This window comes from Tenrec ecaudatus, chromosome 11 (assembly GCF_050624435.1).
Source record: "Tenrec ecaudatus isolate mTenEca1 chromosome 11, mTenEca1.hap1, whole genome shotgun sequence".
Taxonomy (NCBI): Eukaryota; Metazoa; Chordata; class Mammalia; order Afrosoricida; family Tenrecidae; genus Tenrec; species Tenrec ecaudatus.
This window is the reverse complement of record NC_134540.1, coordinates 72775020-73883756: the sequence shown is the minus strand read 5'-3', so window position 1 is coordinate 73883756 and position 1108737 is coordinate 72775020. Positions and strand designations below refer to the sequence as shown.

Sequence of the window (1108737 nt, the reverse complement as noted above, 5' to 3'; positions counted from 1 at the left end):
AGGCAGCAATCACAGCAAGGTGGGGCAGCACTGTGGTGTGGAAGATTATGGCTCAGCAATTGCCGTCCACCATAGTCCATGGGTTGGCTTGGCCCACAGGTAGCACAGGTACTCAGGTAGAGATAGGACAGCTACTCATGCAGTCCTCTGATCCGACTACCAGGGAGGAAAAGGGAAAAGACCAGCCTCAGGGTCACACCTCCAAAAGAGATCATCAAACTGCAACCTGATTAATAAGCTGTATGTTCTACCCACATGCTCCTTTGGGTGCCATGTTGGCACAAAAGACCTAACAATCACATACCTCTCTAGAGTTCCAGTTATTCCTTGGGTGTCACATGGAAGGCACCCTTCCTCTGTCTTTAAGGACACTACTATGATTGTGTTAAGACTGCCCACCCCCCACTCTGGTAAAACTGCCTAGTAACTGAAAAACTCTCCAAAGACCTTATTTCCAAGATCATGTTCACAGAGACGGGTGCTAGAATTTCACTCTTGTGAAGGAAGTCACAGTTCAGCCAATAGCAGCTTTCCAGCAGTGACTGTAGAATAGAGGTTGAGGGTCAGTAGTAACCAGCGGTAGCTGCTGGCTTGTTGGTTGCAGCCAAGCTGACCCCTGACGTGTGGTAACCCTATGCACAGACAAGAAAAGCTCACTGCCTGGCCCTTCTCCATTCACTGGACCACTGCCATCCATTTGGCTGTTGTGAAGAGATCACCAGAGCTCGCTTCCTAGTTCATCTTAGCCTAGATGGTCCACTGACATCAAAGTGCCGTGTGCTCAACATCATAGCAACTCACAAACATCCCCTGAAAGGTAGGTGGTGGATGTGAAGGAGGCGCACTGGCTGAAATTAAATCTGGGCCTCCTGGATGGAAGGTAGAAATTCTACCACTGACCCCAGATCCACGATTGACCTCTTAATAGTATTACCTTAACAGAAGTGTGCCTTAAATTGAGTTGCTTTCCTCCTACTAGAATTTCTCTCTTCAAACATTGTGGTTTTATTGGTCCTGTGTTGGAAATCATTACAGTACAATGTCTAGAACTCAAGCATAGACTTGATTTTCAGACTGACTAACTGGATCCATAGAGAAGTGCTATCTACCCAGTGTAATATATTATTTGATTTCTCAACCACTGTTTCCAAAGGCATTGATTGTGGGCTAAGCAAACTGAAATCTTTGGAACTTCAATCTTTTTTTCTTTTCATCATGATGTTGAATATTGGTCCAGTTTTTTTAGACTTTGGTCTTTCTTTACACTGAGTTGAAATCCAGTACTGACAGTACTGGATTTTGGTTACTGATGGTAACCAATCCTGAACTTTTGTCCTCTCTACCTTATTTGCATGATCCCACCCAGTCGTTTGGTGCAAGTTACAAAGACTATGGATAGAAGAGCCCTACCTAGTAAATTCAAGTCACTGCAATACAATATGGGGCAACAGCTCTGTTACACATAAGACTGCCACGAGTCAGAACCTACTCGGTATCAACTAACAAAAACAGTTTTGTATTTAAGCACTGTTTTGTGAAGCAACTCTACTAGGACATTTAGGAAGCTGTTTCTGTGAGAAATTTCTATTGTAATGTTATGCATGCTCAGGTTCAGGAAGTTCCAGGGGAAAAAAATGCCACAGAGTTTCGGTCAGATCAGTAGCATCATTACATCCAGCCAACAACGCCATTAACACTAATGACAGCTTGTTTACACTTTGGACACCAAATTCCCAGCTTGTAGAATGAGTGTTGATCACTTATCCACAAATCGGTCCCTGTTTACTATGCATCTGTGTTACAGACTGCTTGAATATTTCTATAGTTTATTTTTATACTCTGAGTCCTGTAAAGTCTGTGCCTGATTTAAAAAAGAAAAGAATTGTCAAGGACCAGATGTAACGGCAGCAGCCAGTGATGTTAGCAATGGTGAAGTGCTTTCACACCAGCCATCCTGCAGAAACACTTGATTCAGTGTTCAGCTTTAATGCTTAGGGAAATGTATTTATTCAGGCACCAACATGTATGCTCAACGTAACTGTAGAATAAGTGGTGGTGGTGGTGGTGGTTTAGGTGCCAATTCAGTTCCAACTTCTAGGAAGAGGTGGTCTATTTCTGAAAAACAAGCCACTGAACACCTTATGAATAGCAGCAGAACATTGTCTAATATAGTGTCAGAAGATGAACCTTATATATAGGTTGGGAGCATGCAAAAAATGACTGGGGAAGAGATGCTTCTTCCAAGGAGAGTCCACCTTAATGGTGTGGATGAAACAAGGCTTTCAAGACTTACACTTGCTGATGGAGCATGATTCAAAATGAGAAGAAACAACTGCACCATCCATTTTTAACCCGCGTATGGATTACGCACAACATATGAATCTAGGAAAATTAGAAGTTGTCAAAAATGAAATGGAATCCATAAAGATGGAAATACTAGATATTTGTGAGCTAAAATGCACTGATGTTGGCCTTTTTGAACCAGATCATCATATAGTTTACTAAGGCTAAAATCACAAATTCAAGATAAATAGCATTGTATTAATTATCAAAAAGATCCTTCCAAGATCTGCCTTGAAGTACAATGCTGTATAATATCTCTATGCCTACAATAAATTCCAGTTAATATAACTATTATTCAATTCTACATACCAACAAATAAAGCCAGTGGTAACTAAACTGATAAAATTCCATATCATCTTCTTCAGTTTGAAAACGGTCAAACATGCAATCAAGATACATTGATAATTATTAGTGATTAAAATTTAAAAATTGGAACCAAAGAGGAAAGGCCAGTATTGGAAAATGTGGCTTTGGTAATAGAAACAACACCAAAGGTCTCCTGACAGAATTTTGCAAGCCCAAAGACATATTTGTTGTAAATACCTTTTCATCTGGTAAGGATATATATGAACCCAATCAGATGTAACACATGGGAATCAAAATGGCTGCATCTGTGGGACGAGACGATGGAGAAGCACTGTGTCTTAAATCAGAAAAGGGACAAGGAGTGGCTGTGGACCAGAATGCTGGTCAAGTTCAGGTTTTTGTTAGAAGAGCAAAGGAGAACATGCTCAGTATATCTCAAACTGAAAGAAAAAGTCAAGCCTTGAGTTACCATATTGAAGGATTGATTCCATGGGCAAAATATTGGATGACATAGAAGCATCAAAAGAATAGGGAAGGAATTCACAGTCTCTGTACCAAAAATAATTGGTCAACAAATTAAGAGGCAGTTTATGATCAAGAACTTGTGGTCTTGAAGGAAGAAATTCAAGCTGCACTGAAAGCATTAACAAAAGGCAAGACTCCAGGAATTTGGGATAATACCAATTGAAATGTTTCAGCAAGCTGAGGAAGTGCTGAAGGTACTTATTTGTCTATGTCAAGAAATTTGGAAGACGGCAACCTGGCCAAACGACTACAGGTGATCCAGCAGGGTGCAGGAGTTATTAAACAGTATCATTATGATCACATACAAGTAGTATTTTGCTGAAGATAATTCCACAGTGCTTGCTGCAGTACATTGACAGAGAATTGCCAGAAGGTCCAGCTGGATTCAGACGAGGACATGGTATGAGAGATATCATTGCTGATGTCAGATGGTCTTGGCTGAAAGCAGAGAATTCCAGAAAGATGTTTACTTGTGTTTTATTGACTACACAAAGGTATTCAACTGTGTGGCTCATCATAAAATTGCAAAGTGTAGGAATTCCAGAATACTTCATTGAACTTGTGTAGAACCTGTACATGGACCACTAGGACTTTAAACAGAACAAGGGAATACTAAAGCGTTTCAAATCAGGAAATGTGCACACCAGGATTGCACCTTTCCCACACTTACTCCAGTTATATGTTGCACAAATTGATAGGGGGTAAATGAGGGAGCCGACTATTAGCCAAATCCTGGAAATGCAGTATGTAGCATGATTTGGATCAAGATTGCTAAAACTGAAATGTAACAGCCTCTTCCCCTTACCCACACCCAAAGTAAGATTCCTTTTAAACCCAGTCAGCACTTTGGGGGCAAACCAGGCCATTTGGGCAAGCAAGGCCATTTTGACAAGCGCTGAAGTCTGAGACCTTCCAGCGGTTTGGAAGGTTGCAACCCTCATTGTTTCCTTCTGTCAAGTTCTTATAGAAAGAAACATAGAAGTTCTCAAATCAGCCTGGTTTCTGGCTTTGGCTAAAGCAGTGATGGGCATCCCAGACCTTATCTGCTGGCAACAAAATACTCTGTAGAGCCGGTATATATGAAGAAGAATATGACACTGGTTTTGATTCAGCCAATTTGAGCTGAATTGGCTTCCATCAAATTTAAAGACTCTGCATTTTGTTGACCAAATGAAGAGACAATCTACAGACTGAGTGAAAATATTTGGGAACCATGTAGCTGGTAAGTGTTTATTATCCAGAATATAGAAAAAGCAAGTACAACTCAGCAACTAAAAAGACAAACACCCCAATCAAAAATGAGCAAAGTACTTAGATCAACATTTCATCAAAGAAGATACATGGCAAAAAAGAGAAAAAAATCATAAAGATATTCGATGTCAATTGTCATTAGGGAAATTCAGATCAAAACCATAATTAGATATCACTTCATCTCCACTAGGATGGATATGATCATAAAGGCAGAAATAACAAGTGCTGAGAAATAAATGTGGAGAAACCACAAATGTGGAGAAACTGAATCCTTCGACCCACTGCTGATGATCCTGTAAAATCGTGGACACTGTAGGAGGCAGTTTGCCAGCTCTTGAAATAGTTAAACCATGCAATGAGCATGACTCAGCAATTCTGCTCCTTGGCAACAATCCCAAAGAACTGAAAGCAGATACTCACATAGATACTTGTACAACAATGTTTATTATGAAATTATTTACAATAGATGAGAGCTTAAAATAACCCAAATGTCCATCCGCAGAAGAATGCATAAGTAAAATGTGGTCTATACATACATTGGAATATTATTCAGCCATAAAGTGAATTCAATTCATGGGAAAATTCCATGATCTTTTCTTTCCAACTTTTCCACAAACTCTTTGAAGCCCCTTCATGTGAGATGACATGGGTGAGTGAATTTAGTCCCACATATATTGTGAGACTCTACTTCCATGAATTATCTAGAGACATGCTTAGAGACCAAAGTTCACCCGTGGTTACCAGAGATGAGTAGGAGGAAAAAGAGAGTGATTGCTTTCAGGTGAAGGAAAAAAGTTGAAAATCGTGGTAATGTACTTACTGTCACAAAATTCCCTATATAAAGGCAATGGGAATATTTTGTTACACATTTTTAACTGTGATTATTTTTTAAAACTACAAGTAAATACAAAGTTGCTCACCAACATCTTTGAGTAGATCAACATACTATTTTACAAGTTATTTCATGTTAAAAATTATACCTTTAGCAGTATTGATATCCATTTTAGTGCTTTTACCACTTGTTTTTGCCACAGTAGGTATTAAATTCCAAATCTTTATGCTTCAGCACATCTTGTAGTGAGGGAAGGTTTTTAATGTTTTATAAATGTCTCATTCATTGGTGATAGCTCTTGCTGCCATTGCATTTTATGCTGCAGGACGGAGTACTCATTTGTCTCAGCCTATAAAATCTACTTGTAAAATCTCTTCTCTAACAGGCTTAGATGGTCATCACAGCAACATTTTTCAATTATTTTCTTAACCTAGTCTCTTCCCACTTATATTTCCTCCTCTTCAGTTCACTCAGGACAGAAACTAACAAATAAAGACGCTTCTATTTAGTACCTCCATCTCTGGTGGCTTAGGTAGTTACACATTGGGCTGCTAACCTCAAGCTCAACAGTTCAAACCCATCTGCAGGAGAAAGATGAGTTTTTTGACTCCCACAAAGATTTACAGCCTTAGCAACCCTAGGGAGTGGTTTTACTCTGTCCTATACCATCACTGAGTTGACATCAATTCATTGGCAATGAGTTTTTTTTGCAGATTTGAATTTTATGTACTTACCTCATATACCTGATTTTTTTTTTCTTTCTCTCTCTCCTCTGCTTTTTGGGACTTACTCTCTATCAAGAAGGCCTGTCTTCCTTATATGTGATGATGTGATTAGGTGCACTGTTAAATATACTTGAGAGGAGGGTATCTAGACCTCTCTGATCCAGGCAAAGGAAAAGAATGCATATTGAGCAAAGTTTCAAATAAGAAAAATGCATACATGAAGGAGATAGAAGGAGACTTGTGGTAGTTACACCATTTCATGTCATCTTGAAGATATGTGGAATTTAGCCTTTTAATCAGGTCACAACCTGATGGTGCCTCCTTGTGGGCATGGCTCTCTCATAAGGCCTGAGAACACCCCCATCTCTCTCTGCCCTCACCTTCGTGCTGACGAACCACTCTGGGACCTGCTAGAGCCCTGTGATGCTCCCATGACCATTGGATCCACAAGACTTTGCACCCACCGGCCTGTGATCTTTTTGCATTTTGCATCACTACATGTAGCTACATGAGTCTGAAGAGGGACTTATGGAATTGAGTTGGACTGGGCTGTGATGTTTTCCTGATATGTAACTACTTCTTGATATAAAGCTCATACACACACACACACACACACACACACACACACACGTCATTGGATTTGTTTCTCTAGTCAACCCAGCCTAGCACAGGGCTCAAATCTTTAAAATTGGATAGGAACAATGATTCTCACGATTGTTTTGAACCTTTCTGGCAGTACCAAGGCCAAGGTGGGCTACTGATCTTGGGCCCATGCACCACATACACCACCCAAACACCTGAAAATGACTCTTCTCTGCATGAGATGTTTGATTCCACTATTGTTGTAAGACTGCCCTCAAGGCAGTTCTGACATTCAGTGACCCGGTGTACAACAGAAAGAAACGCTGTCCAGTCCGGCACATTCCTCACAACTGTTCCTATGCTTGAGCCCACTGTTGTAGCCACTGTGTCAGTTTGTCTCCTTGAGAGTCTCACTCTTTGTCACGGACTCCCTACCAAGCATGCCATCCTTCTCTGGGGACTGGCCTTTTGATGGGATGTGCAAAGTCAACGGGGTGGAGTTTCGCCATCCTTGCTTCTATGGAGCATGCTGGCCTTAATTCTTCCAAGACAGATATATTTATGCTTCTGGCAGCCCGTGGTACTTTCAATATTATCATCATTCTTCTGAACATTTCCTTGTTCATTGCCTAGTCTTCAAATGCATACGAGGCAGTTGAAAATGCCCAGGTTTGGGTCAGGCTCATCAGAAGGATGGTGTTTGCTCCAGCCTCCCCTTATCCAGGAGTGCAGCCTCTTCTACCCAGGTGCAGATGACCCCATGTCTTATTAAGACCCAGTTTCATCTTAGGTCCGGCTGCCTGCCTAAGCAGATGGTTGCCTTAGTCAAATTGCCACTGCCCCACTATTGATGAAAGACTGCTTGAGCAGCGAGTCCTTAGGCCTCTGAAAAGACACACTTATTTCCTTTTCATATAACAAAGAAACTCACTGCCCTTGAGTCAGGTTGGACTCATAGTGACACTACAAGACAGAGAAGAACTGCCCCCTTGGGCTTTTGATAGTCTAAACCTTTACAGGAGTAGAAAGCCTCATCTTTCTCCCTTGGAGTTGCCAGTGGTTTCAAACTGCTAATCATGTAGTCAGCAGCCCAACACATAGCCCACTAACCTGCCAAGGCTCCTCCCCCACGTAGGTGGTAATTAAATTCCTCCAATTTGTATTTGCTCATTTGGTCTACCCTTTACATCAAAGGAGGCTGCCTTGGATACTCCCAGCTGCCAGGACTTGGTCCTCTTCTCAGCCTCTCATTGCTTGTCACTCTCGTGAAAGTACAAGTAATTCTGATCCAATAGTTCGGGGTGGGTCCTGAGGCATTTCATGGCTGAACAACTCCTCAAACCAAAAAAATGCAGACTCATTGCGACCTTATAGGACAGAATAGAACCATTTCTGTGAGTTTCGACTGTAAATCTTTATGAGATTAGAAAGCCTCATCTTTCTCCCGGGAAGTGGATGGTGGTTTCAAACAGCTGATCTTGTACAAGTTAGCAGCTAACACGTAACCCACTGTAGCACCAGGGCTCCTAAACAACTTCCAGGTGATGTTAATGCTGCCAGCTGCCCTTTGAGCAGCAGCCTCAGTTTCTGTGCCCTCTCTCACAGGCTGTACAGTAACACAAGCTAGTCCCAGTTATAACCAGGGTGACCGAGTAGAATCCAGCTCACAGATAACTAAACATTGTGGTTAAAACAAGACTACAGTCAGCCTATGCTTATCCAGGAATAAATTATCCATGAAAAGTACAGCAGGAACCTGGAACAGAGGGACTGATTTCTCCAGCAGGTGTCTTTAATTAGAAGGTTGATAATTAGGCAGCAGTTAATTAAAATGAATTTCTGACATAGTGCTGAAAAATGAAACCAAGCTTTAGTTGGGTGGTTTTCCCAGTGAATGGTGCCCCTCTGTGGGGGAAGGTGGAAGAGGGAGAGACGCTACAGAACACAATGCTCTTGGAGGGATGTGGGACTGATCATCAGAACTCTCTGGGAAACGCAGTCTCCTAGGCTGCTCTGCCTCAGCATTAGCCAATCCACAACATCTGGCCCTGAAACATGGCAGAGAGAATAGTAATCCCTGAAGGTGGGCTTCATCAGGATGAAAATTGGTCAGGGGAAGCTCTTTCAATCTGGCCCTGAGGGTGCTGGCTCAGACTTTACAACACTGGTGTGGGGCAAAGCCAGGCCCTGTGACCCCTGCTGTGTTCAGGATGGGCTCCTGGGACTTCTCTCTGCTAAACACTCATCCTTGTAGCCAAGGAAGCAACAACTAAAACTGACCAAGCCCCTCTTTTAATATTGTAATGTCCAATTTGCATAGTCCCATCTGATCATTTGGTGGGAGTTACAGAGAGAAGCACAGAAGAGCCACATGAAGGAAGTTCACTCCTCCGTAGAATCCTTACCCCTTATTCCAGTGGATGGGATCCTGTTTGGAAATGGGGTTTCCTTTGTTATGCTGATTATATCATAACCTTGTTAGGTCCCTTTTAAATATAACCACTTTAAAATGATAAAAGGAGCAGATGAGACTCCGAGTCACACAAGGATGGTGGGGATGGAGGGAGAGGGTAGGGTAAGTGAGCAGACTCCATGTTCCTAAAAACCAAGGAACAAAGAAATGCCCAAGATTACTCATAAAGAAGGAGTCAACATGGCCAGAACAGTTGGAAAATACATTTCTGTTACAGGTGGTATTTCTGTTACAGCAGCACTAAGAAACTATAAGGGATACCCCAGAGAAACTGTAGGTTCGGTTCCAGACCCCACTGTAAAGCAAATATTGCAATCAAGTCTCATGAGATTTTTGGTTTCCCAGTGTACATACACATCATGCTTCCATTGTAGTGTGTGTAGTCTACAAAGTGTGAAATACTGTGATGAAACCTTCTGAGAGATGGTGAGAATCTCCAAAAGGGGGCCTGGAGCCACAAAGTCGGCACATGCTTCTGGAAAAATGGTGCCAGGAGGCTGCCTGGACACAAGGTCGCTACCTTCCACTTGTCATACCAAGAGAGTGAAGGGCAATGGAGTGAGGTGTGACCGTAGTTTTCTCCCCGGCATCCAGGACACTTCTGACCCAGGTGAGGTTTAAACATCCTAAGCCTGTGGAATGATTATTCTTATTTCAGTAATAAATATTGCAGATGTGTGTGTGTTAATTCTTTACCATTTCATGTATTTAAAAAACCTACCTTATGCCCATAAGACCTTCCCCTTTAGTCCTTTCCTGTTTCCCCTCCCTTTGAAGACTTCTTCTGTTTTTCTTTTGTGACTGACATTTTATTGATTGTTTTAATGTACGTACAGAAACATTATGAACAATTTGCACACAGTTCTTAATGCATATACCAAAATCCCGAAGTGGCATGTAGATATATTTCTTTTCTAAATTCCAGTGGCTTTCCAGCTTGAAATTTGAAGGCAAATTAAAAACAAAGTTATGTACCATTATCTTCAAATGTTAATAAGTTGTTGCATCTTAAGTCCCACTAATTCACTCACAATTTAATGTCACAGATACTACACACTCATATGTTCAACCCTTCACAGCACGAAACAAAATGATCAGGAAAACTGGACTACCACAACCAAAGGAGTTAGGAAAGAACAGGTTCTGACAAGACAGTCATGAGGACAGAATGGTTTCAGGCACAATTCTATTAAAGAAAAACAACATGGAAACAAAGTTTTTGATGTTCAATTTATATGAATGCATGACACTAACTCCAAATTGCCATTAAATATGTTTGTATTAACCATGCTTCATACAATTGCTATATGGATTGTTATAAGAGCTGTAAGAATCCCCAATGATTTTTTTAATGTAGTATGTTTTGTATTAAGGATACAAAATCTTTCCCCCACCCCATGGAATGTTGACACCCAAGACAGTCAAATCTTCCAACACTTCAACATCCCACTATTTTCCAGTTGTACAAAAAAATAAACAACTTGTAAATTATTTCATGCCTTAAAAAATTACACTTAAACAAAATGCAATGGTGGGATTTCCTCCTCCTTAAAAATGATTCTAGAGCTACTAAAAACTTGGACTTACAAAATATTTAATAAAAATATTCCTCTGGATTATACAAAAAGGGAAATAGCAGGCCCTCTGATAAGACATGGTAGATAGACATTCATCGGGCTTGGCTTCTTTTTCTCTTGCTTCCTCAGCGGCTCCTTTTGCATTGCTCTATTGTCTGTCGGTAGGTAGATCTTTAGTTTTTTGGTCAGCTGCTTCAGCCTGTTTTCTCTTTACTCCCCTTTCCCTTGTGCTCACACTTTTTTGTCCCCCAAGATTTATCGTTTCCTGCTGCCCTTGTGGGCTTTGCCTACACGTTTTCAGGCACAAGTTCGCTGACAACCTAGCCAATCTCCTCTTGGGCTTCTTCACTGCCCTTTCAGCAGAGCTGACCTTCCTTTTGGGCATCTTGGCTGTGGGGAGAGCACTTGTCGGATACCCATGGACTACTGGTCACCAAGAGCTTTCTGGAAGCTGTGTTGCTTGGCCATTGCCACTCTGCCCTGAGCTGCTAGGACCAGCATTGGGGGTCTGAAGACTTCTTAATATCCTCTTACCTCTATGGAAACAGAATGAATTATTAATGCACTGTGAACTGACTCAGGTACCAGAAAAAGTAGGTGTTTTCTAGGCATTCCAACCGAATCTCACAGCACTCTCTTCAGAGATTTATTATGAACCTCATTTTATTGAAGAATGCCAGCAAGGCTCAAGGTTTGGAACAGTTAACTAGTAGGACCAGGAGTCCAATTCAGGTTGTATAAGTCCTTATCTCAAGCTCTTTCCATGACTCTTCTTAGTCTTTTTCACGGTACCAAGAGTACATAAATGCCATTTTATTTTATTTTTCTCATGTCTCCCGATTATAGGTGTGGATATTTTGTTTGGACATATATACATATATATATACACATATATATTCTGCACTGTTTACTATTTCAGATGAATAGATGGGAGTTGGTACAAATTGAATTATGTCTTTAGAATTCACTACATAGCCCATATTCAGTGCATAGTCAAAACCCTGCTTCCAGTTATGATGGGATAGGCCATACACATCTAAAAGAATGAGCAAGATATATGCAACAACTGTTTTCATAGATTGGATAACAGGCAAGATGATTATAATCCCTGAGAAAAAGGAAACGATGAGCTAAGGCCCACCATCACCCCAACTCTCTCTATGGAAGCACACTCTGAACCATGCAGTATGGAGGACACTGGAAAACAAACAACTGGGCTCTGCAGGGCAGAATACAAGTGAGAAAGACAATACATGAGTGGAAGATCGACAGGTGTCGGTATAGGTTCCCCTTGATGCTTGGCTGAATAATAAGATAAGCTTGTGTAAGATATGGGAAACTTATGGGGGAAAGTCTACCCTGTTCTACAGGGTCACTATGAGTTGGTATCAACCCAATGGCAATGAGTTTGCTTGTCTGAATTGGTTTTGTGTAGGATGAAATGCCATCAAGCAGGGTAATAAGAGAGTTATAAGTTGGATGGATCGTGATATTCTCAGAGGCCTGGAAGGGAATGCCCCAATGTAGCCATGCCTTAGATATGAGGCTATTGTTTTTCTGTGCTGTCAAACCACTCCCAACTCACGGTGACCCTAACGGTCCTGAGTAATGGCGCTCAGAGGGTTTCCGAGATTGCAATCTTGACGGATGCTGACCGTCACATCTTTCTCCCATGGAGCAGCTGGAGGGTGGCAAACAGCCAATCTTTTAGGTAGCAGCTGTGCCCGTGCTTTTAACCACCACCCCACCAGATATCCTAGAAGTGGGGCTACACTTCTCAAAATAGAAACAACTCTGGGGCCACTAGAGCCAAGTTTTACAAGTACACGCAAAAGGATCATACTGAATTGAAGGGAACTTAATCTGCTACCAATTTTTAAACAGGAAAAACAAAATCCAGATGATCATCAACATCACATTTAAAATTTTCAGCTTCCAATCAAGAAGTACCAGCTATACCCAAAAACAGGACAATGTGACCCAAAACTAAGAGTAAAAAAATTAGTCAATAGAAACAGACCCTGATATGACAGAAATGATGGGGAGGGCAGAAAAGGTCATTAAACAGCTATAGTAATTATGTTCAAGTGTTTAAAGGGAAATGTGACTGTAGCAAAGAGAGAAATGAAAGATATATAAAAGAACTAAATGAATTTCTAGGTATGGAAAACAGTATCCGGAATGAAAACTTTATAGGATAGGAGTGTCAGCAGATTAGACCCTGCAGAAGAAAAGACTAGTGAATTTAAGGCAGAAGTACAGAAACTATCCGACACAAAGCATTGATAGTCAAACAACTGAAAATCGATGAAGAGAGCCTTGGTGGTCTCTGAGACACTGTAGTCTATCAAACATGCAATTAGAGTATCAGGAGGAGGAATGTGGGGACAGGAAAATGTTTGAAAAAAAATCAAATTTAAGTGAAACTATAAACCCACACATTTAAGAAGCTTACTTGTTTTCAGCAACATTTTAATCGCAGGTGATATTCATGATATTGTTAAATACTTTCCACATTCATTTGATCACCTTTTAAATTTTTCTTGACATAGATGAGTAAGTACTTCAAGTGTGGTATTAATTTGTTGAAGTATCTGTTAGGTTTCCATCAATTCCTAAACCCTGTTTTTCATCAGTACCTCTCATGCAGCTTGAATTTCATCCTTTGGTACCAGGGGTTCATATCCTATCTCTTGAAATAGATGCATGCCAACAAATTCTTTTGGGTATAATAATTCTGTGTATTCCTCCTATCTTTTTTGGATGCTTTCTGTCTTGTTCACTATGTTGCCCATAGAATCCTTCAATATTTCAACTTGAAAGTTGAATTTTTTTCTTTGATTCTTTCAGCTTGGTAATTGCCAAGCATACTCTTCCCTTTTTGATTCTGGATTTAACTTTAATATATTGTCTTCTCAAGCTGTTCTTTGAAATCTGTTGAGCAATTTTACTTCATCATTTCTTCTGTTCACTTTAGCTGCGCTGAAGACCAAATTGAGCAAGACTAATTATATCAAGCAATGGTGATTCCAAGGTAGAACAAGCCTCCACTGGTCTGTCAATGACAGCTTGTGTGGTGCTGTGATACTGTAAAATGGCAGTAGTGGTAGAACTTTTAACTTCAGGGGAAGGAGGAAAAATCACCACTAGTCAAAGCTCGTGGTGATCCCTATGTGGTGGAACTGAGATATACTTTTGTCCTTCAGCCTTTTTGCCAACTCTCACCAGCCTTCCCTCCATGGCACATTCTAGTTTTCTTCTGAGCTGAATTACCCAGAACTCACTGACCATACTTATGGTACCACACTTATGGCAGTGATTTAGGATCAAGATTAACAAGCTTCAAATCAGGATCAAGATCAGGGAGCGTGTAGGCAATGTGGAAGGCTCCCCCAAAGTGGAGAATACATCCCTCACTTCTTCAGTGCAGGACAACTCTCTCAGCAGCTCTCGGCCACACCAGGCAGCAGGCCACACTCTCTGCCTTGCATATCCTCCTTTCAGCCATGCAGACATTTGCTCAGGCCCCTCAGGAAAGGCTGTTTCATGGTCCCCCTCAGGACAGGCTCCTTTGGCACTGAATTGCCACCACCTGTGCAGGCCCCTCTGCCTTTGGCCTCCCAGCCACTGGCCTCTCTATTGCTAACTGACCCAGCTCATCGCCATCATAGCATTTTTGTTCAGCTCTTTTAGGTGCATTCTTAGCAGCAGGTTTCTGCTGCCACCACTGACCGCTGCAAGGCCCTGTCTGTGTCTCTCACTGTCTTCAGTGTTACAGTCTGTTTGTCCAGATTGACTAGAGAAACAAATCCAGAGAAACTCATCTGTGTACAAGAGAGAGCGTTATCTTAAAGAGCAACTGTATACTGAGGAAGCACACCAGCCCAGTCCAGATCAAGTCCATAAGTCTGATATTATCCCATATGTCTGATATTAGTCTATAAATTCCTCTTCAGCCTCACATTGCCACTTGCAATGATGCTGAATGCAGGCAGATGCGAGACAGGTGGGTGAAAAGTCTTGTGATCCAATGACAGTGGAAGCATCACAGGGCTGTCTCCTCAGGTTTCTGCTGCATGGCTTTCTCATGTCTCAGTGTGGCTCCACACGACTTGTCCATAGGAAGGTGAAGCAGAGAGAGAGTGTGGCCTGCCTCCAGGAAGAAAGAGAGGAAGTTCCCAGAATCCTCATGAGAAGGCCATGTCCACAAGGAGCATCATCAGGCTGTGACCTGATTGACAGGCTAGACCCTTCCTCTTCACCCTTAATATCCTCAAGTTGACAGATTATGTAACTACCACATAGGCCTTGACCTCTTTTAGGAGGTTCCATGATGTCTTACTTTCTGCTGCTTTTCTCTTCTTGGCTCTCTTACCTTTTCTCCTTTCCTCTCTCTGTTTTTCCCTGCCAACCTCTGTGGGGTTAGCTGCAAATATACAAGAGTATTCCTTGTTCATGGACGGACCAATCCCCTCTTAATAGACTCAGTCACTTCATCCGCACAGTAAGGGCTATATACTCATTGCCAACAAGTTGATTCCAACTAATAGGCACCTTATAGAACAGGATAAAACTGACCCTGTGGGTTTCTGGCACTGTAACTCTTTATGGGAGTAGAAAACCCCATCTTTTCTCCCTAGGAGCAGCTGGTGGTTTCAACTGCTGACCTTGTGGATCACAGCCCAATGCATAACCACTACACCACCAGGGCTCTAGTTTAGTAGACTATAGTCTCAGAAACTCAAAGCAGTTCTACCCTGTTCTACAGGGTCGCTGTTTTGAGGCTACAGACTGCTCTGTGATTGATCTGTTTTATTGATGATCAATTATGGTAGGTTAGAGTCACTTCATTTGCATAAGCATGTTGACTAATCACTGTGACTTGTATAAAATAGATCAATCACAGGGCAAGCTGTAGCCTCAAAACTCATAGCAACCCTATAGGACGGGGTACACTGCTCTAAGTTTCTGAACTGTAGCACTTTACCAAAAAGCATCAAAACCAAATTGTTTTTTTTCCCCTCTCCCCCAAACAAAATTGTTTACAGCTTGTCCAGAAAATGCCCATCAACCTGCACAAAGGTAACAACCTTCTGAGGTGGAAAGCTAACTCCTCAGGGTTTGGGGAAATCTCTCAAATGGTTTCTTCAAAGAACCAAAGCTCCCAAAATTCACACAAGAAAACTCATTTTACCAAAGATGCTGAACAGGTTTCGGAGCTTTGAGTCTTAAGATGGATTAGGAAGCAAGACTTGGCAATCTATTTCTGAAAACAGCCGGTGACAACCTTTTGCATCATAAGGATCTCAGCCTCAACCACTCATGAAGTGGCACAGGCATGGCCTGTTGATCCCTCTGTTGTGAGTAGAGTCGTCATGTTACTCCTGGCAAACCTAACGACTACTAACAGCCAACAACAACAATGATTAATTAGGCTCTGGTTTGGGCAGACTTTCAGCCACAACCCAAATGATCTTGTGCTGCATTTCACCTGTCTCGTTTTACAGTCTGCATTAGGCAGTTACAGTGCAGATGACTAAAGTGTGGGATGTGTGTGTGGGGGGGGGGGCAGTAATGCAGAAATGTTGGTAAGCCTGGGTAATTCGAAGTCTGAGTTCAAAGTGGGGCTTAGTCCCTGATCTCTTGCTCCACATGTATTGATTCCGGAATTCCCACCTCAAAATCAAGTGCACATGGATAATAAAGATAACATCTGAGGAGCTCTTCCTGATGACAGCTCAGCTGTCACTAAATAACATAGATGCAGGCTGCATGAATGGCTCCCAAGGATTTTCTCAGAGTATATTTAAGTAGACCTTAGCAAGCCAGGAGATGGAGAAAGAAGCAGGTGTGCTGGCTTGTGAGTACATTAGCAAGACTGGGGTTAGTGCCGGGCACTCGAGAAGGTTAGACCCAGGGAAGATTCAGAAAATTCCCCACACTGGAAAGAGAATAACACGCAAGACTGAGAAAGCAAGCTAGAGGGGAGCATAGTAGGAGGCTTGCAGGAGAGGCTGGTAGGCAGAAAGTCCCTGTATTTCTTTGGGAAGGTAGGTGACATGAGTCCTTTGTAAGGGCAGGAAACCATCCTGTGTCTTGGAAGCAGAATGCTGAAGTAGGCTGTGTGTGTTAGGCTGGGTTATCTAGAACAGAGGTCGGCAAGCTTTTGAGACTGAAGAGCCAGTCCTGTCACTCACACAATTTAAAAACTATTCGAGAGCCATACATATATATTTTACAAAGAAATGCAATCATCACTATCTAAATAATATCCTTTAACATTTTTATACATGAAACTATGAGTTTTATTTTGTTTCCCTTCAAAGTCACATGTACATACCTAAAACAGTCACATATGGCTTGCAAGCTGCAGTTTGTCGTCCCCTGATCTAGACAAACCAGTGACACTCATCTATGTACAAGAAAGAACTTTTTATCAGTAAGCCACCCCAGCCCAGTCAGACTCAAGTCCATAATTCAAAGGCAGCCGTTCTTATTCCTCAAATCACATGGGGTGATTTGAAATCCAAATATCAAGTCTTGGGTCAGACATGCTTTAGACCTCAAAGGGGGGACAAACTTGTTTTTTAACACCATAAAGAGGTCTTTTATAATTTAGCCTAATGCAACACATATTTTGGTTTCTTGACTGCTGCTTCCATGGGCACTGATGATGGGTTAAAGCAAAATGAAATCCTGGTAACTCCACACTTTTCTCCATTTATCACGACGCTGCTTATTGCTCTAAATGTGCGGACTTTATTTTGTCTTAAAATGTAATGCATACTGAAGGCTGCCGTTTTGATGTTCATCAGTTAAGTGCTTCAAGTCCTCTTTGCTTTCAGCAAGCAAAACTATGTTCTCTGCATATCCCAGGTTAGACAAGAGTACCCAGATCATGTTATTTAAAAACAAGCAACTGCAACAAGATTCACTGTTTAGGCCAAGATAAATGGAGGAAGATCAAGTCAAAGAAACAGTGCAATAGCTGCCCTGCCTCCACCTTCAAACCCCCCCCCCCCCTGCCAACATTCCCACAGCAAACAGGGCTGCAAATATTCAAGTGTCATAAATGAGAAGTGGTGGCAGGAGGGCACAGAGTAGTGGTTAGGAGCAGAAAACTCTGGAACTAGATTGCCTGGCTCAGATCTCACCCCTGGCCTTTGTGGTCTTCTCAGATGAGTTATCAAAGCTCCCTGTGCCTCATTTTCCTTTCACTTTAGCTTTTTTTATTATAAAATAATGGTAGTAAGGGGGTAAGGGAGTTTCCACTTTTTTTATTAGTAGAGAGCAGCAAAAAGATGTGACAGGTTTTTTTTCCTTTTCATCAGGAAAAGCCCCCCAGCATCTGATGAGAACTAAACGAGTCCTTTAGTCTAACTGCTGAAGCAGCACATGTCCATTCAGCTGAATTAGTTTCATTTTTCTGGAGAGCAACAGTTCCACAGTGCCCAGGCAGCAAGGGGCCTGGAAGGGGCTGCTTCCAATCACCAGCCAAACCACTCAGTTCTCTGGCCCTTGACAACTGTCCAGGTGGGAACTAGATGCCTGGGAGCCAAACCTAAGAGCCCAAGTCCAGCCGCAGAGCTGTACTGCAGATCTACATGCAGTGCACACCAAGGGCCACGGCGAACCAGCCCCACAACTACAACTGCAGAAGGGGGCATGTGGATCCCGCAGACAGCAGATGGGAGAAGGCAACATCTGCATTGGTTTCCTGGACAATTCCAAAGCTCTTGCCCAGAGCAGGGTTTGTGGCCGCCTTTGCTCATCAAAGGAGTCCTGGTCAGCAGTTTGAAACCACCAGCCACTTCATGGGCAAAAGACAGGGCCTTCTACTTCTGTAAAAAGTTACAGTCTCAAAAACCCACAGAGGCAATTCTGTCCTGTCCTCTAGGGTCACAATGAGTCGGCATCGACTGGATGACAGCAACTTTGATTTTTTAAAAAAATCATTTTATTGGAAGTTCTTACAGATATAACAATCCATAATTCAGTTAGATCAAACATAATTATACAATTGCTGTAACCACCAGTTTCAAGACATTTTTTTTCTTATTGAGCTCTTTAATATCAGCTTCTGCTTATCCCCGCCTCCCACACCCTACTCCCCATGGACCCTTTTATTATTATATTAAAATTTATTTATTTATTTGCCATATTCTACACCATCCAATGTATCCATTCACCTACAATTCTGTTATTCATCCGCCTTGAGTGGGGTTATGCAAGCAACTTTGATTTTTGTGAAACCATTGATTTGCTATGAAATTCACTCCCGAAGTAAGCTGGGCCAGGCTTACATAAAGTATGCTCTACGGTTACACCACAGGGAATTACTAAATTGGCTTGGGGTTCTAAAAATTGAACTTTTTTCCTGCATTTTCAAACAATTTTTATTGGTCAATATGCTTTAGAAAAGGATCATCCATCTTACTGCTTCCAACTCTGGAATGAAGTGCTGTACATAGGACGGCCACATCAGCCTGCCAACAGGGTCCCCTCTTACTCATAGATCCCGTCAAGTCACAAGACTCATGGTCAACTATTCCTTCTGGCTAAAACAAGACGCCAATTTCTTTCACTGAGTCTTTTCCGAGTCACTGCCACGTATGATATTCCTGCCATTTTGAATACGCATGTTCCCCACTGGACTGGAATCTGCTGGATGGGTCTCCCCGAGCATCATTCAGCCCATCTCCACCACATTCAACCCTGCCCACACTGTGGCCACAATTGGACCAGCCTTCATGAACTTCACCAGCCCTGGAAAGAACTGGCAATCTTTCAGGCCAATGTAGCACTGCTTTGTGTTCTTTGGAGACCTTAATTGACTTCAAGGCCACAGGCAAGATCCCTTCTGCTCAAAGGACTTGATGATGCCCCCCAGCCAGCGCCTAGCTTGATGATATTGAAAGGTACACATATCACCTGGTCAGCGAGCTGGGGTGTGAATGTTGAAGCCCGAGCAGAGGCATGGAAGGACCACCGAATATAAATTGACTTTGTTGATCAATGTGAGAATAAAATGGGGTGGGGACTACAAAATTTGTGTATCTTACTCTCCTGACAAAGAGGGGGCCTATGGAAGCAGGGTCAGATATGGGTGTCTAAATGCTGAAGCAGCACATGTCCATTTGGGTGAACTGGTTTCATTTAAAATATCTGAATAGCCTCTTATAGGATTAAAATCGTCTAGCCTCAGCAGCTATACATATTTTAAATTTTGGAGAGTTGGAGAGGAGGCCTTTGGAGAGAAGACAGCAGTTCTGGAGGAAATATGTTGAAGAGAGAAAAGATATCATAAATGTAAGGAGTAGAGACTCAGCAAATAACTCAGCCCCTGGCTTGCTCTGTGGCCGTCTTTCTCTGAAGTTAGGTGGGTTAAGGAATCCTATCTTTTTAGAAGGGATGTAGTGGCTCGGTGGTTGGTGGCGTAGGGTTGAGCTGCTAACTAGAAGGTCACATGTTTGAAAAGTACCAGCCACTCCTATAGAGAAAGATGGAGCTTTCTACTTCCGTAAAGATTTACAGTTTCAGAAGTGCAAAGGGGCAGTTCTACCCTGTTCTATAGAGTCGCTATGACTTGGCATAAGCTTGATGGTGGTGAGTATCCCTTTGGAACCACTGAGGTAAAAACAGCTAACGCATTTGGCTGATAAAGAGCCAAATGCAGTAAATCCTTTTATTTCTTGATGGCTGCTTCTACCGGTCTTCATTACAGAATCTAAAATAAGGTCCTTAACCATTCAATCCTTTCTCCATTGATCATAAGGTTGCTTTTTATCTCTTTATCTTCAGTATTAATCTTAATCTTATATACCAAAATAAAATATAGATCTTAAGTTTGATCTTCATCAGTAAGATTTTTAAGTCTTCCCTGTCAGTCAGTAAGATTGCATCATCTGTCTATAGCAGATTGTTAATGCATCCTCCTCCAACCCTGAAATCTTGTTCTCCGTATCGTCTTACAGGTAAACATTTGCCTGCTGTTATATGCTTTCAGCCAAGATCCACCTGACCTCAACAATGATATGCCTCATCCCACATCCTCTTTTGAATCCAGTTTGAATTTCCGGCAGTTCCCTGTTGATGTATTGCAATAAAGAAATTTTAACTATCATCAGAAAATTGTTTTACTTGCCTGTGTTAATAATTATATTGCTTGACAATTTCTGCATTCTGTTGTATCACCTTTCGTTGCAATGGGCACAAGTATGGATCTCTTCCAGTCAGTTGGCCAGATATCAGTCTTCCAAATTCCTTGGCATAAACTAATGAGGACTTCTCTATAGATGGTCTGTCAATTCCTGGAGTCTTGTTTTTATTCAATGCCTTCAGCACAGCTTGGTATTCTTCCACCCAATACAATTAATTCTTGATCACATGCTACTTCCTTAAGTGATGGAATGCAGTTTCCTGAAATAACGGAGCAGAGATCAAAATTCTTTTGTCCAGATTTTCCCAGTGCAATGAAGTTAAGAGATCAAATGATCCATTATTGTGATGTTACCTACTGGTTCACTTGTGAGAATTTTGGTCTTCTTTACATATAGTTCTAACCCATACTTAAAGCTGAAATCCTTGCTCTTCATCAACAAGTGCTTCAGGTCCTCCTCACTTCCAGTAAGTAAGATGGTGTTACACACATAATGCAGATTGTTAACAACCTTCTACCAATCCTTTCTTCTTCAGAGAATGGAGCTTCTCTGATTGAGTACCAGAAGAAAATGTTCTGAAACTGATTTTGGTGATGCTTTAAATCAGCATACAGATTTAAAATGTATGGCATAGCCTTTCATGTTTAGGTTTCTCTACTCCCCTCTTCTGATGACCTTTGCATAAAGTTGTTGTTTGTTTGTTTTTAATTTACACGGCACTGTCTTTGTTATCTTTTTTAGCTATAAACTGCAAGTACCAAACTCAAGTCAATTCTGACTTGGAGCTACTACGTACAGGGCAGAGCAAAGCTGCCCCTCTGCGTTTCTGAGACTGGAGATTTTTAGTATGTGTTAAAAAAAAACAAACCCTCATCTTTCTCCTGAGGAGCAACTGGTAGTTTTGAACTGCTGACCATACATTAGCCACCAGGACTCCTTTTTGTAGCTTTAGCTCCTTCTTACTATGACCACCATTTCTTTCCTCACGATTTTTGTGCTACAAACTGGACTTGCCATACAGTTTATTTCTGCATGTTATACATCTCACAATGCACTATGCAATCGTTTTGCTTTACATTCTCCTTGCTTGTAATAGCTACAACTCTAGCAAACTTATCACTTGTTTTCTTGCTAGACATTTGTCTACAGTAAGACTAAATAGGCTTTAAGATCATAACGTTTCATAATCCTTAGTGTCTTGTTTCATCAGTTTAACTTCTCGTTGCTGTTTTACTCTTGCCTCCCGGTTGAGTGTGAATTTACTGTATACGCAACTTTCAAATACAAGTGAATGTTGCTGACTAAAACAAAAAAAAAGGAGGGATTAAAAACCTTAAAAATGACTTAAAATCAAGTTTGGAAGAATTCAGTAATAACAGACTAAAACCTACTAAAACAGTTGCTACCAGTCAAAACAGACGAATGTGAGTATAAATCAAGCATGGAAATTGGGGGAGAGAGTATTTTGTTCTGAGTTTGTTTATTATAGGCCCAGAGGGTTGGCCAAAATTAATTTTCTCTTTTCCAGTGGTCTTGGAAAATATCTGGTCTGTTTCCAATTGTCCTTAGTCTAATATTTTCTCTCCTCATTTAATGAGGCAATTTCCAAAGCATTTTCCCTTCCCCCAAACTAAGTTTATTTCAGATCAGGTACATTTTTTTCATAGACCATGTTTCACATGTACAAAAACCTAACAAATTTAGAATAAGAAATTTCAGTCTGAAATCATGAGCAACATGGGGTCTGGAGCACTTTATTACATATTACAACATTCAAACATATTGAATAAAACAGAACATTAAGGGAGGAATCCAAGTATATACCGTGAGAAGTTCTTAAAAATAGGTTAAGGATCCCTTTTAATCACTGCTTGTACACAAGGGCAGTTTTAACTCCCTCCCTCCAGCAACTCTGTCAGGAGAAAATTTAAAATACTTTATTTCTGCGTCATCAGGTAATAGCGCAGTTGTCAATTTCTCAAATTCCTCTTTCTCCTACACCCAGGTCTGGTATTTCCTCATGTCTAAAAATAAGCATTCGGTCTAAATTAAGAGTTTTAAGACTTCTGCCTGAAATGTTGGAGAAAGATGGGGCTTTCTCCTCATAAAGAGTCACAGTCTCAGAAACCCACAGGGGCAGTTCTACCCTGTCCTATAGTCACTATGAGTTGGAGTTGACTCTATGGCAGTGAGTTTTTGAGCCTGAAATGTTGACTTTTGTTGTTGTTTTATTTGCAAGTAAATTACCTATCATATAGTAGCTCAATCATATCACAGATATAATCTCCCTCCCACATGCTCAAATCGCCTTGAAGATGATTCTTGCAACCACAATCAGTTCTAGTGCTCCCTCCCTGATCCCGTCTTCATTACTTAACTCTGGAAATCCCCTTTCCCTCTCTATCTTCCCTGTATCCCCTATATCCCTTTGTATCAGTTATTATCATTACGCACCTCCTCCAGCGCTTCGCAGCTGGGAGACCCAATAGAAAACAACAGTGTGCTAAAGTGTTAAGTGTCAAAACATAATAGTAGATAGACAAAAATACTAATAATGCATAAGAAGGCAAAGACATCCCTTATCTAACAATAATCAAAAAGCCAGGGAAGAAATTCCTATCAGGGAAATTGACGAAATGTAGACTTGTTAAGAGAACTATCCATGAGAAGGTCCTTTCCGTGTCCACCTGAGGCTTGACCTCATTTCCTTTAAGAAAATTTCTTAAATCAAAGCCAGGTATGTGTGATCGGCATGAATGGTAACTTTTGGTAGGTTCTCAATTAACCAGAGCCACAGGTGGCCTTGGCGGCCGGGCCTCCAGGGAAAGGCAGGTCCTGCTGCTGGGCTGACCTTTGAGATGCCTCAACACTACCCACACCTGTTGTCCCTGGCGCCCTTTGCGGATCTCAGAACAGCAGCGCAGAAAAGGCGCTTTTTAAGGGGGCCCAGGCGCACTTACGCACCTGGTCGCCCAGAGCAACTTGGGGGGATTAGGGCGCGACTTCATCCCGAAAGAGCCCCCTCCCCACGATTACAACCCCACTTCGAGCTCCTCAAACCTGGAGAGAAAGGAGCACGTGAGACGGCCTCGAGCAAGCGTCTGAGGTTGGGGGAGGGGCAAGCGGGTGACTCCGAAGGCGCCCCCCATCTACGCCTGCGCCGGCTGTATCTGACCCCGCCCCCGCCCCGGGGGAGCACAGCGGCCCGGCACGAGGGGGCGGGGTCCCGCCACGTCCTTTACGCCAGGCTAGCCACGCCTCCCACGCCTTGCTCCGCCCCCAGCTACGGGCTCTTGGCGCGCGTTGGCCAGACCTTCCTGGCTCTTGGTGGGGGCGGCAGTGGAGCTCCCGCCATCTACCTCAGACGCAGCGCACCTTCCTCCTGCTCCTTCCTTGCGAGCCGCCCGCTCTACTGCCCGCAGCTATGATGCGCCGCCGTGGCCCGGCCCCAGGGCAGCAGTGTCTCTGCTGGGACCCAGAAGACCCGGTCTCAGTGCGGGTGGAGAAAGGCAACAAAGCCTTCGACTTGCGCGAGTACGAGCTCTCCGCCGAGATCTTCCGCTCGGTCCTGCCCTGCGTGGCCCAGGCCGACCGCGAACTGTGCCTGTCGGTGGCCAAGGCGATGGCGCGCTCCAGCAACTTCGTCCAGGCCTTGGGGGCCTTCCGCGGGGCGGCGCTGTTCCAGCCGCTGTGGCCCCAGGAGCTGGAGCACCTGGTCTGGGGCCTCGCGAACTACGTCCGCGTGACAGAGTGGGATCTGCCGTCACTGCCACCTGGCAGCGCCCCCGAGGAGCACTACGGCGGGGTGCGGTCTGCCATCCCGGCGGTGCCCTCGTCGGCCACGCCCCGCGAGTTGTTCACCTGCCCCTACTGCCGACAGCTGCTCCACCAGCCGGTGACCCTGCCCAGCGGGCTCACGGTCTGCCTGCGGTGCGTGAAGCCCGCCGACAAGCCGCCGCAGGCCCGCCACGTGAACCAGGTGCTCGAGCGCCTTCTGCGGAGGTGCTTCCCGGGCGCCGCGCGCGTGCGCCAGCTGACGGCCGAGGCGCGGACCCTGCACCTGCAGCGGCGACCCGAGGACGCGCTGGCCAAGTGCCAGCAGGCGCTGGAGCTGCGTGAGTGGCGGCGGGGCGGGGCGTGTGGGGGCCATCTCCTCGTCGAAGCAAAGGTGCCACAGAAACGCCCGGTTTGTCTGAGGATGTCTAGATGAAGCGGTCGTGCTGCCACGTGCTATGGTCAGGAGGCTCTTTAGCACAGCTGCTTACCCTGCAGGTCGGGCCCTGAAAAGGGGGTTCCGGCTCCGAAGGCCCGGGGCCACACACGCCCAGCTCCCTGCCCTCGAGGGCTGTCGCCCCGCCGCAAGACTGGGCTGAACGAAGTGCCTTTGCCCTTAGGGAGCCCGGACCTCCTGGCGTCTGCCCTCGTGGGTGGGGGCGGTTTGGCAGCTCTGGTGGGGCTTTCCAGGTGGCCGTGAGGGGGTGTTTGCTCTGGAACACGCAGTGACCAGAATGGAGTCAAATCAAACGCAGGGGAAACCGAGGTGTTTCTCGCAGTGCTCACCCTGGTTGCAAGTTTCTTGCGTGATAAGTAGCCTCCGTCAGACAAGTAGCCCCCGTAGACTAGTCGTCCGTCAGACAAGTAGCCCCCGTAGACTAGCCGTCTCCGTCACACAAGTAGCCCCCGTAGACTAGTCGTCTCCCTCAGACAAGTAGCCCCCGTAGACTAGTCGTCTCCGTCAGACAAGTAGCCCCCGTAGACTAGCCGTCTCCGTCAGACAAGTAGCCCCCGTAGACTAGCCGTCTCCGTCAGACAAGTAGCCCCCGTAGACTAGTCGTCTCCCTCAGACAAGTAGCCCCCGTAGACTAGCCGTCTCCGTCACACAAGTAGCCCCCGTAGACTAGTCGTCCGTCAGACAAGTAGCCCCCGTAGACTAGTCGTCTCCGTCACACAAGTAGCCCCCGTAGACTAGCCGTCTCCCTCAGACAAGTAGCCCCCGTAGACTAGCCGTCTCCGTCAGACAAGTAGCCCCCGTAGACTAGTCGTCTCCCTCAGACAAGTAGCCCCCGTAGACTAGCCGTCTCCGTCAGACAAGTAGCCCCCGTAGACTAGTCGTCTCCGTCAGACAAGTAGCCCCCGTAGACTAGCCGTCTCCGTCAGACAAGTAGCCCCCGTAGACTAGCCGTCTCCGTCAGACAAGTAGCCCCCGTAGACTAGTCGTCTCCGTCAGACAAGTAGCCCCCGTAGACTAGCCGTCTCCGTCAGACAAGTAGCCCCCGTAGACTAGTCGTCTCCGTCAGACAAGTAGCCCCCGTAGACTAGTCGTCTCCGTCACACAAGTAGCCCCCGTAGACTAGCCGTCTCCGTCAGACAAGTAGCCCCCGTAGACTAGTCGTCTCCGTCAGACAAGTAGCCCCCGTAGACTAGCCGTCTCCCTCAGACAAGTAGCCCCCGTAGACTAGCCGTCTCCGTCAGACAAGTAGCCCCCGTAGACTAGTCGTCTCCGTCACACAAGTAGCCCCCGTAGACTAGTCGTCTCCGTCACACAAGTAGCCCCCGTAGACTAGCCGTCTCCCTCAGACAAGTAGCCCCCGTAGACTAGCCGTCTCCCTCAGACAAGTAGCCCCCGCTAGACTAGTGGTCTCTGGTGGCCGAGTAGGCCCCTTCGCGCGTCGTGCACGATTGGCCCCACTAGTCTGCGTTCCCGTCTCCGCTGCTGGGGAATGGGAGGGTGACCGAGGGTTTTGAGCCCGGCAGGAACAGCAAACATCCGTAAAGCTGGGCTTGTTTTTGTTTGGTCTTAATTGCTTTTTCGTATTGCGCTTTGCTTTATTGCCTTTTCTGCTCTGCCAAACTGAGTCTATCTGTGGGCGCCATTTTCCCCACGGCATGTGCTCCCTGGGCATGTCTGGCTCATGGGAATTCTCATAATACTTCATACTTTCCCTTGATGCTATGGCACACAGAGACTAGAGTATAGCCCTCCCCGGGAAACAAACAACCCCCTCACTGCCGGGCTCTGGAAACCTGCCTCATGGCCCGAGTACGAAAGAGACGGGCGTGAGGCGCCTCAGGAAGCTCTTCCACTGTGGGCCGCCTTTAATGCCTGCGACTGCTGGCCTGTGTCTTCTGTTTGGCCCTTGTCGCCAAAGGAGTTCGATTTTATCAAAGCGTCTAAGCAGTGTACTAACTCGTGCGCATGTTTCAATTTTTGCTTCCTCCTTGTTACTTCAGCTGGTGACCAACACCAGCCTCCCGCTCCCCACCAATCACCACCAATCTAGTGTAATAATTTAAAGAACTCCAAGGACCCATCACTGCAACTCATGCTAATCCCAAGAGCTGCAGACCGCTGCTAGCCACAAGGTTGGAAGTTTGAGTCCACTCAGAGGTAGGACCTGGGAAGCAGCAAGCCTGGCAAATGCTAGCAGCTAAAAACCACCTGGGCTCGGCAGGCAGGGTGCACTCTGGTTGCAGGTGTACGTCTAAAAAGAGCAAACTTCTGTTAATTCGGGGTAGGGTTGGTTGGGAAGTGTTTCATTTGGAAATGGGGTTTTTGCATATGTGTGTACATTTTCTGCATTCACTGTTTTTATGGTAGTATGTATATGATGCCATTGTGTTCGTGTACTATGGCAGTGGTTTGTTGTTGATGAGTACTGCCATAAGTTAACATACAGCTAAACCAGAGGTTGGTGGGTTGAGTTCCTTCATAATAAGCCCAAGAGAGAAAAGCCTGGCAATCTATTTCCCTAAAATTATAGGTTAAAATCCCCCAGGAAGCACAGTTCTGTGACATGCAAGAGCACACATCCATCCCACAGCAGTTAAAACAATATGCACTTAACTTACACGTGCATAGGTCGATGTAAACCCAAACCTGTTACTAGAGCATTCATTTAGTGTCTTGGCAGCCTGACGTGTTAGAGCCAAACTAGACATGCTTTGTAGGATTGCATGGCTGTCATTTCTCCCTTGGGACCACTCACTGCCAGTGAGACAGTGCGGACTCATAGGAACCCCGGTGGGTTTCTAAGAATATAACTTTATGGGAATAGGATGCCCCGTCTTTCTCTTGAGGAGCTGCTGCTGGTTTTAAACTGCCCACCATGCGGATTGCAGCCCAACCCATAACCACTACACCACCAGGTGTCCCTGGGTGGACTTAAACTGCCAAATTTTCATTTAGTTCTTATTGACATAGAGATGATTCCGACTTGTAGGCCCATAGGACAGACTAGAACTGCTCCTGGGGGTTGTTCAGGGAGTGAGAAGTCTCTGCTTTCTCCATTGGACAGCTGGTGGTTTCAAACTGCTGACCTTGTTAGCACTTCAATGAATAAGGCTGCTATACAACCCCCCATACCGCCGGGCCCCCTTTTAGCTTAGTTCCCAAGCACAAATAGTTATGTGCAAACCTGCCTATTCCTTACTGTCTCCTTATTTGGCATTTCTCAGCTACAACAGTAGTAAGAAAGTTGAGTATTTTGCATATGAACGATACACATCTGGCAGTAAGGTGCTCAGTGAGGGTAATGCTGGCTGTGATCGTCAAGGTCATACAAAGGGTCTTCAAAAAATGCTTGGAAGAATGGAATTAAAAGGTAATAGACCATTTACATTAGCTGTTTGAAGCCCCTCTTTTCAAGCAGTTGACTAGGCCATAATTTTCGGAGGGTTGGCAGTTATGTAATGCAGTGGTCTTCTGTTTTGTGATCTGTCGTGACAGCCTCCATTTTCCTATAATAACATGTTTACATAAAGGCCTGGTCTTTGGTAACAGCAGGAGTGGGTGTACAAGTGTATCTATATTCTCTGCCACAGAGTTGTTTCTGACTCTTACCACATAGAACAGTAGAATTGCCCCACAGATTTTCTAAGGCTGTAAATAAGGGAGCAGGTGACCACTTCTTTCTCCTGTGGAGTGACTGGTGCAAAGCATCACCTTTAGTGTAGCATCCAAGTACTTAACCTCTGTGCCACTAGGTTTAAATGAGTGAAGAAAACTTGGTTTAATGTTTTGCTATGACAAGTCCTAATGTGTTCTAGAGGCTTTATTTTAAATTTAGGCTTGAGGGCCTTTGTGTGAGGACACAGGACTTGAAAGTGACTAAAGTTCACTTTGTCATATTGAGATAGTGATTCAATATTAAATTGGTGATTCTTGGCAATATCTACACTATGGACGCTACTGATAAATTACTTTATTTAACAAATTCAGTTTTTACAAATGACAAATCCACATCCTTAACAGGCTGCGCGCGCGCGTGTGTGTGTGTGTTTTCCTCTGTTTTATTTATTGGAGGGGACTTTAAAAGCTTGGGTGAAAAATGCAATTAAAAGATAATCGTTTTTTTATTAACTTAAAATTGCCTCATATAAGTATAATTGTGTAGGCTAGCACTGTCCAACAGAAATACTGTGTGAGCTGTATCTAATTAATACCCTAGTAGCCACATCAAAAATTAAAAAGTGGTTGAATTGCTTTTAATAGTATTTTTTAACTCTACATATCAAGAACATTACATCTGCCTCTGCAATATAAAAAAGATCGAGGTTTTACAGTCTTCTGTTTGTGCTGAGAATTTGAAATCCACTGTGTGTTTCACATAGAAAACCTACCCTAATTTGGACACCTACATTTTCACCAGTTTTGCCTTCCTGAGCGCTGGCTCTGTCTGGCGCGCAGCTGAGAGGACATTCCTATCTTAGAGCTCGCTTCGTAGTCCCCTTGCCTTGGAGCGTTGCTGCGGGAAGCAGCTGAATATTTAAAGGTGTTCTTCTGTTTGAGGAATAGTATTAGGTAATGGAAAAAGTTACTCTTTTGGCCTCAAATCAGAGCATGTCATAGGGAGAGTTGTCTTTTTCCTTTTTTTTAAGTGAAACTGTGCCTTTCATGTTAGTTTCTCAAACACGTTTCCTTTTGGTCTCTCTAATGCCTGGTAATGTCGTCGTTGGGTGCTGTTGAGTAGATTCTGACTCAGTAGTTGTCTGTCCAACGTGACAAAGTAGGACTAACTCCCCATGTGTTTTCTTTAGGCTGTAAACTTAATGGGAGCAAACCACCAACTCTTGGCTCCTGGCTGCTTGGTGTGATTAAACGGCCAGTTTCTCAGTTACTGGTCATGTGCTTACATTATTCACCATCTGGGAGGCAGGGGAGGGCTCCTTTAAGTGGCACAGATGGTTAGATACTCTGCTCCTACCTTAGAGGGTAATGATTTGACCCACTCAGGACGGCTGGGAGGAAAGTTAGGACCATCTACTTCCTGAACATTCACAGCTATTGAAACCCTAGGGAGCACTCTTCTACTCTGAAACAGTCATCTCAAGGGGCAACTGACCCTGGTGCCCTCCCCCATTAATAGCATTAAGATGATTGATTACTGGAGATTAAGTTGTGGCTAGGATGTTTGCAGTAATACAATGGCCATTAAGTTTTTCTGTGTGTGTTTTGAGTCTTGCTAATCTTTTTTCCTGTTTTCCCAAGAGAAGTTCTATAAAATGCACATGCAAAACTACGAGCTCTAAACATGATGGGAAGGCAGGATTACCTCTTATGATGCTTTGTTACTGATTTTCAAATTTTGTCTTTGTTGTGACAAATGCAATTTTGTTTGGAAGTGCAGGCTTGTATATTTTGTTTGTATTCGTCTTGTCTTTTATCTTTAGTTCCCGGTGATATTGCCCTGATCCTATTAAGAGCAGAGTTACATTTGAGCATGAAGAACTATGAAGAGGCATTGCAGGATGCCACTGTGGTGTGTTACAGTGATTGCTACTTTTCAAAGGTATTTATTTGTCATTTTTTGGCTTTGGAGGGAAAAGCCACAAGTGGTGAAGCTTATTAAAGCATGGGTGGAAGCACTTCTGAACAGAGAAGAGAGACATAAGTTGCTCCACACCCGGGGGAAGACAGGTTGCAGATAGATCTAGGAAAGTTAACAGCTATCCAAAACAACCCCTCCAGTCTTCAGAATGACTGCAACACAATTGGTTAAAAAGAATATGTACAATGTCTGTTTCAGTTCAAAATGCCAGACAAGCCGAGAAAGTGTTGACATATACTCTGGATAAAACAGACCAAACCAAGCTCACTGCTGTTGAGTGGATTCCGACTCACTTTGTCCCTGTCGGACAGGGTAGAACTGCCTCCATAGGTTTCCGAATCTAACTACTTAGGGAAGTAGAAAGCTTCATCTGGACCCAACTGGTGGTTTTGAACTTCTGGCTATGGTTAGCAGCTCAATGCTTACCCATTACTATAAATTTTCTGTGTGGGCCCAGAGTAATTATATATTAAAAAAAATCCTGACCCAGTCCAGATCAAGTCCACAAGCTCAATATTAGCCCGTTAGTCCAATGTTAGATTTAACAAAGACTCCAGAGCAGTTATAAAGAAGTTCAAAGAATATATGACACTTTATCCAAAGAGTTGAAGGAAAACGTAGGATCTTTGAATTAAAATGTTGTCTGCATGAAAGGCTGAAACTATAAAACTTGGAAGTTCAAAAGCTGAAATTCAGATGTCAAAATAATAAAAATTCTGCTTAGCTCAAGTCATAGGTTAGATATGGCAAAATAATCACTGAAATTGGGAGTTAGAAAACAGACTTGTTGCCATTTAATCAGTTCTGCCCTATAGCAACTTTAGATTTGTATAAATTACCTGATTAAGGAGCAGGAGCAGTTAACACAATGTCTGACGCCTGGGGAATAATACAAAGGTGGCATATATTTGTAATTCAGATCCCAGAGGGTAAGGGGAAGAATGTCAGAAAAATGTATTTGAAGACATAATGACTGAACACTTTGCAAATTTAATGGAGCATCTTAATTTACTGATCAACGGATTTGAAGGAGTCCCAAACAAGAGAAATATAAAAAGTATTGGGAGGTCAACAGTTCAACATCACCACTGTTCCTTGGGGGGTGGGGGAGATGGGGCTTTCTACTCCCATAAGGAGTTACAGCCTCGGAATTGGTTAAAATTGGTTACACTCTATCCTGTAGGGTTGCTCTGACTTGACATTGACCTCATGGCAGTGAGTTTGGTTTTGGCTTTGAGCCACATCATCAAACTTATAAATCTCCACAGGCACCATGGGAGGCTGGCAACATTGCAGTTGGAGAACTCGCTAAGTGCTGAAGGAATAGTATTTAAACCCAGAACCCTAATAGCCAGTAACAATACCGTGTTAGTCTGGGCTGATTAGAGACACTCATGTGTAAGAGAGAGTTTTATATCCAACAGTAAAAACATTCCAAACCAGTCCAAATCAAGTCCATAAGTCCTATATTAGCCCATAGGTATTAGCTCATATGTCCGACATTAGTCCATAAATTTTTCTACAGACTCACGCAGCATATGAAATGATGCTGAAAGCAGGAAGATCACAGGACAGTTGGTGAAAAGTCTTGTGGAAGCACCTGCGCACTGGTGTGGCTGCAGGGCTCTGGCTGCAATTAGCATGGCTCCCTTTGGCTTGCCAACAGAATGTGAAGTAGAGTGTGTGTGTTAACTGCAAGGAGGAAGACAGGAAGGAGTTCCCAGAATCCTTAGGGGAAGGCCATGCCCATACTGAGGCATCATTGGCTGTCTGATCTGATTGACAGGTTAGACTCCACCCCAGTGCTCAAGTTGACAGATTATGTAACTGGCAATTATGAGCAACTAACTGGATCAGTCATCCAGAAGAGAAAGGTTAGAATAGTGAACATTAGATCCCAATGGAAATATTACTTGTGAGCCAGTGAATAGTGATGACATTCTCAAAGATCTGAAAAAATAGTGACCTCTATAAAACAAAAACAAAATGTTATTGGAAACAACTGATTCCTCATATTTTATTTATTTATTTCATGGTAGTATATTGTACTTTGTATTACTGCAATTTTGAGAAATTTCTGCCTTCTCAAGACAACTCCTTGCAGGCAAAAGTACAGTAGTGACCTCTAACTGCGATTAACTTAATGTTGGTGGGCAAGCAATTCTTAGCCTGTTAGTTGGAACCGCATTGGGCTGTGCTGTAGACATTTATTTGGTGTCCAGGGCACAGGGGAGTGGAGTTGAGCTGGAGCCATTCTCTTTATTTCTACTAAATGTGAAATCAAAACAGATTGGCATGCAAACATATACCAGACTGTCTTTTAATGGTGTACCTTGTATTTTGGCGAATCCAGGCTCATCATGTAAGAGCTCAAATTCTTTCTGAAATGGGAAGAAGTAAAGAAATGTTGAAGGAGCTTCTCTACTGCCTTGCCATCAATCCTGACTTTACCCCAGCTAAGAAAGAAGCAGAGAAGGTGCGATTTCCTTTAAAAGATTTCCTTTCTGATAATCCTTGTCTGGCAGTCTTGGGGTCCATGCTGATAACTCTTGCGTGTAAAATAGATCAGAACTACCATTCTGATAATTCCTGACAGCGGAATTAAAAACACACACTAGCAATGATAACATGCATGCATTTTATAACTTCTGTATGTATGCCCACAGACGAAGCCTAATACATTCTGGTGAGACTGCATATGTGCGTTCCAATTTTGTTTAAATAATGAAATAATGTGATGTCGAGGCAAGGTTGATGTGTGAGACTGGAGAGGCAAACCGTTTTTGGTTTTGTCTCCGCAGAGCTTGCACTCTTAGATTTTGTAGTTTGGCATAGGAACCTGACAAATTGACACATAACAGATCAATTCAGCTGGACATTTCCAGCCAAGCATTGCCAGCATAGTACAGAAATAGCTATTGTTTTGGCCCAACTCCTCTCATGGGAGATCACAGTCACTCCTGTTGTAGGAATCTGTGCTGTAAAATACCCTTGATGGCTTGGTCACCCATGCTTTACTCAGTACTTCACTGGCCCTTGGTTTTCCACTTCTTTTCTGACTGTAACATAGATGGTCAACTCCATCTGTGTCTACCTTGTGATTCCCACCTAACAGTTTCAGCTTTATTTCCTAGAGCAACAGAACAATAAATCCATTCCTCCTCTTACATATCCAAAGGTGCTCTGGTGGCAGTGTGGGAAAGTTGCTGGACTACCAGCCCCAGGGCCGGAGAAAATTGAGGCTTACTGATTGAGTTGGTATAAGGTTGCTGGGGGTGAAAGTCAACTAGATAGCAGTGGTTTGGGCTTTTTCTACTTTTTAAACCACTATAGAGAGTTGAGAATGACTACAAGGCCTTCTACTCCTATGAATAGTTAGTCTCAAAACCCCTAGGGACAGTTCTACTCTGTCGTATAGGGTTGCCATGCGTTGGAATCAACTTGGTGGCCAGGAATTTACTTTTTTGGGGGGTGGGGGTGTGATGTTAGCTTGGAGTCCTGGTGGTACAGCAGTTCAAGCACATGGCTGCTAACCAAAAGATGGCTGTTTCAATCCACTAGTTAGCTGCTCCGTGCAAGAAATACACCTGCTTCCGTAGGGATTGACTGTCTCAGAAATTTTCTCAGGCGCTTCTACTCTGTCCCGTGGGCTCCTGTGAGTTGGAATCCATTGGACAGCAGTGGGTTGGGTACAGTATGATACATCCTGGCATGGTTTCTATTAGCCTGGACTTGTTCCTTAGGACAAACATCTTGTTCTCATAGTACATCTCTAGGTCTTCCTATTCTGAGGGGTGGGGGAGAGGGCTTTCAAGTGTACATACCCCAGGTTTCAGCATCCAAGTTTGGCAACTACAAATAGCTTTTTCTCTCATATCCACATCCTGGGTGCATTTATTTTTTGCTCAGATACCATAGGCGTAATTGGCTCTTAGTATGTGTTTAGTCGGCCAATATGTAATAAACTTGGTTTCATTTTGTTTTCTGTCAGAATTGTTTTAGTCAAAAACAAAACAAAAACAAACATTAAATTCTTAAGCAATTGGCCATTTTTAATCCCATTAAATTTCTGCTTACTAGATTTTGGGCATCATTTCCACTTGTCAAAATAACATTGAATCTTGAGTTGGCTAGGTAAATTAGCCCTGCCTGCTTTGTCCCATCTGAGTTTCCTGTGCCTCTCCTCTCTGCGCTGTGAGAAATCCAGGCTAAGATCAGGCCGATAGCATGTGGACAGAGTGTAGGCACTCTGGGTTCTGGTCTGCTGCTATTCCTTCCAGGATTCCGTGAGTGACTGCACCACGGGGAAATGCCTTCTGTCTTAGATAATTCCCCCAGACACTGTTAGCCTGTTGATGCTCATGAAGCACGGCACCATCCCTATTAGCCACCAGCAAGCAGCTAGCTCTGTTGGGCACAGGTGTCCTTGCTGAAGTTGCTGCTGCTCATTGCTGCGGAGGTTGTAGATTCCAGTGTGCTCACACTGTCACATGAGGGCAGAGGGAAAGAGTACTGCAGGCTTCAGTTACTCTTTTTTGCCTCCTTCCAGCTATTGGTGTCCTCTGCATCCTTCTGCATGGCAGGCAGAATGCCTAACTGGCGATTCTTGCCTCCTGTTCTAGATTAGAATCCTGGGTCTACAGCTTCACTTCCTTTAATGTTCTCTGTTCCATGGCTCCTCAGATTCCTCTTATTAATAGAGCAATCTCTTAGAGATTCCTCAGTCCTATGACTGATCACAGCTTACATTCAATTGGGGGATCCCTACATCCCATTTTTCTCTGTAGTAAATTATGCAAGGGCCAGGCCGAGGGAAGTTATGCTCCCATTTTATCATTGGCAAGACGTGACTTGGGAAGAGACTGGGAGCTAGTATGCTTAAAACATTTATTCTGGTTTCAAAACCATTTGAATTTTAAGATTGGCAAATGGCACATAGTCATAGCTTCACGTTTTAAAGCATGTTTGGTCTCATAGTCTCCTCTGAGTCCTTAGAACGTATTCCATATTTATTCAAACATGTTTTCAAATGTTTTTCTTCTCACTTTTACAGGCGTTGTATGAGATGTTTTTTGCAGACTCAGCAAGTGTGCATCCCAGTCCAGCTGCCCCTCCCTGCCAGCAGCAATCATCAAGCAACGGGCTGGCACATAACAACCATACCAGTTCCCAGGCTTCACAGGCACAAGACCATAATGCAGGGATTTATGGGGTATGAAGTGCACGTGGTAGTTGACATAATCCCGATTCAGCTTTTATGTAACCTCCCACATTTTAGCGGCGTGGCGTGACGTCTGTTTGCAGTATTTCTCATGATCATACTGTGTAGCTCCACGGTGTGAGAGTTGAAAATTCCAAAGGAAGTCAGTAGAAACAATGAAAATGAAGACCGCAAAGAACTTTAGAACCTCTCCATGATCTAGAATATCAGGAGACAGATTTATTTTGGTTGACAGGAATGATTTAAGGTTGGATATGCCAAAATTTTTTAATGCTACTGTGAACATGTTTATAGTACATGTATGTGAAGATGAAGATAGGCTTTCATTTCTCTTTAAGTAGGTGAGATTCAAAAGGAAGTAATAGTTTTCTTCAAATATTTACAAGATAGCTACTGTGTGACTCTTCTTCCCCCCCCCCTTTTCATGCTATGATGTAGTGTATAGGATTCTTTTTCTTTTTTTCCTACCTACCTAGGTTCAGTACATGGAAGTTTCTGAATCTGAAGGTAACAGTTCAGCTGACTCTTTTCTAATGAGTCTAACCTTCGAAACAGAAGATTACAAAGCAATAGAGAGTTTCCTTTACATCAGACCCCCCTCCACTGCGTTAGAGAGACAGTTTCCAAGAGGTTCGAAGAAAGTACCTCACCAGAACACCCTTGGGGAAACTCTCAAGAAAGGTCAGTAAACCTTTTGATATTCAATTGTTTGTTATATCTTCTGACAGATCTGTTTACCATAACAGAACTATTTGCTAAATACACCATAAGTTCCCTCTCATCCCACTGTGATGGAGCCGATTCCCTCTCTCAGTGATCCTGTAGGACAGACAACTGCCTGCTCCCTGGGGTTTCTGAGATGTTAACACTTTTCAGGAGTAGAAAGCCTTGTCTTTCTCCCTTAGAACAGCTGGTGGTTTTGAATTGCCGACTTTGCGGTTATGAGCCTGACAGGGAACCATTACATCACAAGGACCTATTGGTCATTTTTATAGCATGCAAAACCTCAGGTCCTGAAAGTGGAATGGGAGATGGGATGTTAAATGATGAGAAAAATTGGGGAACAGAAGAAGAGGCATCAATCAACCTTTAAAAAAATTTTTTTATGAATTACAATTTTTCATATTGTGTAGATAGTTATATAAACCATGTTATTTGTTTTTTAAAATGCTGTACATGACCACAGGAATGAATTGATCAGTACAATATTTTATACACTTTTTATAAGTATGAACCAAAATAACTGCCATAGCATCAGTTTCAACTCTTAGAGACCCTATTAAGATGTGAGGATGTTTTGTGAGTGACTGTCACGTTATGGAAGATGTGCAAATATTTTTATTATCCTTTATAGCTTTTAAACTATTCAACTTCTCAAAAGGCACCATGAAATCATAATTGTTAAAGGTTACATTTCAGATCCAACAGGCCCTCAGCAGTGAAATCATTGGGTCCTTTGAGATGCTCATTAGGAATGAAGTGAGCATATCAGCTGGGACATGACAGAACATTGCAGATGGAGCTCTGCAATACCTTCACAGTCAAAAATAGAGACATTCAAATTCTTAGAAAATACTTTCATTGCCAGCACAAGCTGCACCATTAAAGCAGTTTGTCCAAAGGAAATAATGTTTATTGCATGCTCTTCCTCAGGTGTTCAAGTGTTAATTTCAACATTTAAACATTTTCCAGATGGAGAGTCCTTAGCTGAAACCATCATGGACTCGGAAATCGGGGATTGCTTTTCAGTAGATGTAACTGACCTTACCTGTCCACATTGCATGAGGTAGGGTGGCATAGGGTTCTATCCCTAAACCTAGGGATCTTTTTTTACCAGAGAAATTATCGGTACCTCCATAATGAATGATTTCTTTTGTCAAACCTTGTCAAGAGAAATTATAAAAATAGAAGTGGGTGTGAATAAGTTCTCATAGAGTATGGGAATTGCAGAAGGAATCCTTATTAAATAAATAGACAATTATTTAAAGTCTCTGGACCTTTCTCACTAAAAACACTTGACTTCACCACTCAGGTTGCTCTTTGACCCCATTGTTACATCCTGCGGACACACAGTTTGCCTGAGGTGCCTTCTCTGCTACTTTGATGAGGTTCCATGTTGCCCACTGTGCAGAGAGCCACTTGCTGATGTAAGTACATTCTGTGAAACAGGAAGGTGCTCCTCTTCCGATGCTCAGTTCATGCCCTTGGCTTTGGCCCTTGGTTTCTCCTACTGCCCTCTTGTTACAGAAACTTCCCTTTCTCCACTCATTAGATGGGCCTTTTTTTTCCATCCAGCAGAATAAACTAACTGGTCCTAGGAGACAATGAACAGCAGGAATGGGTGGCACCACCTGGATAGAGATGATGGAAGAAAGACCGGTGGCACATACTAAGGGTGCTGTAGTGTTTCCCGGCCCCTAGAGTGCTTCTAGTATGTAATACAACATGAACTGCACTTCATGCTCCTGCTCCTTCAAAAGCCTTTGGGGGAATCACTGGTCTTGGTTTTCTTAACACCCACCCCCACCCTCCGGAATACTTTCCAGTTGCAGTTGTATCCTTTGATGTAGAACTGTGGTTATGGAGGGCTGGCTGAACTGTAATGCTGTTATAAGGACGAACCCAATTTATAGGAAGCATTTATAATGGTTCCTTGGGAATAGCTCTTTGAACACATCATAACCCTTCAACTCTTTGTTCTTAGCATTTATTTAGACTCCACCTGCCTTCCCTTCACATACAACTTGAATTCCACGGTCCCTTTGGGCCCCTTTTCTCAGTGTTTGGAAGAATCACTGTTGCATCTTGATGTGGCCTGTGAGTAATGCTACAAACCTCGTCAAACCATAAAATTAGGGGACTTAAATTATAAAGTGTAAATTAGATAAAATTAGGGAGCTGAAAGCGTAAACTACAGCATCTCTTAAAATCTTAGAGCCCAAACACTAGTAGTCATCTTTATTGCTTTTTTCTCATAACCAAGTATTTCACTCTCCATGATAACGAGTTCACCTTTCTCTTGTCGCCTATTAAGTCCTACTTCATTCACTTCTTTTCCCCTCACTGCCATTAAGGAAGTAGAGTCCAGTGAGCACCTCCTCTCCTCATCTCATAGTAAAGGTTCTCTGTTCCCCTCTGTGTGCTCATTTCCCTCCCTTTCTGTCTTTGAGGGATTCACACCCCAACCCCCCCCCCCCTCCCTCTCTCAGCCTCCTTGTTGGACTTCCCTGACAGGGAAGAGAGGCTTTTCCCTTTAGAATCAATTTCCACATGGTGTGGCTGGCCGCTGACAACATTTAACCGTTTCTTTTGTTGTAGCTGTTGGAAAACAGAAAGTTCATTACAACAAGACTGACTGAGGAGTTGCTGCGTCGTTACCTGCCAGATGCCTTGTCCGACAGGAAGAGAATTCATGAGGAAGAATTGGCGGCACTGCCGAAGTTAGTGCTCATGCTCTGTGTACTTGATTGAGTTCTGCTTGAAGTAGGAAACCTTGATAACATCACAGTCTGTTTTGGAAGTCTGCCTTGGCAGAGATGGTTGGAAATCTCTTAAGTGGCAAGAAATTAAGTGCAAATAATTTATGGAAATTTAATCACAAGGAGTTGAAGCGTTTCAACTGAATTATGTCGTTGCTTTCTGGATTTAGATAATCGCCCAAACCAACCGTAATTTCAACTTGTAGGAACCTCATGGTAGGGTTTCTGAAATACTAAACGCTTACAGGTGCAGAAAGCATCATCTTTCTCCCGTAAAGCAGCAGGTGGGTTCTAACTGACTTATATTTAGCAACCAACATGTCAGATGACTGTGTCACCAGTTCTCTCAGATAAGTGAGAGGGAATTGTTTTCTTGTGGGGGTGGGGGTGGGGTGGAGGGGAGAAAACCCTGGAGCATTTACGACTGTAGGGAAGAAAGCAGTAGTGCATCCAATCCCCAATGTCATTAAATCAATTCTGACTCATCTCAGTCCTATACTGCAGGGGCTTCTGAGGCTGCACATCCTTAAAGGGGGGGGCGGGGGCGGTATTGCCTCATTTTTTGCCTCTGTGGAACAACTAGTCAATTTAAAACAACAGGTTAACAGTTCAGCTGACCTCTTAACCTGCATCAAAAGGTCAGAATGAATGAAAGTACTTTTCTCATTTAACGTTAATAGTTGGATGTTATGATAGCCTTTAACGACGAAGACCTTACAGCTTTCCTGTTCTGCTCGTTACTTTAGACAACTTGCATGTCCCTTTAAGTACAGTTTAAATATAGACGTTCTCTGTATATGTTCTGTGGGTTCTAGGTCTAGTCACATAGGAAGGCATGTTTCTGACTCACCATGTTAACTAAGAGACGGGCTTGGTGGGAGATTCCAGATGACCTGCTAGACCTGTCCTGGCTTCGACTCACTCTGTCCCGAGGGTTTGATTTATTTTGTTGGTAAGAGAACTGAAGGGGGGTGGCTTTTGTTCTCCTACAAAGTTGAGTGAGTGATTCGGTGTGTCTGTTGGAGACTGGGTACCTAGGCTCACAGTTTTCCTTACTTTGCAGTGTGACCAGAAATATTCCCATTTTCCTGGAGACCATTGCCTTCCCTTCCATCATTTGTCCGATCTACGTCAGCGAGTTTCAGTATCATGTTCTGATAACAAAATGCCAGGAAGTTGGTGCCACTCGGTTTGCCATGTGTTCGCCTTTTGAAAATCCAGGGTAAGAATGGCCAATAGTCCAGAGGTCCGAATTAGACGCAAAATTTGTTCTTTTGCATGAACAACTGAGGAAGCACTTGAAAATGTCCAGTGGTTCCCATTACACCCCAGGGAAGACATCGCAGGCTGTTCACACTCTAACCTCAGCTACATTGTTAGACTCGTTCCCCCCACAGCTTCCGTTCAAACACGGTTGTGAGGCCGCTGCTAGGTGTGGCCCTTTCCTGAGTACAGCTCGTGTTCACACTGCTCTCTGCTTGCAGCTTTCCCATAGCCCAGCTATGTACAGATGAACTCTTGCCAGACTTTCCAGTTTGGAATATTGCTTTGCTAAGGTTTCGTTTCCACAGCCTGAAAATAATAGCCTTATAAAAAAGTCGTGGCATTTGACAGAGTTCACAGTCCAGACGAGGGAAGGGAGGGAGCTCTTGAAGGCCGACTTTCTCTCTGACCCACCAAACCTATTCTGTGTGAGAACGTTGTTTTGTGCCACCTTTTTTTCCTACTCTCGTTTTGCAACTCCTTTCAGAGCAGTTGGTAGAGTGGAAGCTAGGTCATGCTATGTGGGTGCCCTGATAGTCCATTGGACTAGTTGGCTCTGGGTACCTTTGTTTTCATAGCTCTTCATGCCTCCAGCTCTGGGTAAAGACCAATAGTTGTAATGTAGATGCCTGTTCACGTGCTTTGAAAACCCCAGTCGCTACTTGGGGGTCGCTAGTCTTCATGGACAACACTCATCCTAGGGAAGAGACCCAGGGAGGGAAGAAGAGGACTAGGGACAAAAGAAGCCCTGTACCCATTGGCACATTTCAGCCGCACAGGCATCCCACTCAAATAAGCCCCGTGTTTGTTTCAAATTTGCTATTGTTGCTGTAGAATCCGTTTTGAACATTCTCAGGTTTTGTTTTTGTGCCCTTTGGTTAAATTTTCCTAGGATATCAGTGACTCTTAACAGGAGCCCAACAACCCATGGTCGGTAAATTAATTATAATCTCCTTTTCTTTATTTTAAATCTTTATATTGGGACCCCTTACAGATAATACATTCCAAAGTTCAGTCACATCAAGCAGTATTCCGTTTCAAACATTCTCAACCTCCTTGATACCTGCTCCCCTTTATCCCTTCCCTCTCCCAAACCCTTATTATTGTTATACATATATATTGTCATATCTTATGCCAGATTGTATAATTATTACACACTATATATTACACCTATAAATGTTTTTCTTCTTTACTACTTTTCATTTTTCTTTCCTTCTGCCCCCACTATCATCTTTAGCCATCATTCACCTCTTAGTAGTTTCTCTCAAATACATTGTGATTGATCAAACACGACCAGAAGTGCTACAATCTCCTATTTTAGAAACCTTGCCATTCCCCTGTCCCTGTTACAAATGGCTCACCACTCCTCCCCCCCCGAATCCCACCCATGCCCCCCTATCCCCAGAACCACCAGTCTTGTCGCTGTCTCCTTGGGATTTCTTATCTTGCCTGTCTTGAATGGATAGACACCAAAGAAAGAAGAGAGTGAAGGGCCATACAAATAGGACCAAGTCTAACTAATATCCTGACCCAGGGTAGATGAGTATCTCTCTGTTAAATGGCAAGCATGCCTGATATAATCCACCAGCCCCCAAGCCTCTTTTCTTTCAGGGTTCCATGTCCCGGGGCACCTATTTACCTAATAGATATATCCTCAGCATTCCCTTTATATTGTACACATCCAGTAAATCACACTCATTAGTGCATGACCTGATGACACAATCCCTGATCATAGTGAGGTTTGTTTCTAAGTTGTTATTTTGAGATGACTTTAAGAAATGATAGCGATTGCGCAGACCCTTCACCCAGTAAAACTATAGTTCAGTATTGGAGCAGAAAAATACTGTTGATCAAACCAGCTGATCTTATTCAAACTTGGCCAGTTTGAAATGCACTATGGGTATGTGAGTGAATATAAGCTTAATGTATGCAGCATTTGCTGTGTGTTTTGTGTGCCTCATGTCACCACCACCACCACAGTCACCACACTGTACAAATGAACATAAAAACCCATCACAATGTACAAAGATTTACCATAAGGTGCCCTTTTGGGAGCATTTGATGCCACACACCTCCCACTCAAATCCGGGGTGGAGTGGGGATGAAGCCCTCAATGGATTTTAAAAGCCGTAAGCATTTGATTGCCCTTCCAGGGTTGGAGCATGTGGCAGCTTGCTGGAGATTAAGGAACATAGAATTGTACCAGATGGAAACCCAGTTGTAGATACGATTGGAATTTTGCGGTTCAGAGTCTTAAGCTATCATCACAAAAATGGTCTTAACACTGCAGATCTTGAGCATATTGAAGATAAAAAGGTAATGTTTATTTTACTGATGCATGTAATAGGGCCTAATCAGCTACATTTTCTCAGAATTATTCTCAGATTTCTATTGAGAATATTACTTTTTTAAAAAAAAATACTGATCTGGAGTTAGAGTCTCCTAAAGAAATTACCTCACTGGCTGTAGGTAGAGAACATTTCAAAGTTAGTGAATAGTGTGATTCATTATGTTGATAACAACTTAAAGTTCAGTAAACTTGCCTTAAAGGCAAGCTAGTAACTGTTTGTGGACCCGATGGTCACAACCACCCAACTGTGGTGTTTGAAGGCACATGCGGCCATAGACAATTCGAAAATGAATGGACTGGGCTGGTTTCCGATCACCTCTGTTAAAGCATGTCATGAGCAGGGTTTGGTAAACAGGAGCTTTCTGATCCCTGTTGCAGGTACTGGTATTTGTTCAAACAGGCATGACAGAAGGTGGTTGTGCTTAAAAATGTTAGAGAAACTAAAAAAGACGTGTATAAGAATATCTGTACCGGCCTTATTAATAGCCAAATTTTAGAAAAGCCCAGCTATCCATTAACAGGATGTGTTGCGGTGCCGTCCTGCAGCAGACTAGCACTCAGCACTGAAAATGAAGCACAGCACACATCAATCTGCGGGGGCTGACTGGTGGATAGACATGTTTACTGGGTGACTTCCCTTATGTGGGTGGGCCGGATGTTGTAACTGACTGGAAAGGGGGCTGGGGAGTGGGCTTTATCAATTACAAAACGTGCTCTGTGTTTAAAGTGCTGGTTACATATATGTGTACCAGTTAGCTGATTTCTTTGCAGTCCACAATCTAGACACCACCTCTATGGCTTACATGCTGATGAGTTCATAAAATGGTTGGTTGCCTTTTTTTTTTTTTTTGACAAGGTGGAAGGTCCAGAATATGCAGAACTTGTCGCTCTTCATGATGCAGTTTATCAGCAGTCTGTTTCCTGGTTTACTTCTCATGATGATAAAACAAAAGAAGAGATTATCAATTATTTTGGGTCAATGCCAGACAAGGAACCTGATCCCCAGGTACACTTTCTCCATGTGCTTTTTCTAATTGTATTATTTGCTGCTGCTGCTGCTGATGCAAGCTAAGACAAATGATGGAAAACCCAACAGCACCGCATGTTAGCCTCCCTTAAGAACAAAGCACCTTCTGACTCATGGTACATAGGAAAATTGATTCTGAGTGACTGCCAACTTTTATACTCTTCCTTATCTCACTAACATTGTAAGCAGAGTTGTTAGATGGTAAGTGTAGCATGCTGGCATGAACACATCTGTGTCTCACACATAATAAATAGGCGTTGAACAACAACAAAACTCAACTTACTGCCCTCAAGGCAGTGTCCACTCACAGCGACCCTATGGGACAGGGTGCTTCTGAGACTGTTAACCTTTTTACAGGAGTAGACAAGTGTTCAATAAGTGAAGAGAAAACCCCATGAGTCTTTGTATTTTCTGGCACTCTGCTGTCCAGTCACCATCAGCTTTGTCCGTGCTTCCTTTGAAAGCTGGTCCTTTAAGTTGAAGACTGGTGAAGGGTTTTGAAGTTCAAGCCACTCCTCTCGCTTGTATTTGAGCAAAGTGCCCAGGCTTGGGTTGCTTTAGGAGTGTGGCTTAGAGTAGTTGCCACTCCCTTGCACACATATATAGCTCCCTTGGAAAAAGGGAGAAAACGGGACCCTCTAAGGTTTCTAGATACAGTGAAAAATTTATGGGTAAGGTGAACTGTTTTTCTTTCCCCCCCTGGGCAGTGCTCACAGGGGCCCCGTGAATGGGAATCAAGCTTGACATCACCTAATAACCGCCACTCTCGTATGCATTTGTTTATGGTCTATTTTCCCACTGGAGACTAGAAACTCCCTAAGGAGATTGGTCTCATCCATCAGTATGTACCAGTATCTACCACAGGGCATGGCGCACCATGAGCACTCACTCTGTACACATTTATTGAACAGATTAAAGTACATTTAAATGGGGTCTTAAAAGGGGGGGGGGACACAAAAAACAGGTGAAAGAATGAGAAGGGATGTAAGGCTAGAAAGACTGCTTGGCATCTGTGGTAAGTTTAATCATTTTTTCTTTTTATGTCTCTTGAAGCCTCCTTGGCTCTTACTCACATAGGTTATGTATTTTTCAACCTCAAAAGAGTAATCCAAATGCTCGAAGCCTCAAAGCCCTACCTCACCATCTCCACCTCTATTCTTGCTCAAATGATATCTTGCTCAAATAACCCCCTTTTCTATACTGTTGCATGACTCAGATTCAGAAAGCAAGGCAATTGACTCACAGTGAATCTCTGGGTGGTACACACTGTGAACATCTCACCTTTTACGCACTAACAAGTTGGAGGTTTGCGTCCACCCAGAGATGCCGCAGCAGAAAGACCTGATGATCTATTTCCCAAAGACCGCAGCCACTAAACACTGGGGAGCACATACAGTCCTCCTCCTCTGAACCACTAGGGCTTGCTGGAGCCTGCATCATCTCTACAGCCCTTAGTCTGGTATGATATTTCTCTTGCCCTGGGGGTTGTTATATGTAAGCCCCGTAAATTTATGGTAGGTGTATTTGTTTTCAGTTGCCGTTATAACAAATAATGATGAGCCTTAAAACAGCATCAAACTGTTACCTTCCAATTCTGCAGGTGACAATTCTGACACTGATCTCAGTAGATAGAGGTTCAGGAGTCATCAGGGCTGTGTTCATCATGGAAGGTCTAGGGAGGCATCTGTTTTCCACTTTCTAGAAGCCGCACACTTTTCTCTGGCTAGAGACCCCCTTCCTCCTCCAAAGTTCAAACACTGAATCTCGCTGACCCTTCTGTTGTCTCAGCTCCCTCTGACCACACAGTGCAAGTGTCTCTGATATTAAAGGGAGCTGCGTGTATGTAGATTGGGCTCACCCTGATAACCTAGGATAACCAACACATCTCCGGGCTCTGAATTACTCATAATCTGCAAAGACCCTTTTGCCACATAGTATCCAGCTTTATAACATCACCCATGAAGAGAGCAAAAGGTCATCAAAGAAAAATAATGAAAAGATCAACGTGGATGTCAGAAGAGACAAACTTCTGTTGAATATAGAGTTGCCAAAAATAATGGAAGAAATGATGAGAGTCAAATAACATTTCAAAGAGCTGTTAAAGAATTCAGCGTATTGAAATGAACTGTGCAAAGACCTGCCTGGAGTTAGAAGGCCCAAAGGAACAGCTCAGCATGCCTCAAGGTGAAACAAGTGAGTCATTTAACCCTGGGGCAAAACATCAAAAGAAGATGGAAAAATACACCAAGTCCCTGTACTAAACAGAATTGGTTGATATTCAGCCATCTTAAGAGGTAACATAAGATCAGGAACCAATGATAATGAAAGAAATCTAAGCTGCACCAAAGGGAAAAGCAAGGCTCCAAGAATTGATGAAATGCCAACTGAAGCATTTCAACAAGCTGATGCAGCGCACGCACTCATGCATGCCAAGAAATTGGAAAGGTGCGGCCAGTCAGTTGAAGTGGTCCGTATTTGTACCCACTCTAAAGAATGATGACCCAACAGAACGCTCAAATTATAGCACAGTGCCATTAAGAGCACATGCAAATAAAATTTTTGCTGAAGATCATTCAACAGCAGTTGCAGCAGTATAATGGCGAGGAGCTACCAAAAATTCAAGCTGTATTCAGAAGACTATACACAAGGGATATCATTGCTGATGTCAGGGATCTTGAATGAGAATCTGTGTTGACTGAAAGCTGAGAATCACAGAAAGGCATTTAATTGTTTTTCTTGATTCAGAAAGGCATTTGTGTTGGATCATAACAAACTGGATAAATTTAAGAATAGGAATTTCAGAACACTTAATTATCCTCACATGGAAATTGTACAGGAACAAGGGATACAGAATGGTTTCAAATCAGGAAAGGATTACATCCTGTATGCTGTTAAAATATTCTGAGCACCGAATATGAAGAACATGGCATCAGGCTTGGAGGAAGGTTTATTACCAACCTTCCGTTTGCAGATGAGACAAGATTTTTTGCTGAAAGTGAGGAGGGCTGGAAGCACTTGCTGATGAAGATCGAAAACTGCAGCCTTCAGTATGGATTGCAACTCCATAGACAACAGGAAAACTTTTGCTTATATTCACAATTAGTGCTCATGGAAGCAGCAGTCAAGAAACCAAATGACATACTGGGCACATTTGCTACCAAGACCGCAGGATCCCACTCTGGAGACTAAGGTGCACCTGACACAGGCCATGGTTGTTTTTTTTCCAGTCACTTAACATGCATGTACAAGCTTGTGGAATAAGGAAAACAGCAGCTGGATGTGTGCATTTGAATTATGGTGCTCATGAAGAACACTGAAAGTACCATGGACTTCCAGAAGAACATCCAAATCCCCTTTGAGGAAGTGCAGTCAGAATGCTCTTTGAGAAGCAAGGATGGAGAGACTTTCTGCCATGTACTTCAGACATGTTATCAAAAGGGGCCAGTCTTTGGAAAAGGGTCATCATGCTTGGTAAAATAGCAGCTCATTGGGAAAAAGATTATCAAGGAGGTTGGATTGACGCAGTGGCTGCGGCAGTGGGTTAAGTTACGCATCACGGAGATCGGACAGGCAGTGTTTGTCCTAGTCTATGTAGGTTACGGTGAATCAGACCTGACTGCCCAGCACCCACCAACTACAACACCAATAGTAAGGTTTAGGAAATGTGTGTGAGGAGTTTTTACCCAGAGGTTCTTGCCATTAATCATATTACTAAATAGTTCTGCACTTGTAAGATGGGCTATTACCTTGAAGTAATCTTGAAACAAGCCAAAATACCACCTAAAGTCGTCTTGAACCCAAACAAAAATGGAGCTTATCTAGAAAAGTGTCTGCCTAGAGCATCATTGTGCTTTTATAAGAAATTGCTCTATGGTAGATGACAGCAACTCGGTTGATTAGATATCTTAAGCTAGGGCCATGCATGGTAGAGAACAGTTGGTAAAAGGACGGTGAGAATGAGTGGACTATTTGAAAAATGCAGTCACTGCAACTGAAGTATAGCTGTAGAGATGGTTGAATTGATGTATTCTTGGTGGCGTAGTAGAGAACAGTTGGTAAAAGGACGGTGAGAATGAGTGGACTATTTGAAAAATGCAGTCACTGCAACTGAAGTATAGCTGTAGAGATGGTTGAATTGATGTATTCTTGGTGGCGTAGTATTGTGGGTTACAAGTTGAGCAGCTGATTACAAGGTCAGCAGTTCAAAACCAGCCACTCCAAGGGAGAAAGGTGAGGCTACTCCTGTAAAGATTTGCAGACTTGGAAACCCACAGGGGCAGTTCTTCCCTGTCTTACAGGGTTGCTCTGAGTTTCAATAGACTCAGTGGCAGTGGGTTTTTTGTTGGTTTGGCTTATGTCTGCCCCTATAGTAATAAATAATGACACAAACAGAGTCATGAGTCCATGTAAAAGGACATTTTTCCTCTCAGTATCTGCCGTTTTCCATTTAAAGGGCACAACAGTGACTTCCATAAGTGCTACCTGGCAATGATCTTTGTCCTCAGGGATATATCTAATATATATATAAATATATATATTTATAGAGGTCTAGAAAAAGGCATGTACATATGCAAATATGTTTATATATGAGGATGGGGAAATAGATCTATGTGCATATATTTATAGGTTTAGTATTAAGGTAGCAGAAGGACATCAGGCCTCCACTCAAGTATATTCTCTCAACGCAAGAATACTTCTATTAAATTGGCATTCTATGATGCCACCTTCCCAACATAACCGCTGAAGACAAAGTGGGTGAATAAGCAAATGTAAAGAAAGCTGATGGTACCCGGCTATCAAAAGATAGAGCATCTGGGGTCTTCAAGGCTTGAAGGTAAACAAGCGGCCATCTTGCTCAGAAGCAAGAGAGCCCACATGGAAGAAGCACATCAGCCTGTGCAATCACGAGGTGTCAAAGGGATCAGGCATCATCAGAACAAAAAAATCTTAGTGAATGTGGGGGAGTGCCAGTGGGAGACCGAGAGCCCATTTGTAGGTCACTGGACATCCTCTTACAGAAGGGTCTCGGGGAGGAGACGAGCCAGTCAGGGTGTGATATAGCAACGAAGAAACATACAACTTCCCTCTAGTTCCTAAATGCTTCCTCCCCACCCCCTACTATCATGATCCCAATTCTACCTTGCAAGTCTGGCTAGACCAGAGAATGTGCACTGGTAACAGATAGGAATTGGAAACATAGGGAATCCAGGCGGATGATCCCTTCAAGACCAGTGGTATGAGTGGCGATACTGGGAGGGGGAAAGGGAGGGTGGGTTGGAAAGGTGGAACCAATTACATGCTTCTACATGTGACCTCCCTTGGGGATGGACAACAGAAAAGTGGGTGAAGGGAGATATCTGACAGGGCAAGTTGACAAAATAATCTATAAGTTATCAAGGGTTCATGAGGGAGGGGAAAAACAGCTGATGCCAGGAGCTTCAGGTAAAAGCAAATGTTTTGAGAATGATGAGGGCAATTTATGTATGGATTGTGATGAGTTGTATCAGCCCCTAATAAAAAGATTTTTAAAAAGCCCTAGTTCACCAGACGCTAAGGTGACTGGAGTCTACTTCCCCTTGGTGCCCCACATTAGGTGTGTGTGGGTATGGGCATGGGCATGGGCATGGAGGAGCATCCAAGGTACAGGAGTCAAGGCAGCTGAGATATCCTGGTTCCAGTGCCATGAATACTGAGAACAACTTTCTTATTAGCTTTTGCTTAGAGCTAAGTGGAGATGTACTCTATTTTAGTATATAAAATAGAGGCTACTATGTAGCACTAAATCTCAGTATACATATGACTAAAAGTAAACTTGTAGTAATATAAGTCAGTATATATACCATACATAAGAAGGGTTCCTCCCCCCCAAAATTGATTTTTCCTTTTTCTTTCCTTTTGGAATTATGTTTTCAGAGCTATTTAAAATTTTAAAACATTTTATTAGGGGCACATACAACTCTTACCACAATCCATACATACATCAATTGTGTAAAGCACATTTGTACATTCTTTGCCCTCATTTTCCAAAGCATTTGCTCTCCACTTAAACCCTCAGCATCAGGTCCTCTTTTTTTTTCCCCTCCCTCCCCGCTTCCTCTCCCTCATGAGCCCTTGATAATTTATAAGTTATTATTTTGTCACATCCTGCCCTGTCCGATGTCTTTCACCCCCTTTTATGTTGTCTGTCACCCAGGGAGGAAGTCACAAGCAGATCCCTGTAATCGGTTCCTCTTTCCAACCCACTCCCTGTACCCTCCCAGTATCGCCACTCATACCCCTGCTCCCGAAGTTATCATACGTCCTGGATTCCCTGTGTCACCAACTCCCATCTGCACGAGTGTATATCCTCTGGTCTAACCAGACTTAAACAAGGTAGAATTTGGATCATGATAGTGAAGGGGGCGGGAAGCATTTAGGAACTAGAGGAAAGCTGTATTCTTTATCGGTGCTACATCGCACCCTGACTGGGGTGAGGACTGTGTAGTATGGCAGGGACCTGATTAAATTTTTTTTTTTTAACAAAACAACCTTATCACCTTCAAAGTACTCTCTGTTACACTTAATGTACTAATCAAATCTGCGATTCCATTCTTGGAAACATTTTTCAAACTCATCTGTTTGGATGGCTGACAACACCTTTCATTTTTTTCTTCACCTCTTCTACATCTTCAGATTGTTGTACTTTTATGTCCTTCATCATTCACTGACACAAACTAGTCACATAGCGCAAGGTCAGGTACCTGGGGCATGAGAGGCATGCTATTTTGGTGTTTTTGGGTTTTTTTTTGCCTGCCTGAGCAGGTAATGCTGGCAAAAGCAGGTCCCTGTCTGCCACAAATCAGGCCTCCTTTGTTGCATACTGCTAAGCAATCTTTTCAGAACCTCTAAATAGAAAGCTTGATTAACAGTCTGACATGGTAGAATGAACTCCAAATGCAATATTTGCCTCATATCAAAAGATCCGAGCATCATCTTAACTTTGATTTCACTTGAGCCTCCTCTGCCCCGCTTATATTACATTTAATTAAAATTCAATCGTTTGCTTTTTAAAAAATTTTTAATCATTTTATTGGGAGCTCTCATAACAATCATGGATTGTATATCCATTATGTCAAGCACATTTGTACATAATGTTGCCATCATCTTTTTCAAAATATTTTCTTTCTATTATTTGAGCCCTTGGTATCAGCTCCTCATTTTTTCGCTCCCACTCTCATGAGCCCTTGACAAATTATAAATTATTTTCATATCTTACACTGCCAGCTGTCTCCCTTTCACCCATGTTGCTGTTCATCACTCTGGTGAAGGGGGAAGGGTACAGTGTTATATGTTGATCATTGTGATAGGTTCCCCCTTCTCCCTACCCACTTTCCTCCTCCAATTGTTCCTAAGGAGTTAATCTGTCTTGGGTTCTGTGTATAGAGAGCTCTTATGTGTACCTGCTCTGGTCTAGCTGGACTTGTAAGGTAGTGGGGGTGAGGAAGCATTAAATAACTAGAGGAATGTTATATATTTAATTGGTGCCATACTTCACCCTGGCTGACTCATCCCTTCCTGTGGCTCTTCTGTGAGGGGATGTCCAATTGTCTACAGATGGGCTTTGGGTCTACTGATGCCTGATAACTTATCCTGTCGACCCCTCATGCTCACACAGGCTGATGTGCTTTTGAAGAACTATTTTGTGGGCGAGGGGATGTTTGCTTTCAGGGTCATAAGAATAGCACCATGTCTTGTCACCAGTAATGGCCTTGGGAAAAAAGTCTGGATTGCTTCAGAACTATTCTTCAAAGCATGGCATGTTACACTCAATGCTCCTTTTGCTAGTCAGAACTCAAGGCACAAATTTCGCAGTGACCCTTCTCATTCCCAAATCTGTTAAAATGTACTGAACTGAGCTCCAAGATAGTTCAGGTAACTTCCCCATATCTTCAATGGTCTGTTATCGGTCTTCGAGCATAAGTGTGTGAATTTTGCCAACATTTTTGTCTGTTTGGGAAGTTGACAGATGTCCAGAACAAGATTTGTCCTAAATGGAAATTTCACCTTTTTTGGAATGAGAAAACCACTCACGTGCACTTGAGTTTTCCCCATAGGACTCTCCTTAAAAGTTCTGTTCAGCATCGCAACAGTTACTGCGACATTTTCCAGAGCAGGAACTAAAATTTCACAGCCACACGCTGTTCTTCTAAATCGGCCATCACTAAAATATGAGATTCGTGGGAAACTCCTTTTAAAATAATATTCACTGTTAGCAGAGAACCTTCCGAGGTGATCACTGGGTGCTAACTCTCAGGGAGTTGCTTGAGGTTCACCTAGTGGAAAAATGTACTACAAAAGCTTAGCCCAGTGGGACTTTCTTCTGTGTGTTTTAGGGGGCTGTGTGTGGGGGGGGTATCCCCTTGTATACTTACAAGAATATTATAAGAATGTATATTTTATACATTTGTCACATTAAATTTATTGTGTTTGTTTACATAAATTTAGGCTTATAGTAGTATGCTGTTAGAAAATGCATAACTTCTCAAACAGTAACAACATTGAAGTGTAGAAATAAAAATCTAAGGTCTCTTCTGCCTGTGATGGGAGCCCTGGTGATTTAGTGGTTAAGGGTTGGGCTACAATCCACAAGGTAAGCAGCTGGAGACTGCCAGCGGCTCCCAGGGAGAGAGAGGCTTTGGACTCCTGTAAGCGTCTCTGGCACAAGGGCAATTCTGCCTTGTCCTCTAGGGCCACTGTGAGTCAGAATGGATGTGATGGGGGTGGGGGTGGTTGGATTTTGTTTTGCCTGTCTGGCTGTGATAGACTGTCTAACTAGAGCTTTGAGAGATGAGAAGCAACGGTTTCCTCAAGGCTCCCTAGGAAGGTGTTTTTCGCTACAAGCTTTTCCTTTCCCCAGTTGTCCACCTTTCAACATGTAGCATAAAAGTAAACTCGCATTTTTGCTGAGGGATGAGTGCATTGTGAAGCAACCCTGAAAGAGAAGGTGGCATTTCATTCTTGCTCATCTCTCTCTCAGTTAAATAGTAGACTGTATGGGAGGTGGAGTGGTATGTATTTCTAGCAGTATTTGTAATACTGTGTCTCATTTTACAGAGTAATCCTTCTGGTCCCGCATGGGCCTGGTGGGTCCTGCAAGTGTTGCCAGTTGAAGAAAAATCTCAGCTGATTATCCTGTGCCTTACCTCGCTGAAGGACCGCCTGCTTGCCATCCAAAGCGCACTGGTTGTATGTGAAGAAATCAGACAGAAAGAGCTGGGCAAGATCAGCGAGAGAAGTCACAGACTTTCTCTCTCTGAAGGCTGCTGGCAGCCCTGCCTGGGTTAGCAACCATCCCACCTGCCTTTGTCAAATGTTTTATGTAGCTTTACGAAATGGAGTGTTGACTCTGACTCAAAAGTTAAGACTAATTTTTAGAGAATTTTTACCATCTCACTAGTTTAACCTGAAGTTTGAAGCCTTTGGTTGAAGTTTGAAGCATCAGAGATGATGCTTCTGGCTTTCTGGTCACTTAGAAGCACTGACCAACCGGAACAGCAGCCATGGTTTGCATGGACTTCCTGTTTTGCAGGAAAGAATGTGTTTTCACTGTAGAGGATCCTGTTATTCCAAATGGAAACAGCATTTTCTGGCGAGTCAGTGAAAGGGAAGCCACATTTTTAATCTGAAAGCATGCTTCTCAGAGCACAGGCTAAAAGGTTCTTAGTCTCCCTCACTGAGACATTATCTGCAAAGTTGAGAAATCAAACCATTGTCCAGGGCAGCAGGGACTGTGTTCCGTTCTTACCCAAGAAGTCATAGCTACTGAATAGGAACTGTATTTAGAATCATGTCAAGGTCTCAGATTCTGTAAAGTTACATGTTATTATCCAAATAAATGTCCAAGTATAGGAAAGTGGGCCTTGGATGAAGGAAAATCTAAGAATAGGGTAGTTGACTTGAGGGTAAATATTTGCACACTGTACCATGTGAGCAGATGTGAGTTAATGCTATAAAACACCTGGGGTGAAAGGCAGTCGAACACTCTGAAAGAATTGATCCAGTAATACTAGACATTTAGAAGATACTAACCTTTTGTACCAGTATTTGCATTCGAAATGAGACCCATCAGTAAATTTGAGCACATCATTTTTCTAATATGTGAAGAGGATTAAACACTGCTGTGGAATGGGACTCATCTTTTCCCAGGAAAATAAACCAAAAGTGTACTAAGCAAAAGATGACTGGTATAAGCTAGAAATAGATTAATAGATTCAGCAGTCTTGTTTGGTTCAACACCAGCCTAAAAACTGCTTTTTCTTTGTTTTATGACTGTCAGAACAAGCTATATGTGTATAAATTCCAACCTTTAATGAGTATTGTTAATATCTGTTAGAACGACTTTCCACCTCAGGTTCCTGATTATTGGTCTTGGAGAGGGATGTTCTTACCTCAAAAGACAGTCAAGAATGTAACGTGTGTTTTATCCCTTCAAAGTGGATGGTTTTTTTTAATTGAAAATGTATTTCCTAGTACTACATGTTGGCAGCTTGTCAGTCCATTAAGAAGTATACTAGTGGGTGTTGTAATCACATTATTCTCTCAGTTGTGTTTTTTCTACAGCTCCAACTCCGTTTCATTGTGGGAGTTAGAAAACAATCTGCTTTAATAATCATCTTAAAGAGAAAACGTGAAAGCATTTCCTAATCAAAAAATGCCAGTACCTCACTTTCTCTGAATTTCAGACCTCATGTTTAGGATGGCTTGAAAGCAGTCGAGTCAAATGATTTCTGAAGGATTGAATGACAGGAAACCCTGATCCTTGCAAAGAAGTGCAGACTACCCTGAAGATGCCAGGAGGCCTTTATTAGAAGTGGCCTGTGGAAACGGATATGCATTCAGAAATCGTTTCCCCCTTACATTTATATTCAGATAGCTGGAATCCCCATTCCTGTTTGGGTGTCTGAGTACCCTCAGTGTGTCACAGCTCCTCCAGCCTTCCTGGAGTTGTGTTGTTTCTGTGCTTAGAGTGTAAGATTAGGGGTTTTCTGTGAACACTTGGAACTTTTTCAGTTCTTGCAGCCAGAAGCACTCCCTTCCTGCTTCTATCTACCTCTTCGCGAGTCTTCTCCCTTGGAAGCCTGTGACAGTAGTGACCCAGAGCAGAGCAGCTGCCTGTTCTTTGTGCTGGTTTTTGTGTTTCATGCCAAAGGAAATCTCTTTGTCCTGGTCATAGCTCCTCATGGTGGGACAGGGGAGTAGATTGCTAGGCACCTTCTGAGTACTTTGGTCACATTATTTTTCAGGAAACCACCCAGCTAGTGACAGGCCACCAGTGCTCTTAGAAAGGAGAGCCTCCTTCTGACATCCGTCAAAATAAAAAAAGAACCCAGACCACGTTTGCTACAGAACCAGCTAACACAGAAGAGCCTCCCCTCTGGCTCTCGTTTCAGGGAAGTCATTCCTAGGGCTATCTCAGAAAACCATGCAGCCTCTCATTCAGAGCCAGGGCCAGGTCGCTTCATTGTACTGGATGGAAGTGTTCTAACATGAAAGCTTTAGTTACATCAGAACAAGAGTGGAATCTAATAATAGTCGTGTGTCAGTACTTTCGCCTCTCACAGCTGGGTCAAGTGATTCTCTGTCGATACCCAGGTGGCTTGACCCAGAATCCCAACCTGCCAGTGGCTGCAGCCATGGACTGGCTCTGCAACCCTGGCCGAGGGTGTTTGGCACATGGGACTTTTCAAATACCATCTTACATGTGTCTGCCCTCCTCTTCAGAATTGAACATCCGAGTACTGTCTGGAGAAGCAGACTGTCCGTTTAAGACCCCATCTTCAGAGCTATCAGGTGGTGGTGCACCAGATCTCGCAGCACTGTCCCACAGCGGGGCGTTTCTAGGACTATAAAGGTGCCCTATCTTCTCGGTACCACCCGCCTCTGAAAAAAAAGTCAAAGACCTACCAAGACCATTTAACTAAGTGTAAACTTGGTTCCTAAGTATGTCAGGCCTTACTCACTCATCTTTTGATCCTCAGGAAAGTGTTAAACTTACAGATTCAAATCTTCCATTTTTATTTAGTGTAATCAGCTCTGACTAACCTAAAGATCTGTCATCTGACATAGCTGTGTTCCTTAGAACTCAATAGGATTCTTAAAAGTTGCCCTTGTAAAAGTACTCATCTGTTTTCCCTTTGTGTCTTTCTCTCCCCCCCACCCCCCTCCCTTAAAGTACTTGGGTAACTACCACTCTTTAAAATTAACCTGAGAAAAAAGAAATGTGAAGTCTGGGAGAAAACAAGGGCAAACTGGAAGGAAAATGTGGGGGTGTGGTTTAGAGATTTGGTTTTGTTCTGGCCAGGGGGGCAGGGGGAACGTATAGGGAGAACTCTGTCCTTGGTTGTCACCACCCCTGTGTGAGCCGGCCCAGGAGATCCCAGGGAACTGGGTGTGAATGGGAGGCCTCATTCTGAGTCCTAGGCTGGGGGAAAAGGGTCTTTTCACCTAAACACTCTTCCTTTTCAACTCAGCAGTCACTTCACAATTTAACTGCTAACAAATGTCACCAAAGTCCACCCAGGCCTTTACAAGAAGCTTAGTAGTGATTCTGCTCTTAGGAGACTCTGGGTGTTTGAATACTACTGTAGGATAAGAAAACCAGGAAATTAAAATGCTACCATTGCACTTGGCAGAATTGAATGTGAGCTCATTTGAGCAGTATCAAGAAAAGATTTTTGACTAGATGTTTTTCAGCTGAGGTGCATGTGTGGGCCAGCACTGTGCCCCTCTGCTCATGTGCATGCCGCAGCTCAGCAGTGGGGCCACCTGTCTTCAGCAGAGGAGCAGTACTACAGACAAGAGTGTGAGACCTGTTTGGCTCCTTTGACTTTAGGCCAACTCTCTGCCCTCTCCAGCCAAGTAGAAGACCACGAGGCCTGAGTAAAAACAGATGAGCACTGTGTTCACCTAAGTCATGCTCTGGTTTGGCAAATGAGGCTTTTTAAGGCAAAGTGCAACAAGGAAATGCCTGACCTTTTGCTGTTGGGGATGGGGCGGTAGGGGTGTTCTAAAACATGGGGACCTTTGTGATTCACCATGCTGTTTTAACAATAATTTTGTCATGTATACAGTTCACAGTTGGATCAGTGACTGGAAGGAAAAGTGTAATAGGTTTGAAAGCTGAATGTACTATGTGCCTTTTGCTTTCAAGTGAGTGGAAGTGGTATTTTGCTGTTGTAGGGTACCATTCACCGTTAATATTATTGTGATGTAGAGGGAGGTCAGTTTTTCTCCTTACATGATAATTGGAAGAGCAGGCTTGAAACAATAAACTGATGTCAAAACCCTTAAAAGTCAAGCCTTTACTTGTTTGGAAATAAGGCAAAGTGTTATCCGTGTAATTGTACATCTGACCTTTTATTTCCTAAATTCCAGTCCAGATTCAAGATGCAATAATAGTTGGCATTTCTTTTTGTTTGGGTGAAGCCACACTTAATTGTTCCAAAATTTATTTCGTGTATTGTACTGTTCATTATAATTGGAATTGTTATCCAACTTTGTATTTGGAATAAATAAAATTTCTAACATTCATGGGCTTGTTTTAATCACACCTAAATAGGGTAAAAGGACTGAAAATTATATTACATTGTAGGATGTGGAACTATCTCTGTTTATTTCAGGAGCACACACATAATGAAAGGCAGTTGGCTGATTTTTAAGCATTGTTTTACTCCGGGCAGATATGAGGGGCCTTCAGAACATCCATGGAAATGGAATTAAAATATCGTGTAAGTTCCACAGGCTGGAACTCCCACCCGGAGCACACCCCTGATGTTATAGGAACCAAAGGTAGTATAATGTTTGTTTTTTAATTTGGGGGTGCTTAAGAAATAAAAATATCATGAATACAATAATAAACAGGTATAGAAGTACATTTTTATTTAGAATTTTGAGGTAAATTAAAAGCCAATAGATATACTAAAAAAATACATAAAGTGGTTTTGGTTAATGTGTGTGTGTGTCCTGCCTCCAGCAAGTTATTTATCTCCTTAGTGCCTCCAAGTGAGTCATCAAGCTGTGACCTGATTGACAGGCTAGACTCCACCCATTCACTCATGTCTCAAATTGACAACAGAGTAAGTAAAGACTCCACAGTGCCACTTTTGTCCTCAAGAAGGTCCTTTTAGTGTTGCTTTTCTTCATTGGCCAGGGAGCCTTGGTGGCAGAATGGTGACTCATTGGGCTCTGTGGGGGAAAGCCAGGACTTTGTACTCCCACAGACAGTTACAGCCTCGGAAACCCATAGGGGGCATCCTGTAGGGTCACTGTCAGTCCACATTTACTTGATGGCAGTGAGTTTGGTTTTGAGCTATTTCTTCATTCACAATGAAAGGTAACTTTTAGCTACCCACAAGAGCGGCTTTTTAATGTTGCATGATAAACATTGTCTTTGGGGACTGAAAGCAAGGGCCAAGCCCTTAAGTTCTGCCCTTTGATTGGAGGTGCAAGGGGGTTGTTAGTGCCTTGGTGTTGATACCAGACTAGCAACCCTGTATGGCCAAGCAGAATGGCCTCACAGAGTTTCCGAGGCAGGAAAGAAGCCGGAGTGGTGCCATGGAGTAAGCACTGGACAGCAGGCCATGAGGTGTGTGCTCCCGAAGAGACTGACAGCCCTGGGAACCTTCTGTGGATCACTGTGAATCAAAATCAACACAGTGGCAAATGGGCTTTTCTGGTTGAATCTCCACAGGAGCAGATCACCCATCTTTCCTCCTTAGAGCCACAAAGTGGGTTTGAGCCACCAGCTCTTGACCAGCCCCGCATGTCACTGTTGCTGGCACCAGCATTCCATGCTGAACCCGTCCTATCTGGGCTCAGATTGTGCCCTTGCTCACTAGCTTTGCAGGGAACATCGCCTAACCGAGTCTCATGCTTCTTACCTTTCAAATGGCACTACCCAAACCAGCCGCAGGACCATTGGGAGGAGAAATGAGACGAATTTAAGCACAGGCAACCCTGAAGAAAGAGCAGCTATTATATCGCCACTAGTAGTGGGTGAGGTCTGTGGTTATCTCCGTCTGTTCTTCAAGTCCCTGCATCAGAATATGCTTAGGAAATGGCAGTGAGCTTCTGGCCTTCCTGCTTTCTGTTTTCTGCCTCAAACTCAGGCATGATGGTTGGAGCTCAGGATGTGACACTGGGGATAGAGGCCGGCTTTCAGGTCAGGAGGCATTGGTGTCTCAGAGGACGCATGGAGCCACCGTAGCACCGCGGGCCACTGACTTCTGAGAAATCAGTCTGTGTTGCTGGTGTTGGATGCCACAGAGCCAGTTCTGGCCCATGGCGTCCCTCTGCACAACAGAATGAAACGCTGCCCCATCCTGAGCCATCCTCACCATGGTTCCTATGCCTGAGCCCATTGCTGCAGCCACTGTGCCAACCCATCTTGACAAGGGCCTTCCTCTTTTCTGCTGCCCATGCACGTTACCAAGTCTGAGGTGCTCCAAGGACTGGTCTCTCCTGACAACAGGTCCAAAGTCCATAAGACGAATACTTGCCATCCTTGCCTCTAAGACTCTGGCTGTACTTCTTCCAGGAGAGATCGGTTTGCCCTTTCAGCAGTCCACAGTACTTTCAATAGTCTTTCTCCACACCCCAATGCAAGCGCATGGATTCTTCTTGTTGGGCGCCTTTGTCTTTTCTGTTAGATGTGGCAGCCGGTTAACAGGTGTGTGGGGGGCACCCAGGGGGATCATGGAGGAGGGCAGGGCTAGAACATTAGTTCAGCCATCCAGATCACCTGTGGCTCCCCCTCCAACCTCTCTCGAATGTTTACTCCGGTCTGAACGACCCCAGGAAAAGGAGTCCTGTGAGGCCAGTTCCCTGTGAGAGCCGATGAATTTGCCTCTGATTCTCAGGAAAGGGAAAGCAAAACTTCAACAACAGCAGCAGCAAAGTCAATCGCAACATTTTTGTTTCACGTGATGAAGAAGAAATAGAGGGAACACGATCCAGCCAGAGGTTATGCTTGCCTCCGGCCGCACGGGGTCACTGTGTCCCCAAGAATGAATGGACCTTAGCTGGGGGAGGTGTGTGTGGGGGGGGAGGGGCGGAGTCTCCTTCTCAAGCTTGCTTACACTTCATCCAGGAGCTCCCGCACCTCCCTACAGCATCAAAGCCTCTCCCAAAGTCCAGTCCTTGAAAATGCGGCGGCACCCTCGTGAAGTCGCGCTACAGGTAGTAAGTGGGTGCGAGAGCGACGGAAGACAGCAGCTGCTCTCTGCAAAGCCCCGCTGCCCGGGGCACCCTCTGTCCCCTGCCTGCAGCCAAGGAGACGAGTCTTCGAGCCAGAAACGACTTTAGACTGTCCTTCTTTCCAGTGTTATCACGGGGCTTGGGAATTCCTTGGTAATCTTGGTTGTTGTTCACAGTGCTGGCAGCCATCGCGTCTCTCCGTCGAAAGCCCAGTACAGTGAACCCCGTCACAGCCTGTGGACCGGCCGAAGGTGCCAGGTGGTCCCGGCAGTCCCCGCGCCATCTGCTGGGCAGGAGGTGCCAGGCAGCCTGGGGCCAGGTCGTGACCATCCTGGCGGGGTGACCTTGGTCTAGCTGCACAGCTTCTGTGAGTTTGGATTTCCCCATCCACAAAGCGGGAATTTAATCGTTAGCTGTGGGTGCTGGGCACAGGGTGGTTAAAGCGCAAGCGGCCATGTTAGTCGAGTGCGGGAGGGCAGGGGGCACAGCAGGCCTGCGGGGTTTGGATCAGTCAGGTTACTAAGTGAGCAAGATAAGCACGGGCTCATTTGTGCTTACTAATGAATCTATGGTGAACAATTCCACATGTTTTCATCACATCAGAGGTTCTGCTTTAAGGTGCAGACAGCATCTTTCTTTCCCCCAACCCGATAGCACCTTCCTATAAACTAACTCCTCTTCAACTTCAAGGTCCGCAATTTGAAACCATTGGCCACCCCTCGGGAGAAAGATAGGGCTTTCTACTCTTACAAAGGTTACACTCCCAGAAATGCACAGGGTCAGTTTTACTCTGTCCTATAGGGAAGCTAGGGGCCAAGATTGACTGGTGGGGGTAAGTTTGGTATTTACTCTGGACAAGGATGGAGGACCCAATAAGCAAGGCAAGCACTAGTTATCTTATGCTTACTTATTAATCTTTAGTGAATAGTCTCGCATATTTTCCTCACATTAAAGATGTACTGAACTTGTTTACTGCAGGTTAGTAAATCGGCACAAGGACACCCGAACTTACCTTGCTTTTTGGATAATCCATCTCTGGTTTTGATGGAAGTTTGGGGTAGCCTGCACATTGTCTGTTGGGGAGAATCAGCAGGGAGCCAGCAGACTGAACCTCTGCTCTGGGTTGGGTGGGGTCCTGTGGTGGATAGGGAATTAGCCTGAAATGCATCATGGGGAATAATATAGCCCAAACTCACTGCAGCATCAAGTCTATGCTGACTCATAAAGGCCCTATAGGACAGGGTAGAACTGCCCCTATGAGTTTCTGAGACTATAATTCTTTGAGCAGACAGCCTCGTCTTTATCCTGCACAGTGGCTGGTGGTTTCAAACCGCTGACCTTGGGACTAGCAGCCCAATGCATAACCTCTATGCCACCAGGGCCCCGGGGTTCCTACAATCCATCAAGTAACAAAAGCTTCTGGAGGGCTTGTTAAACACAGATTACAGAAACCACCTCTCCTCTGTGTGCCCTGCTCCAGTTTCGAAGTGGGAAGCTCCCGGTGGGGGTTGAGTTATTTGTTTCTAATCAACTCTCAGGTAAGTCCGCTTCAGCTGGTCCCGGATCCCAATGTGCTTCTTACACGAATGTGCTCATGAATCACCTGGGGATCTTATTAAAATGTGGCTCTGATTCATAAGCCTGGGCTGGAGCCCGAGAATTTGCATTCCTAACAAGGTCCTTGGCGTGTTGAAGCTGTGACTAATAAGGATTTGCTTCACCAGGAGGAGTGTAGACACTGAGAGTCTAGCGTTGGTGTCACCAGACATTTCACAGAAGCCTGTGAGACTGTTCAGACTCAGTGGGTTTTGACAGAATATAGTTCCCAGCATTAATACTGGTGGCATGTAGTGGGGTTGCAACAAACGCTAGAACTTGAAACCCTGTAATGTTTCAAGTACAAACACTGTGAGCTACCCCCTACACCTCCCAAACCCAACCCCCCTCCCCCCAGGTCTACATGTTTCAGAGTCAGAGACTTCACATTAGGATGAAAGGCTATGAGTTAGGCACGACCCAAGCTTGATTGTAACCCAGAAGCTAGGTTGGAAGAAGCTTGGGGAAGAATGGTGAGAAGGAAGTCACGTGGCCCATAGGCCTGGGTCTGTGGGATGGAGGGATGAAGGCGGAATACACACAGCACAGCGACACCCCCACATCCCTCACACGTCCCTCACATGCCACATACCCACACCCAACTCTCACCCACTCATTTTAGCTTAGAGTTGCACCATGGGAAGCAGAGGCAGAGCAGATGTTTTCCTCACCTCCTTACCTAGCCCCACTCCTCCCGGACACTCTCCCACCTGAGCATGTTTCCCTGTAGCCAGTCTTGATCTTCTTGACCAGCTCTTGTTCTCACTAGCCACATCCCAACTGCAAACAGCCGCTCTGAAGAGCCATTTGCCACTGTCCACTAAAGATGAAGGTGAGATACTGCCATAACCAGTCCATCATGTTTGTGTTAGGCAGGGTTCTCTAGAGAAATAAAACCAGGACACTTGTGATTCTACAAGGGGGTACCCAAAGAAAGCTGGAATATTTTTCAATGGTATATATATTTAAAATTTTTTACAGAACAACCTTATCATCGTTAATGTACTCTCCATTACACTTAATGCATTTGTCAAATCTGTGAGTCCATTCTTGGAAACATTTTTCAAACTCATCTGTTTGGATGGCTGACAGCACCTCCCTCTTTTTTTCCTTCACTTCTTCTATGTCATCAAATAGCCATTCTTTCATATCCCTCTTCATTTGTGGAAACAAAAAGAAATCACACAGAGTGAGATCAGGTGAGTCAGGTGCATGGGGCCAGAAAAGCATGCTAGTTTTTGCCCAAAACTGGCACACTGAGATGGCTGTGTGAGCAGGTACATTGTCATGATGGCAAAATCCGCCCCCTGTCTGCCACAAATCAGGCCTTTTTTGTCCTACGCTGTTAGGCAATCTTTTCAGAACCTCTAAATAGAAAGCTTGATTAACAATCTGACCTGTTGGAATGAAGTCCAAATGCATTATGAATCGACATTTTCATCCATTCAGGAAGTTGATGGACGTCCAGAATGAAGCTTGTCATCAATAGAAATTTCCCCTTTTTGAAATGAGAAAACCACTCATACACATGAGTTTTTCCATAGCACTGTCCCTGTAAGCTGTGTTCAACATCACAATAGTTTCGGTGGCATTTTTCCTGAGCTGGAAACAAAATTTCTCAGCTGCTTTTCTCTTAAATTTGTCATCACAAAAAATGAGGTTTGAGCGAAAATGCTTTTATGAAAATATTCACTGTAACCAAAGAGAACCTTCCCAGGCGATACCACTGGGTTCACTAACTCAGAGCGAGTTGCTTGATGCTCGTCCAGTGAGAAAAATGTGTACTATGAAATACGAAAGCTCTGCTCTGCCCAGTGCAATTTTTTTTTGGGGGGGTTCCCCTTGTGTGTATGTGTGTGCATACATATATATGTATATATACACACACATAAACATATATATGAATAGATATATATACAAATATATATATTAATAGATTTACATAGCAAGAAGGAATATAACAGCTAATGAGTCCACACAGCAGTACAGAGAGCCCAGTTCAATTCAGTTTCGTGGAACAGTTAATATGCTGAAGGTCCTTCAACTCATGTGGGCTGCTGGTCCAAGGACAAGGAAGCAGGCAATGGAGTCTGCCCTCAGGCAAGACAAGAAGGGCAGGGCAGGAAGATAAGTTGAAGTGTAGCAGTGGGCAGTCGCCCCAGAGCTAAGCGAAGAGGTCAGATGGATCCTCAAGAAGCATGGTGAAACAGGTCTTGTTGGAACCTCAATCAATAGCAATGCACTCAAGGCAAGGCGACACTATCCATGGGTTGGCTGAGCCCATAGTAGTGCAGCACACACAGTTGAGGCAAAGGACTAGCTCAGGAAGCAGATCACTGGTCTGATGATCACCAGGGAGAAAGACAGAAAGGGGCGAGCCTTGGAAAACCGTTTATCTCGTTGCCCTCCAATCAAGCTGTGACCTGAGTAAACTCTGCCCATGTGTTCCTATGGAAGCTTAGTTGGCACAATAAGCCTAACTATCATAGTCCACACATACTCTAAACTCATCTATGTTCGTAACAAGAACACTCACTGCCATTGAGTCAGTTCTGACTCACGGAACAGGGTAAACTGCTCCCATGGGTTTCCAAGACTGTAACTCTTTGCAGGAATAGAAAGCCTTACTTTTCTTGTGTGGAGTGGCTGGTGATTTTGAATGGCTGATCTTGTGGCTAGTAGCCCACTGTGTAACTCCCTATGCCACCAGGACTCATCCATAACAAGAGAAGAATGGGGAACTACATTGTGGTGTTCTCATACCAAGGAATACTATGCAGCAGTGAAGAAGAAGTAGAACCACATGGATCTTTATGGGTAAATTCCAAAACAATATGAACAAAAATTTTGAAGAACAGTCTATAATAATGCTGTCTATTGCCAAGAGATAAATACATATGTAGCAATTAATAAGAAAAGTAAGCAAAGCCTAATATTATGGTTTGAATTTTGTGTCTCAAAAGTATGTATAAATTTGGCTGGGTCATCATTCTCAAGTGTTCCTATTGCAGAAATGTTATAAATGGCTGGCTTTAATAAATGTATTCTCCCATACTTCAGGAGGCCAAAAAATAAATCATGGAATTATTACATAATGTTTTTGGTTCATAACTGATGTAATCTATCTCAAACTCCAAACTCACTGCCAGTGAGCTAATTCTGACTCACAGAGAACCTATAGGACAGGGTAGAACTACCCCTGTGGGTTTCTGAGACTGAAACTCTTTGCAGGAGTAGAAAGCCCCACTTTTCTCCTGTGGAGCGGCTGGTGGTTTTGAGCTGGTGGTAGGGTAAGAGAGGAGTCTCTGCTTCACATAGACATTCAGGAACCCAGGCAGCTTCTGCCTAGTGATAAAGGAGGGTGGATGAAAGGACTATAAGCAAGACTACAAAGGCATATATCACTTCCCTTGACATTCCATTGGCCAGAACTCAGTCATGTGGCTGCACCCAATGCAAAGGAGCTTGGATATTACCTGGTTGTATACACAGGAAGAAGAGAAATACACAGATAGTCATGGGTTACTTTTCTCAGGCATCGCCTGGTGGACTGAAGGAGCAGCGTGGTCCTCATATGGAACTAGCTTTGTTCTGCCCTCTCAGTACTGTTGGAATCAGCCTACACAGCCTACACATACTATATGCCTAAGAATATGCACCCACACCAATCTGCACTCATGTACATCTGCACTTCAAGAATGCTCACCCTTGCACACATACCAATCTTAACACACTACTTCCCCTATCTATATACACATGTCTCTAGGAGTGGACTCGAGCACATGAACATGCCTTGCACCCAAGAACATGTACACACACTACTCTGATCACCTGCCTCCACACACCCTCACACACATCCACAGCTTGTACACAGAGCGCCCCACCACTCTCGAGTGCATACACATGCACATCACATATGCCCTGTAGGCACACTCCCACTAGTTTGATTTTCTCCTAAAACTCACGGGCCAGGACAGGGGTATAGATTTAACTGGAACGTGGTCCAGGAAGCAGGTGTGGAGAGGACTGAAGAGTGAAACCAGGACAGAGGAGGGAGCAGATGGCACTCTGATGAGCCCTCTAGAACTCATGGCAGACCGGTCTGCCCGGGCCCAGAGGTGTAACTTGCTCCAGGGTGACTCAGTGAGTCCCATGTAGAGTGAGAGCCACAGGGACACCAAGGGCAGTGCTCTGGGTTCTACTTGCTGTGATCCTCACGTTTACAGCCAAACAGATGTGTGTGTGCCTCGCTGTCTTCAACTCTCTATGCATCCGTCAGTCTCTCTCTGTGTGTACACACACACACACACACACACAACTAGTATTACATAAAACTATAGAGAAAATGTATGCATTCATTTACTTATAGACTACTACCAAGAAAGCATCCTGGTGGCATATGCATTGGGCTGCCACCCTCAAGGTTACCAGTTTGAAACCATTAGCCACTCCAATAAAAAAACCTGAAGCTTTCAAATCCTGTAAAGAGTTACAGTCTTGGAAACCCAGAGGGGCAGTTCTACCCTGTCTTAATAGAATCTCTATGGGTGAGAATTAACTCTGTGGCGGTGAGTCTGGTTTTGGTATAAAGAATTTGAGACACCTTACAGCTTGTAGATGAGGCAGTCCCTAACGTTCATAAAGATTACCTTTCTAGAGGAATCAAGACCTAGCTATCGACTTTCAAAAAATCAACCATGGATAACTGTGGAGCCCAGTTCTCAGTTGTGGATTCAGCATGAGTTGACAGGAACCAGTTGGCAGCAACCAGTTCTTTTTGGTTCCTCTTTGTAATTATAGGAGCCTCGGTGGTGTAGTGGTTACTAGTGGGGCTAGGATCCATATCATTGACAGTTCAAAACCACCAGCAGCTCCAGGGGAGGAAGACTGGATTTCTATTCCCATCTCAGAAACCCAGAGGGGGTCGCTGTAAGTTTTTTGTTTCATAATTTTACCTAGTGAGACAAACTCCCTAGTCTCTCCTCTTATCTCTTCACACCTCCCATTTCCCAGATTCTCTGCCTGCTAATTAACCACATCAGTCTTGGCAGGCATTTCTCTCCGCCCCGCCCTCCCCACAAGGTGCTGGGCCCTAAACATTTGGGCATTTTTAAACAAGCATAATATAGACAGTAATACTTGGGAACTCATGTTTAGAACACTTTGGCTTGAACAGACGTTTATCAAATTTGTTGTGGCTCTTTGGACATAAACTATGTTAAAAGAACAACAATGTTGTTGTTGTTTTATGTATATAATACGTTTGAGAGCAGTTTTTTCCATCCAAATTTTCTTTGAGGGAGCTAGAGCTTTCTCCAGATTTATAATTACATTCTTCAGATTCTAAGCCAAATCATTTCTTAACGATTCTATTATTGCAGCAAATATTCCATTATTCTTTAGTGCATAGTAGAGTGGGTGTGATGTTTTTATTGCCCGAGACAAAATATTAATTCTCTATGTAACTGATAAATTTCTTTTATCATTCCACTTGAATATGAAAACTTGAAATACTTTCTTCACTCTATTTCAGCTTATCTTCTCTAATTGTGAATTCATACTGGTGTATTGTAATTAAATCTAATGCCTAAAGACTTGAGTTTACATAGAAAATAATTTTGAAAGTGATGATTTGATTTAAAAAATAATAAACATGCCTCCTTCATGTGTTTTCCCCTGGAAACATGTTCTAAAATCAGGCATGGAGTCAGTCTTTGATCAAAGAGATTCTCGTTTGTTAACGCCACAGACAAACTAATACGTCCCGATTCCAGCTTTGTTAAAGGACACGGCCATTTCCAGGGGCATTGGTGGTTGTGATGGTCAGTTTGTGGTGCCAACCTGGCCTTTAGGAGGAGATATGGGTGGAGTCTAGCCGACTGATCAGGTTGCACCCTAATGACGCCGCTTGGGGGCTTGGAGCTGTGGCCTATATTTAAGAAGATGTGGTAGAGGCTGTCTGCCTCTTTTACTCTTCCCTTCTTAGTTGGACCAGTGTGCTGCCTAAACCTGATCTGGCTGCCTGACCATGCTGCACCACCAGCCGGCTGCCTGGCGGTACCTCCCTGCCCTCCAAAGAAGTCCTACCATGCCTGGCTTCATCACACTGCACTACTGGCCCTCCACTCCCTTCACCACGCCTCCCTTTCCCACCTCCTGCTTCTTTGGCCCTTGAGCCTAGTAGCTGCGTGAGCTTAGTGTATTAACTGACCCAAGAAAGTGAGTCAGACAGGTCTCTCTGTACCGTGGCGGGGCTGCTTTGCTGTTATAATCCACAGTACAAACTGCTCTACCTGTATGTGTTCATAAGTGGCCTGGTTTTGCTTCTCCAGAGAACCCAGCCTAATACAGTGGTGTGGTGGCAGAACCTGGATGAACTCCTGGCCTGTCCCATCTTTTGGGATAGTCTACGTGTTTCCTTTTTGCAAGATGTAATTGCAATTTACTCACTGGGTTGCATTTTTTGAGTGTGTGCTGTGCTTTCTTATTACCAGTCACCGACTTGTGGGGGTGGGGTATTCATGTTTTCAAGTCATCGAGGCAGCTTATGGAGTAACCCCTTAACTGCTACTGACACTGGACCCCTCCATTCGAAGGACTGAGTGAATCCAGCCAGGTATCCCCAATGGACCTTTGCGGCGTGCAAGTGGGGGTACAGAGAGACCTCAGTCTTCCCTCTCTGGGCGGAAGGCAGGAGTTCCCAGAATCCTCAGGAAAAGGCCATGCCCACACAGAGGCATGATTGATTATGGACCTGATTGACAGGCAGGACTCCACCCCTTCACTCAAGTTGACAGGAGATTATGTAACTGCCACATGTATCCCAGCACAGTCACTGAGTGCTCCAAAGGCCAGGAGAGTGTTTGTCACCTCACTGAATAAGTATATTTTAAAAGTAAGGAAAAACTATGTGGGTGTATATGTATACCCATATATGTACATAGTTACCAGGTTAAGTAAAAAAGGATTGCTACCAGAGCTCATTCATAACACAGGCATGGGCTTATTCCAAACCAAGTGTTGGAAATGCCCGTCATCAGTGGATGGCTGCAGGCAAGTTCCCTCTGTAATGCACGCATCCTAGTTTCATTAGGTTTCCTTCAGAAAAAGATGCTATTTGTGCCATAAACATTATTTTTGAGTCACAGTCAATATCTGAGTTTAAACAAAACTCACATAGACATCTTTCCAAATCATTGAAGCTGGGCGATAAATTTATGGGAATGCTGTCCACATTAAGAATTGGTTGGACCAAGCACTTTAAGGAAGGCCAGGGAGAGCTCAAAGATGAGCCCAGAGAGGGAAGAAAGCCATTCTCAGCGAATGAAGAAAATACCGCCCACCTCCAGATCCAGGTGGAATATGACAGCTACCAGAGTTGGGTGCGCCCATGCTGCTCTGGCATTTGACTCACTGGGTGCTAGAGCATTGCTCGGAAGTCAGCAAGGTCAAAGAGCAGGTCTTTCCACCAGTCTTTTAAGTGAGAACCAGTGATGATTTTATGGAACCAATTGTAGCCAGGGACCAATCTTGGATTTACAATCTGATCCACAGAGGAAGTCCTAATCAAACAGTCCCTTCTAAGGGAATCTGTGGGACCAGTTAAGTTCATGGCAGGGAGGTCAGATCAGAAGATATGGTAGCTCGTCAGGAATCTCAAAGGGGAAATCTTTTTTTTTAACAGTGTCATTGGCACATAATTCACACATCATACAATTCAATAGTTCAATCACATCAAGAAGAGTTGTACATCGTGATCACTTGTTCTTTGCTCCCCATTTTCCCCCTGATTCCATCACCATACCCCCAAGGAACCGTCAATCCAGTTACTGTTTCTAGAGATTTACCTATCCTGCATCTCATATACCAAAAAATATGAAAAAACTAAAAACAAAACAATAAAACTGGACAAGAATAACAAAGTAAGATAGAAAGAAACCTCAATCAAAAAGAAAAGAGAAACTATTACAAACTAAGACAAATATGACTGAATCATAAGGGAACTCAAATGACAGCGTGCTAAGTTTTAACCTGACCGTACCTGCAGGGATCCACTCTTTACTGCCCTCTGCATGTCAGCAAGGCTATTTACCCTCCTGCCATGGTCACAGGGGGGTCGCCAAGGGCTGACTCCATCCAAGGGGCAGTTTTGATAGGTTTTTCTTACAAGACGCAGGACACCCATGGGAGCTCATGATGAAGACATTTTAAGAAAATTGAGCACTGCACGGATGAAGAAAAGGCCAAGAAAGTTGCATTAAGGGATTTCCACACACACACACAAACACACCATGACAACACACCCATCCGTTTTTTAAGGGTAGCAAGGTCTATCCTGTGAAAATGCTGGGAACCTTACTCTATCCACCTCTCAGCTGTGACCACGAGGGCCCCTGAGGGGCTGGAGAAAGATGGTCTTGGGAACGCAGTGCAAGAACCGAAGCAGGTAGCTTTGAGGGGCTGTTGGGCAAAGTTGGCTCGGGTCAAAATTAAAGTACTGGTTATCTACACCAGGCAGAGAGAGCCATGTACAAGAAGTTGACCAGTTATTTCATAGAACAAAGTAACTGTGATGTGGACTTTGATTGGTTGGTTTTTATCTTCATGGTGTATATCTTCTTCTGATAAGCTTAAGAGATGTTTGAACATCTTCAAGGGGCACTTTCAGTATCACCCCAATAGTTGGAAGGATTTGTTCAGATGGTTGGTTTCTTGATCACCTCTTTATCCCACTGGAAGCAATCTTCAGACATTCTAAGATTGGTATTAAGGTTGAGTTCAGTTACCATAAGCACACCAAACATTTGGTTGGTTTTGTTTTGTTTTAAAATATTTCCAATGGAAGCCAATGTGTGTTTGGAAAGTCAACGCGAATCACCAAGTTGTGCTCACTTAAAACTATTTGTAGTAGCCCTGTATAATGTCCCTAATTGGACAATTTTGACCTAGTTGCTATTCAACCCTTGGTAATCCAGGCCTATAGACAAGTGGGGTTTTAGACGCTGTCCTTTCAAGGTGCACAACATCCTTCAAAGGCCAAACCAGAAGGATTCAACTTGAAACCCTCACTCAGTAGACTAGGCTTTACCTTAAACCCACCCGGAGCACACTGAAGGGACTAAACTACTAGTCTGAGAAGGAGCAAATGACTGGCATCCCAAAGTTACGGAATTGGTGGTCCTTCGACTTTGATTCAGATATTGTGATAGTCTGGGTTGACTGGAGAAATAAATTCATTGACACTCGGTTATGTGTAAGAGAATTTCATATCAAGGAGGAGTTACATATTAAGAAACATTCCAGCCCAGTCCAGATCAAGTCCATAAGTCTGATATTAGCCCATCTGTCTGATACTAGTTCATAAATTCTTCTTTAGACTCATACAGCCATGCAATGATGGTGAATGCAGGAAGTTCACAGGCCAGTGGGTGGAAAGTCTTGTGGATCCAGTGGCAGTGGAAGAATCTCAGCCCTGGTGCAGGTTGCCACATGGCTCATCCAGCTCTAGAGCTCTGGCTCCATCAGTGTAGTTCCATGTGGCTTGTCAGCAGGATTGTAGAGCAGAGAGTGTGTGTCCCACCTCCAGGGAGGAAGACAGGATTTCCCAGAATCCTCAGAATTCCATACCCACACCGAAGCCTCATTGGTTATGACCTGATTGACAGACTAGACTCCACCCCTTCACTCAAGTTGACAGGAGATTATGTAACAGCCACAGATATCTTCCGGTGCGGGTGCCCAATCGGGTTTTAAATTCTCTCTCTCTCTCTCATTGCTATCAAGTTGATGGCAACTCATAGACTCGACTCTAAGACAGGGTAAAACATCCCCTGGGAGCTTCTAAGACTAACTCTCTATAGGAACAGAAAGCCCTGTGTTTCTCCCTGGGAGCTGCTGGTGGTTTCAAATGGCTACCCTGGAAATTAGTGGCCCACTGAGTAACCGCTGGGATCCTGGTTAAATCAATCATACTATCAATTTAATTAATGATAAGAATAAATATAATTAATTAATGATGATAATAATTAAGGATAAAATGAATAATGCTAAGAATTAATATAAATTAATGAGAATATCAACAGAATTACCCATGGGGATGATTTATAATGTTCTCCAATAAAATGATGATATCTCTAAAATGAATCAGAGGCAAATATAAACCACAGATATAGGCATGGATTTGGGGCTTACACTTAATCATAGGCAAAATCTAAGAATAGCTAGTTCTTATGACGTGACCTTCCTTGATACCCCACCCTCCGCTCCCAATGAAGATATCACTGAAAATATGGGTTTTATAGCAAAGTGTGATGAAGAAATCTGATGGTGCCAGCTATCAGAAAGAGTAGAGTCTGGGATCTTAAAGGCTCATCTTCAAACAAGCAGTCGTCTAAATGAAGCATCAACTAAGTCACGCCAGCCTGTGATCCAAGGATTGTAAATAATAAAAATCCAAAGATTGATCCAAGAATTGTAAATAATAAAAATCCAAGGATTGCAAATAATAAAAATCCAAATCAGAATTGGAGGAAGGTTTATTAACAACCTGTGATATGCAGATGATGCAACCTTGCTTTCTGAAAGTGAGGAAGGCTTGCCAATGAAGCTCAAGGACTGCAGCCTTCAGCACGGATTACAACTCTGTGTAAAGAAAACCCCAATCCTCACAACTGGACCAACAGGCAGCATCATGATAAATTCAGGAAAAAAAACAAGTTGTCAAGGGTTTCATCTTGCTTGTACCCCTAATCAATGCTCTTGGAAGGAGCTGTCAAGAGATCAAAAGACATATTGTATTAGGTAAATCTGCTGCACAAGATGTCTTTAAAGTGTTGAAAAGCAAGGCTGTTACCGTACTTTTAAAACTAAGGCGTGCCTGACACAAGCTCCAGTCTTTTCAATTGCCTCTTATGCTTGTGAAAGTTGGATATTGACTAAGGAAAATGGAAGAATTGATTCCTTTGAAGTAGGGTGTGCAGAATACGGAAAGTACCACGGACTCCCAAGAAACAAACAAATCTCTCTTGGAAGAAGTAGAGCCCATGTGCTCCTTAGAGGCAAGGATGGTGACACTTCCTTTCATGGACATGCTATCAGGAGAGAGCAGCCGCTGGAGAAGACTGTCACTGGACGCAGCTAAGCTGTGTGTCTCATCCACCCAAACCAAAGCTACTTCTGTCCGGATGATCCGATGCATCCGGATTTTACAGGACAAAAGGAGGCCTACCTTTTCCAAAGGGTGCTTGCCTTTGTGGAAGCAGGCTGCCACTTCTTTCGCTAGTGGAGTGGCTGGTGGGTTCGAACCTAGGACTTTCTGGTTAGAATTCAAACACTTTAACCACTGCCCAAACCAAGAATCAGACTCACTGCACATTGGTATAGTGGGTTACAACTTGTCCTTCAAAGCATAGGGTCAGCAGTTCAAAATCACCAGCCACTCTGAGTGAGGGCAAAAGATGAGGTTTTCTAGTCCTGTAAAGAGCTCGAATCTCAGAAATCCAGGACAGTTCTAGTCTGACCTATAGGGTCACTATGAAGCAGAAATGATTCAATAGCAGTGAGTTTTGAGTGTATGACTCATCTCACTCACTGCTGTCCAGTAGATTCTGACTCATGGACAGAGTGGAATGGCCCCTGTGGGTTTCCGAAACTGTACGTTTCTACAGGAGTCCTGTCATTCTCCTGTGGAGTAGCTGGTGGTTTTGAACTGCTGACCTTGCTATTCGTAGCCCAACTTATTACCACTATACCACTAGGGCTCTTAGGGGGTGACTCACAAATCCCTGCAAACAAGAGCCAATAGGGCCCTGGAGAAGCTCATACAGAGTCTCACTTTACAAGAGAGAAAGCTAAAGTCCCAAGAGGAAGTGTCAGAGTTTCCTCTAGACTGGTGATATTTCTTCTCCATAGAGACAAATCCTCATGCCTGCGGACAGCATGCACTTGTCTTCTCCAAGCAGTAAACCTTGTTTGAACACCTTCCTGTCGATGTAAAAGTCAAGGCCGCAAACCACCTCAGTGGCCCATGTCCAGAGTACAGGGAGGGGTAGCCTATTGATTTTGGCCGGAGCTCCGAATGTGCCTTGAATGGTATAAATGACTGTCCTTCTCATAGATTGATGGTTGGAATTCATTTACTCTTTCTTGAATAGCACGGCTGGTTTTAAATGTCATCTGTTATAAAGCGCAAACTGGCTGTAGATCTCGGAACAAAGGTTTATTTGTCAGTGTGAGATTTGAGCAGCGGGAGATGGAGAGCGAGGCAGGCTGGCGGCAAGGACCGCATTTTCAATCATTCCTATGAAGCTTTCTTTCACCCACAAAGCTGTGCGACCTGGGTCAGTCAGCCAGCCTCTCTGAGGCTCCTTTCACGCTTACGTTTTATAATGGGGCCAATAGGACCAATGACACCCCCTCCCCCGCCCTCAGAGTCAATGTGAGGATGAGGGAGCTGTGAGTGTGAAAGCACCTGGCAGACATAACATTCCTCAACAAACAGCTCTGGGTTTTGCTCTTTAGGGAAGAGGTGCTTACAACCCAGAGAAGAATGTAAGACACACTAATTAAAAGAACAGCGAACATTCCATGGCACTTATACTGTGCCGGGCCCATTACGTGTACACAGTACTTTAACTCTCCAAAGGCCTCTATGAAGCAGATGCTATCACTTTCCTAACGGCACAGATGGGGAAATGGAGGCGTCGAGAGGCCCACTGATGGGCCTAAGGCCACACAGCAGCTACATAGTAAAGCTGGGATTTGAGCCCAAACAAACTTACTGCCAAGAGTTGGTTCTGACTCCTAGTGACCTTCTAGGCTAGGGGCCTCCCCCTGTGGCTTCCTAAGTCTGTAAGTCTTTATGGGAGTTAAAGAGCCTCATCTTTCTCCCTGGGAGCAGTCGGTGGGATCGATCTCCTGACTTTGTGGTTAGCAGCCCCAAGCATAACCCACCACACCACCTGAACCCTGGCAGCTATAGTCCCAGTCTGTGCTCTCCAACATTTCAGAGGGATTATGATAAGGCTGTTGAAAGAATATCAGGGTGGATTTAAGGGTTCACAAAAAGAGAATACCTCTGGTTATAGAAAAGCAGACCGATTTGGGGAAACTGATGGCATTTGAGAGAGTTGGCTAGGTTTCAATAGACATGAAGTGTGAAGTACGGGCCTCCTAGCTCTCTCCACAGGGACAGAGCTGCCTGTGCTTCACAGTAGCTTCTGCTCACACACGCTTCTCATCTTACACAATCACGGCTTTTGCAGAACTGCAGGGAGGCGCGTCAGGTGCTTGCTGGGTGGAGATGACCCCGACTGGCAGATAGCAGAGGCCCATGAGATGAGTTGGCCTCAGACATTCTTCTGCAAGTAGGGTGCCCATATTTACTGTCCACCCCGAGGCACTTGGAAGTGACCAACCACGAAGCCAGGAGATATGGTCCCACCACTTGTAGTTGACACATTTCATGGTAGCATGCTCACCTCCAGGACGGCCATGATCTCAGCAGCCAGGTCTGCGCAGACAGAGCAAATATATTTCCAGTCATGGTGTATATACACTTTCGGGGATGTGCAAGTCCCCCTTGATTACATCATAATGGAAGGGGCTGTACAATTGGTATCCATCAATTGGAGGGGGACAAGCTAGGGGTGTACACACAACTAGAAGAGGCGGCACTAAGGGCCCACATGTGACAAGATGGGCGAACCTTAGATTCAAGATGCCAGCCTAACCTTGGTCCTGTTTGAGTTGGCTTGACCTTGTCTTTAGACTCTCCTTCAGGGAGACCATCCACTATTCATATCAGCAAGGAGTGGGCCCTTCTTAGGGCGGGACAGACTGTAGCATCTGATTGCTCTAGATGGCTGCTACCCTCTAAGCAACTGACCTCCAAGTGTACAGAGACCCACCATGTGCTTCCGAGCAGCGTCCTACAACATACAGCATACAACATGGGGACAACCTGGGAAAAACCCTTCTGCATCACACAAACAGGGTCACCCACAGTGAACAGGCTTCATCAGAGCTTCCAGATGAAGAGCAAACAACGAAGAAGGGGCCCACTGCAGAGGAATTCGCCTCTGAACACCTCGTGCTTAGCTTCGAAACATCACCCGCTATTGAAGGCCTAACGGATGGAAACAGAACCTGGTTAGAGTGGGTGCCGGAGAATGGATGGACTCAGTGGCTGCCATGGGGGCTCAAGCATAGAAACAGTTGTGAGGATGGCGCAGGATGGGCAGTGTTTCCATCTCTGTACATCGGGCTGCTGTGTGTTGGAATGGACTCAGTAGCCCCTCACAACAACGCCAGAGGTATGAGCTGGGACTTGCTAGCAAACCAGGATCCAGCCAGCTTCCCTGACTTAGGTTGTTATCGTTGCCCAGTGCCATCGATTCCGTTCCAGCTCACGGGGACTCCAGGGCAGACAGAAATACTTAAGGGTGGCAGTTACAGCATCTCCTGCCAACTTGTCAAGGAATGGAGTCTAGCCTGTCAATCAGGTCGCAGCTTGGTGACCTCATCTGGAGGCCAAATGGAGATAAATAGCTCACTGGAGGCCAGACCCACACTCTGTTTTGTCTTCCTGTTGACAAGACGCATGGAGCTACACTGATGGAACCTGAGCTCTGGAGCTGAAGGAGCCACTTGGAGACCCCTGCCAGCACTAAGGTGCTTCTACTGCCACTGGATCCACAAGACTTTCCACCCACTGGCCTGTGATCTTCCTGCATTCAGAGTCATTGCATGTATTGTGTGGGTCTGAAGAGGAATTTATAGACTGGAATTTATCAGACATCTGAGCTAATATCAGACTTATGGACTTGATCTGGACTGAACTGGGATGTTTTCTCAATGAAAAATTGCTCTTTTCTATAAAGCTCTTTCTTACACATATATGAGTGTCTATGAATTTGTTTCTCTAGTCCACCCAGACTAACAGTAAGCATTGCCCACTGCTGATTGGTCATCAGGATCATCGGTATGTCTGAGCCCATCTTTGGAGCTACGTGTAAATCCATCTCAGAGAGGGTCTGTCTCCCTTGTCCTCCTTGATCCTCTGTGTCTCCAGACAGGATGTCTTTTTCTAGAGGCTGGTCTGCCCTGGTGGCCTGTCCCAAGGAAGTGGCCTGGACCAATCGAGTTTCACAAACCACAGCCAGACACTGCTCCTCACGAGACCGACAACGGATGCTCAAGAGTTGCTGCAGGGTGGCAGAGCTCACTGGGGAAGAGGCCGCCCAAATCAGATGGGACATGCCCATCCAAGGCACTCGCAAGCCCTAGGGTAGCCCAAGGGCCACCTGAACGTCCCAGCACAAAGTCCCCACCGCTTTCCTTCCATTTCAAAAATTCAGTAATGCCAGGCAACCTAAACTTTCTACCGAAAAGGGACTTTCTCGCGTAAGAAAGAAGAAGAAACGGTGAGCGCTCCTTGAGTCAAGCGGGCAAGGAAAGTCCACGGCTGCTGCAGTTCCTGGAATAGCTCCGGAAAAAGAGTCCAGGGGACGGGGTGGGGTGGAGGAGTGGTGGGTACCTTTGCTTCTAGAAGCGAGTCTCTGAGAGGGTTTGTGGTCTGTCCCACTAACAAATTGCACACAAAACTCTCAGTTCCCCTTTCCAGTCACCCCAGGTGGGTAGGGTGGGGGTGGCGGCGATGCCTTGGGAGGAGAAATGGCCACCTGAGCCGGGTAGTGTGGAGTAGCTACACCTGTCCCCAGACACCTCTCACCTTTCCAGCCTGTGCATCTGACACCCCCACCTGGAGACCCTGCCTGCAGGAGGTAATTAAAAGTAACTTGTTGTTAAGGCCCTAGCACTCCCTTGTGGGGAGGGGCAAGTCACAAGGAGCCTATTTACCAGATTAGTCAGGGGCGACAGGCACAAAGTCTGGGCCCCAAGGATTTAGCCAGGAATCCTTGGGCTATGCAAGCAGTTAACACACTTGGTGACTGAGCAAAAGGTTGGTGGTTCTAGTACACCCTGAGGTGCCTTGGAACAAAGGCCTGGAGATCTAGGTCAGAAAAATCAGCTCTTCCAACCACGCACAGCACAGCTTCAGCAGGCAAATGAGTCCATGTCAAGTCCCTGGCAACTGGATTTTAAGGATATGGGGTGACAGTGGAGGAGGAGGGAGAGGACTCACTTCCTCTCATCATACCCAGGCCTCAGGCGGGGCTGCTGCGGACGTGGTGTCCACAGCAATGGTGGAGGCCCACCCAGCAAGTAAGTGCTCCCCACAGTTTCCGTGTTTCTGAGCAGAAGAGGCAGAGGCAGGGTCTTCAGTCAGCGAGACAGCACAGGCTCCCTTGTGCTTCCTTACTAAGCCGGAGGGCACAGTTCCACAAGGGTCTTATTCCATCCCAGCAGGGACTGTGATTTGAAAAGTGGCTTCAGGTCTGCAGGAAGATGCTGTGGGGTTGGCAAGGAGACAGGTGGCAGCCACACCCGGAAGGAGACTCTTGGCTGTGGTGGGAACAGGTGAAATGGTTCACTGCAGACTAGTACGTACCCATGAGCAAGCCTGTGCTGACGGGGCAGTCTCACCGAGAGGAGGAGCTCGGCCGGCCAAGACCAGAGACAGCTTGGTCACTGGTAGGGACACATCCGAGCTTCCTGCCTTTCCCTCTGGGCGCAGCCCGATGGCGATGGGGGTGACTGAGCACTCCCCAGGGCCACGCCTCGGTGACTCACACACAACAAGTGTCTGGGCTGTTCTCCAGGGCAGAACTCCTCGACTTACCAGCCGGCATCCCATGAATTTGCTTTGTCTCTGAGGGAATAATTAACTAGTGTTAGTATGATATCAGAAAATTGCTAATTATGGCAATGAGCTAACACAATGATCTGGGAACTTGTGGAGCTATAGTTAGCGATGACAGAAAAGAAAAATATTTGACTGCTCTGTGCGATCCCCAGGTTCTCATGAGGAGCTGAGAGATGAGATTTGGCGCTGTGCCACACGTACAGGTCCTGGTCCCAGAGACTCCATTTCCTCACAGGAGGTCGGAGCAGAGGTGGGAGGCAGCAGAGTTCAACACACTATGAGGCGGGGGAACAACTCTGGGGCTTGGGTCATTCAGACCTGGCGCACCGGAGGGACGACTGTTACTGCTCCGACCCCAAGCACGTGGGTCTCTCATGCTCACACCAACACTGCCAAGTTTCAAACACCTTCCTCAGACTCACTCCCACATGCACACTTACAATGTCTGTTTATACCTCACCCACGCACTCACCCATTCTCAACCTCCTACATTTTTATCTGCATGGACACACTCATTCACACACCCTTAGCTCCCTCCCCTCATAATACACACAGTCATTCTCAAACACAGCCATTCACTTGGTTGGTCTCTCTCTCTCTCTCTCTCTCTCTCTCTCTCTCTCACACACACACACACACACACACACACACACACACACACACACACACTTCAGATCAGGTTGTAGCTCTCGACCTCATCCCAGGACAAAGATGGCCGCCCCAGTCTCTTGGGTTCAGAGGTTGAGTCCCACCCTGAGCTGACGGTGGCGCCCTGGGAGAGCGCTTTCCCACCTCCCACGGTCATGCTCACAGTGCCAGGGCATGGATTCTGTTGAGACAGGTCAACTCCAGTAAATGTTGGTGTGGACAGTCCTTGGAAAGAACTTTCTAGTGATGTGTGTGAAGGGATATGTTTGCATATCTCCTCTGGTAAGTTATTCATGATACGTGCACGAGGGTGTGCGGGGTGTGGTCTCATGAGCCCTAAAGACCCGCTACTGTGCTGCAGCTGACTCAGAAGGCAGTCGCTTGATGCTCTCTGGGTGTCCAGGCCCTGCACTAGGCTCTGGGGATATAAAGACAGAGGAATCACAAACCTCCAGAACCCAGGGTTGAGCCTCACAGGACACTGCACATAAGGAAGCTGGGGACATTTCCATCGTTAAGAAAGCAGAACTCCCACTTACTAGGGTCTTGACATGTTTCCTTGGAGAAAGACTCAGTGACCTGTTCTCAGGAAGACCCCGGCCTATGAAATCTCATGGGGCAGTTCTCCTCTGTCAGTTGAAAACCGACTCAGTGGCTCCTGATCAACCAGGATCTGGAAAGTGAGACACTTTCACCTACCAGAGAAAGCTCAATGACAGAACAGTGGCAAGGGCTGCGTGGGGGTGGGGTGGGGACGCTGATGAAGGGACTTGCCTTTCTGAGGTTGCGGGTGGCAGGGCACACTGGTCAGCTGAGAAAAAGATACTAAGCTGCCTTTTAATAGAAGTCATAGAACACAGAATGGCTTGGTCAGCCCTTGGCGACCGGAGGAATGGCCACTCTGGTGGCTGTCATTAGCTTGTGCTGCGCATTCCTATGTATGGTGGAAACACACCTGTGGACGCAGGAGACCAAGCCAGGCCTTGCCTGACTCTGGGCTGGCTGCAAGCACACAGTCCCAGGGAACATGTTGGAATCAACTTTTTCAGTCCGGGTACTTTCAAGAATCCAGGATTCTAAAAAAAAAAAAAAAAGATAGATAGATAAATAAAATCCAGAATTCGCAAGTCAAATGTGAAAAAGGAAATCCAGAATTGATGGCTCTCTCCCCTGAAACAGCGAATACAATAGGGGTGACCCCATGGTGCAGGGAGGAGCCCCTATTCTGCAGACTATGTTCCCTGGCAGTGGTTGGGGATGGGGTGGGATGAGGGGGAGAGTCAGGGAAGGAGAAACAAGGTCCAGGTCTACCCAGACTTCGTGGTTCCAGGCTGGGAATAAGGTGAGGAGGGTGAGGGGCTGAACTCAGGGGCAAAGTTCAGAGCCTGCTCAAAGCCAATACAAAGACGTGATGTATTTCAACAGTAGCTTCCAGCTGGTTCCGCATACTGCCAAGCCTCCAGTGGACTGTTCCCTGTGGATTTTCTTAGACGGCGGCTGGTGGATTTGACCACCAACCTTGAGATGAGCTTGCCCTGAATCCCCACAGGTCAGTGTTCAAAGAACCAAACAATGGGAGTGTGTCAAAGGGCCACAGGAACAAACCAAAGACCACTCCCCCCACCCCCACCCCTGCCCATTACCCGAACCCAAACAGCCCCTGCTGCAGTCCAGTTCCTTCTGAATCCAGCAGCCCTGTAGGGTGGAGCAGACGCGCCTCTGGGCTTTTGAGACTGTCAGTCTTTATGGGAGCAGACAGCCTCCTCTCTTGCCCATGGACCCAAAGCTGAAATCATTTGAGCAATGAAATAAATAGCTTGGTATCAAACCATCACCCAGAGTATACGGTCAATATCCATCAGTCAATATTGGTATGAATAGAGGAAGCTCCAATACAAAGGCATTCCCAGCAATTATGTAGACACTCCTCCCTCAGTGAGGTGAAGCCCTGCCCCGCACAGGTGCGCAGTGCCTTCCTGTCCGGGAGAACAAGGGGAAAAGGGAGACCCGCCCACAGCAGGTGCCCAAAGGTAACAGAGGAGGGATAAATGATGTGAACAGCATGTTGATAATCGCACCTCCCCTTTGGTGGTCCTGCCCCTCTCAAATCCTCACCCCTAGTCTGATCATGAGGAAAACTTTGGAAAGACCAAACGGGAAGGACATTCTACAAAATGCCTGTCCGGATACTCCTCAAAGCTGTCAAGGTCATCTGAGACCAGGACAGTCTGAGAATAGGCACAGCCTAGAGGAGGCCAAGGAGACGTAGCAGCTGAACGGAATGGTGGGGGTGGGTGGGGTGGGGGTGGGGGGTCCTGGGGCAGAATGGCATTCGGTGAGACTCTTCCAAAGAAGACTGAAGGACAGCTGTGGCACTTGGGTCCAAAAAGCGTGGCATCTTTGTCGGTTTTGTTCATAAAACTCAGCATGCCCTCTTCAGTTCTCAACGGGTGAGGTTGTACTTCTCAACTTGCGGCCAGCAAGTCTGTGCTGACTCACAGGGACCCCTGTGGGTTTCCGAGGCTGTAACTGTTTATGGGAGTAGAAAGGTCAGTCTTTCTTCCTTGGAGCTGTGGGTTGTTTTGAACTGCCAACTACACATCTGCAGCCCGATACACCACCAAGGCTCCTTAGAATAGACTTGGTAAGGTTAAATGTGAAAGAAGGGGCAACCGCAACCCACAAACACAGGGGCAGCTGGGAGAACATTAGGATCTTTTCCCTCTGAGCAGAGCACAGATGAGGTTGGTGATGGAAGAACCCTGATTCTGCCCAGAGCCTGCCTGTCTCGGCCTTGGGTGAGAGGTCAGGGCCTCCATGGCCTCCCTAGGACAAAAGACACACAGTTGTCCCTGTAGCACAAAGGCCTGAGTCCTTCGGAGGAATTAGGCCCCCTCTACCTCCAGGTGGCACTCAATAGCCACCCTCTTCTCTGGCTCTGGGCGACTCAAAGGCAGCTAACAATGGTCATGGCATCCTCCCCCTCACCCACCCCCGGGAGTGTCCTTCTCCCAGAAGCCCCGAGGCAGTCAGAGCAGAGGCCTAATTCCTGTCCCCTGGCAATTGCAAACCTCCCTGCCTGGCCAGAGAAAACACCCTGCCCTCACCTAGAGGCCATGACTGCAGCTTTGCATTTGGGTTTCCCCCTTCTGTAAAGTTACTTCTCAAAATAAGAAAAACCTCAGCTCCAACAAGCCGATTCTGACTCTCAGAGACCTTACGGGGCAACACAGATCTGCCCCGTGAGGTTTCCGAGACTAACTTTACGGGAGCAGAAAGCCTCTTTGTTCTCGGTGAGCAGTCAGTGGTTTCAAACTGCTGGCCTTTTGGTTAGCAGCCCAGTGTGTAACCCCTACACCACCAGCGTTCTTGTGAAGTACTAATTCACAACCATTCTTTCTTGCTTTTGGAGCTAGGATTCTTCCAAGAGAGTCAGGCTGGGAGAACACCCAGTCTGTCACAGTTTATAACACCAGGACAAAGGCTCTCTCTCTCCAGAGCCAGGGAACATGGGAATGGCTCTCGGCCCTCTTTACGATTCCCTTCCACCCACACCTCACACCTTTCCCACAGAGTTATGGACACTTGGCTCCTGGCATGGTCTGAGGATAGGTCCCCTCTCCTGCGGAAGCTCACACTCCTTGTGGCAGGGAGTGAGTAAGCAGTGAATCCTGCCAGCAACTGCTCAGAGGGAGGGCGTTTGGAGTTCAAGAAACAAGATAGCAGCCCTGTGTCTGCTCAATGGGGGGATAGCTTTCCAGCTCAGACCCTAGTCAGGAAGTGGCTCTTCTCTGCCAAACAGGCAGGGTCTACACCTCTCTTATCTTGGCAGCATGTCAGTGGCAGAGCGGAGAACCCAAGGATCCCAGCAGGCAGCACAGAGCTGGGCAAGCAGACAGAGTAGAGATAGCTAAGCGGTTCCACAGCAGGAGGGCACATTCCAGAGGGTTGCTAGGCGCCAACCAGTCGGTTCCCAACCATAGGGACCTTATGCCCAACAGAAGGAAACCCAGCCCGCTCCTGTGCCAGCCTTGCAGTCATGCTTGACCCCATTGTTGCAGCCACAGTGCCAATCCAGCTCCTCAACTTTACCAGGCAGGATGTCCTTCTTCAGGGACTGGTCTCGCCTGGAAATATGCCCACAGTATGTAAGGCGAAGTCTCGCCCTCCTTGCCTTTAAGGAACATTCTAGTGGTTCTTCTTCCAAGACAGATTTGCTCATCCTTTTGGCAGCCCGAGGTACTTCCAATGTTCTTCTCCAGCATCACAATGCAAATGCAGTCTTACTTATTTAATGTCCAACGTTCACATGCATCTGAAGCAATTGAAAATACCCTGGCCTTGGTCAGGCACACCCTAGTCCTCAAAGTAACATCCTTGATGTCAATACCTTGAAGAAAGCTTGGGCAGCAGATTTACCTAATAACAGCGGTTCTCAACCTGTGGGTCGAGACCCCTTTGGGGGTTAAATGACCCTTTCACAGGGGTCACCTGACTCATAACATAGCAAAATGAGTTATGAAGTAGCAACAAAAATAATTTTATGGTTGTGGGTCACCACAACATCAGGGATTGTCTTAAAGGGTTCCAAAAGCAATGGAAAGTTAAGAACCACTGGCCTAATACAACACGTCTTTGGACTTCACTGCTGCTTCCATTAGCACTGATTGTGGAGCCTACTGTTCTCTGTTTATTGTGATGCTACCTGTCGGTCAAGTTGGGAGGCTCTGGGTCTTCTTGACATTGAGTTGTAATCTATGTTGAAGGCTGCAATGCTTGATCTTCATCAGCAAGGGCTCCAAGTCCTGCTCACTTTCAGCAAGCTAGCTTGTCACATCTGCATATCACACGTTGTTAATAAGCCTTCCTCCAACCCTGATGCCACATTCTTCCTTATATAATGCAGCTTTTCTGATGATTTGCTAAGCATACAGATTGAATTAGTCAGAGGATACAACCCTGATACACAACCTTTCCTGCTTTTAAAGCATGCAACACTCCCTTGTTCTGTTCACACATCTGGATCCCTGGGCTAGCTCCATGGGAGCACATGACGTGCTCTGGCCCTGTGATCCATTCGCTGTGATCCATACAGTCAATGGCTTTGCATAGTCAGCGAGACACAAGGAAACATCTTTCTGCTATCCTCTGCTTTCAGCCAGGAGCCACCTGACATCAGCAATGGTATCCCTTGTTCCACACCCTCTTCTTGACCCATGCACCCCAAATCCCTGGCTTGTAGTGATCCTGTAGGAGTGACTCAAACTGCCCAGAGGGTTCCCAGGGTATAAATCTTTACAAGAGCAGACTGACTCATCTTCTTCCCATGGAGTGGCCAGAAGATTGCACCTGCCACACTTGGTGTTAGCTGCAGAGTGTCTACCCACCTTGGCCCCAGTGACCATTTGTCAGAGTGTTCTGGAGCGGAACAAAGTCTTGGTGATCTTACTCACACCATCAACGGGCTTCAGCTTTGAGCAGGGCCCTGGAAATGTGCTCCTTGAGGGGGTTTACGGGGCGACCAAACCAAAGAGTACGCCAATGCCTGCTGTAGTTTAGTCACAAGAAGCAAAGGTGCCTATCAACAGATACATGGGTTACAAAACGTGATAGAGACACCCCGTGGAGCATTATTCAGCCATAAAGGGAAGCGGTGGTCTGATTTACACTGGCGCATGGACGAACCATGGCATCGAGAGAAAGAAAACACTCGGTGACCCCACACAAGGGAAATATCCTGAAATGGCAAATGCACAAGGCTCAGTCTTCTTTGTTATCCCTGCTTTCCAGGGCTTCCTGCGAGGGGGAGGGGGTGGTGGGAGGTATTGCTTAAGGGACCTTAGTTGAGCTTCTGGTAATTTAGGAAAGGATGGTTGATGGTAGCACACCATGGTGAATGTAATCACCGTCAAGTGCTTGTACTTGCCAAGATGGTTGTAATGGCAGATGTTTTGTTGTGTATATATCACACACACACCTCACACCACCAGTGATAACAAAAAATCAAAAGCACAATCCAGAGAAGGGAAAATACAGACCAAGGCCATGAAAAAAGGCATGGACTCTGAATGAAATTCAGAAATTTCCTGTTACTTTCTGTGTTACCTATGTTTTCCTCTCTCTAGAGCAAGAAGCAAACATTCCTTTGTCTTTATAGAAACCCATGTTAAGGAAGACCCTCCATGCTAACCACAAAGTCAGCAGTTTGAACCACCAGTCCCTCCTCAGAAGAAAGGGCAGGCTGTCTACTCCCATAAAGATTCACCGTCTCAGTAACTCACAGGAGCAGTGGGTTACTCTCCTGCAGGGCTGCCATGAGTTGGAACCAACTTGATGACAGTGAGTTTGACGTTTGTTTGTGTTTCTAGCTCAGATGCACCTCAGCTGAGCATTATAGGCAAGAGCTGAGCACAGAGGAGGTAAAGCTAGTCAACCGTCACATGAAGAGCCCTCACTTTCTCTTGGTTCTGCAGGTATAACTTCAGGGCAGCAGGTAATCCTTAGAAACAGCTGTCTCGGCCTTTCCCCCCACAGAGAAAGCCCATTGACTTAAGATCTACTCAGATGCAATTCCTGGAAGCAGGAGAGCGGAGCAAGGAAGAGATGCATTGTAGACTTGGGGTTCCTGGATGCTCACTCCCTGGGATTTTCTGGAGCAAGACTCAAGAGTCTTCTTGAGAATGAAGAGAGGGCATTGGCTCTCCTTCCCATGCCTCAGGTCAGGGCGGCCGCCCAGGGCTTTAATACTCCTACACTTCCAGGGGAGTGGGGTGGGGTGGGGTGGGGTGGGGAGTGGAGGGGGTGGTGGTGGGGAGTGGAGGGGGTGGTGGTGGTGGTGGTGTGTGTGTGTGTAAGATGTGTAAGTTCCCACAGGTGGCCTGCACCTCAGCACCAGAGCAAAACTCCTGAAGCAGGTGTGGTGGCATCACTGCTATCAGCGCACACCTAGGTTGGTTACAACCTGGCCTGAACTGCTTCCCTCGCCAGTGGCTACACTAAGAGGGGAGACTGGCAGCTTTGGAAGTGTGCACGAGGTGTCCCCCCACCCGGGCTATGAGCTCAAGGATACTCAGCTGCTGTTCAGACCCCACTCCTCTAGAAGTCCACCCAGTCATTTCTGACACACAGCGGCCTTCCAGGGCAGAGCAGGGATGCTCCAGCAGGGTTCTGAGGCTGTTCCTATTTAGGGGAGCAGACTGCCTCCTCTTCCTTTTGCAGAGTAGCTGATGGGCTCAAACCACTGACCTTCTGCTTAGCAGGTCCCCGTTTTCCACTCTTCCACAGAGGATTATAAATCAATGGCGCCTAAGGTATCCCAAAGGCGCCTGGTGGCACACAGGGTGACGTATTGGACTGTTAAATGATAGGTTGGCAGTTCTAAACCCATCAGCCTCTCGCCACAGCAGGAAAAGGAGACAGTCTGCTTCTGCCCACACAGCAGCCTTGGATCACCTGCGATGCGTCTGCTCTGACCTCTCCGCTCGCCAAGAATCCGAATCAAGTGGAAGGCAAGGCTCCTTGTTTGGGCTTGGATTACTCTGGGAAGCCCCTGGGCAGTCCCAATGGTTCATACACTCCAAGGCTTATCAGAAGCTTGCCCGTTCGAGTCCACCCAGAGGCTCCTCAGAAGAAACAGCTGGTGATCGTCAGCCACAGAAAACTCTACAGAGTCACACTCTGCTCTGCGGGGGATCGTCAAGCAACAAAGCTCCCGGCCTGGAACCTGGCGAATGCTGGCACCATCTCCCCAAGGAAGCTGAGTCCCACCCACACCAACAGTGGCTGCGCATGGCCCCGACCCTGCTCCACCGGTCAGGCAGAAGGCAAGTCCGCCTGGGCTCACAGCATCTCTCCTGGTACCTGTGAGAGCTCTCGCATGCTCCCTCCCCTTTCCTCTCCCACCTTTGGCCTTTCCCTATAAAGTATATAATTCTATACAGCTCAAAATCAAAGCCTGAAACTCCAGAGGAATAGTGCAGGGCATGTAAAGCCCGATGGTGAACTTGCATTAAAAAAAATGTTATAAACCCCTCTCTGCAGTGGAGAACGAGCTGCAGGTCTTCAGGGTCCTGATTCCACCCCTGCAAAAGTTCTCACAGGTAAAGAAGATTTATATAAAATGCCCAGAGGAGACTATAATAGATTTTTGATACATGTTTCACAATATTTTCTGGCGTACGGCTTGATCTCACAGACAGATTTATGAAAATGCAGTATTTATTATATAATATCCATGTTTTATTCAATCTGATTACACAGAGAAGGAGAGGGAGGCGCAGCAACTGCAGCTCGCTGTCGAGCTAGCTGAGCCCCAAGATGCTCAGTGAGACCCTGAAGTCTTCAGCCCCGCACTCTGTCAAACCTCCCCATCCCTACCCCTACTTCTACCCCTACCCCTACCCCAATCACTTGGGAGGCGTCCCTGGCCCCCTCTGACTCGCTCTGCAGGAAGAGCAGAGTGTACACGGCACCTTCCCACCTGGGCAGCAGACTCAGCCGAGTATTAATAACAGGGTTAGAGACAGAGGGCCTGAATCTTATCTGAGTTGGAAAGGCGCCTGGCTGCTTATCCAGCTCCTCTGAGGACCCACACAGCGCGGAATTCATCCTTCGGTCCAAATACCCAGAGCTGCCCTGTCATCTGTCCCTTCTTGGAAACCTGAGAAGGTTCGCCTCAGACAAGGCCCTCTGGGCTGGGAATCAAATTGGCCCCACTCCCCTCTGATCCCCCAGGAGTCTGTGAGCAGGCCGTCCCCACAGCTGTGGATGTTGTCCTGTAACTCTATCCCTCCGCAGCCCAGGTATTTTTCTTTCCCTGGATAAGATTTATACAGCCAGGTTGAGTCTGGCGGTGGAAAGCCCCCAGGAGAGGCCCTGCCCTCCTGTGCGAACACAGATGCCGTAGTTCCCTGGAAGATGGGCTTTGGGTTAAAATTGGGTGGATATTTCTGGAATGGGGATTGAGCATGTGACTGAGGAACCACTTTGCACAGCTTTATGGGGTGTGCCAACGTTTACAAGGGAATGGGGAGGGGAGGGAGGCAAAACCTCGCCCTTCTCCCTTTCTCCCCTCCTTTGTCTATCTACCCTGAGGCTGGCTTGGGGCAGTGATGGTCCAGGACAGGGTCCCTAGAGTTAGGAAAGATTAATCACAAGCTTGGGTTCTGGATGCCTCACGAAGAGGCTGTGGGACTGTACTCTGAGCACATCCCTTACCAGCCTCCCAGTCTGCGCCTCCGTTTCCTCACCTGTAAACTGAGGATGGTCACAGACGCATAGGGTTTTTGCAGGATCACGACACTTAAGCACTTCCCCAGCATACAGAGCTGTCAGGGAACCACCACTGTCGTCTGCCCATTGGTCACACTGCCTTGTGTGTTGCTGTGATGTAGGAGCCAGGCCCTTGGCATTTCACCTGCCAGCAGGGTCACACACGGGGGGCCAAGGTCAGCAGAAGACATAGTGTTGGGGGAGGTGGGTGGGAGGAGAGGTGCAGCAAGTGTGAGGAGGCCCCCAGGTGAGACAGATTGCTCCAGGAGGATGACTGAGAACCGGCCCCATTTTGTTCTGTTGTGCACACAACCGGTTGCTGTGGGTCAACTGGTGTTGCCGCGCTGGCTGCCAACAGCAACGTCACTGTAACGTGATCTAAGTTCATTTTGTTCACAGCGGCCCTGCTGCTGTTGTCTGATGCTGGTCACTGCTGAGCAGGGACCACTTGATGAGGCCCTGAGGGGAAGCTGCCATCCGCCAGGAAAGGAGATGGGGGCCTTGAGAAGCAGATCCAGGCTGCGTGTGTCACCATGGGTGCAAAAAAGTCCCGAAGGGGTTTGCTCAGGATGTTGGGGACAGGAGGGGTGCTAAATGAGATGGGACAGAAAGCAGAGCCCCTGCCTTTTGGGGGCTGCTGTCATTTTTGCCAGCATGGCGGGGGGCAACCATTGCCTTTCTCCCTACTGGGACTTGAGAATCGCACAGCTGGGGATTTACTGCGGAGCTGGCTAGCAACTAGCTTCCCTGAGGGTCTCCCTCTCTGTACAGATCCTGGGCTCCAGCAACACTGGGGGTGCAGGCCATGGGGCTGCGGCTTTGCCTGGTGTCTGCTGCAGGGGCACAGCACACCCCACTTGTGTAGCTAGGCAGCAGTGGGACTGGGATGGAATCATTAAAGCAACATGATAGTGTTGCTTCCCAAACAAAGCAGAGTACAACCTCTCTTCTGTTGGTCATGACGAGGCATGACATTTTTATTTTTAAATGGTGGCTCGAAATTGCTTTCTACAGAACCTCCCTCTTACCTCATTTGCTTCTGCATCTCCCTGGAAAATGCTGAAAATCTATTGATTAACAACTCAATACCCGCCCGCCCAGAGATGGTGACATCACCAGCCCTGTCTAGACCCTTATCTCGTGCACAAAGGGGAATTTTCAGGGAGGAAGGCTCTCAAACACCCCAAGAAAAGGCCTGGGAAAAGGCTTTCATGTCCTCAGAACTGGGTCTAGTCATTTTTAAACAGGTTTATTGGCAAGTAAGTCACATATCATACCACTCAATAGTTCAATCATATTAAAAAGAGTTGTATAATCATCACTGCAATCGATTTTAGAACGTGTTCTCCTCTCCTTTCATGAGCGCCCCATTTCCAGCCAGACCCCAGGAAACCATTCATCTACTTATTGTTGTTATAGATTGATCTAGCCTGGCTTTCATATACAGAAAAACCTACCCCAAACAATAACAAGGTAAAACAGAGCAAAACCTCAATTTAAAAGAAGGTAGAAAATATTGAAAGCTAGAATTTAATAGATCTTTGCTGGGGACTTGGTCCCCGTAGAGGTTACAGAGTCGCACTCCCCGAGAGAAGGTCCGAGAGAAGGTCATTTGATGGAAACCATCAACCAGTCCTCTGGAGAAAGGCGGGACTTCCTACTCCTGTAATGAGTTCGGGTCTTGGAAACTCACAGGGCAGTTCTATTGACCCTGTCCTATAGGGTCACTGTGAGTGGGCATCGACTTGATGGCGGCCAGTTTGGTTTTGGTGTAGAATATGTATTTGAAACAGGTGAAACCCTGCGCTCAGGGCTTCCATTCACCTCAGGTTATCTTCATCCTGGCTATCTCCATCCACGGCCTTTGAGCCCCCTCCTGCTGCTCAGGCCCTGCTGGTCTGCCCTCCCAGTTGTCCCGGGCTCACAGGCTCCTCTGGGCGTTTGGTCGAGGGCAGGCAAGGAGAAGACACGCCCAGCACGCCATTTGTCCTTTGCTCATACCTCAGGGTCTGCTGGAGGATCGAGCAGCAGGCTGCTACCCGAGCTCAGGCCTCCCGGTGGACTCCACTGGCAGCCAGCCCCCTGTTGTCCTCTCCCAGAGAAGCATCCAGATAAGAACCGCAGGGACTGCTGAAGAGGCTTCTTTCTGTTTGCATAGCTAACTTTATACACTCAGAGGTTTTTTTGGTCTTTGCCCAAGTCTAATTAGTGAAGTCATTTATTCAGAGTGAACATTATTATTTTTGTCAAAAGCAATAAACCAGCAAAGATATTCTGGAGTGTAGCCCCAACACTTCTAGTCCCAGAGCAAGGATCCCTGGGAATGTCCTGACATGAACTGACTGTCCATGGAGTTCCTGGGAGAAGACATGGAAATCTCCTTTTGGGCTTGGCCCACACCATCTTAAATGAGGCAGTCAATGTATACCTGCTCCTGAAAGCAATCATTCCTGATGAGAGGCAGGCCAGTCAGACTCTACTCTGTCATGATCCACAGGGTTTTCATTGGCTACATTGTAGAAGCAGAGTGCCAGGTTTTTCTTCCTAGTCCTAACGAGTCTGGATGCTCTGTGGCAGCAGTTCTCTCAACCTGTGGGTCTCGACCCCTTTGGGGGTTGAATGACCCTTTCACAGGGGTCGCCTGATTCCTAACAGTAGCAAAATTAGTTATGAGGAAGCAATGAAAATAATGTTATGGTTGGGGTCATCAGAACATGAGGAACTGTATTCAAGGGTCCTGGCATTAGGAAGGTTGAAGACCACTGCTCTATGAAAACTGCCCACTGTGGGGTACCCTTGCTGGCATTTGAAATATTGGCTGCATTGTATCTAACACGGTAGCAGCGTTGCAAGCGACTGCAGTAGAACAAACTGACTGGTGGCAGCCTTCTTCCCAAGAGTCGTCTGTTTTATCCTGTGGACTCTGAACCCTTCCGAGGGCTGAGCGCAGTAAGGGGAGGACAGTATATGCTTGTTGAATGAATGAGGCCATGTGTACAGGGTGCTGTGCCATCCAGGGGTCACACAGAGCACCCTGGTGTGGTGAGCAGAGTCCCGGCGGTTCGGATGGGTGCTACATGAAGTGGACCGGGAAGGAATTCATGTTTCTATTTTCACTCTGTAATATACCTACCAGAGGACAGAGAAAGTCACCTGCCTGGAGGTAAGTTTGAGAAGGTCAGCGAGGTAAATCATCTTCTATAAAACCACCACCCCATCGCCCAAACCAGACTCCCTGCCACCGGGTCCCGTCTGACTCAAAACGGTCCTGCAGGGCAGAGTGGAACTGCTGCTGTGGGTTTCCAAGACGGAAACTCATGACCGGGAGTGGAAAGCCTCATCTTTCTCCCTTGGGGGGCTGGTGGTTTTGAACTGTGGACCTTGAGGTTAGCAGCCCAGAGCGTAACCATGATCTCCCCAGGGCTCACACATTCTGGAAAAGCCTGTCTTGTAAAATTGTGGACGCCCTCTTGGCCCTCCCTCTGAATCTGTTTCTTAAACAAGAACATCTTGGTTTGATTTCGTTTGTTTTGAAGGCCATATTCGGCAGCCTTCTAACCCCCCACCCCCGCACCATGCTTCACCCTCCCCCTCCCCGCCCACCAGGCTAGTGTAAACATGCAAGAATGGCGAGTGAAAAACTGAAGTCGTTCTGAACGACGCATAGATTCCCACACTGGCAGTCGCACAAAGAGAGAGCATCAGCCCCGTTTCACCCGGCCAAGTCTCAGAACCTCACTGGAAACTTCGTGCTAGGGGCTTTGTGTTTACATAGGATTTGCCAGTGGAGGCAGGAATCTCTCTTGCCGGCAACCCCACACTGCCGTCAACACAGACGTGGCTGTGGGAAGGCTCCCTGGGAAAGGAGGAATGTCGCAGGAGGTCCCGGCCCACTGTGCCCTGCCTGGGTTTAATGTGGAGCCTTGTGTCTGCGGACAGCTGTAACCCATCTAGGAGTCTCGTAGCAGAACTTGGAAACGAAGCTGTGCATGATTTAAGAGACTCAAGGAGCCCCCTCCCCACCCCTGGCCTCCCTTGCCCTTCCCAAGCCTGTCCCCACCGACGTCAGAATCACCATTGCAGACGTAGCCTTTGCATCTTGAAGACAGCTGGGGGTTTCAGAGGTTTCTCCCGGACTGTAGTAATAGCCGGGAGGAATTGCTCTGAAAAGCCTCTTTCTATGAGCTCTGGAGCACAGTGGCTTTAACCTGAGTGCCACCAAGCATCTCAACCCCATTTGGATTGAAAGGTATAGTTTGTTTTTTGAGAAAACGGAGTGTGCCTCTTATCATTTACGGGAAAGGACGGTGGCTTAGCCATGCTGAGCAGCTGCAGGGAGCTCACAGGAGACAGAGTTGAGACCACCCGGGGGCAAGACTGGACCCCTGGGGAGTACTGGACACTACCTGGCAGGCACCGCCTCCTCGGGGTATAGCAGTGAGCTCAGGATAGTGGTCGGCCCTCCTCAATCAGCCCCAGAGTGAAAACCCCCAAACCACAGCCACTTTTGTCAACAAGTGGAAGCAATGTTACATGGTTGTAGTGACGGCTTTAGAATCATTTGCTGAGGTTTTAAAGTTGAGTTCTGAATCTGCATGTATTCAAAAGCACATCACTAATGGAGTTGGGTGGAGGAATTCGGTTGGGGAATCTGGGGCGGGGCAGGTCTAAATTTCCAATCCGGAGATGGCCAGGCCTGCATAAAGCTGTGGGACTTCCCCAGGTTAGCAGAGGAAGACAAACCTGGAAAGAGGTAGAGGCATAGACAAGCACAATCTATTAGAGCAAGTGAGGCCAGGCAGACCTGTTAGAGCTTGAGCCTTGACTCTGGTCCTTTCAGATTGGCTGACTTTGGACAAGTCACGTGGTCACTCTGATCCTCCTAGTCTTTGTTGCTGGGCATTGAGCATGTCTTCCCGTGGCGTAGTCTTGTGATTTAAGGTTGTGAAAGTAAGATGCGGAGTGCCAAGACAAAGGAAGCCTGTTAGAGCGCCTGGGGGCCAGGCAGGCCTATTAAGAGTTTGAGCCTTGACTGTGGTCCTTTCGGGTTGGGTGGACCTGAACACAAGCGTTGTGAACACACTTGGTATGGGTTCATTTTCCTTTATGTGGTTCGGCCTTGTGTTGTGAGTTCACATGTGGTCTGCCCTAGAGTACGATCCATGTGCACAGCAGAAGAATGTGTACTGTGTTGGTGGTGGCTGTAATGTCATTCACTATTTCATCGTCTTCCCTCCTGTCCCCCCAACCACCTCACCATGACAAAGCCTTTCCTGCAATGCTGCGCTGAAGGACTCCATGCCTATGAACTTGTCTGCCACAAGATCTTCTTCAGGAGGGTGGGCCTGGAACCCCTGTGCCCCCCGACCCTCGCTTCCTAGGGCTCCTGCCCCAGTGCAGAGTCTGTGCCCACAGCCAGTACTGCACAGTGGCCTCTAGCCTGAAGCAGCAGGGAGGTGGGGAACGGGGTGGGCAGGAAGGGGAAATGAGAGTGGTCGAGGCTGTGCACACCTGGGCTGGATCAATGGCCACGTTGTGGGGCAGGCCCTCTGGGGCGGCCTGGAATGGAATGCCAGGCTCCGTTAGCTGCCTGTTAGTCATCGCCTCACTGGGCCCTGCCTCTGAAGGCTTGGTTTGTTTTTAAAACGTTTGTGAATGCAACGTGCACCTCCAGGAAGTCATTGTTAACTGCCCTCTCTCCTGACTCCTAAGTGACTCTTCACCAATCATCTCTTCTTCCTCCTAACACATTTCTCATGCTCTCTCTCTTCCGGGAGCTGAAGGTCTAGAAAGAATGAGAGCGAGAATGAGGGAGGGCAGTATGTGTGAAGGGGTGGGGGAGTGGAGGTGAGCAAGGCTATTTTGGAAAGGTCTGTGCTTAGCCGTGTCAGAGGGGGGACTGTTTTCTCTCCCCCCACTGCTGTTTCCTAGGAACAATCAATGACACACAGATCACTTATCTGGGGGCTGAGCCCATATGAAGTTCAGGGGACCTTGCAAAGGGTAGATACCTTGACCCACTTCATGAATAAACTGAGACTTCATGAGGCTTGAGAGTTACTGGTTCAAAAACACGCAATCGACTGGAATTCTTGTTGTGGGCATCTTGATAAAACACCACAGAGACCTGTGCACGTCTCATGTGTATTCACACAGGCCACCCATCTTCCCTAAGACCTGCATGCAGTATCTCAGCCACGATCACCTGCTTAAAAAAGGTCAGTGAATAAGCCCCAAACAATATTTTCCCACAGATTTCAACTCATTGTGACTACTCAGAGCACAGAGGAATGGGCCCACTAGGTTTCCAAGACTGTAGTCTTTTTTTTTTTCTTCAGAAACCTAACGTTTATTTTATTTTTCATTTTATTGGGGGCTCTTACAACTCTTGTTCCAATCCATACATCAATTGTGTCAGACATATTTGTACACATATTGCCATTGTTCTTTTCTAGACATTTACTTTCTATTGAGCCCTTGGGATCAGCTCCTCTTTTCTTCCTCCTTCTCTCCACCCCCACCCTCCTGGCCCCTTGATAGATTACAGATTGTTATTATCTTCATATCTCACACCAACCACTGTCTCCCTTCCTCTCTGGTTTCTGTTGTTCTCCCCCCTGGAGGGGTGTGTGTGGTCACGTGCCATGCATTGCTATCAGTTCCCCCTCCTTCCTCTCTTCCTTCCCCCCACTTTCCCCTACCCTTTTGCTATTGTTATTTCCATTCCTGTTCCTGGGTTCCACGTGTCATGAGCTTTATCTCTTGCCTGTACCTATGTGCATGTTATGTCCAGTCCAGAGTGGGAAGCGGCATTGGAGTCATGATAGTGGGGGGTGAGGAGGCCTCAAGGGATCAGCGGTTTATCGCGTGATCCGTCGGTGCTCTACTCACCCTGGTTGACTCATCCCTTCCCTGTGACCCCTCTGTGGGGGGATGTTCCATTGTCTACCGATGGGCTATGAGTCTCCACTCAGACCCACCTCATTCTCAACAACACTTTTTTGTTTGTTTGTTTGTTGTTTGTAATGAATCTTCTGATGCCTGTTACCCAATCCTGATGACACCTCATGCTCGCACAGGCTGATGTGCTTCTTCCACGTGGGCTCATTGCTTCACTGTTGGATGGCCGCTTGTTTAACTTCAAACCCTTAAGACCCCAGATGCTATCTCTTTTAATAAGGGCTGTATCTTTATGGAAGTTGGCTACTACATCTTTTCCTCATGGAATGGCGTGTGCCTTCCAATAGAAGATCTCCCAGTTAGCAGCAGAGCACGGAACCCCTATACCACCAGGTCTCCTTTGGCTCCTGTGTAATCTTGCAAAGATCAGTGGAGTGGAGATGTGTTTCAGAACGATGCTGAGGCATGGCTTACCCTCTCTCTAATCTCATTGTACATGGTTTACAGCAATGGACAGAGTCTCACTTCTAGAGAGACTGCTAAGATCAGCATGTTACTTTCTGACTTCTCTTTTAGAATGGATTACTTCTATTACTGTTGTTTGGATTGTTTTGAATATAGACTCACACCATCAAGGCTGTGCTGAGCTTGTTTTTTTTTAATAAAATAATTTCTCCAACACATAACCGTTAGAGGTTTGATTCCTTCCTAACATTTGCCTAGTAGTATCTTATTGTGTAACTAGAATAATGTGGTTTATTTAATCCTTTTTTTCAAAGTTCCTTTCAGTTACTTCTGGGTTTTTGATACGTTGGCATTTTTGAGCACTGCAGCAAGGAGCATTCTTGAATCTCTGCGCCCCGTGAGGCAGCGCCACTCTGTCAGCCATGAGTCAGAATCCAATTAATGGCAACCAATGACAACAAGGTTTTGGAGGCTTCTTGGACATGCTAGGTCAAAAAGTAGGCACTTATGTTTCAGTAGCTGCTATGAAGTTACAAGCTAACAAGGGCCTCTGACATCCACTTAGCCCATACACTCAAACAATAAACCCTCACCAATGCGGAACTTCATCAGCTCTTTCAACTTTTGTCAGGCTGATAGGTGAACCAATATGTTATTACTGTTTAGTTTTCACTTAAGAGTCCTGGTGGCATTGTGGGTTACATGCTGGACTGCTAACCACAAGGTCAACAGTTCAAACCCACCAGTCACTCTGCAGGAGAAAAATGAGGCTTTCTACTCCTGTAAAGAGACACTTTCTGGCCATGATTTCATGATCAGAATTTAGCAGACAGTATAAGAGTACTTAAGGAGGATTCTTTTTCATAGGAAGATATCTTTTCTCCAGCCAATCAGATCTCCTTGGAAAACTTGGTAGGCTGTCACCTACAAGCATTCAGACAGTGATGTCCCACATCAAGTCAAACTTGCAGGGACAAAGGTTGAGCCTGGGTACCTCCACATGGCTGGTCATGTTCAAAACTAAAACCAAACTCACTGCCGCTGAGTCAAAGCCAACACATAGCAACCTCGTAAAACAGGGCAGAAACTGCCTCTGTGAGTTTCTGAGACGGTAGCTGTTAATGGGAGTAGGGATTATACATATAGATGTTGTCGAATTGGAGACTGTTTTGTTGTGTATATTTTTGCCACAATTAAGAAAAATACACAAATAACAATGAGTATGAGGAAGAAGAAAATGTTCTAGAATTGATTGTGATGGTGATTGCACAACTTTTCTTGATATGATTGAATTATTGAATTGTATGACATGTTGATGAAGTGCCAATAAAATGGTTTGAATTTTAAAAAATTCAATTAAAAAAGAAAGCCCATCTTTCTCCTGAGGAGTGGGCTGGTGGTTTTGAACTGCTGACCTTGCAGATTGCAGCCCACCATGTAACCACTTCTCGCTTCATGAGCACAGGCTATGTGTTGTTTCTGTTGTGTGCCTTAGAGTCCATTTCAATTCCGCGTGACCCCGCTTGACACAGAGTAGAACTGGCTCGCAGGGTTTTCTGGGTTATAATCTTTACAGGGCCAGGCCACGAGGCCTTTCCCAGCAGAGCGTCTGGGTGGGTCTGAACCACCAACCTTAGACTTAGCAGTTGAGCATTTGATCTTGAACCACCAGTACCCCCCTTCACAGACTGCATTCTGGCTGAAACTGTTTCTCTTCTCAGCTGGGGGCTGTAGCTCTCCAATAAGATGAAATGTTTTGAGGGCAGAAGCCAGATCTAGTCGTCACAGATGCCCGACACCAACAGCCCTTACTGCTGACAAGTGTCAGTGGAAATGAGGAGAGCACTGCCTGGTGAGTAAGTGAGTGCAGGCTCCCCGGGGCTCCTCATTGTCCTGAGTCCCCGAGCAGTGTGACCTGCCACGTCCCCATCTACTCCATCCGGCGTCTATGTAATCATTCCCGGAAATGAGCCAGTTGCAGACTTGGCAAGAAACCGGACTTATTCAGGTGGCCACCAGACCACCCCCAAAGCCAGCTTGGACCTCTGCCCCAGAGCAAAGCTTCTCATAAACTACGTTCAATGTTTCTCCTCCCAGACATGTCGTCCTGAAATTAACATGTCAGCACCCCAGCTGAAGTCACTGCCCGACAAAGCCAACACATGCCCGTGTACCTGGCAACATGATTTGATTGTTTTTCAAAAGAAAAGTGCTCTCTTTTGTGGCACTGCCTGCATCGCTTTAATTTCTGTAGATTTGTTTTTTGAGTCTCATGTTGCTTTCGGAGTACTTTGCCTAAACATAATTAAGCCTACTTTAGCTAAGATTCACACTCAGAAAGTGCAAATAACATAACTCATTCAATTCCACTTATAAAAAGAGGAAACATATGAAGCTCATTAGAGTTTTTCAGGCATCCATTCAGGAATTAATTGCTGGTTTTTATATCCCATTAGAACATTCCCAGGTCTCTTAGGAGCCACTTCTAGAATCCGGACTGTAAGATGGCGTTTGAGCACATTTGCTCTACGATACCTCCCTGAAAGGGGAAATTGCTCTCCTTGAGTCTTCGTACCTGCGGCATGTTGTGCACTCGCACGGCCTGGCAACGGGCTGGGTGTGATCAGTAAGGAGAGGTTGTGCGACTGGAGAAGGCTGGAAGGACGAGGAGAGGAAGAGAGAACGGAATGGTCAGAGGCGCACAAATCACTGGACTTGGAGGAGAAAGACCCCAGTGGGCAACTTAAAAATTAAAAAAGTCGAAAACCCATTCAAGTTCTTTCGCTGATTAAAAAAAAAAAATCATACTCATTTGGAAAACAAGTCTGGCCTGTCCATCAGGTCACAGTTTGATGACCTCATTTGGAGGCACAATGGATATAAATAGTTCACTGGTGGCCAGATACATATACTCCTTGCAAGATACTCCTGTTGAGAAGCCACATGGAGCTATGCTGATAGAGCCACAGCCCTGGAGCTGGAGGAACCATGTGGACCCATGCCAGCGCCAAGATGTTAGCACCGCTGCATCCACAAGACTTTCCACCCACTGGCTTGCGATCTTCCTGCATTCGGCGTCATTGCATGTGTTGCATGAGTCTGAAGAGGAAATGATAGAATGGATCGGACACATGGGCTATTATCAGACTTATGGACTTGCTCTATATTGGGCTGGGATGTTTTCTTAATGTGCAGTTCTTTTATATGAAACTCTTTCATATACTAATGAGTCTCCCTGGATTTGTTTACCTGGTCTACTCAGACAGCACAGTGTGAGGAAAGAGAAACATCTAAGATGGTCCCTAGGAGTCTGGCCTGAGTGACCCTGTGTACTGATCATGAGTCAAGAAGAGCAGAGGAGAAGCAAGTTTGAGGGAAACTAAGAGGCCAATTATGTAAAGTATGATGCCTGTTAGATATCTGGATGGGCATGTGTTAAGTTGGCCATTAGACAGATGAGTCTGGGGTTCAGAGCCATGGGGGCATGACTGGTGGTTAAAGATGCGGAACTAGACGAGATAACCCAGAGAGAGAACATGAATGCATAAGAGAAAGACTCCATAAGAAGACCCAACAGACATTCCATGCAAGAGAATAGTCACATGGCTAACAGACACAAGGAAAGACATTCAAAACCATCAGCCATTGACAACAACAATAAATCCCCACTGCCATTCAGTAGATTCTGACTCACATCAACCCATAGGACAGCGTGTAACTGGCCCCTCTGGTTTCCAACGCTGTAATTGTTTTAATAGAAGCAGACAGCCGCATCTTTCTCCTGCGGACCAACTGATGAGTTTGAATTGTCAACCTTTAGGGTGAGCAGGCCAGTGTTTTGACCACTGCACCGTCAGATCATCTTCATTAGCCATTAAAGAGTTGCACATTAAATCCACAATGAGAGATCACCACCCATTAGAATGACAATGATTTAAAAAGCAAGAAAATACTGAAAAACAGCAAGTGCTGGTGAGAAAGTAGAATTTAGAAATTTTAGCATTTCTAATTAGAAATCACAACCCTCATTCATTGCTGGTAGGAAAGTAAAATGGGTGCAGTCACTGTGGAAAACAGCGTGACAAGGCTCCAAAAGATAACTGAAGATAGACCTCCTCCATGCCTCAGGAATCTGAATCCTTGGTCTGTAGCCCAAAGAACTGGAAGCAGAAACCTGTGCACCAATTTCTGTTGCACCTCTCCCAACAGCCAAATGGTGGAGATAACTGAGCTGTCCATCAACAGATTCATGAATACTCAAAATGTGACATATACACATGATGGGATAGTGTCCCACCGTAAAGGAGATCTGGGGTGTACCCCCAACATGACTGAACCCAGAAGACATGACGCTGAACAGAACAGGTCAGTTATAAAAGGAAAAACACTGTATGATCTCAGCTAAGGTTGGCAGGAAGGGGAGAAGAGGAATTTTTACTTCATGGTAATGTCATAATTTGAAAAAGGGTAGTGATCGTGATTGCACGATATAAGAATGCAGTCGATGCCATCATATTGTGCATGTGGGAAATGTTGAATTGCTGAATGCTTTGGCTGTGCGTATTTTCACACACACACACACACACACACCCCTCCCTCAAGAAGATCTCTAAGATTTATAAACTGGGCAATGGAGGAGGAGCCTACCTCCATACCCCACCAAACCCATGCTCCAGGATTCTACCATGTCGGCCATATGTAAAATAGGAAGAAAAGAAAGAAAGAAAAAGGCTGCCCTATCAAAAAGCCAGGCCATTTTTTACTTTGAGGGAATGTGTTGCAAAACCATTCCAGAACCTCTCAACATGGTGATAGGCATTTGCTTGCTATCTGTTGCTAATGCAATATTTAAATCATGTAAAGCACGTTTAAAGCATTTTACAAGCCTGCATGATAAGAAAGAAATGTCTGTTGATGAGATGCTTCTCCGCATCAGGACGCATTTCCATGAAGCTCTCTGTGCTTTACAATATTTCCTTTTTGACCAAGGGATGATTCCCCTTTTAACAACATTCTTGAAATGACAAATGTTTCAAAATGGGCCACAGATTAGTGGTCGCCAAATGTCAGGGGCAGAGAGGCGAGCAGGGGTCATGGGAAAGAGGAGAGCAAGAGAGAGATCTTGTAGTAAAAAATGCTCTTGCAGCAGAAAAGCACTCCTATCTTGACTGCGGTCGTGCAGCTATACATGCGAGGAAATTTCACAGCTCTAAATATGTGCCCGCTCACATGTTCACACAAACCAGCACCAGCAAAACTGGAGAAATCTGATGGAGAACAGGAGCTGTGTTAATATCGATATCCTCGCAGAGATACCTACACTCTAGAGGACTGCAGAATGTTACCATCAGGGGAAAACGGGTAAAGGGGTCCCTCTGTGTTTATGTGTATATGACTCCATATCAGCATTTTAAGATAGATTTTAAAAGAATCTGTAAGGAATTTACTTCTCCTCTATTTCGGGTGAAGCAAAGCTGGGCTCTAAAACAGCCTGCAGGGGAGGATTTGTGATTTGGGGGTCCAGGTAGCTAAATGGCTACTCTGTTGTCATCCTTGTTCTTCCTGACTTGAGAGCAGGTGGTAATGCGAACCCTTCTTCATTACCCTCTCTCCCAAATACTGCTGACTCAAAACCCCCCACAGCTATAGACAGCAATCCCCGTTCAGAATGCATGGTCTAGATGAGAATGTTCCTCTAGACAGTGCTTTTCTGTTGCTTCCAAAGAAAAATAGATACAAATAGTTTATGTTTTAATATTCATAAATATATGTTAACCACCACTTCTGTGAGGGTTTGTTATACTGCGGCGTCTGTCCTGTTGCTCTGATGCTGGCCGTAAGCCACCAGTATTTCCAATGCCAGCATGATCCTCCATGGTGAGCAGGTTCCAGTGGAGCTTCCAGACCAAGAAGAGACCGACAGAAGGAACAGACTGTCCACTGCCGAGGGACCAGCCCCCCAAACCATAGGACTAGCAGTGGGATATAAGCTAACAGAATGCCAGATGAGTTGGGTTCCAACCCTCAGGTGCTCACAGTAGAGTGGACCATACTGACGTGGATGGAATAAAGCCTTCAGGATTTTTCCGTTGCTGATGGGCCATGTCTCACAAGGGGAAGAAAGAACTGCAAACCTGCATTAATAATCAGAATGTGGATTGGACCACATTTGAATCTAGGAACTTTGGAAGTCATCAAAAATGAACTGGAAGACAGAAAGGTTGATATCCTAGACATTCATGAATTGAAATGGCCATTCTGAGTCAGACAACCATATGGCTTATTGTACTGGAAATAACAAATTCAAGAGGAATTAATGTCCTATGCATGATCAGGAAGAACATTTCAAGATCAATCTTGAAGTACAATGCTCTCTGTGATAGTATAGCATCTATACACCTATAAGGAAATCCAGTTAACCCAACTATTATTCAAATGTATGCACTGACTACTAATGCTAGTGATGAAAAAGTTGCAAAATTCTACCAACTTCGTCAGTCTGAAGTTGATCAAAGTTGAAAACAAACAGGAAGGACCAATCGTTTGGAAGTATGGCCTTGGTGATAGAATTTTGCAAGTTCAATAACTTTTTCAATATCATTTTTCAACAAATATCCTTTTTCAACAACCTAAATGTTGACTACACATGTAGACTTTACCAGAAGGAAGATGCAGGAATCGTACTGACTACATTTGTGGACAGAGACACGGAGAAGCTCAAAACCATCTCCCTAAATAAAAAATCAAAACAACAAAAAACAAACAAGGTTAAGGTCCAACTGTGGAACAAGTCATTCATTGTGCATATGTAAATGCAAGGTGAAATTGACATAATGAAAACAAGTTTGCAAGGGCCAAAATGTGACTTTGAATATATCCCACCAAAATTTAAGCAATACCTGAAGAACCGATTTGACTCATTGAAAATGAATAATAGAAGACCTGAAAAGTTGTGAGATGACATCCCAAACATCATACATGAAGAAAGCTAACACACTCTCTGGCATCGAGTTGGTCCTGGCTCATAGCAACCATGTAGGACAGATTAGAACAGCCCTGGCGGGTCCCAAGGTGATCCATCTTTACAGGGACAGACAGCTTCACCTTCCTCCCTCGGAGAAGCTGGTGCGTGTGAGCCACAGACCTTGTGGTTAACAACTCAAAGGGTAACCAAAGCTCCTTGAAGAAAGCAAAATGTCATTAAAAAGGCAATAATAATAAAGATCAATGTGGATGTCAGAAGAGACTTTGGAACTTGCTTTTGAATGTAGGGTAATGAAAGCTAATGAAAGACATAATGAAATAAAATAGCTGAAAAGAACATTTCAAAGGACAGCTCAAGAAGACAAGTACAGAATCGAGGTGAAATGTATAAAGACTTGCAGTTAGAAAACCAAAAAGGAAGACCATGCTCAAACTAAAAATTTAAGCTTAGAGTTATAATATTGAAGGATTCTATGGGAAATTTTTCAATGATGCAGGAAGCAGCAAAAGACAGTGGAAGGAATATACAAAGTAACTGTACCACAAAGAACTGGTCAACATTCAACCATTTTACAAAGTAGCATATGATTAATAACTGATGGTCTTGAAGGAAAAAGGCTCCACACATTGGCAGAATACCAATTGAGATGTTTTAACAAACTGATGAAGTACTGGAAGCACTCATTCACCTGTGCCAAGAAATTTGGAAGACAACTTCCCGGACAAGCAACTGAAAGAGATTTATATTTATTCTTATTCCAAAGAAATTGTGAATATGGTCTATCAATATCATTAATATCATATGCAGGTAAAATTTTGCTGAAGATCATTCAACAATGGTTGCAGAAGTATACAACAGAAATTCAAGCTGCAGTCAGAAGACATGGAATGAGAGATATCATTGCTGGTGTCAGAGTTAGAAAGATGTTTGTTTGTGCTTTATTGAGCACACAGGGGTACCTTCCCCACCCCAAAAAAGATTTTTCCCCCAAAGCTATGTATTTAAATTTTTTCTATAAAACAACCCTCTCACCTTCAAAGTACTCTCCACTGTAGTTAATACATTTGTCAAATCTGTGATTCTATTCTTGGAAACATTTTTCAAACTCATCTGTTTGGATGGCTGACAGCACCTCCTTCATTTGTTCCTTCCCCCTTCTAAGTAGTCAAATCCCTGTCCTTTTATGTCCCTCTTCATTCATGGAAACAAAAAGCAGTTTCAGGGAGCGAGGTCAGGTGAGTCAGGCACATGGGGCAAGAGAGGCATGGTGTTTTTTGCCCAAAACAGTTGCACTGAGATGGCTACATTAGCAGGTGCATTGTGTGGTGGCAAAACCAGTCCCCGTGTCTGCCACAAAGCAGGACTTTTTGGTTGCATGCTGTTATGCAATCTTTTCAGCGTCTCTAAATAGAAAGCTTGATTAACAGTCTGACCTGGTGGAACAAACTCCAAATGCACTATCCCCCTCACATCAAAAAAACAAATGAGCATCATCTTGATCGTTGATTTCACTTGATGAACTTTTCTGGGGGTGAGGTGATGATGGTATCTTCCACTGGCTTGATTGATGTATGTTTTCTTTCAGTAAGAATAGCACCATGTCTCATCACCAGTAATGACCTTGGGAAAGAGTCTGGCTTACTTCTTTCAAAAGTTCTTTCAAAGCACAGCATATTTCCAGTTGACACTCTTTTTACTGGTCAGTCAGAACTCCAGGCACAATTTTCCCAGTGACCCCTCTTATTCCCAAATCTTCCATTAAAATTCACTGAATCGATTTCCAAGATAGTCCAGATAACTTCCCCATCTCGTCAATGGTCCATTGTTGGTCTTCAATCACAGTGCACTAATTTTGTCAACACTTTGTTTGGGAGGTTGACCAATGTGCAGAATGAGGTTTGTAATCAATTGACATTTCACCCTTTTTGAAATGAGTAAAACACTCGTACACTTGAGTTTTTTTCCTATAATGCTGTCCTTGTAAGATGTGTTCAACATCACAATAGTTCCTGGGTCATTTTTCCCCAGCCGGAAGCAAAATTTCACAGCAGCACAGTGTTCTTTTAAAATGGCCATTACTAAAATTGAGGTTGAAGCAAAACTGCTTTTATGAGAGAATTCACTGTGAACAGAGAGAATGTTCGCAGGATGCCACTGGGTGCACTGACTCAGACTGAGTTGCTCAGTGCTCGCCTGGGAGTAGTGAGGGGTCGGGGAGTGTACTATGAAAGCTCCGCCCAATGGAGCTTTTTTCCGTTGTTTTTTTGGTACCCTGTTTGCAAAGGCACTTGACTCTGGATATCATAATAAACTAAATATCACATTGAGAAGAATAAGAATTCTAGAATACTTCATTGAGCTCATGGAGACTCTCTACAACATGGACTAAAAGGTCGTGCTTTAAACTAAACAAGGAATACTGCATGGTTTAAATCCAGGAAAGGGATGTGTCAGGTTGTATCCTTTTACCATACGGACTCAATCTGTCTGCTGAACAAACAATCTGAGAAATTAAACTATTGGAGGAAGGTTTATTAACAGCCTGTGATATGCAAATGATACAACTTTGATTGCTGAAAATGGATAAAATTTGAAGTACATGCTGATTAAAAATCAAAGACTATAGCGGTCATTACAGATTGCAGTTCAATGTAAAGAACACAAAATCCTCGCAACTGGACCAATAGACAACATCATAATAAACAGAGGGAAAAGGGTGAACTTGTGAAAAGTTCATTTTATTGGGATCCACAATCAAGTCTCATGGAAGCAACAGTTAAGAAGCCAAAGGAGTATTACATTGGGCAAATATGCTTCAAACGGTCTTTGTAAGCTGGTAAGAACGAGCATGGGCATCATTTTGAGGACTAAGGGGTCCCTGCCCCAAAGAATGGTATTGTTTTTATTTGCCTCCTCTGCGTGTAGAAAGTGGCAATGGATCAGGAGAGTTGATGCATTCAAATTATGATGTTTACAAAGAATATGAAAAACTCTGTGGACTGCCAGAAGAACAAAGAAATCTGTCTTGGAAGAGGTTCATCCAGGATGCTCCTCAAAATGTATCATTTCCCATACACTCGCCATGTCATCAGGCGAGCCCAGGTCCAAGGACAAAAGGACATTGTACTGGAGAGAGTAGAGGCTCTGTGTAAAAGAGGATGGGTCCAAATGATATGAACTGACATCGTGGCTGTAACAATGGACACACACACACATCAGTAGTTGTCAGGACAGCGCAGGACTGGGTAGTGTTTCGTTCTGGTGTACACAGGGTGGCTAGGCGTCAGAATCAACTCAGTGGCACCAACCGACAGCCCCCCATGGATGTTCTTGGCGTGATTAAACTGCCACTAGTTCTTTGGAATTTAAAACTCCAACATGAAGCCGCTAAGATGACAACTACTCAGGTGTAGTACTAACGGAGAAGAATGGCAGTCGGAAAAGCATCGCCTTGTGATAAAGAACTGTCTGATCAAATCATTGTCTGAAGAGAGACTTCATTAAACCCTTGAATCAGAAATAGAAAACATCAAGTAAGTAGTTTTGTGCAAAATTAAAATTCCCCCAGGCTCCCAAAGGATATCTGTGGATACCATTCCACTTCCCTATGTGGACAACCTGGCATCTTCCCCAGGGCTAAGTTTTAAAGAATCAGTGGTATGCTGTGTTACAAATATTTCCCCAAATCAACAAAATTCCTAGCAAACATAATTTTAGTGGCTGTATAATTATTAGTCATATCAATTATCATAATTTCCTTAACCATCTGACCTGTAGGTTACCTGCCTTTAAAACAATATTTTCCTGATATATTATTATCTTATGTGGTATTTCCAGGAGAATTACCAAATCGAAAAGAATAAGCATATTGATGTGTGTGCTGTATTATTTATCAAATAGTTCCAAAGGTGCTGTGTAAATTTATATATATTCTGTAGAACAGAGTTACACACACACACACACACAAAAAATCTTTCTAGTATACAATAATGCAAGTTTAAAGAGAAACATGTGCTAACTTAATACTGGGAAAATGGTATTCTCCCTTTTTAAACTTGTTTTTCCTTGGTTTCTAGCTGGGTTATAGTTTTCCCTTCTTTTTGATAAATGTTCGAGTTCTTTGAGTAATGCCTATAAACAATTCCATCCATTTTATTAGTTATTTAACATTCTATTGAGAAGCTGAACTGTAATTTACCTAATTTTTTCCCCTTATGATTGGCTATGGGGTTGTTAAGCAATTCCACTGTACAAATACATCCCTCCATTCATTGGGTAGAGGCTTTTGTGTGTTAGTGTTTATATAGCACAGACAAAGGGGCTGTCTTCAAGGAGCTTACATTGTACTAGTAGGGGCCAGACCCTAAGCAGATAAAACTCCCAAAACCAAACTCACTTCCATAGAGTCAATGTTGACTCAAGGAGATGCAATAGGACAGGGTAGAACTGCCCTTGTGAGTTTCCAAGACTGTAGCTCTTTACAGGAGTAGAAAGCCCCGTCTTTTTTTTTTTTTCAAGGAGTGGCTGCTGGCTCCGTACTGCTCACCAGCATAGAACCACTGTGCCAGCAGAATAGAGAACACACGGGGAAGAAAGTAAACTGTTATTACTATTTGTTGTTAGGTGCCAACCCACAGCAATCTTATGCACAACACAACACAGCTCTGCCCACTTCTGGGTCATCTCCACAATCATTCCCATGTTTAAGCCCATTGTGATAGTTACACAATTTCATGTCAACTTGATAAATAGGAATGAAGGGGTGGAGGCTAGCCTGTCAATCAGGTGATCCCTCCTTCTGGGCATGGCCTTCTCATGAGGATTCTGGGACTTCCTCTCTTCCTTCCTGGAAGTGGTACACACAGTCTCTCTCTGCCTTCCTTTTCCTACTGTTGAGGCACTCAGAGAGCTGGAGGAGCCATTTGGAGACCCATGCCAGCATTGAGATGCTTCCATCTCCACTGCATCCACAAGACTTTCTGCGCACTGGCCTGTGATCTTCCTGAATTCAGCATCATTGCATGTGCTGCATGACTCTGAAGAGGAACTTATGAACTAGTATTGGACATATGGGCTGAGATGGTCTAGGAGGTTTTCTCAATGTACACCTGTGCTTTGTTGTAAAGCTTGCTCTCATCCACACATGAATGTCTTTGGATTTGTTTCTCTAGTCAACCTGGACTAACACACCCATTTTGGCAGACATGGTGTCTTGGCAGACATGGTGTCGATCCATCTCCTTAAGGGCCTTCCTCTCTTTCACTGTCCCCCTACTTTACCAAGCATGATGTCCTTCTAGTAACTAGTCTCTCCTGACACCATGTCCAAAGTGTATATGACCAAGTTTCTCCAACCCTACCTCTAAAGAGCACTCTGGCTGTACTTCTTCCAAGACAGACTGGTTTGTCCTTTTGGCAGTTCATAATACTTTCAATATTCTTCTCCAGCACCACAATTCAAATGTATTAATTCTTCTTCAGTCTCCCTTTTTCAATGTTCAATTTTCACATGCATATGAGACAATTAAAAAAAAAACGGCTTGGGTCATGCACATCTTAGTTCTCAAAGTAACATCGCTGTTTTTCAATACATTAAAGAGGTCTTGTTCAGCTGTTTCACCTAAGCCATACATCTGTTGATCTCTGGACTGTTGCTTGCTTCCATGAGCACTGATTGTGGATCCAAGCGAGACAAATTCCTTGGCAGGTTCAACCTTTTCTCTCTCCTGATGGTACCTATCGGCCCACTTGTAAGGATTTTAGTCTCCTTCCCATTGAGTTGTAATCCATAGCAAAGGTGGAAATCCTTGATCTTCGTCATAAAGTACTTCAAGTCCTCCTCACTTTCAGCAAACAAGGTTGTGTCATCTGCATGTTACAGTTTGTTAATAAACTTCCTCCAATCCTGATGTCACACTCTACTTCACATAATCCAGCTTCTCTGATAATTTCCTCAGCACACTGATTGAATAAGTATGGTGAGAGGATACAACCTTGACACACACCTTTCCTGATCTTAAACCATGCAGTATTTCCTTGTTCTGTTAGCATAACTGCCTCTTGATCCATGTACAAGTACCACATATTCAAAATGAAGTGTTCTGGAATTCCTAGTCTTTTCAAGGTTATCCACCATTTATTATGACCCACACAGCTAGATGTCTCTGCATAGTCAATAAAACACAAGTAAACATCTTTCTGGTACTCTCTGCTTTCAGCCAAAGTTCTTCTGACACCTGTTCTACATCCTCTTCTGCGTCAGTCTGACACTCTGACAGCTCCCAGTCAATGTTGTTGGATGATATTCAGCAAATTTTACTTGAATATATTGTTCTACAGTTAAGCATTCAGCTAGATCATCTTTCTCTTGAAGAGATACAAATATAGATCTGTTTCAGTCAATTGGCCAAGTAGCTGTCTTCCAAATTTCATGGCGTAGACAAGTGAGTGCTTCCAGTGCTTCACCAGCTTGTTGAAATATTTCAATGGATACTCCATAAATTTCTGGAGTCTTGTTTTTGACTAATGCATTTAGTAAAATTGGAATTTCTTCCTTCAGCACTACTGCTTGTTGCTCATATGCTACTTCCTGAAATGGTAGAACATCAACTGGTTCTTTTTGGCACAGCGACTCTGCGTATTCCTTCATCTTCTTTGGATGCTTCCTGCATCATTCAATATTTTGCCCATAGAATCTTTCAACATTGAAACTTGGGGCTTGAATTTTTTCTTGAGTTCTCTCAGTTTCAGATATGCTGAGCAACTTCTTCCTTGTTGGTTTTCTAACTCTAGGTCTTTGCATATTTCATTATAATATTTAGCTCTGTCTTCTAGAGCTGTCCTTTGAAATTTTCTATTCAACTCTTTAACTTTATCATTTCTTCCTTTTGCTTTAGCTACTCTACAATTAAGGAGAAGTTTCAAAATCTCTTCTGACATCCACACAGATTCTTCTTCCTTCCTTCCTTCCTTCCTTCCTTCCTTCCTTCCTTCCTTCCTTCCTTCCTTCCTTCCTTCCTGTCTTTCTTGTCTTCTCAATGACTCTTTGCTTTCTTCATAAATGATGTACTTCCACAGGTTATCAGGTTATCTTTCATTAGTGTTCAATGTATCAAATCTGTCTTTGAGATGTTCTCAAAATTCAGGTGGGATAGGCTCAAGATTGTATTTTGGCTCTTTAAAAATTTGTCTCCAGCTTTATTCTGAACTTATGTATATGTAATTGATGGTCTGTTACACAGTCCGCTCCTGGTCTGGTTTTAACTGCTGATAGTGAGCTTCTCCAGTATTTCTTCCCATAGATGAAGTCCATTTGATTTTTGTGTATTCCATCTAGAGAAGTCCATATGTATAGTCCCCTTTTGTGTTGTTGAAAAAACAAAGGTCTTTGCTATGAACAAGTCATTGGTCTTGGCATCCGGAGCCTGGGTTTGAGAAGTTGTGATTCTCATGCCAGTGCTAGGAGCAGCAGCCGTGTCCTGACAAATGAGTTTAGGCAGATCTCAGAACTGGTCCTTGCCGGGGTGGGCTGTGATTGAGTTATTATAAATGTTAGAAGGAAAGGTAATGAGATTAGCATTTGTGCTGTTCTGAGTCATTGGGAGCCTGCCTTACTTAAGAGTGCCTGTGTTGGTGGCCTGAAAGTGGGTCAGAGCTATTTTTTAAAAAAATACACATTCTTATATTTCCATATTAAACACTATGTAGGTCATTGCCTACCTACAGGCTCAATGGATCGTGAAGCTGAAAGAGTCAGCATGATGTGTGTCTCAGTGACTCGACATTTTGGTGGCTGATTCAGTGGCTGCCTTTGATCCAGGGGATAGATGGTGAGTTGTAGTGGAAGAGGGTGGAAGGGGAAAAGAAGGGAGGAGGGAGGGCTATTGTTGAGAGTTTGCTGGAGTGTTGTGCTCCATTATTTAGAATTGCAAGATGGGAGAGAGAGAAAACGGGAAACGGTAAGTTAGATTCTTTGTGCCTTGTGCTTAGGGGAGCCTGGGTGGAGACCATGAGATTCTCTCTGGCCCTTAGGGGGAGGAGACCAGACAGGAGTGAAAGGTGCTGCCTCCAGGCCTGCTGTCTTGTGGTTTTTTTTTGTTTGTTTTTTTCTGTGACCTTGGGATTTCCTGCTGGCTTCTATAAAGACACACAATTTAGAGAGAAGACTCTCTGGGAAACAAAAGGTGTGTGGCCTATTTTGGGGTTTTTTTTTGGAAGCATCTGGGTATCTTCTAAAATATGTAGCTTAAAAGAGTGCATTTATCTAGTGACAAATATTGTATGATCTCACTTATATGAAATCACACAAAATCACATTAGTGCCAACCGATAGAAACCCTATAGCGCTGACTAGAACTGCTCCTTAGGTTTTCCTACACTCTGAATCTTTATGAGAATAGTCAACCTCATCTTTCTCTGAGTGACTGGTGGGTTTGAACTGCTGACCTTGTAGTTAGCAACCTACCAAATAACCACCCGGCTTCCTTTCTTTACTATAGGCCTGCCATACCTCCCGTACTTGAAGGAAATGGTCACCCTTCCCTCTCCCTCCATTCAGAAAATTTAAACTTACTGGAAAGTAATGGTGAAAATTACAAGACATGGTTAAATGCATTAACTCTGATAACATATTGGGTCACGTATAAGGCATATCATGGCCACTAAGTATAAAAAAAGAAATGCTACTTTAGTTACTATTAAGGAGATTCTGACCCATGGTGACCCCGCAGCACCACCATGGGGCCCTTATATAAAGTCACCAAACTAGACAAACATGTAGACACCCACGTTTCTTCGTGGTAGGTAAGAATGAGAGGGAGGTGGGAAGCAGGATTCTATGTGTAGGTAACAGTCAATTTCTGCTTTAGTGGTAGAAAATTTGTCCACAATTATTGTTGATGGCTTAAAAACAAAGATGGATGGAACATTTAATTGATACGCGCATGTACCAATTGGTACATGCACTACTTATACATACATGTATATTTACATATATGCATATTAGACATACTCATGTATTTATAATTACAGAAAGAATCACACTTCCAAGGAGTGGAAGCAAAATGTTACATGATGTGAATTTGGCCCTGTGACTTCATGTCTCTGGTCCTTGATTCCTTCACCAGAGACCACGAGGAAGGCCTGGGCTGGTGGAGCTAGTCTCAGGAGGATTCTTTGCGGACCATCTGCTGTCAGTAAAGCCTGGGGTGTGAAGACCTCAGAGGGGAAGTGCGACACCCATCTGTTGAGACTTGTTATCACCTTTGAGGACTCTGGGTCAGAGGAGAAAGCCGGCCTCCTGGTGCCAGGGTGGGCTTTTCCCATGGCGCTGCTCAAACAAGGACTTGGTCAGCTGCGCTAGGCTAACCTTCACAGGCAGGGCTTGGGACTCAGTTTCCAAAGAGAACGTTTCTAATACTCAGGAGCTGCTCTGGGGGCAAAGGGGTCTGCGTGTTGTGCTCAGGTTCTCCGACCGAGTGTCTGGAGGATGTGGGGCAGAGATTTATCTACGGAAAGCCGCACATTTGATTAGCAGTGAACTTGAGCCCTGTGTTCCTGTGTCCATGCCTCCTTCTCTCCGAACCCTTCTGAACTTTGTCCTTGGGTGAAAGCCGCCCAAGTCCTGGGGACACAGTGGTTATGACCCGAAAGGTCAGAAGTTCAAAATCACAAGCTGCTCCACAGGAGAAAGATGGGACTTCCTGCTCCCATGAATAGCTGCAGTCTCTTGGTAAGTCACGGGGCAGTTAGGCCCTGTCCCACAGGGTTGCTAAGTGTCGCATCCGCTTGATGGCAGTGAGTTTGAGTTTTGTTGATGTTTGATCTTAAGTGGTTGATTATTCCAAGGTGTGTGTACCTCCCTAGTGTCATTGTCCTCCTTCTAGACCTGCCTATTGTTTGGCTGGAAATTAAGTCGCAGAGGTGAGTTCCATTCTGGACTTAAAGGGTGACTAAGGGTCATAGTCTTGGGGGTTCCACCAGTCTCTATCCGACCAGTCAGCCTGGTCTCTTTAATGATTTCAAGTTTTGTTCCATATTTTTTTCTCGCTTTCCCACACTTTCCAGGAGCTTCCAGTGCGAGCTCTTTCAGAGAAAGAACTGATATTCTTTATTCCAGCAACTGGTACAAGATAGGCGAGTTCCTTGATGCTTTTCTGGTGATAAAGTGGGAGGATGGGGACCAGTCTGGAGAGAGATCTTGAAAAGATGCAACACTCTTGTAAGATACTGCAGCACATGGGTACCGCCTTGCCCCGTTTGGTGAACCCACTTACTGGTTCTTTCACTCTGACTGGCTGTGAGCTTCAGATTTCCTGCCACGCCTGGTCCTCCAAATAGATTATATTTAAAGAGGTAATTTACATAAGTTAGATGGAAAAGCTTGAGGCTCAGAGATTACTTACAACTTTCAAATGCAATTATCAAAGGATGTTGATTCCCATCCAAAAGAAAGGGGGTGGAAAAGACCCTCTAATTGTCTATTAAATATTCATGCATCACTTTATGATTAATTTATTTCAGCAGGAACTCAGGAAAGCACCCCACTGCAATAGCTATCGCTGAGCCAGTCATCCATGTCTAACCCTGACCGCACAAAATGAGTATGAATCATACCAGGACCCTGGACAGTGAGAAATTCAAATCTCAGCTTTCTCCTTCTGTGAATCACCACTTAAGCGGCCCCCCAGTCTTGGGCCCAAATACACTTTCCCTCAGGTTGGTCCTGCCCTGAGAGGCGGAGCAGCATGCTGCAGGGAACAGGACGTGCTTTTGACGCACAACCAGGGGTGCAGGGACCTCAGGCAAGCTCATAGGAGTCACAGGTTGGGCTGTTAACTCTAAGGTTAGCAGTTTGAAACCGCCAGCCACTCCCCAAGAGAAAGAGAACTTTCAACTCCTGTAAAGAGTTAGTCTCAGGCTCACAAGGGCAGCTCTACCCTGGTCTTTAGGGTCGCTGTGAGTCAGGATAGACTCGATGGCAGTCATTTTGGTTTGGGGTTTATATGAGGGGAAAGGAGGCCTGCTGGGGTTATGTTGCTGACCACGAGATTGGCGGTTTGAACCCATTAGCTGCTACAGGGGATGAAAATGAGGCTACTTGATCCTGTACAGACTCAGAAACCCAAAGGATCAGTTCTACTCTGTCCTAGAGGGTTGTCATGAGCCAGAATTGATTCATGGAAGACTGCGTCTTTGAGGCCGTTATAGATGAAGTTAACATTGGGTCATACTGTAGTACAGTCAGTCCCAAACCCACCTGATTAATATCCTTATGAAAGAGACACAAAGGCATAGAGAAAGAACTTCCCAGATGGAGACCCAAAAAACCCAAACAAACAATAGTCTTCCTTGGAGACTTTTCAGAGGACATCTGGTCTTGCTGACACCTGAGTTTGGACTGCTAACCGCTAGAACTATGAGACAGTCAATCTCCGTCATTTAAAACCATCCTTTTTAGTGACTCGCTGTTACAGTCACTCTAGGAAACTGATGTAGGGAGAAAGGACTGCCTCTTAAAACATGGACAAAAGTGGTCTCGAGCTGTGTGTGGCATATAGGATCTGGGAGACAAGTGATGCCAAATTACCAACCTCTGCAGCGTTGCCAGCAGTGGGATAAAGGCCCCTGGAGCGGGTCACTAAGATGCTCAGGCCCTTATCAGGTTAGGGAGCCTATCCAAGGTTCAGGACTCACAAGGTGCAGAGGGAGGATTGCAACCCAGGTCAGCCTCCAGAACCTCTTACTCTGTGCTGTTCTCTGCCCCTGTGTCTCCTCTATTAGGAGCTGTGATACAATGTTTGTACTTGAATGCTGGTCCCACAGTGGCAATGACGGCCAGCTCAAGGTTTTCCAGAGACACCTGCTGAGCTGGCCTCTGATTACGGTCCAGAATAGGGGGTCTCTGTTTCCATCAGTAGGTGCTGTTCCGAAGTGTTTCCTAGGAAAGATGTCAGAGAAAAACCTCACAATGGACCGCTAAGCCCAGCCTTAGAAGTGACCCCGGGCCCAGGTCCAAAGCTTGCAAGTGGAAACCGCCAGCATGGCTTCCTATCCAGATCAACCAAAGCGTGGCATTTACCACTGGCCAGCCAGAATATCCTTTGGGATTTAAACACTAAGAACTGGGGTACATAGGAAGTATGGATAAATTCTAAATTATCATTATTTTCATATCTTACACCTCCCGCTCGCTGTCTTCCTTCGCCCACATTTATTATTCACGCCCCTTCCGGTGGTGTGTGTTTGTGTGTGTGTGTTACTTTGATCATTGCTCCCCCACATTCCCGCTACACTCATGGTACCACTAATCCCATTGCCATTCCTGAGGGGTTTATCTGTCCTGGATTCCATACATCGAGAGCTCTTATCTGTACCAATGTATATGCTCATGTCTAGAGGGATTTGTAAGATAGAACTGGGTCATGATGGGGGAGGGAGAAGCATTTAAGAACTATTGGAATGTTGTGTTTCGTCAGTGCTATATTGTACCACGGCTGACTCGTCCCTTCCTTGTGCCCCTTCTGTGAGATGTCCAGTTGTCTACAGATGGGCACTGGGTCTCCACTCTGACCCTCCTGGTTCACACCTATAAGATTGTTTGTTTTGGGTCTTCTGATGCCTGATACCTGGTATCATCGATACCTTGTGATTGCACAGGCTGGTGTGCTTCATCCATGTGGGCTTTGTTGCTTCCCTGTTAGATGGCCACTTGTTTAACTTTAAGCCTTTGAGACTCAAGATGCTATATCTTCTAATAGCTGGGCACCATCAGCTTTCTTTACCACATTTGCTTATGCACCCATTTTATAATTTATCAACAGTTCATGTGTGTGGGAAGGTGGGGAGGGAGGGGAAAAAGAGGAGTTGATACCAAGGGCTCAAGTAGAAAGAAAATGCTTTGAAAATGGTGATGGCAATATATGTACAAATATGATTGATACAGCTGACATATGGGTTAGTATAGGTGCTGTAAGGGCCCCCAATAAAATTATTTTAAAAACAAATAAACAAACAAAAAACCCCAAGAGGCAGGAAGTCGATGACGATGATGCTGCTGGCGAGAGGGGAGCCCCCGGCTGGAGGCTGATGGATAAAGAATGGATATAACAAATGAGACTGGGGTGACGGGGCAGGGTCTGGGGCTGGGGCTCTCCTGGGCATGCAGGACCACGGGGCACGGGGGACAAAATGAGTGACCTGACACTCTCTTCTCAACCGTCCGGCCAGTATACAGCCTTTGTATCCCTGTGGAGGGGACATTCCTGACATGGAGAGAGAGGACTGATGTTCAGCTCCCCGTGCTCAGGTCCACCTCCTTACTATGATGCCAGGGAGTCTGCAGGTCATGCTCACTCCAGGTTTGCATATGGAAAATGGGGAGATGATCAGACCTTTCCCACAGTGTCGCTGTGATGACGAGAGATGAAGTGTGTGGAGGAGGGGGCCTGGAGGGAGACCTCAGCCACGTGCAGCTGTACTAACACCTAGCTTTTAAAAAATTAATTACTTTTATTAAGGCAGGATGGCAACTTCTTACTGTTGCAGTGCAATAGGTCCTGAATACCTCAGGGCAGAGATGGGGGCTTTGGCTTCCCCTGAATCCATGCAGCCCCTTGAAGGGAGTGTCCTGCGAACTACAGTTGCTCAAGTCCCTGCTAGTCTGGCCTACTTGCTATGAGTGTGTACTCCCTACACTCCTGAGGGCCAGTGGATGGGTGTGGGCCATGACTCTGATAATAGAGTGGCAGGATCCAGCAGTCCTGGGGCTGCTGACTTTCTGTGATAAGCCAATGACTCCGAAGGCCAAGCGACACTCTGGGAGTCAAGGGGGGAAGCTTTGGAAAACCTTTTCTGTGGACAGGAAAGAAAGGTTGCCCTGTGGCATCTCATTACAAATGGTACTGATGAGAAGTTCAAACCTGAAAGGCCGGTGTCCTCGCCTGGCTCTGCTCTGGCCAAATGTATGACCTGGGGAAGAAGGCATAGACATTGCTGAGGCGCAGAGGCCTCATTAGTCAAATGGAGGGGAGGTTGGAGCCCCAAGCTGCTGGTGCACTTTACTTTATCCATAGCAACAACACAGGAAATCATCTCTAATCAGCTAGATTCTTGTTAACTGCCATCGCATTGGCTCTGACCTGGTGTAACACCATGCACAGCAGATTGGAATGGGCACTAGCCAGTGGTGCACTGTCCCCTTGATGGGCTGGGGACCGGGCCTGGTGATTTGTGGGATTTTCATTGGCTGACAGTGGTGTCCCTGTGGGGGGTCCAGACGGATGGCATCATTCCAGGTGACACTGTCAGAGGAGTGACACCTGAATGATGGGCTACATAAAATGTCTGTGCGGTGTTTCAGCAGACATGTACTATTGTTTATAAGAAATAAACAATTATTTATCACAACAAAAATATGTTCCATAAGCCCATCATACCAGTATCAAGATACTTGCAAGGCTAAAAGTCTGTGCTAATTTCCTTTTGGAACATTCCAGTGCACGCCAGCCAGAGCTGTCGCTATTACCCAGTTACAAAGGATGCTCTCAGTCATCTGGTTTCATCTGCAGGCGTGGCAAACACCGCTGTTGTTTTGGTTGCTGCCGGTGTTTTTAGAGCTACCTATACCAAATTCTCGAAGGTTTCAGCTACGATATCCTAGTAAGTAGCCTTTAGGATCCAATATCAATAACAGTTTTGCGAGTGAAATATCAATGAAAGGGAAAAATTTTAAATGTATACTCAGTTGTTAATAATGTTATAATTAATGAATGATTCACTAATCATTTGAGGAGACCTGGTGGTGCAGTGGTTACAGATTGGGCTGCCATCCACAAGGACCACATTTTGAAACCCCTGGCCACTCTGCAGGAGAAAGATGAGGCTTTCTACTCCCATAAACAGTCGCAGTCTCAAAAACTCACAGGGGGGATGGTACCCTGTTCTATAGGATTTCTATGAGTCAGCACTCAGAGATGACAGCGGGTGATGATTAATGATGCTCTGATTCAATAGAGAAAGAATTTACAAAACAACTTTGTTGCTGGTATGGGCAAAATCCGAGAGCGCTAGAGTCAAGCAACTTGCAATTGTAGTGATCGTATGGGCTCTGTGATTGAAACTGGGGATAAACGTGGCAAAGGAGCTGTGTGGCCTGGTGTGAGAGCAGACCCGTGGTGTGGGAGGGTGTGACACCACGAATTATTGCACTAGGTGACATCGCCCTAGATATTGCTGTTGGCGGACAGCTGAAGTAGATCTCCAGGCCTTTCTTCCTAGGCCATGCGCACCTGGAGGCTCATCAAGTTAGCTTCTTGCAAGCCTCCAGGGACAGATGGGTGGTGACTGCATGTTCGGTGCGTTGGCCAGGAATTAAACCCACCTCTCCCGCATGGAAGGCAAGAATTCTACCACTGACCCACCAATGCCCCATCTTCTACTCATCACCCTCTGGGTTTGTAACCCTTGGCCAGGGCCCCTTCATTTCTTGGGCAGATGATGGCATCGGGGCACGTCTGCAGGCAGGCAGGCAGGCTCCCCACAGCACCCTCCTAGTCGATTGGAATCAGTTGGACTGGAGGAGGCGGAGGCTCGCTCTTGTTTTTCACGTCCTGGGTGACACAAACAAGTGCCAAACTCTGTTTTCTCAAAGGGAGACCGGAGAAACGCACCTCTGTAGTTGAACGTGTCCCCGTCTGTTATTCAGCCGTGGACGCTCCACCCTACATTCAGCCAGAAGCCCTTGCTCTGATTCTGGAGGCAATGACCTCCGGAGAGAAGTTTTCCATCTGTCTCCTTGCGAAGCGGAGCCGCTCGTTCCGTTCATTATTTATTACAACTCCTGCTTGATCTTCAGCTATGGTTTTCTTTTTCCTTTTTGCCTGGTATTAAGAATTCAACAGGACTGGTATAAAAACAGGGTTGGCATCTGCATCTGTGGACTGACTTTATTGAACAGGATGCCTATTTTTGGAGGTGGTGGTTGAAAATTATTCCCAAAGTACTTTCATTATTAGCCAGTACTTAATATCTCGACTCTGGTGGTTCACACAGGGGCTGCCCCTCTCCAGGCCATGTCTGTGTGTGGTCAGAGGCAGCAAGAGAGAGGGGCATGGGGAGGATCTGCACACAAATTCTGGGCTAGGTTGTTCACTCCCAGAGGCCGGGAGGTAGAACGGAAGCACAGCTACATACAGATGCTCAGTCTCCCATCCACGAACACCACAGCCTCAGAAAGGGGAGCTTGGAGGAGTACATTTAAGAAACAAGGAAATCCATGGGCAAAATAGCTGATATTCACGATCTCTCCTTGTTCTCCAGGTGCTGTAGGGATGGTGTTTTCATCAGAGTGAAGTGGAACCCACATGCCCAAGGGACTTGGCTTCTGACTCTAGTTCCTCTTTTCCTGGTTGGGCTGAGCTTTCGCTTCTCAGACCTGGGGCTGTCTGCTGTCCTTTCAGGGGAGCTGAGGCTTAGCTGAGAGGACCACTGTAGAATGGAGCGTTCTCCTGCACAGCACACACACACACACACACACACACAAACACACACTGCCAGGTGGCAGCCCATGGGACCTGACCTTTGGGTCCATCATCCTCCTGTCCTTTATTCCTGGGAGGATAAGGGTAATCCTTCCAGAAATACACTAGCCCTGGTGCTCATGCTAACAGAGGGCTTGTTGTGACTACTAGTCAACACACCAACCCCTAACTCATGGTAACCCCCCTGCACAATGTACCCAAATCCCAATCCTGCACCATGCTCATGATCAGATGCAGGTGAATGGGATCATTGTGATTCATAAGGTTTTCATTGGCCAATTTTGAGAAGTAGATCACCAGGCCTTTCTTCCTAGTCTGGAAGCTCCACTGAAATTTGCTCTCCATCATAGCAATATGGAACGCCATTACTGGCAGATGCTGGTGAGAATCAAACTGGGGTCTCCTGCACGGAAATGGAAGATGATAATTCTACTACTCAACTACTAACAGTCTTACGACAGCTTCCAAAAACACTCCCAACCCACTGCCATCAAGTTGTTTCTGACTCATAGCAACCCTCTAGGATAGGGTAGAGCTGCCCCTGTGGGATTTGGAGACTGTAAATCTTTATAGGGCAGAAAAACCTCATATATCTCCCAAGAAGTGGTTGGTGGTTTCAAACTGCTGACCTTGTGATGAGCAGCCCAACATGCAATCCACGATACCACCAGGCACTTGTTTCTTTTCCTGGCCATCCAGTCGATGCCGACTCTTAGGAAGCCTACAGAACAAGGCAGAGCTGTCCCTGTGAGTGTCTGAGACTGGAATCTATACCAGAGTAGCGAGCTCCGTCCGTCTTTATCCTGAGGAGCGGCTGGTGGTTTCAAACTGCCCTCCTTGAGGGTTGCAGCTGAATACGTAGCTACTGCGCCGCCGGGGCTCCTACAAGACGTTTGGGGTGAGGAAATCGTCAAGAAGGGTGATGATTATATTGCGGCAGAGCCACGCTCTTCCACGTTCAGCACCTTGTTTATAGAAATATCCTATCAGATACAGAAAGGAAGAGATTAGTATCTTTTACACCATAATTAAAGGATCCCTTTTCTCAATAAAACACTCTCTAGATTATCACCCCCAAAGTGTTGTTTACAAGAGTAACTGCAGATGAGACACTGGCAGCTAGAATCGTACAGAAAATGTATGTTGCGGCAGCATCTCCCTGCAGTTGTCCTTGTGATGTGTGTGTGTGTTCAGCATAAACACACTTATCTTTCCCTCCTACAACACTGTCTGTAATTTAATGGAGAGGCTATTAAGATAAAATCTCTCTTCTGCTCCATATTGTGCCATATTAACACACACAATTAGTAATGCTTTATCAGTTATGAAGAAAGATGATGGCTGCTTTTAAGCTAAATTACCTTTATCATGGTAGCGCATGAAGGACAGGACAAATATTTACCCAAGTGTATGTTAATTCTGATTTCATGTTCACCGCTGCTTTTATCAACCAAATTAACCAATGCATTTTATTAAAGGGGATGTGATTCTAGAAGAGGACTTCCAATACTACATTCCATCTGTGTTTATTGATATAATTCTGATGGGTTCTTTTCCTCTTTCATCTCCTCTTTTAATTAAGAGGAACACGTGGAAAATTGAACATTGGGGCCTCGTTTTGGCAGAACTCAGAGTAATTAGATCTCTGTCCTTGTTACTGTAAAGATCGTCAGGGTTGACACTATAGGGGCCTGTCATCGTGACTAATGGCTCTCAAGTCGGTTCCTCTGCATGGCTACTGGCAGGAGTCAGAGGCCCACTGCTGCGATGTCCAGGCCGTGGCCTCTTAGGGGCCTTTTTCTGAAATGTCCCCTCGATGGATTTGAACCACCAATCTTTTGGCTGGTAGTCGAGCGCTTAACAGTTGGAACCACCCAGGGTCTTATCCTTGGAGTAGAGTCATTTGCAACTCCAGGACGTGTGCGTCAGGAAGACAGGACGCACATCCACCTTGAATGACCCTCAGGAAGCCAGAAGAGAGTGGCTGAACTCTGTACCGGCTCAGTGCAGTCTGTGAGGGGAAACTCTCATGGTCAGCCCGGGAAGTGGACACCTGCACATCTGGGATCCTGGCAAGCACACCCTGAGCTTGGACAGGGTGGGTGTGGCAGGCTCGGTCACTTCTTCACGTTCACTGTGATGATCATTAATGTTTCTCACTCATTTAAACCCTGTCGCAGGGGCAGTGGATTATTCAATGTGGCTCTCTTAGCCAAAGTCTCCAACTCCTGCCAAACAACCTTTTCCTACATGGGTGGGGGAGGATACTGATCAGATTCACCCATGAGCAATTGGCAATTGCTTCTACAAGGCCACAGTCTTGAGATAGGATTCCTTGCAATCTCACTCTACTGGGAATAAAACGAGCCTCTGAGAAGCAGAAGGGGATGGGGCATTTTGTTTCCAGCAAAAGCCAGGAGGAGACATCCTGGATCCAGAAGACAGCTGTGACACCTGAGGGGCAGTAGGAGAACCAGGGATCAGAGCATAAGACCGAGTGATGGGCCTCCCACCCACAGAGCAAGTAAACCTGAGTCCTTTGGGGAGAAAGGCTGACTTGTGGAGTGGAGGTCCCTCGAGGCACTTAATTGAGGAAGCTGGGCTTTGGGTTGTAGCTTAGAGGGTAGTGGAGTGCTCTGGACATTTATTAGCATCCCCGAAGAAACTGTGTAACATGTCCTGAAGAACTGTGTAACATGGCCTGTATTTTGATCATGTCTCACTTGCATTACAAACTGTTAAGTTCCTGAATAAACCGTATGGTCATTAATATCATCTATGAGTTCTGTGTGGCCATGAATAGTAGAACCTAGGTATAAAAGTGGAAGAAAGACAAGACTATCTACTACTGTGAAGAGTTAGTCTCAGAATCTCACAGGGGCAGTTTTACCCTGTTCTATAGGGTCGTTATGAAGTCAGCCTCAACCTGCTGGCAGCGAGGTATTTTTTGTTTGTTTTGTGTGTGTGTGTGTGAGAGAGAGAGATATGCTCATTAAGACAACACACACTGTATAACAGAAAGATGCACTGCCTAGCCCTGCCCCACCCTCACATGAGTTCTATGCTTTGCCATCTGTCTGTCAGTTTGTTGTACTGTGGTGGCCTGTATGCTGCTATGCTGCTGGCAGTCCAGCTACCAATATTTCAAATACCAACAGTGTCATAGACTAGAAAGGAGGACCTGCTGAGTAACTTCAGAAAAGCCTTGTGAGATAAGGCTAGCAGCTGATTCTATCTGTGTTAGTCTGGGTAGACTAGAGAAACTAATTCATAAACATGCATATGTGTATAAGAAAGAGCTTTTAAAAAGAAAGAAAAAAAGAGCTTTATATACCAGAGCAATTGAGAAAACATCCCAGCCCTGTCCAGATCAGGTTCATAAGTCTGATATTATCCCATATGTCCAATACCAATCTATAATTCCTCTTTAGACTCATGAAACACATGCAATGACACCAAATGCAGGAAGATAATAGGCCAGTGGGTTGGAAGTCTTGTGGATCCAGTGGCATTATAAGTGTATTAGACAGGGTTCTCTAGAGAGATAAAACCAGATCGCTGATAATTATATATAGATAGATAGATATATAATATAAGAAATGAACTATTAAATTGTATACAGATAGATATATAATACAAGAAATAAACAGTTAAATTATAAAGCAGTACAAATGTCTCAGTGCAATTCACTCTCATGAGAGAGTTGTGAGACACTAGCAGTCCTTCAAGTCTCGAGAGCCGCCAGGTAGTCCTCTGTAGAGAGAGAGAGCTAGGCTATCCCAACACAGGCAGCAAACAGTAAGGCAGGTCACCAACTCTCAGTCCCCAGCTCCAGAGATATACATTTCAATCGTGTGGTCTTAAAGGGACCTCAACTTACAGTGACACAGTCCACAGGCTAGGCATCCCACGGGTAGTGTACCTTTTAAATTGAGGCACAAACAAGGCAGCCGCACACTAGTCCGATGATTAAAGAGTGAGAAACAAGAAAGGCGAGGCGCGCGGAGCCATTTATCTCTCCGCCCTTCAATTAATCCCATTTGTGTTTATCGGCCAGGCTGGCACAATAAACTATCTCAATAAGCATCTCAGAACTGGCAGGGGTCTCCACATGGTTCCTTCAGCTCCGAAATTCTGACCGCCTCAGGGTAGCTTCATGTGGCCTCCCCTCAGAAATGTCTTGAAGAGAGTGAGCCAAGAGAGAGCTTATCCCACCTTCAAGGAGGAAATATAGGAGTTCCCAGAATCCTCAGGAGAAGGCCATGCCAACAGAGGCCTCATTGGCTATGACCCGATTGACAGACTAGACTCCACCCCTTCAGTCTTAATCCTCTCAAGTCCCAAATTGACACCAGATTATGTAACTACCACACTACCTAAACCTACTGCCTTCAAGTTGACTCTGTCTCCTAGCAACCCTACAGGGGAAAGTGTTCCCTGGGGTTTCCATGGCCATAAATCTTCATGGGAGCAGGAAGCCCCATCTTTCTCCCTCAAAGTAGGCTGGTGGTCTTGAACCACTAACCTGTGGTCAGCAGTGTGATGCTTACCCGACAGTGCCACCAGGGCTCCTTAGAGTAGTGGGCATTTTCCATCGAATGGTTGGAAGACAGCTGATCACACGCAGGAACCCTTCTGTCCTTAATGTTGACGCTCTGTGACCGGGAGCCAGCCCTGTGTTCTCCCTCAGCCTCTGTTGCTCATCTTTAAAATGGGCAAATACCTCCCAAATCTTCCAGACAACAAGGACTAATACCCATTCATCTGCCCACCACTCAGGATGCCGAGCAATTCACCATGAGCTGGTTTGCATCTGCCGAGTGGCAAGCACTACACAGCAAAAACGATCATTATCACTCTTCCCTTTTCCTTTCCTGCAATCTGAGATATTTTTTAAATTCCCTCAAAGCCAAAAGGATCTGAACCTATCCCTGAGAGATCAGTTAGAAAATGTCTCTGGATAACAAGGGATCCTTTTTGGTTACAGAGGTCACAGCAGAGGGCAGCTCAGAAAAGCCGGCTCTGGGTGTGCAGGGCACACATGAAAACAGTCGAAGAGGGTTGTGTTGATTGGGAAAGAAAATTTTGAATCCAGTCTGCGTGCAACATGGTGCAGTGTCTTGCTATTGTCTCCACTATCAGTGTGATGAAATGAGGTCCGTGGAGGTGTGATAGATAGTCCCCTGGGAGATGGGGCTGTAAGGCCAGCCTTACACAGCTTTGCAGTGGCCCTCAACAACAGTGTCATGCACCTGAATGCTCTCTGTCTTGTGCTTAAATGAGCACCTCGCAGCTGGCAAGTTCTCGTGAACTCCGGAGCTGGGCAGTGTTTGCTTCCTCTCTTGAAAGATCCTGAATTCAGGAGATCCTCATGTTCTGAGATGGTGTTTGAGCTTCAAAATTTTCAGCCAGATAAGATGGCGTGTCAGAAGTCAACATACGCATTTGGGCCCCAGGGAGAGAAGGGCGGGCCTTGTCCGTTCTTCAGCTCTGAAGATGAGTCCGCATGCAGTTTCCTCGTAGACCTGGGCACTTGCCAGACAAGAATCTCCTTTCCTATCTCTGCAAGCCCATTCTGAACTGTCCCATGTCTTTAGGAAATAGAGATGCTTGAAAATTATGTTTAAACAGAGAGGGGGCGAGGAAATCCAGCTCCCTATAATTGGTGAATGTAACCAAATTATTTGCAATCAATGTATGCTTAATGCCTTATTACTCTAATGGAAGTTGTTGTAAGTGATGATAACATTGGCAGAAAGGAGCTGTGCTAAGTGATGATAAAATTGCCATTATTAAGTGATGAGCACCTCTTACCTTCTGCTTGCTTTCCTTTTCTTGGTTTCCTCTTCTAATCTACCCAGATCCATCTCTAACAAGAAAACCTGGAGGGCTGATTGATGACATTTGGGCCAATGAGGGAAACGCCAAGGCTTTTGCCTACAATCAGAAAGGCATGTCGGGAAATGCTCTTCTCACATGGTTAGTGCTCTTAGCATGCTTTTGCCCATCGGTGAATTTCTTTCCACTCCTGGTCTGTGGTTTTGCCCTTGGTCTGTCATTCCCAGGCTCTGTGTCAGGGAAGAAGGCAGAAGGGAAACAAAGGCAGTGTGCACATAGAGATGAGCTGAGGTCCTCAGAGTCAGGCAAGCGCTACTTCCCCTCCAGGCCAGGAGCAGGGAGCAGCCAAAAATTGCTCTCCCTAAGCCCGAAGACACCCTTATCCTCGCCGTGTACACACACAACTTCTTCCTGTCTTTTAATTTCATTAACACTTATCTGATAAACTGAAGGGAAATATAATGTGGATTTCTAAGTCAGTCATCTTACTCAGACTGGTCTGCTGGGGGTGCTGGTGAGGTGAATGAGGGCGATGAGGGGGCTGTGCACCCTTGTGGGGGTGATGAGAGCGGGACAGTGGTTGCAGAAGGGTTAGTTGGTGAGCCTCCAGCCAGCAGCTCCAGGGCTCTAAGGCCTTCTGAAGACAAATGATGTTTTTAGACATGGTCCACAGCAGACATGCAGGGATACCTGGGACATATTGCAGGCTCAGTTCCAGAGCAACACAATCAAGCCAAGATACACTACAGTGAATCACATGATTTTTATTTTTTGGTTTCCTACCACATGTGAAAGCTGTGCTTACACTACAGTGTAGTCTACTCACTGAACTGCAAGGTCAGCAGTTCAAAACCATCAGCCACTCTGTGGGAGAAAGATGGGGTTTTCTACTCCCATAGAATTACAGTCTCAGAAACTCACAGAGACAGTCTGACCCTGTCCTATAGGGTCACTGTGAGTCCGCATTGACTTGATGGCCTTGGGGTGTTTTTGAGTGAGAAGTAAGTGTGCAATGTTAGCATTATGAAAAATCATAAAATATTGTGAGGATTTGTGTTAGTCTTGGCTGACCAGAGAAACAAATTCATAGACACTCATATGTGTATAAGAAAGAGCTTTATATCCAAAAGCAATTGAATATTGAGAAAACATCCTAGCCCAGTCCAGCTCAAGTCCATAAGTCTGATATTAGCCCATTTGTCCGATACCAATCTATAACGTCCTCTTCAGATTCACATAACGCTTGCAATGACACTGAATTCAGGAAGATCACAGGCCAGTGGGAGGATAGTCTTGTGGATCCAGTGATGGTGGAAACATCTCAGCACTGTGTGGGTCTCCATGTGGCCCCTTCAGGTCCAGGGCTCTGGCTGCCATCAGCATAACCCCATGTGTCTTGTCAGTAGAGAGTCTCTCAGGGAGTGAAGAGACAGAGAGAGTGCCTCCTGCCTCCAGGAGTTCCCAGAATCCTCAGGAGAAGGCCATGCCCACACAGAGGCCTCTTTGGCTATGGCCTGATTGACAGGAGAGACTCCACCCCTTCACTCTTAATCGTATCAAATTGACACCAGATTATGTAACCACCACACAAACCATCTAGCTTCCACTGCTGCTTGTTTCCATTCCTGTTACCTCTGCCCTTCCTACATTTGGTCTACATTTGGAATCACTGTGTCATTTGATTCTTCTTGCTTCCCCTGCATGTCATATTCCATATTTTCACGATCTATCAAAGAAACAAACAATCCCACTGCCGTGAAGTGGACTCTGACTCACAGTGACCCCTGCTTCACAGACTCAGCTTGGTTCTGTAGGCATTTCTGGTTTTTCACCTTTTACAGAGCAGATTACAGGCACCATGTTTTGGAACCACTGGGTGTGGCCAACGTATTAGCCTTCCCATTGGTTGCCCAGTACAAGTCATTTGTGCCACCTCATCTACAGTGCTCTTTTGACTCTCCTCATCATGGTCCTGAAGGACCTCTGGTGTGGTTCTGGGTTGGGCATTGAGCTGCTAAATGCAAGGTTAATGGTTCAAATCCACCAGCTGCTCTGCCAACAAGAGAGGAGGCTGTTTGCTTCTGTAAAGCTTTGTTGTTCTTGTTGTTAGGTCAGTTCCACTCACAACCACTCTGTGTGCAACAGGACAAGCACCCCCTGGTCCTGTGCCACCCTCACATTGTAATGTTCGAGATTATTGTGGCCCCAACCGTGTCAGTCCATTTCCTTGAAGGTCTTCTCTTTTTCCGAGCATGATGTCTCTCTCCAAGACTCACCTCACCTATAACATGCCCAAAGTTCATGAGAGCAAGTGCTGCCATCCTTGATGCCAGTGAGCATTCTGGCTGCATTTCTTCCAAGACAGAGTTGCTTGTTCTGTCAGTCTGCAGTATTTTCAGTACTCTTCACCAACACCACAATTCAAATGCATCAATACTTCTGGGGTCTTCTCTATTCATTATCCAATTTTAACATGTTTATTATGAAGCAATTGAAAATAGCAGGGCTTGCACCTTAGTCTTCAAAGTTACATCCTTGCTTTTCAATACTTTACGGTGTCTTGTGCAGAAGACTTGCCCCATAAATGTTGTTTGATTTCTTTCTTTTTTAGATTTTTATGAATGAGGCAATGTGTTAACTCAGCATCATTTGTTCTAATGTTTCTTGTTGGCAGCTGCCGCCTGTCCGGCGGTTCTGTCCAGATCTCTCTGTACCTGAGGTGTCAGTTTGCGGCCGCCGTCTTGGTCTTTCCCAATCATCTTGAGCCTCTACAGGGCTTGCAGGATCCGTCGGGCCACGCTCTTGGAGTGCCGGCTGAAGTGGCTGGGCATGACACCATTCCTCTGCTGCCGCCCCCCCCTCCCCATGGATCTTGGTCATGGAGCTGACCCCAGTGCCACCCGGGAGGTACAGGTGCCATGCTGTGGAGGCAGCTCGTGTATGGAACCAGTTCTCGTCATAGAGAGCAAGCTCTGTATGCTTGGCCGGCTCGACCGTGTCTACCCATTCAGGGACTGTCAGTTTCCCGGACTTGTTGAGGAAGGCTGCCAGAGCTGTGACGGACTACTGCTGGTTCACGTCTTGTACAGTAGCTCCAGGCATCGTGCGGCCTCCGCGCTGCTGGCCAGGGGAAAGCTCGTTTGATTTCTCGACTGCAGCTTCCAAGAGCACTGCTTGTGGAACCCAAGCAAGATGGAATCCTGGCCAACTTTAATCTTTATAACAATTCACACACACGCACACAACCCTATGTACACTGGCTATGAATTAGAATCCATTTGATGCCTTTGGGTTTGAAATTTGGGTACCATGGTCCTGGGCCGGGACCCCTTGCTTAGGCCACTTCTACAGCCTCCTCTCAATCTCCCTGCCTTACACAGGATCCTGCAAGCCTCTGCAGGTCAGTCCTGCCCAAGGACAATTGTGACAATGTCCTTGCTGCTCTGAACCCACAGAGGTGGCCTCTGCATGAAACGACTCTCAGGAGGCCCGATGGAGGCATGTACGGCCCTGCATTTTGGAGTCCAAACTCACTGGGGGTCTTTTGACCTGGCTTTTTAAAAAACCTCCAAGTCATTAAACTATTGAATTATGCCTACAACAGGCAGCTTCTTTGTTGCTGGGCTTCTGCCCTTGCAGTACAGACTGCTTTGCCTCCCCCACTTCCTCTTCCTGATTGACCCTTAATTTGACTAGAAAACACTCAACAAAGGATGGGAAATCGGACTTGGACTTCTCAGGTTAGCTCCCTGCAGAGCTGTGACCCTTAAATGTGATGGACCCCGCGTCTCAGTCTCTGTGCTCAAGGCCACTTCAGTGTCTGAAAGCCAATTGCGGTCCATTTCCTTGGCAATTGGCTATTAAGACTCCAAACCAGTCATCTGTTCAGCTAGATCTTTGCCATTTTCCAATTAATAACGCTCAGAATAGTCATCGCAAACTATTCTGTTAATTTTTAATGGGCTCTGTCTGTGCGGCTGGATGCCGAGTCCAGAGAGCTGAGAGGGCTCTGGGTGGTTCGCATCCTGTCTGGGCTCCAAGGCTCTCATTCCACCTCCCAGCCTTGGGTTCCAGTTGTGTGATACCATGAATTCCACCCCACCTCTCACTCCGCCTGCACTTCACACTTTGCCATCAATTTCGCTAGAATTGATTGCTGGCTAACCCAACTTACCATTACTAGAGAAAGTGATCAACCTCCATTGTTGGTTTCAGGGAGGAGGTTCCTCTCTTTGGAAGATGATTTCGTTATAATTTCTTTAAATAAAATGCACGTGGATAATGAGTAAGAAGGTGAGAGTGGGAAATTGTTGTTCTTTATATCTTCTTCCATATCTTTCATTAAAAGCAACACATTATTCCACTTCTCTGTTGCCACATTTTAGTAGCTTGTGTAGACAACGTTTTTGTATCTGAATCTATATAAACCTCATATTGTTGTTGTTCGGTACTGTATAATTGGATCCCTTTTATATCAGCTCTGTGTACAGAATGAGATGTTGGCCGACACGGCACCATCCTTGATGTTGTTGTTTGAAGAAATTATTGCAGCTATGGTATCAATCCATCTCAACCACAGTCTTCCTCTTTTCCCCTGACCCTTTATTTTATTAAGAATGATGTCCTCCTCCAGGGACTAGTTTGTTCTGAATACATGTCCAAACTATGCATGCTAGTCTGCACTGACTAGAGAAACAAATTCACAGATACTCACATGTGTGTGAGAACTTTACATCAAAGATCAATTGTACTTTAAGAAAACCTCCCAGCCCAGCCCAGCCCAGCCCAGATCAAGTCCTTAAGTTTGATATTAGCCCATTTTTCTGATACCAATCTACAAATTCCTCTTCAGAGTCATGAAACACATGCAAGGACACTGAATTCAGGAAACTCACAGGCCTGTGGGTGCAAAGTCTTGCGGATTACAGTGGTGGGGTAAACATCTCAGCACTGGCGTGGGAGTCCGTGTGGCTCCTCCAGCTCCGGGGCTCTAGTGTAGCTCCCTGTGCCTTGTCAGCAGGAATACGAAGCAGAGAGTGTGTGTGTCCTGTCTCCAGTGAGCTATTTATTTCCTTAGCACCTCCAAGGGAGGTCATCAAGCTGGGACCTGACTGACAGGTTAAACTCCAGCCCTTCACTCTTTTTTTTTTAGTCATTTTATTAGGGGCTCATACAACTCTTATCACAATTCATACATACATCAATTGTGTAAAGTACATCTGTACATTCATTGCCCTCATCATTCTCAAAACATCTGCTCTCCACTTAAGCCCCTGGCATCAGCTCCTCATTTTTTCCCCTCCCTCCCCACTCCCCCCTCCCTCATGAACCCTTGATAATTTATAAATTATCATTGTCATATCTTGCCCTATCTGACATCTTCCTTTCTCCACTTTTCTGTTGTCTGTCCCCCAGGGAGGAGGTCACATGTAGATCCTTGTAATCGGTTCCCCCTTTGTTCCCGGTATCACCACTCTCACCACTAGTCCTGAAGGATCCGTCCTAGAGTCCCTGTGTTTCTAGGTTCTATCTGTACCAGTGTACATCCTCTGGTCTAGCCAGACTTGCAAGGTAGAATTCAGATCATGATAGTTGGCGGGACGGGCGGGGTGAGAAAGCATTTAGGAACTAGAGGGAAGTTGTATTTTTCATCGTTGCTATATCACACCCTGACTGTCTCGTCTCTTCCCCAAGACCCTTCTGTAAGGGGGTGTCCAGTGACCTACAAATGGACTTTGGGTCTCCACTCCGTACTCCCCCACTCATTTTTTTGTTCTGATTTTTTGTTCTGATGATGCCTGATACCTGATCCCTTTGATACCTCACAATTGCACTGGCTGGTATGCTTCTTCCATGTGCAGCCCTTCCCTCTTAATAGTCTCAAGTTGATGACAGACCATGTAACTACCACTGCATGTGAGTCAAAGTCTTGCCATCCTTGCTTTTAAGGAGCCTTCTGGCTGTACTTCTTCCAAAACAGATGCTTGTTCTGGCAGTCCATGATATATTCAATATTATTGGCTAACACCATAATTCAAACACATGAGTTATTCTCCAGTCTTCCTTATTCATTGTCCAACTTTCACATGCATAGGAGGCAATTAATAGCACCGTGGCCGGGATGAGGCACACCCTAGTCCTCAAAGTAACGTCTTTTCTCTTTAATACTTGAAAGGACTCTTCTGCAACTCATTTGCCCAGTGTAATCCATTGTTTGATTTCTTGACTGCTGTTTTCATGAGCATTGATTATGGATCCAAGCAAACTCTGACAAGTTTGTATGTATTTTAATAAAACAGAGATCAAGCATAGTTAATAATAATAATTTTAAAAACAGAACTAAGATTTATTCCCTAATTAGGAATTTAATGAAATACTGTTTTTTCAAAAGTCCTTATAATTAGATACCCTCCCAGCCCGAACCCTGTCAAAGTTCCTTGTATGTCTGTGGGTTGATAGAAACTCTCAAAGGGTGGTACTGGAGCCTGGCACTCCCTTGGAAGCTTTAGAGTAGGCTGCAGATTCCTGATAGCTGCCTATGGAGGGGGGAAAAGAACATCCAAGTTGGAGCTGTGGATTTGCATGTGCAGTAGTTGATCAGATGGAACACAATTGTGGATCAAATACATCGGATCAGCTCCTGTCCCATGTGCTTGAAGATAGTAAAAATGGAGCAGAGCTTGCCTGAGCGGATGAGGAGGGGAAACTCGGCCATTGTGTGAACTATTTTACATGGCTGTTCTCATTTCATCCTTAAGGTGATCTTAGGGGGGTGGTACAATGATCATTCCCATTTGACAGGTGAGAAAACAGAGCCGAGGCTTAGAGGGCTGGGGCAGGGTGCACAGCCTCGGGAGCACCGTCTCCTGACTCTGGCTGGGCCGGCTCCTCTCCACTGGACCCCCCAGGAGTTGGCCAGCTCAACCTCATGGCACATTCCTGACAAATCACCCATCACAGGATGGCCCGGGGATCTCATACTTCAGGAAAGGTCCCCGTAAATTCCTTGGGGGACAGAATGTTTATTAACCTGCCTTTTATTGCTCCCACCCAGCCCCAGCGCCTGCTGGGGCACATTGCAGGGCCTCGCTGAGGAAGACCCTCGCCCTGTGTGGACAGAATCTGGGAGGCCGAGCCCCTGCTCTGCCTTGGCTCTGCTCTTGATGGGTGACATTCGATAAGTCACCTCACCTCTTTGATTCTCAGCATCTTCCTCTCTGAAGATGGAGATGAAATCTGCTTCCTGGGGTGGTTGTGAAAACAAGTGAGAAAATTATTGGGAAAGTGTTTTGTAAACTGTAATTATTACAAATATAAGCAAGCCAGAGAGCCCCAGTGGAAAGGAATCTCGGCACTCTCCCGTTGAGGCTCCAGGACCCCCGAGACTCTTCAGGTTCTGGCCGAGGCCTCCTTGTCATTCCAGGGAGCCCGATTTCTGAGTCCCCATTGGGCTTGTTCCTTGGACACCCAGAGAACAAAGGTGAGCAGGAAGTGTGTGATGGGAGCATGGGAACCCCACATCAAAGCCACACGGCCAGTGAGCACCAGCTGGCTCTCCTCTGGAGTGGCAGCAGCCTTCATTTCTGAGATGAACTGTTGCTCTCGGCCTGTTGGCCACAAGTTCCAAGCCAGGCCAGGTAAATACTACCATTATCCCCTATTTTACAGGCGAGGGAACTCAAGGGCTGAGGTGTGGCTCGCTCTAGGGATTGTAACCAGCACGTGGAAAGGTAGCAACCAGATGCCATGCAGGGAAGTCTAACTGCAGAGTCCCCACACCTGACCAGCAGGCTGCGGCTCACCTGGCCCTGCTCCCTAACGGCTGTGGGATTTGTGCGGGCTTGAGAGAGCTGTGTCTCTTACCCTCTGGGCTCCAGTTCTGCGGGGCATGGCAATGCTAAGCATGCTAATCACTCATTCAGAATCAACCAGCCTCCATACCCTCCTACTCTTTGGGTATGGAGTATAATGGACAGAAGTCCGTGCTTTGACTCTGGTGTCCCTTATGGGAGGAGCCCTGGTGGCACTTGCCAGGTGAGTATTGGACAGTTAACCACAAGGTCAGTAGTTCAAGCCCCCCAGTGGCTCCTTGGGAGAAAGATGAGGCTATGTGTTCCTATAAAGATTTCAGCCTCAATGTTTCAGTTTTTAAAAAGTGAAGCGGAACTACACCTGGATTAAGACCCCAGGGAATGCCCTCTGACCATGGGCCAGGGGTTGGAATAGCCTTGCTCATATGCAGAATGCAGAGGAAAATAGATTGTTACAGATGCAGTTCAGTTAACATTCAGCACTCTATCCTTTACATTTGTTCTAATTTTTAATCTTTTCTGCTTTTCGATTCAGGGTTTTATCTGTTTTAGTTATTATTGTTGTTAGGTTTTTGCTTTGTTTTGTTTTAATGTTTTTCTGTACATGAAGTCCAGGATAGAGACAGTAACTGGATTAATGGTTCCTTGGGGGTATGAGAAGGGAGATTGGGGGGGGAATGGGGAGCTAATAAAGATGAGTACAAAGATGAAGGAAATGGAAATGCTCTAAAACTGATTCTGGTGATAAGATTGTACAATTCTTCTTGATGTGATAGAACTATTAAATTGTGTAATATGTGAACAATGTGTCAATAAAGTTGTTTTAAAAAAAGATTTACAGACTTGGCCTATATGGAGTCATTATGAGTCAGAACCAACTCAATGGTAGTGGGGTCGCCTTTATGGAGACAGTCCTGGTGTTGCAGTGGGTTGAGCATCAGGTTGTGATCTGCAGGGTCAGGAGTTCAAACCTACCAGCAGGTCTGTGGGAGAAAGATGAGGCTGTCTGTTCCTTCCCATAAAGACGTACAGTCTTGCCAACAGTCTGGAGCTGCCCCGTTTTGTCTTGGAATTGGAATCGACTTGATGGCAGTGGGTTTGGTTTGACGAGTCCTTTGTAAGACTGAGTCATGGTTATGCTGAAAATGGTACTCCCTCAGGTACTCGTGAGTGAAGATGGGAGAGCCTCAGACTGAGGGGGGCTGTGTCCCTCTGGGAAAGGCTTATCTGAGGAAAGGGCTGGAGGGCTGAGTTTTTGTTGGTTTGTTTTGATTTGATTTTTGTCTCTTACTGAGATGAGATCTCATAACTGTTGTTGCAGTTAGGTGCCATCGAGCCAGGTCTGACTCAGCCACCGAGTGAGACACTACCCAGTCCTGTGCCCTCCTCACCATGGCTGTCATGTCAGGGCCCACTGTCTCGGCTATGGTGTCTGTCTTGTCAAGAACCTTCCTCTCTTTCGCTGCCCCTCCACTTGACGAAGCACCATGTCCCTTCCCCGGGACTGGTCTCTCCGGACAACATGTCTAACGTTCATGAGATGAAGTCTTGCCGTCCTTGTCTCTAAGGAGCATTCTGGCTCTACTTCTTCCCAGACAACCTTGCTTGTTCTTTTGGCAGCCCATGTGGTTCTTTCAAGATCCTCCACCATAAGATTAGCCGTGCAAGAGGTGCCTGTGTGTGGCATGTAGTACATTCACAATGGTGTTGAAACCAATACCTCTATCTAGTTCCAAAACATTTTTACCGCCCCCTATGAAGACCTTCTGAGGGATGCTTTGGAAATTGTGAACTGGGGACCAACCAAGTACCATCGAGTAGGCCCAACTTCTAGTGAGCCCTTTGTGTCAGAGTAGAGCTCTGGGGCATAGGATTTCCAGTGGTTGATTTTTCAGACATAGATGACCAAGCCTTTCTTCTGAGGTACCACTGGGTGGATTTGAACCTCCAACCTTTGGGATAAGAGGCCAATGCATGAACTGTTTCCACTGCACAGGGACTCTGTCAGCTGTGAGGTATAGAATATAAATGCCCCTTGTCCCCTCCAACCATCACCACCCCTACCTGCAGCCAAATGCTCAGGATGGGTTGAAGGGATGCCACTGGAGGTTGACATCTGGACCTCTGAAGTCCAGGCAGAGGATGCGGGAGTGCGGGGCAGGTAGGACCCAGAGCATGTGCAAATCTGGGGTGTCCAGGAGCCACTGGGAGCTCTCTCGGGTTTGAGAAGCTGAGTTTACCTCAGTTCCCAGGATCAGGGAGGCCCCAGCTGACATCTGAGTTATAGAAGCAATTTGTGCGCCCAAAAGACAGCTTTCTCTAGCTCAGCACAGAACATTTCGAGTCTGCAAATGCTTTCCCCAGAGCTGAACTCTTTGTACCTTGCATTCCAGAAGCCACTGTTCCTCAGACGGCGCTGTAAATTGTCCAGGAGGCAAAGGGCTGTTCCTATCGGTGCTGTGATGTTCTCCCCAGCAGAGGCTCAGCCCGTGCTGTTTCTGCTTTGTGCTGATCTCAGTGCAAGGGGGGGTGAGGAAGAGGAGCCCGGAGCTCCTGGGGTGGCTGGCCATGCCTCCCTTCAGTGGGCAGTGCCTCCTGGAGCCAAGGACAGTTCCAGCGAGGGAGCAGCAGGCTGCCTGGCCCAGCCAGGCAGAGGCACAAGCTGCACCACCCTGCCCCCCACGCCCCGCCAGCCTGCCATGGCTGCATCCTCCAGCCCCCACTCACACCTCGTCTGGAGCTGGAGCCCATTTATTATTTTTTATATGATTCCCTTATGGTGCATTTCTGAGTTGCTTTACAGAAAGTCACTTTGAAGAACATCTCTCTTCTTTCAAGAAAGGTACCTATGCGCTCCTGAGCCTTCCTCGGTATTGTGCTTATTTAACGGACCATCTACCCTGCCGGGAGTGGCAGCAAATATAACTATTGACAGGAGGGGGCTGGGAGCGGGGGAGATGCACTTTCGAGACACATTTGGCAAAGTGAAGCCAGCTTTTTACAAGAAAAGAATGTAATGAATTTTTCTCTATTTTTAGTCACGCATAAATCCCTTTAATAGGTTTGGGCTCGAAATTCCATATTTGTCTTGGTCTGAAGTATCATGTACAGGACGCGTCTTCAAGGTTAGTGTATTTGTCCAATACTATATGCCCGGGCTCTCCCAGGAGTAAGGCTGAAAGACCCCAGGTGTCCTGTGGCAGTCCCGGAGGTGAGGCCTTCGAAACATGCAGGGATTGGGAAGGAAATGTCCCTCCAGCTTTCCTGGGAAGAGACCAGATGGGAACATAATTCCCACTGAGGGCCTGGGAATGCTAATTTGGTGTCAGGATGGATGACAAGGGGATGAGTTAGAACCCTGTTTCCAGGGAAGTTATTGGAAGGCCACAGGGAGGGGTGGGGGTGCGGAGCATATGGGAATGAAGCGTAGACGCAAAGGAAAGCAGATTTATAGCACTGGGTCACTGTAGCACCCAATTTTTTTTTAAGTCATAACATAGAAGGTGAGCCGAGGGTCTCTGCCTGAGGGTCACAGTCAGGATGGAGCGAGAGAGAGAGAGAGAGGACCTGAGCCTGGCAGTCAGACAGGTGGCTGAGCGACTCCATGAACCAGGGAGGTCAGAGCCATGGCCAACCTTCAAGTGCCATGAGGTCCATGCCATGCTGCTGTGGCCACGGGAAGGCAGAGAGGCACCAGGGCCCAGGCCCAGGTGAATGAGGCAGGCAGGAGTGCAGTGCTCCTGCCGGTGACCGGAACGCTCCCAGAGGGTGTACACGTGAACAGCCACAGAATCCTAACCCCGGCTGAGAAAGACTTGGGGTGATGGGTAGGTAAACTAAGGATCTAGTCTATCAACATCCCCTGGACTATACCCTTCAGGTCGCTGTGGCCTATATCCCCCTACGTCCATTCTTCCACGAGGGCAACAACACAGTAGAGAAAGGTACATATGGTCCCACAGGTTTCCTGTAGGCTGGCCACCTCCCCTAGGAGCCTTAGTTTACCCACCAACAAAACAAAGCACGAAGAGCCACTGCTTTTCACTGGGACCCAGGTCAGGAGCCCTGGTGTCAGCAGGAGTCCTGGTGATGAAAGGGTCCAGTGTTCAGTTGTTCTCTGAAAGGCTGGGGGCTCAAACCCAGCTCATGAAGAGTCATTCCTGACATCCCTTGCAGAGGGGTAGTGGGGAGGAGATGAGTCCCTCAGGGTTCAGTGTAGCAACAATGAAACTCAAAACCTGCCTCTAGTTCTCGAACGCTTCCTCCCCTCCAGTTATCATGATCCCAATTCTGCCTTGAGGACCTGGTTATATTAGAGGATGTACAGCGGTGCAGTAGGGATCTGGAAACACAGGGAATCTAGGACAGATGTACCCCTCAGGACCAATGGTGAGAGTGGCGATACCGGGAGGGAAGGGGATGGGTGTAGGGGGGTAGGTGTGGGAAGGGGGAACTGATCTTGGGGACCTACATATAACCTCCTCTCTCAGGGATGGGCAACAGGAAAGTGGGTGAAGGGAGACGCCGAGCAGTGTAAGATAAGATAAAATAATAATTTATAAATTATTAAGGGTTCATGAGGGAGGGGGGAATGGGGAGGGAGGGGGAGGAAAAAAGGGAAAATGAGCTGATCCCAGGAACTCAAGTGGAAGGCGAATTTTGAGAATGATGAGGGCAATGAATGTATAAGGGTGCTTTACTCAATTGATGTATGCATGGATTGTGATAAGAGTTGTATGAGCCCCAATAAAATGATTTATATATAAAAGAAGAGTCAGTCCTGAACAGCAACAGAACCAGGTGGCCGAGCCCCTGATGGATGTTTCACGGCCTCACCTACCCCGTGGGATGTAGGAGGGGCAGTCCTCTTAGAGTGATTTGTCAGACGATGACTTAGAAATACACTTGGCTATGAACAATGCATTTATAAGAGTCTACCTCACTTTTTTTAAGCCTCTGTTTTCTAAAAGGGGGAGTAAGTTTCTCACAAGGCATCAGCCCTTTTCTCATGTTGGTGGTCATTCCAGGACAGCCAGCCTGTGCACATTGGGATGGTTTCCCTTCGACTGTACTGATCATGGCTCCACCGAGAAGAAGGGGTTCAAAGCCCTAGGTCAGAATCAGAAAATCTGCATCAGTCCCAAAAAAGCCTTCTCTTAAAAAGATAAGTTTGCATTAGCCTGGTCCCTCTACAAGCATTTCCTCACACCAAAGAAAGAGTCTTAACAAAGGACTTGCTGTCTCCACATGCTATCGGAAGAACAGTAGGGGGTAGATTTCCTCTCTTAAAGGGAAAAAAAAGATCCCAGATTCAGAGGGACTCAAGTGCATGTCCCTATTCAACTTTTGACAGTTTAGAATCTAAACGGGAGATTTCTTAGTGTGATTTAGTTAGAAACACCTCAAAGCATTTGTTACCTTCATGTCGTTGCTGAGTGCCATCGAGCTGATTCTAAGCTAGACTCCCCTGTGGCAGAGCCCAGCTTCCTATGGTCTTTGCAGAAGCAGATGATCAGGGCTCCCCTGTGCAGACAAGAGGTGCGTTGGGCCGCCCACCTTTTGAAGCACAGCCAGGCGCTGACAGGGCTCTTCATGGCTGCCCTACCTGCAGCCAGACATCTGGGTGCCAAGGGCGATGATGACATCAAGTGTGTAGGCTGACGCCCCCAATGAACAAGCACGGCTCAGGCGTGGTGTGGGTTCTCAGCTATGGCCGCACCAGCAGGCCCACCTGGCAACCACCTCGAAGGGGTTTGGGGGAGTTGCTGCTTATGCTTAATGTGCAGCGAGAAGACAAGAGGCATTGAAGAACTTAAAAAGCTTTCAGGGAAGCTTACCCTAAAGTGTTTTGAGCAGGCGAATTGATTTCCGGGTCTCTCTTGGTTGGTGCTGGCAATAGGGCGTAGTCTCACAGAGGACGCTCTCTGTGTGTCGTGATCATATGCCCTAATTGTTATGGGGCTTAATCGATAAACCAAACAACAAAAAGCCTCTAAATGGAATGCCACTTAAGATTTAGAAAACAATTCTTTGTCGTTCCCCGCCTTCAACCTCATTTCCAGAGTGACCTCTTCTTGCGAAGGTTCTGTAGTAGCTGTTCATGTGTTCCCCACCTCTTTCCCTCCTCTCTACCTGCTCTGTGTTCCAGGGGGGCTAGTCTCTGCAGAATGCCTCATTCCAGCACCTTCCTTACCAGACTTCCTGAAGAGAAGACTGGAGTGAAAGAGGAAGAAGGGTGTTTGGGTGTGTGTCTTCCAGGAGTCCCTGGCCGCGGTGTTGGGTGGGGGTGGGTGGGAGGGGTGGGGGGGTGGATGGTTAAGCACTTGACTATTAGTTGAAAGGTGTTTGGTTTGAATCGACCCAGAGGCGTCTCAGAACACAGGCGTGACCATCAGCTTCTGAAAACACTATGGAAACGCTGTGGCCCGGCTGTACTCTGCACACCTGGGTTCATCATGAGTTGGTCTTGACTTAGTGGTGACTCACAATAACATTTGCTCCATGTTCCAGCCATGCTCCCAATGCCAGGTCTTCTCTAATGGTAGCTGAGTCTCACAAGCTCCAGCTCCCGTTTGCTCCAGGACCTGTCTCTTCTTCTTGTCCCTTTAGCTCTAAGACTGGTAAAAACTTCCTTGGGTTGCAACTGCCTCCGGTCGTCTCGTTCACCTGCCCCCTCCTTGGCATCTGGTCTCTTCACCAAACTCTTCCCTTAAACCATTCACCTGGTGTAAATCCCATGTCCTGGTGGGACCGAGATAGTTTACAACGCAGGATAAGTTCATCTCCTATCTCCCGGGGCCACCTTCACATTCTTCTCTGACACAGTAGCCATCTCTACTACTACTAGTACTACTACTACACTCGGCATGTACTACTCTACTCTGATAGAGTAATCCATCTTCACTCTCATCATAACTTACCTGGCGATCTCCCCGCCAGGCCATGGGCTCACTGCGAGCTAAGACTGACTGACTTACCTTTCAACTCCAGCATCTAGACACTATCAGGCCTACACCAGACAGTTAATCAATACTGCTTGAATAAAAATATAAATGTAGGTTAAACAAACAGTCTGAATGCTCTTCTGAGACAAAAGCAACAGACACTGTACTTTTCGCAGTTGTCTGCACATTTATGAAGCACGGACCACCTTCCAGGCAGTGGCAGGAGACAGGGCCAAAACATGAACACTAGAAGCACACTCAGAACCGGGAAGGGATGCATAACATAGGGGGATGTTGAAGTAGCCAACAAGAAAATGGGTATTGTGTCTAGGGATAGTGAGCTTTGTACGCATTCAGAAAGACCCAGACTGAACTTGGAGTAGCCAGAAACTGTCTAAAGCCAGGGTTGTCGATCTCAAATGCCTACAGGCCCAGGCAGGCAACCCCAATGAGTGTCCCTGCCAGGTGGCAGCCAACCAGGAGAGAACTTGTCCTGGCTACAGCAGGCTATTGCTTCTCTGCTGGAGGATATGGGGTCTTGTAGCCAGGCCATGGGCTGGGGGAAGCCAGTAGAGGGGGTGGGGTGGGGGGCGGGAAGTGGCAGTTTTTGTCCTCATTATTCCCGAAAGGGAAAAATCAAGATTTTTGATTTTAAATGTTCAACATGAATTTTAAAATGTAAAAATATAGTGGGAACCAAATAAAACATGTCAGTAGATAAGACACCCGTCACTGTCGGTTGTGTACTGTGGTTGGTGGCTTGTTTGTTGCAGTGAGACTGGGAGCTATGCTACTGGTACTTCAAATGCCATCAGGGCCCTCCATGGTGAACACGATTTATCACCGTTCCCAGGAAAACAAGAGGCTAGGAAGAAGGAGAAAGCAAAACACTTCTGAAAAATGAGCCCCGAACAGCCATATGAAAGAGTCCTGGGGTCATTGTGAGTTGCAGTATAGTTAATAACCCCAATATCAACAGTTCAACTCCCACAGCCACTCCACAGGAGAAACATAAGGTTGTCTCGTCTCATAAAGATGTAAAGTCTCAGAAACCTAAGGACAGGTCTACTTTGTCCTACAGCGTCCCTGTGGGTCAGAATCAACTCAGTGGCAGCAGGAGTGAGAAAAGCCTCATGAAGAGCAGTGGGACATTGTTTGATACAGAGTCAGAAGATGAGCCCCTCTGGTTAAAAGGCATTCTGCATCCGACAGGGCAAGAGCTACCTCAGGAATGACAGGGACCTTGTAGACCTTCATTTGCTGGTGGAGCATGACTCAACATGAGAAGACTGCTGCAAACATCAATTAATCATTGGTGCATGTAATATAAGAAACATAAATCTAAGAAAATGAGAAGTTGTAAAAATTATATGGAACACATAAAAATAGATATCCTATGCATTTCTTGAAGACTGGCTCTCTAAAGAAGCAAAATCAGTATATATATATATATAAATAAAATCTCCCCTGGTGTTTTGGGCTACCATCTGCATGTTTGAAACTACCAACAGCTCCTCAGGAGAAAGACTGGGCTTTCTACTCCCATAAACAATTACAGTCTCAGAAACCCACAGAGGGTCACTAGAAGTTAGCAATGACTCAATAGCAGTGACTTTGGGATATATATATATATATACACACACAATATGTATAGGTGTTATATATACATATATGTTATATGTGTATATATATTTCATATATATATATATATATATATATATATGAAATTGTTGTAAAAGTAAGCAAGCTCTGAGTCCAGCAAATTCCAAGTCTGTGAATCAGATGTTAGGCTAGAAGTTTTTGATTCATGTAGTTCCAGGGACTGATGAACCCAAGATCAGTGGGAAGACAACAGGCTTGTGGCTAGAGAAGACTGAATCTAAGGTTGGCAGGTAAGATGACAGACTGCTAACAACTCCCAGGATAGGCAGGCAATATGCCAGGTCTCTGGCTCAAATCCAGAGAGCCAGGCAAGATCCAGATCCAATAAAAAAGCAAGCAAGTTTGTCCACAGCATCTATTTATGTTGGTGGAAACCCCTTTCAATTGATTGGATCAGGGCTGTGATATGAGTAGAGCTGTTGCCTCCCACCCTTATCTTCTTACAGCTGATTGCTCAAAGCAGAACCTACTATAGGGATGATTACATTGTATTAGATCACACTGTAATCAACCTTGACCTAAGATTACTAGATCTTAACTGCAAAACCACTGAGAATCCTGGCCCAACCAAGTGGACACAAAACTTTAATTATCATGGCAATTATGATAGGAGTCTTGATGACATTGTGGGTTAGCCCTTGGGCTTTTAACCCCAAGGTCTGTGGTTCAAACCTGCCAGCTTCTCCAGGGGAGAAAGATGAGGCTGTTTACTACAGTTAAGATTTCTAGTCTCAGAAAGTCTATATAGGGTCACAATGATTCAGAATCCACTAGATGGCAGTATCATTAGTGAGCCAAAAAGGTATGGTATCAATTTGGAATTGGATAACCATATAGTTTGCTAGAAGAGCCCTATTGGTGTAGTGGTTACAAGTTGCGCTGATAAGCACAAGGTCAACAATATGAAGGCACTGGTTGATCCACAGCCTTGGAGAAAGATGAGACTCTAAACTCCCATAAAGAATGACAGTCTTGGAAACCCACAGGGGCAATTCCACACTGTCCATCTGTCCAATACTAGTCTACAAATTCCTTTTCAGACTCATGCAGCACATGCAGTGATGCTGAAAGCAGGAAGACCACAGGCTGGTGGGTGAAAATTCTTATGGGTGCAGTGGCAGTGGAAGCATCTCAGTGCTGGTGTGGGTCTCCATGTGCCTCCTCTAGCTCCAGGGCTCTGGCTGCCATTAGCGTGGCTCCATATGGTTCGTCAACAGGAATGTGTAGCAGAAAGAGCGTGCATCCCACATCCAGTGAAGAAGAGAGGAAGTTCCCAGAATCCTCATGAGAAGGTCACACCCCCAAGGAGGCATCAGGCTGTGACCTGACTGACAGGCTAGACTCCACCCCTTTACTCTTAATATCCTCAAGTTGGCACGAGAGTATGCAACTATCCCAGAGTCACAACATGATCTCGAGTCTATCCCATCTGAATGGCAAGAACATCTCAGGAACAGACTTGCTTCTTTGAACACTAATGACAGGAGAGCTGTGGGAGGACATCAAGAGCATCACTCATGAAGAAAACGAAAGGTCATTTAAAAGACAGGAAAGAAACGATCATCGGAGATATCAGAAGAGATTCTGAAACATGTTTTTTTTACATGTTCTTAATCATAGAGTAGCTAAGGCAAATGGAAGAAATGACGAAGTCAAAGAGCTAACTAAAAACTTTCAAAGAGCAGCTCAAGAAGACAAATATTATAATGCAATGTGAAAAGATCTAGAGCTAGAAAACCAAAAAGAGAAAGCAAGTTCAGCAAATCTTGAACTGAAAAACACTAAAGAAAAAAAGTCACGATGGAAAGATCCTATAGGCAAAATATTGAATGATGCAGGAAGCATCAAGAGAAGATGGAAGGATACACAGAGTCGCTGTACCAAAAAGAACTAATCAACCTTCAGCCATTTCAAGAGCAAGAATCAATGATGCTGATGGAGGAATTCCAAGCTGCACTGAAAGTATTAGCCAAAAACAAGGCTTCGAGACTTGATGGAATACCAACTGAAATGTTTCAACAGGCTGATGAAGCACTAGAAGCACTTATTTATCTGTGCCAGGGAATTTCAAAGACAGCTGCTACTTGGCCAACTGACTGGAAGAGATCCACATTTGTGCCCATTCCAAGGAAAGGTGAGCCAACAGAATGTTCAAATTCTAGAACATTATCAGTGATAGCACGTGCAAGTAAAACTGCTGAAGTTCATCTGACAATGGTTGTAGCAGTACATTACAGGGAGCTGCCAGAGGTTCCAACCAGATTCAGAAGATGACATTGAACAAGGGATATCATTGCTTGATGTGTGTCACTTTCAGGTCTGGTCACTATAATACCCCAGAGACCTCCTGCATTCCCTGGTGCCCTTGAGGCCACTTGTTGGAGGTGCTGTCCCTGGAAGGTGTTTGGGTCCTGGATCATTGTTTAGAGAGGGTCTGCCCAACCCAAATGGACTGGGATGCAAGCAAGAATAATTGGTTTTGATGGAATGGTTAGCCACCCCAATAAAACAAAAAACAAAGTATGAGTTTAACAAGAATTTAGAGAGGAGACCGATTAGAGAGGAGGGATTTGACAAGCCGATAAGGCACCACCGACAGTGCCTGGCAGGAGCACAAGTATTTGAGACTCGGCATTTTGGGTCTGGTTTGTTCTGGGAGCTGGAGATGATTGTTTGATGTTATAAATCACCTTCCTGCCTCCAACCCCATATCCTGAGATTCTCCACTTTTTAATAGCATCACCAGAAATTTGCAAATGACCCTACATAGCTCCAGTAACGTGGAAACAAAATTTGTATGTCCGTAAAGAAGCCAAACAAATGTGTAAAAACACAGTGTAATAACTATGCAGTCATACAAGCCAGCACCTCCACACAGGGAAGATGGGGCAAAGCAGGGACTAGATGAGGCTGAAAGAAACCCAAAAGAGAGTCTTATTAGGGTTCTCCCAGGAAGGAAGCAGGGATGAACATGAAAGACCCTTTCCCGTACACACACACACACACACACACACACACATGCACGCACACAGACCAGGCTGCATGAAAGAGTCAGCAAGCACCAACACTGCTAGAGAGATCTGCCACTTCAGAGCTGGGTCACTGGGGTCATGCTGGAGACACCCAGGTAGGCAGTGGGGCAGGGGAGATGGTACAGATGAAGGGAAGGAAGTCAGTCAAGAAGTACTGACTGGAGGGAGAAGCTTGTGAAAATCCTAAATAAGGTGCCATCTTTCACTCATCCCCACCAAGGTCAGGTGAGGTCTCCCGCATATCAGCTGATCCCCTCACAGAAGGAAAAGGGGTCAACATTTAGACAGAAGTAAAGCAAGGCCTCCCAAGATTCCCTTAATGTACATACCCACACTGAAATTCCATGGAGTCAATTCTGACTCCTAGAAGCACCATATAAGATTTCAGAAGCTGTAAATCGTTTCCTTCAGAGTGGCTGGTGGGTTTCAATCACTGACCTTGAGGTTAGCAGTCCAATGCTTAACCCACAGAACAAGGGCTTCCTCTGAGCTGCTGGGAGGGATTTCAGACATCCAAACAAGACGTTTCAAGCACCTCATTGCCACATTACAGAGACAAAAATGAGAATAACTCTTACACAAAGAAGCAATGATTGTGCAATGACTGGCCTTGGGCAGAAGCGGGAATTGGGATGAGGCCAGGCTCTAGGGAACGGGTGGCAAATAGATCCTGATGGAGCCCCCACCTCAGGGTCTTTGCTCTTGCTCTTCCCTCTGTTTAGAAGATTTCCCCCAGATGTTTGGAGGCTGGCTCCGTCTCTGCTCAGATGTCACCTCATCAGGCCTTCCCTAAGCATCAGCTTGTATCAAAACAGCTCCCTAGGAAACCTCACCCCTTTACCTGCTTTGATTTTTTTACTTCCTAATGTTATTTCCCACATGAGATCAACTTGTCTGTTGCATGTACCTGGGCTTAGCTTTGTTGTCTGCGGTGCGCCCAGAACCTAGGATAGGTACTTGCCACAGAACCAAACTTAAACCCCACTGCCATCAGGTCAATTCCGACTCTTCGTGACCTTGTAGGACAGAGTAAAACTGCCCCCCCCCCCCAGGGTTGAGGGGCTTCCAAAAGCTGCAAATCTTTACAGAGGTAAACTTACATATCCTTCTTTTGTGGTGTTGGTAGGCTTGACCTGCTGGCCTTTCAATTAGCATCCAAAGACTTCAGCACAACACCAGCAGGACAGGTCAGGAGCAGGAATTCAAATAAATGTCTACCTGCTGAGCGATCCTGTTTGCTAACCCACACCAGGTCAGTCAGAGAGCTGCCCTAAGAAAGATCAGAGACCCTTGATACTCTCGCTGATCAGAAGGAGGCAGGATCAAAGGGTAGGTTGGCATCATTGCTGCTTAGGATCTAGGATGTAGTTGTTACGCAGCGCTGGAGGGTAAACGTTGGACTGCTAATTGCAAGGACTACGGTTCAAATCCACCAGCCACTGCTCACAACAGAAGTCTGCCCCATAAAACTCTACAGCCTCAGAAAGCCTGCACGGGGTTGCTTTGAGCTGATTCACTGGCAGTGGGTACTTGTTAACCACCGGCTTCAAGTTGATTCCAGGTACAACATGATGAAATGTTGCCTGGCCCTGCACTGTGTCCGCCATCCCAGGTGTGCTCTTGTCCATTGCTGTGGCCGCTGCGGATTTTGAGAGCCTTCCCACCTAGGGCATTCATCCTACAGCTCTGCACCCGGCAACAGTCTGTCCTGATCCCTGGGGTTTCCTCTGGCTACTTGGGCAAGTAGAGTGCTAGACTTTTCTTCCTAGTTTACCTTCGCGGGAGCTTTGCTGAAACCTATCCACCACAAGTGACTCTGCTGGCATTTGGCACCGTTCCCAAGGTTCTAACAACACAAAAGCCCCCACAGTATGACACAGAGCCATTAGCTCCCTAGTACAGGGGATTTAAAACGTTGGGCAGCGATCCTCAGATCCTCACGGTGGGCGGTCTGAAGCCACCAGGAGCGTCTGGGGAGAAAGCCTGGGCTCTCTGCTGCTGTAAACAGTTGCAGGCTCAGAAACCCGCGGGGTCGCTCTGAGGCAGCACGGACTCCATGGCAGTGGGCTTTGGAAGGTGTGTATCGGCGCCCTGGTGGCACAGTGGTTATGAGAGTTGGGCTGTTAACTGCAAGGTCTGCAGTTCTAGAGACAGAGCTTCCTGCTCCTGGAAAGAGGTGCAGGCTCAGAAACTCACAGGAGCAGTTCTGGCTTGTCCTGCAGGGTCGCAGTGAGTTAGCATCGGCTTGATGGCAGCGAGTTTGGGTGTTTGTTTGTTTTAGTGTGTGGATATGATTTCCTGGTACGAGTGGGTGGCGCACACGGCTTGAGGCTGGCTGCTTACCTAACGGCGGGTCGATTGAGTCCACCTGGCAGGCAGCTGCGGAAGAAAGGCCTGGAAGCCACTTCCGGTTCCTATTGGTTCTACGCAGACGCATGGGCTCACCTAGAGTTCGAATCCGCTCCTTGACAACAGCGAATAACAACTGTACTAGCTAGCAAGCCGTCCTGGTGAGTCCCCGGGGGTCACAGGGTTGGAAAGAGCAAGGGGCAGGGGCAAGGCAGAGAGGGTGCTCCAGGACAAGGCATGGGGCTGGGAGGGGCCCTGGGACAGTGTGCGGCTGTGGGCGGAGTGGGGGCTCTGCAAAGAGCCGGCTGTGCTGCTGCGCGCTGGGCGGGGCCGCTGGGTGGGTGGGGGCTACGCAGAGGGAGAAGGGTAGAGAAAGGATCCCCGGCATGCAATGGGTCAGCACAGGGTAGCTGATGGAAACGTTGGCGATTCCAACCCACTTCTGGGACAAAGACCAGGCGTTCTGCTCCTCTAAACAACTCCTCAGGGGGCAGTTCTACGGGGCAGTCACGCGGGGTCTTTGTGCATCAGAGTCAGATCAATGGCACCTAAGAGCAAGGCACAAGGGATGAAGATGTGGCGGCGAGAAGGGACGGCAGGGTCCCCTGCCGCCCTCTGGGTTTGGTGGGCATCCTCCTGTCACCCACGGCTGTCCTCTCGTCTCCTGTGTGGAGCTGATGGGGAGGTGATGAAAGAGGGAAGTAAAACCACGGCCATCCAGGATTCTGACTCATAGCAACCCTATGGGACAGAGTGGAGCTGCCCCCGTGGACTTCCCAGGCCCTACGTCGTACCTCATCTTTCTCCCTGGAAGCGGCAGTTAGCAGCTTAACGCCACGCCACCAAGGTTCCTTAAAAGAAGAGTAAGCAGGGAATAAATGAGGCCACAGGTTCATATGTAATTGGGCAATCTACTTTAAACACTCCTTAAATTTGAACCTGAAGCACAATTTCTCTCGGTCCATTAAGCGAGCCTTGACGGAAAGGAACCCCGCCCTCCCTTTCCGTACTGAAGATCTGTCAGACCAGGCAGTGGTAGGATCTTTTGAAAGCAGAGCCAAATTCAGCAACAGCACAGTGGCACTGGCGTGTCTGGGTGGACAGGCACGGCCACCCAGCTTGGCCACCACCTGAGCCCTGGGTCCAGTCTGGTAGCTGGGAGGCCACAGGCAAGCAGGGCAGGGCTGGAGGGAGATGTTTCTTTAGTAAGGAACTAGGCAGGATCCCACAGGAGCCCTGGTAGCCTAGGGGATGCTCGTTGGACTACAAACTGCAAGGTCAGCAGTGAGAAACCATCACCCACTCCAAGCAAGAGCGATGGGGCTTTCTACTTCCAAAAGGAGCTGCGTTCTTGAAAACCCACAGGGGCAGTTCTACCCTGTCCTCTGGGGTCACTATAAGTCAGCCTCCATGGGATGGCAGGGAGTTGTGAGTGAATCCAGGATCCTATGTGGTGCAAACAGTGTGCACTTAGCTGCTGATTACAAGGCTGGCAGCTCAAACCCACCCAGCAGCTCCCCAGAAGAAAGGCCTGGGAAACTGCATCAGAACAATTGTTGTTGCCCATTGTCACCCAGTCGCAGCAATCGCATGTGTGCTGAGTAGAACTGTGAAGAGACGGTGACCTTCCAAAAGCAGATGGCTGGGCTTGGAGGCGAAGGTATCTCTGAGCAGGTCTGAAGAGCCAGCCTTCTTTGGGCCAGGAGGCAGACACTGGGATCTTTGCCACACTCAGAGCCTCTCTTCAGCAGAGAGGACAGCTAAGAACCACTCCATAGAGCCCAGGCTCACCTGGAGTCCTGGGACAAACTTGACCGCAGTTAAGAATCATCAGGAACCCTGGTGGTGTGATGGGGTACACGGTCAGCAGTTCAAACCCACCAGTCCCTCTTGTCAAGAGTTACAGTCTGGGAAACCCACAGGGGCAGTTCTACCCTGTCTTATGGGGTTGCTGTGAGTGGGGATCGACTCACGGCAGTGAGTGTGGTTTGGGTTTAACAACAACAATAGAAAGTACTGCTGTGGTGTCGATGCAAAGGCCTGAAACTGCCCCTCCCCTTGCCCCAAAGTATCCCCTGGTGGTCCTACTCATGCTCTGCGTGTTCTCTCCTTCTCCGTCCCTTTCCTTACTCCCCCCACCCCACCCCACCCCACCCCTGTCTCCACAAGCAAACGAGTGCGCATCCCTGAGTATCTTGGCTCCATGTGGCTCGCTTTCTGGAACAGGACACAGAATTGATGGGACACATCTTCATGTCAACCCCAACATGTGTACCCTTTTGCTGTAATCTCCTTTCCATTTCCTCAAGCCTCTTCCAGCCAAACGATGTCAAACAGAACACAAGCAGCACTGACAGAAGAGCTGGCCTTATTTCAGTTCTTAGAAAGGCCTTCAATCCCTTCCAAGGCCCATCTCTTGATGGGGAGCCCAGTGATGGGCGAGGAGGGAAGGAAAGAGATTAGAAGAGCCAATGCCAGTTTGGGGAACTACGGTTGGGCTCACGATGGTAAACTAATGATAAGCCCTGGCCTCCAGGTTCTAATTGACTCCCAGGAAGAATGGCGCTATTCCAGTTTTGTGATGGATAAAGATGGGGTTTTATGCTATTTAATTGGATCTCGCTACTTAGCTTCATGGTCATGTCTGTTTCTTTTTTTCCTTTCCTGAGGTGCCATTGGACTTCACAGGCAGCGGAGATAGGGAAATGCTAGGCCACTGTGGACACAGAGTTCCAAGGACCAGAGTTTCTGGTTCTGCTCCCCGGGCCCTTCTGGTGCAAACAGGATCTTCACATAAACTATTACAAATCCCAGGTTATTCACTTCCTGGCAGTGTAGGTCTATCGTGTGCCCTCTTCAGCAAGGAGTGGGCTTCAAAAGCGCACTTGCTACAGCCTATACCTAAAGTGACTGCCACCTGTCTGCCCCCTTTCCGACCCACAGACTCTGTGGGGGCCCCTGGAAAATGAGCAGCCACTGGGGCTGTGCCGCAACCTGCCTCCGGCAGGTCATTAGCAGGTGCACGTGGAGGCTTCGGAAAGGAGCACACTGGAGCACTTGTCACTTGGCTTTGACTGTCCCTGGTCTGATAAAATGGAACAAGCCAGCTGGCGGGCCTTTCTTCCACCCGGGATGATTGAACTGTTGAATAAAACAAGGCAGTCCTCTGGGCTGAGGCCTTCGATCGTGCTGCGGAGACTGGCATACATTTGTGTCTCCCAAGTCACTCAAATGAGGGGGAAGATGCTAGTGGGATGGCAGGAAGCCAAGTGACAGTGAGAGCCAAGGGCACAATGGAAAAGACACCCGGAGGCCTCACCGGTGAAAAGGTGAGAGGGGCGCTGCCATGGCCCAATTACTCTGACAAAAATCAAAGGAGTGCCCGTGCACTTGGCACCGCATTTGTGAGTGAACTTGGCGAATGAAAAGGCTGGCACAGCACACACATGCTCGGGTGGGGATGAGGTGGCGTATGTGGGTATCTGGCTGATATCTATCCTCACTGGCAGGATCCTCTTCCAGGCCTGAGCTGGATGGGAGTGGGGAGAGGAGATTTCTTGCAAAGTCAGAGAAGTTGGACTTCCTGGATGAAAGAGTCTGGGACAACCTAGATGATTCCTGTCACCCAGGAGGCATTTCTCTTCCATGGGAGAGCTCTGCCACACACACAGCTGGGCCTCCATCCCACCACCTCCCCCCAAACCAAACCTACTCCCATTGAGCTGATGCTGACTCATAGCGACCCTGCAGGACAGGGTAGAACTGCTCCCGTGGTTTTCCAAGACTGTAACTCTTCACAGTAGTAGGAAGCCTCATTGTTCTCCTGCTGAACAGATGGTGGTTTTGAACTGCTAACCTTGCAGTTAGCAGCCCATTACACTACCAGGGCTCCTGACTATATAGGCAGGAAGGGCAAATTCCGCCAAGGGTTATCTGATGTAGCAGTGAGAGAAGACACTCCCACTTTTGACGCTTGGTTTCCATTTTGGCTGTGGTGTGGGTGGCACCATGTGCTGGTAGGAGGCTTAAAGTCAATACCACATCCTGAGGGACAGCATGCCAATCTCACTGAACTACCCACAGGTCTTTACATGTTTCTATAAAGACAGTTATAACTGCATAAGGGGACATATGGTAGGACCAAGGAGTTTTGTGCCATGTATCCCTGGGTCTAATTCCTTTGTTGTAAAAGATGTCCCCTGGAGATCTTTTGTGGGGGGTCATGACGATGGCTATTCTGATGGTACTGGTAGTAGAAGCGCTTCTGAGAAAGAAGGTAAATCTTTTTCTGGGAACATAAACAATGATTCCTGCATAGGTTAAACCTACCCAACTCACCACCTAGTCAATGCTAATCTTCCCCTGGAATGGGGCCACAGCTCTGCCTCTGTGCTTGACAGCCAGGCCCCCACCAGATCAGCCTTGGTGGGGGAAGGACATGCTGCTGTCGAAGCCATGCACAGCCTTCTTTCGCCACGTCCTCGCCGCTTTGTAAATGTGCCCAGGAGCAAGGAATCAGGTGGCAGGGAAAGAAAGTGAATGGCACGCATCCTTATCTACTTGAGTTTGAGAACCTCCTCTGCATTGGGCATGGCTATCTTCCAAGAAGTTCATCATTTCTTCCCCCAAACCTCCTCATCACCAGTTTCCCTGTCCTAAGGAAGCCAACTCATTAGCCACTGCATTTAAATAAATGTGGATTCATTCTTCGAGTCCTTGGGGTGGAGAGCCAGATATTCTGCCTGAAGATTTGCTCACTGAAAGAACTTCCCTTCACCATTGTCTTTCAGGGCCACCCAAGGGGTACTACAATGGCGATCGAATTCTACCTTTCCTAGTATCCATCACTCTTTACAAGGAGCACTCCTGGAGACATGGGATGAGGGAGATGAGGGAAACTGCAAGATCTGGTGCCATTCAAACCTGCTCCAATGACTTGAGCAATGTACTCAGACCTCCCAGACCTGCTGTAGCCTAGTTTTATATTGACCACTTTTACGTTCTACAGTAGGACGTCACTGCACATGTTCTCCGTTAGGATTTGACGGACCAAAAAACACTTTGTTCATGATAGTTCGGATCACAAAGCACCTTACTATAGACTATGGATGAAAATGGCTCCAGCTTCTTTGTCAGCCCTGCTCCTTGAAACCAGACTGACTCCGTGATGGACTGGCACCAAGAACGTGCCAGAAGTGGCTCTGTACTAATTCTGCTCCTGGACGTTTAACCGCGGGGAGCATGTATCTCCTTTGTCTGGTCTGGGGCTGCTATGAAGGATCCTGCTGTGGAAAGCCCAGGTCTCAAGGACTTCACCCACACTGTCAACCCATGCCATCGTGCATTCAGCCACTGAGTGGCGACGCCCAATGCCCCATCCCAGACCTAAAGAGTCAGAATCCTGCTGAGGACCTGGGAGTGTGCTTTGTCATTGCCCCTGACCACCTATTTGCACATGAACCATTGGCTTAAATTTTAAGGTTCTGAGATGGGAGTTATTTTGTGGTAAATTTTGCTGGAATGATTCACTGACAGTAAAATTAGATTAGCTTACTATCATATGGTGAATGTTTTAGAAAAGACTTGCTAAATAGCTCCTCGATTTGGGTGATTTGTAGAATATAGCTTTTTGGTTTTCTTATTCTGATTCTTAAAATCCCAACCACACCACCACTGTGAAACAGCAAGGGGCAGGTCATACAACATGCTCTGTGTCTGTTTCTCTGGAACCCCCCATGGCACTAGCAGGATATCTTCCCTTTCTGCCTCCAGAGTTCCTTGCCTGTACAGCCCTCTCCAAGGCTATCGAATTGATTCTGATTCACGACGACCTTGTAAGGCAGAGTAGCACTGATCCTTAGGGTTTCTGAGGCTGTCAATCTTAATGGGGGCAGACAGCCTCAACTTTCTCTCTCAGAGTGACTGGTGAGTTCGAACTACAGACTTAGCAGTTAGCAGCCCAACACTCAACCCCCCCCCCGTACCACCATGGCTCCTCTTCCACTCACAGGGATAGTGCAAAGAAAACGTAGAAAGGGGCTTACCTCCCTTGGTCAAAGAGGGGCGATTCTCTCTTTCAATGGCTCTTCGGTAGTTGAGGGGCGTTTATCTCTTGAGGGGACTAATGCAAGTCAGCGCATACTAGCCCCACGGCCTTCTCTGGACACACCTTCACACCTTCTCTGCCACTTCTGTTTTTTCACTTCTCCGTTTCACTCTTTGTTTCTCTCTCTCTCTCTCTCTCTGACTTGCAGTTTCTTCTTCCTAAGGCTGCGTGCCCTCCCACTCCTGGGACTCTGCCTCTGCTCCAGAGCCACAGGCTCTTCCAATAAATGTGTGTGGCTCTGACGTAAAATTGAAAAGAAAACAAAATTAAAGGATATTATTCAGATAATGGTGATTTAATTTGTTTGTAAATATATAGTTATGGTTCTCTGATAATGTTGAAATTACTGTGAGGGACAGGATTAGCTCTTCCATCTCCAAAGTTTGCTGACCCCTGCTCTGACCAAACTAAAAAAAAATAAAATAAAACTAACTGCAACTGAGTCAATTCTGACTCATAGCAACCTTATCAGACAGAGTAGAGTCTGCCCCCTAGAATTTCCAGGCTTGTAAATCTTTAAAGGATTAGAGAACCTCATCCTTCTCCAGAGGAGCGGCTAGTGATTCAAACTATGATTCTTATGATTAGCAGCCCAAAGCGTAAATCTGCAGGAGTAGTGAATTATTTAATATGGCTTTTCTAGGCAGAGTCTCTAACTCCCATGAAACAACCTTTCCCTTCATGGAACTGTTAGGGAGATAGGGAAAGATGCTGAGAGAATTCATCTGTGAGTAATTGCTAATCGGATTTCTGGGAGTGACATCCTGCTGCATATAAAATGAGCCCTCTGGGAAGCAGTGAGAGGGATTTCATTACCAGCAAGAGCGAGGAGGGGAGTGTGTTCTCTGGACCTGAGATCCACGCATACTGTACCTCTTAGATCCAAATGGCAGCTGCAACATCAGAGACGCACCAGCAGAACCAGGAGCCGCAGCATGGAACGGTGATGGGCTTCCCAACCCACAAAGTCAATAAAGATGAGGGCTTTCGAGCAGGAGGCTGGTTTGCGGAGTGAGGTACTTATCCAGGGGTCCTCAAACTTTTTAAATGGGGCCAGTTCACTATCCCTCAGACCTGTTGGAGGGCTGGACTATTGTTTAAAAAAAAAAAACTATGAACAAATTCCTATGCACACTACACATACCTTATTTTGAGTAAATAAACAAATGGGGCAAAAACACCTGGTGGGCCGGATAAATGTCCTCAGTAGGCCGCATGTGGCCCCGGGGCCGTAGTTTGAGGACGCCTGTTTATAGGCACTTATTTGGGGGAAGTTGGACTTACTGGCCCTGAGAAATGGAGCTGGGTGTCTTTGGGCTGAGGCTTATGGGAGTGAGGTATATCTATCTCTGGGCACTTATTCCAGAGAGCCAAATTTGCTAACCCACAGAGCTTAAACGGAATGCTTTCAGATTGAGGTGTATAGCAGAGTGAAATGCCCTCTGGACATTTCTTAGCAGACTTGAGAGAACTCTGTCACATGTCCTGATATACAACACAACCCTGAGCACCTCTCACTGGAATCACAATGTGTCAAATTCCTTAATAAACCCTTCCATCATGAATGCCACCTGTGAGTTTCCTGTAGCCATTGCAATGGATATTAGAACCTAGAGATCAAGTCGAGCAGCAAAGCAGGGCTTAATGAAGACGTTACACCCATTCTGCCACAGGGCTCTCTGACGCTTGTCTCCATTTCTGATATCCACTTGCCATCGAGAGGATTCTGGCTCAGGGTGGCCCCCTTTGTGTCAAACTCTATTTTAAAAATTTAGCAGTTGTATTGACATGTAATTCACATCTCCTACAACTCAGTGGTTTAGATGTATTAAAAAGGGTTGTGCAAGGATCACCATCATCAAATTCATTTTCTCCATCCTTGTTTTCACGAGTATTAGCTCCCCGTGGGTTTTCCGTGACTGACTTTCCAGGAACAGATGGCCAGCCCTTTCTTCCGAAGCACCTTTGGTTGGACGCGAACCTCGAAGCTCCAGTTAGCTGCCAGCAGGTTCTTCATGTGCACCACTTGGGGACGCTCCATGATCGATACTTTTCAACATTTTCCTGCCCACGTTAGGGTCACAAGTTCCCCCACCCCACCTCACCCCCCACCCCCTGATGCTCTGCTCCCTCTTAACATGCCATATGTATTTTTGTTTAGTTTTCATGCAGTCAGGTAAGCGCTGGACTGCTAACCACAGCTCAGCCGTTCAAACCCACCATCTGCTCCTTGGAAGAAAGAAGAGGTTGGAAGGATTTACAATCCTGGCAGCACTGTAGGTTAGGCATTGGGCTGCTAACTTCAACGTTGCCTGTTCAAACCCATTAGCTGCTCCCTGGGAGAAGGAGGAGGATATCTGCTCCCATAAAGCTTTGCAGCCTCAGGAAGAGTCGCTGGCATTCTGGATCAACTTAGGGCAGTGCGGTTTTTCTAAGCAGCCTAATCTTATTGGATACTAAAGGGGAGTACGCATTGAAAGAAAAACCAGTCTGTATCTCTTTTCCCAGCGTGGAGACCCCATCTGCTGAGGCCCAACCCCCAAGACTTGCCCCCTCTCCCGGCCCACCCTGGTGGGATGCTGATCCTAGTCCGAGAACACCCCACTTCTTAGCAGAATGGCCCTTCTTCCTGGGGCGGTTGGCCAGGGTCTTGAGGTTTCCCAGAGTGTCGCCTAAGTGAACAAAGAAGCCTGGCCCTGTGGACTCCGGGGAATAAAAATGTCCTTGAGAAGTGTTTAAGAAATCTCTATTACTGGACTGTGGATTAAAAAAGCTTGCCTGGGTGAGCTGCTAAATCTTTACAAATGTTTAGGATAAGCACAAATGAGAAAAACATGTTCAACGAGGCTTTTAGTTTCCAAGGGAACTGTGTTCCTAATTCTCTGACTGAAATGTAAGTGCTGTGAGCCAGCGGGGTGACCGCAGGCCCAGATGTGGAAGCCATTGTCCTGCTGGACTGGGGCAGCTTTTCCTCCAGGCCCCGAGCTCCCTGTTCCTCTCCTTTGTCTCGCTTCCTCCCCCTCCCTCTCCCACTGGGGGGGGGGGGGCAAAGTCTGTGTGCTGCTGACTGCTTGCAGGGACAAGACAGTGTAAGTCGGAAACTCAAACTTTTGGATCCCTGGCAAACTTTGTAGGTAGAGGTAGAAATTTGGGCAGGGCTAGGGACTTTACTGCGACCTTCCAGTGCAGAGTAGAACTGCCCCTGCGTGTTCAGGCGGGCTCCTGCTGACAGAGGTAGAAAGCCTCATCTCTTGCCCTCGGAGGTTTCTGTTGATCTGGGGTCAGCCGCCCGACTCCCATCTACTCCCCTCTTGCCGAGCGTCCCTATCGACTGGACAACAGCGAGTGTGGTTTTTGTGTGTTTGGGACGGTTGTTACTAATTACGATGGCGGAAAAGCAAATGGTCTAAACTGACAATAGGAAGTGATGAAGTGGAGGATGGGGCAGGGGGAGAGACTAGAAAACCTGAGATTCTGTGACGTTCTAAGTGCTTGAAGTAAAATTACTGTTGATGTAGACTCCATGTACAGAGAACGCCCGTGACATAATGTTAAGGACTCTGCTGACGGTGGTTCAAAGCCAATGGCTGCCCACCGGAGAAAGCTGTGGTAGGCTGGGAACGATGGCGCCTTGGCAGCTCTGAGGGAGCTCTACACCGCCCTGGAGGGCAGCTGTGAGCGGGAACGGACTCAACTGTGATGGGGTACGCAAGGACACAGTTACACAGCTAGCAAGTGCGGAACTCCCTGAGCTTTCAGGAAACGAATGCACATGTGTAGCTATCATGTGGATTAAAAACCAGCAGCTCTTCCATCACGGCTCCTTGTAAAGTTCCCACTGTCAAGACTCTGGTCATCATCGGTTAGTTTGGGCTAGAATTAGAAGTATATGCTCTTCTGCGAATCCCTTCTCCCTCTCATAACTATGTTAGTCAAATTCATTCATGTCATTGCACGTAGCAGCAGGGAGTGGCACACTAGAGCCCACCCTGGCCTGTGGTTGTGTGGTTTTATGTTTGTAAAGGGTTGTAAAAAATAATGAAGACTATGTGTCAGAGACCACATATGGCCTGCAAAACCTAAACTATTTACTATCGAGGCCTTTGGAGAAAAAGCTCGCCAGCCCCAGCTAGAGTATCCGGTTACATGGAAATACTACAATTTAATTATCCTTTCTATTTCCGAGGGAGCTTTAAGTTGTTTTCCATTTTTAGCTATCATAAACAGTGCTGTTATAAACATTCTTGCACTTGTATTTTGTTGTACTTAAAAATACATTTCTGTTGGCTGTATAACCAGTGGTGGGATTATTGAGCCATAAGGTATGTATTTATCCATCTTTAGTAAATGCTTACTGCTAAAAAAATGCACACATTTGTAAACCACAACCAGTGAATGAGCATTCCAGTTGCTCCAGATCCTTGTTATCACTTGGTAACGTCTGATTTGTTAAGTGCATCATTCAGTTTTGGTTAATTCAATATTTTATCATTTTAATAATGTATAATACTCTTTCCCTCTGGTTTTTGGTTATATTCACATGGTGGCTGATCACACGACGTCTATTTTCATATGTTTATCGTATGTTGTGCTGTGTTGTGAACCTGCTAGGAGATAGCACATTTCTTTTTTAGGTTAATGAGGTCATACTGGAGTAGACTTATGAAACTCAAGCTCATGCGAAGGCCCTGAGGAGCCCCCAAGTGGGGCGCTCCAGGCCAGGAGGGGCAGCTCCTGGACAGTCATGAAGGCCAGCAAACAGACTCGGGGTTTTTGCATCTTTCTTCTCTCTTTCTTTTCTTTTCTCCCTTTTGTTTTTCTCCTTGTCTCTTTTCCTTTTCTCTTTTCAGTCTTTAAAAACATTTATCAGTTTGGGCTATGCCATAGTCGGTGTGCCTACCTATATAGGATAGGCATGGGAGGCATGCCCATGGAGAGAGCAGCAGGACCAACAGTCCTGAGGAGACCTGGGGGGGTGAGGGTGGTGGGGGAGGGGGGAGGTGCGCAGGCAGTGACATGGACAGGGGAACACTGGGGTGTTGGAGTCAATAGCAAGGCGATAGGGATCCGAGTGTGTGTGTGTGGGGGGGGGATGTCTGAGCAATAGCAAACTAGCTCAGAGGAGGTACCAAGAGGCAGAAATAAGGGGAAAGTGATGGTGGGTCAGGAAGAAGGTAAAAGGAAACAGGAAGGACCTAGGAAGCAAAGCAATGGATAGAGGTATAAACATAGTGGTGTACACATGTAAATACATTAATCCACAAAAATAGAGGTATTGGTTCATGTACATATATTTATACAGCAATGCACTGAGGTAGGGGATGGACTTTGGGCCTCTGCTCATACCCTCCCTCAATACAAGAACACTTTGTTGTAACCAATCGTCAGTCTGAGATGTTCACCCTCCCGACACAATCGCTGAAGACAAAACTGGTGCATAAACAAATGTGGTGAAGATGGCAGATGGTGCCTGGCTATTAAAAGATAAAGCTCCTGGGGTCTTAAAGGCTTGAAGTTACACAAGCCGCTATTCAGCCGAGAAGCAACAAGTCCACATGGAAGAATCACACTGCCGGTGCAATCATGAAGAGTCATAGGGACCGGGTAATAGGCATCAGAAGACACATAACAAACAAACAAAAACATATTGTTGAGAACGAGAGGCGCTGGAGCAGAGATCCACAGCCCATCTGTAGACAGTGGAACAATCTCCCCACAGAGGGGCCACAGGGAAGGGATGAGTCACCAGGGTGCAGTAAAGCATTGATGAAACACACAATATTCCTCTGGTTCCTTGAGGCTTCCTCACTCCCCACTACCATGACCCCAGTGCTGCTGCCCAATTCAGACTAGACCAGAACATGTACTCAGGTATAGATAAGAGATGGGAGCTCACGACACCCAGAATCCAGGAACAGGAGTGGCAATAGTGATGCCAGAAGGGTAGGGGGAAGAGGGGGAGAGGAAGGGAGAAAGGGGGAACTGATCGCAATGATTGACACATAACCATACACCCCTCTCCAGGGGGAAGAACAACAGAAAACATGGGGGAAGGAGACAGCGGTCGGTGCGAGAGATGAAGATAATAACAATGTACAGTCTATCAAGGGGTTATGGGGTGGGGGGAAGCGGGGGCCGTGGGGAAAGAGCTGATATCAAGGGCTCAATAGAAAGTAAATGCCTAGAAAAGAGTGAAGGTAACATATGCACAAATTCGCCTGATGCAAGCAATGTATGGATTGTGATGAGAATTGAAAGAGTACAAAAACAAACAAACAAACAAACAAACAAACCCCAAGCTCAGTGCCTTGAGGAGACTGTGACTCACAGGGCTCAGCGGCACTGCTCCTCTCAGAGTCCAAGGCAGAAAAGCTTTACAGCTTGCAGTCGGCACATCTTTCTCCTGCGGAGTGGCAGGTGGTCTTGAACCATTCACCTTTTGATTAACAGCCAAGTACTTAACCCGCTGCAATAGTCCTCAGGGAGCATATGAGGTGACTTCTAAAAAATTGTGGGAAAATCCCATTATGTTTCCATTTGATTTGTTTCCAGAAACCTTTAGAAAACCACCTTATGCTAGAGTAGAGCGGGCCCCAAACCCTGTGGCGCTTTATAAAAGGGAAACCCGAAGATCCACAGGCAGAGAGGATGCCACGTGAAGCCTTGCCTCCACGCCAAGAATTGTCCAGAATTGTCCACCGCTTCCAGAAGCTGAAAGAGACTGTGATTCAGAATGATCTCATCCTGCAGGAAATAGTCCCTGACCTGCGAGGAAATAGATTTCTGTCCTTTGAAGTTACTCACTGTGGTATTTTGGTAACAGCAAAATATCTACCTAGAAATATAGGTCTATTAGGAACTAAGATACTGAGATATAAAAGTACAATGGGATGACCCTTTATCCAGGGGTCTTGCTGAATTTATGGTTAATTTTGACAATCTGTAGAACATTTTGGTTTATGTAAATATACACTCACATTGCTATGAACAGTGAATTCTGTTTTTTCCTTTCTAATACCTTTGTATTACTGACTATATTACACATGATAGTATTGAATAGATACAATAATGGGCATGGTGGAATAGAGGTAATCATGGGCACCCTTGGTTTGATATTATACCATTGAATATGATATATATTATAGAATTTACATTAATACTTGATCAAAGTTTTCTTTCATTTCTACTTTCCTGAGTTTATTTTGTTTGTTTTTAATGTAAATAAATAGGTATTGAATTTGATTAAATGCCTTTATAAATCTGTTCAAATAATCATGTGATTTTTCACATCTATTCTCATAATGTGGTAATTGATATCAACTGATTTTTTTCAAATGTTAAGTTAATGTTCTGTTACTGGAATAAACCCAAGTTTTTTGTTATATGTTTTATAACTTACAGGGGGAAATTTGCTAATATTTTGTTTAGGATTTTGTCTTTATAAGCATCAGAGAGATTATCTGGCAATTTTTAATCTTTTATAATGTCTATTTGGGGCATAAAGAATTTTCTGATAGAAAAGACAGTATTTCCTTTGTAATTGGTTCTTTATAAAAGTATATGTGCAAGATTGGTGTTATTTCTACCTAAACCAGGAGTTCTCAATCTGTGGGTCGCAACCCTTTGGGGGTCGAATGACCCTTTCACAAGGATCACCCAATTCATAACAGTATCAAAATTACAGTTATGGAGTAGCTATGTCGTTTTATGGTTGGGGTCACCACAACATGAGAAACTATATTAAAGGATCTGTGGGGCACGAGTGTGCAAATGCTAGAATCAGCAGAGTAAAAGTTAAAACAGGCTGTATGAAAGCTGGGGTTTGAGGTAGGCCTCGGTTTCGGTTTCAGTTTCGGTTTCAAGTTCCTGGTCACCGATGCAACACATCACCTGATCCACCTGACCAATGAGCCATCGCCTGACCCCGCCTGATCTGACCTAACCAATGGGATACATCGCCTGACATCTCCTGATCTGACCTAACCAATGGGACACATGGCTTGATGCCGCCTTAGCCAATAGAGTTCGAGTGACAGCCCACCAGTGACCAACCAATCAGGAAAGCACGCGCAAACCTACTCATCAATCACCACTGGACAATGCTGGTGCCAGAAGTTTTCTCCAATAAGTTTAAAGAACAGCAACCCTGGACTGCCCCTTGTCCCGCCCCTTGTCCCTGGCCCTATAAAAACCCGCGCGATTCTCTTTTGGACACTGGCTCCTGCTGCGAGGGAGGAGGCCCTAGCTCAAGCTAGCAAATAAATTCCTTTGCCGCTTTTGCATCTCAACTGGTCATAGTCTTCCGTGTGCCCAAGGTAAGCTCGCCTTCCTTCCCCGAATCTAACAGATCAAGGCATTAGGAGGTTGAGAACCACTGCCCTAATTGTTTAGAAGAATTCATCAGTGAATACACTGAGATCAAAGATCTCTTCATGGGGAACATTTTTTCATTAAAAAATGTCTAAGCCAATGTAGTGTGGTCGAGTTGATCGATAAGAAGTTATACCTATTCAGGGACTCCGTGCACTCCCTCTTATAGGTCCTTCCTGCCTCTTTCCATTCCCCACCTCACAACAGTTAACTTTCTAAATCTTCTAGAATTTTAGACAAATGGAATAAAATAATTAGCATTATCTGAAAACTCAGGTGTTTTGTGTATGTGTGTGTGCGTGTGTGTGCATGTGTGAGCAAGCCATGTTATTCATATATTGAAACTCATTCTAAACTTGAGCAGGGCTACATTGTATGGGCAGACCAAAACCCATGTAACCAATCACTTATTGATGGGCATTAGATTTTCTTCAGCGTGGGGCTGTTATAAAGACAGCAGCTTCAAATATTAGTGTTTAAATCTTGGTGTGGACACAAACTTTCTTTTCCAGTTAGGAGTGGAAGACTAGTTGGATAGATATTCAACCTTTTAAATGTTCGCCAAGCTGATTTCCAGAATGACTGTACCATTTTACGTTCCCCCAACAGTCTGTGAAGGTTGCAGTAGCTCTGTATCTTCTCCAACACTGGGTATGGCCACACATTTTCACTGTAGATGTCCTGATCTATGTGAAAGAAACCCTGTTGGCACTGTCTGCTATGGGTTGTAGGGATAACAACAAGGTCAGTAGTTCAAAGTCACCAGCTGCTCCAAAGGAGAAAGTTGAGGCTGGCTGATCCTGTGAAGATTTACAGCCTTAGAACCCTCGATAGGAGGAGTTCTCAACCTGTGGGTCGCGACCCCTTGGGGGGGAGGGTCCAATGATCCTTTCACAGGGGCCACCTAAGATCATCAGAAAACATTTCCAATGGTCTTAGGAACTGAGAAACCGCTCCTCTATCCGTCTCCAGGTGGGTCTGCCTACATGCATATACGCCCACCTATGAGTACCCAGTGTGAAAACTGTTACCTATGTACACCATGCTTCAAGACAAAACTTCATTTATTTGTCATTAGAAATAAATATTTCACAATATATAATTACATATTATTTTTGTGATTAATCACTATGCTTTAATGATGTTCAATTTGTAGCAATGAAAATACATCCTACATATCAGATATTTACATTATGATTAATAACTAGAAAAATTTCAGTTATGAAGTAGCAACAAAAATAATTTTATGGTTGGAGGTCACCACCACTTGAGGAACTGCATGAAAGAGTCGAGGCGTTAGGAAGGTTTAGAACCACTGCTCTAGAGAATCTCTCTGAGTCAAAATACATTCAGTGACAGTGAGTTTAATCTCTGTATGGTGGCTTTAGTTTTCATTACCCTGCCATCTAATGTTTTGAATCTTTCCATGTGTTTATTTGCCATTTTTTGTATCATCTTTGCTGATGTTTATTTTTTACTCATTTTTCTGTTGAATTGTTTGTTGTCTTATTACTGAGTTTAAAGAGTTCTTTATAGATTCTGGATCTAAGTCCTTAATCAAATATGAGATTGATGTTTTCCTCTAGTCTTTGGTTTGTCTTTTTAGCCTCTTAAAGGGATGTATTAAAATACAAAATTTATCAATTTTAATTACGTACAACTTACCAATTTTTTCTTCTGAGGTTCCTGCTTTTGATATAATATGTAAAAATTCTTTCCCTCACTCAAGACCATGAAAATGTTTTTGGTCTTTTATGTAGAAATGTATAGTATTAAGTTTTACATTTATGATCTATTTAGTATTGATTTTTTTATTTATCATAGTTTGACAATTTTTTATGAAACTACCCCCAGGAATTGCCCTCTTAGCAATTATCACAGGGAAAGGAAATCGTGTCACCACCAAAACCTATACATGAATGTTTGTACTGGTTCTCATCATAACAGAAGGGAAAATAAAGAAGCAGTTCAGGTAGCCTTCAACAGATAAGTTTTTCAGTAAGTATGCTACATCCATGCTGTAGAATATTACTCAACTATCAATAGGGAACAGGAATCTTGGTGGCATAGTGGGTTATGCATTGGGCTGCTAACTGCAAAATCAGCAGTTTGAAACCACCAGCCACTCTGAAGGAGCAAGATGGGCATTCTGCTACTGTAAGGAGTTATCGTCTTAGAAATTCACAGGGGTAGTCCTACCCTGTCCTGTAGGGTCACTGTGAGTCAAAAATCAACTCAGTGGCAGTGAGTTTGGTTTGGTTCAGGTTTTTAAATAGCAAACTCTGATCTATGAAATAACACTAGTTGGTCTCCAAAAAGCTGTGCTGAGTGAGAAAACAAACAAACAACTAAATTTGTTTCATGTAACTTTGCTTAAAAGAACAATTACCAAGATGTAGAAGAGAGTTGTAGCTCTCAAGAATTAGAGATAGGTGTGGGGGCGATGCTGGGGGGATTTGGAGCTGGAGGGAGAAAGGTGTGACAGGAGGGATGTGGCTCTGTCTATGTAGGGTAGAATGAAGAATTTTGCAGTTGACATGTTCTGTAACTTAAGGAGTTCTGCTGGTACTGAGGTCTAGGCATTGTGCTTCAAACCTCGAGGTCAGTGGTTCAAAACTAGGAGACATTCTAAGAGACAGAGAGGAGCGGCTCTTTGCTCCCATAAAAATGGAAAGCCACAGAAACCCTCTACTGGGTGGATAAACGTTGGAATCAACTTGATGTCAGTTGGTTTGGTGGTATCTTAATTGTGATAGTGGTCACACGAATCTACACTTATGGCGAAAATGTTGTTGTTTGGGGTCCCATAGAGCTGTCTCCTACTGAGAGTGACAGCCTGTGACAGACTAGAACTGCCAACTTAAGACTTTCTTGGGTGGTAGGACTAACTGCAAAGTTGTTCTGAGTGAGAACCAACTCGGTATCAGAGTGTTCAGTCTCCATAGATGCAGACACCACATCTTTCTCCCAGGGAACTGCTGGGCGAGGTCTAACCACCAATCTTTCGGTTAGCAGCCAAGCCCTTATTCATTTGTTCCACCATTCCTTCGTGATGAAATTGCAGAGAATTAAATATGTACAAACAAATCATGAATATAAAACTTATTAAATATGAATAAAATTAGTGGGATTTATAAATGCCAACTTCCTAGATGTCATTTAATAGTAACACTAGTTAAGAAGCTGTTTTAATAAAAGTTTGGAGAGTGTGAGCACGATTCAAAGTATTGGGGTCAAAAAGGAAGCAATATATGTAGCATGTACATAGTAAAGGAACAATTGTTTAGAAAAAGGTTTGTAAAAACCACTGCGAAAGCCATTTGATTAGAGCCATCAATTGTGTTGATCTTCTTAAGGAACCGACTTCTGTTTTTATTAGTATTTCTCTAGTGTTCCTCTGTTTTCTATTTTATTCTCTCCTTTGAACTTTTTCTTTCTTTTTTTTATTGGGGCTTCATAAACTTCTATGATAGTAGTTTATTAAGGATCAGCCTTAGATATGAAAGAAATATTAATTTTTTCCAATGTAGGTATATAGTGTTACAAATTTCTTTCAAACAAGTCCAGCTTGAACTGTATTCCACAAATTTTGTTATACTGTTTTTCATTTTCATTCAGTTCGAGATACTTTCTGATTTCCTCTTTTGATCTTTTTTGAGATCCACAGGCTATTTAGAAATCTATTGTCTTGTTTCAAAGTGTTTGGGGATTTTTCTAGAGATCTTTGTTATTTGTAGTTTAATTCTATTGGAGCTAACATACTTTGCATGATTTGATTCTGGGGTTTTTTTGCCCTGCCTCCTGCCACTGATTCATTTAAAAATCAGTAAAAAATGGTTTTGTCACCCAGAAAATGGTCCATCTTGGAAAATGTTTCTTGTATCCTTGGAAAGAATAGGCATTCTGGTGTTGTTGAATGGAGTGTTGAATGAATGTTAATTAGGTCAAATTGGTTGATAGGATTATTCAAATCTTCCATACTGATCTTGATTTTCTTAGTTAATGAGAGATGGTGCTGATATCTATTACTATAATTGCAGATTTGTCTATTTCTCCTTGCAGTTTCTTGAATTTCTGCTTTACTTATTATGCAGCTCCATTACTAGATAAATAAATGTGAGACAGATATGTCCCTTTGATGAACTGATCTTTCATCATTGTGAAATGACTCTATTTGTCTCTAGTAATATTATTTTGCTCTGAAATTAATTTTGCTTGATATAAATTTACCTACCAACTCAAATTTTCCTTTGAATAATGCTTACATGGTATATCTTTTTTCATTCTTTACATTTAATCATTTGTGGCTTTATGTATTTATTTAAGGAAGCAATATTTGGATCTTGAATTTTTATCCAATCTAACAATTTGTGCCTTTCAAGTTGAGGTGTTTTGCCATTTACATTGGATGTGATTGTTGGTATGGCTGTATTTTAAGTTAACGTCTTGCTACTTGTCTTCTGTCTGTCTGTTCTTTTGCTCTTTCCTTCTATTTCTGCCATCTTTTAGGTTCATTTAATACTTTTTATTATTTAATTTTATCTTTTGGTTATGAGTTATGGCTCTTTTTTATTAAAAGATCATTTTATTGGGGGCTCTTAAAACTCTTGTTCCAATCCATACATCGATTGCATCAGGTGTGTTTGAACATATGATGCCTTCATTCTTTTCTAGACATTTATTTTCTGTTGAGCCCTTGGCATCAGCTTCTCTTTTCCCCCCTCCCCCACCTCATGGCCCCTTGATAGATTATAAATTATTATTTTCATCTCTCACACCTACCGCTGTCTCCCTTCCCCCATGTTTTCTGTTGTTCTTCCCCCTGGAGAGGGGTGTATGGCTATGTGTCGACCATTGTGATCGGGTTCCCCTTCCTCCCTACCTTTCCTCCCCTTCCCCTTCTGGTATCATGTTCCTGGATTCTGTGTGTCGTGAGCTCCCATCTCTTATCTATACCTGTGTACATGTTCCAGTCTAGTCTGAATTGAGAAGCGGCACTGGGGTCATGGTAGTGGGGGTGAGAAAGCCTTAAGGAACCAGAGGAATATTGTGTGTTTCATTGATGCTTTACTGCACCCTGGTTGACTCATCCCTTCCCTGTGGCCCCTCTGTGGGGGGATTGTTCTATTGTCTACAGATGGGCTTTGGATCTCTGCTCCAACCCCCCTCATTCTCAACAGATATTTTTGTTTGTATGTTATGTGCCTTCTGATGCCTATTACTGGGTCCCAATGACTCCTCATGATTGTACCGATGATGTGCTTCTTCCATGTGGGCTTGTTGCTTCTCTGCGGAATGGCCTTTAAGACCCAGATGCTGTATCTTTTAATAGCTGAGCACCATCTGCCTTCTTCACCACATTTGCTTATGCACCCGTTTTATCTTCAGCAATTGTGTTGGGAGGGTGAGCAACTCAGAATGCTGATTTATTAGAACAAAGTGTTCTTGTATTGAGGGGAGGGTATGAGCAGAGGCCAGAAGTCCATCCACTATCTCAGTGTATTGCCATATAAATAATTTACATAGGCCAATACTTCTATTTTTGTGGATTAATGTATTTACATGTGTACACACCTATGCTTATACTTCTGTCCATTGCTTTGCTTCATAGGCCCTTCCTCTGTTTCCTTTTACCTTCCTCCCATCCCACCATCACTCTCCCCCTATTTCTACCTCTTAGTAGTTCCTCTTAGCTAGTTTGCTGTTACTCCAACACCCCCAGGATCTCTATCTCCTCCTTGTTCTTGACTCTGATTCTCTAATTATTACCCTTTCTCGCTGACCGCTCACCACACCTTTCCCCTGTCACCCTCTCTCTCCAAGTCCCCCTCCCCCGCCCGGGACTGTTGGTCCAGCTGCTTTCTCCTAGGGCTTGCTCCCCATGTCTTTCTTATATAAGTTGGCAAACCCATTATGACATAGACCAAACAAAAGATTGAAAAAGGAGATAAAAATGTACATCATTCCAGGTCTGTTCACTGGCCTTCATGACTATCTCCCCACTGGTCATGGGGGATCTCCGGGAGCTGCCTCTCCAGCCTGAAGTTCATTTGGGGGGGCTCTTCAGGGACTTTGTAACTTTGCTTTGCTCTAGTTGCTGATCTGTTATGTTCCCTTCTTGGTTCATCCCACTGTGCGGGGTTCAGACTGCACTAGCTCCCTTCTGTGTGACCCAGAATGGTCATCTGTCGCAGTCTGCTCCAGTTATGGGACATATCACATGAGCTGTTAGCCCCACAGTCCCCTCTGTGCCCATCAGCTCCCCACAGGGACCGTGTCCTCTGGGCCTGGCGTGTCAGTAGTCTTTTTTGTGTTGTTTAAGCATTTTCTTTAGGATTTATAGTATACAACTTTCACTTAGCACATGTACTGAAGTGCACATATATACACATACCCCTCCCCCCAAAAAACACCTAAAAAACCATACCCCCTGCCATTGAATCTATTCCAATTCATAGTGATTCTGTATAGGGTTTTGAAGACTAGAGCTCTTTATAGGATTAGACTGGTAAGTTTTTGGTTAGTAGCCCATCACCTCACTCAACTCTACCATCAAAGGAATCATTTAACAATAATTTAATTCCATTTCTTCCCTCCTCTTCTGTGTGCTAAGGAGCCCTGGTTATATAGTGAATACAAACTGAACTTCTAACCACAAGATCAATGGTTTGAACCCATCAGTCACTTGGGGAGGAAAATGAGGCATCTGCTTACAGAGATTTAAAGTTTTGGAAACCCAAAGAGGTGCTGTCCTGCAGGGTCATTTTGAGTCCCAATTGACTCAGTGACATGTGCTTTGGTTTGGTCTTTGTGCTAAGGAACTTGAGTGGCACAGCGGTTGAGCCTTTGGCTACTAAACCAAAGCTTGACAGTGGTTTATGGGAGAAAACTGCAGTAGCTTGCTTCTGTGGTGATGGGGAAGCCTATGGGGGGGGGGGGGGTTCTCCTCAGGCCTGTAGGGTTGCTGCGGAGCAGAACCAATTCAGTGGCAGTAGGTTTGATTTTGGTTTGATCCTTGTGTTAGTTCTGTCATTAGCTTTTCTTGGTCATGCGATAAACACATTATTATTATTGTATCTTTTACAATATATAAATGACACTCTACGCTTACCTTTGTTGTTGTTGCTACTTGCTGTTGGGCTGGCTCTGACTCCGGGAGACGTTACGAACAGCAGAAAGAAACTTTGTACGGTCCTGCCTCCTCCTCACAGTGGCTGGTAGGGTTGTGCCCACTGGTGCACACACCATGGCAACTCATCTGACATCACTCATGTTTGTTCTTCCTCCACTCTCCTTCCAAGTAAGTCATTTCTCCTGACTGCATGCCCAAGTAAGGAAGATGAATTGTCCTGATGACAATTCTCCTGACACGGCATGTACAAAGGATGGAAGAGGAAGTCTCACCGTTCTTGCTTCTACGGAGCATCCTGGTTGGACAAGTACTTTGTCTGAGACCAGCATGTTCATGCTTCAGGTCTTCCAGAATCTTCTCTGTGCGCTTCACCAGAGGTGTCGGTTTCCCTTGGTGTTTACCATTATCTAGTTTTTGCATGTCTGTCGGCTGATTGAAAAGATGATGGCTTGGGTCAGGTAATCTTTAGTCATAATTTGTTCTAGTCTTTAATCTTTTCTGCTTTTTTTAAAAGTAGGTTGGTTCATTTTAATAGTACACATGTGTGTCTTACAATTAAAGATTCACACTTATTAGTATGGTAACTTTTTAAAACTTAATAAATCTTTTTATTGGGGTTCTTACAACTCTTATCACAATCCATACATACATCAATTGGGTAAAGCACCCTTATACATTCGTTGCCCTCGTTATTCTCAAAATTCGCCTTCCACTTGGGTTCCTGGAATCAGCTTGGTTTCCTTTTTTCCCTCCCCCTCCCTCCCTGGTCCCTCCTTCCCCTGCACCCTTAATAGTTTATAAATAATTATTTTATCTTATACTGCCTGGCATCTCCCCTCACCCACCTTCCCATTGCCCATCCCCCAGAGAGGAGGTTACACATAGATCCCCAAGATCGGTTCTCCCTTTCTACACCCCGTTCCCTGCCAGTGTCGCCACTCCCACTGCTGGTCCTGAGGGGTTCATCCGTCCTAGATTCCCTGTGTTTCCAGATCCCTACTGCACTGCTGTGCATTCTCTGGTCTAACCAGGTCCGCAAGGTAGAATTGGGACCATGATAATTGGGAGGGGAGGAAGCGTTCAAGAACTAGAGGAAGGTTTTGAGTTTCATTGTTGCTACACTGAACCCTGAGTGACCCATCTCCTCCCCACTACCCCTCTGCAAGGGATGTCCAGCTGTCTACAGATGGGCATTAGGTCCCCATCACACACTCCCCCTCATTCACAGTGATGTGATTTTTCCCCTCACTGCCTTTGTTGTTTGAGACCTGGTCCCCTCTGCCCTTCATGCTCACACATGTTGGTGTGCTGCTTCCGTGTGGGCTTTGTTGCTTCTGGGCTAGATGGCCGCTTGTTTACTTTCAAGTCTTTAAGTCCCTGGACGCTATATCTCTAATAGTGGGCACCATCAGCCTTCTTCACCACACTTGCTTATGCACACTTTCGTCTTCAGCCTTTATGTGAGGAAGGTGATCACACAATGATTGTTTTTGTTCCTTGGTGTCTGCTACCTGGTCCTTTCAACACCTTGTATTCGCTTGGGCTGTGTGCTTCTTCTCTGTGGACTTTGTTGCTTCTGAGCCAGATGGGCGCTTATTTGCCTTTAAGACCCCATACGCTATATCTTTTTGATAGCTGGGCACCGTCAGCTTTCTTCACCACTTTTGCTTATACACACAACTGTCTTCAGTGATCATGTTGGGAAGGTGGGTATCATGAAATGACCGTTTAGCTGGGCAAGGTGCTGTTGTATTGAGGAAGTGTGCGTGAGGAGACCCAATGTCCACCTGCTACCCTACTGCTGAATATGCTTTCTATATTATTTAGATTTTTATCATTTTTGTCTGTTTGTTTTTAATGGTTTTCTCTATATGAAATCCAGGATAGGTAAATCTGTGGAGGCAGTAACTGGAATAATCGCTCCTTGGGAGTAGGAAAGGTGGGAGGTTGGGAGGAAATGGAAGCTAATGATAAGTACAGGAATGAAAAAAAGTTCTAAAACTGATCGTGGTGATGACTATACAACTCTTACTGATGTGATTGAACTATTGAGTTGTATAATATATCAATTCTCTGCCAATAAAACTGTTGAAAAATAAATAAATATATACTGATTAAATTTTTAATTGAAATTTAATTTTTAAAAGTGACATTGGTTCAATTCAGTACATGGTTTGATTTCTTGAAGCTGCTTGATTGTTCATCCAACTTAAATGAAATCCTCGACAGCTTCAGTATTTTCTCCATTTGTAATGATGCTGCTTCTTGTTCTAGCTGTGAGGATTTTTTTCTTTATGGTTAGATATATTTTATATTGAGAGTTCTAGTCTAGACCTTTAAAATAAATACTTCAACTTAGCTGAAACAATGCTCTTTGCTCCTTTGTGTAGATCCAAATATGTATCGTGTTTAATGTTTTTTTCCTGCTTGAAGAATTTCCTTTAACCATTTGTTTTAGTTGTACAAGTTTGAAGGTGATGAATTCTTTCTGCTTTTGGATGTGTTAAAAATGCCTGTATTTTCACGGACTAATGAATTCTATGTGGACAGATGTTTTTATTTTAGTACTTTAAGGAGGTTGTTCCATTCTCTTCTAATTGGCATTGTTTCCACTGAGCAGTCAGTTGTCATCTTTCTCTAGCTCTTTTTATATGTAAATTTTAAAAAATCTGTTAGATTTTTTTCCCCTTTAGGACTAGTTTTAAGTAATTTGATTATGATTTATTAGCAAACAGTTAGTTGCCCTGATGATTATTATTGTTGGGAGTGATTGAAGGATTTGGCCCAGAGTTCATTTTTATTTATGGGAGGTTTAATTTAATTCATTTCTACCACTGGAAACAGAACCTCTTATCATTCTATTCAAAGTATTTTCTAATTTTCTCCTTAATCTGTAAGTTATTTAGAAATGTATTGCTTACCCCTGGAATGACGTGTGGGACATTTCTCAGACTCTCAGGCTTCTTGAGAAGCTGCTGTCACAGTCATAGTACATGCTACTACCTAGTAAAGCCTGGAGTGAATAAAGCTGAAGAAGCTTCACTCACTCCGCCCCTGACACTAACAACAAAGTCTGCATGGGACATATGTGTCCCACATCATTTTATCAAAAGCCCTAGTATTTCATACGGTTTTTCCTTGGTTTCAGCATGTCTTCCATTACTGGAAATACATAGCTAGCATCAATAAAAAGTTCAAGGAGGAAAATATTTTGTCTGTGTGAAGATTACATTTCCAGAATTTGTGTGCTTTCTAGTTTTCTTCTATTATTGATTTAAACCTTAATTTTACTGTCAGAAACATGCTCCAAATTAATGGCTTATATTAAATACTATATTTTGTTCAATTTTGGTAAATATTTAATGTGCATTTGAAAAGAAAGGTTATGCTATTGTGGTAGTCACATAATTTGATGTCAATCTGAAGATCAAGAGTGAAGAGGTTGAGTCTAGTCTGTCAGTCATTGTATAGCCAATGAGGCCTCTATGTGGGCATGGCCTTCTCCTGAGAATTCTGGGAACTCCTGTATTTTTCCTCGTTGGAGGCGGAGACTCTCTCTGCACACTCCCTGTGAGACATCCCTGTGGAGAAGACACATGGAGAGAGGCTGATGGAGCCAGAGAAGCCACCTAGAGACCCCTGCCAACACTGAGATGCTTACAACACCACTGGATCCACAAGACTTCCCACCCACTGGCCTGTGATCTGCATTCGGCATCACGGTGTTCTGTGAGTCTGAAGAGGACTTTATAGATTGGTATTGGACATAAGGGCTAATATTGGACATATGGACTTGATCTGGACTGGGCTGGGATGTTTTCTCAATATTCAACTGCTCTTATATAGAAAGCTCTTTCTTATTTGCACATGAGTCTCTGAATTTGTTTCTTTAGTCTACCCGGACTAACACAACTTTCATTTGGGTTCACAGTGTTGTACATATAAAAGCAGGTAAACTTTATGAGTCCTGTTGTTTGAATGTTTAATGTCCTTATCAGATTTTTATTGGTTCCATTAGATAATGAGAAATGTATAATAAAATATCTCAATACAAATATAGAGTTATATTTTCTCCTTCTTAGTTTTGTCCATGTTTGCTTTGTATATGGTATATGTATAATTATGTGCATTTAAGTTTATGACTTTTATGTATTTGTTAAGCTCAGATCCTTTTATCATTATAAAAAAAATCTCTCCTCGTCTTTGGTGATATTTCTTTTACAGGTTCTCATGAGCACAATCAAGTGTTCTGGAATTCCCATTCATCTCAAGGCTTTCCATAGTTCGTTATGATCCACATAGTTGAACGCCTTTGCATAGTCAATAAAACACAAGTAAACATCTTTTGGCTTTTCTCTGCTCTCAACTAAGATCCATCAGCAATGAAATCACTTGTTCCATATCCTCTTCTGAATCTGGCCTGCATTTCTGGGCACTCTCTCTCAATGTATTGCTATAATCAGTTTGGATGATCTTCAACAAAAGTTCGCTTGCATGTGATATTAGTGATATGATTCTATAATTTGCACATTCAGCTGGACCATTTTTCTCTGGAGTGGGTACAAATACAAATTTCAGTCAGTTGACCAGGTAGCTAGCTGTCTTCCTTGGCATACACAAGTGAGTACTTCCAGTTCTTCATCAGTTTCTTGAAACATTTCCATTTGCATTCCATCAATTCCTGGAGGCTTATTTATAGCTAATGCCTCAGCGCAGCTTGGCTGCCTTACTTCAGTACCATTGGTTCTTGATCATATGCTACTTCCTGAAATAGGGGGGTGTCAACTAATTCTTTTTGGTACAGTGACTTTGTGTACTCTATCCATCTTCTTTTGATGTTTCCTGCATCACTCAATATTTTTCCCATAGAATCAATCAATATTGCAACTTGAATTTTTTTTTTAAGTTCTTTAAGTTTAAGATATGCTGACTATGTGCTTCCTTTTGGGCTTTCTAATGCTAGGTATTTCTGTATTTCATTTTAATATTTTACTTTGTCTTCTCATGTTGTCCTTTGAAATTTTCTGTTCAGTTCTTTGACTTCATCATTTCTTCCATTTGCTTTAGCTACACTATAATTTAAGAGTAAATTTCAGAGTCTTTCTGATATTTACTTAATCTTTTTTTCTTTCCTGTTTTTTTAGTGACCTTTGCTTTCTTCATGAATGATGGTCTTGATGTCATCCCACAGCTGATCAGGTCTTCTGTCATTTGTGTTCAATGCAGCAGGTCTGTTTCTGAGATATTTTTGAAATTCAAGTGGGATATACTCAAGGTCAAATTGTGGCTCTCATGGACTTATTTTAATTTTCTTCAGCTTCATCCTGAACTTATTTACGGGCAATTGACAGTCTATTCCACAGTCAGATCCTGCCCTTGTTTTAGCTGCTTATATTTAGCTTCTCCATTGTCTCTTCCTCCAAGTGTAGCCGATTTGATTTCTGTGTATGCCATCTGGAAAAGTCATTTTATATTATTGAAAAAAAACAGTACTTATTATTAATGAGTTCTTTGTCTTGCAAAATTCTCTCATGTGATCTCTGGCTTCCTTTTGATCAGCAAAGCCACAGTTTCTAACTACTGTTCCTTCCTCTTTGCTTCCAACTTTTGTATTTTAATTGCCAATAATTATCAATGCATCTTGATTGCATATTTGATCCATTTAAGGATTAAGTTGGTAGAATTCTTCAATTTCTTTATCACTAACTTTAGTGGTTGGCACATAACCTTGAATAATAGTTGTATTGATTTGATTTCCTTGTATGTGAGTTGATTTTATCCTTTTACAGACAACATTATACTTCAAGAATGATCTTGACATGTCCTTTTTGATAATGAATGTGACACCCTTCCTCCTGAATCTGTCATTGCTGACATAGTAAACCATATGACTTCTGATTTAAAATAGCTAATACCAGTCAATTTCAGCTCACTAGCACCTTGAATATGCAGTTCATTTCATTTTTGAGAACTTCTAATTTTCCTAGATTCATAATTTATGCATTTCAGCTTCTGATGATTAATATATGTTAATAGCTGTTTCTTCTCCTTTTGAGTCACATACCATCAACAATTGAAGGTTCCTCCCAAAGACTTTACTCAGTCTGCATTGTGATGGTCGACTCTATTTTGAAAGCGCAGGTCTTCCTCGGTCATATTTGTTAGTGTCTTTTGACCAGATGAGCTCATCTTCTGGTAGTATCCTGACTGTGCTCTACAGCTGTTCATGAGGTTTTCAGCCGCTGAGTGTGCTCTGCCACCGTCCATAGGGCTGTCAGGGGCTAATTCCCCTCAAGTAGACAGCCTATTCCTTCTTTGAAATTATTCTTAGTCTGGAAGATTTGTTGATCTTAATCATCCACACTTAAACTAGAACTAGTATTTATGAGTGTTTTCATCATTACATTTAAAATGGTTATTTAAAAATGCCATCTTGATGACTTAAAAATACACCATCTTAAAAAAAACAAAGCAAAACACAGCACCACCGGTTTAACAACCCTATGTGTACAATTCAGTAGCTGATTATATGTGTCGAGTGTGCAGCCATCTCACTAGGTTTTTCAAGTCACTGTACCACAATTAACATAGCCCAGGGGTGACCAACTGGTGGCCCGCGGCCTGCATGCAGCCCCGGAGGTAATTTTTTGTGGCCCGTGATGCTCTGAAATAAGATGAAAATAGAAAAATATTGTTATGAAATAAATAGCGGTTAGGGGGGAGATAGAGGCAATATCATACACACAATTCCCTTGTTAACCCTTTAACTACTGAAGACGAGAATACATGTGGCCCAGGGTCTTTCCTGGGGATCTGTGGATGTGTATAAACATGCTGACTCAGTTCTGGTGACGTTTGGAAGCAACACGTCTGCCACTTTCAGTGTCACGTCATGTAAACAGATCTTAATATCAAAAAGGTTAAAAAGAGCACTCTGGATGGTGGTGTTATGAATCATACTTAGCGGCAGCACTAGTTAAAATTTTAGAAGCCATTACAATCGTGCATCACGTTTGTCAGCTGTCCAACATTTGGTGTTTTGTATGAGTTACTTTATTCTATTTTCCAGTCACAACATAAGAGGTCAGTGAAAACTAGTAGGAAAGTGCTGGCAAGGTTCAGGTAAAAAAGAATAATTTTAGTTTTATAAATACATCAAATAAAATAAATGTTTACTCATATTCCTGAATCCTCACTTCAAAATATAAATTTAACAAAATTTGTCCGTGTGACATTGCCCACGTGAATCTTGCCTGTTGCACCCAATGGCCCGCATTTTAATTGCATTTGACATAGCCGAATGGACTTCTAAACAGAAATTCTCTCTCTCCTCCTCTTTCTCATGTCTGATAATCATAATATTCTTTGCTTCATATTTATTTATATGAGTCAGATCATTAAAAGTTTGCCCTTTTGTGACTGGCTTATTTCACTCAGCATGATGTTTTTATGGTCATTCACACCATAGCATGCATCAGAACTTTATTTCTTGCTATAGTTGAACATTATTCATCTAGTTGAACATATAGTATCTCTATATGCCCTTGTATTGCTTTATCAGTTGAAGGACATTTAAATTGTTTCCACCTTTTGGCTGTTGTGAAAAGCGTTGCAATGGACATTGGGATACAGGTTTCCGTTTGTGTTGCTGTCTCCATTTTTTTCTGGGAATATAATGCAGAAATGGTTTATGATAATATTGTTTGCTGTTGCTCTCACGGCAGTGAGACAACTAGTGGTAGTAATACAGTAGATTCTGAAGAAGGACAAGGGCTTGGACATTGAGTCTCCGATCTTTTCAGGTTTCCTTTTATTTATACAGAGTGTTGGGCCCGAGTCTGCTGTTCATGTGAGGATATGGCAGTAATACAGAGGACAGAAAGGCCTGTGAGTCTGTCCTGTTGGTGCTCCATAAGCCGAATTCAAGACCTCCACAAGTGATTTAAAGAAGCCGAGTTGCTGACAGTAAAATAAAGAGAACGATAAAAGAGCGCTGGCAAGCTGTGGTACAGCAGACGCTGCTGATGCCCTGCCCCCAGCCCCTGGCTCTAACTGCTAGAGAGTGTCACTGACTTCTAACTGCCAGTACCTGCATGGCTGTGCTAAAGTGTTTCTCTGTCCTCCAAATCCCACTTCATCTTTATCTGTGGCCTTCATCTGGGCAAGCTAAAAGTGCCAGAGAATTGAAGGGCAAGTGCCCTTCAGCCAGTGACTGATAGGGGTCAGGGTCAAAGTGCCCCACTGCCCCTCTGGCTGGATAACTGAGTAATGTGCTCTACACTAGTTCTCAGAGCATTTTCCCAGAAGGCTACACTACGGATAGCCACATTAGTCATGGCTTCACAATACACCTTCGCTTGGCTGCCTTTCCTTCCCTATTTCTCTCCTAACTTACGTATTGATATTTCCAGCCCTCAACTGTACCATTTCCACTAGAATCTTGGTCTCAGAAGATGTGTCAAGAGTCTCAGGGTGTAGAGGTGATAGGATCCGGTTCTCAGATAACAATCAGGGGTCACAAGGAGACACTAGAGATGAAAGGCTGAGGGTGCACCAGGGCTTTGAGCCATGGTCATCCTCACAGAGATTCTCATGAATGTTTGCTGAAGAGGGTTGAATTGAGAAGACTTCTTTACATAAGTGAGCCGGCTGCTTCCTCGTTGGATGGGAGTGGTGTGTTAGTCTGGGTACATTAAAGAAACAAATCCACAGAAACTCTCATGTAATAGAGAGTTTTATATAAAGGGTAAGTGCACATCAAGAAAACATCCCAACCCAGTGCTGCCCACCCCCATAAGTCCAATATTAACCCATATGTCCGACACCAATCCACAAAGACCTCCTCCATCTCACAAAACACACAGTGATGACGACTGCAGGAGGAAAGCTGAATCAGTGAACATGTAAGCATCTCAGCACTGACAGGGGTCTCCACACGGCTGCTCTAGCACCCAGGGCTACATCGGGGTAGGCCCACATGGCTTCTCCTTGGGGACATCTTACAGGAAGTCAGCCTGGCCAGCTGAAGCAGGGAACTGGCTAAGGCAGCTGCACCTTGTGTCTAAAGCATGAAAGTTTAAGGATGGCCTGTTGGTTTAAAAATGCCAGCAAGTCTTTTCTAGCAACCCAAATGCTCACTGCTCCTGGGAAATAACTCAGTAAACTCACTCGTGCCACATAGGTGACATTTATTTGTGTGTATATTAAATATACAAACCCATATATTCTTATGTATACATACACACATATCTGTAGTATACACAAACACATACATTCAACTTACTGCTTTTCCTGTTCTCTGTTGTAGAAGGGAAATTTTCTCCTGAGTTCTGTTGGAAGCAATGATACAGATCACGTGGTCCCAGTATTCATCTTCCACACCCCTGCAATGATAAGGTGGTATAGGCAGGGAAAAGCAAGTTATAGGAGATGCATAATGTATGGAAAATCTGTAACATTTGTTTCAATGCACATATCCCTCTTCATTTAACATCAGTGTCTGCTGAGTCACCAGATTGACTTGATTTTAGTCAGTGCCATAGATATTTGTGTGTCTCTCTCAATCCAACTTCTCCCCCTTCCCCTCTGCTATGGGACCTAGTAGGCTAGACTATATAAATGTAATCAACAGGTTGCCATGCTCTTAGAATCCTATTTGGATCTGGATAATTGCAGGAAATCGGAGGAAGGAGGAAGTGATGTCAGGGTGATTATTCTAGATGCTCTTGGCTGGGCTTCTGTGAAGGAGTGAGTCCTTCTACTTAAGCCTCAGCCCCTGAGGCAGCTTCCCTCTGGGCCACAGGTGGAGATGAGGGAGAAAGTTGCATGGTAATGGCTTCCTTCTGTTGCAAACTCAACTGTCTTTCAGCATCCTTTGCCAGTCTTCCCTAACCCAACTCAGCAAGCAATGTTAACCTTGTGGTAGTAAATTCTCTTGAAATGAACAGTTTAATACGTGACCTGTTTGCTGAGGGACCTGGACTACAGAGTTAATCTTCCACACATATCACATGTAAGCAGAGCAAGACAATGCAATCCATGGAAGTCTAACACAAGCAAAGTGCAATCACAGGTCTTCCAAAAGATGGTGGGATTTCAGGAAGCTGGTGGCAGTGAGAGGACTGTGGAGTTGGAGAGCTGTCTAACTCCCCGTCACTAAGAGGACCTGATAGGTCTGGGCAGGGGTTCTCTGATGTAAAAGTGAAGAGGAAATCGATATGTAGCTACCTCAAAAGTGAATCATTTCAATGTGAAAAGATTAAGAGGAACTAGACAAATATATGAACCCTTTGCTTTTTAATTTGTTAAAAACAGATGATTTTATGTCATAAAACTATGTGAACAGTTTTAACTGTTGTAAGATTGTGTTTATTATCACCAATTTGTGTGACAAAGGGTGTGTTTTTTTTTTCCCAATGTCAGTGATGAAGCATTTGAAGAGATTATCCTTTGAAAGTTTTGCCTAGGTTCTACATCCTGCTACAGTGAGCAGTGGCTGGGGTCTTAGCTTCATCATTAACATGACAAGCAGCCAGCTTAAAGAGTAACCAGCGTAACCAGTTCACCTGTAGGCCTCTCCCTATCTGAAGCAAAGAGGAGTGAAGAAAATCAAAGGTGGGGGGTAGTAATTAGTTCCAAGGATTAATGGGCCATGTGGACCTCAGCCTCCACGATATCCTGAGAACAGAAGAAGTAGATGGTGCCCAGCTGCTGCTATCTACCACTTTGTGGGGGTCTCAGAATGGAAGGACCTGGGATGGAATGGGAGAGAAGGGTGGGACAAAACTCCAAATTGTAAAAAAGATCAGGCTTACTAGATTCATAGAGGCTAGTGGAACCCCTGAGCCTGTAGCGCTTAGTCACTCTTGAAGCCTGAGATGGAGCTCACCCCCATGACTCAACTTTCAACCACACAATAAACAGGCCTCTACAGAGAGCTCCAGTACATGGAGATCTGCTCTCCTGAGAAGACTATAGCTTGTGAGATTGAAGAGCAGCCTTTGTCCAGGTATAAAGCTCAGAAGGCAATAAAGGATAGAACAGAAGGGCCCCTGGAAATGGGAAACGGGAAGACGTAAGAAGAATGCTATAACATGGTTGGGGTTGCCATCTGTGTCCGTAGATGAAAGGTGTATGGGTAGTGGAATAGAGAACTCTGTAGACATTCACTCAAATCACAATTAAAAACAATGTTTTAAGTGTTACCAAGAAATCATAAGGCAGCATATAACAAGAGAATAGAAATTAATGTTCCAAAAGCAAACCACCTACCTCAGTGTCCATTCTGACCCCTTGTGACTTACTGGTTATTAATAACGACACCTCTGTAGGTCACTGTCCAGGGCAGAGTAGAAACGGCTTGAGAGGGCTTCTGAGGATGCCCATCTTTACAGGAGCAGACAGCCTCTTCCTCCCCTCGAGATGTGGAGGGGTCTCACTGCTGCCCTTTGGTTTGTAGCCCAGCATTCACCTGACTGCTCCACCAGGGCTTCTAGTGTCATGGGCATGGACGTTAAAAAAAAAGAAAGAAAAAGATTACATTTTCTCTGTAGGAGTGAGAACTTATATTGTAGTATGTATTTTTTAAACCAGTTCATAAAATAGTGATTCAGATAGAGTAGAGCAGTAAAAATAATGAGACCTGCTCATGCAAATAGAAAGTCATTAGAGTTCCTGAGTGGTGAGTCCACATACTGTTTTAAAGCTTACTCTGCCATTTAAAATGTATTTTGGTAATGATCAACAGTTCAACCCACTGTTGGTATCAATTGGATTTTTTTCCCTACTGACATGCTGTAATAACATGTCTGAGGTCTTATCACTGTCCTGTTACTGTGTTTGCTGCATCTCATTTGTATGCAAATTCTCTTGTATGCAACTGATTCTCTGGAAATGCAACTAGCAGATTGGGTGTCTCCGTAATTATGTTCCATTCCAGCCTAGCCTATTTCTGACTTATTGTATCACTGTAGCAGGCCGCTGTTTGTTGCGGCCATGAATTACAGGGTGGCTCGTGTTGTAAGGCTTCTCCAGGAGGATGCGCCGCTGCTGCAGCTTCCTGTATTGTGCTATCTTTCCAAATGGAGTTTCAGAGACTTGGTCCTTCTTTCCCTTGATTTGTCTCCTCTGTATTTTTCCTTTATTAACTACAAGTCTCTTGGTTCTAATGGAGGAAAGTTGTTCAATTGACTAACTTACACATTTTCCATTCCGATTGGTGCAATACTAAAACTCCAAGTTACATCCCGTGTGTGTGTGTGTGTGTGTGTGTGTGTGTGCGCGCGCGCACGCGTGCTCAGGAAGGGCTGAGAGAGTTAATAAACCCTTCCTGTGGAACTGCCATTCCCAAACTACACTTTCTACATAAAGAATTACGTATAAAAATAAATGTTATGTGTGTAGCTGTCTTTACACAGATGCATGCATATCTGTGTATAGTGTGTTGGGTGTATGTTGGGTGTATGTGTGTGGAGTAAGACAGAGAAGGAGAGAGAGGGTATATGGCATGGTAATTTTGAGCATGAACTCTGGAACACGACTGCCTATGTCTGACCCCTATATCCATCTTTAATTATCCATGAGACCTCCAAAGATTTCCCCACTTCTGTACCCTACTTTCCTCATCTTTGAGATGAGAAGAATAACACCTCTCTGAAAGAGTTATCATGAGGATTAAATAAATCAATACATATAAAGTGCTTGAGACATTCCTATGTGTGACAAGCATGCAGTTGATGTCATTTATTTTTACTAGTAGTTGGACTCTATATTTCATATGTATTATTGGAGGTGACCCAGTGGTTAAACACTCTGCTACTCACAGAATAGTTGGCAGTTCCATCCTACTGGCTTCTCCGAGAAAGCGGGGCACCTGGGCAGCGGTTCTCTGTGCGACAGGGTCACTTTCATGGGAATGGACTTGATGGCAATAGAGACTATGCTCTGTTATAGTGGAGGAGACTGCAGAAACCAATGGGGAAGTGCACACACACACACACACACGTTAGATTCGATCCATCTAGTCACTCAACCAACACTTGCAGTACCTGCTTAGCGCAAGCTGCCTTGCTAGAGCCTTCAAAGTAGGTGGAAACAGAATATCCTCATGCCCAGAGCTGCATCCACTCCCCTGCCCAGACCTCCTCCTCCTTTCTATCCCCTGCACCTATCCCAACACCCTCCCCAAGGAGACCCCTCACACCGAGCTGACCAGGGAGCCCAGTCATCTTAGTCTCTTCCCCTGGCCTCTTTACAAATGGCCCCAGTCAGTCGTAGTCAGTTTCTTTCTCACCTGCAACCATGTTTGCTGTCCCATTGGCCCAACAGGAACTTGCAGGCTTTCCATACCCACTTCTCTGTCCAGTCTTCCGGAGAGGCTCGTGTGGACATACAGTGCCTCCGCCATCCTCATGCCCAGTGAGCCCAGCCAGTAGACTAGTTTTCTGGATCCTGATAGACACAACTAACCAAAAGGGTACTTGGCTACTAACCAAAAGGTTAGAGGTTCAAATCTACTCAGAGGTGCCTTGGTAAAAAGGTCCAGTCATCGAGCTCCAAAACCCTATGGAGGAGCGAGTTCTATTCCGACCCAGAGGAAGTCCCCATGGCTTGATGGCAGCTGGTACTGGTAGACACAGGAGGTGGTATTTCCTGTGGTCACATTCCCTATGATAGGCCTGCAAGATGCACCTGTCCGCTCCAGAGAGGGCACAGAAGTTTTTGGAGTATGCAAGGAAAAATGGTTCAGGGAAACAGCGGCATCACAGGTACGCATGCTGGAGGCAGAGGTCAAATCAAATGACTGTCTGTGCTGGCGTGGCAGGAAGTATTCAGAGTGGGACACTATTGCATTGGCCCTGGCCTCTTCAGTTAGCTATTAGCAGCGCTTCCAGCTCCTGCTTCAAGGACACTTTTGCAATGACCCCGTCCCTGTGGAATGATGAGCATCATGCTTCTGGTTTTGCAGAGGGAGAGATTGCAGCTCAGGGAACTTGAAACTTGCCCAAGGTGGTATCATGAATGCACGATAGCTTTGGGGCTCAAAATTGATTCGACACAACTGCAGCCTAATAACCTTTGCACTCACTTATTCATTCGACAAGCCTCCTCTGTGCAGCGGGCTCCAAGGAGATAGGGGGTGTAGAAGGCAAGCCTCAGAAACCCTTAGTCTCCCTGAAAGGACACACAATGGAGCAGTTGATGACAATGAAGTGGGGTGAGTGTCATGACAAGGAGGTGCATTTGCTAAGCCTTTCACCTGAGGCTGGAGATGAATTTGAACTGGAGAATCTTGTGGCCAGTTCTACCGTGTGTGTGTGTGTGTGTGTGTGTGTGTGTGTGTGTGTGTGTGTGTGTGTGTGTGTTTCTCCTCACATTCCACCTTCGCAGATAGCCCAACTCTGGATGAACAGCTGGACAGATAGGGTCGCTCCTTAATTCCCAGCCCTGCAATGCATGTGTCTTTCCTGACAGGCTAGGGACATTGAGAACTTGGACCTAAGCACGGTTGATAGAGCCCAGGAAGCTCCAAACCCTGCAGTGGGAGGTGAATGGATGGCAGCAGCAGAGGAGATGAGACTCAGAGCTCCCAGAGGTCCGCACTGAAACAAGGGGTGGAAACCCATTCTGTGAATTTCAGGTACAATCTTGCCCTAAACAATGAATGCTTTGGAATAAAGAAAGCATTCTGCCTCATCAGAAGTCACTCCCGTTGGTGTAAAACTTATGATTTTCACAAGGAAGTTATAGTATACAGAATGTCTGTGACGATTAGGTTTTATGTCAACTGGGCTGGGTTACCTGCTTGATAGAAAATTCTCTCAATATCATGTTCTTTTTTCATGCATGTATGAGTATCACTAGTTTTATTTCTCTAGAAAACTCAGTCTAGCACGATGGCCATCATGGTATCACTTACACACACACACACACACACACACAATTCTTTTATCCAGAGCATCATACATACACTATCTAGTTTAATTTAGATCATCACATTGTGAGGCAAGTCCTGCCAAGCTGAAGAAACTGAAGTGCAGTAGAATGCCCAAGGTACCTGGGTTAGTAAATGGTAGGGGTGGGATTAAATCCAGGTCTTTCTTTGCTCAGACTCTACCCTTTGAACTGCCCATGATGCCATCCAGAATGCAAGCAAATAGCTTCAGTGCTGACCCAGGCATAACATAAAAACCAAACACACAAACCAAAACACCCCAGTGGCCCTGGAGCAGATTCCAGCTGATGGTGGCCCCTGTGTGCAGTGCTGAATTATGCTCCATGGGTCTGCCAGACTGTCCCCTTTCCATGACATATCAATAGCCCTTTCTCCCAAGAGGCCTCTAAAGCAAAACTCAATGCCATTGAGTCAATTCCGACTCAGGGCGTCCCTTTGTTGGGTTCTGAGACTGGAAATCTTTATGGGAGTTAACAGTCTCATCCTTTCCCATGGAGTAGCTGGTAGGTTGGAATAACTGACCTTGAAGTTGGCAGTCAGTGCATAATGTCCAGGGCTCACTGCCAGCCGTCCGTTAACAGCCGTGCATTCAACTGTTTGCACCACCTAGGGATTTAAGACATTAATAGGCTGCTGGGAATTTGTGGATTGAAGAGGGGAATGGTGAAGGGTTATAGCATCCATGAGAATCTGACAGGTAGTTGATGGAAGTAACCCTTCCCCCGCCTCCCCAAGAAAGAAACCAGTTACCCTTGGGTTCATTCCGACTCAGAGCTATCCAAGGTGTCTCAGGGTAGAGCTGCTTTAGAGGGGCTTACATGCTACTGACCACCAGACCTTTCTTCTGTGACATCCCTGAGTGGATTTGAACTGGGAACCTTGCAGCTAGTAACAGTGCTTATCTCTCCAGGCCACCCAGGGCCTTCAGTGGTATCACAAGAGGAGAAAATAGCAGAGGCCAAGGCAGCGTGATCTGAAATAACCTGGCTGGTCAGAAAGTACAGCACTGCAGTATGCCGGATGATAAGGAGTTAAGTGGGTAGCCAGAGTGACACACACGGGGCGATGTTGACGGGTGAGCAGAAATCATCACGGCAGGCGATTTGTATGTCCAGCTATGGAACTACGAGATCTTATTTTGTAGGCGGTAAACCAACCAAACCCAAAGTCATTGCCATCAAGTCGTCGTTGACTCACAGCGACCCTATCGGATAGCTTAGAACTGCCCCGGTGAGGTTTCAGGACTGTAGTTCTTTATGGGAGTAGAAAGTCCCATCTTTATCCCTCAGGGGACTGGTGGTTTAGAACTGCCACCTCTTGGATTGCAGCCCAAGGCCACCCAGCTCCCTTGTAGGTGATAGGAAGCTGTTCAAAAGGGAAGAGTGTGGTCTTTTACACAGAAAATTTGGAGACAGTTTGGAGTATGCTCTGGAGCCCGACACCTGGGAGACTCGGGTGGAGGTCACGTGACTCCAACTTTCTGACAGTGAGCTCTGTCCGGTAAACAAGTTCGAACAGCCTGTGCCCACTAGATGTATACTTACTCACAAGTTATAGTAAACATGTATTATGCGCATTAAAGCATACACAAAAAGTAAATACTAGGGAAAAATAGTTTTAAAAAGCAGACATAAAAATACAGGTGTGTGGCTATTCCAGTTTCTTCTTTGCATGCCTCAGTGGATCTGCCTGCATGCCATTATGTGCACGTAGCTCTCCTGGAGACTATGACAGTGACGAATGCTGGCGTGTTGGTGGTGGGATGGGGAAGAGAAATAGCATTTGAAGAATAACTTCTGAGAATTGGCAGGACTTGATGATGAGGGTCTGAAGAATATGAGGGAATGGGAATAATCTTGGACGACTTCTCTCCTTACTAGGGACCTAATAGTCAATAGTGAGACCATACCCTGGTGGGTGGGATAGGATTGAATGGTTTGTCCGGGAGTTAATCCTGTCTCATTCATGGTGCCTAAGATGAGCCCCCTAAGGTTCAAAGACACCTGCAAATTACTGGAGGAATGTTGTCGCTTCAAATTAATGTGGACCTTAAGGATGTGGACGGAATCAAGAAACCGGGATCTAGGAAGATTGGAAGACACCAGAAATGAAAGGAAGTGCATGAACATTGATATCCTCGGCATAAATGAGCTGAAATGGCCTGGTAGGGGCTATCTTGAGTCCAAAAATCGTGTGGTTTCCCATGCTGGGAATGGCAAACTCAAGAGGAGTGGCAACACGTGCATCATCAAAAAGCATTTCAAGATCCGTCTTGAAGCACAATGCTATGTTGTTGTTAGGTGCCAGCGAGGGTTCCAACGCACAGCAGCCCTGTGACAGCAGAACGAGATATATCCTGGCGCACCAGCCTCACAATTGTTCCTGTGCTCAATCCCATAGTTGCAACCACTGTGGGACCCCGTCTCCTCGAGGGCCTTTTTTGCTGTCCCACTACTTTACCCAGCTTGATGTCCTTCTCCAGGCACTGGTCTTTCCAAAGTAAGTAAGGTGAAGTCTCCATATCCTTCTCTTTAAGGAACACTCTGCCCCTACTTCTTACAAGAAAGATTGGTTTGTCCTTTTAGAAGTCTATGGTACTTTCAATATTCTTCTCCAGCACTGAATCAAATGCATTGATTCTCCTTCAGTCTTCCTTATTCAATGTTCAACTTTCACATGCAATTGAGAATACCCTGGGTTGGGTCAGGCACACCTAGTCCTCAAAGTAGCATCCTTGCTTTTCAATACTCTGAAGTGGTCTTGTGCAGCAGATTTACCCAGGGCAGTGCATCTTTTGACCTCTTTGCTGCTTCCATAAGCCTTGATTGTGGATCCAAGCAAGACAAAAATCCTTGACAACTTCAACTGTTTCTCCATTTTTCATAATATTACTTTTGGTCCAGCTGTGCGGCTTTTGGCCTCCTCAACATTGAGTTGGGATCCACACTGACGTCTTCCATCCTTGATCTTCATGAGCAAGTGTTTCAAGTCCTGCTCACGTTCAGCAAGCAAGGTTGTCTCATCTCCATGTTGCGGATTGCTCAGAAGCATTCCTCCAGCTCGGATACCACAGTCTTCTTCGTGTGACCCAGCTTCTCTGATGACTTGCTCAGCACACCAATTGAATAAGGATGGGGAGAGGATACAATCCTGACTCACACACCTCTCCTGATTCCAACTGTACAGAATCCCCTCATTCCCGTCCCACAACTGCTTCTTTGTCTATGAACACTCCCCATGGGCACAATGTAGTGTTCTGGAATGTTCATTCTTCTCAAGGCTCTGCATAGTACCACACAGTCAAGTGCCTTGGCATAGTCAATAAAATACACGGAAACATCTTTCTGGTAGTCAGCCAAGATCCAGCTGACATCAGCAATGATAGCCCTGGTTCCATGTCCTCCTTTGGACCCAGCCTGAACCTCTGGCAGCTCCCTGTTATGTACTGCTACAATCATTGCGGAATGGTCTTCATTGATTGATGCTTTAAGCGGTTCTTATTTTGAGTTGTGCCCTGTCAGTGAATGAAGATGCTGAGGACATTACTTCCCCAGGCTTCACTCCATCCGTGGAGTAAGTACAGTGGTGACGGCTGTGACTCTACTTTGGTTGAAGCTACTTTGAGAATCAAAGTATGGTTTGACGCTACTCTGAGAAGGCCGATCTCCCTCGGGCTCGTGTTGAGTGTCTTTCGAGTTGGGGGGCCCTCTTCTGGCACTGTCTCTGACAATGTTCTGCTTCCATTCCTTAGGCCCTCCGTGTCTGACGCTGTTTCAAAGCTGTGCTTAAGGTTTTCAGTGGCTACTTCCTCCAAAGTGGGCAAGTCCTTCTTCATAGTCTGGAAGCTCTGTTGGAATGTGTTCACTTTGGGTGACCCTACTGACATTTGAAATATCAATGACCTAGCTTCCAGCACCACAGCAACACGCAAGCCACCATAGCACACCCGACAGGCATGAGTGGTGTCTATGATTGGATAATATTTCATAAGCCTACAAGGAAGTCTGTTAATACAGCTGTTGTTCACATTTTCACACCAGCCACTAAAACTAGTGAAGAAGAAACTGAAGAATTCCACAGAAATCCTCAGTCTGAAATGGATCAAACATGCAACCAAGATGAATTGTTGGGAGTCCTGGCCCTTCTACCTGTTTTTGAGAGTAGAATTGTCTTTGTTACATTTATGAAGCCAAATCTGTCTGAGTGTGTCTTAAACCCAGTCACTTTTGAGTAACCCTGCAGATTAGCCCCAGAGAGAAGGAAGCATGCATGAAAGAGAAATTGATGCCACATGGAGCCTCGCCGAGAAACCGAGGGATGTGGAGGCTAAGGATTCCCACTAGAGCAGATAGAGAAAGGAGGAGCCACGGGGGTGTCCTGGATGAGCCTGCTCAACACAGGTTGGTGGTTGAAACCCCGAGGGAGTGGTTTCACCCAGGCCGAGAGGGTTACCAGAAATCAGAGTTGGCTCAACTCCAATGGGTTCAGTGGTTAGATTTGAAGCAGAGAGAGGGAGACTTCCTCTAGAGCTGGTGTGCCCTGAATTCAGATTTCTGTTCTTTTAACAGTGTTATTGAATATGATCCCGTGGCATACAATTAACTCAAATGGTTCAAATACATGAAAACGAGTTGTGTTGTCGTCACCACAATCAATTTTAGAACACTTTCTCCATTCTTGTGTCCATCATGATGCTCTACCCCTTACCTCCCACCCTCCCCTGCCATAACCTTAAGAAATTGTTAAACTGGTTATTGTCTCTATAGATTCATCTCTCCTAGATTTCATGTTTTTTAAAAAAATCATACCCAAAAAAGGACAACAAAATAAAACAGGAAAACCTCAAGTGAAAGCAGAGATAATAGAAACCAGAATAGATAAAAAATGAGTCAAAAGGTAAAACATGATAAGAGGTTCAATGCATAGCTGCATTATCCTCTTTCCAAAGTACTCTGAGGACAAGGCGATTCCTAGCCCTGGTTTTAGGGAGGAATTCAAATTTCTACTCTCCTACACTGTGAGGACATTGATGTCTGTTCTTTAAAGTGACTCACTTCTGGTATTATTGTTACAGTAACACCAGGAACAAGGACACAGTCCGAAAGCTGATGAGACAGTTGGTTCTGCCCTCTTGGTTCTCAGACAGTTTGGGGAACCAGCAGAGCTGAAAGAACTTGAATTGTTGTTTTTGTCAGCTGCCATCAAAATGGCCTTCCCCCCCGCAGACGGTTGTGGTCCAGAGTTTTCCTTGGCTAGTGTTTGGGGTTTTTTGAACGAAGATCACCAGACCCTTCTCATGCTATGCCTGGAAGCTCCACAGAAGCCTCTTGGGCAACATAGGAGCATGCAGGCCTCCCCTGACAGATGGGTGTTGCCGTACACGACCCACTTTGCCAGGAATGCAACCTGAACGGCTCCCATGGAAGGTCAGAGGTCTACCACCAAACCACCCCTGCCCTTAGGCCCGTTTGAATCAGCATGCTTGATGATAAGAACATTGTTCAAGAATTCCAATGTTGGAATTCGTGTTAAGGAGTAGGCATCGAGGCGGAGCAGAAGAAGTGATGCCCTGAGGTGAACCCAGGCTCCTGCTCCTACCCTGCTGAACAACCCGGCCCTTCAGCAGATGAGAAAAGGATGGTTGGGTGCCTGGGGGAGCACACCACAAGGGGGTTCAGTCACTCGCCTCCACGCTTTCACATCCTCTATCAACACCTGCACACTTCAGCCGTGGCCACACACTCGCTTCCTGTTGATACAGGAAGTGTCATTCAGAAAGTTTTGCCAGTGAGAGGAGAGCTCCGTACTCAGCCTCAGAAGAAAGAAGCAGGGCGACTTCTCAGGACGGAGAGAGAGGAAAGGAAAGAGGGAGTTGAGAGGTAAGATCAAACCCCATGTCTAGAGCCTCTCAGTTGTCTTGGGTAGAAAAGAGGTGACCCTCGTCTTGTTGCCTGAGGGTGGGGCTCAAAGTAGCAGGCCAGGCATCAGAGCATCTCTGTCTAGCCCATCGAGGTAATCCAACCCTGGGTGAATGGCTGGGCAGATGGAGAAAGCAGAGATGGGATAAGATGAAAATAGGTCATCGGATTCGTGTGTGTTGTAGCATGTAAATAAAGTACATCTGGGGTTTGAACATGCTCATAGACATTTATGATGATAGATGAACCTATAGACCTTTGTGAAAGTATGTCTGATACGCGCCTAGGTCAGTAATCACATATCTCAAGCAAAAAATCTATGGCAGCAACAGAGCCTGAACTGCAGTGGAGACCTGGATGAGTGATTTCGCAGACGTCTGGTGTGGGTCAGAGGACTGAGAGGGTGTCCACGGTTCATTCTGCATCCCTCACCACGCCTGCAGGAAGAACTCGGAAAACATGACCTTCCCATCAGCAGGGGCTGGCAGCATTAACTTTGCATTTCTCAGCTCGCACAGTGCGTTTGCACACATAATTCATATTATGCATATGCACAACACACTGTGTATATGCATAAACACACGTACCATCTAAAATAACAACCAGGACCATACTTTTGAAGTCAAAAAGAACTAACAGGGTGACAATATGTATATATTTTTAATATGATACATTTTTCCTCCCTAGCACTCCAATTGACTTTAGCAATAAAGATAATTTTTAATTTCAGATTTGGGCTTCAGTGACTATCAGTACAGAAGGTAGAAAGCACAAGTATGTAAGATTACATTGTTTTTTCCTAAGGAAAAAATTAAGAATACCAAACAAAACAAAACAAAAAGATTTTTCGCCCCCTGATGTATGAATTCCTTGCTATTAAAGTTTTGTAAATTTTTGTTGTTGAGTGCCACTGATTTCAGCCCACAGCAACCCAGATAACAGAGTAGAACTACCCCATATAGTTTCTCAGGCTTTCACTTTGATGGGAACAGATTGCAGGTCTTTCTGCTGTGGAGCTGCTTGGTTCAAATGCCCGGTTTAGTGGTTTGGTTATACATTGGACTGCAAACTGCAAGGTCAGTAGTTCAAAACCACTAGCCCACCCATGGGAGAAAGATGGGGACTTTCTATTCCCATACAGAGTTACAGTCTCAGGAACCCACAAGGGCAATTCTGCCCTGTACTATAGGATCACTATGAGTTGGTAGTGACTTGATGGCAGTGAGTGAGAGCCCAGCACTCACAGTGACCTAGAGGTCAGGGTCGAACTCTCCTGTCTTTCAAATGGCAGACCTTGAGTTAGCAGTTCAATGCGTGACTACTCTGCCACCAGGGTTCCTCTTGAGTCGGAATCGACTCAGTGGCCGTGAGTTTGGTGGTTGGTTTTGAGCACAGCACTTGGTCAGTGCGCCAGCAGTAAACCAGGAGCTGAGAGATGCTGTCAGCGTGCAGGGCAGAGGAAATGATGAAGTTGGGTTCTGATTCTTCAGACCCTGAGTTCCTGACTCCCCAGATCGCCTCTAGAAAAAATTAAAAATTAATTTAAAAATTAATTTTTAAAAATGGTGATTCCACCTAACTGATGTGGGCATTTAAGAAATTCATCAAGGTCACATTGAGAATGAGCAGTATGGTGGGGAGCAGGATGCTTGTCTTCAATTTCTAGACTCTTTAGGTTTTGCTACTGCTCAGAGGATGAACACCAGAGCTTGCACCCTGCCTCTTACGGTTGTCAGCTATGGAACCCCTTCAAGCAATGGCTTTATTGTCCACACTTCAGCTTGTCTGCTTAACCAATTGCTGTCAAGTTAATTCTGGCCCGTGCTGACCCTTTGTGTTTCAAAGTAGAACTGTGCTCCATTGGCACTTCAAATGGCTCAGTTTCCTAATATAGATAGGCAGCCCTTTATTCTGAGGCTCTCTGGATGGATCTGGAAGGCCCAATGGTTGTGCATTTACTGTAGAGTGAGTGTAATAACCTGCCCTGAATATTTCATAGGGTTTTTAATATTTGCCCGTTTTTCAACAGTTTTACTGACATATAGTTCACAAACCATGCAATTCAGTAGTTCAATCATATCAAGACGAGTTGTACAATCATCACCACAATAAATTTTAGAACATTTTCTTCTTTCTAGAATCTATGCTTATTAGCTCCTCATTTCTTCCCAGTCTTCACTGCCTTACTCCCAAGGGGCCATTAATCCACATGCTGTCTTGATAGATTGACCTACCCTGAATTTCATAATCAGAAAAACATTTTTTAAAAAATAATAAAGAAAGCCAAGAAAAACCTCACTTGGAAAGATAGCAGGAAATACTGAAAACTAGAACAAATTTTAAATGGATCAAAAGAAAAGGTACTCAATTTTAACCAGACTGCATCTGCAATCATCCACGTGTGATGCATTCTGTATGATAGCATGGCTCTTCACATTCCTGGTCTATGGTTCACAGAGTTCCATGAGATTCCATGAGGGTGAGTTCTTTCCCATATCTGACGGGTGACTAACAGCTATTGTCTCCAGGGTTCCATGAGTTTCTATCCCACCAGGAACCCTGGCAACTCTTATGACTGTGAGTTTGGTCCACATTTATCTTGTGTTCTATTCGGAACTTCCTAATATGATCCCTTATAGAGTAGTTGGTAGTGATAACTGGGCACCATCTAGATCTTCTGGTCTCCGCAACCTGGAGACTGCTGTTTGCGTGGCCCATCAGTCCATCTGGACTAATTATGTTCCTGGGCCTTTACTTTCCATCACTCTTCTTTGCTGTAGACAGGAAGAGATCAATAGTTGCACTGGGGTGGCTGCCTGTGAGCTTCTAAGATCCTGGTGGTATAACAACACTTTCTGATACACCCTCATGTACCTGTTGTTTTTCTCTATAGTTCATGCACTGGGCACAGAAATTTCACAAGAAAGCAGCCCTCCCTGCCCCCACCTCCAATTTCACCTCTTGATCTGTACATTCCAAAAGGGCAGGGATGCGAGTTGTATTTTGTTACTTAGCACGATGCTGAGTGTGATCTGGCAGAGCCTTTTAGATGGCCACATGGCCTTCTCTTGGACGGCTGGTGCATCCTTCACTTGCGGAAGTTGATTTTCCGTTGCTCCTCGATGTAACACATTGAAGGGGGGCACTATCTTGTTCTTCTGCAGACTCTGCTGTAACTGTCTTTTCAGTTCTTTTACTCTTTGCAAATCTGCTGAGCAAATGCTATCTCTTTTGTTGTTTTCATTCGCTTTTCTTCAATTATTCGTGAGTTGAGTCTTAATGTTCTAAAACACAGCTTTGCAAAGACGCGAGCAACATGATCCGTTGCCCAGAAAACAGTCGAAATACACGCTCTGTGCAAAGTGAAATAGCACCATGTTCCGTGATTAAAATACGAGCAGGTGTGTGTGTACAAATACAAACCTATTAAAAAGCACCTTGCACAAATATTTCTCTTTATGGCTTTTATCGGTGATAAAAAAGAGGGGTTGTAATGAATACAAGAGAACTAAACTCCTGCAATAACTCATAAACATGACAATGTGATTTATGACTGTGTCTCTGCCATAGTCTGCTGACAGATTTTTCTTTATGGAAAAATTACCATGGTTTAAATTCCTATCATATGGCATTTAATTCAATCGACAATATGGTACCAATTAGATCCTGCTTAAACTACCATCAGCCAGCAGGCCACAGAATGTGGTAAGTAGGATGACAAGCAGATAACTAGTAAAAGGCTTTCCAGCAGTTTTCTCCGGGCCAATGAGTCTCCCTGGCATGGTGGATCATGAAGAGAGAGAGGGCACGTTGTACATGGACTTCTCCCCCTGCCCTCAGATGAAACTGTTGTTTCAGCTTCTCGTGTTTTAGATGAAGGTTGTATAGGTTGACATTCACCGCCTCTCCCTTAGTCCTCTAGCCTCGGTCCCTCCATTTCTGAAATTGTGGTGACAATGTGTATGCATTTTAAAGAGCAGCCTATGTCAAGAATTTCTATGTGTAAACTTCAGTGACCTTGATTATGTCCTTCCTATGGTGCACCCATTCTCACTGTCCTTGTCACCGCGCCGCCATTAACATAAACTTAAGCTTGCTGCTCCGAGTTGAGCTGCTAACTGCAGGGTCAGCAGTTTGAAACCAATAGCTGTGCTTTGGGAGAAAGATGGTACTTTCTACTCCTGTAAAGACTTATCCTCAGAACCGATCACAATGATCCACTTACATATAACCCCCTCCCAGGGGGACGGACAACAGCAAAGTGGGTGAAGGGAGACATCAGTCAGTATAAGACATGAAAAAAAAATTATAATTTATCAAGGGTTCATGAGGGAGGGGGAAGGGGGCTCAAGTAGTAGAAAGAAAATGTTTTGAGAATGATGATGGCAACGTATGTACAAATGCGCTTGACATAATGGATGGATGAATGGCTTGTGGTAAGAAATGTACGAGCCCCCAATAAAATGATTGAAAAGGAAAAAGTCTCAGAAATTCACTTATGAGTCAAAATCGACTCTATGACTGTGAGTGTTGTTGTCGTCGTCTTGTTGGGGGTGGTTTGAAGGAGCCCTGGCGACACAGTGGTTTGAGAGTGGGCTACTCACCGCAGTCAGCAGTTTGACCCCACTGGCTGCGTCTCAGGAGGAAGATAAGACTTTGTGCTTCCATGAGGATTTACAGCCTCTGAAAGCCAAAAGGGGGCCAGTTCCTATCTCATCGTATAGAGTTGCTGTGCATTGGAATTCACTCAATGGAGGTGAGAAGGGGTGTCGTAGGTAAGTCCTTGGTTGCTAATGGCAGGTCCACAGTTCAACCCTGCTCAAGAGAGCCTCTCAGGGGACAGGATCTGCTGACTGCTCTTGAGAAGATCAGCACCTCGGAGCCTCTGTGAGGCCGCTTCTGCTGCCCTTAGGGTAGCTACGCATTGTCATCTACACCACAGTGCCCTCAGCAGAAACTCCTACCCAGTTGGGACTCTCTCCGGAAGAGAGAGCCTCCCCTTTCCCCTCAGTTTCAAACCATTGACCTTGCAGTTAGCAGTTCGAGGTATAAGCGGCTATGTCCTCCAGGGGCTTCCCTGTCCCTAGTAACCAGGAGTAATCTTTGTTTTCCATATATTTGTTGGCTTCCTACGAGAGATTGATTCTATGGCATTTGTCCTGTGACTGACTTCTGTCATGATGTTTTCTCAGTTCATCCACGTTGTGGCCTGCGTTCAGGTTTCATTTCCTTTACCACCGAGCACTACTCCACCGTGCAGGTCTGGACCTCATTCTGAAGATCCCCCATCTGCTGATGGCCATGTCAGTTGTGTCCACTGGGAAAGTGCTGCCAAGATCCTCGGTGTATAGGTTTCTGTTTGGTCACTGCTCTCCCGTGTCTGCCGAGTAGATACCTAGGACTGAATTCAAGGGTCAGTATTTCAAGGTATTGTCCCAAGAATGCCTTGGTTTTCGGGGCTCATCCTCTGCCTTTGTTAGCTGATAAATTATAAAGTAAAGGGCACCCTACTTCCAATTCCTCTTTGATGTAAGGTGAGTTAGTTTATTGTGCCAACCTGGCTAATAAACACATGTGGGGTTAATTGAAGCCAGAAAGATAAATGGCTTGCCTTTCTTGTTCTCTGGTCTCTTGATTTCTGATGGTCGGACCAAGGTGCAGCTGCCTTAGCCAGTTCCCTGCTTCAGCTAGCAAGGCTCACGTCCTGCAGAACATCCCTGAGGAGAAGCCACATGGACCTACCCCGATGCAGCCCTGGGTGCTGGAGTAGCCATGTGGAGACCCCTACCAGCGCTGAGATGTTTACACATTCACCGACTCAGCTTTCTCCCTGCAGTCGGCATCATTGCGTGTGTTTTGTGAGATGGCGGAGGACTTTGTGGACTGGTGTTGGACATATGGGTTAATGTTGGACTTATGGGCTTGGGCAGCACTGGGTTGGGATGTTTTCTTGATGCCCACTTAACCTTTATATAAAACTATCTCTTATGCATGAGTTTCTGTTGATTTGTGTCTCCAAAGTACCTAGATGAATACATAAGGGTACATAATTTAAACTAAATCTTCAGGTCACATTTAGTGAGGTACCTTAAGATTTTGTCTTTCTCTGATGCCTGCGGTAGAGAGAATTCTCGATGCGTGAGGTGAGCCTCCCTCCCTTCTTTGCCATTGGAGTCAGGCTGTACCTGTCACGTGCCTGCCCCCGGGGGAAAAAGCTGATTGAATCCAGTTGGTTCAGACACTACCTCCCCCAACTATACGACAGGAAGACTAGCGTGATCACAGGAAGGGATGGCTTGCTGGATGAGGACAGCCCCTAAATTGACAGACGTTGTTCACACTGCGCCCTGTCAGAGCGGAGCCCGGCTCTGTGTAAAAGGGCAGGCGCAGCCACAGGTGAGTACAGACTCAGGGAAATGGGATCAGGGGAGGATTAGGCAGATCACTGCTTCCCTGCTTTCTTCCTGCTCTTTCTCGTTGCTCTGCTCCTACACTGGGGGTAGACTAGGACACCAAGTGGTTTTATTAAGGCCTAAGGAACCTGTGAAACTTTAGATCTGCAGTTCTCCACCTTCCTAATGCTGCGAGCCCTTCATATGGTGCCTCGTGCTGTGGTGACCCCCTCAACCATAAAATTATTTTCGTTGCTACTTCATCACTGTTATTTTGCAACTGTGATGAACCGGGCAACTCCCGTGAAAGGGTCGATCAACCCCCAAAGGGATCGTGACCCACAGATTGAGAACCACTGCTTTAGAGCATAGTGTAGGTACGACTTCCCCCACTTCTATTCCATGGAAGGCATTTCATAGGCATTCGCCAAGTCCCCTTAACAGTCCTCCAAGGTGGCTATTGGCCAGTCTTTGGGAATAATGACACCCCGTGTGTCGGAGAGTAGCAGGGAGTTCCACAGTGTTTGAGAGCCAGGATTTTTTGTTTTATTTTGAAGAGGCTTCTTGATGGGTTCAAACCACCAACCTTTTGGGAAGTAGAAAAGTGGTTAACCCTTCCTAACACCCAATCTCCCTAGGGAAATGTAATAGACTCATTTGACATTTGGAGAACCAAGGTTCAGTAACCTTCCTGAGGACATGCAGCTCTGTATAGGGTTGAGAGCCACACCGTCCAATTCTAAACCCTTCCACACTAGGCTACCTTCGGGTGACTCCGAGTCCAGGCTACACAGCAGCTGCACATGTGGTATTATTTAAATGAAATCCCTTTCTTTCAGAATCTACCAGTGTGCGTGTGCGTGAGGGGCCGGGGGGCAAGCGTGCTCCAGGCCTGTGTAACTAGAAAGAATGTTGAGAGAAAAGTTCGGGGTTCAGAGAGAAAACATGCCATATGTTATAGCTTTGCCTTGCCTGTCCCTGTTTCTAAATACCGTGACAACGTTTCTGAAGCAAAGATCAAAGGGACATATGGTGGGATCCATGGGTTAACAGAGAAAAAACTATTTGAAATTGGAAATAGCTGGGACCATTTGAGATGCGTGGTACCAATCATTCCCAGAGCACCTGAAAATCATGGCATGCTTTGGAAAATACCATGAAACACTGACACATTCGATCCCACTCTCCAGGCTGGGATGGTTTCTCAGAGCAGGAATGAGCGTTGCCTTCCACATCTGCTCCGTAAATGCATAGCTGTGAGCACCCGGCCCATGAAAATCACTAAGGTGTTAAAATCGGTTTAGATCAACTAAAATCATTTAAAGTAATAATATAATTATGTATGGTGATGGGATACAAACTACATGGGAGACAAATGAGGCTTTCTACTTCCAGAAAGAGTTACAGTCTCCAAAGCCCACAGAGGCTATTTGACCCTGTCTTACAGGGTTGCTATGAGTAGAATCAACTCAATGGCAGTGAGCCTTGTTTGTTTGTCTGTTTTTGTTTGGATTAAAATTTTTTATTTCATATAGTAAAAATAGAAAATACAGTGAGGGGGGGAGAGATAAAATTCACATAAACCTCTGAATTTGAATACAGAGAAATGCATTTAGGAAACCCACAAGATCTGGAAAATAACAATGATATTATAAAATTGACTTAGAGAGGAAAGTATACTAGGTAAGTGGAGATATATTTGAGTAGATAAGAAACATTCAATATTAACTCTCACTAAATCCATGCCTACACAAAGAGGGGAATGAAAATTCCAGTGCAGGGGGAGGAAGTAACCTAATAAAATGTGCAGTGGTGACACAGTGGGCTGTGATCCACATGGTTAGCAGTTTGAAACCACTAGCAGTTCAGAGGGAGAAATTTTGGGCCTTTCTACTCCCGTTAACACTTAAAAAATCACTGTGAGTCAGCATTGACTCGATGGTGGTAAGTTTGGTTTTTAGAAAGTTCATTTGGAATTTGAAATATGAATGATCAGGATAGCTTTGAAAAAGGAAAAGTCAGAATGGAGTTCTGTCTCTCAGGCCTATTCCAGAACAGATAAGCACACCAGTGGGAGAGAAGAGGAAGTTGACATGCATACACATTTAGACATGTACAATTCTAGAATGGGCCAGTAGTTCAAAACCACCAGCAACTCCTCAGGGGAAATAGGAGGTTTCCAATCTTGGATCACCACAGGGGCAGTTCTACCCTGTTCTGCAGCGTCATCATGGGTCGGAATCAACTCAACGGTGATGAGTTGAATTTTGGATAGTGTGGTAGTTACATAATGCAGTGTCAATTTAAAGAGAAAGAGTGTAGGGGTGGAGTCTAGCCCATCAATATCAGGATATAGCCAATGAGGCCTCTGTGTGAGCATGGCCTTCTCTTGAGGATTCTGGGAAGTCCTGTATTTCTGCCTTGGAGGCAGGAGACACACTCTCTCTAGGCTCACTCCCTATGAGACTCTCTACCGACTCCCTGTGAGACATCCTTGTGGCAAAGTTACATGGAGAGAGGCTGATGGAGCCAGACCTCTGGAGCCAGAGAAGGAGACCCCTGCCAGTGCTGAGAGCATATAACACCACTGGATCCACAAGACTTCCCACCCAATGGCCTGTGGTATTCCTGTATTTGGCATCATTGCATGTGTTTTGTGAGTCTGAGGAGGCCTTTATAGATTGGTATTGGACATATGGGATAGTGTCAGACTTCTGGACTTGATCTGGACAGGGCTGGGATGTTTGCTCGATATTCAATTGCTCTTGTATATAAACCTCTTTCTTATACACATGTCTATGTTTCTTTAGTAAACCTGGGCTAACACATATAGTATGATTCCATTTGTTCTGCTAACAGAAAGGTTGATAGTTTGAGCCAGGGTTTCATGTCAGTTCAAACTGGCTTAGCCTCAGCCAGTGTAGTAAAATCAGAATGCACCCAGATATGTGGGTGCACCAGGACACAACCCGGGGTGGGGGACAGTACAGTTGAAGTCCAAGAACAGCACACTTGAAAGAGGCACAGTGAGAAGTCTCTGGAATCTGCTGTGGATGATGAGCTTTATGCTAGGACTGTGGAGCATGAAAAAATGCCCTAGTGTGTCAGTGGGTTATGGGCTAAGCTGCTAACCAAGATCAGTCATTGGAAACCACCAGCCACTCCGTGGGGGAACGAGGAGACTTTCTGCTTCCGTCAAGGTTTGCAGCCTTGGAAATCCAAAGAGAGGGGCAGCTCTCCTGTGTGCTGTGGGATCACTATGGGTCAGAATCAACTCCCTGGCAATGGTATTTTTATTTATTATTATTATTATTAGGGGGGATTGATAGAAAGTGACACACATTCAAAGTTACATGGTCGGTAACTTGTTTGTGACTCTGCTTCTCATGAGGTTTGTTTGCTGTGTAACAGTCACCCTGACCTTGTCTTTTCTAGGAAGCAAATTACGTTTCTAGCCAGGTGTAGACCGTGATTTTTCCCATTCTTGTTCTCATTCCAATCTACCCACTTTTTATAATGCTGAACCAGGAAGAATTGATTGGAAGCTCTTATTGAAACCCACCAGCCAGTCCCTGGGACAAAAGACCTGCCTATCTGCTCCTGCAAAGATTGCCTATGAGGAAGTTCTTGCAAAGATAACTTGCGAAAAACCCCACGGGGAAGTTCTAGCCGGTCCTATAAGACCACTCTGAGTCAGAATCCGGTCGATGGCACACAACAATAATGGCAGCATAGACTGACAGCCCCGGTAATATAGTGAATTATACATTGTGCTGCTAACCACAAAGGTCAGTAGTTCAAAACCACCAGTCACTCCATGGGAGACAGACAAGGCTTTCTACTCCCATAAAGAGTTGAACAGTCTTGGAAACCCACAGGGGAAGTTCTACCCTGTCCTACAGCGTCTGTATGAGTCCACATCTACTGAATGTCAGTGAGAGAAAGGACTGACTAGTTAAAAGAAAAAGTATGGAATATCCATGCAGATACGAAGGTGATTATAACTAATGCTGGAGTTTTGCATAAGTGCAGTTTATATTTTCTTTCCTGTTTGCTTCCCTCATTTTAAAAGGTGATCTTACCTCTGTAAGCTAAAAAGCCATACCAAAAACTCATAGCACAAAGTAAATTCCATTTGTTACCTAGTAATTTGCTTTGCATTCTGCAAGCGATTGGTAGTGGAAGCCCAGTGTTGTTATTTTAAAGATATGTCAGCCACAAGACACACTGAAAATTTTACCTATTAATATTTTTTTCTTTCAACTCTGACAAGACCAGCACCATTCCATTTCTCTAGCAGCCCCACTAGGCCCCTCTCTGGGCATCGATTGAAACCCAGTGCTCTGAGGCCCAGCCCTAAGAGCGTTGTGCTAAAGAGGAGGGTGTGTGATGGGACAGCCATCCCGCAGAGCAGGATTATTGAACATTAAGCCTCTGGCTCCACCATTTACTGGCTATATGGCAGCAGAAACGCTACTCAGCTCCTCCATCTGTAAATGGGATGATGTACCTATTCAGTGAGCGAACACAAATACCTTTTTAGAGCCATGCCTGGAGTACAAAATAAATAATTTCATACAGATTTGGCTCATAGTGGCCTGCCATGTGTTAGGGTAGACTGGCAGGCCTTTCCTCCAAGGCACCACCACGGGGCTCAGACCTCCAACCCTCTCAGTGAACAGCCAAGTACACTAACTGTTTGTACCACGTGGGACATAGAAGTTGGTGTTTTAACAAATACTAGCTTCTCCTGTCATTATCTCCTAATAGCGTGTGTTAGACTGGTTGACTAGAGAAACAAATCCAGAGACACTCCTATGTGTGTAAGAGAGAGCTTTATATCAACGAGCAAATGAATATTGAGAAAACATTCCCGCCCCGGTCAGATCAAATCCATAAGTCCAATATTAGCCCATTTGTCCGACGCTACTCCGTAAATTCCTCCTCAGACTCACTCAGCACATGCAATGACGCTGACGCAGGAAGATCACATGCTGCCTGGTGAAAAGTCTTGTGGCTCTAACAGTGGTAGAAGCACCACCAGGGCTCTGGCTGCCATCAGCGTGGTTTCATGTGGCTTGTTAACAGGAAGGTCAAGCAGAGAGAGAGTGTGTCCAGCCTCCAGATCAAAAGAGAGGAAGTTCCCAGAATCCTCATGAGAAGGCCATGCCCCAAAGGAGGCATCAAGCTGTGACCTGATTGACAGGCTAGATTCTACCTTTGTACTCTTAATACCCTCAAGTTGACGTGAGATTTTGTAACTATCACTGAGTACTGGGCTGTTATTCAAAGGGTCCGTGGTTTGAATCCCCCAACCTATCACAGAAGAAAGATGGCTTCCGCGTCTATGAAGATGTATAGTTGCTGAAACCCTGTGGGGCAGTTCCACCCTGCCCTGTAAGGATGCAATGAGTCACAATTACTCAAGGGCAGTGGGTAAATGACATGTAGGACACATCACGGAAACTTGAAGAATGTTTGCTCAATCTGTCCTTTGTTTGTCTGGTCATTCCCTACGGGACATCTGCTAACCCCACTTTCTTCCACCGTGAGTCATACATGTAGCGAAGAGATGGTATTGCAGAGCTCTTGAATTCTTCAGAAATCTATTTTCAAAAGGAGCTTCTGCTAGGAAAGCTGTGTTTACATGATACTAAACTGAAAATCCTACTCATTCAAGAAGGGCCAGGAAAGTACCGTTTCCTCAGTTTTGTTTCAAAAAGCTATGAGGGCCACCAGTGGGCTCTGAAGTTTAAGGATTAGGTACCTGTCTCTATTCTTGCAGAGTGGCCGGCATGTTGAGTTCATCTTTTAAAGAAATTTTAATAGAGTGTGGGTCAAGAAGTCTTGGTTGTACAGTAGCTTAGAACTCAGCTAAGCTGAGGGCCTCTGGTCCCTGCCTCACCCCAGTTGCTCCTTGGGAGACAGATGTGCCACCTGCTTCTGTAAGGCTTACAGCCCTGGAAACACGTGGGGGCAGTTCTCCTCTGTGCTGAAGGGTCTCTATCGTTCACACTCCTGGGCCAGGGAAATTTGGGGTGATAGATATTACTGTGGGATTTTTAGGCATTCATTCTGATAGTCTGCTCTTCCATCTATTGTTTTCTGGCCTTTGATCTTGTGTGTGTGTGTGTGTGTGTGTGTGTGTGTGTGTGTGTTTTAGAAAATGCTCAATGATCTTTTTTCTTGGTTAGAAATACAGGTATCGGGGTTTACATTCTAGACCGGTACATCATGTCCTTCTCTCAGCCCAGCTGAGATTGTTGTGGTCCTGGCCCTGCCTCAATTGCCCTTCCCTATGAGATGAGGTGTGCTCAAGGGCAGGCCAGCCATCCCATCACTCCACACTGCCACACTGCCATCAGCGTACCACAGATGCGTTTGCTCACAGATACCCTAGGAGAACTTCAGATAACTTTCAGCTCAGAAGTTCCCTTTCTAGCACCATTCGAAATGGCCACTTGGCTGCCTAGGAGACTTTAATTTGTGGAGTAATCACTGCTGTATGATGTATCAATATAAGCATTGCTGGCTAGTGACCTGCACAACGTACCTGGCTGAGGGTATGTAAGTCAGAACTAGTTCCACTAATAATGTACACAGCAAGCCACATACCTGTTTAATAACGTCTACATGTACTATTTAGAATATTGATTGCAATCTTCAAGTTGGGCCACCATTCACCTTTTCATTATACAAGTTGGTCCTCCCCCATTAACATAAACTCACTGCCCTGGAAAATTTCTCATTTAATATTTCTAGTTGCTTTTGTAAGCTTGATCCCATATAGACAGTTTTTAAAAGAACAGAATTTAAAAGGCAGGCATGCTGTACTAGTTAAACTAAACCCTTGTTTGGTTCTAAGGAGGTTTCAAGGGATATATTTGGTTTAAGGTTTAAAGACATTCTCAAGGCAAATAGGATCAAGGGTACATCTAATCTCAGTGGCTCCAGAAACTCTTGATTCTATGAGAAGTTGAAATTTTGTTCTGCATGTTCCCCTTTTAGATCAGGATTTTTCTGTAAGATCACTGATCAAAATGTTCCCTCACAGCAAACAGGCACCATGCCATGCAGTCTCATGGCAAAGGTGGCAGTTTTTCATAAGTGATACACATTAAAAAAATCATTTTACTGGGGGCTTGTACAACTCTTATCACACTCCATCCATCCATCCATTGTGTCAAGCACATTTTTACATTTGTTGCCATCATCATTTTCAAAACATGTTCTTTCTACTTGAGCCCTTGGTATCAGCTCCTTATTTCCTCCCTCCCTCCCTCCCTCCCTCCCTCCGTCCCTCACAAACCCTTGATAATTTATAAATTATTATTATTTCATGTCTTACACTGACCGATGAGTGACGCCATTTTTTAAGTGTCACAAAGGATCCAGTATCTCGCCAAGCTTGTTGTCCGTGGGACTGGAACCATAAACATGGGACAGACTCTGGGTGAAGTGGCAAACATCCCTGGTGCAGGCATGTGGGCATGTAGCAAGGAGCTTTTCCTGCAGACCATTCATGTGCCCTTTAATTCTAGGAAAGGTGACATCTGCAAGCTGAGAACCTAGCAATAATCTCTTTTAGCACTGAAAATATCAATGCGCTTCTGGAAATCCTTCGTGTACCCTAACAGAGATGGAGACTACTGTCTCAATCATACCACGCTGTGTGCTACATGTCCGACCTCTCTCAGCTAGTCCAGAGCAGCTGCAGTTGAGACAATGAGCCACCATGGGCCTCCTGTCAGACACAGGCTCCCACCAACGACAACTCTTAGTTATGAAACAGCTGGTGCACAGTGTACCTTGTGTGAGGCAGACTCACATAGAGACAAAGGGCAAAGGTTCTGACCTGGACCCGAGTCCCAGATGTGCCTCCTCATGTAAAAGAGTAACAATATTAATGACCACGCATCAAGTTCTGCCCGTGCACCAGGCACTAGAAGCTGAGTGCCCGTGTGCAAATGACTAATCTCCCTGATTCTCGGCAAATGCTCCACTTAAACAGCTCTACCACGGCATCTCTCACTGGGGTGGCTGTGAGGATTTAGTGAGGTTGTTTGCAAAGCATTTAGAATGTCTGGAACATACTAAGCCCTCAGTAAACGGCAGCTCTTCTCCATTAGTCAGACGCCGAACCGGCATCAACTTTACAGGCCAATTGCTTGAAGACCAAGTAAATTAGACACGTTGGGAAGAGGGTTAATTCCTCAGACTGGTGGAGCATTTCGTAGATCACAATAGTGATTTTCTAAATGGCTCTGAGTAACCTGGGAACACATGTGCGTGCAGCACAGCCCAGTTGGTTTCCTGGGGAGTAAATTGCCCATTGGAATGGCCTGACCATTACTTGCTCATAATGTGAACTGTTTTATGTTCGTCTACATTTAGTTATAGCACATTTGCCAAGAAAACTACTAGGGAGATGTTTTTGCCAAAATAGCCCATCTTTTTGGTCTGGAATAAAATGTCAATGATATGATTTAGCTTTTATGTTCAGCTGACTGTCTAAACCAGGAAGCATCAGTCCAGCGTAATTGGCAAGTGGGCATACTTTCAAATGAGCTGATGATAGCCCGGATACATTTTCCTGTGAGTCTGGGTTTGTTTTTTTTTTTAATCATTAAGGATTCTTATTTCGGCATCTGGTCTAGCTGGATCTTTGTCTCCCTATAAGTGTCTGAGGCTACTAAGTTAGCCAGTGGTGACAGTGGAGCACTGACCTGGGAGACTGAGCGGGCCGCCAAAGCCTTTCCATCCTGGACGGCACTGTGGCCAGCTGCTGTCTTCAGTTCCTGGCTAGACTTGGGCAGGCAGCAGCGTGGGACAGTGAAGGGAGCAGCACACAAGAGGCAAGTGACTGTTGACCCAGATCTCTGGCCCTCAGCCCTTCCCTCCGCACTCTAGAAACATATGCATGGGCAGGATCAACAAATTAAAATACCTCCTAGCCGACGCCTTAGAGGCCACCTATTGGAATCATCCACCAGACTCATCGCTCTCCTTTTTCAAGACCCTTTGAGAAGTCAGGATCAAGTCGGTTGAAGCCCTCTGCCCACAGAAACCTCATGGCCCCTTGGCATGACCATCCCTTTTGCAAAAGAGCTCTGATTACTTGAAAGTCCTTGATTTCAAACCAAAGCAGCCTCTTTGTAGCTTCTACCCTTATTTCTTGTTTTGCTTTCGGTAGATAAATCTGAGACTGGGAGACTGACTCAGGCAACAGGGGGGACATGCTATGAGTTGGAATTAATTTGATATCAGCAGGGTTAGGCAAACAGATCGCAGGTCTTTATACTCAAAGCATCCCCTGGGCCAAATAACAAGAGAGCTCCTCTGGATTTGAAGACAGGGGCAGACTCTGGAAAATTCTTTCCTTAAACTCTGAAATTGCCCTTCTTTGAGTAGGTCACTGCTGGCCATCCTACCCTGCACATAAGCATTAGACATCTCCTGGGAGTTGGTCCCGTAAGAATGGACTATGAGAAAGAGAAGCGAGAGACAAAGCACAAGTGACCAAACTGGAGGTGGCATTTTTCGAACTCGGGGTGATGCGTGGAAACAACTGTCCATTGACATATTTCACTGGACAAATATGCCACAGAACACATCTTCGAAGTTTGAAAAACTAAGTATGGTCTTTTCAAATCACTTCATCTACAGGGGAGAGCTGGACAATGAATAAAGAAAACCAAAGAAGAATGGGTGCCTCTGAATTGCAGTCTTGGTGGAGAATAATGAATAGATGTGGACTCTGGACCAGAAGAAGACACAAAATATTATTAGAAGAAATAGAACCAGAACACTTCTTAGAAGGGAAGATGATGAGACTTTGGCTGGCTGGCTTTGAACATGATATCAGAAAAGACTAGTTGCTAGAAAAGGACAACCTGTTTGATGAAGTAGAAGGTCAACAGAAACCAGGGACACTCTCCAGGATACGGATTCACGCTATCACCATCACAAGAAACTCCAGCCACGCGATGCTCATGAAGATGGGGCAAGGCCAGCAATGTTTCATTTTGCTATACAGGCCCTGCCAACTCAACAGCCTCTTTCCATAGCTGTTCTACAGGAGGCCCCGGCTGGGAAAGGACGCTAACAGGTGATATTGACGATTCACCTACTCCGTGCACAACCCTTCCTGACAAATAGCAAATCTTTCAGGACATGCATAGTCGTTTACATAGTTTGTCAGGCCCTTTGTAGCTGAGCGACTCATCTGCGTCAAGCTGGGAGCTGCTTTTCTCCAGCTCTCGTGTATTCAGACATTGGGAGCGTTTGTGGAGGGATGTGAAGCCATCACTGAAGCTCAGAGGCCAGGAACCATATAGTGTCGGATCAAATTGCCAGCAAGAGGCGAAGAAGTGCCTGACAAGGAGTCAGAAGACACCCCCAGTCTGGGTCTGGCTCTGCCACCCACCAGCTATATGATACTAGGCAAATGACACATCAACATTTTTAAAGCTTGTGTTTCTCATATCTTCGAGGGGGTCATCACCACTACCACCTTGTGGTGGTGTTACATCCAGTTAAGACCGCGGAAGTAAATGAAAATGAAAGCTAGCTCAAGCAACAGAGAGAGAGAAGGACGGTACATTCTGATAAAACGAGGCTAAAGAAGATGAGTATGAGTACTCCTGGACTTTCTAAACAGCTGAGTCATGTCATTGAACCTTGGGTGAATATCTTACTATTTCTGATTGAATGACTGTGATTGAAGACCATTCCTGGAGATGACAGGATGATGTAAATTGTAGTGCCTCCACCCAGGGTCAGGAGTCCCAGTGGTGCCGTGATTAGGTGCTATGCTGTTAACTGAAGGTTGGTGGTTCAAATCTACCCAGTCACTCATGGGAGAACGACCTGTGAATCTGTCCCAATAAAGCTTCCAGTCTAGAAACCCCTATGTAGCGGTTCTACCCTGTCACATGGATTTGCTGTGCAGAACGACTCAGCCACACGGAACAGCCTCCACCCAGGATTGCCACCAACAGTCCTCCCCGTTAACCTCATGACTCATTGACGCAGATTTCTCATCTATGCATCAGCACTGTTTTCATCTTAGACTTTACACAACTGTAATTAATAATACGTTCCTCTCTCGGTATGTCAACACAACCCACCTTTTTATTTAGAAAAAACGTAAATAAATGTGTCATTGTTGTTACTGCTGCCATTAGGTGCTGTTGAAACATTTCAAGTCATGGTGACCCTATGTGCAACAGAATGAAACATTGCCTGGTCCTCGGCCGCCCTCACGAGCATCGCTACGTTTGAGCCCGTTGTGGCAGTCGCTGTGTCAATCCGCCTTTTAGGGGTCTTCCTCTTTTTCACTGACCAAGCATGATGTCCTTTTCCGGGGTCTGGTGTCTCCCAACAGCAGGCTCGAAGTACATGAGACAACGTCTCACACTCCTTGCTTCCAAGGAGCATTCTGGTTGTGCTTCTTTGAACAACTAGTGGTTCAGTCTTCAAGTAGTCCTCGGTCTCTTCGCTGCTCCTCACCAACACCTTAACTCAAAGACAGCAGCTCTTTGGTGGTCTCCCCTAGTGCTTGGCCAGCTTTCACAGGAGCCAATTAGCGACACCACGGCTTGGGTATACCTTAGTCTCTGAAGGGACACCTTTTCTTTTTTAACCGGTTAGAGATCTTTTGCAGCAGATTTTCCCAATTAAATATGCTACTGTATTTAATTTCTTGACTGCTGCTGCCCTTGGCCTTGACGGTGGATCCACGTAAAATGAAGTCGTTAACAACTTCAATCTTTTCTCTATTATTCATTGTGTCTACTGGTCCAGTTTTGAGGACTTTTGTTTTCTTCACATTGAGTTGAAAACCATCCTGAAGGCTGCAGTCTTTGAGTGTCTCAGCAGGTACTTCCAGTTCCACCTCTCTTTCAGCTATGAAGGTTGGCTCATCTGCCTATCACAGGCTACTAACCCTTCCTCCAATCCTGATGCTGCGTTCTTCTTCAGTTAGTCTAGCTTCTCTCAGATTTGTTTGCTTGGCATACAGATTCAATGTGAACGAGAGAAGACACGACCCTGATGCACACATGCTTTTAAATTCTACAGTATGCTCTTGTTCTATTCAGTAAATAAAAAAATAAAGTATCTAATGATTCAATCCCAAAATGAGAAAAGATAATTCATGTGTAAGGCTTTGGCTATGACAACCTGCCCCTCACCCCAGGCCACTGACTGCATTTTATTTAAAGATATCCCATAGCTATATTTCAGTACTTCTTACGTAATCATTTTTAGTTTCTCAAGGGGAAAATATTATTATTGAAAGAAAAATAATTATGACAAGTGTTAAAGATTAGTGAGCCAGAGTCCCCTGGTGTGCATCCAACATCCTGGGAGTAAGCTAAGTGCCTTAGAAACCGACATAAACTCTTGTCATTGAGTAAATTACTGCTTCGATGCACTAACAAGGACCCTAGTGGATTGGGAGAGTTAATTCAGCTTCCCAGTGCACCAAGCCTAACCCCTATGCAGCATCTGCGCTCTGTGGGAATCTCAATCTGCCAGCCTCCATCTCTATTTTTGTCTTCTACGACTGGGCACTTCCTTAGGGTGGAGACCATGTCTTTACAATTATCATTGGCAACTGGCCCAGCCCCACGCTCCTGAGAACCTAGAAAACACTCCTCTGGCTTCTTAAATAGCATGTGCTTTGCCACGTATCAATGCCTACCTATATGCTCCTGAGCTTGGGGCTCCACCTCCATGCTAAAGGCAATCCCAACCTGCTAGCAAACACCCAAATGGAGGTGGTAGAACATTTAGACATTTTGCTCGACTCAGCTGGGTTCTACTCAGCTACCTCTGTTTATTTTTACTTATTTAATTGCATCTTTCTTTGGAAGCTTTGGAAGCTCGAATTTATGAGACACTGAAAAATCAATCCAAGGGTCGTGGTCATTCTTTAAAATATATGTTTATTTAGACATGTATCTATGGCTCCAACATTTTCATGAAAAAGTATGGAATGAAAAGATCATGGAATTTCCCCACAAACTTTTGAAGCCCCTTATATATGTGTGTGTGCCCGTGTACATCTACACATATAATTATACATGTCGTACATATCTGTATTCCAAGTAATTATACACATGCTGCTGCATGCATGTGTGTCTACATAATATCTATGTAACATGAATTTATGTAGATAGTATATAGATCGTGTGTGTACTATATATGGTATCATATATCTATACACCCACACATGAGTGGCTTCTAAAACTTCTTAGAGAATCCCATTATCTTTTCATTCTACTTTGTAAATTTCCCACAAACTTTTTGAAGCCCTCTCATACTTACAACAAAAGGTTGCCATTTTAGCCATTTGTAAGTGAACGGTTCAGTGATAGGAATGATACCCACCATGTGGTGTAAAAATTCATTCATGTTTTTAATGTTTTTCATCACCCAAAGAGAAACTCTTAAGCAATAGCTCCCCATCCCCCCATCCTCCCTGCCCATGTCACTGTTCTCACTAGCACAGTCATGGGGTCGATGCCAACACACAGGGACCCTACAGGACAGGGTGGAACTGCCCCTGTGGGTTTCTGAGACGGTCACTCCTGATGGGTGTGGAAAGCCCTGTCTCCCTCCCACAGAGCGGCTGGGGGTTTCAAACTGCTTATCTCATGTTTAGCAGCCTGACCTGTGAGCACTACATCACACATTGCTGGTAGTTGCACTCGAATGGACTTCAGCTCCTGGTGACCTTCTAGATGTGGAAAGACTATTGGCTGGTCCTGCACCATTGCCAGGATGGATGGGGCTAAGACCATTGTTGTGGCTACTGTGTCAATCCCTCCCATTGAGAGCTGTCCTGGTTTCTGCTGACCCTCTACTTTACCAAGCACGGTGTCCTTTGCTAGAGATCAGTCTTTCTGGATGTCAAGTGCAAGGTAAGTGGCCCAAAGTCTCACCATCCTCACTTCTGGTTGTATCTCGTCTAATCCTGATTTGTAGGTTATTCTAGCACTTCGTGGTAAGTTCAGCATTCTTCACCAAAATCATTTTTTGAGTGCATTGATTCTTCTTCCATCTTCCTTTGTCATGGTTTTAACCCCTAAAAACTATGGTTTCTGTGGATTTGTTTCTCCTAGGTGTTTCACGTAAATGACCCCATTCATTTTTTTTCTAGACTTGGAGCTGAGTGGTGTGGATTGCGCAATCCAAAATCGATACCCAGAGCCCCGGGATGGTCATCTCCATTTGTGATCATGAAAGACAAGTGCACCATAGGCCAAACCCCACCAACAGCCTTAAGATGTATGACCAGACCCTGCTGAAATAGACTCACTTCTCTCTAGGCTTAAGTGAATCCATTCTCCCATATCCTCTCTCGGCTCCACCAAAGGGAACTCCATTCTATTCAGAGCCTTCACCCATGTTCCCTTAGCCTGGAAATCTCTCTTTTTCACCTAGCCAATTCCTTTTCCTCTGCCAGGTCTCTTCCTCCACGCCACTGCTCAGGAAAGCACCCCTGTTTGTAACACGTTCCACTTCTCTTTGCAGCTTCACAATTACCCTATGAATGGTACCCCCATTGGTTACCGGTCAATAGTAGGAAGCCAACTGTGCCCAGACCTTCCCTTCTCCAGACCCAGTCCTGCTTCTGGGTCGGAGGCAAGCAGGCCCCGCACGCTTCTGAACACTTGGGCTACGATGCTGAATGGGTGAGGCAGACAAAGGCCCTGCCTTAAAAGTTGTCTTCCACTTTGAGTTCTTGTCATGTTGCCTCTGTGTCAATAGTGGACTTCAAAAAGTTGGTAGAAAAATGGAATTAAAAAGCTATTGGAATGCTTCCATGACTTTCTGAAGCTTCCTCATACCACCCCCCCACCTGTTTTCACTATAAGCAGCAGATATTTTCAGAATCCTTGTGAACGGTGAGGGTTTAACTCTCTTCTCTCTCAGAGGCATAAAAAACAAACAGAAAACCAGTTGCCATTGAGTTGATTCTAATTGGTGATGGCCCTACGTGCATCAGCATAGATTTGGGCTCTTGGGGGTTTTCAATAGATGATTTTTCAGAATCAAATCTCCGGGCCTGTCTTTCAAAGCTTTTCTGAGAAGACTCAAACCTGCAGCCAACCATGTTAACCATGCGTGCCATCCAAGGACTCTTACTGGAGAAATGGTTGTACTCATGTACCTCTCTCTTCCCCCAGGATACTGGACGATCCTGGGTCGACCACTGATATTGTTATCGTGTTCTTCCTGTGGTTGGATTTGTGATTTCCAGTATCACTCGAAATCTCCAGTTCTGGCTCCAGCAACATTTACGAATATGACTCTTGACTGTTTCCTTCATAAGATGAAGCAATTTGTACCCCTACACTTTCCTTCACCTTCCATCGCCCAGTCCACCATCCACTTTGGCAGCTAGACCTGTACGCATTGTTCCATCCCCAAGGTTGCATGAGTTCTCCATAATTTCAGGTGCGAGGTACACAGGTAGTTGCCCACTTGTGACAGTGCTCCATGCCAGTGACTCCACCATGAGATGGTCTGGTGTACATCAAATACTTCTTTTTCCTTTATTTTGTATTGCTCTTACCTTTTATTATCAATATTTTTAACAAATGTACCACTAGTTGGACCAGAAACCCATAACAATTCAACATCTGTGAGGGAACAGTTGGGAGTGCTGTGTTGTCGTGAAGTGCCTTTAAGTTGGTTCCAACTCATATAAACCAGATGTACAGCAGAGTGGAATGCTGCCGGGTCCTGCGCCGGCCTCATAATGCAGTGGTTCTCAGCTTCCTAATGCCGTGACCGTTTAGCACAGTTCCTACTGTGGTGGTGACCCCCCCAACCATAAAATTATTTTCATTGCTACTCCATCACTGTCATTTTGCGACTGTTATAAATCGGACGACCCCTGTGAAAGGGTCGTTCGACCCCCAAAGGAGTGGCGACCCACAGGTTGAGAACATCGTTCCTATGTTTGATCCACTGTTGCAGCCACTGTGTCCGTCTACCTCGCTCCGGGTCTTCTTCCGCTTTTACGTTCATGCTGCACTTTAGCGAGCATGATGTCCTTCTCCAGGCACTGGACCTTCCGGATGACATACACAAAGAGCCCGAGATGATGCTCACTTTGCTTCCAAAGGAGTAAGGGGAAGGCCTGCAATGAGATGTATTGGCACAGTGGCTACAATGGACTCCAGCACAGGGATGATTGAGAGGTTAGTGCGAGACCGGACAGGGTTTCATTCTATTACAGAAGGTTGCTTTGAGTCTGAATTAACTCACTGGCCCCTAAAGCAACAATGCTTAAGATATAGATCTGCAAGTGTTCCACTTCATTTTTGACAACTTCCAATTTTTTCTTACATCCCACGTTCCAATGATCAATGGATGTGTACAGCTGTTTCTTCTCATTTTGAGTTATACATCAGCTAATTATTTTGTAAGAGCAGTTTGTAATCATTGAAGTATGCTCTAGGGTAGGAGCTACTTTTTATATTTGTTCTTTTCCATAAGCCCAATATTATGATCTCTGGACTTATGATCCAATCAAGAGTGTTCCCAACATCAGTGTTCTGTAGCATTTTCTTCTCTTTGTACAGTGTTCCCAAAGTTTAGCTTCCTTCATATGGAAATTGTGGCTCTAGTATGCATTGGGCCTTATTATGCATTCGTCTAATCTACCTCCACCCAGTGGAATTCCTAACTTACTCATTTTGGTTTTTCTCCTGCATTAGCGAGTGGTGATTAATTTTTCCTGAGGTTATCTTTCTACTAAGGTCCCTTTTGTTCCTGAGAACTTTGTCTCCAGCCCTCCTTCCACTGCAGTCCTTCTCCTTCAGTCTCTGCTGGTTGCCTCGGAGCAATTGTTTTCTACTGCTACACCCTGATGTCTGAGGCTGGCATCTTGGTCTCCTGGATTCCACGACTTCCTTGTTATTTCAGTCTCTTGTACTCGGGAGTATATCATCGTCACATACCTGCAGAGGGAAGAGCAGACAGGAGGTAAACTTCCTGAGATCTTTCTGTCTGAAAATATTATTCTGCCTTCACGCTTGATATCTGTCTGGCTAGAGAAGACTTTCTTTAGAAGTTACTTTTCTTCTCTGGCATATATATCAGGGATGTGTTTCCCTTTTCACTAAGCGTTCTGGGCACTCAGGGAACCCTTTAAATGTGAAGCACTGTGTCCTTCAGCTTTGGATATGTTTTCTTCAACTATTTCTTTGATAATTTTTTCATCTCTAGTCCCATGTATTAAACCTTCTGGACTAGTCTTCTATGATTTCTCTTATTTTTCAATTTCTTTGGTTTTTCCCTCCACTTGCATATTCTGAGAAAGGCGAGGAAGTCCTTGAATTAATTTTTTTAGGCCTTCTTGATTTGAAATGAAACTGTTCTTACTGCTTCTTTTTCCTAGTATTTTGTGTAGGCATACCATAGCTCTTTAAAACTCCCCTGGCATATTAATTAGAGTGCTTTTCGAGTTGTTTTCTGTTCTCTGTCTTTGTTTTTCTTCTGGGTCAGCTTTCTTGTTTCCTTTGGTCTTTCTACTTCAGGGTTCTAAGGCTGGTGGCCTTCAGTTTTGCTTTATACGCAAGGGAGGAGAATCAAGGCAGGTGTCCTATTTGTGTTATATTTGTGTGCTTATTGTTAGTCTGGAAGCTATTATCTGGTGTGTCTGTGCCCTCACAGAAAATGTTGACTAGGAGCAGTGAGTGGTACATGGGCGGGTGTACCTGCTAGGACTTTTATGCCCAAAGGAGGAGGGATTTGTCCCAGGACTCTGACTCTATTACTGGCATGGGACAGAGGAAACTGAAGTTCACAATCTTGCTCATGGTTAAATAGCTAGTATATGTTATGAGGCCAATACTTGAGCTAAAGTCTGCCAGATGTACGCACATATTTTCATCCCACTGAACTGAACAAATGTCAATGCACAATAGTGTTCTTTGAATAATTAGCCCGATCTTATTTTTTTGTAAATCTAGACATTCATATACCATATAGTATAAGCTTCTGCCCTGCTGGCCCAATCTTGAGCAGCACTCCAGGGACTGGCACCATCCCATCTATGTAACAACCTTTTTTTGCTCCTTCTTCTCTTAAGCAATTAATCCACTCTCTGCTATTAAAGAAAATTAGATAATTAAATTTTATTCACACTCAGAAGGCATCTAAACAGAATGAACAGTTTAAGAGGACCCGTGTGCTGTGGAATTACAGAGAATAATGTATCCCTAGATTAAGGTGGGTCATGGGATAGCACAAATATATAAAATTATTTTTAGTAAATATCAAGAAAGTCTTATTCTTCCTGATCCTAAGATTGTTTTGCCCTAATTCTGCAGGTTATGTCTGCTCCACTTTTTTCTAATACAGTCTTAAAACAAAGAAACAGTTTTATTGACATATAAGTCACATGCCATTCAAGTCAATGGTTTAACTATGTTAATAAAAGCAGTCTTGCAATCATCATCACTGTCAACTTCAGGACATTTTCTTCATTCTTGTACCCATTATGATTACCTCAGTTGGTTCCAGCTCAGAGCAGTGCTGTGTGAAATGGAACTGCCAAGTCTTAGGCCGTTCTCACAATTATGTTCTAGTCCTTTCCAGGGACTGGTCCATCCTGATAAGATGCCCAAAGCGCATTAGACTGAGCCTCACACTCCTGCCTTCCGAGGCGCATTCTGGCTGTACGTCCTCTGACGTCTTCTTCTGCCGTCCACAGTGTCCTCCATATTCTTCGCCAGCACCGCAATTCGAATGCATTGATTCTTCTTCCGTCTTTCTTATTCAGTGTCCAACTCCCACAGGCACAGGAGGCGATAGAAAGCGCCACCGGCTGGGTGTAGCACCCCTCAGACCTCACAATGTCCTTCTTTTCCGCACTTTTAAGGAGGTCTTGCGCAGCAGACTTACTCAATGCGATAGATACATCCTTTGATTTCTTGACTGCTGCTTCCATAAGCCTTGATGATGGATCTAATCCAGGCAAAACTCCTCGAGAGCTTCAAACTTTTCTCCATTTATCATGGTGTTATCTATCTATCAGTTGTGAGGAGTCTGGTTTTGTGTCCAGTGAGTTGCAATCCATAGTGAAGGCCACAGCCTTGACTTCATCAGCAAGGCCTTCAAGTCCTCCTCAGTGTCTGCAAGCAAGGCTGTGTCCTCTGCCTGCCTCGGGTGAATAAGCCTTCCTGGAATCCTAACGCGAGCTCTTCTGCGTATAGTCCAGCCTCTGGTATTGTTTGATAGCACCACCAGGACCTGTGATATTCAAGATTGCACTCTAAATCAACATTCCTCATACAATCATGGACAAGAGTAATATATGTTCCAAGAAAATACACTCTAAGGTCAAACAAAACCCAATGCCATCAAGTTGATACTGACTCATAGTGACCCTATAAGCTTGGTCATATCATTAAATCCTCTTCTTTACTATAGTTCTTCACAGAGGCTTTCATTGATCATTTGTGTCATGGGCATCTACAAAATTCACAGTTTGGGGTATGCACATCTTGGGAAACACTATTTAGTGAACTGACATTTTGAGAAACTTTAACTTAATTTATTAAAGAGCTACTTTCTTTCTTCTTTTCCCCAGAAATACACTTGTTCTCGACACTTGTTCTCGATGCCACATGCCTGGGCCAGGTCACCTACAAGTGGTTTCCGTGGCAGCAGCATCTGTGGCCTTTGCTGCTCAGAGTTGAACAACTTTACCATCACACTCTTATTCACTCTCTGCCTCTCCACTCTGAGAACTTCTTATTTTTGTCCCTCACCCTCAATTTGACTGATGTTGTCTTTTAATGCCTTAGCTTCCTGAATATAAAATGTTGACATACAAACAGGATTTAGGAGGGAAAGAAAAATAAAAACTACAGACTACCTATTGCATGATAGCCTCTTTCTGCTTTGGTGATAATAAATACATTTGAAAAAAAGTTCCTGCTTTGGGAGGATTTGCTCATGATCCTTTCAAACTATAGCAAAACAATACAACATTGTGATGAATCAACACATCTGAACTATACAAAGTTTGGGCTCTCTTGGACAAACTAAAAGTCATAATAAAAAATAAAATATGGGTAGAAAGACAGGAGCTTTCTAAATATGAAGTAAGGCAATTTTAGACAATAGCACTCATCAAGGTGCAGTTGTCTGTTCAATATTGCTTTCTCAAATTTGTGGCAAAACACTCTGATTTTGTTATTAACTTGACTGAAACTTCTGCTACCTGCTGTCTTGCCACGTTCTACCTGAGCTAGAATTTCCAAGTCCTTCTCACCGCAGAGCCGTGGTGTGTGCTGTCCCCTCTGCTTTGGGTGAATCCCTTCCCCAGGGGCTGACGGCATCCTTTGAGGACCAGCTCTCAGCCTACACAGGCACTTTCACAATCGATATAGTGATGGAACACTTCCTGTGCCAGCTTTAATCCAGGACTGCTGCTGAGTGTCTAGGGTACCTTCGCGTAGCTGTCTCCAGGTTGGGGGACCTCTTCTCTCAACTGTGCAGTCATTCGTCCTTCATCACCCCATCTTTGTACCTTTCACCCTCACGCCTCACTCTTGATATTCCTAATGGAGTTCTGTGCCTGGGTGGGACAAAGAGCTAAGTGCCCCAGAGGCAGCTGAAAAAGAAGTGCTGTCAATCTGCTTCTGAAAGGTCATAGCCTGAAAACTCTCCGGGGTACACGTCTCCTCTAACTCATGGCGGGGCCCCGAGTCTGAGCTGCCTACATCTGGCTGGGTTTCAGTCGAATCTAGTCCTATCTGTACTCAGACTGGCAAAGTGAGGTGAACACTCTTCCATATCATGTTAATCTTCTGAAGCTCCATTTCAATTGCCTCTTCCTTTCCTACCCTCAGATTGGTGAGAGCCCTTCAGGATTCTGGCTCCTGGTTAGATAAGAACTCACTGAGGTAGCGGTGGGAGGTGTCAGCAAAACACGAAACCTCATCTAAGCAGGTAAAGACCTTGTCTAAGTCACCTGCCTGATGGTAACTGTATTGTAATTCCATTTTACCTCCCAAACTATCCTCAAACGCAGGGGCCTCCGTGGGAGGCCTTGGGAAGGGCCACTGGAATCACTGCTGGTGACAAATTCTGTGACACACCTACTCACTGAATGTGCTATTCAGGGCTGGTGAAGACACACATTACAACTGTGCCTAGAAAGCTACTTTCCCACAGTTTATTCCAGACAACTCCGTTACATGGGTCTGCTAGGAGTCAGAATTGTTAGGCAGCACCTAACAACAGCGATGGCTTTCTTCCCGGAGTTTTGTCTTTCATTTTGTAGTTTATAAGCTTCTCTAGAAGGAGCCCTGGGGGCATTGTGGTCTCACTGTGGGCTGCTATCCTCAAGGCCTGCAGTTTGAAACCACCAGCCGGTCCGGTGGAGAAAAACAAGGTTTTCTACTCACAGGAAGTTATATCCCCTCTTGCTTTTGACTCATTTTAAAGTTGCTTCGGTTTTCAACGTTTCTGCTTTGTTTTCTATTGATGTTTTTCTACGTTGGTCTAGCCCTTGTTTGTTTGCTCGCTTGCTTCCTATTTGTTTTATATGACTTTCCGTAGGTGAAATCCAGGATAGGTGGATCTATGGAGACTGGAACGGGATTAATCATTGCCTGGGGGAACAGGGGCTGGCAGGGCAGGCTGGGGAGAAAACAACAATGAATCGGTAGAAGAAAAAAATGTTCTGAAATTCATTGTGCGGATGACTGCACAACCCTTAATATGATTGAACGATTACATTGCAGCATATGTGAAGTGCATGCCAATAATACTATATTTTTAAAAGAGCTATAATCGTAAAAACCCACGGGACCAAGACTCCTCTACCCTGTAGGGTCACAATGAGCCAGAATCGAGTCTTTGGCAGGGAATTTGGTTTTTGGAAGCTTCTCTAGGAAGTTTCTCTTCAGGATCTGATAGAGCTTCCTATCATGTTATGCCATGTCATGTCATGTCATGACACATATCGTCTCCCAAATATACATCACTGTGGAGGGACCAGGATTCTCAGTGGCTTGACAGTTATGTAATGCTGTACGAATGCCCCTTTATAATGTATTCAGCCAATCAATTGTTGTAGAGATGGGGTGGGATGCACCCTTTACCCCCTAGAGAATTATTTTCCTGGGGTATGGCTGCATCACCTTTTCATCTTACAAGAGCTTGTAAGGAGAGTGGGGACTCAATACCCCCAGGAAAGAAGAGCTGAAGCAAAGCACGTCCTTTGGACTCAAGGTGCAGCCACTAAGAACCAGGGACTAAGACCCAGGGAAATAGTGAGCTAAATAATTTCCCTCAGAGCACCAAATCCTAAAGCAAACCACCAAATGCACTGCCATCCAGTTGGTGGCAACACATAGTGGCCCTATAGGACCGGGTAGAATTGCCCCTGTGGGTTTCTGAGACTGTAACACTTTGAGGGAGTAGAAAGCCCATCTTTCTCCTGAGTGGTTGGTAGTTTCGAACAGTTGGCCTTGAATTAGGAGCCCAAAGTGTAACCACTGTATCACCAGGGCTCTTTCTTCCAGGGTTACAGGGAAAGGAAACCTCCCCCTAAAGCTGGCACCCTGACTTTGCACTTCTAGCCTGCTAAGCAGTGAGAGAACACTTTGTTTGTGATCTCATAGGACTGGGTAACTAAGCCACTTCTTTTGAAGGACGATTCATTGAGCACCGTTGCTTAAATGACCAAATGAAAACCCTTCACTGTCAAACTGATTTTGCCCTATTCAGAGGAATGGGTTTCAACCTTTGCCCATCGATTTGTTTGAATCAGGTTGGTAGTCTTTGTAAGTATCACCTGCTCCACTCTAGCAGAGCAATGCTATTGAGTGCCCACAGGCTTAGTCCTTCGCCGAACCTTTCTGCACCACTTTCCTAGGGCCTCCTTGTAAGAAGCTGAAGATCTGGAGAAAGGGAGGTCCTACTGACTGCAGGAGTGGCTGACTGGAACCCTTGTGGCCTTAAGGTTAAATAGCTTGTCCTTGTAAATCTCATTTCAAAAAAATATTTCAGAAATTGTACATTCTGTTGCCAATCCAGCTGTAAAATAAGGGGAATGGCAATGACTGCTTCATTTTGCTGTTACATGAATCAAATGCCAGGATAGGTACCTACCCGCCTGGAACATTGCAAATGTTCAATACCCGCTAGCAGCTACGAAGTCATGCTTAACTATTGCTAAACTCTTTGATGGCAAAGTTTCACCAAGACTGTCAAGAGTAACATAACATTGTTTGCTGCTCTTATTGACTTTTCACAGGATTTTGACTCCGCGGTCAAGCTCAGGGTGGGAATTAAGCAGCATGAAGTCAATGAAGACTCTAAATTAATGATGTTGAAATGAACCGCATGCAAAGGTCCAATATTAGAATTGACAGGAAAAGGCCTGCTAATCAAGTGACTAACCTCTCAGCTTGTAAACTAGGCCAAATAGTTGACAACAGAGCTCTAACAATGGAGGCCTGGGGGGGAGTCATAGGTAGGTTTTACTAGTGCCCTTAACCTGTGGGTTAAGAGAACAGAGCCCCTGTGGTATAGAGGTTACACATTGGGCTACTAACCACAATGTCAGCAGTTCAGAACTACTGGATGCTCTGAGGGAGCTGTCTACTCCTGTAAGAGGGACAGTCTCAGAAACCCACAGGGCAGTTCCATCTGCCCTTTAGGATCACTGTGAATCAGAACTGACTCAGTGGCAGTGAATTTGGTTTTTGACCCTTTGGATTCACTTCTGCTGCACTCAGCCACATGCAGCTGCTGCTCCTGCCTGCCAGCCAGCATGACCCCCACAGGGGCAGCATGGTCAGAAGGACCAACTTTGATCTTGAAAAGTCAATGTTCCCTTCCTTCAATATAGCCTTGTAGTCTGGGTTCACTCCAGTTGTAAGCCAGCCCATTAATTATAAACCTATGTCCAATTGTTTAAAGCCTGGCTAATCTGGTTCCAGTGTTTTTTGAATATCCAATATTAATAATTGCTTCTTTATTTTCATGTTCTTCATTAATCTGGTTAAGTTACTGTTCAAACCTCCAAGGAATTCTGAAAAACAAAATCATTTCTGGAAAATAGTGTAGGAGTAATAAGTCTTTCTTGTGTCCTTGCCACATATGAAAAAATGTGCATGGTGCGGACTCTGTCATTGTTTCTACCAATAAGCTAATTACCACTGTATGAAGCTGATTTACTTCAGAAGGAAGTTTAAAAGCACAACTAATTCAGTACAGCATTTTGAAGCATAAACTGCATTACAGGAGCCCAATCTCAAACTAACTGCCATCGAGTCGATTCTGACACAAAGTGACCCTCCCTATGAGACAGTGTAGAACTGCCCCCATGGGTTTCCGAGGCTGTAAATCTGTCTGGGAGTAGAGCTCATCTTTCTTCCTTGAACTGGCTGCTAGTTACAAACAGCAGGCCTTGTGGTTAGCAACCCACTACACCACCAGGGCTCCTGGGTCCATGGTCCATGTCACTACTGTGGAGAGCATTCCAGCTCAAGGTGACCCTGCCTGCCCCTGTGGGTTTCTTATGCGGCCAATCTTTATGGAGGTAGAAAACCTCATCTTTCCCCCCAAGAAGCACCTGGTGGATTCTAACGGTTGACCTTTCCGTTAGCAGCCCAACTCGTGACCACTAGACCGAGGGGGCTCCTGATGATTAGAATCCTGTCACGGCATCACAGGAGCTTAAAAGTCAGGCGAATGTATAGACGTTCTCGGACCTCTTAAGTGAGATGGGCAGCCCCTCAGTCCAAGCTGTGGGAGATTCAGCCTCCATGTGTACATTTCTAATGGTCCAAAGCCTTCCCGGGACATCGTTAAAGAGCCCAGCTCTGGACCCGCCCATTTCCTTAGATTGATGGATGTCAAATCAATTTCCTTATAACTAGAGACCATCTTGCTAACTACACCAAGCACTCAATTAGAGGTCGGTTTCACTGAATTCCATCTGTGGACTCAGGTAATGGGCTCAGCACCCAGTTCCTCTGGAAGATGACACAGAGAGGGGAACCTGTCTCAAAAGGAGCACATGGGCAGAGGAGTGAGAGAAACCGGTTTTCTCCAAGTGGTAGTTTCTTGGAAGAACCAACTCATGGCATCTTTTGTACATTAGAAAATTGTGCTCAGTGGTGTTTCCAATGGCTGATTTTTCAGATGACTTGAACTTGAAGCCTGTCGATGAGCAGCCAAGAGTGTTCATGTGTGCACTCTCCAGGGCTACTCCAAGAGGAGACAAGCCATCATATGCAGATGGGGTGGCGTGGGGTGGGGAGGGGGGTTCCCTGGGGAGAAAGCTATCTCCTTAGGATTGATTACACTGCACAATAGGAGGTAGCAAATTGGAGTCTCTTTGTGGGAAGAGGATGAGCGATTTCAGGAGAAAGTCCTGGCCAAAGCATCGAACTAAGAGTTCTATGCTTCCCAACACACACACACACACACACACACACACACACACACACACACCACACATCCTGACTGAGGCCTCAAACTAAGGGTTCTATGCTTCCCAACACACACACACACACACACACACACACACACCCTTCAGGCAAAAAAGAAAAAAATGCCTTTGCTTGATAGTTTCCAGCTTTCTCAAAGCCCCAACTCTCCCGTGATGCTTTTTATAATTCCACATACTTGGCACAGTTACATTTTTATGAATTTACCATTATTTTCTGTCACCCTCTAGACAACAGTATTAGGTTTATGACAACATAAAGGGAAATGTAGCCTGTTGGACCAGAGTGAGGCCCGGCCCAGATTCCCAGGCTGTCATCTTTGCCATCCTCCCAAGGAGGAGAAGGGAAGCGTGACCGAGGATGAGGTCATAGGAGTGTTCCTGCCAGTCCAGCTCCCAGGGCCGGACCCCCTGGAGGATCGTCTCAGTGATCACAAACATTATTTCTAATCGGTTTACTGAACAAACGTTGTTGATCACCTTGTAGATAATAATTTGGGGAGGTGAAGAAAGGATCCAGGGAAAAGGAGAAAAATCAAAAAGACCCTAGAGTCTAGAGCAGTGGTTCTCAACTTTTCTAATGCCGTGACCCTTTAAAGCAGTTCCTCATGTTGTGGGGACCCCCAACCACAACATTATTTTCAGTGCTACTTCATCACTATAATTTTGTTATTGTTAGGAATCGGGTGACCCCTGTCAAAGGGTCATTTGACCCCAAAGGGGTCGCGACCCACAGGCTGAGAACTGTTGCTCTAGAGGCTAAGGCAGGTCTATCTGCATTCACTTCTTGCCTCTGAAATTTGCCGCATATTTATGGAGACGGTCCTGGGCCCAGAAGGACGCTAAGCGTGGAGGTGATTGTGGTGAGTGGAGCAGGGCCCCAGGCCTCATGGAGGAGGGGTACCAGTTACGTTCCAATGTGGTTAGTGCAGCGACGAAGGAAGTGCTGGTGTTTCCTTTCTAGACCTTCCTTGATAGAACAACTGATTTCTGTTCCTTGTCAAGCCCGGGCACATCCACAGGAAGGTTGTGGGTGAGAAACGTGGCACGATAACGAGTTACCAGCCAGGACAGCCTTGTGTTGACAGGGCTACAGGAGCAAGAGCAAGGGAGTGGGGTTGTCTCCCTCTCCCCCTCAATGCCAGTTGTCTAGGAGCTAACATTTGGGTTGGGTCTGAAAACTGAAGTGAGAGGCTGAGGTGCATTGATGGAATAGCACTCCAGGTCGCAGGACAAGCTCAGGGTCAACAAGGAGGCCAGAAGCACTCAGAGTACCAGTAACAGTGGAGGACTCGTATGGTGGCGGCATTGCCTTGGCAGGGCGTGTGGTTTGTAGAAGTTGGGGGTCAAGTGTAGGGCAGGGGCAGAAGCAACATGAAGGGTCAGGGAGAAGGAGGCAAGACCTGGTCAAGAGATTGGAGCCAGATTGTGAAGAATGTTTAGTTATTAGAAAAACATTTTCAGTGAGCCAGAAACAAACATCAGATACTTGGTAAAGCAGCCACTAAACATCCAGCTGCCAAACCCAGGGGGGCAGCTCAGAGTTGAAAAGAGGAAATGGCTTCTGAGAAACCCGAGAGAATATTGCAGTGTTCAGCCCAGAGCTTTCCTTCTTCTTCTTCTTTTTTTTTGTAAACTCATGCAACTCTATTCCTCCTTACCCTTGGCATAGGACCGGCCCTGCAATTTGGGGGGCCCAGGACAAAATTAAAACATGGAGATGCTGGTTTCATAAAGTGTTAAGAATTTCAAATGATGACAGCAGAGCACCCAGCCAAGTGAATCTATTGTGGGGAGGTCACAGTGCAGGTGGGAGCTGTCCCCTCAGGGCCCGGCCAGTGTCTGCAGGCACTGTTTGAGCTGCCCATCTCAAGTGCACACTGCCCTTGTACAGCCTGCATCCTGCAAGGCCCTGGTCCTTGAGTTCATTCCAAAACCAAAAGGTTCTTTCGTTCCCCCTGATTATATTGACAGCATACACTCAAGCAGGAAACTCAAGCTGTGCACAGCCAGTACTAGCAGGGGAAAACCACTAAATTTCAAAGTACTTTCGAATTTTCTCTTCCTTTTTTACAAGAGTCCTCAAAAAAGACTTTTCTTTGCTAAGCAAATTGATGATAGAGATGTAGGTTAGACAAACTAAGGGAAGGGAGAAATGGATTTCTCTCTCTCTCTCTCTGACCAGAGGGCAGGAAAGGAAAAGGAGAGAGTAGAGAAAAAGGGAAGGCCTAGTGTGGTGGTGTAGTGGTTATGAGTTGGGCTACTAACCACAAGGTTAGTAGTTTGAAACCACCAGGAGCTCTGAGGGAAAGGGGTGAGGCTTTCTACTCCTATAAAGACTTAAAGTCTCGGAAGCCCACAGGAACAGCTCTGCTCCATCCAACAGTCTCTGTGAATCGCCATCAATCGACAGCAGCACTGTCTAGAGTTTGAGAGGATAGGAAAAAGGAAGAGAGGCAAGGGAGAAGAGGAAAAGGAACTCTTAAGGAAGGAGAAATAATTGTTTCTGTTAGGTTTTAGAAGGGGTTGTTTGTTTGTTTCCAGTCCTCACACCTTTGTTTTCTCATCAGCTAGAATGTCAAGTATGATGTTGAGCAAAAGTGACCATACTGGGCATCTTTGTCCTGCTTCAGGCCTCAAAGCTGGAGATAATGTTTTGTAGATGTATCATCAGTTAAGGCATTCCCCATCTATCCCAAGTTGGTTAGCTTTCTGTTCATTCATTTGATTGTTTATTATCATGAATTGATGCTGAGCTTTTTAAAAATTATGTACTGTCAGGGGGATTATGTTGTTGTACTCTCATTTTCTGGTAATAACTAATGTGGCGATTCATGACCACTCTTCAAAAATTAAACCAGCCTTGTATTCACGGAATACATACAACTTGCTAGTGATAACCTTCTTGCTGTCTACTTGTTGCTAGATTCAGTTTGCTACCACTTAAGGATTCACCCTGCATAAGATTCGCCTCCTAAATAAGTCTAATTTTCCCACTGTCACCTTTTCCTAAGAAAGTTTTGTTCCTCGTTAAAGAGCTGCAAAAAAAAATGGAAGAATGTCCTGTGCTACTGGATAGAAAGACTAAATATAGTTAAAACATCAAGATTAAACTCCCCCATACTATAAATTTAATGCAATTCCAATCCAAGTTCTGGCACAATTCTTCAAAGAAATGAAATAACGAATCACCGACTTTATGTGGAGAGAAAGAAACTCATGACAAAGAAAACACTAAAACAAAGTAGAAGGCCTTTCACTCATAGATTTTAAAACCTACTGTATATCCATAGTAATTACAACAGCTTAGAATTGGTACAATGAGAGATATAACTGCCAAAGGGCTAGAATTGAGAACCCATAATACACACAACCTCCTAAAGACACCTGATCTTTGATAAAGGACAAATAAATTAAGTGGGAAGGAGATAGCCATTTCTATAAATGGTGCTGAAAAAATTGGATCTTCATCTGCAAAAGAATGAAACAGGACCCATATCTCACACCATGTAAAAAAAACAAATTCAAGATGGAGTAAAGATCTAAATAGAAACCTTAGCACCACATAGATTATCAATGAAAAAATAGGGATAAACTTAATGATTATAATACAAGGCATACGTATATTACCAAACATAATGAAAATATACACCATTGAAGACAATATCCAGGCCTAGGACTTTCTAAAAATACAACATTTATGCATATCAAAAGACTTTATCAAAAGAGTTAAAACCATAGATTGGAGAAAAAATATTTAGCAATGATGTATTAGATAAAGGGCAACTTTCAAAGCTCTCTATAAAACTATAATACATTAATAAGAAAAATGCAAATAACCCAATCAAAATATGGGCACAAGACATGAATAGACAACTTCTTAAAGGTGACATCCAGGAAGCCAACAATCATGTGAAGAAATGTTCTCATTCATTAACAATATAAGAGAAACACAAAACAACAATGCAATGCCACCTCACACTGAAATGTAATAAAAATGTAAAAGACAAAATAGAAAATAATAAATGCTGGAAAGGACTGGAGAGACATTGCTGGTGGGACTGCAGGATTGTGTAACCCCTGTGGCAAGCGGAAGGGTGTCTCCTTAAACAAATGCAAATACGAATGCCCTTTGATGCTGCAATCTCTCTACTTGGCATATACCCTGGGGAAATGAAGAACAAAAACGTGAACACACATATGCACACCTATGTGTAGTGCAGGAATTTCTGCAACAGCAAAAAGATGGAAATAATAAAAGCTCAAAGTAGTAGAATGGTTAAACAAAATCTAGTACATTCACACAATGGAATATTTTGCATCTTTAAAAAACAATGATAGAATGTGTTGAACATTCTAAGATATGGACAAAACTAGAGAACATTATGCTTAGCAAAGTTAGTCAACCTCATTAAGATAACTATTTTATGACTATTATTATAAAGAAAATAAATAAATAAAAGAAGCATAGTTTCACACCAAAGGATCAGACCTCAAAGACGACAACAAAGGCAGTAGGGTGGATGTGGTTGGGGGAGGGAGAGTGTAAATGACAGGAAACAATGCAGGCAGAGAAGGTGGGGAAAGTAAAGAATCTCCTGTCCATGCAGACAGGGTTTAATAGGATGCCGATACCAATTTTATTTGATACGATGGGCTCTGTCAGTACATTGGATGTGTTTTTCTTTGTATTATATTCCACAAATGAAAGGGGAAAATGAAAATAATATATTCATGAATATTAAAAACAAATCATCAACTTATTCTAAAAAGAGAGAGTGATAGAAGGGTCACCACCGTCAAAAGTCCTTCCCTGTCTGTCTGTGCTCAGTGGTCTGAGTGGCTGTGAAAGAAGGCAAAGGAAAACAGCCATGGACATGGGTTTCTTTGTGACACACAAGTTCGTTTCAAACAAAAACAGAAAAACAAAACAAAAGGATGAACTGCAGAGGCATAACACACTTTTCTTTTTTAGTCTCAAGAAAAATTTGTGTAAAACTAGCCTTAAATGATCCTGAAAATTGATTGGTGCTCACTAGAGAAGTTATTTGAGCCTGAAGGTTTCTTTGAAGGAGAAAAATATAAATTGCAAATTCATTAAAAAAATAGCTTTAAGTTTACTCTCTATCAATTTGGTAAGGTAGATTGTTCTGGAAATATACTTAGATCATTGAAATGTTCAAATTGATTGTCACAAGTTCATGTTCCCTTCATGTCTGTAGACCAGCAGCTGTCCATATTTCATTAATTGTGTTTCTGTGGTTTCTCTCCCTCTTTTTTCCCTTTTTATTTATCAGTTTTGTCTGGACTTAAATTTACATTATTTTCAAAGAATCACCTTGTGATCATTATTCTTAAATATTTGTTTTCTTCTGCATCCGTGCTCTCATCATCATCATTTAATTTTAACTGTTTAAATTTGTTTGGTTTTGATATGCTGTACTTTTCTAATTTATTAAATTGGGTGCTTAGCTCATTGAAATTCACCCTTTCTTCATTTGAAATATATATATCTAATGCTACCATTTTTCCTCTAAGCACTGCTTTAGCTGCATTCTATACATTTGGTATGCTGAATTTTCATTTTCATTCGGTGCAAAATACTTTATTTCCAGTGTGATTCTTTCTTTTACTCATTTATAATTTAATGCTGTATTCCTTAGTTTCCAAACACGTGGGACTTTGCAGTTATCTGTTGAAATTGGCTTGTAACTCAACTGCACAGTGATCACAAATCACAAGCCATACCAGTTTGATCCTTTGAAATTTGCTGTGGCTTGCTCTAAGGTGCTAGGCACAGTCACCGTTGTAAACATTCCCTGTGGCTTGGGCCAGGGGGGGGGGGGGCGGGGGGGCGTGTATTCTGCTGTTGCTGCTATCACTCACTGCCATCGAGCTGATTCCTGTTGTAAATCTGTATGGAAACCGAAAGCCTCTTCTCTCTCCTGTGGAACAGCTGGTGGGTTTAAATTTCTTATCCTGTAGTGAGTGGTCCAATGCACTCCACCAGCAGGGCTCCTGGCTGCTGCAGCAATACTGCTTGCATGTTTACCTGGGCATGCTTTCTAACAACGCACTCAGGTTTTCTCAGCCTGAATAGTATTTTACCTGCTAGTTATTAACTCCTAAGAAGACTTGTTTATTTTTGTAATTTTTTTCAGGTTTTGTCTTATGTATTTGGAGGTCATATGATTAGGTACATAAACTTTTAGGATACTTATATCATCCTGATGAATGGACTCTTAAAAAATGTTCCTCTTGATCTCTAATTGTGAATTTTAATTTATAATCTTTTAAAAATATAAATATAACAAGGTCAGCTTTCCTTGTGTTATATTTGATGAAAATATATTTCCCTATACTTTTAACTGTTCTATGTCCTTATTTATGCTATATATCTTATACATAACATAGACCTACATTTTCCAACTCTAAGAGGGGAAATTCTTTTAAGTGGAACTTTTATTCATCTACATCTAAAATGTAATCATATGTATACTGAAATTTAAATCTACAATACTGTAAGAAGCTTGTTCCAATTGCTTTTTCTATATTACCTTCCATTAAAATATTTGAGTTTTTTCTTTTTTATTCCATTTTTCTTCTCCATTAGCTTTGAATTCTATGATCTTTGGCTATATTCTTTTCTTTGCACTACATAGGAAAACATGCATCTTTAACTTGTTAAAATCTAAGACTAATAGATATGTTTATCTACTACCAAAGAAATAAGGACTTTAACTCTGTTTACTGATCTTATAATTTGTGTATCATTATTGTCATGAATTTATTTCTCTGCATATTAAACCACAAATACTTAGTGGTTAATTATTTCTCTGCATATTAAACCACAAAGTATTTTATATACTCCATTTTTATTACTATTTGACTTGCTCTTTATTCATTCTTTCATCTATTAGCTTTCATTTACAATAAGTTTCCATTGGTTTATAAAATAACTTTTAGTATTTCTTTCTAGTTGCATAGTAGTCATGCATTGGGCTGCTAACCTCAAGGTCAGCAGTTCAAAATCACCCTCCACTCTATGGAAGAAAGAGGAAGCTTTCTACTCTTGGAAATCCACAGAGGGAAATTCTCCTCTGTCCTGCAGAGTCACTGTGAGTTGGAATTGACTTGATGGCAGTGAGATTTTTGGTTTAACTCTGTTTTACTGGTAGAAAATTATCTAAGTTTATTTTTGTCTGAAAATATCCATTTTAATTTTATAATTTAACAATACTTTTATTAGGATTAGAATTCTAGGTTGACAATGAATTTCGCAGCACTTGAAAGCTATTATGTCATTATTTCCTGGCTTCTACTATGTCTGTTAAGAAGTCAGCTGTCCATGTAATGGTTGTTTCTGTGAAAAGAGAATCTTTTTTACCTCCAAGTTACTTTTAAGATTTAATTTTTATCTTTTGTTTTTAGCAGTTTTATTTTGCTGTGTCCATACTTCTTTTTGTTCACCATATTTGTAGTTCATAGGGCTTTTTATCTGAGCTCAGTGATCGTTCATCTGCTTTGGGAAGATCTTAGCCACTATCTCTTTAATGCTTGACTTTGAACAAACCTCACTTTGCCCAGCTGCATAAATAATAGCATTCTCACTGTCTCCTCTATAGCTTATGCATTTTTTTTGCAATTTCAATTATATTTAAGCATCTTTTAAAGCATTTTCTGGATATTTCTTATTATGTATCAACCAATTCTTTTTTCATGTATGTATTTTGCTAGTAAATAAATCCACTGCGCTCTTAATTTGGGGTATCATACTTTCCAATTCTAAAATTTCCACTTGATTCTTTTTTAATGTTTTTTTGGTAATTTGCCAAATTTTGCGGTGTTTTTTTTTTCTTGAACATTGTAAGCATCGTTATTTTCAAGCCTGCGTCCAATGGCTCCATTATGTGAAGCTGTTGTCTGTTTTTACTATCTATTGTTTCACCTGACAGAATGCTCTTTTTGTTGTCATATCTCCTTATGGCTGGCAACTCTTGATTTGTGATAGATATTACATCTGTAAGATAGTTTAGACTAAAAATTCCAAAGCCTCTAGGTAATCCCCTTACAGAAGGGTTTCGGGGAGGAGGGGAGGAGATGAGGCAGTCAGTGTACAGTGTTGCAACAATGAAACATACAACTTTCCTCTAATTCTTAAATGCTTCCTCCCCCCACTATCATGATCCCAATTCTACCTCACACATTCGGCTAGACCACAGGATGTCCACTGGTACAGATAGGAAGTGGAAACACAGGCAATCCAGGACAAATGATGGCTTCAGGACCAGTGGTGAGAGTGGTGATATTGGAGGGTGGAGGGAAAGTGGAGTAGAAAGGGGCAATCGATTATAAGGATCTACATATAACCTCCTCCCTGGGGCATGGACAACAGAAAAGTGGGTGAAGGGAGACAGTGTAAGACATGACAAAATAATAATAATTTATAAATTATCAAGGGTTCATGAGGGAAGAGGGAGGGGCGAGGGAGGGGTAAAATGAGGAGCTGATACCAAGGGTTTAAGTGGAGAGCAAATATTTTGAAACTGATGAGGGCAACAAGCGTACAAATGGGCTTGACACAACTGATTTATGTATGAATTGTGATGAGTTGTGTGAGCCCCAATAAAATAATTTTAAAAATAGTTTAGACTAATAATTTGAGGCCTAGGATGTTGCTATCTTTCTTCAAATTAGTATGTTCAATTCTTCCAGGTTCTTGGGCATTTGAAATTCAACTCCACACAATTTCCCAAAGTGAGAGAATTTGAAGCTGTATTTAGCTCTGAAAAGGGCATCTCTACCTTCACGTCCTCAGGGTTCATTCTTTAGGATTGTAGCTCAAGGAGGGGATTCACCATGGCCTGTTTTAGCTTGATGAGTTCACACTCACTGTTATCTCCTGAGCCTCAGAGGTCTCCATAATATGTCATCACTTCTTCACCACTACCACCAACATTAACCCACAAAGGGGACAGGGATCCTTAGCACCAGATTTACTTCCTTGGGTCTCAGTCCTTTCCTGGATCTTAGCTTTGTTTTAAATATATATATATATATATATATATATATATGTATATATATGACTGCTTTTAGATCAACTCAATAGATACATATGTGCTGTGAAAAAGAAAATTTTATTTGGATGTGAGTGACTAACTCCTACAGCAACTTTCACAGAATGGCTGTAAACCATGCTGTGTATTGGTTAAGAGTACAGATTTTGGAGCCAGCAAATGTGGTTCACATTCTTTCTCTGTTTCTACTAGCTGTCTAATTTTAGATAAGTTACTTACATTTTCTAATCCCTACATCCCTCATTGATAAAATGGGAATAATGGTGATAGCTCTTTTGTTGAAGAACAAATGAAATAATATCACAGAGGCTGTAATACATTGTTGGCACCTAATGTAAATACTTAATCTATGGCAATTATGTCTATTTAAGAAGAACTACTTAAATGTTGGTCATGGCTTTCAAAGATATTTTAGAATTAAATAGTTAATTTTATAAGATTCTTTCTGATGATGTATGGTATTTCAGGAAGGAATTCTTAGCTCATAGCTTTTGGGTTCTGACAACACCTGATCTGTAATTTTTCTATATCCAATTCTCAGCAATTTTTTTTACTGTATAACCCAGGGACCCAGTGGAATGCATCCATACATTCTTGGGTCAACTATAAGCAATAAGGAGGATTCTGGCTTAGCTCATAGGTAGCCTTACAGATTATCCCCATAAAGATATGGGTGGAGATCTGTCGTGGTTAAGGTTAAATGTCAATTTGACTGGGCCATGATTCTCAGTGGTTTGACAGTTATTTAATGATGTAATTATTCTCCATTTTGTGATATACTATAATTACCTCATAGGGTGCTATGTACGAGGAATTTCCTTGGGGATGTGGCCTGCATCGCATATATAAAGACATTCTGGAAAAGCTTTGTACTCATTCTGGATCCTGCATCTAGTTCATCCTCACCTGACCTCTGGTTCTTGGGACTTTAGGTATACGCCTGACATAATGCCTACAGATCTCAAATTTGTTTGTCTCCATAACCCTTCAGCCAGCTGCCTCCCATGTGACCTGCCGATCTTGGGCTCATCAGCGCCTACAGCTACTTGGGTCAGGAGAAGTCTCCAGGCTAATGTCTGACCCACAGATATGGGCCTTGATCGCATTGAAGAATGTTCATAATTAGGATTCAGTGTTGGTCTTGGTTGCTGGAAGATTTGGCACACGATGATGGAAGTCAAATTGGCATTAATGAGTGAAAGTTCATAACCTCCATCACTGCATGAACCCATTGGGTAGTGACAGGAGTGGTTGGGGAGGGAAGACGACTGGTTTCCATAGAATGTACCATTCTATCCACTCGATTGTTCAAATGGTCCTCTCCTGAGATTACCCTCTAGTGAGCATTCACATGAAACACAGATGTTTTCATTTCTTTCGTCTATTTAGAGAAGGGGTCCTCAAACTTTTAAAATAGGGGGTCAGTTCACATTCCCTCAGACCCGTTGGAGGGCTGGACTATAGTTAGAAAAAAAACCAAACTATGAACAAATTCCTATGCATACTGCACATATCTTATTTTGAAGTAAGAAAACAAATGGGGGAAAAACACCTGGCAGGCTGGATAAATGTCCTCGGCGGGCTGCATGTGGCCCGCAGGCAATAGTTTGAGGAAACTGATTTAGAGAGATGTAGCCACACATCTCTTCCCAGGCATCTTTGTCACCAATTTCCTAATTAGCTAAACCATTGGTCACGGCCCATGAATCACTATAAAGTCTCACACCTGGCCATTTCCCCTTCCAAGCAAAATGAACATACAAGCTTGGAGTTCTACCATTAGGAGGTTCTCCTTTTACCACAGGGAGGTAAGGTACCAGAAAGAGACTTCAGTGCTTCTGTAGTCCACTTTCCTTCTTTTTTCTGCCAGTATATCCTGTAAAACCTTCTGTAAGCCAGGCACTAGCTTTCTCTTCCTCAGTCAAATGATTATAGGCAATGCCCCATGAGGTCCTACATGCAGACTGGGAGAGGGAACGTCATGGGACAGAAGTGGAGGCTATAAGTATTTGGGTCACATTTCCATGTAACTTACTCTGTGTCTTCACACCCTACTCAAGCCTGGTCTCACATACATCACTTCCAGTTAATGATGCATGTTGTTCATGTCTACCTTCATGACTGTGCGGGTCAGACAAACAGGCCATGTGGTGAACCATATAGCCTCTATTCTCAAAAGAAGAGCTGTCATCTGCATAAGATGGTAGAATTCTGCTTCCAAATCCTAAGGCTTTCTGCTACCATCCATGGACTTACAGATGCCTTATTCAGCATCACGTGATCCCACACAGCATTGCTTCAGCCGAAGGAACTCATTTCATGGCAAATGAAGTACTGTAAGGGACGCATGCTCATGAAATTAGTTCTACCCTGTTCCCTATCTTCCTTAAGCAGCTGACTTATTAGAATGATGGAATGGCCTTCTAAAGACATGATTAGAGCACCAGCTGAGGGCAATGCCTTGCAGGATTGGACAGCCTTTTCCAGTAAGCTCTACACTAGTGTGTAATCTATGATGTTATTTCTCACATAACCAGAATTCATGGGTTCAGGAATCAAGGGGTGAAAATGGGAGTGGCACCACAATTGCTATGATTATTATGACAAAGCCTTTGCTTCCTTTACCCATGTCCCTATGCTCTGTGGGTCTATAAGTCTTAGTTCCAAAGGGAGGAATGTTCCTACAACACTGATTTCATTAATTTGGAAGTTTAGAATGTGCAAAGACCACATTGGCCTTCACTTGTCTCTGGATCAACAAGCAAAGAAAGGGGTTACCATATTGGCTGGTGTGATTAATGTTGATTACCAAGTGAAATTAGATTGATATTACATAATAGAGGTGAAGTAGAGTATGTCTGAAATACAAGAGATCTCTTAGAAGGTCTACTATTGCCATTACTACTATTACTATTGCCATTATTAAAGTCAATGGGAAATTACAACAACCCAATTCCAACATGAACCAGACTCTTCAGGAGTAAAGGTTTGGGTCACCCCACTGAGCAAAGCTGTACAATCTGCTGATGTGCTTTCTGAAAAAGATGGAATGGGTGATGGAAGAAGGAAGCTCTACTACCTTCTACTCCTACCTTTGTACTAGTTATGATCACATGACCAGTTGCAGAAACAAATATCAGAATTTTAAAAAGCATCTCTCCCTTATTTTGTTATATGTGTGCGCATCTGTTATCTTTCCTTCTTTATTTCATGCAACCAAGCCAACCATGCTTCTGCTGAATCCATCCAACTCCTGATAGGAGAGAGTAGATCTGCCCCAAAGGGTTTCCCATCTGTAACCCATCATGGGAATAGTACAAGATCAGACAGTGTTTTGTTCTATTATGTATGTTTTGATGGGTCAAGAAAGACTGATTTCGCTATGATGAATGTAGAAAGAAGAGAAACACATTATAACAGCAAGTAAGGAAGACCTTGAACACATCAATTCTCACCAGTGAAAACAACGAAAGTGGATTTGGAATTATCAGAGTGCAATAATATGTTAAGTAAAAGATTTAAATGTGTTTTGGGCTGATAATATTGTACAAAATCCATTGCCATAGAGTTGATTCCAAATTATGGTGACCCTATAGAGAACCTAGAGAGAAAGAGGGCTTTTTACTCATGCAAAAAGTTAAGAGTCTTGGAAACTCAGAGAGGCTGTTTTAGCCTGTCTTATAGGGTTGCTATGAGTCGGAATTGACTCAATGATAGTGAATTTGTTTGTTTTACATATAGAGTTCTTAAACAGTAAATCTTTACAGAGACAGACAGCATTATCTTTCTGCTGTGGAGCAGCTAGTGGGGTTGAATAGTTGACCTTTACAGTTAGTAAGCCAAAGGTGGCCTCACATAGTGCCCCCCTAGCTCTCGATATTCTGGTAAAGTCATCTAAAAGATGAGTGTCAGATGTCTGGGCGGTGCTTGCCACAGGCAGGCTTTTCTGTAGCTATGCCTCTGATGTGGGGAGGTCACTCGGAAGGCAATGACTTTTCTATCCGTTAGAACTGAGTTTAGATGCAAGAATCAAAACAGAACTGTAGTGGTCCATCCAATCAGGGTCTTATCCCCCACAGTCCACAGCTAGGGAGATGGCTCTAAGATGGTGCAATTATGTGAAGAAGGAATCAAAGTCTTAGTCCCCTTTTAACGCTAGTGCTTCCATCTGTGGTCTGTTTGTGGCTTCTGCTCTCATGGTCAAAGACGGCCGCTCTTTTGCATTCTGGACAAGAATACGGGGGACGGCATCAAGGAAAGGACAATGCTTTCTCCAGGAAAGTCCAGCTGACTCAAACTGATGTCTCATTGGCCAGGACGGCATCACGTGTCCAACTCTAGCTGAAAGAGATACTGGGAAATAGGTACTCAGTGGGACTTCTTGCATTTTGTTACTGATGAAAAAGGGATTGAATGCTGGGTAGGCAATCAGACAAACAAAAAATAGCTTGTTTTTCTCAAGCTGTTGTTAAGGAGGACTCTTCTGTTTCTTCTTTTTCTGGTCTCAAGCATGTCCAGGGTAGATTCTGAGCTGTGTAAGATATTTCAACTGGGAGGATGCTGTGAGGATCCTCTCTATACTGCTGCCTTTTACCCCCTCTCAAATTTCAATCCATTGAGATATAATTTGGAAATTTCTCTGTCTTCTGGCTGTAAGCCATCATTGTTCTACTAGTCATTTTCGTGTCCTCCTGCGGCTTCCTGGGGACCAGCCTCCTCTTGAATGCTCTCTGGTGCCACAGAGGAAAGAACCCAACCCCCACAGTTGTGTTGTGTCTTCTTTCCCTCAGTTCCCCTCAGACCCAAGCCTCCACCTCCTCCTCCTCCCTCTTGCTTTCTGTGACACTTAACAGCACATCTCTCCTGCTTGGAAGATCACACCTTGAGAATTGTTTCAGCCAAGAGGGAGGTCCCACAAGCAAAAGTTTATGGCGCTCCTGACATTCTCCAGGGACTCCTGTCTGGCAGGGCTCAGAAGGAACAACCTGAGAAACAAAAACGAAGGACAACTTTTTAGAATTGTCAGCACCAAGGAGCATCTGATTCAGCCTTCTCATGTTGCAAAGGGGGGCACAGAGGCCAGTTCAGAATGAGCGTCTCCCTCTAAGGGTGTTCTGGCAAAGTCACGGGGTCAAAACTGGGGGAAGGCAGGCTGGCTAGAGCGGCTCTCTATTCTGTCTCCTGCTTGTTCCTGCATTGCATTCATTATGTAAGCACCTGTGGGCCTGGGGAACGCTATATATATAATTGAGGGAACAGTTTGGGGAGCTGGTCTGGTATAATTGTAGCCAGATCCAAACCTCGCTTGGCCATGCTTTAGTTTGCGATGTTTACATACATGGCTCAGCTTTCTCACCTGTGAAATAAAGACAGTTAAGTCACATGGCTCATAGGGTTTGCTGGGAGGAGTAAATGCAATCAGTCCTTGGAACACTCCCCAGTACAGAGCAGTATAGAAATGTTGGCTATTTTTATAATTAGTCATTTCCCATTCTCATCAGGCTCAGAATCCTTGGACAGAGTCTGAACCCAGGGCACATCTTGGGGAAACAAGACAAAGAGCCAGGGGAGATGTTGCATTTCAAGTCAGGACAGGTAGTTCTTGTTACCAACACCAGGGAACCCCACAAAACAATGGGATTACCACCACCACCCTCCAAATAAAAAAAGGTCAGCGTGACGTGGAATACATTATCGAGGAGAAGAATTACTTTTCTGGTTTGCGCTTGTGAATACCCCATGACTTTCCGCCTACATTTTCGCGTTCAGCATGCTTGCTGGCTTTGTTTCGTTTGCTTTTTATAAATGCAGCACACTTCACTCAGTAGACTTTTCCCCCAATCAAATTAATATGTGGATCTACTGGACTATACAGGGAACAACTCACACCAAAGAAATATATGCATAGTGTCTTTACGCCAGATCAACTTAAAAAAATTTTTTAGGGCTGCTTTAACTGGAAAATTCTTTAATACCCTAAACAATGGTAGTAGGGTTGTCGGCCATATTTCAAAATGATCTTTGTCATGTTTGGTGCTCAAATGGCATGAACTACCCCCCGCCCCACTTCCGTACCCTCTCCCTAGGGTCACTTCCCCCTCTGCTTTCTCTGCCCTCCCTGCCCTCTGACCCTGCCCAGCTCTGCTGTTTCCACAGACTTCTGAATCTAATTAATGTCTTACTGCCTAGAGACGTGAATTATGTAGGCAGGAAGCTATTAGAAACTTCGGGAAGGTGCATTCCTCAAGGAGACCTGGTTCTGTACTGGTCTCCACCAAAGGAAGAATGCATATGGAGGGAGGAGGGAGGCCATGAAGTGTAAAACGCCAGTCATGCTTGCACAGCCAATGGACACCTTCGGCCTGATGAACAGATAGAGTCGTAGGAGCATCTTTTTGTCCCCTATCTGAGTAGGAAGTAGCCAATATGGAGGTTGGCTAAAGGGACCTAAACCAAAAAACTCACACTGAGGTCGTAGACCCCATGTGTGACTGAGCGCTGTGGGGTGAGTTTGTTTGTTCTTTATGGAAGCAGTTCACCAGGTCTTTCTTCCGCAACACTGAGGGACAGGTTCAAACGCATAGCCTTCCCATTATTAGCTGAGCATAAACCTGTTGTACCCCCAGGGACCAGCAGGTTGTTCCGCACAACCACCATCATGACACAGCTTCACTCCCCAGACTGTAGTCTTGCCCATCTCCTCCTCTTCTCACCCTCTCTTTTCAAGCTTGTTCACAATGATTTGTGGGGACAAGGACCTCAGACAAGGAGCCCCAGGGGTGTGAAGTCTCCGGCTGTTAACTGAAAGGCAGCTGCTAGAACCCACTCTGAAGCGTCACATGGAGAAAGACTTAGAGATCTATTTCCTTGAAGATTACAGCCAGGAAGGCCTTACAGAGAAGTTCTACTCTGGTCACATGGGATTGCTACGAGTCAGCATCAGCTCTATAGCACCTGGCAGCCTTACAAGGATCTTTGGAATGACGGAGAAGGATCTCTGGGCTGCAAGATGTTGTCAAGCCCTCCAAGATGGCAGGCAGGCAATGGGGGAGGGGGCCAGAGTGCTGAAGTTCTCCGCTAGAGGATACTGTCAGAGAGCCCAAGGCAGAGATGGTCCCTATGCCCCATGTTTCCATGGAAACGTAGGAGGAGTGATGACAGCCAGCACAGCCACACCATCTGCTCGGGACCTGGTGAATGATGAAAAAAAGGAAAAAGAGAAGAAAGAAAGACACCTACCTCAGATGCTGGGCTAGAACCACTCTGAGAAGCCCTGGGTGAGGAACAAGCCTGGCCTCCTCCGAACTTCTGGGTGGATCGAAGATCCATTCCATCCTGGGGCTCAACCTATGCGCATGTAATTAGCACAACTGAAAGCCTAGAGGGGTGATCCTGCAATCCCTAGACACACACACACACACACACACACACACACACACACACATACACACACGCCCACGGAGACTCTGGAAGAAGCGGAAGCAGAGGAGCATCGTAAGCACTCCTGAGCAGGAGTGTGTCTGCAGCGTTGTTGCCACTGGAGAGAACGGTGCAGCTCACACAATGCTCCAGGAGATGGTCTAGGCGCTGGAGAGTTTTAAGGGGCTCACATCACCTTCCAGTAAGACCACCTGCAGAGCTGGCTTTGGGCCCAGCATCTTTTGCTGGGGGGAAACTGGTGGGATTACATAATAGACGAGAAATCCCACCTGGTCTCAAAGGTAACCTGATTTGCAGGTCCGTCTCCCTGATAAAGCGTTTGTGAATAAAATCACACAGCTTCCTAGGTGTATTTAGAAGGAGACCTCTGTCGGCTGACCCCACAGCTTTGCTCCTTGGTTTGTTTGGGAGACTTCTTGTTGGCAGGACTCGAGTGGGACCCTCCCTACTGCACTCCTGTATCCACTCCAGATTGAGCAGGCCCTTTCTTTCCAGTGTTTGGCCTAAATAAATGAGCCTGAACTAGGCAGCTGAGCGGCCCCTCTTATTTAGCTGCCTCCCATGCCCCCCTTTCAGGAGCTTGGTGGCTTGTTCTAGTTCTCCAAGGTATTGCCTGTGCCTTTCCCTGGAGGAAAGCCCCTCAGGTCATAGGTCTTTAATATGCACAAAAGCTGCATCAGCTTCATGGGAACCACCTGTTTGTTTGTTTTTTAATTGAGGTAGTCTCTTGCTCCTTTTAAAAATTCTTCCCTTCTAATTCCAACATTCGAATGCCTGAAAGTTGAAGTCCTTCCATTTCCCTCCCCACGTTTCTTTTTGTTTGAATGAGGGGGCTTGCTTCCAAAAGTTTGTAGGAAAATTCCATTCTCTTTTCACTCAGTTGTTCCATGAACTTCTTGAAGCACCTTCATATTAAGGATGTACATTTCTGACAACTAGATCTAGCATTTGTACCCAGGGGATACTGGGAATGTCTTCATAAGCCAGAGAAATAACATTAATAAAAAGATCTCCAGATAAAGGCTCTTGTTAACCATTCTATATTTTACGCGTAAAAAACCACGAGTTTAGATTTATTTGCATGATGTGGTGGTAAAAAGAAATGGAATCAACAGCTATTATTTGGGTTTCCTCAATATCCAACTCCCCCACTCCCCCCTCCCCCCTGACCCCCAGAAAAGGAACACAAAAGCTTACTAAAAATAAAAGCACACAAGATACTGGCCTCATGTCAGAGGCCTCCAACAGAAAACAACAGCTATTCCTGAAGAGATGAACCATGTTAAAAACCCACAGCGAAATTGCTGGAGGTTCAAGAATGCTCCTATCTGAACAGGAGGCTCTATGTTTAAATTCAGATCTCTCTCCCCATTAGTCGTCCATGGGCAGTGAGGGAGAGGCACTTTGATGGGGAAACTGCCTCCCGTGCCTTTATCTTCAGGCCCTTTTGCTGAGGGTAAGTCTGTATCTTGAGCATCAAGCCCCGTGTGGGACTCACAGTAAACACAGTTCTGTTTGTTCTTCAGCCTCCCTTCTTTGTATAAACAGATGTGGTGGGAAGGGAAGGAAAGCCAGATCCCTGTGCAGGGCAGGTCTCCTTTCTGGAGAAGCCTCCTCCCAGGCTGCAGCCCAGAGCACAAGAACAGGATGGACGCATTTCTGGTCTAGGCAGTGGGACTTGCAGTTCTTCCAGAGAGGGGCTGTTCCTTTCGCTCTCCTCCACCCCCACCCCCACCCCCATCCTTTGTTCCTGAGAATGCTGTCTGGTTGTCTCAGGAATCTCACTTTTGCCAGAGCGAACATTAGCAAGCAAGGCTTACTGCAAAAGAGGTATCAGGAAGGCATATTTACGCCCCTTCCGACTCCCTCTCCAAATGCATTCTCAAATAGACTGGGATTGGGGAAGGCTGCCCTTTGCACCTGTACTTTCTCCTACATTCCCATTTTCTTTGTTCTTCCGTAGCCTTCTGACTATCCTCGATTAACCAGGGAGGTTTCCAGGGGCTGGGAGTTGCCAGCGTGTAAAGTAACAATTCCATTTTCTCAAACTATGTTTACGCCGAATCTGCCTTAATTTATCGTTCAGAGGGGTGGGGCAGTTGAACATTTTGTAATTCAACCCCAAGTAGGGTTTCCTGGTTTCCTCTGCGAAATGTCCAGACATCGGTCTGTTAACCCTTCCATACCAGGGAGCATTAAGTGCTAAGACCATAAGCTGAAAGGTTGGAGGTTAAACCCGCTCAGACAGGCCGCGTGACCTGCTTCAGAAAGGCGACCTCCTGGAAAACCCCTTTGGGACAGTTCTACTGTGCACACGTGAGGCCTTCAGAATCAACCGGACAGGCCATGATCATTAACAATAACATACACAGAGGCTGGTGAGGGGAGATAGGTGAATCCTAGACTTGAGGATGGGGCCCCTGGAGGGGTCCTGTGACTTCTGCCACAGAATGGAATCTGGATCTCTGGTGACCCCACTGAGTGCTGCTTCTTGTCACAGGAGAGACAAAGGGGGAGAGTACAGGAAAGGGCTCCCTTAGGCCAGGAAGCCAGAGGTGTGGTGGAAGCAGCGGGGCACAACAGCAGGAGGCTGTTCTATGCGATCCTGTGCTGCTCTCTCCAGGAATTTTCTGGAATCCTCCTGAGGGAGGCTCCCAGAGCTGTGGCCCAGAGGAGGAGTGAACCAGGGGACAAGGAGAGGTTCCGAGTCAGCTGTAGAGAAATCTTGTCGTGGTCCTGGGGCAGCTCTAGGCTTATTATTATGTCTACTGAAGTAAGCAAGGAATAGAAAAAGGCAAAAAAAATTTTTTTTCAGAAAAATAAATAATACTGACATGATTTTTTTTTTAGGAGCCAAAAGTTGATTCCCTATCATCCTCGCAGCTGACAACACACACTGCTTTCCTGACGTGAGAAGGGGCAGGAGAGTTTGCAGTGTACACCCAGAGGCCTCATTCCCATTCCCGGTAGGAAAAAGAGAAGCGGCTGGTTTCCAGAGACTAGACAGCTGGCGACCCCACAGCGGGCCACTCCACAGCTTGAGGGCAGAGCTGGACCTGACCGACGTGGCTCCCCGGCCCCGTTATTTCACGTAACTTGGGGACTCCAGGTATTTTAAACATATTGTTTCCGTCCTTGGTGTGGGCTGCAGGGAACCCCCACTGCTCCTTCCCCGGGCATGGAATTTCCCAGCACCCACTCCTGGTCCTCAAGGCACCACGGCCCCAGGGAGCGTCCCAGGGTCAAGCGAATTTTGTGCCCACAGAGAAGTGCGTGAAGACCGGGGCAGCGGCGGGAGGGGCCGGGCGAAGGCGAGCCAGGGATGCGGGGCCGGGAACACCTTAGCGCCCCCCACCCCCTCCACCACCACTTCGCCACCGCCTCCTTCCCATTCTCCCCCTCGCTCGCGGGGCAGCGCTGGCGACCCCGGGCTTGCCCAAGGCTCGCCCGGCGGACGGCGGGGCTCCGGGGGAAGAGCGGCCAGGATGCCGCGCGGCCTGCGAGGGCAGGCGGACACCTAGGAGCCGCGCGGGGAGCCGAGGGGCGCGCGGGGCGGGCGCGGCACGGGGACCGGGGCGCGCGCGCGCCTCGACCTCGCCCGCGCACACGCGCCTCCCGGAGGAGAAAGAGGCGGGCGCAGGGCTCCGCGGCGGCGGCGGCGGCGGCTGCAGCGAGCCGGGCCGCCGCGAGGGAGGGCGGCAGGGAGGAGGGGCGTGCAGAGGGCCCGGGCGGGGGGAGGCGGCGGCGGCGGCGGCGGCGCGGCGAGCTCGCCGCTCTCTCGTGAGTGTGTCTGCGCGCGAGCCGGCGAGCGGGTGAGTGCGCCTGCCGCTAGCTAGCGCCGGGCCGGCGGGCGCGGAGTGCAGGGCGGGGGCGCCGGGAGCCCCCCACCGCGGGCACGGGCGGCGGGCGGGCGGCGGCGGCGGCAGGGGCTCCGGCGCGTCCGGCCGGGATGCACCTTGAGCGCGCGGCGCCTTTCGTTGCAGCGCGCGGGTGGCCCGAGCTTCGGCGGCGGCGCTGACACCTCCCACCATGGACAGCTTCGACTTAGCCCTGCTCCAGGAATGGGACCTCGAGTCGCTGTGGTGAGTGCCCGTGCCACCCTGGGCAGGCGGGGGTGGCCGCGGCGGCGCACTGGCCCTCACCTGGGTGGTGGGGGGCCGGGGGACCGCTCCAGGAGGCCGGCTGCCGTGGGGGTGGGGAGGGTCGGGGGTGCCCGCCTCGCCGGTTCCTTTCTGCCTCCGGCGGGTAGATGCTCCGCAGCCCGCCTCCCTCCCTGTCTTGTCTTCTTGGCCCCCTTTCTCGTCCCTCCCCTGCCCCCCCCCCCCGTGTTACTCGCACCAGCCCCGGGCGAGCGGGGGGGGGGGGGCGGGTGCTGGCGATCTGGGTAGCCAGAAGCAAGGCGAAGGCATGGGGAGAAACCCTATTTCTAGAACGTGTCACTAGTGCCTGGGGATCCACCCCTCGGACCCCCAGCCCCCCCCCCCCACCGTTCCTGTGATTGCACCCCTCCCTCCCATGGGTCGGAGGGCTTCTGGTTCACACCAGCGGCCCCCACCCCTCCAGTGGGTGCTGCCTAGAAGTGCCCTAGAGGATGCTTCAGTTGCCTGCCTGCCTGCGCTAGGTCTCAGCGACCGTGGCCGCATCCTCCCAGTCTCACCCACCCACTTCCACCCCAGATGGGAAAGCGAACACCCAGGGCAGGGGCCCAAGGCAGGAGGCGAGGGGGTCTCCGTTCGTTCGGGAATTCCAGAGGCCCTGGCTGGGAGACTCTTGATTCCTCGAGGTTTACCATTCCTCTGGGCCCTTTTCTTCACACCTCAGCACAGTTCTACTCCCCACCCCACCCCACCCGAGTCTAGTCCAGTGTGTCTCCCATTATGGCGTGCACAGCTCGCGGCCCGGCGCCTGGAACTCCGGTCTGGTTCTGTTGCTCAGGTTTCTCACATGGAAGAGCCGCTATAGGTAAATCGGCGCTCCAATCGGTTCCTTTCCAGTTGAGGTGTCTTAAAACGCCCATTGGCTGCTTCAGCATCCCTCTTATCTATCCCCTCCGGCTCGCAGTCTCCTAAATGTTTCCAGCCAGCCTCTTCAGGTGGTGGAATGACTGCCTCGGTATTCCTAGAGGGATTTGTGTTATGCTTAATATTTACGGGGATGAGCATCTGCTGGAACAAGCATATTAACTGCACTCTTTTCTGCCTCTGGTAATCGCTTATTTGAAGAACTGTAGGGTTGGTTAAAATTATTTATTTTTTTCTTTAATTCAGTAAAAGAGTTCACATGTGTCTAAAACGGCAAGTCGTGTGTGCATGAATATGCAGCACCCAGTTTCAAAGCTAAACTGCATATGATTTATAGACCATATAGATGATATGTGGGTACATGACTGTTCTCAGTGATTTAGGCAGCCAGTGACTTTTATTTTCCAAAAGACAGGTGTAGCAAAATAAACTGGACACAAAGCTAGCGCATTTTTGAGCAGTTTCTTATAAAAGGCCCCGGGATGAGTAAGTATAGGCTGCTCTGCATAATACTGGCGCCTATAAAACACATAAGGATGGGTCCTAATGTAATAAAAGTTTTATATATTACACTGGAAACTTCAAAGAGGCAGTGTGGAAAGAATATGAAACATGTTATTACTCTATAAAAGTTGCTAATTACCGTGTTGCTGCTCCTGGGGTGATTGCAGCCTTTCATTTACAGATACCTATTATTTTACCGGTTTACACTTAGAAATGTTGGTTTCTGGCACAAGTTCAAAAGGTTTCCAGATAACAACTGTACTTTAAAAGTGACTTTTGCTTTTTAAGAGAGTCTTCTTCAGTCAAAGGGAAGAACTTAATTGTTTCAGGATATTTTCACACTGCTTATCGGCTTGCTGGCTCATATCGAAAGCCCCTCACGGTGTTGAGAAGTGAAACGGGGAGATTACCAGTCATACTGTTGGCTCGTTGCCATTACAGGCCCAAGCTCTCCTGCTCTGTACATCCTTCGTGCCCAGCCAAGCGACCTGGGGGATGGTTGCTTATGAAAGGTGTGTTAAATCAATTAGAAATCTGTGGTCACCACCGTACATTGATTATTTTAAGCAAGGACAGAGGCACTCTTTATAAAAAGTGGCTTTTCTGTGGCCCGATTTGCAGTTATAGGCACCCTTCATCAGCCTTGGAGCGTGCACCATTGCTGACGACAATGTCGCCGGACAGTCGGCCTGACTGGGCAGCAGTCCTCGCTTGGGAGCTGCGCCATTTCCATTTTGTAACTGTATGTTTCTGATAAGTTAGTGACAAGCCAGCCCCCTGAGGCTGCATTCCTGACAGCCATTTGCTCAGTGAGGTGGATGAGTTTTGGGGATGGCATTTTCTAAGGCAGTTTTATGGTTCCTTTTTAAGTTGTTAAGTTTATGGTTTACTTTTGGAGCTTATGCCAAGGCCAGAAGCAACCTTGGTGCCATCGAGTCGATTCTGACTCACTTTGCAGGGCAGAGTCCACTGTTCCACTTCCGGGTTTCCGAGGCTGTAAGTCTTCATGGGAGTAGAAAGCCTCGTCTTTTTTCCTGCAGGGTGACTGGTGGGTTTGAACTGCTGACCTTGCAGTTAGCAGAGCTTATTGGTAATACAAACCAACTACAATTGAGAGCTTTATGCGTGTCTGATGGTTTTTTAGCTATTGTTGCCTTATTTTAATTTCATAACACGCCTGGAGGGAGGAAGTGGTAGTACCCCCATTTTATAGATGAGCAAGAAGAGCGTCCTGTTAAATGACTTTTCTGGGGTGATAAACTCAAATTTATCAGCCACTTACGTGTTGGGCTGCTAATTGCAAGGTCAGCAGTTTGAAACCGCCAGCCACTCTGTGGGAGAATAATGAAGCTTTCTACTCCTATAAAGAGTTACAGCCTTGGAAACCCACAGGGGAAGGTCTACCCTGTCCTACAGGGTTGCTATGAGTTGGCATTAACTTGATGACAATGAGGGTTTTTTTTTGGGGGGGGGGCGGGCTTTGTGCTGAGGGCATTTCGTTACATGTTTTTAAATTCATTTAATTTTCCTTACAACCTTGTGATGTCATTTTTATTTTAGATATAGGGTAAGTGAGGATCAGAGAGGTCCGGTAACCTGCCCAGGATCAAACATTTAAAAGTTCAGGAGCCATGTTCTGACCACACTTAGTTTCAAAGCCCAGGGTTTTGCCTTCAAATCTAGTACAGTTTCTAGAGCCTTGTAGATGCGTCTTGGTTTATGGTAGCAGCTTGGAAATTACTGAGCGAGTTTTTGATGAGCTAGAAATTAAAGTTCTGATAAAATACCAAGAGAAGCAAAGGTCAGAGGGCAAAAGTTGAATTGATCCTAAGTTTATAATCCAAAAAACAAATTACCACAATTGTGGAAATACTGCTTGCTCTGTATACATGAACTAGAAAGCAAATTTTAAATAAAAATCATGTAAAGCTTTTCCCTCATTGGAGGCTGTCACTGATTAATGGCAAAATATAATTTTATTTTTTCCTTAAACAGCCCCCCACTTTTTTCTGTATGGTGAACCTCCTTTTCCAAGAAAAACAAATGTCGTTGGTTAGTGGTGTTGTGGATTTGAATCCAAGCTGTCTTCTTTGAGGGGTCATAGAAATGCCTTCACCAGACTGTCCAGACCTTGTTAAAGAAGGGGTACAGCCATGGTCTACAGGACCCCGCTGGACAAATCATTTGGCGATTCAAAGACCACTTCCCCTTTCTCCTTGCAAGCCAGTTCCTCCCTGCTGCTCCACTGGAAGACACCCCCACTTAATGCTTAAGGTGGGTATTTTGAACCTGAATTAACCAGATAGCCAGTTCAGTTTTTAAGCTGTGTCTTCAGGTTGAGAGGGGCAGTCCAAATTTCCACCTGCAATCCCACTTGCCATTTCTGGTTTTTGAAGCAGGTGGAGAGCTCGTAACAAGATGGAGGGGCTCATTGCGTAGCCCTGACTCCAGCCGAGCTGAGGTCTGGGGTCAGTTGATCAAGCCAGGTGTCAAGAGGATCATTGTCTCTTCTGTACACACCTCCCACCCCACTCACCCGGCTCTTTCTCCTGCTCTCCGCTTGTCTTTGATGGGCTATTAGGCCTGCAGGCCAGTCCTTGGGGCCTATATTGTAATGGGCAGCCCCTTTACCAGGCTAAGCACGGCTGTTGTTTGTTCATTTCAACAATTATTGATCATCTATTAAGTACAGGATTTTGTTCCAATTGCTGTAGATGATTAAAACGTGAGTTGTGCTTGTTACATTGTCTAGTAGTGGAAATGGGATGACTACGTAAATAAAAAGGAAGTTTTCAACATCAGTGATTCAAAGTGAGAAAGACCGTATTTGAAGCTGGGTGGGTGGTGGGGGAGGGAAAGAGGAAAAATCGAACTTAAAAAAAAAAACAACAAACCAGGCTTCCATGGAAAGGTGGCCTTTGAACTAAGCCTTGGAAGATGAATGGGATTTTTACAGACAGTGGGGGTAGGGGTATTGAGAGGACATAGAGGCATCTTGCGCAAAGAAAGAACTTGAACAAAGGCTTTCATGGTGTCTCTGAAAGATCCTTTTATGAATCATGGTGGAATTACCTATACTGAGTGTTCCAAAGATTTAGAACTTTCTTATCATGAAGTGGTTTCGGTGAATGAGTAAAGTTTGTTCACTAAGAGTTTAATCAGAGTTGTAGTTAATCTCCTTTAAATATAAACACATTTTCGTTATTGGGGAGAGAGTCTGGAAATACAATAGTAAATATGCAGGTCCTCCACACTGCCACCCACCCCCAGTCTCCAATAGCTTCACGTAAGCCAGAACCTATTTTTGTTGTTGTTAAAATAGGCATTATACTTTGTATTCTCTCCCGTCGGACCTCTGATACTATAATAAATGGATTGTCGCCTCCTCATCAATTAGTTCAATAAGCATTCCTTGAGCATCAGGCATTCCGCGAGGATAGGTGCAGCAGGGCCGTCCGTGGCTTTCAAGCTTCTTAGACCGTGACCCACAGTAGCAAATATGTTAACATTTCAGCCTGCTACAGTTGCGTGCATGGCACACACACACACACACACACACGCGCAACTGTGAAGTTTCATAAGACACCTTTACTGTGTATGATGTACTGTGATATTTTTATTTCCTACTTAAAAAAATATTTCCCCACTCATGGGTTAAAACTCAAAGTTAAAAAACAACAACATGAAAGCAAGATGCTAAGGAGAGAGAGATTTCCAGTGGGAACTTACAGGAGCACAAACCACCAACATAAATAACTGCAGCACAAAGCCAGCTCAGTGGGGGCATGGGTACTTCCTGGTGTGAGATGAAGAGATCTTCATGGCAGAGTGACATTTGAAATGGATCCTGGACATGTATTTTAAGAGGAGGGAAATAAAGGGAGGGCTTTCTACACGAGCGAAGCCTATGGAAAGCAATATGGAGGGAATGAAGTTTGGAGCTTGCTTGGAGGAGACAGTTATTCACTAACTCCTCCAGGTGAGCCGGGCGGTGAAGCAGAACTGCCCACAACTTGATCTCTGAGTGAGTGCTTTCCAGTAGGGGCCACTCTCCGTTCTCTTGAAATCAACTGCTCCTGGGTCCTGGCTCAAGCTGTGGATTGTTCCAGGTCTTTATGGAGACCCTAAATGGTGCCAGAAAACTTGCCCAGATCCTGATTTTTACCCTTCATTGCCATGACCATTTTGACCCCCAGACCCAGCAAGCAGCGAACATTTTGGGACCTATCCCCTTTGCCCCTATTCTGGGTCAAATGGGGTGCCTGGGTGGTGCTGTTGATTAATGTGGTCAGTTACTCACTGAATGACGAGGTTGGAGTCCACACAGAAGCATCTTATAAAAAGGCTTGGAGATAAAACACCATTGTATGTCCTGTACTCTGACACACAAAGGTTCCCCCCGGCATCAGAATCAACCCCGTGGTGGCTGGTAATGTGGTTCAAAACCAGTTTCTTCTTAAAACACAAAAGGCAGGAGAGGGCCCAAAGCTGAGACCCCCAAATTGTTTACCTTGGTGCTGGCATGGCAGTGTGGGCTGAGTCTGAGGTGACTGGAGCTGACTGGTTGGGAATGACTGTAGTGTGGACTGAGCTCACTCACTGACTAAGCGTGGCTGGGTGGTTTGTCGTGGTAACTCTCGTGGGCTTAGAGCCCCAGAAGGCACCCCGAGGGGAAAATGCCTCTGGCGATGTAGAGATGAGACTGTTTTCAGAGAAGAGTGTTTCTAAAGCTTGAGCCCTGGGATGAGAGAGTGAGTGGCTGGGCTGGATGAGGCTGGGAGATGTGGTGGAAGCAGTGAGGGCCTGGGTCACAAGGAGCTCTGTGCGGGGTGTTTTGGCTAAAGGCCCTGGGAGACTGGCGAGTTTAGGTAGGCCGGGAAGTGAGGCCTCCAGCTCCGGCAGGGGGAAAGGCTGCGGGAAGGTGCACAGCTGTATGTGCAGATGGTTTTAACCAAAGGACTTGGTGACGGTGATGAGGATTTTGTGTGGGGAAATGATTCCTTCCTGTGTTCCAGATTCTCGTGTGAAAATGTAGGAGGGCTATAAAATACTAAGAATCTATTTTGGGAGAATGTCCCTGTGAACCAGGATGTGTCTGATCAATGACACTCCAGATTTAGCAACTCGAAGGAGGCATGATATGGGTGAAAATAACTATCAAGTTAAACCTCATCAGAACAAGATTAATCTCTCAGAATGGGATGAAATACTGTGTGTGTGTGTGTGTCTGTGTATAAATGGACTTTTTACCTGGAATAGATTTATCTGTTTCAATTTTCTTTTGTCTTGAGAAGAACACCTTGGTGGGAAAACCCAGACCCTTGTGTGATTTCAAAGTGCAGTCCAAATGATTTCTTCTCAGTGTTGGCTATTCCATTTTGTCTGGGGATTTGAAGCCTTTTAATTAGACTGGCTACAACCCAGACCTTCGAAGCAGTTCATTCTGAGTCGACCCTCCTTCTGAGACTTTGCATTTCTACCCCACAGTTCCTGATACAGAATCCACTCACCTGGGGATCTGTAACATCACCTGGAGATCTTGTTGAATGGAGTTTCGGAGTGTCTGGGGTGGACATGCGAATCTGGCACAGGGAGTCATACCACAAAGAGCCAGTTTCAAGCCTTGGCCTGACTATACTTTCTGTTCTGTCTTAGGCAGCTCACAGTTTTCCTCATGTCTCATCCTCAGCTTCCGTTTAATCGCTTGTAAAATGATGGCACGTATATTGACCTGCCTCATAAGATAGTGATGCTAAGTAATACAAGGGTCATTTGCTGCGCGGATGCCAAATGCAGTTTCTTTTATACGCTTCGCTTCTTAAGAAACTTCTCTTCATGAGCAAGGAAGGAGGACACACACAGATGGGCCACATAGGGTCGCACCCGCCCTCCATCCAGTGCAGAGTTCATCCTGTGGCAGTGGGACCCAGGGACATTCTCAAATAGAGCTTGATAGTTTTTCTTTATTGTTGTACATTCCAGTCCAGTACAAACATACTCTTAAGGTCTACTTCTAACTTATGTAGATAAATTGGCCATTACGTGATCTTTGATGTTTCACAGCGAATAGATTGCATTACCAACCGTTACATCAAATGACTTCCTTTGGCACTGTGGAGCTCATTAAGTTATGGCAGATTAATCAACTTAATTTCAATAGAAACAAAAATAGACTAAAAATAATAATTCATAAATTATCTAGGGTTTATGAGGGAGGAAGTGTGGGGAAGGGGGGGAAATGAGTTGATACCAAGGGCTCAAGTAGAAAGAAAATGTTTTGAAAATGATGATGGCAACATATGTACAAAGGTGCTTGGTAAAATGGGTGGCTGTGGATTGTGATAAGAATCCCCAATAAAATTATTTTTAAAAAATAAAAGAAAAATAGACAAGCAGACCAGGGAAAAACCAAATGGATTTCATCTAAGGATACATCGCATCCGCAGACTTGATAGAGACTCTCAGGTGTGAAGAGTTCTTCTTGAGAAAGGAGGTAGTTTTAGGGGCGGTGAGGGGGTAGAGCATGCGTGCAGCCAGTGTTGTGTGTCTGAAGGGTGTGATGTGGGTTGCTTCAGAAGGTAGCAACATTGCTCTCCAGAGAACGTTAAAGAAACCCTGGTGGTGTACTGGGTTACCCATTGGGCTGTTCATTGCAAGGTCAGCAGTTTGAACCCACCAGCTGCCGTAAGAGAAGGATGCGGCAATCTGTTCCCACCAAGATTTCCAGCCTCAGACTTTGTATCTGTAGGTCACTCTTGTTGGCTATGAGCTGATAGTGGGTTCGGGTTTAGAAGGCTGGAAGGGTCCCCTCATGGGCCAGTAGGTAAGAGCTCAGCTGTTAGCTGAGGGGATGGTCGTTTGAACCCACCCAGTACACTCAGAGGGAGAAAGACTTGGCAGGCTTCCGGAGAAAACCCCACGGGGCAGTTTGACTCAGGGTGTGTGGGGGCTCCCACGAGTTTACACATCACCTGGATTGGCCCAAACCCTGACCCCAGACCACTGGAAAGGAGTTCCTGGGTGGGGCCAAGGATTGGGGCAGCATTCCTAACCCAGAGGAGGCCAGTCCGCATTCTCTTAGACCCCTCAGAAGACAGGAAGCCCTTGTTGCTCTACTTGCGCAATAGTACCTCCCACGCCCAGCTCTGCCCTAGCCCACAGGAGGACTGGGAATCCCCTGGATGGGGGGAACCATGTGAAGCCGTCCAGAAGGCCACAGACCCGTCAGGGACTGTACTCTGTGGAAAGAGAAGGCGGGAGCAGCCTCAATTGCTTCTGTCGGAGATTACTTCCAAAGCCATCATCCCACCTGTGAGCATTCCCTTTAGGGGAGCCAGAGTCAAACGTGCCCAAGTCATCACTTGTATTCACCTGTGTATTATTTCCCCCCTGCCATTTCCCCACTTGCACGTGGAGAAAGAGGTGGAGGGCCCCCAAACTTCTTCACATAATTTCTCCCCAGGAGCCTCATTTTTGGCTGAGGTAAACAAGAGTGACTGTGACGTGGAGACCCCTCAGTTAACAGCAGTGTGCTTAACCTGATACTTGTAGAACCCTGTTGTGTTGGACAGGGTTCTCTAGAGAGACAAAACCAGATTGCTAGTAATTATATATATAAATATATTTATAAAGATAGATATATAACACAATAAATGAACCGTTAAATTATATACAGATAGATAATACAAGCAATTAACAGTTAAATTATGAAGCAGTGAGACACTAGCAGTCCTTTAAGTCTTGAGAGCTGCCAGTCGCCAGTCTCTTTCTGTAGAGAGCTGGACTATATATACCCAGACAGCAAACAGCAAGACAGGTCCCCAACTGTCACCAACTGTCGGTCGCCAGCTCCAGAGACGAACATTCCAATCGTGTGGGCTTAAAGGGAACTTAACTTACAGCGACACAGTCCACAGGCTAGGCATCCCACAGGTAGTGCACCCCTTTAAATTGAGGCACAGAACAAGCAAGGCAGCTGCACGCAGGTCCAATGATTGAAGAATGAGAGACAAGCAAGGTGAGGCTCACTGAGCCATTTATCCCTCTGCCCTTCAATTAATCCTACTTGTGTTTATTGGCCAGGTTGGCACAATAAACTATAGCACCCATCCTGAAAAGGATTTTATTTTGCCTTTTTTTGGGGGGGGGGGGGACAGGAAATTAGTTTTCACAAATCCTCCAGAGCAGTGGTTCTCAACCTTCCTAATACCATGTCGCTTTCATACAATTCCTTATGTTGTGGTGACCCCAACATAAAATTATTTTCGTTGCTACTTCCTGTCATTTTGCTACTGTGATGAATCGGCGACCCATGTGCAAGGGTCATTTGGCCCCCAAAGTGGTCTCGACCCACAGATTGAAAACCGCTGCCCTAGAGGGCTGTAATGCGAGTCCCTTAGTAAAGTTTTTCTTGCCGTACCTGGGGGGTTTGCCTTAGTTGCAAGGCAGTCAGAACTAATTTTCTGTCAATATTCACTGACATGTTAATTAATTAATTACCTGGCAGTTTGGGTAGAAAGAGACTTTATTATCTTAGATCAACACCAGTTCTGGTGTTGGAAAATGGATTTTTGTCCACCCCCCTCCACCCCTTCAAAGATAATAAAAAAAAATTGGTCCTGCATGGGGTGTATCTGAGACTGTAATCTTACCTTTAACTTATGGAAGTGGCAAGCCTCGCCTCGCTCCCTTGGAGCAGCTAGTGGTTTAGAACTGCCGACCTTACACTTAGCAGGCCAACTCGTAACCACGAAGCCCCCAGGGCTCCCTATGGGCTGTATCTAGGAGGAGAAAAGGGCTAAGAGAATGCTTTTGAAAACATGGGTCAGCACCTTGAGCCATCACCCAAGCCAAGGCTTCTTAGACTTGAATGCTCACTCAGTCACGTGGGGATCTTGTTAAACGGTAGATCCTGATGTAATAGATCCAGGGTGGAACCCTGGTCCTGCGTCTTATCCAGCTCCCAGATAATGCTGGGGCTCACCCACCAGCCAAGCTGTGATTGGCAAGGGCGAAGAGGATAAAAAGTCCTCTGAAAAGAAGCCCTGTCAAAATACTGTATTTTCTTCTCTTTATTTTGTGGAAGCTTTGTATGATAACATTAAAATTCCATAATGCCGGAAGCTTACATTCAGATGCAGCATTTTATTTTTGTGAGTCTTTCAAATACAATTCTGATGAGTGAGGGGGTGGTTAATTGTATCCTAGTGGGGATATAGTGGGAAATAAACATAAAAACCCAAGTAAACAAATTTTGTAATAAATAGGCTAATCAGTTTTTACAGCAATTCAATTCTTGTCAGTCCTTCGAAAGGCTGGATCCGGCTGCTGCTTCAGGAGAGAAGGCAGAGAGTAACTGGATAGGCTTACAAACACGTCTGGATTTCTCCGGGTTCTCACAGTATCTCTGGGAGGTGCCCACCCATGAAATTTCTGTTTTGGAGGGGATTCAGGTGTTGGTCAGGAATCTTGTGGTGCGGTGGTTAAGCGGTTGGTGTGGAATTGAAAGGTGTAGGGTTAGACTAGGGCTGCTAACCAAGTGCCTTTGGCATGAGCCACAGCTGAGAATTTCCATTTCCACTCCAGATAAGACCTGTTGGAATCTACATTTCCACCACATCTCCAGGTGATTCTTCTAGAACTCGTGAAAATGTGGACTCAGATTCAGCATGTCTGAGACGCAAATGCAAATTCTCAGTGTAGCACACACTGAAATCAAGCTATTAGAAGCCCTGGTTCAAATCCACCAGCCATTCCTTTGGGTGAAAGATGTGGCCGTGTGCTTCTGTGAAAATTATAACCGTGGGAATTTCATGTGGCGGTGCAGCTTTGTTCTTTCTGCACTGCCACTGAGGTTCAGGACGCCTGCATGACAACTGGTTAGTTGGTGAAGGGCAGCCATTTGCACGACCCGGGGTCTTAGCTGCAAATCACAACTTTGCCAGTGTCCTGGGAAACTATTAACTCAGACCTCAAGAGGAATGGATGAGAAGCCTCAGATCTATCCCCAAACTCCTAGCCACTGTCTTCCTCAACTGGGGGGGGGGGGGGGGGGCTTTAAAAAGCCCGTGGAAAAATGGAATGAAAAAATAATGGAATTTCCCCAGGCACGTTTTGAAGTCCTTTGTATGAATCCGAGCTGCCCTCCGTCCACGGAGTTGGGCTTGTGTACAACTTCTGATCCCCTTTCGGTAGAAAAAAATGTCCCGGTCACACATGAGCATAGCACACGTCACTTGGAATGGGCTGTGGTTTAGAAGCTCTCATAAAAATATTGTGAAATTGGATCAGTTATCAGGCATCAAAGAACAAAAAATCATATCATTGTGTACTCACCTCCCCTGTACGATCGCTGAAGACAAATGGGCGCGTAAGCAAATGTGGCTAAGAAAGCTGATTGTGCCCGGCTATCAAAAAGTATAGTCTGGGGTCTTAAAGCCTTGAAGGTAAACAAGCGACCATCTAGCTCAGAAGCAGCAAAGCCCACATGGAAGAAGCACACCAGCCTGTATGACCACAAGGTGTGGAAGGGATCAGGTATCAGGCATCATCAGACAAAAAATCATATCATTGTGAATGAGGGGGAGTGTGGAGTTTAGACCCCAAACTCACCTGAACCAGGTGCAGTATAGCAACGATAAAACATACAACTTTCTTCTAGTTCCTAAATGCTCCCCCCACTTCACTATCATAATCCCAATTCTACCTTACAAATCTGGCCAGACCAGAGGATGTACACTGGTACAGATAGGACTGGAAACAGGGAATCCAGGGTGGATGATCCCTTTAGGACCAGTGGTGAGAGTGGCTATACCAGGAGGGTGGAGGAACCGATTACAAGGATGTACATATAACCTCCTCCCTGGGGGACAGATAACAGAAAAGTGGGTGAAGGGAGATGTTGGACAGTGAAAGATAAGACAAAATAATAATTTATAAATTATCAAGGGTTCATGAGGGAGGGGTGAACAGGAAGGGAGGGGGAAAATGAGGACCTGATGTCAGGGGCTTAAGTGGAGAGCAAATGTTTTGAGAATGATGAGGGCAATAAATGTACAAATGTGCTTTGCACAATTGATATATGTTTGTATTGTGATGAGTTGTATGAGCCCCTAATAAAATGAATTAATAATAAAAAATATATATAAAATGAAATTGATGTAGTGCCCCCCCCCACACACACACATTAGGTGCTATTCTCTGAACTACATATGCTGATAGGGAAGAGGTTAGGCATAGAAGCTTGTTGATAAGAGAAAGCCAGATTGAGTTTTTAAAAACATATGCATTTCAGAGAGGAGAAGAAGGCATGAGTTTGAATGGTAGTACATTTACTAAGTCTGGTGGGGCACAAGTGAAACGACAGAAGTGTTTACCCTCTATTTTGGAAAAGATGTTTCTTATTTGGAGTCCTTAGGTGGCACGAATGGCTAAGCCGTCAACCATTAGCCACAAGGTTGGTAGTTCGAGCCCACCCAGAGGCATCTGGGAAGATGGACTCTCAAAAGGTCCCAACTTAGAAAACTCCACGGAGCAGTTGTAATGCGCACACATTGGGAACGTCCCCTTGAAACAGACACTACTCCAACCACTAACAGCATTTCTTATTTATGCCTAAGTAGCCATGAGATACCTGGTGTATGAGCTCCTAAGTTATCAGACTCACCTGTATTTAACCATGTCTTGTAATGTGCAAGATTACTTTCCACTAAATGTAAATTTTCCTTCTGATTGGAAGGAGGGGGGGTGGGAGACCATTGCCCTCAAGTAGGGAGATAAGTGTAGTGATTATGCTTTGGGCTGCAATTTGCAAAATGGGCAGTTGGAAACCACACTCAGCTCCTCAGGAGAAAGCCTGGCCTTTCTACTTCTGTAAACAGTGTAACTGTAAGTCTTGGAAACCCACAGGGGGTCTCTGTGAGTCAGCATTGACTCTATGGCGGCAAGTTTGGCTTTTAAAATAAGGTGAAGGCACCTTGGTGAGCTGCTCACTGCAAGGCCAGCAGTTTGAACCCACCAGCTGCTCCATGGGAGAAAGATTGTTAGACCCAGAAACCTCGGACAGCAGTTTTTCTCTGCTCTATTGGGCTGCCGTGAATTGGAATCGACTCCTTAACAGTGGAGTAGTAGGGGAAGCCAGTTTCTCTCTATTGGCTCAGCTTGTCCTAGCGTCGGGATTTGTTGGCTATCAGTTCATAAAATCAAACCACGCTCACTACCCTTGAGTCAAGTCCTCCTCATGACCCGTATGTGGTATAAATAAAACAAGATGATCAAGATAATGAGACATAACTTGATTACAATTTAAAAAACGAAGAGGATTCTTTCAGGACATCGTTTGCCATGATGCATATTCAAAGGAAACTCCCATGGACAGCCGCCCCCCCATGAAGCCAAAGCAACAAGATGGTCAGCTGAGTTCTGAACTCGGTTACGTTATTCGAGTTTTGTTATTCGAGTTTCTGGCGTGGGCCGTCTGCTTGGCTGAGAAGCTAGGCAGGCGGCAGGGCCCTGCTTGCTCCCCTTTGTATCAACGGTGCTTCATGGCAGGGAGCCCATTGGTGTCATTTCTTGGAACTGCTGAGGTGGAAATTGCTGTTTGAGGTTGAGCCTTTACCTCGGGCTGAGGGCAGGTGTCCTCACCAGCCAGGGCCTCCGCAGTTCTCTGAAATAGAAACTGGGACCTTCTTGGAACTGAGTAAGTAAACCCTTCCTACCAGGCCTTCCTAGGTCCCTCGGGAGCCGTGCTGTGTTGGCCTTTCTGCCTTCAGAAACCTCTTGCCTTCTCCCTCTCCTGCTTTGTGCTGGTGGTGGAAGGGAGGATCACTGGTTAGGGTGTTGGATGTGTGTGGGGGGTGGGTGGGTGGGGCTTAACTTTATAAAGAGAGCAACTTTATATGAGCTGTCAGTTACCCTGAGGAAATAGACTGCAGCATCAGCAGAACTGAGAAAGCCAGGCTTCCAATTAATATCCATATATCATGTCCTTCCCTCTTTGATGTAAAAGCAAACTGTTTAGTATTTGACCTTGGCATACCAGTCCGCTCTTGCTGTGTCTAGGATGCGCTCTTTGGCCTGCATCGTCCAGGGTCAGGTCAGGGTGAGGCAGAGGGAACCCAGGCCAGAGCACCTGCTGCTGTGGGCTACCTTGGGGCCTCTGGTGGACCGGGGAGCAGAGTCTGCGGAGTGCCCTGTCAGAATCACATCACAATTCTGTGCAGGAAAAGGCAGCTCCCCTGCTACCGGGAGGGAGCTTCGATTTGTGTTCCTTTTATTACAGATAATTACTTCACTAGAATGGTACAGCTTCTTTGGAAAATCAAACCCTATGCATGACTTTACTTGGTTTTTTGTTTTTAGAAAGTAGAGTTTAATCTTTCGGTACAAGCCGGGGGGGGGGGGAGAGGGAGGGTTGTTGAATAGGAAAGGTAGTCAATTTTATCTTCCTTCTAGCCACCCATTTCCCTCTGACTTGAATTAAAACCCCAAGCCTGAGCCAACAAGCTCTGGTTGAATGGAAATTAAATATTTATCGTCTGAGAGGAAGTATGGCATTTCAGTGTCTAATGTCTAGGTAGATAATTAGTTACGTAAATGAGTTACATAATTTCCATTCTTTCCCTTACTGTTATTGATCAGTAGGAAGAAAATAATATTTTAGAGCTCCATGGCATCATATCCAGGAATGTAACACAATACGAATGCTTTAAGTTGCTCGTGGTCAGATCAGATCTTTAGATGTATAGGTTTTTTGGTTTCAGATGGACAACCATTTTATGGAGACAATCTAGTCTTTTGGCCTGGGACAGGGTCACATGATTAGTAATGCAAATAGTTTTTTTCTTTTTATATGCTTGAATAAAGAATACTGTGGAGTACCCAAAAAGGGGTGCTCTAGCATGAAGTTTTAAGGCATTTTTCTGTAGGAAGTCATGTCTGATTTGAGTCTTGATGGATTGAAATTAGCCAGGTTAGCAGCTGGAATTTCTGGGTGCTACACATGGTTAATTTCTTCTTGATGGTGTTCACTGTATAGGCCTAACTATTATTTAGTTGAAAATTGAGTCACAGGAATGAATTTGGTTCCAGGCTTAAAAGGTGCCCAAGAGTCTTAGAGGTTCTACCAATTCCATCAGATGGTTTCCATGCTCTTGTCTGTCGATAGACAAGCACGCTGCATAAGTATGGGAAGGAAAATGAGACTTCACTCATAGGTCTACACCTATATTTACATGGGTTGCGAATATACCTGTGAATAGAGTAGAGCATGCTATTGTTAGGTGCGGTCAAGTCTGTCCAACTCATAATCACACAATACAGCTCATAACACAACAGAATGAAACACTGCCCGCACGGTTCTGTGCTAACCTCATACTTGTTCTTAATGTTTGAGCCCATCGATGCAGCCACGGAGTGAGTCCATCTCCATGAGGGCTTTCCCCTCTTTTGCTGCCCATCTGCTTTTCCAAACATGATGCCCTCACTCAGGGACTGGGTCCCTCCTGACAACCTGTCCAAAGTATGTAAGACGAATTCTTGCCATCCTGGGCTCTAAGGAGCACTCTGGCTGTACTTCCAAGACAGATCGGTTTGTTCCTTTGACAGTCCATGGTATTGTCAGTATTCTTCACCAGCACATTGATTCTTCGTTAGTCTTCTTTATTCAATAACAAAACGTTGACATACACGCGAGGTGATTGAAAATGCTTGGGTCAGGTCCACCTTAGTCCTCAAAGTAACATCCTTGCTCTTCAATACTCTAACGAGATCCTGTGCAGCAGCTTGACTCAGTACAGTGCATCTTTTGACTTCTTGATTGCTGCTTCCTTGAGCACTGATTGTGGATCCATACAGAGGGTGAAGGAATGAAAGCGTCCTAGTCATTAACAAATACCTCGAAGAAACGAGTCTCTGGGCTTGGGGCTCAAGACCATGGTCTCAGGTGGCATCAGCATTACTCTCATAACATTGTCCACAAAGATAATGCTCTACATCCTACTTTGGTGGCAACTGGGATCCTAAAAGCGAGTGAGTATCCATCTAATGTGTAACGATTGGTCGTCTTGTCCAGAGCAAAGAAAAGTGAAGAAAATCAAAGATGCATAGAAACAGTTTGTCCCGAGGTCTAATGGACCTTGTGCACCCAGCCTCAGGACCCTGAGATCAGATGGACTGGACGGTACCTGGCTAACACTGCTCACTTTCTAAAAGGGAACACAATTGGAAGTCCTACTGGGTAGAGAGGGAGGGAAAAGTGTAAGGAACAATACTCAAAATCATAAATAAAAAGACTAGGCTTACTAGTCTTAGATGGGTAGTAACCCTGAGCTGAATTCACTCTCCTGACCCCAATTGTTCAATTTTCAGCAAAATAATAGTCATAGAAGATAAGCAGCAATACCAGGGAGGTCTGCAGACCTTTAGAACTGTCAGCAACACACAATCAAATGGATGAAGCAGAGAAGACAGGATGTGATGGGCAGTAAGGATGGATGGAAATGGCAGACACAGGGAGGAAATGCAAAGCGTCTTCTCTGGCGTTGTAGAGTCTGCAGTCAGTGCCATGAAGCAGCATGTGTATAGACTGTGGAAGGGAAAACCAATTTGTCCGGCAAACTGTATCCAAACCAAAAAGATACCATGTGCCTGGTAATTGGAAGTACGGTTTTCTCATTTCTGCTGACACGGTGCAATATAAAATGCCTGCGGGTCCTCAGGTAGAGTGGCCTGCAGAGTTTGTGGTCTGATCCTCAAGAGGTGGCTGTTCTCAGTACATGGGTGCAGGCTAAGGGCAGGATTGTCCAAGAAGAGGGAGGAGAGAGTGGAGACCGGCTGGAGACACTGCGGGGCGGTGGGGGGAAAGCAGCACATGAAGGAGACACAAGAGAAAAGGTGGCAGAGAAGTAGGGCATCATGGGATTCCAGGAGCAGAGGGGAAAGATTGTGGGCAGCAGACCGAGTGGCCCGTGGTCAAATGCTTTGGAGGTGTCGTGTAAGCTGAGGTCGCTGACGTGGTTTTGGAGTTGGCAGTCAGTCGGGGGAAAGAATGAATGGAAGGCAGAAGAGTGAGGATTCCCTCGGAGGTCGGTTGCAGCCTTAGCATAGCTGTACACTTTGAGCATTTTCCACTCAGAGTGAGTGGTCCACTGTGTCCAAGTGATTGTGTCTAAAGGAACCTGGGGAAATTCCATTATTTTAAAATTTTATTTTCCTATGCACTTTTTGAAGCCCCCCCCCACCCATATTTTGACATTGTGGGATTCTGTTTTAAAAGACTATCCTGTGCGGGGCCTGCCAGTAATCCTTTTGCCTTGTGTTGTTAGGTGCCCGGGAGTGGGTCTCACCTCAGGTTGACCTCAGGTTCAACAGAGTGAGATGCTGGCCAGTCCTGTACCATCTTCATGGTCTTTGGTGTTGCTCAGTTACACAGTGCTGGGCCCTGTGCACTGGGAGTGCCTACGAGTGTAGGGAAGGAGGATTGATGATGCTGTCGAGTAAGCATTGGACTCCTAATTAACTGTAATGTCAGTCGTTCAAACCCACCGGCACCTCCACAGGAGAATGATGAGAGTATTTGCTCCTGCGAGTATTTCCAGCCCTAGAAACACCCTGTAGCCCTGGTTGTGAATTGGAACCAACTTGATGGCAGTCAGTCAGGTTGGTTCCAGCACGATATCAGAAAACATTCAGATACAAGCCCTAGGGTTTCCATTTGGCTCATTTCCAGATATGTCCTGCCAGGCCTTTCTTCCGAGTCTTCTTGCCTTGAGCTTAGATATAACCTGCCCACTGTGTGTGACACCGCTGTGAGTTGAAACACTGGTGGCATACCTTCCAGCGTCATAACCATATGCAAGCCACCACAGTGTGACAAACTGACGAATGGGTGGTGGATTCTCAGTCTAGGGACTGCTTTTTCGTCAACATTTAAAATGTGTGAAAGCCACTGTCTCATTTTTCATAATGATTTGTAGACCCATAAAACCGCTAATGTGACAAGTTGTTTGGGTGAAGAAAGGGGTAACAACTCTGTCACAGCCAGCTACATCTACCTGAGCGATATAGTCAGTTCACATGGCTCTTCTAGCCAGAATCCCTTAGGCGATGTGTTATAAATTCTGCACTCTGACTGTGGCTGTAATCCCATTTTGAAGGGGAGTTGTCTGCTATGCTAATGGACAGGATGAAGCCAGGAATTGGTGGATTAGTGGTTATGCGTTGTGATCCGCATGGTTGGTAGTTCGAAACCAACAGAAGTTCCATGGGAGAAAGACTGGGCTTTCTACTCCATAAACCGCTATCATCTTGGAAACCCAAGATGGGGGGAGGGGGATCGTTGTGAGTCAGCACTGATTTGTGGCAGAGAGGTTTTTGTTTGTTTGTTTGTTTTTGAGAAGTCTGAAGATAAAAAGAGGATGGGAACCAAGTCTTACCCTTTGTTTCCTTTGGGATGTGGTCTGCTAGAAGACCAAAAACAAACTTTAATTAAAGCTATTCTTGTGTGTGTCACACAGAGCAAACACTCAGCAGGACCATTGGAAAAAGAGTCACTCGTGGAGTCCGTTAGAGAGCTCTGTCGGAAGGGGCGGAGGCTGCAACCCAGAGGAACCATAGGCTGTAGCACAGAGACCATGGGACAGAGCACAGGGCCCAGGCTGAGACCAGGGGCCAGGAGACAGAACTGGGGAGCAGCAGTGTGACCATGAGACTGTGTGGCAGAGCAGTGTGCTGGCCCTGTGGCCCACTGTGGCAGACGCCAAGAGACTGCCTGGCTGAGGGCCTGGGGACTGGAGAGAGCCTTGGCAGTAAGCTGACGAGATGTGCTGCTGTGGACCAGTGACTAACGTTGGTGCTTACCGATCCCGACTGGTGGTAAGCGGTTCACTTTCTAGCAGCTCTCCATACATGCGAGTCTTATCTGTGAGTTGTGTGTTCCCACTGCAGCAAAATATCACACTCAGCATTGGAAGTCGAGGGCTGGGGAGGAAGAGCTGGTGTCAGAATAGATACAGGAGGATAGAGGCTTGGAGGCATGTCTGACCTTTGCCTCAAGCAGTAAGGAAGCCAGAGGAGGTCAGATAGGGCCCCTCTGTGCTGATTTTGCACTAATACAACACCTGGTTGTAACTTCATTAATAGTGGTGACAGAAGCAAAGACAACATTAGGAAAACGACCCTTTCCATGCACATTATTCTGCAGTGTCTTCCTCCATCCAGCCTACCTACAGGCAGGCGATCCTCTCTCGATGTATGACTGATTCCATAAAGAAAGTGAATGGCAACTGTAAATAGGCTTAATTTATGTCTTGAGACAATAGAGGATATCTTAACTGAAATTAATAGATCCTTGGCTTCTGGGATTGTAGCGTATTGAAACAGATGACAAAAGGAGCTTCAATTGTCTTCTTTGAAAATATTTGAGAATAAACAAAAGAGGTTTTAAGTTAGGCTCAAAAAAATAAAAAATAAAATCTCGGCTGACAAAATTCCAGAAAGGCACCATTTGATAATGGGCAGGTAGGCGCTGGGAGCCAGAATGTTTCCAGTTGAGATTCTGCCACTGCTGTTGTCCTAGTTGTGTTATTTTAGGCAAATTACTTAATCTCGCTGAGCTTCAATTTTCTCATCTATAAAATGGAGCTAATAATCTTTATACCTTTGATGTGTCGTAAGAATTAGATAACATACATTCAGGAGCCTGGCACATAGTGAACCTTTGCAAAGAGGTAACTGTTAGAATCCTTCCATTTCATCTCAGGGCTACTAAGTATCTTAATTAGCAAATTTAACTGACAACAGTATTTCTTCTGCTGCTTAAAGGTATCTTGAAGCATTTATAGGAATCATCTTTTCAATTTGCATCCTTCTTTTTAAGGTCTGGGCCTATGATCAATGTAATAACTCCCAAAGGCACCGAGAACAGATAATTCAGTATCTGTACTTCAGTGAGAGTGAGGCATCGCTCTCACGCCATCTCTTAGGTCCAAATCGAATGAGCCATAGGCAAGGTTGTTGCTTAGAAATACTCGTGTGTGTGTGTGTGTGTGGGGGGCATTTCAAAAGGTAACTAAGATACAGGCTTGGAAAATTGGTGATTTAAAAAAAAAAAAAGGTTTTCAGTGAAGATAAGGAACCAATGCCTTTTGATTGGCCAAACAATATAATCCTGACAATTCATTTCTTTCATTCCTGAGCTCAGGTCTCTGCACCATTTTTTGGCAGATGGCTATGCCTTTACCTCCAGTCTTTCTTTTGATTCACAGCCATGAGCTTGCTCCCCAGTTTCTGGACTTAGAATGACCCCGTATCTTATAGATGGATTACGGCAGTTTGTGGTCTAGGTACAGTGGCACTGAATCATGCATTTCATGTTTCTGGAGACTTCAGATTTGTGTGCTTTCTGGTCTATTGATTCCCTTCCTGACTCACTGCTGCATTAATTGCTGATATAGAACCTGGGACAGCTTTACGTCAAATTGCTCTGTTCTGCCAAACCTGGAGGTGATTCATTATATACTTACTTCATGGCGAATTGGGAAATCAGCCTCCCCCTACAGATTGTTTATGGCATCTATCAGGTGTGTCTACTTACAGATAAATTAAAATGACGAAGTGAGCTGAACATTAGGATTGCCGTTTGCAATTGCTTCTGCCAGGTGATGCTGGTGTAATAAACAGAGACCCAAATCTCACTGACTTACAATCACATGCAGTTTATATTACGCTCATAGAATGAGGCAGGCAGGAGTCAGCTCTGCTCCGGTGTCTTTTTCATTCCAGAGCCCAGGCTGTCAGACTGCCCATTTTTTGGAACAAGTGAGTCTCTTGGCGGATCTGGCCTAGGACACACTTGCGCCATGTCTCTGGCCTCGTAAGTCACGAGGCCATACTTGGCCTCTTTTATGAAGCAGCAGCGCTGCAAATCACGTGTTGAAAACAGGGATGGGTATCCGCTAACAGAAGTCGGTGAAACATTTGGGACCATAATGCAATCGGCTGCACCGTGACTTAGTATTCGAAAAGGGAGAGACCAAGGTTTCTTTTCTCAGGCTTGCGGAGCCATCTGGGGTGGTGGTACAGGACCAGGCTGCTTTGTGCTGGAGGTCAGGTCCCTGTGAGTCGGAGCCAACTCCACGCCACCAAACACTGCCATCACCTTTCTCTTGCGGTTTTCTTTTCATTTTATTTATTTGTTTTTCTTTAATTAAAAGATCATTTTATCGGGGCTTTTGTTTATAGCTGTTCTATTAATCCACAAATCCATTGTATCAAGCATATTTGTACATCTGTTGCCATCATTGTTTTCTAGACATTTACTTTTCGTTGAGCCCTTGGTATCAGCTCCTCTTTTTTCCCCTCCCTCTCCCTCTCCCACCCTCATGACCCCTTGATAAAGTATAAATTATTAGTTTCATATCTTATAGCGACCACTGTCTTCCAGTAGTTTTCTTTGCACTGGAATGTACTACCTCTGGGATATGCATGGCCCACAAAGGGACTGAGGACAAGAGCTGATGAAAAAGTTTCAGCCCCAGAGCCCAAGTTTCCATGTCGTGGGCTCTTCTCATTATGGAACATGTTTTAGAGTACCTGTGTTCATTGTAACATCTCATCTCCAGAACTTTGCCTCACCATATAGAGAATGTATGTATGCGCAACTGCCATGCCCTGGTTCTTACATCAGATTAACGATGACTTTGCTTGCTGCTGATAAATGCGAATCAAATTGTGGATGCAGAATAAAATCAGATAGGAATCAGAAGGAAATCAGACAGTGAACTATGTGATTTATAGGGGGGAAAGTTTTTATTCTTTCTTTAATCAAAACTGTACATATAACGTAAGACTTTTGATTTTGGAAAAAACAAAAAGAATGAGGGGGAGTGTGGAGTGGAGACACAAAGCCCATCTGCAGGCAACTGAAAATTCCCTTACAGAAGGGTTGTGGAGTCAGGGTGCAGTATAGCACCGATAAAACATATGTACAACTTTCCTCTAGTTCTTTAATGCTTCCTCCCCACACTACCGTGATCCCAATTCTACCTTACAAATCCGGCTAGACGAGAGAGAGCATGTATACTCGTACAGATAAGAGCTGGAAACACAGGGAATCCACGACAGCTAAACCCCTCAGGACCAATGATGAGAGTAGAGCTACGAGGAGGGTAAGGAGAAGGTGTGGGAGAACGGGGGAACCAATCACAAGGATCTACATATAACCCCTTCCCTGGGGGACGGACAACAGAAAAGTGGATGAAGGGAGACATTGGACAGTGTAAGACGTGGAGTAATAATGATAATTTATAAATTATCAAGGACTTGTGAAGGAGGGAGGGTGGGAGAGGGAGGGGAAGAAAATGAGGAGCTGATACCAAGGGTTCAAATAGAAAGCAAATGTTTTGAGAATGATGATGGCAACAAATGTACAAATGCGCTTGACATTGTGGATGTATGTATGGATTGTGATAAGAGTTGTATGAGCCCCTATTAAAATGATTAAAAAAAATAAAATGTTACATGCACACGATATTAATCATACTCCAATAAAATAAATTATTTATATAGAAAATTAACCAACCACGGGCTATGCATTAACAAGGCTTTGAACCAGTTCATTCTGACTCTGCATTTCCACCCGGGATTGGATGCTGAATCAGAATCTGCATTTTAACATGATCTCCAGGAGTTTCTCACAGATCTCCAGGTAAATCTTCTGTATATGCTGTCACTTGATGTGAGGATTCTTTGGTGGCTTAGTGGGTTGGTTACACTTTTGGCTGCTCACCACAAGGCCAGCAGATCGAAACCACCAGCTACTCCTTGGGAGAAAGATGAGGTTGCCCACTCCCATAAAGAGTTCCAGCCTCAGAAACCCATGTGGGCAACTGTACTCTGTGTTCTGTAGTGACTGAGAGTCAAAGCCAATTCCAGGGCAGTGAGCTTTTAGACCAAAGAATCACCTGGGAATTTTGTTTAAATGATTAGGATTTGGTGTACATGAGATGGAAATGTAAATTCTCAGCTGGGGGTGGGACCAGAACGAACTGGTTTGGAACTTCTGATGCATCAAATCTACAAATAATTGTTGTTGTTATCAGGTGTCATCTAGTTGGTTCCGACTCATAGCAAATAATTACGGACTGATAATCGGCCATTGAGGTGAAAGGAACCCCAGTGCTATAGTGGCTGTGGACCCAAAGGTCAGCAGTTCACAACCACCAGCTGCTCTGAGGGAGAAGGTTGAGGCGCTCAATTCCCGTAAATAGTTCTGCCCTGTTCTGTAGGGTCACCATGATTCAGTATCAACTCCATGGTGTGAGTGTGCTGAGTTCACTGAGGGTGTAAAAGGATTTTCGTGGAACATAGCAGGAGCCCATGGGGGTTAAGCTTATCATCAACTCCCTCTATGCTTTATGGATTTCAGAGTAATTAGAATTGCTGTCCAAGTTTGTCCTGCTGGTGCAGTGGTTAAAGTGCTCAGCTGCTGACCCCAGGGCACGGGAGGAAGAGGCAGCAGGCTGCTTCCCGAAAGATTTCCAGCTTTGGCAAGAGTTCTCTGTCCTGCAGCGTTGCCGCGAGCTGGAATTGACCCGGTGGCAGTGGGTTTTGGCTTTTCTACGTCTTTTCTGAAACATGGGATTCATTTCTGTGGGCACCTGGTCTGCAGTACTTACCTGCCATGCTCGTTATTACTCGAATAGGCACCTCGTCTGTGTTGATTCCCAGGAAATTGAAGGAAGCCGTCCACACCAATACTGCAAATGACATCATGGTATTTGAAATTGCTGGAAGGTGGGACCAAAGCAAAAAGATAAACGAAATAAGCAAAAATAGAGTCATTACTTTCTCGTTTGTGTGAGGATCAAAATGCAGTATTTTGAACTGACGAGACTGCTGTCAACCACTCTGAAGAAAACCCATTAGAGGAGAATTTCTGTTCTTTAATGGACCCAGCAGATCTTTTGATGGTTCCCAATCTTCTCTAATTCTCATTACTCACCTTCTGAGCTACAGAAGCGAAACGGATCTTCTTTCCCTCTTTTCCAGAGCCGTGTGTTCACCAGGAAGCCTTTCTCTTTACTCAGTTGCAGAGACATTTTAGAAAGCTTAAAAGACTTGGTGCGTTCTAGATTTTATATTAATGAAATTCAAGGAGCACGGTTTTTTCGGTGCTATTAATTATTTAGAGACGGAAACATGGATCACTGACACTTTTACTTCCCTTTTTGTATATTGATCTTGTATCCTGCAACCTTGTTGAATGTATTCATCAGTCCCAATAGGCCTTTTTATGGGCTCTTGAGTGTTTTATATACAAGAGCGTGTCACCGGAGACTAGGGTTAGTTTTGCTCCTTCCTTTCTGATCTGAGTGCCCTTTATCTTGTCTTCCTGCGTAATTGCTCCGGCCAGAATCTCCAGGCCAGTGTTTACCAGAGAGGCAAGAAAGCATACTGTTTGTTCCTGGTCTTCGGGGAGGGAGGGAGCAGACAGTCTTCACCACTACCTATGATGTTATGTGTTGGTTTTTCACACAAGCTTTTTATCAAGAGAAGATATTTCTGTCTATTCCTTGCTCTAGTGCTTTTCATGCAATAATCTTGTAACTCTTTTTGGGAGTGGAAAGCCCAGTCTTTCTCCTTCAGAGTAGCTGGTGGATTCAAACTGCTGACCTTGTGGTAGCAACACCACCAGGGCTTCCTTTTTTAAATCGTTTTATTAGGGGCTCATACAACTCTTAACCACAATCCATACACACATTAATTGTGTAAAGCATATTTGTACATTCATTGCCCTCATCATTCTCAAAACATTTGCTCTCCACCTAAACCCCTGGCATCAGCTGCTCATTCCCCCCTCCTCCCTGATGAACCCTTGATAATTTATAAATTATTATTATTTGTCATGTCTTACACTGTCTGACATCTCCCGTCACCCACTTTTCTGTTGTCCATCCCCCAGGGAGGAGGTCACATGTAGATCCTTGGAATCGGTTCCCCCTTTCCAACCCACCCTCCCTTCACCCTCCCAGTATCGCCATTCTCACCACTGGTCCTGAAGGGATCATTCGCCCTGCATTCCCTGTGTTTCCAGTTCCTCTATGTACCAGTGCACATCCTCTGGTCTAGCCAGATTTGTAAGGTAGAATTGGGATTTTGATAGTGAAGGGCGGGGGGGGGCATTTAGAATTAGAGGAAAGTTGTATGTTTCTCTGTTGTTACATTGCACCCCACCAGGGCTTCCCTGAAGAGAAACCAGTCCCCATGTAATAGCTGTAGACTCTGTACCATAAACCACGAGCTTTATCTGGAAAAGGATTTTGGAGATCCTTGAATTTCTTCAGCCCACCTGCCTCATTTTTCATGGGAGGAAACAGATACCTCCAGTGACATGCTAATTTCTAGTGTGTAATTTAAGGCTTCTCCAGTCTGACTACAATATTAGAATTACCTGGAGGTTTCTTTTTCTGGGACCAGGATCCAGGAATTTGTGTTACAGTAGAAAGGAGCCTCAACCATGGGTAGACTGGGTGCAGCCAGTTTGCTTTGGGGATGTGGTCATGGTCACAGCCCTGAGAGCTTTTGGAATTCAGGATGCAGGGGGCTCAGTGAGAGGCTAAGACAAGGCCTGATGGAGACCCTGCATAATGGCTAGGAAGAGTGGGTAAGATTTGAAGGGGAAAGAGCCATGAGGTGAGGAGGTGGAGTAGGGAATTGGCCTGGCCAGGGCGATCTGAAAGTTGTCACATCACATCACCTGGAGAATTTTGTACATTTGCTTAAAAAACGGTTACAACTATTTGAGTGCTCAAGGCATCCTGATAAATAACCTTGACTTTTTTTTCTATTAAGATTTGAAGAACATTTGATTCTATGTCTGATTATCCTGAAGTCTCAAGTTCATTGTATATTTGACTGGGCATTTTTTTTGTTGTTGTAATTTATTGATATGATGATCTTGTCTTCAATGCTTTTCCCAATTCTAAAACAGTAACTGGGAATGTTGTATAGCAGCTTCTGTGTTTCTTGGTTAATAATGTAATTGATAGGCGGCATTTTAATGTACTTGAATAGAGAAATAGTGTGCTGTGGGGCCACATTAACATTTATAAACTCTTCTTTGTTGAAAATCATTTCATTCTTTCAAGGAAGCAAATTATGGTATTTTACATGTCATTAAGATACAGAAACTTGATCCTATCTATACAACTCCTTTGTAATGAGAAAATAACTTGATTTAATCAGTGTGTATAATAAGAAACTCAAAGATTAAGTTTGGTTAAATTTTTTTTAATCTGCTCATGTTATTATAGTGGTTATGTGCCTTTCATAGTTGTGTTCATCTCACCATCAAAATGCAAGGTTATTCATTTTTCTTCAGTGTAACAGTTCTTCCTGGGGTGCAAATTGACTAAAGGCAGGACCACTGGGTCATGATGGCAAGCACTGAACCCCGAATCAGATGGTCTGAGTTCAAATTCCCATTCTGCTACTTGATGTGAGGATTAAACGATGTCACAGGTACAGAGTGTGCTTAGGATAGTGCTGGGGATGTTTAGGGTTGTTGTTGTCGTCTTTGTTATTAATTGTTTCCAGCATACTACTGTATTACCTGGCACATACTGTGTAGCCATTGGATGCTTGTAGAATCAATGAGTGAATGAACCAATTACTGTAAAGTTTTCTTAAATATCAGCCTCCCTACCCCCCAGATATTTCCATTATGCGTATGCCTCAAAGGCATGATTTATTTGTAGAAGAATAGTTGTATCAGTGAGAATGAGCCTTTGTTCAAAAAGGACTTGTGTGGTCACATGGAATGGCGAATGGCATCTGGACAAGGGAGCATTTTGGGTGCAGTTCCATAATTTCGTCAGTGGCTGTGGATTCTGGAAGTGGTGCCCAGGAAGTGCCCACATTACAGCGTCCTGCCCTCCGATGTCAGAGGCCTTCCAATGCCCTGGCCCTGTAATGTGCATGTTAGCTCTCACTGCGAGATGATTGAACCTACCCCTACTTGAAACCCGTTCTTTACCCCAGCCACCTTTCCTTCCCCCACATGCAGCTTTCTCATCATGGGAAAGGCTTTGAGCCTCTTCTTGCACTGTCTGCCTGACTTCCTCTTTCTGCCTGTCTTTCCTTCCCCCATTCCCTCTCCTCCAGCTTTCATCCGACTCCCAAAGGCACCCCTGACCCCACTTCCTTCCTCAAGTGAGTGCAGTGAGTCTGGCCACAGCAGTTTCTCATTAGGAGCAGAAGCTGAGCGGGGAGCACAGAGAACTGTAAGCACCTTATTCCTTTTCCCAGCCGCAGAGGGAAAGATTGGCACCCATAAAATATGCTGGGCAGAAGGCCATTCTGCCCGGAAAGAGTGATTTTTGTCATGAAGACACCAGGGAAGTCCCTCATGACTGCTTAAACAGACGGGAGGCCTGGAGTCCAGTAGCCAGAGCAGTAAAGGGGTCCGCACAGAACAGAAGGCAGGCACTAGCCTGCAGTGGGACCTAGAGGCCTACAGGGACCTGTCATTTCCTTCAGGCCTGATAGGGGTCAGGGGGCTTAGATTTGTCTTGATTGCGAGCACGCTGATTGACAGGCTTTCTGATGGCCAGGCATAACTGCTCAAAGAAAAACGAAATAAAACACTGAGGGACCAGGGTGTGCACAAGGAGGCGGGGATCCAAAGGCAGTATTCGATGAGCCGTTTCGTAAAAATTCATTTTGTCCTAGAATAGGGTATTAACTGTCGGTGGACTTATCCTGAAGGTCACGTCTCAATGATAACATCGTGACCGAACAACTTTCCCAGGTGCCTGTTTTAGCTGTGATGCAGCCCTCGATTTTTTTTGCCCTTCCGTTATGCAATATTCAAATGAATCCCACAGCAGCGTTAGCATAACTGATGGCAATGCACTTTTAGTTGCTCTGGCAGAATCAAGGGCTGTTGAATATAGCCTCCCTGGCCAGACACCGAGCATACAGAAGGGATCCCTTTCTCCCCTGGAAATTAGGTGGCAGGTAGCTCATGTTGGGGGCATGGCTAGACAGGAGGGCTTTATCAGGAACGCATTCTTTTGCCAAGTGTATGTGATAAAGCCAGAGTGAGACCTTGGGAATTTGGACCTGGGCTATGTTTAGCATCCAGAAGCCACTCTGTGGCTGTCATTGGTGAGGAGTTTCCACTCAGTTCCTGCTGAAGCTAGATAATCTAATTACACAGGACAGTGCACTCTGTTCTGAAGGGCGCTTGGTCTTTTCCTCATTCAGTCATTTGTTCACGTGTTCTGCCAGTGTGAGCACACACTCACCCGTCAGGCTATGTGACAGTTTTAGAAGGATCTGTGTTTTTGGTTTTTACTTACAAGAAAAATGCATCATCAATTGAAGTTGAAAAAACTTAGAAGGGCATATGTATTTGGGTAAACTCTTCTTAAAAGGATTTTTTTTAAAGAAGCTAGAGGTGGTCACTTTGAATTTCTTAAAAACACACACACACACACACACACACTCTATAGGACTGTTTTCTGTGAGGGTTTCACTCTTTTCTTAACAACTTACTCTCTCTAAGGAAGGTTTGCCTAAGGAGACATGGCCGCACTGTGGCTTCCACAGTTGCCTGCTAACCAAAATGCCAGCAGTTTTCAAACCCAGGGCTGCTCCACAGGACAGGGAGGAGCCTGAGGCTGACTGCTCCTGTGCGGAGTCTGTCTTGGCTGCTCCCAGGCGCCGTTCCCCACTGTGAGAAGGACGCTGGGAGTCTGAACGGACTCCAGGGCAGTGGGGGTAGGTTGTCTGACTGCTACACTCTGGAGGTTGGAGACGGGGAGGGCACCCTCCGATGGCTCCATGGCTGGCTCCTGTCCCCAGCTGAGCGCTGGTGAGGATGAGGTCTCCTTAAGCCTGTCTGGCAGCTTCGGTGTCATCCCCCCCCCCCCCCCCCCCCCCCCGCAGCCTGTTCTTAGATGAGCAAAGACCAGCTGCCTCCCTAGGTTCTCACATTCTCTTTTGCAGCAAGGAGAGTTCACGATCCGGGCCCCAAGGAGCCCTGGTGGTCTAGTAGGTTGCATGTCGGGCTGCTAACCACAAAGTTAGTCATTCAAACCCACCAGGAACTCCGTAGGAGAAAGACGAGGCTTTCTACTCCTGGGAAGTTTGTCACAGTCTCAGAAGCTACTGGGGCCGTCCTACTCTGTAGGGTTGCTAGGAGTGAGTAGTTTCATGTAGCACCCTGAGAGAAGGTGCAGCTTTGGTTTCCCTGGCGGGAAAGGGTGGGTGACCTAGGCCTGTGTGTATTCATCCTTACTGAGTGTGGTAGTTATAGAATCGGTTGTCAATTTGAGAGGCTTAAGAGGGAAGGGGTGGAGTTGAGCCTGTCAGTCAGTTTGTAGCTTGATGCCCTCATTTGGAGGCGCTAGGGAGATAAACAGCTTGGTGGAGGCAGGACACAGGCTGACTCCCTATGACACATTGCTGCTGACAAGACACATGAAGCTAGGCTAGTGCCCTGAGCTAGAGGAGCCACATGGAGACCCCTGCCAGCGCTGAGATGCTTACAATGCCACTGGGTCCACAAGACTTCCCACCTACTGTCTGGTGATCTTTCTGCATTCAGAGTATCATTGCATGCGTTTCGTGAGTCTTAAGAGGACTTTATAGATTGGTATAAGCCTTATGTCCTAATAACTGATTTATGGACTTGATCTGGACTCGGCTGGTATGTTTTCTCAATATCCAATTGCTCTTGGATATAAATCTCTTTTTTATACACATGAGTGTCTATGAATTTGTTTCTCTAGTCTACCAAGACTAACTCACTAAGCCTATAATAATTATAGTCCCTACTTGGTGTAAACCAGTTAGCTCTGTCTAGTGGACACTCTTCTCTCCCTTGGCAGATGGGAAAACAGGGCTCTTGGGGCTAAGTGCATGCACACCCAGTACCCACTGTGGCTAGTGAGTGGTAGAGTCGGGTTGGATCCCTGCTCTGTGTGATAGGCAGGCTGTGCTTTTCCTTTGGCCCCAGAGATGCCTCAGAGATGCCCTCCTACAGGGTAATTGACATTTCACTGGGAACCCGTCAGAATGCACCTGTTCCTAATCTGTATCTACACATTGGTCGCTTGGTCGGAATAATGCAAATTGCTTCCTTCAATAGGACAGGTGGTGGCAAACTGGTTATTGCTCGGGTTGTGGGGTTGTTTTTTTTTTTAAGTTGTTTTTCTCCTGATGTTGTTTCTATTTATTTTATTGGAAATTAGGTAAGGGTTTACATTTCAGATCATCAGCTCTCTATTCAGCAGTTGAAGCCACTCATCAGTCTCCTTCACCACCATCCCCCACCAGCCCACTGTCTTACCCCTCACTGCCCCAGATGTCTCTTCTCCCTCTGTGGACTTTTTTGCTGGCTCCTCCTTCCCTCCACACTGCCCTTCACTCTTCCCTTCTTTTCTTCCATAGCTGAGATAGTACGTTGCACTTTCACTGCCAGGTGTCAGAAAAATGATGGACAGTAGCCACGAGAGGGCTGGAACTTGAAGCATTGGCCTTGTTTTCCTGGGTTTCACACGCGTTTCTGCCTTTGACAGGGTGTAGCCGCGCCACTTGCCTCTCCCTCTGTTAATGGAAAATAAAAACATACACAACCTTCCGTTCATTCCTGAACAATTTCCGCCTTACAAACGTCCGGGCTTCTGCGGGGCTTCCTCTACCAAGAAGGATGGGTGACTTAGCATTCAGACTCTTGAACTTCAGCTCAGGCCCCAGATCACAGTATCAAGGGGCTATTCAAACCGAACGACGCTGATTTTTCAGTTAGTATTTTTGTAGGACTCAACAAAACCTCTCTCAATATGCACGGGATGCTTTAAGACCAACAGCACTTCAGAGCTACCAACAGGCAGGGCTGTGCATTCTGTCTTGCCTTCATAGTGAGGAGCCGTGGTGACAGAGTGGTTATGTACTGGGCTGCCAAACTTCATGGTCAGCAGTTTGAAACCACCAGCCGCTCCAAGAGAGACTGATGAGGCTTTCTACTCCTGCAGATTTACAGTCTCAGGAACCTTCAGGGGAAGCCCCACCCCGCCCTGTAGGGTCACTCTGAGTTGGCATCAACTCAATGGCAGTGAGTTTGAGTTTGTGGTAGTCCAGGTTGACTAGAGAAACAAATTCATAGGCACTCATGTATACATGAAAGAACTTTATATAAAAGAGCAATTATATATTCAGAAAACATTCCAGTCCAGATCAAGTCCATAAGTCCGATATGAGCCCATATGTCTGATACTAATCTGTAAATTCCTCTTCAGACTCAACACAACACATGCAATGACACCAAATACAGGAAGATCACAGACCAGTGTGTGGAAAGTTTTGTGGATCCAAGATGGTGGAAGCATCTCAGCGCTGGTGTGGGTCTCCATGTGACTCCTCCACCTCCAGGGCTCAGACTTCATCAGCCTGTCTCCACATGGCTTGTCAACAGGAATGTCTCACAGGGAGCGAGTCAAGCAGAGAGTCTGTATGTATCTGGCCTCCAGTGAGCTATTTATCTCCATGGCACCTCCAAATAAGGTCACCAAGCTGATTGACAGGCTAGACTCCAACCCTTCAAAAGGTGACAGGAGATTATGTAACTGCCACAGAGCCCTCAAAATGTTCCACCCCAGCAGGCATCATTGCCACCATTGAGCAGTGGGGAAAGCAAGGCATCCTTGTGTTTAAGCCCAATTATGTCTAATGCCTTCTACCACACCATTCTGATTTTCAAGTAGAGTGGGCGGTCGCTTTGTTTGGCAGCAGATTGCAGTTCTCTTTGAAAGTTCTGTGACTTCTGGTCCTCCTCCCTGGTGAGATTGCTAGGAGGCTTGGATGTCATAGGTTGTTGGACTCTACATGCTATTTCCAGCAGTCAGAATGGAGGGCATCGTTGGTCAAAAGCAAGTAGGAGACGGTGAGCAAGTTATGATGCCTTCACTGGTAGGAGCTTGAGAAGCACCCAGCACCAGGGAAAAGGCTGCCTGTCTTTTCTTACGGCAAGTGTGGTAGAGCCCACTCAGCTAGTGCTCACACACAGCGTACATATGGAGCCATCAGCTCCACATTGAACCTGAAGCCAAATAAACTTCCAGCCAGGGCAACGAGCAGATGCCGGCACGGGGACCTGGGCAGTGAGGGAAAATGCAAGTGACGTCCACAAGTATTTATGAAGCTGTACAAGTAGGTGAGTTCCAATGTGGAACAGAATGCATGCTTTGCTTCAGATACGGTTCACAGGATCCCACTGTTTCTGAGAACGTAGCATGAGCCTGTTTTCCAGGGGAATTTGACACACACCGATTGTACATCCATTCCTCAATGAGCTGGGTGGTTGCTAGCAGTCACTGAGCTGACCCCAACAGAGGCTCCATGCACCTGGGCTTGGACTGTCATCAGACATAAGGGTCTTCAGGGGCTGGTTTTAAGTAGTAGATTCCCAGGACTTTCTTCTGAGCCCTTCTCAGTCTACAACAGTGGTTCTCAACCTTCCTAATGCCGTGACCCTTTTATATAGTTCCTCATGTTGTGGTGACCCCATATGTGGGTGTATCTGCATGTAAGCAGACCCGCCTGGAGATGGATGGAGGAGCGGTGTCTGGTCCTAAGTCTATTGGAAATATGGTCTTAGGTGACCCCTGTGAAAGGGTCGTTCGACCCCCAGGATGAGAACCGCTGGTCTGGAAGCTCTGAAGCCTGGTTGGTGTCCTAGTAGCTCCACTGCCCCTCAGATAAAGTGCCACAGGCCAGAGACAGTGCCTGCCCTCAAGAACTATACATTCTGCTTTCCAGTTAACTTTGTTTTTAGGTTAAACAGACTCCTTTATACTCCCTTAGCTAAAACATAATCCCGTGTGACACACTATATGTTCATTTGGGGGGTTCCTGTCTCTGCACTTGGAAATGCTGGCATGTCCCCTCAACTCGGTGCAGCCTGAAGCGGAATGACTAGGGGCGAGGCTGGAGGGTGGGGCACTACTCAGGTGGTACGTGCTTTGGGGTCAACACCAAGTCCTACGTAGCTACTACGTTTACTACCTATGCTTGTAGAGGGCAGTGTTGGCCAGACAAAAATCGAACCTGTGAGCTCCAACGCGAGTGTGGTTGTTTAAACACTCCCAGCTGTTTCAGATGGTGTTTACAGAAGTTATGCCCCGGCAAACCTAAATACTGATTTCTAGTCACTTCTGCACTTCAACAGAAGTGGGATTCAGCTGGCTTGGAGTTTCTTTGGCAGCGGAGGAACCTGTTCAAGCCCCTGAAATGGAGTTGCGGGAGCCAGCCTGGTATGGCTGGGATGTGCTGGCCAGTCTGAGCTCCCTTCTACTCGGACTGCCCAGCACATGCCCATCTTCCTACTTACATCTCCAGAGGAAACTGTGTCAGCGTGACCTCACTTAGGCAAGGAAGAGGTGCTTTGTGAGAAATTTGCAGAATGCTACCAGCATCACCAGTGGGGTCCATAACCTTGGGCATTCCCTGATCTTCTCTGGGTTCTTACTGTCCTCTTGGGTAGAATTACAGCTTTTGCTTCAATAACCTCTTGTCTGTCCAGCTTGAAGAATTCTACAATGTTGGGTGTTTAGTCAGTAGAGGAAGCTTTACCTGGTCGGTTTCCTATGTGACGCTGATAATTGGGAGTTGACGGTAATAGAAGAAAGAGAGATTTTCCGTCTAGGAAACACTCCAGTGGAGCCGTGCACATAAAGGTGCACAGGGTGAACCCCCCCTCTCTGTCACGGGAGAGCGATGCGGCCACCTGCTTCTGTAAAGCTGACAGCCTCGGGAACCACCCAGGGCGGATCTGCTCTGTCTTAGAGGCTCATCAGGGGTCAGAGTCCACTTGCTAGCTTTGGGCTCAGTCTAGGGATTAGCCATCAGAGGTTCATCAATTTGATCGAGAGCTCTTACGGAAGTCCTAGACGTTTCATGCCTTGGAACCACGCATTTATTGTGCATTTCTGGAGGCTAGCGGTCTGAAAGCGGCTTCATGGGGTTAAAAATGAAGGCGGTGTTGGCAGGATGCCAGGGAGAATCTCTTAAACTCTGTCTTCCCCTCTTCTCGTGGTGAAGTGGGTACGTTAGATCATTGGTTCTCAACCTTCCTAAGGCCGTGACTCTTTAATAGAATTCCTCATGTTGTTGTGAGCCCCCAACCATAAAATTATTTTTGTTGCTACTCCATCACTGTAATTTTGCTATTGTTATGAACCGGGCGAGCCCTGTGAAAGGGTCATTTCACCCCCAAAGGGGCTGCGACCCATAGGTTGAGAACCGCTGTGTTAGACTGTCATCTACAAGTGGTCAGCAGTTCAAAACCACCAGCCACACCGTGGGAGAAGAAGGCTTTCTACTCCTTTGCAGAGTGAGTCTTGGAGATCCACAGGGTGGTTCTACCCCGCCCTATAGTGTCACCATGGGTCTCAGTGGACTCCATGGTGGTGAGTGAGGACCCCTTCCGCCACAGCCAGCAGTGGCCAGCCATGGCCTTCTCACACGGCATTGTCCTGACCTCTGCACCTACAGTCGGTCACATGCCCTTCTCTGCCTCTCTCCTTCCCTTATAAGGATCCTTGTGATTACATTGGGCCCACGGGGATAATCCAGGGTAATCTTCTCATCTCAAGATCCTTAACTTAATCACCGCTGCAAAGCCCCTTTTGCCACATAAGATAACATATTCACAGGTTCCAGGGATTAGGGCCTGGATGTCTTTAGGGGGCCATTTTTCTATCTCCCGCACATCCATAATGTTGATCGTATTATATTGGCCCAGGAGACCATCTTTGCCCAAAAGAAATATTGCTATCAGTGTAAGTCGTTTTTACCGTTCACGAGGGACCTTCAGCCTCCCGGTTCCATCCAGCCTCTTGCGCCTCAGCAGGGAGTTTATCCAAAGAGCAGAAGGGAGATGCCAAGGAAAGAACCCCTCAGTTAGGAGGCGGTTTTCACAACTCACATGGGGTCCACAGCTCTCTGGCTGGGCTGTGCAGAAGGAAAGACACGCAGGAGCACGGGCCAGAACCCACATTTGTTTTGAGCATGGTCTCTTAGGACATTTGGTGGCATATCAGATATTAAGCTTTGAGAGCGTTCAATTGCAACGGACAGGCTGCACTCAATGCTGCAGCAGTGTGTATTTGCTTTCCAGCTGTACAGTTTTTTGTAAAGCATCGGAAGTTCTCCATTTGGTGGAGTGGGTTATGCACCTGCCTGCTAATCAAAAGGTCAGCACTTCTAAATCACCAGCCTCTCCTCTGGAGAGAGCGGAGGCTTTCTACTCCCACAGAGTTATAGAGTCTCCTAAGCCCACCAGGGAAGTTCTGCTCTGCCCTATAGGGTCACTGGGCATCAGCCTCGAGTCAGAAGCAGCAAGTGAGTTCTCATGGGAAAGAAATCCTTCTGCGTAACTCGAACGTCATGTGGAAGCCTCAAAGAACCCGTGTTGCTAGTACTATCCTAAAGGGTGGCATCAGCATTGCCCTTGCAGAGGGTAAGATACGCAAGTTCGTATGTGCATTCAAACCCAGTTGGTGGAGGACGGGGCCGAGTTCTGGAGAACCAAGCAGAGACCGTATCACCGGCGACCGTGGGAGCTCTGCCTGCAGACTCTGGCTTGGGGGAAGCATTCCCTGGTTTGCCCGAGAGGTCCACAGTTCTCCCACCCCCTTTGGCTCTGTGACTTGCTTTGACCCTGCTGCTGCTGTCCTGTGCCATAGAGCCCCTTCCTGCACAGGGCGCCCTCGTCCCTTACAGATGCTGAGACTGTGCCCCACAGGGTGCTGTGGCTGTAAGCTTTATGGGAGCTCGGCAGCCCCTTTCTTCCGCGGTGCTGCTTGGTGGGTTCAACCTGTCAGTCTTTCAGCTACCAGCTGAGTGCAGACCGCATGTGCCGCCTGCACCTGCTCGGCTTTGATAGAAGCCCACGTCGGCTGGAACTGTGCCTGGTGCGTGACAAAGACCAGGGCCGTCAAAACAAGGCATCCCAGCTGTGTGTGTGCAGGTGGTGCTTCCAGTTAGCCAGGCTCAGTACTCTGGGCCCTGAGCGTTCTTCTACAGCAAGAGGCCCCCGAGGCACCCCCCGAGGAGAGAACCCGAGAAACAAGCCGAGGGAACCATGGGAATAGAACATTCTGTGTTTGCCATCACTTGAGATACCATCAAATATAAATGCTTGCTGGGAATTGGGCCAAAAGCCTATAGGGAAGAGTGAAAGCAGGACGTACTGGGTGAGATTCAGATTTTGAGATTCCCCCCTAATGATAGGGAAACGTCCTTAATGATTTCCCTAATTAACAGCTTTCGCCACTCTGTTATCTTGTCTAGAAATAAGATTTGTCTAGTTTTGACGATTTCTAAGAAACTTGGGCATGTGGAAAGAGTGGGCCCACTCCCTTGGGGAGAGCACCGAGGGAGTGCCAGGGAAAGGAGAGTCAGCTGTGGAATGCCTCTGCCCAGGCTGGAGGGAGAGAGCAGAGGCAAGAGGAGGGCAGGGAGGGAGAAAAGCCCAGAAGCCCGGGAAGAAGGACATTTCAAGAAGTGTGAGGGGGCACCAGATCCATCAGTGAAATCCACATCTGGAAAGCATCCCTTGGATTTGCAGGGCGGGGGTGGGGGGTGCACACCCAAGACATTTGACAGACACGCAAGGAAGCCCAGGCTCAGAAGATCAAGTGTCTGATCCATGGCCTAGCCATGACCGGTGTGGGCGTGGGCTTCCTGCTGGGGTTTACCACTCTCTGAGCGGGGAGAGTCTGGCTCCCCTGACATGACTTATGAATAGCCTGTAATCACTCTTCCCAAGAGCCCTGGTGGCAGAGTGGTTATGCGTTGGGCTGTTAATCACAAGGTCAACAGTTCAGATCCACCAGCTAGTCCACAGGAGAAAGACGGAGCTTTCTATTCCTGTAAAGAGTTACAGTCTCAGAAACTCTCAGGGGCAGATCTTCTCTGTGCTGTAGGGTCACCAAGGGTTATCAATTACCTGATGGCAGCGAACTCATTGCTGCCGGGTTGATGGGGACGCACAGTGACTCCGGGTGTCACAGAGGAAAGCTGCCCCCGCCTCCTGGATATTCTTGGCTGTAATCTGGGTTAAGCATATCACCAGGCCTTTCTTCCACGGTGCCAGTGGATGGGCTAACACCTCCTGCCTTTAGGTTGGCAGCCAATTTCAAATTGCTGGCCCACCCGCTTCTAGAGGCCAGGTCGACTTCCAAAATTACAATTAAAAAAAATTTCCTTGTTCTCTTTACCAGGAACATAGTGTGTATAAAGAGCCATGTTGCTCTTTGGTACATTCGGTGGATGATTCCGCAATTTTAACCTGAGATCTAGTACTTAAAGCGGCGGGGGCAGGGTGTGGGGTGTCTGGTTTCCGAGAAGTGACTAACCTCTGACAGTTCTGACAGCCACCCTTGAGCTGTGGACAGCAACGATGACTCTTTTCGCTGTACACTTGTGACCGTGCCGACTGACCTTGTTTTTATTGGCGGTGTCCTGTTGACTTGGCGCTCTCCTTGTGTTTGATCAGATAAGCTATTCTGGGTGAGTAAAGAAAATAGATGGCACACTAGACCCATGAGGTTTGTGTGGGCAAACCTCCCCCGAGGGAGGGGGTCACAGCTCACCGAGACTGACGTTAGACACCCCCCACCCCGACCTCCTGTGGATTTAGCTCCAGTGCCCAAATTTGCACTCCATTGAAAAGGACATTTCCCCAAAGTCCATGGATTAATTATTCAAGCCAGTTACTATGTGTACAGAAACGGGGAAGGGGAGAACCCCGTTCATGGGGTGGCCTGCACTGGAAAGTGAGGAGAAGGCGCCGAGGTAAGGAACACACGGAGGAGATCGGTCTTTGGAGGGTGCAATCCAGTGACGTTTCCCAGGTGCAGAAAGCGCAGGAAGTATCCCAAACCCGCTTTCTGCTAACAGCCCCCAATAAATGCGTCTGACTGTGGAGGTGGAGTCCCAGCATGCATGGCATTCAGCCCCCACGTAATAAACTAGGAAAACAGAGGGGCCGCTGTGACTGTGTGTGGAGATGCTTCTGTTCACGGTTCATCACAACTGCCTGTCTCATCAGGCCTGCCGATTCTGGCGGTAACAGCCTTTACCAGAGCCTTCATGGTGGAGCCCGGCCACCAGCCCGTCCTCTCTTCAGCTCTCTAATGCAATACGTTGTTGGAGTAGATACCCCGTCCTGGGTCGGGGCTGCCACAGCCATCTTGTTTCTCCCATTTGCAGTGAGCAGTGACCCCAGGTGTCGGATTAGAACTGTGCTCCCTAGGGGTTCACAGGCTGGTGGTTGGGTTTGCCAGATGTTTATCCAAAGCACTCTTAGTGGACTTGACCCTCCAATGCCTTCCGAGCAGCTGACATTGACCAGCAGCACCACCTACCCAGGGTCTCTCCTGTCTTTCCTTGAAGGTCACTAGATCATGGACACAGGAGGACAGTGTGGTGCATCCTGGGGTTCAAGTGGCCATGGTTGAGGTGGCCGTCATGTCACAGTCGATACCTCCAGTTTCTGGGACTCTTCCCTTGCTTGTATTTAGCAGCAGGTGTCAGGGGTCATAAAAATACATGATACGCGCTGTTTGGCTGCACAAGTGCGGCTTTCCAGAGTGAACTACCTGCAGGTAACCTTGTCTGCTGTGCAGTGCGTTCCTTGAAGCTGCACTCTAAGACTGGGGTCATGTCACAGGGAGGATTCGGATGGTTTGTATACAGGAGGAGGGAAAACAAAGTGCTTTGCTGCCTAGCGAAAGGATGGCGATTGCAGACCACTAGCTGCTCCCTGGGAGAATGCGTCCATGAAGATTAACACACTGCACCATGGAGGCCATCCCGACTCACAGCGCCCCCTATAGCACAGGGTGGAACTGCTCTGCTGGGCTTCCAAGACCAACTCTTCACAAGGATAGACAGCCTCATCTTTCTCCCACAGAGTGGCTGGTGGTCTCGAACTGCTGACCTTGCTGGTGTTGAAAACCACCAGGGACAGATCATTTTAACTAGCAAGCTAGCAAACAAAAAGGCTTTCCTCCAGTTTTAGTATTTTTATCTATGGGGTGGATGAAGTGTTCCTATCTTCTGAAGCATCCTTCCAGTTCCTTCTAACACCCGGTCCAGCAGCAGCGCCTGTTAAAAGAGGACTTGTCCTTTTCTGCAGCTGCAGGCAGGCTTTGGAAGTGGGCGCTCATTCTTTGGACCAGGAGACTCACCAACCAGGCTGCCCCGCCACAGAGGAGTTTCAGGGGTCGATGGCAGGTGCTATGTGCTTGACTGCACCGTTTCTTGGCAGCACCTTAGAGTGAAGTTTTCATTGACACTCTATTGTAGCCACTTGTTTCACAGCCCATGTCTTGTATACTATTCACATATGAGCTCGGAGTCTGGATATTTGGACCCCTCCTCTCTCATAGGGGCCCCTGGTGACATAGTGGGCATGTATTGGGCTGCTAATCACAAGGTCACCGGTTCAAAACCACCAGCCATACCACAGGATAAAGAGAAGACTTTCTACTTCTCTAAAGTCCTGTGGATGATATTCCTGCTCAGAACAGCCAATGCTCAAAGAACACCAAAGGGCTGGGACCACCGTGATACACGACATTCCTCAATTACCCATAGAACTATGGGGACAACACAGGAGACACAGTTTGGGAATTGTGCCGATCTGACCCTGCCACACTGAGGTGAAACACTAAGGGCATACAACAGAACAGCAAGGGGAGCAGAGCAAGGAAGTCCCGAGGGAATACAAAAAATAGACTTTGGGGCCAGGGCGTGGCACCCCATCAGACTGGACCAGAAAACACCCCTAAAGGTCAACAAACAGACCTTGAAGTATTCATAGGCTTTTCTTTTTTGTCATTGGTTTTTGTTGATGTTTTCTTGTGTTGCTTTGTTTTGCTCTGTTTTTTTTGTGTGTGTGTGCATATTATCTCTGAAGGTCTATCTAGATAAGCTAGGCAGGATAAGCAATATGGAGGAGAAAACAACTGGACTGATGGTTCATGGGGAGCATGGAAGAGGGGAAGCGGGGAAAGGAAGTGGGTGTTAACAAATCCAGGGGTAAGGGAATAACAAGTGATCTGAAAGCGATGGCAAGGAGGGTGTAGGAGGCCTGGTAGGGCTTGATCAAGGGTAATATAAACGAGAAGTACCGAAACCAAATCAAGGCTGAACATGATAGTGGGACAAGAGGAACATAAAAGGAAATAGAGGAAAGAAATAGGAAGCAAAGGGCATTTATAGAGGTCTAAATACAGGCATGTACATATGTAAATGTATTTATATATGACAATGGGGAAATAAATCTATATACATATATTTATAGGTTTAGTTTTAAGGTAGCAGATGACATTGGGCCTCCACTCAAGTACTCCCTCAACACAAGAACACTTTTTTCTATTAACCTGGCATTCCATGATGCTCAACACAATCGCTGAAGACAAAGCGGGTGTATAAGCAAATGTGGTGAAGAAAGCTGATGGTACCCAGCTATCAAAGGATATAGCATCTGGGGTCTTAAAGGCTTGAAGATAAACAGGCGGCCACCTAGCTGAAAAGCAACAAAGCCCACATGGAAGAAGCACACCAGCCTGTGTGATCACAAGGTTTTGATAGGATCAGGTATCAGACATCAAAGAACAAAAAAAAATCATATCATTGTGAATGAGGGGGAGTATGGAGTAGGGACACAAAGCCCATCTATAGGCAACTGGACATCCTCTTACAGAAGGGTTGTGGGGAGGATATGAGCCAGTCAGGGTGCAGTATAGCACCAATAAAACACACAACTTTCCTCTAGTTCTTTAATGCTTCCTCGCCCCCACTATCTTGATCCCAATTCTACCTTACAAATCTGGCTAGACCAGAGGATGTACACTGGTACAGATAAGAGCTGGAAACACTGGGAATCCAGGACAGATAAACTCCTCAGGACCAATAATGAGAGTAGTGATACCAGGAGGGTAAGGGAAAGGTGAGGGGAGAAAGGGTGAACCGATCACAATGATCTACATATAACCCCCTCCTTGAGAGATGGATGAACAACAGAAAAGTGTGTGAAGGGAGACATTGGTCAGTACAAGACATGAAAAAAATTATAAATTATCAAGTATCCGTGAAGTAGGGAGGGTGGTAGAGGGAGGGGAAGAAAATGAACTGATACCAATGGCTCAAGTAGAAAGAAAATGTTTTGAGAATGATGGTAACAAATGGACAAATGTGCTTGACATAATGAATGTATGGATTGTGATAAGAGTTGTATGAGTCCCCAATAAAATGATTTTTAAAAAAGATTTAGCCTGAGAAACCCACGTGGGGCAGTTCTACCCTGCCCTCGAGGGTCACGGTGAGTCGGAATTGACTTCATGACCACGAGTGGTAGTGGTTGTATCCCGTAAGGAGCCTCTGTGGCACTGTGGGTTAGCCACGGGCTGGTAAGCGAAAGGTCTGCTCCCCAGGAGAATGGTGAGCCTGGTAAAAGACCGCCAGCCCCGGGAGCCCAATGCAGGGTCCTTCGGGACTTGACTGGAGGGCCCTGAGATGCTGTTTTCTCTCCTGCTGTCATTCAAAGATACCTCAGAATTTTCTCATAATGCCTTTTTTTAATTTTGTAAAATGTGGTCTTTCAGATGATGGCAATTCCTGAATCTAAGTGAAAGCCCTTGCTCACATTTTGTTTTCTTTTGAAAGCAAGCTAATGCCATATTATTTATTGTCAGTAAGGTTTTATGGTTTGAGAAGGGAAGCATCGTGTGACGCACAGATCTCAGGATCAGCTGTCTGTGCACTCGGGGTGGGCACAGCACTACCCACATTAGCAAGAAGGTGGGAGACACCAGACATGCCTGTTGGGGGAGGAATGGATAAACTTGGAACACATACACACAGTGGAACTAAATTCTTCATCACTGGCGGATCATGAGGTAACGGAAATGCCCATGACACGGTTGGATTTGGAGGACATGATCCTGAGTGACGTGAGTCAGTCACAGAAAGACAAACATGGTATGAGATCACCATCACAAGGTGAACTACAGCCAAAGTGCACCTTAGAAGCAAGACTGGTGAGACGTGGGCTCCCATCCTTTGGACTTGTAAGGAGCGATGAGTTCGTGGAGAAGGACATGATGCTTGGTAAAGCAGAGAGGAAGCGGGGGAGGAGACGCCCCTCAGCAAGAGGCGTGGATGCAGTGGCTACCACGGGGCTCAGACGGAAGAACTCTCGTGAGGACGGTGTAGGACCAGCGCCTCACTCTGCTGTTCATGGGGTCAGCAGGGCGCAGAACTGACTTGATGGCACCTAATAACAACACAGTTAGGACATTCTTTAAAAATCAAGAAGAGATTGTCATGCCACCAAACCAGACTTGAATGGCTGCCAGGGATGGGAGGGACGGGGAAAGCAATAGACTAGGGCAGTGGTTCTCAACCTTCCTAACGCCGCGACCCTTTCATACAGGTCCTCATGTTGTGGTGACCGCTCCAACCATAACATGATTTTCATTCCTACTTCATCTCTGTCATTTTGCTGCTGTTATGAATTGGGTGACCCCTGTGAAAGGATCCTTCGACTCCCAAAGGGGTTGTGACCCACAGGTTGAGAACCACTGGGGTAGAGGATAAATGGGTGTTTACGTGGGTGAAGGGAAGACAATATTCTTTGTCAAAAGAAGAGCAGGGGAAAAGGATGCAGGGCAAGCTACTGGGAAACTTGATAAGTAGCTTAAATGGTAAGATGCACAAATGATGAGCTGATACACAAACCCCCATCTGATTTATAATAGGAACAATATCGATATTGCTAAATTGCAGCTTGTTAGAATTTATAAAAGAAGTCATTTTGAGCAAACGTCTGCCTGTCTTCCCAGTGTAGGACAGGAATGTGTTAACCGCAAACTTGTGTTTCATCGTGCATTTTCATGTTAGAAAGTGCTCCTTCCATCCAGTCATTTGAACATTGAAAAGCCACAGTAGCATATGCCGTGGTAAGAAAATCTTATTTATTAAAATGAAAGGTGCTCAGATAGTTGAACAGAGATGGTGATTGATAAACACAGATGACTTGATCCTTTTACAGAAAACCGTCTTCGGGAAGTAGGTCTTTTTGGTGTTAAAGGTAATTCTTCACCCAGAAAATTTTCACTGAGCACCTCCTGTGACCCTGACACGTCTAATAGAGACACAAGCAAGCGGCCACAGAGGAAAGCCAGGAGCAAAGCATCTTTTGAGCCCCTAGCTCATTAGGACTAGTCAGAAAGGAAGATCCAGCAGTTCTGGGGCGATCACACCATCTGTAGAGCAAGGCAAAAATACATCAAATCAGCAATTAGAATCCCGCCCATGGCTTTGTTGGGAACATGCGTGCAGAATGCATGAGGAACATGAATGAAAGGCAGGGATTTCGATCTCAGTCAGGAACGGGGACGTTGACTCCGAGGCATAAATGACTGCTCCCCAAAGCGATGGATCTTCTGAAAAACGCTCCGATCCCTACTTAAAACAATTAGAGCAATGATGATTTCACATCTGTTAGTCAGGCGGCTTTAATCTGCGAAAGGTTAAGTGTTTGGCAGTTGCTTGTTCGCACATACAGATTAGCTACTCAGGGTTTAACCTTGAGATGTGCTTAAGCTATACTCTTTTTTTATCAACCCACCCAAACAGTAGCAGTCTAATAACTTGCAATGAGGAACGCAGAAATCCAGGAGATTTCTTTTGCACTTGATATAAATTGCTCCAATTATCTGTGTTCTTCCTTTCTGTCTGGGGGTATTTCAGTGCATACCTTAGTGTCTAGAGGCAACTTCGCAATTAAAGAACTGAAGCCATTTGCTGGGACATAAATGTCAGAACAGGAGGAACCTTCATTGCGAGGTTCCTTGCCTTGCGGGGTTTGACGGGGGCGAGTGCACTGCCTGCACACACAGCTTCAGCACAAGGATGCGTTTTGAACTCTGCAGCATGAGGAGTTGATATTTGGTGCTTCTAATTCTTGTCAATGAGCTAAAAGTCACAGGCACTATGTGAGGGGGCTTCAAAGAGTTCCTGGGAGATTCCATTAGCTTTTAATTCCATTTCCCCACAAACTTCTTGAAGCCCCCTCATCTAGGACTGCATTCAGCGCGTGAGTGCATCTCTGTGTTAATTTTAAGTTCATATTCACAAAGGCAATGCCTTCTCTTCAGTGGATGCACATGATGCCGGGTCAGATGTTGTGCACATTGCCTAGAGAATGTAGGGCAAGGAAACAAAAAAGACGACAGGAAGTGACCAAGCATTAGGTCACCATAGGTCATCACACACAAAACCAAACCCACTACCATCAAGTCCATGCCAACTCATTGCCACCCTCTATAGGGTGTCCAAGACTATAAACCTTTATGGGAGCATAACAGCTTCTTCCTTCCCCCATGGAGCAGTTGGTGGATTTGAACTACCAACCTTGTGACCAGCATGCCAGTGCTTACCCAACAGAGACACATACCCCTCATCCCCACAAAGAAAACAAAACAAACCTACTGCCGTCGAGTCTATTTGGACACATAGTGACCCTGTAGGACAGGGTAGAACTGCCTCTGTGGGTTTCTGAAACTGTAACTCTTTATGGAGTAGAAAGCCTCATCTTTTTCCCTTGAAGAGGCTGGTGGTTTTGAACTGCTGACCTTGCTGTTAGCAATCTAACATATAATCCACTATGCTGTCGGGGGCTCCTCCAGAGAGTTACAGGGCTCCTTAAGTCATGCTTTCCTCATATAATCAGTGGATGCTCATAAGCTTGACTGTCTACCACAGAGGTAGACTTTTTAAAAAAAAACTTAAAGGTAGACTTTAAAAACTTAGAGGTAGACTTAAATAAACCCGTATTTTTTAAGGCAATGTGGATGTTTATTACTATCTAGTAGACAGGCAAAGTATTTCATGTATGTTATCATATTTAAACATCTCCACGACTCATTTAGGTAGAAACCATTCCCAGCCTTATTTTGCCATGAAGAGAGAAGTTCATTGTATCAATCATGTACAAATCACGTGGCATGCTTTCCAAGAGATTCCTGCAGATGGGGGTTTAGATGTCCTGGCGCGTAGATCCGTTTTAGTAGTTTGGGTTAAGTTGTTTTCTCAGTTGATTCCAATAAAACACCGAGGTTTGCAGGCTGCGCTCACTAAGAAGACCCCCCAGGTTTCACACCGTTCTCTGATGGTGGAGCTGAGATTGGGACTCAGAGTTCATTTGGTCTGAACTTGACTGTCCTGGGAGCCTCATCATGGACATTTTAGAATCATCCTGCGAGAGAAGATTTGGAAAGAACCCTAGCATTTACCTTGTCCGAAGCCCTCCTTGGTGAGGGATTGCCCCATCTTGCCTCTGCCAGAAGCATCTCAGAGAAAATGAACCTCTGATTTTCCCAGCAGCCCTTTCTGTTATGCAGCAGCTCTCACTCTGCGCCCGTTCTTCTGCGCCCCAGCCCAGTTATTCCTGCCTGTCGAGTTGGAGCTATTCAGATCAGGTCCTGTCCTTCTCTTTGCCCGGCGGCCTTTGTGATGTTGGAAGAACCCCAGCTTCTTCCTATGGAGGCTTTGCGATGCTAGACTCGTTGTGTCCGGTGGAGTTCTCATCGCTCAAGGGATCTTCCCACTCAAAGAAATTGCACCACAGCCTAGATAGACGACCCCTGTGTCAACCACAGAGACCTTCAACTCACCCTTTTCTACACCGAATGTCGTCGCCTCCGCAGATGCTCAGCCCAGATTCTTTGTAGTGTACTAGCATTCAACTCTGGGTCAGAATCAGAACCGTTGGTCATTGAGCATTGAGCACACTCGGATTCTTTTTCTCTTAAAATTATTTTATTGGGGCTCATACAACTGTTAATCACAATCCATCTATCCATCCATTGTGTGTCAAGCACATTTGTACGTTTGTTGCCCTCATCATTCTCAAAACATTTGCTTTCTACTTGAGCCCTTGGTATCAGTTTCTCATTTTTCCTACTCCCTCCCCACACCCCCTTCCTCATGAAGCCTTGTAATTTATAAAGTATTATTATTTTGTCATACCTTATACTGGCTGATATCCCCCTTCACCCACTTTTTTGTTGTCCACCCCCTGGGAAGGAGGTTATATGTAGATCCTTGTAATTGGTTCCCCTTTTCTACTCCACCTTCCCTCCACCCTCTCTGTATCGCCACTCTCACCACTAGTCCTGAAGGGGTCATCTGTCCTGGATTCCCTGTGTTACCAGTTCCTATTTGTACCAGTGTATATCCTCTGGTCTAGCCAGATTTGTAAGGTAGAATTGGGATCATGATGAGGGGTGGGGGAGCATTTAGGAACTAGAGGAAAGTTGTATGTTTCATCATTTATACCCTGCACCCTGACTGGCTTGTCTCCTCTCCGAGACCCTTCTGGTAAGGGGGTGTCCAGTTGCCTACAGATGGGCTTTGGATCCCCAATCTGTACTCCCCCTCATTCACAATGATTTGATTTTTTGTTCACTGATGCCTGACAAACTTGGATTCTTATGTGTTGAAAAAGAGTACTCACGCTCCAGGTCAAAGATGGAAAGGCGTTAATAATGAAAGAACAGGGACTTTCAGAGAGAAGTTAGATGGACTGAACTGGCTCAGTTCCACCAAGCCTGTGCTCTCGGCAGTGACACCAAGGCCATCTCTCCAGGAGAAGAACACACTGTTCCTGAGCAGTTTCTCCACTGTATTAAAAGCAAACATATTTCCTTCCACTGTTGAGCCCTTCAGCCTTTTGTATTTAAACTGTTTCCCATCTTGTTTGAACTATCCCCCCCCCCTTCCTGGAGCAAACATTTATTGTGGGCAGTGTAAATAACAGCTGACACTCCTGTGTTTGTGTGTTGACTTTTCGATGTCTCTTCTGGGCTAGTATTTAAGAGTTTGGAGGCCTGAGTTCATGTGTCTGTTCTACTTTGCCACCAATGTAGAGCCTAAGAGAAGGCTTTTTGCTCCCGAGGCCCTCGATCTGTTGTGAAATAGGGTTAGTCCATGCCCTTGCTCTACTTTGTGTGGAAGGATGCAGAAAATGCAGGCTGCCACTGTTTTGAGGTCACCAGAGAAGTGCACTCCCCCAAAGAGTGTACTGCTGTTGCGGATTACTGGTGGCTCTGGTCATCGCTGTGGCTGGCTTCTTAGTGGAATATGTGCTCTTTTTCTGATGCGCCATTTAATTTTTATTTTATTATTTAACTTCTGTTTCTTTTTGTTTCCTTTTATTGTGACCGTTCATCAAGACAGGGCGGAGTGATCAGGAATTCTGGCCAGCAGATTCTGCCTTTAGAAGGGCCAGCCCGGACAACCCGAAACGACTCTTAATTGACTTCAGATGAGTTTGGAGAGGGGCGTGTGCACCCACGTGTGCACTCAGATTTGTGTGGTTCCATTTGCTCTCAGGAAGGAAGTGGATAGGGGGCACTTACCCCTGTGGATTACCCGGTAATTCCTCTGGCTGGAGATGGCTGCAAGAAATCCACTTTTCACAACTCCCTGGAGTGAGGGAGTGGTGCACTTGGCTAATGCTTCTGATGGCTGCTGACCAAAAGGCTGGGCATTCCAGTGCCACCCCTGACAGCCTCGTGGGGCACCGCTGTTCTCTGACTCATGCAGGGGTTCCCGGGAGTCAAAGTGGACTCAGTGGCTGTTGGGGGGTGGGGTTTTCCCTGGCTTTTTTTTTTTTTTTTTAACAAACAGCCCCTCTCCCCCATCCTCTTTTTTTTTTTTTTTTTTTCTTGTTTAGAGAAGGGAAAGTGTGGACAGACCTTAAAAAGATCTAGGTGGGAGGGAAGCATATAAAGGGGCCTGCAGACTGGAGGAAGGGCGCAGTATCTCTGGGGCCCCACACCATCCTGCCGACCTGGCTGACTGTACCTTGGTAGGAGTAGAAAGCCTCCTCTTTCTCCGGAGCAGTGGCTGGTGGTTTTGCACGGCCGACCTTGTAGTTAGCTGCCCAAAGTATCACCGCTACTTCCCAGGGCTCCTAGTCTCCTGTGCCGGTGAGCAGCGTCTCCTTCAGGGCACCCCTCTGGAGTTGAAGATGGAAAGAAGTGCCATCCCCTCCAGGTCCCACTGCACAAGGGAGACACGCTCAGACCTTTGCCAGCTTCTCTGAATTCCTGTTGCTTGTTTCTCCTCGGTGCACTGTCAGTGTGGACCAGTGTGACCTTTACCTGTCTGAATCCACTCAATGCAGGGAGTCTTGCTTCCCTTGGCCCAGGTGCACACTGACAGGGGCTATGAAATACTGTGGTTCCGTGGGAGAATTCTTGCCTTGCATGCGGGAGACCTGGGTTCCGTTCCTGTTCAGTGCACCTCATCCACCGTCATCACCTTTAGTCCTCGGGTGGTGGTTGGTAGTGGTGGTGGCGGGGGCGTGGAGGGTGGGGGGGTTGGCGTAGTGCTCTGATACTGAACAGGATTCAGTGGCGCTTCCAAACTAAAGCAGACTAGGAAGAAAGGAAGGCCCGGCAAACTTGTCTTAAAATTAGTGCCTGAACACTCATGGGCCACGGCAGTTCTGTCTGTGCCTGAGCCTGGGGAATGGTGTGAGTAGACGGCAGCATTTTGCTCTGTCACCGTAAGTTGGGGCCAAGCTCTGTGGCCTGTAGCATCAACCAAAACGTGAAATGCTTCCAAGTGCTTGGCGCGTGCTCATTTGGATTGAGTGGTCAGGAGGTTCATAGCAGATGGAAGCCAGAACGTCCTTATCTGTGCAGTGATGCTGAGCGCAGAACACTGCTGGGGCTGCAGTGCCACGGGGTCATTGGAAATGAAGGACTAAGTGGGACCACACTGGGCGGCCTGAACCTTGGGGTGCCGCCTGTTACAAACACATGAATGTATAATCGACGCCTCGTAGCTGTAGGTCTGGGGTATTTGTGCAATAAGAGAGGAGTTAATGAAACCCATCAAAGGAGTGGAAAATAAGATTAGGGGGTGGCATTTTAGCCCTTCTTCAAGTGGCATGGAGAAGGGAGGAGATTATGGATAGCGAGTTTCGCGCCTCTCTCCAATGTCCCAGCTCTCAGGACCATTCACTACGATGGTCTGCAGCAGCCATTCACAACCTGTGGGTCACGACCCGTTCACAGGGGTCGCCTAAGACCATCAGAAATCACGTATTTACGATGGTCTTAGGAACCGAGACACCACTCTGCCCACATGCAGATATGCCCACAAATGAGTACCTGGTGTGAAAACTGTTACCCATGCTACACCATGCTTCAAGACAAAATTTTATTTATTTGTAATTAGAAAGAAATACTTCACAGTATATAATTACATATTGTTTTTTGATTAATCACGATGCTTTAATGATGTTCAATTTGTAACAATGAAAATGCATCCTGCATATCAGATATTTACACAATGATTCATAACAGTAGCAAAATTACAGTTATGAAGTAGCAATGAATAATTTCACGGTTGGAGGTCACCACAACATGAGGGACTGTATTAAAGTGTCTCGGCCTTAGGAAGCTTGAGAACCACTGGTCTACAGGTATTTTAGGTCTTGCTCCACCGCCCAATGCATTCTAGTCGCTCTTTGCTACAGTTGCTATTTTATTTCTTGCTGACCTAGATAAAGGCTGCAATCGGACTTCAGAGTAAGCAGCAGCATGCGTTATAGTTACAATGCAGTGATGTCTTACTGCCTCTGTTTACTGTTATTATCCGACAGTGCGACATCGACTCCTCTCCTTAGTACTCACTCAGAAGAGGCTTAGACATCTTCTGCGCTTCAGAAATCACAACCCCTCCCCAAAGTTCTTAGGGGTGGGGGGGTGTCTTTTTACCATGAGTGAACTCCTGTTTAGCAACATTGCCTGCCAATGTGCTTCTTGGGAATTACACCACTCTGTAATTGCCTTCTTCATTTCTTTTCTTGCTTAACTAGTGTATATAATCACTGATTTATAAGTGTGAGCTGTGATAATGTCAGCTGTCTGCTGGCATGATTGGAGAACTTATTATGAAATGAAGTTAATTTTATATCTTCTTTTCTTGGAAACTCTTTTACACTTAATTTTAAGTAGATAAGTGACATAAAAGACCAAGCCACTTGAAGATAATGCATTTAGAAATTGCTGATTGATGAGCTTATGCTGATCTAATTTTGGCTTCAAAAGATCTTAATGTTGGATATCTTCTGAGGATAGGTTTTTGAGTGGAGGAAGAAAAACACTGCAGGCTAGGTGGGTAAGACTCTGGGAAGGGGGAAGTGGGGGAGGGGTCTGACTCCACCCCCCCAATCCCACCCCCAATTATTTTAACACGAATCATGGAATTCATGTTTTAGTCATGGTTGTCAGTTGTGGGAAATATTATTTAGCTTAATTGTTTTAATTCAACTAAACAAAGCAATCAATGTTGTAACAGGCTAGCAACTACATTTCTTTCACCCCTTGCTAGATTTTCTTTTAAAGGTAATGATCTTTTGGGCTGTTTTCCATAAATATGCATATCATCCTCATGTTTCTGGTTCAGTGCATGCACGAGTAAGACACACTGAATTTGATTAACTTTATTAACAATAAATAATGAAGTGTACTCTTTCATGTTAACCCTTATTAGGTCTCAGCCCACAGACGTTTTGCTATCAGGACAAGCTATCATTTATAGCCTTTAAAAAATCTTTATGGCTTCTTTGACTAATTGCACCTCATGTGACTTAGAGCCTTCTGCGTCGGTACCATTTGTTAAAACACAGCCAGAAGCAGGCAGAGCAGTCTCATTTTTCAAAAATTTAGTGTCATTTTTATAGACAAATAACACTTGTAAATGATGGATAATAGCTAGCAGGATGCTGCATGGTATAAAATGTGCATGAATTATATTTTCTGGGAGTTAGAAGGTTAACTTGTCTATGAACTAATTGAGGCGCTTTATGGTAAATGCAAAATGCTGTGTGCACATTATCGGCATGACTTAAACCAGCTGAAAAAGGGATTTTCCTTCCCTTGGGTGTTATTCATTATCTCCTCCTCTCTTCTGGCTGGCTGACGGAGGGAGAGTGCTCAGCACACGGCCTCTGCAGGATTTCTAAAGGAGGGTGAAGCATAGATGCTTTTCACAAGTTGGCAGCTTACTGCTTTGCACATGAGAAAGGGAGGTGGAGAAGTGGAGAGTAGGCATGGGAGATGATCGTTGTACTCGGATATCTCTCTGCATTTGCACAAGCCATCCGTGGTTTCTAATGCTGTGGCAGAAATGGTGGGAGACACCCTTGCAAAGGAATAAGTAAGAAGCATTTGTTACAGACGGTTTGTGCACCAAGGCTAGCTCATAGGTCTCTGGCTTCCTACCTAGGCCGGTGGTGGTCAAGTTGAAATTACAAGGTCTCCAAGAAGTACCAATTAGAATGCTCGTTACATTCACGTGTTACTAGAACGTCAGAAACTTCACGCCTTCAAAGGCTTCAGCCTGTCTGGGGAGCAGGTGTATTTGATCCTGTCTCTGATTTCCTCCCCCTCACCTTAGCGTTCCGTCCTGGGCCCGGGGTGGGGTTGCTTCAGCTCACCTCCATTCTGAGGCCACATGCCACAGAGTGGCTGAATTTGTACAAGTTACCTTTGGCTCACTGTCACTCCACCTGGTAATCTTGATGGCTACTCGTTACTTGCCTTTCGTATTTCACAGGTAGCTTACCTGACGCGTTCTGAGTCTGATCCTTGAGAGAGTTGAGGCCCACGGCCAAGCTATCTAAAGGGGAGTCCTGAGGGCGCAGTGGCTGTGTGCTTGACTGCTCACCAGAAAGATCAGTGGTTTGACCTACCCTCCTCTCTGCTGGGGAAGGTGTGGCGTCTGCTTCTGTACAGAGGACGGCCTTTGCTACTCAGTCTCGGGGCTGCTCAGAAGTGGAAGGCACTGGGCAGCAGTGGGCTTGGTCTCTGGTCATCTGAATCCGTTGTTTGTCATTTGCTTTGGTTTGCTCGTGGGGTTTTGTTTCCTGATGTTTTTAGCAAACATTGACTATTAACTCATGTTTGATTGATTTCATTCTGTAAATAAATCCCTGGGGCTTAAACATATACCCTTTCCTTTATAACAGCGGTTCTCAACCTGTGAGTCATGACCAATTTGGGGATCAAACAACCCTTTCACAGGGGTCACCCGATTCATCACGGGAGCAAAACTACAGTGATCAAGTGGCAACAAAAATAATTTTATGGTGGGGGGGGAGGTTACCACAGCATGAGGAACCGTATTAAAGGGTCGCGGCATGAGGAAGGTTGAGAACCACTGCTTTAGAGAGTATATTTTTTTGCTTCTGCTCGTATTCATGGGGCGCTGAGGTTCTGAGACCGGCCCTTCTCCCTCCCAGGGGCCCCAGTGTAAGCCAAAGATGCCTTTTCATTCTCTCACCTGACCCAGGGGCCAGTCTCAGAAGGCTGCCTTGAAATCAGTTCTAACCTTGACAGAACCCGCCCTGTTGCTTTTAGTGCACCGTCTTGTCTTTTCAGGTTTTAAGCGGTTTTATTGGCATATATTCCACACACCACACAGTTTAATCATTTCAGTCATATTGAAATGTGCAGTCATCACCACAATCAATTTCAGAATATTTTCATCTCGTACCTTGTTGTTGGCTCCTCATTTTCTCCCCATCCTCCCCGACCATGCCCCCGGGCAAATTTCAATCCAGTCACTGTCTTTATAGATCTACCCATTCTGGATTTCATATACAGAAAACTTAACGAAACACAAAAGCCAGTAACAACGACTAAACAAAACACGGGAAAACTGCAATCAAAAAGAAAGCAGAAGAAAATATGAAAAACTGAAACAACTTCAAAATGGGTCAAAAGAGCTATCACATGATAAGAGTACTTATTACACTTGAACCTTACTACATCTGCCTTACTGAACTTTTCAAGGCTCTCCTTCTGATACAAGGCTGGTCACCTCCCTGGACAATGGTCGGAGGAGACTCATGGGAGATTTAATCCAGGTGAGGCTCTGCAAATGGCTTTGGGCTTCCATCGCCTTCCATAAACGAGTGTTTAGAATTTAAGCTCTGATACCTTTCCCTCCAGATTTGGATTTTACTATTTACAATGCTTAGATCACACAGGCTAGTGTGCTTCTTCCGTGTGAACTTAGTTGGCACCTCACTTAGGTGGCCGCATGTTTGAAGACAAGCCTCTGAGACCCCGGATGCTGTTATTGCTGAGAGGGGAACACCACCTGGTTTCTTTACCACACTTTGCTGTAGCACCCATATACTTTGTGCTGTCTTCATGAGGGGAGCCTTGAGCAAAGCCAGGTTGTAAGAACTAATTGTTCATAAATTAAGGCTAGAATTAAGTGTGAGCCCCACATCCATTCATATATCTATGGTTTGTATGTGTCTCTGGTTCACTTTAGAGACGTTATTGGCATTTTATGCTTAGGACCATTTAAAATCATCGCCTAAGACGTAAGGTAATTCGATTGATATTGTGTTTCATTTAACCAGTTATAGAGAATGTAAAACACTGCCATGAAAAGGAAACTGTACAACTATATAAATTACAATGCATGAATAGTTGACTTGGACAGATTAAACTCTTCAGTGAGTGGACCCAACCAATAAGGGTTAGTGAGAGGGCAAAACTTTCAATAGCATTCCTTCACAAAGGCAGATCCATGCCTTCCAGCGTAATGTGTGTCACAAGAAAGCAAGGGGAGCATTAAAATCATGAATACACAGTAGCCCCAGGCCACCATTCATTGGGCGCCTTCAAAGCAAGAGATCCTAACCACAGTCCAGTGACTGCCAGTTCCATCATCCTGAGATAGAAGTCCCCACACCTCACAGAAGTGTCCCAGCCTCATGTCCAAGGGAGCACGCTGGTCTCTATATCTGCTACAGGTGAGTGTGGTTTCTGGTCATCTGAAGCTCTTTGTTTGTTTTTTGACTTGTGGGGTTTTGTTTCCTTGTGCAGTTGGCAAACCTGCATTGTTAATTAGTGTTTGATTGATTTTATTTTGTAACTAAAACCTTAGGATGTAAACACGAACTTTTTCCTTAAGAGAGTATCTGGTTTTGCTTCTGCGAGTATTCACGGGGTGCTGAGGTTCTGAAAACTCCTGCCTCCTTTCCAGGCGCCCACTATAACCCAAAGTTGCATTTAGCTCGCTCACCTGACCCCTGAAGGTCACCTTGAAAGCAGCCTGGACCCTTGGGAGCGCCCCCTGCTCTTTGAGTGTACTGCCCGGGTTCTATTTTTCGTTTTTGGTCCCCTTGGGGATTTTTGCTCACTCTGGGCTCAGTGAGACAGTAAGGGGCTGTTCCCTCATTCAGAATCTGGTCGGTGGCTGTACTGGTGACACCCAGGATGTTTAGTCTGCCATGCTTCTGGAAGCCTTTCCTTGCTAAACTGCACGTTCCCATGGGCCTTTGTGGCTCCTCCACGGAGCCCCTTGCGCTGCAGTTCTCCGACTGGGGCCACCTTCTCCTTCAGCTGCTCCCAAGTCTCTCAGAGCTTCGGGGCTCGCCGAAGTCCACGCCACCCAGGCTCTGCTGGAGGCATGTCCCTCGCCCACAGGGAGAGTCTCTTGTCCACTGGTTGGCATTCCGACAGTCACCTCTACATCTGGGCCCCCGAGATGAAGGCCTGTTTGTGCCACGATAAGGAGCCTCGTGGCGTCCTGGGCTAGGACCTGGGCTGCGCATCTAAAGGCCGGCAGTTGGAGACCTGAGCCGCTCCTCGGGGAAGATGAGACTTCCGACTCCCATAGGAGCCACAGTCCTGGAAACACACAGGGGCAGGCGTACTTTGTCCCCTAGGGTGGCTGTGAGTTGCCATGGACTTGCGGGCAGTGAGTTTTTGGAGTCGGCGTTGTGCTATGCTGTCAGGAGCCCTGGCTGGTGGTGCAACAGTCAGGGCTCTGCTGCTCACCGAAAGATGGCTGGTTGAACCAGCGAGCCACTCCCAGGACGAAGATGTGCCCGTCGCTTTCTGGAAGGTCCGGCCTCGAAATCCTATGGGGCAGTGGGTCACTCTGCCCTGTGGGCTGCTGGCTGTTGGAATTGACTTGGCAAAGGGATCGGTTTTGTTTTTTCCTTTATTTTTTGGTTTTGTGTGGTTTGGGTTTGTTTCTACTTTGGAAGGGAGAGAGGTGCAGTCTTAGCTAGTCTCTTGCTCTCCAGGTGTGTGTATGTGTCAGCAGCCAGCCTAGTGCGCTTCCCAAAGAGAGGCCTATCTCACTGGACTTCCACCTATCCCACCTCCGCTTCCTCCTCAAAATACTACCTCCTGCTTCTTCTTTCTCTCTCAAAACAAAACAGAATTCTCTCTCGACACCCCCTCCATCCTGCCCCCCCCCGCTACCTAGACGGAGTGATGACACATTTCCTTTGCTAAGCTCCTTTGCAGCCTCTGCACTCCCAGTCTTCTCCCTTGCAACTTGGGGATCTGTTTGTCTCCACAAACTCTCAAAGGATACCTTTTCTCCTTCCTCTGCCTTCTAATAGGGCGTGACCTGTCTCCTGGAGAAGACTGGATTTCCTACTTCTTGTTCTGGCCCATTGGTTTACTGACATGTTTCCTGGCAAGTTCAACATTCTTGTGTCTTCCTTTCCCCGTCTGTAAAGTAATCACCTCACTCTAGGTGGTTAGAAAGCCCTGGTGGAGCAGTGGGGAAGCCAGTTGGCTACTAACCAGTGGGTCGATGGTTCAAACCCATCTGCTGTGCCATAGGAGAAAGATGAGCCTATCTGGTCCAGTAAAGATTTATAGTCTCAGAACTTTCCTATAGGGCCCTGTGAGTTGAAGATGACTTGAAGCAATGAAGTTGGTTATTCAGATGACTCTAAAGGTGGGTGACACAGGACTGGGTCAAGCGAAGATAAAATGATCTTGTTTTTCCTGAGATCAGCGTCCCACTGAATGAAAATGGAGAATGATTCCCGACTGTTTGGGAGTCGTAGTCACTTGCACTTCCAGCAACCCCTCTGGGCACTCTCGTGGTGTGTGTGTGTGTGCGCGCCCGCGCGCGCACATGTGGGCATGCTAGTCATTATATGAAGCCTATTGATGTCTTAAAGCGATGCATCAGAGATGCATCATATGGTTCATCAGAGCTTGTTTTGGGATCTTGTTGCCAGATAAGCTCTCATTGTTCCCTTTTCAAAGGCCCTTGCAAGCCCTCAGTGCCACACCCCGGCTATGCTCTTCCGGCCTGTCATCTGGCTGGCAGTGGCTGGCTCTTCGACCCAGTGGGAGCCCTGTTGTGGCCTTGGGATTCAATACCAGCTACCTTTCCCTCATGGCCCTTTTGTTAATCTTTCTAGGATTTAGAGTAAACGTGGACACTGTCCCCCTCTCCCCATTTTTTTTAGTCTAATACTTTTATTTTTCAGAACTTTTCTTTTTTAAATGTCTCACCTAAATACAGTTTTTTTTAAACTGTACAACTCTTACCACAATCCATACTTACATCCATTGTGTCAAGAACATTTGTACATAATGTTGCCATCATTGTCTTCAAAGCATTTTCTTTCTACTTGAGACCTTTGGTATCAGCTCCTCATTTTCTTCCCCTCCCTCCTCTTCCTCTCTCCCTCATGACCCTCATAAAGGGGTGAGCCCTGGATCACGGACATGTAACTGAGAGGAATTCCTGAAAGCCAATGAAGGCTGAGCATGATGTGGGATAGAGGAAAGTACAAAGAAATAGAGGAAAGAGCTAGGAGGAAAAGGGCATTTATAGAGATCTAAATATAGGCATGTACATATATAAATTATATATATATGATGGGGAAATAGACCTGTGTACATATATTTATAGGTTTAGTATTAAGGAAGCAGATGGACATTGGGCCTTTACTGAAATACGCTCTCAATGCAAGAACGCTTTGTTTTGAGCATTCTGAGAGGCTCACCTTCCCGACATGATTTCTGAAGACAAATTAGGTACATAAGCAAATGTGGTGAAGAAAGCTGATGGTGCCTGGCTATCAAAAGATATAGCATCTGTGTCTTAAAGGCTTGAAGATAAACATCTAGCTGAGAAGCAACAAAGCCCACATGGAAGAAGCACAGCAGCTTGTGTGATCATGGGGTGTTGATGGAATCAGGCAGGTATCAAGTATCAAAGTTCCAGAGCAAAAAAATCATAATGTGAATGAGGGGCAGAGTGTGTAGTGGAGGCCCAAAGCCAGTCTGTAAGCAATTGGACATCCCCTTACAGAAAGGTCGCAGGTAGAAGACTGGCCAGTCAGGATGCACTATAGCTCCTATGAAACATACAGCTTTCCTCTAGTTCTTTAATGCTTCCTCCGACCCCTGCCCACTATCATGACCCCTAATTCTACCTTACAAATCTGGCTAGACTATAGCATGTACATGGGTACAGATAAGAGCTGGAAACACAGAGAATACAGGACAGATAAACTCCTTTGGACCAATATTGAGAATAGCCATACTAGGAGGGGAAGAGGAAGGTTGGGGGAGAAGGGGGGAACTGATCACAGTGACCTACTATAATCCCCTCCCAGAGGATGGACAACAGACAAAGGGAGACATCTGACAGTGCAAGACATAAATACAGTTTTTATTATCACTTTCTCCACATATCATACAATTCAACTCAGTCATATCAAGAGAAGTTGTACAGTTCTCGCCATATTCCATTCTAGAACATTTTCTTCCTGAATTATAAATGTTCCCCTTTTAAAGCAGCATCATTGATAGGATTCAGACACTGTGTAATTCACTCACGTGAGGCACACAGTTCAGTGAGTTTTAATATTCTTGGGGATGTGCACCCATCCCCCACTTTGAGAACGTAGCCCTCACTCTGAAAACAGACCTTATACCCATTAGCAGTACTCCCTTCAGTTTCCTAGCCCTGATGCCCCCGTAACTTCCTTTCTGTCTCCCTCCGTGCATTTACCCTGGGCCGCTTATGCAAATGGAAGCACATGTAACATGTGGCCTTTTGTGTGTGGCTGCTTTTCATGGGTCATGATGATTTCAAAGTGTATCTATGTTGTTCCCACGTATTAAGGCTTTATCCCCTTTTGTATGAATTACTTCATTTTCTTTGGCTGTGAGTTGAACTTGAAAGTCCACAAGCTCAGCAGTTCAAAACCACCAGCTCCCTCCTTGGGAGAAGATGAAGCTTTTTACTTCCATAAAGAATTAAACTCTTGGAAACCCACCGGGGCAGTTCTACTCTATCTGATAGGGTTGCTATGAGTCAGAATAGATTGTGTGGCAGTGAGTTTGTTTGTTTGTTTTTCGGTTCATATACATCTCATTCACATTTATCCACTCATCCATTGATGGACTACCGACTTGGTTCTGTTTTTAGCTATCATGAATAGCATCGCCATGAACATCTATGGACAAGATTTCAAATGAACGTAAAGTTTCACCCTTGGTATTGCTGGGTCACAAGTCAAGTCCATTTAACTCTGAGGAACTGCCAGACGGTTTTCTAAAATGACCCTGTCTTAGGGTACCCCCTTCCCCACCATTGTTGTGTGTGGTGTCTCCTCGTGGTTTCAATTTGCTTCTCTCTGATGACAAAGGAGTTGAGTATCTTTTCATGTGGTTATTGACCATCCCTATAGCTTTTCAGCCTGCTCTTTGGGAGACATTATCGAGGAAGACTTTGCTAGCAAGATCACACGATGTACTCCTATGTTTTCAGAGAGCTGTATCGGCTTTGCTCTCACATTAAATTCTGTGGCCCATTTTGTGTTGATTTTTGTGTCTTGCATCAGAAAGGGATCCACACAGAAACACACCTACAAAGCAGACCCAGAGAGGCCTGTCTTAGAAAGGTCTGGTGGCGAGGTTGGCCTTTGACTCATGCTTGGAAACTGAGACCTGAGTGTGGCTCCACTCTTTCCTGAGAGAGAAGGGTAACTGGGCTTAGATGGGGCAGCACTGGTTTCCTTCTGAGGAACTGGACTTTGGGTGCATGCTACCTCTGTGGCCGGCCCCCAGGGCAAACCCAGAGTCCAGAGACTCTAGTGGACAGGAGAATTGTTAATGTATCATCACACTTTGGTTTCTGGAGGACAGGCCCCCCACTGAAGCTGCTCCCTAGAAGGGAGAGAGGCTAAGGCCATGGTTCCTTCCAAACTCTGCCTGCATCCTTCCTTCCCCCCTGACAACCCTGCTTGGTAGTCACACACCTTCATTTTCTGCTTACTGGGCCTCATGCGTTCTTCCAGTGAATCGCTGCACAGGGTGTGGTCTTGGGGCTTCCTGCAACAGGACCCAGCTTCATGCTTTACTATGTAGTTACCCAGTTGAGCCAGCACCATTTGTTGAAAGAGGACTTGCTGTTTTGTAGTGAAAATTAATTCCTGAAAGCCCCAAAGCACCACATAAATGTCTCGTGCAAGGTCACCTAACTGCTAGGGCAGCAACTGGCACAGGAACCCCATCTTCGCAATTCAGGACCCACGTGCGTTATCCTGGGCCCATTCATAGGCACCCAGCAGGCCTTCTGTGGGTTTGCTGAGTGAATACCACAGGTTCCTGTGTCACAGGTCCTGCCCTGGTGTTCTTGAGGCATGTCTTCGGTCATCAGCCCCCAGCACTGATGTGAGGTCCACTGCCCATTTAATCAGCACGGTTCACGCATTTGTCTATGACTGGTGTACGTTGGCTTTCCTTTTCTTGGTTAATGGAGGCTTTTTGAGTATTTGTGATGGTGCTCACAGACATGGATCTTCTTCGTTTTAAAAAAAATGGCATTCCTGAAAGAGCCTGCATTTTGGTGACAGAGGACCTGTGACAAATCCTCCTCCTGCCACTTGCTAGTTATGTCTCTTGGACAATTAGCTTTGTTCTTTTGAGCCTCAATTTCCAGTCGAATTGTTGAGAGAACATGTGTGCTCATTTTTCATTTATTTTTCTAATTAAAATATGTTATTGGGGACCCTTACAGCTCTTACAATAATCCGTACATCAATTGTGTCAAGAGCATACAATGCTTAGTTTGTCATTTCTTGGCCTATAGTAGTCCATCAATAAATGGCAGCTGTTTATGTAATTGACATTAAAACCCCAACTGTGACTCTCTTTTTTGCCTGTATATGGTCTCTTTCCTACTGCCCTATTTGCATATGCCGTAGGTCAGTCCCTTTCACAGAAAGTTAACATGGGTTTTTTATTTTGTAGTTCATGTGATTTACTAGAGTTGCTTGAGAGGAGAACTCTCTCAAGTTTTCAGGGTGTGTTCCCAAGGGAACGATGAAAAACAGTAGTTTATCTGGATTCCAGGAAATATAGATGCTGAGGGATTCATGGAATATTTGTTTGTATTCCGGCCAAAGCAACTCACATAGTACGTAGGTTAGAAATACATGTTGCTTCTTTTCCAAAGGAGAAGCCTCTGTGCTTTCTAGCTTTCAAGTGAAGATTGGGATTGTTTCCAACAAGAGCGGGAGGTTTTATAGGGGGGGGGGTGTTTGTGTGTGTGTGTGTGTGAGAGAGAGAGAGAGAGAGAGAGAGAGAGAGAGAGAGAGAGAGAGAGAGAGAGAGAGAGAGAGAGAGAGAGAGAGAAGGGGTCCCGGGGACACAACAATAATGAGCTAGAATGCTAACCAACAGGTTGGTAGTTCAAAACCAACCAGAGGTCCTACGGGAGACATACTTGGCATTCTGTGCCCCTGAAAACAACCCTGTGGGACAGGGATAGTGTGTCGCATGGGCCCATTCTGAACTGAGCACAGACTTAGCAGTGGTGGAAGGAGTTCAAGGCATCCAGAATACTGCTGGTAACCACAGTTGGTTACATTTATTGAACATTTACTGTACGATGTGTGTAGTGTGCTAAGTGCGTTCTCATTCGGTCGAGTAGAGCTGAAGCTATATTGGTGAAGTGATGTATTCTAAGGGCCTACACCTGCTTAGTGGCAAACCCATGACCAGGGCTTCTTAGATTGCGACCCTTTATGGGAACAGAGAGCCACATTTTGACTCCTTTGGAGCAGTTGGTGGTTTTGAACTGCTGACTTAGTGGTTAACAGCTCAACATGTAGCCTACTCTATCACCAGGACTCAGGAAATGATCCTATTGCTCTTACAACTTCAGTTAAGATTCCCCCCCTCCCCCCCTGAGTGTGTGAGAGATCCAAGTGCATGGAATGTCACCCACCTCTTTAACTCCAGCTTTACCCTGTTGGAACTGCATGCTGTTCAGAGTGAAAGGGTTGCTATGTGAACATTCACCACAGGGCAGTTGGCAGAAAGCACGCCAGGATGTATGGTCACCTGGTGCTCTGGAATGATTTGTGCTCCTTCAAAGGATAGCTTGTAAATCCTTACCTCTCTGCTTGTGGTTACGTCCCACCTGAGAATGTCTGTGTCTGTTATGTGAGCAAGGCAGGATTAGGGTGGGATATAAAAGATTAAGCAAGCAAGCCAGTTAGCAGAGATGGGGTAAGATAAGATGCCAAGACACAGGCAGATTCCAAGGAACCAGGAAGCAGACCCTGAAAAGACCAGGGCCTTCTCACAGAGCCAACAGGGAGAGAAAGCTGTCCCCTAGAGCTGGCATCCGGATTTGGAGTTGCGTTTCCTAAATGGTGAGAGAATGCATTTCCCTTCCTTCCAGCCGTCCTCTGGTGGTGTCTGTTACAACAGCATGAAATAATGAAGACACCTGTATGGGGGAGGGGAGGTGGGGGAGGGTAAGACAACCTTAGCAGGATCCCAAAAGGAAAGTGGGGGGGGGGAGGGAATAACCTCACAACTTATAACCATAACTAGAACAGGCGGCATAATATAAAGAGATGATATGGAGAAAACGAACTTGACTTTCATTTTGACTTCATCGCCTTTACCAGGAAGAGTGGTCTTCAAATTGGAAACAGGGTCGGGAGAAATGAAAGCCCAAGACAGAGGACAATGCATGCTTGTGAGGTGCCCTGGGCCTGAGAGGACAGGCAGGTGTGAAGCGCTTAACAGACTGCTTTCTGAATGAAGCAGGCCAGATGCCAGAATGTTGTCAGTGATTTCGGTCAGCATGTTCCAGTTTTCAGGGGTAGAAATGACGCTGCGTGAGCTTAGTCAGTGGCTGGTGAAACTTTAGAAACACAGTTTATGCTTGTGAATAGACAGAAGGGTAGGCGTGATCCCTGGGAGTCAACATGGATTCTTTGAGGACAAGTGTGTTCTTTGTTTTGAGTCGGAGTCTCCATCTGATACACGAAGGGAATGCCAGGGAGAGTGACTATTGATTTTTAACGAGCCTCTTAGGAGTCTGTTTGTCACAAGGATGAGATGGAGAGTTGCAAGCTGGGTGATGATACTCTTTAAGTGAGTCTATGATGCAGCCAACCTTTTACAACTGGAGTGATGAATGGATTAATCAACAAACTAAGGTCTGAGGGCCAAATATGGCCTGTTCTCTGTTCTTATCTATAAAGTTTTATTGACCCTCAGTCAAGACCTATCATTTACATATGAGGGGCCTTCAAAAAGTTCATGGGAAAAACCCATGATCCTTCAGTCCCATTTATGATAGTCTTTCTGAGGCTTTCTGAGTTTGTCTGGGGTGGGTCTATGGCTACAATAGCACAGTGGAGTCGGTGCCCAGAAACTGTACGGCACCCCAAGCCAAAAATACTTGCTGTCTGGCTTCTGAGAGAGCAAGTGTGCCAAACCCTGGCTTAGACATTAGAACATTGGTTTTCATTTTCACGGTACATGACAACTCACCCCAGCAGTCCTTGCTCCCTCCTCCGATCTCAGATTTGATCCGCATCTCAGAGCTAGAAGCTGGCACCACCCAGGCATTTAAAAATGCCTCTAGGTGATCATCATAGGCAGCCAGGACAGAGATAGGGGACCTGGAGGGTGGGTGCTAGGGGTGCTCTCTGCTGGGCAGCTGCCATCATGATTTCAATTATTTATTTTTTTGCTAGAGTTGATTCTCAAGGAAATGAGTTAAGGGAGGGAGGAAAAAAATGAGGAGCTGATACAAAGGGCCCAAGTAAAAAAGAAAATGTTTTGAAAGGATGATGACAACATATGTACAAATGTGCTGGAAACAGTGGATGTATGGATTTTAGAGGAGCGGTAAGAGCCCCCAATAAAATGATTAAAAAAAGGAATGAGTTAAGGGTGTAGTTCATTGCAGACACAGGATAGCCGATGTTATGATTAACCAAGAAAACCAAGAAACAGTAACTGCTGCCCAGGCAATGTGAACCTGCATTCACAGAGTCCTCATGAAAAAACAGGGATGTTAGTTTTCATTGTACTCGGCCCAAATCCCATCACACGTTTTCCGATCAGGAGCATCCAGCTGATGATCATGGAAGGACCGTGAGATTGTGAGTACCAGCTAACATCGCACCCCTCACCTGAGAACCAGTGCCAGCTATCACATTCGAGCTCACAGGTGCTGTCCAGTTGATGCTGACCTTGGTGAGCCCACGGGACAGAGTAGAACTGCCTTTGAGGTTTTCTAGACTGCCATCTCTATCAGGTGTTTTTCTACCAGGGGCTGATTGGTGAGTTTGAACTGCTGACCTTTCAGTTACCAGGCAGATGCTGAACTTCATTACGGTTGTAATTGGAAATATGCTTGGCTATGTGCTAGTCCTGGTTGACTAGAGAAACAAATTCAGCGACACTCGTGTGTGTAAGAGAGAACTTTATATAAAAGAGAAGTTATATATTGAGAAAACAGCCCAGTCCACATTAAGTTCACAAGTCCATTTTAGCCCATTTTATAAACGATATTGTTTCATAAATTCCTCTTGAGACTCATGCAGCTCATGCAATGACACAGAATGCAGGAAGATTACAGGCTGGTGGGTGAAAAGTCCTGTGGATCCAGTGGCAGTGGAAGCATCTCTAGGGCTCGGGCTACCTTCAGCGTGGCTCCATGTGGCTTGTCAAAGTGAAATATATAGCAGAGAGAGACTTCCTACAGGCAGGAAGAGAGGAAGTTCCTAGAATCCTTGTGAGAAGGCCATGCCCACCAAGTGGCATCAGGCAGTGACCTGATTGATAGGCTAGACTCTACCCCGTGACTCTTACTTTGCTCAAATTGACATGAGGTTATTTAACTACCACAGCAATTGGTCCACATGCTCTCATCTGGTGCATGAGGAAACAGCATTTGGGGAATGTAACCTGCCCATGTGCTGCAGAGTGGCTGGTACAGGGTGCAGATCTCCTCCCTCCCAACCCTGCTCACTGCTCCAGGTGTTATGCCAGCTTGGCCCAGGCTGGGAGCAGTGAGGTCCGGAGGGAGGAACCTTGACCTGGGCAAAGTAGTACAAGCAGGCCGCTGGGAAGCACAGGGCTTGGTTTTGAGGGGCTGACTCACCAGCTAGAAGCAGAGGTACTCAGAGTAAACCCAGGTGACAGCCACAGGCTTATGTGCTTGAGATTTAAGCTCTTCTTTTATACACAAACATCCTCCAGGACTTCAGGAGCCTAAACTGCTAGGTAATCCTTTAATGCTGTCAAGAGTATGAGGAGGAAGGAGCTTGGGCCAGGTTTCATGCTGGCATGCTAATGAGGTGGGAGGAAGACCACCATCAGACATGCTGCAGGAGGAGCTCCCCAGGGGTCCTCTGCATATGGCCCCCTCCTGCTGGAACTTCAGCTCATCTGACTAGACTGATGCTAGTCGCTAGGCATCTGCTTCTGAGAGCAATCACAATAGGCTAGGCATTGACCATGCGCTAAGAACCACCTAGGCATTTCAGAAACAGCCCACGTCCCTTAGCCTTAAGATGCCAGGGAGTGCAAATGGTTAACCTGCTCAGCTGGCCACCAATGGTCTGCTATCAGAGTTCACTCAGAAGTGCTTAGGCAGAAAGGCCTGGCGGCCTCCTTCAGAAGGACCAGCCATCGGTAAGCCCTCTGGAGCATGGTTCTGACGCCCATGGTGTCAACATGGCGAGTCAGAAGCCATTCTACCATGAGCTGGTGTTTTTCTTTTTTTAAACAGCAGTCATCCAAGGGGCCTTTTAAAATTTCAAAATGTTGTGGGGCAATCCCATGATCACGTAATTCCATTTTTCCAGGGCCTCTTTGAGCCCTTCCCCAGAAACCCCTCCTCCCAGTGCTGTGATCCTCACCCCGCTCTATGTGGGAGGGACCTTGTTCTAGGGAGCCAACGGGACAGTGAGGCAGAAGGTAGTGGCCTTGTGAGTCACCTCAGTGCTGTCACACAGCCACGCACCCAGCCAGTTTCCACTGCTGCCACCTCACACAGCTCGGGTGTTGTACAAATAGAGTCAACAGGCAGGTTTTTTAAGTGAAACATAATTTTCCCGCCACTGCTAAGAGGAAGAACATTGATGAGAAATGGTAAATATAAATGACTTTTTGATTACCTGTGGTTTTAGATTACCTCGGCTTCTCCTCATCGCCATGGTGGAGACTGCAAAATAAACTCTTTGGAGTCGGAATTTCCCCGACGCCACTTCCACCCCCCACCCCCGCCTTGTCACATCCCAATACCTTTTAACTGGAGCCCCACTCTTGGGGAAGTCGGAAATTAGTTGCTTAACTTTCTAATTATTACAAGTGTGTTCAACAAATCACCAGTAAGAGTCTTGAGGTGGCAGGTGGCTGAGCATCGCCAGGCAGATGCAGGGGTGGCATGTGGCCTGCCCCCAGGAAACCAGCATCTTGCAGGGGGTCATTCCATCTCCACCTCCTGCTGAGAATTTGCCTTGTCACCCCAAAGATGCAGAATCAGTCTCTACATTGTCTAGGAAAAATAACAGTTTTGTTGATATATAGTTCACATGCCATACAATTCATTGATTTAAATACCGTATATACTCGTATATAAGCCGAGTTTTTCAGCATATTTTAATGCAGTTTTTGTGGTAAAGTTAGGTGCCTCAGCTGATATTCAGGTCGGCTTATACTCAAGTATATATGGTGTATTAAAAAGCATTGTACAATCACCACCCCAGTCAATGCTAGAACCTTTTCTTCATTCTTGTGTTTGCTACCATCAGCTCCCATTTCCCCTCGAACCTCCCCTGCCATAGCCCCAAGACGCCATTCATCCACTTACAACCTCTATCGTGGGTTTCACGTAAAGAAAAATCTACCCCCCAAAAAGCCCTCACCCCCAAACCAACAACAATAGCAAAATAGAGAAAAACTGTAATGCCAAAGAAAGCAGGAAACAACAAAAACTAAAGCCCGGTTACAAAGAGTCAGAGGGAGAACAAATGGTAACACACCCTGTATTTTGATGATTCTTAGACACACTTACACATGTGCGACTCCCTCAGATTCTACAGTAATCACTCTGCATTTCTACATGCGCACGAGTGTGCGGCGTGGATGCACTTGGAAGACACTATTACTGAGTGAGGTTAGTCACAAGAGGAAAAATACTGAGACCACTGTTATTGAAAAAAAAAAATTAAGCTACACCAAGCAGAACAGACTGATGGTTACCGGGGTGGGAGAACAGGGGAAGATGTAGGCCAGAGGGCAGACCAGATGTTCAGTTGGGTGAAGGGCAAGATAACGGTCTAGAAGAGGGAGATGGAAAAGGGGAGAGGCAGATGGAGGACCTGGGAAAGCCATTGGGAGGTTTGATAAATTGTTTAATTTGTTGAATGCAAAAATGGTGATCTGACACCTAATTCACCGTAAAACGTTACCCACTCACCTATCCACCCTACCCTACCCCCCAAAAGAGAGAAAATAATGTATAAATAATCACCCCTGGACTTAGACCCTCTGGTAAAACAGCCTTAAATAATATATAGACTGCTCTCTCTATCCCCATAAAACAACACACAAACCCCACAGAAATAGCACATATGAAGGAAGGGATGGAAGAGCCCCTTAGTGAGCTGGAAGCCTGCTCCTGATTTCCCCCCAACCTCTCCAATCCCTTCCCACTTCCTGTGAAAATAAATTCTGAGGCCATCTGAAAATCCAATTGCCTTTTTCGTTGAATGTGTCTCCGGTCTGGAGGACTTGCTGCCTGGAGAAGTATTGATTGCAGGTAAGGGTCCATTACTTAGGTAAACCAAATAATGTAACTGATCTTGGCTCTAATTGATCAAATCTCTCCCACAGCATTGGGAAGATTGTAATCTAATTACTCTGGTTCCTGGTTTCTAAGGTGATGGTTACATTTTGTTGAAACTTAGCCTGCTTCAGCAACCTTTTCCTATCCTGGTTTCTCTCTCTCTCTCTCTCTCTCTCTCTCTCTCTCTCTCTCTCTCTCTCTCACACACACACACACACACACGAGTGCATAGGTGCACACACACATGCAGACACCATGGTCTCTCCCTGGCTTTTAATTCCGACTCTGTAAGTACGTGGCAGGTAAGAAATGTGAGTCATGCTTGTTTCCCGCATTTCCCAGGTTGGTCCAAAGGATTAGAAGGTTGCTCCTTGTCCAGTCAGGCTCACTATTGGCCATTGCCCCTCTTTCTCCTAGCAAGCGGAGCCTCGCCCTAGCGCTTTCATTTTCTGAGAACGGATCTGTTTCCAGGGATGGAGCATTGCAAATGCCCTCTTGTGTGGGGAATGTCACTGGAAGAGGTCAGGCTACAGGTTGACCTGTGTCTGAGACGCAGACTGGGTCCTCTATGGGGTATCCTTCATTCACAGGGCTGTATGCCTTCCTGTGAGGGCTTTGAATGGGCCCAGCTTGGCTTTTCCAGCTCATTTCAAAGCAGTGTCAGACCTCCTTAGTCAGTCCCTGTCTCCCCTCAGGTTGGAGAGTCCCAGGGTTGTGCCACTGCAGACTGAGACCAGGGTGGGGGCTGGGCAGGCTGTGTGAGTCTGCCCTTGTACGAAAGGCCTGGCAGCGGACTTCTGAAACACCAGCCACTGACAGTCCCATGGGGGCACGGATTCTGATCTCGAGGGGCTGCCGTGAGTCAGAATCAATGCAATGATAATCGTTTCTTTGTTTCCTTTTTACTTGATGTTTAATTCCTGAAATTCTGGGCTGGGTTGGAAATGGACGGACATTAAACCAAGTGTCTGGGTATCCACCGCAGCCATCAAGAGAACCATGTTGACACGAGTGACTGGCAGCCCTGCTCTCCAGCGTGGAAGAGAACTAGGTGGCAGTGTTCTCTCTCTCTCTCTCTCTCTCTCTCTCTCTCTCTCTCTCTCTCTCTCTCTCTCTGTGTGTGTGTGTGTGTGTGTGACAGAAGCATACACACCAGAGACCTGCTGTCATGCAGCACTCTTTTTGCAAGTTGTCCTTCAGTGAGACTGCCCTTGTGATACCTGTTTTTGCCGGTGCGGTGGCCCTGGAAGCGGTTGTCAGTCTCCGTGGCTGTGCGTACTGCCACAGTGAGCACATCCAGCTGTTGGACCATGGTAGGAGCTGTGAGGGACTATAAGGCCACCTGGGTAGGACTGCTGGGCAGAAGGAGGATGCTCTATGCTCCAAAGTCTGCAGGAGTTTCTCCCGGTCCACGTCTGGGGTATGTGTGCCATGGATTACCAATTAGCATTGTAACATTGAACACATACTCTGTCTGATAACGTGGCGAACTGGTTTTCACCCCCTCACCTCGACTCATGGCAAGGCCGTGTATGTCAGAGCAGATGGGTAACTCAAGAAAAGATGTTGCCCCTCAGGAGTAGTAGCCCTCGATCCACAGAACCATCAAAGTGGAAAGCTATTGTGTCTCTACCTGTCCTCCATCTAGGTCGACCCCCTTCTCCAGGTGCCATTTGCATCTCTCTGACCCAATCCCGACAAGTTGTGTGTTCTTTCACTGACACCAGGCTACATTAGTGGCCTAGGCATCCCCTCGAGGGTCGCAGACCATCTTCCTTGTACATCGTCATTGAGCTTGGTGCACAAAAAGGAAACTGAGGGGAAAGGTCAGGACTAGAGAATGGATAGTTCTGGGGCAAGTTTTCCCAGTGAAATTCTCAGAGGACAGCTCTTGCTATCTTGCCTCAAAGAATGAGCAGGTATATTGTCCTCATGAAAAAAAAAAAAAATCTTAGTGTAACTTACCTGGCCTCCTTATCACCAAGGCAGTTTTCGGTTTTCTGAAAATTCCCTTCAAATAGGCACTTGTGATCATCCCGTGTCTCTCAAGAAACCCTTATCAAGATTACTTCTATTGGAATCCAGAAAAGCAAAACAAAACGAGAGAAACAGCTGGCCCTGATCTTCTGGCTGCCCTGTACGGGTGGCTCTGAGTGGGACATGACTCGATGGCAGTGAGTGTTTTCAATAGTTACATGTGTGTAGCTTAGACCCCCATAGTGAAGTCTTTGGGAAAATCTGTGTGCAATAAGTTATATGAAGAGATTAACAAATAGCCAGGGGGTGAGACAAGGCGAGAGCCCGATTCAACAGCAATGCTGCCTGGAGGGTTTAGCATCTATTCATGGCCTCTGCTCGGACTCTTCTTGCAGGGGTGGCTACTGGGCTCCAGTCGAGGTTGAGGAATAAGGTCTGTTGTACTTTGTGGATCCAGTAAAATGATTGTGAAGAACTTTTTTATGTTTAAAAGTTAGTAGAATTTTAAAAATATCTTTATATTTTTTAATGGCACTTGACAAATTTGAGTCTGAATATTGAGAAATAAAAATTGGGCTAATTCTGAATAGGGATATATTTTTTATTTTAAGCTTATAAATCCCTAAATGGTATGTTCCAGATCTTAAAATCTGTATTCCATTTCTTTTTTTTTGGTCAGAGGTGAATTCTTTTCATTGGTAATTGTTGCCGTATCTGAAAGAGGAATGTGAACAGACGAAACCAAATAAATGTCTTCTTGTGGAAATATCAGCCGAGGAAATATCAGCTGAGGAATTTATGAAATCCTGAAAGAATGTTTTATTTTTAAAGCAGTGTTCATTTGAGAAATTGCTTGAGATAAATGGGTTTGACTAATTAAATCATACACTTCCATAGTGCATTACATATAAAGCTAGACTAGGAAATAAATATAATTAAAGTAAACATGCCCTTCTAATTAGTAATTGTTTCTGCCATTTTAAGCAAATTTCAGAGTCACAGAGAGCTGCTCCGCTATAAACCTAATAATGAAGCTTGCGCTAACAGGTGTAAATTAACACAATGGAAAACATTTACACTGTAAAATGCTAAATTAAAAATGACATTAACAAGTCCCATTTTCAAATTCTCTATAATTAACATTTGTTCAGCCTGAGGATGAGTAAGTGCAGTACAATGGTGGATGTCTTCATTTATAGCTAAAGGTATTTGTCATGGCCTTATCTTGTTAAATTGTAAACAACAGAGAGGCAGCCCCTCTTAAAATATGTCCTGTTTATGTCGCCTTGGACAGTTCTGACAAAGGGTAAGACGTGATATTTACCAGTGTGATTATCGTGGGTAACATGCAGGTGTATCAACAGACTGGCTTTGGTCAAGGAGACAGTAGGAGTGAATTACTACGAGGGAGTTGATGATGCAGAAAGGCAGGTACAATGACCATAATATCTAGGACATGATAAAATATTAGGATTCCCTGGAGTGTCCCCCTCAGTGCACACACGCTCTCGTTGCTAAGTGCTTTGAATCGATGTTTGCTTTTGTAAATAAATATTATCATAAAGGCTGTCTTTTATGGTGCTAGTTAACAGAAGCCAGAATCCTGAGGACACAGTGATAGCTTTAATTTGTCACAGAAGACATGTTTTACCCCTTACAGAGAATTCCATCAGTGCGCTAATGAATGAATGAAGAATTTAAGCAGTATTGTATTGACAAGCCAGAGCATAGAGCTTTAACATTGACTTATTATTTTTTTAACTCAAGATTTTAATCATTGCTAGCTGGATTTTAAAGAAAGGTCAGGATATCCATGGAGGATGGATTTTATTTTTGTTTCTTTTAGTACTTTAAAATTTCTGGCTGTGTGTGTTTTGAGTGATCAGGGTTCATTCTAGAGGACAGCCAGGTTTGTCAAGTCATGGGTGTCGATAACCGAGTTAAGGAAAGGCGCGGCACCCACTAAATTCTGGAGCTTTCAGGCTTGTTGGGGACCAAGGAACAAAGGAACCATCAAAATGATGGGCCCTGAGAGACACAGATGGAGGGGGAGTGAACTAGTCACAGATAATGGAAGAAGTCAATGTTTAAATTACAGCACATTGCACACCAAAGCAGACTCGAAGCTGACTGCTATTGTGTCAACTCTGGCTCACAGCGACCTTGTAGGACCAGGTGGAACTGCCCCTGTGGACTTGTGAGACTGTAACTCTTTATGGGAGTAGAACGTCTTCTCTTTCTCCCATGCCGTGGTTGGTAGTTTTGAACGGCTTACCTCATGGTTAACAACCCAGTGGAATGCCCTGTGGTGATGGAAATGTTCTTGAGCTCCCTATCCTGTGCCAGCAGTTACATCGGACTGCTGCCCACTTGGAGTGTGGCTACGGTAACCTCCATTTGTAATTGATGGTAAGTGTTTGATTTGTGAACAGCTTGACTTACAGACAACCGTTGCTCAGGGCCATTGAGCTGGTTCTGACTCCTAGCAAACCCCATGCAGAATAACACACTGCCAGACCGCCCCCACAGGTGTGACTGTTTCAGCATATTGTTGCCGCCCCGTGTCAGTCCATCTCATTGAGGATCTCTTTCTCTCTCTTTAACAATTTCCCTTTAATGCTTGTCCTCACTTTGAAATGACTGGGGCCACTCCTGCTGACAACATATTCCTCTTTACCTTCGCTTCAACTTGCCAGGTATGCAGCTTTTCAAGGATGGAAAAGCCTTCGAGTCTTTTCTTGCACTAAGCTCAAAACCTGACCCACTACTGTGTGGGTAGAACTGCCCCATAGGGCTTTCCAGGCTGCAGTCTCTACAGAAGCAGATTGCTACATCTTTTCTCCAGTGAAGCAGCTGGTGGATTCGAACTGCTGAACTTCTGGTTCACCATAGTCAAGTGTTTTAATCACGGTGCTACTAGGGTTTTTTTCTTTTCCACCGAGATGGAGTCAATTTGGACTCAGTAATGCTATAGGGCGGAGTAGAGCTGCCCCTGTGGGTTTCCCAGGCTGTCCATTTTCATGGGAGTACAAAAACTGGTCTTCTCTTGTAGATAGGCTAGTGGTTTCTAACGGCTGACCCTTTGGTTAGCAGCCCAGTGCATAAACCACTACACCACCAGGCTCCATTCTTGCACAAAAGTGAGGCTACTAAGAACTAGATGGGCCTGTTCTGACTTACCTACAAATTCCACTTAAAAACACACTAACGCATGGATCTGATTGATGGCCTGTCATTCCATTTAAATTAAAATAGCCACATGTGGCTAGCAGCTACCATAACAGAAAGTTTAGGCCTAGACCTGGAAAACAAACAACAAACCCCCCTTTTCAACATAGAATTTACTTTATGATCTGCTGGTTTCTGTGACGATACAGGCACCCCCAGCTTTTGACTGCTTTCTTTATGCCGCTTTGCTGCTAAGGATGGTTTGCGACATTCTCACCTGGCTCCCTTATCCGAGGGAGCCAGGGAAGGAATGTTTGCTGTCAGGAGAGTGAACTGCGTTCAGCATTTGCATGACGGGGAGACATTAGAGGGGCAGCTACGGAAGCAAAACCGCTAAAGGGAACACTGCCACCCCTGCGCCTCCAGAAGTGGGCTCTTGTTTTCTTAAGTTTTCAACATGATGCATTCTGTACCCATGTGTGGTCACGTCGGAAGATGCCAAATCCCCAGGTACCTTCAGTGACGTCACGGGGAGGGTGCGGGCAGGGAGGCAGGGATCAGGCTGGGCGACGTTGTTGGAGGGGGTGACGCTGGAATGACTAACATTTTTGTGTGCAATATAGCAGCAGTTTCTTTTTCGTAATTTTTAATTAAAATACCCCTTAACTTGGACATATTTTTTTCATAAACCTAGCGTGCATATATACCCAGAAGGCTGAAACTCTCGACAAACTGCATTTTGAACCTTCTGATACTTGCTGGCTCTTTGACGGCGTTCCGAGTGCACGTGTGTGGTCACGTGGTTCGCGCCCCACCTGTGATAAGCCTGCGCAGCGTTCCTTGTCACCACGCTTTCTTTATGGCAGCTGCTTTGGGCAGAATTTCCTATGTTTTCGCTACAGTGTTGCATCAAGTGGTATCTATGAAGTTATTCTGATAATCTTCTTTTGTGGATGAAGAAAAAGCACAAAGAAAAAAAAGACCTGCTCAGTTACCAATAACACAGCCAGGATAGGAGGGCTTCGAACACTTGCTGGAAGAACTGAATTAGAAGAGAATGGTGTTTCCCATGAGCTGGTTGAAGCTCCCTTGATGTTGTAACTCAACGTACAGGGATTTTATAAAAGAATCTTGGTGGGGCTTGTCATGGAATCTGAAATACGACATTTAAATGGTAACTACGTGTATCACATTATTTGAGGATCACACCTGACAGTAAACATCACTAGGGTTCTCTGTGGTCTAGTAGGAGAGTTGGTTTGTAGCGCAAGAGAGCAATTTCATTTTTGAGTCCTTGGAAATTGAAGTCGTGCTGAGGGTTGGGAGTGAAAGAATTCTCTGGGGGTGAAAAAGGCTTTGAAGGTCACTGCCCTCTGTAATTCACGTGGGTAAAGGTGACGGGGAGAGGGAAGGGGGTTCATCCTGAGTCGGTTCTGTCATCACACTGACATAATACTGGCTGTCTTGGTCCATTCTTGAATTCCTGCCGCTTTGTGGACAGGGGCAAGTGAAACAAGGTGGTGGTTGGTGGCCAGTGAAGGCCATTCTCAAGGTGACCCTGGGTGACAGAGTAGAACTCCACTGGGTTTCCTAGGCTGTAATGTTTGTGGAAACACCTTGCCAGGTCGGTGTTGTCGTTGTTCCTCAGGTGTCTTTCAAGTGCCGGGATTGTGTAGGGGCTGGGCAGGTGCGGGCGTGGAGGAGGCTGCTGCTGTCCGTCAGGTGCTGGGGGTTTAATTGAGCACTGTAGTCAGGTGAGTGTGGAGAAGAGCAAGACAGCGCTGCTACCCACAGCTCCCCATTCTAAATAGGTCTCCCCAATCCCCGCCCCCAGCCCTCAGCCCCATGGCTGCCTGGGAAAGAGACTGCTGCCTTGAGATCTAATTACCAGAGACGGATATGCTCAGGTGTGAGTTGCCTAATTAGGAAAGCCCAGGGCACTCAACGCTCTCCTGAGACCGAACAGTATTACAGATACTGAAAATATCATTTTGGCTGGAAAATTTAAACTCAGAGAACGATTCTCCCCAGACTGGGGAGGGGTGGGGTGGGAGGACAGTGCAGGGCAGAAGGAGGAATGGAAAATGTAGACATGGGATCTTGGCTTCCTTAGAGAATGACAACAATGAGAGTGCTGATCGCCATCACCAGGAACCCTTTGAAGGTATGATCCCACGCTGAGGTATCAGGCCAGTTTCTCAAGTTTGTGTACGCCCGCCAGCCAGAATAGGGCCTTCTGAAAGCTTGTGGTTGAGGAGACAGATGACAGATGATCGGTCTGTGGTGGGCCCCGGTGAAAACACAGGGGCTCTTATATCTGTGTGTTCAAGAATGTTTTCCTTCTCTGTATCAAGATGCCTCTAAGGTAACAGCTACTTTTCCCTTCAGCATTGCTGAGTTCCAAATGCAGCAAAACTATTTTGAGTGTGTGTGTGTGTGTGTGGTTCAAGGTTGCAGTTTCTTCGTATAATTGTGCCGTGTTCACTCAGCTCATAGGATTAGGTCTTTCTAGTTCCTCGCCTCCTAGATAGCCAAGCTGCAACTTTGACAAAGCCTGCAAACCCAGCAGTACCAAGGCTCTTATAGTTGGGCAAATGTTTGCTGCCTGATGCAAACATATATCACGCAGGTGTCTGCCCACCTTGCCTCCCTGGCTGGCCCTGAGTTCACAGGGTTTTTCAGGTTCTAACCTGCTTTCTTCTGAAAGCAACTGGCTCTTTGGCAGCTCTGTGGGCAGTTACCTTGGATATTGAGAGCTGCTTCTACATTTACGTATGGTGTAAATTGCATGATTTACCTATGGTGGGGTTCCTGCCATAGTAATGTCCTAGGTTCTGGGCATGAGGAATGAACTGACTTGCACTTGGGGAAGAAAAACAAACAGAAAACCGCCTTGAAACTTGTAGGGTTAAAAACATCCTCAACTTTCGAGTTATGTCTACCTACATTCATGGAGTTTTTTTCCTTTTTTTTTTTTTTTAATATTGGGTTCCTGGCACAGCCCTGGTGGCATAGTGGTTACAGTTTGGGCTGCTCATCACAAAGTCAGCAGTTCCAAATCACCAGCCGCTCCTTGGGAGAAAGATGAGGCTTTCTACTCCTGTGAGGAGTCACCATCTCAGAAACCCACAGGGGCCATTCTACCCTGTCCTATAGGGTCACTCTGAGTCAGAACTGACTCTGTAGCAGTCTGGGGCCCAAGGAGGCCGTTCTTGGGGATCTGCTTCTGTAATCCTTGGGAGCAATTCTTCTCTGAACATGTGGTGGTTGCCACAAGTCCAAATGCAATTGATGACATCTGGCTTGTCTCTGCCTCCCACTCCCCCACTTCCCCTCCTCCCCAATGTCCTCATAGTCAGGAGAAAGCTAGTGCTGCGAAAGACAGGGCCAGTGATCTGCTTATGAAAGGGCCCAGCCCAGCAAACCTTACTCTGTGTGTACCAGCTGCCATGAGTGGGCATCGAGCTACCACAACAAATGCTTTTAATGTTATCAACCCATCTAGTTCTTAATCGGGGGTGGAAAATAGTAAGGATGGTTATAGAGAAGCAGTTTTTCCTAGGAAAAATTCACAAAGAAAGTTGACATACTCTCTTTAGGTTTTCTTGACCATTTAGGAACCCAGCGGGTCCTCACAGAGCAGCCAGGCAGGTGGGAGGTGCTGCACCGAACACCTCTTAGCAAGCGAGAAGGCATGTGCGCCAGGAGACCTCCTCACACCTACCCAGCCCGGGCCCCTCGCATTGCCATGCTGCCAGTCTTTCCAAAATAATTCCGTGAATTGGTTACGTTCAATTACCTTTCCCGGCGGCTAAAGGTGTTCTGGCTTTGCTTTTCTTGGCTGTTATTTATGCATTCGTTTCTCACATATTAGGTGGCTCCAAGGGGGCAGTCATTGTGTGGATGACTTGCTCCACTAGGCACAGCGCACCCGCTCCTCACAAGGTGACCGTCCAGTTACCCGACAGTTCGAATGTCTGACGAGAATGCAGAATCTACTCTCTGACCATGGGCTGTGTTTTGGAGAGTGGCTCCCTCTCAAGTGGTCTCCAGGTAGCCTCTGGGAGGCTGGGGTTGGCTCCACTCCCTTTGCTGGCCATGTCCAGCCACCCAGCCTCTGGGCAGACAGACAGGCAGATATACATGCCAGTACCCTATGGTGGGTCCCCAGAATGCGTGGAGCTCAAAGTGCTGCAGAGCCAGAAGAGGGAAGAGAAAGAGGTACCCAGCCGAGTGTTTGGAAGAAATGTGCGTGAGTTTCTTGACCTCTCCATGTGAGCTGGCCAGACTCCCAGGGCCTCCCGGTGAGCCCCAGACCACAGTTACTCCTCGCCAGCCTGGGAGGGTTGGCAGGGGTCTGGCTGAAAGGGTTGCCCTAGAGTCGGCTTTGAGAGCAGCTCTGCCCTAGCACCTGATGACGAGGAAGGGGGTAAGCCCTGGGCCGACAGGCACACAGCCCGCTTCATCCCCCTCAGACTTCTTCTCCACAGAGGCACAGGCCCTAGCAGGACTCATCCCATTGATGACCACACCAGAAAACCTCACCTGTTGCTCATTCCTTTGATCCAATTTTCTTTGAGAAAAGCAACAAATTGGACAATGCTTGGTGTGAAAAAAACAAACAAAACTTACATTTTTTCACCTTGCTGCTTTTTGTATAATACCTACATTATAAACCTAGTCCATTGCGGAGGGAGTGTATTCACCGATGTCACAAACAATCGTGTGCCTTCTGTGAGCCAGGGCATCTCTAGGTGGCATCTCTGGGTGAGACACTTGGCTGCTCACTGGAAGGTGGGCCGTTCGAGTCCAAGGCAGGGGTCGGTGATCTCCTTCTGCAGCACAATTCTTCTCTGAACACGTGCGCGGTCACCATGAGTCCTAATGAATGTGATGGCAGCTGGCTTGTTTCTCTCCTCGCACCCCCAACCCCAGGCCCAGTCCTAGACACTGCCGGGAAGGGACCTAGAGGAAGACCTTAACTCTTGGTGCTTACATTGCCTGTGGGTCAGAGAAACAACCAACAAACCTCCAACTGAAATATATAAGAGGTCTTCAAGAATTCTGTGGGGGCTAAAAAACCTAAACCTGTTTTCTTTTAACCCCAAGTTCCTAAGAGCTTTGGACACTACCTCGTATCTGAACTGTAGACCAAACAACGTGGCTGACAGTGGCACGGGAGAGGGATTGCAGGTTGGGGGCATCATGGTTAAGTGGCTGGGGAAAGCCACTGGTGAGGTGACATTTGAGCGGCAAAGATTGGGGTGGGGGGAAGCATTGCAAACAAAGGAAGTAACAGAGACAAGGCCCCTTTTCCTGGCTTGTTCAAAGGACAAAGAACAAAGAGAGACGGCCAGTGTGACAGGCTTGCGTGAGGGGGGAGCAAGGGCAGGGGATTGGCCAGGCTTTGTGGGATGGTGTAGGGTGGCCAGAGACAGACCCAGAAAAGCAGGAAGGAGCTGGTTAACATAGAGCCTTGTAGGGAATAGGAAAGTGTATTGAAACACAGAGGGTAAGGGAGTGGGTGCAGGCAGGTTTGAAGCCGGGGGAAATGGGATCTGACTCAGCCTGCCGGTTTAGCCAGTAAATATCCTAATAGCACTGGAAAGGTGGTGTGTGGTTGCCGCTCCTGTTGGCCTATGTTCTTGTAAGGGTGCAAATAGCTCTTCTCTGTGTTTGGTTGCGTGAGGAAGGACGTGCTTTATGAAAAACACATGGATGAATTATACCACTCTGTGTTTCTAACAGTTTAATATTCATCATTCGGAGAAGATATATGCATTTTTATTCATGCGTGGGCATAAATTGTTCATTCGAGTAGGGCATGCCAATTTTAGCGAAGGTCTTCTCTTAATTTTGGTTGTGGATCCCTTGTGGCTACATGTCAAAATATGACATATCAGCAGAGGCCAACCTGGGTTTAATGAATAGGAAACCGTGGAATTTATATGATTTGGGGGCACATGGGGGCTTTTCTAATGCCAATTCCAAGGGTAAGTGGCATGGAGGTTATTTGATTAATTGGACAAGCATAAACTCGAGCTTCAGCTGTCTGCCTGTCATCTGAACACAAAACACTGACCATTAGTTGGCCTTATTGCACCCTGGAATTAACACGGTGAAACCTGTTTTACTTTTAACAGACGCTTTTGCTTGGCGGTACCTTGTCTTTTCGATAAGCATTGGCTAGGCCCCTGCATCTATCGTCTTGACTTGTTGTCACCCTCTGCCTCCTGATCATGGCGACCGTGCAGAATAACAAAACCGGAACGCTGCCTGGCCCTTATCATCCCCCCGGTTGCCAGCATGTGGGAGTCCATTGTTGGGCCTCTGGAAAGAGTTACAGTCTCAGAACCCCACAGGGGCACTTCTAATCCAGTCCAATAGGGTTGCTGAGTCAGAATCAAGTCCTTTGGCAGTGAAGTTGCAGAAGCAGATCTCCACGCCCTGCTTCCTAGTCTGTCTGCCTTCTCCGGAAGCTCTCCTTGAAACCTGCCTGGTGTGGGTGATCCTACTGGTGTTTGAAATGGTAGTGACATAGCTTCCAGCATCCAAGCAACAGGCAAGCCACCACACTAGAAGCAGGGTGTGACAACAGGGTGGTAGGATCCTTATGCGTGAGTTATCTTTCAAATGATCTTTTAATAACAGGTCTCTGAAATTCAACTGTGGGTGAAGCCAATACCTTTTGTGATTATGCCCCTTGTGTGTTCATTGTAACTGCCATCGAGTCGATTCTGACTCAGCAGCAGAGCTGCGGGGCCTGGGCCACCCTCACAGGTGTTCCTGTGCTGGAGCCCAGTGTGCCTGTGAACCCTCCCCACTCCAGAAGCCAAACTGGAGCTGACACTCAGGAGGCTCTGCTGGGGATCCCCGTATCGGTGCCATTTGTAGAGCACAAAGCACATTGGCCTGATCAATCCCAGAGAGTATGCATTTGCATCTCATTTTAGCCATGCTGACCTTGTTTGAAGAACTTCAAGGACCTGAGTTAACCAAGTGGCCCCCACAATGAAGAGAGAGCCGGGCCTGAGTGCCACCTCACCCCAGTTGAGCCTGCTCCTCTCCATCTCTCATGAGCACAGGGAACATACTGGGCCCATCTAGACCATTCCTCCCCTTCATGAAGATCTGCTACTGAAGTGCTCCTCATGCAGTTGAGCTTACCATACGTGTATGTTTGAAATTTGGAAAGTCGACCTTCAAGAAGCACTGTATGAAGTTTCGTGAGGAGTTGAGACCGATGACAGCACCAGACAGAACTTAATTACACATTTTCATGCTTTGCTATGACTAGTTCCAGTTTTTCTGTTACTGCATAGCTGAATTGTACCACTTTTGAAAAACCCAAATAATGTTTTAAAGCATCAGAGAAAGGTCATACTTGGCCATTTCAATACATCCCAAGTTTTAATAGGATAGACCCCGCCATACCCATTTTATCAGTGAAGAGATGGCAGGATATTCTAAGGCAGGTATCTAGGAAGGTGTGAGGCTGGGTCTGGACCCAGGTGTTCCCACATGAAGCCTAGGTCCTCAGACACCAGTTCCCTGCTGCCTTGGAGGACGTGCCGGGAGGCAGAGGTGTGGTTAAACATAAAAGTTGAAGTCCATCTGTTCCAGGATGAAATCCAAACACATTGAAATCTTCTGTTGCTGAGCCAGTTCCAGCCCATCGTGACCACCCCCCACCCCAGTGTGCCACAGTGCAGGACTGAACTCCCGCCAGGCTTTTATTCTGGGCCACCAATCTGTGGGTTTGAACCTCCAACCATTCAATTAGTAGCTGAGAGCCACAGGTTTTATGATTTCTTTTCCATGAATTTCTTCATGAGGTCAATGTGACCAAGAAAAATAATAGTCACATATATGTAAAATTAGGAACCACTTGTATTGAAAATATATCTTCACTAGCATTTGTAGACTAGCATTTGGTCAGATTTAGTTCTCCGCAAGTCAAGGACCCCATACAAGGTTGATTCGATTGGATGGGGGGGTGATAAAGTGAAGGGTAAAGAAGGATTGTACAGTTTTTTTCTTCTAAATATGCACTTTTAAGTTTTTAACTTTCACTGCCATCAAGTCGAGGCCAACCCATAGTGACCCTATAGGGCAGGGTGGCATTGTCTCTGTGGGTTTCAGAGGCCATAACTCTTTATGGTAGTGCACAGGCCCGTCTTCCTCCTGAGGAGCAGCTGGTGGTTTCAAACAGCTGACCTTGCAGTTAGCTAGCAGCCCAATACATAACCACTATGCCACCAGGTCTCCTCTTTGCCTAGAAGTTTATATGTATACACACACACACACACACACACACACACACACACTCTTAAAATTCTAATAAAAGAAAAAATTTTAACGAGGTAATGAAGCACGCCACAGTATGTGACAGGCTCCAGGTAGGACACCGGTCTGGCTGCCTCGAGTCAGAAAGCACACTCCCCAGTGGATTGAGAGTTGCACACTCTGGTCCCACCTCTGGGTTCTCCTGGGGGGGGGGCGATCAGGTGGGATTCCCTCATCTCAGAGGATATATTCCCTCTGACTTCTCAGTGCATCTCACAAAACACTCCCCCGAGTGCGGGAAGCGGGCTTTCTGACTCTGTTTTCCTTCATGATAGCCTACAAGAACATGCTCTGTAAAGATGGGGCTTGTCAGGATGAGATGGACCAGGCAGGTGTGTCGTAGCCCCTCCTGTGTTTTCTCTGAGCAGTTAAAGCTGACACCAGCTACTGCCTCAAGCCCCCTCCCGCCCTTTGGGTGAGCAGCTGAGCACTTAACTGTTGGCACCACATCGGGATGCTGAAGGGTCACTCAGTTGAAACAGTAGGCGGAAAGCAGGCACGATCGCCACTGAGCCTGAACTGGATGGCAGTCTTCGAGGCAGGTGTCTGCTAGCCTCTGCCCACCAAGGATCTGCGTTGGAGCTTTATAGGAAACAGGACGGCTAGGATGACAGGTCCTGTGGGCTCTCCGCAGCTGTTTGCGTGCCCCCCTGCTGCGACTGACAAGGATGTAAGACTTGCACATTTTCATTTCTCCCGACAACTAGTGACTAGAAAAAAGTCCGTGGTATTTTTTTTTCTTCCCACCTTCCCCTTTCTGACACAAGTGGGAAAGCTTGAGGAACACCGAGCGAGCTTTAGAAACTCCATGCTGTGTATTGTCTGCACTCGTAAGATGATTGCATCTCAGCCGGCTGGAACGCTTTCTTGGAGCCCAGGAATGCTGCGCCCCTGCATTGGCACTGCCCCTTTGTGAGGAGGACTGTATCGGGTACCAGGGGGAAATGGAACACGGAGGAGTAATTGGTCACGTTTCTTTCAGTAGGGGAAATTGCAATCTCAGGGGGAGGCAGAAGGCAGGAATTGTCATGTTGTTGTTGGCTGCCTTGAAGTCAGTTCTGACTCACAGTGACCCCCTGGGACAGAGTTCAGCTGCCCCCCCCCAGGGTGTTTTAGGATGTTTCCTAGGCCTTTTAGTTGGCTCATTTGCCACCCCACCCTCACCCTGTCCCAATAATAATGATCATACTATTCATGGCCATTGACTCAATTCTGACTCATAGTGACTGTATAAGGCAGGTAGAACTGTCCCAGTGGGTTTCTGAAACTAAGGCTGTCCAAGAGTAGACAGCCTCCCCTTTCTCCCTGGGAGCGGCTGGCAGTTTCGAACTGCTGACCCTGTGGTAGCAGCAGAGTGTGTAACCACCATGCCATCAGGGCTCTTGTGAGTAATTGTTATGTTACTTAATAATGTGGGACAAACAGGGGCCACATCACCACGGACTTGGAAGGTGCACAGAAATTCAGGCCCGAAGGGCACATGAGGGAGAGCAGGTGGGCTAGGGGAGAAGGCCGGCTGTGGAGGAGTGCTGATGGTCTTAGGAGGAGCGGAGGCAGGGCCCAGTAAACCCGATGCTGCTCTTCCAGTTCCTGCATATGCCCGCCCCTATGGCTTCCAATGGCTACCATGTGTTTGTGTGTGTGTGTGCGTGCGCGTGTGGGAGGTCTCCTAGACTTTTCTCTGGGTGAACTCCAGCCTCTTTCTGCCTTTAGGGTAGCAGCTGAGAACTTAACTGTTTGCATCACCTTGGGATGCCTAAGAGTCAGTCAGTCAGGTTGATGGAACAGTAGGCAGAAAGCAGGACATAGATTGACATTGGGACTGAACTGGGTAGACTGTCTCTGAGGCAGATGTCTGCTGGCTCTGCAGATGGAGAATCTGTATTGGAGATTGATAGGAAACAGGATGGTTAGGTCAAAACTCAGTTTTGCTACCAACAGTTGTCCAGTGTCACCTTGAGCTTTGACCTAGGTGCTGGGGCAAACGAAGAGGAGTGTGTGCCCTGACACGCACAGCCTCCTGGGGGTGGGGTTGGGTGAGGGAGAGGAACATGAAAAATCGTCTGTACAAGGGGAGAGCCCACCGCCCCTCGGTGAGTTATGTGAGGGACTATGTGTCTGAGGGATGAAGGTCTTCCCACAGAGCTAGGGAGTGCGTGGGGAGCCGACAGATGGGGGAGTTCCAAGCCCCACTAGAAGGCCATCAAAGGCGTGTATGCTGTGAAAGAACACAGTACCCTGGGGAGCAGCCCCAGGGATCAAGGATGCCCCTGCACAGAGCACAGTGATGGGTAGAGCTCATCAGGTGTGGTCCAAGAGTAACTTTAGATTCCACCTTCTGAACATCCTCAGGTGTGGTTGAAAATCCAGGAACACGTGTGAATGAGCTCCAAGAGCCACTTGGTAGCCCATTGGGGGCTTTACCACTGGAAAGTGGCACAGCAAAGGTGGTATTTTATTTAACTAATTAAAATTTTAAACACTTTCACAACGGCCTTTTCTGATGATAAAAGTAAGACAGATTAATTCCAGAAAATATTGAGAGGAGGAGAGACTATTAAGCAGAAAATAAACATGCTGCCTGGTCCCATGATCCATAGATAAAAATTAAATCACCGTGATGTTTTATTGCACTGCAGTCATTTCTGTGGGTATGTGGGTGTCACGGGGAACATCAGGGGAAGTTTTGGACCGGCGCCCAGCCTGGTTCTCCCCAACTACAGGCCGCGTGATATCTTCCACACCCGTCCTCCAGCATTTGTAAAATATATGAGAAATAAATGAAAGCTCTCTCTGTATTACTAGCTCACAACACTGTGGAGCTGGCCTGCTCTGTCCCACGTCTTTCTGTAAAATGCATTTTGCTCTGTGCGGCCCTGCCCTTTTTTGGTGGGTGTGCTGTGGTACGTGGTTTGGGAGCGTTCTTAGCATGTTAGTGCTTAGTTCGGCCCCACAACCCCTTTTCTCGGGCTGTGTGTCGTACATCTTTCTCCCAGTGTATCTTGCATCTTTCAACTTTCTGAGCAGTTTATGGTGCATAAACCGAAAACAAACACCCCCTTCCGACCCCAGGCCCCCACACCCAAAGCCAAACAACCCATCGCCTTCCAGTTGATTCTGACCCCTAGTGACTGCAGGAGAGAGGAGAGCTGGCCCCCAGGCTATGAGTCTGCAAATACATCTTTCTCCCCACAGAGTTGCTGCGGGGTTCTCCGTGTGGACTTTTTGGGTTACTGGCTGAGTGAGTGCTTAACCTCTAAGCCACCACGGTTTCGTATGTGGTACACACAAGTGTATGTTTTTTTGTCTGGTCAAATGAAAGTTCATATTGTTTGGTGTTTGTGATTTTTGTGTGTGCCTTTTCCCCATCAGCTCATGGATGGACGCCATCCTCCCTTAAAAGCACTTAGATATTTCCCTATATTTATTTATTTTTAATGGCTTTATGTTAAGTTCCCTGTTCTCTTAGTATTGTTGTTGAGAACATATACAGAAAAACATCCATCAGCTCAACATGTACAACTTACATGTACAACTTCTACATGTACAACTTAGTGCTACTCGTTATCTGTTTCAAGCCGGGTACCCCTCTCCCCCTCTCTTTCCGAGTGCTCCCCCCATTAGCCTGAGCTCCCTGCCCCCTTAATTTCCAAGGGGATTTCAAGAAGCTGCTGTCAGTTTGATTTCATGTAGATGGGTCTTTACAGAGCACAGCGCTCAAGGCAGGCTTTCTTTACTAATTAAACTATGGCTTGGTTTCGAGAAGACTTCAGGGATGTTTTCCATTTAAGGCTTAAAGAATAGCTTTATTTAAAATAAGTCACTCTTTAATCCTCTGGAATTTATTTTTGAATATGCTATGAAGCTGAGATCAAAGCCTCTTCTCGTCCTCCAGAACGTTAGACCCATTATTGCAAGTGTCCCGAACGATCGCCCACTCTTCCTCGTGGCCCTTTCATGTGTTGGAGTTAAGAGTTAGACTGGGGTTGAGGGTGAGCACTGGGAGTGTCAACGTTGCTAAGAGAGAGAACTGGCAGAGACAGGTAGAAGGCAGGCGCATCCTGGTGACGGTGGTGTCCCAGCCCTGTCAGTGCGGAAATTCGTCAGAGGAGACTGCGCCCTGGAAAGAGTTTGATCCATGTCTTCCACACTTACTCTCCATAGCTTGGCGCACACACTTTGGGTTTTGATGAGAGCCACGTCAACTGTCTCCATCTGGGAACTGAGCATCTTCGCCTGCCAGCTGGTGGATTTAGGTGGTCCAGGGGCAGAGGGGAAGGAAGCCTGAGCGTTGTTTGAGATGCCCTGTCCATGCCCTTTGAAGCACCCTGAAGAATGTTCGGAGACCTTTCTGACAGTGGGCCTTTGTAAATGTAGCTACACGGAACACACAGTGTTCATGCAAGCTCACTTGGTTTTTGCAATTCAATGCAGATGGCAAGACTGGTGTTCGATATCTGGACACGCAAGGCCAGGTGACTTGTGAATGGGTGGTTTCCATCTCACAATGAGGGTCTACCAGGGATTACATCCTAAGTCAGTTCTAGCATATAATACCCTTATTTTTGCTTTCTTTTTACTTTTTATTATTCTATTAGGGGCTCATACAACTCTTATTACAATCCATACACATATCAATTGTGTAAATGTATAATTTGCATATTCATTGCCCTCATCATTCTCAAAACATTTGCTCTCCACTTAAGCCCCTGGCACCAGCTCCTCATTTTTCCTCTCCCTCCCCACTCCCACCCCCCTTATGAATCCTTGATAATTTATAAATGATTATTTTGTCATATCTTGCCCTGTCCGATGTCTCCCTTTACCCACTTTTCTGTTGTCTGTCCCCCAGGGAGGAGGTCACATGTAGATCCTTGTAACCGGGTCCCCCTTTCCAACCCACCCTCCCTCTATGTTCCCTGTATCGCCACTCACACCACTGGTCCTGAAGGGATCATCCGCCCTGGATTCCTTGTGTTTTTGGTTCCTATGATCAGTGTCTTTATAAATCCAGTCTTTATTTGCCTTGGAGTGTTCAGCACACAACTCCCCTGCGGGCCCAACTAGAACTTCTCCACAGGCTTTCTAGAGGCTGTTATGTCTTCAAGGAAGCTGTAAAGACGGCATGGGGGTGGCGTCTCACTTCCTCTGACTTACTTCACAAAGGGAAGGCGATATCCAAGGCAGCATTGGCCCAAGGTCATTTCCTGTGAGGCCTAGGTCAAACATGCCTCCCCCAGGCCTTGTTGGTACATAAAGGGAATCACTGCATCTTAGAAGCAGATTGCTTCATCTTTCTCCTGTGGAGTGTCTGGTGGGATAAACCACTAGCCCAGCGGTTCTCAAGCTGTGGGTCATGACCCCTTTGGGGGTCAAACAACCCTTTCACAGGGGTCGCCCAATTCATAACAGTAGCAAAATGACAGTGATGAAGTAGTAACGAAAATAATTTTGTGCTGGGGTTGGGGGCGGTCACCACAGCATGATGAACTGTATTAAAGGGTTGTGGCATTAAGAAGGTTGAGGACCACTGCACTGACCTTTTGTTTAGTCATATGATATACCTCCAAAGCTCATTTTTAAACTTGAAGATGCATATTTTAATATATACTTCGTGGTCAGAATTTATGTCAACTTGACACTCCTCTGTGAAGACATGGATGGAAACCCAACTATCCATCAGGTTGCAACCCGTTGACTCCTCCTTGGGGGTGTGAAGAGAGAGACCAGAGACTGAGCAGAGTCCAGCGCTCTTGCCCTCTGTCTTCTATTAGATCTGGGTCCTGCTTCTGGCTTGCTGATCTCCTGTCTGTCACCTGCCAATCCCAGGAACTGTAACAGAATGTTGATCTTGGATTCATTTGGCCAAACTAGGATTCATTTATCTCTGCATCCACCAGCCTGTGGCTCTCCTGCTTCCTGTTCTTCAGCTTTTGCAGCTACACAAGACAGAAACCTACAGCTTACATCTGACCCACAGACTTGAACTGAACTGGACTTAGCTACTTCTACAACTGTGTAAGGCATTTCTTGATATCAGTCCCTTTCTGTATATACAGACACATACAAGCGTTGCTGGTTTTGCTTCTCTAGAGAGCCCAACCTAACACATAAACATAATGTATAAAATTTTGCTGACGATCATTCAGCAAGTATTGTGGTAGTACATTTACAGGGAGCTGCCAGAGGTTTAGGCTGGATTCAGAGGAGGGTGTGGAACAAGGGATTTAATTGCTGACATCTGACATCAGATGTATCGTGACTGAAAGAAGAGCATACCATAAAGATGTTCCCCTGTGTTTCATAGAGCATGCAATGGCATTTGACCGTGTGGATCATTCAAACTATGGATAGGCTTGAGAAGAATAGGACTTCCCGAACTCTTAATAGTGATCACATGGACCCTGTATAAGGACCAAGAGGCAGTCATTCAAGCTGAACAAGGAAATACTGCATGTTTGAGAATCAGAAAAGGGTCAGGTTATGTCCTCTCACCAAACTTAATCAATCTGTATGCTGGCCACATCATCATAGAAGCTGGCTTATATGAAGATGAATGTGGCATCAGGATTAGAAGAAGGCTTCTTGACTATCTGTGATGTGCAGATAATACAACCCTGTGCTGAATGTGAGGAAGACTTGAAGCACTTGCTGATGAAGTGAAAGGAGTTCAGTCTTCATTGTGGATTACAACTCAATGTAATGAAAACAAAAATTCTCACAACTGGATTGATAAGTAACATCATGATTATGAGAGAAAAGGTTTAAGTTGTTGAGGATTTTGTTTGGCTTGGATCCACCATAAATGCTCCTGGAAGCAACTGTCAAGAGATCAAACAATGGAGTGCATTAGGTAAGTGTGTTGAAAAAGACCTCTTTAAAGTGTTGAAAAACAAGGATTCTACTTTGAGGACTAAGGTGTGCCTGACCCAAGCCAGAGTATTTTCAATTACTTCATATAAGTGTGAAAGTTGGAAATTGAATAAAGATGACCCCCCAAAATGGATGCATTTGAACTATGGTGCTGGTGAAGAATATTGAAAGTCCCACGGACAAACAAAATAACAAACTGATCTGCCTTGGAAGAACTACAACCAAATGCTCCTTAGAGACAAAGACGTAGAGAAGTCATCTCATGTACTTTGGACCTGTTGTCAGGAGAAACCAGTCCCTGGAGGACACCATGCTAGGTCGAGTGATCAAGCAGCCAAAGAGAGGAAGGTCCCTGAGAAGATGGATTGGTACAGTGGCTGCAACTATGGGCTCAAACATAGCAACCATTCTGTGAGGTGGTTCATGACTGGATGGCGTTTTGTTTTGTTGACTATAAGATTGCCGTGAGTTGGAACCAACACAACAGTACCTAACAACAACAATAACACATACATGTAATTTATTTTAATATATACATAAATAAAAATACACAAATCATCGTAATCCACTCTTGACAATGAAGAAACATTGAACACTGTTGGTGTATTTGTCAGTTGTAATAACTCTGCCAGTAGAAGGTTGTGGGTCATCTGGATTATTGCTGGGAATGGGAACAGGGTTACTTGTCAGAAAATTCAGAGAGTTGGCTGTGGAGTCCTATTTTTCTCTTCGTGTATGGAATGGCAACATCCTACTGCTTCCCCATGCACCTATTTATTGGCTTTAGCAGCGTGACTGGTGTTTAGATCCATGTCTCCAAGCAGCTGAAGCTGCGAGCTAATCCTTTTACTGTAAATTGTTTTGATGATTTCCCTTTCTCCTCTAACTCATGGCTTCTTTTCCTCAGCATTTCTCTCCTCTTCAAAGTCCATTAAGTCCTGACCTGTCAGTTTCCCTTGTGATCTAAGAGCTGTTCCACATCGGTGGCAACTCTTCCATCATATTCTCTAGGTGAAATGTTTGAAGTGTGTTCATATAACTCAGTATTCCCCCACCCCATATCCCCTACATGCATTTTCCTCTAACTTCCTCCCAGAAAGCGGCATTCTTCCAGATTGACTGACAACCATGCGTGCAGCTTGTCATGTCTGAAACATCTCTGAAGTTTGTAAGCTGGGAGGTACCTGTGTGCTCTCTTGTCCTTGCAGGTAGTCAGTGAGAGCCCATGGTATGCCAGACACTGCCAGGTAATGAAGATCCCAAACTCAAATCAATCTCATTGCCATCGAGTCAGTTCTGACTCACGTTTGTCACATACCTGACTCAGCACTGAGGATACACAGATGGAAAGAGAGGTCCTTACTTACCAACTGCTTAAGTAAAGTAATAACAGAATTGGGAATACAATCCGTAATCCTGTGATGTCACAGCAAGCGTACTTTTACTACACGGTAGGTAGGTAGGTAGGTAGGTAGGTAGGTAGGTAGGTAGGTAGGTAGGTTGGTTGGTTGGTAGGTTGGTTCAGATGCCATCAAGACTTACTCATGGCAACCATATAGACAACACAGGAAATAACACCTGGTCTGGGTCATCTCCATAATCCCTCATGTATTTGAGTCTATTATTGCAGCTGCTATACCAATCCATTTTAAGAAGAACCTTTGTTCACCCTCAATGGCCCTCTGCTTTGTCCAGCATGGTGATCCAGTGGCTGATTCTGCTTGATGACATGTCCAGAACAAGTGGTTTGTACCATGTTGCCTTGTGGTTCCTAAGCTGCTTCACGGGCAACAGGAAGAGGTCCAAGCATTTCTTCCACATCTCTTAGTCTAGAAGCTCTGCTAAGACCTGTCCAACAGGTGAGCCTGCTGATACTTGAAATAACCAGTAGTCACAGTGACATGCCAGCCAGCACAGTACAACAGACTGACAAGTGGTACTGTGCCCTAACTCTCTGGCTCCACGTTTCTTCACTGGGGGTTGATGGTCATCTTCACCCCACGGAGGAGTTGTCAGGCCTGAAACAGAGAGTTTTTTTCCCCATAATTGTTATGGCATGGTTACTCCTATTCAGTTAGTATGGTTCACTTGCATTGGGAGGCTCCTTGCACACTATTCCTGCGCAGGGATCAAGGTTGATTAATCTGCGAAGATTCTTTCGTGTAGGAAAAGGCTGGATATAGTGTGTTGATACTTGGGTAAGACATGATTCAGAGATGCCCTTGTTTTGATCTGGTGTCAAGTATGGTTGGTGCTTGACTTCAGTGTTCTCCAGGTATATGAGAGAGAGAGAGAGAGAGAGAGAGAGAGAGAGAGAGAGAGAGAGAGAGAGAGAGAGAGAGAGAGAGAGAGAGAGAAAGATTGATGGATTGATTTTGATTCTATTGATGCCAGAAGCCTAAAGTGCTGGGAAGATGTTGCAGATGACCGCAGCAAGGAGAGCCAGGAGGGCTGCACACAGGCAGGCATAGTGGTCACAGGCACATTGACTTCTGGTGGCTGCTGGTGTGGAGCAGGGTACTTCATTGTTGGTGGCCTTGAGGAAGATGGAAACTGGTGATCCCCAGAGGACTGGACACTGGGACAGGAAGGGTCTGACTGCTTTACAGGATGTGACTTCTCTTTAAAGCCAGTTTTGGATCTCGACACTCTCCATCCATTAAAATAAAAGAAAACCCTCATGAGGCAATTAAGGTGGGTGACATTTAATGCTTCATGCATGGGGAGCTTGCGTGACCTCGACAGAATGAGGGAACTTAAGAGGTCATTAGAGTAATATATTTCTCTGCTTTCTACCTAGGTGTCCAGTGTGTACCTTCTGGGGCCTCTTTGTATAGGCATTGGATCAATAGCTGGACATTTCCATCCCCTGGTTATTTGTTCTATAGAGCGTAATGAGAACCACTGAAATCTTTGTTTGAAAGAGAAATACTTTCTAAATTGATATTCTAGTCGCAGTGTTCTCCTTAGGAGAAAACTAGGTTTTAAAAAAATATATAGAGAGGTAATAGCTAATGTTATATGTGTGTCTATGTATATGTGTGTGTGCCCATGCATAAACACACACACACACACACACACACACACCACACCACCCCCCCTCGTGGCTTAGCGTTGGTCTGTGATCCACCTGGTTGGCAGCTCAAAACCACCAGCAGCTTCACGGGAGAAAGACAGCTTTCTACTCCTGTAAACAGTTATGGTTTGAGATATCCTCAGAGTTGCTGTGAGTCATTACTGACTCCATGACACACACACACACACACACACACACACACGAACTTAAAAGAGATTGCTATGTTTTATGTTTGAAAACTACGAGTGAAAATGATTTAAAAAAAACCAAGGATGAGAATAAAGTAATTCAACTGGTTTTTGCTAGTTTAGTTTTAATATCTATATTTGATTATTGCATGTACATCTATATTCCTAAATATGCTAGTTATGCTTAAATATTTTATATATGATGTCATTTAAAATTTGTATATTATCTTACATTATTTACTATAATGTGTTCAGTGAAATCATTGTTTCTGTATGTGTTTCTGATTAACAAGTTGAATAAAGAAATTGATATTCTTTGGTGTAAAAGTAGGTATGGAAACCTGCAGCAAAGCCTTTGGAAAGCAAATCTAGCAACCCCTTTGTCAATGCTAATATGTCAGATTTCCACGCTATGTTCATGACTGAAGCGATAAGCAGTCTTAGAACAAGCATTTGATATTGATTTGCCAGTCTCCAGCAACAAGTTACTACTTTGCTAGTTATGGAGAATTGAATTAAAACAATCCTGTGTGTGTATTGTAAAAATCCTCTTGCATGATTTCCGTTTCAGTGTAGCAGAGGATAACTGTTGGGAGAATCCTAAGGCTTCAGACAAAGATAGAGGAAATTTACTCTGTAAATTTACCATGTAGTAAACCTTCATTTGATATTCATGCAAAACTGTTGCAGAGGTTTTAAAAAAGTTTAATAGAACGTTAGATTCCAAAAACCTACGTCTTTATTATTATTATTAATCCAGATCAATTCCTAGCATGTATGATTTTTATTGTCCAATAAAGACTGAAAGTTATAAATACAGATTTTTTTAGCAAAACACAGACCCATGTGTAAACCAGAGTCAATTCAAAGCTAATATTAAAAATTAAAATTCTATATTGTTTTCTCATTTCAAAATTAAAATATGAAGTTGCAATTAGGTGCTCTGTACTTGCTATAAAAGCTAGATGGTATTGTTTTGCATATTTTAAATTTATTTCCATAATTTGCCATCTGGCAAAATGGCTTGAGTTAATTTCAGAGCATTGAAAGTAGCTCAGACATTTCTTACAGAACTAATGATTCATGTGGCTCTCATTTGTATGTATATGTATGTACATAAACTTATCACAGCTCAGATATTTAAAATAAATTTGCAGTTAATGTTAAATCTTTTTCTAATAAGCATTCCTCTGACCCCGAGCTTTAGGGTTATAAGACTTAAACATATATATGTATATATACATTTAAACATGCACATACATACACCCCCCCACACATACACCCAAAATGTATTTCTTACTCATGCTACATGTTCACAATGTATCCATGAGGGTCAAGGTGGGAGCTTTTCCCTTACGATGTTCTCATCCAGGGTTTGTCATTGGCTGATTCTAAAATATGGATGGAAAATATAAAGATCCAAGAATACCAAGGCAATCCTGAGAAAGAGAAAAGGTTATAAGACCGACTCTACAGAATATCAAGACTTCTTCTAATGCTATAGTTATTAAGACATACAATGTTGACACAAGCAATCATCAGTGGTCACCCAAAGCGGTTGCTAGAAAGCTGCTGAGAATACTGAGAGAACATAGATTATTGGTTATATTTAAAAGGTATTACCAGCAACCCGTTGCCATCATTAACTCTAACTCCAGGGAGCCCTCCTGAATTTCAGAGTAGGGTGTGCTTCCATGGGATGTTCAACGGCTGGCTTTGGGGACACAGGTCGGCAGCCGTTTCTTAGGATGGGAGTGCAGAAGCTGTCTGCCCCACCAGAGGCACGAGCGTATGCACTCATTGCCACTGAGCTGAGTCTGACGCATAGGAACCCTGTCGGGCAGAGTAGGCCTGTTCCTGTGGGTTGATTAGAGGGTAACTCTTCACAGGAGTAGAGAGCATGGTTTTTCTTCCCCTGAGTGGCTGGTGATTTCAAACTGCTGCCCAGCACATCACCAGTACGCCACCAGGGCTCCTCTGAACATGCACAGAGCCCTAGCGAAATGCTGGCTGTGCGTCCTCCCCATCATTACCCTTTCCCCCTTGCTCCAGAAATGCGGTAACTAGTTTCCAGAATTCTAGCACTGCAATTTAAATGTCCTTGTTTTGGTATGAGAATCATATAGTAGATATTGTATAGATAGATTTAGGTATTTTCTGTATTGCTTCTTTCACTCAACATTATGTTTGTGAGATGAATTTACGTGATGAGCATATAGTTGTACTTCTTAAAAGCGTTGGAGTTATGCTTCAAAATGGAATGTCTATAAAAATATTTGGAGTTGTGCATGGAAGATTACTTATTATCACACACATGTATATTAATCACTTGTTTATTTTAGTACAAACTCATGGATATTTATTTTATACTCCATGTTATAATCCAACACTGCTTTATTTATTTTTTTCTCAGTTCCAGTTTTGCCCACTGAGGACTCTTTCATTCGGCTTCTGTTTGTTATTTTACATCCTCCATCACTGTGTGTGTGCTTACTTGGTTGTATCGCCTTCTTGCTTTTTGGCACCATAAGAGACGCCAGGCTTCTATGTATATTTTCTACCCCAGTCACTTCTCCCAAGAATTTCTGATTTCTTTTATGGCATTAGAAACCAGGATGTGGGTGTTAGTTGTGCTTGTTGTCGCTGGGATGTCTGTTCCTAGGCCCTCTCCGTTCCCAGAACAAGGCAGTATTTGCATATGTACACACACTAATGTACCTAGATGCTTGGTAAAGGAGAAGGGAAATGAAAAAGAGGAAGACCCTTGGCAGGATGAAGTGACACAGTGGCAGCCATGCTAGGTTAAGGCATCGCAACAATTGTGAGGCTGGCACATAGCTGGGAGTGTTTGTTCATATTGTCAGGATGGGTCGGAACCAAGGCAATGGCATCTGACAACAACGAACATTTCTACCCTGTGTGAATGCACATAATCTACCAACAGTTAACCATGCTTACTCAGTCCACTCTCCCCATTATATTTATGAAATCTGCATGCTGAGAAAAAGTCTAAGAAACTAGATCTGGCAGTTAAGATTTTATGTCAGGAGTCTCACTGGTGGGCAGTTAAGAGTAATCCCCCACAATGAGGTCTCCTCAAGGATATGGCATGCTTCCAATATATGTAAACAAAAAGCTTGCTTGATTTTTTTTTGCAGGATCTGGATCCTGCATCTGGCTCATTGAACCTCTAAGTAATATCTTTCTTAGGAGATCATCCAGTGGCCCGCCATTTTACCCATTGACCTTGGATGTATTTGACTCTGCAGCCAGAGTCCAGCTATCTAGCCTGCTTATCTTGGTTTCCTCAGCCCCAAAGGCTTACTCCCTACGTCAGTCAGGAGAAGCCAATCCTCTAGCCTGATCTGACCCATGGGCTTGGAACTTAGCCAACTGTACAATGGTGTGAGACGTTTCTTTGTTATAAAGGTCTCCCTATGCACGCTGGTCGCACTGTTGGGTAGGCTTGGACTGCTAACCACAAGATTGGTGGTTCAAACCCACAAGCCATTCCAGAGCTGAGTCTATCTGCCCTTGTAAAAATACAGCTGTCATGATGGGGCAAGGGAGGAGCTGATACCACGGGCTCAAGTAGAAAGAAAATGTTCTGGAAATGTTGATGGCAACATATGTACATGTGCTTAATACAATTGAAGGATGGATTTGTAAGATTCCCCCAACAGAATGATTTAATCAAATTAAAAAACACAGCCTTGGAATTATGCAGGGTTGTTATGAGTTGGAACCGACTCCATGCCAGCAAGTTGGATTCTTTGTGTTCCCTTCGGCCTCTTCGTAAACTGAAGCCTCAACAATCAGAAACCCCTCCGTCACCTGCCATCCATTTACTTAAGCCTGGAATTTCTATATCTGTGTCATGGTTTCAGAATGATTCAACCCTGCTCCCATAAAGAAGCAACTTTCTCAATGAGAGTATAGTCTTTCTGTGTGGTTTTGTTGGTTTTTATTCTTACCATAAAACCAAACCAACCAAACAAAAACAAACTTGTTGCTGGTGAGACCTTTGAAACTCAGACTCCCTGTAGCACTGAGTAGATTTGCCCCATTCAGTATCATCTATGAGGACGACATCGGCCACTTCTTGCTCTCTTGGGGCGTCTGGTGGGTTCAAACTCCCACCTTTTGGGCAGCCGCCAAGTCTTCAACTTCCCTGCCACCAGGGAGGGCTAGGTCAGCACCTTCTTCCCTCTCATCAGTGATGTCGCTGCACACCTGTGAAATACCTCTGGATTCTTTTATTACATTGTGTGTTTCATCCTGGGATGACTTAACCTCTTGATCTTTAAGGTTTACTCTGTGTGTCATAATTTCATATAGTCACCATTGTGTTGGTCTGGGTTGACTAGAGAAGCAAATCCAAGGCGACTCACTTGTATATAAGAAATAACTTTATATACAAGGGCAATAGAATATTGAGAAAACATCCTAGCCGAGTCCAGATCAAGTCCATAAGTCCAATAGTATCCCATATGTCTGAAACCAGTGTATAAATTCTCTTAAGAATCACAGAACACTTGCAATGATGCTGAATGGAGGAAGATTACAGGCCAGTGGGTGGGAATTCTTGTGGATCCAGTGGCAGTGGAAGCATCTCAGTGCTGGCAGGGGTCTCCACATGGCTCCTCCAGCTCCAGGGTTTGGTTGCATCAGTGTAGCTCCATCAGGCTTGTAGTCAGTAATGTCTCGCAGGGAGTTAGTATATCTGGCCTCCAGTGAGCTATTTATCTCCTTCGTGCCTCCAGATGAGGTCATCAAGCTGCGACCTGATTGACAGGCTAGACTCCACCCCTTCATAATTGACACCAGATCATGTAATGACCACAACTATTATATTATCCTACTGAATAGTTTCTCTGCCCTCTTTCCAATCCCCTGTGCTCTATCTGAATCGAAGGTTGAATAACCTTCCTAGCCCCCCACAATCCTGGCAACCACCCAACAATAATAAAACAGACGGACTTTTCCAAGTTTCTGACTTTGGGGCTTGTCCATTTTCAGCATCAGAGACGGCTGGAATCTTGCAGTTTGGACCCTTCCCTGTCCGGCCTTTTTCCCGTAGCAGGATGGTTGGAAGTACATCTCTGCCCTTTCCTGGCAGGGTGGCTCATTCCCTTGGTTGTTGGAAGAATATTTCATGGTATGCATCTCTAGAGAGGGCTTATCAGCTCAGCTGTTGAGGGACATCCTAGTGGCTTGCCGGTTTGGGTGCTTATATAAGCTGCTATAAGCATTCCTGTGCAGGTTTCTGTGTGGATATCAAATATTTTAAAAATATTTAAATCCATTGTTTAAATATCTAGGATTGTAGTTGCTGGGTAAGATGGCAAAACGATGCTGAGTTCTCAAGGAATTGCCAAACTTTCTTGCAAGGGGCTCTATTCAGCCCTCTCTGCAACCTTGCAGACAATTACACCTGGGGGGCTTGTAGCCCTCCTAACAGTTGTATGAGAGCAGCGCAGTGTTGTTTCAGTTTGGAATTCCCTTATGACACATGTTGTCCAGCATCTTTTTTAAAGCTCATTAACAATTTGTATCTCTTCTTTGATGAGTTGTCACGATCTTTTGTTTGAGAAATTGGGTTGTTTGTTTTTTTATTGTTGAGTTTAAAAGTCCTTTGTGTATTGCATCTTATCTTTTCCTCGTTTTAGCAAGAGCTTCCACAAACGGAAAGTCGTTACTGTGAATAGGTGCAGTTTACCATTTTGGGCTTCCTTAGTATGGGCTTGCATTTATTTACTTTTGCCTGTGGATTCCGGTCTCTTCAGTACCACCTGTTGACAAGCGATCCTTCCTCCACTGAATTGCTTTTGTACTTTCATTCATAATTGTTCATATTTATGTGGATTTCTGAATTTTCTACTCTGTTCTGTTGCCCTGTGTCTGCCACTCTGCCAGTTCCATGCTGCCCACACTACCCTGGCAGGGCAATCAGATTGACACTTCCTTTTCTTGTTACGAGATGGAAGACCCATTCTTCCTTGACACACCAACATCAGCACCAACACCATCACCGACACCAACTCCAACACCAGCACCAGAGCCATGGGCTGAATATCAGCATGCACCACCTCCTCCCATAGTGTGGGTCAGGTGGAGTGGGATGCTGCTGCTTGGCTCTACTGAAACTGCAGGGTTGGAGGGTGTGCGTGTTTCCATTGGCATTTGGCCGGAATAGGCCCACCCTTGCTAAGAGGGTTCCAGTTGTTAGGCCACCTTCTTCCTGGTCAGTTAGCCAGACAGAAAGGCTCTCCTTAGGGTGTTCTTCAGTGGTCTGTGCCTGTTGGTTCCAGGTTGGGGGCTTCTGGAGCTTTCTGTCTAGGCTGTGTGGGAGGCAACCAGGGAACCCAGGGAACTCTCAGCCTTGTGCCCCTCAAGCCCTGAGATTTCTAAGCAGCCTGCATTTTCCTTTCCACCTGTCAGAGCTTTAGGTGGTTGGTGGTTGTATTACATCCAGGGTGTTTCCAGGGTAAGAGGGTGGCCCTGGGAAGAATCCTGATCTTATTGAATTTTAAACTTAAGTTGAAACCTGCAAAATACTTATACCGCTTGTGTTGGATGATAAACAATGTATTCATTCAACGTGTATTTATTTAGCCCGTACTCCACGGTGGATCATTTAAAGAAGATTGGCCTGACCTCGTGGAGCTTAGAGTGGAGTAATGGGAGGTCAGTAGCAACACAAAGAGTGTCTCCATGAAGAGGGGACAATTCAGCAAAGAAACTAAGGCCTGAGCCATGGGGAGTCCAAAGAGATTTGGGCCATAGGAAGGCCATGTGCACAGAACCTGTGCTCTACCTGGCCTCAGTAAGAAAGACGAAGCCAGGATTTCCCTGAGGACCATGAGGTAAGAAGCAAATGGGACTCATATCCACTAGGCAGGGGAGGTGGTGTGCAGCCATTGTAGGGCCTATGTCCTGTATCTGAGGGAGACAGGGACTTACTAGTGTGTTTTAGCCCAAACTTCCATATTTTGAAAGGGTCACTTTGGGTCTGGAATTTAGACCAACATTCAAGGTAGGAAGTGTGAGAGATCAGTTACGAAAGAAAGGTTCCATGGACTAAAATGTTAGCGAGGGAATGGGAAGTCCTAGGATAGATTTTGAAAGCGTAGCCAACAGGACTTTCTCTGATGGGTGTGAGATGCAGAAAAAGAGAGACGGCGAGTCTAACATGTTTTGTCTAGTTGTCATTTGCGGCGATGGAAAAGACTGCACATATTAGGAGCAGAATTGGGGCATACTTTGTATTGTAAATAGGAAATGCTCATGATGAAAACATTTTTGAAAAAGGAAAAAGTCTTCTTTATTTTTCTATATCTCAGGACAGTGGTTTGTGTCCGTTTAGTTTTTTCCCCTGTATATGTAAACACACATGTATGCCTTCATATATTTGTATGTTTTCTGTGAAAAATGTAGAGCATTGTGTAACTTCATCCCACCCGCCACCCCACCCTGCCATTTCACATTGCATGATCAGCATTCCCTGTGTAATGAAATATTACTGAAACGTGGGAGTTTTAGTGGCCTTTCAAATAGTGATGTAATCATTTCCTGCTTATTGGACATTAGGTTTTGTTTTGAGTTCTTCCACCCCCCAGCCTTTTTTATAGTCCTTTGAGGAAATTCTTATGCATCTATCTCCACATCGCTGTTTTCCTTAGGCAGATACCTAGAACGACCTCAGGCAGGTGAGAGATCCATATGAGAGATCCGTTTACAAGCTCTGAGGGTGTGTGGCAAAGTGTACTCTTGTTTTCAGGAAGTACATCCTGTGTGCACTCCGATGGCGGTGAAGAATGCCGCTGTCCCCCAGTGCTTACAAGCAGCAAGTATTCTCATTTGGTTTGCATTTCTTTCATTATTAGTGAGGATATACTCTGGAGTTTTATTTTTTTAGTCTTTCTCTTGTAAACTTAATGTGCCTGCTAAACTAACTCACGTGGGTAGAAATGGCACATTGGATCTGCAGAATTGCTCATGTTTTCATGGTGAAAGAATGAGATGCAATTAGTCACAGCTTGAGAATGTGCCTTCCACCCCTCTTCCTTCCTGTACCACCTGTCTTTCTTAGCAGCACAAGGACTTAAGTTTTGTTAAGTAAACATTTATTTGTATAAACGTAGATTCATCTTTCTCTCAGAAAAGCGTAAAACCAACAAGTGGCAATTACTAATTGCTACATGAAAAGCGACGGGTGGGAGAACCTTTTCAGAGTTCTCTTTAGCATCCCAAACGCATCAGGCCTAAACAATGTGATGGTGAACTTCCCCTAACTTTCAAAATTGGCAGTTCCAACACGGGACTCATTCCAATGCAGCTCCAGAGGCTAAGCATGATGCAGAACCAGAGAGCAGCGGCCCAGGGAAAGGGCATCGAGGGCCAGAATTGTCATGGTAGTCACACACGAGTGGGTTGAAGCACCAGATATGTTTCATTACATAACTTTTACACTTAATCATGTGTGCAAACATCAAAAATTCACTATCAAGTATGGATGAGAATATAGCGGAGAAATCGGGGATTTCCTGCAGTGCTGAAATGTGAGTTGGGTGCGGCACAGAGCCCACTAGGAGAGTAGAGAAGTGATCCAGGGCGGAGAGGATGGCCAATAGAGGGCAGGCTATGTGTTGTTAAGCTAGGAGTCCTCTGGGTGATGCCAACATTTAAAGCACTGCCCACTCAACAAAAGGCTGCCAGCCTGAGTCCATTGGAAGAAAGGCCTGATCTACTTCTGACAAATCAGCCAGTATGGCTCTACTCAGGCACCTATGGGCTGACTCTCAAAGGCATACTTTTTTCTCTCCCCATCTCCTTTTATTAAACTACTTAACACAGTAAGGGTTTGGAATTAATCCCACTGGGAAGCAGCACAAAATCCTAAAGGTGAGAGGCAGGAGAAAGATGGAGCTGTCTATTTCTATAAAGATTTGTCTGTCATCTTGAAAACCCACATGGGGCGGTTCTACTTTGTCCTGTAGGGTCACGCTTAAGTCAGAATGGCTCGATGACGGTGAGTTTGGTTAGGTTTTGGAAGGTGAGATGGAGCTTGAGTGCTTCTACTATTTGGAATTAACAGATGAAGGTTGCTGGAGGTAGGGTGTTGATTTCCCTATCTTTCTTAGTTGAATAAACTTTCCTGGTTGAGTCTTAAAAAAAACGGCAAACAAACAGAATGCCCTCAGGTACGTGAAGTTAGCTGGAGCACACGGGCCTGGTTAAGGTCCAAGCAGGACAGATGGCTCCCTGACAGCGTCTTTGGGGTGGGAGTGGGGGAGGAAATTAAGGATATCTTTTGAAAATACATTTTTGGTGTCACAAAGAGTTGTCTCATCATCCATCCTAGGGAAGCATGTATGTGCAAAGCAGCAAGCACAATGATGTTTACTGTACCATTTGTGTAATGGAGAAAAGGAAACAGTAACCTGCCACAGGAGAACATCAGAATGAGCCAAGATGTTGCAATGCTGTGGTTAGGTGCCTCCGTGTTGGCTGGGACTCATGGCAACCTCCCGCATGACAAAAGGAAATGTTACCGGCTGTTGCAATGCTCTGCAACAATTAAAACGGGAGGCAGATGGAACCATGTTTGTCAGATTAGAATTGTGCTCTATAGGATTTCCAATGGCTGCTTTTTGCGGGGAGGTGCCTTGGTGGTCCAGTGGTTAAACACTTGGCTGCTAATGGAAAGGACATTGGTTTGAAAAGACAGTGAGAGGGTGAGGATAGGTGTTTACCAGGAAGAGTGGTATGGTTGACCATGGAACTGAAGCAGGCCATAGTAGGACCATGGAAAAGATGAATGGATGGTCCCAGAGGGCCAATGAATTGTTGGAGTGTGCACAGTGAGGAAGACATGAGGTGGTGGCTGGAGTAGAATGATGAGGCTGAAGTTATGAACGGGCTGCTCTCACCTGCTGCTGATGACACAGTTGGGGTGGAAATGAGAGTCTAAGTCAGTACGCAAAAAAATGAACACTGGAGAAGACACGATGCAGGAATGCCAATGGCGCGATCATGCTCAACTGCTAATGGAAAAGCTGGAGGTTGGAGCGCAAAGCCACCACCCTGGTTGCATCTAATATTCCGTGGACTCCCCTCTTGGGTCAGGAGGTGAATTCACACCCCACATTGACTGTCTTTCTGCAAGTCCTGGCCGTCCATGGCAGGTGGGCTCTTCCTGGAAATCAGACAGTCTCTCCCTCGTCTGTTTACAGACTCTTCTGACTAATCACACACCTCTCTTCCTTGAAACCTCCAACACCTCTCTCTTCATCTTCACCTTCAGCTGGTAATCTAACTTCCTGCTTCGCTGAGAAAGTTGAAACAAGCAGAAGGGAAGTTACACCCACATGCCAGCACCTTCACATCTACACCCCACTTTCCCTTCTGTTACTCGATGAAACATCCAAGATCCTGCTCCAAAGTCATTCCCTCTCACTGGTGGCCAGGATCTCATTTCCTGGCCCACTCAATCCTCCCCTCCTCCTGGGGTGTTGACTGTTTCCTCTCTGCTACATTGGTCTCGCTTGCATATGCATAGCTTTTCTTACTTCCATCTCCTGACTCCACTACTACCACGCATGACTGCATTACGCTGCTAACTGTGCACGGTCAGCAGTTCAGAATCACCAACCACTCCAAGGGTGAAGGATGAGGCTGTCTAACCCTGTAAAATGTACAGTCTCAGAAAAACCATAGGGGCGGTGCTACCCTGTCCTATGGCGTTGCTGTGAACTGGTATAAACTTGATGGCAATCAATTTTTTTTTCTGAGGAAGATTCCTAACAATTTCTCTATTTTGCTTTCTCAGATTCCTCTATGACTTTTCTTAAATTCACTCTAGTTAAGGTTTTGCCTTTTTCCTCCACAAATAGATGCATCTCTGGTTTCTTAAACCCAATTCTCAGTCATCCTCGCTCAGTCAGTTGTGCTTGATAGAAAGGACACTTTCGCTCCTCTTTTGAATACCTCCTTCTTGTGGTTACCAGGGCGCTTCAGTCTCTTGGTTTACCTCTGCCTCCCTGGGACCCCACTCTCCTTCCTGCTGCCTTCCCTACTCCTGGATCTCTCGCTGTGACTGTCCCAGTTTCTGTTCTTGGCCCTCGTCCCTAGCTGCACTCTCCACCTGGGAGATTCCATTCAGCTGTAAGATCCTTAAATGCCATTTAAGGATCACATTATGCTGATGACTACCAGCTATGTAACTCTGCCCCAGACCTCTCGCTGGAACTTGACACTTCCTTGTACTCTGCACTTGCTAGCTCTTCTTGGATGTCCGAGTGGGAACTCAAAACTGACACAAAAGTGAACTTCTGATCGCCGACCCCAAACCACACTTAGATTGAGTCACAGCTTTCCTTAGCTCCGACACTTAGGCCTCAACTTTGGTGCCATGTTTCTCATCTTTCACATCCCAACCCATTATGATAGGAAATCTGTTGGCTTTACCTTAAAAATGCACTGAGAACCAAGGACGGCTTACCTCCTCCCTGCTACGACAATGTCTTTTCTAGTGTGATGGTGGCAGCCTGCTCACTGGGCTCCCTGCATTTCCCCTCATCCCCTCTAGGCTGTTCTCCATGTGGCCGGCAGAGCCTTCCAGTTAACACCTGAGCCAGCAGGTGGCTGCTCACCTCCCAACTCTGCCACCTTGGCTCCCATTCTAGTGGAGAGGAGTCCAAGTGCTCAAAGTGAGTGGTTCGCTCGCCCTCCTGGGCCCTCCCTTCCCTTGTTTCTTCTACCTCTGCTTCTCTGCCTGGTCCTGCGCCCTCCTCACCATTGCTCCCAGGCTGGCGCTTTGTGCTCAGGCCCTTTGCGGTTCCCATTTCTGCCACGTGCTCTGGGACCTGACATCGAATAACATCAAACCTTTATCCTTCTGTTTAGGTCAGGCTTCCAGGAGACAGACAGACAGACACACACACACACACACACACACACATTCAGAAACGGACACTCAGGTGGAGACAGCTATTGGGGAATAGGCTCCACAGGAGCACCTCTGAAGGAGTGCAAGGAACATGGCTGGGGGAGGGAGAAGTTGAATGGAGATGCAGCCTCCTCCAGCTCACAGGGCACTCCCAGCTGGTCTTGACCCTTCAAAGCTATTGAGAATGCAACAAGAGATCCTGGCATTGGTACTCCATGCTAATAAGTCATAAGGTGGAGACTTCCCCTGGGGCATGGTCAACCTACTCCTCTTCTGCTAAGGGGGAAATCCTGGGACAGGATTCAGCCATGAGCTGTCATTAAACAATCCGCACAGGTGTGAGAAAGGTGGCATGTGGCTCGGAAGAGCATGTGAGCAGGACACCACACTCCTGTAGCTGAAGCACAGTGGTGGCTTCTTGCGCTTCAGCCCTTAGAGCTCCCTTACCTCTTGGTTTCAAAGCACTTTCATCACCTTTTTAACTAGGTGATAAACTAATACTCTACCTTGAGATCCATCTGTTTCAACTCCTCTTTTTCTCACTGGGTCTGTAAAAAGTCGTTTGCTTGCTTTTGAATTCTATTGTATCCGTTAACAAGCTGCCTGATGGCACAGTGGTTAGGCACTGGGCTATGATCCTCAGCAGCTCAGAAGTTTGAAAACACCAGCTCCTAGCAAGAGTTACAGTCTGGGAAACCCACAGGGAGAGAGAGGTCTACCCTGTCCTTTAGGGTTGCTATCAGTCAGAATCAACTCGATGGCAGTGGGTTTTGTGTTTGATTCTTTGTAATCAGTGAGAATACAGTTAGAGCTAGTGTTTTCTTTGTGAAGTATAGTTTTCTTAATAGAAAAAGTTTGTAAATCCTAGTCTGAGACAATTATTTTAAATGCCCATATTTAGGATGAAGGAAGCAATCACACTCTGATTTTCACCTGAACATCCATTTTTATTGCTCCCTGAAAAGAGTAGTATTTTTGAAACCATAAAACAGATTTTGGCTAGATGAGCGATAAGGAGACTGTTTCATATTAAAACAAAAAAAAACACGCTGTAAAAGTTCTGGTGAAATTGAAAAGGTTGGAGAGATTTGGGGGGAAAGGACAAGGGAGGAAAATGGAGAGTTTGTCAATCTGTGGCCAACCTAAATTGTTATCCTGCTCTGATCGGAAGTTCCTGTTGCCTCTGTCCCCAGGCTTAAAGTTCTCTATCCCGTGGAACAAGTAGACACCTTGACTTCATTAAGAGAAGCTCCCAGCCTGGTAGCGGAAGGCCTCCTTGTTTCTAAGTGATCCTTGGAAGTGAGGCAGATTATTTGTGATCCAGATCATGTGAGAACAGAATCAATTAGATACCATCATCAGGACATTTGCAGTGGGTGAGGGTGGTGGGGTGAGGCGGGGCATGGCCAAGTCCAAGCAAATTGTTGAGAGATTCTGACAGTCCTTGACCATCATGGAGACTGGCCAGGATGAAAGTTTGGAGGTGAGGTGTGCAAACATCTGGTTCAGATCCTTCTTCGGGGCTTGGGGGAGGGGAACACTTGGACCTGGCCTAGTAGGGAGCAGCAGGGTCCTGGTACAGTGGAGCAGGTGTGCTGGCCTGTATACGACACTCACTGCCTTCACTAAATTTTGCATGCTTATTGATAGGTCAGAAGGAGAACAAATTAAAATGTACATCGTTAATATACAAATTTAAAAGCATTATGTACTTGTAAAACACCTACATAAAATGGAAGAATATTAATTTCTTCCCACTCCATAACCCAGCTCTGAGACAACTACCTTTAAATTTTAAATATCAATAAACACATACACTGTTTTATGCAAAAGAAATTATATAATTCATGCTCATCTGCAGCTTCTTTTCATATATATGGCTTGAGTATTTCCCATACATGTGCATTTATGTTCTCTCTACCCAATGACTATACAGTCCTCCTTTATAGAAAATACCGTACCTTGCTAACCATCTCTAAGTATGGATATCTAATTGGTGATTAAGTTGGTTGGGGTTTGTGTTTATAAGGAATGCCGCAGTGAGTGAAATTCTACATGTGCTTGGTAGATTTATAAGTCGGAAGTCACTGGGTCAGAGTCAATATTACGCCAGCTTGCTCAGTCCACCCACCTGAGATAGGTAAGGTGTGTTCTTGCTCTCTGCATTGTGGGGCTTTTGAGGCCCCATCAGTTCAGTTATTACTATCAGTTTTACATTTTCAACCACATTTGTGTTCATTACCTCATTTGCTTTTTACAGCCACTGACCAAGTGTGGGTCAGTTCATTACCCCTCCTTGGAGGGAGGACACAGAGGGCTCATTCATGGCCTGGTGTTAATATCTGACGGTGAAGGAGGGCTGGGGGAGTTCTGGGCCCAGTGTGGGAACTGTCCTTCTGTTTCTCTTCCATAATTCCCACTTTACCAGATGGATACTTTCCCAGTCTGCTTTCCATTGGGATAGTATAGTGTCTTTTGTTAATGACTGTAGTTTTTTTTTTTTAATTGCTAAAGGACAGTGTGGCACTTCCAGTTCCCTTCGTGCCAGTCATATATATCCTTACAGATGTTGTTGTTGGTAGATGCCATCGAGTCAGGTTCGACCCCGAGCAACCCTGTGCACAACAGAGTGAAACACTTGCACGGTCTTGTGTCATCCTCACGTTTGTCCCTGTGCCGGCATGTGTGTGCATTTATATGTGTATATGTATATGCCAAACATAGTTTTATCAACCCCTTGCAGTTGCTTCTTTCAGAGTGCATCTGACTTTCTTTATTCGGTGGTGGTTCTTATTAGGTGCTGGTGAGCTAGTTCCAACTTACAGTGAGCCTCCGTACAACAGAAGAAGCCCTTCCTGCTCCTGTGCCATCTTCACACTTGTTAGATTTGAGCCCATTGCAGCCAGTCTGCCAGTTCACGGCCTTGAGGGTCTTCCTCAGTTTTGCTGTCCTGCTTTACCAAGAATGATGTCTGTTTCCTGATAGATCATAGCACGTGCTAACTGCCCTTGGAAGATTACACACATGCATTCACAGTGGTACAGATCATGACTGTCCAGTCTGTGAAAGAAGTCAAGGGAGAAAGAAGGTTGGCCATTCCTTCACTTGTTTATTCACCCATTCATTCAGTCAACACATGCCTACTGTGGTCCAGGTTTCACTCTCATGGAATTCTGAGAGGTGTGTGCTCAAGTCCAGAGCGGGGAGGCTCCACCCGCTCTCTGCAAGGGGGCCCAGAAAGCTGTGGATCCAAGATAGAAGCCTACATAATACAAGTTCTCGTTGTTAACCCAGACAGTTAATTTTAGTTGATTTTGAATCGTGAGGTTTCTTTTTTCCCTTCTGTTCCCTTATTATGGACTGTTAAATGCCCAGTTACTGTCCACTCTGCCCCCCCCGCCTTTTGTTCTTTGCACAGTGGTTTGAGATAGAAGAGCATCCTTCTCACATTTTCTTTACATTGAAAAATTCATCTGTTGCAGAGTTCCTGTGCTGTTGTGATTAATCTTTACTCTTTGTGCTTGCATGAATGAGTATACATGGGAAATGCACAAGAAACGGAAAGGGCTGGGGAAGAGACTGAGAGGAGGGAAGTATTTCAGGATAACAAGAAGGCTGCGGTCATCTTATGTGGATAGCCCCACCATGTAGCAAACTCCTAATGTTGTGATGAGCTCATGAGGGATGTTTTATGATAGATTAGACATCTTATTGAAATTGGGAATCTGAGCATGATGTGTCAGGCATACAAAGACAACTTCCGTCCTGTAGGCTTTTAGACCCTTGGCTATATTTAGAACTAATCATTTTTGTTTGAATAATTTATTATAGTTTTTAGTATCTTCCTTCACACTACACTTAATTGGCCACAGTGCTTATTTACCATCGTAAGTTGGAAGATGAGGTTCTCAAAAGTACCTGTGTCATGTTTGGGGTCACGGGTAGGTTTTTGAAGGTCTTGTTGGTGCCTTGTATATAAGTGTTGAATTATTCTTTAATGAGAGTATATGATTTAACAGAATTTACTGTTTGAGGAGTTTCATTTACATGTATTTTTGGTATCTAGAATTATCATAGAATTTAAAATTACAATTTTGGTTCCAACACTTACTGTGTAAGTTTGGGTAAATTATCTAAATTTTCTAAGCCCCTCTTTTGCCACTTGAAAATGTCACCTAGTAATATTTTCTGACACATGAATTTTACTTTTAAATTGTATATGTTCGTTTATTAAGATTTTATATTGTAAAATTATGTAATTTGTTGAGAGGTAAAAGATTAAAAAGATAAACTTCGTTTACAAATTCATGAGTACCAACCAGTTGTTTAGTATTACTATTACTAGAATTCGTCTTGCTATTTAATTCTTTGCCTAAAAGCATTCTAAGGCCCTGGATCTTAGTGGGTAATAGTTCTATTTGTTCTGATTTTGGTATGTGTATGGGTTAGATTTTTTAAAAGATAGGTGAACAATGAAATAACGAGTTACCGTAATTGTCCAGTGATGTTTCTGTACCCACTTTGTGCTTGGGCTCATTCCAGGTACTCCCTCCCTCAAAGCCGTCTGGTCGATGCTAACTCAGCGCGACCCTGTAGGGCAAGAGAGGACTGCCCTTGTGGGTTTCCAAGACGATAAATCTTTACAGGACTAGAAAGCCTCATCTTTCTCTTTTTCCAAGTACTCAAAAGGTGATTTTTATATAAAGTAAACAGCCCCTTTTCTCATGGCACTCTTCAATGAAAGATTAGGATAATTGGTCTAAGAAACGTGACTGTGGAAAGAACTTAAGGTGCTGGGATCTTAAGCCAGGCCTGGGATCATGGGGTGTGTTGAGGTGGGCTTAGGGAATGTTTCCAGAGCTAAGCGGCACGAAGCCGAGGTCTTCAGAGTCAGGAATTAGGCAGGCACAAAGCACAGGCTGTCAAAGCAGATAGTAGTGTACACGTGGGCTCAAAAGGCCATGGCTAGAAATGGGGAGAATTGAGGGTTGTCAATGCAGGGATAAGCAAGGGTCAGGTCTTTGGAATAGACCAGATTTAGACTCTATCCTTTGGGCAGGGAGGATCCAGCTTAGTGACATGATCAGATGCCCCCCTCCACCTGCCTTTAATGTGGAGGAGCGAATGAGGACCAGCTTGGGGACCCAGTGAGAGGCCTTGCAGGGATCTGTGAGAGGCAATGGAGGAGGGCTAAGGCAGATCCATTGGAGTGATCTTGAAGGATAGAGTTGACAGGTCTGGGGGCTGATTGGGTGATAGGAACAGTGATGTGGAACCTGTCTAGAGTCAGGATACCTTTCTGACCAGAGACAGCCAACAGAGGCGGTAGCTGGGATGGCAAGGAGGGTAGTGAGCATGGACTGTGTGTGGCTGTGGGAAATTTGACTTAAGGCCAAGTAGCCATTGCGTTTTGAGATTTTGGTGAGACTTGGAGCCTTGCCCATCATCAACATCCAGGCGGTACCTGCAAGCAAGGAATGAATGACGTCAACCAGGAAAACTGTGATGCAGAAGAGCGCAGCCCTGTTCATGAAGTTTCGCATCCAACTCTGAGTGACGAGTGTCTAGAGAGGCGCATAGAAATAGAATTGTGCAGAGCAAACCTGGGACTCGCTGGGGGTGGGAGCAGTAGGGAGGGCATGAGGGAGATGCTGAGCGTACAGCACGTAGAGCCTAGGTAGAAAACACGTAAGACAGTACTATTAGTTTGGGGGATATTGGAAAGAGAAGGTTGTTACCTTCTGATTGCACAGCAAGGGAGTTGTGACCTTACCAAGAACAGCAGCTCCAGATCACACAGGTTCCGGAAAACCAAGCACTGGAAAGAGGCAGTACACGTAGACAGTTCTGTGGACACCCTAGGACAGGGTCTCCTTCCCAACCCACTTGAAGGAATCAGGCCGTTATAGCAGTGTCAGCGAAGGAGAGAGAGCCCAGCCTTTTCTTTATATTTTAAAGGTGGGAGAACCTCGAACATGTTTATTTGTGGATGAGGAGAAGCCAGGTGAAAGCAAATCAGTGACCCTGTCGATTCTCAACCTGTGGGTTGTGACCCCTTTGGGGGTCAAACAACCCTTTCATAGGGGTCGCCTGATTCACAACAATAGCAAAATGACAGTTTTAAAGTGGCAACGGAAATCATTATATGGTTGGAGGGTCACCACAACATGAGGAACTGTATTAAGGGGTTGTGGCATTAGGAAGGTTGAGAACCACTGGCTTAGAGGCTTGGGTGGCAGGTCAGGGGGTGAAAGGCTGGAGGGCAGGAAGACGAGGGTCACACAGGAACTGAGCCCTGGTCTCCTGTCCTGCTGCTGCTTTCCTGGTGACTCACAGAGGCCGGAACCTCTCCGTGACTGTTTGACTTCTTATTTCACACATGGAGACATGTTTGCCTTCCACTTTCTTCTCCCACGACCCTCTTTGTGCACCGAGGTCTCCAGCGAAGCTGATAAACTGAGCTGTACCCCACAAGTCCACTCTCTTCTTCACATGGGGCCTCCTTCCCTCCTGGACCAATTAATACGTCTGTGCACAGTCCTGTGGATCTTTGTTGTCATCCTCGACGGCCCTAGTGCAGGGGTCCTCAAACCACGGCCCATGGGCCATGTGTGGGGTGCACCGAGGACATTTATCCGGCCCGCCGGGTGTTTTTCCCCCTTTTGTTTTTTACTTCAAAATAAGATGTGCGTAGGAATTTGTTCATTGTTGTTGTTTTTTAACTATAGTCTGGCCCTCCAACAGATCTGAGGGACAGTGAACTGGCCCCGTTTAAAATGTTTGAGGACCCCTGCCCTAATGGGAGGCCTGTAAGTCTGATTGGATAGCAGGAGATAGTTTCAGCCATGATGACCTGCCCCTTTAAATTCTACTTTTAGCCCAGGCCAGTGCTACTTGTTTTCAATCTGGCTAAGGCTCGTTCTGTACCTCCCAGGTAACTGCTTCAGCTCCACTGATACTAGTTACCCAAGGTGGTGCTTAGAAATCTTCTGGGAACCAGTTGGCTGTGGTTCAGGGTGGAAGTTAGGGAGTTGGGCGCTGGAAGAGCCATCCTTGAAGCAGCAGGAAGGTGGATGATAGGACTCAGCCAACTTCCTGCATTGGACACCACATCCCCCCATGGTCCTGCGGCCACCGAAGGGATTGTGTGGTGATAGGGCTTCTTGGTTAAAACAGAGATCTTAGGTTGCTATAAGATGTGCCATCATGTACATACCTTTGAAAATCCCGGGAAGCTGGAGTTAAGGGACTGATACTGGAAAGTGTAAATGAAATTCAGCCGAGCTTTTGGTGAAAGGAAAGTAATTTACCAGCTCTCACGTGAAAAGCCCTGTGGGGGATGCTTCATTTCCATTCTGGAAACCTGTGCTGGCTGACAGCTCTGTGGTCCCTCTGGAAGTGAGCTCTTGGAAATAGCATAGTAGGGACTTTGCGAGCGGGTCCCGTTTGGTGAAGTTACTGCTTTTGTGAGGCTGGGCTGCCTCGCTATGTTCTACCACAGAGAAGATGGTAAGGCCAAGTAATGGTTCCATCCCAGGGACTTTTATAAGGTGAAAGAGAAAGTCCTGTTAAGAAACGGAAACTAACTTCTGTTGTTTACAGTGCACGGTAAGCCTCGGTGAAAGCTGCCGGCTGTAGACAGCCTGGTGTTTTATTTCTCATGGAACAATTCCATGAGAGCCCACTGCTTTTTCTCACAGCACCCAGACTTAGGGTCCCACAGAGGGGAAAACATTTAACCTTTGAAAATGCAAAGCCATTGTTTCTCTGAGAAGTCACAAGGGAGTATTCCCGGGAGAGTTTTGAATCAGTCATCTTTCCCACTGGCTGAGAGATGGAGCTGGGGGTCAGTCAGTCACTGATCATGAAGAACTGGTGTGTGCAGGACCAGGCTGCAGCCGTGGCTTGCCTAAACTAGTGTGCTATGAAGAATAGTTACCACGGTTATCTGTAATTCTTAAGAGATTCGTACATAGAATTCCACCCTGAAAGTAATCCCTCATTTTATATGTTTTTTCTTTTCTCTCCAATCTTTCAGCTTTTACCATCTTTTTCTGCTTAAAGAATCCGGGACTGAGGTATTAATTGCCAGTGCTGATTCATTAACTGGGTACTATTGTTTTATTTCTGGCTAGGTTTTAGAAGAATTTCTGTATGTTAACATATTTCCTTTTTAAAAAAATTTTTTATTGGGGACTTATACAGTTCTTATCACAATCCATACATCTATCCATTGTGTCAAACACATTTGTACATTTGTTGCCATCATCATTCTCAAAACATTTTCTTTCTACATGAGCCCTTGATATCACCTCCTCATTTTTCCTCCTCCCTCCTTGCTCCCCCTCCCTCATGAACCCTTGATAATTTATAAATTATTATTTTGTCATATCTTACACTGCCAGACATCACCCTTCACCCACTTTTCTGTTGTCCAACCCCCAGAGAGGAGGTTATATGTAGATCCTTGTAATTGGTTCCCCTTTTCTACCCAACCTTCCACTTCCCCTCTTGGTATTGTTACTCTCATTATTGGTCCTGAGGGGTTTATCTGTCCTGAATTCCCTGTGTTTCCAGTTCCTATATGTACCAATGTGCATCCTCTGGTCTAGCCAGATTTGTAAGGTAGAATTGTGATCATGATAGTGGTGGAGAGGAAGCATTTAAGAACTAGAGAAAAGTTGTATGTTTCATCATTTATACCCTGCACCCTGACTGGCTTGTCTCCTCCCTCCCTGCTACTCTTCAGTAAGGGGATGTCCAGTTGCCTACAGATGGACTTTGGGTCTCTACTCTGCACTCAACCTCATTTACAATGATATGATTTTTTTTTTGTTCTTTGATGCCTGACCCTTTGACACCTCCTGATCACACAAGCTGGTGTGCTTCTTCCATGTGGGCTTAGTTGCTTCTCAGCTAGATGGCTGCTTGTTTATCTACAAGCCTTTAAGATCCCAGACTCTGTATCTTTTGATAGCTGGGTACCATCAGCTTTCTTCACCACATTTGCTTATGCACACATTTGTCTTCAGTGATTGTATCAGGAAGGTGGGCACACACTGACAGGATTTTTAGTTCTTTGATGCCTGAGACCTGGTCCCTTCAACACCTCGTGGTCACACAGGCTGGTGTGCTTCTTCCATGTGGGCTTTGTTGCTTCGGAGCTAGATGGCTGCTTGTTTATCTGCAAGCCTTTAAGACCCCAGACCCTGTAACTTTTCATAGCTGGGCACCATCAGCTTTCTTCACCATATTTGCTTATGCGCACATTTGTCTTCAGCGATCATGTCAGGAAGGTGTGCATCATGGAATGTCAATTTAATAGAACAAAGTGTTCTTGCATTGAGGAAGTACTTGAGTGGAGGTACAATGTCCATCAGCTGCCTTAATACTAAACCTATAAATATGTACACATAGATCTATTTCCCTACCATCCTATATAAATATATTTACACGTGTACATGCCTGTGTTTAGACCTATAAATACCCTATGCCTCCTAGTTCTTTCATCTATTTCCTTTTTATTTCCTCTTGTCCCACTATCATGCCCAGTCTTCATTTGGGTTTTAGTAATTTCTCTTAGTTACATTGCCCTTGCTGAGTCCCTAACAGGCCTCTCACACCCTCCTTGCCACTAATTTTGGATCACTTGTTGATCCCTTGTCCCTGGGTTGGCCAACCTGACCTCCTTTCCCCCGCCTCTCCCTCTCCTATGTCTCGCCAGAAGCATCAGTCCTGTTGTTTTCTCCTCCAGACTATTCATCCAGCCTATCTTATCTAGATTGATCCACAGAAATAATATGCACCAAAAAACAAGGCACAACAAGTCAAAGCAACAAAAGAGAACACAATGATGACAATTAAAAAACAAATAAACAATGACCCAGAGAAGAATAAATTAATTAAAGAAAAAAATTTAAAAGAACGAAATACCAATAGATCAAGGTCTGATTTTTTACCTCTAGGTATGCCATCCAGTCAAGTCCAATGGAGTGCCATGCTCTGGCCCCAAAGTCTATCCTTTGCACTCCCTGGGGAGCTCCCTGCTCTGCTCTGCCCCCTTGCTCTGCTGCCACCTTTAGTGTTTTGCCTCGGTGAAGTTAACATATTTCAATCCAGGACTTAGGAAAATCTTAGAAGAATAAACTTGAACATTTTATGATTTGAAAATGAACAACTTTCTGTCTGGTGTCAACTAACAGAACATGGGGTGGGGTGGGGGATAACATTACATTTGTCCTTGAGCAAGTCCCTAGAAGGTCTTAGAGCAGACTCTTAAGGGTGTAGGAGGCCAGAGATTGCTTAATCAAGGGCAATGTCACCCAGAGGAATTACTGAAACCCAAATGAAGGGTGAACATGATAGTGGGACAAGAGAAAAGTAAAGGAAATAGAGGAAAGAACTAGGAGGCAAAGGGCATTTATAGAGCTCTAAATATAGGCATGTACATATGTAAATATATGTATAGATTTATGTGAATGTATTTATAGGTTTTATAGTAAGGTAGTAGATGGACACTGGGCCTCCACTCAAGTACTCCCTTGATGCAAGAACACTTTGTTCTATTAAATTGGCATTCCATGATGCTTACCTTCCAGACATGATTGCTGAAGACAAAGTGGGTGCATAAGCAAATGTGATGAAGAGGCTGATGGGTGCCTGATTATCAAAAGATATAGGGTCTGGGGTCTTAAAGGCTTGAAGATAAACAAGTGGCCATCTAGCTCAGAAGCAACAAAGCCCACATGGAAGAAGCACACCAGCCTGTGTGATCACAAGGTGTTGAAGGGATCAGGGATCAGGCATCATCAGAACAAAAATTCATTATCATTGTGAATGAGGGGGAGTGCGGATTGGAGACCCAAACCCCATCTGTAGGCAACTGGACATCCACTTATAGAACGGTAGCAGGGAGGAGACGAACCAGTCAGGGTGCAGGGTATAAATGATGAAACATACAACTTTTCTCTAGTTCCTAAATGCTTCCTCCCCACCCACTATCATGATCCCAATTCTACCTTACATATCTGGCTAGACCAGAGGATGTACACTGGTACAGATAGGAACTGGAAACAAGGAATCCAGGATAGATAAATCCCTCAGGACCATTAGAGAGTAGCAATACCAAGAGGGTAAGGGGAAGGTGTTTTAGAAAGGAGGGACCGATCACAAGGATCTACATATAACCCCCCTCCCTGGGGGACGGACAACAGAAAAATGGGTGAAGGGAGATATTGGACAGCGTAAGACATGACAAAATAATAATTTTGAGAATGATGGCAACAAGTGTATAAATGTTCTTGACACAATGGATGTATGTATGGATTGTGATAAGAATTGTATGAGCTCCCAATAAAATGATTTTTAAAAAGCCTCTTTGGTGTCTGATTTCCAATCCGGCCATTGTCATTTACTGGTTGTGTGACCTGGCCACTTCAGTTAGCCTCTGAGCCCCGATTTCCTTTCTAGTAAAATGGAGGTGTTACCTTTTGGAATTCTTAAAATGGGTAAATAATGCAATGCTTGTGAAGCATTCTGTGGTACAGTGGCTGGCATTTGGCAATAAGCAGTAGTGGTTGTTATAACCAAAGTTTAACGTGGACTAGACGGGAACAGAAGATGGCGAAGATCACACAAAAAGGCTGTTTCCCTGGGACTGTTTGGGGGCTGCATTTGTCTATGGGGTTTGTTTCTCTGCTGCTCCCTTCAGTGCCCCCGTTCACTCGGGTCTGGGGCAGGAGGAGTTACAATGACGACACCAGCCACCCACCCTGCCACACTGATTGTGTTGCGCGAGTCAGCCTGTGGCATACACGTCCGGAGAGGATGTTCTCTGCGGTAGGATGAAGACCGAGAGAACCTGGGGTCAGAGGTACCCAGGCAAAAGGTTGGACTGACCTTATCAAGGTATCCAAGGTGGAATTAGTCCATGGGGGGGGGGGGTTGGAGATGGGTCACAGTTACAAAGATGGTGGTGAGATGACGGAGTTCAGATAGTGGAGGAGAACAGAGTGACAGGTGCAGGGAATGGCGAAGGATTTACTACAAAGTAGACAGTTGAGCAAGTGGAGGACATGGTGGTGGTCTTCAAGGTTTAAAACGCTTAATCTACACCGTTGGTTGGTTTCATGCCACAGCAGCTCCTTCCCTGCCCCCACCCCACCACCCTCATCCTCACCACCACCTTCACTACTACCCTCACCTCTACCAACATCCTCACCACCACCCTGATCTCCATAACCGCAGTAAAAGCCTTCCAGGGAGGCTGGTTGGCAGGATTCTTGCATCTTGGCCAGGCTGTCACTCAAGCCCTATCGTGTGTGTGTGTGTGTGTGTGTGTGTGTGTGTGTGTGTGTGTGTGTGTGTGTACTGATTCTGTCACCAGCTTGCTTCTGGGCACCCCTCTGCCTTACAGACCATCACCTCTGTACTCCTCTAGAGAAGGCATTTGCAAGTACGTTTGCACAGCCCTCCTCTTCTGTAACTTAGAAGAGGATTTCTGATCTCTTATTATTTACTTTATAAATAAAAGGGATGTTAATTAGTTTGACTCATTAAATTTAAATGTAAAGCAATTGTTATAATTTCGGAGGGTTTGATTAAGCATCTTAATTACACCGCTTGCTAATGTTGCCGTAGCAGGGAGCAGAGAAGTGACGACAGAATAGTCTCTACCTTGTGCCTTCTCTTCCTCATTGTCCTCCTGGCTGCCAATCCAAGCCCGGGTGGGGGTTGGTTGGGGGGTTGTTAGCATGTCATCCAGTACTCTAAATATCTGAAAATACTGTCTCTTCTTGGGCCCGGCTGTTCATAACGAGTCTTGATGCAAACTGGGCGCCCCTTCTGCTGCTCTTTGGAGTCACGGCTCCAAACCAAAAATGCTTTCAGAAGGAACTGGGTAAACTTCCATAGAATGTGGCCACCAGAGACAGCAGCAGAAGGACAAACCAAAGAAGTTCAACTTAAATCCACATAGAATTTCAACTTTTGAGGCAGGGGAGGTAAGGGTCACTGAATCCAAATACTCTTCGAGGCCACTTAGCCAAGAGCTTGGCAGTTCCCACGCAGCCTACAGGCACCTTGGAAGACACCCTGGTGATCTTTTGCTTCAAATCCCATGGAGCAGTTCGACTGCACACCTGGGCATCATGAATCTCAGTCACCCCTTGTCAAGTCACAGCAAGAGTAATGGTTCATTTGCATGTCTTGTATACACTGTACCTCTTTCTTCCCTCTTTCCCACTTTTCCTTTATCTCAAGACTCAGTTGTCAGCAAGCCACCTTGAGGCCACCCCCTCCCTGTGCTCCTCCAGCTCCTGATGCCATCTTATGTCCACAGTCCCTGCTGATGAATGGGGCGCCTTCGCCTTTCTCCTCAATTGGTAGCTTCTCGGCAGCAGGATAAGTCGTAGCCCCGATGATCTCCCCAGCATCTAGCATTGGCATTCACAGGATGCTCAGTAAATACATTTGGACAAAAGGAAATCATAGTTAAAACATGGAAAACATTCTTTCTTCAAAAGAGTTGAGAAACCTTTGCTTCTGCTTGACCGTGGCTCTGGTCACAATCTTGTAGACACACCAGTAGGTTGGATGATATTTTTAAAGGTTATGGAAACACTTGGATGATTATAATTAAGGAGTGCTACGTATATACCCCTTCTAGAAGGTAATCCTAGTAGCACAAGTCAACCCTCAGCTTTTATCTCAAACGAGATGGTTTGAGTCCCCTCCCAAAGGCTCTGTGTCTGTGGCAGGAACAATGGGGACACCTGCTCCCGTGGTGATGACAACCAAGACAACCACATGGGGCAGTTCTACCCTGTGTTGTGAGTCATGCTTGACTCTAACGCACCCAGCCGCCGCCACCCCCCCCACCCCCACCACCCGTAGCTGAGCTCTAGGATTTTATTACCTGGTTCTCCCGTACGCTACCTTGGAAAGATAGGAGCCAGCTGATGGTTGGGTGGGGTCTGCTGAAAGTGGTAATACCATGGACCTTAGCTGGCTTGCTTTAATAGCCTACGATTTCTTTGTTCACTCATCTGCCCTCTAATCCATAATTCTATATTTTATGAATATGCTTTTTCCCCTCTGTGTACTGTAAAGAGACATGTGTGTGTGTGCCCTTTGCTTTTTCTAGTCCTGGTGGTGGTGGGATAATGGTTGGCAACGACAAGGTCAGTAGTTTGAAACCACTAGCCAGTCAGAGGGAGAAAGATGGGTCTTTCTACTTCCGTAAAGAGTTACTGTCTCGGAAACTCACATCAGCAGTTCTGTCCTATAGGGTCATTATGATCGGAATCTATTGGAAAGCAGTGAGTTTTTGTTTCATTTTCTTGAGGCTGTATAAAACCACTGTATAAAACCACATTTTAACAATTAAGTCATTATTCCAGAATTGTCCTTGTAGTTCTACCTGAATGGGAACTAGCTCCCCTTTGCTTCCTTTGCCCTGCTTTTTACTTGTGAGTCTCATGCTCACTCTCTTAAGTATCATGAAGCTTATAGCTATGAGGTTTTAGGAAATGTGGATACCGCTTAGCTCCTGGGTAGCTTCTGGTAGAGATAAGTAAAGGACTTTGAACATGGCTGTGCCGTATCTTTGGATGATTACACTTTTAGCCTAAGTTCCTTGATCTTTAAAAAAAAGTTCATCCAGTAGTGCTCACCATCCCTGTGTACCTCCCAGAGACATGCAAGGATAATTAAAGCATGTGTATGTGAATGGCTGTAAACTCAGTGGGGGGGGGGGGGAGATGCCATCAGGCCCTCAGGTAATACTATTACTTAGTCCCACGCTGCTACTGTATGATCAAGAATAAATTAATTGTGGAAATGATGATGATTTCATGTTTGGATATCTATTTTACCCCAAGTACCATAATTTGCTTGGGTCTGAGTTCTACAAGATACCTCCATGTATAGATTAAAAACAAAAAAGGAAAATGATCAGATATGTTAACACATTTGCTGTTTCTGTCAGTCTAAAAATAAGCAAGTCTTTTAAATGCAGTTGATTAAAAAGATTTATTGGGGGGAGGAATGTTATGCATCTGTAGTAAATAATATTGTAGCAGTTGGCTGCCTCCACTTTCATGCAAAATAAATAAATACATTTGGTGACATACATTTAAGGAATGCAATCCTTGTAGTTTTCATGAAAATAAGGCGAAACTTTACAGATGATAAAGATTTTTACCATCTGCTAGTCTCAAGGAATCCTGATTCATAACTTCCAACTCCTGCGGAGCTTAATGCATGTGCCGGCCTGTGCGGAGTCAGCATTTTCTGTCACTTGACTCAGTGTTCCCCAGGGAAGCTGACCACCTTACAGGATGCCCAGGAAGAGGACCTTTTGTTTCAGCAGCAAACGGCACGGCCGTTTTCGCATCATTGTGTTGCTTACATGGCAGTCTAAGGCAGAGGGTTGCATTCTAAGAGGAAAGGGGCCTGGCCTTGTTAGTGGCTGCACAGACATCACTGGCAATCAGGAGGAGGGTGGCCTCGCCCAGCACAGGGATGGAGAGGCCCAGTGTGAATGAGTCGAAACACCTGGTGCTGGCAGGAGCGGGAAGGGCCCAGACACAGAGGGGGAGATGGTGGATGGAAGCCCCCTTTACACTGACATTAGCTTGAAGCAGGCGATGCTGTAGCTCTGAGGACTGAATCGAGTCCTGGCACATTGAGGTTCTAGTTAAGGAGAGGGAGTGGGTGGGCTGCCGTCTTTATGTCTGAATGCTGCAGAACCCACAGCCAAGGAAGGAGGCGAGAAACCAAAGGAAAGGCGTCAAGGAAGAATCACTCCTCTTTTCCTTTACTTGCTGGGCTATAAATCACAAGATCAGCAGTTCGAACCACCAAACACTCCAGAGAGACAAAGGGGGCTTGCTACCCTCATAAATGGCTTCAGTCCTGGAAACCCACAGGGGTAGTTCTACCTGTCTCCCTCTAGAGTCCCTGTGAGTTGGAATTGACTTGATGGTAGTGAGTTTGGTGCCCTGTTTGTTGCCTTTCCCTCCCTCCCTCCCTCCACTCTGCAGAAGGGGACAGCTGTCCTTTGGTGTATTTTGTTTTCTCCAGGTGCTGTGGAAGGTGCTGTGTGCAGCATCATGGCAGGCCCGTGCGAGATGGCCAGAGTTCCTAGTGACAGATGATGTGCAAGTGGTCCTAGGGGGTTCTGGTGTTTATTAGTACTGGGAGACCTAGACTGGATTCGTAGGCAGCCCCTCACTGAAGGTCCTTATTCTGCCATGGCCTGCATCTTGGAATGCTATTGTTAGGCTAAAGCTGAAAGGTGTTGGGAAGTGTTTAAGGAGGACCCCCCCCCCCCCGCCCTTACCTCCAACTGCTCCCAATTATGAAGTGAGTCTTATGAAGTGAGTCTTCCTTTTTGACCCAGAGGATGCTACGAGTTAAGAGAGTTTCGAATTTTGGATACTGGTTTTGTCTTGCTGCCTTTCCCTTGAGCCCAGGGAAGAAAAGGCCGGAAGGAAGAGAGAGAAAGGAACCAACCTTACTGCAGTTGAACGGATGCTGACTCACAGTGACCCCTAGGTCAGGGTTTATGAGACCAACTTTACAGCAGTAGAAAACCCCATCTTTTACCCTCAGAGGGGCTGCTGGTAGCTGGTGGTTTCAAACTGCTGGCCTTGTGGTTAGCAGCCCAAAGCTTACCCACTAGGCCACTGAGCTACGCTGCAAAACAAGTGGGATATGTAAATTTGCCTCTGTGTCTTTTTTGTACCCCAGAGCCCTTATGCCCTTTCCCGTTGGCCTTTTGGGAATGTGCTGAGAACCCAGGCACACCCAGATGCAGCCGGTGCTCAGGTTGACAGTGTTTCTCCCCCTGTGGTGCTCCCCTTTCTTACAGGGGAGAAGACATCTTAACCCAGCGGAGTGACTCTCTAGTTGTGGAGTTTCAGTCGTCCGCCAGCAGATGCAGGAGGTATTAATCTCGGGCAAGGGGCGGGTGGGAGGGGCTTCTGAGAAGCCTGGAAAATCACCCTCCTGCTCCATCGTACATCAGCCACATTGCGCATCACCCCGGTCTCGTCTGTGTGGTTGCTGGAGCTGGCTGAGGGCAGCCGAGCCTGTGTGTGGAAGTGTCTTGTGTGTGAAGTTCAGTGCAGGCAGTGGGCTCTTCTCAGACGACTAAGGTAGTGGAGCGGGGAAGGGTCTACATGATGTGTGCATGTATTAAATATCTATGTATTATATATACATATATTTAACATATGCTAAATATATTACATGTATATTTAGGACACACACATGTTTAAACTGCACATGCTTGTATTTGTTCAACAGCTAGCAAATGTGTTCATGGTGAAACTAGAATTCTCCTCTGGGCTTAGGCTCGTTTTGTGCACAAGCTGTATGTTCCCTGAACCCCCCGTCCCCACCCACACACACTTGAGTGTCCTGAAAGTTGAGGTTTGTTATTGGGAGTGTGACGGTGCCAGACCACACTTCTTTTCTCAGGCTCGAAGGCTGGCTCTGTGCGTAAGAGTGTCATTCCATCTCGGGCCTCCCTGGGGCTGGTCCCTGTCACTGCAGCCGCCTAGAGCAGGCTCAGTGACTGACGAGGGGGCTGGGAGCCTCTCACTTGGCCTCACATCGCACAGCTGCAGCCCCCTTTACTGGGAGGACATTGGCTTCCAAACCCAATATCTTTGGGTAATGTACAAAGGGTGAATTAAAATGCTAATAGGCTACATAGTTCTGGGTATTTAATGTTCCCTAATCTTAAATTTAAATGAACCGCCTTCGGCGCTGTCACAGCCTTGCCTGAAGCGTGTGGGCTCGGCCCTCCGACAGCTCGTTTAGGGTACATTCGAGGAGAGGAGGATGAACAGGGGGCGGGGCGTTCAGAAAATGTGTGAATGATTTTGTTATCTTTCACAGTCATCTTTCCATGAACTTTTTGGATACCCCCTCCTTTATTTCATAGTTGTTTTGTGTTCCCGAAGGTCCATAGCCTAAATCCGCTCTCATTCTCAAACATAGCCACTGAGATAAAAATGAGATCAAGTGAAATAAAAATCTCCACTGTCATAGGTTTTTGTGCACCGTCGGATCTTTTGACTATTAACAGCAAGATCTGTTGGGTCGTCTGGCATCTAAAATACCTACATTTAGATCAGCAGTTCTCAACCCGTGGGTCTTGACCCCTGTGGGGGGTCAAACTACCCTCTCACAGGGTCACCCGATTCATCACAGTTGCAAAATTACAGTGATGAAGTAGCAACAAAAGTAATGTTAGGTTGGGGGTTCCACCACATGAGGACCTGTGTTAAAGGGTCGTGTGTTTGGAAGGTGGAGAACCACTGATTTAGAAGACACATACCTTCTACAGCCCCTTTTATGCATTACTGCCACCCTTACACCTTGTGGCAACACCAGAAAACACCCCCGCTTTATCATGTGGACCCTTGCGGTGTAGACTCCAGGGGGGTGGGGGCCTTTTTAGCTGATTAAGAGAAGAACAGTCAGTCTTGGTGTCCAGACTTGGCCCACGAGACCCAGCAGTCTCAAAGCAAAAATGATGAATTGGCCCTTTCCACTAGATGCTTCTTCTAGAAAACAGAGCCCAGCACTCCTTTTGAGGGGCCCTGGTGGTATAGTGGTTACTAACTGGACTGCTAACCATAAGGTCTACAGTTCGAAACCAACATCCTCTCGGAAGGAGAAAGGTGAGGTTTTCCACTCCGATGAAGAGTGGCATTCTCAGAAACCCGTGGGGGCAGTTGTAGCCTGCCCTGTCGGGTCACTGGGAGTCGGAGTGGACTGGATGGCAGTCTGTTTGGTTTTGGTTCCGACCGGCTGTGCTGCCTTCTCATGACCCGCTTTCGTGACGCAGGGAGCTGAAGGAACAAGCGTACTTCCTCTCTTTGTGAACAGCTCACTTCCTCGCCATTAGGTGCATTTGCCCTTTCATGTTCTCCTTCGCAGAGGAAGGGACACTTTATTTCTTCCTTAGTTCTTCCAGCTCTCTGGTGTCTGGGCACTTCATAATTGTATTTTGGGAGAATAGATATTAATTTTCTTCCACAAAAAGGCCCAGTTCCTTGATGACACAACATAATTCAATTTCCGTCCTCTCCCTTCATGGCCTGCACGCCTTCTTCCTGGCACATTTTTCATAGTCAGGAGGAGCGGTCGTGTCAAATGTATCAGAGGGAAGAATTGATTCAGTAGTCGCTTGACGATTTGACTGATTAACAGAGATCAGAAGAAGGGCTCGGAGCTGTGAAAACCAGTGCAGCGCGGAGCTGTAACATCTCTTTAGGGAGCGAGTTAATGAAGGATCACCACAGAGACAGCCATGCCAGAGAGAGAGAGAGAGAGAGAGAGAGAGAGAGAGAGAGAGAGAGAGAGAGAACGAACAAGAACATGCCCATCTAACACTCCGAGGCTGCCTCGTAAGAGGAGCTATGCTCATAATTTCTATTTACACATCCCTGTAATTACCATCTGCTGTGAGATGACGTTCCTTCTCCTCCTGTCAAAGTTGCTCAGATAGTTCCTCTTTCACATCTCGGCCAGGGAAGGAAGTCTAGGACAGGTTGCAGCTTGCCCAAAGGCCTTTGTGCCCCTGCAAACATGCCGTGGAACCCTGATTAGACTGACTTGACTCCGATTCGTGTTGTGTTGTCATCCCCATTTGTCCTCGGGCCCGACCTCTGCCCCTCTGATACCCATGTCCCTGGGCTTTCTTGACCTGTTCATACTGGGTGCGTGGTTTGTTCTCTTGCTGCAGTGTCTACGAACCCGATAGAAATGTGTTACGGAGGAAAGAGCGAGAGCGAAGAAATCAGGAAACCCAGCAGGATGATGGCACATTTAATTCGAGTTACTCCCTCTTCAGTGAACCTTACAAGGTAGCATTCACGGCTTCCCCGCCGCCCTCACCCCCGCCCCGGGGCTATCTGGGCTAGAGTTGTTGGCCAACCAGGCTTTAGGCAGGTCGTTTGCCTGTTCAGTTCAACCACTAAGAACGCCTCTCCCCCACCCCACCCCCACCCCAAATAATCTGTTGTCGGCTCCATGTGTCTTTAGTGGCACTCTCTCCATAAAACGTTACTGAAAAACGAATTTCATTGCGAGATGATCAGCGTATCAGACATTTCAATAGTTCAGCCGTATTAAGTGCTGTGCCTTCTTCTCTACAAGCAACTTTGGAACATGTTCTTCCTTCTTGTACCCCTTGCGCTTGATGTCCCCCTTTCCCCCCACCTTCCTGCCATGCCCCCAGGTAATTATTATTATTAATCCTCTTGCTATCTGCATAGCTCTGCCCATCCTGGCCTCCCTGTACAGGAAAACAAAAATTGTTTTTTAAAGTGTTCACAACCATGGCCAGATAAAACAGAAAAACCTCAACCGAAAAGTGCAGAAAATCCGTAAAGAGTAGAAAACATTCACGATGGGTCTCGGACCTATCTCGGGCGGTCTGATGACAAGATGCTGCATTCCAGCCTAACTACAGCTGCTCCGACCCTCTGTGCAGTGCTCTCTGTGTGTTCCTGAGGCCGCTCACGGTCCCAGTCGGATCGGTGGGGATTCACTGGAGGCCTAATCCCCCATAGGGACCCTGCAGATGGACTTTGGGCTCTGTTTGCTGTGATTTTTTTTGAGGGGGTGGTCAGTCACATGTAGACTTACCTTCTGCATTCGTTTAAAATGAGAATTGGATTTGCTTTGCTCTCTTAAGCGTCCAGGAACCAAGCACTATGAAACAGAGCCTGCATTACATGTTTGCAACTCCTGTTTGTAAACCTTAAGGCGAATATGAAATAAATTGTCATGTTATTTCTCATCTGTATGACATTCCACAAAATCAAAAAATTATTTAAGAGGGCTTCACAAAGTTTGTGGAAAAATAGACGTTAAAGGATATTGGAATTGTTCAATGAACGTTTTGAAGTACCCCCACCCTGCCCAACCCCGCCAATGTCCTAGATTTCACTAATATCATTGTTTCATGGAGCTCTGGGGCCTGCAGCCACTTGCATTCTTGGCCCTCTGTTCCTTGGTAAGCCTCACCCTGACTTCCCTTGCTGGTCAACTCAGGGTGTCCGACAAGAACAATCGCATATTTAGAAATCAGAAGCAGAAGCAGTGTGAGCCACGTCTGAATTTTTAACAAAAGCTCCCAACAGTGTCCCATAGAAAGGAAAATCCCATGCTGGGAAGGCCATTTTGCGACATTGCAACAGTAATGCCGCTTCCAGGGACTACATCGTAGCAGTCACCCGGTGCTGGGGGTACTTGCCTTTTTAGGGTCTTGAAGGCAGCACAGAGTGGGGAACCCACAGACCTCTTTCGCGACTTTGAGGATTTCATTTTCATCTCTCCTCTTGGGCTCTGTGCTTAATGAAGGCAATGGGGTTCTTTCTTTCAAAGCAGGTCTGTGTTGTCTGTCATAATAGTGTGGCTGTTTTGTTTTCCCCTTTTCTAGACTAACAAGGGGGATGAGCTCTCCAACCGGATCCAGAATACTTTAGGCAATTATGATGAAATGAAAGACTTTTTAACGGATAGATCCAATCAGAGTCATCTTGTTGGTGTTCCCAAACCTGGCGTCCCTCAAACGTCTGTGAACAAGGTGGATGAACATTTTGTTGCAGACTCCAGAGCCCAGCCCCAGCCCTCCTCCGTGTGTAGCACTGCCTCTTCCACACCAGCAGCTGTCCCAGGGCCGCAGAGTAAGAGGGGCACCATGGGCTGGCAGAAGGCTGGGCACCCACCACCTGATGGCCAGCAGAGAGCAAGTAAGCACGGACACAGATTGCTTGGGTTACGCAAATCTGCTCCCTCCAAGAACAGTAATAAAAAACCTGCCCCCTGTGTGTTGAGGCCCGCATCCTCATCTTCCTCTTCTTGTTCTTCCTCCAACTCAGCACCACAGGGCTCTCTCAGGACCTTGCTTGGAGATGGCGTCGGCAGACAGCAGCCTCGGGCTAAACAAGGGTGCAATGTGGAGGTGGGTCTGCAGACCCAGGACAGGCCATCTGCTACGATGTCAGCTAAGCACAGCAGCGGGGGACACTGTGTTCAGAACTTTCCTCCATCTCTGGCTTCCAAGCCCAGCCTGGTCCAGCAGAAACCAACCGCCTATGTGAGGCCAATGGATGGCCAGGACCAGGCTCCTGATGAGTCTCCTAAGCTCAAGTCGTCCACGGAAACCAGTGTGCACTGCACGGCCTACAGGGGAGTCCCAGCCTCCAAGCCCGAGTCAGCTAGGACCAAGGCCAAGCTTTCCAAGTTCACCATCCCCAAACAAGGAGAGGTGAGTGTGTTTGATGGTACTCCTATACAGCTTAGTCCACAGCAGTGGTGACTTGATGGGGATACATTGTTTCCATGCTGCTTCCTTCCCCTGATGTGACAGATTCCAGGATGTGGCTGGTTGCATGCGGTATGACTCAGGAACTAAAGGAGAAGCCTACCTGAGTGATCATTTTATGAACCTAAAGTGTATTGCTGTGAGAATTCTTTAAGTACCCATACCCACACGTGTGTGTGTCTGCTTGTATGCCTTAGTTGGGGTGAAATTCTACTTCAGTATATTCCAAGGGATTGTTCTGGTGAGCAAGCTAGTGTTATCTGAGAGATGCTGGACTAGAAAGAGAAATACTTGGAAGACAATTTTTTTAATGTGTGGAGAGGCTAAGTTTTATGTGCAAGCTTTTAAAATTCTTAACACGTCTACCACTTGTGGAATGTTTAAGGAGAAATGCAGCAAAGTAAGGCCTAATCGTAATTTTTAATGTTACTGTTTAAATACTTCAATGTTTGATTTATTGAACGTCTGGATATAGCAGATGCCCTGTCCCTACCATGTTATTTAGGGTCCAGGTTCACTGCATTACTACTTGAGCCTTCCCCGTCCTGCAAACATGACCTCCGGTTCCACCAAGAGAGTGGCATCTCTTAGTTCAGATTCTTCAGATTTGCATTCTGATTCTGTTCTCGAAGTCTTTGCGTCTTGTGTTGCAATGTGTACGGAGTGGCTTTACTGGACTGTGGAATTCTAAACCAGCAAGTTAGATAATCATCCAGGCGGCAAAGAGGCAGTGGCAAGCCACTTTGAACAGTCAATCTGAAAGGACAATGAAGGTTCGTTTGAGAGAAGATACTGTGCTTCATACACACTCATGATCATTGTCAAGAAGGCACGAAGCATGACTATGACTCTGGACGTAGATTGTTTTGCTCTGATGTGGTGTATGTATGCATATATATATATATATATATATACATATATATACACATACATACATACATGCTAGAGTAAGAGTTCTAGAACATTGTACTTAGGAACTGTTTGGCTGGCTTTTTTCTTTCTGACATGTTCTTGAAAGACGGAGCAACTGTGTGAATAAAATAACCTTTGTATCTTAATTTGATTTTATCAGCAAATGAAACAAGGACTGGACGTTTCTTGTTGCATTTCCAACAAGGCTGGGCTTAAGTATTTCTGAGGTAGTCATCTTCAGAAATCACCTTGGACCAATTGGGAGGTCAACATTGTATCCCCTTAGAGAAGGCATCTTGTTTACGCTACAGGATATGTTTTGTTGTTGTCAGGTGCCCTCAAGGTGGCTCTGACTCAGAGACCCCTGTGCACAACAGAGCAAACCACTGTCCTGTCACACACCATGCCCACAATTGTTCTTATGTCTGAGCCCATTGTGTCGGTCCATCCTGTCTAGTATCTTCTTCTTTTTCACTGCCCTGATTCTTTACCAAGTAGGATGTCCTTCTTCCGGGACTGGTCTCCCCTGACAACATGTCCAAAGTACATGAGACAAAGTCTCACCATCCTTGCCTCTAAGAAGCTTTGTAGCTGTCCTTCTTCCAAGACAGATTTGTTTGCTCTTGCAGCGGTCCTTTCAATATTCTTTGCCAGCATTGTAATTCAAGCACATCAATTCTTTGTTGGTCTTCCTTAGGCAATGCCCACCTTTCACACAGATTAGTTACACAGTTATAAGATGGAGGGAGTAATAATTGTAGTAGTGGCAGAATCTCTCTGATTTCAGGGAATATCAGGCAAAGCAAGATCAGCTCATGGCTGATTCCCTTGATGCGAAGATCAGACATACTTTCTCCCTCCAACCTTTTTACCAAACCTGACACCAGCTGTCTTCTTCTCAGCTGCTTCTCTGCTGGATTTAAGAATTTATCACAGTCATCAGACACAGCTCACAGACCATATGTACAGTTAAGTGGTTTATAAAGAACTAAGAGCAAACTTGGGATCAGGAGCGATAGGCTGCCACCCAGAATTCAGGTGAGGAAGCTTGTAGGCAGCATCTTCAGTGCAGTGATCAGTAGCAGCAAGAGACAGGCCAGCTCAGGGCCAGGCATCAGGCATCAAGCCAGCCTCGGTGCAGTTTACCTGAGAAATGGCAATCCATTTGGACAAAAGTAACAATCCCTCTCCAGTGGAAAACAAAGGCAATGGCAAATCCACAGAGTTTAAGGGAAAAATGTCTCCAGGCCGTTATTTCCCCCCAATGAAACAGAGCAAGTATGCATATCAATGCTATGTATATACCAATGACTTCTTTTGATTTAATTTATGATAAATTTCTGACAGTATTTATTAAAAATGAATACAGGTAAAATGTAACTTTAAATTCTTATATTTCAATTAAAATAAATAAATTTCTACATGCAGTTTTTTTTAAGTTGGAAACACACATAGATCACTTTACAAAATGGAATTTCATTAAGCGCTTTGATTTTTATCACCATCTTCAAAGACCAATTTGTGATGCAAAAAAAAAAAAAAAACCAACAAAAAACAACCTTGACCCATGTGACTAAATCTACCTAGAAGAATCCTTTTTATAAGTGTAATCTCAAGTGACTCCTTGCTAAAATGATGTTTGTCAGCCAAGGAAACTTCAGTTCTTATGCTTGGGCTGCGAACTGCAAGGTCAGCCATTTGTAACCACCAGTGCTCCTTGGGAGAAAGAAGAGGTGGTCTCCTCCAAGAGCTGGTACAGCTCAGAAGCTCGCAGAGGCTGCCCTGCGCTGTCCTAGAGGGTCTCGGTGAATTGGAATCGACTCAATGGCAGTGGGTTTGGTTTGGGTTTTTGAATGTATTTGTTAGCTCATTTCAGAAGCCGGTGTGTCGATACTACTCTCCTTTAACGAAAAGTGTCATGTTTTCAAAGCTATTGTTGTATTGTACACAGGGTCACTGTGAGCCAGAACCAACGCGGCCACCTAACAGTGGCACAGTGGTTACAGGCAGCCTTGTGACGGCGACTGGGCAGTTTTCATCAGGCTTTTGGGGATACTGTTAGTAGCTTGGGCTTTTCCATGATGCTCCCCCAAAGGACACTAGACTGGGAATGACACCTTGTCCTGGTATTCAGCGATCACCAAGATAAGGCTGCGTGAAACAGAGGGAGTCAGACCCCGAGAAGTGAAAGCCTTTCTAGAGGAAGGGTTGCATGTCCATTCCATTACGGTGGGATGATACTGAGCCGGTCAGCCTGCTGTCATTTTCTTCCTACTACGCCTCTTCCCAGGATTCCTGTATTGAAGACTTATAGGAGCGAAGTATGCATTGATAGAAAAGAGGTAGCAAAGGATTGTGTTCACAGAAAAATTTAATAATAAAAACCCTAAACACTATCTATATGGAAGGTTTAATAAGATATTATTGTTGATTTCATTTCCAGAGATGGGTTGTGTAAATATATATAGTATGTTTCTTTAAAAAAAAAATCCCTTCTGATTCCTTATCCCTCAAACCTGAAGGACAGTTTGAGTGGCTTAAAATAAATAAATAAACAAGATAAGGAAAAGTAAAATTGAAGAGGACTTGGAATCTTTAGTGACAAACAAGTTCATCTCACACAAAAAGAACAAAATAACAATTGGTAAATTTATTTGAGGGGTGGGTTGGGCTCTGCAGTCCCTTATACTAGCAGAAAGATTGTGTCCTATCAAAGCCATTATAAACTGCATCTCATAACATGCGTCTGTTTAATCAGTGTCCTTTCACATGAGGAGGTGGGCTCTTTGCCTGTGGCAGCAGAGGGGTTGGTATCTGTCCATTAGTTTCCTGCTTTTTGAACTCAGTGGGGATTTTTTTAAGAACCGTATTCCAGGAGGAAGTATGACTATCCTTTCCCTAGGTACTCCATTCCCTAGTGATAGGCTGGACACTCCTGTAAAAATCCACAGTTGTAACAGGGACGCTGAGGAATTTCATCAGCCACTCCAATTTACCTTTGGAAGGAATACTTGCTGAGTTTTTGGTGGGGTGAAGCTGTTGGACTGGGCCACACAATTAAAAACACCACGTGCTTGGTTTGGAGCACACGTGGCATCTGCATGACAACGCTTACTCTGTGGTGTGGCTGTTAAGCCCCAGCGGAGTCGTCATCGTTAGCTACCGTCGACTTGCTTCCGACTCATAGTGGCCCTGTGCACAGCAGAACGAAACAGCCTCGGGCCCCGTGCCATCCTCACCACTGTTACAGTGATGCTTGGGCCAACTGGGGCAGTACTGTGCTCATCCATCCTATAGAACACACCCCTCCCCCCATTTATTTGTTTGTTTTTTTGCTGCCCCTCCACTTTACCAAGCATGATGCGCTTTCAAGAGACTGGTATCTCTGGAAAATCTATCCAAAGTATGTGAGAGGAAGTCTTGCCATCTTTGTTTCCAAGGAGCATTCTGGCTCTACTTCTTCCAAGCCAGACTTGTTGGTTCTTTGGTAGTCCATGGTCCTCTCAATATTCATCTCCAGAGCCACAAATCAAACACATCGATTCTCCTTTGGTCTTCGTTATTCATTGTCCAATTTTCACATGTATATAAGGGGATGGAAAATACCGTGGCTTGTTTCAGGCACAACCTTAGTCCTTAAAGGAACATCCTTACCTTTCAACACTTGAAAAGGGTCTTGACCAGAAGATGTGTCATTTGATCTCTTGGCTGCTCCTTCCAGAAGCAGTGACTGGATCCAAGCAAGACAAAACCGTTGACAACGACAGTTTTTTCTCCAAATAACATTGTTACCTGTTGGTCCAGTGAGGCCTTTGGCCTTCTTTATCTTGAGTTATAGTCCATACCGAAGGCTGCAGTCTTTGATCTTCATCAGCAGGTGCTGAAGTTCTTCTTGCTCATGTTATCTGCACCTGGAAGTCTCGGGGTGTGTTTTAGGGAATTTTGCGGAACTATTGACCCATCTGAACTCACGTGACAGGATCTCAGGCTTCCATGCCGCGAGGTGTCGAACAGCAGTTCTGACGATGCGATGACGAGGGAGCACTCGGTAAAAATGCCATCGAGGCAAGGGGAAGATTTGGGTAAAAACATTCCTCGGAAGAAAATCAAATCAATTTATAGGTGCAGCATGCATTGAGAAGTGTTTCCCTTTTTTAATTCCAACACGCAATCTCTGCCTCCAGGAAAATGTACACGGATTGAATAAATTAGGCACCAACATTTAGCTTTCAATTTGCATTTTCTCTCACAGTCCCAACTCAATTAAAAAGAAGGAAAAAATTGGCCTTAGAGCCCTAGGAAAATTCCCTCCTATCTGTTATCCATCTGCGTAGGAAAGAGAAAGAAAAGGAGCTTATTGTTAAAAATGGAGACCGTGTGAGTGAGTCCTTTTGCCTGGCTCCATAACTTTACCGATGCCGTCCTTCTTTCCCGCCCAGCATCTGTGCTCTTTCCTACCGCTGTGGCGAATTATTTCTTACAACCCTTTGGGTTCTCAATAATAGGTCATTAGTGTAGAAAAATTCTGTGCAGTTGGATGCGAAGTTACAGGCCTCAAGGGAATTCCCAAACTTATACACCTGCCTCTTGGCATTCCCCCACTCCCCCTAGCGCGGTTTTGTTTTTAATGAAAAACGTATTTTCGTCCTCAGAGCTGGCAGCTTTTGTTCTCTGCTCCACCCTTCATTAAGACTGGCCTCCCCTGGAGAACCACTTAGGAAGGTGTCTGCTCTTAGGTGAGCAATAGGGGCTTAATGAACAGGCAAAGCATGCATTCTGGGGCATTGGGGATCGAGCTGACGACATCTTATTTACAATTGGAGTAAATTGTTTGGCTTTGCAAATTAATGGTTTCCCCTTAAAATGTAGGTCAAAATCTAAACATCGGGGAGGACCGTTAACCCAGAGGGATAGATTCAGGGGCCTGAAATGGGTTTTGTGGGACTTAAAAAATATGTACAATCCTGGGGCCCCTCTTTAAGAAAAGAGAAAAGGGAGATATGGGAACACTGGCAGTGTTTACACAAACACATCGACACTCATATTACACATTTTGGTGGGGAGGGCCCCTTAGAAGGAGCCCCTCCTCCTGCTCCCTACATCTGAGAAGCCTTGAAGCTTAAGGATCCTTAGCTTCACGGTACAACTGCCTTTAACTCAGGGAATAATAAAGGATATATTATTAAGATTCTAATTTTAGATTTGGAAACACACACACACACACACACCCCTACTCCCCCCCCCCCCGGTTTTTTATTTGCCTTAGCTTGGTAGAACTTAAAAAAATACATCTTTCTATGCCAGATGGTGTGGGTCTTGGTGCTTCAGCAACAGAGTTCTCCCTGTCCTTGGAGGAGTCCCAGGTTCGAACCCCGGCTTGGCCCTGGAGGCTTGTGTGTTACAGTGATCCTCTCAAGCCCCCAGCTGAGCTGTCAGACAGAGAGGTTGCGGGGAAAGACCTGGCGAGCTATTTCTGAAAATCAGACACTGAAAGCCATGGAGACCACAAAGGTCTGGCCCACAACCCCTCCTGAAGATGGCACAGGACCGGCCTGTACTTCTTTCTGTTGTGCTCGGGGTCACCTTGATTTGAGGACTGTGGACAACAGCCGACAGGACAAGCCCGAGGACACTGGATGTGCTGCAGGGCCGCTGAGAGCATGCAAGCCTGTGTCTTTGTTCAGTCTGCGTCTCAGGCTGTTCAGCCGTGTTATTTGGCGAGTTTCAGGCTCTGCAGCAGGACCCCAACGATCCACAGTGTTGTTTCTTTCTTTTCCCAGCAGTTTAACCCATAGCAGTGATTCAAAGCTATTTCAGACGGTTCTTGAGACTGGGAGTAAAACCCAGAGGAAAGTCCAGGGAAGCATAGGAAACTAATGCTAACTCCTTCCTGCCCACAGGTCAGTCAGTGCTAAGGAGCCCAAATCCAAAACCCACAGCTATCAAGTCGACTTCAACCCATATGGGGGTTTTGAGGCTGTGAGTCTTGACAGGAACAGACAGCCTCATCCTTCTCCTTTGGAGCCACTAGTGGGTTTGAACTACCGACCTTGTGGTTTGACGCTCAATGCCTAACTCACAGCACCACCAGAGCAAACCAAACCCAGTGCCAACAAGTCGATTCTGACTCAGAGTATCTCTATAGTTAGTGTTGTCCCTGTGGGTTTCCGAGGCTGCACATCTTGACGGGAGCAGAAAGTTCTATCTTTCTCGTGCGGAGCGGCTGGCGGCCCACACAGCTGGCCTTGCAGTCAGCAGCCAAACGTGTAAACTACGCCACCTGTGATAAAGAAAGTGACACTTCAGTCCAAGAATTAAGGAATAGTTTCCATCCTGGCTGGTGCTCACTCCACCAGAACCGAGTCCCCATTTGTGATGGATCAGAATTGTACTTGATAAGATAAGTGATTTCATCCTTTGAGATCTATGGTGGCATTTCCATAATGGGCGTTTTCAAGTCACCTTTTATACGAGGAATAAAGAGAAGAAAGATGAAGCATCGGGATTCCACAAAATAGCTTCCTAGAAAAGCAATTAATGGCTTTTTTTCCAAGTTCACAGAAGATAAATGATGTAGGCTTCCTATTTCCTGTCACTCTTGGTTACCTTTGTATGAAAATGGATTTCTTCCAAATTGAAGTCGGCACCAGCCTGTCGGTTGTAAAAGGCGTCGGTAAGGCAATGTGTGCGTGACATACTCATGCCAGCCAATGTTTCTTAATTACCTCTGAGATGTAGAACATTTCCAAATGGAAGTATCTGATCTGTTAGGCCAGCGGTGAAATACTGGTGTGTGGCCAGTGTGGAGACTCCCTGGCCTTCCTTGGCCAGAATCTCATCCTTCCTACCACGCTCATCACTCTGGCTCACCCATGGTAGGAGGAGACCAGGTCCGGGGGCGTCAGCATGGCCCCACAGCGGTTCCTTGGCTTTGCATCTCCGGGCACCTCCATCTGATGCACTCGGGAAGCAAAGATGAGCACCCTGGATCGCAGAGGGGGGGATGGAAGCTCCAACACTCCCTGTTGGCCATGGGCTGTTCTGAAGGCCATAGGAAGGCTGGCAGGTGAAGTGTTTCCACATTTCGGGGTATGGGGTAGGGTGCAGCACTTTTATGCTCAGCCTGCGGAACTCTAAATCAGCAGAGCTGATTATAAAAAAATAGCCCCCATTTCCATAACTTCTTACAGTTAGAAGAAAGTGAGATGCTCCCTGTGGGGTGAAGGGGTCTGTTCCTTCCCTGTCCCACACTGGGCTCCTGCAGATTGATGTGATAAAGCCGCTGGTCTAGCCTGCTGGGCTCGGAAGTGCCACTTAGAGGGGAGCTCAAAGGGAAGCTTCCGGAGGGAGGGAGGTTCTTAGAACCCCCTTCAGTTTGTTGTTGGGTTCACTCAGTTCTCACACAACTTCCTCTTCCCCCTAAACTACAGCCCTCTGTGTGGAGCAGGGCCCCAGGCTCCCAGCAAGAGCCAGAGACCCAGTGAATGATGTTAGAGATACCAGGTGGATAAGGGGAAGGTAGGGGAAGCAAGGGGGAGTCATCACAAAGATCAACATATAACCCCCTCCCAGGGGGACGAACAACAGAAAAGTGGGTGAAGGGCGACAGAGGATGATGTACGATATGAAAATAATAATCTGTAACTTATCAAGAGTTCATGAGGGAGGGCGAAAAGTGAGGAGCTGAAATCAAGGGCCCATGTAGAAAGAAAATGCTTTGAAAATGATGGCAGCATGTGTACGAATGTGCTTGACATAATGGATGATTGTGTGGATTGTGATGAGATGTAAGAGCCCCTAATAAAAGTATTTAATTAATATTTTAAAAAAGAAAAGATGTTGGGTGATCCAGCGTCCCTTCTGCCTGGGGAGGAGGGGAAAAGTATCCCAGTAAAGTGCAGTGAGCAAAACCTCACCTTTTGTCTGTCATTCTTTCTTGGCCCAAACTCAGGTCGAAACAATGCAGATAGGCAGGGAAGCAGTTGATAGAGTTTTGGAGACTCAGAAGAACTAGATTTCAGGCTTACCTTCACCATGGACTAACTGTGTGACCCTCAGCAAGTGGTTTTGCTTTTCCCAACTGTGAACACACCAATCCAGACAAAAACTCACTGCCCTCGATTCTGACTCATACGGACCCTGTAGGACAGGGTAGGACTGCCCCAGTGTGCTTCTGAGACGGTAACTATTTACAAGAGTAGAAAGCCTCATCTTTCTACTGCGGAGTGGCTGGTGGTTTTGAACTGCTGACCTTGTGGTTGACAGCCCAGTTCATAACCATTACGCGGAACCAGAGGAAATAAAAAGAACCTACCATCCAGAGTAACGGGGGAGAAGTAAGATAAAGTATGGACTGTGACTAGCACCATTGCTAATGTAGTAGAATTCAAAAACTCACTGCCGGCGAGTCGGGTCTGACTCCCAGTGAGGACGGGGTAGAACTGCCCCTGTGAGTTTACAGGAGTAGAAAACCCTGTCTGTCTTCCTGTGGAGCGGCCGGTGGATTTGAACTGCAGCCCAGCACATAACCAAGACGCTACCAGACCACCCACCAATGTAGTAGACACTTGGCAAGTGTTAGCTACGCTATTGTTAGTCGAAGCAAACTATGAAAAAGTGAGTGTGTTATTGGAGGCAGTGTTTCTGAGAGATCAGTGCAGACAAACAGGTTTGAGACAAACCAAAAAAAAATTGGATTTGGAAAGTTGTTCTGCAGTTATTTGCTAGAAATACCCAGAGGCTTGAGGACTAAGATTGCCCTGCGTTGGCAAAGCCCGAGTGCCATGCCTGTCCCTTATTTAATGCCTAGACCTTCTCAGAGATGTTATTGCCAAACCTGGCATCAAATTTGTTCTCTCTCCCTGTGCATATTTGATGTTTCTGAGCTGTTTTGGAACAGCTCCTGTGTGAGCTTGGTTTTCAATTAAAGTACCAAGTCAACAAGATTTGAGCTTGGGAAAGACGTTCAAAGTTTCCAGGCAGTGTGTGGGTAGACTGGCTGGTGACATAGACCTGTTGGAAGCCACACAGTATTAAGTGGCATGTTTAATTGGGCTGAGCAGGAGAATCATTTATCTCCACATGGTTAACCAGCATTAGCAATACCTCTATGGTAGACGGAAGTGGAGTTTCCCCAGTGCTATTTACAAAATCCGTTTAGTAGGGGGCCTTGTGAACAGGAGCGGGCCCTTGGCCGGCTCCAGACACTCCCCAATTGTTCTGCTTTGACCAGAGGTCAGACTGCGGACGTGACATTGACAAGGACTAGAGTGTGGTTTCTGGAGCAAGACTGAGGTAGGATCTCATTCTATTTGCTAGCTGGCTGACCTTGGTGCCTCAGTTGCCTTATCTTTGAAATGGGATCCTGACAGTGGCAATCTGGTAGCATTTTAATTTTTTTACAACTGTTCAGTGACGTAGTCTTGCGAGGGGATTAGAACGATGGCTTCCCCACAACAAGCACTCAGTAAACATGTGTAGCAATCAATGCTCATTCTTACTCACTGCCATTGGGTCAATGCCAACTAATGGTGACCCTACAGAACAGAGGAGAACTGCCCCTGTGGGATTGTGAAACCGTGACTGTTTCCTGGAGTAGAAAGCCTCATCTTTTTTCCTCTGGAGCTGCTGGTGGTTTCAAACTACTGACCCTGAGGTTAGCAGCCCAATTTGTAACTGCTAAGCTGCCAGAGCAATGGCTCCCCACCGTAAGCACCCAGTAAAATTTGCGGATGATAACTGGCCATAGTTATTTTCCAATAGCTCCATTTGCAGGTGCCTTTTGGTGTGTGAGTCACCGTGGCTGAGTCACCAGCTCAGAACCCAGAAGTGAAGAGGGGTGGGTGAATTCCCCTGGAACACAAGCTCCCCAAGGACAGGGCTTTCTGCGGTGGTCTGTTTGTGCACCGAGTCATCCCCCAGCCGTCAGAGGCATGTCGTTTGTGCCCAGCCGATACTTGTTGACTCCGTTCATTCATTCAAGGAGATGAGTGAAGGACGTCACTCTCCTGTAGTCACCGGCCTCCACTCATGGGGGCCTGAGAAATTCCTACCAAAGCTTTTATGAGAAGAGAGCAGCCCGGCACATCCAACATGTAATTGACAGCTGCTGTTACAAAGAAAAGCGGGAACCATATTTACTGATGTATTGTACACACGGAACCGATAAAATCAGCAAGCGCTGTGGGAGAGCCTCAGAAACAAAGCCTGAGCGGGGAGTGACTGAGGTGGGTGCTGGGTGCTACGCTTCCTCTGCTGCCTCCTTATGTTCTGGAGGCTGATGCTCCAGCCAGATGCTGCAAACCCACGTGGAAGGATGTCGGATAAGGAAGGGACCAGTAGAAGTGGGGGAGGCATAGGGAAGAGCCCACCTCTTCAAACTGTCTTCCACCTGCATTATGTTTCAAGGGACTTGAAATGACACAGAGGTAGCTACTTCTAGGTCCTGTGAGGTAGCCTGCAGGGTAGTAGTTACTCACTGGGCTGCTAACTACAAGGTCAGCAGTTCAAACCCACTAGCCGCTGTGTGGGGAAAAAGATAAGGCTTTCTGCTTCTGTAAAGAGTTACAGTCTCAGAAATGAGGTCGCCACTTTGAGTCTGAATTGATTTGGTGGCAAGGAGGTATTGTGTTTTGGGGAAGAGAGGGGGCAAAGTTGTCCCATGGGGGTACTGATCCCCCTGCAGTCAGCTGTGTCCCGATGAGAATGCAGCTCCCAGGAACAAGTCACGTTGAGCCTTCCTTTCTCTTTCTCCACGAGTTATTTTCTGCTTCATCATCCCGGCTTTGTCACGATTCCCATTGCAGTGTCGTGTGGTAGTGCACTGCTTCCTCATTTGTGCAAGCATGAGCCACATGTCTATGTAGAGCTCTATTTACCTGCCTTACACACATGGCCTTAGGGAAAATGGCTGGTTACGTTGCATTTGGGCCCCCAGAGCCTTTGGCCCAGCCTTACTATGCAGGAAATGGTTGAGCTCTTTTACCTGGCTGACAGGAGGATGAACTGTGAAAGCAGAGAAACACGTAGTCAGTCTGTGATTTATCATCCACACAAGTGCTGACAGCTAATGGTGAACAGCAGCTCCAGCCTCCTCCTTTGGCATCCTGGAAGCCTCCTAGGGAACATTACAGATGAGTGTCTTTAAAGGTCATCTCCTGCGAATACCCTGTTGAGTGCTTGTCTCCTCTCTGTGACACCCCCGGCCCCCAAGGCTGCCCCAGCCCCTACTTCAACTGACAGCCAAGGGAGAGCTCCTAGTCTCCTGGGGCAGCCATTGTTGGACGGCTGTGACCTTTCCTATGCTGACTTATCAGTCAACTTTTCTAAAACTTGGCTTTGTAGCTTTTGTCCTGGTGGCATAGTGGTTATGAGTCGGGCTGCATATTCATAAGTAGTGTCAAACCACCAGCCACTCCTTGGGAGAAAGGTCAGACTTTTTACAGTGACAGTCTTGGAACCTCCCAGGGGAAGTCCTGTCCTGTCCTATAGGGTTGCTATGAACCAAGAATCGGTTTAGGGCTTGCTTCTTAGCTTTAGTGTTACCTCCTGGAGTTTATCATGGCTGGGTGTTTTGATTTTGTTTGTCTTAGATTATTAAGTCCTGTTTATGTGCTAGGTCCTACCTTCCTACAGCATCGTGCCACAATCTGCACATGGACATTAACGTCCATTTTTAAGTGTGAGTTTTCAGAGTGACTGTGTCAGGCTGGGGTTTTGAGAGAAGCTTACCCAGTGATACCCATGGCTGCGTAAGAAAGATCTTTATATCAAGAAGGAAATGTAGATTAAGGAAGCAGCCCAGCCCAGTGCAACTCAAGTCCCTGGGTCAGAAGCTAGCTGGGGGCCTTTCCAGACTCACGGCTCTAGGGCAAACCTCCTTGCCCTAGAATAGCAACTAGGTCTATATGCCACAGGATAGTCATTACACCAGCAGGAAAGCAGCAAGTGAGGGGCCCACACAGGTAGGCCTTGCAATTCACACAGAGGACTCGACCTTAAGTGAGAGTGAGGAGCCATCGAAAAGGTGTGAACAAAAGCTTGGCATGATAGCACTTGGGACCCACCCAAGGTCTGCTGGTCTACCTTTCTTACTGATGGTCAGAGAAAGCTATCATATGTGATTGAAAACCTGTTGTTAAGTCAGCCATAGTCCCATGTATGAAAGAGTAGACTTGTGTTCCCTAAGGGTTTCTGTGGCTGAGTTTTCGGAAGTCAACCACTGGGCTGTCTTCCCAGATTCCTCGGGGTGGTTTCAAACTTCCAAACTTGCTGTTAGCATCCTAGGGCTTAACCATTTGCACCTCCCACGGACTCCTTATGATTCTGAAGCCATTGATATAATTCTTGGCATCTTGTGAACATTTTACCATGGCATTGAACGGTGTGGCAGCATTCGCTGCACAGTCTGCAGCAGTTGACTTCCTCTATCTAGTTGGTAAGCGTCAATGGCTTTATCCTGTGGTGGTGCCACAGTTTATTTACCTATCAACCTTTAGCTGAGCATTTAACCTATTTTTATAAGTTAAAAAGTATTTTAAGTTATTCTGCAATGAACAGCTTTGTAATTAGATATATGTGTGTGTATTTATTTCTAAGAAAAATTCTTATATATCCCATTGACACTTCCCACATGGGCACACGATTGTTTTATATAATCTTCTGTGAATTTCCTTTTTTTCATGTTCTTGAAACCCTTTTCTATTTAAAGTTAAACAATTTTCTCTAAGTTAAAATGAGTCTTTCCTAATGCTGTTGTAAGCGGTGTCTCCTGTTTGCTTACTGAATTTTGTTTGTTGTTGAGGAACTAAACTTCTGTCTCTCTTCCTTCTTGACCTCGTCCTGTGTTGTAATGGTTAGAAAGACTGACTCCATTGGTGCATTTAAGAGTTGAATCTACAACTTTTCCTAAGGGGAACCATGAAGGAAGTAGATGAGAAGTTATCTATCTGGAACTTGTTTTTATGTAAGATAAGGTTGTACATATTTGTTTTTTAAGTATCCCAAGAGTAGCACGCTACAGTTATTAATTTATGTAAACTTTTCTATTTCAGTAAGAAAAAAAGACAAGTGCTCTTTTTAAATGGCATTACTATATAGCAATACCGAAGAGATCCTGTCAGATAATGCCTGTGAAACTGAAAATCTTATCAAAATGTTCTGTCATTTCTTCAAGACCAATCTGACTCAAGTCTTCCAGCTTTCCCCAGTGTCAACCTGTCTCACATGATCTGATGTTATTATTGACTTGTCTTTGTGTCTGTCTGATCTTACCCATACTTTGTGATCAAGCACCTGGAGGCTGGCATTCAGATCCCATTGATTTTTGTACTATCATCTTCTTGAATCGGGTCCTATATGATTCAGCACTGATTTATTTATTTGGACCTGGACATTGAGGAAGATGCACCAGCCACCATGGCATGAATGATTAGGAAGATCAATGACAACATAAGCACTAAGGACCAGACTGAAGCTCATTCATAGCAGATATGACCCAGGTTGCCTCTCCATTGCTTACCAGATCTCTGCTGTTTCTTAAACATGTCCTCCCTCCATGTTTTAGTTTTCCTTGGCTGATTTCCCTCTTCTAGGCCAGTTTCCTCTTAGAAGGAATAATAATCTTTGAAACTTACAAAATCACTACTCAGAGAGGGTCATTATTATTTGGGCATATTCTTTGCATTTTTCGGTTTAATTATTTCTTAAATTAACATGAGGTGTGCTCATTTAAATAATTCAGATGATGTAGAAAGAAAAATATCGTAAAAATAAAATCCCGCCTACCAAAAACGTAGCAGAAACATGGGATGACAAAGATGGTTCTGTGTGACATTCTCTCCTTCTCTTCGCCTCACTCTCTTCTTTATCAATTGGAGTACATCTTCATCTGTGGTATTTATACTATTTGACTATGCCTGGGGTGCTATGGCTTCTTACGGGAATGTGATTTTTCTGTGTGCAGACCTAAAAAAATTCTTCATCTTAAAATTCTACTAAAACACAAGATTTCTCAATATTGAATATTTGAGAATATGTAACGATAGTTCTTTATTTTGAGCTGTAAAGAAATATGCAGTTCTCTCCACATCTTCAGATCAAATTTGTTTTCCAGTTCAGAGGTGTGTGTGTGTGTGTGTGTGTGTGTGTGAATACATGTGTATATATAGTATTTGCATACATTATTTGCACACATTGGTTTAGACTCACCTATTAAAGGGACACAAGTTATTCTTATGTTGAATAATTTTTCATATATATTCATATAGCTCTTCTGTAAGTCCATTAAGTGTATTTTTTTCTGTAAGGGTGTTTTTTATCTACATTGACTTTTCTTGGCGGAGGGGGTAACTTTCCTATATTATCAGTTTTCGATTTCTGGTGTCTATTTTGTTTCTTACTTTCTCTTAAATTTGTTTTAACAGTGCTTTCATGTGATCATATGTTTTCATTGATTATGCTTCAATAATTACCCCAGGATGTGAGGGCGATCTGGCTGCGACATCTGTCACCCCATTGATCGCCAGGGTTGATTCGGCTGATCTGGCTGGCTAGGCGGGTGTCCCCTTCCTCCCTCACCACTCCATGCGCGTCCCTCCCGAAGCTGCACGCTCGGTTGAAGAGGACGACCTTCCCCGATAAGAAGGAAGACCGTCCTTCGGTCAAGGGTATACGAGTAGCTGCACTCCCCTGCTAGAACTTCCAAACAAGTCTCAATAATATCCCCATTTATTATTTTAGAATAATTTAGATATGGTTAGTTATCATCTACATTTTAAAATTACACTGGCGTGAAAGGAAGGCACACATTTCTTTTTCTCTCTCCGTGAATCCCAGTTAGTGTGCTAGTTCTGCTCTGTGAAATTGCATCGTGGACTGAGGCGTCCTGTGACCCTGCTGCTCAGCCCCTACACAAGGGGACTTCCCCCATGAACTTTTTGAAGCCCTTTTGTACGCAGGGTCCCACATATCTACGTGACCCAGCCTCTGGGAAGAGTAAAGGAGGGAGTGGAGGGTAAGCCTTACCTCTAAAGGGGTGACACCTAGAAAGCATGCACACCACTTTTGTAGATCCCATTGGCTAGAATTGGTTAAACCCACTTTCAAAGGAAGCTGGGAGGATGCCGTCTTCTATACGGGGTTCCATCGATCCACACACAACTTCTGTTGTCATGGCAGAAGACAAGAGTGGGAAGTCCCCCTTGCAGCACAGCCCTTCCTTCGTGCCACCAGCTCTTTGGCTCAGAGGCTCTCTCTTCCTGGACTTCGTGAGTCCCCCCAGACAAGCATCCTTGTTTCTCATGGTCAGCCTCTGTAGCACCACAAGTCACAGGTGTTCAGGAGTGATTTGCTGAATTGTTGCTTTTCAGTGGAAATGGCACATCTGAAGTCATTTTTGTAAATTCTGAAAGAATGGAATCTATACACTTAATAAAGTATTTTAGAACATGCTAGACAAATTTTCACAGAGAAACCTCCCAGTTGTGTTATTCTGGTTTGATCAGTGTCCCTTGGAATCAATGATGGCTACAAAGCAGGTAAATTTGATTGAAGCAAGTGTAAATATAGGCAGCAATAGGGGCTTTCCTTCTCAGTATGAAAATGTCTTTGGATAATAAGTGGATTCCTTTCTAAATTCATGAGTTCGCTTATGACATTTGGGTTAAGCCTGAATTGGATTAATCTTTTTCTGATAAAGCTTCATAAGCTGTGATTTCTCTGGTGACCACATTTAATTAGATATTAAATAAACTGCTTATCTCTATACCAACAGGTTCTATGTCTGCTTAAAAAAAAAAACCAACCCTGAGCTGTATTTCACAGATTAAATAGCTAGCAGAAGTTTTATATATATACACACATATATATTTAATAAACCAAAGTACTCTTAGATTAGAGATTAAAACATGCCTGTTTTTAAAATGTAGTCTTCGATTTAAAGACCAGAGAGAGGTAAAAGAATGTGCATATATACATTCTTGTGAAAACGAATTCACTTTGCTTTTCTAAATATTGTCTCCCCCACCCCACACCAAAATTGACTGTTCTTTTTGTAAGTGGAGGAGTTCCATTTAAATTGAGCAAATTGGAACACTTTGTGATAAGGTTCTGAAGGTTTTAATTAAAAACCTGTTTAGAGGAAGAACGAAAAACTCTTACATCACAGTAAGATTCTCCAACAATATAAAGCCATTATGACTCAGCTTTATTTTCCCCAAATGCTGGAATGGAGGCAAGGTACTTTCAGACCCTGTGAATGATGACAACAAAAAATTAATGTAATCTTTTTAGTAAAAAAGAAGTTTAGTAAAAGAGATTGGTCAGGAAGAAACCAAATAACTGTTTGTAGAGATCAGGGCCAGAACAGTTCTGAACTGCCTGCAGAACTAAGACCCAAATTGGAAGGAAGATAAAAAAAATCGTCAGATTGCCTAAGAGTGTCGAGCTTGTGACGCGTAAATAAAACAGAAACACTCCCCACCCCACCCCCCACAACCAGCTTTATGTGCTTTCCCTTACAGCAAGGCAAAGTTTTAGAAATGACACTTGAAAATGACTTTCGTGAAATCTGATTTTTACCTGCGTGAGAATCCCTTCTCCCTCAACAGAATGAGAAGTGGGGTTTCTGAGCCTGTAACTGTTTGCGGGAATAGAGCATTATCTTCCTCCTGTGGAGCCTGGTCCTTTCAAACCGCTGACTTCGCAGCTAGCAGCCCAGTGCATAAGCCACTACTACCCCAGGATGCCTTTCTAGGAGGTATGTCAGGGTTGATTTACTTAGGATTCACCTAAGTTCACGGTTTCTAATTCTGGCCTGGGCCATACAGTGGTATCTCTGGGGATCATGGTGGTTAAGTCCCATTCAAGTTGCAGTCATCTTTTTACCCAACCACTTCTTGGCTATTTCCATTTTATTGCTTTAACATATACCGTGTTCTGGGCTGAAACTTGATGTCTTGGAGTCATCTTGGATCTCTTCTCTTCAACCATACTACGTCTTAGAGGAGGAACCCTGGTGGCATAGTGGTCATGTTTTAGACTGCTACCTTCAAGGTCAGCAGTTTGAAACTGCCAGACCCTCCACGGGAGACAGACGAGGCTTCCTACTCCCATGAAGAGTTATAGTCTCAGAAGCTCACAGGGTCAGTTGTACCCTGTCCCATTGGATCGCCAGGCCTCAGTGGCATTGAGTTTGGTTGTACACATCTTACTGAGTTCTCTTTGCAAAAATTTCTTGTATGTTTTAAATCCAGGGCTAACCTCCCTGCTTAAAAATTGCTCTCATCGATGCCATGAGTTGCAGTCAACTAGGATGGCAGTGAGTTTGGTTTGGGATGAGATTTTTTACCTCTTTAAAAAATATATATACACTCTGGTTCCTTTCCAGAATGTACTAGTCTTTGGTCCTTTACCAAGGGTGTCCTGGACATGGAGCTATTTTGAGTTATAAACGGCACAAAAATATATATGTATACTTTCTTCTTTTTTCTTTCCTCCTTCCCTATTATTATGTTACCCATCATTTAACCTCTCAGTAATTACTCTTAGATACATTTCAATTGATCAGACATCAATTTTAGAACCCTTGTTATTCCCCTGTCCCTGTCGTTATTGGCTCACTACTCACCTCCCCGTGCCTCCTCCTCTCCCACCCAACCCCCCAACTATTAGTCCCATCACTGTCTCCTTGGATTTACTTATCCTGCCTAGCTGAGAGAGAGAGAGAGAGAGAGAGAGAGAGAGAGAGAGAGAGAGAGAGAGAGAGAGAGAGAGAGATAGCGAGCACGAACACACAACAAAACACAAAAATAAAGACGATACGAATAGCTCCAAGTCGTAACTGTTGCCCTGGCCCAGAGTAGATGAGTCTCTCTCTGTTAAATAGCGAGCAGGCCCTGTTACAATCCATCAGCCCAGCCCCCTTTTCTTCCAGGGATCCAGATCTTGGCACCTTCTTACCTAACAGCACGTAGACTCCTTTAATCCTCAGCATTCGGGACCCAAGGGCGGACCTCCTACAAGTCCCATTGCTCTTTCTGCAGTCTGGCATGGAGTGTTCCAGTGCCCCCCAGCCCCACCTAGCTACATCTTTAGACTTTGGGTGTGGCCCCCTTGTGAACTGGCCCAAACCAGTTCAGGTAAGGTGCCAAGCACTCACGTGTCCTCTTGCCCAGAGTCCGAAGTCTACATTCAGGATTCCTCAGGGATTTTGTGTCTTTGCTCCCATTGCTGGTCTGTTACACTCTCCTCTTGGTTTGCCCCCATGTGGGCAGGCCAGACCAGCTGCTCTCCTTAAACTATATCTTCCATGCTAGAGCTATATTTAAACTATCTATATTATCATATATGATCTATATAATTATAAGTAGATAATATATTTATAAAGATAGGTATATTTGTCTATGTATGTATATACATGTAAATACAACAAAGAAGCAGATTGACTTTGGGCCTCTACCTAAATCTTACCTTAGTACAAGAACGGTTTGTTCTAATAATGTGGCTCTGTATGATACGCACCTTCCTGACACAATCACTGAAGACAAATGTGTGCATAAGCAAATGTGGTGAAGAAAGCTGATAGTGCTTGGCTATTAAAAGGTATAGCTTCTGGGGTCTTAATGGCTTGAAGATAAACAAACAGTCATCTAGCTCAGAAGCAACAAAGCCCACATGGATGAGGTACACCAGTCTGTGTGAACCTGAGGTGTCAACAGGAATAGGTATCAGAAGTTCAAAAATGTGAAAGAGCGTGGACAAAGTAGAGACCAAAAACCCACCTGTAAGATAACTGGACAGTCCCTCTTAGAAGGGCCACAAGGAAGGGATGATAATTCCAGGGTGTGGGTATAGCACTGATGAAACTACCCTAATGTTTAAATATTTCCTCCCCTTACTATTGTGGTCTTTGTTTTACCTCATTAATCTTGTTAGACCGGTGTAAATTAATTCGTATAGTTAATATCATTATATACACAAAGATAGGACAGATAACCCTTCAGAAACAGTAATGAGAGTAATGATTCCCTGAGGGTACTGGAAGGGGGGAGGGTGAAAGGGGGAGCTGTTTTTGCAATGATGACTGTATAACCTCACTTGAGGGGAATTGATCATGGAATTGCAGGTGAACAGATACATTGGATGGTGTAGGATACGACATATATATGTGTGTATATGTGTATATGCATATTAAAAATAATATATAATTATAATAAGGGTTCCTGGGTGGTAGGGTGGGGTGGGAGGAGATAAAGGGGAGCTGATATCAAAGAGTTCAAGAAAGAAAATGTTTTTAAACTGATAGTGATAGCAATTATCGAATTATGCTTGATCGAATCAAATTATGGACCATTATAATAGCTGTAAGAGTTCCCAATAAAATTATATGTATATATATATCACTATTCAAATCCAAATGGCATTGTCTGAGTAATCATTCTAAAACTCAAGATTCCATTTTTCTTTCCCAGCTTAGAAAAAGAAAATGTTCTGACTCTCTTTTCCCCCCTCATTGAACTACACTAGAAATCCTTTTACATCTAATAAAGATCAGTGAGTATTCCAGACTATATAGTGTATAAGACTCCCACACCACACAGCTGAAAACTACGTGCAGTTAAGCTTTAGTAACTAGACTCTTCTTTTAGCTCAGTTCTGATTGTTTCTTTTCCTTCGAGGTCGCCCACTGTGAGTGAGAACATGACCTTCCTCATGGTAATCCCTTGGTTACTGTGTGTTGATGGCAAGGCAGGAGGATAGGCTGTTGTTGATCTAGGAGACTGACCAACCTCCTTTCTCAAACTGCCATCAGGAACCAGAAGGTTCCAAGGAAGTGGAATTCAGCCACATTCCGCGGGGGAAAGAGCAACTATTGCTCATCACTCTCCTATCATAGCAATTAATGTAAAAGGGGGGGGGGCGTGTGGAAGGAGGACAATGCTTTACTCCTGTCTGGAGATGCAGTTCGTCAGGTGCGTCATCTGATTATACTTTTGTTCTCTAACGCATTAGAAAGAAGTTACATGAAGGGAATATCATATTTCAAAGAAATTTTCGAGCCTCTTTTTCATAAGATGCAAAAGGACAGTTCTAATTAAAATTCAGATGGCTCTTTCAGGCACCTTCCTAGCTATGAGCCCGTGAATCTGACACTCTGCTAGCCTTACTGTGTAGCCCAGTGGCCAATGACACTAACTAGCTGTGAGACTTAAGTGTCCACACTTAAAATCTTCCTAATCTCCAGGTGTACTTAGTTATGCTCTCTTCGTTTGCAAAACCATCTTCATTCCTTTATAGTGTGTGGAGCCCTAGGGCCTGTTGGGTTATGCTTTGGGCTGCTAACCACACGGTCAGCATTTTGAAACGCTCAGCCACTCCGTGGGAGAAAGATAAGACTTTCTACTCCTGTTGAGACACCTCCACGGGGGCAGTTTTTTGTGCTAAAGGGCTGCTATCAGTGGAATCCAGTTGATGGCAGTGAGGTTTTTTTAAATTTTACATTATATACTAGCTGCTGATATTTGGAATATAATGTAAAACACTATTAGACCCAGCCACTGTGCTGTGTTCTGGATAACGTGTGAAAACTTATGACTCCAACACCAAGAAATGTAGCATGTGATGTGCATAAAGCAAATCATACATGCCACCGTTAGTTTTCTCCTGGATTCTGTGCCCCTTTGTGCCCCGGGCAGCTTTTAGCCATCCTGATGACCTTCATGTTACCGTCTATAGGAGCACAGTGTGGCTCTCTGGCTCTGAGCTCAAGAACCGCAGATGCTTCTGAATCTGTCCTTCTGCATGAATTTGTAGACATGCATACTTCATATGACCAGCATTGGACACATACCCATCTCTGCCAAGCAGGCTTCTTTCCCTGAACACTGTGTCCTGGTGAATGGAGGGGTTCCGTCAGTCTCTAGGCTAGATGTTTGACATCATCATTGTTTGCTGTGCGGCCATCTTTCCATCCTAACACCATCATTATTTCCTGTCAGTTTCTCCAAGAGAGCCCAGAGCAACAAAGCTGAAGCTCTGACACACGCTACAGCCTAGATGAGCCTTGAAAATATTAATGCTGAAGTGGAATAAAGAAGTCACAAAAGAACAAATATAACATGAAATCACTTAAATGAAATATCTAGTGTAGGCAAATAATATAGAGACAGAAGTGGATTAGAGGTCACCAGAGACTGGAGGAAGGTATTGGTAAAAAAACAACAAAAACACAAAGCCAAAACTTACTGCCACCAGCTAGTGCCGAGTCACAGCCGCCTTACGGGACAGAGTAGAACTGCCCTATGGGTGTCCAAGTGGGGGTCCTCCCCTCTTGGCTTCTTCTCGGGCACTGCACCACATTGAGTTCACTCTTCATGGTTCTACCAGACCTAGGCTCCCAACACATTTTTTTTTCTAGTAGGAAACGGTGAATCCAATCATGCTGCAGTCATGGTCCCAAAGGTCCCTTCCTCGAGTAACTTTCAGGGTCTCCCATGTGTATTCTACATAACATTGCTTTTGAGGGATGTTAATATTGTGAAAATGGTGTTCAAGCAAACTAGTTTCTTTATTGCTTTGTTTGTCAGCCTTCTTAATACCAAATACATAGGAATATATGAAAGGAGAATGTCAGTTACAACCTAGGCTAATATCCCTTATAAATATAATACAAATGTCTCCAATACAGCACTAACAAACCAAGTTCAGTAACATAGTAAACACACGATTTATCCCCGGATTGTAAGAGTGATTCAACAATGAAAATTCATCAGTGCAATACACCACATTGGTAGAATGAAGGGGAGGGGCAGGTAGCACATGATTCTCTCAGCAATGTAGAAGAGAAATGCAACTAGATACAACCGGGTTTTCACCATGAATATCTAAAACTGGAAGGGAATTCCTGAACATGGTAAATGTCAAATAAGAAAAATGCACAGCTAATGTCCTAGGAAATGGTGAAAAGCCGAAAGCATTTTCCCTAAAGTTAGCAACAAGACTACAACGTCCGCCATTTTTATTCAGTGTAGTCCTGGGTGTTCTTGCCAGAGTAATTAGGCAGGAAAAAGAATATAATTTTGTAAAGTTTTCTAAATCAGGAAAGTAGTACAATGATCTCTCAGCAGGTGGCATGATGTTAATATGTAGCAAACCCTAAGTAATTCACACATCACCCACACATACCCAACACAAACACACTGTCACAACTAATACGTGCAGCAAAGTTACAGAATGCAAAGTCAACCAAAGTGCCAAATCCAAACAATGGAATATGATTTATTCATAAAGAGAGATGAATTCTATCAAAGACTATAACATAGATGAACCTTGGAAACATTAATGCCAAAGTGAAATAAGCTAGAAATTGAAAAAGAACAAATATTGGAAAAGAACAAATGATATTACTTGCGGTATATACTCGAGTATAAGCTGAGTTTTCCAGCACATTTTGAATGCAGTTTTGTGGTAAAATTAGGTGCTTGGGTGATATTCGGGTCAGCTTATGCTCGAGTATATGGTAAGTGAATACCTAGAGTGGCCACTACACGGGGACAGAAGTAGATTAGAGGTTACTAGAGGCTGCGAGAAGGGTCACAGAAAACCAGCACAAAACAGAACCCCGCATCTCACTGCCTTCCAGTCATTTCTGACTCATTGTTGCCGTGTGGGCCAGGGCAGAACTGCTCCTGTGGGTTTCTGAAATGAACCTCTTATGGGAGTAGAAAACCTTATCTTTCTCCTGAGGAGAGGCTGGTGGTTTCAAACTGCTGACCTTGTGGTTAGCAGCCTAATGCATAAACCATACCCCCGAGGCTCCTTCAGGGCAAGGGATAGTGGGAATCTATTGCTTAATGGCTACCGAGTTTCTCTTTGGCGTTGTGAAGAAGTTCTAGGAGCAGATAGCGATCATTGTACAACATTGTGAATGTAACAAGCATCGCAGAATTGCACACTTACATGTATTTAAATACCGTAGCTCCAGTTAGGTTATTTACATTTTACCCTAATTAATAAAAAAGTAATGTAGCAGTTCTTTTATTAATTTTAATTTTATTTCATTGGGGCTCTTACAGTTCTTATCACGGTCCGTACATGTATTTATTTTGTCAAACACATCTGAACATATATTGTCATCATCTTTTTCAAAACATTTTCTTTCTTCTTGAACCTCTAACATCAAGCTCCTCATTTCCCCCTCCCTCCTCCACTTTCCCTCCCCCGTATCCCCTTGATAATTTAGAAATTCTTCTTTCTTTTTATGTCTTATACTGACTGCTGTCTCATTTCACCCACTTTTCTGCTGTCCATCATCAATCATTGTGATCGGTTCTGCCTTACTTCCCCTACCCCCCTTTACCTTCCTAGTATTGCTGCTCCTCTTATTGGTCCTGAGGGGTTTATCTGTTCTGGATTCTCTGTGTTGTGAGCTCTTATCTGTACCAGTATACATGTTGTGGTCTAGTCAGATTTGTAAGATAGAATTGGTGTCATGGTAGGTGGGGGTGGATGGGAGAAGCATTAAATAACTAGAGGAAGGTTGTGTGTTTCATTTTTGCTATACTGCACCCTGACTGGCTCTTCGCTTCCTTGTGGCCATTCTGTCAGGGGGTGTCCAGTTGACTACTGATGGGCGTTGGCCCTCTACTCTGCCCCCCACCCACATTCCCATTGATTTGCTTTTTGTTTTGTTTGTTTTGGGTCTTTGATGTCTGATATCTGATCTCATCAACATGATCACACAGGCTGGTGTGCTTCTTCCATGTGGGCTTTGTTGCTTCTCAGCTAGGTGGTTCCTTGCTTGTCTTCAAGCCTTTCAGACCCCAGATGCTTTCTCTTTTATAGGCAGGCACCATCAGCTTTCTTCACCACATTTGCTTATGTACCCATTTTGTCTTGAGCGATCGTGTCAGGAAAGATGAGCATCAGAGTGCCATGTTAGTAGAACAAACTTTACTTGTATTGAGGGAGTACTTGAGTGGAGGCCCAATGTCCATCCACTACCATAATACTTTATAAATAAATATATGTGCATAGATCTATTCCCTTGTAATTGTATATAAATGTATTTATATATATACCTGCCTGTATTTAAACCTCTATAAATGTCTCTTGCTTCCCAGTTCTTTCCTCTATTTCCTTTTACTTTCCTCCCATCCCACTATCATGTTTGACCTTCATTCAGGTTTTGGTAATACCTTCCCCTCTCTCATGTCCCTCCGGACCCTTCGGTCCCATTGTTCTCTCCTCCAGATTGTTCATCTTGCCTAGCTTGTCCAGATAGACATGCGTAGACAATAATGCGACGTGAAAAACAAAGCAGAGCAATATATAACAAAAAAAGAAGACAAAATATAAATCAACAACAGCTAATACAACAAAACAAAAAAAAGAAAGAAAATTCACCAGCTAAAACAAAGCCCTCGGCAGTTGCAGGTCTGTCTGTTGACTTTTATGAGTGTTTTCCGGTGGAGTCTGCTGGGGTGCTCTGCTCTGGCTCTCAAGTCCACCTTTGGGGACTTGGTTGCTTTGCTCCCCTTGCTGCTCCGCTGTACACCCTTAGTGTTCACCCAGGTGCGGTGGATTAGATTGAGCGCATCTTCCACACCGTGTCCCCAGTGTTGTTCCCCTTAGCGCTATGTGTCAGTGAGGGACAGGTCTTCGTGTCCCTGTGATCCTGCTCTGAGCCGGAATATTGTCCTCAGGGCTTGGTCGGCCCGGGTGTGTTCCCCTCTCTCCTTCCCTCTTCGCTTGCTCCTGATCAGATGCGCCCCACTTCCTGAGCTGCAGCTTCAGTGTTGTCCTCTGAAGTGCATTCTTCTGGGGTGGGGGTGCCAACGTATTTGGAATTGGGGGCCGGCCCCACATGCAGAGTTCTTTGTATACAGAGTTCAAAGAGGTTTGTCCTCATGCAGTAGTCTGAGTCAGAGATTGAAAGAGTAATGTGCTTCATAGTTGACTTTATGTCGGTTTGAACGAGGCCCTCAGTTTCAATCCTTACAGGATGTATTCTTATAAGTGTGAGCTTGTGTGAGAGTGGGATGATGGGTAAAACATTTATTTGGGGGTACCAGAAGATGAGGAGAAGAGCGTTCATCCTATGAGATAATCTCATTAAATCTACAGACCCAGTTTTCTCCAATTCTGGCTACAAAGGATGTTTGTTTTTTTCTTCTCCTTCCAGGTGTGCATGGTGTTTTGTGTTTCTCCAATTAGATAAAAGGGCTTGCTTTTCTTTCTTTCTTTCTTTTTTAAATGTCCACAGTCTGGCACTAGTGTCATGAACATCAAAAGAGTTTCTTCCAGTTAAAGTGGAAAATAGCTCAAAAGCTCTGCATGAGCCCTGCACGCCCTGGCTCCACGAACAGGGATGAGTCTGGCTGGGCGTGAACTCGCAGTGGGTTAGCCAGCCCCTTGTTCTCCTCGCTCCCTCTCGCTGTGCGGCGTCAGCAAACCCTGATTCGAGCATATCCAACTCACGTCAACAAACGCAGATTTGCCGAGTAGCTCTTGCTGTGCCTGGATCACGTTCTCATGGGATTTCCCTGCTCAGTGCAGGCACCAGACGGATGAAGCGAAGGTAGTAGGTGCAGTTTTCTCTGCCCTTTCTTTTAGGCTCAGAGACTTGAGCATTAATTACTCTGTAGGATCAAAATAGACACTGGGGCCCGTAGCTGTGGAGTCGATCCGGCCTCATTGAGGGGTCAGAAGAGCAGGCAGCCTCTGCCCCGGTGTTGGGCTAGATGAGCACGCAAAGGCACACCGCAGAAGCCCTCCTCTCAGGACCCGGAACGTCTCTATGCCTTTGACCCCGGTTCATGCCTTTATGGTCTCCATTTGAGAAGCACAGCTGGGAAAGCAGTTAAAGTAAAGTGTGTGTGTTATGTTTGTAGCCGTCAGCCTTTCAGTCCAGCCAAGGCCTAACTGGGATTTAAAAAAAAATGTGTGGAGAACACTGTATTGACCACCACCTCGATTGTCCACTCGCCCGACTTGCTTAGGGAGTTGAGGTCCTCAGGTCCTCTTATCCAACATGTCCATGTTGACCGACAGGGCAGTTCTGAAGGCAAGCCCCGCTGTTCACCCTCCGGTCACTCAGATTGCCTTGCTGACGATAGGGCTTGCCGTGCATGTTGAAGAATCCAGGCTTGTGGAAAATACGAGTCAACCTGAGGAGGCATGATCGTGCATTTTTGACCTTAGGTGGGTGCTTGGGCACACCTAGGGATTTCGGGATGCCTTAGTGCCATTGTTCCTCAGGTAAAGCAGTGTAATATGAAGCCATTTTAGAAATGCACTGAGACCCACATTTTACTGAAAATTACAGATTTAAAATGGCCTTGCTTTAAATTATAGGTACAATAATGTAGTACACAATAAAATATTATTCAGCTTCCACACCTTTTAGGGGAATAGTCAGTTAAAAGTGTTAGACAAGGGACTATCCTAGAATCCTGTGTTATTAAATTACACATAAACACTTGGCCAGTTTAGTCCCCGAGCAAGCAAAGCTTAGGACTCAGTGGATATTGCTCATAAAGGAATGGTTCCTGCAGTATCAGGGAGGCTTCTGAACCCCCAATGGTGATGGGTGGTGGCATACGCAAATATGTTACATGACAAATGCGGTGGCTAACATGGCAAACCATGGAATTCAGTGTGTGTCTTGCCTGTGTGATTTTGAAAAAAATATTTTAATATACAGGCAACAAAACATTTTGCATTCCTATAATCTTTACATATATACCTCAGTGACATTAATTGTGCTCCTCATGATATTTAGCCATCACCACTCACTAGTTCCGAACTGCCTGTCTTTTTAAGTTTCCACTTCTTGTGGAAGTATCAAGCTCATTGCCAGCTGATCAATTCCAAGTGGCAGCATGAGCTACATATTGGGCTGCTCACTAACCACAAGGTCAGCAGTTCAAAACCACCAGCTGCTTCCAGAACACTTCCTGGTCTCGGAAGAGCAGTTCTGCGGAAAAACTCCGAGGGGCTTCTTTGTCTCTCTGCATCTTGTGTGTGTTCTGCCATTGGCAGAGCCCAGGCTTAGCACTTCTCTTCCATGGGAAATCGTCGCCTTTTCCCTCTCTGGCAGGCTTCTGCCTGCCACAGGTTGTGGTTTTCTTGGGTTTCACTGTCTGTAGAAAAAATGATCCTAAATATACAACTTTTAGTTTTCCCAACGGAACCACCTGTGTGTAACCAGTGCTCTGGTGAAGCAAGAAAGCAATGCCGTTCTTCACGAAGCCCACTGGTGCCTCCTCTCAGTAGCCTCTCGCCCTCTGGGGAGTGCCGACTGAAGGTCTGTCCTGAAGATCAGTCTTGCCTGTCCTTGTGCTTTCTGCTTTTGGCTTCCTCTGGCCAGCATAACATTCCTGAGACCCACACTGATGTGGTACTTTCTTGTTGAAGTATTACAGCATTCCATTCTATCTACACTTACCTTTTTTTTTTTTTGGAGTGGGGAGAGTATAATATTTTATTTCATTAATTTTATTTCTCTGATTTAACTTCACCCAATTTACCTTTTAAAAGGCCACGTGCTAGTCTCTTTTACTGCATGTGCCATGCAACCTTTTAAAAAATGGGGATAAATGAGGTCGCAATAAATTTAGCAAATTTTACGAGTGCAAGAAACTAGCTGCACCTTTTCATTATTCGAAAGAGGTCACATCCGCAGCAGCCCATGGCCGCAGCTCTGAATAGGAGAAAAAGAAAGGAGATCTGGTGGAAGGCCAAAATAAACTTAAATGTGAGCCAATGGCAGAAAGATAGCTGGGTCTCTGTTTGGATGCTGCCTGCCTTAGACTGGGTCCTGCTGCCGCCTTTTAAAAGGAGCGTTTTCGCACCGAGAAGCGGAAACTTGGTTCGGTTGCTCAGGCTCGGGCTTTCCTGGGCATGTAAACGCCTCACATCTGTGTATTTGTTTTGTTGCAGACATAACCAGCAAGAGTTTAGTGATGAAATCTGTTCTTAATTATGAGCGCAGCTGTTGCAGTGGTGGCCATTTCCCCCCTTGCCTCCCGACGCGAAGTTGCCTGATGTACTCGTGTTTTGCCTGCGTTTTCCAGGTTTGCTAGTGCAGAAAGGCTTTGTGAGAGGTTGCCATTTTCTTTGTGCATGAGAGCCAGTGCAGATGTACTCAGTCGTCTGCACAGCGGGGAGGCTTCATCGGGGCTGCTCACACAAGGCAAAGCTGGTCTACCTTTGCTGAGCACCAGAGACCTGTAAAAGCCGCCCACAGCTTAGGGGGCGGTTAGTGCACTGGCAAGACTCAGGCTGCCAGCAGTTCATGTAAACGACGGCTTCTTTCCGCCGGGCTGGGGCCGAGCGCGGAGTTGGACGCTGCAGAATGGGAGCAGATGGTATTAACATACTATTTTGATTTTTGGTTTGTAGATAGATTAATACTCTTGCTTTTATTTGTCTCCCGTTATTTTTACATCCGGGAAGCGCAAGCATACGTAGGGCCTGTAAGCTGTGTAAACAAAGCAGAACACCCTCAGATAGTCATCCCCTCCGGTGGGTGGTGCAGGCCTGTTTTCTCAGGGCATCCCACGCCATACTCAACTGGGGACTTGGGATGAAGTTGGAAGTGCAAGTTGAGTAGGGTCTTTCACGAATAAAGATGTCCCACTCGAGATTCCATTCAAAGGCCTCATGCATTCTTTTAATCTTTGAAATACATCTTGGCTCTCACTAGCATTGCAATGAGCATTTCCTGAAACAGTGTCGAGTATGAGATAGTCCTCTGCTAACCAGACAGGGACGTGGCCTTCAAGAGTCGGTGGTGTTTGTCTTCTGAATAGAGAGGCAAACCAGTGGGTTATTTAGCTGCATGTGTCCGATGCCCATCTACCAGTTTTTGGATGGCCTGTGCCATCTGTTCACTGCCCATCTCATTTCAGGTCTCACCACCATCACTTCAACACTCAACACTTGGCCTTTTTAATTCTAAACACAGTAACGCTTCTTTGCGAAAAACGAAGGTGTGTGTGTGAATAACTGGAGGCAAACAACATCTCCAAAACAAAGCTTCACTCTTCTGGGAAGAGCACAGGCTTCCCATTTGTTTCTGTGGAAGAGCGAAGGGTTTGTCTTGCTCCTGTTTTAAAAAAAAACCCGTGCCTTACACTCTTTTTTGAATTGCAATCCCAATAGGTTGGATTTCTTTGGGAATCGGCCACATTGAAGCTCCTGAGAATGAAATGAACACTGATACCCTGCTGGCACTTTTGGAACCCTTGTGGCCCTCACCTGATGGGAACATGGGGAGGACTCAGCCCCTCCATACTTCCCAGAGGTGCTTCCCAGGCATTGCGATTGAACTCAGACCCCTTACAGGACCACTCCCAGGGAACTCATTCTATTTAAGTTTTTGTTTTTTTGAAACAGAAAAATTCAAGAAAAAGTAACTTTTCTCACCTGGAACGCCCAGGTAATTGTGTGGCTTCTTTTGCTGTTTTGGCCCCAGCAGATAAAAGAAACCAATCCTTTAAAAAAAAAATTTTTTTTCAGTCTCTCCTAAGAGAACAGACTATGTGAGGCTCTTAAAGACCAACTCGCTGCCTGACGGGCAGAGGTCTAACCCTGTATTTGACTTTTTTTTCAAGAAACAGTAATAGCAATAATAATGACAGTAAAGACTTATTTAAAAGCATTTTACAAGTAATATATAAGACATTAATTGGATCATCTTGGATTAAGGGGAAGGAAAAGACAAAACAAGAAGATGAAGATTTGGGGGAGGGGGCCACGGAGGGGAGCATCCTGCATATGAATTAGTGAAAAATTGTGAGGCACAGAGCAAATGGGCTGGATGAACAATAGGCTTCATTAAGCTCTGCTTCTTCTCACAAGGGGACAGTTGGTGATTGATGGTTTGATGAGGCAGCCCTCCCCCGCCCCCCAAGTACAACTGTAAATTAGATTCACACATTTGTCCCAGGATCTCCTGATTAAGCAGCACTTCTTGTTGTTAGCCGAGTGCAGATTCCATGCACAACGGGATCAAAAGATCCTTGGCAAATTTTTGGAAGTAGATTGCCAGGCCTCTCTTCCAAGCCCGGATGAGTCTAGAAACTCTGTGTTCAACATCCAGCAAAGTGCAAGGCTCCACGGATAGATGGGAAGTAGCTGCTCGAGGCGTGGATTGGTCAGAAATCTACCCAACACTCCTGAATGGAAAGTGGGAATTTTCCCATGAAGCCGCTGTAAGATCTCTCTCTCCGGGTTAGAGTTAAACCTCGGTCCTTGGCTCCGCACGAGAAAAAATTCACAACGAAGCCTGACTCGTGATCCAAGTGAGTTTAATGAGAGTTAAAAGAAGCTTCAGGTTTTACGCAGCACCCATAGGATTTCTTTCGACCATGCAGCCTGGCAGAGACTCCTTGGCGTCACACAAAGATCTCTCTCCCAAGTTTTCCTCCGATAAAGACCCCCTCTCCTTCTAGGTTCCTGCCTTTTCCAGGATTCCCGGGGGAGGCATGGTGGATGAACCCAGATCGACCCCATTGGCTGAATTGCAATCACCTGACCCTAGTGGGCCGATCCAGGATTAGTGCCCATCCATGCCCACCGTCGGGAAAACCTAGGTTTTTGTTCTCTCGTGCTTGGCTCTCTTGGGCATGCGTCAATGGACATCCCATCCCTGCCTATCTGCCTAACACCGCCACTACCCCCATAAAGCACAACTTAGATAGCGTTCTCTGTGACTAGACTCTAATCACCTGCAGACACGTGGTAGGTCTTTGAAAAGATCTGGCTTCTGACTTGAATTAAACTAGCTGTCTGTCATTCCTGAGGAGCCCTCATGGTATAGTGGGTTATGTGTTGGGCTGCAAGGTCAGTGGTCCTAAGCCACAGTCCACCCTCCAGGAGGAAAATGAGGCTTTCTTCAGCCATAAGGAGTTAGCACCTCAGAAACTACAAGAGAAGTTCTAGTCTGCCTGTAGGTTCACTGAGAGTCAGAATTGACTGGATGGCAGAAAGTTTGATTTTTAGTTTGTTTTTGTCTGTTTAGGTACTAGACATACAAGTAAGTGCTACATTGTCAGAGCTGAGGTTTTATCCCATCCCTGAGAGAGACTACATGGATGTAGCAATTGCCTGGTAATTGTGGGTGAGTGAGCTTAGCTCATAAAGCACCGGAATGTTCTCCATTTCCTCCACTGTTGCCATCTCCCCTGTCTTGGGTTTGGAAATGTTAGCCGTTCCCCACCTTCCCGCAGCCTTTCCTGATTGTCTGCCTTCTCTTTTCCCTCTTCACTCTCTTGATTGCTGAGTTTTCAGTTTCACTTTGAATGAAATGCTTCGTGTTGAAAGTTTTGGGAATGTCTTGTAGGCGGAATATCCTGAGTCCGCAGTGGGCGGGGGAACATTAGGCCCGGATGGCTATGAGGAATACTTCCAGGAGTTAGTGTGCCAGATGAGACTACAAAATGCCAGCAATTCAGTGGTTGTGTTTGCGGTTGCACAGGCTTGATTGTGCTAGGGGGGTTTTATTTATGTTCTCTTGGTTCCTAAAGATGCACATTTGTTCCCAGACTGGCCTTATGTTGGGGCATCGGGGTGGGCCTTTCTATGGTGAGCTGTCAAGGAACCAAGGGAAGTACTGGCATTTTTATCCCCTGCAGTTGATAATTGAAGATTCCTGGTGGCACAGTGGGCTATGCATTCGAGCTGCCACCAGACAAGGTTGGTGGTTCAAATTCACCAGCCACTCTGTGAGCGTCAGAGTGCTTCTGTAGGTGTGTGGTCTTAGAAACCCGATGGAACCCTTCTCCTCTGTCCTGTGGGGTCGGTGGGAATTGGAATGGACTCCATGGCAGGGTGTTTTGGGTTTCTTTAATCCTTTTCTGGGGACTCTTAAAACTCTTAATAACATTCCATACATCAGTTGTATCTAGCATACAATTGTATCTAGTACACATGTTGACATAATCATTTCCAAAACATTTTCTTTCTACTAGAGCCCTTGGTATAAGCTCATCTTTTTTCTACTCCCTCCCCTACCCTCCCACCCTTATGAATTTTTGATCAATTATATATTATTATTATTTCATATCTCACACTGTCTGTTATTTTCCTCCACCCACATTTCTGTATTTGACCCTTTCGGGGGGGGGGCTATATATCCAACCTTGTGATGGGTTCCTCTTTTCTTTCCCTTCCCCCTCCCTCATGATATCACTATTCCTACTGCTGTTCCTGAGGAGTTTATCTGTCCTGAATTCCATGTGTTGAGAGCTCTTATCTGTACCAATGTGTGCTTCTTGTCTAGCCAAATTTGTAAGATAGAACTGGGTCATGGTAGTGGAGGGGAGGAAGCATTCGGGAATTAGAGGACTAATGTGTGTTTTGTCGTTGCTATACTGCACCTTGGTTGAATTGTCCCTTCCTTATAACCCTTTGGTGGGGGGATATCCAATTGTCTGCATATAGGCTTTGGGTGCCTACTCCAACCCCTCTCGTTTGCATTGATATAATTGTGTGTTTTGGATCTTTTGACACCTCATGCCTGATCTCATTGACACCTCATGATCACACAGGCTGGTGTGCTTCTTCCATGTGGGCTTATTTGCTTCCATGCTAGATGGCTGCTTCAAGCCTTTCAGATCCCAGATGCCATATCTTTGGAAAGCTGGGTGCCATCTGCTCTCTTCACCACATTTGATTATGCACCCTTTTTGTCTTCAGCAATCGTGTCAGGAAGGTGAGTATCAAAGAGTGCCAGGTTATCAGAACCAAGTGTTCTTGTGTTAAGGGAGGCCTTGAGTAGAGGCCCAAAGTCCATCTGCTATCTTAGTACTTAACATATCCCTTTCATTATAAATTAATATATTTACATATATGCATGCCTAGATCTATACCTCTATAAAAAGAGGTCATATGCATTCGAGTTTTTAACATGATCCCAAATTGGAAGACAAAGGGCCAAGACTGGGGAGGGGGCATCTGCAAGCAGACTTAATAGCCATAACACGTAAAGGACTTAGTTTAGAAAGATCATTAGACAAAAATAAGCAAACAAAAAACCAATGTTGGGTATGGGTGGGCAGAGAACAAAAGGGGTTGAGTGAGACAGCTTATGAAGGAACATGAACATCAAAACCAAACCCCAAACTATGCTATGCAGTCAGTTCCGACTTACAGCGACCCTGTGGGGCAGGGTAGAATGACCCCTGTGAGTTTCCCAAGCAGTAACTCTGTATGGGAGTAGAAAGCCTTGCTTTTCTCATGTGGAGCAGCTAGTGGTTTAGAACTGAGCTTGCAATTAGGCAGCCCAGTGCAAGTGAGACATCTTTGTTTAAAATATCATGTTACCTATCAAACTGATAAAATTTAAGCTTAAACCTAGGAAGGAAGCTGGTATTCTCATAATAACCGTATTAAGCAAACAAAGCACGACCATCAAATGGATTTGGACTCAGTGATCATTTGTAGGGCTGCAAGAGTGTACATTTTTTATGGGAGTAGACAGCCTCATTTGTCTCCCACTAAGTGACTGATGGACTTGTCTTAAAATTAACAGCCCATTGCCTAACCCACAGCACCGCTATCTAGTCCTTAGTGTCCGTATAGAAGTTTGAAATCGTTAACTTACTGCAGAGCCCTTTGGAGTATGAATGAAGACATTGTAAATATTATGTACAGGTGTGTGCGTGTGTGTGTCATAGTTTCATTTAAAACATAGAAATGGGAAAACTATAGCCACATTAACGCATGACTTTGAAGAGAAATATCTGCAAAAATTTTCAACAGACATGATCCCCATTTTGTAAATATGCTATTAACCGTTAGCACCTTGACTGGTAGCATTCTGGACCAGCAAAATTTTATTTTACATTTTTCCAACTCGCTCTTAAAATAAGCGTGGCTTTGTTTTACAGCCAGAAACAATGCAGGTAATTAAAAATAAATAACCATCATTGTACTCCAAAGTGCCTTAGATTGACTGTAAAAACCACTTTCTACCAACTAATATTTTGATAAAATAAAATTCAATGACTAAAAGACACTCCCCTCCCCACCCCCCGCCCATAAAATTGATATGGGGAGGCAAAAACTGATACCACAGGTAATAACTGCCCAGGGAGTGCTAAATAAGAAAACACCTGGTTCCTGTGCTTCAGACCAACACACCTGGCATTAATGGATCCAGGAAAAGAAAGGGAATCGTCGTAAATCACATCCTTTCGTGGCGTTTGCCCTTCTGTTATTCCTCTGAAGTCTAGAAATTTCCACCTATTGGGAGAGAGTAGCCACTACCTTTTTTCATGACCTTCTGGTACGATGCTTCCTGAGATTTTCCCTGTGTCTCACTGCCCCCGCACACGCGCTCATGTGAGAGCTTCATTCTCTCTGCAGCAGCGAGCCGGGAGGAAACATTCCCGCTGCCTGTCGCTGTCAGGCCTTTTCTTGTGTCTTCTGTCCTGGCACAAGGAAGAGCCAAGTGTGGCAGACAGCTCCCGAGGCTGAAACGAGATGGCGGAACAGCAGGAGAAAGGCAAACGGCACAATATTTATTTCCCTAAGATGTTGCTAGTAGGAGCGTGAAGAACAAAGACCCTCTAATAAGGCACATCAAGCAGCAGCTAAGGCTGAATAGCATGCTATAACCATAACGATGCAAATAAACCCAAGGACACTTTCATGACTTTTCACATTAAGACAAAAATGGCTAGAAACTGATATTTAATTAAGGGCCCACGATTATGGTACGTGGCGTGGTTGAGAACCGCACTTCGAAAAGGATGTAGACGAGAAGGTGCTGATTGTGCTGAATGCTTACCTATGGTCCTTGTACTTCATGAGCTGTTAATTATACGCGGTACACACATTGGGCTTGCAGGCAGAAAGAACATGTTGAATAGGGAGGTAGTGCAACCAGACTGTTAGTTATGGCAGAATAAAGAAACTCAACGACAGCTTTTTTCCTTCTTTATGGACTGTGCATGGGTTCTGATGACTTGTGGCTCCTTCCTTACTTTGTCAGGGGTAGGGAATCATTTTTGTCTGCGAAGAACCATTGGATATGTATAACACTATTTGTGGGCCATACTGATCAAACATTAATTAACTCACTGTGATGGCTGAGGAGCCCTGGTGGTGTAGTGGTTATTTGTTGGACTGATAACTGCAAGGGCAGCTGTTCAAAACCACCTTGGGGAAAAAAGATGGGGCTTTGTTCTAGCCTGTCCTCCAGGGTTTCCACGAGTCAGTATGAACTGGTTGGCAGTGGTTTTTGTGTGTATTGTGATGGTCAGAACTGTTTCTCTTTGGTGAGGTGTGTGATGTGAGCTGGTGTTGATGAACTCGTGGGCCACATGTGCTGTTTCACTCAGCCTTGGATCCCTACCTGCTCTCGGCTTGTGGTCAGCCCTCACCCATTTTCCATGAAGCAATGTCTCTGCCAAAATAACCAAACCGAGCCCATTGCCGTTAAGTCTATTCTGACTCAAAGTGACCCTAAAGGACCCAGTAGAACTGAGTCCTTTATCCTGAGTCTGGAAATCTTTACAGAAGCCAACATTCTCCTCTTCCTACTGTGCCCTCAAAGGACAACTTTCTACCTCTTACTAGACTGGCCTGTCCTGGAGCGGACTTTCTTCTCGATGGGAAACCACAGTTCTACTTCGTATACATTAAGGAAACAACAGCAAACAGGAACAAGTCTATTGGCATCTGGCGGATTCCCATTCTAGACTACGATGAGTGCTAGGGAGTAGTGTACTCCATAGGGATTTTCTTGGCTGTAATCTTTATGGAAGCAGACGCTAGAACTTCCTTTCCTGGTATCACTGGCTGGTTAGAACTGGTGGTTAGAACCACCAACCTTTTGGTTAGTAACTGACCATTTTAACCACTGGAGTCACAGGGTAGAGGGCTGTGCTTCCAATGCAGTATAGTCTGTATTGAGTGCAGAACACTGTGTTAAAGCACTGCAGGTCTCTGGGCGAGGGTGGGAAGATCACTTAGCCCCTCTCTTTGAATACATTAGTGGGGATGACACATGGGTTTATTAATAAAATATCTCCATTTTTACCCTTCTGGAATTTAGACAGACTTCAGTCTTATTTCCTCATCACATTCATTTTCTCGCAGCTGGAGAGCTCATATTTAAAAGCCCATCCATAGAATGCCAGTCCCTACATCAACTGCATTGCTCCACTCCTCCCTGCCCATGTCATGCTTCACAGCAGGTGGTGAGACCTGCATACACATGGGGCCATGGCTTTGTCTAGGGTAGGAGAGTGTCCCTGGACTCTTGACATGATGCCCACCTGTTCTATGTGCCATATGGACCGCTGGGTGTGTGTTCTTTGAAAGAAGTCGATAATGCTATCCATTTTCATGTTGTTTTCATTAATGCTTTCGTTTTTTTATTAACCAATAAGTACTTTTGACATTGGCAGAATAAAAAGCATTTCATTCTCTTTTTCCATTTTAGGAATGATAGCCCCTGTTACTTTTCGTTGGGTTTTTAGTGTGAAAACTGACACCCATCCTTATGCACACGTTTACACATGTAGCTTTGTAGTGCCCGTGAGCCAGAGTCCTGTGAACAGTCGTGGAAGTTTATTCAGGCTTTATGCTCAGATAGTTTTGTTTCTAAACAAGGAGAAATAGCTAGAAAGCCACTTAATAGGAATTCTGTTCCTGAATCTCAGAGGGATGAGCTCTATGGACCAGGTGAATTAATGTGCTCTTCCTTTAGAACAGAGGTTCCTAAATGGATGTGGCCTTTTCCAGAAACACAACAAAAAACAAAAAGTGGTGCCCCCTTGGCAGCTAAAGTCTGCATTAGCTCATAATCCAGAAGTAAGTGTAGGCATCTGCTTCTGCAGCCCTCCCCGTTGTCAGGTCTTCCCCAACTCTCACTCCGCCCTCAGGCAGACTGTCCCGCGCTTTGGACTGTCCCGCGCTTTGGACTGTCCCGCGCTCTAGACTGTGGAGTGAAGGTTTCCCAGACTATTGTGTAGTTCTGTGAACCTGAGAACGGAGGCCCACTGCTGCTAAGGGGGGTTCCTTCGTTTTAGAGCTTAAAGAGTTGATAGAGCTTGGTGACAGTTCGATGGGAGGTAGCGAGTACCTTCGTTTGGAGGAGCTATGACAGGAACTGGAAGGAGCGCTGGCGGTACAGTAGGTTATGCTCCTAACCACAGGCCAGCCAGTTGACAGCACTGGCAGCTCCTCAGAGAACCGTGAGGTTTCCATTCCCGGAAGCAGTGAACTTTCTGGGAAACCCACAGAGTCGGTCTCCCCTGTCCCACAGGACTGCGATGACCTGGAATCACCTGTTGACAGTGAGGATGGGGGGAACTGTGTGATTGGAAGAGGGGCTGTACTGAGGGCGTACAGTGCAGTGCAGATCGGGGCCGGCCCTGTGATTCCCAAGATTCTTGAACCAATTATCATCTCTGAGCAGGGGTGGGGGGTGGTGGGCAGGACCAGTGGGAGGGTGGGTGAGCTCAGTGTCCGGCTCTTTGAGTGTCCCATAGGATCCCCTCTGTGGCTGTGCTTAAGTTCCATCCAGTCTGTACTACAGGAGGAGAATGCCCAGTATTGTGCTGTCGAGATGCACTGAATCCAAATCTATGTTTTAACAAGATCTTATGCGTACTTAGGACTCACCTCTTGGGGATCTAGAAGAACCACCTGGGCCTCTTGTTAAAATGTAGATTCTGATGCATTATATCTGGAGTGGGAGAAAAAAACAACAACCCTTCAACTCTCAGCAGGGGCTGGAACTGGAACAAACCTGTTCAAAGCCCCGTTGAACACCAATATTAAATTGGTGTTCAGTCTTCTCTTCTCCCCAGACAGAATAGTATAGTCACCTGTACACAGAAGAAAAAGTGTGCTAGGAAAATGCAAATTAAGCATCTACACGCTTATTTGTATAAGGACAAGGAAAAAACGAAAGCGGAGAGAGTTAAAACAACAATCAATTTCTGCACATTCCCTTTCTAGTGGGAGTTAGATACACGTTTCCTTGTAGGTCTTGGGGGATTTCCTTAGTAAACTTGAGAAAACATACAGGGGTGTTGAGAGAGAGAGGATGTGGAACATGGATTTTTAGTTTTGCCACAACCTAAGCTCTCCTTGCAACAGGAGTATAGAATGTTCTGGGGTGGGGAGTGAAACATAGCCCACTCGAAAGTCTCTTAAAAGAATGAGCCCTTTCCCTACCATCTCCCTTGGACTTCAGAGTCTACTCCCAAGACCATAATAGACTGTTTTAATCAGAGGCTAAAATGAATCATTTCGCACAAAACTTTAAATTTCTGGGCAGAAAGGGGACAAAGTTAATTTTTCTTTTTATAAAGGGTAAAGCAAAACAGATTTCTATTGAAGTTTAAGTCTCTGAGTCTTAATTGGAAATTTAATTTAATTTAAATTGAAAATGCCTTTTCATTTCTGAAGCATTCCCAGCAGAAATCCATAATATCTCCCCGAATTTAATTTTGAGTAAGTGTCATTGCTAACCTCCCTCCTTGGGATACAGTGGGTGTCAGCAGTGGTGAGAAACCCCCCGGGATGGGCCCCAGAAGGCTGAATTCTCCCCTTGGCCCAGTCCATGACGGGCGGAGGTAGCCCTGGTTACACCCGTCATCTTCCCTTCCCAGCCCACCTTCTCCACGAAATACTGCTTCCACAGCCTGCTTCTTTACTTTGTTTTTCTGCGGTACAGTTTTCTGTGTCTATGACTGTGCTGTGAGGAATGTCATGAGATGCTCCCGGACTCAGTAGTTTGTTTGCCAGCCGTCCTACGAGGTCAAATAGAGAAATAAAAAGCTGTATGTCCATGCTGTCATGAAATGTTGGCACTAAAGAATGTATCTATGATGGCTCATGGAAGCAAGGGGGGAGTTTCAAACTCAGGGCAGCAAAATGGTAATACCATGCCACCCAGCCTCCCGTCCACATGCATACAGCTGAGGGAATTGTGATATGTGCTGCATCACCCCGATAATGCTGGCAGCTGTTTATATGCGGCCCTTCATTTTCAAAACACCAAAGATGATTTACACGTAATTAATACAGATGTTTTGAGAGTCACGCACTGAATGTGGCAACTGAAGATTTGGAAATTGGAAGACTTTCTTTCGATTGTACTTTTCCCTGTATTGTTGTTACTTACCCTCTGGTGTTTTTTGCCCTCTGATTGACAGTGAACCCCTAAAGAATGACAGAATGAAACTTGGCCTGTGCCCGTACCATTGTCCCGTGATTGCCGCCCACCGTGGGTCTGTTGTGGTGACCACTGGGTAGTCTCTCCCAGTCCTGGCCGGGCTCAACATCTTCGGCCACTGTGTGGTCAGTATTCTGTTGTTTTCCATAGTTTTCAATGACTTAATTTTGGGGCATGGACCGCCAGGCCCACTTTCCTATGTAAATTAGTCTGGAAACTGATACATGGAAGGCCAGTGTGATAGCCACCCAAGTGATCGCAGGAAAGCAGACTGACAGACAGGTGGTGTTAACGTTCATATTTCACAAGCAGATGGAGACTGTCTGAGAAAAGTGGTCCAGTTCAGATAGTTGGATAATTTAGGTAAAACTATTGAGTTTCCTCCACTCCTTGGAATCTTTCGCAACACCCAATTGTGTTAGACTGGGTAGCTAGAGAAACAAACTCATTGACACTCACATATGTGTAAGAGACAACTTTATATCAAGAAGTAATGGCGAATCAATAAAACACCCGAGCCCAGTCCAGATCAAGTCCATAAGTCCGATATAAACTCCTAAGCCTGATATTAGCCCATGAATTCCTCTTCAGACTCATGTAGCACATGCAGTGATGCCAAATGCAGGGAGATCACAGGACAGAGGGCAGAACATTTGTGAATCCAGTGGCAGGGAAAGCATCTCCAGGCTGCCACCAGCGTGGCTCTGCGTGGCTTGTCAGTAGGAAGGCCAAAGTAGAGATTGAGAGAGTGTGTGCCCTATCTCCAGGTACTAAGAGAGGGCGTTCCCAAGATCCTCATGAAAAGGCCACACCCACAGGGAGGCATCAGTCTCTGACTTGATTGACAGGCTAGACCCCACCCCTTCATTCTCAAGTTGACACAAGATTATGAAGCGACCACAACTATTCTACCCCAATTTGTTGGGGGGTTCAGTGAGAAGTCAGTGGTTCAGTGGGTCTGAGTGGATTCTAGTAATATGCTAGCCTATGTATCATTCACTAGCTAATGACTTTCAAAAGAGAAAAAATACCCCAAGACCTTGATGAGACACAAAATTGCGTTAACCTGGGCTCAGGCGCAGGTGAGTGATCTGCCCATTAGCATGCAGGAGTTGTCTTGGTTGGCCCTTGAAATCTTGATTCTTTCAAGTTCCAAATCAAGTGGAAAATCTTAATATTCCCTTTCGTGGTTGCACTGTGTATTCCAGGAAACACATTATCAGGCCCCACTACCTTGAATTGCAACCTGATACTATTTGTCCTCGGTGATGCCTCCCAGCGGGGCTGCATCCTGATCAGTGCACCCTCTCCTCCTCTGCTCCGACAGTGTGACAAGTGTGTTGCGCGTGTCGGAACCGAGGCAGGCAAATCTGTTGGTCGTCTCCATGGGTACCAAACGATGGTTTGGGGAGAAGGGATTCGGAGCTCATTAATTAGTCTTCCACTTGTGCAGTGTGATGACAAATGTCAACGTTTGCCTTTATTTTATGCTCTGCCACTGCACTAAATCTCGCAGCTCAAAGGACCACTTTGCAGTCACGGAAATCATTCCCCTTTCTCGCTGGTCAGAGAGACAAAAGGTTGTCAGAGTGGATGGAGGCAGGTTTTAGCTGAATCCCAGTCAGCGCTGGGCCTGAAGGAGGAGAGCCTCTTGTCTTTGGAGCCAGGCAGCCAGCGATTCCTCGTGCTTTTAAGCAGCGTGCTTTTCATCACGGCAATTAGCTTCTTGTCTGCCAGTGTTTGGATACAGGATCTCTGGTTGCCATGCAGTCAGTGTCAGAATTGCTCAACACCGCGCTCACTTTTGTGCTTGAGTACACTTATGGATGCGCACACAGGTGTTAAATTAGATTGGTTTCCACCCATTGTAGGAAGGCTCAGGCCCCGACTAATCCTCCTCCTGCGAAGATTTCTGAAGTCTAGGCTGCAGAAAAATGAGAAATAATCAGATAGGAAGGATAAAGATCCATTTAATTAAGAAAAATCCCATCACCTTGGGGTGGGGGTAGGGCACTGTATGATGAAACCTTTGGTGGGAAATAGACATTTAGGTAAGGCGTACATTTTACAAGACAATTGCATTTGCCTTTGTCATTTATGGCTATTGTATTAACATAATTTGTACATATTCAACATCTAAACTCCCTTACCACTCTCTACCCCCGCCCCCTGCACTTCCCCTCCCCACTATCGCTAGCTCAGAAAATTACAGGTGAAATGGTTCCTCTTCGGGAATTAAGTTTAAATGCAAATTAGAAAGGCAACTTCAGGAACCCATGATCATTTTCGTGGCTCAGGGCGGCTCAGGAACTGTGGCTCCTGGTTCAATACAGGGCTGGCGTTACTCGGATGGCTCATTAACTCCTACATTCCAGAATAAGGGCCCTCAGACACCTCTGCCCGGAGCAGGCCACAACAAAGGGCCAGCTACAAGCCCGCAGACTAATTAAAACAATAGCTGCAGCTGGCAGAATTGGCAGAGAAGACCTGTACTCGTAACAGTAATTTCCCTTAAAGGTCTCATTTCATAAAAGCAGAAAGAGAAGATGCTACCTAGAAAAGGGGGAGGCGGGGTGGTGGAACACAGAGCATCCCAGATAGGCAATTAGGGGCCTGCAGCGCGAGTGGTTTTGTATACCGGGGTGGAAAGGGTGAGGATTCTTTCCTGGGAACTTCAATTTATAATCACAGTGCCATGCACAGCAGATGGGCTGATGGGGTATCAAACGCAGGAGGAATTGGGGTCCATTTTGAGCGCAGAAAATAAGAGAACACATCGAAAATCAATAAGATTGGGCTTCTATGCATAAAACGAAGCACAATATAGCCGTTCTGCTCAGGGGTCACAGCGAATCTCTGGGTGAATCTCGGCAGGGCTTGTTCTGAACGAGGGTAGCTAGCTGAGACCGTGGAGCCAGCAGGACACCTACCTGCTTATCCACTTCCATTTGCCCCTTGCCGGAAGCGATCTCCACAGAGACGAAGTCCTAAGGCTGTGTGTCCGCTTCTCTTCACGAGACTTAACAAGGAAGCACTGATTTTCAACGGCATCTCTGCCATGATAAGGAGACACAGGACCCCAAGAAGCAAAGGGTAAGTACTACTAGAGGATGCTGGGAAGAACAGCTTTACTCACACTCCATAAAGGCCCATGTGAATCTTAGTGTTTGGAAATGACTCCCGGGAAATCAGGAGGGCGGGGTGGGGGTGAAGGCATCACACGTGCCGTTTGTCAAGTCCCTGTCTGATTAGATCACAGTAAGTCGCAAAGCATGCTCTTCTGCTGAATAAAATTACCGCTGGCGGTAAAGCTTGTCCATTTGCACGGAACCAATTATAGGTGTTGAAGCACTGCCTATGGAGAATCCAGGCTTTGTTATGATTGGGTCAGGCTGATCAAAAAGAGAACCAGCCATGCAGGTATTTCTGTTCGAAGAAGTGGAGACAGAACCACAGCTAGAAGGCGGTTCCCACCTCTCAAGTGTAGGGTTTGAGGAATGGGGAAAATGAATTTGGAATAGATCCTCGCCTGCTTGCAGATAACTCATAGACTGGGACTTCCCTGGAGCCATTCCCCTTCTTTTGTAGCCTGTTAGAAATTCTTCCCATGACTATCACCACCTGCAATCATCTCGTGTATGTGATGGTGTATTGTCTGCCTCAATTGTCTGTCTGTCTCGTTTCCTGCTGTATCTGTGGTGCCTCTCCCTCTCTCACACTATTTGTATTTTTGTCTTTATGCTATCAGGATCTTATCCTAACCACATGAAATCATTTCTTTTTCATTGTCTCAGGTTTCCCAGCTTTGAAGCACAGGAGGAGTAGAGGTGTAATGATAATAGCTAATATCAGGGGCTGTAGAGAACGCAGGGTGGGGGTGGGCAGTGGGGAGAGAGGATTACAGGAGTAAATCACGAAGGCAGGAGGGAGGGAGGGAGTCCTAGAACTGATTGTGGTTGCGTAACTCGCTTTAAAGGCGATTCAACCATGGGGGACAGGGGGTGTTGCTGTAAGATAGATGTGGTGCTGATTGTACAATGCCCCTTGATATGAATGAATGATTGAACTGTTCACTTGTAGGATATGTAAATTGTGTGCCAATAAAAATGTTGGGGGGGAAAAACAACAAAAAAAGGTAAATTAGGAAAAAAAATAAAAGAAATGGCTGCTCTTTGTTGAATGGATGGATTAACTAATGACTAAGACAGCCCATGAAGCAGTGTCCCTGGTGTCACTCATTGTCTTTGTCCGAGACCCCAGGGTGATTCCCATAACATCGCCCTGAGCACACACTGCAGGAAAGGCCATTGCCCCTGCTTACCTGAATTTGGAGTTAACCAACTCCGGAAGCTGTGGATGCAAATAATTCTCTTGGATGTGCTTTTGTGGCAACCTTTATGCTAAATAGGTAGACTCTTGGATGGTCATGAAGCCAGCTCCTGTCTCCTGGTGTGGTACAGTTCTTGTGGCTTCAGCATCAAGCTGTCATTGACCCCAGAGCCAGGGCTGGAGATACGTTCTGGGTGACGCCCAAGCTCTCGATGCCCAGAGGGGTTATGGGAACTGCTAGCCATCTGGCATGTGGTCAGTTGGCCCTGGGCTGGGAGATTTCTGTGCCGCTGGACATTGGTTCGATGAGACTCCAGTCTGAATGGTTTCACCTGTTAATGGAGTTAGGCTTATTTTGTCTTTAAAATGCACAGACAGGTCAGATTATTTTGCTTTAATGCTCATGGTTTAGACAGTGGAAATCAATCCAAAGCATTTTTTGCCCCCTTCTACCATAAAGCCTTGTTAACTGAGCCTCAGGATATGTTTCCAGATCAATCATACTGAGCTGAAACTTCCACTTAATACATCAACTCGTTGCTCACTTTTGGTTTGGCACTGAGCCTGACTCCCCTGCGTGGGACTAGCTGATTCTTTTTTAAAGCAGAAATGGCCTTCAATTATGCCTTATGATCATATTAGTCTTCCTCTAGCTTTTAATACACACATGTACCAAACCCTCCCATGTTTGGGCAACAATGGACCACAAGACTGGGAACTACATAAAATAAATTTAAAACATGCTTTTGTTTGGGATTCACATATTCCACGAGTTTTCAGCCTTGAGGGAAGGCATGCCACTTACATTTAGCAGGAGTGGGTTATAGTTTTTAGTGATTAGTTGGGAGATAAATATGGCTGGAGGGAAAGGGTTAGATTGTTGAGGGCTTGGAAGGTAGCCAGAAGAATTTGGATATTTGGCTGAGCATAATGGGAACCACAATGAGTTTAGGAAATGGGAAAAGATGTGGTGAAGTTAAGTGTAGGAAGATTAGTCTGGGGCTCATGGAATGAAATGAGGGTGGAGGAATGGGAGATGTCTGCCTGAGTTAGGAAGCTGCTTCAAGTAACAAATGGAGCAGGGGAAGCCCTGGGCTAGAACAGTGGAGCGGGACAGGATAAAGGGGAAAATAGCAGACCTCTCAAATGAAAAGTTGTAGGACGGGGGAATACATTGGGGAAATTTTCAGTCATTTGACTCCATAATGGAAAAGGGTGAAGGGGACAGACTTGATATGATGCTACATGTTTATAGCTTTCTATAGATTAAAAAGCCAGATGCTGTTTTATTGTGACAGCTACTCTTTAGACCAAGCACAGAAGCCCTTTGAACTATGGTTTTACAGATGCGAAAGCTGAAGGTTAGAGAGTTACTTGGCGTATATGAGTGGAGAAAGTGACTTGGATCCTACGTTCTCTGGGGCTTGGCCTAGAAGGCCATGAATATTTATCCAAATGGACGGCGTTTGAGCTGATAATAGAAGATGCACTTCGAATGGTGGGAAAGTATGAGCGCCCTTCAAAAAGTTCACGGGAAAGTAGAATTAAAAGATTGAAAACTGTTTGTTTCTCAACAGACACCCCTGTGAGTGATAATACCGGCCATTTAGTCCACCCCTAACTGAGGGTCCTGGGAATTTAGCCATGTTGATGCGGTTCCTTTTACATTATTAACGGGAGGAAAATAGAGGGTTGTTAAGGTTAGGTAACAAAAGGAAGTCAGGGGGAGCCAAATTGGGACTGTAAAGTAGATGCCTCATGATTTCCCATGGAAACATCCTCACAACACTGCCCTTGTTGATGAACGAAGTGAGCAAGAGCATTGTTGTGCGAGAGAAGGACCCTCTGCTGAAGCTTTCCCAGGTATGTTTCTACTGAAGCTTTGGTTACCTGTCTTAAAACACTCTCATAATAAGCACATGGTGTTGCTCTTTGGCCCTCCCTGACGCTCACAAGCTAAATGCCTCCAGCACCTCCCGGAAACTGTTGTTAGAACCTTGGCTCCTGACAGGACCACTTCCAGCTCTGTGACCATTGCTTCATTCATTGGGCTGCAGGATTACGCGATAGAGCTGTTTCATCCCCCTTTCCACTTCTTCCAAGAGATGCTTCAGAATCTTCATCCCACTCACTCAAGTTTCCATTGAAAATGCTTACATGTAGCTGGTCTGGACACAATGTTTTGGAACCCATCAAGCAGGAAGCTTGTTCAACTTTAACTTTTCAGTCAGGATTATATAAGCTGAGCCAGCTGAGATGCCTGTGGTGCTGGCTATTGTTTCTGCTGTTAATTGTTGCTCCTTTTCAGTGAAGGCACAAACAAGATGAATTTTTTCCCCTCAAAAATAGCCCCAAGATAATCTTTAAACTTTACACCCCAAATATCCCATTCAAAACAGGTGTTTTGCTAGGTAATCAAGACCATCTTCCTTGAGCACTGCTCTTTTTAGGAACTTGCTCTAGAGCAGTGGTTCTCAACCTTCCTAATGCCGCGACCCTTTCATACAGTTCCTCATGTTGGGGTGACCCCCAACCATAAAATTATTTTCATGGATACGTTATCACTATCATTTTGCTACTGTGATGAATCGGGTGACCCCAAAAGGGTCACGACCCACAGGTTGAGAACCACTGCTCTAGAGGATCACATTGACAACTCAAAAGGTGACGTACATGGGCAGCTCGGAAGTCAGTGGGTTTATGTTCCTGGAAGAGGAGGAACACAGAGAAGGAAGGTGAAATGGTACACACCTCGACAGCACTCAGTGTGAACTGTACCTGTTGAAGTCACTGGTGTGGGTTCTGCTCAACAGTAGTAAATCAACCGGTGTACAAAATGGATGCACAAGGTCTGCTGCTGCAGGTATCATCTGCAACATCGTATTATTCTTTCTTTCTTTCTTACGAAGAGTTCACTGCTGGGTGCCTTGGGGCACTGTCCCCATAAACATTTTAAGGCTTCAATGATTTTACCATTCTTCCGCCCACACATCATCATAAGTTTGATATTTCTTTTTGATTTAATTTTAACAGAAATCACTTTGATAGAGGCTCTTTGGAAAATTATTCAATTTTCAATATTCTTCTTCTTAGTGCCTTAAGCTAATTCCTCTTTGGACATGTTTTAACAAATTAGTATGAGTTTATTCTGCAAAAAGTATTGAAATTCACATATGGGATTTTCATTATGTACATTTCGATGAACTTTTAGATACTTCTTGTATTTTTAGATAGGAGGTACTTGATACATAGGATGCAGATACAATTAAAACATTTTTTTATCTTATTGGGGATTCTTATCAGCTCTTATCACAATCCATACATATACCCGTTTTGTCAAACACATCTTTACATATGTTGTCATCATCTTTTTCAAAACATTTTCTTTCTACTTGAGCCCCTGGTAGATATCATAATTAAGTCCATGAAAAAACCACTGGATCTCAGAGTAAAGGGAGGGGAGTATGTTGAATTGTGAGGAGCTTGGATCAGCAGTGTTGGAAATTATGAAGAAAACTTCTGTGACAAAAGAAGGTTAGTGCCGACATTTGTCAGAGCAGTAAAAGCAGCTAAGGACACACGGCAGAAAATGAAGGAAGTCAAACTGAGTGGATGGGTGAGGATGAAATATTTTACATTTAAACTAACTTTAGTCCCGAGGAAGATAGGAAGGAAATAAGGAAGGAGGGAGGGGCAGGAGAGGGTTCTTTTTCAAGACCTGGAAGATCTGTTATCCTTTGAAACGGGAAGGAAGAAAATGTTAACTGGGGAGAGGGCCAGGATGGTGGGCAAGGAAGAGAGAGCGCTGCAGGTGGAAGGTTATCTTAGAAGATGGGGATCCCTCTTCTCTCAGGACTATAGGAAGATGGCCACAATTAACTGTCAACTGTCAGGTAGATATCTGCCCCCAAAAACTTTGGATTACATCCCTTCTATGTCTATGACTTTTCTATTTTTTTAATCCCTTATTAGAAAATGCCTGTACCGCTCATATAGCAAACACACCGTTCATATACTATGATGTGATTATATATTTCCTTTCATGCAGCACCCAAACAGCAGGACAAAGAACCATGACAAGATTGAGACTGATAATGCCTGGAAATATTTTTTTTTCTTAAGCAGCAAACATTATATAAGTTTATAGTATTATTGTGCTAATTCTGTATACAATTTCAAAAGGTCTCATTTACAAAAGTTGATGAAATCTGAAAATTATTATTATTTTTTTTTTTTGAAAAAAATGAGTGGGTGGTGGTGGTGGTGGGTGGTGGTGGTGGTGGTGGTGGTGGTGGAGAAAATTATTTTTATTGGCAGATATTTTCAATTAGGATCTAGGCAATTTGGTAAAAATGGCGTAGAATTATAGGTTACCAGCTTTCCTTTAGTAAAAAGTGACCTCTCTTCATAGGTAAGGAAGTTTAATTTAGGCTACTCACCTACATCGATGATGTTGTACAACCTTGAATCTTTTCATCAGTTAGTACATTCCATTCAAGGTGAGCTAGATTCACTTATCACCAAAAGATAAATAAATAAATATATATGTATATGTATAATAATGAAGGTATTAGATGGAATTAGTGTGTATGTTTGGCTTGTCACCTGATTTCCATGGGGAATCGTGAATAAACGATCCCGAATGGTCACCCAAGGAGTTGTGTTGATGGCACTATGGAACCAAGGTGTTTGGCATGAAAATGGCTGATCTTGATCTGAACCAGAGCTCTATTTGGGTGGTTATATTATTCATGCACATGTTTTTTTATCCATTTTACTGATAAAAAGGAAGTGTAAACACACTGCTTACACATCATAATGTGTAATACTCTTCACTGTAAATTCCACACAATCAAGTGATTTTCAAAAGTTGCTTTTGCTGATTTTTGTTACTTCCTAAATCTGTAGCCCATATAGGCTGTGTTCTTTTTAAGGAAAGCCAGGTCGCGTGTATGAGAGAGGGAGAGAAAGGGATCTGGAGATAGATACAGAGAGAAGGAGGGGTGATGATGGACAAAGTTAGAAGGATGGGAGAGATAGAGAGGGAGAGGTGTAGGGTGGGGAGATTTCTCTCAAAGAAATCACTCCTGTGGTTGAATCATGTAGCTGGGAAAACCAAGATCAAGATCTCAGATGGTAGGTGGCTGGCTCAGAGGCGATGGCAGTTGATGAATCTAAGATCAGCAGGTTATACCACAGGCTGCTAGCTGACAAATCTCAAGAATCAGAGGGCAGATGAGGTCGACCCATGTGGTAGTTACATAATCTGTTGTCAATTTGAGACTTAAGAGTGAAGGCTTTGAGTGTAGCCTGTCAATTGGGCCGCAGTTTGATGACCTCATTTGGAGGCATTAAGGAGATAAATAGCTTGCTGTAGGAGGGACACAGGGTCACTCCCTGGGAGACATTCGAGCTGAAAAGACATATGGAGCTACACTAATGCCCTGTGCTGGAGGAGCCACGTGGAGATCCCTGCCAACACTGATATGCCTCTACCACCACTGTGATCCACAGGACTTTTCACTCCCTGGTCTGTGATCTTCCTGCACCCAGTGTCATTGCATGTGTTGTGTGAGTCTGAAGAGGACATTATAGATTGGTATCGGATCTGTGGGCTCATACTGGACTTACAGACTTGATCTGGACTGGGCTGTTTTCTCAATATGCAGTTGCCCTTGCTATAATGCTCTTTTTTATACGCATATGAGTGTCCATGAATTTCTCTAGTTTACCCAGCCTAACACAACCTAGACGCAGGATTTACAGAAATTGAGTGAAAGCTTTATTTTTTAAATTATGCTTTAGTTTCTCCTACATTCTCTTTTCTGCCTTCCTCTATTAGAACCCGTGACAACTAAGTTCCTGTAAAATGTTAGCTCCCCTTAGCAAGCAGTGGAGGCAAGGATATGGTTTATGAAGAAGTGTTCGTCAAGAAATGTTTACTAGGAAAGTTGTAGGAAAATATTATACAACATGTTCCAGGAAGAAGACAGGTAGACATTTCAGAAGATCACTTTCTGGGGTAACTCCAGGGAGCCTATGTGAGAAAACAAATTAGTCAACCTTACAAAATTTTAACTTGCTATTACCATGTAACTACATGTAACGCCGAGCCCCATAATTGTGGCCTCATGTGCCCTGTCCCCATTTTCTGTGTAAGGACACCTTGTGACCTCACCTTGCACTGGGTTCCCCGGGTTGAGCTGTCCCACAGACTAATAGAACACTCTCTACTCTCACTTTTAAAAGGATGTAAGTCCTGTGCAGCTCCCTTCGCAACTTGCCCTCGTACTGAGAAAAAAAAGGGGAGGGCAGAAAGCAATCCCCACTCTCCATTCCTTCTGCTTGGATTCAGGCAGACAGCAAAAGTGGAGGGTGAAAACAAATGGTAGGTGATGGCAAAGCCTGCGCTCTTTCCACGGTCCCAATCCCTTTTGCATCTGCAGTTTATCTTCGCTTTCTTAAGACACTCTTCTTTATCACACCATTGAATTTTGGTCCACGCTTGGCAACGTTTCCACTGCTCTCAGAGTAAGGAACAAAGTGGTAGAGGACCGTTTACAAAGGAAGGGCAATGGGAAGAAATCCAGACGTTCCTTCAAGCCAGAGGCCAACATGACTCCCCTGCTCAACTCATGTTTCCGCCATTATTCATACATGTTCAGGACGTTCCTCATCCTTGATACTTGATGTTCTGCATGCTAAATTATTCCAGGGCAATGGAAGCCGTCTCAGCTCCACGTCGTACCAAAGCAGATGTCAACTAAATTATCTTTAATGAAATCATTTTCCTTTTTAATCATAGAGTCAACCAAAGGGGAAAAAAGATCGACTTTAATTGCAGGCACTTGGAACACCCAGCCGGGGGTTCAATAGCCTTTCATCTTGCATGATTGTGACAGGCGGAGTAGGCTGTCTTAATGTGGTAAATACGTATGGTTTGGAGATAATTAAAATTGGGTTGGGGAAGAAAAATGAAAGAAAACGTGTGGTGGAAGGTAAAATGAAACCTCCATCACTGAAGGGCAAAAGGAAGTTTTAAAAACCACTGAAAATGGAGCTGATTGTGTGCTCTGTCTGGCCCCAGGTGAGAGACTGGAGCCCGGGGCTAGAGCACAAAGGTAGCACAAGCGGAAAGGAGGTGAGTGAATTCTTACTGCATGCTCTGGAGGGAGTTTCTCAGCTGAGTGGGCAATGAGAGGAGAGCAGGGTAAGGGCATCTGAGGTTAAGGGACTAGCTAGAGGACAAAAAGGCACAGATGGATGTGTGGGGGGTGCATGTTGTGTGCAGGGAATGCAGAATGGTCTGCCGAGACCCAGAAATTTTTGAACTTTATTCTTTAGAAAATGGTGAGACATTTAAGTGGAATGGTATGGTCCAACCTATATTTTAAGGGAGAGAAGCCTGTGCCTGTGTCAGGTATGGATTGTATAATGAATTCAAGTCTGGGAAGCCACTTGTAGGAAACTATTACACTACTCCAGGCACACACTGGTGATACCAAACTATACCGTGCCATGCTCTCCCATAGCATGTCATGCCAAGACAGGCCATATTCGTTGACTTGATTCTGACTCATATTGACACCACATGTGGTAGTTAGAACCAAACAGTGAATTAAAGAGAGTGGCAGCTATGACAGACGTTTCTCTACTTGAATATAAAGACCTTGGCAATTAATAGCATGTGACGTTTAAGGGTTGGTTCTGAAAATTACACGTTACACATTTCTATACTACACAACCGAATAACCGAAGGAATGGTAGTGCCTTGTAAGTAGTGGTGTCCTCCCCATCCCCCAAGAGAAAAAAGGTTGGGCTCTGATTTGTAGAGTTTGCGTATTTCCATGGTATATTCTTACCATGGCCTATTTCTCTTAGTAGCATGATGGCAGCGAATGTGGAATTGAAAAGAGATGCACATAGTTCATTAGTAGTTATGAGCCAGCTCTCCACACTACTGTGTCCATACAGTAGGGTGTGCAAAGGAGCAAAATAGGCTCTCTTTTGAATAGTTTGGATGTCATGCATCAGTGGAACCCCGGTTGTGGGAAGTGTCTATCTGCAAGGAATGGAATCTGACAGCTGGCCTTAAGGAGACAGGGAGTCTTCAGCGTACCAATGGGGTGAGGGGTAGAAGGAGAGCAAAAGGAACTGGGAGGAGAGGGAAGGGTTTAGAGTTTATGGAATTAGGCTGAGGATGGAACCCCCCCTTGTGTAAGTGGTGAGATGTAGGAATGAAATAGTAGAGGACTGAGTAATAGAACAGCTAAAAGTAGGGAGAGGATCGGATACCAATATCTAGAAAGTTCAAGAAGTAGAATGATGTCATCGAGAATATATGATGTTTTGACTAAACATTTTATTCGGAATTGTCTCAGCATGAATTAATTTCCATGAGGTTCCTAAGGGAACATCATTAAGCCAATTTCATTCTTTTCCATAATCAATTTTCCATAGAGTGCTGCTAATATGTTTCCAATTTCCCCATTTCCATATTTATCTTAATGGAATTATCTAAATCAAGATCAATTACTTTCCTTTCAAATATGACGAAGATTTGATTTATCAGTATGTTTTTAACTTGTGTTTTAAAATCTGTTGAATTGTACTGATTACATTCTCTGAAATCTTATCTTTTGAAGCCATTATTTTCAAGGTCCAGGTGTCCTGGGACTTTTTTGATTGCCATTGACACATGATTCTTTTGGAAGTATTTTATCTATATAAATTTTTATCTCTGACCGTTATGATGCTGATGATCTTATTGGTAGAAGCTATCAAGCCAGTTCCAACTGCTAAGTACAGATTTGTTTGACTTTCTGGCAGTTCATAGTTTGTTTAATATTCTTTACCAATACTGTCATTCAAAGGCATCATTTCTTCTTCCATCTCCCTGATTCATGTAAATTAACTTATATAAATTATCAAGCATGCTAGCCATGTGACTTTGTTTTTGAACACAAACTGATTAAGTTTTCCCTGATGAGTCACTTGTGTGCTGGGTACTAGCTGGGAATCCTCATGGGAAAAAAGATAGAAATGTATTTTTGAAATATTTTCCCCCCTAGTTTTTCCATATCATAGATTCAATATAGTTTATTAATTAAAGAACATGCCTCATTGAGTGCTCGTGGTAGGGAAGAAAAAAATGACAAAACAGTAGGCTCAAAGAGAATGCACTGGGCTCTAGATGGAGAGACCGTCCACTGTCAGGGGAGTCCATTGTATGGGCCCCTGGTGGCTGCTGTGTCATGGTGCATTGGCCACAGCCCCCGGGTTCCCTGGGCTCACAACTCAGATTTTGCCACCCAACTCTGAAGGACGGGCACACGTCACCGGAATGAACACACTTGATAAAAGAAACCCGGATGTCAGTGTCCGTTTAAGCAAGAAAAGAGGTCTAAACATTTAGGAGGTGAGGTCTAGGACCAAGCGTGGAAGTGAGACCAGCTCATTCAGGGGAAGGAGAACAATAATAGGCCTGGATGGAAGAGTAGCTTCCGCTAGTTGCCATCGGTTCCCCGTGCAGTTTCCTGTGTGTTTACAAATGCGTACTGCGTGATCGATTGTGCGCCAGAGGAGTGAGGGAAGGCCTGGAACACTGCAAGTAGAACTCCCAGCCTTTCTTCCAAGGCCCTTCTGGGTTGACTCAGACTTCTGACCTTTTGGTTGGCAACTGAGCTTGGCAATCATTGGTGCCCCCCAGAGCCTCCAAAAACATGTTACTCTCCCCAAATCATCCCAGATTCACTCTATAGCAGATGCCCCCAAATGGCATGGCAGTGGTCTCTGGCCTCCTCTGACCTCGCAAGGCGGAGAGAGAGCATTTGCCACTAGCACCAGCCCTGCTCAATGCTTGTGCAGGGCAGGTCAGTCAGGCCTCTGCCCTCCAACCTCTTTACCAGCTCGGCCACAGGGACGTTCTGCAAGTCTGCAGGGTTTGATTGTGCGTCACAGTGGCCACACCCAGCGCATACACAGTACTCACCGCTAGAGTTTATTAGGAAAGGAACTGGTTACAATTCAGGATCAGTGCTCAGGATACAGTTATTCCATCAGGACAGCCTTGTCTCAGCCATGCCCACAGGTACATGCAGGCCTCTGACCCTGTGGCTGCGGGCACGAGTGTCACCAAGCTCTTTGGGCCCCGCCAATAAAGGGCCCAATTGTAAGCTGTGATCTCAAGGTGTTTAGCTTCTCGGCCGCTGCCACCGCTGCCTGCCACAGCTGTCTCCTGGACCAGGGAGGGACTGATCCAGGATCAATGTAAGGATCAATGTAAGGGCTTGCAGGCTGAAAGCACATTGTTCTACTCCTAACTGGTTTTTAACCTCGATAGTAATGAGCTCTTGGCTCATCTTAAGCCTAGTGGCATGGCACCCCTAAAGTGTCCTCTTGTTAGGGTTGCACGTACCTTATTTGCATGGCCCCACTCTGCAAGGGTACCGTGCAACTTGATTACATTATTAGCTGGCTCTCCAGACCTTGGGGGGCCACTAGTACTTCACATTTGCATAGTTCTACGCAGTCATTTGGTGGGAGTTCTAAGGACTATGGTCCCCAAAGTCCTATCAGGTAAATTCCCTGCCTATCAGTGGAGGGGTTGGGAGCCAGAACAGAGATGGCAGTGGAAAGGCCTTTGGGAGAGATACTTTCCAAGTGGCGACTTCAGGAGAAAGATGAAGCTGTCTGCTCTCATAAGACTTACAAACCCCACATCAGGCCCCTATGGGTCTGACTAAAGGGCAGCGGGTGTGGGTTTTAGACAGGGTGACTACAACGCTAGAAGGGCATGGGACTGGCTCCCTGTGATTTCCGGTTTGAGAAATCAGGTAGAAAGCCCCCTCCGGTGTGATGAAATGGCATGTGACTGTGGCGGAGGCCAGAAGCTGGGGCTGTGTGAAAGTAGGTCACAGATCTGGCAGCTTCAAAAAGCCAGTGCAGAAGGAAACAGCATAATGGCGCCTGGCAAAAGGTGGGGGACTGGAGTCTACATTAGCATATCAGAGCACTCCAAGGGGCCCTGCACAGTCCCCCCTTTGATGTTGCTGCAGCCAGTAGCCTCTCCTCCTTGGGAACTGCAAACTCCCCTTCCCCAACTGCTCCAAGCTCCTGGTCCTCTGTGGAGGGCCTCCCATAATAGGGAGCGTGCTGGCAGAAAGGAGGGGCCCTGGGAGTGAAGCAAGAGTAACAGATAATGTGATATGTACAGCAGGCTTGAGAGTATATATACTTGTTTTAAGGGGGTTTGCAGTATGAGGCACAGCACTTGATAGCAGACAAAGTGTTTGGGGGTTATTAGAAGGATAACAGTATTTAGCATATTGTTAATAAAATGTACCATCCCAGCGGGACGCTTCTGAGTTAGGCCATATGGTGCTGGTGGTTTCCTCAGTAAACAAATATATATTTTTAAATTGTAAATAGTCATGTTAAATGTAGCTGAAGAGGGTTAGAAGCTGTAGCTGACCAGACATTTCTAGCTGAGTCTACAAATCACTGCAAAGACCAAAATAATTTCTATCATTATTCCTACTATTATTTAAACACAATCATATAGAGATGAGGGAGGGAGATGATTGCTCAGACATTGGCATTCTGCCTGACATCGAGTTCATTCTGACCCATAGTGACCCTTCAGGGAAGAGTAACATATCCCCTTGGGTTTCCAAGACCGTCAGAGAAGAAAGCCTCCTCTTTCTCCTTCTGAGAGAGCTGGTGATTTTGAACTCCTGACCCTCAGATAAGCAGTCTGATGTGTAACCCGCTATACCATGAGAACTCTCATAAAATAAAATTTTAAAAAATGACAAAAGTGTGCAAGAGTTTATCTACACGATCAAATGTCATGGGCAGTTTAAATATGGATCATCTCAAGTAGCAGATAAGCAAAACCTAACTTTATTTGGGCATGTTCTGTGTAACTAACAAAAATGACCTTATGCCATTCAACCACAAAATATTTATTGATTGCAAACTGCATACAAGGTCTGGTTTGAAGCATGGGTGCCTTCCTACCCTACCCATTGGAGGTGCTTTGGAAGACAGGCCAGGTGATCTGTTTCCAAAAAGGCCCTGAAAACCCCAGGGAGCAGTTCCACCTGCACATGCAGACTCGCCGTGAGTCAGAATCAGTCCCACAGCAAAAGCATGGGGACTCACAGTGAACAAAACACAGACATTTCGGCCCTTGTTTCTAATGTTGAGGAAACGGCTATCTCTAAGGAGCCCTGATAGTGCTGTGGGTAGGTTAGGCTTAGAATGTTAACTGTAAGGTAGGCAGTTCAAACCCACCAGCTGCTCTTTAGGAGACAGATGAGGCTGTCTGTTCCATAAAGATTCAATCTCAGAGAGCTTAGGTGGCAGTTCTACTCTGTCCTAGTCAGAACTGACACCGTGGCAGCGAGTTTGGTTTTGATTTGGGGAACCTGTCTGTGGTCTTTTGCTTAAATGCAGGTGCGATTATGAATGGTAGGAGAAGCCATAAACAAGGCTGACTATTAGGAGGAAGTTAATAGAGAGCTAAATTGTTAAAGCTGCTGTTAGGTGTCAAGCAGGTTCCGGCCCGTGGCCACCCTATGTGCAGCAGAAACACCACCGAGTCCGTTGCCATCCTCACGACCGTGCTTAGGTCTGTGCCCATTGTTGCAGACACTGGCCGGCCCATCTTTACTGTCGCCTTTCATTGAACAAGCACCGTGTCTTTCTTTACGGACTGGTCCCTCCTAAGAACATGTCCCAAGTATGTGAGATGAAGTCTCTCCATCCAGGCCCAAGTTGCATTTTGGCGGTGTTTCCCTGATTAGAGCTTCACGCTGGGACGTAATTTGTGCGTGCATTTGAGTAAGAATGACCGTGCTTATAAGCATGTAGAAAGGGACGTGCTGTATCACTGGTTTGAGAAGAAAAGTCTGATAGATATTTTTGTTGCCCACTACTTTTTAAAATGTGAATTTCATTTTATTCTGTTCAGCAATGTTATCGAGCACTCATAATGTGCTGGACTAAAATGTGTGTGTGTGGGGGTGTTTCTTAACTGTAAAATGAAAATATTATGTTAATGGGATAAAAATTCTCTCTGAACTCAATTATGCCTTGAAAATAACGTTTTAGACAAACCAATATTTCATTACATTCCCTGCCACAGCCTATTTTCAGGCAAAAGGAGACTTTAAATGATATTTCCCCAAATCTATACTCTCCCCCGCAGCCCCCATTCAACCCTTCGATCATGCTGTTCCTGATCAAATCCTGATTCTGTGCCCCACTGTCTCGGTCCAAACTGCATCCATCCTTTAAAACTGCCTTTAGGGTGAAAGGTGCTCTGTCCATCACTGAAGTCAGCACAGTGCTCAGTGCTTCTTAAGCTTGCCTTAGGTGAGGGTTACTTGTTTATTTCCAACCCTCCACCCACCTCTATTCAATTGAAAACTCCCTAAGGACAGGGCTTGTTTCTCACCAATCTCTGCCTCCCAGGCCTGGGTCCCTTCCACGCATGCGATTGTCCACAAGGAAATCAGTCTGTAAATGTGAATTGAAGTGAATTGAATTGTACAGCAGGACTTTAAATATTTGAGGATAATTCTTCAATTTCCTGGATTTTTCCAGGTGATCTATCTACAGTTCCTTTTAAGACTGTCCAAATTTCCAAAACCGTTGCTTTTCTGTTTGCACTTCTTGGACAATATCCAACCTATGATGTGTTTAGAACTGTTCTTAGTGGGGCAGATGTGTAAAGCACAACTAGCAACTCATTTCGTGTGGGCAAGAATCTGTTCCCCAGTCTAAAAGTCATCTTGTGGCCAACTTAAGTCAACCGAGGATTCTTTTGAACACCCAATGGGCATGTCTCATTTGCTAGGTCTTCTGGCTAAGCCAGTGCCAATGATAAGCCTGGCATAGCAATGCCTGCTGACATCAGCGTGGGGCCTACTAATCTCCTTTTGAAGGATTCACTTGCTCTCTTGTTTTATTTAAGTGGCTAACGATGTATCAAACCTAACAGGAACTTCCAGAAATACTCTGTTTCCACATAGTGCGTAGACCTTACTCTTAAATGATACAAGGTGAAAACTTTATCTTCCATGAGTCCTGGCAGCCTGATGATTGCCTATTACATACTGTTTTATCTGAAAGGTCCTTTTAAACGGGAGTGGCCCGTTTTAATCCTTTGCTTCATCTCTGGGGACCCTGCTGCCTTTTGAATACGCAGTGGAGCCCCACAACCAGATTTGGTGTTTCTGTTTGTGAGGCCTCTGCTAATGCCTTTGCCACATGGTAAAGAAACACACTAGTTCACGTCCCCGATTTTCATTTCTCTCTCTGTCTACACTTTCCCCCGCCACATAAATGAGTTTTCTAATTTGACAGGCTTGGAAGGTGAATTAAGTGAAAATCGCATGCTGGGTTATTGTCCTTTGATTTTAATCTATTTCTGTACAAAGCGCTAAGGTGTTAAAAGTTAACTTCTTTGCTCGTGAAAGTGTGATACAATTGATTAAAAACAGCGCTGGAATGGCCCCCGCTCAGATTTCCAGAGATCTTTATTTAATCAAGCATCTAATTAGTCTCTAACGATGCAGGAACCGCTATCTGCCAACTTATGTACCTGTGTCCTTAGGGTCTCTGAGTCAGAACCAACTCAATGGCAACGAGTTAGGTTTGGGGACCTAGTCTCCCACTGATCCCCTGAGCCTCGCTGGCAGAGTGGTTAAGCACTTCGCTGCCACCTCAAGGCTGACAGTTTGAATCCAGCAGCTGCTACAAGGAACAAAGGGCCCGGTGATCTGCTCCAGTCAAGATGTCAGCCTGGGAAACCCCGTGGGGCAGTTCTGTGTCCCCTGGGGTCTCCATGACTCAGAATGAACTCCGCGTCTCACAGCAGCAGCTCCAGCTGCCTGTCTCTCCACCTACAGTCTAAGAATGTCATCATGCTTTCAGTGGTCCTGCAGGGTAGACCTGTTGGTTTTAGATGTCTGGGCCAAGGGAATGCCAATGATCTCTTCTCCAAGGCTCTAGCGTGGGACCTGATACATGTATTTATATTTGAGTGCCAGTGTCCGCCGTTGGCTGCTGCATTTCCCACCAAGTGTCATTTTTGTGGGTAGATGTGTATCTTATTTTGTTTCATAGGCAACCTACTTTACATTGTAATTTTATGGCAGAGAGCTGACACTTCCTATCCAGTCAAAGGCAACTGTGGTGAATTATCATATACTATCAATGGGTCCTTATTTCCTATTCCATTTCGTCTCTCCGAAGCCCTTTGCCAACATTGCTTGTCACCGCACTCTAGGTTTCATGTGCTGTCCATTGTTCAGCCACGCAGAACTGTTCTTCATGAATAGAGATTGATGATGAGCACATAGGCCTGGGGAATTTCTCTAGTGGGAACATTTTGAGTTGTCAAAAATTAGGCATATTTAAGGGCTTGTTGAAAAACCATTCAGGTTTTTCTTTTACTATAAAATCAGCCACTGTCAGTGAAGGATAGCGTGTGTAGTCATGTAAAAATCAGACTCAGACGGTCACTCTTCCACTGCTAGAATACTGCTGCAGTACAGCTTGCCTGTAAAGACTGGATGGGGGGTGGCTTTATGTTGGTCAGTGTAAGTTAGGTTTTGCTGCAGTAAGAAACAGGTCCCAATTTGCTGGCTGTTTGTCTAGTGGTGAAATGGTCCAGTGCAGCTGTACTGGATGTAGGCATTCTGGGATTCGAGGTTTTAAACCCGGCTCAGCGCAGGAAGTCTTGGGTGCCTGCTGTAGATGCATTCCTCATTTGTTCCCAGTCTCTCCCTCGATGTATTCTATGCATTTTCTTCTTCAGGAAGCATCCATAAGTTCACACTTCTCTGTCTTAGTGCAGCAGAAGTCTTAGCTTCGTTGGTTCTGAGGCAGTCTTTGACCTTCTCCAGAGTCTGGATGAGGAAATGGTCCCTCCTGATGAAATGTCCAAAGTATATATAGCGTGTCTGTTAGGTTGGACCGTCTGGAGAAGCAAAACCTGGTAGTGCTTGTGTAGGTATATCGAAAGAGATTTATATCAAGAACAGGTGCACACAGTTGTAGAATTAGCGAAGTCCAGTTCATTGTAAGTCTGTAGATCAGATGTAAGCCAGATGCTTCTCCCGGCTCATGCAGCTGTGGAAGCTGACGAACAGGAAGCAGGTTGATGAAGCAGTAGGGCCGCTGGCTGGTGGGTGCAGAGGTAAATGAAACTGATGTCGGCCAAAGGAATCCAAGGTTGGCAGTCTGCTGGTGGTTCCTAGGATTGGCCACATACAGAAGAGGAGACGGACAAACTAGATGCAGAATCCAGAGCCAGCAGAGGGCAAGGAGGCAAGAACATTCAGCTTTGCTCTCAATCTCTCTTATAAAAGACCACACTGTCAAGGAGGTGCAGTCCGGCTGTGACACGCTGGATAGGTTGGGTCTGCCCACTACCGTCATCCAAGAGTGTCTCAAAACTCACTGCCATCAAGTGAACTATGGGACAGGGTAGAACTTCCCCTGCAAGTTTCCCAGGCTGTAACGCTCTGCAGGAGAACAAAAGCTCTGCCTTGCTTTTGTGGAGTGACAGGTGGTTTTGAACTACTAACCTTATGGGTTGACAGCCCAGCTAGTAACCACTCCGCCACCAGGGCTGTCCAACCTTCACAAGGTCCAGACTCTTCTAAGGAGCAGTCTAGCTGTACTTCTTCCAAGACAGGTTTGTTTGTTTTTCTAGCAGCCCACAGTATATTCAGTGTTCTTGCCAATACCAGAAAGGGTTGAAACTGAAAGACCACGATGCGTCTTTGGTTAGCCAATACCTAGCTTTCTCATGGATATGAGACAATTGAAAATTCCATGACTGTGGAGTAGGGAACCAGTGGAGAGGTCTGAGGGGCCAACCCCAATCCCAACTACGTGGATACCTGACCCTCCTCCCAGAATAATTTATTTCAGAGGACAGCACTGAATCTGCAGCTCAGGGAGAGGAACATGTCTGATCAGAGTACACAGGAGCAAAAGAAGGGGGAGGAAGAGAGAGTGGAGCACATTATGGCCCACCAATCCTTGACGACAAGATTCCCGCTCAGAGCAGCCAAAGCACAGAGAAAACCACATGGCCGCCCCCACTATGAGACACAATATCCCTCACTGACTTATAGCCCTATAAGAGACAACACTGAAGACAAAGTGGGAATTCCACCCGATCTGATCCCACCACACCGAGGCAAAACACTAAGTGCATGGAACAGAACAGCAAGGGGAACTGAGCAAGGAAGTCCCCAGGGAATACTAAAAATAGACATTGGGGCCAGGGCTTGGCCTTATCCGACTGGACCAGAAAACACTCCTAAAGGCCAATAAACAGTCCTTGAAATAATTATAAGCTTTTCTTTTTTATTGTTGTTGTGTTTTTTGTCACTGGCTTGTTGTTTTGTTTTCTTTGGTTGCTTGGTTTTGCTCTGTCTTGTTTTTGTGTATGTTATTATCTCTGTAGGTCTGTCTAAATAAGATAGGCTGGATGAACAATCTGGAGGAGAAAACAATGGGACCGGCAGTTCTGGGGGGACATGGGAGAGGGGAAGGTGGGGGGAAAGGAAGTGGTATTAACAAACCCAGGGACAAGTGAACAACAAGTGATCCAAATCAGTGGCAAGGAGGGTGTAGGAGGACTGGTAGGGTGGGATCAAGGATAATGTAACCGAGAAGAATTACTAAAACCCAAATGAAAGCTGAACATGATAGTGGGACGAGAGGAAAGTAAAAAGAAAAAGAGGAAAGAGCTAGGAGGCAAAGGGCATATATAGAGGTCTAAATAAAGGCATGTACATATGTAAATATATTTATATATGAGGATGTTGAAATATATATGGCATATATGTATAGGTTTAGTATTAAGGTAGAAGATGGACATTGGGCCTCCACTCAAGTACTCCCTCAATGTGAGAATACTTTGTTCTGTTAAACTGGCATTCCATGATGCTCACCTTCCTGACACAATTGCTGAAGACAAAGCGGGTGCATAAGCAAATGTGACGAAGAAAGCTGATGGTGCCTGGCTATCAAAAGATATAGCATCTGGGGTCTTAAAGGTTTGATGGTAAACAAGCGGTCATCTAGCTAAAAAGCAACAAAGCCCACATGCAAGAACCACAGCAGCATGTGTGATCACAAGGTGCTGAAGGGATCAGGTATCAGACATCATCAGAACAAAAAATCATATCATTGTGAATGAGGGAGAGTGCAGAGTGGAGACCTCAAGCCCATCTGTAGGCAATTGGACATCCCCTTACAGAAGGGCCGCGGGGAGGAGACAAGCCAGTCAAGGTGCAGTGGAACAAGGATGAAACTTACAACTTTCCTCTAGTTCCTAAATGCTTTCTCCCCCCGCCCCCCCTCATCATGATCCCAATTCTACCTTACAAACCTGGTTATACGAGAGGATATACACTAGCACAGATAGGAACTGTAAACACAGAATCCAGGGCGAATGATCCCTTCAGGACCAGTGGTGAGAGTGGCGATACTGGGAGGGTGGAGGGAAGGTGGGGTGAAAAGGGAGAACTGATTACAAGGATTTATATATAACCGCCTCCCTGGGGGACGGACAACAGAAAAGTGGGGAAAGTGAGACGTCAGACAGTGTAAGATGTGGCAAAATAATTTATAAATTATCAACGGTTCATGAGGGAGTGTTGAGCAGGAAGGAAGGGGGAAAAATGAGGACCTGATGCTAGGGGCTTAAGTGGAGTGCAAATGTTTTGAGAATGATGAGGGCAATGAATGTACAAGTGTGCTTTACACAATTGATGTATGTATGGATTGTGATAAGAGTTTTATGTGTCCCTAATAAAATGATTTTAAAAAGAAAAAGAAGATTCCATGACTGACGTGGAGTCAGGTGCACATTTTTGCTTTTTTAAGTGAAATACTATGGTGTGCTTGGGCAGCTTTGCTTTTTAATTTGTTAAGGAGGCCTTTTGTAGCAGGGTGTATGTTTCCAGCTGCCTCTGTGTAAGGCATTCTGTGAAATGATATTACGTTCCCTGAACATATATAAAGGTCAAAAGGGGAGATTTTATTCCCGTTATAAACTTAGTACTTCCTATAAAGACACTGGAATGATTTTATGTAACGCGTCCCTGTTCTTAATGGTGAGGAAACAAACCGGTGTAAAATTTAATATCATATTTACTAGTAAAATCATAATCTTCTGCCAGTCTTTCTGCAGAATACGGCTTTTGAATGGAAATCATGCCTGTAAGTATTTTTCTGAATATCCAATTCTGCTCAGACACATACTTGGCTATGTGAGCATTAGAAATTTCTAAACACAGCAAAAGTTTATCCTATGGGCACCAGAGATCAGACAAGCCCAGTAAAGTTGTAACTCTGTTTAAGTTTATTTTTATTTGCTTCTAACACACAGCTTTGGGTATATGGCAGTGTTTCCTATGAAGATCTTAAGAAATCGTAAGTATTTTGCAGGCAATTCTCAGTCAAAATATCGTGAGTCCACAGTAGTAAAAAGGGCTCAAATAGAAAGTAAATGTTTAGAAAATAATGATGGCAAAGTATGTACAAATATGCTTGATACAACTGATGTATGGAGTATTATAAGAGCTCTAAGAGCCCCCGATAACATGTTCTTAAATATATAAATATAGTCACAGAAGAAACTTAAAAGAAGAAGCTTCTCCCAGCTATCAAAAGATATAGTGTCTGGGGTCTTGGGGGCTCAAAGATAAACAAGTGGCCATCTAGCTCAGGAGCAACAAAGCCCACATGGAAGAAACGAACCAGCCTGTGTGACCACGAGGTGTAGAAGGGACCAGGTATCAAGTATCAAGGAACAAAAAATCTTATCATTGAAAATGTGTGAGTGCCGAGTGGAGACTCAAAGCCCATTGGCAGCCAACCGGACACCCCTTACTGAAGAGTTGCAGGGAGGAGATGAGCCAGTTAGGTTCCAGGGTAGCAATAAAGAAACATAACTTTCCTCTAGTTCTTAAATGCTTCATCCCCCCACTATCATGATCCAAATTCTACCTTATAAATCTGGCTAGACCAGAGGATGTACATTGGTACAGATAGCAACTGGAAACACAGGGAATCCAGGACAGATGACTCCTCCAGGACCAGTGGTGAGAGTGGTGATGCCTGGAGGGTGGGGGTAATGTGGGCTAGAAAGGGGGAACTGATTACAAGAATCTACATATAGCCTCCTCCCTGGGGGACGGACAGCAGAGAAGAGGGTAGGGGGAGACGTCAGACAGTGTAACATATGACAAAATAACAATTTATGAATTATGAAGGGTTCATGAGGTAAGGGGGCAGTGGGGATGGAGGGGGAAAACGAGCAGCTGATATTAAGGGCTCAAGTGGAAGGCAAATGTTTTGAGAATGATGATGGCAACAAATGTACATATGCGCTCGACATAATGGATATATGTATGGATAGTGATAAGAATTATACGAGCCCCCAATAAAATGATTAAAAAAATAAAATAATAAATCATTCTATAAAAAAAGAAGACGAAGCTTCAATAAATTGAGTTGCTATCTGGAGATGATAATGTCTAGAGGACAGACTACTATCTATCTGATTAGTTATCAGTTCCTGTTTAATAGGAGAGCTGTGCTTTTCACCCGTCAATGATTTTTGAAGCTTCTGTCATTCATGTTCATTATGTTTTACTATCCTCATTTTACTGCATTACCTTGGTGACACTCGACAGACATGCATACTGTGTTGTGCAGATGTGTACATATTTCTACTTTGTCAACATTTTTACAAAGGCTCAACATTTTTTGAAAAAAACATAACATGATATCCATCTTCTGTATATTTGGATCTCAGAAGCGTCCAAGCAGGAGGCTAAAGAGAGCAAGACCTAAACAGTGCTTTCATTGCGACATTTTCAGAATGGCCAGTTGTTAAGCTGGTGTTGCTTTTACTTGTCTTTTTGAACTGTGGCACTTTTAGCCTGTCTTTGCTGTGTTATAATAGAGTCCTTCGCAGGGACACAAAATACACCCCTGACCTCTTGTCAGTGTTACTTATTCTTTAAGGTTGTCGCTCAGGTTTTTTTTTTTTTTTGCTTTTCTGTTTCCTCCAATAGTCACAGAGAATCTTTCTCTCTCCATTCACATACATGTATTCACACAGTGCCTCTAGAATTCCTATTTAAAGCAAGCGAAAGCTCTGATGTTAGTCAAGCAGTTAATCCCATGGTTAGCAAACATTGGTCATCTCCAGGGACTTGGCTCAGTTGTGTCACTGAGAGCTGCCCTGCTCCCATTCTGGCTGTTACTGAGGAATGTTCTGGAGGAAGTGGAGGGTCATGGGAGTTGGAGCTGTGGAGAGAGACGTTCAGGTCTCTGTGGAGGTTCTTCCTGCAGCCTTCTTCCACTCATTCCTACTGGATTGCACTTCCCTGTGGGGCTTCTGCAGTTCTTACCACCGATCATGTGGTCTCTCCTCTTCACAGAACTTCCTGCCTCTTTTACGAAGGGGCCTTTTATCCTCCTTTCCTATGTAAAATACAGCCCAGGAACAGTATTCCAGTATAGCTTCTTTTTGTCCCCAGCTCATTGTTTTGTTTCTTCAGTGCAGGCTCAAATGATACATTTTGCTGAATTTGAGAAGTTACAAGCAATTAACTGATTCCCAGTCTTCTAAGGCCTGTCGTTTGGAATGGGAAGGACTTAGAATTAATCAGAGAGCAATTTTGTGTTTAACTGGAAATCTCCTTCTGGGTGTTTGTCAGTGGGATTTATGATCATTTCTCTAACGATGGGCAGAGAAGTGACCATTTGTTGAGTGTTGGTGTCAATCTGTGCTGAACCTTTTCTCAAATGTGTTTTATTTGATCATTTCCCAAACACTGTGAGTGTGGGGTGTGGCCTCCCTTTTTGATGGTGGAGGCAGATGTGGTCTAACTGCTGCACACCCCTGTCGTACAGTACAGCCCCACAACTGGCAAGAGCATCAGTAGCTAGGGAATGGCTGTGTAGCCCCCTCCGGTCTTAAGTCATGCTGGCCTTTGGGGGTTTTGTAGCCTAGACCCATTTCCAGTTTTAGGGACTAGGGTGCAGCACAGGACCTGGTCTTTAGGGTCGCTGTGAATCAGAGTGGACTTAATGGCATTGAGTTTGGCTTTTGATGTTCAGATGGTACTTGGAATTCCCAATCAGGACTAACACTTACTAGTACTTCCTAGATACCACCAGTACCATGCAAGCCAATTTTGACTCATAGTGGCCCTGCTAGATTTATGAATTTTTAAAACCTTCTTAAGACTTATATACATGTCTTGTATAACTCTTGAAACAATACTTTGAACATCAGATAGTGAAATAAAATACATTTTCACATCATGAAATTATATTTTCTGTGTACTAAAGAAACCCCAAACAGTGCACCTATTATATTCTCCTTAGCTAGTACAGAGAAATTAAAAAAAGATATAATCAAAACTCTGATGAGAGCCATTTGAATTGTTAGGATAGACAACAACACATTAGGAACAGACTGACTTTTGGTAAATATTAATTCCAAGTGTGAATCTTCATCAATTCCAGTTGGACAAATAATTACATCATTAATCATGCAGAAAATATGAGTATGATTAAATGTAAGATTAAATAGGTTATTCCTCTACACCACCTGCCTTAGTTTCTTACTGCTTTTGTAATAATTACCACAAGTGGGGATTTTAACGAATGGAAATACATTTTCTCGCCGGGCAGGAAGCTGGAAGTCTTGATCTCAGGCTATCGGGAGATGTCTGGACCTGCTAGATAAAGCAGTATTGCTACTGGAGTCCCTGCTCTTCCATGCCTGGGTTTACTCCGAATAAGACATGTTTAAATGTGCATCTCTCTGATCGGTGACTGCAGACAGGTTCTGTCCAGTAAAACCAGGGACTTCTAAGGGGCTCCACTGAGGTAAGTAAGCTCAAGACAGAGAAGTCACTTTCCTATGTTATGGTTAGCTTTAGCTGGTATTCCAAAGGGGCACATTTTGATAGATTTACTCACAGGACATAGGTTGATCATGGGAGGTTATCAGAAAGAACTTTTAAGAAAATTGAAAACTGAATTGGTAAGAAAAAAAGCCAACAAAGGTGCAACAATGCCCCTCCCCCCCCTCGCCGGTCATGGCCATGCACCTGCTAATACTGTGAGGGTAAGAAGGCTGCCCTCAGAGAGCTTTGCTGGGGAACTAATGCAGTCACTCGATAGCTCTGACCTTGCCCCTTTCAACGTCGTTTTGTTTCCTAAACTCAAAGATCGTTTGAAAGGAACATGAGCGGGGTCCCTTGATGATGCCCGAACTGCTGTTTCAATGTGGTGTAAATGGAAGAGCACAGAATTATTCAGGAGAGGATTACAGGTGTGGAAACTCTGTCTTCAGAAGCGCACAGACCTTGATACATGGAGAAACAGCTTCATGTTTAGATATTTGTGAATAAATTAGATTGTTATGAGTTTCTAGCAATCCTTTTTGATTGACTCGGTTCCTTGAAGTTCTGGCTACTAAAAGCTGGGTCTGCGCACTCCTCTGCCTCAGCCCTTGTTAGGTAATGTCTGTCTTCCCCCATTTGCGTTCCTTGCCCCTGTATCCATCTGGTTGTTGATAACTAAGAAATGATTAGATTAGACTAACACGAGGAAACCCTTCCCAAACAGGGCTGGATTCACAGGTATAGGGGTGAAGATTCGAACACATATTTCCATATCTTGAAAGGGACCAAAAGTACCACTCCCTTAGCCAAGTATTTCTGCATTTGTGTGTGGGAGTCTAGATTTTTGTTTTAACCAGTCAAAACTAAGGAAGAAACACGTTAAAGGATAGTGGGTATGTGGGTGACAGATGCAGGAGGAGAAATGGGGTCTTTGAGTTGTTTTCTGTGTCCCAGTGCTTAGACATTGGAGGCATTTAAATGTTGGTTCTTTGGATGGATTATCACAGTGTTTCATTATTTTTAATGAGATTTCTCTGGCCTTTTAACAATCTAGTGTTGTGTGGTTTGGTTTTTGCTTTTTTAATGAATTGTTGGATCCACAAACTCATTTTATCCAACAGTGTCAAGATAACAGGGGCAGGTTTGCCATTCTAAATTGACAGGTAAAGAATTTACCCATCCATGTAGCATATCTTTCTTAAACATATCAGCAATTATTGGCACTCAAATGTATCAATGGTGTTTGGACTCAGACATTTCATTAAAGCTTTCCTAGGCTGAGTTTTTGAAGTAGAACACCAAGCCATTCTTTCTAGTCCCTCTTCTTAGTCTGGAAACTTCAGCATGATAGCAACATGTCTGCACTAACCAATAGGAAGTGGGTGCACATGAGAGGTGTGTTGCCTGGAATTGAACCTAAGTCTTCAGCATGGGAAGTTAGAATTCTACCATCAAACTACCAGTGCCTCTTCTCAGAATTCCCAAAACCCAAACCGAACCCACTGTAATTCAGTTGATTCCAATGCATAGGGACCTGCTATAGGGTTTCTGAGGATTTACATCTTTAAGGGAGCATATAGTCTCATCTTTCTCCTTGGGTGGCTTTGAACTACTGACCTTGCAGTTAGCAGTCCAGCACTTACCCAGCAGTACACATAGTGTTTATGGTAATTTATTTATTATTATTTCCTCATTTTATTGGGAGCTCTTACAGATATGATAACATTCCATAGTGCAGGCACATCAAGCATTATTGAGGCATCTGCTGCCTACTATTCTTGTCACCATCCTTTCATCTCTGAGTGTGTCTTTTCCAAATGAAAAACATAAAATAAAACAGCCGAGTGGATGATTTATTCAATTTACAAGGCAGGCAAAGCAAGGCCCTCTGCTGTGCTGCAGGGCCAGAACGTGTCCCCGGGCGGGAGCAGCCTGGGCAGTTGTTGCAGGGCGTGTGGGGCTGGAGCTGCTGTTAAGGACTGAATGATGAGGGCAGGAAGCTCTGCAGACCGAGGGCTGCTGGGCCTTCCTCAAGGTAAGAAGGCACCTCCTTTCATCGAGAAAACTCTGACTATCCCCCTGGACTGATGATGGACAGTAAAGTCTCATTAATTCAGACCCGTGCTGGGGAGGGACGTTGTCTGACTGGACTGAGAACAGAGTCGAAGGACCATCAAAGTAAGTTGGCTTCTTGCTCTTAAACAGTTACTACAGGCCTCTCTTGCTCTCACTCTGGGCTACCAGTGTCTGAGCAGACCTGGTACCATGGCTGCCGCTTATGTCATGCCACATCTGCTTCTGTTCTTGTCAGTCTCATGCTCTCACGGCCCCTTCCTGTGTTCTGTCAGCATTGTAAACATCTTCACGTTCCCAGAGCCTCATTACTGCAATACTTTATTTGCCTCTACTGAAGTTTCCTGTCTGCTCCCCTCCCTACCCTGAGCTCATCCACACACCTCTTCTCTGATCACCAGCATAGATGCTGTGACAAGGCTGCCTCTCAGCATTTCTCTACTTTGGGGCTTCGTATTCCATGTAGTTTGGGAGGTGTTATTTGTATTTATACTCTGTTTCAATACCTAATACCAACCATTGCACATGATAGGTGTGGCACACAATTTTACTTGCTGAGCTAAGTAAATCAAATATTTTATTCACCTACAGGATATGAACAAAATATTGATACCTCATTCCCACCACTCACTAAAAAGAAAAAGCCCCCAAGTGACATATTTTAATAATGATCATTTTTAAAATCTAAAATGCACTACAAAACCCTTCGGGTGATAGAAAAAAATGGAAAAGCCGTACGTTCTGCCTTAATGGTATGTAATTAGCTTGTTAATTATTTGTATATAATTGGGGATTCAGAAGTTGCCTGAAATACTTCAAGCTCTTAAGTAGGTTAAATAAGATCCATCACATGCCAACCTCTTGGGACTGTTATTTCCTTAAACCATTTTATATAAGTAGTGAAAATATACACTGTGACCTAATTTCTATTAATATTTTATTGATTTCAAATTAGGGTGGCCCAAATTAATTTACTTTCCTCCATTCTCAAAAAACTGCCCATCTACAAGTAAAGCTTCGTGCTGTCATTTCTCCTTCTGTTTGAGATGTGTTACAGAGAAGTTCAGGACACAGAGATGTGCCCCCATCCCTCAGCAGGTCATCTCTCTGGATCTTCTGCCACTCTTTTTAGGCACACAGCCATTGCTGTGGTGGCAGTTACATAATCTACTGTCAACTTGAGCGAAGGGGTAGAGTCTAGCCTGTCCGTCATGTGATACTCAATGAGACCTCTGTGTGGGCATGGCCTTCTCCTGAACATTCTGGGAACTCCGGTCTGTGTCCCTGGAGGCAGGACACACACTCGCCCTGCCAGCCATTCCTGTTGTCAAGCCACATGGAGCTATGCTAATGGAGCCAGAGCCCTGGAGCTGGAGGAACCACAAGGAGACCCTGCTAGTGCTGAGATGCTTCCACACCACTGGATCCACAAGACTCTCCACCCATTGGCCTGTGATCTTCCGGCATTAGGTGTTACTGCATGTGTTGCATGAGTCTGAAGAGGAATTTATAGACTGGTATGGGCCATAATGCCTAATATCAGACTTATGGCCCTGATCTGGACTGGGCTGGAATATTTTCTTAATATACAACTACTCTTTGATATAAAACTCACTCTTACATGCAAATGAATGTCAATGAATTTATTTCTCTAATCCAGCTGGACTAACACACTTGTATCATCTCCCTGTGTAGATCCAATCTCTGCGTTGGGTGCCTCTAAGACAGGAGTGCTCTAGGCTCCGGGTGGCACAAGAGGTTGACATGTGCAGCCACTAACTAAAAGATCCGAGCTTCAGGTCCACCCAGAAAGGGCTTGGAAGAAAGGGCTGGTGATTAGATTTTCTTAAAATCTTGGGAAACCCTATGGAACACAGTTCTTCTCTCATGCACATCGTAAAGAGATGAAGTGACTGGCTTGCAACTGGCTTGCTTAGAGGAGCACTCTGCATGATTGAAACACATTTCTTGAATTAAATTTTCTGGAATCTTCAAAATCTAGAGTGTAGTACAAAGCCCTTTGGGTGGTGCCCCCCAAACAAGCAAACAGGATCTTCAGTGAAGAGGGAGCTGTCTCTTGCTAGGTTTCATTCAGTGCTCAAGTCCTCTGCCTGTTAGTTGGCATTGATGCAGGATGGAATTCTTGGTTATGGACAGCATTTCTGAAGAAGCGGGAGTTCAGGGTCAACACTACCAACTTTTCCATCTACTCTGTTAGTCTTTGCCATGTCAATCCCAATGTTTGTCATATGAATCCAAGCAGTAAGTGTTAGAACTGTTAAATGACAGATTCTGGAGTTGAGTTACAAACATTTCAACAAAAAAATTTTCTTGGGAGTGAGCCAGGTTGCTGCATTGAGAATCCTGTCACTCAAGAGAGTTGATACCCAAAGTTTTGTGTCGAGAATGATAGTGGTTTCCTTTTGGAAAGACTTTGAGCGAGTTGGTTGGTGTCTCAGTTATCTAGTCCTGCTCTAACAGAATACTGCATGTCAATGGGTTTGGTACACAGAAGTTTATTCTGTTTAGAAGACCAGATATCTGATCCGAATTCAGGGCACCAGCTGTGAGGGAAGGCTTTCTCCCTCTCTCCTATCTCAGGAAGAAGGCCCTTGTCTTTGTTCAATGTCTGTGGGTCTGGCGCCCCTTGGAGATCTCCATGTGTCTTGGCATCATCCATCAGCCATTCCCTGAGTGTAGAGGGTTCTGAACACAGGGACTCTGGGTCTAAAGGACATGTTCTGTCCTCAGCTCAGCTCTTCTTTTTCTTGGTAGAATGATATGTCTCTCTCTGCTCCCTTTTCTCCTCCAAGATACAAAGTAATGCAGGCCACGCACCAGGAGAATTCCCCTTACATCGGAGCAGAATTGTGACCCAAGTGATCCCCTTAGGTGTGATTGACTGATCACATCAGATAGAACTGCCAAATTATGTCATTAAATAATTGCCAGGCCACTAAGGATCTTGGCTCAGCCAAAGTAACACATATTTTGGGGGCCATACCATAGTTACACATGTATAAGCCGCGTTTTTCAGCACATTTGTATGTCCTTTTTGTTATAAAATTAATTGCCTTGGCTGATATATTCGGGTCAACTTATACTCAAATATATACAGTAAGTTAAAATCCCCTGCCCAACAAGATACACCAAGTTTTGGTTAGTTAGAACCAAAATTCAAAAGAAATAGGCATAAACACAGAAAATTTGTGGAAGACAGAAGTAGTCTGCATGTACCTTAGGTGAACAGGTTCAATCTCATGTCGGTGAACAACCAAACGGCAGGTGGAAATTTCAGTGGGACGAAATGATCTACTCGTCTCAGTTGTAAATGAGGTACTGATCTGGGAGAAATCTACAGCAGGGACGTCAACAGAGGGTTCCACAAAACAGCTCTGTTCTCCCTCAGGAGACTGACTGTGGACTGTGAGCAAAGGAGCAATAGGCAGCTGGCAAGAAATGATTATGCCACAGGCTATGTTTATTCCTAACCAAGTAAAATTCATTCGGTATTGATCCCCAGCGCATCATGGGACCATTATTGAGTGCAGCAAATCTAGAAATGAGCATAAAGATCTTTGTTAATGAAGGAAAACCCTTGCCCTTGCTGAACTCTCATTTTTCAGAGTGCAGGAGCAATTTCTGATTTGAGAGGAGGGCAGTGCCATGTTTTCATTTGCTGATGAAAGAATTATTGCTCATAATAACATCATTAACTATTAAAAATGGTGTATGCTACCTCTGAAACCTTCTAAAGTTGGCTCAGTGGGCCATCTATTTCTGTATTTCCTGAGAGTTAAATACTTGTGATTAAACCAAAAGATTAAGGGCATTGGTGGTTCTGTGCTAAGAGTTCTCCTACACCTTCCAAGTTGGAGGCCCCGTTTCACTCTCGGGCAGTGTCTGTCTGGGCAACTCCCTTCCTTCCCTGAGTGGAGCCTTGCATCTTGTGACAGGGTGAACAGTTCTAGCAGCATTTCCGGATGAAGAGGGCTGGGAAGAAAGCCCAATGATAGACTTATGAAGGCCAACCAGGGAGATCACCTTTGTCCGCAGTGGCCTGATCCATAATGGATCATGAGGATGTGCAGGTTGGGACGGCATTTGGTTCATCTGTCCATGGCTTCACCAGGAGTCGGGCCGATTTGAAGGCGCATAACCACAACAATAAGAAAACCAACAGAGAACGTGGTCTCTCTAAAATTTTTTGCCGTGGGGCCCTTGAAGAGTTTGAAGTACTGCAGACTAGCCAGTGAGTTTGTGGGCCCTCGCGTGGCACAGAGAGGGCTTTGTAGGAAAGAGGTTGACAAGTTTGGTTGTTTTTCATGCTTTGGGTGCTCTGCTCTGTGGCTCTGAGGTCCTGGGAATCGTTTCACCTCTACACTGGGTTGGCATTTGGCCCATGAAGATGGGGCTGATTTCTAACTAGTGAGGAACCAGGATGGTGTTTTGCTGGAATTGCATATGGCCATTGATCTGGAAGCAAGCTGGGTCTTATTCATCATAAGTGTTTTTAAGGTACCGAAAAATATTATCTTCCACTACAAATACAAAGGAATGTCTTTTCCCTACCCCCCACCAACCCCACATCTCCTAAAATTGCAACTCAGAGAAGGAAAATATGTTGGGAATGTGATATAGATAACCATGTCCCGGGAGCCAGGTGTGAGGTTGGGTTACTGGAGAGAGGGAGGGTATTCAGTCCGTTGTGCACCTTCTCTCATGGGCATTCCTGTAGCTCTTGAGAGGAATGAGGTTGTTCTAGCAGTCAAGGTCACCTTGCTTTGATCTCACCATCCGGCAGTCAGGGTCAGGTGCATCTCTCTGCATGCTGAGCACCACCCTCCTACAGGTGAAATGTATTCCTGCCTCAGGAACCCCTGGGATCTGTTGAGTGTTCCTGCCTCAGGAACCCCATCTGTTGAGTGTTCCTCTCCCAGCTCTTCACATAGATGCCCGCCCAGCCTTTCATGTAGGATATCAGTTTAAATATTAGCTTTACAGATAAGATATTTTTCTGACCATCGTATCAAAGTAACCTCCAGTTCATTCACTATCACCCATATTTACTGGAATTAAACAATATATCTACTTTGCACCTGTCAACTTGCTCCCCCTCGTGCCGTCTATTATATAAACCCATCAATCTAACCCTCGACCAGTGCTGAGCGCTAAGTAGGTGCTTAGCAGACATCTGCTGAGTGAATGGCAGGCATCGTGTCGCACAGCCCACACTCCATTGCTTACCTGAATGCTCCCCCCGCCCCCCCCCCCCCAGAAGGCCATCAGCCCCAGGAGCATACTGTGTCTCAGTCATTTTTTTCTTTTCGGCACTTGACTCATGGAAGACTCTCAGTAAATGTTGAGTTATTGACTAGAGGGTGGGATGACTGTAGCTACCTAGAGATAATCTGTGTGAATCATTAAAAGATCGACCAGTTGTTTGATCTCAGGAATCTGGTTGAGAGTCTTTCTCCTCTAAGAAAATCAATGGTTTAAATTAGATCAGTACTAATTTTGCTTCCTCAGGAAATCTGCAGGTCGGCAGACTGTCCTCAGTGCCCCAAGCTCATGCTTTTGTTAGCAGATTGAGTGTGTGGCTTCTCCTTTCTAAGTTGCTTCTTTGTCACAAGTTAGCTCTGGTAGCTCGGGCCATCCTGTCTTTATGAAATAAGAGAAGGACAAAGGAGAAGGTACTAGCTGGGTAAATCTCCACTGAGGACACTTAATCACAAGACCCAACAGGGAACTCTAGCTCGTGGAAAGGAATAAATCATGGGCGTCTGCGTAGACATCCCTAAGGTGGCATGAGCAGTTTGTGCTTGCCTTTGAACTGAGGGGTGAAGTGAGTTCATCCCCAAAGGCAGGCTCAGTGGTTGACACCTGTAAGATTACAGCCATTGAAATACCCTGTGAGCACAGGTGGACTCAGAAACTCGGGGGTCTCCATGAGACATCATCAACTCATGCTCACAGGGCTTCTTGGTGATCTTCAGAGGCAGAGGATGGGAATGGTAGGCTTCAAGTTAGGCACACTGTGTCTTCCAACAAAGGAGGGGGGCAAGTTATTATGGAGGAAGCAGTTAGTCATCTCTGTATTTGAGATTATTTAAACCAGGTGGTTTACTTCACGTCGTGTGCTAGGCTGCCAGCGCTGATGACCGTAGTAAAGAACAATCCAGTGAATTGTTAGCCTTCCCTTCAGCTGTTTAATCAAGGAAATCTTTCAGGCAGTACCTCTCCTGGCTGGTGCTTGGAAGTGGATCTTGGCAGCTGGGCCATGGAGGAGGAGGAAGAGGAGGAGGAAGGGGGAAAGAGGCAGCTGTGGGGGCTTCTGGTGCAGTCCCCTAGACCTCATGTTATCCCCAGCACTCTGCTGCAGAACGTGGTCTTACCAGAGTGATTGAGTAGAGGGGCACAAGGGAACTTCCCTCCTACCCTCCACCCTACCCCCGTGGGCCTTTCTTGAAAGGGCTGCCTCTGCACGAAGAGCTGTAATGAGGCTCCTTTCAGTGGAAGGGGCCTCAGCTTCAGCTGTGTTCATTCAGCCAGGAGCCTGGCCGACGAGAGTGGCTGTGGATAGGAGCTGGACAAGGAGAGGAACCTCAGGTAATTTGCAAGATAGTCTGATAGTAGACATTTTTACTACTGTCATAAATTTGAAATGTCAGCTGAAGCGAGAGGGAGGACTAAGTGTGTGATGTTCATGCCCCTCCAGAACAATGCAGTTATCATTAAGGGGAAGACTTAAATATAAAGCCGTTATATATACTCTGAAACCCTTAGAATAGCATTATCCCAGTAGAAACCTGACAATAGAGTGCAGTAATTAGCAATGTAGTTCTTATTAGTGCCATAAACAGATAATGAGAGAAATACTGATTTTCCTTTTTACACTTCAAGTGTTTCATTAGTGCAACAGAAGTAGTGAGAATATGAAATGTCTTAGGGACCTTAGTTTTAACAAATAACCATGTTTATTCCCCCATGGAGTTCAGAGAAAAAAGAAAATTGTTACTTTCTATCCCAGCTTGCCTTGGCCTTTCTGAAGCTGTCTGTGGAAGTCGGATGTGTCATTTTGGCTGATTGGTTTAAAGTTGTTGCAAATATGTAAATGTCCTTTCCGTGCTGGTCAGCCTAAACTGAAATGAAGCAGTCTGTGGGAAAGGGGGGTTTAGGAAGTCCTGGACTGAGCCCTGGTAGGGTAAATATTTAAGTCCCCAACTGTGAACCAGAAGCTCAGCGGATCGACTCCACCGCAGCTCTGTGAGACTACAAGGTGGTGGTCTGTTTCCGTAAAGATTGGCAGCTTTGAAAACACTGGAGACTTGCTATGAGTTGGAAATGACTCACCTGCAATTGCTATTAACAAATCACACCAGAGAACTAGCCCCAACTAACCCTTCTCTCTCCTCTATATCAAAGAATTTAGCCAGTAGATTTATATGGGAAGAGGAGTCAAGTGAAAAGATCCTTTTGCCCTGTGGCAACATCAGAAAGGTTTAATGTTAACTCAAGTCTATCTTATGAAATGTTTGCATTTATCTTCTGGTAGAAAGGAAATGACCATTGAGGAAGCGCTCTCCTTGACACTCCCTGTCTTCTCCGGGGAACGCACTCACACACGGTGGTCCTTGCAGAGCCACTTAGAAAAGGCCACAGTTTAAACCTTGTTTGTAATGTTGTTGTTAGGTACCATCCCATCAGTTGGTCCCAATCCATAGACACCCTGTGCACAACAGAACAAAACCCTGCCCAGCCCTGTGCCAGCCTCACGGCTGTTCCTGTGCGTGAGCCCATTGTTGGAACCACTGGGTCAGTCCATCTCCTTGAGGGCCTGCCTCTGTTGTGCTGCCCCTTCACGTTACTCAGCTTGATGTCCTTCTCCAAGGACTGGTCTTCCTTCACAACATGTCCAAAGATTGTAAGATGAAGTCATGCCATCCTTGCCTCTAAGGAGCACTCCAGCTGAACTTCTTCTAAGACAGATTTGTTTGTCCTCTTGACGGTCCATGGCACTTTGAATATTCTTCTCCAGTATCACAGTTCAAATCTGTGGATCCTTCCTCAGTCTTCTTTGTCCAATGCCAAACTTTCTTTTTTTTAATTAAACATTTTATTAGGGACTTATACAACTCTCATCACAATCCATACATACATTAATTGTGTAAAGCACATCTGTACATTCTTTGGCCTCATCATTTTCAAAGCATTTGCTCTCCACTTAAGCCCTTTGCATCAGATCCTCTTTTTTTCCCCTCCCTTCCCACTCCCCCTTCCCTCATGAGCCCTTGATAATTTATAAATTATTATTTTGTCATATCTTGCCCTGTCTGACACCTCCCTTCACCCTCTTTTCAGTTGTCCAACCCCCAGGGAGGAGATCACATATAGATCCTTGTAATTGGTTCCCTCATTCCAACCCACTCTCCCTCTACTCTCCCAGTATCGCCCCTCAAACCCCTGGTCCTGAAGGTATTATCTGCCCTGGATTCCATGTCCAACGCCAAACTTTCACAGGCATCTGAAGCAATTGAAAATACCATGGCTTGGGTCAGGTGTACCTTAGTCCTCAAAGTAACATCCTTGTTTTTCAATACTCTAAAGAGATCTTACACAATAGATTTACTCAATGCAATGTGTCTTTTGATCTCTTGACTACTGCTTCCATGAAACTTGATTGTGGATTCAAACAAGAGAAAACCTTTGACGACTTCAACCTGTTCTCCATTTATTATACTATGAGCTATTGGTCCATTGTGAGGACTTTGGTTTTCTGTACATTGAGTTGTAATCCTTGGTCTTTATCAGTAAGTGCTTCATGTCCTCCTCTCTCGCTTTCAGCAAGCAAAGTTGTGCTCTTTGTATACTGAAGGTTGTTAGTAAGCCTTCCTTCAGTCCTGATGCTGAAGTCTTCATCTAAGCCATATTCTCTGATGATTTGCTAGCAGAGATAATGAATAAATAATGTTAATCCCACAGATTTATCATGATATTTTAGCAAACAATAACATTACAGTTGTTATTTTAAACAATTATATTTAAAAACTGTGGGCTTTTTAAAGTACTTTAGAAAGATCAATTCATTGAATGCCTTTCTAGTTACTCGTACCTATTGTTTTTAACTTCACGGTGGAGAAATATATACCATATACACTCGAGTATAAGCCGACCCGAATATCAGCCGAGGTACCTAATTTCATCACAAAAACTGCATTAAAAATGTGCTGAAAACTCGGCTTATACTGTGCCCCAGCCCAGTCCAACTCAACTCCATAAGCCAGATACTAGTCCACAATGAAGCTACATGGAGTGATTCAAAATGCAGGAAGCTCACAGGCTGTGGGGTGCAGTCGTGTGGGTCCAAGGTCAGAGGAAATATGGCAGGACTCCTGCAGTCTCAGGGTGGCCAGCAACAGGAAGCTCAGGGGGAGAGATAGAGGGTGGGTCCCCGGGTTCCTGGTTAGAAGAAGGCACAGCCCCAAGGACACAGCTGAGGCTATGATGTCGACCCCGCCCTAGCCAGGAGTGTCTAGTTGACATTTTTGGAGGAAAAGAGAGAGATAATGGAATTTTTTCCCCCATGAACATTTGAAGGCTCTTTATAAAAACAGAAACTTAGCCTTTTTAAAAATACACTTTCTTCTCGTGAATTAGGGAAGGATTGAAGAACCGATCGTATTTTCACCTTCAACGGTTCCTACACATTCTGCTTCTACTCATCACTGTACCCTCCTCAGTGCACCCTCGCGGTCTCCTCTTCCGTTCTTCCTTCTTTCCTAACCCCCGGCCTTCATCGGTGCACAGATACTGCCCGTCGTTCGCACATGGTTACTGTTCCAACTTGAAAGTGAGCTCAGCTCCAGGCCTGAAGGGTGAGGGCCATTGCCTCTTGGGGATCTCGTCAGCCTATGTGGCCAGTCAACCTTGGTCTCTTTTGTGACTTCTGAGTTCTGTCTGTCCGATGATGTTCTCCCATTCTATCCAGGATCTTCTCATCTGGTCCCTTACGGGGCAGTTGGTAGTGGTAGCCAGCCACCATTTAGTTCTGATCTCAGGGCTCAGGAGATTGATGTTTGTCTGGTCCATTAATTCATTGGACTAATGAAAACACTTGGCCTTCTACAAATACCATTGTAAGTCACACCTTAAATCATTGGCATTCATTATACCATCACTACTGTTTATTTCTAAGAGTTTTTTTTAATAAAAAATTTAATCCTCAAGATGGTTGACACAGTGGCGCTAACAAAGAACTCCAACAGCAGGAACTGTGAGGATGGCACAGGTGCAGGCAGTGCTTCATTCTATTATACAGAGGGTCAGTATGAGTCAGAGCCGACTATGGATGGCACCAAGAAGAACTTTGAAACTCCCCCGACCATTACCTCAGACAGAAACTCAGCCCACCTTCAGCAGCAACTCCCTGTTACACGATTATTTATTTCCAACTTAGTGGTGTGCTATTTTGGGTACTTCCCGTTTATTGACTCACTGGATGCTCACCCCAGTCTTTCAGGTAGGGACTTTTACAGACGATGAAATTGCAGTCTGGCAGGTCATGAAACATACCCATCTTTCCATAACTAGTATCACTTGGCTGTGTAACACCTTCGTGCTTACACATTTCATTTCCCCAGAGACAGTGCTGGTTAGTGTGTCTGAACTGATAGGTGAAAATCCATGCCAATAAAGTAACTGCAGAGCAAAGCTTTCCTGATGGCAAGTGTTCATACTTTAAAAGTGTGTTTGCCCTTCTCACAGGTGTGTTTACATATCAAAAGTCCATATTTTCTATCCATACGCCTATGTCTCCAGAGAAATTGAATGTGCCCTAATTTCCTTTTCCTTCCTGAGGACTTCCGAGCTTGAAATCGGGCTTTGTTCCTTCAGTATTGTGTAATTTCTCCTTAGTGTTTCCAAAAAAAAAAATTGTGAAGTTATAGCCTGCAAACACATGCAGATAAGCACGTGCCCCCAGCGGCATTTCCTTTCCCCTTTGTGGTGGTGCATGCGGGTTTGAAAGATAAAAAGAAGGCCTTTGTGCTGTAATCCTCCTGGCAGCTTCTTGAGACCGACCCTGAAACTCAGCTAGCTTCCTTGTCCTTTTAGTGCCTAGGTGGTCTGATAGGGCTCTCCCCACCCATCATCAAAGCAGGCCAGGTGCTGATCTGCAGCACAGGAAGCTGTCCCGGAAACTAGCCTCTGGATTTCCTCACTAAGCCAGCCCACAGGGAACCACCAGGATCTAGGAGCCCCATAGCCTCAGATGGAAGGATTCACCACACTATGTGCCTGAGCTATCCACAATCTTTCAACACTCGCCAACTTAGATTCTCCGCTCGATATCCGATCTGTCTCCAAAGTCTATAGTTCCTGGGGGCTAGGAAAGAAGAACCAGGGAAAATACTGAGAATGATGCTAGTGTGGGATACTAATTACTTTCCTACTTTGAGGGAGGATTCATTCATTCTGTTTCTTCAAATCTCATCAGTTCTAGCTCTCGCAAATATCCATCCATCCATCATTCGTCCAGTCTCCAAAACTGTGTGGGTGTCCTCATCTGGTTTTGGTGTGTACATAATGGAGGATTTTTGTGGTTCTTTCTCTTTTTCTTTGAATCAGATGTTTGCTTCTCACCCCTCCCATTCATTTCCTTTGCTCTCATTGAGTGATTCATCGCACAGTATCTGTGGCTCACCTTTTCTTTTGAGAATGAGTAACTACTTACTTACCAAGGACATGGCTTATTTTGGTTCTGAATTCTTTGCTGCACATGGCTGTGTACTATGAAACCTGGTTCTCTTGATATCTGTAAGGGGGTGGAAAATAAAAAGTGTATATAAAACATGCTTGCAGATTAGAAGTAGTGACAGATCTGGGACAGACTGTAGACCTTTTGATGGTGTCCTAGACACCTCTACTCTGGGCTTTGTTTTGGGGTACAAGAGAAAGAAGAAAATGTTCCAAAATTGATTGTGGTAATGATTGCACAACTTTTTTTTTAAAGAAACTGAACTATTGAATTGTATAGTAAGTGAATTATATGCCAACAAAACTCAAAAGAGTCACCCCAGATCTCAAATAACATTTAAGGAGAGACTCCAAAATGTACATAGGCCTTGGAGGGCAAAGAACACTGTTATAAAAACACAGTTGGCAGCAGCTCAGTACATTACAGTTGTAGGCAGGACCAAAAAGGTGGGAGTAGGACCATGATTGGGACGCATAGGTTATGGTAGACATCAGAGTTGACAAGATTGGTCCAGGGCCCTCTGACCAAGGCAGTCAAGATATGAATCATGACCGTGTGACCTAGCACCACACTTTTCAGTAAGGGCACCCCCAGGCAAGTCCCTAAGGGTTCAGAGAGGGTGGTAGTCACCCATTTTCTAATGCACTCTGCCCGAGGGCAAATCTATTGATACTGCTGGTGAGTGGTCAGAAGGAATTCAGTGGCTGCTGCATTTCTCTTGAATCTCTCTAAACTCTAGTCCTCAGCAAACAGTGCTCCTAAATGGAAGCTCTAATTCAGGTCTAAGGAAGCTTCTGGTCTCATGAAACATAGGTATTGGTTGGGAATAGCTTTCTACCTCTGAGGAAGTGTAAGCTTTTCAACCTTTATTCCCTTAGACTTCTTTTTCCCTTAGATTTCACACTTGAGTTTAGTGGGAATGTGTCCTTGGGGTTCATGGGGATTATTTGTATTTTTGTATCATTTCAAATGAGTCTCTTAAAGAAAATTTGTATTTTCCTCTGTTTGTTAACCTGATAACATTTATTTAATATTTGCAACTTGAATGGATGAAGTACACAAATGAGAATGGTGGCCATAGATAACCCCTTTGATTAAGTAGAGTGAAAAAAAAATTCTTCCGGAAGTAGCATGAGCCAATGTCCACTGTGCAGAATTCAGGTTAGTCAATGGGCTGTATTTCAGGTTGTGGTGCCAGCTGATTGGTGGTAGCTTCCATGAGCAACGTGCTGGCAGGAATTCTCCGGTGATGCGTGTTGCAGAGGGGAAAGGTGCCGCTGGCATTTAACCTGGGGTGGATCATCTTGCGCTGGTTGTAAACATGACATGAGATTTGTTTGGGTTTTTATGAGCCTTACACACCCACCTCTTTCTTCCATTCCTGCATTTAAAACTAAGGTACCGTATACACTTGAGTTTAAGCCGACCTGAATATCAGCCCAGGCACCTAATTTTACCACAACAAATGTACTGAAAAACATGGTTTATGCCTGAGTAGATACGGTAATTGAGAAATAAGACTTAAGTGACAGTCAACCTCAGCAGGGCAGAGAAGGTGGTGGTCGTTGGAGTCTGTGTCTCTCCTTCTGAGAGTTAAACATTGTAATCCCAGCGGTCTGAGCTGCTGGGGGATGGCATGACAGCAGCTCTCCGGCTCTGTGGACTTTGGTGTGTTAGGAAGGCCCACAAGAATGCGTTCTCCCCTTGAGGAGACCCAGAAAGAGGAGGCTGTGGCAGGTATACCAGCCCTTCTCTGCCAGGGGTGGACCTGTGAGGGAGAGGCTGAGTGCAGCCTTTTCTCCCTTTGGGAAAGGTGAGAAAGGGACACTAGAATGGTAAAGTGTTACTCTATTCAATTGTGGGTTGTTTAGAATGTTGTCTGAATCCTCTCTCTTTTCTCTCAGGGAGGTTTAATGTGCCCCTCCCTGTTGGGGTGAAGACTAGAAGCACACTTCTTTAAGCTGTTCCTGGGATTTTATAGACTGTCCCTTCTCTTTTTAGTAACTGACACCCCTACCTCCTGGAAAGGTGATTCACTGATTGTCAAGAGCTGCCTTTGAAGCATAAAACAGTAAAACCCTTTAGCCCTGTCTCCAAAGGCTCCTTAGAGTTCTCTACATGTTGGAAGTATAGAATCTCCCAAGAACCCACCTGACATTTCCCCTTCTGAATCTGAAGGAGGGGTCCCTGTCCATATGTAAAACCATAGGACCTAGACGTGAAGGCAGCAGGAGCGTGAGCCCAGGCCCAGCTTTCTTCTGCCCCAGTTATTTGAGCCGAGCCCCCTGATCTTCACATGCCATGTTGCATTGTATTAAGACCCTTTTTGCTTCCTCATGCTGTGAGTCTGAACCATTCCAGAAAAATGTCTCCACCGTCCTAAGGTGATAATGCTGCTTCTCAGATCTGGAGTGAGCCAGATGCACAGCAAGCCACAGGACCTTCTCTGGTCTGGACTCCGAGGCAGCTCACACTAGGATTCAAGCCTGTTTTCACTCCTTGCACAAGCTGATTTGTAACTAGCTCTTGATTCCTGTAACTATGTGTTCTGCCAGCGATTTGATTTAAGCTGCTTTGCATTCCACAACTAACCTGCAGAAACCCTTGTGGAGTAGTGGGTATTAGTTGGGCTGGTAAATTCAAGGTCAGCAATTCAGAACCCCAATTGCTCCTGGGAGGAAAATTGAGGCTTTCTTTCCAAGAAAAGATTTAGAGCCTGGACACTCATAGGACAGTTCTCTCCTGCCCCAGAGGGTCACTGTGAATCAGAACTGACTTGATAGCAGTGAGTGTTGTTTTGTTTTGAATAAATCATCTTGAATAAATCACATTGGGGCTTGTACAACTTTTATCACAATCCATACATCCATCCATTGTGTCAAGCATATTTGTACATAAGTTGCCATCATTATTTTCAAAACACTTTCTTTCCACTTGAGCCTTAGGTAGAAAGCTCCTCTTTTTTCCCCTCCTTTTCTTCCCTCCCTCATGACTCCTTGATAAATTATAAATTATTGTGATTCTCGTTTCTTACACTGTCCGCTGTCGCCCTCACCCACATTTCTGCTGTTCACCACCACTCCTGGAGGTGGGGTATACGTTGATAATTGCAATCGGTCCCCTCTTTCTCCCCTCTCCCCCCCACCTTCCTCCTACCCTCATGGCATTGCACTCCAATTAGTGTTCTTGCACGGTTACTGTCCTGGATTCCATGTGTCATGAACCCATATCTGTACAAGTGTACATACTCTGGTCTAGCTGGATTTGTAAGGTAGAGCTGGGGTCATGATAGTGGGGTGTGGGTGTGGGGGGCATTAAAGAACTACAGGAAAGGGGGAGAGAGACCAGACCTCAACTTGGTGCACCGAGCCATGAGGGCAACATACAGGCCTGAACCAGTGAACTAATAGAGAGGTCTCCAGCTACGTTGATCCCTCCTCCCCAGAAGAAAGCACTGTAGAGTACAGCACTGAAGATACAGCCCAGGGAGAGGGGTGGTCTGCCCAGACCACATAAAAGCAAAGAGAGAGAGAGAACCTCATCCTGGTGCACCAACCCCAAGGACAACATTCCTGTCTGGATAAGGCAATGCTCAGATAGGACCATAGAGCTGGCCCCACCACAAGACACGAGGTCCCCTCACTGACCCACAGTGCTGCAGGGGACAGCACTGGGGCACAGTGTGGGAATTGTGCCCAGTCTGACCCCCCATACCAAGGGGAAACACAAAGAGTGCAATAGAGCAGCAGTGGAGCAAAGCAACGGAGTCCCTGAGGAATCCTAAAAATAGACTTCAGACTCGGGTGGCAGTGCTTGGCACCTCATCAGACTCAATCAGAAAACATTCACAAGGGTCCTCAGACAGACCTGAAACTATGGGCATTTTTCCTGCTCCCCCCCCCCCCCTCATGTCTGTCTCTATAAGATAGGCAAGATAAACAATCCTGAGGAAGAAAACAATAGGACTGATGGTTCCATAAGGGACAGGGGCGAGGGGCGCTGAGGGAAAGGAAGGGGGAGCCAACAAAACCAGGGACAAGTGAACAGGGGATTTATGATCGATGGCGAGGAGGACATAGCATGTCTGGTGAGGCTTGATCAAGTACAGTGTAGCCGAGAGGAATTACTGAGAGCCAAATGAAGGTCGAACATGATAGTGGGACAGGAGGAAAGTAAAAGGAAATAGAGGAAAGAACTGGGAGGCAAAGACATTTATAGAGGTCTAAATAAATATTCAAATGTATATATGAAAATATGTTAATATATAATGATAGGTATATAGGTCTGTGTATATATATTTACATGTTAAGTATTAAGGCAGCAGACAGACATTGGGCCTCAAGTACTCCCTCAGCACAAGAGCTCTTTGTTCTAATAATCTGGCATTCTGTGATGCTCACCTTACCCTCAATATCACTGAAGACAAAATGGGTACATAAGCAAATGTGGTGAAGAAAACTGATGGTGCCCGGCTATTAAAAGAAATAGCATCTGGGGTCTTAAAGGCTTGAAGTTAAGCAAGGGGCCATCTAGCAGGGAAGGAAAAAGCTCACAAAGAAGAAGCATACCAGCCTGTGTGTCGATGGGATCAGGCATCAGAAGACCAAAAACAAGCAATCGTATTGATGTGAATGAAGGGTGTGGGGCAGAATGGAGACCCAAAGCCTATCTGTAGACAATTCGACATCCCTTTACAGAAGCGTCACAGAGCCAGGAAGAACCAGCCAAGGTGCACACAGCATTCCTCTAGCCCTTTGATGCTTTGAAGCGCCCCTCTAGCAGTGAGTTTTTGAGACTAATACCAAGGCAGGTGGCTCAAGCCCTTGTGGTCCCAGGGAACAAAGGCTTGGTGCTCAGGCTCCAAAAAGAACACATCCCAGGACCCTCGTGGAGCAGTTCTACCCTGTAAAACACACACACACACCATGAAGTAGAACTGTACTCACAGACAAGTGATTGGCTCGTTACAGGCTCTTTTCTACTTTCCCAGCTATCCAGCCGCCTATTGAAGAAACATTCCCCCCACCGCCCGCCCCAGTTAAAGTTCCCTGTTTGAGCCACTTTGCAAAGGAACTTTTTACAAGTAAACCCAGAGCCTTTCCATTTGCATAAAGTTGTGTTTGTCATAGAGAGCTCATGTGAACTGCTCACCTTTTTCATTCATCAGCTTGCTTCTTCCTGGAAATATAAATCCGCTTTTATTATGAGCATATATATTTATTATCTGACAAGCAAATCCAGTTTGTCCCTCTGAAATGACATCATCGCCATACAGCTCCAAGGAGCAGATTTTGCGTCAGTTAAAAGAAAAAGCACCCAGTCATTGAAACAATGAATTTTATTGCCAGGAGGAGAGCAAGAGCAACTGTGGAGCACGGTAGAAACAAGGAGTAGGTGGAAATGCAGAGTCACATGGGCTTGCTTGTTTTGCTGCCTCTCTGCATAGCCTTGTAAACATTTGAAAATGCAGCTGATCCTTTATGACCTGCCGGACAGATGGATTTAAGACACAGTCCCGGGGTGCCAAGTTCTTACAGTTCAGCTGGATGTAGTGGCTTCATCCCACTCAGTATGGTAGCTCATGATGTCAAACCCTTGACGTGCCTCCCACACAAGATCATCTTTAAATCAGATAAACAAAACCCACTGCCATCGAGTTGATTCCAACTAATATTGGAAGTCATTTCCACCTTATATTTACATAGGGTATGTAAGTATATATAAGTAGCGTTTCTGAGGCTACAAATCTTTATAGGAGCAGCTAGCCGCCTCCTTCTCCGAAGGAGAGACTGACTGGTGGGTTTGAACCGCTGAGCTTTCTGTCAGCAGCCATATGCCTAACCCATATAGAATACTGTGTGATAAACAAAGCTGCAAGTTGCTTAAATGCAATATCTCCTAGTATAAATACTGACCAAATTCCTTTGCAAAATCTTTCTACTTTTTCCAGTGATAGAAGAGGGCACGCAACAAATCTTAAGATCGAGTTGATGTGTCCTTTGGCTATATGCTCACCGCCTCTCTGTCAGTTTGTCTTACTTTGGTGGCTTGTATGTTGCTGTGATGCTGGCAGAGATGCCACATGGACTTCACATAACCAGCAGGGTCATCCAGAGTCAACAGGCTGTAGCAGCATTTGCAGACTAAGATAGACTAGGAAGACAGATCTGGCTGTCTACGTACAAAAATGGGCCATTGAAAACTCTGTGGGTCAGAGCAGAACTCTGTGTGACCCACTTGCTTTGGACACACCATCAGGAGGCATTGGCTGTTCACTGAGGTAGCGAGCCAGTCAGTCAGGGCGGCCAGTAGACTGGCACAGCGGTAATGATGGACTCAGGCATTCTGGCAATCCCAACATGGCACAAAACTGGGCAGTGTTTCTCTCTGCGGTCCAGTGGAGGTCACCGTGAGACTGAGTTGACTTAATGGAAGCTGTCAACTCTACTGTTTAATATCAACAACAACAACAAGTATCACAATAATCTGTAAACCCTTAAATCCCACTGCCAAGTTGATTCTGACTGATGGCAACCCTGTAAGACAGAGTAGAACTGCTCCTTGGGGTCTACCAGGCTGTAAATCTTTGTGGAAGCAGACGGTCTTATCTTTCCTCCATAGAATTGCTGGCGGTTGGGACACTGGCTCTTTGTCTCTAACCAGAAGCCACATGCACTGCTGTTGAGTCAACTCTGACTCACGACATCCCGCAAGGACAGGCCAGACCTGCTGCTGTGGGTTTTTGAGACTGTAAGTCTCATGGGAGCAGAACGTTTCATCTTTCTCCCTCGGAGCTAACCTTTTGGTTAGCAGTCCAGTAAGTAGCTACACTACCACCGGGCTCCCACCTTTTGTTCAGCAGTGCCACATGGACCTGACATCCCCACCAGGGCTCCTGATCTCTAAACAGTGCCCCATCAACAGCTGTTTATAAGTATTCCACGAAATGAAAAGAATCCATTGATATTCTGTCAACACCTTCACTTCTGCTTAAAATCAAGGTCCCTCCGGCTTTATACCCAGAAATGTATGATCAGTCTATTCCTGACCATACAGATCAACACCTTTTCTCTACAGTGAAACATGGGAGAGGTGGGATTCCGTGAAACTGCCTGCTGGTTCTGGTGAGGTCTCACCATCTTCCCGTCGCTCTCTGTTGATGGAAAAGATGGGTGTGTCCCCTCGCTGATAGGTTTCGGCCATACACAGACTCCAGCTTGTACAAGTTTTACAGTATCTCCTTTGTCTTCCCAGGGGTGACTAGAGACTGAGAGCTCCCAAAGGACAGACTTGGTGGCTCATTTTTCCTGACCTCCCCAGTGTGCAAGACAGGCTCAGTCACTGGTCAGTGAATGGATGGCTCTGTCGTTCGATGCCTTCCTGTTGATTTTGACTGATAGCAACCCCACATGACAGAGAAGTCCCCACAGGGTTTCCTTCCCTGCCATCTTTAATGGAAACAGCACGTTTCTCCCAGGGAGTGGCTAGGTGGGTTCCAATGGTCATTCATTGCACCAGTCATTTCTTGAATGACTCCCAGGCTCTGACTAATCTTATGAAATTGCTGTTGACGCTCTAGGTTCTGTGGAGTCAGTTCCTACTCAAGACAAATCTCTGTACAAGAAAGAAACATTGCCCGGTCTAGTGCGCTGTGTTCATCGGGTGACTAGAGATGCAAACTCATTGACACTTATATATGTGTAAGAGACAACTTTGTATCAAGAAGTTATGATGCATCAATAAAACATCCCAGCCCAGTCTAGATCAAGTCCCTAAGTTCGATATTAGCCCATGAATTCCTCTTCAGACCCCTTCAACACATGCATTGATGCCAAATGCCAGAAGACCACAGGCCAGTGGGTGGAAAGTCCTGTGGATCCAATGGCAGTGGAAGCATCTCCAGGGCTTTGGTTGGCATCAGTGTGGCTCCCTGTGGCTTGCCAACAGGAAGGTGAAGCAGAGAGAGTGTGTGTCTCCCCCCCCACCCCCCAGCGAGCTATTTATCTCCCTTGAGCCACTAAATGAGGACATCAAGCTGGGACCGGATGGGTAGTCTAACCTCCATCCTTTCACCCTTAATACCCTCAAGTTGACAGGAGCTTATGTAACTGCCACCCTCACGATTGTTATGTCTGAGCCCCTTGTAACATTGTATCTATCAATCCGTCTAACGGAGGGTCTACCTCCTTTTCCCTGACCCTCCACTGTAGTAATCATCATGTCCTTTTCCAGGGCTTGGTCCCTCCTGATGACAGTCCAATGTGTCTCACCATTCTTCTAAGGAGCATTCTGGCTGTACTTTTAGTACAGAGGTGTTTGGGCTGTGGCAGTCCTTAGTACATTTAATATTTGCTACCCATAAATGCCATAACTGAAAGGTGTCCTTCTTACTAGCTCTTCCTTCTTCATTTTCCTGCTTTTCCATGCATATGAGATGATTGAAATTATCATGGCCAAGCCACACACCCTCTCCCATCCCATGCGATGGAGATGATAGCTATATTTATTTAATCATCTTATTAATTTTGACAAAGTGGATGATGTAGGATGATGGTATTTTGTAGTTCTTTAAAATCTCAAAGACGCAAACCATCTACAAGATTGTGAGACTTAACAAAGCAAAACTCTTCCTGAGACGTGAAACACTTTTCTTGGGGATTTCTCTCCCAAGTTTTAAACAAGTGGCTGTTGGAACGTTAGTATGTAAAAGATTAGGCAGATTTCATTTGAAATCACACCCTGAACTGCTGTGTAATCCATTATAAATGTACAGGTTTTTTTTAAAAAAAGAAAAAGTGCACCTCTCAGGTCTCATTAATGCCGCAGAAATGGACCATGTCCTTGAAAACTATAGATTGGAAAATAAATACATTTGAGCGTGTGCTCCAGGCATGCTTCTGGTTCCCAGTGGTAAAGTTAGCCCATTAATGGCTGATGCTTTAAATATAGATAAAAGCCCTTAGGCTAGCCTTTTCTCCTCCCCCACAGATCTGCATAGCTGCTACAAGAAGTAACCAAAGCTTTTGAACCCAAGTCACATGAGGCCTCTGGTCAGAAGCTTGGTGTGTCACAGAATGTGGAAATGTAGGAGTCTTGTGGAAGAGGGGGAGAGATGGAGGGGATGGAGGAGGGGAGAAAGACAAAGGGGGAACCAGAGAAAGAGGGAGAGAAGGAGAAAAGGCAGGCTTTACCCCCACCAGAGAATCAGCTTTCCTTTCAAAATAAGTTCCTGACACATTCAGAGTACCACATGGTACAGGAAGGCTGGCATCGGATCTCCGTCTGGGTTTGGAGACTGAAGGGACCAGCCCACAGGGACCTAGTGAAGACACTCAGCAGCATATGGTGCAGGCATTTCAGAGCTGTCTTGTCCTTTGAATCCACAGTGTTGGAAGCATAGCAAGGCCTTTCGTAGGGGCCAGCTGTTTGCTCCAACCTGCTTGCCTCTCTTGTTAACAGACTATAATCCTCGGGAAAAGAAATAGGAATTTTTGTTTCAATCTTCACATATTTTATTTCTACCCTGGAACGCACAGGGTTTGGGTAAAACTGAGTTCATCCTATGAATCTCACCTGTGCATTTAGTGCTCCCTTATCCCAGGAACCCTGGTGGAACCATGGGTTCAGTGTACTACAAGTTCAGGAGTTTGAACCCACCAGCTGTCTGTGGGTGAAGAAAGATAAGGCTTTCTGCTCCCATAAAAATTATAGCCGTGCAACTGGAAACCCCCTTACTGAACGGTCATTGGGAGGAGATGAGCCAGTCAGGGTGCAGGGTAGCAATGATGAAACATAGAAATTTCCTCTAGTTCTTAAATGCTTCCTCACCACTATCCTGATCCCAATTCTACCTTACAAATCTGGCTAGACCAAAGGGTATATACACTTGTACAGATAAGAACTGGAAACACAGGAAACCCAGAACAGACAAACCCCTCAGGACCAGTGGTGAGAGTGGCGATACCGGGAGGGTGGAGGGAAGGTGGGGTAAAGAGGGGGAACCGATTACAAGGATCTACATATAACCTCCCTGGGGATGGACAACAAAAAGTGGGTGAAGGGAAATGTCAGACAGTGTAAGATATGACAAAATAATAATTTATCAATTATCAAGGATTTATGAGGGAGGGGGGAGCAGAGGAGGAGGAAAATGAGGAGCTGATATCAAGGGCTCAAGTAGAAAACAAATGTTTTGAGAATGATGGTAACAAATGTACAAATGTGCTTGACACAATGGATGGATGGATGGATGGATGGATTGTTATAAGAGTTGTACGAGCCCCCAATAAAATGATTTTTAAAAATGTATAGCCTTGGAAACTCTTAGGGGTGATTCTTAATTTATCCAATAGGTTCCCTCTGAGTCAAAGTGGACTCAATGGCAGTGAGGGTTTTTTGTTTTGTTTTAAGCCCAGGCGTCCAGTGTTCCTGGTAATTATAGTCTCTTGGCTTGCAGGATGTAACATCTCTTTGGAATCTGAAAATATTGTATTTTAATATCCTGAGTTTTTCTACTTTTCTAAATTGCAGAACATATAAAGAAGTCAAATGCCCATTAACAAACAAAAATAACAATAACAAAAAATCCTAAATGTGTAATAGTCATTTACCCCTGGTTCTCCATCACTGAACATATCAAACTATATTGTAAAAAGAATACTTGTCTGAGATCCTTGTTGGCATTCCAGCTTCTTCAGCTGTTTAGGATCCTATTTTAAAGCTATTTCGGTTGAGAATTGGATACCAGATGTAGATGTCTTTGAATCGTTCAGAACTGCTTTTGACGTTACTGCCCTTAAATCTCTCATCAAGTGATGGCAGTCCCGGGTGATGTCAGAATACATGTTGTTCTAAGAAGGCAATGTTCAGTATGAAGATGATGTTTTCAGTAGGCAGTAAGTTTTTGTAGATGATGGATGTGGGAAGTCCAGGGAAACAGGAAAGTAAGTTCATTAAAATGGTAAAAACTAAAGGAGAACAGGGAGCCGTTTAGTCTTGATGGTCGCCTGGAGGGAGGACACCCTCCTATCTGCCCCCTCCTCCCTGGACAGTGCTGCTCTATAGGTGTCATTATTAGGACCATGTGACATGACAAGTTGTGAGTTTCCTTCTGGGATTTTTTAAACGATCATTTACAAGTGGCATTTCTTAAATCGTAACCCAGGAAAGAAGATATTTTGTACTTTAAAAGCAAAACAAAGATAGTTTGATGTGTTACCCTTTAATCCAAGATGGTCAAGTGGGGTTCCATGTCTGGCCGTAGCACAATTGCTGTGTGATCAGAGGGCTTCTAGCCAGCAGCGGGCAACCCCTGAGCACTGCCGGACACATTTGCCAGTTGCCTGAGGTTTGAGAAGACACCAGTCTTTGTTCAGGGAGTGGAGGCTGGGGCTCTCACAGAGCACAAGGCCGGTTTCACTTTCCCCATCAAATTGCCCAGAGCTCTTGTGTTCTGATGTCTCTCGGAGGGGATGCTGAGAATTGGCCTTATTTACCTGAAATGATACCAATGTGGAGGAGGGGGAGGTGTGGGAGGGGGAAGGAGAATACACTTTATGCAGGTACAGTGACTGAGCTTTAGAAAGACAACTGGCTTATCAGTAGCTTTCAAGTTCTCCCCTGATCCTGACAGAGCCTGGCTTGTTGTAGTTAGAGAAATACAATGAGGTAAGTGTGGGCGATGTGGTGATGACCTATAGGCATCAACCTCCACCTGGTGAATATCTCCGTGGACAAAGAGCTTTAGGAAACTTGTGTTCAAAGAGAAGGGGTCCTGGCTTCCTGTTCTGCATGTTGAAAGCAGGGACATGATGCTAAGTGCCTGTGGGTTTCCTGACGTTACTTTTTTTGCCTCCAATATTCTTTTCCATCCCCTATTAGTCTACCTGTCCTATGACAGCCGTATAAACCCTGACACGTGAAATAGGCTTCTGAGAGGCACACAGCTATCACATTCTTTTCTTCGAAGTAGGAGCCCTGGAGACGTAGTGTTTGCAAGTTGGGCTGTTAACTTCAAGGTCAGCAGTTTGAAACCACCAGCTGATTCATGAGAAAAAGACAAGATCTTTTACTCCTGTGAAGAGTTACAGTCTTGGAAACCTCCAGGAGCAATTCTACTCTGCCCTTTAGGGTTGCTATGAATCAGCATTGACTCAGTGGTAGTGAGTTTGGTTCCACAGATATACACATACACTTCTCTCTCTCTCTCTCTCTCTCTCTCTCTCTCTCTCTCTCTCTCTCTCTCTCTCTCTCTCTCTCTCTCTCTCTCTCTCTCTCACACACACACACACCACCACCACCACCACCACCACCACCCCCCCTCTACCTTCAAGGAGACCAGTCTTCTCTCTGGAGGGGTCCAGCACCAACAGAACAGCAAATCTTCCCCTGAGCCTGGGTGAGGCTGCAGGACTGGGAGCAGGCTTAGTAGAAGTTGTTCAGATCTGGCTTCCCTGACCATGGTGCATACTCCTGCACAGATACTCCAAATGCATTATGAGGGCACATTTTCATCCCATCGGGAATTTGGCAGATGTCCAGAACAAGTTTTGCCATCAATCGACATTTCACCTCTTTTGAAATTAGAAAACCAGATATACATTTGAGTTTTTCCCGTAGTGGTGTCCTTATAAGCTGTGTTGTACATCACAGCAACTTCTGTGGCATTTTACCTTGAGCAGGAAACTAAATTTCACAGGCTGCACCACTCTGTTCTCTTAAATTGGCCGTCACAAAAGGAGGTTTAAGCGAAACTGCTTTTACGAAAAAATTCACTGTGACCACAGAGAACCTTCCCAGGCAACACCACTGGGTGCACTAACTCAGAGCAAGTTGATCGATGCTCACCTAGTGGGAAAAATTCATACTACGAACCCTCTGCTCCGCCCAGCGCATTTCTGGTTTCTTTGGCAGGTACCTCCTCATACATATATGCATATGTATACACATACAAGTTTCACGTTTTCCATTTGAGGCAAATTCTTAATTATGTTTGACTTCAGAAAATTTAGTAACAAAAAGCAAGTAACACTTTAGTCTTCATATAAGCGGAAGAAACAAATCAGGCTTCTAGAAGGTAGTCAGTGTTAAGCTCGTATGGTGTTGGATAATAAAAGTAAATTGTTGTGTTGTTCACGGCTATGGACTCCTGGGAGCCTCGTGCATGATCATTCTTAGTGACCCCATGCTCTAGGGCAGTGGTTCTCAACCTTCCTAATGCCACAACCCTTTAATACAGTTCCTCATGTGGTGGTGACCCCAACCATAAAATTATTTTCGTTGCTACTTCATAACTGGAGTTTTGCTACTCTTAGGAATTGGGCGACCCTGTGAAAGGGTCATTCGACCCCCAAAGGGATTGTGACCTACAGGTTGAGAACCGCTGGATTTTGGAAGGAGACTAGCAGTCCTTTCTTTCTGGTCTGGAAGTTCCACTGAAACCCTTTCAGCACCGAGAGATGAGGGATGCCTTTGCATCTTGCACACGAAGGTGAGAGTTTAACCACCTCAGCCAAACTGCCTCCTGATGGAAAGTGTATCACTCGCCCTCCTCGCAGCCCTGCAGGTGCACCAGCTTGTCTCTTGGTCCTGGTCCTCTGCTTCTGAAGCACTTTGCACATGCAGTGGAGCCATTAGGCTCCAAGTCGGTATGTGAGGCGAAAATTAACACTTAGTCAAAATTACCCTGGAGCTGCCCCACATCACCCATAAATAAAAGTGTGTGTGTTCTTATGTATTCAATCCTGTATGCTAATGTGTATGTATAAATTAATAATGTGTGAAATAGGTGGCTTGGGTGTAGGAGCTTTGTTGCATGAAAGATGGAGATCTTGGTGTGGTAAAATTCAGCTTAGCGTGGGGAAATGAGAAGCATAAAGAACCTGAGCCGCAGATTCCTGGCTCCCGCTCCAAACGTATGCAGGAGCTTGTGTGCTTTTTAGAGACATAGCAGGTGGGATCGGTAGCAGTGTTGAAATCATTTGTGTGTGTGTGTGTGCGTGCGTGCGTGCGCGTGTATGTGATTTTTCAGATACCATCCTCTTTTGTTCTCTTTAGCTGTGTTTAATTCCCAGGCATGTATATTTAGATTCTAGTACAGCACATACGTTTGTGTTGTGATTGTGATCCCATGGGTAGGAGCTTCATAAGGTCTAAAGATTGTGAATGATTTATGCTTGTATCTTCCATCTTCTAGACTAGTGGAATGGTGGTCAACAAATGCCCTCTAAAGGTGTGAACAACGGCTCTGTTCTCCTCTGTGTGCCCTTTCAGACATGAGCCGAAAGGTCTGTGAAGGCTGTACAGTTGCCGAAAGCAAAAATCAGAAATCAGCTTATATCCCACCATTAGTGGGCTCTTGATCCACTGAAGGGAAACTTTGGTTTATTCCCAGTAATTTAAAAAAATCTCTGCAATGGAACCTCAGCTTGTGGGCTTTGGAACAGTACTAAATGTATTAGTTGGGCACGTGCCCACTGAGTGTCTTCTGTGGGCTCAGTCTGATGTTAGGGGCCGGGACCTGTCATCTTTTCCTGGGTGTACACCTATGACTCTCCTTCAGGGCTGGCTTCTGAATATCTCTAGGACTTCACCTCTGATTAATCCTAGGAAGGCAGCATAGATATTTTAAATTAAAGTTTACTGAAAACTTTTTTCTTTTTTAGTCATTTTATTCGGGGTTCATACAACTGTTATCACAATCTATACATCCATCCATTTTTGTCACTGTGATTTTTTTTTATTAAAGTGCAGCATGTTACAGTTTTTGTACTACTAATAACATGGCCAGAGGTTGAAGGAAGAGCACACCACCGATTGCTGAACTGAAAGTTCAAGTTGAAGCAGAAGGTAATTGAAACAGGTTTACACGAACCAAAGTAAGGCCACCCTTGAGTGTATGCCCCCTGAATTGAGAGATCACCCTCAAGAGTAGATTTGAGTCGTTGAACATAAATGACCAAGGACCAGATGAGTTGTGGGAGGGCATCAAAACCGTCACACTTGGAGAAAATAAAAGGTCACCAGAAACTTTTTAAAAAGAGCAATATGAATATCAGAGAAAACGCTAAACTTTGCCCTTAGATGTAAAGTAGCAGAAGTATAAGGAAGAAATGATAAAGGAGGAGATGAACAGAAGAGCCCAAAGGTCAAAGCGAGAAGGCCAAGTGAAGGCTTGCAATGAAAGGTGCCAAGATCTTGGGTTAGAAAATGCAAAGTGAGAGCACAGCTGGCATTTATTAAGCTAAAATAACTGAAGAAAAATTTAAGCCATGAGTTGTAATCTTGAAGGGTTCTGTGTGCAAAATACTGAAGATGTCAAAGGCATCAAAAGAAGGTGGAAGAATACACAGAGTGCGTATACCCATAAAAAGGAAGCATATGACCATGAACTGGTAGTACGGCAGAAGTCCCAGCTGCAGTGAAGGCATGCTTCTAACAGTAAGGCTCCAGGAAATGACAGAACACCCATTGAGATGTGGCAGCCGATGGATGTGACAATGGACGTGCTCACTCATCTGTGCCAGGACATTTGGAAGACAGCTCTCTGGCCAGCTGACTGGGAGAGATCCATATTTTACCCATTCCAGAGAAAAGGAGTGCAATGGTGCGGAGATTATCAAGCAATTAATAGCACACACAAATAAGACCTAAAAGTAGTTGCAACAGTGCAACGACAAGGACCTGCCAGAAATTCAAGCCAGATTTGGAAGAGAATTTAGAATGAGGAATATAGATTGAGGAATAATCATGACTGATACCAGATGAATCTTGGCTGAAAATCGAGAATACCAGAAATGTATTTATTTACCCGTGCTTAATTGATTTTGCAAAGACATCTGACTATTTTGATCATAACAAATTATGGAATCAGAATTCCAGAACACTTCATTGTGCTAACACAGAACCTGTACACAGACTACGAGTTGGTCAGTGAAACAGAACCAAGGGATACTTCCTGGGTAACCTCATGAAAGGTGTTTCTCCGGGTTGTATCCTTTCATCAGACCTATTCAGTCAGTACAGTGAGCACAGCATGCTGGAAGGTACCACTTTGAAAACTAAGGTACACCTGACCCAAGCCATGCCTTCCTCAGATGCCTCATGTACGCATAAACCTGGACAGTAAATAAGGAAGACTGAAAAAATGGAATGCTTTTGAATTAGTGTTTTGAAGAATGCTAAACTTACTTTGGATTGGCAAAAGAATGAATAGTTGTCTGTTGGCGGGGAAATACAGTTTTAGCATAAAGACTGGCAAGAGTTTGTCTCACGGACTTTGAACGTGTTATTAGAAGGAATCAATCTCAAGAGAAGGACATTGTGCTTGGTAAAGTAGAGAGTTGGTGAGAAAGAGGAAGACCATCAATGAAAGACAGACTCAGGGGCTCTGATCATGAGCTCAGATACAGAAATAATTGCCCAGATGGCACAGGATTGGAATGTACATGGGATTACTCTGATGTAGAACGGACTTGATGGCACTTAACAGAACCAAGACCACTGATGCTTGTTGTACCTGGGTTTGAGGTCAACAACAAGACCTTTGAGTCATTCTCCCATTTACCCAGCACTGATTCCAGGGCATTCCTTCCCCCAAACTTTGGTTTATGTGCCAGTTACTCAGCTATGTACTGAGAGCTGAGAGACTAATAGGCAGCCCCTGGCCTGAGTAACAGACATCAATTCCAAGGTCCTGCTCTTTGCCTGAGAATCCTTCCCTGGAAGCACTTAAGTTCATCTATAATCATAACCATATTTCCTTGGGAAGTGTCTCTACTAAGCTAGAAAAAAGTAGGGATTCATCTTCCTGGCAGGGAGCCATGGTGGCACTGGGCTGCTAACCGCAAGGGCAGCAATTTGGAACAAGCACGTGGATGCCCCATGGAAGAAAGATGAGGCTGTTTGCGATGGTGGGATTGCAGTCTGAGAAACCCACTGGGCCACTTTTCCCCTGCCCTGTAGAGTCTCTGAGTTGGAATCGACATGACGGCAGGAAGTTTTGACCGTCAGTTTTGACTGCTTAGAGGTGCTGTGCTAAGTATTATGAGACCCATTTCCAGAAGACTACAGAGAGAGCTCCACACAGTTGGGGCATGAACTATAAAGCTCAGCGGAATCGAAGAAGACAGACAAGTGGAGATGTGGGTAGCAGTGCCCATCCCTTTGAGGGCTCCAGGAGGGTACTTCAGAGAAGGTGGCCTGCAGTCTACATTTTCGTTAGCTGAGGAGAGAGGCAGTACAGAAAAGAAACCTCTGGAAGAGGGACCATATCTTGTGGGGTAGGAATTTTATTATTACTGCCTTTTAAAGTTGAGGCTTTCTACTTCAGAAACCCACAGGACTACTTCAACCCTGTCCTCTGGGTTGCTATGAAACAGAACCAACTCAATGGCAGTGAGCGAGGGAGTGATCCTCAATGAAATCCAATCCTGTCTTTGGGGGTTGAAAACATTATATACAAACTTACAGATATATCTTAGTGCCTGTGTGCATCCATGAAAAATAGACTCATAAACATTTCTTCTGAGGATGCAGAAGAGTTGGATGATGTTGGTATATTGTCCACTTTGGTGATGATGCCACTTGCAGAAGGCTCTTGGTCATCTGGATTAGCAAAACAATTAAGGACTCTTGTTTTCTAGTGACTAATGCTCAAATTTAGTTTAGAAAAGATGCCAGCCAGTCCTTTCATTGTTAAAAAAAGGCACCTTTTCTCTCCTTCTGCATTCTTTTTCTTCAGAATCCACCAAGACACAGTTCTCAACCCCCCATTTGAGGGGTTGAACGACCCTGTCACAGAGGTTTCCTAAAACCGTCGGAAAGCACATAAATATTTTACAATATGTAATTGCATATTGTTTTGTGATTAATCAATATGCTTTAATTATGTTTAATTATGTTCAATTTGTAACAATGAAAATACAGCCTGCATATCAGATATTTACATTACGATTCATAATAGTAGCAAAATTACAGTTATGAGTAGCAGCGAAAATAGCTTTATGGTAGGGGGGTTACTCCAACATGAGGAACTGTATGAAAGGGTCCCGGTGTTAGGAAGCTTGAGAACCACTGAGCTAATAGCTGATTCTGGACAGCAGAAGCAACAACAAATGGATGTGTGTGTAAGTGTGAGTGTGTGTGTGAGTGTGAGTGAGTGTGAGTGTGAGTGAGTGTGAGTGTGAGTGAGTGTGTGAGTGTGAATGTGTGTGAGTGTGTGTAGTGTGTGTGTGAGTATGTGAGTGTGTGTAGTGTGTGTGTGAGTGTGTGTGTGTGTGTGCGTGTGTGGGAGTGTGTGAGTGTGTGTGTGTGTGTGTGTGTGTTTTGTTGCGATTTGGATACGTTGCAGGTGGGGGACTTAGCTGTAACTGCTATTGATTTTACACTCTCTACTTTGGCTTTCTCCGGAGAAAGATGTGGCTTTCTGTTCCGTCAAGGCTTGCACTCTAGGAAACCCACAGGCGGCAGTTCCACCCTGTCCTACAGGGTTGCTTTGAGTCAGAAACGACTCTATAGCAGTGAGTTTGGATTTGGAGTATTTTTTTTTTACGTGTACTGTGTGGAGTCCCAGTAGCAGAGTGGTTATGCATTGGGCTGCTAATCACAAGGTCAGCAGTTTAAAATCACCAGCTGCTACACAGGAGAAAGAAGAGGCGTTCTACTCCTGAAAAGAATCACAGTTTCAGAAACTCACCTTGGTCAGGTCTAACCTGTCCTGCAGGGTTGGAATATAAGTTGGAATCGACTTGGTGGCGGTGAATTAGTTTTTGTTGTTCTTTTGTTTTTAGTGTAGTATGTACAAATGGAGGTGAGCCAAAGCACTTGACTTAAAAAAAACAAACAGAAAAACTATATAAATGTCAGAAATGAAGGAAGCAGGACTTTACTATTTAGGGAATTTTTCCTGAAAGGAAAAACCCCAACATTTTATTGCGTAATAACTATGGAACAAGTCTTTTAAAAATTATTTGATTCGAATGACTCTCGCGGTCATACCCTGCCACTGGGCAGCCACTGCCCTCTGTGCTGTATCGTGTCTGAGTGGAGTCCTCAGCCCTCACTCTCTGCCCACCTAGAATTCAGAGGATCTTAGCCATCTTTAATGGCTCCTCTTGCCAACTGGCAAGTGAGCTCTTAGGTTTATGGAACTTATAATTGAAGCTCTTGAGGCTATTTGAGAATATGTGGATAGGGAGGATAGCATCCCATGCTTGAATAGAATAAAGTGCTTACTAATTATTAAGCCCAAAGCACGTTTCTTTCCAGCTACTTCACTGTTTTCCAGTGCTGAAAGCTTTTATCTAGAAATTGACAGTCTGTCCTCTGAAAGACATCACAAATGTGGTTCATGAAGCCCCAAGTCCGTGACAACACTTTGTGCACACAGCCGAGTAACTCCACAAGGAGCTGTTTAACTTGGAGCAAGTTGACATTTAGTCTGAAGCGATGGCAGCTATGAGCTGATCCCTGTAGATCAAGGTTAAACAGCACCCCAGTTCTGTCTTCATCTTCAAAATCCCGTGAGCCAGCGTATTGAGAATGGAGCCCGGGTACTCCCAGGCTTCCTGTTGGGTGAAGAAGAGCATGTGCTTAAAACACATCGTACTTCCGGATGGCGTGGTATTTTTAAACTCTTCCGAAGGAGAGGCCATCTCTGTTCTCTCTTTAAAGTTTATAAAGGTGAGAAACATTTATGAAGCTGGTGCTCTGGGCTGGTGCACTGGGAATGAGCACACAGCAGGCAGGTTGTTGATGGTATTACTAGAAGCCATGGTCTACCCCGACCCAGGGCTCCAGACAGCTGGGTGAAGAACAAAACCAACAAGGCTTCCGCAGTTCCGAGAGGCAGCCAAACGACTCGAGACGACGCGTGTCCACCTTAGAGAGCAGAGACACGCAGAGATAGGGGGAAGTGCAGATTTCCTTGTGGATGTAAAACGTTTTATCATTTTTTCCATTGTTTTTAGCTGCTGTTTAGTTAACCTGGACCATGGATGGGTTCCCAAACTTATTTGTCCTACTGCCTTCCTTTCAGGAAAAAAAATACGTATATATATATATGTTTTTAATTTGTTTTATATATATAAATACACATATATACTCAATACCTCCTGGCAATTAAGATCTTTTATACTATGACCCATTATCCATGATAATGTATATACATATGTATTTAGAGCCCCTTTGTATCATTCCAGAACCATCTCCTACCCCAAGGGGCCAGTTTCACCCACTTTGGGAAACACTGAGTCCAGCACCCATAGCAGCCCCATGCACAACTGAATTAAATGCTGCCTGGTCTGGCACCCTCCCCACATATGTGTGATCCTATAAGCATTTTAGGAATTCATCGGCTAACTTTCTTGTTTGAATTGTTTATTGTTGACAGTTTCACCAGCATGGAATTCACATAGCATACATTTCCCTAGTTCATTCACATTCATCAGAGTTGGGCAACCACTTCCATCGTCAATTCCAAAGTGACTGTGTGATTTTCTACTACTGGTGAGGATTCTGGGTGCTCCACACCCTCTTCCGTGTCCAGTTTAGCTAGTCTTTGTCACTTGACCGTTCTATGGCCATCACACTGTGCTTCTAGTTCGCATTGCCTTGGTGCAAAATATGGGGACACTTTTTCATGTGCTCATTGGCCATTTGTACATTTTCATTGTAAGTATCTTTAAAGTCTTTTGCCCATTTTAGTGTATGTGTGTGTGCATGTGTTCTTTTAATTGAGTCCCTTTTAATAGGATATAAATTACTTCTAAGATACTGGGGCTGCGAATACTAAGCTTTAATCTGTGGCTTTCTTATTTATTCTCTTGATGGAACACCTGTTTTCAGTTTTAATGAAGTTACCCATTTTTTAAAAAAAAATGTGCCTATTTCTTGTGTTCCAAGACATCTTTGCCTTAAAAAGCAGAGGAAAGAAATCTTTGCCTACATTTACTTCTCCTTGACTATATCTCCTATACTTTCTTTCTTTTGATATTTTTTGAAAACTTTTAATTTTGTGATGATTTATTATCTAACATTCACTCACTGCTATCAAGTCCATTTTGCCTGGTGGCGGGTTATCAAGACAAGACAGAGTCCATGTGCCCCCATCACCGAGCTGCCCCCCTGTTCTCGTCTCAGAGCACCATAGTACGTACAATGGTCAAAGTAGGAAATCCGCACTGGTACTCCCGCGGAATGTTGCCTGATTCTGCTCTAATGCCCCTGAGAGGTTCTGGAACCCAGTCCGGGAACCACATTACAATCGGTTGCCATAATTCCCGAGTTCTTTCCAACCTATAATTGTGCCTTCTGTTTTTGCTTTTATGACCTGCTGAAATCCATTTTTGTGTTCAGTCTGAAATAGGTGTTGCGATTTCTCCCCTCACACCAATATGGATTTTCAGTTTCAGTTTCAGTACCATTTCTTGATGGTGTTTTCCTTTTCCCCGAAAACTTTCTTGGCCATTCTTATTGGGAATGGCAAGCCCTGCGAATCTATTTCTGGCCGCTTACTTTGTTCATTTGATCTATGTATCTATCCGTCACCAGAACTACCCCATCTTTGATTGTTTGGCTTTGTTTAAAGCCTTGAATTCGGTATCGCTTGGCACTTCTTTTCTAAGGCTCTGCTCGCCACCCCAGGGTCTCTGCCTTCCCACTCAAATTGGAACACCATCTTGTTAATTTCCAGCAAGGATGGGGGAAACACAATCCTGCTGAGAGTTGGACTGAGATTGTATTGAATCTTTAGATCAACTTAGAGCTTATATCTTAGCAATATTGAATTTATTCTATATCCCAATTTATGAATCCATGGTTTATCTCGCCACTTATTTTTATCTTCTTTGTTTCCCTCAGTAATCTTTTAGAGTTTTAAGTGTAAAGATTTTTCGTATCTTTCACTAAATGTGTTCCCAAATGTGTGTTACTTTTGTAACTAGGACCATCATAGATTTTTATTGCCTGCGCATTGCCTTGTTATACTGGAGTATTGTTAAATTAACTCATTGCGTCTGTTTTACTTGGGACTTCAGGGTTTTAAATGTGTATCATCATGACATCAGCAGACAGAACATACTTACTTCTAATCGGTGTGTCTTTTACTTACTTTGTTTGTTTGATTGCACGGTATATGCCCTCCTGGGCGCTGTTGACTCAAAGTGGCAAGAGCAGATATTTTTTCTTATTCCCAGTCTCGGGGGCAAACATTTAATATTTTATTGTTGACTTGCTGGCTGTAGGTTTTCTGTAGATGCCATTTCAGGCTGAGGAAGTTCACCTGTGTTCTTAGTTTGCTGTGAGATTTGTACATACATGGGCTGTGTATTTAATCTAAATGAATGTTGTCACATGCTCTCTCTGTATCCACTAAAATGGCCACAGGAGTTTTCCTCCCTTGATCTGTTCATACAGTGAATTATGTTGCTTGATTTCCAACCTTTAGCTCCTGGAAAAACTCTACTTGATTATTATGTATTTTCCTCAGTGTGATTTGCCAATATTTTGTTAGAGTTTTACATTCATGCTCAGGAGGAATCGGGGTTTGTAGTTCTCTTTTTTTATGCCTTTGAGTTTGATGCCGTTACTCAGTACCATTGCGTTTATTTTTGATTCAAAGCAAATCCCTGTGCGAAAATAGAATGTCTCCATCGATGAAGAAGCGAGGGAGGCTTGAGCGAATCAGTAACTGAGCACATACCCATTGGTTTCGCTACCAGGATTGCAGTGGTTCGTGGAATGAGTTGGCATGTGTCCTGTCCTTTACTTTCTTCCAGAGTGTGGGATTGGCACTCTCTTGAGTCATTCCTTAAGCAATTTTCCAGTGGAGACATATGACCGTGGAGTTCTTCTTGTGAGCTCTTTGATGGGATGTTTCATTTCTTTAACAGATACAGCGTTGTTTAGATTTCTTTCTCCTTGTTGTCTTATTTTGAGTAAGTTTTATGTCTCAAATCATTTTTCCATCTTGTCTAATTGTCAGGTTGATTGGCATGAGGTTCCCCCTTCTATTCTCCTCCTTTTACTTTGGGTGCCATCTGGAGTGCTGCCCACGGTTTTAGTCTTGATATTGGTCATTTATGTTTTCTCCCTTTTTTATCTCGGTCACTCTCACTAACTGATAAAGAGTTTGATAAACTTTGTTGGGATTTTTAAAATATTGTTTGTCAGTCCTCTCTCCATTGATTTGCTTTTTCTTTCTCCTTAAGTAGCATGTAACTTGCGAAGCTATATTGCTTTTTAAGTTTTGCCCTAAAGTGACAAGTAGCTGGTTAGTAAGGGTAAAAAGAGAGGTGAATTGGTGTGGTATAATTTTTATAGGAAATAGTATAGTAAAATGAAACTCATGCCTATTTTCTAAATAGTAGCAGAGTTCAACCATTTGGCCCACGACTACCTGAGCATACAGGTAATCTTTTTCACATGGCAGATACCTGGAGAATTGGATTATTTCATAGTTCATTGAAAGGAGCATTCCATATCTCATAACCCATTCTAGAAATGGCCAAGTAACACCTTAGATATAGATGAGGGTAAGCCAAAACGTATTGCAGGATCACAGAAGCTTTTTATTAAGGAAAAATACCCAAATGTGAAACTGGTTTCTGGACAAGCTCTCCCTCTAAGTCCATACCCCTCGGCGGCAGTGTCTCCTTTTCTCTAGCCCTTACCCCTGCAGTTCTGTTCTTTGATTGGCACCACGTCAAAAGGGCGGTTTGGGCCTCCTAGAGGGACGCAAGGTCCTTTGAGATGCCCTGGGCACTTGGGGGACTAAAAGACATCTGAAACAGGATCAGCACTGTGGGGTTGACGGGAAAAGGTTTCCTAATGAAGGTCTTTTGTTTTTTTAAATCATTTTATTGGGGGCTCTTACAGCTCTTACACATTCCATACATCTGTTATTTCAAGCATATTTGTACATATGTTGCCACCATCATTTTCTAAACATTTACTTTCTATTTGAGCCCTTGGTATCAGCAACTACACCCCCCTCCCCCATTTCCCTCACTAGCCTTGTTGAAGGACGAGCAAGGTCCTTGCCATGGTGGAGAAAAAGCATCTGTCTGCAAAAGTTCCCTAGCCTCTTTCTCATCACTGCAGTCTTCCATTTTCCTAAAACTTCTTCCCATATCCTTTTGAGAAATTCTATCAAGATTGTCTCTTGTGGTTCTTAAGCCTTCTGACCTGGCCTTTCTGTCTTGAATTTGGAACAGAAGATTCCTGCAGAAATTACTGTTTTAATTGGACTTCTTATTGGCTTTCCTTCCGTTAAAGAGTTAGTCTCAGAAATTCGCTGGCGGCAGTTCTACCCCGACCTGTAGGATCCGCTATGAGTCGGAATCCTCTGCATGGCAGTGAGTCTGTTTTGTTTTAATGAGGCTGAGACAAGTATATGACTGAGAGAACTTGTCTGCAGCCATCCACTGATTGCAGAGACGGATTTGAACACATTTTGTTTGCTATCAACCCATGCAGATCTAAACTGGAATCCCCAGTCGCAGTACTTTTGACTTACCCTCGTGCCTAAACATACAAGAGGGCATACCACAGCTTTTCTTCCCGCAATTAAATTCTTTCAAAATGTGAAAATTATACATCTAGCTTTAATTGATGTATCCAACCATGGGCATTGATGTGGGAAATATGGTAATGACACTTAAGAGATAAACATTAATAGTTTTATACTCCTGAATCATCCATAAAAGAAAAATTAGGTGCCCCAAATGTTTTTCATCCATGTCCTTTATGAGGGAGAACATTACAGTGTAGGGAAATGAATCTATATGACTACTCATGGGAATTAATTATTATTGTCTATATTCATAAAAACCAGACAGTTACCTAAGATGTACCATAAAGCAACGATAATAACCATTAGGATTAATAGTACCTTCTGCCTTCTGGTGCATGAGAGCCAGGCATTCTCGGGCCCCACATCCTTTACTGTCGAACCAGAAGGGGATATGGTGACTTGTACAAGGTGGTTTTGAATGATTAAAAGGTCCAAATTGGGTCTTCATAATAATTTTTTCCTACTCTCTTTTAAGATTTTACTGTTGATTCACCCCCACCCCCACCCCCACTCAATACTCTTTGAAATTGAGACTGGAAATATCAAAAGTTTTCTATTAGAAGCTGCATCTTAATTTCGCTTTCGATTTTGAGTGTGTGTACTCACTCATCCTTCATATTGCACTTACCTTTTACTTTGGTGAGGTAGCCTTTAAGCTCCCATTTACTATGTCAGTCATTGGGAGTCGCTGGGTGGTGTCAACAGTTACTATGTTCGACTACTCACTCAAAGGTTGGAGGTTCGAGTCTACTCAGAGGCACCTTACAAGCAAGGCCTGGTGATCTCCTGGACAGTCGGTCCTTGGGAACCACGTAGAGCACAGTTCTACTCTGATACACGTGGTGTCTTCACGAAGGAGGATTGACAGGGTGGCAACTGGTCCTGAGTTATGACAGCCATTGAATACTTGTATTATAAACCTCATCCCATGATTCAGCATGATACATGAGTGGAATCAAAGGATATGACAGCCCAAGCTATTCATGAATTGAATATTGGAGCAATTTAATATCACAAACACTGATTATGGTGCTATATTTGGTGGAGGCCGGAGAGGGACACTGCTCAGTGACACTGACCTCCAGACTGTTTAAGGAACTAGAAGCCGGGAATGGAGATGTTGATAGTGAAGAGTGTTTAAGAACATGAAATGGGGTGTAAAAGGCACTGACATTAACTATCTTAAATGGCTCTCTCTGCATGTTCATAGGCTATGTCAGAGCTTGATCGATTACTTGTTCCCCATAGTCTTCAGTGGAAGGTGGTGTTTTTTTTTTAAAAAACAAGCTTTCCTTGATGATTTTGAGATAGCATGCTCATTATCAAAAGATATATAGTGATATATAAAGAGTTGGAACAGGGCGAGGAAACACTCTATTTTGTTTTGAAACCACAACCAAGATATATATTTTAAGTAATAGGAAAGAATTGCTTAGTTGAAGGAATAGTAAATTATTTATTCCCCTTAGAAAACTATGCTGAAATCGAATAGCTTTTTTTCCCCTTCCCCTTGTTCCCCCCCCATATCAGAATTGATTGTGCGCTAGCATATTATCATTGAGTCCTATAAGGATTCGCTAGGCTTTTTCACTCTTGCTAGGGTTTTTATTTCTGTAATATTTTCAAATAATGACCTAATAATAAATACCCAGCAGAAATTTCTTGTGTGCTTTTTGTGTGGTGGATGATGCAGCATCCTTGTCAAGATGCAAACTACTCTCATCATTTACGTTCCTTACTCTGGATGCTGCATCTAATGTAGAACGGTGATTAGTGTGTGTCAACTGGTCTCCGATGATTGAACTAGAGCGCCTTTCCTATCGCATACAGAGTACTGTGCATTTTGGTACTTTTCAGACATTTTCCATATCAGACAGACTGTCTAGTAATATAATGTCCAAATTTTTGTGGTAAACTCCAAACCAGACTGGTTCCCATCATATCGCTCTGACTCATAGCAGCCCCACAGGACAGGGTAGAACTGGAACTGAAACTCTTTATGGGAACAGAAAGCCTCATCTGTGGAGTGACTGTAGACTTTGAACCATTGACCTTGTGGTTAGCAGCAGGACGCTCCACCACTGCACCACCAGTACTCCTGATAGGCACTTTAACACCAGCGACAAAAGCAAGCCAGCTGCCATTGAGTCTAATTCAAATCCGAGTGACCCGTGTGTGTCTGAGTGCACCTGCGCTCCCTGGGGTTCTCGGTGACTGCCATGTTTTTGAAGAAGACTGCCAGGCCTCAAAGATGTCTTGGGTGGATTTAAACTGCCAACCTTTGGCTTGTAGCTGAGTGCTTAACCATTTCTGCCACTCAGGGGCCCCTGATAAGCTCATTAAGGGATAATTATCATCATCATCATCATCATCATCGTTAGTAGTGATTTACCCCAAAGGATAATAAAAATAGTGTCTAGCACACAGGAAACCAGGGTTTTCATTGGCTGTTATCTTTCAGAAGTAGATAACCAGACCTTTCTTCCTAGTCTGACGAAATATTAGAAAACACTCCAAAAAATCAAGCTCATAAATGGCTGGTACCTATAACTGTAGAACACATGTACTAACAAGAATTGAACATGCGTCTAGTAGAACTCTTTGTATCATATGTCTGATATAATCCTTTGACTATCTTAAAGGTTGCTACTATACATAAGGTACATTAGTGGAGATAGCTGAATAAAATACTGCCCTTATTAAATTAGGAGCCCTGGAGGTGGAGTGACTACAGGTTAGGCTGCGATCTGCAAGGTGGGCAGTTTGAAACCACCAGCTGCTTCTCAGGAGAAAGACAGGACTTTCTAACCCTATAGTTACAGTCTTGGAAACTCAGGCAGTTCTACACTGCCCTATAGGGTTTCTATGAGTCAGCATTAACTCCATGACAATTAGTTCGGAGAGTTTTTTAAAATATATTAAATTCTGTTCTCCTCCCTCTTGACTGAAAGCGTGAGAAGGAATAGGTGTTGCCCCAGTAATGTCAGCACCTAGCAAAGGCCTTGAGAGATGGGCCTTGTGAGAGACCAAAGATAGGGGGGATTAGGAATTGAGGGCGTGGATGGAAGTTTTCTTTTTTTCCCCCGTTTTCCACTAAAATTTTTCCTGTGCACAGAGGACAGTCTCTTTCACCCCACTTTGTACTTTGCTTTGAGTGGGTGTTTGGGTTAGTATTGCTGTGTAACAAACCACTCCAAGTCACAGTGGGAGAAGACAGCCGTCATAGAGTTTGCTCATGAATATGGAAAAAATCAATTCCTGATACAGAGCAGTAAGCTGAGATTTGTTTCCCGAATGCTGTCTTTACGGGCATGCCTGACCCCGTGAAATCGTTGAATTGACAGCGTCTGGATTGACTGTGTAGCGCTGGCTCTCTCTCACTGTCCTACTGGTTTCTGATCTGAAGGCTCAATTGGTGAGGAGTAGAGCTGCGTTTACTCAGGTTAAATAGATGACCCTTTGAAAGCTCTTGTGTGATTGGACGGCCCCCTAATGAAGGAAAACCATCAGCAGCAGTGCAGAGAAGTGATTTATTGGGTCTGAATAGCACCATGCAGCATAGTTATAAATTTGAGGACACGTTGTAACAAGTTATGTGGTGTTGGGAAGCCCATATGCCCTAAGTGTGACTTTTGGCTATTAATTTTTACCAATGCAAATAATCCAGTGACATTTATGGACTCTGTTTGTCATCAAGCATAAAGTGTTAGCTCAATGTACAGCTATTGATCGTTTGTTTCATGGGCAGATATTTTCCCCTGGGTCACAGTGGGTTTTTTGCTCCTGCTCACTTCTTTCGATAATAAATCGAGGCCTTCCTTTTATAGACTCATCACTGGAAGAAATCAGAACCCACAGTCAGTCAAGTGAATGCAGCCTTGTTCTCCTATGGGCCAAAGAGCGTACTATTGACACCCGCTGATTGCCGAACCACTCCTGTTTCTGGGGCCTGGCATGCTGGCTGTGGGTTGCTGCTTTCTCGCTTGGTCGCTTTCCCCTGGCGGTTAGTGTGATGTGCTTGTAAATCCTGCCTAATGCCACCCTCAGTAGAGACAGTCGTAATGAATCACGGGCTGCGTTAGTTAGCTGCTGCTCTCCAGAGCATTTGAAATGCCAACTTGCTTCACATGCCAGGTTCTTGTTGGATGTTCCCCTCTTGGCAGTTACAACCCAGGGGTCTTTATTGGGTGGCACAGACGGCGGGCACTTTCCCTCCCTGGTTCATGTTGCCCAGGTAGGCGGGCTTTAACTGACATCATTCAGGCATCATTTCAGTCTGAGGGGGGCAGCGGTTGCTTCTGCAGCAGCTTATGTTTTAACAGCTTTATTTGCATACAATTCACATATCGTACAACTCAAGAACTCAGCCATGTTAACAAGAGTTGTGCAGTCATCATCACCAGCAATTTGAGAACATGTTCCTTCTTGGATTCAGTATTATTAGCTCCCCATTGCCTCTCCACCTTCCCACTGCCTTTTTTTGAAGGAATATTTGTAAATGACATGTAGCACCTGCATTTGGAATTCTCTTTGATATGAAGCTAGCTGTCGGTAAAAATCAAGAAAATTTGGAGTTGATTGTGAGGTTGTTTTTCAATAAACCCCAGGAGTCTTCTTAACCAGTCTACTTGTAACTTTGCCCTGGGCCAGGGGCTGGACCCTCCCACCCAGCTTGACCCGCCTCCTGAGGCTTTGCCCTGTGGGCCTGGGTCAACATACACAGGGAAAATCTCCAAATGGGAACGAACATTGGGCACAATGCATTGGCCGGACCCAGGCGGCTAGTCTTCAACTTCCAGTTTCCATTGCAGTCTTGTGAGGTGAATCCTGTGCTTATAAGGATCCCCCCTTTCTCTTAATTCTTGATACACCCTCAGTCTTATAACTATGAACATAGCAAGTAGTGGTTGAAAAAGATGGGGATCTGATTGCCACACAAAACCACACTGACCCTCGTAGCCATTGCCTCCTGTAATATAGGCAAATTGACTCTCCGACAGCTGGCAGAATAAATGAGCTAGTACACTCTGCCCCGGGAAGTCCTCGCCCCAGCTACTCTGACTCCGACACTGGCCGGGGATGTTTTACTGTCTGCACAAATCAAAAGCATTGTGTATGCCTTCCTTAGCATTGATTCAAAAGCTTTCTTTTCAGGTTCCTTAGTTACGCTTCACCCATCATCAGGGTAACCTTGGGCTGGGGGAAGGAATGATAGCGCCCTTACATCAGAATTGGCAGAAATCTATGTTATGCTAACTCCAAGTGGGTCTTCCACACAAATAGCAAGTACAGTCCAAGCTGCTGCTCCTGAAATGACTTAGCTCGGTTCACCAAGCCACGCTGCCACTCATTCATATTGCTTGTTGATAAAGGACAGACCTTTATGACCCAGGGATTGAAAATTGTCCCTGAGCTTCCTAGTGGCCAGAGTAAAAAGGGGAGGAGGGGAAAGGACTCCGAGAGTCGCAGAGAGGATTGTTCACCTCACACGGTGGTCCAGGTGCTGACCAAGCTGCTAGGGTATCAGGTTCTCACTGGCAGGGAAGGAGGAAGACACTGCTGTCTTAGCCCATCTCTTGGTCAGTCTTTAATGCTTTACCACAATAGTAAAATGCTACGTCGTCCAGTCTCTTCAAGTATTCATCAGGCCTGGTTTTAAAAACAATCTGCTTGGGAATGAAAGCAAATGAACAATAAAAAATGTCAACTAACACCGCGTAGCGACTAAATGATGAGAGGAGAGTTTTCCGTCATTGCCCGGACAGAAGCATATTTCTTTCCAGTCGAGACTGCGTTTTCTCGGGAATGATCATGTTGGTGTGATTCCCATGTAGCGCATCCGTCTTGTGGCAGGGCGGGCATGTGGTTGCGCTCCTTACAGTCCAAAACGATGCTTGGTGTATTTTTAAGTTACCATCCATGAACGGAGAAACATAAACACCTTTTCATCAGTGAAGCCTTGCACACATCTCAGTAGGGCACTGATGACCCGTTCTTGGGACTAAGCTGGCAAGTAGGCAGGAGGGAAGGCAGCTCCAAAAGGAAGATGGGAAAGCGACGTGAGTAGAAGCAAGTACAGGGGAGACTCACTCACTGCCATTGAGTCCATCAATTCCCACTCCCAGCAGCCCTGCAGGACAGACTAGAACTGCCCCTGGGGGTGTCTGAGACTGTCACTCTTTCAGGAGTAGAAAGCCACATCTTTCTCCTGCGGATTAGCTGGTCGTTTTAATGCTGACCTTGTGGTTAGCTGACCTTGTGTTAAAGACAGAAAGTAAGTTGTACGTATCTCAGAGTCATAAAGCGAGTACTTGTCCGTTCAGTTCAACTCTGACAGTAGAGTCAAGATTCTCTATGTGTGGAAGGACAAAGGTAAGCATGTGGGGTTAGTCTGGGTAGACTAGAGAAACAAATCCACAGATACTCATAGGTTTATAGGAGAGAGTTTTATATGAAGGGTAAGTGTACATTAAGAAAATATCCCAACCCAGTCCAGTCCAAGCCCATAAGTCAGACATGAGCCCATATGTCCGACACCAATCTACAAAGTCCTCCTTAAACTCGCAACACACACACAATAACACCGACTGCAGGAGGAAAGCTGAGTCAGTGAATATGTAAGCATCTTAGCACTGGCAGGGGTCTCCATGTGGCTGCTCCAGCACCCAGGGCTGCATCAGGGCAGGTCCATGTGGCTTCTCCTCAGGGATGTCTCTCAGGAAGTGAGCCTTGCCAGCGGAGGCAAAGAACTAGGTAAGACAGCCACACACTGGTCTGACCCCCAGAGAACAAGAGACCAGAGAGCCAGAAAGGCGAAGCTCACCAAGCCATTTATGTCTCCGCCTTTCAATTAATCCCACGTGTGTTTATTGGCCAGATTGGCACAATAAACCTTAACTATCACACACGTGGACTATAGGTACATAAAGGCCTCGCTGAACCCAGGATTCAATGTTATTGGTCAAAAGCAATACTTGCTTCTGTTGTTTATTAGGGCAATATTCCTCACCATTTTGGAATTTCACTTTAGAGACTTGAGCCTAAGTCTTAACTACTTAGGATGAGAACAATGAATAAACAGTGGAAACTCCAGAGGCAGGTAAGTGAGGTCACTGCAGCCGAGGGTACATGATTGACGGTGGAAGCACTAAGGGGCTTAGGTTATTGAGTGTAACGAGATGAATAGACATTCCTAAACTAGCAGCCAAGGGATAAAACAATACTTTGCTACTACTCAAAAATAACTCACTTTAATCTTACCCATAGAATGACTTGAGTTGTGCGCTTGCTAGTCTGTAAAAAGAGAAACTTGTGCCTATGGAAATCGACGCGATCACAGCGCAGTACCACAGATGGTGCTGGGGTTGTGGGGCTTACTCAGATTGCACATACATGATAACATGTTTTAATCGGTGGCATGATGGATAAAGTGACTCCCCACCTATGGGGAGGGAAGAAGGCTGTTTTCCCAATTGCATTAAGGATCAAAGGAAGCCCGAATCACAGGAGAAGAAGGGTGGACTACAAGGGTATAATGAAAGGGGATGGTTAGAATTAAATCAGAGGGGGTTGATTTTAAAGGCTATGGGGCATCCAGTGTTTTCCTGGTGTGAAGTGAGTGTATGGCTGATATGCTGTACATTAGAAGGTGTGCATTCTTAGCACAGTATTATGTGATAGTTGTTGAGTCCGTTGTTCAATCGAGTTTCTAGCATCTAGAGGTCAAAAGCCATTGAGCAGGCTACCAGCGAGGGTCCGTGGGCACTCTTGAGTGGCAATCTGCTCGGTAGTCTACAAACGGGATTTCCTTTTCAGGGAACCGAGAAGTATGCTCTTCGTACCTTTCAAATGACTGCGTCAGGCCCACCCCAGAGTACCTAGGGTAGTCTCCTAGAGTGTGTGCTGACTATATGTACAGAATCCTCTGAGAGCAGCACCCAGATTCGTGTTTGACTGAATAGCTGGGTCTTAGGAGCCCTGGTGGCTTCATGGTTATGTGTTGGATCGTGACTGGAAAGGTCCGAAATTTGAAACCACTGACCCACTGCACCGGCGGCTGGGGAAAGACAAGGCTTTCTACTCGAGTCAGGGACCAATGACAGGGATCTACACGTGACCTCCTCCCTGGGGGACGGACAACAGAAAAGTGAGACGTTGGACAGTGCAAGATATGACAAAATAATAATTTATAAGTTCTCAAGGGTTCATGAGGGAGGGGGGAGCAAGGATGGAGGGGGAAAAATAGAAAAGCTGATGCCAGGGGTTTGGTGGAGAGCAAATGTTTTGAGAATGATGAGGATAACGAATGTACAAATGTGCTTTATACAATTGATATATGTATGGATTGTGATAAGAGTTCTATGAGCCCCCAATAAACTGATTAAAAAAAATTAGAGTTTCAGAAACCCACAGGTACAGTTCTTCCCTGTCCAATAGGGTAGCCATGGGTCAGGGTTGACTCCATGGTGAGGGGGTTGGGGTTTTTAGAGCCTAACCAGAAGCCTTAGTAACCCAGTGATTAAATGCTTAGCTGTTAGCCACAACGTCACCGTTTCAAACCCGCCAGCAAGTCTGCAGAAGGGGAGACTCAGTGAAGATGGTTGCTGTTGTTAGGTGCCACTCAGTTGGTTCTGACTCAGAGCAACTCAGGGCACATCAGAACAGCACACTTCCCAGCCTGGGCCGTCCCCACAGGACACTTATGTTTGAGTTCACTGTTGCAGCCTTGGCGTCATGGAATCCTTCTTGTCCAGGGGCTTCCTCTGTTTCGCTTCCCCTCTGCTTTACCAAGCGTAATGCCCTTTTCTCTCCGGATAACATGTCCAGAGTGTGTGAGACGGATCTTGCCATCCTTCCCTCCATGTTGCCATCCTCATCATCCTGACAAGGCACATTGGTTGGTTCTTTTGACAATCCATGGTCCTTTCAATGTTCTTCGCCAACACCACAGTTCACACTCATCCATTTTCCTTCACCCTTCCTTGCTCAGTGCCTAACTTTCACATGTACATAGCAATTGAAAATACCAAGGCTTGGTTCAGGCACAGTGTAGTCCTTAACATAAGTAACATCCTTGCTTTTCAACACTCTAAAGAGGTCTTGTGCAACCAATTTAATCAAGACAATGTGTCATTGATCTCTGGACTCCTGCTTCCACGAGTACGAACTGTGGATCCAAGGAAGACAACAAAATCCATGACGACTTCTGTCTTTTCTCTGTTTACCATGTCGCTACCTATTGACTCACGTAGGTGACAGCTTGAGGACCCCTGTGGTGACGTTCTATTCTGCTCTGCAGGGTGGCTCTGAGTTGGGGTTAACAGCCCACAGCAACAACATTGAGAGCCAGGCATCCCTGCGTGGTGTGTACAGTGCAGCTCACCGCACCGTGTGGGAGGGCCGAGTCCTTCCAGAGGCTCCTGGGAGGAGCTCTGATGATTCACTCGGGACAATTCAGCTGTTGAAATCGTACAGAACAAAGTGCCACCTTGAGACACATGGGGCTGCCAAGAATCCAAATCTGTCCCATGGCAACTGCTCCTGATGTAATCCTGTTCAGTAGCCATAGCCGGCTGATAGACAGAGGCCAGCCCAGAGCTGGGAGGGGGAGGCCTCTGTTGAAGGTTGAAATGTAGGTGCCAAAGCTCACACCTGGTATCGGAATGGCCTGGACGTAAACCTCAGCTCAGGTTCCGATCCTGCACCCATGGAGTACGTTTCTTCCCCTCTTCTTTCTTGTGTTCTGTATGCGTGAAATGGGACAAACAAGGCTGGCAGTGCGGGGCCCTTAGGACAGGCTGGTGACGAACCGGTGCACCGTGCGCACACAGCAGAGGACAGCTGCTGTGGTTTGGAGCGCTTGAAGAGTTAGAATGTCGTTATAGGGAATTTGAGCTTCACATCATTTGGAATGGCATCCAGCTAATGTAAAGATACTTAAAGAATAGCTGAGTGGAGCAGTAGGGACCCTCCCCCAGGATATTTTGGTATTGGGACCTGTCAAAGTTATGTATGCATACAAAAACAAAAACCCCACACCTAATGCCCTAGAGTCAGTTCAGACTCAGAACAACCCTCTGTGGTTTCTGAAGCTTTCCCTCTTTATGGATGCTCACAGCTTCCTCTTCCTCCCTCCGAGTTCCTGGTGGGCTGGAACTGTCAACCTTGTGGTTAGCAGTCCCGTGTTTCCCAACAGCGCCACCAGGGTTCCCTATGTACATGTACTTAGAGACATGTTTATGACATGTGTGATATGGAATGTACAGCTAGCTGTCCTTTAGGTTCATTGAGGATTGGCTCAGGACCTACTAGGACACCAACTCTATGGATGCTCTAGTGTCTCATAGCAAGTGACACGGTATTTGTACATCACCTACCACGTGTCCTATTAGAAATCATTTCTTGAGTGTTCATAATACCTAAAACAATGTCAACGCTCTCTGTAAATTGTGCTTTTCACGCTCTCTTAGCCTTGAGAGATTGCTGTGACCACTTGATTGACCCTCAGATATTCTCAATCAGCAGTCTTTTGAATCCTTGGCTGTGTGACTCAGATGTGGAAGGATGAAAACACACACACACACACCAAGGCTTCAACTAATTTGTGGGAAAATGGAATAAAAAGATAATGGGATATTTTTCACAAACCTTCTGAAACCGTTATACATGGATAGATATAGATTCATGTTGTTGTTATTATTAGGGGCTGTCAGGTGTGTTCCAGCCCACAGTGACCCTATGTACAAAAGAATGAAACATGCCAGGTCCTGCCCCATGCTCACAATTGTTCCTATGTTCATAGGCTCCTGTAAAGATTTACAGCCCCAGGAAATCCTGGGTGTTTCAGGTGGCAGTGAGTCAGAAGCAACTCGATGGCAGTGGGTATGACATATACATTTTCTCTTTTTGACCACTGTAGATGTGCAGTTCAGTGGTGTTACTGCCACAGCCCTGTGCAATCACCACCATTTCCAAAAACATCACATCCCAGACATGGTACGGTCCCCAGTAAGCAGTACTCTCCAACTCCTCGCCCTTCGTCCCAGCCCTCATGCCACAAATGCATCCTCCTATCCTGGAGCTTTTACCTGGTGAGACTGTCCAATAGTTATCCTGCGGTGTTCAGTTTATTTTCATTCATCACCACTGTGTTAGTCCGGGTAGACTAGAGAAACAAGTTCATCGACACTCATGTGTGTATAAGAAAGAGGGTTATATATAAGAGCAATTGAATATTGATAAAACATTCCATCCCAGTCCAGATCAACTCCATAAGTCTGTTATTAGCCCATATGCCCAATACCAATCTATAAAGCCCTCTTCTGACTCACAAACACATGCAATGACGCTGAGTGCAGGAAGATCACAGGCCAGTGGGTGGGAAGTCTTGTGGATCCAGTGGTGGTGTAAGCATCTCAGTTCCTTCAGTTCCCAGGTCACAGAGTCTTATCAGCGTAATACCAAGTATCTTGTCAGTATAGCATCTCTCAGGGAGTCAGTGTAGAGAGAGTGTGTCTCTTGCCTCCAAAGAGGAATTACAGGAGTTCCCATAATCCTCAGGAGAAGGCATGCCCACACAGAGACCTCATTGACTATATTCTGATTGACAGGCTAGACTCAAACCCTTGACTCTGAATCCTCAAATTGACACCAGGTTATGTAACCACCACCACCACCGCCATGTTTTCAAGTTTCATCCTTCGTTCCGTCCGCTGACGGCGTAGTAGTATTCCACTGCATGCATTTGCCCCATTTTGTTTATCCATTCCTCAACCGACAGACAGTTGGGCTCTTTCCACCGCTTAGCTATTGTGAACATATGGGGACAGTTCACTGCGTGGGTCTGGCTTGCACTTCTTCAGGTGCATAGTTAGGAGTGGGAGCACCAAACAGATCAGTTTTTCCTTTTCTGACTTTTTATTGTGCAGAGATGGTTTTTTATCAAGAACAGGGAATAAGGAAATCCTTGAACACGTTCGTGCTCTGGCAGTGGAGGCCAGGATACATGCTGACATCCGGCTGGATCCTGAATGGGCTCTCTAGGATCTGAGCTGTAGCTGTGAGTGCCGGCTGAAGTCTCCATTGCCGGGACTCTTAAGAGATAGCGACTGGGGTCTTAAAGGCTTGAAGGTGAACAAGCGACCATCTTGCTCAGAAGCAACAAAGCCCACATGGAAGAAGCACACCAGCCTGTGCAATCACGAGGTGCCAAAGGGATCAGGGATAAGCCATCATAAAAAAAAAACCATAGTGAATGAAGGGGGAAGTGCAGAGTGGAGACCCAAAGCCCATTTGTTGGCCACTGGAGACCCCCTCAGAGGGGTCTAGGGGAGGAGATGAGTCAGCCAGGGTGTGATGTAGCACCGATGAAGAATACAGCTTTCCCCCAGATCCTGGATGCTTCCTCACCCCCCCCCCCCAACTACCATGATCCGAATTCTACCTTGCAAGTCTGGATAGAGCAGAGGTTGTACACTGGTGCAGATAGGAGCTGGAGGCACAGGGAATCCAGGGTGGACGATACCTTCAGAACCAGTGAGTGAGGGGCAATACTGGGAGAGTAGAGGGTGAGGGGTTTGGAAAGGGGGAACTGATTACAAGGATCTACATGTGACCTCCTCCCTGAGGGACAGACAACAGAGAAGGGGGTGAAGGGAGACGCCGGATAGGGCAAGATATGACAAAATAATAATCTATAAATTATCAAGGGCTCATGAGGGAAGGGTAGTGGGGAGGGAGGTGGGGAAAAAGGACCTGATGCAGAGGGCTTAAGTGGAGAGAAAATGCTTTGAAAATGGTTAGGGCAAACAATGTAAAGATGTGCTCTATATAATTGATGTATGTATATGTATGGATTGTGATAAGAGTTGTACGAGCCCTTAATAAAACGTTTAATAATAATAATGTATTCCTGCAGATGTAAGGAAGGGGAGCATTTAATTTTTTTCAGTTGGTTTATTGTAGCCCTAAACAAGCATGGCTGCAGTAAATTGACAGTTAAACTGAACGCATGAAGATTAGTTAACATTTTTAAACGTAAAATTAACACAGAAGCCTTACTTTGTTGCTGGTGCCCATGCGTGGAAACACGTGCAGGTGCGAAGGTGGGAATAAATTCAAAGGAGCAAAGGGGACCATGAAGTAATGCTGTCCCTCTTGGCATCGTTTAATAATAATTGGCATCCAAGACGCCAAGAAAAGCTGTCGCTGAGGATGCAATCCTAATTCCCGAGTAAGGACGGGGGGAGATGGAGGAGAGCTTTGGGCGGTCTGGGAAGCCGGTATTCCGGGGACTACCCTTGTCCTCAGTGTGCAAGGCCATCAGTCCTAAAGCCTGTTGGGTACGTTTGCCGTGGAAGTTTGTCTCCAGAGCCTGAGTGAGCCTGAAGGGCCTTTGTCAGAGCAGCCCCGTGTGGGGCAGGAAGGAGAAAGAGCAGCAGCCGCCACTTCACATAGCTGTGCTCAGAAGCCTCACAAAAGTTCTGTCCTTGACTAATCCTGCACTAGGAGCCCTGCTGGCATGGTGGTCACATGTTGGACTGCTCACTGCAAGGGCAACAGTTTGGAACCACCAGCTGCTCCGCTGGAGCAAGACTTGGGCTTTTTTCTATTCCTGTAAAAAGTTAGAGTCTCGGAAACTCACAAGGGGCAGTGCTGTCCTATAGGGTCGCCGTGAGTCAATGTCCACTTGGTGGCCGTGAATTTGATTTTGGTTTGGGGTGGGTAGTTTGATACAGCGGCAGCAGCCATGGGCGCAATCATAGCGAAGAGGGTGAGTGGCGCAGGACCATGCTGTGTTTTGTTCTGTTGCACACCAGCTCCTTAGGAGCCCTAGTCTACTCAGTGGCCCCTTACAAGAACAGTGGGGGGAGGGGCTGTCCTTAGGGGGCTTGGCACAGCTCTAAGCGAAGCTGAAGAGAGAGATGAGAGGAGGAAATGAAGGAGCGTGACTTGCTATCGACAGACATCCAAGAGCCTGTGAGACACTGGGCAGAACCCGGCAGCAGCAGCAGAATGGAAGGTGGAGCTGAGGCGGGCAAGAGGGTGGAGCACCAGGCACTGCCCTGCTTGGAAGAGAGAGAGGGGCACAGCCACGTGAGTGACCAAAACACGGAGACAGTGCATGAAGGGCTGTGGCCCAGACCGCAAAGCCCCCTGAGAAAGAGGACCGAGTATGTGTTAGCTCTTCTAGTGACGGGGCTTCTAGAGCTGCCTGTGTGTCTCCGAGCTCTTCTTCCCCACTGCTCCTTTGGAGAGTCGGGGTAAAGAGGGGAAGGGTAAGTTTATTCTTGAAGAAACAAAACCATGCATCAACAGCGATCCCTCCTGTAACAAGCAAACCCCCCCAAACACACACACACACACACACACACACACACACATCTGAAGTAGATCATTCAAGTTTTCTAAGTTATAGATACCATATCAACATGAATTCATTCCACAAGGAACTGAGAGGAAAGGGTTCAAAATAAGTGGAAATAAAATTGATGAATTCAAAATCCAATGAGAAGCCTCTCAATCCAGAGTTATTTTTGGATAGCACCATCCCACCCTCAGCCTGGCCAAATTGAAAAGAGGAGAACTCATTTACAAGTACCGTCCCAGTCAGCCTTCAGAAACGAAAGCTTTCTCGTTGAATGGGTAATGTGCATTTCCTTGTGAAGCCAGGACACAGTCTCCTTGCTAAGTTATTCTCCAGAGGCGCAGGCCCTGTGTAGCATTGTGTTGAGCATTCAGAGGAGACTCGGAATTATCCAAGTCCCAACATCCATACTGGAAGCCTGAGGCTTTCGGGAAGTTGTAGTGTGAGCTCCTGCTCCTGGTAGAGTCAGGTGGTGGAAAGGATCCGAGTGGATAACTTATTTCCAGTTTTATGGCAGAGAGGAAGGAAGGGGCGATTTTTCAGATGAAGAACAAAATTAGGGAAGATAGCGTAAAAAGCACAACTGAATATAGCTTAGCAAATTTCAGCACAAGACAAGATGTTATTGAGTTCTTTCTTTGTTTATCAAGCGTACTCTATGTTGGGAATATCTTAAAACGATGTCAACTAAAGAAGATAAATAGAACAGAGGAAAAATTGCTCATAGCACATATTTAGAAAGCAGATTTGTAATTGGCAGCACCAACATGTTGTTAGCAATTGTAGAACAGGGCATTTTCCCATTCAGATTGCCTTGACTCAGATGGAAGCTTAAGGGATGTTTGTTCAGTCAGATGAAAATGCCCAGACCTGGGCCACAAGTCTGTTATAACTAATGTGCTCCAAGTGAAATTCAAGGGGAAATCTGTTGCAAGTTTTAGAAGAATGGCATGAAGGGATGATATAAAATAGTTACCGTATATACTTGACTATAAGCCAACCTGAATATCAACCGAGGCACCTAAATTTACCCCCAAAACTGCATTAGAAAATGTGATGAAAAACTCGACTTATACGCGAGTATATGTGGTATTAAAAAAGGAATTATCAAATTTATAGATCTTATTTGCATGCCTTACACCCGATATTTACCTACCTAATGGAAGTTTTTAAAATTATTATTTAGTTTCTAACTTCCTGGGCTGTAATTTAAAAAGAAGAGGTGATAAAACAGCTGCTACTTCCCAAGAAAATGATTAGTACTTAACTATATTTTAAAATAATTTTCCTATACGTCCTATATTTTGGATTCCCCCCCCCCCCCACTATATTTCATCCACGGATAGAATGTCTGTTCTTGTTGGATACAGCAGAAGTGAGCCTATGGCTGGGCATCATTGGTTCCCAGATACCTAGTTTCCTACCTGTTTCCATCTCTGAAATTGAAGCATGCCTAACTACAATCTGTTACATGCCATGATTTGATTGGCACGATATCTTCTTTTAGTAACAGACTAGGGATGATGCATCTTACAATGGATGTCATTTTAGAGACAATGGATTGGGCTGAAACACAAATGGAACTATATACATGTATATGAGAGGGGGCTTCGAGGAGTTAGTGGGACAGTTTCACTCTCTTTAAATTCCCTCTTTCACCAACTTTTTGAATTCCCCTGGTACCTGGTCACCACAAGTCAGATTGGACAGGCCATAGCAACAGTGTTCTGATGAGCTGCTCCAACTACTAACATTATCATATTTATCTAGAAAATCTACAAGGATGCTTTTTCTGAGAAACTCATTTTTGTATCTCTAATAAATGCTCCACAATATTAAATCCACTGCATGTCCTTAGGAGAGTTGTAAATTGAGAGTATCGAGAAAATAACAAGAGATTAGTAGATCAAATGGGATTCAGAAGAATGACAATGCTGGACTGCCTGTAGTCCTCCCCCCATCATCCACGAGCAGTTTCCTAATTGTCTCTGTATTTGCAAGTTGAAGGATGCTAGTCCTGTGTCCATCTGTGTCTTGCATTTTTCTTTTGTGTTTTATTGTGTAACTTAATTCAATTTCTTTATGGCTATAACTAAATCCAATTATAAAAGTCTGGATTGTCCCAGAATGTTAAATTAGGCGGCGATGCTTCCTTTTGACCATGGAAAGAAGGTCGGATTGTCTCAGACAATCCCCACCTTGGTGCACAAAAACTCAGTCGGCATGCAGTTTGAGCCCCCACATGTCATGCATGAGGATGTGCTCCTACCTTGTTGAAAAGAATGAACTGTTTCCCTGCGTGAACTGTACACAGATTCAGAGACACACACTTAGGAAGGCTCTTAATAGTGATGCACTTGCAGTGCGCCACTGGGAAGGGTATCAGAGCGTATAACTGGGCATCGGACTGTATCAGTCATTGACTTTTAAGCAAATGATCTGTTTCTATGTCTGCGAAGGAAATTCTATGTCCTCCATTCTATAGCAACTCAATAGAAATTAAAGCATGTGATTGCCAGACCTAACACATTTATAGGGCCACAACTCATTTTCACTACTTATCAAAGTTTATACTTTCCCCCCTGTATACAGGCTTACTATTTAAATAGTCCCGAGCAAATAAGCCCCTAATCCGTATTTGATTCATAATATTAATAAGTGCCTCATTGAGGAACACTTAGGAGGAATGCCTGTTCTGCCTTGGGGAGAAAGTTACACCCCAGCAGATTCTTAAAGGATGAGAGTGGGTGGAGGGTAAAATCATTTGCCCACCCTGGAAGTATGGACTACAAGTAGAAGATGCTGGAACCTGGAGTTGTTACAAGGATTAAGAGAGAGAAGTCTGAGGCCACACTGTGAAATGCCTTTAGCTGTAACCAACAGTTGGCCTTTCGTTCCAAGAACACCATCCATCCACACGTCTCCACCTGGGGAGTGTCCCAATAATATCAGTGTTTGAGGAAGCTCTTGGTGGATGCAGCCAGAGAGCCCAGTAAGGGCTGCCTGGGTGTGAGCAGCAGTGTTGGCAGGGCCTACAACAATTAGATGAGAAACGAGGGCTGAGTGAGCTATTCCACTAGATGGTGCAGGAATGGAAATGACTATCAAGAGATGAGAGGTCTTTGAGGAAGACTTAGCAAGCCAATTGGATGGGGAGATGACCTGAGAGCGGGCCGGAGGTTGACACTTAGGTCTCTAGCATGGTGGTACCATTGACTGCTTAAAGAAAGGAAGGGCTGCAGGCAAGACAATGAGCTCACATTTTTTGTTTGTAGAGTTTACAACCCCTGCTTAAGCTTCCAGGTAGAGACCTGTGTTGGCTGGAGAGGGGGTAGAGGGGCAGAGCAAGGGTGTAGAGGCGCCAAGATTTGGCAGGCGCCAAATGAGCCACCACCCATCTGTCAGTTTGTCATCCTCTGGGGGTCTGCATGACCCTATGATGCTCAGACCTCTACCACTGGTAATTTCAGTACCAGCAGGGCTGCCCATGGTAGACACAAATTATCAGCAGATCTTCCAGACTAAGATAGACTAGAAAGAAAGCGCTAGCAGTTCGTTTCTGAAAATGAGCCAGTAAGAAAGGCCTCTGAATCATAATGGTGTTCAAAGACTTCCATGGTGGGCAGGCGCGAGACAACAGTGTTCTCAGACCAGCCCCAGGTGACGAAGGTGGCACAGGCCTGGGCAGAGTTTCTCTATGATTGCATGTGCAACTGTGAACAGCAAGGTCAACCATTTGACCACCAGCTGCTCTGGGGCGGGGGGTGGGTGGGGAAAGATGGGGCTTTCTCTTGCTGTCACGAGTTAATAATGTCTTGGAAACCCACAAGGGGTAGTTCTTCCTTATCCTGTAGGAGCGCTAGGAGTTGGAATCAACCCTCTGGCAGTGGGTTTTGTTTGTACATATGATCACAAGGTCAGCAATTGAACATCACCAGCTTCTTTGTGGGAGAAAGACATGGCTTTCCAACCCCCATAAACACTAAAGAGTCATAAACTCTCGGGACAGTTCTGCCCAGACAGAGAGGGTCACTGAGTTTGAATTCATTTGATGGCAGCTTTTTGGGGAGATGGGTTTATACATCAGGTCACTGTGAGTCAGCCCCAATGTGATAGCAGCTAACAACAATCAGGCAGAGTGAAAGAAAGTCTAACGGAGGAACAGCTCACGCATGCAGGGCAAGCCTTCATCTGCTGAGTTATAGTAGAGCCTCTGTAGACATGCTCTGCAGCCTCATGAGGCTGAGCTCCAAGGCTGGAGAATGTGGGTCTGGAAGAGTCAGAGTTAGTGTCCCCAAAGGACAAGTCTGGGATCCCCAGAAGGACCGGGGGAAGGAGGCTGAGGAGAAAAACCCAACAAGGTAGTCCCTTATGTATTGAGGGACACCAGGAGGCTTACAATAGTAAATTTATAGTTGGGTTGCATGTGTGCGCATACGTGCGCGTGCACACACACACTCACCGACTACTACAAATGAAATGGAAGATTGCTGCCAAAAGGTGGGGCCTGGGCAAACATTTCCATGCACTGGTGGCAGATATTATAATTTTAGTTCTTTAAGAGGAGAAGAAAGAGAAAACTTTGCAAACTCCATGGACTCTTTCTAGGGCCCTGGCACCATGGGGCTGTGCCAGACCTATGCCAGGGCATTATCCAGACCTGCCAGACAGCCTTTTGTCATGGGCATTGCCCTTTTGACGGTACCCATGGCTACAGCTCTCTCCAGCCCAGGGTAGCCTTAGCAGCTGTTGGAACCGCACTGCCAACATCCTGCGACCTTCAGCCAATCCCAGGCTGGGTCTGGCCACCCAGACGCTTGCAGTTGGTAAATAACATTGTATCAAGTGCCCACTGTGCCCTGCTGGGCACTGCCCCAGCCCGTCCAAGAGCTGCTCTTTGTGGCTGCCTCGCCAGATGCTGAGCGGCTTTCCTCCAAGTGGGCCCTGAAAAGAGGCTCTGTGGGCAGGGACCTTTGAAGGCAGCGTGAAGGAAAGGGGAGGAAGACGGAGTCCTGAATGAACCCGGGGTAGTTTATGCAAAGAAGATCAGGAAAGGCCTGGTAGCTAGGAGCTATGGATTCGGGTTAGAAATTTTTTAAAAAAAGAAAGTTTGGCAGGCCTTATTGAGGTCACCTAAACCATCTTTCCAGTCTGTTAGCCGGTGCTCTGTCAGGAAAGCCGTGTGCTTCCTCCGCGGAGTTGGAAATGATTGGGGAGTCCTTGCCCTGAGATTTCGGAATTCACCCCTCCCTTCGATGGCTGTCATTTTGGTTCATCGGGAGGTGAGAATACTATCTCCACACACCTGCAGGGACATTATCTTGCCAGTGTTCCTCCCTGGGTACATCAAGCGTCTTTGCTGCTTTCCCTTGCTCCCTGCATGCCAGGAACATTCCTGTAGATTCTAATGACCTCTTCCAGCCCTAGTGTCTTGAGTTGGCTGTGACCTTGCCCTGAAATCTTTCTGAGATGGTTGTGATGCAGGTAAGTGGTTCTGGGTGCCACGAGGGTTAAGGGCAAAGCTCTGCGAAGTCCTCCCGGAGCACACCCATTCTGATTACAAACATCAAAATAGCTCCGCAGTTTCCAGGCTCGCCTGCAAAGTCTCAGAGATGCATTTGCCTCCCCTTGATGCTTGCCAGTCAACTTTCAGATTAAACTCTAAGAAAGTCTGTCTTCCGTTTCTGTTTCCCAAGGACTTGTGCCTTCTCATCTTCCCGGCCATGTGGTTGGGAATTGTGCTTAGGCGCCCGCAGTGTCTATGGAGCTGGGGCCTGGTGGTTTTATGTTGGTCATTAGGATTAAAATGGCTCAAATGTTAAGCCGGTCTTTCAAGCAGGATTGTCTGTGCCCCCACCTACCAACCCATCACGCCATATCCTTATGTCAGCAATATATCGTTCATGATAACATTTATTTATCAAAGTTTATGCTACTTTGACTTTTTATAAAATAACAATGAAGATAAATGGATCGATTGACCCCCCAGGAGCAGTTTATTTACCCCTTTAGTCACACTTCAGTGGCAAAATCAATACCCTTCTGAAATCTCTGATATTATATCAGTTCCAGTACATAGTGACATTCCTGAGCTATGTGCAAAGGGAACTGAAATTTATTATCAACTTAGATTTTTTAGTACATGCATTGATTTCTTTGGAGATGCTTGTGAATTTTTATTTATCTGTAGCCGAGCAAGTGACCTTTGCTTTGGAAAACTCTAAACTTGCCAAGATTTGTGAGGTGGCAGGGTTTTGAGGATTTGGGATTGTGGGGTGAGGGAAGAAATGCAAGACAAGAGGATACCCCACCAGAAGAGAGCTTTTCTGTTTTATGAAGCATTCAGAATTATGCATTCTTTGTGTGTGTATGTGTGTGTGTGTGTGCGTTACCAGATTCATAGATGTCAACTCCTCAAGTATGTACTTACAGTGGATTCACGAAGGGGGTGTGAGAGGGTTGCAGGGGCTAGGCATACCCCACTGAGTGACACTGTCGGAACGGGTGACACCAGAATGACTGCCTATAAAAATATTTGTACAATGTTTCAGCAGAAATGCATTATTTAGTAAAAATGTCGGTATAGTTCATTGCAACAGCAAAAAAAAACATTTTTATAAAAGCTTAGTTTCCATGTATGAATATACTTACAAAACTAAAACTCCCATGCTAATAGACTTTTGGAACCTAAACTTTTCCTGTTAATTACTTTTAAAACCAAATTAGGGAGTGCGATGATGGCTCAGCCAGTGCTGCTATTACCCAGTTGCAGTGGTGCTTTGGATCACGCGGTTTCCTCTGCACATGCTGCAAGCATGCGCTGCTGTTTTTGTGGCTTGTGGTGTTTTTATAGTCACTGTGTTTGTCAGATCATCTGGGGTGTCAGCTGCAATAGTCTGGTGATTAGTATTTGTGAGCCTGTATCAAAAACATTTTTGAGACCGACTCACCACCATAGAGTCGATGCCTTCTCATGGTGACCTTATAGGACAGGGTAGAACTGCCCCTGTGGGTTTATGAAACTGTAACTCTTTATGCGAGTGGAACACACTTTCTCCTGAGGAAGGGCTGGTGGTTTCGAACTGCTGACCTTGCAGTTAGCAGCCCAACTTGTTACCACTATTGCACCAGGGCTCCTTTTGAGACTGAAGTAGTAATAAAAAAAAGAAGCGGGGGTGGGCTGGGGGGAGAGCATGATTCTAGTCAGTTACTAGTAATGTCATTCAGTCTACAGAAATTCTGCAAAATAATTTTGTGACTGGTGTTCACATGTTGTTGCCACACGCTGTTGAGTCAGTTCTGACTCATTATGACAACTGAACAGGGTACTTCCCAGCCTAGCCCATCCTCGCTGACGCTGTGTGAGTCTGTAGTTGCAGCCACTCTGTCGGAGCATTTCACTGGGGACCTTCCTCTTTGTCACTGCTCCTCTGTCACCAAGCATGATGTCCTTTTCCTTGGACTGGTCGCTTTTGATGACATGTCCAAAGTACGTGAGACAAAGTCTCATCATGCTAGCTTCTAAAGAGCAGCCATAGAGTTCAAGAAATAATAGAGGTAGACAATTGATCACTATCCTGACCACCTATCAGTCTGCGATTCACATTGGTAAGTAGCGCAGGAAGACTCTGTGGGACCTGGTACAGGAAGAAGTGCACGGGGCCACGTGGGGGTGACACCATGAGTTAATGGCGCTGGGTGACAACAACCCCAGAAATACCATTACTCAAGACATCTCTGTGCCTAGCCCTGTGGAAGGGCTCTCACAGGAGATGGCATTTTAGTTGGTTGTGGTTTGGGAGATGCTGAAGATGGGTCTGCTGCCATTGGATCGACAGGACTTTCCAGGCACTTGCCAGTGATCTTCCTGTATTCGGCATCATTGCATGTGCTGTGTGCGTCTGAAGAGGAATTCATGGGATAACATAGGACTCATGGACTAATATTGAACGCATGGACTTGATCTGGACCCAACTGGATGTTTTATTGGTGCATAATTACTTCTTGATATAAAGCTCTCTGAGACACACGTACGAGTGTCACTGGACTTTGTTTCTCTAGTCAACTAGCCTAACACAGTGGATGTGCAGAAGAGGCTCCTGGAGGGAATGGACATTGTCAGTGGCTGGAAGCAACACATGGCCGATCCAAGGGTTGACAGGTTCAAGTACAAGGCTGGGCATAAGAGGGAGCGGTACGGTATTTGGGGGATCGTATAGGAGAAGGCACCTAAGACAGACCTCCTTAAGAAAACTCTGTCTGGTGTTAGGTTCTTGCTGATATGTGAGGTGCTCTTTTCGCTTTGTAGAGGGAGTGATGTGGTCAATGTCAGTATTCAGGCCTCGGAAATCAGATGATGAGGCTAGAAGGCCGTTGGGAGACTCCAGTAGGTCCTCACCCCACTCTGTACCTCGTCATCCTCCTTCAGATACCTGCCCCTTGTTACTGTTAGGTGCCCTCGCGTTGGCTCTGACTTGCAGCGGCACATGTACAACACAACAGAAGGTTACCTGCCCTAGGTTTCCTCACTGCCCCGGTTGCATTTGAGCCCATTGTTGCAGCCACAGTATCCATCCCTCTTGTTGACGGTCGTCCTTTGATTTTCTTGCTGACCTTCTGTTCACCCAGCATGTTGCCCTTCTCCAGGGACTGGTTCCTTCAGACAATATGGCCAAAGCATGTGAGGCAAAGTCTCACACCCCTCTTTTCTAAGGAGCTGAGCTTTCTCCGAGATGGATTTATCCATTCTACAGAGAATCCATGGCCCGTTCAATATTCTTTGCCAATACCACAATTCAAATTGATCGATTCTTCGATCTTCCTTTTTCTCTGAGTTGTGCAATGGTTTAACGACTGGATGCAGTAGAGAGCATTTGGCACCCTGCTGGCCACAGGGTGACCGCTGCTCAGTAAAGTCCAGCAGTCGACATTAGAAAGCTTACTTGGGGAGATGAGAATGAGCCTGTAGAAAACCAAAGGAACAGCCAAGAGGATGAGAGCCGAGGTTTTCTCCCTCTGCAACCACGTTTCTTCATCGACAGGAGGGCGAGTACGCCACCTTTAACTGTCATCTGCACGCAGCTTTCTGTTGCCCTCAGTGGAAATTGCACTGAGATGAGAAACGGGGGGAAAATAACTTAAGGCTCGTTCACCCTGCTAATTAGATAAGTGCTATAATATTTTTAAAAAGTTAGTCATTTGAGAGGCCTTATTTTTTATCAATTCACAATTAATGTATTTATATTGAATTGGCAGGTCATAATTCCGTTTTATGAATTGGGGTCTCTTCCATGTGTCATATTGCTTCAATGAACCCAAACCATTTCTTTCAACTAATGATTGCTATTTAATATGTACTGACATTTTCCTACGGCTACTATATGTTTATTGCTAGAGTGGCTCTTAAAGGCACAAAAGGTTATAAGATGTGCACTGGACAGTTGGAAGTCTAATTTCCTATGTCATTGTCACCCACGAGCCCCATACTGAACTCATTGCCATCAACCGATGACAACTCCTAGTGACTCTATAGGCTGGGTCGAACTGCCCTGTGAATTTCCAAGCCTGTAACTCTACTGGAGTAGAAAACACCTCCTTTCTCTTAAATGCCACCCAAACCACTATAAAATATTATTTAAGCAAGTGAACAAGGTGCATATTTTACTCCCGGGTATGTGTCGTACTAGAAAAGCTGAGACTATAAAATGAGGATACAAGAAAGTAAGGGAGGAAGCTCTGAAAGGAGTGGTTTGGTTACGCAGGCCTCCAGAGGTGGAAACAGGTTTAAAATGGGGGCAGTCCCAGTCAGACCAAGCTTCCCAAAGGGGGACTGGGCAGGTCTCTGAAGAGAGAGTGCAGTGGGAGGAGGGCGAGGAGAGGTGAAGAAGAACATCACAGGAGGGAGTGAGGCCGCTCTGGTCAGTGCACCCCCCACAGCGAGAGCAGAACCACGTTGGGGCTGCAAAGTTCCTGAAACAATACCATTATCTTGACATTTTAATTTTATCACTAACTTTTTGATGCCCCCTCATATTTTATGAGCTCCAGGGGAACTCTATTTTATAGCTAATTTTCTGGTGAATATCTGTTTGGAATGGCCTTGGGAAGGGATGGGACAGGGTGAGTGCCTTGCTTCCAGCGAGGTAGCCAAAGAAATGGCACAGATGGAGACTTCCACAACAGGAATTTACTTTCTCACGGTTAGCAGGCGGGAAACCCAAAGTGGGGGGATTGGCTCTAAGGCCAGGCCCCTTGTCTAAGCTGCTCCAAGGAGGGCTCTCCTCTTTCCTTGCTTATCTTTGTGCCTAATGTTCCTTTTTAATATCTCAAAAATAATTTTGTTTAGGTCATATCATATACTGACAGGGCCTCGTTAACATAACAAAGCAAACTTGATTCCCTAATGGGATCCAATCCACAGATACAGGGTTAGTATTCTAACACACACACACACACACACACACACACACACGAGTTTTATTAGCATTCAATCCACATATTTTACAGTTTGTTTAATCATATTAAGATTTGTACAGTCATCACCTCAATCAACTTCAGGACGTTTGCTTCTTATATTCGTTGCTCTTTCTCCCCATGTAGCCTTCCTCTACCGTGACCCCTAGTAATCGTTACTTAATCCAGTTACCGTCTCTGTAGACGAACCTGTCCAGTATTTCATATGCGTAATATCATATGAAACACAAACAGGAAGCAAACAAATATGGCAAAACAAAACAGAAAAGTCTTAACAGGAAAAAAAAAGCAGAAACTATAAAAAGCTGAAACAACTTTAAAATGGATCTAAGGAGAGATCATATGATAGGAGCCCCAGATCCATTTGCAGGGTTTCCACTTGGATTGAACCCCAGTGAATCCCTTCTTCCATAGTCCAGGGCTGTGAGGAACCTTGCTATTAGGGAACATGGTAAAGTCGATTATGAAAGATTTAGCCAGGCCTACCAGCCCCTCTCTGGGAGCAAGATCTGACTTCCTATATTCTGCCCAGTAGGGTTGCTGTGAGTTGGAATTGACACACGGCAGTGAGTTCAGTTTGGTGGGTGAGGTATGTTCAATAGGAAGGGTAGTGGTCCCTGGTGTGGATGAGACTTATCATAACAATTAAATGCTGCACTCTGCTGCCAAGGTGGCCTGGTGGTGACCAGTGGCTGCTAACTGAAAGGTAGGTGATCCTAAACCTACCTATGTCCATGGCGCTGGAGAAACATCAGGCAATCCATAAAGATTGCAAACAAACAAGAACATAGACTCATTGCCAGAGAGTCACTTCTGACCCACGGCAACCCTGTAACATGCTACGGGGCTGCTCTCATCTGTCCTACAAGGTTGCCTTAAGTTGAGATCGATCATAAGGCACACAAGAAATATCACCAGACAGCCAATTTGGGGCTACGTAGCTACTCATTGAAAAATTAAGATAAATAGAGTTTCCTAGAGTTTAATATTACCAGATAATTTTGCAATTGGATTTTAAATAAATGAATCAGTCAATAAGGAAGGAAGGGGAGAAAAAAGAAGGAAGAATATTATAAATGGCTGCAGAGGATATAGAAATATGGTTAATTAGCACATTGCTTTAATCATTTCTCCCTAAGTCATTTATCACTGGCAGAGTGCCCCATCAGTGGCATGCTCCTCCATCAGTTTCACCACCTTCTCCGCTGCGCACAGTCGACCCATGTTGTGTTTCGCGTCCTGGCCCGAGGGTCCTGGTGTCTGTGCTAAGGGCCAGTGTTGAAGGATCCTCTCTGCAGTGAGTATTGTGATCCCTCTATAGAACCAAGTTCAAAGAGCACTTTCAAAGTTACAGAAATTGTAACTAAAGGCTGTGATCCTTCTTCCACCAGAACCTCTCTGTGCTTTCGATCCTGTGACTTCCAGCAAGTCTCTTGTTTTACCCCCTAGTCAAGGGCATGCTCCTATACTGCTGCATATTCTTTATCTTCACGGAACACATCTGCATTTCTAAAATGGATTTCTACGTTGATTTTTTTCCCTGAGTGACTGACTCACAGCCATAGAGTCCGTTTGGATTCACTGGGACCCCACAAGACAAAGCAGAACTGTCCTGTGGGTTGCTGAGACTGTAATTGTTTACAGGCATTGGAAAGCCTCATATTTCTCCTGGGGGAGTGGCTGGTGGTTTCAAACGGCTGACCTTGTGGTTACCAGTCCGACACTTCACCAATAAACCAGTAGGGCTCCTTCTTTGTTTTTTCAAGTACGGAGACTTACTTGGCTGGGGAGATTGTAAACTGGCACTGCTTTGAAGCGCAGTTTAATACCACTGTTAGCAGTGCGTCCATCCTGTTGTACACAGACGGGCTCCCAACAGCGGCGCCTGCAGTCACAACCGCATAGACATCTAACAGTGTATGCCCTTAGGGCGGGTCGCTCCTCTGCTGAGGGGGCATCGCTGATAGAAATAACCATATACAAGGAGACTTCAGAAAGAAAAATCTGTGGAAAAATGAAATGATAGGATCATGGAGTTTTCCCAGGGGTTTTTCGATGCCTTCTTGTCTACATGCGGAGAGAAAGGCTGTCGGCATGGCTGGCAATAGGGAAGGCGGGAAATGGGTGTTCATAACAGGACGCTCTGCATCCGTGAGTGTCAGTTACACAAACAAGGCCAACCTCGCAGGCACTGAGGAGCTGCAGGAAATGGCAGCTGAGGCGTGGGAGCCAACCCCACACGTCCTACCTGGTTTCTTCCATCCTGCTTTCTTGGGCTCTTGCAGACCGAAGGCTTGTGCCAACGTGAGTTGGGGGTTGTTGACCAACACCATTTTCCCAACAGTGGGTGCTCACCCCGTGTTTCCGTGTCACATTTCGACGATTCACATAATCCGTCAAACTTTTCAAAGTTGCTACTGCACATTTAATAGGCTGTAATGTAGTGTGAACGTAACTTTGACGTGCATCAGGAATCACAAAAATGCCTGTGACTTATTTTATTGTGATCCTCATTTGATCACCTTCTGGAGCCAACTCTGCAATCTCTGAGGTGCGCAGTGTGAGCCCACGTCAAGTTTTAAAACAACTACATGCAGAAATCACCAGGAACCGGTTAATTTTGGAAAGAGGAATGTTCTGATGCGCTAGATAGACTTTCACTTGGCATCTGTGCAGCCTTCTCTTCAGAAGAATTTTCAAAGCCGATACTTGGATATTGTGTCATTAAGCATTTTCCTGACATCCATCAGAAACCATGTCCACCAACCAAATTAGCAATTCACATAATTGATATATACTAAGCGTACCAGGCAACGTCTCCCTTACCTCAGCCCCTGTCTTCCATCCCTCCCTTCTGCACTTTCTTCCTTGCTTTCATGAAAAGAAATGTTTCAAATGTGAACAATCTTTTCTGAGCTGTATAGTGAAATTTCACATACATTCTTGACCCCTATCTTCCTCGTCCCTCTCTGCTTTCCCTCCACTCTCAGCTCACGTTTACTGTGAGCTTGGGTGTCCTGAAATCGTCTGTGAGCAAATGTACCTGCACTGGAGTAAACATTCCCTCATCCCCTCCCCAATTGTTAAACAAAATGATACATATGTTACCATTCTCTTCCTTGTGTTGGTTTCTCTTTTGCACTTGAACATTCATGGAGGAGATCTTTTTCTAGAAGCTTCCTCTTGGTTTCAGTAGTTACATAACATTTCATCTGATGGGCAGTCACATGCTTTTCTCTTTTTTTGAAGTGTGTGTGTGTGAGAGAGAGAGAGAGAGAGAGAGAAAGAGAGAGAGACAGACAGACAGACAGACAGACACAGAGAGAGACAGAGAGAGAATGAGAATTTGGTGGAGTTTTACATGTCAAACCTTCATTTTTCCATTCATCAACTTAGACAGCCTATCAGACTTCCCAATGACTTGTCCTATTCCCATTCCTGAATCCCATCCCCTCCTTGTATGATACTTTCTTCCTTTTCACTCAAATTAATACCGGTCTAGCCACTAGCCTAATACTACCCTCAACCCTCCTATCCCTGGTAACCATTAAAGTCTGTTTCTTTTGGTATGCATATCTTTGTCTTGTTTTGTGGTTGTTTATATAACAGTGATCTCATACTTCTGTATTAACTAACTTCACCCAGTATAATGTCCTCCATACCCATTCACGTCATGATGTCTTTCACAGTTGCATCATTACTCTTGAACGATGGAGAGTGTCCCATTGTGTGTGTGTGCCAAAGTTCACTTATCTATTCTTCCATGAATGGGAATTTAGGTTGCCTTCTTCCTCTGGCTGCTGTGAATCATGCTGGGATGAACACAGGGGGGTATGCACCTGCTCTTTCCCCATTCTTTCTTTCTGTAGGGTATGTACCAAGTAGAGGGATGGCTGAATGATGGGGCGCTCCTTTTCCAGCTGTTTGAGATTGCCCCAAACTGCTTTCCTCTGTGGTTAATTTATTGCTTCTCACTACCGCCAGCAGGGTCTGAGGGTTCCAGTCTCTACACTTTCTCCAGCATTTATTTACTGGTTTGTTTGTTTGTTTGTTTCTGTCAATGTCAATGTGAGGTGATGTTTCACCATTGTTTTGATTTGCGTTCTCTCAAATGGCTAGTGATTGCAAGCATTTGTTCATGTTTGTCGGTCACCTGGATGTCATCTTTGGTAGACTGACTGATCATGTCCTCTGCCCACCTGTTCATTGGGATATTAATTATTTTTTCTTGCTCAGATGTTGCAGTTTTTTAAATAAATTTTACAGATTTGTCCCTTGCCTGATATATCATTGCCCCTCACCCCCAACTTTCCCCTGTCCCTTCCACTCAATTTTTCCCCAGTCTCGGGGGTCCTCTTTTTACCCTTTAGACGAAGTCTTTTGATGCATGTAAGTATCTTATTTCTGGAAGAGTCTAGTCATCTGTCTCTTCTGCTGTGTGTGAGGTTTTCATTGTGTTTGATGGTGTGTTTTTACCGTATGTTAGGCTACCTTAGTCTGTCCTTTTTTCCATGGATGATCATTATAGTTCTAGGGCTCATAGTGATGTCTTCAACTTATCTTGAGTTCAGTTTGTGCGTGGAGTGAGGTATGGGTCCTGTTTCATTGCTCAGCAAGTAGAAATCCCATTGTTGCCAGCCTCATTTGTTGAAGATGGTCTCTTCCCCAATTAATATACTTTCATCCTTTACCAAAGATCAGTTATCGGCAGTGGGCAGGTTTATTTCTAAGTTTCTGTTCTGTTCCATTGATCCACATGTCTTTTCTTTCCCAGTACCAGGCTGTTTTGTCTGCTGTAGCTGGATCATAGATTTTGACGTTGGGGAGTAATACGCTTCCTTCTTTGTTCTTAAGTAGTACTTTGCTTAGCCTAGGTCTCTTTCCCTTCCATATAAAACTGGAGATCCATTTTCCATCTTTAAAGCAGGGGTGGGGGAAGTCTTTTTGAGGGCCTTATAAGTCTCTCAAAATCATCAATACCAGCTAACATCACGCCCCTTACCAAAAAGAAGCAGTTACAACCCACATATTAGGAGCGAGTTAACTAAATGTTTGCCCAGCATGGCTGAGAATGATGCTATAAATAGCCAAATGGCCCATGGCAGAATAAAGGTTTGCCAAACTTCCTTTAAAGAATGATGCAGGGGTCTGGAAGAAGGGAATAGTCACATGTGGATAGTCATGTATGTTTCTAAGTGTCGGTTTGGAATATTTCATCTAAACCTCACAACAACTTCATGAAAGAAATACTACCACTAGCCCATTTTATAGATCAGGAGACTGAGGTCAGAGAAGTGAGCCCTATCCCACCCCTCCCCCAAATTAAAAAGGAACAAGATACAGTAAAAGCTCAGGTAGTCAGAGCCCAGATTCTTAGTTAGTTTCAGATTCCCTTAAATACTGAGTTCTACTGACAGGTAGACATAGAGCCAGACTATTCCTTAAAGGCAAGGATGGTGAGACTTTGTCTCACATACTTTGGACATGTCAGGAGAGACCAGTCCCTGAAGAAGGACATCCTGCTTGGTAAAGTAAAGGGGCAGCAAAGAAGGGGAAGGCCCTCAACAAGATGGATTGACACAGTGACGGCCACAATGGGATCAAGCATAGGAACAATTGTGAGGACGGCGCTGGAACAGGCACTGTTTTGTTCTCTTGTGAACAGGGTCGCTGAGGGTCAACTGACTTGACAGCACCTAATGACAACAAAAACAACAACAGATGGGTTTAAAATGGCAAGTCAAATTCTAAGGATAATGGTAAAGGTTTTCAGCAATTTCTTTCTGCCTAGAACCTGTGTTTAAATTTAAAAAATCAAGTAGTGGTAATTAATGCTTTTCTTCAGTCTGCACTGTTACTTGCCATGGACGTAAATGATGGCCGTGGTGACCGTATGGACAGCAGTAGGAAGTACAGCGTGGCCCTTCGTAGTCCTCACGACTGCCGTCATACTTGAATCCATCATGGTGGCTCTTGTGCCAGTCCATCCCACAGACAACCTGCCTTCCCTTCATTGACCCTCTGCTTCACCAAATATGATGTCCTCCTTCATGATTGATCATTCTTGATGAGTCAAGGCAAGTGAGTGAGGCGGTGCTCTGTTGTGATCCATAAGGTTTTCATTGGCAAAATATCAGAAGTATGTCACCAGGCCTATCTTTCTAGTCTTAGTCCAGATGCTCCATTGAATCCTATTTACCATAGTTGACCCTGTTGAGAAGGTGTGACCTGAACATTGTAATTCCAAGTAGAATATCTCACCAACCCAGGGGCAGATAGGTCAAGTTATGAGTCCCAAAGCTGTTTTATGTGGATGTTTTTTTCCCCCAAGTTCAACTATCTAAGTGAGGCATTAATTAGGTCCCCATGGAAAAAGCACACCAGCTTGTGTAGTCCAAGGATTGTATATAATAAAATCCAGATCCAAAGGAGCAAATAGTATCAGAACTTAAATTGTGCACGCCTGGTTTGCAGACGGCTATGGACGGCAGTGGAAGCCCCAAATCCATTTTCAGGGTCCCCACGTGGATTAAGCCTCCAGTGAATGCCCTCTGAACATAATCTAGGGATGTAAATAGCCTTGCCTTGCTATCAGATCGAGATCAGATGTAAGTTATCATATAAAATCTTATAATTTGATCTCCCCTTTGTCCCATTTTAAAGTTGCTTCCGTTTTTAATGTTTTAGTTCTTTTGGATAGAGGTGTTTCTTCATTTTGTTTAGTCGTTTTTGTTTTGTTTGTTTGCTTGCTTCCTGTTTGTTTTGTGTGATTTCCTGCATATGAGATCCAGGATAAGTAGATCTGTAGAGACAGGAACTGGATTAATAATTATCTAGGGGCATACCAGGGCGGATGGGAGAAAACGGGAAGCTACTAACAAGCAGGAGGAAAAAGTGTTCCAGCATTGACTGTGGTGCTGATTGCACAACTCTGCTTAATATGACTGATTAATTAAACTGTGTGATGTGTGGCATGTGTGCCAATAAAGCTATAAAAAAGATGCAGTGGGTGACAGTCATGGGGAGTTCATGGGACCCCCAACAAAGAAGGACCTGCTTTAGAGCCAGGCCATCAATTGGACACGTAGCCTCCTGAATATGTGCAGGGCCAGTGAGTTACATAATCTTGCTAGAAGGCTCTTCTAGCCAAAGTCTCTGTGGACCTCCCACCAAAGACCGTATCCTGCATGAGTCTGAGTAGGAGGGTGGGGGACACATCAATAGGGTGCATAAACAATTGTTAACAAGCTTCTCTGTGGTGACCATCCTGCTGCACGTAAATTGAACCCCCTGAGAAGCAGGAGGGGGTGGGGAACCTCACTACCATCAAGAGCAAGGAATGGAGTGTATACGTATCCTCTTGACTCGGTGAACCTCCTGGATCCAGAAGATAGCCATGACGTCAGAGAAGTAGCAGCACCAGAACCAGGAACCAGAGCATGGGGCAGAGTGTTGGACTGCCCATCATACAGAACAAATAAACTGAGTGTTCTGAGGCAGGAGGCTGGCTTGCGGTGTGGCGTACCCCTGGGCACTTAATTTGGAGAACTGCATTCACCTTGGAGTTCGAGCTGAAAGCTTTTAGGCAGAGTTGCATTGTTTGCAGCCTTCGAAGACCTTTGTAACATGTCCTGTGTGAGCAACCACTGTATATCCTGAGCATCTCTCATCTGCATTGCAACCTGTTCACTTCCTTCATAGACCCCACAATCATGAGCACTGCCTGTGAGGTCTGTGTGGCTACCGCAATGAATTCTCAAACTCAGTAGCTGGAAAAGCAGAGTGCTGTGAACGACAGAATGACAGGAGAAACTAATCTGTCCTCTAAAGCCTCCCCTGTGTGGTGTTTCTGTTTGGCAGCAATACAAGGTATCAGGTACTGTGATGTCCAGTCACCTTTTTCTGTTTAGAAGTTTGTTGCAAATATTCAACCCTGCCATGGTACGGTAAGGTAAAGACAGCCAGAGTGAGTTATTGCAACTGTGTTTTAACAAAACTATTTACAAAAACAGGCAGCAGCCTTGATCGGGCGAATGGACTGCAATTTGTAGACAGAGAAATCAGGATTAAAGAGTAAAGGAACTTTACATTTTCAATGCCTGAGTCTCCTAACCAGTTAAAATTGTGGCAGGCATCTTACTGTTTATAATTATGTGAGATTTGTTCCACATTTTTACTTTCCCCTATTCCAAGCAGATGCGATTGTGCTCTGAAACTTATGAGAATATTATCACAAGTGAGGGTAGTGGTATAGTTGTCAGATCTGACCAGGAAGTTTTAATTTCTCATTTTATGAAATCCAGGAACCATTTCAATCACAAAGCGTGCAGATTCAAAGTTTCTTGGGATTCTGACTGTTTTGTTGGGTTTGGTTGGTTTTTTTTTTTGGTCAGTGACAGTCTATATTTGAAGGAATTGAACTTAGGAAAATTGGAAACATATTAAAACTTAAAATGGAATCTTCCATGTTTACTAAGGGCCAGGTATTGGTATAAATGTTGCAAACTGGTTTACTAAGGGCCAGGTATTGGTATAAATGTTGCAAATTGGTATAAATGTTGCAAGCAAGTCTGGTAGGAGTCATTACCCCCATTGTACAAATGACAAGGGTAAAGTTAAGTCAGATCCTCAACTGGACTACCCTGACAGCCCTCCGTGGTTTTTTGTTTGTTTGTTTTTACTCGTTTTATTAGGGGATCATACAACTCTTATCACAGTCTATACATACATCAATTGCGTAAAGCACATTCGTACATTCACTGCCCTCACGGACCCTCAACATACTATTGTCATCAATTTATTAAAGCTCACCATTTGGCTCTGAGAATCTTGCCCTTTTGCAAAGAGATGTATACGCTTTTAATGTGAGTAAGAACACTTTAATGACACTAAAGACCTGTCATTTGTAAACAGGGAAAGTGCAGGGACCCTGGATTTGGGAGCAGGCTAACTGGGGAGTGGCTTAGTCAGACCTCCTGGCAGGAAAACCACTTCCTTCCAGAAGCCCCACCAGCTGTGGTTTGGGGTTTTGTACAGTACATGCATCCGCCAAAGCAGCTGCCTTCACGTTAGCTATGATTCATGGCAACCCCATATGTGTCATTGTAACACCGGGTTCCATGAGGCTTTGGGGTAGCCAGGCCTTTCTTCCGAGATACCTCAGAGTAGACTTGAATCACCAGCCATTTGATTGGTGTTTCTGTTATCAGGCAAACTCAGGACTTATTGAAAATGTGAAGGAAGAATCTTACATGCACACCATAGAGGGGGATGAATTTTTTTATGATATGTCAGAGAAAAGGACTTTAACGTGGCTTTCAGGGATTTAATTAGACAGTTATCAATTTTGACAGAATGACTTTCTCTTTATTTTATTGGCTGTATATTTTCCATATTTCCAAATATGGAAACCTGAAAAATATGGAACCTGAAAAAGCTAGCAGGCCCTAAATCTTGTACCTCCAAGATAAAGTGACCCTGCAGCTGGGGACAGAGCCTGGGTCTGCCACCTACTAGCTGTGCTACACTGAGCAGAGGCCCAGTGAGGCCATGTTTGTTTTGTTGGGTGAGATGTGCGCCTGCAGCTGTCTTCTGTGTTTAGTTGTGCGGACACCTCTTCCTGGTGCCCTTCGCCTGCAGCGCAAGAGAGCCAAAGAGACCTGTCTTCCTCTCCTGCTACAACCCTTGTCAACCAGGGTGATGGCGGGGCTGCCTCTGCTGCAGGATCTCCCCTCCCCCCTCAGTTTGGCTCTTGAAAGGTACCCCACAGTGCTGGAGAAAGCAGGTTGGAAATGGTAAGGAAACAAACTTCCCCTGGCCTGAGTCTCTGCAGTGGGTTGGCGGGACATAAACAACAGGCTCCTGAATTCTGTGCCTGGTAGACCAGGGGCACGGAAGCCACACACCATAGCCCTTCTTCCAACACCCCTGCTGTGAGACAGACATGGCTCCCTTATAGCCTGGGAGAATGTGGTTGTCAGAAAGCACAGAGCTAAGAAATCCCTAGTCCCTGCTCCTGCCCCACGTCTTCCGTGTCTGCGTCTTCATCCACTTCAAGCCTCGCCCGCACATTGGGTTTGCCTGGTACCACAGTGATCTGAGGCAGGGCTTGAGTTTTCTTCTTTAAACCAGACACACAACCACAGTCATCTTTTCACAAGTACTTCAGAGTCGCTCATTCCTTCTGCTTTTTTCACTTCTATGTTCTCTGTTAAATTTCTGGGGGGAAATCCCCAATTGCTATTAAAATCCAAGCTCACTGAGTGAAATGCAAAACATGTCAAACTGTAAACGTGGCTATTAAGACGGAGACCATATCTAGTACGGCCTGCCACCAGGTCGATTCTGGCCCAGGGTGACCCCACGTGTCTCCTGGAAGCACTGGGCCCCAAGCAGAATTCAGTTGCTGGTTTCTTGGAAGAACCTGGTCTCCCGCAGCCGCTGGATGGATGGGAGCCTGCACCCTTTCTGTTAGTCAGGCACATTGGCCATGTGTATCACCGAGGACTTAGAGCGAATGCCTAATGACAGCCCTATCCGTTTCTTCTCCCCCCTCTTTCCACTGCCATCAAATCCTTTCTAACTCAGAGACCGTATAGGACAGGGTAGACTGCTCGGTGGGTTTCAAGGACCATGACTCTTTATGGAAATAGGATGCCTCACCTTGCTCCCATGGAGCAGCTGGTGTATTTGAACTGCTGGACTTGCAGTTTGGACCCAGGGATCCCGTCAGTTCTCTCAGCTCACTGCCATCGAGTCAATACCAACTCACAGTGACCCCATAAGACGGGCTAGAACTGCCCCTGGGGGTTTCTGAGACTGTAATTCTTGATTCTCCCCATCAGTTCTCTAAGTCATGTGAAAACAGAAAGCACTCATTTACCTGGCTTCTCGCTGTACTTTCTTTCTGCTCTGGGGAGAAGCCTGCCAAGCCTGGGGCCTCACTCTCCTTGCACACCTCAGCATGTGGGTGTCACTCACTGGCGCAGATCCTTGGACAACAAGATCCAGATGTACTCGAGGGCCATGGTCAAAATGGCACGTGTGCTTTCTGTGGATGGGAAAAGGGCGGATTGGCCTTTAAAGACAGCAAGCTTGAATTCCAAGGATCCTCTTCTAGGGCCCTGCCCTAATTTTGTATTCAAATTTTGTCATTGTTGTCTTTTAAATGAGAACCTCTTAAACTTTATAGCGTTCCAGCCCCACAGATGCTGACTTGGCCCCTGGGAGGGGGGCTGTGTGGATTTTATGTGATGTTTTTACTCCTTGCCTATAAATCTGTCATGTTGAGAACACATGTCGAGAGGACATGTGTCAACATCATCCGAGACAATGGCGCTGGTACCAGGACTAATAAATGTATTTCAAATATATTATTTATAAGGCCATAAAGGACCCAGGTGGAAACCTTTTTTTTTTTCCTACGTCTCCACCAGGTTCAGATCTGTTAGAACTCCTATTTGGCCATGAGGGGAAAACAAGGGATTGTTAGGCTGCTGCTTTCCCCCCCCCAAGTCCTGTGTTTGTTGTTCTCCTCGGTTTTTAAACCGAAAAATTCACCCCTCAAGGTTGAAAGCATGCTCCAGCCTTGCTGTGTTTCTGACAGCCAAGTGGATTCTTGCATTTTCCACTTGAAACTAGTGGAGATGGACGGTCCGGTCTCCTTCGTTTCATTATGTAAAACCTCATTGAAAAGGAAGATTCTGGAGGCAACCAAATGGTGCCATGACTGCTATTGATTAACTGCCCTGCTGGCGTCATTGTTCAGCCCTCCTTGGCCTCTTGGGCAGGGAGATGCCCAAGAATAACATTGCTGACATTTTCTTGGAAAGATGCAACGCTTGGACAAAGACAGCTGCATGCTTTTCAACAGGACGCTGTTTTGATGTGCCCACCTTGGTCTTCTCGGAAGTCCAAGTGATCAATCAAAATACATGAAAGACTTCTTAACAGTTACCCTGATATACTGTCTATCTGATATACTTAACAGTCAGTGTGAAGATTGTGATATTCAAGTATGGTTTTTAAACAGTTTCTAAGAAGTTGCTCAAGTAGGAGGAAATAAAGGGGAAAGATCACATATTAGCCGGCACTAGCATATTTAGCCAGAATTTGTTAGGACCCACGCAGTTCAATACCTTTGAGCCCTTTGAGGGTTGTTATAAAGGGGCAGAACAAGGGAGTGAATAGCGCATAATTTAAAACCAGGAACGGGATGCTTCAGGGTGTCATACGCATTCATTCTGTATGCTGAGACTATGAAGAAGAACGCAGCATCAGAATCGGAGGAAGGCTTTTTAGCAACCTGTGATAAGAAGATGACACAGCCTTGCTTGCTGAAAATGAGGAGGAGTTGAAGCACTTGCTGAGGAAGATGGAAGACTACAGTCTTCAGTATGGATTACAATCCCGCATCCAGAAACCACAGTCCTCACACCCGGACTGATAGACGACATCATGATAAATGGAGAAGGGATCCAAGTTGTCGAGGAATTCATTTTTCTTGGATCAATAATCAATGCTCATGGAGGCAGCAATCAGGAAGCCAAATGGCACATCTTTAAAATGTTGAAAATTAGGTGCTCCTGACCCCCCACCACGGTCTTTTCAATGGCCTCCTCCTGTGCTTGTGCAGACAGGACAACGAACAAGGAGGACTGAGGAGGGATGGGTGCCTTGGAGAATGGTGCTGGTGGAGATTATTGAAAACCCGTGGGCTGACAGAAGGACGAGATCTGTCTCGGAAGAGGTACAACCAGAGTGCTCCTGAGAGGCAAAGATGGCGAGACCTTGTTCCGTGTCCTTCAACCTGTTATCAGGAGAGACCCAGCCCCTGGAAAAGGCATCGTACTTGCAAAGTGGATGACCATGGAGGATTGATGCAGTGGCTGCTACAATAGGCGCAAGCAAAACAATGATTGTGAGAGTGACACGGGGCCGGCGGTGTCCGCACTGAGGTGCGCGGGCTCCCTGTGAGGTGGAACTGACTGGATGGCACCTAAAGGAACAGCCATTATTAGATAAGTGGTAGGAAAACACTTTTTTTACTGTATTATTGATAACGCCTTAAAGGACTCATCTGGGGATCTTTGTAGACTCTACAGGGTTCAGAACTCTCGGGGTAGAAGGGGAAAAATGAATAACTACGTTATTCCTTTTATGTCATGTAATTGTTCTCTTCCTAGGATATTTCTGGTCTTGTAGCTGTGAACTCCTGAATGTATATAAAAGAACATTTAATATAAACGAAATAAAATGACAAATTTCAAATATGGTACGAATGCTTCTGTTTAGTTGGTAGTTTTCCTTCCTGTGGAATTAGACAGAAGGCTGCCCTGCGACGCTCTGTTCTATGACTGAGACCTCTGTGAGTGACCCCGGATGCCCAGCATCCTCTCACTTCTTATTCTCTAGCATAGATGAGGCGGGCGCCTAGTTAGCTCTTCTGAGGTTCATATTACAGTGAAATTTTCTAGAAGTTATTTCCAGGGTTATGTTTTCTCAATCTTGTGTCTTACTGGGCATTTTAAATGTCTTTACTTTCTTCCTTTTTTTCTGGAATTGTCTAGCCTAGGGGTCAGTAAACTGCGGCTCTCAAGCCCAATGCCACTCTTTCTGTATGTACTTGGCAGCTCCAAAGTAAAGTTGATAAATGTTAAAGGATATTATTCAAAGATAATGGTGATTTCATTTGTTTGAAAAAAAAGATGTTTATGGCTCTCAAATAATTTTTAAATTGTTGTGGGGGACAGGATTGGCTTTTCTGTCTCAAAAGCTTTCTGAACCATGGTCTAGACTGCAAAGTGGACACTTGGAAAACACCAGCCAGTCCTGGGAAGAAAAAATGGGACTTTCTACTCCAGTAAAGAATTATAGCCTCGGAAACCCAGAGGGACAGTTCTACTTAGACTCACAGTGTCCCGATGAGTTGGCATCGACTCGCTGGCAGTGAGTTTGGTTTGGTTTGGGGTACTCCAAATGCTAGGTTAATTACTAAGCCATTTGATGCAGAGTTCTGATTGTGCGTGACAGTAGTTGTGACGTTATTAGTGTTAGACTGACCGAATGTGTTTACGAATAGCAAGTACAGAGAGCTGGTTCTTAGGATCCTGTGTGCCATTGATGGTCAGCTGTGGCAGTTGACACAGACCTGCCTGAGGTTGAACCAACCTGGGGTTGAAGGCTGTCTCCCTCTCTTACAGCTGGAGCTCTGGAACAAGCTCCCTGCATCCAGAAACCTCGTTTAGACACCTGTGAACCAGAACCAAGTCCAATCAATGCCAACTCCTAGTAACCCAGTAGGACCACATAGAACTGGCTCATGAGGGTCTGTCAACTTTTGCCGATTTAAAGAACAGACTATCTCTTCTTTACCCAATGGAGCTCCTGGTGGGCTTGAACTGCCAACCTTATGGCTTAAAACCCAAAGCTTAACACACTGTGTCACAAGAGTTCTGCCCTGTGAGCAGAAGGTAGTGATACCACTCTCAGAGAGCTGTGATAAAGGCTTTAATCTGATGAGGTATGTAAATAATTTTACACAGTACCTTTTACAATAAACCAAAACCGCAGTGCCCTCGACTGCACCCAATCACTGATGATTGTTAGACTAGATTAACAATCTCATCCATAATACAAATATATATCTGCGGAGTGTTAAGCATGTTCCAGGTATGGTATAAATGGGGATTTATTTTTTAAGAGGTCATTATCCCTGCCGCTCGTCAGTACACAAGTTATCTAATGATAATTTTGATAGCCACACGGTTATTTTGCGATATGCACTATATGTAATACATACTGTGTTATGTTGTGATTGGAATAATATGTTGCTTCAGGGAAAAAATAATTAACTTCGTAAACTGAACAGGTTCTGAATTAACAAGCCTGAAGCTAACACTACGCTGAATACTCAGCTACTTCCCCCCCCCAAAAAAGGCCCCCAAAATAATAATACAAAGCCTCCAAATTAAATAAACAGCCAACTCACTGCCATCGAGTTAATTCCAGCTCATCAAATAGATGTGGTATCCTGGGGGGAAAGTCATTGTTTTTCTTACCTGAAGATGAGCTTAGTCCAGATGGACTATCGTGTCTGAGGGGGCATCTTTGCGGGGAAATTGGCAGCCCCCAGACAGAATATCTTTCTCTCTACTGGCTCTAAGGAGCGTTCTTTGATGGGGGCTGTATTTGCTAGTTGCTGCTTGCCGTATTTCACGTCCATTGTGTTTCTAGAGATTGAGGCTAAATTGAACGTGACCAAGAGGTGCGGGCGAACTGATGAGTTCGGCTGTCTCCCATCGGCGCACTTGATGCTTCCAGGGAGCAGGTCAGCCAGAGCCGAGAGGCAGCGGAGGCGCGCTGTGTGTCTGCTTTGTTTCAAACACTGGCTCGTAATAAGGCAATTCAGGTCGATGGGGCAGCGCAGACATTTCCTTGAGGGAAGTTGTGAGTGGTGGCATTAAAAAAGAAAATAAAGAATAACTGGAGATTTAAGGAAGATCGGTTTGTTATTGTTATTTTTATTACATGATTTAGGTGGAAGCTTAGAGTCAAGGGTATTTTAAAGATGGCATTTTCTAGGTTAAAACAAATAACATCCCCCTCCCAAGTTAACATAGTAAGAAGAAATTTTTCATGAGTATTGTTATTCTTTTGGATCCATTCAATAAAGTTAAAATATCAGATGTCATCATGGAATTTCTTCAGCAGCAGTCATTTTGATGTAATGTATGTCTGCCTTATTGTCACTAGTTTAAAAAAAAGGAAAAATTTTTTCATTTTCTCTAATATAATTTCCCCCATGCAAGAGCCCTTTAATGGCTTTAATCCAATGTACTTGGCGTTAAAATAGTCCAAAAGGCAATTAGGGATCATCCTGATGGCAAACTTGCATCTTTTGCATTTTCTTAGCAGGGGGGAGGGGCCAGCAGGGCCTGCCAATGCTCCCAACTCTGCTCCCAGGCCTGACATCATGGGAATGCATCCCACCTCATCATGGGGCTGTCTGACCCTGCCTGGACCTCCTTTGTTCCTGAGTTGTTGTTTTGGGTTTATTTTTGTTTTTTTAATATAATGACTCCAGTGTATTCCTATTAACTTAGCCAGGGGCATCTTGGGGCATCGTTGTGTTGGGATAGTCTAAGAGAGAGTTCCCCATGAAAAGCTGGTCAGGGACAAGATGCGTGCCGCCCTCACTATTGGCTTAGTGGGCTGCTAACTGTGAGGTCAGCAGTTTGAAACCCCAGCTGCTCTACAGGAGAAAGATGACATTTTCTACACCTGTAGAGTTAACAGTCTGGGAACCCACAGGGGCAGTTCTTCCCCACCCTATAGGGCCACCCGAGTGGGATTTGACTGGATGGCAGGGTGGAAAGTAGATGATGAGACTGAGTCTGGAAAAGATGCAATGGGTGAAAGTTCTGAACTGGGTGGGGTATCAGGCTAAGGATGCATAATGTACTTACAGGAGATTTGTTAATAAGGTATCGCGATGATTTAGGAAATAATGCACACACCTCTTCTAGAGGTTCCTCCCTGCGATCATTCACAAAGAGTGAGTTGCCTCTGTGTGCATGCTTTCTATTCCGGTGGCTTCTGGCACGCGTCTTCAGACTGCCAGAAAGCCCATGCTGACTCAGCGACCCCCAGTGGGTGTCCGAGACTGTAACTGTGGACGACAGGAGTTGTCTTTCTCCCAAGGAGCTGCTGGTGGTTTTGAACTGCTGGCCATGTGGATCGCAGCCCAACACGTAGCCACTACACCACCGGAGCTGCTGACAGTTGAGACTGAACTCAATTAAGTGGGTGGCAAGTAAACCCCCCTTACCCAGAATGCAGCAGGGTTCCATGGAGAGGCCCTATCACGTGGCCGATACCCGAGCTATCCCTGTAGGTCTGCTCTGTCCAACCAGCTAGGGCTGCCATCCAAATGAGCTGGGTGCAAAAGGCCCCAGTGAGTGGTTGAATTTTTCTCCTGCCCAGAAGTTGACTACAAACAAGTCTGAGGCTGTTGAAGTGGGCTCCAGAGGGGCTAGCATTTTTACTCTCTCCAACCTTCAAGGAGTCTGGAAGGAAATGCCAGGGCACTGGCTCCTCTCCTCACAGCCTTTCACCCGGGAAGCAAGCCACTGCTAGGCACACACTCAGATATCCAGGGCTAGGGTATGTTCTGCAGACTCACGCTTCTTTAAATTGGAAGTAGAAAATGGGAAACATTGCTTTATTTTATTTTTACTTTTTGTGGTGAATGACACACACACACACCCCGCCAAGTTTATGTTTTATTTAAAATTTTTATTAGCTAAGGCCCTATGTTGTGTGCAGGCCACAGGCATGATGGTGTGACATAATACCAGCCAACTGAGAGACTTTGGTAAGACAAACAAGTCAAACATTAGGCAGTTCAGTCAGACCTCGAGAAGTAATATGGATCCTGAAGAGAAAAACAGGAGGGCAGAGGTGGGAGAGGCCTTGTATGGCTGGGGTCTCAGGTGAGGGCTGAGGAGACATGGAAAGGAGAATGTGAGCAGGAGAAGGGAAGGAGGGGCAGGTGAGGGAGAAGAGACCCCACAGGTAGGAAGGAGGAGCAGAGGTGCTTGCAGATGCTCCTAGAATGTTCAGGATGACGTTTCCAAATAAGCCAGGGACTTGGCTCGATGGAGTGTCCATGTGTCTTGTAAATGATGCACATTCCTAATAGGTTGGTCAGCTTGGGGAGGAGTCCTGGTGGCATCGTGGCCAGGTGTTGAGCCACTAGCCACAAGGCCAGCTGTTTGAAAGCACCAGCTGACCACGGGAGAAAGATGAGGCTTTCTATTCCCATAGAGAGCTACTGTCTCAGAAATTTGGTGTGGGTTGGAATCAACTCAGTGCCAGTAAGATTTTAACTTTTTGTTATGAATTCTATTACACCTTTGGTGACACACAAGCAGGTGAAAGGAGGAGTGGGTACCCTGGTTGCTCAGACTTTATCTCTTCATTTGGCTCATTAAGAAAATTTATATGATTGCTGTTTGATGACTGCTTCTGGCATAATACAGCTGAGTGTTGCATCTACCCGAATGAAGAATGAGGTTCCAACCCATTCTTAATTGGGAAAAATTTGATTAACTAGGATCCCTGGTAGTAATTGAGCTACGCAAAGTCAGCAGTTCAAAACCACCAGCTGCTCCATGGAAGAGAAACCTGGCCGTCCACTCCTGCAAAGAGTTACAGTCTGGGAAACCCACAGTGGCAACTTTGCCCTGCCCTGGAGGGTCACTGTGAGGTAGAGTCAACTCGATGGCAGTGCATTCATTTTTTTAAGTTTTGAGGATGATTCTGTATCGGGAGAAAGAAGAGACTTTCTGCTCCCATAAAGACTTCGTCTCTGAAAACCCACAGGGCAATTCCACCCTTCCCTGTAGGGTCGCCGTGAATCAGAATGAATTCAAGGGCAGTGAGTTTGGTTTTCTATAACATCTAATAATTCAATCTAGTCTTGTCTTTATTTTTATAAAATACAGAGCTCAATTTCAGTCCCTTCCTGATTCTGTGGCTGACTATCGGTTTTAGATTCGAGAGGTTTCATTTGAGAAGGAAAAAGAAATCTCCTTGTGGGTGAGTGAGAGTGTCTGTGTGTCGGGGGTGGGGGCGGGGAGGTGTTGATGAGAGGGAGATCATGCGATTTTCCTGCTCCCCATGAAGCGGGGCTTTGCCAAGAAAAGAAAGACCTTTGTGGGACACACCGTACTTCCCTTCCAAATGAAATGGAAGGGTCGCTCCAGAGATTAATGATCCTGAGATGTTAATTCCGAGGAGAATTTATTTTTAAAGGCTGAGGTTTATTCTGAGCAGAGGATCCTGTGTTCAGCTGCAGGCCTAATGAAGCCTGTATTTTATCTTCTGTGCCTCCTAGCGGGAGCAGCAGGTACCTCACAGGGGCCCACCCGCAGCAATTTCAGATCTGGTTAAAGCCTGTATGTTCAGACTGGGAGATCCTCCTTCCCTGGGAAATTTCTTAGAAAACCTCTAGGGGTTAGTGTGTTTCTCTTAGACTCGAAAGGTTTTACATGGGAGAGTTCTGTATTTTTATGACTCTACCATATTGGCGTGAATTCGTATAAATTGTTCACATATTGGCAAAGGCTGAGTCACGTGTGTCATAGCGGGTACTCTCTGTCCATGGATCGTGCCTTGTTTTACCACCTTGGGAGTCAAAAAGCAAAACAAAAGATCAAGATCCTAACGGGTTCTCCTCCCCGGCTCTGAATGAGGCTTCAAGTTCATGGTAGAAAATGTCTCTTGTTGCATCAGGCATCTTCAGAGCTGGTTTGTATGGAATAGAACAGTGATGATACTTAGATTTTCTTGGTTTCCGGTTAAGTTCACTTCATCCCTTGAACCTCCCCCACTTCCTGGCCTTCTGGTCCCCTTTCTTCAGTGTACCTCCAAGGGACCCTGACTCCTTCTCTAGCTAGATTTTTTTGTCATTAAAACACATCTATGCTGGTGGAAAAACTTCACACTAACAGGAAATGTTACCGTCGATTGAGCTGGCTCCTGACTGCCTTGTGTGTACAGAATGGACCTGCTCCCCGCGTGGTTCATGGTTATCGTCGATCTACAGTGGCTCACCAGGCCTGTCCTTAGGCAGCACTCACGGCTGTGTGGGCTTGGAGCCCCGCCCTTAGCTTGGTCTTTGCATGCAAGCTGTCTGTAGCTCCCAAGAGCCTGGGTGATCTGGAGAAAGGAGGTGGCTCTGGCTTGGGTTTCCTTACGTGGCCAACCGCCGTGCTGACAGCCCTGAGCCTGGCAGTCGTTCCCATTGGGCATGTTTGCCAAGGAGAGTCGCCATCAAAAATAAACAAGTAAATAAACTAGTGCAGACTGGCCAGTGGAAAGGGCAGGCAGGGAGTTCTTCTGTCAGCCAAACCTCAAAGAGAATGCCAAGTAACTGGGGTGGGTTCTCTCTGGGTGCTGCTACCCAGCACCTGGTGCTCCCCACCTAGTACTCCCTGAGGGAGCCAGGCAGGCTGCTGTGTTTACCTCAAGCCAGGTCGGGGCCTCATCTCCAGTGAGCTCGGGAGCCTCAAGCGACCAAGTTAGGCTGCTCGCCCCACTGGGGGTGTAGCTTTCTGCTGGGCTCTTCTCCAACATTCGGACCTCATTAAAAAAACATCATGCCTCTAGCATCCCTCGATTGGTCCATCCTCATTTATCCTGCAGATGGAGGCTGCAAAACAAAACCCCAACCCCCTGAGCTGCTGAATGGCTGTTCCCTGGACACGGGGCAAACCTCCCTACTGCAGTGATTTGTGTCTGCAATTTAGGTCCGTGCACTCACACTGAGCCCAGAGCTGGAAGACACATGTGCGTGCTGAGCTCAGGCAGGAGAAGGGACACCGCCAGCGAGTGATGTATGGGTAGCAGGACGGGAGAGAGGGAAGGGAAGGGGGAGGTGGGAGGGGCAGAGCGGGATGGAGAAGAGTTGCAAATGAAGACCTATCATGCCAAAATGAGAGGTGATTTGCTGCTGTTTTCCTCCCTGGGTGCACCTCCCCAGCAGCACTGCTCAGCCCCCCACCCCGCCCCGCTGCTGTGCATGTGCGCCTGCATCACGGCGGTCGAGTACACAACCCCGTTCCTGTAGTCAGCCTAGGCACAGGGCTTATCAATACCCAACAAGAGCTCGCCGCCCAGTTGGCTCCTGACCCTTCTTCCTTTATCGTTAATAGTTGAAATGGTGTTTGCTTTGTCATTAATGCCTTCAGGGCGGTAAACTAAAACGCTCGGAAATTTCTACTAATCCTCGTCCCCACTGGACCGCTTCACTTCTGAATGAAGACACAAAAAGTAATTGCATGCACAGGTTTCCGAGATTGTTTTTTTCCTGGCTCGAACCTAATTGACAGGGGACATCATTTTCTAGTAAGGTCTCTTTCTCCCTCCCTCCCTCCTCCTGCCCCCTCTGTTTTGGATCATAGTGCCCATAAATCCTGGAGAGTGAACCAACTGTTTACTGAAAATATGAATTGTAGGAACTTACCCCAGAAAGTGCTCAAGTGCTAAGAACTCGCCCCCCAACCCCCAGTGGAAAGAAAGAAAGAAAGACAGACAGACAGAAAGAAAGAAAAAGGGGGGGAGGGAGAGAATAGATAAGAGAAAAAGTAGAAAAATGGTTTAACACCTCGCACAAAGATGCTTTTCAAATGAATCCGTCTTTGCTATTTAATTTACATTTTGAGGGCTCATTAGGATGATGAACGACGGGGCCAGAGAATAAAACACACTTTCCGAACAAAAGATGATCTCGGCAGCCTAATCACATTTTATGCCAGCACTTACATTTGTCAGAAGTGGGTACTATTTACCCCTATGATTATTTAAAAATCATTTTTATTGTCCTTTGTGCTGTGTCCTCTTTGGGGGATTTTAATTCAGAGTTTGACACCTACTGATTAACTTCCGTGAAGCAGGGAGTACAAAGGCCTGTGCTCCATGAAGAATTCCACGAGGCGGCCGTGTGGAGGTGCCTGCAGCTGTACACTAATCAGCCCCGTTGGGTGTGTTTCCATCAGAGGGAGGATGGTCCCTTGGACTCAAGGGCAACCTGGGCGACCTCGGCCAAGGCAGTGCGCTCTGCCGGCTGCCTCCTCTGCCTGACCGCGTCCGCCCCGACCCGGCGCGGAGACAGAAGGGGAATTCTCCTGATTATGATCTAGCCCTTATGAATAAATATGACTTCCATTCCCCTTACTTCCTCTGCCAGTTCGGCCCAAACAGCACTCTGTCATCTGTCACCACATACTGATGCCCATGTTCCCCGCCCTGATCCCTTCACCAAACCTACACGCCGACTCCCACACCCTCACAATTATTCCAGATTGCTTCTTCCCCAGCCATCTGTTTCCCTGGCTGTGTCATTTCACATCTACGCAGCGGGCTAGCTTTTTTCCTTTCTTTCTTTTCCCCTTTTCCAGGGTGGGTAGCACCCTTTTGAAATCGAGTGGGAGTCCTGGGTGTGTATGTGTATGTGTGTGTGTGATACTCAGCTGCAGTCCTGGAACGAGGGGTCGCCCACATGGCGCCACAGGGCACACAGCCTTCGTGCTGCCCAGCACACGGCCCCCGCATGGGCCCTGCTCTCCCCCTGCCACCTCTGACTGCCAGCTAGCTCACTTCACTTGTGACTCACGCTGGAGGTTTCACAACAGAGTGAGTGTCTGGTCTTTCCCTGGGTAGAAAAACAGCTCAGGCAGTGTGAGTCATTGGCCTCATTGTGGGTGCTGCCTGAGGAGCCCCCTTGGCGGGTCTTGGAGCTCACTGGGGCTGCCCTAGGGCACAGGACCCAGTCCATAGGACTAATGGCCCATTCTGATCACTTCAGAGCAATGGACAAAGATGTCATCAGCATGTCACACCTCCTTCCAGTGTCCCTGGCCACTTGCTTCAGGCTGATGTGGAGGGGATAGGCAGTCACACAAAGCCAAACTCATGCTCAGACCAAGGTTCCCGAGTCCATACTTCTTTATGGGAATAAAAAACTAGAACAGAATAGGGAAAACTCTCATCTTTCCCCTAAGTAGTAGCTAGCGGCTTTGAACTGCTGATCTCGTGTGTAGGCAGCTATTTACACCACCAAGGCTCTTTGAAAGTAAAATCCTGACACTAGTTTTAAATCTTCCGTATCAAACGACTTTTGCAGCTAACACTCCAAATTGATATTCTGTAGAAAATCCCACTTTGGACAACCAGTCTGGCTTCATTAGCAATTCAGTGAATGGAAGGCCATGTCATTACATTCAACATCTATTGTTCTTTGAAAAAGCAACAATAAGTGAACCTTGTTTCTGTTTGGATGGATGAAAGTGACAATGGCCTATAGGAATGAGAATTACAGTGATAGTTGTTGACGTGGTGTTCCGTGTTTAAAGTATGTATATGTACTTTATCTGGTCCCCTAGACATGGATCATCTAAGAGAATATCAAGAGTCAAGGGGAAGGGGAAGACATTAACAACAGAGTGTTCACGTTTGGGGCACAGAGTGCCGACATGTTCCCTGGGCAGGATGGCAAACCTGTGAGCCTGGCCCCAGGAGAAGTATTGGCTGCTTGTGTTTTATGGATTGTGATAAGAGTTGTATGAGCCCCTAATGTAAAAAGAAAAAAAAGAATAAATTCTGAATAGATTTTAAAAAAACCAAGAGAGCAGAAGGATCAATTGTTTGTGCTATTTTGAGTAACCCCCCCAGAAGTTCAGAATTACCTTCAAGGGAATCCCTCCCTGGCCACTCCCTTATCATCCAGTAACCGAGACGCTTTTACAGTGGTTGCTTGCTGCTCGTCACGGAAATGGAAGACAAGCTGCTATGCCCGCCTGTAGTTTTACACAGTGCTTCGTTAAGATTATTAATGTTGTTGTTACACACGCTTATGAAGCGTTCCAGGAAGTTGATGAGCATGGCGCAGGAGATTTCAACCTCATCCCTAAGCACATTTCAATAGGATTGGAGACGGAAAGTCAGGTATAAAAGATTCAGGTAAAGGAAATGATTTCAAGAATGAAATTCCATGAATCTGCAGAACTCGTTAGGGGGCCTGTAGGGACATCACTTGGCTCTTTGAAAAGCTGGAATACTCGCTATCTTTGTTAGAGAATACAATCTGGAGAGCAGTTTACAGTGACTGCTTCCACGTCCTACGTCTCCAGCACCATCCCCAACCACCCAGGGGATCTCCTCTGGCTCCGGCAGTTTCCCTCGACCGCTCGTAAGCGTGGCTTGGGTACCCCAGAAAATGTGGTATCTTCACTGTAGAGCGACCTGATGACACTATGTGGCCTCGGAGTGACTGACTGTCTTCTCTAGCTAACCAAGCCAAACCAAACTCATTGCCATTGAGTCAATGCTGACTCATAGCGACCCCCTCTGGGTTTCCCAGACTGTTACTGTTTCCCAAAGTAGAAAGACCAATTCTGTAGTTCAAAAGAGATTCCATAGACACGAAAAACTGAGGTGTGTAGGACTTTTATTTAAATCTGAAACCTCTCACTGCCATGAGTAGATGCTGACTCACACTGATCCTATAGCACAGGGTGGGACTGCCCCTGGGGGGTTCTGAGACTGCAGCTCTTTACTGGCATAGAAAGCCATATTTTTCTCCAAAGGAACTGTTGGTGATTCCAGACTGCTGACCTTGTGAGTAGCAAACCCAGCTTGTTGCTCACCACACCCCAAATGTATTGATCAACTGGTACTAGTTGCTCTTGAATCGACTATTCTGGCTCCTGACAGACCCGCTGTGTGACAGAAGTGTGTGTGCTCCCTATGAGAGTTCCTGAGTTTGGGGGAAGGAGGCTCCTAGGCTTTTCTTCTGAGACCCTCTGGGTGGGGCTCAAACCCTCCACCCTTTGAGCCATGTCCACCAAGTTCACAACGCAGGGACTCTGTTTATGGATTCGGAGGCTTTCACAAAACAACTCTACAAGCAAGTTGTGTTTGTCAGGCATTGGGAGACGCCCATCTAGCCAGCCTTTTATTCGGGAGGCATAGACTTGATCTAAGATGTTAGTGAAAGCTTTCTTAGCTAATTGATGGAAAGGCCTTATCTGCTCTTCAGTTTATACTCCTCAGGAGTTTTTCAGATTTGTACCCTCTTTCCTGTGAGGACAGCCTCAAGGAGCATGGGACTAGGAAGAAACCAGGCAGTGGCCACCAACAGAACCCCAGACATTTCCTCCTGTACTGTTTTTTTATTCAAATCTAATTGTAAAGTAAAATATAAAAGGAGAAAACCCGAGACTGGAAGGCTCTCGATGCTTAAAAGTCCATCTTGAGTGGTTAAAACCACTCTTGAGCGTTTCCCAATAAGCCCGTGATTATAGGCTGGAATTTCCCTTGACTCTGCAGTATAAAGAAACTTCAGATTAAGTCTAATTATACAGGGAAGAGCCGTGCAGATCCCCACTGCTCCTCCCCGGGTTTCAATGTAGTCACTTAGCATTCACTCGGGAGGGGCTGCATGGAGTTTTCTTCTCAGACACACACACAAAAGTCAACTGTTGACCTGGAAGCTGGAATGCTACCACGGAGGTCAGGTAAACTTCCTCCTTCTATATCTTGTTGTCACTTACTTTTTACTCTAAAACTTCATTTTATTGGCTGTCTGTTTCAACAGAGAATTTAACCATTAGGAACTTTTACAAGGTAGATTCGTAAACAGGGGAGGTAAGCTGAGACCCACAAGGAGCCCTGGTGGCTCCATGATTAGGCAGATGGCTGTTAACTGAAGGTCAGTAGGTTCAAAGCCACCAACCAGCCTGCAGGACAGAGATGTGGCACTCTGCTTCAGTAAAGATAACAAACAGCCTTAGTTAAACACACTGTGTAGCAGCTCTGCTCTGCTTTGCCCGGTAATGTTGCTGTGCCCTGGAATTTGCTCCACAAGTCAACCGTCAACCCACTCAATAGCAATGGTTAAGCTGACTCACAGCAGCATGTCTCTGGAACTGGGAAGCGGTATTGAGACTGTGATATGATAATGATGTGATGAGATTTGATTCATTCATTCATTTAACATACATTTTTCAGTGCCTTCTATGTCTTTTTCACCACTTTGTCTCTAGCACCTGGGATAGTGTTTGGCACATAATGAGAAAAATCCAAAAGGTTACTGCAGAGTTGATTCCAACCCATGGCCACCCCATATGTGTCAGGGTACCCTGGCACTCCATAGCGTTTTCACTGGAGGGGTTTGGGAGAAGTGACTGCCAGGTTCCTCAGGGTGGACCTCCCTCCAGTTGAGCTGATTCACAGTCTAGCACTTAAATGTTTGGAGAGATAGAGCACTTAACTCTTTGCACCACCTGGTGATGCTCAGGAATTATTTGTAGAATGAGCAAAGAGCTTGTTGTTTTCTGAGTCATGTGGATTTTGAATGGAAGACAACTTGCATCTAGTACCTGTGTGTTATGTGTATCTAGAATCTTTCTGGTTCATATTAGGGACAAACAAAAGTTAGACTTTGCTTCTAAACCAAGTTCTATGCTCAGAAAAAATAACTTTATGTTTCCACTTAATATTTTGATTGCGTTCCAAAAATGGTATTTGTACTTCATGTATCTTATGAGCATTGCATGAAGTGTGGCTCTGGAGTAATGGTCTGTAATAAAGTGCCCGTGATGTGTGTATCACAAAGGAGGTCCCCTGCCTGTGTAATGGCTTCCACCACCCGTGGGCTCACAGTGTCTCTTCCCTCCCATTTCTAGTCATTTCCCTTTCTCATTTCTCACTGAGGTGATTCCCGCCTGTTCATATTTTTCAAAGTCCCTGTCACTGCAGGTGATGGACATTTTTACCTGATGTCCCACTGACATCCCAAATACATGCCCCAACCCGCTCATTGTCTTCCTGTCACCTAAACGTCCCATCTCAGAGTGTCCCTGTCCAACCAGTCATTCACCCAAACTCGAAACCCAGAGGATATCTTTAATATTTCCTCTCCACGCACCCAATCCTATTGATTCTTATTATCTTTTTTATACTTTATATAAAACATTTATTCCTCACTGTCTCAGAGAAGCTGCTAAGTCCAGCTTTAACTATCCTGTGTCTCTTGACTGACTCGAATAGCGTTAGCACAGGCAGCTGCTCTGCTTGTCTTCCATCGCAGACTCCGCTGTATCGTTTATCTTCTAGTCTCTTGGCAGAGAACGGTTTTGAGCATTTATCTTGCTTTAGTCTTTCAGTAAATGCCCATTAGAACTCATGATTTAGAGAGTAAGTTGAAAAAATATTGCTCCTGGAGAAACAACCTGTGCAAAGGTCTTGTCAATTCCAAAATTCATTCATTCATTCATTCACATACTCAGTTTTACAGAGTAGAGTGGCGCACCCTACGTTTTCCTACCTGTAATCTTAATGGTTTGACCCTCCAGCCTTTAAGCTTGTAGTCAAGTGAAAATCCTTGGTTCCACCTAGGCAGAGACTTGAAACTAGGAAATACCTTCACAGCATAGAGCAGGGGTCCTCAAACTTTTTAAACAAGAGGCCAGTTCACTGTCCCTCAGACCTGTTGGAGGGCCGGATTATAGTTTAAAAAAAAAACTATGAACAAATTCCTATGCAGACTGCACATATCTTATTTTGAAGTGAAATAACAAACAGGGCAAAGACACTCGGTGGGCCAGAGAAATGTCCTCGGCGGGCTGCAGTTTGAGGATACCTGGCATAGAGAGATGGAAGAAAAACCAGCTTCATTGCAGTTTAGTGAGTCCAGATAAGAATGTTGTGAATGAGCGTGAGAGGTGGGGAGAAAGTAGATCATATAGAACCAATTAGGTTCTGTTTGGTAAAATCACAGGTCAATTGAAAACTGGAAAAAGCCTCAGTGAGATGAATTGACACAGTAGCATTACCAATGAGTTCAAACATGTGAAAGGTAATAGAGATAGTGCAAGACTGACTGGATGTCATTTCAGTCTGTTAAACATAGGGTTGACCCACGCTGGAGACAACTCAATGGCAGCTAACCAAAATAAGTAGGCTGTGTTTTAAAGATTGGGGTGATTGCTTTCCTTCTGCAGGTGATATCAGGGAAGGATTTTAAGCAGGGTAATTAATTAATTTCTGTTTCATAAGGAAGGCACTTATTGAACAGATTGGAGGAGATTGGAAGCAGGAAGCTGGTAGAAGAAAGGAAAGCTAATGATATTTCAGGATAAGGTGCTAGCCTTCGAGGTGGATCAAAGTGTGTAGGTGTATTATTGGCATCTTTTGGAGGTCAATGGACATGATTTATTTAGTGGATGTGACAAGAGAGCGCAAGTAAGTGTTCGGGTCAATATTCACTGATGGCACGAGGATGGGAAAAGGAGAAGATTAGCAGTAAAGATCAGAGTTTAAACAGTTTGAGCTTTCTGTGCGATATCCAAGTGGACATGTCAGCGAGGCAGTTGGATGACTATGCTCAGAGTTCATCAAAGATCTGGGCTGAAAAGAGAACTGTGTGGCTCGGCAGAGCAATCATATTTGAAGCCTGCATGCTGGCATTGCCCAGGGAAAGCATATGGAGTGAGAAGTGAAGAAGACCCAGGACTGAGTCGTGGTGTAACCCATGAGGACACTCTCAGATTGAGGGGGAGCTGGCAAAGGGAAGCGGGGGGCTTGAGAAGAACCTGAAGTTACTCATGCCATGGCAGGAAACCAAGAGAATTGATTCATTCAGAGGAGTGGGAAGCACTCTCTCTCCAATATGGCTGAGCGAGATGAAGATCAAAAAAGTCTGTCGGTTCTGGCTCCATGGGACTTGTGAGTGACCTTCGCATGAGCAACTTGTGCAAAGATGGGGCAAATATCAGACTGGAATTGTTTGAAGAGTAAATATCAAAGAGAGGGCCTGGCAGACTATTGAGCAGAGCTGCATATGGGTTCCGGTGTGTAATTACTTAAGGTCACACGTGTTCCAGAATCTAGGCCTTTTCCAAGACAGAAATCATTCATTTATTTACATATAATCATTCCAACAACAAATACATACTGATTACTTACCAGGAGACTTGGCGGCATAGTGGGTTATATGTCGGTCCATTAATGGCAAGCTCAGCAGTTCAGCACCATCAGCCACTCCATACAGAAAGATGAAGCTTTCTACTCTCCTGTCAAGAGTTACAGCAAGGGGCAGTTCTACCTTGTATAGAATCTCTATGAGTCGGAATTGACTCAGTGGCAGTTAGTTTTGGAGAAGTGTATACTTATTTATTCTTAATCATTTTGTGGCATATGTGGCAGTGATAAGCATTTCTAAATCTTGGCTGACTTTTCTAGATAAGTATAAATAAATGAAGCTTAATGGATGTCAGAGTATTACGTAGTTCTAATTTTTATTGAATTTCTTCATAATATTGCTTTAAGTGACAAGATCGCATCCATCGTGCTTGTGTTGTTTTTAAAACTTTCTGTTGTAGTTTGGAGGAAGGTTTAGAGAAAAAATAGTTTTTCATTCAACAATTTATGCACATTTTGTGACATTGGTTGCAACCCCCTTAATGTAACAAGACTCTTCCCATTTCCTCCTGAGCATCCCATCTTCATTGCCCCTCTTTGTCCTCCTTTCTACGCTCTGAGATTTTTTTAGGGGGCTGGGCTGTGTGGTTGTTTGTTCTAAGGAGTGCATGTCTTATGGGTGTCATTGCTCACTTCACAGGCCTGCCTCTTGTTGGGTGGGTTCAGTTCCAGGAGTGAAGGGTGTTTCAGGGCCACAGTCTTAGGGGTTCCATCATCTCTATTGTATCTTTGAATTTGAATTTTATTCCATATTTTTCTCTCACTCTGTTCATGATCTTCCTGATCAGGAACAGTTGGTAGTAGTCGCTGGGCACCATCTAATTCTTCTGGTCTCAAGGTCATGGAGGCTGTAGTCCATAGTTCATTGGTCCTTTGGACTAATCGATTCCTTTAGTCTTTGCTTTTCTTCGTTCTTCCTTGCTCAGCACAGGGGAAGATGAATAGTTTCAGGTGGCTGCCTGACAGCTTTTAAGACCCCAGTCATAAAAGTAGGATGCTCACCAAAACAGGATGTATGTCAGTGTCTTGTGGACTGTGTTATACCAATTGACTTAGATCTCCCCTGAGACTGTAGTCCTAAGCCCCCAAGCCCAGTGATTCATTCCCTCCAGGTGTTGGGCTAGGGGTAAGAAGTTTTCATGCCTTTCTTCTATCTGTGGATACACGTATTTATAGCAATACACATGCCTATGTAGAAATATCTTCTGCCATTCAGTCATAGATGTATGCCTAGTCACTGCTTACATGCATGTCTGTCTTTGTATCTCTACCTGGTGGATAACTGTTGTTATTCATGTTACCGCAGGATTATAGAGCCTTAGTGTGCACCTTTGCTCTGTCTTTTACTCTTGTGCAACACCTAGTGCCTCCCTCCATCTAGCTCATGTTGTGCTGCCCTAGCCCGTTGTGTATGCTCCTTTACCTTCACCCAAGTTAGCACTTGTATACGTTCTGCTTAGCGATTTTTCCTTTGTTCCCCTCCCATCCCTGATGACCGGCAAAGAATGTTTCTTCCTATGCATAATCCTTTCCTTGACTTTCGATAATACTGACTTCATGCAATATCTGTCCTTTTGCAATTGATTTATTTCATCCAGCTGTATATCCTCTAGGTTCATCCATATTGTAAGGTGTTTCGCAGATTCCCCCCAATTCTTTAGTGTTTCATGATTTCATGTTGCGTGTCCATGCCACGATGCTTATCCATCTCCCTCGTTGATGGGCATTTAGGGTGTTTATGCCTTTTTCCTGTTGTGAAAATATTTATTTCACAGTTCTTGGATATGTGCCTGGTAGTGAGGTTGCTGGTGACGTAATGGATTGCACATTGGGCTGCTAACCACAAGGCTGGCAGTTCAAACCCACTAGCCACTCTATAGGAGAAATAGGATGCGCCCTACTCTCACAGAGTTACAATCTCAGAAACTCCTGGGGGCCGTTCTGCCCTGTCGTATAGGATTGTTATGGGTTGGAATCGACTCGCTGACTGAGTTTAGTGTTGTTAGTGCTGAGATGACTGGATTATGCGTATTTATATCTCTACCTTTTAAAGGAAGTTTCATACTACCGTTTTCCACAGTGGTGGTTTCACGTGACAGTTCTGGAGGGAGAATTCGAATGGCAATTGCCAGTGCTCTTGGCATCCGTTTATTCGTTCAGCTGACAGATACTTGGTGAATACATATACTGTGCCAAGCACACTGTGCCAAGTCTCAGAGAAATACCAGAGACCGCAAAGAGCAGATCTCTACCTTCATGGAAAAGAATTCCAATGGAGGGAGATTTGGGGTTTTTTTTTTCAAGCTGCTGTCAAATTGATTCCCAAATTATAACAACACCGTGAACAATAGCACAGAAGGCAGCCAGGCTGCACAGTCCCCACGACTGGTCGCAGACCACGCTGGCGTCAGCCATAGCTTCTTCATTGGCTGACATTCTCACGTAGCTCTCCAGCTTTTCCTTTCGGGCCATCTTAGGGAGGCTCCGCCAAGACCCTGCGCCATCACCGCCACACACCAGCCTCCCTTGGGAGGGGTAGCATAGCAGCTTAAGAGATTCACGGGCTGCACATGCCACGTGAAGCTCCCGTATAGAAGGTTCAAATCCTGCCTCTGCACCACCATTGTGCCTCTAGTGGAAGAACATGGAGAACTGTTTAAAAAGAAATTAACTCCAGATGGTGATCCGTGTTTGAATACCAGACCCCACTCACGGCCAGGGAGTCCATCCGGAGTCATTATGCCTTGGCCTGCTAACCTCGGTGTCACCAGTTAAAACCCAGCTTCTGTTCCTGTAAAGATTGACAGGAACTCACAGGAGACCGTTGTTCTCTGTCCTATAGGGGCACTAGGAGTGTGACTCAAGCTCACTGCTATCGAGTCCATTCAGACTCAGAGTGATCCTATGGGACAGCTTGGAATGCCTCATGGGTTTCTGATGCTATAACGCTTCACAGGAGTAGAAAGCTTCATCTTTGTCCCGCAGCGCCACTGGGGGTTTTGAACTGCTGAGATTGCAGTTAACAGCTCAAGGAATAACTACTGCACCACCCAGGATCCTTGGTCACAGATAAAGCTGGAAGAAAACGCCTGTGAATAGAGAGTGAGTCAGAGAAACCCTGAGGATGTGTTGTCTAGGCTGGGTCTGAAGACAAGAGGCTCAGGAAAACTGCCGAGCAAGATTGTTTCCAGTGGAGATGACTTGTAAACGCTCACCTTTTACAACAAAACATATCAAAAACACTGTAAGATGGGGGTGTTCCCTCAGACTTGGGTGACTGATAGTCTCTGGTGAGCCATGTTCCCTTTAAGCTAACCCAGTGGTTCTCAACCTTCTTAATGCTGCGACCCATTAATACAGTTCCTCATGTTGTGGTGACCCCCTGTGTTAGTCTGGGTTGACTAGAGACACAAATACATGGACACATATGTGTATAAGAAAGAGATTTATATACAAGAGTAATTGAATATTGAGAAAACATTCCAGCCCAGTCCATAAGTCCGATATTAGCCCATATGTCTGATACCAATCTGTAAAGTCCTCTTCAGGCTCACAAAACACATGCAATGATGCCGAATGTAGAAGATCACAGGACAGTGGGTAGATCCAGTGTCTTTGGAAACATCTCAGCGCTGGTAGGGGTCTTTCTGTGGCTTCTCTGGCTTTTGAGGTCTGGTTGTGTCCTTGTGGCTTGTCTTCTGCAGTGTCTCCCAGAAAGTAACTCTTAATTTTGCTACTGTTATGAATTGGGCAACCCCTGTGAAAGGGTCCTTCGACCCCCAAAGGGGTCACGACCTACAGGTTGAGAAGCACTGAGCTAACCCTTACATAACCCTCTCCAGGGGCCAGCTGTGCCCTTCATCCATGACATGATTTCTTCCATGTCATCTCATTTCAACCTTCGGAGAGCCTTACTATCCTTCCCCATCTTATACGTACCCTGACGTCACTGTGTATGGGCCTTGGCGTGCTGACGTATCAGAGCAGCCGGCCCAGCTCATCAGCTCCCTTTGGGAGAACGATGAGGCTATCTGCTCCCACAAAGATGGAAGCCTCTGGAACCTGAGGTGGGGTTGCTGTGCGTTGAGATCCATTCATTGGAAGTGGATCTAGCTCCTTACCAATGGGAAACTGACGCATAGAGAAGTGACAGAATTTATTTTAAGGGGTAACGTTCAAAGTACAGTCTCTGATGGACTTTGTGTAACCTTGAGATGATGAAGTCCCCATCAGTGTGTTGTGTTTAGTTGCTGTCGCCTCTGACTCAGGATCACCCATGTTTGACAGAAGGACCTATTGCCAGGCCTGCCCGCTCCTGACCTGTGGTTGCAGCTCTCCTGTCAGTCCAGCTCCTGGGGGGGCTGCCCTCACTTTTGCTGCCCATTGACCTTTCCAAACATGGCCGCCTCCTTTTCCAGGGACTGGTCTTTTCTGGTGACCACTCCAAAGTAAGTGAGTCAACATCTCGCCGTCGCGGCTTCTAAGGGACATTCTGGTTGTGTTTCTTCTATGACTGATTTGTTGGTTCCCAGTTGCTAAGAGGCTGTGTGTGTTCCTCGTCTGTGTTGACATTGCGCGTGGTGTCAAAGCAACAGAGAAACGGGCAGGCGCCTGAGCGAGAATCAGAGCAGTGCGCCCCCGGGTGCCGTGCAGCACCCTTGTGCTCCTCTCGCCCAGGTCCTTGCGCCTTAAGAAGGAGAAGGCTGGTTGCACTTGCGTAGGTCCTGACGAAGCAATACAAACGACGGTTTTGTTGCCTGCGTGGTCCCTCGGATGCTCTACTTATGGGGAATGCACGTAAGGCACATCCGGGACGGTTGTCCTTTTTTGTTTTCTTTTTTAAACATCTGTGTTGGAGTTGTGAGCTGATCCAGCACACACCCCCACCTTCCCCATACCGGAATTGTATTTTTGCTTGAAACAGTGGTTGACAGACAAACCACCGTTTTTCAGACTTGCATATTTGACAGACGTTTTCTTAAAAACGAATGGAATTGACGTCATTCGGTGGAAACAAAGGGGAGTGTTTATTGCTGATGATAGAATTCCAGCTTTCAAGCGAAAAGTGGAGCCTCAGAAAAGCTGGAGGATGGCACCGGGATGCTGACAGCTGCTTCCCCGGAAACACGCTGACACTCTGAGGACACTTTCTCAGGCGCCGCAGTGCGGCTGTGAGCTGTGTTCCCCGCTGAGGGGATACATACCTCATGGGGTCCGCCGGGCAGGAGGCCAGCTGACACCTGGGAGTGCTGCTTCGTCACCCGCTCTTCCTCATCAACAAAGGCCCATGCCTTTCCACACTCCCCCTCAGGATCAAATAAAAGGACTGCTACCCACTTGATGGCAACTCATGGTGACCCTAGAGGTCAGGGTAGAACTGTCCCTGTGGGTTTCCAAAATGGTAACTCTTTCCTGGAGCAGAAAGCCCAGACTCCCAGCCTTTGTCCCAAGGAGCAGCTGCTGCTTCAAGCCGCTGACCTTGCAGTTAGCAGCCCAGTGCACAACCAATGCACACCAGGGTTCCTCTTCCCTCGGACAAATGGGATCCTCTCCAAGGTCACTGAAATGACCTTTTAACTTGTGGGAGTCTATGGCAAAGGAGCGCCGGGTAGTGCAGAGGTAACAGTCTCATTGCTCACGGAAAGGTTGGGGATGCAAGCCCACCCAGACGCATCCCCGGAGAAAGGCCTGCAGAGCTGGTTCCAGAAACGTGGCCATTGAACAGCCCAGGGAGCAAAGCCCTGGATGGCATCTGATTATTGTTCCATAGAAAGTCATCGCTGAAGGCTCAAGTAGAAAGAAAATGTTCTGAGAATGATGATGGCAACACATGTACAAATGTGCTTGACACGATGGATGGATGGATGGATGGATGGATGGATGGATGGATGGATGGATGGAGTTGTATGAGCCCTGAACAAAATGATTTTTAAAAAGTCATCGCTGACCGCCCCCCCCCCCAACTAGCCCCCTTTCATCTATTCTCACCCTCTAGCTCTATACCTTGGGAGCCCTGGCTACAAAGCGGTTACTTTGGGCGCCGCATTCCACAAGCTCAGTAGTTCTAAACCACCAGCAGCTCTGTGGGAGAAAGATGAGCTTTCTTCTCCCATGAGCAGTTACAGGCTCAGAAACCCACAGGGACAGTTCTACTCTGCTCTGTGTGGTCTCTGTGAGTTGGCATTGACTCGGTTTCAGTGGGTTTAGGTTTGGTTTGAGCCCTGTGTCTGACATAGAAAGTACAGCAGATGCTGAAGAACTTCTTAGTGAGCAAATGCCATCTGTTTATGGAAGGCCGTTGCTGAGGCTTCAGAAGTACAATGCACTCATCAGCAGAGCCATTACAAGTAAACTCTGTCGGTTCTCTGGGAATACTGTTAATTCGACCCCTTCTAAATCCCAGACATACTTTAAAATGACCCGTCCCTCTTTGTCCAGGCTGCCTGGGGCCAGCTTTGCTTGATAGCAGTTTGTTTGGTGAGTTAAGTAGAAAGGGGGGCTCAGGTGAGTGTGACAGAGCCACCTAGAAGCCAGAGCTCAAAACTCTCATGGCCACTGAGTCTATTCTGACTTACTGTGACCCCATAGGACAGGGTAGAACTGCCCCTGTGGGTTCCTGAGGCTGTAACTCTTTCCGGGAATAAAAAAACTCATCGTTCTCCCGGCTGGTGGTTTCAAACTGGTGCTGTTGTGGTCAGCAGACCACCAATATGCCACCAGAACTAGAATCCAGAACTGGGCACTTCCACTAGCAACAGGATTGCTGGACCTCGCTACAGCTCCCTTTCTGTCCACACACGGAGAACTTCACACTCAGGACACAGTACCAAGGATGCGAACCTGATCCCCTCTGCCGCTTTGATACTGCTAAGCGACGGTCAGAGAGGAGGCTGATTCAAATGCCCAGTAACCCATATGGCCCCCCAAGCTGGTCTCAGAGCTGTGGCTATTCTTGCTGCTTCTGTACGAGAAGTCCCGACCCCCTTTCCAGAATTTCCATAACAAGATAAAAGACCCCTCCTGGAGAATGCAGTCCTTCCTCCTGCAGCAGGGCACGTCCCTGGCCCCACCTGTCAAGACCCCCACCCCCCACCTGCCTGACCTGCTGTCTCCCCTTCTGGCTCCACTGTGCATTCCAGTAGCTAATGCTGAAGATACTGCAGTAGCTGTGCCCTCTCCGTGAACTGTGGAAGACATGATTAGCAGATACAATTAGTTGCTTTAGGGTTTAAAAAAAAAGCATGTGGAGGAAAGAGCGTGTGTGTATTATATATATATATATATATATATATATACATGTATACATGAAAAGAATTAGATTTTACTTATTGCCCTATGGTTATCACTACTGGGAAGACTGGCTTCTGTAATACTTTATTTCTAAAGATGGAAAGGAGTGGGGAATGGGTAGAAATTAGAATACAGGGCTGTGTGTGCCCCCCCACCCCCCCACCACCACCTTAAGCAGAGAAGCCCAGCATGCTTTGAAAAGCTGTGAAAAGCATTCTCATGATCTGGTAGATCCCATCTGTGCATTTTTCAATGACATACTTCAAGTTCACAAGTTGCAGTGAAAGGACCTTAAAAAAAGAGAGAGAGAGAGAAGAAGAAAGAACAGAAAGAAGACCGGGGTGTTAATGAGAGGGCATCAGCATGGCAGCTGTGGGGGAAAGCGAATCTCTCTGCATCGTGCCCACCTGTCCCAGGGGCGTGATTAGCCTGCTCACACTTCCTGGAGGAAGTCTGACATTGCCAAGTGTCACCAGAGACCAGAATACCCGGTGGATGCCTCCCCGGCTGGCTTCTGAGGTGACTCCGGTTCGGATGCCCCAGCAACGTGCTTCCGAAGCCACAGTGAGGCTGACGGGCGAGCTGGTGAGCCCACCCCAGCCCCTGCTCTCACTCCTGCCAGCGGGGTGGGTGGGGGGCTGGGGGCAGTGGGGGGAGGTGGAATGCAGGGCTGGAGTAAGACATTGTCCCAGAGCAGTCAGAGGACAAATGAAGACATCCGCAGTGCTCCCTTATTGAGGGAGGTTATCCAGGGCCCTCTCTAGAGCCTCTTAAAGAAAGAGGGCCACCAGCCACCATCCCGAGAATATAGGCCCTGGGAACCGGGTGATGGATGACTTGACCGCTGGGGGTTTCTCCCAGCCTGTGGTGCCAGTAAGTTATTCATGGTCACTGCTGTGGGAATTTGTTTTCTAACCGCGAAGACTTAGCAAATCACTGGCCATCAATCACACAACCCTGAACGCGCCCACTTCTCCCTCTTTACACCTGTGACCAGTGGCACTCCACGCAGGGTAGCCTCATCTCAGACCCCCCAGGACCACCTCCAGTGGATGCGTGTGTGAGTGACCCCGACGACTGGAATGCTTCTAACCCGTGATGCTTAGCCTCAAAGACTCCACGGCACAGGAAATCAGCTCCCGTTAAGTCTGCGACTGACCCTGACAACAGTGCCCTGGTCCGGGTAGAACCATGTTCCACGGGGTTGCGGCTGTGCTTTTTTTCCTTCAGAGACATCTCCAGGTGCACTCCCACCTCCGTCCTCCCTGGGTTCACCTGGGTCTCGTTTCCCATTGGTGACACGAAGCAAGTTATCTACTGGCTTTGATTTTTACCCCCTTTACCTTCTGATGCAATCCGGTTACTTAATTAACTCATCGCTCTAGCTTCCGCTGAGAATTTTCACTTTTTAATTCCTGTTGCTATTTGGGGGAAGTCTCAGTTTCTGACCACTCTTGTAAAATACCCTGCTTTACAAGGTAAACTCCCTACCAAATTCACAGTAAGTTAAAAAGGTAAAAATTATAATACGCGGCTTCATGTGGGAGAATCCATCCAGATAAGCTGAAAATGCGGGACACTTGATCATCCAGCCCCCTTAAAACTGTGGCCTAGGCCCACAAGTCAGTTCCCTCCGCAGATTTTAACCCTTCTGGGATCCGTGGGACAGTAGGACCCACCTACCACTACCATTTCTGGGGTTTAGTGGGAAATGTCTGTCCCACTTTTAGCGCCATCTGGTGGGGACCTGTGTAACTGCGTACTTCTCACCAAATGGGCCTTGTCCCGCTAGCTTCTGCATGTGTCCCACCCACTGTATTAAAAATCCATACTGCTTCAAGAAGGAAAAAATTTAATTACACTCAAATTCCTTCCATTACTGAAAACACATGTCCTGAACCAAAAAAAAAATCAAAGCAGTAAGCAACTCATCTAGCAAGTGTTCGATTGAAACAGTGGTTCTCAACCTTCCTAATGCGGCGACCCTTTCATACAGTTCCTCATGGTGTGCTGAGCCCCCAACCATAAAATAATTGTCGTTACTACATCATCACTGTAGTTTTGCTACTGTTATGAACCGGGTGACTGCTGTGAAAGGGTGTTCAAACCCCAAAGGGGTCGCAACCCACAGGTTGAGAACCATGGATTGGAGGCTCTTTGTGGAAAGGTGCCGGGCTCCACTCTAGTGAGTTTGGTGTCAGTGATTCCGTTGCCTGCAGGTCGCAGGCAGCTGTTGTCTTGCAGCGCACCACCTGTCTGCTAGGCGTGATATGGTTTCGTCATTCAGAGCAGAGGGCCTTGGCCCAGACCAGCTCTGCTGTGCCACTCTGCTGGGCACCTCTTCTGCCTACAAGATCTTTAGCCCTGACCTTGCAGGTCTTCTGGAGAGGCTGGGAGCAACCCAGGATCCTCTTTATTCGATGCCATTTCTGTTTTCATTTGCCAAGGTTGGTTTCTGGCTGCTTTCTATTGAAATGAGTTCATGTCTTCATTATCCTGTTAAAAAACTGAAAAAGACAGCTGCACAGTGTAACTCATTGATGATCAGAAGCCACGTGGAGGTAGAGAGCTTAAAACCCACCCATCGCATGCACTCCAATCCAGTCTAAGACTGAATAGAGCTCCCCACCTTTGCTTAATATCCTCAGTGACCGGGTACTCACTGTCTCCAAAGCAAGCCCAAGCCAAGCGTAGAGCCCTGGAGTTGATTCTGACTCATGGCGTCCCTGTAGGACAGAGTAGAACCACCCCTGTGGGTTTCTGAGACTGCAACTCTTCCCCGGAGTAGATCCTGTGGAGTAGCTCGTGGTTTTGAACTGCTGCCCTTGAACTTGGGGGCCCAATATATAACTCAATTCCGGAGTGTTAGGAGGGTTCCCTGTATTGTGTATTTCTAGCACAATGACCAACACTTAGTAGGAACTCAACCGATACTTGTTGAATAAGTCATGGAACTATCATGTCCGTGCTTGGACTCTTAATTTCACCCCAACCGCCTCACAGAGTGACTCTCGTCTCCTGACAAACAATAGCCCTTCCAAAGCGTGAGGGCTCTGTGCTATCCTTGAGTGCTCCTATCCCCAGCAGGAGCATTTTCATGGTCCTTACGAATTCTTTTGGGGAGCACTTTCCTAATGAATGGCATCGAGGATGCAGCCCAAACACATTGCTTGGGCTGTGCATAGGGCTTTGTCCCCTTCTCTGTCTGGATAATAATAATTATTCTTATATATGTTTTGGGTCAACTGCACCTTACTATGGACTTCCAAGGATGCCACCTCAGTCTTACACCCGGGTCTGCTAAGCTCTAGTACCTTTGTTCTTGGACTTGCATACAATATTCATTTATCTCCATTACATTCCCTTCCACTGGATTTGACCCATCCAGACTCGTGACATCTTGCTGACTCTTCTAAGCTCAGAGAAATTATTCTTTGACTTAATCTCTTCCATTCCCTGTTTTTAGAACCTATTGTTAGAGACAGCTACCTGTGTTTTTCTTGGGAAATGTCAAAATGTCTGCTCAAAAAATGCCCCCATTTTTTGGGCTGTGATAATCCTTTGTTGCTGTCCCCCCAGCCCTCAGTGACTGGGCATCTCCAATTAGAACTCTGCTGCCCTGCCCTCAGACCATCGCGGCCATCCAGCCGGCAGCTCCTGTTTGCGTCTTTTCACCGTCTCACACAGCTATTGCTGAACTGTCTAGTTTCCATGCAGTCGCAGTGTCTTCTCAGCTGAGTGGGCTCAGCAAACATTGTTCCTGTGTTGTCAGATTGGCTGTGTTCCAGACTCTCTTTACTTTCCATTTAATGCGAAGGGAGGTTCATAGGGGATACTAATTAAAATGCCCAAGAAGCCCCGTGTGACACCCATATGAACACTTTAAGTTCCCAGCTACAAATAAGGCAGGACTCTTTGCCCTTTTGTTTGATTTGGAGTTTTGTGCTGCCTTGATTGCCCTGAACTCTGTCAATCACAACCCCCATGAATATATTAGCCCTTACTAGGTGTTCCATTTCTTGAGCCGGGAACCCAATCAGCACACTGGACGGTGAAATGGAATTCAAGAGAGGTTCTCTTCCATTGACAAAACTCTTTGGAGGTTGGTTGGTGGTGGTCGATGGTATTAGCATTGTATAAACACCAGGCTAATAAAGCCCATTGCTGACTCAGAAAGCGGGTTCAAGGCAGAGTGGTTACGGTGTCTGAAATGTAGGCTTTATTCAGAGCAGGTGTGAGCAGGCTGTCAATTCTGGTTGGTCCTAAGGACTTGTCATGATGCTTCCAGGGCGTATGGACGTTTATTGACTCTCTGTTAACCTAAGAGTCTTCTGCATTTGGCTGCTAACTGGAAAGCCAGCAATTCCAAACCACCAGCTGCTCTGCAGGAGAAAGATGGGGCTTTCTACTCACATAAAGAGTTACAGTCTCAGAAACTCACTTGGGGTGGGGGGGACAGTTATGCCTTGTCTTAAAGCTCCCTGTGAGTGGCAATCAACTCAGTGGTAAAGAGTTTGGTTTGGGTTTGAGATGCATACTTACCCCAGCCTGTGATATGTTTCTGTGTTTTTAAAAACAGCTGTGCAAAATGGGTGGGAGAAAATGGAAGCCGTGAACCTCTGCTGCACTCTAGTTTCAGTGCAGGGTGGATGGTATTTGTGCAGACATTTTTGCCATTCCTGGGCTTATGATCATGAAAGGTACGAGGCTGGATCGACAGACAACACTATCAGGGACCAAGGACCAAGGACACTGGTCGTTATCACACAGAGTTTGCTCAAGGACCCTCAGAGTTTGCTCATAATTCCTTAACAACATAGCAAATGGGTGGACTTTAAAATGCAGAGAGTTGTCGCCTCAGTTCCAGAAGCCTGAAGTCCACAAATTCAGGCATTGACTTTAGCGAAGGTGTGTCTTTGCTTCCTTTCAGTATCTGCCACTGCCCACTCACGGTCATCAAGTGGGTGCCGACTCGTAGTGACCCTACAGGACAGACAGAACTGACCCTGTGGGTTTCTGAAGACTGTCACTCTGTACGGGAGTAGAAAGCCTCCTCTTTCTCCATCAGAATGCCTGGTGATTTCAGGCAGCTGACCTTTGAGGTTGTCAGCCCAACAATGTAACCACTCTACCACCAGCTTCCAGTTGCTCCCCAGATCCTTGGCTTCCCTGGATCGTAGTCACGCCTGCTTGTGTTAGAACATGGCACCTCCCCGCTGGGAATGCTTCTCTGGGTTTGTTTTTCCCTTTTCCAATGGAACACTCAGAAGAGATTAAATTTAGGGTCCGCCCTATGTGTTAAAATAACAAATTAAAAACTATCTTTCCTGATTGCCCCCCCCCCACACACACACGGTAACTACCCTTGAGTGGAAGCCAACTCCTAGAGCCCTATAGAATAGGGTAACACTGCCACTGTCAGTTTCTGAGACTGCAACTCTTTACAGGGTTAGAAAACTTTGTCTTTCTCCCATAGAGAAGGTGGTGGTTTTGAACTGCTGATTTGTGGATCGTGTCCCAACGCATAACTGCTATGTCACCTCTGATGGGGGCACAGAGGTTAGGATTTGAACATAGCTTTTGAAGAACCGACTTCTAACCATGACTCTAACCGTGGCATGGGCTGTCTGTGAAATGATGAGACGCCTGGATTAGAGGCTTGGATCTTTTTTTTTTTTTTTTAGTCTGTGGTGTCCATCCATCCATCAAGGTTCTTGTATAGACTAATTCTGTACAGAGACAGTGGATGGGGTCATTGTCATTACCTACCATCATCCAGTTGGTGACCAACTTGTGGTAACCCCGTAGACAATGGAACAGACTGTGCCCCATCCTTCCCTTCCCCCGAGTGATGTGGTGGATCAGACCAGTGTGATCCTTAGAGCATCCATTGGCTAATTTTTAATAACTCTCTTCCCTGGGTGGTATTGGAACAATTGTGGGCAGGGGGTGGCAGAGAGGGCTGCAACTGCATGCACCTAAATCATTCCTGGCTTATGGGCTGTAGATCATAGGTTCCAAAATTTATTTAACTTACCACCTCCTTTACAGAAACAAGGTCACTCAGCATCCTCCTGGCAATGAAAAACTTTTGTACTATGGTCCAGAATCTTCGATAAACTATAGGTATCTCCTTGTGTAGCTCTCCTCATTGGCCCAACTCCCCGCAGGGGGATCACTAGAACTTCCCCGCTCATCCGGGTCAGGACTGTTCATTGAGAGTGTTAGCTGTTAACTGGCTTACACTCCTTGTGATAACTTCTGGATAACCCTTTTGCTTGTTTTAAAGGTCTGCCATATGGATAAATATATCTGCATTAAATAATAGCTACTGTATCTGGGGATCAAAGGCATAAAAGACACCATAATAACTTTTTTTTCTTTTTTTAAAAATTTATTTTTAACAATTTATTGGGGCTCATACAATTCTTATCACAGTTCATACATATACATACATCAATTGTATAAAGCACATATGTACAGTCTTTGCCCTAATCATTTTTTCTCCTCTTTTCTTTTTTTACATTTTATTAGGGACTCATACAACTCTTATCACCATCCATACATATACATACATCAATTGTATAAAGCACATCCATACATTCCCTGCCCCAATCATTCTCAAGGCATTTGCTCTCCACTTAAGCCCCTCGCATCAGGTCCTCTTTTTTTTTTCCCCTCCCTCCCCTTTCCCCCCTCCCTCATGTGCCCTTGGTAATTTATACATTGTTATTTTGTCATATCTTGCCCTATCCGGAGTCTCCCTTCCCCCCTTCTCTGCTGTCCCTCTCCCAGGGAAGAGGTCACATGTGGATCCTTGTAATCATTTCCCCCTTTCCAACCCACTCACCCTCCACTCTCCCAGCATCGTCCCTCACACCCTTGGTCCTGAAGGTGTAATAACTTTTAAGAGTGTCTTCTTTCCCATTACATAGAAAAATGATAAATAGTAGATAGATTCAAATATTTCCCAGTGTCTAAGTCATCCTTTATTTTCTAAGACTGTTTGCTTCGTGACTAAAGGATTAGGGTTTGGGTTTGGCTAACTCTTCTGAATTTTGTTTTGTGATTATGTTTAAAGACGAGATTTAAACTAAAGAGAACAGCCCAACTCTGGATGCTTGCCTGGTTTAAATCCATCATCAGCTGATATCAGCCCACCTGAGAGCATTGTCCTCATGCTGACAAGGCTATCTGGGTCGCACAAAAGTCCGACTTTTACTCTGAAGCTGTTACCCTGACAACACAAGATAAAGTTTCAGTTGTGTGCCTGAAATAGACAGTTGAGAAGCTCTTTGGTGAGTGGCATGGTGTCCACCTTTGAAATTGTGGACACACACTGTCTTCTCCGCTCCTGCTATTACGGGCCCCAATCAACAGCTCTCGGAACTCAGCAGCGAGCCTTCATGGAACGAGGTGGGCCGCCAGCTCCAAGGATGAATGGGTCTTGAATTTCTGTGGGATAGCCATAAATAAATAAAGCCATTTACTGGGAGATTTTATTGACCGCTCCCATTTACAGCTATATTTATTTTAGTTGGGGGGGGGTAGGGTGTGATATTAGTTTGTCAGGTGGTATTGCTAGACGCTCGAAAGTACTTAGAATCAGGAAGCGTGTAGAATGACCAAAGGGGTCTATATAATTGCCAAGATGTGAATTGGAGATGGCAGAGAAAAGGGAAACCTTTTTAGTGCCTGGCACTAGATTTTAATTTAGAAGATTGAAGACGCTTAATCACAACCTCGTTTGGTCCCTTCTGCGATGCCATAGCCTTTGGCATACTGACAAGTCAACGAGGTTTCAAAGATCCCTTTTATGTTTGTAAGATACTGTTTTCTGCTTGCCTTTTACACTGGCTGGAAAGCCTAAGGAACAGGCTAGGCTGCGGAAGTCCTCTATCTCTGCAGTATAGACAAGTGTGAATGCCGCACCCCAGAACACCTGGCGGGACATAATCTGAAAGCAGGACTCTCAAACCCTCAGCAAGCCCACTACCACTGAATTCATGCCAACTCACGGCAGCTGTGGGGACTCAGGCTGTGCATATTTATGGGAGCAGACAGTCTCATATTTCTCCCACTGCAACAACTGATAAACTTTGAAGTCAGCAGCCTGAACCACAGGCAACCTTAAACATGAATACCCAAACCGAGCCAAACTAACAGCCATTAGTCGGTTCTGACTCTTAGCTACCCTATAGGCCAGTGTGGAACTGCCCCTGTGGTTTCCAAGACTGTCACTCTCCATGGGAAGAGTAAGACTCGTCTTCCTCCCGATGACTGGCTGGCAGTTTTGAACTGTTGACCTTGGGGTTAGTGGTCTGATGCATACCCAACAGTGCCAGGACTCATAACATGAACACTGACCCTGAAAAATTAGCTCAGGCCGTGCAAATGGAGTTTCCATGATCCAGGGTTAAGAGAAGGGCTCTCACCTGGTGTACGGTGGTCGGGTGGTTGCTTCCTAAACATGAAATGTAGACCCCCTAAGGCAGCGATTCTCAACCTGTGGGTCGCGACCCTGTTGGGGGGGCTGAACGACCCTTTCACAGGGGTCACCTGATTCCTAACTAGCACAAGGACAATAATGAAATAGCAATGAAAATTTTATGGTTGGGAGTCACCACAACATGAGGAACTGTATTACGGGGTCGCAGCATGAGGAAGGTTGAGAACCACTGCCCTAAGGAATGGCAGACAGTGGCACCAGTTGGCAGGAACCCCAGGGAGGGCTTTGTGAGGGGCATGCTGTGCTTTAGTCCCACAGCATCCATCGATGCCCTCCTGTGAGCCCAGGAAGACAACCATCACGTGGTTGCGCAGCTGAAACAAGCAAGTGCAGTAAAAGTCACCTTGGAACAGAAAACAGAGTCAAAGTGTGAAAATTAGAAGGAAGTCCGATAACATTGACAGTACCGCCACCTGCTCAGGAACCACAGAGAGAAGTCTCGGGTGTTCAGGGCAGGGAGTGTGAGTGGAACCTTCAAAAACAAAACAGTTCTCTTCTTAAAAACTTTGTGTTGTGAAGTGGGCGAGGGTTTCAGAACAGAGCCGTTTCCCAGTCAACGAGGGTTCCATCATGGAACTGTGCTGTAAAGAGCCAGTGGGTGGCGAAAAGAAGAGAGACCCTCTCCGTGATGGGTGGACACGGCGGCTGTAGCGGGCTCAAACAAAGAACACCGAGGGAGGGGTAGGCCCCGGCAGCGTTGGTTCTGTTGTGCCCAGACCTGCCCCAATAGCATCTAACAACCACCACCACGTACACATTTGCTAATAAAGAGAAGCCATTGAAGTAACACATCCGTTTTAGAAGAAGTACAGCCAGAATGCTGTGCCTGAAATAATAGAGGCAGAAATAATGTGGGGAAGTACATTTTTTAAATGAACAAAATATTAGATGAGCAGATGATTCATGGGTGGTAATAAGTAGTCTTTTAAACCCTCCAGGACTAGGCATTAGCTTAGGACCTGGTCGGTTAACATATTCCTAAGCCTGTATTTTATGAAATTTGTCATAAAAATTTACCAGGGAATTAGTTTGAGATGTATATTTCTGAACCCTAATCCAGAGATCCCGATTCATAGATGTGGCGTGGGCTCACCCTATGGAGGATTTACCCAAGGAGTCAGGTAATCAGTGTGACAATGTCACACTTTTTTACCTTATCAAAAACTTTGCTTTTAGCTGTGGTTGACATCTGCCCCTCTCCCAACCCCACAGCACCTTTCCATGAGTCCGACCAAGTCTTTCCAATGTGCAGTCTCGGACAGGCCCGCCCGCAGCACCCAGTCAGCAAGGTCTCACAGGCGTACCGACGCTGTCATAGCCAGCCGCCTACCCCTGGGCCCAGCAGATGACTGCTTCAGCAAGTTGCACTGTGGTGATCCTGAACCACTCTTAGAACAAAACAAAAGGAAAGGAAATAGCTCCTTTTTAAAAAGGCCAAACTGACTAACAAGCAGAGAGGAGCCCCCAAAGCTGTTACCCTTTAAACTCTTCCTGGGGGTCCCCTTTAAGCTAAATAAAAGCTTGGCTCATCACATAAACGATGTTGCCTTTGAGTATGTGCATCCACAGCAACGAAGCCAAGCAGTCAGCATTGACCCTAAAGATGAGAGGCCTGGAAGGGGCGGAGGGGGCTGCTCAGGACAGCGATCATAATGGACACAGAACAACCAGGATAGAAATCATGAGAATGTTGACACAGCCTGAAAGATGCGTCCAATGTCTGTCACCAAGTGACGTCTTATCTTGCATGGTCTTCCAGTCACTTCTGACTCCTAGCAACCCCGTAGGACATGGAGTAGAACTGCCCTTGTGGGTTTCTGAAATGTAACTCTTTACTGGAGTAGAAAGGCAAATCATTTTCCCATGGAGCAGCTGGGGATGTGTACTGCTGACCTCAGGTGAGGATACTAATTCCTAACCACTGTGCCACCAGGGATGCCCCAATGATCTATAAAGAAGCTGTTAAAAGAGAACCTAATTTGCTGTGTAAATGTTAGCCAAAAAATAAATAAACTTAATAAAATCAAATTTTTAAAAACCTCTATTATCAGTAGGAGCCCTGGTGGCGGAGTGGTTATGTATTGGGCTGCTAACCATGAGGTCAACAGTTCAAAACCACCAGCCACTCCAAGGGAGAATGATGAGGCTTCCTATTCCCGTAAGGAGTTCAAGTGTCAGAAACGCACAGGAGGCAGCTCTTCTCTATCCTAGAGAGTTGCGCTGAGTCAGCATAGACTTGATGGCAGTGAGTTTGGTTTTTTAAATATTCTCAGCAATGTTATTCTAGAAGACAAAGCACAAAGTGGTATGTTTTCCTATAGCGCCAGCTCCTTTGTAAATTAGTATACCAAGGTAGTAAGGATAAAAGCACAAGAAAACCTTGAAAGACTAAGTGGGCAGAAAGAGAAACAGTAGTATGAGTGTTTGGTGCAGCACTGTACATGGAAAGCATAGCTCTTTATTTTTCGGTGTTACTTCAGAATGTAATTCAGCATCACCTGATCCTTGGAGGATGAAAGCTCACGTTAATAAGTTAAATATATTAGTCAGCTGTTACTGAGGAACGAACTGCCCATGCCCCAGTGACTTTGAGCAGGCATTGTTTACCCTTGCCCCTACTCCTGGGCCTCCTGGTACAGGCTGTGACTACCAGGGCTTGGCCCCAAGCTGATGATGCAAGTTCCCTTCTGTAGGGTAATCCTTCTTCAACCACGTAGCACCTGAGACCTGTCCTTTTGATGGGGATGGCAGAAAAGCAAGAAAGTAATCTGCCACCAAGACCTGTTTTAAGTTTCTGCTCACATTCCACTGGACAAAGCAAGGCACACGGCCAAACAAAGGTGGAGGGATTTTATTATTGTTAGTTGCTATCAAGTCGACTCAGACACATGGCTTAGGTCTTACGTACACAGAACCTAAGCTTCCCCAACTGATCTTTGTCCCAAAGCAAACGAGCCAGAAAAAATGTTCTATTGTAATTTATAACATTTTGTCGTTGGCCGATTTATAGAAGTTAATTATGAGAGCTTGCTTCTGTCTGTCTCAATCACAAAGGCTCTCTGTACTCTGTGCGCCATGGTGACCCTGCTGGTACTTGAAGTACTAGCAGCATAGGTCCCAGCATCATAACAGCACGCAAGCCTCCACATTGTGACCAACCGGCAGACGGGTGGTAGAAGTCAAGGGGTAAGGAGTGGGAGGGTTTGAGAAATGGCTATTTTAAAAATAAGAATCCAAACTAACACAACAAGAGCATGTCAGGAAGAAAGTCATGAATGAGATCTTGAAGTCTAGAGATTCAAGGTCAAGTCAGAAAGAAGGATTTGCCCAAATATCTAGGTAAGACTATAGGAATGTGGTAATGAAATACTTGGAGGCAACATAAAAGAGTTGATTATGTTTAGAACCATCTAGTATGGTTGAATTGACTAGAGTTTGTAAGAAGTATGATCTTTCGCCATCCAATTCAGAAAGTGGATTTGACCCTAGTTGAGATTTGTGTGCATGGGTGCCAATTTTCTGACTCATAGCCACCCTGTAGGCCAGAGTAGAATTGCCCCTTTGGGCTTCAGAGACTGTAACTCTGTACGAGAGCAGACAGCTTCATCTCTCTCCCTCAGAGCACCTGATGGGTTCGAACTGCTGATCTTGTGATTAGCAGCGCAATGCCTATGGCAGTAAGTTTGTTGTTTAGGAGCTCTGGTGTAGTGGTTGCAAGTTGGACTGAGATCCTCATGGTCAGCAGTTTGAACGCCCAGCCGCTCTTCAAGAGAAAGGCAAGGCTTTCCACTAGTGCAAAGAGTTGAAAGTCTCAGACGCCCACAGACGGAGTTCTGCTCTGTCCTAGGGTCTGCATCAAGTCAATGACAATGAGTTTTGTTTTGTTTGTTACTGATTTTTACCATTTCATATGTAATTTAACCTTGTGCATAAAAGTCATAGTAAATACTTTATTTTTCAAGTCAGTTTTTGATGAATGCTTTAAGGGGGGAAAAAACCCTAAATTCTTGGAAATCAATGGCAAAATTAGTGAGATAGGAAGCCTTGTAGTTCAGCATAGACAGATGCAATGATTATATTAAATATTTTCCCAAAACCAAATAATGCAGAATCACTTAATAATCAGCATAATTATTTTAGGATTAAAAATTATTCAGTCTTATAAACAAGCTGTGACAATTGATTACAATTAATGCAAAGAAGTAGGGTATAGTATTATGTTCTGATCCCGCTATTGTGCCTGTAAATGAGTGGCACAATTATAGGAACAGTTTGCAAATGAGCTCCCAAACATAGATACCAATTATGATTCTTCATTTATTTAAAGTGAACGATGATTAGTTTCACAGATTTTGCCCTTTGGGAAATAAATATTCATCCTAGACAATCGTCTTGAAACCTATGTTCCTCTGCATACAAAGCCTCCTTTGCAAAATAGTTCAGTCCCATGTAAAGATAAAAATCGGTGCCCTCTTTGTCTCCATGGCTCTTTTTAAGAAAAGACTGAAAAATTTAATGAGGCCGTAAACAGAGGATTCATTAATTGCCAACAATGATTTTCAATGCAAGAGGAAGGGAGAGACTGAGTCAACTAGTTCTTTCCTACAAGCCCCGTTCTCCACTGTGTCCGTCAGCCGGCTTGATGGTGGCATGCAGGTTGTGATGCTGGAACTGTGCTCTGGGTGTGTAAGACACTAGCAGGGGCCACCATTGTGAACAGGTTTCAGAACAACTTCCAGACTGAGAGATATGAGGAGGAGAGGGAAGATAGGGGCCACTGCGGAAACCTTAGTCACTGAAAATCTTAGGAATAGCACAACCATGTCCAGTGTGGCGCCAGAAGATGAGCCCCTCAGGTTAAAAGGCACTCAGAGTGTAGGAGAGCTGCCTCCTCCAAGTAGAGTACATCTTAATAATGTGGATGGAGCAAAGCGTTCCGGCTCTTCATTGCTGATGTGGCATGATTCAAAAGGAAAAGGAAAAGCTGCAGACATCCTGGTATTGACCATTTAAAATCAGCCTGGGCTGGGGGCGACCTTTAAAGAGGAAGAGAGGGGATGCATCTTCTGTAAAAGACAAAAACATCCCGGCTCTATCCTGACGTACAATGCTGTATGTGAAAGGACAATACCCACGGACTTTTAAGGAAGAACAGCCCACGCAGCTGTGTTTCAGATTTATGCACCAGCCACCAATGGCAAAGATGAAGAAACTGAAGAATTCTACCAATTTTTTCAGTCTGAAATTGATCAGACATGTAATCAAGATACATTGATAATTGGTTATTGGAATATGAAATTTGGACATGAGGAGGAAAAAAATTAGAAAATATAGCCTGGGTGTTAGAAATGACCATGGAGACCACATGATAGAATTTTGAAAGACCAAAGACTTACTCCTTGCAAATACCCTTTTTTATCAGTGATTTAAACAGTAGCTAGGTGCTTGGATTTCACCACATGAAATACACAGGAACCAAATTGACTACATCTGTGGAAGGAGACAATGTAGAAGTTCAAGAAAAATCTCCAATACAAGTCCAGGGGTTGGCTGTCAAGCAGACCATCAACTGCACATATGCAACTTTAGGTTGAAGCTGAAGAAAATGGAAACAAGGGCAAAGATGAAAGACTACAGCCTTCAGTATGAATTGCTCCTCAATTAAAAAAATATACACAACAAAAACTGGGCCAATAAACATCATGATGCATGGAGAAAAGTTTGAAATTGTCAAGGATTTCATTTTGCTTGGATCCTTAGAGCTCATTGGCCCTAGAGAAATCAAGAAGGCATGCTGTATTGGGCAAACCTCTTTACAGTACGATGTCTCTTTGAGGACTAAGGTGCATATGGTACAAACCATGGTCTGGTCTGTTCTATCTCCTCCTATGCCTGTGGAAACTGGACAATGAGTAAGAACGATTAGAGAAGAATTGTAATTATGATGTTGACAGAGAACATTGAATGTACTGTGGATGAACAATGTCATCTTGGAAGAAATCCATCACAGTGTTCCTCAGAAATAAGGAGAGTGGCGCTTAGTCTCAAACACTTGGGATAAGTATGTGATCAGGAATGACCAGCCCCTAGAGAAGGACATCATGCCTGTAAAGTAACAGGCTATCAAAATGAGGAGGACTCTGAGTGAGATGGGTTGATGGGTGGCTGTCCCCATGGGCTCAAAGACCAGAATGGCAGAGGACTGGCAGTCTTTGGTTGTGCGTGGGTCCCTCTGACTCAGAACCGACTCTATAGTGCTTTACGGCCACCACAGCAGCGTCATATGCTTCTTGTCAGCACAACGAAGTCATCAGACTTTTCTAATATCCGTCCTTCCTCCAAATCTGTCAACTTCTGTGAAAAATGTTAATAGCGTTCGGACACAGTTACCTATAATTTGATATATAAGCAATCCTACATTTCTTTTTCCTTGGTTTAAGATGAGACCTTATTTTCTAAAATGCTTGGCCATCAACTCTGAGGAGAGATCTAGGTATCCAAAGATTTTTTTTGTAAGCTTATTGCTTGAGAATTAGAGCATAATTTCTCAAAAGTGTAATTTATTAAAGAAAGTTGTAAGTAATGGTTTGGTTCCAGAATAATCCTCAAGAATCAATGTAGTTCATGGTATGGGCAAAGTAGTACTACTATTATATTTCAAATACATCTAATTTCCTTTTAATATTATAGTCTTATACCTCATTCATCTATTATCTCATAATCTAACATTTCTCATTTACACCAACTTTCAAAAAAATTTCCAACAGCACCTCAGATGGTCCGGGCCGCCCATACAGGACCCCAGAGAAGCCCAGGTGGTTCTCCTTGGACCAGCTTGAGTGGTACACTGGGAGGCCTGGGATAGCTGGGATAAAGGAGGGGCCGTAACGGTGGGATGCCTTCTCTTGTTCATCTGTGACGTTCAGGTCTGACCAGTGAAGACTTGGGGCATCAATGGGACCCTGTGAGGTTGCAGGCTGGCAAGGGTAGGTGGAGCGATGGTCCAAATGTGCCAGTGAGGTTGATGAGGAAGAGGGAAAGGGGGTGAGGTAAGGGGGCTGGTTGGGGCTGTGTGGGGGAGTGAGGGGGGTAAAGGGGATGGATGATGGCAGGTTCCCACCCAGAGTCCTTGCTGAGAGGCAGCAGGTGGAAAACAAAAATAGTCCCAAGCAGGATGGGAAATGATCTGAGACCAAATGGGGTCCTCATCTAGGATGGAGGCCAGCAGGTAGCGGATGGGGAGTGACATCCAGTCACCTCCAAACCCTTCTAGCTCCTTAGTGGTGGAGAATGGAGGCCCACTGCATCAAACGGGGGTATCCAACAAGAAGTAACTGACTGTGGGTTGGCACACAGCTACCGAGGCTGAGACTATGGCCCCTAACTCCTGAATCACACTGATTTTGGGTTACAACCTGGTGTTTGAAACCTAATCCTGGCAATAAGTGATGAGTGAGTGTGTCTCATTCACTTTATATTGAGGCATGATTAATTTATAATAAATTCAGTGAATTTCGATCATTTCATCCTATGTGTTGGCATCAGTTGCTTGATTTTGCCTGTGTGAGTCAAGGTGATATTGCTGTTTTCAGTATGCCAAGTAATTCTGAATTCTTTCATTTAAAATTTGCATTGTTTATAATAAGAGTCTGCATTTCGTTTTAATCCTATGGAAAATGTTGGCATTTTTATTTTAGCAGGCAATTGATTTTTTTTTTTTTTTTTTAGTTCGGGATTCCAGTTCTTCTTATTGCAGTTTTACCTATCAATTCTACATTCCAGTGGTTTGCCTGCTCTTCCTGTCAGCCCCCTGTGGGCACCATCCTGAGTCCAGTATGAAACACGGGCGGTGGTCTGCCCCACGGACTAATTGATCTCTGAGTCTGGAGTTTAGCGTCAGAGGCACATCCCGGAGATCACAGCAAAGTTTATGGGGCTGAGTCACCAATTACTTCCTTCTCCACAGTCTCCCTGCTGCTCTTTCGGTTTCCTGGCCTTCTCTGTTTAGACTTACACCCAGAAAACTGTGATTTTCTTTCCTTTTCTCTTTTCTACCTTTTTCCTGCAACTGTATCTAAGAGTTTGCCCACCTTTCTGAGAAGCTGGTCTGATCCAAGTGGGGATTTATGTGTGTGTTCCACTGTTACATTCTTAAATTGTAACGTTTTTTGTGGTTCAGATCTTTATCCAGCAAAAAAAGCAAAACATCCTTTTTAATGTTTACATGAGTTTTTAATTTCAGAAATGTTGAGAAATAGTAGGGATAGCTCATAATAACCACACTGGGTTTCCCGTCTTGCTATAATTAATGTCTTAGATTAATTTGGTATATTTGATACAAATATTGCATAAATCACTAACACTTTATTCAGACTTAAAAAAAATAATTCTATTGGGGGCACCTACAACTCTTTTCACAATCCATCCATCCATCCACGTATCAAGCACATTTGTACATATGTTGCCATCATCATTTTCAAAACCTTTTTTCTACTTGAGCCCTTGATATGAGCTCATTCCCCCGCCTCCCACCCCATCTCACTCATGAACCCTTGATAATTTATAACAAATTTTTTTCATATCTTACACCAGCTGCTATCTCCCTCATCCACTTTTCTGTTGTTTGTCCCCCTGGGAGGGGTTATATTTTGATCACTGTGCTCAGTTGCCCTTTCTCTCCCCCCCCCCCCCAACCTTCCCCTTGTATTGCTACTCTCATTATTGGTCCTGAGGGGTTTATCTGCCCTGGATTCCCTGTGGTTCGAGCTCTTATCTGTACCAGTGTACATGCTCTGGTCTTGCCCGATTTGTAAGGTAGAATTGGGGTCATGATCGTGGTGGGGAGGAAGCATTAAAGAACTAGAGGAAAGTTGTATGTCTCATCAGTGCTATGCTGCACCCTGACTGGCTCATCTCTTCCTTGTGACCCTTCTGTGAAGGGATGTCCAATTGTCTACAGATGGACTTTGAGGCTCCACTCTGCCCTCCTCTTCATTCACATAGATGTGATTTTTATTCAGACTTCTGAATGTCCTTCCTTGTTTCAGGATCTCATCCAGGAAACCGCATTCTACTTGACCGTCATGCTTCCTTGGGCTCCTTGAAGTGTGACAGGATTCCAGAGTGTCTTTTGTTTTTGATGGCCTTGCGGGTTTTGAAGGCTTCTGCTGTCGGGCATTTGATGGACTGCCCCTAAGTGTGGACTTTCTCGATTGGCCCGGGGCTGTGGCTTTGGGGGCAGGAAGATCACAGAGGTAAAGTGCCCTTGTGATCACTGCGCATCAAGGGTACACATCACTTTGGAGGTTGCCCTTGATCGTTTGTTTGGCTGAGGTGGTGGTTGCTGATTTCTCCACCGTTCAGTTTATGCTTTCCCATCTCTGCTCATTGGAAGTCGCCCTTGAGGAGGAGGGAGCTAGGCTGCATAAATTATGTAGCTTTCTTATGCACAGGCAATTGATCTGGTCTCCCCCATTCATTTATTTTTCCAATCGTGTATTTATATTAGTCTATTAGTATGGCCACATGAATATTTATTTTGTGCTTGCGGTATGAGGAGCCCTGGTCGTGCCGTTTGAGGAACCCAGCGGCTCATCAGGCAGTCACTGACTCCTCAGAGAAAGACGTGGCAGTGGGCTCGCATCGAGATCACAACCTTGGGGACCCCGTGGGGCAGCTCTTGGAGGGTGCCTAGGAGTCAGAATTGACTGGATAACTCACAGCAACAGCAGAAACGACTCACAATCCAATGCGACTCTGTTTTGTTGCTTGAATTGCGTCTGCTCTGGCCATTGGGGGCTTTTTGAGTCATTTTATGTCTTTTTGACATCCGTCCGTCGAGTTTTTACACAACTTTTCAAGTGTCTGTCTTCTCATTATTAAGAATGAGTTTTCATATATCCAGTTACAAGTCTTCTATCAAATATGTCTTGCAAATTTTCCTCCAAGGCTATAGTTCTGAATTTATTTTCAGTGACTGCTTTATTGTAATGTAATTCATATAAGAATGTAATTCATCCAATTAAAGTGTAGAATCAGTGGCTTTCAGGGTACTCACAGAGTTGTGCAGCCGCCCATCCAACTGCTTCCGGCTGTGCTCCCTCTGCGTCCATAGAGCACACTTAGACTCTCCGAAACAAAGAGCCCATCTCTCATATCTGAGTTTCAGCTCTGTCCTGTTTTCATTGCAACAGTCTAATTGATTTTTCTCTTTTTGATTTTGCGTTTATAGTTTGTGCTTTATGTGCTACTTGAAATATTTGCCTAAACCACGATCATTACAAATTCTTCATATGGTCTCTTCGTGAGATTTTGTGTTTTAGCTCTTCTGTCTGAGTGTGTGAGCCACATTAAAATGATGTTTAAATGTAGTTTCGGGTGGGGTTTATCTGTTTTCTTTTAGATACCCAATCATTTTGGCAGCATTTGTCAAAATGATTACTTTCTCTCACTGAAGTACCTTTTGACAAGTTACCTTCATCAAAGAGCAGTATCCGTACTGAGGTTCTGTTTCTTAACCTTCATTTAAGTTTTGGGGTAATATTATAAAATGCTGTTTACATTTTCACTCCTGGACCCCAGGCCTCAGCATCCTTATTGTAAGACCTGCCAATTGATGTCAGGACCATGCTCAACCTCTTTCACCTTCACCCCAAACAATTCATCACGTTACTGAGACATGCTTCATTTTTTAAAACTCTGTGTGTGGTTGAAGTACAAAACCAGTTTTAGTATTGTCCTGTCCTTGGACACATGCTGAAGTGTTTGGCGCCAACAGAAGCTGTTTCTTCAAATAAGTGACTTCTCTTTGGGCTCTTCTTGCTATGCTGTAGGGCGTATCCAGTGTTCATAATGTAATGACAACTTTTACAGTGCCCTTTTGAAAATTAGGCTCAAGTGTTTAAGACATCTAATTGATGAAGGAGAAAAATTAGTTTTTCTGACCTTAACCCTCTATAACTCCTTTTAAAAACCAAACCTTGCTCAAGCTATTGATTCATTCACTACGCTCCCCTGCTTGTTCCTGGTTTCCCAGCTCTGTGAGTTTACTGCCTTCTGCTTCTGATAGAGTTTTCCTTCTGAATACTTTGTCTGTGTTTCAAAATTTAGCTTAAGCCTTGTCCCCAAGGTGCTTCCTGAGGAGACAGGGTGGCAGCTCTGCTCTTAAACATCAGTGGCCCATTTGTAGCTCTAACAGGTCCACTTAGTCAGTCTACACGGAGAGTTGGGCACAGAGCTGCTTACTGCCTGGTGTAACTCCTAGGATCACAGACATGGTCCCACACAATTCGATTTGAATGATGGCCCTGCCAGATGCTGCTAGCTGTCCAACCTTCAGGCCATTTCTTATCTTTGAAATGTGGGTAGCGGTGGAATCTGCTGTGCACAACCTAGGAAGATCAAATGACACAATGAATGGAAGTGAGCAGAGTTCCTAGAAGATGCTGCTGCTGCGGATACTCAGTGAATTTGGCTGTTGCTCTTGAGGCTGTGAGATCAGCCCGGGTAAAACAGCACATGACACCTAAAGCAAGATGTGTCCGCCACATTATACATGCCACGTCCCCGTGCTCTTTTCTGGAACAACTGCCTCTTCATCTTCCACACTCTCCTCTCCCTTTGCAAAGAGCTCAGTGAATATTATGGTCATTGGTCTAACTCAAGAAGCTATTGACACTGGGGCGGGGGGGGTGTTTTAAATTCAAAAAGGAAACGCATTTTAGAAGCCATTGGGGTTGAAGTAAAAAATGAAAGCAGGGTGATTGTGGCCCCCCCCCTATAATTTTTAACCTGCTGTAGGGCCATATGGTTGCAGAATGTGTTGATGGTGGTTTTAAGATTCTTGAGTATTTTAAACTTGACATGTTATTTTTTTAATGATTTCAAACATCATTTCTTTCAGAGCCTTTCCCCCATGTTGCTGTAATATTTAACAGATGGTTCGACAGCATTTGCATTTGCATTTTGTAATACTGCCATGCTATTTGCAAAATTCCCCTTCGGAAACCTGTGCTGCTTTCTCTCCCTTTTCCGAATGGCTGCTCACCACGGTGGCTCGGCGCCCTCCCCATCTTGGCCTGCGATGGTGAACCGGGATGGTGCGTCGCGGAGGTTGCTGTAGTTGGGCTTCTGCCTGCCGGTACTAGTGGAGGGCCTCCTCTTAAGCAGCCCCTTGCACCCAGGAGGAGCAGTCCTCGCTCTCCCTTGTGACGGAGCAGGAGGCCCGAGCGGCAGGAATCTCACTGGCTGGGCCAGGAGCTCCGGGATCATTGCTCCAGGAGTGTTCTCCGGAGAGTCATCGCTACTTGGTATTATTTTCGCCGCTAAAATTGTGTGAATATTAATAGAGTCCCTTGGAGATGGTCTATTCCCCTCCTCTGGGGCACGAGATGGGATTAGTACCCACAGGAAAGGCATGTGCTTATAGATTGCAAAGACCCAGGAAGCAGAAGAGGCTGTATTGATCAGAGCTGACGACAGGCCTTCATGTTTAAAGGCACTTGATGATGAAAAACAACCCCCACCAATACCTCTATTAAGCATGTTTTATTTTTTTTTTAAAGAGGTCTGGCCAGAGGCCTGCTGGAGACAGAAGGTGGGTGACTTACAAGCCTCACATGACAGACCCTATACAGGGGTTCATGCTCCTCCTTTATCTGTGTTTGCGCTCCATCCTTGTTCCACCTTGCCTGTGACCCAAGTTACATGCTTCTGGGACCTCAGGCGGTGTTGCAGGCTTGTTCAGTCTTAGGACTGCCCAGTATAACCAAACCCACTGCCATCAAATCAATGCTGATTGATTACGATAGGGCAGTTTAGAACAGTCCTGGTGGGCTTCTGAGGCTGTAATTCTTTATGGGAGTAGAAAGCCACTTCTTTCTCCATCGGAGCTTCTGGTGGTTTCAAACTGCTAACCTTGTGGTTAACAGCCCAAGGCGTAGGCCTGTCCAAGTCGGGGTGGGAGGGGTGGGGATTTAGTTATAAGCTAAACTGCAGTGCCTAGAAAAGCACCTTTTGCCCTAATTTCAGGCAGTGTTGGGGGAGGTGATTTGTCAGACGAGTAGCCCAAATTCTCTCCCAGCTCAGAAGTGCAATGGGAGGGGAAGACACATTTCACTGCCAGAACCAGGGACCAGCCCACATCTGAGGCTTCTCTGAGTGCGTCTCTCTAAGACCTCCGAGCTCCCGTGCAAACGGGAGGGAGCGTCCTCTCTGTTGAATGAAAGTTTGGATTTTCTAAAGCCAGAAAAGCAAAAAGATTTAAAAAGCAAGTTCTTTATTCCAGGGTCTGTGTTTCCCACCTCTCAGCCTTGATTTTGCCACCAGCAAGCCCCTGGAAACCTCAGACAGAGGGAGAAAGTGCTGGAGACGGCAGGCTCTAGCCTACAGGCAGGAATGGAAAAAGGATTTTTTTTCCTGCCTGTAACAATGCACAAAGCAGAAAGTTTCTCTCTCTCTCTCTCTCTCTCTCTCTCTCTCACACACACACACACACACACACACCACCCCCTCACATCCTTCATGACCTTTAACTAATTTAAGATATTAAAAAAAAACATTTGAGCAGGTACAGTGTGGCGAACCAAAAGCACACGTGAGAGTCAGCAGTGAGAGCAGAGATAGGTGTTATTGTTAGGATTCAGCAATCCAGTGGGCTCATGGACATTCACAGATCCCGGCCAGGCTCGCTTTTTGCTTTAGAAAATCTTTCTTGTTTTGTTGAAGTTTTATTGTTGAGATATTTTCTCAGACAAAGCTTGGCGTTGCAGGGTCAAACCCAAATAAACGCCATCTTCGAGGCCCAACCTACAGAAGAAAACCTAGAAGACTGAGCGGAACTGCTCCCCAGGGTTCCCAGGCTGTAAATCTCCATGGAAGGCAAGGGGCTGCCTCGTGTTTCCCTTAAGGAGCTGCTGGTGGGTTCGAACCACCCACCTTTTGGTTGGTAGCCAAGCACTTCACACTGTGCTGCCTGGCCTGCTCTTGCAGGGGTTCTTGCAGAATAAATACTGCCCAAGTGTGGCATTTTCATTAATAATGAGTTTAACCCTGGGGTTGCTGCAACCTGTAGCCATGTTAACCTTGTTCTCTGTGAGAATGAATGCTAATTACCATTAGAAAGAGTCTTTCTCATTATGTTTCTATAGATGGCATCTTTTATAGCTTGCTAATTATAAGTACACAGAATTGAGGTGCTTGGAGTTAAATAATGTAAACAGGGTTACAATAGATTTTCATGTTGAATACTTTTATTGATTTATTATAGTTAATTAAAAGCTCTTAAATCTCTACCCGGTTAATATAATTTATTTAATGCTATAATAACTCCTGTTTTCATACGGTACTATGGGGTCCTTTAGAACATTCTTTGTGTACTTGGAAGAGGTGTTCTTCACAGATAGCTCACATTCACAAAGACAAGGCCATGCCAGTGCCATCAAGGCACCAGGGAGCACTCACGGCCACCGCGGTCACAGGCAGAACTGCACCTAGGCCTCTCCTCACGAAGCCGGTCACAAGCCCTTTCTTCCCCAGTGCCGTCAGGTGGCTGCAAACTTGCCAGCCTTCCACTGACAGCGTTCTCACCTATGATGTACATGACAGCCATTAGAAACGATGGGGCTTGTGAGGTGTGCAGAAGACACGCCGCGCACATGTTATTTTATTTGCATTAAAACACAGCAGTAGTCAGTCGGGTATAAATGCTTGCACCCTCAGGGACCTAACAGCTCATACAGACTTTGCAAAGACACAGAAATTAACCATTGAGCGCTTCAGTGACCTGAGATTTGGTTGGAAATGGCCAGCAGCATGGTCTTGACATGAGAGAGACCGTCTCTCGTGTTTCAGAGTGGTAAGTTACCACCCACTGCCGCTTTATCCTATCGCGTCTCTCCTTGTTCTGTGTGTGTGTGATCCTTGCTTGTGAAAGGCAGTCCCTGAGTGAGGGGAACAGTTAATGCATTTGTCTGCTAACCACAAGGCTGGAGCTTCCAGTCCAACCAGAGGCAACCTCGGAAGACAGGTCTGGTGATCCACTGCCAAAACAAAAGAGCAGCCATTGAAAAGCCTCTGGAGCCCAGTTCTCCAATGACACTTCGAAGGCCACTGTGTGTCAGAGCCAACTGTGTTTGTTGTTGTTTGACTGTGGAGAAGAATGTACACGAATCCAAAATAATTCCTCTTCTTCCCCCCTTTGGTCTAAAATCCCACGTCAGGAGTGACTGGCATAGGTTTGCCCCATTGTTCGTTTGCATTCCCTTTAAAGAGCCGAGGCTTCGAGGGTGGCCTGTTGAACTGCGCTCCTTCCCGCCTTCTTCGCCCACTCCTCACATGCTCGGGGCCTTCGCCAGCCCCGGCGGCCTCTTCTGTATGCGTGGAGTGTACAGCTCCCATAGAGGCAGACATTCAACACAAGATGACCACTGAGAGCAGGGCATTCTCACAGTGACAGGGAAATAGGCCACCGGTTTCTAAGCAGGGGAAGGAGGCGAGGAGGGCGGTGAGGCCAGCCTGGGTCCCAGCTAGCATGCTCATCAAATGAGGAGTCACAGTGCCCATGCCATGCTCCAGTCCTCCTGCCTTGTGCCCACATGCCCTTCTACCTCCCAGTAGATTACATATTTCAGTTGCTTATTATTGTACTGTTTTCCCTTATAAGAATCTAAAGTCCGCCCGGGCAGGAACTTCCGTCTGTTTTACTCATGAATGCCTCACTTTAGAGCATGCTAGGCACATAGAAAAACACGCAGCGAGTATTAGAACATGCCAAGCACATAGCAAAACACGCAGCGAGTATTAGAGCATGCTAGGCACATAGAAAAACACGCAGCGAGTATTAGAACATGCTAGGCACATAGCAAAACACGCAGCAAGTATTTGTGCCACGGCGCTCCCAAAGTATGCTTATTCCGAGATCTGCCCTCTGCTAGATGGTGTTAGCACACAATTCTCGTCTCTCTGCCTTGACGCACGCAGGGATCTTGTGGACCTTGACAGATGCCTGGCAAAAACGCAGATGCATTTTATTTAGTAAGACGTGTGGGCACTGGAGTAATCGCATCATCTGCTCTTTGAGAACTCCTGTGTTGGGCAGTCATTGTTGCTTTCTGCCCTACGTGCTGAGCCCTGACTCCACACTCACTGCCCTGCAGTGCATTCTGACTCACCGTGACCCGATGGCTGGTGAGCAGCGCAACAAGCAGCCAGGTCACCCGCTGTGCCACCACGGCGCCTACCAGTAAAACACAATGTATTGAAAGCTGGAATAAAATGATGGTTAACTTTACTGAGCGTCTCCTGTGGCAGGTATTCTGTTAGATGCTTCAGATGAACGGCCTTGTGTAGTTTTTACAGTCATTGTATCGCTGTCCAGTTGATTCAGCTCATGGTGACACCACATGTGTCAGAGTGGAACTATGTTCCATAGGGTTTTCAAGTGCTGATTTTGGGGGAGTTGATCACCAGGCCTTTCTTCTGAGGTACTTCTGGGTGTACTTGAGCCTCTGATTATTCAACTAGTAACTGTTTACATCAGTTCCGTGTTAGCCCTGGGTTAACTCGAGAAACAAATCCAGTGACACTCATATATGTGAAAGAAAGAACTTTATATCGAGAAGTCAGTCTGTATTAGGAAAAGATCCTGTCCAAGTCCAACTCAAGTCCAGAAGTGTGATACTAGTCCATAAGTCCCGCTGCAGCCACGTGCAATGATGCATACTGCAGGGAGATCAAGGCCTGTGGGTACAGAGCGGTGTGGATCCAAGGGCGGGATCTCCAGCAGCTCTCCGAGTGACTGGACAACAGGAAGGTGAAGCAGAGGGGGCGGTGGGGAGGCTCCCAGATCCTCCTTATTGGGAGGTCACACTCACAAGGAGGCACCATCAGGCTGTGACCTGATTGAGGGCTAGACTCCACCCCTACACTTCAAGTTAACCCGAAATTATATAGTAACTGCCAAAAGTACATCCAGGGACTCCACATACCTCACATAACCACTGCCAGGGAATCATTCTGACTCATAATGACTGTATAAGGCAGAATAGAGCTGCTCCATAGAGTTTCTGACTCTGAAGTCTTTACAGGAGCAGACAGCCTCATCTTTTCATCCTTGGAGTGACTGGTGCTTTGAACCTCCATCCTTGTGGTTTGCAGCCTGTGGTTAACCCATGGCATAGCTAAGACCCTTTATATCCTTAGGAGTTACTCTTAGATCCCTAGTGATACAGTGAGTTACTCATTGTGCTACTAACCACGAGGTCCATGGTTTGATCCCACCACCCACTGTGCAGTACGTAGATGAGCCTGTCTGCTCCCATAAAGATGTATAGTCTCAGAAACCTTAGGGAGCTATTTTACATGATTCTTATGGGGGTCACTGTGAGTCAAAACCAATTCGAAGGCAATAGGTTCTGGATTTCGAATTATCCCACTTTGACAAATAAGAAATTGAGACTTGAAGAGTTTAGGTCGCCCTCCTCAGAGGGCAATGTGGCCAGTGGCAGAACTGGCTTCACAAAGGGCCCTACAGCCCCTAGAGTGATTCCTAGGAGCTGCGAGGATGTTTGGACGGCTGTAGTTTACGGGTAGTGTAGTAGAGACATGTTGGGCTGCGATCCACACGGATGGCAGTTTAAAACCGCCAGCAGCTCCTCGAGAGCGAGAATGGGATTTCTACTCCTGTTAACAGCTACGATCTCAGAATCCCACAGGGGCTCGCTATGAGTCAGCAATGACTCCTGGCTGCGAGTTGAGAGTAATACCATAGAACAGAGCTAGAGGGCTTGCCTTTTTCTGACACCTCTGTGGTTTCTCTAAGACGCTGGTTATGTGATCCATCAGCAAGCTCTTTCCATGATTGTGAGAATGCTTAGTTGTGCTTAAAAGTATCCTCTCAGTAGTGCCTCTCACCTGGGTTTGAATTCCCTCTTGGCCTCTTAAGTCTTACTCTTTGGAACTTTGAAGGTGGATCTTGGTGTGAAGGCAGACGTGGAAGGTGAATCAGCATTCCCCACCCCCACCCCAACCGTCTGTTGTTTTTGTACCATTCCACATACTATCACCTACCAGCGGGCGGCTGCCTTTTCCTGTTCTTAGGCCTTAACTTTCGGATTTTTCAAGTATTCCCTTTGGTTATATATGGTATATTTAATACATAGGTTCCAAAAACTTAATTGACACCCCACCCCTTTCAGGAAAAAACAAACCAACAACCTCAACACCCCTTAGCAGTTTAAAAATTGTGTGCTATAGCCTGTAATCCCGGGTGAAAATGTAGCTGTCTGCTTTGGCAGGGCCCTGGAGGATTTCCGCGCCCCCTTAGGGGCCAGTATCATCCACTTTGGGAAACACTTCATCTAGCGCCCTAGCTTCTTACTGCTGAATTTCTTGGTAGCCTTCTACTGCCTAAAGGAAATAGTTCTAAAAACCATCTGTTTTCATTGCTAATAGAAAGTGTATCCGCAACTAAGCATTGCATGTTATTTGGTATTATGTTGAAAAGGAAGGCTGAGTGAGAGATAACTGATTTTTCTATTTTTAATTCTTCTTCTTTAGGCTTTTAAGCTATGGTGTTAGATAGAAAGTAACCTTCACTAATTTTCACTCACACTTCCGGACTTAATTTGACGGTTCTTGCTGATACTTATCACAACGTGACTAATTTTCATCAAAACCATAATGTAAACAGGGGTTCATCTTCGATATGTTTTAATTAGATTTTAAGCCCTCTGTTTCTCAAGCAATATGGTTAGAGTGTGTTCTATTGAAATAAGGATATTCGTAACACACATTTTCCGTAACATCAATCCATAATAGACTGTTCCCTTGGGCAAACCAAAGGAGCCGAAGGTTGTGAAACCCAGAAGTTGCCCCCACAAATGATTTTCTCACCGCTCGTCCTGGTGTTGGGGATTTTACATGTGGAATCTGGTGACACTCTAGAGATGAAATCTCATTCATTCTGTCCAAAGAGAGGCTCACCTCATTCATTTCAGCAACTTTAAAATGTATTACTTATTTGCATCAACCTTTCTTCAAAGTAAAATTTGTTTCCTTTTGGATTCTAATGGTACTGCCCTCTCTGATTTTTTTTTTTTTTTTTTGCAATTAGAAAACTTTCTCTTCCTTTCTTTTTTCCATTGTAATTCTTTACCTAAAAGACCATTTGTAACGTATCTCATTTTGGAAAATATTACCCAAAGTTTGGTTTTTTTAAAAAAAACTATCTATATTTAAATATCTATATAATTATAAATAAATCGTTTTATTGGGGGCCCTTACAGCTCTTATAACAAACCATATATCAATTGTATCAAGTGCATTTGTACATATGTTGCCATCATCATTTTAAAAATATTTTCTTTCTGTTTACACCCTTGGTATCAGCTCTTTTTCCCTCCTCCCTCACCTGCCCTCCGACCCTAATGGACCCCTGATAAATGATGTCATTATTTTCATATCTTACACTGCTCTCTGTCTCCCCTCATCCACGTTAATGTTGTTTTGTTAGGTCCCCAGGGTGGGGTGATTATAAGTCATTGTAGTTGGTTCCCCATTTCTGCCCCTTCTTTTATCTTAAAATGAAGAAAATCTCATGTGCTTCATGCATGAACTCGTTTAGGTTATTGCAGGGTAGTCCTGGGAAGGCATGCAAGTAAGACCTGAGCACATTCAAGGAGCACTGGAGCCTCACAACCAACCACTGTGATGACAGTTCCACAACGAGAGTCCAACTCTTGAGACCTGAGGCTGTGCCCCTCAGTGGTCACAGGAGGGAGACTTGGCCCCTGGCAAGTCTCTCAGAGGAGGACATTGTTGCTCGGCCTCAAGGGTAGTGGTAGGTGGACAGTATCTCGGCAGATGTTGGAGCTTCGGAGAGGAGAGTAAGAGACCTTTTGCCTTCTGTGAGCATAAATCAAGAGTTTATACGTGATTTCTTTATCTTGACTCCACAAAGCAAAGGTTGTGTATTCTCGTGTTTAACCAAGATCGGTGTGTTTCATTGCCCTTTAAAGTTGTGTGACATTTCTGTCTCAAGGCCAACTTCAGAGATTGGATTAGATTGGACATTGCTTTTCCAGTGTCCAGGTGCACAGCTATCTTAGGGAGGTCATTTACCACAAGCCTCCCCTTCATCGATTTCCAAGATTGGAGCAGCTTTCTGATGGCTTATTGTGTCTCCCAACTTCCAGTGAGTGGCTAGAGAGCATTATGGAAGTACACATGTTTCTAATTCTCAATTCAGAAAATTTCTGTTCCTGGCCTTACGTTTGAAGTGACCTGAGGCACAGGTGTCTGAGAGCATTGTAAACCCATTGCCCTGACTCATGCCAACTCAGAGCAAGTGACCCTCCGGGACAGCGTGGGTCTCGGAGGTGCAGCCTTTGTAGAAACAACACTGTCACATCTTCCCCTAGGAGCAGATGGGGGTCTGGCTCATACCCAGGCCCTTCACACTGCCCCGCAGGACTCCTCATAAAGCATTATAATGGCGAAAACAGCAGTGCGACCGCTGGCATAACCGTAGTGACTTCTACCTCGAGGCTTTGCGAGCATCGTCAAAAGCGCACATACAGAAACAAATGATAAGATTACAGAGATCATCTTTTTTTATTTTATATCCAGTCGTGGTATTGGGGCTGCCCCACTCTCCCTGGTTGAAATAGCCATTAAAAAAAAAATAGTTCTCCTTTTCATGGAAGGGACACAGGAATCTGACGTGTCTCTTCCCTCCCTGGGCTCCGGAGGATTGCTTTGCTTGGCAATGTTTTACATGGGGACTCGGGGTGCAGGGGGCACTGCCATGGGCACTGGAGTCCTGTCCTGATAAGGGAAGAGGGCAAATGCTGAATGAATAGCCAGGTCTAGCTCCGTGTGCCCCATGGTACAACAAGCCAACAACCTCACGTGGGGACGTAGATGCTGCTGTCCTTGAGGAAATGGAGTGTTTTCTAGGCATAGCAGATGCACGCTGACACGTGTGGCCACACTATCAGCTCTTGTCACAATTCTCTAGATACCGTCTAAGATGGATGGTAAAGCTGCATTAGCAGGATCCGGAATAAAAATACTGTGAATATTCACCAATTAACAAACAAACATGCACAAGGGGGGATGAACATCCCTTTACATATGGCTTTGTAGGTAGACTTACTGAAATCTATATATAACTTTGAGGCTTAAAATTTTCTCATAGCCCACAAAAATCTGTGTCAGTTTCTCACTTATGTTTTCTAATAGTGCCTGCTCCCATCTCTCTGATAAATGTTCTCCTCCATCTTCCTTCAGCATATTTTCAGAAAGCACACCTGGAAAAAGTGGAGGTGGGGTGCCCAGACCAAGATCTGTTCTGGGACCAGGTGATGATGGAGGTAAAGGCCCCCGAGGAGCCTAGCCCATCATGCACTGTTTGTGAACCTGCCTTTATTCCTTTTTAGCAAAATGCTTAAGGGAAATTAATGGGATGTGCCTAATAGAATATTATCGGATCCGTAGCATCATTTCCCTTCATGATTAAAAGCAAATTGATGATCTACCTACAGATGACAGATGTTCTAAACATCTTTAATCAGTTCATTTCTCAGCCATATTGGATTACACTCCCCATTTGGGGGAACCATTGTGTCCAGACTTAGGTGAATTTGAAGGGAAAGCCATGTTTCTGTCTATAAATGATAATCAAATGAGGTTTTCCAATACACACACCCCCATCATTCAGGGGGGCGGAGTATGTTATGTGGCGTCCTGTTAGCAGGTCTTGTGCTCTCTCTCAGTAACATACCTAACCTACCAGAATGACTAGGAGTTGGGTGGGGGAGATTCAGGGAAATGATACAAAGGAAATGCTACAGTTTAGTGAACCCTCCTGGTCACACGAGGGTTAAAGAACCTTAGCATTTTCAACTCTCACATGCTGCCAGAAGTTATGTCTGCACTGTTGACATGAGAGAACATAGAGGCTGTTGTGTGTTTTTTCTTAATCATTTTCTTGGGGTCTCTTAAAACAGCTCTTATCACCATCCATCCATCCATCCATCCATCCATCCATCCATCCATTGCGTCAAGCAAATCTGTACATATGTTTCCCTCATCCTTTTCAAATCTTTTACCAGAACCCTTGGTATTGGCTCATTTCCCCCCTCCCTCCCTCATCAAACCCTCCCTCACCTTCCCTCCCTCATGAAATCTTGATAATTTATCTTTTTTTCCCCGTGTCTTAACACCGACTGCTGTCTCCCTGCACCCACTTTTCTGATCTTGAAGCACAGGTTCATTATCATTGTTATGGGGTTACATTGTCCAACATTGGCAGGACAGTGTGGAAGGTTATCCCAGCGTACAGGGCTGGGCACGTTACTGAGACTCAACCGCAGGGGAAAAGCTCTCAATAGCAATTAGTGATCAGGATGTAAAGCCACTGTCTTTGGTCCACATTGCTGTAGAATCATCAATAGGTTTTTGATAAAGGTCAGTCAGACAAACCACTTAACTGTTTGAAGCTCTGATGGAGAGCACTGGTATTTGTAATCATGTTTGAATAACCTTGTCTTAACATCTAGACTCAGAGAGAAATTGAGTCTTGGTAGTCATACTGCACATTGATAGGTGAATGTGTGTTCTCTTACAGGTTCCAAGGTAGAAATTCAAAACTCTCAAATTCAACAGGGGGGAAAGATGAGACTTTCTATTATGAAGAGTTACAGTCTCAGGACAGTCCACAGGGCAGTTCTACTCGAATCCTATAGGGTCACTATGAGATCTCACTCAACTCAGTGGCAGTGAGTGAGTGAGTGCGTGAGTGCGTGAGTATGTACTAGTGTGTATAACCTTCGTTTTAATGAAGTAGTAAATTTTGATGCTTTGGAATTTAGCTTTAAGGTCACTGATGATTTCCTCCCCCTTGGATAAAGCAAAGGCAGTCCTTTGTCATATAGACGTATTGCTTATAATTGCTATTTTTTTAGTATGTTGTTAATTTATTTGTTCATTCATCCCATAAACATCATTGAGTGCCTAATATGTTATGAGATTAACTAAAGGAAGTTGTTTGAAAAGTCTAGCCACATACTTTCATAACTTTTTTGTGCCTACTTTGAGTTGTGTTGTTGTTGCTTCATGTAAGTAAGTTTTTGATAAGATTATTCTGCATTTGTTTTCTTGATATGAGAGTGTTTTTTATATGTGTATTTTAAAATATTTTATTGCCACCAGGCAGAAGAGCTATTGCGCTTGAATCATTTAGCTCAAATTCAACCTCTTCAAAATATTTACCCTACTGATATAATACTTAATATGGACCCTGTTACTAAACATTGAACTATTTTTTGCATTCCAGAGGAAATTTCCAGAAGTCTTTATAATACTTTATTTTGTTATATTTGCTAATATTCTGTTAAGGGTTTTACATTTTTCTTCATAAGGAAGAGAGGCAAGAGGCCTATTACTTTTTATTATCTTTCAGAAGTCTGGTGGTCCCTGTTTTACAACAAGATTTGGTTCCAATGATTATACCTCCATAAATTGATTCTGTAATAACTTGACTACCTTATTTTTTTAAATTAGCAAATCCTACCTCTTCAGGGTTTGGAAACTTTATTCTGAGAAGGGTAGCATCAGCAAATTGTACTAAGCATCATTGTACCAGTGCATACTAGCATCCTGAAGATGTATTTAAGAAGTGTGTGGGATGGGGAGCCAGTGGGAAGTGCAATTAGGCGTAACTCAGATTTGTGGTAGTTCAGAGATTTTAATCAATAAAATAAGTTGTGTAGCTTTCAGAATAGAAAATACAATATGGGAATTAGGTCTATTTTGACAAGTGGAAATACTTTAAAACAATCTGGTTTGAGCCCTGATTTTTTTGTTGTTGTTGTTGTTTTTTATTTTAACAATTTATTGGGGCTGATACAATTCTTTTCACAGTTCATACATATACATACATCAATTGTATAAAGCACATCTGTACAGTCTTTGCCCTAATCATTTTTTTCTCTTTTCTTCTTTGACATTTTATTAGGGACTCATACAACTCTTACCACAATCCATACATATACATACATCAATTGTATAAAGCACATCCATACATTCCCTGCCCCAATCATTCTCAAGGCATTTGCTCTCCACTTAAGCCCTTTGCATCAGGTCCTCTTTTTTCCCCCCCCTCCCTCCCCATTCCCCCCTCCCTCATATGCCCTTGGTAATTTATACATCGTTGTTTTGTCATATCTTGCCCTATCCGGAGTCTCCCTTCCCCCCTTCTCTGCTGTCCCTCTCCCAGGGAAGAGGTCACATGTGGATCCTTGTAATCAGTTCCCCCTTTCCAACCCACTCACCCTCCACTCTCCCAGCATCGTCCCTCACACCCTTGGTCCTGAAGGTATCATCCACCCTGGATTCCCTGTACCTCCAACCCTCATATGCACCAGTGTATAGCCTCTGTCCTATCCAGCCCTGGCAAGGTAGAATTCGGATCATGGTAGTTGGGGGGAGGAAGCATCCAGGATCTGGGGGAAAGCTGTGTTCTTCATCGGTACTACATCGCACCCTGACTGACCCACCTCCTCTCCTAAACCCCTCTATGAGGGGATCTCCATTGGTCGACACTTGGGCCTTGAGTCTCCACTCTGCACTTCCCCCTTCATTTAATATGATATATATATACATATATACACATACATATATACATATACACACACTTATATCTTTTTTTTTTTGCATGATGCCTTATACCTGGTCCCTTGGGCACCTTGTGATCGCACTGGCCGGTGTGCTTCTTCCATGTGGGCTTATTTGCTTCTGAGCTAGATGGCTGCTTGTTCACCTTCAAGCCTTTAAGACCCCAGACACTATCTCTTTTGATAGCCGGGCACCATCAGCTTTCTTCACCACATTTGCTTATGCACCCATTTGTCTTCAGCGATCCTATCATGGAGGTGTGCAGTCAATGATATGATTTTTTGTTCTTTGATGCCTGGTAACTGATCCCTTCGGGACCACTCGATTGCACAGGCTGGTGTGTTCTTCCATGTGGACTTTGTTGCTTCTGAGCTAGATGGCCGCTTGTTTATCTTCAAGCCTTTAAGACCCCAGTCACTATCTCTTTTGATAGCCGTTGAGCCCTGATTTGAGGGTGATTCTTTGATTTCTTCCATTTGCTGCATCCTTGGGATTACAAGTTTAGTCTCAGTTTTCTTTATTTCTTTAATCATTTATTTTAGGAAGATACCAAATTCATCAAGATGTGTTATTTATTAGTATAGTGTCCTATTTTAATATTAACCTTATGGCCTCTTTTAAATACAGTCCCTTCCATATAAGTTACTTCCATATAAGTTACTTCATGCCCTTTTATCTCAAAGTATGTTTAGTTGAGCTTTCTTAATGTTTAGAATATTTTGTTTATCTCTATTTGTTATCTTCTTTGTCTCTTTTGGTATTTATGTTGTTTTCAAAATTTTAACTGACTCAACAAATACATATTGTTTTAAAAGATAATGAAAATATTAGTCTATGACCATGTCTTTCAGGGATTCTCTGGAGCCATCCCATACTCTTGTTAGGCAATATTTCATTTTACTTTTTGTAAACAGAAAGAGTTGTTTCTAAATATGTGGCTCAACTTGATTTCAAAACTTATAAGGACTTTTTTATGCTCTACCCCGCTTGCTCATGCGTTCATGGTTTCAAACACTCGGTGGCTGAAGCAAGCTCGTGGACTGTAGCATAGTGACCGGCATTTTTGCGGTTTTTATTGCACGGAATTGGCACTTCTGCAAATGTTTCTGCTGGGAAAGTAGGACTTCCTCGTCGCACTCTAAGCTCAGTCTGTCTATTCATGTAGCGGTATTTGATGTTACTGTTCAAGTTCATATCACCTATATTGTTGTGTGTGTGTGTGTGTGTGTGTGCACGCCAAGTGGATTAAAGCCAAGTGGATTAAAGCTTTCCAACCACAGGAGATCTATTGTTCTTTCTAGTATGGCTTATTTTGATGCTCTGTCAATACCTTATTTCTCTCCCCGTTGAGTGTTGCACTCTCCAATTCACTTAATCACTCCTGGTATGAAAGGTCATTTCCTTGATAATGCTACTTGTCTGCGTTTTAAAATACTTTTGTAGTATACCTTTCCCATTCTTCTTCATTCTTGCTGCTTATTGTTTCTGCTCAATGTATACAGACATACCTGGATGATGAGGTAGCAGTAGGAACAGAGAGATAGCACTGGATGTGAGTGGGTACTGCAGAAAGTGAACCTGTAGGCTGGTGGATTTAAGGAATGAGGGAGGGGGTCAGACTTGAGGCGGGGGTGGGGGTGGGATTCTGCTTGGGTGTCCAGGAGCAAAGAATGGCCTTGGAAGCAGAGGTGTTGGGGTAGACCAGAGGTTCTCAAACTGATTTGGCCTTCTGCTCACTTTTGGGGGGGGGGGGAATTATTCAGTTCTCCCCCACCTCCACCGCCACAATTAATGTAAAACTTTAGCACCAGAGCCTATACTCCAGGATAAAACGTTGGGATCTGCTTGTGTATCCCCCCCGGGATTGTCCCGGTGCCCTCTCCTGGCACAGATCCCGCCCCTTTGGAGAAATCCCAGGTTAAGTGCAAGACAGAATGGTGTTGAGATAGACATGTTCTGAACCTACTCTTCAGTACTTTTGAATGGCACACCCAATTTCTTTGTATCTCGATATTTCTGTAAATCAAGAGTACTATGGTGTATTTGTAAATGCAGCAGTTTGAAGCCAGCACTCCCTCCGCAGGAGAAAGGTTTTGCTTTCTACTCCCTTAAAGAGTTCCACTCTCAGAAACTCCCAGGGACAGCCGGACCCTGCCCCATGGGGTGGCTGCGCGTTGGCATGGATTCCATAGGGTTGTTTCGGGAGCCTTGGTGGTGTAGGATTTAAGTTCTCAGCTGCCAGCCAAAAGATTGATGGTTCAACACCCCCCATACCCCTTCCTCCCCCAAGTGCTCTCCAGAGGAAAGCCCCAGCAGGCAGCCTCTGGAATGCTGACACACCTGGAAATGCTGGGGGACCCCTCTGGGGTCCCTACACATTAGAATGAGCTCCACGGCCTCCTTGCATGACCACAACTACCTGCAAAGTGTCTATGTGAAAGACTGTGTGTTCATCTGGGCGGGCTCTTTGGGTGTTTGTAAACAAACAGACCCACTGGGACTTTGAAGTGGTTATGTTCTGCCTGGAGTGTGTCCCATGAAGAGTTAAACCCATTTTTGAAAAATAGCATGTGTGGAGCATCATCTCCTCTGTAGTGCGTGAGCTGCCATCTCCCACTGATTTGATAGAGCCCCCCACCCCCCACCCCCTCAATCCTTGCTGTGCTTCCAGGGCTGTGTGCTTGGCATGGTAATTAGGGACTTCTGCTTTCAGAGATAGGATGCTGCTGGCTATTCCTGGAGCTGCACTTCCCAGCGGCTTAGCTGCCTGTGTTTCCCTGGCCCAGGGTGTGCCGGCTGATCTTGCAGTGGTGGGACTCAGGGAAGCGGTTATGCAGGAAGAGACAGCCAGGCTGTCAGAGAGAATCAGCTGGGCTTGCTCGCTTTTAATTGGAGTTTAGTTGGCGGTTCAATGAGGTGAGACTGTTATGACAGATTTCAAACGGTAATGATAAGGAAATGAGGTGGGTTCATCAAAGCCGAGTAAATACGGAGCAGCAGCACAGCATGCAACAACAGCTAGCAACCCTCACGAAGAAAAAGCGCAGAGTAATTAACGTTTACATGGTGCGACCCTGCTTCTCAGTGGGTCCTTTCCACGGGGGCCAGTGGCTGCATCGCCAAGAAGCCGAACGCAGATGTGGAGTTGTCAAGCGCATGCATGCTTTTAATCTTGCTCATAAGCATTGACCATTTTTAAACGTGTAAATAAAATCCGAGCACACAGGCCACTGCAGCCAAGGACCCTCCAAGCCCTCACATGCCATGTCTACTTTGTTGTTAGCGTTTCCTGCCCTCCAGTCTCCCCTCCACCCCCCAGTGCACCACCCGCTCCCGTGACCCTGTAGAACAATGGAAGGGAACCCTGCTTGACTTGCCCCACCCACGTGATCAACTGGGGCTTTGCAGATTGGAGAGTTCTCTCAGGGAATTTAAAAAAGTAGATCTCCAGGACCCTTCTTCGTCTCTCCTAGACTGGAAATTCTGCCGAAAGCCTGTTCAGCATCCTAACACCCCATAAGCCTCCACCGAGGGGCAGATGGCAGCTGCCCAGGAGATGTATTGGCGGGAATGAAAGGCCCCAGGAAAGGACAGTGAGCATTATCACTGACCTGCCACCACCTCCCACCTGACCGACCTCCCCATCCACGGCCTCCCACCTGACCGACCCATCCACCCCTGGGCGCTTGGCTTTTAGGAAAGATGCAGGGGGTTCCCTCTCCAGATACTAAGAATGCAGATTCTTTTTCTCATTAATGCCCCTAAGTGATGGTAGCTTTGACCTGTTTTCTTTACTTACTCTGGCTCTTCCCCTGTGGGTGTACACTTGTGATCTTAGAGGCCAGTGAAGGAGGAAGAGAGAGGGAGAGATTGCATGCTACTTAATTTGAAGCCTAGAAATGAAAGAAGGGATGTATCCAAACACTCTCTGGACTCTTTTATTTTTCTACATTAAGCATCAAAGTCCCCGCAGCCTGAGCCATTCTCGGGGTTGAGCTTAGAGAAACAGCACACGGAGGACAGGGGTGGTAGTGGTATGATTTTGAACAGACCGCCAGAGTAATTTTGGAAAAGCCTTTTTCACCTCTGTGGGCCACATTTTCTGAGTTGGTAAAGTCACTAGGTTGGCCTGAAATGACCTCCGATTCAAACAATCTACACTACTGTTCCTCATGGATCCAGAGGGGGTCTTGGAGATTCAAATCAGTGTAGTTAGTACCCCTCTTCAGTTCCCCATCCACCTTCTGCCCTTGAGTCAATTCCAACTCATGGCAATCGACAGAACAGAGTAGAACTCTCCCCAGGGTTTCTCAGGATGTGAATCTTTCACCTTTAAAGGAGTAAACCACTTTACCTCTCTCCCGAGGATCAGCTGGTCCATCGAACCACCCACCTTGCGGTTCCAGCCCAGGGCTTAGCCCATTACGCCGCGGAGGCTCCTTCTGGGTCCCTCAAAAACAAACTCATTGCCATCAAGTCCATTCTGACTCATGACAGTCCCATAACAAGCCCCTGCGGGTTTCCCAAACTCTCGCTGTTGACGGGCGTAGACAGCGTCTCGGCTCTGTCCTGCAGACTGTTGAACTTGTCTGCAGCACAGAGTGTAACCCACTCCGTCACCAGGGCGCCTACGAGTCAAACATTCAGACACCGAGCAGATCCCCATTTCCCTCCTCCAAAGACGATTTGTGCCGTAACATAAGGCCCAAACTTCCTGAGTCTGCTATTGGAAGTCCCTTTTCTTTGCCGCACTTTTGAAACCCCAGCTTCACAAAGGTCCTTCGTAGTAAGAAGTAACACAGTATCTGCCCAGACCTCAAGGACCCTGGTTGGAACCGCCATCAAGATGGCCTAATGTAGCCATCCTGCACACCCTCTCTCCTCTGATAAGGGGAGGATTTGACAGATAATCCTTCCTCGGTGCATCCCCTTATCAGAATAGGGGACTGAAAATTACAGGATTGTAGAGGAAGCCTGCCATTTATATAAAGCACTTGAAATTTAAATGTGGCATCGAGATGAATTTAGCTGTAAGACTCAAACTCCAAAGTTTAATTTGAAGAATCTCTTTTAGTATGTCGCCGAGCCTCAGTAATTCCTCTATGAGAACATGGGGTCAGTTTATTCTTGATTAATTTTTTTTGAGATGGAAAGTAGAGAATACATTAAGAATTTAACAATTACTGTGTCAGCAGAAATGGACTGGGACTTGGTAGTCAAAGACAAGAATGGTTGTAAATGTGAAGGTAACTTTCGTGGTTGAAACCACATATTCCATTGAATGCTGAACGCTGGTCAGTCCAAGGGGCTCCCAAACCTTGGATGGACCAAGATTATCATCAGCTGTCTTGATGGTGGTCTCAGGCAGGAACCACAAGAGTGCTCTGCCCAGTTCTTTTGCAGTGTTGGACCCGTGACATTTCCCACAGTGGAGGAAGGCACTGGGAACGGGAGGAGGAGGCCTTAGGAGTTGTGTGGTGCCGAACCCAGGAATCTGTCAGCAAGGCAGGAGGAGGGGGAGAATCTGAAGCACAGTCATGAAATAGTAGAGGAGACACTTCTTATCTCCTATTCCTGGCAGTGGAACATGGTTTTAAAATCTCTCTTGGTAACCGTGGTTGCTGCATTCATGCGCTACGAACAACGGGGATACCCTCCTGCCTTTGGTGTTGATCTTTCCATCAGGGAATAGAATGAAGTCATTTACAAAAAGAGAACTACAACGTACCGAATCATTGGTAAGAAAATAAGCTTCCCTTAAAAGCACCCAAACAATTGGGGAGAAGACCTAACCATGAGTCAAAACATGCCAGCGAAAAGACTTCAGAACACAGGTCCTCAAACTGCGGCCCACGGGCCACAAGCGGCCCGCCAAGGACATTTATCCGGCCCGCTGGGTGTTTTTTTACTTCAAAATAAGATATGTGCAGTGTGCATAGGAATTTGTTCATATTTTTAAAACTAGTCTCGCCCTCCAATGGGTCTTTGAGGACCCTTGCTTCAGAAGAAAGCGTAAGAATGCGACTTTATGATTGTGAGTGTGGCAGTGGTCTCTGGAATAAAGACTTCAAAAGCACAAGCAACAAAATAAATACTTCATAAGAAAATTTCATTGTCTTTCGAAGGATACTGTCAGGAAAGTGAAAAGATAGCCCACGAAATGGAAGAAGAGAGTTGCAAACCATATATTAGATCTTTTTCCCAGAGTGTACAAAAATCCCTGAAAATGCAATTTAAAAAAAAGTCAAAGCAACCAATTTAAAAATAGGCAAAGGATTTGAATCTCTCCAAAGGAGATCTGAAACTGACCACTGAAGCCCACGAAAAGATGTTCCCACCATTAATTAACACCCGGTCTTAGACGGCTTGACACAGAGAGAGCAGTGAGACCCTGGAGAAACGAGACCTGCATGCGTTGCTGATGGGCATTTTAAAGGCCCATCTGCCACGGAAAGTAGTGAGGCAGCCCCTCGGTAAGCTAAACATCCAGGGACTTCAAAAAGTTCTTGGAAAAATCCCAATATCTCTCAATTCCTTTTTCCCACTAATTTTTGAAGGCCCCCCTCCCTTTTGTATAGCCAAAATAATTATAAATATATTTTTTAAGTGTACAGCTCATGCAAACACCACTCTCACAACCCTGAACGGTGGTAGCAGCCCAAGACCTCTCAGCTAATAAATGGGTCAGCAGTGGCCCAAAGTCTTCAGGTTCCGTGGAGGGGAACCACTTTCGCATTCCCTCCCTCTTGAAAACCCACCGTTCGATCCGACAGACCTGCACTTGCCCCCGTCTCTTTGCCACCCTCCCCCTGAATGCCTTTCTGTTTGCTTTCAGGAGAGTCGGCCTGGAGACGGCAACAGCTGTGTGGAAGAAATCATCCGGGTAAGGTCACCCTTGTGGCTCTTTGGATTTGCTGGGTGGATGTATGTCCCATGTGAACGCAATGCTGGTGTGAAGTAGTGTCTGCTGCGTGCTATTTGCCTGTTCTGAAAGTCACCACAAGGAGCCTTCATGGCGCAGTGGCCTGCGTCTGGGCTGCTAACGAAAGGCTGGCCATTCCAGCCCACTGGCTGCTCTGCAGGAGAAGGCAGGCTGCTTTTGTGAAGCTTTCAAAGCGCAAACCCACAGTCCTTGTGGGATTCCAAGCCTGTCACTCTTTGTTGTGGTGGTGGTGAAGGTCTTTCTTTTTCTTTCTTATTTTAAAATTTTTTATTAAATACTTTTATTGGGAGCTCTTACGTCTCTTAGCACAATCCGTACATTCATCCATTGTGTCAAGCACACTTGTACATATGTCGCCATCATTATTTTCAAAGCATTTTCTTTCTATTTGAGTCCTTGGTATTGTTAGGTCTCTCGTAGGAGAGATATACCTCGGCCCTTGGCTTCGTGCAAGAAACAATTCACGCTGAAGCCTGGTTTGTGATCCAAGTGAGTTTTATGAAAGGGTAGAAGCAGTTTCTGGTTTTACAATTAAATGGAACACAAGCCAGACAGAATCTGAGGCATGGTTGCGCGGGACTGCAGCCCGGCCACGCTGAACTGTGTGGCTGCCACTGGGGAAGAGCCCACGCAACAGAAAACTTCTAGCTTTTCAAGGTCCCATTAGGAAGCGTGGTCGAAGATACTGGTTAACCTCATTGGCTCAATTAAGCCCACTTGACCTGGATGGGGTCCCACCCAGGTGTACCACCCTTTCCTGGCCGGGAGCTTGCATGTAAGCATGCCTGCCAGCCTTAAGCAGCTTCCAACTTCCTGTAAGGGGTGTGTGTGTGGGGGGGGGGGGAGCGCTTTGGCATGTAGAGGGGCAACTCTTATTTCTGCCTCTAGCTACCTAACATTATCAGCTCCTCATTTAACCCCTCCCTCCCCCACCCTCCCTCCCTCATGAATCCTTGATAAGTTATAGATTATTATTTTTATATCTTACATCGTCCTACACTTTTCCGTTTTTCATCCCCCTGGGAGGGGGTTATATGTCGATCCTTGTGGTCGATTCCCCCTTTCTCCCCTCACCCTCCTCTTAACCTCTTGGCATCTCTACTCTCACTGTTAGCCCTGAGGGGTTTATCCTGGATTCCTTGTGTTGCAGGCTCTTATCTGTAGCAGTGTGCATGTTCTGGTCTAATCTGATTTGTAAGGTAGAACTGAGGTCATGATAGTGGGGGTGGGAGGAACATTAAAGAACTAGAGGAAACTTGTGTGTTTCATCAGTGCTATACTGCACCTTGACTGGCTCATCTCTTCCTTGTGACCCTTCTGTGAGGGGATGTCCAATTGTCTACAGATGGGCTTTGGGTCTCCACTGCACACCCCCTCCCCATTCACATTGGGTATAATTTTGTTCTGGGTCTTAAATGCCTGATACCTGATCCCATTTGACCCCTCATGGTCACACAGGCTAGTGTGCTTCTTTATGTGGGGTTTGTTGCATCTCAGCTAGATTGCTGCTTGCTTATCTTCAAGCCTTTAAGACCCCCAGATGCCTGTAACTCTTTACAAGAGTAGAATTTTCAAATTATTGAAAAGAGTTTGGTTTGGGGGAGGATTATTACTTACATTGCAACAAAGCCATGCCTGTAAAAAAAACAAAAAAAACCTTAAGAGACAGTTGAGTCACCGCCCATCCAGGTGTCTTGGCCTGAGCTGAGGTGACATTGTGTTAAAGTGATCAGTTTGAAGGCAGAAGAATGCCATTCAGATGACAAATAGAGTTGTGTAAACATTTGGAGTCCCCCATTTATCACCCTAGTAGGAAAAGCATCCTTGAGAGCCAGGCAGCAGTTGCCAGGTTATTTTTCTCCTGAACTTAATTGGAATCTGTAGTGCTCTGGCACAAGGCTCCCAGCCCCTGCATTCTGGTTCAGTCTGCTGTGGAAATTTTGCGTTTCCACTCCAGGTACACTGAATCAGAATCTCCATTTAGCAAGATGGCAAGTGACTCTTTATCTCTGCAGAAGACTCTTGTTAAAATGTAACAAGGACTGGTTAAAATGCAGCCTGAAGGAACTGGTTGGAAGCGGGACTCAGACAAGGGGATGTTTTTACTGTAAAACGTGATTACTGTATTGTTATTTTCCCTAGTAAGCTCCTTATGCCCCTCATGACCTGGTTTCCCTGTGTGAACCAGCTTCATGCGTAGATTAACTCAGTCTGGGCTGGGCTGCCAGTCTGGTGTTTTTCTGAGCATCCAAATTTATAATCAGGCTGTTGTCTTCAACCCAGATTTCTTCCTCACTCATATTTTTCTAATAATTTATGTTTCTCAGAAAGTTGATACTACACTGGGCAAAACACCAAAACAAATTAGACCAGATGGTACGGCAAGTCCCTATAAAGGCATTTTTTGTAATAAAAAACTTTATGTTTTATGTGTTTTCTAGCTTTTTCTTGATAGTAACAAAATTATTTGGTTTAAATTTTTACTTCAACAACCCATTTTTTCACTTTTCAAAGACAGGTTTTTGTTGAGTTTTTCTGAGAAGTATCATTGTGTTAAATAAGCCTTTATACTCTCAAGTTGACTGTAATGATTAATGCAGTTTGATTTGTTACGCCATGATTGTGTTTCTGCCAGCAATTTAAATAGAAAACAATTGTCGGGGCTGGACGCTTTATTTCTAGTATTTAAGTATGTGTTACACAAATACATATTGTACTTTATATCTGTATTATCTCTAGGGATTTTATTTATATTAAGCAACAAATAGTATAAGATAGCTGACATAGTATTGTCTCTTCCTTTCTTTCAACATTGGTATGTGCTGGGGCTCCCCCTCCACATATTCCATTTGTAGGCCATCTTCCTTTGGTTGATAAGAGTGCTTTTTTCTGCAAAACGATAACATGGGAAGGCATCAAGCCCTTTTCTGATTTGCGTGTTTAGGAAAAGCCTTGTTTAGTGTATAATTCTCACATACTTGGAGCATGTTATCCGGAGGGCACACCCCGGGAGAGCACCTTGTGGTGGAAAGCCGAGGGTCAGGGAAAGAGAGGGAGACCCTCGGTGGGATGGGTTAGCAGAGTGGCCCCAACCCGTTAGGGTGCGCATAGGGCTGCGGGGAGTAGAGACAGACTCCATGTCCCCGAGCCACCACTGAAGGACAGGGAAGAAATCCATCACTCGACCTTTTACCTTCTCCAAGCAGGGCTTCACGTTTAAACACCTGTGCAGGCCGGGTCACTGCAGGTTGGCATGAACTTGTGTGCGGAGGCCTTGTTGTTGCTTTATAACAGCACCCTCATTGCCATCTGGCACGTGGTTAGAAACGTTTAACTTTGCACACACGTCTGCATCACTATTTCTGGTTGGTCTGTCTTACCTTCCATCCCCATCCTGCCTCACCTGAGTTTTCATCGGAGGTTGGTTGAGACCACGAATGCACCAACTAGGAGTCAGTAGACGGGCGGTCGGAGGGGGAGGGGGCGTTGAGTCGGAATAGTGACACTATTGTGATCACTTAAGGAAAAGACCAAGAGTCCCAATCCTTCGAATCTAGGCCCAGTTGTTAGCAGACGGGAACCAGGGAGACAAAAGGAAGAAACAATCATGGAAAGTTCATGCAGCAGCTGAGGTGCCCTTTGCCAGAGCGCTTTTTTGGACTAATAATAATAATGCTATAAACTCCTAACTGGAACATATTTTTAATTTTTAAATTAAATTTTATTTTACCTAAATAATCTATGAATGGGGTTTCAAAATGTTCATGGAAAAATGCAACCCAAAGATGAGGGGGATTTTCCATGAGCTCTTTGCAAACTCCCCTGTGTCTCCCTTTGAAAAGAGTGCTGGTGGCCATGTTGGCTAAGCGTCGGACTCCTCACTGCAAGGCCAGCTGTTCTCAGACACCCGCGCCATGGGAGAGAGGTGGGGCTGTCCGTTGCCAGCCATTCACAGCAGGAATGGGCAGAAGGCAGGGGCCTACATGAGGAAGGAAGGGCAGCCCCTCACCATCCTGGGGGACATTGAGGAACACGCTGAAAAGGGACGCATAAATTAAATTTTGGAGATGTTGAGCTTATAATGCTTGTAAGATAATTACCAAGAAACGCATACCAGAAGAGCGTGGGCCTAGAGCTCAGGGTAAGGATGTGAGATGCAGATCAGTGTTTGGGATTGATGTAGGGGTCCTTGGTATTTAAATCCGGGGATAGGTAAAATTTGGCTGGGGTGAGACTAGAAACTAAGAAGCAATGAAATCCTAAATCTCAACATTTCTTAAAGGTTAGGGAGAAGGAGATCTGCTGCCAAGTGAAAGTGAGAGGGAATGGCCAGAGGTGTTAAAAGAACGCTGTCGAAATGACACGTCAGCAAACTGAAGGCAAGAGAAGGTCCAGGCCAACAGAGTTGTTTGTTTCGAGAGGACAAGATAGATGAGGGTCCGAGCGGAACACAAAGGTCAGCCACACTCTCATTCAGTGCTGTCGACATACATGGAAGGAGCAGACTCCTGATGAGGAAACGGGGGAAAGGAGTCAGGGGTTGGAAACCTCTCCTGAGGGAAGGTCAGAGTCTCCATTGAGTTCCTTTGTGGGGTGCTGCGATGAAGTCTATCTAAAGTAGCAACTACCACATCACAGACAGCTAACGTTCCTTGATGATTACGTGTGAACCTTCACTACCGTCCCCACCAGGTAGGCACCTTTACATCCCCGGTCCATGAGGGAAGGAACCCCATAGGGACGTTTGGGTGGTTTGTCCCAGGTCACACAGACAGGAAGTGTGAGCAGAGGGAGGGATGGTGACCTGTGTGGTCTGACTCCAGAGCCCACTCCATAGTCACTGTGCAGTCTTGGAGGAAGACACCCTGCCCCCGGTGCTCAGGCACTTTGCTGTGGGATGGGGGTGGGGGGGGCAGTCCCGGTTTGCATGTGTTTACAATTTGGAAGTGGCTGATCCTGCATTTGTGCCGGGGAACCCATAGAGGTTTTTATGTCCAACACTGTCAACTTCATCTCTGACTTCTTTTCCTCCCCTCTCTCGTTTTTTGCTGAGGTGACAGCTTTCAGGTCATTTGAATATTTCACTATGTTCTAAAGGACACTTTTTTTTAAAATTCTTACTCAGAGGATTTTAACCTTGGGACCTAATAAATCTGTGTGTTATTGCAAAAGTCACTAGGCCAAGGGAGAAATGATCACTGAGCTCTGTGAAGATGAGCAATAAGAGCTCAAAATCCTCACGGCTGGCATATGTTTGCAGCTGAGAGGCTAGCAAGCGCCTCTCTGTTTCATCCTTAAAGGTTCCCGTGCTGGAAGACCAACATGTTTTCCATAGCATCATCCATTAACGTAAAACGGCATTCACAATTGCTCGGCAAATCAAATCTGGTTGCCACTGAATGGGGCTGTGCAGGCCTGGAATCCAAGCTGCCCAAGCTTCATGCAAGACAGCTTGCGATGGCATTTGTTGCTGATGGCCCTGCACATAGCTCGGGGGCCCTTTGTAATAAGAGACCTGTGCTTGAGATTCTGGTCTGAATTTCAGGGATGAACTTCGAGACAATTTCCCTGTCACGTCTGAGTAGATTGCCTCCTTGTCTTTCCTCTGACACCATTCATTTTATCCCAGTTTCTTGTGAAATATTTACAGTGACTGTTTACCGGGGGTTGTATTTCAGTTTGTGTGAAGAGACTGAGCTGGGAGTTTGAACTTCCAGAGACCCAAATGAGTTTCCTGACACTCTCACGGAGACTTCCAGTAAGTAAAGGGAACTTCCTCTGGTTTGGGTTTCGTTTTCCAAACGTTCAAGTAACTTCTTCGACAGGGTTTCCCCACATGATGCTGGGGGATGCGTCCTACAGGAGAGAGCTGAGCGCCTGGAGTGTCGTTGACGAAGCTTTCTTCATAGGCTAGAGCCTGGGCGGTGGAACAAGAGAGACCTTGAGCTTCAGCCTCCACACCCTGCTTAGCCCACACAAGAATGAATGGGTTAGTCCTTCCATCCCCCTGGAACATAGAGAACACAGAGGAGACTTGTCTTAAGGGACTTATGTGGGTCATTGACCGAGCTAGAATTGGGTCCGCTCTCCTGGGCTTCAAACCAAGACAGGCTTTTTCAGTTCACATAGTTTACAGAATAAGCTATCTTACTTGATTTCAACCATTTTTGGGGTGATGAAATTAAGCCCACAGACGGCAAAGTCATGTCAGGTATAGCTGTTGTCCCTACCCTCCATCACTGCCACCACGCACACACCACAAGTGGATGGACCGCATTGCTTGTTGTTGTAAACAAAGAGCAGAACCAAGGCAATTGTGGTGTCGGTGCTGGCCTGCAGAAACACGTCGGGCAGAGCCTCACAGAAAGCCTTACCCATGACAAATTAGTTTTGCCAGGAGTGTGTTGCTTTGTTTTGTTTTCTGTTTTCATTTGGCCATCTGGATGATTAGAAACAGAAGGACCACACTTTTATATCTTATTTTGCATCCGGAGGTGCATGTTAGTTCTTCTGGCTGGAGCCCAAAGCCCTGCCTACTGACTCGGGGCATCTGGGTGCTTGTGAGGTGAAGCCCACAGCCAGGTCTGACATTTCAGCAACATGGGTGGCACTCTGCAGAGTGTGTGTGATGACTTCCAGTTGTCAACAGGGATGGGGCAAGAGGCTCGCTCTGCTCCCCAGCCTCCTCTGGGCCCAGAGGCTCTCGGGTGATCATCACAGAACCAGTGCAGGTCTGGAAACTCTTCTTGCTAAAGATGGCTCTGCCCTTTCATACTCCTGTCTGCTGATGCACACCGTTACAAATGACAGAGGTGTACACAGACCACAGAAATGTTAGCAGCCCAAGTACCTAACACTCAGGGAGAATATGCTTTCTGCCCTAACTGCAAAGGATGGCTTCTGATACTTCTCATGGCTGTCCATCAATATTTTCTTTGGAAGTACTGGCTGGAAGAAAGGGAGTGTGAACAAAAGGTAGATGTCACTGGATGCGCTGGAAGCAAATGGTCCTGCGTGCTTCCCTGTGGCCATGGACTGCAACAGTGCGTGTGAAGAGCAGGAGAGGTTCAGGGAACCATGCTCACCGGCCAGGTCGTGCATCTGGTAGTTTCAAGGAAGCCTTGTGGGAGCCCTGGTCCTGGTGGCACTGTCAAGCAAATGCTGGATTGTTAACTACAAGGTCAGTGGTTCAAAACCACCAGCCGCTCTGTAGGAGACTGGTGGATGAGACTGTCTGCTCCTGTCGATTTACAAAGCCTTGGGAACCAGATACAGGGTCTCCATGAATCAGAACCAACTCACCTGGTGAATCTTCTCCTCTTCCCACCTTTGACACGCCTGCTCCATTGTTCTTCAGCCTACCCCCTCGAGAGCTTTGGAAACGTTTGTTTTAGTCATGCCTAATGAAATTTTAATGCCACAGTTAGAGAGTAAATCAGTGTTTCCACCGTGTGGACATCTGTGCTTGATCTATAAAGAGAGTAAGAGTGTCTCATTCTCCCACGACCCTGGCTCTCTAGAGCCCCTGTGGCAAACACACAGCTGAAGGGACTTCTCCCCTTGCCTCACACCTGGGTGCCAGCATCTCCTCCCGCTCAGGAGCTGCTCTCACCTGCTTTGTCCCCGAGGAGGAGGGTGATCCCGGGAAACTCCTCAGCCTGCCGCTGTCTCTCACCCAGTGGGCCATCCATGGTTCTAGTCCTGGCTCTACAGCATTGGACCGAATGGCCAGGGACTCTGCCTTCCAGAGGTCCACTTGTCCATGATGGTGGGCTGATGGACTTAGAAACCCCCCTGGAGCTCTGCCTGGCCTGTGTCCTAAAAGCGCAGAAGCCTTCCTCGTCCCATTTCAGGCAATTCCTCCACCTGAGCTTTGGAAGCCTGTCCACTATGACAGCCTCCCCAGAGTCCCCCTCCCTCCTAGGTCTCTTCTAGCCCCGGTCTCTCTGTCACTTCTTGTCCCCAGAAGCCAACAAGCTGATTGTTGCTGATGGCTGCCATTGAGTTGGCCTTATCTCGTGCCCTCCTCAATGCACAGCAGACAGAAACAGTGCCCAGTCCCAGGCTTGCCCAGGAGAAGCCATAGATCAGACCATGGTAATCCATAGGATTTGTCTTGGCTGGTTTTTAGAAGTAGACCCCCAGCCTTTCTCGCTAGGTTGACTTAGTCTGCGCCCCCACCCCGAAACTTGCCCATATGCATGACTCCACCATCAGTCAGATGCATTGACCAGGAATGAAACCCCTGTCTCTTGCAGGGAAGGCAAGAATTCCATCACTGAACCATTAATAGCTCCTGTCCAAATTATTTACATCTTAATGAAAAAATTATTTTTTCCTTTCATGATGCACCTTCAGAGTTTCCTTCCTGGACTGATGCCTCTGACCTGTCCCTTCCCCTTCCGCCCCCTGCTACTTGGTGCCGGGTCCTGCCACCTCTCTGAGACATCCCTCACGGGGCTCCAGGCACTTCTTGGGTTCTTATCCTCTCTCAGGGAAGTGAGCTTCCCATTTTGATATGTATTGTGGGGAGGATGCAAGTTGAAGAAGTCAAGAGAATGCCTTCGCAGGGATCATTTCATTCATTGTCATGCTGCTGGTTGTGAGACCAAGGACCAGAAGGCAAAGCTGTCTCCACTACCCACTGGCTCTGTGTAAAGTGGCTCTTGGAAGAGCTAAAACCTGTCAAACCCAAGCGAGCAACTCAAGACAGACATTTACAAAAAATGTCTGTAGCCTCATGGAAACCGCACTCGGTGTTTGCGGTTTTCCTGTGAAGGCTGCAAAATGACTGATGTTGCTACTGAGGACAAGCGTACATCCACAGGAGCATTTCTAGAATTTTAAGTTAGGGTCTGATAATTTGAGGACTAAGGGCACAGAAGCCTTGAGGAGCTAGAACAGCTGGATAATAAGCATGCATGCTTGAGGCAGACCCAATTACCTCTAGTTCTTATCATTATCGAAATTCTTGTAACCGGAAGAGAGCGAGAAGCCTAACATTTCTTTTGCACTTGAATCCTTTTTCCAAGTTTGTTTCGCAGGTTCGGACAGGTGTGATGTGTGGGCTCGCAACTCCTGTGTGTTTCAGGACATCCTATGGGGGTTTCGAGCTGGCAGGGGCTGGAACTCTGGTGCTCCCTGGAATGTCAGACTATGCTCCTGTTTTTATTTGCATCCCTCTTGTTTGACCTCTCCATGAGCTTTCGATTTGGATGACCGCCTGCTCCATTTTAAAATGCTCGTGCCTGGCACAGCTCGCACCACATCCTCCTGAGTTTGCCTCTAAACTGGGGCACCTTTCTTCTTCGTTTCCTTTGTGGGGTAGTGTTTTGCTCAATTTTGACGGTCACCCACCGAGCCTGTAATTTCAGAATAAGCAGCCTAGTGTCACGGTTCTGAACCCCACTCAGCGTCAGACAACACGCAAGGGGGGCTTAGCTGCAGTTGAGACACATTGGTCAGAAAAGGCCCTTGAGCCTCCAACATTAAGAATTCCATCCCTCCCGTACCATTGCCTTATCGTGGTTTTATAGCCTTCCCAATTGGCTAATTCTTGAACACAAGGAGTTTATTTCTTTGTTCATAAGCTCATGGCTAGGCCTGCCTGAGCCTCAGAAGCACAAGAGAAGTAAGTAGCCTGTCCAGGAGCACAGTCCAGCACCAGAGGCCGCAGCCATTTTATTCTTATTGTAGCTGCGTAAGGGCTGGGGTCATTCATTCATTTGGTAAGCCATCACTAACGTGCTCTCAGAAAGGCTCTTTTTAAATGCCTAACTTTCCTCCACACTCTCTCATACAAGGTGTGCGTGTGGACAGGGGAGGGATGTGCTTCAAAAAGTTTGTGAGAAAATTTCATTATCTTTTAATTCCATTTCCCCACCAGTTTTCTGAAGTCCCTTCCTTTATACACTGGTAATTCAGCTGACATCAAGTTGAGTCCAAGTCATAGGGTCCTTCTAAGACAAAGCAGAACTGCCCCTGTGAGTTTCTGAGACTGTAACTCTTTACAGGAGGAGAAGCCTCATCTCTCTCCCACAGAGCAGCTGGTAGTTTTGAACTGCTGATCTTGTATTTAGCAGCCCAATGCATTACCACTCTGGCACCCAGGCTGCTTCTGTGGCCATCAAGCTGGAGATCAAACCCCTCATGAATCATAGGAAAGGTGCTTAAAACCCTGTTGCAAATAGAAGGAGGTTGAGAGAGCCCAGCTACCGCGCAGTGAAGGTCGCACTGCAGGAAGATGCTGTTGCACCAGGTTCTCTCCAGGTTTCGAGATGAAATGACCCTCTTTGGGTCTGCAAAAGCTGCATCAATTATTTTAACTTCCCTTGTTTGTTTGTTTGTTGATTCACTGCTTTGTTTGCGTTAACCACTGCCTCCTTCACACATATACCCATCCCTGAACTGGAGAGAGTTAGAAAAACAAAGGCAAGAAACAGAAGCAAAGTCCTTTGTCGACACCACTATGTTTTTTTGGTTGGTTGGGATGGCATGCTCACAGGAATGAAGGCCCAGGAGCAGATCAGTGTAAAAGCTGTGCCAGTGGGGGGTTATGGAGTGGGAGTCTATGGACCATTGAAATGATGAATCATTTCAGCACAAAAGAACACAAAAGGAGATTTATTCAGAATAAGCAGGGGCCAAAGAGGCCTCGGTCCAGGGTTGATGTGATTGGCTGTTTAATAGTGTATTTTTCTTTGAGGTAAAGGGATCAGAATAGCTTTCTTGGACTGTAGTGTACTCTGTGAATGACAGTAACAGATACAACACCAGCATCCCTGATTACTAACATGTACTGATCATGTACTCAGCCCTTGCTCACCTCCTCTCGCTTCTAGTCCCATCTGAGCTCAGCCCCATCTGGCAGAGGGAGAGACCCAGCTTTAGGAGATTAGCATAGAGCAAGTAAGATGCCCTGGCGTTCTACTCCGACCCCCATGTGACAGAGGCTGAGGTCTTAGAAATCATACAGAGTAATTTTTTTTTAATTTGAAACTTCTCACACCAGTTGCTTTTATTGAGCAAACCTTCTGGTGGGCCTGCATCCCAGGCTTGCGGAGGGTCCACCTTTTCCTTACACCCAGGTGCTCTTGTTTGTCCTTTGGGTCTTTTGAAGCTGCTGGGTGGAGTGGGGGTGGGGGTGGGGGTGGGGGTGTGCCTGTGTAAAGGAATTAGACCCAGGCTTGATGCCCGCCTGTTGTGACTTGAAGAGTGCACTGTGAGAATAGAAATACCTCTGATGCTTCCTTCCAAGCTGCTGCTGGGGGTGCTTTGTTCCTGTGTTAATTTAGTTACTAAGTAGCACCTGCCTCAAAGGCTGCATTCCTTTCTTAGCAGCCTGCTTTATGCAGCCTCCTGTGGGGCTTCATGTGGTGGGCATCTCCTGGTTGCCCCAGGAAAGACAGCTGCAGGGGACAGTGCTCATCCGCGGTCCCTTATCACCTGCCACACTGGGAGCTGGTTTGATTCCCAGCCACGGCACATCCTTGGAAGTGTGTGCATTCAGCCCAGCTTCTAGAATAGCGACCTCATTGCCATCCAGTCGATTCCAGCTCATAGCAGCCCCACAGGACAGGCTCGAGCTTCTAGAATAGCGACCTCACTGCCATCCAGGCGATTCCAGCTCATAGCAGCCCCACAGGACAGGCTCGAGCTTCTAGAATAGCGACCTCACTGCCATCCAGTCGATTCCAGCTCATAGCAGCCCCACAGGACAGGCTCGAACCGACGCCCGGTGAGGCTCCAAGACTGCCACTTCACGGCATGAGAAAGCATCGTCTTTTTCCAGCAGAGCTACTGGTGGTTCTGAACTGCTGACCTTGTGGTTAGCAACCCAACGCATAACCACTAAGATAGCCGGGAGGAAAGGCGTGGCATTCTCCTTCCGCAGGTCGCCCAGCGAAGCCCCGAAGATCCAAATGATCTGATCCCCAACTGATCATGGCAATGATGCAGAGCCAGGTAGAGGGACATTTCATTGTCCGTGGGATTGCCATGACTCAGGGACCAGCACAATGGCAATTAACAACAAAAGCCAATAACTACTCAAGCCATGCTCCTCTTGGTGAGGGGTTGTGCAAATCAGGAGCATTGGAGGCCAGCATCCATGACAGGAGGACCAAGCTCTGGTGCCCCCTGGAAGCTCAACAGCACCTTGGCCTCTGACCATGAACCAGGAGCAGTTTCAGGACAGCCCATGCTTAACAAGTCCACACTTGACAAGTCCACACTTGGTGCCCTTGTTGTGACTCGCTGGTTTAGGTGGCTGCAACTTCTATTGCCAGATAAATTTGTGGATGCACACGCCTCAGTGAATCAACATGACTAACGAAATGTTTTCATTCATCAAATGCCATTCCTGGAGGTAAACCAATTTTGCAAATCTGCCATGGAAATGAACAATGATTGTGTGTGTGTATGTGCGCGCACGCGTGCGTCGGAAGAATAGGGGCTGTAGGACGGAGACAGCTCGCTGTAGCTACTAGTCGTCTTGTTGTCAGCACAATGAAGTCTGTTCAAATTCAGAGCCAGCTGCAGAATATTTGTGAGGCATCCTCGTGGCTTAGACACCATTGCTTTGCTAAAGGAGTCTTGGAGGTAGGAAAGGGTGAACTCAAGATTAATGGAGAAAGATTCCCGCTCCTTAAAAAGAAAGATTCCCGCTCCTTAAAAAGAAAGATTCCCGCTCCTTAAAAAGAAAGATTCCCGCATTGCTCATCTATAACTTGGCATTAATAGAAAAAAACACCACGTTGTTGGAAATCACTTGGGAGTTTGATTGACAACCAAAATATAAGGAAAAAGCTTCCTTGGGATAAAGATGATAACCAGTGGGACATTATATGTGACTTTAGAAAAATACCGCTTTCTGTACAACTGTTCAAGTATCTGCACTGTGCACAGTGCTGCCAGGGATGTAAACAGAGAGTGCACACCCGGATGAAGCATTGGATTGAAAGGTGGTTGATGGCTTGTTATCTCTTTAAGTACACTTAAAATGCCTATTTAAATTTCTGTGCCTTTTTAGTTGATTGTAAAATGATGTTCATTTATGTCAGAGCCTGCCTGTGAGTTGCTTTTGTAAGTATATAGTTGTTCTGAGTATACCTAATTATGAATCCGATAACCCAGGCAAAGTAATCTTTATAATATATATTCTACTTGGCTGTGTTTCTAAAGGGCCCTTCTGAGAGCTCACAAAGGATTAAAAATGGTGTATAATTTCAAACTGATAGCAGTTGTTTTCTGCATCGACATAAACTCGGGGGTTGCTCAGATCATCTGGTTCATGTACTGGCAAGTGACATGGATGTTCTCCCACTGAAAGATAAATCTTGAATATAAGGTCTTTCTACATTAAGACTTATCTATCTAACGGAGGAAAGAAATGTGACACCCAGAAGTCAACTTGAACTTGGAAGGACAATTAATTAAAAATACCAAGGTCAACTTGGAAGGAATTAGCTAAGGGCACCAAAGAAATGGGTTCACAAAGCCTGCAGCCTAGAAGTAGTAGACCCTTAAAAGCCAATGACTTTGACATCCCTTGACACTGCGTATCATCTCATCTCATTCCTTTTATGTTGTGTTTTTCTTGTGGTCCAGCTTGAATTTCCGCTAGCGAGAGATTGCTTACATTTCCATGTGTGTTTGTAGCATGTCATGATAATAGTCACAATAAGTACTTGGAGGATGCACTTAAAAGAAAACTGGACTCATTTAGCAATTAAAGACATTTCACAGACTTTCTGTGTGGGCCACATGACTTGCTAAATTGCACTCCATGCCTTGAGTTATTACTATTAAAAACAAACAAACAAGAAGCCAGGCTCCAGAAATGAGAAAGAGCTGGAAATTCACATATAGGAATGACACGTCTTGGTGGGGACTCAAAGGCATCTGAAATTACACACTGTTCTTACCTCTGAGAGGAAGTCAATCTTGACTGAATTAGGGGCTTGTAACGATGCCTGCAATCATTGGAAAATGAACAATTTGGGTATACATATTCCGCATAGTGCATAGTAAATTACCTAACAGATTGGCTTCTCTGCCATGGCAGCAGTGGTCTCTGCTTGGCCCAGGCTGATTGGATAGTTCAAATGAGATTAAGGATTGCACATGGTGTGATAAAGCGCTTTTATAAATAGCAACCTTTCAGCCCAGAGAGAAGGTATAGAGCTGGGAAGAGCACCATTCACTACCTGCGTTTATTAAACCAGCCAATGAAAACTCCGTGGGCCACGATGATCTGGTCAGCGTTTGATCATGATGATGGTGCAGGATCCATTGGGATTTAGTTCTGTTACATCTGGGGTTGAATTGGGCTGGCAGCAGCTAACAACTAGACCATGCCAAAACCTAACTCACTGCCATCGAGTCCCTGCTAGCTCATAGCCGCCCAATAGGACAGGGTAGGACTTCCCTGAGGGGTTTCCCAGACTGGAACTTTGTGGGAGTGATAAACCCTGGCTTTCTCCCCAAGGAGCAGCTGATGTTTTCCAGTGCCAGCCTTGTAGCTAGCAGCTCAGTGCCAGCTTACACCACACCACATCGTCCTTTCAGGAGGAAAGTCAGGAACAGTTCCATAGGGGTGCCCCCATAGTGCCAACCCAACACTGGGCAAATTCAGACCTTCAGACAACATCTTCTCGCTCCTGCTTTCCAAACATCATGCTAGCAAGCTTTCAGTGAAGGTAACACGAGGAGTTGCAAGGAGAACAGCAGACAAAGAGGACCAAGTGAGGAGACCTGGGGCCAAGCCGAGAGCAAGCATCGCACCCAGCACAACCTCTGATGAACTTTACAGAAACCTCCACACTGACCACTTAACCGAAGGAAAAACATTCTCATCACTAGGCAGCGGAAATATTTACTTCAAAATCTACAGTCCTTTTCAGCATGTTTAGTTCAATTAACAATAATGAGTCATACAGAAAAGGCAAGGAAACACAGGCTGAAGAGACAAAGTAGTGAGAACCAGCGTGTGATATGAAATAGTGCTAGACCAATGCGCCAAGGGACTTGCATAACAGAGTTGGTGTGTGAACGGCTCCGAGTAGAGTAGCTGGCATGCCAGATCCATTAGGAGGGCTCAATAGGAAGCAAGTGTCTAGAAAAGGAGTATGGCAACATCTGTACAAGTGTGCTGGACACGATGGATGTATGCATTGTGATAAGAGTTGTAAGAGCCCCCAATAAAGTCATATTTTAATTACAATTTTTTAAGAAAAGGATTGTTTAGGTAATGTTACCAGAGAGATGGAAACTGTCCGTGTGAACCAAAGTACACAGAGAGATGAAGCATGTTTCCGGTGATTTCCTCAGTAGACTTTGCCACAGTTGAGGAAAGAATCGTGAGCTTGAAGGTAAGTGCATAGAGATCACCCAGCGTGAAGTGCAGGAGCAAGCACCAGCAAGACCACCACCAGCAAACTGAGTGTGGGTGATAGGAGTGGAATTCTGCCACCCCCAAATACTAGAGGCTTCACAAATCTGTGGAAATTTTAAAGTCTCTTTTAATTCCATTTTCCATGGACCTTTTTGAAGCTCCCTCACACATTATAAATCTTGTAGTTATAATCCCTCTGGGAATGGGTTGTCTCTGTTACGTTAATGAGACCAGATTGCTGTGAGTCTATCTCTTTGGACATACAAAGGAGAAGAAACAAGCCAGAAGGTAAGCAGAGATTGGGTTAGCAAGATAGCAAGACACTTGGAGTTCTCCAAGGAACCACGGAGCAGAGATGGAGTCAAGGGCCTTCCTCCAGAGCGGACAGAAAGAAAGCCTCCCGAGATTCAGCAACCTGAGTTCTGTCATCTGGTCTCCTAAACAAAAGAAAAACACATTTCTCTTTGCCAAAGCCACTCATTTATGGCATTTCTGCCCTAACAGCACTACATGACTGTCACAAGGACTCACAGATGGAGAAAAAAGACTGGCACAGAATAAATGATTGCTGAGAATTTTCCAGAATCAGTAAGAGGCAACAAACCACGCAACCAAGAAATTCAAAACCAGAGAATGTCAAGCAGGACACATATCAACACACATGCGTGCACGCGCGCGCACACACACACACACACCACACTAGCATAATTAAGCTGTTGAAAATCAAGGATTTAGAGAAACTCTTGAACTCAGCCAGAGGAAGAAGAGAAGAAGGTACATGACCCACAAAGGAATGGGGATAGGGCATCTAACTGCTCGTCAGAAACAGGCAAACACGTCATGTCACAGAGCACAGGTTAGAAAGACCCAGGCCTATAGAATACATGAAATGGACATTTAAAAATCAGCAAAGCAAGAAAAGCAACAAACCCTTCATTGTTGTTTTAATCTGGGCCTGTGCCCTTTGCTGGGAGCCCTGGTGGTGTGGATGTGACAATAAAAGTAAATCTTAAACTCAGACATTCAATAGATGCTCAGAAGGGACTTATGATGCAGTATGAGTGGATTCACTAAGAGATCAACCTTGTATAAAATGTTTCCATAGCAAAACATATTTGAAGGAATAAAAACTTAAATGACAAAAAGAAACCACACTTATATGACCACTAAAGAACTTTGCGGGGATGTGGGTGGCGGGGGGTGCTAGCAATGCTGTTGGGTAAGCCTTGCACTGCTAATGGCAAGGTCAGTGGTTCAAGCCTACCAAATGCTCTACAGAGAGAGATGAGGATAGCTGATCCCTTAGAAGTTCACAGCCATGGAAACCCTTTGTGGGTAAAGATGAGTCAGAATCAGGGCAGTGAGTTGGCAGTGAGTTTTTGGTGACATTGTAGGTCAGGTGTTAGGATGCTAATCACAAGATCAGTGGTTCGAACCTGCCATCCACTTCAGTGAGAAATTTACTTACAGCCATAAAAGACTTACAGTCTCTGAAACCCTATATTGAGCCACTCTAAGTGGGAATTGACTTGATGGCAGAAGTTTGTGTGTATCTAGGTTACTGATTTTAAAAAAGAAAGAAAATAAAACACTCGAAGAGTGACATTTTAAAATTGCCGACCCGGAATTTTATACCAAAGGTAAGCAAACGAACAAAGTCACTGCCATTGAGTCAACTCACAGCGCCCTTCTGTCCATCTTCACAGGGGCAGAGCTACATTTTTCTCCTGCTGATCAGCCTGGTGGGTTCAAACTGCTGACCTTGCACTTACCAGGTCAAATCCCAGCCCACTAAGCTGCCCTACTCAGCACATGTCTTCTTCAGACAACATAGAAGTGAAGACTTTCTCGGACAGAAAACCTAGGAATTTGCTGGCACTAATCCTAATTGGCAAGAAATGTGTGAGGCAGTTCTTACACAGAGGGACTATGACATCGTCCAAAAACTCTGGTCTACACAGAGAAAGTAAGACCATTTGAAAGAGACAAATCAACAAAAAATAAATACATAAATAAATAAACGAGACAAGTCAACGTATTCAGGGAATGCTGAAATTCTACGTATTTCGTAGAATGTATGCGCTATATCTGAGAGTGAGATTTAGTAGAATTTGGCCACTAAGTTATTCTGTGTCTTCTCATTGTCTCTCAAAGCCTATTTGTGGGCTCCTCCTTCCCGCCCCCTGGATGAAATCTCTGCTGGTCCCCAGAGCTGCTCTAGACCAGGGGTCCTCAAACTATGGCCCGCGGGCCACATACGGCCTGCCAAGGACATTTATCTGGCCCGCTGGGTGTTTTTGCCCTATTTTGTTTTTTACTTCAAAATAAGATGTGTGCAGTGTACATAGGAATTTGTTCATAGTTTTTTGTTTTTTTTTAACTACAGTCTGGCCCTCTAACGGGTCTCAGGGAGAGTGAACTGACCCCCTGTGTAAAAAGTTTGAGGGCCTCTGCTTAGACATTTAGTTCATTAACACATCCTCCAGGCACTTAGTGGCAAAAACATCTTGTTTTAATCATTCAAGTGCTCAACCAAAGCTCTGAATTTCCAGTTAAACTTTTCCTTCCCTCATGTTAGGTTTTCCTTACTGGAATTCCAAGAGGGAAATAGGGCCAGGGTTGAACTTTCTCTCTTGGTCTTGTCCACGCCTTGTTTATTTTCAGCTAGTCGTTCTGACTCCTGCAGGGATGGAGCAAAGGTGAGGGAAGAAGTGTGAAGGGTCAGGAAATCCGTTATTTGCCTGTTCCCCAGTGAACTGGCTTTGGCAGTATGTGGAACTGACGTGAGTTAACTGACACTGGTCTGACCCTCGGAGGTGTTCGTGGTTCCACAGACATCCCCCCTCTGGGAATATCTCACTGTAGCCCCCCTGGAGAGGGTAATGCCGCTCCCTCAATCTGCCACCTCTGGCTCACCTGTCCTTCCTTGTTCTTGCCCCCCACCCAGCTTCAGCATCCAGAGGGACAGTTCATGGGCGTGTAGCTCACCTTCCAAAACAACCTCTGTCCTGGGGACTCAGGTTGTTCAGGCAGCCTTTCTACTCGTATCCTAACATGCTAACAGCTAGCACCTCCCAACAACTCTTAAGCTTCTTCTAGACTCTTCTTTCCGACTCCACTTTGTGTGCCCAGATGCACCTCCCTTGGATTCCTTGGCATCTATTGTCGGTGTCTAGCTCCAAAAACGGGACAGAAAGTATCCCATTTGACCATTCCGTTGAAGAGGACATGATTTTAGGAAGATCGGACAGCTCGTGTTTAGTACACGTAATGAGAGGGTTCCCATTGTGCTCCATGTGACTGTAATCTGACATGCTATTTACCTATGAAACCTGGTTGCTGCAGAAGCCTGGGGAAGTTCTGCCCAGGGCTCCTCCCACCCAAGCCGACATCTTGGGTCGCAGCCAGACAGCATAGTCATTGTTGGGTGTCAACAAGTTGGTTCCCACTCATAAAGACCCCATGACGACAGGTCAAACCCTGCCCCGTCCTGCACCTCCTCCCAGTTGGCCGTAGGATTGAGCCCTTGGGATGCCTTCTCCAGGGACTGGTCTCTTGTGACGGCACATCCAAAATCCGTGAGGCAAGTTTCACCACCCTGGTTTCTCAGGAGCACTCTGGCTGTACTTCCTCCAAAACAGACTTGTTTGTTCTTTTGACAGCCCAGCACCATATTTCAAAGGCAAGACAGAAGCTAGTAGAAATAGATACCTTTTTTCTCCTTTCATCTCTCCCATTCTCATCCTTCTTCATCTACAGGGTGGGTAGGTGTCGTCTTCGACTCAGTGTCCATGTAAGTGGTTTGGTCTGGTGCTTGGCCTTTTTAATTTCTGTGATGAACTTGGTCTTAGATAAGCCACATAGACCTAAGTAACAGGACAACATATGCACGAAGCTAGTGATATCTAGGCCTTATTAACTATGCCGCATCAGACTCTGCCTTTATAACTTCAGTAGGCTTAAGCACAGGGCAAAACTGAGCCCTTCTGAAGAGCTAGCTCATCTTTAGTTTGGTAACTGTTTCTTATCCTGTGTTTCCCAGCACTGCTTAAGGAGTTATTTTGGAAAGATTTTTCTGGCTCTGCATGACATGAGTGGATCATCCTACTACAGAGATGGCATGTTCTCCTTTTTTCCTTTCAAATAAAAGCATCACTGAGCTCTAGTTGGAGCCAGAAATCTCTTCTTTAGCTGTGTCTTTAGGGGTGACTCCCCCACCCTCCCTGCCTGCCACTCCTCCAGCTTCACAACATGCAGATTAACATGGGTACCCAACAAAGCCCTGGGAAATCCCATTGTCTAGAGCGTGTTGGTGCATAACAAGAAATGACCACACAAGAGAAACAGAGACTTTACAGAAATATGCATGTGTCTCTTGATTATGTTTCGTGGAGGGAGAGGGGTCAAGCTCTTCATTTGGACACTTAATGAATAAGATGTCCACGTGGCACGAAATCAGATAATGAATTGTAAAAGGACATAATCAGCAATGACTAACTAATTACGGGGACTGAAATGCAGCATCATCTTGGAATGTATTAATAAGAACACGGTTTGTTCCATATGCTCAGGAATTCTGTTTTTAGACAAATCAGCCATCACACATGCTCTATGGCAAAAAATAAAGTGGGGGGAAATTAATGTTGACTAATAGGAACTGTAATTAGATGTTCTGCTTTTAAACAGCTGAATAAAAGATGAAATCATATAGGAAGTATATTTAGATACAAGTCAGAAAGTAAACTGATTATTATTCATAGTGCGGTTAATAGGCACTGTAATTTATGCATCTCGTGGGAATGGTGTGAGGCAATTAGGGAAGGGAGTCACAGTCGACTTCCCTTCTGTGCTGCCGTTTGTGTTGGTCCACTGTTGTCTCGGCGACTCTTCCTCCCTGGCTTTCACGAACTGAGCCATGGAGTCTCATCTTGAGTGAGGATTCCAGGGCTCAGCAGGTGCCTTATCTGCAGAGGCTGCGCTCAGACTGGGTCCCACCTGCCTGTGCTGGGCATGGCAGGCAGGTGAATGCGACTTCTGGACTTCTCTTAGCGTCCCGCCTTTAGCGGTGTCTCTAGAGGGGACTGGGAGGAAAGCAGAGCCCCTGAGTGGTGCGAGGACGACGGTTACCACACTCCACCGAGGTTCCAGACCCAACCGCCCAGAGGGACCTTGGAAGAAAGGAGCGGTGGGTTTCTCCTGGGGCAGGGAAAGGCAGTGACAATGCTGGGGGCATAGTTCTACTGAGTCAGCGTCACACAACAGCGCCTGGTCACTGAGTGACTGGGACCTGCAGTGGTGGGAAAGGAGACCATGGCGAGGTGGGGGGTGGGCGGCACCTGTTGCCCAGGTGGGGCAGCGCTCGAGGACCAACCCAGCCATGAGGACGTCTCTTTCGACTGAGTGTAAGAACCATTCCTGGCTGGTTTGGATTTTTGTTTTGTCGTTGTTATTGTTTCAAGCTAAGAAAGATACCGGATCGAATCTGTGCAGGACAAAATTTCTGATCTTGGATTGCCCGGTGAAAATGATGGGCTCTTTGGAGAGTAAAATAACTCTCCGTGGCAAACACCAGCGAGATCTCTGAGCAAAACTACCCCACCTCTCTGGCTATCTGTGTCCCTGTACATATTTGCCAATGTGCGCGGGAAGCTCGAGTTATCCGACAGCTGCATTCTGTTATTGATATAAGGAGCGCAGAGACGTCAACCAGCCACTTCTATTTACTGTGGCGGTGCAGGGCTGCGCTGCCTAGGACACCCCTCATTCCCATCACCCTGTTATCTATCAGGGCACGGGCGTGGGCCAGACATGCACGCTGCACTGACAGGGAGAGAAGCTGGTGCCTGTGCTCACTGTACTCTTCCTTAAGTGTCTGAACAACAACATGCCTGTTTCCCTTTCATGGATTACAAGCATGATCTCCTGGACCTGGGACAGACCCTTACTGCCTGGGATTACGCATGTAGCCAAACTCACTGCCATTGAGTCGATTCTGACTCCTAGTGGTCTTATAGGACACTCAATACCCTTGTGGATTTCTGAGACTGTAACTCTCTATGGGAGTAGAAAGCCTTGTCTTTCTCCAGTGGAGCAGGTAGTGGTTTTGAACTGCTGATCTTGTAGTTAGCAGTCCAACCTGTAAACCACTATGCCAACTCTGGCACTTATGTATCACACATTGTAAGGTTTATGCACTGTGGCAGTGAGAGTTTATATACAGCAGAGTGGCTAGTGGCTTCAAACTGCTGATCTTGAGCTTAGCAGCCCAATTCATAACCCACTATTGCCAGCAGTTCTCAACCTGTGGGTTGTGACCCCTTTGGGGGTCGCATGACCCTTTCACAGGGGTTGCCCGATTCATCACGGTAGCAAAATGACAGTTATGAAGTAGCAACGAAAATAATTTTATGGTTGGGGGAGTTACTACAGTGTGAGGAACTGTGTGAAAGGGCCGGGGCTTCAGGAAGGTTGAGAACCACTGCTCTATGCCACCCAGACTAGATACTGTATGCATTGATAAAGCAGAGCAGTACTTTGCTTACCTCTATTACAAAACAGTTGGTAGGTCTCATATGAAGAATTAATCCAAAAGTGTTTTGCAAACTATAAATCATATTATAAATGTCAGGCTGTTTTGGGTTGTAGTTAATATTTTATGTGTATATTGTCTATCTGGGAACATAAAGTCTTTAAGGCAACAGATTGTCTTGCCCAGGAGGCACCCATAGAAATTATGACCTCTCTTTGCTCTCAATAGTTAATAATTGTTCACAGACATACACTATGACAGGCAGAAGAGTAGGTCCATCCAAAGATACTATTTTCTAATCCTCAGAATGTGCTAGGTTGCATGGCAAAGAGGAAGTAAGATTGAAGATGAAACTGAAGTTGCTAATCAGTTTACCTTGAGATGGGGAGATGATTTGAGCCCTAGAACTTCCTAGATTCGAGGACAATCGTGAGAGTAATCGTAAAGGTCTTTATTAATAGAAGAGGAAGGCAGGAGAGATAATACAAGAGCGATGATGAATAAGAATCATTTACCTGGAACTACTAGCTTTGAAGATGGAGGAAGGAACCCTGAGCCAAGGAATGTGGGCAGCCTCTAGAGCAGTGGTTCTTTCTCCACCTTCGTAATGCCCTGACCCTTTCATATAGTTCCTCATGTTGTGACCCCCCCCACCATAAAATTATTTTCGTTGCTACTTCATAACTGTCATTTTGCTATTGTGATGAATTGGGTGACCCCTGTGAAAGGGTCACTCAACGCCCCCCAAGGTATCATGACCCACAGGTTGAGAACGGCTGCTCTTGAGACAGAAGCAGCAACTGATGAATTCTTCCTAGAGCTTCAAGAATAGAATGCAATCTTCCCAACCCTTTACACTCATCCATTTCAGGCTTCTAAAGGACAGGAGTTACAGTAAAAAAAAGTGTTGTTTTAATTCATCACTTTTATGGTAATTTGTTACAGCAGCCAGAGAAACCCTTTCTCTGTACATACCTTTACTAAAGTGGCTAGAACCTGTCGGACAGAGTAAACTGCTCTTAAGAGTTTGCAAGGCTAAACCGTTGTGAGTGCAAGCAACCTCATCTTTCTCCCACAAAGGAGCCTAGTGGGTTTGAACCATGGCCACAGTGCATAGACAGTATTTTTCAGATCCTGCTTAAAATAAACACAAAAGCCAAGATTGCATATGGCATTTCTGACCTGGTGATTTTAAGAGCTGAAGGCATCTACTTGTGTCTGATCTGGCTTTAGCTTTATTTCTGGGCTTTAATAAACAATAGATTTATTGTTTTGTGCCTTGTGGCTGTTCCATAAATACTTGTTGACTGCCTGACAGTGCATGGGTTGTAATTATTTCCTGAAGGGACCAACCAGAGTAAGACGAAGGACCATGTCTGGGGTTGCATAGCAACCAGGAGAGTGCTTAGCTGCAATCCAGTTGTCTTCACCCAGCATCTCCTGCCCACACCGCTGAGCAACACCTTCCCCTTCTGCTGAGTATCAAACAGTAATGGAGCTGTCTTTTTCCCTTCTTAGCCAGGCTGATTTACAGGTTCCTGCACTGAGTCAAGCCCCAAAGGATGCTGAGTCAAAATCACTAGTCAATCAGCCTGCTAGGAAAAGCTGTAAGTTGCTGAGAGAAGAAAGTCTGTCTTGTTGCTTGATGGCAACAAGGTGCTTTAGATGGCGTGACCCCTTGTGACAGAGAAGAGCTATCCCATAGTTTTATCGGCTGTCCTGGTTCCAGGAGCAGACAGACAGACAGGGCTTTCTCCAGCAGAGCCCCTCATTTGGTTCGAATCACGGACCTTTTGATGAGTGGGTGAAGACATAATCATTGCACCATGAGGATGACTGAAAGTTGATCTTAACTCAGTTTACCAAGCATGGCTTATATTCCAAAAGAGATGCTGAATATCACAATGGATCAGATAGAGCTACTTCCCCCCAAGGAGTTCATATACCTAAAAGGAATGCTGGCATTCCAGTGGGTTATGCTTTGGGCTGCTAACTGAAAGGTGAGAAGTTCAAACCCTCTAGCTGCTCTGTGGGAGAAAGATGAGGCTTTCTATTCCCATAAGGAGTTATAGTCTCAGAGATTCAAAAGGAGGCAGTTCTGCTCCTCTGCCCTATAAGGTCACAATGCATCAGAATCCACTCAATGAGAGTGCACTCAATGATGTGCACTGTGCCTCCTAAATTGTCCCTAGGTATTCACTAAAGACCTCCTGAATACAATGTTCTTTCTGGCCCAAATGACTTTTGAAGAGTATGTGATGCACAGCCTTTTACTAAAGGAGCTAATGCTTCCGGGTAACAGTAATTAAGAAGATTGCAGAAAGGAACCCACAGCATAGAAGTAGGCACAAAGGGAGATGCCAGACAGGGCAAGATATAACAAAATAATATTTTATAAATTATCAAGGGCTCGTGAGGAAGGGGGGAGCGGGGAGGGAGGGGGAAAAAACAAAAAGAGGACTTGATGCAAAGGGCTTATGTGGAGAGCTAATGCTTTGAAAATGATGAGGGCAAAGCATGTACAGATGTGCTTTGTACAATTGATGTATGTATGGATTGTGATAACAGTTGTATGAGTCCCTAATAAAATGTTTTAAAAAATGAAACACGCACATCCATAGCGGGCAGTGTGATGGGGGGGGGAGCCTTAAGAAAAGTGTGGGTTTTGTGTGCGAGCTGCTTTGAGGAAGTCCACGCCCTCCCTGCTTGTCCTCCCTCCTCAGCCATCCAATAACAGCGGTCCCAGGACAACCCATGGGGCAAAGGTGTATCATGTCAGACAGAGAGACAGGCAGACCGGGTCTTGAATTCCATCTTTACCACTCTACAGCTGAGTGATATTGGGTGAATTATATCATCTTATTGAGCCTATTTTTGCTTCTATTAAATGGGCTTAAAATCCTCTTGAGGCTGGATTTCTGGTTTGATTTTGTTTTTGTTGTTGAAACCATGTGTTTCCCGCCATGAACCCACAACACCCACTGCCATGGGGCTGGTTCAAATGCGTAGCAACTTTATCTATAAAATGTCCAGGGTTGTAAATACTTGTGAGAACAGGTAGCCTCATCTTTCTCCCTCAGAGTGGCTGGGGTGGGGGGATGGGGGTTCAGTAATGGAAGGCATTTCAAATGAAATTGTAAAACAATATATTTTTAAGTCATAATAGATTTTGATACAATCAAGAGGATGGGGTTGGTGGAATGAGATTTGCTTTCTTCAGATTCTTGCACTTCCCACCATATGGTAGTACACCTTAGAAGCGGGATAAAAGTTTCCCACTAAACCCCAGGTGTGTTAAATGTAGGTGAACACTGTGTGTCTCAATGGTCATGAAAAGGTGAAAGGCACTTGAAGACACCCGAGTGACACAGTGTTATGTACTCATCTGCTAAGCCCAAGGGCAACAGGGGCTCCAAGCCTGTACCTCCATGGGCTGAAAGACCCAGCAGTCTACAGTCTACTTCCGTAAAGATACAGCCAAATTCATTGCTATTGAATCCATCCTGATTCATGGATACCCGTCATATGTTTCTGGGATGTGGGGTCTCTGTGACTTGAAATCCACTCCGTAGCACCCAATGAAATTACAACAGCCCGATGACAATGAAGTGAGACCATATGAGTCAAGTCTGTAGCCCAGGCAGACCTGCCTCCTTCCCACCCACGGCCAGAGCCACAGCCTGCATGAAGAGCGAGGGCCACAGTAGTGGAGGTGGGGTGCCATGCCTGCCTCTGGGGCTCCAAGTTGCCCCTTATTCTCAACTAGCCTCTCAGCTCAAGCTTCCTGCTGTCACTTTCCTTTACTGGGAACTTTCCCTCCCATACCTAAGTCCATACCTCAGAATCTCTAAAGTGTTATACGGAAAACAGTTAAAACCACAATCTCCAAAAGCTCTCCCACTGCCCTGTAGCACCACGCATTCCTTTCCCCTTGAAACTCACGGAGACACGTCTTCCCCGGGCGCCCACCTCTTCTGCTCAAATTCCGGTGGCAACTTGAGTCATCCCTGCTGCTGCCTACTGAATTCTCCTGCCCAGGGAGTGAACCTGGGAGCTTAAAATGGAAACGGAAAAATCCCTCCCTTTCTTGCAGCAGCCGCATCACTGGATAGTCATTAAGTAAATTCAGTGTTTTAATGCACTAACAAAAACACATGATTGTTTAACAGAGTAGATTATGGGAAATGGTAGCGTTTAATAGTCTCCGCGGAGTTCCAGTTGGGGAAAAGTGTATTATAGCACTGCCAAGGCAGGGGCTGTTTTTGTATGTGGAAATAAGTTACTGACATTGTACATCATTTTTATACCTTGTTGCTAGGCAACATTTAAGAATGTGGTTATTGCAAATGTGTCTGCTTCCTTGTTTAAAACACACACACACTCACACACTCACACACACATACTCTCTCTCTTCTTAATTCTGTTAAATTAGCCCTGTTATTGATTTTGTGGTCTTTCCTGGGTATATTGATTGAGCGTCATCCATTATCGTGGGGGAGTGGGGAGCAGGTTTTCGTGTGTAACTAGAATACATGCATTAGTCCGAATCATTAGCTTCCTTGTTCATCACTGTCTGTTTTCATACAGGCAGGCAGGGCTGTGGTCCCCTGGGATGGAGGATCCACAGAACTACAGTAAGATGTGGACACAGTCTACTGACGGACCACGGAATAATTACACATATGTTGTGGAATAAACCTCCTTTTAACCTCTAACCCTGAGACCCCAGGATACTTGTCTGGTGCGTGCTTGCGTGTGTGCGTGCGTGCATGTGTGTGTGTGTGTTTTCCTGAGATGTAGTGCTTTTATGTCTGCCTCCATTCATTTGCCTTGGCTTCTTACCATGATGTTACATCAGCAGCCATGCCCACAGTCTCTCGGGAAGATTTAGCAGTGATGTCCAGAAGCGGTGCAAACAATGAGGACAAGTCAACTCCCGTCGGGCCTCTCCCTGACCTACTCTTCCCAGGTTCCTATGGCCTGATACAGTCTGATTGGCTCTACCTTGGGGACCAGAATGTAGAGTTGGGGGGACAGTTCCAGGAATACTTTTCTACCTGCAGAGATCATCTGCAAATACAGTGGTCTCTGTGGGGACATAAGCCCTCATTGTTAGGGACAACAGAAACGGAGTGTGTTGGGAGGGAATCCTGCAGGAGGGATGTTGCTGGGTCAGGGTCTGTCCCAGACCCAAGAGTCTGTGACTTTACAGGCCCTTGAGAATCCACAGACCAGGCAGCTGACAAAACATCAGGGCATTTTTTTCTCTTCCATTTCCTGTACTCCATTCCCTTCCACCCAGAATCCTACTTCCTCATTTCTGAAGTGACAACCAGCTAATCTGAAGAGTACACTTGGTGCTCATGGACAACAGGTCTTTAAAATAAATTTTTTTCATTAAAAGTTCATTCTAGTAGGGGCTCTTACAACTCTTAAAACAATCCATACATCAGTTGTATCGAGTGCATGTTTGTACATATGTTGCCATCATTCTTTTCTAGACATTTACTTTCTATTGAGCCCCTGGTATCAGCTCTCTTTTCCCCTCCCTCACCCACTCTGGTCTTTGATTAGCGTTTGTTGAGTTATGCAAGGACTAGCCTTGGTGAGGCCAGGAATATCACAGAAGCAAAGCCAGGAACGTTTGAGGATTAGCTTAAGACAGAGGCGATCCTTCTCAGTCTTTCTTCAAAAGCACCAGATAAGTCAGAATCCTGGCTCGCGTAAACTCCTGAGGCCATGATTAGTTAGCTCCATGAGGGACCGTGAACTTTCGGTGGACTGCCATGGCCTCATAGAAACGGAATGATGCAGAAGCAATGGAGCGCGCGTGCGCGCGCGCGCACACACACACACACACACACACACACACAGTATTTGTTGTTGCCAAGTCAGCTCCAGGTCATGACGACCGTCTGCACGACAGAGGGAAACGTTGCTAGGCTGTGCACCATCTTTGTGATTCGCGGTCTGTTTCTGTTCATTGTGGTGGCTGTAGTACCAATCCACCCCACTGTAATGGGGTTGTCCTTGTTGACCTTGGGCCTCTGTGAGCAGGGTGTTCTTTCCCAGGCATTAGGCTCTTCTCATGACATGCCCAAGCAAGTTGAAGTCTTACCATCCTATCTTCTAAGGAACCTGGTGGTTGTGTGTCTTAAGACAACTTTGTTTGCACTGTTGGCCTGCTATGGTATGCTTACTATTTTTCACCAGCTCCATAGGTCAAGCACATGCATTCTTCTGGTTTTCTTTCTCATTATTAACTTTCACATGCACGTGAAGCCATTGAAAGCACTGTAGGTTGGGGCAGGCACATCTTCGTCTTCAAAGAAACGTCTGTGCTTTTTCACACCCAAAAGAGCCCAGGTATCATAAGGCTGATTACAAGTGGCTTTCACATAAGAGTTCAGCAGTCACCATCTCACAGTCATTGCCTTCGAGGTGACTCCAACTCACAGGGACCCTGTAAGGCAGAGTACAGCTGCTCTTGTGGGTTTCCAAGACTGTGAAGTAACTCACTGTGGGCACGCAGAACACCTCATAGTTTCAAACTGCTGACCTTGTGGTTAGCACCCCAATACCTCATCCGTTTTTCCACCGGGACTCCATTAAGTATTTGGTGCTTATTACTGCCAGACACAGTGCTGGCCTTGGGTTACCAAGTCAGTTCTCAACAGAGAAGCATTTGGGTTAACACCGGTGAGCTTTTATCTAGAGCAGTGGTGCTCAACCTTGCTAACGTCCCGACCCTTTCATCCAGTTCCTCATGTTGTGGTGACCCCCCAACCGTAACATTATTTTGGTTGTTACTTCTTCACTGATTTTGCTACTTTGATGAATCGGGCAACCCTTGTGAAAGGGTCCTTCGACTGCCAAAGGGGTCTCGACCCACAGGTTGAGAACCGCTGTTGTAGAATGAGGGTGGGGCGAGTGGACTTGGGTGTATGTTGAGAAGAAGGGCTCCCGAAACTAGAGTGCCTGTGTTCTACTCTATAAATTCTAGACCCTTAGCATCAGTCTAAGTGACCTGCCTCTAACAAGGAAAGTTCAGCTAGGATTTCTGTTCCAGAAACACAAAACAGACAGGGAGCAATGAATTGGATCTGTCTAGCGGTTTCCTTCCTCCTCCATGCTCCTGGGCACACAGCACATGCTTTCACCCCAGAGTATGGCATGTGCTGTGATGTTCACTTATGTGCCTACAACATGAGTCCCACGGGGCAGAAACAGCCTCCCGCTCTTTGTTGTGTCTCCCAAGCCCACCCCCCCTGCTTCACATACAGCCGGGGAGAAAAAAAGCTTAGTCAGTGCTGGTGGTGGCCATTAGTTAATGACTTGAAAATTAAGGTACAACAAAGATGAATTCCCAGGATGTGTCCAGCTGGACCAGCCTGCTGAAAGTGGGCCACCCCTGAAGCCAGGCTGATTGGATCTGACAGATGCAGACCTTATTTCTAATGGCTGATGTGATGCATTATGTAAAGCCGCCGCCTGCAGTTGATTATGACTGTTCTGTGTTTAATGCCACCTCAGTGAGGCGTGTGACTCTCATTTTGCTTGTGGGTCTGTCTGTCTTTGTCCAAGAATAAGTCGTCATTTGAAGATCAGCTGGAGGAGTACATGCCAGCTTCTCTGTGGAGCGTTGAAGGCTGGGCTTGGTTGATCTGTGTGGTGTCAAGAGGTACACCTTGTGGTCCCATGAAGAGGGCGGGCACATGTATGTGCCTGCGTGAGTGTGTGTGTGTGTGCGTACCTAGGAGATGCCTTCAGGCAGTTGGAGCACATGGACAACAGGCTTAAGAACTGCGAACCTGTTCTCCTGGCACCCAGCCTTCCAGAGCAACAGCTACACCATGATGAGATGATGTGAGAAGTGCCGCATTATCAAGGACTTCAAAGTGCTGTGGACCTTACAGAGAGTGCAGACCATCCTGCATAGAGAGTAATCGACTCTTGTGTTTATTATAGTCAGAAAAATAAATAATTGATTGCTGCCTTTGACACAGTGGACTATTACCTGAGGTGCAAATTATAATAACTGACTCTTAAGACTCCAGACGTACTGGCATCGAGTCCTTGCTGACTCACAGTGACTCCCTGTGGGATTCAAGACTTTAACTGTGGAAGTAGAAAGTCCACTCTTTCTCCCAAGGAGTTGCTGGTGGTCTTGAACTGCCAACTATGCGAATCGCAGTCTGACACATAACCACTGCACCACCAGGGCTCCCTAATAACATATTAGATAACAAGGAAACATGTTTTTCAAGAATGCTTACCTTTCAGTGTTTTAGTTACTGGCTTGTGTCTGTCTGCAACTGTAAGGCCCGAGGACATCTGATTCTCTTCCTTAACTTCAGCAGGAGGGCCTTTGTACTGAGCATAACCTTGCCCAGGAAGGAAACCACTTTGAACTTCAAAAAGAATCTTTAAATGGACATGAAATGAATAGAGGCAGCTTTCTTTGGTGTTCATATGGGGTGACTCTAACCAGCATTAGGAGCCCTGGTGGCAGAGTGGGTACGTGCTGGGCTGCTCACCACTCGTCACCTGGAGGGGAAAGACGAGGCTTGCCACTCCCAGAAAGAGTCGGCCTCAAAAGCCCCCAGGGGCGTTCAGCCCTGCTCTATAGGGTCACAGTGAGTTGGAATCAACTCGATGGAGTTTGGTTTTATGGTACAACATTTCATTCTGAAAGTAACATAACGCCTTTAAGACCAAGCTTTGATTTGCTGGGCGAAATGGAATGCACTCCTTGCAGGGTTCATGCCAACACCAGCTGGTCAAAGACTCTTCCACCTGTCATCCCGACTCGTCGGGGGCAGTCAGTACTATCAGGGAAACGGAACATGCGTGTGGAAGAGATGACGGTGGAGTCTGACTTTATGTCCATGTCGTAATAGCTCCTGCTCGGCTCCCGTGTCCAGATGCTGAACGCTTGAGGCTGTGTAATATTTTCGTAAACACTCGATAATGTCCGTTCACATTTCTGACAGTACTTATAAGGCATCGAGTGAAATTGGTGGTGACTCGGTTTGCAGTTCCCTTCCAGGTAACAAGGGTTTGTAAAAGGCCTAACTAGTGAACTTCGCAGGCTGCCTACTCATGCATGCATCATTCATATAAAAAAATCATTTCCATAACTTTTTTAACTTGGTAATTACATGTTTTAATTATGTAATTACACATTCTAATTATGTCGTTAAATCAAATTACAGTAATTACGCAATTATATGATAATTGATGCATAACACACATGTAAAAACCTGCGCCAGCATGTATTTAACAAAGAAAATAGTTCTGAGGTGGTTATGGAAAGAGTAGCAAAAAGGATTGAATTACAAAAATGATAAAGGAATTTGGCTAGATAATGACTGGAAATATTTCAGAAACCCACATACCATTCTATGTAAGTGCTAATGCTGAAGCTTTTGTGTTCACGATGTCTAGTTGTCTGGTCGGAATTTAATGCCTGAGCTGAGAAGCTGTAGTTCAAGGTCATCACTAAGACCATAAGGTCCTCTAGCTAGAGGTTAAAGCCGCAAGTTTATGGCGAACGCTTTTTAGCAGAACAGGACCCGCCGATCCAGATATTCCTTAATGCAGCAGAAAGTTCAGTTTCTGTGCTTCAGCGGCAGGAATTTTCTTTTCCCTTGAGAATGGATCCTCTGTCTTCACAGGATAATCTCCACGCTGGTTCCTTGATTACCTTAAGGACCCACCCCCTACTCTTCGGATTAGCAAAGCTAGTCCCTTAACGCTCATGACTGTAAATATTCACCATGGCCAAAACCTACAACAGTGAAATCCAGGTTAATGACATTTATTGAAGGAAATCAAAGGACAAAATTTCACGTGATTGAAGTTAACAGACTTAGATATGTCTGCTAGAATTCTCCAAAAGTTGAAGCAGATTGATGAACAAAATATTACATTGTTAGGAGCTTACAGAAAGTGTTAATATGTTAACACTTGTGAAGTCTAAATCTCAGGAATCAGGAGTAAATAGGTGTATTAGGTACCTACTGCTACCAAAGCAGAAATTTAAAAGATTTAAACAAAAAATTTCTTTGAAAAACAAAAGTTTGTTTTTCTCCCAACCATTCCAGCAGCCAAATCAGAGTCTCGGCCATGTTGATTCTTGGCCTGGGTATTTCTCCTAGAAATGTTTTACTGTTCCTTGACATTTGCCTCCCCTTCTGTGTGGTTTAAAGAAGTTCTAGTGGGTCTGTGAGTGAAGCATTGGCTTTGACCAGCAGGGTCCACAGTTCAAAACCACTAGATGCTCTGAGGGAGAAAGATGAGACTGTCTGCTCCCATCAAGATGTACAGTCTTGAGAAACCCTGTGCAAGGTCATTGCTGTGAGTCAGAATTGACTCGAGGGCAGTGGGCTGGGATTGGATTTGGTTATGTGAGTCTTTGTATGCAGAAGTGACTAGGTTGGTTGAAGACCCTCCCTCTTCTGGTATGGCCTGGTTAATATAGAAAAATAAAACCTGTTTTTAAACACGGTCATTTCCAAACAAGAATTTGGTAGGCTAAGGCTTCAATACGTATTTCTAGGGTACACAATTCAATCCATTACAACAGCAAAGATTGTTTTATATCAATTTTAATAGCTTTATTGAGATTAATTGAAGTATAGTAAACTACACATATATAAAGTGGCAACTTGCTAAGTTTTAACAGTCTGTATACCTGTGAGGTAAGTACCACAATCAAGATAATGAGTATTTGCATCACTCTGAAGGTGTTTCTCATACCTCTCTGTAGCTCATCTCTCCGGGCACTAGTATGTGACCTAGCTGAAGGCAGCCAGTAATCTCCATTTTATCCCTGTAGAGTATTCTGCATTCTTTAGATTTTTATATAAATGACATTACATACACAGTATGCATTCATTCTCATCTTATTTCATTCTGCATAATTGTATTGATATTGATCCATGTTGCATATACTAATACTTTAATTATTTTTATTTAATTTTGTATGAATAATATTTTCCGTTGAAAGAAAACTGGCCCAGGAGAATGCGGAAATTATCATACAATATCAGTAGTACATGCAAGTAAAATTTTGCTGAAGATCATACAACAGTGTTTTCAGCAGTCCACTGACAGGGAGCTCATGGCAGATTCAGAAGAGAACATGGACCAAGAGGCATCATTACTGACATCAGATGCATCTTGGCTGAAAGCAGAGAATACCAGAAAGACGCTTACTTGTGCTTATTAGCTATGCAAAGCATTCAACTGTGTGGATCATAACAAAGTATGGATAATATTGAGAAAACGGGAATTCCAGAACTCTTCATTGTACATTATGCAGAACTTATACTTGGATCATGAGGCAGTTGTGCACACAGAACAACGAAATAGTGCCTGGTTTAAAATCAGGAAAGGCGTGCTTCAGGGTTGTACCCTTTTACCATACTTTTTCTATCTGAACACATAAGCTGGACTGTATGAAGAAGAATCAGCATCAAGATTAGAGGAAGGCTTATTAACAACCTATAATATGTAAATAATACAATCTTGTTTGCAGAAAGCCAGGAAGGCTTGAAGCATTTGCTTATGAAGATCAAGGACTGCAACATTCAGTACAGATTACAATTTTGTAAAAGGAAAAACCAAAATCCTCACAGTGGGACCACAGACAACATCATTTTAGAGAAAAACTGAACGTAGTCACGGATTTCATCTTACTGGGGCCCACAATGAGTGCTCATTGAAGCCGCGGTCAGGAAACCAAATGATGTACTGCTTTGGGCAAATCTGCACAAAGACCTCTTTAAAGTGTTGAAGACAAGGCCGTCACTTGGAGGAATTATGTGTATCTAACTCAAGTCGTGGTGTTTTCAATTGCGTCATATGCATGTGAAAGTGAGGTAATAAAGAAGACCACAGAAGAATTGATATATTTGAATTATGGTGCTGGCCAAGAATAATCAGAAGTACCATGGACTTCCAGAAGAACAAAGACATCTGTCTTGGAAGAAAGACAGCCCAAAAGCTCCTTAGAAATGAAGATGGCAAGACTTTGTCTCATGTGCTTTGGATATGTTGTCAGGAGAAGTCAGTCACGAGAAAAGGAAGTCAGGCTTGGTAAAGTGCAACAGTGAAAACGCAGAATACACCCCAGAAGATGGATTGACACAGTGGCGGCAGCAATAGTCTCAGACATAACAATGATTCTAAGGAGAGCATAGGACTGGACAGTGTGTTTTCTGTTCTACACAGAGTTGCTAGAAGCTGGAACTAACTCGATGGCCCCGAACAATAGCAACAACAGTAACACAGATCCAGGAAACCATCCATAGATTAAGATGCCGATTGCAAACTGATATATGGTCACTTAAAAATTAAACAGATATAATTCTTAAGCCAACAGTAGAGAAAAAAATACAAAGAAGGTGCAGTGACTATAAATAAATGCAGGAAATGGGAAGAAAATGAACAAAAACAGATAGGAAGAATAGAGATGAACCATCAAGGTGGTAGACATAAATTGGACCATATTAATATTTATACATCTATACTGAGCATCCCATTAAGTATATCAACAAGAACTTAAACCACAGCAATGATTTATAAAAGAAGAAATCAATATATACTGTCTGCAAGGAACATTTTAAATGTAACAACAAAGATAGGTAAAGGAAAAAGATGGAAGGTACTTGCAAGAAATAATCCAGAGAAAGCTTAAGGAACTTTATTAATATTAGACAAAGGAGAATTCAGGACAAACAATATTTCCAGGACTCTAGAGATGTTTTTAAATTCATAAACGGGTCCAGTCATAAAAAATGCACAATTCTAAACGTGTGTATTTAGTGGAAGTACTTGACACTACATGAAACAAAAAGAAGAGTAGAACTTTCCGGAGCAACTCTCAGTTTTAATTGAAGATTTAGTGATCCCTTTTCATTTGATAAACAAATAGACAAGAAAATTAGGATTATTGAAGATTTAAAAATACAATCAATCATCGAGGTCTAATTAACCCTCTGCCACTCAAATGTACCTCCCCATATCCAAGAGCTCTATTAGTCACCCGTATACTGTACATCTTGTGGAAGCTAAAAATATGTATGGTGGAAGCCTATCAGCCAAAGAAAACTCAAAATTACTATATTTCTCACAAAAATGAGTGACAGAAAAGTGGTAAAGCTACATCTCATCAAAAGTGGAAAGCTTACAAGACCTGGAAAAACAAGGCAGTCTTGTCCATTTCTGGTTTTGCTGTAGAACACAATAGCCAACAGTCCTGTGCCCTGTGCTGTTTCCTAAGTGCACGTGGAGCGTTTGGTAAAAAGGTTTGTTCGCTTGACCATAAAACAAGTTTCAAAAAATTAAAGGATTTGAAATAATAGAGTATGTTCTGTAACCAAAGCAGAATTATTTTAGAAATCAACAGTATGTCTGGAAACCCCCAAACACTTCTAAATAACTTTGGAGATTAAAGAAGAAAATGAGAAGAAAGTCTAGTGATCCTAACGCACACGTAATACATGAAAGTAATACTTAGTGCATTACTAGTTGACTTTAAATGTAAACGTTGATGTTAGAAAAGTGGAAAATCAATTATCTAAGTTTCTGCCTCCTTAGAGTCTAGCGAAAGAAGAGCAAATTAAACCCAAAGGAAGTAGAAGGAGGAAGTAATAAAAATGAAAGCAAAACTATTAAAATGGGAAAAGCTAGATCTTTGAAAAGATCAATAAATTTAATAATGCTTTAAGTGAACTAATAAAAAAACCTGAAGTTGAGAGAAAATAGAAACTCTTATCAGCAATGAAAGTGAGAGCATCGTGCAATGGACGTTAGAGACATTGAAAAAGTAATAAATAGGGCTATTATAAAAACAAATTCATCGCTGTGGGATCAGTGCCGGCTCATAGAAACTCTCCAAGGCAGAGTGGAACTGCTTCTGTAGGTTTCAAAGACAGTGACTCTTTACAGGAGTAGAAATCCCATGTTTCTCAAAGGGACTGTTGATGGTGTTGAACTGCTGACCTTGAGGTTAGCAGCCAAATCCATAACATACTTCGCTACCAGGATTCAAAGACAAAGCTTTCTAGCCCTGTAAGGTGACAGTCTCAGAAACCCACAGGGGAAGTTCTATCCTGTCCTGTAGGGTCACTCCGAGTTGGAGTTGTCTTGAAGGCAGTAAAGTTCCAGCTTCAGGTTTGACAACTCTTATGAGCAACTTTGTGCCAATAAAGTTTATGCCAATAAAGTAAACTCAGATGGAATATGAAACTTTGATTTTAATATAAAAGGGACCAAATCAGGGATTACTGAAATCTGAAGGGGAAGCAATATGTTAGAGCAGCAGTTCTCAACTTGTGGGTCGAGACCCTTTTGCAGGTCGAACAAACCTTTCACCAGGGGTCTCCTGACTCATAACCGTAGAAAAATTACAGTTGTGAAGTAGCAACAAAAATAATGTTATGGCTGGGGGGGTCCCCACAACATGAGGAACTCTATGAAAGGGTCAAGGCATGAGGAAGGTTGAGAACCACTGTGTTAGAGCGTATACCGGTGCTAGCTAAGTTGAAGGGAAAGGTAATCTTCTATATGAGTAAGAAGGGAAAAAAGGAAAGGGACAGACAGAGTAAGCTATTGGGCGCTTTAATAAGGTGTTTATATTGTGGGATACAAAAATGTTCTGAAACGTAAACCCTCAACTGACACATAATGAAAAGAAATGAAATGTATCTAATAATATCTGTGTTAAATTGAGTTTGTAATTTCTCGAAGAAAACTCCCAGCTCCAGTAGCAAATGTTGTCAAACAATTAAGGAAAAAAAAAAACTTTATCCAAAAAAACAAGAGTAAACACATCTCTGATGCTTCATGAAACCATATCTAATATCGGAACAATAAAAAGAAAAGTATACACTAATTGTAATTGTTCATTCACACAGACACAGAATTTGTGCAAATCGAATCCAGAAGTACGTATGGAAAGTTGTTCCATGCCCAAGTGAAAGCCCTGCCGGGAATGCAAGGAAGGTTAATGTGGAAAAACCCATCAATGTAATCTTACCTGTTCATAAATAAAGACTTCATTACAACCAGTGCCGGAAACGCAGGTGGCAAAATTACCTCTTTGCAAAGTAAGCATGTAGGGGAGCTTCCTCCGCTTGCCATGGGCCTGTAGTGATGTCACACCCAGTGAGACAGGAACAACTGCTGTCCTCTCAAGTTAGTGAACAGGCAGGGACTTCCATGCTTGACAGTTTCTAAATACAAGCAACTTCTTCCAATCCCCGAATAAAGTGGTGTCAGAATTGTAAGGTAATTGCTGATAAATGTAACAAAACGTGTGATAATTATACCGTGGAAACCATAACATATCCCTGAGCTAAAGAAGCCCATAATAAATGGGGAGATACACTGTGGTGCTTAGGTGAACAAGTGGACAGAGCCCATAAAAAGACCAACTTATCTTGTAGATAATAGACTGTGGAGGAAAGGACACAATCTTCACAGAAAAATGGTGCTAGGACATCTGGGTAGCCGTAAAAAAAAAAAAAGAAAGAAAGAAAATCCACTTTTCACCCCCGCCCCCAAGCCCAGAGCATCACTGCTGTGGTTGAATGACTATAGGTTAGGGTTACGTAGCTAGTTCTAGAGTCTGTGTCATAAACATGGGATCAACTAGTGTGAATTCTTGGTGCATGCCTTTGTTCACCCATCAGGTTGCTTTTTAGTTTCATCCATGCTTTCTGTGTCTCAGTTTATTCTTTTCTTGCTCAGTCATATTCCAGTGAATATAGTATTCGTTTTTCAATTGATATTTGAGTTTTCAAGAATCCCCTCCCCCTTTTATAAATAAAGTTCTTACTATGTGCAAGTTTCTATGTGAACACATGTTTTTATGGAGCAAATGCCAAGTTGTCGAATTGCTGAATTGTGTGTTTTTCAGGATTTCTCAGTCCTGGCACTCTTGGCAGTTGACACTCTGCCATGGGGGACTACCCTGAGTCTGAGGATGCTGAGTAGCCCCCATGGCAGTTGCACATACATCCTCAGTTGTGACAACCACAAAAGGTCTCCAGACATTGACCCTGGTTGAGAATCACCATAGAATCAGGTGTCTTCCGTGGCTGCCACGCTTCCCCATCCTATCTGTACTATATGTACTTTTTTAGTCAAGAAGCATGAGCTTGCAGGGTTTTCTAAGGCAGGTTGGTAAATGCTGGAGTAGTCGGATTTTGCTGGAAGGATGTCTCACAGGCCAGAGAGCTTCCGAGGGAATGTCGATATTTTCTGATGAGCAATCTCTTTGCGTTTCTCTTCGCATGAGCTGTCACCGAGGGTCTAATTTTAGGTGTCGTTCATCACCAGCGTCTCTAATTTTGACTGGATTCCCATTCCTCTCATTGTTGGAATTAGCTGAGTGATCCTGCAGTGTGCCTTCAAAGGCACAGAGAATCCTCCTGCAGTTATCTCTGATTTGCAAAGGTTGTACTTGAGCCACTGGTGTTTATTTTTCCAGACAAGACCTAACCCTGCCTGGGAGGGACGAGATGGGCACTGTTACTCCCTCCTGGCAGTCGAGTCAGAGACCGAGAGCAGAAGGCCTCCCCCAGCTTCTTCCTGATGTGACTCCTCCGCAAAACTGGTTTCCAGCATTTCCAAAGGAAGGTTTCTTTCGAGGCTGCCAGGAAGAGTAGGCTGCTGCCCATTTCATGTTGATCCCCACTGCCGCCCAGAGAGGCCTGACAGCGGTCCAGAGAGAGCAGCCACTTTGTCATTCCGATCACCCCGCGTCTTTATTGTTCCCGACCAAGAAACAGAATGTGTAAAAGTAGGCAGGAACAGTGGCCCAAGTCCTAAACAACATCTTAGTAAGGTTGTGAATGCCCGGCTTTTTACTAAGCATTGCACAGTGTTATCTAATTTAATTCTCCTGGCCCCTATTGGAGGCACTTAGTGCCCTGCCCATTTTACAGATGGGGAAAACTCCGAAGGTAGGTAGCTCAAGATGGCAGAGATAATGTAGCTGAGCTAATATAAAATAGCAAGGTCAAAGGCAAACGTCTGACTAAAATGCAGGCTCTTGTTGCTGTGCCAAAACATTCTCTGTATCTCCTGAGATGCAAGTTTGAAATCCAGCTCCCTGGCCTCCGCTCAGAATCGTACAAACTTCAGGAGCTCCTGTTCAGATCTCTTCAGCATATACACCAGAGGGGACTGATATTTAACTAAATGATGTATTTCATGGGGGGGGGGGAGGGCTGGGGATAAATAAATGGCCGTGAAGGCAGGATGTATATACGTGTGGCCTTAATGCTCTGTAAACCAAAGAGGCCAACCATGAGGCTGTCTTAGAAAGCAAAAAGGAAAGCTTCAGACTGCACATGTGGAGGCCTGGCACTATAGAAGCCAGCCTGGAGCTAAGACCAAGGGATCACTTTCACTTGTCCTACACCCTTGGTGCTTCACCCTGGCGCTCACTGGCTTCTGCCTGAGCGATGTTGCTTGGCTTATTATGACCCAGTCAGGCAGTGCTGGCTTCGGTCAGAGGGAGTGAGGTGGTCGCAGTGAGCCAGCACTCCGCATGGCCACGCCGTTGCCATCTGTGATTTAAAGCGAAATCTCTGAGAGAAGTATAACTGCCTGAATTACTGCTCTTTTATATGTTTTTAAATGAGAATGTAAAGGCCAAGGGCATTCTTTCCCATTTAATACTATTAAATCCATCATTAAATCTCTCACTGAACACTGGCTGATTTTAATGATGCCCTGAAGAGCCGAGCCTGGTGCTTGGCTGTGTTAATATTGTTGTATATAGAGATACAATAAATAATGCTTAGCTAAGATGGTATGAGAAGCATTACTGTGTATCTCAATAAAAGTAGTCGTACTAATGAGACCAAGTGTCAGAAACAGATGGCATTGTGGGAGTCCAGCCATTGGAGCTAAAAGACGGTAAAGGCCAATAATACTCCAGGGCACAGTGCGTCTATTACTGCCAGAGCCCAAATCCTCTGAATAGTTTAGAGCAAGTTGGCAATGGACGGATTCATGTGAAGTTATCATTTGTTTTTTACTATTTTACTTTATAGCTCTATAGCACTAAAAAAAATCCACAAATGTTTTGTTCAGTATCTGTCCTGTTTGCTGGCCCCCCACACCTTCGCAACTTCTAAACAGACTTGTGTTTGTCAGCCGAGAAGTACTTCACTGCTTGGTTCTGTACTTCATTTTGAGCTAGCTCATAGTTCCATCTCTCATGGCCGACAAGCAGAATGTGGAAAATCATGTTTGGAGGTGAAACATTGTTCTTTCTAAACATCTCGTATTGCACCTTTCATGTTATGACCATGTTCATCTCTAATGATATCCTCAATACCCATGGCTAAAACTGAAGGGGGGAGGTACCCTGTTGGTGTCGTACTTAAGCGCTGGGATGCAAGGTGCAAGATCAGCAGTTCGAAACCACCAGCATGAGAAAGATGGGGGAGAACTTTCTATTCCTGTAAGGAGCTACCATCGCAGAAACCCACAGGGGCAGTTCCACCTGCCCTGTAGCGTAGCTATGAGTCGGCTCCCACTCCTCGGCAGTGAGAACATTGAGGGACCAGCACTGAGATGGCCACTTTGCTGCTTATGGGGTCAACTCTAACATCTCCTGTCCCTTTTACAAATGAAGAAAGAGGGCCTGGGAGGGTCAGTGACTCTCCCGAATACACATTCCCTACGTGGCCCAGCTAGGATTCAAGACGAGTCTGGGATTTATAGAGCGCAAATGCTTTCTTGCCTTCACACCATTTTTGTTTTTTTGTTTGTTGTTTTTCTGTTATGAAAGAGGAGAGTGAAATGGCAGCGCAGTCACACAGTGTATAATGCACGTTGGACTCCTTACAGAGAGGGTGTAAAGGGGGCCCACCGCACAGAGCCGGGGGGACAGTGGTTAAGCTCCAGGCTCCTCACCACAAGGCTGACAGCTTGGAACGCATCAGCTGCTCCACAGGAAGATGTGGCCTCTGCTTCTTGAGAGTCCAGCCTGCGACTCTGTCCAGATGGATCACGTGAGCCCGATTGACTCATTGGTGGTGGGTTGGCTAATTGGAGCTTGTGTTTTCTTCTTAAATGACCTAAAAATGTATGCTGACTCTGAACTCTCTGATATCTTGTGTGTATGGAAGTGGTTGGAGAGTTCTGAACGCTTCCAAACATTCAGTGGGAGGGGAGATGACAGAAAAACTGTTCATCTATAATATGCTGTAGAACTTATTTTAAATACCAACCAGAAATCTGAAGAAAAGTAAAAATGCCTTTTTGACTGCCCCTTTTCAACTTTGGATGGGATTCGATTGTAAAAGCAGAAAAGGAAATTAGCAAAGAGTAAGATTTTATTCTTCCTACGGTGATCTTCCAGTCTTCAATTGTTAAAACCTTTATTAGTAAGTTTTTGAGATTTGCCTACGATATGTGAACAAATGCTGTCCTTTTAAAGACTCATAGATTCAACCTCTGTACTAGCAGTGATTTTCAAACCGCTGCTTAATTCAAGGGTCGCGCCAAGGTACTGCTATATACAATTGCATTACTGTAATTTCCTGTTCCCTATCTTACTCTCTTCCAGTTACAGAGGTCCACAGAGATTAGCACGTGAAATGACTTAGCCTGAATTTGATTATAAGCAGACGAACCACTGTAGGGCCGGGAGGCTAGCTCCCCCTTCTGTTATTCCCCACCTCTGCTCTGCTCCTGGCTGCCAAGACAGTCAGGTAAATAAGAAGGGACACTGTGGAGAAAACTGCAGAGGCTCCCACCATCCTAATGCTAAACAAGATGCAAAGAGTGTAAAATAAACTACACACAGTTCCTTTCAGGGCTGGAGTGAAGGAGTAAAACAGTGTGCAAAAGAGAGCAAAGCTAATAATACCACCTTCCTTATGGGGTCGTTATAAGGGTTAAAACTCTAATACCTTCGGGTATGCTTATGACAGAAGGGGCTTGTCCATGTAATGTAAAGGACACAGATATCTACATTTTAGGGCAAAACCATCGTCGTTAGTATATCTTTACTTGGGATCTGGAAACAGGAAGTGGCTAGTCATCAAAGTCTACTGGTTCAAGAATTGAAGAATGCTCTCGTGTTTCAGTGCTGTGAGTATTTTTCTTTCACAGACTGATAGCCTACAATTTTAAAGGTTAGAAGCAGAACTTGAAACTTCACACAGCTTTGTAATATCATAACTTAGTGGTCTGTGCGGCTAGTTTGGCAGCCTGTGTTCCTTTGGTTCATCCTTTGCTTCAGGGCACAAGGAGCCCTGGTGGGGTAGGGGCTAGACGGTGTATTAGGCAGCTTAGCCTAGGGACGGGGATGTCCATTGACACATGCCCAGGAGAGCCAGCATAGGACAAAGCTGGATTTTCCCGCCAGTGGGCACGGATGGGCGTTACACCTGGATGAGCCCATCTGGACCAGGTGATTGCAATTCAGCCAATGGGATCAACCTGGGGTTGTTCACCACGCCTCCCCCGGGAACCCTTGAAAAGGCAGGAACTGAGAGGCAGAGAGGTCTCCTTGTTTCAGAGGAAAACTTGGGAGAGAGATCTTTGCGTGACCCCAGCAGTCTCTGCCAGGCCGCATGGTCAGAGGAATCCTATGGGTGCCGTGTAAAACCTGAAGCTTCTTTAACTCTCATTAAATTCACTTGGATCACGAGCCCGGCTTCGGCGTGAATTCTTTCTTGTGCGGAGCCAAGGACTGAGGTTTAAATCTAGCCCGGAGAGAGAGACCTTACAGTTGGACTGTGAACTGCAAGGTCAGCAGTTCAAAACCACCAGCCGCACCAAGGGAGAAAGACATGGCTCTTTTCCGCCTATAAAGATGTATAGTCTCTGACTCAATGGATGTAAGGATGGATTGTGATACAAGTTGTACGAGCCCTCAAGAAAATGATTTTTTTAAATGATAAAACAGAACAAGAACATAAATAAATAAAAAGACTTCCCGTCTCGGGAGCAGTTCTCCCCTGTTCTGTAGAAGCACTATGAGTTGGCATTGATGTGATGGCATTGAGTTTTTGTGTTGTCCTGTTTTTCTCCCAATCTGTTTATGAGCCCTGTGTGTCATACCTATCTGCCATCTTCCTTCTGTTGTGTGTTCAGGAGCTCTCTGGATGGCCCTTCTGGAGTTGTGAAGCCTCAAGAGGCATAGCAGAGTGTGAGGGAACACACACACACACACACACACACACACACACACACGTCAATGTTGGAGAACCAAAGGGAGAGTCCTAGGCCGTCCACTAAGGTGATGGCTTCTCGTTTGATGCCGTCAAGTGTGTTTTGGCTCACAGGGACGCCACAGGACCGAGTGGAGCTTCCAACGGGGTCTGCAAGGCTGTCGCTCACTGGAATCTCACAGCCGCATCTTTCTCCCTGCGAGCAACTCGGGGGTTAAAGCCAGGTTCCCTCGAGAGCGTAAGTGCAGTGTCACCAGGGATCTAGATATTGAAGACCTCATCAAAGTCTGTTTATTTTCTGGGAAGGACGAAGTCATAAGAACTTCGCGGTGGTTGAGGTCTGATTGGATTGCTTTGGACTGGATCAGATTCCCAAGGGATCTTTGGAACAGATAACCTTGTGTTAGTTATTCTGGCAAGAGTTGTCATGAGAGGAATCTGTGCTTTTTTGGAATGCCTCCATGCAGGTTTCCTTGACTGATTTCCTTCCTTGAGTACTGTGGAAGAGTACCTGAGTGCATCCAAACTCTGCGCTCAAAGAGTTAATGCAGTCTGCAAAGGTACTTGCCAGGGATGCCTGATGAATTATAAAATTTGTGTTTAGATTCTAGATAGTACTCAAAAGGAAGTGCTGATTTACTGCTTTTAATCAGAAGCATGCCACCCCATGTGTCTCGTTCTGTGGTAGTTTGTATGCTGTTGTAATGCTGGATCTCTGTCACAGATACCGTCAGGGTCACCCACGACAAACACCCTTCAGTGGCACTTCCAGACAAAGCACAGACTGAGAGTAAGGAAAAGGCTGTCCACTACTGAGGATCAGCCACTGAAAAAGTTAATAGTAGCAACGGACCATTGTCTGATACCTTGCTGGGTGACAAGCCCCTCAAGTTGGAAAACATTCAAAATTCCACTGAGGAAGAGCTGCAACATCACAGTAGATTCAACTTTAATGATGTGGATGGAGTAAAGCTTTGGGGACCTTCATTTGCTGATGGGACCTGACTCAGAATGAAGAAACAAACAAACAAAACAGCTTTAAATGTGAGTTAATAATTGAAACATTGAAGAGTGAATCTAAGAAAGTTGGCAGTCATCAAAAATTAAATGAAGTACATAGATGTCAATATCCCAAACACTAATGAGCGGAGATGGATGAATATTTGCCATTTTAAGTCTGAGTCATACTGTTTATTATACCAAAAACATCCGCTAAGAATGGCATAACGTTCATTGTCAAAGAGAATATGCCAAGATCTATATTTAAGTAGGATGCCATCTGTGTTAGGATATTATTTATACCTACAAGGAATACCAGTTAATACAACTATTATTCAAATTTATGAACCAACCACTAAAACTGGTCATGGGGAAATGGAAGAATTTTACTAACTTCTTCTACCTGAAACTGATCAAACATGCAATCTAGATACATTTTAAATTATCGCTATTGGAATCCCACAGTTGGAAACAAAAAGGAAGGACTACTAGTTGGAAACCATGGCTTTGGTGATAGAAATTAAGCTGGAGATCATATGATGACATTATGTACGACCAGTGAATTTGCTGCAGATTATCAGTGTCTTTTCAACAACATAACTGGTGACGACATGGATGGAATATCTAGGAGTCAAATTGACTATATCTGTGGAAAGAGATAATAGAGAAGCTCAATATCATCACTGAAAACAAAGGCAAGGAGCTAACTGTGGAATGGACCATTAATTGCTCATAATGAAAAAAGTGGAGAAAGAATCCAGGCCGTAAGTTTCAATATTGCAGGTTCTATTGGCAAAATATTGACTGATGCAGGAAGAATCAAAAGAAAATGGAAGGAATGGGCAGAGTTCCTGTGCCCAAAAGCACTGGTCAACATTCAGCCCTGTCAAGAGGTAGCATATGATCGAGATCCAATGGTACTGAAAGAAGAAGTCCAAGCTGCACCAAAGACATTAGCGAAAACAATGACCCAGGAATTGACGGAATGTAAACTAATGTCTCAGCAGCTGATGCCTCACAGAAAGCATTCGCTTTTCTAGGCCAGGAATTTGCAAGACTACCTGGTCAACCAACTAGAAGAGATCCACTGTTGAGGCCGTTCCAACAGGATTTAGATTCTATTGTGCAATAACATTAATATCATATGCAAGTAAAATGTTGTTGAAGATAATTCAAAAATAGCTACAGCAATAGGGATCTGCTAGAAATTCAAGCCTGGTTCAAAAAAGAATTTGGAACCAATGATATAATTGTTGACATCAGATGAATCTTGGTTGAAAGCAGAGACTACCAGAAAGATGTTTACTTGTGTTTCATTGACTATGAAAAGGCATTTGGTTGTTGACTGTGTGGATCGTAACAAACTATGGATAACACTATAAAGAATGGAAATTCCAGAACACACCATAGTGCTCATGTGGATCCTGAACTTGGAGTAAGCGGCAGCCTTCAGACAGAACAAGGCAGGACTGTATGGGTTAGCATCAGGAAATGTGTGCATCAGCGTGGCATCTTCTCGCCATACTTACTCAATCCAGATGCTAGGCAGATAATCTGGGAAGCTGGACCATGTGAAGAAGAATGTGACACCAAGATTGAGAAACGGCTTATTAACAACCTGCCTTATACAGGAGGACTTGAGTTCCTTCCTGCTGAAGACCAGACTGCAGCCTCCAGTAAGAATTGCAACTCAATTAAAAAAAACAAATTCCTTACAATTATACCCATAGACAACATCACGAAAAACAGAAAAGATGAAAATTGTCAAGGATTTCATTTTACTTGAATTCACAGCCAACACTCATAGAAGCAGTAGTCTGAAGTATCAGGATGAAGTATCAGGAAATAAAATGATATATTGCATTTGGAAAATCTGTTGCACAAGACCTTCTGCAAAGTGTTAAAGAGCAAAGATGTCATTTTGGGGTCTAAGGTGTGTCTGACCGAGCCATTTCATTGTCATTCGCCTCATCTACATGTGAAAGGTGGACAATGAAGCAAGACTGGGAAATAATTGATGCATGTGATTACAGTGTTGGTGAAAATCATTGGAAATACCCCGCATTTCCAGGATAACAACCAACCAGAATGCTCCTTAGAAGCAAGAATGGAGAAACTTTGTCTCACGTACTTTGGACATGTTGTGAGGAGAGACCAGAGCCTGGAAAAAAGCATGGTGCTTGGCACAGTGGAAGAGTAGCGGGAAAGGGAGGAGGACTACATGGATGGAAATGGAGGTGCAACGTGAGCTCAAGCATCATCACAACTATGAGGACGGTTCGGTACTGGTACTGTTCTATTGTTCATATGGTCTCTATGAGTTGAGGCTGGATTGATGATCCCTAACAAAAGCAACAACGTTTCAGGCTTAGATCATCTTGAATTACTCTCCTCTCCTGTGAGGGCCTCTCATATACTCACAAAACAAGAATGGGATATTTTGGAAAAGTGACTAGTTTTAGAGCTTGAGAGAAGCCTTAGGATCATTCTGGCTTTTTCTGGAAATTTGTGTACAGTGGAGCCCTGGGAGTGCTATTTTGAATGACTATCCTCGTGGTTGAGGGCTCAAACCCACCAACCACTCTCAGAGAGAAAGATGATGCTTTCTATCCCCATAAAGACTGACTTAGAAATCACATCGAGGGTCACTGTGAGTCAGAATGGACTCAGTGGCAGAGGATTTGGTTTCAGGTTCATGCAAATGACAGCATCTCCATCACATATTATACCTGGATCCTAGAAGGACTGTCAGAAATGAAAATAACAAAGCAACTGCCCTGCCATACAGTTGATTCTAACTCATCGTGACTCTGGTGACCTAATGGGTCACAACCGGAGAAGCCCTGAAGAGCAGCTCTGGAAGAGTCTAGAACAGTGGTTCTCACCTTCCCAACGCCGAGACCCTTTCTTACAGGTCCTCGTGTGGTGGGGACCCCCAACCATAACATTATTTTTGTTGCTGCTTCATAACCAATTTGCTACTGGTATGAATCCCAATGTAAATATCTGATATGCAGGATATATTTTCATTGTTACAAATTGAACATAATTAAAGAATAGTGATTAATCACAAAAACTATGTAAATATATATTGTGAAATATTTATTTCTATTTAAAAATAAATGAAATTTTGTCTTGAAGCATGGTGTAGCAGAGGTAACAGTCTTAATATAACAATAGTAAACTACATCGCTACATTTTGCGACAGTTCTTTCTCACCAGATCAGAAATTCTCGGGGCAGTCTTTGCAAGAGCACAGCAAAGATCATCTTCCATAGCAAGTCTACTTCTGTATTTACACTTGAGACCCAACAAGCTGGGAAACCCCTGTTTCACACAGATATGTTGTTGGAAATGGAAGAAGAAGGCGCAACACAGTCTCAGACACAACAGGATATGACTGCAAACACTCGATCCAGAGTTTTGTAGCTGGCCTTGTAGAGACATCAGTTCTCCCTGCATCGCTGCTAATAAGTTCAATGAACCCCTCTTGTGCTGTCTCAGGAGCATCTTCCACTCTGACTGGGAATGGGCTTCTGGCAAGTGGGGTGTCAGGTAGATTTGGAAAGTACGATGAAATTTTGTCTGCAAGCATGTGCAAGTGTTCGTTCACAGAAGTTATTCTTGTAATCCTTTTGTCTGGTTCAATGTCGTGTTCCTCAAAGAAAGCAGAGAAGGTAGGCAACATGTAAAGTTTATTTTCATCCAGTTTTTTTTTCCAAAGCTGAAGTTTTATTTGGGATGAGGGTATCTTTTCAGACAAATTGAGGCATGTTGCATTTGGTCCTTGAAGTGATAAATTTAACTCATTCAAGATGGCAAAGATGTCACTCAAGTATGCTATTCTCTGCAGTTCACTTTTATCGCTGAAAGCCGCTTCAAACTGCGGTCTTGCTTTCGGATTAAAACACCTTTTGAGTTCATCAAAAAGCTCAAAAACACGTTTTAAAACTTTTCCTCTTGACAACCATCTCACTTCAGTGTGAAATAGCAGCGCTTTGTTGGGCACATCCAACTCAATGCACAGTAGTGAAAACAGTCGACTGTTTAACGTGCTCGCCTTTGCAAAATTGACAGAACTTAGGACGCTTTTCATTACTTCTTGTAACGCTTGTCATCATTGCTAATATTTGCCGATGAATCATAGAGTGAGTTCCAATGACTTTTGGTGACTCATTCCATCCCAAACGTTGAAATCCAGATCGACATCCTAGCATAGCCGGAGCACCATCTGTGCAAACACCACAAACCTTTTCCCAAGAGATCTGATGCTCTTTCAGAAATGAACCGATTGTGTCAAATACATCACGTGCAGGAGTTGTCTTTTCAAGAGCTTTGCAAAGAAGCAACTCATCTTTAACGTCACCATCACTAATACACCTCACATAAACCAGTCACTGTGAACGGTTTACAACGTCTGTTGATTCATCAAGCTGGATGCTACATATTGCCAGTGGAGCAGATTTAACTTCCTGGATTACCTGATCAAGAATAACAGCAGACATTGTCATCTATTCTCATGCTGACGCTGTTAGATAAGGAAATTTCATTCAATTTCATAACAAATTTGTCTCTGATCATAACTCGAACAATGTCTTTAGCCACTGGCAAGAGTAAATCCTCAGCAATGGTGTGAGGTTTCACAGCTCTGGTGAGTCTGAGTGCCACCAAATAAGAAGCTTCAATGGCTGCTGTGTTTTGTTTGTGGTGCTTGCCACCAGTATCAAGTCTGGCTTTCTTGAGTCCATCAGCTTTGCTTCTAAAATAGTTGGTATCCTTGCCATCAAAGCTCAGATGCCTGCTATCAAAATGGCATTTTAGTTTGTTTGGCTTCATAGATTCAACTGGTAGAACTTCACAACAAATAACACATTGCGGTTTCTCAATTCCTGCTGTAATTATTCGGGTAAAACCACACGGTAAAAAATCCTCAGTATATTTCCTTTTCTTAACATTAGTCTCCACGTGATCCGGTGTCATGGAATGGTTTCCTAATGAAAATAATATATAACAATAACTTTAATAATACAAAAGATGATGCATGGCATAGTTCAGTCAATACGGTTCATTAACGTTTCCTATGATTTACCATTATGTGTTGGTGTCTTTTTACATACCTGTTACTATCACAGTATAGTAACTGTGTATTCACATCAACCATAACTGAACATAAAAAGACTGATCTGCATCCAGATTAAGTTTGCAGTAGTCAAAGGATTTTACACTACATGATTTTACATTTACCTAGTAATTATGTTTCATGAAGTGTTATTTTACCTCCAATACTGTTGCTTTCAACACAGTAGCTCTTTTAACAGAGTAACTGCTCTCTACACATGTGTGACTGGTCTGCATAAGTACATTATGGCGCCAACCCTGTCATATACACCTGTATTTGTACAGGGCGTATGTGATGGGGTTGGCGATGATGTTATCACACTGGGTACTTGTAGGTGGGTTTGTCTGCATGTGGGAGGACCCGCCCGGAGACAGATAGAGGAGCGGGGTCTTGGTTCCTAAGATCGTCAGAAAGATGTGTTTTCCAATGGTCTTAGGCGACCCCTATGAAAGGGTCGTTTGACCCCCAAAGGGGTCACGACCCACAGGTTGAGAACTGCTGGTCTAGAACAGTTGACCTAAATGATGTACCTACTGATGAGTTCAACATAAGAGCTGTTTTACTGAGCAGAGAACAAATCACCTGTTGAAGATTAACCTTTAGGTAGTCCCGAAGACGAGAGGTGCCAGTCTGCCTTCTTCTGTGATTTAACGTTTGGTCTCGTGTAGGATCATTTGCCAGTGTCCTTGTGAGAAAGGACTGGGTTACATGGCCTGAGGATGTGGTAGTTCTCACGCTTGGGAGGACAGTCTGGCTTTGGGGCACACATTTCAAGGGTTAACGTTGGTGTACCCCCAACCTAGTTTTCAAGTGCTGCTGTGACAGAAGCACACGGGTGGCTTTCCGGACAGAAATGTATGTTCCCACAGTTCAGAGGATAAACGGGTCTTAGCCGTGCTGATGGCTTCCTGGTTGGTAGCGCTGGGTGTTTCTTGGCCGGGTAGCTCTTAGAGGATCCGTACATGTTTCTCTTGTCCTTGTGTGTATGCATGCCTCTGTGTTTAGGCGTTTTTCCCCTCTATATTTATTCATATACACATACACATATTTCAACGGTAACAGGGTTTTTAAATTTTGTTTCATTGGCTCTTACAGCTCTTATCACAATCTATACATATATCCATTGTGTCATACACATCTGTACATGTGCTGTCATCTTTTCCAAAACATTTTCTTTGTACTTGAACCCCTGACATCAGCTCCTTATTTTTCCCTTCCCTCCCTCATCCTCTCTTTCCCATGTCTCCTTGATAATTTATCTTTTTTTTTCATGTTGGACACCTACCACTGTCTCATTTCACCCACTTTTTTGCTGTCCGCCCCCCTGTGATGGGGTTCATACGGCAATCACTGTGATTGGTTCACCCTTACAACCACACACCCCCTACCCTCCTAGTATCGCTGTTGTCCTTATTGGTCCTGAGGAGTTCATCTGTCCTATATTCCCTGTGTTGTGAGCTCTTATTTGTACCAGTATACATGTTCTGGTCTGGCCAGATCTGTAAGATAAAATTGGGATCATGGCAGTGGGGTGGGGAGGAAGCATTAAAGAACTAGAGGTGGGTTGTGTGTTTTGCTGGTGCTCTACTGCACCCCGACCGGCTCTTCTATTTGTGGCCCTTGTGACAGGGGATGTCCAATTGACTACTGATGGGCTTTGGGTCTCCACTCTGCCCTCCCCCTCTTTCCCACTTAACAGGGCTTTTCTATCAATGGTTTCATGCTGTGCACATTATTCTAAAACATTTTGTACAACTCAAAAGTCACTAGCTTTAGGATCCTAATATGACCTCACGAGACGAATTAACTAAAGTACATTTGATTGTGTGATGGGAGGCAATTCCATCACAGCTGCTGACATAATGGAAGGTGATTGTATTTCCACATATATTTGGGGTGGAGAACACCATTCAGTCCATAATACTTCACCCTTTGCCGTTGTTGCTACCCATTGCGCTTGGGCACTGACAGCACAACAAGCTACTCCAGGAAGATTGTGGCATGCTACAAGCCCTCATGCTTGGAAACCCAAGCCATTGCCGTCCAGTCAGTTCTGACCCATGACAACCCTATGGAATGGAGTAGAGTTGCGTCCTAGGGTTTCTGAATCGGTGAGTCTTTATGGGAACAGACAACCTCGTCTGTCTCCTGCTCACCCGTGCAGAAGGATAGGAAAGGGAATTTGAGGGGTGGGCAACACGTGGTAATTATCAAACTCGGGGGTAGAGCAAAAGCTGTACTGCAACTCTGAATTTGGGTGAATAATAAAATCTTCTAATTTAAATATTTGCTTATTATTTCTTTTCCTCCAATGAGTGAGAGATATTATCTACCATAATCCTCTGAAAAAGTGATGCCAAGAGAAGGGGAGGCCAAACTGGGCCCAAGGCTCCAAGCAAAACAAAAAGATTCACTGTCCTTGTTCCCCATGAAACCCTCTGAAACTAGAGCAGCTTGGGTAAAACAGCACGGCAAGACAGACTCATCGGATGCTTAAAATGATTCGTCTGGAAAATATGCAAACTTAGAAAACAGATTCTTCTGCACACTCGTGGGCCAAAATAAGCATTTGATTTGTGTCTTTTTTCCTTCTGGATATCTAAAGAGCATTAGTTTAAAATAGTTTGTGTCTGTGCTAAGGGGCTTTGGCATATTCATTTTATCTTTAGAAGTCTTATGTCTGCATTCACTGTGAATGGTGTGTGTGTGTGTGTGTGTGTGTGTGTGTGTGTGTGTGTGTGTGTGTGTTGGCAGGGGACTGTGTTCCCCAGACTCAGTGGTCAAACATCACGAGAGAGACCTGACCTCTGATGTCATGGTGAATGTGGATTACAGAAGGGATGGAATGAATGCTGCCCAGGATAGATCTCTTGAGTCTTGAGAGCCAATTTTGGAAATCAAGGTTAGAAAAGGTTCAAGAGCTACTTCTCATGGGTCACTCCATAAACACTGGCAGTTGGTATAGGAACCTTGGCCTGCCCCTATAGCAGGGTCAGCGCCTAGGCAGTGCACTTCTGTGGTTCAGTAGCTGCCTTTGCCTCATCTTCTAAAAGTCTGGTTCTGACCTCTACGCTGTTGTGTTCTGTTCCCTCCTCTGCCTCCCTCTCATACGGGCAGAATTGGTGCCTGTAAAAAAAGTTAGATCATAAAAAGGGAATCCTGTTTCTTTTTTCCCTTTTTTTTAAAAAAATAATGTTCACCAGCACTTACAGATGTTTAGGCTACAAGGCTTTTGGTGATGTCTGCATGAAGCCTTTCAAGTGCACTCTGTTTACAATTATTGCAATCTGAATACCTTCTATCCAGAGGAGGGCTGGGGAAATGAAAAATCAAAACAGGGACTTGAATAAGTTAAAGAAGAAAAACAACTCCCCTTTCAGGTTTATGTCGACCATCCGGTTGGTCGTGTGGGTGTTTGGACTGTGGTTCCCCCATATAATAAAGTTCTAGATGGATTTCAATGTCACATCGGTTAACAATATTTATTTTAGCATCTCCATTACATCAAAGAAGATAGATGCCCAACTTTACAAAAAGTAGAATTATAACACATCTTTTATCTGTGTTTGGATTTCATTAAGTCCAAAACACTCTTTCTAAGGATATTTCAGTGTGCTCGATAAATCTCTTGACAAGTTCAAGTGCCCTTTTGATGTGCTGTTTCTGGACCCCACTCCTCTGCTTTCCCCCTTTCTGTTTCATTCAGTCAGTCATTCCTCAAACACGTGTGTTCCGTATTCCTACCACATGCCATGCTCCCTTTCCTAAAATAGAGCTGGCCACCTTTCCTGCAGAGGCCCAGGTGGTAAACATATCAGGTTCTGTGAGCCTCAGAGTCAGCTCCTCATGGGTGAAATTTCCGTAGATGATGGTGGTAAACAAATGGGCATGGCCATTTTCTAATACAAAAGCAAAAACAAGTGACAAGCCACTTTGGCCCACAGGTGAGAGTTTGCCAAGCTTTGTCTTAAGATAAAGCAATGGGCAAAATATGCAAAGGTCCCTATTCTCGTGGTGTTTACCTGTGAGTAGAAGGAGATGATTAACACATAGGCAGACATGTAAACATGTTAGATGAGAAGTGCTATAGGGAAAAAGGCAGGGTGAGGGGATAGAGAGTGACTGGGTGGACCGGGATGAGCTGTCTTCTAAAGTGATGGGTGAGGGGTTCTTTTTTGAGTGATGGAAATATTCTGGAATTAGATACTGATGGTGTTTGTACAACATTGTAAGTATGTTGAAAACCACTTGTGTTAGATTGGGGTCTCTGGAGAAGCAAAACCTTTGGCATATATATACATATATACACATAAGTGCATCTGTAGACAGAGGTTTATATCCAGAAAGGCCACCCACCGTTGTAGACCTGGATAACTCCAGTCCAGTTCAAGTCCGTAGATCAGATGGTAACCTGGAAACTTCTGCTTGGGGTAGCTGTGGGGCATGGAAAACCAGGAAGCAGGAAGACCAAAGGCTGTGATAGATGTAAAGTCAAATGAATCCAAAGTTGACAGTCCCTCATGGTTCCTGGGAGGCACAGGCAATATGGCAGGACATCAATGAGCCAGAAGCAGGACCTAGATACAGCAGAGGTGAACCGTTCCCATGGAGCCAGCTTAAAGAGAAGCAGGCCACACCCCTGAAGAGCCTTTCCTCCAATGGCATCAAGGCTGTGACCTCCTCAAGGAGGCTACAGCTCCTGGCTGCTCAAAAAGTTGACTGTTATATTCCATCCCATCACAGACTTGATGACATTGTGTTAGATCCCATCATGGGAAATTACTGCCAAACTGCTGGCAACCCTGACCCAACCAAGTTGGCATTAAGCCTAACTTCCATACCACTGAACTGCACAATTTCGAATGATGAAAATGGTGAAATTTATGCTGTGTGAATTTTATCTCAGTAGTTAAAAAGAAAAGTTATATTTCAGTTCTCAGTAAAAACAACACAGTAGGGATTTCAGGATCAACTGCAGTGTATTCTTTAGGATGGGGCAGAGTTCTCCTAAATGCAAACATACTGATAGACATGTTTATACACACAAGTACCAGAAGTCTTTTCTTCTTGTAATTGTGGAGGGGGGCCGTCTACTCAATTATATTACAGAGCTTTACCAGTAGAAATAGAGGAAAGTTCTGTGGTAAGCACCTCCCCCGGGACTATTTAAACTTAAAGCTACAAGAGTCCTGAGTCAATGTGTTTTTCTGTAGCAATAGAATTGAGAATGAGTTAAGGTTCTCCATATCACTACTGGACTTCTGCATTTAACTTTCAGTCAGTTGATAAAGCATTTTGCAGTTTAATAAGTGAGATCCAGTGAGAGTTTTTCTTAGTACATCTCATTCTTGTCACTAAATCTAAGATGACCTCTGTGTTAGGCCTGGTTGACTAGAGACACAAATCCAGTGACACTCATATATGTATAAGAATGATCTTTGTATTAAGAAATAATCCTGTCAAGAAAGCACCACAGCCCAGTCCAACTTAAGTCCCTAAGTCAAATACTAGTCCCACGAGACCCTCCTGAGACCACATAGCCACATGCAGTGACACAGACTGCAGAAAGACCACAGGCCGGCGAGGTCAGCGTGATGCGGCCAGTGTAAGCGTGGCAGGGCTCCAGGTGCTCTCAGATGGTCATGGAAGAGGAAGAGAGAGGAGGAGGTTCACAGGCTCCTTCTTAAGACAAGGCCACTCCCCAAAGGTGACAGCATCAGGCTGTGAACTGAGTGACAGGTCTGATTCCACCCCTAACCAGGAATGTCTAGTTGACATGAAATCATTTAACTATCTCAACCTCTAAGGAAGGGATGTATTTTTTTGAAATGTATGTTTTATAATTATCAAATGTAGCTTGTTCACTTTAAGGGGCCACTGAATTTAGGGAAATTTTTAGTCTTTTCCTCTAACCCAATCCTAACCCAGCAAGTCCACAACATTCTGACCTCAAAAAGGCATCCTTGTATTGAACCATTTAGGAAGGAACTACTTATATGGTGATGGCTTTTCTAAATCCCCACACACGCTCACACGCACGGGCGTGTGTGTGTGTGTGTGTGTGTGTGTGTGTAAAGAGATGCTTTGTGTGTGATTCGTATATGACCCATGACTATATAATCCTTTGTTTGGGCTCTCAGTAGCTGACAGTGCTTTGACACTCTGCCTGAGGTGTCCTTGGCATCCACTTCCTCTGAAGTGGAAAGCCAGTCCTTTGTCATTGCAAGCTCTGCTGCAACCTGTTCGCTTGGGGCGCCTCTGCGGGGAAGGACACCATGCTTGGTAAGGTGCAGTAGCATCTGAAAAGAGGCAAGCCCTCAACGAGATGGATTGACACAGTGGCTGCATCAGGGGCTCAGGCACAGCAATGGTTGTGAAGGTGGCGCAGCCCTGTGCAGTCTTTCATTCTGCTGTGGGTCCATGTCACCAAACAGCAACATACACATAATCACGTACATATGATTCAGATATATCCTCTGTGTGTGCACACACGTGTTGTTGTGTGCTGTCGAGTTGATTTGACACATAACCATGCCATGTGTTAGAGACCACAGCTCTCCCATGGGGTCTCCTTGAGCTTTGTAAAAGCAGATCACCTGGTCTTTATTCACTGGGTCCACTGGATGGGTGCAAACCCCCAAACTTTTAGTTAGTAGCCGACCTTTCAACTCTTGTACAACCAGTACTGTCTGTCTCTCTCTATCCACCCACCCTACCTCTCTGTGTGATTACATAATATGTGAGGGGGGTACCCCCCAAAACAGAATGTTTTTGGCAAAACTATGTATTTAGTCTTTTTTTTTTTTTTTTACAAAACAACCACATTACCTTCAAAGTACTTTCCATTACACTTAGTACATTTTTCAAATCTGTGATTCCATTCTTGGAAACATATTTCAAATTCGCCAGTTTGGATGGCTGACAGCACCTCCCTCATTTTTTCCTTTACCTCTTCTACATCGTCAAATTGCTGTCCTTTCATGTCCCTCTTCATTTGCAGAAACAAAAAGAAGTCAGATGAATAAGGTGCATAAGACAAGAGAAGCAAGCTGCTTTTTGCCCCCCAAAACTGGCACATTGAGACAGCTGCATGAGCAGGTGCATTGTTGTGGTGGCAAAACCAGTGCCTTGTCTGCCACAAGTCAGGCCTTGTTTGTTGCACCCTGTTATGCTATCTTTTCAGAGCCTCTAAATAGAAAGCTTGATTAACAGTCTGACCTGGTGGAATGCACTATGAATGAGCCTTTTCATCCAGTCAGGAAGATGATGGATGTCCAGAATTAGGCTTGTCATCAATCGACATTTCACCTTTTTTTTGAAACAAGAAAACAACTCATACACTTGAGTCTTTCCTACAGCGCTGTCCTGTAAGCTTTGTTCAACATCATCACAACAGTTTCTGCAGCATTTTTCCCAAGCAGGAAACAAAGTTTCACAGCTGCACACTGTTCTCTTCAATCAGACATCACAAAAAACGAGATTCGAGTGAAACTGCTTTTACAAAAAAACTCACTGTGACCAGAGTGGGCTTTCCCAAGCGACGGCTACTGAGTGTACTAACTCAAAGCACGTTGCTGGACGCTCGCCTAGTGGGAAAAATGTGTATTATGAAAGTCCAGCAGAGCTTTTTAACATTTTTTCAATTTGGGGGGCACCCTCACGTACTAATACATGAAACGGGTGTGCGTCAATCTCTATTGTTATGAACTGTGACTGAGGAGCTCTCTACCTACCATGTAGATAGATCTGTAAACAAGAAGATGGAGCTAGGAGTTGGAAAGCGTGAGATAGGGTTTCAGTCCTTGTTGCAGCCAGTCACCTTGTGAGTTGAGTGTGACTGTGTGCGTGCATAGACATCGATAAATATCCTATAAATCTGCCTTCACTTCAAAGTGATCGAGTCAACCCCTAGCCTCACCCACTCGCTCAGTCCTCACTGCAGTGGAGTCAATCCCAGCACATAGCAGTCGGTCCTCCGGGACCGAGTGGAACTGCCCAGGGACTTGCAGGCCCTAACCCTCTACAGAAACAGGCTGTGACTCGTCTTCCACCTCAAGAGCCGCTGATGGACTCAGACCCCCAACATTTGGTTAGCCAAGCAGTTTTCCATGATGCCACCACGGCTCCCACCCCGACCCATTTTGGAAAACAGCCAGTTTTTCAGCACAGCCACCTTCACATGCTGCACGTGCAGCGTGCGAATCCCTGGAAAAGCTTTGAGCCTTTTCTTACACGAACCAAAGGCTAAATTAGAACCACGTGCGCCTCTCTGACTTACCAACACATTCGACTTAAAGACAGACTTAGGAAGGAAGCGTCTTCATAGCCTGGAGACGGCCTGTTTATTATAAACTTCGGGGGCTGGATACATCTGCTGCTAATCATCTCACCCTCCGTCCCAGCCCCTGCTTTATGTGCTCCTTTGATCGATCTGCATTCCTTCCTCCGTTGAACAAATACTTGTAAAACTTCACTCCCTGCCTGGTACTGAAGGTGTGGGGACCCATGTGGACCTCTGAGGTGTGGGGGGAAGGTTCTGAGGATTAGGAGGAGGGAACCAGATGAAGAGCAAGGGGAGTGGGAGCAGGCAGAGAGACCACCACTGGCCTGGCGCAGGGCGGGCAGGAGAGCAGTGATCACGCTGGCTTGGGTACTTGAGAGGCAGCTCGGCCTTCTGGCGCTCAGGCTTGGAACAAACCAAGTGAAACCTGTCTTTATTACAGAATCAGAGCTGCAGGGCCCAGGCCATATGGACCTGCAGGCTGCCCATTAGAACTGGCAGTGCTGAAACTAATTTTCCCAGGTTTTAAAATATTACTATTACCAAAGTAGCCAGGGCCGGCTTCAGCAAGCTGGACTTGTGCTGCCTGGGCCAAGGCCCCAGCGGGACACAGCCTGTAGGCCCCGGTGCTCTTTGGGGTAAGGGGAGCTGGTCGAAGGCTGCTGAGGGGTGTGTGGGCAGGAAGGCAGGGCCTGCGGGGAGCTTGCCCTGTGGCAACTCTTTGGGGTGTTCTCATGTGTTGGGGAAGGAGATGGACTGAGTGGAAGGCCTGCTGATATTAGCCGTGTTGGCTGGCGGTCGTGTCGAGGCCTGTTCCCAGCAGAGGTGCAGCTGCACACCCTCCTCCGTGGCACCTATGAGAGCAGCGCTTGCAGGGCCCCAGATGGGACTGCCTGGCCTGAAAGGCAGGCTCATGGCATCTGGTGCTGCGCCCTTCTTTGAAGACAAGCTGTGAGTCCCAGGGTCCCTGGGCACAGCAGCATTTGGCCTGAGGGTGTCCACAGACTAGTGACCCACCTCTCGGAGCGTCCACTGGCCTTGGCTGGTTTGAAGCCAGTGCACAGGAGACTCTGCCGTCGGACCTGGAGTTCTGTGGGACAGGAGGCTTCTTCTGAGGAGGAACTGGGATGAAAGAGGTACAGAAACTGACATGTGAGAGGACTTCACAGGCGCCTCACAACTAACAGATTCTCCACACCTGTTAGTTAAATAGCAGGAACCGCCCCCGCCCCCCAGGCCACACCTTACTCTGCAGGCCTAATGGCTTTATTGGAAAATTGTAGCCCCTTCAGCAGAGTCACATTTAGAACCCAGAAACACAAACACACTGCCCTGAATCACAACAATTAATTCCTCATCGGGGCACTGAAATATCTCCTGGACTTTTTCCTAGACCCTGGCTACCTCCTCAATCCCAGTCTATTGTAATTACATTTTTTCAATCTTTTCACAAATGCTTTCTCTGCCCAGAAGGCCGCCTTGCCCTCAGTTCCCCTATCCAGACTGTCCGGCTCACCATTGCTAAGTTACTCCACCTGAAGTAGCGTGCACGTGTGTGTGTGTGTGTGTGTGTGTGCATGTATGTGAGAGAGAGAGAGAGAGAGAGCCTGCACTCAAACTCTCAGTGGCTCTCACACCCTTCAGGTTTCTGAGTCTGGTGTCCCTGGCTCTACGCCTTCCAGGCCCTGTGCTCTCGTAGATGATCCTCTGTGCAAATGCACTGGCCCTCAGCCCCTCCCTCACCCCTGCCCAAAGGACCCCTCTAGCCTGTTCCTAGAACTTTAATTCTCACTGCCATGACTTGCTTGCTCAAGTTCCCCTGTCTGTCCCACATCGCCCGGACTACTCCCACTCACCGTAGGCTCTCCCTTGCCTCAATTCAGAGCATCCCTCTCAGTCCCAGTCGCTTGGTATTTGTCACATGTGACAGAGGGCCTGTTTGGTTTCCGCATATGTCTACAAAGGGGACATCAAGAAGTTCATGAGAGAATGGACTTAACGAGATAATGCTGTTTTCCCACCTTTCTGAAATCCTCTCACATTTATAAAGCCCCCCAACTGCACTCTAAGCCACTTCAGAGTCACAATTCAGGATTTCGCCTTTCTTTGTCCCCGACATGCTTAGCCCAGTGCCCTGCCCAAAGCAAACTCTCCTTCCACATCTGCGGCTGATAACCACCCTGCCTTTGTGCCGTGGGCAGGGCAGGCTCGGACGCCTCAGAGCTCAGCTGCTCAGCTTTGCGCTGGAGCCTGCCCACTGCATCGACAGGAATGATGAAAGATGGTTGTTGAGGTTCCGTGGGGTTGTGCCAACCACCCTCCATCAGAGAGCCTGGAGTCCATGGCCTGAGACCAGATTGTGGGAGACAGCTAACTTCCTCCTGCCAGTCCCCGCCCTCCATTGTATTGAGACCGTCGGCTTATGTGAAATACAGTTTTTCACAGGTGCAGCCTCCATCCTCGGCAGGTGACTGGATGTTTATCACCACGTATAAAACAGAATGGAGAAAGACATTGCAGAACATAAAGCATATTCTCTTGCAAATGAGATATTAGTGTAAAAATTCTCCAGTGTTGCTAAATATTTACCCAATACTGGCTTTCTACCTTCTGCCAACCTGCAGCACATTCTTGGCAAAGCTGCCTCGTGTGGAACTTTGGAAGCTTTTCTACGTGGCTCCTCTCACTGCAGAAACACAGCCATCTGTCTGCACGAGGTCAACAGCCTGAGCCCTGTTCTCTCTCTTCTCAATCTCATTCTGATTTCTTGCAATGCGCCCAGAATAGCCCTGTCTCTGCTGCTTTGTTAGGCGCCAAAAGGACACAGTTCTGAGGCATTCCAGAAGCATCAGGTGCCTGCCTGCCTTCCCCAAGGTTTTTTGAAGCCCTCCAGGAATCGTAACTTTGAAGTCCTGCAAATTTTGCTTGCTCCTAAGAGGTAGCCCCGCATATTCACATGCCTCCTACCATTGTACTGTTTTATTTTGTGAAAGCTTGGTATTGCTAAAACATCACATTTATTTTAGATTTCCTTTGTGCTGAGCATACTAGTGCTCAACTACATCTATAAATAATGAGGCCCATGAGTATTGATTAGTTTCTGCCGTGGACTATTTATAGAGAGTCCTGGTGGCACGTGGGTTAAGCACACTACTGCCAACCAAAAGATCAATGGTTTCACCAGCTCTGTGGAAGCAAGATGTGACTGTCAGCTTCCTTCAAGATTGCATCTGTGGAAAACCTATGGGATAGTTTATTCTACCCTATCAGGGTACTATAAATTAGGATTGGTTTGCCCAACTGAAGCCCTCTGGCACTTCTTTCTTTGTTTTTTTTTAACTTCCTTATAAATGATTTCATTTACTTATTTTTAATCAATTTATTGGGGGCTCATACAACTCTTATCACAATCCATACATACATCCATGTGTCAAGTACATTTGTACATTTGTTGCCATCATCATTCTCAAAACATTTGCTTTTTACTTGAGTCCTTGGTATCAGGTCCTCATTTTCCCCCTCCATCCCTACTCCCCCCTCCTTCGCGAACCCCTAATTTATAAATTATTCATTTTGTCATATCTTACAGTGTCTGACTTCTTCACCCACTTTTCTGTTGTCCATCCCCCAGGGAGGAGGTTATATGTCAGTCCTTGTCATTGGTTCCCCCTTTATACCCCACCCATCCTCCACCCTCCCCATATTGCCACTCTGAACACTGGTCCTGAAGGGATCACCTGTCCTGGATTCCCTGTTTCCAGTTCCTATCTGTACCAGTGTACATCCTCTGGTCTAGCCAGATTTGTAAGGTAGAATTGGGGTCATGATAATGAGGGAAGAGGGAGGAAGCATTTAAGAACTAGAGGAAATTTGTATGTTTCGTCATTGCTACGCTGCACCCTGACTGGCTCGTCTCCTACGGGTGATCCTTCTGTAAGGGAATGTCCACTTACCTACAGATGGGTCTTGGGTCCCCAATCTGCACTCCCCCTCATTCACAATGATTTGATTTTTTGTTCTTCAATGCCTGATACCTGATCCCTTCAACACCTCGTGGCCACACAGGACTGGTATGCTTCTAGGGCACTTCTTTCATAAGTATATTGTTGTAGCTATGAGGTGCTACTGAGTTGCTTCTGACTCAGAGGACCCCGTGTGCAACAGCATAAAGTACTGCTTGGCCCTGCACCATCCTCACATGGTTATGTCTTAATCTAGTGTTGCTGCCACTGTGTCGATTCAGCTCCTTGGTTGCCGTCTGCATTTTCACAGGCCTTCTGTTTGACCAGGTATGATGCCATTGTATGGCGCTGGTCTCTCCTGATAAAATAGACAAAGCATATGAAACAAGGCTTTGCCATGCATGCTCATCAAGTGCGTTCTGGTGGTTCTTCCAAGACAGGTCGGTGTGTTCTTCTGGCAGTCCATGGGACTTCCAGTATTCTTCACAGCCCCATAACACAAATGCATCAACTCTTCTTCGATCTTCCTTATGCAGTGTCAACTTTAGAATGCCTATGAAACAATTGAAAATATCATAGCTTAAATCAAGTGCGCCTTGACCCTCAAAGTGACAGTTGCTCTTTGCACATTTTAAAGAGGTCTCATGCCGCGGACTTGCCCAGTGCTTTCTGTCTTTTGATTTCTTGCATGCTGTTTTCATGAGCCTTGATTATGAAACTGGGCAAAATGAAATTCTTAACCTCCATCTTTTATCCCTTTATCATGCTGTTGTCCATCGGTCCAGTTGTGAAGATTTGGGTTTTCTTTACATTGAGTTGTAATCCATACCGAAGGCTGCAATCCTTGATCTCGATCGACGAGTGCTTCAAGTCCTGTTGGCTTTCAGCGGGCAAGGTTGTCACCTGTACAGCACAGGTTACTCAGAAGTCTTCCTCCAATCATGTTGTTCCCTTCTTCATGTGCTCAGTCTACAGTATGGTGAAAGGATACAACTTTGACACACACCTCTCCTGACTTTAAACCAGACAACTCTCCCCTTGCTTGTTTTAAGGACCGCATCTTGAGCTGTGCACAGGTTCCACATGAGCCATGGTGACGTGTTCTGAAGTACTCATTTTTCTCGATGCTAACCATGATTTGTGATGATCTACACAGTCGAGTGTTTTACATCATCAAATAAAACAAACTTCTTTCTGGTACTCTCCTTTCAGCCAAGATCTGTCTGACATCATCGATGATATTCCTCATTCCATGCCCTCTTTGATGCTGGCTTGAATTTCTGGCAGCTCCTATAGATGTACTGCTGCAACCTTTGTTGAATTCTCTTTAGCAAAGTTTCACTTGCATGTGATATTAGTGTTATTGATCGAGCATTTCCACTATCTCTCAGGTGACCTTTCTTTGGAATGGGAACAAATACAAACCTCTTCCAATAGCTGTCTTCCAAGTTTCTTGGCAAAGACTAGTTTGTGCTTTCAGTGCGTCATCTGCTTGTTGAAACATCTCAGTTGGTATGCGGTCAATTCCTGGAGCCTCGTTTTATCACTAGGGCTTTTAGTGCAGTTTGGACTTCTGTCTTCAGCCCCATTGGCTCTTGATCATAAGCTACCCCTTGAAATGGTTGAATGCCAACCAGTTCTTTTTGCTACAGTGTGGCAGTTACATAATCTCCTGTCAACTTTAGAAGGGGTGAAATCTAGCTTGTCAATCAGGTCATAGCCAGTGAGGCCTCTGTATGGGCCTGGCCTTCTCCTGAGGATTCTGGGAACTCCTGTCTTCCTCATGGGTCTTCCTCATGGGAGGCAGGGACTACATTCTCTCTGCTTGACATGCCTGTTGAAAGCCACATGGAGATAGGCTGATGGAGTCAGAGCCCTGGAGCTGGAGGAGCCATGTGTAGGCCGACGCCAGTGCGGAGATGCTTCCACCAGCATTGGATCCACAAGACTTTCCACCCTCTGGCTTGTGATCTTCCTGCATTTAGTATCATTGCCTGGCTGTCAGTCTGAAGAGGAATTTATAGACTGGTATTGGACATATAGGCTAGTATCCGACTTATGGACTTGATCTGGGCTGGGCTGGGATATTTTCTTAATATATCGTTATTCTTTGATATAAAGTTCTTTCCTATGCATCCGTGAGTCTCCCTGGATTTCTTTCTCTGGTCGACCCGGACAAACACATACAATGAATGTGTATTCCTCCCAGCCTCTTTTGATAACTTCAACATCTTTCAATATTTCGCCCATAAAGCCTTCAGTGTTTCAACTCACATGCATGATTTCTTTATTTCTTTCAGCTTGATGTAGATCGAGCCTGTCCTTTTGGCTTTCTGTCCAGCTCTTTTACTTCATCATGACTCTCTGTCCGTTAGCTGCTCTCTTTCTTTCTTAGTTTTTACATGACCTCCTGCTTTCTTCATATAGGATATTTTTTATGTCATCCCACAACTGGTTAGGTCTTCTGTCAATAGTTCTCAATGTATCAAATCTGCTCTTTATTCAGTAAATATCCCCAATATACAGCTTTTATTTTACTTAAAATACTGGTAATGATATAAATATATTTTTAAAACATGGTCTTAAGATGCTTTCATATACTGCTGGAAATGAGAAATTTATATAGCTATTCTGGAGAAAAAATTGATAATATATTCAAACTTAAAATATAGCATTTATCCTGAAAGTACTATTCAAGCAATCAACCCTATAGAAATACAGAGAAAAGAGGGAAATATTCAAGGACTTTTCACCAGAGCGTGACTTATGATAATGGAAAAATAGAAAGAACCTGAATTTATTTCATTTTATTAAATAAACTAGTATCTCCAGACGGTGAGATGTTCTATGCAGCCTTTAAAAAGAAGATAAATCTTAAACAAAAGCAAAAGCTGCAAGTGACAAAATAGATTTTTGAGACCTCATAAAAATCAGTGACTTTTGTTCAGTCAAGGAAATTATTTACCAAGAGAGAAGACAACCTACAGAAAGGGAACGCATTCTTCAGAAACCATATATCTGAAATTATTTTTAGTCATTTTATTGGGGGCTCTTATAACTGTTATCACAAGCCATACACACATACTTTGTGTCAAGCACATTTGTAAGTATGTTTCCATCATTTTCAAAACATTTTCTTCCTACTTGAGCCCTTGGCATCAGCTCCTTTCCCCCCTCCCCCACCCTCCTTCCCTCATGAACCCTTGATAATTTATAATTTTCTTTTCATGTCTTACACCAACCACTGTCTCCCTTCACCCACTTTTCTGCTCATTATGATCGGTTCCCCCATTCTTCCCCCACCTTCCCTTTACCCTCCTGGTATCGCTAACTCTCATTATTGGTCCTGAAGGACTGAGAAGATTCTGTTATTGTGTGTGTGTGTGTGTGTGTGTGTGTGTGTGTGTGTGTGTGTGTGTGTGTGTGTGAGTGAGAGAGAGAGAGAGAGAGAGAGAGAGAAACTTGTGCAAATAAAAAATACAAACAATCTAATCAATAAATGGACCAAGGACTTGAACAGACATATCAACAATGAGAATATGTAACTGGTCAATGAGCACATGAGAAGATGCTCAGTGTCATTAACCATTAACCTACTTGAGGCCATCAAGCCCATTTCACTCATAGTGACCCTACAGGACAAGGTAGAAGTCCATAGAATTTCTTAAGCTAGAAGTCTTTATCGAAACAGACTACTTCATTTTTTTTCCAACAGAGGATCTTGTAGATTTGAACTGCCAGCCTTTTGGTTAACAGTTAGTCCACCAAGATTCTGTCACTAGCCATTAGCCACTGCCTTTGATTCAATTCCAACTCATAAGTGACCCTATGTAGAGATTCTGAGACTATAAATCTTTTTTTAAATCATTTTATTGGGAGCTCGTACAACTTTTATCACAATCCATCCATCCATCCATCCATCTATCCATGTGTCAAGCACATTTGTACATTTATTGCCCTCATCACTCTCAAAACATTTGCTTTCTACTGAGGCTGTAAATCTTAACTGGAAAAGACATGCAAACCAAAATGCCAAGGAGATATGAGAGGTCTTCCAAACATACATAGAAAAATTATATTATTATCTTTAAAGTCCCTCTGAGCCAGCTGTAACTTTATACACACACAAACACACCACTGTAACTCTAACTCTTTACAAGAGTAAAAAGTCTCATCTTTCTCCCGCAGAATAGCTAGTGGTTTTGAACTGCTGACCTTGTGGTTAGCAGCCCTCATCCATTGATGCTGGGAATTCTCCATGGTCCAACTGCTGCTGAAAATAGTTGGATAATTCCTTAAAAGTTTGAACATAGGGCAATGAGTGTACAAATGTGCTTTACACAATTGATGTATGTATGGATTGTGATAAGAGTTGTATGAGCCCCTAATAAGATGATTTAAAAAGAAGTTTGAACATTGAGATACCATATGATCTAGTAATTCCTTTCCTGGTTGTATGTCCATCCTGGCAGCACTTAGCACAGCAGCTAAAAGATAGAAACAACCTAAATGCCCATCAACAGATGGCTGGGTAAACAAAAGGTACATAAGCCTGTGCTGGAATATCACTCTGTAATAGAGAGAACTGGAGTCCTGACGCAGGCCACAACATCACTGTACTTTGCATTGTTGAGCAAAGGAAAAGATGCAGTCCAAAAATTATTACTGGTGTGGGAGGGAGTGCGGGGGGCGGGGGACATTGAAGGCCTGTTAATTACTGAAATCACTAGGGAAAGGGTAGTGATAAGAGTTACACACCATGAAAAGTATAAATGTGACTGAGCTGCACATGAAAACTATTCATTTGGTGAATGTTGTTTATTCTTACCACAACAAAAAAATTTAATTTAGAAAAGAAGATAAATAATGCACATGGTGGGGAAAGTGTTTAATGAGCAAACAGTATGTTACCAAACAATATGATCTCATTAAAAATGCATGTGTAATCCCCATGTTATTATATGCATATGAAAACTGGGTCTTTGCCTGTGCATCAAACTGCTCACTGTGGGCGTAATCTGTAGGTGTTAGGATCCTGGGATACGTTCACTTTCTCGCATTTTCTGTTTTACAGTGTTGGGCTTTTGAACAAGAAGTATGTATTATTTATGTAATTAAAAAGAGAAAGCGGGTTCTTTTTTTTCCCAATTAAAAGTATTGAAATGAGACTGTGTTCCCAGACCACCAGAGCTCACATGTGCAGTGAGGCACTTCATTGAGTCAAGCAGCAAAACAAACAAGAGGACAAGGGTCCTGCGTCGTCACAGCGACTTCACCAAAGCCAGAAAGAAGTAGCTGCTCTTGTCCTGGGTCTCTCAGAGATCTTTCCCCCACCCCACACCCACCCAGCCACTTTCATACCCTTGTGATCCCAAGTACTTCTCATGAGCTGCTAGCCTCACAATCTGTGGTTCAAGCCCCACTAGCCACTTCTGGACAGAAAGATGAGGCTGTCTGCTCCTGTAAAGGTTTACAGCTTGGAAATCTTAAGGAACAGTTCTACTCTGCCCTGTGGGATCATTATCAGTTGGAACCAGCCTGATGGCAGTGGATTGGGTTTGGGTTTTTCCCATCTATCTCACTTTGCCTCCTTGAGGCCAGAACCTGCATCCAAAACTGTGCTTAGCACAAGCACCTGAGAAATCTTTATCCTCAAGAATTTTTAGGAAGTTCCTAATAAGCAACAATCTGCCTGTAGCTTTAGTCTTTTGACTCTAAGTGCATATCTTGTCCCAGAAATCACACATCTGTTTTCCCCATCAGCCCATCAGATATGTGACAGCAACCTCCCTCCCTCTCATCTTTAATTTGTGCCCAAACTCTGATTGCTCCCATCAGACCAGTGCAACCACCTTGACTGAGAAAGAAAGGAAGCTCTGCTTGGTTCAATGTGTGTGTTCAAAAGTTTCTCTCTCTGCACTGGTTAGTAGATTAAGCTGGAGCTGTGTCTATATTTTGGATTGTATCTCCACACCTGGAATAGCAGCTGGCACACAGGGAGTGCTCAAGTAGGTGTCCAGTTTAATGTGTATCTGGATGGACAGGTAGAAACTGGAATTTATCCATTCTACTACTAGGGCCTTAGAATTACCGTATATACTCGAGGATAAGCCAACCTGAATGTCAGCCGAGGCACCTCATTTTACCACAAAAATTGCATGAAATTGAGCTGAAAAACTCGGCTTATACGCAAGTGTATACGGGATTTAGCTTTCATATAAACTAGTGTGATTGTCGACATCTCAAGACCGGAAACTACATTTGCATTGTCGGAGAAAATTAAGGAAAAAGTATCCATCTGAAACGTATAGATTGTCCATTTTTGCTGGATCTTCCTTCTCAAACAGATTTTTTGCAAAGCCATAATCATTTCCTAATGTTCTACACACACACACCACACCCGTCCTCCCTTCCCTCTTTCTCCTCTCTCTCTCTTTCTCTTTCTCCCTTTAAAGACCCTGATAGCTCTGAGGTTAGAACTGCATCCTCTTTAGACTTCATTAACGAGCCCAAATGTGTCTGGGTATTAGGCATTAATTGGGCTGTTAACTGCAAGGTTAACAGTTCAAACCCACCAGCCAACCCTCAGGAAACGCTATGAAGTTGTCTGCTCCTGTAAAGATTTGGTCTTGGAAATCTTATCTAGGGACGGGACGAGTCAGGATTGACTCGATGGCAGTGGGTCACAGGTTGGGGCCTAAACCAAAACCACATTAATTGCCATCAAGTTGATTCTAAATCATAGTAGGGAATGAAAGAAGAACTGCCTGGTGGGTTTCCGAGAGCGTAGCTCTCTATCAGTTATCATCTACCAGCGGAGCGGCGGGTGGTTTCAAACCGCTGACCTCACGGTTAGTAGCCCAGCACGTCACCACGACAGACAACCTTAATGTGGTGCCTTCTTCTTCAATCTTCATTTCTTTGTTCCCTGCAGGAGATAGGCTCGTTATCTGTCTCTATTTATTCTTCTTTTCTTCCTTTGCTTCTAATAAACATAGTTGCCATATTGCTTGTATTCTGACCCTAACTTTTTTCTTGATAAACCTATTTCTGAAACATTTTAAACTTTGACTTCACCATTTTAAGATTATCTTAACCTTAGTGTGTTTTTGTTTTAAAATACATGGCATATGGCTAATAAGACGTGGGAGACTTCAGTAGACATGCTCTGTTTCCTGGAAATGCTTCTTTTCACGTTCATCTTTAAGATTCAGAGCATCTCTGCTGGACCTGCACAGTGGCATTCAGTGATTTATAAATCACCTCTGAACTCGAGGAGAAATATCTGGGCAGAGTTAATAGACCGGAACCTGGGTGTCTGGCAGGAAGTTAACTGGGAAAGGGCAGGAAAGGGAGAGAGGAGTGTGTGCCTTCAGCAGGATTGCCCTCCCAGTTCCATGGAAACTGAGGCTTGCCGCCCTTCTGGCAAACCGCAGGTCCCACCAGACCAGGACTGTATCCCTGGCTTGGTGGTCAGCACTGCCTGGGCGTGCCGGGCTTCCTCTGCTTTTGCCGCGCTGTTAAAGCTCGCCTGCGTGGCGCAGTAGCTTTGCACCTCAGCATTCTCATCTTCCTCATCACTCCCATCCAAGGGTCTGAGGAGTCTGAGGGTGTCCTGTGCAGCATGAAAGTAAGCTTCTAAACGCTTTAGATCCCCCAATCAGCCTTTGGAAAGAGAATGGATTACTACTAGTAATCGTCTCTTTTGAGAAAAATATCACATTGAGACAGCATCATTCCGCACTCCCCCCCACCCCTTCAAGCTTTGTGCACAGGGAGCTTTAGTGGCAAAGAGAGTAGGGAAGCAAATTATTGTTTAATAAGCACAATTTTATTATGCCTTCTATTTGACTATGAATAATTAACCAGTCAAATATTGAATAATTAACTGAGTGAAATAGCTTAGAAAACAAACTCATAAATGTCTTCTCCCATATTTATCTAGGTCCAAGCCAAAAGCTGCCAACACTAATTACCAGAGTAGTAATGCAGCAAAGAGCACCTTTTGTTGAGCACTTACTATGTGCCAGAACTCTGCTAGGTGCTCTGTGCGTTTACTTGAAACCCTTTCAATAAGCCTGCGAGCTAAGGCAATCAGTAGCAGTTTAGAAGCGAGGACATCTATGATCAGAAAAGAAAACTGGCCCCCGTCGTTCTTGCGGCATTTCTGAACCATCGGTACTAAAGGAGGCTTCTTTGATGCCAGCTCTCAGTGCGTTGTGATAGCACCGTTCTTCTCGGGAGTTGAGACATGGGTTTTGCCTGATACACACTTGCAGATGATCTGTCTGTGGAAAGGATTTCAGGAATGTTGAGGGAAAGAAATGACCAACTATGTAATTCTGACACCACCCCCTCATCCTCCATAGTCATCTTCTCTGTACAAAATAATGCCTTCTTTGCTTTTAGGGACTTACCAAAGAACAGGTTGAATGCTGCAAACTGCAATTCCTTCCAAGATAAATGATCATCTTTGTGTTTATTGCTCTTTGTTGCTATCAAGTTGGTTCCCAATCATAGCAACCTGATATACAGAAAGCAAACCATGAGCACTGGTCCCGCACCATCATCACAGCCAGTGCGATGATTGAGCCCTTTGTTGTAGCACGGTGTCAGGCCATCTGATTGAGGGTCTTCTTCTCTTTTGAGGCCCTTATACTTTAGCCAACAGAATGTCCGCCATGGCGGCTCCCTCCTGATTTTATGTCCAAAGGATGTGAGACAAAGTCTTACCATCCTTGCTGCTAAGGAGCATTTAGGCTTACTTCTTCTAAATCAGATTTGCTTGTTTTCCTGGCAGCCCATGGTGCAGTCAGTATTTTTTTTAACCAACATTGTAGTTCAAAGTCATCAGTAATATTTTAATCTACCTTATTCACTATCCTTGCATAGGAAGTGATTAAAAATACCATGACCTAAGTTTGGGGCACCTTAGACCTCCAAGTGACATCTTTGCTTTCAAATACTCTACAGAACTCGTGTGCAGCAGATTTGCCTGGTACAATGTATCATTTGATTTCCTGACTGCTGCTGCCCTGGGCATCAATTGTGTGGATCCAAGTAAAACGGAATTCTTGGAAACATCCATCTTTTTCTTCATCTATCGTGACTTTGCAGTTAGCAGCCCAACACGGAACCACTGGGGCACCAAGCCAGGGCCCACAAAATAGTTTTGAGAATAACAAGCTGTTCATCATCATTCATATCTGCTCATTGGTGGAGTCTGTATCAACAGACTGGTGGTAACTGGTGGAGTCTAGTTCTAAGGGACATCTGTCGGTCTAAAGATGCCTGGTCTGACTTGCAGTGGCTCTTGACGTCCTTATTGCTTGTGGCCTGGCTCACTTTCCTTCGTGCACCTTTGCATCTCAGACTTTAATAGAAAAATCCAATGTCCTGGTTTGTGCGTAGATAGGGGCACCTGCGGCATTAGGGTGGCCTGGAAGGTGCCCTGAGCAGACCTGTGACGAGAGTTTCACTTGCCGATAGTGACTAGTGTCTGATCGATATTTCTCCATGGCTACCCACCCCTGCCAGCTCTCTGACGCTGTCTTGTCGCCTCTGTCTTATAGGCCATCATCATTACCAGCAAAAGTCTCCCGTGTGCAAGCTCCCAGGGGCTAGTTCTGAGCTTTCTTCTGAGTAGCTTGCATTCTGAATAAGGCCACAGGGGGTACTTTTGTCCACACTAACTCAGGCTCTTGATGGTATTAGGGCCAAGCTGTGTTACACACACACAAGTCATTTTATTTTTCCTCGTTGGATCTTAGCTCAATTTACTCCAAGTTTTAAAAAGATCTCCTAGGGGTGAGCACTCAGGAGCGCTGTCGGTGGTACCCATAATTAAATCTTTTCTAAAAATTGAAACAAGCAAATAAGCAAAAAGAACCCCAATGACTTACAAAACCCAGATAACTTGTCAAACTGAAGCCACATAGCGGGTGAATACATGGGTCAAACAACCTACCATTTAGTGCTTGAATATTGGATTCTCTTTCAACCCCTCAACACAAACTCTACTAATAAAGCTGTTTAAGCTGAATTATAGAACCAATTGCTACTTATACACACACACTCATATAGAGCAGGGTTCTTGTCTCATTTTCTGGAGGCTGCCATTGGTTGCAGATGGGACTGCTCAATGGCACCAGGGTGAGGCTCTTTGGAGAGAAATCTCCAGTGCACATGGGGGTCCCTTTTCCAGGGAGGCCCGCCTCCCTAGGCCACCGCAGTGGTTATTGGCTGGCTTGCCAACAATGTTAGTCTCCCAGGTCTCACCTGGCTCAGTTTACAGAGATATAAAATGGGTGGAAGTGAAAGAAAAGCTGCCTTTGATGGGCTAAACAAAGAAGCTCACCCAGGCATCCTTCACCAGGATGGCGCTCTGAGCAATAAGCTAATGGGTTGCTAAGGACATTGCGACTTAAGGAGGGTCCCCAACAGGAGGTCTGATGCTGATTAGAAGAAGCAAATGGGTTGTTTGGGCTGGCTCTTAGTCTGTGCATGCTCTCAGAATTTAAGTGGGCTTAAGATGGCAACCAGGAGACAAAATCGTGAACCACCCCCCTTCCCATATCTGATATTCATCCTTGGGTTCTCCTGGAAATGATATAAGAAGGAAGATAATATTGCTTCAAGCCATTAGACCATGTAGCATTGGGGTGTAATTTTTGACACCTGCTTCAGTTACATATTTGGTATATTTTAAACTTTAGAAGTTGTTTAAGACCTCTAATCTCCAATCTCTGACGTTAGAGATTTGTGTGTAAATTAAAAACTAGTCATATTAGTTAGTCTCCCTTGTTGGCAGATGAGTATCGTCTATCGCTCAGAGCACTGCATTTCAGGACAGAACTCAAAATTTTCTCTTTTATTGTTGTTGTTTTTCTGATCACTGTAGTTCTGTTCCTCTGAGATTTGTCATCCCTGGCATTTTAGACTGCATGATTGTTTAGCTCAAAGCAACCAATACCAGTCCACTTCAGTTCACTGATCCCTAAGATAGCAGTCATCCAGCTTTCCATTTCATTTTAATGACCTCCAATTTTTTATTCATACTTCATACACATCACATTCTGATTATTAGTGGATGCTAACAACTGTTTCTTCTCATTTTGAGTCATGCCATATCAGCAAAGGAAGTACCCCCCCCCCCCAAAGCTTTATTCCGTTCACATCATTAAAATCAGCTCTGTTTGATGAGGCAGCGCTTCCCCAGTCACATTTTGAGTTTCTCCTCCTCGTGGGTCTCACCTTCTGGCACAGCATCAGACAGTGTTCCACTGCTAGTCATGATTGTACTGGTCAAGTTCTTAAGAGCTAGACTGACGGGTCCTTCTTCCCAATCTGCCTTGGTCTGAACACGCAGATGAGGCTTAGTTGCTATTTGAAGTACCTGAGCCATAGCTTACATTGTTGCAACCTGCAAGCCACCTCAGTCCGACCAACTGGCAGAGTAGTGGCGGGTATGTTTATTAGGAAAGCTAATTCCTAGATCATGCACAGTACCATTAAAAGGCATTACGCGTGAGAGAAATGAGTCAACAGTGGCATAATTAATAACGACCTTTTCTCACAAGCTGGTTTGAAATTTGGCTCACATCTTACTAACCAAAACGTAACATGATTTGATCACAAATAATAGAGCAAGGTACTAGATTCAAAACCTTTTAATTATTTAACTTCCCTCAGGTACATGCAGCTACCCTGTACACTCAGAGTTAGAGTCGCCGTCTTTAAATTCTGAGAATGCAATACAGTGTTTCCTAGTTCTGATATTGTAACGCAAATTAGGAGTAGTAAATTTGTGAGTTTGCCAGAAATGAGAAGGGATGTCTCCCTCCAGGAGTGTGGAAACAAGAACTGGGGGGCGAACCCATAGATGCCTGAATTTAAGAGGCATGAATTACATGAAATCACCATCTTCAGATTCAGAGAAATACAGAGCTTTCTAGTTTGGATATTTAATGCAATGCTCATTTATAAGTGGGTGGGGAAATCCCCCAAATGGTCACGAGGATCTGTTTTCAATATAATCATGAAAGGAGCATTGAAAGCCAGGTAAGTCTAAAAATTAAGTTTATGGTTTTGTTTTACCCAGACACCATGAAGGTAAAGAGTTCACTCCATCTCCTGCCCCCAAAGCTGAAAAACTGAACCTAAAACAACCAATCTTCGGGGGAACATCTAAAACCATGGGACCTACCATGAAAACCGTTAAAAAGATAGTCGTCGTATGTTGGCGTCAATTAATGTTCTGATCTTCTCGCTGGAGAGTCTCACATTGGTAACGACAGCTGATGGCGGGCGGGCGGCCCGCGGGGGAGCTCAGTGGCGGGGAACTGGCTTTAGCGCAGTGAAGAAACCTCTTTCCTCTGAGAAGAAGAGAAGAGGGGGCCACACGACATGGGGCTCACCCATTTTAATTAATATTTGTCTTTTCTCGGTAGTGACACACACAACCAGACATCTATCCATTCCTAATTTCTACACGTGCGGAGCACTGACAAGGGCTACGTGGTCGCATTGGGTCCCCATTCTCAATCTCTCGATCCACATGGTTTCATTGCTCACCATGAGTGTAAGGACTCTTTACCCTTCAACATTCCCCTCTGTGCTGGTGAGTGATGGCTGTCAGTTGGCACTCCTGTAGAGAAGTGCTTCTTCCAAAGAGAAGGAGGAAGACCTTCTTGAAGGAGGTTCAGGCCAAGGTGAAGGAGGCTAACCTGCTGTGTAGTTGGATGCTGGCTTCCTGGCCGTGGACGCGGTGGGCCCCACCATCTGAATGAACCCAGTGTGGTCTGGTTTCCATATGAACTTGATGTTCTCTTTCACAATGGCCCTCCTTCAGTCACGGCAGTCGGGCACGGTCTCCAGGTGCTTGACAAATGGAGACCTTAAGGACGAAAGTGCTGATTTGTGGCACAAGCCTGTGGCCCATCTGCATTCCCCGTCTGAAGGGCTACTTTTGCATTGATCAGCACCAAATGTTTGCTTTCCTGCCACAGGCTAACAAGGTTATGCTGTTAGCTAATGCGTGCACTTGATGTAAGTGTCGCCCCTGTGTCTTACAGCCTGTGCTTTCTAGCTGATTCCATCCATTGCTACCCACATGGGGCACCCTGCGTGCTAGCCATTCACGCTTAACCTCATTGAGAACAGAGAGCAGCGATAAATTAGAAAGCTCAGGGGGGACGAATTAGATTAGGCAGTGTTCCAGTCTGTGATCCTCCCATCCAGGGGATGCAGATGAAACCCAGCTCAGCTTTCTGACCAGAAAATGTATCCTCACTTCCTGGGAATTCACTCTTCAGGCCATGTCAGTTCAAGTTGGACATATGCCCGGGTTTCCAGCTTCAAGACACGAGATGTGGGGTGAGCCTGTTTGCATGGCGTATTATTGGTTACTTGCCAATTCTGTATCTGTGTCTGAGTTCATTCGTTGTAATTTGGCTCCTGGCATTTTCACAGACAATGCTATACACCTGTGGTCGCTTCCGCTCTGACAGCCGCAAGCCCGTGTGTAACAAGCCAACGCATTCCCTACCCCAGTCTCATCTTCACAATGGTTGGCATGTTTGAATCCAGTCAGATAGTACTCTATTTTGACCCGCAAGGTTTTCACCTGCTAATTGTCAATGGTAGATCCGTAAGTAGGCTTTCCTCCTATTCTGGCTTAGTCTGGAAGCTCCGCTGAAACCTGCCACCACAGGCGACTCCGCTGGTGTTTGAAATACTAGTGGCATAGCTTCTAGCAACACCCAAGCCATCCCGGTCTGACAAACGGAAAAGTGTTCTGGAAAGCAGGTGAATAAGGGTGTTCTTGAGGGCCTGTTGCTTAAGGAAGCTCCCAGCTTAGACGTGTTGACTGGGCCGCCCTTGGTCTGAACCTACTGTGACAAGGTTAAAGACTAATATAGGATCTTTCCTTCCAAATGCCAGGGTGGAATAACAATTAGCGCTTACTCTTTAGTCCCAGTAGACCCCAGCTCATCCAGAAAGAGTGTACTGCCCCCGCCCGGGTCCAGACCTACCAGACTCCCCCCTCCCCGGCCCCCAGCCCGCAGCAGCACACTAGTGCGCCTGTTAGTCGCCAGCCCCTAAAGGATATGCAGTGTAATAAAAATTACCATGCCCGGTTGCTGGTGCCGCTCATCTGATAAGAGTGTCACAACACAAATAATACGTGTGAAAGAACTGAAAAGCTGAGTGATTATGCTCGTCTGGAAACTGAAAACAGAATACTGTGCGGATCTGCCACAGCCTCTGCCGCACGGAGACGCTAGCTCTGCCTTCTTACATGTTTCTTCCCAAGCGGCAGGTCACCCGCAGTGTGATCTGGAAAACAGGGAAGTTCCTCAGCACCAGAGTTCTGGACTTAGCCGTGGCCACATGCCATGCCTGTGGAGACCGGCAGACCCCTGGGCTGGCAGCCGGTGTTGAGACATTGCTGAAAAGGACCGAAGTCATTGTCATCTCTCCGGACCAGATGACGTCCTGTATGCCTGGTTAAGACAAGTGTAGTCTATCATTCCCATCCCTTCCTGGCAGAGAAAGGAGGATCGGAGAGGTGAAGGGAATTCCTGTGTTTCATCCACTCGGCTAGGCCTTCCGGGAGGTGCAGAGAGTTGTAACCCACGATCCTTTCCCTCACAATCCTTCTTCAACAATCGACTCCTCCAAATGCAAAGTAATCGTGTCAGAGTCTTACTCTGTCATCCATAGGGTTTCATATACTAGTTTGGGCAAGGAGGTCACCTGGCCATTCTTCCTAATCTCTGCTAATCTGGAAGCTCTTGCTGAAATCAACCATGACCCCCCCCCCATGTTATTTTCCCCACGTGTGTCCAGATGGAACTGTCTGTAGGGTTTTCAATGGATCAGTTTCGGAAGTATCTCACCAGGCTTTTCTGGCTAGATGCAAACTTTCGACCTTTTCGCTTGAAACCATGGGCCTTCACTGTGTACAGCACCCAGGAACTCTGAGCTGTACAACCTGTTGTTGTTGCTGTGCCTCCATCTCATAAAGCCCGTGTAGGACAGAGTGTGCATGTCTGCCCCACCCGATGTCCTAAGCTGTGACCCAGCACTAGTTCTGTCTCCCACAGAACCGCTGTGTGAGCTCAAACGGCCAACCTTTCCTTTTGGTTTGCCGCCAAGTGTTTAATCATTGTGCCACGCGACGTGGGCAGCAACGCTGATGAAACCGGGGCGTCTTGAGGTGTGTGGACTCTGTCTCTCACGGTTTCCAGCGGATGTCATTTGAAACTTTTGTGCCATGGCAGCGTGTAACAGTTTTAGACAGGACACTTTTGGGGCAGTGATTACATTTGACTGCGAGTGGGGGACCTTGGACAAGGAGAAAGACCAGGGGCAATGTTTTTCTATTCACTTAGTGGGTTAAGTGTGGAGCTGCTAAGCAGAAAGTTGGAAGTGCAGACTCGGGGGAGAAAGATGTGTCAGTGTGCTCCCACACAGATTTCCAGGCTCAGACCTTTTATGGGGCATTTCTGCTCCACAATGTAGGGGCATTTGAGTCTGGGTCAGCTCAACAGCAGTGGATTTTTAAAATATTTAATAGGAAAATTAAAGTATTGATGTTTGTTTTAGCTTAACCTTATTTGCAGTGGAAGCACACTTTGCAGTCTTCACAGCTGTACGTGTTTACCACTTGAGATGAGACTTCAGGCTAAAAACCTATTCTTTTTTTATTATTCATTTCTACCTTTTCTCCTTTATGATAAAAGACCTGCACTGCTAATTCTATGGATGACTGAAACCTCCTAGCATGGGTCCTAAGACAGGCTGATGCGATGACATCAGAGCCAGTGGGCAGCTACATGGAGGGACACGGGGCAGGGGCGGGAGGGTGGGCTGTACCAAGCTCGTGCCTGGGAGTCTGTTCCCATCACCTCGCATCTCAGGACCATGATGAGCCTTGCACTGTGATACATGTGAAAATTGAAAGCAGCCCACATGCCCCAAACCTGCCCAAAATTGGTATATGGAAGGAAGGGGGGGGGGGATAGACAGTCAATGAAATGTAATATTCCATGCCTTTATCATTTGATTGTCTGTTCTTTAATTTTAGAGCAAAGTGTATACATTTACTACTAAAAGCTTTGGGTACTTTAAATCAATCCAAGAAGTAAAAAAAAAAAAAAATCACCCTGAAATGTGTCCATTGGCTATCTAGACTTCTGCTTTGAGAGCTGGGACTGGAGAAGCTATTTTAAGACCAACATGTTGACTTTTTTTAAAATAATTTTATTGGGGGCTCGTACAACTTTTTTTTTTGTTTCAACATGTTAACTCTTAATCCCATTAGTTGATATATCTAAACGACCAAGGGACCTAAACTTGAGGCAGAGGGACCTTTTTAAATCTCTCTGTGCTGGAGATAGGGTTTGACCTTGTTGCTAAGTGACGGAACATCAAAATGGAAGGAAAGCAGACAGATCAAAAAATGACAGAGTTCATTCGATCAGAAGGTAGCTAGCCAGATTGTGGAGTTAGTGGTTCTTTCAACTTCATGTATATGTTCTTGTCTTCACATGTGGCTTAGGACGTGGTCACAGATGGCCCTGTGAGGGCACATTGAAACCCAGTAGCGATGAAGGGACCGCAAGGCTGGGAGCCCGTCGGAAGCAAGCCCAGATGAGTCCTTGTAATGAGATAATGTCTTTTCGCAACGAAGGAAATGCAGTCAGGCAAGCTCAGCGACATGAGCAGGCCTGATCAATTTGACCCTGGTTTACTTCTGAAATCATTACCAAAAGCCAAGTATGAATTACATACTGTTTTGTCCAATCTTTTCTGCTCCCATTGACTGCCCCTCTTGTGTCAGGTCTGTTCCCAGGAGAAGACGTGGAGACGCCTTTTTAAGATGGAGTATAGATCATACCCAGGACTCGCCAGCCTCTCTTTAAACCACTTTCTGTATTCGTAAGCTGTCGCCCGTCTCAATAATGAGCACACAGTGACAGCTTACCTTTGCGCAGGCCTTCCAACTTCTCTGGAAGTACGGTGCCATCCACCCTTTCTTCTCAAATCCCCGACAGCTAAAGCTCAGAGAAGCGTTAGAGTTCTCACTTTAGAAGCAAGAACATGGGACAGGAACTTGGCACTCAGCACCACTGTCTTTCATCCACTGCTTAGAAGTGGAAGGAACCATGACATGCTCTCTACACACATGATCTCATTTACTCTTCGCATCCCCATTTACTCCCATTCTATGATGGTGCCACGGATATCTGACTGCCCCCAAAGGCCACAGCTCGAACGCACTACCGTGTGCTCAAGGTGGAAGCTGGCTAAGTCACTGGGCTAGTGAATGACAGAGAAGCACTGGAGACCGTCTGTGTGCCCTTCGTCTGCCCTGGCCTCCCTAATAGAACTTCTGAGACAATGGGTAATCAGTGTCCTACAGCCTTTGCACCTCCATTAAAAAGCACATCTATTTAAACCATCTTATAAGTCATAGATTTTTGGAGAGTCTAATTGGCGTGAGTGTTTCAAGTAGCCTTTATGACTTTTGCTACTCCTTTGTTCAGTTAGCAAGACTTGTTAGATGGGAAAACCAGGGAGACATGCTTAGCGAGAATGAAAGCCACTTGAGAAAGTCCTTTTACGTTGGGATGTAGGTCTTTGGTTCAGCGGAACAAAGGCGAATGGAGCACTTACTATGTGCACGGTACCCCAGCCTGTGCCCATGATGAGTCGACACATTCCTCTCAGAAGAAATGCCTGGTCCTTCTGTAGAGGATTAGATTTACTAGGATGGCATTCTCTTAAAGAGGTCCCTTGTCTTTACAAGGGTGGTTTTGATTCTCTAGTGGGGGAAGGACATCAGAAGGAATGTTTTGAGTGCAGACTGAGCTGTGCTGAACAGACGTGACAGTGATGCAAAGGCCACTGTGAGTGGGGCAGGTGCTCTGGAGACACAAGAGAGGGAATGGTTTGTGTGGATTGTATTGGAATAGACCAGGAGTTTGCAAAGCCTCGAGCCATACGCTGTTTGCCATGAGCCCTGGTGGTTTTATACATTGCATACAGCCTGCGGAGGAAGAACATTTACACTCGAAAGGTGAAGCAAGTGGGAGCAAAAGCAGGGAGTGTGGGTTTTGGCAAGTTCGGGTATCTGTAGAGCAATTAGAGCAGAGGTTCTCAACCTGTGGGTCGTGACCCCTTTGGGGGTCAAACAACCCTTTCACAGGGTTCGCCCAATTCATAACAGTAGCAAAATGACAGTGATGAAGTAGCAATGAAAATAATTTTATGGTTGGGGGGGGGGTCACCAGAACATGAACTGTATTAAAGGTGGCATTAGGAAGGTTGAGAACCACTGAATTAGTGAGACTGATAATTGGGCCTTCGTTGCAGAAAGGGCTTAAATGTTAAGGGTGGATCTCACTGTAGAAAACAGGACGACTAGGGGAAGATTAATGCACTTAAAAAACACACACCAAAGTACTGGACAAGGAGTGAGAAGGTGTGTGTGAGAATTTCGACGGTAGCAGTTTTGAACTGTATGCCCATGGGCCAATCACTTGAACTTCCTTACCTTTGTCCCCCTCCCCTGTCAAATAAAGATAATACTTAACTTTACAGGTTGTGGAATCTCTGGTGGCATCGTGGTGTCTTATCCCTTGGGCTGCTCACCAAAAGATCAGAAACTCTAAATCATCATCTGCTCCTCAGGAGAAAGATGAGGCTTTCTGCTCCCGTAACGTGTTACAGTCTCAGAATCCCACAAGGGCAGCTCTCCCTTGACCAGTAGGTATTCTGGCTAGAGGACAGCGAGGTTGTTTGTTTTGATGGGGTTGGATGTAAATGAGAAAACAGTCTGAAGATCGTCAATCCTAGGGGCACTGCCATCGCTGTCGTTGCCATCGCCATTGCTACTGTGATCTATGTGGATGAAGATGCAGCATAGACTTTGCAGCAATGAAGGTTGTCAGTGGGATTTGAACTTTAGGAAAATGTAGTTGGCAGCAGAGTGAAGGAAAGGAGGTAATAATAGAAGAAAGAGGATCCGTTCGGAAGCTATTAAAGTACTCAAGATTGAAAGTAATGAAGATGTGATTAAGAGGGTATTTCCGGTAACAGGAACGGGAAGATCGAGATATTGCAAAGATTCTGTTTAATTCATCATTTATTCAACAACATACTGGGCATCCACCATGCTCTGGGCTCTGTCTTAGGTGCTGGTGCCACCAGGAAAATCGTCTTATCCCGTAAGGGTCTCATTTCAGATTACAGAGGAGCCACAGATATGTAAACAAGAGCACAACTCAAGAGACAAGTGTTCAACTAGAGACATGCGCAGAGGTGAATGCAACATCAAGGAAAGCAAGCAACATCAAGTGGCTTGCTTAGGTAAAGAAGTTGGCCAGACGAGGCATCATAGGAAAGGAGGAAACGAAACTGGGCCTTGACAGATGAATGAAACCAAAAACCAAACTCACTGCCACCGAGTTGATGCCAGCTCACTGCAACCCTACAGGACGGGAAAGAACTGCCCACATGGGTTTCCAAAGCTGTCACTCTTTACCGGAGTAGAAAGCCTTGTCTTCATCCCACGGGGCAGCTGGTGGTTTCTAATTACTGACCTCGCAGTTAGCAGCCCAGTGCCGCAACCACTACACCACCAGGGTTCCTGGCAGCTATGTGATGAGCCCAGCAAACACGCAGAGGTTGGGAAGACTCACTGTGCATGGACATCATGGTGCATTCGGGGGACCTGAGCTGAGATAGCAGTGAGGAGGGCAGTGTTTAAGCCCTGACTAGACCACACAGGCTCTTGAACGCACTTCTGAAACACCTAGAGGGAGCCCAGGATACAGTAAATCAGACTGTTGGGTGACCTCTAGCAAGTCACTTAACCTGTAAGTGACATGTATAAAATAAGGAAATAATAAATCCTAGGTTTCAGGATTGTTAGGAGAAGTACGTCAAATACAACATTTAAAGCGGCGTATGTTATGTTTTAAGCACTTCATAGATGGACGCCGCTGTTATTTTGGGCATAGGATGAAAGAGAAGGAGTCTGGAGTGACTCAAAGGTTTCCGACTGTGAAGGGTTCCTAGATGCTGACGACACTAGTGAAGACATAAGTACAAGGAGGAGGAAGAGATTCTGGGGGGAGCCGAGGCGTAGTTATAAACACGGTAGATCCGAGCTGACAGCAGAACCCCCAGGTTGAAAGGGGCAGGATCCTCTTCAGAGTAGGAAGAGAAGTGCTAAATACACATTTGGCTTCATGCGCCTCTAAGGCCGTGGGCAGACGCACGACGGCTCAGGGAGAAAGGAAACGAGAAGATGGAATACAGCCTGCTAGGGGGGGGGGGGGGTGAGAGAAAGGAGATCGGGTGCAACAAGAATCAAGGAGAGCCCTAGAGAAGGGAACCAGGGAGGCGCAGCTCAGGAGAGCCGGGGAGAAGAGCCTTTTGAGGACAAATATTCAGTGGAATCCAGAGAACCTGTCAATCAGAAGGATTCTGTCAGACACAGTGCTGCCGGGTGGTGAGTTCTTAGGTATTCTTCAACTAAAGTGTTTTTAAACAAATAAGATAAAAACAAACACCGGTTGCTATCAGGTGAGTTCTGTCTCCTGGCGGCCCCAAGTGTAACACAGTAGAACTGCATCCACATCACTCTGAAGACTGCCCGTGCAAAGGCAGAGCAGCAAGCTTTTAGGGGGACACGTTACCTGTCCTCGCCGCTGTATAGTTCACACGCACATTAATGACAGCTAGCAATTGTAAATGGCGGCTATCGACGTTAAACTTGTAAATATGTAACTTCGTTGGGGAAGGGTTATTGCCATTGAAATCGAGAAATAAAGAGTAGCTAAGGCTGGGATGCCGGGTCAGGAAGGGTTTGAGGCTTGAGGGTTGGTTAAAGGTTTGGGGGGAAGACACACGTGGAGAAGGAGGCGTACTGCTGACACTGGCTCTCAAAGGATGGGAGAAGAAGCAAGATGGAGGCACGGGGGGTGGGGTGGAGGGGGATCAGCCCGGGGCAGCGTGACGTACACTTCTTCCAGTCAGACCAATGGGAAGGAAAGTTGGGCAGGCATGAATGCACAATCGCCCCGGGAGGACCTTTAAACAAAATAACATTTTGACATTTTACAGGCATAAGAATCAAGGGCCCTTGTTGAGACAACTCAAACCAAAAGGAAACTCACTGCCATAGAGTCGATGCTGACCGGTAGCGACCCTCTGAGATGGGGTAGACCTGTCCCAGCGACTGCCCGAGTCTGCAATTACTTACAGGAGTAGACAGCCCCATCTTCCTCATGCAGAGTCACCGGTGGTTTCGAATTGCTGGCCTTGCAGTTAGCAACCCAAAGTGAACTCGAGGAAGATGGAAATCATATCTGAAAAGCTAGGAAGCGGGAACCGATTGGCCAAGCAACACTTGAAGAATCCAGTGTCTTCTGTCACTACCAGTGTACACAGCTTTTCCTAAGTGGCCAATCAGAGGGAGTTTGCTCCCAAATTGGAAACTTTAGAGGAATTTTAGTGGACCTAAGAGTTTCTGATTGCCACTGGGTGGGAGAGCTGTGGTTCAGCCCAGCTGAGATGGCTCTTACATGGTTAGTGTTCAGAGTCGCCTATCAAGAATGATTCAGTATGCTGAGGATAAACAGAGCTGGGGGACCCTTACCAGTGAGCCTTCTCAGTGGAGACTAAGGAAAGCCAGGATGTTAATTCTTCAAGATGGAAATCCAAACGTGGAAGTCAGAGTTAAGGCTATGGAGCCAAAGACTCAAGGTGCAGAAATAGATGGGCCCAGAAGACCAGGCCAAGAAAGTCCAGTGAGGTGTTTGGGATGCCCACACATTGCACATAAGAGTGGGTAGGTAAATAATAAGTTTGGGGAGAGTGAGCATGGAACCATGAGGCTGGTTTAAAGGGGTGGATCGGCTCAGAAAAAAAGACATGACAATCAACTTCTGCAACATCGATGACATTAAAAGCCCTGTGGAGCACTCAGGAAATGCACACACGGGGTCGTATGAAGTAGGAATGGACTTGACAGCAACTGGTCGATTGGTGGACAGAGAGAAAAATCCCTCACAGGTAGCTGATCTTTGAATGACGTAAAGAAAGGATCCAAAACCATGTAGCAATGGTCCTGCGCCATCCTCACAGTTGTTCCTATGTGTGCATGCATGGTTGTAGCTGCTGTGTCCATCGATCTCATAGAGGGCCTTCCTCTCTTTCACTGCCCTTTTACTTTACCAAGGGACTGGACGCTCCTGACAACATGTCCAAAGTATGTCAGATGAGCAAATGGCATAGAAGTACCAAAGTCACGGCTCTGAGACCATGTTGCTGCAGATGATGGCAGCAAGGGAGGCTGCAGGCCCAAGAGGCCACCTGTGAAACGGCTTCTGGAACGTGAAGAGCACTTGACTGCTCAAGTTTTACATGACGCAGGTTTTTGTTGCGTGGCCCGGTCTTCTGACCTAACTGTCGTGGTCAGTGAGGCATGGATGGCTAGACATCAGGGCTATGGCTAGCATGAAAGAGGAACATCTTTTGCTGTTGTTGTTGCCATTTGCTTGGTTTATATTTTTCTATCCTTTAAAAAAATTTAATAGTTTTATTGCATATCATTCTCATACCATATAATTCAATGATTTAAGCCTATTAAAAAGCAAACCAAACTCACTGCCATGGAGTTGATTCCAGCTCCTAGCGACAGGGTAGAACCCCCCCCAGTGGGTTTCTGAGACCATCTCTCTTGACCTTAGTGGAAAGCTTCATCCTGTCTGTGGAACGGCTAGTGGATATGAACTGCAGCCCATGGCACAACCACTATACAACCAAGGCTCCCCAAACATACCAAAATATCTATGCAACTCTCACCACCGGGGATGGTAGAGCAAGAAGACAATCTTACCGTGGACCCAGCCAGCCCCTTCCCGCTAACTGTCAATACAGGCGGTGTCCAGTTGAACGAGCGTTGTGTATGGGGCACATCCCACGGCTGGTGCCTGGTACATCTTCAGTGCATGCCTGTGCTACAAGTGAGTGGGGCCGAGTACGGGTCTTTGCGTAAAATATCAAGAACTGAGGACATAGTCTCTGACCTCACCTCTTAAAAAACAAAACATGTATGCTTCTTCACTCTTGGATGAATTGTATATAAAACATGTCTGGCCTAACTAAACGTGTCATTCTGAGATGTTGGCCCAAGAAGTATATTTTTTAAAGTACGATTAATTATATTCCCGTGGATTCCTCCTGGTTCGTGAGTAGCTGTGTAGGATACACAGAAATCGTACATTTCTAAAAGATTCTGTAAAACCAGGCACAACACATACATGTTGGAGGCCTTCTGATATACAGATGGAATCGCTAATATAATTTATGCAAAGTTAGCATTGACAAATTGGAGTTGTATGTGTGATTCTGCCATCTAATCTTGAGTAATTAGTTTGTGTTTAAAACCTGGAGCCCCTCCGGATCATACAGTCTAAATTGTGGAAGCCACAGAATGATTGCAGAGGCAGCACTGTGTGCGTGATTATTAGTGGGATGCTGGGGAAGAGACGTGGACACAGATGACTAACTAAGGTGTGGAGACCCGTGGGTGTGCTGTTGGTGGCTGATGCCCAGCTTTCTGATACATAAGATTTGAGGTCACTTGGAGGGGAGACACATATCCTAGCCAGTAATCTAAACCAAAGAGAAAAATCAGGAACTACAGAGGAAATGGGAGAGAGTGTGCTCCAGGAAAGCCACAGGGTAGAAAAGGATCAGGAAATCAAGGAAAAATAATGTATGACTTCATAGCCTTCTTAATAAGGTAGCAACAATCTAGCTGAGTCCTGACTAGTTCGTGGACAATGGTGGCCCAACTCTGAAAATGAGGCGTGATCATTGGGTCCTGTGGCGAGCTGGCAGATAAGTGGGGACTAGAAGTAGGGGGGGGGGGGAGAGAGGCTTAAGAGTTCACTGCATCCTTCTGTGCTTCCACCGAGGAGACCTTGGTTAGGGGAGAGAGGATGCCCTGGGAGCACATGCCTCTTATTCTACTTACGGTGCATGTGTCATGCCAGGGGAGAAGCATGTTGAGCCTATTCATCCTTCCAATGCGTGGGTTTGATCATGCACCAACTGGGTTCTGGGAGAACCAGCTGGTGAATTGGATGCCATCTGAAGTGTTGGGGGAAGAGATTTCCCCAAGGAAAGAAAAGCAAAGACCAATGGTTCTCAACCTTCCTAATGCCACGACCCTTTCATACAGTTCCTCATGTTGTGGTGACCCCCAACCATAAAATTATTTTCATTGCTGCTTCATCACTGTAATTTTTCTACTGTGATTAATCGGGTGACCCCCATGAAAGGGTCATCTACAAGAAACTCACTTCAAAATGTAGCAGAATCACTTTTTCACATCCTCTCCTTCCTCACAAAGAAATGTGAGGAAACATCTTAATCCTACAGAGAGAGGATGTCTCATTTCTCTTTGAATGGATCACCGACTGCTTCATGCTGGCGTTTAGGGTCAGACGTGGGAGGAAACCAGAAGGTACTAGTAAAGGCAAGAACCCAGTTATAACCTCCCGGTCACTCAGAAATCAACGCAGTGTGATTCCCCAAGTCACTGACTGAATGCAACTCCCTTCCAGGAAATGGCCCTGATGGTCGAGTGTTGTTATACTAGAGGTGAATGAAGCAACCCTCCCTTCCTTCCTTACTGCTTAGTGAAAGTGGCCATCAAAGGGCACCCAGGGAACTAGTGGGTGCTGAGCTGATGTGGTGTTCTTATTCAGATGTCATTACACTGAGACTATCTGCTGTCTCTTTATTTCGTTAAGTGTGGCTTGTATTTTCTGGTTTCCCATGAATGGCATTTTGATCAAGACTAAAGTGATGTGTAGAGCTTAGTGGAAACTCTTACTTTCTCTCTAGTAATAGATATAACACTTCTAATAAAGATGTGTAAATTTGAAAGTGCCTTCAAGAACACCCTGTGAATTTTATGACCGAGTTAAAAAAAAAATCACCTTTCTGTGCACAGCATTTGCCATACAGCTTTTACTGCCAGGTGGCCCCCTTGTTCAGGGCCTCGCATCGAGTGAAACTGGGACAGCCTTGCATCAGTGTCACGAAGGTTGGACTTGTTGGTTTTGAATTGGGGGTGAGGTGGGGATGCGGGTGGGCAGTGAGGAGGGCTGTGGAACCAAAGTTGGTAAAATTAGGAGACGAGATCATGAATCGTCTGGCACATCTTCTGGAGACGTCCTTTCCATTCCTTGTTCAACATGAGACATGCTGGTATGGCTGCTTTATGTGCTTTTAGTTTTAAATACTGCCTGTATCACAACATCGGTTTCCCTCTTGCCCGTAGGAGATGACCTGGCTCCCACCACTGTCTGCTATCCAGCCGCCTGGTAAAACGGAACCAAGCAAGTTTCCATTCCCAAATAAGGTAAGCTCCTCACTCACTCGGACATTGATAGTGGACCCTGGGCTTACCCTCTCCTGACCTTTCCTCTGTGGATGGCCTTGCTGGAGGCATCTGGTCTTTAACATTCTACAGTCATATTTATTCATGTAAGAGGGGTTATCCTGCCTATTGACTTACTCTGCCAAGGATGATGCTTATCACGATTCTCATTAGCTGACAAACTTCATCTTAAATGTTGTTTGGAAGAAATACTTCCCACAAGTCAACTGATATTCTTAGAAACACTTGATATTTCTGAAGTCTCACATAACTTTTTGCATGCATTAATCTTTACATTTGGTTTTTCTCTATTTGTGTATGAGATGTTTGTATCACTTAAAATTGCCAGTGTTGATATAAGGAAATTCATCGGTAAAAGATTAAAATTTAAGGATTCAAAGGCAACTTGTTTATAAAGATTAGAATTTATCTAAGTTTTGCTAAATAGAGATACTTAGAAATTATTTTGTGGACTCTTAGTCATTTTATTTTTTGTTTTGATTTTATAATGAGGTTTCTTTTTGTGCATATCCAGATATAAATAGATAGTATATTTCCTAGATTGGAAAATACATACTATTAAGATTTTAACATTTGTGAAATTGAAATGCATCTTACAGTTATTTTATACATTCAGTGTGATGATACATTTTACTTTTTTTGAAAAGCTATTATTAAATGGTATATATTAATCATCAGTGTCTTAAAATTGAGGAAATGTGATATGTATTTGTCCATTATAGTGTTTTGAACACTGAAAATACTTTATAAAATTTAAATATATTTCCATATTTTCTAAGGAAAGTAACAGCATACATTTAAATATACTTGAGTTTGTTAAAAATTTTAGCTGGATAGTAAACACACCTATACATTTATCATATAGACTAAAGTATACAAATAAAAGAATAAAAATGTAAAACCCTTGGTACTCTTGTCCGATTCTTATTTTACTACCCAGAAATTACTCTCAGTAATTTGGTATATGTCATTTCAGGTATTTCTCCTGTCCATTTAGGATATATATTTTTTTTTCAGGGTTTTAAGCTATATATGTCATAAAAATAAAAGTATTCTTCAAAGAGCTCATTTGTGTTCCTTTAAGATGATGTATTGAAGCTCTTTCCAAACACACTCATTGTTGTTAGTGGCAAGCTCATGAGACAATCCAATTGGCCCCAAAGGGCTTTCTAGCCCATATCATATATATATACATATATATAAAACCGTTTATTGGCACTTCATCCACATATCACACAATTCAACAGTTCAGTCATATCAAGTAGAGTTGTACAATCATTGCCACATTTTTCCCTGTACTCGTTAGTGATTTTTCCCTGTACTCATTAGTGTAATCTTTCCTTTAAAATTTTTTTTTTCGGCAAAAATAGACACAGCAAAACACTCTCCATGTCCCTACAACTCAGCGCCATTCTGGCCTGCGATCTTCCTGGGAGCAGACCACCGGGTCTTTCCGACACAGCCAGACCCTGCACTGCCCCTTCTCATCAGCATCCCTCCCCAGTTCCTCCAAGTGAACAGATCAAGATTTCATTTCAACTTCTTAACAGAGAATGTATTTCATAATATGAATTTGCCATAATTAATCAGATCAAGTTCTTCTTCAATTCTTCTTTGTATGAATCACTATTTCTGCTGATGGATCTCGAGTATTGCATTCACAGTGATCAACTGTGAATATACTAAAATCTAGTTTTTTTCCAAGTGGTCAACTAGATTTGGTTCATAAGCCATAGTTGGCCAACTCCTGATTTAAAGTAGTAATGATTTTTTAACATGTTTGTATGTTTATATGATTTATAACATGTTTCTATGTGGCCAGATGGACCCCCACTCCCACCCTTTATTTTTCCAAAAAGTCTTGCCTGTTGCACATTTTGACTTCTCGGCCCGCTTCAGCACCGTTCTGATTACATGTCGGTCCTTAAAATAACCCTCTAGCTTCATTTAAGGGAATGTCCAGTTTTACAACATTGTCTCCTTATCTCCGAATTTTCCCCAAAGTTTTCCTTCTTGTCCTTTAACCGACAGCCTGCAGGCCTTTGGCATTGCTTGCTTGGTTTATTCTTAGAATCTCTTGGCATTTGCTTTCTTTTTCTATTTTGAATCTGTTCTTTTTAAGTCTTATGTTTTCTAATTAGTCATTGCTAATGTGAAAGAAAGTCACCCCCCCCCCCCACCACCGGGTTTAATACACCCACTCACAGAACTCCCTTTGGCTTTGATAGAGTTTGGGGCGGGCTAACATTTTCCAAGTAGGAGAGGGAAAAGAAAGGATAACTCTACATCCCTGTGATTCATTTCCTTAACACAATCAAGTAAATGCTTTTGCTACATAAACATATCTGTAAGTGCAGTTTCTGATATAACTAAGCCCAGGCCAAAGCATGTTTGACTATTCCAAAAGAAGTGTACAAATTCTCTTCAGTTTGATTTTATTATAGATTCCAACGTTTGAGCAATAACGTAATGCCTGATGTGAAATTACGAGCTCATGGTGTTAGTGTAAAAAGTTCATCTTTCAAACCAGAAAGTTTTAAAGTCTCTTGTTTTAGAAGGCACTGTTAGCTACCCTGTAGAAATGAAAAAGGACTGACCGCATTGTCTCCCTATCGTTGCTGCTGTTGTGAATTACCGCAAACTTGTTTTTGTCAAACAACGCAGATGTATTGTTTTATAGTTCTGGAAGCCAGAAATTCACAATTGGTAACGTTGGGCTGAAGTCAGGCTCCACGAAGGCTCTTTTGTTCCAGAACCTCTCGGAGAACATGCGTTCTCTTGCCTTTCCCGGCTGTTTAGAAACTGCCTGCATTCTTTGACTCTTGTCCTGCCTGGCTGCGACCTCTGCCTCCTTCCTTACAGCCTTCTCGGCTCCTCCTGCCTCCCTGGTACAGAGATTGCATTCAGCCAGCCCCAATCATCTAGGATAATCCCCGCTCCTTAACTTCATCTCATCCGTAAACTCCCTCTTGGCAGGTACACAGACATAGTCGCAGGTCCCAAGGTTTGGGCCAGGGATGTTTTTGAGGGTGAATTATCCTGCCTCCCACCCAGACTCTAGTTCATTTTCATATAGCGTATCTCTCTTCATCTGTATCTTCCCTAATTAGGATACCGACAGCTGGAGACTTGCAGTTTATTAATTAGGCTATTAATGTGTCAGACCATCACTACTGCTACTGTGTAAGAGCTAGAATTAGCTACCGAATTTGAGGGGCAACATCTCACAGAGGCTAATCAACAGTGAGACTAGGCTCTTACGAAGATGGAGTGGGGAGTAGGTAGGTTACCAGTGCCACTAACTTCATCCGAAAGCCTCCGAGAAGGTGCCCGATTTTGCCTGGGTCTTGAAGGTCATGCTACATAGGACAGTCTGTTGATACCCCGCTTAGATTTTCTCTAAGGGCCTCGGCGTGAGGGGGTGTGTGTGGTGGTGTCACAATCCCACAATCCCTTAGACAAACGTCCTCACTCTTTCTATCGTGAAAGCAGTTGGACTGAGTGGCAGAAAAGAATGCAGGCTCCCTCCATGCGCTGCCGTGATCAGGTATTTCAGCCGAGAGGGGAGACAAGGAATTGGGAGGGCCCATTTCCCTTCCCTTCCCTTCCTTTCTCTAGCAGTCTCTGAAGTTTTAACTCTACCTGGTAGAAGTCATCCCCGCCCCGCACCGCCCTGCCCTCCCCAGTCCAGGTGGAGTGCATTTGCCAGGCATTTCCTGTGGCAACAGAGGCAGGATCCAGTGGGCCCTGCCCGGACCTGGAATGATTCTCCACAGAAGAACCATCCGTCAGGACAGAGATGAGAAGCCTATGGCCTCGCTCTCTTTACCCCTGGGAACGAGAATGGCAGCCCGCACGTGTGAAACGGGGTGCTCCTACATTGGAGCGTGTAGTATATGATAAATCGTCCTCTCTGGATGGCCTGCACGCTTTAGACACTGCCACCACATCAGGTGGCTCTGTTTCCCGTAGTAAGTAGTGTTACTTGGGAACTGAGAGGCGCCCTGGTGGCACACCTGTTGGGCTAACCAAACCAATAGCAAAGCTAAGAGGTCAGCAGTTCAAACCCAACAGCTGCTCCGAGGGAAAAAGATGAGGCTTTCTGTTCACCTAAAGATTCCAAGCCTCAGAAACCCACAGGGGCAGTTCTACTCCACACTATAGCGTCACTATGAGTCAGAATTGATTTGGCGGCTGAGAGATTTCTTTTAGGGTTCTAAACACAGAGGAGATATGGCTTCATCCTTTGCCTATTGCGGCGTAGACGGACCTTACATGGCTCCAAACAGCAACTTTTGATAATGCCCTCAGAGTGTGAATCTAGTCCACCACCAGAAATGTGGCTAAATACTACAGGGATTTTATTGATCATCAGACGCATGTGTTTTCTCATATTTTAAGATGCCTAAAATTTGGTTCTGTGTTTTGGTTGATGCCGCCTTACAATTTATAGACATATTACCTGAAACAGCAGGACCTCCTCCAGTGCTGAGTGCATGCTCCTCTTGATGAAATACTGTATTCAGTGCAATGTTTTATGGAAGAGCTCTCTCAGAGGGCAGTAAGCCTGGTTATTTCTGTCTTCAGCCGACTGGTGTGTGTGAGCTCAACTTCTAAGCTATTAGGATTCTCATGTACCAGAGGATAATGGATGTGTTGACAGTTCAAGATCTAAAGATGGGGAAGAATAAAGTGTTCCTCTGTGGATGCTCTTTTTGAGGAACTTGGAGTGGTACTGCCCTTTGTTACTCCACATCCTGTGCCTGTCAGAATGACACACTCGGGATGAATGACCTTGGCCAATCGAAGCGGATTCACCTTAGAAATATCCTGCGATGGAATTATAGACAACCATAGATGTAGATGCAAGGGCCTTGGTGGCATAGTGGTTATGTGTTGGGCTCCTAACTGCTCGGTCAGCAGTTCAAAACCACTAGCTGGCCCACAGGAGAAAGAGGAGGCTTTCTATCCCCTTAAGGAGTTACAGTTTCAGAAACTCACACAGGGCCAGTTCTACCCTGTCCTATAGGATTGCCATGAGTTGGCATTAACTCTATAACAGTGACTTGGGTTTTTTTTCCTAATACATATAGATAGTATAGAAATAGACATAAATATACACTTTCCTACTCCTTTGGAATTTTCTTTAATGGATATATAAACAATTTTATTTTTAAAACAAGTTGGCACTCAAATTAAAAAACTAACCCTTGGGCTGAGGCAATAATAACAGAAGCATTTTATGACTTATTATCAAGTTGTATACTTTAAATATGTGTGATTGATTTAATGTTATTTAGACTGAGCTCCATCCTGTCCTATGGGGCCCCTCAGGGTCAACATGAACTTGATGGGAGCGAGTTTGGCTTGTTTTGTTGTGTTTTATACTAAGCTCTGGTGGCATTATGTGTTGTACCTTGGTCTGTGAACTTCAAGGTCAGCAATTTAAACCCACCAGCCATTCTGAAGGAGAAAGAGAAGACACTCTGCTCCCATAAAGATTCACAACCTCAGAAACCCTAGAGAGAAGTTGTATTGTATCTTATAGAGTTCCCTATAAGTCAGAATGCTGAGCAAATAATCAGAGAAACTGGATTATATGAAGAAGAACGCAGATCAGGATTGGAGGAAGGCTGCCTTGCCCGTTGAAAGTGAGGAGGACTTGAAGCACTTGCTGATGAAGATCAAGGACTGCAGCCTTCACTATGGCTCAAACTCATGTAAAGAGTATAGCGATCCTCATAACTGGACCCGTAGGTAACAGCGTGACACATGGAGGAAAAAACCAGGATTTCATCTTGGTTGGAGTCAAAATCAGTGCTCATGGAAGCAGCAGTGAAGAGATCAGCGGACACAGTACATTAGGTAAATCTGCTGCACAAGACTTCTTCAAAGTGTTTAAAAGCAAGGAGATTACTATGAGAACGAAGGTACATATGACCCAAGTCATGGTATTTTCAATAGCCTCATGTGCATGTGAAAACTGGACACTGAATAAGGCAGACCGAAGAAAAGGGGATACATTAGAACAAAGAACATTGAAAGTACCATAGACTGTCAAAGAACAAACCAGTCTGTCTTGGAAGAAGTACAACCAGAATGTTTCTTAGAAACTTTGTCTCACGTACTTTGTGCATGCTGTCAGGAGAGGACATCGTGCCTGGGGAACTAGAGGGGCAGCGAAAAAGAGGAAGACCCTTGGCAGACGGATGGACACAGTGGCTTCAGCAATGGGCTCAAACATAAGAGCATTTGTCAGGATGGCGTGGGACCAAGTAGCATGTCCTGAGTTTGTACACAGGGTGGCTATGCATTGGAACTGTCTCAGTGGCACCTAATAACAGGAACAGCATGAGTCGGAGCCAACTGGATGGCAGGGGGTCTGGCTTATGGGTTTTTGAATGACTTAAGAAAGCGATGTTTGACTCCTAACTGGCAAGTGGGTGGTTCCAACCGACCCAGAGGCACCTGGGCAGACAGGACTGGGGATGTGCTTTTGAAGGAGCGCAGCCCTGAAAACCCTACGGAGGAGTGCCACTCTGCATGCCACAGGTGGGGTTGTCATCAATCAGAACTGACCTGACAGGCAACTCGTGACAGCAGCAAACCCTCCAGCTAGCCTGTGTACTGTGTTACTGTGGCAGCGCCTGTGTTGCTGTGACGCTGGAAGCTATGCCACCAGTATTATAAATTTCCCAAGATCGCTTTCAGCAGAGCTTCCGGAATAAGACAGACTGGAAAGAAAGACCGGACCCTTCTGCTTTTCAGGAATTCACCAGTGAAACCCCTATGCTGGCACACGGGATTGGTTTCCGTGATTTGGAGGGAGCTGGATGGCAGCTAATAACAAAAGTTGGTGTGTTGTTATTGTTGTTGTTTTGGTGTTTAAGTGATAATTGAAAGGATAATTGCCACAATGAAAGTATGACAGAGTAGTATGGTAAAAACATAAATAAAGCAGCAACTAAGCCCTTGAAAGACTCAGGAAGATTTTAAAGAAAAAGCTAACCCCTGAGCTTATTTAGCTGGACTTTGAAGAAAAAAATGAAGATAGCTAGGCAGTAAACAGACTCTTTGGAGGGTGGTGTGTGTGTGTGTGTGTGTGTGTGTGTGTGTGTGTGTGTGTGTGTGTGTAGCCCCATTGTTGAATGGCACATCAACTCCGAGTTACACTTAGCCCTGGATGATAATCATTTGCAAACATAGCATCCCCACTACTCTCTTGCTAAATTCCCAAGCCCTCTAGGAGTGATGCAAACTGTTAATACCTCGTCTACTAAGAAAACCTGGAGGTGTGATCTTACCCAGAAAGCACCTCAGAATAAAGGCCTGGTGGTCTACTTCTGGAAAAGCAGCCACTGGAAGGAAGCCCGAGGCACCCCGTTCTACCCTAACATGCACAAGCGAGCCTTGAATTAGACTGTACTTGAAAGCAACTGGTAGAATGTGCCCACAGAAGACTGAGATGAAATGAGTGGATGGGGCCAGACCCCGTCCTTGCCACCTCTAGGCACCTCTTTACAGGACGTGTTTGCAAGGTGAAAGAGCCAAAGTCCTCTGTCATCAAGTGGACTCAGATTCCAAGGAACCCGACAGGACAGGGTAGAACTGCCCCTATGGGTTACCAAAACCTTAGACATTTATGGAAGCAGAAAACTTCCTATCTCTCCTGAGAAGGTGCTGGTAGGTTCAAACTGACGACTTTTCAGGTTGCACTCAATGCTTAACCCTCTGTGTCACCAGGGCTCCCTAAAGCTGGTGGTTTCAAACTGCTGAACTTGCAGATAGCAGCTTCACACATAGCCACCACACCACCGAAGCTCTTCTGGTCAACTAACAAGGGTTCCAAATGTGTTCTTCACATGTCAGCACTAAACCTATCACTCGGATATAAAGCCCAGAATTATTTAAAAGGACGAGGAACACACCACTCTACTTGGAGCTAGTAACTGTGGGTGCCGGCTGGGGAACGACAAAGTCAGCCAAGATGAGCTTGGAGGAGCATTGTATCATTTTAGGAACAATATTTAATTTTCAGAGACTGTTTCCAGAAGCTGAGTCTTTGGGCTTTGCTGTGGGTGAGTGACTGACTCATTATTACCAATTGGGAAGGAAGTTGATCAGGCATCCCAGTCTGAGTCACTGTCCTTGACAGAGTGTGGGATCCCTTCCCTGCCTTCCCACCCAACCTCTGCACTCTAGCTTGACTCATTTAACACTACTCCATTAGAATTCCTCTTAAAAACTGACGGTTTTACACATGGGGTGACACCCCATTCCTATAAAATGCCGCAAAAGCCTGATGGAATACATTCACTCACTCACTGCCATCAAGTGAGTGCCAGCTCATAGTGACTATCTGGCAGGGGAGAATTGCCCCGTGGCTTTCCAAGGCTGGACTTCTTTACAGTCCCTAGGAGCTGCCGGTCATGTTGAACTGCTGACCTTGCTGTTACACTCTGGATGGGACTAGAAAGGCTCATCGTTCTCCCTCAGAGCAACTAGCCGTTTCCAAGCGCTGACCTGGCTGACCTGACCCAAACACCTGGTGGGCCCAGTTCATTCTACTCTAGTTCACTTTTGTTCCGCACATCAGAAGTATAAAGGCATTTGGGTCAGGCTGGGGGGTTACTTATGATTTCACATGCCTACCTTTGCGAATCATCTGAGAAGGAGAGCGCAGCATCAGGATTGCAGGAAGACTCACTGAAAACCTCCCATATGTGGATGATGCCATGTTGGCAGCTGCAAGTGCACAGGACTCAAAGTACTTCCTCATGAAGACCAAAGGCCCTAAGTCTCCGTCTGGAGTGACCACGCCTCAGCGTGGGCCACAGAGTCCTTGCTTCTGGACCAGTAAGCCACCGGTGAAAAGAGAAAAGATGGGTTGTGTGCAGAAGTTCTTTCTACTTGGGTCCGTAGTCAACTCCCATAGAAGCATCTATCTGGAAATCCAGTGACATTTTTCACTGGGCAAAACTGTTGGAAAAGACCTGCAAATTGTTAAAGAGCAAAGATGTTTTAAGACCACCCTGTACCTGGCCCAAGCCCTGGTATTTTTAATCCTCTCTTGCTCGTGAAAGCTGGACGGCGAGGAAGGATGGCTGAAGAAGAATTGGTGTCTTTCATTTACGGCGTTGGCAAATATTACTGACTATGATACGGACTGCCAGAAAAATGAATGAATCTGTTTTGGAAGAAGTACAGCTGGACTGCTCGTTAGAAGCAGGGATGGCAGGAGTTCATCTTACGTATTTGGGATACATTATCAGGAAGGAGCCATTCATTCTTGGAGAAGGACATCATGCTTGGCAAAGTAGAGGGCGGCGAGCAAGAGGCCCTCAGTGAACTGGATGGACACCGGGGCTGCCGCAGTGGACCAAACTGTGGGAGCCAGTGTGAGGGGGGATGGTGCGGGACCAGGCATAGTTTCCATCCTGTTCTCCATAGGGTCCAGAGGGGTGGTGCCGGACATCTACACCGCTACACAGAATTATCTTCTAAGTCTCCCTTAGAGTTCATATTCAGTGGGGATTTTTGAAGGCAAGAGGAGGGGACATCTCAAGGCAAAACATAACATTTCATTTTAATGCAAAGAAAATTAAGGTCAGTCTCCATGTCCCTGAGCAGTAACGAAGCTCCACTGGCTTTGTGTCATGTCGGATAAGTGGGCATCGCACGAATCGTTCTTGCCACCGAGGGGAGACGGGCATCACTTGTTCAGTAGCATGTCCCTGGTGAGTTGATAGCCAGACTCAGCTCCAGAAATGTAGTCAGAATCAAGGTGCATTGAATAAGAAGCAGATTCAATGTAAAATCAATCATACAAAAATAGAAGCTTTTGTGAAGAGTCTTCCTTGAACTGCTTAACAAGCTCACTCACTGGGTCGCGTGGGATCGGCTGGTAGAGATTGGGATCAGTGATTAGATCCTGAATGACCACTCATCTATCTCCTGTGCAATTAGGTTTAGAAAGTAAAACTAAGAACATTAACTGGTATTTCTTGTTGTTTTTTCTTTTTTTAGGACTGTCAGCTTGTCTCCTCCGGACATAATAATCCAAGTAAGAAAAACTTCTCTTTATGAGCTGCATATGGGGCAGTGCATGAGGAGGGGGGGGATGAGCGTGCCCCCGACAGCAGGTGACAATGAAAAAAGTGAACACATGAAATAAAACAAAATGCTAAAAACGACATCAAGTGGGAAGACAAGGCCATTTGGCCAGGTGCTGACTGAATGGGTGCTCAGATTCGAAGTGACCCAGGTGGTCTTGTGTTTTATTCAAGGTGGAAAGCACCCAAACCCAGGATGCTGAAACCCTGTCCTGAGAGGAAAGAACAGCATGATTTAGTGCATGCAGAAGAAAAATATATTGTTTTAAGCAGCTAATGGGTTGTCTACATTAAAAGAAAATGAATAGCCCCAACACCACCAAGATAAGTGGCCTTAGAATCTATGGGAAAAACAACAAATAAACCATCCCACCCTTCTGAGAATGTGTACCTTACCCTCTGCGAGAAACCGACGCTGAGGAAGGAGTACCCTTGGGGAAGCCAGTGTCTAATCAGACACATGGGCTTTGCTGTCACAGAGAGGGGCCTAGTGATCCACCACATAGTGCTTTACTTCGCTTCTTTGGCACAACTGATTGGCAGGAATATCTTGGGCATTAAAAATGCATGCTTTGCCCGGCTCGTGTCAGAAAGGCACACCCGCACCCACAAACACTGGGTTTTCTTCATCCCTCAGCCACCCAGTCAGCTGAGAGCAGCCCCTGTCAATTACAAAGCTGTATTTGAGGATGAAAATCACTCTGAACTGACAGACAACGTGCCTTCAGAATCGAGTGTTCCCCCACCGGGCATCTGTGAGCGAAGGAGAGAAATTACATCCAGCGCAAATGTGCCACTAGTGTCCCCGCTTATAATGCACTGCCAGAGGACAGACCGAGTAGAGAAAGGGTACCAGAAGGGGGCAGAGGCTGTATCAATGACTTAGCCCACCTGTGAATACAGGCACCGTCAAAGTGGGGAAAGGCCGAGGGAATTGGAATCCGGGGGAAATAAGCGATGCCCTGGGATAGGTGATTAGGTGCACGGGGGTGCTGTGCAGCTGTGGGCATCTGGTGCCACAGACTAGAGTCCTAAAGACTTTCCATTGCTTCCCACCCCTGTTCCATTTGAATATAAATCTCTCAGAGTAGGCGGAGGATTGAATAGATGAGTAAGGCGCCTTCTCCTAGTTCCCAGTGTTTGACAGAAGGAAGATGCAAAACAATGAGTTGTTGAGTCTTGATTGTGCCAGCAAGTTGGCATGTGTTATTTCATCTAATCCTCGAAAAAGCTGGAGAAGCAGGCATTATGATTGCAATTTACATGTGTGGGGGGGGCAATTCTGAGGTTAAATAATTAGCCCGATGACATAGCTTAAACGAAGCATCTTAGATTTCAATTCAGTGGTCTCTGTCCCAATGCAAACAAAGACTTTTCATTCTACCTGGACCCCCAAGAAGGTAGAGGCTATTATTTCATGAGAGAGTGAATTTTGGCTCTGAGTTATGTACTGAAGTTTGGGTGTGTGATATATATATATTTAAATTTTAAAAACTCAGTGCCATTGAGTCAATTCTGACTCACAGTGACCCTCTCAGACAGAGGGCCTGTTCCTGTGGGTTTGCAAGGCCAACTCTTTAGAGGAGTAGAAAGCCTCATTTTTCTCCCACAGAAGGGCTGGTGATTTTGAACTGCTGACCTTGTAGTTAGCAGCCCAACTTGTAACCACTACAGACATCACTAATTTGCTGCCCTTCATCTTTTGCGTGCAGTTTCTTCCTGGTTCAGTAGTCCTGGGTGCCCACTGACTGCTTGGTATTCTTTGATTTGGAGAAAATCCTACATGGCACGTGTGTGTGTGTGTGTGTGTGTGAGAGAGAGAGAGAGAGAGAGAGAGAGAGAGAGAGAGAGAGAGAGAGAGAGAGAACATGAGAGAGTGATATATGTATATATACTGGGTTTTTGTTAAGTCAAAATTTTGATTAGGTTTGGAATCTCCCTTTCACTGGTATGACCTTATGAACCTAACAAAAGAGAAATCCCACTTCTCAACAGGATCACACTCACAAATACAAAGGCCCGCCAATTTCAACAGCCTAGTTTTAGGAGAGCGGGCCCCATGATTCCATAACACGGGTCTGGTCACACGGCTTTGTTCTCTGGTCATTAGTAAGTGAGTGGCTGTAATCATGTAAATCCTGACTATCCATTTATAATTAGCAGAGAGGCAGTTCTAAAAAGAAAATAACTAATTAGATTACTCCTAATGAGGAGTATTCATTAAGAATTACCAAACATCACATATATAACTTGAATCTTAGCTCTGTAAGACAAGAGGTGGGCCCTCGTCTGGGCCAGGGAAAAAAAGAGAAAACGAAAAGAGGTGAATCTGTGCAGAGCTGGAGATGGTGAGGGGCAGGAGGGGCGGAAGGGAAGGAGAGAGGAGTGGTATAGTACAGAGGAAAAGAGACATTCAGAGGGGCACTCATGGAAACAATTAAAGAGCAAACGTATTTAAAGTTATAACTGCCCATCAGAAGCACTAAAGTAAAGAATAACAGTTGGAAAGAAGAGCAATGATAATGTTAGTGAACTAAAGACCTGATTATTTCCTTTCATATTAGAAAGCATTAAGCACCTTCTGATAACACTAACGAGCCCCTGTGACATAAACAGCACACCCCACTGCTAACGGAAACCTTGGTGTGCTACAGCCACTCGGGAGGATGCAGAGGAGAGAACTGACAGCCTTCTTTTGAAGACCCAGCAGGGCATAGTTCTACTCGGGAGACACGCGGGATCCCCATGAGTCAGAATCAGTTCAGTGGGAACCGGTTCATTGTGGTGGTTTGATTTTTTTCATATTGATGAATCTAGAAATAAAGCAAGGGCATACATAAATAAAACATAAGCAACTTAATGGTTGAAGGATGAACAGAAATTAAAACATTGGATGCTAAGGCTGTCTGTACGTTTGTGAAATTTTAAGTGTGGCTGTCGGGAGTCATTTGGGATGGCGGTTTTATAAATCTGCTCCTGGAGCCATCAAGTGATTTCACACCTCCAACTCTACAGTCTGCAGAATGCACCTTACACCTCTACTCCCAGGATAGCATTGGAGCCTGTCTCAATAACCAAACCAAAAATGAGATGCCCTGCCACCAAGTCCATTTCAACACAGAGAGACCGGCCCTTGTGGGTGTCTGAACATGTAACTCTTTACAGACATGAAGAGCCCGGCCTATATCACATGGAGCAGCTGGTGGTTTTGAACTGCTGACCTTGTGATTAGCAACCCAAGGTGTAATCATTCTGCCACCAAAGAAGAACACTGAGCACTGAGCAGAAGACCCTGAGCATAGTAGATAGAGGTTGCTCATATCCACTTACAGTCCGTCCTGTTGTTCATTTTTGCCTATAATTGTAATTCCACTAAGTGACCCTGTCCAGTCTCTCAATTCCAGCTTCTTAATGGTCTATGCAAGCTCCCCTGAAAACATCAGTGTGGTGTCCACTGTGAAAAACTAGGCACACGGTCACGTCCACACTGAGTCTTAGCAACCTTACAGGAGAGGATTTCCAAGGCTGTCATCTTTGCAGAGGTAAACCCTCACCTTGCTCCTGCCAAGACCCTGATGGGCTTGAACTGCTGACCTTTGGGTTCGTGCCCAAGGGTTCAACCACTGTGCCATGGGACTGAAGTAGCAGGAACTGCCCCAAGCGACCTTCATTGGAGATGCACGTCCTGTCCTGTGCTCCCAATGAAAACCTCGCTTGGATGCATCATGCTGCCAGGGGAAGCTGTGGTTCTCAGAGACTTCTGCATGGAGACATTTCGTGTGAACCTCGGCGATTGCATCACCTGAGCTCACGAGATGTTGGGGAGGCATGTTGTGTTTCAGTCTTTCCGTGGGGCGGAGATCCTATATTAATCCCATCTCCACCTCCTGTCCCCAAAGGTTCATTCCTTCTCGGTACTGGAGTTGCAGAGAACCCTGGCTCTCAGACCTTTCGGAAAAGGTCCTCTTTGGCCCCGTTGTCTCTTTCCCATGTGCCAGAGCCTACTCTGTTTTCCCTGTTGCCACAACATAAGTGCTCAGAGTAGAGAGAATCAGCTAGCCTCAGCTTCATCCCGGCACTGAACCAGCCCAGCAGACACACAGACCCCCGCTTCCCGTGGGCAGCAAGGCCTTTGCACGACCCTGCTGCGGGCTGCGTAGCAGAATTAACGGTCAAGGTAAAAAGTTTATTCTGAGAACCGAACAGTGTCTTCCCTTTGATGATCTGTTTCCTGTTCCTGACACTGGTGGTTAGAGAGCGTTGAATCCTGTCGTCGTCCCCCCCCCCCCCCCCCCCAGGCTTCTGCCGCCCAGTGTGCTGCTTTGTTTTCATTCTGGCTGTGATTGCACGTGAGGCAGCGGTGAGCAAGCTGAGCAAGCGGCTGGGGACCAGAACCTATTTGTCCCCAATTAAAGGGGCCACGGGGAGAGAAGAATCAACCCTTCCTTTGTTTTATGGAGGATCCCTGGTGGCGTAGGGGTTATGTGTTGGGCTGTAATCACAAGGCCCTCGGTTCGAAACCACCAGCCTCTCTGGGAGGGGGGAGAAAGACAGGGCTTTCTACTCCCGTAAACAGTTACAGTGTCGGAAACTCCCAGGGGCAGTTCTGCTCTGCCCTCTGCGGTCTTGAATTGAAATTGACTTGGTGCCCGCAAGCTTCCTTTGGTTCGCTTCGGTATGTTTCGTAGTACACTTCGTGTGCCTTGACGCAGGCGCTGCAGCTCCCTAAAGCGGGAGGCTGGCCGGCATCGAGGTTACTCCGTAGGAAAAGGGTTCTGGGAAGTCATCACGGGGGCCGTTTCCCAGCACAGTCAGTTGACCAGGCCTTCCCTGGCTCTTTTGTTCATCCACCTGGTAGAAGACGGGCCGAGTAGGGGCTCAGGAGGGCATGTGTTCATGTGCGCATGACCGCATGGCTGCCTCTCAGGACTGTGTCCCAGCTCTGTGCAGACATCCCCCAGGCTGTGACTTCCACCGGAGGGAGATTTGGGAAGTACACATCTTCTTCCCTTAGCTGTAACTGTTCCGTCTCCTACAAACTGCCCAGGTTCCTCGCAGCTCCGTTTGGAAGCTCCTTTAGGAATGCGGACATTTCCTGAGCAGGGAGATTGTGAGCGCTCCCCGAGAACAGGTGATGATAAGCTCGTGTCGACGGCTGGCTGTGGCACAGGGCATAGGCCGGAGGCCCTGCGCAGTAAGCCGGGCAGGACTTGAAAGAACTCAAAGGACAGTTGGCCCATTTTCTTGCAACATTCTCTGGGGTTGTGCAGTGATGGTAGTTGCTGTCAAGTTGATGCTGACTCCTGACGGCCCTCAAGTGCCGAGCAGACCCTGCTCGTAGGGTTTTCCCGGCCGAGACCTTTCGGAGGCAGATCACCAGGTGTCTTGCGGTGGGTTCGTAACACCAGGCTTTCAGGTGGTTGTGCAGAGCTTGGCCAAAAGGCACCACCAAGGGCCTTAGTCAACTGTGGGCACCGTGCAGGCGTGAGACATCCGGGGGACGCACACTTCCAGGCCTGTGTGGCATAAGAAGAATGTGCTCCCTGCAGACTGAGGATATGGTGCATAATTGAGGGGCTACGGTTTACATGATGGCAATTGCAAGAGGAATTTGTCCTGTAAAACTCCCAAATGTGAACTAGCTCCAGATTGCCTTGGCTCAAAAACCTGTTAAATCCTTGATGAGGGCAAATTAGAGAGACGTGTCTCGAGTCTTTCAGATGGCCAGAAAGGATTTCTGGAGCCGCTCTTACTCTGCCTTAGCTTGGAGGGCTCCACACGTGCTGCCTGACTCCCCAGAGGGTGCAAGTCCCAAGGGCACCTTGCAGCAGGTGGTGCCACACCGCGGTCCCTACAATTCTCCCCTCCACCTTCTGACCGGGCTTAACCTGCGTTAACAGATGGACCCAATGTCCACGGTGCCTTGGATGTAGCACGGTATGATGGAGCCTCTTTAGATCGTCTGTAACATGAAGGCGGGGGCGGGGGGGGGGACATAGGGTCCACCAAACCCAAGCGAAACCCAAGCGAAACCCGCTGTCGTCAAGTTGAATTTTGGCTCACAGTGACCCTATAGGGTAGTGTAAACCTGCCCCTGTGAGTTTTCGAGACTAACTCTTTGTGGGAGTAGAAAGCCTGTCTTGCTCCCTTGGAGGGTCTGGTGATTTCAAACTGCTGACTGTGTGGTTGGCAGCTCAACGAGTAACCACTGTGCCCACCGGGGCTCCTTTGATGGATGCTGAGTGCCGCATCTATGACCTGTCTTTCTCTCCAAGAGTGACTAATGTGTTAACAGCCAGCAGTCTTTGGGGTAGCAGCTGAGTGTTTTAACCACTGTGGCACCAGAGCTCCTAGCCAGGGTCCATCTGGAAGATATTCCGCTTTTGGCAAGGTCTCCATTCCGAGCCTCTGCTTGTTTGTAAATAGCTCTTTGGTACCTACTCACAGACCGGTGCCTGGGAAATTGTATTGCAGGGAAGAAATTATTTTGAAAATCCGGTTCGCAGCCAATAAAAAATGTTTTAAAAGCCTCCTGCTGCACATTTTGAGAGATGGTTAATGCGGGCATGGAAATTTATTTAATCTCTCTTAAATCTCACAGACTGAAACACTCACATGTTGGTATTTCTCCTCTGCTTCTTTTTTAAGAGAAAGGTGATGCTGAGCCGGAGAGTCCAGACAATGGGACATCAAATACATCGTAAGTCCTTTTCGTGTTTCTATCAGAGACGGCTGCTCTTTCAGAGACCGGCAGGGCCTGAGACGATGAATCTGCACAGTGATCTTGTCTTAGTAGTAACGATGATGGAAAGGAGCCTGCGGTCTCTTTTTGCATGATCGTGTCTTTGAAATGCTTTCGGCGGCCGATGCATTTCCACTCTTCTGTTGGGCTTCAGCATCTCCAGTAAGAGCGATAGTGAAATTGCGAATGCTCTTCTCGACAAAGGTAGCTGAGTGATGAACTGTGAGGGTGTGTCTGGGGTGGGAGAGGGAAGCCAGAAGCCCCTCCTCTTGGGCTGGAGACTCACTGCGCAGCCATCATCGTGACAGCTCTCTGATTTAGTCTGCCCCCCCCACCCCGCTCCTGGGAGTGCTAATGTCACCGACAAGCCTGCATGCGGGCTGCACCGCCCCTCTGAGTGGCATGGAAAATGCCCCTGATGGATAACTTTATGAGTCTCTCAAACTGGTTGGTACTTTTTGAATTAACAGACTTCATTTGAAAAAAAGATTTTTGGAGAAAATGTTGTAAAGCACATGGTTCTTCGCACTCGGTTTCATCTCGTCCTCTCGGTAGACAAAGAATCAAGGTGTATTTTTGTCTGTCCTGAATCTGAGGCCCAGTTGATACACCCGGGTTTAAATAGACTCATTCACAGACTAACCAATGACCTGATTTTAGTTCCGCTGGCCAGAATCGATAGCTGGTTTGTGCCTCTAAAGCCTTCTATTTGTGCCCTCCTCTCAGATCTGAGAGAGGTTTTCTCATTATAACAGAGCTTTGTGAGTTTGTTTACAGGTGGACCTGTTACTAAGCTCTTGGGGTTATTCATTGGAAATCACTATTGCGATTAAAAAAAAACAAAACCCAGGGGCTTCAGATAGTTTGTAGGAAAATTTTATTGTCATTTCATATTTACCGCCCCCCCCAAAAAAAAAAGACCTTTTGGAAACCCTCTCTGTTACTATCTTCATTGGTCCCAAATCTATTTCCCAACCTAGAAAGATCGTTTGTCTTTACATAATGGCATATGATTCCATAAGAAATGTGAATGTGGTATGTGTGTCATTTTAAAGATGTTATCCAAGAAGTTCGAAATCGTTGCCTTGTCATAGGTTCTGATGATCACTGATTGCGACTGGTCTTCAGTGTTGGTTTCTTGTTGACGTCTGTGTTTCAAACCATGGGTAAAGGGTTTTAACGCCACCTGGAGGTATCCTAGAGAACTGTCAGGGATAGACGGACAATTCTTGTGAGAAACTTGTGAGACTGAGTACCGATGGGTTTCTGCCCCTAGAATGTGAGCTATTTGAAGATTAGTAATATTCTCTCGCTAATTATGTTATTGAAGTGTTACCTATTTTAGACTCTGGGTCTTTTTCAAGTTCTTAATAAGGAAATTACTTGGCAGACTGGGAAACTGTGTGCTTCCAACATTGAACATTACATGTTTTAAATTCACTCTCCGTAGATACCAGTTTTGTTAGCATGGTTTGATGTTTTTCTCTCCCTAACGTATTTCAAAAATGCCACCCCACGCACCCCCCAAAAAATCTGCTTTCCAAATTCAATACTTTCTGTAAACCCACCCACTGCCACTGAGCTGATTCTAGCTTGAGGCACCAGAAGACAGAGAAGAACTGCACCAAGGAGACAATACACCCATGGGAGCAAACAGCCTCATCTTTTTACTGTGGAGTGACTGGTGGTTTTGAAATGCCGACTCTGGGCAGCAGCACGGTACTTAACCCACTGCACTACCAAGGCTCCTTAAGAGGATAAGTTGCATCGTGTGTTAGTCTGGGTAGACTAGAGAAACAAATACATAGAAACTCATATGTGTATACAAGAGAGTTTTATATAAAGGATAATTTTACATTAAGAAAGCATCCCAACTCATTCCAGTCCAAGTCCATAGGTCTGATATTAGCCCATATGTCCCATATGAATCTATAAAATCCTCTTCAGATTCACAAAACACATGCAATGATGCTGAATGCAGGACAATCACACGCCAGTGGGTAGAAAGTCTTTGGATCCAGTGGCATTGTAAACATCTCAGTGCTGATAGGGGTCTCCATGTGGCTTCTCCAGTACCCAGGGCTGCATCAGGATAGGTCCATGTGGCTTCTCCTCAGGGAGTGAGCAGAGAGCCAGAATCTCCCTCCTCCAAGTAGGAAAATCCAGGATTTCCCAGAATCCTTAGGAGAAGACCATGCCCACACAAAGACCTGATTGGGTAGGACCCAATTGACAGACTAGACTCCACCCCTTCACTCTTAATCCTCTCAAGTCCCAAATTGGCACCAGATTAGGTAACTACCACACATGGTGAATAACTTTTAAATCCTCTGGAGATATGAAAGCAGTAAAGGCTTACGTTTTAACATGTGCCTACATTTTAACAAGCCAAATTAAACCCGCTGTGCCATCCATTCAATTCCAACGCATAGATAGCAGCAACCGTATAGGTGCCAAGACTGTAACTCTTTTCCCGGACTAGAAAACTGTATCTTTCTCCATCAGAGCAGCTCAGTGGATTCACATACTGACCTTGTGGCCGGCAGCCCAATGCATCACCCACTCCATCCCCAGGGCTCCTGCGCTTATGCTTTCTGCTTCTTGTACTAGAATGAAAAGAAATAAAGAACACCTGAGGTGGCAAGGACTTCTATTCCAAGTGGATAATTCCAAACTGAAGCCACTTACAGAGCCCTCTCACTGTCGTTGAGTGGAAATGTGGCACAAACAGCAACATGTTAAGAATAACGAACAAGGCACTTTGATCTGCCTACCAGTTTCCATTCTTACATGCAGCCTTTAGTTAATTTTATTCCAGGAGGCAGATGTGTAGGGCCGGGGCTGTACCTCCACTTTGCAGATAAGGAAGCTGAGGATCCAAAAGGTCACTCGACTGAAGTGATCAATGTCGGGAAGAAACATTCTGACACTTGGCTCTTTTCCCCAGCTTTCCTTCTTAGAAAGTGAGGGAGTTTCAAGTGAGGGAGGACAGTCAAAATCAGGAAGCAAAATCATAGAACTCAAGTGATTTGTTAGGTGGTATAGTGGTTCCACCAACATTGGACAGTTAACGGCAAGGTCAGCTGTTGGAAGCCACTAGCTTTCTACTCCTGTCAAGAATGACCGTCTCAGAAACTCACCAGGGCAGGCCTACCCTGTCCTACAGGGTCTCTCTGAGTCAGACCGACTTGATTGATGACAGCGAGTTTGGTTTGGAGTTTGAAAGGGTCAAAAATCAAGATGGTGTAGGAGTGGGAGCATCAAGGTGCCAGGAAATTAAACACGGGGGGGGTGTACCTAAGTAAAGCACCCCAAAAGGTATGGAGACCATGGGAGCTGAAGGTGCAAGGCCTGGCAAGCACTATGAGGTGGCACACAGAAGGTTCTAGAAAAGACTCCAGAGTGTGTCTTGGCAGGACAGGCTGGCCTCCATAGTGCCTGTGTAGCCCTTCTGTCTGTATAATTTCATGAGTCACTGAGTCATCTAAAGACATCATATGACCTTGAATTGTAGTATAATGTTCAAAGAGTCAAGAGAGATAAAAACATTTCCTGAAGTCTAGCAAGCTTCCTTTAAAAGAAGGAGAGTAATCTTCATAGATTTCACACCATCCGTGTCTAGTAGGACGAAGTAGCTCAGGATAACATCTGAAGATCCCCTCAGGATGAGTCATTTCATGACCTCAAGAGGGTTCGTCAGAATGAGAGGTATAATTTACTCTCAAGATACACACAACACATAAATCAAAGTTGCCATGACAATTTCAGTACTGATTATGACAGAATAGTTTTTATTGTACTGACTCTTCTGCAGATACCTATTACAAACTCTGGAACCCCCCAAAAAATCTTTTGAAAAATTAAATTGTTTTAATTTGAAGGCAGTATAGACTAGAGAGTATTTGATTCTTGGAAGAAAAGACCTGAAGTCAATAGTATCTGTGTTACACCGATTTCCCCGTGAGGAAAACTCCCTAGTCACAAAGAGCAGCTGGAGCTCCTGCAGAAAGCTCCAGTTTTACTGGCTACAGGGATTGGAGGCTGGGTGGAGTTTGGGGCTGCCAGCGTAGCTGGGAAGTAAAAGAGGACATACAGGAAGGAAGAGATCCTCACATCTGTACTCAATTCCCCTCAATCCTTAGTTGATCCCTAAACTGCACATGTAAAAGGGGAGTATCCATGAGCCCAGGGGAAAGCAATAGCTAAAAAGCTAAAAAAACATTTATCAGAGATTCTTTATGCTGCTTACCAAAGAGGAAAGGGGTTGAAGTTTGAATTCTACCCCAATTTAGACGGGTTTGGTATCCACCTTGGACTTTCCAGACAGGCCATGCTTAAAAAAAAATCACCTTAAAACTAAGCGCAAGACCAAAATACACCCTATCTAACTACGTGTGACATTAAGCTTCTGAAAGTTCAAGATGATCAGCTGATAATTTAATTGGACATCATACCTCCCCCATTTAAAAAATACTGGTTTAAAGGAAGAAAATAGAATCTAGAGCCTATAACATTATCTATCATGTCCATTAGCTAATAAAAAAATTAAAAGAAATAAGAAAATGTTACCTCTAGTCAAGAGAAGAAATATTCACTAAAGAAGACACTGAGGTGATCTGGTGACGGTCGCTCTTAGGTCCATTCCTTTTCATGGTATGTTCACTGAGCAACAAAGCACCACCCCATCGGGATTGCAAGGCTGTTAACCATTCATAAGCAGACCACTAGGTCCCAGTGTACTTGAGCTGACAGCCTTTCAGCTAGTAGTGCTTAACCCCTGCACACCCATAGTGGCCTAGATATTAGAACTTTAAAGTCGCTCTTATAATGTGTTCAAAGATGTTATAAAGAAAATGGGCATAATGATTGAGCAAAAGAATGTTAGCAAGAAGTTGGAAACTATTAAGAAGGCCAAACCTTGCTGCGTACTCATCCTCAGGAAGGCAGCAGAGAAGACATGGCTGCTAGAGCAAAATGTGGCGAAGAATTTATATGGTGCCTGGATGTCAGATAAAATAGCGTCTGGGGTCTTAAAGGCTTGTCTCCAAACAAGCAGCCCTCTAAGTGAGATGTCAACTAAGTCCACGTGGAAGAAGCACATCATCGTCATTGAAGGATTGGAATCCATGTAGTCCGAAGTAGAAGGAGGGATCAGTGTGCAGAAGGCAACGGATGCCCACGATTCATTTGTGAATCTACATAGGAAATAAGCCGCCAGAGAACTCCCCCTGTCTAAAATCGAGGAATGGGAGAAAAGCGGTCACTAAACAGAGTGAGAGTGAGGAGTATAGAAGCGAAAAGGCAGAAATCTGACCTGAACAGTGTAGACTTATCAGTAGAGCCCCCACTATGATGTCAACTGACCTGATCTGGTTTGCAAAATTTCCTGTGTTTTTGGTTCGTATTGTTTTCTTTGGATTTTGTTTGTTCATAGTAGAGTGTATCTCAGAGATGTTATGTCAATGGAGGTCAACTTCTTGAAGCTGTGTTATATGTGTTTCCATCTTTCAGTATGTGAAGCCGAGGAGTGATGAACCTATAGGGACAACAAGTAGAATAAGGGGTTCAGGGAGGTGGGGAGGGCACTGGTGGTGATGGGTAAAAGGGAGAAGAAGTCCATGTAGTAAAAGATTGTTTAGAAACTGATTGTGGTAACAATTGTACAATTCTACTTGACGTGATTAAATATGAGATGATATATGTATTAAATCCTACCTAATTGGAAAAACAATAATCTACCAGAATTTAAAAAGAGGCTAAAAAATGTCAGGAACTGACATTTACAGGATTTGAAATGAAAAACTTACTCGGTGTTTTTAAATGAAGAGCAGAGATAACAGATAAACTTCAAGTGAGGTCAGTAAGAATGAAGCAATGTAAAGAATAAACCATGAGAATTGTCTCAATTACAGAACGTGTAAAGCATTACCTAAACTTGGAGTCCCTAGAAAAGTGTCGTTTTGTTTCACATTTTCTTCCCTCTCCACCCAGTCGTCTCTTTCAAAGCACTTGGTGGTGGGAGCTGGGGACCATCCAGTTCTTCGGAGGCTGGTGTTCAGCGGTCCGTGAGATCTGTGGCCTCATGGTTTTGCAGAGTCTGTAATTTTCATCCCTCTCTTTGCTCTGCACAAGGAGAGAACACAGTTGCATCCCAGGTGGCAGCTGTACCGGTCGCTTCCTCATTCATTCAGCTGTAATGCCTTCAAACATCTGTCTCTTCTTTCTACACTCAAAATCATGAAAGAGAGCGGGCTTGCTGGTCAGATAGAGACTGGTACAACCCCCAAGGCTATGACCTTTGATCACCCATCAGGTCTGGAATCGAACTCACCTCTGTGGCTCAGTTTTCAGCCAAACCATAGACAAGACTAAGGGAGATAATAAACGGTGACCATGCACAGCCTTAGAACGGTCAACCACTTAGGACCAAGGAGGCAGCATTTACTCCAGGACAAAGCGGAGAAGCGTTAGGAAAGAAAGATGAATGGAGACAGAAAGCCCAGAGAGGAGGTGGGCTGGGTGGTGTTTCATTGAGGGGAGTGCAGTCAGTGAACTGGAATGCATTGTGTGTAAACTGTTGAGTTTAAAACCAATGATCTGCTCTGTAAAATTTTACCCGATTTACATTAATAAGTTAATAATAACAATAGCTGATAACGTCCCAGAGTTGGTGAAAAACATGGACATCCATATTCAGGAAAGTCAACAAACCGCACGCAGGTGAAATGCACACACCTTGGGGCATTACAGTCAAACAATTGAAAACTAGAGGTAATCTCTAAAGTGACTTGAGGAAAAAGGACATCTTAAGTAGGGGATAGCTGTACAACTGAGGAATTCCCATCACCAGCTGTGCACAATGAGCTTTCAAGTGCTGAAGGACAAAAGCCCAAATAAAACTTGTCAACCCATGATTCTGTAAACAGCAAAAACTGAAGGTGAAATCAGGAGATTTTTGATTCACCAAAGTGAAGAGAATGTATTGCCAATAATCAACTAATTAGACTGAAAGGAAATAATATCAGATGGAACCTTAAACCAATCAGAAGGAAATATGTTTGGAAAGGGATATATAGGTACACATGTCATTTAATATAAAAACACATTGAGGGATTTATAAAATATGCACATGTACAACATATAAAGATAACACACATGATGCAGGATAAGTGGATTTATTCTTTTCCAAGACTCTCATTTGCTCTGAGTAAGATCCCTGGGCGGTAAGTAGACTGTGCTCGAGAAAATGCCTGGAATGCCTAGTGCAGCCACTAAAAACACATGCCAAAAAAACCCCCAAAGCCCAAAGTTGGAAAAATGAAAATACGAAAAATAGCATTAACACAATAGGATATTGCTGGTCACTAAAAAGACATGAACTGCTTGCGCGCACACACAGCAACATGTGTGAATCACAGTATCATTATGCTAACCAAAAGAAGCCAGAGACAGAAGATAGACATATACTGTGTAATACAATTTCTATGGAGTTCAAGAAACAAGCAAAACGTATCTATGTAGATAGGCACCTGAGCAATGCCGTAGAGGGTCATGTTGGGAGGTTCTGGGGGTGATTGAAGGGTTTTCTGTATCTTCATTTGGGGTGGATATAAGAATGTATTCATTTACCAAGGCTCCCTGACTTTTACACGTTAGATCTTTACATTTCACTGTATAACTTTTGCCTCACTTGAATTGCTTAAAAATACAGAAAGGATTCAAATATTGACATGGCAGCTTTTCTACATAATGATAAGAATAATTAACCAAATTTGAGCACTTACATTGCACCAGGTATTAATCTGAGCACTTTAATTCTTGAAACAATCTAATTACTGTATCCCCTTTCATCTTTATAACAACCTACCAATACTCCCACGTTACAGACAAGAGGAGGTCCGTTAGCATGGTTACATTTATAAATCTTAAGATGGCAAAGTCAGGATTTGAACCCTGGGAGCCAAGCTCTTAACCTCTGCTCCCTCTGTAAGAAAGGAAGATAGTGCCGACAGTGGAGGACTAGGCTCGGGCTTTGCCAGACTGCCACCTGTCCTAGTAAAGTCCTAGGAGTAATCTGTGAGTCTCTGAAAGGCACAGTTTGGAAGAGTCCGTATTTTCTCAGCCTGAAGGTGCCCAGTCTGATGCAGGCCCTGCAGCAGAGGCTTGTGGCAAAGCCCCACGGGAGTGCCTATCACACAAAGAGGAAGTGAGGATCTGAAGTAATGTTCCTAAGTTAAAGCCAGGAGACACGCCGCTATCCCAAGAAGAAGAGCAGCACACAGAACGCAGCAGAGGGAAGGGACCAGTCCTTCGTGTTCGTTGGGCAGTAAAGGGCTTGCTCGAGCTGCGTCAGAGCATCCTGTGAAATCGCGTTGACCCGACGGCTGTGGGTTTGATTTGGGAGTTTTAGAGAATCTTCCCTCTTCAAAAGTTGATACAGCCGTTGCCATCAATCACCACGGAGTGCCTGTTCCCTAGTAGATCCTTGGTGAATCCCTAATATGGTTTCCATAGTAGGATCCACGAAAACAATCCTGCCTCAGAGTGCGGCCGTGATCCAAGTTTTAATCTCTCGTGACAGTAAGAGGGGAGTGGGGGTCCTGGGACGGGGGTGGAGAAAGGAAAGGACAACTCTGAGAGGCTTAAAAGGGATAACAACAAGTGATCAGAACGTCTGGAAGGATCTTCCAGTAAAAGCCATCAGTTGCTTCAGAAATGTCAACCACGACACGCTTTTCTCCGTGTCCTCAGAGGACAGGCGCGCAGGGAGAGGGGTACGGTGTCCCTCCCTCCAGAGCAGGATTCGCTGCTTGAAGGAGGCTAGAGAGCTTCCTTCCCTCGCCCACATCCATTGTGAAGAGTCTCAGCAGAGTGGAATAGTGGCCGGTGGGATAGAATGACTCCAGATGCGACCAAAGGTCCTTTCCAAATGCATGCCACTCTGTCAATCATTTGTCAAGGCAAAAGATGCCATTTTCCTATTGATAAAAAGCATTCGTATTTTAAAAATACGAACTGTCTTAAACAAAAAATACAACATCTTACCGTCCGTCACCTAGTGGATTCTGACCCATAGCAACCGAAAGGTCACGGTAGAACTGCCCCTGTGGGATTCTGAAACCATAACTCTTTACAGGACTAGACAGGCACATCTTTCTCCCACAGAGTGGCTGCTGGTTCGAACTGCTGACCTTGTGGCTAGCAGCCTAGCTCGTAACCCCCACACCACCAGGACTCCTGTAGCACTCTGAGAAAATGTTACATCTGAAGGGAAAACCTACAGCGGAACAGTTATAGGTTAAATATAAAACCAAAGTCAAACTCACTGCTATTAAGCCAATTCTGACCTGTTTCAACTGTATAGGACAGGATGAAACTGTCCATTTTATGGGCTTCCAAGACTCTTAACTTTTTTTTTTTTTGGAATAGAAAGTCTCATCTTTCTCCCACAAAGCAGCTGGTGGTTTCGAACTGCTGACCTTGGAGTTATCACCCCAACATGTAACCTAAGCAACCAGAACTCCCCATGTTAAATATGTAAAGACATCATTTACATATTCACACTTAATATTAAGGTTACACAGCCTGATTATATAATAGGGTCTAGATATTGAGAGATTGATGTAAGAATTCTTACTGAAAGGTGCATGCCCCACCCCCACCTCCACCCCAAGAAACTTGAAGCTTTCCTGATATTTGTTTGGGCTGTAATGATCTGTGTCTAAAATGATGAATTGTGGCTGTGAGGTGACTGTCCTGAGAGACCTCTTGTTCATAGCTGTTTAAGTGATCTGCCAGGATCACATCTGCTGAGAAAATGAGAACCCTAGAACACAGCCTTGCCCTACGAGAGAGGCTGCCAGATCTTGCCACACTTTTTTGTGTCTACAAAACACTCAGCTAGGAATGGCTCGAAGGATCCAGGTCCCCCGCATTCTGAGGTGTGTAAACCAGACAGAAGTAGAGGTGGGCTCAGCTGTTGGCAAAGACCGTGACCCACTGCATTGTCGAGCCCTGGTGCTCTGGTGGGTTTACCCGTTGTTGGGCTGTGAACCGTAGCTCAGCAATCCCAAACCACCAGCCATTCTGAGGGAGGGAAACAAGGCTCTCTACTGCCGTAAAAGGGGTAAAGTCTTGGAACCCACAGGGGTAGTTCTGCCCTGTCCACGGGGCCGTGTGAGTGGGAACTGACACACAGTAGGGAGGTCTTTCCTCGGACCCTCTGCTCAGGGGCCAGGGAGTCAGCTTTGGGTTCGAGGCTGTTGTGGAAGAGAACCAGTGAAGAGGCAGTGCCGGTGTCATTTTAACTGGAAGGAAATTATCAGTCCTGGGGATTGGTTCTCCCAGATGAAAAGGTAAAATTAACCAGATGATGGATGGGAAATTACACCCTCACCGAGTGAGACCAGAAACCTTGCCTTCCATGTTCTTCAGCCTCGCTCCAAGGCCTGTGGTCCAGAACGGGTCTAGACGAGTACTTCTGGAAAGCCTGGAGGCTGCTCCCTCCCCTCAGTTTGCTTACCCAGACTCTCACCCCTTCTCTATCCTCTATGCCCCATCTGCATCCACATTCACCTACCCCTGGGTGTTTTCTAAGTCAGCAGCTCCCCACCACCACCAAGTTGTTGTTTTTTTTATTTCAATAAAGGCTGCACAGAAAGAGCAAACCATGGTGGCTCTGTGGTTATCAGTTTAGCTGTGACTCTAAAGGTCAGCAGTTCAAAACCACCAGCCACTCCTTGGGAGTGTGTAGAGTGAAGGGGAAGAAAACTCAGGGATTTCCACTCCCTTAAACAGTTACAGTGTCAGAAACTCACAGGGGCAGTTCTACCCTGTCCTGTAGGGTCACTATGAGTTGGCGTCGACTCAATAGCAGTGAGGTTTTGTTTTTTTGTTGTTTGGTTGGTTGGTTTGGGTTTTGAACAGTAAGAAATACAGCTTGCAACTTAACTTGTGAAAATATGTGCACTGAAACTAATGTGTCACAAAACACTGCCTCACCTGACTCCGCTGTTCTCTACTCTATTTCATTTTAAATCCAGGTCGCAACCTTACAAATCTACTTTCCTCGGTTACTGTTAACAATCACTGATAGAGGTCACTGGCAAGCTCGAGTGTCCTGGTGCAGACAGAAATAGCCCACGAGGGTTGCTAGGAAGAACAGTTTTCTCTCCTGAAGGCTAAATATCCAAATCAGGGTCTCTGTGAAGTCCGGTCCTTCCTGGTGGGTAGCCCAAGGCACTCCCTGGTCCCACTTTGGTTTTCCCACAACATCTACTCTGCTCTGTTAATAATATTTTACAACTCAGAAGTGATGAGATTTAGAGCCCACCCCACTTTGGTTTGGTCTAAGTAGCATATCCAAGAAGCTTCTTTCCAAACAAGATGGCATCTGAAGTTGTAGGGGGTTAGGGTTCCAATACATCTTTTGGAAAGGACACAATTCAATCTGAAACACTGACCAACTAGCCAGGCCATTTTGTGCCAAAGGAATGAAGAAGGAAAAGAAATGTATAGGTCATGGGCCCTGGCTTGTTTCCATTTCAAATGAGGTGCTTTATGGGTCTCTCCTGTCCCCCAGCAGCCTGGCAAGTCCGGCTTTCCACCAAAGCTCAAACTGTGAAGGAAATTCACCCAAAGAGCTGCAGCCATCCAGTGTCCTCAGGTCTCTGCTTTCATTCTGACAAGTGTTCTTACTGTCACTCTCGCACCCTCGCCCTCGCACAAGGAATGCATCCCGCAGTGCACAAGGAATGCATCCCGCAGTGCTCCTCTCGGGTCGCTGTGATCAGTTCTGATGCATAACAACCCTATAGGGCAAAACAACCACCTCACCAGGCTTCCAACTGCAAGCCTTCTAGAAGCTGACTGGTAGCTTAGAACCGCTGGCCTTTCAGTTGGCAGCTGGGCATTTAGCCACTGTGCCACCAGAGCTGCTCCTGAGCTGAGAAACACTTTAGCCTAAAGGACTGACAACTCTGAATATTTCAGGACCCATTCACAGGTTCAAGAAGACCCCGGATAGGCCTGCTCTGTTTGTTATGCCAGAAGGGAAGCATCTCTCGTGGACCCTTCATTAAACCACACAAACACCTGCCTGATTCACTTAGGGCGATGGTGAGCTCCCTCGCTGAAAGGCAGTTTGGTGCCTAAACACTGTCCTCTTCTAGTTCACAGAGATAGTCATTTATAAATTCTAACAAGCAGTCGGCTGCCGTGCCAGTTCCAACTCCTGGCAACTCCTGGGAGTCAACGTAGCATTGCGGTCCTTGGGGTTTCCAGTGGGTGGGTTCTTAGGAGGCACTTGGCCTCTGGGTGAACTCCAGTCTTTCCATAGCAGCGAACATACTAACCAGGGACCCCTCATAAAACTGAGCTACTGTATGTCTGAGCCTCGGTGGTGTAGTGGGCTATGCATGGGGCTGCTAAGCTCAAGGTTACCAGTTCGAAACCACTAGTGGCTTTCCTGAGGGGGGAAAGGCGAGACTTTCTAGTCCCATAAGAGTTACAGTCTTGGAAACCCACGGGAGGCAGTTCTACCATGTCCTATAGGGCCACTTCAGCTTCAACTTGGTGGTAACGGGTTACTTTCTGTGCATCAGCTGTGGCTTTAGCTGGTCAGAAGTTCTTTCAGGAATCACTGCAGCCACGGGAAAGCAGTTCATCTCACAGGATTGATTGTGGTTGGCAGTCCGGATATCACTCACCATCCTCAGACTGCTTACACTCCCTGCAAATATTCTCCGTCGTTGAGTTTCATTGTGTCCATCCACTGAATCCTTGCACGGCATTAAAAAAAAAACAACTCGCTGCCATCAAGTCAGTGCCAACTCATAGCGGTGCGACAGGACGGTAGAACTGCCCTGTGAGTTTCCGCGGTCGTAGCTCTTTACAGGAACAGAAAACCCCATCTTTCCCTGAGGAGCAGCTGGTGGTTGAGAACTGCCGACCTTGTGGGATCACAGCCCAATGCGCGACCACCATGCTACCAGGGTTCCTACGGCATTTAGAGCATCATATTTACTCAGTCGACCGTCATCTGGATGAACAAGTGAACGCGGAGGGTGTTGAGAATGCATCTGCCATGCATTTTCGGTTTCTGAAGCCATACCAAATGCTAGTTTGGTCTTTCCCTTTTGCCGTGTGGTTGTGTGCCAGTTGATTTGAGCTGTACTCATTGCAGCCCTGTAGCAGGGAGTACACCTGCCTCGTCGAGTTCCCCAGAGTGTCATCCGTATAGGTTCCGATGATCAGATCTTTCCCCCACAGAGCTCCTGCTGGATGAGAACCACTGACCTTTGGGTTAGCAATCCAGGGTCCAGCCATTGCATCTCCAGGGCCCGTGCTGTCAAGATTACAGCCAAGAAAACCCTCTGGAGCAGTTTCACTCTGGACCGCAGGTGTTGCCACGAGTCATCAGGGACTCAACAGTGAACAGCAGCCATCTTTACCAGAGCAGTGTTTTCTCTGAAGGAGCGACTAGTAGGTTCAAGCTGCCAACCTTTGGGTTAGCAGCCAAGCTCTTAAGCCACTGTCCCACCAGGGCTCCTGTTCTTTCTGTGCTGTTGTAATTCATATGTTGTTGCTCTTGTTCGTGGCATGGAGTCGATTTCAACCCATGACAACCCCCAGGGTACCACGTGGAACTGCTGCATAGGGATTTCAAGGTTGTGACCTTTCAGAAGTGGATTCCAGGACTGCCTTCTGAGGCTCACCTGGGTGGCCTTGGATTGCCATCCTTTGGGCTAATAGTCTGGTGCTTAACCATTTCCGTCACCTAATATCTTCTAATGAAGACGTAAACTTGTAAGAATCGTTCTCTCCCCACCCCACCCCCCGCCCCGTTAGGCTGTTGTTCACTAGAGAAGCAAAGTTCATGATACTTCTCTGACGATTTCCAGGTTCAAAGAACTGGAGGTCAATGAGCTAGATGCAGGATCCAGACCCAGAGAAAGGAAGCAAGCGTGTCTACAGTGACCACTTGTATAGGGAGTGAGCCATGCCCACACAGAAATTCCGTCTGGGTGGAGACCTGAGTAAGGAGGTTGCGTTCTACCCTAATTTTGGATTGAACTGCCCGCTCTCAGCACAGATCCCTTTACAGAGTCGATTACCTTCTCTTAGGTCATATCATGGGAGGTTACAAAGCCTTACCTGACAAACCACTGAGAAACTTGGTTCAAGCAAGTTGACACAGAACCTAACCATCACACACATGCACATGCCGGGTTCTCTTCACATCCCTACCCCCCTAACACAGGGCCTTTGCAAAAGACTGTTATGATGCTGTTCGTGCATTACATGCCTTTCGGTGGGGTGCAGGAACTGCACAGGACACCTTGCCTTATCTAACCTTCACAACAACTCCAAGGCATGTATCCTTATCCTCATATTACAGGAGAGACTAATGAGGTCTCCAGGGTGTGAGTTGACTCACAGAGGTCTCGCAGCTGGCTGGCGGAGAGCTGAGACTGGCTGAGTGGACCGGGCTCCGGAAGCACTGATTTATGTCTGTGACACGACCCAGAGGGCAGCTATTCATGGAGGAGATATTTAGGGAAGAAAGTCTTGTTTTTGAACAAAGGGGCTAATATTTTTCCTTCGGCAACGCTGCCGTGGTGTGGATTCAGACCCACGGCGACCCGGTGTGTGCAGACGAGAAGCGGGCTCCTTGGGACTGTCAAGGCTGCGACCTCCCAGGAAACAGGCCACTGAGCCTTCCCTCGGACGTGGCTCCGGGTGGGTTTGAACCACCAGCCTTTCAGTTCGTTGCCAAGACTTAACCTGTTTGGGGACTCTTCCCAAAGGCCCTTTGCTCTCTATACCCCTTCCTTCTGTGTTGTCAGGAGAATCACGCCTCAGAGTTCGCGAGGAGGCTTGCGGGAGATGAGGAGGGAAAGAAAGCACCAGGGACCCTGGAGACGGAGAGGGCAGGAGTGTGATATTGCCACAAGATGATGGAAGGCTCCGGGAATCGCACAGGGGGAGTCTGGGAGGTCGGCTAGCAACGCAAGGAACGGGCAGGAGCCCATTAGCAGCTCAGAAAGCCTTCCACTGGGGCCCAGGCTTGTTGTGGAAAAGCAGTCAGCCCACCAATGTAGGTAAAATATTGCAGCCCGTGCCTCCGAGGTCCTCCCACCAAGGGCCTGCCCCCAGGCTAGCTTCTTAAATGGAGCATACAGGGAGACGTGGAACGACCGTCGGGGGAGCAGACAGGTGGCCAAACTCTCAGACGCCTGTATGTACGCACCTTTTGATGTCAAAAAGGGCTGTTTCCGCTCTGAAGCTGAAAGCTATGAGGCGTCAAAGCATCTCGTTCGTGTTTCCTGATCAAAATACAACAAACACAAAGTGTGCCAAGCTCTGCACGGAGTGCTTTCTCTAACTAGGAGAGCGGCATAATTTGAGATGGTAATTACGCAGGGCCCACAGGCGTCAGCTGCTGAAACATAGGCTCGGTCCTGGAGATGAATCGGCTCCTGGACACCTCACAGTCGCTCAGAAGAGCCTACAGCGGTACCAGTTGGGCTACCAGTGACTGATGGGTATTTCAATGACAGCGGCAGTCCCAGGCGTCTGAGAGGAGAACCATCTTTGGCAGGTGTGCAAGGACGGGGTTTTAAGCCAGGCCTTTCTTCCACAGTGCTTCCGAGTGGACTCCAACCCCAACCACTTGTTAATCCTGTACAACACCCCCGGGCCCCCAGACAGCATTAGGACCCCCCTCCCCCATTGTGTGGAGGAAGAACCCAGGGCTCAGAGAGACTGCCCAGGCAGTGGCGGTGAAGCCAGCACTCTAAACAAAGAGACCTCCAACTTCCAAGCTCTCTCTGGCTCTTTCTCTCGGGCCACTGAGCGGCACTGTGCCTCTGACACTGGGTGGGGGGGGGGGGCGGGTGCTCCGCTGCTGGTTAAAAACATCAATAAACACACGAAGTTAACACAGCCAGCTGGCAGGAAACCCAGTGACTCAGGCCCATTCCATCCAAAAGTCTGGTCAGGCACTAAGGCTAAGGGGTTGGGTTAGAATAATTGGCTTTAGAGGGGAGGGAGGAGAAAGAGTGTGATTCATTTCCTTTTGGACTTCTGGAGAGATAACAGAATAATCCGCAGGACGAGACAATGAAAATTAACCACCTTTGGATAAAACTGATCGCCGAATAGCCTCGCTTCTTGAAACAAAGAAGACGCTAACTTCAAACCACCGTGGGGGTTCTGTACTCCGACAATGCAGAGATGACTGTTAAAACTGGGTGAAAACATTAACATTTTATTACATGACTTTTCTAGAGGTGGGGAGGAACATGTACCCTCTGTTTGATGGGTGGATGGAGAAAGGGGATTCCTCGCCCCTGAGAATTGTGGTCTTGAAGATATTCCTTGTTAGTTTTGAGCTCTCCTTTCCTAAGGCCGACTGAGCTAGGTCATTGAGCGTTCCCCATGCTTGACCCGCCGCTGGCTGTTCACCCAACTCGTCCGTCCTTGGAAGAAAGGCCTGGCTAACTTCTGGTCCAGAGATTTGCGGTTGTTAGGTGCCGTCAGGCCATTTTTGACTCGTAGCAACCCTGTGTGGCAGAGCAGAAGGGAGCCATCAGGAAAACCCCCTGGTGCACCTCCATCTGTCTGAGGGCCCCACCGTCGGTGGGGACAGATTGACTTTGGAGTCACCATGCTGGGCACTTTCCTCCATCCCTTCTCACAACTCGATGAGGTCATTCTCTCCCTAGATGGGTAAGGCAAACTGAGGCACAAAGAAGTTAACTGACACGCCTAGAGAAGCCTTGGTGGTGTAGTGGTTGTGCATTGGGCAGCTAACCCCAAGGTCGGCAGTTCAAAACTATAGGCTGTTCCACAAGAGAAAAGGGGCTTTCTACTCCTGGAAAGATTTCCCACCCCAGAAACCCACAGAGGCAGTTTTACTCTGTCCTGTCAGGTCACACTGAGTCAGAATCAACTCGATGGCAGTGAGTTTGAGGTCTGGAGGGGCACGGCAGGGTGGCGAGGATTGGGATTTGAACTGAGGCAGCCTGACTTCAGAGTCCATGCTTCTCCCCACTCTTCCGCACAACCCGCATTCCTGCTATGAGACGTCAACATAGTTCTTACTCTGAAGTAGCCGCCACCCCTGGGCTTTACTTAACCCATAAAACCAAAGCCACTGCCAACTCATAACAACCTTAGAAAGAGGGCCTGAGACTGTAAATCTTCAGGGTAGCGGTTCCCAACCTGTGGGTCATGACCCCTTTAAGGGGTCACCTGATTCATCACAGTGGCAAAATTACAGTAAGGAAATAGCAACGAACATAATTTTATGGTTGGGGAATCACCACGACATGAGGAAGTGTGTTAAGGGGTGACTGCATTAGGAAGGCTGAGAACCACTGCTTTAGGGGAACAGCCAGCCTGCCTCCTCTTTCTCCTCTGGAGCACCTGGTAGGTTTAAACCATTGACCTTGTGGTTAGCAGACCATCTCCTAGCCCACAGCACCACCAGGGATCCTTTGGGTTTATTTAGATGTCTAAAAATATATCTGGATTGATCATAATTAAAAGATCTCTATTTTATCTTTAGATACCTGAAGCTATCAGTGTTTTTTCGCTTCCCTTTCAAAATGCCCACGTGATGACTTTGTTACATGTAGCAGTACATTTGAATCCGGTTGTTTCGGCCACGCATTGCTGTGACTCGTGCCACGTGAAGGGGAGTCTCAGGGACTAAGTGCTTAGCTGCTGACTAGAAGATGTGTTGTCTGAAGCCAGCGGCCCCTCTGAGAGAGGAAGGTGTCGCTGCCAGCTTCTATATCCATCCTTGGAAGCTCTGCCAGGCAGTCCTACTCTGTCCTATGCAGTCACCCTGAATCAGACTGGTCTCAAAGGCGGTGGGTTTAAAGCTAAGTTTCCTCAGAGTTACAGTTCAGGAGGAGAAAGGGGGCTGTTTTAATGCTTTTTAAAATATTAAATGTGTTCACATTTTGAAGAAAGATGATTAAAATTTATGTGTGTGATGTTGCTAGACTAGGGTCTCGTGTTGTCTAGGCGACCAGTTTCAAAGCTCGGGCCTTAAGTGATGCTGGGTAACTTCCCAACTACCAATACTTATCAGTGAAAGGAGGGGCCAGTACACCTAGGTCAAGGCAAACTAAAAGTGATGCATGCATAGAGCAGGGCTTCCCAGAGTGGGAGCTACTGCCCCTGAGTGGTATCCAAGAAGCTACCTACACTTTACCCTGGACTGTGCACTATGGTATGAAAGGTTTCATTGCCAAGGGGATGTTGAGCAACTTTTTTTCTCTCCTGAAAACGGGAAATAAGTTTGGGAACTGATGTCTTGGGGAACGTTGCATCTAGAACATTCAGAAAGGTAGGACTAGAAACTTTTCTTCTTCCAGGGGTGATAAATGGATGACTTCGCTGTTGTTTATTACCACTCCTTTGAACTGCTGCACTGTGGTTGCTCGTGTCAAATACGAGATGCTCAGATCATTGAGTTTCCGGTAAAGACGGTCCACTGTTAGTCTGTGTTCACCCATGTGATGTTCAGGACATAACCAAACTAAGAAAAGTAGTCCTTGCTTACCTGAAATTAAAATCAAGCTGCATTTTTATTTCCTAATTCTGACAACTCTATTGAATGCCCCAAATGTAGGTCCAACTAGGCTTTCCTTTACATCCCAAATTTAAAGCAGACTGGAAGGTAGTAAAAGTGACTACGAAGGAGGAAAAAGAAGGGGGAACGAGAGACGAAATGACAGGAAGAAGTGAGGAAAGAGGAATGAATTCTGGCAAGCTGCCATGTAAAACAGCTAGCATTTTGCAAGAAAGTCCTACAACTGAAGTCATTGGATGGAAAAAGTCTGCTTCACAAACTCTTCAGCTTGACCATTGGCCAAGTGTCTTGCTTTCTGCCCCCGCCCCCCCCCCTCCTTTTTAAAGTGCAGGCATCCTATGAAGATCTGAGTACCACAGCGCACCCAGCAATAGGAAGGTTTGGAATTTAAAGATGTCTGGCTTCCAGCTCTGTTAGGATAACACCATTGTTCGTTAATTGCAAGGAAGGCAGTTTTCTGGTGTGCTCGTGTGACTGTGTTGTTTTTAATTCCACGGAGATGATTTGGTGGTTCCGTATCCAAGAACGTCAGCTAATTGTAGTGTCTGTGGCTCTGAGACATTTGAAATCTTGTAGATAGCCTTTTGTGTGGCTTGTGCGAAAAGGCACGCGCACACACACACACACACACACAAATCAGATACCTGCTTTGAAGAACGTACTACTGTTTAGAAATCTTTCAGTTCTGTGAAGAGAGAAAATAACTCTTTAAAAAATTTTTTTAAATATTTAACTGGAAGCTTTCAGACATTTTTATTTTCATCTCTAGTCAGACAAATTACTCTAAGCAAGAAGCCTCTTTCCTTGCTCCTGGACATGTCACAGATGTGTCACTGCTCTGCATGAGCCGGCATTTTAACTGTGGATGGGGAAAAATAACTTTTGGATTTTCTCAGGATGTTATTACAAGCAAGTTTACTACTTTTTGACTTGCTAAGCCACAGCTGGAGCCAGCCGTCATCGGGGTAAGAGCATTTTCATGTTACTGTTATCTCCTACGTATTTCAAAGGTAGGGTTATTGCATCCGGGAAAATGGGGCCTCTGAGGTGCGTGCTGTCTGTTGAATATGCAAATGTGTGTGTCCTATAAGATAGGATGAAAGTGACAGTTTCTGTTGGTGCCATAAACTTCCAGGCGCCAACAGATGATGGTGTGAGGCTCCTGGACAGAGACTGGCAAAGAGAGATGCCTTTGCAGTGCAGGGCTGACAGCTTCCTCAAAGTTTAACAACCATGCATCGTTGTGCTGTTGGTACTGCCTTTTAAAGTACCACACACTCCATCAACCCAATGGTGCAAAGACTGTGCGGACCAAATCCATTATGAGTCCGCTTGAAAATGTTCTCCTGCAAATGAGTGAGCTCTGGGACCCTGGTGGCCTTGTCTACTCCCCCCCCCACCACCACCACCCCTTCCCCATGCTACATCTCATGGTGCGTTTCATGAGAGAGATTGTGTGGTCAGTTCAGAGAAGGAATGATGTTCTATATGCTTTTCCTTAAAAGAACTTCAAAACGTTTCAAAGCTTTATCCGTCCCAGTCCCTTTCCAGAGAGCTTATGGATTCACACAGTATTGCTAGAGAGAACCACACCTTGCTACCTATGATGGACAGGTTAGACGCAGGTGCCATTTTGATGGGAGAAATGTCCAGTGGGCATGTTCGCATGTCCTAGAGAGCACAACAGCAGTGTTCCTTTGAATTTCAGTAAACTAACCAAATAGGAGGTTGGGTGAGGTGCTGGGCTGTGCATGAGGTTGCTCACCAAAGGTTGGCTGTTCAAACCCGCCAGCTGCTGCATGGGTGAAGACTTCTCTGTCTAAGAGTGCCACTCGGAATTAGAAGCAACTAATATTTGCAGTGGGTTTGGGTTTTGTTTGCTTTTGTTTGGTTTGGTTTGGGTAGCCAACTCGTTTGTTCTCTCATTCCCATCTCCCAACTGTGCCTCTTAACCAGGGTGCACATTGGATCCACTCAAAAGCTTTTGAACTGTGAGTACCTGTGCTCTAGAGCACCTCTGTCCATAAACACCTGCCCTCGTGCTTACGATACATGGCCTTGGTTGCACACCTTTCTTCAGGAGGTCCTTGGAAATCATGAGGGGCTTTAAAACACAGATTCTTGGAGCCCGGCATCAAAGCTTGGTAGGTTCAGACTTTTTGTAGCTGTGGTTTGGGGCCATTGAGTCCATTCTGACCCATAATGACCTGCACAGAACACTGCCCGGTCCTGTCCCATTCTTGAGCCCATTGCAGCCACTGTCCTCCATCGCATGAGGGCCTTCCTGTTTTTTGCTGTCCCTCTAGTTTACCAAGCATGATGTCCTTCTTCAAGGACAGGTCTCTCCTGAAAACATGTCCAAAGTATGGAAGACAAAGTCATGGCATCCTGGCCCCTAAGGAACACTCTGATGTACGTACTTCTTCCAAGACAGATCGTTTTGTCCATTAGCAATCCACGGCACCACAATTCATTGCATCTGTTCTCCCTTGCTCAGTGTCCAATGCTCACCTGTGTATGAGGCAGTGGAGAAAGCCGCGGCTCGGTTCAGGCCACCTTAGGCCTCAAAGTCACGCCCTTGCTCTCCAGCACTCGAGGTCTTGTGCAGCAGATTCACACAATGCGTTGCTTCTTTTGATCTTTTGACTGGGACTTCCATGAACATTGATTGTGGATTCAAGCAAGATAAAGTCCCTGAGAACTTCAACCTTGGTGTGTGTGAGTGGATGAGGGAGGATGCAGGGGAAGAGGGGTAGACTCGTGTGGAACTTGTGCATCCTTCAGACCTAAGGATCTGTATTTTGTGAAATGATTTGGGTGAGTGGTATGATTTGGAAACCATTGAGTTAATGCAATCATATTATTTTTAGCAAAAAAAGGTGTTTAGATAAAAATGTTAGTCAAGTACAATACATATAGAGCAACATCCTCAGCTCCCTTATTGTTTTTTACCTTAAACGATTTTCTTACTTTATCCATGCCTAGAGGTGGCTTCTCCCATCCCAGAAGGAGAATTCCTGATCTTGCTCTGTGCCCTGGGCCACATCTCTTCCCTCCCATGCCAGATCTTTCTCTGGTCCTTTCCCTAGCTGCTCTTCCTACACCGGCACTCTTGTTGCAAGTCTGCATGGTGGCCGCATGTACAACAGACTGAAATGCTCTTGCTTCTGCGCCATCCCTACGATGCGCTGCAGATCAGACCCTTGAGACCCAAAGGTTTTCGGAAGTAATTCTTCAGACTTCCCCCCCCCCTTGTCTATCTGGACGGACTGAAATCTGTTCAACAGCTTAGCACTTTCAGGCTCCCCTGTCAGATCAGTGGATGGGACTGTGCCTGAGGGATACGGGCAGGGAATCAGATCCTGATTTTCTACAGGAAAGCCGAGCGCTTGACCACCAAACCACTGCCATTCATCAACCATTGAATCTTGATTCCTCCCGCCCAGCCCTTTAGCCTTTTGCTGGTTTCTCGCATTTGTATTTTATGAACTGCCATTGTCTGGTAGAGCAAACACGTGGCTTTACCTACTCGTTGACATCCTTGATCTCTTTGAAGCAGGTGACCTCATTGACCGTGAAACCTACCCTTGATGGGCACCCTGCATGTTTGTGGTTTGGTTTTGACGGGGCTCAATCATTCGTCCATTTCATTCATTCTCCCCTACCTTCCTCTCATAATCCTCTCATCCTCTTCCTTGGTTCTAACTCTCATCTCTGTCCAGGTGCCTCCCAAGTCCCGATATCTCACCCGGAGCTTTTCTTGACCTCCTAACTGGCCTTCCCAGCCATCCAATGAGATCTCGGCCCCTACATGTTCAAAATAGAACAGACTTCCCATCCCTACTCTAGCTCTTCCTCTTACATTGCTTGCTTTTGCTAAATGGGAATCTTATCCCTTTCGTTGGCTCCAAAATGGAATCAATTAGCAGAGGACTCTATAGATTTTATTTCCGTGCTCCTGTGATTATCCATGAGCACCTTTTGCTTTAGGGTGTCTCCGCGCTCCTCTGCTCTTCTATAGCACTCGGGTTCCCCTGCCACCAGCTGCTTCATTCCAGCTACATGATGCTGCCATATGATTTTTTTCTTGACATGTGGTTCTGATCATGCCATTTGTCTGCTCCAAATGTTTGATCACTTTGCACTGCCAAAAAGTAAGTTCAGATTCCCAACCTGTTTTTAAGATCTTTTGTGATGTGCCCCCATTTATTTTTCTAGCATCACTTCCCTTGACCTACCACTGACGCACCCAGAGCACCAGCCAATTTCGCTAGCATGCCGAGTATGTCTTCGCACACACCTTTGTTGTTGATCATCTGTCTGCTCGGATCACTGTCTCCCAGACTGCCTGTGAGATTCTCCTGCTTTTCCCAGGAATACGTCTTCTAATCCTCCGATGAGAAGGCTACCCGGTTGTCCAGGCTTAGTTAAGTTTCTGCTTTTAATGTCACAGCAACTGTGTTGAGGATCTGATGGTTCCCCTTTCAAATTTCCGCATAATATCACGAGTGCACTAGTAAGAAATACCTAACAGGCATATGAAGACTTTATAGAATGAAAGTTCACTGAGTTAGGGCCTAATCATTGTGATATTTAGCTTAGCCTGGTATTAGCACACTGACCTAGAAACATATTACATTCCCTGGATCTAGAACTGCGTACTTTCACCCACTAGCATCATGAGTGAGAGGCTGGTCAAGTAACAGACAAGAGACAAGGTCATAGCTGCTTGTTGGTTTTAATGAGCAGAACTCAAAAGGTAAGGGGTGGGGGAGTTCTTAAAAGTGGAGTGTTCTTCAAGATGGAATCCACATCTTCCGGTGCTTAGTACTTCATTTTACCCAGTGATGGTCACAACTGTGATGCAATATAGTGATGCTGACTTTCTGCCTCGGCTTTGATCATATACCTAAGGTCCGAGCCATAGTGAGTCGTTGTATTTTTGTATCCCTTGAAGGCACTCTAGTCATAAGGGAGGGTATGTTGTGTGTGGCCTGGTCCCCGTACCAATAGTGTATGATTGGTGATAGTAGTGTCTGTGTAATCGTAAGCTCAGATCAAAAGATCAAAGACTCGTGGCGTACACATTTCAGACTCAAAGGGCTAAAACTCTGTTTTGATTCCTGGTGACTATTAAAGATAGCTTCCACAGTTCTCCTCATTTTGACTTATCTCTTAAGGCCTCTGTCTTTCTCAAGAAAATGTGTGAACTTTTAGTCTCCTTTTGGGGACAACAATAATGCAATAAATAAGACCAGCTGACTTACCACAGGGTGTTCAGACCAGAAGTGTAATTCCTTCCAAACCAGTAATTTCTTCCAGACCATAAGATTAATTCCCCCTTGTCACTACTTTCATCTCTGAACCCATGCCCAAATGTGGACTACCCAACCCAACCCAACCCATCCCACTGCCATGGAATCAGTTCTGACTTGGAAGCCCTCTGTAGAGTTTCCAAAGCTGTAAATCTTTATAGGCGAAAACAGCCTCATTTTTCTCTCTCAGAGCAGCTGGCAGGTTTGAACTGCTGACCTTGTGGTTAGCAGCCTAATGTCAGGGATCCCTAAATGGGGACTGTGAGAGCTGAAAAGTTGATAAGGGAGCTGAACCTAGGCCTGGCCTCTTGACTTACAGCCAGCACTTACACAGGAATGCCCAGAGTTGAGGTGTTTCCTACTTCTTGTGTCTGTACTGTGTCTTATCCCATAGCCCTAGCAATGGATTACCAGAAACAAAGCAAATGCACTGTAGCCGATTCTGATTCCTAGCTACTGCAAAGGACAGGGTAGAACAACCCCATGGGTTTCGGAGACTCTGGCTGGGTTACTACGACCAAAGCCAACCAACCAAACTCACTGCTGTCAAGTCAGGGCTGATGCATAGCGACCCTACAGGATACAGGAGAAGTGCTCAGCAGGTTTTCGAGACTGTAACTTCACAGTATAAAGCCTCCGTTTTCTCCAATGAACAGCTGGTGGTTTTCAAATTGCTGACTTTGTGGGTAAGAGCCTAACACATAAACACTGCATCCAGACTCAATGGGTTACTAAAGGCATATTTAATTCACCAGCAGGGCTTCAGGAAATTAATATGTTACTACCATGTCTGCTCATAAAAAATAACTAAAGGAAACTCTGAGAGCTAATAGCAGACTATGTTAGTCTTGGTAGACTAGAGAAACAGATTCATAGACACTCATGTATGGAAGAGAGCGTTTTATATCAAAGAGCATTGTGCATTGAGGAAACATCCCAGCAGAGTCCAGATCAAGTCCATAAGTCTAATATTACCCCATACATCGATACTAGTCAATAAATTCCAGATCAATTCCCTAAGTCCGATGTTAGCCCACATGTCAATACTAGTCCATAAAGTCCTCTTTAGACTCACAAAACACAGTGACGTGGAAGATCACAGCCCAGTGGGTGGAAGGACTTATAGATCCAGTGGTGGTAGAAGTATCTCAGTGCTGGCAGGAGTGTCCACATGGCTCCTCCAGCTCCAAGGCTCTGGCTGCCAGCAGCCTGTCACTATGTGGCTAGTCATCGGAAATGTCTCTCAGGCAGTGTGTGAGATCTCCCACCTCCAGTGAGCTATTTATCTCTTTAGAGTCTCCAAATGAGGTTATCAAGTTGCGACCTGATTGACAGGCTAGACTCAACCCCTCCACAAATCGACACCAGATTATGTAACTACCACACAGACAAAATACAAAAAAAAAATGGGTTTACAGCATACTAAATTATATTTTGCATTTCTTTAAATATGTTTTATGATTTACCTAATAGAGATGAGTTTCCTACACTTCACTTTGTAAGGTAAAACATCAACACTAGTAGGCTGTGATGTGTGTTTGCGTAGATAGGGTGTGCAGTACTCGCAGCGAGACCAACCACTAACCGGAGCATACAAAGTGATGCACTCAGAAAACATCAATAACTCAAACTACAACTCTAAAAAAGTCCACAGGACCATAAACAAGGGAAAAGAAAACAGATACAAAATGACAGGCTTAAGCCATAACATATCGATGCGTGCTTTACATTTAATACAGTTCAAATATGCTGTTTAAAGACAGATATTCACAGAATGGATTAAAAAATAAGATGAAAACTATGACCCAATAATATGCTATCTATAAATAACTCACTTAAACCAGTTAAAGAATAACAAGGGCTACCTCATGCAAACATTAATTGGAAAAAATCAAGGGTAACTGTGAATATCAGACAAAGTAGATTTCAGAGCAAAAAAAATTATGTGGGACAAAAAGGTAATTATATATTGATATAAAGATCAATCCACCAAGAAGAGAGAGCAATTTAAAATGTAGATGAATAAACATCAACACTTCAAAATATATGAAGCAAAAAGTTATAAAGCTAAAAAGAGAAACAGATCCAAAATTATAATTGTGGACCTCAGCACCCAGTAATTAACAGAACTAGTGAACAGAGCATCAACAATAAGAAGCCTCACATTGGTACTTACAGAACACTTCACCCAGCAGTAGCAGAATACTCATTTCAAGCATCAATTATTCTAATGTCCAAACCAGACAGACATAGCAAAAAGAAAGAAAAGAAAATTACAAACCAATTTTTCACATGAACATAGATACAGACATCTTCAAGAAAATTTTACCAAGTCAAATCCAACAATGTATAAAAAAGAATATGGTACCACGATCATGTAAAATTCATTCCAGGTCTGCAAGATAGGTTCAATATTTGAAAATGAATCAATGTTATCTACCTAAGCAGACAAAAAAAAAAAGAAAAGAAAAGTCATATGATCACATCAATTGACAAGGAAAAGCATTTAACAAAAGCCATGGTTCATTCATTACGAAAACTCTGAGTACATCAGAAATTGAGAAGAAACTCCTTCCTTAAAAACTTCTATGTTTAAATAAACAAACAAAAGCTACCGTTAACATCATAAAGGTGGCAAAAACTTAATACTTCTAAAATCAAGAACAAGAGCAGATGTTCACTCCTGTCTCTGTGATTTAACATAGTACTGGATGCTACAGCTACAAATTCAAGCAAGGAAAATAAGCTTGGGGCAAGAAGGTGCAAGAATGTCTATTTGGAGGCAACGTGATTGCTTACACAGAAAATCCCAAGTTCTTCAGCAAACTCCTAGAACTAACAAATGAGATCCGAAGATCATAGGAGACAAGATCAACTAACAAAGATCAATAACAATTCTATATTCTACAAGTGGAAATCAAAATTAAAAATGAAAGACCATTGGCATTTTCTCCAAAGATAATAAAATAGGTATAAACCTAACAAAATATATAGAGAGCAAATGCCTTGAGAATGATTGGGGCAGGGAATGTATGGATGTGCTTTATACAATTGATGTATGTATATGTATGGATTGTGGTAAGAGTTGTATGAGTCCCTAATAAAATGTAAAAGAAGAAAAGAGAAAAAAATGATTAGGGCAAAGACTGTACAGATGTGCTTTATACAATTGATGTATGTATATATATGAACTGTGAAAAGAATTGTATGAGCCCCAATAAATTGTTAAAATTAAAAATATATATATATATAGAGAGAGAGTATCTGTCTGATCAAGAAAACCTGAGTGTCCTGAAAGACATACTGTTTTTTGTGTTAGACAACTCACTATAGTAAATATGTCAATTCTCCCTAAATTGATCTACAGATTTAATGTGATTCAGAAATTTTATTGAGATTCTTTTTTTTATCTGTTCTGGTAGAGAATGTACAAGCTTATTCCAAAATGTATGTGAAAAGGGAAAACCCTTAGAATGCCTGGTGGGGCTGGGAGGGGTTTTAAAGGAAAATTAAGTGAGATGAATCCCTCTTTCTGCTATTAAATCTTATTTTTAGAGCCACAGTGATCATGACCATGGAGTAAACCCATAGATCAATGGAAGCTAGAGAACCCAGAAATAGCCCCACACAAAGCTGCCCCGTTATCTTTTGACAAAAGAGTAAAAGCAATCCAGTGGAGAAAAATCCAAGATTACACTTGAGTCCGTTTTAACTCCCAGTGACCCTGTAGGGCAGAGCAGAAATGCTCCTGTGGGCTTCTGAGCCTATAAGTCTTTTTAGGAACTTCAGGCCTGGCCTCCTCTTTCTCCAGCAGAGTGGTTAGTGGTTTCAAGCTGTGGACGTTGTGGGTAACAGCCCAACTGGGGACCCACTGGGCCGCCAGGGCTCCTTTCTCATGAAGGGCGGATAACTTTTCCAATCATTTTTGCTAGAATAATTTTATGTATGTCATGTGCCATCAAATCAATGCCGTTTCATAGCTGGAATAATAAGGCATCTATAGTGAACCTCCACCCAAACTGAACACACTTACACAAAAGTTAAGTCAAACTGTATCATGGACTTAAAAGAAAACTGGTGGTAGGTGGACCCTGGAAGATGCCCTTGCTCCAATCCTCAGAACCTGTGCATGATTACCATCTAGGCAGAATGACTTCTTGAGAATTAAAGATGCTACACTGTAAACGTGAAAGATGGAATAAAGGACTCTGAGCCAAGGAATGTGGTTCAACTCCAACGACAATAAAAGAAAAACCTTTTAAAACGCCAAGCCAGTTGCTGTCAGATAATTTCAGAGTCAAGGTCAATCCCATATATGTCAGAGTAGAATTGCTCCATAGGGTTTTCTTTCCCGTGGCTGTGGTCTTTTGGAAGCAGCCCTCCAGACCTTTCTTCTTATGTGCCTCTGGTTACATTCCGGGCACCAACCTTCTGATTAGTAGCTGAGTGCTTCACCATTGTCCCCCCAGGGACTTCAGTTGTCCCTGGCAAGGAAACGGATTCTCTCTTAGGAACACAGCCTGCCAGCACCCTGATTTTAGCCCAGTGATTTTGTACCTCTAATCTCCGGGACGATAAGGTGTAAGTGTCAGATTTTATGTCAACTGGTATCTGTGTGAGAGTGTAGGGGTGGAGTCCAGCTTGTCAATCAAGTCTCAGCTGATGATGATGCCTTTTTGGGCGTGTGGCCCAGATATAAGAAAGGTGCTGGAAACTCCTCTCTCTCTTGAACTTCACCTTCCTGCTCGCTGGATCCCTGTGTCTGCCTTCAAGGGTGCTGCCCGTATGGGAGCTGCTGACCCAGAGAGCTGTCTGCACCCCACCATGTTCCCACTGACCTTGGATCCATACAACTCTACCCCCACCAGCGTGTGATCTCCCTGCATCCCACGTCACCATTTTGCACCATTGGCCTGAAGCTACATGAGTCTGAAGAGGGCCCATGAACTTGAGTTGAAGTGGGCTGGGCCCATGAACTTGAGTTGAATTGGGCTGGGGCGCTTTCTTGATTAAAAGCTCCTGCTTGATATAAAGCCCTTATACCTGTATGAGGACTGCTGGTTTGTTTCTCTGCGCAGCCCAGGCTAACACAAATCAGTCTGTGCTGTTTTGAGCAATAAAGCAGCCATGGGAAACTGATACAAAAGCAGGAGAAAATCTAAAAACCTCAAAGCCCAAAAACCAAACTCACTGCCATTGAGTCAATTCTGACTCATAGTGACCCTACCAGGCAAAGTAGAAATGCCTCTGTGAGTTTCTGAAACTATAACTCTTTATGGGAGTAGAAAGCTGTATCTTTCTCCCCAGAAATATACAAAGCGTTCTTAAAACCAAAAGCACAAGAAAGATTTGATCAATCAGATCTCATCCATATTAAAAATATTAGCTCTGTGAAAAACTTGCCAGAAGTTAAAAAAATAAATTGCAGACTGGGGAAAATACATGTGAATCATTATTCAGCTAATGGCTGATATCTGGTATGTACACACAGTTTTTAAACCTCTCCATTAAAGAAACAAGCAACTCATTCGGAAAACAGCCATAAACACGCACAGTTATTTCACCAAAGAAAATATATAGGTAGCACATTAAATATAAGAGAAGATTAAACATCAGTAGCCACTGGATAATTGGACATTTAAAGCTCTGTGCTATCTCTTCCTACACGCCAACAGAAGGACTAAAATAAGAATGATGGTCACGCTGAAGACTGATGGGGATTTAGAGGAAGTGCATCATTCATATATTGCTGGCGAGAATGTGAAATGGTAAAACCATTCCAGATAATTGTTTGGCAGTTCCTTTCTTAACTAGAAAAGTGGGTTTATCACTTTTGGACATACTTGTACATGAATAGTCGTAGCAACTTTATTCATAGTAGCCAATAACTGGAAACTACCTAATATCATTAAATTGAGACATCCGTACCATGTCATATTAGTGACACAGAAGTAAAACTGAGTGAACTGTCGACATGTGCAAAGACTTAGATGGCCCTCAAGGAAAAGGAAACGATTATGCTGAATTCTAAAAAGCTACTTTTAGAAGGATATGAGTCCATGCGTGTCTCATTGATGAGGTAGCATGATTTCAGAAAGGGAGAGCAGACTAGTGGTCCCAGGGACGAGGGACGGAGGTTGAGAGATGTCTGTAAAGGGTGGCAGAAGAGCCTGTGCTGAAGGAATAGTTGTTGTGGTGGTGGCAGTTACTCAGAGCTGCTCATCTGATCAATTTTCATGAAACCACACACCACACACGCAGATCTAGCTGGTGAAATCTGCATGTGATCTATGGATTGTACCCATGTCAGTTTGCTGGTTCTGCTGTTCTTTGTAGGCCTGGTCTTCTATCTCCACCCTCTCACCGTTTGTATCTTAATGAGTTCCATAACCCAAAAAATCAATTTGAGTGTGGAGATTCAGAGCCCCAAAGAAAAATCAATCAGGAGCATGCTTTGGAGCAAAGACCTTCAGGTGCTGCTCAGGTCATCCCTGCTGCCTGCCCACCTTGAACTCCTTCTCACAAACCTAGTGGAGGGACCACCCAAAGCAGTAGGAATGTGCCTCCTAAGAGCCAAGTTCTTCCATGCCAAGTGGTGAAGAAAAGCTCTTGGTGGCAATCCAGTGCCACGAGACTAGACCCAGAAGGTCCCCCGGGTCCTAGGACGTCTATGATGCTCACACAATGGCAGTGGTTAGAATCTTCCTTCTCCCTGCCGATTCCTTTTCAGCAGTGCCCGCAAATGTTTGAGGCATCAAATCCATTATGGGTCTGAATAGAAAACGCATCCTGGTGACCCCAAATGATAAAGCAAAGAGAGCAGTGTTGCTGTGAATGAAAGGCCCTCCTTTCTGGGAGCCACCCCAGGCCACACATGTTCCCCCTGTATGTAGGGGAGGAGAGTTCATCTTTAAACCCAGAACACACACTCTGGGCAGACTCTGCCATGATCTGCCTCTATGGGCAGGACAATGTGAGATCCCACTGTCATCTCAGCCACAGTTCCTCTAGAGTCACCTTTTCCCTAGAATCTGATGGAAGGATGTCTGTGGCTTGAGGGAAACATTTAATGCAGCTTTAGGACAAAGGAGCCCTTGTGGCACAGCGAGTCACACATAGAGCTTCTAACCACAAGGTCAGCAGTTAATACCTCCACCCACTCCAGGGGAGGAAGGTGCGTCGCTCTCCTCTTGTAAAGAGTTACAGTTTCACACACTCACCAAGGCAGTTCCACCCTCCTTACAGGGTCTCTTTGAGTCAAAATTGACATGATAGCAGTGAGTTTGGCTTTATTGGTTCGCTTTATTTATTTAGGAAAAGATGATTAAATGCAATCTTGGGGGAGAGGCTCCACTCCCCAGGCGACAGGTCATTGAACACGAAGGATTTTGACTTTGTGTGCAAATGAACTTTATTGAAATAAGCTGCATGATTTCTCTCCTAGCATTTCTGTGCCCTGCCCATGCCTCAGTGGCCCAGTAAATTGAACCGACCCTAGTACCAAAGGACACCCTTCAGAAGGGAGAAGGGTCATTCTGAGAACTGAGGCAGCTGGAGGACACAGCTGTGGGCACCTGTGAGCCAGGCTGCCCAGGTAGGAAAACTCAGAACCCAGGCATGCACCTTCATAGGAGTTCTCACCGCATGATATAATTAATACGCAAAAGTCATTTGGGACATTTAAATAGTTTACTCAGCAGAAGCAACATGTGATATTACTTAGCGCTGCAGTGCTATAAGGAATTTCCATTAGAGTGTTCAAGCATTTGAGTTTAAAACATTGGGTGGTGTTTTAATGTTGTAATGGTATGTAAGCTTTGCAAAGCCCAGTCGTACAATGTCTGTGTTACGTTCTGGTGCCCTCAGATACTTTTCTCACAGGAGGCATGTCTGCACCCTTATTTTCTTCTATTTAAATGTGAGCAGGGACCTTGAAATAATACAAATATTACAACTAGGGTTCCTGCAGCACGATCAAACTACTTCCGTGATGTTTTGTGTTTCTTTTGTTTACCTAACACAGCCATGTCTCATTTTTTTTTGCCATGTCTCATTTTGTTTCAGAAAATTGTAATGATTTCTATAAGGTGCAAAAATAAACATAAAGTGCGGGCCCTCTAAAGTGTGACACAGTAGTTCCGAGCGTGGCTCCTGCAGTCTGGGAGGCCAGCAGTTCGGAGACGTGCTAGTGCCCGTGCCTAAGAATTACAGACTTGTAAACTCTCGGGGACTTCTCTACTCGTCCATGAGGTCGGGGCTGGAATACGTGGCAGCTAGCTCTACGGAACCACCCCTCTCTGTGCAGAAGAGTGCTGATCCGTGGTGAACCTTGTAAATTGCTGGATAAATATGTAAAAGACCAAGTACTTAAATGGATTTTTTTTTAATTACGGGTTTCACCTAGATTGATAGGAAAAAAAAAAGTTTCCACTCTCAGTATCAAAAGCCCAAGAACACCAAAGTGAGTCAGTGTGCTTAGATTGTTGTGCATAAAAGTAGTTTGCCAAGATCAACACCCTCAGAGGTGAACTTGGGGTAGAATTTCTACATCCTACTAATTGTGTGGCAACGACACAGTACCCTTGGAGTTGGGCAGCCCACAAGAGTGAGTCACTGGCAGGGTCTCTGGGACAGAGATGCCCAGTGTGTCCCCAGCACCCCAAGGGTCATGGTGCGGAATGGCAGATAGCTGCTCCGTGGGTGGCAGAATGGCCTTCGTAAGACACAAATAAGCCGTGAAACAATCATCTAAAGGCCAGGATGAGAAGTGCCTGACTAAGGAATGCCGTGGCGGAGATTCGATGAGGTTTTTGAGCTGGAAAGAAGTTTAGAAACTTTTGAGCTAGGTCCAGGAACACAGCATTCTGCCATTGCCCAGTCCGACAGAAGATGTGAATTTAGAATCATCTGTTGAGCTCCCTGGGAATACACAGGGAGGCTTCAGAGCAGGATAAAAAAGGGGAGTGTGCGGTATAGACATCATAAAAAGACAGCTGTTGCCATCAAATGGACTCTGATTCACGATGACCCTACATGTCCCAGACTCAAACTGAGCCAGAGGTTTTCCTTGGCTGTAGTCTCTGCAGTCATTTATCACTGGGCCTTTCTTCCACAGAGCTGAACCATTAGGTTAGCAGTCACTGGCAAATTGTTTGTGCCATCCAGAAACCTACTGACAGCATGCCAAAACTCAGGGCCGTATCGCTCATTCTCACTCACAGCCACCCTGCAGGACAGAGTGGAGCCTCCTCTGTGAGTTCCCAAGGCTGTAAATCTTTCCAAGAGTAGGAAGCTTCCTCTTTCTTCCTTGGAGCACTTGGTAGCTTCGGACTTCTAACCTTGTAGTTCATAGACCTTTGCGTAACCTATTGCTTCACTAGGGCCCCTTTGTAAAAGATGAGAGGTGACGTTGGTGATACAGGCAACAATTATATTGGCAGTATGCACGTTCACAAAGCCAGGTATTTATTACTACCTTGTTTAGTTCATAAAACATTGTTTTTCCAGGCAATTTCCATTCTGCTTTGTCTTCTATAACAATCTGTCAGGAACGTAGGGGTCTCATTGTCCATATTTTAAAGATTTTCCCCTCCCCCCACCGAAGATTATGCCTGTAGTCAACAGCAGAATCTCGATAAGATCTGACCTGCTGATTCTCAGTCTCTTACCCTTGGCAGGGCTGGCTGGCCCTACATGGTCTTATTCGAACCTGGGTCCTGACTATGACCTGTTTTTATCTTGTTATGATTCCAAAGACCTTCTGCATAGCCAAAATGCTTTGCTTATTTAACACAGAGAATTAGCCCTACTAGTTGAAGTAATTTGTCATGTTTACTAATTGTTCCTTATTACTGTTTTCTCAGTTTGCTTTCTTTTCTTTGCAAAAAACTTTGGGCTCTTAAAAGTTAGCCTTTGCGTTGGAAAGGCTAAGAAGGCTCTTCTAAAGCCCAGCATCTCGGTCCATCCCCCCACTCGTCCCCCAAAGGCCCCACCCTCCCCATCACAGGACTCTCATCCCCAGAGCTGGGCTGGGAGGAAGGCAGGCCAGAGGCCATCTCATCGCACCTTCTGAAGAGGTGGCAGAAATCCGCCTGGTATTCACTGTTCTCCAATCTGCAGGAAACCTGCCGCCAAAGTCTTCTGAAACACCCCCTTGGCCTCCTTCTCCCTCTGGCTTTTGAAGAACCAGATGAACTTTTGTCCCTTGGCTGAAGTCTTTGCAATGAGAAGGAAGCTTGGCTTGAGAGATCTGATGCCTTCAAAACTCCAAAGCCCTTCCGGTGGTCTCTCTTCCCCCAAAAAGACCGTCGCCGTTGTGTGGTGGTGAGGTGCCTTGGAGTCAGTCCTGACTTGGAACCATCCCGGGTGCAGCTGGATGAAACGCTGCCGGGGCCTGTGCCATGCTGGCAGCTGTTCCTGGGTTCGAGCCCAGTGTTGCAACCACTGTGTCAACCCATCTTGCCAAGGGCCCTCTTAGCTTTTGGTGCCCCTCTACTTTGCAAAGCATGATGGTCTACTTCAGGAACTGGTCTCTCCTGACAACATGTCCCAAGCATATGAGACAAAGTCTTGCCATCACCATCCTTGCCTCTAAGGAGCACGCTGGCTGTCCTTCTTCCCAAGACAGATAGAAAATCAATGATCATCAAGTCACCTTCAACTCATGACGAGTCAGTGTGCTTACTAGGGTTTTCCATGACTGATGTTCCATTAGTAGGTGCCTCTGGGTAGATTCCCATCTTTACCCTTTGAGATACAAGTCAGATGTGTTAACCGATTGTACCACCAGCGCCTCCTGGGTGGTAGAGAGAACAAAGGAAAGGCAAGGCTGGTCGGCTCCCAGCCCATGGCCATCAAGAATGCCTCCAGCAGGTGCTTAGAGGGCAGACACTGTGCGGTAAGCTATGCAGCGCTTCTGTTAGTTCCAGCTCTGGGCTTTTGGAGGCCCCGTGCCTCACAGAGACGGGAAGAAAGGGCTTCAAAGAAAACTTCCTGGGAAAGTTCCAGTATCTTTTCATTCTGTTTTCCCCGTGAACCTTCAGAACTCCCTCAGACAGTATGACTGCAAATGTGACTTGACTCTCCTCCTTTTTGTTGAAAACTGAGCTCCAGTAGAACCGGGTAGGGTGCCGGCACAGTAGAACTTTTGCCAATATTAGGAGCAGTTTAGTTTATATAATAGAAAGGTAAGGTAAACCGACTTAAAATTGCACATTATTCATCTGGGAGGCAATGAAGTTATACTTCTGTGCTTAAATCACCTGAGCCGGATGCTGTAATATGTCGTAATGTTGGCAGGAAGGAGTTGGAGGGAATGAAGCTCTCTAATGAAACTTTTTACAGTTCTCCCAAGCAGCTAAAATTTTATGTGATGTTATGTGAAATTGACTTCTCAGGCAATTCATTTGAAAATTTTATCACCACTGTCCCCTCACGCGCACACACACACGCACACACGCGCACACACACACGCACACACACACCTTCACTGCCTGAGCCTGCCTACACACACACACACACACCTTCACTGCCTGAGCCTTCACACACACATACACTCGCACACACGCGCACACACACGCACACACACACACACCTTCACTGCCTGAGCCTGCCTACACACACACACACACACACACACACCTTCACTGCCTAAGCCTGCCTACACACACACACACACACACACACACCTTCACTGCCTGAGCCTTCACACACACATACACTCACACACACACACACACAAATCAGTTTTGTCTAAGTTTGAATACCCAACTGCTGTCTGGGGCCGTCAGGTTGGGAAGAGAGAGAGCCCTCTCTGGAGGTTATGACTAATGTTTAAGAAGTGGCTGGCGGAGTGGTTTACTCCCATCCCTCCCACCCCCACCGCCTTCTACAAGTAATCTTTTCAGAGATCCTGAAAAGTTCTTGGATTAGGGAAAAGACCCGATGATTGCTCATCTTTATTTTGACAGCCACTTTATTTCAGCTTCCTCGTCAGCTCCCTCATTGTAGACCATCATAGGGCTTCTGAGTCACCCCTGAGCACTCAGGATTGCACCTTACAAATGAAATCCTGCGTCTTGCCAATTAAAAAAACAAAAGAAGTGAACATGTAGTACTATGTGCTTGCTTGGCGAGATCTTCTGTTTATCAGGTTCTCAGAACCTGGCGTGCTCGTTTAGAATGGGAGAAAAGTCAGGAGCAGAGAGGGACTCCACAGCCCCCACCTGGGTGGCACCCATGGTAAAGACAGGACGGCAGGAAAATTCACTTCCTGGATTTTGTTGGCCCCATGCAGTATAAGAACATGTATCCTAGTTACTTCAAGTAACATGGCTGAAAAGAACACTCCATTTTGGCCATCGATATATGTAATGCAATGAAATTGACTCGACTCCTGGTGACTCCAGGTGTGTGCCCCATCGGGGTTTCAAAGGTTGGTTTTTCAGATGTGGCTCACCAGGCCTTTCCTCTGTGGCACTTCCGGGTGGACTTTATCATCCAACTGTTCCCTCACCAAGCAGGTGAATGGACTGCTTGCACCATAGATACAGATAGAAGAGTAAGTCACAAAATGTTGATACAAAACCATAAAAACACTTATTAAACGGAAATATCAAAAGGTGAAGCTCTTGTTTCTTGATGTCGCCTCCATCGAGGTCTGTACCCCTCTCAAGGCTGTGTTGTCACCTCTCTAACCCAGTGGGTCTCAACCTTCCCGATGCTGTGACCCTTTAGCACAGTTCCTCATGTTGCGGTGACCCCCCCAACGATAAAATTATTTTCATTGCTATAATTTTGCTACTGTGATGAATCAGGTGACCCTTTCTCATTCGCCCCTCCCCACAGGGGTCATGACCCACAGGTTGAGAACCGCTGCTCTAACCATTTCACAAAGAAGTCTGCTCGTCAAGTCACACCATGTGAAACGGCAGCTCTGGAACCTCCTTAGCACCCGCTTTATGTTCCTTTTCAGCGTTCCTTGAGTTTGGGAATGAAAAGAAGTGAAGGCAAGATCGGGGCTTTGGGGGGTGAGCCGGGGTTTCTATGTGAAATTCTCTGAGGACAGCCCCTACTGCTTTAGAAATGCATCACTGCGGTGGAAAAATCCCCCATGCAATCATCCTGGCCTTCTTCTCACTAATACAACTTTCTATTGTCTTAATCTTCTTCTTAATAAGCTGCCAGGTCCTTGAAGAAAACCTATCAAGATAGGTCCCCTTTGAGATTTCCAGAGTGTTCCGTAACCTTTGGAGCTGACCTGTTTGCCTTGAATTTCACTTCCCAGCAGATCCCCTGGGAAGCCACAAGTGCAATGCTGAGAGAACTTGTGTACAGTCTGATCTCCAGAAATGCTTTCAAACATCATTTGTTTGGAATAAACCCATACGCGTATGAAGGGAGCCCTAATCGCAATACCTGTCTACTTATCCTCGTGCTAGCAACCGATGCCAGAGCCATGGGAGAGCTAACAACCTAACGGAACCAAGCTCAACACAAATGAAAGCCTTAAATGTACTAGGGCCCTACCCTGGGAGATTCGCCTGGTGCAGAGCCCAGTGTGGGGCCTGAGCCATCTGAGGGAGGGTCATCTAGCACGCTGAGAGGAGCTGAGCTGCTGTGGCCCGGTGCAGGAGCCACTAGACCACATCGCCACGGAGCCCGAAAACGGTGGTGCATCTGAACGGAGATGCACTGTAAGGGTTGAACATCGTGCCAGGTTTCCATTACTAAGCAAAACTTGTGTGTGTGTGTACACGCACACATGCATATATAAGGTACAAAATGTTCTTAAACATTGATTACATGTTGAAATGGGAATATTGGTCATACTGGGTTAAATAGATTCCTTATGTGGCTCCCAAGGAGCCCTGCTGGTGCAATGGTTACAAGTTGAACTGTAACCCAAATAGTCAGTTGAGTTGTTCTCCGAGGGAGAGCGACCGGGCTTTCTACTCCCGTAAAGTTAGAATCTCGAAAACTCACAGAGGCAGTTCTCCCCTGTCCTAGAGGGTCTCTCTGAGGCAGTATTGGCAGTGCGTTTGGTTTATTTGTGACTCACAAGGAGCCCTGATGGCAGAGTGGTTATACATTGGGCTGCGATCCACAAGGTCAGCGGTTCAAAACTACCAGTTGCTCCCCAAGAGAAAGATGAGGCTTTCTACTCCCATGAAGAGTTGCAATCTGGGAAACTCACAAGGGGCAGTTCTACCTTGCCCTACAGGGTCTCTGAGCCAGCATCAACTTGATGGCGGTGAGTTCGGGTTTGGTTTTATGTGACTCCTAGTATATTTCTGTTCTAGAGAATCTGTCAGTACCAGGGGTCATCACAAAGGATTTCTATCAACCCAAGTCAAACATTTTCAAAATGATTATGAGGCATCCCTGTTGCTTAAAGTCCCTGCACAGTACCAACCGTCAACACCGCAATCGAAGCTCTCCATGACAAGCAAAGGGCCACCTCTCCTCTCCCCCCTCCACTAATTAGGCTTCTCAGTGCTCAGCAGAAGAGAAGACTCTTGGGTTAACAAGACCCATCTTTCTGAAAAGGCTTTCCTTGTATAGATGCTATCCCATAATCTCTGCCTCAATCCAGGAAACATACAAACTCAGAACTCCTGAAGTTTCAGAACTCATTTAGTGACTGAATTTGACCTGACTGGAACTATTTGTAGCTGTTTATAGCTTTGGTCCCACACTAAGGAGGGAGATTTACTCATGAGACCTCTCCCAGACCCCATGGGGCGTGTTAGAGAATGTATATGGTAGGTGTCAGTTTGCCTTTCTGAACAGCAGAATAAAATTTGAATTCAAGAACACATCTGGACTCAGTGATTTCAGCGATACCCCTGTGATTGAATGTGAAGAAATGTTTCCCCCCCTTAAAAATCTTGCTTCCTTCAAGCCAGTCTTTCATCCAAACTGCCTCAAAACTCCCTTTCTGAAAGGCAGATCAGATTAGACCACTGTCTTGTTTTCACACTTCTGAAGGTGTCCCCATAGTCGACAGGATCAAGTTCAAGATCCTCAAAGGTGTCTCCAGGCTCCCCGTCAGCAACTCCTTATCACCTGTGCAGGCCTCAGCACTCAGCCAGCTGCTCAAAGGGAACTGAGCATTCTAGAAATATGATCCCTGACCTCCAAGACCCGAGATGCGACACCAGGAAACACAGCAGACAGAGGAAGGGTTTAAGTGCACATGAGTGAAATCGACAGGCAGGACAGGCCAGAGCACTGGTGAGGTTGTGGCCACGCAGGCAGAGGAGGCTGAGGAGATGGCAGCAGGAAGTCAGCAGTCTGGGGAGGGCAGCTTTGCAGGAGGAAGGAACAGGGAAGGCAGGGTCTTGACCTCTGATCATGATGACTCTTTACTGCTGCTTGCTTGTCTTCTCCAGAAGCTTGACAAAGGTCGGCCTGGTGTCTCTCTTCCCAATGGGCCTGGAGACCCCAGGAAGGTACCATGTTGTCCTCTGAAGGCAGGGCTTTGTCATTCGAACGGGTTCCTTCGGGCCACAGAACCAGATGATGGAGCTCATTGTTTGATGGGTCCATGTGTCCTTGCAGAGCGTTGACTGGGGAGTGCTTTGGGCCCCGAGACAGTCTTCCCACCCTCATTCCTGTTTGGGCTGCACTGTGCCTTCTAGGTGTCAAGTAGCCAGTGAGGGTGGTTTGGTGGCTCTTCGGCTCAGGTTCCCTGTATTGAGTGTGCACTGTGTGCAAGGCTCTGAGCCTGCCCCGTGAAGAAGCCCTCTTCTTTGTCCTGTGCTCAGAATCTTACAAAAGCCTCTCCTGCACATGGTCTTATCCACTTCCCCAGCCATCCTTTCGAGTTAAGGGGACCCATATTCCTTTCCAATGTACAGATTCAGAGACCTAAATAATTTACTTATGTCAGAGAGATCAGATGATAAGTGAAAATCTAAAAGTCAAATACTCCCTCCAAATTCAAGGTATTTTTTCCTTACTCTGGAGTCAGCTTCTTCTACCCCTGACTGTAACTTGAGGGGTTACAGCAGGGCGGGTGAGTCAGACATTTGAAGGTCAGTAAGGGGGTATGGATACATTGCCCTGAATGGCCCAGAAATGTTTCTCTCTTGGTGGTTTTAGCCACTGAGCAGCTAAGAATCTAAACCAGAACCTAAACTAGACCGTGTGAAGGAAATACTGTCCAAGCCATGTAAAAAATGGCAGACTGGCTCAGGACAGGGGCCTTGTCTGACCTCCTCTAGTTACATAAAGGAGGAGAATTCAGCTCCTCACCAGCCCACGGGCAGCTGCCACAAGGTGGATGTCAGCCAGCTCTCCACCTTCCACCCTTCTTAACTGCATTCTGACACCACCCATCCTTTCCACGGCATCCTCCCCTTCTGTACGGGGTGGGATAGTTCTTTGCAGTGGCCACTCAGAACTCAACAGCTAATACTCACGATTATAGGAGTCCATTAGGAACGCTGACAAATTACAAGGTGACCAAGATACGGTTGTCTTTGTCCACAACACCTTTTTCTCGGCCACGCGGAGCCCTCAGTCTCCCAGCCTCTGCCTTATCCCGTGGGCCAGGAAATGTGCTGCTGTCTCATGGCCTCAGTACTGCCGCTCTGCTCTGCTGCCTCTGCCATTGCAGACAAGGCTCTCACATGCTTCCACTCGGGGCTCTTCTTTCTTGAAGGTCCCAGGATTCTCTTGCGTCCTATTTCTGAGATGGTTCTCTCTTAGAGACCCAGTGAAATGGCAAAGTGGATCCATTCCTCCTATTGGTATTTCACATACCCTATTTGCATGGTCCCACCCAATTACTACTAGAATAGGATGCATTTTGGTTTGGCCCTGGCAAAAACTATTGACTATCGAAAGACTATTGGAAATACTATGGACTGCCGAAAGAACAACAAGAAATCTGTCATCTTAGAAGATGTACAGCCAGAATCCTCCTTAGAAGCCAGGAGACTTCACCACACACACTTTGGAAATGTTGTCAGGAAGCACCAGTCCCTGGAGAAGGACATCATGCTTGGTAAAGTAGAGGGACTGAAAAAGAGGAAGTCCTTTCACAAGATGGATGGACATAGTGGCTGCATCAGTGAGCTCAAACATAAGGACAGTCGTGAGGATGTGATCGCACCGGGCAGTGTTTAGTTCTGTCGTGCATAAAGTCACTATGAGTCTGAACTGACTCCACAGCACCTCATAACGCCACCGACCAACACCCACTTATTTGGTGGGAGTTATATTGGCTTGGCTAGAAGCATCATTCTAAAGAATTTCACTTTACCCCCAAAGACAGCATATAATTTATAAGTGTTGGCAGCAAAGTCAATTCAGGGAACAGGATCAGTTCAAAGACCTACATTCTTATGGGTATAGACATGGAAGAAGTAAGTTTTTCATTGATACACTTCTTAAGTATGAAATTTCTGTATGTCACATAAGCAAAATGACAACTATTTATGGCACTATATTTTGAGAGTGAAAAATACTTTGACACGTCCTGGTTTGGGGATTTTTGTTTTTTGTTTTTGTTTTTTTTTAAACATTTTATTAGGGGCTCATACAACTCTTATCACAATCTACACATATACATACATCAATTGTATAAAGCACATCTGTACAGTCTTTGCCCTAATCATTTTTTTCTCCTCTTCTCTTTTTTTACATTTTATTAGGGACTCATACAACTCTTATCACAATCCATACATATACATACATCAATTGTGTAAAGCACATCCATACATTCCCTGCCCCAATCATTCTCAAGGCATTTGCTCTCCACTTAAGCCCCTTGCATCAGGTCCTCTTTTTTTTTTTCCCTCCCTCCCCTTTCCCCCCTCCCTCATGTGCCCTTGGTAATTTATACCTCGTTATTTTGTCATATCTTGCCCTATCCGGAGTCTCCCTTCCCCCCTTCTCTGCTGTCCCTCTCCCAGGGAAGAGGTCACATGTGGATCCTTGTAATCAGTTCCCCCTTTCCAACCCACTCACCCTCCACTCTCCCAGCATCGTCCCTCACATCCTTGGTCCTGAAGGTATCATCCACCCTGGATTCCCTGTACCTCCAGCCCTCCTATGTACTAGTGTACAGCCTCTGTCCTATCCAGCCCTGCAAGGTAGAATTCGGATCATGGTAGTTGGGGGGAGGAAGCATCCAGGATCTGGGGGAAAGCTGTGTTCTTCATCGGTACTACCTCGCACCCTAATTAACCCATCTCCTCTCCTAAACCCCTCTATGAGGGGATCTCCATCACTATATTTTGAGAGTGAAAAATACTTTGACACATCCTGGTTTGGGGTTTTTTGTTTTTTTCAAAGAGAACAGCAGCCTGTAAAGGAGTTTTTGTTTTCTTGCTGAATGATCAGGACTTGATCACAGGGTGACTCTTGGGTCACCAAACCAGTAGAGATGGCTGAGAAGTAAAGCCAGCGCCCCCACTCATACCTGTAGCATTTCAGCTGGGCAGCCAGGGTGACTTGGCTCCCAGGGGCTCAAACTAAATGTGCTCCTATCTCTGTAGGAACCGCTTTATTAGTGGGGAAAGAGTAGACAAATGGGTGTCCTTTCAGTCAGTATTTGACCTTGATGCCATAAAATCCTTTGAAGGCTAAGAGGCCCATCTATAGTTTCTTGGCTGGAGCCTTCTGAAAAGCATGGAGACAGAAGTACTTGGTATTTTAGGATAAAAATAGTCATGCCTCAAAACATTCCGCTTCAATTTCCTGGTTCTTAAGGAACCAGCAGTACAGTGCAGACTTGGAAAATGGCAGGATCTGTAAGACAATGCCACGTCTACGACACCTCCTAACTCTTTCATTTTCCTTTGCTTAAAATCAGGTTGCATTCTAAAAAGAAATCATAATTGTTTTTCTTAAGTTGAAAAAAATTTACACTGATGATACTGCATAAGAAATCCTGGGCGTGCGTAAAGTATTTCCATGTGGAAATTAAGTTCGGACACATCCAGTTTTCCTAGCACACACCAAAGGTTTAAAGCATCATCTTGACCCTTCAGAGACATAACATAGGAGGGAGATTGCTACAGTCTTGCCCAAGACATGCATCCCTGATGAAGCCCATAGGACAGGAAGACTGGGGAGAAGCCAACTGTCTGGGGAGGTCCAGGAATGGCCCTAGAGGTGTGTAGGATTTGAATGGTAGAGGTTGAGGGCAAGTATTGCAGGGGAGGACCCAGCCCCAAGCAATGAAGAGGTGGCTAACTGCTCCATCCTTTCTCTCAGTAATTGATGTAAAATTCTGCTTTTAACTGCATACAGTCAGAAAAGATGTGTCTTGAGGTTCGATTTTTTTCACCACAGTTAAATCTATATGCTGAACAAATAATCCGGAAGGCCGGACATGGCATATGAAGGACACGGCATCAGGTTTGGAAGAAGACTCATTAACGGTCTATAATATGCAGGTGACCCAGTGTTACTTGCTGTGGACAGAAGGCTTGAGGCACTTCTGAAGATCCAAGGCTGCAGTGGTCAGTATGGAGTATAGCTCAGTTTAAGGACGACAATAAACAACATCACGATAAAAGGAGAAAATTGGATTGGAGTTGTTGAGTAGCTTACTGTACTAGGTCCACAATCAACACTCATGGACACAGCAATCAGAGAAATCAAAGGACATGTTGCACTGGCAAATCTACTGCAAAAGATCTCTTTACCGTGTTAAAAAGCAAAGATGTCACTCTGAAGACGATGGTGCACTTGACCCATGCCCTTTTCCTTGTATTTTCAGTCACCTCATATACATGTGAAAGTTGGGCACAAAATCAGGAAGACTAGAAGAACTGATGCCTTTGAATTATGGTGTTGGCAAAGAATATTAGGTATACTACCAACTGCCCAGAGAATGATCGGATCTGTTTTGGAAAACATAGCCAGAATACTCCTTAGAAGGATAGATGTCCACACTTCATTTCAAGTACTTTAGACATATTATCAAGATAGACCAATCCTTGGGAAAGGATAGTATATTTGGCAAGGGGGTCAAGAAAAAAAGAGGAAGAGCCTCAATAAGAAAGCAGCTGCTCTTCCTTATTCCTGACCAAGGGACAGTGTCTACAAGAACGGATTCACACATAGGCGTGATTTTGACATAGGAACCTGGGCAGTGTTCTGCTGAACTTGTGGTAACTATGGCTGGGAACCAACTGAATGGCACCTTACGAAACCGACAGCTTCCTGTCTGTCATTCACATATTCCAGGCACAGCCCATACTTCCTGCCCCAAATAGCTGGTGAACTCCTTCCAACTCTTGCTGCTAGTTATTTGTTCTGGAAAAATATTAAGGGAAAATGTTCCTCCACTGGGAGGAAAGTTAGATAAATTGTAGAAATTCATTCTTTCAGAAGTATATTTAATTGTTAAAATTGTAGACATTTATTCTTTCAGAAGCATATTTAATTGTTAAAGTCCAGGGAAAAGCAATGCTCATGTATTTAACTAATAAGATCTATAGTACATGAGTTGTATACATATAAGGCATTGTTGTTTCCTTAGAGTCAGTTCTGACTTAGAGAGAGCCCGTAGGACTGCTCAATATGGTTTCCTAGGCTGTAATGTTTACTGAGGAGCCCTGGTGGTGTAGTGGGTTCGGCTTTAGGCTGATAATCGAAAGATCCACAGTTCTTACCCACTAGCCAGTCTTCAAGAGAAAAATGAGACAATATGCTTCCATAAAGATTTCCAGCCAAAGCAAGCTAATGGAGCAATACTACAAGGTCATATAGGGTCTCTGTGGATTGGAATTGACTTAATGGCAGTGAGGTTTTGGTTTTTGTTTGGTTGGTTTTTGTGGTGGTTGTTGTTAACATTTACGAAAGCAACTTTCCAGGTCTTTTCTCACCCCCATTGTGGCGGGTAGCAGAGTAGCCATTGCTCTATCAGCACGCAGCTCCTGATAAGCTGGGAAAGTAAGCCATCAGAGCGGGTGAAGAAGAGACAAGACCAAGGGACAAGCAGAATGTGCTGCCCTCTCTCTAACCCAAAGGGCTGCCAATGCCCGTGGAAGACCTTCAACACAGACCAGGACCAAGTTGGCATCTGTGGGGGGGAGGGGAGAAATGAGCATTCCTCTGGGGCTGTGGGCAGGAGGAGTGCCTCAGCCCAGTGAGGGAGGCTATGAGTCCATTCCAGACCAAGGGTGTAGCTGGACAGCTTTCACCACACCTTCCCTGGGCTTGAGTTACACTTTCCTGACCTTGCTATGGCTTCCCCTGCCTTTCAGACTAACCACCTCTCTCTGTTCCTGAGAGCGCTCTCCAAGGAGGGTAAGAATGCTGCTCAGGAACACCCTAAAGTCTTAACCTTTTTCTGACCAGTTAATTAATTACACGAACTTTGTCCTTCCCACCCGTTGCTGTCAAGTCAGTTCTTCCTCCTAGCCACTCCGTGTGTGCCACAGGAAATCTGTGTTGTCTAGACTTCTCAGTGGCTGATGTTTCAGAAATATATTGCTCTCTTCTCCTCTGAGGCACCTCCAGCAGACAAGCATGTTAGCCACCGGCACCTCCCGGCCTCTTCGTCATTACATGTCTTTCAGGTGAATGAATACCCTTCTGAAACAAGACCATCCTCAGAATGAACGTTTTACTTTCTACCCAATGGCCAGTCTGCCTCGAGACCTCCTTTAAGTCTTGAAACATGAAGCTGCTTCTGACCCCAGCCCTGACATTCTCCGTCACCACAGACACGTGCAAGCTGGAGAACGACTAAGGAAGAACCGCTGCCTTTGAAGATTGGTATTGGCAAAGACGATTCAAGATAACGCAGACATCTAGAAAAAGGAATGAATCTGTCTTGGAAGAAATAGCACCCATTTGCATGCTCTTTCGAAGCATGGACGAAGAGACGTTGATCCGTGTCCTTGGCACGTCTCCAGAGAAGACCTTCACGCTTGATAAAGTAAAGGGTGCCCCCCAAAAGGAACCCTCCGATGGATTGCTATAGCCGTGGGCTCGACCACAGAGAGCAGCAATGGTGAGGCTGGCACAGGACCGGAAGCATCTTGTTCTTTGTGCATAAAGTCTCTAGACTTGACTAGATGCTGCACCCAACAAGAACAGCATCCAACGGCTCACCTATTGGAGACAACGTTTTCCGTTAAATTCTAGTTTTAATCCTGACCCAAGCAGGTGGCCACAGGCCCTGCAGGGATGTCCCTCCGCCCAGTGTACTTGCCCTCTCAGGCCGTGGGGTCTCTTGCTTTGTCCCCAGTGTGGTGTACCCAGGGGAGAGAGACGTCCCTGGTGAGCCTCAGCTGGAAACGCATGCCTCCCAGCATAGATTTCCTTTGGGGAAAGGATTTGGTCCCAACAATCATGAGATTCTCATCAGTCTCTTTGTTTCTAATATTCTTTGGATTATCTTGAAGATTGAAAAAGGCTTTTCTTTTACATTTACCCCATTCCATTTGGGATCATGGGTTAGGTTTTTCTGTGTCCATTTATAGGTCTTATCTCCTGTGGAAGGGGAATGTATGGATGTCCCTTTTTCCAGTTCCGTCCCCATGGCCTCCAGACACTGGGGACACACCCTGCAAGGAGGCCTCAGATATTTCCCTCAAGGAGCCCACAAGTCAGGCGCAGAGGGCACTAACTTGAAGAGGTGTAATTACAGGATAGGGTGGCAAATGCATTGGCAAAATGTGTAGAGGAGAGTGGTTATTTAAGGTCCCAGAGCATTGAGGACGGCATGCGCTTTGGGGTGATGTTGAAAGGGTGAGTAATAGAGAAATCAAGGAGAAGGGGAAAGGGGCATTTCAGGCAGAAGGGGTCACCCAGGTCAAGATTCAGAGCAGTAAAGCCGTTCTCAGAACTCAGACTTGTCACTGAGGTGCGCTGGACAAAAGTCAGGGTCTGCAGTCGCCTTCTGCTCGTGTGAAACCCGGATCAGGAAAACAAAAGAAGAGTCGAGGTGTTCAAGTGGTGGGTGGCAAATAGGACGGAATATGGGGGTACCCCCACTCAAAGCACCGGGATGTGATGTGAGGGGAGTAGTGCACTCGGAGTTTGTTCCACCAGGTTAGACTGTTAATCAAGCTTCTATTCAGAGGTTCTGAAAAGATAGTGTAACAGTGTACAACAAAAAAGGCCTGATTTGTGGCAGAAGGGAGACTGGTTTTGCCACCACAACAATGCACTTCTTCACGGAGCCATCTCTGTGTACCAGTTTTGGTCAAAAACCAGCATGCCTCTCTTGCCCCACACCTTACTCACCTGACCACACTTCACGCTACTTTTTGTTTCCACAAATGAAGAGGGACATGAAAGGGCAGCAATTTGATGATGCAGAAGAGGGTAAATAAAAAATGAGGGAGGTGCTGTCAGCCACCCGAACAGATGGGTTTGAAAAATGTTTTCAAGAATGGAATCGTAGATTTGACAAATGTATTACGTGTAATGGAGAGTACTTTGAAGGCGATAAGGTTGTTTTGTTAAAAAAAGGAATTAAATACATAGCTTTGAACTAAAAAAAAAAGAACACACAACAAGTTGAAAGCACTTGGGAACCCATTAGAAAGGATAGCATCTGATTAACCCCAGCCCTGGTGGCATAGTGGGCTGCACATTAGATGGCGTACCACAGGGTCAGCAGATCAAAACCACCAGCTGCTCCGAAGGAGAAAGACGAGGCTTTCTGCTCTCATAAAGAGGACGGTCCCCGAAGCCCCCAGAAGCAGTGCTGCTCTGTCCTGCAGGAGGCTAGGAGTTGGAATCCGCTCGATGGTAGTGGGTTTCTTTTGTTTGTATGCAGTGGGTCCAGCTCACCATCAGTCCCAAGCCTATGGGATGTCAAGGTGGATGCTTTTAGATGGCTAGGACCCTTTGCAGACCCTAGGGAGAGGCTTCTTGCTGCAGGAGAGCACAGCAGTGTGATGGAGGGATGAACCCCAGAGTAGGAGAAGGTACAACTAAAATGTCAGAGTGTTCAAAAAAGTAACTTCACGTACTTCATAGTGCTGTCTGCTGTTGGCCCTGGCATCAATTGATCTTTCTGGAACATGAACTTAAAACTCTGTACCAGGACTCTTGTCCTATTAAAATGGGAACATCCGAAAGTCTACATTGGACTGGGATTCTTTCTGCTTTCCCCCTCTGCACCCGCCAATCACATTAAGAAATCACCCACACAGACAGGATTTACACCCATGAATTCCATGCTGTTAGCTAAATCTGCCCTGATCGTCCTGGTTATTTTCTTAAGCAGTAAGTAGAAGCACTATTCTTTAGTGTGATTCGTTTCCAAAAAATATATGCTGCCACTTAAAATCTTCCACATGAATTATTTACTTTGCACTAAGGTTTCTTTCTGCCGCCTGAAAGTCAAATCGATGACTATGTAGAAAGTTGGATAAGCAGCAAAGTACTTGGCTCTGCAACTTCCCTCTTCATGACTGAAGCACAAATATACCTCATCTAACACTGTGAGGAAGTGCAGACGCGTTCTTGAAGAATGCCCTTAATGGGGATGTGTTTCCAGCCTGTCACTGGAACGCTCATTGGCTGTAGATATCTTGGTGTTGTTAGGTGCTGTGCAGTTGGTTCTTTGTGTAACAGAACAAAACACCAACCCATGCCGCCCCATCTTCACACCCATGCGCCACCAGTCTGTCAATCCACCTTGCTGAAGGTCGTCATCTTCTTTCCCACCACTGGTCTACCTTACTAAGCATGATGTCCTTCTCCAGGGACCAGTCTCTCCTGGTATCTTGTCCAGAGTGCATGAGGCAACTGCTGTAGCTATTGGCAGGGCTCAGTTCATTTTAGTTGCTTGATGCATTCTCTATCTCCATGAGCCAAGCAACTCCCGAACTAAGTACAGTCATGGTTTCCATTTCAAAAGCCAGCTAGGTATTCCTGAAAATGTGTTTAGAATATTTAATGCAGGTGACCTAATTTTCCCCCTGATTCTTTCAAACAGGTAGTGAATTCATCCTAGCACATAGAAGGATTTTATTTTATTTCATTTTTCTGAGATTATAGGTATCTGATTTATATCATCAGCCAACCGAGATTCGTTTTATAATGAAAAAAATTCAGGAAGTATCAGAGGTAATATGCAAAGTATTATAAAGTGGTACTATCACAGCTGAATTCATGGAAGTGCCTTAGTTTGAGGATCAGGTAGCAATCTCCCCAGTCCAATAAATAGCTAATTTTATGTTTTCTTCTCTAATATGGAACACAGAAGCATTTCCTCCCTCTTTGCATTTAAGTGGTCAGCTTATGGTGTTTAGAGGACTAGGGGATTAACATTAAACAGGCCTCCATCTCGTCACCAGCTGCGTGAAGTCCCGGGAGGATGTGGTCCAGGAAATGGACACTTGAGGACAGGAGGAGTGGCTGAGTGACCACAGGGACCCATGCTGGATGGTCCGCGCTACAATCCCAGAGCCCAAAATGGTCATCTTGGTCCATGCAGCAGAGGGAACGGCCCTAGGGATGGCCGGAGGCAACTCAATGAGCTCCTGGGGAGGAAGCTTTTTCTTTGTGAGACGTGGCCTTTCAGTTCCCAACAGAAAGCCAGTTATCCCCCCACCTCGGCGCTGAAAGAGCCCACGAGTGGACTGTGACCCACATAAGAAGGACTCGTAGTACCAGCTTCTGAATAAGAGGAAAGATAAAAGGGCTGACGGGAAAAGATGGTTGTTCTCCCATTTTATTTATCACATAGTTTACTTTTGTGCCGCCCCCCCTCCCCCAAGATAAACAATGAAAAGGGTATAAAGAATCTGTCGACATCCCTGTAGCACCTGGAATGGACCTGCCTCATGGTCAGTGGTAAACAGGTGAAGAGGTTATGTTCTCCACTGGTAAAGGGAGTCCATGAAAGTGAAGCATAGCGATTGTTTACCAGATGGAATGGGCAGTACACGCACATTAAGGACGCTGGGCAGTGTCGAGCCTCTGTTGAGTCGTTGCTGTGTACCAGACCCCGTGTAATAGATCTGTTTTCTTTTCGCCACATAATCCCACAACATCCCGAGGAAATGCATAGTCTTTCTTTCCCATTCTGCACACGTGGAAACTGAGACTGATTAACTTCAGGGCCCTAGCACAAGTTAGACTATGACAGACCCTAGTGATACATCGGGTTTTCTGACCCCAAAGCTCACATTCCGGATCACGGTCCCTACCAGCCAGAGTTTCTGCTGAAAAACAGAAGTGACTTTCTCTGTATCTCAAGCACAAAGGCTTCCACAACCATCAGAAGGTCCAGGGAAGCTAAAGTCAAGGGAGCCATCAAAAGCTCAAACCACACTCACTGCCATGGAGTCAGGGCTGACCCATAGCGATGGGCTGTGGGTTTCTGAGACTGTATCTCTTAGGGCAGAGGAAACCCCAGTCTTTCTCCCTCACAGCTGCTGGTGGAGCCATCCGGTCATCGGGAATCAGTTCAGGACACCAGCAGAGGCAGGCCTTGCAGGGGACTGGCATGATCTCCGCCAGCTGCAGTGCCAGGTGTTACTCACAGAAGGAGGCCTAGAAGCCCCTGGCAGACCCCTCATCTACCATATGCTAAAACTCATGCCCCTCCTGTCGATACCCTGCGAGGAGCAATGGTGACTTCTCTTACTCTTCCACCTTCCAAATCCCATTTCCGTGCCTCTCCCCGACCAACTCACCAACACCCGGCTGCTGGCTTCAATGCTGGGGACTGTAGTTGCTAGGCCTCTAGCCACTGTGATGTAGGGGACCGCTCGAAAGGGGGAAATGGTATTGAACGTACTATCCTGAAGGAAGTGTGAAGACTTCCCCAGGGAGTTTCATCCCCAGGCCAGATCATCACCATAATCTGTATTTCCTGCCAGAGGCTGGAGACCAGGAAAGGATCTTAACTGCCCCGTCCAGGCACAGGCTTTCTGAAAACAACCGCGGAAGAACTGGAAAAGGGCTAATGGTCATTCTTTACCGTATTAGTAACACAGAGTCCCTGCGTGGTGCAAACAGCGCGTGGACTCGGCTGCCAAGACAGAGGTCCCACTCGATTTAGGATGCTTGGAAGAAAGGCCGGGTAGTCCCTTCCGAATGGTCAGCCACTGGAAACCACGTGAAGCTGAGTTCAGATACACCATGGCTTCACCATGAGTTGACATCAACTCAGAGGCAGATTTGTGGACTTTCGGGGGACGAGGGGCAAGTTTAGGTTAGGGTTATGCCTTATCCTAGGCATTTGGGAAGCACATCCATCGGAGCATTTTTATTCAGATGCAAAGTGGAGCCAGACTCGTTAATAGATGATCGTCACGCATTGTACAGGTTGTGTTTGAAGTCAGATGAGACATGACAAATGCTGGCCTGGGGATTAGAGATGGCTTTAATGAGTAGGTGACAGTTCACTGGACTTAAGGCAGCGATCCCGACACTGTAGATTTACCTGGAGTGCTTCCAAAAGTATAGATGCCTGGACCTCTCCCCAGATCTCACTTAAATCACAGCAGTCGGCATGTTTCACTAACAGACAAACAACCTCAGAGTTTGGGACTTGGTCCAGGGTCCAGAGTGATTGGGGACATTCATCTCTTCTCTCAGTCCAGTTCTCTCTCTGTTGTACCACAGTTCCCAAACTTCTCTGCCCATTAGAATCGCCCTGACGCCCAAATTATACCCCAGGCCCACTGCATCAGATGTTGGGGAGATGAGAGCAAGGCACAGGACTCACGATTTGTAAGGTTCCCTAACTGATTCCATTGTGCAGTGAAGTCTACAAACCTCTGTTACACCGCATGCAAGCACCCTTGTGACAGTGGTATAGCTTAAAGGGCATGCATTCCCTAATTAGGAGATGGTGTGTGATGGGTTATCTTTCCAAATCCTAGAAATTTCTCTTGGGAGCTTAGAGATTGCTTCTTAGCAACTAACTTGTCAATAACAGCTACCACAGAAGTTGCAAGCATTGGTATTGAGCACCAAAGAACAAATCTTAGCCGAGAGGAGGCAAGTGGCCTTTCTAGATTCAGTGGGACACATCGGGCTGCTAACTGCAAGGTCAGCAATTCCAAACCACCAGCCATGCCACGGGAGCGATGGGGCTTTCTACAGCCATCAAGAGTTTCCGCTTCGGAAACCCCCAGGAGCAGTGCTACCTGTCCTGTTGAGTTGCTATGAGTCGGCATTGACTCAGTGGCAGTGAGTGAGTGAGTTACTCATTTAGTGAGACTTGCTACGGACTTGGCCACATAGACTTGAGCCAAATACCCAGGTCTCCTTTCCCCTTCGGTTAGGTGGGAACTTCCCCCAAGGAAGATTACGTGGAGTCATGCCTGTGGTCTGAGAGTTGAGCGAGCTGCCAGTTCCCGGTCAGGATCCTCTGCCCTCTCCTCAGCGTCCATTCAGGAAAGGACCTCGCCCTCTCACACCCTGAGCCCGGTGCTGTGGAATCTCTCCATCCTCAAACCCGGAGTCCTTTCATTCCAGGAACATCAAGTTCAGAAACTCATTTTCTCTCAGCCACCATTAGTAAAGATAGACAAGGGCTTTAAGACCATCGTGGGGAGAAAGTGTTCCCCATTAAAGTTCCATTTCTAAAGCCTCTGATGGATTTTTGATAGAAAGGAAACAGAGCCCAGGCAGCCCTCGTTCCCTGTAATTTCTTCGGGAGGAAGCAATTTTAAAGTCTAATGCATTTGGAGAATGCTTACGTTGCCCTAAATGGAGAAGATGGAGTGAGTTCATGTTTTCACTATCAAGCACACATCTGTGGCATGTGCGTCTCTCTTGGTGGAAAGAAACATATGGGTATAGTTCAAGAACTCGGCATTCCAGTTCTCTAAGACTCAGGGCTCCCCTGAGCCACTCAGTGACCCCCATGAGAATAGTAATCCCAAGTAGAAAAAACCTCCAAAAAACAGCCAGCGCCCTTTAAAACACACGCGCGCGCACACTGAAAATGAAGATTCCACTACTTCAAATACATTCACTGAGGTGTCTCTTAGAAACATCAAAGAAAAGGAGTAGAGAAAGTGACAGCTGGGACAGACTCCTTGGGCCAAGAGGTGAATGTTGTATAAGAGGTGTTGATAAGGCTGCCCACTGCTAGTGCTCCTCCAGCCTGGCCCCTAAGCACCTTATTCTGAGCACAGCCTTCCTGCGGGCCCCCTGCAGCTCTGTGTGAGTATCTGCCCGCCTACTCTTCAGTGGAGCCAGAGCCAGTGGTCCATCACAGGCAGTAAATAGCATCATCAGAGTTAGCGATCAGCATAGTCACTGATGAATGAACCTTTAGGATTCCGTCCTCCCCAAGCATGGCCAGTGAGGGTTAGACTTACAAACCCTTCCTTTCTTCCTCCCTCTGAGCCTACTTCCCATGCTAAGCCCCCAGGGGTTCTACTTTCATAAAATTGTCCAGTGCCTTGTAGTAAATGCAAGTCACCCTGGTAGCATAGTAGATTATGCGCTGGGCTCCAACCACAGGGCAGCAGTTCCAAATCACTAACCACTCCGAGGGAGAGAGATGGTGCTTTCTGACTGTTTCTAACTGACGAGCTCATGGGGAGCTGAGCCACTGTGTGACCCACTATACCACCAGGGCTCCATTTAAAATGACAGGTGTTTGGTTAAATAAAATGTTATTAATACTCATGTCAACTAGTTTATTTCGACATTTCTTAGGAGCCCTGGGAGGACAGTGGCTAAAGTGCTCGGCTACCAACCAAAAGGCTGGCAGTTCAAACTCACCGGCTGCTCTGTGGGAGAAAGATGAGGCGTTCTACTCCTGTGGACATTTGCAGCCTCAGAAACCACGTGGACCTGTTCTCCTCTAACTTGTAGGGTTGCTGGGAGTCAGGATTGATGAATTGGCTGTGGACTTGGGGGTTGGGGTGGGTTGGGTTTCATGGGGCGATTAGAAAATTGGGGCTTTGCTGGTGCAAAAGCTGGCAGTTAGAACCCAGCCAGAGATGTCTTGGAAGAAAGACCCGGCCGTCCGCTTCCAGAAGCTCATGGCTTTGAAAGCCCTTTGGAAACACCGCTCTCCTCTTCACCATATGGGCGGGCCAGGAGTCTCGAGCCGCTCCCCAGCGGCTAGCACAGGTAGAAAGCGGTTCATGTTCCCTGTGGCTCTCGTTCGATGTCCCTGCAACATCTCGGATGGTGACTGCTGATGCTTTGGCTCAAGCCACCAGAAGCTATCTTGAGGAAGGAATATGCTAAATATTTGATATCACCACCAGTTTATCAACTGCTCATTGAGGCCTAATAAATGGCCCTAAAACATAGTGGTTTAAAACAAACACATGCATTCTCTCACCAATTCTGTGGGTCAGGAGTCTGTTTGGCGCTAAGCTGGGTCTCCAGGATCAGGGTCTCACAAGGCTCCAGTCAAGGTGTCGAGGGCTGCTGGCATTTGGAGGCTTGACTGGGGAAAGATCAGCTTCTAAGCTCCCTCCCTGAGTTGTTGGCAGGATTGACTTCCTTCTGGTTGTTGAACTGAAGGTCCTCGGTTCCTTTCTGACTGATGGCCCTTGACCTCCCTCTGCTCTGGGCCACATCGGCTTCCCCACGGCACACCTCACACCATGGCCACTTGCTTCGCCCTGCAAGCGAAAGCACCTGTGTGCCAGCAAAGCGGAAGTCACCTAATCTCACAAGTGATGTGCCATGACCTTTTCTTGACACTGTGACATTCAGCCCACACTCAAGGGAGGGTGGAACACAAGGGTGAGGATTCTAGGGGACAGGGGCCATTGGGAGCCACCCCAGAAGCTAGCCACCATAGCCAGACGGTGAGAGTAAACTTAGCGTTGTCTTCATTCACCACGTGATTGCTCCTTAATGTCCATATGATATTCTCATGAGTCGGATGTGCTGCACTCATTATTTTCCTGTTGATGGGCACAAAGAAATGAATGACACGTCATGAATCACACGCAGAAGTGCTTTGGGGGACAGGACACGGATGCGAGGGGGCTGTCTTACAGGATAGCTTCTTGGATCAAGGGGTGTTGAGTCACATTTTTAAAAGAATTAAACGTTAATGGAATTTCTCCAGAGCTCGTGACGCTCCCACAGACATAAGGACGAAAGAAGAAAAACTAAGTAGGCAAGAAAAGGATGTACGCCCAGTGTGTTCCCTGAGCACCCCACACGCTCTCAGAAGGCCTCCTTTCTCTGTGGGGCTGTTGACCTGCGGCACGGTGTTCCCGGCTTCGTCTGATTCCTCTAGGCCCTGAAGACACCTCAGGTGTTACTTCTTCCCGGTGCTCCCAGGTCTCCTAGAGCATATCGCCGCTGTGATGCTTATCCCACCAGATTAACATCCACTTCCCAACCCTGCCTCTCTCCACTTATCAGTGGAAACTGGTTTCCTAATGGCTCGTGCTCAGCTGAGTGAGTGAGTGAGCAGGGGTTTTCCTTAGTAGCGTTGGAGGGAGGAGGAGGACTCCCTGGTTCTCTCTGCGGTCTTACCCTGTGAGCCTGGGGAACACGGGGTCAGTGAGCAGGAATTGACCAGCCAGGGTCTCGGTCCCTGTCATACCACAATGCCAGTGTGCCCCAGAGTGGGCATGAGACCTCTCATCCCGCAGGCTCTTGGGTTTTAATGTCTGGCTCCACGTGTAATAGCTCATTGTGGACTGGAGGTATGCCTCGCCCAGTAGTCTCTCAGTGGGTGGTTCCAGGGCCAGCAGTGTCAGCATCACTTAGCAACACGTTTAAAGGTGCCAACACTTGGCCTCAATCCTTTAACGAACCTAACCCTGGTGGTGGGCCTGCGGGCTGTTTCAACAAGCCTTCCAGGTGATGGCGATGCAGGGTCAAGTGTTCAAGCCACTGACCCAGGCTGTATGTTTTTAAAGCTGTGAGGTAGTTTCCTCCTTACCCCAGTAACTGGAAGGCAGAGCAGCTCACCTCCTAGGGATGTGCTCCTTCGTAAGTGCCCCTGCCCACCCGGCAACGCCGGGCCTTTCCTTCCCCAGAGGGCTGATCTAATGAGAAACATTTAGTCGACTAAATTGATATGAAGGAGAATAATAATTTTTTTAAGTACTCATTTTAGAGGCCTGAACCAAATGAGAATTCCTCTATGGCAGGGAAATCCCCTCTTGTTAATGGTGCAGGCTATCGCCATGTATGCATTTGAGGGCACATCTCCTTTTAGTATTTCTGTATCTAATTGTTGGATGCGATGCAGTCCTGGGGAATGCTCAGTGCCTTCATACTGGACAGCTACTAGTGTCTCAGACCTACCCCACTTACCGTCTCGATTAGCCGGAACAGCGTTTTCTGACTTCATGCTTTTCTAAACGTGTCTTCCTGGTCAAGTCTGGGACCAGCTTGTTCTCGGGAAAGAACGGAGGGGCCATGTAGAAATGGGAGTTTTGAGGAGACACGTAGTTCTGGTGACGTGTGACTCTAGGCTTTTGAGAACTTGGTAAAAGTTCATTTAGGGTCCTGGCAACTACTACTCCTTTGGACTGTACACCATTTACTTACAGGCCAGCAGACTTTTATCTGTACACCCTCTAAAGGGAAAAAGGTGTGTGTGTGTACAGGAGAAACTACTGCTACACAATCATCTAAACCTTCATGATGCTTCTCACCATCTCCTCTAAGTCTACATGCTTCTGAAGGCAATGTTTCTCTCTCTAGCCCAGCAGTTCTCAACCTGTAGGTTGTGACCCCTTTGGGAGTCGAACAACCCTTTCACAGGGGTCACCCGATTCATCACAGTAGCAAAATGACAGTGATGAACTAGAAATGAAAATGATTTGATGGTTGGGGGGTCACCACCACATGAGGAACTGTATGAAAGTGTCCCGGCATTAGGAAGGTTGAGAACCGCTGCTCTAGCCCTTCTCCAAAGAATCATGCACTCTTCAATGTATACCAGGTCACAGTGGTTGTTTGGACATGCTCAAGGGACTCAATTGGCCCCCCAAAAATGTGACTAGGTCAGGGCTTGTAAAGTGGATGGGGAAAGGTGTCCCAGTGAAGTTCCCATAGTGCATCTCTTGCTACCCAAAGCTACATTGTTCCAATGGGGGGTTACTTGGTGCAGCTTTCTTAGTCTTTCTCACAAGTGCCGTGCTCCGTTTTCTGAAAACTTCTAAGTGAGTGTCCTGCGTCCTTCAAGAAAACCTATCAAGGTGACCCCTTGAGAAACCTGCCAGTTGCCATAACTTTCTGAGCAGACCTCTCTGCCTGGACTTGAACTACCAGAGTTGACTGAATGACAGTAAGCAGATCCCCCGGGAAGCCATTACTTTCATTGGACCTTTTTTTTTTTTTTTTTTGAGGGTGCTCTGAAAAAACTAAAGGAGCCCTAATGGTGTATTGGGTTACAAGTTGGGCTGCTAACCCCAAGGTCAGCAGTTCAAAGCCACAAGTCAAGGTGAGCTTTTCCATTGCTGTAAAAAATTATCATCTCAGAAACACACAAGGGCCTTTTTACTCTGCCCTATAAGGCACAGTGAGGCAGAATCAACTTGCTGGCAGGGAGTGTGGTTTTGAAGTTAAACACGACTGAGGCAACGGTGTCACTAACAGACCTTGTCTGCAGCCATCCACTGATTCCAGAGACATGTTTAAATCCATTTTGTTTGGAATAAACCTGTACAGGTATGAAGAATACACCAATGATTTTTTGTTTTATTAAGTGCCATCATTTTTAAAAATAAAAATGTTTTCCAACCAGTAAAGAAAATTCTGAAGAAATAGTAAAGTATGTGTGTATATCTATTTAAAAAAAATAAAAACCAAACTCACTGGCATAAAGTCAGTGACCAGCTCATAGCAATCCAACAGGACAGACTGGAACCACCCCCATGGGTTTCTGAGAGTAGAAAACCTCTGCTGTCTTCTGTAGAGCCACTGAGGGTCTCAAACTGCTGGCCTTGTGGTTAGCAGCCCAATATGTAGCCCACTGAGCAGAAGAGGTCAAATGCACCGGGCCCCAGGTTGGACACAACAGAATCAGAAGCGCATTTGTGGCTCCAGTGGCAACCAGAACCAGGCCTCTTAGGAGGAGGTCCAGGAAGGGAGATGGGTGAGGAAATGCCACCTCTTGATGAACCCAAACTGGAGAGGGAGATGGAGAGGTCCCTGGGTATGCGGAGGAACACAGACCCCCATTCATCCGGAGCGTGATTCCTCCATTGGTTTCTAGGCACAGTTACTTCATCTCTGCTGGGACACACTGGACACCGAGCCACAGTGTGAGCCTCCCTAGCTTTGGTGATTCCCTGAGAGTTTGTAACAGCAGAAGCCACATGTGGCCGAACAGATGCGAAGGGGAAGTCGGTCACTTGTTTGTGAACATAACCTCAGAGGGATGGCAGCACCCCCCATAACACAGCGGTGGACTTCGGGAAGATGGAATGTGTTTCAGAACTTTCCCACCGACAGAGGTGATGGCCTGGGGGCTACCTGCAAAGGTGGGCACTTGTATCGTGAATAGGCTGTCACAGAGTGTGAATTGCTAGACATATATTTGCATAAATTAATATGTTTCATGGGGAATTCATAAACGTTCGTCTTCGGCTTTATCTCAATGGGTGGAGATGGAGGGGCTGTAGAAACAAATCTGAAAATCAAACATATCAATTAAAACTCAGATTTTTTTTGAAACCTATTTTTTTTGAAACCTATGAAATGAAATGAACTTTAAAGGACTAAAGGATTTGGATCTGTGAAGGACCCCAAATGACAAGTCATTCTGGGAGACTCCTATTCATTAAAAACCACGGCTCTGTGAAATGGCTGCTATTCCACTTGGAGGTAGTTGATTTGCTCGTTTGCAATACCTGTGTGGGACGAGATGAACATTAGAAGCGCTTGGCCATCTGTTAGGGGTACAAGAGCCTTGCTCTTCCTGCTTCCTGATCAGTTGGGGGCCTCAAAAATGTCAGCACCAGCAACAAAGTGTAACTGTCGCTTGGAAGTTATAATGACCAAATTTCAAAGTGGAAAGGGTTGTATTGAACGCCTCCTTCTGAGTTACTTTAGATGGCTTTCAAACGAGGCACTTGGGTTCTGTTAGCATTCAGGATGCCAGAACTTAACAATTTTGAAGCACTTTTAAAATGGTTACAATGAGGATTCTGATCTGAATGTAATATATGAAGGAGCCAGCCCTGGGGACAGTATGCTTTGCACACAGAGGACCACGCCAGGCAATGAATGCATGTGTCAGCGAGTGAGCAAGGGAGTGAGCAAATGCTTGGGAGTTTGAATACAGATTTTTACTGCTTGTGGTGCAGCAGTCTCTCCATCTGGTTTCCCCTTTAGAGTTTTGCGCTAAACCCCCATCATCCCATTTCCTCTCTTCAGTTCGTATGAAGCCCTTAATCTCTGCTTAAAGTCTGAAGCCATCGAGCAGGCCACTCAAAGCCCTCTGATGCCTTTCACCAAGGCGTTAGGGAACTGTGTCACAACATGCCTGGGATAATAACTTGAAGAAACTAGTGTCTAACCCTAGGAGGCCTGGTGAATTAGTGGTTGAGCTGGGCATGGGCAAGGGACTCCTGTTAATTGCAAGATGAGCAGTTCGAAACCGCCAGATGCTCCCCAAGAGAAAGACAGGGCTCTCTGCTCCTATGAAGAGTTACAGTATCAGAAACTCACAGGGGGGCAGTTCTCACCTGTCCTCTGGGGTCACCAAGAGTTGGGATCGAATTGATCAACATAGGTTTGGTTTGGGTGTGGAACTGTCTAACCCCCTCTCACACCTTAGTTTTGCGGACATCTCAGGAACGGATTTGATTCATGACAGAAAGACCTAATAGGTTGTAGAATGACATCAAGAACATCCCACATGAGGGAAGCAAAGGGTCATTTTAATAGAAATGTGCGGGGGCTCACTCAGCCTACCTCTCATGGAAAGAACCTCTGGCTGCAACAGTGCAGGACTCTGGGGTCAAAATGTTGAATGGTGCAAGATGGACCCCAAAAAGATGGCAGTGATACACACAGTACACAAAAGAATTGGATGGTAGACAACCATTTCAGGAGGTAGCCTGTGGTCAAGGACTGATAGGGTCCTGAAGAGTGTACAGCACACTGTGGTCGTAGGTGAAAAACAGCCTTCAAGAAGGCCGTGGTTCAGCAAGCTGGCGCCCACTGGAAGGACTCCTGAGAGGAAGACGAGGCAGTCCTGGCAACCCTAAGGAGCAATTTTGCTCCATCCTGTAGGGTCGCCATGAGTCAGCATCAACTCCAGGACACTGGCTTGGTTTAATTGAGGTTTGGTTTGATTAATTGTTTAACACAGTTCCCAAGCCACACACACACAAAAAGGACTCTCAACCACTTAATTACATTTTTTAAATCTTGTTACAATCCTGTAATTGATGCAATTCTCCATTATTTGAGTGAGATGCCACTGTGAAGTCTAATTAGGCACTAACTGGGAGCAGCCCTGACAGCAGATTATTATTGGCTGCTTTCTCCGGCCTGGAAACCATAAAGTACAAGTTCTCCGCACTTCTGGCTGCCCTCTGCTCTCTGGCCGTAGGTCATAACAGTCTGTTGGACTGCCCCTTCTCATTGTCCCCGGGCTGTGCACTGTCCCCACACAGAGCTGGAGGGGCATGTATCCTGCCCTCTGTGAGACATTATGTCAGACAAGTTAACCATGGCAGCAATCATAACCTAAAGCACGTGTCCCCTCCACAGTCTTGACAGCCTGCCCTCTGCTTTTCAGAATGGCCTGCTGGGGCAAGCACGTGGCTCCGTTTTTGAACCTCTTATGTTACCAGATTGACTAGAGAATCAAATTCATTGACACTCATGTGTAGGAAAGAGCTTTATATCAAGCAGTAATGGTATTTTAGGAAAACAGCCCAGCCCAGTCCAGATAAGTCCATAAGTCCGATCCTGAACTATGTCTGATGCTAGTCCATAGTCCCTCTTCAGACTCACGCAACCGCAAGCAATGATACGAAATGCAGGAAGATCGCCCCCTCCCCCCCGCCCCATGAGTGAAAAGTCTTGTGGATACCATGGCGGGGACACATCTCCAGGGCTCTCGAAGATCTCGGCATCGCTCACCTGCATGAAGGTGACGCAGAGAGAGAGAGAGGGCCCGCCTCCAGCAGCCCTTTATCTGGGTTGTGCCTCCATGTGATTGACAGGCTAAACTCGGCCCCTGCACTTTATTCATCAAGTTGACATGAAATTACGTAACTACTGCACCTCTGCATCTCTGTAATGCAAGTTTCTATAGAAGTTTCTAGGACCCAGGTTCCTCTCATATAAAAGGATTATTCAGACAAACTAACGTTCATTGAGTGCTCATTCTGTGCTAAGCACTTTCTAAGGATTCGGTTATTCCTCTGAAAAATTCTGCAGGCAAGTATCAGGTCTCACCTCCCTTGTGTGGCAGAGCTAGGATTCACCCTGGGCAGTCTGGCTCCGCAGTCTGTGACCCCAGTCTGTGACCCCAACAGTACCTTTGTCCCCCTCAGTCTATGACCCCCAACAGTACCTTCCTCAGAGGAATGGCTGTGGGGAGTGAACGAGGTGAGTCATGTCTAAAAAGTGATTTGCATCGCGGACACTCCCATCCACCCAACACGGGGAGTTGCTCTCAACCTTGACCCCATCAAGTTTTCCAATGGCTGACTTTTCAGAAGTAGGTCTGTCTCCTGAGATGCCAGTGGGTGGACCCGAACTTAGCAGCGGAGCATGATAATGGTTCACACTACCCAAGAACTCCATTTATCCTCTTACACTTGGCTTAATGCATAGTTTGTGTTCAGTATACCGTACTTTTTTCAATGCCTCCCTGTTTCCTCTTGGAAGTAGATAAATGATACAAATGTTTCTCGTGGCACCGTGTGGGTCTCGACAGAGGCAGCCCCCATCAGTGCACGCTTACCACGTACCCACTCCAGACAGTTCCTGTGAGCTTGTGGTATCATTTTTCTTCTCTCTAACCACATTTCGCTGTTCAGCTATGACTGCAAACACACTGCGGCCACTTAGACATTTTCAATATTAAACATGGCGCTCCTTTTTGGATGTTACCCACTAAGGGATGTTCCCTTGAAGGGAAGCAGTTAGCCCTGTGCCCTTGGAAGTTGAGTTGAGAGGCTCTGTTTGTGACCCCCAGAATATAAGAGAAAGCAGGCTGCGTGCCCCTTGACGGTGTTGAGCCTTAGTCACCCTGGTGTATTCCTGTGGCTCTTCAAGGCTGGGGGACATAGTGTGGCAGTGGACCTGTGTTCTAGAGCCACTGTGGCTTTGTGTTTTGGTAAGAGTGTCGCCCCAGGTTTGCTGTGCAAACCCATGTGAGCCATTTCCATTTCCACAGGTAATGAACAACACCTGATTCCTTATTCTGTGAGATATTCACAAGTTTATTGAATTTTAACTTCCTTTAATGTCTCTCTTAAATGCAACATAATTTTATATTTGATCCTTTGTTGAGACCTGGGACAGAAGCATCATAAATTAATTCTTTAATAAAATCCACTTTCTAAAAACTCACTGCTATCGAGTCATTGTGACTCAAAGTGAGCCTACCTGACAGAGTAAAAATACTTCTGTGGTTTCCAAGGCAGTAAACCTTTACAGAAGTTAAAATCCTCATCTTTCTCCCTTTGGGTGCCTGCTGGTTTCGAACTGCTGACTTTGCAGTTAGCAGACCAACGCATAACCCACTTTGCCACCAGGGTTCCTTTCTTTAACACCTGGAGGGGTAGGTAAATTTGCAAAGGAAGGTGGTCATCTGACTTCTTTTCTTCTTTAGAAATGGCGACATGGGAGATGAGTCCCATCACAGAAATGGCAGTCAAGCAAAGGCGTGACTTGCGGGGGGTCAGGGAGGGTTAGGGATAGCATGCATTCACACAGAGATGCTTTTCCAGGTTTGGGTGGGGAACAGTTGCTGGTGAGTCAGTTCCAGCGCATGGTGACCCCCCATGTCTGTCGGAACCAAACTGAGCTCCAGAGGTCTCTCAATGGGTCACTTTCCCAAGGAGATCACTAAGCCTTTCTTCCGAGATGCCTCTGCGCAGGTTCCAATTTCCAGCCTTTCAGACAGCAGCTGAGCATGGGAAGCCTGTGCCCCACCAAGGACTCCTTCCCACAAGTAGCGCGTGCTCTCAACGACAAAAGTACAGGGTCCTCCCACCTTAAAATCCGGTTGTGCTTGCCTTCAGTTGTGCCAGCATGAGGGGGCCAAGCTAGGACCCCTCACCTCAGCGCAGCTTTGCTCTGACCGACACAGGCTGTCGAATCTGTGCATGATGTTGTCTGGACAGAGATGACACTTCTCAGTCTCACCCTTGACACGACTTCCATCCAGTCACAAGGGCTTGTTCAAAATGCTGGTGGATGGCCCTCCCCCTCCAGAGTCCCATGCACAATACTGGGCCACTCAGGCTGAGATCATCAAATGCTCACAGGGCAGTCCTCGAGGCCAAAGCAAATTGCCACTGGCTGTTTACCCTGAACAGAGCTCTGGTGGCATCGTGGTTATGTGTTGGTCTGCTGCCTGCAAGGTGTGCCGTTCAGAACCACCGTCAGCTCCTCAGGAAAAAGACCGCAGTCTCAGAAACCCACAGAGGCACTTCTGTCTTGTCCTACAGGGTCACTAGGAGTTGCAGTCAACCTGATGGCAGAGAGTTCGGTTTTTGTATTTCCCTTGAAAGGAGGACAAGAAACTGCCCTGCTTCCCTGGTATTTGTCATCCAAAAGGCATTTGTGCCTCTGGGGGCGGTGCTTAGAGAAGGTGCCTCGGCTGGCCAATGTATTGCATTCTGTATCATCGCTCTGCTGGTCCCTGGAGACTTGAGGGCAAGAAAACATAATCCCCATCTCCAGGTTGGTCCCAGCTGCTGCTCTGCTAAGTCACCCACGGGTCTCTTCTCTGTGAAGCAAGTTGTACGCGGTTGTTGAGTTTAAGGGAAAGGGCTGGCATGCCAGATGGAGAGCACGCTGGGGGCTGGAGCCCCACAGCTTGGCTGATGCTGTTGAAACGTGTTCGTCTGTGGTTTAAATAATAATAGAGTGAGCCTTGACTCTAAGGACAACACGGAAATAAGCTGCGAGGAACCAGGCTCCTCGTGCCAGTGGCCTCAATGGCTCCCCATAAATGACTTAGGGGTTCCTTCATGGTGCGGTCTAGAACAAGTAGGAGAGTGTTTCTGCTTTAGGAAATGGGGGGGGGGGTATTCCATAGACCCTCTGAAGCCTAAGGAGGAATGGGTCATAGAGGTTGTCCAGGATAGCCCCTCATTCTGCAGCTAGGGGAATGGGACCAGGACTTGTATGGGTTGCCCCCAAAACACATAGAAAGTGGAGCAGATCTGACCCACAGCCTGCCCGGCCAGGTTTTGCCCTCAGTTCACCCCCAAAGCCACTGAAGTCACTAATGAAAATGCTCAAGAGGAATGGATGAATAGACCTGTAACAGGCTTCTAAACGGAGTGCTGGTGGCCAGGTGGGTTACACACTGGGCTGCTGTTAGGTCAGCAGTTTGAAACCACCAGCCGCTCCTTGGGAGAAAGATGAGGCTTTCTACTCCTGTAAAGAGGGACAGTCTCAGAAACCCCCAGAGGCAGTTCTACCCTGTCCTAGAGGGTGGCTGTGAGTGGGGATCGCCCCAATGGCAGCGGGTTTGGTTTGAGAAGCACTGTTTAAGGGCTGATCTCTGGAAACTCACTTCAAGGGAGACAAGGGGGTTTTCTGACTCTGACTTGGTCATTTGAAACTGACCCGTGGCCCCTAGGGTACATCAGGAGTAGACCGCTCCTCACCCCGCTCCCTAACAGCTCCTCTGCCTCTGACTGTGTTGACACTTCCTTCTCCGGAGTAAGTTCCCTTTTGTAATGAATCCATGGGGAAAGTGTCCTAGGAAGAAACAACTCAGCATTTCTGATAACGGATACAGTTGTCTCATCATCTGAAATGGAGGGGTTGATGGTTGGGGTTTGGTTGGCTTTGCTTTACTGTCCTGCCTCGCTGGGTAGGGAGCTGCCTTCACAGCCCCCGCCTCCTCTGGCTTTCAGCAGGGGCCAGGGGTTCCACAGACCTTTGGCAGCCTTGGCTCCCAGCGCAGGTGTGTTGTTTCAGCTTCTCCACTTCTGTTTCCATGAGAGCCCTGCCCCTAGCCCACCCCCACGTCAGTAAGGGCAGTTTCATGCCCAGCCCCCGGCACCTGGAGGACGCTGAACAAATACTCAGACACGCGGCACTTTGCAGGGACTAGCCCCCATTTGGGTTCCATTGTTTTTGAATCCCATTCTCGAGCCAGTCTATGTGATCCTAGAACCCTTGTTTCCAACATGGGGCAGAAGGAAAGGAAGGCAAGCATTAGGGATCCAGTGGCTTCCGCCCAAACCATTGCTCTAGTCAAGAGCTGTAACGGAAGGCCAGGAGACCTGTCAGAGGAGACAAACACAAAGGCTGCCACCAAGTCGAGCGTGGAAGGCGGACGCGGGGGAGACCCGGAGAAAGGTGGTCGCAGGTTTCACTATATGTGGTTGCAAACTTATTTGGCGCCAACTGAGTCTCAATCCCTCTTTGTTCCTCCTTGCAGAATGCTGGAAGATGACCTCAAGCTGAGTAGTGATGAAGAGGAGAACGAACAGGTAGGCGGTTCCTGTAGTTCTGCCTTCTCTGACTGGGGCAGGAGCCCTGGTGGCATTGTGGTTATTCATTGGGCTGCTCACTACAAGGTCAGACGTTCAAAGCCATCAGCTGTCCCATGGGAGAAAGATGGGGCTTTCTACTCCTGTGAAGAATTACCCTGACCATCGACTCAGTGGCAGAGAGTTGGGTTTTTGTTTTGTTTTGTCTTTGACTGGGATACACATGCTGGCTTCCTTGATGGGCCCCACTGGGTGCTAATTGAGTCTCACACACACCACGTTGTGGCCCACCAGGCCGGGTTGCTCTCTGCTCCTTGGACGCCGTCTGCTAAGATACTCTGTTGGCCTTTTCCCATAAGTGTGTGATTCTGTGATTGTATGACATCGAGGCCAACCACAGGTATTTGCGAGGAAGGAAAGCAGGATCAGAAATAGAGCCCTTATCCTGAGGAGTGGGCCAGCCAGCTCCCGAATGTGGCTGCATCTCATCAGCATGCAGCAGGCCAGCCGGAGCATTAAACATTGAGGAATCTTACACAGATACTATTAACATTGAGAAGAGGCGAGCGTCGAGGTAAGCGCCCACAATGAATAAGAAATAATCAGGCTCCGTGGAGGCTGTTTGTCTTCAATGATGAATGTGCTGGAGACGTTCTCCCTTGGTGTTGATTTATCAGCTCGGGACATCAGTCAGGGGTTATAAATAGTCTTCTGATCAGTCATTTAACATGGGGGGGGGGGAACACCTCACTGAATATTCACCAGTTCCCCATCTGCCTTTCAGGAAATGTTTGTGTTATGAAACAAGTTTGAAAACAGCAAAGACATATTTCCTTTCCACTTCTCTTTCCATTTTCTCATTACCTGTACTGAATTTCGTCGGCTCTGTATACATGTGACAGGCAAAGAGACAATTCCAAGGGGCGCCTTTTTTTTTCATGAGTCATTCCTGCATGCAGCCTGAAATAGTTTTACTATGTGATTGATTTTGAAATCACGTCTTGTACTCAAAGGCATCATGAAATGCTATGAAGGTGATCCTACTGTCTAGACATGCAAATACAAACTGGAGAGAAAGAGAAGGCAGGGGTGAAACCAAGAGCACCTGAGCAGAAGATGCTTGCCCCGTGAGAGAAAGGGAGGTGCCAATGTAGGACCCACCCCTGCCACTGCCATCCCGTCAGTTCCAACTCACAGGGACCCCCAGGAGGTTCGACACTAAATCTTTATGGGAACAGACAACCTTATCTTCCTCCTACGCAGAGGCTGGTGGGTTTGAATCAGCCTTGTGCTTAGCAGCCCAAACCCAGTAAGAGAGAACTCACGGACTCTGGAAACAAGATGGGCAAGTTGTGAAAATCCCAAGTGAAGGGAGGCTGACTAAGCCTGGAGAGCCTCTTGGTGGCTAGTTTATGATGATGCTCTTTTGTTTGGTTTCTTCCTACATGCACGCCCCAAGGGCTGTCAGGTCTATCTGACGTAACACGGGTAGCAGAAATGTAGCATGTCTTCACTCCTGCTTTTGATTCCTTGTGGATGTGAGGGAAGTTCCTGGGTGATGCAAACAGTTAAAATGTTCAGCCAGGAACCAAAATGTTGGAGGTTCAAGTCCACCTTGAAGTTCCTTGGAAGAAAGACCTAGCAGCCACTGAGAGCCCTATAGAGCGTAGTTCTATTCTGACCCACAAAGGGCCACCAGGGGCCACAGTGGACTCAATGACAGCTTACTGTGAGACTCATGTAGGTGACTCTAGTGCAGTGGTCCTAAACGTTCCTAATGCTGCGACCTTTTCATACAGTTCCTCATGGTGTGGGGACCCCCCAACCATAAAATTATTTTTGTTGCTACTTCATCACTGTCCTTTTGCTGCTGTTTTGAATCGGGCGACACCTGTGAAAGGGTCGTTCAGGTCCCACAGGGGTTGCAACCCACAGGTTGAGAACTGCTGTTCTAATGAATGATTTAAGTCTCTAGGTGTTTTGCCATTGGGAGACGCCTATCTAGGTACACTGTGGATTTAATCATATCAACCTTAGTAATTTTGTAGACTTTCTGTTAAAAACAGGTTTTAAAGACTATTTCATTTAGTGAGTCTTTCTGAATTTTGAAAGAATTTCCGGAGTTATTTCCAGAAATGTTTCCCTGAAAACTTGATTTTTGGGGGAAAATGTGTTCTCAATGACACAGATGTTCTCTAAACCAGTACGAATAAATCAGCAAGAATATTTGTTTGGCGAGTCATTGGTGATATTGTAAATGTATAGGTCAAATCCTCTGTTTCTGCATTTTGTCCCTGTGTGTGTACAACATCCCTGTCCTATTTTGCTATAAAGTCTCTTATTCTGTCAACTTCTTGAATAGGAGTGTATATATAAGTGACTTTTATATGTAGCAATCCCTTGCTCGTAATCAAGACTTCAGATAGTGGTCTTGTATCTTGTGTTTTAAGTTATTGCTTCAACACTAATTACATTAAGTTATCCTGCTTTGGACTATAGCTATACCCTGGCCTAACCACAAAATGGCAATTCTCATGCTTTTAAAAAAGACTAATTATATGGTAGGTTATTTTCTCTGTAAGAGCAAACTATGATTTCCCCCTGAAAGAACAGAGCCTGTGCACAAATATACCTACACACATGTCACTTCTCTGGCATTGTGAGATACAGTGAGATAGCTGGGACTCGGTGGGACTGCCTTGGGTCACCAGTGACCTCCATGGAGCCAAAGATACTGGGCTCTTTGTAACCCCTCATACAGTCTGACCACAAGACTCCAACTCACCTCTACTCAACTCACTTCAACTCAACACAACTTACCATAAGCCTTCAACTGGAGTCAGTGCCCACTCACAGCCACCCTGTAGGACAGAGTAGAATTACCCCTGTGGGTTTCTGAGACTGTAGCTCTTCACATGAGTAGACAGCCTTGTCTTTCTCCCAAGGAGAGGCTGGTGGTTTCCAACTGCTGACATTGAGGTTATAACCCACTACCCTGGGAGGCAGGGCAGTGAAAACCATTGCTCCCTCCCTCCGTGCCTAGTTTGTTTCCTCTCCCTCTGGGACTTCCTTATCAGGCTCCGTTGCTGTCTTCTTTTATCCAGCCTCTAGCAATGATCCTTGCAGCATGATGTCACCCTGACTTCTTTCCTCCTCCACTCTCTCTCGATGTTCCCTAAGCCTCTGATGTCGGTACACTGGCAGTTTCTAAAGCTGTGTCCTCAACTCAGAGCTCTTGTATGAACTATGGACCCATCTGACTTTTCCACTTGAGCAACCTCATAGGTATTTCTAACACAATTTGTCATAACCTACACTGCTGGTCTTTGCCACTTCTCTACCCGAGCACACGCAATAGGTATCTCTTTTGATTGTTCCCATTTTCCCTGCCAGCCACGCAGTTGTTCAAGCCTAGCAACATCAGACTCAGCTTGAAGACTCCTTGAACTGCCAGGAAATAGTCACTTTATCTCCAAGCCTATAGGTGTAAACCCTAAGATTATTAAAGGAGACCAGGTGGCATAGTGGTTACACATTGGCTGCTAACCACAAAGTTGGCAGTTTGAAAACGCTGGCCACACTGAGAGAAAGACAGCCCCCTTCCCCCCTGCCAAAGAATTACAGTCCCAGAAACTCACAGGGGACTCTGTCCTGTAGGGTCAACTCAATGGCAGTGATTTGATCTCAGATTATTAAGGAGCCTTGGAAGTGCTGTTGAGTAAGTGTTGGATAGCTAACCACAAGTCTGGCAGTTCAAGCCCACCAGCTGCACTATGGGAGAAAGGTGAGACTGGCTGTTCCTGTAGAGAATTGCCATCTCAGAACCTAGAAGGTCGCCAGGAGTCTGAATCTCCCTGAGGGCAGTGGGTTTACATTTGGAAACTTGAATGTCAGTCCACTTTTTTCCATTCTGACTTGTTTAAACCTCTGTAGTATAAGCTATCTTATTTCTGTTCCTCCACACTTTTACGGACTTGCAGCTTGTTGTTAGGTGGAGTGTCTTATAAATGCCAAGTAGATCCTATTGTTTGATGTTGGTTGTGACTTGTTTATACTTATTTGTTCTCTGTCTAGATCAGGGGTCCTCAAACTTTTTTAACAGGGGCCAGTTCACGTCCCTCAGACCATTGGAGAGCGGGACGATAGTTTAAAACAAATTATGAACAAATTCCTATGCACACTGCACATATTTTATTTTGAAGTAAAAAACCAAAATGGGGCAAAAACACCCAGCGGGCCGGATAAATGTCCTTGACGGGCCACATGTGGTCCACAGGCTGTAGTTTGAGGGCCCCTGGTCTAGATGTTCACCCTTCTCCGTGATTTTTTAAAACATAAATCACAACTAGTCATTCTTTGGACTCAAATCTTAAATGGGGTTCCCATCCTACTTGGGATAAAATTTAGAGCCCAGACATGGCTAACAGTACCTTGCGAAGTCGCCTGGCTGCCTGTCCCTCCCCTGCACTAGTACACAGACTCATCTACTGTGCCCTAACCAGAGGGGTCTTCTTTCTGCTCCTGCAGGAAGCCAAGCCCAACTCCCTGATAACCTCCATCACCTCGGCTTCCCTTCTGGTTTTGCCTTGCTCATCTTCCTACTCATCTTGTAAGCGCACCGTAACTTTCACTTCTTCACAAAGGCTGCCCCATTATCTCATTAGACTCTATCGTTTGATTGTTGCTAGGTATCACCAAACCCATCCCAGCTCATGCCAACCCAATGTACAACGGAACAAAACACTGCCCCGTCTTGCTCCATCCCCACAAATGTCATGTTTGAGCCCATTGTTACAGCTGCTGCTTGAATCCATCTCATGGAGGGTCTTCCTCTTCTACTTTACTAAACATGACGTCCTTTTCCAGGGACTGGTCCCTCCTGACAGCGTCTCCACAGCGGTGAAACAAAGTCCGACTTCCTCACGTCTAGAGAGCATTTTGGCTGTGTTTTTCCAAGACTCGTTTGTTTGTTCTGGCAGTTCGTGGTACTGTCAACATTCTTTGCCAGCACCATACTTCCTAGTCATCCTTTCTTCTGCGTTCCTCCGTACTTGCTGGCCAATGTGTATAAGTGCATGAGGCCATTGAAACTACCATGCTGTGGAGCAGACGCACCGTAGTCCTCAACGTGACCTCTTTGCTCTTTAACACTTACAAGAGGTCATTTGCAGCAGGTTTTCCCAACACATGTTTTGGTTTCTTAGCTGCTATTCCCATGAGTGTTGATTGCGAATGCAAAAAAAACAAAAAAAAAATCCTTGACGGCTTCCATCTTATCTTCATGCACCATAATGTCATCTCTCAGTCCAGCTGTAAGCATTTTGGGTTTCTTTACATTGAGGTACCATCCATATCAAAGGTTGCAGTCTTGGATATCTTCATTGAATGGGTGCATAATAAATATATAATGTTGTACTTAATGCACTGTACAGTATCAAAGATCACTTCTACTCTACCTTTATTTTTTTATATGCAAAACTAGAATCTTTCCATCTAGTCTTATCCAGAGATCAAAGGCATTCACAAAAACTATAAAAATCAGACACAGGATCTTAAATTAGCTGCAACACAATGTACAAATGTCTTGTTCAGAAGAAAGGTATCTGTCCATTCTCCATGGAAATGTCTCCAGACCACAAGGGTCTGGGAGGGTGGAATGAGTCCAGTCTGACTTGTACCACTCCACAGACAGAGGAGAACTGCCCTTGGGGTCTTAAGACGGTCATCTTTACAGAAGCAGACTCCTCCTCCTTCTTTCCCCCTTAAAGTGGTGAGTGGGTTTGAACCATCAACTTTTTGGTGAGCAGCTGAGGACTTTCACCACTGCACCCCCTGGGCACCTAAAAATGTCTTTAACAACTTCTTAAGCAGGCTTAACATGAAGCTACACTGAGATGACAAGTTTCCATCCTGAATCACCTCATGCAGACCCTCTAAAACCAAGCCAACGGGTCTCTCTGCACCTTCCCTTTCAAGGGGAGCAGAATGTTGGCTCTGCTCTTTAGGAGTGGAGTGATGGCCATGGCTTACAACTTTTAGAAAATTAGGGGGTCTAATCGATACAAGCATTATCCTGGTTGCTGCTATAGTTCTTATACGTGTTGAGGACTACACTAAAGAGAGCATACCTTGACAACCTGATTGTGCATCAATGATAGAAAGTGATGCACAAAGCACTCTATTTGACGTTTTCTCTGTACGTTTTTCGGTCTTACCAATTTAAAGGCCAACGTGTCCATGGAAGAATAGGAAGGAATGTGAAGGCTTAATGTAAGATTGTGTTAAGTGCTAAGTACTCTAGAAAGTTTTTTGTGGATTGGAAGGGAGAGAGGAATATACATTTCACAGGTTCCTCTTTGGTGAAAAATATGAGCTGAGCCTCAGGAGGTAGGACACAAGCAAATATCTGGATGAAATGATTGTAGCTAGAGCAGGAGGACAGGGACACTTGAAGACTTCCAGCAAAGAGAGTGTCATGTGCTGCAGGTGTGACAGATGAAAAAGACATAAGCTCAGGGAGAGGAGGGAAACACGGATTGGAAGTGAATGACTCCGTTTATGCCTGGAGCTTAGCAGTAATTACATTATCCACACATATTAGGCAGTCTTTTTATTTTAATCATATAACTGCATTTTTCTCTTTAAATGAGCATGGTTTATCCACTTAGGCTGACGATTCTAATTTTACAGCTGCGTTCATTGGATCTCATCTGTAGAGAGAAATTGTCATGCTGGCAAATTGACTCCTCACACACTGAAAAAGAGTTACCTTTTAATTGCCAATCAATATTTAGAGAGCACACAATTAATTTAACCGATATCTAGGTAGTTAGCATAAATCTGCAAGTTGAAGAGCCAATCCTTTCCTTATTTATAATGCATAGGGTAATAATCATGTCTCTAGAAAGGGATCTAAAGCCTCATTGCATGAAGATGGCAAGACTTGTAGGTCACATTCCTCAGAGCCCTGCGTGGAAGTGTTTATTGCTTTCTGGTTCCCTGGCTTTCTTGGAGCACTGGCCCACGAAACATTCCCATCTTGGTTCTCAGTTCTTCACTGCAGAGGTCACCCGATAACTAACATCGGTCTGGGGTGTAATATTAAAAGCAGATTCCAATTGTAATGGGAGCTGTTCATTTCCCCCTCCATGTCCCTTTTTAATATGACAATTGCCTAACAGGGAACGGCGCCTTTGACAAGAACCTCTGGCGCCATTGGCCACACGTGTCAATCAGTGACCAAACAAATTTGCTGGCTGACATGCAGACACGGAATAATAACACAGGAGAGTTTTGCAGCCCGACCCCACTTCCCTGGGTGCATTTTTCTCCTCCGGATCAGCCTGGTTGATGGCTGAAGTTCTTGGCCTGTGAAAATTTATTACCCACAGCGTCCATCTGCATTCAGGCAGCCAAGTCTGAATAAATAGAGTCATTGTGCTTGTCTGGGATTTGTGGCCAGAGTTCATCCAGTCAGCCTGACATTCACATCCCAGGAGATTCATAAAAGCCGACACCCTGGTATGTGCTCTCCAATTCTGCCAAAATGGTCTAGAATTGTATAAACAGGAGTTGAATCCCTAATCAGGACCAGGTTTGAGGGGCACGGCTCCAAAATACAAAAAGCTCCTCCATCAGAAATGATCCCACTCTGTCGCTGTTGTTTATAGTTAAACAGGAGCTGGAAGCTTTGTATGTAAAACGCATCCCAAAAGTCTTGAACGCCTACTAAGCACCAGACATCACAGGACAGTGGTTCCTTGATGGATTACACAAGGCAAAAAAGCCAAAGCCCTTGCCAGTGAGTCGAAACCAACTCCTAGCCACCCTAGAAGAGAGGAGAGCTGCCCTGTAAGGTTTACAGAGCTGATTGTCAGTTTCACATACAATTCATCCACCTTTGTTGCAACTCATCACTGCAATCTTAGCAGAAGGAGACCGCCACTTCCTTCACCCTTAGGGCAGTTGATGGCATCGAACCCCTGTCCATTTCTTTTAACAGCCAAACACCTTAACCACTGCCTCACAAGGGCTCTGCATTGATGAATGATACATTGGTATCTAACATTTCAGTATCTAATTTACTCCAAAAAGCAACTCAAGAGCATTTGAAGTCATTTGAAGTGCCAGGAAATGCACTGTTCTGTCTAGAGGGAAAAATGCAATATTGCATATGTGAAACCCAGTAACAAAATAGAAATAACCAAAAAAGGGTAGTTTGCATGTGCTTCTTTTAAGCAATGTGTTCAAAACACTGAATTGGTTTCTTTTTAATAGGGAAAGGGAACAATAATTCAAATTGAAAACTGCTTCTCTCAGAGGGTCCTCATCTCTATATGAAGTAGTTTTTTTAACATTTTATTGTGAATTAGGTGTAGGTTTATGGATGGGGCAGATCACCAGTTTTATATTCAACAATTCATACACATTTTATTTCAGCTCATCCATTGCAATCCTCTCAATTATCCCTCTTTCTCCTTGTGTTACCTGTTTCCGTTCCTCCTCCTTTCCTAACCCTCTGAATTTTGTCCTGTGGTAAATGCTGCCCTTTTGATCTTACATGGTTGATTATTGTACCATCGGAGCTCCTTCAGTTCCAAAACCTGAGGTTAATTAAGGGCTACAGTCTTGGGGATCTCACTAGTCTCTATTCAATCCAAGCCTAGTCTCTTCTATTTTTGAGCTCTGATAAATATTTCTCACCTCCTCTATACAGGACTTTCTAATGTGATCCTTCACAAAGCAGTTGGTAGTAGTAACTGGACCATCTAGTTCTTCTGGTCTTAGTGTTGTAGAGACTGATTATGTGCATGGTCCATCAGTCTACAGGATTATTTTCATATGCCTTTCTATCATCATCACTATTCTTTCCTCTCCATGGGAAGAGATCAATAGTTGCACCTTAGATGGCCCCAATGAACTTCTAAGACCCCAGTCACTACCCCTCAAATTAGGATGTAAAATGTTGTTTTTGTGAACTAGGTAATGTCATTTGACCTTGGTGTCTTCCAAGACAATGATTCTGAGTCATCATGCACAGGAACTCATTCTCGCAAGACATTTAGAATTGCCTAAGACATTTCCATAACTCTGCCCCCTGTATATTCTGCTACATTCATGGGCATGGTTGCATCAATGGATATATAGTAGGATTTTATATTGGGAAGTGAGAACCTACTACTTTGTTCTTCTTTCTTAGTAGTGCTTTGCTTACCCAGGGTATCTTTCCTTTTCACATAACATTGATTACTGTTTCCATCTTTTAAAGAATGATGTTGGAATTTGAATAGGATTACATTATAGCTGTAGGTCCCTTCCAATAGTATTGATATTTTCATGGTGTTAAGTCTTCCTATCTATGATCATGGAATATTCTTCCTATCCATTCTTCCTATCCATGACCATGGTATATTCTTCCTATCTCTTCTTCCTGTCCATGATCATGGAATAGTTTTCCTATCCATTCTTCCTGTCCATGAACATGGAATAGTTTTCCTATCCATTCTTCCTGTCCATGATCATGGTATATTATTCCTATCTATTCTTCCTGCCCATGATCATGGGATATTCTTCTATCCATTCTTCCTGTCTATGATCATGGTTCTCTTTTGGTGTCTTGGTGTAGTGTTTTGTAGCTTTTTACATACATGTTCTTTGTTTCTTTGATTATGTTTATTTCTAAATATTTCACTTTTGGTGTGCTATTCTGGCTGATACTGTTTTTATGATTTCCCTTTTCGGAGCCCTCTTTGTTGGTATAAAGAAAGCTGGTTGAATTTTATATGTTGATATTTTGTGCCCCTCATATTGCTGAATCATTCAATTAGTCCCAACAATTTTCTTGCCATTTTGGGGGGAGTTTCTGTGTATAGGATAAGATCATCTGCAAAGAGTTTTACTACTTCTTTATGAATTTGGATGCTTTTACTTTCCTTTTGTTGCCTAATAACCTTGGCTAAGACTTCTAGCACAATAGTATATAAGTATAGGAATAAAAGGCATCTTTGAGTGGTTCCTGTTCGTAAGCAGAATACTTTCCATTTCTCTCATTGAGAATTTGAACCTTTGATTTTGTATATATGCCGTTCATTAGGTTGAGGAATTTCCCATCTGTTCTTATTTTGTTCTTTTATCAGAAATGGATGTTGGGCTTTGTCAAATGCTTTTTCTGTGTTGTTTTATTTGTGTTTGGGTTTTTTTCCTTAATTTTACATATGTCATAGGTTACCTTAGTTGCTTTTCTAATTTGAACCATCTCGCATACTTGGCATGAATCCTACTTGGTCATGATATTTTACTTTTTGGATATATTGTTAGCTAGGATTTTTCAAAGAATTTTTACATCTGTGTTTATGAGGGATATTTATCTGTAATTTCCTTTTATAACTGATCATTGTTGTCAAATTTATAAAATGAATTTGGAAATTTTTCATCTTTTTCTGTACGCTAGAACAGTTTTCAGTACAGTTGGTAGCAGTTCTGCTCTGAATGTTGCTTAGAATTATCCAGGGAAGCTGTTTAGGCCCAAACTTTGTTTTGGTTGGGAGTTTTTCATGACTTGATAAGTTCTTTCTTTTGTTATGTGTTCATTCCAGTTTTCTACTTCAGTTCGTTTTAGTATGTTTCTCGACATTTTTCATTTCTTCCTGGGTTTCGAATTTGCTGGGGTACCTTGCTATCCATAGTATTTTTCTGTTGTTAATGATTTCGATGGTGTGTGTGTGTGTGTGTGTGTGTGTGTGTGTGTGGTGTGTGACCCATTTCATTTCTTATCTGTTTATTTGCCTGTGGTCTCCCAATATTGTTAATACTTTCAAAAATTCCATTTCTTGCCTTGTCAATTTCTTGTATTGTTTTTCTGTTTCCTATTTTATTTGTTTCTCTTTTTATCTTGATCATTTCCTTTCTTCTAGTGACTCTACACTTACTAATGTGCTCTTTTTATAATTATTGAAGATGTTCAGTTAAGGTGTTGATTTTGGTATGTGTTTATTGCTATCAATTGTCATGAGTACTATTTTGCTATTTCCTACAGGTTTTTGCATGTTATATATCCATTCTTGTTTGATTCAAGAAATTTTTCAATTTTATTTATTATTTCTTCTATTGCTCAGTAATTTGTGAACAATGCATTGTTCAGCTTCCATGTTTGTGATTTTTTTCCCTTTAATCTTCCTTTTTTGTTTTCTAATTTTATAGCATTGTGGTCTGAGAAGATTCTTTTTAATATCTCAGTGTCTTAAAATTTATTAAGGCTTTCTTTGTGACCCAACATATGGCCATATGTTCTTGAGAATTTTCTATATATACTGGAAAAATTATTGTTGTGTTGTTTGGTGGGATGTTCTCTCTATGTCTATGAGGTCAAGTTGATTGTGCTGTGTAATTCTTCTATGTTTCTGTTGATTTTCTTTCTAGTTCTGCCCTTCACCTAAATTTGGGTGTTAACACTTGGCTTATGGAGTTACTTGCTGTGATGCATTTTGATTTCTTCAAATAAAAATCACAGAAGCTATTTACATTTACCTCCTACCATTTATGCTGACTGTTATCCACTTAAGGAGACAAATACTTATCAAAATTCATTTTTTCTAAGTCTTCTAATATTAAAATTCTCTCTGTGTCATACCTATATCTGCAAATATGCATCTATTTGACTTGAGCGTAAATTTAATATTAATCCCAGTAAATTGGTTTCCTTCATGGAAGCATTACTTCAGTAATAAATATAAACATGGACCAAGAGTCCCTAACACATCTATGTAAAGACAGCAGTGCAGCAGATTGTCATACTGACTGACCCAAGCAGCCCATACAGAACTTCAAACCCAAGAGCTCAAATGCTGTGTAATATTAAATATTATAAATGTTATGTACGTATATAGTATCACACAATTGTAGTTCTAAGTTAATAGTGTATAATGATGTTGTTTTAAAATAAAATGGGTTGTTTTTTAAAGAAAATGCGTGATTTCGTTCACGTGTCAATTTGATGCATGTTCATAGAGGTCTATAAGAGATGTCCATAAACCTCGTGTTAAAGCCTCTTACTATTACAGTACAGTTGTGTATTTATTTAGCACTATAAGAATTTGCTTAATGTACTTGGAGTCCCTTTCCTTGGGTCTGTAAATATTTATTATGGTGAGGTCCACTCGTTCAGTGGCCTCCTTGTACTAGATTTTGCCCCGATGTCTATTTTATGAAAAATTAACATTGCCACTTGCAGAAGGATGTTTTCGTTTGTTTGATATTTTTATAGTCCTAAAGCTGATCTAAAGACTCTGGTGGCATAGTGGTTAAACACCCAGGTGTCATCAAAAGATCCGCATTTCAAACCTACCATTCATTTGGGGGAGAACGCTAAAGGTGACTAGATGTTTCGCTTTTGGTGGGACAGTCCTAATTTTTAACAATTTTTCCCACACCTTGCAGTGTTTTTAAAAGTCCCGATTTTTGGAAAGAATGCACGACAAGCTAGGGTATACGGTTTTCAGCTGCCATGTGGCTATTTCGCCAGGATATAAGTTTTATCAATGGTGCTCCACTTTACCAATGTTAAAATCTGGTCACCTTATAAACGGCAGTCTGTTCTGTTCTATAGAATCAATATGAGCCAGAATGATCTCAACAGCACAGAACAACACAGCACAAAGCTTAATTGAGTGTATAAATAAATAAATAAATGTTACCATCACTGGGAGCAGATACAAAATTCTTGTAAGGTGGGGCAGTCACGTACCGTGCTATGCCATTCTTTATAAATGTTTGTGAAAAGCAGGAGCTTGGGTATAGATACATTTGAAATGCAGTCATGCCAACTGACTGTAATTTCAAAAACTGACCTATCCGGCCAGCCTGAATGTCACTGAGCACAGATGTACAAAGGCCCATAACTCTCTTTCCCAAAATATCTTCTGGGAGCTCCTATAGAGACCTGATGGAGATACGTGTAGGTTTAGTTGTATCCAACTCTCCAAACCACTGAAATTACCAAATTTCAGTCTGAGCACCCAGAGTGTCAAGCTGGAAAAGGAGAACACCCTCTGAAAATGGCGAGATGGCTCCGTAAATTTGGGCAGACATACGGTTTACATAAAAAATGGTAAACCATTCCTTTTGTTAAGTTGAAAAATTCTTAAAAGGAGCTACTTTTTTTTTTTTAACAAAGCAAGTGCTTGTTAATGGCGGATCCTAATACCAACAAACTAGAGCCTCCATTGGGTGCACAGAAGAGGCCCATAAGTCATGAGTGAAAAGGTGTATGCTTCTCATATGCAGCCTCCAGCAGGGCTGCCAGCTGCCGGAGGAATCAGGCCCTTCCCTCCAGAGGGTACCCCTCGTTTAACTCAGAAGAATCATCCTTTGTCCTGTGCCCACATGGTTTTTCCTTCACTAGCTTCTTCGGGAGTGTACTCGCGTGAGTGGTTATCCCTGCAGTGCATGCTATCACTCATCGGCAGACTTGGGAGGGGCCATATACTAACGGAACTCCCTAAAATCAGTTAGGCGTGTAGTCCAGATAGGCACTTGGAAAGTTGTTTGGTCGTCTCCCTCCCCCTGCATTTCTTCAGGCAGGGCTGATATCTCAAAAACACAGGAATTCTCTGGGGACTCATACCCTGTTCTTGCTACGTGGGCAAAGTCGTTTGTGGTGATTGAATGTCCCTGGGCACTTCCCAGTTACATCCTAACCGGATCTGCAGCCAACAGGTTGTGTTCAGTGGAACAAGACCATCTTTCAAAAGCAGACACCACTGTTTATAAATGTCGGGCAGCGAGAAGTGGTCCTCTCCACTCGGGGAAAAGTGCAAGAATGAAGGATAGCCAGAATGCCTCTCCAGGGAGGTCTCCTCCAGCAATGTGCCTCTTGGTCCCACTTGAACTTTGCTCTTAAAAGCCCAAGGCCTTTCAAGACAGAGTGTGTGAAAGTCGTTTCATGTATCAACTAGGAAGCCATGTTCATGTTAAGAGATGAAAATGCTAATACCAATAACAGCACCATTTTGTCTAAAAGAAGGTGCAAAAGAAACCTAAACCCAGATTTTAAATTTGATTCTTTAAACACAGGGTGTATTTTTAACAAAATTGCTAAAACATGTATGCTACCACCATAGATTATACACACACACACACACACACACACACACACAGAGCACAAAATACGATAAGCATTCCACAACATGGGCCCTCCTTGCATTCATCATAGAGCTCAGTGGCTAAGTATTTGGCTGCTAACCAGAAGATCGGTGGTTCGAACCCGCCCTCTGCTGTACGGAAAAAAAACGTGACAACCTGCTTCTGAACAGATGAGCTTTGGGTGCTCAGAGTGGCCATTCTGCCCTGTTCTGTGGGAGCCTGATGAGTCTGAATGAGCGCATAGCAGCAGTTCTTTGTTCTCCAAAGCGAGTGGAACGTGCATGGGACTCCACCACAGCCTCACCTTGCAGTCCCATAATGACATCTTTTTAGAGCTGAACAAAAGCACTCTGCAAACCCAACAAAGTGGCAAATGACAAGTCCCACTATTCACTCTCTGTGCCAAACATGGGTCATGAATGGGCCATCGCTGTTACTGTCTCTGAGCTGGAATCTTTGAGACCACCCTTGAATTCATTGATTCACTGGATGGACTCGGGATTCAAAAAGCCTTCTCACAAGTGTGGTTCATTGCATTGAAAGGATACCAATGATGGTCACAATGGGCAGAATCCAGGAGAGACCAAACACAACTTCCAATGGTCCTTCCCCAGGGAAGTTGTACAGATCACACTCCATTCTCCTAGCAGTGAGTGGCAGTGCACACAGTGTTGCTAACCAGGGACTCTCACTTGAGCCTCAGTGTCCAGAGTGTGTACCCCAGATCAATTGTGTAGGCCTGGAATACTCATTACTCTTATTGGCTCATTTCTAATCCCCACCGCCCCCCTGAAGTCAGCTTGATCCAGTGTAGCCCCAAGCCTCCACCCGAAATCACAATATCATAAACCACCTGATGTGCTCCAAGGCCCCCAGGCACTTTCATCAGGAAGACTATTTCAAGGTCTTAGAAATATTCTTTCTGAACTTGGAAAGCACCCTACGCTTCTTTGGAACATGCAGGATCTGAATGCCTTAAACCTGCTGAGTAAATCTTTTACATCACAATCTCCTTGCTGAACAGGTTTTTCCTGCACTAAAATTGTCCTTTGAGAGTCCACGGGGGCCTCTGGGAAGACTAGAACCTCCAGCCTTTTGGTTAGCAGCCAAGTACAGTAGCCACATGGACCACCCAGAGCCTTCAAATCCTAACCAGCTGAATCCTTCTTTTAGAAAAACAGAACTGCCATCTGACCCAGCTTGCTAGGTATATGCTGCCCCCAATACTTGAGAGACTCACAAACTTGTATACAAGTGCTCATTGCAGCACTGTTTGCAGTAACCAAAAGGTAGAAATAACGTCAATGTCCATGAAGAGATGACTGGATAAACAAAGCAGAATACTGCTCAGCCAGTGAGAGAAGTGACGCTTTGATACGTGCTGTAAAATGATGTCACTGGGAGACATTGTGCTGAGCAAAATGAGCCTACGCAAATGCACAAATACTGAATAACCTCACTATATAAAAAAGGGAGGGAAAAAAGGCAAATAGATAGAGAACAAAATCTAATGTAGTCACCAGGGGCAGGAGGAACAGGGAACACAGTTAATGGTGATGGCATCGATTAAAGATAGGATTGCATAACTCATTACTGTTGTTGCTGCCAGTAATTATTGATCTGAAAAAAATTGAATTGGCAAAAGTTTATGATAGATATACTGACAACAATGGCCCCCTCCCCCCCCCCAAAAAAAAGTAACATCTAGGGCTTCTTTTGTACAACTAAAATCAACCTCATGAGACTGGGTTCCTTGGTTTAGAGTTGTAGGGCCCTGGATTCATAGGACACCACAGTTAATTGGCCTACTCACATAGTTAGTGCTTCTGGTCTACCTCCTAATTCTTTGTGTAGTGCCTGGGGTTTGAAAGGCTTACAACTGCCCATCCAAGAGACAACCACTGGTTTCTATTCAGCAGCGCAATAGAAGGATGAGAATAAGGAATAGAGAGAAATCAAATGTGTAGCTAATTGCTTCCAGGAACTGCCTCCTTTGCCATGAGACCAGAAAAACTAGATCGTGCCTGGCTACCATTGCCAGGTATTTTGACTAAAGATTTTGTAGAAGAATCCTAACTAAAAGAGAGGGAAATTCAGGACAATCCAAAACTTCTCTGCTGCCCATCAGTTCCGGCTCACAGTGGCCAGAAAAGACAGAAAAGAATGTCCTATTGTGCTTCCAGCTCTGTACGTCTGACTTAACGGAAACAAACGGCCACATTCTTCTCCCGGGAAGCAGCTGGTGGATTTGAACCACCAACTTTCGATTTGGAGCCAAGCACGATCACCACGCCACTAGGACTCCCCATGCAGATTAGAACTTCAAATAGTCTTCGGACTTCCTGGTCCCATGAAGGTCAGACGAACCCTGAAACTCGTGGCAGAGACGGTCTTTAACTTAAACTAAAGACAGCTCCTGACACCTTCATCAAACCAAGCAATGTGGTTGCTGCTGTGGGGTGTCATCCAGTTGTTCTGACGCCAAGCAGCCCCGTTTATCACAGAAGGAAACTCCACCCTGCCCCTGCCCCGGGCTACCCTCCCAAGTGTCGCTCTGTGCGAGCCCATCGCTGCCAGCCCTCACGAGAGTCTTCCTCTTTCTCACGAGAGTCTTCCTCTTTCTTCACCACCCCTCAACTTGACTAAGCACCACGTCCTTTTCCAGGGACCGATCAGTCCTGATAGTGAACGTGTCTGAAGCACAAGAGACAAAAACACTTAACATCTTTGCCTCTAAGGAGTACACGGACTACACTTTTCCTAAAGCAGATATGTTTGTTCTTTTGGCAGTCTGTGGTACCTTCAAAATCCTTCACAAGTTTTCCCTATTCCATGTCCAACTTTCATGTGCGTATGAGACAGTTAAAAATCCCCTGGCTTGGGTCACGTGCACCTTAGTCCTCCAAGTAACGTCCTTGCTTTCCAACGCTTTAAAGAGGTCTTATTGCAACACATTTACCTACTAGAGCGCTTTGCATGCTCTCTGGACCGCTGAGACGCTACTCGCCGTAACTACAAAGCAGGGTGAGAAGGGTGGCACAATTTGGAGAATGTAATCAGCGTCACAAGATGGTCCATGTTCAATTGGTGTGTTTTACTGTATACTCTCAAAAAAACTAAGGTAAATACCGTATATACTCAAATATAAGCCAACCCGAATATCCGCCGAGGCACCCAGTTTTACCACAAAAACTGCATTTAAAATGTGCTGAAAAACTCAGTTTATATTCGAGTATATACGGTAGGTATTTTAATAGCAAAATGCAGATCTAGAAACCACACAGTGTACATCTCCTCTTTATAACTCTTATTTGTCAAAAATATAGTGGTGATCCATCTTTTAGTTGGCACCCAGTAGCTTCAGTCTCGTATATCTCTATCCCTGTACTCAACATCTCCACGTGAACATGAGGGGTTGGGGGGCAACTTACGCCTAACAAACCCAAACTAAATTCTGTCTTTGTTCCCTGTCCCTGCAATTGTGTTGCCCATCCCAATCAGTGGGTCTCCACCCACACCAGGTATTCAAGTCAGAGAAACATGGGACTCACACCCAGCACCACTTCTTGACTGCTGTGGCCAACCAATCACCAGCTCCTGTCAATTCTAGCTCCCAGGTGCCTTGCAAAAACGCCTTGCCTCTGTGCTGCTTTCTCTTGCCTGAATTCCTGTAATTATCTCTAATGTTGGCCCTTCATATCCTAATCCGCTCATTGTGCAGAAGCCAGAGTTGTATTTGAAAATGTTATAGCACTTCATTTCTGACTTCTTTCGGTGTTCATTTTTACATAATTACAGATTCACAGGAATTTGCCATGCTATACAGCTTCCCATAGTTTAAACCCTTCCATGACTTCTGGCCCTGAGGACACCATCCAAATCCTTAACATAGCCTCCCAAGCCCTGTGGCAGCCACCTTCTTGCCTGCTCATGTGAGCTGCTCGCGTGCAGGCCTCAGCTTTGTGACCCTGTACCTACCATTCCTTCCAAATGGGGACCCCCTTCATTATTCTCTTTCATAGCACCCTCTCTTCTTCCAGCAGAACCCTTACAATCTAGAGGTGTATGTTTTACTGTCCATGCCTGCCTCACCTTCCAGACTCCAAGCACAGTTACAGTCAGAGCTTTTCTGTGCTGCCTGTGGTCCAAACTGAGTCCACAGCCAGGCACACAGTAGAAAACTCAGGAAATGTCAGGGCAGTCCAGATGTTACCTGTTTCCATCGCGTTAGAAACTGCATTGTTCCAGGACTCCTCTGAATTTTCAGCCTCGTCCATTCATTTCCATTGTCTGTGGACTTGTTCTGTGCTCGAGCTAATTACACTCGGGCAGTTAATTTTCTCATTGATTTTCCTTCAAGCAGCAGATGTGACAGTATCACACAGGATTGGGTCATTCACATAGGATACACCAAAGCTTGAATGTCTTCTGGTTCTGTCCCCAGACATCAATCCTGTTATCAGAGAGTCCAAGGGGGGAAAGATGTTATCTCTTGGTGGGTAGGGGGGCGGGCGGGTTGCGGGGACCTGGGAAATGACTGTGTCTGACAGAAGACCTGCTTTGTGTCCTAGACCAAGCCTTTGGCATCATTCACCAGTGAGGAATGAACTCGGGACAGCCGTGCAGCAGGCTCTTGGCCCCTCCACCTGCTTGGCTGAGAAATGAATCAAAGGAAAGTTGTGAGGAGGCCTGACGCAAGGTTGAGGAGGAGAAAAATGAGGTTGCTGTAACATACAGCCCTTAAAAGAGTGAAATGAGGCAATCCATCTAGTTTACTGTGAGTGGTTCGGCAGCTCTCGCTTCATGCGTCACTGGGCAATTTTCTCTTTGCTCTTTAATTCCAGCATGGCTTTATTTGATTATTTTCCAGCACTGGAAATCACGTGCAAAAGCCAAAGCTCTTTTCTCCCCATCCCCCTTTGCGTTTGTCTTCTAGAGGAGAAACCATCAAAAAGTCTACTGGTCTTTGCTGTACTGGGCGGCTTATCACAATCTTATGGCATACGATTTCCACTCTTATTTCAAGGTTACTTCTTCTGAAGTGTTGGGTGATGGGAGGACTGCAAGTCAAATGGGCCAGTCGGATATGGGCGTTCAGAAATGGTGGCACAGCCCAGCAGTGGTGCTCAGTGCCCGGGTTGGAGTGCGTGGTGACGTGGATGAGTGAGGAGTGAGGACTAGAGGGTGCTGGTCTGCAGCTGAGAACGACCCTCTGGCCCCAGCCCATGGCAGCCTGAAAAGGAAAGCAATCCCTGAACGAACTTGGCGCACGTGGGCCGCACGCCCTCGAGCGATTCTTGGCAGGGACCTCTACCTGGAAGGCGTCAATTTGTAGGCACTCCTGTGAAGCTTCAGGGGCTGCTTCTTCCTGCTTATTTGTTTTGTGTTCTGAAAAATTATTTTCTTACGAACTGCACACCAACCAGCAGGTTGTGCTTTCCTATCACAGAAGTCAGCAGGAGATGTGGAGGCGGGCGAGGAAAGCGTCAGTGGACTTTTAAAATATTGACAGCCTCAGTCTGCGTCCGTAGCATGGGGGAAATTCAGAAGCAGTATCAGAGGAATCTATTTAACTTTCAGTCACCTCTTACGTGATATGTGTTTTTTTAATTCCAGGAAGAACCCGTTTCCTATATTCACGCTGAGACGATGTTAAGAGAGTCTAATAATAATCATAAATCCCACTTTGGGGGTTCACGCCAGGCACCTCTTGCACATCCCACCAGAGAGAGGCAGGGCGTAGGGAGTTCTTTTTGAGTCTAGTTGCCAAATGTGAACGCCATCGTGCTGAGTGTAGAGAGGATCCTCTAGGACACAGCAAGCCTGGGAGGCATCCTGGCTGCCTGTCACCTACTGGGTGCTCTCTGTAGAGGCCCTCCCGGGAAAGAGAGCTGTGAAACCCACGCTGTCGCCTGCACATCCAGGGTCACCATGAGTCAGAATCCACTCGACCATCACTGCTTTGTGTGGTTTGTTTCTGATATATTCAGCCGTCGCCATGGGACTTGGTTTCCTCAGACATCTGGCCTCTGTTTTTCTGCCTCATTCTACTCCCTCCCAGGTCTCCACCAAGGAAAGGATCCAGAGAGATGGCTCTCCCCTCTCGTAATCATGTAACAGGAATACCAGGAAATTGACACCTTCCTCCATCGGAACACGGAAGGGACTTTAGCTCCTGAGATTCGGGTGCATTTAGCTCTTTAGTAGCCGGTGCATCGCCTGAGTGGCTTCCTCCTCACCCCCGTCAGAATAGGAAGGAACAGTTGGGAAAGAAACATAGACTGAGGCTCAGATTCAAGACCCATAATCAATTAATGGCAACCCTATCCAGAATACAAGACTCTTCAGTTCCCACTGCAGAAGATTGTATATGTTATCCTAAATCAGTGTGGTGTAGCTGTGTCACTTGTGAAAATGAGGCAGGTCCACGTGGGAATCTCCTCTTGGTCCCCTTTGCCCTGTGCCACTTGGTTCACAGCCGCCTTTCATGCTGCTTTGCTGCAGCCCATCGCTACAGAGGCCCCGCTGGTGCTTTAAGAGGACCGTTCCGTCTTGGACAGGGACCGTGTTGCTCTTTGAATCTCTAACCTTAGGCACCACATGCCAGTAGACATCACCCTTCATGATAGGGAGGACTTAATTCCAGACACCTTTGCATTTAGGAGTAAGGGGTGGAGGGGGCAGTCATGCCCCAGTCATGAGAACACTGCTAAGCCCTTGCTTACTTACCATCTCCTCTTGAAACTCCCAACGCCCCTTCTCTGCTGACCACGTTCCTTCTTGTCTTGAAAACATGCTGTCTTTCCATAGGAGTATTCCCCAGATGGCTCCTGCATTAAATGTGTACTCAGTAGACCCCTGATTGGGTGCGTACGGGCTACATGCCTGGCATTGTTTGAGGCCATGTGCCCACCGAACCACTAGTTAGCATTCACATGTACACTTCTCAACACGGTTCCCCTTTATTCCTTTTATGTTCCTATTATCCTGTAAGAAGTTTCCCGTCTGCCCTGCAGCTCTATCTTGACTTCCTGCCTAGGGGTTGAGCTACTTCAGGATGACTGTTCTATTGACATCATTTATGGATCTCCGTACAGTGCTGCCTCCGGAGTAGGGCTCCATTGAATGCTGAAAACGACCGGCTGATACAAGGGCATGAAGCAGTCATAGGGCTGTTGTACAAGGGAAACCCCCAAACAAAACGCAATAGCACTAAGCTCAGTGGAACTTCCGTAGTATGCACCTTTCCCGATAGGTGCACATAGCAACTCGCTCTGAGTGAGTCCACCCAGTGACATCCCCTGGGGAGGTTCTCTCTGGTCACAGTGAATGTTTTTCTGTGAAAGCAGTTTCACTTAGACCTCATTTTGTTGTTGTGTGTTTGTTTTGTAATGGCTGATTTAAGAGAACAGCATGCCGCTATGAAATTTTGTTTCCTACTTGGGAAAAATGCAGAAACCGTTGTGATGTTGAACACAGCTTACAAGAACCACACTATGGAGAAAAATCAAGTGGTTTTCCCATTTCAAAAAAAGTGAAATGTCGATTGATGACAAACCTCATTCTGGACATCCGCCAACTTCCCAAATGGACAAAATTGTCCATTCATAGTGCATTTGGAGTTCATTCCACCAGGTCAGACTGTTGATCTAACTTTCTATTTAGAGGTTCTGAAAAGATTGAATAACAGTGTGTGACAAAAAAAGGCCTGATTTGTGGCAGATGGGGGACTGGTTTTGCTACCACAACAATGCATCTGCTCCTGCAGCCATCTCAGTGTGCTAGATTTTGGCAAAAAACATCATGCCTCTCTCACCCCACGCACCTGACTCACCTGACCTCACTCCATGCGACTTCATTTTATTTCCAAGAATGAAGAGAGACATGAAAGGACAGTGATTTTAGAAGTAGAAGAGGTGAAGAAAACAATGAGGGAGGTGCTGTCAGCCATCTAAACAGATGAGTTTGAAAAACGTTTCCAAGAATGGAATTGCAGATGTGACAACTATATTGAGTGTAATGGAGATTACTTTAAAGGTGATAAGGTTGTTTTATAAAATTTTAAAAAATTAAATACATAGCTTGGGGGGGGGATTTCTGGGGTTTTTTGTGGGGTACCCACTCATGTGAAAGGTAGCTGATGGTTGCGATATCTATCTTTTTCTGATCTTCAAATTCTGTTTTTATCTAAATGTGAGATGGAGGTGAGGGATGGGGTCTTTTTTAAAGTAGAAGTCAGCATTGTGTGTGTGTCCCTGGTGAGCAGCCAACGTGATATGCATGTGCAAGGTGAACGTGGAGTGTGTGTGCTCCTTCTCGCGTGCTACACCTCAGAGTAAGCCTTGGTCTTCAAGACAGTGCTTTCATGTACACCGGTCCTGACTTTGAGAAGCCCTTGTGGACTAGCGTGCTACATGTTGGGCTGCTAACCACAAGGTAAGCTGTTCAAACCCACTAGCCTCTCTTCAGGAGAAAGACGAGGCATTCTGCTCCCATCCAGAGTTATGGACTCAGAAACCCACAAGCGCCGATTTTCTCTGTCCATAGGGTGACTCTGAGTCAGAATCTGACTGAGGTGGCAGTGAATTTGTTTTGAAGATGATTTCAGAGATAGAAAAACTAGTCAGCCTTCTGCCTGCTGTCACCCAGTAGTGCCCAGTACAGAAGCTTGTTGAAGGGGGCGGGGACCAGAATGGAAAGTAAACATAAAACTGGGAGCATCTAATGGAGAAATAGAGATCTCTGATGCTACATTTTTATTACAGAAAATTTCAAACACATATATGCAAAATAATAATAACCACCCAGCAGCACCAAGCTTCAGCAGCAATGAAACCTAGGCCGCCTGGTTTCATTTGCATGTCCACCCACACCTGCCCCTGCAACTGTGTTAGCTGAAAGCCAGTCTCAGCATCAGGTGATTTTATCCACAAATATGTCTACATGAATCTTCGCTCAAAGATTCTTTTCAAAGAAACGTGCCAGGATAGCATTACTATCGCTAAAACAAATCAATAATGCCAAAATATCACCAGAGTCCTGGTCACAGAATTTCTAATCATGGAGCCCTTTTATTAAAAAATAGATTTGAATGAGGGGGAAGGTTGGGGGTAGGCATTGGAGTGCTAACCACAAGATCAGAAGTTTGAAACCAAAGAGTTGCAGTCTCTGAAACACATAGAGGCATTTCTACTCTGTCAGAGGGTCACTGTGAGTCAGAATGGACTCAGAAATGCCAGGGAGAAGCGGGACAGAAAGCTGCAAAGGAATCAAAATAGGGTTGTTGTTGTTGTTATTTCCCCCTTATAGGAAAATAGAACAACAGCACTGGTTGAAGTTGCTTGAGGGCTTCCAGGGAGATGGCCCTGATCTCTGCTACATCCTGAGCCGCCTTTGACTGACACTCCCTGTGTCTCCCCTGTTGTGTGCTTGGGGCCTCCCCAGGCTCACCCGCCGGAGGCAGGTGTACTCCGAGTCTTCGACGAGCATGGCCAGGATGTTGTCAGCCGAACATGACACGCTTGCCAGTGTTGCCCGTGGTTTAGAATTTGGCCACATGACAACACCGTGTGTAGCCCGGGTTCTTTCAAAGTGTTGATTGAGTACATCATCTAAAAGTCAGACTATTAAATAAACATCTCCCCTTTCTTCCAGCAGGCAGCCCAGAGAACCGCCCTCCGCGCTCTGTCTGACAGGTACATTTTGTCATTTTTATGAACTATAAATTGCTTTATGAAACATTGAGCCCTATTTATTGTGGCATATAATTCATAATCGGATTTTGTCCCTAAAGTATCTGTGAACTGGGATGTTAAACATTTTGCATGCTTGAATTTCTCATGCATGTGTGGAGTTTATGACGGCTTAAAAAAATCGACTCGTTGTATTTCATGTAAAGTATGTAGAATCCCTGGTTGTACAATGAGACAAGAGACTAGAAACTTGACAGGGGAGCAGGGAAGGTCCGAATGATGCTGTAAATTCTGAACTTTGGGATTGGTTGAAAGCCGAGCCCATTTTTCAGCAATAAGTACTTCATTTATTTTGAGATGTTTTCTTCAGTCTTTTTTCCCTCCTATCATGTGCTATCTATCGTTCCGAGATTCCTCCTGAAATCGTTGCATGCACATCCCCCAGGAAGCCACCGTCCTGCTTGCCTGGTGCTTTACGCCCTGCCTCGGCTCCATTCTTCTGACTTGTGTTCTTTCATGAGCTATGGACCAGCCTCCTCAAGAAGCACCTTGGTCGCGGGTGGTTCCCATGCTTACTTACCCCAGAGGGTCACGGGAAGATAGTTGAACAGAGCAAGAGGAAGTCCTTTGGTCGGACAGAAATGGACCCTTATTAGTTTGAATTTGCTACTTGGTTTTTTTCCTTTCATTAAGGTTGAGAGGGAGGGGTATGCATATGTGTGTGGGGGGAGGGGTATAGAACTGTCAAAAGCCCCTGTTTCTCTCCCAAAATAGGTACTCACGGTGTTAGAAAAAAGAAACAACTGGGGAGATGGTTCCCCACGCTGGCTGGCAGCCGCTTCCGTATTGTCTAGCTAACCTTCACCGGCCTCCCTCCCCTCTCAGTTCTTTCTTTGCGCAATGAGCAGTAATTGACTATGTAAACCAGCTGTGTTCAGTGCTTCTCCGAGGTAAAACCTGTCACTTAGGTGGAATTATCTGGTGTGCCTGGGTGAAAAGCGCTTTCTCTGTGGAGGCAGGCTGAGCCCCAGTGTTCTTATTTCAATTGAAAAGCCTTCCCCATGACAACCGCACCCGCCTGCAGGCTTTGTGAGCGGCTGCCACGTGATCTTCTGGGGTATTTTTTTTTTCACCAGAGCTGGTACCTGCACTGCCTCAGAGTCTGCAGTTAGGAGGAGAGACTAGATCAAAACATTGAAAATCTGACACGATGGTTTCTTCGCTTACATATTTATTTCTTCCCTCTGCCCCCTCTTCTTAAGTCAGCGATGCCTTCAACACGCGCACTCAGAAGCAAGGGAAGCCCTGAGTTTAAAATTGCATCTCACTGTTGACAGGCACAAGGCTGCTTTCGGGGGTGATGGAAATGTTCTCAAATTAGAGTCTGGCGATGATGGCTTGCCTGTAAATATACTATAAAATCCTTTGACGTGCATATTTAAGTGGGTGAATTTTGATGTGGTCTATAAATTATATTTCAATAAAGCTGTTTATATATGAACAAATGCATGTGGGGGTTAAATTCGTGTGTGACCAATATACTAGACTGGATCGAAATCTATTTTAGTAAGCTGTAGCCTCTGCTCTGAAACATGTTTGCAAATCACACAGACAAGTGGGCCAAGACCCAGACTGATAGCGTTTAGGGATTCTTCCCCCAAAGTTGCATAGTTCAGAGGAGTAAGTTCAGTAATGGTATACATGAATTTTACAGAGAAGCAACGAAATCTCTCTGACTTTTCCCCCCCTGATATTCTTTCTAAAGTCCCAAGCCATCCAGTTAGTGAGCTGACTAGTGAGTTAGCATTGCAGTCACTGTGGCTGTGTTACCTGACAAGCGCAGAGTAAGGAGCCCTGGGCGGGACGACTCTGTCTGTGCTGCAACTCACTAGCCGCTCCTGGGAGACAGGTGGGGCCTACTGCTGCCTTGAAGACAGCAGCCTTGGGGACCTTCTGGGCTGTTCTACGCTGTCCTATCCGGTCATTGTGATTCATAGCTGACTCGACAGCAATGAATTTAAGTGCAAACTGCTTGGGGGGAGTTCACTCCGTGACCCCCAAACCAAGTTCCCATGATTCTATCTTCAAATGTAATACAGCATTTCTCCATTAAATCTAATCCGTTTCTATTCAGAAGGGGGTGGGGCACAAAGCGATTGCAAAGTAAGAAGTGGGCTTTGTCACACTAGTAACACAGCTCTGTAAAGCTGCCTCCCCTGTGTTTCATCGATTCCACATTTCCCACGAATCCTCGCCCACATCAATGATTTCTCTAAAATTCAAAGCATTTGTAAGATTTGGAGATACAATTTAGCGCCTCATTCTTCCAAACAAGGGTTCAAAAAATCGTACTCAACATTTCCTATTTTTCTAAAAATTCGAGAATACTAACTTATTCAGCAACCGCTGCCATTGTTGTTATGTAAACCAGTATTTTCCATTAACACCATCATGTCAGTTGGCTGTGTGACCAACCCAGTATTCTGACTATCAAAAGAAAATTACAGGTGATACCAAAAGCAAGTAACTATCCCCTCACCTGGGTCAGTATTCCCAAAGTGGAGACCTCACCCCAGTATCTCTGCTGTCTTTCATCCTGGTATTGACCCATTACACATTCGTTCATATAACTTCTGGCTTCCAGGAGCCCTGGTGATGTAATAGTTTATGCTTTGGGCTGCTAAATGCAAGGTCAGCAGTTTGAACCCACAAGCTGCCCCAGAGAGAAAAAAGGATCCCACAGGGACACTTCTCATCTGTTCTGTAGGACCACGAGAAGCCACAACAGACTCACTGGCAGTGAGCTTTCTGAGCTGGAGAATTGTGGTTCCCTAAACACTTTCTCTTCAGCCTACCATTGGCCCTTAATTAAAAAAAAAATCCCATGAAAATTAAGCAGCACTTCCATTTTCTTCCGAGAGAAGGGAAGGCATCATTTTTCAGACCTCAAAATGAGCCCCCGAGTTCTACAATTCTGAAGTTGGGTGAGAAGATGGTTTTAACTGGGCTAACTTCCGCCACTGGGGACATTTAGAAATTCGATACCCCACCATGTGTGGAGAAAGATGGTATGCAGCCAGAAGGGACACTTTCTATACTCTCTCCTCGTGGTTATGAGTCCTGGTGGTGTAACAGTTATGTGATGGAATGTGATCTGCATGGTTGGCAGTTCAAAACTGCCACAGGAGGAAGAGTGGGCTTTCCACTGCTATGAAGTTACAGTCTCAGAAACCCACAGCGGGTCGCTATGAGGCAGCACTGACTCCGTGGCAGCGAATATTTTGAGTTCCTCCCAGTGGTTAACGATCTTATCTCGGTCTGTCTGGGACTCCTCTTGAGAATCTGGTTTGAAACCACTAGCCAGTCAGGTGGGAGAAAGAGAGGCAGTGAGCTATCTAGAGATAGACAGCCTTGGGAAGCCCGTGGGGCAGTTCTTCACCCAACAGGGTTTTCATGAGTCGGAATTAGCTCAGTATCCAGAGGTTTGGGTTTCATTTGAGAGTCAGCTCCCCTACCACACCTTAAAGTGGGGAAAAGCCCTTTTTCTGGGCAAGGCACACAAGCCAATGATGATAAAGTTTCCATTTGTTGAGGTTGGGGGTGGGTGGGTGGGGGTTGATTATCCCTCTTGGGTGGGTGGGGGTTGATTATCCCTCTTCTAATGTGCTTCTCAGATAGGCTTTGTCTTCTGGGTCACTGTGTTGGGTGAGTAGAGAAAGGGCCCGGGGTTCATTGGTGAGGGGCTCCCTGGTCTCGGTGCACCTCAGAGCTGCAGCCTCGTGGAGATGTGGGCTGTATGCAGCGCGCCCTTAGGAAGACAAAAGGACGTGTGCGCCCCTGTGAAGCACCTCTACATGCAATTAGCTTCCCTTCCTAAGTAGTAAATAGTAGATACTGGTGATCAGAAAAAGAATGCATGTGATTTATCAAGCTGAGCAACTGCCTTAGCAGAGGAAGCTGGAGGTCAGTCTTGAAATCGAGGGCCAGAGGAGTGCTAGGAAATTGCGGGGCTTAAGAAGTTAATCACGCCCTTGGACTGCTCCCATCTGTCTCGGAGCGGCAGAGCTGCCGCAGAGCGAGCAGGCATGCTTTATAGCAGCAGATTAGGAATTAATATTTGCAGTGAAGCCTCAAGTACCATTTGCTGTAACTTAGGTTTTATAAAAACGGACCGTAATTTCCTATGAATAAATCACAATCAGAAACATGAGCAGGTGGGGAAAGAGCATTCTTGACTATTTTTTCTTTTATAAAAAAAGGAGCAAAAAAGCCAACGTGAAAGCAGTTGTCACGGCGCTGGCACTCAGAGGGCAGGGATGGCCGTGTGGTTAAATTGCGCATATCATCCTCTTCTGAAACGCCAGCCTGTCACCCAAAGATGGCTACATTTCTATAGCCTTTGAGCCATAGCATGAGACTATAACCTCGCTGCCCATCTGGTCCAAGACCCATTGATGTTGAGGTCCAAGAAACTGCCATTGACGGATGCACTTGGTCCACACATAGTTCCTGCACATGTGTGCATGCACACACACACACACATACAGCCTGGCATATGTGCTCTGGCCTTCTGGTCTAAAGGGGTGTTGGCCTCGTCAGGAGGAAGTCTCTGTAGGTAGTTGGTTTGCATCCCTCACTTTGACCCACTCTCAAATAAATCTTCCGTGTCAAAGCTCCTCGCCTGAACAGGGTGGATGCCCTGAAATTCAGCCAGTGCAGAATCAGCTAAACCAAAGAGGGCTTCCTCTCCATGCGGGTGAAAGAGTGTGAGATGCTTAGTGTCATACAATGATCAGGAACCAGCCAAGGGTAAGATGGGGAGAGCTGGCCAGGCACCCGAGTGACCGGGAGGGACACTTGCTCATGCAGCTGTATCTTGCTGAGAGGCCATTGACTTCAGCAGGGCCAGGAGTGGGTAGTGTGTGGCCAGTAGCCATCAGAACAGTCAGGCTTACATGTTGCGACGATGCATGGAGCTATACTGCTGGTGTGTTGTATCTAGCAGGGTCACCGTGGTGGAGAGACTTCATTGCAGTCTGCATTCTCTCCAAAGCAAGGGGAAGCTTATGGTGTGGAGGGTTGTTTGTTTTTTTTAATTGTTTGTTTGTTTGTAACAAGCTTCAGCTACCTTATGACCCTCACAACCCTGAGATGTAAGACAAGACCCATTTTTCAGGTAAAAAATACAGAGCCTCAGGAAGGTAGATGACTGACCCAGGGTCCTGTGGTGACCAGCAGCAGTGCATAGACTGGACACCCGGCACTCTTGCTCCATCCCATTCTTTGGGCCATCACAAAGCAGGCCCGAGAGAGGTGTCCTTCAGTCACGCGTTAGTTGAAGGGTGTCTAGTGGTAGCAGTGGCCAGCTGTGGGCTGCTCACTGAAAGGGTCAAGCCTTCCCAGTGACTCCGTGGGAGAAAGGCTTGGTGAACTGCTTCGTGTAGCAATTAGAGCCATGAAAATCCCGCGGGGCAGATCTACTGTAAAACATGGGTCACTCTGAGTTGGGCCAGCTCAGCAGCAATGAGTTTGGGCGTTTTTTGAGTTCACTCGTTTTTGTTAGCTGATAACATGATATTAAAGGAATCATCCTCACATGTCCAAGGTGGCCTGGTGCCGTAACAGTGAAGCACTTGGCCGTTAAGCGAAAGGTAGGCAATCAACCATTCTCATTCACCAGTCACTCCTCAAGAGGAAGAAGGTGGCTCTCTGCTTCCAGAAAGAGCCCAGTGGCTCTCTACAGCCTTGGGAACCCATCAGGACAGTTCTACTAACGTGGGGGCCCCACAGGGCCAGTTCTACTCTGCCCTACAGGTGGCTGGAAGTTGGAATCAGCTCAAGGCCACACAAAAGCAGCAGCATCCCCATTTCACTTCTTGTCCCTGGCCCCAGCACAGTCCCTGACAACTAGAATACATGGTAAGTTGTTGAGTGTAAATACATACATACCTATCACTGAATTATGATTAAATGATGGCATTTGGAGGAGCTTCGAGTAGAATTGAATTTTCAGGGGATTAAGGCTGCCTGCCATGACAGCTGTCCACCTCAGGAAGTACAGGTGGTCAGGGGCTCATCAGGTACCCATAACTCATGGCCATCACATCAGGTATGACTCATAGTGACCCATTAGCACAGGATAGAACTTCCCCTGTGAATTTCTGAGTCTTCACAGGCATAGAAAGCCCCATCTTTTTCCCGGGGAGTGGATAGTGGTTTCAAACTGCGTACCTTGTTGTTAGCAGCCCAATGAGGTACCACTACACCACCAGGTGTGTAGGCCTGTCTTTAAAGAGACTGTAGTATCAAAAATCACTATTAACTGCCACATTCACTCATTACCATTGAGTCAGATCCAACTCATAGCGACCCTAGAGAACGGGGTAGATGCTAACAAGGTACCACTTTAAGATTCACATAGTTTACCCAAAGTCATTTACTCATGTGGGCCCTGTGTGATCTGCCTGTCTCTAGTCCCCATTGTTGGTTGTTTCAAAACTACTCTTCCCTCCCGAATCATTAAAAAGTAAAAGCCCCTGGTGGGAAATGATCAAGGGTAAGGTTGCGTAGAGAAGAGGTATAGCTGTAGCCCAGGTGGGGACGGAGCATGGTGGTGGGGCAGGAGGAAAGTCAAGGGAGATGGAGGAAGGAGCTGGGAATCAAGGGGCGTTGATGGAGGTCTAGACAAAGACATGTACATGCAAATATATATATATGAGGATGGGGAAATAGATCTATGTGTCTATATTTATAGGTTTAGTATTAAGGTGGCAGAAGGACCTTGGGCATCTACTCAAGCACCCCCTCAATGCATGAATACTTTCTTTTGTTAAATTGGAACTCTATGATGCTCACTCTCCCGACACAACTGCTGAAGCCAAAGTGGGTGATCAAGTAAATGTGGTGAAGAAAGCTGATGGTGCCTGGCTATCGAAAGAGATAGTGTCTGGGGTCTTAAAGGCTTGAAGGTGAACAAGCGGCCATCTAGCTCAGAAGCAATAAAGCCCGCATGGAAGAAGCACACCAGCCGGTGCGATCATGAGGTGCCAAAGGGACCGGGTATAAGGCATCATGAAAAAAAAAGAATATATATGTGTGTGTGTGTGTGTGTATGTTTGTGTGCTTCCTCCCCACAACTACCATGATCCGAATTCTACCTTGCAGGACTGGATAGGGCAGAGATTGTACACTGGTGCATATGGGAGCTGGAGGCACAGGGAATCTAGGGTGGACGATACCTTCAGGACCAGGGGTGTGAGGGGGATGCTGGGAGAGTGGAGGGTGAGTGGGTTGGAAAGGGGGAACTGATTACAAGGATCCACATGTGACCTCCTCCCTGGGAGATAGACGGCAGAGAAGGGGGGTTCCGGATAGGGCAAGATATGACAAAATAACAATCTGTGGATTATCAAGGGCTCATGAGGGAGGGGGGAACGAGGAGGGAGGGGGGAAAAAAAGAGGACCTGCTGCAGAGGGCTTAAGTGGAGAGCAAATGCTTTGAGAGTGATTAGGGCAAAGAATGTACGGATGTGCTTTATACAATTGATGTATGTATATGTGTGGATTGTGATAAGAGTTGTATGAGCCCCTAATAAAATGTTAAAAAAAAAAAAAGAAGTAAAAGCCCTTGGGGAGTGTGATAGTTAAGGTTTCTTGTCCCAAGAAAGGTTTCTTGTCCCAACCTGGCCGATAAACACATGTGGGATTAATTGAAGGGTGGAGAGATAAATAACTCGGTGAGCTTTGCCTTTTAGGTTCTCTGGTCTCTTGTTCTCTGATGGCCAGACCAATATGTGGCTGTCTTAGCTAGTTCTTTGCCTCAGCTGGCAAGGCTCACTTCCTACAAGACATCCCTGTGGAGAAGCCACATAGACCTACCCTGATGCAGCCCTGGGTGCTGGAGCAGCTGCGTGGAGACTCGTGCCGGTGCTGAGATGCTTATAGGCTCACTGATTGAGCTTTCCTCCTGCAGTCGGCATCAGTGTGTGTGTTTTCTGAGATGGAGCAGGACTTTGTGGATTGGTGTTGGTCATATGGGCTACTGTTGGACTTATGGGCTTGGACTGGGTTGGGATGTTTTCTTAATGGACACTTACCTTTTATATAAAATTCTCTCTTATATACATATGAGTGTCTGCGGATTAGTTTCTGTAGTCTACCCAGACTAACAAAGAGGGTTGCAAGTAAGTCACCACAAGAGAGACCGGAGTTCAATTCCCAGCACACACACCTGTGTGCAGATACCGCCTGCCCATCCTTGGAGCTGTGCGTATTGCTCTGGTGCTAACCAGATGCCACTGCGGCTTCCAGACTGCGACAGATGAGCAGGAAATGCCTGAAAGCAACCCCCAGAGACCAGCCAGTGAAAACCCCGTGGACCCCAGTGTCCAGCCCACGGCAGATCAGCCGATGGCTCCGGGCTGGACGGTAACCTTTCCCTTGGGGTTGGCCTCGTCAGGAGTTGGAAGCCGACTTGACAGCACCATTTTTCAGAATACAGAGAAGGGTTAGCGAGGAGCAAGCATCTAAAGGCCAGGGAGCATCGGGTGACCCAAGATGGAGATGGGAAGGACCAGCATTCGCTGCAGGAAGCAGCCAGCGCGTCAGTGTGCTGGGGCCCCAGCTCTACCTGGGGGGTGACGGGGGTGGGGGGGTGTTGGACTTGCTGAGCTGCAGACTGAGGGGAAAGCCTCCGCCGGCACAGAAGCCTGCAAGAACCAGCTTGCTCAACTCCCGCAGCACCAATTCCAGCAGCAGCAGCAGCGGCATGAGCTACCAGCGAGGCTGCTTCTGTACTCAGCTTATTTTATGTATTTGTTGGTTCTCAACAGCCAACTTGAGAGGGAGAACTGCATCTCTGAAATATTAGGTAGTACATCCTGCAAAAGGACTCCTTGATCATGACAGACTCTAAGTGCCTTTTTTAACAAGAGGGACCGAGCATGCAAATGTTGCCACTCATCTTCGCAGTCGTCCACAGAGGAAGAAGAGAGGGGGAAAGCATTTCTAGCCTTGCTTTCCCTAATCTTGCCGCTTTTTGCAAAACAAAGTTATGGAAGAATGAGATTTTGCATCCTTGTACTTGGGTTGGAAAGTACTCCAGGCAGAGTACTTACCCATCTAAGTTTGAATGAACAGGATGACGGAAATGCCCTCTGTGTTAGGCTCAAGCTGCGATCAGGGGCTGTCAAGTCACAACCCCCCATGCACACTAGAATGAAGCAGCACCCAGCGCTACGCCCTCCCCACCATTGTTCCTACATTCATGCCCGTTGTTGCAGCCACTGCGTCAACCCACCTTCTGGAGCCCCCCAAGTTTAGCAAGCATGATGACCTTCTCCAGGGATTGGGCTCTCCTGACAACATGCCCAACGTCTGTGAGACAAAGGATCACCAGCCTTGTGTCCAAGGAGTATTCTGACTCTACTTGTCCCAAGATAGATCAGTTTGTCCCTCCACAGGACTTTCTGTATTCTTCACCAACCCCATAGTTTGAGTCCATGCATAGGTGCCTCGGAAGAAAGGCCTGGTGATGCACTTCTGAAAGTCTAGCCATTGAAAACCCTGGGGAGCCTGGTTCTGCTGTGACACACAGGCCCCATTCTCCTCTGGTGGGTCCTACAACACCCCTCCATATTCCCAAGCCTGAGCTCCACCGGCCCCACACAGAGGTCTTTGCAGGCTGCTCACATCACGGGCCGCATGAACGGCGTGAGCAAACACAGGCTGTCAGGTCTAAAGCTCGACTTTTTAAAAAGCCCCTCAGTGCTAATCTCCACAATAAAACCGAATGGCTCCAGAGAAGCCATTGAGTTCTATCAGGTAAATAATACACATTTTAAAAGGTCCCAGACATGTATTTTACACAATAGAAGTGAGCGGCCTGGAAGAAACTGTAACAGTCTTTTGAGTAAATAAGTAATGAGTTTTATAAAGCCACTAATTGCCCTTGAAGATGGCTTAGTGGGTTTGGGAATGTCAGAGGACTCATATGGACTTGCTGCCTGATGCCTGGCAGAGGAGGGCACGCTAGGAGGAGCCTCGGGGCGAAAATTAATCTTACCTCTTTGACTTAATCCTTCCCACAATCACCCGGGGCTGGTAGAACAGATGGGGTGACTGGAGCTTAGGCATATTTAAGGGAGTTCTGACCTTTAAGACAATGCACGTAACTGATTGTTTTAAACTCTTCAGGAGGGACTCCTTTCTCATGTGTTAGAGTCAGAAACTGCTGTGTGTGTGTGTGTGTGTGTGTGTGTGTGTCTGTCTGTCTTTCTGTCTGTCTGCCTGAGGTGTTGGGGGTCTAGAGTTCTAGCCTGGAGAGCTCTCCCTGCTGTCCTACCCAAGCAAGCAGGGCTCTGCCAGTAGAGAAGGCTTTCTGCAGATGGCCCTCATGCTCTAGGGTGTGAGACAGGATAGATCCAGTCCCCTACCCCTGCCACAGGCACACACACACTCCACCACCACCCTCCAGTTGCTTTGTCAGCCACTCTGACGCACTTGAAATCAGAATTGAGAGCAATGAGCATAATCACATAGTCAGCATGTTTAATATTTGTCAAAGCCGCCTGCCATGTTCCTTCTAAAAGTTGATAGTTCTGAGACCTTCTTGAATAGCTGCTGACGCCCTCGCTGTCTGTCAGTGGCTGTGCTGATGGCTGGTGGAGTCATGACCACTCAGGGAAAATGCTTCAAGTGATTCAATGTGATGACAATCTGTGGCCCCCTTTTGCCTCTTTTCAGTGCATGATTCACAGTTCTTCCCAATCCAGATATAGGAAATTGAATCAAACCTAAAAGAAAGCCAAAGGCAACAAGTAGTACATTTTAAAGAAGAGAACACAAAGCAGAAGGTTTAAAATGATGCCTTTGTAATGTAATGCACAGGTGTTTCTTAACCTGACACTAGGCTCTTAGATATCTCTCTCTCTCTCTCTCTCTCTCTCTCTCTCTCTCTCTCTCTCTCTCTCTCTCTCTCTCTCTCTCGTCTCTGTCTGTCGTCTCTGTGTCTTTAAGAAGTGAAAGCCCAGTTGAAGAGACCCATGGATAAGTGGGTGGTTTTTAAAGCCAGTAGAAGGATTGAAGGTTTTTGTTTGTTCAACCAAACTACTTGTCTGCTTCTGATGGAAACTTATTTCAATTGTGACACCTATTCTTGTTTTGTTTTGTTGGATTTGCTATCACTGACCAAAGCCTAAGAGTTTACTTTCTCTCAATGAAAAGAGTATTTGGGGCCAACACTCCCCTCTCCTCCCTGCCCTCCAGTTCCACCTCCTCTCTACCCAGGCCCACCCAGGCCAGCTGGAGAGTGCTGCCCTCCAGCTGCTGACTCTGGGCACAGAGCCAGTCCAGCCTCTCCCCCACTCGGCAAGTGGCCCTGTGCGTCCCACGCCCATCTGGGCCCTCCTTGGGCCAGTGTTGGCTGCCCAGGGCGGCGGCCTTTGATGACTGCATCTTGGAGCACGTTGATCTCCCAGGCTGCTGCAGAAAGGTTAATGTGCTCCAGGCTAACTGGAGCAGCCTGACCTTTGCAACTCCCGTCCAGCATCCAGCTCCTTGTCCTGTGCTGGCACCAGGCAAAAGACTGTCGGGCCAGCTGCAGCACCACAGCCCCCACGTCCCTACTAGCCACAGGCCCACGCCCAGCTCTGCCCTTCCTAGCACAGGCAGCTGCAGCCCTTTTATTGGGATGAACCATCTGAGTCTTAGGATTCTGAGCAGGTTCTGCAGCCGTTACTCAGTGACCTTGGGTTTGAATTTTCATACCGCCCCCTCCCCGGGGAGGCACCATTCTGTGTGTCCTCTTGCTGACTCACGGGGCTGCCCCACCAGTAGGTTGAAGCCAAACCAACTACTTGAGCAGGGAAAATCTGTCTGCTCGCTGCTGACCTCATCCAGCTAATTAGACAAGGCCTCGAGGAAGCCCAGGCCAAGCCAAGAGTGGAAGGTCAGCCACCCCTGCCTGGCTCAGCCTCTCCCTCCTCTGGGATGGGCTTTCCCTGTTAGCAGCCAGTGAGTCAGGGAGCCATTTCAGGCCACGCTTCCTCACCTGCCCCTGCAGACTTACAAAGGCACTACTGCCGTCAAGTCCATTCTGACTCCTCTCAACCCTGTCTATACACGATGAGCTGCTTGCCACATGGTCAGTAGTTTGAACCCACCAGCCGTTCCTCACAAGAATGATGAGGCTTTCTGCTCCCGGGAAGATTCACAGCCTTGGAAACCCACAGGGGCAGTTGTACCCTGTCCTATGGGGTGGCCATGGGTCCTAACCTGTGACAGTCACCTCTATTGAGCCTGCCTCCTCCTGGTCTGGAAGAGAGAAGGGCATCACACATGCGTGTGTGGAGGTGCTTTGAGCCCCAGACGCTGCACAAGCCCACACTGTATAGTGTCTGATGTATTTGCTCTGCGACTCCTATTTTCTCAGTCATCCGTCGCCCCAGGCACGGGGCTGAGGAGTGTCATTTGAAGTGGCCTGTGTGCATGGGACTTTGTAGTTGGAAGGTGGCCACAAAAGCCAACCGGTCCCTCTCTGACCAAAAAAGACCTTGTCACCACTTGGAGGACATTACAGCTGCCTGGGGCAGATGGCCTGCTGTGCCAGCCCCCCACCCCCACCCAGAGTTAGGGGTTTCTGTCTTCATCTCATTTCATCTCCCTTAGCAGCCCTTTGGGGTAAATGCCATTATCTCCATTCTAACCAGTGGCCTTCGTGTTGACTCTGACTCATGGAGCCCAGCCCCTGCGAGTCAGAGCAGGACTGTGCCCCAAGAGGGTTGCAGTATTTGTAAGTCGGCACTGTCTAGATGGCAGAAAGGAGGGGGGAGATCTTCCAAGGCCCCTCTGGGGGGGCTTAAACCTCCCAACCAAGCAACCAAGTGCATTGACCTTTGCACTGTGCTAACCAAAAACTCACTGCCACCCCCATCAGTTTCAGCACATAGCGTACAGGACCATGTAGGTCTGCCCTTGGTGTTGCCGAGACTGTGACTCTTTAGCCCTTGGTGTTGCCGAGACTGTGACTCTTTCCGAGAGTAGGAAGCCTCACCTTTCTCCTAAGGAAGGGCTGGGGATTTTGAACTGTTGACCTTGTGGTTAACAGACTGACATGGTACCCACACCCCCGGGGCTCCTCCTCCATATTCCACATGGAGAAACTGAAGCTTAGAGCAATGGAGTCACGGGTCCAAGGAGCTCAGGATTGCTGGTGGTACTATGACCCTGGGCAGGAAGGTCCTGATTGGTTAATTACACCGGTACTCCTGCTCCCCCTGACTTCATGCCTGCGCTCCCACAGGATGATGAATTATGAGTAGGAACCCCTCCCCTCACGAAGGTCTCCAGATATAAGCCATCAGTTACACGGGCTCTCTAATTATTACCAATATTGAATTGGTGCCAGTGTTTTACCTGAGAAAATACTTTTACTGTAAGCCTTTTGTTTCTGACAACTGGATAAAAATCAATTGCTCCATTAATAAAGCCTCACCTATGAGCAGGAGGGCGGGACATGTTTAAAGGACATTGATTTGGATTGAATGGCTTGGTAGGTAGCAGTTCCCATAGGATCAGGCCACTAGTGAAAGAAAAAAATCCAATTTAAGCCTTTTATTTGACTTGGGGTTGGGGTTCTTGGGGACAGCAGGGCCCTGTGTGTTTCTCCGCTGTGAGCCCCACCCAGGACTTTGGAGAACAGTTGGAGGAGGCTGGGCACATTACTAAGCTCCTAGAAGGGGGAGCCCTGCCTGTGCCGCACACCTGAGCAGGCCCCGCGCCCAGATCCTGGTGGAGATAGTCTGACAGACCTGAGCAGGCCCCCCGTCCAGATCCTGATGGAAGGCAGTCTCCAAATGGCCGATGACCCAGGCTCCTTGAGGCTCCACTGCCCCAGACGTGAGGAGCCCTGGCGGGCCGTCTCCCAGGTCCAGTGACAGATCCCACTTCAGCCAGCAGCCCGAGTCCTTCCCCACTCTCAGCCTCTGGCTAGTTGCTGTTTCCTGCTGAAATGATGCTCCTCCATCTCAACCTCCAACTCACCTCTAGAAAGCCCCTGTTCTCAAAATGGTCAGCCCCTCTGTGAGGTGAGCCCAGGCCACACCAGGCTTCTCTCTTTCCTCCCCAATCCTTGCTCCCTTGGCCTAATTGCCTTACAACACGGTCGCCAGGCCAGTCATGTTGAATAAAACACCACCTTGCAATGGTCTGGACCAAAGGCAGGAGAACCCGGCTGAGGGGGTGCTGGAGGACAAGTGGGAGGGATTCGCCAAAAGCCTTGATGGCTTCGTGGTCTGCACCTGCAGCGGATCGCAGTTTGCTGCGTTTCTTTTTATAGAAACCCCCAGGTCTCTGTTGGGCAACTCCAGGAATCTAAATTAGCTGGCAGTGGTTCCGGGCCCTGGGATGGAAACATGTTGTTTCTGGTTGGGAGAAATGGTTACATAAGACTGCTTTACATTCCTTTCATCTTACTGGGAGGCTTACAGGGCAGCTCAACCCTGAGTTGTGTGACTTTGTAACAAACTCAGCTACGGTTTCATCATCCCTCACTGCTCCTCCAGCACAACACCACAGATCACATTGCCTTTCAGCGCATTCCCTTCCTGTCTTCAAGTATGCATTCCCAGGTCTCCAAACTTCCCAGGCTGTGATTAATTGTAACTAATTCGCTCCCTGTCATTTCGTGTAGGGTTCCCTCACAGAACCCCTAAGTTCCTTGGTAGAATTTCAAGCGGGAAATCACCTGCGTGTCATTGAATCGGCGTGCTCTCTCCCAGGTATATCATTCAGAGTCCTGAAGAGATGCACACACACACACACACACACACACACACACACACATCCTCTGGGCTTGGCCCCCATGTGTTTATGTGTTAGATGGGCAATGAAGACCACAGGCCTGATGCTGCCAGAGGCAGGAACAGCAAATCATCCCTTAGTGTGAGTGTGCCCCAGATTTCCCATTTCATGGGCTGCTTCTCTGACATTCAAATTTAACTGGGTGCCCTCTTTTCACTGGAACACCCTACGACGCAAACCACATGTACTGATTGTGGTTGGTGAAGAATGAGCTCGCTGAACGCGTTCTATCCTTGTGGGAAATTAAGCAAGAAAACACCAAGAGGGCCGTTTGCATAAAAACTACGGATGCAGCTTAAACTTCAGTCCCACTCTTCTTCAAGAGCATCCCCTGATTTCCTCTCTAGTCCATCAGGAAAATGGCCTCCTCACATCCCGAGATGAAGTGCCCACCCCTAGTCTGTTGGTGTGTGTAGTGAATATATAGGGTGTTTGGCATGTGCTCTCTGTGTCCAGCCTGTGCAGGAATCGGGGCGCAGCTAATGCCATTGGCGGGTCAGAGGCGTCCAGGCGAGCCTCTGCTTACTCCCTGCCAGAGATACGTGCCCTGAGGCGAAGGAAGCATCAGCTGCCACTTTGCATGACGCATGGGCTGCTGCCCGCGATTCGCTGACCTTGTGATGCTGTTTCTGATTTTTATTTCACTGGGTTCTTGGTGCCACACTCAAACTCCCTGCCAGCGAGTCCATGCTGGCTCATAGGGACCCTGTAGGACAAGGTAGAACTGGCCCTGGGAGTTTCCGAGACTGTAACTCTTTACGGGAGTAGAAAGCCTCATCTTTCTCCTGTGGAGCGTCTCATGGTTTTGAACTGCTGACCATGTAACCACTCTTCCACCAGGGCAAAGCATGACTATTGATCAAGTGAATACTCCTGTCTTGTTGCCACGAGCAGAATTCCTGACCTGTTTGCACATCGGTAGCATAGCCAGAGATTTTTTTGTTGACCCCTCGTCCCAGCAGGTGAGAGGCGGAGGGCACTGGCCCCTCGGCCCTGGGCTGCCAGCCGTGAGGCTCTCATTAACAGACCTGCGTGTGGCTGCCGCGTCCTTTCAAGCTGTTTCTTAAGCGCTATGACTCTCTTGGTTATGGAATCCTATTAATTATTCATTGCCTACATTTTTTTTCTCCCCCCACCCACCAGTAATTAATGTGATAAGTTACACAGTGGCAGTGATAGTAAATATTATCATATAAAAGCAATTACTGAAGTGGCAATTTTAATTCAACATTATTTTAATTACATGGGACTCCAACGTATCCAAAACCCCATCTCCACAGAGCCTCTGTGAGCTTCCACAGCTGTCACCACCTTGGTTACCCAGCCCTCGAAATCTTCCACCTTTGCGTTAGTAAGCCAAGTTCCCGGCTCCAAGCAAACAGGCATCGGGGTGATTCTAGGCAAGAACTAGGTAACCCCAAGACCTCTGCCCAAGCCAGGACTGTGGGGGACAGTCTGAGCATCCGGCAGCTTAGTTTCTTTCCTTTGTGGCTTTTTAGTTGTAGCATAGGCAATGGTTTCCAGAGCAGACCATCAGTTTTCTGTGCATTTTATGTACATTGTGTCCCATGTGTGTACATTTTGTGTCCACTCATCTGTTGCAAACCCCTCCGTGTCCCGTCCAATACGTGACTTCCTCACAGCGTCTCCTGTTTCCGTTCTCCTCCTTCCCCAACCCTCCATCCTGGGGTCAGTGCTACCCATGGGGTCCTAAATGGGATGACTCAAACACAGGGGTAAGTCGGTGCCAGATTGGCAGGGTGACTGAGGACCAGAGTCTTGGGGGTTCCACCAGTCACTGCCCGACCAGTTAGCGTGGTTTCACTTAGGATTTTGAGTTTCGTTCCATGTTTTTTTCCCACTCTATCCAGGAGCTTCCAATGTGATCTTTTTCAGAGCACTTGGTATTCGTAGCGGGGCACCATCTAGTTCTTCTGAGTGCAGGGTGGTTTGTGGGGCCTGAGGTTCCCGCAGTGTACTACACCATGCAGCTGACTGTGTGCTTACAGCTGTGATTTTCAATACTCCTCTTTCCTCTGCCCTGCTCAACGAAGTAGGACGGTACTTTGATGTACCTCCAGTGACCCCAGTTGATACTCACAAAAGTAGAGCGGTAATCCCTCAGGACTGTGGTCCTAGTCCGCAGACCCAGTACTGTATTCCCTCAGAATGTCTGGCTGTGTCTATGTGTGCATCACTTCGCCGCCCCCAGTTTGCAGCACCCTATTCGTGGGTGTATTTGCAACAAAGGTAAGTACACATGTACAAGTGTTCTCTGTGAAATCTAGATCTATTTGTGGCCATGTGCCTACCCTCTTTCCCACACCTGTTTCAGCCTGAGAGTCTGTCCAAGCAACTAATCATAGTTCACTGATATAGTGCCCCTCCCCGTGTCTTCCTCAGTCCCCCTTCCTTTTTCCTAACCTCCCCCTAGTGCTTGTATATTGCCCTCCCCTTCACTCGGGTTCACCGTGGGTGTGCCTTCCAGTCCGTGGCTCAAAGCAGGCAGGACCAAGTGTGTGGCTGATCACCATGGCTTAGTTTAATAGTGGTCTCAGCACGCACTGGACTGCTTGGCACTCCCTGCTGCACACAGCCAGGCATGCTCTGACATCCGACTGGATACCTGCCTCCTGCTCTCTCCTCCCCTCGCCATCAGATCTCCCATGAACTTCAATTGAAGCGGAGTGATTGGTGGCACAGAGGGTTAAGTACTCTCCTACCAGGTGAAAGGTTGGCAGTCTGAAGTCACTCAGAGGTGCCTCAGAAGAAAGGCCTGGTGACCTGCTTCCCAAACAGCGCAGCCTTTGCGAGCTCCACGGAACAGAGTTCTGCTCAATGCTCTGTACTCATGGCACCGTTGTGAGTTTGCCTCATCTCGGCAGCCACCAACGAGAACAATTAGGTTCAAGGGCGCTGACTAAAGCTTAAGTCTGGCCTGGGGGTTCCCTGGACTGTGTCACCCTAGTCCGTGTTTGCATCCTCCTGACTTTGCCCCCAGAGCCCTGTCAGGGCCTCTTCCTGTCCCGACCCCTGCCACGGGTGTGTTCAAATGGCAGCTCGGCACCTGGGAGGCTGATCTACTGGGAAACCCCGCCAGAATGGGCCAGGCCTGTGGCTGAGAGGTTTGCAGACCTGCTGCCCGGAGCCCGTGCTGTCCATCCTAGTGGGCAGCTCACGTCCGGGAGAGGAAGTCACACAAGTCTCAGAAGCCAGATGTCCGGCCACCAGGCTCAGGAAGAACGAAGCCAATGCAATTGTATTGACTGCATTCTAGTGTCCTTCCTGCTCCTTTTCCTTACCACCGGCTCTTTCTAGCTCCCTCCTGCTCAGCCGGCCCATAGAGCAGCACTACCGCTCTTTTCAGCAAACCTTAAAGAAACAAAGCCGTGGCTGAGCATTTCTTCCCTCCAGTCACCTGTCCGCAGATGCAGCTCACACTCGCCTTGCGCACGTGAATGTCATATTCAAGCATGGACATCTTTTGAGGACGCAGTACGAGCTCAACCACTAGTGGTTGGAGGGAACCCCTACCCGGGGCTCACACCGCCCCTGGTCCGCTTTCCCACAGCGCAGCAGTGGACCAGCTGGGGTGCATCACCGCGTGGCGGAGCCCCAGGCCTGGCATTTGTCTCAGAGCAGCCTGCTGAGAAGAGTTGCATCTTCCGTTCAGTTGCATGCTTGCGTCTGGGGTTTCTGTTTCATGACCGTGTAGGGAGGGAATGGGTCGTCTCGTCTGCTGTGTTTCTTTGCTTCGATAGCTAGGTAGGTCAATCCACTGATTGATCAGTAGGGTGAGCTAAACACTGGCCTCCACAAACGGGACACCGACAGTAAGCAAACCAGCTGTTGTCGAGTCAGTTCCGACTCCTGGCGACCCCATGTGTCTCCTTGGACTCTAGACTCTCGGGACTGAGAATGGTATCACAGGACTGAGCGCTTCCTCAGCACAATCTTCTAGGACCTTGGCTATGAGGGCATGGGTTCAGCGTCTGCTCTCTGACCCCACGCCCCTCAGAACAGTGCGAGACCATAGCTCCAGAAACTCATGTGGCAGAAGACAACCCCGATGGACCCGCAGTAAATTCGGAAGGATGGTGGAGGTGGCCGGCTGCAGGTCGATGTCCCTCCACTCATCCCTGAGCTGTTTCACGCGACACCAGAGGAGCCCCCACCACAACCCCCGGCACAACAGAGGCTTGCACGGAGGCTGTCATCCATGAGGGGCTTTCTGGGTACCGAGACTCCTCCAGGGAGCAAAGCTTGGGAGCTGGCCCAATCTCGGCTGGGAGACCGCCGTCCTCTGCAGTCGGAAAGAAAACAGAAGACTGCGTGGTACGGCTTGATCTTTTGTCATAAAGCATCCAGGACTTCTGCGATTGGGGGCACAGGCTAGTCTTGCCTGCATCTCCCCACAGCTCACAGCTTCAAAAGGGGAAATGAGAATTAACATCAATATCACGCCAAGCTAGAAATTTGGAGGGTGAGGCATTGGCAGTGATGATGGTAGTCGTGGTGGCGGTGTTTGCTACCAAGGGACCGTTATGAACCAGAGGGTGTGTTCGTTGACTGATGTGTGGAAGTAGATCTCCAGGCCTTTCTGCCTAATTTGATTTAGTCTGGAACCGCTGCTGAAATCCATTTAGCATCATAGCAACATGCCCCCCTCTACTGATAGACAGGTGGTGCCCCGCCTCCCCCCTTGAGATGCATTGGCCAGGAATCAAACTTGCCTCTCCTGCGTGGGAGGGGAGAGTTCTACCATTGAACCATCATTATTGTGAAGGTCACCTGTTGTTTACTTTTCTTCATCAGCTACAATTGGTCAAAGGACAATACAGGTGAGAGGGCCTGAGGGCTGGTCTAGAGCAAACCTATTGTCTACTACTTAAGGAGGTGGCGAACAACCTTGAAGTTTTTGGTATAACTGTGACCAGAAATCCAGGTGCCCATGTCCCTGGGCTGAAGGATGCATTTCCTGAATCCTAGCTGAAATGAACTAGCCAGTCATCCTTGTCTTTGTCCATGTGGTCATGGATCGCTGGCCAATTTGGTTTGCCCCATCTGCCTGGAAGCAGGTTTTCTGAATGTCGAAGGCACCAATGACTGTAGATCTGATAGCCACAACTTTGAGTGGCCATGTCTTTAAGAGAGGTGAGTCTCCAGTCATAGGGAGTGAGTATTGATTGGGCTGAGCCCATCTCCATGGGCTCACTAAGCTTGCTAAGAAACTGGTTGGACCGTGCATCTCTGGCACAATTCAAGCCAGTGACACAAGAGGGACCAGACAGGACTGTCTCTTTGCTCTGGTCACTGTCAGGTGATCGGGAAGAACATCGCTGCTTAGAAAAGACAAGCACAAGTGGCAGCGAGAAAAGATGAAAAGGACCTGGTTCTTCCTTGAGACTCATGAGCCCACCCTGGAAGGGTAGCCCCTTGGGGCTTCTCGAGGATGCAACACACAGATCCCGGTTTCCCGGAGCCAGGCACAGATGAGTTTCTCGGACGTGCTCTGCTGAACAGACTGCTTTAAAGGCCCGGCAAGCAGCACTTCCCACAGAAACACCTGAATGGATTTTCTGCGCTTGGCCCGCTTGGTTCATGGCGGCTGACAAGATCACAGCTTGAGCGGATAGGGCACCCCTCCTGTGGCGCTGAGGCTGTGATTTGGTCGCCATAAAAAGCCCTCTCGCTCATCATCCCCAAGGCTCGTGTTCCTTGGTGAGATGCAAATTAAACACTGCGTGCTTCTGACATGCCGGAGCCCGCTTTATTTGCTTTAAACACAGGAGAGAAATGGAATTGGTTTTACTGAGGCAGAGATCAGCTAAGGAGGGAGGGGGGTTTTCCAGAGCCAGATCAGACATTGCTGGACTCCCCGGGCCCCTCCAATCTCCCTCAGAAACATCCTTTGACCTTGTTCAAGATCACAGCCATCTGGAACTTTGCCCAAGAGCAGCCCGGCTTACTGAGAATACAAGAAGAGCTCTGTAAGAGATGTAGCAGTGGTAGTGGCTTTTCCTTGGTGACCTTGGACAAGGCAAGCCATTTGCCTTTTGGAGGCAAATTGTTTGCTAAACTCCCTTCTTCATCAAATACTTTCTAGTCCTATGAGATGACCAGGTGCATGACGGGCAGTGATAATGCAGGTGGAGGAATTCCTACTTGGCTGGGCTCCTATGCAAGAACTATGACAGTTCAGTAACAATCAAAGACTGTTATTAGCTACTAGTTACTGAGCGCCCAGGATGTCCCAGGCACTGTGCAAGAATATTACAAGCACTCCCAGTAAACCTGCAAGGTTACCTCTTAATAACAGACAGCTGAATCAGAGATTCAGTAACTCCGGCCCACCCCACCCCACCCGACCTCTCAGCCACCAAGCCAAAGAAGTAAATTGTCCTTCAGTGTCTTGTCTGATTCTACGCCTCCACACCAGCCTGCATCACTTGGAAACCCTATGTAAAGATGACAGATTGAGGCCATGGAGCCACTGACAATATATCGCTCTTGCTGAGGAAGTTGCCCCCCTCAAAGGGCTTAGGGTAGCCGTGGGGACCAGAGACCAGGGTCCCAGGCTTTCTCTCCCCCGAATCAGGCATGCAACCTTGCCCAGGTCATGTAACCTCGCTGCTTCTCCCTCTGGGGTGTGGATAAAACACACTGCTGGACGTTCCTGGTCTGTAGGTTTACCGCGAGGCCCAGGGGAGGGAGGGACTTAGAAACAAGCTGCTTTGACATGTTGTGAAGGCCCGTGTGCTGTGGGGTCAGTGTGAGTCAGCACGGACTCCATGGCCGTGAGATACATGTCAACATTTGTTCCCTATCAAAGTAAGTATAAACCACAAAGGAAAAGAGAGGTAAGTTGGACGTCCTTAACATTCAAAATGCTTGTGCCGCAAGTTAGACCTTCAAGAACGTGACAAGACAGCTAACAGAATGGAAGAAAATCTCTGCAACGTACATGTCCGTAAGGGATTTAGAGTCAGAATATATCATCTAGTCTTCCAACTCAGTTCTGAAGATGTTTTTTAAATATTAAGAATGAACCGTTTTAATGGATATTTCTCCAAAGAAGAGAAACAAATGGCCAATTAGGAAAATGTGAATCAAAGCAAGTGAAATGCTCCCTAGAAAACCAAAGGAACCAGTTGCCAGCATGTGAGTTCCATCCCCCAGCAGCCCCTTTAGATTCAGAGCAGACGCGTGCTCCCCCGTGCTGGCAAGGGCGGCATCTGCAGAAGCACATCAGCAGGCGTTCCTTTCAAGGCTCCTGTAGGTGGGCTCGAACTCCCACACACGTTCACGTGGGTGCCACCAGGGACTCCCAGTAGCCTCTAGGATTGCTATCATAAACCGTTAGAAAAAGGACAATCCCAAGTGTTCAAGTGTTGAGAGGATGCGGAGCCCTCGTGCACTGTGGTCAGGAATGTGATTGATGCAACCACTTGAATTAAGTATTCTGTCAGCCCCTCAAAAAGTTAAATGTAGAATTACCCGGCAGCTCAACAGTTCCACGCTTGTGTCTGTATCCCAAGGGAAATGAAAACATCCACCCCAAACTCACACATGAAAGTCAAGAAAAAGGGAAACGGTGTCCATCCGGAGATGAGCCTTATGGCTGCGAAGTGACATGGAGTCAGTCTGACTCACGGTGACCCCATGCACGACAGAGCAGAACACTGTTTGCTCCGGTGGCAGACCAGTAAAATGTGGTCTAGCCACAGCATGGAAGGCCATTTTCCAATGAAAAGGAATAGTCAGGTGCCCGCTATAACATGGATGAACCTGGGGAAAGATTATGCTGGCTAAAAGATGCCATGTCACAAAAGAACAAGATAGTATGTAATCCCTTGTATATGAAATGCTAAGAATAGGCCCAATTAGAGGGCTGGAAAGTAGAGCAGTGGTTTCTTAGGGGTGCGTGGGGAAAGCTAAGGGCAAGTGGCCGCCAATAGCTATGGGGCTTCTTTTAGGGGAGACACAAAGTGCTCTAAAATTAAGATGTGGTGATAGTTGCCCAACCTTGTGGCTAGACTGAACCACATTCTAGCAGACATTCTAAATGGGTGCGTTTACAGTCCGTGAATTATAGCTCAAAAAACCCCTCAATATTAAAAACTAAAGGCATGTATATATGCAAATATATTTATATATGAGGATGGGGAAATAGATCTATGTGCCTATATTTATAGGTTTAGTATTAAGGTAGCAGAAGGACATTGGGCCTACACTCAAGTACTCTCTCGATGCAAGAATACTTTCTTCTATTAAATTGGCATTCTATGATGCTCACCTTCCCGACACAATTGCTAAAGACAAAGCAGGTGAATAAGCAAATGTGGTGAAGAAATTTGATGGTGCCCGGCTGTCAAAAGAAATAGCATTTGGCCTTAAAGGCTTGAATGTAAACAAGCAGCCATCTAGCTCAGAAGCAACAAAGCCCACATGGAAGAAGCACACCAGCCTGTTCGATCAGGAGGTGTCGAAGGGATCACGTATCAGGCATCATCAATACAAAAAATTATAGTGAATGAGGCGGGGAGTGCAGAGTGGAGACCCAAAGCCCATTTGTAGGCCACTGGACATCCCCTTCCAGAAGGGTTTCAGGGAGAAGACAAGCCAGTCAGGGTGCGATGTAGCAACGATGAAACATACAACTTTCCTCTAGTTCCTAAATGCTTCCTCCTACCCCACTATCATGATCTGAATTCTACCTTGCAAATCTGGCTAGACCAGAGGATGTACACTGGTACAGACAGGAACTGAAAACACAGGGAATCCAGGGCAGATGATCCCTTCAGGACCAGTGATGTGAGTGACAATACTGGGAGGGTGGGCTGGAAAGAGGGAACCGATGACAAGGATCTACATGTGACCTCCTCCCTGGGAGATAGGCAACAGAGAAGTGGGTAAAGGGAGACGTCGGACAGGGAAAAATATGGCAAAATAATAATTTATAAATTATCAAGGGTTCATGAGGGAGAGGTGAGCAGGAAGGGAGGGGGAAATGAGCTGATGCCAGGGGCTTAGGTGGAGAGCAGATGTTTTGAGAATGATGAGGGCAACGAATGTACAAATGTGCTTTACACAAGTGATGTATGTATGGATTGTGATAAGAGTTGTATGTGCCCCTAATAAAACAATTTTTTTTTTAAAGCAAAAACAGTCAAGCCACTCAGATGAAAAAAAACAATATTGTTACAAGGGTTACGGAGGTCCCCTGTGGGCAGCGTTTGGGGTTGCATTGTGTAAAGGCCTCCTTAAACAGACCGTCTAGAACAGTGGTTCTCAACCTTCCTCATACCAAGACCCCTACATACAGCTCCTCATGTTGTAGTGACCCCTCTACCATAAAATTATTTTTGTTGCTACTTCATGACTGTCATTTTGCGACTGTGATGAATTGGGCAACCCTGTGAAAGGGTCATTGGACCCCAAAAGGGTTGTGACCCACAGGTTGAGAACCGCTGCTCTAGATCAGTCAAGAGCTAGGTCAATATGTAGATGGCAATAGGCTCGCTAATGCTCGTTGGCCTGACTGCTTTCAGAGACTCCAGTTGCTGGAGGGTCCAGGAGCTGCTCTCCCAGGCATAAAGAAGCTCTTTCTTCCCAGAACTCAGTGGAGTGGCAGGTCTTGTAGACTCCCGCAAATGAAGCCGTCCCTGAGAATGTAACCCCCCAAGGGTTAGGGAGAAACTCGGGGTCACGCTGCACTAGTACACCTAGAATCCCTTAGTATTTCACAAGCAGTCCCGAGTGAAAGCTCATGGACCCGGCATCCTTGTAATCCTGGCACGAGCGAGCCATGCACCCTGGCTGACCAGCATGGCCCCGCTGAGGAGACTCCCTGCCCACATCCAGCTGCAAGGTCAAGGGGCAGGGGCAGGCATGCTAAGGAGGCCAAATGCAGAAGCTCGCTCGTTTATCTGGGGACCAACCCCTCAGGGCACATCCACACCTGGCACTGGCCCTCCACCCCGTCAGCCTCCCACTTGCACCTCAAGCCCAGGATGATAGCCTTCCCTTTCATATCCCTGACTCCCACACACCCCAAGCGCCGTTCAGATGCAGGTGGCCTTCACCTCAGTCCCTCTTTACAAATTGCTCTGGCACAAAGGGGCAGGTGTGCTCGTGAGGTTCCACAGCCTTCACACGGCGGGGCCCGGCTCTCCGCCCTGTTACAGCTCTCGTCCCAACCTTCGGAGAAGACAGTGGGGTCCTCCTGTGTTAGTATGCTCTTTGGACCAAGAAGAGGCTGTCACCTCATTGTCACCGGGTCACCACCCTCCTGACTTTAAGGACAGGGCAGTGAGTGTGTACTACCTGGTGGCAGCTCCTCCAGGGAAGAGACCTTCACAGGATGCCCAGGCCACTTTGGGAGTCATGCTGTGACCACGGCAATGCAGTAAGCTGTGCGGACAAGTCCAGCCTCCTCCAGGGTCCTTGCCCACCATGGTTCCCAGCCTGAAGCTTACCCATGGCACAAACATGATGTGGGAACACTGCTCTGCTTCCAGTGAACATTGCAGACATGCCCAAAATGCTGTCATGAAGATGGGACCCGAGGGCCCCAAGGTCTTAAGTCCAGAGAAAAGAGCAGACTGGGACCTGTCCTCTGACCTACCTTCGTCTACAAAGAAAAGGCAATCATTTTGGAAATATGAAGGGGGTGGGGAGAACATATCAACAAGTGCAGGAATATTTGAGAACATATTAAATTTTCTCTTTGTTAAGTATCTGTCCCTTTGGTTCACATGGCTACAAATATACCCCAGAGCCCCAGGCAATAGTCTCTCTTTTCTCTAGAAAAGAACAGGGGTTCCCCATCCAAAACAGAAAAGCAGGGACGTTCAGGACAGGGCTGGCCCAGAACAAAAACACCTGTGTACTGTAGCAAATCGCCTTAGGTAGCAATGTGGGAAGCTTAGCCACCTCAGAATCAGGATTGTGTGGGTACCGTGTGAGCAGGTTCCCCAAGCCCTGGCACCCATCAAAGTTGAAGCGGTGCACTGGGTGAGTCTCGGTGACTTATCCTCATCACTGGCATTTGGTGCCACGAAGGCTGGAATCCCACAGACCAGCAGGGACCCAACATCAAGTGCTTCCTGGCGTCTGAAATGGGTGATTGGGCTTGATGGCCGAAACCACTTCCTAATATTGGAATCTCGCATCCATTCTTGCTGGCGAGGTCTGATCCTCCCTGACTTGTGGCAATTCCGTGTGCAGCAGAAGGAAACACGTGCCCTGCACTAGCCCCATGATGATCGGTTGGGAATCATACTCGTGTGAGACCCATAAAGTTTTGCAGAGGTTGATTTCCAAGAGTTGGTTGCCAGGCCTTTCCTCCTAGTCTGCCTTAGCCTGAAAGTTCTCTTGAAACCTGTTCAGCATCATAGCAAACTGCAAGTCTAGTGACACACAGGGGGTGGCTGTGCTTGAGGTATGCAGGCCAGGACCTACACCCACGTATCCCACACGGGAAGCTAGAATTTTACCACCGAGCCACCACTGCCATGTAAATGGCCCAATTAGCTGATCAGACAGCTCTCTAGATTCTTTGCTTTGTAACAGAAATAATTTTCAGTGTGTTAAGGATGGAAACAGAGCTGCAATAATAAGCTTAATTGATGTTCAAGTTCATGGGTCGCCTATATGAGGAATCACCAAAAGTTTGTGGGAAAATGGAAGTACAAGATAATGAATTTTGTCCTCATACTTAGTAAAGCCCTCTCCTCTAAACTGAATTTCTATTCTGCTAAGTACTGTTTCAGGAGTCCTGGTCCCTCAGTTACATATTGACCTGGTAACCGCACGGTCCACAGTTCAGAACCACCAGCCAACTCCACAGAAGAAAAGCGAGGCTTGCCACTCCTGTTAAGAGTTACTGTCTTGGAAATCCACAGGGACAGTTCCACCCTGTCCTAGAGGGTCGCTATGGGTCAGCACTGACTTGATGGCAATGAGTTTACCTTGGTTTTTTGGAAATACTGTTGATTTTTTTCCTTCCCGAATGTCTGCACAATGAGTCAGCAGTTGGCTGTTAGCCCAAGGGTCAGTGGTTTGAATCTACCTGAAGCTCCAGAGGTGAAGCACCTGTTGATCTTCTTCCACACTTCACAGCCTAAGAAGACCCCCGGGGCAAGTCTACTCTGCCCTACAGGGTCGCTATGAGTTAGAATCTGCTCAATGGCACATGACACAGTAAAGTCTGCAGAAGCCTTCTGGGACCTTTGGGATACACATTGTGCTGCCTACGTCTTCTTTATGGTCTTCATTGCTTTCCTGGGTCATTCCCTATTTCCAACCCATCCATATGGGTATCGATTGCCATTGAGTTGATTCCAAACTGTTACAAGAATAGAACCGCTCCAAGAGAAGCAGACTGCCAAGTCTTTTGTCACATGCCCCCCTGCCCCATAGTTGGATCTCCAATCTGTAGGTTGACAGGTGACCACAACCCATTGCCATCAACATGACCCTGACTCGTATCGAAGCCTGTAGGACAGAGTAGATGCATTACCAACATTGACATCTTGACAGAAGCAGACTGTCACATCTTTCTCCCACAGAGCAGTTGGTTCGAAACCTCTGGCCTTCCCGTTCGAAGCAGAGTACTTTAGCCACTGTGCCACCAGAGCTCCAGCCCATTCATCTCGTTTTCACTGCCATCAAGTCAATGCTGACTCATGGCGACCCTATGAGTAGAGCTGCCTGGGCAGTATGTCTGCCTGTGGGTAGAATGGCCCCTGGGCGTGGCTGAGCAGCCACCTGCCACTGTGTCCGGCATTTTGCCCTTCCTTCTGACCCTTACTGTCTCCAGGTTGTCCTAGCTGAGCCTGAAGTTCTAATCACAAATCCCACCCAAAGTTTTCACGTTTGCTAAGCTATGTTCCAATCGTGTTTATGTTTGGGACCTGAGTGTAATTAAGGCTTCATGCCTCTTAAATGTCGCCTTGTATTAAAAGAGCAATTTTTGAAATCTGTTTGATCAAAGGAGGTTTTCAAATGATATTAGCAATCAGAATAGGAAGTAAAGGCAATGAAAACTGCCGAGCAAGGGGGACCACCTAGGACCAGAGATACTCTCAGAGGCAAAGGGATAGGCCCTGAAGCTTCCAGTTTTCAGACAGGTAAAAGCCGCTGAAATAAGCCATCAGCTCGAGGTTTGTGAAAGAGATGGGAGGCGAACCTGAAGAGTGCAGACAGAGGAAAGCTAGAAAACACGAAAATACCCGTGAGTGTAGGCCAAGAGCTGTTTGACAACAAAGCAAAGCCGGCAGACCTTGGGCGAATTTAATGCAGGGGCAAAAGAAGTGAAAACATAATTGGATGAGAGAACAGATAACGTTCTCCATCTTGAATAAGGAAGACCGAGGAAAATTCATTTAAATGACGATGCTGGTGAAGAACGACAACAGCACGGCAGCCTGCCAAAAGAACCAACACATCCGCCTGGGAGAAGGAAGTGTCACCAGACGGTTCCTTAGAAGCAATGATGGCGAGACTTGTCTCGTGGACTCTGGGCATGTTGTCAGGAAAATCCGGTCCCTGGAAACAGACATCACGCCTGATAGTGTGGAAGGACTGCCTTCAACAAGATGAGTTGACACAGTGGTTGCAACAATGGGCTCGCACATGAGGGAGATTTTGAGGGTGGTGCCGGGCTGAGCGGTGCTGTGGGTCAGAACCAACTCAACAGCACCCAAGAGCAGCATCACAGCTTGGACACGAAGAGAATACAATATAGCTGGTATGCTAACGAGCTTGGAAATGGTCATGAAGCAGATGCTTAGGAAAATGCCGCGACAAAACTCTGCAGGAGCAGACAGTCTGCTCTTTGTCCTGGGGAGTGTCTCAGAGCAGAGCTCACAATGCCGCCAGGGCACCTCGAAATGCCAATAGGCACGGATAACCAGGAACCCCAGGAAAGTTCATTCTTTTAGCCAAAACAAAAACAAAAAAACAGACAGTGGCTTCCCTGAAAAACTTCAAAATTGAGAGCTCTGCTCAACCGAACAGTGTGGAAAAATGGTAGCATCCTCCCCAGCCCTCGTCAAGAAAGGACAAGCTTGGCCCCACCTCACCCAACTGTGAAGAGGGAGCCTCCTCCCTCCACCAGCACAATGTCAGCAAATGCCTGCTGCCAACACCGGCCATTCTTTAAAACTCAGAGCATAATGTCAGAAACATCTAGGGTACAATTTTAAAAACTGCTTGACGTACCAAGAACCGGGAAAATCTCAACTTGATTGAGAAAGACAATGAACAGATGCCGGAATTAAAATGACACAGATGTTAGAATCATCTAAGAAGGATTTTAAAGGAGCCATCATAAAATGATAACGTCTCAGCAAAGAAGTAGAAGATAGAAAGAAAATGCAAGTAGAAATTTTAGAACAGACTTAGCAAAACACTTAGCAACTTTAATGAGTTGAAGGGCATTATGCTAGCTGGAGAGAGATGGGGGTGGGGGCGGGGGTCCTTGCAAAAGGATATATACTATGCTATATAAATTATATCCTAATAAATCAGAATTTTGAAGAGGATGTACGCTACACTATTTCATGCATGTAATATTCTCACAGTGAAAAATTATAGAGCTGGAGAGTAGATTATTGGTTATCAGGGGGCTAGGACTGATTGGGACATCAGTTATGCCTGGGGGATCTAGGGAAAGGTTTACCGAATAGAGTAACTCGGGGACACAGTCCTAAGGAATGAGGAGGAAATGACCCGAAGAAGAAAGGGAGGAAGAACTTCCTGGCACCTAAATTAGCATGTGCAGAGCTGCCTGGTAATAAGCAGGCATGCGTGTCCAGATTGTGAGAAACTCGCTGTGGCCTGGGGCTGCTCTGTGGAAGTGAAGCTGGGAAGCTGGAGAGCTGGTTGAGGCAAGACTTTGAGGAGCCTCAAGAGCCATGGTTAAAGGGAATTGTAAGGAGAGGAAATTTTAAGTATGGCAATGACAATACATGCTTAAGTCAAAAGTACTGCTCCAAAATACTCACATCAAAATGTGAAGCCATTGTTTCTCCGCATGGCCCTCATCCTAGGTCTGTCGACTTCGTAGTGCTCCTCTTCTCTCGAATCCTTCTTCCCCCAAAGAATCCTGGTCTCTTCATCTATTTATGCCACTTCAGAACTGCAGTTTGGACATCCTCGAGGGACTCACATCGTGTGCCTTTTGGGTGGTCTTTGAGTTGGGGAACAAAAAGAGGTGTAAAGAGGCAAGAGCAGAGCTGTCGGGTCAATGGGGTTGGGTTTCCCGATGAAATGTTCCTAGGGCAGCCCTTGCCACCCTCAAGGAGAGGGCAGGTGCGGTGTTCTGATGGGTGGGAAATGCTTCTGTGCAAGTCTCCTGGGCTGGTTCTCACAGATAGAGTTACCGGTTGTCTTAAAACTTCTTCCTAACAACCCGTCGTTGAATTTCATGTTCCTCTGAGAAAATCTTATCAAGATTACACCTTTGGAACACCAAAATACAGTCACAATAACCTTCTGAGCTGCCCCTTACTTGAAATGAGCTGGCCCAGCAGATCCCCTCAGAATCCACTGTTTTGATTGGACCTGCTTTGGAAGGCAGCCTTAGAAGACTAGCTCACTCACTGCCATTGAGTCCATTCCAGCTCATAGGAGTAGCCCTATAGGGCAGGGTAGACCTGCCCCTGACTGTACAGTTTCCAAGACTGCAATCCTCTATGGGAGTAGAAAGCCCTGTCTTTCTCCTTCAGAGCAGCTGGTGGTTTTAAACTGCTGACCTTGGAGTTAGCAGCCCAAAGCATAACTACTAGGCCACCAGGATTGCCTCAAGGAGACTGATACAATGTCATACTGCGTATCCACTGATTACAGAGACATATGTAAACCCATTTTGTTTGGGATAAACATGTGCGTGCATGAACTTGAACTACAGTAGCACTACATTTTGACTTTCCAGTTTGGGTTTGGGGGGCAATGGCCTGCTGATACTGAATCTCCTCAAGCTAGCTAGTGCCATTTTCCCTTCCCATAACATGGCTATAATGTTAGATCAAACAATATTGATAAGGATGCTAAAGAGCGATTCTGGCAGTCTGGGATCCAGGCTTTTGTTGAGTGTGAAATCGTATCTAAAATATTACTAGTGTCAGTCCTGCTGAAGTGCCCCCAAGATGTGTGGCAATGTGCTGGCTGTCACAGCTGTCCACATAACTCTCACCAGGCAGAAAGCCTGTCACCAACTTACTGTGACTTGAAAGCTTGTGGGCAGCCGTAGAGTAGGGTCCACCGTGAGTGAAAGGAGCATCCTTCAGGCTGTGTGAGCCAAGGTTTGTCAGGTAGGTCCCAGATCTTTCTTTCCTCCTCTGTATTGGGCCGGACTGGGCAAGAAGTGTACCGTTGGAGTCAAAGGAAAGAGCGTGACAAACAGATCCCTTAGAATGTTACAGGAACTCACTCCCTCGGAGCATAACTATGTCATGAAATCCTAATACAAAAAGGAAGCAAGCTACCCATGAGGGAGCTGTGCTTTAAGGATCAGGTTTTGGGGGGCAGAGTGGGGGACACCTTCACTATCAAGCCCACAAGAATTTCCAAGAAGACTGCTACTCTTTATGGGGTAGAAACCCACATCTTTTGCCCACGGAGCAGTTGATGGCTTCTTACCTCTGACTTTGGGGTCAGCAGCCCAACCGGTCATGCCACACGATACCACGAGCGCTCCTTCGATTGCAGCAGGTGAACTTTAGAGTAGATTTACGTGAGCGTCCTTCAAAGGGAAGACTTGTCAACACAGGTCACCACATGAATACTGAAGTGCCCATCAATACGCATGTGTATATAGACCTGTATTACTGGAAAAGGTCGATTGTAACTGCCTTAAAAGGTTAAATCTATTTTTAAATTGTTTTTAAAGACCCTTTTAAAAAAAACTCATGAATTCTACAGTGATTTTTTGGGTTTTGTTTTTCTTCCTTTTAAATTCCACATGCTGACGACTGTAATGTGCCAGGCACTGTCGGAGGCTTTGGGGACACAAAGACTTTGAGCCTGTGATTTCAGTGACGGTTAATTGCCTGCAAGTCCATGACACTTGTGTTCGTAAAATGTCACAGGGCCAACCAAGCACTTAGTAGGCAGCCTGTAGAACGTTGTCCAACGCTGTGTGGACATCAAGTCAACTGTCCATGGGGGGAAAATTGGCTCACTTAACTTTTGAGAAATCCTCTTTGCTATGGGAACATGACACTCAGCCAGCAGGCGGCAGATTGCAGTGTGCCATTTTAAATCTGGGGGCAGTGGTGGTTTCGTGGTACAATTCTCCCAGACAGGCAGTCTGGTTTGATTCCTGGTCAGGGCACCCCAGTGAAGCTACTGCCTGTCTTACCATGGTGGCGCACGGGTTCCCCCAGGGGGTTGCTAGGATGCTGAGCGTGTGCATCAGTGACAGGTGAGGGGAAAAGACCTGCCTATCTGTGTCTGAAAGTCACCAGTGAAAATCTGTGGGTCACAATCCCATTGGGCACTATTTGGGGTCTACTTGAAGGCAGCTAATAACAACACCTCTCCCCCCACCCCACCCCCATTTTACTGTGAATTAGGTAAAAGTTTCCAGAGCAGATCATTGTTTTTATACTCAATAATTTAAAGACATTTTGTTTCATCTCCTCTATTATAGTGCTCCCAGTGTAACATCACTTACCCGACTTCCTCTATGTTTCCTGTTTCCATTCCTCCTTCTGCACTTTGTCCTTGGGGAAAATGCTACCCTTTTGAGCTGAATTTTTGGATTATTCTAAGTGTTACCTTATAGACCTGCCTACTCTTTGGCTGAAAACTGAGCTGTGTAGTGAGTTCACTTCCAGGCCTGAAGAGTGGCTCAGGCCCATGGTCTCCAGGGTCCTACCTGTCTCTGGTCATTAACCTCTTAAAATTTTGAATTTCGGTTCACATTTTCTCCCACTCAATCCAGACCCTTAAAGGTGATCTCATTCAGAACAATTGGTAGTGGTGACTGGGCACCATCTAGTTCTTCTGATCTCAGAGTCATGAAGGCAGATGTTGGGGCGGTCCATTAGTTCATCAGACTAATGTTGGATGGGATGGATGAGATGGATTGGTGGGTGGATGGATGGACGGACAGAGAGAGAAAGAGAGAGAGATGGATAGGGAAAGTCAAGCCTTCTTTAAAGGTGTTTCTGGTGTCTTTTTGTATCTTCTTGTTTCTGATGTCAAAGAACCTAACTGACATTAGCGGGCCCATCCTTGCGTTTCGACTAGTGTGTTGTGATGACCACCCCTGGCTTCATCATCTTCCCTCATCAGTCTGCCCTCTGACGGGGCAAAGCAGCTGGGTGCGGTCAGGGCAAGAGCGGCCAATGTGCGGAGGCCCTACGAGGCCCTACACAAAGACTCCTTAGTTAGCAGAGCGTTGCCTTCACAGCAGGTTGGGAATGTTACCCTGCATCCACACTGGAGCAATCAGAGTCCTCCCAGGCGACTTGGCCCCCACCCTTGACACCTTGAAATGGCCTTTTCCTTCTTCCTTTCTTCCCCACCCGCTGTATTCTCAGCCCCGACCATTGAGACAATAATGTAGCCAATCCTGACCCCCAGTGCACCCTGAGCCTCACAGCCTAGCCAGGTTTTGAAGAAAAACCTCCAAGTCTCCACTCTCTTGACCATTTCAAAAACAAATAATCACCATGCCGGTGAAGCTGTCCCTTTAAGCGAGTTGCCTAATTTAAGTGAGGAAAACATGAAAGCAGAAGGCTTTTCTGCCGCCCTTGTGCGGATCCACGATTCTTCCTCCGAGGGCTCCTGTGCCTCATTACGACAGGACGGCAGTCGTAAAAGAAAGGCAGCATGGTAACTGTTTAAGGGACGTTTCTCGGAAGGTAGTCGGTCATGTTGTGGTGGGAGCCACAGGGCATTCCGCACACGCGGCTGCTGCCTCGGCCGCACGCGCAGAGCCCGTGTGCCCACACAGAGCCAGCAGCTCAGGTCCTTTTTGTTTGAATGAGAGCAGGTCGAATGTACTGATCCCCAATCAGTGTGTGACCAGCACATCACACCCATCAGAGTGCCCTCAATTCATCTTCATTTTCCAGGTTTCTGCAAATGCCCTCCCAGCATGTGGCAGGGAGGGAGACACGGCTCTCCCCTCCACATCCTTGTCCCCGGCGGCCATGAGACCATGTGTTTTTACCCTCAGTGTCTGCAGCCCTACCCACTGCACTGTTCACATGGCTCCCAGATGCCCGTGCCCAGTCGGAATCCAAGAGGCTCTTTTGTTGTGTTTTGGGTTGTTTTTTTGTTCTATGACTCCATCGATAGCAGTCATTTCCGTGCAGCCACCAGGAAAGATGGATTATAGCTCATAAGGGAAGAAAGAAATATTACATCCCCCTCATCATGAGCTTTCCCTTCCCCTCCTCCATCTCAAGACCCAGGGCTCCTCCTCATTCAACACCAGACACAAATGACAGGCTGCACAAGCACTCTCTCGCTGCAGCTCGGGCAAGGCGCCGTGTGCAGATGTGGTCCGCTGCTGCTGCTGCTGACTGCGTCAGACAGTAGGTACTGACCCAGGCACCGGTGGTCCAAACCGCTGAGCTCCGACTCCAGTTCCCCCTCACCTTGCCACCTGAAAAGGCACTTTTATGTTTAAATGCCCTGCAAGATAGTTTCTTGCCTTATCTTTTTTGAGGAGAAGAAAGCAAGGCTCCAATCAGTCAGTGTTAACTGTCCCTCCCCACCCCTTACTCCCCCACCCATACAGCACTGATTTATGAGGCTCTGTCCTTGGGGCAAACCTCTGTCAGAGATTTAAAGGGTGGGTGGAAAGAGTCCTTTACCTTGTCCAGGCTGCTTTGCACTTTAGACCATAAACCTTAAGTCATTCCAGGCCCGGGGGCTTCACAGATGCTCAGCCTGGGGGCAACCGTGGTCACCAAGAAGAGGCCAGGGGAGATTTGCTGACTCAAAGTTTTTTAAAAGTGGGCGGCGGGGTGGGGTGGGGGGAAACCACTGTTTCCTGGATTTAAAACTTGGCCTTGAAAGAACACAGAGGTCCAGTTAATAAAGGACGTTGAGGATGTTGAATATTATGTGAGTACTGAAATGCCCCCTTGGCTCAGTCGCCCCGTAGCTGGATGTGTGCTTGTTGGTGGGGCACATAAAGTATCGTGGTGTTGGTGTTGGTATTGTTGCTCCTGGTGTCTCTGAGTGGGTGTCAGGACGCTCAGGCGGCTTTCACTATGGCGACGAACGCCCGGTGTACACTCTCCATGCCGTTTCTATAAGCCAGCATTTTAAAGTGTGGAACCTACCAAGCTTGAGCTACCGTGGTTAGTGTTGATCCCAGCAAGATCAACTGAGGACAGCAGCGTTCCTCCCCGTGGGCGGGGAACGGGGGTGATGCCTTCAAATGCCCTGTGGTCTCCAGAACCTTTGAGACTGCCAGAAAAGCCCCGCGCAGAATGTAGTGTCCTTCCCAACAGTCCTGTGGCTACTCCCAGCCACCGCTGCATTTTCCTCTGGGCGAACAGGAAACCCGCAGTCCCTTTCACACTCTGAAAATGATTTCAACCGGTTGAGACTTCCTTGCATTTTTGGTAGATGGCTGGATGTGGAAGCGCATTTGAAAAGCCCTTCCTGGCACGGCGGCAGGAGAGAAACGGTCCCTTCCAAAGGACACCCCCATCCATCCCTTCTAAGATGGCCCCACACAGATGACTCGTACCCATCAACAATGGGGGGGGGGAGAAAGAGAGGGCACCAACTTCTTTCCCAGTTTCATGATTTCTGTTTTCGTTCACTCTCCACCTTTAGGATGCCTCCGACCTTGAGCCCTGCTCTTCCAGCTCCAGCTCGTGGTCCGTGAAAGGCGGGTCGACTGTGTGCACCCCCTTGGCTCGCGGTGCATGACAGCTCGGTGGTGTGTCTGTGTTTGCTCACTTGGCTTTCCTTCCCTTTCCTTCCCGGGGGCCTCGTGGGCTGGCAGCGCCGTGGTCCAGCAGACCAACTGCAGAGGCTCCGTGCCGTCCAGCAAGGGCAGCAGCAGCGGCAGCGGCAGCAGCAGCTCCTCCAGCGACTCGGAGAGCAGCTCTGGATCGGACTCAGAGACCGAGAGCAGTTCGAGTGAGAGCGAGGGCAGCAAGCCCACCCACTTCTCCAGCCCTGAGGTAAGAGCTGCGTGCGGCTTCTCTCGCGTGCTCTCCTCCTCTCTCGACACAACTCCAGTAAGTCCTGGTGTTGTGCTCCTCGCGGGCACGTCCCACATCTCTCCCTCAAGCCACAGTCCTGTGGCAGGAGCACTAGCTGCCAGGGGTGACTCACCGCAGGCCACCGACCCTTGGCAACAGGGTCAGCGTTTGGCCTCATCCCCCCACCCCCCCACACACGTGCACACACATGCACACACACTTTTGCACCATTCTCCTAATAACATAGCTCCCTTTAAGGGCAGAGGCACCGTCTTTCAGTGTCCAAAAATCTCCGTCCAGACTTCCAGAAGTTTCCAAGTGGGCTATAAACCACGCTGACTGGGCATAACCTATGGATCCGATTTCCCTAAGGGTCAGTCAAGGCAATAACCAGACAGGGACGTCCACTGCCTGGGAAGTGCCAGTGCCCATAAATCGTGGGGAAAGGGGTTTTATGGGTCTGACATGGTTAGGATCTTACCTTGTCTGCAATTGGTCATGGATTAGAAGGAAAAGTGCTGTACCTATTAATAAAACCTTCTTAATGGTGTTTTCTTTGTGAAAAAAAATTTTTTTCTAAACGAAAAATTAGCATCAGCCTACAAATAGTAATGAAACCTCTTATTCACAATGAGCGCGTAGGTGGAAGATTTGGGCGTCTCATATAAGAACATCATAGGGTGCCACTAACAGCCGTGGCTTTGTCTGCTCTAAGTGGAATGGGGAAGGTTAAATGGCCGTACAGAGCAGTTCTTGGGAGGGGGTGAGAGCCAGTTTGTGGCCGCAAGGGGGGCTTTGACTTCGAAAGGGATAGAACACCCTTTCTTCATGAGCTTAGAGACATTTGAGGTTGCCTGGGGGTGGCGGGGGGGCAGGGTTTGGTTTTCACTCACAATCCTCAGTGTATCACGTTAGGGAGCTAGAGTTCTAAACAGACTCTGGAAGGAAGGCAAACCCATGAGTGAGCCCTGGCCAGGGAGAGGGTTACCACGTAGGGAGCTGGCACACCTGGCTCCAGGGGCATACCTGTGCCTCTAGGGTGAAAGGGGCATTATGTTTTATCTCAGGTTCCTACAGTGACTCTTAAAGCCCCTCAGGTTTTCTCCACTGCCTGCAGGAGGGAGGGCTCTCGGCAAGGGCACTGAGAAGCCCAGGGAGGGCCTATGTCCCCAAAGACCTTAACTCCCTCCTTAAGCACCTTTCTGCTCTGCACCCCCAGTTCGTCCTTAGACTCCACCTCTCCTGCCTTTCCCTGCTCTCTATCCCTACCCACGCCACACCCCTAGGGCAAGGCCCTTAGCAAGATGAACCTGCCAAGCAGCCCGAGGTGGCTATAACCCTGGCTGTCGCCAGGAACCACATCATGATCCTTTCTTCAAAGTTGGACTCTGTAGAGCACTCAGTGCTCGTTCAACACACATTTCTTGAGTATCTGCCGCAGGCACTGAGCTTGGTTCTGGGATGCCGCAGTTACGTGGCAGGAAAAGTCCCTTTTTTTTTTTTCCATTCTAAACGGAATCATTGGAAGCAAACAGAAAGAAACAAGAGTGACATAAAGAGGAGTGAAGCAGGCTCCTTCTTCGATCAGATGCTGAGGGAGCCCAGCTATATTTCGTATCAACAAGGCACTGAGTGCCAGGGGGCGGGGATGAAATGTCTACGTGTTCTGTGAAGGCTGCGTCAGCCAGGGGCCGCTTTGTGTTAAATTCAGGCAAGTTAAATTCACGAATTCTTAGTTTCGTAGTGAAATGTGAATCCCGGAGCTTGGGACGGAGATGGAACGAAGGCCAGTTAGAAAATGCTTTCAGCAAATTCTTTCTAAATGTCACTGAGATAATTACAAAGACTTAAACTCCTTGGTGTTGAAAGACCTGTCATTTCTTCCAGTGGCTGTCAGGGAGGCCCCTTGCTAAAGAGAAGGCACCCCGTCAGCTAGCTATACCTCACTGCCATCAAGTCAGTGCTGACTCATAGCGACCCCATGACACAGGGCAGAACCACCCCAAGGGCTTTCTGACCCTGTAGCTCTACAGGAGCAGACAGCCTCATCTGGCTCCCGAGGAGCAGCCTGGTAGTTTTGAAATGCCGACCTTGTGGCTAACAGCCCCGTGCATGACCCCCCCGCACCAGGAGAGCTCCTTGGACCGCCCTAGGAAACCTGACCCATGTGCATCAGTTCCGAGGCTGTATCCCATGTCAGTTCCTGGCCACAGCACACACAGCAAATGGAGAAGTGGCAAAAATCAAGTTTCTTTTTTCCTTCCCCCGCCTCCCACACCCCACAAGATTTCTGTACACCTCCAGCCTTTAAAAAAGAAAATGAGCCGGCAGGGCAAAAGTCACAATGTTAAAGAGCCAGCGTTTAGCGGGCGTCCTCAAACTGCGGCCCGCGGGCCACATGTGGCCGCCAAGGACATTTACCCGGCCCGCCGGGTGTTTTTGCCCCATTTTGGTTTTTACTTCAAAATAAGATATGTGCATAGGAATTTGTTCATAGTTTCTTAAAAACTATCGTCTGGCCCTCCAACAGGTCTGAGGGACTGTGAACTGGCCCTTTGTTTAAAAAGTTTGAGGACCCCTGGCTTAGAACATTCTGGTGGCAACAGAGTTAAGCGCTCAGCCGCTGACCACAGATTGGCAGTTCAAACCTATCTCTCATCACTGCCGGAAACGAGACCTGGCGATCTGCTCCCCTAACAATTCTCTCAGAGAAACCCCCCCTCCGGGGCACCCCTACTCCATCCCGTGGAGCTGAAAATCCACCAGACACCCCCATCCAAGGAACACAGGATTGACATGCCCCTGCTGACCCCTCTCGCTCAGCATCACTGCTGAGCCCCAACTGAGCTGGCCCCGGGTCACCTCACAAAGGACACAGTGAAACTGGGTTTCCCGAACCCCCACGCACAGGCCCCTCCCACATCGCTCCCACACACCAATTGAGCTCTTAGTTTCCTCGTGGGACAACACAAGTTCCACTGCTCAGACTAGTTTGTGCTGCTCTGAAGCAGAACACCTCCGGCCCTCCGGTCCCCTTCCTGCACATCCTGATGCCGAAGGCAAAAACAGCACCTGCTACTGTCCAGAGCCCGGGCGGTGCGGTGGGTTCTTCACCGAGCTGATCAACTCAAGGGAAGGCCAGCAGTTCAAAACCACCAGCTGCTCTGCAGAAGCAAGATGAGGCTCTCGACTCCCATAACGAGAAACCCATAGTGGCAGCTCTACTCTGTCCTGTAGGGTTGCTATGAGTCAGAATTGACTTGATGGCAGTGAGTTGGTTTGGTTTGGTTTGGGGTGGGGTGGGGTGGGGTTGGGTGGGGGCGGTTTACTGTGATCTGAAGCACCAGCAGTCTCACTTTAAAGTGCCTGTATGGGCCCATCTGAGTTTCAGATGCTTACTACCTGGTCTTTAGTTAGGGTTGCTGAGGGCCGCTTCGTTGTGGAAGCATCACAGTAGCACAATCATATCAGGCATGGAAGTTACGATGGAAATCTACGGCCAGCCTGATTCCCTGGCTGCAGTGCCCCTACTCATGACCGGATGCTTGCAGAGTTTTCTAAATCGTTTTATTAGGGGCTCATACAACTCATCACAATCCCTACATACATCAATTGCATAAAGCACATCTGTACATTCATTGCCCTCATCATTTTCAAAGCACTTGCTCTCCACTTAAGTCCTTTGCATCTGGTCCTCTTTTTTTCCCCCTCCCTCCCTGCTCCCCATTCCCTCATGATCCCTTGATAATTTATAAATTATTATTTTGTCATATCTTGCCCTGTCTGACGTCTCCCTTCACCCACTTTTCTATTGTCCATCCCCCAGGGAGGAGGTCACATGTAGATCCTTATAATCAGTTCCCTCTTTCCAACCCACTCTCCCTCTACCTTCCCAGTATTGCCACTCACACCCCTGGTCCTGAAGGGATCATCCGCCCTGGATACCCTGTGTTTCTGGTTCCTATCTGTACCAGTGGACATCCTCTGGTCTAGACAGACTTGCAAGGTAGAATTCAGATCATGATAGGAGGGAGGGGGGAGAAGTATTTAGGAACTAGAGGAAAGTTGTATGTTTCATCGTTGTTACATCGCACCCTGACTGGCTCATCTCCTCCCCGAGACCCCTCTTTTTTTTCTTTTTGGCTTGCTTGCAGAATTTTGTTCCGTCTCATTTTTCTCCTTAGAGTTTCTCTTCCTTCCTGGCATCGTGCGTTCTGTGCCAGAGCTTTGCCCTCCTCCAGCTGGCACGTCTACACGAGCCCACAGAGCTCCCTAACCTGTGCCTCCCCAAATAATAAGCCTGACTCAGAAAAAGAGAGGGGAGGGAGAGGACCGTGGTCACACAAATGGAAGGAGAGCTGGGATGAAGGAAACCACCCTCTCCATTACCATAAGGCACCGGTAGGCAACCATTTTCTCTGCCAAGGGCCATTTAAATCTTTGAAACCTCATCTGCAGACCATGCAGAATGATCGACTTAAAAATTAGCCCACTCTCTGTAGTCGGACATTGAATGGACTTGCCCTTAATGTGATGGCTGGTACTACTTCTCTCCGGTGAGGCAGGGGACGCTAACTGGTACTGATGACTTCTCCAGCCTTCTACAGCCCCAGCGCTGACCGCTCCCCGCCCCTGCCATCAGGCCTCAGCCAGTCCTTTATATGACTCATGGCGTCTGTGTTTTCCACTGAGACCTCTCCCAAACTGACCTGGCCACGGAGGCCTGCCTTCCTTGACCTTTTGGAAAACACTGCCCTAGACCAGACTCGGAAATCAGAACCACCTTTCCAAGAGCACCTAGACCAGTTTCCCCAAATCCCATGCAGCAATCAGTTCTTAACGTCATAGTCACAGCAGTGTAGCTTGAGCCACTCATTGCTTCAGTGAGCCAAGCTTCTCCTTAACTTAGGGGCCCAGGAGCTATGGGACACTGTGGGACTGTGAAGGGTATGGCTGATGCAGAGGCTAGAATACACCGTGGTGGTGAATTTGCACATGAACTGGAGTCCATCATTAGGTAGCTGGAAGAGTCACGGCTGAAAACAGAAGCAAGCAAGCAAACCAACAAAGACCCTGGACAGAACTGCCTGGACTGGATGATTCAGAAACTAGTTCACTAGAGCGTGCCCGTGCCGGTGGACCCGAGTCAGAAGCCCTGTGTGTTCTTTCCCGGCTTGCCGGGGAGCATTGCATCGGCTGAGCTCCCTTGCCTACAAGGACCTCATCTCCAGAATGGAAAATGCCCCGTCCTCCTTAATCTGTGAGGGCATTGTCAGGGATCGGCGTTCAAGTTTGAGTGATAGTGCTTTGTGGATTATTCTCATCAGAAACAGGCTTGGAATATTCTGTCCCCTCCCTGAAATGGATGCTGTGAAGGTTACAGAAGGAAGAGGGGCCTGGCCCCAGTCTGCAAGAAGGGCTTGGTTTTGTTGAAGAGACAAGATGAAATGAATGTCAACACCAATTGAGTATAAAGAAGATATCAGTCATTGTTTGGGCACTTGATGGTGTTTTCTCAAAAAATCAGCTCTGTTTCTACCACTCCAGGGGGGACAGCGTTACCTTTTTCAGAGGTATGTGGAGGCCCTCCTTGCAGGAGGCTGTGCCAGAGACTCTGATTCTCAACACTAGACCAACATGAGCTCCGTCTTGGTGGTAGCTTCCAGCTTTGGAGATAGAGATAGCGATAGATACATAGCACCTGACCTCCTTGTGCCTCGTCTACACATGAGGGTGGTAGTATTGATTATCTTGTAGGTTGAAATGAATAATACATGCCAAGTGGAGAGCCATATGGTACGTGTTCTATCAGTGAACGATGCTTATAAGATGATGGATACCCTGGAACACCAGTCTGAGAATTTCGATTGCATTTGAGAGGCAATAGGAGGTCATTGTAGCTCCTTGAGAGAGGAGTGAATTAGTAACAGGTTGAAAACAATACTTCAACCTGATTTCATTAGCTGTGAAGTAAAGGGGGGGGGGGGGAAATGAGCCTAAATCGCACCCGGCAATGGGACCAAGCTAACTATTAAATTCTACCTTTCACTATTAACACTCCCACTGTTGAGCATTGGTGTGAATCTCCATGTCCACAGCTGTGTTTTGGGGATAGGCAGACATCTAGGTTCACTCCAGGGCTTCCAGCTCAAATTAGTTCAGTCAGGGCTGGCAGTGAAATCAGAATAGATCTGAATTTGTAAAATGGGGGTATACCAGCATCACAAGCAGAACAGGGAAAGTCACAGGGCAAGCTCAGAAGCCCCATCAGGAGCCTGATATGAGAACTTGGATTATTGCCAGCATTGTGGGGAGTGATACACATTCAAAGCAGCCTGGCTGGCCACCATCTTTGAACTGGGCACTATTGCTTCTGACTCTACCAGTCAAGAGATTCAGTTGCTCTCCAACGTGTGTGCTGCCCTTGTTTTCTAGAAATGACCCACAATTTCAGGTCCAGTCCTGTTTTGCCTCGTCAGTATTCAATGAATCTGGAAAAACCAGATGGAAGTCCTGAGTCTCTCAAACAGATTCGAGCAGTGATGGGCTCAGGATGTTGGGCATGAAAGGGGATTCGTGTTAGTCTGCAATGGGAGGGCCCAATGTGAATGAGGTGCTGTGCCGTCAAGGTGCTTTGCCTTCTCCCAGTCTGCGTCACCTTTTCTGTAAGAGGGGCCCTCCAGCATACACTGATATGTAGTGTGTCTCATTCCAAGAGCCCTGGTGGTCAGTGTTTAAAGCACCTGGCTGCTAGCCACAAGGTTAGCAGTGTGAATCTACCAGCCTCTTCGAGGGCAGAAGGTGAGGCAGTCTGCTTCTGTAAAGCTTGACGGCCCTGGAAACCCAACTGGGACGTTCTCCCCTCCCTTCGGAGGCTCCAGGAGTCAGGATCTATCTAATGGCGGTAGGTTAGAGTTGGGGGTTGTTTCTGGAAACGAGCACAGAGGGCCCTGACTTGTTACACTATATGAGAAATGGGACATGTCTGAAAGTCAAAGCTACTATGACGCCTTTATTTCAGGTTGGCTTATCTGGTCTCCCCCCGACAGTTCAGGCCATGGGTACAGAGGCTCAGGAAACTGTAAAGCACATCGCCTTAATCACTTAAAATATTCTCCCTTTTGCCTTTTTGTTGCAAATAAAAACACCCTGGTTCAAGTTCTGCAGTGACCAATATGCCTCTTTCCTATGGATAATCACGGATACTGCCTCAGTGGACTTGGATTAGGAACCAGTACTCACTCCCTGTAAGATCAAAGCATTCTTAACCTTTCATGAGACATAAGTCCTAACGAAAGCTGGGTCCACCTCTCAGAGAAATGCATCTGGGCCACCTCTCGCGCTGAGAGAGCTGAGCTATGGAGCGCGTTTAAGAACCTGTGGGAAAGATGTGCATCATGACCTCCATTTCTGACAGATTTTAGGCAAAGTGTGAGGGCAACAGGTTGAGGGTAGACCCAACCACACCAGGTTAGTCTGAAGCATGTAATGTTCACCTAGGTCCCTTCTGAAATCCAAGTTCTAGCTCATTCAACAAACCATCTTCCCAAAGCGTCTCACTTCCATTGCTAAGTGACTCTTACTTGCCTTTTCTCATATATGTTATATGCTAATTCTCTGTTACATAAAGTTTCTAGTAGCCCCTGTGCCAGCTTTCCCTCCACACGCAGAGTGCTTTACATACTTAAAGAAAACAAAAAACTATAAAATCAATCCCAACTCACAGAAACCATCTAAGAGAGAGGAGGAGGATTGCCAAGGCTGTCATTGGTCCAGAAGCAGACTGCCTCATTATGTCCTCCCTCCAAGCAACTGATGGGTCGACTGCCAACCTTTGGGTTAGCCAACAAAGGCCTGACCATCACACCACCAGTGGCCCATTGTGAAACTGCGCGCCACAGAAGTGAAGTTTGTGTGTCTGTGTGGAAGTACTTGAAAATAGAGAGGTTGTATACAACTGCTAGGTGCTCAGAATGGGTTGTGATGGCACCATACACAGGTACCCCGTCACTGACTTGACCGGAGCAGTCTTCAGAAGGCACAGTGCCCCCCACTGCCTGTGTTTGGTAAAGAGCTGTTAGACACACCTCTGGCTGCCGTGGTTCTGTGGCTTGCAGCCCTGGCAGTGTAGTGGTTCAAGTGTTGGCTGCATTCCGAAAGGTCTGCCGTTTGAAACCACCAGCTGATCCTCAGGAGAAAGGTGGGGGCTCAGGGTCACTACGAATCGGTATCAACTCGTGGCAGTGAAAGGGGTTTTTTTGAGAGAGTACCCCTACAGATGTAAGCTAAAATAAGATACACGTCCGTGAGACTTTCATAAATGATGTTTTCTGCTTTTAGGCTGAACCGGCATCCTCTAACAAGTGGCAGCTGGATAAATGGCTAAACAAAGTGAATCCCCACAAGCCTCCGATTCTGATCCAAAATGAGAGCCACGAGCCAGAGAGCACCCAGTACTACCCTGCTGTGAAAGAGGAGGTACCCGAGTGCCGGCAGCTCCCGGAGCTCTGCCAAGCCAGCCTGCGGGAGAAGGAAATCAAGAGCGCCTGCAAGGAGGAGCAGAGGCCCAGGACCGCCAACAAGGCCCCGGGGAGTAAAGGGGTGAAGCAAAAATCGCCGCCCGCCGCTGTGGCTGTGGCTGTGACCACTGCTGCCCCGCCGCCCACAGTGCCCGGTGTGCCCACGGAGAGCGCGCCTGCACCAGCCCGGAGGTCTGCTGGCAAGAAGCCCACCCGGCGCACAGAGAGGACCTTGGCCAGTGGCGGCGACAGCACCAACTGTCACCGGGCCGAGGAGCCCACAGCTGGGGACCCTCTGGGGACAAGCGTGGTGGTCCCTCCAGAGCCCACCAAACCCAGACCTTGCAGCAACAGCAGAACAGGCCACAGGAAGGAGCTCCGCTCTTCGGTACCCTGCGAGAAGCGCCGCACGCGGGGCCTAAGCAGGATCGTCCCCAAATCCAAGGAGTTCATTGAGACCGAGTCGTCCTCATCCTCCTCCTCCTCGGACTCAGACCTGGAGTCGGAGCAGGAGGACTACCCCCTGTCCAAGCCGCAGGCTGGGGCCCCCTCATCCACCTCCTCCTCTTCCTCTTCCTCCTCTGGGTGTGAGCAGAGACTGAAGGAGGCTGCGAACAGCATTAGCAGTGGGGGTGCCCCCCGGGCCCCCGTGGGCTCCATCAACGCCAGGACCACCAGCGAAATCGCCAAGGAGCTGGAGGAGCAGTTCTACACACTGGTCCCCTTCGGCCGGAACGAACTTCTCTCCCCTCTGAAGGACAGCGAGGAGGTCAGGTCTCTCTGGGTCAAAATCGACCTGACGCTCCTGTCCAGAATCCCAGAACACCTGCCCCAGGAGCCGGTGGTCGTGAGCGCCCCTGCAGCCAAGGACGCAGAGAGCGCGCCACCGAGCCTCTTGTCCGATGCACCCCCCGAAAAGACTCTGCCAAAGCCCAAGAGGAAACGCAAGGTAAGGCTGGGCCTGAGGGTGGAGGGGAGAACGGACCTCCCTGTCAGGTGGTAGCGTTTAAATGGCCTCCCAGCCTGTACTGTAGAGGGCAGCAGGGGCTTTCTTTAGCCCTTCACACTAACAGTGGCCGGGGGCTTGCAAGTAGTGGTCGACATGCATGGGCCCCACGTGCTTGAGGGAGTCTCCCTCCCCCCACAGTGCCCTTCGAGAACTGTGCCAAACAGCTGCCCAAAAGCCCCACCGTGAGAAGAACTGCAAACGGAAGGAGAACGTTCTCCGTGTTCGCATTTCTAACATCCCCCTGTCCCCGTTGGCAGGGTGGGTTATGCTATGCGTTGGACTAGTGACCTCAAAGTCGGCAGTTTGAAACCATCAGCCTCTACGCAGGAGAAAGACGAGGACGGGTTTCAATCCTGGAAACCCACAGGGGCCGCTGCCCCTACCCTGTAGTTCGCCATCCGGCTGTGAATGTGCCCCTGCCTTTTGAACAAGGGGCTCCTGGTTCTCTTTCGTGGAGGCCCACCATCCTACAGCCTGAGCTACTTCGCCTTCTGTGAACTGAGGTTCTTTATCTACACAAGGTGACCTCTCTGCAGGAGGGATGCCGAGTGTGGAAGACAGACTCTGACAGTCACCCAGTAAGACCTGCCCGCTGCTCTGCCCTGCCCTGCCCCGCCCTCATTGCTCACTGTTGCCCCGGACCCTGCTGAGGCGGATGCCCTCCGCACCCTCCCTTCCGCAGCTTCTGGTCACACCCATCCCGGGGTGGAGGCGTCCTGTGGCGATTGCCAGCATCTGTTGTTTTCTGAATATGTAGAAATACTGGCCAGTGGCCATCCAGAGCCTATCCTTCACCCTCAGCTCTGCCAGCAATCCCCACCGGGCCCCCACTGGGGCCAGAGGTCAGTGTTCCAAGCCTCCAATCAAAGCAAAGTCCTCCTAATGGGAGGGGGCGTACAAACAGGAAGGGGAGCCCAGCACACTCCCTTCCCCACTGAGAGCGGCCTCTCCTTAATGTCTCTGCTAAGGGCGACCACAGGCCTGGCTGTAAATACTTATTAAATTTAACTGTAGCAAGTGAGTGTGAAGGAAGGAATAAAAAGCCCTTCGTGGTGGCATTTAGAGGGACGCCCCATTTCCCCAATAAAAGCGGCATCCAGCCTCCATTTCTGAGACTCTCCATCAGATTAAGACATGCTAGTGCCCTCCCAGGGAGGAAGAGAAGGTTTTCTACTCCCATAAAAAGAAGTTGCCGTCTCAGAAACTCACACGGGGACAGTTCTGCCCTGTCCCACAGGGTCACTATGGGTCGGCATTGACTCAGGGAGTTTGAGAGTGCACCCCCAAGGAGCCTGGTGGAGAGGAGTGAGGCACTTGCCTGCTAACAGAAAGGCCGGTGGTTCGAACTCACCAGGACCTGACAACCCCGTGAGATTCTCAGGGAAGGCAGACTTGAGAGGGAGGGGCCAGTGAGGAAAACAGACCAGGGGGATGCAAGCTTCTGAAGAGCAGGGGTTCCTGGCTCTGCTGGCGGATCTCAGGTGAGCACCTAGCAAGGTGTCTGGCACAAAGGAGGCACTCGGGGACTGTTTGTGCAGCGGAGCCCTGGTGGCCCGCCCAGGGTCTGTGTCCTCCCCCACCGGCCAGCACGGCTGGTCGTTTGAACTCTGTGCTCGGAGGGATGGCAGCCCCTGGTCAGAACTTGGTGCGTGTCTAGAAGACGTTGCTTAGAAATGGGAAAGCTGTAGGAGCACGGCAGACACTTTGGAAGCCGTGTAAACGGCTCAGCAGAATTCGCAGCTCCTCTGCCTGCGTCCCCATGGTGCTCTGTGTGCCGGCCCCTGGCCTGCTCTTTTCATGATCTGCGTGCAACGTGATTGGGAATGCCTTAGAGGCCAGAATTGGGTTTTGCTTGACTATTAAAATTTCCCCAGCACCTAACACCAAACCTAGCACATAGTAAATGTTCAATTAATTTTTTGTGGCATAAATGAATCGTTTTATCAGTTAACTCCTGGGGATATGTACAGGCTTGATAGATGAATGAATAGACTGATGGAAATATGAGTGTGTTTCCATAGACATACAACACACACACACACACATGGAACCCGGGTGGCCTAGTGGGTTACACATTGAGCTGTAAACTCCTCAAGGTCAGCAGTTCAAAACCACCAGACACTCCACAGGAGAAAGACGAGGTTTTCTACTCCCGGTAAAGAGTTACAGACTTGGAAACCAGCGGGGGCAGCTCTGCTCTGCCCTTTAGGGCTGCTTTGAGTCTGAGTTGACTCGATTCCAGTGAGACATCTCTCTATATACACACACACATAGAGTAAAACAGGATATATAAAAAGATGGAAATTCATAAACACGGAGATTAGAAATATATATGTAGAAAAAAAAGAAATAGAGAGAGAGAGACAGCGACTGGACCTATAAGAAGTCCTGCTGGTGTAGTGGGTTACAACCGGGCTGCTCACCATTAGCCATCCAAACCACCAGACCCTCCGCGGGAGCAAGATGAGGCTGTCTACTCCTGTAAAGAATTGCCAGTCTCCCCAGCCCCCAGACGCAGTTCTGCTCTGTCCTGTGGGTGGTGTGTGAGTCAGAATTGGTGTGATGGCAGAGTGAGTGAGTGATATAGACACATGTAGATAATATAGAGAGAGAGGCATGCAGAAAAACATTCATATAAATCCCACAATACTCTGCACTTAATGTCTTATACTTATGGCCTTTGTTATTTTAACTTAAGAAGCCCGTTTATTCTACCCCTGCTCCCACTCATAGGTCCCATGGCTAGTCAGGAAACAGACACGGGAGAAGGAAAAGGACATTTTTGTGGCACTCTTTTCTCAGCAGGAGATCCGAGTGGTACAGGGGTTAGGCAAGGTCAAAACCTGGAGACCACCAGCCCCTCTGAGGGAAAAAAAGATGGGCCTTTCTACTTCCATGAAGAGTGACGGTCTTAGAAACCCACAGGAGCAGCTCTGCCTTGTCCTGTGGGGTTGCTGTGAGACAGAATCAACATGGTGGCAGCGAGTTTGGGTTTGAGTTTTGTTCCGCATCCTGGGGTGCTAAAGTGCCAGGGCTGGAGGGGGTGACAGGAGGACGCCCACGCTTCTGAGACCCGCCCTGCCAGGGTCCCTGAGAGCAGGACTGGGGATACGGAGTGTTGATACAGCCCCCTCCCCCAACGCCATATCAGCCTGAGCCCCAGAGGCCCCTGCCACAGAGGCTGCAGTCCCAGCCCCAGAGAGGGAGGGAGGGAGGGAGGGAGGGAGAGAGAGAGAGAGAGAGAGAGAGAGAGAGAGAGAGAGAGAGAGAGAGAGAGAGAGAGGTGTCTTGGATGTGGGGCCTGAGAAGGGTCCACTTCTTCCACTCCTATGTTCTGCCTTCCCGGAAATGAAATTTGGGTTGAGTGAGTTTGCATTGCACTGTAATACACATCTAATGTTACACAGAATCTTCAAAAGCAGAACCCAAAGCCTCATTGTATTCCAAGGTGCCTCCAGGATCCTAAGGTGTCAGCGAATCCTTCCTTGTTCTACTGGGTTGAGGCACTACCGGGTAGCAACTTCTGCTTGAAATTCATCAAAGGCGTGAATTTCAAAAGGAAGGCCTTACCTTGTCACTGCCCGTTGTTGCCCTTGAAGCTCGGAGACTATGAAGTCCCGATACCATGTGCTGGCTTCAGGAGATGCCAAAAGGAGGAATACTGCAGCTTCAGCCTGACTTCAGAGCAGGATGTGTGCGGCGGGGTGGGCCCTGGGCCCGCTGAGGGCAGAGCCGTGTTCATATTGGAAATATTCCCTCTGGGTCACAGGGTGGGGACTCACCTCCCCACGCGCTGCCGGGAGAGACACTGACAGGACATCAGCCGGCCAGGGCACCATATCGCCTCCTGGGTTTTCTGGAGAAGTCACCCCCTCCCCACCCCCCGACACCCCAAAGCCAAAGATGATTGGTTTTCTTGTATTGACACACAGTGTGAAAACGAAGACGACTACAGGGAGACCAAGAAGGCCCAGTCAGAGAGGGAGAGCTCTTCACGACTGACCAGTAGCACTGTGTCTGCAACCCACTGCAACATGAGCATCAACAGGTACGGACAGGGCCCCTCCTGGGCGGAACTGCGCCATGCCGGGCTGGGTCTGAAAGCCCGTGTTAGAGGACTGGCAGACTCTTAACGAGGGTCCTCCGCCTGAACTCCACATCTACATCCCTCCATTCGTCTAAGGGAGGGACCGGGAAAAACCTTTTTTTTTTCTGCCAAGGGCCATGTTGATATTTATAACATCATTCTTGAGCCACAATGGTCCAATGAGCGCACCCCAAATGTGACCGCTGCACCTGCTTCTCTTCGGTGAGGCATGTGACATTAGCTGGTATTGAGATTCCGCAGACCGTATGTGTCCCAAGGGCTGGCCATTCCCCATTCCTGCTTAGGGGTTAATGATGCCCCGATGTGAGCCTCACCGGGCAGCCCCTCAACACTACATAACTTCATCCTTTGCAATGAAAGACCAGTTATTTTTACCCAAAGGCATTGTTTTAAACACAGAATTTGCCCACCCCACTCCCCAATAGGACAAACCCTCCTCCCTGAAAACACCGTGAACTTCAAGCCGTTGTTTTCCTTAAGAGTCACAGCTAAACTCATACGGGGTCTATGGGTGCTTCAATCAAGAGTCTTAACCTCCCATGGGTTCATTTCCTGGCCCAATGGAATCCCTGTGCAGCTTCTGCCTGTCCTTGTCAGTTTAGGCTTATAGATTTCAGTGGAGTTTCTGGACAAAGACTAGGAAGAAAAGCTTGGCAGTCACTTCTAAAAAACCAACTAGCGAAAGCCTCCATGGGTCACCGGGGTCCAGTCTGCAATCCTCCCCGGGGAGGACTGGGCAGCTGTTCATCCCCCTGGGCATGAGACCGCCATGAGTCTGAAGGAGACACCACTGCAGCCAGCAGCAGCAACCATATAACTTGTCAGGACAAGGCACTTACTGCACAAAGGAAGAGGCATAGGACACGAGCGGAGTGCCCAGCCAAAGCTTTTAGATGCAGGCTCGAAGCGTGGTGTCACCGAGGATCTGTGCCTCAAGGTTACACCGCCACACAGCAAGGTCCCCCTGACCCTCCTCTACAGGGACTCAGATGGACTCACTGGGGCCTGCATCCCCTCTGTGATAAATGGCTTCCAGCCAGGCAAGGTCTCAGATATTTATTATAAACGAGTAGCTTCTCATCAGTCATGAGAGTTCTTTCCATGTCGAAATACCACCGCCTGGAAACCGCTTTCCCTCTGCAAAGACACTCCTCAAGTCTCCCTGTCTGTATACGTAGGAATTTTTAAAGAGAGATTAATGTTCAGCACAACACATAAAAACGTAAACGGAAAAGGTTAGGAAAGATGTAGAGCAGCACTAAAACTCGGGAAGGAAATTGGAGAGCCCCGGCGCGCAGGCCCGGCCCACCGCAGAGCTGGGAAGTAACCTTGGGGAAGAGGACGAGGCCCCAGCGGGACTAACAGGAGAAGAGCCGGGTGCACACAGCCTGGTCCACAGAACCCCGGTGCAGAGTAGAGGGTGTGCCCGCAGCACACACGCCGACATAGGGAAAACATGGGCCCCAGGTATTTCTCACGTGTGCTGTCCTGAGATACGTGCCTCTCCGTGAAGTGTGAAGCAGTGCTGCATTGCTGAGAGCCACTGAGCCCATTTCAGCCCATAGCAACCCCAGGGGACAGAACAGAATTGCCCCATCAGGTTCTCTAGGGTATCACCTTTACAGAGGAGCCCTGGTGGCTGAGTTGATTAGGTGTTGGGCTGCTGTCTACAAGGTCAGTGCCTCAAACCTACCAGCCACTCCATAGGAGAGATTTCTACTCCCGTAAACTCCCGTAAACACGTACAGTCTCAGAACCCCACAGGGGCAGTTCTGCTCTGTCCTACAGGGTCGCTGTGAGGAGGAACCAACTGGATGGCAGTGAGTTTTTCTTTACAAGAGAGCTGTTCCGACCACCTTGACATTAGGAGCCGGGCAGTTAACCATTGCACCACCAGAGCTCCTGGAGCAGTATTTCGAGCTGCTCTCTTAACTGCCGCAATATGTCACGAGTGCTTCAGGACGCCTGCAGCAACAGGAACCCAACGTGAAGGCGGTTTCTGTTAGTGACACCATCACAGGTCTTGTCAACAGTACTACTGAACCACCGTCCTAGTTTCTCCTCATTGGAAGAACTGCTAGCATTTCAGCTAAAAGTTAGTGAACGTGAAGGTGTAACATTTTCCACCCAAGTGCAAAGACCCCGAGTTTAAAGACCCTGCTCTAGAGCCGGTGCCTGACAGCCCGTACCACTTCTCAGTGGTGCGAGTACCGACACGGTGCTTGTGAACATGCTTGAGTTCTGTCTAGGAAAGGGAGTGGCGTGTGTGTATCTGCGTGAATCTGCAGTTGTGAGGACTCCTGGCCAGTTGTATCTGGGTGATAGGGAAGCTCCAGTTAACCTTGTTGGTCAACTTAAATTATGAACTTGTCATGATACAGAAGAGGTAACCATAGGCCTCCTAACCAGAAAAACAAAACAAAAAATAAGTCAATGGCCAGTGAGTCAACACCATCACCTGGTGAACTGGAGTGTGTAACACCGAGCTGTCCTCCACGGGGGCTCAAGACGCAGATCACCAGGCCTTTCTTCCATGTTCACTGGGGAATTCAAACTGCCACACCTTATGTTGGTAGCTGAGTCTCTAACCAGGGGACACCTGCATGCCGACGGCAATGATTACGTGAGGAATTCCGTTTTACCTGCTCATTCTAAAACCATGTAGTGTCTGATACAAGATAGACGTTGGATGGCTACCTTTTGCACTGACACTTTTTAAAACAATTGTATTCACATCTGTCTTTAGCATGGAAATCCCTGTCACCATCAGGAGAGGCACCACTTGCGGAATCACCCCAAGTGGTTCCCAGAGCTCATCTTCTCGGTGGTTAGTGCACGGTGCTTCTTGAACCAGAAGTCCATCTCCAGAAATTCTATTCCCACATGTCATCTACTCAAGCAACATGAAGGGCTTTGGTTTGAGCATGTGTTCTAGAGGCCCATGTTTGTGCTTTCAACGCTGTGATCACCAACTAAGAAAATTGCGTTTCAAAGTGACTTTTAATGACTTGTTGCTGTGATCACCACACATGCAATCAAGCGGTCGTACCCTGGGGAAGAGGAAGTTCCTATTAAACGCCTCTACCTTTCCTAACTGGCCGTCTGCGCTCTGCGTCCCAAATTAGCAGTGATGGCATTTATTTCAAACTCATGTGTTTTCCCCAAACAATACTTTTCCTTTTTTTTTTTTCAAAAGAAAGTAGGTGGATGAACCCTAACATTATGATACACATGATCAAGACTCAGACATCAGTGTCTCCTTCTTCTTTGATGGGTTATTTTTGCGAGTGTTCCATTCAGGCATAATTGATTAGTACCCTTAATAAGAGTCAGAAAATAGAACCGTTTTTATACTGTGTATGTTTTGATTTGGCGACCTCAGAAACAGAGGAATTAAAAGTCCATCTCTGCAGTGCCCCTGGTGACTGTGTGAGTCTTCCATCTAAGAATTAGTGCAAGCACAGTGTTAGCCCAGCCTTGGTAGTAAGAAAGAGCTTGTTTATCACAGTAAAGTGATTTTTCTTCCCTTTTTTTCATTACTTGCTACGTGTGCTTTCTTAGAAAAACAGGGGGTTGGTTATTTAGGTCTTGAGAGCTCCTTGGGTGGACATTCAGAAAATGAAGGTGTTATTGGTAGTCACTTGGTTTGGTGCTAACTCCAGACTAAGCCTCTGTCCCCATCAGAAGAGAAAAGACTCCATGAGCGTAATTTGTGTATTATTCATGATGTTCCTAGTACCATGAAGTTGTCTCCTGGTGTGATAAGTCCCAATAAACCCCTTCCTACCAACAGGTTTGAAATGGGAGGCTTGGGTCATCTGTAAACCGTTTATCTTTCCCTGTGCTGACACTGTGACATTCCATTTCTGCAATTTCCTTTTCAAGCTTGGCAATACCAATTAATAAAAATGAAAAAATGCTCCGGTCACCCATGTCACCCCTCTCTGATGCTTCAAAACACAAACACGCCAGCGAGGACTTCGCTTCGTCCGGCAGGCCCACTGGCAACGGTCTGTTCACGTCGGCCTCGGCCAACAAAAAACATAAGGCCGAGAACCAGCTGCTGGCGCACGCGGGAGACCTCACGGTACGTGGGCGTGGGCGCTGCGCGGTCCCCAGTCAGAACAGACAGGGTGCGAGCACTTATTCTTCTTGTTGCTCTTGTGTGCCCTGGAGTCAATGTTCAGTTCATAACTACCCCAGATGACAGATCAGAACCGCCCTGAGGGCTTTCTTGGCTACCGTCTTAATGCTTTGGTGGTGTAATGGTTACATTTGGGGCTGCAATCCACAAGGTCAGCAGTTCAAAACCACCAGCTGTTCCATGGTAGAAAGACGGGGCTTTGTACTCCGGTAAAGAGTTTCAGCCTCGGAAACTCACAGGGCCTGTTTTACCCTGTCCTATAGGGTTGCCGTGAGTCGACATTGACTCGGTGGTGGTGAGAGTGAGTCTTTCATGCAAGTAGGTCACAAGGTTGTTTTTCCCCCAGAACCAATGGATGGATTTGAACCGCTGACCTTTCAGTCAGCAACTGAGTAACCTTTGCACCACCAGCCTTCTTGCCTCAGCACAGTTTAAGCATATGTTTGAGGCCCCATAGAGACATCCATAAATTCTGTTTCTGGGGAGAAGTGGTAAAGAGTGCACCCCTTCCCCTCTCCCCACAAAGGGCCTGAGTTTGAAGGAACCAGACGGGGGTATGTGAAGCCTCTTCGGATTTTCACCAGCGGCCTTTATGCCGGGTTCTATTTCTCATCCTGAAAAAGACAAGGACTCCGTGGGCAGAGTAAACAAGGAGTTCAGAACCAAACGGGCCATTTATTTGGAAAGCTGCCTTGACTCAGGCAGTTAAGTCCCGACTTAAAACTGCATGTCAGGCTCCAGAAGCTCCCTCGTCTCCTGTTGCTCAGAACTGGACCCACAATTCAGCTCCCCACCCCCAGGCAGGCCTAGCAGTAGGCTTCCCAACGTCCCAGCCTGGGAACCCCTGCGGCAGGTTTCCCTTCTCCTCCCACAGCCTCCCTTGGAGCAGCAGTCTGTGTTCTCAGCCCCCTCTTCTCCTCCTCTCCTTTTGTCCCCAAATGCAAAGAACCTGGAAAGTAAACGTAGCAGTTCTGGATTCTACTCACTCTGCTGGTGGGTCTGTAGTCACACAACCAACCTCAAAGTAGCTCAGGAAATAGGAGGGCGGGGCTAGATTTTCATCAGCTCCACCCCCATTTCCCTTTTATGGTCTCACAAAATTGTCTCTCTCAAAAGAAAACAAACAAACAAACAATCATAACAGCCCTCTAGGGCAGAATTAAACTACCCCAAGGGATTCCAAGACTAGAACTTTTTTATGGGAGTAGAAAGCCTCATCTTTCTCCCATGGAGAGGAGAGTGGTTTCAAACTGCCAGCCTTGCAGTTAGCATCCTGACCCATAAGTCCCTGTGCCATCAGAGGGCCTTAAAATATCTTCCCCTGAAAAACAAACAAACAAACTGCGACTCCCACTGATCCTGTAGGGCAGTGGTTCCCAGCCTTCCTCATGCCGTGACCCTTTAATACAGTTCCTCATGTTGTGGTGACCCCCAACCATAAACTTATTTTATTTTCCTTTTTTTCATAAAATTATTTTCGTTGCTACTTCATCACTGTCATTTTGCTACTGTTATGAATCAGGTGACCCCTGTCAAAGTGTCATTTAACCCCCAAAGGGGTTGAGACCCACAGGTTGGAAACTGCTGTTGCAAGGCAGCGTAAACCTGCCCATGTGCGTTTCCAAGACTATGACTCTTTACCGTGGTAGGAAGCCTCGTCTTTGCCAAATTGTCCCTGATTGAGAACTCCTGCTGTAACAGGTCAGAGAATAAATATTTTAGGCTGTGTGGGCCACACAGTCTCTGTCATAACTATTCACCTCTGGGACTGTAGCATGAAAGGAGCTATACATTACATCAAAGGGGTACAACTGGCTTCCCATAAAACTTTATTTATAAAAAGGGCCAGTTGCAGCTCACAGGCTGTGGGCTGTGGATTCTTATTCTGGGCTATCTAAAAGATAAGCAGCAGTACAGTAAGGTGTGAAGGGCCTTGCAGGGCGAAGAAAGGGCCGTGCAAAGGTCCTGCGGGGAAGTTGAGGCAGAAGTTCAGGGGAGGGACTGAGAGTCAGGCAAGGGTAAGGCTATCACGGCCATGGGCCTGGTTTTGTACTTTGGTGAAGAGCAAGTGAACCTGCAGGGACAGTTTTTAAGGACCATCTTGGAAGCTCAACATCTCACGTTTCCTTAGTCACCTATAACAATATTATTGACGCTTAAAAGATGTTACATAAAATCAGTCCATATGTAGACAAGCCTCTGCATACGTGCCATTTTAATGACTCCGGAGGAATCCATTTGCTTTCCATAGCCAAATGTTCTTCCATGATCCATGTGTTTAGCAATAATAGGTGCTCTGTAAATAGTTGCAGAAGGACTATATACCCCTAGGGAATCGTGATTTTTTTCCCCACAGATCAATGGTGGGCTGGTATTTTTTTTTAAATACACCTTGAATAATTTCTTGGAATTGCCTTCGGCTTTTCATGCTCTTCCCAGACCGCTAATGAGAGCCAGGGCATTTGTGACCTAAGTGGGAGGGGCAAGTGTAGCTTGCTTTCTGGGCCACCTGCATGAGTAGGACCTGGAAACTTGTTACAAATGCAGTCCCCCCCCCCCAACCCCCACCCAAGACCAGGAACTGAGGGAGGGTCCCAGCAGTCTGTGTTTTACCAGGCCCCCTGGGTGAGGTGATGCCCGGTGAACTTGGGGGACCCCTGGCCTTTCTAACAGGGAAACATAGAGCCCTTCTCCCTAACCCTTGGGCCTCCACCCACAGTAACTACTTGAGACCAGCAAGTTCCCTGACATCACCAAGCCTCTGTTTCTGCGTCTGTGAGAGGGTGCCTCCTGGGACGTCCTCGTTGCTAAAGAGAGACCATGAGATTGGACAGCATATGTGAAAGCCCTCAGCGGGAGCCCTAACGCACTCATATTTCTTTGTCTTTATGGAAATAAAATGCAAACAGAGCACCACCCTTGTGATATAGAGGCCTGAATAAAAGGTATCCTCTTGAATGAGCCGATCTGTCCAGCCCGTGGGCAGTTTCTCAAAGACTCGTGTGTTGTCTGTTGTTTAGAAAGCAGCGCACAACAATTCCGAAAACATTCTCCTCCACAAGTCACGGCTGCAGACAGAGCCCTGGTCTCCTGTCTCCAATGGGCACCGAGACTGCAAGAGGCAGAAGCTGGTCTTCGATGACATGTAAGTGTGGGTTCTCTGTTCCCATGTTGAGGGATGTGATACGATGTTGTATCACGTGACTCAGTGAAGTCATTGTCACCCTTTCTGAGTGAATGGGATTCTTAACATAGACTATGCTGCTGAGCCCTTGTGGGGACGGTTCAGTTCAGCAAGTAGACCAACCAGAGTGTTTAGGGTTGGCATCCAGGAAATGTAGTCAGAAAGCTAAAGCCAGTGGCTCTACTGAGTCGTACTTGTCTAAACACCTGTATGTTGAGCAGTGGACAGTGTGCCACTGGAAATGGACATATTTTATCAGTTATAATGGACGAAAAATAACAGTGATTCACTCCTGAGAGCCTTTTCCCCTCAAAGCACCCTATTCTTTATAACCTGATGGACGATTCATAGGCAAGAAAAAGCAGAGATGTGTCATCCTTTATCCTAGCACAGACCTGGAACCCAGGTGTCACGGCCATCCCAACATACATTTAAAAGAGACGACACAGGACAAAGAGTGGCTCCAAAGAGCATCTGAGAAGACTCTTGGTGATGGATTGACAGTATGCCCTTCAAACATGTATCCCAAGACCCTACCCCTTTTTGGTCTTGTTTTGGAAATAAGACCTTTCTTTCATTATGATACTGACGTCACAGGGAGTAGGTCCTAAACCTAGCCCCTTCGGAGTGGTGTCTTATAAAGGGCAGTACAGACAGAGACGGGCAGCGGGAAGAGACTGCCCCAGGAGCCCTCTACCAAGCGGAGTGCCCAGGGCTACTGACGAGGGACAGTCGTGCCCTAAAGCTGAGGCACTGGTTGGACTTGCAGCCTCCCAAACAGGGAGATGGTAAATCTCTGTGTTGGGAAGCCCCCCACTTTGTGGTGGTGCCTTACGAGGACTCAGGGAAGGGCCAGCCTGGAAGACAAAAGATCTGATCTCAGCCTGAACCCTGTTCTCAACTTTTTATATTTTCTTTCCCAGGAAGGAAATGCTTGTTTCGCTTTATTTTAAATGTTTATTGTGAGTCGGGCGAGGTCGACAGAGTAAATCATCAGTTTTACATTCAGCAGAGCTGCTGTTGGGCCAGGATCTGGTACCCACCTGGGTGGGGCACCGTCTTCAGGCCTGCAGTGAAGCGGGGCACAACTGAGAGATCCTGTCCTGTAATTTCTCCAGCTCAGCTGGGGAAACAGACCAGAAACCACTATCCCTACTGAAAAACAGAAAATAAACAGGGGATGGCTGCATGTATATTCAAATAACATGCATGGTTTGTTTGCCAACCCCTCCCCACCACCAGGAAGTATTTTTGTAAATGTGTTGTGCTCATTTTTAATAGCAATGTATACATTTAATAGCATAGCAGTGTTTATGAAAATACCTCCCAGGGGAGGAAGGAGAAGTTGACAAACCATTATAGACAGTGTGTGTTACTTGTTTAAACATACAGGAAATGTCCCTGACGAGGCCATGATAATTCAGCGGTAACATTTTTGCTTTCTGTGCAGGAGACTCGGGTTCAGTTCCTGCCCAGTGCACCTCAGGCTGAATCACCACTTGCTTGTTGGTTAACTATGGTTTCAGCACAGCTTCCAGACTAAGACAGACTAGGAAGAAAGAACTGGTGATCAACTTCTGGAAATTAGCCAGTGAAAATCCTACGGATCGCAATAACTCAATCCACAACCAATCACAGGCATGGCACAGGGCCAATCACTGGGCAGCATAGCATTTCCTTGTAATGTTCATGGGGTCCTCAGGAATCAGGACTGACTCAACTACAGCGAAAAAGTCCCAGCTTCCTTATCAGAAACTATCAGTAATGACGCCGGCTGTACCTGCTGAGTGGGGCTCGTCTTAAGATCCAACCGGGTGCGCTCTGTTATGGTGTCCTGAGAACGTCAGGCATTGTACAGCAGTGGTGACGAGTCTGTCCTCACCCCCTAGCCCCCCTCTTCTCCATTCCTAGCTTTCCCCCAGAATATAGTTGTGGCCAATGGATTCACTTCTAGAGACTTCTCTGAGAAAGAAGAGGGCTACGTCGTAGTTCTCAAGCACTTGCTGGGTTTTGGAAAATGATTTAGGGCATGTCATCTCCGAGTTGAGCGCCGCATCCACTGTTTGGTTGTTTCGGTTTGTGAACACTTTCCAAGATGACTGGACGTCCTCAGGTTGGAGGGCGGCCTGGGAGGATGCGTGGTTTTCCTCTTCTTCCCGCGGCGACTGCAAGTCCCCGCAGCCCCACGCACTTGGCCCTCATCACCTGGTGGTAATGAATCCCCCAAAGGGGTATTTAATTGGGCAAAATCAGTTGGTCAAAGAAACGCATCCTTAGTGTTGGGTATAGATTAGTCACACGAGCTGTAGCAAGGTTTAAAAATGGTGGACCACGGTGTTAGGGCTGTGGAAGTTTCACAGCAAGGTCATAATCCACTCATGTGACCAAACAGATCGAGTGGCATTCATAGAGTGGAGCCACCAAAGCAAGAACCACTTCCAAACAGCATTGATGGAAAATTAAAGAATTTTTCATTGTTGTGGCCCAGGAGCAGCAACCACTAAATGGTTGCACTTGAAACTGCAGTTCTTTGGCCTGCTGTCAGGGGGAATGCTTCTCAATCTGGTAGGACTGTGGCTAATACAGTTTTGTCACTATCTGTACCAACGAAGAGGCTCTTATCATGTGTGCTTCCCATTAGCAGTATGTATAATTTTTTCTGGCTGACAGCTACAATAAAACTGTGTCTCTTTTTATGGATATAGATATAATAAAAAAAATTTTAAAGCATGCTTCCATATCCATCATATGGAGAGAGAGATGTTGAGTTCCAATTGCCATGTGTCCCGATTGATTTGAAATCCATAACAGTAAAATAAATATGCAACACCAACAGTCTTTCAACTACTCAACCAAGAAAGTTGCAGGAAAGTTTTTCGAGCTTGGAAAACAAAAGGCAGTAATGTCTCTTCCTGGAAACAATGAAAATAAAGCCCTGGGGCATGCATGGTGGTTAGGGACCCTGGTTGTCTAGTGATTACACATTGGGCTGCCATTTATATGGTCGGCAGTTTGAAACCACCAGCCTCTTCAAGGGAGAGAAACTGGCTTTCTACTCCTGTAAACAGTTACAGCCTAGCCTCAGAAACCCACAGGGGGTTGCTGTGAGTCAGCATTGACTCGATGCTAGTAAGTTTGGATTGCTTTGGAATAGGGGTTTCAAGCCTTGCGCTGCAGTTCAAATGGTCAGTAGTTTGAAGCCACCAGCCACTCCAAGAGAGAAAGATGAGACTTTCGACTCCAGTAAAGAGTTAAAATCTCAGAAACCCACAGGGGCAATTCTACCCTGTCCTGTAGGGTCGCTGTGAAGAAAGGTCATGGGTGGAAGCCAAGAAAGATAGAACCACATTCAAAACTAGATCATTTGCACAAGAGTAATTTAGAATTGATTGAGATCCAACAAGTAACAGATGCCCTGCTGTCATTTAATTTTTAAGGCGGCATCACGCAGCTTTATAATAAAATAAACTCATCTTTTTTGTATTATAAATACTCGTTAATGGGTGAGTAAACATGCAGTTGAGACAACTGCTGAAGATGGTGGGTGCTCATTAAGAAGTGCTAAATGAACCCAGCTGAATTTCACTCCCAAGGGGTAACGCCCTCACTCTTTCGCTCCCTCTTCCATTAATGTAAGGAATCCTCAAATCTAACACACAGCAGCAACAGAAAGCTCTCTGCCCTTTTTGTCAGTTCTGACTCTTCGTGACCACCCCACCGTGTGGCAGTTTCTGAGGCTATAAATCTTTAAGGGAGCAGAAAGCCTCCTCTTTCTACCTAGGATCAGCAGCTAGTGGTTTCACCCTGCCGACCTTGAAGCGAGTGGCTTTTCACACTAGGCCACCAGGGCCCCTTATCTCTCCAATCAGTAGAAGTAAAGGTAAAGACATGTCTTGGGATTCCAACCCTCTTTTCCTTTGTTATGTACCAGTTAAGCAAGCCCGGAGTTTTTATCTCCAGGGTACTGAGAGAACTGAGCTCAGTCACATTTATTTTAAAAACACCGCCCAGGTCAGCTTGTTCTGAGTAAATCGCAGGCTCAGCTTGGTGGCAGTGTGACTTCATCTCCTTCTTAACGTTTGCTCCTTGACACCTGCCGTGCTCAGGTGACACTGGTTGTGACTGCAAAATCTGGATGGAAGGAAGAAAGGGAAAAAGTTCTGCACAGACTCAGCGGCAGTACGTGCAACTTGAAGCCCAGAAACGGATCCGATAGGCGTTGCAAAGCCAGGAGAGCTGTCAAGGCGCCGGGTGTCATAATGATTGACAGGAGAGCTGCTGGCCAGAGAGCATCGGAAGAGAACGCCTGTGCTGTGGGAGCCAGGGTACAGAAGTCCTGAGCAGAGCTGGGTGAGGAAATACTTGGCGAGAAAAGCGAGCCTCTCGTCCCAGCCCGCCGTATCACCGCCGCGTCAGGAAGCCAGCAAGCCCGAAGAGCCAGAACTGCCTGCTGTTCCCCGAAGACTGAGCTGTCTCCTGTCCAGATCTCACACAGAAGAGCTGGCCCCGATCAGCACATGCAGCCCAGCCACCCCACAAACGTCCCATCTGTCCCCATGGCCCAGATAACAGGAGCCAAGCTAGCTGAACCCCCGGGATGTAGAGGGAGAGGCGCCCCCCGGCCTCTCCTCACTGAGGGCCATGGTGTGTGAAATGTGGCAGGGAGAAAGAAAGAGGGACTTGACATTTGTAATGTAATTATACTCGGCAGTCTCGCAGCTAAAAGGATTTTAATTTTATGGAGGATGGGAAGATTCCCGTACGGAAAAGGTCTGCTCTCTCGTGGTGTGATTTAGCGAAAGGACCCCGTTGAAATCCTCGAGGAGGTGGTATTACAGCAAGATGCTCCCAAGGGGAGCTTGCCGTAGTCCTTGGCCTTCTCCTGAGGGTCTCTACTAGGCTGGGCCCCTTTCATTGGTCTTTATATGGATTTTTTCCCCTTCCCATTATGAAATTCCTCTCTCAATCAGGTCCTTCTTTTGTTCTAACTACAGCAGAGAGGGGGAAGCTTGAAGCTTGGGCATCTGAGAGGGCTGGGGGACAGAAACAAATCCTTGCCGTTCTTCCTGGTGACAGTCTGATGATCTGACACAGCAGGTTTATTTTCCGTGGCACGCCGGGAGAGGAGCCACCAGCAACAACAGTCCAGTTGACAGTTTCCCATTAACGCAGAAAGTACGTGCCTTTAGATCGAGGGGCTGAAAGCTGCCACGTGAGCCTGTGCGTCCTGGAAGACACGGGCTGCCTTCTGCGGGAGGCCAGGGGAGAAGCAGCTGTCTCCAGGAACTCGGGCCCTGTGTGTGAGAAGCAGGTAGTGAGCCTGCCCACGTCTGAGAAGCCAGGTTCCAGGGGCTCTGGGGCCCCAGCCAACCTCAGGGTGGCAAAAGCTGTGTTTGAATCCTGACTGCCTCCATGCAGCCTGCCTGCTTCCCTCGGGAAGCTCCCAGGATGTCAGAGGACCCCAAAAGCAGCCGCCCACAGTTCTTGATGCCGAAGCAGAGCTCCAAAGTGGTTCCTTCCCGTTGGGCCCTCTGCTGAACTTGTGCCTGTTCATATATATACTTCATATTACTGACTCCGAATCTACAGTTAAACAAGATCTGTATGAATCACTTGGGATCTTGTTAAGCTGTAGATTCTGATGCAGTATATCTGAAATGAGAGGAACACATACATTCTCAGTAGGGGGCCAAACTGGCTGGAAGCCCCATGCTCAGGCGCCCTGATCCATTGTGATTGCTTGTTGTAGGGAGGTGCCATGGCGTCAGTCCCAACCCCTTGTGACCTTACGTTATGTACCACAGAACAAAACACTGTCCGGTCCCGGGCCATCCTCCCCATCATTCCTGTGCCTGAGCCCCTTCTTGGCAGCCACTATGTGACTCCATCTCCTCTTTGCCTCGGCCCCTCTACTTTACCACGCACGATAGCTTCTCCAGGGACCTTCTCTCCTGACAACACGTCCAAAGCTATGTAAGACAACGACTCTCAACACCTTCGTGTTGTTAAAGTGCCCTCCAGTTCTCCTTCCAATGCCCAGTCAGCCATGCCCCAAACACCTGCCTGGTCCCATAGCAACCTCACACCTGTGCTGCACTCTGTTCTCCTCTCCCGGCCATTGGCTCAATCCATCTCATTGAGGGCCTTCCTCTTTTTTACCAACCCTCTTTTTCGCTGATCCCTGACGGCGGATGAAAAATAATCCCTTAACTCTTTTCAATAATCCTTTACAATAATCCTGTGTCAAGGCTTGGGACACAGTGACACCTCCTGGACTTATCAAATGACAAGCTGACAGGGTATCCGATGATGGTGTCTTGGGTCTGTAGCTGCCTGTGTGTCTGGTTTGGATTTCAGTGTCCCTACGGAAATTATCCAGGTGTCTGCTGCACTGCAGAACCTGTTTGTTCAGTCCCACTAACCTCAGCTCTCAACCCCCCTCCCCCAAAGCCGGGTGGCCCTGCTGAGGGGCGGGCATTTCACAAAGGTTGGAATTACCAGAAAGAAGCCTGCCAGCCTCTCTGTGGGAGTCCTTCAACTCCAGCTCAGCCACTGTGCTGCTGCTGCTGCCGAGGAGAACTAGGCTGCTCCCCTCCTCCTGTGGCGAGAAGAAACATGGGGTGGCTGAGACCCCATTGCTGCTCAGAACCAAGGCCTCGGTTGGTGGTGGGGGTGGAGAAGGCGAGGAGAAGCAAAGGAATGCATCCTGCGTGGACCAAGTGCTCCTGAGGGCTCTGTGGCCGAGAACCCTGGTGAAGATGTGCCCGGCGCCGCTCTGGCTTCTCAGCCACCCAGACAGCCTGCCTAGGAAGAGCCCGAGATGGGCAGTCAGTGACACAGGGGATATGGAATCGAACTCTTAGGCAGCTTGTCCGCGTATGAGAGACAGGGTGATGAATTTTGTCAGCTGAGTCAATGAAACAAAGGCACTTGTTGCGGGGGTTGGTGTTTGTTTGTTTTTTCATGTGATGGGGGGGTGGGGGGGGGAATCTGTTTGGCACTGGGGTTCTTAGGCTTTATTTCAGTGCTTGTCATGGAAGGAGCCCTGGTGACCCAGTGGGGTACAGGCTGGGCTGTTAGCGCAAGGTCGGCAATGCAAACCGGGAGGCCGTTTTGAGGGAGAACGATGAGGCTTGCTGCTCCGGAAAGATTGACAGGCTGGGTCATGCAAAGGGAGCGAGGTGCGACTCTGTCCTGGAAGGGGCTAAGAGGCAGGACTGAATCCGAGCAGTGTGCTTGGTTTGGGCTTCGGGGCAACAGGAAACTACACGACCGCCACAGTGTAACCGTTTTCTTTTCCTCCTGACGGAACAGCAGTCTGGCCAGTATGGCGGCCCAAGGTGGCTCAAAGGTTAAGGCACTCAGCTGCTGACCCAAAAAGCTAAAGGTTCCAGTCCACCACATGCACCTTGGAAGAAAGGCCTGAGGATCTGCTTCCAGAAAATCCGCTCCTGCAAGCCCCATTGAGCACACGGGAGTGACCACGAGGCACAATCCACTTTACAGCTACTGGCCACTGGCGTGTACCAGGAAAAAAAAACAAAAAAAACTCACTGCCATCAGGTTGATGCCAACTCATAGAGACTCTGTAGAACAGGGGAGAACTCCCCTGTGAGTTTCTGAGACTGTTAACTCTTTACAGGAGTAGAAAGTCTTTCCCCCGTGAACCTGCTGCTGGTTTTGAACTGCTAACCCTGCAGATCACAGTCCAGCATATAACCATGGCACCACAGGGGCTTTTAAAGGTTCAAGGCAAAGTCGAAATTAAAGATAATGGAATTTTTCCATGAACTCTTGGAAGCCCCCTTCTTACATTGCTGCCAGAACTTGATGACTTAATGTTGTGTGGACCCACTGGCTTGCTGGAGAATCTGAGGGGGGGTGGGTGGGGGGCTTTGGTCCTATTAACTTTATAATAAGCTAGTCAAGGACTGTGGCAGTTGACATCACTTGAAAAAAAAAAAAGATGGGCCACTCCTCAGGAACAGGCTTTAGTGACTCAGTATAAAGAGCTGCCCAATCATGTATGCAAAGAGGAGCATTCTGAATAGTGTGTCCATAGATACCCCCATCCCACCCCCAGATTCTCCGGTTACTATTGTAGTTGCTATGGTATACTCAAAAATCTACATGTGTCACTTATGTCATTGATCCATGTACATCGTGAGAATTGGTGGCAAACCTCCACATTAGGTATTTCGCAGTGCACTCCCATGTTGCCAGTGAAAGCAATTTGAGTAAGGGAATCATGGGCCACTGCTATAGGTGGCTCAGACCTACCGGCTGCTCCGCAGGAGGGTTTACAGCCTGGGAAATTGTATGGGGTATTTCAACTCAGTCTGATAGGGTCACTATGAGTCGGAATCAACATGACAATAATAGATTGGGGGTGGGGGAGATTGGTTGTTTTACTCTATAAGGCTTACTTAGAAGGCTAGTAAAACCTACAATTCCATAGCTCATTACCAAGAGAATCCACTCATGAAAATGAAATGCATTTGAAATGATGATCTGTTAGTGACAGGTTGACAAACCAGGGCAAGGGGAGGAAAATGACCCAACTCCTCTCCTAGAGTGTGAGCAGATAATGATGTGGAGAATGTCAGGTTGCCATGGAGACAGGCTCTGGCTCATTGGCTGCGATGCTGCACCCCATCAGAAGCCACCCTTCCTCCCTAAGCCCGAAATGAATTCAGTGCTATTCAAGGCGGGTATGTTTACTTTCTGCCATTTGCCTAAAACTGCAGGGTAGGGGGAGATCAAAGAGGGCTGCCGCCTGGTCTCTTCTGAAAACGTGCCAAAAAGACAGTTGCGCTTGTGCAATGACTGTAACCCCCGCACTGCTCAGGAGGCAGTGACATGCCCGGAAGTGTAATAACTGAGGAGCGCTATGCAAGATTAGGAAGGAAAGAGATGTGCACAGGCCAGCATTACTAGGCAGGGCTCATGGTGGCAGAAGCTGAGGGCTCTTGGGGGCACTCACTCAGTGTATGTTGTTAACGAATGGCCGGAGTCCACGGGTGACACAAACCACTGATGTGCTCTGCGACGAACAGAAGGGTTGGAGGTTTGAATCCATCTAGAGACAGCTTGGAAGTATGACCTGGTGATGTACTCACCCCCACCCCCCTATACACCCCCCACACCTCAGTCATTGGAAACCTTGTAGAGCACAGTTGTAGCCTTGCCCACAGGCGGGGGCTCCAGGGATTGGAGTTGACTTCACCGTCATTATGAGGGGACCTGGTAGCATAGTGTTTACGTGTTGAGCTGTGATCCGAAAGGCTAGCCATTTGAAACCCCCAGCTGCTCTGAGGGAGAAAGACAACGCGTTTTACTCGTGTAAAATGGTGCAGCCTCGGACACTTGCAGGGCGGTTCTCTCTTGTCCGACAGAGTCGCTCTGAGTCGGCATCGCTCAATGGCGGTGAGGCACCGCAACTGGACAGTTGCTTCAGGCAGGCGGGAAGGATGAGCAGACTCCTCAGAGGAGGGGAGTATGTTACCACGACAGTGAGGAAATCTCCTGAATCGTGGGCAAGGGCCTTGATGAGCAAATGCCACCGTCCAGAGGGTCCAGCAGGATTGCCAGGGGCCTTGAACTGAGATTTGATTTCATAAGCTCTAGAGATGGATTTCAGACCTTTGATCAGAGCGGTGATCTAATGAAAGGCATGTTTCATAGACATTGGTCCAAGGGTAACACTCCATATAGAGTGGAGGGGAGTGAAACTGGAGCCAAGGAACTAGAGGAGGGCTCCGAATGGTGACGGAAGCCTGGCTGTGGCTGGGGCGTGTGGTCAGTGAGGAAAGAGAGAGTCATGTTTTCAAGAAAGTGTTCAGAGCATTTGCTAACAGGTGAAGGCACCTGAACTTCTCAAACAAATTAGCCCCCGGATTCGAACTAAAGCCTCGGAGCTAGAGGTGGGGTCTGATCTTCTACTGAGCCAAGTCAGCATGCTGACAAGTCAGTACACAGACAAAAAAAGGATCCTCGAATGGAGTGAGTTATGGACATGTGGCAGGAACCCTGGTGGCATAGTGGTTATGCATTGGGCCGAGATCTGCATGGTGAGCAGTTCAAAGCCACAAGCTGCTTTCTTGGGAGAAAGACCAGTCTTTCCATTCCTGTTATTACAGTCTCAGAAGCACCCAGGACAGTTGTGCCCTGTCCTTTACTGAGTTGGCATCAACTGGATGGCAGTGAGTGAATGGGCATGTGGAAGATGACCTTGATGTCCTATGGGAGGCTCAGACCTCACTCACCAGTGAACGTCTGGGCCTGAAGGGACGTTTTCAGGCCCAAATGGCAGAAAGAATAATGAAGGGAGTGATGAGCCCAAGAAGGGGGGTTTAATTACACACATTTAGGAAATGCTGCACCTAAGCTCCTCATTTCTGCATCGGAAAAGTGGACTCATCTGAGCATGAAACCATAGCACCAACCATTCTTCAAAAGAGACAGAGAACCGAGGTCCTAGTCTCACATTGGTGATTTGTAAACCAAAGCTGGTCACGTACTGCGATTCTGACCCGGGTACTTCTTTAGTAAAACGGTCAGGGCGATGCCTGGGCACTCTGAATGACGGCATCGTAGTCAGGGCTTGAGTGTTTTTCGTCTAAGCATTTTGACCTCTTTGGATAAAGAGGTGCTCTGACTGCCAAGGAGTAAAGTCGGGAAACAGACCCTTGAGACACCAGAGACTAAAACAAGGCCAAGGCCGGAGCAACTAAGCCTGTAACAACATCATCTGGTCCTGTCCAGGTGGGAGAGAGAGCAAATGCGTCATGACTTAGGTTTGGTATCCATGATTAGGTTAAGCTTATTGTTTATCCCCAAACCCATATTACAGGAAAGTGTATTCTGATGCCATATAACGAATGTTGTTGTTGTTTAATTTTGTATTCGACTTTGTAGCATTTAAAAATGCTGTCTGATAGATGGCTTGGTGCACCTGGGGGCCCATTATACTCACTCCGGAGGAATTACCTGTATCTCCCAGGTATCTCTGCTGGTCAGATTATTGCTTTAATAATGCGCATGTCTGCTGCGAATGTTTACCAGCTAGCTAATCAGAACTCTGGAGAATACAGGCCACGTTTGCATTGTTACGAGGTAGACATCATTTTACAATTAACTTCATTACCGCTGGAACGTAATCATACAATATTGCCGCTTTTCATTTTTCACTGTGTGGCTTTAAAATGATTCAGTATACCTACACACAACTATAGGTACTGTCTCGGCATGAAAATGATACCAATTTTCCTAGGGACACAGAGCCCTTCGGTTGCTGTGAAGCACGCTTATAGTCTTTGCAGGAAAAAGGGATTGTTGGTGTGAAATATCGTGTGGAAATAAGATATTTTTTTTGTCCTCCACTTGCTTTCTTTAAAACCATGCATTAAAAATCAGATTCATAAATTGGGCACTGGGGGGCCATCTGAAAGCCAGTCTGAAGGTCGACTCTGCCTAGATTTAATGTGTTTTGAATTGATGACTTAGGAGAAAAGTCATCATGGTATTTTACATAGAGTCAGTAATTTGGAAATTATGTGTGTGTGTCTGTGTGTGTGTCTGTGTGTGTTTACCACACTTGATTTCACACCCAGCAAAGTTTTGAAATCATGCATAGCATTTGGAAAGAATATAAAAATACTGTGTTGGGAAAGATGATTTTCCAAAGCTCTGGCACGTGAGCAGTAATGACAGTAATGTCCTCCCTCCTGCAGGCCACGCAGTGCAGATTACTTCATGCAAGAAGCTAAGCGGATGAAGCATAAAGCAGATGCGATGGTGAGACCCTTTTCTCTCCAGATACGTTCTTCCAAATGATGTTTGTACTGCAGCTTCATCAATGGGGCATTATAGCTAGGGTAATTATAGAATCTATTACAAGGATGGCTGGCTCTGTTAAATGGAGAAATGTTTATATGATCAAGCACTCATCGCCCAATAAATTATGACTTCAACCAATAATGTCTGACTAGGAGAAAGCCCTAGATAAATAAATATTTCAGTTTCATCGTAAGGTTTGAATAGTAAATAGAGGCAGGGGAGTCAGTGGGAAGTAGTATGTTTTTCCTGACCAAAAAAATATCTAGGTTTGCCTTCCTCTCTCATTGTCCCAGCCCAACCCATGGCTTGGTCCCAAGGTCAACTCCCTTTTCAAAATGACTCAGTGTCTCTCTCTCTCTCTCTCTCTCTCTCTCTCTCTCTCTCTCTCTCTCTCTCTCTCTCTCTCTCTCTCTCTCTTTCTCTCTCATGTTCTTCATGGGTATCTGCCAAAAGGAACACTTCATCTGAAACAGTACAGCCACAGAAACTCATAAACTGCACATGATTTGATCATGTTCAAAGATTAACTTTTTGTACTTGGCTCATCTCCCTTTTGGGAAAGCTTGAAACTGTCAGGCAAGGGACAGAAAACGTCTGTTTTGCTTTGTTTTGTTTTTTCTAAAACAAATCATACAGTCTTTTGCTCTCTTCCAAAAGGATTGCTTCCAACCTAGTTACCCCAGCGCTGATCCTCTACAGCAGCTGTCACTGATAACAGGGTGCAGGACATCAGCAAGGCATTCTGAGTGACCGTATTCCAATATTGAAGAGGCTTAGGTCATAACAGCGTCCCTCTCTCAACTGTACCAGGCAAGCATTCCCTCTGCAGGAAGAGCACTGTCCAGGTACAGTGAGAGAGAAGGGAAAACCACTGAGTACCAAAGAATAGGAGCTCCATGGTGGGCACATCATTCACACTCTCGGCTGCTAACTGAAAGGTTGGAAGTTTGAGTCTACCCAGAGGCACGTCGGGAGAAGGCTCTGGTGCTGTGCTTTTGAAAAATCAGTCATTGGAAGCCCGGGAGCACAGTTCTATGCTGACACACAGGAGGTCACCGTGAGCCAAGGTCACCCGGGGTGTGATGTCTGGACCAAAAAGTTCAGTTCTTCTCCCACAGTGGGATGGAGAGTTCTTGTCATCTGAAGAGTCTGACCCTTGACCATTGTTGGAGAAGAGCATTGACTTTTCACGCCAACGGAAATGAGCGATTGTTTCCTGAGAACACCATTCTGCTGTAGCGAGGCTGGGCCCCCCCTCAGGCCCAGCAGGCCATCGCCCCCCTCCAGAGCTACACAGACATTCACAATTTTACTCACAATTACGCACACCCACTCCTTCAGCATCCTCCCAAATCCAGCCAAGTCACACAGTCAGGCTCGGGTTGCTTCCCTGAGGTCTCCCCAGGCTCTCACCTGTCCACCTCACTACTCTCTGAGCCTCCACGTACATTGGCCTCGTTTTGCAATGCCCTGTCTTGTAGGCACGCCACGTCTTTCTCTGAATGCAGTACATGTTTTACAGAAGAAACGTTCGTGTATCAAGCACAGAGGCGCGTGCTTTTAAACAAGCACTCGTCAAACGAGATGGCTTCTTTCATGGAAAGCATTATCAAGAAATACTGCCTCGAAGCCCTTTAGGGTTCCTTAAGTCTTAAAATTGGCTTATGCTACCAAAGGCTTTTGCTCTCTTTGTCTGCTTTGTAAGGTGTCATGGCCATGAAGTCTGGGGCTTTGGGTTTTTAGTGAAAAGACCTGGAATAGTTCTTAGAGTGTTTACATCAGTTTTGATTGATGGAGTCATTTGAAACCTGGAGAGATTTTGCAGCCCCAAGTAGGATGTGTAATTATCCAAAGAAAGTAGCAATGTGTGGGGCTAGAAAATTGATGTGTACGTGTGGATTTATGAGAACCTAAAAATATAACAATTTTTTATCCTTGCTAAATATTTTAACATATATTTAGACCATGGGTTCCCCCACTGATTTGGCTTATCACCCCCTTTTAAGGAAAAAAAAATTACTCGGTGTCCCTCTGGCAATTAAAAAAATTTAAAAAACAAAAACTTTTTACTGTAGTCCATAATCCATGTTAAAATGTAGGTATCTGCTTTTGCGGCCCCTCCCCATCATCCAAGTATCCTGGGGGAGGGAGTATCGCTGTCTGTGGGGAACATTGGCTTAGACACTGGCTTAGACAATGATAGATAATCCAGAAAAGGCTGTTATTCATTTTCACGGTGGAGTTTCATAACAGAAGTGCTAACGGAGCAAGGCTGATGCCTCAAGTTTTCTCTTATCTCTTAACCCCGCCTCACGCTCACCTCTAAGCCAGGGCCTGACTGTCAGCAAAATCACCAAACTCATGCTAACAGGAAGGTGTGGAGATAGAAATAGCCCAAGCCATTGGGAGGAAGCTGCTAAAGCTATATGGGATCACATTGACAGCGGAAGCCCAGATGAGAATGGGAGCTAGCAGGTCAGTGAGTTTATGGTAGTGGGGAAGGAAGGACCAACTCAGAAGAGAAAGCAAACGGCGGCACACGTCAGCCAGTGTCATTCGTGTCGCTGAATGAAACACGTAGAAATTGTCTCGGAGTTTGTTCTGCTGTGTACAGTCTCGCAACACAAATAAAGGATTTTTGAAAACTGGTGTAAAAAATGGCAGTCGAGGTCTTGAGTCTCAAAGCTGGGGTACACACATCAAAAAAGGGTGAAAACTCTCCTGTGGAGCCAGGCCTCTCAACTTCAGTGTGCTCTAAGCAAAGCTGGAGGCACATAGCAGATAACGGTCCCAAACCCTGGGAGATGAGAGAGGTAGAAACAGGCATCAGAGCACGCAGGACATTGTAAGTGTTACGTGGTATCTAGCCATTCTGTATCTAACCATTCACTCACCCCAAAGAGCAGCACTTCTTGTGGGGTTGGGAGGTAAATAACAGAGAAGGAAGTACCCATTTCTAGTATCTCTTGGCTCCATTAACAAGTTTTTAGAACTCAGAAGTTGAATTTCTCAAATAACCTATATGAAAATGCTATTGTTTTGTTTTGTCTACTGAAGAAAACTTTTCTTAAGGAACACACTGTATTAATTCTGTTGATCAGGTGGAAAAGTTTGGGAAAGCGCTGAACTATGCTGAAGCCGCTTTGTCGTTTATTGAGTGTGGGAATGCGATGGAACAAGGCCCGATGGAATCCAAGTCTCCGTACACGATGTACTCAGAAACAGTGGAACTCATCAGGTAAGGACTGGATGTTCTCGCTGCGTCTCAGAAGCTGGGGAAATTGCTGAGGAATATATAGAAGGGCTAAGAATACAGAGAATGTGGACCATCAGTCACCAGTGACCAGCGTTCATTTCAAAATATAGGCACTGAGGATTTTGAAAGGAACGTGCTCATACCCTGCCTCCTTTGCTCTCGGTGTGAGTGAGTCAGGGGCAGCTCCTACAGCTCTGATTGCTTCAGGGGAAGCCAAAGCATGCCCACTTCACCCAGCTAGGAGGACATGCCTCCGTTATTCCACCTCTGCACTGCTTCTTTTTATTCTGGTTCAAGTTGAGATCATCTATACCTTACCGCCCTCAGCAAATGATTCAGGAGTATTCAATTCAAAGGGAAGAAGGTTAGAAGGATTTTATGAAATGAAAAGCCATCCTATAATGTGCTGTCTCTGAGGGTGCTCACATTGACCGGGTCAAAGCTTTCACATAAATACGACACCCCCCTCCACCCCCATTCCCCCCATCCTGAATTATTACAGTGTGGCATGTACAAAGGCAGCATGGGTTTTTGTGCCAAGCTGGGTTTCTGGTCTCACTGCCATTGGTTGATTCCAACTCATAGAGACCCTATAAGAAAAGATAGAACCTGTCCCTGCGGGTTTCTGAGACTAACTCTTTTAGGAGTAGAAAGCCTCGTCTTTTTCCAGCAGAGCTACTGGTCGTTTGAACTGCTGGGCTTGCGGTTGGCCAACCAGCTCATGACCCACGCACCACCAGGGCCCAGGCATCCAAATGTGTTCAGATGGGGATGGTTAGCTCCATAATGGAGACTTGGAAATGCACAACCTTAATTTTTCTTTAACGAACCATTCAGGAAATTCCATCCATTTACCTACCTCTGTCGTACAGTGTAGTGTTTTAGCTTGTTCAACTGCTTGAGATAATATCTAATGTGAAACTGTATGAAATAATTCTCCCTAAAGCTAACTTGGAGAGACTTTTCTAATTCTAGAATTCAGTATGACCTAAGATTAGGTTTTTTTTATCATGCCCAGCCATTTAAGATGGAAGATTTCTAATCATCTCAGGTTATGACCTTTTGGGTCGGCATTGGTCCAACACCATTTTGTTTCAGTAAATCATTTCCAGCCTGTGGGACCCTTGCATCAGCAGCAGAAAACACATGATCTTCAAAGAGAGCAGTCCTTTGGAGTGTTTTGGAAATCAGCATTGCCTAGCTATTTTTCTTAGTACAATAATTCTATGAAACCGATATATTGGTGACTCTTTCCTCCTACCTACCTACATGTTGCAGTATTTGCAGCAGTGACGGAAACAAGGTGGCAGGTTTGGTTTGGTTTGGTTTTAATATTAAAATCTTTCTAAGAAACCCTGGATCCTCACTTTCCTTCCTCAGAAGGTAGTGGCACCACATTTTCCAAACACTGAAAGAAAAGTACCGTCAACCATGAATTCTATGTTCAGCTAGACTGTCGTTCAGGAGTAACCCATAAACCACTGCTATTGAGTCAGCCAAGTCATACCAACTCTGTAGGACAGAGTAGGACTGCAAGATTGGGTTTCCAAGACCTGCCTTGACAGGAACAAGTAGCCTCATCTTTCTCCCTTGGAGGGGCTGGTGGCTCAGAACCACTGACCTTGCAGTTAGTCATTCAAGGCTCAATCCACTTTGCCAGCAGGGCGCCTGTTCAGGAATGAAGGGAAAATAAAACTCTTCTCAGACAAAATCAGATTCGAAATAATATGTAACTAGCAGCTCTATCCTGAAAAGTTGGCTCGAAGGAATTCCTCAATCAACAGGGAAATAATAAAAGGAGTTTATCCTGGAACATCAGGGAAAAAGGAAGAACAGAAACGTGGATATATAGCCTAAAGTTCCTCCTGAGTTTTATAAAGCATATTTGATGATTAAAACAAAGATTATGCAACTGTGCAATACTCCAAAGAACGCTGACTTAATGGTATGAAACATCCTCCAACTCAGTAAAGTTATAAGTTGCTTGTGTGTGTTACAGCACCTAGAGCAGCCACTGTGAAAACTATCCAAAGTAAGACACCCAGAAGCACAACAACCCTGAAAATTATAGAGGAAAGATACAATGCTGCATTGGAGTCAATCCTGACCCCAGGGCCTGGTAGCACGGTGGTTTCCCATTGAGCTGCTAAACTCAAGGTCAGCAGTTTGAAACCAAGACCACCACCCTCCACGAGAAGAAAAAGATGATCATTTCTATTGCTTTAAAGAGTGACAGTCTCAGAAACCCATAGGGACAGTTCTACTCTGTCCCATAGGTTGCTTTGAGCAAGCTGAGACAAGCCTGTAAGTTCTCGAGTGCGAAAGGGAGCTATCCCACGATACCAAGAGCTCTACTCCACCGTCTTGGGTCATCCTCAGCAAAATGCCGTGTATGGAATAACGGGAGCTTACAGATGGTAATCATTCATTTATGTAAGAGTTCACAACTCCCAAGTGGATATGACCTGTGACCCCAGGATGCTCAGACCATTACACATACTTGCCTCAAATCTTTTGGAAAGTCTGCATGTGACCTGAGTGTACTACTGAGAATGAAGTGGGGGTGGGGGGGGCGGGGTGTGCAGGGAATGATAGCTTCCCCAGTTCAGCAAAGTAAATGAAGCACCGCCCACAAAAACCACGCATTTCTCATCACTTGGGTCTGTAGAAGCAGCTACCCTGGAGTGGATAGAATAAGCATGTACCCAGGGCACTTAACTGCTGTCAAAGTAGGAATTCCATAGCAAAGCAAAAGGGATGCAACCAAGCATTCGTCGAGTGCAAGGGATGAAAATTCTCCTGGAGAAATCCTAGCAGGGTTGGACTTTGCCTTCATTGCGGCAACCACTCGGCCATAAATCCAGGCTGGTAAACACAGCTGTGGTACCCTCTACTCGGAGAACTCTGGACGGAAAGCACTCCGGGTCTTCCGTACCATTTGCGCCGTATTGTTAAAGAGCCGAAAGAAGATAGATGGGCATGAGAATCGTGTCGTTCAAGTCATCACGGTGGTGTAATGTCTGGGGAAAATGGAGCAGCATCCGCTAACTTTTAAGAAAGAGTTACCAGCAAGCAGTCTCCGAAGCTGAGTGTCAAGCAGAGAGACCACCCGACAGAAGACATGTTCTATTGTTAGTAAGAGCACGTGCTTTTCATCCATCCCGGGCTTTCCTTCTTGTTTGTGCTTTTCCTTTGTAGGTATGCGATGAGACTAAAAACCCACTCGGGCCCCAATGCCACCCCAGAAGACAAGCAACTGGCTGCATTATGGTGAGTGCATCCGGTGAGCTGAGCTTCTACCCCCGCCCTTGTGTCTTCCCCAGCAAAATGTGCTGAAAGGCATTGCGCTTTCCTAGTGTCTCCCAGCATTCAAAACCGAATGCTGGTCTGCCGACAAGGGAGCCTTCGGACCGTTTCTTGCTGCTATGTCGTGCAGGATTTGAATTCACAGTGACTGAATATTGATACATCAGTTGCACAAGAATATTTTTTTTCTGCACGCATGTGGTGTGTGTGTGTGTGTGTGTGTGTGTTTAAACCAGGTAGTTCTGTGTTTCAGTCCCTTGAATCCTAATGGAATTCCTCTTGTGTTTAACATTTTAGATGCAATCAGACTAATCCATCTCTTGCTTTACATGTGGGATTAGCATGACTGAAGTTGCTGTATTTGGGGTCTCAGCACATTCAGCGTAGGATCAGTTCATTAGACTTTGATACAAAATGATGTATTTTCTAAGCCAGGTAATGTCTAACTGGTTTTTTCAAAGCTGTGTGATGATCGCCATGGTAATGATGATACAGTTGTCATCATCCCCCACTTCCTCTCCTGAGGGCACCTCTCACGACTCTCCCCAGTCACAAAGAGGAAACACGCCGAGTTGGTTCCTCTTGAGAAAGAGAGACTCACCATATTTTTTGTTCATACTCAACACCAACCACGAGCTTCACCTCCAAAGGCTCATTCATTCTTGAACCTAATCTGCAAACCAGAGAAACAAGTCTCCATAGCAAAGCTCACAAGCCAGCCAGCCGGCAGCATTGGCAAGGAGAGGGTCCTGCGGGAGTGGGCACCATCACACCATCTGGAGTTTGGTGTGCTAAGAACAGGCTACTAAATGTGTTGTGTTTCTGTTGGTGATGTAGCGAGGCCACCCCAGCCCCGAGTTAGCAGACCGATCTGAGTGAAGAGCACACAGGGAAGGGAGAGGGAGGAGGCTGGAGAAAAGCTTCCGATGCTTGTTCCAGCTTACTTTCTGTTTCATGTCGGGGATCAGTACAGCTGTGGGCGCTGATAGCATATAAAACATGACGCACACATAATGATGGTGTCATATAAAATAATAAACCACTCGTCTCACCATAGGATTGTTACTGTTCAGAAAGTGCATTCATACGTGCTACCAGGCTTCCGTCCATGATTGTCCAGTAAGGGCATTGAAAAGGGACGGGAGTAAAAATAGATGTCAGGGCAGCACGGACTCTGCCCAGCGGGGTGCCCAGGGAGTCAGAGGGAAAATCAGAGGCAGGCTGCTCTGTCCCGTAGCGCTTCCACGCTCACCTCACAGCTGAAGGCTGAAGGCTGTGTGCTGGGGCTGCCGCACTCTGCTCGTGGAGAGAGACTGTCCTCTAATGGCGGGAGAGAAAATAACCATCCTGGCGCCCAACAAAGGAACTAGCCCGCTAGCACTATGGCATGAATTAGTGGTGGCTGTTTTGGGAATAGCTCCTTGGAATTTGGGGTTATATGTCTTTGGAACAAAAGGAAGACAAGCGCCACAAAAACACACATCCGTAGAGGGAGGAAGGTGTGTGTGTGTCTTGATGAAGGTGTGTGTGCTCTGATGAAGTCTTGTTGGTGAGGTTTTCAGAGCCCCTTTCTCTTTTCTCCGGCAGTTACCGATGCCTGGCCCTCTTGTACTGGCGGATGTTTCGGCTTAAAAGGGACCATGCTGTAAAGTATTCAAAAGCTCTTGTCGACTATTTCAAGGTACTTTCTCACTAAGGGCCAGCACTGGTCTTTGTACTTAGATGTCTCCCTGCCAAGGACATTTTCAAAGACTCGGGTCGAATTGTTGCTTTGGGGCTAATGCAGGACACTTCTAGTACCCACACGAGTCTTATCTGTAACGTGTTTCTGGTTTTATGACACAGAGAGCCCATCTAATTTGTCCCTCTGCCATGTTTTCTGGGTGTTTTTGAGCCTCCAGAGCAGGGGTTCTCAACCTTCCTAATGCCGCGACCCTTTAATACAGTTCCTCGTGTTGTGGTGACCCCCCCCAACCATAAAATTATTTTCATTGCTACTTCATCACTGTCATTTTGCTACTGTGATGAATCCTAATATAAATATCTGACATTCAGGACATATTCTCATTGTTACAAATTGAACATAATTAAAGCATGGTTATAATCACAAAAAACAATATGTAATTATATATTGTGAAATATTTATTTTTAATGACAAATCAATGAAATTTTGTCTTGAAGTGTGGTATAGCACAGGTAACAGTCTTCACACCAGGTACTCGTATGTGGGCATATATGCATGTGGACAGACCTGCCTGTAGATGGATGGAAGAGCAGTGTTACCATTCCTAAGACCATTGGGAATATGTGTTTTCCGATGGTCTTACGCGACCCCTGTGAAAGACTCTTTTGACCCCCAAAGGGGTCACAACCCACGGGTTGAGAACCACTGCTCCGGAGAATGAAGATCTCATTCCTCAGCCCAGCATACTAGGGAATTTATCTTTTAGCCAACATAAAGCCCTCGTTCCTACTGCAAGATTCTTCCTCTTTGAAGTAACCACTTAGAACTACTTCTTAACAAGTCTCCAGTAAATATAGAAAGAGATCATGGAGAAATCCAGTATCCTCACTCAGAGCAAGACCAGGAACTAACTAGAAAGAGGGCAGCAGTTGCTCAGATGCAAGTTCAAGTTGAAGCTGAAGAAAATGTTGATGCATCACACATACTGAAGGTGGAGAGCCACAGTAGGACCTTGACTAGAGTCCGTCTCAATAATAGCTTTGTTGCACTGAACATGAATGGCCAAACACAATACATGTTGTGAGCTGACATCAAAGACATTATACACAAAGAAAGCAAAAGAGCAAGAAAGACCGAAATGGACATCACAAAGAAGACTCGGAAACTTGCTCTTCAATGTAGAGTAGCTGTAGCAAAAGGGGGAAATGGTGAAGTAAAAGGGCTAAACAAAAGATTCAAAACAGAGGCTCCAAAAGACCAAAGAAAGCATTAGAAAGAAATATGCAATGACCTGGGGTTAGAAAGTGAAAAGGGAGCGATGCATTCCGCACTTCTCAAGCTGAACGAACAGGAGAAAAATTCAAGTCTTGAGCTGCAGTACTGAAAGATTCTATGGGCAGAATATTGAACAACGTAGGAGGCATCAAAGAAGATGGAAAGAATACACGAAAGCCATTGTACTAAAGAGAAGTGGTCGATGTCTCATCATTTCAGGAGGTAACATGATTTTTTTTTTTTTTAAAAAGCCATGGTGCTGAAGAAAGAAATACAAGCTGCACTGACAATATTGCAACCAAAAAAAAAAATAGTAAGGCTCCAAGAATGGACAATATCGATTGAGATGACAAAACAAAAAAAGTTGTAACACTGGAAGTGCTCACTCTTATGCATCAAGAAATTTGGCCAGTGGGTGCCTTGTGGGTCTGATGGCGGCAGACACACCTCCAGGGGGCTGGTGGGTCTCCAGTCTTCAAGTGGTTCGCCAGCAAGAAGGCAAAGGAGAGGAAGTTCCCAGAATCCTCATGAGAAGACCACGCCCACAAGCAGGCTAGACTCCACCTCTACACTTACTTATCAAGTGGACACGAACTACCACACCCTCTCTTTGAGTCATGGGGCTTATGGGCAGGGGAAGAGCCCCAAAGACTTCTCTCTCCTTTAATCACATTTTTCTGGACTCTGGAACCACAAGCCTCTCTCCCACCCTCTCTTCCTCGAGTTGTTTTATACAGGCATCCATTTAGAGGTCACATGGCTAGAACCCTGCTGATCAGTGGCAGTGCCAGATGGAGAAGGGTGACAGCTCACCTGTCGGGACTGCCTTCTGGTTTTAATTCTCTCCATCCAAACCATTCCATTCCTTGGAATGGCTAAATGTTGGCATGATCTGCAATTCCATCCTGTAGTTACACATCGTAATTGCCAAAGTGCCTGTGAGCTCTGACAGGCCATGTCTTACTATTTTTAGTAACCCGTGCATTCAGAACTGAAAAAAATCAAGTCACCATTTCATAAAGTGGTTTTGAACCAAAAGAAATACTTTGCCCCTGGAGACCTGAGCCAAGACTGCTTTTTATCTCAGGAAAGGAAAAATCAGATCAGTATCACAAAGACTGGTCTTTGGATTTTGTTGTTGTTCTGTTGTCATTTGCATTCTGCTTTGCTTTATTTTCTCTCACAGCCCTTGAGACTTCTAAGAAAGCGTCGTTGGGCTCTCAAACCTTTCCATGGGAAACGCACAACTTCTTTGAAATGCTTGATCGAAACAAGCACCTGGCTTATGCAGCAAGCCCTCCTAAATCAGATGGAAATAAAAAACTTTTAAAAATGTTCTGTTAAGGAAGTATATTTAAATTTTTCCCCAAAGTATTTAAGAGCAACTTCCATTAAAACGTTCATACATGAAAACAATAGCAACTATGTCTCCCATATTCCCGGGATGAAATGCATGTCAGACAGGCATGCATACATGCCCTACATGAAATATGTAAGGTTGGCAAAGAGAAGTTTCCTGCTCTATTTTTCCTTTCAGAAAATAAGCCCTATATAAGACTCGAAAATTAGACTAGTTTGGAATTGTGCTTTAATTTGGTGTCTAAACCCCTAGGGTATGGGGTGAATCCTTCCTGTTAGACCACGGTGGGACCCCATCAGGTCCAGAGAGGCAACAAACAGCCGAATCATGGTAACGGCCCTGATCTGCTCTCCCGGAATCGGCATTTCATTTTGCAGTGTCTACAATGCACCGTTCTCTTATCGATTGCTCGGCATTGAGCAGCTGGCACTCACCAACTGTGTTTCCATTTCCTGCAGAACTCATCCAAGGCTGCCCAAGCCCCATCCCCGTGGGGAGCCAGTGGAAAGTAAGTAGTCTCTCCCCACGCAGTGCTGTACACGGGTCACTGCATGCTGCTGGGTGATGATGCTTTGCTGTGGTGTCCGGGGGCTCCCCACCTTGCCTGGTGCCAATCTCTCCACTCTTGTTTTTCTACGCTCCCCCCTTCCAGGAGCACTGGAACCCCATCCCCCATGTCTCCCAACCCCTCTCCCACCAGCTCCGTGGGATCTCAGGGGAGCCTCTCCAGCGCCAGCACCCTGTCCCCGTCCACCATCGTCAGCATCCCACAACGCATCCATCAGATGGCAGCCAATCACGTCAGCATCACCAACAGCATCCTCCACAGCTACGACTACTGGGAGATGGCCGACAACCTGGCCAAGGAAAACAGAGGTGGGTGCCACTGGGTTGGGCCCCCGCCGAAGGGGGAAACTTGGCCCTTGAGTTCCCACTGGAGAAATACTCCCTGTGGCCACCTCCTGGGAGACCCCATGCTGGCCCTCAGGACCCTCATGTATGCCCGTGCCTTTACCTTTCTGTGGCATGTTGTCTGAGAGAAATCCAGGCCGAGAGAGAGGTCCCTGGGTGCCACAAATGACCTGTGCTCGCCTGTCAACCAAAGATTGATCGTTTGAATCTACCCAGCCACACCTCACCAAAAAAAAGTCCTGCTAATCGACGACTTCCAGATGGCAGCCATTGCAGACCCCATGGGGTGGCTGTGGCTGAGAATCAACGGGGCACAGTGAGGGGCTTGGTCACTAGGTATGACTACTTGGTTCCCTGAGACAGGGAGCTCTTCGAGGTAGGGATTCTGTTCTCCTTCTCCTTGGTTCCCAAGACCACACATGGCTCCTGGAGCAGAGGCCGTGCTCGGAAAGGCCCGGTGAAGGAACGTCCTGGCTCTGAGAGTGTAAGCTGCTCACTAGAGAGAGGGGGCCCTGTGTCTAGCCCTGAGCTGCATTTCTTTTTAACTATTGTGGATTTCTACTGATTGTAAAAATTATGCGTGCTTCTTGTGGGTAAATTTGTCAAGTACAGGAAAATACAAAGGTTGGGGGGAAACTCCTTCAATCAGCAGTGCTCTTATCCCCAAGAAATAAGCCCCGCCAGCATCTTCCAGTTGTTCTTGTCCAAATGCATTCGTTTTGCCAAAGGAAGACCAGACGGCAGATACAGTTTTATATCTAGCTTTTCCACTTGACCCTGTAGAGCACATTTCCATGTCACTCACTAGTTCAAAAGCACCCTTGATGATGTTATTCTCTGAGTGTCTTCATAAATGCTTATATAAGATGTATCAACCCAACATTAAACTCCCCACCCTCAAGTCAGTCGGTCAGGGTAGGACTGAGCCTGTGGGTTCCTGAGACTATAACTCTATAGGAAGTTGAAAGCCCCACCTTTCCCCCGCTGAGTGGCTGGTGATTTCAAACTGCTGGCCTCGCAGTTAGCAGCCCAACACGCAACCACTACACCAGCAGGGCTCCTACACGATACCTGCATCACCGAAAACATGAGTTCTCAAACCAGTCCCCTATTTTGGAAAATTTACATATACGTCAGATGTTTTCTCTCCTATTACAGATAACAGTGTGATAGTTCTTTTGAGATGGATGACTATTCACACAGGGTTGTTGGAGAGGCTGATTCTTGGGGTCAAAGGGCATACTTCGATTCTGAAAGGCCCCTGATCCATGGTGACTCCGTTTTCTCTAGAAAGGCGATGCCAACTTATTACTTACCCTCCGACAACACGTGAACTTACTTTCTGGATGTTAAAAACAAATTCCGTTCCCACAGTGGTATAAACCTCCGAGGACATGAGCAGGGAGTCTCCAGGGAGATGAGCCACCAACAGACAGGCGAATCCCAAGTACGGTAGAATCCCTGACCTTGACACTAATCCGTTCTAAAAGGAGCATCGAGATGCGATGCAGTTGAGTTCTCAATTAGTATTTCCCATGAGAAATAACCAAAAACAGATTAATCTGTTCTCGACCACCAAGTTCTTACCCTAACCTTGTCTTTTTATACAAAACGTTACACAGAAATTTCAAAGTAAATAAGTTCAGAGTTAAATAATATAATTTAAATAAGAAACACAACATTCAAAATGTTTCTAACAACTACAGCATGGCCCATCCCTTGAGATGGATGAGGATCTGGCTCTGTGGACCCGGTGTGGAGAGGAGGGATGGAGAGGGTCATTGTTTGGAAGGGGAAGGGGAATCCCCTTCCGTAAAATCAACTGATAGCTCCTTCTCGGGAGCTTCGTTTTCTTTGTTCACTAGGACCTGACTGGCATTCTCTTAAAAAATAAATCTGTCTAGTGTGGTCTGCTCTCGGCATTTCCTTAACTGTTTTCTAAAAGGGTTTACTAAATAATCATCAACAATATCAATAACACGGTTAACCAATTCCTTATCATGATGATTCTTTTCAAAAAACTCTTTCTTGGGACCCATATTTTTCTTATCTAAAAACAGTACAAAAAGCCATAAAAACTAAGAGAAGTATAGCAAAACTCCTGGAACACAGCTGCAAGAGGTTTAAACAACACGCGCTAACAATGCCCGCTAACTCCGAGTGGCCGAAACATAAACTGCTTTTGTTTCTAAAAATCACATGCATCCGGATGGAGTCTGATGTTTTGTTCGAGCTCCGATGCACAATTTTCTTCACATTTCAAGTGGAAATCAGATGTGGAATGCGGGGCTTCTACTCTAGGTGGAGTGGTTAGAGGCAGGAGGGAGTACACGGCCTGCAGCAGGGGCAGGGTGGACTCCGAGCCGAATGGGAGTTGAAGGAAGACAGGGGACTGAAGCCACTAGGCAGGGTGAGCTGGGACAGGTGTCGTGAAGGAGACATGCAGGTTCCAGGCAATAGCGCTGTGTCCCCAGTAGGCATTCGGGAAGGACGCATGTGAGACTACCCAGGCTGGTCTGGGAGCCGGTCGCCTGCAGACTGCACTGCCCTCTGCCAGAGGGCTCCATGCCACGGCCTTCCCCGGACCGGCTGCCCCTGCCCAGTCAGCTCCTGGATCCCTGCCCTGGCACCTGGCTCTTCTCCCTATAAAAAGGACATCTTCATTTCACACGTATCATGAGCACCACGGAAAAGGCCCTCCCGGACGCTTGCTTTCAAGTAGTGTCACTCAGCGATCACTGCTACAGCAACCATGTCGCTGCCGCTGAGCATGCGCCCCGCCCGCCTTCACCTGCGGCCTCTGAGCGAGCGCGCCCTGCGTGATGCACGCTTGTGCCCTGCGCCCCGGCAGAGTGCCATCAGCATGGAATCAGGGATTCTGGAAAGGTTTCTGATTGGCGCCCACCACTTGACCCCAGGAGCCCCCTGAACTAGGAGGCGTGGCATCCGTGGGACGTTTCAGGCTCTCAGCTGATTCACCCCAGCGTCCGCGGGCTCGTCGCCGGAGCCCTTGGGTGCAGTTCACAGTATGGCAGAGCCATGCTCCTCGTTCGGGGGGCAGGCTCCACCGCGCTCGTTTCCCTGCGATGTGGGTAAGTCAGTGCTGTTGGTGTCAGTGTGCGAGGACCCATGCAGTGAGTCTCCCACCTTCGGGTTTCAGTTTTGCAAGGTGGCGCCAGAGTGAGTACACTGAAGTCAGGGGGCGAATTCTCTCTGCTCGGGGCAGCGAGACCAGCACATAGCTCTCTCTAAACGCCTCTCTCCGTCCCCTAGAGTTCTTCAACGACCTGGATCTGCTGATGGGGCCTGTCACCCTGCACAGCAGCATGGAACACCTGGTCCAGTACTCCCAGCAGGGCCTGCACTGGCTGCGGAACAGCGCCCACCTGTCCTAGGGCCTCCCCCTGCCCCGAGCTGACCGAGCTCCCGTCTCCACAGACCGCTCCACGTTCCCGGACACTGTGCTACTGGACCCCTCGCCACTCGACAGCGAACATTCCCTCTGCCTTGAACAATGAATGGCCTTTCGCCAGGGCCTGTGTGTTTGTCGTGTGGGTGTGTAACCAGCCGCCTGTGTGCGCGCGCGTGTGTAAGATCCACAGCTCTTCAGAACCGGTTCTCTTTGTCCCGTTTCCATAATCCTAACCTAGACACGGTCCTGAGGTTTCTGAATGGAAGACTCACCCACACGCACAGCCACACACGCACACTTTCTACCGCAGTCCAGAACGTGACTTCTTAGAAAACGTCAACCAAAATCTCCTGGGCTAGTGGCCCCGTTGCGAGACAGCACAGGATAAGTGACTGCCAGTTAAGATGAGCCAAGCTTTTAGACGATGGACTGCCTTTCAGTATTAATATGCTACGCTCCTCTTGTGTTTCCATCGGTGTGTATAAAATGGGTAATTGAATCATGGAAATTAAGTCAGTTATTTTTGGTGCCAGAAGCTGAAAAGATTGCATGTTACCAAATACCCCGCCCTCCTCCTGATACCCCACCTTTCTTATCACCATTCTGCCACCTACTTTTATCATCAGGACCTGCCTGACAAGCAAATGGAGCGGCTCCCACACACCCTGCCTAGCACCCTCCCCCGCCCCGCCACCACCGAGTGTGAAAATGGTACCCAGAGCTGGTTGAAACCAACAAACCGTGTCTCTGAACGTTGACCAGCATCGAGGACTGCGTTTGGGGCTCAGTGCAAAAAGAAATGGATCTCCCTCTGGCACTTGTGTGGTGACGTAGACCCGGCCAGCACAGGCATTCTTTCTTCCTGCCGCTGCGACGTGATGGCCTTACAGCCATGTGGCATTTGTTGGTCAAGAGTTTTTCAAGTCTTTTCTTTCCACAAGAGCTTTCTTTACAAATACCCTTGGCCAAAATTAGATCATTACCTAAACCAGTCCCCTTCCCTAGGAGGCGGTGCCTGGTGCAGGCCGGGAGCCACTTTCCATCCTCGCTCTGCACACAGGACGTGCCCGTCGGCCTCGGGTGCCTCTTGCCTTGGGGGACGTCCTCCAGGCCCTGGACAGCAAGCCACTGACCAAGCACTGAACATAACTCTGCCCAGCGCGCAGTCTGGAAAGCCTTGCCGGGTGTGTGGCCACCTCTTCCCTGCTTCTTGTCTTCTTTCAGTTAGCTTCACATTGGTGCTTCGTTTTTGTGTTTTTGAGATTTCCTTGTGGGTTGGTTTTTGTTTTGTTTTTTTCTGTCTCCGTATGAACCTGATGTCCTTTAGAGTATCCTGTCAGGTCCTAGAATTCGTCCCCTTATTAAATATATTTGGCCATGAAAATAAGGTGGGGGCGCAGCAAAACTAGAAATCCCCGTGAGGAACATATGACCTGGTCACACTTTAATCATGACAACACTGCCCTTGACCTCTCAGTTGACAACCTTGCCTTGGGACGGCCTGAAGGAGATCAGTGACTGGCTGTGGGGGGCAGTCCATTCTTCAAGCTGACAGTGGTACAACCTAGGCCTGGTGGACACCGACATCCGCTCTGATGGCTGCTCTGACAGGCTGGGTTGCCGGGTTCGGGTTCTTGCTCGCCTGCTCTCTAGATGAGAAGTAAGGCGCTGGCATCCCCTCGTGCAAAGCACGGACTGAGACCGCAGAGATCCAACACCTCTGTTGATCTAAGATTCATTTCCAGTGAGCAGGTGAAGGGCTGGTTCAGCATGCATATGGCTCTGGCCTTCAGGACTCCAGGAACGATTAGCAGCATTTCTACTTTTTACTAAGGCAGCTGAGGTGCTGTCACAAATGGCTGGCGGATTGCGGCATCCATTCTTGTCAGATGGCGAATACTGGCAATGACATGTATGTTCAAACTGCCGTGAAGGAAGGAATGACCCTCAGGGTTCTTCAGGCGTCCCCAGGTGCTTCGATGGTCTGACCCATCTTTCAAGTTGAAGGCTCTGTCGTGGCCTCCACAGGATGCCCGTTTAAACACAGGGGTGGTCTCTGGCAAAGGAGCCCCCCCTGGCAGGATGGTTCATCAAAAGGTCAGGGCCTTGAACCCACCGGTCTCTCTCACAGGAGCTAGATGTGCTGGGCTGCTACCACACGGGTTGACAACCGGGGACCCCTCGGGGACAGTCCTCTCTGAGACTTGACAGCAGTGGACGTTGGGTCTCTGGCTTACAATGCCAGTCACGTGGTGTTAGCACTTTGGTGGGGCCCAACCAAGCTTCTGAAACTGGTCCCTTGGGGACTGGTCAGAACAGGGCTTTCCCGTCATCGTCTGTTTCATCTCGCTGAAGCATGGGGACGGCTCAGAAGTGTTTGGTTGGTTTGGTACAGATGGTTTTAGCAAGGGACTCCTTCTGACTGTGGCTTCTGATTGAAACCATTCATGACTCCTTCCTTTTCCTTCATCTTGTTCCAAGTAGAAATGCTCTCCTCTTTTCTGATCATTCCAGTAATCCATCCCCACTGTAGAAATTCAGAAAGTAAGTGTAAGCCCCTAATGATCCCATTTTCTCAAGACAACCACTGCTCACAGTTTGATGTCTATCCATCCAGAGACGTTTCCATCGGAACCTGTAACTTTAATGACCATTTCTTTCTGTTTGAAGACACAGTCTTTCCTCAGAAATCGACCCTGATTTTAACTGACCTTGTCCTTACGTGACTGGCGTGGGTGTCGCCCTTCATCACAATGTTAGAATTATCTGCGAAGGAGAGCAACCCCAATATATTACAGTTCAAAATGTGGCAATTGTTGGCTACGCCGCTCAGATCAGACTTGTGTGCAGATTTGTGCCTGGAGAGGGAGGTGGGGTTAAAACACATATTGCTGGTATTTCCAAACTGCAAGTGGAAAGCTCAAACCCACGATCTATAGCCGAGTCTCCTGGAAAGATACATTTGAAGAGTTGAACAATTGTGGATCAGATTGGACAGATGGAATGCGATGCAACGACACTGCTGCACTCAAGTTTATCATACTGTGTACAACAATGACATGCGCATTATGTAACAGTGACGTGTACGTTTCTGACACCCCGTACATAACACACAGTTTGTATAAATGCATACATTTAAAAATATATATGTACAATACAGCTAACATACAACTGTAGTAAGCCCGAAGGATATTTCTAGTGCCTAATAATTGAGTATAAGTCACTGCGTGTTCACATCACCTTGGAAGTGCAGTAATTGTTATAAAATTAATCCGTGCAGCCAACCATTATTTATGAATCACATCTTTGAAACTGTGCAGTAGTATATACATATATATTTTTAAATAACATTTTTCACAGTTTTCCAGAGTTACTGTTGAAATCTGTATCACCAAAAAAAAAAAAAAGCCCAGATTTTTTAAATGATGTAGACACTCTCCAAACCCGGTAATCTGTGTGTGATTTCTCTGTTTGTAGATACCCAAGAGACTTTAGCCGTCACCAGCCTTAATGCATGTACAGGATATTATTGTGACTTAATTTATCTGCAGTTTTTAATCCATGTGGAATTGGGATTTATAAACAGACTTGGATTAAATATGTCTGCCTTTCTAAGGTTGCAAATGTTACATTAAATGATTTATGTTGTAAATGAGAGAAATGGAGTTGTATGTTAAAAAGCAGGCGGGGGGGATCTCCCACTTTTATGAGGACATATTGTAATAAGGACACTGCAAAATATGTTCAAATCAGTATCCGGGTTCCCAGTTCAGCTCCTCTTAGACGCAACTTGTTGGTTCGTGATTTTTGTTTGTGTTTTAATGCTCCTCCCACAGGTGATCATTACTAAGTCTGATTTTTTTTTAATGGAAGAGAGATGTGTTTCTCTTCATTATAAGTATATTCTTTGTCTTTCTGGTTTCCCAACACACACACACACACAACAGTGCTTCAGAAAACACTAACTTTAGAAGTTCAAGAAGTGCATTCTAATGACTGCATTGTTTCCAATTCAATAAGCTAGCCTGGGTTGTTGTGTTAATCTGCATACATTAGAGAAACAAATCCACAGAAACTCCCGTGTATAACAGAGAGTTGTATATAAAGGGCAAGTGCATATCAAGAAAACATCCCAACCCAGTGTTGCCCAAGCCCACAAGTCCAACATTAGCCCATATGTCCGACACCAATCCACAAAGTCCTCCTCCATCTCACAAAACACATGCAATGATGCCGACTGCAGGGGGAAAGCCGGATCAGTGAACGTGTAAACATCTCAGCGCTGGCAGGGGTTTCCACACAGCGGCTCCAGCACCCAGGGCTGCATCGGGGTAGGTCCATGTGGCTTCTCCTCAGGGATGTCTTGCAGGAAGTGAGCCTTGCTAGCTGAAGCAGGGAACTGGCTAAGGCAGCTGCACCTTGGTCCGACCATCACAAGGCAAGAGACCTGAGAACTAGAAAGGCGAGGCTCACTGAGCCATTTATATCTCCACCCTTCAATTAACCCCATGGTGTTTATCGGCCAGGTTGACACAATAAACTAACTTAGTTGTTTTTCTAACTCAACACTTCTTAAAGAACCAAGTTTCCTGGCCTGGGGATGCTATTCTTTCCAACTCATGCCAACCTGGCAGTGTTGTTGTTGTTGCAACATTTGATTGAGTACAATAAGAATTTTTCAAGCTAAAGTAGCTTCATACAGGCCAGTAGGTTGACATGATAAGACCGTCCACCTGCCCCACCACCCCCCCACCCCAGCTTATGTGGCATGGTGGGCTACATGTCAGGCTGCTAACTGCAAGGTCAGCGGTTCAAAACCTCAGCCACTCCATGGGAGAGATGTGGCTTTCTACCCTGTGAAGACTGACAGTCTAGGAAACCCACGGGCAGTTCTACTCTGTCCTATACGGTTGCTATGAGCAGGAGCAGTGAGTGATGGGGGGAGCGCTTTATTAGCCTTGTTTTTATTCTCTCCTTCCCTCGGAGCTCCCCCTCCTCTCTAAGCTAAACATCAAAACAGACAACAAAACACAAAACCATGACTCTGTCTTTGGGTTCAAATACCCCTTGTCTGTTCCCACCGTGTCCTCCCACGTAATGCATAGATGTGTCTACAGCCATGTTGCCCGCAGTTGGTGAAAACACTCTCTAGGGGGTGCTGGAACGATCCAGGAGGGGCTGCAAAGAGTCTGAGATATGGGCTGTGGGGAATAGCTTTTTCTATTGCCAGGCGGTGCTGAATGCTTTATTTTTTTCCCTAAAAAGGGAGCAGTAGGCCAGATCCATTTGGGAACCTATGGTCTAGGGTTCACTTTGTAGTGGACTAGCAGAGCAGGACGCTGGCTCTGGGTTACCATGGAGACCTCCCCCAAAAGGGGCCGGAAGAGGGGACTTGACTTTCCTGCACCAGCGACCACGGAACACTTTGTGGCCAGAGACCCAGCAGTCTTGCCAGAACTATCTTCTGTGTATGCCATTTTCCCAGCCACCACAGCTAGCTGAAGTCTGCTCCTACCAGAATCGTATTTTTAAGAAATAATACATTTTTGCTAAAACCTTAAAAGTGAAGGGGGGTGGGGAGGACCAGCATAACATTTCGAGCCAAAATGTGTGTCCATAGATTTCCCATTTCCGGAAGCACAGGGTTTTCCAGTGCGACACCTTCCTGGCAAATTGCGCAAGACACACCCGCCCTTGACACGTGGATTCTGCCCCATGTTATCAGAGGTGGGAGGTGGGGGGGGGCTGATTGTAAGTTTGGCATGAGGAAAATTGTAAAACTCTGTTTTCCAACTAATTACAGCTACCCATGGCTCTGGTTCTTACTATTTAATTGGCACTCGGCGGCAGCAGGGGGTCAATTTGGGGTCTGCAGCCAGGGGATTTGGACTCGCAGCTCTCACAATAATGGGCATCAGGGGATTCAGTCCCTGGGCAATTGTGGTGAAAACCCACCTCTTACAGCCAACTCTCCGAGTCGCCCGGCGAGATGACAGCAACACACCACGGGGACGTGGAGACAAGGGCCAGCATTTGAGCTGCCTGGAAAGCTGAAGGAAGGAAGCCCTGTCTTCGCCTTTTCACAATAGGGAGCACTCGCTAGGAGAGGCTTCTATAGGACACGATGAGAAATGGCGGCAGTGTCGGAGCTTCCTCAACCCCGGAGCTGCGTGGTTCTGAAAAGAACTTTAATAGCGTCCTTAGTGTTCCCCCATCCTTGGTCAGGTTTTGCATAAAGCCAGGCTGATTTTTCACCAATCCCAATCCTCTCTGGTGGCCCAGGAGGTTACACATTGGGCTGTTGACTGCGAGGTCAGCAGTTTGGAACCACCAGCTGCTCCTCGGGAAGGTGTGAGTCTGAAACTCACAGCGGCAGTTGCTCCCTGTCCTACAGTGTTGGGGGGTCAGAGGCCGTGAGTTTGGCTTTGGAACTTAGCAGAGAGAGAAATTCTTAACGCTGAGGAATGTGCAGTACTCATCCAAAGGGTGTCTTCCCACCGTCACAGAAGGTACTGACTTTCTGAAGATCCTTCTGTGAATCCCCTTATGGGCCTTAGTCCTGAGGCATGACTGGCTGCGAAGCCCCTGCAGAGCTGTGTGGCCGAGATGCCAGTAATTCTAAGCATAGAGACACGCATCTTTGGGTCTCGACCAGTGGTTCTCAACCTTCCTCATGCCGCAACCCTTTAGCACAGTTCCTCATGTGGTGGCGACCCCCCCAACCTTAAAATTATTTTCGTTGCTACTTCATCATTGTAATTTTGCTACTGTGATGAATCAGGTGGCCCCTATGAGAGGGCCGTTTGACCCCCAAAGGGGTTGTGATCCACAGGTTGAGAACTGCTGTTCTAGAGACTTCTGTAGCATCACTAAGTTTCACGGCAGTCTCTGTGTGGGGAGAAGGCGAGAAGAGCACTTTATGTCACTGGCAAACCGAACATTAACCCCCTCAAAGTCACAGTAGTCCTTCGTAGTTGCCCCCATGCTGTCGTCGGTGTTCTGTACCCCAGTGAGTGTCTTGATCTGTTTGGTAGAGCAGCCACTAGAGACAAGGGAGGGCTCAAACGTCCTCGTTGTTGGGGAAGAGCAGTCGGGACAATAACTGGGGTGCAGTAGCACGTCTGATCTTTATCCTCGTCACCCAAGCCTTGCACAAAGCTCTTTTTCTGTGCCTCAGGCTTCTCACACTTCTGTGAATGTGGCTTAAAAACACCTGCTGCCTCACAGAGAGAGTATGCGGACCAACAGACTGTGGCAAGCATTTGGGGACTCCCAGCTGCCCACCATGCCACAGGGGTCAGTTTAACGGCGAGAACAGAAGCAGAGGAAATGCACCATCTTCGCAGGCCCCAAGCTGTAAAGGTGGGCAATGCCAGAAACAGTCCCTTCTCCAGCCTGACTCGGCTCTAGAGGACAGACCAAGGGGCTAACTGCACGACAGCCATGAGCCCTTCAGTGGGAGAGGAGGGTGACAAGGACAGCAAGGTAAGGCAACAGTAAAGATGTGTCTCAGCTTTGAGTCCTTCCTGACTGGAGCCCTGGTACCATCATGGGTTGGTATTAAGCTGCTAACTGCAAGGTCAACAGTTTGAATCCAGCCACCACCCAGAGGGAGAAGGATGAGACTTTCTACTCCTTTAATGAGTTACAGTCTCCGGAAGCAAAGGGTCAGTGCTACTCCGTCCAATAGGGCTGCTATGAGTCTGAATCAACTTGATGGCAGTGAGTTTTGACTCTAGCCAGGTGAGAGATAGGGTTCTATCCTTTCCAGGGCCTGTCAAGTACCCCCAATTGGTGGAACAATGTCACCCTCTCTTTCTTGTCCAGCCTTGGCCTTAAGAAATCAGGGAACATCCATATGGGAAGAGGAAGAAGCAAGGTTGGGTCTGAGCTTCCAATGTCTTGGATTTCCCTTGAGAACACAACTTGTCTACTGAATGCCACGCTTCAGACACCGTAGAGCCAGAGGCTGCAGCACAGCTCCAGTGCCTGCCTGTACCCTGTGGTTCTTCCTATCGCTTTGAATGCCAGGAGGCTGAGCTTGTGGACAGGTGCCTGCCAGGATGGTTTTCATGCAGTGGGCAGGAGGAGGCTGGCAGGCAGGGAGGGGAGGCCAGCTGCTCTGGGAGGGTTGTCCCTGAGGAAGATGTGAAACAAAAAATTGGGGTGAGTTTCAAGAAAGAAGAAACCTCTCTGGAGAAAATGGATGAATTGTTTTCTCTCGTGGGCGAGGGGGTGGCCTCGAAACGATCACTCTAATTGCAGAATAAACTTTAGTCAGTGTACTAGGACGAAGAAAAACTACTGTTAACCAGAGAGCCAACATTCCAGCCCCAAACACACGAACAAAGACTGAAAAGTCAATGTCGTGGAAGTTCTGAACCACTGAGATCAAGCCTGAGGTTCGGGATTGCCATTTTTAGCTTTTATCTAACCTTTGTATTATTTAAAGGGTCTGTCAGAATTCCTGGGGTCCCCAGACCAATGTGTTGACCTGCATCAAAATCATAATCAAATGCTCACTCAAAAGAGCCCCTTCTTTTCACAGGAACCGTAAATCCCTTCCCCATCCTTTCTCCCATGAAAAACTGCCTCTGCGCATGTCTACGAGGCTGGACTCGCCCAGCATGCCTCACTCACATCTGCATAAGAAATTGCAGATGCTGTATTCCCTCTTACTCCTTCTATCATTAGCAGAAAAATGGCACTCGTTCAGCTATATTTTATTATATTGCAAATAAACAAAACTCCACATTCCAAGAGTAAATAATTCAATAGTGGCAAGATGTTCATCTAATATTAAGGCGTTGGTTGGAGGTGGGTTTCGGGTATTTTGTCTGAGTCTAAAAGTAACATGTACCGTGCTGAGGGAATCACTGATGACTTATTTGCTGGTTGGAGATTTTGCTATTTCTATAACTCATATGACACTCACGCCCACAGTGTGTGGAAGGGAGAATTATCTTGCTATATGGTAACAGAATAAGCCTGAAGGATTATTGTTGCCGTTGCCTTGAGGTCTCATTCAGTCCCATAGCAACCCTGAGCACCGTCTTTCAGAAAGAAGCCCAGCCCAGCCCTGCGCCGTCCTCACAATTGTCCTACGCCTGAGTGCATGCTTGCAGCCACCGGGTCAGTCCATCTCATTGAAGGTCTTCCTCCCTCTTGCTGCCCCTCTACTTTACCCAACATGATGTCCTTCTCCAGGGACTGGTCTCTTCTGACAACACACCCAAAGTATGTATGACAGAGTGTTGCCATCCTTGCCTCCAGGTTACTCTGGCTATACTTCTTTGCAAGAATTTTGATTTTCCTTTTAGCAGTCCGTGATACTTTGAATGTTCTTCACCAGCACCACAATTCCAATGCATCAATTCTTCTTCGGGCTTCCTTATTTGGTGTCCAGATTTCACAGGCTCAGGAGGTAAATGAAAATACCATGGCTTGGGTCAGGTACCCCTTGATCCTCAAGTAGCATCCTCTTTTTCAGTACCATGAGAATAAGCAATGTTATGTATAAAGATAAGTATTCATTCATCAGTGAGCTTGCTCTCTTTGACTGATTAATGGGTTAAGTTTATTCAGTGACATTAGTGGCGGTGGACCAATAGATGCAATGATTCGATCATCGTAATTCCTCCGAGATTACTTTTGTAAGGTCTTAATAAACCTTGAAGTCAACATCACTCTGTCTCAAAAATGTCTCACTATCTTCTTTCTTGAACTCCTTCCCCTTGTAAAGCATTGTTCTTGCTCCTGTGTGCCAGCATAAAGTCAATCAACTTTTTCCTCTTCAAAAGTCTGAATCTACCTAAACTATGAGAACAAATGGCAGCATTTTAAAGAGATGAGTACCAGTCAGAGTGCTCTTGGTATAAAACGTTAATATCATCTTAAAATGAAAAAGACGTGACACAACCAATGCTACCCAAACCAAGCGAAACCACTGCCATTGAGTCAATTCTGACTCATAGTGACCCAAATACTACGATTTGTGAGGCTGTAAGTGTTCATTGAAGCAGATAGCCTCATTTGTCTCTTGCGGAGTGGCTAGTTGATTTGAACCACTGATCTTGCAGTGAGTAGTAATCTAAGGATTACAAAACAGCACTCCCAGGGCTCCCCAAGCAATGATTAAAAAAACTCACTGCCATCGAGTCGATGCTGACTCATATGAACCCTACAGGACAGGAGGACAGGTTAGAAGTCATAGACCCTATGAATTTCTGAGACTGTAAGTCTGTAGGAGTAGAAAGTCCCATCTTTCTTGCTCAGAGCAGCTGATAATTTCAAACTGCTGACCTTGCAGTTAGCAGCCCAATGTGTAACCAGCCACTAGACTGCCATGGCTCCACGGCCTATGATAAAGCCCGAAATATTCTTGCTAAAAGTATTCTTGCGGGTTTCTTGATTTGATTTTTCTCTTTTTTTGCATGCCAATGTCAATGCTAGCTGAAGCCTCTTTAATTTTTAAGAAAGAGCTTTATATCAAGAAGTAGTTATATATCAGGAAAATATCCCAGCCCAGAATATGTTTTGTTCAATTATAGAATATTATGTTTAAATGGGGTTGGCACATTTTGCGTTGTATGCATTTTAGTTTAATCCTGTTAGGCACAAGTATGATTTCACTACGGTCTTTGTTTTAAAACTTATGTATGGCTAAAGAGTTTTGTACAAGTGCCAAGTTGACAAGGGGTAAAATGTGATAGGGTTATTTTATGTGTGTGTGGGGGCCAACTAGCATGAGTTTAGCCTGTCAATCGCGTCACAGTTTGATGACCTCCTTTGGAGATGTGACTGAGCCAAGTGGAGACCTTCAAGAACCTGAAAATGTACCCACCACCATTGGTTCCATAAGACTTTGCACCCCCTGGCCAGTTGATCTTCCTGCATTCTCTGTCATCTTCTCTAAACTTAAAAGAGTCAAATTCAATCCTTTCTTATCTAAACTATCCCATTCCTGTGCAACATGGCCTTAGGCCTCTGGCTGCATCAAGCCTGGGCAGAGCCTTCTGTTCGGCTTAATCCAGTTTTAACTCACTACATTTCTTTTTGCCTTGTTTTAAAATTTGTTTTCCAGCAAGCAATACAGAAATACATCCGTGCTGTTAAAAAATGTACAGTACCTGTGAGTCAGAATTTCCCCTAGATTCCCATCTGGCTGATCCCAGAGGGAGCTACTCTTGTCAATATCGTAGCTATCTGTCCATATTCTGTGTGTGTGTGTGTGTGTGTGTGTGTACATGTAGGGAGGTGGGAGTATGAAAATGTGAAACAAAAATGAGATTCCATTGTACATGCTGTCTGTGTTTTATGATTTGCTTTTCTTGGGTCTCTTTTCCTATCTGTACATAAAGATCTGTGTCATTGTTTTGAACTCTGTGCCTGCAATGTTTCCATAGTGCAGGCTGCCAAAGTTGAACTGCCCTCATGGATGGACATTTGAGTGGCTAGATTATATGTGTTTCTTTATATATAACACACCATACCATAAGATTGATCCTCTTAAAGTATGCCATTCAGTGGTGTTTTAGTAAAATAACAAGATTATGCAACCATAGCCACTATCTAATTTCAGAACAATTCTATCACCCCCAAGAGGCAACATCATTGTTTATGAATAGACGGATTTTATTGCATCGAAAACTGATCATGGTGAGGTTTCAGGAATCATCGAGCCTCGTTCATTTCCATACTGGGCGGCGCTTAGCCTCGCTCATCACTTAGTTCCTTTCTCAGAAGAATTAGAGGCCATCCAAAATCCTCAGATGCCCTTGTTAAAAACCACCGGCTTGCTGAATGAAAGCAGCTGGATTTGAGACAAGTTTTATGCCACTTACTTCAAGCATCAATACATCTTCTCCTGCTTGAGGAGCCCTGGTAGTGTAGTGGTCACATGTTGGACTGCTAACTGCAAGGTCAGCAGTTCAAAACCACCAGCCACTCAGTGGGAGAAAGATGGCATTTTTCTACTGCCAATAGTCCCACTGGGGCAGTTCTGCCCTGTCCTATAGGGTTGCTATGAGTCAGCATCGCTATGGCAGTGAGCTTGGATTTTGGGTTCCCTGAACTTGACATGCTGAACAAGCAACACCTGGTTGGTTTCACTGAAACCTACTAGATGTATTTTTCACCCGAGAAGTTTTCAGGTTTCTACCGGAGAACTGAGCATGCGCAGAGCTCATCTAACGGAAACCAGCGTAACACCCTTGGCCATGCTCCATCCAGGCTACGGACAGTGCCCCCTGCAGCCAAGGCCTTTCTAGAACCTACTCATTTGTCAACAGGAAACCTCTTCCTTCGCTCAGCAAGGAGATTGTGTTCAACATCAATGTCATTGACGTCCCTGCACGGGTTTCCTCTGGGCCTCGGCACAACAAATGTGCATCCCTTCAGAGCATCTCCATCTTCTGGATTGCTAGAGTGTGGTTGCTGACCACGGTCTTCATTCTCACAAGAGATGCAGCAAAAGCCAAACTGGTCCTCCCATGCCTTCTTTTGCCGTCACCATTTTAGAATGGTCTCTCCCCGACACCACCACCACCACCCACCACTGGTTTTAACTTGCTTTCCCCTTCACCCAAGTTAATATTATCTACTCTCTGACTGGTAAACTTTCACCCAATTCACACACTCCCCAAAACAACATAACCATCAGTAGTAACTCCCACCCCTTTCTTCCCCTCCTCCTAGTCCCTGAAAACCACTCAGTTCCTCTTGTGTCTACAGATTTGCCTGTTTGGGACATTTCACATAAACTGGCAAGTTAAAAAGTATTGCTACCAAGGTCCCAGTTCATGCATGCATGAGTTTATTCCAAACAAAATGTGTTGGAACGTGGCTGCGGTGGTTGGATGGGTGCTTATAGACAGGTTCCCTTGTCTTGGTCTGATCATTAGAGCGTCTCCAAAAGAACCCCAACCAGACTCGCCTCCAAGTCGAGTGTGACTCTCAGCAACCCCCGGGGGTTGCCGAGGCTGCAAATCTTCAGGGGAGCAGAAAGCCTCATCTTTCTCCCTCCAACAGGCTGACCTTGCAGCTGGCAGCCCAACCCATCACCCTCTGCTGGACCAAGCAACATAGTGGCTTCCCAGGAGAGCTGCTGGCCCGCTTCAGGCCGACAGGCCAGTTCAGATTGTTATGGTCACTATCGGGATGACAAAGGGGGCCTCCCTGATTCGTTTTCTCTCAGGACACAGGGTGATCGTGGAGGCGTATTGGAAGACATTTTGCAAAAATTGGTAACTGCACCGGTGACAGAAAGGGCAGGTGCGCGACAATGTACCTGCTTACTTTTCCAGGGCGGCAAAGGCTGTCCTATCCTTACCCTACCCATTCACAGCCCTGATCTCACCCCTGCTGGTTTCTTGTTGTTCCCCAAACTCAGCAACCGCTTAAAAGAAACATGAGCCAAATCCCTCACAGGTGCCCACACTGGCGTTTTGACTTGGTGTAAATTGAAGAGTACAGACTTCTTTGAGGACAGGTTAGAGAGATGGAACGCTTCCCTTGGAATCAGATAGCTCTAAACAGGCACATGTGGAGAAACTACATCCAGATGGGATGCTTTTGTATAAGAATGATCTGCATAGCTTTTGTAGCAACTCCGTCGGGCACACCATCATAGTGTTCAGTGACACTGGCCTTCTACTTGTGCTTCAGGTGTTCCGTCCTCACCCGTTTACACTCACTGCCCCTGAGCTTCTCCCACCCCCAATCATCCCCGTTCAGGCAGTGTTTGAATAGCCCTGGTTTCTTTGGTTTTCCCAGGAGTCTTCAGTTGGAGAAAGAGGAAATGAGACCGTGTTATCAGACACGTGACCATTGTGGACAACTGGAGATTAATACCTGTGGGAACTCTTGGGGCCAATGTGGAGCACACACCTCAAAGTTATTCTTCGCAAGGAGCAAGGGGCTGCTTCTAGAGGACACTAATTCCCAAAGGCTTCAAGGGGCTGCCAACACCCCACCTGCAGGCAAAGCAGGTTCCTGGGCCAGAGAAAACTTTCAAGCAAAAACACAGGCACTGGTGCTTGAAGTCAGCACCAGTGGTACCTACTGCCTCGTGTCATGGGGATAACCCAGCAGCCCAGGACCGCTAGGTAATTGAGGGAAAACAGCAGTGAGGAAGAGGAGGACCAAGAAGAAAAAACAGAATTACGGATCCCCAAGGAAGCGAAAGTAATTAAGGGAACAATGCAGAGCTTTCAAGGAATCCTAATGAATACGAGAGAGAGCGCTCAGAAGGTTGAAAGTAAAGGCAGTAATGAGCTGATATGGAAAATAAGCAACCAGAGGATAAGAAAGATGTTTTGCAAATGAAAATTGGGATTGCTGAAAGAGAAAAAAGTTCAATTGAAGGGTTATTAGTAAGTAGAAGAAATCCCTTGGGGAAGTATTTTAAAAATTGAAAACTTGGGGCACAAGGAGAGCCGATATCCCTATGATGAAAAGTTCAAAAAGAGAAGAGGAAAAATGATCGTTTTCCTTAAGATGAGGAACAAGAATGTCTTAGGGATGAAGACGGCTCTGTCTTCAGGGCGAAACGTGCCTGTGTGATGACAAGGAAGATATTTGAAGAAAGATTCACGCCAAAGAAAACCATCACCCGAATTCCTACCAGGGAAAGAGACTAGCGAAGAGCCTCAAGGAGCTACATTGACGCAGCCACCGCAACAAGGAGCCCAGACGCAACACTTGTGAGGACTGTGCAGTGTTTCATTCTGTTGTGCACAAGCCCAAACCAAACCCACTGCCACCAAGTCAATGGGCAGCACAGAAACACCATGCCGGTTGTCAGGACTCTTAACTATTTACAGGAGTAGAAAGCCCTATCTTTCTCCCAAGGAGTACTTCTCCCAAGGGGTGGTTTTGAACTGCTGACCAAGGAGTAACCACTACACCACGAGGGCTCCTTCTGGTGCGCATAGGGTTCTATAAGTCAGAGCCAACTCCACAGCACCTGCCAACAGCACCGGCTATGCCACAACGTCCAAAGGACGTCAGCCAGTCTCACCATCTTCACTTTGAAGGGCCATTCTGGCTACAGTTCTTCCCAAACAAACTTGTTCATTCTTCTGGCAAGTGATGGCAATTTCAAGATTCTTTGCCAATGCCGGATTTCAAATAGATCAATCCTTCTCTGATCTTCCTTATCCATTGTGCACCTTCACATGCATACTAGGTGTCTGAAAATACCATGGCTTAGGTCAGATGCACCTAATCTTCAAATTGACATCTTTGTTCTTTAACACATTAAAGAGGTCCTTATGCAGCAGATTTGCCCAATGCAATGCATCCATGTATAAATCAACCTTACATGTGGTATCCTGTTGGAGCATTGCTGGTATTTAATCAAATGAGACTCCTCCTTTCTCTCTCTCTCTCTGTCTGTCTTTCTCTCTCTCTCTCTTTCTCACACACACACACATACACACACACACACACACAATCATTTGCCTCTGAGAAGCCCAGATGTGACAAAGCATAGCATTTCCTTCTCTACAGGCAAGCAGTTGTGGAAAGAGTATAGACACACTGTCTCTATAGTTACGAACTAAGGCCTATGTTCTTCAATGTCTCGTATAATGGTAGAAATTATAGCAAGGTAATCGCAGGATTAAGAAGTCAGGAAGGGGACTGTAGGGAAGAGTGGTGGGCTGAGTGGAGAATATCAGCTTGCCCGTCTGCACAATAGACACCTTAAGGGTGCAGTCATGTCTAAACTACGAAGGTAGCCAATACAATCACAGGAAAAGTAACCAACAAAACTGATCAGAGGCCAAGGAAAAGGAAATGAAATATAAGTGTGCTACATTCTTGCATAAATGATATTGCCCAGAAGGAATCAATCCATTACCAAGACATTCACCTAGTGCTTAAAGTTATGATGCTGGCCACCAAAACAATCCAAAGAAACCCCCCAAAGTCTCCGCCATTAAGTCGATGCCGACTCATAGCCGCCCTGTAGGGCCGGCTAGCACAGCCCCTGTGAATGTCTGAGCCTGCCACGCGCGTTGTGAGAGGAGAAAGCCCCTTCTTTCCCACTTGGAGCCGCGGTGGGTTTGAATGGCTGGCTTTGCAGTTAGTAACGCGCTCTCCACCGGCGCTCTCCAACAGAACACGTGAAGCAGAGAAGTAGGCTGGGTGTGCGGAGCAGGAAGAGAGGTGGAAAAGAAAGGGGAGGAGGGGATTTCTAATCGTGTTTGATTTAATAATATTCTGAAAAATGTTTGTCGTGAATTTGTCCTACAATAAAAGTAACTCTTCATAGACTAATTAGAAAAGACAGTGCTTCACCCCCAAAGAATAAATCTCTAACAGTGGAATTACACTCCCTAATTTCTAACTTTGATACCCGTGGTTCTGTGTATTAGAATCATCTGTGGAGCTGTTAGAAGGCCCCTTAAGATCTAATCAGCATCTCTGAGGCAAACATCAGCCACAGTGTTTTAATGTCCCAGGTGTCATTTTAGTCTCCAGCTCCTGCGTTCGGGTCCCTGCCTCTGTCTCCATGTTCTTCCAAGTGAAACCACAGCCTCTAAACCTTGGAATCTGGAGCCGGGTCTTTACTCCTACAATTCCTTAGCCTTTGCAGCCTGAATCTGCACCTCCACCCCCACTTCCCCAGCACAGCCCTTGAGTCCCATCCATATGAGAGGACCCTGAGCATCATAAGATGAATCGTGCCCCAAAGGACTCTGGAGAAGAACCAGGGTACTGTCACTTCAGAGCCAGGAAAGCAAAACCCACACCTAATACCTGACAGCAGAGTCAACAGAATCTATGTGCTTGGGCACAACAACTCCATTCATCACAGTTTAGGCTCTCCTGTGCATGGCCATCCTCCTCCCTGTGTGTGAGCATTCTATGTTAAGGCACATACACACCCCAGTCTCATGCTTGTGCACAGACGTCTCTACCTGTAGGGCCTGTGGCACTCCACTGTCCATTTTGAACTTGCTGATGTCACAGTATGTAAGTTCCCCAATAAAGCTTTGTCTGACTAACCTGGTTTTGTTTTTGTTTTTCTGTAGTTCAGCCATTTTAAAAACAGTTGTATATACATCATCACAATCAATTCTATATTCATTATCTGCTTCCCAATTCCCCTCAATCTCTCCCTCATCCCTGATAATCATCAGTTTTGCCAGCCATCTCTCACTGGCTTCAAGGCTGCCCTCAGACCCCTAGTGAAGCCTAAAGTTGCCAAAAAGAGGACCAAGAAGTTCATCCAGCACCAATCCGACCGCTATGTCAAGATGAAGCGCAGCTGGCGCAAGCATTGACAATGGTGTGGAGAAGATTCCAGGGCCAGATCTTGATGCCCAACATGGGTGACAGAGCAACAAGAACACCAAGCACATGCTGCCAGTTCCTGGCCCACAGCGTCAAGGAGCTGGAAGTGCAGCTGATGTGAAACAAGTCCGACTGTGCAGAGATTGCGCCCCACGTTTCCTCCGAGAATCTCAAAGCCATTGCAGACAGAGCAGCCCTGCTGGCCATCAGAGTCACCAATCCCAACGCCCGGCTTTTCGCAGCAAAGAAAATGAATCGATGGCCCATTTGCGAGTTTTATTTGTGCTAAATAAAACCATAAGTGAAAAAAATTTTTAAAGCAACGTGAAAACAGGAAAAATAAAGAAATATAGTAATAAAACGAAAAGGAAGAAAGAAAAGACCACCCGCAATGTTAAAACAAATCAGAGAATACATTTGTGTCTTGGAAAAAGCAAGACATATTTAAACATAGAGCAAATCCAGGATGGCTCAGGAGGAAGGTGTCATATTCTACCATAAAGCATGTTTACAAGAATCTGTTGATGACAAAGCTCTTTGCATCCCTCCACTGTGGCCTGAATGGATCTGCCAGCCGCTTAATCTGACTAGCTATTCTGCAAGAGAATTTGGGGTTCTCACTGTTCCTCACAGCCTTCTACAAACTGGGGGTTCACAATTTAAGGTCTGCTACCTTTCCCTTCATCCTATTGGGGTTTTGTTATTTGTCCTTTTTGGATCACACAGCCTGGTGTGCTTCTTCCATGTGGACTTAATCGACACCTCACTTAGATGGCTGCTTGTTTGAATAGAGACTTTAAGACCCAGACGCCATTCCTATCGATATCGGGCACCATCTGCCTTCTTCAACACACTTTGCTGTAACATCCTTATCTCCAGTGATCATCTCATGAAGGTGAGCATTGAGCAAGGCCATGTCCTAAGAACTAACTGTTTTTGGATTGGGTCTAAAATGAAGTGGATGCCCCGAATCCATCTGCTTGTCCATGGGTTATGTAGAACCCTAGTTTACTTTAACAGTCTTATTATCATTTGTGACAAAAATATTATCAATCATATCCTAGGGTATAAGACAATTCCATTGATAACATCAATAATTTATCCAATGGCATAGAATTTACGGTAGTGTTGAGGGGGGAAAAGGTTATGTGAATATAGTCCAGCTTTGAACCTCAATCCATGAATTGTTGCTTTGTGCAGACTGAATTCTTAAATAATTGAGGTCTATTTACATTGACCTTGGGGGTTGATGCTAGGGGAAAATTTCCTGTGCTGTCCCTTACAAGGGTAGATCCTTGCCGATCCGATTAATACATGTCATATTAATGCCAGAAGGGCAGTACGATAGTAAATATAGGGTGGGTCCCCTTTCATTTCAACCTGGCTTTTATTGCCTCCTGTTTTAGAATCTGACTGCATCCCTTGGAGTCCCTCTTGTTGGAGTCACTATTGTTGACCCAATAGAGTCCAGTGCTGGCCCAGTCTCTGTGGCTTCATGGCTAATAAAGATCTGCTTATGATGAACCTATGAGAGTCGAACAGGCACAGGGACCAGCAACGTGCCTGGGTCCAAATGAAGACCTCCTGGTAATGACATGGGCAGTGTGCTTCCTAGACTCTTCTGCCTGGAGCAAGAGATGGGCCTATGGAAGGAGCAGTAGCTGCTTCTGAGAAAAGGGTTCAGGAGGAGAAATGCCGCCACTGAAACTAGTCTTTCACCAACAAACATTCATAAGGCATCAGAACCATTGAGGCTTTGTCTGTTTGGTCTTCCTATTGCAGAGGTGCATGGAAACCTCTCCCACGATGGTGGATTGGTTGATTTCTCCCTGGTTTTCTACAGCTTTGCTGACACAGTGACGCCACATTCTAGATGCATAGCCCTTCTGGTTGTTATATATCTTCTTAACAGTTCGTTCTTCTTATCAATGTGAAATGTGTTCTGTTACTCTCTTAACGCTTTTAGCCCCCAATTCAATTTGTCCACTGTTAAATTGCGGTGCCTGTTTTCTTTATTTTCCTGTTTTGGGGGATGTTTTTTTTTAATCATTTATTGGGGGCTCACACAACTCTTATCACAATCCATCCATCCATCCATTGTGTCAAGCACATTTGTACATTTGTTGCCATCATCACTCTCAAAACATTTTCTTTCTACTTGAGCCCTTGGCATCAGCTACATTCTGGTTGTTTGTTTGTTTGTTTGTTTGCGATGTCTGTTTTCTTTATGTTTGTTTGCCATTGTTCTGCCATTCTTAGACCTACTTTCCTATTTGGTTTTCTTTGGGCTTGTCTTCTGTATACAAGCACAATGAGCCTGTCGGACGGTCTCTTTAATGCTGCTGTTGTTAGGTATCATCGAGTCAGTTCCAGCCCACAGCGACCCTGTGCACAGCAACGGGCACACTGCCGGGTCCTCTGCCATCCTCACGATTGTTCCGACGTCTGAGCCCATTGTTGCAGCCACTGTGTCAATTGATCTCGTTGCGGGTCTCCCTAGTTTTCGCTGCCCCTCCAGTTTACCAAGCATGATGTCCTTCTCTAAGGACTGTTCTCTCCTGATAGGATGTCCAGAGTATGTAAGATGAAGTCTTGCCTCCCTTGTCTCTAAGGAGCACTCTGGCCCTACTTCTTCCAAGACAGACTGGTTTGTCCTTCGAGCAGTCCACGATACTTTCAATGTTCTTCACGAGCACCACAATTCAAATGCCTCCATTCTTCTCCGGTCTTCCTTATTCAATGTCCAACTTTCACATGCACGCGAGGCAATTGATGAATACCATGACTTGAGCCAGGCACACCTTAGTCCTCACAGTAACATGTAACAAAATCACCCTTGTTGTGATTCCTGATAAGTTTGAAATTTTCCTGCTATCTTCCAAACCAGAAAGCCAAACTCACTGCCCTTGAGTTAGTTCTGAGTCAAGATTACCCATGGACAGGATTGAGCTGCCCGTGGTTCTGAGACTGTGACACTTCATTGAACCAGAAAAGCCTTATCTTTCTCCACAAACCAGCTGGTGGCTTCAAACTGCAGGTCTTATGGTGAGCGACCCAGCGCATAACCCACCAGGGCTGCTTCCTGCTATCTTTGCTGCTTTCTTCCTGTTTCTTTCTTTCTTTTTTTTTTTTTTTTTGCCTTTTCTGTTAGATTGAACAAATTTAATTTATTCCGTTAATGGATTTTTTAACTTTTTCTTCTAATGGGTTTCTTCTAAGTGGTTGCCCTGACATTTTAGCACAGAAACATAAATGTGCATTCTTCTATTTGTTTGCATTTTTCTATTGATGTCTATAATTAATCAATATTTCTATCTCTGTACAAGAAAAGAACCTTAGCTCAATGGGTTAGTCCACCTCGACCTCTCATGTAGATAAAAGTTGGAAACTTTTAGCTCCAGATTGATTTTTTTTGTCAACTAAACATTTTAACAAATATTGCAGGGACAACTGGATATGGACATACAAATTAATGAATTTGACCTTTTCCTTACAACATTTTCTAAAACTAACTCCAAATGGATCAAATACCCAAATGTGAGATCTAAAACTCTGGGAAGAAACCATGATGTAAGTCTTTGTGGCTTTGTATTAGACAATTATCTTAGCTGTCATAACTAAGGCACAACAAATCAAAGAAAAAGGTGAATTGAACTTCATCAAACATTTTTAAATTTTATGCTTCAAGGTACACCATCTGGAAAGTAAAAATTCTATCAATCAGGAGGAAATGTTTGCATATCATATATCATATAAAAGTCTAATCTCCAGAATATGGGGGTTCAGCTGCTAATCAAAGCTGGTGATTCAAACCCACCTGGTTATTTCATCGGATAAGGACCTGTTGGCCTGTTCCCATTAAGAGTCCATCCTCGTGGGATCAGGTATCGATGTGAATGGGGTCAGGGAGGTGGAGTGGAGACCCAAAGCCCATCTGTAGACAATTAGACAGACATCCCCTTACAGAAGGGCCACGAGGAAGAGAGGAGCCAGTCAGGGTGCAGTAGAGCACCGGCGAAACATACAGCTTTCCTCTAGTTCTGTAATGCTTCCTCCCTGCTATGCCCACTATCATGACTCCAATTCTACCTTATAAATCCAGCTGGACCAGAGCATGTACATGAGTACAGATCAGAGCTGGAAACACAGGGACTCCAGGACAGACAAACACCTCAGGACCAATAATGAGAGTAGCGATTCCAGGCGGGGAAGGGGAAGGTGGGGGAGAAAGGAGGAACCGATCACAATGATTAACATATAACCTCCTCCCAGGAGGATGGACAACAGAAAAGTGGGTGAAGAGAAACAGCATTCAGTGTAAGCCATGAAAAAAGAATGATTAATTATTAAGGGTTCATGAGGGAAGGAGGGTGGGAGAAGGGAGGGAAATGAGCTCAAGTAGAAAAAAAATGTTTCAAAAATGCTGATGGCAACATATGTACAAATGTGCTGGACACAGCAGGTATATGTACGGACTGCGATACAGCGGTAAGAGCCCCCAATACAACGACTTTTTAAAAAAGATTCCATCCTAGAAAGTCCAATGGAACACTTCTGACACATGAGGCCACTTTGTCAGAAATCCTCTCCATGGAGCTTAATGACAACATATATATCCTCTTATAACTCAATAAAAGTACAAACAACCCAGTTTTTAAATGACCAATGAATTTGATAATCATTTCTCCAAAGAAGATACACAAATGGTGAGTACTAAACGCATGGGAAGATGTCCAACAGCACTAGCCATGCCGACCAGCCAACCACCTACTACCTCTGAGTCCATCTGGACTCTGAGCACACCTGAGTAGGGTTTCCAAGACTGCAGATCTTTGCAGCAGCAGACAGGCTCACCTTTCTCTCTCAGAGTAGCTGGCTGGCTTGAACCACACACCTCATGGATACCACTATCCACAGTGCCCCAGGCACTCCACCATCAGTCATTAGGAAAATGGATGTCAAGACCACAATGCGCTCCCACTTACCATTCAGTAGGCTGGCTATAAGACATATAAGAGTGAGTGTTGGCGAGAGTAGAGCCCTCGTTCGTGCCGTTAGCCTTGCAAAAGAGCTCAGCAATTTCTTAAAAGTGAAAATACACCTACTATATGACCCAGCAAGCCCATAGACCCAAGAGAATTGAAACTATATGTTCACGCAGAATCTTGTGCAAAAATGTGCATAAAAGTACGATTCATAGTAGCCCAAAAGTGGACGCAACCCAAACGGTCCTCAACTCATGAATGGATATAAGCAAAATGTGGTGTTTCCATACAACAGAATATTCTCCGGTCATCTAAAGAGTTAAACATGCTACACATTCCCACATGGATGAACCTTAAAAGCACTATGCTTAGTTTAAAAAAACAAACAAACAAGGACTCGGCTGGTACATTTGGATGAAACTTCCAGAATAGAAAAATCCAGACAGTAAGTAGATTAGTGGCTTCTGGAGGCTGCAGGGAGGAAAAGGGAAGTGACTGCTGGTAGGGAGGGAGTGTCTTTTGAGGGGGATAAAAATATTCTAGAATTAGCCAGTTGTGATGGTTGTACAACCTTGTGAATATGCTACAATTCATGTCAGTGCACTTTTAAAAGAGTAAATTTGATGGTATGAGAATTTTGAAAGCAATCAACATGTATTTATTTAGATCTCGCAAGAAGGTTTCCCAGTTGTACTGGTGCTTCTTACACTTCTTCTTAAAGTATCTTCTTGAATGCCCAATTCATGAGTTAATTCTTCTCCCAGATCACATCGGAGTATGTGAAAATTTGGCATCCTTTGGTGTCTGAATGTGAACCTTAGGAACATAGCAGGTTACACATTGAGCTCTAATTTCAAGGTCAGCAGTTTGAATTTACCAGTCACTCCAAGGGAAAAAGACGAGGTTTTCTATCCTCATAAAAAGAAAAAAACATCATTGTGAATGAAGGGGAGTGCAGATTGGGGACCCAAAGCCCATCTGTAGGTAATGGGACATCCCCTTACAGAAGGGTCGTGGGGAGGAGACGAGCCAGTCAGAGTGCAGTGTAGCAATGTTTAAACATGCAACTTTTCTTTAGTTCTTAAATGCTTCCTTCCCCCCACTATAATGATGCCAATTCTACCTCACAAATCCAGCTAGACCAGAGAATGTACACTGGTCCAGATAGGAACTGAAAACACAGGGAATGTAAGACAGATGAACCCCTCAGGACCAGTGGTGAGAGTGGCAATACCAGAGGGTGGAGGGAAGGTAGGATGGAAAAGTGGAACCAATTATAAGGATCTGCATATAGCCCCTCCCTGGGGGATGGACAACAGAGAAGTGGGTGAAGGGAGGGAGATGTTGGACAGTTTAAGACATGATAAAATAGTAATAATTTATAAATGATCCAGGGCTCTTGAGAGAGGGGAGAGCAGGGAGGGAGGGTTAAAAAAATGAGGAGTTGATGCCAAGGGCTTAAGTGGAGAGCAAATGTTTTGAGAATGATGAGGACAACAAATGTGCTTGACATGGATTGTGATGAGTTGTATGAGCCCCCAATAAAATGATTTTTGAAAAAAGAGTTGCAGTCTCAGAAACCCACAGGGACAGTTATACACTGTGCTAGAGGGAACCTATGAGTCAGAATCAGCTCAATGGCAGTGAGTGAGTGAGAGAGTGAGTGAGTGAGTGAGTGAGTGAGTGAGTGAGTGAGTGTTAAAATACATCACTTTGCCTCTTCACATTTATGCTGCAGTTTTACATGCAATAGCTATGGAACGCTAACTCAGAATATTTTCCAGAGAAATTTGAAGATATTGCTCCACATTCTTCTTGCATCCAAGAAGATGTCTCCTCACCACCATCCCAACCCCCCTCTACCGCCAGAAGTACTTGGAGCTTTCTCTTTATCCTTGGCATTCGGAAAGCTCACTACACACGCCTGTTTTATTTTGCTTGTCCTTGACTCTGCTCTGCTGTCCGTGGTACTTTCACTTGGGCTACAAGCCTGCTCCCACCTCCCATCGCTGGCCACTGTATCTCTCTTCCCATTGTCTGCATTCTTTTCTTTTGAAGCTCTGATAGATGAGTAAAGGAATACTGGTAAAGGAGTGGGGGAGCCCTGGTGGCGTAGTGGTTATACATTGGGCTAAAGGTCTGCAGTTCAAAACCACCAGTCACTCCACAGGAGAAAGACGGGCTTTCTGCTACAGTAAAGACCGTAGGGTCTCTATGAGTCAGCATTGACTTGATGGCAGTGAGTTTGGCTTGGTAGAACAGTAACCTACGTATTGAACTTGTAGCCGCAAGGTCAATAGTTGGAAACCATCAGACTTTCTTTGGGAGAAAGAAGAGTCATTGAGCTTCCATAAACATGTAATGTCTTGATTGAATGCAATGTTGATTATCTGAAACATAAATACCCACCTACGTTACAATTAAAAAGTTAGGTGGATACTTACCTGGCAGGGGAGATACCATGATCATGAAGGTGGTTTTCCCAGAGCGAGGCTCACCCATTGCACTCCGGATGTGCTGACCTCTGCGATTTGCCCAAATGTGGGAAACTTGACTGCATGATTTGTGGTAGTTGGGGACTGCGTTCCCACTATCCCCTGAATTTAAAAAAAAAAAGTTAGTTGGGTTTTTTTTTTCATTTTTAAAGATTTAATGTCTCAGAAACCCCAAGGGACAATTCAACCCTTCCCTATAGGTCAGAGACTTGATGGTGAAAGTTAGATGAATGTTGTGAACAGATTTAATCTTCTAATTCTCTTAACTATTTTTATAGTTTTGCTTTACTAAAATATTTCCTTGGTTCTGCCTCTTGACTTATTCTCATATCTATGATGATTCTGCCCAGTTACAGAAATTCTTTATTTCAATCATCAAATTTTTCATTTTCAAGAGCTCTATAGCATTCCTTGTGAGGGAATAATATAATTTTATATCTCTCAGAAGACTCTATCATGTACCCAATTCTTATTCTATTTGTACTATTAATTCTGCTTCTTTGCATGTAAGCTTTTCCCTTTGTTGGGCTCTGTGCCTCTCAGCAGAGGTTCAGGGGTAATTGACTGTGTGCTCAACTTTGCATTAGAGTAGCAAGCTTTCCCCAATGTCCTCTCTGTTTACTGCATCGAGTCTCCTGTACAAGGAAAACACCCTTCCCCTTACGAGTATTACCAGCCCCGAGGTCCCCAGCCAACCTCTCTTTCCCAACCACCTGGTCCCCCGACTCCAAACTGGGGGACTGACACCTCTGGTTTGGGAGTAGAGACATGGTCACTCCCATATGGTGTCCCAAGTGATTGTCCTCAGGGATCCCCAAATAGTCTTGACCTCTGGGCTTGTCATATCATGAAGCAGCCCCCTAACTTTTTAATCTTCTCTGGGCTCTGGCTTCTTTCTTTGTGAAGATTCCAGCCTTCGCCTATGTCACAGGGACCCTTAGAATTCCAGATAAACAACTCCTTCTTATGTTTTAGTGCAGTTGTGGGCTTATTATTATACATATTGTTTATATAATTATTATAATGCATTATCATATGTCAGATATAAATATCATGGTACTCATAACATATTAGATGTTGTTTCATATATATTATCAAATGCGCAAAGAACAGGAATTAGAAAGCAAAAAGGGGAGAACTTGCTCTGTTGAAGAAGCTGAAGGGAAAAAGTTCAAGCCTTGAGTTGTGAAATGAAGAAAATGCTCTGGGAACTATATCGAACAATGCGGAAAACATCAAACAAGATGGAAGGACAGGGAAAGAGGGACCAGACTTCAACCTGGTGCTCCAAGACGTGACTGTAACATACTGGCGTGAAGCAAGGAAGTTAGCATGAAGAGGTCTGAAGGGCCAGCCCCAATCCCAACTACGTGGACAGCCCCCTCTCCCCGCAGAAGAATTCACTTCAGAGGACAGCACTGAAGCTACAGCTCAGGGAAACGGACATGTCTGATCAGAACACACGGGAGCAAATGAAGGGGAGGAAGAGAGAATGGAGCACATCCTGGCCCACCAAACTTTGAGGACGATATTCCCACTCAGAGCAACCAAAGCACAGAAAGGACCATAGCGCTGGCCCCGCTATGAGACATAGCGCTGGCCCCTCACTGACCCATAGTGCTACAGTGGGCAGCACTGGAGACACAGTGTGGGAATTGCACCCAATCTCACCCCACCACACTAAGGCTAAACAATAATGATGTGCAACAGAACAACAAGGGGAACCGAGTAATGAAGTCCCCAGGGAGTACCAACAATAGATTTTGGGGCCAAGACTTGGCACCCCATCAGACTTGACTAAAAAACACTCCTAAAGGGCAACAAACAGACCTTGAGCTATTTACAGACTTTTCTTCTTTTTTTTTTTTTGTCGTCGTTTTTTTCTTTTGTTGCTTTGTTTTGCTTTGTCTTGTTTTTTGTGCATATTATTATCTCTGCAGGTCTAGCTAGATAAGATGGGCGGGATAAACATTCTGGAGGAGAAAACAACAGGACCTATGGTTCTGGAGGGACGCGGGACAGGGGGAGGTGCAGGAAAGGAAGTGGGTGTTAATAACCCCAGGGACAAGGGAACAACAAGTGATCCAAAATTGATGACGAGGAGGGTGCTGGAGGCCTGTTAGGGCTTAATCAAGGAAAATGTAAACGAGAGGAATTACTGAAACCCAAATGAAGACTAAACATGATAGTGGGACAAGAGGAAAGTAAAGGGAAATAACAGAAAGAACTAGGAGGCAAAGGGCATTTATAGAGGTCTAAATACAGGCATGCACATCTGTAAATATATTTTTATATGATGATGATGATGGGGAAATAGATCTATGTGCATATATTTATAGGTTTAGTATTAAGGTAGCAGATGGACATTTGGCCTCTATTCAGGTACTCCCTCAAGGCAAGAACACTTTGTTCTATTAAACTGCATTCCATGATGCTTACCTTCCCAACACAATCACTAATGACAAAGTGGGTGCATAAGCAAATGTGGTGAAGAAAGCTGATAGTACCTGGTTATCAACAGATATAGCATCTGGGGTCTTAAAGACTTGAAAATAATCAAGCAGCCATCTAGTTCAGAAGCAACAATGCCAACATATAAGAAGCACACCAGCCTGTGCCATCACGAGGTGTCGATAGGATCAGGTATCAGACATCAAAGAACAAAAAAAATCATATTGTGAATGAGGGGGGGAGTGCAGAGTGGAGACCCAAAGCCCATTTGTAGGCCACTGGACATCCCCTTTCAGAAGGGTCTCAGGGAGGAGAAGATCCAGTCAGGGTCCAATGCAGCAATGATGAAACATACAACTTTCCTCTAGTTCCTAAATGCTTCCTCCTACCCCACTACCATGATCCCAATTCTACCTTACAAATATGGCTAGACCAGAGGATGTGCACTGGTACAGATAGGAACTGGAAACATAGGGAATTCAGGGCAGATGATCCCTTCAGGACCAGTGGTGAGAATGGCGATACTGTGAGGGTAGAGGGAGGGGGGGTTGGAAAGGGGGGACCCAATTACAAGGATCTACATGTGACCTCCTCCCTGGGGGAAGGACAACAGAGAAGTGGGTGAAGGGAGACTTCAGACAGATCAAGATATGACAAAATAATAATTTATAAATTATCAAGGGTTCATGAGGGAGGGAGAGGGGGAGCAGGGAGGGAGGGGAAAATGAGGAGCTGATGCCAGGGGTTTAAGTGGAGAGCAAATGTTTTGAGAATGATGAGTGCAATGAATGTACAAATGTGCTTTATACAACTGATGTATATATGGATTGTGATAAGAGTTGTATGAGCCCCTAATAAAATGATTAAAAATAAAAGAAGCTGTTACGGGGAGGAGATGAGCCAGTCAGGGTGCAGTATACCAATGATGACACATACAACTTTCCTCTAGTTCTTTAATGCTTCCTCTCCCCCACTATCATGATCCCAATTCTACCTAACAAATCTGTCTAGACCAGAGGATGTACACTGGTACAGATAGGAACTGGAAACACAGGGAATCCAGGACAGATAAACCCCTCAGGTCCAGTGGTGAGAGTGGCAATACTGGGAGGCCAGAGGGAAGGTGGGGTAGAAAGGGGGAACCGATCACTAGGATCTACATATTACCCCTCTCTGGGGGACAAACAACAGAAAAGTGGGTGAAGGGAGACATCAGACAGTGTAAGATATGACAAAATAATAATAATTTATAAATTATCAAGGGTTCCTAGGGGAGGGAGAGGAAAAATGAGGAGCTGATACCAAGGACTCAAGTAGAAAGCAAATGTTTTGAGAATGATGATGGCAACAAATGCACAAATGTGCTTGACACAATGGATGGATGGATGGATTGTGATAAGGATTGTACAAGCCCCCAATAAAATGATTTAAACAAAAAAAAGAAGATGGAAGGAATATATGGAGTCAGAGTATCAAGAACTATTGACGTTCAACCATTTCAAGAGGTGGCATATACTCAAGAGCCAGTGGTATGAAGGGGTAAGTTTAAGCTGCAGTGAAAGCATTAGCCAAAAACAAAACAAAACAAACACCTTCCAGGAGTTGATGGATCGCCCAAACTGATGCAGGCCTGGAATTACTAGTCTAAGGCAAGAAACTCGGGAGACAGCTCCCTAACCAACTGACTGGAAGAGAGGCATACCTGTGCCCACTCCAAAGAAAGGCGAGCCAACAGAATGCGGAAAATGTCCAATGGTCTGATTAAGATCATGTACAAGTAACATTTTACTGGGGATACTTCTAAACCATTTGCAGCCATACATGGACAGGGAGTTGCCAGAAATCTAAGCCAGAGTCAGAAGAAGACGTGGAATGACCGATACCATGGCTAAAGCCAGATGACTCTTGGCTGGAAGCAGAGAATACCAGAAAAATGTTTTCTTGTGTTTAATTGATTCTGCAAAGGTGTTCTACTGTATGGATCATAACTGAGGATAATATTGCAAGTCATGGGGACTACGGAAGAGTTTGTTGTGCTAATACGAAACCTGTACACAGATGAGGAGGCAGTTGTTTGAACAGAACAAGGGACACGGTATGGTTTAAAGTCAGGACAGGTGCGCATCAGGGTTGTCTCCTCTCCCTATTCTTATTCAGTCTGTACGCTGAGCAAATCACCTGAGAAGCTGGACCGCGTGAAGAAGAGTGTGGCCTCCGGTGGGAGGAAGGCTTATTAGCAGCCTATGATGTGCAGATGAGCCAGCCTTACTTCCTGAGACCCCACCGGGGTTGCAGCACTTAGTGATGAAGATCAGCGACTGCAGCCTTCCAAGTGGATGGCAACTCATTGCAAAGGGAGCAAAAATCCTCACAACTGGGCCAGTAGACAACATCCTATGAAACAGAAGCGATTGAACCTGTCCAGGGTTTCATTCTGCTTGATCAACTATCAGGGCTCAGGAAAGAAGCAGTCTGGAAATTACCTGTTGGTCAGATCTGCTACACGTGATCACTTTAAAGTGTTAAGGAACTAAGCTGTTACTTTAAGAACCTTAGGCAGTAAGGTGTGCCTGACCGAAGCCAAGGTATTTTCAATCACCTCATATGCATGTGGAAGGTGGACAATGAGTAAAGAAGGCCACGGAAGAAATCATGCATTTGGATTATGGTGTTGCCAAAAGTATGGACAGTCCCACGGACTAGCCGAGGAACAAACAAACCTGTGTTGAAAGACGCACGGCCAGAATGCCCTTTTAGAATGAGGGCGAAAGCACTTCATCTCATGTTCTTTGAACGTGTTTCCAGGAGGGACCAGCTCCTGGAAAAGGACATCGTGCTTGGGCAAGTGGAGGGCTAATGAAAGTGAGCCAGACTGACCCCGTGACCGGAACAACGGGCTCGATCGCAGCAACAGTGGTGAGGCTGGCACAGGGGCGGGCCGTGCGTCGTTCTGTTGTACATGGGGCTGCTATCAGGTGGTGAAGACTTGGCAGCACCTCACAACATGTTATTATTATCTATCACTGGCGGCATCTTGAATCTCTCTCCTTTAATAAAATCAAGTGATGGAAGACTGTCTAGTTAGGGATCAGCCCCAGCTCCCCGATGGGAGGTTCTGGATGTTGATGGGCTATGTTCCTTCTCATTCCATGCCCAGACCCAGCGGGCTTTCTGATGTTGCCACAGACTTCGTGGCTGCCTGCTCCTGAGAGCCTCACTGAGGCCTCAAACCCCAACCCCCACCTCCAGCCCCGGTGTCCTTCCTACTTGGGTGACTGATTTTCCTGATCTTTCTGGTTCCATCACTGCTCAGCCCTCTAAAGTCTCTTTCCTGTTCCTTCTGACGGACTGGTTTACCTACCTCAGTGAATCCAGAGGAACTCCTCCCTCCTGGCTACCCTTGGCCTTTGTTGTGTCTGGTGTGAAAGCAATATTGGGCATCACCGCTAATTTAGCTTTAAAGACACCCCTGGAGGCAGAAATGTGTTCTTCCTCACAGACCATGGAAAGACCATTCCTACGTTGGCCTTGAAATAGTCGTATGCAGTAGCCAGGTCAGGTGGATCCAATTCACTGCTGGGCAACATAGCCTGCCCTCAGCATACACCAGGCATCTATCAGGGTTTTAGGGCTGGACACAGAGCTGAGCCATCAACAAAAGGATTGACATCGCTTGACCTAAACACTAAATTGGTAAATTGAAACCCTGACTCTGGACAGCTGAGTGCAGAGCCTTGATTGGGCAGCCTGCCGTTGGGGGCCATGTGGCCTCTGCCAGATAGTTCACAGGGAGCCAAGGGACAAATCAGTGCTATTACTACACCAACTCTTGGAGGCATCTCAAATTAGTGATGGTTACATGTCATAAGTAACATAAGACTCGCCCATGGAAAGCATTCAGCAGGATATTAGCACAGTGGGTCCCTGAGACTGGCCACAGGCCACAGGACTCAGGAGGTGGAGGCAGACGCCAGCTGTGAGTTGGGACTGCTGACTTGATGGCACCTAACAACACAATTCTTTATGGCAGGGAGCCCTGGTGGTGCAGTGGGCCAAGCACTGGGGCTGCTAACAGTGAGATCAGTGGTTCAACCCCACTGAATGCACCACGGGTAGAAGATGAGGTTGTCTGTGCCCATAAAGATGTACGGTCTTGGAAACCCTGCAAAGCAGTTCTCCTCTGCCCTGTAGGGTGGCCACAAGTTGGTATCCAGCTGACGGTGGGGTTCTCGTGCCACTGAGCAGGGTGCCATGGTTTAGGCCAGCTGTGTAGCTGTTGTGTCCTATCACCATTGTCTCCGGCTGCCTCACGCTGATAGGGGTTGGACTGGAGATCCTCGGGCTTCTGCTCTGCTGCTGGGTTTTGCTGACTGGGCCCCAGCAAGCCGGGCCCCAGATAAAAATTTTAAAAAATCAAACCCTACTGCAATTGAGTCCATTCGGACTGCTTGTGACCCTATTGGACAAAGCAGAACTGCCCCAGTGGGTCTCTGAGACTGCAATGGTATACGGTAGCAGACAGCCCCGTCTCTCTCCCATGCGCGCATGCATATACTCACAGCATGGAAATCTAAGGGGGAACTCCCCACTGGGTGAGCGTTGCAGCTTCCCTGGGAGAGTTAAACAGGTTTATCTTGTACTTGAAGTTGTAATTATGATTTAGTGGGATGCCACTACGTAATGTCTTTTTCTTCATTTCACCTGAGACCGAGTGTGTGCTATATCCCTAAAGGGAGTTGGAGAATTCATTAGTTACTGTCTGGGAAGGAGTTCACAGATTTAAAAAAAAAAAAAAAAAGCTCCCCAGTAATACAAGGTGTTATTATTAGGTGCCTTCAATTTGTAAATCATCTTGAACAGGTTGTTCTGTTTTATTAATGCTTTGTTTGAGTAGGAAAATGATCATTTCAAACCCCGTATTCAGCCAGGGCCAATCCACATGCCAAAAAGAACCATGCAAGAGGTGGCAGTTTTGATTTGTTCCCACCAGGTGGATTCAGTGGACACAAAGGGCACTCGCCCAGCTCTCCACTGACCTCGGCGTGGGGCTAGTAAATAATGCCTGTGATCTGCATACATCAGCTTCTGGGGGCGTGGTTTCATATCTAGACGCCCAGGGAGTTGGACCAAATGAGCCCTTGGACTCCTTCCAATGTGTGCATTTTCTGCAGTCCACCTGTTCACACACACTGCCATTTACAAAGCCCTCACCAGGAGTGGGATGTGGAGGCCACGGCCCTTGTAGCTTGTCTGAGGTTGGTGTAGGCTACATAGCCAAACCCATTGCCACTAAGTCATTTCCACTCCTGGTCACCCAGTGTGTGGTAGAGGAGACCTGGGCTCCCCAAGAGTTTTCTTTACAGAATTAGATTACCAGCTCTTTTTCTCGTGTTCTCAGCTACCCTCCTCTCACCATGGCGTCGAATGGCTCCAGAATGTAGCTGACAGAAATCCCACTCCTCCTCCTCCTCTCGCCTTGCCTTTCTCTAGTCACGTAACCCATCCTCAAACTGGCTCTGTATCTATGATGGCTGAAAGTGGCCACTGCCCACTTTTTGTGGTCCCAGCCTCTTTCCCAACAACCTGGGGCAATAGATGGAGAGGCCTGGAGGCTGTCCTTCACATCTTCCTCAGGGGAGGAGGAGAAGAGAATTCAATGAGATCATCGTTGTCCTTAGGTATCACGGAGTCAATTCCAGTACATAGCCGTCCCATACACAACAGGATGAAATACCACCCGGTCCTGCACCAGCCTCACAAGCGTTGCTAAGTCTGCGTCCATTGTTGCAGCCACTGTGTCAATCCATCTCCGCGAGGGGCTTCCTCTTTCCTCCGCTTCACCAAGCATGGTGTCCTTTTCCAGGATCTGGTCTTTCCGGAAGGCAGGAGATGAAGTCTCACCATCCTTGCTTCTCAGGAACATTCTGGCTGTACTTCTTCCAAGATAGAGTTGCCTGTTCTTCTAGTAGTCCACAGTATCGTCGATGTTCTTTGCCAACACTGTGATTCAAATGCATCCCTTCTTCTGTGGCCTTCATCATCCGTCGGGGCCGGAGCATGGCCAACGTGAACCTGAAGAACAGTGGATACAACTTCAGACATGCTCTCCCTGGTTTTCCCGGCGCTCCTCCCCTTGGCTACCTTAGCCTTTCGTTATCTGATGGCGAGGCAGCTGCTGAGTCTTTGCCCATCAATCCTCTCCCTGGTCTCCGCCCATCCTTCCTAGTTATCTTCTTATGAGACATTCATTCTGATAATGTACGGCTTTGGTCTGAGCATCTCCAAATAGTGGGTGTGGATTGCAATTCTGCCCTGAGGTCAATAACTGGGGAGTAAAGAGGGTGATAGTGGGTACACCTGGGACATACACCAATGTGAGATGCAGGGAGGGTCTGAAGAAAATGACTGACAGACGTGGGCATGTGGACTGAGGATCCTGAGGCTTCCACGAATTGTCCTGACTGCCAAACCAACATTATAGCTGGTGGTGCTTTGGGCTGATGGCCTACAAAGTATACGGAGAATCTGTCTCTCTTTGGTGAATGAATGAATGAATGAACAAATAATGAATGACTTTGTAGAGTTTCCTACCTTTCACAGCCTTAATAGCTAGAAAAATAGCATTTTTCTTACCAGGATGAACTATTCTCCCTTTGCCGATTCAAGGGCCCAGCACAGAAAAAGACGACTTTGGCACAAGCTGGGTGATTTCCCTGACTTGTAAGTTAACACTCAAACATTTAAAAGGGGGAAATTTACAAGAAGCAAATAAATACAAATAGCAAAAGTTATCCTCAAAATGTGTCAGGAAAAAGCTATATTTTCCGGCTTCTTGAGGCCCTGATGGTATTTGGCACATGCTGCTGAGAGCTCAATGAAACATGTAAGTGGGCATACACGCTTGCTTTCTGAACAGTGTTGGACAAGGACAGGGCTCAACACTCCCCTTTGTGCAAGGCTCATGCACCCTGCCCGTAGACGCAGGTAAAGAGAGAAGCCAGCGAGTCCTCGTGGGGGGATTTGGAGCTGTAATTGCCACAATAAAGATGTATTTATGTCTCTCTTTGCATAAAAATACGACCTCTGTACCGATCTAAAATGCATTCCTAGAAATTATGTTTTATAAAGATTTAAATTATTCAGTTTCACATACTGCATTTGGCCTCTGAGAGGGTCAGTGGGTCCTGACGAATTTTCCATGGGCCTCTTTTCCCAGGTCTCTCTGTTAGACTCCCTCACCTAGCAGAATTACATGTACCTGCTCACAGAGCAGCTTGTAATTGCCTTCTACAATTTATGGCTTTTCTTTTATATGCCATTGCGAGCAGGTGAATTTCCAGAGCTCGTGAACACAGCCAACAAAAATGTTCTTAAAAACCTTGACAAATGCTAGAAACCTCGCCAAACCAAAGTCAACTATTTTGAAGAGGGTCTGACTCTTTTTATAGGCACATCTGCATGTGAGACCCTCCCATGTCATCAAAGTTCCAGTTTATGGACAGACATATTTTTCAACCCCCAAAAATCTTCTTCAGTGAATTACCTAAAATACAGAGGATCCTATGTTGAATGCTTCATATGTAAAGTTTAAGTATACCTGCATCCAAAGGAACCCTCCTGGCATAATGGGTCACCTGTTGGGCTGTTCACCACAAGGTCAGCTGTTCGAAACTACCAGTCCCTCAGCAGGAGAAAGATAGGGCTTTCTATTCCCCTAAAGAGTTCTAGTCTCAGAAACCTACAGGGGCAGTTCTGTCCTGTCCTGTAAGGGTTGCTATGAGTCACGGCGGGCTGCAGTGAGTTCAATTGAGGGGGGAAGTCTGCATCCAAAGCTCCTAATGAGAACGGAAGTGGTTCAAGAAATTGCTAACAGACACTTTACAGGAGTGTATTAGTCTTCTATTGCCGCATCTTGAAGTCCTACGCAAGTAAAAGCTTCAAAGGACACCTCCTTATTTGCTCAGAGTTCTGTAGGGCAAAAATCCAGGCAGGCTCAACTAGGTTTTCTGTCACTGGTCTGGGCTCTTACCTGAGGTTCAGGGTGAGCTCAGCCAACAACTTTCAAGTTCATCTAAGGTTGTTGGTTGAGCTCAGTTCCTTGTAGCTGTTGGACTGGTGTCCGTGCTGGCTGTCAGCTAAGCGTCAACTCCAACTCCTAGAGGTGGCTCTCCAGGCCTTGCATGGACCCTGTCTCTCTTCATAACTAGCAAGGGCTCACCCAACGCTTCTCTTGGTGTAAATCTCCCTAACTTCCTCTTTGGTCACTGGTGGGAGAGACCCTCTGCTTTTAAAGGTTGCATATGATTGGATTAGGCCCGTCTAGATCATTTTCCTGGATGGTTACTCAAAATCAACCGATGCTTTGCCTAGTTACGGCTTCAAATCTCCATTGATGTGTCAAAGGACCTCATAATCCTCTTGGCCTATTCCCTGTCCCAGGGAGTAAGGTGGGAACTCTGGAGGGGCCTTTGCAGTGCTCTGCCCACCACATGGGAATGGGGTAAGAACTAAGAGCAAAACTGAAACCACACAGAGAGAAGCGCTTAAAGCAGAAGATGGAGGAGCTTTGATTATTTAAATTCAGAATGACCTGAGAGCGATCATGGATCATCGTGAACCACCTTCCCATCCAAATGCATCTGACGCGCCACTGACACCAACTACATCTCTGTGGAGCCCACCGAGCATGGAACCTCCAGAATTCCTCTGAGCAAGGTGTCAGGTCACCATTCTCGCTCCTCAGCCAGCCATCAGACCAGGGCTAAGTCACACAGGCCCCACCACGTGGCTATCCCAGGGACAGTACTAGTGTGCCTCCATTGAAAAGCGCAACAAGACCATTCTTAGCCTCCCAACAGTGTGTCCTCCCGTTTCTACTCCACTGCGAGATGCAGTCACCTCTGCCTCTCAGGATGCTTTGGGACTCAAAATACCAGAAAAACTAAACCTCCTTTTCATAAACAGTAGAGTAAACAAACCATAGAGAGGATTGTAGCTGAGAAGTTAAGAGCCTGGAGGGAAGGAGGCCGAAGGCATGAATAGATTTGGCTCCTCTTCCCTGCCAGTCACTCAGTGCTGGCTCCATTCGTACGCTGATTTCGTCTCCTGTGCAGCTTCACTCCTGGGGATGATCTGGCTGCAAACAACTGGGACCCTAACTCAACACACTGCCCGGCTTTGTCAATGCCACCCCACAGCCACCCTATTGGACAGGGCAGGCTGCCCCTGCGTCCTAGGCTGTAACTCTTCCCTGGAGGAGAACACGCAGTGGGCTTTGAAAGACTGCCCTTGTAGTTAGCAGCGCCACTACACCCACCCCCACCCCCAGGGCTCCTGGCTTACACCGAGAAAGAAGAAATGATCAGGTACCAAACATCAACTAAAGGTCCCCAGCTTGAAGTGGACTGGCCTCTCCTTCCCAGTGGCCATGGAAATAGCCTCTCTCATGACCTACCTGAGGCATCCTCTGGACTATCAGAACAGATTTACTCAGCTTGGATTAACTGGGTTAGCTTAGACTACTCAGGACCCCACCCTGGAACTGGAAGTGGAATCAATTGCCCAAACAGAACAGCTGCTACACAGTGGAAGGAAAAGTTAAATGGATGTTGAAGAGGCCATTAAAAAACAGCAATTACCGAACACTTAATTCCAACTCTTGGTGACCTCAGGGAGCACCCAGGGCTGCCTTTCAGAAGTCGATCACCAGACCTTTCCTCTGAGGCAGGTCTGAGGGGGTGGCCTCAAGCCACCACCCTTTTGATTATCAGCAGCATGTGTTGTCAGTTTGCACCCCAGGGGTTCTAGCAATTTAAATGCCCCCTAATTTGAGCCCAGCCCATGCAGAGACACAAGGAACAGTCACCCTAGAAAGAGCAGAGTACAAAGGCAAAAGCCCACACCAAACTCTTGCATCACGTTAATTCTGACTCTAGCGACCCTACAGGACAGGGTAGAACTGCCCCTGTGAGTTTCCGAGACAGTACTTCTTCTTTTCTTTTTTTAAATATTATAAATGTCAACCTTTATTTCATTATGTTTTTAAACCATTTTATTAGGGGCTAATACAACTCATCACAATCCTACATGCACCAATTGTGTAAAGCACATTTGTACATTCATTGCCCTCATCATTCTCAAATCATTTGCTTTCCACCTAAGCCCCGGCATCAGCTTCTCATGTTTTTCTCCTCCCTCCCTGCTTCCCCCTCCCTCAGGAACCCTTGATAATTTATAAATTATTATTTTGTCATATCTTGCCCTGTCCGACGTCTCCCTACACCCACTTTTCTGTTGTCAGGAGGTCACATGTGGATCCTTGTAATCGGGTCCCCCTTTCCAACCCACCCTCCCTCTATCCTCCCAGTATTTCCACTCACACCACTGGTCCTGAAGCGATCATCTGCCCTGGATTCCCCGTGTTTCCAGTTCCTATCTGTACCAGTGTACATCCTCTGGTCTAGCCATATCTGGAAGGTAAAATTTGGATCATGATAGTGGGAGGGGAGGAAGCATTTAGGAACTAGAGGAAAGTTGTCTATTTCATCGTTGCTATTCTACACCCTAACTGACTCATCTCTTCCCCAAAACCCTTCTGTAAGGGGATGTCCAGTGGCCTACAAATGGGCTTTAGGTCTCCACTCCACACTCTCCTGCTCATTCACTATGGTAAGATTTTTTGTTCTGATGATGCCTGATACCTGATCCCTTCAACACTTCATGATTTCATAGGCTGGTGTACTTCCTCCATGTGGGCTTTGTTGCTTCTGAGCTAGATGGCTGCTTGTTTACCTTCAAGCCTGTAAGACCTCAGACACTATATCTTTTAATAGCCGGGCACCATCAGCTTTCTTCACCACATTTGCTTATTCACCCGCTTTGTCTTCAGTGGGTGTATCGGGAAGGTGAGCATCATAGAATGCCAATTTAATAGAAGAAAGTATTCTTGCACTGAGGGAGTACTTGAGTGGAGGCCCAATATCTTTCTTCTACCTTAATACTAAACCTATAAATATATGCAGATAGATCTATTTCCCCACCCTCGTATATAAATATATTTGCATATGTATATGTCTTTATTTAGACCTCTATAAATGCCCTTTGCCTCCTAGCTCTTTCCTCTATTTCCTTTGTCTTTCCTCTTGTCCCACTATCATGCTCAGTCTTCATTTGGGTTTCAGTAATTCCTCTTGGTTACATTACCCTTGATCACGCCCTACCAGGCCTCCTACACCCTGCTCACCACCGATTTGGATCACTTGTTATTCCCTTCTCCCTAAGTTTGTTAACACCACTATCTTTCCCCCCACCTTCCCCTCTTCCATGTCCCCATGCAACTGTCGGTCCCATTGTTTTCTCCTCCAGATTGTTCATCCAGCCTATCTTATTTAGACAGACCTGCGGAGATAATAACATGCACAAAAACAAGACAGAGCAAATCCAAGCAACAATATACAACAAAACAATAACAAGCCGAGTGGGGGGGGGGGAGAGGACCTGATGCAAGGGGCTTAAGTGGAGAGCAAATGCTTTGAGAATGATTGGGGCAGGGAATGTATGGATGTGCTTTATACAATTGATGTATGTATATGTATGGATTGTGATGGGAGTTGTATGAGTCCCTAATAAAATGTAAAAAAAGAAAAGAGGAGAAAAAAATGATTAGGGCAAAGACTGTACAGATGTGCTTTATACAATTGATGTATGTATATGTATGAACTGTGATAAGAATTGTATGAGCCCCAATACATTGTTAACAAAACAACAATAACAAGCCAAAGACAAAAATCAAAACAAGAAAGAAAAGCTTTTAGTTAGTTCAAGGACTGTTTGTTGGCCTTTAGGAGTATTTTCCAGTCCAGTCTGTTGGGCCACCAAGCCCTGGCCCCAAAGTCCACCTTCAGCATTCCCTGGGGACCTCGCTGCTCCATTCCCTTGCTGTTCTGTTGCACCCCTTAGTGTTTTGCCTTGGTGTGGCGGGATCAGATCGGGTGCAGTTCCCACACTGTGTCTCTGGTGTTGTCCCTTGTAGGGCTATGGTTAAGTGAGGGGCATCATGTCTCATAGTGGGGCCAGCCATGTGGTCCTCTCTGTGGACTGGCTGCTCTAATCGGGAACATCATTCTCACGGCCTGGTGGGCCAGGCTGTGCTCCACACACTCCTCCTCCCCCTTCATCTGCTCCCGGGTGCTCTGATCAGAGAGAGACAGTAATTCTTTACAGCAGTAGAAAGCTTTCTCCAGAGGAGCAGCTGGTGGTTTTGAACTGCTGACCTTACAGAGAGTTCCTTTTCCTCCATCAGCCTTGGCCTTCTCTTGCTATGACATCTGGCTACAATGAGTGCCACTCCAGTGTTTAAACATTTTGCATACAACACAGATGCTACGAACAAGCCATCAACGCATCATCAGCCACCTCTCCTGAGGAAAGAGCAACCTGTATCAAGGCTGGGGGAGCCCTGGAGGAGGAGTGGGGCACATGGCGAGAAGGTGTGGATGACACCACCCAGCAACTTCCTAAGGGATTTCAAGAGTACTTGACAACATACAATTTTTTCCAATCCACCCTGATTTTTCATATTAAACTCCCAGGGAGAGACAACCTACTGTCCCTACCTGAATCCAAATTCGACACCATCCCCCAGAGAGATTCTTCTCAAGCATCGTTGGCTCTTGCCACTCCTCCTGCACCTCCACCTTCCCCAATTCAGGACTGACTTCAAGGGTCTACAACCACCGATGCATGTGTACACATGACACACACAGAGGGACATGTTCTTGGCTTACTGCTCGGCTGTCACCCTGGAGGGACTGTGGATAAAGCATTAGGCTGCTAGCCACGACGTTGGTAGTTGGAACTCACCCACTACTCCGTGGGAGAAAGCCAAGGCCACATGCTCCTCCCCGCCCCCCCCCCCCAAATGGACTGTCTGGAAAACACTCTGCGTCGGGTCCTTTGATGGCAATGGGTTTCGTTTGGGGCTTGATCACATCTGGGAACTCTGAATGAATGTGCTCTGGGACTGAAGTCCAACAGGACATTGGGGCACGCAGGAAGCGGAGCAGGAATAGGCCGCATGCACTGTCACGTTAACACCCAGTCTTCCCGTGCCCCATGAGTGCAGAAAGCCAGATCAAAGATGTACGGCAGTTCAGCATAAACAAGATACGTTGGTGAATCTGCTTCTCTGACCGCAGCAAGAAACCTCCCGTTCTACCCAAACCTTGTGACTGTCCCAAGCAAGCCACAGCGTGTGAAGAAAAGCAAACGGCCTAATGTGCATTTCCTTCGTTAGGCTACTGCCTGTCTTTGCCAACTCCTTGAGCGGAAAACCGCAGCCAGGGCGGCAGGTCAGGGCTCCAGCCTTGATTCCTTTATTTGCCATGTTTGTTACATGCCTGACCCCTAGCAGATGTGTAGTAAGTGAACGTGGGAGGCAGGGAGGAGGAGGAGGGGACAGGGAAGGCAAGACAGGAAGTCTATCAGATCTTTTTGTTTTTCCTGAACAGTCAATGTTACACTATTCTTATCTCATCTCAGCTGTGAAATAAATGATGCTGGTCCCTCGTAAAAGCAATAGAAGCCAATAACGTGAGGAGAGAGAGGGTCTTAGTACTTAGAGCAATTGTGCATCCTTTTTTTGTTTTGTTTTTTGCTCACCAGCAAAGTACTTGACTCTTTCCCAGGTGATGACTGTTTACTCCAGATGGTCCTTGTTCAAACATTGCCCTTTCTCAGGTGTCCCTGCTTGCCTAATGCACTCCCAGCAGGGACAGGCCAGCTGGCAGTCCCTGAGTGTGGGTGCGGGGTGAAACCCAAGAGAGCCCTGCCACAGTGGCCCTGGCTTGCTCAGACCTGCTTTCCGGGCTGCAGGGGTCACCCCCCTCCCTCCCCATTTGCTCTTGGCTGTCGCTCAGTCTAATCCGTTTACTCACTGGTCATTCTGAGCTGCATTCACCATCTGCTGCTCCCTCAAGGAAGAGATGGAAATCCCCTTGAATACAGCAACTGAGTAGTCCTCCCTCTACCCTGCCCACCAGAGCGGGCTCCCAGAGCGGCTGAGCTGATGCACTGGGAGCAGAAAACAGGCACTTAATCCCCTGGCTTCGCTGAAGCCTCAGCCCATCTTCCTTCCCACTGGAAGCCAAGCCATTCAAAGCAGTAGGAAAATAAAGTCAAGCCCAGTGCTTAGGATGGAAAGGTCATCATGAATAACTCCAGAGAAAGGGGCAGACTATTCAGAAAACCAGCAGCAGGCCTGCAGGGAACGGAAGAGCTCCTCGTCTGGCGGTCTGGCGGCAGAATACTTTCTGAGAGGTTTGCCAGCCAGTTGTGTCCCTCGGTCTGGGGGCTTTGTGTGTTTTGTTTTGTTTTTCCCTTGTCACCTGCCCCAACCTTAGATAGGAGCCAAGCACTCTAGGCTCTTTGGTGCTCCTTGTCCTTTTATCAGGCGAAGATAGGGGATGAAATGAAAACTTCCCCAGGGGAGCAAAGAGGACTTAAAGCACAGTCCTGAGAATAACCAGGGCAACAGGGAGGATTTAAGAGAGGTTGCTTCCACTGGAGACTCAAACGTTATCCCAGGCTGTCTGAGGAAATGCCACGGAGGGAAAGCATGAGTGCTGACGTAAATGGGTTCCAGAGATGGCCCAGCAGCTCGGCTTGAGCTCAGAGGCTGCCAGACAGCGAACACTCTAAACAGCTGTGTGGGAGCCCAAAGCAGAGGGTCTGTACCTTCCTCCCAGGCAGGGCTTCTGGGTGGCAGCTAACACCAGAGAGGACAGGTATAGTCTGGCAGTGGCTAAGCGATCAGAGGTTCAAAACCCATCACCGGGTCCATGGGGAAAAGAGGGAGCAGTAGCTGTCAGCTTCTGTAAAGATGTCCAGCCTTGGAAAGCCCCTGGGGCCGTTTTGCTTTGTCTTGTGGAGAGCCTGTGAGTTGGAATCAACTGGACAGTAATGGGTTTGGCTTTGTTTTTTAAACCATCTAAAACGCTACCTTAGAAGGCTAGGTAAAGCTAAGATTCCACAGCCTAGAAAGTGCTATGGGGCAGTGCTAATCTGTCACATGGAATTGCTGTGAATCAAAAATCAAGTGAGTTTGGCACTGGCCAAACTTAGTCACGTTGCCACATCTCACTGAAAGGGAAACTGGTGGGCTACCCTTCATAATACTGTGCTGGGTGGAGCCCAGGTTAGTGTTCAACAGAACATTCCTATTCTTCCTGTTCACTTTGTTTGGCTTGTCATGCTGATAGGAAACTGGCTTTTTGTTCTTATTTTACTAACAGTGTGGCGATGTAATGGATTATACATTGGGCTTCAAATCATAAGGTCAACAGTGTGAAACCACCAGCTATACCTTGGGAGAAAGATGAGGCTTTTACTCCCTGAAAGAAACCAAAAGGGGCCAAAACATGAAGGGAGTGCAACAGAGCAGCAACGGGAGCAAAGCATAGAAGTTTCCGAGGAATCCCGAAAATAGACTTCTTAGGATCAGGGCTTGGTACCTCGTCAGACCCATTCAGAAAACATTCAAAAGGGTCAGCAGACAGGCCTGGAATTATTTATAGACTTTCCCCCCCTCCCTTCTTCTCCTCTCTTTTTTCTATGTCTATCTCTATAAGATAGGCAGGATGAACAATAAAGAATCCCAAGGAGAAAACAGCAGGACCAACAGATCCTGGGAGGCATAGCAGAGGAGGAGGGAGGGAAAAAGGAGGGAGAGCCAGCACCCTTAGGGACAAGGAAACAATGAGAGATCTAAAATCAATAACGAGGAGAGCATAGAATACCTGGTGGGGTTTGATCAAGTTCAATGTAGTCCAGATGAATTACAAAGAGACAAATGAAGGTCGAACATAACAGTAGGACAAGAGGAAAGTAAAAGGAAATAGAGGAAAGAACCAGGAGGTAAAAGACAGTTATAAAGGTATAAATATAGGCACATGTATATGTAAATATATTCATATATAACGATGGGGCTGTAGGTCTATATACATATATTTATATGTTTAGTATAAAGGTAGCAGATGGACTTTGGGTCTCTACTCAAGTCCTTACTCAATCCAAGAACACTTTGTTCTAATAACCTGGCATTCTGTGATGCTCACCTTCCCAACATGATCACTAAAGACAAAATGGGTGCATAAGCAAATGTGGTGAAGGCAGCTATTAGATGTTATAGCGTCTGGGGTCTTAAAGGCTTGAAGTTAAACAAGCGGCTATCTAGCAGGGAAGCAACAGAGCCTACATGTAAGAAGCACACCAGCCTGTGTGATCACAAAGTGTTGACAAGATCAGGTTAAAGGCATCAGAAGACCCAGAACAAATAGCCATATTGATATGAACAAGGAGGCTTGAAGTGAAAACCCAAAGCCCATCTGTAGGCAATTGGACATCTTCACACAGACAGGTCACAAGGAAGGAATGAGTCAAGCCAGGGTGCAGTATTGCACCTACAAAACGCACAACATTCTTCTAATTCTTTAATGCTTCCTCCCTGCAGCTATCATGACCCAGTTCTACCATCTGCTAGACCAGAGCATGCACATTGGTACAGATAAGAGCCCTTGACATGGGAAGCCTGGGACAGATAATTCCCTCAGGAACAGAAACGGGAGTAGCAATATCATGAGGGTAGGTGGAAGGTAGGGGAGAAGGGGGAGAAAAAGGGACAGACAACAGAAACCTGGGTGAAGGGAGACAGCAGACAGTATAAGATATGAAAATAACATTAATTTATCAATTTTTTAATTTACAGTTTTAGTTTTAGAAATCATATGGAGCAGTTCTGCTCAAGTTGATGGTGTGTGTTTGGGGGCTGGGGGGCAGCTGGAGGGAGAGGGGTGGTCTCATAATAACTGGCCCCAACGGCCCTAGTTTCCCTCTTTCAATAACGTACCTCTTACGTTCAGTGCACTTAAACAGAATTTAATATTGGGCCAACATTTTATGTTTAATCTGAAATGAAAGGACTGGAAATTCAAGAGCTTAATGTGAATGTTTAATTTATGTCAAGTCAGCAAATATGTATTAAGGGTAGGGAAAGGGTTTTGTTTTAAAGAAGGCGGATGAAAAGAATAGAAGAGCACACACAGAAAAGTAACTATCGCCACTTCTGGGTGATGGAATCAAGAGTGCTATTGGTTCTCTCTCTCTCTCTCGCTCTCTCTCTCTCTCTCTGCTTGTCCATTGTTTCAAATTTCCCACAATGGTGTTTTTTTACTTTATCAATAAGCCAAAAAGATACACACACAGAGAGAGATTAGAGAACAGATTATCTGCAATATATTTATCTTCCAGGCTAATTCCTAAATATAGGAGACCTAGGTTATGCCTCTACATTTTATACCCCACTTCACATTTAAATTAGGTGATTATGTAGGTCACCTTTAACTCTAACTTCTCCTCCATTGTCTGGGCAGCAAGTTGGTAGACACTTTAGCGGGAAGAGAGCAAATTAAGTGGAATGCTTGAAACCAAGATGAGAAGAGAAGCAAGCAACAGACTTTGCTTTTTTCTGGAGCTGGGCTGCCAACTCAGGAGCCACTGAGCTGCCCCAGGTGACTACCGAGCCCTTGAACTATGGCTAAGTGCAACTCAGATGTGCTGTAAACATAACCTACGCTCTCCAGACTTCAAGCACTTTATTTTTAAAAACTCCGATGAATCCTCGTTGGCCCTGGACCAGAAATGTGAACTGCCTTGCCATCATGCAGAATTTAGCATTAGAAAGTGGACCATTGCAGATGCAGTTAGGTTGAAATTTAGCACCCTGTCATTTGCTCTCCCTTATGAGACATTTACATTTGTTCTAGTTTTTAGTTTTTCTGCTTTCTTTTCAAATGAGGTTTCTATCTGTTTCACTTTGTTGCTGTTGTTAGTTTTGTTTTTAATGTTTTTCTGTATATGAAATCCAACATAGGTTAATCTATAGCGACAGAGACTGGATTAATTATTCATTGGTGGGTATGGCAGAGGGGAGCTGGGGGGAAATAGGGACCTAATAGTGATGAGTACAAGTATGAATAAAATGTTCTAAAACTGACTGTGATGGTGATTGTACAACTCTTCTTGATGTGATTAAACTAATGAATTTGTGGTATGTAAATTGCATGCCAATAAAAGTGTTGAAAATGTACAAAAGGAATATTTCAACAACAAATTTCATAATTGCATACATTCTAATATTATTTTTTAGAGAATTCCTCCTGCTTCTTTTAAATTTTTCTGTTTCTTTTAGTGTGGCTTCTAGAGGATTCTAGATAGATGGCATCAGTTATCTCTCCACGAGACAGCCCACAATGCCCTCCTTCATCTGTGTGTTTCCAGGATTCCTTTAAGCTCAGAACCAAGATTTTGTGCACAAATAATCACAAAACACATTTGATCATCTCTGTGCTATTTATGTCATGCATTTGAAGTTTCATTTCGCGCATTCGGGATCGGCTTTAATGGACCAGAGTGTTGGATGGTAGGAGTCTGCAGTGTTTCTAGTTAATGTGCATTAACTCTTAACGACAACAATTCCCTCTTTTCAGGCTTTGGACTGAAAGTTGCCTTTTCTTGTAGCATAATATATATCTTGGAGGCCTTCCATTTTACCTCACTTGTTAAAATCAAGTAAGAATAGTCTTTCCAACTCGGACAAGATGCTGTAGATATATCTGCCCCTCACCCCCACCCCACCCATGTACAACTATCAACCTGCAAACAGTTAACCATTAACTAAAGAAGAATTCTCAAAAGTGGAAAGTGCAAGACGAAGCTAGTAGAGAATCCAGGACTGGATAAACAGCTTATATCCCTGACCTACCCAGCAGACGATGAAAAACCAGGCCTGGAATCTTCCAATCACCCATTAAGCAGCAGAAGGTAACCCAAGTAGACACTTTCCATCCCCAACTCAAATAGAAGTCCTTCAAACAACACTAAATAAACCTGGCAACTCGGGCAAGAGGGTTTGGTACTGACCGCCCTAGAACTAACTGCACATCTGAACCTGATACTCTCACCCTGAACCTGATACTCTCCCACTGCACCACGGACACCACCACCCGTGGGCACTGCTGACAAGGACGGTCCTGTCACAGCAAGACGCACCTTTCCTAGTAGGTGCCCTCCTTCCCTGCTGGGCCGGGGTTCTCCCTCTCCAACAAGAGGCACCACTAGGGATGCAGCCGTGCCACTAAGCAAACATACAAACACCTCGCCTGAGAAGTCTCTGTGCTTCCAGGGCTTAGACTTACCTAGAAACTCTCAAAAACACACTGCCATCAAGTGGATTTATTCTCATGGCGACTGGATAGGACAGGGTAGAACTGTCTTTGTGAGTTTCCAAGCCTGTAACTCTTTACATGAGTAGAAAGCCTCATCTATCTCCCACAGACTGGCTGTTGGTTTCAAACTTGCCAAGTGTTGGGTTAGCAGCCCCACATGGAACCATTACACCACCAGGACTCCTATACCTAGACAGTCTAGGTGACTGCTAAGACTCCTGAGGAGAACCTCACCCAGCAAACCCCTTGGGCCATGCAGATCAGACCATACAGATCTGATCTGAGAATCCCTTCCTCCACTGGCCCCACCAGGGAACCCTCCTTCTACTCAATGGAACAGCACCGGCAGGCAACCGTGAGCGAGCGAGAGAGCCGGTGGCAACTGGAACACAAGCAAACCAAAAGCAATGCCACAAAGACTGAAAACTGCATTGCAATTGGAGCAACAGTCCACCAAAGTGGATCGGGGCCTATACGCTGCCTGCAAAGGAGGACACATCGCAGAATCACGGACCAGAACAGCCAAAAGATCCAGGACATCATAGAATCAGGAAAAGTGCAACTTTCAGTGAGAAACGAGAGTCACCTGACCTCAACCCTGAGGTGGAAGCAAGGTTGGCATTCTCCAACATGGATTCAAAGCAGCCATCACCAAAACACCTCTCAACAAGCAATTCAGCTGCTCTTGAAACAATTGAGAAAGGAGGAAAAGTCAGTTAAAAAGTGGAAGTTCTTAAAAGTACCCAAATGGACATTATAAAACTGAAAAACAAACAAACCCACAATAACAGAAGCAAACAGACGCAAAAAAACACAACAAAACACTTGTTGTATGTGCCCCTTCAAAGAGAAGAGATAGAAAATAAGAAACGTCCATTAACTTGAAGGCAGATCAATAGAAGACACACAATCTGAGCAACAAAGAGAAAACAGACTTGGAGAACATGCACAGAGCATCAGCAACCCGTGGGACAGTTCCCAAAGGTCCAGCATCCAGGTCGCTGGAACCCCAGGAGGAGAGGTGAAAGAAAACGTGATTGAAAGAATGTTTCGAGAAATAGTGGCTGATATGTCCCAGACTGGCAAAGATGTAAACCTATACAATAAAGACGATGAATAAAGCCCCAAAATGGATAAACCCAAATAAATTCATGTGAAGATGCACCATAATTTACCTTCTAAAACCCAAAGATAAGGGAAACCTCTTGAAAACTGTCAGAAGAAATGACCTATGGGAGCATACCAATTCAAATGACAACAGATTTCTTCTCTAAAACTCTAGAAACCAGAAGGAAATGTATGGGGGACGTGGAAAACCATGTATCACCTGGCGTTCTAACCCCTGACCTAAATCATCTACTCAGAATCCTGGAACCTAAAAGATGCTCTAATAATGGAGACCGGGAACTGAGCCTCCAGGCTCTGTCTCAGTTATAACAAGAAAAATGAAACCAAAATTACAGATGGAGACTTCAATAGCCCCTCTCAACAACGTATAGAAATATCGATGGAAAATCAACAAGGATACAGAAGAGCAAGATAACACTACAAAAAACACAAGATCTAAAGTTTACATGGGGACATTTTTTTATTCAACAACTGCCTAATATGGACAAACCTTGTTTTACCGTGCTTTGCTTTTGTGTGCCTCATACACACTGCTTTTTTCTCCCTCAAATTAAAGGTTTGTGGCAATGCTGTCTTGACAAGTCTATTGGTGCCATTTCTCCAGTTGCATGTCCTTATTTCATATCTCTGTGTCACATTTTGTTAATTATTTCAATATTTCAAACTTGTTCATAATGCCATGATAGACATAATACATTATGGTACAGTCTAAACATATCTCTCATATGCACTGGAAGAGCAAAGAATTCACGTGATTCACTTTATTGTACTGGTCTGGAAGCAAACCCTCAATAACTCCAGCATTTGCTTGTGTACATTTTATCAAGTGTCCACGGAACAAGCACCTGGTTAGACCATATCTTTGGCTGTAAACAAAACCTCGGCAAACCTAAAAGTTGAATCGTGCCATAATTCATCCAAACTGGAAACCAACGAGACTGAAGAAGTGTCGCTCCGTTTGCATTCTGGTGGTGGTAAAGAGTACTAAAAGTATGGGCTGCCGGGAGAACAAATACATCTTGAAAGAAACACAAGCCAGAATGCTTCTCAGGGGAGAGGAAGGCAAGACTTAGCCTCACTTCATTTGGAGATGTGCTACGCGGAGACCAGTCTTGAAGCATGGCATCATGCTTGGTAAGAAGAAAGGCAGAGAGCAAAAGGAAGACCTTCAATGAGATGGGCTGACACAGTGGCTGCAGCGTCAGGCTCCAACAGAACAATTGTCAGGATGCTGTGGGACCGGGCAGTATTTTGTTTAGCTAGATGTAAGATTGCTGAGTCAGAACTGACTTGTCTGCACCTAACAGCAACACGACAGAAATTACTAGCAGTACAGAATCTATGCGTGGAAACTAAAAACCGCACTTCTAGGTTCTCCATAAGTCAAAGAAGAAAACTCAAAAGATTAAAAACACAAACACAGAACTGAATGAAAATTAAAAGTAAATATATCAAAATACGTAGAACACAGATAAAGCAGCGGGGCACACGAAGAGATGCTCGCCGTGGTTGCTTTTGTTAGTTGACATCACGTTGATCTCAGCTCATAGTGATTCTACATAAAACAGAATGGAATATCACCCAGTCCACTAACCACATATTGCTGGTATTTTGTAGCCCATTTGCACATCTAGTGTGTCAATCCGCCTAATAAAGAGGAGCTCTCGTTTTCGCTGACCCTCTACTTTACCATAGTAAAGTGCCTTGGAAGAAGTACAGCCAGAGTGCTCCTTGGAGGCAGGGACGGGATAGATGCTTTGGACATGTATCCGGAGAGACCACTCCCTGGGGAAGGACATCATTCTTGGTCAAGTGCAGAGACAGCAACAAAAAAAGAGGCAGGCCTTCAATGAGATGGACTGCCACAGGGGCTGCAACAAGGGGCTCAAACATGGGGAGAATTTCAAGGATGTGCAAGACAATGCAGTGTTTTATTCTGTGTACACAAGGTGGCTGTGGATGGGGACCAGCTTGATGGCACCTAACAACAACAGCAAGTGTTCTTTTTGATGATATGTTCAAAGTAAGCAAAAACAAAATCTTATGTGCTTGACACAATGGATGGATGTATGGATTGTGATAAGAGTTGTAGGAGGCCCCAATGAAATGCTTTTTTTTTGAATCTTGCTTCTAAGAAGTATTCTGACTGAACTTCTTCCACGACGGTTTTATTTATTCTTTTGGTAACCCATAGAATATTCCTTATTCTTTGCCAATACCATAATTTAAAAACGCCAACTCTTCTTTGATCATCTTTTTTTTACATTTTATTAGGGGCTCATACAACTCTTATCACAATCCATACATATACATACATCAATTGTCTAAAGCACATCCGTACATTCTTTGCCCTAATCATTTTCAATGCATTTGCTCTCCACTTAAGCCCTTTGCATCAGGTCCTCTTTTTTCCCCCTCCCTCCCCGCTCCCCACTCCCTCATGAGCCCTTGATAATTTATAGATTATTATTTTGTCATATCTTGTCCTATCCGGAGCCTCCCATCCCCCCCTTCTCTGCTGTCCGTCTCCCAGGGAGGAGGTCACATGTGGATCCTTGTAATCGGTTCCCCCTTTCCAACCCACTCACCCTCTACTCCCAGCATCGCCCCTCACACCCCTGGTCCTGAAGGTATCATCCACCCTGGATTCCCTGTGCCTCCAGCTCCCATATGCACCAGTGTACAACCTCTGATCATCCTTTTACAGTGTCTGACTGAGGGAAATGAAAAGTAATGCTATAATGAGATGACATTTTATACCAGTTGGCTTGGCTTGGCTGTTGCCATTAAGTCAATTCCCATTGGTGTTGGCCTGCATGTTACAGAGTGGAACTGCCTGCTTCACAGAGTTTTCTTAGCTTATCTGCTTTAGGGAAACAGATCACTAAGTCTTTCCTTTGTAGAGAAGCTTGGTTGTTTCGAACCACCCATTATTAGGCTAGTAGACAAACAAGCGCAAATTGTTTTCACCACCCAGGGACATTTACATCCACTTGATGTCCATTAAGATGGATATAATACAAAAAAGATGGACAATAATGACTGTTATCAAGGATGTGGAGGATCTTCCTGTGTTACTGCTGTGAATGAAAACCAGTGCAGTTGTTGTGGAAAATGGTTTGGTGGGTCCTTAAAAAGATAAGTATGGAATCTCCATATTACCATCCCCACTCCTAGATTTCTGAAGATAAGTCCCAGCGTGTTGCTATAGGGGTCTAATTCATGCACGTGTGAGAGTATGACAAACCAAACATGGTTCAACGTGTCCCTGTGAGCAGTGAATTGCTCCGGACAAGTTCTCCCAGCAAGGCACTTCTCTTAGCCTCCTTAAAGTGCATTCAAGAAAGAGGGTCAATCAACGCTCCAGAGGGTGTCTACTGGCCCAGCTCAACGCAGAGAAGCCAAGCTCCGAAGGTTATGGTAACTAGTAAGATTCTAAAAGCAGACTCTTGATTGAGTTTCCTCCAAACACAGGTGATCATGGATGCTTATTTGGAAGAAGTTTTACGAAAATTATTTTGTTGAGGAAAAGATCAGGAAAGTTGTGTATATATGTGTGTGTGTGTGTGTGTGTGTGTGTATGTATATATATATATATATATATATATCCTATCACCTGCCTGCACCTGCTCATTCCTCGGGAGGAGCAAGGACTGCCCTGTGAAGATCCCACAGGGAAACCTTCCTTCATTCATTCAGAAGTCCCGTTCTTTCCCTTCAGACTTCTTGCTATTCCCAAAGCTCAAAGAACATTAAAAAGAAACATGATTTGAGCTGCTCAGGGATGCCCAAGCTGCCATTTTTATGTGGTAGGCATTGAAGAATTTGAAATTCCTTCAGGGAAGGGCTAGACAGATGGAATCACTGCCTTCAGAAGCATATAGCCTGAGAGAGAGGATATTTCAGTGAATAATAGCTTCATACATTTATATTTTTGTTTAAGAAATGTTACTGTGATTTTTGTAGCAATAGTCTTTCATTAATTCTCATATATAACTCTCAAAAAAGCAGGTTGAAATTCAGGTATTCGTATGACCTCAGTTAATGAAGAAAGCACATTTGAGAAAGTCCGACACTCATACAAGATTAAAATAAAACTCTTAGCACTTTAGGAATAGAGTGAAATTATCTCATCTTGATAAAGAATGTCCATAAAATCCTCCATTTAACATTATATTAATGGTGAAAAGCTGGATACATTTGTGGAACATTTTGAAGAGACTCTAGATACAAACAAAAAATGAAGCACATTGCATTACAATGAAAGCAATTAAATCAATCTTCTTTCCCCTTAAGAAACAATAAGGACTTTTCCCTTAACAAAGATATTTACCAATACTGCAAAAAATATGGGTGGGGGACGAGGGACACTAGGAATACAACTGCGTCTTAGTGGAAAAGAAACAGCTATTCCAAACAGGAAAACTGAATTGAATCCAAGTGGATGGAAATACTCAGTTTCCAATGAACTTCTTAAATCAACAAGGAGAATTATCTTTAACCAGAGACAGACCCCCAAAACAAGTCTTTCTGATAGTTGTAGGGGCTACTCTATCAACTATAAATCCTACCATGATTTCTCCCCATTTTCTTCAGAGGCATTCAATTATTTGGGAGGTAGGAATTTCAAACTGTCCTCAAACTCTTCCCATTGCCTACCTGTAAGTGTAACTCTCCAGCATCTCATTGGTGAGTCTGCATTTCTTCTCCGTGTGGCGACAGCCAGACGTTTTCTTGGGAGAGATCTTTTATGTAAATGGAACTTTCAATCCAAAGTTCTTTGAATGGATTCATTCTAGAAACACCTGAAGACTCTCATGTGCAACTATCTTTTAGCAGTACACTTGTTTATTATTTTGTCTATCCCTAAAAAATTTTTTTGAAGAGTTCAATGATGCATGATATTTATTCTCTTGTTCTGAGAGCTTACATCAATTTTTTAAAAGTAAACAAAGGAAAAGAACTGAAGATTAGGTATGACTCTGGGCTTCAAAAATGATTTTTTTTAGTAGCCGAGAATTAGCTCAGGGACAGCAGGCTTTGTGGTCTATATTTTGAAGTTTATTTAAGAATGGTTCTTAAAGTATGAAGAAAGGGTACAATATGAACCATCCCATTCCAGAATTTAAGCAAAGGTCAGCAGTTACATCTAAATAAAATATGGCAGCAATTTGCATATGACCAAAGTAAATATATCATTGTCTGAACACAGCTAGGACTCTCAGCAAAGCTAACACACTGAAATCACATCTGAATGCATTTTTACAGAAAATGCTCCAAGAAAAGCAACGGGATTTTGAGATTTTTTTTCACTGAAGGTAAATCGTAATGCTATTAAATTCACAAGTATGCTAGTTGAGATATCCTGTCCTAATTGTTATCTAAAACACACATTGCAAATGCACAAATCTCTATTCTCTCCTTGTCTCGGCACCCATTTGTATCATGTTTTAGAAATGGAAGAATAGATTCCCCTTAAACTGGAAATCATCAAGGTGTTTCTTTATAGGTAACTTTAACAAAATTCATACAAAACTGTCATTTTAAATGATCTTCCTTATTTGTTAACTTATAAGGAAACACCTTCAAAGCTGCATTTTGTTAAAGCTTCTGTACTAGAGTGTAGAAAACCTGAACTACATAGACAAATAATGAAAGTTTAAAATCCCTGGATTTTTTATTCCTGGTACCATGACCACAATTCACAGGGCAATATAATATACCTGATGTAATGAAAGGAAAACAGAAAGGACACAGCAGATAAAAGACCTCAGGAATGTACATCGAATTGACACTACCTTGCATTCATCGATAGTCACAATTTCTGTAGTCTCTGCATGACCTTCCTGAACAGGAAGCATTTCCTGTTGAAGCTGCAGGAACTTTTCTGACTGTGGGCCGTCATTCCTCCTGGGACAGATGTCTGCAGTCCTCGAGCCTGCAGCTTCCTCCATAACTCCTCACTCTCTCCTGCTAAGAACTGTTTCCTTTTCTGCTCAATGTTTGGAACCTCTGCTACCATAGCACCACTTCCACCACCAGATCCAAAACTCCCACCCTAAGCACTGGCTATCCCCTTCCATAAATCCATAATGTGGTTGCTGTTGCCCGTTATGATTTCCAGAATCAATCTAATTCCCACCACCACCAACGTTAGCGCCATCAAAACTTCCTCCTTCGTCACAACCATCATATCCTCCACCACCACCACTATCCCCCACCTTGGTTTCCATATCCTGGTCCACCACCACCATAACCCCATCTATTACTATGAGCAGAATCAAGGCCATAGTTGCCACCACCACCACCAAAGCCATTATGCCCAGCATCACCTTCTTCAGAACTCCCTCTGCTGCCACCACCTCTACCACCATTGCCTCCTCTTCCACCAAAGTTCCCACAGTGGCCAAAGTTCCCTCCACGACACATCAAGTTGCTAGATCTGTGATCCAGCAGATTGCGTCTCTTGTTTTGAAAGGACCCCTTTCATTCACAATTATGCCCATTAATAGTGGGGTATTTATGAGCAACGATTTCATCATAACTGTATCATGATCATCAAAAGTAAAAACAAAAGTTACACAATCCTCCCCCCCCACACACACATTGCCTGTCCTCCACGACTTCTCTGGGTCAATCTTGCCATACTTCTCAAAGGAGTCTCTCAAATTATGTTCTTCTGTGTCTCCTTTAATGCTACCAACAACAATTTTCTTCACTGTTAGACTGGCACCAGGCTTTACAGAATCCACTCACGAAACATCTCTCTGGTTCCTCTCCTGGCCCACCAACCTTGTGTGCCCGGGTACACGTTGCTGCACCCACCTCTGCAACACAAGAGTAAGCCCCAAAACCAAAGCCCCGGGGACGTTTCGTTTGGGAGGTCTCTCATCACCACACAATCTGCGAGTGTCCCCCATTTCTCAAGATGTTCTCTTAGATTATCATCTGTAGTTTCAAAGCTCAAACCACCAATAACCAACTTTCACAACCTCTCTGGTTCCCTTGGATCGTGACCCGCATCTCACTGCATTGACAGCGGACGAACGCCGGAGTCAGGTGAGAAACAACAGGGACACCAGGGTTTTAGCTCCACTTTGAGACCTGACATGCTTCTTCCAACTCAAGTTCAATATGAGACCAAGAGCAAGAGGTCTATCCCGAAAAATTCTATTCAATTTCAACTTGAGGATTTAAATGAAGTATTCAATTCTCTGGGGGACAACAGTTCTGTGATATGGATCTGTCCCACCAAAGTAGAAACTGACTGACTCTGCTAACCCACTTGTGCATTTGCTTAGAATTCTTTGAAACTTGGAGTTAAGAGAGAGAGTTAAGATTCCTGATGGAATATTTTTATAAATTAGACTCATTATTTCTTACTCCGGTCCTTGGAATACTCCAGTGTTGCCTGTTAAAAAGCCCTATGAGCATAGGTATTAATTTGGGCACGGCTGTAGAGCCATAAGGAGCCCTGGTAGCCTAGTGGTTATACATTGGGCTGCAAACCATAAAGTCAGCAGTTCAAAACCTCTAGCTGCTCCTCAGGAGAAAGCCAGGGCTTTCTAGCCCATAAAGAGCTACAGTCTCAGAAATTCACAGGGGCAGTTCTACCCTGTCCTGTAGGGTCACTGTGAGTCGGCACTGACTCACTGGTAATGGGTTTTTGTTTTGCTTTTTGGCTTGTTTTGGTTTGGGTTTGGTAGAGTCATCAATAAATAAAATCACGATTCATCATCTCCCAAGGGTCCTTAACCCCAATTCGATGTTGTCTTTAATGCAATCGGAAAGCGCCTGTTTCACTGCCATAGGCTTATGCTCTGTCTTCTTTAACGCCCACATCAGACCCAAGCAGCACTATGCATTTACCCTCCCATGGAAGAAGCAATGATTTTCCGGGACTGCTTTCTCCCATAGATTTACCGAATTTCTGCTCTTATTTCGCTCCAATTATTAATTGGGGTCTTAAGTATTTGAGATGTCCTTGTACAATATGCAGGTGATATTTTATTCTGTTTAAAATGTAACAAATCTCTAAGATTGCATCTGTATATTTATTCAAGATCTTAGCTCAGAAGAAGCATAAAGCAGACAAAGAGAAATTACAATTCTGTAACAATAACAACAAAGAGTTCATGATTTAAGGTATCACAGAAAGGCAAATCTTTTACTATGTAAAAACTATAAGCTACTCAGACTTTTCCAAGACCGATTATTACAAGACAACTCTGAAACTTCCTAGGGAAGGTAAAATGAATAATCCCAAACTCTACAGTTTCCTATCATAAACTGTATCTCCTTGTTGTTCAGGGGCCTCTGATGACTCCTGGGGAATTGAATCGGTACTTCTAGTGGTTGTACCGATTCTCCATGAATAGTGTCGGAGCTCCTGAAGGCTTGTCTTCAAGGCAGCACCCATCTAAGTGAGTGTCAACTAAGTCCACGTGGAAGAAACACACCAGCCTGTGTGATGTAAGTAAGGATTGTAAATAACGAAATCCAAATCCAAAGTGGGGAATGGTAACAGAGCTTAAATTGTGAGCACCTGGTTTACAGGAACCTGTGGATGACAGTGGAAGGTGAAATCCATTTGCCGGATCCACATATAGACTAAGCCTTCAGTGAATTCCCTCTGATCATTAGTGACGGGATGTGAGTAGTTGTTTTTTTTTAATCGTTTTATTAGGGGTTCATACAACTCTTATCACAATCCATACATATGTCAATTGTGTAAACCACATCTGTACATTCATTGCCCTCATCATTCTCAAAACATTTGCTCTCCACTTAAGCCCCTGGCATCAGGACCTCATTTTTCCTCTCCCTCTGTGCTCCTCCCTCCCTCATGAACCCGTGATAATTTAGAAATTATTATTTTGTCATATCTTGCCTTGTCCGATGTCTCCCTTCAACCCACTTTTCTGTTGTCCGTCCTCCAGGGAGGAGGTCACATGTAGATCCTTGTAATCGGTTCCCGCTTTCTAAGCCACTCTCTCTCTACCCTCCCAGTATTGCCACTCACACTCCTGGTCCTGAAGGTATCATCCTCCCTGGATTCCCTGTGTTTCCAGTTCCTATCTGTACCAGTCTAGCCAGACTTGCAAGGTAGAATTTGAATCATAATAGTGGGGGTTGGGGGTAGTGGTGGAAGCATTTAGCAACTAGAGGAAAGTTGTATTTTTCATCATTGCTACATCGCACCTTGACTGACTCGTCTCCTCCCCTACATACCTCTGCAAGGGGATCTCCAGTGGCCAACTAATGGGCTTTGGGTCTCCACTCTGCACTCTCCACCCCCTCCATTCACTATGGTAAGATTTTTTTGTTCTGATGATGCCTTATACCTGATCCCTTCGACACCTCGTGATCGCACAGGCTGGTGTGCTTCTTCCATGTGGGCTTTGTTGCTTCTAAGCTAGATTGGCTGCTTGTTTACCTTCAAGCCTTTAAGACCCCAGTTACCTTTTGATAGCTGGGCACCATCAGCTTTCTTCACCACATTTGCTTATGCACCCATTTGTCCTCAGCAATCGTATCATGGAGGTGTGCACCCAATGATATGATTTTTTGTTCTTTGATGCCTGATAACTGATCCCTTTGGCACCTCGTGATCACACAGTCTGGTGTCCTTCCATGTGGGCTTTGTTGCTTCTGAGCTAGATGGCCTCTTGTTTACCCTCAAGCTTTTAAGACCCCAGACACTATATCTTTTGATATCCAGGCACCATCAGCTTTCTTCACCACATTTTCTTATTCACCCACTTTGTCTTCGGCGGTTGTGTCAGGAGGGTGAGCATCACAGAATGCCAATTTAATAGAAGAAAGTATTCTTGCATTGAGGGAGTACTTGAGTGGAGGCCCAATGTCCTTCTGCTACCTTAATACTAAACCTATAAATATAGGCACTTAGATCAATTTTCGCATCCTCACATATAAATATATTTGCATATGTACATGTCTTTATCTAGACCTCTATAAATGCCCTTTGCCTCCCAGCTCTTTCCTCTATTTCCCTTGACTTTCCTCCTCTCCCACTACCATGCTCAGTCACCACCTGGATTTCAGCAATTCCTCTTGGTTACATTACCCTTGATCATGCCCTACCAGGCCTACCATACCTACCTCACCACCAATTTGAATCACTTGTTGTTCCCTTGTCCCTGGGTTTGTTAACACCACTTCCTTTCCCCCCACCTCCCCCTATCCCATTGTCCCCTGGAACTGTCGGTCCCATTGTTTTCTCCTCCAGATTGTTCATCCAGCCTATCTTATTTAGACAGACCTTCAGAGATAATAACATGCACAAAAACAAGACAGAGCAAAACCAAGCAACAATATACAACAAAACAACAACAACAATAAACCACTGACAAAAAGCAAAACACAACAAGAAAGAAAAGCTTGTAGTTAGTTCAAGGATCATTTGTTGGCCTTTAGGAGTGTTTTCCAGTCCAGTCTGTTGGGGCACCACGACCTGGCCCCAAATCTACCTTCGGCATTCCCTGGGGACCTTGCCACTCCATTCCCTTGCTGTTCCACTGCACTCCCCCAGTGCTTTGCCTCGGTGTGGTGGGATCAGGTCAGTCGCAATTCCCACACTGTGTCTTCGGTGCTGTTCCCCGCAGGGCCATGGGTCAGTGAGGTGTGTCATGTCTCATAGTGGGGCTGACCATGTGGTCCTCTCTGTGGACTGACTGCTCTAATTGAGAACATCGTCCTCATGGCCTGGTGGGCCAGAATGGGCTCCACTCTCTCCTACTCCCCCTTCATCTGCTCCCGTGTGCTCTGATCAGCTATGTCCCTCTCCTGGAGCTGCAGATTCAATGCCATCCTTTGAAATAAATTCTTCTGGGGGGAGGGGAAGGCATCCACTTAGTATTTGGTACTGGGGCCAGCACCCCAGACCTCTCCACTGGTTCCCTACTCCACGCTGGGATATTGCATTCACACCTTGGGGCACTGGGATGAAGTCTGGTCTCTTTCCCTGTGGAGATATAAACATTAGAGCATTGTAAAGTTGTGCGTGGCAGACATAGGTTAAAATGTAATATCATTTGATCTCCCCTTTGACCCATCTAAAGTTTTTTCAGTTTAAAAGAAGCGAAGGGAAATAGATGTGGCTTCAGCCTCTGGTGAATCTCCTCTGACTGTACACCAAGGATGCGAACAGCCTTGATCTCATGCAGAATGGGATTGGATTGCAATGCATTGGAAAGGGGATTATTGCAATGCAGTTAGGTTAAAAATCTAACACATTATCATTTGATCTCTCTTTTGATTAATTTAAAATTTATTCTCATTTTTCATATTTTCTGCTTTTGTTTTCATGGAGGTTTTACTGTATTGTTGTTAGTTGTTTTTATTTTTTAATGTTTTTATGCTTATGAAATCCAGGATATGTAAATCTATAGAGACATTAATTGTATGAACGTCTCCTCGGTGTGTGGCAGGGGAGGTTGGGAGGAAATGGGGAGCTAATAATGAATACAAGAATGAAGTAAACATTTTAAAACTGATTGTAGTGATGATAGTACAACTCTTCTTTTTTAAAACAATTAATCATTTTATTAGGAGGCTCTTACAAACCTGATAACAATCCATTAGTCAATAGTATTAAGCACACGTACATATGTAGCTATCAACATTTCCAAAACAATTTCTTTCTACTTGAGCCCTTAGTATCAGCTCCTCTTTTTTCCCCTCCCACCCTCATAAATCCTTGATTCTCTCTTCACCCACATTTCAGTTATTCGTCCCCTCCGGGGGCGGGGGGCTATACATCCAACCTTGTAATAAGTTTCCCCTTTCTCTCCCTTCCCCTCCCTCCTGCCCCCACCATTCCCTACCCTCATGATATTGCTGCTTCCACTACTGTTTTTAATCCATCCTGAATTCCATGTGTCAAGAGCTCTTATCTGTACCAATGTGTGTTCTCCGGTCTAGCTGGATTTGTAAGGTAGAACTGGGTCATGGTAGTGGGTGGGGTGGTGGTGGTGAGGAAGTATTCAGGAACTAGAGGAATGCTGTGTGTTTCATTGGTGCTATACTGCACCCTGGTTGAATCATCCCTTCCTGGTAACCCCTCTGTGGAGGGGAGTGGAGGGAAAAGTATCCCATCATCTACAGATGGGCTTTGGGTCTCCATTCCAACCCGCTTCTTTCACATCAATGTAATTGTTAGTTTGGGATCTTTTGCTATCTGATACCTGCTCCCATGGACACTCATGATCACACAGGCTGTATAGCTCTTCTAGATGTGATTGAACTATTCACTTGTATGATAGGTGAATTATATGCCAATAAAACTGCTTAAAAATAAATTAAAACAGAAACTCCAAATTATTCAATGGATTATATTACCAAAAATCTGAATTCACCTTTGGAATAGAAACTACTCGGAAAAATCAAGTGAACTCAGATGGCTGAATGATTGCCCTCCTCTTCCAGGTCTGCCAACTGGAGAATACATAAACAAATATGTGTGCAAGCGTACCTCAGAGACACTGAGGGCTTGGCTCAGACAGGCACAAAAAAAAGTGAAGGTCACACTAAAGCAAGTCACACGGATTGTTCGGTTTCCCAGTGCACATAAAAGCTACATTTACTGGATGGATGTATGGATTGTGATGAGAGTTGTATGAGCCCCCAATAAGATGGTTAAAACACAAAACAAACAAAAAAGCTACGTTTACACTACGCTACAGTCTTAAACATGTAAAACATTATGAGAAGTTTTTAAATACTGTGAGAATTACCCAAGTAAGACACAGAGACATGAAGTGAGCACAGGCTGTTGGGAAAATGGCAATGATAGACTTGGTTGGATATGATTCCCACCGCCTTCCATTTGTTAGAACCAGAAAAATGCAGTATCCACAAAGGGAAACATGATAAAACAAGACAGGACTATAATAGTAATAGGTACGATTTAGGGATAAGCCAAGGCAATGAAGTTGCTTTCTATCAATACAGTGTCCCCTATAAAAACTGAAAGACAACAAACTGTTACATGCTTTGATTTTACCTAAGAAAATAGTTATGGTCAAGTGGAAGGTCATTCAAAATGGAAAGACCATAAATTTCATGATAGATACTGCTTTCATTGCCCACTATGTTACGGTGGTTATGCTTTGGGCTGCTAACCAGGTCGCCAGTTTGGAAGCACCAGCCACTCTTCAGGAGAAAGACAGGAGTTCTACTCCTGTAAAAAAAAAAAAAAAAGTCACAGCCCAAATCCCATCTGTAGACAATGGGACATCTCCTCACAGAAGGGTCACAAGGAAGGGATGAGCCAACCAAGGCGCAGTATAGCACTGATGAAACACACACTATTCCTCTGATTCGCTGAGGCTTCCTCACCCCCACTATCATGACCCCAGTCCTGCCATGCACTTTGCACATGGGCTAGACTGGAGCATGTGCACAGGTACAGAGCTCATGGCACACTGTGGTAGTTACATAATCGTTTGTCAGTTTGAGAGGATTAAGAGTGAAGGGGTGGGGCTAACCTGTCAATCAGATGATAGCCAATGAGGCCTCTGTGTGGGCATGGCCTTCTCCTGAGGATTCTGGGAACTCCTGTAGTTCCTCCCTGGAGGTGGGAGACACTCTGTGTTCACTTCCTGAGAGACATTCTACTGACAAGACACAGGACACTATGCTGTTTTAATCTGTGCCCTCAGAGCTGGGGAAGCCACATGGAGATCCCTGCCAGTGCTGAGATGTTTACAACACTACTGGATCCACAAGACTTCCCACCCACTGGCCTGTGATCTTCCTGAATTTGGCATCATTGCATGTGTTTCGTGAGTCTGAAGAGGACTTTATAGATTGGTATCAGACATATGGGTTAACATCAGATTTATGGGCTTGATCTGAAATGGGCTGGAACATTTTCTCAATATTCAACTGCTCTTTTAGATAAAGCCCTTTCTTAAATACACACACGTAATCCAAGAACAGGAATGGGAATAGCAATACCAGGAGAGTAGGGGGAAGGTGGGGAGAGGTGGGGAGGAAAAGGGAACTGATCGATATGATTGACCCATAACCACACACGTGTGCACGCGCGCGCGCGCACACACACACACACACACACACACAGAACAACAGAAACCTTAGGGGAAGGGAGACAGTGATCGCTTTAAGGAAATAATAATAATTTATGATTTATCAAGGAGTCACGAGGGGGAGGGGGAGGGAGGGAAAAAAAGAGGAACTGATACCTAGAACTCAATAGAAAATAAATGTTTAGAAAATAATGATGGCAACATATGTACAAATATGCTTGATACAATTGATGTATGGATTGTTGTAGGAGCTGTAAGAGCCCCCAACAAAATGATCTTTTAATAATAATAATAATAATAATAAAAGTCACAGTCTTGGAAGCTCACAAAGACAGTTCTGCCCTGTTCCCACAATACTGTGAGTCAGAATTGACTCCGTGGCAGTGAGGTCTTTTTTGTGCTAGAAAAAGGCAGCAGTAGCCAAGATAATTGCTCCAGAGACATGTTTGGGGGAAATTAAAAAGATTAGTAATAGTCAAAGACAAGCTCCTGATTTTTAAAAAGGGGATAGGGCTGCCTCAGGATGCTTATATTGAAAAAAGGTGCCCTGATGGGGCTGTGGGGTAAGCACTGGATTGCTAACAGCAAGGTTGAAGGTTCAAACCCGCCAGACACTCTGCAGAGATAGAGGAAGCTATCTGCTCCTGTAAAGACTGACAGCTTTGGATATCCTTCCTATAGGTTGGTATGAGTTGGAATTGACACAATGGCAGTGGGTTGTGTTTTTTTTTTTTAATCATTTTATTAGGGGCTCATACAACTCTTATCACAGTCCATGCATACATCAATTGTGTACAGCACATCTGTACATTCATTGCCCTCATCATTCTCAAAACACTTGCTCTCCACCTAAGCCCCTGGCATCTGATACTCTCAGGATGGCCAACTACGAACCCATTACCATCAAGTCAATTCTGACTCAAAGGAATCCTACCAGACACAGTAATCCTGTCTCATAGGGTTTCCAAGACTGTAAAATTTTATAGAAGCAGACTTTCCCATCTTTCACTTGAGGAGCAGATGATGGGTTTGAACCACTAACTGTTCAGTTAACTGCCAGGTGCTCAACTACTGTATTCTCAGGGTTCTGTGGTCAACTGCTAATGTCACAAATTTTAAATGAAGTTTAACAAAAATGCTTCATTATATTATACATAATAGAAAAAATAAATTGGCAAGCGTATCAGCCAAGGCTATGTCTAAACTATATCCTACCTGCCAATGATAAAGTTTTAGAAAATAGACAAAATATGGACAAGAATCAAATTTCAAGGGCCCTTTGAATACTTACAGTTAGACTTTATCCAAATACCCCCTACATTAAAAAGCAAGCAAACTCAATGTCATCCAGTCGGCACCAGCACATAGCAACCCTATAGGGCAGGGTCGGATTGTCCTGTGAGTTTCTGAGACTGTAACCGTTCACAGGAGCAGAAAGGCCTGTCTTTCTCCTGAGGAGCAGCAGTTGGTTTCAAACTGCTGGCCTTGCAGATCACAACCCAAGACATAACCACTCTTGTCTATTTGTTCTCAAGGTTGATTCTTTAAATTGTAAGAAAGCTCTGTGTCTGACAACAAGGACATTCATTTTACTGGTATTGTTATTAAAGACTGCTGTAAATTTTTGCCTTTTGCTCAGAAACGTCCCTGCATTTATCATCTACAATCTTTAGCAACACATTGAAGGAACTAATGGAACTCTAAATTAAAATCAGTAAAGCTCCCAGAAACCCTTGAACTCCGTGATCTAAAGTATTACCATTAGCTCTTGTGTCTATAAAATTAACCCTCTCTGAAACCCACTAAAAATAACAACAGCAACAAACCCACTGCCATCAAGTTAATTCCAACTCATAGTGATCCTATATAGCAGTGGTTCTCAACCTTCCTGATGCTGCGACCCTTTAATACAGTTCCTTATGTTGTGGTGACCCCCCAATCATAAAATTATTTTCGTTGGTACTTCATAACTGTAATTTTACTACTATTATGAATCGGGCAACCCCTGTGAAAGGGTCATTTGATCCTCCCAAAGGGGTCGCGACCCACAGGTTGAGAACCGCTGCTATATATATAGTTTCTCAGACTATAAATCTTTATGGGAGCAGACAGCCTCATCTTTCTTCAGTAGAGTGACTGATGTGTTTGAACCACCAACCTTGTGGTTAGCAATCCAGTGCCTAACTCATGGCATCTCGAAGTCTTCTTTTGAAATCCACATGCAAAGTGCTTTATGAACTAATAGCAGGATGCTCAAACATTTGGGATTCTCACCCCAAATCTTCGATTCTATCCTGTTTTGAGCAGATAAAATTAATTAATGCAAGGGGTTCATATGATAATTCCAGATTTAATGTCATCAGGTAAGAAGTGAATTTCCAAGACATCCATCCTCTAACGGGGGATTTACTCTTCTGGAAAATATGCCATAGAAAAACTGACTTTCAACACATCAGAAAAACAAACATTGGGCAAATCTGCTGCGGAAGACGTCTTTAAAGGGTTAGAGTACAGCTGTGGTGCTGAAGACTAAGGTGTGCCTGACCCCAGCCGTGGTACTTTCCACCACCTCACAGACACAGGAGAACTGGACAGTGAAAAGGGACGGCAGAGCATTTATGGATTTGAAGAGTGCTGTTGCCAAAGATGATCGTATACTCTGTGGACTGCTGGAAGAAGAAGGGCCCTGGTGACCCTGTTTGATAAGCACTGGTCTGAAGTCCACACCCCAAATCCAATCTGAGGGAGGACAAATGCGGCTTTCGGTCAATATTAACAGTCTCAGAAAACCTTCATAGGGTTCTCTCTGAGTCTAATTGCCATGAGTTTTTATTGTTGTTGTTGTTGTTCTTCTTCTTCTTCTGGTCATAATAATAAACAAACCAGTCTTGGAAGAAATAGAACTGGAATTCCCCTGAGAATCAAGCATGATAAAACTTCATCTTGCTTACTTTGGGCACATTATCAGGAGAGACCAATCCCTATAAAATGACGTCATGTTTGGTAGAGAGGCAACCCAAACTGAGGGAAACCTCCAAAAGATGGTGTCATATCCCTTACTCATCAGACCTGACACGGGTCCGAGTGGTCATAAAAGGAGGACAGGTGAAATTCAATTGTAACTCACAACCAGTTTCAAACAAAGAAATGAAAGATGAATCCACATGGTGGTCTGGTCGCAACAATGAACTCAAACATCTCAAGGATCATGAAGAGGTGCAGAACCAGGAAACATTTCCTCCTGTTACATGCAAGGTCACTGGGAATCGGAACTAACCCAAAGGCAGCTAACTGCCCCTACAGGGAAACAAACTCTCCTGTATGTTTTCACCAGCCCAGAGCTACTGCTCTGCAGTTAATGAATTGCTGACTCAGTAACCCCTTGACTCTTGACAAAATGTAATAACTACCTCTAAATATTTACTGTTTTCTTATACTTAGGTTTCCCGCACATCACAAATCCTTAACTTCAATCTTGCAAAAATTGGACTTTGATCTTACATCAGCAAAATGCTTCTCCTTAGCTCCTTACCACCCTCCATCCAAGCCTGGTCAATCAGGACTAGGCCCCAATATTGAGACTTTTCTAGCTAGGATAGTCAAGTGTGTTCTCGTCTGAGCTACATCAGCCTGCTTTGCATAAACTCTTTAATTTCAGTAAAAGAATACGTTCATCCTAATAGATACAATGTTGATCACTCCTACTATAGTCAAGCATCTCTGGTGGCCCAGTGGGTTAAGCATTGGACTGCTACCTACAAAGTCAGTGGCTCAAGTCCACCAGCCTCTCAGCAGGAGCAGCTGAAGCTGGTTCGGAACCCTAAAGAGCAGTTCTACTCTGTTCTCTCTAGAAGTCTGAACGGATTCCATGGTAATGGCGTGGTGTTATTATTACTATTCATAACGATACCTATGCTCCCAGTTCAACTGGTATGTGACTAGGATGCTATTTCTTATACGAACATCAGGTTTAGACCACTCTACCACGCACTGATCCTGTGTGTTGGGACAATTGTTAGAAATGTTCAGATATTTAAAACAACCATCCCTCCAAAGAGTCTTAGAAGCCTCCACAATATCACCCTCCAAAATGATTCCCAGAAGCCTCTAAAATGGGACAAGCACAAATTATTCAAAGGAAGAGACAATAAAAAGGGGGATAACTAATTCCCTATGCATGCACAGTCTACAAATTGTAATTCTCATAATGGGAATATTACAGTTGGAAAAGGTGATTCAAACGTTATCTCGGACCTCAACCTAAGTCTTAAGTAACACGAGTTCTGCTCTGAAAGCCCGGCCGACTTGACTGAGTGCATTAGCTCGAGCTGCTATGGACGATCTTAGTCGGCCAAAGGGGAGTTGGTGTTGCTGCAGAGTTTTTGTTGCAGCTGCATGAACACCACGCGTAAATTGAACAGTCTGTGACTGAGCTAAAGGAAGCAATGAGCTCGCTCTCTACAACAGATCCAGGCAGATTATGAAAGATAGTTTTATGGCCTGGGATTCAGAATGTAGTCCCTTCGCTTCAAAACCTATTACAAAAACTAATTGTCATTTTATTTCTGAGTACTGCTTGTGTTACAATTGGTTGCTGTATCCCGCCTGGAGTCGTAAACACAGACATCGCCATATCAGAGGCTCAACAACTCACCCTACAATGGAAGCAGAAGGGAAAGATGAATCCTGGATTAACCACGAACTGTAATCGATGAACACTCTTCTGATCGTTAGCCACAAAATGTTGACAGTGGTGAAAATCTGGACAGTAGTCATTAATGTCCAATGGCTTGATTTCATCTGCCGGTAACCAAAAGGGAAACCTAAGAAAGAAAGAAGAAATAATTTCTAACATTCAGAAGCTAGGCTGATTCTCAGAGAAACCGCTGGGTTACCAATTCTCACTGAAAATCAGTATGTGTGAATAGCTCCCTTCCTGGCACGAAACCCAAGAAATGCCTAAACCATGGCCAACTGTGACAGATTAAATCTAGAAGTCCAAATTGGGCTTAAAGAAAAATCCCAGTGACGTCCCCATGCCTTTCTTGTTGACCATTTTCCCCACAGCACGCTTTTCAATCCCAAGACGACGGAAGAATCTGAATTCACCTGTGGTTGTGGATCGCTTTCAGGTAATTGTGTTTCTTCCGACCTTGGGATCTTTCCTGATATCATTTCGTTGCATTTCGTTTTGACTTCTTTCTTTTAAAAATATATATATATTTTCAAGGTACAGGGGAACCTCCACTTATTTGCTGACAACCCTTGAGACAGGAATATTTGAGCTTGGTGCTTGGCCGAGCTGAAATGCATTCTGCCTGGTGGTGATCATTTCTACCTTCGCCTCCTTTTCGCCCGTCTCCTGAGGATCAACTGTTGTTCCTAGCTCGGGCAGTCTTCCTTTGGCAGGTCTCCACTCTCTCGGTGAGTCATGGCATTGTCTTCGCAGAACCCAGTCTGCGCACTCCGAACCTTCAATTCCTTACATTATGACAGCTGATGTCTAGTGTGTGTGGTCTAAAAGCGTATGCTAATGAGTGCTGCTTGCAATATTTCGGCTCTTGGTTTTTTTAATCTTCCCCTGATTAATCATATCATGATTAATATTGCGTGTCTTCTACAATTCCCTTATCTTTATCCCAGTTTCCTCGTAGCATGAAAAAAAGTTACAAACAAATAAAAACCCCTTCTATTGTTCTCTCTTCAAACGAATATATTCCTGTGATCGTTTGCGCTTTTTCAAATAGTATGCAATGAATTGTAACCTTTTGAATATTTCAATGCAGAATAATACAACTGTCGTTATGACACATTTTGTTTCATTTTTAAACCTCCAAAATGAAGGCTTTCAAGAATTTCAGAGCTCAGGGAAACATTAGAAACTACATACCTCAACCTTTTCATTTTACAGACTGGGACCTTGAGGTCCAGAGCAGTTATAAAATGTGCCCCAAATTAAGCAGCTCATTAGTGGTGAAATGAGATAGAAGCATGGTCTCCCCGAATTCCTGCCCATCACTGCTTCTACCAACAGAATGACGTCTCCAGATTATGCCTGGGGTGCTCGGCGACTCTCAGGATAAGGAATCATTTTCACATCATGTGCACGAATCTGCTTTGTTTCTGTATTTTCACTTGGAACACCCACAAAGGGGAAACCTTTCAATACAATCCATGGTCAGACTCCACCCTCCAATGTCCCTGCAGGTCCCCAGAGTTGTTATTGATACAGTGGCCCATAAAACTCCCTGGGCTTTATTTTCAGTTCTCCGGCAGACTTGGTGTATAACTTTGGGGATATTTTACCCTGGGGCTATCCTAATGTGTTGGAATCCAGTTATAGACAGACCCTGTAAAAGACCTTGTCTAAAGACTGTCTGAAAATAAGAAATACAGCAGCATTTAAGACATTAAATTTGGGGAAAGTACATTTACTTTTAACCCAGAAATTCGATCCTCCCCTCACTCGTCTCAGTTAAGAGTGTAGACGGAAGCCTCTTCCACTAAGCCTACGCTTTAGTGCAGTTTCCACATTCTGTTTGGTTTGCTTACTTGTCCTGGTGAGGAGAGGAAAGGGGAGTACTGATAAACTCGGTCTACGTCTTTATGCAGCAACTCTCAACGTCAGGAACAGGGTGGAACGGGTTAGCCCCTGAGATGGAGTCCTGCTCGTGCCCCATGGACGATGTAAGGTCATGAGAATTTTCTTGACAAGTCCAACCTGCTTCTAGAATAGTGGGTTGAGAGCTGTTGCTCCTAAGGCCCGGTCCTGGTTCTCGGTGACACCAGTAGAAAGGGATGAAGGAGCCTGGGTGGCAACATGGGTAAATTCAGCTGCCAGCCAACAGGCCAGCGGTGCCAACTCACCAGTCCCTCTGAGGGAGAAGAGACCTGTTGATCGGCTCCTGTAAAAATTACAGTCACAGTAACCCTCTGGGGTGGTTCTACTAGGTCCTATAGGGTCGTCTGCATCCAAAGAACAACAAGGAAAGGTGAACTGCATTAACTCTCTGTGGGAAATATTATCCAAATCAGTGAAACACAAGCTCCTTAATTGTAATTGTGTTAGTCCGGGTAGAATAGAAAAACAAATCCAGAGACACTCATATGTATGTAAGAGAGAGCTTTATATCAAAGAGTAATTGTACATTAAGAAAACATCCCAGCCCAGTCCAGCTCAAGGCCAGAATAAGTCCTATATTCGCCTCTATGTCCGAGACTAGTCCATCAATTCCTCTTTGACTCACACAGCACATGCAGTGACGCCGAATGCAAGATCACAGGCCGGTGCGTGGAAAATCCCACGGATCCAATGGCGGTGGAAGCACCGCCAGGGCTCCGGCTGCATTCAGCGTGGCTCTTCAACGGGAAGGTCTAGCAGAGAGAGTGCAACCCAACTCCAGGGAGGAAGAAAGGGAGTTCCCAGAATCCTCATGAATAGGCCACACCCACAAGGAGACATCTTCTGACGGACAAGCTAGGCTCCACCCCTTCATTCTTTCATCAAGTTGACATGAAATTGTGTAACGACCACATTAATAAGTACTCCATGGCTGCCAGGTACTGACACCAACTGAGTCAATTCAAGCTGGAAAGAGAATGTCTCTCAGTGCCCAAGTCTCCCACAGAGCTCCCAGGAAGATGGCGCTGGTCTGTGAAGGCGTGGAAGCAGAATCTGGGAAAACTCCCAGGAGGGCAGCCGGGTCGGCAGCTCTTCACCTCTCACAGCTTCCTTTTATGTTCCTCTTGTCTGCAGACAGGCTTCCTGGACCCCCGTCTATAAATTCACCCTGAGCACCCGGGGTGACCCAACGCACGGAGTTTCTCTTACTCTGTCTAGTCGAGATGGGCCCTGCACCCATCCAGCCGAGTCCTGTGATAAATGGAAGCGTGGGCCAATTAAATGTCTGGGGATTCTTTATCACGCTCTCCTTTAATCTAAGAATAAATATTTAAAAGGGCATAACCTCAAATCCAAACACAAGCGTAGATCTGCACACACTCACGGAATGTTCACGTTCTCTTCATCCAAGCAAACCCTCCTTATACTTAGTGTCTGTGGCCGGCTGTTGGACTAATAGTAACGCTCGATGCAAAGGAAGGAGACGGTGCCTTGTCCTCAACCATTCTCATAAACATTGCTGCGTTTGAGCCCATTGTTTGAAGCCACTGCGGCAACCCGCCTTGTTGGGGGTCTTCCTCTATTTTTCTGACCGTCTGCTTTTGCAAACATGATGTCCCTCTCCAGGAACTTGTCCCTCCTGATGACAGGCCCACACTTTGTGAAACAAACTTTCTCGGTTCTAAGGAGTATTCTGGTTGTACTTCCTCTAAGACAGACTTCGCTTTTTTTTTTTTTAGCTCTCCATAGTAAATTTTTCGCCAGCCTTATAAATCAAAGGCATCAATTCTTCCTTTCTCTCCTGCGTCTGAGGAGACCGAGGATACCAAGGCTTGGAGTAGGCCTGCCTCAGTTCTCACAGGCACACTGTTACTTTTGAACACCGCACCATATCGTTTGATTGTTTGACTCCTGCTTCTATGGGCATGAACTGTAGATCCAAGTGAAATAAATTCTTGACCATTTAAATGATTTCCTTTCCTTGTTTATCATAATGTTACTTATCAGTCCAGTTGTGGGTATTTTAAAATTTTCTTTAGATTGAGGTATAAGCCACATGGAAGACTGCAGTCTTTGATCTCCATCAATAAGTACTTCAAGGCCTCTGTGAGCTGAAAATTTCTTAACCCTCTTGTGTTAGGCCAGGTTGACTAGAGAAACAAATCCAGAGATACTCATATATGTATAAGAAAGAGTTTTATATCAAGAAGTAATTATATATCAAGAAACTATCCCAGCCCAGTTCAACTCAAGTCCCTAAATCTGATGCTAGTCCATTATACCTTCTTCTAACTCATGCAGCCACATGCAATGATGCAGAATGCAGGAAGAGCACAGGCTGGTGGGTGTACAGTCGTATGGATCCATTGGCAGTGGTAACATCTCCAGGACTCTGGTTGCAATGACGGTCTGCCAGCAGGAAGGTGAAGGCAGAGAGAGGTGGGGTCAGGGTGGGGCACAGACGGAGGGTGTGGGTGGGGGTGGGGTGCAGACGGAGGGCAGATTCCTAGAGCCCTCTTTCTGAGAAAGCCACACCCACAAAGAGGCAGCATCACACTGTGACCTGATTGACAGGCTGAGTACCACCCCTACACTTTTATGTATCTTCAAATTGACGTGAAATTATGTAACGACCGCACTTCTCGTGACCAAATTGTTTTATGGTTGTTAGATTTGGTTGGTATAAAGTTTTCCAGTCATGGAATGTATGCTGAACAATTGAGTCGTGTTAAAATTTTGGTAGGTAATACATATTATGTGGCAGGTATCTGTCCCCCTGAACTCTGGAGGTAGGATAGATTGGTGAGGCATAGAACAATGATTTGACCTTAGTGAATTTATTTTGTGTAACTTTGGGGAACATGGAGTAATACCTAGAGGCCCCTGTCGTGGCGGCACATAATTTTGTTCCAGCCTCCTCCTTCATGCTCCATTCTCGGCACTGCCTCCTCGATCTCCTGACAGGTAAATACTTTTCAACCTCTCAAAATCAGCAGTAATTTGACACCCCACTTACTCCTGCCTGTTCTTCAGAAGGAAGGACGGTCTCTTCCTAGTCTTCTGGGTCCCTGGCCCACAGTAAGCTGCCTCATGAAAGCCAGGCTGGAGAGAAGCTGGCCACATCTGCCTCCGTTGTTACATGATGTAACTAAGAAAAATAAATGCGGCATGCTTCGACAAACACCTGGAGAGGAGGGAGCCGCTGGCACACCGTCAAAGGCACAGCACTGCACTTGAGAATACGTTATTCTTTTGAAAATTAAGTCATTACCAAAATCACAATTACTAAATGACATAACACAACATCATATTATTCACATGTGAAAGTTGGATGTTGATAAGGAAGAATGAAGAAGAATCGATGCATTTGCATGGTGGTGGTGCTGGAGAAGATTGAAAGGACCATGGACTGCTAGAAGGACAAACCAATCTGTCTTGGAAGAAGTGTGGCCAGAGTGCTCCTTAGACGCAAGAAAGGCAAGACTTGTCTTACATACTTTGGACATGTTGTCAGGAGAATCCAGTCCCTGGAGAAGGACATCAAGCTTGGTAAAGTCGAGGGGCATCGAAGAGAGGAAGACCCTCGAGGAAATGCATTGACACAGAGACTGCAACCATGGACTTAATCATAGGAACAGCTGTGAGGATGGTGTAGGGCCAGGCAGTGGTTTGTTCTGTTGAGGATTAGGTCGCTATGCGTCGGAACCAACTCCATCAGCACCAATTGACAAGACTCACCTCACTGTACAAAATCCAAAAAAAAAAAGACAAAAGTTTCACTTGTTTCACTGATTCACACCTCCAGGGTGTATACCCTGCATTTAAGCCCTCTAAACCTCATGATTGGCTGCCCCAACCATTTCTCTTTTTAACTTTTTGTTGTGAATTGGATGAAGGCTTGCAGATCAAATCAGTGTTCTATCCAAAAATTCATGCACATTTTGTATCATGTAATTGATTGCGATCACCACAATGTAACATCACTTATCCCACTTCCTCCCTGTGTTTCTCACTTCCCTTCTTTTCTTTACCCTTCTGAACTTTGTGTACAAATGCTGCTCTATTGATCTCAAGTGGTTGCTTAAGAAGTGTAGCCCTCCCTAGGTTATTGTTGCCTGTTTGTTGTTTGGCTGAAAATTGTTCCATGGGGTAAGTACCCTCCCAGACCTGAAGTACGACTAAGGACCATAGTCTTGGTGGTTCACCCGTCTTTACATGATAAGTAAGCCTCACCTTTGTATCAGTTTAAGTTTTGTTCCACATTTCCCACCATGCTCTATCCAGGACCTGCTATTGCAATCCCATTCAATGCAGTTGATAGTAGAAGCCAGGCATCATCTAGTTCTTCTGGTTTCAGGGTTGTGGGATACACAGAAGCCTGGGTAATACACAGAGGCATCCTTAATGACTGCAATACTGGTAGTTCAACTCACCTTCTTCCTTACCCACCTAAGTAGTGTGTAGAACACTGTCTTGTGAACTGGTATGGCAGTTGACCTTGATGTCTCCTAAGACTATGGTCCGGAGATCCCAGGCCCAGTGATTCATTCCCTCAAGGTATGTAGTTATGTCTTAGAAATTTTCATTCCTTTTCAGACTTAATGAGTCAGAATCAACTCATTGGCACATGAAAGCAGAAGAAAATTAAAATATTAGTTTTGCTGCATGTATTGTTTTATAAATGGTTACCATGTTGTTAGGGCACCAATACTTCTGGAAGTTGTTTGCCTCTATCTCCTCAGAAGACAAATGGTTAGGTCTATCTTTTGACCTACTTTGAACACTAATGTTGCCTTCTCAATAGAGAAAGCTTGGAACCTCTGCCCCAGGACAATAATATTGTTGCTGTTGGTTGCTGGAGAGTTGGCCCTACTCATGGTTGTGCTTTGGTTCTCTGATTTAGCTTCCAGAAGCTTCTATTCATTGGTGACAGGTTGATTACACAGGACCACTTTGATCATAGAAAGGACAGTGTTTTGTTCATGTTAGAAGAGATTTTTAGTCTGAATATGGATGTGCCTTCACCACATACAATGCGTTTGCCACTTGTGAACTTACAGGATTACTTACATACTAGCATGGTATTCCACCCACCATCACTTTGGATTAAGGGACTCATTTCAACCACAAAATAAAGTTCAACCATGGGTCCATGTTCACGGAATCCAGTGGTCTTACCATACTCCCCATCATCCTGAAGGAACTGGCGTCATAGCACAATGGAATGAATTTCTAAAGACATAATTAAGTGCCAGCTAGGTAGCAATACCTTGCAGTGCTTGGGACAATGTTCTCCAGGGGACAGTGAATCATCTAAACTGGCATCCAATATATGTTGATATTTCCCCAATAGACAGGATTCATGGGTCCAGTAACCAAGGGGTGGAAGTGGAAGTGACACCGACCACTCACTATTATTCCTAGTGTCCCACTCAAAACATTTTTGTTTCCTGTCTCTGCAACCCTACGCTCTTCAGGTCTGGGAGCATTATTCCTAAAGGGAGGAATACCCTTGATTTCACTGAACTGAAAGTTAAAAAGGCCTCCGGGCCACTTTGGGTTCCTTATAACTCCAGATCAACTGGCAAAGGAGCTGGTTTGAGTGATGTGGCTGATCCTGATTTCCGAGGGGAAATTGAATTGGTATTGCATAATGGAAATAAATACGAATATGGATAGAATTCAGAAGATTCTGTATATAGTCTCTTAGTACTGCTATAGCCTATGATAAACGTAAATGCTAAACTACACAACCCGATTCTGACATGACTACTAATGGCCCAGACTCTTCAGGAATGAAGGTTTGAGTCACTCCAGCAGGCAAAGAACTATGAGCAGTTGAGGTCATTGGTGAGGGCAAAGGGAACATGGAATGAGTGGTAGATAAAGGTCGTTCTAAATACCAGCTATGGTCACATGGCCAGCTGCAGAAATGAAGACTATAACTTATAAGAGTATATTTCTTCTTGTATGTATGCATCAAATATTTTTGTTCTGCTCATTTATCAACTATAAGATGTGAATGGAGTTTATGCATTTTCAGTTGGACATATGTTAGTTGAATCATGTTGGGCACAAATGTAACATTATTATTTTCTTTATTTAGAGATTAGGTATGGTAAGGAGATGGGTACAGATGCAAGTTGACAAGAGGTTGATTGTGATAGTTGAATTTTGTGTCAATTTGACTGGATTAGGATTCTCGGTGGTTTGGCAGTTGAGTTTAGAAATCTCCCTTGTTGTGACAAAGCACATGGTATTCAACCCCCTAATAGGTTCTGCTTTAAGCAGCCAAGCAATTATAGGATGAGAGTGGAGTGCAAACTCCTTGTTCAGGTAAAAGCCCTAATGTCATTCAAAAGAAGTTTCTTCAGAGGTGTGGTCTACTTCCTATACAAATAGGTGCTATTGAAAAGCTTATTTGCTTTATGCTGTATCTGGATCCTGCCTCTAATTAATCAACTTCCAGTTCTGTGGATTTTAGCCAATGGCCTACCATATTGGCTGCCAATGCCAGGAGCCACCAGTGGCCTGACATTTGATTTGCCTTGGATTCATCTACCTCTGATATCAGCCTGTGGTGTTCCTGCCAATCTTGAGCCCATCAGCCCCAGAGGCTATGTGAGTCAGGAGAAGCCTCCAGCTTAACATTTGAGTCACTGAACTAGGATTAGATGTACCCACTTCTATAACTGTGAGCCATTTTCTTGATATAAATCTCTCAGCCCCCTCTCTTGTTCTCACTCTCTCCCTCACTCTCGCTCTCTCCACAAGCTTCCATTGACAGATCAGTGGTGGTGCAGTTGTAGAAACACTATATCGGCATCGAGCATACTAGATGATACTCTTGGATCTGATCTGGATTCTGAGGCCCTGGCCTGCTTTACAACAGTGCCTACCACCAGAGAGTTGACTCTGAATCATGCTGCTCTGTAGAGCAGAACTGCTCCATGGGGTTTCCAAGGGTAATCTTCCTGGCAGCAGGCTGACTTAACTTTCTCTTTCCAAGTGACTGTGGATTTAGCAGCCTACCTTTTGGTTAGCAGTTGAGCACTTAACCACTGTGCTTTCAGACCTCCTTTCTCCAACACTGCTCTGGTCTTAATTCTAGATGATTTCCCCAAGCACATTGATGATCCTGCTCTCATTCCAGGACCTCCTTTCTTGAGACTTCTCTCTTCTCATGACCTTGTCTTTCAGTCCACCTTGGCCATTGGCTCCCTCTGCATCCTTGTCCTTATCACGCCTGTTAGTACCTTGACTCCAGCAATCCTCTAAACCTCACATCCATTGACATCTTTTCACTGATAACCCATCTACCCTTGGTGTGTCCTCTTTTCCTCCTTCACAGCTTAAATTCTATAATCAATCATTATAATCCCTCCCTTGCATCTGCTCCCAACTTCTTTGCCTTTTTCTTGTCTCATTACGCTTGCTCCACAAACCCACTCCTCTGGTTAAATCAAATCCCCACCCTCTCTGGCCTGGTATCTGGAATCTGAACGATCACAAAATCCAACTGCTTTTCAAATCCAGCCTCTGTGCATCACCCAGAGTCATTTTCTAAAGTCACATTATTTCTTAAAGCTTTCCATGGCTTTCCATTGTCCCTAAGATACAGTCAAAGTATATTCAGACACTTTATGATCTGGTTTGTAATTGCTGTTTAACTTCCGTTTCAGCATGTATCCCTTCTCCCAGCTTACCCTACTTTGTACTTCTCACTCCACAGTCCCTGGAATGTTGCCTGCACGTGTTCTCTCTGTTAGGAGTAGCATTCCCAGAGCCAACCGGATTAATCTCTTAGTGCTAATCGAGGTGTCACTTTGTCAGGGAAGCCTACTTGATCCCCTTCCATGAAACACCTTCCAGTAGCAGGCCTGAATCTGTACTGCAAGAGGCTGCACTGCGAGGTGCTTACTTAATTGCCTCTCTCATTAAACTGGACGTTTTTTTGAGTACTGGAAAAGTAGTCTGCTCCTTGTTAGTGGTTCACTGCAGAGACCTGGCATATACCGACCATAAGTACTTATTGAATCATCCTATACTTTGTAGACGGATATATGCAAGGTAAACACCCAGGGTGGTCTTTAGAAGCTAGGATGGCGAGCCTGTGTCTTGCTTACCTTGGACACATCAACAGAAAAGAACAATCACTAGAAAGAGACAGAGGGGCATCATGTTTGGTAGAGGGTCAGTAAAAAGAGGGAGATCCTCAACAAGGTGGGTTTGTTAGCTAGCGAGGAGCAGGTGCTAGGGCTTGTCCCTCTCCATGTCTGGAGGACCCCTACAGGAGGTTGCTGCGGAGAACCAGGTGAGGCTTAGCAGCTGTAAAGGCTAAGAGGAATGTGCCAATTCAAGCCTGAGCCAGGTGGGTGGTACACCTGGGTGGACCCAAAACTAGGCCAGGTGGGCTTAATTCAGCCAATGGGGTAAACCAATACCTTTGACCACACCTCCCAGCTGAAGGCCCCAAATACCAGGACCTTGAGACTGCGCAGTCTGCTCAGCTGTGCTGTGGCCTCTCTGACCTCAGGCTACCATGTGTGGGTGTACAGCCCTCCAAGGTTGCCCATGTTCAGTGACTGTAAAACCTGAAACTTCTCCTGTCCTTTATAAAAACCCACTGGGACCACAAACTGGGCTTCGGTGTGAATTCTTTCTCATGCGAAGCCAAGAACTGAGGTATTTCCCATCCAAGGAACCTAACAGATTGAAGCAATTGCTACCAAAATGGGCTCAAACATACCGACAATCACAAGATCTGGCATAGGACCGGACAGTGCTCTGTTCTGTTATGCATTAGGTTGCTCTGAATCATAGCCTACTTGCTGGCAGCGAGGAAACAATGACAACAGTATATTTGTTCAGAGCCATCTTTTAGAAAACATAATATGTGCTTTGAAGAATTTAATCTTGATAAACCAATTTGGGTTCCAAATTCCTTTCCCAATTTCTTTCTTTTTAAAAATCATTTTATTCAGGACCAAGGGCGTGAGGGACGATGCTGGGAGAGTGGAGGGTGAGTGGGTTGGAAAGGGGGAAATGATTACAAGGAGCCACATGTGACCTCTTCCCTGGGAGAGGGACAGCAGAGAAGGGGGGAAGGGAGACCCCGAATAGGGCAAGATATGACAAAATAACGAGGTATAAATTACCAAGGGCATATGAGGGAGGGGGGAAAGGGGAGGGAGGGGGGGGAAAAAAAAGAGGACCTGATGCAAGGGGCTTAAGTGGAGAGCAAATGCCTTGAGAATGATTGGGGCAGGGAATGTATGGATGTGCTTTATACAATTGATGTATGTATATGTATGGATTGTGGTAAGAGTTGTTGGAGTCCCTAATAAAATGTAAAAGAAGAAAAGAGAAAAAAATGATTAGGGCAAAGACTGTACAGATGTGCTTTATACAATTGATGTATGTATATGTATGAACTGTGAAAAGAATTGTATCAGCCCCAATAAATTGTTTAAAAAAATCATTTTATTGGGGTCTCCTACAGCTCTTATCATAATCCACACATACATCCATTGTGTCAAGCACATTTGTACATTTGTTGCCATCATCATTTGGAAAACATTTTCTTTCCTTTCTCAATTTCTATGGACTTAAACTCATTCCGACTACAGAGCAGGGAGAGATGAGACTATAATGCAGAATGCATTGGAAAGTGGGTTGTTGCAGATGCATTTAGGTTTAAACTTAACATCTTATCATTTGATTTCCCTTTTGACCCATTTTAAATTTGTTCTCGTTTCTAAAGTTTTCTTTTCAATTGAGGTTTTTCTGTTTTGCTTTGTTTTGTTGCTAGTTTATTTTTTGTTTTAAAAATGCTTTTCTGTATATGAAATCCAGGATAGGTAAATCCATAGAGACAATAACTGGATTGTCTATATGGCAAGGGGGGTGGGGGGAGAATATTCAGTGTCATCGAGTCAATGCTGACACATAGCGACCCCCTGTGGGTTTCTGAGACCATAACTATTGATGGGAATTAAATGCTCGGTCTTTGTTGGAGCCGCTGGTGGTTTTGAACCACGGACCATGCAGATTGTAGCCCAACATGCTACCAGGGCTCCTTCTGGAAGGATATAGGGAGTGATATAACAATGAGTACAAGAACAAACCAGATGTTCTAAAATTTATTGCAGTGATGATATATGCTATTGTAATTGTTGCATTCTGTGCATTATATTGCAATAAAATTTTGAAAAAGATTTCATTTTTACTTGAATACACATTCTATGCACATAATCCAACAATTACAATAGCATATGCCAGCACCATCCGCAAAATGCATCAATTCTTTGTCTGTCTTCCTCAGTCATTCTCCAGTTTTCACGTGCAATTGAAGTGATTGCAAACACCACAGCTTGAGCCAAGTGCACTTAGTTCTCAAAGGGACATCCACGTGGGCTTTGTTGCTTCTGAGCTAGTTGGCCCCTTGTTTATCTTCAAGTACTTAAGACCCCAGACACTGTATCTTTTGATAACCGGGCACCTTCAGCTTTCTTCACCACATTTGCTTATGCACCCATTTTGTCTTCAGCGATTGTGTCGGGAAGGTGAGCATTACAGAATCAGCATTGTACTTTTAACATAAGTTACTGTATGCATATGACCTGAGACTTGAGTACATCATGTTGTTTTTTAGAAGTCTTCTCTTTTTGTTTTTAGTTTAGAGGTATTTCCAAGGCAATTTTACTGCTGGATGGAGGGGTTGACAGTTGAAGCTATGCCCTTATCCAAGATGATCTTACAAGGGTTAAAAGTCTATACTTTAATTGGCTCCATCAAATATCAATAAACATCAAAATTTCAAAAATGAAAAATGTTACATGAAATTCAGAAAAGAGGAAGAAGTTGCAGTGTCCCCTAAAGAGCGTCTCCAAAAGTGAGGATCCAGGTGGTCCCTCAGTCACCTTTTCCAAGGGTCAGGCTAGCTTCCCTTGATGAGATATAGCGGAAGTAGACCAATGAATGAATGAAGTGACTAAATGAAATTGAATAGGTGATCCATAAATTATGATAGCAAAAGACAAAATGTCTTGAAACAGGCAAAAATAAAAGAAACCCTTGGCAAAACTCTTTGTACTAAAGGACATGTAGGCTAGCATACATTTTATTTATGTCGTTTCCATGTCTCTTTTTATTCTATTAGCTAGAGTGACATGATTGCCACCTCCCAACCCCCATTCTAGAAGTTACCTACTACTTTGCACTAAATTCGGTTAATATTGTGATTCTATATTCCACAACGGCGTTGTTGTCAAGGTCAAGTCGCTCGATGTTTGTACTTGTATGAGAAAATACGGAAGGAAAACACCACCAAACAGAACAGAGCATAGGGACCCTATAGGGCAGTGTAAAATTAATCTTTATTTAGGAGCAGACAGCCTCATCTTTTCACTAGGAGTAGCTGGTGGATTTGAACTCAGGCCCTTGTAAATAACAGTACACCAGGGCATCTTCCTAAGGGAATACTGCCACTTGGAGAGATGCATGGATAAAACTGTGGTTCACAGAGTGCCACCTCCCCTCACCCCCCTAGAGGCATTTGGCTGTTTGAAGCTGGTGTGAGTCTGTCAGAATGATCCCATTTGTTTAAAATTATGACATCTCGGAAAACCATGCAACCTGAATTTGTTGGGTAGCTACGGGAAGTTAAAGTGCATTTATACAGGTCTATAAAAGGGAAAAAAATGAAAGGCTTAGAAAAAAAGAAGCGAGTTTTTTTTGAATATTCTGTCTAGCTGCCAAACAAATCCCAGGATATTGCAAAATCAGTTTTTGAAAGAAATCTCGTTTCCTAAGCACTTACGAACACTTTTCAAGTATCTTAGATAAGGGAATAAAGAAAATAACTGAGGCTTACTTCCTGTATGTAAATGACAACCATAGCAATGAGGCGCTCCCGTCAAATGACATGGCCAAAGAGTAGGGAAAAATCCTTATGGAACCATTGCCTTTTGCTTATAAAGTCCTCAGTTAACATTGTGCTATGCATAGAAAACGTTCTATACGAATTATTTTAGCTATCAGTTGAAAATCGCTTTTTGTGTGACCTCCGTGGGGCGCGGGACCACTTAGGAGCATCTGTCAAGGGTTTAGAACTATTCAGGTACAATCTGGAACTGACAGATGAAGAAAGGGTGTATGTGACTCTGCGGGAGGCGACAACGAATTGCTCCAGTCCAGTGGCACAGCGTTCAGCCCACGAGCCTCCAGGAGCCACGAGTCCCCGGCTCCCCGGCACAGGACCGTGTCAGTTCGTGTGCGTCCCCTTCTCCACTAGATGTCACTGCCTATCAACTGCTCGTGGAGGAGACCCCGGCGTTGCTCCCACCCAGACAGTTCAGTGGGACGCATGGTCAGTCCGCACTTGCGTGCTTCGCGGAGAGGCCGGCCGGGAGCCCCGAGCCGGGCGCGGGCGGGGCGGGCGGTGTCGCCGGGCTGCAGGGAGCGCAGCGCCCAGTGAAGTGTGGGAACCGCGAGCCGCAGCGCCGCGGGGGGGAGGCGTGGGGGGGGGGCGGGCTCGGCAGGCCGCGGCCGGGCGGGGCGGAACCAGGCGGCGCGATGCGGGAGGCGGGCCGGCGCCGCAACGCCTTCCCGCCCCTTCGAGCGAGACGGTCACGTGCCGTGGAGGCGCTGCCCCCTCCGGTCGGCGGCGGGAGGGCGGGGCCGGAGAGGGGCTGACCGGCCGACGCGGCGCTCCGAGGAGCCGCGCCCGTCGTTCGGGGACGCCCCGTTCGGGGCGCGAGCCGGGCGCGTGTGCCGCGCGGAGGTGAGGACGAGCCGGAGGGACGAGCGCGGAGCGCGGGCGGGGCTGAGCGCCGCAAGCCGGGAGGGGCGGGGGAGGAGCCACGGTGCGCGCGCCGGGCCGCGGGAGAGGGAGGGGCGGGGAGGAGCTGCAGAAAGCGCGCGCCCGGCGCAGGGGGGAGGGGCCGGGGAGCGCGGGGAGCCGCCGCGGAGCGCGCGCAGGCCGGCCGCGGCGAACGTGAAGCGAGCGTGGAGAGCCGCGCGGCGCGGCAGTGTGACTCCCTTCCCCCGGCCGCGGGCGAGGAGAGCGTGCGGCGTCGCAGCCGGGGCCCGCGAGGCTGGAGGAGGCGGCCGTGCCCGGGCATGGTGGTCTGGGGCGACACGGACGGTGAGCGACCCCCGGGCCGGCGGCGGGCGTGGGGGAGGGGTGGCACCGGACGCGGGTCGCCGGGAGGTGCCGCAGAGGAGCCGGCGGCGGCCCGAGCGCTGAGGGCCTGCGGCGCGGGGGCGGGGCGCCCCCAGCCGGGACTGCGGCCGGCGGCCTGCGCTGCCCGCGGCGCCCCTCACGCCGACAGCTACTGGGTTATGTAACGCGTGACCTCTCCTTCCCGCTCCGCCATGGCGCGGCCCGGCCTCGGCGCAGCTGCTGCCGCCGCCGCCGCCGCCAGACCCCACACGGCCGCTTGGCGGAAGCGCCGCGCGCGGGCCACTGGCTCCCGCGGCCCTTTCCTCCGCGCGCCCCGCGTCCCGCCCGCGGACGCCTCCCGCCGGCCCCGCTCCGTCCGCGCCGCAAACTCCGTCCTCCTGCGCCGGCGCCTCGGCTCCATTCAGTTCCGCGCCATTCATTCACGCGCGCGTCCGGGCGTTCGTGCCACAGGCTTTCGCCAAATGTCAACGGGGTCCCCAGCGCTGTCATTTGCCCTCCGTCCCGCCCCCCGCCCCTGTTTGGGACCCGGAATCGGCTGCGAAAATCCCGAGACAGTTTTCATTCACGCGTTTTTTTCCTGGTGACTCCTCTGCTTAATATGCAGGGCATCTTCCCTCCTGCCCTTCCTCACAAGTGCCCTGTCGCACTGGCACTCGCTGTTCAAAGAAGTCGGCCCTCCTCTAGACTGGGTGATGGGCACGGGCTGCCCTGCCCTCGCTGCCTGCGTGTAAGGAAAACACGTTCCTGCATTACTCCTTAACCGACTTTCCCTTGTTTCCAAAGAAACGTGCTGCAGATGGCATAAGTTTAGTAATTTCCTCTTCAAGTCTTCTCACATGGTGTTTTCAGGTAGGAGCAGCTTCGTTTCGGGGAAGAGAGTGCCATGAAAGGACCTGGCAGCCTTTTTACGTAACAGCCCTGCGGCTGCTCCGCTCCGAGGATTCTCCTCTCTGGTTTGGTTAGGATAGGGCATATGCCATCACCTTGGCTCCGGTGCAGGGCGCAGTCGCCGACCTTTCCAAACTTCTGTTGGTTTGTTTTTCACCTAGCGCTTGCAGATCCTGCCTACTAGCCAAGCCTTTTTCCTGGCTTGCTCAAAGCTCACCTCAAGTCCCGCCTCCAGATACCGTTCTCCAGATTTAGGCTGGCTTATTTGCTACTTTTGTGTTATGATATACCTTCGTTTTCTCTGGACTGAGGAGCCTTGGTGGTACAATGGATTATGTGTTGGGTGGCTAACCGGCAAGGTCAGCAGTTCAAACCATCCTCTAACCATAGAGAAACATAAAGGTTTCTACTCCTGTTAAAACGTGACAGTCTCCGAAACCCACAGGGGCAGTTCTTCCCTGTCCTCGCAGGACTGCAATGAGTCGCAGGCCACTCAATGGCCGTGAGTCTGGGTAGTTGTTTTTTTTCTCTGGTTTGTTGAGGGTGTAGCCTGTATGGAACTTTTGCTTGCCCTTTCTCAGATTTCCTAGCCTCTGTTTCATGGTAAACTATACAGGAGTTTCTAAGGGGAGGGGACATGTTCTTCTGGAGTTGATTTCTATGAAATGTTAAGTAGGAAACAATTTTTCAAAATAATTTAATATATAAAATCACTCCATTTTCTCCATCCACAACTTCAGAACTCATACTTTTAAGTGAATTAACACTAGGTTTACAATGTTTCTTATATACCTATCTCTGTGGACACATTGTCATATTGACCTGTGAATGAAAACCCGTTTTCTCTTAAAAACTTACTTTCTTTTAAAAACAACGCAACTATACACCATGAACTTATAAATGAAACTATGTGATATTGTATACTTGTATGGCATTTACATTATTTAATGTTATAAAACGTGAGATGCTGGATTCGCTGTAACAATAAGGGTCAATATGACAACTTCTGCTGTGTTGTTGGCCTTGACATCTGATGTTTACTTTCTGAAAACTTTTTTAATCGTTTTATTGGGGGCTCATACAACTCTTATCACAATCCATACATGCATCAATTTTGTTTTCATTTATTACTGAAGTAGTGTTTTCATGAAGGAAACAGATTTTCTGGAATTATTAATCAATTGACATGAGTCAAACTGATGTGTATCTATAGAGATAAGTATACCACACAGAATTTTGAGATTAGAAGACTTACAAGAAAATGCATTTAAATATATTTGTCTCATTAAATAGATAAACATAAATGGAGGCAAATATAAATGGTTCCTGTACTTTTTGTTGAGTAAATTTAAATGCTTCAAAGTGACATATCCTGTAAATCTAGGGTTGCAATTATCAGTAAGGAGTTATAAAGACAACACAATACTTAATATATTTGTTGTCTTTTCTTTGATAACTTCTGTAGTGGAGAAACACTAGAACTTTGGAGATATATGGGAGTTTGAATTCTGGCTCTGCCAATTATTAATTGTTGACTTTGGTCAAGATACTAACATCTCGTTTTTGTTTTGTTTTGTTTTTTTTCCTCAGAGTGAAAACATTTTCTACCTGAGTAGCTGAGAACGAAATGAGCTCTTAAATATAGGGCATGTAATGAGTCCATGTCACAAAGTAGGTGTCAATAAATAAATATTCCCTTTGTTATAGCTCTTTATTATACTTCCCAATCTAGAATGAGCCTGAGGAACCTGTTTATCATGCTGGGAGCAGACAGCTTTGTATGCCACCAGATTTCCAGCTAAATAGAGGAGGTGATAAAACACCAAAATCAGGCCCATTACTGTTGATTTGATTCCAACTCATAGCAACTCTTAGTGTTTTCTCTTATTCGTTGAGAAGATAAATCGTTACGGAAGCAGTTGCCTCCTCCTCTCAAGGAGCAGCTGGTAGGTTTGAACTACTGCCCTTTTAATTACCGGCTGAGTGCTTAACTCCTGCACCAATAGCGCTCCTTTCCATTGATAATGGAAAGTGATAAATGAATAAAATGAAACTTTAGTATTACAGCCTTTTACTTTTCAAAAATGTACAAGTGTATATGCAAAAACCAAAAGCATACTGCCATCCAGTCAATTCCAGCTAACCTTACGTGGCATATAAATCAGACATGTTAGAACAGTTAAAAATGACCCTAAAAACCCCAGCCTACTTTTTTAATTCTTCCATAAAGTCCAACTGAAGCATTCATGTAGATAGTCACATTGCCATCTAGTCAGTTCTAACTCGGAGTGGTTCTACAGACAGGGTAGAACTGCCTCTGGGTTCCCACAGGGGTAAATCTAGAGGAGCTGAAAGCCTTCTCTTTTTCCTGAATGAAGACGAGTTCCAGCTGCTGACCTGGTGGCTAGCAACCCAGAGTGTAACCCACTATACATATCACTGGGACTCCTAATAAGGATATTGAAAAACCTCTGATTTCCAAGTCAGGAGTGAAGTTGAGGGAGAAAAGAGATGGCTTACAAGTATAAAAAAATATTTTTAGAGGTAATAGGTCATAAGCTTTTGTTTCAGGAGCTATACCACTAATAATCAGTACGTCAATCCTAGCCTAAGCTCCAGTATCTTTTGGTTGCCTGTTGTAATAGTGACTTTTCTTGCTCCCATTCTGAGTGTTCCATAACATCCCTAATGATCTTTAAAAGATTTATATCTAGTTAGGAGTCTTCCTCAAATCCTCTAAAAAGCTTCTTATTATAGATTCTGAACTCCTTGTCATTGCCCACCAAAGTGTTATATGATCTCCCAGCTGCCAACTTCCAACCTCCACTCTTAAGCACTTGACCCAACCCCATGGCCCTTGTACTTTTCTTTGAATAAACCAAATAGTTCCTACATTAGGGACACTACACTGTCTTTTTTTTTTTTTTTGCTGGAGCACTCCTTCCAGGTCTTTCTGCTTGCTCAAAAGTCAGAGCCTCTGATTTCTAAAGTAAAAATCCCAATTTGTTTTATCTTTTTTTTTCATTCTGCTTTGTTTTTCTCCATAGCACTTACTGAGGTGAATATTACTAGGTGAAATCAACATACATATAGGTTGATTTTATTTGCTTCCAGAATGTTCCTCCATTAGATGCCTATAACTACTGCACTTGGCGCATAGTAGATTCTTAGTGAAATGTGTTGAATAATGAATAGCATACCTGATTTGAACAGTTTTTCTGGACAAAGGACAGCTTAGAAGAGTTTAGGCTTTTACTAGCCCTATAGAACAGGATAGAACTGCCCGTGTGTTTCTGTGACTGAAACGCTTGATGAGACTAGAAAGCCTCATCTTTCTCCCACGAAGCAGCTGGTGGGTCCAACTGCTGACCTTGTAGGTGGTCACCCAATGCATAACCACTATACCATCACGTCTCCTACTACTGACCTTACTTAGGCAATTTCATTTCCATTTAGTTGTTTAATTTGCACGTCTGTAAAAACAACAAAACCAAAACTTCTATCCCATAAGCTAATCAAAACCAAACCCAATGCCTTTGAGTCCATTTCTGACTCATAATGACCTTATCAGACAGTAGAACTGGATTCTGAGACTAAATCTTTATAGATCAAGTCAGCTCAATTTTTCTCCTTAGCACCTGGTGGACCACTGACTTTACAGTTAGCAACCCAGTGTTTAAACTGTTACACATTAGGGCTTATAGGAGTGTCTGAACGAGAAGGGAACCCACTTTTGTTTCTGTGGCACAGCAACCCCATTTAGGGTTTCTAGGACTGAATCTACTGCAGCAGACAGCCTCATATCCCCACAGAGCAGCTGGCGTCCTTGGACCACAGCCTAGCACCTAGCTCACTGAGCCACCAGTGTTTCTTCACAGGATTGTTGTTGTTAGATGCCATCGAGTGGATTCTGACCTATAATGAACCTATGCACAACAACAAAACAGTGCCCAATCCTGCGCCATCATCACAATTGGTCCTGTACTTGAGCCCATTGTTATAGCCACTGTGTCAGTCCATCTCATCGAGGGCCTTCACATTTTTCACTGACCTTTACCAAGCCTGATGCCCTTCTCCAGGGACTTTCCGAACATGTCCAAAATATCGTGAGACGAAGTCTCCTTGTCCTTGCCTATAAGTGCTGTCTGGCCATACTTCCAAGACAGATCTCCTTGTCCCTTTGGCAGTCCATGGTTCTTTTCATATTTTCCAGCACCACAATTCAAATGCATCGTTTCTTCTGGTCTTAGTCAGTGTCCAAATTTCACTTGCATATGGGTGATAGAAAATACTATGGCGTGGGTCAGGAGCACTTTAATCCTTAATCTCCCTGATTTTCAACACTAAAGAAGTGTTGGGCAGCAGGTTTACCCAATGTAACTTGTCATTTCATAAGATTACAGTGAGTTAATTGAGTTAATAGGTGTAAGATGCTGTTAAGTGCTGTCAAGTCTCTTAATTCAGTGATATCATAACTATAACATAATGAAACATGGTCTTGCCCCCTTTTCACAATAGTAGATAGGTGTATGCGAGTGTGTTGCAGCTAATGTGTCAGTCCATCTCATTGTGGATTCATTTTTTTTTTCAGGATCCTCTACTTTACCAAGCATGATTCCCTTCCTTCTCCAGGGACTGGTCCCTCCTGATAATATGTCCAAATTATGCGAGGCGAATTTTTGCCATCTTTGCTTGTAAGGAGCATTCTGGCTGTAGTTCTTCTAGCACACATTGTTCTGGAAGTCTGTGGTTATGTATTATTTCAGTATTTAGCAATACTGTAATGAAAGGCTTCAGTTCTTCAGTCTTTCTTATTCATGTAAAGCTTTCACATGCATATGAGACAATAGAAAATACCATGACTTGAGCTAGGCATACCTTAATCCCCAAAATAACATTTAAAAACAATTCACTATAGTGATCTTTTGCAATGGATTTTTCTATTGCAATATGTCATTTGATTTCTTGATTGCTGCTACCATGGGCATTGCTTGTGGAACTAAGAAAAATGAAATCCTTGACACCTTCAGCCTTTCTGCCTTTTGTCATTCATATTGGTCCACTTGTGAGGATTTTTGTTTAATATTCAAGAGTGTATAGTGCATACTCCAGGCTGTAGTCCTTAATTGTCATCAGTAAGTACTTCAAGTCCTCGTAGCTTTCTACAAGCAAGATTGTGTCATCTATATATCAACAGGTATTAATGAGTCTTCCTCCAACCCTTAGGCCATGTTCTTCATATAGTCTAGTTTCTCACATTGTTTGCTTGCCAAACAGCTTGAATAAAGGGGGGGGGTTTCAAAAAAATTGAGTGAAAATATAATGAATTTTTTGAAGCCACCTGGTATGGTGAAATGATAAAACCCTGATACACCCTTATTTTAAAACAAAAAAAATATGCCCTGTTCTATTTGAATGTCTGCCTTTTGGTCTATGTACAATTTTTACATGAGCTCATTAAAGTATTCTGGAATTCCCATTCTTTGCAGTGTTGACCATAGTTTGTTATGACCCACACAGCTGAATGCCTTTGCATAGTTCATAAAACACAGGTGAAACATCTTTCTGGTCTTACCTGCTTTGAGCCAAGATCCATAATTCAGATGAGACAATTCTTCTCTATTCCTTTGTCCATTGGTTAGCTTTTGCATAAATTGCAACAGAAAATAACCATGGCTTTCCTCAGGTGCACCTTAGTCATTAAAGTGGTATTTTTGAGTTAAAACATTTAAAGATGTCTTTTGCAGCAGGTTTTCCCAATGTAATATATTTGATTTATTTTCCTTCATACTAGTTCTTAGGAAATCACTTAGGATTTTGTGTTTTGACTGAAAGCTGTAGTTGGTAGAGGTGGACAAAGGGGAATATTTGTTAGTATGTACTTTTAGGATTGTCATTCTACACTTGTCTTTATCCTCTTTTTTTTTTTTACGAGAACTGAGTGAAGGGTCATTCGTTGAGTTTCAGATGTGTTACTTTTTTGTATGAATTTGTCTTGATAACCAAAGCTGTATCTATAAAACTTGTTTTAAAATTATGTTTTCTGGATGTCTTAAGCTTAAAAATAAACTGCTGAGAATGGTGACTGGTATTTGGTCTTAATGTGTAAGTCGGCTTTTGTATTCTTGGATCTGTGGGAGATACTAAGAGTGATTATCGCAGCAGCCACCTACCAGAGTAGCTTTTTTATGTTTCCCTTTGAAGTTCAGCTGGAAATAACGATTGTGGTGATGAAAGGTCTTGCTGGAAGGCTGATGCCAGGAACATCCTTGAGGATCCTGTTGAATTATGTGTTTTGTAGTAATCAGGGAAGAAGAGATGATGTTGTATCATCTTTACAATACTCGATTTCTGCCTTTTTCCATTATGGATTTCCCCTCAAACTGTATTTGCTTCTTAAGTGGAACTTACGTAACCCAGCTATATTTTCTTTTCTTTTTTTCTTTCTGTATTTATAGTATGAATTTTATTTTTTCTTTACTATTTACCGAAAGGTAGGAACTGTTAGAGACAGGGACTTTATAACATTTGAGCTCATGCAACTTGAGTTATCCCTACATAATAAGCTTCCTTGTATACTAAGATGGAGTAAGGACAGTCCCATTCTGTCCTGTGGATTTGTTATGAGTTAGACTCACTGACAAAGTGAAACAGATTGTGGTATCTTGTGTTTTTTTGAAGTAATACAATGTGGCAAAATAATATATAATGTAAAATGTGCCATTTTAATCATTTGTAAGTATATAATTCAGTGACATTAGTTGCATTTACAGTGTTGTGTTACCCTCACCATCTATTACCAAAATTTTTCATCACTTTTAACAGAAAGAAAGCCACTTTTGAGTAGGAAGGCACTTCCCTCCCAGGTCCTGGTAACCATCAATCCACTTTCGTCTCTGCATTTGCTTCTCGAGATAATTCACACATGAGATTACACAATGTTTGTTTGTTACTCACTTACTGCACTTGAGCATAATGTTTTCAAGTTCATCTATATTCTAACCTATATCAGAACTTCATTCCTTTTTATGACAATATTCCAGTGTGTGTATTTATCACATTTTGTTTATCCATTCATCTGCTATGGAACTTGAGGGGTTTTTTTTTGTTGTTGTTGTGGATAATGCTACACTGACTATTGATTTACAAATATCTACTGTAGTCCTTGTTTAAATTTTTTTTAGTGCATAGCTAATAGACTTGCTGGATCAAATGCTATTTCTGTGTTTAATTTTCTGTGGAATCATCAAACTTTCCCACAGTGTTGCAGCATGTTATATTATTCCCAGCAGTGAACAAGGATTCCAGTTTTTCTACATCTTCACTTGTTATTTTCTGGTTTTTGATGATAGATAGCCAAGGACTACCACATGGTTTTGATTTGCATATTCCTAAGTGATGTTGAACACCCAGCTTCATGCTTTCACATGTGGAAATAGGTTTTCCTAGCACTATTTATTGAAGAGACAAAAAAGTTCTTAATTGAATGAATTTACCATTCCTGTTGAACATCATTTGGTCATTGGGATTATGGGTTTGTGTTTTGTTGATCTATAGATCTCCCTGTAGTAGTACTGGGAGTTCCTATGTGGTGCAAACAGTTAGTGTTTAGCTGCTAACGGGACAGGTTAGAAGTTTGAGTCTGTGAAGAGGCACGCTGGAGAAAGCCCTGTTGATCTATGCTAAAAGAATCAGCTGTCGAAGACACTGGAGCACAGGTCTACTTCTGACCCTCTTTGCCTTGCAGTGAGTCAGAACCACCTGGATGGCCTGGTTTTTTGCTAGTACCACACTGTGTTGTTTGTAACAGTAGCTTTGTAGTAACTTTTGAAATCAAGGAGTGTGAGTCCTCCTATTGTGTTCTTTTTCAAGATGGTTTTGGCAACTTGAGTTTTGAAATTGATGATTTTGACATTACATTTACATTTGAAAATTGGCTTTTTTGTACTTACAAAGAATTAAGCTGAATCTGTTGATTCATCCTGGCAGTATTGATATCTTAACAATATTAATTCCCCCATTCCGTGAACATTAGATGTATTTCATTTACTTAGGTCTTCTTTAATTCCTTTTAGCAATGTTTTTTATAGTTTTCATTGTATAACACCCTTTCCTTGAATAAGTCTATTTCTAGGGAAAATTTTTTTGGGTGTTATTGTAAAGGGAATCATTTTCTTAATTTCTTTTTCAGGGTATTCACGGATGTTTTGTAGAAACACAGCTGACCTGTGTTGATCTTATACTCTGCAACTTTGCCGAATTCAATTATTAATTCTAGTAGCTTTCTTGTTGAACCTTTGGTCATTTCTATGTATAGGAGCATGCCATCTGCAAATAATTTTTAATTTTTACAATTTGGATGTCTTTTCTCGTTCTTTGATTTTGCAGTTCTCTAATGATATATGATGCCATCTGCATGTCCTTCAGCGAGATGTCTATTCAGATCTTTGCCCATTTTGTAATTGGGTTGTTTCTTTTCTTGTTGAGTTTAAGTTTTTTTTGTTGTATATTCTGAATCTGTCTCTTATGAGATATGTTTTGCCGATGTCTTTTTCCAGCCTGTGGCATATCTTTTCATTCTTGTAAATCTCATGTACTTTGATCTTCTAGTCACTAGCCCAGATTACATACTGAAACTGTGATTTAGGTCCGTTGCTCTTTTAAATACTTTCCATCACAAGATTAAAATTTTACTGTCAATAGATTCTATTTCTTGATGGATCCCTGGATTTTTAATTCAACTATCCTTATCCATTTTCTATAGATATTAGTCATTTTTGGTATCTAATTATATTGCTGAGAATATACACAGCAAAACATACACCAATTCAACCGTTTTTATATATATAATTTATTAACATTGATTACATCTTCCCCTTCCTTTTCTGAACAGTTCCCCTGTTAACAAATTCACTGCCTTTAAGGGTTCCAGCTAATCTTTCAAGTTGATTCTGTCATTTTTGTTCCATATACCGTATGTACGTGTGCATAAGCTGAGTTTTCGGCACAAAAAATGTGCTGAAAAACTGGGGTTTGGCTTATACACAGGTCAGTGGTTCCCCAGTGAGGTGTAACATCTCGCTGGGGCCCCCCCAGGTAACGAGATGAGCGTCTGTTATCTCACGGGTGATTGCCGTTTCTCCACTGTTCATTCAAAACACCGCTGACACTACAGGGCTTTGAATGTTTACTCCCATCTAACCAATCAGAGCCATCATATGGCGTGGATGGCTCCAATTTGCAGAAGCACCTGTAGTGATTCACTTACGCGGGCAGCTGAACTGGTAAGGATCTGTCTATCTGCGCTCCGTCTCTCCCCTCTGGTCTCTGTTAATTCACATCCTGCATCCCCTGCCCGCACAGACTACCCCCCTCCTCCCAGCTAACATGTTGGGGGGAATTACCATAAAAGTTCTTTTTCAAAGTCTTGTTTTTTATCCTATTGGAAATAGATACTCTTGAACAAAAACGCTGGTCATGTGAGGCTGGTTTAAAAATGAAGGTTGCGTCAGGAGCAGAAGAGAGCAATAACAGTATTGCAAGTATGGAATTCTGTGTTGACGAAAAGCAAGTGAGGGAGTGGCGGAAAATGAAGGCTGACTTGGAACAGATTCCAAAAGCTAAAAAAGCTCGTCATGGTTTAATGCCTTTTTATGGGGCTCTAGAGAGTGAAATGCATAAATGGGTTATGGAGTGTTTTCAAAATGGTTACTGTGTAACGTGCATGGATTCCGCATACATGCTCTAAAAATGGCTAAGGATGACAAATACAAAACAGGCATTGAAAAATTTGCTGCATCAGCAGGATGGTGTAACTGCTTCATGGACAGGTTTGGCCTACTATGTTTGAGACAAAGAACAAAGATTTCCCAGAAATTGCCACAAGACCTTGAAGAAAAAAAATTGTCATTCCAGTCATTTGTTATAAAACAAAGAATGATTTATAATTATGACCTCGCAGATATTGGGAATATAGATGAAACTTGATGACTTTTGATCTTCCAAGCAACAGAACTGTGGCAAGTTTAGGAGAAAAAAACATTTTTCTCAAAACCACAGGAAATGAAAAAAACACTTTACAACAGTTGTTCGATCATGTTTGGCTAATGGAACTAAGCTGTGTCCTATCATTATTTTTAAAAGAAAGATCTTGCCTAAAATCAATTTTCCACCAAGAATTACTGTGCGTGCACATGTTAAAGGTTGGGTGAATGAAGACGGAACAAAAAAATGGCTGGAAGAAATTTGGAACTGACGACCAGGAACAGTCATAAAGAAAAAGCCATCGTTACTTGGTTGGGATATGTTCAGATGACATAAAAAAAATTGGCAAAATCTAGTAAAGTTACTTTAGCTGTTATTCCAGGTGGGTTTATATCTGTATTGCAGCCTCTGGATGTATCTTTGAATAAGCCTTTTAAAGACCGTGTGTGAAGGATGTGACATGAGTGGATGTCATCTGGTCAAGCCCAACTAACAAAAGGAGGAAATCTCATGAAGCCTGCCATAGAGTTAATAGCAAAGTGGGTTTGAGATGCATGGGAAGACATTCCAGAAGGCATGGTGCGACATGCCTTCCAGAAATGTAGTATTAGTAGTGCTATGGATGGCAGTGAAGACTGCTTTGTATGAAAATGACAGCAGTGATGGTGATGACGGCAATCTCAGTGAGGATAGTGTCTTTGATGACCTCACACCAGCTGAAGCTCTGCATTGGGATATGGATGATGATGATGAGGAATTCAGTTTTGAAGGATTTTAACACTTTACATTTTAGCTGGGCTGCTGATTGAGCTCAGGGAATAGTTCTCTTAAGGTATCATTGTTGATATCTTATTGTTTTTGTTGAACCTATTTTCCACTTAACTGTGCTGGTTTACTAATGTTAAATGACTTGTCCTTTTATTTATGTTTTGTATTTAAATATTTAAATACATTACCCCACTGATGTCTCAATATTCAGTAATTTTATTTTCATTTGATTATTGAAACACCAATAGCTTCTGCATTTTCCACCCTACGCTTATACTCAAGTCAATCAGTTTTTTCCTAGTTTCCCAGGTAATAATTAGGTGCCTTGGCTTATACTAGGGTCAGCTTATATTCAAGTGTATACGGTAGGTTATTCAAAGAACTCAATGCTCAAAGCAGACATTTTTACTAGTTAAGTTAAACTGTTGTTGGGTTCTAATAAGTCCAGGGGATATTTTTGGCTTAAAAATTTAAAGATTATCTCAGGGCAACAGGTTCAAGAATCCAGCTATAAACATAATGGGAAGTTTCAAATCCATCAGAATTTGAAATTCTGTATTTTCTCCTTTTTGATCAGGATTGTTTTATAGGATCTTTGATCAAAATGTTCAGTAATGGTAGCCAGGCGCCATCTAATTCCTATGGTCTCCTGTCACAGGAGGTAGATGTTCCAGGTAGCAATCAGCTGCACATTCCATATCCTTCTATTCCTGACTCTCTTTCCTCCTTTGCTCCAGGCAACGGGACAACTTGTGTACCTTGCATGGTAGCTAATTGAAAGCTTTAAGACCACAGATACCTTACATAGAACTAGGTGATAGAATGGAAGCACTAAACATGTTTTGACTCATAGCAACCCCATGGAACGGATTACAACTGGGGTTTCAAGGTGGTAACTCTTAACAAGAGGGAATGGTTGTTACTGTTAATAGATACTGTCCCGTTGGTTCCCACTCATAGTGACCCTGACATAATGAAACGTTGCCCAGACCTATGCCATCCTCACAATTGTTCTATGCCTGAGCGCATTGTTGGAGCCATGGTGTCCATCCATCTCATTGAAGGTCTTCCTCTTTTTTCCTGTCTCTCCACTTTACCAAGTGGATGCCCTTCTCCAGAGACCAGTCTCTCCTGACAATATGTCCAAAGTATGTAAGACCAAGTGTTGCTATCCTTGTATTTAAGGAGCACTCTGGCCTTACTCCTTTCAAGACAGACCTGTTTTTCCTTTTAGCAATCCATGATACATTCCGTATTCTCTAGCACCACAATTCAAATGCATCGATGCTTCTTCATTCTTCCTTATCCATTGTCCAACTTTCACACACATCTGATGAGGCTATTTAAAATACCGTTGCTTGAGTCAGGTGCACCTTATTCCCCAAAGCAATTCCCATTGCTTTTCAATATTATATAAAGAGGTCTTATGCGGAAGATTCGCCCAGTGCAATGCATCTTTTGATTTCTTGACTTTGTTTCCATTAGCTTTGATTGTGGATCCAAGTAAGACAAACTCCTGGACTTCAACCTTTTCTGCTTTTATCATGATATTACCTATTGGCTAGTTGTGGGGATTTTTATCTTTACAATGAATTGTAATCCATATTGAAGGATGCAATCTTCATCAACAAGTGCTTCAAGTTGTCCTCATTTTTGGCAAACAAGGTTGTGTCATCTGCATATTGAAGTTTGTTAATAAGCATTCCTGGTATCAGTTTAAATTGTGAACACAATGACTATGGTTGACCTTGGAAGCCAAACCCCATTTGCAAGGTCCATTCATGGAGTAGTAGACCTCCAGTGAATCCCTTCTGAACAGAGTGAAGGAATGTGAGTAGCCTGGTTGTCACACAGCATTGTGGAGTAGATTATGACTGATGCAGTTTTATGTTAAAATGCAATATTTAATCATTTTATCTCCTTTTGACCCATTTTATTACTTCTTTAAAATTTAAACAAGGTGAAGGGGAATACACGTGGATTAAAGCCTCTGGTGAATCTCTTCTGACCATAGATCAGGCATGTAAATTAGCATGCTATCATGCAGAATGCTCTGGAAAATAGGATTGTATCTTATTTTAATAGCTGAAGAAGTGATAGGGACAGATACCTGTCCGTTTTTTAACAATTAAAACTTGAACATTTCTTTGTAGTAATAATTCAGTTATCTTTTATTTAGTCAAGTTGAAGGGCAGTGCAAAAGAGGAATATCCTTGATGAGCTGGACTGACAGTGGCTGCAGCAATGGGCTCAAACAGAAGAACAACATTGTGAGGATGACTCAGTACCGGGTGGTGCTTCTGTTGTACATAGGGTTGCTATGAGTTGGAACTGACTATAGCCTGTCTGCGGCACACAACAATAGAACTTGGAACAAGTTGCGTTTGAGTGTATTTAGGTGCAAGAGATCCTCAGGCTATGAATGTCTTACGTATATGTGTACTTAGGAACCAACCCACATACGCCTTTCCTTGAACACCAATTCAGAGACAGTGCACAAGGAGTAGAGTGCCTTGCCCTCGTGACTTGTACAGCTGTGGCTCATGGGTGTGCACCACTCCCCTGTCCCTGGGACACCTGCATTGATCCAAGCCCAGAAGGGTGGGTGCACTGAGTGGGCAGTGGTGGGGTGCCTCTACTGCAGCTTAGAACTATCAAGGGATCTATTTGGGACTGGTCCAGTTGGACCTTGAATGGAGCGGGAGGCTGCGGGCTCAAATTTGGCTTGACTCCACATCACCAGTGGGTGCCTCTTGGTGATCTTTCACCCCAGTTATCCCTAGTTCATTCTTACCTCAGCCCAAATGGGAGCTAGTCTCCTGGGGGATGGTGGGGAAAATGAGTCTGGATGTGGGAGGGAAGAGGTTGCTGCAGCCAGGGGAGGGAGGGCATGAGGTTAAGCTCAACACCACACTGGCTGTCCAGCCTCAGCAAAGCCCTCATCTCCCCCTCCTACATCATACCATGGCTCCTAATAACAGACACGTGCTAGCTACTTTGTGAAACATAAACATTTTTTTATGATTAGTGTGTCTAGAAGTGTTTTTATACATAGAAAGGTATACTGTAGATCCCTAGACAAACATTTGAGTGTTGTTACATAGGAACCTAGAGCTATTGGCTAAGTGTGGATTTGCTAATCACAAGGGAGGTGGTTCAAAATAACCAGCTACTGTGTGAAAAAGACTGGGGGCTCCCGTGAATTTTTGTTTTTGGCCTCAGAAGCCTATCTAGTCTCACTGTGCGTCAGAATCACCTTTGTAGCATAGGATGGGTTTTGAGGTTTGGTAGATATGCATAGTACTTAAGCCTGACTTAATGTACAAATTTAAAGAAATGGAACTCGTTCTTAATTATGGGAGTGCCTATGTGTAGGATTACAGTCTATTGAAAATAATTATCTTTTATTGATATGAGTATTTAAAACCTGAGCTGAATTTTTATTTTTTAAATCATTTTATTGGGGACTCGTACAACTCTTATCACATTATATCAAGCACATTTGTACATCTGTTGCCATTATCATTCTCAAAACATTTTCTATTTGAGCCCTTGGTATCAGCTCCTAATTTTTTTCCCCTTCCTCCCCCCATGCTGAATTTTCATTTGAGTGAAATCCATATAGGAATTATGTAAAAGCTAAAAGTTTTTGGTATTTTAAAAAGCAATAGTTTGGGCTGTGAAAACTTTGATTTTGATGATTTCATTTTGAATTTTATTTTAGGGTTAGATTTTTATTCATTTACGTAGGAGGAAAATGAAATCCTTGAATTTTTGTTGGTGAGGTAGAGTTGTTAATGGTACATTGATAAGAGTTGTTCAAGTTGTTTTAGTCATGAACTTTATGTATAGGGTGGCGAATAAACTGTTCATTAAATATGATTTCTGGTGTCTTTTTAATGTGATTTTTAAATTTTTAATTGTTTTTGAAGCATGTGGCATCTCCTTAGGACATACCATTTCAACTTCTTTCTGTTGTTTTAAGATGTTATGGAGTACTTGACATAAGGCAAGAGAACAGCAGTAAAAATATCCCATTACCATCAAGTTGATTCTCACTTAAACCCTGTCTGTGTAGAGTTTCTGAGGCTGTAAATCTTCAGAAGATCAACTAGCCTCATCTTTCTCCTGCCTAACAGGTACTATGTTTGAACTGCTGGCCTTGCAGTTAACAGTCCAACACTTACCCAACAGTGTCCCCAGAGTTGCTTAAGAGTTCAGAAATAAACTAGTGCCAACTTCTCTTATTAAACATTTCCATTCTCTATATTCACTGGTAATGACATTCCATGTAGTTATTTGTAAGAAAAAAGTATTTGTGATCGATGAAACCAATAGCCCATCTAGAGAGGAGTGAGTTTGACTATATTTTAAATGACAGCTACCCACAGGGATTTGCTTTGTAGCCATATAGTAACATGTACCAGAGATCTGTTTCATTGTAAGAATAGAAAATACAAATATGGGAAGGTGTGCTAAGACAGATTTATAGATCTTGGTTTAGGTTAGGCTTAGAACCCAGAGAGGCTTTTTCCTTTGTGTGCAACCTCGCACTGCCAGATGCATAAATTGACACTTCCTTAAAATTTACAAAGGGTCAAACTTCTCAGCATGATATTCAAGGCCTTTGATTTTCTCAGTCACTGTATTCATTAGTTTACCACATTTGCCAAGTACCCTTATATGCCAGTTACTTTCAGATTATTGACTTTAAACATTTTCTTGCTTTTTAAAATTAATTTTGATTATGAATTTTCTTTCTGAATCCTGGTGAGCTCTGTTTGCCTGTTGTGAAAAAATAAGTAATTTCTTTTTTAAAAATAGTTTTATTGTTGACATAATTCAGTGGTTTAATCATATTAAAGAGTTGTGCAGTTGTCACTATAGTCAATTTTAAACATTTTTCTTCTTTCTTGTACTTCTTGTTATTAGCTCTCCACTTTCACTCAACCTCTTTTGCCATACCTGAGAAATCATTAGTCCAGTCAGTGCCTCTGTGAATACACCTATTCTAGACTTTATACATAGAAAAATAAAACAAAAACAGAAAAATAGAACAATAAAATAGAAAAACCTCAATCAAAAAGAGCAGAAACTATTAAAAACTAGAACAAATTAAAAATGGGTCAAAAGGAAGAACAAGTGATGAAGTGTTAAATTTTAACCTTACCTAAAATAAAAATCTTACTGATATTGAGTCAATCACAATTCCTGGCAACCTTAAAGGACAGAGTAGAATTGTCCTTGTGGGTTTCTAAGACTAACTTTTATGGAAGTAGAAAGTCTCATATCTCTCTGATAGAGCAGCTGCTAGTTTTGAACTCAAGACTTTTTGGTTTGCAGCCCAGCGTATAACCTAACTACATCCGTGTTAATCCACTTTCTAATGCATTCTGATTGCAAGGCTATTCAATTCCCCTCCCTTGTGAATGGTAGGTTTAATCCAGGGGGGGGGACCCTGTGAATAGATTTTGGACTTTGATTTTCATCCATAACCTGCAAACTAGGTGCTCAGAATTTAAGCTTTAATATTGTTTCCTCCCCTGGTCTTGGATTTAATTATTTATAGTCCTTGGATCACACAGGATGGTGTGCTGCTTCTGTCGGACTTAGCCAACACCTTACTAGAAGGCTGCTTGTTTTAAGACAAGTGAAACTAATTCAGTGCATACTGGGCAACGTTTTTCCTACTTAGTTCATCTAGCTTAATTTTCTTCTTGGTGTCTCAGTTAGCACATGCCACTCTAGAGATATATGAGTGGGGCCCACAAGGTGAGTACCTGCATCAGCATCAGCAGTACCTTTAGAAGTACAAATTCCTGGCCCTCTTGCTCTTTGGTGAAATAATGCTTTCTACTTAGTTCTACCCTGTCTTATAAGGCAGAATTGACTCTATGGGGCAGGGGGAGGGGTCCAGCAATCTCAAGTTCTAAGAGTCTCTAAGTGATTTTTATGCATGCTTTAGTAGTATACGAAGTGCTACTCTACATAGACTACCGTTTCTTTAAAAAAATGAAAAACCAACAATAACTTCTGTGTAACTGAATGAAGTGAAAATTTGGACAACTTTTGCAATTGATGGGCTTGGAGTTTAGAGATTTGGAGGATATCTGGTTAGAGAATTAATACAAATGGATTAATTTATAAAAATAAGGTATTTTGCTATCCTCACTGTTTTATAACTCTTTTCATACAACATATAGTGTATTCTCCATGATAATTGTTATGTATTCTACAGCTTGCTTTATAAGTATTTAACCAATCTCCTGTTGTTTTCCACTTAAGTCATTTTCTTTTGTTATAAAAATCACTGCTATTAACATTTGTAATCAAAATACAGGGCATTATTTCAGCTTTTACTGGCACGTTTGTGATTTATTTGCTGAGATACAACCTTCCGTATTTGACAATTTCATTTGTGACCTCTCCCATGAAATACTTGGGGGCCTTGATAGTGATTTGAACTGGACCGTTTCTTTTTATTCTTCCTTTGTTCTCCAGCTAAGCCCTTGTCCCTATTTACTAGCCTGTCTACTGTGACCTTGGAAAGCCCTGTATTATTGCAACTTGGAACTTTTCTTTAGACAACCAGTAGGGTTTCCTGTGAAAATACTTCTTCCTGTGGAGATCTCTTGCTTTTTACCTATTCCACAAAACTTATTTTCATTATGTCATCTCAGTAACATTTCTTTGGTTTTTCTTAGAAGCTTGATCCCTACTTTTAGATGTGCTGACTGTTGGATACACATGTGAGGCATATTGGGCCACATGGGTTTGGGGCTTAGGAAAGGTTTGGGCTCCTATTTCCATGATCACCTATTATTACTTATCTTTTGGAAATCAAACTCAGGTGGTAATGGACACTATGGATATTGAACAGAATGATCAGATAGCATGGAATGTGAGAATAGAAGAGTAACAGCATAAAGGAACAACATAAAGAGTATTTAAAGATGCAGAAGACAACAAAATTGAGTAGTAACTGTCTGAGGAAACAAAACAATGAGAAATGATGTTGTGGAAAGTCATTGAAGATTGAAATTCAAGAAGCAGAATGAACAAACTCAAATTCTGAGTCATTCTTGAAAGTTGCTTCCCGCTTTGGCTTTTGAAACACTGCTCCCCAAGCTCTCCTTTTACTTGCCTAATCACTTCTCTTTTTTTTCTTTAAATTCCATTTCCAAATTCTAAAACGTCACTGCATGCCACATTCCTTAAAATCATTTAAAAGATATACTAAGTTTTTTTATGTAGAGTTTAATGTTATTTTCCTTTCACTAAACTTTGTTTTTGTACTGTGTAGCTATATTAAGAGTGTATGGTTTCCTTTTTTAAAAAGATTCACCCAGAAACACAAGAGCTATTAAAGAAAACTGTATTTGATTAAAAAAACAATGCAAAACCAAAGCTGTATTTGAAAACAAAAAACGATGCCACAAAGTTGATTCTGACTTGTAGTGACCCTAGAGGACAGAGTAGAACCACCCTTTTGGATTTTGAGACTGTAAATCTTTGTGGGAGCAGAAAGTTTCAACGTTTTCCCATGGGGCTACCATTGGGTTTGAACTACTGAATTTGCAGTTAGTCTAACACCTAACAGCATTAAAAAAAAGCAACACAAAAACTTTGCTTGCTTGAGGGATATCTAGTGGAGAATAATACACACACAAAACTTGCAGATGGGGCAAAGAACGTAGATAAATCGTATTTTAGTTACCTACAGATGTCATAACAGCAATACCAGAAGTGAATGACTTTAATAAATGTATTTTCTCAATGCTTAGGAGCCTAGAAATCCAAATGGACAATGTACTATTCAAGCATGGAAATCAACTTTCCCAAGTCATTGCAGGTAGGGATTTATAGTGTGGCTGTGCTGAAGAAGGTTCTGAGGGCACAGAGGATCCTCAGAGTGATAATCTTTTGGATCATCAGATCATTAAAATTATATTTTATCATGGCTTCAGCTCTAAAGGAAGTCAAGAACATGGTTGAAAGATGTTTGGCAATTTCTCGACACTTTGGATAGCAAAGAGCTCTTTTCTGTACTTTATTAAATTGATATCACTGTTTCTCTTCCATTCTATGGAAATCTGTAATTCCATAGATATTATTTGTGATTCAATTGAAATGCCGTTTTTCAGCTTATTCCCTGTCAGCTTTTTTAAAAGCTTCTATTTAATGAATTAAAGTTCTTTGAGTTAAATGTTTATTTAGTGTTGATCAAGATGCTATCATCTATGAAGGGCCTTCAAAAAAGTTCTTGGAAAAATTCAGTTATCTTTTCCCAAAGGAGTCTAAAAGAGGGGAATTCCCTTAGGTTAGGATTAATAACTTGTTTAAACATCTTGAACTTATATTTAAAAAAGAACAAGGCTTTAGCATACATTAAATACAGCATTATTCATAGCATGTAAAGTTGTTCAGAAAGCATATGCCAACATGTTGACAAGAAGACTAGAACCAGTCTCTGACTTCTGTGTTGTTACAAGGGCATCCATGCCCTTTTCTTTTATCTTTTTAATGGGCTTGGTGATAGCTCCTTCAAAGTTAGAAGTGTGTGGAATGGGTCTGAAAGATGGTTCTTCCCAAATTATGAAAGTCAAGAATCTTGATAGTGCCCCTTAAACATGAGGAATCTTTTCTAGGACTGTGTAGCCGATGACTTGATAGTCTGTATAATTAAATCAAAACAAAACTTCAAAACAGCTGTGTTTTTGAATCTAGATGTCATATCAAGTGCTATTTATCTGCTCTTAAAGCCTTTACCATTTAAGGACAAGTCAGAGCACATAGGAGCCGGTGTTGTCAACCATTTATTTTTAATCGTTTTATTAGGGGCTCATACAACTCTTAACACCATTCAAACTTCAGTTGTATAAAGCACATTTGTACATTCATTGCCCTCATCCTCAAAACATTTGCTGTCCACTTAAGCCCCTGGCATTAGGTCCTCATTTTCCCCCCTCCCTGCCCGTTCCCCGCTCCCTCATGAACCCTTGATAATTTATAAATTATTATTTTGTCATATCTTGCCCTGTCCGACATCTCCCTTCACCCACTTTTCTGTTGTCCGTCCGTCGGGAGGAGGTCACATGTAGATCCTTGTAATTGGTTCCCCCTTTCCAATCCACACTCCCTCTACCCTCCCAGTATCGCCCCTCACACCACTGGCCCTGAAGGGATCATTCACCTTGGATTCCCTGCATTTCCAGTTCCTATTTGTACCAGTGTACATCCTCTGGTCTAGCCTGTCTTGCAAGGTAGAATTGGGATCATGATAGTGGTGGGGGGAGGAGAGCATTAGGAACTAGAGGAAAGTTGTATTATTTATTCATCGTTGCTACATTGCACCCCGACTGGCTCATCTCCTCCCCGAGACCCTTCTGTAAGGGGATATCCACTGGCCTACTTATAATGACAGTGTGCCCACCACTTATTTACCTAGTAAGGACAATTACTTTTGCAAGTGGCCCTTCCACTGTTACTATACCCATCCCTCCTTAAAGGGGAATGGAGGGGATCTCAGATACAGCTGTGAAAATTTCATGGAGAAGTATCCTATTTAGCATTTTGCAGTTCAGCTGAACATCTGGTTATTCTCTTTGTCCTTTGCCAGGCCCAGTGATTACAGCCTCTGGATGTCTACTCTCGTAAAAAGTTCCAGTCTTGGAAACCCACAGGGCAGTTGTACCCTGTCCTACAAGATTGCCATGAGTTTGAATTGACTTGATGGCAGTGAGTTTGAGGTTTGGGGGCCTGGTGATGCTAGTCATATTCTTGACTGCTAACCAGAAGGTGGTTGTAACCTACCCAGCAGCTCCATGGGAGAAAGACCTGGTGATCAGCTCCTGTAAAGGCTTCAGCTCTAAAACCTTACTGGCAGTCCTACCCTGTCACGTGGGGTTGGTTTGAGTCAGAAGGTGGTCCACAGCACCACCATCACCACTGCTGTGGAGTGTTAACAGTTTTCAAAGGTTTTCCAACTTCAAAAATCTTATTAAATGCAGGTATCTCTGGGATGGGTTATATTCTAAGCCAGTTACTAGTTCTTTAATTGCTAGTGGACTGTTTTAATGTTCTCTGTTATGCTTCTTTGGGTTATCGTAGCCATTGCATTGGCCACACAGAAACTCACAAAATTCATGACTAAAGAGTTTATTAAGGAAGTCAGCAAGTTGTAATGCCAGTGAGAAAAGCTCAGGGTAATTGTTCACCATTTTCAGGTCTGCCAGTAATTGCCTGAAGGGCATACCACTCCACTTTGTCTTAACTGGAAGGCATTCAGTTCAGTCTCTGTGGGTGAGCAAATCCAACTAGCTGAATTTAAATGCCCAGAGGCACTGCACTCCCGTAAGCATCACCAGAAAGGCAGGAAGTTCCACTTCAGTGGGTGAGCAAACCCAACTTCCCTATTTAAGTGCTCAGAGGTACCCTATTCCAGTACGTCTGTCTCCTGCAAAAAACACTCAACTTGTTCCCCTGATCAGAAAGTCCATCACTGTTCCATGCTCTGGATCCTAGTTCTGCTACTCTTCTGATGGTATGGTTGTCATCTGAATTCAGGTGGTTCACTGCACAGGGATTTTGGGTCCAGAGGACACATTCCATTCTTGCTGGTAATGAGATCCCTACTCCTGCTTCTCAGAAGGTCCATTTTATATACACAGCAGAATGCCACTACAAGGAATCCTATTTGCAATAACTCACAGATGAACCCTATCAGTATTTTCCCCTAGTTTCTTAGCAGAGACATTCAGGGAAAAGTCATTTGATGGGAATTACAGACTTGCTAGAAAAGCCACATTAAATAATGTACTTCCCCTGTAGTCAGTACATCAGCACACAAGAATTGACAGCTAACTAGAGGTGGTGTGTGTGTGTGTGTGTGTGTAGTGTGTGTATGTAGAGTGGAGTGGGATGAGGGGCTCAAGGAAGAAAAGGAAACACTGCATTTTACTTTGAAAAAGAATTGCAGTCTTAGACACCCACAGGGCAATTCTACTTTGCCCAATAGGGTTGCAATGAGTTGGGATTGACTAGGCATGGGTCAATTCATGAATTAAACTGTGTTCTTAGATTCCCTCTAGTCAGTTCCAACTCTGCCTGGTTCTGTGCCGTTCTTAAAATTGATTTTAGTTTGATACCATTGTAGCCACTGTTTCGATCCATCCTATTGATGGTCTTCCTCATTCTCACTGTCCTTTAATTTACCAAGCATGTTGCATCTGATAACATGTCTAAAATACTGAGACAAAATGTCACCATCTTTGTCTCCAGGGAGCCTTCTGGTATACTTCCTCCAAGACAGATTTGTTTGTACTCTTAACAGTCTATGGTGCTTTCAATGTTCTTCGCCAACACCAAAATACACATGCATCAATTCTTGTTCTCTCTTATTCATTGTCCAACTTTCACATATGAGGCTATAGAAAATATGACCTAGGTCAGGCACACCTGAACGACCCTCTATCACAGGGATTGCTTAAGACTATTGGAAAACATATTTCCAATGGTTTTAGGTACTGAGACACTGTTCCTCTATCCATCTCCAGGCGGGTCCACTCACATACATATGCACCCACATACGAGTACCAGGCGTGAAGACTGTTACCCATGCTATAGACACCATGTTTCAAGACAAAATTTCATTTATTTGTAATTAGAAATAAATATTTCACTGTATGATTATGTATTGTTTTTGTGATTAATCACTATGCTTTAATTATGTTCGATTTGTAAGAGTGAAAATACATCCTACATATCTGATATTTACATTATGATTCATAACAGTAGCAAAATGACAGTGATGAAGTAGCAATGAAAATAATTTTATGGTTGGGGGGGGTCACCACAACATAAGAAACTGTAATAAAGGGTCGCAGCATTAGGAAGGTTGAAAACCACTGCTCTGATTAGAACACTTGATTAACTCTCTGACCCAGTGGAATGAACTCCAAATACCCTATCCTTCTCACAAGTCCTCTGAGGTCCAGCTAGACCAGAGGACATACACTGATACAGATGGGGACTGGAAGGAAGCACAGGGAATCTGAGATGGATGTTCCCTTCAGGACCGGTGGTGAGAGTGGCGATGCCAGGAGGGTAGAGGGAAGGTGGGAACCGATTGCAGGGATCGGAATATAACCCCCTCCCTGGGGGACAGACAAAAGAAAAATGGGTGAAGGGAGATGCCGGACAGTGTTAGATATGACAAAATAGTGATAATTTATAAATTATTGGGGGTTCATGAGGAAGGGGGGAGTGGGGAGGGAGGAGAAAATAAGCTGATATCAAGGGCTCAAGTAGAAAGCAAATGTTTTGAGAATGATGATGGCAACAAATGTGCTTGACACAATGGATGTATGTATGGTTTGTGATAGGAGTTGTATGAGCCCCCAATGATTTAAAAAAACAACACCCCCCAAAACAACAACAACAAGGAAATGTGCATTGTCTTGATCTTTGATTTTACTGAGAAGCCTTTTGAGCTTTTTTTTTCAGGGGGGTGGGGATTAGATGATGGCGTCTTCCACTGGTTTGATTGATGGTTGCTTTTGAGGTCATAAGAATAGCACCATGTTTCATCACCAGTAAAGACCTGGAACAAAAGTCTGGGTCACTTTGGAGCTGTTCCTGCAAAGCACGGCATGTCTACAGTCAAAGCTCTTTTTTTCTGGTCAGTCAGGACTGGAGGCACAACTTTTGCAGGAACCCTTCTCCTTCCCGATCTTCTGTAAAATGCGCTAAACCCAAGTTCCAAGATAGTCCGGGTAACTTTCCCATCTCTTTAATGGTCCGTCATCCATCTTCAAGCACAAGTGCATCAATTTTATCGACATTTTTGTCTGTTCAGGAAGTTCACACGTCTAGAATGAGTTTTGTGATCAATTGACATTTCACCTTTTTTGAAATGAGAAACCCACTCTTACCCTTGAGTTTTTCCCAAGCTGTGTTCAACATCACAACAATTTTTCTCAAGCAGAAAATAAAATTTCACAGTCACATGCTTTTCTCTTAAATTGCCCGACACAAAGAAACGAGGTTCAAGTGGGACTGCGTTCACGCTCTCCCCTAAAAAAAAGAAACTGCTTTTATCAAAATATTCACTGTGACCAGAGCGAACCTTCCCAGGTGACACCACTAGGTGCACTGAGCGAGTTGCTTGATGCTTGCCTATTGGGAAAAGTGCATATTACGGAAGCTCTGCCCAGCAGAGCTTTTCCTGTTTTTTTTTGGGGGGGGGGGGTATCCCCTCTTAAAGAATAAGTATGGTGAGAAGCTATATCCCTGACACACACTTTCCTTGATTTTAAATCATGCAGCATTCCCCTGTTCTATTAGCAACTGCCTCTTGAGCCGTGTACTGTACTACTGTAGTATGCACATTTATTCATTAATCCACTGCTCATCATTTACATCATTCCTATTTCTTCCAATATTTCTTAAATAACTATTAAATGAAGGAAAGATAAAGCTACAAATCGACATATGACTAGAGCTCTAGACTGATGAAAAAGCCTCGTCAAGTCCATATTTTTATGTAATAGTCAATAGTAGATCCAGTAGGTTAACACTGATGAAAATGTATTTGGGTATTTCTAAGATATATAATGAGAATTTAGTTATGTGTGATCATATAATGCTAATGAACATTGAATAGTAGGAAGAGTCAGGCAATCTCTTCCATTGTAGACATTTAGGATCCCTGGATTTTTTGTTTTTTCTTTTTCACTGTAACCTTTTTATTGGTCTTTCGGAAACTGGCATTTATTTGCCAGGAAGGATGATCCCATCACACTTCTGCTGGAACCACCGCATGGCCTCCTCTTTGCCGATTCTATGTTTGGCCCCAATGCAGCCTGTTCTGCGCTTCTTGTCGGCAATGCTGAAGCCTGGCCTCGTCAGCACTATGGAAAAGTCCAGGCCGTAGATACAGAGGCTCGGGTCTTATTTGATCCCCAGGTCGATGTGTTACTGGGTCCCAAATCCAAAATTTCCAGTATCAGAGAAGTTATTTTTCCATAACTCGTAGTACTCCCACACCTTTAGACCTTTCTCCAAGATTTTCTCGGCCTTGGCCCCACGAACTGTGCAGTGAACAGCAAATTTTTCATTTCTCCTAATGCCAAAGGATCTGACAGTGTATCTGACTTTGGAGAAGACATGGTCTGGCCATTGAACTGCTCCAGCACCTTGGCTGCCCGGGTCAGTCTTTTGCCACTCTACCACATGCTGATGTTGAGGCAAAGGTTGTGGATGTGGGGCTCCCACATCGGGTTCTCTTTTTTACCTTGATCGAAACCAGGAAGAGAGAATCCCCTGAGATTGTTTTAGAGCCAGCTGCGCTCCCTCTTTTATAAAAGTCTTGTATATTGATATTGGGGGCGGTGGTGGGACAGCTGCAGGGAAAGCCTCTTACTTGGTTTTTTCTTGTGGGCTCCCAGGAAAATTTTAGGAAGGACCTATTCAGTGGTTGGGGAATTTCCTGCCTTTTTGGTAGAGTCACATGTGGGAACACAGACTAGAACCCAAAGTGTGTAGTTTCAGTTTTCTTCAAATTATACTTTTTCTTCACAATCTTATTCAGACATCACGAATCTACAACTTTGAGAAGCAGGCCTGCTAAAATACAGGTTGAATGTAGAGAGTGAAACTTTGCTTGCTTACTATTTTACTCCCACATTACTCTGTTTACACCCAGGGTGTAGTACTACAGAGTGTCTTCTGAACACTAGTCAGACATAGTGCTCTTGGGCTCACCTTAAAATCATAGCTAGGTAGTGGGAGTACTGGGATTGTTGTTAGTTTCTTTGCAGTTGATTATGACTCCTGGAGAACCATGTGTGCAGAGAACATCATAGGGTTTTCAAAGCTGTGACCTTTTGGAAACAGATCCCCTGATCCTTTATCTGAGATGCTGTTGGGTGGGTTCGAACTGGCAACCTTCCAGCTAGTAGTCAAGTGGTTAGCCATTTATATCTTCCCAAAACTAGTAGAAATGGGATTAGAACCCAAATCTTGTATTACTGAATCTACTGCTCTTTCTGTTATGCTGTAGATAGCTTGTTTAAAATAAACATTGGTATTGCCTACTTTTTTTCCCAAGGATTCCACTTATGTGTTGTCATTTGTACGATGGTTGTTTCTAAAGCAGCTGTTCTATTTTGAATTCTTGATACACAATTTTTGATTAATTTATACTATTTTTTTTTTTAAAGATCTGTGGTGTGCAGTGGTTAGTGCTTGGCTGCTAACTGAAATGTTGTACCTAATGGAGTGGCTGGCTGGTTTGATTTGCAGCCCAGTGCCTACCAAATAGGGCCACTTAGGCTCCTTAATAAGCTAATATTTGTATTTATTTAGACTCCTTACTTGTAATAGCAGGTGTTGAGAATTTTATATGTGATCAAGAACTGCATGTGAATAAATTTTTCAGATTTTGTCAGTATAGACAGGATGTCTTGAGGGATTGTACAAAGTTAACATACTGGAAAGATAAGAAATTTTTAATAGTCAAATATAGTATTTCAAGAGTGAACATCTTGAATAACGATAGCCCTACCTTTATCAAACGTCAAACAAAAAGAGTATTTGACTTGGGAACCATCTATTAACCTATATAGTTATAGAAGGAAAGTAATCCTAAATGAATGTCAACATAATTTTGCAAAGGATAATTCAGTCACATCCCACATTTTAGCCATTGGATTAGAAGATTGTGAAAGGAGTTTTATTTAGAACCTACTTTTTATACTGTACTTGCCTCTTAGCCATCTGAAACTTAAACCATCATTTGATCATTGTATTAGTCATTCTCCAGAGAATAAGATGTGGGGCCTGTGTGCATGAGTGTGTGTATGTGTGGAGAGCAAAGGCTATTTTAAGGAATTGGCTCATGTGATTGTGGGGCTGGCAAGTCTAAAACCCATCATAGACTATGTGGTAGGTGGGGAAGCTCCAGAAAGATTCTATCTTAACAGAGAATTCCTTTTCTCAATTTTTGTTCTTAAGGCCTTCAACTGATTGAATGAGGCTTACCTACATAATCAAGAGTAATCTTTACTTGGAATCAGTTGATTGTAAATGTTAGTCACTTCTCTGCCTTCACAGGAACATCTAGACTAGTGTTTGACCAAACAACTGGACAACATAGTCTGTGCAAGTTGACACATAAATGATACATAAGACGACTGTGACATGCATTGTAGTCATCATGGTGACTTTCTAGTTGACCTAATATTGCCTGCAGAGTGACAGATTTACTGATATATCAGGGATAATCTCATGTATCCTATGATGTATTGTTTTAATAGACTTCTGGACTTTTCACACAATCGATGAATTTCATAGACCTAAAGTCCAGTGTGTAGTAGCAAAGACAGGGCTTAAGAGCTTCATCACAGAGCAGTTCAAGAAAGGAACTATATTCTTGGTCTGTTATACTAACAGGTTAAGTAAATTTGGCTATATTTGTGGGATTTGGTGGTGAATTATATCAGTAATGTTTTTATTGATCCTCAAAGGTGCATAGAAAATTTCCCTAATGAAACTTAAAGTATTTATAATTTGTACATGACAGTTATCCCTAGGGTAATTGTTTGGAGAACAAAATTACTCTGAATTGTAGGTTTTAACTTTAATGAAATTTTTGAGTTTATTTTCATTTCTTGGGTTTTTTTTTTTTTTTGTAATACTAAATTGAAATCTCAAAAGTACATTGTGTTGTAAAATCGACTTATTCTCTCTCCCAACTACAGAAGCTCCACCATGAGACGAGGTGGATGGAGGAAACGAGCTGAAAATGATGGCTGGCAAAAATGGGTGTGTTTCAAAAGAATAAAAATAATTGTGTTGAACTTTCTAGGTATTTTTCATTCTTATTCAAGTTTATAGTGTGGCTTAAAGCATTTTTAAAAAGTTTTAAATTGCATAAGTCGTTAACTATTTGAGTTTTCACAAATGTACATTGTTAAAACTTTTTGGAAGCTAAATGTGTTGAAAGCTTTACAATGTACACAATCTTCAACTTCCAAGTTACTCTCAAGACTTTTATCCGTGGAAAAATGTACAATAATTGTATTGTAACATTGCTAGTAATACTGAGACACAAAAAGACCTGTTTGATAAAGAAACAAACCGCATACGTTGGATCACTGGGAAATTGTTACTCAGCCTTTTGTTTCCTAACCAAGGGCAATGGTCTTGACTAAACAGTATGTTGTGAAGGATTATTATATATGACCCTATTTTTAAAATAAATCTTCTGGCCTCTAAAGCATAAACTTTGGAAGTAATATCCTGAAATAGTAACAATGAATGCAGTCATAAGCAATTTCAATTTTCTACTGCAGTTTTCTATATTTTGGGGTTGGTGGTGGTGGATTTCCTGAACACTTTTATTTAAAGCACTCAAGCCTAATAAAACGTTTCTGCAAAAGTAAAGCAGAATTCATGGATTTGTAATGAAATTTAGCCCCAAACAGTAATATTTTAATATTCTTGAAGTTGGTGTTATATGGGACAGGGAACAGGGCGTCAGAAAGTTTATGGAAAAATTGAATGAATTTCTCCATGAACTTTTTAAAGGTTCCCTTGTATGCCACAGGACAGTGTTACTGAGTTTATTGACTAAATCCATAACTTAACTACTAGATAAATGGCAGTCCTAGTCACAAGCGCCACATGAGAGAAGGGCTGCACTGATTGGTTCAGCTGGTTCATCATACCTGAAGTAATTAATTCCTTGCTCTCCATATACAGGACGTAGTGGGAGCCAGTCTAAAATATGTACTTCTTGACTACTTGTCAAATTTCTAATTGGTTTAATCTTTGGGGTGTAACCTTTGCTAGATTGCGTAGTATAGGCAGGAAGTACTTGGTGATGTTTATTATTTTTGATCTGCCCTTTTCCTCATTAAAAATAACTTATAAAATGCGGTAGAATTGTTAAAAATTGAGTTGACAGGGAAAGTCTTAATTGATGTGCTTTATTGCCTTGCGATTCAAGTTAGGATGTCATTATTTTACTGTGGTCAGTAAACCTCCTTCCAAAGAAGAACTATTACATAAAATAGTCCCTTGTAACTATGGTTAGGGGACACTGATAATTCTGTAAAGGGTGATCAAAGCTTTTGGGAAGGCATAGTGGTGATGGTGGTATATAACGATATAGTTCTTGTCACTTTATTGTACATGTACAAAATGTTGAAAAGGCAAATGCTGTGTTGAAGTTGATTTACTTTTTCTTTAATTCTAGGGTGGGTATATGGCTGCGAAGGTCCAGAAATTGGAAGAACAGTTTCGATCAGATGCTGCTATGCAAAAGGATGGAAATTCATCTACGATTTTTAGTGGAGTTGCCATCTATGTTAATGGCTATACAGGTTGAGTACTTTTTACTGTATTAATTAGAATTGAGAAGGATTCTCTTTAAATTTTGTTTTAAATAATTTATCCAGATCTGTAAATACTGATCCCTCCTTCCATTTTACCAGCTATTGCCTTTTTTCATTTTCATTTTTGTCTGAGTACCTAGTTTGAAGAATCTAAGGAGCCCCAAAATGAGAAACACTGGCTCGCTTGCTTAAAAAGCTGATTGGAAGCTAACTCAATGTGGGCTCCCTTGCAGGTGGGCCCTATCAATGGTGAATTGACAGCTGTTGCTGTCCATAGTCCTTTGTAGGCAGAGGGAAGCTGGTTGTATTTCCCAGAGAAGAATCTTTGTTTCTTTTCTAAAGAACAGTCTGCACATAGCTGCCAGCGTTTTGGTTGCCCAGGGGATAGGAGAAGATCATAATTCTCGGTGCGTAAGACGGAGAATTTCATTTAATCTCCACATTCCTTTTTTAATCTCTGCTCCCGCACTCCCACAATCCAATGTATTGTCCTGTGCCTAGTATATGGAAGGGGTCACCTAGTCTTTCTTTTCTGTGATCAGGGTGAGAGACTTGCAGAGTCATGTTCATACAGAATTTTAATCATGAATTTCCTACTTTCTGAGACTTGTCTACATATTTGCTTTTGAAGGAGGCCAGTGCCCCATCTATCAGGAATTTTTCTTGATTTTAGTGTCTTGAAGCATCTTCTTTCCTGGTGTCCACATAACAAGCTTAGATTTCAGCTTTTCCTAATCCCATTTCTTTCTTTTTTAAAAAAAATTACAACTAATCATCTTTAAAAAAAATCATTTTATTGGGGGCTCGCATAGTTTTTATCACAATCCATCCATCCATCCATTGTGTCAAGCACAGTTGTATATTTGTTGCCATCATCATTTTCAAAACATTTTCTTTCTACTGAGCCCTTGGTATCAGCTCATTTTTCCCCTCCCTCCTTCCCTCCCCCACCCTTTTTCATGTCTTACACTGCAAGATGTCTCCCTTCACCCACTTTTTCTGTTGTCCGTCCTCTTGGGAGGGGATTATATGTAGATCATTGTATTCGCTTCCCCCTTTCTCCCCCACCTTCCCCTTACCCTCTTGGTATCGCTATTATCAATATTGGTTCTGAGGGTTTTATCTGTCCTGGATTCCTTGTGTTTTGAGCTCTTATCTGTACCTATGTACATGCTCTGCTCTAGCTGGATTTGAAAGTTAAAATTGGGTTCATGATAGTGGGGGGGGGAGCATTAAAAAACTAGGGGAAAGTTGTATGTTTCATCGGTGCTATACCCCCCCCCCCAACACACACACACACCTGGCTCGTCTCTTCCTTGTGACCGGTCTGTAAAGGGATGTCCAATAGGCTACAGATGGGCTTTGGGTCTCCACTCTGCACTCCCCCTCATTCACATGGATGATTTTTTTGTTCCGGGTTTTTGATGCCTGATAATTTTTTCTTTAACGTTTGACAAATAGATGGCACAACCACTCTCTCTCAAGAACTCATTGTCATTGAGTCAGTTCTCACTTATTGACCCTGTATGACAAAGAACTGCCCCAGTGGGTTTCCAAGACTAAATCTGTACAGGCGCAGAAAGCCTCACATGATGAATGATGATGAACTGTCTTGCAAAGCAGTCCACTTCATTTTCACATAGTTCTGATTATTTCTTAATATCCCTGCGACTTCTGCCACTGATTCTAGTTGTTTTCTTTAAAACTTGAGCATATATCTAAATTGCATTATTTTCTCTCATGGATTCTCATGCTAATTCACCCCACAGTTCTCTCCAAAATGGCATTATTACCTGTTTTTCAAAAATCTGCTTCTAACTCAAGCGGCCTCAAACTATGGCCTCCGGGCCACATGCAGCCCTCTGAGTACATTTATCCAGCCCACCGGGTGTTTTTGCCCCGTTTGGTTTTTTACTTCAAAATAAGGTATGTGCAGTGTGCATAGGAATTTGTTCATAGAAGAACCCCTGTTCTAACTCCACAACCACATCCCCTCCAACTATTTCAGCCCTCTCACACCCCTAACCCCTCCCCTCCAACATTTTCATCTACTGTCTTTCTTCAGCTTATCTGCATGTCAAAATCTTACCTAATTTTCAGGTTTAGTTTTATCAAATACTTATTAGCTCTGTTGTCACAGAACTTTATTTGTGCTACATTAAGTTTTTCATCTCGTATTAAACAATCATGTGTGACACCCTTATTGCATCCTGAGTGGGGTGCTTGAAAGAGAAGGCAGGGAGGACAGCGCTGATGGCTCAATGAGTTTCTGTTCCTACATACCACAAATGGTGCAGTGCTGCTGGTTATTTCTAATTCGTTTTTGACTTGAATTCTCAAATGTCTTAAAGTGTTCACAATCCTAAAGCTTTATATATGGGTTCTGAAAATAAAAACAAATATTTAAGTATGTTATTTACTAAAAGTTAGCATCAACACCACCAGCATATTTCCTTTTGTTGGGGTAAGTAAGCAGTTCTAAGGTAAATCATGGAATAAAGCTTTCAAAAGTACTTGTAAAGCCTTAATCATTTAAATTCATGTGAACTCAGATTTTTTGGATATAGTGATCAAATGCAAAATATAAGTATATGCCAAGAATTTTCTAAAGAAAGTTAATTAATGTTAGCACCATTTTTGTTTGGTATTTAAGAATTTCCTGTAAGTTCTTTTCAAAGAAACGTTCTGCTTTTTTTTAAATTGAATCTCACTAGTTTAATGTTCATCTGTCTTCCTCATTACAGCAAAGCAGTTTATTAATTTGTTGAAAGTGTTCTACGTTTGACAGAAAAGAATATAAATAAATGCTTGGTCAATGACTTAGCTTCGAGGTCTATAGAGGAGTCATCCTGGTAACTTTATTGAAATTCTTGTTTTCTGGTGAAATTGGTCAACGCAGCACATGAACAGAATTACTCAAGAGCTATAGGTTGAATGTTGTACAGTGGGGTAGAAGTGTCCCTTCCCATGTTCTGTACCTAACATTTTTGAGGCCAGCACTTTGAATTACAGGGATACCTTGGTTGTGAAATGGCACCAAGCTTGAACTTTATACTAATCGAACAGCAAAGTTTGGAAAAAATGTGCTTGGTGTTCGTAACTTTGCTCAATAGTTGAACCAAAATATTCACCTTGAAAACAGGTATGGGCTGAGAATGAGTCATGGGTTGCGTCTCCCCTCGGATACAAGGAGTAGGGTGGGGTTGACGCTTCAGTTTGGCACCGCTGTTGCTCAACATACAGTGCATGTGTTAGTGCATTAAAACATTTGTCGGTATTTTTTGCTCTTTATTTGCATCAATTATTTGCATTTATTGTACCATTGGCTCCAAAGGAAGTCAATAATAAAACTAAGGAAAACAATAGCGTTAAAGAAGTCATTTTGAAATCTGAATCAGGTCTCCGCTTGTCTGATTTGACGACTAAATACAACATGACTAAGTGGACATTATCAGCATTTTTGGGGGAGAGCTATGTGATTAAAGTGGCTAATGTAGCAAAGCGTGTGAAATTGTTAACCGTGAAACAAAGAACCCAGACTATTAGAAGAGGTTGAAAGTTAATTCGGATAAATCAAGCAATTCAGTGGCATTTCTTAGACAGTGATGTGTGAGAGGGCGAAAGCCTCCATCGTGATTTAAAGCCCTGAAAAATGAATTTATAAGTGTAGATTTTGATCCCCAGAGTTTTTGTTAAAGAGTCTGCCAGAAATTTTCAGATTACTTACGTGATTTGCATTAGTGGTTCACGTTGCTTCTGTTGGACAACGCTAGTATGTTCAATCAGTAACATCCAGTGCATTCTAGTCTACAAAAATTTACTAAGAATTAGGCAAACCTGGCATAGAAATCTGTAAGTGTTCTATTATTGTCTTTTTCTAACAGCCAAAACTCACCTAATTAGTAAAAGAATTTTATTTACATACTCCAGCCAGCTTGCATTGCCTCAGGATAAAGAAAATCTGTCTTGCTTGAATGAAAAAGTAGATATGGAGCCTCCTGTGAAAACCTTTCCCTTCGGTACAACTGTTTCGGGGAGGGAGTGCGTCTTAGCTAGTTCATTAGGACAGTGGGTGAAAGAAGCAGAAAAGCTATTGAAAATAATTAGCGTAATATAATACTAATAATGCAGCTCATAACAACATAACTTTAGTGAGTCAGGCATTTCTTTTTTTAGGAAAGCATAAGCCACATTGATGCTTGTTTAAGGTATTTTGTTCTTAATAAAATGTACTGGTAATTTAAAGCAAAATCTATAAAACCGTGTTTAGTAGCTCACACATATATATATATATATTTTTAATCATGAACTTTTTTGACTTGATGTAATTTCATAGTAAGGAATTGAATTATAAGATAAATTGTTTAATAAATTTTTGTTTTCTTAAAATTTTAATAAGTCTCATAAACCCTACACTAAGTTCTTACAGTAGGTTAGGAACAATTTATATATCTGACTACTTTCCTTACTGTGAAGGACCTGAACAATTAGCTGAATTCTCTGTCAAGAGATCCATGAATGGGTCTATAAGTATTAATTTTTTTAAAAGATGCTGATAATTTGAGGTCGCATATCCTGAATATGGTAAAAATTCCTTGAATACTGACTTTTTTGATAAGTGATTCATTTCTTGAGGTTCTTGTTTGCCCTGGTAGGCACCTCTTAGCTGTACGTGTTTTTGTGTTTATTGACTTTCTGTGGCATCTCTGGCAGCCAGGTGACAAGATTATTGTGAAGGCAGGAGTAGAGCTTTGATATTTTGTGATTTACCTTCGAGCTATGTTTTCTTGTAGTACAACCAAAGAGAACCTGTGAACCAGTGATTTGTTCATTAATTGGGTCTCTTAAGAGATTACTAGAGATTCACCCCTGGGCTCTACTTAATACATAAAACTTTTATTGTATTGTAATATTAATTTTACAGATCCTTCTGCTGAGGAGTTGAGAAAGCTGATGATGTTGCACGGAGGCCAATACCATGTGTATTATTCCAGATCCAAAACCACACATATTATTGCCACAAATCTTCCTAATGCCAAAATTAAAGAATTGAAGGGGGAAAAAGTAATTCGACCAGAATGGATTGTAGAAAGGTAAGTTTAATTTTCATGACTGTAAATTTTAAATTGGGACATTATAACTCCTGTTGTTAGGGTCATTTGGTGCCGTCGAGTTGGTTCCAACTCATAGGAACCCTGCATACAACAGAACTACGAGGGGGTACCGCCCAAGACAATTTTTGGTTTTTAATTGTTAAATTTTTTCACAAAACAATTTTTATCGCCTTCAAAGAACTTTCCATTCCATTACACTTAATCCATTTGTCAAATCTGGGATTCCATTCTTGGAAACGTTTTTCAAACTCATTTGTTTGGATGGCTGACAGCAACTCCCTCGTTGTTTCTTCTCCTTTTTACGTGCTCATGTCGCTTATCCTTTTATATCCCTGTGCATTCACCGAAACAAAAAGAAGTCACGTGGAGTTGAGGTCAGGTGAGTCAGGTGTGTGGGGAAAGAGAGGCATAAATGTTTTTTGCCAAAACTGGCTCACTGAAATGGCTGTATGAGCAGGTGCATTGTTGTGGTGGCAAAGCAAGTCCCTCCTCTGCCAAAAATCAGGCCTTTTTTGTCACACACTTAGGCAATCTTTTCAGAACATCTAAATAGAAAACTGGGTTAACAGTCTGACCTATTGGAAAGAACTCTAACTGCGCCACGAGTCCACATTTGTCGTCCGTTTGGGAAGTTAATGCACCTCCAGAATGAGGTTTGTCGTCAATCAGCATTTCACCTTTTTTTAAAATAAGAAAGCTACTCGTATACTTGTGTTTTTCCCATAGTGCTATCCTGGTAAGCTGGTTCAACATCACATTTTCTGCATCATTTTTCCCAAGCAGGAAACAAAATTTCACAGCTGCACACTGTTCTCTTAATCAGCCATTACAAAAAATGAGGTTTGAGCTAAACTGCTTTTACAAAAAAATTCACTGTGAGAAGAGAGAACTTTCCCAGGCAACACCACTGGGCGCACCAACTCAGAGTGAGTTGATCAATGCTCCCCAGTAGGAAAAATACGTACTATGAAAGCTCTACTCTGTGCAGTACAATTCCGTCTTTTGGGGTGTACCCCATCATAAACACTGCCCTGTCCTGCACCATTCTGACAAATGGTTATGTGTAACAATTTGTTGCAACTAGTGTGTCTGTCAGTCCACTTTCTTGAAGACTTTTTTTTTTAACTGACTCTATCCAGTATGATGTCCTTTTCCAACAACTGGTCACTCCTGATAACAAGCACAAAGTCTGTGAGACAAAATCTTGCCATCCTATCATCTCATGGAAGCACCAATCAAGAAATCAAATGAGTACCAGTTGATTGTGCATCCAAAAAAGTGGAATTCTTGACAATTCCGATCTATTCTGTTTATCATGATGTTGTCTGTTGGTACCTTGTGAGCATTTTTATTTATGCGGAGGTGTAATCTATATTGAAGACTGTAGTCTTTGATATTCATCAGTATGTGCTTCAGATCCTCTCTGATTCCAGCAATCAAAGTTGTGTCATCTGCATATCACAGTAAAAGGATACACTTCTGACACACACCTGTACCATTCTTAAACCAGGCAGTATTCCCTTGCTCAGTTTGACTACAGGTCATTCAATGTCTGTGTGCAGGTTCATAGCACACATAGCGTGAGCACAATGAGTTGTTCTGGAATTTTCATTTTTGCCTATGCTATTGATAATTTATTATGCACCACACAGTTCAGTATCTTTGAATTGTCAATAAAATAAATCTTTCTGGTATTCTCATTCTCCCAGCCAAGATCTATCAGAAGTTAGCAGTGATATCCCTCATTTCATATCCTCTTCTGATTCTGGCTTGAATTTCTGTCAGCTTCTCATAAATATACTCCTATAACTTGTAAAAATTCTTCTTAGGGATCTTGTCCAGTCCTTTGGACAAGTAAACCTGCTTCCAGAGATGCTGACTTCCAGTGTTTGCATCTGCTTGTTGAAATATTTCCGTTGCTATTCTGTCAGTTGTTGGCGCCGTGTGTTTTCATGCCTTCAGTGCAGCTGTACTTCTTTCATTCTCATCAGTTCTTGATCACATGTTCCCTTTTCATAATGTGTAGTGCCAGCCAGTTTGGTTTGTTTTTTGGATTTTTTTTTGTGTTGTGTGTGTATTCTTCCATCATCTTGTGATGCTTCCTTCCTGCATTATTCATTATTCTGCCCATAGAATTCTTCTGCATTGCAACTCGAGGTTTGAACGTTTTGTTTAGCTCGTTCGGCTTGGGATAGACTGAGTATGTTCTCCCTAATTCATAGTGGTTTGTATAGGGTTTCCATGGCCATACATCTTTGTAAGAGCACACCACCTCATTTTCTCCCATGGAGCAGCTAGTGGTTTGAACCACCAACCCTGCAGTTACCACTCCAGTGTGTCGCCCACAGCACCACCAGGGTGCTGTAATGAACACTTTTATTTGGTTAATATTCTAAAAAACATTATACTTGTTAACCTCATATTGATCATTCAGATAGCCTAGAATCTGGCATCCTATTAAAAGTATTACTGCTCTTTTAACCTTAGCTGCCAAGACTTAAGAGAGTTGTCTCAAGCAAGTAGTAGAAAATGATAGAAGATGACAGACATGTTATTCTTTCAACAACTATTTGAACAACCTACTCTCCTCCTTTATTACAAACTGTCAGTAATTCTGTGCTAGCCAGGTACCATCTAATTCTTCTGGACTCAAGGTAGATGAGTTCATGGTTCTTTTCTGAGTCTTTGCTTTCCTTCAATCTCTTTTACTCTGGACTTGAAGAAACTAGTAGTTGTATCTTGAAGCTCCTCACCAAACGAGGACATCGAGTGTATGCTTTATATATTGTATTATTCCACTTGACCGTGTTATTCCATAACTTCAGAGCCCATAAGTCAGGCTTGCAGATATGTTTAATAAATATTCATGTTTTTGCACATTACATGGGTATTGTATGAATGGATATATATGGGAGCATGTACCTACATAGAAACACCTGCGTCTAGATAGAGGAGCACCGGTGGTGCTGTGGTGTAGTACTCAGCTACTGAGAGGTCTGTGGTTCAAATGCACCCACCATTCTGTGGGAAAAGATGAAGCACTTTGCTTCTGTAAATATTTATATTCTTGAAAACCCTATGAGCCAGGTCTGCTCTGTTTGATAAGAATTGAAATGGATTTGATTGCAAGGGCTTGGGTTTGCACATAGATACATAAATCTATAGATGCCCACCTATATACACATGTCTATCCACTTTTATGAAACACACATGTTTATGTACACACATGGTTTCATCATTTTTGACAAGCTTCATTTATTTAGCAGGTTTATTCTCAGTTGCTTCACATAGTGCATATGGCAGCATAGGGCCAGGGAGCGCCATATATATAAAGGGGCTTCAAAAAAGTTCATGGAAAATTTCAGTTTTAATTTCGCTCTTTCATGAACTTTTTCAAGTAGTAGTGGAATGTCTGGAACATCTCTTGAGTTCACATCCACTTCAGTAAAGTCAGCATCCGTGTAACCTTGAAAAGAGGTAGGTAGCCATTCTAAAACTAATTTCCTCATTCATGGAAAAAAAAAAGTAATCTATACCTAAGGTGTCCTGGTGGCGTAGTGGTTATGAGTTGGGCTGTGATCCATAAGGTCAGCAGTTCGAAACTACCAGCTGTTCCCTGGACAAAGATGGGAGTTAAAGTCTCAGATACTCAGGGGCAGCTCTACCCTGCCCTATAGGATTGCTATGACTTGGCATCAGCCTGTTAGGGTTATGCTGAGGACTAGAAACAATTTGTTTCTAATCTTTCCTAAAGGCTGCCTAAAGCAAACTGGTCAGATAGGACTGGCTGCTTGGCTTTTAGTTTGTGTGTCTCCTTATAAAAGAATCGCAGAATTTTTAGTATGAGAAGTTAGCTTCACTCTAGAGTTCAGTTGTGGTATCACCTGAGAGAGAGTTGTGCTGGAGCTGACATTTTGGCATGGGGTTATAGCTTGGAGGGAGGGAATAGGGGAGATCCATGGGCAATGTGGAAGTGGGGTGAAATAGGGTCCAGGTGGGCAGGCCTTGGTTTGCTTAGGAAATGGAGCTTATTATGATGGTTTTTCTTTACTACAGTTTTTCTTCTTTGCCTTGAAGGAGATTCTAGAGTTAGGTTTACCTGTTTTTATATAACTGAAAGTGCCCCTACACATCATGACTATAGGACTTATAAAAGAACAGGGAGGGCCGATGACTGATTTGTTGCAGAGCAGGATTTAGAATCTAGATTTCCTGACTCTCTTTTGATTCTGCTCCTTGCTATGTAGGTAAGCTTTTAGAAAAAAGTTGGCCTATGTGGAAATGTATCAGTTTGGGCATATGTTCAAAGTGCCCCATGTTTACTGTGTGGTTATAATGTGAAATCCGCTTGGTTACTCATAGTACTTTTTTCTTTCCCACTGTAATCCCATCTTGTCAATCTCTTCTCCTTTTGGGCAGTTTTAATGAGTTTTATTATGCTTTTAATTTTAAAATTATATTAGCTATTTAATGGATGAAACATTCTATATTTTATAATTAGTTTTTCCTGTTTTTAGTTTGAGCTATTTAAAAAGCAACTACCACTTTTAAGTGTGTGGGGTGATTATTTTGCTTTGATTAAAATTCCCTAGTGTCTGTATCTGCCATTAAACCTGAGTTATTATAGGCATGATTATAGGACTGTGACTCCTAAGAGGCAGGGGATTCCTTTAATGAGAAGTCTTGTGTAGATTAATTGAAGGTAAGAGATTATTTTACTAAAGCTTTTTTTTTTTGGTCTTATAAATCTTAGTCCTTATGGATGGTACCATTTAGTGGGTTTTGAGTTTTTGTAATAATTCTGTTTTCAGACAATTTTACACTGAAATGTCAAGTGTAGAGTAGATCATGGAGTTGCTGTGGTGGCTCAGCTCATTGTCCTATCAAGCCTGAGGGTTGCAATGGGAGGAATTTGGCTTAAGACGATCTTGAGTTTGTTCCTCTGGCTTGTGTTGAATCTTTTATATTGTAGGAACCTGTGCCCTCCCATGGTTAGATTTTAAAGAGGAGGGAGTTTCAAAAGGTTTGTGGGAAATTGAGTGAAAAGATCATGAATTTTTTTCAGGACCTTATGAAGCGCCCCTCCAGTGCCCACTGTCAGTTCGGAGTTGATTTACTGTTCCAGCTCCTGCCAGCTCACTGGGACTGGCTAGTGGGGTGACGGAATCCCAATTGCTGTCTGTCCTTCTTTCTTTATTGACTTCTAAACCATAATTGCTAGCACGTCATCCAATACTTCGAATCTCATAGGCTAAAATTTTAGGTTCCTTTTTTTTATTATATTCACTATAAATATATACTTAGCTCAAGTAAGGAAAAGTTGTTTACAGTTTTATGTCTCATACAAAAACAAACAACAAAACAATTCTGACTCAGAGTGACATGTACAACAGGCTCGGACTGCTCCTCTGGGTCTCTGAACCTGTAGTTCTTTATGGGAGTTGTAAAGGTCATCTTTCTCCTGAGGAGTGGATAGTGGTTTTCAGCTGCTCACTTGGCCGCTCTCAGCCAGCTCGTAACTAATGTGCCACTAGGGCTCTTCTTCTCATGCAAAGGGGCTTCACAAAGTTTGTGGGACAAAGGAATGAAAAGATAATGGACATTTTTAACATGTTTTTGAAGTGTACCAGGATACATATTTTTCATTTGCCTTATGTGTTTGTGTTCTGTCTTAATTTATTTTTATAGACTTTAATTACTTTGATTTCTGATATTAAACCCAAACCATTGCCACCAGTCAGTTCCGACTGTCAGTCCTCCCTTTATAGGGTTCCAAAGACTATAAGCCCTTATGGAAGGCAGCTAGCCTCATTTTTCTCCTTCAGAGTGGCTGATGAGTTTGACCTGCCAACTTTGTGGTTAGCAGCCCAGTGCCTAACTTACATAGATTTGACTTTATACATTTAAAAAAAGATCCATCTTGGTGTCATTCCCATTTTCCTCTCACAGCAATGTAAAATTTTTGTAAAATTGTTTTCATTTGGCTAGTAACAAGCCAGCACACATCTCAGACTATCCCCCAGGGACTTGCTGTATATAATATTTTATTAGAAAGTAGTCTAAAGTAGCTAAAGAGTGAACAGCGTAGCTCCTTGTGTCTAGTAAAAAAAGTAACCTAAGAGAAAAGGGGTATACCATTTTCACTTGTGTTTATTTTCTGAGATGGTGATGTCTTGCTTGGTGAATAAGGTTAGAAATTTAAGCTAAGGGAGTCACAGTGCAGAGGGAATTTGAATTTTGATTGTATAATGATGATTTTTTGCTTAATGTTGGAATAATAGGGGCAGACAGTTTAGGGTCTATAGTTGGTACAAAGATACTTTCTTGCCTTAAATACACTTTAGAACAAGAAAGAAGATGGGTACCTGAATGGATAGATAGGTGGGTTTTTTTGGTTTTGTTTTTTTTTAAACAGAATGACTGAGAATAATAAAACATTTGATTTACAGAATTATTTCTTGTAAAGAATATACTCTTAGAGGTATGCCAGGAGATGAGCCCCACAGGTCAGAAGGCACTCAAAATATGACTGAGGAAGAATTACCTTCTCAGGGTAGAGTCCACTCTAATGACAGGAATGGAGTAAAGCCTTCAGGACTTTCATTTGCTGTTGGGGCACAATTCAAAAAGAGAAGCAGCAGCTGCAAAATTGACTGATAATTAGAACTTGGAGTGCATGATGTCTGTGTCTAGTAAATTGGGAGACTTGAAATGGACTGGTATTGGCCATTTTAAATCAGAAAGTCATGTGATTATCTGTGCTGGAAGTGACACAGTCAAGAAGAATGTCTTTGCATTTATTGTCTAAAAGGATATTTCAAGATATATCTTGAAGTACAAGGCTGATTGTCATAGGATTATATCTATTTGTATTTAAAGAAATCTAATCAGTACAACTATCATTTAAATTTATGTACCAACTACTAAAGCTAATGTTGAAAAATTGAGCAATTCTACCAACATCTTTGGTCTAAAATTGGTGAGACATGCAGTCAAGATGCATTGATAATTATTGGTGATTGGAATGCAAAAGTTGGAAACAAACAGAAAGGAACAGTAGTTGGGAAAAAAAACTGTACACATGGGTCTTCGCAGATGGAATACACAAAATTCAAATTGGCTACATTTATGGGAAGAGAAGATGGAGAAAATCAATATCAGCAGTTAAACCAGACCAGGGGCTGACTGAAACATACTATAAATTGCTCACACATACGTTCAAGCCCATGAGAGCCACTGTGAGTCCAACCCACCTGAATTTCGAGACCATCTCAGAAACAGATTTGCTGCATTTCCTAGAATGTGGATTAAACTGCCAGGATAAACATTGACCATTGATAGGAATAAGGAATAATTCAGAGAATGATGAGATACAAAGGGTGCTTCAGCGATAACTCTTTCTTAGTTTGGAGAACAAAGGAAGAATTAAAAATTTCAAAAGTTAATAAATATTCCAGGTGTATATGTGTCTGATCCACTTTTTAAAGTGTGAAGTTTTTCCTCTATACCAGAATATAATATAAACTCAGCATATAAAGACATCCTGTAGTAGTTTGATTTGGTAAAGTAAAAGATTTATTTATAATAGTGCCTCCATTTGGATATAAATGTTTGACTTATCTTTTGTTTCTTTTGTAAGCATAGTTATTTTGAGAAAGAAAATAATAAAATTACCTTTTAAAGACTTATAAATCCAAGTGTTTTGAACCTATTTAAAATCTACTTAAAATAGCCATCATGTAAGAAGTGACTGAATTGACTGTTGAAAACTGCTTAAAATACTGGGAAAAAATGTGACTATAAGGAAACATGATACATTCTAAAAACAGAACTGGGTAGTACTATGTCCTTTATTTAATTATAACCTCACTGACATTAAGCTGATTCTAATTCATGTATTTAGTGATTATACTTGAAGTAACCTTAAACTATATCCAAAGACTATAACTACTAAATTCTGCTATTAAAGAAAAATATAGTCCGTTGCTTCAATTTTCATTTACCCAAGCAGATGCCTTATCAAGCGAAACCTTTATTTTCAAGGCTGGCTACCACTAGCGGCTACTCTGAAAAGGGTTTCACATTAGAAGACCCTGGATAGATCAAAAGAATAATCTGAACTGAAGTGACCAGCATTACTAGTCAGATGGAAGCAGGTGGGATCCTCCCCACCCCCCACCCCCCCAAGAGTATGGTCTCTAATCACCCCTATGTTAAAACAGTTAATCACACAAGGTCAGAAGGGCAGCATTTACCCAAGAGAAGGCTCAGAGGGTCAGGAAAGGAGAAGGAATGCAAACAGGAAGTAAGGTAGGCCGATGGTACCCTGATGGGGGGTGGCAGTCAAAGACTTGAAACAGAATGTGTGAAAATTGTTGAATGTCAAACTTGTCTTTAAATCTTTATGCAAATCACAATTTAGTTTTTTGAAAAGGTTACATTTAATGAGGGGAAGTGCAGATTGGGGACCCAAGACCCATCTGTAGGCAACTGGACATCCCCTTACAGAAGGGTTGTGGGGAGGAGAGGAGCCAGTCAGAGTGCAGTGTAGCAACAATGAAACATACAACTTTCCTCTAGTTCCTAAATGCTTCCTCCCCACCCACTATCATGATCCCAATTCTACCGTACAAATCTGGCTAGACCAGAGGATGTGCACTGATACGGATAGGAACTGGAAACACGGAATCCAGGACAGATGATCCCTTCAGGACCAGTGCTGAGGGTGAGGTGGCAAGGGGAACTGATTACAAGAATCTACATATAGCCTCCTCTATGGGGGAAGGACAACAGAAAAGTGGGTGAACAGAGACATCAGACAGTGTAAGACATGACAAAATAATTTATAAATTATCAAGGGCTCTTGAGGGAAGGAGAAGCGGGGAGGGAGGGGAAAATGAGCTGATATCAATCCAAGGGCTCAAGTAGAAAGCAAATGTTTTGAGAATGATGATTGCAACAAGTGTGCAAATGTACTTGACACGATGGATGGATGTATGGATTGTGATAAGAGTTGTAAGAGCCCCCAATAAAATGATTAAACAAAAAAACACCCCAAAACCCAAAACAAAAAATAAATACCAGAATTAAAAACATGAAACAATGGTCACATAAACAGATAAAGGATCTTGTCCAACTCGTAACAAATGCCGTACCACCCAACACAATCTTTAAGCTTCTAAAAGAAGTAAATCATGAAGACTGTTAGAAAGTAAGAGTGTTTTACTATGGGTCTCAAATCAGACATTCTCAGCAGTACCTGGTAAAAAGAATTAAGAGTAGAATTAAACTAGGAATCCATTGAAGAAGCCCAAAGGTAACTGTTGTATACTTCTAATAATCCTGGATCCTTGGAAGAAAGCCAGATGAGCCAGTTCTGAAAACTGGTGGCAATTCTATTTTCACAGACATTAGGTTGCCACAAGTCATAATGAGTTTATCAGCAATTGGTTTAGTATTTTTTATTTTTTTCTTCCTGTTGTGGAAAATTGTTGCCCACTTACTGTTAAACATTTCTGATGTGCCGTGTGTCTGTCTTCTCAATGATAGAAGTCGAGTGTTAATGCGAAATCGTATTGTATTAGGTCCACTAAAACAGGAAAAAGGAATAAGCTAGGAAAACAAGTAGTTGATTGTTGGTGAGGTACTTCAATTCAGAAGATTGATTTTTCATGGAGCTTGTTTCAAATGTCGAATTCTAAATTGGTGATTGTCTTTTTATTTCAGCATTAAAGCTGGACGACTTTTATCCTGCATTCCCTATCAGCTGTACACCAAGCAGTCCAGTGTGCAGAGAGGTCTCAACTTTAATCCCGTATGCAAACCTGAAGACTCTATGCCAGGCCCAAGCAATATATCCAAACAGCTCAACAACAGGGTGTAAGTTTTGTCTCAGTGGGGAATATTATATAGCTGGTGTTTAGAAGTGAGTATCCCTTCACTCTGCTGAAGAGAGACAGAAACAAATATAAAATCTGGCTCATCACCCTGTTGTAAACATGCTGAAATGTGTATGTGGAGTATCTTACCTAAACAAAATATTTTTATGTTGAAAGTTTCATAAATATAAGTGATTTTTCCAATTGTAATACATCCGTCCATGTTAAAACAGTGGATCTTAATTTATTATTATTAATTTTGTTCATGGTTTCCTGAAAGCAATTATTTCCACAAAAACAAATTACTGTAGAATTTTTTCATTTTCAAAAACAGGATTAATTCATTTTTTTATATTAGAAGATTTCTTTAACATTTCTAAGAATTTTTTTTTCATTTCTAAGTAATTTTTGAAAATTTACAAAACCTCGAATTCATGACAGTTCTAAATGCACAAATATTTATATCAATGCAAGTTTAGTTGATGACCTTCGATTTAGGGGATAAGTATAGACTTTGTTTCAATGTGGCCTATTTTTTTAAATGTATTAATTTAAGCTGTGGTTATAATAATCCCAGGTAAATTAGTTTCCCAATTAATTGGTGTGTTGCCTTAACTTATATACCAGGTGGTTCATTATCATTTAGCTTACTCCACCTTTATTAAATTGCTTGCTTTGGGAGTTGGATATATTTTTTCCAAAAGACCAGGAATCGAATTAACCTGGGAGGATCCAATGTCACTCCCTTCTATAATTTTTGTTGTTGTCATTAGTTTTTTTCTAACTCCTATTAACTTAGAAGCATATTAACATTTACCTAACACTTTTGACTATGATTTTTTAAAATATGTTTAACAGAATACACTCTTTACTGTTTTTCTCTTTACCCTACACTAATAAAAGTAGAAAACATGTATTTTGAAGGCTTCCTATGAAAGTTTTAGGATGGCTTTCAATTATTAGCTTTTAAGTTTTGCTGTTGCCTAGTAAATATTTATATTATTAGGATATATTTCTAATGCAGCTAATTTGTGAATACTCATTTGTCCAGGCTGAAAAACTATATAGTGCAGAAAGAATGTATATTAACAATATTTTTTGCCATCCTATAAATTCCTGCTGCATGTGTTGCTGTTATACATGTAAAGAATCCTCATCTGTCACACCGAAAACTAGGTTTAAGACTTATGAATTGCTTTGCTTTTGTTGCTTTGTGATAATTTTTGTTTTATTGAGCATATTTTGTAAATTTCTTTGAAAATAGGACATACATATGCTAGTCCCGAGTTTCTCTCTGTTTCATAGGCCAGACTTTCTCTGAAATAACAAATGCAGTTTTCTTCCCTGTTCTAATTATTTCCAGCTTGTCTCCTTTAGGCCCTTGACTGGCATGGTCATGTGTCTGTGCGACGTGGAGCCACTCAGTTAGCTAGCGTAATCAGAGATGGGCAGCCGTAACCAGACCCACCTACCGTTGCTTGGTGATGCTCTGTGGTCTACTCATGGGGTCTTATTGGTTCATTCTGAATGAACCAAGTTGACACTAGATTGAGGGACTGTCAGATAAAACATTTTGTAATGTTCTTACCTGCATCCTGGTAGTAATTAATATTATATTAATATTTTTCACTCCATTAAGACCCAGTGATCATGCAGTGGTTAGATTTTAATTGACTTGTGTACCAGTTAGTAGTTCCATAGAGTCAGCATAATCTGTGTTAGTAGTTTTTCTTAAGTAAACTACCAGGCCTCATAACTTTAATTCCATTATAGGAATATTTGATTTAGTAAGTTGAACAATCCTGCCATAATTCTAAAAAAGGAAGAATAAGAATTATGACAAAATTTCTTATCCATGACTATTTATACTGTACTGATTCAGCAAGTATTTATTGACCACCTACTAAATGCCAGTCTGGTCTGAAGATAGTTGAAGTCTCAGATTCCAATTACTTTGTGATGAGAAAAGTAGTTGGAGAGAATATTTTTAAAAGCACAAAAAGGTGGGGTGCTTGGGAGGGAGTGGCTAAAAGACTGCTAATTTTACTGAATTTTCCTAGTTAGTACTTTAGTTTAGCAAAGTTATCTTTTTTTTATAACAAACTATAAAGTTTGTGGTTTAATTTCTTGCAGCTTTTTATGTAGGGCAAGAGGGAGGAGCATTAGAGTGTGTCAATAAGAAAATATCTAAACTAAAAAGATGTTTTAGCTTGAAAGTCAGAAATTATTAATTTAAAATTGTTTTCCTGCCTTAGAAATCACATAATTAAGAAGATTGGGACAGAAAGTGAAATCAGAGTCAATGGCATAAACAGTTGGATTGAAGAAGCTGCAAGTCATGATTTCAGTTGTGTGGAGCTGGAGCAGATCTCTCTGGATCGGAAACAGAACGGAATTCCCCATCACAGAGACAGCACTGCCATTTGCAATGGCCACACTCATAGCTCTAATGGTGCCTTAAAGACCCAGGAGTGCATGGTGCCCATGGGCAACAGTGTTGCCAACAGGCTTTCTCCAGACTCTGCCCAGGAGGAGGAGGAGGAGGAGACCACTGACAAGAGCAGCACCGACTTCCGAGACTGCACTGTGCAACAGTTGCCACAGAACAACAGAGATGCAGATGCAGTGCGGAATCCACACAGAACTAATTCCTTCCCATTATTGTCTCCACATAGTACCATGAAAATTAATGGTGCACACCAATCCACTGTTCAGGGGCCTTCAAGCACAAAAAGCACTTCTTCAGTACCAGCTCCTAGCAAGGCAGCACCTTCAGTGCCATCCAAACCTTCAGACTGCAATTTCATTTCAGACTTCTACTCTCACTCGAGACTGCATCACATATCAACGTGGAAGTGTGAATTGACTGAGTTTGTCAATAATCTACAAAGACAAAATAGTGGTGTCTTTCCGGGAAGGGAAAAGTTAAAAAAAATGAAAACAGGCAGGTCTGCACTTATTGTAACTGACACAGGTAGATACTAAAATTGTTTTCTTAAGAAACAGTCATGCTTCATCATTTTGTTCATATATTGTCATTGGTCTTCTAGTTAATACTAAGTTCTTAAAATATAAAAGTCTGTCAGACCATTAGGCTTTGTAAGTTTTATTAAGTATAATTGTGATTCTAGAACCATTATTTTAAATAATCAATAAGTATAATTGTGATTTGAGAACACTTAATAATTTTATACATATACACACATATATAATCATTTTATTGGGGGCTCTTAACAGCTCTTATAGCAATTCATACTAAAATTTTTTTTAAATATATTTTATTGCGGCTACCTAAAAATTTTCAGGTGATTTAAAAAATTAGGAGGTTGGGGTTCTGAGCATTCATAGTCATGTAGTTGTTACCAGAGGTTTTAGACTGTATAAAGTATAATGTGTATTATAACTAGTGCTTAAACTCTTAGGAGAATGAAATTGGTTTGGTAAGAGTAACTTAACTTTCTAGAAATTTTCTCACAATGACTTAAATAATTAGATGACAGATGATAGTTATTGTAATTTTAGAAGTGCATTTTTAGAAATCGTTTACGTATAAGTAGATAGGTTGTATTTTGTTTTTAATATGTGTCATCAGAAACTAAAACCAACACAAAATCCGCAATAACAAATCTATTTCTGTGCCAGTGGGTTATGCATTGGGCTGCTAGCCTCAAGGTGTCAGCATTTTGAAACCAGCATTTACTCCATGGAATAAAGAGGAGGCTGTCTAGTCCCACAAAGAGTTGCAGTCTCAGAAACCCACAGGGGCAGTTCTTTTCTGTCCTATAGCATTGCTATGAATCAGAATAGACTTGATGGCAGGAATTTCAGTGAATCACTATAAATTATTACTTGGTCTGAGGTTTACTTACTTTTTACTTAATATAGAGGACCTTGGGGTAGGGAGAGCTGGGGAAACTGAAGTACAGAGAGAATAGAAAATGATAGTGCCTTCTCCAGGTGGGTCCTTCTTCCCCTGCTATATTCTGCAATCTTTGGTTTAGTTTTTCTTGAGTTTATAAAAAGTGCTTTTTAGAATTCACATAGTATTTTGAAATAATTTTTATAGATCTTAGGTAATATTTTGACCTTGTGTCCTGAGGTCATTTGATTTTTAAAAGCTTCAAAGGGTTCTGAATTATTTTCATGATGGGAAATTGTTCAATAGATCTATTTGGCTTACACATTCTGTACTAGTTGGAATGTTTTAAAAAGCCATTGTTTTTTATTTTTATGTAATTATTTTCAACATCGGAATTGTGATTTTAAAAGTTCTTTCTCCATTGTAATAGGAGATCTCAAAAAAGTTTATGGGAAACAAATGGTTTTAAAATTTCATTTTTCCATGAACATTTTGAAGCCCTCTGGGATCGATTATAGCAGGAGAGTACACTCTTGAGTATACTTTTGAATTGGATGTTGTTAGTTGTCCTGGTGTCAACTCTGATCATGGTGAACTCCATATGTAAGGACAAAACATTGCCTCGCTCTATGCCAACCTCGTGCTTGTTAGTAATGTTTGAGTCCATTGCTGTGGCTGTTGTGTTAACCCGTCGAGTTGATGGCTCTGCCACTCTTAAGGCTCAGGATAATCGGCAAGTTAGTTCACTTGTTTGAGTCACAGTTTCCTTTTTCACCACTTACCCCGCATGGGGTACTAAGCTGAAGAAAGATAAGATGAGCAAAGCCTAGCTGGTCCCTTGCACATTGTAAGAATAGAAACTTTTCTAGAAGAACTAGGATCTACTGTGTATACTCAAGTATAAGCCAACCCGAATATCAGCCGAGGCACCTAATTTTACCACCAAAACGGCATTAAAATTGTGCTGGAAAACTTGGCTCGTACATGAATATATGCGGTAAGTTATTTGAAGCCAACTGTGAGAAAACTTTCAGAATCAGTATTCTTCAGCTCATTAGCTCTTGCTCATATTTGAAATATTTGTGGCATAGCTTTCAGCATCAAAGCAATACAGAAACCACCGTAGTCTTCAGAAAAGTGGCATTTCAAGTACAATCAGGATCACCCGTGGTAGGCAGGGTCAGCAGAGCTTCCACACTAACAAGGTCCGAGCAATCTAATTTTAAAAAAATTGGCCAGTGCAAATTTTATGAGTAGCAGTAAAATGTTGTCTGATATAGTGCTGGAAGACACTAAAAATACAAGTAGCAAAGGCTCTTGAAATATAGTCAACTTCAATAACGTGGCTGAGTAAAACTTTTGAGACCTTAATTTGCTAACACCACACCACTCAATTTGATAAGAAACAACTGCAAAAATCCATAAATAATCAAAACATGGAAAGTATTAATCTAGGAAAATTGAAAGTCATAAAATGAAATGGAACACTTGAAGATCAATTAAGCATTAGCTGGAATGAATTGGTATTGGACATTTGAATTAGGCAGTTATGGAGTCTATACTGAGAATGACAAAGAGAAATGACATCACATTATCAAAAAACCATTTTGAAATCTATCTTGAGTACAACATTGTCAGTGATAGGTTAGATCCTTAATGCAAATAAAGACGACCGGTTCTCCTGATGACTACTTTTAATTTTACACACTAACCATTAATGCTAAAGATAAATGAAAGATTTTTATAAATGTGTGGTTTCTTAAATCGTTTACACATACAATGAAGATGTATTACTGGTAATTGAAATGTGCAGTTGGAAGTGAATAAGGATCTCATTTACTCACTGCCACCAAGTCCATTCCGACCCATGGTGATCCTATTTGACAGAGTAGAACTGCCCGTGTGTTTCCGTGGCAATTATTCTTCACAGGACCAGACAGATCCCTATAATTTTCCCCGGAGCAGCTGGTTGGTTTGAACTGCTGATCTTTTGATTAACAGCCCAACATGTAATCCACTATGTCACCAAGACTCCTTAAAGAAGGATCGGTAGTTGGAAAAATAAGGTTTTTGGTGTAGAAATTGTGCTAGAGATCCCATTAAATTTTGCAGGACCTATTCAATTAAAAATGCCTCCTTTCAACAATAGAAACACGACTCTACAAGTAGAGCCTTTCAGGTGAAATACACAACAATCAAATCCACTGATTCACTTTAAAGCAGTAGTGAAGCTCAGGATCAGAATAAGCACAGGCTGACTGTATAGCAGTCATCAGTTGCTCACATGCTAGTTCAAGTTGAATGAAGCTGAAGAAGACTAATGAGTCTATCCCACCTGAATTTAGATACCATCTCAATAGATTTGACTCATTGAGCACGTTCCACTGATGAGTTGTGAGATGACATCAAGGATATGTATGAAGAAAACAAAAAGTCATTAAGACAGGAAAGACCAAGATGGATGTCACAAGACACTCAACCTGGCTTTGAACGTAAAATAGCTAAAGCAAAAGAAGAAATAATGAAGTAAAAGAGGTGAGCAAAAGATTTCAAAGTGCGGATCAAGAAGCCCAAGTACTACAGTAAATTGTGCAAAGAAAACTAAAAGGGAAGAAAGTCCTAATAACCCAATTCACTGCCGTCGAGTCAATTTTGACCCCTAAGGACCCTATAGGGCAGAGTAGAACCCCCTCCCACCCCCTACCCCCTGGGAGTTTCTGAGACTCATCTTAAAGGTGGTAGAAAGCCAAAAAAGGGATCCCGTTTAGAGATGGAATGACTCAGGCTACAACACTGGGCTCAAACATGGGAATGGTTGTGAGGATGAAGAAGAACCAACCAATGGTTCTTTCATTGTGTTATACTTTGGGTCACCATGTATCGGAATTTTAGTGATAACACCTAACAACAAACAGCTCATTAGAGAGAATGAAATCCAGACATTACTTCTAGCACATGGTTCTTATTTCATGAGTTGGGTATCTTAAAGGACCAGGGAAGAAGGCAACGGGTGGGGGCTAGTGGAGAGAAGAACCTGAATGGCTATTAAAATAATGAATCTCTGTGTACTCTCAGTGATTAGAAAACAGAATCCTTAGCAAAGGACACTCATTATTTTCCCTTAAATATGGTATATGCTTCACAGGGATTTGATTGTATTTGGCAGCGTGAAGAAAAAATCCTATGAGTAGAATTCAAACGTTCATGGGAAAATTCCAGTACTTATATTTTTCCATGAACTTTGAGGTCCTGTCGGACACAAATGGTTTGTTTTATATACTGTTTTGAAATCTGTTTAGAACAGCAGCATGGTGGTTTGAGCTCTGAAAGCAGACCAGTGACCTGAGTAGTTATTCATGTGTAAAATGAGGTAATAAGACTAATTAATTTACCTGTTAGTGTTGTGAGAATTAAAAAGAACATATTACATGTATAGCTCTGGTGGTGCCAACTGCTAAGTACTCAGCAGCCGACCGTGCACCCCCACTGGCTCCATGAGTGTAAAGATCCCTGGAGCTACACCTGGAAAGAGTGATGCAAAGGAAGTTCTGTGGGGCAGTTTTGCCTTGTCATGTGGATCGTGTGAGCGCAAATTAACTCAACTGCACTCACCACCACCACCACACCACCACCACCACCACCTCCACCACACCACCACCACCACCACCACCCCACCACCACCACCACACCACCACCACCACCACCACCACTGTTCTGCCACAATCCTCCCCTGTATTGGGGCTACCAAATACTCAAAATGGTAGCAACTTTTATTGTTATTTTATCAAGAAATGTTATATTCACAAAGTGCCTGGAATAGTGATTATCAAACTTTTAATTTGCTAACCGTGAATAAATGTGCAAATTGTAAACTATTACAAAATTAACAGCATACAGAAATAATTTTTAGGCTTTTTTTGACCAGTTATTTTATTTAGGGACTTATATATTATGTGGAATGGGAGAACATACTGTTATTTACAGTTGATTTTAAATTATGTTTTGAAACTAAAAGACACAAAATTGATATTTCTGAATTGTAACAACTAAAGAAACAAATTTTGTTTATGAGGTAGAAATAATATTCTATAGTATGATTGTTTAAAAATTACTATCTTCTGCTTGTAAGCATCTTTAAAGTAACACATTTTAGAATTAACTTGACTATTTTTTGGAATATGAAAACATTAGTTTGGCATTTGAATGTTCTCTTTTCCCTTTTAGGAAGCATGTCAGTATTGAGTTCACCCAGACCTCAGAGCTGTATCATGCATGTTGATATGGACTGCTTCTTTGTATCAGTGGGTATACGAAATAGACCAGATCTCAAAGGTCTGTATTCTAATTTATGTTTTAAGAAAATTGGTGTTTTAAATATATGTGTTGCAGAAACACAAAATTTTTAAAAAACCCAAAAACTTCTTGTACTTCTCTTGGCAAAATCAGTCCCTGCTTCCAAGTGTTCTGGAATTGCCAAGAAAGATGTACAGAAATTAGGAAGCTTTATGTAGTGAGCCATAAAGTTTTCAGGGAAGAACACTCATCTTCAGGTGCAGGATCTGTCACCTGACAAATGTAAAGTTTGCCTGCATTGGATGTTACTTTGTTACTAAGGAGATTTTTAAAGTCCGTGCCACTGGGATTCAGCAAACAAGATCGAGGCCACTGTCTTAATAGATAAGCTGATGAATTTATCTGATGCTGGCGACCATTTCAACTCTGTGGTTGTAGAATATTCTTGTGTTACTGATATTCTAGAATATAATTTGTCCAGTCTTTTCATGGAATTTCAGATATGTATGAACTAATCAGTGCTTTACAAAAAGCAGGTACTGTGAATTTTTTCAATAGTCATATCTCACAGAGTTAACTTACTAGCATTTTATGCAGTTTCTTTCCTTAAAGGTTATTACTGATTATGGCTCAGATGCTGCTGTGTCACAAGACTTGACTTTTGTCGTCATGGGTAGTTCTAAAAGGAATTTTTAGAATGTTAATTGATTTTCACCCATGAGTAACTTTAATAGTAATCATGGTGAAATCAACAAAGTTGCCCCTTTAGTTATTTTTAGGTGTACAATTTAGTGACAGTAATTCTAAAGTTTTCATTTCATCATCCTTAGGAAGCACTCAATTTCCCTTTAGCAGGAACAACCCCCTATCCCACCTCCACCTCCACCTCCACCCCCTTGTTAACCACTCATCAACTTTGCTCTGTCTACATTTACCCCTTTTAGGTACTTCATATATAAGTGGGAGCAAATAATAGTTGTCCTTTTATAGCTCACTCCGCATGATGTTTTCAGGGTTCATCCATGTTGTAACCTGTATCAGGACTTCATTTCTCCTTAGGATAGATTAATACCCAGGAAGGACTTTTTGATGCATTGTTGGTTCTGGTTTTTCCCCCCTCACAACTAAAGCGTTCTGTAGAATGTATTAGAATATTTCATACTATTTCATTACAGACTAAATTATTTTTGTAACAACATGCGTGAAAGTTATTCTGTAACTTGGAGAAAAATTTTTTTTCTGAATAGCTAAACAATCATCTAGTTACATGGTAAATCAGATTGATGGTATTACTCTAATCTCGCTGTAAAATTTTAAAATTAGTATAGATATTACTCCTCAATCCGTAGTTTAAATCTAGTATCTGAGTTGCTTCCTGTTGTCCCCTATGCAAGATAAAACAAAAGCCTCTGAAAGATAAGTAGCAGTAAGTTGTATAAATGTCCCACAATTGTCACAACTAGCTTCCCTGTTTAGTTACTGCTCAGAAACTCAGGTAGTTTTTGAATGGTGATTAATAATTTGTTACAGATAGTACCTTATAGATGAGAGGCTAAATCTAAATTTTAAAACGTCAAATTTTTAGAAAACCATGGAAAACTATATTGTAAATATTGTTCATATTTTCTGTACGTGGAGTAGAGCTAATTTTATGCTTTTCTTTACAGGAAAACCAGTGGCTGTCACAAGTAACAGAGGCTCGGGAAGGGCACCTTTACGCCCTGGTGCCAACCCCCATCTAGAGTGCCGTTATTATCAGAATAAAATCCTGAAAGGCAAAGCAGGTACAAATAATGAGCTCTCTTTGAAGTCATACTGTTCCTGTTGAAGACTTCGGGATTTTGCTGTTGGTATTAATGTTGCAGAAATGAAAGCAGAGTTGAAATAATTAGCTTTTTCATTCAAGGGTTTTATGAATGTCAGTGACATCTTAAATCAAAGCAAAATCTCAGGGTACTACAAATGACTATTTATAGTTATTTTCTCTCCACTGATGTTTGCTTGAATTAGTTATATTTTCCAAGGACAGATGGTGAAGAGTTTTCAAAGGTGTGATTAGTTAGCTTTGTTTAGGTTGGTGGTGGAAACAATGGGGCATCGTTCGTGGAAGCCTCAGAACTTGACAGTGACTAGTTGTCGGGTTGCTGTGTCACAGCAGGGACAGTCAAGTTCACGTTTCAAAAAGGTTTCTGAGGATGTGGGAGAAGACACAATAGAACTCTGGCTTTATTGGACTGCCTTTATCCTTTGTTCCTATTTCCTTTTAAAACTTTATTTCCTATAAGAAACAGCAGTTCTTGTTGCTCTGGCTTTTTACCTTTTAGTTCTCAATAAAAAACAATAAACTAGATCATTCCAAATATTATGTAAGATTTTTGGATATCTTTATTTCCCTCTGAAATAATTGCCTTGAAAGAACTCCTTTGACCCACGTAATAATTTTCTTCATGGATTTCTGCAAAGCCACACAATTTTTTAATTAGCCTTTCAGAAAAATGCTAATCAAGAATGAGTCAGAAATTAGATAGACAGTGGATAGTAGAAGGAATGCAGGTGGTTCTTTGTGTATGTTGGTAACCCTTGGGCTGCTTTTAGAGATGAATCCATGGAAGCCGTGAAGTTAAGGCACAGAGAGCCAGTGCACATCTCGTAGCACTCTGTTCTTCCTCCTGAGCTTACAGTGGTGTGTTCATTGTCTAGGTGCAATCGGTAGAAAATATGTGTAGGTGCACAGTTTGCAGCATCTGTACATCTGTTTTCCAAAGATGGGTTTTTTGTTTTGTTTTTTCAGAGATTTTTGATAGGTTGAATTTTGTGTGCCATTATGATACCATGGAGCAGCTGTTCTTTATGTAAGCTGGTTCTTTTTGAGGTGTGGTTGCATTGTATTTGCCAATGTGGGTATTAAGTATTAGTGGTATGGTTTTGTGGTAGGTTGGTATTCATTTTTTAAATTCCCTATATGATTCTACTTAAGAGAGAGAGTTTTAGGCTTCAGAAATGAGTAGTTTGAGGAAATGCATGATGCATGATACATGTTATATACGGGGCAGTCAATAGAGCTTCCTGTCTGAGTGTTGAAAGACAGACGTGATGTGTGTGTGACAGCTCAATGAGTTACCTCAGGGGTGACTCTCCAGCTGCTCAGTGCTCCATATTCTGACAGGAGTAGGGTCGTATGTGTGTTACACACATCTTCCTTCAGTCGACATCTCAGCAAGCACCATCCCTCTTACCTTTCCTCCCATCAAAGTCAGTCTACCATAAATAGCTTAAGAGACTGCTGTCATTGGCTACTTGTCTTCGTCAATTTAGCCAGTGGATTTTCCTAGTATTTTATTACCTTTTAAAATTCATATCATTCTATCCCAGAAAGGTAAATCATTAGAAAAATATTAATTTCATTTGCTATTGAAAACTGTCACACAAATAGATTCTCACTAGAAAAAGTGAATATGCTGCTCTTTATTTTATACTCTTGCTTTAACTTGATGATGCCATTGACTTTTGGATCCTAAGCTTTTTGAACCCTTAAGGGTTTACCAAAATATTTGTTAAATTATAAAATAATTAGATAATCCTTTTTCAAATTTGGTCACTATTAAACTTAATGCTTAGAACTTGTTTTCTTCAGTGTCTCGGCTCATCTTTCCTCGCTACTTCTTGATCTTTTTCTCTTTGGGTCATTGTCAGACATGATGCTAAATTGGAAAAAATTGAGAATCAGTTTAAGAATTAGAATCTTTGGCTTCTACATGATATCTTTAAGAAAAAATGTTTTGACTTGATGGTTGGGCAAAATAGCAGGGTGTATAGCATCGTCGGTCCCTGATAGAAGCTTCAGTTCCTTACTCTCGATATTCAGAGCCTCCTTTGTCTGGTGAAACCGGCATGTAACCCGGGATCTTCACCCACAACTTCCTTTTTGACGCTGTTTGCTGAGCAGTACTCAGCAATGACAGTTCTCATTGATGACCGCATTGTTTGGACTCCATTTATACTTAAGAGTTCATGGTTGGGGCCTTTTATACCCACGCCTGGATTCCCAGGTTACAGCTATGTCCTCTCCTTTCAACAACTTCAGTTTTCATTCTAAAGAACAACAGTTTTTAAAATCATGTTAGTCATAGATTTATTCTCAGCGATTTCTTTTTCACAGACTTGGGTCCTGGCCTCTGATTTCTCCAACCGTTCCTCCACATTCTCCATGTGCCCGTCTAGTTTGTCAAGTTTTGATGCGCAGTTCTCTACTTTGCCCTCCAGTGAGGACACTGTGTCCCTGCATTGCCCCGAATCTCACATGAAGCAACTCACTCCGCTCATGGAGGGATCCGCGCACTCTGCTGCTCTGTGGAAAAGGTCAGCCAGCCCAGTGAAGGCCAACACACGGGCGCTGCGCCCCAGAGAGACTGCCCCTCAAGCATGATTTTTCTCTAATTTCCAAAACTAATCTCTTGTACTAGCTAACTAGCCCTTCAAATGCAGAAATCACCTAAGTGCCCACTTTTAAAGCATAACTCATAGGCACACCTTTGAGAGGCAGCTGGTGGTGATTGTTCAAACTTCAGCACTTTTTGGTCTGGTAGCACCCTCTGTTGCACTGTGATGTCCGATCCTTATATGTTTTTCTAGCTTAGAAAAATGGACTGTTAAGGTGCTATGTAGCTTTAGGGTCTTCAGATGCCCAAAGCAGTCTGTTCTGCATTGTGCCTGTAGTTTTTAATCAGGGTAGCAATGTGTTGTTGCCATGTCAGAAACCAAGCTCAAGCGATATATTAAACCGTTTTTACTTTTGAGGCAAGCAGGATTTTACTCCACTGAGGTGGCCATCCTTAGAATTTGATTTGCATTTATGTTTTACGTGAACGGTGCTTGGAGGCAGCTGTGCTTGTTGCAGGTGGCAGAGGTGCATAACCGATAGTACCGAGGATTATGGGAGTTCCCCCAGAGGAGTTGCCTCAGCCTGTGAAGCCAGATATTGTGCCCTGTGGTTCTGATGTGCGTGAACTCTGCTGAAGTAAACAGAAGAGAAATGCTGGGTTCAGTGTACTCAAAGTAGGGTTGTCTTAGATGTAACTTCAGTGGCGCTTATCTCAGTTTTATTTTTCTAACTGATGATATTTTTGCTTTTAATAGTATGGCTGAGACCATATTTTTAGAATGTGTAATATGTTTTCACAGCATATTCTTCTGGTAACCTAATAATACCATCCCAAGGGACCTATAAACTGAAACTGTTTCAAATCTATTTCTAAATTGCTAGTGATGCTGAAAGAGGTAAAGGAAGCAAAGTGGCATGCAGCCAGTGGACTCACTAGGTCATGTGCTCTATTCCTGCGTGTATACAGCGTGACATTTGGCTTGGCTATTAAGTTAGCTGTACCATTTAGACAGCAGTTGTGTTCTATAAAGCAATTGGTATTCTTAGCACACTTGAATGTTTTTCATTCAAGATGCATTGTTAAACTAAGAGTAGAATTACCTAAAAGGGATAATTTTGTGAGGCTCTTTACCAATAGAGAGGTTTCGTGACCTACCTAATGACCTTTTATCAGATGGCTGGTAGGATTGTGGTGCATGCTTTGCTGACCCTTCAATTAGAAAATGGCAAAGAGCATTCCAATAAATGTTCACTTCCCACTAACTGTTTACCATTACAGAGAAAGCTGCAATCATTTTAGGGCAGTCAGTTGAGGTTTAGCTCATTGTTCAGCTTCTTATTCTTCCAAATTTTAAAAGACTGTGCTGGAGGAATGTTTTATATTTGTGTATTTTAAAAATTGACTTCTTATACTAAAGCAGGATGCTTGATTGCTGATGAAGAGTGAAGAGTATAATGGAAATGAACTTTACCGTTATAAACTTTGCTTAAATAAGGAAATACATGCCAGTTGGAGATAATTGTTTGGAATTTACTGAATGTTTATATAGGAATGCAATGCAAAACAATTTTTGAATGAAAGATAAGAAAAATCCATTTTAAACACATACTCATTTAATTTTATTATTTCTAAAGCAGAAATACCTGATCCGTCAATGTGGGAGACTCCAGATTCTGCACAAACAAATGGAATTGATTCTGTTTTATCAAAGGCTGAAATTGCATCTTGTAGTTATGAAGCCAGGTATGTAGAAGTTCAGTGTAATATAATTGTGGCAACTTAATTGAGTTAATTGTTCTGTATAATTTTCAGAAGTGGATTTAGACATGTCAGTCAGGTTTTCGATTTAAATGTTAAATTATTGGGAAAATGTTTTTAATTTTCATCCCTTTGATGTCCGTCCTCCCTCCCAATTCCCCTTCGCAAATGCTAGTTAACGTGTAAGCAGTTACTACTTACCCAATAAACTAACAGGACTTGCAGCAGAAACCAAAAGAAAGTGGGGACCATTATTTTCACATCGTATTTTACTGTAGTCTTTGCTTGTAGCAGCTTAAAAACAAAACTAAACCACCTTGGAATCTAAACCTTTTGCTTCTTAGTGTTGTTTAAATGATGTTAAAACTCAGTTGCCTATTACACAGTTGTTGAGGGCTTTCGGGTTGATTTTGTCAACCTGATGGGACTGAGGAGAGCTGCCCCCACGGTTTCCCAGGCCGTCCTCTCTGCTGGAGCAGATGACCAGGGCTTTCTCCCTCACGCTCCTGACAGGTTTGAACTGCCAACCCTTTGGCTAGCAGCCAAGTGCTTAACTGCTTTGCCACCAGGTCTCTGTTTCCTGTGAAATTACAAGTAAATATTTCATGTTGGCATATTTGTCTTATATTTAAAATTCATAGTGATCCAGGATAGATTTGCTGCCATTTAGTTTGGTTTATAGGGTTTTTTTTTTTAATTTTTAAAATTAGTTGAGTGTTACCAACTTAATATCAGTTTTGTGATTAGGTCTCTATCTCACAGTAACCTTATACCCTAATTATAATGGTCTTTTTAAATATAAGATGAAATAGACATTTTCTTTGTGCTTATTAAAAAAATCACTCATTTTGGAGGAGTTAATTATAATAGTTATAATAAAAATAGAAAGTCCATTTTTTTCCTTTCCTAGTAAACATAGATGCTTAGTCCTTTATAAAATAACAAATAGACATTTTTTGGCAAGTATTTAAGAATTATAAAGAGAAATAGTCTGTCGTTTAATTTTTTCTATCAGTATTTAAATTTGGAGTGATACAAATAAGTCAATTTGGAAACAATCTCTGTTTTAGCTTAACAGCATGTAATAAGAATAGCTCTTTTTAAATCTTGCTGAATCTTTTATGAAAGAAGTATTAAGTAAACTTTATTTTAAAACAGGTAATTTAAAAATATTTTCCATTGTTTTCCATTTATGACTTGTCAAACTTTTACTCCTAAGCCAACTTTGCTTTTCATCAACAGAACTACTGTACTTTAGATTTTTTCGTTGTTGGTTGATAATATAGCTAAGGAGTTGAAACTCTTTAAGAATGGTAATTAAGTCCAGTAGGAATGCAATTTGGATCGTATATGTTGCTTTTTTTGTTAGCACAGGCAGTGCAGGGTTGATTTTATCATGTGCTCAGTAGGTTAGGCCATTATCCCCCACTACGTTACCATAGAGCCTGTCGGAAGTAGATCACCAAGCCTGTTTTCTGAGGTGCTGGTATCTGGTTTCTAACTGCTCACCTTTCAACTAGTAGCTGAGCGTATCAGCCATGGACTCCTGCTCACTGGACTAAGTGACTCAGAACAGAAACACCAACCTTTCCTTGCTGCTTCTGCAGGGCCTTCTTTCAGACTTAGTACCCTCAAGGTAAACTCTGGATGGGTGATGCCAGTGCTTCTTTAGAGGTGGAAATGAGTTACCTGCTCTTGGTGGCTTTGCACTCTCTTCAACACTTGTAGAAGTCTAGGTATGTTTGAATAGTGCATTTGCTGGAACAAGGGTGGTAGGATGAAACTCAGAGACCATATTTGAAACTGAAAGCACTGAAGACAAAAAATCAAGCCTCGAATTGATATTTGGAAAGTTTCTATAGGCAAGATATTGACTGGAGGAAGCATCAACAGAAGATGGAAAGAATACAGAGTCACTGTACCACCAAGGACTAGTCAACATCCCCCATTTCAGGAGGTAGCACATGAACAAGAACCAGTGTGCTAAAGGAAGACGTTCAAGCGGCACTGAAGGCATTCGCCTAAACAAAGCTCCAGGAATCGATGGAATATCCATTGACATGTTTCAGAAAGCCGAGGAACACTTGTCTATGTCAGGAAATTTAGAAGACAGTTACCTGGACAACTGACTGAAAGAGATCCTTATTTGTGCCCATTCCAAATAAAGGTGACCCAAGAAAATGTTCAAGCTATAGAACAATATTAGTGATATCACACAAATACAATTTTGTTGAGCATCATCCAACAGTGGTTGCAGCAATACATTGTCAGGGAACTGCCAGAAGTTCAGGCCAGATTCAAAAAAGAATGTGGAATCGGGATATCGTTGTTGGCTGAAAGGAGAAAATACTAGAAAGATATTTACTTGTGCTTCATTGACTATACAAAGGCATTTAACTGTGTGAACTACAATAAACCGTGGATCACCTTGAGAAGAATGGGAATTCCAGAACACTTCATCGTGCTCATTTGGAACTTGGCTCAAAAGGCATTTGTGTGAACAGAACAAGAGAGTACTGCATGGTTTAAATTCAGGAAAGGTATGCATCAGAGCTGTATCCTCGCACCATACTTGTTCAGTCTGTATGCTGAGCAAATCAGAGAAACTGCATTATATGAAGAAAAGTGTAGCATGAGGATTGGAGGAAGTTTATTAATCTGAGGTATGTAGATGATACAACTTTGCTATAAGTGAGGAGGAATTGAAGCACTTATTGATGAAGATCAGGGATTACGACTCAATGTAAGGAAGCGATAACATGACAAATGGAGAAAAGGTTGTAGTTGTCAGGTATTGTGTCTTGCTTGTATCCACAATCAATGCTCAGGGTAGCGGCAGTTATTAGATCAAAAGACATATTGCCTTAGGTCAATCTGCACAAAACCTCTTTAGAGTATCAAAGAGCAAGCAAGAGTGCCACTTTGAAGATTAAAGTGCACCTAACCCAAACCATGGTATTCTCCATTGCATCCTATGCATGTGGAAGTTGACGCTGAATAAGGAAGACCGTATAAGTATTGAATTTGAAATGTGGTGCTGGAGAAGAATATTGAAAGTACCACGAACTGCTAAAATGACCAACGCATCTGTATTGGAGAGAAGTAAGGCCAGAGTACTCCTTATAGGTAAGAATGGCAAGACTTCATCTTATTTGCTTTGGACATGTTGTCAGAAGTCGTAGGAACAGTTCCTGGAGAAGGACATTATGCTGGTAAAGTAGAGGGGCGGCAAAAAAGAGGAAGGCCTTTGACTGCGTCAGTGGGCTCAAGCATAGGAATAATTGTTAGGATGTCACAGGACCATGCAGTGTTTTGTTCTTTGATGCCTAGAGTCGCTGTGGGTTGGAGCTGACTCGATCTCACTCAACAATATCATAGATGGTAATGGTCGAGCAAAATTCCTTACATAATTATTGCTATGATAACATATAGGAGACTAATGCTATGTAGTTAGCCATTAAAATGACAAAATTTTATTTTAAGGAAATACATAAAGTGATGAAAATGCATTTAACTGAAAATATTTTTTAAATAGCAGTGAACTTACTGTATTTACAATTCTCTAATCTATAAAAGTCTATTAAAAGAATTGCTGAATACCCTTTTTTGAAGCTGCCCATCAGTTATAATTTCTTTAAGTGAGAAGACTTAAAAAAATGAAACAAGCATAATTAACATTTCTTTTCATAATTCACAATTATACTAAAGAACTGTTTCTGGGATTGAAAGTGGGGACTGCAGTGTGAGCCTAGTCCTACTTTTGACCATTGGTAAGTTTTAAATAGAAACTAATAAGGGGTTCATCAAAGGATAGAATGTGTCATGATAGAAGTCATAGAAAGGTAGAATATATAGATGTAAGTAATAAAGTTAGAATGCTTGTTACTGTTAGTTTAACCAAGGAACCGTAAGCTCTTTCAAATGTCTTCCTTTAGCATTGGACCCCTTGTAGAACCGTCTGAGACCAAAATGATAACCACAAACGTACTGCCGTTGAGCCATTGCTCTCAGAGAGAACAGGGTAGAACTGCCTCTGAGTTTCCGAAACGGATTCTTGACAGAAGTAGAAAGCTCCATCTTTCTTCCTCCGAACACCTGGTGGTTTTGAACTGCTGTCCTTGTAGTTAGCAACCCAATGCATAACCATTACGCTACCCCAGGGCTCCTTAAAGTAATAACGCAATTCAGCAAACTAGATAGGAACTTTAGCGGACAGCGAGCTGTTGTTAATGGTGGAGGAACAACTCAAAAAAGGAAGGTGAGAGTGACTGCCCAACTCAAAGAAAATCCTCAGTCACAGAATTGTTTGTGCAGTATCAGCAATTGAACAGGTGTGTTATCTGCGTGTGTTCTCAATAAGCGCAGAAAGAGCGCCCTCTGGGGAACCCTGGGAGGCAGTTCTGCTCTGTCCTGTAGTGTTATTTTGAGTCTGAATGGACTCGACACTTTTGAGTTTTCTTTCAGGATTATCATAAAGAACAAGCTTAGTATGTAGCAAGTGAGAAGGTGGATATGTAGGTTAAAATGTAACAAGTACCCATATTGTAGAACTGTAGCCTTTTAAGGTCACATAATTTTAAACACCTTTTCATTTGCTTTTGTAAGATTTTTTTAACCCTTTTGAATTATTAGTGATAATTATTTCTCTTGGTATATTAAATGGACAGTGAAAGCGATTTAATGATTGTTTCTCATATTGTTGAATCTGACGCCAAATGTTACAAGAAAAGGATATACAGCCACACTTTCAACCTCGAAATGAACTCTTCCTGCATTGTTCACTTAATGAAGTATGGACAGTTCGTTCTGCTGGGGCTTTTAGTTTACTGTGTTGAAGAGTCTCTACAAACCTTTTCATTATGAAACTCAGTTTCCTATCTAACGACTCAAGATTTTTTGTTTCCCTTGGTAATGGGAAACTTTGCAGGTTTTCCTGTTAAGTTTGTGACTCCCTTATGAAACTAGACCCATTGCAATAAAATTCATTCCTACTCATCAGGACCCTATAGGACAGAATAAAATTGCCCTATAGAGTTTTCAGGGCTATAATATATATGGAAATAGACTTCTACATCTTTCTCCCTTTGAGAAAGGGTTGGATAGCTAGCATTATTGTAAATGTTTTTAAAATAGGTGTATCTTACCAAGTGCTTCATTTTGGGTATATTACTAGGAGGTATCGGTCCCTGGAAAAGAACTTGCTTGGTTGAGACTCTTTGAAAATAGGACAGCTCTCAATGAGATGGATTGATACAGTAGCTGCTACGCTAGTCTCAGCCATGGGGAAGATTGTGATGATCGTGCTGGAGCAGGCAGTGTTTGCTTTGTTCCAAGGGTCGCTATGAGTTGACACTGGATGGCACATAACAACACACCCCCTTTCTGCTTTAATAATTTCGAGTAACTCCACTCTAGTAACTAAACCGCTATATACATATTTCTGTCTATACTTCTAAACTATTATATTTGTTTACTCCCTTGGCTTGCTATACAAATTCTGTGCTAGGTGAATTTAATGTCCTCCTCATGAACTTCATGATGGCTGTTTTATTCATCATCTTAGACCTACCACCTAGTGAAGTTTCTGAGACATAAGTACTTGTTGAATGAATTAGGGAGGGGGGGGACAGTTTTCTTTTTTCTTTTCGGTGTTTTTAATGCAATTTATCACTTCTCTGACTAGCATTTTTCATCTAATAGGGTCTTAGCAATCATATATTACTTTTCATGCATATGTAATAGACTGTAGGTGATTTTGCATTTACCTCTGAGTAACTTGAGGGACTCTTCTGTCTTGGCTCTCAGTGGTGGTGTGGGTATGGAGAGGAGGCCAGAAGGTCTGTGTTTGAGAACTGTCTATCAGGGCACACCACCGTATTAAGTAAGCAGTTAGCAAATATTGAATGAGTATATAGATTAGCCATGTGATGTGTTTGCTTAGGTGAATGTAACATTGCTTTGTTATTTTGCTGCCGTTTTTACTATAATATTTTTCTTGGTTCATTACAGAGTGGTAAAGTGGAATTTTTACTATTTCTGTATCATTCCGTAATTATAATTTTGTACTGAGAGTTCCAAATGTCAAAGGGTAATGTGGGGCATTTAGACACTCAGTAGATTTAAAATGTACCATTTCCAATTAGGTCCCTCAAAGTTCTGGAACACTGGCTCCTGCCCAGAGTGATGTCCTGCCATATACAATGCTGTTGGCATCTCAGCCACTGTGAAGCCACTTCAGGAGCATGGAATTGGTCAATTGGGAATTGGGTGGTAATAGGATGAGTACATTTTGTCTGTTTGTCACATAGCACTGTTTGTGTAGTTCTTTTGTTTATATTCTTTGTTTTTGGGGGATGAGCCCTGGCCAGATCGTGCCATGCATTAGGCAAAGAAAATGTCTTTTGAAAAACAGTACATTCCTGCTCTGTGGTCGTTGGGATATCACCAGCATATATGGCATGCTGGCATCTCTGCAAAGGGGCCAAAGGTCTGCGTCCACGGAGAAGTCTCCATATGCACATCTACAGATGTTACTGACACAGATCAGACCATTGTGTCATTTTCCTTTGAGGGGAAAACCAACTTGTAAGGTTCCTGTAGAGTCTGTTTTTCGATCCCTTAAGAAAATAGTGTTCACTGAAAATCGTGTGCTAGTGGCATGGGGAGACACTACCAGCTCATCTTATTTATAGTTTGAGCTTAACCCTCTACAGCCTGCCCTTGCTCTTTCCTCTCTCTAGACAAGTCGGCATTAAGAATGGAATGTTTTTTGGACACGCTAAGCAGCTATGTCCTAATCTTCAAGCTGTTCCCTATGATTTTCATGCATATAAGGAAGTTGCGCGAACAATGTACGAAACCCTGGCAAGGTACAGTGTATGTTACAGTCACTTTCCTATCTGAACTGTCCTGTTTTCTCCAGGGCATGTGAAAGATCATTTTGTTTCCTTTCGTGTCATCAAGGTTCTTTTTGCTGAATGTTTACCTCTTTCAGGAACCCTTTGTTCAACCGCCCAGTTGGGTAGCCTTCAATTCCAGTAACGAGTAGCTCAATTTCAGGGTGTATTTTCCCACCACTGAAGTTGTTCAAGTGTTTACTGGTATCCAAGGAAAATTCTATGCCTACAGATCTTCCCCCCCCTCCACCCCCGCTCCAGTGGAACCAGGTTGAGAATTGGGCTTTTTGTGCCCTCTTAATACTACTAAATTTGAGTTCTAGTTTTGTTTAAATTAGAAATGATGGGTTGGTAAGGAATAGAGACCTTATCTTCTAAAATAATTAGATTTTACTGATGTTAATTTTGTGGAAGATGATTAGTTCCTTTTGAGAAAAGATAGATTGAAAAGATATTAGCATGCTTATATTTAATAGTAACAGAAAACCTGGAACCAACTAATTGCCATAATTCTTATTTGTTCTTCAGAAATGTACAAAAGTGAAAAACACTGTTCAATGCTGGTAGTTTCAGAAAGGACTAAGACCTACGATAATTCTTCCTTCACAAGAGCTTATGTTAGTAGAGGGGAGAGGGGAGGAAACATACCGAGACAGTGCACTTCATCCGCTATCAGTAAATAGGGGTGAGTGCTGAGTGGTAGGTCAGTTATAATCGTAGCTGTCTTAAGATCCCAAATATGGAAATCCCAGTGTGGAGAGTATTCCAAAGCTCGGTCGGTGGTAGCATTTGAAGGGGGTGGCATTGTTGAGAGAGCATGTAGGTCCTCAGGCAGGCTGCCACCCTGGACCTCAGATCTGAAGGACTTGAGCAAGATCCGTCTATAATTACCTCAATACAATTTTTGTCAGTAGAAACATTGCCAGGGCATATAATTTCACTCTGAAGGAAAACATAATTCACATCATGTGTACTCTTATGGTCTTTAGATTTTTCCCTTTAATTTCAGCTTAAGCAAAGCACACTCATTTTCTGAATGACTCTTAGGTATTAATCTGATTTGTAACTTGCAGTAACATAGAGGTGAAAAATGAAGCCTGGTCCTTGTACTATGTACACACTACCAAGTAGACCGCTTTAGACAAATGTTTACTTCTGCGGTCTCTGGTTTCCTTACAGTGCAGATTTATTCTCACTCAGTTGCATAGCCACAATGCAAAGCAATGCTTGTCTTAATTTTTTTCTTTTCCTATGATAAATCTTCTGTAAGGGTAGATCACTAAAGATGAACAAAACCAAAGTAAATCAGGGAGTATAAATGGCCATGTGTCAGGTGGAACAGTGAACTGTTTTATCCTACTGTATTGTAGATTTGCGATTGTGGATGGTGTTTAATCGTATCTTTGTTAGGGCAAACAGGAATTACTGTATATACTTGTATATAAGCCAAGTCTTTCAGCTCATTTTTAATGCAGTTTTTGTGGTAAAATTAGGTGCCTCGGCTGATAGTTGGGTTGGCTTATACTTGAGTATATATGATACTTATTTGATGGATTTGGTAAATGCTGTTTGAAAATATTTAGAATAAACGTCATGAATCAGTCTAATTCATTGAGAACTTTCCAGGTAGTCATAGATGTGCAGTAACATTGTCAGTAGAGAGAAAACGGAATGAACGCTGTTGGCGTTGTAGTAGTTACCGTGGAAAAAGACAACATGAAGTAAGTGAACAGAGGAAAGGTCGGTGACTAAAGAATGGCATCGCAGCCACCTTGTTTGTTGTAGTTTTCCCCACGTTGTTGTTCCCACTAGGTTTTTAGCGTTTACACGGTGTGAGAGAATATTGGAGGGTAATGCCGTCGGAGAGCTGTTATTGTGACACTTGCTCAACAGATGCTGAGCTGTGGCTGAGTGTCTGCCTTTGCTCTGTGTCGACAGCTATACACACAGTATCGAGGCTGTCAGCTGTGACGAAGCGCTGGTAGACATCACCGAAGCCCTTGCCGAGACCAGGCTCACTCCTGAGGAGTTTGCCAGTGCTGTGCGGGCGGAAATCAAAGACCAGACTAAATGTGCGGCCTCTGTGGGGATTGGTTCGTATCTAGCTCACATTGTATTACCCATTTTAACGAAAAGCATTGCTTTGGAATCCCTAAAATTTTCACTTCATTTCAAGCAGTCATTTTCTGTTTGTGTTTTTATGAGCTTACTGCATAAAGCTCTCACTTCTAAGACAGTTGTGTTACTCAGGTGTGCAGTTCACGTTACAAGTGTTGGAAGTTCACATAGTTAATACTATCTATCTCTGGAATAAATAATAGCCCTGGAACAAACTAATTGCCATCATTCTTGTGCTATACGTTTCATGATTTCTTGAGATTTTAAATCTACATAGCTCACCTAACATACGAGTTCCACCAGTATCTGATAGCCAGTCAGTTCCCAGAACCCCTTCCTCTGCTCTGCTCTAGCCCTTCATGTCCATATCCATGGCATGAACCTCACAGTCAACATCCATCTGTCTTTGTAAGACTTTCCTGCCCTTTGTTTCCACGGGTGCTGATTGTATGGTGAGGCTTCTGGTTCCTTGACTTTGTGTTTTTCTCAATCTGATAGTGTTACTTTCGTTTTTTTTCCTACGGAGCATGAATGTCAGGGTTGGTACACTTTTGATAGTTGCCCTTACTGCCTGAAAACCCCCAACCTTAAGGTCAGGACCGATTTCTCTACTTCCACCATCTGGCTAAGAAATGACGAGTAAAGAGAATCTTCTGACTATTGTCCAGCCCCCACACTTGCTCCCCTTGGCAGCATAAAGCATAGACCTGTGTTACACAATGTTCGACATATTCAAAGTTACTTTTAGAAAGTTGGTATGTAACCTGTCTGTAGTTGTTTTGGGTAAGAAATTAAGAATATAACGTGAATATTTCTTGAAAAGGTTTTTATTTTTTAAATAAACTTCCTAGGTTCTAATATTCTCCTGGCTAGAATGGCAACCAGAAAAGCAAAACCAGATGGGCAGTACCACTTAAAGCCAGAGGAAGTCGACGACTTCATCAGAGGCCAGCTAGTTATTAATCTACCAGGTAAACACAAATCTTTTAAAGTCTTATACATTGTCAAATTTTTAGTGCCTGATAGAGTTGCCCCTTTTCCAAAACAGTAATTAAAAGTAAATATATAAGCTACTCTTTAGTGCCATGAAAATCAAAATGAAAAAATTCCTCAATGAATATCACCTTGATTAAAAGTAGAAAAGGTATGAACTATGTTAGGAAAAATGGAACTTGAACACGTGGGAATATTTTATATGTGTTAATGCTAGAGGTTGAAGTAAAAGTTCATTTATGCTGTCCTTGTCCAAAGGGCAGGGTATTCAGCTGTTCTGGCTTTTTATTCAGTTACCATATGGCTAAAAGACATGAAACAAGCTTTTATAAAACCTTGCCATGGAGAAAAAAATCACTAAATTGTAATTAGTTACAGCAGACAAATGATTGGCCTTGTGGGGTCTTGAATTGATCCAGGATTGTGTGTGTGTGTGTGTGTGTGTGTGTGTGTGTGTGTGTGTGAGAGAGAGAGAGAGAGAGAGAGAGAGAGAGAGAGAGAGAGAGAGAGAGAGACTGTCTCACAAGTTATCAAATATTCACGTCCTTTCTATGACTAGATTAGTAAATTTCTCCAAATTTACCAAGGCAAATGGTATTTCTTGATGTTGTTTTTAGATACCCCTCTCAAGTTTATATAAAGCAGATGATGTCAGCTTTGTAAAGGTTTTTTTTTTTATCGATAATCTGTTTAATTTTGTTAAATATCTGTACATACACAAATTGAATAAAAATTATTCTGTGCATGAAACAAATTGAATAAAAGGGTATAATAAGAACTGTTCTAAGATCCACTCTAGATACCATAGTGGTTATTTTTGTTTTAAAATGTAAGGTTCTAATCTTGTGTTCAGTCAAATTGACTAGAGAAACAAATTCAGTGACACTCATGTGTGAGATAGAGCTTTACATCAAGGAGTACCGTACATACTCGAGTATAAGCTGACCCGAATATCTGCCAAGGCACCTAATTTTACCACAAAAGCTGCATTAAAAATGTGCTGAAATACCCAGCTTATACACAAATATATATGGTAATTATATATCAAAAAGACATCCCAGCCCAGTCTAACTCAAATCCCTAAGTCCGATACTAGTGCATAAGTCCCTCTTCGACTCAAGCAGCTACATACAATGAATGATACAGAATGCAGGAATATTACAAGCCAGTGAGCACAAAATCTTGTGGATCCAACGGTGGTGGGTTCTGGAAGCAACCAGCCGTAGCCATCAGGAAGGTAACGGAAGAGAGGAGGAATCTCCTTATGAGTCTATGGCCACAAGGAGGCTCCACCACTGTGACCTGATTGACAGGTTGAGTATCACCTCTACACTTCTATGTATCTTCAAGTTGACATGGAATTATATACTGAGTTATATACTTGAGTGTAAGCAAAGTTTTTCGGCACATTTTTAATGTAGTTTTTTGTGGTAAAATGAGGTGCCTCGGCAGATATTCGGGTCAGCTTATATTCAAGTATATACGGTAACAACCATTAATCTTATCTTACATAGTATTGAATTCACCCAATAAATTCTCATACCCTTCCATTCTATGCTTTTCACCTTAGAAACAGAACTTGAGTTTTTAACGAATTCCCCACCATCTACCCCCATCCACAACCTACCTCCCACCCACCCATCACCATGCTTCAGGACCTAAAGCTGTAGCTTCAGTAAAGGATCTAAATGTTTATCAATTTTAGTTATGAAATCCATTAAGTTTTTCTCTAAAGGAAATAAAGCAGTGGTTTTGCATACCCTTTATTTATGACAACTTTCCTCTCCCACTGTTTCCCCTCCCAGTAGATAACACTAATCTTATGTATAGGTTCTCTGAAAGCAGGGGGTTTGAAATGAGCCCATGATTTGAGGCCCACCACACCGTCTCTAACTTTCCTTACCTGCCGCCTTTTCCACCTTTCTCAAATTCCATGTATGAACTGTCTAAAAACTTTCCCAAACTTGGGTCAAGCTTGCATTCCATTATGTTGCTCTTCCAATTATTCCCATTTTTTTTAAACAAACACTTCCCTCCTCCACCCTCATTAGGTCTTTGCCCAAATCCTACTTTTCTTTACTCAGCAGACACGCTCCACTCCTATCACCTTGCCTCACACTAAGGTACCGTCAGGAAGTCACGTAAACGCAGAGCCACAAAGCAGCAGCAGCACACGCTCCCCACAGCGCTGAGCGCAGGTGCAGAGGGCACAGTGCTAGCACGGGGTCCCCATTGAGAATCTGAACACTACCTGGGAAAGGCCTGGGAGCTCTTAAAAGATTACAGTCATCGCTTGTTAAAAGTATTCATCTGTTTATAGGAGTCATATAAATACTCTCAAGGCATTCATTCAATAGGGTATTTTCCTCATGGCTCCCAAAATGTCATCTCTTTCTGCTGCTGTGGGTTATTAAGTAGCTTATACTCCCATTCTTTCTTCTCTGAACCATGACAATTCCAGAATTCCCAGCAGTTTTTGTATTTGAAGAAGTAAGCAGAACACCTTTCCCTGCCATAGTTATTTTCATCCATTCATCTGGTAGACAAATCAGATCCCATTACTGTGTAAGCTAGGTGTCATTCACGAATTGGAATGAGACAGACAGACAGACGGGTTTATGTAAGGATCTCGTAACCTCTGAGGTTCCATGGGCAGGCAGTCTAGCAGCCGCCGCCTTCTCAGAAACAGCTCAGTCTGGGACCTGGCACTTTCCAGATGCCTGTAAAGCTTTCTATGTGTTTAGGGTTTAATTTGGGGAAAGTTCAATTCAGGACACTTATAATGAAAAGTACTTAAATTCTTTTATTTTTTTGGTGGTTAAAGGTAGACTTAGTGGCATTTCCAGATTTCTAAAAAAGTAGTATGTGAACTAACTTAGAAATTTGTCGTCTTAAAAGGCCATCGGTTGTTAAATGACCCTGATGCCATTTATAGTGGGGTAGTTTTAAAGTTCTCTGACTCCCTAAAAAATAAGGTTGAGACATGAAATGTATTAGAATCAGAAGTGAGTGTGAATGTGAAGTAAGTTTAACTTTGCAAAATCAAATTACTGTATTAGATAAAACCATTGACCATTTTAATCATGAATTTTATATATAAGGAAACCTGTATATTTAAAGCTGTATCTGAAACTGAGTTCCTTTATTATATTAAAAACAATGAAACAAAGTTTCGCCATTGAGTCGATTCTTGACTCATAGCAACCTATAGGCCTATTTCAAAGACTGTACTTCTTTATGAGAGTAGAAAGCCACCTTTCTTGTGCCACACGGCTAGTGGTTTTGAACTACTGACTTTGCGATTACTGAATTGATTTTGCAGAGTCTTAGAGGATTTTTAGTCCGTGACCTAGAAATTGTCCTGTTCACCTTCACTTGCTTCTTGGGTAGTGCAAGTGTGAGGCAAGTTCTGTGTCCTGGCTAAGTGCCTAAACACAGCTTTGAACTCCTCAGGAATGTCTGTCTGTAAGGTCAAGTCAGTCCCAACTCATAGACCCCGGGTGTGTCATAATAGATAGAACTGTACTTCATAGGATTTTCAGAAGTAGATCGATCACCAGACCCACGAGTGTCTTGGGAGACCCAGACCTTCTGTCTGCCTGCCTGTGCCTAGCTTATTGTAAGAGTTGCCTGTCCCCTTGGGTTTCTCTGCCCTCCATCTTGGGAAAAAAACTCAGGTAGGTTTCACTTAGAAGTTCACCTTCTTGTGAGTTACGGTTGTTCCAGGTGGGGCTGGCTGTTGGTCTCGCTCGTGTTGCCTATGTTAGCCTCACTTGGACTTTAAAACGGCACGAGTGGAAGGCAGTGCCCTTAACACTGTGAGGGTAATTTCTATTAGGAAATAAATGATCTTGCTTTGAACTTGTCCCTGGGCTGTTCAACTGCAAAGTCAGGTTTGTAGTCGCAGCAACTGATGCCGTCAGTGTGTCTTCATCAGCCTCACCCATGACCATAGGTCAGATGTGGGAGAATCTCTGAAGTGTGTGTCAGACATGACTGCTTCTGAGGTCTTGGTTTTGCTGACCACGAAGGAAGATGGGAGCCAGGATTGGCCAGGGCAGAAAGGAGCAGAAACTTCACTTCAAGCTCTCTCCTCAATAAGATCCCATAAGAGCAGAAACTCGCATGGTCTTTTCTCATCAGTGAGAAATAGTGACTTGGTGATGTGGAAACCATATTAATGACAGTTCCCCTATCTGAACCATTTCTCCAGCGAGGCATATTTTCTACGTAAGCTTTTAGAGTAGGTGGAGGAAAACCAAGGCCCCAACTGAGATCAGCAGAATGTACCAGTATCCTTTGAGCAAGACTTGGGACTTCTATCTTTGAGGGTGTATTGTTGGGGCTGCTAACTTTTCAGTGAATACTCTTTGATAAAAGAAGCCCTTTTGCCCTCCCCAGCCCCCTGTTTGATGAGAATTTTCATCTCTGTCATCAGTACTACTGCTTTCAACTAGTCTGACGTATTTCTGGGCTTGGACCTACATCAAAAGTTGCTGTTGTCGTTCTCGTTTGAAGGTGGTAGATGCTATGGTAAAGTTTGATGACAGTAGAGGGCCCTAAGTGTTTGTGAGCCTGCTTGTATGTCTGTAAATCGTACTAGCAAACTCATTTAAAACAACAGGTTATATTGTTTTTAGGAATAATAATCAGGAGTTCCCAGATAGTTCTAATGGTTAAAGACATGAATGGTTGGTGGTTCGGTGTCCCGTGTCATACCCTCACTCCACCCCCCAATCTCCCCAACATACACACACTCTCTGCACATGTGGGGCTGTAGAAAATCAATCTTCTTGCTGGTAGCCAACAACAGCATTGCTTGATTGACAATTTTGTGAGAGAAATTTTGAAACTAAGGAATAAAAACTACATGCTTTTGATAACTTAATTTGGTCTTAGGTTTTTGAGACATTTCTGGTTAAACAGCATGACTTTGTGCTGTTTAAATTTTTTTAATGCTTCACTTTTTAAATTTTTAAAAAATGCTTCACTTGTATCACTTAATAATTTTAAGGAAGTTAACCCCATTGTAAGTTAGGATTTTGTATGAATAGCAGTTTATTTCCTATCACTGATTGTTTTTATTCATGTATCTGCAAAATTAAGCTTCATATCTCCTTTTTCTAGGAGTTGGACGTTCAATGGAATCCAAGTTGGCATCCTTGGGAATTAAAACTTGCGGTGACTTGCAATATATGACAATGGCCAAACTCCAAAAAGAATTTGGTCCCAAGACAGGTCAAATGCTTTATAGGTTCTGCCGGGGTTTGGATGATCGGCCAGTTCGAACTGAAAAGCAGAGGAAGTCTGTTTCAGCTGAGATCAACTACGGCATAAGGTTTACCCAGGTATGGACCTCTAACCAACTGCACCTCGTTGTCATCGTTCACACTGTTCGTTACCCTGTCTTCCCCCTGCTCAAGGAGACCCTGAGGCTTGAAGTTCAGGATGTAAGATCAAAGCCCAAGGATCTGACTGAGGGAACCCAGATCTCAGAAAAAGGCATAGGTTTGAAACAATTGTGCTTTGGTGGGGGTCAAGTGTTAAACAATTTTAGGGCATACCTGTTCTACAGTGAATGGAAACAGACCAAAAAATGTACTTCATGTAGAAAATACCTCTGGCTGAAAGTGAGTTTGGGGAATGTTGCAGGATTTGGGTAATTGCATCATTTCCATCTCCTTTTGGAATACATATTTGGGTTTGGCTGTGTCTTCAGGAATTTACACAGACATATGCCTAAACCCTACTGTGGGGGCTTGAAGCCGGATGAGCCCATTAGTATAGTTCCCCCCTGGTGTTTGGGCCTAGTAGTCCAGCGGTTTCCTCTCCCTGAGGCTGGAGATGGTGGGCTCGAGGTAGGGAGAAAGCGGTGCTGAAGAAAGCACATTGGATCAACACTTTCCTGGATAAGTGATGGTGTAGAAAAGCAAGAAAAAAATGGTTTTTTACTTGGTTGGGAAAATGGGTATACAGGCTCTTTGTGTTGTAATTAGATGCTTAGCAAAACACAGTGAACAATTAGACATGCTCAATAATAAATGTTTTTGTATATAGGAAATTGACACGAGCATTTTCCCATGTTTCTCTTTTCATAGCCAAAGGAAGCAGACGCTTTTCTTTTGAGTCTTTCAGAAGAAATCCAAAGACGACTTGAAGCTGCTGGCATGAAGGGCAAGCGGCTGACTCTCAGGATCATGGTGCGAAAGCCGGGGGCCCCTGTAGAAACTGCCAAATTCGGCGGCCATGGGATTTGTGATAACATTGCCAGGTGAGCTTGTCTTAAAAAGATGTTTAAATGGTGTTGCAATACAGACTATTACAATTCATATATGATGAAAAAAAAAAAAGGTCTGACTAGGGACTCTCAGCTGTGGTGTTCCTGATAGTCTTTGAAGACAGGTCTCAGGCCAGAGCTGCTTGGCATCGGCCAGGTGCACTCCTGTGCGGCTCCTCAACTGCAGTGTGGCAGTCCATCTCAGCGTGAAGTTCACTCTTAACCACCTTTCCTTGGGGTCTTCAACCTCTAACTCGGGTTCTGGTCCGAGAGGTTGAACTAGACTACACACCCGCAGACAAAAGAGACGGGTGAGACTAGGTGGCCTTGGTAAAACTCCCAGAGAGATTTCTGCAAAATACCTGAAAAAGACGATGTGAATGTGACATTTGTTTCATTTAGTTGGGTATAGTTCGTTTGTGAGCTGATTATTCATTGGTGTCCCTGACAACTGCTGTCTTCAAACCACACTCACTACCTCAAGTCAATTCCGACTCGCAGCGACCCCGCAGAGCAGAGTACAACTGCCACTGTGGGTTTCCGAGACTAACTCTTTCCTGGAGTAGAAAGCCTCATCTTTCTCCTGTTGCATGTCTGGTGGTTTTGAACTCTTGACCTTGTGACGAACAGCCCAATGCATAACTACACCTCCACCAGGACCTAGGGGACTGTTAGCACTCGAATCACACATGTTAATGTGATGGCCATGATAAAACTTCATAAAGGATTTATGATCCAAAGGACTAATTTTGTGTTTCATTTTATGCTGCACTGGACACTGTTTTACTTTATCAAGCCAGAATTAAATTAGCATAATTAAGAGTTAGCTCAATTCTACCACACACATAGGCAGTTCCGAGGTTATGAATATCCAACTTAGGTAGCCCACCGAGTAGCAAGCCAGCCCCAGGAGAGTCTGTCATATTAAAAATTCAAGGTACATTCAATGGTTTGTAATAATGAACAGGTACTACTTTATATGCACATTCAGAGAATATCACTGCAGTATGTTTAGGATGTTTTCCTATTTTTTTTAATGCATTGGAAGGAACACTGTACACTAAGACAAATATTTCACTCACTGACATTAGACACAAACGATAGATAGCTAACTGTTCTGAGGTACATACAAATATGACTTACAGACAGATTTAAGACTGAAACACATTTGTAATCTTGGAACTGCCTGCGTATTTCTGTAACCCAGGCAATCCCTGGATTACAAATGATACAGCCATTCTAAAGGACAGAGTAAGATTTCTTAGGTTTCCAAGGGATTCCAAGATTCTCAGTCTTTTTGAGAGCAGAAAGCCTCATCTTTCTCCCACTGGATGGCTGTTGGTTTCAAACTGCCCACCTTGCAGATAGCAGCCCATTGTGTACCCAGTGCGCCACTAGGGTTCCTTAGGTATTTAGTGTCTGCTGATACTGCTGAGAGCAATGAGGTGACTACTCATACTTGAAAATAATGTGATCCTTCAGCCCCAAAACATGGATTATAAATGAAAACAATCGATAAAATATGTGTGATAGACAAGCATTTTAAATGATAGTTAAATATAATGTTAATGGTCTCTTCTTTAGCAAGTTGATTATTAGACCTTATTTAGGAATATAATAATCTTATTAAAAGTAGTTTCTCTTTGAGAACATCCAATTTATAACTTTTTTGGGGTGGGGGGGAATAATTTGGTGTTTTAAGGTCTGGAACCAATAAATTATTCTTTTGCCTCAAATTAGTGTATGAACTATTCTAACCTTCATTGAACTTTTAAGTAACCCTTTGTGAACACGGAGGCTTCAAAAAGTGTGGAAAAATACATTTTCCCATGCACTCTGAGAAACCCCTCATGCTGTGTAGTCTTTAACCACACTGTCTAAAACTCACAATGCAAAACCAACAGCATCATTCCTTTGGATCTAGACCAATAACTGAAACTGTCTAATCCAGTATGAGTCTCACCAATTGCCTCGTACTTGAGCCTTTGCTAAGAATGCGTGGAAACAGGAACGGGTGGGTTTGGAAAGATCCACGGGAAGGATCACCTAAACACTTTAACAGTGTCCCTGTGGGCCGAGAGCTTGTCATTGAGAGCCGCCTCCTCCCTAATCCCCCATCTGCATGCAAACATTTGGAAACACCTGAAACTCACCTAACACTGTCCATTTTGGTGTATCCAGAAGTACTAAGGGCTTACTCAGGAAGCCCTGGTGGCAGATTGGGTTATGTGTTGGGCTGCAATTTGCAAGGACTGCAGTTCAAAACCATCAGCTATTCCTGAGGAGAAAGAGAAGGCTTTCTACTCCTGTAGAATTAGTCTTAGAAAACCCACAGTGTAGGGTCTCTATGAGGAGTGAGTTTGTTTTTTATCTGAGAATAGAAATAATCCAGAAATCTAATTATAGCATTAAACAAATTGAGGTTAATTATATTTTATCATCTCTATTGTTGTTCACACAGCTTTTTGTTAAATGTACTTACTGGTAATAGCATTGTTTTGTCCTAAATTTAAAGAGAAAAACGGGGGGGGGGGAAAGTTCACTGAAAAACCTAAATATTTACCAACCAGGAAGGTTAATATAACGAACCCCCGAAGCATGTGCCTGTCAGTCAACCTCATTTCAACACTACAGCTATTTCAATCATGCAGACTCCCCAAGCTAGCCTGTGATGCCACCACTCCCCCCCACCCCCGGGCCAGTTGCTTTGAAGCAAACCTCAGGTCGTTTTGCCATAAGCATTCCCGTGTCTGTGTGTAACCTCTAACCTCGAACCCACACAGGGCTGTGCTGGGCAGTCTTCTATGCATTATGTTGCAGCCTGAAATAGTGCCATGACCTGAGATGAGCCCGTGCTGAATAGAAACAAGTATGATCTCATCACAGAGACCAAGGCAGAGGTCAGCTCCTAAGCCTTACACTTAGATTAGTATTAGCTGTGCTCACTGTCCTGGGTTGTTGCATAGTAGTAATAGCACCTAAATGTGGAGCGTTAGCATCTACTTACCAGAGGCTTAGCTCTGTGGTGATGGCTTGATAACTGAAACTCCTGATCCACTGCAGGGAAGTCCCACGGGTCTCTGAGCAGTCCCATAGGACAGCCATGTCTTTGTCCCACCAAGCGGCGGTGGGCTTAAACTGCAAACCTTTGTTGACCTCTATTCCCACCACTTAGGTTGGCAAACTACTTACCATGGGACAGATCCAGCCTGCGTCTTGCTTTTATGGCGTGTAAACTACAACAAATAGGTTTTTCATTACAGACCGTTAAAGAATGTCAAAGTGACTTCAAAGCCCCAAATATTTACTGAAATACATTAAGGGCTTCTGTGAAGCCCAGAGGTTGAGTAAGCTGAGAGTGCTGCACGTGTTTCATCACCTTGTAGTTCACACGATCCGTTCCTCAGTCTCAGATGCAGTGTGACACCACCACAGAAAAGACAGGCTGTGTGTGTGGGTCAGGTTTCGGAGCCACATGTGAACCCAGCGCTGGCCTTAGCAATGGTGGTTCGCTCTAAGACACCCTCCTCTATCCCCCAAGAAGATTGTATCCCTTTGAGGTTCCTTTATGGGTTTCTTATTTGAACTGTATTATCAATGTTATATAGATCTATGTCATTGAAAAGGTCACATACGTTACTTTGATCTTGCTATCCATCCTCTTCCCCCCCCCCCCCCAAAAAAAATACCAAACCAGTGACTCCTGGCCACTGGATTTCTGAGACTGTAACTCTTCACAGAAGCAGAAAGCCTCCTTTCTCCTGAGGAGCACCTTCTAGCTTATTCCTATTGTGCCCATTATGTGCTAACTTTCTGCTGCAGGTGAGGATTTATGGTCTTCTTCCTTCCATTCCTAATTGCTGCTTCCTCTGGGTGCCCATTCCACTTCTCCCTAAGGAGGTCATCAGTTTTGATTTGAATCACTGCCTGTGGTGTTCGATTATTTTACTACAGAGGCCACCCACCGCAGATCCACATAATGTATATTCCACTGTAGTCAGTTTCCTTTTGAATTTGCTATTCCTGAACAAGTACTGTAGTTGGTATGTTTGCTTTTTTGTGAATCTGTCACTGAGTTTATTTCTAAACTGCCAGTGTATTTGTGTGTTTCTAATTCCTTTCAGTGAAATTCCAGACTATACGTATAGTTAGTTGTTAGGTTGTTGGCAGAGATTTCAACTCAAGTAGGTACCTTGTGTACGACAGAACAAAAAACATGTAAATGTACACATACCTGTATTTTTATATATATGTACAAAGATTACATATGTGTATACTGACAGATAGCTTCTATATGTAGCTGTATCACTTCAGTTATTTTTTTCTTGGAGACTTTTCTCTTAGGGCTAACCCCCATCTGAATTGGTTTCTTTAAAGGCCTCCTGCAAAGTTAAGGTCCTGGGCTATATCCCTTCTCTCACTGGTGTTGGACTCTCCCATCTTTAGCTTATTCTCAGTTATTGAAGCATGTCTTCTAATATCTTCTTAGGAAAAATTGTACAGAGGTAAAGTTATTTTTTCCGAAGTCTACCTCTACCAGGTAACTGAGGAAAGTTTTAAATACAGAGGCTATGATTCTTACCTGTGTGTCAACGACCTGTTCTTCTCTCTGAACATTCGTGTCTAGAATTTCGTTTTGGCCTTTGCCTTTGGGCAGGGTGCTTGGACAGTTAGATTTGTGAGTTGGACACTGGGATGGTGGGGGAGCAAGCACTTCCTTGGACGACTGTGGTCAGTCTCTTGGTCCTTGCACACAGATGCCCTGTTGTCCCTGCTCTCCTAGATCCTCTTCTAGCCCCAGGGCCATCATTTCTGTTTCTCGGAGTTCTTTTTTCCCATGTTACCGCCACAGTCTTGTAGAAGAGACTTTCTAGAAGCACCTCTCTGGTTGTCCTTAGCTGGCTATTGCTCTGAGACATGCAGCAGTGTTGTTTGGAGTCTCTAAGGTGTTAGCGGAGCATGTAGACCAGTGGGCTCCTCACTCTTTAGGTGAATTGAGTGGAGGTGTGTGGCAGTCCTGGTGTTCAACTCCCAAGTGGGCTTGCTCCAGGGGCAGATGGGAAGATACACAGAGAGGGGTCTGGATAGGAAATGGTTAGGCTCTTGTCGAGCAAGGCCCTTCCCTTAATGGTGCTTTGGTAGCCTTAGCCCCCTCGGTGTCAACATCTGTACATAGCTAAGGTTCCTGCAGGGAGAGGCGATATCTGGCAGAGGAGGGGGGCCTCTTCTCGTACATTTTCAGCCCCACACCTCAGCTTTCCCTTGATAGCAAATACCTGACACCACTGATGCTGAGCTTCTCTAATGAGCATGTCTACAGGAGTCCTGGTGGCATGGTGTTTCATGCATTGAGCTGCTAACCACAAAGTCAGTAGTTAAAACCCATCAGCGGCCCTGTAGGGGAAAGACGAGGCTTTCTGCTTCCTAAAGGGCTTCCAGCCTTGGAAACCCAAAGGGGTAGTTCGGTCCTGTCCTTCACGGTTGATCAAAGTTGGAATCAACTCAATGGAGTGAGTTTAGTAGCACTTGATAATTTATCAGGTACTGCTAACTAAGTCACTGCCATCGACTCAGTTGAGACTCATGGTGAACCCTGTAAGAGGGTAGAACTGCCCCTGTGGTTTTCTGAGATTAACGCTCAAGGAATAGAAAGCCCTGTCTTTCTCCTGAGGAGTGCCTGGTGGTTTCTAACTGCAGACCTTGCGGATCGTAGCCACTACACCATCAGAGCTCCTTCCCTGTACTGATAAGCCTTTAGTATTCCCAATTTTGGTGAATGTTTTTCCTCCACTGTCTTTTCTCCCACTTCGGTCTTTTTAAGAGCTTAGGCCTTTTTAAATCACTTGTAGTCAGTTTAGTGCAGTTTTGGAAAATCACCATGTCGAGCAACAAATTTTCTCCATTTGATTGACCTGGAGCAATACAGCAAAAAGGAAAGTCGGGAATTGGAGGAACATGAGATTACCTTCTTGAATTGCTGCTGCCCTTTCTGTCCTTGGACCAGAGGAACTGGACGGTGCCCAACTACCCTCACAGCCATAGCCTGCAAGCTTAACAAGGGGCAGGCAGGCCACTTACATTCATGGGCGAGGACGAGCTCTTCACAGGAGGGGAGAGGATGGTTCCCCAGTTCTGTGCATGGAATCCATGTCACTGAACTGATGTCCATATAGAAATGGTGTGTTTTGCTGTGTAACTTCTCAATAACAAAATTACTTAATGCAATTTACAATTTAGGAAGAAAAATCACAGTGAAGTAAAAATCTTGCTTTAAGTTATTTCTGTACATTATTACCTGAAGTAAATATTGTTTTACTTTTTTTTGCAAATGGCTTTCTCAGAGAAGAGAAACACAGTACATTTCATGGATGAATTCAAAAAGCCTGTGTGTAACTAAAAAACAAATGTTAAGTGTAAAGATTTCAGCCCTGGACTGGGGCAGTTCTGTGTCCTGTAGGATACTGTGAGTCGGAATCAACTTGGGGCTGTGGGATTGGGTTTTTGGGTGTATTCCTACGGAAATTCTGGTGAGTACACCAGGAACGTAGACTGTTCCTTTAAAGGCATTCTATCATTTACAGGACTGTCACTCTTGACCAGGCAACAGATAGTGCAAAGATCATTGGAAAGGCTACATTGAACATGTTTCATACAATGAAACTAAATATATCGGATATGAGAGGGGTGAGTACTTAAAAGTTTTCAATTCTGGCTTTCTGTAATTTTTTTTTCAGTGGAGTTTGATCTGAGAATGGTCTGAACTTTATTTGACCTGATGTCTTAATTTTCTGTTTTCAACCTAGAATAATTATATATTGAATCTTTATGCCACCTTTTCTTTAAAAAAAGAAATCTACGTCTTATTTCTCCTGTTCTTTTCCTCTAGAAGTACCGATGGGATTATAAGGAATGTAAATCTGGGAATAATTGTTAACGGCTTTAAGGTCCTTTTAAGATCCTTTCTAATTAGGGACGTTTTGAAGTCGCTGTCTGATGTGGAAGGGAGAGTGCAAAATGGTAGATTGTCCAGTCCATTGTCGTCCCTAATTTTAAGACGATTATAGTGTATGTAGTCGGGTGATGTGAGATTGAGATGAATAGTTACTCACCCAGATATTCTACAAAGCATCTGAATTATGCATGAAAGTGATTTCTTGTTTGATCCCTCTATTCCCTTTAGTCTATAAACAAGATCTAGATCAGTGTTTTCCAAATTGGGTGATACTGCCCAATGGATCTGATATACGGCTGCAAAACAGATCACGACACTTTATCCTGGATTATGGGTCATAGCACAAACATTTTTAATTGCCAGGGCGATTCTTTGAGTAGGTTTGTTGTTTATTTTTTTTCTCTCCTGGACAGGGAAAACAATAAGCCAAGTAAGTTTCTGAACCTATGATGTAGAATATAGTCTAAAAGATAAGCTGAGACTTTTGCTTAGTTGAATTCATATTTTTCACTTGATCTTTCCCAGAAATAAGCATTCTTCATTCTACTGTAGGTTGGAATTCAAATGAATCAGTTGGTTCCGACTCATCAGACCCCTCCCGCATGTCTCAGTCACCCAGCGGTACAATCAGACTTTTCTTGCGGATCACACTCTGTCATGGATCTCTTACAAGTTCAGAAAGCTAAGAAATCCACAGAGGAGGAGCACAAGGAAGGTTGGTGGACATTCTGTCTGGGGATCTCGTTTGGCAGTGTGTACATCTTTAGGACGGTCGTATGTCCCACCTGTCTGGTGTGGCTGGATGGGATTTCTTTAAAGAAACCAATTATGTTCTTAATTATGTTACGTCAATACAATTTTGATCTTTTAAATTTTATCTACTAAAAAATGCCTGCAAGAGGCCAAAGGAAACTGGCTCAAATTAACAAAAAATCCCCAGATGGTCTGAGGAGGATGTTTTATTCATTTCCTGTTTTGATTGCAGTCTTCCTAGCTGCCATGGATCTTGAGATCTCATCTGCTTCTAGAACGTGCACTTTGCTGCCCTCCTTCCCCACACACCTGACTTCCCCTGTCAGTCCTGTTCCCAGCAGAGCGGAGTCTTCAGTGAAATGGAATGGTCTACACCCTCCTATCAGTTTGAAATCAAGACTTAACCTAAGTATAGAGGTTCCATCACCTTCTCAGGTATGTCACTCTAATTCTAAATATCATCAGTACAAAAGCAGCTTTATAAGATGAAGGACATTTTAAACATAAGTGTGTCCAAGAAAGAGTGCTCTCTACTAGGGTGGGTAATAATGGTGAATCTCTGAAACTTATAGGCAGTAGAGGACGCTTCACAAAGATGTGCAACTGTTGGAAATGGTAAAACAGTGAAAGCAGTGCCAGCATCCAGTGTTTGAAATTGTACTTGTGTGCTGCTTCCTCAGCAAAGAAACTGTAGTGGTCAGAAAGAAAGGAGGCTTGGTAGCATAGTGGTTACTCGTTATTAGGCTATTAACATTGAGGTCAGCAGTTCAAAACCACCAACTGCTTTATAGGATAGAGATGAGGCTTTCTCCTCTCAGTCTCAGAAACTGTAACTGTCAGTGTTCTACTTTATCCTGTAGAGTTGCTGTGAGTTGGAGTCGACTCCTTGGCAAAGAGTCAAAAAAGTAGGACCTTTGTCAAAGGGGGGTTTCTTGCATTTGCTGACCATTCTCTGTGTGACAAGACTGAATGATTTTGTTTGGGCTGTCAATGAGGTATTCTGTTACTGACATTGTATGCTCCTTGGAAGCCAGAAGACAGTACTATACGCTGTAATTAAGTCCTTGTGGCCACCTCTCCTTTGTGGAAGGAGTCCAAAGGAGATGGAGAGGCTGGCTAAGAATCTAGGGAGGACGCAATTCAGAAATGCTTGCGTTGGCTCCATTTAGGATGAAACATTAAATACTTGCTTCCTGCTGAGATTAGCTTACTTCACTTATGGGTATTATGAGTTTCCAAAGGACAGGGTGGGTACTGATGGGCAAGGGAAGCACCTGGCCAAAGGAGCAGGAGATTGTGGTCTGCAGGCCAAAGGCAAGTGAACCTGCAGGTTTAGCTTGCCGCTCTCCAAGACTCAGGTGTATTTCTTATTCTGAGCAATCTCCCATCTGAGAAAAAGAAGGTAAATTGACACCAGGAATTTGTTACATAGTGCTGGCCAGCAGTGGGGACTTACTTGGAATTGCTAGACTCCACATTTTACCTCATGCTTAAATGACAAGGACTAGAGACGCTGTCCCTGAATTTAATGTTCCTTATGAAGAACATTCGCCCTGGAGTTACAGTGCTAACTGTGCAAACAAAACACACCATTTCTGCAATGCTGATCTTCAAACTTGCGTGCTTGCTGTCTTACAGCTTGATCAGTCTGTGTTAGAGGCACTTCCACCAGATCTCCGGGAACAAGTAGAACAAGTGTGTGCTGTTCAGCAAGGAGAGCTACCTGGCGACAGAAAGAAAGAACCCCCAAATGGCTGTAATACGGGAATATTACCACAACCAGTTGGGACAGTTTTGTTGCAAATACCAGAACCTCAGGAATCCAACAGCGACACAGGAATTAATGTCATTGCACTTCCAGCATTTTCACAGGTAATGATCATTGAGGAACCACCTGCAGTTTGCATGTGTGACTGCTGCAGCTCAGCCCTTTTTGTTGTACCTTGACCTCTCAGTAGTAGCCGCCTTATCTCAGTCGTCTGCAAGACAGAGCAGCAGCATTTTGTCTGAAGCACAACCAAGGGTGACATCAGCGGGGAGAGGGACTTACAGGTTCTGCCCGGAATCAGTTGTGCCTGCTGACTGTGGGCCTTCCCTGCTGGGTCATGCACCGGGACAGTACTTCAGGTTGAGTGGGGAGCTTAAAAACATGCCATAGGCGCCTAATGTTTACTCCATGTTCTCTAATTTAGTCCTTTAATTTTATTCCTTTTTCTCACCATGCAAAATTGGAGGATTTGATGAGATTTGCTTTTAAAAAACCAATTAGGAATTTGTGCAGGCCAGAAAAATAAATTTCTTTTTGAAAATAAAATCTGTTTTGTGAAAAATCTTAACTAGTTGCCATAAGCAATATATCAGGTTCAACTCTAAACTCACTTTTCCTCTAGGTGGATCCTGAGGTGTTTGCTGCCCTTCCTGTTGAGCTTCAAAAGGAGCTGAGAGCAGCCTATGATCAAAGGCACAGGCAGGCTGAGAGTACTGCCCAGCAGCAGGCAGCCAGCTCCTCTGGTAAGCCTGGGGAGGGGGAGACCACTGCAGGCTGCATGTCATAGGAGATTACAATGGCCTCAGGAGCAGTGTTCACACAGGGAGGGCGGGATCTGCAGTGAACAAAATGCAGCTAAGTGTTGTTATGCCCACAAAGGGAGCCCCTGTACCCTCTGCAGCATTTGTTGAGGATCTTACCTGTCTTTTAGTGCCAAAGAACCCTTGGCTTCAGTTAAAACCAGCAGCAGTGAGAGATAAGAGAAAAAACAGAAAGAAGACTCCCACCAGCCCGAAGAAGAAGGCTCAGAGCCCTTTGAAAAACAAGCTGCTGAGTAGTCCTGCAAAATCCCTGCCAGGGCCCTGCAGGAGTCCCCAGAAGTTAATTGATGGCTTCCTGAAACAAGAAGGTCCTGCGCTTGACAAGCCCCTGGTACTATTTAAAAGACACCTCTACTGGGATGGGTTCTAGTGGCACACGATATTGTCTAACTACTGCACATTGTGACATGTTTTTGGTTTTTTTAACCAGGGAGAGCTGCCGGTTTCCACTTCCAGCGTGACGGGCTATCCCGATCTGCAGGTGAACCTACCCAGCTGTGCTCGGCCCCTGGCACCTAATCTAGCTGGAGCTGTGGAATTTAATGATGTGAAGACCTTGCTCAAAGAATGGATAACTACTATTTCAGGTTGTTTACTTTGTTAGGTGGTATCCACGTTACTTGAGAATATGAACAGATTAAACTAGACGTAACTCATTTTCCAATGACTTAAAAAGCTTAACCCGGGCACCTCCTAACCTTTGAAAATCTAAGCTGCCTTTGAAACAGTTCCTTATAGCCCATTCCGTGGAGAGTTTTCAGTCCGAGGTCTGGCTGCAGAAATACAGTGCTTTGTGCCTTAAAGATCTCTCCCTTTGTTTTTAAGAGATGTTGGTTCTCACTTCACTTGGGGGCATTTCTTCCCTAGATCCAATGGAAGAAGACATTCTGCAAGTTGTGAAATATTGTACTGATCTGATTGAGGAAAAAGACTTGGAAAAATTGGATCTCGTTATAAAATACATGAAGAGGTACTCGAAAAAGTACTTATAAAGGTGGGGAGGGGCAGCCACCATGGCTAGTTGAAGGGGTGCGTGAGGACACTGAGCAGTCACAATAACCGACACCTGTAGTTAATCATGCCCGCTATTTTGAATTGTAGCGAAAAGGTGCTTATTCTCCTTGAGCTTTAAATACATGATTAAATCCACAGGGAAGGCTTTTTTTGTGTGCTATTATTTCATGTTTTTGCTAAGATCTATTTTTATACTGGAAATTAAAAACGTAGTTATTAAACCTGCAGCAAGGCATGTTTTTGTAATGATGCTTCTCCTTCCCCCACTTTCAGGTTGATGCAGCAGTCGGTGGAATCGGTTTGGAATATGGCATTTGATTTTATTCTAGACAATGTTCAGGTGGTTTTACAACAGACTTACGGAAGCACGTTAAAGGTTACGTAAAGACCCCTGGGACTCTCGCGAGCTGTGCCATAAGTGCTTGTGAGGTATTTGCAAAGTGCATGACAGTGATGCTCTGAGTTTTTTCTAATTTTCATTTTCTTTTTAAGCGTTTTGTACATTTCTTTTAAAAAAGTGCCAAATTTGTCAGTATTGCATGTAAATAATTGTGTTAATTCTTTTACTGTAGCATAGATTCTATTTACAAAATGTTTGTTTATAAAGTTTTATGGATTTTTACAGTGAAGTGTTTACAGTTGTTTAATAAAGAACTGTATGTATATTTTGTATAGGCTCCTTTTTGTGAATCCTTAAGAAGACTCTAGAAAGCAAATGCCCACTATTGTTTATTATACTTTTAAGGACTTTTTGAAAGCTTTTAGGCCAGATTGTTAACAGCCATTGTGGCTCAACTCTGGCCGCCTTGAGCAGGGCAGACCCACATTCCATGGATTGGGTAAAAATTTTAACAACCATCCAATTCTTAACAAGATAGCTTCACCACTCGGGGGTGAAGAAACTTACTTCAGAACACCTAACACACATCTGACTTTCCTTTAGAATTAGGCCCCGTAGGTAGGTTAGAGCTCATTGCTTCGACTTGAGAAATTTCAGTAATAGTATAGATTTTCAAATGTATATAAAATAATTTTTATGCCATTCCACTGTAACACTGTAAAAACATAGCTTATAATTCTTTGCCTGTTTTTTCCCCAAACACCTTAGAAGTGACTTCAACGATGTGCTTTTTATTGTAGGCATTAGTTAAGTTGGGGAATGTTTTATATATATGCTTGTTACCTGTCTCCCCCTCCCCCTGCACATTCTTCAGAAAAACCATAAAAACAAGCTGTGCAGCCAGATGACTACTACGAAAAAGTCATTATGTTGTATCTGTGGCTTACAAAACAAGTAGGAAGCCCAAATACAGTTTAATCAATTCCCTATATTATTGCCAAGTTAGTCATTAGAAAGTGTCTGCATAATAGTTTTCTAGTATAAAAGTCTGAGTACAAAACAGTCCACGGCCTTAGACGACAGCTCTGGACTGACTGGGGGGGGGGGGGACTAAGCTAACATGGAAGCCTTACAGAGCTTCACTGGTGTCTCTTTCCTTTATTGGTAGTTCTGAATTGTAATTATTACAATGGACTCTCATGACTATACAAGCAGTAAAATGCAGCCAGCTATGTTTTACACCATGGTTTTACACACAGCAGATAAAAGAAATACCAGAATTCCTAGTTTTCTATGGGAGAAAACAAAAATTTCTAAGGGCATATGGCAGAATAATGTTGGGGGGGGGGAAATCACTGGGAAGAATATGCATAAATAAAGAAGTATTTCTTACATCAAAAAAGTCCCAAGAATCACAAAATCTGCAGAAGCTTGGTATAATCAAATACTGCAGTACTGATTTAATCAGTATAAAATTGAAGGTTTTAGATCTGTAATAAAAATTCAAATTTGGGGAAGGGCAAACTTTAAAACAGCAGCCAGTAGAGAAGGGGAGGGAAAGGAGTGGGCAAGGTGAACAGGCACATCGGAACTGTGGGGACATGTAATTGACCACTGTCAAACCAGTGTAAGTTTCTTGGTTTCTCATGGAAAACATTTTATACACCTATTTTTTTCCTTCCATGTTCATTAAGTCCATCGGCGTTCAAATAGTCTGTCCCGTTTTTGTCTTGTTTTTGTTGGTGATACTACAACAGTATTGCATTGACTCCATTTCCTGCCCCATGTGGAAAAATTAGATGATTTCAAATACTTTCTTCAGCTCCATAATAAGCTGCCAGTCACTCTTCTGCATTTCATCTCTGAACCAGTCTTTGAGCGCATCGATGGACTGTCGGCTGATCTGCAATGTTCGAGGCACAGACAGGGTGAATAAAACCAGTCACAAAGCCCCGACTGCCCCCAGCACACATGGTCCACACATCTAATTCACAATAAAAAATGCATCTGAAAAAAAAACCACAAGAATGTGGGCTTTGGTCGCCTTGGGTTTCAGGGAGAGGGGACCTGGAAGCCCGCCCTACATTTTATTAGGAGTTGGCTATTAAGTCATGCAGCAGTAACAGGAGCTAGCTCCACCATGTTCTCACAGCAGCTCTGAGAACTACTGAGTAAAACACGAGAATGACCCATTCAAGGGCAACTTTTTCTGAGTACTCACCTTACTGACCAGGATGTCTGTAGCTTCAAAATGTCTTCCATACATTTTGGGAGATTCGCCAGGAATGGGTTCTATTTTGACACAGACTTCCTGTCCCTTTTTTGCAACATCCACTTGTTTGTGGTTTATTTCAATACTTGTTATTATTCCAATATCAACAAACTATAAAATAAGAATGACAATGTATGGAACAAACCATGCCATTCACCAGCACTATGCCTGGACAGCTGGGTTGATCACTTCAGACCTACACAATAAGTATAACACCTCAACGAGAGTTGGGGGTATCATCACCACAGCTGCACCCGTACCCCACACCACCGCCCCACTTCACCAAAATGACATCACTTGAAATTCACAGCATTTTTAAAGGTAGCAGTAGGCCCGTAGATTGATGCTCTGTGTGGATGACGTGTAGGGTGTGAGGTGGTTAACAGAAGAAATCTAGAGGCAGCAGGAACAGATCACATAAGGCTTTGTAAGCCATGGTAGGAACCCTGCAATTTGGGGGGGGGGTTGAGTTTTGAAGATAAAAAGGGGAGAAGATCGCTAAAGTAGACATTTAGCACTCACTGCCCAAGTGAGCGGTTGTGTCATCAAGTGAGACAACGTATGATGTCAACCTGCATCCTGCCATGAGGAAACAGACAAATCTAAATGGAGTGACAAACTGCCAAACAACTAGACTTCAAAAGAGGAGGAGGAGGGGTGGCTTTTCTGACTGAGAAGCATAACCAAGTGCAATGCATCTTGAAGAAATCCTAGATTCAGGTGGGTAGGAGGAGTCATTAAAGACATGGCTGAGACAGCTGATGTAATGGGAATGAGAACGGTAGGATATTAGAGTAAGGTGACCAGATTTTAACATTGTTAAAGCGGGACACCATTGATAAAACTCATATCCTGGCAAAATAGCCACATGGCAGCCGAACTATACCCTAGCTTGTCCTTCATTCTTTCCAAAAATGGGTACTTTTTTAAAATGCCGTGGGATGCGGGGAAAAATTGTTCAAAAGCGGGACGTCTGGTCACCTTACATTAGAGGGTATTAACTTTGTGTCCATTTTGCTTAGGTTTGATGCTGATCCAGAGGGGAGACAGACACATGGGTGTCCAACAATACTATGTCAATGTTGACTGGGTCTTGAAACTTCAAGATAAAACTCAGCATGGCAGTAATTCAAATCACCTTCCACCTTCATTTTAACTAAAGCAATGACATCAGGTGGTGAAGATCAGCACTGCTACGGTAAACAGCTATTTAGCAACATTGTGGTTTAAATTATAGTTATCAACTAGTGTCATCCACTATCAGTTAGGAACTTGGGAAATTCACCACCTAGGGCCCCTCGCAGTACAGCAGTAGAAAGGATCCAAGTGCCAACATCGTTGTGAACTGCCAATGCCGCCCGGGCCTTGGTTTCTGGCGAAGTGACCAAGTAAGCTGGTTGGTTAATCTCTGAGAAACTAACCACTTCTGTGATATGTACACTGACAGTAGTTATCAATCTCAAAGTGCTGTTGTGAGAGGCGGGTAAAGCACAATTAAACCACACTTTACCACTTTCAGCAGTGCTTCTCATTTTTGACAATGCACCAAAATCACCTTAAGGCTTGCTAGTCACGCAACAGCCAAACCCCCCAGAAAGCAGCCTGCAATTCGGAGGTGCAAAAGGAACAGAAACTCAAAGGACTTACATTTTTGCTAGGGACACACATGGGCGTGCCCTGTCTCACCTGCCCTGCTTCCACAGTCACTCCCATCACTATTGGGTCTCGAGAATTGAAAATGAACTGAGGGAGGATTTTCATCTTGCAGGGAAATACTGCTATGTGCCTTAAAAGTGAAAAAGACGTTCACATTTACAATTCCACTCAACCATCTTTGTATTGAAAAACAGACAAACGTGAGTCTTCTCCCCTTAGACCTCGCATCAGGTCTGGGAGGAGTAGGCTGGGACGCTGCTGCAGACTACCAGTGGCTCTTCAGTCTTTCCCCTTCCCTCTCTCCATTCTGTTGCTTCCCCAGTCTTCAGTTTCTTTCCTCCTAAGCTTCACCCCTACAGGACTGTCCATCTCAAAATTTCCAACCATCACTGCAGTCAATGGGGTTGGTTCAAAATGATGGTACAAAGGTCAAGTCAATTTTCTTACCTATCAAGAAAGAATATGCTATCAAGAGTTTCTAGCCATCTTCTAAATCAGATCTAACCCTTTTCATGTCACGTTTCAAGATCGTGAGTGAGCGTAACGGGACTGAAATCCTAGTCAGCTCAACTCAATGCCGTTGACTCAGTGACCCACCAGTACAGGGCATAACTGCCCCTGTTAATTTTCTGAGACTCACTCAATGGGAGTAGAAAGCCCTGTCATTTCTCCTGAGGAGCAGGTGGTGGTTTTTTAAACTGCTGATCTTGTAGCTAGCAGCCCAACAACATAACCACTTAAGCCACCAGGGCTCCATGAAATCTTAGTATTTACCAGGTATCAGTTTTACTTTAAAAATACCACAAACTGCTCCATCTGTCCCTGTCATCAGCACTACCTCCCTCTCAGACTATGAGGCCCTCCAAGATCTAGACTGGCATTAGATGCAACAAAGGGCTCCCAAAAAGGAACCATTTCAAGAATGGCACAGGACCAGGCAGTGCTTTATTCCGTCGTGCACAGGGTCGCTATGGGTCAGAACTGACTCAATGGCACTAGCAGCAACAACAGTCTCCTGTCATTGATCCCCTAACACTCAATGCTTCATGGAAACACCAATCTGATTACGTCACACACCTTTAAAGCATGAGTAAATCAGCCCTTGCCACACCCTACAGGGTCCTCCTAACATGGTCTTTGCCAGCTCCCCTGACCATTCTCCCCGAGGTCATTGTGCAGTGAGGTGGTGTAGAAACCTCCCAACATTTGAACTCTGCCTGCCTCAGTTTTTCAACTTGGTTCTACCCAGCTCTTCCCCATGTATTGTGCGACTCACTCTATTTCCTTTACTTTGACTCAAACAAGTGATCTAAGTATGTTCTCCAGCCACCCTCCTAATAGGAGCCCCTGTGTTCCCTTAATCACACTGGATCCTCACTCCATTTTGAGCACTGATAACCTACCTCCTCACTAGTTTCTATTGGATCCCTTAGCCACAATTCCTAATTTTCCACATTCTGATTGTAACTTCATTCTATTCAGTCCCAGATAAACTCCCACTAAAGTTCCCACACTTAGCTACTAATCACCCACGAATGATACCTAAGTCCGCCGAACTGAAAATTAAAGAACCAACCAAATGGCTACAGCTGCCTGAGAGGCCCAGGTGTACAGAATTTGTGCTTTACAAGCTACCACCTCAGGGTGCAGCTTCTGCTCAGTCGTGTTGCTGTTGTCAACATTTTTCTGGTATGTGTATGTGGGCCATCTCAATAAATGTAATTACCACAAAGCCAATGTATGGAAAATCATAAACTTACTTAAATTCTTCTTGTTTCTGCTTCTTGTAGTCTTGTCTGTATTTTGTAAAGGCATCAAACAAATGATAAATAATTTCTGCACTGAAAATTCTAACTCCTAAACTATCAGCCATTTCTTGTGCATCCCGTTCAATTCTCACATCAAAGGCCAAAATGACTGCATACCTGAGAGGTTAAAACAAAGGAAAAGCAAAATAGATTGTAAAGGATAATTCTAAGAACATAGGTAACCAGTTACTAAAATCTTTGTAGAATAGGGGAAATTTCTTACTGAGGATCATGTTCCAACATCACTGAAGCTTTCATAACGTCTTTTTTATGGACTGGGCCAATGTTAATTCCTGCATACTGTACACAAAAGGGGGGGGGGCTTGGAGTTAATTTGTATGTCACCAGGTATCAGAACATCACATAATCCACTAGCATCGCACCTCGGCCAAGTCTGACCAGTTACTCACAGGGACTTCCGACGACTTCAGGAACTCAAGCAGCGCTTCCAAGGAGCCCAGAGTCGACGCCTGCACATACACGCCCTTCTCTTCCAATTTAATGGCATTCAGTGTCTGCTTTAACTCGTGGATCAGCTCATCCTTGAAGAAAAATAAAGTGCGACAAGCATGCAAATTTATATCGACATCTTCCTCTTTAACACATTAAAAATTAAAACACTCTTTTAGATTGAGTATTTATCCCTAGAAATATGAAAACAGGCTTCGAGAGAGCAACACCCAGACACTGCAGTAAAATAAAGGCGGTAATTTGGAGGCCATATGCCAGCTGGATCCCACTTCCCTGCTGTCTCTCAAGCTTACTCATTTAAATGCTTATTCCTGCACCTGGGCAACTCTGGTGCATGTGGTGGAGGAGAAGGTGAAAGGACAGTTAGGAATCCTCTCTTACAAGTTAAAGTACCACACAAATGATGGCAGTTCCCCGGAACCTGGCAGAGACTATTATGTCCCCAGAATACTCTCATCTCAGACCAGGTGGGGAAGAAATAAGTAAAACCAGCATGCTGGTGCCCCTTCCAGACATGGGAATCCATGCCAAAGCTGACCATTAGCTAAGCCACGCAACTCTGCTGAAGCAATGACTTCTCAAAGCAATGACTCGAGGCTGCCTAGAGAAAATGGTGGTGGAGGGGCACAATCATGTAAACTTAATAAAACGGAACACCTCACAGGGTAGGTTCCCTGGGTTTGATGACTTGTGACCATCTATTCGTGGGACAAGTTGGTCGTGTAAAATAATTTTACAGCATATATTTAAAGGTTCAGTATTAAGGTAGCAGATGGACACTGGGCCTCAATTCAAGCACTCTCTCAATGCAAGAACACTTCATTCCATTTAACTGGCATTCATTCCATGATGCTCACCTCCCCAACACGATCGCTGAAGACAGAGCAGGTACATAAGCAAATGTGCTGAACATAGCTGATGGAGCCTGGCTATCGAAAGATATAGCGTCTAGTTTTAAAGACTTCAAGGTAAACAAGCGGTCATCTAACTCAGAAGCAACAAAACCCACATGGAAGAAGCATACCAGTCTGTGTGATCACGTGGTGTAGAAGGAATCAGTTATCAGGCATCAAAGAACAAAAAAAAAATCATACCATTGTGTGCTCACCTTCCCAATATGATCACTGAAGACAAATGGGTGCATAAGCAAAAGTGTCGAAGAAAGCTGATGGTGCCCGATTATAAAAAAAATACAGCATCTAGGGTCTTAAATACTTGAAGGTAAACAAGGGCAATCGAGCTCAGAAGCAACAAAGCCCATATGGAAGAAGCACACCAGCCTGTGTGATCATAAGCTGCCGAAGGGATCAGGCATCAAAGAACAAAACATCATATCATTTTGTGCTCACCTTCCCAATACGATTGCTGAAGACAAATGGGTGCCTAAGCAAATGTGGTGAAGAAAGCTGATGGTGCCCGGGTTTCAAAAGATATAGCGTCTGGGGTCTTAAAGGTTTGAAGGTAAACAAGCATCCATCTAGCTCAGAAGCAACAAAGCCCACATGGAAGAAGCACACCAGCCTGTGTGATCACGAGGCGTCGAAGGGATCAGGTATCAGGCATAAAGAACAAAAACAACTCATTGTGAATGAAGGGGAGGGCAGAATGGAGACCCAAGACCCATATGTAGACAACTGGACATCCCCTTACAGAAGGGTCGTGGGGAGGAGACGAGCCCAGCAGGGTACATGAAACATACAACTTTCTTCTAGTTCCTAAATGCTTCCTCCCCACCCCACTATCATGATCCCAATTCTACCTTACAAATCTGGCTAGACCAAAGAATGTACACTGGTACAGATAGGAACTGGAAACCCAGGGAATCCAGGACAGATGATCCCTTCAGGACCAGTGCTGAGACTGACGACACCAGGAGGGTGGGTGGTGTGGAAGGGGGAACCAATTACAAGGATCAACATATAACCACCTCCTTGGGGGATGGATAACGGAAAAGTGGGTGAAGGCAGACGTCGGGGAGTGTAAGATATGACAAAATAATAATAAGGGGAACGAGGAGGGAAGGGGGGAAATGAGGTGATGCCAAGGGCTCAAGCAAAAAGCCAATGTTTTGAAAATGGTGATGGCAAAAAATGTGCTGACACGATGGATGGATGGATTGTGGTAAGAGTTGAACGAGCCTCCAATACAATGATTAAAAATAATAAGTAATTTTACATTGCTTGTGTTCTACATTCTACTTTGATGAATCCTTTCAAGCGGCCACCTATTGATCTCTAATTATCCAAAGGCAAACGATAAGAAGGAAACCAAAGGTTCAATAATAGCCTACAGCTACCCTGAGATGAGAAGAACTAGGCTGTGCCCCACTCTTAACACGACCATTCTGATCAGGGTCATAACAGATGGCACTCATATAGCAGAAACACGTGGAATAGAATTCAAATGGTTAAGAAGTCCAGACTCATGGGACTGGTTGAGACTCTAGGTCTCCTTACTCCATGAGATGACCTCTGAATCTTGAACTGAGACTATCCTGGGGTTACCTGTTAGCTAAATAGAGGCTCACAAAATAATGAGGACCACCTGTGAATATGTGCTACTGAACAAAGTCATCATATGATCAACAGATGCTCTAGGGCAGTGGTTCTCAACCTTCCTAATGCCGCGACCCTTTAATGCACTTTCTCATGTTGTGGTGACCCCCCCAACCATAAAAATATTTTCGTTGCTACTTCATAACTGCAATTTTGTTACTGTGATGAATCGGGCAACCCCTGTGAAAGGGTCGTTCGACTCCCCAAAGGGGCGCCACCCATAGGCTGAGAACTGCTTCTTCAGGTCTAACATGAGATAGTAAGCAGACAGGGAAACTACATTAATAAATATCTGACAAACCAGAACAGAAATACTGAGTACAATTTAGTACTTTATGAAAAATATAATCAATGTCACCGAACAATTTGGGTAGCAACTGTTAAATGACAGCCTGATTTGCTGTGTACACTTTCACTAAAAAACACAATAAAACATTATTTAAGAAAAACAGCTAACTATGGTCCCAGAGCATTGGGAAAACCCTCTTGCTACCAGCTGAAAGCCTCATGATGAGCCAACACGTTTGCTGGATTCATGTAGGCCGAATGACCACAGACAGATTTTCTTTCATCCTGTCTACTTATTACTGTATGTAAAATAAAACATGAAAAATGTCTAACTTTTGTTTCATTTTAATCAAGTACAAATTTTAAAATTCTAGGAATACTAAGTTCAGATGATAAATAGGTATGCCAAGTATAAGGAGCCCTGGTGGTAGAGCGGGCTCAGTGTTGAGGTGCTAAGAGGGAAAGATGAGGCTTCTTGCTTGCACAGAGAGGGCAGGCCTGGGACACACACAGGGCAGTCGTAGTGTCCCCTGGGGTCGCTGTAAGTCGGATGGACTGAGATGCTAAGGAGAAGCAGCCTTGGGGGAGCAGTGGATTAAGCAGCAGTTTGAACACCGACCGCTCTTGAGGAGGAAGATAAGGCAATCGTGCGTCCATACAGATTTTGAACCTTGAAAACAGTTAGACCTCTGCTCTGTCCTAGAAGGTCGCTAGGAGTCAGAATCGATTTCATGGCAGGAGAGCTATTATTGTGATTACAGTAAGCAAATAATTTAGAAGCATCAACTACTTGCTGAAAGATAATCAGACAGCCCGTGTTACCCGTCACTACTCATGCGTACACTGCTGATACCCAGCACAAAAGTAAAACAATTTTTGAAAGAAAAAGATTAATTAGTGACTTACTTTAAGAACTGCGATTTCATCTTCTTTATGAGCCACCAGGAGAGGTAAGCCAGCTAACGCTTTCTCAAGGTCTTTCCCAAGAATCTTTACCCCCTGAGCTGCTTCTACTTCTTTATGTTTCTCATATTGGTTCTATAGGGAGAGAAATACACCACCATTTACTGGAAAAGCGGATAGCTGTACACAATACCTTCATGACCTTAGAGTAGGAAACACTGTCTTATACTAGACACAAAAACCATAACCACAAAATAAAAAATGGATAAATTCAATGATACCCTAGTACCCTAAAAATGTAAAGAACTCATATAAATCTGTAAGACAGAGAATGCAGAGAAAAATGGGCATTTCATAAATGGAAAAATATAAATAATAAACACACAACACAGTCACCAAACAAATTAACCAGCAAAGAAATGCAAAATGGAATGGCAATGAGCTCTATACCCACCAGAAGGGGAAAGGCTTTATAATCTGAAAACACCACCAAAAAGCTGGTTACAATGTAACACAATGAAAATTCTAAAACAGGGGAGATGAGTAGAAGTTGTTATATTCACTGTGAGAAATTATTTAGAAAATTATCTAGTGTGGCCTTAAGTGAATTAATGTGCACCTAGTGTAATGACGCCACAATTCCTTGGTAGGACGTGATACAGTAGTGGTTGTCAACCTTCCTAAGCTGTGACCTTTTAATACAGTTCCTCATGTAGGGGTGACCCATAACCATAAATTTGTTGCTACTTCATAACTAAAATTTTGCTACTGTTTTGAATCTTAATGTAAATATCTGATATGAAGGATGTACTGGGCGACCCCTGTGAAAGGGTCATTCGACCCGCCAAAGGGGTCGCGACCCACGGGCTGAGAACCGCTGATACAAAAATGTCCACAGCACCACAGCAGACCCATCAAAAACTGTAACAGCCTATATTTTCTACTGACATAAGGAATACTAAACAAAAACAACCAAACTCTACCTACATGTAACATGGACATGGATAGATCTTAAAATTATTTGACTGAAAAAACTCAGATACAAAGAAACACACGAGACTGACTCCATTTTATATCTGTATCAAGTCCAAACATTAGCAAGGCCTCAAATTTTTTAGGTAATATATACTCTCCAGTATTTGAATCATTTAAAAAAAAACAAAACGCTCAGTTGTTGATAATTAAAGTGTTCACTCGGAGGAAGTGGGACAAAATAATGATCAGGAAGAGGTTTTCTGAAATGACACTATTCAGATTTTTGATCTGGTTGTTTGCTTTCTAATAATTTACCTTCTCGTCTGTGTTTTGTGTATTTTGCATTATGAGTGCTTTACTCCACAGTAACAACCAAAAATGTTAATGAAAAACTGGTTAGTAATGGGCCCAAACAATTTATGCCAATCTTTATGGAAGGCCATAACTGGTGGTACTCCACTCTAAGGAACAATTCCTTCTGTATGATAGCATCAACAATAAAAGAGGGAGGGGAGGATATGTGTGCTATGTTGTGTCAAAGAGCTCTCACAGTGAAGAAGTGGCCTCAGGACCATGCAGACTACTACACACTATCCATGACCCCTGCGTAAATGCAACCAACTTCCACTTACCTTCACTCGTAATTCCTTCATAGGAGGAGGTAAGAGGAGGCCTCGAATCTGCGTTACAATGGGTCCTTCTACTCCAGGAACAATGATTGTTTCCCCTTCCTTCAATCGTCCATTGATGAGTATCACATCTATAGTTGTACCCATTCCTGGGAGAGCTTTAACCTGAGAAAATTTATTGCAAAGGCAGTAAAAAATATATCAAAATGGACCGAGTTCATTAAGTTAAAAAGTGGTAGCAAAAAATCTGTACACCAAAAGACTGTAAATTGAGACACACACAAAAAAAGCAGTAAACTGTAAACAGTCCTTACCTCCATCACCTGCGCTCTCAGCTCCTCACAGTGTGCAAGTCTCTTGCTCAGCATTGTCTGGGTTAATTCGACCAGAAGGTGTATCAGACTTCCCATGCCATCACCAGTATGTGCAGAGGTAGGTACCAAGGACACAAATGTGCGGGGATCTTTATTCTCATAAAACAAAGCAGCATTCAAACCCTAGACATACAACAAGCAAAATAATTAAAATGCCAACCAGAACTGGAATGATATTACTTGAAGCTAAATGAGTAAATTCATTCTAACACACCTCCAAACACTCACAACTTATGGTACATGAGGGAACTTCTAAAGCTTGTGGGAAAATCCTACAGCATAGTTTTGTCTTCATGTGTTACTGAAATTGTTGCCTTGACTCCAACTCTTTTCGCCGAAGGGGCAGTGATTTAAAATGACTCTTCTTGCCAGTAGTTAACCCCCATCAAATGACCTTTCCCTGCATGGGTCCGGTAAAAAAGAGGGGGAAGAAACTGATCCGATTCACCCGTGAGTAACTGCCGACAGGATTCGCTGGAGTAGCATCCTGTTGTATATAAAATGAACCCTCGGAGAAGCAGGAAGAGGGATCTCATTATGAGCGAGAGCCAAATTGGAATGTGTCCTCTGGATCAGAGATCCCTGCACAGTGAACCTCCTGGATCCAAGTAACAGCCATACGATTAAAGCAGCAGCAGCAGCAGCAGCAGCAGAACCAGGAGCCAGAGCATGGTAGAGAGTAACAGACTTCCCAACCCAAGGAGCATGTTGAGTACTTCCTTAATAAACCCAAACATTTTACGACAACTTTTATAGAAGGCCTAACTGGAACTCCTCCACTCTGATGAACAATCCTTTCAGTATGATAATATCAAAAATAAAACAGGAAGGGGAGGATATATGAGTGCTACCTTTTGTGGCTTGCGGCTGCCTTTGCGCCCTTCATTGCAGATGTCGGACTTGGTGGCCCAGGAGGTGGTGCTGAGGGTCTCTGAGCTGAGACCACTGGGGTAGGGTGCCTCTGGGCATGTAATTCAGGGAGCTAGTTTTGGTGGCACGTGGAATTTGGGCCGAATGCCTTCCGGTTGGGGTTTACGGTACAGTGGAATGTCACTTAGGGTATTTACTGGCAGACCTGAAACTTGGTTTAAGTGTCCCCGTAAACAACGATCTTGGGCTTTTCTCACTGGCATTACAATTAGTTAACTTCCTTAAACTCTCTAATCATAAATTTTGTCTGTGAGTTATGATGGAGGCAATACAACGAATATTAGAAACTAGACAGGTAAAATGGTGGACAGTAATTAAGAAATTACAATTGATTTCTTAAACTGTTCAGTTTCTTAAGTTTTTAATCTGTGTAAGTGAACATCCATATATGTCAGGCTAAAAGCGTGTGACAAAAAAGGGTTGATTCGTGGCAGTTGGGGAACTGGCTTTGTCACAACAGTGCACCTGCTCACGCAGCCATCTCAGTGTGCCGGTTTTGGGCATGCCCTCTCTTACCCCACACACCTTACTCACCTGACCTTGCTTCATGTGACTTTTGTTTCCATGAAAGGAGAGCAATTTGAGGGCGTAGAAGAGGTGAAGAAAAAAACTGAGGGAGGTGCTGTCAGGCATCCAAACAGATGAATTTAAAAAATGTTTCCACCAATGGAATCCAGATTTGACAAATGTATTAAGTATAATAAAGCATACTTTGAAAGTGATGCGGTTGGTTAAATACACAGCTTTTTTTGGTAGTGGGCTGGGATTCCAGGTTTTTTGGGTACTCATTTGTATGTGTACCTTTCCCCAATATCATTAAAAATTACATACCATTGGCTAGATCAGTGATAATGTTATTTGAATTAACAAATCCCATGGAGACATATTTACATTTCTCAAGAAATTGGTAACGCTGCCTCTAAAGTAACCGTGGATAAATATAAACCTTATATATAAAAATGAATGTTAAGCTCACACTTAATTGTAAGCCCTAATCTAAGAACAATTAATACCTACGATGTGGTCTTGTTGGAGACTTGCCTTTATCACAAAGTATGAAGAAGTCAGATGGCACCTGGCTATCAAAAAGCAAATTGCATCTGGGGTCTTAAAAAACTGAAACCAGACTTCATGCCATTGACTCAATGCTGACTCCAGTAGACTTCCAAGGGTTTTTGAGACTGTAATTGTTTATGGGAGTAGAAAGCCTAGCCTTGTCTTAAAACAAGCAGCCAACAAGTAAGGTGTCAGTTAAGTCTATACAGAAGAAACAAGCTGGTATGATCAAGGGACTATTAATTAAAATCCCTGATCAAGAAGGGGGGCGGATTGGATTAGAGCTTACATTCTAAGCATCTGGTTTGTAGAAGGCTAGAGATGACAGCAAAAGCCCAAAATCTATTTGCAGACTCCTCACGTGGATTACGCCTCCACTGAGCTTCCTAAGTGTATTAACAAGGGATGTGTTAATAGGCTTCTCAGAATGCATCAGAAAATTGATTATTGTAGATGAAGTTAGGTTAAAAATTTAATATCTTATTTCTTTTCCCTTTTGACCCATTTCTAACTTGTTCTGGTCTCTATTATTTTCAGCTTTTAGATTGAGGTTTCTCTGGGTTTCATTTTGTTGGGATTTTTTTTTTCGGGGGGGAGTGTATGATTTTCTTTATATGAAATCCAGGACAAGTAAATCCATGAACAGTATTAGATTAATAATTTGATATTAAAGGTGAAGTCAGGTGGGAAACGGATAGTTATAATGGATAATAAAATGAACAAAGTGTTCTAAAATTCACTCTGGTGATGACTGCACAAAGGTTAGTATATTTTAAATATGGTATATAAATTATATGCCAACAAAATTATTTTTTTAAGTATGTGGAAAAAAGTAAACAATAGTTGAATTTTTCCATGAACTTTTTGAAATCTTCTGATACATATCTATTAATTATATTAAAGTTTCTTTCCAAGCCAACTTGATTTTTTGTTGTTGTAATTAAAGCTTTTAGAATGCCAAGGGAGCTCTGTGGAAGATCAGCCCTCTGACATTAAAAAGTAATAGGAACTTGGGGAAAAGGAAGAAACGACTGCGGAACTGCTATTAAGAGGAGCAGAACCAGCAATGTTTGAAGTACTCGTTTCGTTAAAATAATGCAACCAAAGAAATGCTTCTATGATTGTTTTATAAAGAAGATTAAGAACTCTTACCTGCTGTGCAAATTCCACAATAATAGCTTTTGCTCGCTCTTCAAATTCATCTTTTGTATTTTTTTTCTGCTTCTTCAAAGTAGCAGCCACATCAGAATCAGGGCTCTTTTTCCAATCATACAACCTATCAATCTGAAAAGGTTTCTTCGTAAAAATACATCTCTAAAGCACTCAGAAAACTTAGGAATTTGTGATTCAGAGCTCCCGTCAAATCTCCAATGCATAAAATCATATATATACATATATAAAATCATAAATATAACGTATTAGTATCAAAAAGTACTAGCTATTCAATTTGTTGAACCAACATCTCATTTAACTGCACAAAATAGCAATTTTTTACAAATATTCTAAGATCACTCATATTGGCAAAAAGTGAACCTGCAGCCTTAAATAAAAATTCCTAGGTCTAAATGCATTAATTAAATCTCTTAAGAATTACAGATTTTTTTTCATAAAGTTATGGCAGAGTGTTTTCATAAAAAACATACATACGTAAGGAAAAAAAGTAAAAAACACCTCATAAATTTGAGTCTGTTCAAATTAGAAATTTTTGTTCTTCAAAAAACATCACTATGGGGACAGGCATGGAATGGGGGAAGGAAGTCCTAGACTATGAGACAATATCTTCAATACATATTATTGATAAAGGATTTAAACAATAATATATAAAGAATCTAATTTCATAAGACAACTAAGACCAATTTTTTTTTAAGTGAGCAAAGGATTTTGAACAGGAACTTCAGAAGAGATTAAGATGGCTAATGAGTACATGAAAAGTTGCTCAATGCATTTGTCATCAGGGACATGCAAATGAAAATAGCATTACACACTCATTAAAATGGTTACAGGCAGGGCAGTGATGACAAAGATGTAAACCAACTGAACATTTATACATCACTAGGAAGACTATCAAATGGTATATGGTAGCTCATCTATGAAAAAATGTTGGCAGTTTCTCCTAAAATTGGACACATACTTTATGTCCCCACAATTCTAAGTGAGGGGAAAAAACTCACAAAACCAAAAAATTTGTACAGAAATGTTCATAGCTGCCTTATTCACAAAGAGCCTAAAACTGGAAGAACCTAAGAATCTTTCAGTAGAGGTTGTGGATAAACAAAGTGTGGTATAATCTATACAATGGAGTATTATCATTCAACGATAAAAAAGATACATAATCGGGGCAGAAAAGGGGAACTGATCTCAATGATCCATGTACAACTGCCCCGCCCCTGCCCCAGGGAGCTAAACAAAGGAAACGTTAGTGAAGGGGCACTGCAGACAATGTAAGAAAATAATAATTTATAAATTATCAAGGGTTCACGAGGGTGAAGAGGAGCTGATACCAAGGGCTCAGGGTAGAACGAAAATGTCTTGAAAATGATGATGGCAAGATATGTACAAATGTGCTTGATATAGGATTGTTAAGAGCTGTAAGAGCCCCCAATAAAGTGATTTAAAAAACAGACACCTAAGATATATACATAATATGTAAGTCCATAACCACATGTATAACACAAGAAGGTAAAAGGATTACATGCTGTGATTCCATTCATACAAAATGACAAAAGAGAGAACCGAGTCCTCTAGTGACAGGAAGAACAGTGCCTGGAGCCGGAAAGCGGGGGCAGGGCGGGGGCTGCAGACTGACTGCAAAGGTGTATGAAAAGCTTTCTGGGAATATGGAAATGCTACATAATCTGAACGATGGTGGCTACATGTCTTTATAAATCTGTCAAGGCACACTGAACTGTATGCTTAGCATAATACTCGGTATTTTCAAAAATTACAAATAATTGAAAAGTATGTGTTTGTGTTTAAAAATGTTTCAGAAGAGCTTACCTTATTGAGTGCAACAATGAAGGGGCATTTCTTAGATTTCAAAAGATTGATAGATTCGATTGTCTGAGGCTCCAAACCATGCATAATGTCGACAACTAAAATGGCAATGTCACAGAGAGAGCTTCCTCTGTTCCTCAGGTTGCTGTGGACAACGAACAACATGTACACATAGAAAAGCCTGCACACTGTAAACAATTTTTGAATTTTCATATCCTAAGCAAACAAATACAAGAGTACGCATATTAAACTGTTAAAGTGCCATTAGTCCTTAACTGGACAAGTGCTTATCTGACAGACTGGAATCAGGAGGAGTGTGTTCCAGAAGTTACTCCCTTATTTAGGCCACTTCCACTGACCACAGTTTGGGTGCTAAGGAATACGGCCAGGACACAAATGTATAGTATTTCCACCCCTCAAGGGTCGCAGAAGAGACACCAGCATGTACTGGGATGTGCTAAGCAGCTCACACCCAGAAACTGCTCTTTCGAGGAGCAAAGATTCCCTCTATAAAAAATATCCAAATAAAACAGGACTAAGTGAACAAATCAATGACGAAGGGCAGTCACAGTAACCAAAGATCTCAACTGTTACCCAAAGGTAAGTGACCGATCAGATTTCTTCACCCATTGAACTTTTAAAGGACCTAACAGTTTGAGTAAGTTTGCTTAATAAAAAAGGCTCACATTGTTCTCACCTGAAAGACTCATGCCCAGGAGTATCAATAATTAGCATTCCTGGAATCCGTACGTTCTCTCTATCAAACTAGAAAGATATGGGATGAAAGAGTAGAGTTTAAGAGATCTAGAACAATGGAAGTTTCTTTAAAAAACAATTATGTTGTCATGCAATATGGAAAAATGCCGCCGTTCTTTTCTGCAGATGTCCTTCTTTAAAACAGTAAAGCCAACCACAAAGCATAACCATCAATATTTTATTAACATCAAAAATACTGATAGTGGGATTGCAGGATTATTATTATTATTATTATTATTATTATTATTATGGTCCTAAGAAGTGGTCTGAGTTCTGAGAGGTTAGTAAGCAATATTAAATAGCAGAAGTCATCTGAGAGTAGATAAAAAGCTAAAGCACAAGAGCAGCTCCTGATTATTTGTAAAATTCATCTGTTTAAATTCTAAACTTTCAGAAATATTCCAAAGTATATAGATTTTAAAATATACCACATTGATCTGAAATTTTAAATTAAAAATTCATACTCATTTTACTCAATGATAAAACCTCTTGATTTTCTAGACACAAGTACATAAGTAAATGCAAACATTACAACAGATCTCACTTTGGCTCTTGTCTTAAAAAATAAAAATGACAGGTTACATACATCAAAAGCAAACAGTAATAAATAATTATACTATGCTATCTATACTTGAACTGATCTTCAAGTGCTTTTGACTATTTGCATCCACTGAACTAAGTTAAAATGAATCATATGTAAATGTTCCAAATTTGTATGTCAACTCTTGCTGAACATTATAGTTAAATATTTAGGCTCAGAGAGTTAGTTAGGTCTTTTGTTTAAAAGTCCTAGCTATAAGAATGTGTTAAACTATATCTATAATTATCTACAGATACAACACATAACTCCCAGGCCAAGAAATGAAAAATCAGTACTAAACCAATCACACCTAGACCAAAGGGATGGCCAAAAGAGGGGGATGTAGGAAAAGGCCTACTAAGAGAAATCTCCAGAACACACCAACGCTCAACAAATGCTTCATGCGAAGATGTTAATAAAACTTACAAACCACAGGAGAAATAATCCTTAAGAACAGAGTCAGACATAACAAAAGGATTAGTATTCCTAAGACCTTCCTGTTAAACAGAAACAAATGCCTATTAATAAAGGAAGGCCTTAAAACCAAGGGAAGAATAAGATGTGTTCTAAAAAAAATTTTAAACCCAAAATGAAAGAGAAAATATGAAGGCATGATAGCAAAGAATTATGCTTTTTAGTAGGAAAAGAGATGATGAATATTAAAAATAAAACCAATAACAGTGTCAGCAAGCACAGATCATGTTTTAAGGAAACGAAAAGATGGTGAGGAAAGTTTTAATAAAAAGTGATCAAAAGGATTTGAGAATGACTCCTGTACAACAGATAATTAAAATCCTTGAAAACTAACAAGGAAACAACACTTTTTAAAAGCTCTAATTCAAGAAAATGGTACTGAAATAAAGACATAAAACTTCATGTTGAAATAGAACCCCACATAACTAGAAAATTCACTCAGAACAAGCAAAACCCAGATGCAAAATGATCAAATGATTTCAACTTGTCATCAAATTCAATTAGCAATATTATATGCCAGAAGTAACTGGAATAATATTTAAGATATTTAAGGAAGGAAAATGAGACCAAATATTTTATATATTGCCAACTGTCAATCCAGTATAAAAGCCATGAAATAACTCAATATTTAAATTCATATATTAGCTCCATGATTTCTTCATAAGGAATCAACTGAAAAATGAGCTAAAAAACAACAAAAAGAATATCAACAATCAAAAACCAAACTACTGTCATTAAGTCACAGTAACCCTATACAACAGGACAGAACTGTCACTTTAAGTTACTGAAGCTATAAAGCTTCACTTTGCTCCTGAAGAAGTGGTTTTGAACTACTAAACCTGAGGTTAGCAGCCCAATGCCCAACACAATCATATGCTTAAAAATAAAAAACTAGCAAAAAAAAAAATGGGAAGAAAAGTTCACAAGTTACTTTTACATGCAAAATTAAGGCTAAATAAGAAATAAGGGTAAAGACTACCACATAAAATTCTGTTTTCTGAGTGTCAGCAATCAGTTCCCTGAGCTTCAGCTACAAATTATTTTTGCCTCCTGTAGGGGCAAAATGAAACTTACACAACAGAATGACACACTGCCCAGTCTTGCCCCATCTTCACAATTATGTTTGAGCCCTTCTGTGTATCCATCTCACTAAGGGCCTCCTCTTTCACGGATCCTCTACTTTCACCAAGCATGATGTCCTTTTTCCAGGGACTGGTCTCTCCTGGTTACATGTCCAAAGTACGTGAGACAGTCCTGTCAACATTGCTTTGTTAGTTCTGCTGGCATGTCTGGTACATCCAGAGTTCTTCAAGACCACAATTCAAAGGTGTCCATTCTTCAGTCTTTAGTCCCTGCCTAGCTACAGCATGTATGAAGAGACTGAAAACATCTTGGCTGGAGTCAGGCCTAGCTTAGTTCTAAAGTGACATCTTTGCTTGTTAACATTATAAAGAGGTCATTTGCAGCAGATTTTCCCAGTGCAATATATTATGTGATTTCCTGACTTGTGCTTCCATGCATGTTGATTATGAATCCAAGGAAAATGAAATCCTTGGTGATTTCACTCTCTCCTCCATTCATCCTATTCGTTCTTGGTATAGTTGTAAGGAGTCTGGCTTCCTGTGTGTCGATCTGTAGTCTATATTGAAAGTCGTAGTCTATGGTCTTCTCCAGTTTGTGTTTCAAGTCCTCTCTGTTTTCATTTCAGCAAGCAAAGTTGTCATATGAATATTGTAAGCCGTTAATGAGTAATTCTTCAATTCTCAAACCATGTTCTTTATTATAGTCTACCACCTCAGATTACTTGCTCAGTCTATAGCTTGAATAAGTATGATGAAAGAACACCATCCTAACACACACACCTGCAATAAGCAACATTTCCCACGAAATGCTTTGAACTGGAAGTTGTTCTACTTTAAGCCAAAATGACAAACAAAAAACACCTCAGTGATGTGTACTCAATTCCGAATCACAGTGAACTTACAGGACAGAGTAGAACTGCCTCACAGGGTTCCCAAGACTGGGATCTTTCCAGAAGCAGGCTCTCACATGTTTTCCACAGAGCAGTTGGTGGCTTCGGAGTGGATGGTGGGTTTGAAATGCTAACTTTAGTTTTTAGCAGCTAAGAACTTAAACACACACACCTCACACACAGAGAGAGGCGCTATCAACAGCACTTTTGAGTTCAAATTCAAGGTACTGCTACCAACAAGTTCTGAGGCTATCAAGCTCACATGATTTTTAAACAACAGCTCCCAGTAAACAACAGTCCTTCCCAGACCCCAACAGCTTTCCCAGGAATGCAGCACGTACTCCAAATGGTTTTCCAGAACCAAGTCAACAAGCTCCAAGCAGCTCTTGCCAATTCTGTCAATACTGCAGCAGATGGTTGGTTCTGTCTGCTAGCATTAACCTCTGACTGAAGACCAGCTGTGGTCCAGGACAACCCAGGGTGCTTTGCTAATATCACATCAGTTTTGACCACAGCCCCCAAAGGAAGTCAGAAGGCCAACCTTGGAGGGCGTTCTCCCTTCTCCATTTTGTTCATTTTGGGGGATACCCTTCCTTCAGTTCAAAGGTTATTTTTAATGTTCTTTTTTTCTCCCTTCTTAACCAATTCTCCACTCCTGCCATCTTCTCATAATTTTTTATAACTAAATTTGCTGTGCTATGTGTCTCCTGAGTAGATTCTAATTAATGCACTCTGAAAGTACAGAAGGAGCACAATTGTTAGAATAAAATGAACTAAAGCCGAGAGAAAGGAGGGGAAGTACACACACAAAAACACTTAAAATTGCTTCAGTTGCCACGCAGGTGATAATCTCGGTAATGCTCAACTGAGAATGCTTATTTAATACAGGACAAAGCAAATGAGTAACTATATGATATTCTAATTCTATCATCCCCCATGTCCTTTATACTCAAGAGTCTGAAGTTAGCAGTAGTGAAGCAAACACTAAATACAAAAAGTCCTAAATACAAACACATACAATTACCTTCAAATTTCCTAGCTCTGGCCACTTCCTAGTATCTAGATTGTGGTCCTGAGAACCATTTACTATTAAAACAAACAGCATTCTTAAAAAATTGGTCATTCCACACCTTGGGCAGGATGTAAGATAGGCCTCAATCACCTTGCTACACCAGACTCATGGATGAAATCAAATCATTACTAAGACTACGAAAATTACATCAAAAAGACTACTAAGTCAAAACTGGATTACCACTGCATTGATAACAAGTGAAATGGATTGACATGCAGTTGAAATTTTCCACCTATTAGCTTATAACAAAACCCAATTTTGTCACTTTTATTTTAAAAGCTGAAAATAAAGGGAAGAATTTGTTTTTCCTATATTTAAACTTTCACTGACATATCCAGTGTCAATAGATGAGGTCAAGTTTCTCGATGAAGTAATCCAGTAAGGAAAGATGGATGTCATTATTTTGCAATGCCAACTATACTAAGAGATATAGAGATTGCCTTGAAGTTAGACCTGGGTGGAAGAAGAGGGTTTGGATTAGGAAAGGGCTTGGAGAGGGCTTCAGAAGATCTGACAGGGTTCTATCTTAAAAGGGTTCATTTAGCTTTACATTTATCTTAGGTGATTTTTCCTTGAGATGATATTAATATCAAAAATTGAATAATTAGCAAATAAGAGACATAAAGATAATATGATCAATTTGTTAGATAGAAAGATTGAGGGAAGAAACAGAACGTTGAAGCATGGAAATATATTGTAAAATTATAAAAACATGTATGGGACCCACACTCTCTACCAATGGTTGTCTCTGGAAGAGAGGGGAAGAAATGGAATGTAAGACCCCTTCCCTATCTAATGCTTTATATCTTAAGAGAAAGAACTGAAACAAATAGGGGAACATTTTACATATAGTATTTGTATTAAATACCTATATTTCTGCATAGAGAGCACATGGATCGGTTATATTATTCTAGGTCCTTTTTTCTGTATTTGAAATGGTTTCTCTCAATTTTTACTAGAGATTAACACACCCATGTGGGAAACAGAGCACTTACACTTTTAATCATCTTAGTCTGTTCATTAATTGCTTCCAGGGGAACATTAGTGGCCCCAATTTGTTGCGTGATGCCTCCTGCTTCACCATCTTGCACATGAGTGTGCCGGAGCTATAAGAAGGTAAGACATTCAGTTTTATAACTTGAAATTGAAAAAAGTTCAATGCAAAACTAGTAAGAAATTAGAAAGTAAAAGTTATTCTAGAATTTTTTATTAGCTTTAAAAAAACAAGATACCATGTTTATTTTAAAGCTAGACCAATGCATGTTCATTTCTTACTTTATCTAGAATCTTTGTCTTCCCTGTGTCCACATGTCCAAGGACACAGATGACAGGGGCTCTCAGCTTGTCTGTATTGACATTTTTACTGTGTTCAAGTCTCCGTTTCTAAGAAAAATAAATAATATGTCAAATCTTAATTATCACTATTGTCATTTAAACATTTTTCATATGCTGCAACCCATATCCCAATAATTTTTAATCGGACCACAAGCAATTTGACAATGCAAATCCTACTACCTAATTTCTATCGCAGCACCTTGTGAAAAGGACAAACTTCATTGGTATTCAGATCCAAGTAGCACTATTAAATATAAATTAGAATTATATGAAGGGTCAGCTCAAACTTTAAAAACACTTTTGTGAAAAAAAAATATAATGAATACAAAATGAATTTAATTTATCTGCCATATGATCCAATACAACCTCTAACTTATGTTAGGTATCTACATAAGAATAGGCATTCCATGGCTTTAAAAGAAATTGATTCCAAATGTTTGGCCGTCATGCAAATCCTATAAAGTCAGCTAGAATTTATTAAACCTAAAATTAAATAATATGATGCTTCCTGTATTTTTTCACCAATAACACATTATATATCATTTTGCCAATTCATTAACCAATTTGAGTATTATTTTTGTAAGTGCACTACGCCATTTTTATTTTTAATGTTGCTGACTTCGATTTACATTTCGGAATTCAAATCTTGCAGTTGGTACACACTGGGTCAGGGGTTTGACAACTACCCCACAAGCTGCTCTAAAGCTGAAAAATGAGACTGTATTTTTAAACCAACCAGTCAATTCCACTACCACAATGTTGGATGCAGACCCATAACCCTGTTAAAGGTTACAGCAGCACACCGGTTCCTGGTTGAACTTGACGTACCAACTTTATGATTAGCAAATGAACGCTTACCTGACAGTTTTAATAGGGTTCCTTTCAACTGACATGAACAGACATAATTAAACTACGAAATAAATCTAATGGCTTCACGTAGGATGATCTTGATGAGGTTTTCAAATCTAAACTGTTGAGTTAATTTTGTATATTTATCAACTTAAATTATTAGAAACAAATGTAGTTTTGCCTTTTTTCCAACTGACCAGGGAAATATCAAACTCAATCCATAACATGTTCGCTACTATATGTTAGAAAACCTTAATTCGGCTGGCCACTCACGAAGGTTGGTAGTGTGGTTATTTATTTATTTGAATTTATGTTTACTAAACTGCATGGAGTGTGTTTGTCCTGTCATGTAAGGCTAGTGTATTTTCTCAAAATTGTTTGCTTCTATTTAAAAAATATATATTGTTTTTATTTCTAAGTCTGTCATCATATTGTACTGGTCAGCTAATGATCAATCATTGGTTAGCCTTGAGGTAATAATGGCCCAATAACACCCAAAATTTGGTGAAAAACCATTAATTTATACATCCAAGAAGCTTAACTGACTCTAAGGATTCACTCCAATATATTCACATCCAGGCACATCACGGGTAAATTGTTAAAAGTCAAAGTTAAAAGTGAAATCCTGGCCACAAGAAAAATCAGGGATTTCTCCATAAAAAAAAAAATGGTAGCCAGAAGACAGTAGGGTAGCAGACTTAAAGTGCTGAATGGAAAAGAATTATCAACCAAAAATTCTGTGTTCAAGATAAGTTTTAAAAATGATATATATTTGTGTGTGCTGCATATATATTCATATATGTGAAGAAGCATATAAGGATGGAAGCTTCCTAGACATATCTAAACAGCTTATGGGATTGGCTTACTAGGTTAAAAGGCTTAGACCCACAGTATCAAGGGAAATCTTAGTTAACTAACAATTTATAAAGAGAATGTTGTCCATCTAACATTAATGGGTACTCTCTGGGGTATTAAAAGGTTTCAAGCAATTATATAAAATACAACTTTTAATTACATGAATAACTGCATACAAGGAAGAAAATGTTATAAAATTGACTGTGGTAATCAATGTACAACTTCTCTTGATATTGCTAACTATTGAATTATGTGACATACAGATGAAGTGTCAATAAAACTATCAAAAAAATAAAATACAACATTTACTCTCTACTCATCTAGAGCATCAAAATGGAAGGAAACCAAATATTCAAATATACGAGACCACAGAACTAAACCTACAAAACATGGCCTCCTCTAGCCTAAGCCTAGAACTAGACAGTGTCTAGCACCACTAGTGATTGTTGTATCCAGGGACACAGATAGCTGTCCTAAAATGAGTGGGAGAAAAATGTAGAACAAAATTCAAATTCCTAAAGTAAAAAATGGCTAGACTTGCTGGACTATCAACCCCCTGAGACTATTTCCCCTTATAAATTCACTGATCTTTGAATGGACACCACTATGGAGTTCACTTTCCAGCTGAATAATAGGATGGCTTAAGAAAAACAATCAACTAAGAGACAAGGGTTAACACTGACCACAACACAAAAAGAAGAAGGCAAGGACAGGCAGAGAAGCTAGACTCCTGGAGATCTGAGCAAAAGAAAATGAAAAAACAAGAATGCTAACACACTGTAAAAAATGTAACAAATCTATAAGGACAAAAAGTTAAATTGGAACCTACTTGCTATGTAAAGTTCACCTAAAATACTTAAAAGAAAAAAAAAATTTTAGCCCTTAAGGAACACAGCTTTACTCTGAAACACATAAGCATCACCATGAGTTGATATCAATCCTACAAATGGTTGGTTTGGTTAATAAAACAATTGAAAAATTAAAAACTCAACCAGGTACTCCAGCCTTGAGGGCAACATACCAGCATGCAGCAGCAAACTAAGAGAGGTTTGAGGGGGTGGTCCCCACCCCAGAAGATTGCACTATAGAGGACGGTACTGAGGATACAGCCCAGGGAGAGTGGTGGGGCTGCCCAGACCAGACAGAAGCAAAAACAGAGAGAGGAGAGAAGAGAGAGAAAACGTACCACTCTCTGGCCCACCAATCCCCAAGGACGAAACTTCTGCTCAGAGCAGCCAAAACCATAGGGCCAGCCCCACCATAAGACATGATTTCCCCTCACTGACCCTGTGGTAGTTACATAATCTGTTGTCAATTTGAGACTTAAGAATGAAGGGGTGGGGTTTAGCATGTCAATTAGGTCAAAGCTTGACCTCCTTTGGAGACTTCAGATAAATCGCTTGGATGAGAAGGGACACACAGATGTCCTGAAAACCAGTCCTGTTGACAAGACACATGGAGCTACACTAGAGCCCTAGAGATGAGGGACCACATGGAGACCCCTGCCAGCACTGAGATGCTTCTACCACCACTGATTTCACAAGAATTTCCACCCACTGACCTGTGATCTTCCTGCATTCAGCATCATTGTATGTGTTGTGTGAGTCTGAAGAGGAATTTATAGATTGGTATTGAATACATAGGATACTATCGGACTTATGGACTTGATCTGGACTGGGCTGTTTCTTAATATACAATTACTCTTTATATAAAGCTCTTTCTTATACACATATATGTGGGTAGGAATTTGTTTCTCTAGTTTGCCCAGACTAACACAGACACACAGTACTGCAAGGGACAGCACTGGAGACACAGTGCAAGAACTGTACCTGATCTGACACCCCCCCACACACACACATCGAGGTGAAACACAAAGGAAGCACAACATAGCACCAAGGGGAGCAAAGTAACAAAGTCCCCAAGGAATCCTGAAAATAGACTTCAGAGTAGGAGGGCAGGGCTTGGCACCTCATTAGACTCGATTGAAACACCTACAGAAGGGTCAGCAGACCCTTTCTTTTTCCCCATGTCTAGCTGTATAAGATAGGCAAGATAAACAATCCTGAGAAAACAACGGGATTGATAGTTCCTGGGGGACAGGGAAGAGGGGGAGGTGAGGGAAAGGGAGGGGGAAACCAACACAATCAGGGACAACGAAACAAAAAGATCTATAAAACGATGATGAGGAGGGTGTAGAACATCTGGTGGGGTTTGATCAAATGCAATGTAACTGAGAGGAATTATTGAGTCAAATGAAGGTCAAACATGATGGTGGGAGAAAAGTAGAAGGAAATAGACTAGAGAAAAGAATGAGGAGGCAAAAGACATTTATAGAGGTATAAATATAGGCATGTATATATGTAAATATATTAATATAGAATGACAAGGATATAGGTCTTTGTACATATATTTATATGTTTAGTATAGAGTAGCAAATGGACATTGGGCCTCTACTCAAGTCCTCTTAACGCAAGAATACTTTGTTCTACTAACCAGGCATTCTGTGATGCTGACCTTCTCGACACGATCGTTGAAGACGAAATGGGTGTATAAGCAAATGTGGTGAGGAGAGTTGATGGTGCCTGGCTACAACAAGATACAGAGTCTGGGGTCTTAAAGGCTTGAATATAAACAAGCAGCCATCTAACTGAGAAGAAACAAAGCCCACATGGAAAAAGCACATCAGGCTGTGTGATCAAGAAGGTGTTGACAGGATCAGGAATCTGGCATCAGAAGACCCAAACAATCATATCAATGTGAATGATGGGGGTCAGAGTGGAGACTCAATGCTCAATCTGTAGACAATTGGACATCCATTCACAGAAGGACCACAAAGGAGGGAAGAGCCAGTCAGTGCAGTATAGCACTGACCACACATACAACATTGCTCTAGTTCTTTAATGCTGCCCATCCCCCAATGATCATGAACTCAGTTTTACCCCTTACAAATCCACCTAGACAGTATGTACACTGGTACAGATCAGAGCTCACGACACACAGAATCCAGGACAGATAAACCCCTCAGGAACAATAATGGGAGTAGCAATACCATGAGGGTAGGGGTAGGCAGAGGAGAAGGGGGAAAAGAGGGAACCAATCACAATGATAGACATATCACGCATACATGGATGAACAGCATAAATGTGGGTGAAGGGAGACAGCGGAGAGTGTAAGACATGAACATAATAATAATTTATAATTTATCACGAGTAAATGAGGGTGAAAGAGAGGGGACAAGAGGAGCTGATACCAAGGGCTCAAGTAGAAAGAAAATGTTTTTGAAATGATGATGGCAACCTATGTACAAATGTGCTTGATAAAATTGATGTATGGATTGTTATAAGAGCCCCCAATAAAAAGATTTATTAAAAAAAGAAAAAACTCTATGGAGTAAAATGCTGCCCCTTGAGTTTTTAAGAATGTAACTGGTAAGCCACCATCTAATGTTTACTGAACCCACTACTGGCAAATAAAATGTGTCTGGGGTAAAAAATTTTAAATCAAATAAATTATTGGGAAAAGGGGAAACAATTCATTGCTAGCAGATCGGCATTATAAGAAATACCACCAGAAGTTCTTCAGATTCAAAGACAGTGACACTAAGCAAGTGACTACTCAACCCCAATTAAAGATAACTGGCATAGGTCATTACATAGAGAAATATAAGGATAGGAAATTTTTATTTATATTTTTCTACTATGACATAAAAGGCAATTTTATACAACATTAACTCCTCTGAAGATGTAATATTAATACAAAGATAACACAAAAAAAGAAAAAGAACTGGTGCAAAGCCACGATGACACCAGATGTTAACTCAAGTCCATAGTAGTATATGAATAAGATAAATGTTTTTATACATATAGATATTTAAAAACTTAGTGTTTTTCTTTTCTTCTCTTAACTCATTTAAAAGATAATCAAATAAAGCCATTGAATCAATAACATAAATATGTAACAATGGCAGCATAAAGGAAAGTAGTAGCACCAAAGCTGTATGTTTCTATATTTTACCAAATGGAAAAGAAAAATTAAAGTTCTATATGCAGCAGTAATTATTTTTAAAAGTTAAGTGATACATGTTTTGTGTGCTACATATTCATAGTATTAATATTCAGTACTAAATAAAAGTAGGTAAAGATACCAAAAACCAAACTCACTGCAATTGAGTCAACTTGACTCATAGTGACATTGTTGGACAGAGTAGAACTGCTCCTGTGGGTTTATGAGACTTTAATTCTTATCGAGTAGAAAATCTCATCTCTCTGGCAGAGTAGCTAGTAGTTTCAAACCATGAAGAAAATAACTTAAACAAAAATGTTAAAAAAGAAAAAAAAAATCAACAGAAATTAAAGGATACCCTGAATAGCAAAAAGAATGAAAAGAAAACAAAGGATTCAAAAAAGGCATGTGTTAGGTACAAAAAAAATAACAAGAGTTGAGAAATAAATCTAACTACATAATAATTTTAAATGTGAACCTAATTAAAAGGTAAACATCATCTAAATGGATGAAACAGTAAGATTTATTACACAATCTATAAGAAATATGCTTTCAAATGCAAAGGCAAATGGATTGATTTTAAAGAAACTAAAAGAATATTATAAACAACTTTATGCTCACAAATTAAGACACCATAGAGAAAACCATTTTCAAAGATGAAATTTTAAAAAGTTGAATGTATCAATAACAAGAAATGAATTTATGCTCATAAAACAAAGTCCAAACACAAGCAACTTTTTAGTGAATTCGACCAAATATTGAAAATGGGAAATAACCAAATCCTTGAAAATCTCAGAACAAGGCGGCTAGTATTACCCTGATACCAAAGTCAGGCAAACATATCATAAGAAAAGAATGTCCCTCATGAACATACATTGCAAAATCCTCAATAAAATTTTCCAAGCTAATCTAGTAACATATAAGAAGGACGACTTTACCCTATTATTAAGTAGACTTTAGTACAGGAAAGGTTGATTTAACATCTGAAAAAAGGGGGAAAAAAATCTCAATAGACATAAAAATGTATCCAATACTCACTCACCAAAAAACTCAACGAACTAAGAATGCAAGGGAAACATCCACAAACTGTTGAAGGTATTGATGAAAAGCGTAGTTAAGTCTCATAGTTGCTGCTTTCTATTCCTAGGTTAGACTAGAGGTAGAAAGATGTGGCAGTGTGCATATGAACAGAGTATAATCTTGAAAATCCTGTGGACTGGATCTACCCTGTCCTATAGGGTCAATATGAGTTGCAATCGATAAAACAGTAAAGAGAACGTTAGTTAATGGTGAATAGTGAGAATCTGAATGTTTTCCCCCAAAAGACTGGGAACAGAAGTCCACCCTTACCCTATAGATTTGACATTATATTGTTCTAGTCCAGTTTTTATCAAGCAAGGAAAAAGTGAGCGAGAGAAAAATCATATTGAAATGGGAAACGTACTATTATTATAGATGATGATCCTATATATTAAAAAGTTGAGGAACAAAAATTTAGAATAAAAAATAGTAAATGTTGTGGGACATAAAGTAAACATTAAAAACTGCATTTCTATATGATATTAATGTTGCAGAGGGAAGAGTGGGGAGACTTTGTCTTAGGTACTTTTCAACACATCCTCAGAAGATACCAGTCTCTGGAAAAATACACCCTGCTTGGCAAAGTAGATCAGTGAAGAAAAGCACTGGACAGGTCGACACAGTGGCTGCAACAAAGGCTCAAACAATTGTGAGGCTGGTGCAGGACTGGGGAGTCTGATTCTTTCTCTAGTACATAGAATGGTTATGACTCAGAATGACTCACGAACCGTTATCAAAATGAATTTAAGAAAATAATCCCATTCTCAATAGAATATATAAAATTAAGTTATAAATTTGACAAATGAATTGTCAATTTTATACTCTAAGAAATACAAAGATACTGCTGAGAAAAATTACTGAGCTAAATAAGTAGAGAGAATCTGTGCTGTAAGGTATATAGATTCAACCCTCTCTATCAAAATCCTACCATGTTTTTGGCAAAAACTGACAAGCTGACCCTAAAATTCATATGAAAAAGCAACCCAGAATAGCTAAAACAATTTTAAAAAGGAAAAACCAAGTTGACAGCCTACCATTTCTTGAATTCAAAACTCAATATAAAACTCAGTAAACAAGATGAGTGTGGCCACACCATGAGAATGGATTTATAGATCAATGGAATAGAATTCAAAGTCCAAATATGAACCCTAAGAAATCTGATAAAATGGTTAGAAAAGTATGCCAAAGCAATTCAAGAAGCAGAGAATAGATTTTTCCACCAAAATTACTTGGGTAATTGGATATCTCCACTTATTAAAAAAACAAAGCCAATTTAGTCCCTTACTTCACATCTACAAGAAAATTACCTTAAGCTGAATCACAGACACAAATCTGGGGGCTAACACTATAAAGCTTTTAGAAGAAAACATAGTTGAAGAAAGTATACACGACCTTGAGTTAGGTAAAGATTTCTTCAACACAACACCAAAGGTACGTTCTATAAAAGAAACATTTGATAAACTGGACTTTGTTGAAATTAAAAACATTTGTGCTAAAAAGACACGATTAAGAAAATGAAAAGAATTCCTACAATTCAGTAATAAAAAGAAATTATCCAATTAAAATAATGGACAAAAATGTGAATAGATGTTTTACTAATAAAGATAAAAGAATAGGCAATAAGCATATGAAGAGATGCTTACCATCCAGAAAATGTAAATTACAGGCACAATCATCTACTATACTTCATACTCACTGGAATGGTTTATAATGGAAAACACAGGCCATACTAAGTGTTAGCATCTACGAAGAGAACTGGAACCCTCTACAGATGGCAACACAATTATGGAGCCACTGTGGAAAATAATTTAACAGCTTCTTAAAAAGTGAAACATACTTTTACCACACAATTCAGCAATGTCATTCCTAATATTATATCCAAAAAACATGTAAGCCAAAGATTATAAATATAACTATAAAAAAGTAGAACAACTCAAATGATCTCTTAACTGGTAAATGGATAAACAAATGTGGTCTAATATATGAGAATATTTGGCAATAAAAAGGATCAAAGATATAACAGAGGTCACCACAGAGATGAACCTCAAGACTCTCCTTTGGCCCAGTGGATCCACACGACATCTCCAAGTCTACTCGCACATCTCTCAACTTACAAACAGCAACTACAACTACTACGTAAGAGCACTGAATTGTACACTTTAAAAAAGAAAATGTTATGGCACACACAATAGTGCCAAACTTGAAAGACCCAAATTTGTAACAACTGACCTCCATGGTGCTTTTGAAACTCAGAAACTATTTCTGGCTAGCCTTTCCAGAAGAAGAAAGCAAGCAGGTATACAGACAAGTAAAATAAATAGACCTAGATAACACATGAAGAATAAAGAATGATAAAAATTTTTTCAGTTTTAAAATTGTTAAGCATTTTCAACTAAACCACAATAGATACAAAAATTACTGAGGCTAAGCAGCCAAATGTAAAAGTCTGATTAGACTAAAAATGTCAATTTAGTCTATACAGACAGAATTTAAGTCTACTGAGCCTACTGAATTAAGAAACATATACAGAGCTATAAGCATGTAGTCTTTACTAAATAGATGGCTCTTCAATTCCATCAGATTTTAAACATTAATCAGATGCCACCACTGATTAACCTAAATATGGAAGACAAACACACAGCTAATATTATCAAATAGAGGGGAGGGGTGCTCAGCATACCTACACACCAATCATCACTCAAAGGACACATGAAAATTTGAAGAAAATTGGGGTGGTGGTGGCGGAATGAAGCAGTCAACGTTCTAACTAAGGTAAGGGAATAAGAACCTTCGGTTAAACTAATATAAAAGATCTACTTGTATGTCATCGTTACAAAACAATATATGAAATTTGCTCTTAAAACATACTTTCGAAATACTGCTCAATAAAACCTTTTAGTTGTATAGTATAATTCTAATCATCACAAATAATGAGGAAGAGAGAGAAAAATAAATACCTCAATCCTCCGTTTTGCTTTGTCATAAGCCCTTTCTTCTTTAGTTCGATCATCATCAGAGTCATATTCAGAGTCTGAGCTCATGTCTTTACTTGGCTTTTTATCTAATGTTTTTCCTGCATCTTTCTCATCTGACATCTTTTCATCTTCATCATCCCCTTCACTGCATTCACTTTCTCCTTCCTCTTCTTCATCCTCATCACTCTCTTCTTCGTCTTCCTCCTCCTCTTCTTCCTCCTCCTCTTCAGGGTTTTCTTTTACTTCTATAAGTACCGTATTTCCTTCTTTAAGGAAAACAGATTATGAAAGTTAAAATGCTATATATTTAAATTAAGACACAGTCTTTAAAACATAGCTAAGTAATACTTCAAGCATACTAATTAAGGCAGCAACACTACACTGGTATTAATTCCCAATCAATGCCCCATAGCATCATAACTGCAAGGTGTTTGCCTATAGTTATTCTAAGGACTGTCACTTCACAGCGAAAAACAAGGTATTAGTCCTAACTGGCATTAATTAAAAAAGAAAAACATTACTGAGCCAGGATCTACACTCCAAGAATCCTAGGGAGTTAAGTCTAATTTTTAACATTACTCTCCTTGGGGTCATTTGCTGATTCTGAACAGTCTGAGCAATGCTTTCAATAGACTCTTGGTGATAGGGGTCCTGCATTGGGGGTCCAGGCCTGACAAGGATTAGTGGAATAGAGACATGGGATGAATGGGTTTCATGTAAGAATGAACATGAGATAGAGAGAACCTCCTCATAATCAGCAGACCATCATAAGATCTCAATCCTAAATACGGAACACAGATAACCTTCCTGGAAAGAGATAGCATCATTCTTGGCTTCAAATAGTTTCTATAGTTCTACATGTGCAATGCTGGGCATATTTATAAATTAAGAATATATATTTCGATAAAGTAACCCAAGACACAATTCACATGAGAAAACTCAGCATACAGAAATTCAGAGAGGCTCCATACATTGAAATTACAAATCAGTTTTTAAAATGACCATAGTAATACAAATATTTTTCAAATTAATATACCAACCACTAAGGCTCCAACCAAACTCACTGCCATTGAGTTCCAGATGACTCAAAGTGACCCTACAAGACAGAGTAGAACTTCCCCGATAGGTTTCCAAGACTAATTCTTTACAGGAGTAGAAAGCCCTGTCTTTCTCTCTCAAGGGGTTGATGGTTCAGAACTGCTAGCCTTCAGGTTTGCAGCGTAATTCGCAAACACTATGCTCCTTAATGGGCTCCTCCCATTAAAGCTAATGATGAAGAAATTGAAGAATTCTACCAAAGTCTTCAGTCTGAAATTGAACATACATGCAATCAAAATGCACTGATAATCATTTACATTTCAAATACTAAAGTTGGAAACAAAGAGGAAGAAACAGCAGTTAGAAATTATGGCCTTGGGGAGAGGTATGAAGCTGGAGACCACATAATAGGATTTTGCAAGATCAACAACTCCACTGAAAATGTGTAGCAAAATATCTTAATATGGCTCTTCTACACAAATTACTCTTCCACTAAATGACAGGGTAGGAGTATATAAATAGTACATGTGCTAATAGTAATAGAGGGGATTACTCACTTTTCTTTACTACCCCCCTCCCCCACCCCACCTGGATATTAAGGATAATTATCTTTCAAGCAGCAACAGAGAGAAATCCCAGGAGCACTGGAAGAGCATGTACCAGATCTGTCTGACACGGTGGAAGTTGAGATCAGAAGCACAGAGACTATGGAACAGAAGACAGTACTGTGAGTAGATGGACCAGCTGGCATCCTGGCCCATGGAGACAAAGGCCAAGGTATCACATGGCTGAAAAACTGAGGACCAGATAGAGACTTGGCAGTTGGCTGAGGAGAGGTTTTGGCTGTGTACCAATGACTGTATCCCTCCTATTTGTGGATCCTGACTTCTGGTAACCTACTAATTTATGTATTAAAAAACAAAAACAAAACAAACCCCTTTGGTTTCCAAGGATTAATCATTATGGTAGTAGAAAGTTCATCTTTTTCTCATGGAGCAGCTGGTGATTGTTACATGGCTGTTAGCAGCCAAACACTTAACCCACACTACACCACCAGGGGTCCTTACTTCCCTAATAAAACTCCCTTCAATGAGAAGCAAATAAACAAGTAGAAGGGTCATGCTCACAAAAATACGCAGAAACAGGTGTTGAAGCTTCTCATGGAATTTAGTTCAGTTTGGAGGTTTAAGGTCATAGTTTCACAGGACCTCCCATTAGCTCGCCTAACAAGCCATTTAGTGTCTTCTAGTTCCTAGTTCTTTGTGTAAGCGGCACCTGGGGTCCTAAAGGTGTTCAAGTGGCCATCCAAGGCATAACAACCAGTTTCTATTCACCTGAGGCAACAAAGGAAGGAAAGTCAAGAATAGGAGGTGGAATTGTGGTTAACTGCCTCCATAAACAATTGTTTCCTTTCCAATGAGACCAGAAGAATTAGCTACCATTATGGAATTTTTTATCAAAAGGGGGAAATAATAAAATTTCAAATGGTCATGAAATCCAGAATTTTTGGAGCCAAAGCTGGTTAATCACTGCCCTAAAATAATCTAAGGTCCTTGCATTATCTGGAAAGAGAATAATATTAAATACTAACAGTCCAAAATTGCATATTAAAATCTTTAGAGCAATCACTAAACAAAAGTCCAAAAGTACACAAGTTAATAAAAGGGGGTTAAAAAACACAAATTTTTTAAAAAGCGCAGGCATAAAAAATCGTTATCATTGTGAATGAGGGGGAGTGCGAGTACAGACCCAAAGCCCATCTGTAGGCAACTAGACATCCCCTCACAGAAAGAAAGCGGGGAGGAAATGAGCCAGTCAGGGTGCAGTGTAGCACTGATGAAACACACAACTGTCCTCTAGTTCTTTAATGCTTAATTCCCCCCACTATCATGATCCCAATTCTATCTTACAAATCCGGCTAGACCACAGAATATATACACTGGTACAGAAAAGAACTGGAAACACAGGGAATCCAGGGTAGATGAATACCTCAGGACCAATAATGAGTAGAGATACCAGGAGGGGAAGGGAAGGTGGGGTAGAAAGGGGGAGCCAATCACAATGATCTACATATAACCCCCTGGGGGTCGGACAACAGAAAAGCTGGTGAAGGGAGACATTGGACAGTGTAAGACATGATTAAATAATAATTTATAAATTATCAAGAGTTCCTTTGGGAGGAAGGGGGGAAAATGAGAAGCTGATGTCAAGGGTTCAAGTAGAAAGAAAATGTTTCGAGAATGAAGATGGCAACAAACGCACAAAGGTGCTTGACACAATGGATGGATTGTGATAAAAGTTGTACAAGACTCCAATAAAATGATTTTTAAAAGAAAACTAAATAAAACTGTGCAGAAAAAAGGCACTACTATAATGATAAAAAAAACTTGATCTAAAAGAACAAAAAAGCTTGACCTAAATATAGAAAACAATGTATTCAATTACTGAGTTTGTTAATTACATGTGAAATATTTACAATTGATCATCTGTTGGGTTGTAAAATTTCAACATAGGAAGGGGTACCCAAAAAATACCAGAATTTTTTTTCAAAGCTATGTATTTAAGTTTTTTGGCAAAACAACCTTATCATCTTCAAAGTACTCTCCATAAACCTTAATACATGTCAAATCTGTGATTCCATTATTTAGAAACATTGTTCAAGCCCATAACTTTTTTTTTCTTCTTCACCTCTTCTACGTAGTTGTCAAATTGCTGTCTTTTCATGTCCCTCTTCAATCATGGAAACAAAAAGAAATCACACGGGAAGCAAGATCAGGTGAGTCAGGTGCATGGGAAAAGAGAGGTATGCTGCTTTTTGCAAAGTACGGGCGCGCACAGAAAGGGCTGCATGAGCAGGTGCACTGTCTTGGTGGGCTTGTCACACAGTTCAGAACCTCCAAATAGAAAGCGGACAGTCTGACATGGTGGAATGAACTCCAAAGACACTATACCCCTCACATCAAAATAACAAATAAGCACTGTCTTGATCTTTCATTTCACTTGATGAACTTTTGGGGGGCAAGGTGGCAATGGTATCCTCTTTGGCTTGATTGACGTTTGTTTTTGGGGTTGTAAGAATGTTCTGTCACCAGCAATGATGTAAGGGAAAAGTCTGGGCCGCTTTGCAGCTGTTCTTTCAAAGCAGGGCATGTTTCCACTTGATGCTTTTTCCTGGTCAGTCAGAACCTGAGGCACAAATTTTGCAGCAACCCATCTCATTTTTAAATCTTCCATTAAAATTTGCGAAACTGGGTTCCAAGATAATCCAGATAACTTCCCCATCTCTTCAATGGTCCATCATTGGTCTTTGACCACAATACAGGATATCTGCCTACATTTTCAAATGTCTGGGAAGTTGATGGACATCCAGAACAAGGTTTGCCATCAATCCCCATTTCACCTTTTTGAAATGAGAAAATCACTCATACACTTCAGTTTTTCCCATAGCACCTGTAAGCTGTGTTCAACATCACAACAACTTCTGTGGCATTTTTCCTGAGTAGGAAACAAAATTTCACATCTGCACACTGTTCTCTTAAATCAGTCATCACAAAAAATGAAGTTTGAGCAAACTGCTATTATAAAAAAATTCACTGTGACCAGAGAAGCTTTCCAGGCCAGGCCACCAGGTGCACTAACTCACAGCAAGTTGCTCAATGCTCCCCTAGTGGGGGAAATGCAACTAAGAAAGCTCTACCTAGCAGAGCTTATTCTGGTTTGGGGAGGGTACTACCCTCTTGTATTTCAAAGGACAGAATCATGCTCTCTGACGATGATGAAGCAGTAAAAAAATAATTAGAAAATCTTCACTTTGGGAAGTTTAGAAATGCCTGTCTATGTAACTAAAAGTTTAGGCTAAAGTTAAGATATCAAAATAGAAATCAGAAAATAGAAGCATACCAAAACTTGTGGAATTTGACTAGAACCATGCTTACAGAAAAACATACGGCACTAAAGATGTACAGTAAGAAAACACTGACCATCCTTCTAAAAAATTGGGGGAATAACCCAAAACCCACCTGAGCCCCACACCCCCACAATTAAACTCAAAAAAGTAGATTTAAGGCATAAAAGATAGAAAGTCACAAAAATATTTTTTATTCATAGTGATAAAGAACTATGTATAACATTTGTATAATATTTCAAGTTAAAAAAGATTTTCTCGGCTAGCTTTAATAACCTATCTCATTGATCGCTCTGAGGAAATGCTCTATAGTAACTCCACATAACGACAGAAAGAAGCTCAAGATCTATTAGTTCTCCAATGAGAATCCATGTAAGGATTTAAGAACCATGGTAAGGGAGAGAACAAAACTGGTTCATATCTCTAGGAACCTTCAGAGGGCTTTCAAAATAAACAGATGTACTAAAAATTTAAATAAACATCCACCTATATGCACTTGAATTGCTAGTCACCTTTTTCTCTCTCCTCGTCACTAGCCATAGCTTCCCAATCATCCAATCCAGTGTCCTCATTTACTTCTTCCTCTTCTGTAAATAAAAGTTTTCGTTAAAAGAACATAATTTACCTAGAAATGAGATTGCTTTTAGACAAGTAAAATAATTGTGCTCAAATGTAAAATTTTATTAAAGGAATGTTTTAATGATAATTTCATTATCTTTGGAATTATGTTTGCAATATAGATAGCATGTCACAATTTACTAATACTAAATGCTTAGTAAACATTTCCTACCAACTATTTTGAGTATAATCGACATAACCCATCATTCACATTTAAAGTAAATAAAATAGACACATATTGAAATGTTCCTATAAAAAGAAGGTTCCTATAGATGTCAAAATGTATGACTTTTATTTAAGGCAAATAAAATGTCAACTATACTTTAAATCTTTCAACTCATGATGAAATAAGAATTACTTATTTTACTTTATCATCTACAAATATATTTAAATATTTGCACTCCAAAGTCGTAGATACAAAACTACCATCATTACTCCATTTGAAAGTAACAATGTTGTTCTTAAAATCTAAAAATAGCTATAAAGTTAAAATTTTGAATATATATTAAATATTCTATACAGTTCCTTAACAAAAATGACTCATCTTAATATTTTCCAAAAGAGCAAAAACTATTTTCAAATGAAAAAAGGGAAAAAGGGTGGGGCATGGGATATCTGCTCCTTGTAATAACTTTTATTTACCAACTAGTTTGGATACATCAGGTTAGGGAGGAAATAAGACTCAGAAACCTCTACCTAAAACATCCTTCGAAACTAGCAATTACGCCTGGTGGTATGAACATGACTTACACACACACACACACACACACACACACACGACTTACACGCAGACACAATATATATACATATATTGAATGTGACTTCACAATCTTCTTTTTTCTTTTAAGAATTTTAAGGATCAATTTTTATGATTCTTAAAACGTTCTAATTAAGGACGCTTTCAATTTGCTTCTAAGGCACTAAATAAAGTAGTTCAGGTCTTATCAGAACCACCTAAAGTTTGACACAGAAACAAAAACATCAGAGAAAACCAAAACCCTCTACATAACATTCTGTTAAGCCCACTAAAAATTATCATTTGATTCAAGTCTCTCTTCCGTACCTTTGGTTTTCTGTGATGTTTCTGTTTCTGTGTCAAACTTTAGGTGTCTCCGATAAGACTACAAGAAATGAAAAGGTTTAAAGAAAAGAGCAGGCTGCCTCTGCCAGAGTCCTGGCTCCTCGTACTGTTTAATGATGACTATGACAAGTCAGTCATTTAAGAGAAAACCATTTGTCAGGTGACTATCAATACTGGCCTGGTTCAGCAGCAGGTGGAATCTCTTTGTCTTGTACTTCTTGTTCCACTTCTAAAGCAGAACTTAATTCTATCTGTTCAGACACTGGGGGATAAAAAGGACAGAAACCAAGTTAACGATATGCTTTCAATAATTTCTATGATACTTCATTAAGTGTCAAATACAAACTAGTAGAAGTACAAATTTTATTTTTCCAACAAGTTTAAAAAGTGTATCAGTCACGTTTTATAGGATCTAGTCCTTCTAAGTAATAAAATGTAAAGCTACAAAAGGTTAAAAATAAGAGTTAACTTTTTTGCTTTTCAGAATAATTATTATTCAGTGTAGGAACACGATATTCCAAAGTACTTTTCTATAAGTCTACCATCTGACTCAGTTGAATGACAACAGTAATAGGAACATAACCTATAATAACCATATTTCAATACACATTTCAACCTTGACGATTTGTTTTTAAGACATTAAGTTTGGAAAGTCATGGAGCAACAGGCAACAGGATAGTTTCTTAGTCAGAGCCTATGTTATATACAAACCTTCCTTATTTTCTAGTTGAGTTTTTTTCTTTTTTTTATCTTCATAAATTGGCCTTTTCTTTGGCAAAGAGTCTTTTGATGGCACTTCAACACCTGAGGGATCAAAAAAAGGAAAAGTTCAGGTTTACACTATTGAATATCATCTCAAAAGCATTTATCTAAAAAGAGATGAGTTTGTTCAGAGATACATGCTAAAATACAGACTACTCATGTAAAAAATGATGCATTTTACAAACTGTTTTCACATACCATAAAGTTCCCTGAGTAAATAAGTGCACCAGCACCACGATGAAGATGCAGAACAGTCCTTCAGAGTCCTCCCCAGCCCTTCTTACACTCCTGACCCTGGATGTACTGATCTGCATCCCGAAATGGCACAAAGATGTAATCTTCTAGTCTTACTCCTATTACTGTAATTGAGATGAAGTTATGATTGTTGCACCAGTCAATACTTTCTCTTCATTGATCAGTAGCCTTTATTGTGTGGATATACTGTGGTTTGTTTTTCCCTTTCAAGAGCTACGGACATTTGAAACGTTTCCAGTTTGGGGCAATTATGAATAAAGCTACTATGAAATTTTATGTGCAGATTCTTCTCCAAAGCAATAATCTTAAGACTAGGACTGATGGGTAAATATGTGTTTAACTACGAAATAAATTTTCCAGTGCCTTTACCATTTTACTTTCCCACCAGCAATGCATGGAAATTTCAACTGCCCTGCATCCTTGCTTGCACTTAGTAAGACTGAATTTTCTTCATTTACATATTCTAATACTGTGATTTTCGTTTTAATCTCTAGTGACTAATGAGGTTAAGATTTCTTGGCTATATTTTCTTTCATGTCTATTCAGGGTTTTTTTTGGCCAATTTTTAAGTTCATATGTTGGTTTTTTTACTGGCAATATTAACTTCTCCCTCACAGAGGATGATTAATTAAAAACCTCCACTATCCGAGTCCTCTTGGGTTTGAGAATGTGCTATGTTTCCCTTGATTACTGGTTGGATTCTTCTGGTTCTTTGTGTACTGATATCCTGTATTATGTTTGGAGACAGTATTACTAAATTTTCTTGGTAAGGATGAGATTATTGTCTTAGCAGGTAGTCAAGGGAGTTGGGTTCCGTCTAAATTCTGCCTTGCCTTTTGTGTGCAGTGGCTGAGTTTTCAAAGCCTTTGCTATGTTTAGGTATGCCTGGCACATGAGCCACTCAAAAGTAAGTTGGGAAGTAGTACACCGGTTTAGATCATTCTTCAGTTTCGATGCGTCAGCTATGCTTCCTTGGGTCTGCTCCAAGTAACCACAGCTCAATGGTGAGTCTGGGAGTTAAGGCAATTCGTAAACACACTTAGAGGATCCTCTTTCTCAATGTTTCTTCTCTTCAGTTTTCCTATATTCTCTGGCTCCCAATAGTCCCTTTTTCTGGTTTCTCTAGCCATAGAAATGAGGTCCTCTCAGAATTTTCCTCCTCCAAGGTGGTTGTATTATCTCCAAAAGACTGCATTTTGGCCAAAATGAAAAGAAACAAAAAAGTAAGTTCTCCCAAACCCTTTGGCCAGTAGAGAACCTTTTAGGCACCTCTGATCAATGATCCTGACAAGGGGCAAGGTGAGGAAAAAAAGGAAGTGGAAAATCCTTTCACACCCTTTGCCATGGAGCAGGCCCTTTTCCTGGTCATCTAGGGCGCTTTCTTACGAAGATTTTGTTGTCAGCACTCACTGCACTTCCAGAATCTGGCCCACTCCAAAGGCAAACAGAGGAAGGAGATGGAAAACCACAGCTCACTCATTATGGGTTGTTACTCAAATGCTGACTCTTCTTCCCAGACAACTTGATACTGTTTACTTGCCATAGACCTGAGGTAGCTGAGTGTTATATTCAGTCTAGAGGATATAATCAAAGGAAAGAGAATAACTATAATCAGCTCATTCCATCTTGCCCAGCACCATAAAGCAGAAATGGAGTACAAATTCTAGCACAATGTATGTCTGAAAAAAGTGAAGTAGTGAAAACTTCAAGTTTTACATTCAAGTCAGTCAAAGTATGGTTTACTAAATGGATTTTTGTTTTGTTACAAACATTGGGAAACATTGTTAAGAATAAGGGACTCTGGATACATATCATTTGAGTGGCCATCTGCTCAAAGTCTTTCCTAAAGACTGATGCTAAGTGCATAGAGTTAAATGGAACTTTTCATCTGATTACCACAACTATAAATCCAACTACTAAGTAAGACTGCATTTGTAAGATTAACAAATTACTTCCTGCTTGATTACATTCAAATTTCTTTATGAGTACCTCTAACTTTCCCTTAAGTATCAGTTAAATTTGGTATGTGGGTATGCTAAACTATACTCAAATTTATTTTCTAATTTCATGTTTCTCTACACTAACTACCAACTGTCAGTCATAGAATGTATAATTAAGAGGTGGCCACACAGACCAACTTAAATCTCAGCAGTAGGAGGTTGGGCAAACTGCTGGGCAAACTGCTTGGCAAACTGCTTAAGCTGAGTTTCCAGTTCCTCATTTATATAACAGAAATTAAAATATTTTAAAGATTTTTATTAGGAAAAAAAGGAGAATGTCAAAGGTTTACTGTAGCATAAGTTGTGTAATAAGTACATAATAAGCAGTTGTTACAGTAATTATGGTATAAGTATCAACATAACTATAAAGATGAGAAATTTAGAGGTCCTAATATATCTTTTGCTATGGAGTAAAGAAACTATTAAATCATCTCACATGTCAAACACACAATTGTATGCTTAGATTGTGGTTTCTTAATACCTTTCCAAAAAAATGAACCAGGATCTCTTGGGGAAGTGGCTGATTCCAGGTCTAGGGCTTGCCACAAAGATAAACTTAGCTAGGGTCAAAAAAGGCAAGGAAGAGTTTAAGGACACTGTAGCCAGGTCAGCAGCCCTGGTGGCCCAGTGTTTAAAGCGTTCAGCTGCTAACAAAAAAATCAGCAGTTCAAACCTAACAGTCACTCTGTGGGAGAAAGACATAAATCTCCTTCTACAAAGATTTTGACTTCCAGTCTCAACCTGATTGCTTGGAAACCCTATGGGGTACTTCTTCTATTCTGCCTGATAGGGTTCCCATGAGTCACAATCAACTCAATGCCACTGGGTGTGGTTTTTGTTTTGTTTTGGTGGCCATGTCAAAAGGTCACACAAACCATGGCTCCCCTAAGATCAAAGATAAGACAATTTTAGTATTAAAACCATTCATGGCTTCAGTAGATTAATAGCCATCTAATATATTAAAAAAATTATCTAGGAAGAAGTACAGTCAAAATACTCCTGAGAAGTGAGGATGACAAGACTTCATCCCATGTACTTTGCACATGTTTTCAGGAAGATCCTGGGCCCTGGAAAAGGACATCAAGGAGAGAGTGAGTGAAAAAGAGGAAGACCCTCAATGAGATGAAATGGTACAGTGACTGCACCAACGAGCTCAAACACAACTATGAGGATGATAAAGAATTAACAGTATTTTGTTCCGTTGCACATAGGATTGCTACAAATCAGAACCAACTTCAGTCACTAACAATACCAACTGTATAAAAGTCCACAAAACACAAAATTTAGCTCACTGATCACCTTTTGAAATAGCCATTGTAACAGAAAGTCTAAGGACCACAGTACTGGCTGCTATTTCCTCTTCATAGCCTACGCTAGGTTGGAAAAGTCACTGAAACCTACCCACCATGGTGACCGTGCTGGTATTGGAAATACTCGTGGCACACCTTCCAGCATCACAGCAACATACAACCACAGTACAAGAAACTGACAGACAAGTGTTAGTAGAAGTTGCTATGGCCTTATGATTTTGAGATTCACAAATATAGGGGGAAAGGCAGCTTTTACCTTACCTTTCCTGTATAAACTGTGTTTCAAGGGCAATTTTTCTTTAAAGAAAGAGTTTAGCTAGCAAACGGAGAAGGAATAAAAGAATTAGAGCATCATTCTGTATTTCCCATGGAACACTAGATATAGGTAGTGATCGCCAATAGATTTTAAAACTCCTGGATTAAAAAGTCAATGGGAAATTTTTATAATTGACAAGGCTGCCAATAATTTAAGTTTGCTAATATTTACATGTTACATTTCCATGTTAAGTGAAAGTAGCAGATCATGTGCCGCCTGACATATAGTACCATGCTTCTATAGCTTAAGAAATTATATGGATTAGTATATTAACCAACATCAAGAGAATGCAATTAGACAAATCTAGAACATAAGAAATTCTAGAAAACAAAAGATATAGTACTTTGTCAAATAAGTAACTGCCATAAAAAGAGGGAGAATTGGAGAAAGAGAGGGACCAGACTTCAACCTGGAGCACACCAAGACATGAATGCAAAACATCAGCATGAAGCAGGGAACCAATAGAGTGGTCTTCGGGCCAGCCCCAATCCCAACTACGTGGACCCCTCCCACTCCCACCAGAAAAATGCACTTCAGAGAACAGCACTGGTGTTACAGCTCATGGAGAGGGGTGCATGTCATCAGAGCACACAGGAGAAAACAAAGAGGAAAGGAGAGTGGAACACATGTGGCCCGCCAAGCCCCGAGGGCAATACTCCCGCTCAGAGCAGCCAATGCAGAGAGGACCACAGGGTCAGCCCCACCACGAGACACGATGTCCCTCACTGACCCATAATGCTACGGGGACAACACTAGAGACCTAGTGTGGGAATTGCGCCCAATCTGACCCCACCACACCAGGCAAAACACTAAGGGCGTGTAACAGAACAACAAGGGGAGCAAAGCAATGAAGTCCCTGGGGAGTACCAAAAACAGACTTTGGGTGCAAGACACAGCACTCGCCAGACTAGACCAGAAAACACTCCTAAAGGTCAACAAACAGACCCAGAACTATTTATATTTATAGGCATTTCTATTTTTTGCTGTTTTGTTTTGTCTTGTTTTTCTGTTTATTATTGTCTCTGCATGTCTAGCTAGATAAAATAGATGGAATAAACAATCTGGAGGAGAAAACAACGGGACCAATGGTTCCGGGGGGACATGGGAGTGGGAGGGGCAGGGGAAAGGAAGGGGAGTGTCAAACCCACGGACAAGGGAACAAGTGATTTAAATTGATGACAAGGAGGGTGTAGGCAGCCTGGTGAGGCTTGATCAAGAGGAATTACTGAAACCCAAATGAAGACTGAGCATGTTAGTGGGACAAGAGGAAAGTCAAAGGAAACAGAAGAACTAGGAGGCAAAGGGCAATTATAGAGGTCTAAATACAAGCATGTACATATGTAAATACAGTTATATGTAACAAGGAAATAGATCTATGTGCATATACTTATATGTAAGTATTAAGGTAGCAGACAGACGTTGGGCCTCTTCAAGTACTCCCTGAATGCAAGAACACTTTGTTCTAATAACCAGGCATCCTGGGATGCTCACCTTCCCTGACACGATTGCTGAAGACAAAATGGGTGCAAAAGCAAATGTGGTGAAAAAGGCTGATGGTGCCCAGATATCAAAAGATATAGCGTCTGGAGTCTTAAAGGCTTGAAGATAAACAGTCATCTGGCAGAGAAGCAACTAAGCCCATATGGAAGAAACACACCAGCCTGTGTGATCATGAAGTGTCAATGGGATCAAATGTTAGGCATCAAAGACCCAGAACAAAAAATCACATAGATGTGAATGAGGGGAACATGGGTAGTGACCCAAAGTCCATCTGTAGACAATTGGACACTCCCTCACAGAAGGGTCACAAGGTAGAGAAGAGTCAGTCAGGGTTCAGTATAGCACTGACAAAACATACAACTTACCTCTAATTCTTTAATATTTCCTTCCCTCTACTCTCATGACCCCAATTCTACCTTACAAATCCAGCTAGACCAGAGCATGTACACTGGTACAGATAAGAGCTCACAACACAGGGAAACCAGGACAGGTGAACCCCTCAAGAACTGATACCAAGGGCTCAAGTAGAAAGTATTTTGAAGGTGATGATGGCAACATATGTACAAATGTGCTTGACACAATGAATGTATGTATGGATTGTGATAAGAGCTGTAAGAGCCCTCAAAATGATTTAAAAAAATAAGAGGGAGGAGGTTGTGAAAGCTATTAGTGGCTATAGATTTAAAGATGTATATGTCTATGTACCTATATATGTATATATCAACTGAATGTAATGCATTTCTAATCTGGATCCTAATATAAAAGACATTTTGAAGCCAAGTGGAAAAAATAAAACGTTTGAAAATTAAATGGTATCAAGGAATTGGTGAATTTTCTTAGATGTAAAAATTCCTCAATCAGTGTTAAAAAGTAAATTTATTATCTGTTAAGTGATACATACATATGTACTCATGGGTAAAATAATATAGGAAATGGATTTGCTTTAAAATATTCCAGGCAAAAGGTGGTAGGGTTGTCCAAGAACAGCAAATATTAATAGTTATTGAAACCAGATCCATAAAAACTCATTTTACTGGTTTCTGAACTTTTTGTGTATGTTCATTAGACACTGTCTTGTTTACATAGAGATTTCTGTCATCTTGCTGTTGAAATCATCCTAAACAATGAAGCTGTATCATCTTTCTCATGCTCCTAGGAGCCCTGGTGGTGTAGTGGTTACGTGCTGGGCTGCAATCTGGAAGGTCAGTAGTTCAAAATCACCAGTGGCCCCACAAGGAAAAGACGGGGCTTTTTATTCCTGTAAACCAGTTACAGTCTCAGAAACTCACAGGGGCATTTCTATCCTGTCCTACAGGGTCACTACAAGTCGATATTGACTCAATGGCAGTGAATGTGTGTGTGCTTTTCTTATACTTTTATTAGACAGCTTGTAGATTACTCAACTCATTCAGCGTCCTTACCCTGAGCTTGCAGAAGTTTAAGGGTAGCTTCAGCTCTGGCTCTGGCTTCTCGCTGGGATTTAGTTAGAAGTTTCCCTTCTTTTTTCAAACGTTCTTTTCTTTCCTTTTCTTTTTGCTTTTTCCTTTCTCTTTTTTCTTGTTCCAATCGTTCCTGTAAAGAGGCCATGTTAGACAAAAATTTTAGCAGCTTAATGGATTATAAAATGTAAACAACTCAAACTTTAAACAAAGCTCTTAAGATACATATAAAGCATTCTGCTAGGATATTCCAAATTAAAATATTTTAAAGGGTATTTTCAACCATTATTACTTAATACCATTTGAGAGTAGACTGAGACATAAGCAACTTTGTATCTGAAGAAGTAAATATAGGATTCTCTGTACTTTATCTTATCATGTATATCAGAACAACCGTTTTTAAAACTGTAAGTTCATAAGTAGAAGCTTAGAGATAATTTATAGAGAAGAGATTTTAAGTTAAATACAGTATCAATGTTAGCAACTTCATAAAATATACCTCTTCTTTGCGCTTGGCTTCTAATTCTTCAAGACGCTTTATCCGCTCTTCCTCTTCCCTCTTCTGTCTCTCTTCTTCTTCTTTGAGCTTAGCCAGAGCTTCTTGCATAGCTTTAACTGTGGCTTTGCTAGGTCCTTTTTTCTTCTCTTTCTCCTTTTCTTCCTTTTCGCCTTTCTTTTTCTTCTTATCTTTCTTCTTTTTGTCTCCTTCAGTGTCATCTATCAAAACAAAATAGGAGCAAAGTGTTTTAAGTGAAAACAGTCATTTCCTAAGGCAATACCAAACCAATCCCAGAAGTCAAAAACCGTAACAAGCAGTAAACAAACTCCCCTATGCATCAGAAACACGGAGTAAGCCAGAACAGCACAGAATATCACATCAAAATTACAATGTTGGACTCTCAGTTGTTCTGAACTGATGAAAGAAAACATCAGTATAAGAAGGAAATCCCATGTGGGGGAGAGCAATATGGCATCTAAAGGAATTCTTGGTATCTGCACAGAAAAGCTGGCACATGACAGATGCCCAGCAGAAGTTGTTAACAAATAGAATGAACCTGGTACAGCTACTAGATTCACTTCTGTAACAGAATATGAGGATGGTACCACCTTAGGGGGTCATTTGGAATATAAAACAGAAGTGTCAGTGATTATATTCCAAGATCCCTAAGACATCATGCAAAACAATAAGACTATAGAATTATTTTCATGTTGTTTATCTTAAAATTGTCCAAATTATCAAAACAGTGGTTAGAAATGTCATGTTTGTTTTACATTAAGAATCCTCTAAAGAAAAATTACTCTGAAATTCTACACACAGTGGTTAACTGTGTCCAGTCAGTATACCAACTCCTGACGACCCAAGCATTGCAGAGAACTGCTTGCTCCATAAAATCCTCATGGCTGTACATTTATAGAAGCAGTTCTCCGGGCATTTCTTCCAGAGTGGCTATGTGAGCCCAATCTGCCAAGCAGCATCCTATAGCAAACCACTTGCATCAAACAGGCTCTTCATATAATCTATTCATGGTATATTATTTTTATATCCACAGTTATTTTCATTCTGATTAGGGGAGGGAAATTGGGCTAGGAAGCTTATTTTTTCCTTAATTGGTTCTGGTACAAAATGTGACTCATTCCAGCTTAAAAAGATATTAACTAAATTTAGCATATTATTCATAGCATTCATGAATTTTCATAAATTAAACTGGATTTTAAAAGACAAATTAATTCAAAGATATTATCTACCACTTAGTTATCAAAAATGAACATTTTAATAGGCAACTCCCAGATTGTATTAACAACAGGTATTTTTCACAGTGAAATTCTATAAAAATTCTAATCTGTGCACATGGAGTCTTTGAAAGACCCTGTAAACACATAAATTTTTAACAATGAAAATCAAGTCAAAGAATACTCAAATTTAGTATCTTAAAGATTTCTTACAAATAAGTACTTTTAACACCATTAAGAAACAAAATACTGTTGAGGTATAATGATCACACTGTAGCCAGTGAGACTCAAAAGCCCTTTCTCTTTCCTCGGGACTACCAACCTTCTGCTGCAATGGGAGTCTCTCCTTTGTCTTCCAAGGCAGGTGCTGCTCCAGCATCTAGACTGACTTTGGATTTTAAAGGTTCCTCTTCAGGTTTCTTCTGAGATTCTTTTGGTTTGCTTGGATCTTTTTTACCTGTTTCCAATTCCTCTTTTTCTTTCAGCTTCCGAAGCTTTGCCTTTTCCTCATCTCTCTTTTTTCTCTCGCGTTCTTTTTTCTCTGCCTTCTTTTGGGCAACTGTTTTAATTTTGAAAGAGGAATCCTCATCTTCATTTCCGCTCTCTACATTAGAGCCCAGCTTGTTCTTTTGATTTTTTTTCTGTCCTTTTCTAGGCTGCAAAAATTCATCTGATTCGTCACCACTTTCACCTGAAGAATTTACTCTGGAAAGCTCTTTAGTTCTTCTACTGTTATCTTCATCCTCTTCTGAACCATCCCACTTTTTATTTGATTTCTGAACTTTCCCTTTAACTTTTCTAGTGATTTTATTAAAATCATCATCTTCGTCACTCCCAGAATATGTTTCCACTTTTGGTTTTGCAGTCTTTTTTGACTTTGAATCTTTATCTTCCAATTCTTCATTATCATTATCATCAAAACTTTGTTTTTTGCCCTTCTGTCCTTTCTTTTTTTTCTCTTGCTTTAAGGTGGGCTCTTCTTCATTATTTTCTGTTGGCTAAAAAAATTTCCGTTAACAATATCAACAGAAGTACAAAAATATATTTTCTTTTCTAAAGTCATCTAATCCCTTCACAATCATATGCTTCATGAACAATACGGGGGAGAGGGGGAAAAGTTCCATTTTACAAGCATACAAACATCAACCCAATACCAGAAGATAGCTTAGGTCTCAGACATATCTTACATTCACCACAAATTTCAAAATACAGGTGGCTCTGAAGATAAGCACTAACCCCAGACCACGTTCATGACCTTCTTCTAATGCCATGGAAAACCTAAGTGGATTCTGGAAAGGGGAAAAAAAATCCTGCTACTATGTTCTCATTACTTTAAGGTTTACCCAAAAAAATAAAAGCAATATAGAAAATTGGGGATGGAGATGAAAGGAGTAACACCTTCCTCCTCCAGAATATTTTTGTCATCTTATAATCATTTTCAAAAGTACTAATTTCATGAACAAGCAACATACCACAAATTACTTCTGGATTCCGAAGCAAAAAAATCTTTTATCTGGGACTGTTTCTTTCCTAAAAATTGTTTCACTGTTTTGGCATCAGAATTTATATAAACGTCTAAAAAGCATGAAGTTCTGAATGCAGCTCCCCAAAACAGGTCTAAGAAACATGAATGACATGAATGAGAACAGAATCTGTCTTTTACCTTTACCGTAGCAGTTTCTCTGTCAGGTTTGATGCCTTGAGTCTCTAAAGACAATTCTTCCAGTTCTTTCTGGATATCATCTTCACTAGAAATGGATTAAAATATATTTAAAGCATTGGATTAGTTTAATAAGTAAATCCAAACCAAAGCTGATAAAAAAATCAAATATATTTAATATATACTTACTCAAAGTCCTGCCTTTTTTTCTCCCTCTTCTTTTTCCCCTTTGACTTTGAAGGCTCCTGTTCCTTGGCAGCACCAGCTCCTTCTATTTCTGCAGCTAAGGCATCAAGATCAAGATCATCCTTGGCACTTCAATAAAAACAAAGAGGGTCTAATTGTTACTCAAGAAAAAGATAATCTATAGTGTACACTTACAAAAGAACTTTCATCATTTTGACCTTTTAAATGCATTAGTATCCACGAACAAAATTCAATTGGCAAGCTCTCTCATGATACAAGTTGTATTTACTTATCAGCACCAATCAAGTTTCCGGGTTATACTCCACAGTTATTATAAAGAACTCTTAAAAAAAAAAGAAACCGAGGTAATCAATACACACAAATTAATGTCTACAATAAAATTTTTTGGTATGTCTGAAGGGAGTTATTTAAAATTGAGAACTTATAAAACTGGCCGTGTGAAGCACTCATGCAGAGTACAACAATCAATCTCAATTTGCCTGGAGCAACAGAGGAAAAAGGAAAAGTCAGAAATGGAAGGAGGGCATGGACTAAGTGGCTAACTGTCTTCTGGTACAACTTCCCCCTTTGTCAAGGAACCAGAAATATGTGGATGGTGACCACATACCACTACTAAAAAAACCTGATAAAAGATTCTATAGAATTCTCAACAGGGGAATAAATATAGAACAGAATCTAGAACCATGTAGGCTGGATTAACTCCAGAAACTATAGCCCTGAGATAATCATTAAAACTTGAACCAAAAGTATTCCTTTAAGTATTTTTAAAAGTGATAACTTAGCTTAACTAGAAAGAATATCTGCCATGAGCACTGTGCTGTTTGAAGATCTACTGTTGTTACCCACAATGAGGTTGATTCCAATTTAGGAACCCATGACAGAATAAACTGCCCCTAGGACTCTGTAGGTTGCAATCTTCACAAGCGCACAGTGTAATATCTTTCTCAAAGACCGCTCTCTACGAGATGAAACTGACAAGAGCATCTCAAAAGACTAGATGAGAAACATTGGAGACACCTAGTTGATATGAAAGGGGATGGAGTAACTCAGGAAAGGAGAATAAAAGTGAGCGCAGAAAGCTCAAGAAGCACTGGATGCACTCACTCGTCTGTGCCAGCAAACTGCGAAGACAGTTACCTGGCCAAGGGACGGGAAGAGATCCACACCTGTGCCCATTCCACAGAAATGTCACCCAAAAGAAAACTCAAATTGTAGAATGACAACATTGATATCACATACAATTAAAATTTGCTTAAGATCATGCAAACAGTTGTGCTGCACAATGACAAGGAACTGCAGGATTCATAAGAGGTTCAGCAGGATTCATAAGAGGGCATGGAACAAACGGATAGCACTGCAGATGTCAGGTGGACCTTGGTTGAAAGCAGAGGACACCAGAAAGATGTTTATTTGTATTTCATTGACTATGCAAAGGCATTCAACTGTGAGGACCATAATAAACTGTGAATAAACTTGATAAGAATGGGTATTCCAGAACACTTCGTTGTGCGTCTTCAGAACGTGTACATGGACAGATCAAAAGGCAGTTGTGAACAGAACAAGGGAGTGCTGCAAGGTTTAAAATCAGGAAATGTTTTTGTCAAGCTTGTATCCTTTCACCATACTTGTCTTTTACCAATCTATACGCTTAGCAAATCATCAGAGAATCTGGCTTTATGAAGAGTGTGGCATCAGAATTGGAGGACGACTTATTAACAACCCGAGGAAAGCAGATGACACAACTTTGCTTGCTGAAAGTGTGGAGGAATTGAAGCACCTGCTGATAAATATCAAGGATTGTAGTCTTCAGTAAGGATTACAACTCAATGGAGAGAAAACCAAAATCCTCATAACTGGGCCAATAGGTAACATCATTACAAATGGAGAAAATGTTGAAGTTGTCAAGGGTTTTGTGTTACGTGGATCCACAATCAATGCTCATGAAAGCAACAGACAAGATATCAAAAGACATATTGCATTAGGTAAGTGTAGCACAAGACTTCTTTAGGGTACTGAAGACCAAGGATGTAACTTTGAGGATTAAGGTGCACCTGACCCAAGCCATAGTATTCGCCATTGCATCATATGCATTAGAAAGTTGGATACTGAATAAGAAGGGGCATAGAAGAATTGGTGCAATTGAATTGTGGTACTAAAGAAGAATACTGAATGAATGTACCATGGATGGCTAAAAGGACAAATCCATCTGTGATGGAAGTTAGGCTAGAGTGCTCCTTAGAGGCAAAGATGGCATGACTTCATCTTACATACTTTGGACATATTGTCAGGAGAGACCAGTCTCTGGAGAAGGACCTAATGTTGGGTTAAGTGGAGAGGTATTATAAAAGAGGAAAGCCCTTGATGAAGTGGATTGACACAGTGGCTTCATCAATGGGCTTACGCACAGAACAACTGTGAGGATGGTGCAGGACTGTGTATTGTTTTGTTCTGTTGTGCATAGGCTCACTATGGGTCGAAATCAACTCAATGGTACCTAACTACAACAGCAGCAGCAAAAAGATGTGTTGTGCCTCAGGGCAGGTGCTCAGGAAATGAACTGCCTGAGCAGCTTTCTGTGAAATTACGGATTTCTTGATCCCACCCTTGATGTAAGGAACCATAAACTATGAGATCAGAGGTAAGTAGTCTATTAGTCCTAGATGACAGAGAGCCAGATTTGAACTATAATCATTCATATTTTACCTTTTAAAACAAGTGAAAATAAGGCACAGAAAATTTGTCCAGTATCATATGGAGCAGTGATGTAATCTGAATCTAGAACATCTCATCTTAAACAGAGCTCTTTAACAGCTTTCATGATCAAATTTTCAATTTTGCAAGCTACTTCTGGTATGTGTGACAGTATAGAAGCTGGACTAGTCAACAAGCAGTTAGACCAGTTAGGAAGCTTTTCAAGTTATCATTATGAGAAAGGCCGAGAACCTCATTTGCAAATATGGCAAACAAGATAAAGATGAGTCAATTACATAAATATTAAGATGACAGAATCAAGAACACTTAAGTGACTATATACAGGAAGGAAGCGGGAAGAATCAAAGAAGAATTTCTGGTCTCATCAGGAAACAGAAACAGTCTGGCCAAGCAGCCCTGCCAACAATCCACATTGCAGCAACTTCTGGAAATGGTGAGGTATCAATGATTAAAGATGGGCACGTGCCCCACCTCCCAAACTTTGTCAGCCTTCACGTAAACCATGTTGCCTCATTAAAATAGTATAAAGGGTCCATTCATGGTTGACTATATGACACTCAATCCGTGCACCACCAGGGCTCCTTCTAGAGAAGGAATATCTCTAAATTGGCATTTGTATGCTGTTGAGTCTACAAGATTTCTTCTGGTTAATAAAAGACTGACAGTTTTTGAGGACATATCATGTATCAATCATCATAGCTAACAAATGTGAGGCATATCATACACAATGTCATTTAAACCTCACTACAACTCCATGAAGATAAACTCAAAGATTATTTACAAAAGGATGCCAAGCTAGGAAGCAGGATATCAAGAACTCAAAACCATATGGCACCATAGTAAACTGCTTTTACTAGAAAATGTAAAATAATCTATTTTCTGAATTATGTGTTCAAAAAATTCAAGCATAGCTGTACAATCTATCAGATACATAATCCCAATAGTTTCTAACGATTCCTTTAATGTATGATGCACTTCCTATAGAAGTCAAACATATTACTACAAAGACATGATATGAAAGTGCTCTTAACAATCTGGAAGCGAAAACAATGGGACCAACAGTTCTAGGGGACATGGGACAGGTGGAGGTGGGGGGAAAGGTAGTGGTGTTAACAAACCCAGGGGCAAGGGAACAATTAGTGATCCAAATCGGTGGTGAGGAGGGTGTAGGAGGCCTGGTAGGGCATGATCAAGGGTAATGTAACCAAGAAGAATTACTGAAACCCTAGTGGGGACTGAGTATGATAGTGGGACAAGAGGAAAGTCAAGGGAAATAGAGGAAAGAGCTAGGAGGCAAAGGGCATTTATAGAGGTCTAAATAAAGACATGCACATATGCAAACATATTTATATATGAGGATGGGGAAATAGATCTATGTGAATATATTTATAAGTTTAGTATTAACGTAGCAGAAGGGTATTGGGCCACCACTCAAGTACTCCCTCTATACAAGAATACTTTGTTCTATTAAATTGGCATTCTATAATGCTCACCTTCCTGACACAACTGCTGATGACAAAGCGGGTGAATGAGCAAATGTGGTGAAGAAAGCTGATGGTGCCCAGCCATCAAAAGATATAGCGTCTGGGGTCTTAAAGGCTTGAAAGTAAACAAGCAGTCATCTAGCTCAGAAGCAACGAAGCCCACATGGAAGCACACCACTGTACGTAATCACCAGGTGCTGAAGGGATCAGTAACCAGGCATCGAAGAACAAAAAAATCCTATCATTGTGTACTCACCTCCCTGATACAATCGTTGAAGACAAATGGGTGCATAAGCAAATGTGACGAAGAAAGCTGATGGTGCCAGGCTATCAAAAGATATAGCGTCTGGGGTCTTAAAGGCTCAAACGTAAACAAGGGACCATCTAGCTTAGAAGCAACAACGCCCACATGGAAGAAGCACACCAGCCTATGTGATCACAAGGTGACGAAAGGATCAGGCATCATCAGAACAAAAAATCATATCATAGTGAATGAGGAGGGGAGTGCGGAGTGGAGACTCAAAGTCCATTTGTAGGCCACTGGAAATCACCTTACAGAAGGGTCTCAGGGAGAAGACGAGTCAGTCAGCGTGCAGTGTAGAAACGATGAAAGATACAACTTTCCTTTAGTTCCTAAATGCTTCCTCCTCCCCCAATATCATGATCCCAATTTTACCTTACAAATCTGGCTAGACCAGGGGACATATTCTGATAGAGATAGGAACTGGAAACACAGGGAATCCAGGGCAGATGATCCCTTCAGGACCAGTGGTGTGAGTGGCGATACTGGGAGGGTAGATTAGAAAGGGGGAACCGATTATGAGGATCTACATGTGACCTCCTCCCTGGGGGAAGGGCAACAGAGCAGTGGGTGAAGGGAGACATCAGACAGGGCAAGATATGACAAAATAATAATTTATAAATTATCAAGGGTTCATGAGAGTGGGGAGCAGAGGGGGAGGGGAAATATGAGGAGCTGGTGCCAGAGGCTTAGGTGGAGAGCAAATGTTTTGAGAATGATGAGGGCAATGAATATACAAATGTGCTTTACATAATTGATGTATATGTGGATTGTGGTAAGAGTTCTTTGAGCCCCTAATAAAATGATTTAAAAATGTACTCTTATAAAATTAGTGATTTAATTAGAAAATTCAAACTATACTCCACTGAAACCAAACCAAACACACTGTTACTGAGTCAATTCCAACTCACAATGACGTTAACCAAACCTGCTACCATCAAGTCAATTCCATCTTATAAAGGGTTTCTGAAGGAACCCTGGTGGTATAGTGGGATATACATTGGGCCACTAACCACAAGGTCAGCAGTTTAAAATCACCAGCCGCACTGATAGAGAACGTTGAGCCTTTCTATTACCATAAAAATGTACAGACTTAAAACCCACAAGGGGAGTTCTCTACTCTATCCTATAGGGTAGCTGTGAGTTGGCACTGCCTGGATGGCAGTGAGGTGAGCTTTTTGAATGAGGGTTTCCAAGCTTGTACGGGTTTTACAAGAGTGACTAAAGGGTTCTAACACCTTACCATGTGGTCAGTAGCTAAATGTGTAGCCTAGTAAGCCACCAGGGCTTTTCCGTCAACAGAACTGAAAGGTTCATACACCAAGCCGTACTCCCAAGAAATGCTTCATCACTATCACCTCACTTGCTGTATGTGCGGCTTTTATATTATTAAAGAGGCTTCAAAAAGCCTTTTTGGGGGGCACAGAAATCCCATTCCCTAACACAAGCCAAACTCACATAGCAGAACTACCCCCATCGAGTTTCCAAGACTTTATAAAAACAGAATGCCACATTCTCCTCCTGCAGAAGAACTGGCAGGTTCAAACCACCAACCTTTTGATGAGCAGCTGAGAGCTTTAACCACTGTGTGCGTGTGCCTCTTCTAACATGAAAGTAAAATTAAGTAAGAATTGCATACACCTTTCTGACAAAACTTCAAATAGGACTTATCTCATTCGTAACCTAGCATCTGCCTGTACTGAGAGAACAGAGTTGGAAATCCAATTTCAAGATTATAAAGCTACAGCAACAAAATAGGATGGTATTGGTCCGTTTTGTCATCCTGCTTGGCTTAAAATGTGTCATCCCAGAGATCTCATACCGTCAGGAAAGAAAAGCCAGGTGTGGAGCCCATCCTATGGAGCAGTGGTCTTTGTGCTCTGAACTTTCTTGGCCCAGGAGATAGAGAGAGACTGCACGAGAGAGTAAGCAGCAAAGATACAGTATCAGAAACAGAACCATGAGGCTGGCCAGAGATGGCGTGAGGAGCTGCCAACTGAGCAAGATAGCTGAAGTGGGAGCCTGGGATGCCTATGAGATAAAGAGCTTGGACCCACTTGCTCCAGCACAGCAGAGGCCTGAGAAAGGAGGAAGGCAGATAGGATCCTGTTTCCCAGGGGGCCGGGAAGAGCCCTGAATTGCCAAAAGTACTGTCCTGCACTGAAGAAGGGAGACTTTGACTACATGTAGATCCTGGGTTGTAACCAGTTACATACCTAATAGAGCCCATAATTTTAAGTCTTTTTTGTCTTTTTGTGTGGCCAATGCAACAAATTATTAAAGCCAGTAAAAAAGGAGAGTCCTTTTCAAAATTGGATCCAACTATGTTTGCTCTCGACCTTGGAGGCGTCAGCCTTAGGCTGCTAATAGTGATGCTTTCTCAGCCCTGTGAGGTCAGCATGTTAAACTGCTGCATGGTGCGTGTTTCTCAACAATAAAAAATGAATTACCCCCCCAAAAAAACCCACATTTCATATCCACTAGAATGGCTTATATCAAAAAGATAATAGCAAATGATGAGGATGTTCAGAAATTTGGACCCTCATACATTGCTGGTAGGAAAAGTAAAATGGAGCAAGGATTTTGGATAATAGTTTAGCAAATCCTGAAAAAGTTATATAAAGATACTATATAACTAGCCAATTTCACTAGGGATATGAGGAGGCTTCAAAACTGCCATGAAAAAATGGAATTGCTTTCTACTTGAGTCCTGGCATTAGTTCATTCCCCCTCTCCTCCCTCATGAACCCCTGGTAATTTACAAGTCATTATTTTGTCTATCTTATTTTTTAACCACCAATCGCCCCACCCCCTTATATGCCTAAGACAACTGAAAATAAACGTCCACACAAAAACCTGCCCAGGGATGCTTACAAGACTATAAATAACAGCAAAAGATGCCACTAACTGATGAACAGATAAATATAATGTATCCACACAAAGGAATAAGAAGCTGATACATGCTATGACATAGGTGAACTTGAGCACATGCTAAATGAAAGAAGACAGACACCAAAAAGTCACATATTATATGATTCCATTATAAGAAATACCTAAAAGAGGAAAATTATTAAAAACAAAACATAGATTTGTGGTTACCAGGGGAGTAAGAGGCGAGTGGGGAATAATGGCAAACAAGCACAGGGTTTCATATTACTTTAATAAATATAATTTGAAATTAGTGATGATGGTTAGACAAGTCTGCAGTTTAAAATAGTGACTGTTATGACAATTAGATAACAAGCCAGAAATAAAAATAAGTATCGTTTTTCATTTCAAAACACACACATACACGCACGCGCATGCACACATCATAAAACAAAACAAAACCCACTGCCATCGAGTTCATTCCAACTCAGAGTGATCCTACATAGGTTTTCCAAAACAAAATTCTCATGGTAGCAAACAACCTTATTCTCCTGTGGAGCAGCTGGTGGGTTTGAACCGCCAATCTAACAGTTAGCAGTCCATGCTTAACCCACGATGCCACCAAAGCTCCTGGCCATACAACCTTACCATAACCAAACTCACTGCCATTGAGTCTATTTGGAGTCATAGCAAACCCATATGACAGAGGAGAACTACCCCTGTGAGTTTCTAAGACTGTAATTTTTTTTACAAGAGTAGAAAGCCTCATCTTTCTTCCACTGTGCAACTGGTGGTTTCAAACTGCTGGCCTTGTGGTTAGCGGCCCATTGTGTAACAAGTATGGCACCAGAGTACCTGTTATTACCATAGCACCTAACAAATGCACTAATACACTCTTGGACATTTGGTCCAGAGAAATGAAAACAACCCAAAATTATGTACACATATGTTCATAGCAGCTCTGTTCAAGAGCTGACTGGTTTAAACAGTTTGTGGTAGACCCATACCATGAGGTACTGCTTAGTAGTAATAAAATGGAACAATTTATGATTCTTGGAACAATTTGGATGGGTCACAAAGGAATTTTTTTAAGTGTAAAAATGTCAATCTCAAAAGGTTACATACTGTATGTTCCATTTGTATACATTCTTGAAATAAAATTATAAACACATAGAACAGGGCTAAAGATTAGTGAGGGATACAAATGGCTACAAAGATGAAGAATTGGGTTGATGGTGTGGGTCTATACCTTAAATGTGATACTGGTTACTTGAAGCTAAACAGACATTATAGTTGCATAGAATCTCTCTCACACACACAGTAATTGTAAAACTGAATAGGCACTACGAATTCTACCAGTGGTAAAATCCTGGTTTTGACAGTGTACTGTTGGGGAGAAGTTGGTGAAGAGTGGACAAACCAAAAAAAAACCTATTACCATCATCAATTCCAACTCAGAGCAATCTTCACTCAACAGAACCACTCCAGGGCTCTTTGAAGAACTGATAGGACCTCTCTACATGCTTATAAATAAACAAAAACATTTCTTGTACAGAGACTTGGTGGCACTGTGGGTTAGGCATTGAGCTGCTAACCACAAGGTCAGCAAATCAAACCAATCTGCCACTCCTTAAGAGGAAGATGAGGCTGTCTGCTCCTAAAAAGATTTACAGTCTCAGAAATTCTATGTGAGGCTACCATGAAACAGAATTAATTCAAAAGCATTGGCTTTGGTGTTTAGGTGAATCCATGTTTAAAAAAAAAAAGTTTAAAGAATCAAAGTCTCAATCTGAGAAATGAAAATTAACATCTAAAGTTAAATTGACAATCAATGCTTCTTCAAATAATTTGTATTGCTTGTACATTATTGAAAGCTGTAATCTCAGGACATGAGTCTAGACTTAGAAATTCTAATTACAGTATCACATCCTGAGCTCAGTTGACTGTCTGCTTCATATTCCTGTTAACAAGTCACATGAAGCTACGCAGATGGAGCGAGAGCCCTGGAGCTGGAGTAGCCACAAGGCGACCCATGCCAGCACTGAGATGCTTCCACTACTACTGGATCCACAAGACTTTCCACCCACTGGCCTGTGATCTTCCTGCATTCTGCATCACTGCATGTGTTGCTTGAGTCTGAAAAGGAATTTACAGACTAGTATTGGATGTATGGACTAATGTCAGACTGGACTGGGCTGGGATGTTTTCTTAATGTACAATTGCTCTTTGATAAAGTTCTCTATTACACACACACACACAAATAGCAGTCTACTACATTTTTCAGTGACGGCTATGATTGGTTTGCCTGAACCTTTAGAAGCAGAAACGCACACGCACACACACAAAGAAATAGAAAAGCAAAACAAATATTGTATATCTACATAGAAGATCTATTCCTATTATCCCCCCATAAAAGGTTATCAGAATACCCTAAAAACTAGGGATTCTAACAATAAGTACTATATTTATTTGTAAAGAAGATTCCTCTGAAAATATACAGCTTGTCTAAAAAGGGAAGGAATAACTATACACTAAGTTACCAAGCAGAAAGGCTGAGCTATGCAATAATTCAATTAAAGGTAGAAATAAATTCTGTAAAGAAATGTTGGCACTGATTGGCCTATAGACAGTGGCTGTCATTTTTATTCACTCTTTTTTGCTAAATTCTCAATAAACTTTAGCAGTTAACTCACCAGTGAAAATCTTTATGTACATATTACTTTTTCCTTAGTTTTCCTTTTGACAGATCATGATTATTTTAATCAGCAAGTACAAAACAGCGCAAACGAGACTACGCATAGTTTCTGGAGTCAGTCTTAACAGTTGGAAGGTTCTCTATGCCCACTGTTATGGTAACTGCCAGCTGCGTATGTCACAGAACAGTACTTAGTCATTTTTCCTCTTTCCAAACTAGTTATAACATGATCTTTAGTTAAATCTACACTCAAGATATTCACTGTTAAAATTGTGTTAATATTTTGGAAACTGTTAAAACAGGTAGTGTGCTATTATAGTTTTAAATAGTATTTGATTATGATGTGTAAGGGTCCAAAATACTATATTGTGATTTTTAATAGTACATATAAAGAAGGGACTTTGTGAACATATAAGGGACTTTTTTTTTCCTCATGGAAAGAAAATCCCATTATCTTTTGATTCCATTTTTCCACAAACTTTTTGAAGTTGCCCTGAATTTGTCACAAAGTATAAGTTCAGAAAGGGAAAGTCTGTTTCTAGATGAAATTTTTGAATACTGCTGTTGTTGTTTTTGCCCCAGTCTTCCTAACTATTGAGTTATGTTTCATCACAAACTAATAAATTAAATTTAATTTAGTCACCCCATAAGCTAGTTTTATTGATAAGACGGTTCAATAACTCAGGTAGAAATAAGACCTTGAAGAAAATCTTTCCTATTTAAACATTCCCCTTAATAAAAAAATTATTGCTTTAACAGCAACCCAAACTATAAAATACCAAGGAATAAAACTAACAAGTATCCTAAAGATTCAAATAAAGATTATTTTACTGACATTTAAATTAACCAAATAAATTAGAAAGCTTATAGTATTTATTTTATTCACTACTTGATCACCTGGGCCTAAAATAAGTACCTATATACTCGAGTATAAGCCAATCTGGATATCCACCAAGGCACCTAATTTTACCACAAAAACAGCATTTAAAATGTGCTGGAAAACTCGGCTTATATTCGAGTATATACGGTATATCTGGTATTTAAGTGCTTAAGCAGGCTATATATTTTTAATGGGATGATGTTATTCGGTGCTGTTGAGTTGAGTCACAGCGACCCTATGTACAACAGAAAGAAACACTCCCCGGTCATGAGCCATCCTCAGGATTGTTCCCATGCTTGAGCCCACAGTTGCAGTCACTGTATCAATCCATCTAATTAGGGTATTCCTCTTTTTCGTTGCCCCTCTGCTTTACCAAGCATGATGTCCTTCTCCAAGGACTGGTCTCTCCCTGTAACATGTTTAAAGTATGTGAGACATAGTCTCAAAAGCATCCTGTACTTATTCCAACACAGATTTGAGCAGTCTGAGGTACTTTCAATATTCTCCGCCAGCACTGTAATTCAAATGCATTGACTCTTTGGTTTTCCTTATTCAATGTCCAACTTTCACATGCAAATGTTGTCAGGTGCCATGGGGTCAGTTTCAGCCCATAAAGACTATGCACCCAACACTGCCTGGCCCTGCGCCATCCTCACAATTATTCCTATGCTTGAGCCCACTGTTGTAGTCACTATGTCAACCCATGTTGTTGAGAGCCTTCCTTTTTCACTGCATATGAGATGAATGAAAATATGCCTGGGTTAGGTGCACCTAAAGCCTCCAAGTATTATCCTTGCTGTAAAAAGGCCTCGTGCAGCAGATTTACCCAATGCAATGTGTAAATGAAGAGGATAACACACTACCAAAAGTCTCCCAAAATAAAGAATGAGAATCACAATTAAAATCAATTTTGTGTATGTGTTTTAACAGATTTTAATAAATTCATCTATTGCATTAAAGAAAATGAGGAGGGAGAAAAAAGGAAGTAGATGTCAAGAGTTAGTTAACATGCCCTCAGATATTTCAAATTGTCCCCGAACATTTCAAGCACATGTAAAACAAACATTAATGGTGGCCAAACAGCTAGAAAAAAATCTCATTAACGTCTGTATCTAGTGTTTAAAGGTATACTATATACTAAGACAAACATTCGACTGACTGACATTAGCTATAACTGAACATAATTGTAAGGAACCCTGATGGCACAGTGAACCCATGTCCAACAGGCAACAGGGTTTCTATTTACAAGGTCAGCAGGGTGAAACCCATAGTAACTCGACCAAAAAATAGGAGACAATCTACTCCCATAAAGATTTACAGCCTCTGAAATCCAAAGGGGCAGTTCTACTCTAGCCTATAAAATCGCTATGAGTTGGAATTAACTCAATGGCTGTGTTTTGGCTATTTTGTACCTAACTGTTCCAACTTAAGACAAAGTTAAGGCTTAGGGAATATCATAATCCAGAGAGTGTCTACATTCAAAATAGTCTTGGAGCCGGTACTATTTAAATACACAAAGGATAAAAGCAAACTACCTAAAAAAGCTATGTAATTTCTCAACTCCATTGGCCTACCCTCGCCCCTTTTTTGGAAAATGCCAAGTAATTCTGATTAACCTCTGCAAAACCCTACATTTCTTTAGATACAATTTGAAAGCTGCTCAACTAAATAGTTCCTTGAAGCATCAAAAAAAATTCCATTAGCACCTGATAAAATGTGTACGCTTTCAGCCATAATTGTCATAATTTTACCTTCAACATAAACCAAAACTAAAATACAGACTACAGATCAGCTTTTTGCTTTTGTTTTTAGTTGTATGTTTTGGGTGAGAGAAGGGGAAAAAAAGCATTGCTTCTACACTGCCAATCTTTAATATAGCCTCTAGTGTCTGCTGAAAATTTTATAACATCCATGAGGAAATTTATAAGTAAGAAACACGTTTCTATAAAAATAGAGCAATAAATAACTCCCCTCAGAATGATTTTCCATTCATAAGTTAAAAACCAAGAGAAGAATGAGTGAATGAATGAAAAAATGTGTGCGCATATATGCCTTCGTATTTCCTCTAAAGAATGGACTTTTATAATTCTGGCCTGAACAAATCAGTTGTAAAAACTAAACAAGCAACAAATGTACAAATGTGCTTGACACAATGGATGGATGGATGGATTGTGATAAGAGTTGTACGAGCCCCCAATAAAGTGATTTTAAAAAGAAAAAAAAACTAAACTAAAAGCTTATATGTGTATATATACATATGGAACGGCCACCCAAGGCCCAACTGCTCTCTATTCGCCTGGTGCAACAGTCAAGACTAGGAGGATATGGGATGAGTGAATAATTGCCTCCATGACAAGAGGTTCCTGGGCCACGAGATCATTAGAGTAGCATGGTCCCCAACTACTATTACTGCACACTTTGATCAAAGATTCCATAGAAGAGTTCTAATCAAAAGGAAGAAAATAAGAATAAAATCTCAAATGGTCACAGACTATACTTTCTGGAACTACGGAGGTTAGATGAAACTATTGCCTTGAGATCAAATTTAAATCTTAAGCCAAAAATTTATCTTCTTAAAATCAAACAGGTTTAACCTAGTTTAAAAAAAACCAAATACTGGATTGTGTCAGATATGTCAATAAAACTGTTATATAAATAAATAAGATGAAATAAAGGCCTGTCTTGAGCATTCTGCTCTTCTATGATCTATGAGCTTGGATGGCACTGGGCTAACCACAAAGCCAGCAGAGTTCAAAACCACCTGAAGCTTTCTACTTCCATAGAGTTAGTCTTGGAAACCCACAAAGGCAGTTCTACTCTGTTGCATAGTGTCACCATGAGTCAAAATGGATTGCATGAAAGTGAGGCTTTTCGGTTTTGTTTTTTTAAGAGCTACATGCGGTCATACTGCCAAAAGCAACACAAAAGATTATATAACAACCTACGGAACAGTGAATTTATGTTGATCAGACAAGAACAAAATGCAATAATGTCTCTAAATTGTATGTGCAGAAACTATAGAAATGGTGTGTGTTCTGTGTATAAGGATCCCTATTGGCACAGTAGTTAAAGAGCTTGGTAACTAATCAACTGAAACATTATTGGTTAGAACCTATTTACTAGCTTCTCTGAGGGTGAAATATGTGGCAGTCAGCTTCCATAAAGATCCACAGCCTTAGAGGCCCTATGGGGCAGTTCTGCTTGGTCTTAAAACTCTGCTTGGTCTATGACTCATCAGCAATGGAGTTTGGTCTGAGTTTGCTGTGTGTATTTTCAACAAAAAATCAGGGTAATATGAATACTGGTGATACTTAAGAAATTGTTAATACTCAGAACTATAATGTTGTGTTTTATGCCACTTTTCCGTGGATGTTTTTTAAAAGAAATATTTAACTTTCAGAGATATACCTAAAAGATTTACAGAAGAAAGAATTCTGAGATATGCTTTCATCAGAGTTCAGCAGATGGTTGAAACAAAATGGGTCATGTGTTAACAATGGTTAAAACTCATAAGTTGAAAATGATGAGAGCAACATATATACAAATGTGCTTGTGTGTCAATGGATGTATGTATGGATTGTGGTAAGAGCTTATGAGCCCCCAATAAATGATTTTAAAAACTGGTAATAAGTACATAAAGCTTTACAATAGTCATCTATTATTTGTCTAAGTAAGAAATTTCTCTAAGTGATGGCGGATGGACCTATGCACCAAGAAATTCTGTCAAGAAGCAACAAAGCCCACATAGAAGAAGCACGCCAACCTGTGTGGTCACAAGGTGTCCACGGGATCAGGTATCAAGCAACAAAAAAATCATATCATTGTGAATGAGGGGGAGTGCAAACTGGGGACCCAAAGCCCATCTATGGGCAACTGAACATCCCCTTACAGAAGGGTCACAGGGAGAAGAGCCAGTCAGGGTTCAGAGTAGCAACAATGAAACATACAACTTTCCTTTAGTTCTTAAATGCTTCCTCTCCCCCACTATCATGACCCCAACTCTACCTTACAAATCCGGCTAGACCAGAGGATGTACACTGGTACAGATAGGGACTGGAAACACAGGACAGATGAGCCCTTCAGGACCAGTGGTGAGAATGGCGATACTAGGAGGGTGGAGGAAAGGTAGGGTAGAAAAGGGGGAACTGATTACAATGATCTACATATAACCTCCTCTCTGGGGGATGGACAACAGAAAAGTGGGTGAAGGGAGACGTTGGACAGTGTAAGATTTGACAAAATAATAATTTGTAAATTATCAAGGGTTCATAAAGGAGAGGGGAGTGATGAGAAAATGAGGCGCTGATACCAAGGGCTCAAATAGAAAGCAAATGTTTGGGGAATGACGAAGGCAACAAATGTACAAATGTGCTCGACACAATGGATGGATGGATGGAAATGTGCATGACACAATGGATGGATGTATGGATTGTGATAAGCGTTTTATGAGCCACCAATAAAATTAAAAAATAAATTCTTGTCAAAATTACACAAAGTTGTGTTCCATTAACTCAGTAACATACCCACTTTTTCCTTATTTATCAGACTTGATTAACAGTAATTCCGGTCTCCAAACCAATCACTGTATTTTTCACAAATAACAAGCACGAGTATATATGGAATTTAGCAAGTCAAAATCGTAAATAGAAACATTATATGCATACAAATATAGTTAACGTCTTCCCACAGACCTATCTATATCTGAAATACTCATTTTGGCACCTTTAATTCCATTCAGTTAGATAAATACAGGTGAGGAAACAATCTGATTCCAGTGAATAATTAAGTCATTTATTTTAAAGGGCCCTGGTGGCCCAGGGAGTAAAAATCTGGAGTTGGAACCCCTAGGCTGCTCAGCTAGAGAAAGATGTGGCAGCCTGCTCCTGTGAAAACTGATTTAAAGCCTCAGAAACCCTATAAGGTGGTGCCACTCTGTCCTATAAGGTGGCTATGAGTTGGGATTCCCTGTGGCAGTGGATTTGCTTTGGAATCTTTTCTTAAATTCAGTGCCAAATACACATTTTGTTAGGATGATGTTTTATTTATTCAAAATCTTGTTTTCTATCTAGTAGTAAAATTTGGTGGGAATTCTGTACAATAGGGCAAAATACCAGATGTTCACTCTCAAGGAAGAAAGCTCTTTCGAAGGAAAAGGATAAAGGCACGACATGGAATACAACAGAGGAATGCGTGTCTCTTGCCTCTTCACACCCTTCTCAACTAACTACATGCTCCCCTCTACCTTAGCCCACACCAAGCCTGGTAGGTGATTACAAAGAGCGATGCTGGTTGGTTGGCTTCAGCTCCGCCTCCTTTCTTAGGGAGGTGCGAAAGAGCAAAGAAATGACCGAAAGACAGGCCGGAAGAAGGAAAGAAAAGCATGGAGTCTGGACAATCAGCCCTGAAATAACTGAGAGTTGTAGCCAAATTTGACAAAGTTAGGGAGAGGAGAAACTGTAAACACCTCGGTAACTTCCACCAGCCCAAGCGGCTCAGTGCGGAGAAACCGGGCGCACCTCCTCAGATTCGGATTTCTGCTCTCGCCAAGTATGCACAGGTACAAAGCTCGTCCGACCCGCGACGTGGAGAAAATTAACCCTGATTCGCCAACAGCTGTAACCCGTAGAAACAACGCCCACCCCCGCGGACAGGCTGCCCAGGCCCTCCCCGCCGCCCAAGGGCCCCCAAACGACTGATACGCTCCTCAGGTCGGGCGGCGCCCGCTGGGAACCCCTGAGGAAAACCGAGAGAAGGGCTGCGGTGAAACTGAGCCTCGACGCGGAGGACCCGCCCGCCTGCCCGCCCGCCGAGGCCCTCAGCGCTGTCCGGCTTTGGGGTCGCGGCCCAACATGGCCCACTCTGGAGCCAGGCCCCGCGCCCCGCGCAGCTCGTCTCCAGACCCGCCCCGGTCCACTCGCGCCCGCCGGGACCCGCGCGCCACACGCCGCCGCAGCGACCACTGCCGTGCGGACGCAGCCGCTAACTACCTGTCTTCGCTCTTGTTTTTCTGTTTCTTCCCCATCGCGTGTCAGCGGTACTCGTGGCCCCAGCTTCTTTACCCAATCTGTCACGGACCCTCTGTCCCCCGGTCGACTTTGGTTCCCGCTGGGCTTCGTCCTCGCTGCGCTGCCTCCTCTCGCACCCGGCTCTCCACAGACCCGCGCACTGGGACAGGGCACATATGGTGTGAGTTCTCAGTGCGCAAGCGCATAGCCCCGCCGCCTCGGCGTGGGGACGCAGGGCGCGGCTCATCGAGAGCTGCGCTTTGGGTAGAGCGTCTCCTCTAGACCCGCTGGCCAGGCGGGAGCTCGCGCGCCCCCTGCCCGCAGCGTAGTCCGCGCTCCTATCCCCTCGCCACCGCTGGGTTCTAGAATCAAGAAGTGGACAATTGTCTGTCCCCACGTCAGCCCTTTTTCTACTAGGGAACACAAACTTGAGAGATTGCAATTGGATCACAAGAAGGCATTTGCTTCCACCTTTAACCTCTTTATCTTTGTATTTTTAGTGGCACAAAATTCAGTAAAGAACCATATGAACTAATGAGTGTTCCCAAAGGAGATAAATCTAGGACAAACTTGGGAGTATTTCAATAACATACAGCGGTTCTCATTCTGTGGGTCGCGAACCCTTGGGGATTGTCGAACGACCTTTTCTCAGGAGTCGCCCGTTTCATAACAGCAAAAGTACACTGATGAAGTAGCAACAAAAATAATTTTATGGTGTGGGGGGGGGTGTCACCACAACATGAGGAACTGTATGAAAGGATCTCGGCATTAGGAAGGTTGAGAACTGTAAGTACACTCACTAAAGAAAACATTTAACAAGAAATAACGACTCCACGTTATTCCGACTCCGATATATTTCCGAGTAAAAAGGGTCCTTCCTACAGGGCTTCCAAAGTTACAAGGTCAGCAAGTTCGAAATCGCCAAGCGCTCAGAGGAAGAAAAATGAAGCTTTCTATTCCAGCGTAGCTAGTCTCAGAAACCCAGAGGGGCGGTTCTTTGTCCTTTAGTGTCGTTATAAAGTCGCTATGCTTCATAATCAACTCAAAGGCAGTGAATTTGAGTGACTGACCTCGCAAAGCTGATTATTAGATTAGAATTGTCCTCCCAGGTGTCTCAAAGTGGGATCGAACAACCAATCTTTCTGTTAGAGAACAGCTTAACTGTTTGCACCACTCGGGGATTCCCATAACACGAACATGTCCATCAATTTCTCCAAAATCCGTTTAAATCTTTACATTTAAACTAAGAGTAAGCATCCAAAATTTTGTGTATAAATGAAGTCACCTGGGAACCAACTGGGCTAATGAAAATGTTCTATTCCCACCCCTATAGTTTCACTGGTATATAATTCACATCATACAATTCAATGGTTCATTCACATCAAGAACTGTTGTACAATCATCGCCACAATCAACTTTAGAATATTATCTTCATTCTTGTACTCATTGTTATTAACTCCCATTTCCCCGCAACACCATAGCCCCCCTTTCCAGCCCACCATACCCCCAAGGAAACATTAATCCAGTTACCGTCTCTATAAATTTACCCATCCTGGATTTCATATACATAAAACCATTTTTTTAAAAACTAACAACAAAGTAAAATAAAGAAAAACATCAATTGAAAAGCAGAAAACATTTTAAAACCAGCACAAATTTAAACGGATCATAATGGAGATCAAATGATAGGGAGTTAAATTTTAACCTAATGGCACCTGCAACAATCCACTTTCCAATACATTCGGCTTGATAGCAATGCTATTCACACCCTGGTCCATGGGAAAATTGTTCTCTCTTAATCTACAGGGTGAGCTGTATTACAGCTTTTACCTAGGTAAAAATTATCGTGCTGTATATTTACATCTCTTTTTAATGTTCAATACGCAGAAGATTAAGTGTCGCTTCTGGGGAAGATCGCTGCTATCTCATTTCTGAAGAACCATCATTACTGAGGGACGACACACGCAATACTAAAAAAAAAACCTACAACTTCCAGCGTACTTCGCTTCCGCTTTTAATCAGGCCACTCCAGGGAACCGGAAGCGAAGGCGAAGAAACCCGGGGTTCGCGGGGTGGGAGGTAGGCCCAGGCGCAGGCGCAGGCGCAGGCGCAGTCGTCCGGCCCGCCGCCTCCGCGGTTCTCTCGGGTGGTATCGCGTGAGGACCTGAGCCAATGAGGAGGCAGGAGCGACGGCTGGGCGTCAGCCTCCCGCGGCTCCTAAGCGTTCCGGGCCGCCTTTCCTGAATCGACTGCTTCCTTACCTCTCTAATTTCGCCGCGAGCACAGGTGAGACAAAGCGTGGTGTGGGAAAACGGGCCCCTCCTGCCCTTGCTGATGGGCCTGCCGCCGCCCCACACCCTGCTGGGGCGGGGGAGGGGCGCGTCCCGGATGCAGGTGTCTGGGCAGCGGCGGAGGCTGCTGCGCGTGCGCCCCTGGGGCGTTGAAGTCTGGGCCCCCGGACCTCTGCCCTCTACTCCTGCACTCCTGCGGGCTTCGGGAGAAGTGACCCTGCTGGAAGGAAGGTCTCCGAGGTGCAGTTCACTGAGAGGCCCATTGATAGGTCTGGCAGGGGCCCTAGGGAAATCAAGGAAAATGGCAGGTAATTTAAGGACACATTGTGCCCCTTCTCACCCTTCTAGTTGAATTGGAAAAAAAGGGATGGAAGTGTAGGATTTGAAGAATTAAAAGTTATTATATTAGGACCGCCAATCATCTCTCTGACCTTTTTGCCCGTTCCAAATGCTGTAAACACCGCCACCTGACCCCAGAAAAGCTTATTACTTGCGTCTGTTACCATTTATTCTTAAGATTAAAAACCTGGGCTCATACTATAAAACACCTATGGTCAGTACCACTACGCCCCAGCAGGAATACGTTCTGATGACATGCAGGTTTCTGCCTCATATGACCCCCTCCCCAAGCCAAACACCCAAACTCACTGCGGAGGCGATGCTGGCTCATAGCAACCCTGTTAGTGTAGAACTGTCCCTGTGAGAATCCGAGACCGTAACTCATGACCGGAGTAGAAAGCCTTGTCTTTCTCGGCTGCGGGTTTCAAATTGCTGCCTTTGGCGTTAGCAGCCCAATTAACGGACTTTTTCTTGGGAGGTGGGGGAGGAGAGAAAGTGAGAAATTCTTTATTTGAAATACTTCTTTTCAACTCTTGCACCATTGCGAAGGTTATAAGCTCAGAAATAATGATCTTTTGAAAGCTAAAGTAATTTGAGCAGAAGCACAGAACTTACTCATTCAGCACTAAGTAAATATTGAACACATGCTGTGTTCCAGGCACTGCACGCTCAAATACAAAGATGAAGCAGGTATTTTCATCCGCTTTTCCGGTAAAGGAAAAGAAATTACAAGCAAATTTGTGAATTATAAGCAAATTTTCTCTTCCATGCATCAAACATTTAAGAGGAAGTCCTTGTGGGCACTCTTAGAAGCTGGGTGAACAATTCAGATTTTTTAAGGTATTTCAGTGCTATATGCAAATACAATTTATCAAGGGGCACAGATTTTAGCTTGAAAGGTAAATGGTAAATCTTACTGGTATTTAACCTGTAGATTCAGCTAGACAACACAGAAAATTAGTTATTGCTAGTAGAAAATATTTCCCTTAAAATGACTATTAAGATACATCAACTATTTCTAATCTGAATTAATCCTATATTAAATACATAGTTTGACAAGTCACATTTTAAAGTAGTACTTATACCATGAGATGTTGAGATGATATATATTATATAAATATTTATTGGTCCTACATCCAAGTTAGGACCACTGATTGACATTGATATCAGTATGGAACCTTGTGGCCTTGTCTGTGAGTAACACAAACAGTTAAGCATTTGATTATTGGACAGAAGGTTGGTGGTTCAAACCCACCCAGGGCTGCATTAGAAGACAGATTTGGCAGTCAGCTTCTGAAAGGTGGTTTCAGGTGGTAGCAAATTGGTTCCAACTCTTAGTGACCCTGCTCACTACAGAATGAAACTTTAGCCAGCCCTGCATCGTTCTGAAGGTAACAGCCTGGAAAATCCTTTGGAGCAGTTTTACTCGGCACACGTGGGGTTGTCGTGAGTCAGAACCAATGTGACAGCAGCTGATAACAGATATTTTATTAGGGAAAGCAGGAGTGCAAACTACCACTTTTGGAACACCAGACACTGTTTATCTACACTGTTAGAGATCTCTCAGGACCTAAAGATACTATTCTTATTTAAGCAATTACCATGAAAAACCTGCCTTCTGTTGAACCTGGCTCAATGGAGAAGCAAAGCTCCGTGTATATTTTTTGTGTGTGTGTAAAACCTCAGTATAGCTATGCCTTACTGTTTGCTTTCACAGCTGTTTCTGCTTTACCACCTTTTTAGTAAAGAACACTTTTTTGTCAGTACTAAGTATAATTTTCAACAGTTAATTTCTCGCTGGTCTGGTGATGGGCTTGAACACTGCTTTAGTGTAGTCAAACAGATTGAAGCAGAAGAATCCCAACTTTGCTCTGTTTAGCTTTTGAGTGGGGTTATTTTCAATAACCTATTGAAAATTAAGTTTTGAAACTTGAGTACTGACAATACCATCTCGCATTTCACCTCACCTCACCTCCACTGAGTCGCTCCAGCTAAAAGCAACCCTACAGGGCAGAGTAGAACTGCCCTGTGGGTTTCAGAGACTGTTACTAGAGCAGAGAGCTTCATCTTTCTGCAGAGCAGAGCAGTTGATAATTTCAGACTGCTGATCTTGCAGGTAGCACCCCAACACGTAACCCACTACACCCCCAGGGTCCCCCTATCTGGCTTAAAAAGTATATGAGAATGGGACAGCAGGTTGGGTTTTTTGTTTATTATAAGTTTGGGCCTGACTGTAAGTTTGCTCCCCAACAGCCAGGCTGAATCATACCCTTTAGAAGAATGGAAGCTAATGCATCCGCCGACATGTTTTCGAAAGTCCTGGAGAATCAGCTGCTTCAGACTACCAAATTAGTGGAAGAACGTCTCGACTCTGAAATTCAGAAATTGGATCAGATGGACGAGGATGAATTGGAACGCCTCAAGGAAAAGAGACTTGAAGCCCTAAGGAAAGCTCAACAGCAGAAACAAGTAACCTCCCTGCCCTGCTTTCTGAAATTGCTATAACAGTATGCACCTAACAACTTATATATACGTGTGCTGTAATAGTTCCGTTTTCAGTCCCCAATTTTTAGTGTATTTTGAACTGAAAGTACCAGTTATTGTAAAAAATTTGTTCAGGTTTAAAGGGGGCAGGGGTGACATTCATAACTTAATTAACCCAAAACCAAACCTATTAACTAATGACATCCCTAATGACTCATTGATACCCTATAGGGTGGAATAGAGCCTGCCCCGTAGGGTCCCAAGGCCTTTATAGAAGCAAGCTGCCACATCTTTCTCCCTTAGAGAGGTGGGTGGGTTCAAACTACCAACCTTGCAATCAGCAGTTACACACTTAACCACTAAATTAACATAAGGAGCACCACCAGGCCTTAGATTAATCCAACCCAGATCCTTTCCAGAGCTCAGAATTTTTTTTAATTAAGGAGAGAATGGGACTAGGAAGAGTAGTGAGTATACTAGGAGTCAGTATTCCCCATTCATGTGGTATTAACCAGAGCTCCAAGTGCACTGCCATCTAGTTCATGCTGACTCGTAGAAACACTATAGTACAGGGTAGAACTGCCCCGTGAGTTTCCGAGACTAATTCTTTACAGGAGTAGAAACCTTCATCTTTCTTCTGCAGGTAGTATTAAAGTTATCAATTTCGTAATCCTTGAAGCTTTTCTCCAGTAAGAGAATGTAGGATCATTTGTGCTACAGAAATTATTCTGAGTACTTTCAATGTAGCATTAAATTGTATGGCTTCTTTATCCAAAAAATTGAATGCTGGTCACAAAAAGGCTTCAGCACTCTCTTTGCTGGTCTTTTAGAGTGTGTGAAATAAACTTATAGTTTGGGGTGTGATCTCAACCAAACTCGCTGTTGTGGAGTCAATTCCAGAAACTTGGGTCAGTTTCGGTAAATTTGATTTTTATGAACAGTTGTTTCCATTAATTTCATTGAAATCCCTTATCACCATCTTCAGTTGGCTGGAACTGAAACATAAACTATAGCTTTTCTGAAGAAACATCAGCAAGGGGTTTTGTTTGTGCTCCTATAGCATCTTTGAATATGTCTATTCTCAGTATTAAGAATCATTACAAAAATGAAATAATCTTTTCATGACTGAGTTCAAGTTTTTATATTTTGAGTTTCCTAAACGAGGATGCAGTATGTGGTTTTGAAACCTACTCCATTCTCTTCCTATAAAATTAATAATTAGCAGGCAGAGGACCAAAAATTTTAAAAAGTTCACTGCCATTGAGTTGAAACTGACTCATAGCAACCAGGATAGAACTGCCCCTGTGAGTGTCTGAGACTGTAACTCTACGAGAGTAGAAAGCCTCATCTTTCTCCCCCAGAGCCATTTGTGGTTTTGAACTGCTGGCTTTGTGGCTAACAGACCAATATGTAACCACTACACTACGGGGTTCCTCTAAGCAGAGGACAGATTATTGGAATTTAAGGTAATATATGGTTAGACTAGTCCTACTTAGGTTTGTGGAAATACTGAATCTGATGTGCAGTGAGGAACATACATTAATTAAATCATGTCTCAATGAAGTCAGTAATTAAAAGTAATAATCATTACATTTATCATTGAAAACCAACGGAGAGAATACCGTAGACCTTTTTAAGTAGTAATATGTAGTATGTAAATTGATTTAAGATGAATTTGTCATGGCGTATACCCAAGGGTCTTATTTTAGAACTCTTTTTGCATTTTGCATTTGTTTTCTGAAGAAGTGGGCAAGAAACTTTATTAGTTTGTAAAGATCCTCTTTGTTTTTTCACAGTGTCCCATAGTTTTGTCCCCTAGTGTGGATCCTAACTCCTGGTGCCCCTGGTATTACAGAGTAAAACTCCATCAGCTACTCTGAGCTGGAGTCTGGATGGGTTTGGACTGTCAACCTTTTGGTTAGCAGCTGAGTGAAAACCAACATAAACTCAGACTCGCTGTCAAGGAGGCCATTCCTACTCTGCACTACAGGATGGAGTAGAACTGCCCCTGTGGGTTTCCTAGACTGTAATCTGTAATTCACAGAGTAGAAAGCCCCCTCTCCTGCAGAGCAGCAAACAATTGGCCTTGTGGGTAGCAGCCACCCACCAGATGTTGAAAACCAATACACTCGATGCTTAATAGGCCTTCACTGATTTGTGTTCCTTTGGCATCTGAACACCCGCCAATTGTGACAGCAGCGGGAGATGTAGCACTTCCATAGGAGCAGCCAGGATGAGGTGAGAAATAGAGAGCTCAGCAGAGGCTTGGGTAAGAGCCTCTGAAGTAAGAGCAGCGTGCTACCCAGCCCAGCAGTCACTCCCTCAGGTAGGAATGGGCTGAGCTGATCTACATCTATCCTGGCATTAAGTCCATTTAGCAGACACCTTTGGAGCACATACTCCATGCACAGAGCTGGGTGCAGAGCACAGAGGAGTCTTCAGAGAGGCCAAGCTTTGGTGGACCATCAGAGTGGGCTTGCCCCTGGGAAACTTGGACAAGTTCAGATAGATTCAGCCTGCCAAGTAAACACATGAGAATAAGAAACTGAAAAAGAAATATTAGCTTTTTAAGAAGACAAGAACCTGGTTTTGAAAGAGAACATGTCTGTAGAGAATCGAAAAGAGTCTGAAATGTTATTTAAGGGTTAAATAACTGATATATGTAAGGAGAAGATACCAGGACCTCTTCGGAGTATCAGTTCAATGTAAGCCAATGTGAAGTGGCTCACAGGTCAGCTGTTTACACAGCCCAGGTCCTGACAGCTGAAATCCAGACATTGGGGGGAGATAACTGTGCTGCAGGGTTTCCAGAGCTGTAAATCATGTTAGTAGAAAGCTGCTTCCTCCTGCTGAGCAGCTTGAGGTTTTGAACATTTAACCTTTTGGCTAGCAGCCCAAAGTATAACCACTATGCCACCAGAGTTCTTTCCAGCCTCCCTAGCTCAGTAAGTTCTGGATACCATGAAAATTGTAAAGTCTGTTCTGTGCTTCTCCTTTTTTAACGAGGTTTGTTCGATAGTCTTATCAGAAGGATGAGTAGTGATAGCTAGGCGCCATCCAGTTCTTCTGGTCTCGTGACAAAGATAGGTATTATTTTTAAGTCATCATAACTTAGATCCAGTACTTCTGGTTTGAGTGTTTATTTTAAGAGTGCAAAGAAGTTACGTGGTTACTTATTAAGTCCAGGCCATGGTGTGGAACCAGTCACTAGCTATATCTGTGGTTTTGTGCCATCGTTAAAAACAAGACAATAGCCAAGTAGAATTATACCTCTTAAGAGTACATCAACTTCCTGGTAAAATAGATGTTAATTTGGTCACCTAAGATGTCACTTAAATGGTGCTGACTTATTTCAAATGTGTAATAAGTGAAATAAGACTTTTTTCAAACGTGTCTCTTATCTCCAAATTAGGAATGGATTTCTAAAGGACATGGGGAATACAGAGAAATCCCTAGTGAGAGAGATTTTTTTCAAGAAGTCAAAGAGAGTAAAAAAGTGGTTTGTCATTTCTACAGAGACACAACGTTCAGGTAATTTCATTCTCATTAGAATTTATTTTAATTTTGTGTTTTTTAATGTGATGAAATGTTTCGCTAAAGCTATACTGACTTATTACAAAATTAAGAAAATAAGTGGTAAGCTTCATTGCTAGAAATCAGCACGTTAAAAGTTAAGCAATTAATTTTTAAATATTAATGTATGCTAATGATATACAAGGAGCCCTGGTGGCACAGTGGGTTATGTATTGGGCTGCTGACCACAAGGCCAACAGTTCAAACCCCACAGTCACTGCACAGGAAAGCGATGGGGTTTTCTACTCCATCGAGTGTTGGACTCTTAGAAGCCCGTATAGGGCAGTTCTACTCTGTCCTGTAGCATCCCTGTGAGTTGGAATCGACTCAAAGCAGTAAGTTTGGTATTTAATTTGGAGAGAGACTTAAAGGAACAAGCCAATATTCACATATAGATGGCTTTTAATATTTTCTGAATTATATTTTACCTGTTGAAATTGTTAGTTGCCACGGAATCACTTCTGACTCCTGGCGACCCTACGTGTGCCGGGGAGAACCGCTCCACGGGACTTGTAAGACTGCGTGCCCTGTCAGAAGCAGGTCTTCAGCCCTGTCCTCCAAGATAGCCAGCTCTGGCTCAGTTGCAGACCCCAACCTTTGACTGGTAGTCAGGCACATAACCATTTATTTGCACTACTAATACACTCTGATTTCACTAGCTAACTGGAACGCTTTCCAAATGTGTGCTTAGATTTTAGCAGTACAAAGCTAGCCCTTCCTGTTTTGTTTTTGTTAACTAGTGTGATCTAGCCAAGGTGTTGAGGCCAACAACCTTTCACAGTGGTGTCAGTCAGTCCTCCCTCATCCAGCAGTTCTGATGGGGAGGCAGTGATGAAGCCTTTTACCCAGAGCATTGGGAATGTCAGGCATAAGAGGAAAACATGGTTTCTCTTCGACCAACCCAAGGAGACAGATCCCTTGTAAAATGAAATCATCCCCTTGGAAGACTCAAGCCTTTCCTCTTTTTGGTTTTTTTGGGGGTTTGGGGTTTTTTTTTTGCCCATGTATGTTACCAGTTGATTAGTTAGGAACATTTAAAACTGTGGAACTAGCTACATTTTTTAAAATCAAGATTGCTCGACAGAAAAAGAAAATTGTTAGTAGCAGACTTGGTGCTGACTAGCAGCTTTCGCTTACATAAACATATGCTCCAGTGCAGGGTCTGCCTTCGGCTCCCTATGCTCACACCCGCCCTCTTCTGTCATGTAGATAGCCTGCCTAGCCCTTGTCTAGCCTCACCACCCAACAACGTGGTTAGTAGTTACCACCCTTTAGAGAGTGATTGACTATGAGAATAGAAAAATAGGAAGATGGGGGGTGGAGGTGGGAAGGATTTGGGATATAAAAGGTTATCAAATTCTGCCCTTGGGGTGGATTAGATCATTTCAAATTAGCACAAATTCCTTAAGATGGCAGCCTCTGACATGTATGATATGTGATATATTAGATATGTATAGGTGTTGCTGTTTACTTATTTATCAGATGTCTTCCCCACTAGATGGTTAGTGTTTTGAAGGCAAAAAATTGTACCGATATTGTGGCCTACTATGCCCCTGGGTGTGTAGTCTAGAGCAATACCTGACACATTGTAGCCAGTCAATAAATATATTTGATGGCTAAGCTATTTCATATGAAGGAAAAATCATTTTAAATCATTTAAATGATTCAGTTACTTTGTGTATATGTTTGTGTATGTGCCGTAGTAAACAGAATGGCTTCATGTATACACTCTGGAACATTAATAAAAACCCACTGATTTGGGTGTTGTAATCCCCTACATTTTATGTGAGAACCTATGACTTAGGGATAAAGCACCTAAGCATTCTGTATCTATGAACTTTCAAAAAAAATAAATGGAATTTTAACTTCAATTTTAAGACTCATACTATTTCAAATTTATCATGACTGCTGCTTCTGGATTTCTAATGGATGAATTAACTGACAAATGGTATAAACATAGACATTTAACATTTAAAATAACTCCTTTACTCCAGATAGACTATGGAGTTGGATTTTGTTCAAATATTCAGGAGCATACTTCTTATAAAAATTAATCATTTTCATGAGCTTCATTCAAAAGCTTTAGTCTTCATCATTTTCACAAATGCCTAAATCGCATTACTGAACTACAAGGATAATATGGGAAAAATACATCCTAAGTTAGTTAATGAGACATCAAGGTTATACGAGACATCTCCCGCGGCCTAGTTTAGGAAAAACTACAAGTAATACCCACAAAAAGGGAGCATGTGTTTTCTCGGTCATTTTAAGCAGTTTTCAAACATTGGACATAAGATCAACTCCGTGTTTTCTGACTTCTATCCCAAATTATCCTGAAATTATATTAGAGTTGACCCTAATGCACAACTAGGGCTAAGAACCACTGGTGCCAAAGATTATTTCAACAGTGTTTCAAAAAAAAATCTAAAGGATGGAGCAGTCTGAGACAAATATATTTTCGTTAAGAAAAATGCCGCTTCAGTTTTTTTAATAGATGACGAGTTAATGAAAATTGCTATTGACATTTTTCATTTCTTTAGAATCTTAATGGCACATTTACTGAAAGATGGACAGTAGTCCTTAACCTTAATGCACTTTTGACTGGCAAGTGCACAATTAATGGTAAAAACAGTTTCTCCTGGGTAGCTGGCAGCATTCAGTCTTCCCAGTGGACCTTCAAATGCAGCATCTGGTATGCCTTTCTTATTAACATTGCCTTGCTTCTACCAAGTTCCGATTTATGGCACTTCAAGCTTCCATTGTAAGAGACCAAGAACCCCGCGCACAGAGATGTGACGGTCTCCTCTAAATTTGTGTTCTGATCCCCAAGATGAACCTCTATGACTAAGTTAGTATTTTCTTTATAAAACCATCAGCGCAGATACCGCATTCCAGACTGCTAGGAGTGCTGTTCTACCTCATAACTGAGCAGCTAGTCTCTGCGCAGAGTCTCCTATAAGCTGTGCCGTCTAGGAAAGCTTCTGGGGCGATGCCACTCTGTCCTGTAGGGTTGCTATGTGTTGGAATCAACAGCACACAACAGCTTGTGATGTGGAAATGAGGTTATCTGACACATGGCATAGGTCAGCTGTCTAATAGTAAGACTCAAACAGAAACTACAAAGTTAGAGTTTCCCTGAATAGAAACAGTTCAGTGGACTACTGGACCACATGAACATCAGTCTTCCCGACCCTGAGACCAGAAAAGCTAGATAGTACTTGGCTACCACAATCCACTCCTGAAAAATCAGAGTGGGAGAAAAATGTAGAACAAAGCTCAGAATCATATGAGACCAGGCTTATTGATTGGTTTCAGAGACTGGTAGAAGGCCCAAGACTGATTCTTCGTCCCCCCCTTGAGGCCTGGAACTGAATTCCTCAGGGCGCCTCAGTTGTCAGCCACGTAGTAGCTAGGTCTGTCTGGGGAACTAACCCTGGGAGGTCCGCATTCCTGAAAATGGTCAACCACTGGAGATCAAAAGGGCAGCATCTCCCCCCAGGGTGGTGTTGAGGAGGAATGGAACCCGAAACTCTGGGGGAAAGTGAGTCAAAGTGATGCTGCATCCAGGGAATTGCAGCGAATGAGATACGACTGGTCTGTTCCATAAGTCTGCATCCAATTCTCAGTAGAAAGCTTAAGAAGAAAAAAGATGAGCTGTCCCTTTAATTGGGCAGGGAGGAGAAGTGGATCTGTTGCTTGAGCTTTTTTAAATTTTTCCTTTGTACTTGCAGATGTAAAATTATAGACAGGCATTTGGCGATACTGTCCAAAAAACATCTGGAAACCAAGTTTTTGAAGCTGAATGTAGAAAAAGCCCCTTTCCTTTGTGAGAGATTACGTATCAAAGTCATTCCCACACTAGCACTGGTAAAAGATGGGAAAACACAAGATTATGTTGTTGGATTCACTGACCTCGGCAATACAGATGACTTCACCACAGAAACTTTAGAATGGAGGCTTGGCTGTTCCGATATTCTTAATTACAGGTAACTACTAGGAAAAAAAGTGATTCATTTTAAGTCATGATTTAAGATCTTTGTTGATGTTTTTAGAGAATATTTTGTGTCATTACTTTCTTAAATGAAATTAAGACCTTTGGGCTGGGCTGTGGAAGAAAGTTCGCAAAGGAAAAGCTTTCTAAAGCTTACGTTACTAGCAAGACTTAGTGGAAGAAAGCAAAATCTATTTTATAGATAAAACTGAAGTTGGAGTGACCTGCCTAAAAATGTTTGAGCCAACAGATGTTTTTGAAACTCATTCTCTGTTACTCTAGAAGTCCAAAGTGATGCTCCAGAATTAAATCTCCCCTGATGCCGGATTATGCAGAAGTTTCAATTTCTGTGATTTGCTTCGGTAGAATAGAACTTAAAAGCACACCACGACAGAGGTTGTGCTTTATAAAATAGTCTCTCTCTCTCTAATTTTAATCATTTTATTGGGGGCTCTTACAGCTCATATAATAATCCATACATCAGTTGTATCAATCACATTTGTGCATAAGTTGCCAAAACATTCTCTTTTTCAGTGCAGCTATTTCTTATCTAAATCATAGTCTGATGCAATGTTTGGAAAAGGGTTTCTGTGCTTAATTCCTTATTAAGGGGAACAGTTTCACTTTGAAAACCAATCTAAAATCCAAGTTCCCTTTATGTTCATCTCTGCCCACTCACTTCTCTAGACAATGATTTACCTTTGGTTTTACAGAACCGAGCATTTCATTTTCGTGCTTGTTTGGTGCCTGTTCTTGCCGTGGGAGGATAGCAGGTAAAACGGTGTAATCCTTCCTCCAAGGCAGTCCTCTTTCCCTGTCCTCTCTCTCTCCTCAGGCTCACCCCCTGCTCTCTGCATTCCTGTTAGACATACCAAAACCATTCCAAAGTTGTAGAAATTGGCTTTAAAAGTATTGAATTTTGTGTCTTAATATTCATATAAAATATTGATAGTTAACTAAATAAAAGTTTGAAGTTAATTTCAAAACTTGTAAACCCAGTTCAAGGAATTCCTCTTACAGCCATCAGCCATATTCCCCAGTTTAGGACTTTCTATAATTTTGTTTTGTTGTTCTTTCACACACCCACTTGAGAGGCAATTACATATGTGGTGTCCTTTTTTTCCTAAATGCTTCCAAGTACTTCTAATAACCAGAAGATTTTGTTACATAGCCACAGTACAGTTATTAATTACACAGGAAGTTACCATCAATCCTAATATTATATCTACAGACTTTGTTCAAAATGTGTCAATTGTACCAGTATTCTCCACACCAAAGAAATCTACATTTAATTACCTGTGTGTTGACTTGGAACAGTTCTCCACCCTTCCTTTGCTTTTTAAGACTCCCTCACATTTGAAACCGTGCACACTAGTTCAGATTTGACCCAAAAAACCAATCACCACCATCACCTCATTTTGTGGAATAGCTCCCAATATGGGTGTGCCTAATGTACCCTTAAGAGTACATCAGATGGTCAAGTTCAGTAAGGAGAATGTTTTGAAACTGATTGTAGTAACAGTTATACAATACTGCCTGGTGTGATTGAACTATGGAACAATATGATATCTGTATTAGCCCCCAATAAAATGTTTGTTTGTTTAAAAAAGATTGCATCAGATTATGTGGTTTTGGCAGGTGAATTTCAGAAGTGATGTAGCCTCACTGTCCCATTTCTGGTAGTAATGACTGCTCACTGGTTTAACTAACTATCCACCAGACCAAGTGATTTAATAGAGAGTTTTTCTATGTTCCACATATATATATATAAGATATATATATATGTGTGTGTGTGTGGAGTATGGATCATTTTATTCAGTGGGTTATAGTCTGTTATTGTGGTTACTCACTTACTCTGAGATCCAAATTGTTTCACACTTGACCAGTGAGCGCTCCCTTTAAGCTGGCCTCTGGGGTTTTGACATGTCCCCATGATTCTCTGAGCAATTCCTTTTTGGTGCATTCAAGTTGCTTTACAGGGTTTGTGCTAAACCCTCTCTGGAATCGACTGTTTCTCCAAAGAGACGTGATTCCTTTCCATGGTAAATGGTATTTGGAAATCAAAACCTGGGTCTGAGGAATAGATCAGTAGAAAGTAAATGATAATGAGTCTGCAGGTTTTCTTGATGCCTGTAGAGATTAAACGTGTAAGTGTTCAAATGAAAAAGTCAGTGTATCCAGACCAAATGAAATCAAAATGCTTTTTTCTCCTTCCTTCTGTGCTTTTCTTGATAAGAAATTTTGGGCCCATCGTATCCAATAGCTAGCTATCTTTAGGGGGTAAAAGCTGATTTAAAACTTTTAGTGTAAAACTTGATTTATGACTAGCTATTAGGCTTGGTGGTTTGGTGGCCGACACATCAAAAGGCCAGCAATCCAAAGCTACAGGTCACTCCAAGGGCAAAAGATGAGGCTGCTTGTTCCTGTCGAGATTTAAAGTGTCGGAAACCCAGAGAGAGACTTCTACTCTGTCCTGTTGGGTCCGTGTGAATCAGGAGAAACTCGGTGACCGTGAGTTCGGTTTTTCACCGTCAGTATGAATATTATAGCACGTCCCTAATGCCAATGCTTTAAAAGAAATTTAAGGTAAAATGAGGGAGAAAAGCGTAAGTTGTCGTGTTGTTTCATTTACCCAGCTGTACCAAATAATAAAGAATAAACCCTTTCAAATGTGCCTCATTTTTAGTGGGAACTTAATGGAGCCACCATTTCAGAGCCAAAAGAAAATTGGAACAAGCGTGACAAAGCTGGAAAAGAAAACTGTCCGAGGAACGAAATATGATTCAGACTCTGATGATGATTAGAACTTCATTGTAACTCTGTGTAAATCATCTTTTCGTTTCTGCCTACTTCAGATTTAGATGTGTTTTCTAAATTAGATTGGTTTCGATAGTGTTCACCTGATGCTCACACCCTGGAATTTTACACAGTTGCATCATATTGAAATACATCTTTGATATTTTCTGTGTGGAGACTATGTTTAAGGTGAGAAAAACTCATGCATTTTTACATGATGTGGGAAGGGTCTGGAGTCTATTTTTAAGATTGATTTTATCACAATGTGATTCTTAGTTTTTATATTGTTCACCTCTGTATTTTTAATCTACTAAACTAGAAATAGACAGCCAACAAGCTGTTCCAGGACTCACCCCTGAGCTGCATTATGTACTTTATACAACAGATCAGACGACATGTACTGCACTTGTAAATTCATTTGAAGCACTCTTCACTACTAGAATATTTTTAAATAACTGTTAGAGAACTGCATATTTATTAATTCTGTGTTGATGCCGAATCAGCTGATTGCAGCAGAGACCTATTTCAGGTTGTGAACATAATTGCCTTATATAAAGGGTCCTGAGTGTTTGTATTTTAAGACACACATTAAAAACCTAAATCAGGTTTCATTTTTGGAGTGGTAACATGAGGAAGTCTGCAGACTTTCCTCTGAAAAACAACTAAAATTTATAAACGTGGTTTTTAAGTGTTTCAAGTCATTAAATTCTTTGGAAATTGTCATGAGAGCATGCAGCAAACAGAAACACATTCAAGAGAATAAGATTAATCTTTTGAAGAACTTGCATTTGAACGATAATCCATGACCCCTGCCCTCCAGCTTATCAAAATGGATACTGCCAGACAGCCAATTACACAGGGTTTCTTGGCCCTCCATTCCCAGTCTAGGGCTACATTACCTTCTGGGAAGAGCAAACAGCTAATGCTCCTCATTCTCCTCCCAGCGCAGAAGCTGTATTACAAGCAAGAAAACTAGAAGTCTACAGTTCCCTTTCTCAGCCCAGTCCACACTTGTGAGACAGAAGCTCTCTCCCATGCATGGCAGACTGAAGCTACTGGATCCTTCCCTGCTTGCTCAGAATGGAGGGTCTGTAAAGAAAGGCAAACAGAAAACAGGCCACCACTCAGCACCCTACTTTTAGACCAGAGGTGTCTGGTTGTAGGGAAGCCGATTACTATTTTTACTGTAAACTGATGGAGTATCTCACAGGTTTTTCCCAGTGTGAGAAGCAAGTTCTGAAAGCACATCTCTGGAGTACTCCCTGAGGGAATTAACGCCTATGGAACAGTGGGCTGGGAGGGGTGGGGGTGATTCAAGTGTAAGGGTGCTCCTGAAAACAAAGGCAGGTGCTTCCATTATAGCAACAAGTGAAAGACCAGCAGCAAGTTTACAAATCACTGAATGGAACTAGAGAGCCCTCATGGGGCTGGAGCAAGTGTCAGATACAGATTAAAGTGTGGAGCAGTGTATGTCCCCGATCATATTGTCAAGAACAATAAAATGATCAGCTCATGACAAGATGTGCTCACAAAGGCTAACTAGTACTTTAACAAGTAGACGAGAGAGAAATGGCACCAGAAAGCCCCACTAGAGCCACTGACTGACAGGAGGGGAGGATTCAGGCTGGCTGCCCGCCCGTGCTGAATGGCTGCACCTGGGATGACCAACAGCGGGCTGCCCATTTCCAGGTAAATGGGCCCCAGTGAAACAGTCCAGCAGTCTTAAGAAACAAAAGCTCCAGGGGAGGAAGATTAATATCCCACGTTGCAATGCTATAATCAGAAATGTCTACTTTGTAATGATTTACGAGGCATACAAGGCAAGTGTGGCCCAGAGGGGAAAATGGCCAGGGGGCAACAGAAAGGCCCTCTGAGGGTTTAGATCACGTCAAACAGACTTGGTCTACCACTTGCTTTTCAGAAAAAAAGTTACTCTGCACCCCCTGCAATTAAAAACTTGTACTCTAGCTTGTAATCCAGGATAAAGGGTACTAACACTAAACCCCCTGCCATTGAGTCAATGCTGACTCTGTAACCGATCACTGCACCACACAAGGGCTCCCAGGGTATCTGCTTTTGCTGCTCCACCCTCCAGGGAGCAGGACTGTCCACTTTGGGAAGTACTGGTCAAGGTTGGGTTAAGGAGCCTTGGTGGCAGAATGATTAAATGCTGGGCGGCCAACCTAAAAGCAGTTTAAACCCATCAGCCAGAATCAACTCAGCACACAGTAACAAAGATGTTGAATTTAGCAAATGAAGACTTCAACCCCCAAACCCAATTCATTGCCATCAATTCCATTCTGGCACACAGAGTAGACCTGCCTCTCAGTATTTCCAGAATTCTATAGATTGCGTAAATCTATAGAAGCAGACTTCTAGAGCTTTCTCTCAGGTAACAGTTGATGGGTTCCAAGCAGCAACCTCTTGGTCCATCCCCAGGGCTCTTCGAGACTTCGAAGCAGCTATTCAGAAAGAAACAGAAACCAGACTTTAAGGCGCTGTTCACTGCATGATCTTAAACTTATCTGCTGCAGGGTCTCTATTTGCTTAATGTCCAAGGGCTACACTGGGCTCCCACCTGCCACAACTTGAATTCCCTGCCCCCTCAGCCACCCCTTTTCCTTCCCGCCCTCCATGCAGGCCTTCCACCCCAGTGGCTGTAAAATCTTCCTGCCCCTCTGCCTACATCACCTACCCCAGCAGTTTCCCCATGCCTCCCACCAGCACAACAGCCACCTTCACCGGAGGAGGCGAAGCCTGAGCCTGGCATCCTACACGGGACAACATTCTCGTAACTGCCCCTCTGTAATATCCCTGCAAATGGTGAAAGAGACCATTTGATGGCACTGAGACCCCTCCCCCTTCTGCCTCAAGCCCCAACAATGAACGTGTCAAGCAAAGTACCTCCACTACATCCCTTTCTCCAGTCGGGTTTCAGAACGCTATCACAATCTTAGGGAACCGTGCACAGATATGCAGTTAGGTGTTGCCCAAATGGACATTAAGGAATGCATACCTGTATTTCATCAACCAGAGAATGTTAGTAAAGAGGTGGAAATGATCTCTTTAAGGAACGCTGATGGAAATTTTTAGAATTGAAAAAAAAAAAAAACAGTGAATAACCAGAATTCAGGAGAGGAGCCCCACAGTAGATGAGAACTGGTGGTGGGAGAAAAATCAATGAACTTGGAGACTGGTCAATAAATATGCAATCTGAAGAACTAGAAATAGACTTTCAAAGAAGTGTGGGTATAATTATCTATCTGATGAGAATGCCAGATCCTGAGCAAAGAGAGTAGGGGGGCAGAAAAAACTAGACCTCAAAATTTGATTAAAAACAATCTAGACATCTAGGGAGATTAGAAAGTTTCAAGTATGATAAAAATCCATGTTAAACCATATCAATAAAAATGTTACAAGTTCTGATGGCAGCAATAGAAAAGCAACTACTCGTGTACAAGAAAATCTATTGGGCTGCTAAACCCAAGGTCATCAGTTCAAGCACACCAGCCACAGCAAGGAAGACAGAGGAGGTGTCTGCTCCCATAAAGATTTGTAGTCTTACTCCAGCTTAGGAAACAGGATGGTTCTTCATGTGGATGACTGTGCCAAAAGCATGGGGACAGAAGACAAATGATTGTAGATGTGTGAACTGGGTGGCCTTGGGTATGACAGCTGTTTTCTATAATTCAGCATAGTGGGAACATCACTTTCAATGAGATTGTCGGCACTGCCGGTGAGATGCAGCACCGATCTTTGGCCAGAGCACTGTGGAACTATTAAAGATGTCCTGGGGACGGCCCAGGCTGTGGGCGGCAATGTTGATGGGCGCCAGCCACCCTCATGATATCATAGATGACATCAACAGTGGTGCAGTGGAATGCCCAGCAAGTTAAGAACTACAAAAGAAAACAATGAAGATTCGTTTAATAACCAAAAAAGAAAAAGATTTGTAATCTTAGAAACCCAAAAGACCAGTTTTACTCTGACACAGAGGATTGCTATGGGTCAGAATTAACTTGATGGCAGTGGGTTTATCAGAAATTGAAGGTTCCCTTTTGGTGCTGCGGATTGGGCATTGGGCTGTGAACCACAAGGTCTGTTCAAACCCGCCAGCCACTCCCAAGAAAGATGAGGCTGTCTGTTCCTAGAAAGATTTATCGTCTCAGAAACACTATGTAGTATTGCTAGCAGTTAGGATTGACTTGATAGTAGTGGGCTCTTAGGGTTTGTCAGAAACTGGAGGTTTGTCAGAAGCTGGAGGCCTGATGGCAATAAAATGACCAAGTGCTAAAAGAAAAGACGTCTTATGTTTCGGAAATGAAAAGTGAGGCTCAGATTTTATTTTATTTTTTAAGCAGAGCAAAGATGTGATAAGCAAAGCACACTTCGGTCACAAAGCAGGTCACATCCTGATTTGAGGAAGCTGACCATGCTTAGGGGTATGACATTGAATTTTATAGGGATCGAGTGGCAGGACCCTATTGGCTCACCTTAATCCTTATCCTGCTTTTCCATTGGCCCTTATTACATCCTGATTGGTTCTTAATCCAGCATCCTGGTTGCTTTTGTAATCCTTGGCTTCTGTACCTTATGATCATGTGGGGTGATGTTAATGGATTATCTGGATATGACCTCACTAAGGGATCGTGTGAGTCAATTCAGGAAGGGTCGTTCAGATCTCATAAGTCATCCAGACCTCTAGCTGAATTCCCCCCTGAAAAGAACAGGCCTCTGAGTTAATTCAGAATATTGGACAATGGCCAATCTGGCTACTTACAGCTGAGACAGGATGCAGGATATATATATATATATTGTGTGTGTGTGTGTGTGTGTGTGTGTGTGTGTGTGTGTGTAAAATCTTCCCCAGAGTCTACTTACTCTTCAGACTCAGTTTTTTTTCTTCAATGTGTGTGTATGGGGCAGTTTTGCAGAGAGAAATTTTATTAAGAATCTGGGAAAGAGAAGCACCAGAGATCAATCCATTCATGCAGACTGGTGGCAGACTCAGGTTTTAAATTATTCTTAAGAAACCCATTATTGTAAGAATTACTAAAGGATGTTATTCTGGCTGAAAGCTAGTGTGACCAGTAATTCAGATCCTTACAAAATAAGCAGTACTTGTAAAAGTAATTAAAAGACATTACTTATTTTGTCTTAACTGACTTTGAAAGCTATTTTTGTCTGATTTACATAATGTTAATTTATTAAAAGATCATTTTATTGGTAGCTCTTATAACAATCCACCATCAGTTGTATCAAACATATTTGTACATATGTTTCCATCATTCTTTTCTAGACATTTACTTTCTATTGCATCTTTGTTATCAGCTCCTCTTTTGTCCCCACCCCCAACCCCCGTGACCCCTTGGTAAATTATTATCATATCTTACACTAACCGTTGTCTCCCTTCCCCCGTGGTTTCTTTTGTTCATCCCCCCTGGAGAGGAGTATGTGGTTATGTGTTGATCGTTGCAATCGGTTCTCCCTCTCCTCCTCTCCCCTCCCTTCCCCTCCCCTTTTGTTATCACTATTCCCATTTTTGTTCCTGGATTCTGTGTGTTGTGAGCTCTGATCTGTTTGTTTGGGTATTTTTTCTTTTTTCATTTTATCGGGGGCACTTACAGCTCTTATCATAATCAATACATACATCCATTGTATCAAGCACATTTGTACATTTGCTGCCATCATCATTCTCAAAACATT

The 1108737-nt window shown here is 44.6% G+C and overlaps 5 protein-coding genes, 1 long non-coding RNA gene, 1 other non-coding gene and 3 pseudogenes across 20 annotated transcripts; 6 read left to right on the top strand and 4 right to left on the bottom strand.

The window, feature by feature from the left end:
- The first annotated feature begins 37603 nt into the window (after window positions 1-37603).
- Window positions 37604-43320, top strand: LONRF2 (LON peptidase N-terminal domain and ring finger 2). The gene is made up of 6 exons (XM_075562680.1): window positions 37604-37608; window positions 37855-37969; window positions 39141-39262; window positions 40365-40523; window positions 42718-42880; window positions 43315-43320. The coding sequence occupies exons 1-6, from the start codon at window positions 37604-37606 to the stop codon at window positions 43318-43320; spliced, it is 570 nt and encodes a 189-aa protein (XP_075418795.1).
- Window positions 43321-43776: 456 nt separating this feature from the next.
- Window positions 43777-57510, top strand: LOC142461387 (uncharacterized). Its single transcript, XR_012786888.1, has 2 exons — window positions 43777-43920; window positions 53035-57510. It is a non-coding gene; the product is annotated as an uncharacterized LOC142461387 (long non-coding RNA).
- A 70322-nt stretch (window positions 57511-127832) lies between these two features.
- Window positions 127833-128280, bottom strand: LOC142460800 (small ribosomal subunit protein eS19 pseudogene; annotated as a pseudogene).
- A 112516-nt stretch (window positions 128281-240796) lies between these two features.
- AFF3 (ALF transcription elongation factor 3) lies at window positions 240797-854937 on the top strand. Of its 6 annotated transcripts, none has more exons than XM_075563238.1 (24): window positions 240797-240971; window positions 241846-241944; window positions 361899-361973; window positions 364788-364908; window positions 366489-366801; window positions 366931-367319; window positions 573872-573919; window positions 660845-660925; window positions 670991-671027; window positions 677725-677776; window positions 743223-743274; window positions 767068-767108; window positions 802951-803131; window positions 811493-812620; window positions 816613-816728; window positions 820674-820875; window positions 823953-824077; window positions 835849-835912; window positions 839056-839192; window positions 842409-842480; window positions 844104-844197; window positions 847294-847343; window positions 847536-847711; window positions 851021-854937. In XM_075563238.1, the coding sequence occupies exons 2-24, from the start codon at window positions 241892-241894 to the stop codon at window positions 851140-851142; spliced, it is 3729 nt and encodes a 1242-aa protein (XP_075419353.1). In that variant the 5' UTR covers window positions 240797-240971; window positions 241846-241891; the 3' UTR covers window positions 851143-854937. The 6 variants fall into 6 exon arrangements, with proteins under 6 accessions (XP_075419353.1, XP_075419352.1, XP_075419350.1 ...); XM_075563237.1 differs by having other exon boundaries at window positions 240798-240971; window positions 767071-767108; window positions 847488-847711; XM_075563235.1 differs by having other exon boundaries at window positions 240798-240971; window positions 847488-847711.
- A 20944-nt stretch (window positions 854938-875881) lies between these two features.
- Window positions 875882-876045, top strand: LOC142461767 (U1 spliceosomal RNA). The gene has a single exon (XR_012786965.1). It is a non-coding gene; the product is annotated as a U1 spliceosomal RNA (small nuclear RNA).
- A 28750-nt stretch (window positions 876046-904795) lies between these two features.
- On the bottom strand, window positions 904796-928261 carry LOC142460983 (heterogeneous nuclear ribonucleoprotein A3-like; annotated as a pseudogene).
- Window positions 928262-932140: 3879 nt separating this feature from the next.
- Window positions 932141-1020253, top strand: REV1 (REV1 DNA directed polymerase). Of its 9 annotated transcripts, XM_075563227.1 has the most exons (24): window positions 932451-932637; window positions 935155-935235; window positions 961077-961140; window positions 962576-962702; window positions 967639-967807; window positions 977555-977707; window positions 979962-980680; window positions 985790-985897; window positions 987526-987642; window positions 991875-991983; window positions 998739-998867; window positions 1000833-1000987; window positions 1001864-1001983; window positions 1007133-1007353; window positions 1008104-1008276; window positions 1014864-1014966; window positions 1015787-1015949; window positions 1016220-1016422; window positions 1017626-1017859; window positions 1018378-1018498; window positions 1018687-1018907; window positions 1019007-1019163; window positions 1019444-1019546; window positions 1019864-1020253. In XM_075563227.1, exons 3-24 carry the CDS (start codon window positions 961087-961089, stop codon window positions 1019973-1019975), a joined length of 3771 nt encoding a protein of 1256 aa, XP_075419342.1. In that variant the 5' UTR covers window positions 932451-932637; window positions 935155-935235; window positions 961077-961086; the 3' UTR covers window positions 1019976-1020253. The 9 variants fall into 9 exon arrangements, with proteins under 9 accessions (XP_075419340.1, XP_075419345.1, XP_075419342.1 ...); XM_075563225.1 differs by lacking the exons at window positions 932451-932637; window positions 935155-935235 and adding an exon at window positions 932141-932274; XM_075563230.1 differs by lacking the exons at window positions 932451-932637; window positions 935155-935235 and adding an exon at window positions 932189-932274 and having other exon boundaries at window positions 961077-961183.
- Window positions 958087-959090, bottom strand: LOC142460981 (large ribosomal subunit protein uL5-like; annotated as a pseudogene).
- A 1112-nt stretch (window positions 1020254-1021365) lies between the features above and the next one.
- EIF5B (eukaryotic translation initiation factor 5B) lies at window positions 1021366-1087747 on the bottom strand. Its single transcript, XM_075563234.1, has 24 exons — window positions 1087540-1087747; window positions 1070595-1070720; window positions 1070409-1070493; window positions 1069068-1069743; window positions 1067514-1067731; window positions 1066997-1067147; window positions 1060144-1060236; window positions 1059611-1059694; window positions 1058246-1058320; window positions 1052774-1053057; window positions 1042971-1043078; window positions 1042691-1042801; window positions 1037539-1037606; window positions 1036845-1036986; window positions 1035000-1035131; window positions 1031802-1031984; window positions 1031491-1031652; window positions 1029887-1030018; window positions 1026077-1026208; window positions 1025890-1025966; window positions 1025619-1025783; window positions 1023850-1023988; window positions 1022152-1022313; window positions 1021366-1021833 (listed from the first exon to the last, which is right to left on the bottom strand). The coding sequence occupies exons 1-24, from the start codon at window positions 1087572-1087574 to the stop codon at window positions 1021726-1021728; spliced, it is 3648 nt and encodes a 1215-aa protein (XP_075419349.1). The 5' UTR covers window positions 1087575-1087747; the 3' UTR covers window positions 1021366-1021725.
- Window positions 1087748-1089689: 1942 nt separating this feature from the next.
- Window positions 1089690-1103637, top strand: TXNDC9 (thioredoxin domain containing 9). Its single transcript, XM_075563223.1, has 5 exons — window positions 1089690-1089843; window positions 1092441-1092656; window positions 1096084-1096202; window positions 1099976-1100230; window positions 1102922-1103637. The coding sequence occupies exons 2-5, from the start codon at window positions 1092468-1092470 to the stop codon at window positions 1103037-1103039; spliced, it is 681 nt and encodes a 226-aa protein (XP_075419338.1). The 5' UTR covers window positions 1089690-1089843; window positions 1092441-1092467; the 3' UTR covers window positions 1103040-1103637.
- Window positions 1103638-1108737: the final 5100 nt, after the last annotated feature.

What these genes read in the sequence shown, in the direction of transcription:
- LONRF2 (XM_075562680.1), top strand. An exon ending in GAATTGGCGGCACTGCCGAA is followed by an intron (nt 39,263 to 40,364) that starts GTTAGTGCTCAT and finishes CTTACTTTGCAG; the next exon opens with TGTGACCAGAAATATTCCCA. An exon ending in TCGCCTTTTGAAAATCCAGG is followed by an intron (nt 40,524 to 42,717) that starts GTAAGAATGGCC and finishes TTGCCCTTCCAG; the next exon opens with GGTTGGAGCATGTGGCAGCT.
- EIF5B (XM_075563234.1), bottom strand. Translation starts at nt 1,087,574, where the DNA reads ATGGGGAAGAAACAGAAAAACAAGAGCGAAGACAG. An exon ending in AGACTAAGATGATTAAAAGT is followed by an intron (nt 1,037,607 to 1,042,690) that starts GTAAGTGCTCTG and finishes ATATCTTTCTAG; the next exon opens with TTTGATAGAGAGAACGTACG. An exon ending in TCATTGTTGCACTCAATAAG is followed by an intron (nt 1,035,132 to 1,036,844) that starts GTAAGCTCTTCT and finishes AAACCTTTTCAG; the next exon opens with ATTGATAGGTTGTATGATTG.
- TXNDC9 (XM_075563223.1), top strand. Translation starts at nt 1,092,468, where the DNA reads ATGGAAGCTAATGCATCCGCCGACATGTTTTCGAAAGTCCTGGAGAAT. An exon ending in TACAGAGACACAACGTTCAG is followed by an intron (nt 1,096,203 to 1,099,975) that starts GTAATTTCATTC and finishes TTGTACTTGCAG; the next exon opens with ATGTAAAATTATAGACAGGC. An exon ending in TCCGATATTCTTAATTACAG is followed by an intron (nt 1,100,231 to 1,102,921) that starts GTAACTACTAGG and finishes CCTCATTTTTAG; the next exon opens with TGGGAACTTAATGGAGCCAC.
- REV1 (XM_075563225.1), top strand. Translation starts at nt 961,087, where the DNA reads ATGAGACGAGGTGGATGGAGGAAACGAGCTGAAAATGATGGCTGGCAA. An exon ending in ACTTATTGTAACTGACACAG is followed by an intron (nt 980,681 to 985,789) that starts GTAGATACTAAA and finishes TTTCCCTTTTAG; the next exon opens with GAAGCATGTCAGTATTGAGT. An exon ending in ATGGATAACTACTATTTCAG is followed by an intron (nt 1,019,164 to 1,019,443) that starts GTTGTTTACTTT and finishes TTTCTTCCCTAG; the next exon opens with ATCCAATGGAAGAAGACATT.
- AFF3 (XM_075563235.1), top strand. Translation starts at nt 241,892, where the DNA reads ATGGACAGCTTCGACTTAGCCCTGCTCCAGGAATGGGACCTCGAGTCG. An exon ending in TGGGACCTCGAGTCGCTGTG is followed by an intron (nt 241,945 to 361,898) that starts GTGAGTGCCCGT and finishes CCTTTCTTACAG; the next exon opens with GGGAGAAGACATCTTAACCC. An exon ending in TCCGCCAGCAGATGCAGGAG is followed by an intron (nt 361,974 to 364,787) that starts GTATTAATCTCG and finishes CTCTTGCTGCAG; the next exon opens with TGTCTACGAACCCGATAGAA.